Genomic DNA, 1,153,433 nt, shown 5'->3' on the forward strand with positions numbered 1-1,153,433 from the left:
GAACAATTAGGAGTTAACGTTATCAAACTTTGCCATTGTAAATTAAGCAGAACACTTCCTGTTTCAGAACAAAAGTCCTGCAGAAAGATTTATGAAATAATAACTCTGCTTTCACTGAAATACTTCATAAATTTTCATTGAGTGAGTATATTATCATTTCCCAAATTTAATTCATCTTGCATTGACAACTCAAGTTCAGCGGAGACTTGAAAAACTGAATTCAGTTGCACGTGCGCGAACCTCATACAAAATTTCACCGCCGAGAACGAAAAAAAGTTTCGCTGATGTCGACTTGAAGATTCGAAGAGAATCGATGCACAGAATGCAACGCATATCCAGGTCGACCTGCGAATGCATCCCGACGTGTGCCTCTGAAAGAGAATAAAGACGTTGCATCGCGTTCGCCTTTTGCCGCGGTGGAGATTAATTAAAAGTATCTCCATCATTAAAACTCGGCTCGTTCTTTTCCGGTTCTCGACGTTCGCCCCTGTTACTCCGTGAAAATGTCAGGACGTATAATGCACAATTACAAGGAAAAACTCGTGGGTGCGAGAGATTTTCTTCGGCGTCGTGGACGCGAGTACACGCGCGCTCGTTCGCTCGAAGAGCTGTAAAAATTTCATGAACTCACGCTTCACATAAAATTTCAACATGAGAACGACTCCATTGCGAATACGAAATCTCGTACGAGTGACGGCGAGCTATTTTTGTCCACGCGCCCCATCATTTGACAATCACAGATAAAACGGACAATGTGTTATGTTTCTTTCATGAAACGTTGAAACACATCATGTCTATCAAATGGTTATAAATGTACGATTTCAATTCTGCGTTGAGTGGATAATAGACACTTAATTTGCAAGATAAAAAATGTAGATCGATTCAGTAACTGCTACAAGTCGCGTCGAATATTTTTCGAGGCTCAAAAATATCAAGGGATTCGATGGCTGTTAAAAATTGTGATGGTTGAATGAAAGTATTCTTGACGTACACATATATGTGCATTTTTGCAATTCCAATTATGAATACATTATTCATTATACGCAGAGTGAATTGGCGTAGAAATACGTTTCCCGCACAGAGCTGTGGCATATGTGTACTATCAGCAAAAAGCGTCAGCGTCTGGAACATTTACGTATTCAGCTTCGATCTGACTACTCAACCCTTAACAGATTCTACATACTTCTGTGATTAAAGCGTACAGTTCAGATCATTAACCCGTAAGTTCATCAATCATAAATTTCTTTGTACTTAATTTACAAACACTGAATAATGAATACATTTCTTCTTTCAGATTCTTACTTTCATAGTTTACACGAATTTTGATATCAAACGCGAGCAAAATTGGTCACCTTTCTTCTGTTTACTTCACAATCGTCCACGAAAGACCTCAATTCTGCCCCCTTACAGACTACTCAATATCTCAGTACCAGAAGCACAGCTTTCTTCGCGATTCTTTTCACACGAACATTCCCTCGCTTTACTAGCTCGCGTTATGCACGAAGGAAATCAAAACCGTCTGAAATCCCGACGTTCCCGACATCTCCATCACCTAGTGATGTTTGATTCCGCGATGGCAGCGAGGATTACGATAGAAACCGGATGTGCACAGATCCAAGCGCTCAGCAAATGAAAGTCGATCGACGGCAAGAGACAGCATCTCCGTTCCCCCGCGTTACTCCGTTGCAGCGGAATTCGAAATCGGAAAGCGATATTTATTGTAGTCAGTTTTATCGCTGCACTCGAGCGAAATTACCGCGATACGTGAGCCAACCAGAGTTGGATCGACGTCTGCTACGCGACTCGGCGCAGAGGCCCTACGTCGAAGGGATCCGTCGCGGTGGAAAATTTTTGAAGCCCCGAGCCCTTATCGCTACTGACTGTCTCCGCGAGTCGCTCCATCGAGCATCCGTTCGCTTTATCGAGTGCACAGCTCAATAGCCGAACGGGGACGCGTAATTCTCGTTGTCTCGACGCTTGGTCGTCGTCGTCGTTGTCGTCGTCGTCGTCGTCGTCGTCGAGTTACCCTTGCACGAGCGATTGAATCGAATCGCGAGGAAGTCGGTCGCGTCCCTTCGAAATTGGATCAACGCGCGCAACGAGAGGAAATGTTAAACACAGTCGAGGGGGATGCTCGCGACCTATCGAGTACTCAATTAAGCTGAGGATGGGTAACTTTCGAAATTTCGAGTCGCGACTCGAGCTCGTTATATTTCGACCGCGTTAGGGGCTCTGTTCGCCCAGTTGTTTAACGATTCATGCTTCGATTGGCCCTGACAACGTCGACGGGAGACCTCGATCCGTGGACCGAGCTTGTTCTTACGGTTTCGATACGCGAACGCGCTGAGATAATCGATATTTAATGCAATTTGCATGTAGGGACGGTCGGTTTGCCTGGCTGCCTCGTTGTTCCCGCAATCATTTCGTGATACGATAATAATTGGGGACGCGCAACTGTCATGCGATATGTGCAACGTTGGGGGAATCGTTTAGCTATTACAAGCGGCGAATTGCCGCGGACCAGATTGTTTCGCCGGTGAAGCTTTTCTTTCGTTTCGTGTCCTGTTTGCTTTAATTTTCGATTACATTTTGGGGAGAAAGGAGCAAAATAATCAGAGAGTCAGGAATCGAATAGATTATATTACCGAAGGTGGATGTTATTTACAGTAAATTTGCAAATATGTGCATAGCAAATTTCACGTGGTATTTTTTATTATGCAACTTCGGCCACAAGGTTTCAAAGATTGCTTCAGAATATTTTTCCTACTTTTGCTCTTTGCGTTGCCTCTTTGCTTTGTACAAGTAATATTGAAGAAATCGGAGTAAAAAATAAATCTTATCAGGAGATTAATCCCTTCTGCTGTTCGAACTTGACGTCGTTGAATACAGATTTATAGGATACTATTAATTTCGCTGGTGAATCCGGGTTGGCAGCCGCGCTTGTACGTTTCATGCTACGTTGGGTAATCAATTGGTTCGAGTATGATTAGCTCGTAAAGTTGTATAATGGCCGTGGGATCGCACAGTAGCACCTTATCACGGTGCCTCCGCTTAGTCTATACGTTTGAATACGTTTAACGCTCCACTGGTCAAGATGTCTCGGTGTAATAATTGAGCTATAGCTGTACAAGTATACCTACCTATAGCTATGTTGACGAGACGAGGGTAACATGAGTCAATTATTAATGAAATTGATTTGCGCCTTGTTACATGGCGTTTGACTGCATTTTCTGGTGCATACATGCAGCAAAACCCCACCTTAAATCAGAGGTAAGATTAATAGAAGTGAATGATACTACTTAACTTACGAAAGAATATATAGAGAAAATATTACATCGTTAATGAGATTAGCACCTATGTGTATATATTTCTTTGGATCTTTTGTAAGGGGATCCACGATCCAGGAGCCTATTCGCATAACATTGTTTAAATAATCCTGTACATAAGTCCTGAATTATATTCTACGTAATCCTCTTTAACAGAACTGCCTCTATATCACGATTATATAGCTTTAAGTTTTCACTCGAAAGATAGATGGTTATCTGCCTTACTCAAACCTTATTGTTAGTTTTCATAGTTCAGCTTTTTACTTTCAACCTCTACTTCAGTTCATCTAAGTGCAACATTTATTGATTCGTTTTCAATGCTAATCTGTTGAATAATTTCTCTTTCACTGTATGAATTTCTAACGCAGCAATTACCTAAACATGCTCCCCCCGCATAAACGAATTTTTGTTCAATTCTGTTGACTCTTTATTTACCTGAAATACAAATAACTACTACCGCAGAGAGTATGGATTGAAATTCCAGGAAAGGGGTTGCTTCCTCTCTGATTCCTATGAAGATCGGCGCGGAAAACACGGAAAAAGTGCCGCCTGTTTCATCGCGCGTCTTTTCGAATATTAAGATCGTTCATCGAGGCTCACGCTTTCCGTCGACGCGAAATACGTATGGAAATGCGACAAGCAGAAGATCCACTACATTTTCTCCGACTCCCTTCATTTTTTGCTTTTCTTCCCTTCTTTTCCACAGAGCGCCGAGTGGGTCTTAGTTCTGAAATTCAAAATTACGAACGTGAAAAATCTCGATTTACTAGGCGCCTCGCCCTAGAGAGAGAAAACCGAGTAGAGCCAATCTTCCTGTGTACGCTCGTTCCCCGCGCGTGCAACTCACGAAGCAGATTGAAGCCAACAGGCTGAACTCACATAGTTATCTCTCTCCCTGTGCCCACCCACTGCTGATTCTGAATTCACTTTCCCGACGAGTTCGCGAACCAATTCTTGACTTGGCTATCTCCTCGCTCTCTGAAATACTTAATCAAAGCAAAAGAGTCGAAAGACGTCGAGTACATCGGAAGATAAGGGATGGTGAAAGTTGAAGGAAGTAAGCGGTACGTTCATCCCTCTCTTTCTTTCCTTTCCAGGTGATGATCGTGCACCGATAAACCGAACAACGTTCCTCCTACCTTGGGAACGAATCTATTATTCGGCAACCTAATTACGCTCCTCTTAGGAGGATGGTGAAAAGGAACATTTATCTTACGGAGCTCGCGAAACGTGAGGAGGGTGGTATTGATTTTACGAGACGTGATTACTCCTCGAAACTTTTCAAGAACACTCTGCTTCTTTTAATTTCGGTAATTAATCGAATGAACTTTGATGCTCACAGCGAAGAAATTTGAGGGAAACTTGAATGGATCATGAAACTGAAATCTGAAGAGGTACTGAGAATAATAGCTGTCAAAGTTCTGAATACTATTTTTTAATATTACGTTAGGCACTAGACGTTATATTTCCCAGACTACTCTGTGAGTTACGATGCTTGGATCCAGACCCATTACATGTAAGACTATCGGATTTAGGACTACTGGGCGCAGAATTACTGGATTTAGGACCGTTGAGCATGAAACTATCGGGTTTAGGATTGTCGAACGTGGAACTGCTAGAGTTAGAACCACTAAACTGAGGACCATTAGACTTGCTGCGATTAGACCAGAATTTGTTAGACTCAGGACTATCAGGTAGAAGGGATCTTCTCAGGACTTGGACTCTTTGACCAATTAGATACTGTTTCTTAAACGAAAGATTCAGTCTCTGTCTTCGTTCAGCAATTCGACCAGTCCATTCCTTTACCCTTAAAACATTGAGTCTCTTTGAAGAAACCAAAGTGGCCAGGACAAAGGGATAGTTTCTCGAAAGGTATCTGGAAGAAGAGAAGTCCTGAAATACTTTTACAAGATCAACACAGATTCCAGTTATTACCTCAAGAAGCTCATTCTCTTCTATCTTACCCCATCTTCAATTAAATATTTCCGCCGGTACGATCGGCAAGACACCAGCATCAAAATTACTTGTAATACAAAAACAACTATCTAGGTCGCTAAGTTAACGTAATACCAATATCACTGTATCTTTACCTTCCCAGAGAAATAGTAATATCCGACCCAGCCGATACAATTTCCGCGGACTACTAAATGAAACCAGCGTCGATCTTCGATTCTCAATTAATTTTATCAATCGACAGTTATCGGGCGATTCTTTGTTCAATTTTCGACGACGTATCGCCGCGAATTAGAGGTGTCTGTAGCCCGTAGCCAAGATGGTATCGATATTTATCGTATTTAATATCGGCCAGCGTTTAGGTTAATTGCACTGCTCGCTGTGTTGCGGTTTGCACAAGGGGGATGGTTTTGTGGCTGGACGAGTATTCCCAGAGGCTTGCAATCACAGAGGAGAACCCTAGCGTGCTTTAATCCTTTTTACTGCAAGTTCGGATCGAAGAACCGCCGCTTGTACGTATAATTGGCAGAGGAGAAGGCAGAGCTCGCGAGGCAGCCAAGGGTTGAGTTGACAGCTGAGCACCGTTTCGCTTAATATGTCTACTTATCGGCTTCCACGGGCGTGCTGGAACAAAGACGATCGATCATGGATCGGCACGCAGAGGAATGCGAGGAAGCTCGTCGAGTGGGCAAGTTTCGAGGATGGAGTTTGTCACGGGGTGGATAATTTTCGGCCATGGAGGGAGGAATGTGGGAAAGGCAAATTGGAAATCAATTCGTTTGCGGTGTTCTGGAACAGCTGGCATCCTTCTTCCGTCGCCTTACCACGGGAATGAAGTTTGTTTTCGGGCGAGTTCGTTTTGTCTTGAGCATGAATTGTCCAGGAATACTACTAAACTTTCGAGGGGAGATTCCCAAGCAGAAGAATCCTTTCTTAGAACTGCTTCTATTAGACTGCTAACTGTATTTTTCAATATCTGATTCCGGAGAAGTTTGTTACGGAGTAAGATGGTTCTTGAAGTGAGAGAGTGGTAAGAGTGGAGAGGTAGATTGAAAATCAATTTAAAGTGTTCTGGAACACCTAGATTTCTTCTGACTTTGCTTTCAAACGAGATTAAAGATTACTTTCAAGCATCGTTTTACATAGTCTATAAATAGCTTGATGTCACCTTATTTTTAGTAAGCCTTTTGCCTCTCTTGAGAATGGTTTGTTCTTTAATCTTTGATTCAGATGGTTTAACGGAGAACATGGGCTACGTAATTAACGAATTACGAAGTCTCTGTTTACGAAGCTGCTATAAAATCGACGTGCTACCTGAGTGCAATGCCCTAAGCTTCCATTGCATCTTCATTAGGTGCATTGATTTTTATGTTCAGAAATTACGTTCATGAATCGGGACAGCCAGGACAAAGACAAATGTAATTTGTCGATCAATACTTACGAAATCAATTTGCTTCGGTGTTGCCAGAAGGAACTGCTAATTTAATCATTAGCACTAGTATGTTCTGGGCGACATGGAATCTTTTTTGTTTATATTATTTTAATATATTAATGAGCACTACTTTTTTAGAAGTCTTCATGAAATTGAAAGTTTGTTGAATTTTAAATAGCTATATATTTATAAATTGAAATCTAGATTGTGTATGAAGGAATTTCTAGTAGTATAAATTATCATTTCTCAGCCGAATCGAAGGAGTCTCATTGAATTTGTTTCCATAAAAATATACACTAACGTCAAATTCTAATGATCAATTTAATCCTAAATTCCGAGAAGATTTTTATATTTTTGACCGGTGATTAAGTTGTTCGTCACTTCAATTCAAACTTTAAAGTGCCCATCTCGACGAGTGCTCTCCAGCGTTGGACCGTGGAAGTGAATAATGAAAAAGGGCAATTTCACTGTGAAGCGATTGAATTTTTCATCGTCCTGGAGGTGTTAAATAAAAAAAAATACCTAAACGATCTATTTCAACAATTCCATGCTGGATGTCCACAATTCATCTTGTAATTGTGTAACATTACCCTTTATTTAACGTTCCATGGTACAATTTGAATCACTATGCGAAATTGTGTGTACGAACAATCAAAATACGCTGCAATTAATCTGTGCATAAACATCAACCTGTCGTGTATCCAATAAGGGCTTTATTTATTTCAAGAATTTCCGTGGACTTTCTATCGAATAACTCATAACCGTATGTACGTTCATTATATTTCTCATATTTTCGCAGCTAATAAAATCAGAATTGAAACATGATACAGATACAAGACTGAAACTCGAATCGTGATATCTTTTTCCCAGTACGTACAAAGTCTTCCTAAAGGAAGGAAGGAAAGAGGTCCAAGCATGAAATGCAAAGGAGTCAAATTTGAATTATGGTAATGCAATGTTTGCACAGCAGCGAAAGTGAGACTTGAAATATTGACGTGTTTGTTTCGGTCCGACTTTGATTTACGAATAAATTCGCCCGAATAGGAAGTGGCCTGAGGGCACAGCATCCTTCCGGCACTCTCGTCTCTTTCCGCGAGATTTCGAGCTCCTCAAAAGAATCAGACTATCCGCTGTCTGCGTCAAAAGAAGTTGCTAAGAGTGGTAGACGGAGTATAATTTAAATGAAAACCATTTAGCGCGTTAAATCGTCGAGGTATGCAATAAGGAACAGGAAAACTTGAAGCGTAAATTTTCTTCAGACTCCGCGAAAACAACCCTCGTAAAACCAGCATTTTGCCAAAGTACTTTTAATTCCGTGACCGACGTTATTTAAGGTGCTGGTGATTAAAGGCTCACATTTATTTCCCCGTCAATATCGTCTGTACGATGTTGCGTTTAAGAACGTTATTTATCTAGTAGAGGCTGGGTAATTTATTTGGAAATAAGTACTTATTGTAGCAGTAACATGGAAGATTTTTATAGAATTTTATACGAATTTGTCTTTCAGAAATAGAATGAACTTCGTTCATTTTTAGTATCGATTTCATTTACTCTTAAAAGTAGAATACTAAAAAAATAATACTAATTATCGACTACATAAACAGTTTATATGCACGAACTACATGATACTAATTAGACGTTGTACACGATGCCAATACATTACGAATGATGTGAACTAATTAGTCGGGTTAGGTACGTACACATCAGTCAGAACCTTATTGACACATTATCAATAAATTACTGGATTCACTAAAGAACGTTCCCAGAAGTTTCAGTTTTTATTATACAGAGATTAAATAATCTGAGTTCACTTCCTCCATATCGATAGCAAGACAATCATCTGCCCCAGAACTAAAGTCACACTCGATTGGATAATAAAGCAGTGCATCAATACCCTGTAATCAAATGCAAACTCCATTCGCAGTTAATTCAAATAACACACAGCCCAGCCGTAACCCAGCGATTTAACGGAACATTTATTTAAGCTCCGTGGATCGTTTTGCAGTATTTCATGTGCTGGTGCGCTACTGCAAAGATATCCCAAGCGAACTTGGCGACGAATATACTCGTCAGACCGTTATGTACGATGTATACGAAATAACCTCGTTGTCCAGACATATTCCCAACTTTTCGTAACTCGTAGCGCGTGCATTAAACATTCACATGGTGAAATATGTGTGTCAGGCATTGGCTAACGTTATCTGGGCTTTCGAAGTACTTGCAAGAGCGAGAGAATTCTTCTGAAGTGAATGTTACTAATCAAATCATGTAGAAACGATTGCATGTTCCTTTATTTCTGTCTGTAATTCTTCAGAACATTCAATAGCTGGCAAAGTATACATTTTAATCAATTGTTAAAGGATTTTGAAGAACAAGTGTAGAAAGCTCTTGTGAGAATAGAGTATTATACGTATTACACTCCTCCAAAAATATCTCTCGCAGTAAGTACTTCTTCAATCCTCAATCTCTACCATCCTGTTTTCCACTCCAGTTTCCTTCGTTTTCTTTCTCCTCACTGCCCCCAATGTTTATGCGCACAGTTTCAGAAGCGGGCGTCGTCCTTTCGGATAAGTTACTTGTACGAGGCGCTGAGCTTGATAAATTTAAAAGATTCACAGCCTCTCGTCTCTCTGCCGTGTGAGAAATATCCGATAATAATCCGACCAACATCTATATGTACGCTTCTTCTGCTTTCATGAGATTGCCTCCCAAAAGGAATATTCTTTCTTTCAATGGTATTATTTGTCTTAGCGAGAGGAATTAATGTTCTCTTATCGCTGTTGTGCATGAATCCTGATTCGTGACTTTATGAAACTCTTGATACTGGAAACAGAGGAAGTAAATTTGTCAAGATGTATGAAATATACCTACTTCACATTCACAAGAACTATGAATGTAATTTCCTAGAGTGACGAGCAGAAATATTAAATTAATTGATGAAATACATTCCACTGGATGATCGTATCAGTATCTCGTATGGATTAATGGCATGCACTTGTTAATGCAATTTAAAAAGTTGCACGTAGCATTACTAGTGTTGTATAGCTCTCTTCCATAACTATCATATATAACAACATCTCGTTCAAAGGCTACGAAGTTGAAAAAGTTATCGTATCGTTCAACGATGATATTCTTTAAAAGTTTTTCCTCGTTCTTGAAGCAACCTCTTCTTGTGCAGCTGAATTCTGAACTCTGAACTCCCAAAGTTCTTTCGGAATAACAGGGTCATTAATTTCTCGAGCGTTAACGGCCCCATAAAAGTATGCAGGGAATTCTGTACGCGCGATATGTTTTCGTGAAAATCGGGTAAATTCTATTTCGAGAGAGGTTGCACGGCGTTGCCTCGTGTTGCATGCCTAAGGTGCGAGCTCCTGAGCAAACTCGTGAATTAGAAATAACATGAGTGCACCGAAAGCAAGCCTATGACAGCCAGCCGAGAATATATCAGCCAGTTTCTATTCTGTGTTGCCGAACATCTGAGCTCTGACAAGTCCAAAGATACAGGATTGCAGACTTTGAAATCTTTGATAAAAATAGTGGTGGAGTCGATACATTTGTACCAATTAAGTGCTACTTTTGTATCGAAGAATTAGTAAGTGTAGGTTCATTCATGTATTTACTACTGAATCGAAAATTAGAGATAATAAAATAGGTATCTTAGTTTGCAAGGCAGAACGATATAAGTGACGTTTTCAAAAAATATTAATTTATACCTTATTCGACGTCTCCAAAGTAGAATTTTTATTTTTAATCCAGAAAGATGGAATTGCACCGTAGCTTTCAAAGTTTCATTAACTTAAACCACAGCGGAATGAAGTGAAAGAGTACCTACCATTAATTACTGGAATCACTAATTTGATTTGAAATGTACTCAGTACTGATTGAGAAAAGCTGGTTACATGAACCCGTTCCACACTCTCTATAAAGATTCAATTAATCACGAAAACGATCTGTAAAATTATATCGAGAGGTAGGTGCATTAACACGAATCATTTACTATTGGCTGGTATATCGGTGACATGCGGCCATACCAGTGACATTAACGCCACGCTTCATACATGTGATGAACGTCTATTTGTCGGTATCAAATCGACGACTATAGACGCGTGAAATCGTCCCTGAATGAGGAAATCTAAATATACTTAATCGGAGAACGCGTCAAAGGGACCTGGCGTCGATTAAGCCAGTTGTACGAGGAATATTTGCGAATGGATATTCGTGGTACGTTCATCGGTTTTCCATGACCCACAAATATGTCTATCTCCGTTCGTTGATATCTAAATTTTTATATCGTTCGCCAGCTATAATCGTGTCACATGTAATCGTAAAAGTAATTGATATAATGGAATGTCACCGAACCGGGTTGCCAGCGTTTGACGTAATGCCGTGCCAGGAGAAAATGCTTGACTTACATGCAATTGCTATGTCGACGCCAACTTAAGTGCCAGCTTTAGTAACACGCAGGATCAAAGTGCTCTACATCTAGCTTTTTTTATTTATCGTAACGGTTGCATTGATGGCGGAACCACCTTAATAAAATATCGTTGAGTTATATTGGGCTAAGAGCAAAGTACTCTAGACCTACATTTGTTTCTTTAAAAACGATACTTTTTTTAGAAATGGGCAGCTATAGTAAGACCTCGATTAATCGACCTAATTTAAGCAGATTTAAACTTGGACTACCTTATAATAATAGTCCAATGTGTGTATTGACGGCACACTACTATGCATACTATTCCTGAAGAACATTTACGTTACAGCCAATGTTCTACTGTACTCCTATCATTAATACAATGAAAATGAATCATGGATAATTGTGAGTCTGTTCATCAAGATCCTGTCGCATTTCGAAAGAAACTGGAATCACGAAATTCACTTAGATAGTGCAGAAAAAATACACAAATATTACGAATAGATACAGCTCTTCTAGAAAAACATGTAAAATACTATGAATGTCTGAAACATTGCAAGACGTCCTTTATCACCGATATCAGGAAAGTTGCATCGATTTGCATAACGAACTTCAGCTGTCCGCAAAGTTCTGCCCCCGGCAGCGATGTACCGTCTGCTTGTTCTTCAGGATTCCAGTTTCTTTTACGCGGAACCCTGCATAGAGCGCAATCGATCTGTTGCTTGAGGCTCGCGGGCCAGCGACGAGCCTCGCTCACTTCGTCTTTCTCTATCTTCGCCGATGCAGTGCTCGATGCAATTTACGTCTCTGCACTTTGCGTGGACGGATATTTTAGCAAAGTTCTTCCCCGGCCAGACCCAGCTATATACCCACTTTTCTTCGCGTGTACGTATAAAACTTTCAGGCTTGGGGGTGGATCCCGTCGACTGGATGCTTCATGCAGATATCTATACATTTATCCCGTCGACCTTTTCCCGCGGTCGGCTACACTGCTTTATACGACTCTCGCTTGGCAAATGGAAAAGGTGCTCGGACGTATTTCCTTCTCTGGCCTTCCTTGTTATTGGAACATTTGATTGAAGTAGGGTCTAGGGGTATGCTGCTCGGTTCTTCAAGATTCCTTTGGTCAGCTGACTTTCTTCGATTTAGTCTTCGACTAATACATTTCAAATGATAATTCAGTGAACTTATACAGACATGTACATAAGATCAATAACTCTAATATAGATATGTGTTAGTGTTACCAAATGAAACGCAAGTTGCTTTTTCAAACGACCGTTTTTACAATTCGTTTTTAGAAACAATGGCCAATTTTAATTTTCCTATATATACAAGTAATTGAGGAAAACGTGATGGCCAGGACAGTAAAGACCAAAGTACCAGTGGATAACACGTCATTAGTTTGATGAGGGTTGCGAAACAAGACACCGCCTTCTTTGAGGTCACTCGAGTCTTTGCATACTACAATGTCTGTTTTTCAGGAAAAGTTCCTTCAAGAGGCTTACCTGTCAAAAGAAACCACATACGATCCATCTTCAAATTCCACCTTCTTGCCTGGAAGAATTCCGCAATTGTCATTCGTTACCCAGAAAGAATGTTTATAACTGTCTCAAGAGATAATGATCGAGTTTCTTGCAATTTCCTCTTATCATCGACTTTAAACCTCTTCATCGAGTGACTTTTTCCAGTCATACGATATTGCTGACTCAGTACATGTCAAATCGGGATCGTGCAATTATTTGTCGGACGAAAGGAAGTGGTGACACATTCGTGCGTGTATTTTTAGTTCCTGTGTTAAATTAGTGATAAATAGAAATGAAGGGCGAAAACGAAAAGTGAGTCCTAGAACTTCTGTAAACGAAATTGTGTCACACAATCAGAGTTACAGACACCAGTATATCAAAGAGCAGATTCATTGAAATCACCTCTGGCGAATTATCGCGATCCATGTATATTTGAAAAGTACTGAAAGCAGTAAAAATACGTCAGAAAACGAGGACGAGCAAGTTTGGCAATTTCGCGGTGTGATTGCGGCCACGGACGCGCTCGCAAGACGTGAGTAAGCCGCTTTATTACCAGTCGGCTGGAAGTTAAGTCCGCTTCTCGAACCCCTCGAACCTTTCTCAAAGTATCGATTAACTTCTCGATGGGGAGGTTTAAACCGATGTCTTAAACAACGAGCGTCAGGATTTTTAGGAATCCCGAGAGAGCTGAGAGTCTACGGACGTTCCGCGATTTCCAGAATCTTTAGAACCGCTTGGCCCCGGGAACTGTTTTCTGTTTGAGCTTCAGTCCGCGCACAGATGCTTTCGCTTGAGCTACCCAAACGCAAGATAAAGACCTTCGTAAGTTGGCTATCCTTAAGTGCATCCCCCAGTTTAAACGAAATGGATTCTTTTGGTCTTTGTAACTGATTCTCCTGCTTCTTGCGTTCTATTTACGAAATGTATCAAAGCAACGAAGTTCCCCTATCGTCCGGTATGACCTTCGCGGCCGATAATAATCTCCCGTTATCGTGTATACGTGCAGCAAAATCGAGAAAGATACCCACACATAATCGCGCCAATCAGCTCTGTTTACGCACGATATATCAAAGAGATTCAAATCTTCGATAACCCAGTGAACATTATACGAGCACTGTCTTATTACCACCATCATAATGACAATAGCCCCGATGCTGCGCGCAACCACTCCAGAACCAATTCATTCCCATCTAGTTAGCGCGGAACAATGAGTCCAACTTGACAGATCATGATATTAATTAAACAACCCTGCCGCTCGTCGAGTCGAACGGAAGTACAAAACTTGAATGAGAAACCTCATCGAGTAATTCGGTGTTCAATGGCCTCGCGCAGAAACAGCACAAAAGTTCCACTCGACTGGCGCTTCAAAGGGCCAAGATGTTCCGCGGATAAGCACAAAGGGGTGGGCGAACAAGTTGGGCCAGACGAGAGGGGAGGGAAAATAGGAGGCGGTGGTGCACCGTAATAAGGGCAAAAAGAGAAGGGGGTAACGCGAAATCCAGTCGACAGACGATGGACGCATAATTTCGAGAAGGGATTCTCAACCTTCTTTGGCTTATGGCTCTCCTCCAAACATCGACCATCTGTATCGAGGACTACGTGTTAAAAGTTAAAACTTTGGAAACGAATACCTGGAACGGTGAAATTCCTTAAGACTTTAAGAAACGTAGATGACACTTGTATTCACGCGTCATCAAAATTTCAAAAAATTCCTAAATAAATCGTTTTCCGAGACAACTACCTTAACGTGCCCTCAAAAATTCGATGCTGGGTCGGTCAGGTGAGCGATGTTGCCCTCGGTGAGAAACCCTGATTTAAAAGCGCCACTTATTACAAGGCGAGTGGTGCTCGGTGGCGTGCGCGGCCAGTTTGAATGGCAATCGGGCTGAGCGGTCACGAAGCGGTGCTCAAAGACGCGCGGGAATTAAAGAGCGTGGAAACTTGGCTGGACGATAACAATCGACGATTTCGATCCATAATCCAGGTGCCTCCTGCCCGTCCAAACAGTTTAACTTCGGCAAAACTTCGAGCTGGAAACGCGCGTGATAAACGATCGAAGTTTCTCCTTTCATCGAGCGACGCCGTTGTCGGTTGGTTGTTCGACGAATACTCTGGATTCCAACGCGTCGTTGACGCCTCTCGCCTCCTGTTGTCGCTTCCCCTTCCGTCCCTCGGCTCTTCGGTAAATTATTACATCGCGCCCCAGCGTCGATTCATCCGTGTCGATCGAGCATGGCTTCCTCTTCGCGCCTGTTCTCGCGTCGCTGCTCAAAACGGCCGTTTTTGCGAAACACTTCTGACAGACGCACTATCTTTCATTCTTGACACTGAATAGAGAGTAGAAAGTGCTTTAGTAAAGCGTAGGCACGATGTTAATTTATGAGTCTGAGAATTATATTATAAGTTGGACAGATCTTCGCTTAGAGTTTGGGACACTGTGCAGTGTAAGGAAATTATAGCGAGTTTAGCGCTGCAGTATCGCTGGAAATATCTTCCAGCTTTCCAAGAGCTTGAAAAGGGGAACAGTAATAGAGGAATGCTTAATTGGTTACGAGCAAAGTAGCGTATACGCGTAGAAAACCGCGTAATTATTTTCATATTTAACGGAGCAATTTTTCATCGTGTAACTTACTGCGAATTCACGACCCTCGTCACGGAAGAGGAAGAGAAATTCGCGTAGGACGTCCCCCGTGCGTGGGGAAAGTCATTAACTGATTAAACGAACATACGTTGCTTTTTATAACGCCATATCGGCCCGCTGAATATTCAGCATCGTCGTCAGCCTGTTCCGCGATTTGATAGATCGCTTCGACCTATAAACAGAGATTTTCTTTTCTTACAATATCGAGGAATATCTTGCGCAAGCGCGTGTTTTTCACGCGAAAGAAGGCGCGATATTTGACGATAGGTGCACGCAGCCCTTACTGGGGGAAAATGTAAAAAGCGACATCCCTGGAAAACGTCAGGAAATTCTTCGGCAAGAAACGCAGGGGGAAAGCAATGCAAACGCCGACACGGTTAATTAGCATCGGGGAGAACTTAAGGAGCGCGAGGAGGGAGCTAAAAATGGAGCGTTGTTCGCGTTTACGCTAAATTAACTTACGACAAAAAACTTTATCGTTGGGAGTCACGAAACGAATTAAGTTAACGGAGGACGGATGCTTTTTCGTGAAACTAGAACTCTTCTTTGTAAGAAGCAGCTGGATTGGAGTTACTTATGTTTGGATCACTGCTAAAGCAGTCGATATTGGTGGTACAATTATTTATAGGGATTAAAGTTGATAGAAACAGAGGTTCGATTATTGAACTAAGTTCCCCAAACTTGTTGCAGACTCAGATTATGCATTTCTCCAGAGTTTCACCTTTCTAATTATTTCTGTACAAATAAATCTCTCGTGGAGTACTAATTGTTTTTCGATGACATCTTTGACCTCGATGTCTGCTATATTTGCTTCTACCATTTGGTCTTTTTGTTTGCTCGCGTTATACAAGGCAAACATTATGCGAAGTAATGTTTTGTGTTTCTTGCAAATCGATTCACCGCATAATAGAACCATTAGTAACTGTGCTGTTGAATTGATATGCCGCGAGTAAACTGTAGCTTTCCCACCGTTCCGTGACCTCGTATCTGAAATAAACAGCATCCACTTCCTGAACGAAGACGTTATACCTGTGGACTCGTAAAGTACACGCGCCTTTTCCAGTAGAGTTATACGAAATTACGACTAGAACGTTCGTCAGATTGAATACTGGCTTTCACAGAAAGAGATACTAAAATCTACTCGTAGGATTAAATTGTCGAGTCACTTCGATACTCGGAGCATGAGTCCTCGGCAAAGATTTTTCCCTGGAGAAAGGTTAAACGCGATATTAGGGCTGTTTCGTGTGGAGAATAATGTTAATAGTATGTTTTAAACTTTATTTCGTCAATGGTCATACGAAAGTAATAATAAGAGAGATATTTTGAGAGAGGATTTACATTGTTTGGTACATATTTTAACTGATAGTAGCCATGAAATGAGATTGCAGTAATAAGTCCGTATATGATAAAGTAATGGACAGTGTTCCACCGCTGAAGAGCATTGCAAATAGAGTTAAAAATAGTACCACTGCTACTTATCTATTAACACAGTTATATTATCACCAGCTGATATCAATAACGATGAATCAACCTGGTTAAAGTTTCTTTTTACTGACCAAAGTCTGATACAGTAAAACCTCAATTAACCAAGTCTCTTTTTACTGAACAAAGTCTGATAGAGTAAAACCTCAATTAACCAAGCCTCAATTACTTACAGTCCTTTTATTCGAGGTTACTATTCAGTAGAATAGCAGAAAGGTACGGTAGAACCAGTTGACAGTTGAACCACATTTTCTAATAATCGACTAAAAATAATCAAAATAATAGTCATGAGCATGATATCTCAGACTTAAAACTGGTCTTAAGCCAGTTAATCAAGATCTTACTTTATATAAAACCTTCAGTGCCACCGTCCCACAGATCATATTTAAGCAGATTAAATACTCAGCACTCACAATGAGAGTACCAGCTGCACATAAAGTCATAAAGAAGACTCAAAGGTTAATACCTAAGTCAATTGTCAATAGACTTACGTGTACCCACTGATCGTGCTCATCGAAAGCCCCTCCGATTGTGCATATCCAGCGTACACAGTGGATCGTCGAGAATAACACGTTCATCGGCCCGATCTTAATTACACAACCTCGTATTTATCTTGGGGCGAACGATTCGCGAGGAATTCACGTGCTATCCGACGGAGCAATTAAGCGATGGCGAAGAGCGGGCGAGAAGCTATTAAGATCGCCAGCCAGCGAGGCAAAGGCACGGGATTGTTGCTATACTTTCGCGATAATGGTGAATTAATAGAGTAGGCGGGATTGCTGGGCGGGAAAAGTTCTCGGTATCCATCGTCGTCGTAATAGCGAGGAACGTGGACCGCGGCGACGGTGGATGGTTAATTAAGGAAACGGTTAACTGGGGAAACCGACTTATCTGCGACGATTGGCTGCTAAGTTACCCTGCAGAGCAAATGTTTCAGAGTTTCAATCAGCTTCTCTCCCTTGCTCCCCCTGGAATAGCTACTTTGCAGCCGTTGCCATAAGACGCTCTTGAATGCGATTATAATAAATTCTTCCCTGAAAGTTATCGAAGCACTCGAATCCGCTTTCGATGATAATAGGGGAGAAGAGGTAGGATAGAGGGTGGCTAAGAGAGAGAGAGAGAAAGTTTCTCGTCAACCCTCTTTTAAACCTGCAATGGCAGGATTACGATTTACATGATAAACCTCAAAGTTCCCTGCCATAGCGTTACTCAGTGGCTTCCCGTGACTATATCGAGACCTTGGAAACATTACACCCCATCTTTTTTCCGCTAAGTAGCCACGGTTATCATCGATTGTACAGCTAAGTGTTTTGAAGCGCCACGAGAATTACAGAAGACAATGGCTCTTTTATGAGTACGTCTAATGGGCCATCGTCACGTCGTACATCCTTTTTACCTGCGTATTTATTCACCGCTCGTGTTTTTTCTGTTGCAGGTGGCTACTTAAACTGCTTTTGCGCGCGGACTACATGCAGGTATGTACCGTGTAGTTTGCTTTTTCTAATTGCTCCTATCGTGACTCTGCTCTGATTCGTATCTTTATTTAACCAGTGGAAGCTTTGTGGGCGAGTTGTTTTTTAAATTTACTCAGAATTACGATAAAGTACAAACACGTGTTTCTATGCTTCGTGAGATAATGAGAGGTAAAATAGCTCACGAGAAAATGCGACCTATCAACAATATAAAATATTTTTAAAGATTCGATCTCAAGAGATTACGCTGTAATTTATAAAGTAATCACGCTTAATTACAAAAATTCAGTAATACTATAAGAAACAGATTTCCGAAGATTAGCCCATTTGCCAGCCCTTCATTTAGCATAATCTCTTAATATCCCCACAAGAAATTTATATTTAAAACCAAATTAAAGCAACCATAGACGCTTCTAACAACGTTTTGAACGATTACAACACACGAGCCATGCTGGGCGGATTAAAAGACGATCCTACTCGACATAAAAATAATCGACGCTCAGATGAGGGAATTACGGTCGTATTATCCTCGTGGGAATCGGCTATTTCTAGCGATAATATTTGACACGACGCACTGTTGCCATCGCCCTCGTCGTACATCACGCGGATTCCGATTGGTTCGCAGGAATATTTCCGGTATTTTCGAAAATAGGATTTCCTTGCGGGGAGCGGCACGTTTTTTCGAGAAATACCATTCAGCGTGAATTATTCAAATATCAACCCAGTGGTGGGCGGTTTTTGCCTCACCCACCAGTAAACGTTATATCCGATGGAGTGCCGAAAGCTATCGGTATCCATTGAACGGGTGGAAAAAAATTGCAGCCGGGGAAAAAGGAAGAGAATTATTTGCGGGGTCGACTTGATAGCGCAACGACGAGTTCGAAGAGAAACCGTGGCCGTGGGCGTCCTATCTCTATTGAACTTTCGTATCAAAGTAGAAAAGGATTGTCTGTATCGTTGGGCTAACGATGCAGCCATCACCCTTCGTCGCTCCATCCCAGCGCGTCATTCGCCAAGAGAGTATTTCCTTCGCGCTAGCTGCCATGGAAATTCTTGCCGAAACGGAGAGATCGTATTTTTACGCGGTCACATACTTTACTCGATTTAATTAAACGTTCGGCTGAGTTTAAAGTATGATAATTGAAGCTGCGAGGGGATGGTGTGAGCGGGCGGATTTTGCAATTAATTGTAGCTGTCTTTACAAATTGCAGATGGTATATTCGGAAATATAGTCTGTCTGTCAGTCTTTCTAAAATTTCTTCTCTAAACTTATTTGGGTAGCACATTTTTTATTAAAATAGGGTAATTTTACTTCCGCGCTGAATTAAAAATCCGCTTTAAAATGTCAGTCTCGTTCACACCGAGCCATTTCCATTTTGCCCGATTGTTTCCTGGCTATCTTTTTATAAAAAATGAAAAACACAACGACGGTAAAAATGCTTCGGTCAGGTGATAGCGTCGCGTGTCGGCGATCTGTTTGCGGTCGAGATTAATCTTCACGTTTCGCAGGAAAAATTTGATTCTCACGCGAAACCGCACGCACGAACTGATCTGGTTGATATACCGTTGCATGGGCCGCTATTCCATGTCAGTGTAACAGGATGAACTTTCGAACTCAATTCGAAGCCCTCTGTCAGCCTTTCGAGTTTGATGTAGTAATGCATAAACTCGTTTCTATAGTTCCTGCGGAGAGACACACCTTGTTCGTCATGCTGAAATAGCTTTATTCAAATTGAAGAGTCATTAGATGAGCTGAAACCAAAGTTATTAGTCTTCAATCCTGCAATAATTGTATGGTTTTATACGCATCCTTATAATTCAATTCATACTCAGCATAGATAGTCTATAATCAATAAAATATCATATATTCACGTTTGCAACGTATTCTACGCGCGCGAAAATTAACGAGACCTTTTTCAATCACAGCTAGTTTGATACGCTCAATATTGCCCTTAAACAATTTATACTGGATCAACAATTGTGCCAATATAGGTCACTAAAATTTCCATCGATATGAACTTCTTGTTATATCACAAAAAAAATTCCCTTTTTCGTAGGGGCGTCGCTGTAGATCCAACAGAGGGGAAAACACAGTGCACGAATTCGCGAAAAATTAAAAATATTTATCGATTGATTCCGTCAGTCATTCGAGCGACCGACGATTGAAGCGTTACGTTCTGGTAAAATACGCGGGCAGAACCAAAATAGAATGAGATGTCGGAAGGTGAATTTCGTTTGGTAACGTTTAGGAGGATACATGAGCACGGAGCGAGGATACGTAGTGATCCGCTGCAGGCAATTTTATCCTCAATTTACCAGGGGGTGGAAACGAGGCGGTGGGTACGAGCCACTCCTCGCACAGCAGACACGTCGAAAGGCTTGAGGCTCGGACAACAAGTGGTGCCGTAACGAGCTTTTTATGATGAATGTGATGGCCCCATGTGCGAAAACGTGACTTTCTCGAGCACGTGCTTACCTGGCCGGTTCGCGGCTCCTTGACCCGTGAAACAGCTTCAGGCATTGTTTACTGGTGCAAGGCTGCAGAGTTTGGGAAGGTGTGGAACGTCGGGCAGAAATGCGCAACGCTTTGGCTGACGATAAATCGAACGTAGAGTACTAAGGATTTTGGAAAGTATTATGGTATGACTGGAAGTGAAGAAGAATATAATGAAAGTACTACAGAAAATCAATATACTGATTCAGGTATGCGATAAGAAATTCAAGACTCTGTTCGATTAGTGTATGGACTTTCTGACAGTAAAACAGTACCTCTGGTCGAATCCAATCTGAGTTGAGAAAATATTTGATAGATTGAAGTAGAAATTTTCGTCAAGCCTACCATTATAGAATCCCCAACCCCATTAACAGAGGGTCACGAGGTCATTCCACCAACTTTCTTGAATATTTTCCTCAAAGTGCTAACGCAGCTGCGATTTACCATCCGCTTATTTGCGAGATGATATTAACACTTTGACTGCCACGCCGAAATTACATGTTTCGCTCAGGACGCCATGAGAGTATTTATATTGGTGGTCACAGGTGACCATTGTGACGCCTTGGTTACGATTGATAACGACAAATTAAAACAAGTCTTTGTTACGATTAAGTACTTCGGTCACCAATGACCACCGTGGCGTCACAGGAGAAACCGTGGCCGGTCATATATGACCAACGTAGCAGTCAAAGTGTTAATCGCTCTAATTATTAAGCAATACGTTATTTACTGAACCATGCATTATTTACTCGATTACCTATATTTAGCGACTGACGCAGTGACCGATCGATTCACAATTTCTGGTGACCAAGCCTACCAGCGCTTATCAGCGATCGTGGCAAAAAATAGACTTTAAAACACGAAACACGGACGGTGGGCAGAAAGAAGAGCTTTATGGACGAGACCTATTCAGTCGCGATCGTGGCTTTGAAATCGGCGTTTCTCAGTGGCGTGACTACGTGGCCGTGACAGTGCGCGCTGTAGACCCTTGGCCTCCTTTTTTTATCATCCATTTCGTCAGTTAAACTGGGGATGTGGCAGGGCCTGTGGAAGTAGAGAGGTAGATATAAAGTGTGTAATGTAGCTGGCACGATAACGCATACTCACGCCGAGCTCCATTTTTCTGAATATCGAGTGGCAGAAGCAGGAGCAGTCGACTTTTCGAGTGTGTGTTATTGGACGCTTTCGCCGCCTCTGACTTTCAATGTGCCACGGTAGAAAAAACTTTTTCCTTTCGTTCGTTCCATTCTTTTAGATGCAGCCTTCAAGCACGTGGCGGCTCGGTCATGAGACAAAGGAAAATAAGGAAAAAAGTGTTTAGAAGTTTGATGTGCAAGTTGCTCGTTCCTTCGTGCAGCTTGTTCCTTTGCCAATTTCATGGCTTCACTTTGGTTGAAGTGGCTCGGACGTGAGAGTTAATCAATCAGCCAACTTGGGACAGGATAGTTCACGTAACTGGATCGTTCAGACAATAGGTGCTTAGCGAAGGTATAGGAAATTGGATGTTACGTAAAATTTCGTTTAATGTGGAGTTTGGGTGAATAAGCTTCTTAAAATAGAATCTAGAATATACTAAAATAAGTAATCCCTCGTGAATCCTTTCTAATGAGTAAACACGATCGGAGAGACAGGTTGGATAAAACATGCAGAAAGGACGAGGACGTAGCGAACTAGTCTGGATCAGGGCGAGTGGGACAGTTGACGTCAACGAGGGTTGAACAAAGTAAAGTAGAGCAGCGTTCTTCAGGCTTTCGCTCGTAAATTTTTATCGGTTCGACAAACTTCGACCCCCGACTGTTCTTTCTCTGGAGAAGCTTGATTAACCCGGCGGCGATAGCGCTTTAAATAGTAGCGTTAGCGACCGTCCACGCGGATCTGATCCTCCTTCGATCTGACTAAACGCTGTTACATGTGGAGCACAAGGACGGCAGGGAAAATCGAAAACGATTAAATTACGTCAATGGAAAACTTGGGGAAGTTTTGCCAAAGTTCTGAAGACATAAAAAAACAATGAAACGTACATAAATTGTTTTACAGCCTTTTCTGGTTGAAATTAATAAATTCTAGACAAGTGGCGGACCGAGGATAGTTAAGGTGTTGAATATAGCATTTGGAGGAAATTAAATTTCCCTTTGCGACACTTTCATATTCTGCACTCCGATATTAAAGTGAAATCCAAAAGGACAAAAAGGGACGATACATTACTTTTTAGAAATTTGTCAGTCGTAATGCAGCTGGAGTGTTAAGAATTGAGTCGCGACCAGGATTTATGACAGGGAAATGACTTCTTTCTCAATTCAGCTATTCAGGCGCACGAAAGCCGGAGATCTTAGTCAGTATTCGTCTTCCTGGAGTTTCTTCCTCGCTTTTTAATGGAGGGGAAACTTTTGCTTGGACAAATTTTTCGCGCACGGAATCTGTCGGATTCGAGTGCACGGTCTTGCGATCTATTTCACTTGGGAATTTCATTACGGGCGCCCCGGCATTGCTCTATTTACATAATTTTAATGGATCGCAACTGGGGAATTGAAACGCCTCGATTCGCCGGCTGTGACGCGCCGGAGACTATGGAACAAAGATGAAATAGCGAATGAAATGTCGGCTGGAATACAGTCGTGTCAAATTTGGAGAGGGAAATGAAATGTAAACTGGGACGCGCGCCGTTTATTTTCCCCTTTCTTTCCATCATCGCTAAACACGAGGACGCCCCTGACAAAAGGGTCAGCTTCGCGAATTAATCATTCACCAGTGACTGCTATCGACATCCAGTTGTTTCTATAATGCGACAAGAATGTTTAGACCAGGGTTTCTCAACCTTTTTCGGTTTTTGACTCTCTTTGAATATCAAGCAGTTTCATAGCTCCTCTCCTCCTTTCTTCTTTTTCCCTTCCATTTATTTACCTCCGTTTTCCTTTCCTTCGCGTGGTTCTGAAATTTCAGACATCACCGCTGTTGCAAAATAGGTTTATATCTTCAATGTAGATCAAATTTCTAATTAGCCACGTTGAGCTTATTTGGCTTGCCGTTTAATTCAAAGTATTACACTGAAAATTCTATGTTCGCTAATGATGAAAACACGATCACTTAAGTCTCCCTCAAGAATCGTCGAACTGCTTTTAAATAAAATCACCACGTTGGCACGAAAGCTGGCACAACAATTTGCTCAACAAATTATTGAGCACGAAATAACGAGATGCGCGTTTCGAGAGCACCTTTAGGAACGTCGTGCTTCGTGGAATTACGCTAACCATAGAAGCGAATCTTTCATTGGGAAATCGGGAAGAGGCACCCGGATTCATTATTTTTTAAAGCTCTTTCAAGAAACTATAATTGTATGCCACGTTTAACGCTTTATAAAAGCTTGGAATTAAAGAAAAGCATCAATTAAAAGAGTCTCTTGAAGTTACAAGAAAATGCTTAAAATTTTCGACTTACTGAAACATTTTGCATATAATTGACGATACTCATTATTCTTTCTTGGATATCTGATACTAAAATAGATTCCTGTCTTCTGAAGCATCCGCAGAAAAAGGTAGATATGCGTTCATAGTCAGTAACTCCAGCATTGAAGAAATACGTGAAGCATAATAAACCCTTTAAATAACAGCAGTAGTATTCTCCTGCAACCAGTGCCCTAACTACATGCACAGAGTTCATTAATACGCGGCAACAGGAGATACGGCAGAGAACAAAAGCGCGCAGCGCGTCGTTAGATTTTCAGAAAGAAAAGTAACGAGGCAAATAGGGGTTCACGTAGTCAGAAAAAAGCGTTCGCGTAGGGAAAAAAATTCAGCATCGCCGAGTACCACTCAAACCATTTCGGTTCGTCGAGGATAGCATAGGAGTCATGCTCGCAGCTCCCCTTTACGTTCTTGTGGCCACACGCGTTCCACATTCAGCCGCTTCGTTGCCGTTTAATTTGCATTTTATCGCCTCGCGGCGTATTGTTTTCTTTGCCCCCTGACACATTTCCTTTCGAACGCTAGTCGATCTCCGCTGAATTCCATTTTCCTCGCGGCGTATCTCTTTCGGTCATCGCCTCGTTACGATCGAACCGCGAATTTCTTCGGTCTCGAGGCGTGGAAATTCCTGGTTCGTTCCGCCAATTCTCGCGAAAACACGGCCAGGTTTCTCGAAGAGAAGGAGCGCCGTCGCGACGTCAACTTTGCGTTCGTTAGCCTGACTCGCGCAAAAAGCGACGCTGCCACGTTCGCCGCTGCCGTATTCCCGTCCCATTGCATTATTAATAAACTTCGTGTAACGTCGAAGACAAAGTCACACGCAAAATGCAAATCAGGCATTTCTCATTCCCGCGCCGTGTGTAAATCCGTGGGTGGCGCGACGAGAACAAGCTGGAACAGGGAAACGGGGCCAGCGAAGATGGAACGGGACGAGCGTCAGTAGAAGAGGTATATCCATGTTCAGCCGTGGCGCCGAAATGCACGCACACGTGCTGCTTTTAGTCTGCATGGGGTGGATGTGTGGAGCGACATGGTAAATTCAGAAAGATTATTCGCAGAATGAAAGAGATTCGAAGATTTTCGCGATAATAAGGCAAAATTTGGGCACACCTCTCTTGATTAGCCTCCTTCTCTGTCGTGTGTCGCTTTTTGCGCTTCCAGCTTTCGTTTCTGTTGTCTGTCATTTGTCAGATGTAACTCGAAGACCACTATTCAGGTTTTGTCGAATCTCTCTCGCGTCTTTGGCCGCGTGTCAGGTGTCGCGTGTGCGTCGCAATCGATATTGCAGTACGAAGCGTACTTGGACCGGTTAGAATCGTTAATTTATGCCTTGGTTAGAGCGTCTTGGGTTTCGGTGCATGAACTAACAGCTGGCTTTTGAAAGCGGTGTTATCTACCCCTGAGAAAAGCCGATAAGAATGTTCAAGACCGAAAAGGGCCGCGGATTGATGTCGTTTTTGTTAAGAGTCACGAAGAGAAGAATTGCGCGAGCAGTCGTGTGCCCTTTCAGGGGAAGTGGGTGCGATCAATCTTATCCTTATGCCCTTATCGCTTTGATAATAAAATATAATTGTCTGACTTGTTAGAAGGGTACTACTTTATTTCTTTCAAGAAACGCGCTCATTAGAACTGGGTTATAATTTTATCTGTGTTCTACTTTGAAGTAGCTTTCAATTGATCATTCGCTTCCTGCTATCTAATATAATAATTAAATGCATTCGCGGTACTAATAATACGCCAAATACTGAAGCAAGCATTGTTCCATTATTGGAGATAGTGGAAAAGGAATTAAGGTAGTATTCAGCAGATTCTTGCTTATTAGCTTCTTATTTAATGATTATGCAATTATTGTTCAGCTAATTTATGCTTTCCCAATCTTCTTACTTAATTAAGCTACATGTATCCAATCTATTCATTTATTATTGAAATCTGTCGAGCACAAAATACCTTGCACACAGTCTATGGTAGAATAGTTCTCTTCGAAGAGCTTCAATTTTATCTGTCGAAGACCCGTCTCAGGGTTTCTGGAGAATGCTTCAGCGACCACTAGTTAGTTGGAGAAAATAAAGAACGTTCGGAGGGATTCCAATAGCCGCTGAAGCCCTCTTGGGGACCCTTGATCTCGCGTTTCCAAATACCTTCGTTCACGAAGTGGTTACTTATTTCATGCATCGACCCACCCAGATCGTTCAATGCTCTCCGAGGTGGCATTAAAACGCATTCAGCCCCGAACCACGACAAGTTTATAGGTCACACGGTATTTTCGAATGTCTTCAGAATGTGAATACAATAAGTATACATGAATTTCAGTAATAAGATGAAGAATATGCAGTAAAAGGGCGAGAGTCTGTCGCATAAATCTATCCCAGATTATGCTGTTCCTTCGTTACATCTTACCTCATCGGAGATTCTTCCATTAAATGAAAATACCATCTAATACAAATCGTGTTCCTGTAAGAAGCTAAAGTCTAGCACTTGTCTGGCACTTATCTAGCACTTCAAACACGTTCATTTTACCATTTGATTCATTTTACGAGCAGACTATATTTCTAGTTCAACAATACTGTTATTACCCCTGCACACTATTTGTCTCTACTGTCATTCTTGACATAAGCATCACCAAATGACAAAATCCTCTATAAAAATGGGCGCCAGTTTCCGTGTGAGGAAACTAGGACTGGCTGGCGTGCACTTGCCGAGGTCGGTAGATGCCAAGTCTGTTTCCTTTGTTTCTCTGTCAATGCTAGGCCTGGTAATACACTTTGCCGTTCTCGCTTCTTCTTTTATACACGTCGATAAAATGTCTCTCCGTGAACCGTTCTATATTTTCTTATATCCGCCGCGTCCCTGCGAACCGAATTTTCCCGATGCTTATCCGTCAGTTCGGCGGATATAAATCCAGGTATATACAGCAGTTTGTCACATTTCCCGACCGTTACCCGGGCTAAGGCTGTAAAAGTATACTGTCGTACTTCACTTTGCTGCGAATCCTATTTCTACAGAGTATTCGGGATCGCGGGGGTTCGTTTACCGATTGATCCCCCGATGTAGGACACTCGATGGTCCTGGAAATATTTCTGGGACCGCCCCTTCCAGCTGCCGCGACTTCTTCTTCCCGCTGATTCGTGTAGCTCGAGACTACATCCGTACCACAATTCGCTGCAGGCATTAATCCACGTCAATCGCGATGTCAGACTGTAACCTATTCGAATTATTTATACTGTGACAGCGCAGAGAAGTGAGAGTTCGTTCTTCAGAAAATACTATTGACTTCTTGCACCTGGATCGCGCGCATTACTCAAACGGCTTGTGCGTGAACGAGAACGTGATTGGCAGGTTACGGGTTTTGCAGGAAATCGAAATTGAACCTCCAAGAGCGGAAAACGTGGGTGTTGTCTTTTGTTCGAGGGGATCTGCTTGAAATCGAATGCGTCAGAAAAAGATGTTGGAAAATAGAATTTTGTTTTTATGATTGGTTTGATTTTCTAGTATTGGTTGGTTTAAGGATGGAACTCGGCACCCTATGATTTATTGGATTTCTGACAGATTTGCGTAGGAGGTAGAGAATGATACTTTTACTTCTCTTCTGGGAGAAACCACCTCGACTATCTAAAGCAGATCGATGGATTTATTGACTTTAATGTAATGTAGAACGCGTAGATTGGGCAGAGATGGAAAGGTCAGACCAGCAAGTTAATTTCTATAAAAAAATATCAATGAATGAATATGATTTCACTTTCCTTTCCGTTCATTTTTAGCTCTTATAATCATTCTGGATGTCTATGTTTTCATTTAATGCTAGCTATCATTTTGTAGGCAGGGTTATTGCAGTAAAATGAGTTTCAATTGCTTTACACAGCAAGATCTATGGAATCGATATGGGTAACCTGTTTGAATAATCGTACATCGATTATTAATGTTGCATGAGCATTAGGAGACTGTTGACTGCGGAGCAGACTAGTTCAACGTACTGTACTATAAACTAATCCAAACTAATCTGATGTAATCTAGTCTAGTCTGGTCCATTGTGATGTAAACTAATTTACTGTACTCTAGTTTAGTCTAAACTAGTTCATTATGTCCCAAACTCGTTCAGTGCTGTCTTATTTACCCCACTCGACTACCTAGTTTAGACTAAATTCTTTCCTCGTCGCTACAAAGATGAAACAATGTAATTAAAGAATCGAAATGATCCAGCTACTTCGTAAAAGAAGTTAAGCTTAGAAAGTACTCGAAGGCAGTCGCAACAACAGTAAATTCTCCACCATGTTTCACGTAGTTACAATCTGTAACGAATCGATCGAATTCCCTCGAAAGCTGTTGTTGAACGTGATAGAGTATCGCTGGACGTAACTTCGAAATGAATCTTGTTTGTAAAGAATATAAACTTGCTAGCTTATCCTACTGTTCCTGTGCCTGCTCCTCTTTATTTCGGGCCAGCGCGTTCGTTTATCTCTTCCGCTTTCTTGGGGATTAATGGACGAACCTACCGTTACAGTCGCGAACGTCAAACGGAGACGAATTACCACCCCTCGTTCGACCATTATCAAATAATGTCGATTTAAGATCGAGCTACAAAAATACATTCATTATTTGGTTAATGAAATAATGCGGTTCAAACAAATCTGCAGGAATCACGGCGTTGCGATGGGAGTTTTAATTTAATTACAGGGAGAATGATCGATCAATCAGTGGAATATTAACTGGTATATTGCACAGGTATATGAAAATATTATTCGATTTGTACTGGAAGGTGAACCTGAAATTGCTAGAAATTCTTTAGTAATCCAATCAATGCTCTATTATTTCTTTTATTTTGCAAGAAGATTATATAGATAATTATGCAAGAAGAGGTATGGAGTAGGTGATAGAAGGCGAAGGAAATTCCGGACGTAAATTAGAGTTAAAGGACATTCCTTTCGGTTGGAGTGCTTTAAAAAATGAGTAACTTAGAGCTTCGGCTCTGATTCTCTGAGTAGGAAACTAAAGATAAAGTTTCACGTTCGAAAGCTACCTGCCATAATTTCAACTTTAACTTCCACTTACACAGCTTGAATATTAAAGTCTGCTCGTCGTGGACGCCCAAACAATTCTCCTAGATATCTGCAGACGAAGAAGTCTACGTAGCATATTCCAAGTAATAATTCAAGATCGTTTCTTCAATAGTCAACGTCAATTTTAAGGGGAAGCAATTACTTCTGGTATGGCGTTAAGAGACACATCAAAACTCCCATATTAAAAGACCCGGTTAATAAGTTTAAGCAATAAAGACTCGCGAATGAAGCTTCCAGTATTAAAGATCGCACTAAAAAGAAGATAGTCGCTGACGGCTCATCGAGGACGTTAGCTTCTGAGGAAACCGTCTTAAAACCCTTAAGCAGCAGCTCTAAGGCTTTGTGAACTCCTCGATGCTCGACTGATCGATAAACTCGGGATTAGAAGCGAATTTCTAGAATGAAATGTACGTGATAGACACGTTCTTATCTTCATTAGCGCGAGGGGGTGACTCTCCGACGCGGCTTCATCGTCGTGGACGTTTTAGCGAACGATAGAGAGCCCTGCACGCGCATCGTGCCGCATCAGGGTGCCGCTTTATCTTTATCCCTGAAGCGAATCGATGGATTTTCTGCAGTTTCATCGGCCCGATGGTAGATAAACAGCGGCCTGAAGCGTCCTTTCATAAATTGATTGGCGTATATAGGCTTAACGAAAACAGAACGCGACGAAGAATAAAAAAATTACGAGGTAAACGGTAGTTGACATGCTACTTAAGCAAACACTGACATCAGGTTCCAAGAAATAATAAATCGGAAGAAGAGGAAAAGTGTATCTCTTTTAAAAACCTATAGTTGACTCAGCTGCGCTACGAGTATTGCGGATTAGAATAGATGTTCTTATTTCAAGCGTTTTCAACGACAGGTTATTCGTTTTCAAAAATTGCTTGGATAGAGAATTGCCTTGTTATAAGGTATAGCCTCGTCGAGTCATAAACTATTTATGGGTGGCCACGTGCCAGCCCATTTTTCCACGAGTGCCACTTCGAGCTTCGTGGATTCTTCGATATTCCTGTAAAACGCGGGCAACTGACCAAGAAAGAAATCTCCCCCATTTTTACGATCGCTTAGGGGTCGACTTTGAGAAAAAGACTTAAACAGGAGCATGAAGAATATTTTATCGGCGATTTAGGAGCTCGTTTGTACGTTTAATAAGACACATGTTTCACTGTAGATAGGCACCTACATTGTACGATCATCTGCAATTTGGAATGATGCAAGTAACCAAGTCAGTCATTATTATACAAAAAGTCATTATTATACAACAGACTCTTATACATATACTATTATTTCATCCTTCAATTGCTTGAGATTCGCTTTATACAACATCCAAGCAAAATAACCAAATACTGTATGTTTGTAAGTATACAGAAACGATCGTCAATATTTGAAGCATTTTCATGGCGAGACGGCCGATTAAACGCGACTTCTCGTTTCCAACGAAACTTAGGAGAACCGTGCTTATACTTACGACTCGACAAGGATTCAGGCAAAGGAACGGCGAGGAACGTAGAAAGGAACATCCGTTTAGGAGGAACACAGCCAAGAAAGTAAGACTGTTGGAAGAGTGGTGGTGTGGTGCCTAAATGAAACGAGCGGGAAGAGAATTCAGCTAGATCCCGAGCAACCGTGTGTACCGTGTTTCTTTTCGATTTATCGTCTCTCTCCTCCTTCGTTTTCCGAGCGAACCTCGATGTTTCACGTCGCCTGCATCTCTCTGCGCCACAGTTCTTCCTTTGACGAGGGGAAGTTCATAGTACGATTGAATAACGACGAAATGCAGCGAAAACGATGAAAGTGAAGGTGAACGAACGAGCATCCAGGCGCTTTTCGTTATCTCCATGCAAGGAGGAAGGCTAAAATTGCCGATGAAACGCGAGAATTTCATTTAAGCCTGGCGAAAATTATACCGGAAATCGATTCTTTCGTCTTTTACGTTTATTCCGCTATTTCTCTGTCTAGACCGAGGCTTCTACTTCATGTGCTGAAAAATGTTGATATCTCAGTATTGGAAAAGCAATCAGAGAATGGGGGTTGCAACCTGGATAAACGTTTTTTGAACAGGATTCGAATGGAACTACATTTAAGTCTTTGGACTCGATGTTTATAGTCCCAACAATGTCTAGGTATTCTGATATACATTGGCAAAAACTTGTCAAGTTTGAACATTTTTTATTATATAACCTGTACCTACAGGAAAGTAGAGTATTTGTGTGTCGAATATTTTTCACCTATTACTAGGCATGTTCAGTTACACGAGCGACCATCACAATCGATACATTCCCATTTCCTAAGCTTTCGCCTATCGACAGGGTGCAGATGGTTACAAATAGCCAGAAGAAATTGCACAGTCGAACTATCGGGGCGTCGCGATCTCGGATCTTCCGGGGGTGCGCTTAGCGCCACTTATCTCCTGACGAGAGTGAGTCATATCGGTATGAGGATCTCTAGGAGCGGTAAAGGGGGCTAGGGGAGTTTGGACCGCATTATCTTTACCGTTCGCGCCTCATCCGTCACCAGGTTTAATCCCAACTCGTCCAATTGCAATGGCGAACATTATCTCAAAGGTTCGGTGACCGCGTAAATCAAGTTGCTCCTTGAATGTCAGAAAAAGAAAGACGAACGACCCACTGTACTATAAAGAAATCGACGTAGGGACGTCGAACGTGGTGGAAATTTAAGGGGACGCTGGAGATAGATTTTTTGGAAGATGAATATATATGAAACGATTTTTCATAAAAAGTACTTTTGAGGCCGATCAAAAAACGCCGAACTCTGGGTCGATCGTAACTTAAACTTAACTTACATTACACTCTTTGCATATAAAAACTGGTTTGAGATAACGACATAAAGCGTAACTTCTCAGAAACACTGCTCTTTTGTCTGTTAATAGACTACCCATTCTATTCAAGGCAAGTAGTAACAGTCCTGTTTCTTTTTTTATTGATTACTTTCTCCGCTTTGGGCAGAGACTGCCCATTCTCTTACGAGTTCATTAACCTAAACGTTCTAATAATAAATTTACAGTCACACTACGCGTGAAATAGCACGAAGGCTCAGGCGGCACAATGCATATATTGATTTTATTTATTTACTTACATTACTTACAGGATAAACCCTTTAGAACAGAAAAGTTTACATAGAAAAAATACGTAAGTCTAGAGTAGTTATGATAAGTCTTAAGTAAATCGTGTTATTGTAAGATAAGGCAATATACGTCCCTATAAAATGTATAATGTCTCATCTATGGGACACTAGACACATCAGAAGATTGGTTGACCTCAGAAATCGCCAAAATATTAAGGTACATGATCGAAATCTCCCACGCTCGTAAAACTTCCGAGACGTTCGAGAGCTGGGTATCATATTCGAAACTGTTCGAGACCCATGTCGTACGCTCGAAGCGATTCGATGCGTCTGGAGGCCACGGTTAGCAAAGAGTGCTACAAGGTAGAGGGAAAGTAGAAGGACGAGAGACCGATTCGGGGCCATGCATCGTGAAATGCAGCCAAGTGCATCGAACCGAGTCGATACCGCGGAGTATCGATTTCGTCTCGGTTTGTACTATCGATAACGGAATCCGTACTGTCGCTCGTGACTTTCCGTGCTCGTTCACGCCACAAGAGCGAATAGTGACCTGAGCAGCGAAGGCGTGCAAGCACACTCCTCGCCAGGCATAATTCAAGCAAGCTCAGGGTGCGTTCCAGCCAGATCACAGAATTAAATTATCGGCCTTCCTTCTGTTTCCTTTCGACTCCTACGAAGGATTCGCGTATCCATTGATCGATCGTGATACGGGAAATTACTTCTCCCTCGGTTTGGCGCACTGAATAGCAAATAGACGCTGTTTGAACCTTCGCGAGGTATTTTCTGCTATCAGGATCGGCTCGTATCTTGGGGGTCAGTTCACTTGGAAGTTAGGTGCATGTTTCAAGTAGGTATAGTGGATGGACAAGAGATAATACTGAAGGCAGATCCTGTAAAGAGAGTTCACTTTGTTACATGAAAAAGAGACGGTAAAGTAACCTGGATTCGATGGATCTAGCGATCCAATTGATATTAGGAATTCAGATCGAAATAAAAAAGAAACGATACTTACCAAAGTAATATTGAAAAGCACTGGCTTGATGAAGGCGACAGGAAAATAGAATCTTGAGAGACGAGTGGGAGACTCTGCAACTTAAAAGTTCTACGACGAAGTTCTTGTTGACTCTATGCTCATTAGACACTAAAGACGTCAAGAAGCTGTGGAGATCGTCTTCAACTTTTCGTCCCATAAAACATTACCCTTCTTGTCCCTTGCGATGATTTTCAGGAGACGCTGAACAATCTATCACCCTATCTCCTCCTGTCTCATCTCTTTCCATTTCTCTCGTGACACAGATTACACGGAAATCGATTCATCGCGAGGGAAAAATGACTTGGTCGTATAGAGAGCGACGCGCTGGAAGCTCGACAGGAAATTCTATGTACGGAAGATTATCAAGAATTTTTAATAATGCGACATTTATAATGTACCGAGGTATAGTGATGTGTGTCACGTGCCTCATATATTTTTCAAGAATGCACCAAGTTCGACGCGCCTCGTTCATAAAACGATCGAAGGATAAAAGCATTCGCGTAGCCGTGAATCATATTACAAGAAATTCTAATTAATCTCGAAACGAAGAGAAGACGGTAAGACAGTAAGACAGTAACTCAATGCGAAAGTTTCCCTTTATCCTTTGATCTGAATGACTTCGTGCACAAAGGGGGAAGGAAAAAGAAGGAAACATCTCGACTTTACGTCGAAGTAAATTGTCCTCCAGTGGCCACTGTACAGCGAAAACTGCAAACTGGTGGAAGAAAGTGCCACGTGAGAACCACTGAACCGTAATAGAACTTGCTCTCCTCCTCTGGAGGGCAGTGACCCGTGCTCACGGGACGCGAAGTAGCCTTCTTATCAATTGTGTCATTATGAAGTTAACGATCTTGCTCGCAACAATGGCTCGGCTCCGTATTGAAAGTCTCATAATCCTTCGCTATCTTCGACCGGATGTATCGTTCGTGTCGTTCGATTTCCCTTGGGCCGGAAGTCGTCGTCGCGATTCAGGCCCCAGGTTTCCTCGTGGTATGCCATTCCAAATCGTAATCAATTTTGAACCGGTCATAGACAATAGGCTCTGTTGCGAAATCGTAACGGAGAACCAATAAATGCGTTCGATTGATCGGAAACGACGCGTTTCCAATACGCTTTGACGCGTCTCGCGCTTAACCTCCACTGTGTCTCGCTTTTTTCCACTCTTCGTTTGCGGAACGTTTGAATTTCAGTTAAGGGATTTTCCACTGAGAGGCCAGATACAAACATAGTTTTGGGAAAACTTTGCTTTTTTGGGAAAATTGTTACGCAATGAAAAATCGGTTTGAAATACTCACTGGAGTTTGTTTGATTAAAAAGGATAAAAATGTCAAAGTTTTCTATTTGTTTACAGTATTCGTTTGTAAAATATCGCAGTTTAATTGGAACATGCTCTGCTTCATTAAAGTCCCTTTTTTAATTTGCTCTCTTTTTTGTTGGCGTTGAAAAGGTTACTGTTATTATTTCATAGATTAGTCATTAATCTCCCAAGTGCCATGAACTTGCAAGTCATACTTCAATTAATATTCATTCGACATTGCTACATTGAATTGATTTATTTCCATGCTGTTGTTTGCATTCGTCAGTTCGTGGGTGTAGATACTAATGGGTGGAGCTTAAAAATACTGTGTATTATATTCATAATGTTTATTACAATATCGCATTCACAATTTCTCTTACTTCAGTATCTTCGAATGAAAATGACGTTGCTCAGTTAGAAGACTTTGCGCAGTAGGAAATAGAAGCGAACCTCAAACGTTGTGTCTCATTATAGATTCTCTGAGTCGCGGTTTGCAAATCTATGAATCAATTTATGAACTCCGAACACCTTTCATTCGAAACGACAGCCGGGTTGTAATTAGTTTGAGGCTCTTTAATATCCAGTATTCGTCGGTGCTTCAACACGGATTGATTTTATTCCGCGTAGCTGAACTACTTCCTTGTCTATTATTCCGCACATACTGCCCTATACATAAGTCATCCTTTCACAATATTCGGAATTAAAATCATCTATTTCTCGAATCCCTTAACTAAAAGTCCATACTACTCGTTCCTGTTCGTTTTTATGGATTAGCAATAACGAAGCCTTTTTATATTCGTTTATTACTACATATACATAGCTTTTGCATATAGAGGTATTATCGTTTGTGCATTTTATACTCTGTTAGAAGAGAAATAAATTCCCCGTAAAAATAAAATTCCTCTAAATGATCATTAGATTGTTATAGCGTTCATTCCATTCGATTTAAATTGATTTTATGCATGAATACGTTTCAGAAGTGAATTATGGAACTCTATTAAAATATGATCAATAAGAATATAAAATTTACAGTATTTGGGATATTACATTTGTATTAACAGAATTCAATCAGAACATTAGAAATATGTCTGACTTAACTCATTCGACTTACTTATTCTACTGCCACTGCACGTCTGGTCTGACTACATAATGCACGACGCAAGTAGAATCAGTCTTAAATCTGACACACATTTCGCGAGATGTGACATACAACGTTTTCACAACAATGAATATTTCTGAAACGATACTTCACATAGAATCACCTCGTAAAATTTCTGACACTTCTGTCGAGTTCCCCGTATACGTCGAATACGACATTTATCAACTACTAAATGTTACAAGATTAAATTTGTCGTTCATCCGCGTAGGTGGACCAACATCAAGCAACTTATCACCAATCTTACCATAACCATACAGCCACCCAATCCCTTTCTCCCCTACTTCTAATATTAGAAGACTCCCACGTTCCTCATAAATCGACCAATTCCCCCGCACTTTCACCGAGAAGCCATACCTCGGTACAAGAATAATACACTTTGATTTATGCGTCTGTGCAGCAGCGTGACACGTATGGTCCTCGAACGCCTCGGTCCTCGAGCCATAGGAATCCAAGTCAGAGGAAACTTCATAGAGGAGGGTTGGTTCATATTAGTTTCCCCGAGTGACGGAATCCAGCGTCGGGCGAGCAGCGTGCACGTCCATTCGACGACCGCGATTCCGGCACGTATCCGCGGCTGCAAATTGCGTTTTGCAGGGTCAGCCCGCGCGATTATGTGCACGTGGCCTCTCCGTACAAAGGCGTATTCACCGACCGCGTTATGTCGGCCGATCCTGCACCCGAGGCCGTAGCATCCCTCTCGACAGCGTGTCGCAACTAGGCGTGCACAGCCCCCGTTTACGTGTCACGACAGCCCGCAACGGATACACGGCTCGCAGCGCCGTGTTGTCCCTCGGCACAGCTGCTCCAGATCGACCGGCTTTCAATGAATTCCGCGGCGAGTGCTTCTTTTCGCGCGACGGTCGCTTTGGGATTCGATACTTGTTGCTCTTTCTCGGACCGGCCGCGTTTATTACGCTCTTCCGACGCTGTCTCGGATAATGGCCTCTTGAATTCGTGCACGAGTCACCTCCGGAATCTCTGGGACTCGGAATCACCGCCGATATTGCAATATTAAGCTGGACGGCTTTACCGAAGTGACCCACCTGTAAGCGCCGCGCACAGTGGGAATGATAATGGGGCGTTCCACTCGTGAGAGGAGTCGTACTTCTGTGGGGGATTCTTGATGCTGGGAACGGTGCTTTGGAGATGGCACGTGATCGATTAGAGGCTGTGTTATTGGTTGTTGGAAAGTGAGGAAAGGAGGTGTCAGGATTTCTTGACGGTGAGGGTTGTGATATGATATGGCACTGCTGCTTCTGAGATGCAACTGGTTTGGGTATATGTATTTATTGCTGAGTTGCAGAGAAGCGAAGGGTTAAGGGTCTGGAGATGGGTCACAGAGATTAGACCAGGACCAAAAGCCATCAGATATGCATTTCTTGTCCCAGTCTTCTCATCTCTCTAATGTACGAAGCTGCACAGGTTATATCTGGAAGGAATGCGGGTCTAATTAATCACAGTGAATAGGACCTACTGTAATGTATTATTGGTCGTAGCGGGCACAACTACTAATTGAATCGATGTATACTCTATATACAGGAATCTTACTACATACTATAAAAGTGGGGATCATGGTAGCAGAGAAAGGTGAAATTAGACGGTGCAAGCAATGGCGTATCTTGCTCTTGTGCTATCCCAAGTGCAGCCTGTCCAATTCTACACAGTGCAGCGGCAAGCAGTATTCAAATATAGTACCGCAACGACGAAAACGAAGTACAGTACGCTTCTTTTCTTCCGGAAATTTAACTTATGCAACACTGACGTACATGAACCGCATTCGTATCATTAAAAATCCACATCTGCCTGCCCAAATTGCAAAATACAAGAGGGACAAGGTTAAATTGCTCCCTGTAAGCATTGCCATTTAATGATTCAAGGCAGCGTAAACAACGTGGTCGGTCCCGAGTCCGTCAGTATCGCACTCAAAATCGCGCGAGGCGAATAATGCGCCACAACGACGGGAACAATGCCAGCGTACCGTGAGAGGTTTTACGCAGGCGTGACAGCGTGAAGTCCCAGCGCGAGGCCCGTACGCGCATACTTCCGCGGGCCAATGTTTGTGAATTATAAGCACTCCGCGTGAAGCGTGCTTGCGGCGATGCAACGCAACCCACTCGAATGAAATATTTAAGCCGCTGGAATGGCGAATGTCTGAGCAAAAACACGTGGGAAAGGAGGGTTGCGAGCCGCGGAACATACGTAATGCGCTCTAGGAGTTTCGAGCAGATTCGGGTGAGAACGAGCCATTCCTCAAATGTACGAATTCCTCGACCGTCGGGACCAAGTTTTTCTTGAAGTCGATCATCGATTTTCGGTATACATCAGGGAGAGTTAGATCGACACCGTTTAGAAAGCGCAATTTTATTCGTCAAGCCACGTTAAACCATTTTATCCGTTTACCGAGTTTCACTGGCGGAACAAGCGCCTGCGAGCACGTAGGTGCGTTAAAGCGTCAAAAGTAATGAGAGACAAGCTTTCCATTTTGTCGATCCTCGTGCCGTAATGTTTGATATCCGATCCAGGAGCAGGGTATTTACAATAGACATGGAGGGATGGGAGGAAAAATTACGTTACTCTGTGATGTCGAAATGGGGGTGTTTTGGGACATTAGACGAGTGCTTCAATCTAAAGAAACTTTCGTGACTGTTGAAAGAGCATCGAGGAGTGAGATTAACACTAATTTAGCAGGGATATAAGACGACTCAAAGGGCTTCAGTGGATGGGGGATGCGGTGTTGTGAGTCTTTGAATCTTTAGACTTTGACGGAATTTGCATTTAGCAGAGAGGATCAAGAGTTTGTAAGGATTATACATTCAGGCTTTCTGCTCGCGATAGTCACCAACAGAGACTCATTCGAGTAGTTCAATTAGGAACCTAGGCTTCACTATTTCACTGTAAAATTAATAATATCGCCTGCGAATCAATATGTTCCCCTGAGAGAACTGTCCACTCACGCCCGTTTAAATCCACGAGGTCAACTGCTCCACATTCACCTCGAAATAAATTTCTCTGTATGAACATACAGTCAACTGAATACTATATAAACACCCTGATCAAGAGATCAGTTAATCCGAAATTACATTAATAGCACTCCGTATGAAAACTTCAGCCACCTGAACGTTAATATCGCCGAGTCGGTCGATGGCTAGAGTTCATTTGAATAAACTGCCAGCGATCTCGTCACTAGCGAGCGTTTAAAGCGAAATTGGGCCTCGGGAAGCGAGAGTTGGAATAAACCAGAGGCAATATCGGGCTGGGACAAGCGAGCGAACCGCGGAGAAATTGAAAATCCGCATTCTACGATCGCGCTGGGATAAACGTTCCTTATTCACTTATTCCCTGGCGTTGAAATACCTCGCACGTTGTCCGATCCCAGCGCGGTGTTTGCCGAGAAACGAAAGTCTCCGTGAATTCGGGATGTTGCCAGGTTTGCCAGCCGAGGCAGCCGAGGCAGCCGAGGAAAATTCACCTCGTAACTTCTTGCCGCTTCGCGCTCACCGTCGTTCGCTTTGATCTCTGGGTATTTGCGAATATGTACGCCCGATACACGGAACAAACGCGAACGTGAGCTCTCCGAGACGCTTGGGTCAGAATTCGCGGAATTAGGCGGCGACGGTGTACACGCGAGCGTTCCAGCAGCCCGCGACTTTGCGAGCTGCATGCACAATCGAGCGACGACGCCGCGCTGACGAAGTCGCTGACGCTGGGGCGAAAACCTCGGAGGAAGTGGGCCGAACTTTTGCTGGATCCACTCGAGGCTTTCGCGAGAAAGAACTTTCGCGGTGGCTTCATGAGCGACGAACTTTCTTTTTCGCTACTGCTCTCGACTTTCTGGAGTCTGGGAGTCGGCGACGCGTGGGTGGAGTGAATATATGTATGCTTAGTTTGTAGAATGTGAGGATAAGCTTGATTGACTTCTGGGAGACTAGGTCCTATTCGGACCTAGGGTCCTATTAGGGTGGTGCCTAATATTTCGAAATCTGTGTTTCAAGTTTTATTCACTATTTTATAAATCTGTGGGTGTCTACTGTACCTACCTGCCTACTTTCATCACGTTTCTTGCGTGCGTATTGTAAAATCTTTTCCTGTTTTCTGTTTCAGGTGAGTGCCATGGGATCAGCCTCCGAATCACGATCGCTGAAATTAACGTCACACCGCGAAATCTCATAATTTGGTGAGTCGATATTACCCAAAAGGCTCTTAAACTCTTAACTGTTCTACAACCAATTACATCGAGCATTGCATTATACATAACGCCACCTCGTTATTTCCTCTTTTACTCACGGATACACGACTGAGTTTGACTTTATTTAATTTCGCGTTAAGCACAGTCAACTGGGAGCTGTAAAGCATTATAGCGCGAGCATATTTGCCGGGTATCGTATGACGTTTACAGAGAGCGCAATTTATCCGAATATATGGTTAAAACGAGCAGATTAATCTTACCAAAGGGAATTCACTGTTCGTAGTGTAAATCATTTTTACCGTTCTCGTAACAAGCTTCGAAATTAACTCAACGAAACTGAACAGCTTTTGTTGCACTTTTCCAGCCTGCACACACGTGCACAGTTTTTTCGCGCTGATAAAAACGTATTTCCATTGTGACAGAGAAAACCGGCCTTAGAGCCTCGTGTATTGGACCCAATTAAGGTGGTTAATGGTAGCGCAATAACGAAACAAACGCATGAAAAATATCATTTTAACCGTCGACGGTAATGCGCATCAACGCGTTTGATTTAATTAAAATTCTACAAATTACACGCCTCTCTACTGTGCGTTTATCAGCACGCGCGCACGTTCTTCCTCTCTTCCATGGATGCGTTAATTAAGGCCCGGAGGGAATTAATTGCACGCTTTTTTCCTGCCGATGACTGGCTTCGGTGGAGCCAGTGTCTCGGGACCTTGAAGACGCGTCGAGTTACTGTCGTACTAAATTCGGGTAAATTTAACTCCCTTTGCTATAAGGCAGGCACTCCTCTCTGCAATTGGAACAACTGCAAGCATTCACTTTGTTTCGATGATATACCCTATTTTCTTAAGCTAACATTTTGTTCCATCTCCCTTAGTTATAAAACAGTTAAAAATTTCTTCATTTATGAGTTGAACTGTTCACGTCCTGGCGTCAACACGCAGCAAACTCGTATAACCAATCTTCCGCATCTCTTGCCCCTTAACATCGCTCCTACCAAGATATTCTATTATAGTCTGCAACAAAACGTCGGAGTAGCGTGAATACCTTTACAGAGAGCGACTATCCCTCTCGCCGTATCGAACAGTCTGCCCCCTTCCCAGAGAGTATCTATTAATCGCCACCGTGCGGGGGAGCAAACGTTGCTCCCGACATTGACGAATTTCGTTATTGAATATTAATCCTACGGCAGCTCGTATCGGGACGGCGGCGGTTTCCACCGGGGCTTGGACAGGCTCGTTACTTTTGAAATATCGATTCGCGAGGCGCGTCGACGTGTCCGTATCGAGACCCTTTCTTCCAGAAAAGCAGCGAGCTCGGGGCTTGAAAGAAAAACGGTGTCTCCCTAGTGGGAGGGAGAGCGAGGGAGAGAGGTGGGAGGCAGGCGGGAGCGCGTGCAACAAGCGAACATATTAATGGATCGTTCGCAGCGTCGTTTTGCTATTGCTCGCGACGGAAAAGCTGTCGCGGATGAATAATAGCCGCGCCTCCTTTATCCCCGTGCCCGTCCCGGCCGTTCCCCCTAACGCGGATTAATCGATAGCAGGCGAATGTTTTCCTTTATTCGCGGCAGACCCGGCGAATCTGCCCGGTTACTCGATTTAATTGATCGTCGAGAGCGGCAAGAACACACCGCCGCCGCATCCGCGAGATTGAACGTGTGCCTGCGAGGATCCCGCGATTCTGACGCTTTAGCGCACCCGGAATTATTCATGTCACGTAGCCCGCGTTTTATGCGGCATTGACGCCCCCTCACGATCTCCCTTCGCGCCTTCTCCCCGCTTTTGTTCCGCGAACCGCGCGGCGAAAGAAGACGCGCCAGCGTTTTCGTGGAAAAGAGATCGAGGCGCCCTTATCCGCTCTCTCGACGGATTTCGAATCAGGCTTTACTTAATTGACGTCTGTCGTTCGAGGTTTGGACTGATGACTCGTAAAACGCAGAGGGTTGCTTTGCGGAGACATTAGTCGACTGTGACGGTGCTTGATTTAGAACCGTGTTGAAAATTGAGATTGGTATTGCTTCGAGACTGGTGTCGCGAGGCGAAGTAGAATTGGGTTGCGATGGAATTGGAATGGGATTTCACGAGATTCGGTATAAGTCTGGTTCTTGTAAAGGGGGCATTAGTAACGAGCTGGAGAAAGTGGTAAACTGTAGTTTGAAGAATACACAGTGACATTACTGATCTGTAAATACTAGATCCTGTATGCAGAGTTTTAATTCGTTATGCACCTAACGATAATATCGAGAACAATATGTTCAGTATATGTACTGATTGGTACGTGATATGCTGTAACTGCATCTATTTCTTATCAGATTTTATGAAGTATGAAATGCAGGATTAGTTTCATGCAGACTGTGCCTCAAAGTTTCGTATTCATAATTACCCATGTCAAGTTAATCTTATTCTGCCTTTAACGTTTATGTTCTTTAAAAATGATCGTTAATACACGCTGCGTGAGACTAGAAAATAACGCGTTTCTAACTCTCGTCACGCTATTCACGAGAACTAATCGCGACAAAGTAGAATATACGTTGCATTCCAGAGTAGTGAAACTTCTGTTGTACTTGTCTGCTTCGACTAATTGCAACATTCGAAGATATATAGATACTAACAGGCAACGGTTGCGAGCTTTCTACGAAGTTTCCAGCTGTAGTTCGTACAAGGGCACGAACAAGAGGAAAATACAGCGGCGCAGCCGCGGCCTCTGCGGCTAATTTAAATGCGAACACACCTTCAAGTAATACGTTTCGGGTCAGTGGGAAAATTATATCGCGATATTAAAATTGGCCAAATTATTGCTCTGTTTACTAATAAATGAAATTAAATCAGGATGCTCTGCTTTAATCAGTCCAAATTAATAATACGAAAATTTATGATAGAATGAAGAATTTATAAAACTCTTAAGTAATTTCTAACTGGATCAGTAGTTAGAATAGCTTGTAGAACAATAGCTTCAGTAAAGTATAGTTATGTCTGACAGCACACTGCCCGTTTTCCCTTGCCCACTTAAAATATTTCTAGCAACAAGTCACGATTCCTTATTTAACGTGACGCTGAAAACTATTTGGAATAATCTCTATAAAAATCAACAGATCTCCCACTCCATTTAAGTCCACAAGAAATACAAAACAATCATTTCAAACTTTCATTGCTCGTAAGCGAGAATACCCGATTCAAACGACATGTCGTCTCCTCTTTTTGTAAATAAAAGAGTCTCATACAGTGTGATCGAGCAGATAACAGAATAACGGGAGTTCCAATAGCCGAGAAACCATAAAATCGAATCGCGAGAACTAAATATAGGTACCTCTCTATTTAAAAAAAGTAACTCATTACGATGGAGTACCCTCAACGAGTCAAAGATTGAACCATTCATCTATAGATTTTTCATTGATATTCATTGAAAAAATAAAGACTAGAGACAAAGCGTTTGCCATTATCTCGCTCTAGGCGCAACTATTTTTCCCCGAGTTTTTCCAGCAAACAGCATTTTAAATCGCAATTTCTTCTCGGTTACGAATGTTTTTTCTAAGGGTGCAGCGGCACGCTTCAGAGTAAAAATTCTCATTATTCATGCGCAGCAAGTGTAATCCTTGCGAGCTGATGCGGTTTAAGCCGCCTTCTGGAAAGCATACTCTTTACAATGCACGCGTGGATACGTGTCTGGAGAAGTTTACTTGCGCCAATGTTTTCTCATGAAGCTCTCGTTTCCCTTACACGATACGTAAGGAGAAAGTAAGGGCCACGCTGAAACGAGATGTAATTTCTGCCTGGATTTCTGAAGCCTCTCAGAGCTTCAGACAACATGCTCACTATAAATTGAAAACAATGTAGTATCCCTCACATTTTTTTAAAAGAGATAAAAATATGAAGAAAAGCAACGAGAAACTCAAGAAGGTTCTAGCATTTTCTTTCACTCCTTTCAGACGCTGTGATTAATAATTCACAGTATTTATAGATCCTAATAAGTTGTAAAGGGAAACGCGGTAATTATACGTATTAACACATTCTTCCATAAGACAGCGAAGGGGAGTACTTAATTTCAGTTAATTTAACCGTCTAAAAATGTTACGCCGTTCTCGTTCCCCTGTAATCCGTCCTAATGTCCCGCCTTCCTTCATCCTCCCTCACCCTTAAAACCGAGGTTTTAATTAAAGTTTATTCTATCCATCATCTGTCTCTTTAAACCCGTCCCGGGACTTACTTTTATTTCCGCTCAGCGTTCACCGTTGAATTTCTCTCGTTTTCCCTCACTGCTGCCATCACGATTCCTTCCGATTTACGTGACTGTCTTCCCTACCGCATAATGGCCTTCCGTCCAGAGGGAAAATTTTTCTCAAATCTCTTGTATCTCTATCAATGTGTCGCGAGAATTTTACGACCGTCGTCGCTTTATTAATTCGGCGACCTGTTCTCGCGTTTCACCAGCTCGAATCCAATTATTGTACTTCCAGGGACTTGACATGCAGATCGATTCATCGATAATGTTTGCGGTAATTGTTCCGACGTTTGTACACATCGTTTACCAGATTATGGAAATCTGTTGAACCTGATCATGATATGTATTCGTAATGATGGGCAATTCAAAGACCACGCATCGATTGAAGGATTTACGGTCGTATTAATAAGAGTTATAATATCATATGTTATACGATTTAATAAGGCATACCACTAAGGCATTACTGTATCGCTGTCTGTGATGCATTTAATAACTGGCTGAGTCAAAGTTTAAAGTTCAATTTGATTCACTATCGCAAAGAAAATACAGAAAGGATGATCAATTGTTGATTCATTTTTTCTGTGATTTTGTTGATAAATCGATATGTAAACTACGAAATTAGAACATAGAAAATATGGTATTTCAACAGTACCTGCTTTCACAGTTTCCCTGTAGCATGAGCACGTTTTTAAATTTCGATTGTTTTCTCTTGATCGTGCACGGCAACATGGTAATCAAGTTTGTGTCCTCTACCGGTTTTGTAGAATATCGTAATCAAATATTAGGTTAACGAAAGAGCAGTTAAAAATCCTTCCTTTCTTTTTTGGTGGAAGGTAACGTATCGAAAATTACTGTTTGTTCGATCGACTAGAGGCTAGAGATATATTCGTGTTGTTAGAATGTAATCGTTTGTTGAAATTGAATTGCCGTTTCGACGTAAAAATGTTTTCTAAATCGAACGCTGGGAAACGAGTTCCATGGAAATTAAGGAAACGGGAACGAGAAATTTTGGCTATAGGACAGTGTTACCAGTAATGGAAAATGACTTTTTCAACTGATAGGTTTTATTCAGTTTTCAATTACACGGAGTTCATCTTGACTTTACCGAATTCCTGCTAAATCTATCTCACATTTATTTAATATTCGTAAACTATACTAAATGTATTCCAAAATTAAATTCAATGAAACGAACATTAAAATTAGAGCTAACGATCTTCTAAAATAGATAGCTGGCCAAAACTTTGGAATTACTTGTCAATTTTCATTACAGTCGATTTATCACTAGAAACGGATTAATTAAATTGTTTAAACTCATTAAGTATATTATTATCTTTTCGAATTTGATCTCTCTAAAACCGCTCCATTTTTATTCGAGCGATTTTTCCTTATTTTCTAACAATTGTCCCAACAATTACACATAGCCATCGATAAGAATAATAACCACGTCAGCCTCTTTTATAAAAAGAGAAACATTCTACTAAAAATACAAGAGAGAAACCACACCCACGTTAGAATAACAATTTTCATAGTCTGTGTATCACCAGCAACATTATCGTCAAGTTCGTATTAAATTGCGGTCGACCACACACCATCGGTCGCAGGGAAGCTTCTTTTTTTTAAAGCGCAACGTCGCGACTACAGAGATAATCGTTGTTGACGGTAACGGTAATTAAGAACAATTTAATGCCGACGACCGACGACCATTAATTCGCAGCCACGTATTCCACGCGTATCCGGTGGTTGATGCGGTCAACGTGGTTGGCACGAATGCGCGTGCGCGTCAGCGTTAAAACCGGAAGCCATCCGGAGCGTTTTTCAGCGAGCAGCTGCGTGCACGAAAGAGAAAAAATCGACTCGAAATAGCAGAATTAGCAGAAGACTATTAAAGTAGAGCTTCAGTTACCGAAGAACTCAGTCAGATTTGATGACTAGTAAAATGTGGCTTCTGTCAAAGCTGAGAATTACTCAAATTCGGTTTTAATTATCGCAGATTTCAGTCATACCAGAAGACTATTAAAATTCGCCTTCAGTTACCACAAATTTCAGTGAAATTGAGGACTGCCACAAAGAACGCGGCTTCAGCTATCACAGGATTCTTTCAGATCTAAAATCTACCAAAAAACGCGCGTACGCACCAGCGGTAAAATCAGATGCCATCCGGAACGTTTTCCAGTGGATGGACGAATGAGAGTGAATCGATTCGAAATAGCCGAATCTCTTTGCGGAATAACGAAACATAGCCTCGAGCACATATCGAACGTGAATTGACAATATGCTATCCTAAAACAATTACAACAACGGGAAAAAAGCGAGAAAAAACGCAGCTACCTGTTTCGTTCTGCCATTGTTTTAATCTTTCCTATGACACTATATTATTCGGACATTGTGACGTTGAAATTCGAAGTACCAGAGCTGGAGAGCTGGACTATTTCTTTCTCATTTTCTCCGCAAGAGTAGTTGAAATCCATGAAAACTGTTAATCCAATTCATGTCCTCATCATTAATTCGTGGAAGCCCAGAAGTATATTATACTTTGTTACGAGACGCAAGATCGCGGTGTTATTTCAGTCTCGTCCGGAAACTCGAAGGCGGCGGAAGTTCAGCGTTGAATACTTTCTGAAATCGCGAAGACGAAAGATTAATATTCTCGTTTCATCGTCTCCCAACTCGAAGGACATTCAGAGATACCCTCTCAGGGATTTCTTGTTGGACTCCGCCACTCAATTAGAACTCAAGTAAGTAACTACAAGAGAGTTCGCAGTTCTCGTCCCGAAACGTCCCGAAATTCGTTCTTGGAATAAATGAAAACAAGCCGACGGCTAGCAAGGGTGGCGAGACTTTGGGGATGAGAGAACGCCTGATACTGTGATATCGAGCATCCAGCAACAATTCTGTAAGCGCTTCTCTTTTTACTCAGTCGAATACCGACGACTTATCGCGACCTGAATTCACCTCCGCGGATCCACCTGTAAAGCTGGAAATATTGTGTCTGTGCAGCTTTAAGCATTTATTAAATATCGGCACCAGCGGGAAAAGCGTGTAACAAGCGGAATAAAAGCGATTGGCTGTCGCAGTACAAGAAAAATCGAGTCCGGGCACACTGCCGATAAAACTGAACGCGAGAGTTGAATATTAGATTGGTGTTTATCGATCTTCCTAGGCGTGTTGGTAGTTCACGGATGTAACGAGGCCAAGAGCGAAAGAAAAAGTAGCCGCTTTTGATGGCAGAGACACGCGTGGCATGAGATGATTAGATGCAAATTCGATGGACGTCATCCAATTAATCCGTCGATCGCTGCGATCATCGGCTGTCCCACATAACTGGGAGACTTTGAATGGTGAGTGGCTGGCTAACGGTCCTAGCCATGGAAATTAGTCCGCGTGTCTGTATAGCTGATGCTGCGGGGGATGCCTGGAAAAACGGGCAGACAGGAAACACGTCAAAGGAAAAAATTAGAAGGAGCACAGTGGAAAGGTTGTGGTGGGTCAGTGGTTCGGGAGCTACCAAATGGACGCATATTAAGCTCTTTTGATCCAGCGCAGACAATTAACGAGCTCCTGCCGTTTGATGCTGGGGCAGACTCGCTGCATCCACGGATCTGCGCTTTTGCGGGAACTGTCGCGAATTCGCGCAAAAACGTCCGTTACAGCGAGCGGGTCCGCAGAGGAGACGGGCGATGGGGGCGTGGATGAGTCAGCAGAGTCCCAGGGGTAATAAATAGGCAGGGAAGAATTACAGTTTGGCCGATGATTGTCGACAATTGCTAAACCATAATAGCTGGGCGCGCGTTGCGAGAGAGTTACGCGCCCGCGCCCGATAGCCCGTCACATTCATAAGCGGCGAGTGTCGTGTAATGAAAAAAAGGAGCTGGGGGCGTTGGGGCGCGGCGGTGGGAAACAGCCGAGCGGAAAAGAGCGTGCGAAATGAACCATGAAATTAACGAATGGCCCCGAATTCATATCTGCAAGTCCCATTTCGCCCAGCCAATTAATTATTTAAAACGCCCGCGCCGCTGGAAACAACACCGCCCTGTTGATACTCATATTCGCGTTTGCAAGATAGATGACGCCCTCGGACCACTTCCCCTGTCGCATTGGCCCCCTGTTCATCCACCCACACTCGCGTGCATCCATGCATCGAAAGTTTAGCTCGTTGCAGTTGATAGCGTTCGAGGTGTGGGTGGACACTGAGGCTACTGGAAAACAATTTATAGATAGTTCTAACTTTCCTTTTTACAATTTTCCTCTTGCACTTTCTGTGGCGTCTTTTTTTGTGATTCTGAAGATTGAAGTGCACTTTGCTGGTGTCTGAGTTGGTCAATTCTATATATATAGTTATGTTAAATTAAATTTCTGAATATCATATTACGTCGACTTTAGTCCATCGCAACACCTCAAACTGTAAATTTAATGCATCAGTGCGGTTCGTTTGTGCCAGACTACCGTCGTGGCACGAAGTTCTTATTCTACTGAATTCACGGCAAGAAATTTAGCGAACATAATCGGTCTTCAGGTCCCTATTCTAGTACAGCTATAGACGGCTTATGGCTGGAAACCTCGACCAACATTTCCAGCAAGAACCTAACCAGAGGAAGCTTCAAGAATCTCGTTTGACAATATTGCTGCCGCAGAACAGAATTGATACTCTCATTATTCGACATTTGCGTTACGCTCAATAGATTGCGCTATGCACGCGTTGGAATCTGGGACCTCGATCGACAAAGAGAGAGAGGGCTGAGAGATGGAAGTGCCCACCGAGCCATTAATTTAATGAAATTATTCATTAGAAAGCGATCGATTCTATCATCCGCTTCGATAACGTTTCTAGGCAGTGCCATGCTGGAAAATGAAGACTGATAGCTTTTACCAATTGATAATACGCCTTCAAACTTGTAAATGAAAGTTAAAGAACAAACGAATTTAGAGAAATTAGAAAAACTCACGTTCCAAAATTACCAAACGTTTCAGCGATCTCGCTATTAAGATCTCACTGAAACAATATGAATGAACCTAGCAATTTTCCTCTGTTCGGTCTAGTGTCTATGAATTATTGAATGGCATTCTGTTTTCTATGATGCGTGGCTAACGAGCGAATGCCACGAACATTTCAGATACTCAGTCGTATTGCAATCGACATTGTCAACGACGCAATAATACCCAGATGGATAGGACGTGTCCAGTCAGCATCCAATCCATTCCCAGTGAAATTACCAACGAACGAATTATTTGGTCAGAGGAAAAGCCAGACGAAAAATTCGATGCGTCGTTATTGAAAGGGAAGAAGCCACGAAATTGAAGTTTTTCCATAGATTAACAACAGGGACCCCGATAGCAGGCTACATTCACCCTCTGTTCTCCTTTTGTTCTATTTTTATTCCCAGTCGTACGGTCTGCCCGGGGTCGAGTTCGAGCCCTGTCGAACAGAGTGCACCGGTATCGGCGTTGCCTCGCTCGTGAAAGCACGGACCAAGATGAAAGCGCTAAATTAAAAGTAAGATTGATCGTACGCTCCCATTCGTTAACGCTGCGTACGTCTGTTTTACGCTCGCCGACTGTTTTCCCAGCCGAACTAGACTGACGATATTGCCGCAACGCGACTGTTCGTTTCCAGTCGTCCCGCGTTGCGGTTCAATTGAAACTGTTGCGTCGACGAATCGATTTGAATCCTAAAAGCGCTCTCAGCCCCTCTGCGATAGCGGCGCGATTATGGTGTTACCATCCGAAAGCTGACTTGCCTGTCCCTCCAACGAAATTCCGATTTCGGCGCATCTCTGGGATTAATTTATCGTGCGGCTCGTGGGGAAAAGTCGGAGCATGAATTGGGGCAAACTGAATTGATGCAAACGCGAGTAAGGTAACGGAACGTGTCCCCCTTTTGTACAAACCTCTCGTAAAGGAAATTTCAAATATCCATCAGATATATAGTGGATATCGTGGACTACTTCTGTTTGAGTTGGAGCTCTGCTGGTCAGCTTTGCTTAACCCTGTCCAATCATCTCACTGACGGGATACGAATATATTATCTGCAGTCGCAATCACATGCTACGGACACCACGTTCATTCGGCCTAGAATGGTTGAATACGATTGGCCGTCTATAAACTGCCACTTGTTATTGACATCTACGTTCGAAGTCCACTTAAATATCATCTACATGATGAGACTTGCCTCTATACTCTAGGCAAGGTACCAAGTACTTTCTATATTAACTCGTTTTTAGGCCGTGCTATATGGAAATACCTACTTCTGGCAATTAACCAATTTAATTACCACTTTCTGCTTTCTTTTTTTACTGCAATTCTTGTTCGCATAGAAACATATTGGAACACCATTTCATCGCTGCGAAAACGTGCGTGCGACTGGTCGTGAGTTATGACCCCGCCTCGAGTCATGCAACGATATCATCATATATGCCCTATAACATAGGAGATGTTTTAGAAAGGTCCTACGATGGTAATCGATAATGCTGGATACCAATCAACACCACAACCGACCTAACCCTAATGTTCCACATGATCGCCGTTTGCAATCAAAAGCTTCGATGTTCCGCGTCGCGAGCGGATCTCCAATTAATACGTGAGCATGCAGCGGGCACAGGGTGGCCGTTGGTCCATGACTTTCCCACACGTTTGTTACGTTGGTCCAGGATTAATGTGATTTTTAGCTGGGGCAAACGCGATCCCGTATCAGAAACCCCAATAACAATGGCAGAGTCGAGCAAGAGCTCTCGGTTATTACCTCGGAGTCCGTCGTTCCCATTAATTCTGCCCATTCAACGTCACATTCCTCTGCTCTGTCCTCGCTGGCGGGCGCGACACAGGCGTCATCCTCAACGAAGACCACGCGATGGCTTTTGGGATCGTGGCCGTGCCGCCGCGAATATCCATTCCCATGAAAGATAACAAAGGACTCGTGCAAATAGCCGTCGCGACTCGAACTGTCACTGAATCGCCCTCTCGACCGATTACATCCTGTGAATGTAGGGGGTCTTTACGTATTCGTCATTGGCTGGATTGAAGGATGGATTTTGAGGAGGAATCGTTTTCATGTATGGGATGGAGTACATGGGAGTAGTGAGTTGGTGACCCTCTAACACTCTGGACACAATTTTAATATATTAGTGTTCAGTAGAACTTTGATACTCTGGCATTTGTTTCTGAATTGTAATCGAATTTCTTGACACTTTATGAGAGAGCATTTGCTATTTCATCTGCAAATATTTATTGGGTAATCAATATTTAGAAATCGAATGTAATTGGGGTGGTTGATAAAAGTTTTCCTTTGCATTTTGTTTGAGGTGAGATATAGAAGAATATTTCACTCTGGTCTGAAAACTATGATATCGACCTGTTTGCGCAAGTTTTCTCAATAATATTGAACTTTCAGGGAGTAGAAAACACGAACTTCGATTCGTGGTAACGAAGTTAAGGTTGGTGGAAACAGAGGATTCGTAAATTTCGGCACATTTGAAAGTTTTTTTGAGGGGATCGTGGATAAATTTATTCGCGAACAGCATTAATATTAATGCTCCTACATGCGGTAGAGGCTGAATTGATGGAGAAAAGTCTTCGAAAGGGGAAACGTTAAAAGTTTTCTAAGCTCTTTTACGCGTGATTACGCGCTGAGAAAGAGAGAGAGAGAGTAAATAAACGATGAAAAATATTTCAAGGATGGTATACTTGGGATTAAATTTATTATTCAGTAGTAGGTTAATTTTAAAGCTGCCTCTACCTGCAGGCAGCAAATATGTTGAAATTTTCGTAATTAAAGAGTCAAATGGAAAAAGTAAAGTCAAGGTATATTACAAATTAGTTTAAATTATTCTGATTTCCTTCAGAAAATACAAATTTAAACCTCCCAGTGCACTCCTGTCTCGTTCTCTCAAAAATTTGAAATTTTCACTCATATATTAAAAATCCGATAGTCAGCATCTGAGTTCTTCATTATTCGAAAATTTCCTAGTCAAGGCTGGTATGTCTACCTATTAGCTAAAATAATAGAGATTCTCTACTTTTTGTCTGCTCCTTCCTACGTCACGCTGACATAACTTACTCATTATCTCGGTCATATTTTTCCACCATCTTTCTTCTCTTTGCTTTAATGCTGCACACATCATTTCGTACAACTGACAATGCACGGTGATTCCTTTGACTTTGACGGCTCTTCTAGAATTTTCCTAAAGCAGTGATGGTTAAACGCTCTCCTGAAATTCTCGCTGCAGAATATTCCGTGTAAAGTGGAGAAACGTCATTCACCCGAGGAATTAAACGAGCAGATCGTAGGTACTCATAAGAGGCTTAGACAACCGAGCGCTCGGCGGTTTACGCATTAATGAAGTCGAAAAAAGGAAGATTTTAGAACGAAAACACGCGTTGGTTCACATCCATCTCCTTTTCAAAGCACTCTAAACGTGTACATACTCCTTGCATTCAAATCTGCTATTTTCGATTAGCTTTGCGATGACCAATTATAGAGCGTTGCCTTTAGAACGGTTGAAAGACGATGCAAAAGCGTCTTCCCACCGCGGACCTGTGTGGGGAAATCGGTTTCGGTCTATAGTCAAAGCCGACAAACCAGGAAATGTTCCTTTGTTTTCCTATAAATCGCTGTCGAAATGCATTCGCTGTGGTGGCGGCGGTAACAAAGAACGATGAAGGTGGACGCATGAAAAGGCAGACAAAGCGGTGGATCGTAGTCATCGCGCGGTCTACGAGAGGTCGATCTCTCAAATTGTTTGCGAAAAGGATCGGAGAGAAATGGCGGACGTATACTCGTGGGGATTTCGGCCCGTCCACTGTATCGAGCAGGGTCTATGCAGAACACGATTTCCATTTTAAGCGGCAACAATTTAATCAGGGTAATTTCACGCGTATAATCGACGGATGAAAGTTTAAGCAGAGGGTTCGAATATTTAATGGAGGCGAATATGCGGTATCGTAGAACGCTGACAATATCTTCCACGGAAATATTATTTGTCAAGCACTTTGAAGAGCGTCGAAACCACTCCCAAATTCAATCGGAAAGCGGGCTTTTTATTCTTTTAGAAAAGCAACGCAAGCAGACACGAAATTTCCCGTGGTAGAGGGAAACGAGAGTGTTTCAAGGTAATTTGCGCCCAATCAAAACTTTGGCGCTCTAATAGAATGCAATTAAACGATATGAATAGACTTAAACAAATTCGACTTGTTCGGTCGCGATTCCCTTGATTCCGAGAAGCTTTCAGATAAACGGGGAACTTAATTAAACTCCATAGTTTGTAAGAGACTAATCCAGGTTTTTCTATGAAATCATTGTCTCGGGATTAAAACACGTCTACTAGTGGCAACATTTCCCTAGAATTAAAAAATGTAAAAAAATGCTAGCTTCAATTCATATGTACCGTCACCTAGCCATCCAATGACACATGAGCTCTTCATCATCCTAAACACACAGGAAAATACTGCACGAAGAATGCTGAAAAGCAGCAAAAAATCCGCATGTAAAATTTTCATGACCCGTTTTTCGGTAATCACGTGTTGTCGTTGGCCCTGTCAAACGCGTTTCCGAACCAGAAACGGGGTCAACCGCTCCCGACCCAGAGCATCTCGAGGCGACCGTTTTTCTGGCCGTTCAGGCTCGACGTCGGAACGCGCCCACGACTGGGAACAATCCCGACATGTCGCTTTAATTACCGCTCGACCGTAACATCGTCGCGCGGTAGGCCAGGCTCTGAAATTAGACGTTCGAGTGAAAAGCGGCGCGGCTTAATTGTCTCGAAAGCCGAATCGATCCCTTCGAGCCGATTAAATTGCTCCGCCGCCATGGGCCACCGAATGATCTTGACAGTTCCCTGTATCTCCTTTGTCGAACGATAGTCCCATCTCTGCCTCCTCCCGTGTCAGGTTCTCGTATAAACGATGCTCGATATATCGTGCGCGTCCGAGGAACCGAGGCGGAAACGAGACGTCAAGCTGCACCTTCGCTCATTAATATCAATTAGAACGTCGACGGGTCCACTGGCAAAGAAATTGGAGTACTTTGGTAGATTGCCGAATACAGATAAATACGCTTTTAGCGGTATGTCAGGGGGAAACAAATCGCTACATCGGTCGCTGGAAAACCATTTAGCCAAAGAGATGTATCGGAGCACCCAGGGACCCTCTGATCAATATGTAGACGATGTTGCGTTCGTAGATATGCGATGAGTTTACGAGCTACGTTATGGTTATTTCATATGCTGTCCATGGGGAACAAGATCATCGATCTTTTCGAATGATTTGCGTAAGAGGTGAACGATTTCTTTTACCGGAAGAGCAGTGGGGTTTAGTCAGAGTTTGGGCAAGGGCGTGGCTGTGATCGATAACGATCACTGCGAATTCGGTGACCTAGCTATAACGTGTATGGTGAATCGATGGAAGTGTTCAGGTATAGGTGAATACATTTCAATTGGAATTTAATTTTTAGTTTATTTGTTCATTGGAGTTATTGAAAAATACCGTGAATTTGTTGAATTTTTTGTATGGCAATATTTGTTACTTTTGTCCTATTTATATACCGGCAGGTATAAAAACTGTGAACAGTATAGGTATATATCAAATTTAATAGCAACTAGTAGAGCAACGGTGATCCTTTATCGGAGGTCATCTGGTCACCAACATATTCATAGCTGGCTCCACTTTTGTCGACATCTACCGTTCTATCACAGCGAGATTAGGTATGTAATTACGTGACTAGAGCCTTAGAATCTTGAGAAGAGCGACCTTGATAAAAAAAAGTTGTAAATCATAATATTCGTGATTTAGGTCCCATTAAATTGGACGCCCCGGTGATCTTTAACCCAAATCACAAGAAAGACCATCAACTTCCCAGACGCACTAGTCACCTAATTTAAACTCACGATATAGACGACACACGAATGATGGTATTTGTGGTTGGACTGATTGAAGCGCGCCGTTTATCGTCGGATGCCGCAGGTGCGAAGTTAGACGACGCGATTACGATCTTGGTCAGTGCCATCAATGCCCGCCCGATGGTCGTTATTCGAGTTTCTTGATGGGACCGCAGCCGTGTTGTCGCAGCATTGCGCAATAAAATCGATAAGCGACCATTTGACGGACGGCGGATATTCTGCAGGCGAAAATTGGGATTTTATTTATTTATGTATTTCGGTGATAAATGAACGCGGCGCGAAACAATAATAACGAACGACCGCAGCGTGATATCATGTGCCATTCTAACGCACGAAAACAGTTATAAGTTACAAAAAAGCGTTCTTTCATTTCGAGCAAAAGTCACCTCGCCCGGAACGATACGATCGAAAGTACAAAGAATTTCCATTCTAACCAGTTTTTTCCTTCGCTGTAATCATTCATGCAAACGACACCGCATTGATCCTTGATTCTTCGGGGCACAGTGGCTACGTCCACCTCGGTGAAATATCGCGGTACAAAATACGTCTTTTTCAGTCGTCCACCAAGGGGAGTAAACGTGTAACGTATGCCAGTGGGCGGTCGACCGGAAGTCGCACCGCATTTGTTATCTTTACAGATGAGACTCTTCCTAGTTCGTAATACTGTCGGCGTGCTGCCTCGAAAAACGGTGATATATTGCCACGAAACTGGTAGCCATCGTAAAACGGGTGCATAAAATCGTGGTAAACAGAGAGCTCTGAATCTGAACGCAACGGTTTTCACGGTTAATTAATTGACGGTGGATAGGTAGCACCATAAATATTTGCGAATATTAAACGTTAACGAAGCGGGAAAAAAAGGCTGTAATTTATGAAAGATACTCACCTAACCCAAATGGAGAGGCGAAAATTAGTTTAGACCTTGAAATGATGGAGTATGTACACGATATAAAAAGCTATCAGGACTTTTGATATGGGTTTTCAATGTAATTTGGCACTTTCTACAGCGATAACCGAAGAAGATTGGAAACTTCATAATTGAAGTTTTGTCATGAGGAACACGATTACACTTTATTAGGGCAATAAATGCGTATCTGAAGCTCCCAATTTCGACAGTAGCTATGAACGAAATCACCTAAGGGGTCGTTCACGTTTACAGGCTAGTCGTTAATTACGTTTAACGCTGCCATCAGCGGGTCTGGTAGACGTGCCACCCTGATGGAACGTAAATTAGCTAATCGACCTAGTCATTCGTGATATTCTCCGAATTCTACGGCCGATCTAACATCAGCGATTTCAGCAATGACATGGTGGAGATCTACATGACTAGGCCTTCGCGCCTAACTATGCTTAATGCTCTACTGAAATGGACGAGTGTCGCAAGGTGAATGAATTTTTTTAGGGTACACGGAATGGGCTCGCGGGTGGCAAGGATTTTAATGGATGATAGGACTTTAATGGGGACTTTGGGACTTTAACGTACAGTCATGGGACTTTGGTACCTGTTTAAATCGACTTCTCGCAAGTTGAATGGAATTTAAACGTAATGCGCTTTCTCAAGTTGACCGACTGTTAATTACCTTTTATTTCCACTTTACAGTTAACCACTTAGGAGCTGGTATAATGTGATGAAATTTTTTACATGGATCAGCAGTAACATTAATTACTATCTCTCATAAAACAGTTTCCATCAAGACCTCAATAAAGTATGAGCATCACGCAATCGACAATCCTTCCAGGAACTCGCAGGTAGCCTCTTCCACATCCAAACCGCAATTACATCAATCAAAGAACTCGTACCCTCGGGAATACCAAGTAAGATATTTACATCAGCACATTCAAATCGCTGACCACTCTCTCGCTTATCTACTGTGCAGCCCTAAAAGACGGTAACTACCAGAGCAGTTGCAAACTAAGGAGCAAAGTTTCTGAGTGGGTCGTGATCCCAGGTCAGCTCGCCTCTTCCACGGATCGCGACAAAGTAATATTCGCGCAGGAGTGAAAGTGGAATTAAAGGGAAGTTATAATTAAACACGTATTGGAGCGTGCCCCGATACGTCAGTTTCGCCACGAGAATAACAATCGGGTCTAAGTTGGTGCTCTCGAGAGCACGAGGATCTCGTCGAAAAGATCATCATCAGCCTTTGTGCGATTCAATGTTTTTCCGGGGCGTTTGTCGGTTCCTGAAGTTTCCGACTTCGACTGTCTTATCTCCGACTCTCGGTCCCTTTCTCTTTCCCGGCTCTTCCCTTTGTCCACGTTTCTCTCCCCCACCCCCTCTCGCAGCCCCTTTCTCTTCCCCCTTATCTCGTCGTCGTTGACTGTCCGCGCCCTCTCCCCCACCTTGTTTCTCTCTTTCAGCTATTTCAATCTCCCCGGGCAATTCCCTTTTCCCATCTCCCACGATTCCTCTCGCCTCTCTCGCTCCCTCCGTCGAGTTCTTTGTCCGTTCCACTGCTTTTCTTCCGCATCCAGCGGGCCTTTGTTCCTCGCCAGTCGTCTTCCGCGCTTCTTCGTCTTAAAAGGACCACCCTTGGCGCGGGGATCGCGACGATCGCGAGGACAGGGAGTTTCGGCCGGGAACTTTCGGCAATGTAATTATTAATTACAAAGAGCGCCGCGTCTGTTCCCGTGGCGGATAAAGGCACGGTTAAAAGGGTACGGCCGAGGCAGAGAGGCGCGCATTCGACGTGACAAGCAGTTTAATATTAATATCCTGCTTTGGGAAAAGAGACGCGTTGGGCTTTCCTTCTCTCTCTCCCACGAGCCGACGGCTTCGATCCCCAGGATCAAGCTCAACCGCTTTGTCGTTATTGTTATTATTAGGCGGAACGTGTTTATTACGTGAAGGAAGCGTTTAATGTGCGTTATATGAATTTTAATCGGATAATATTGTAGCTGCTTTGCAGTTTAAATATTCGTTCTGAATGTAATTATAATTTCAGAACTATGATAAGATTCCTCCCTCCTATTCTGTGACGTGGGGAAAATTTTAGCTTGATGGATGGGGATTTCTGCCTGCTATTCGGTAAGGTGGACTGGATATTGCGATTGTTGATTCGGGTTTTATAGAGCCCTGAAAGTACCTACAAATTGGACTTTAATATTTCTTCATAGAAAGATAGAAATTTTACCAGTTTATTCTACTTTATTTCTATGAACAAATAATTCCTATAAACTATCAGTGATCCAGGCCCAGATATTATTAGTAATTAACAAGAAATTAAATATTCATCATTATACAAAAGGCCTGCTTCCGCGAGAATGAAAAGCATCCATTAACTTCATACACCCACTGGCCACAGTACAGGACAAAGAAACCAGCCCAATGCCCAGTTTTACGAGAGCCTTTCAAGGAACAACTTTCTCAAGTCAAAGACGAAACCCAACCCCAAACAAGGCTCTTCATTAATTCGCAAGTTTTCCACTGTCAGAGCAGAAAGGAACCCTTCGTTTCCAAATACTTCCCACGAGATAACAACGAGCAGAAGAAGCGAGATATATTTTCGACGAGCACGCGGTCGTAATTACCAGTTTTTATTTAGGGATCACCTCGGAGGTCCTTCAGGGCCAAAAGGGGAGACAGATTGTTGAACGAGCTGCGTTACACGTTAATTCGGGAAGTAAGAGTTAGAGTGAGTCGGTTAGGTCGACAAAAGGCTGCAGTTAAGGGCATAGAGCACGCTCAAAAGACCATGGCCTGGCTTTGGCCGATTGCCCGTGTCTTTAACCCCCACAACCCCTCGTTGTATCCGTGCCTCTAAAGCACTGGCAACCAGTCTCTCTCTTGCTCCCTGCAGCAACACTTCTCAAGGGGCCGGAAGCTACGATGCCACGTTTAGACGGAAGGGACGTGACGTTAAATGGGTATACCTAATATCCACGGCAGGTTAGAGTTATACGACAATCCTTACCGCTCATTTAGTATTCAGCGAAGATAATTTCGCGTGAATCCATTAGACACCCAAACCAGAGACGTTAAATTCTATCCCTCTTTCTGCCCGCTTAACTCTGGGGATGCTGCAGGGAGCGTGGTCGATCAAGGGCAGCAAACGAGCATCGTTTGCTCGATCCACGTCCGTCTGTCCCTTCTTGGGGGGTGAACCTGCGACTTGCTTGTGATTTACGAGACAAGTGGCTGCGGCAAAGAAGCTGGGGAGAATTTGTAGCAGCGTCTTTACTGGATCAAGTAATATGGCATCTGTGATTAGTGAATGATCTGGCAAGAGACTGTCGGTGGTACTTTTTGGGAGAAATTAGACAAAAGTTTAGATATACGTGTAAGCGAATAGTAGCCCTTCTTGTGGAATAGAGGTTACCTAATGTTTCCTATCTTTCTTATTTCTTTTTTTTAAATAACTTTTTTCGAACTTCGCGACCTGGTGCCTTGTGTACAGTAGCGAAAATTACGTACGCAGCAGTGGAAAACTTCACGGAGTAAATAGAACTCCCCCAATTTTATGCACGCCCGTCCAACTTTTGCTTTGCAAACTGTGTAACACTAGAAAAGAGAAAGTTTTTGAAAAGAGGAGTTTTTTTGTGTCTTCCCCTTTGCAACGCTGGCTTTAAAAAACAATTTCCGTGCTTCCAGCTACATAGGAATTAAGGTCAAACTATTCCCAGTTCCCTCATAAACTTTGAAAAATTCAGAATAGTTATGGTACAAGAAACATCATTCACAGTTTATAGCCTAAAAGGAAGCTGTGAAGCTAGGAATTTTATTGATCGTCGGAATTATTATCAAGCGCAATAGACGTTTTTCCACGAAGGTATAATGACATTAAGCTTTAGTATCAGACGAGCTTACCAAGCACGGGCTGCTTAGCAAGAAAAACCTCGCTCCAGACACGATTAAACTGTGCTCGGTATAATCTATCGAATTCCGGCTATTATGTCATGTCGTTAAACTGATGCGTTCTAATGAGCACGCTATAATTTCCATCCTGCTCTTCCTGCTGTTGCCAATAGTCCTTCAAGATATGCACGTTCCATTGTAGCGACCCGAACGGGCTGGCACTGCTGTAACGCATGATAGAGCAGATCAAGAGGTCAGAATACTAATTCCTTCCACTTCAAAAAGTCTGTAGAAACAGGGAATATCTAGTATCTAGCATACTCTTTGGAGGAGAGTTACATGAAGATATGGCTAATCGTCTACAAATGTCAATTCTGGTTACATCTACTTAGGAGACTTTTGCAAGATCTGCACAACCACTTTTTCCATAAAGGTCTATTTTACAGTTAAATTGTATTTTTTAACTGAAATAAATATCTATCGTATGACACGCTACGTCTCTTCTTCCTTTAGTAATATTCTCTAAATTGAAGAATACTTAGGAAGAAGAGTTATATTTCCAACTGAACCTCATATCCATGAAACAAGGAAATCTGCAATTCAATGGAAGCTGAAACAAGCATAAAGAAGAGAAAAGAATCTTTCAATCACAAGAAACAATCACCCAGCCACCGGATTCACGTTTCGCCAAATCTATCACCAGCACAGCAAATAATCTGAAGAAGCTGCCTGTCTCAGAAGAAAAACTCGAGGGAAATATCGATATTCCGCTGCAATGCTTCTCAATCGGTCAAGCAATAATTCTTTAGACCACAGTTCACCCTGTGCTCCTCACATCAACAGGTACCCTCACCACCTCCTCTTTCCCTCGTTCAACGTGTCCACAATGCTAGAAAAACGTGCCCCAATTGAGGTGGTATATTTTGCAGGCTGCACTAGGCTCGAGTATCGACCATGCACTCAGAGCCCAGTTCCTCCAGCTCCGTTTCATCCTCTTTGACAACGAAACGCGCGGTGCTCGCCAGATAAACGGCATGAAGGCGGCTTATTGAAAGGTCTCCGGGAACAACGAAAGGCTCTACTGGGAACAGAAAAGGGAGGAAAAGGGACGATAAGTTTTTCGTGACGTGTCCGTCGGCGTCTCACGCTTCCGCGGAGCCGAATGCGTATTAAGCCCAGGGAGGCACCGGAAACGGATTCGTTCTACAGCTTCGGGGGACACAATGGGAGGGAAAGAGCATCGGACAGATCAGCGTGGCGCGTTCAATTACCACGTTTTAGCCCTGGGACATCCTCGACTAGGCCGAGCGATCGTGTAATCGCGACCACGTGACCGGAATCGAAAGGTCGAATTTGAATTCGCCGCGAGGGAAAGTTTTCGCGCGCGGATAAATTGAATGTTTGCTCGCGAGAGCGACGGAAGTGGATTCGATTAGCGCACAAAGACAGCCCACTCCCTTCGATCGGGGTATTAAAAGAGATTCCGCAGTTTCATTCGTCGCTATCGTTTTTCGGGAGGTGGATAGCGAGCTGAAGGGGACACAGCTAGTTTCGCACGATGCTCGCCAATGGGGAGTGGATTTGTTGGGGGATTTTAGTTAGAGTCTAATCGCTGATCGCGTGAACAATAGTTTATTTTAAGGTGTCCTATTTTATTCGTGATCCATTTTGATATTGCTTGTGGAAACAGTACACGTGGATTTTTAAAAATTTTTTAGACCACTAGGATTTCGACAATTTAAAGCTTCTTTTTGATAGCTATTTCTACTATCTATGGTAGACGACTGTTCAATCACTATTTCAGTCCCAGTTAAATTTTATTGTACTGAATTCAAAATGAAATTTCGAATAAAATTGTAATTGAATGGTGTATAAAAGAAGAAGAATATAAACTCATAGTAGATTACAGGAATCATGGAATCTCCCGTCTATTAAAAGAGAATGCCACTCTAGCTATTATCGGTCTTGAACAACGCTTCTCCTTATCCCATTTAGCTTCCGAAAATCGCCGCCACAAATCACCAGGAGCTGAAGCACTCCACTTACTCCTGCCGTTGTCACTATCCACTCCCGAAGACGCTAATTCAATCGTCCTTCGGAAACGTCCCGCTGACTCGGGGGTTGCTGAATTCAGCGGAATCTTTCAGAAAGACCAAAACCCCTTCTCGGTTCGTTAGTATTCATAATTAGCATTAATTTGTATTCATGGTTCACGAGCTTAACATTCATTATTCCCCTGGCAGGATGGTAGTCAGCGGCCGTTCTATTCCGGCGATTTTATTTCAACTCGCCTATCGAAACGGCCCCACGAAATGTTATTCGTGCAGCTAGCCAGCGTTCGTCGGATAAACGACGGATTAATTCGCTCCCTCGAAGCGGACAGCCGCGAAGCTCCACGGTCGCATAGTGTGCACGTAACCTATTAAACCAGTGGTCCGTCGGCTGCTGCTGGAAGTAATCGAATGACTGGCCGAAAAAATTTGCATAATCTGTTTTTACAGTTAAGAGGTCACCGCGACGACGCTACATGCAACTGGTTGTTCGTCGTAGCGCAGCCAACCCGCTCTAGATCGAATAATAAATTTCCTCTGTCTCGGTCAACCCTCTGCTCGCGTCGTGTAAACAGATGCTGCAACTAGGTCGAGTTTTGCGCAGAGATTCGATGAAACTGATTGCACCTTCATGGGAATATTTGTTGCATTCCAAAAGCCCTTTGGTGTGTTTTTTATAAACTTCGTTATAAAACACAGTGCTGATTATATCAGTTTATTAACCGATATTTACTTTGTTTACAGAATTCGATTGATTTGAAATTAATTCACTCCATGGGAGAGGAAAATATTACGATATTCGATGAAATATTACACTTTTGATGATGCAGTAGGTACCTTTATTAATAATTACTGTTAGATTTCTGATTATTCCCTAATATTTATATTCAATTTAATCTGCGTCAAGGGGTTTTGCGTAATTGTCGAAACAGCCAATATACGCAAATCGTCGACTACACCGCGGTAGGATGTGTTTTGATTAATGAAATACATGCAGGAACTATTGAAGTTGTCCAGGTCCACGTAGTACATAACTTCAACACTGTCGTTCCTCTGTAAAGTGTTTACTCCGACTTTGTTTGCATATCGCGATAAATTTCCCCACTATACGACGCACCGCGGCGCGGCGTAGACGTCGGGAAGTTAAGTGCGAGGGGATTGTAAAGCTCGGCGTACACTATTTTTACGACCACTTCCCCGACCGTTACCCGCGATATCGAAACGCGAGCAACCTGACGCGATTTATTCTCTTCTCTACCGGAGATGAAATTTCCTCCCCGAGCGGAAGATCAATATTTTCCAATCGTTCCTGCCACCCCTGCTCCGTTCAGTGTTCGCTAAGGATATCAATTAAAGTTGCGCGGAGTGTAGCAACGAGGAGGCGTAAACAACGCTGGCGTTGTGAAAAGGGCACAATCCTGTCTCTGATAATAGATTAATGAGACGGCGTTGCCGCCTGATCAATTTCTCTGTGCCTCCGTCTGATTCCGTCCCAGAGTCTCAGCTCGGGCTGAGTGTACGTGTTTTCGTTAAACGGAATACGCTGGGAGAAAGGACAGATATGAAGGACGCTTCAGAATTCAAAGGAGCCTGATCTATTCGTCCGTGAAGCGGTGGTGGCGAGAGATACTCGAGTGATAGAGACGGGGAAGGGGTGGGGCTGAAGGGGGTGAGAAAGGGAAATCGAGGAGCGTGGAAAGGGGGAACGATATCACCGCGGGAGATTGTGGTGCACCGCGGGAAATGGAGTACGCCAATGAAGAAGAATGGCCGCCAAATTCCCGACAGGTTCTTTATTACTTCTTCGCCTCGAGTTCCCCCTTCGAGTGCTTTCGAAAAAGAAACCGTGGCAGAGAACCGATTCCCGGCCGAATTTCTTCCGCCTGTCAGCCAGGCCCGAATGGCGAGAAATCTTTCCTCAAAAGCGTCACTCACCTACCCTCTAGACGAATGAACGGGTTGTCGGGTGTTTCGCACACGACGCTAACTTGCCACTGCTCGCCGGAGTTAAGGATACGTTTCAATTTCACCGATGCTACGTCATTCCTCCCTTCGCTTCGATCTCGGGGTTGCTATATTAAATTCGATTCGTGTATGCTTTTCTCTATGTGCTGAGTCAATGCACCGCACGGTCAAAAGGTTGTACTCGGAGAGTGGAGCAAAAAATTCTAGTCTGAAATATCTCCTCTTTTTCATTTTTGCTAGATCCGATATGTTTCGTCTGTATGATATGCTCCACTAGTGATCCTTAGAAGCTCACCAGTGCTCACGGATTTTATTAGAATTTACAATCATACAAATTTTAAAAAAGACTATTTGCAATTTTTATACTCTATCCTGTGAAATATCACATACAACTGTAACTTAAATATAAAATAGGGTGCACTGCGTTTTTATATCAAAGTTTATATTTCTTACATCAATGTCATTCACAGATTATGAATTAAACTGTACTAAAACATCCTACGTTAGAGTATACTAGAACATGAATTAAACATAGTTCATCCTTAGAATCAGAGCCATCCAAACATTTCAGTAATATCTGTGCCTGAAACTATTCAGCAGAGTGTATTCTAAACAGGTAAACGAGTGACATGTGCTCGAACTTGGAGTCGACAGTTAGCTGATTATTTTCTTTTCCCGGGCATTATCTATGCATCCTGGCTATCCCAACTAGCCAGCATGAATCAATAAAGGCAAACGCCGCGGGTGAACTAGTCATACTTCAACACAACGGAGTAGAGGCTGCAAGTCATCCCCTGACGTTAACCTCTCATCCCCTCAAGCTCTATTCTAAGGCACAGTGAAGTTGCGTTTAATTACGCGAGGACAATATTGTTTCTGCACAAACGCTCATCTCTTTTGCAGCTCGTAATATCGCTCCAAATGACCGCAGGCAGCTTTCCTTAACACGCATGCCCTGTACTGGTATTTTTTAGTGACACTTGCTCCTTCAACAATGGTGACCATGACACGTGATCAGAGTGACCGAGTTTTTCCGATCGACTGAGATTTATGGAAATGGATATAGAGTTTAAGACTTGTATCGTCCTGGGCAATGTTGTCGTGCATATGTAGAGGCTGTGTGAGGTATATGAAATATTTATGCTCGAATGTCGCAGGACCGCGTCCTGGGAGTCATCTGTTTGATAAATCTTGCTGACTTCTTGACTACCTGCTGTTTTCGCTTCTGGGTAACATTGTAAGGGTAGTGAAATATTTCGACATTGAAGTACAGTAGTTTCTGTAAAAATTGTAATACAATAGAAAACCTGAAAATCTCTTTTGACACCAAGTTTTCTTATCTCTAGCAGACTACAGTAAAATAAGTCTTTAGCTCTCTGTAACTCTGAGTAAAGTAGTAATAATCTAGGCTCGGTGAATGGAAGTACTAATGTATTGAAATAGATTTTTCTCCTACTGGAACGTCATAATTTTAACTCATAATAAATGTAGTCTATGAAGAAGGCATTTACTTAGAGTGCTTAGATTCTTAGTGCCTTCAATTAATATTGTAGTTTTCCGATCAATATCAGTAAATCAAAGTAATTGCTCACAGCTAATGGCTGTTTACCCTGTGGAGCGATTAAACAGGACAGCTAAATTGTACATCTATGACAAACTTGTGAATATCAACCAGATATCGTTCAAGTAGCTTGACGGCAGATTAGGTCGCAAAGATTCGGTACATTATATAATCCCTTTGACGATTACTAAATAGAATCGACATGAATTTTCCAGATTTCAGCCTACTTAATATTCTTCTGCTGTCCCATCGGAAATACGAGATGTTATACCTTATATACTTGAAATAGATTTCCTTCTTGCCTTTTCGGTAGAATTCCCTGCGGTTCTACCCTCAGCTTCCCACACCTACTACTTTCGATCATGATATTAAAAAAGCAATCACGTCACGAGCATTCGTTTCCAAGAGAACGGATATGGGTATTTTCGCAAATGTGTTCGCGGACCCAAGAAGCCTTGGAACCGGTCCATTCAGCCGAAATAGAAGAAAACCGTGGGAGCCTGGAAGAAAGAGTCTTACGATCCCAGTAATGCCCATACAAACTATACATTTCCTTCAACAACCACCTTGCAACAGCTTCTTAGCTGCATACTGGCCAGCCCGATATTGATTGAATAAACATACATGAAATGACTTGCAAAACTGATATAAAAGGTGCTCTTTCGTGCACTGATCTCTTTGAAAAAGCTTATACAAAAGGTAACAAAGAAGAAAATTCAACAAAAGTGCTCCATGTAGGTGTAACTACGTACATGCATCAGGGATATCGAAATAAATAATCCTTAAAATCGGCAGAATGTATTCATTTCTAAAAGCTCATAAGATTACGTAGAACGCTCTTCGATATTTTACAAATGAGTTTTTACTTTTGGAAAATGAAAGTCAATTACTGTCTTCAGAATATTGTATTCACATCCTACCATTCGATCTATCACGCTGACTATCGCTGATTTGCGGCTTCCAATTCGAGACGGTGCATTCATTCGGGCACGTTGTTTACGTGTCGCAACGACAATCCCTGGCAAAGTTATCACAGGTTAATTACCGGTGCTAGCATTTAGACACGAGTCAGTAATCAAGTTGAGGGCACGAGACCAATTTCCGATAACCAGGTTCACAAGTCGTCGCGGTAGTCGCGATTGAATTAAACTCGCCGTTCGACCCAAGTACGCTTGCCCTAAGAAACCGAGAGGGGATCGCTATGAAGGTTAGACAAGGAAAGAAGGAAACTAAATCCAAGAAGTATGAATATTAGAGGGTCGATGAACGACCAGACTTTCAGAACTTGAAAATTCCCAATTTCACACGAAGGTCGAAAGGATCGATAAGAGTCGGGAAAGAGATAGCTACAAATCAGATTGTGGTGTTTGTTGGGAGATGGAGAATTCATGCGGCTAGGATTAATATTCTGCTTCCGATTTAATCGGCTTTTGATCCCATGCAAATAATAAACGCCGTAATGAATAATAATGAGTGTCAACGTGCGACCCGGGGAGCATTGACCTCTATCAATACTAGTTCGGTGCACATTGATGGTTAATTTGCAATCCCTTTAATTTTGAGCTTGTTTCGTACCAGTTGTGTTCATGATTTTACCAACAGAAGGATTTTCTAGATTACTCATCGCATAACACTGAAATCATAGGATTTAGAACTTTCAATTATATAATATGTTCATTTTAATATCCTCTGTGGTGGCATCCCAGAGGTAATGAGTAATAAGGAGTACATACGTAGATTCAGATTAACAAAGGCTCTGGTACATCTGGAGGCAGGTCGCGAGATGTAGCGCAACACCTGCCGCCAAGTTCATTGGACATTTCGTCGAGTTACTAATACCGCTATTGCCGCTTTATTGCCACGATGAAGACGTCTTCAGTTTACGAGGTCTGCGCGGTGAAGATTGAACCGACTAGAAATTACTCGAATGCCACTTCGAGCGTTTAACGTAGGGGCAAATGTTGTGGCATAGTTTAGACGAGTTGCACCCTAAGTTTCGTGTTCCTCTATGAATAGGTACACTATAATGACTTTATCAAAGTATTCCTCGGTCTCAGAGTTATTGCCGCTGCGGTGAATTATAGCCAACTGAGATTGAACCCTTGGCAAAACACCAAAAATTTAACCATTAATGCTACCCCTAGTTTTAATTTCCCCGTAATTCCCCCGTAATTTCCCCACAGCTGTAAAGATTATTTAAAAAGGTGGTCTACCTGTCTATTCTCTCACTTCGGTCAAGTTCAGTCATGGTTTCTCAACCTAGATGATATAGTCCTCTAGAGGTCCTGCCACCGAATGTTCGGTGACAAGTAAAGCAAAGAAAGATGGAAGCAAACAAAAAAATAGGCGTAGGAAAATATGACAAGAAGAAGAGGGACTTTAGAAGTGGCCAACGTTTAGAAGAAAGTCATAAACCAAAAGAGGTTGAGAAACCTCGAGTTAAATAATCGTCCACTGTCAGGTAACAGTTTCCTCGAAAACAAAACAGGACCATAATTTTTTAGTTATCAGTAGCAAAAAATGACCTGTGCAACGATCTCCCATTAGAAACACCGTGTTCCATTAGAGCAACTGAATAGTTTTCTGAACTAAGTTGCCAGATACCAAAAAGGAAGAAGACTTTAGCCTCTGCTGAAAGAAATGTACTCCCCGAAACAACATTTCCTACATTACGCCACGAACTTCTTGCCTCCCGGAGCAAAACCTGTTATTATTCCTTGAAATATGATCGACTTCGCAAAGACGATCTCAAAGTGAATCCCAACGAAACGTCGGGTTGTTTCATTATGATATGCCTCTGGTCCCTGTTTTTCTGTGAGAGCAGTCTCTCTTTTTCTGGGAATTCCGCCGGAGAAACTCCTATGGCAAACAATGAGGGGGATGATCCCCCTTTCCTAGACGTTGCGCAAAGATGAAACGTCTCTCCTTTAGCTCCGACTAGAATCGTCCTACATCTGCGTGCTAGGAAGGACTCCTTTTGTTCTATAATTGCGCGCCCGATTATGGGGTAAGGGACATCAAACGGAGGAAAGAGTCGGTTACCGCTCTAACTTCCTTCCTCCGACTCGACTCTCGATCGCATTGCAAGGGGCGGGGGTCGATCCCGAGAATGCTAGCCGATTAAATGAACCGAAAAAAATCGGCTGAAAATCGAGCGAGTCGTAGAATGGAAATGAATTCTTATCGCTAGAAAAGGGAAACTCACGATCTCGAATGCCATAACTTGGCCCGTTACTTTCGTTATTTACGTAGCGTTCTACGAAAACGTTGAAATTTCCTGCTAGGTCGAAACTCTGCTCCCACCCTCGCTCCGTTCCAACCCTGGGAAGATTTATAGATCTCGATAAAAAGGTTGGAACAAAGAGCGAGCCTTGAGTTTTTGACGATCACGCTCGACCGCGTCAACTTTGCACTCGTTTCGTGACAAGATATCTTAACGGTGCTGGACTATAACCGTTCACCCGAATTTCCGGTCGCCTGGCTCGTAAAAACGTTATTTCGGACTTAACACGGCAAGAAGCGAACAATGGCCACCACAGCCTGGAAAAGATTGCGCGAATCTCGTTGCAATGTTTGAAGGGTTCTTTATCTGGCGCAGAACTTCGGGGAAAAGTCCTTCCCTTTGAACGGCAAAGGAGTTGCCTGGATTCAGGATAATCTCGAAATCCCCCGAAGAGTGTAACGCTGAAATGGAATTGGATGCGCGATAAGAAGAATACATTGATTGAAGAAACACGTTGATTCGCTGGAGTCCTGGAAATAAACGTCTCGTTTACGTCGACGAATTTGTCGTTTCTTTATTGAAAGGGATGTAGGTAATTTTATCGAGAAATTTTTAGATGAAAATATATATATATATATATATATATATATATATATATATATATATATATATATATATATATATATATATATAATGTTACGATTTTTTTTATGAGAAATATACTCAAGGCAAGATCTTTATATCCCTTGTCACGAATGATGGTATAACCTGAAGCCCTTACGTTGCAATCAATGTCAATTTCATCGTTGTCTATACCTTTTCTCCTGACTCTTCGTCATATTATAATTTCACGTACAGTATTTCTACATTCTACTGATTTCAAGTCTGAGGAACCATGAAGAGACAGCGCAGAGCTAGCCTTCGAATATTTTAAAATGCAGATAAAAATCCTTTTGAAACATCAAATGCAGAATGCTTTGAAACTGTCAGCTATTTTAACTGTATTTATGTCATCTAATTTGCATTCAGATTGTACCGAGTGGCCCATGGTTCTATTATCTTTCTTGATTAAAATTATGCTTTTCATCTATATAAAACAAGATGAACTCAATACTTCAAAAGAAATTGCAAATGATGGATGAAAGGTATTCTACAAAGGATAATTAACTTTTATTCACATCCAACGGATATTCGCGACACAGAAAGTGCCAGGATAAGTTATAACTTAGCGAGAGTATTGATTTTACCTTGTCTGAATGCGAAACGCGGTAGGCTTCGCGGTTAATAAATAAGCGAGCGTTGGCTCGGAACTAATTGCAGTATCGTGTGTAACGAGTCGTTGACAGGTTCGATAAGTCTTTGTCAGTGGGTTGTGAGTCTATCGACGTAGTGGCACGTTCGTTGAACGAAGATTAGCCACAAAGCTTCGCCAGAAGGAGACCGCGAAAGCTAATATTTCCGAAGCCAAACGAAGGCGAGTTATCAGCTAAATTGCTTACAATTAATTAACTCGATTGCATCGACAGGTCTAAATAAACATGTGAACATTGGAAAAAAGACTTCTGTCGATGAAACACAGTATTCTCAATAAAGTTTCTTCAGCTACACTGATTTTATTATAAGTAGACATCAAAGACAGTAGTACCCGGATAAAGTGATCGCGTTGACCCTGGATAAAAGATCACTTTATAATTCCTTGCGAGAAAAAAATGTAAAATGGAAATTCATAATTTTTCAGATGTCTTAAATATTAAAATTTCTCTTCGTAATTTAGGAATGTTTCTGCCCAGGTGAATAATTTTACTCTCATTTCTACAATGTCGCTTCTGGCGTAGACTTTCGAAAGTGTCAAAGGACGCTGCGAAATGCTCGTAATTTCTCCTCTCTCGTTGAGGTTCTCCTGCTGGACAGAAGAAAAGCGATCCTTGCCACGTTGCTTTTATCTTGGAATCTTGGGACACCTCGCAATCCTCTTTGTCGCAACGCGTAGCGTTTCCGCGAAGAATTGAGCCACAACTGCACGCGTTGCCTCTCGCGTCTGAAAATGCGCTTCCCTCGATTCTTCTTCGATCTGTATAGAGGTACACATCTGTACACCCGCTCTTCTAGGATGCTGAAGACATTAAGAGCTGTGAAACGTTCTTTGCAAAGGTGTCAGAGTTGTTAAAGAGCGATATGAAGAAAAATCTCTCGAGTATTAAAAACTGCAGCAGAGAAAGACTAAACAGGAAGTGTTGAAAGATAAAACTAGAAAAATTCAATTCAAGCTTGTGAAATAAAACAGAGTTTTTCAACCGATTGCTAAAATATGAAATTGAGATACGATGAACATTGGAAATTATACTGAAATAATCTGGAACACCCAAATACAATAGCACCTCACAAAACAGACTCTTTCAGACCCTCACGTCTCACCATCGCGATGTTTTAATACCGTTCGAACAAATGTTTCGATGAGCCACATTTCCCGTATATTAGATTCGGAACTTCGGTCTGCTTCTCTTCTGAACCTCGTCGCGCGAAAATTGGAAAAGTTCAAAGCGGTAGGCCGCATTAACGCAAGGTTAGAGAAAAGGAGCTATCTGCTGAAGGAGGGGGGATGGATCAGACAAGCGGGCAGAGGTGAGACTGAACAACCGAGAGAGAGGGAACCGCGGATAGGGTTTGAGAAGGGGAGCAGACAGAGAGGGAAGCGAGAGGATGATAGAAGGAGAAAAGAGTGGATTGGAGAAAGGAGGAGAGTCCTATTGTTCTTGTAACCGAGGGCATTGTTCGATTTCACGGGGTACTGAGGCGCCCGTGGAGCGAATCACTTGCGCGAAAGTATGCGTCGCGCCTAATATGGTGATTTCACAGTGAATGCTGATATTCTGATGAGTCTTATCGAGCAGACTTGCAACCTCTGGCGACAGATCGCCTTCGAGGGGCGGGTAAACAATTGGAAGCAAGGAGTTCCCACCAGTCGAATCTTCCGCTTGCACTGTGTCAGCTCCGAGTTGTTACTCCATAGATTTGGCATAGTGGAGCTCGATCAAAGTGCAGTTAAACTTCGTCAAGTGTAATGGAGCTTGCAAGAAGAATGCTAAGCATTCTAGTTATCAATTTTAGCATAGAATCATTGACAATTGACCTTTTGTTTTTTAATAAGTAGTATGAGCACCTATGTCTAGGACAGGATCCTACACAATTAATTAATTTTCAGAAAACATTCAGTCATCTTCTGTAATCTTGTATATGAAAAATTGAAGAAAATCCTCGAACACACTTTGCCATGAATTTGCTATGAATTGTTTGAACATTTTCCCTAGTCAAGCTGATAACAATATAATAGACAGAATCGACGGAATAGCGAAACATTTAGAAATTACCCCCGCATGAATCTAATCGTTTGACGTGGTCCTCTTGACAGTCTAATAAATTATCGCAGGCCCGCCGTTTACACGACTGCATAGTTAACAAATCGGCCATGGAATTTGAATAATTCAAGCAGTTCACCAGAATTTCAAACAAAGCCCGTGTCACGCGTACACGAATTTAGCGGAGCAATAATTGCATCGGGAGGATTTGTTAATTGAATAGAACCGTCGCACTGAGGGCACAAAAGCGAGCCGTGTCGCTCCGTTCCGCACAGGTTAATGCTGGCTTTCAAACCGTTCGAGATCATTCGATATACTTGCGTTCCGCGTTCCTGTTGCCCTCGATGTTATTCAATTGCGAGACATTTCCGAGGCTCGATTAAACGTAATGGAAAAGAAGAAGCAACCGCGTTACCGCCTCGAACCAGAAGCCTGACGCTGCGCAAACTGATCTTTGTTTCTCCAAACCCCATTGGAAATTATTATGCGCTCGCGCGTGGATGTAGCCGAGCACGCCTTTATGGTCCATGTACATCGGAATCCTGAAATTTAATTACACGGACACGTGATCCGGTAATCACGCGTCTTTTATTAATGATCATCTTTTTCCATGGCGCGTCGGCGAAACGTGTTCTGGGACAATTATCGAGTTCATTACGGTGGGTTTCATTGAAAGGAGAATACACAGTGTCACCCGAATACCCATCCTGTGTCAATGCATGCGTCGATATCTCGATACCGCTGTACTCGTTTAAGGTAATTAACACGTTCCACGCGAAGTGGGTTATTAGCGGAGATAGATGCGTGGCAGGAGAAAAACTGTACGCGGTCTGTGATAAATAGGATTGACTATGATCGATGAATGAACTATGGTAATTTGAAGGAAATTAAGGGTGCTAAATTTGATAAAGTGGTGCAAAAGTTTAAAACCTACGACAATGTGAATATACCATTTTATTAGACAGCCTCATCCAACACTTTAAGCGAGAAAAGAGAAACTGTCCGTTCGGCAGCATTGTCCACCGCACAGTTCTTATCTAGGAACTTCTTTAACGCTGTTTTTACACAACCAGGTACCATGAGAAGTTTTAAAATATGGGAGAGGAGTTCGTGAAAGTGTAAAAGTTAGGAAAATCGAAGTTGGGGAAACCACAGACCACCGAAGAACAACCTGTAAATGCACAACCTTTAAATCTTTCAATTGTTCCCAATTTAAAAATAGCAGGGAGATTTTGCAGAACCACTTGTTGAGTTTCAATGCTGTCAATAATAAGATTTATTCAAGGTAGAGAGCACCATATAATTATATTAACTTCGCTAAACATAATTTAGATCCAAGATAAAGGTATATAAATTTAACTCAATCTCAGTAAAATCGAACTTGAATGGCGCTAAGTTAGAGCGCGTACTTGATTTAAACTTTAGCCAATATCTACTTATTTCTGTTTAGTACAATACTATCAAAAGTTTCGCAGGGTGTGTAAAATACTTACATACATGTAAATATGTATTTACTCTCATTTTCAGATTAAGCTAGTGCAATTTAAAGATATACTACTTATTCTGTCTTGTTCAATATAACCCTGTTTAACCTCCACAATATCAAGATCGAAACCTGACAAAAACTAAGTACCTGGGGTACACTTATACGTCACTCAGTATTATGAAGATTAAAATAGCGTGCTGAAACAATTCATGGTAAGCAGACCAATAGAACCGACCAATTAGAGCGCGACAAAGTGACCATCACGCAGCAGTACTGTTTACATCCAGTCTGTCTTCAGCGCGCCTGGAGTGTGGATATACGTAGTTCTCAAATTCTGTACACCATAATAGTTCATCTTCCTCTCAAGTTACTAACGCAGTTTTCTACAAGCTATAAAATACCAACTCTCAACATAGCCATCAATAGTCAATCTATCAGTTCTAAACAAACGAAAAGAAAATGGTACCAGGCTGCACTTCTCCAACAGGTAACTCTCATTTTCCTTTCAATTCTCTACAGAGTGTTCTATAACAGATATTAGAAGAGATTCTGTTAACGGCGTATGTCTTAGGACTTATTCTACTGCTGCCCATTAGCCAGGCTAGGCACTGCAGCGTCAGTAGAATAAGTCAAGTCAGACACAGTCTCAAACGTAATTTAACATATTGAATCACTTAATTAAATTTCTGGTTCCTGTTGTCGAACACTCCATACATTATGAACTCTCTCTAAACTACTTGTTGATCACCATTAAGACCTACCCCAGCTGCGGTCGCGTTTTTCGTCGTGGCATGTAACTCGAGATCAAGCAAAGCGACCAGAATTCGATTCCCGACATCGGCTCGTCCGTATGTGTCCAGCGGTTAACCTTGCACGGTATTCACGGGCAACGAGGAACACACAACCCTCGAGAATGAATAGGTTTATACGTGGCTGCGTATATATCCTCTGATTGAGTCGATTCCTCGCAGTCTGTCCTGACTCCAGTAGCCGCGCACATTCGCAAACACACACCACGTAGACAATTAAGCTAGCCCAATTATCGCGCATTCCATTCGCCGTAGCAGCGGAGGTCGAGGCAATCACTGTGTTGTTACTTCATAATCGACGAATGGTCGCCGCTGTCGAACGGTGCACGCACATTAGCCCTTCTCTTGCGTTTCAAGCCTTTTACATTGCCGCCAAGCATGCAAGCGTTTCACAATCGAGCTGCTAATTCCGTGGTCCGAAACGAGATTAAGGCATTATAAATGGGGCCCTTGGTCCCTCGACGGCTTCAATATTCATTCACACGAGCCTTCGAGAGCCGCGAGTCTATTATTCGTGGCGGACTTTGCAGGGATTTGGAAACTGCTCCGACCATTCCCCTTGCGTTGAGGATTAGGAAAGGTGTTCTACGGAGCATTGGGGTATAAAGGTAGAATCGGTTCAGAGAATATGGACAAGGAGATATTAATCTCTGTAGAAATATATTGATGTTGAATATTTTAGTCCTTCTGTTAGCCATGTTTGTAGGACAATACAGGGTGGTCCACTTAAGTAAGGCCACTTAAGTATCTTTTTCTAATTGTAGTGTCATAACAAATATTTTACATGCAATTTGAATGGTTTGAGGAAACAATACATTGCAAGGAATATTTCTTTTAAAGTCTAGTAAAATATTGTTTATACCATCATAATTGGAATAGATATGTAGATGGCCTTATTTAAGTCGACCACCTGGACACTGTATAATACTTACTTAGCTTACTAACTTAAATTGGTGTATAGTTCTATACACTTTTGATGATAATATACTTCAGGGAGAGGAGCGAAAAGGTCGTCGCAGAAATAATGTCTCGGTGGGGAAAAACCCTCCATAGCGTAATTTTATTACATTATATTATTTATAACAGAGTCACTGTTTGGTTCAAAATCGTTGAATCCCCAGTTGTATCACCAGTTAAGCGACATTCTGTACAGATACTGTAAAATATAAACCGTTCTTCCGTGCATTTAATTCCGTCACCAGCTATCGCCGTATCAATGCTTGCCTCTAATAGTGGCCGCGCATAATTTAATAACAGTAATCGCAGTTGACCATGTACGATTAATTCCAGTGAAATGGCTCGGCGCTATCTCTCAGCACAATAATCATCGAAATCGCGATTAGGGGCAGTTACGTACGCTTATGCAGACAATTATGTGAAACTTATTATTATGTGTAATAAAATCGCGTTTCATGGATATCGGTCTCTCGACCCTCTGTACGCTGCGAAAGGGCGCTCGACCCTTTAATAATAATACGTAACTTCGATCCTTGAAAACTTCATTGGTCAATGACATTATACTACAGTGAAACAAAAACACAGAGGTACTAATTGACCACAATAACTTTAATACCAGCTCATATACAAGTTAAAATCGAATTCCAGCTCTGTTTGATCTTTCAATCGGTAATAACCCCGAAAACAAATTACTCTTAAATTTCAAGTTACTTTATCATATAGTCCCACACCTTTAAACTTTCTCCCACCTGTTGTGAAACGCCTCTATTATTCACAATGACGTGTAATAATTTTTCCCTTCATTTACTGATTGGTCGAGTCATCTTTGATCCGAGGCATCACTCAGAATCTTATTTCAAGAAGTCGCGCTCGTTGAGCAGACTGCTGCCCTCGGCTTTTCGGTAAATTTAAGGGAGGTACGTCATTCTGACAAATTGTCCGACTCGGCTGGGCAATCATAAAAAATGATTTAAGAGCGTCGTGCAAGGAGACGCCGCGGGGACGGGGACGCGATAAAAATATATTACCGCGCCGAGGGAATGCTAGGACGAGAAGCCTCGCTTTTATATATACGGGAACGTATCCGATTTCCGCGTGAACAGTGTCTGGTAAACTTTCCTCGCATCAATCGAGATTAATGTTTCAGCGGAGTGATGCTATTTGTCTTCCGCGACGGCGTACGCGTCGCTTTTGCATAACGTCTTGTTCCTGAACGCCAGATTTTCTGGAGACGGCAACCCAGTCAATCTTTGTTCCTTCAATTCTTAAAATATCGTCTCCTTTTCCTTCGATGGTGGATCGTCTAACACGTTGGAATTGGTATCGCGGTAGGAATACATATCCTTTTCCTTATAGAGAATTCTTGACTAATTTATTTCTCTAATATCTTCTGGTATTTTTAGTAACAAGTCGCGGATTATTGATACCATAAACTGCAATCGTTTCTGCTGTACAAATGTTAACACTCGTAGATATTAATGAGATTTCTTATAATGGGTACGTAGAAATACAGTAGGTATATTTACACATTCATATTTCGAAGAAATAGACAAATAGGTAATAAATATGTAGATAATGTTATAAAATCGAGAAATTTGTATAAAAATTTTATTTCTAAGAGAGCAGATTATAATTTACTGTGCATTCAGGGTGAGCTTTAGGGCAAAAGGTTTGTTTTAAATTGAAAGTATAAGTATCATATTATCATACTTTAAACTAAATTTATTAAAATTGTGATCTCATATTATAGAATTCAGTTTTCGCACTTTTCACTCTCAACTCTCTGACTCCATTAACTCCACCTCTTTTATTCCACTCTGACACTTCCCACTCTTTGCTATTCGACTTCCCAACTTTGTTCTTTTCACGTCTCTTACTCTTAAACTCTCGAACTTTAACTCTCGCCCTTACTCTTCGACTCCTGGGCTTCAACTGCGCTCTTCGACCTTCCAGCTGCGACTGCATACATTTTTTGATCACTTCTCAGCTCAGTCGTGCCAACATACTTACCTTTGGGTAGACATTGCTTCAGAACTCGATGTAGAACTTATCTGAATATTAAATTTATGGTTTGAGATGTTTAAGGAAATTTGTTTGCAATTCTATAACACTTGAATGCCCCGAAATGTTAAAAGATTCTTCTACCTATTGTACACTTGATTCAAAATTACTATTTACTATCAGTTTATCAGTCGACAAACAATACTTCTCAATTAACATTTCAATAGAAGGCAGATCTCGCTAGTTCACATGCACAGCAACAGTTACCTGTCTGATAAGAACGTCAATAGTTCGAAATCCACTATAAATTCCACTGCTACCTGCAATCGATCTCGAAGCCTCTCACTCAGATTTCAATAACAGTACCACTCAAAAGTTAGTGACACGATCATCTATATACTGCCAAACGCTTTGTTCCCATTTCTAACGCAAGAGCACGAGTGACACCTAACTCCTCGAACCGCTTATCGTCGACGCAACTCGCGATGCTCCCCTCTGTCGCGCAACAAGTACCTTCTATAAAATCTCACCCCAGTGAGTTCCTACTCGTTCCACCCATAGCTGTGTTTTAATCCAATATCCCATCTGCGACACGATCTACCTTTATTTCGCCTCGCTGCTAGCGTTCGCTACATCGCAGGTCATTGCTGTTCCTTACAGGCGATCATGACAAACACAATGCCCTTCCTTCTTTCCTGCTGACCTTAATACGGATCCTCCCAAGGGTTAAAAAAGAGGCCACTATCGTTCAATATTTTAGCGACCTCGACAGCAGAAAGTGGAAGCACGGCACGCGAGTTCTGCGATGTAAGGGATGATCAAACTTTCTTCTACCTTATTATTAGGAAAATAGAGGGATGCAGCGAACCATTGGACTTAGGCAAGAGGAGCTTTAGTTAGACTCTAGTTAGGTTCTAGTGCAGGGGTAGGAAATCACCTTGAGCACGTACAAAGGGAAATAAGTGTGTGAGGAGTTTCCCTTTAAGCTAATATTGGCATAGAGGATAGTAGGTAGAATACTACTTCCAAGTGAATTCTTTTCAGCTCAGCACAGAATATTTAGCTTCTTTGTTTGACACTGCTTTTCCAAATTTGTAGCTTGACGTTATCGCGGTAGCCACAAGGAAAGTTGCAGAGATCGCGGGATTTTTAGAGACTTGAACATTTTGGGAGACAGTACTGTAGAGACAGAAAATAAAGTAGGAAACGCTCTGCCCTCAAGCGCAACTTCACGCAATTTCGTAAGTCAAACCTTGAACAATCCATGCCACTAAATTCGTCCGCGACCGCTGGTTTTTTCCTATCCTGTAGATCGCGTTTTGGTTGAGATTAGCTCGTACTTGGTTCCTTTCCGCGAGTCACCCAATGTTGTGCTCTACGGACATTTATTAAGAACAAGAAAGAGAAATATGGTTCGCTGATCTGTCTGGTGCGCTGCATAAAGAAAATAGGGTAACTGAGAGACGGGGGTGAAAAGAGGGACAACACTATTCCTATGAACCCACGAGAAATCTGGGGAAGTACATTCGGATAAGAAAGAAACGGTTTAAAGAAAGGAATTACTGATAAGCGAAAGAATGGGCAAACGTCGCGTTCCAGCAGACACAACGTTCGAGATTCTTTCTTACATAGCAGCAGTTTTAGCGGCCAGGCGCCACGTAGCTCCGATAACGACGCCCTGCCGCTAAATTCCGCTTTCTTTGGCTTCCAAACGCGCTGCTGGAATTTATTCGACCTCTAACCGCTGCTTTCGCGCGAATCGTTTGCGAAGCCCGTTTAGAAGGCAATTCAGTAACGCAAACTTTTTGAGTTATGAGCCATGGACTAACCAGATAAATCTACTGCATTGGTAGTCAGAGAAACGAATTACATTTTTTAAATAAGTTGTTTCTTATTAAGTAGTGGGTGCTACAGACCTGTTCTGCTCGCTCGATAGGAAATCATTGTAGTCACGATCGATTATTGGCGGTGTATTGAGAAATAAAATGGTTTTGAATTATTATTCTTGGTAATCTCGTGTTCTGTATGCGCTCGAGCATTTTGCGGTTGGGATGGTGTGCACGAAATGTAGGCAACTTTTTCGGCGAGGTATATGATCTCTCTGTACAGGGTGCTTCATGAACTGTGGACATTGATGTGAATCTCAGAGACAAATGGGACTATTTATATTCAATGAGTACTGAATAAAACTAAAAAATATACAAGTATTATTTCCTTAAATAATTTATATGTATTTTCGAGAATTTGTCGCTTCTAATTTTGCAGTAGAAGTAGCTATAGGTTACCTCCAAATGCATTATTTTGAATTTACTATACGTGCAACCGCATAAACATATCACCGATATTTAAAAAATGATATTAATCTTCGAATAAATTGTATCAGAATTTCCGAAGCTAATACCGAAAGCGTAATTAATATAGCATTAAAATCAAAATGTAATCAAAAATGAAATTAATGCGGGCATTTTCACCTATCGTGGATCAAAGAGTGGCTTCCGATCAGCTTCGTGCATTCTTTTCAATACTGTATTTTCTGCTTTTATAATGATTAAATGCCATATGAGCCACATAAATACTACACAGATCGTCGTATACCATCAACGATATTATATGCTTTAATAATCACTGCGATACCAAGTAATTTATAACCTGAGTTAAGTAACATAAAATATAAAATATTTGCAGTCTTTTGTGCTGAAAACGTAAAAGAAGAACAATTCACTGTCGATGCATATACCAACCCCAAATGAATTCGAACGAGTTGAGAATATGACAATAAAACCTGAACAACAAATATAATAAAATAGAGATGCTGTATTCTATGAGAGAAATAATTAACAATTGGTTCCTCTTCATATGACAGAACCTTTCTCGCCTCATATTTTTCAGTATTTTGAATTCAACCAAGCATAAACTCTTCCATACCTTTCTGGACTGAATTCACTCCAAAACAAGCTCCCATATATGCCTTGAACCATTCTCTGCAAACAGACTCGTTTATCCAGGAAACGATATTGCCAGTTTGCGCAAGAATTCATGGATATTTGAGGCGCGCAGGAAAGAAGCCATCCTGTTGTCCCAACAGCACGGACTCCCGAAGAACAGGGCACTACAGTGGCACTGTTTTCACAGCACGATGGCACTATGTGGACAGAGTACAGGAATGTAAAATCAAATTATCATCGTATTGATACCACAGGTGTATCAACAATAGAGACGCGGCGTTAATCGAAGATCGAATGACGCCGATCAAAAGAGAAATCAAGTTGCGGTGTTGCGGTTTACCGCGTTGTTCCACGAATAGCTGCTCTAAAGCCTATAATACTCTGTAACAAATCGAATTACAAATCTATCCGTCACTTTACGCGCGGAACGAGTGTGAAAAGTATAAGTATACTATTACACACGTTCGATTAAAAAGCTATGTCGAGGTAACGATTAGTCAATACGGAAATATCCATTTTAAAAGAGACACCATTTTAAATATTAAGTATTTGAATATTAAAAAGTCTTGGATTCTTCCTTCGCGGATAAAAAATTTCCACTTTAATAAAGGTTCGAGAGGGAATAATTCTTAAATGCCCTTAGGTTAAACAATTCCTCTTAAAAGAAAACAACAACTAAAAATGGAAGTTTATTCGGGTCAACGACAGGGTCGGCGGTTTGCAGATTCGTGATGGCGAGGACCGCCGATTGGTCGAAAACTTTTGTCGTCTTCGCCTTGGAAAGACCACTTTTCTGACTCACTGAAGCTGAATTAATAGTCAGTCACTCGGCCGGTTTCTTTTGTTGATTGTTCTTACCCGCGGGCCTCTTTCATCGCATCTGGTTCCGAAACTTTCTTCCAGCGACTATATTTTTCCACCCTCGAATCAATTCCTCCTCAAAAAGTGTCATTTATTCGCGATCATTTACGAGCAACAAATACGAGTGCCAAAGAAGCGATTCAGATTATTGTTTTTCCCAGACCTCTTCGATTCGAGAGGGATTTACCACCCTTCCTCCCGTGGTGCTCTTCAGAGAGCTCAGACAGCTTGCACAATCCCGTTCGCGAGTGTTCCACGTTTAATTTTTGCCCCTTCTGGCTGGCAAGCTCTAGCCTTCGTTAAGCTCTCGTGGACAGAGTATCTGAGACACGCAAAAACCACTGGCGTGTATAATGGTGTGCCGTTTAAGGGTAGCGTAGTTCGCTCAAACTAGTGTAATGGATGTAACGCGGAAGTTAGCATCGAGAATAGATTGCGAAAGTGAAGTTTGACTTTATTGGCACGAAATTAGAATTGATTTGAGCTAAAACAGAGTATGGGCTAAAATTGATCTGGATTCTCGTCATGCTTTTGGCTGAAAGTTTTAAATCACTTGCCAATATTCATTATCGTACTGCGTACAGAAGTTCTTTTATTAGAATAATATATTTAGCTATGTAATTAGCACTTTATCGAGTACCTACCAACTTATGGCACCAAGTAATGACAAAAATTTCGAACTAAAGTACGCAGATGAGAAACGCTGTGCAATGTAAAAGTTAATTAAAACCGCTTTCGAGGAAAACGCAGGGAAAATGTCAGGCGTGGTCAGAAATGATTGCCTTTTAGTTTGGATTAGCGCATTACAGTGGAATAGCCAGGTTGAACGTACTGTAGACGCTAACCCCCGATAATCACGAGGTACGGCCAGCAAATTTGCACCTCCACGTTGCTTCTTGCGGGTATACACTGCGGTTCAATAGCGGTGTTCTCTGACGCTCGATAGCGGTGCTCCAGATAACGGATGGCCGTGAACCTTGTTGCGCCAGGTTGTATCTTATCCCGTGCCAACTCGAAGACAATGCGAACTTCGTTTATCGCCGCACGACCGAGAGTACTCGTTGAAAGTTATCGCTCGCGCTTGGATTGTTTCGGCTATGCTAGTTCTGCCTCGATACGAATAACAATCGTTTTGAAAAGGGGATGAGAGATAGAGGTATGTACCTATAAAATCTGCTTTGTGAGCTATCAACCGGGTTATCGTGTTATGTTCGAAAAATGAAGACTTTGTAGACTATTGTTCGGACTCAGATGAGAAATTTCAGGTACAGTGGAATTTCTATTAAAGTTGAAGTGCTTGTTCAATGGCAAGTATTTATATTTTCTCTACAGCTACTGTAAATAGTAAATAGAATTTTTAGTTACTTTCTTAACACCTGCATACACTTCATATTGAATGAAATAGTTAAAAGTTTTCAGATTGAACGACGTCCATTAATCTACCGAGAACAAACTAGAAATGCAAAGTGTTACGTTTTCAGTTAAAGTGAAATATTAGATCATGAGAGTTTCAACCTCGAAAAGCTGCCGCCCGCAAAAAATAATGAACTGAAGTTCTAGGGAAAAGTTCAGAGAAAAGTCTGGGCAAGTTCGTTGGAAATTAACTAGCCTCAGCCGCTGATTATAATGTTTCACGTAATATAGTGCTTCAGGGCTAGAACTTTTTGGTTCCCTGGTGCCCCTAATATCGTTTGCATTAAACTTTTCCACTCCGAATATGGCGAATCATCCCAGCAGCGTATACAACGCCACTAAACATATGTAACATACAGGAAGCATAAAGGAGAGTATAAAAGATATATCTAGTTATTGAAGTTTATACTTTATCGATCAAAAACCACATTTCCATTCATATGAAAAGTAGGTACATTTCCCTTTTACATAAATATGCATCTTTTTCTCTAAAACCACCTCTGACCTCGCCAAATAGGACTCCACAATACAGCGCCCCAAAAAAAGGAGAAGATAATTATAAATAAAGGCCAGGAGGAAGGGGGCTAGGAAACGAAACAAAAGAAAAATTTTTCTCCGTGCAACCAGGATCATTGGCTCGGCCACAAGCGGGACTAATTTACCGTCGAACGAGGACACTTTCATTCGGTCCCTCGGCATGCATCGTCGATTGTGTCGCAATGCTCCATTGTGCTCTCGCGACGCGGTCGTCTGCGAGTCTGGAAACAGGAGGAACGCGTCGCCGCACAATCAAGGAAAGAGCAAGATGGCTCCAGTCAGCGAGAGAGGATTTGCGTAAAAAGTGTGGGGGAGCGGAGAGTGGTGTCGCGGAGAAAAAAGGGGTGTATATCCAAGGAAGTCGATGCATAACTTACGAACACAGTAGAGATGTACGCGCATCTTCACGCGTCTCCTCTATAGCGGGACGCTTGTGTACGTAGCGTCACCTTCGCGACGCCGATGAACCACCCTTTTAAGCTCTCTCCCTTTCTCTCCCTACCGCACGTTTAGATAGCAACCGCGTGCATACATGTACACGGGAGTACGGTTCAATCTAACCTCACCCTCGGCCCGTTGTCATCGAGCACTTTGAATGCCGACCAGTCAGAAACCGACGGTTCTTCACCCCGTCCTCGTTCCTCCTGCCTTCCTTCCACTTCCGTGCGTTCCGATGTCCTCCGTCGCAGTTCTGGTGGCCAGAACCGCGAGCAAATTGAAACGACTGGGGATGCTGAAGCGCCCACCACCTCCTTCATTTCGAGTGGTATATATGTGGTTAGAGAATTTCATGTACGCTTCGATGTATAAATGATATGAGAGAATGTAAATCGTATCTGAAAGGGTGTAGAAGGGGTTTCTGAAATGGTATCGCAAAGGAGTTTTGCAGATGTTTTTGATTTGCAAGTTCATGTGTATTAACTCTTGCTGCTGAAACCTACTAAGATAATGTGGAGCACTTTGTCTTGTAAAGTTTTAGACATGCTAAGAACATGAAAGTTTGAGTTGCTTTCTGATTGCTTTGATATTACAGTAGAATTATCTTGAAAGATGTGAATGTTAGCAGAAGTTATTAAGAAGTTGCTGCTTGTGACAGCAATTCCCAGAATAAGAGGAAAATACAATGTACATCAGCATCACTAGCAATTCTAAGACGTAAAAATACATCTTGAGAAGATGGATAAATTTACGAACCCTGCAAGATAGATATCAAAATTCTGTCGTTTAAAATTATCTGTCACGTCCGAAAAAGACATGCCAGGATTTTGTTAGAACAGACGAGTCTGCTCATACACCTTGTTTGAATAAACCGTAGAAGAAGAGAAATGGATTAAACAGGTGACTGAACCGAAATTGGAACCGGGACCTTTCGTTTGTCTCGACTGCTTTAGCTAATTAAATTATGTAGGCCGAGGCCGAATCTTTCTTCTCCTAAATTAAACTCGGACAGAGTGCCACCTACATTGGGGAATACTTTTACAGACGTGACGAAAGTCAATACTTTTCTTCTACTATCGTTCACTGGAGCGTGTTAGTTCTGTGCTCCTAGCGATTTAGTCAGCTTGGAAAAACTATACACGCGTTAATTATCATTCGGGATCGTTGAAGGTCGTGCCTCGCCGTAACAGGAATTTAATAACACCCTCGTGACAAAGGGAGCAAAAGCGAAGTCCGTCCCGACATCGATCACCACCATAAACCTGTCTACCAGTTGATTTAATGGAGACCCATCTGTCTTGGCTGTTTCAGTGTCACGCGTACCTGGAGACCGCCACTACTTACAACGACAGCGTCGTGGAATCTTCGAGTCAGCAATCAAGAGCGACACATTGATGCACCGGCGATCGATCCGCGACGGAAGTGACGAGGCACCGACGACGCGCCGCCAAGCAAATCTCGATAGACGTAAGTAAATCCATTCTATCGCTTGTGTAAAGTTGAATCCCCATTGTGAGATTCTATAAACTGTCATTAGACGAAGGGAATACGTGAAGAGTGACACTTTGTAACAAAGTAAGGTAAAGATCGCAAGCGATAAAAATGTGATCATGGCTTTTTGAAGCCTTTTTATTACTTTCGTTCCTTTATTGCCGAATTTAAACTAGCACATAATAATTTTCCACTTTCACGTGGTACTCGAGTTGCCTTATTAGTTCACATTTCGTCCACCAAATGTCCAAATTTTGCAGAGAAAATATTCTCCCTAGGAATTCTAATAAGAATTCAGCAGTATTTCTCGATCATAAAAAATCCAAATTTCAATTCCCTTGCCGCGTATTCTCCTTTGGACCACGTTCTCTATAAACACTTACGCGGTTGTCATGGCCCCTGGAGAGCCAGTAGGATCACTGGAACTCCTAAAAACTGCTCACATGCGCGAGCAGTAAGAGAATGAACGCGGATTCTTCCGCGCGCTTTCGAGCTGGATTCTTCGGGGTTGCAACAGCTCCGTTGCCGCTCTAAAGGAAAATGGCGAGAGAAAGGGGTCTGTTAAGGGTTGATGATATTACCTGGGATATGTACATACACACGGTCGGGAAAGACCGAAATTACTGGGGCAAGTGTGCGGTGCACCGCAGCGCATTCTCGTTCGCACTCGCATTCGGATTCATAACTGCTACGAGCGCTAGTTCCAGCGGAATGGAGGCCGCTTAACGAATGCTGGAATTACCGGAAAAGTAGAATTATACCGGAGGTGATATCGAGGGGCTGGAAGTCCCCCTGGAACGATACTTGTATTTTTAGTGCGAATCGATACGCACCAGTACGACAGAAGGGAGGCGAAATTTAAATTTTCCAAGAGAGGAATGTAGCTGGCCGGATTATTTGCGTTCGGAGCAGAGAAGCTCGCCAGCCTTTTCTTTCCTGCTTTCTTCGCTGCAAATGGATATTGATTGCGACTATTGTGCGATTTTTATTGCGCCTTGATTCGGTGCCTGGAATTGCCATTCCTCTCGGCCCTCATCAAATTTCGATGTGTGGTTTGTTGTGGTTTAATATTCTCCGCGATTTATATTCCTTTTCGTTTGTGTTCTGTTGTTTCTTTGTCTTCGTGTTTATTCGCTGCGATGCATTTTTATGAGTCATTTATGGATTAATGAATCTTTGTTCTTTCTCATCGATAGTGTTCTATTTATTGGTGTGTGTTGCAGTTTCATTTATCTCTCTAATGCACTCGTCCGACACCTTGTAGTTATTAAAATATATTATTAAGAAATAAATGAGTAGAAAAAAGATAAGTTCAGACAATTCTCGAGAAATTCCGAAACCTATTCCCACCTCTCTCGGTCTCGCCAACCTAATGGGAATGACTATACCATAGCAGTATCAAATAATCGTCTGTATGGACATTCTGTGCAGGACAGAAAGCCCATGAAAGACAGCCTCTCGCGCACAGACGGTGACAGAGTAGCCGCGACGAAATCTCGTACGTGTCAGTCACAGTTTGCGTCAACCTGTACGCCCACGTGCGCGTTTATTTTCCCGTTATGATGATTACGATCCGCCACGGTATCGGTCTACAACCGATACCACATCTGCCTGTCCGAGAGTTGCACGTGCGCATCACGAACTGTTTATTCAATCCGAATTCCGTGAATTCCGCTGACAACGCGTCCCCTTGTCTCCCCCGCTCGCCAAATCCACATCCTACGTGTAATATTCCACTGGATACTCTTACACGGATGCAGAGAGCTACGGTTTCCGGTATCGCTGCAAGCGTATCGACCAGAAGTAAAATTACTCATCACCGATGGAGATTGAGCACGGTCAGGCTGAGGGGAAAAGCCACGCTATTTACAGACTTGTATATGTACCTGTGGTTATGCTAGGATTTGATTCCTTCACAAATGCAGACCGATTTGTTGGGCTGTAGAAAGGCGTTCTGAAATCAAGAAAATAGGAGGAGAAAGGGCGCGTAAATAGAGGACGGATCAAAAAGGCTGAAAGGGAACATCCGGTGACCCTGTTTCGCTCCCTTTTCATACGCACCGGCGTGACTGGAACGAAACTGGGATACGCCCGTACGGAAATACGTCAGTGGGTAAACGGGTCCCGGGATTTTCATGGAACAACGTATCGCTGCGCGAAATCGACCTCGTAGTCGCTCGACGTAGTCGACTAATCGCGATTACTTCGCGCTGCTACCATCTGTCGACTTTGCAGTTAGCCTACGGCGCGGCTAATTGCGATTACTTCGTGACCCCTACCGATCATCGACGTCATCGTTAGTTCATAGTTGCGGCTAACGGCGTCACTATCATTTAGGAAGTAACTCGCTCTTTTTAAAATTTAATCCATCGTGACTACCTAATCGTATAAAATAATTTACTACCTCAGGTCCATATTATATGCAGCGTAAAAATATCGTGAATATTGTCTGTGGATATTGATGAACAGTGTTGAAATGAATTGGGTATAAGAAAGGGCTTCAGAGTTTGATGAATAAATATTAATCTCGGTATTGGAGTTATTGGAGAATAGTAATTACAAATAATGTGCGCTAAAAATTTGTGAAATTGTTATTAATAGTATGTGTAGGGAGGGTGCCCATTTCAGTCGCTACTTTCTCAGATATATCAATCTTCCCTGAATTGTTCTTTAGTACCTTGACTTGACGGGTTCAATCACCCAATCAATTGAATCGGCGTCACTATCATGTCCTCTCGGAAAGGTATAAATACAACCCCAAGAGCCGAGGGATCAGTCTCAGATCGCTCTCTGGCGAAGCCCCTCGGGGGCTACCTCGGACCCCCGGGGTTCCTTAGCGGGTACCTATGTGATACCTATGTGGTACCCACTATGATCAGGGAATCCCACTCCTTTCCCACCCCCGTACTGAAGGTTATTCCCTCGTCATCCAGAGGGCGTTTGTCCTCCCTTCTTTCTCTTTTGTCTTTTCACCTTAGTCCTCACTTTTCTCTCTGTTCCTTCTTCCCCTCAAATTTACCCTCTCCTCTCTTCTTTCTCTTCCTTCTTCTTTCTCTACCCCCTCTTGGAAAAAGGCTGTGGAGGAGGAAAAAAATTGACAGAAGATATGGAAGGAGCTGTAGGCAAGAGCAGATGGAGGATAACAAAGAAATAGGAAGAAGGGACAAGAGTATATTTCGTATTCATCTTTATGCAGACGTAGATCTTAGATAAAAATAAATCATACAATCGAGATCGTAATAAAAGACTTAAGATATTATAGGTATTACGATTTGTTAATGAGTTTTTATGACCTCTTAGATAAAAAACAAGAGCCACGAGAACATGGTCATCAGGGCTTGCGGGCGCGGAAAATTTTTAAAACGGAAGAGTTAAGACGTCCCCGAGAAACGAAGTTTCCGCCTTAATCCGTAAAGTTTCGCAAAAAGTTTCCATCTCCTTTGACGCGCAGAGGCGACGCTAAATTCTTCACGAACCTTTAGCGCAACCGGCAACAGTTATCTCGTCTGTCCTGTACCCCACTTTCCTTTGTTCAAAATTACATTTTCCACCCCTGTCACGGCCAGACAAGATTTGCCCTTCCCCCGTTCAAGTGTCGATCGATACATTTTTCTTGACGCCCCCGGCGACTGGTTCTTCGTCTCTACATCGTGCCGAAAAGGCTACTAAACTCTAACCAATTTTACAGGCGCTCGTCGATACGTAAACTCGTAAAAGCGAAATTCAATACAGCGGCCGCGGGACTAGAGCGTCCGACAATAAAATATTTATACACGACAACGATGTTGCCCCGCCCTTTGCCTTCGTTCCTTATTTATTTCCTGTAAATATAAAATCGAGCGTTCGGTTTCGCATCTAACGTCACTGCGAGACCTTCCCTGCTCGCGAGATTCGAACGAAGCGGATCTCAGAAACGCCATGTTCCCTTCGTCGTTCGATAGCTCATGCTCGAGCGAATCTGCGTCGACGAATTGCATTGAGATTCTGGCCGGCGACAGCGGCAAACGTCACCGACGCTTTTGTTTATGGCATCCCCAGTATGAAGTATGAATCTCTGTTTTCCAGACAGTCTGTAAACCCAGCACACGCGCTGTTTCCTGCATCGAAAAGTCACGTTCCCCTCGTGTAAATCTTTATTCGACCGTGGAGCGTAACGCGAGACGAGAGAAGACGGGTACAGACAATCAACGGACTCGATCCAAGCGACAGCTTCGCCATTATCGCGGCCGAAAATATGACCAGAGAAACCGCGCAATTATCGCTGCCGACCAACCACCGGAATATTTCAGATAACAGTCTGTCGGTCGAACAGTTGCAGAGCGATATGCGTACAGGTTTGCTCCGCGTTTAACAACGCGGAATCAGCCGGCACAAATTCGACCGAATTCGAACGCGAGAGGGATGGCCGGTTAAATAAATAGTACCTCCCATGCCGATCGTATATCATTTTTGACGGGGACGTCAGTCGCCGATGAAATGAATTTAAATTTATTTCGTGCTTCCTTCCTCCGTTTTATTTGTTGTGGATCCATACGGCGCATCCCATTTGTCGCGGTCGCGTCAAACGCGAAAGAAACGATCGTAGATCCTCTCTCCTACCTCTCTTATCTGTTTTCTCCCCTCTCTTCTCTGCAGTTCGTTCTTCCCTATCGTCTCCCTCCTGTCTCTTCAGTTCTCCCTCTCTTCTGTCCCCTACACTTTTCCCGCTTCTTTATAATTCAAGTGTAAGTACCCACATCTACGAAAAGCTTCTTCGAGGAAGTTGTCAACAGCAAGATTTACTATTTTACGAATGAAAATAAGGCACAGTGTGTACAGAATAGTCTTTTTAATACATTCGAGTCCGATGACCCATCCATTGGATCAAAGGTTAGCTTTCCTCATTAGCCAAGGATACAACATGTGAGTCATTTTTGTACTGAAAAGACTGTTGCTGGTCTTGGAAAAAATACTCTCATCTGGAACGGGTTAAATAAATAAATAGGCTAATATAGTTCGAAATGAATCACGCTGTATACCGCTTTTGCGCACTTCTTAACGTCGGATTAACTCGTTCCTGAAAGTTTAATCGTTCGCAATCCGCTCATTGTCGAGTAGGAGCAAACACGAGCGTTTCGACTTGGCCAGACAGCCGGGCAGATGGCCGGGGAGGCAGCTGTTACAAATTCTAACACGGAGAGACGCAATCTCACGCTAGATCGACACGCTTATCTCGAGTGTACAGAAGCAAGCGTGCGGCGCCGTAATTTTTAGCAATCAGCCTCCCTCTCCTGCCCCCTCCCATGCCCTGGCTTATTCGTTTTCCCCGCGTAATCACGTCCACTCGAGGAAACTTCTTTGCTTGCCGGATCGGCAAACAACTCGTAACTCCTTTCCCCACCCTACCTTGGGAAAAAGTTTTACGTCTTGAAATACCTAGTCGAGCGATCCTCCTCCGCGGAGGAAGTGGAGAGTTCTGGAGAGGGAAAGTAGACGTGATCGATGGCTGGAATCGATGGTGGCATCGAATGGAGCACGCGGTGGATTAAGATTGCGATTACAATGGATGTGTTTTCTGATGCACTGATGTTCCGGGGAATATGTCGGAACTATTTATCGTATGGACGAAATAAGTTTAGACATGTTTGTCAGAGCATCAGTTCATCATAAAACGCATGCACTGTCACCACAGCCTAAAAAGGACCAGTTTGTGAGGTATATACTTGCAAGTACACAGTGACTTTTATCTCGAGAGTAATGTATGTTTCTGTGCGTGTTCCACGGTCTTCTATATGTCTAAAGTTCCAGGAAACCGTGTCGTCTTTCAAATCTGCCATGCCCAGGCAATTATCAGGAAACCCTGGAAAAAGGGCACTCGATAAGGTGAAGTTTTTTCTACTTTGTCACCGCTTGTGCCTAGTCCTCACACGCCCCCTTCCTGACCAAGGTATTGTTAAGTTTAACTGGAGTTTCTCAGTTTCGAGGTCGTACACGCTTCGTAGAAGTACACTGATATTCCAACACAATTAGCAACATAATAAAATCTCTGCCTTTTCCCTGATGTCACGCTTAAACGCTTATTAAAAACTGTGAGTGTCGCGTTAAGCTACGATTTTTATCGGTTGACCCCTAAGAGGCTACTTTCGATCGATTAAGTATCGTGGGTCGGAGAAACGGGGTAGAGTACTTGGGAAAAACGAGTAGGGACCAGGAAAGGAATTGGAGGGTTTAAGAACAGTAGTATAATTTCTACAGAGAATAATTCTTCCTCTGATTTCACAGATTCGTCTCAATTAGAACGCGTTATTACACCGGAACAGAAATCGACTCGCGTTACAACCTGCAACGAGGAACCGAAAATGATGGTCTAGGGGTAAGTTAGTTTTCGCGAAGAGTAGGCTGGCTAAAAGGGCGAGAGCATTCACCAGTGCACAACACGGCAAGATAACAGCGAAATTTCAGGGTTGCCGCGCTAGCTCCGGAGTCCAGGCCGTGGCCCACATTCCTGGGTCGACGATAATAATCCTAGACTTGGTCTGCGTGTTTGTACGTGTATATATGTGTGTGTATGTTGTGTGTGTACCTAAGCAACGCAGCCAGCCATCATTCGGAAGATGGAAGTTGGTATGAACCGCAGCTCGATGGAGTTCATTAATTATGAACACAAAGGCGTGTTTCAGCGCAATTTTCAACCCTCCAGTATCTATTGTAACCGACAGATAATACATCATTATTATTTCGTTCCATAATGGCCGGCGGTGAATTGCAGCCCTTCTGGTTGCGGCGATCCTGGAAAAGTAATAGTCGGAATTAAATTCGAAACAGACAAATTGAACGTTGACAATGATAGAGAATCGTAAATGGTGAATATTATTAGAACGTGGTAATTCGCAGTTTCCCATTACGTGCTGACTAATCATGACATTATTTAACTTTTTCAGTGTATTTTCCACCATTCCTGAAATGGAGAAATTCTATGCGAGATTTGTAGTAAAAGCTAACTTCAACACTCTCTTTCAACATGTCGAATGTAACAGGAATCGACTTTTTAGTCTGATTCTATTCACTCCAGCTTTATCGAAGTTCAGAGAGGTATATAGATTTTTCTCTCTAAAAGCTCACTGCTGGAAGTAACCGTCTATCTTATAACACGCTTATAGCTACTATTTAGTAGTCATATTTCTCAGATGGACTGAGAAACAGTCCTCAGTACCTTATTTGTTCCTTAAAACATGCTTTTGCTCTAAAGAATCCTAAGATACCTCCTGCGCTGTTTTCACGTGACTTCTACGCAAGGAGGTCTCATTTAAGATCATTGTCGCAGAAATTCAAAGTAATTTGCAAGATAACACAGCCGCAGCGAGCAAGTGGAGGAATACGCGAGCTTCTTGTTCACCAATTCCAATGAAATTTCTTCGCCAAGCCACGATCGCAGTCTCCCAAGACGGCAATGCTCGTAGCCGTACTGTTCGGCTCTTATTCAGTCGCCTTTATCTGTTTATTCAGCGACTAACGTGTCTGTTGGTAGGAAAATTTGAGCTGCGCCATGGAACAGCACGATGCGGCTGTACAGGCTACAGCTTGAAATGTGTCGGCGGTAATTGCCGTGGTAATTACGGTGCGTCAGTCCGCTGGCCACTATGTCTGTATAATATGAGTCTGAACACGGCTTCCTGCGTGTATAATGCGAACACCGATATCATGGACTTCGTTAAAAGGAAAGGAGAACCGTAACGAGTCGAAGATCAGAACAGAACGCCAGATTATCGTCAGCGCTGTATTTTCACGCCCTGGGGAATTAATTTTGTGGTTGTTTCTTTCGCCAGGAGCATTCTCCGTTTTTACATGCCACGTCCTATACTGACTCCTAATGGTGAGAGCGAGTGTAAGTGTATAATTTCTGTGATAGTATCACGCGTTCTGTTTGCCAAAGGAAAAAAGAAAATAAGTTGGTAGTTAATGATGCTGTGAATAATTTTTTTTTTAGTTTGGTAGTAGTCATTATTCAAAGGTCGATTTATGTGAATTTCATAGCTTCGCAAAATTCGTATTGATTTATCTTTCCACATGAAGTTGTAGCAGAAAAAGGTACGACAAACTAACTAGAATGATTTACATAATTTATCGTTGGCAATCGTTTCCGTTCCTCCTCCCCCATGAAGCAGGAACTCTTGAAGTAGATTGGGGGAGGAAAAACTTAGGTTCCCAATACAGAGAAACGTCGATTATCCGTAATGGAGTTCCTGATCATTCGAGGCTGTGCTGGCTCAAATAAAATGGAGCCCTGATAATCGGAAATCGAATAATCGAAACTCCATTGCAAATAATTTAACTTCTTTGCTGCTTTCTCTGACTCGCTTTGATTGCGTAGGATTTAAATAACTCATCGGTTCTTATTAACCCATATCGGAAATTGTCTGGCGAAAACGAGACTTGTTCAGCCGTTCAGCCTTAAGAATTGATTAGAATCGAGTCGATGAACGCTCGGACTTAATGCCAGAAATGAAATTGTTTAATACAGAAAAAGTTACACGAAGAGTTTCCGTGCTTCGATGTCCGTAACGTGATTTTAACAGTCAGATTCCTCAAAAAATTGAAAACTTTTTGCAATAAATGTAACGAATTCAATAGTGCACCTGAAATTGTCGTTTTTTACAAATATTGAATATTGGAGGACAAAATTACTTACTCGGTGTTTAAAATTATTGCAATTTTTTGTGTATTTTAACCTGTACTTTTCATTTATAAAAGTTTCTTCCTCTTTAATCTGTTCAATCTTAGCTGGGTATCAAGTGCCAGTGGAATACCTAGTTTGAATGAGGCCAAAGGCTAATGTCGGACTTTCCGTAGTCTATACTACTTAAATCAGGTATGGCGCGCAAGTAGTATCAACTCGTGCTTCTCAGCCATTAATATTTCTTAATATTTTCGTGAATTTCTACAAAACACAGCTCGATATAATAAAATCAAAACTACTATATGTTCTTGTTATAATTTTATTACAGCTATTTTACACTCAGTCTGCAATTTTCAATGCCACGAAGCATCAATGTCTGTCAACATTTTTTTAGTTCCTTCGAGCTATCGCTAGCCAATATTCGCTACCATATCGCTAAACAATTTTTCCAGTTTTAACAAACCTACATTTGAGTACGAACATTTCCGCAAATTTTCAGCAATTAAGTGCCACGAGTCAATGAAACAACCCAGACCATCCGAGGCGTTAATTAATCAACCTGTACGATAATTTTACTGCGGCTAGCGGCCACATACTCGTTCTACGCACTCGGTTTTGTTTATTGCTTCGGGACACTGTAACGTTAAAACGAATCGTCCGTAGGTCGCGTGTACCCATGCGCCATTAAATCATTGGCATCGTTACTATCGGAGCCGGGTCTCGCACGTGCGTGAATATGAATTATACTACATATCTACTTGATCGCTATTAACGCGCGCAAACGCCTCCAATGATACTGGGGATGAGGTATTACTCTCCTACAAAAAGTGTTATCACTTGAGCGCAATGAACTTGTATTTCTACATACCTTTCACGATAAGAACTGCAAGTGACATATTTTATCGTTCAGTAGAAGTAAGTGGTGGTGTAGTTCTTCGTTTTTTGTAGTACGGTGTTGCTTTTCTGGTCAGTAGTTCGTGGTTTTCTGTTTTATCAGAATTCAATTCTGAGAATAGATTATCGATAAAAGTCATCATCTCTGATGAGCTATCCCGTAATTTTTGTTCAGTAGGAAATTGATTATTCCAGATTTCTTTTTCGACAATAAATCAACAGGTTTTTGAACCACTTAAGAAATGAGACCGCAAACTGATTGCTCTTTTTCCCACGACTCATGTTTCTCAATCTACTCGCTCCTTATCCTGACACTATCATAATTACTTCAGTCGTAATTAGTCGCCAGTATTCCGAACTAAAACGGGAAAGACAAAAACGGTAATACATAGATCTTGAGAAAACATCGCTCGAACGATCCAACACGCGACAGTATTATTCCCCTTCTTGGTACTAAACGACCGCAATTACTTAGTTCACAGGGCCGACTCGATGTGTTCCCCTTTATCGGTGCTCCATTCTAAGGCACAGAAAGTTCTAGTTTCAAGAACACCTGGTGATCAACTGTAACACTAGGGAAACGTGTGTTCCTGATGGTTCCTCTATCCCGCGCGATGGTTCGTACACGTTGTATAGTCGGTGGGTAGCATTGAGCCGTCAGTTTCGTGCGCAACCTCCTTCGCGAAGTAATTCGCAAGTTTGAACCGACGCCTCTATGCGTGTGCATGCGCCTGTACTCCTCGCATCGGCATTTTACAGTACAACAGGCCTTGTTTCGACCTGAAACTCGATGGGTCGAAGCCTCAATTGCCAGCCTCGCATGCAGCACCACGCGCCTCTCGTCCGCCCGCTCTACAGACGTCCACGCGTATCGCCAATCTGCTGGCTTATCGTTCGATACATCGTTCGGGCTCGAGCATCGTCTCGCATACGTTAAGGCGATCCATCGGAGATGGGTTGATCACGGTTCCTCGATCGGCCAGATGGGTTGGATGAAGGTGTATCCCCTGCATTATTCACGCAAAAGTCGCTTGGATTAATGTCAAATTTCAAATTACTATCTCGGTGATAATTTCTACAGAATTGAGAGGTTAACTATATTATTAAACAACTATGGTGACAGCTACTAAAAGACGGGGAATACTATAGAAATTTGTAAATGAATTAAAAATAATTATTCTTTGCCCCAGTCATAGAATTTTCATTGAATTTAGTATGGTACTAGAAGCATAAATTTTGGTTGACATCTATAAGTACTGCTATTGTAGTAATAAAAAGTAGAAGAAAAGGAAGACGGTTTAATCTGAAATGTAAAACAATGCTTTTGTCTCAGCCAAGTATCTTCCACAAGTCTAGAGTTTTTTGTTCTGGTGGTCAGTAGATTTGATGGAACCCATGTATTAATGGGAAGAGTCGATGGACATCTCGATTCAGACTTGGCCACTCCGTTGAACAATGGTGGATTATCCTCCTATTGCTTTTGGCTCGCTTTTTAATTCTGCGAGAGCCAGTCATAATAGAAAATATGGTTCTTCCTTCTGGTAAGAGCATGCACCGAATTTCTTTGTCACTGTGCAGCAAGTCTGACATGCCTTGCAAACTGTTTCAATATAGAAGAGAAACTCGGAACTAAATAGCAATATTGCCTTAGTTCTAAGGTACACTTCAATGAGAAATTCCAGTTATTTTGTAATTAATTATTCTGGCTCAGTTCGTAGCAGTCCAGGGTAGATATTAACTTTTGAATGAGTTACTAATCGACGAATTAAACTTGGCGTCATGGCATAGCCTTTGGTATTAGTAATAAAATCTCCGAATGGTTTTTCGATACGTGTTTACACGACGAATAGAATTAATCACGACGAATTATTCCGCTTGAAAACTGTAATAACAATAATTTCCCAGCCGGACGAGAAACCCGCCATTTCAGCTGCTATTAAATTCGCCACTTATGTTTTAGAATCTCCGATACAGGCCGATATTAATTATCGTGTCGTGTCGTTTTGACGATCACCAGAATTTGCCATTATACATTATCGAACTTGCTGCGAATCATTTCTCTAATTACAATTTCATGTAACTCGACCTATTGTCGAAACGTAATGTTCCATTTACTGTGTATCATTATTCCGGTACGTCCTACATCCTTTCTATTTCGTGCAAATATAATAAATTCAATTTTGTTATATATTCTTAAATTCGTCCAACATCAAACATTCCTAAAAATTGATATATTATTGCTTTAAACACACTTCGCGGCAAAATTAAGACGAAAAACAGAAAATTTAATGGAAGAATAAGGAAATAGAGCCTTTCCCCTGTAAAATGAGCTCAAGTTCACTACTGTGCGATTTTATTCATGAAATTATAATAGATCATAGATCGAAAAATTAATGATCCTTTAATTTTGCCACGAAACATAGTATACTAGACAGTACTCGAAATAATTTCCTAAAATAGTGAAATTGCTTGGGATTTAGCTATCGGGACGCCATCCCTTACGACTCATCTCCAAATAATTGCAGCTTTCACCCTATAGTCAGATGATATTTTAGGTATCCTCTGAAAATTTGCGCAACGTTTGGACCTCAGGGAATGCAGGATACTATTGAAAATAATCGTACTAGCGATATTAGCTACGATGAAGTCACTTGCGATCATGGAACGTGAACCATTAGTCCTGAACGAGCTGGTCGCAATGGCAGCATTGAATACTGGATATAAGGCACGTGCATATCATCTTTTGGCTTACACCATGCATTGCACGAGATATCTGACAGGAAACATTGCAATATTCTAGAGTAAAAGCGTCGACATCTACTCACTCGTAGGTAAACTCTTTCGGGCGGTTATACTTGTGTGGCGATACTATATATGTATATTCTCTAAATAATGGCGAAGTTTATATGTATAGGAGAGAAGATCCGAAGCATCGGTGGTATCTATGGTAGATCGTACTCGCGTGTTGCACGGCTCGTGAAACAAAAGGCAACGTTTCTCCTTCACCGTTCCACGTTCATTGTTTTTGCTCGCGTGCACGAGAGAATATCGATGTTCGAGGTGTACAATAAGTCTAAGATTTTTATAGAGGATGGGGTCAGTGGACTCTGAAACAATTTTGTACTTCGTAACGTAAAAAGCGTCTGACGCTCCGAACCACTCTCTGCTTCTAGCTTTTGCATAACCCACAGAGCACTTGAAACAATTGCTACATAAAATATAATAACTTTGCCAGAGATTAATTTTTGACAGAGCTGTCTCTCTTTGACAGTCCTCCATTCTGTCCACTGTCGAGCCAGGCTCACTTCCTTTGATAGAGCAATGAAATTTCAATATTAAACCATCAGTTTTATAACCAAAGAAACTCAACAGCTTCGACAGGGCTTAAGCTCTTACCTATATCGAAGTTTCTCCAAAGCGTTGAACATTTTATGAAACACGGAGGCAATCCATCCTCCTTCCTCTCAGGCATTAACCTTAAGACTTGCAACCTCTTTCTTCTCGCCGCCTCTCCATGCACGCTCTGTTCCTCCTGCTTCTCGGTCTTTCATAGATGGGATTTTATCTCCGCCGTTGGAGGAGGGAGGGAAAAAAATGAAAATCCTTGGCTTCCGCTCCGCCGTTGCCTCGCTTGTCTCGTGCACAGAGGCAGACGGATCGTGCGCGTCGCAGAAAGGTATCCCTTTAAATCGCTTTGTGCTCTTGTACCGCGTACACGTAAAGATGCCTAACAGAGTGGTCTTGTCGGACGTAAAGAAACGCGGCGTTTATGAAGCACTCGCTCCTGGAGCACTCGTTGCCTGTAATAGCTAGGAGCCAGGCGTAATACTTTCAATTTCCTTCCTTCCTTTCAACGCGCCATTCTTAATGAATGAAAAGTGCCTGCTTCTGCGTATCTTGGATCACTGTGTTTCGCGTGGGTCTCATTTCGCTGTAATATGTCCGCGCGAAATTGCACATTTTGGCGTGCATGGATGCTTGGTTACGTGAGGCCACGTATTTCGAGAAAACTGGCCGAATAATACTAGGTAAATCTGTGGTTGTAAGACAAATTGAGCTAAGTCACGTGCTTTTGTTTTCGGAATAAGTAGATATTGGCATTTCAAGTTTTCAACTTCAATACTGTCTTATGGACTTTTGTTTTCTTGAACCCTTATTTTTAAATGAAAAAGTTCTTTTAATGCCTTTCTTTCTCTTTGAAAATACCAATTCTATATTCTGGATCTCAATTAAGGCCTTAATTCGAATTTTTTAAAAGTGTAATATAGATCGTTTTGTCTTACAGCCAATAAATAAATTAAATAAAAAATATGCAACTTGTATTCGAGTATTTTGACTGCAAAAATGTTTCCATTGTACTTTTAAGGAACTACTGTGCTCCACTACTGTCATCAGTTTTTGGTCTACTCTTTCCTTTTGCCCAAGTTTCTTAGATAGAAAGTAATGATGGACATCAGCATTAATTTGTTTTCTTCGTAGTGCATATAATTGCATAATAATTACAAATGCGTGGCCACAGTGGGAGTACTCATCATCGCTGTACAGTTTTCATCGCCATCGCAAAGCCCAGTTTCTCGCAAACTTCTTACTCGTCCTCCACGCTGAAGATAGAGAGCTGTTAAGTAGTCTTACTGATGAGTCCATTAGCAGGCTGTAGATGAAACGTACTTCCCCTTGCTCTCTTTCCTACGTCTATGACATTCTTATGTCTTTTCTCTAAAGTGGTAATGAATAAGAAAAAGTAACTTCCTTACTACTGTCTTTTAATGTAAGTCTTATGCTAACACTCTGTCTTGCAATTACGCTTCTACCAGTCCCAAGAAAAATTTTCAACCACTATACACTTATTTTCATTTAAACAGACTCTAAATCTCCATTAATTACACATATATATTTCAAGTAAAGCAAAGTAAAAGCTGATTAAAAACAGATTAATCGACGCAAAACCTGATTCCTCAACAATATCTAGTTCCTTATAACCTAAAGCTACATTCTTACTTTTGTAAATTAGTTACATAACCCTGCATGCCAACTTCCACTCGCATTTCTTATTCCTCCATTGCCATCGTATCTGTCAACTTAAAACTATGAAGAAGCAAACAGCAGCCAATTTCCAAACTTAGCTATTCTGTTAACAACACTCTGGTTAGTGTATCACACCGACAAAAAGGCGATCGAATATTCGAGCGAACGATAAAGTCGTCGAGCTCCACCACAAATAAGCGTGCTGTAATAATATCCATTACTCGCTCGATTTCCATCGGAACACAAATCAGCAAGGAACGCGTTAAGATAACTGATATACGCACAGCATGGAAGCGTGAACGAGTTCTCTTCATGGAACATCCTTCCAGCCGTTTCGGTTGCTCTGTAAATAGCGCTCGCAGTGCAATCAAGTCGTTATTCGAGTCCAGCGTCGTTCTTCGCGACTAAAACGGAGCAATAACGATTCCCGCAGACGTCGAACCGTTCGACTCGCGGCGTTTTCATGGTCGGTTTATTTAGCCGCCAGGCACGTTTACGCCTGCCCACGCCCACGCAATGCCTCACGAGACGGAGAAAAGTCGCGTGCTGCACACGTGCTTCGCGCGCGACTACACACCTCCACGCGACTGATTCCAGCACGCGAGATGCAACTGACTCGAGGCTATCATAAACCTCACGCGTTGATCTTCCCTACTTTAGTCTGCAAATAGTTTTACAATACTTCGTGTTTAGTATTAATAGTGTTGAGGAATCCAAAAACACATCTGATTTTACTTTTGATTGCAAATGAGTTCGTGAGTTGAAGAAGTCTAAAGTTAGTCATTTTCAAATAATTTCGGAACTATATCTAGACTCCAGAGCCAAAGAGTATTAAGTTACACAGGAAACAAGTATGATGAATCAAATATATCAAAATGTGGTTTTTACACTTGTGCCGCTCTTCAACTCGCCGACTCAATTATCTCAAGTACTGTAGATCATTCCATTTAAAGTAATTGAGCTACTGTGTAGACTTTAAAACTCAATATTCGAAGCTTATTTCAACAACGTTAAATTGTACTTAGAGTACTTCAGTAAAGTATTGCAATATTTTTGAAATTTCGAGACGTCAATTTCAAAGCGTCACTAATGAATTTTTCAGCGGAATTAACATGTTGAATAAAGTGTTCTCTGTATCTGATTCTCGTTTAATTCAATTCCTCTGCGAAAGTCACTCGAAACATCGATTATCGATCCATCAACGCCGCGCACTTTTCCCATCGTAAAATGCCCAACGAGCCCGCATTTTCGAAACGACACAAAGGAAACGATCTCCTTTCCGCGACAGTGGCAATTTCTGTCACGATTCGACCATTACCTTCGACGCAGTTAATGCGAATCGGACGATTCGCATTCAGCCTCACTCGATCGAGAATGGTGCTCTCGTTCGATGCAGCGGCAATTTCGAAAAGCAACCGTAGACGAAGCCAGTGGCTAGTGTTGTAATTTCGCGCGAATTTCGCGCGGCATAATAAGCCCACTTACGCGATCGATAGAGCGTATCGCTGCTGTGTATCTGTGTCATTTAATGGCTAGAAATGTTGTAAACGCTTTTTCAAGATGGAAAACGATCTTCTTGCGAATCCTGACTCGTTATTTGTTACCTATCAGCTGCTTCTGTTAATGGATGTCTGCACTCTTTAATATTGCGAGATGCTGGAGATTGAGAGCTGAAATAGTGGCGGAGTTATTAAATATTGAGATAAATGAGGAGCTGAAAGTCATGTTATTATAATAGAAACTCAGTATAGTAAATAATAATTTTTGATGAAGAATTGTAAAAGTATATATTTATGTATTTCCTAGGCCACTATTATTTCTCAACATACCAAATATTAGAGTCACTCAGGGACCCTAATATTTTATATTCTTCAAATCTCGTCATATTGTATATTTTAGCATTGTTTTGCTACAAGCAGATGTGGTTCTAATATAGATCATTTACCTGCTATGAAAGCAAATTTTCTATTTACTGGTTGAGCTCTAATTACCGTAAACAATTTATCACGCTGTCGTTTCATTTCCATTATACTTCATTCGCAGAGACATTGGCTAGCGTTATATTAATATGTTTGAGTATTTAATACAGATATATTATTTATGTTCGATTCGCTCGTATTTACATTACTCGGTTATGTGCAGTAGTTAAACTCTGAAGCTAATACCAATTACCGTCCCATGATCCGAGCAGCGATCGATAATTTATTTAATTCATCTCCTATTGTGTAGAGATATCGAGTTCATCGGAAACCTCCAATAATTCTGTCGACTAATACTCAGCAATCTCGTCGGTGACATACCGCGCTAACAAGAGAAATGTTATGTATTATGATCTCAGTAATAATTTAGCCTGCTATTAGATCATTCCTCAAGCAATGCAGTTTCCTATTTTACAGTTTCATTTAAAAAACTAAGAACCCTTCAAAATAAAGTAGTTCACTAAAAAAAATGTAAAATCAACCCAAATCTCTTCTTGCGTCAGCTAAAGTCCTAAAAACTGCTATTGCACAAAGCTAGATCTCGAGCTAAATCTCACAACCCAAAGATATCAAGTACGAGAGCAGTGTCCACCAAAGGGATTAATCAGCCATTAAGATTACCCGTATCGTAATCCACAGCGAATGATGGTATCGCGATGCGGTCGCTACCTCGCGATATTCTATCGACCACGTCCGGATCTCCGTCACGAAGTGAAAACGGTTTCGTGATACAGGCGCGTTAAGCGGTCACGCGTTCCTCGGGAGCTGGGAACCGAGTCGACTCGTCGGCTTCAGGAAGACGGGAAAGGCTGCGGCAACCGCAGACACCGTGATTGACATCGTCATTAAGCCCAACTTCAGGCGCGCACACTACGCTCGAATCTGTAGGCGGCTCTGGTGCGCACACCGCGCGTCGTGCATCTCCTGACTGGTGCATGTGCATGATCGCTGGACGCTGCTAGTCGGGACTGAACGAGCTTAAGCGGCGGAAAGGAGGAGGGTGGCCGTGAGGTGACTCCGAGGGGTGGAGGCTGAGGGTGTTCTCGATATGATTAATGCTTAGTATGCGTGCTCGTATGCGGTGGACAGCTGTGAGTGACTTGCACCCCGCCCAAACGACGTCCATTCGACCCACACGACTCTGTGTCGACACGTACGCGTGTACGCACGCGAGCGTACCTTGCACCACGATACTGTGTCCTGTAGATGCGCCGTCTGGACGTGTTCGACACGTATTTACTCGTATTACATCTATGACGCGGAATGACACGATGGGTCTTCACGCACCGCGACCCAGCGTATCGTTTTTCGAGCGTGTTGCTCGGGAGGCAGATGCAAGTGTAGCGGGTGGAAGATACCTGCATAGGTGAAATTGCGAGGGAGAGTGGAGTTTTTAGTGCACTTCGGTAATGAGTAGCTCTGGGGTCTGATAGTCCGGAATATCGACTTATTTTGTCGTTTCATTTTTATTGGGATGGTCGATATGGAATTACAAGAGATCTCTGGGAGAAAAATTTGGGAGAAAAAAAATCATCTTCACTTTCCTGACCCACAGCAGAGTATCAAAGGGGCCCTGACAAAATTCAGTGTGAGGATGGAAAAGTAGAAGCTTTAAACTTTGAAATGAGTTTGGGCTCACCGCCGTATGATCTTTTTTTCCAGAATTACGATAGCTCGCACATCGACAATTTTTCGGTCCAAAATTAATGATCCTCTAATTTTGCTAGGAAGTGAATTTACAAAAAAAATTTTAGTCTATTGACTTTTTCTGCTCTTCTAGAAAAAGATAAAAAATGATAAATGTCGTGCCTATTACAGGCACTTTAATTAATGTTCAAGAAACTATCACAACAGTAAAAAATACATACGTGCTGTACTATACTTGAATGAATATAAATACAAAAGAAGGTCACACCACTTCATGACGAACTCCAGTTTGAAACGAGTGAAAGCTTGTCGCAGCATTACACAATTAAAAGCATAACAATTCAAATACCCTCGACGCAACACAAAAAAACGAGCATAATAAAAGACGGTAACAGAATAACAAACTCGATCCGCGTGTTTCAATTAGCACAATTTAAATCCGTAAGCCCTAACGAGTTAATCCTTCGGCCGCGTGCGAACTGTCCCAGTTTTTCTGTACTCCAGCACCCAGGTCGTACTTTGCATCGTGTTCTGGTCGTTGCATCCATAAATTACATCAAACAGAACACGTAGCCGCGACATGGAAGGAAGCTCGCGCAAAGTATTAATCGATATTCCATTTGCATCGACTTCAGGACACGCGTCTCGTCGACGCTCTAAAATCCCCCCTGAGAAATCTGCTCTCGCGAGCACGCAGACAAACGAGCGTCATGCATTCGGTGACGTGTTCGGTTATGCACGGCTGTAGCCTGAGATGGAACGATTGCAGGACCCGTAATTACATCGGTGCTTGTTTTAAACGCGGGGGTGAGAGAGAGAAAAAAGCGGGGACGCGTACCGCGCAAGAAATGGTATCGATCGTAATTCAAGAGACTGTGCACGAAGTTGCTCGTTAGGCGATACAAAAGAACGATTTTACGGCTGTTGGGTTATTACTTTTCCCTCGTCTTTACGGTTACGTGTCATTAGAAGGCAAATTGAATGCGTCGGAGTACGACGAGTGAAAGGAAGTACGGCATTGTGCGCGAGAAGATGTTGCATCGATAACGGGGGATGATGCTTCGAGACGCGAAACGGTAGATCGAGTTAAAATTCTAATCAAGGTGTTCTGTTCTGTCGTTACAATGATAATGTATGGAAATGAACACGCTGATTTGATATTTCTGTATATAAATTTTCTGATACGCGCTACACAATCAGTTTGTTATTCTTATTATTTGCACGGAAATGCATGGCATAAAACCTGTTGTTCCCGCCAGTATTCACGGACGAATAATGGCTTATTGTTTGGACATTTTTGCATACATACAATAATTGTATAATATGAGCATATTTCGGTAATGCGAGGGAAAAAGTTCTCTTTAGAATATTTTGCGGGAATTATGCTGTACCTTATTGTTGTTTGAAATATTATATGCGTTTTCTTTCTTCTGCATATTACGAGGTTCCGGTAATATACGCTGTCAATGAAAGAATTTATACCACTTGTCAATGGGTAAATTTCTCACTGTTTAAAATTAATACTTTTCATTATTTAAATATATAAATAATATTTGAATATCAAACCTCCTTTTTAGTAAATAAATCCCCCTTCTGTTAATTCACAAGTTGCATGAAACCAATCACTATGTGTCACAATATTAATTTTCAATATTCTAGTTATCCTCAAATCGAAAAATTACACATATGTATACACACATTTAGAAGACTATAATTCGTACAGTATTCATTGTTCCATTTGGTCGTGCCTGACACGTTTATCTGGACGAATTATGTCATTATTGCGACGAAGTAGGCCATCTTTTTAAACCAGCATGCGCCCTCGGCTGAACCATAAAATACACACCAAGTCCATTTAAGCAGGTCCGACTAAAAAAGTTCTTCGCAAGAACGGGAGGAGGTTTAATAAACTTACTACACAAACAGCTAGCCTGATGCTACAATGGACCCAAGAATAATTCAAACGAAAACGCGATCTATTCTTTCGCGCTACGTTTGTCTAGACATTGTACTCTCCGTTTATCTTCAAAATTGATACAAAATTATTTATAATCTCTCGAATTCGTCTGGAGTAAACTGTGTCCATACAATTGTATAACCGTGTCCGTGATAAACGAAAACTGTTCTTAGAAACTTGATAGCAATCGCAAAGATTCTGAATGTTTGCTGAACATTACTGCTCCAAATCCAAAAGCTGCTGCAATGGTTACAATGGCGATGTGTCTTTAATTATTACCAAAGTTCTATATAAGTACATAGAGAAATTGTTATGCAATCATCGAAAATTAACAGACCTAGGTTCACCTAAGTGTGTACCTGGATTAGAATTAAATAAAAAAATTAAACATATGATTAAATAATTATCTCAGCCCTATTGTTTCCGCAAAAATCCTCTGCGTTGATGGACGTGCACGGCTACCAATTTTTGCGTAAGAAGAAACGCGATAGGGAAAAACGAAGCGATATAGAAAGGAAAGAAGCCAGTGCTTCTCTCCTCCTTATTACATTCTCGAACGTTTGTTAAAGAAACACTGCTTTAATTAATGAATTAATTATCCCAGGCTACTACGCCAGGTATTTTCCTCGTGTATAAGAAATGATGAAATGGAATACCTCTTGAAATAGAGATCTCGTCAGAAGGTAGATTGTTGGCGTTTCTGGACCAGAAATTCCTTCCGGTGTATTTATAATTTGATACTTGAGAATGATCAAAGATGAATTCACTGATTTCCTTCGGAGCGGATACTTTCGCTATAGCACTGTACTTTATTACTCTGTGTCAATATTTAAAAAGTCCATAAAAACTGAGACATAACTGTTATGATAAATTTTTTCATAATTTCAACTTTCTGCTTTTTTATCTGAAAAACCATTTCTAATGAATACTGCTGTTCGCTCATAAGATACAGAACGTATTAAAATTAAATAGACAGAATTCTTAAAAGTATTAGAAGACAGTTAACTGCCCATATGCTATTGCCACTCGAGCGCGAGGCTTATGTGTAGGAAGCAGCAGCTGAAAGGGCAAAGAAAGTTTCGAGAGGTCCCATACCTGCTTACGGCTGTAATATTATCCAGTGCAGGTATAAGCAGTAGCCAATCAATTAAAAGGCCCTGTTTCGAGGCCCTCCTTCGACGGATGGCTCGGTCAGGGAATTCCCACTCCTTAGGTGGGCCAGGAAAATTGTCAGTTGAATTTTGGCAACGGAACAGAAACCTCGAACACGTGTTTCTGTTCTCAGTGTGAAAATATCGTGTTTGTCTGCCTTTGAAACGCAGTTCCTGTGGACGTCCGGTGCAGCGGTGGAAATGCTGTTGTAATTTTTGGTGTCTGTACAGTGGAATTTTTGAATGACAGGGTTGATACAGTGAACGAATTGTGAAAAGGTACAATATTTGGCTTGCTTTTATTGCGTTTGAATGTTTGAAAGCGTCGGCTGTCTATTCTAGCGTACAGAGTGGAATGATTGAATAGTGCAAGAGCCACAGTGAGTGATCTATAAAGGTATTACCGAGTTTTAGTTGTTTATACTGTATCTAAATATTGATTTCGCATGTTTTGCAATTCGAGTGATTACTTTAAAAATACCAGATTTAGATACTAAAAATGAGATTGCAGATTTTGAAAAAATAATAAAGTACTTATACAGAGTGCATAATATTATTTTAAATATCTAATGTTTTATTTTGTGATGGTAAAAGAACGACGAGTCTCCCAGAGAGGGATGTTACATACGAGCGAAAGCGACCTGAAAATGGAACCCTACGGTTGCAGGAGGGTCAAGGTACTATAAATTACACCCAGAGTGAGGATGAAACAAGGGTCCCACTTTATTTCACTAATTTCCAAATATCTAAGCCAGAACACTAAAAGCTGACAACTTTTATATTTCCAAAGTCTTTCAAACACCTTTAAATTTCAAATTCAGTTTCCTCTTTACACGAAATTCACAGTCCCTTAACAGTTTCGATCGTGCATTCATAACTTGTTCTTCGACAATCGCCACAATGAGTTAGGGTCGATATCAGTATGGATCTCGCTCGAGAAGTCGAAGGAAGGGGGAAATGGAGGGTAGCAGATTACGTCGAATTGGGGATATCGTGGCAATCGAATTCGATTTGCAAAGTATAGGAATCGGGTTGAGAGGGACTCGATTGAAAATAGTTCGGTCCCAATCTCGCTCGTCTCGGTCGACTTCTCGAGTGCTCCTGAATAAACACTGACTTTCCCCGCGTCTATGCGACTGGAATGAATTCTACGGAACAAGCGAGGCGTTAAGGTGGCTCACGACGATAGTGGCGGGCTTCAGTCAGTCCGCGGGGATAAGGAGATACGGGGTAAAAATTTGAACAGAAGAAGTCTGCCGGGCCCTTCGCGGTAACCCCCGACGCCCCTTTACTTCCCTCCATTCGCCTGAATAAAGAGCCATCGGTGGGGGCAAACGAGATGGAAACTTACTACTTCCTTCGTACTCTCGCCACCTCGAATCGAATCTCGGTCGGAGCGAGGAAAACGTGGAAATCTTGTCACGCATACCCTCGATAATGCTGCCACGGAAAATCGACTTACTGACGCGAGTATTTTCACACTGTTCTGCCAACTCGGGGACTCTCTTTGAGCTGAGCTTCTCTTGTCAAGAGGAATATTAATATTGAAGAGAATCGTGGATGCAATATAGTCACATTACAGAAGTATCTGGGAAATGAATTAATCTTTCAGTGACGGGCTCTGTATATTGTACAGATCCTTGTTTCATATAATTTTTCAATAATTACAAAATCAACTTACAAACATCAACTTACTAAAATCCGTCTCTGAAGAGTTACTAAAATAAACTAAAAAGGATGGATAAAATAAAGGTGAAGGATGACTGTGAGTCGATCGATATTGTAGAAGAAATAATGTAGAGGGTGTGACTCTATTGCAGAAACTGATTTATATTATTCCTCAGTTAACAATGAGACTTAAAAGAAGAATGATTGTGGATATACATCACTTATTTTCTTCGTTCCGAGAAGAATTATCACCAATTCGATAAACGTTTATCAATTTTATCTGTGCGGCAGTTTCGCCAATGTCGAGCGAAACCCTGAAAGAAAGTTTCCTCTAGCAGAAATTATCGAATAATACCAGCTATTGGGTAACGAGTAACGATCAATGGAACCCAAACTTGTGTCCGGTTGTTTTTCGCCGAGGGAGTGGAAAGAGTAAAAAGAACGCGTGTACGTATCTGGCCTGTCTCGTTCGCGGGCAATGCGCTAATTTAATGATGAAAAAGGTAAAAAGAATAAAAGGCAGAGAGCATGGAAGCGGGTTACGCGGCGTATTGTCCGGTGTCTGGACGCGAGGCGGGTCGTGCCATTAAAACGCGTTGTGTTTCGACTCTGGCAAATATTTGCCTGCGCGAAACAGGAAGACTGACGTATATACACACTGGTACACACAATGGAAAAACCACCGCCCCCGCGATAGAGGATCGGCATAGGGTGTTATTTATATCCTCCATACGGACAGTTCGGTGTTCTTTCCCACGATCGACAGCACCTCACAATCCACGTAATTAAATAAATATCGAAACAAACAAATTCGCGATCAAAAATCATACCACGACAGCATAAATAAAAAACGATTGAGAAAAGTTGATAAGGTAGATATAGCAATTTAAAATTCTATAATAAAAGACGTTCTTTTTAAGAGTATTCATTGTTCGCTCTTTTAATTACTTCGAACGACTGCCGCAGCTAGAGATGTCGTCAACCTCGCGGTATTTGCGCGACAGAGAGTTCAAAGCGAGAGAAAAGCGCGCTCGTCGGTACAGAAAGGAAAAGTAGGGCGCGGGACACAGTGAAAATCCCATCAATTACCGTATCAGCGCAGGGACAATATTGTATTACGAAATTATTGGTGACAGTGACGGAGAAGAGAAGTAAAAACAAGAAAGAAGATTTTAGTAAAGCAAGAGCTCTTCGTTCCACGTTCTCACCATCGATTCACTCTCCAGTAATTACGCAATCAGTCGATTCATTCGTGTTTCTTATTACAAAAGAAACGACTCGCATTTTCAAATTGCATAATTACCCGAAAGAAGATTGAAGAAAGCTGTACAGTTAAACTCTTGTCCAGCTACGTTTCTTCCCTTATGTCGCCCCCTGCCGTCATAGTGAACAATTTGTCAAGGCAATAACTGTCAGTGCCTTGGAGGCCCCTTGAATTCACCGTATTTGTGATAACGTCAAGAGACGCTTGCTAAATGCGATATAACGTAAATTGCAAAAGATGGGCTCAAAGGGAGGGCGCTCGAGTACGAAGCGTCTCGCGGTCTTGCTTGGAGAATAACTAAACAGCGAAGAGAAGCTCTTTTCCGTCTCGCTTCCTGATGGTTATGGGTGCTCATGAAACACCCCGCCGCGCATAAGTATGCAGCTTCTGCAGCTTATTACACGTATAAAGTATCCGATTTAACGCGCCGCTTTATCTTCCTTTCATTTCTTCCTTTCTGTCTTCCGGCTCGTTCGCGCGGTTCCGCGCCGCCATCGCGCGCCGCCATCGCGCGCCGCCGTGAAAACAGCCACCGGCGAAGCTTTCCATCCTTCGTTCCCAGTATTTTCCTCTTCCGCGGCTATATTTCTTCTTTGTTCCCCGGAGTGCTCCTCGCGACCTCCTTCTCTCTTCGCCCCCTCGTTTCTTGCCTTAGAAATAATTTAATTCGTATTATACCGATTGCGAAGCCAAGAAGGAGCCTGTACCAGGCCGACATATAGACGTCTGGCATTCGAAGTCGAGAGAAGGAAAGAGGAATCCGGCAGGCTCCTTTCACGCCGCGGGAAAACGGTGAATCCAGTGGTTCTTGCGCGGAGATTGTTCCTGATAATTGATGCCGCGATGGGGATGGAGAGACTCTTTGCGACGGAATGAGTCAGAAACGAGGGATTAGGATTCCTTTTTAGTGGGGCTTTCGTTTCTTAGGAAGACGAGGGTAGAAAGATGTTGACCGGTGATTAATCCTAGGAATGCTAGAGAAGATTTCTAGAGCGCGCAGGTTGAATTATTTCCCTTTTATGAGCAATTATCGAGTTACTTACGATTGTACACCTTTGAATTTCGTATTCCAGACTCTCTGCTGAAGTAATTTTTCCAGGATAAGAACGGTGGAAAGTGTGGGATCGAGAACTCCTCTTAACCTTAACTCGTTAACCATGGTACTTTTTAATTAAGAAAAATTTGACTGAGTTTAAAACTAATACCATTAAAAATAATGTGTAATACCTAATATGCTCGCCACGGAAGTTGATTAAGAGAAGCCATATTTTCAGCTGAAAGAAGTGCGTCTCATTAATAAAGTCGCTAAATAGGGTGAAAGGGAGGAGCTAATTAACCGACGAGCCAAATTATTTTTCGATAGTCTCACCTTTTATACATAGCGCGCAAATTCAACGCTAAATCGATATTTAAAGTGGTAACATGGCGTGAGTAATGAATTCTCTTTCGATCGATTCATTTTAAGCGACGGTCGAGCCTAAATTGTCGAAACTATCTTATTACTCAGTCCCTTTAGATGAAAGCCATTACGAGTTCACATTAATAAGTCACGGTAATTAACTATCGAATTTCCGTGAAGCTCGCGCGCGTTGCAAAAGGTGAGCGTTTACACGCTCCACTTTTCCATTCACTGGCCGTTCACAAAGTAATAAGCACTTGCCTCAAGTATTTAGTATCGACTATAGAAATTAAGTTAAAGTTGCCTACAGTCAATAGGGACATTAAAAGGACTACACTAATGGCAGCTAATTGAAATTAATGGAAATGACGAGAACTAAATTAGAATTCAAGTATAATTGTTGAATTCTTTATATACTTTTTAATTCCCTCGGCAACTAGCTTTTATAGTTCCACTATATTTTTTCCATCAATTGATTTCTCATCAAATTTATTATCTTTCATTATAATTTTATATAAAAAATCATACAATTTATTAAGGTTTCTTTTTGTTACGAATTCCTCAGTTGTCTTCCTTTTTTTTAAAAAAATTCAATGAGTATTTAGAATAAGATAATTTCTACGAACAGGTGCTCGCGCAAACTCAAGTTGATTAACTAATCTCACCTGTTAAGCTTAGATGCTTAAAAAATTAAACGAACTTTGGAGAAAGTTGATGAAGTTTGAATAATTAATGACTTCCGACGAAGTTGCCTCCTCACTCGTACAGTATAGAATCGATAGTACTTACGCGCTGCATAATACACGGCGCATGTATAACGAGTCAAGCGTACTTAACACAGACACCGTAGAGATTACATTCTACTTTCCGCGTTTAATGATGCACGCGTGCATATAGTTAAAGGTTCTGGGTAAACGAGGGTTCAGTATTAAGTCGTCCAATCGATTCCTCTGTTCCTTCTTCTTGCTAAATACATTTACGAAATAATACATAGAACTACCCTAACATTTACTATTGATGTTGCATTTTGCAAAATGAGTATGCACTTAATTATACCACAAAGAAAGTACACAGCAAACCTTGCGTTCTATGGAACTTTGTTTTACATGTACTAAAATAGTGTTGAAGTTTTTTTTACTTCTCACACATTTCTTAATTCTATTATATATATCCACTTTTTCAAATTAAAATTTTATATAGTGTCTTACTTCTTTTCTTTTCATTATATTTATTTTAGGGAAATTGAACAGTATAAACTACTTCATATACCATGCTAAATATCCTGAAAAATAACAAAAAAGAACTCGGGTCAGGTTGACTCTCAGGTACAGAAATATAAAAATGCATCCTCCAAAATTTGAAATCTAATCCATATAACGGGACTCACTGTCATGAACTAAGAGCTCAGCGTTATATTTTTTTAAATGAAATAATAGCAGGTGTTCTAGGATCCAGTATCTAAAATTTGTACAAAGTCGTAGGAAAAATTGAATTTCAGGTGAGTCCTGTAGCATACGTATAGGTCCACAGGAACTCAACCATCTGAACAGTTTGCGAAACATTGGAAAAACATTTCCGCAAGTTACTGGCAACCCAGAGGAGAACGTTTCACTGTTGTTCCAGCGGGAGAAACTTCTCGCGATTCACTGACCCTGTGAACAAACGCAAGTTTTCCGTTGTTCCGCGAAATCGAATTACGAAAGGCGAGCGCAAGATTTATCGAAAATGACGGCCTGTTGGCCAACAGATTAGATTACAGCCAAGGGAACAGAATAAACCGTATTTACGTCAACGTCTCGTGGAACACCTACGCGAGGACAGTTCCAAACTTTCGCCGCGTGAAGAATTGCCCATTAAAAATGCATCAAGGGCCTCGCCTCACGGTACCTTTCGTCGACTGTTTCCTCGTTTAGGAAGTTACGGAGTTCTTTTGTTGTTCTCTTGCACGGACTTGAGAGAATGCAGATTGGATTCATTGAAATTGCGTGAAAAAGGTTCACTCTGTTGCACGTAGAGTTGGGTTACACGTGCAATAAGCGGTGTCGAGTAAAATTGGAGTACTCGAATAGGATCGCTTTTCAGAGGCAATGTGCGCCCAAAGGACGTTGTAAGCTGTATGTAATTGAAGATAGGAATTGAGTTCCTTCTTCTGGGTAATGAAAGAATTGATACTGTAACAGGCCTTAGGAAAGGGGCTTGACTGGCACATTTTTTAAAGTAAAGAGATGACGAAGAGAAGACCTTATTAACAAACGCAATATCAAATACCATCCTTCTTAAGGTCTGAAGACCTAGATCTTGAAGTACAGCATCGTAATCCAAATATAGTCTACAAATAGAAAATACAGGGCAAATCATAGAAAGCACCGCATAGATCACTGCAGTTAAGGTGTCGATGACCCCTGTACAGTTCCTAAGCTGTACATCTCAGCGTTATCCAATCTAGGCTCCAGAGCTTAGGTACCATCGCCTGCTCAAGCTCCCCTACTCATGTAGCCATCGCTAATTGATAGGACGATGCGTGTATGTACACAGTTGCATAAATAAAGTCCAGCGATTAGGGGGTCGAATATACGTGAGAGGTCCCACCTGTAGGCAGCATTACCCTAATCTGAAGGTGCTCGTTGGTTAATCTTTCCAAGTGAAATTCATTTTACGCTGCGTCACATGTCGTTGGTATGTATGAAAACGCAACTGACATCGTGCCCCGAAGAATTGTTTCCTTTCCAGTATCCAGGGACGCATAAAACAAAGGGAAGCCATAATAAGGGAGAAGTAATTGGGGTGTCCAGAATGGGTAGCGTAAACCATGTGCAACCGTACGTCTTCGGAATAATTAAACATCTTGGGTGGATAGGCGTGCCTTCGCGTCGGAACGCGGCTAGATTACCCTCATAAAATCTGTCCCCTCCAACATTTCGGTTTCCTTAATAAATGAATGTTCTGCGTTCAGCGAAAACAGTCTATCATTCACGCGTCTGGGGACGGAAAGAGAAGGAGAAATCAAATTTAGGATGGAATCCTTGAGAGACCTCCAGCGTCTGCGACCTCGTGTTCAATCGAACTCGATCGATTCGAGATAGCATATTCGATTCTACTAGGACTCTACTCGTGATAGCATATTCGATTAATACAGTCATGAAACTCAGAAGTGCTTTACGACCTCATGATTATTCTGGTCTATGATTATTAGTCTGCGACGTCAAATTGAGTTGATAATTATGTCGTGCAATGCTTCAGTGAAATTGTTGATTATTCGAGTTTATGGCAAGTCTTGATATTTCGTTATTTTAATGTCTTACGATAAAAATTTATGTACCGAGAATTTATTCATATTGCAGCAGAAATGGAGAGTTCGAAATAGCATTTTTCAGGTAGCTAATGGAGGACTTTGAAATATCTTCCGTGTTTAGAAGATTAAAAAGACCCAGTTTTTCCATAAAGACAGAAAAAGGAACCACTTTTCTCTGTTGTTCTGAGGACTTCCTTTGCGAACGAGCGAACTTACTTTCCTCTCCTCTTTTCTATTCTGCGCATCAGCATTCAAATTTCCGTTCACCTGAAGCGTCGTAGGTGTCTTGGTTCCGTTCCAATTCCCAAGACAAATGTCTCCGTCCTTCTGTTTTCCATATACGGGGTGTTCGATGACAAATGGTACGGTTCTACATAGCACGATCGTAGTTTCACTTGTTTGTATTACCATAAAAATTTAAACGAATCACTCCATAGAACAAGAGCATTGAAAGCAAAACGCTTATAAAAGTCTTACTTTTAATGTAGAATAAATTCTCAGAGGCTTCAGTAATCTACATCATTCAGCTAACAACTTGAAAAACATAAGAAACTTATTTCTAAGATTAGTTTATGCATTGGCAACATGCACTTGCTTTCTCTGAAACGAGAAGTGTATACAGAGAACATAAACCATGCCTAAAAGTATTAGAAATAGTTTGGTACATAGATTCGACTATACTACGACATTTAACGCATTCATATTGAACTAGAGCCTTCGCAAGATCCCTAGAAAGGCGTGCTAGCGATTCGTTGGAACCGTTTCCATTCGAAGAACGAGCTTTCCAGGGGCGTGGGCAATCGTTATCGCACGCTTTTTCCGCAAATATTCGACAGGACGCGACGTTAAATTGAAACCGAGCCGGCGCGAAAAGCGGCTTACGCGGCGTATAACTCGCGAATAGATTCCAGTCGGCAGCCCTTTTGTTCCCCTTAATAGGAAAGTTTTTTGTTTCGCTGTTTGCCGAACCGTGCAACATAGAAAACTGCGTATCGCCACGTTTTTATGCTCCCTTCGGTCTCATAACTGTAACCAGTCGTGAAGGAAAAGCCATGGAGCCGTCTCTTTGTCCCCAAACGCATTTTTACGACGACCATTTGCCCAACGCGATAGAATCCGCGATGCACTTCCCTCATGGTGGATCATTGCAGAGTCAGTGCAAGATATGTATTCGTTTGTTGGTGTTTTTTCTTCTTTTTCATTTCATCGATGTCCATTCGGTACATTCATTGTTCCCTTCTTTCTGTTTCAGAACATCCCTTTGGCAAAGTGACGCTCAAGGCGCTCACCGATTTCTCACTCCTGTCTAAGTTAAGGGTAAGTTTGCAGTTTTTCGAAAATTTGAAAATCTGAAAATTTAAAACGATTCTAATACTATTGGGTATCTTTGTATTAATACCACAATATTTAAGAGTTAAATTCAAAAATTTATTCAATGCTTTTGAACTATTTTCTTCTTTAACAAGTTTCTCCGAGATGCTCCCGTGTAAACTAGAAATTCTAAAATCACTTCTCCCAGAAAATGAAACTCTATGTATATAGAACAAGCTTATTCCGAAGTTTCAACCCATTTTTGTTGAAAGAATTTCCCCCATACCCTCTTGTAGCCTGTATATTAAACTTCGAGTACAAGATCGTTTCACTTGTACCATCGCGATCGCGATTCGACGTTATTTCTTGCTTTAACACCCCAACCACGTAAATAGAAACAGAATTAAAACGCTTCGAGATAATTTGCACGGCACGATCGACGAAAACTGAGCGCTGTAAGCACGCAATCGGGTATTGAAAGATGAAACACGAAATACCCAGCGACCGTTCTCCATGCAGTGAATTTCGCGAGGAAATGCTTGGGGAATGTAAGGAGCTGCATCGTGTCTTAACTTTCCTGGAAAATATGTAGTTCGATACGACGGGTAAAAAGTGCTCCTCTCAACCATGTTTCGATTTACCCTCGTCACAGAAACGAGCATATCGCTGGCAAAGGTAATCCGAGAAATAATTTTGTTCCCAGCCATATTTCGAACGGGGGGCGGCCTTAATACACGTAGATGTGATTCCTGAATACTTCACGGAATCGGAAGTTTCTCATTTGCGTACCCAAACGATGTCTGATAGACTGACGGACGAGATCAAAGGGGAGCTGCGCGAAGAAAAAATAGCTCTGCCTCTGGCAGCTTTGAAAAATCAATTTTTCTCCTAGCCAGTCGTTATGGAAAATAACAAACGTTCCTTTAAGACGTGACTTGGGAATTTCTCATAGTGCCCCTGGTCCAAGGAGAAATAATTAATGTTTACGTAAATAAATTGCAGTGGAGCATGATAAATTGAGATGGCGAATTTATAGAATTGGAAATATATTTTACAAATATTTTCCAGCAATTATTGCTTGATTGATTGAGAACTGTATATCTCATGATGAAGAACTAAAAATTCGAGCTTGTGGAGTTTCACCGATTTTATCGAAATTGTGTTCGTTCTGCCATTTCAAATCTCCGACGATTGTGTTAGATCTAAAATTCGTGTGACCTAAAATACCTATCAGCAGTGACGTTCTATTCATTTCACTCAACAGTGATCAACCAACATTAATCAACCAATTTTTTTGGAATTGGATGGTCCGAAAAATAGAAGAGTCGAATCAATAGCTTTAACGATTGATCTTGCACGTCTTGGGCATGTCTTCAATTGACATTTCAACGCAGAAAATTCTCGATGTGTACTCTGACGAATGATTTACAAGATTAGTTCACTTATTTGAAAAGTTTACGCAATATCGTGGCCGCGACACGCGGTTTGTAAATATTCAAGCAATTCGAAAGTACCGGAAAACAAGGTAGCCGTTGGTCCGCACCGTAAGTCGAAGAAACTTGTGCTATTAGATGCACTTTGGTATTGGAAAGAACATAAACTGCATCCTCTCGTAACTGATACGCTTTACTTGCTCGAATCGATGGGTTTCTGCGAGGAATTTTCTATTTGCTGATTGATATTCTGGAGAGAAACATACTCTGACGATTAGATTCTATATTGGGTTCATTGGGGGCGCTTGAAACAAGGCGATATGGGATAGGTAGATTTGAAAGGATTTAAGTTAATTCAGTAGAAGGTTTTAAGTAAAAAGAAATTAATCTGAAATAGCAAAACTAGATAACATAGATAGATACTTTTTTATGGCTGAAGGTGATTGTATTTTGCATTGGTTTATTTACGTAATAAAGATTTTACAGATTGTGTGTTACCAATCCTTTTGTATATACGACACATCGACGTATGTAGAATACGTTCATTCAAAACGCATATCAAGGAAGGTTCGTTTTTCACAGAAAACTGAGTTGCTTTTTTGAAGTACCAGTAAAATAGTTTCTAACAGAGTGATAGATGGTGTAGAACATCGTCCATATCATTCTCATATTTTTTTAATGTATCTGCATTAATATTTTCCTTGCTTTTTGAGCTCAAATTCACTCTAAAAGAAAGGGAAAATAATATGAAAAATACGATCAATTTTTAGTTCCTACACTTGTAGGAATTCTTAAACTGTATAAAACAAATCCTTGACCATGACTCTATCAAAGGAGAGGAAAAAGTCGAGAGAAAACGCAAGAAAAAAGGACTTTCGCTTGATTAAGGGTTTGCGATCCGATAAGAAATTGCATTTTGCGACAGAGAACAGTGCCGTCGCCACGCATAACGATTTCCAATAGAATTTTAACGAGATCGAGGGTAACGGGGATGTTCTATTACTTTGACGCCAGATGCTTGTTATCCGCGACGTTATTCCTCGCTTGATTTCCTTCCCATTTGCGTACATAATTGTTACAAAAAAAGAATACACAGAAGCTGTTAATTATCCAGGGGCAATTCTTCCCATCATAAAAACTAAAGGTTAAGGAAAGAAGATTAAAAGAAATTCAGTTTTATCTTGCCTCCTGTTATCGTTTCACCTGGCGAAGTTGCTTATTGCGGACCCAGAGAAATGTCGTTGATAATTACATGCTGGAAAAAGCATTTTCTGTCTTTTCTAGCTGCGCATTTCCACTGTTTCTGACCGAGAACTAGCTTCTCAGCCTCTGGAAGAAAATTACCGAGAACATACCATCTTCCGCGGACCCTTTAAATCCCCGTATCCCCTCGGATAAATGACCTCGCAGCCGAAGATTTACGCTGGCTTTCTCATTATCTGCTCCGTTACCATAACACGCTCATTATCGTTTCTTCGCGATTTTTTTTGCTAGTCAGGCTCCTGTCCCTCCCCCGAGGGCGACCTTCTTTTCCATTAATCGCAACGGGTTCGCTGAACTCGTCTCGTCGTCGACGCGACTCTCTGCCCTGGGTCGCGAACCCGCGATGGTTGACGGTTTTATACAATTTATGATTAAATCGCGATTACAAAGGCGTGGGAAAGATTAAGTTCCTTAGGTTTCTGTGGAAATGGAAATCAATGGTCTTTTTCTAGCTGAATTAGTTAGAGGAAATAAAAATTTAATAGGTGAACTGAGGAACAGTACAAGTCCAAAGTTTGCTATTTTCAAATAATCTGAGAACTATATATGGATCTTTGAGCCAAAGTATTTTATATCACACAAAAGAGAAGTAAATTTAATACACTCTAGTTCTGGGATCCAGATATAGTTTGGAAATGAGGTATTTGAAATTGTTAATTTTAGACTTTTACTGTTCGTCAACTCACTAATTGAATTGCTCTACATTATTCTGAAATTAGCTCGTTTTAATAGACCAAACGACGTCAGTCTTAAGGGATACCCCTTCATATAGAATCGTACGTGTAATCTTAACGATCCGATGACAAATGCGAGTCTTCTACCGGGCACAGCTGCGTCTCTTTTGACATCTGCGCGCTTTATTGCATCTACTCGCGTGTGTTTACAGATAGATAGAAGAGAAATTATTGCAGCGGGTTATAATCGCGGCTGCCTGAATAACAAAGCGCTGAACTATTCTTAGTCTCGCGCATTTCCTCGTAGCGAGCACGCGTGCATCTTCGATGGCTCAGTTTCGTATGGGTGGCAAAACGAGATGGTGCGGGCTGAGTCAGATCACTGGTTAAACATTATAGTTCCACGATGTGAAAATGCCGTGATATGAGGGACAGAAGCAGAATGATATTATTCACGTAGTGTATTTTTTTTATCACTTTGGAGGAGTCCAGAAGCAAGTGCATATGTGTTAAATGTATCAATGCTGCATAACATGTACGTGGAAATTAAGGAATACGGCGCGTGTCGAACTTTCGTTGGAATTTTAATATTCCTCGGCCGGAAATAGAGGCTGCGTTTTTCTCAGTTTCGCGCTTCATTATGACGTTCCCGCGATACGTAATTACAGCGTTAGAAACTGCAACACCATATCCATCAAATATCTCCTCTACTTGCGTGCTTGAAACCGAGATCGAACAAGTGGGCTGCATAATTTCCCTCGCGTAAGTGTACACTGTAAGTCATATAAATCTTTCGCACATTGGCGCCATTCGTTGTTTGACTGCCACGTAAATTACTTCATCCTTTGATCGAGAACGTTAGTCATTTTTAATAACTGTTTTTTAAGTTTTTGTACATACTGCTAGAGAGAATTGGGAATGCAGTATTAATTGTCGGTAATTAAACACGTTTCATACAAAATGAATATTCATAGTTTAGCGTCTGTTACTTTGTTGCTACGTTTGAAGTTAATTCTACAAGATATGTACATGCTCCTAGCTTTAAATTAATTTTCGAGGCTGAAACTTTGTACGAGAGATGCATTTGGAACATCAGATTTCAGCATTTCATGGCACTGACTCGGCTAGAGGAAGTAATTAGCATTTTTTACGAAAGCTATTCGCGCTGAGAGTTTCCATGCATCGTTCGTTGCATTTATAGCCGGCAGTCATTTCGAATATTAGGCTTAGAGGAAAAGAATCTCTCGATGACCTCGATAGCTCCATTTGTACCGAGCCAATCATCTGGCAAACGAGGAATTTGGGTTCACGTTTCAATGCACCGATTTTCTCTGCTCCTGACAGTCAATATTAAAGATATCTATAAATTAAAACTGTATAAACTGATCGCTAATTACTCGATGAAATATTCATTCGATCTATCTCTCCATTATATCAAGAATTCTGTAGGTTTTATATTATCGTTGAAATATTAAGTATCCATTTAGACAGGATTACTCATATCACAATTAATATAAAATGAGTTTAATTCTACTCTTTCCTATAAATGAAGCATCTGTTTTCTGAAAATTCACATGTACGTGTAAAAGGAAACGACAGATAATCTATAAAGTATTTTACATAGAAAACAGCAGGCTTTCATTTTCAACCTCACCTAACCCAGGAGTACCTCCAGAAAAACCTCGTGATACATGCTCGACATTGCACTTCTAATTCATACAAAGAATCACGACTGTAATCCCCCTCGTCAGGCGACGTCCAATTTCCCAACGCTCCCAAATTCTACACCCTTTGCCACTTACCGTGGCACAAGCAAACGCCATTTAGGCCGACGAAGAGCAGAGGGACGGGTCAGAGGTGACAGGAGGACACCAGTGGCACATATGATCCTCGTTGCAGTCGGGCACGTGTATCTTCCCTCGCTGCGACATCGTTCTTCCTTACGGGCCTCTCCGGAGACAGTCGTACGTCGTAATCACGAGCAGCATTCTCCTGTTTCCCCGTGTGCACGCGAAACGGCGCGCACACTATCGCATTGCGTACGTGGAGCTGGATAGACGACGAGTGGTTTAGTTACATAAAGGGTGTCATCCCCGTAGGGGTGGGGAGGCAGCAGGTGTATATCGACTCCGTACCCGTATTAATATCTTGCTCGCTGAGCCTTCTAGGGCATCGCTTCGGTTTCCCCGTTTCCGCGCCACGTCACAGAGACACAACCCTTCGCTGCGACGCTCAGAATTGGCGGAACCACCCTCGCGTTATTAGCGTACGTTTCTCACGATCGATAGGATTTCTTTCTCGCGCTGCACGACCATCTGAGTGGAAACGCGGGGAAGAACAGTGTCATTCTAGGGGATTATGGGAAACTGTAAACCCCGCTTCAATTCGCTGGTATATTTTTTTTATGTTTTAGACTGCAAGTTTAATGCGACATGTGTCGAGGGAATTGGATAAATTGGATGGAATATTCTTGAGGAATCTAAACGTCTTGGGTGAAATGTTATTTGGTGATATGCAGCATCTAAACGACAGATCCTGCTTGTCTATAGCTGCGTACTTCATATCAATGATTTATTCCCGCAAAAATGACCATCTCATTCCAGCTTTTATTCCCCACGAAAGCTGTTCTTAAGCGCAGCCGTCGTCAATCGCTATAAATCCGTCCACAATATCAAAACGACCGCATAAAGCATGGCGCTTCTCCACCGTGACGGATACCGCGATCGCGTTAGGCAGGCAACAACGCGGAATCCCAGTAGCGGATCGATCGTCTTTTCCTTTACAAAGGGGCAGGCTCGTTATTATCGGTTTCTGGGAATTTGTCGCGCGCATGCAAATGGAAAATACGGGAATAATTGCGGAAGCGTTCGTAACTGGAGTCCTCTCGCGCGCTCAGAATTGTGTTATCAGCGATACTATTATTCGAGCAGCCGTCGACGGGGTATCGATATTCATTGGTAATTAAGTATTAACAGCTTATCGAGGAGGAGTGACCCCGCGAGTTCAGGCAACCCTCTGGCTCCAGTCGTCTCCCGTTTATAATTAGAAAGTCGATTGCCGTGGCGCCTTTGGCACTTTGCGCCTCCGGTGCAGACGCAATGGAAACGGTTCGATGGCTGCGAAAAGCTCCGACCTCCCCCTCGGCCAAAGGAGCATTGTGCGCGCGACAAAGCCGATTATCCGGACTTCCTAGTGTTTTCTGCTCGAGAAACAGTCGAAGGTCTGCACGCGAGACGCAGTCACTCGAAAAGTGGTCGAATTATGAAACACGTTCTGTGTAGTGTCGCTCGAAACCCTTCTGCTTTTTCGATGCTCGATTTTCGATGGTCAGCGCCGTCGAGTGTCCGTTATTGAATAGATAATGTATTTTCCACGGGTAATATAGAGCAGACCATTAATTTTTCGTGGTCGATTACAATTGGCCCAGAAGCCTTTTGGTTTTTAATGAAACGCTCCAGTCGAAGCTCGCGATATTTATACCGTGATCAGAACACACAGTGGAGAAATATTACAAGAGGGAAAATGGAAAAGTTTCGATAGCTGGAACACACAGTGGCTCATGCAAAATTCGAGCCCCACCCCTTCGCTGCAGAAATGTGTTTATCGGCACGGTATTTTTGTAAACGAGGAAATTACGAACAGCGTTCTCGCTAATAAACGGTCGATTTTTTACTTGTTACACTATGAATAAACTCTGAATAATAAACGTTAGGTTATGTGGAATGAAATTCTTTTCTATGTACCCACTATTTTGTTACATAGCAACATTATTGCTACTCTTTGGTTTTGACTATCAGTATTAAAGTTATTTAACATAAAATTAGGTATAATAAGCCTATTTTCTCAGACATATATCTTTTCAGGTATTTTCCTTTACTTATACTAGTGTTCACTGGAATATTTTAACTATATACCTAGAACATCGCTTCAATTTCGCCTCCACTAGAGTATATTTGATAACCGAAATAAGTATGGTTTCTATCATCATAAGGTTTGGCTACCAGTATGTAATATTATATTACACACCAGCGGGAGCCATCAATTAAACTGAATTTTCTAACAGAAATAAAAGTTAAAACTACATTCCACCATAATTGTATCAAGCCTCGCAATTTCATGAAACTGATATTTGGAAAAGAAAACACAGTGGAAGCGACCGATTCTGGAAAATTCGACCAGATAATATAATTATTTCGGTAGAAGAGGAAGTCCGTGTCTATGCGGTTTGCATCGACCACGGCGGCGATTTGTATTTCGACCGACCAATTTAGCGAAAACTTTTCCACCCCTCCTGGTTTCGTTATTGCGCCCGTGCCGTTCCACTTCGAAACTGAATCTTGAGAGAAGTTTCCGTGGTAACTGGAATATAATGTACCGTATATAGACGACACCGCCTCCAGGAGGATCCTAATGCCCGATCTCTTGCTTTCCTTCTTCTGTAACGGTAGCGAATCGATTCCACTTCGAAGACGCTCGGACTGCGTATAATTATCCCAACTTCGCCGTGGATCCTGAAGTCGTCGAGATCACGATTGCAACTGTATAAAAATACTCCTTGCCGAACTTTCGGCTAATAAGGAGCAAGCGTCCTCGAGCGCCCCTCCTGCTTTTTTCCTCATCCCGCGTGGATGGAAAGAGTCGAAGCAATGACCCAGGAAGTCGTTCTAGGGGAAATTTTCAGATGAGGTTCGAAGATTTTACGAAGTCTGATATAACTTTTGGCAAGCGTAGCCTGCCAGTCAATTCGTCAAATTTATCTTGCAGGAGAACTTACCCTCATGAATTATGGCTTCTAGTTTTTCTACAATAAAATTAATAGTTGGAGATTTAGCAACGGGTAATTGAAAAACTGTTCTCTGAAAATTAGAGAGAAACTAGAAGGTTATATAACGAAGGAACGAAATTCAGTTTAAAGAAGAATATCTTGGAGAAAGCGCTTGATTAATTTGGTTTTCCTTCGTGTGGGACGAAGGAAATTTAGTTTTCTAAAGTGGAAAAGTAGCAGGCGGATGGTTTTTAAACAGACGCCGTTCTAGGAAAAGTGGATTCCCCTTTTGCAACGTGAATTTAGACGGAGCCACTCGATTGTCGTGGATACGAGAAAAGGCTTGGAGGTAACGCATTTCCTGCAATCGACTATCGGCAGAGTTTATTCGATCGAATCGACTGAACGCGACTCGTTGCTATCTCATTGGAGACCCTCTGGACCGTGTGAGTGCATATGCAACGACAGATTTCCACGGGCGATTAATCGCATAAAGGCCCTCGAATGAACCCTCCACAGTGCAGGGAACCTAGAGGGGAAAAATTGAATCGCGTTATTGCCAGTGTATATTGCAAACGTTTCATATAATTGAGACCTTAGTCTTGGGAAACTCCGAGGTAGAAGATGGTAAGAGTAGGATATAGAAAAGTTACTTCAAAATTATGGGAACTTGAAATTTATAGAAAATTAGGATAGATAATTTTGGTTAATATCAATCACTACAGTACAGAATTTTAGTACAGACATTAGAGGGGTTAATTGCAATATAATTAGCGTGACAATGATTGAGTAGGAAGCCAATATAATAAAATATTGGTATAACTTATAAATTTAAAATTTGAATATTCGATAATTTAAAGGGTGAAAAGAACCACCAGCCAATTAACGATGGTATGTATTTTTAAAAAATATTATGAAAGGAGGAGACTCACTTGTCTCTTACAGAAGACCATAAGAGGATTCTATATTCTCCTGCAATTGGAAGTTGAACGTCATTCATTTTGCGAGTCGCAGACAACAGGTTTCCCAGGCTCAATTCAATTAACCTGTCGTATAATTATATCATTGAAACAGCTTCGACTAGTCGATGATTGTATACACTAAACGTGACGTTCATCGTTTGAAGGATATCCGTGACAGTCAGAGGGGAGTGATGGGATTTATAATGGCTGGGCAAACCGACGATCACCCTATAATTCATTGGGCTCGCACCTGGACGATTACTCGCAAAATAGCGGATATTAATCGAGAGTCTCGTCGACGCAAGGAAATCCTTTTTGCATATAAAAAAATACGCTAATCACTGCATCTGGGGACGCAGAACTCGCCTCTAGAAATTCTGGGGATATTCCGAATGGCAATCATAATGGAAATTTTAATGGCATAGAAAATTCAGAGAAAAAAAAGCGACAGTTTGTCAATTCTGAAAGCTTTTTCTATAGAGAAAAAGAGTCGAATAAAAACTACTTTAACCAAATACCAAAGATTACAACTTTAATTGGAAGAGTACCAGTCTCCAAGCACTCACTTCAACATGGTTTCTCTGCTCGTCTAGCTATCCCTAGCTAGTCCGACCAAACATACTACAGTGGATTGTACATGGTAACATTCACACCACTCCGCCCGACAACCGGCAGACGGTGATCGGGCATTTACCAAGCAAAAAACAAAAATTGGACAGTAGTCTGCCGGCGGCTAAACTGATAGTGTGAATCAAGTTCCATTTGGAACGTTTTCTGTATCTGACGCGAAATTGTGTCATCCACGCTGAGTGCTTCAATTTGCCTCACTCTTGCAGCGCGTGCTAGGTCCATTTTGAAGACAAAAAGAAACATCCTATATTTCAGAATTAAAACTCAGCACACAGTAAGCTAAACTTCTATCCTATTTTGCATACAACAGTGATAGCAATATAATTATTTCTGCATCAAGTTCTCGCGTGTCAGATTTACCAATAGATTCCACAGGATGAGAAGCTTTTTACTCGATGACACGAGGTTGTAACAAAAAGGGGCAGAAAGGGGAAGAACGGCCTGGGGGGAGGAGCGAGAGATAATAATCTTGTTGGTCGCGGTCAACATGATCGATGAAGTTTTTATGAAAACAGCACAATGACCGACACATCGTTGTAGCCTGCTGATTTTGATTGATAGAGAATGTCCGAATTTGAAATTCCGCCCCAACGAAAAAAAAACACGGCCTCCCTCGTTATCTGATCTGTTTCCAAGGTATGCAAACCACCAGCAGCCACACTTGCACGCACAGCCACGTGAGAATGTATGTCCATGTCAGGCTCCTTCCGACTGTGGACGTCTTGGAACAGGTCACGTTGATGGGTCCTTCCGGATCGCGTTTCCAAAAGACGCTGCTTCTAGCTCGCCCTCTGTCTCACCCCGAAACACCCCCTGTTCTTCTCAGCCTCCACTTGGTGTATCTAATGTGACTACCCTAAATATTCCAGAGGCAGAGGAGCAGGATATTATATAATATAAGGCGGGGCATTTTAGTATTCTACGCTGATATGTTAGGATTAGGAGTACGCTTCAGCGCCGAGATAGCTCAAAGGACTCTTCTCCACAATGTCGTTGATCAAGTTTGCGACGCTGTGACGCTTTGAAACTTCTAGACAATTGTGTGTGTCAATACTGCAATCAATTTGCTTTCCACTGAATGTGCGCATTCGTGATGAGCATTCCATGTATTCTGGGAAGTAGTTTGACTCTGTATCAAACAGGACTTGGTAGGGATATTTCTATCTTTAATGGGCAGAATTTTTGTGTGTTAGGAATCTTGGAAGATCTTTTAAAAAATTACTTATAGTATACTTAATTATTTTTTTAATTTAAATATTGTAATGGAGATAAGATTGGATACTTGGAAAATATATTTATCTCTGAAGCGAGATAGAACATATATATAGCGAGGAACAGTGATAAACTTGAAACTTATCTGAAGAAAGACTTTTTTAATACTTCTCCCTTCCATTAACTTGAAACCAGACAAATCCGCCAAATTCATTTCGCGGAATACATTTCCAAGTAATTGTGATATATGTACCTCCCCATACATACATAGAGAAAGAGGAGGTATACAAACTCTTTACTTTCGCCTTATGCATATCTAATGTCCTCGTTGGCCTGATATTTACAAGTCAAATGCGATCGATCGATGCGCGTTAGAAGGATCGGGTGAAACCGGCACGACGCCGGGAGGCTGAAAAAGGGAAGAAAAAGCTCCGGGCAGAAATGTGTCGGGCTGGCGGGAGAAGGGAAGGGTGGAAAAATCGAAGAGAAGCGAGCGAGGAAGAATGAGGAACGGAGAAGGGTGGAGAACGACGTAACGAGAAAAATGGAACGCACAATGAAGCCCGGGACCGTATTTATTTTGTCTTGAAGCGGTTCACCGCGTACCGGAGCACAAAAGGCTCGTGCTTCTGGTCTCCTCGAGATAAAGTCCATAGGTGACGTGCAAAGGGCCACGAGTTTTCTTCGTCGCGGGCGGGGACTTCAAAAAGTTTGTCGATCCGAGGCGTGCATGTGGAAAGTTACCGCGATTCGCCCAACAGGGGAATCGAGGGAATCTCGAAATAAATTCTCGGTACCCAGCCCATTCGTTTCTTCCTCGACGACGCGACGTTCACTCCTACTGGTGAACGAAATTAATCGATTTGATGCGGAGTCCTTCGAGACGCTCGCGAACACCGCTTTTTCCGAGGGTGATTTCCTATTATTGTGGGAGAGGCGGTTCTAGAGTAATCGTATTTTCTGAATGGTTTCTTGTTGCTTTTGGTTAATTCTGTTGGCGAAGGCGGGACCAGGGTCTGAAATAATTAGTGAGCTTGGTTTTACTATTGTTTTAGTAACTGAAAGGTAGTCATTTTCATTTGTCTTCAATATTTCAGATCCTAAAGACTTTAACGTATAAATTTTTCATGTTTTTTTGAGAATTCGATCACAGAAAATTATAAGAAATGTACTCCTGTTTCTCATACTTCATTCAAATCGTTATTAAAGTTCGTTCAAATGATACACTTTATAAGGATTCTACTAATACCAGTTTGCTGCGATTGATTTTATACTGATCCCAGCTTTTCGAGCGAAGGGATTTGACTCATGCATAGAGGATTACTGTCCACTGCTACGTCACTGGAAAATAGAGATTTGCATTATCTTCAAATCGCGTTATTTATTGATTTCGTACCCGCTGCTGTTCTCTGGCGAGCATAAAAACTCTAGTAAAGTATAGGACTAATTGGTAACTTCTTGACTCGAAGCATATGAAGTGATACAAAATCGGAATAATCTCCGGTGCGTGAAGAAGTTATGGAAAATAAGATGCAAATATATAAAATAATTTTTCATAAAACTACTTCTGACTGAGATTAAATGACTCAAGTAACAGTTTAACCGAGGCTTGAACAAGTCATGAGAATCCCCACGGAGATTTTGGATTGAAATTTATATAGGTACTTTCGGAGAACCAGTCACGTAGAAGTCGAGATTCACTCGCGGGTGGGCGTAGAACGTAATACTAAAGTTACGTAATATTATTACACTGCATAAATACTGACAGTAGGCGGAAAACCTATCCCAATTTAGCCCCCATCTCTAACATAATAAGCAACCTCCGCTAAGCGCGTTACATCCCGTGTTCGATCCTCCCAAATAGCTTAGAGTCGCGTCACGGTTCCCAATGTTGTTTCCATCGTAAATATTTGATAACAGGCAACACCTAAAGCTATTTTCATCCCATACCGCGAGCCTATACTTGACAAACACAGTTTGTCAGCGATGTGTACTCGCGTCAACAGTAATTGAATTTGCGTAACATTCACTTATACCTAGCCCACGATGATTGACATTATTATAATGTTCGAGGGTTCTTCCGAGGTGAAGATGGGCCGAAGAATCGATTTGCCCCGCGTGCACCTACCTCCCTTGCTTCTCTCAATTTTTCGTCACACTCGAGAGGCAACGCGAAGCGGGTTGCCGTCTTCCTCCCGGCGCTTCATCCTTCCCCTCGGAGTTTTGGAATAAATTCAAATGGCGCAAGAGCGTCTATGTCGTTGGCGTAGTCGCAGTCGTTGGTGCACGGCCGTTTCCTCGACCTCTTCTTCTGGGCTCTATCCCGGAGGGAGGCACAAAATGAATTGTACCCGCTGCCTCCCAGCGGAAAGAGTAATTTGATGCACAACCTCGGACTCTGCGGGTCCCGACGATAATAAAAGGGGTAAAGCGTGCTCGGCGTCGCGTTGTATTAATTTAACTTCAGCTATGCGCTCGTCGACCGACGACAGGGAATGTTAGGGGGCCAAGGGGACACCAAAACGATATTAAGTTAAATTGCCAACGGTCCGCGCGCGCTTAAGGCGTTCTCCTCCCGCTTTGAGATTAACGAAACGGGCTAAGAAATATAAAGGGAACCGACTGGGTGGAGCGACGTAAAAACACGAAAAAAGAATCGAGGAAGGAATGGAAGGAGGGTAACGAAAACAGAGATGCCGATGGCTCCGGAAGTATTGTAGCGCAACGTTCTCGGATTTTCCTCTGATAAGAGGAGAACTTGAGATTCCTCTTGTTGATCGTATTGCTCCGGTCTTATAGCCATCCTCCGCCCCGGAAGTACAAGGTTTTGCGTAAAACCTTTGCCAGTTAAAAATGTTTCTAATTAAAAGTCCCGCGCTGAACGGCCTGCAGATCTACCGACTGATTACAGGGAATTTCGTTCGATAACGAGTACTCCTTCCACCCGCCTGCAGAAATACTAATTGACAAGAAGCCGTTCTTTGAAAACGCGATAGCGCACGTCGTGTTGCAGCGGTTCAGCTTGATACTTTTTAGTTGAAGCACTTACTCGCTGTGATGGCGTAAGTTTGTGCAAACTTACGGTGTGTAAAAGACAGATTTGTGAGACCAAGACACCGATAACTTATTCTTGTCCCGCTGAAGGTGAGACGTGAAGGAAAATGGGTGGTAGCAGCAATTTTAAGACTACCTTGATCTTTTTCTCCATGGAGTTTCTGAGAATATCAGTTGCTCATTCCTCTGGATTTTGAAGGTCCTGCAGGGTGTCTCCTCACTGTATATTCACAGCTTGTTAATGAGTTACGAGGTAGGAACACGATTGTGGCGTCAACTTACATCGTGGTAGCCCGTTATGGTCTTCCTGCAGATGTAATAACACATAACAAGCGAAACTTGTTTGGTCTAAATAATTTCTAGGTACAGTGAATATAACAGTGCGCTTATAACGAAACAGTATCTTTGTAGTTATCCAAAACACTATAGCCAACAGTAATGGCAGATTCTTCCCCAACTATCATTCTCCAATATAAGTTCCCAACCGAACTTTACCCAACAGCAGAGATTCCTATCAGTGCTGCCTTGCTAGGGTTATTCAAATATTTCGGAGCATCTTCAGCGGACCCAATACACGCCAGTACACGCTGGAAACTTGTTCTAATCTCCCCGTTCGTGTTTCTCTTGTTAACAGAAATCCTCGGGATGGAGCTAAGAACAGCGAAACTGTTACTTTACTCGACGCTGGTGGTCGTCGTGTGCTGGTGCCAGGAAGATTGGACGGCGCAATGCTCATCCTCGTGCAAGTGCAGATGGGTATCTGGCAAGAAGACCGCCGAATGCAACAACCAGAACCTCACGCATATACCTGTCGGCCTGTCCTCCGAAATCCAGAGCTTCGACCTGACGGGGAACCGTATCACGTACCTGATACACGACGCCTTCAACCGCGTCCGTCTGGTGAACCTGCACAAACTGGTGCTGCGAAAATGTGAGATTGAATCGATCCACCCGGACACGTTCAATGGTCTGAAGATCGTGATCGAGATCGATCTATCGGGGAACAACATCAGGACCCTTTATCCAGGCACCTTCGAGGAGACCCAGAGACTGAGGGTGCTTCTGCTGAACGAGAACAAGCTAAAGGTGCTGGAAAATTGGCTATTTCGTGACTTGACTTACCTCCAGAAGGTGATGTTGTCGGACAACGAGCTGGAACGCATCGAGGATAAGACCTTCCGTAATCTGCCTGGTCTCCAACAGCTGACCTTGGCTGGGAATAATCTTACCTCCCTGAACGTGCAGAGCTTCGAGTCCTTACCGAAGCTTGGCAGCTTGGAGCTTCACAACAATCCATGGAATTGCAACTGCCGACTCAAGAGCTTTCGCGATTGGACGATCGAACGCAAACTGTACACGAAGCCCACCACGTGCCAGCAGCCTGCAACCCTCGCTGGCAAAATGTGGGATGAGATCTCCAGCGATGAGTTCGCTTGCAAACCCGAGATCTTCACGATTGGACCGTCGGTGAAGATCGAGACTGGCAGAGGGAATGTTACCTTCTGGTGCAAAGCATCGGGGATCCCACGACCACAGGTAACTATAGCAGATAGCAGGGCATCTTAGGAAAAGGGGATAATCAAGGGGAAAAAAAATGAAGCAGGAGGGTAAAATATTGCAGGGAAATGTGGGATTAAATGTTGAAGAGTTGACTCTGGTAATCTAAAGTAACTTGCAAGCAATTCGGTACACAATCTGGCTCGACGCGGGGGTTAGGTCCGCTGAAAGGATTGCGTCGGTTAAACAGCATTCTAGCAACTTGGCATGGAAACTTCTAAACATTCTTCTCCGAAAGATATTGTTCCCTGATCTCAGAAGGAGATTCTCTAAAGTTCGCTCGCTGTAAATGCATTTCTTTAAACTCTCCCGCTTGTTCGCGTTACCCAGCGAGAAAGTAATACCTCGCTAGGTCTCCCTAGGAGAAGGAGATTTCACGCGGTGACTGACCCGGGACAAATTAACGGAATCGCTTTAGGGGATATTCATAAAATTTCAATAGCTTCAACCGTGTCGCGAGGGGAAGCGTTGAAAACGTGTTGCGAATATTTTTCTTCTTTCTCTTTCTTGATTTAAAGAAATTCTTTGATTTCGCCCCGAGTGCACCGTGGGAAGGAGAAAAAGAAACAGAGGCTGGCCTTTTGAAACGTGTCGTTACGTTAGCTTTTGCGTGTAATAACGAGGTTCATTCGAACTTTTCCCAGCACGAAGGCTGAAAACTAAGAACACCCTTAGAATTCTCGCGTCCAACGGTGTTCCCCTGCGACGTCTTAAAGACCTAGTAGACCAAGACCTTGCTCTTTAACACGTTGAGTGCAGCACCGATTTTGCTAAGTCCACTGCCGATCCCCAGGGACCAGTGCCGCGCTCAACTTGTTAAGCTTTGAGAACGTGCCTCGAACGCTCACGATCCAAAACCCTCTACTCGGTTTCAGCTGTCCTGGGTCTACCGATCAAGAACCCTAACTAACCACACGAGGCGGCATAACGGCGAGAAGGGCTACATCCTGAAGTCGAGCCACGACTGGCTGAACCTCACAATTCCAGACGTCACTCCCTCGGACAAGGGTGATTACGTCTGCATGGCGAAAAGCCCTGGCGGAAATACGGAGAAGAACGTGAGCCTAGCTATCGCTGGTGATGGCATAGGCAGCAAGGACAACATGATCAGCCTGCCGCTGGCCCTGGGCCTCGGCGTGACGGCGTTGCTGCTCCTCGTCGTCACCGTCTCCCTCTGCGTGTGCTATTGCCGTCGTAGGCGGACCAGGCACGACGAGAAGGGCCTCGAGGCGGCCTCGATGGAGCACCACGGCCTCGGCGAGCAGGAGAAATCGCTGATCACCACCATAAATCCCGTGGTGAAGCCACCTAGACGGTACGAGGCGCCGTCCGTGACGTCACACGGTACCGAGATGACGGAGCTGAACCGTACGCTGCTCGACAACGACTCGGTCTTCGGTCAGTACACTGCCTACATTACTAAACAGTGCGTGGCCAGGTGCTAGCTACTAACTATTTGTTACTTCCGTCGGCTGGTCACGGCGGAACGTGGAACGTTCGCGGGACGATCGACGTTCGCTCGGGCTCGATGGTGCATCGTGCGAGGTACCGTGTAGTTAGTGGAAACTAGGTAGCGACGTGCTTGGGGTAGATTTAAACGATAGGAGGTGATAGTCCTGAGGGTGCAAGTTGGTAGGTGTGTTTCTTCGGTATTTATTGGGGGACAGGGAAATCTATAGTTGGGCAGGGTGTAATTGGGCTAAGGGATGTCGATTGTAAATAGTTAGGAGGTAATTGAGGCGGTAATTTATTGCTGCTAAATTAGTAAATGGTAAGAGTTGTGGAAACGAATGCAATCATCAGGTATAGTTGATTTCTTAATCATTAAGTACAGAACGTAACTACAGACATTTACTGTGATTGAATTGATCATTTAATGGCGGTACCGATATAAACTGAATAGTATAATCATGAAAGCAATGACAATTATTGAATAGATACAGAAGTACTTGCAAACATTTTGTTTGATAAGATGCTGGTGCTAATAAAGCTAGAAATTAGAAGTCTTACGGGTGCTAGTTGATCTCAGTGATAATTAATTATTGTCTGGTCTTTGTTAAGGATGGACTTTCCCATGACCAAGGGAGCTGTGGTCTTAGGAAAAACGTTTGAGAAATTTCATTTGGTGCTATCTTCCTGGGAGGGAGTGCATCCTGGATGCAGACTTTGGGTTAGAATCGCTTGAGAGCTTAAGAGAGTGACTTATCAAATTAATCAGTCTCAACACATTCACTTGGAAGAAATTCAACGTGTTTCTTTATTACTAACACTGTTTTGAGTTCTTTCGAGTGGTCCTTGAAAATCTAACATTTATTAATGTTTACTACCATCGCTTTCCTTAATTGCAAAAGTAATCAAAAAATAATCAATTACTGTCCAACTCTCGCAGGTTAAGAGTGTATACTCGCCTTGGTAAATGCAAAGTCCTGGAGTAGCATTATAGGGAGCAGCTTTGTGAGCACGTTCTAGGTCAAGCGGTTCTCTCCTGCTATTCCAGTTAAACCTCTCTTTCATTATCTTTTTACAAAATCCTCGACATATTTTTTATGTCTAGTATTATCTGCCATAGCAGATAGTATCCAATTCAGGGGAGATGCTGAAGAAAATACATATGATTGAGAGATGCTGTCATAGCAACCGAAGCCACTTGCGAGCCAACAAGTGGTAGCGAGGAGAACGAGAGCATTAGCCTTGAATGCGCCTATAAAGTTCCGCGCAAAAAGTATCATAATAAAACTATGCTAATACTTAAGTGCATTATAGCATTTACCTCCTGTTGCTTTTATGACGTCGCTATATGTGTTCCACTAACTCTGTCGCCAATGTCGGTACCAAGGAAATCCGAAGAATAATGGTTTTGCACATGTAAAGTTGTTTATTAGATATTGTGGATCAAACAGGAAAAAATGGTAATTTTTAAAACTATCTCCACGTCGACAAGTAATTAAAGACTGAAGATTATTTAAAATATAATAGCTTGACGATCAACTTAATATCAGGGTAAAGATCGATCGATTCACCTCCAATGAATTTCCACGGTAAACGCCGCTGTGAAGCTGAAATCCAATTTAGGTACATATTGTTAGTGTCAGGGTCATTAATCTTCCGATTTCCTTCAGAAAACATTCACTTTACATCGTTGAGAACAGTATCATCGCTAATTACGGTCTAGAATTGGTTAATTGAATGGTGAACGACGAATGTATTTAAGTTTAAGACACAGAATCGTATTAGCGTGATGCGGTTGGGGTTCGGTAATCCCCAGCGGGCAGATAAATGAGGCGCCATCGATCCTGGGTTAACAAGTATCGGCTAAGACTCGTTGCAAGATTAATGAGGGCGTGCAACGGATAAGGAGAGAGGAGAAAGGCGTTCGTCATTTGTGTCTAGTTACGATAGCGTTTTTCTCTGCGAGCAACCTCGTTTTCCGCGCAGGAAGCCGCTCTTGCTCGCGCGCAAGCGTCGAGCGTCGTTAATTAAACGCGACGTATCTAATCGTCGCGTTTCACAGGCGTGTCGTTTTATGAAATAATTATTTTGATAAAGATGTAAATACGTAACGCGGCATGCGGTCGTTAAATTATGCGTCGGCACGAAACGTTCAAGGCGAGTCAAATATTTCTGCTTTTAAATAATAGCTATTACGTATTGATAATCTTGTGAGTCAAAATTATATAACTTATTACCTGATCGAGTTTACATACGTGACGAAACGAGGGAAGCAAAATCTATAATTGAACTGTAAGGCGAAACGAAAAGTTGTCCTAAGAGCGCAAGAAACACAGCCGCTTATTAGAACATTAGTTGCTTTCTAGCTTAAATAACCAAAATACCGGGAAAACAAAAGCGGAGCGGGCTATAGTCTGGGATTGTACGCGTAAAGTAGACGATTAAATTGATAAGCGAAGAGGGAAGCACACGTTATGCGACGTTCGAGTTCGAGCTGCACAAAGGGAGAGTAATAATCGTTACAATACGCTCAGGCTGCATTAGCGAGTTGGCGGTTTATCGAGAACGATACGGACGATTCTTTCGTGCACGCACGCAGTAGAGACGCAGTCCTATCCACTCTCCAAGATGGTAATTGAAATTGTCGAGAATCTCGCGTCTGAAGGGGCAACTTCCGTTTTCCGACTACCCTTACGCGCATGGCATCCCTTTATACTTACAGAGGAAGGTTAGTCCCGCTACCCTCGTCTCCCTCGTTCTACTTCTCCTTCCGATTGCCATTGAACAGGATTCAAATGTAGTGAAACGTGCGAACACCGTGATAGGAGCTCCCTGAAATTGCTGCTTCTCGTTTACCACTCGTAAAGATTTTACGCGGACGTAGGGAGGACTTCGCGCCGAGATGACTGCGGCCCCCTGAGAGTCTTTGACGATAAAAACGGGCGAGTGCATCGACACCTGCCTGTATTTCATTTTCTTGACAGATTCGTTACGACAGCTCCTGCTGTGCCGTTTAAATTACAACTCGAACAAGCGTTTCGCGAAGCGCGGCAAAAGTCGACCCACTTTTCTCTCCGATGAAACTTTATCTCGCGAGCCTCGCGATCGATTCGTGTCTTTCCGCGATATTACCCGCGACAGGTCTTATACATTATGTAACCTTCTCTAATACTGATGCGCGGTATCTGACGTGTTATCGGAATTTCTTTGCAAAGGAGTTGCGACTGAGATGTTCTTGTCATAATGACGCTCCTTATCGTCGTGTCTCGCACACTTTCGGTTATATGGATATGGAAAACACGTACATTGACACCTCTGGCTGGTGCAAAAAACTTAGGTCTGAAGATCTGTCGATTGTAGGTATAATTCAGTCAGTACATTTGCAATATTTAATCTGTTGACTAAACTTAATTAGGATAGTTTAACACGATCATAGACCTTTGACCCATGTCTGGGTCAGGGCATTTTGAAGGATATTTACGTCAGACTCTTGTTGAATTTATGATGGAAGACTGTGTAAATCTTCTTGGTTTCTAAACGAAACTTGCATCACTTTCTGAAATGCAGAAGCGAAGCAGTACATTTTTGATGGGCTGTGAACGTGTTAATACTAACTAGTATTGTACTTTTAGTACAATACTTTTAGTACTAAAAGTACAATACTAGGTTCCACACAATTCTACATACAGAATAACCTAACTACCTACATTCAAAATACATTAAACAACTCTGCCTTTTTGAGGAGATACAAAATTACATATTAAAACTTGGAAATTAAGGTACCTATAGGAAATGAAACCATACATGCATAAGTCTCGAAATGCAGAAATCTGTGTCGACTGGAAACTAGATTCTCTAATCTCAAACACGGTCGAACGAATGTCCCCAGACTAATTCTCCCTTTTCTCCCAGAAAACCGCAGTTCCTAGAAGGGGTAGAGACCCCCAGGACGCCTGGACCCACTTAATTTTTTTGAATTATTTTATTATGACGCGAGGTTCACTTTTCTGTTTTAACGTTCGTCCTTTTTTTTTGTTCATGTACTGGCAGCTGACGGTATCGGTGGTGGTGTCGGCAGCGGAGTGATCGGAGGGGTCGGCGACGACGAGAGGGAAGAACGAGCGACACCGGAACTCGAGGGCGGTACCGGTACCCTGTGCCGCGGAGGGGGCGGCAGCTACCGACAATATCCGCCCGATCTTCTGGCTTTCTCCGGAGGTCGGGGCGCATCGCCGACCAGCCAAGCGTCCACAGCGCCCGACAACACGCGTCTTCCGAGTCAGCACGCGACATCCGCCGCAGCCACGTACGGCTCACCCTCGAACCAATATCCGGCCGCGTTCAAGACCCTGCCCCACAACCGGAGCGTTACGCCGTACGGGCTGACGAGCTCCACAATCGCGCCAGTGATGCCTCGGCACGGCTACGTCACGATCCCCAGGAGACCCAGGGCGCCCAGCTGGAGCAGCGGCCCACCCACCTCGCCCACAGACAGACTAGAGCCAGTCTACGACAATCTGGGGCTGCGCACCACCGCTGACGGCAGCTCAGTCCTCTCTCTGAACAAAAGTCCCGAACCTTTGTCCTCCATGAGGAGTCGGCCGCTGCCTGGCACGCCCAACTCGCACTATGGCACGATACAACGAAGCACGCCGAACATCCTGACCAGCAGCCCGCTGGACAGAGCCGCTCCTGAAGGCGCGGCCGAGTGGCCTACGAAACTGGCCGACGAGTCTACAGATAGCAATCATGTGCTCAGCCAACAGCAGCCACAGTCGAGCAGCAACACGCTGAGTAGGAAAGTGCCGCCCAGGCCGCCGCCAAAGCCTAAGAAGAAGTCGACAAATGGACCTTTGTACGAGGACGAGGGCGAGGATGGCACGGAGGTATGATCGACCTATGTCGGCCGACGAAGATGAGGCCGCGAGGTCGTGGCCGTGGTAAGAAGGGACGCATGACCACAGTCACAATAAACCGGTAGTGCCTTTGAAAAAGGGACGAGCCCGCGCTCGCCCAAGGGAGTGCTGACGAACGAACGTGTGGGGGCTTCCACATCCGGTGAACCCGCTGTACGCTGACCAGCGGCAAACTTTTCGGACGCGACGCCTTCGCTGATCTCGTTCATTCTTTTCTCCCACCCCCCTCCCCTTGTTTTCTCTAATTTATTTTAATCTAACCGACGTGCTAGAACTCGCCGCTGTGACTCGTGATGAATAAACGTTCTCGAGTGATCTCGACGCGAGGAGGAATGCAGTCGTTGTCATCCGCTCGGGGTTATGTGCAACGGGACACTCGACGGTTACGGTGGACACGGCTGACGTTGCATTCGTGCTGGTTCTTAGCTTAAGGAGTTGATTGACAAGATCAAGGATCATGTAAGATAGAGCGTAACGAGACACTAGTGTTAAGAGTGACGTCTTTTCTAGGGACGTTTGTCTTATTTATTGGCGTGCTTGTCGCATGTCTAATGAAGATCACGTCGAAGCCAAGACACTGTGGAAACAATAACGTTTTATACGATCTCCTCGTAAAACGGTGCCGCGATCGAGCACCGTCGACTCTTATTTTCTTTTTATTCGAACTTTTACGCTCGCCCGGCTTGTGTATTAGCCGGGAATAATTTTTACACGACACTTGAAGAGTTTAGGGGTGTTTTATCCTCGCGCGTCGCCAAGTACACCCTCAGAGGGAACGTCAGGCGACGCTTTATTATTCCTTTTACCGTTAGTTTTATTATAGGTTCGTTTTCTTTGTTTTCTTTTTTCTCTTTTAATGTAATCGTGTATTACGTTGGTACTTGACTGCGTCGAACAAGTAATCGCTGTAACGACAATGTAAATCGGGATTAAAAAGTAAACGATAGCTATGTAAGGACAAACGTATAATTACAGAGATGATGTTAGTGTAACTATTGATAGTAAGTTCAAGGAACGAGTATGTACAGGATTATATCCCAAGTCGTATTTGTTCTTAAATGCTAGTTACACAGATGTTCCAGCGCGAGATTCTGTGAAATCTTAATCGATTCTAGGCTTTCGAGGATCACGCTGACGCTCCTACTTATCGCGACGATTGACTCTACGCAACACCGTGACCAAACTGTATTTTATCGCGTATTCTCTCGTCCCTTGGAACATAGTACTCGAAACTATTTTAATATTCGCGCGAAGTACAAAATTTTGCGCGTCACTTCGTTTCTGTGAAAGAGAATATTGATACGCGTTTAGGCTAACTGCCAAGTGTGTTGTAAAAATGAAGAAATTAGTGCAGCTTGTACATACTGTGTATTATATCTAAGGAATAGTTTATCTGTCTTATGACAACTTGATCAGGCAGCTCTCTAATGGAACCGATAGGTTCTGCGTTTAAGAAACACAATGTAGAAGATAACGCGATAATCTTCGAGCATGCAACGATGTGAACAAACAGCTGGCCAATTTGTAATAAGGAGGATGTTATAATATTGTATACGTAACGTATAAGGACAATTTTATCGCGACTCGAACGCGTACTGCAATCCACGTGTTACTAAAAATTGAATTTAAGGGATTCATAGGATGATCTCTGACGGAAGCGTACCGCCAGAATTGCTTTTCGATTTCATTTTACTTTCAATCCCATCCTCTTTTCGCGCACACTTTTTAGATCGAATTTTTTATCCTTCCTTTTATATAGAATTATCTCAAAAAAGGGGTGAACGATCCAAAGATGAATACTTTTTAAAGTAAAAAAAAAAAAATCTATCTTCCAACTAATCTCAACTTTATCTGTTAACAATTCCATAAATATAAGCATTTTTTAACATTCTGTATTACCATAAGAAACTAGTACAAAAATTTAGCTTGGAATAGACACTTGTTCTTATTTTAATTTATTTTTCCCAAGGTTAGTTTAGAATCCTGTATTTACTGATTTATTTTTTATCTGTTTTGATATATAAACAATGGTCCCAATATTATTCACCCCTTCTTTAGGATCATCTTGTACAATTATCTTATCATACAATGACTTTTGTAACAATTTTACCGACCGATCTTGCGTGACACGAACGAAATTCGTCGATCCAAAAGCAAACATCCGTCGTCGATGCGATTTCACCGAGTAGATACGAACTACGAGAGGATCATTCTTGGACCAGAAATTTATCGCTCGTAAGCTACGAACTTGTTATACTTCCGGTACGTTTTATCCGGAGCTTAACGTTGCGTTCCCGCCCTTTAACAGGGATTTCGGGATCGATCGCCTACAACTTGTTGCAAACTCAGGCGTATCCTTCCTCTGCAACGGTATTTCGAAACAAGCGGAGTGTTATTCAACAACTTCGAAATCTCTTTCCTCTCGGTCCACGAATACACAGCGAGCAGAATAAACTGGAAAATAATGAATGTTCATTAAAAGCACGGAATGAGTAACGTGATAATTGGAGCGAGCATTTCCTTTCTTTTCACTTCTCAAACAGGAAAAGCTTGTGAGAAGTAACAAAATCGTCCTACGATTTCACGTTCTATGTCAGTGCAACAGTGCGCCTGTGAAACGCAAAATTGCACTTTCCCAGCACAATTTTGAAAAAAATGGGATTACGCGGTGCAAGCAGGCCGTTGAATGCAGCCAGCCAAGTGAGCACATGGAAAGATATACCAACCTTTTCCTCTGCAACTTTACTCTTCCTCTAGTAGAACATACAGCTCAAAAATGCAACTTTAAATAAAAAATTCAACTTGCTCCATTGTGCCACTCATACCTTGATACGTTCCAAAGGAAGGTCCTACTTTCCATCCGTCAACGTTAACACCAGTCGATACTGACAACGATTGACAGACTGTCCAACGACGACGAGATACCTTCCTCAATTATCGTGACACACCTAACAGTATTACGAAAAAATCTCGAAAACGATGATGCGGCGTTGATGGGACGACACGGAGAGGATCGCGGCGCGGTCGTGTAGCTTCGTTCCCTTCGCTGTACTCGATACTTTAACGACTATACATTTGATCGCAGATAGTAAAGATAGAAGACAGAAGACAGAAGACAGAGGAAATGAATAATTCAGGGATTATTAGATCCATGAAGCAGGTGCCAATCAGCAGACTTCTACATTTTCTTCCTAAAATTGAAGATCAAATTCATTTTAGCTAATGAATGGAGAATACTAACTAATCATCGACGAGCATAAGATTGAGGCTACACGACCGGATATCGTCGCGAATTATTTTAAGCGGCCTAGCAGAGTCGCGGCTCGTCCGATCCAATCGTGCCGCGCCCTGTACATACACGGACCTAATCGCACGCTAATTACATGGGGTTGTTTATAGTGTAAATGTGGGATATACGCACGATTAATTGCAGCGCGGCACGAGAGGTTGGTATGGCGCCACGAGTATATTTTTGTAATTTTGTATTTTGACGTGATCTCCGGCAACGTCCAGTCCCACGGCGACCGCGGGTGGAAGACGATCTCGTCCTCGTGTCTCTGCTAACGTCGACTCTACGAGGATTTAATCCAAGCACATTCGTGCACCATACGAGCAGTAAAATATAATATAATTGAACGGTCGTCAGGCTTCCACAATACGTCGTGGCTGCGATTACCTCTTAATTCGGTTCTTCGCTCACCCTCTGACATCCTCAATCTGCGTTAATACTTGCACGTATATGGTAGGGGATTATGCTGCGTCTTGAATTGGGAGGCTTGAGGAATGAGAAGCCACGAACTATGCATCTCTCAAAGATTTAGATATAATTGTTTAGGATCAGGGTACCTTAACGGGGCGTTATGGTCCTCATAGGAAATGAGGACAAGAACAAAAGAGGGGTAGAAAAAAAGGAAAGCGGAAGGAGGCTATAGAGAGGGACAATGTTGGAAGAGAGCCACAAGCTAAAATAGGTTGAGAATCGCTGATTTAGAAGTTTGAACTCGAGCATTGATGAGAAAAAGTTGTATATAGTGCTCTGGGATGTACCTAGCAGAGGAGGATCTCAAGTAACGTTACGAAATCAATGTTCCCTACATTTCTTTTCTTCCTCTTCTTCAAACGATCTATGTTCTAGCTCTCATTTGGTTCGAAAATCACACTCAGCTTGCACAGGTGGCGCCATTATCCAAACTTCTTTTTTCCTACTTACACCTCGCGAGGAGCATCTTGGCGGGTCGACGAGGCTCGTTTCGCGCGAACGCAACTCGTCCCTTGCACACACTTGCGCTTAATGACAGCAGGACAAGTGTACGCGAAAATAGAACATGCGCAAGCCCGCAATTACAGTCACCTGGGAAAGGCTGGGCGGGGGTGTTCTGTGCACTATTAGCAGGAGCGTGTTTACTGGGGAGTTCGTATATGACGAGCCACCAGTCATCGTGCAATTATTGCCGCGAGATACTTTGTGCCCGTGGTTAGGCTGTTCCATGCTTTAATGAGACCACTCTCTTTGACACTCCAACGCTGCGATAACACAGTTCACGTGCACCCACTCTCCGAAGTCTCCTCCACCCCCGCAATGACGACGTTCGCCAGCAATCGATAGAAGCAAGCTCGCGATACTTCGATTCTCCACGCCTTCCCTTCGTCTCTTCCCTTAATGACACCGCGTGTCTACCTGTCGCGTATGCATCCGCTTGAAGTCGTTACGACAGACGTCAAACGGGAATCCAGAAGTCGTGAGGTACTGTGGATGGGTACAGCCCGCGTAACTGCGAATGTCGGACACGTTTCATTTAGTATTTTTAACGAGGTAAATGCGACCGCCTGCGTCAAGGTTCCTTCGCGCGAGCGAAAGTTCTAAAAGAACAGCCGTGGTTCGCGATGTTGACGAGATCTGTACTAGTGAGAGGCGATAAAAGGGTGGTACTGTTGATGGGACTTGTGAGAGTTCCCCTTTGGATCGTGGGATGAAGTTTTTCTTATCACAATAGTTTGCTATGGTAGACCTAGAAACAAATCAAGGTACCTTAATGACGAAATAAGATTCGATATTTAGAATGGAGGTATCAGGAATTTGGGGATTAATCATTGTCTAGGATGGTAGGGTACAAATGTCGACGAGTTTGATACGTTCAGAGGAGCGAAAAGGGATTCTAGCGCGAATAGCCGCAGAACATTCCTGCAAAAAATCGGAGTGTCTGATGTTTTTAACGATGAGAAAAATTTGGACGTGAATTTCGACCAACTCGACTCTAAAATCGTCGACCACGCGATACACATTGATGTGCAAAGTGGGTCACATAATTGGACCCATTCCGATAACTCTGTAAATATTGATTTTTCAAGAATTACCAGCTACAAACTTTCCGTGATCCAAAGGGACCACTTAATACGCTATTAAAATTCTTTGCCATTTAAACTTAATTACATTCCAAACTTATCAATCAATCGTTTTCTGAAAACATTGTAAATTGTAACTCCTCGCGACGATTCGTTGGCACGGGCTCCTCAATTTCTTTTGTTCTGTATAAATGTGTTATGCACTGTCATTCTCTGTAACCCAAATTTTGAAGATCAATATCTGCAAAGTTATTGACAGTGGTCCAGCTTTACATCCTTCGCTTTACAAACAAAATCAAACGAAAAGACCAAACAATCATCTGCATTGCTTCTTATTCTCCCAAAAAGTAATTGTATTAATTAAACTAAAATCATTATTATTTGCCTCATTTCGAAGAGTATAATAATCTAGACTTCAGAACTGTATTCCAAGTGACGTAGATAATAGTCCTAGTTCTGGCACCGAGATATTGGCGTGAATTTCTCAATTGCATCCGTGAGAGCGTGCAGATGAAAGTACCGTCCAATACACCAATCCGACCACAACCATTTGGACATTACAAATTATTATAATTAATCAAAATTAACGAAGAACTGAATTACATAGTTGGAATAACAGGACGTCCCTCAAAGATTCCAATCATCCTTACGTCGCTTTTTATACACTTGATCCAGGGACATTCAGTTTTAGACCAGGTTGATTACGTTCCATAGTTGTACTATTTCCGTTTTAATGCATTTTTGTAATACGTTCTCACTAGTTCTTTCATATAATTGATAGATGTAATTCTCGGAAATGGGAAGCAAACTGTTATATCGAAAAGGGAAGTCAGGAATAAATGTTATTCCTATCAAGCCGTAAGTAATTACAGTTCACAGTAGAATACGAATTTGAATATTTTATTTCCGAGAATTAATCGTCTACTGCAATATTTAAATCGCTTAGGATTAAGTATAACGCGCGCATCAGTTGAAACGTTGTTCCTTTGCGTACTAAATCGAAGCTCGTACAATCTTAGCGTTCGTTTACTCGCACCAAATCGTAGCCGCTCTTCGAAGACTGATATTTTCGCAATTCACGATGTTGTACCGTTTAGCACGATAGCATATTGATTCGACGGAATTGCGTTCGTAGTAGACAGATTCGGTTAAGCCAGTTACTGTCGGGAGATCGTGTCCAAATATTTGCGCGATAATTCCATGTGTAGAGTAGGAAAAAAATAAAGTGGTCACCGAATCTGTGCCCTCCCAAAAGAATAATCCTTTCTCCCCACTCATTTTGTTTGAAAAACAGATGGCAAAACCCTACAGAATTAGATGCCTATGTTTTTCAAACAGAGAGAAATGAAAAAATGAAACACAAAATCAGTAATCATAATATTCTACAAGGCTAAAAAGAATAATTCTAGTGACCACTTTGTTTTGTTTCCACTATAACGAAACTTTTTGCAATCTAAATGCAATTGAAAAATGTAGCATTGTCGCGTTCTTTGATGTAAGATCGAATAGAGTCAAAAGATTGTGCTTTCCCGAACGATCGCCCAAATCGTGTCCTAATCGTCGTTGAAACTGCCTAAGGTAATTCATTCCATTGAACGCCAGATCTATAAAGAGTACTAGGGATTTCACCTCCCGTGTGTATACTAACATGTTGTAACGATACCATGCGGAAAAACGCAAGGCGTGTTCCTGACGAAGAGTTGTTACGCGAACGTGTAGGGTTTGAACGCGATTTCTGTGGATCAGGAGTCGCGTCCGGTTTTCTCGTACTTGATGAATGTGTGTAGACTTATGGGGCTAACTCATGAACAGATGACGTTTACACATTAACATATTTTCGTATCTCGTACAGCTCTTGTTGTACAGGATAAGAACGCTTTCAGGTGTTTTTATCGTAATAGGGGATTATTATAAGTGTAAAGGAACTATGTTTGCGTGTCACGATACTAGGCATAAGGGAAACCCCTTAGAGAACGTAGACGTCATTTCGAATTTTCTTTTACTATAGATCCTAGATGACACAGAAACGTTAAAGATGGATAATCGACGTAAAAGAACTTTGCGAACTTCCATCATGTCTTCTTCCTGTTTTTCTATTTTTATTACATGTCTTTTTACTAATGTGCGTGTATTATGCCGTTATTATTATTATCATTGCTATGGTTAATATTTAATATTACTGTCGGTCATTGAATTCAACATCGTTACGTTGCGCTGTTATATCACTATACCCGTTGGAAGTCACAATTATTTTTGTACGAACGTCTGTACCGTGAAACCATGCGACTCGCCTCGTGCAACAGAATTTCATTTCGTTCGATGTAACGTTTCGGCCGAGTATAATTTATATACGCCATGTCAATGTACTATCATTGTAAATATTATACATATTTTATAAATGAAATATCTAGCGTGACTGTAATATTAAGAGAATGTACCGAAAGCACCACTCTGTACACTCCACTACGATGGTTAAATTTTAATAAATATTTCCCAACCCCATCGACAGATTTCTTCCATTCTACCAGAACCATGAAGAAGGAAATCGAGAGAAGTGTCTATGTGATTTTTTAAGAATGTTTTTATTCAGAAAATAACAGTAATATTTTGTGTCTTTATAAATATTGTAGAGATCAGGATAAAGGATCGTACTCTGATTTATAAAAATCAATTTATTGGCCTGCTTTCATGGTTCGCGTCCTTGGAGCAGTTGTTTCCATAATGAAATTATATGTAATATATTATAACGATTAAAGTATATAATATAGATTATTTGGTTCCAACAGACTTTAATAGCTTCTCTTCTTTGGTCACTTTCTTTAACTTTGATAAAGCGCTCTCCCCGTACTTCGTCACCAACTCTTCGACAAAGTCGTCTTTCAACTTCTTCAGGCATCTGGAACGTAATTATACAGGAGTAAATTAGTTTAAATATCCAGTCTCCTTTGATTTTGATAAACCTTTAAGTACAGGAAATTTATTTAAATACTGCTCCAGTGCATAATATTGATTTTTTTTTCTCCAAGAAAAGTGTTTTCAGATAGACGTCACTTAGAAAGATGTTACCTTCTATAAATAGAGTCAGTTCTGAATTTGCCGATGTCAAGACTAGGCGCATGAGGTCGATGGATAATGAACGTATCCGGCAAGACGATGTACCTATATAAATCTTCAATTTATGGCATTGCACTATAGTGTCCGATGCTGTAAAAGTTATTAAAAAAGATGCGTTTAGAAAACGTCTCTTACTTGTAATCTAATACCGTCAAATGCGTTAAATAGGAAACTTTATTCCATCCGAAACCGATAAACCTGGTGTCATATCGAGGAGCCAATCTCGAGACCACAATATAAGGTTCAAAATCTGGTTCCCATGAAACCTAAAGAAAAATATTAGATACTTTGTCCGTTTAAACGTTAAACTAGACACCGATGGATTTTCACAGAAACATACTTCATACGGTTCTATCGTGTTTCGCCAATAACTGTAATTGGTAGCGGCGTGGCCCTGAGTCCAGACATGGTAGCGAAAAGTGTACAAAATGCCACGCTTCAAGAATTTTAGCAGCTTATCTTTGTCAGCAGGAAAAGTGAACCTACAAAATGCGGTGCATTATCATGCTCCGAAGGTATATAATCTTTCGCTTCTGATATCTATTGAATGGGAAAATGTACCTGTATCGTTCAGTTTCGAACGCAGGGACGATCAAAGCTACTTTGTCTGATTCACTGATATTTAATTTAACGATGTAGCTCATGAGGCTCTCGTGCAATCCGTATTGCGGCAGAAAATCGACGTCCAATTGAAAAATGAATGGGGTCGATACGTATGACATCGCGATATTCCGCAAATAATTAATCGGATACAGTTCCTGGACAAAAGGGCGCTCTTATGTAATTACATATGCTTGTATTGTATTAAAATGATCATATATTCTCATACAGCCTGACCCAGTAACAATTACCAGCCCTTATTATTAACTGATTACAGAAACAAGTGTTTTATATAAAAATTTTACTGTATATCTTGAATCCTCCAAGATATCAAATATAACTCATTTTAAGTAGCATTTGTTATTGGATCACCATATATATACATGGTTACTAAACCAACGTTCAACAACGAAACGCACCCCATCTTTGTACACAACGTGGTACGCAATGTTCTTCCTCGATCGTAACTTGATAGACCCACGCACGAACTCGAGGAAGTTCTGCACCTCGGCATCGGTGAGGTACAATGCAACGCTTATCGTACCTGGCCAGTGCTTCGATAGCTCCTCCAGTAACGGTATTCTTTCTACGCTACACTGAGTTACTAGAGCAACGTCCGCTGGCGCATACACGTTATATTCGTACTCGAGGAGAAACGGATGCGTGCGGTACAACATGGTTGCGCCCCTCGCGAAATCTCGACAGGGATTTGACTCGTTGTACTAGAATTAGAAATTACGATATGTCTTGTGTACGCGGGAATTAGGGGTTTGGAGTGTGAAAGGCAGCGAAGATTATAGGTAGCAACAGGGAACTGTATCTCAAAGCACAAAGCGATCAGGAGCAGGCCTTCAAGCCTTCAAGTGCAACAGTCTCACGGTAGAAGTAAACCGCAAGTGTAAAGATGCAAACTCCGTAAAGGTAAATAATTGCAGCAAGTTTCTTGTAAGAATAAACAGTAATGAGTACTCTATTTCACGCAGAGTTGCCTGTCTTTACTTTGGCTTTGCTCTTGATCTCGTGAGCCCGGTTAAATAGGTTTCATTTACTTCTGCAGTAAGGTCATTCGATTCTAAAATTTGTTCTTACTTGGGACACCGTTTCGTGTCTATCACAGCCGAACAGGCGTCTACGTAGCAGATTCCCATCCATCTCGAGAAAGACCTTGTGGAGGTTACGAAACTCGTTGATGTGCTTATTGTACACATCCTGTTTTCGCGGAGAGTTCCAGTGGAGGATCTAAAAGAAACCTCTCGGTAACCATGCCAAGTTCGACAAAGAAATACTTTGTCCCTTCACCCAAGAGAAATAAAGGAAACTTCACGTACGCTTATGCGACCAGTGTCGCGGTAACAGAGATCGCTTATCGTGTGATCGCTCAGCTGAATGTTCCACGTGCACTCTATTTTGTGGACAATAGAGGGATGGTCTTTGATAACTGCGTTTATTACATCCTGATCGGCCAAACTAGTCTCCGGTATATGGGCGAGCACACGCTTCGTAACAGTTTCCCAGAGGCTCGTAAATTTTCTGTTACGTAGTTGCTGCAAGTGCATTAGCATCACGCCGGTGTTAAAGCCCCGTCCAAGTGCTGGCCATGGCCGTTGACCGTAAGACAGCGCCTTTATATACCAGTGGCTCTGATTCTCCGTCAGTCCTAGAGCCTGAACGTTTGAGAACTTCTCGAACATACGCCAGAGCAAGCTAACGTCGTTTAAGACAGTCACGTCCGTGTCGAATACTACCACCTTGTCCTCCCGCATGGCGTCCGGCAGGATTAATTTCAGAAGACCGTAAACGCCGGAGTAATGCTTGTTCGGTATCCAGGACACCTTTGGCACCCATCTCTCGGCGTTGTAGTACGTCAAGTTGACTGGAACGAGGGAACCAGGGAAAAATTGCCGACTCGCGCTGCCTGTTCATTAGCTCCCATCCGTTCCTTGGGTAACGCGAGACAGACCAGAGTTAATTTATCGTTTAAATATAGTTCACCCGGTGACCCGGCGCGTTATGTTACAACCAGGTCAGCAATGCGGGCCTCAGCATTTTTCTGGCAACGTTTGGCGTTTCATTGGATAAGGTAATATTGGATAAAGAGCACTTCGAGATTCTAAGCTTTCAATTTCTCCATAGATTTAGTAGCTAATAGAAAATACTGAAGTTCCTGCAAACTGTACATGTATGAATATGTACTCTATTTTGTATTTGTATCTCAGGGAGACAAGGTTGTCAAGAGATATTGGTTCGAACATGGAAAGCTCTACAACAGTTCACGATTTTTCAATACTGTAGCACCATTTCTTCGAACCTACATAGTGTCACTGAATTAATTCATTTCTCTCGTAGGATGAAAAGAGATATCTTAGTCCCTAAATTATCTAAAATTGATTGATCTGTTTATCGACCCCAAGGAACGGATGAGCGGCAGTCACGATTAACCCTCTACTAACCATGCGGTAGATCCCACGTTTGGAACAGGGTCGTCAGTGTTCTCTTTGCGATCTCATCGACGAGCAAGTGAAAGTGCAAGGGTTTAGTGCGGTAAAATAAAACGGATTTTACTACTGTCACCAGAGCGAACGTTGAGTTGTATCCGGCGCACACCATCGCGATGTGTATGGTCTCACATTTTTGCTTAAAAAAGAACGACGCTGGCTTAGAATATTCATAAGAACGCCCCACGGCCTCAAAGATTAAAAGTTGCAATAAAACAGAAAGCTGCACATGCAAATGTGCTATTTGAAGACTAGCATCGTTCATAGAATTTTCATTTTGCTCTCTTTACCTCGATATGATTACTTTCTAATCGTAATTTCTCGAGGTCGGGCTCTTCCACGGGCAAATTCGCCTTTTCTACGTCCACGGACGAGCCCTGTCTCCCATCGAGTTTGAGGAAACCGATCTCAGCGGAAGGAACTATAATAATATTGTGTCAATAGCGAGAAAAAATGGAAAGATGGCGCGAATATTTACCATTTAACAATAAATACAAGTAGAAAATCGTCGATGGTATTAAAATGGCAAACAAACATCCTAGCCATGATCGAGCCATTGTAATATGACAGACATATTTTCCAACACGTAGAATGATTAGGGAATAAATGTTATCGTATGAATGCTGAGACCTATGAACACAGATCCGAATATAATCACCAAAAGTTATAATTTTGTATAATACTATCCGTAGAAATTTTTATAAGTCATTTTGTGCATTTAGAAATATGATAAAATTTGATTTTTGCACTTAAAATTGTTTTATAATGTTCACCGAAAAGAATAACAGAAATTTTAGACTTTGTCTTGCACCTTAAATACATATTTAAATTTTACCTACTACAAGGAAGTAAATAAAATTACACACTATTTCATGTTAGAAAGGCTAAAAATTACATTACATCTGCTCCTTGCGTATTAACCATCTGAAATATCATCTACGTTGCAGAGCTCTAGTGCGCCTTAAAATATTCAAATACAATCTTTATGCTATCCTCATAAAATCGTTCTCAAAAGAGAGACAGTCTACAATATTAAACACGAATCATATCGTCATAAAAAGTTGTCCTAGAGATTTTTAATGACGTTATATACTCAACGATCTACTGCATCTCTGTCGATATAGTTCGATCAGGTATAAAGCAAGTCATTGAAGTTCGTGATGGGCTCTGTTAAATAGTCTCAAGTCACATCGCCTGACATGTGTCGATATGACACGCACAGTACGCAAGAAAAGAGAGATTAATTGTCTTCGTTATCCTAACAACTGACTGACTAGAAAAATCGATAGTATTGAGCAGCCTGCTTAATCAATTGTGATAACTGGACGTCTACAGACACGTACCTCCAATCCCGTGACTTTTTTCCTCGACTGTCATCCACTTAAATCCATCGTACCGAAACTACTTGTAAGAACAATCAAACATCCGGTACGTAAATTTGTACACAGAAATTTCCTCGAATGCTGGCTCTCGTTCTCGTTTCAATGAATGGTTGTTATACCCCGTAACATTCGTCGTAAACCGTGCAAATTCACGTAATTACAGTTACCGAGGAATAACGTCGGAACTACACGCATCCTAAACAGCCGAAGCAGGACGTCTAACATAAATAGTTTAATCACTGGGTAACGCAGCGATAGAATTACCACTCTGTCGGGGCAACGCGACACCGAACGTCGAACAGTCGGTAAGTCGTGACTTAGTTGTCTGCTTTTGTTACGAGAGGGCAATGCTCTGCTACAACCTGAAATTAACCACGAGCGTCGACAGAAGTCGGGAGCTCTTTTCAAATTGCGTTCCATGAACCGCGTCAACTTTGGTGATAAATTGTGACTGAAACACACATCTAACGATTTTGCATTATATTGGGGAAGAAATAATGCGTGTAACTTGTGCTATTAGTTTCATAACGTGTTAATATTTGCGTTAAACAATTGTGCCGTGGTACTCAGAAAATCTGGCGTTTATACCAACGTTGGAATTACCATATCGATCGCAGTATCAAGGCGATGAAGCGGCAAAAACGAGATCACGATAGATCGTGAGTAAAGGTAACTAACGTACAATTTAAATAATCGATCGGTGTTGAAATTATGCGAGTTATGTTTTGTAATCTCTTTTTTTTATCTTGTGATAATATAAAAGTACAATTACGTATTCAGTACTTCATAGTGATTAATGGTATTACTTAAAAATTCATATCTATACATAATAAATATTCTAGTTTAACGTGTATGATTTGTATCTTTGAATATAGTTTAGCTATAAGGGGTGAATTTATATTGGCTATCAGAGTAAGCAATTTGAAAGCAAACTATTAAGTATCTCTAATACTGTTTTTAGAAACTATATGATTATGTTTTGAAATGAGGAATGACAAAAATATAATGTAGGGTGATATGAAAGAAATTATAAAAAAGATATAAAAATACATGTAATACTACTTAGTTGATCTCTGTTGCTTTGCTCATGTAAGCAGTAGGTTCTTCTTCTCTAATTCTCTTTAATCTTTGTAACTCTGCACTTCTTTGCCTATAAAAATGTTTTAAATATGTTAGTACCAATGGAATTAGAATCTCAGTAAATATGTTTATGATTTGTACAACAATACCTTTGTAGTGCTTCGTCCTGTTCTCTCTGCTGTTTTTGTTTCTTTAGAAGTCTGACTCCCACAAAAACTATTAGCAGTATAATTGGAACTAGGCAAGCAAGTATTATACCACTTGTAATACCTGCTTGACGAGAACTATATTCCTGTTGACCTGTGGTTTTCAATGAAATTTATGGTATTAATAAAAACAGAGTTATAAAAATATTTTATAGTTATTACACTGATAGATACATTCAAGAATAGTTATTGGATAGTTTAGAATTATAGTTTCATAAATGAGCAAATAAAACAGGTTGGAGGATAAAAGGATATAAACATAAAGGAAACGATGAGAGTAATTCTGGTGGAAATTTCCATTCCACTATAATGATACTAACCAGATTTTGAAACATTTTAACAATTTTTTATAGTATGTGCATGTGGAATAGAAATTTCCAGAACATTTAAAGGTATAAAAAAATTTATTGAATCATATTTTTACATTATTTAGCAAGCATTTTATACAGTCATACTACATTAAACATTGTCGTTAACTTCACAAATCTGTAACTGCATCTCAATGTTTATTAAGTAATACGCTTTATAAAGATATATGCAACTCATTTTTGATTCAATCATATAATACATGTAATATGTAAAATATTATTCAATGAACAGAATTCTGTAGATGGAAAACATTTCTATTCCACAGCAAAAGCAGAAAACATAATTTATATACATATTACAAAAGCAATTACAGCATAAATTAAAATCTTCCAATACTGTTTCATAATATGAAATTTTATCCGTTATTTACAATGTAAAATTTTGTGCAAATGATATTTAATTATGCGCGAATTCATATGCGAATTATGCCAGAAGTATAGATGCAAATAATCATGGTGAATTTGTCATGGAAGAGATGCTTCCAAAGATGTAATGCATAAACGATGAACTCAGTTGGCAAATATGCCATGGAAATTATTTAAAAATGTATCTCTGGAATTGATATCTATCAATTACTTCATACGTCGCTCTCTTTAGAAGGACTTGCAGTTTTTCTAATAGGATCTGTCATACTCCTCTCCGAATCTGTAGGAGAGTTGGGCTCTTTCAAGTCCCAATCTTTGTCTTCAAACTCAACATCTGATCTATTCGGCAGAGGTTCGTGTGTATAATAGACCCCGTCAAAAGTATAAGGTTTCTTGGAACTGCTTGGGGCAGTACTAGTATCGCTAACAGGTGAAACTGCTCTAGGTTTCTTGGTACTGCTCTGTGTAGTACTAATATCGCTAATAGGTGAAACTGCTCTATCATCTGCTTTTAACGGTGTAGTCTGTTTTACCAATGTCGAATCATTATCGATGGCAGACTCGCGCTCAGAATAACGCCACGATTTTACTGAACTGCTTCGTTTTTTATTCTTTCTGATGTAAAGAAAGGCGGCCACGACCAATCCTATTATGGGAATAAAAACGGCGCAAATAATACCCATTGTCGTCCATGCTGTACGCTGGGTATACTCGATCTGACCTATATTCACGTAATAGCAAATCATTTTTATTTTGCTTTTCATGCCTACTGCAGCTAGTTATGATATGGTATCATTGCATTAGCATTCTCGATGCGTGAAACGCAATCGTTGAAATTTGAAATAAGTCTTGCGAGGTGTGGAAAATGATTCTTGAAAGTTGCAGATAGGGAAAGAGAGAAAAAGCGAAGGATGATGGCGTGAATAGTCAAATGCACAGAGTGCATATAAGTTGTAGGTGGAAATTTTGTTTTTCTTGAATCCAGTCTCTAAATCTTGTACCTACAATGTATATGCACTCTGAATGACACACTGATACTATGTACATGTATATACATTGCTTAAAGTAATTAGAGGATCACTAGTAGTATTTGAATAAATTACCCTTTACTTCTCAAGCAAATGTTATTTGGTAGATTATCCAGATTAGTGATTCCCCGATTTCTTCGAGCAGTATAGATTTCTTCAACGTTGCATACCATAGAATTAAAATTATATTTCAAATACTTACGTAGACACTCTGTGTATCCGTACTCAGGAACATTCCAACGGCCTTCTGGTGTACAGACACGCCTTTGATCACCAACTAGTATAAAGTCCTGATTGCACTCGAAATTGACTTTGGTTCCAGGTGTGAAGAAGAAATTGCTCTTGTGTCCGAAACGCGGGGTCTCCAACACACCGCACGATGTCACTAAAAGATGGGAGTAAATCAGTTATCGCAACAATAATTATTAATTGTTCAGACCTCACTTGCAAATTTCTAGGTAACTCACCTGGTGGGCCAGAGTTAATGCTTCTTATTTCCGTATAAGTGCTGTAATAATTCAGGGTAAAGTGAGCCAAATCCCGGTTAAGCGACATCGCGTAGTCGTATTGGCATTGATACGATAACTCTCCACAAAGTTCGGCAGCTCGTTCTATATCGTTTGTCCTGTAATTGAGATAAGCCATGTTAAAAAACTAACTCTGTATTTATCTATCGATTACGAATAGAGCGATAGGCACCTGTTAGGTGGCAATATTTCCGCAGGCGTTTTCCTCCATTCGGGCTCGAAAGTTCTATTAGCATAGTAACTTGCGGTCCTCCCGAATTCTCTGGTGAATAAGGCACCTCCTTTGTCCTTGTCTTCTTTATCTTCCAACATCCAGTGTATAGCGAAGTCTTTGTGGAGAGCCTCGAAGTGGTTCAAGTTAGACACAGGCACTTGCTGTCCATCTGGACTCACCATGTCATCTGAGATATCGAAGTTCCATTTACCCAAGAGTCCTTTGGTCTTGTTCTAAAACAGTTGAATACTAAAATATGATACTATTCGAATGTGACAGAACACATACATACTAGATGTGAGAAAAACCCATACCAAGTAAGTCCAAGGTAAATAAACCCTAGCTGTCATGAATCCTTGGTTTTCAACAACCTCTACACCAGCACCAGTATCGAACATGATGATGACTTCGCTCTGATTCAGAATATACGTAGGTGTGTAAACTACCACGCCAGGGAAGTGTTGGAACTTGATAGATTGTCTGTCGAAATATACTCGTCGATTATCTGCAAAGACGTCGAGTCGGTACCTCCACTGAGAATGTTTAGGCCTTACTCGAACTTCTATGGGGAAACTGTTATTTCCTTTCGCTATGGAATAATATAAAGCATTTATTAAAATGATCCTTACGATACTCAAATTTCTAGCACTGTGTATCACTCACCTACTATAGATGTCAGCTGGGTGGCTCTAACTTCGCCATACACATTGTCAGGCAATTGCTCGAATCTGGCTTGAACATCGAGCTTATCCTTTGCATGGTTAACCCGCAACAGAACGAATTCTCCCTTTCCATTGAACGTGTATTCTAAGTTATCGAACGTGACAATGTGAGGATCACCGAATACTGTCGCCACTGCGGGTGATTGATAAGCAACACAATCTTGGCTTGGACGTCTCTCAAATCTGTACGTTTCGCAACCCACTGCGTGCTCCTCTTGCCACATACAGCACATGTAGAAAGGTATTATGTCGTGGTACCAGTGGGACAGAGTGGGTACTTTATTGGCTTCGTCCCATGGATAGTATCCCAGGTTGTGGGACCTATGTGGACGGGAACCCCATTGTTGATCGTAGGTCAACATCAAGAATCCATTTCTGTCGTAGCAGCATTGTTGCTCAGAGCCATCCATACTGTAATCGAAATAGGAAACTTAATTAATTTCATTTTGCATACTTGGCCACCCAGATGTCTTCTGCTTGAGGACTTCGATTCTGAATATCCTCTGAAATTACTTACTTTGGTGCGCCCGTTCTCACACAGTGATACGCGTGCTCGTTGTACATACAATCTATGTTCGAGTCCTTATCACAGTCGTAATCTGGCATGAATCGACCCTTATCGGTTAGCGCATGTTTCAATGTGCAGGGACAAATGGATACTTCTGCAGCGAAGTTCTTCAAGTATCTGTCGTTCATGATCCACCTATCGCAAAGTCGCTGAGGCCACTTTGAGCCGTACATTCTTTCCCATTGTGGACCAAAGTACCAACCCAATGGGACAGGTCTACTCCACAGGCTTCTGCAAAGATTTTTCAGAATATTATTCACCAATAAGTTTATTTATTGTTTAGTTTTAGTTTAAAATATTGTTTTTATTCGTAGTTTACTTACGGTGTGATGTTCAAACTAAAGTACTGATTTGGCTCTGTCAAATTGAGTTGAATGAATCCAAAAGTCATGTCCTGCTGGTAGGGATTATTCTCGTCTCGGTATTTAGCAGGTCTAATGATGTAGTAGCCGAGATTCGTATACGCTTTCTACAGTTTTATTAAGAGTATTTATCAGGACTGCATCAAGTAATTTGGTAGAATATGTAATTAAAAATAAGGAATTTCTTCTGCAACCAACCTCTAGAACAGTAATGTACTCGAACTCAGGAGTGGTCTTCCTCTCGCGGTATCCCCACAAAGATATTTGCACGCCTGCATTCAAATTGCTGGTCAAGTTATACCGATCCCACGTGATTTTGATTTCCGCTGGCTCTCGTTCGTGGACGGAAGATCCAACGAAAATTTTCTCAGTTGCTGTGGCTGGGGTCTCTGAAAAACATTATTTTTTAACGATGTAACTGTGTAATATGTTCAGTAAAGTAAGTCTTACCAATGAAGTATTTTCCCCTCCAGTTGTACACTTTGCTCTCCCCAATGCTGACTCCAAGACGAATGTAGCCTTGCGCCTTGACGAACGGCTGGACACAAACCGCGCGATTTCTATCGATCACAGTACCCTCCACAACCTCAGTTTCAAATCTGCATCGAATCTTTTCCGTTTCGTTGAAACAGGGACCAGTGATGTTGACGATCGTACCACCTAACATGTTTCCACTTTCGGGCGCGAACACGAGGGGTAAATTTGTTCCAGCTGTAATACACGTAATTGTATGAAGTATTAGATTTATTTTATTTTTTTTTCTTTTACGAAATATTGCTCTTTGACCTTACCGATATCCTTGTTGCAAGTTCCCAACATGATCTTCTCGTCTATTCTAAAAATATGACGTCCTGGGAATCCATTTGCCCACCCTCTTCCAGTCAAGTCGCGGATCGTCGACATTTGAGAGTAAGGCTTGTATTCGTAACTTTGCGTTCCATTTCCACCGTTAAAGCCGACCTAAAATCAAAGTATTCGCGGTAATGTAACATTTTATCCTACTTTGGACAGATGTATCTCTACTCTCAAGTTTTACATAAAATCTTAAAAAGGTCAATTGCAGTGTTCAGTTATAAGAATCGTATTAAAATCTCGATTTCTCTCTCTTTTTCCTCTAGTTCAGATATCGAATTGAAGAATGCGGTTATCTGTTTGACGGAAGTTGTGCTTACGATAAGTATTGCGACTTAGCAGTGACTCACATGGTGTAGAACACATCGAATAGGTAATTTTTCTCGCGAAGATAAAATAAAAAAGTTAGTTCTAGAAATTTTGAACAACTTTTCTAAAGATTTTAATGCATTCTAATGTTTCTTCTTTTAATCGATTTATCTAATGCCACGCTCACATTATTATACAAACCAGTAATAGTGAATTTGAAACTTACGTATGCTGGAACACCACCCTCTCCTCCACTAGTATCACCACCAGCTTCCGTGTGACTGGTCCACTGGATGTTCAAATAATTGAATATAGCGTACGTATATACTTCGTCTGTGACCAGGACCATTTGGAAAGTGTTCGTTTTAAACAGAGAATTATCGATACCACCCGCGAAAGACATGTTCTTCCACGTGATTATGGCAGCATGTTTGGGATCGAAACTATCAGAGCCAACGATGCCCTCGCGCACATCCCATTTGATACGCTCTCGCATTTCGACACCAAATTGATCTTTTCTTCTTTGCAAATCTCTTTCAAGTCTGAAATATTCGATGAATCGCTAAATCAAATCTATGTTCTATCATTGTGTCAGAAGCTTGTCGTATACCTAAAATATACTCCCGGTTTCCTTTGATCGATGTCAGTCGGTCTCAGTGATCCTATGCGACATTTGCTGAAGAATATTCCAATGAAACTGGGATCATTCTGTTTTGGCCAGTCTTTCACTGGGAAGACTAGAGGGTAGGTATAATGCACGGGTGGATCGCTGAATTCCAAGTATCCATTCATGGATACCTAATTACATAATTTTTAAAAAGTACATTAGCAGGTCTGTTACTATTGGATATTAACTTAAGCTTTAAGAAATAAACAGTAATAGTCATAAAGAGGAGGAATGAAGACTATGTTAAACAACGTACTCTTGTGTAATTAAATCTAAATCCATAGAAAGGTAGTTGAAAGTTGAAGTTCTTGTGGATTTGGGGTGTCGATGACTGAATGTCAGTCTGATAGTCGCCACGATTATTGTCTCCGCCCTTATCGAAGTACCAGTACATGAATTCCGATCGAATTTGCTTCAACCTCAACTCGGTTATAGCATAATTGGCGACCGAATCTTCTGAGCGCGGGGCGTACCTGTTCGCTTCTGGCGAATCTGAATCTACAAGTACAGGCAAATTTTGATTTTTTATATTTACCAATGTCCATGTTGTTGTATATTCTTATAATGATTCCATGAAGTAAATTTCTATGTTTACTTCGATATTGAATTTTCGAAAAAAATCAATTTTTCTCTGTTTTAAAACAGAGTCATAAGGAATGTTTTCAGTTCTGGTATTAAATATAAAAGGAAGGTTGGAGTATGTGATATTCATTACGAAAGTCATAGCAATATAAATCCAATGATTCATCTCCAATTCACATTACAGTGAGTAACTGATAAAGAAGATAAGATGTGATTCGTTAGTTGGACTATACCGCAAACAATATGATGGACGGATATACTTCATGAATGACGATATTGATGTTAAAAAATGGATAAATTGCTGTTAATGCAATATTCATGAACATAAAATGAAGAAAGCTGAAAAGTCGAAATGATTCAGCGCTTAATAGAAAAAAAATAGTGGTCACGCCCAGTCGATATCGAAACACTCACCATATCTCACATAATTCTCACTTCTTTCCTTGCCCATTCTACCAGAAATACCTTCAGAAATAATTATGTCTTCCTTTGGTTCGAGTTCTGAGTTCTTCTGGGGGTCTACTCCTTCCCTCTTTTCTTCACCACGATTATGTTCATCTTCGTTGAGGTCCTCCACTTCCAAGAGTCTTTCTGGCGACTTCTCCAATGGTTCCTCATGATGTTCATCGTTGTCCGTGTAAAGAGATTCCTTGTTCTCTGTGGATTTGGTTTCGTCCAGTCCAAATGCGCTCTCGAATGTTTCCGACTCGATTTGGGCCGATATCCGGGTTACCAATAAGAACAAGAGGGAACAGAAGATAATGATGGATCTTGGAGATCCAAAGATGCGGCTGAGACGAATCTCATTCCGCATTTTTGAAAAAATGAGGGTAGGTGAACCGATTTGTCTAACACGCTCAAAGATACTGAGGTTTCATTTCAGGTAACGACTCGTGATAACGGCACTGATATCAGTTATTATGATAACGCGTTTATCTCCTTACTACAGGTGGATAAGTTAACATGAAAACCTGAGCGAATGAAGCGGGTAAAGGGCTAGTGTCCCACATTCGAAAGGGCGTGTGCGCTCTTTAAATAAAAACACGAATGGACTCAAACTGTTTAAATGGTTTGCTTTCGTGCACAGTTTAGTATAGTTTTTATTGCAGTCAGTAGTAAAAAGCACCAAAGTTTATTTTTTAGGTAAGATGTTTATTGTATTTCTGGAACGACGTATTATTTACAAAAGAAATGTGTTTTTCTTTTTTATGTGATTACTCTCAATGTGTGAAGAAAGATTGTTTTGCATTTAATCGCGTAAGTAATGCGTTTTACAATAAAACATACGCGGTATGTAAAAGGGGCCATTGCGCGAAAAGAAATGTTAGAAAATGATTTCACAATTCTAGACTCTATAAAGATAACGAAATTATATGAATAGAATAAATCGTAGATAAATGATAAAAGGAATTTTTTTCAACACTACGTGTAAATATTTTATGTACTTGCTCTAAAATTGCACGAAACGTAATTTTGACGAATATTTACTAAAATACTAAATATAAATCATCAAGCTTAAAATGTACGGATGTATAAATGCATTGTATGATAAATGTACAGATGAATACTAATATACTTAAACCATGCAAAACTGCATTTGTCTTTTCATAAATTTGTTCATAATGCTTTTCCAATCTTTCATCCCAATAGTCAAGAGACTGTTTGAAAAACCTTAAAAGTAGATTTGTTTTCTTTTCCTTTTTTCCCCTTTTTTTGTACTGCAATTGTATCTTGTATACCGATATTGTCATAAAGGTTTCATAAAGAAATTATATTACATATTTTATGTTGCACAATATTGTAAATAGTTTCGATTAATAGCATGTATCACAGAAGAAGAAACCTACGAAAGACTCAAATTCGAGGATACAAAAAAATGCACAAATATGAAAAAATGTTCCTATAGTTTCATTTTCTTTCAATTAGTGATATTCATGATCTACAGCGGTGATTTGAATGTAATATTATGGATATGAACTATACGCTTGATCATTAAGTGAAACATTATTTATAACATTTTATTTTCAATGAAATAATCTGTTCCGACTGAGACGTGATAGTTTTTGTTTTAACATTACGAGGACGACGAATTATCTCCATTACTGTCTAGATATCCTCCTGAACCGTTCACGACAAATGATGTTCCCAAACCGTATAAATGACCACAATATTTCGCATCGTCAATGTTGTCTTCAAAGAACATCTGAAACAAAAATTGTTCATTATATTTGGTACGAAATATCAATACCTGATTTTTGTGTAACTGTCATCTTACTTCTCGCATCTTAAAGAAAACCATTCCCGTAAGTAACGAATCAGATCCAGCTTGATGTTGCGGTCCAACTCTCTGAATTTCCAACTGTTCCGCTACCTCCTGTAAGCCTCCTTTCAAATTTTTGCAAGATTTCATTAAGTACTGTATAAGAAAGATCACGTATTAGAATTAGAGTAGAAAGTATAGTTCCTATTACAGAAAATACGTTTTCGGACTCCTAAATCTTCGTGTACACTTACTTTTACATCGTATATAGTTGGAAAATATATCCTAAGTAGTTCAAAAAATTCGCTTTCCTCTTGTGGTAAATTTTGGTCGGTAAGAAGCTTGAGTAGGTAACCAAAGTCATAGCCAGAATGAAAAGACAGCCATTTTATGTCGTCAACAAGAACAATTCCCGATGTCATCAAAAGTTCAGCGAAGTCTAAAGGATCAATACCTTCTTCTTCGTGTTTCTTGAATTGTATACCACTGTTTTGCAGCATGTCTATACTGTCCTGAGCATACATATCTTCTCTATTGGAAAAAATAGATTGTGGTACTATCTCACGCTGTTTTTTAATGTAGGTATTTTGCGTAGTTCGCAATTGAAACTTACTGTAAGTTGAATTTGAAGTTAAATTGCCACGTCGTATAACTACCCCCAGGTGTGTTTCCCGATTCATCAAGAAATGTAAGACCGAGTTGAATAATTCGTAAAAGATCTACATTACACCGTAACAACTGATACTGGTAATCAGCACTAGTCCTAAATTCACCTGTAATATAAAATAACACATTATACTACAAATGTTTATTGTAAAGACAGTTTATTATGTTATTATATATTATATCTTACCAATGGGTCTAGCTACTACTCCAGGAAATTCAGTGTCCATTGCAATGTACTGATATTGTTGTACAACCTGACGAATTGTACGAAATTCTTCTTCGAGATTATGTCCCCAAACATCTCGTATTCCGCATTCTTCATTACTGGGCATAGTCGCCCCACCCTTCTGCTGCCCTATAGGGTTATTTCCTCCTGAAAAGTTGTTCAAAACCTCAATATTATTTAGTATAAAATAAAAATTAATGTCCTTATCTATTACATACATTACACAATACTTAGTTTTACAAGAGACCACTGCACATTGTGTGTTATTAACCCCTTGGGTTTTCATGACGAGTCTGATGCATCCTATTTGTATGATATTGCGAACTAAGCAAAACCCAAGGGGCTAAATATTACTTTGAAATCATTTTTGGTTGGTATTGTCCACATAATACATATTTCAAATGCCTTGAGTAAGTATTAGTTCTTGAATAAGGGAAGAATAATTGTTAGCAATATTATTATTTAACTACAGACCAACCACAAATGAGCTACAGGACTACAGATAAGAAAATATAAATCTTGAAATTGATCTATAAAAAAATATAATGAGTGTAATAGCTAAGAATTTATTTATAATGCTCCAAAATTAGTATTTTTCTTAGTCTATCCTATAAATTGAGTATGGTCAATACTATCTGCGTTTATTTATCATTTTAAGAATCTTATTTTAGTTGGAGCAAAATGTATAGATAATTATCATCTTACAGAGCCTACATAATGGCTCATATAACTGCACCTTCTAGTATCTGTGCATTCTTCTGAAATTCTCTCAAAGCGCACACCTTTTCTTGCAGCAACAGCGACTGTATATTTCTTGGGAACTTCATTGCATGTTCTAATTTACTCTACTACTTTCAAAGAGGACTTGAATTATGCAGTTCTTCTGGAAGAGGATGTTTTCTCCTAATTTCATCCACACAAATCCAAAGTACTCTATCTACTGTGCTTCACAGTTCCTGCAATGTGTATGTGGCACATTCATTATTTAGAGATCATAAATTTGCGTTTCACCTTTGGTATCCATTATACAATTGTCATTAACTTGAGCAAACAAGCATCAAGTCCAACACCTCTCAAGGCCTGATTCTAATGAATTTTCTTATAACTCCTATTGATACAACTTGTAAACTTCATACAAAAATTACATAGGAAACAGTACTGTTGTATGAAAATCAAATATTGTTTTTAAATTATGAGGTATTTGATACGTACCGGTAGCTGAGGGCATAAGGTTAGTTATTCCTGTTGTCACCGGGGCTATTTTTATGTTTGATTCCCACCGTCACAGCTTTACCTCCTTCATATCACTGCAGACATACATACAAATGTTACCACCAAACAAATAATTTCTTTTACATAATGCACGTGTATGATTTCGAAAACACACTTTGTACATGTTACGTGATTGTCCTTTCTATGAATAGTATTCAAATTTGAAGTCAATAGTTGCAAAACAAACATTATAATTTGAAGGTTAGAAGTCCGTGTAAACAAGTATTGCTTGTCACATAGAATATACGGTAAATATGAAATAAAAAATGTGACACTAGCGTGAAATATAATAGGAGAAAATATTTAAACAATAAGGAATCACCTCGTGGAGCGTCAATAACTAAAAAAAAACGTTCAAGTGCAAAATAGGTTATGTACTACGGATAAACAAAAACAGTTTGTTTGAGTGAGTATGAGAGAAATAAATATCTTGATGTACCTCCTTGTGTGCTCGTTTCTCCGCCTGACGTTTTATTGTGTATTAAATGAAATGAAAGTTTACAAAATAATTATCGCGCTTTAGAATCTTCTGTCACACACTACGAAACAGGTTAAACGAGTTTCCAAACTCAAAGCAGCAATTCTCTCTATATAATATCTGAAGTTAGAGCGCCAAAATCGCTAGAGTGGATCTCTTCGCGATTCGTGGCATAGACACGAACAAAATAATACATCTAGATGAAACACCTTATAGACTTTGATGCCCACAGCTCTACTGCTGTACCGACCTTCTTTTTAGCATTTTTCCTGCCACAGACACAAGCTATTCAACTGTTTTTTCTAACATATTCAATCTGTACAAATATATATGAACTGGAATAAATTTTTTACCGGGACAACGCATCACGGAAATGCTGAAAACGAGGATGAAACGGAAACGGAAGATGAAGAGGAAGTCACCGATAGCAATGGAACCGTCTCGACCGACAAAAGATCACATTTCCTTGGATTAGGTTTCCATAAGTTTCCGCACAATCGTTTGTCGCTACGGTGCATTAAATCTATATTTTTGACGATTAACGCGGCAACATTTGTAAGTAAGCGATATAATAAGTAGAACATCGATATTTTATAGACAGGAAAAGTCAGAGTTATAAAAATCAAAGCTTGCAGGCATCGTTGGTGTCGTAGCGTCAGTGTGGACTCTCACCGATGATAGAATAATGTCGAGATTAATTGGACAACGTTTCTTTTTAACGGTATTACTGCTTGTGGGTCTTGTTGCTTCTCTTGCATCATTACTTGGAATTGTTGCGCTGATAAGAAAAAAGAGGAAATACTTGAACACCGTAGGTCGCACTTTGCGAATACTAATGAAATATTAATTTCTTATTAAGAGATAGGTGAACGTTGCTTCGTTGCAGTATGTGTTGTGTTACATGTTATTCCTGGTTATTATGTTTGTCGGTGCTATATTGAGCTTCTGGATTTTCGATTATATTACACAAAAGGTTCAGAATGATATGTTCACAGCTATTGAAAGTTATCAGTCTACTCCGTCAAGCAGAAACGCGTGGGATAATACTCATACATACGTAAGAATACAATTTCTATTTAGCAAGCTGCAAAATATCTAGCCTTTTACTTTACATTTTTCTTTCACACCCTTCAGAGGTTGATCTTAAGAAAAACTGTATTTTAGCTGAAATGCTGCGGAATTAAATCTGCAAAAGATTGGGCTAAATATTACCTCAGTATTCCGAAGAGTTGTTGCGCGAGGTCCATGGAAGAAGTAAGTTCTTTTGCTTGATACTTACCTGACCCTTACTTGACCATTGCTTGACCCTTGCCTAAGCATTTCTCAGCCTTTATGTGGCGCTTAAATTTCATTGCCTGACCTTTGCACCTGACCTCTGTCTTGTTTACTACTTAAGCTATACCTGACTATTATTTTACCTTTGACTATTATCTCTTCCTTACTCAACCCATTTGATCTCTACTTGGGTTATTTGAACTTAACATGACTGTATTACATATATGGCAGAGAATATAACACTGAAAGAAATATATTATTATACTACTCTTAAATAGATTCAAGTTCATTAAGAAAATTAAATTGCAGTGTATACAAATGACAGAAATCCTTGCTTTCAAACCCGGCTGTTTGAGAAACGCCGTGCTTCTGCTCAAGTCACACGTCCAAGCAATAAGCATATCAGCACTCTTGATCTTTCTTGTTGTAGTAAGTTATCAGTGTCTCCTTTTACAAAATCGATGACCGCATGAGCGATCCTCCTTTCAGTTACTGAGCTTTCTTCTCGGTCTCTGCATCCTTGGCAGGACCAGACTCCATCAAGTTGAAAACTAAAACTGCACTCATCAACTGTTCGATAGAACGAGGACGAAGGTGAACGAGGATCAAATGTGAGAATGAGAGAACTCGCCGTTGAAACGTTTTCCCGCTTTTTATTATCATATATAGATCATATATTTTTTGAAAACACTTAATATATTGTACTTATGATAGTAATATTGTAATGTTCTGGACATGCTGGTTGGATCTCGTGACACTCAATTCGAATGATCGGCTCCACACGGATCTCATCGAAGATAGGGGAAAAATACAGTTATAAAAATTATCTTTGATGACCATCGTTCGCTTTCATCCTCAAAGGGGTGCTCGAGTGAGGCTAGATTCACGGAATCGATACCAGGGGGCAGAGTACGACGAAACGGTCTGGTACGCCTCTTGAATCACCTTTCATTGCGAGACGTACTATCAATAACATAACAATTCGTCGATCGAAATACGGATCTGTCTTTATCTCTCCCATCATCGGACAGGTACAAGAACTTATGCTTGCACCCGTTCCGCCATCAATTCATTAACTAAAATCGTCTTTTTCGCATCTTTACCATTTTATACATATACATTGGGTTGGTCCTTATTTTTCGATCTCCAAATTTTTTCGGTTTCACCCCCTAAAATGATTTGTATATGAGATTTTGCCAATAAAACTTTAGGGCCCCAGAGTACGTTTTCTCTTTATCCGATCTTATTTTTTTTAACGAATTCAAACTATTTTAGAGGAAGAAAGTAAAAAGAATTCGGCAAAATTTGTATCGCTATTTACATGGTGTTCAATAACAGGTGTCAGAAATTTTAAGGGGTGACTCTAACCGCTAAAATAAGATAATAATTAAAAATGGCGAAATTGTGTGTGAAACTTTGTTTCCGAATTATTATTAAAATGTACTTAAAAGGCGTTTTAAATGTGTCTAACTTCGAGTTCATTCCACTGCCTGTGTGCATTAATAAAGTCAGACGCAGTGAGGCCAGTAGAATAAGGCAAATCAGACACATTTCATGCATATTCCAAACACATTTTCAACAATAATTATCAATTCAGCCACAAAACCTCAAACGCAATTTTGTCATTTTTAGAAATTCGTTGAATCATCATTTAAAATTTTTAACATCCGTTGTTGAACACCCTGTATAGCTAAGGACCACCCTAGTACACATATACACCTGCGCGCACGTCTCATTGTGTTTCGTGCGATGTGTCGTGACGACGCATACAGTATACACACTGATGATTGTGTAGGGGATGAAGGTTTGGGCGCATCTCAGGCAGGTGTTCTCCATCCAATTACAGATATATATATTATATCATAGCAAACATCGTGACTATTTACAATAAATACAGTCGATTAGATTATATATATATATATATATAAATAAAATATATCGTATCGTTAGTTTAGGTTTTACAGCAACACGTGACAGTAAACAATTAGATCAGCGGCGAAGTAGCGTAATTCTACTTAAGGGGTAGTGGTCGTAGTAGCTGCAGCATGACTTCTTACTCCGCATCCATTCGCTCACCCCTTTCTCTCTATCGCTCTCTATTGCACTCTTACGAATATCCCCATTCACACACATCTTTATTATTATTAGTTTCTTTGTATCTCTTTTCTCTTTTTCTCGCAATATATCACTCTCTCGTTCGTTCGTGTGCTCAAAACTTCTGTGCCGTTCCAGATCTCTTCGCTTTGCGGAAATTCGAGTATTCCCACCACCGTGGTCCGACGGATTTCACCCCTTTTCCGACCCATAAATCCATCTCTCCCGGTTCTTTAGTAATAATTAATACAATCGTAGCAATGATAATAATTAATAATCGTTCATTTTACTCCTTCGAACTTCCTCTACCCCGTTAATTCCAGAAGTATTTATAATTATTTATATATTTATTTATATATGTATATATATATTTATATTCATATTTATATTTATATTTGTATATTTAATCGTCGTTCGTCCGCGGTCAAATAATTCCTGGGAGGGTTGAACGCGTAAAAACGGTCACTGCGAAACGAGACGAAACTTCACGGAAGTCAGAGAGCGAATTCCCACTCGTTCTCGTTCACTCTTCCTGTTTCGCTTGTTTATCTCTTTCATTTTTTTGTTTGCTTCTACAGTGTAATTAGAACTCGAAGAGAATAAGCTTGGGACTGTTTTCGCGACCCTGCACGGTTATCGTTCATCTTGAACCGTCAATTGCTCAAGACGACCACTAATCTCTCTCCTTTTTAATAATTTGACACTCGATACGTTTTTTTCTTCTCCTTCGTTTAAAAAATAGTCGATTCTTTGAACGCCATCGCCGATTCGATACGAATAATCGTTATTATTATACGGGTTCACGGATACGAATGAGTGAGGGTGATGGGGTGGATGAGGGTGAGAGGGGGCAGTGTAGTCGGGGCAGTGTAGGAGACAGAGTGTTTCGAAGCTGTCCGTTCGATCACCAAACGATCTTGAGGTCCGTCGTCGCGACGATACGTGTTTCTTTCGCCCCCTAATTTGTGTATTGGCAGCTTCAAATTTTTTCCCCTTTTTTTCGTCCGGAAAGAAAGATGGGGGCGAAAGAGTGAACGCCCGCCTCTTTCAGAAGACGTTAATCATAGGTGCACGCGAGTTTACGTAATATTTCTATATGTATATAAAAAAAAGTCCGCCTTCGACCTCGTTTGGACCGCAGTTTGGAGAATTGGTGTGCGCAGCTCTAAACACTCGAGGAGTTCGAGTCAAAAATACTTTACGAAGCTTTCTTATATATCTTTTTTTCTCTTCTCTTTCTTTATACATATATTTCTTTTCTGTCTATACACTCAGCAAATACGATTTCACGTTTACTCCCTTTATCCGGACGTTGAACGTCGTTCCGACGTCATGTTAATTGTTCTGTAAAATGACGTCATCTAAAGCTGTCGCAAAGTATCCAATATGTCGAGTTATATGGGGGGAATGTGGTGGAAGTACAGATCACAGTTTAATGGACGAATCTATGCTCCCAGATTATTGGGGATTTGTTGAAAAAGTTTGAAAAAAATTGAAAAACCCTAGGTCAAATATTTTTCTATTCAAAATAAATCTGAAAAATTCTTATAGATAATCATTTATAATAAATGAATCGTTTCATCACAAAATCGAGTCCATTCAAATCGCACCACGTTGCTATATTGGCAGAACTACCCCCACTCCACACATATCGAGGCGGGGCAAAGCAGTGCGAGAGTTTACTCAATTTCAAATTCAAGAAATTTTCACAACGAAATAGAAAATTTATCATTGTGAATATTTGTGCAAATTCAAATTATCGTAGATACTAGTGAGCTACTTAAAATTAAATAACTTTACTTTTGGTAAATTTGGATGCTTTTCAGTAACAAAAGATCCACGAACTCTACTTACTGAAATCTCTAGTTCCATTAAATTTAACTGCAATTACTTTTCCAAAATATCTCAATCTATTGGTGCATAGATTCACCTATGAAGTTTGTGAGCTGTACTTTTATTGCAATCCGTATTAACATTCGAATTAAACGCGGGAAAATAACGCGACTGTCCACGTGGGAACATGGGAAGATAGGGAGGGACTGGGTGACGTCTAAGTAAAGGGGATGATGACTCTTACAGTTAATTGGACACAATGAGGGTGAGTGGGATAGCGAGGGCTGCTGCTAAATAATTTCCTTACGCGTACGTATATGGCGTTCCAGTACACAGCGAGAAACGATCGGTTACCGACCAGCGTTTAATTTTGGATATACACACTTAGTTATTTGGTGAAGAAACGATAGTGTAACGTTCCGTTATTCATATCCAGCAAGCACGAATATGCATATTGTGTAATACGTATTAATTACCGACAACGAGCTCGTCCACTTGTTATAATTAAACAGACACAGAGACAGACCTCTGCCCAACCTGTCATTCTCGCGGAAAATCGTTTTTTTTTTTTTTTAATTTTTTTTTTCTTATCTCTTCTATCGGATCCTCGAGTTACGATAGAAAACTTCCCTTAACCGAACGATTCGTATCGACACATAGAGACATCCTCGAGGGAGTGGACGCTAGCGCTAAAGGGGTAGCGGGGGTAGGACACATCCATCAGTTAAAAATACCTTAGTCACGCTATTTAGTGTGTTCCTCTAACTAGTCACGTTCGTTACTGTCGCACCGATTCTCCTCTCACACTTGAGAAAGCACCACTTTATAGTACACCTTAAAGTCTTCTCTTCTCCATCGATAAATTCGGGAAAAATCGTATTCGAAGCGCATTTGGTCGCTTTCTTCGATCCTTTTCTCTTCTTCAGCACTACCAACATTGATTGGACGCTAATCGACCCTTTTTTTCATTTTCCTTCCGCTTCTGTAGCGCCATTCATTGTTGAGACACGCACTTGCATCATTCTTCCTCCTCCATCTGCGACTTTGTTAGCGTACCTATCGTATTTGGGAATCGAATCGTCTGTCGATTCTCCCTTTCAGTCACCTAAGTACGACTAAGACATCGCATTGGGTTGGAAAGAACATAGTGAGGTACTCGAGTCGCTCTAAAATGGTGAATAAACGGATGCTCTAAAGGGCGCCACTTTCTGCTGATTCGCAGAACTGGAGGAACCGCAAAAGATTAACCACGTGGATCCTTATTGTTCTATACAGAATATTAAGACCAAGATTCGGGACTTATTAGTGGAGCTCACGGAAGAATGCTTGAACATAGATTAAGAATTCAATTTTCTTAGAAGTAGAAGTAGTTTTTAATTTACCTACGTTTATCAAGCACTTTTCATTAGTTCAGTGAGTCCTCTCTGTTTTATAAGTCCTGTGCCTTTTTAGTACCCTGTATAGTATCAGAAAATTCCATAGAATATGACTCTAAGTCCTTGACTCCCTACTCGAGTGGACTATTTTCAACTCTTCCTCAATCAAAAGCCTCACTAAATTTCTATGACCCACAATTTGTCGACGATCGCGTCACTCTTCCTTACGCTACTGGAAAAAGTTTATACGTCAATGTAAAGCTATATATTGACTAGTTTCTCTCACTCGATTCGCCTCAACAACGAATGGCCTGCCGTCCAGAAATCTTCGTCGTCCTTCACTGCTCCTCAATCCTATAGACCTCTCAGAATCCCTTTTCCAAAATTCGATATTGTTCGTTGGGACTGTTCTATCCCACGACGAGGAACATTAAGTTTCCTAGATTCTCCTTCTCTCACCCTAGCTTTCTCCTAGGACGACGGACAAGTACGTTGCTCAAAATCGGCGATCCACAGTTTTCTTCGCGAACCGTTGATCTATAGTTCTCCTTCCCACAAACCGGTGATCCACGTAATAATCCACACCATTCGAACCCTTACACACTACACCCTATCACGTAGGTACAATATAATCATATAACGTTAATGTTTTTGGCATCTTCGAAATACACAAATAGACTTTGGTATAAAACTTTTTGATAGTGTTCAGTACGTTCGCTCGTTCTCTCTCGTCGATCCGACCCTCTCTTACGCTCGAAAATTCCTCTTTACTTCGCAATTATTGGACAGTTCTCTCCAGGAGAGATGAGGACTCGCTGGAATGCTATCTAGCAGATTTTGTCCAACCACCAGAGCTTACAGGTAGGGGCACCTCTCCTTCTGCGTCTTTTCTTACTGGATGGATCGACAGCTTTCTTCACGAACCGGATGTTGTACGGATCCTCAGCTAACTCTGGATATAATTGGGCGTCGTGGATATATTCACCCTCGTAGTTGGATGCCGAGCCAGACTTCAGGATCTCGTCCTGTTCGGCCACTATCCATTCGATGGTCGTTGGTGTGTTGGCCTTCAGGGCCTCGCGTTCTCTATGCCAGGCCTTGCGAATGGCAGTCGCTTTCGCGTGATGGAGCAGTCTTTGTTTCTCTTTCTCAGCGGTGGTGCCGTACCTCAAGTTCACCACGTAGCTGGCACCATGGATCTTCACGTCGATTAGAGAGCTACCGCCACTTCCGTTCTCGCTCTCGTGGGACGTTGTGTTCACCTGGCCGCCAAGACGCTTTAATTGACCTCGGTCCTCGTTGGCCCGCCAGGTCTCCTCTTTCACGAAGTAGAACGCGTCCTGCTGGGCGCTGTGCACTACGAACGTGAACGGCAGGAAGTAGGAACGATTGAACACCGATGTGAACACGTCTCCGTAGATGGCGTTTGCAGTCGGGACGCTGGAGACGACTGCCTGGCCGTCGGCTGTCCTGGACACTAGGATACCTTTGCCGAATGGAGGGTCAGAGGCTGCACCCAGGCGACTGGGTATCAGCTCGCTGGTGTCCTTCTTTAGGGCTGAACGAGGGGGCGCTGATAAGCTGACCGCGTCACCTGAGTGTCTTTGAGCGATGTGGGCCAGGAAGCCTGATTGTACGCCTAGGTTCCTAGTTCTCTTCTTCTTGCCGAAGATAGAGGTGCTTGGGCCGAGGACTGGTGGAGCTAGGCTATCTGGCAGTTCGTTGGGGAATAGTTGAGGTGCGAGGCTCTTGAGGTCGTAACCCAGGTGAGAGAGCCATGATATGTGATCTGAAAGATGGATTTGGATTGGGTTATGTATGTGTTTTAATTGCTTCAAGAAATACAAATGTATACGTTTAGATTCCTGTACAGATATGATACTCAAGCTCCAACGAGCGAGTAAATTATATATAATTTACCTGTTGGTTGACTCGGTCGATCTGTGTGTCGGGCGTCCATAGGATCGTTTCCATTGAATCTATACAGATTCAAATGCGTGGGAGTGTCCACTCTGTCTAAAACATTCTCCCACAAAGGAGACATCCACAGTCCAATCAGTGGATCATACACCTTGCCATTTGGCATGTGTACCAATGATGTCACCTGAAAATCGATAACATCAATTAGTACCCCTGAACTATTAGCGAAGATTACAGACTCCGTTCCCATCTTACCTGATCTAACAGTCCTCCACAGAAGTCAACAGGAAGATATAAATACGGGTTCGAATCATAAACGATATGTCCATAGGGTGAGCGCATGATTTCCCTGATCCCTTCGCCATATTGACTGAAGATCATGATCGGAGTACCACACTGATCCGTGGCGATATAATACTTGTGTCTATAGACTTGGGCGTAGATAAGGTGTCCTCTGTCATCGTACACCAAGGACATTAGTTTACCGTCCCTTGGGCTATATATCTGGCTTACTTCGTGGGGACGTTTTTGATTGTTATAGAAGAATTGCGTTACGTTTCCATAATTGTCTTTCCTGGTGGCCAAACGGTCCAGGTGATCATAGTAATATCGCACGTCGAAACGGCCACGCTTGGTGGCACGGACTAAAAGTCCTTTAGCGTTATAATTGAACCTTTCCTCTCTGGCATTCTGCACCACTAAGCCCCTGTTGTCGTACTTGTAGAGCCCATCACCGAACTTTACGATTCTATCCATGCTATTGTACTCCATGGGAATTTTGTTCCCTCGATATGTGAGCGACAACATGTTCCCATTGGCATCATACTTGAATCCCCAAGGCTCTTGCGCTTCCACGCCAGTTAGCTGTCCATCACAGTCCCAGGTGTAGTTCTTCACATTAGTGTACGTGTTCACAGCGACATTTCGCGTGTAGGTTCTAGTCTGATTGATGCGACCACGTGAATCGTGGGCAAATTCCATTCTAAAGACCTCCAGTTGGTGGATGGTCAACGTTACCTGAGTCTCCAAAAACCTATCGTCTGTGATTCGAGAGAACAAGGCAGTGCCATCAAACACTGTGGTTTCATTGGCTTGTGGCCTGGCGATCTTGAATTGTCCTATCTGCTCCAACATGCCTGTTCTGGGACTGTAGGCCATGGTATGAGCAGGCAGGGTCTGGCCTCCTATTCTACCTTGTACGTTCACCAGTCTAAAGTTCGAATCATATTCAAATGTGAACTTGGCGTTGCTGAGACCAGTCTTGGCGCCAAAATCTATTCGTTCCTCTACCAGCAACCCAGCGCTGTATTGGTAGTCCCACATATATTCCACGTCCCGTTCAGAGTGTATCACTTCGGAAGGCAGACCACTTTCGGTGTACCTGATCTCAGTCTTCCCATCACCGTGAACCACTTCGGCCAGTTGCCCTGAACTGTGGTACCTGTACACGATACGAGCACCGTCTCCTGGGAACACAGTTTGCAGCAGGTTTCCATCGTGACTGTAGTGCTGGAGATAAGCTCTGGTACTGCCTGGTGGAGTATAGGTTACTCGGAGGAATCCAAGAGAAGCCTGGCAGGAGAACGAGTGTCTGGTCCCTGATGGAAGAATAATATGACGCAGACCTCCATCGTCATCGTACTGCAAAGTAAAGTGTCTATCACTAGCTAGGGTGATGTTAGACAGCATGTTGAAGTCGTTGTAGGTATATCGTTTCGTGCCATTCTGACTGTTCGTCACTTCGGCTAGCTGTCCATGACGATCATAGCCATAGGACTCGTCTGAAGCACCCCATTTCCAGCTCTCTATTCTATTGAACCTGTCATATGTTATGCTGAGATTGTAACCTTGCTCGTGGGGTTGCCAGGTCAAAGGCAGACCAGCTGGATCGAAGGTGACAGTTAAGAGGGGATTCCTGGCTCTGTCGTAGAAAGTTTGACGTCCAAATGCCTGCTCAAATTCCACACCAATTACGCGAGTATCGTTCACCCAGATTTCTCTGTTGAGAGTCTGCTGGAAGTGGCTAACATCGCCCACTAGATTGTATGCAGTTGTCATGGTGTTTGTTAGCTCTCCTAGAGACATCAGTTGGTAGCTCCACATAGGCAACATCTCAGCTTCCACTGGCAATGCAGCTTCCAAGAGAGGATGCTTCGTTGTTGCTGCGCTTAGGACTCTTCCACCACCGGGGAGAAGGACTTCTAGGCTGCTGTTCGTGAAGGCGACTGCTTTCTTGATCTTGGTGCCTGAAAGATAGGTGGAAGATTTATTAGATTACGAAACTGTTTTCAACCTCTGCTAGGAAATGTCTTTATGACATCCAACTCACCATCGGTAATTGTGAGTAACTTAGATCTCTCATTCTTCATTTTAAACTCAACCGTCCTCTGCTTGTCACCCTTGGATAGAGCCTGAAGTGGAGCAAACACTTTCACTATCAAACCTTCATCGTCAGACAGGTCTGAGGAGAGCGTCAGTTTCTCTCCAGTGGGTAAAATGACGTCAGTTACTCGTCCCAAGCCGTCATAATTGTATATGTACGTCTCACCACCCTGAAAGAAGCAAAATGCAGCTTTATTATACAAACTGAAATGTCAGAAACATGTTGCCATATGGTTCATCATTACTTATTCAAATATTAGTAACTTCATGTGATTTCATTTAATATTTAAAATCTTACACTTACCCCTGATCGACTAGTAAGCAGCCCAGTCGAGCCGTCATATCCAAGAGCAATCTCAGCTCTACCCCTCTCAGACAATTTCTCCAAGAACCCAACAGCCGAAATTTTCAACTCCGATTTGTGGTCCTGCGTATTCTCTATAGAACTCACTACACTGCTGTAATCCCTCAGGAATTGAATCTTGTTTCCAGCACTGTCAGTCACAGTCGACAATTTCCCAAAGCTGGTGTTCTTGCTGTATAAGAACGAGTATCTCGTCTTTCCAGATGTCAAGTCTTTCGTAGAGCTATGCTGCCCATAGCGATTAAAGACATAAACCTCGTTGGTCGGTGGGAATGGGATATGGAACTCTCCATTTTCATCGTGATTGGGTAGATAAGGTTGAAGAGCTAAAATATGTAAGCTTCCTTGATCTGCCACATGCAGGACACCGTCAGGAGAAACGGCCAAGGCAGAGATAGCAGTAAACTTGGCGTTGGAGGACAATAAAGTCTCAGTACTGCTAGTATCATCAGTGCATGCGCAACTCTCTAGCTCTTTAGTACTTGGAGTAGTATTATTGCACTCGCATTGACCACGCAGACGTTCCTGCTGTTGCCCAGCAAAGTGAGACATCTTTCCAGAGCTGTCCACGATCCTAATAGAGTTCACCTTATGGGAATCGCTCTCTGCTATGTACAGCTCGCCAGTTGGACTGAAGCCAACCGCCAAGACCGAGCCTAGGACCTCGTCAGACTTCTTCGGGTTAGTGGTGGTCGATGAATTTACATTAGCTAGATCCCCATCGTTGTTGCCATTGGTGTTGCTAGTGCAGTGCAGAGGCGTGCCAGCGACCACGCGCACTTTTAGATCGCTCGTGAGCTTCAGGACCAGCCTATCATCGATGAAGTGCAGGGAGCCATCTAGAGGACTCAGAGTTAATCCTGTGGGCCATTGTAGCTGAGCTTGGTGGGCTGGTATGGCGCCAACGCATGGAGCTGGCGACCAGTGGTTGTGGTGACCGTGATGTCCCACCAAGGTGTGGATGATACCGTGGGGATCTACTGCTCGGATGTTCCTGCCGTCCGCGATGTACATGGTCTTGTCGGCCGCGATGGCGATTCCTGGTTAAGTGCAAGGGGGTGTGGTGGGTTAGCTAATTCAGTAACTTGTTAACATGTTCACGCGATCATGTTACGTGTGATGCATGGTACTTATTCTATTTTTATTTCATGGGGGTGGCATGTGAGAGGGAAAACTGCTTAGGATGGATGAATTTTAAATAAAAGGTAAGATGCTTGTAAAAAGGGATTCTCTACCTTTTGGATGTGCTAATTTAGCACGAATAGCAGGCCCTTCGTCTCCGCAGTGGCTCTCATCACCAGGAATGCACCTTTCACCGCTTCCTACAACAGGTTCGATGTTGATGCTGGGATTCTCTACATCCTCTAATGTCAAAGCTTTCAGGATTTGGTGTTTCTCAGGGTCACTGATGTAGAGATGGCCATCGGCGGGTGAGACGCATAGATAGTACTTGTAAGACACTTGAGTCGCACTAAAGATACAAATAATAATCATTAGAAAAAAGTTTCACAGCATTAATACAAAATAAACCATTTAACATGACCATTTTAATTATTTTCAATATTAGTAAATCTTCTCATTACCTTAAAATAAGAACAGTGTAGACATTTCCTTCCGGCGTGATCCTACGAACCAGATTGAAGTCACCCACATAAATACTTCCATCGGGACCACTAGTGAGAGCCACAGGAGTCAACAATCTAGCATCCTTGGCGAGACCATCGCATTTCTCGCAGACCAGGTTCCTCTGCAGCCCAGTGCCCATTACCACCTTGACGGTGCGTGGGTACTGTTTGAAGTGCAGAGTGGTACCATCCCCTTTCTGTAGGATACCCTCGTGGAAATTGTAGTGGTGGTGGATGTCGAGTCCCCAGCCCCCGATATCCGAAATATCCACGTCGAATCCTTGCAGAGTAGCCGTTTGGGTCTCCCATATTACCGAGGGGCAAGTGGAGTGCTGATAGCCGATCAAGATTTTGGCCTGGGCCACGCCGTACACCTTCTGCTTGTAAACGTTACGTTTATTCCAGGCGAAGGTGTGAGTCAAGTTAGGGTCTGCTTCGTAGGTCTTGGCGTGAAGGGAGCCCTCGATCTCCACGTGCACATGCACGTGTGTCAGCGACTTGGGAATGAAGGGGCCAGTCAGCTGCATCCTCACGGTGGACAGGTAGCCAGCAGCTTGGCTGCTCTGGTACATCAAATGGAGGTTCGAACCCGGAATAGCGATGCTCTCTTGGACGATCTGCGAAGAAGGGTGAAACATTCGCTTGGAAATCATTACTTTAATCCAGTGGTCTATGAGAATTTTAAATCCCTTCGAAAGGGTCACCGCGACTTAGACTCGTGATGCATAATAGTTCGAGGAAGTCTGGAGGCAAGTGTCTGTTTACCTGGCTTTCGGCGAACACCAAACTCTTGCCAGGCAACCCGCCCACTTTCTCGGGCATCCAAGTACTGACGATGATCGGTCGCAGCAGCTCGTGGTCGTGCTCCAGACATGGACCATGCTCACTAAAGAGTCCCATCGATATCCCTGGGAAGCCTATTATGTTGTATGCCATAAATGGTGAGGAAGTTAAAAACAAAAAGACACTTAAGGACGGAACAAAGACGGCACACACGTTCATCGACAGCTGGATGACTGTTGCGTACAGCGTTGATGTGAGATGATAGAAGATTGATAACAAAAAGAGAAGGAAGAACAAAGAGGACAAAAAAGTGTGAAGAAACTGTCTTGAAAAACTTTGTTGCAAGTTGTGTTAAATAATCCATAATCTATTATCTAATAAAATGCACTTGTGCTAAAGAATTTTTTATGGAAGATACTCCACTCAATAAAAATAATAACAGAAGAACATCACACTGAGTATTCACATTCGTTTTTAACATAAGTACCATAGCTTCGAAAGCACAACACCGTTATGTTCGTTGGTAACAGGTCGATTACGTAACGCGCTATAAACGCGAGAAAAAAGGGGTGAAAATAAGGAAATAATATGGGCGTTTGGCGCTTACCAACAGCTGGACTCGGGGGCTCGTGAGATTTATGGGGCTCGCCTTCCTTGTTAAGAGTCATCACCACGGGCGGTAGAACTACTATTTGATTCCATGGCACGAACACGGTCTTCGTAAGGGGTTTGAAGGGGCTGCGTTGGAACTGAAGCGTCACTGCACCGCCGCCGTTCACCAGCACGTCAAACCTGATCGAGGCACGTAAATGCGTTTCAAACTGTATTCGCTTCCGGTATTAGATTCGGGGGCGGACGGTCGATCGATAGGGAATACATGAGTTTGCTCCTCCAAGGGGTTGTTTTCGATAATCGAGGGAAGATAGTCAGGGCAAACTTAGGAACTATTTCTTATCTTACGATTGCCTTGAGGATCCCGATAAATTTAAGATAGATATTTCATAGTTGGTTGACGTCTACGGTGTTTTTTCGTTATAGATTCATGACTCACTGATGGTTACTGGGTGAAGACGGATTTTTGAGGTCAATTTATATAGAGTGAGGCTAAAATAACTGACCCCCATTTTGATAGTGTATTCTACTCTTGCTACGGATGAACTAAAGTTATACAAGATAGGTGCAAAAGATCAAATTTCATAAGAATTACTACTTCGAAATTAAATTTCATTTTCTGAATCTATTTTCAATTCTGTAATAACTACTTTTCTGAACAAACAGTATAGAAAGTTTGTGTTGCTTTCACTCTCGAAAACCTTTCCTCCGCAATCAGAAAGCCAAGAAATACCATTATCCTGAAAATTAGAATTTCCCAAAGTTTTCATAAATCTAAGTAACGTCTTTCCTCGAAATACCCTTTTTACCTCAGCAACATCCACATCCCTTAATCTCCCCCATCCAAAAGACGCAACCAGGGGTACCAAAACAACTCGCGCATTCGTAACTTCCGGCTGGCGCGTCGCAAATCGGATTTGAAAGTCGAGGCAGCGGAACACGGGGCGGAAATGGTCCGATTCCGCGGCGGGGGATTTAACGTAAGCCGCGTATACGAGGTGCTCGCAATCAGCCAGCGACAAATATTCGCGTTTCACCGTATTTATCAGCAGAGTCTGTGCAATAACTGCCAATCTATCCCGGGGGTTTCGGTGTATTCATTAAAGCGAAATAGAGGCGGCTGAATACAACGCTTTCCGGCGGCGGGCCAACCTTCCTCGAGGATTACGCGACGCTCGTGTGAGTCTATGAGCGTGTTGCATTCGTCGAGGGCGACGTTTCGGCCAGCTCGCAAGGATTTCGATTCCGGCTGTGATCCCTCGTTCGCAGTTTCAACGTATTACCAGGAAAATTTCGCTAGTCGATCGACGGGACCGCGGGGTCAGACTAATCACGCATGTTTGCACGGAGTAATTAGGAAGCTTTCGACATCATTAGCTTGGGCTTTGATGTGGTTTACGGGGCCAACTCCTCCGACTCCCTGTTTCAGGATTATCCTCGCCAGGATTACTATATATATGTATATGTATATATATAGATATGTATGTATGTGTTTGTGTATGTGTACGTGTACACATACGTATCTATGCATGGATGACTGTTTGATAGAGGTGTTTCAACGTCTCGCTCCTGCTCCCTTCATTACAATGTAGCCTTGATCCTATTACGAAGGACGTCCAGGCCGACGTACGAGCGGCGCCCATCGTCGCGTGCAAACACTAATGTCACGCATACGTTTGACGCGATACGGGATAGAAGGCTACCATAAAGTGACTGTGTAACCATCTGTCCTTTTCGTTTCCCGACTGTCTGATTACATGCGCAAAGTGGGACCGCGATGGTTTCGTAATCTGGATCCCTGGCTGAGGGATTTCTGGCGAATGGTTGCTTTGAGGTGGAAGAGTATTTCTGTACTAGTTGCTGGATGTTATGATTTTATTGTCTTAAGCCTTTTTGGGGTGGTATAGTATAACCTGCATTAGAGCTACCCATTGATATGAAACTTTTGGTCAGCAATGTATCTTCCTCTTAAATACTAACTTACAATAATTAAATGTAAAATATGTAAAAAGTTGAGCACTTACCATCCATCAGCCCTGGTTAGCGTGAATCCAAACCGAGGCTCCCCATCCACGGCGACTCTGAGGCCTACTATTCCGATTCCTTGTTCGGTTACAACTTGTCCTCGCATCACCGCTACTCGACTGTTACAAATCAAAGATATATCGTGGCCTCTATAAGTCGGACCGTGTCGTTGACCCGTTGTACCGCGAAACGCTGATAACTTTTCCAGTTGTTCGATCCAATAAAAGAAAAATAAAATTCAACAAAAAATACGATCAAATGTCCCCAGAAAAAGACACTTTTCCCTCCTCTATTAAAATAAATCTGGATAAAACGATTTTGGCAAGCAATCGACACAATTATCGAATCAATTCGACTCTAGAGGATTCCACGATCCCACCCCGTGTCTCTAGCCGACGCTTTCGTAAGGCACAGACGGCGAACAATCGATTCCATCTGTCGGATCAGCTTCCGCGGTCAACGGTTCAATGCGATCCAATATTCTCGCCTGGCTGCCAATACGATCCGCGCGACTCCGCTCGAACACGCGTTGGCCCGCGTTAGCGAACCACCCGAGGCTAATGCGCCTCTCTCTCGAATCTGGCAAGCGATACAAATTGATTTTACGAACGAGGAGCAGTGCTCCCGCTATTCTCTACACCCTCCCCTCGCTTTGGAAACGGGCGAATACGTTGGGCGAGTATCGGCAGCGACGCGGGAACATATTTGTGTTTTTTTTTTCGTTCATTCACTGTATTTTTTTGGCTTGTTGTTTTTTTGCATTTCAATTGTTTGCAAGGGGTTTGATGGTTGTATCAGGGTGTTCTTTCGAGCAAACTGTCTTTTGAAGGGCTGGGTGGAAGAAAAAGAAGATCATTCGGCAGAACAGAACAATTTCGTCCCGGGGCAGGTGAAATAAAGGGCAAGGGGCGGGGGCGGGGGTTGATACTTTCGTGAAAGAACGCATGCATATATATATATATAATATTGTGTGATAGATATACGTGATAAAGGCAATGAAAACAGTACATATATGAATAATTTAAAATTTGGATTCTTTCTTGTGACTATGATTTATATATATATATATTAAATTTGACAAAGCTGAATATTTTAAGCGATATTCTGTGTAGTGCTGAATATAATGAAATCGATGTAGGTAAGATAAATATAATGATAATTGAATGTATATAGAGAGAATATGAGGTGTATCGGACGCATAATTACGCAGCCTGTTCTGCTTTGTTGATTTTCTTTTTTGTTTTTAAAGAACGTGTATGGATGAGAAAATATAAAAAGCGATTATTGATTGCTTGTAACTGAAGGTGTAAACTACTAAAGCTAAAAAAACGAAGTCACCTATATCCATGTTTACAGGCTTCCATTTTCTTTGCGAAGGTTCAATTATTAGAATTTCCAGACTTAATTTTCTTTCATGATATAAATATAGTATGAATATTATAATATGAATAATAATAAATGGAATGTGTGAGTACTATTATCTGAATTATATATTAGTATTCTGGTTGAGTTTCTTTTCTAATGGTGAATATGAACAAGCACCGCTAAAAGAATCACAACAGAACTTTGTTATGCTAGAATTCTGCAGAATAATTTCCTGTTGCATTTGCATTTTACTTTCAAATTAACATCGCTGACAAAATTATTTTTGGCCAGTGTTATCTGTTTTTGCATTTAACAGAACACAGTTAGTCATCTTTGTAAAGAGAGATGCTTAATCCTTCGTAGACAAACATATTTTTCACATGTCGCAGAGCCTAATTTTTGTACTATTCTAGACTTGCAAAATATCTGAAAAGATTCTAGGATGCTTATCAAAGTCTAACAAAAGTCTAGGAAATATACAATGTTGCTAAACTCCTTAAGGAGGGTTAAAGGTCACATCAGAGACTTCAAAAAGATTGAATCATTTTTCCTCAAGCTGTCACAAACTAATTTTCCTCAATTGATTCACGAAATTATCGCACGACAGGCTGCGCAGGATGCGTGCGGTACGCAAAAATATATGTTCAATCAATTCCTAAAGGATTGCGTATGGGGCATGATTCGTTCTTGGAGGATCGCACTTTCCCCCGACTCAGAGGCCACAGCAACTCGTCTGAAATCGTGATAACGTGAATTGGAAGGCAACCGCGGACTTCCGTGCCACCGTTTCGGTGACTTGGGGATCAAACATGCCTTTGGTGTGATCCTCCAAGTACGAGCACAGAGCAAGGTGGCAGGCACAGTCGTCACTACTTTGGTAAAGTCCAAAAAACCATAGTGTATGGTAATACTAATAATAATAAAAAAAAATCTAGAAACAAGAGAACGCAAAAGTGAACTGAAAATCGTGAAAGAAATGAGAACGGAAAAGAGAGAACGGATGCGTTCACATGAGCTCTCGAATTCAGACACCGAGTTAATCTTGAAGGCAACAAACACCGAGAAATCTATGTCTACGGTGTTGGCCAAGGGAAAGTTTCAAATCTGAGCGAAAGTAAGATACAGAGTTTCAGAGGAATGAAATACATTCCACAGTTTCTGTAGAGGATCCCTCTCGAGTCTAAAGCGCATCGGTGGTACCAAGTAGTATAGCACTGAAATTATTCATACATTCTTTTGTCATGTAAAAATACTAATTTCAAACTTTCTCTTGGCCACCACGTACAGTGACTCACAGATTTATTCATACAAATTCAAGATTATTTACATTCCCATCAGAACCATCTTTGCCTCCCATATTCATCTACTCCACTAGTTTCCCTAATCCCAATCAAAATCCCTAGGCGTATGAGTATATCTATCCGCGAGTCTGTGAGTCACCAGAAATCGAACGATGGAAAAATGAAGAAACTGAAAAAAGAGAACGAACGGTGTCTCGTCGAGAAAGAGAGAGAGATCGCGCGATACTCGAACGACGCAAATATGCCGATTTCTGTCTCTCTGTTATTTTCGTATCTCCTCCCGATTTTCGAACGTATCTCGTGCCTTCTTTTCTCTTTCTTTTTCCTCCCTTCAGAGACTATCTCCTCTTTCTGCCATCTCTTTCTTCTTGTTCTCAATCTCTTACGCTTTTCTTTTCGTCGTTTCGGTTACCATCCCCGCGACGCGAGCACAAAATCTCGGTGGCGTCGGTCGCGCGAGGGTTGCGGACGACGGATACATACGAACACGCGCGTGTGGCCGATCGGAGCGTATCGATCATCTCAAAAAGAGGGCTTCATTTTTTCTTTCTTTCTTTTTTTTTTTTTTTTTTTTTTTGGTCCGTGTTCTTTTGGTATCATGGTTAGATTTTCGGTGGGCAGATAGCACGGATCGGTTCAAGACAGACACAGGGCGTTGGTGTACGGGGGGTTGTTGGCACATTGTAGACAGGTGATAACAGACGTAGACAAGGGACAAGGAGGGATTGGTCCTTCGGGGTGTTTCCATCATCGTATGTGTAGAATGAAAGCCGTGTTCCACGGTTGCTTCCGGTTTCGTGATCATTGCCGATCCGTCGGTCGAACCCCGAGAAATACCGAATGGAATGAAACGATCGGCGGTGACGGAAACGTGACGAACGTCCAGGTTCATCGTTTCCCGACATACACTTTGGCTTCTCTTTTATCGTGTGCACGCAGACTCGTTTTTTGCTTAATCGCGTTGCCTCGATGCAACTGACGGAAAGGAACAATCGAGAAAAGAAAAAAGTATGGGAACGCAAAGAGAGTCTTTTGGACGCAACAGGCGCGCAATCGGATCAGCGTTCGGTGTCAGATACATAATGCTAAGAGGATAGATTGAGGGGGTGGGTTTCGGGCGGCAACAACGTTCGCTAGAGACAAAATTCAGAGACAAGGGTTCACGTACATAAAAAAGTGCAAGCCTTGGGCAACACAAAAACAACACAAGACCAGGGTGAATATGGTATTGTACATAACATGTATATATATGTATGTATATATATATATATATATGTTCTGTAAGTACACAAGATTCTCAAACATACTATTGCCGTTTTACAGGGTGAGGGGAGACGTAGCCAATAAGTTAGCGCTAACAAGGACAAGAAGACAATACATGAATAGAAATGATAATTAGGGGGGATGATGGCGGCGGGGAGAGACAACAATCCGACGACATGTCACAAGAATAACACAGAGACAATTCGTACGATCGTAGTTTTAATGGGCGTGAAGGAGCGCCATGGCTGACGGAAGTTGCGGTTCCTATTATCAAATTCCACTTCAAAATTTCCATTTGAACATGAAGCGAAGTTTCCAAGTTCATTTTTAAATATTAATAGAGATCCTGAATTAACAGAGAAGCAGAGAAACTTCTGAATTACTCCACTTTAAATTTCTTCAAAATTCAATTCAATAGAACTAGATCGTCAAATTTAAGGTCTATATTTTACAAAGAAAATCCTTTCCCGAATTTCCCTTTCTTCTTTTTACAATTCTTCTTATTAAAAGTTTAATTTACAAGATTCGACTGAGTATAGTATAAGAGTTGACCTAAGGTGGAAGCAACTTCCGGTGGGCCATCGCGCCCAAGAACGACAGAAAAACAGACGCAAGTACAGGAAGAAAGAGAGCGAATGAGAGCGATAGACGGAAAGAAAGAGACAAAGATAACAAGAGACAGAAGAAAGGGGGCTAAGGACGAGACGAACAAGCGAAGTAATGTTCGAGACACTGGCGTAAAACAAATTCTTAATTGTTAAACGAATCGGGGAACAGGCTCAGAAAAATGGAGTGGACAAGGTAAACGAAGAATGAAAAAAAAATGAACTAAAAACAGAAACATAGAGGATACAGAGAGAAAGATAGAGACAGACGTTTAAGAAACGCAGGCTAAAGGTAATAACATACGTATACAAATATATAGATAGACAGATACATATACGGGACATACGAAAAAACATGTAAGATGAATGTACGAGCGAAACGAGCAATAGATGGTACTTTGTCTTTCTTTTTTTTTTTTTTTAGTTTTTTTAAATTGTTGTTTGGATAATGAACGATTAGCGAGAGCTTGAGCTGCAACTTACCGCGGTGTAAAGGAACTCCAGAACGTACTACGTGTGGGAAAAACCAACGAGAAGAAAGGGCGTTACCACGGTCACAGAACCCGCTTTGCGGGCAAAAACGGACGCGCGTACGCAGCATTGCGCGAGCAATCGTTTTCCAGACGATTTACGTACATCAATTTTGCATCTTACTGCTGGTAAAGACCGATCAAGATCTGCTGTTCTATCCCCCTGGATCCCTCTGGACCAAAGGTCCCGCGACAAGTGCGGCCAGAGAGGTCTGAAGCGTCCGAGGGTGTCGCTGGCTCCTCGAAGCCAACCACCCTTGCAAAGGCTCCAGACACCTCCGCCGTTTCTTGGTGAAATCGAGTGCTCCTCGCAATGCTCCGCACGCCGTTACAGAAACAATAGACGTAGACACACACTAAATCAAGCGTACCCATCGCACACACATTCTTTGCCCAGCCACACCAACATGAACGCAGTCACCCACAGACTCATCCCAACATAGAGTGGTAATACACGTGACAGACACAAGTTGGAAACTACGCACACACATCATGTATACGGTATACGTATATATACATATCAATATGTATATGATAGTAATATAGAGAGAGAAAGAGAGAGAAAGAGAGAGGGAGAGCGGGCTACTCTCCGATCACTGGGTTTCTGGCAATGCTTCGATATATAGATGGGAGAAAAGTAATGGTCATGGTCCTTTACTTGTCACTAATTAGTCTTGAATAATTTATCTTCAGTATAAAAGGGAAAACTGAAGATTTCAACGCGTTGTTTGTAAGAAGTGTTCTTGTTGAAATTTCTAATATTTAATGGGAAGAAAATGTTTTAATCTAAAATTCAACAGGTTATATGTCTCCGTAAATTAAGCTGCTAAGTGAAATGGTTTCTACAGAGTGTCTCAGGTAAACAGGAAATTTTGAAAACTGTGTTGGTAGTCTAAAATGACTACAATCGTCAAATATTATGTTCTTAAAAATATTTACTTTTCAAAATTTCCCGTTTCCTTAAAACGCACATAAAAACGTCTGATATCTGAATAGCTATAGAATCGCATTCTCTTGAAACAATACTGCTCCTTTACTTGACCAGAGTACGAATCTTCTATAACACTAACTTAATTCAAACTTCATATAATAATATCTAGTTTCGTTCAGTTCCTCATTCCTCAATCTAGCTAATAAAACCCAAAAGACCAGAACTGCTATCTAAATTCTCCAATGAAATCTTACCCAGCATATCCAATAAATTTCGCAAGCACCATGACCATTGCTTCTTTAGCCTCCTGTACATGCTAACGAGCGCTTGTCGTATCGTTTGGAATTCAGCGTCTCATCTCGTCTCGGTAGAGGCGAAGACGGGGCTGAAACGGCAGCGATCCCCCTTATCGCGTTGGTCTAGCTCGATGGGTGTCTCCGACTGACAATGAGAAGGAGATTCCATCGAGCCAGCTTCAATGTCGGGGGACGATCTTCGGAATATTGATTACGGTGTCCGAGCGATCCCGACGCCAGCCTGAATTTCTGATTCACCGGGCCACAAGGATACTTGTATTCCGTCTGTTCGTTCGAGATTCCATTCTGCTGGAGGAAACGTCCTCGCGCTAGTAGACACCGACCGTCTCCTCCAGATAAGAATTCTAGTCTCGAGCGGTCGATCGACGGTGCCCTTTATCGTTACCGAATATTTCTCTCTTGCCACTAGCTCTCTATACTTTAATTTCCCATTCATTTTGGTCCAGTCACTTCGGGCCATCTCGAGCCATCGACTTCCAAGCACGGGATATTTCAATTTGGACCCCTCGAAGGTACTTTTCGTATCTTAGGAGAAGTTCTCTGGAAAGCATTAGGAGCAAGGAGAACTATGTCTCGCGACTAGTGATGGGACCAGACCACTTTAAATCATTTTGACTCCCATTCGATTTCCAAAGAGATATGGAGATTCAAAATAATCCAAAGTGGTTTCAGATCCATCACTTGACACGACATGCCTCGAGACAGGCGTCATCGAGTAGGGGATGAAGACTTCTTTTTTAGAAGTGTGAAGGATCGATAACATACCATTTTACTAAAACCTGGCCATTTTCACTATATTTGGCCACCAACTATACTTTTAGAACTCTTCGAGTAATGCTCGAGGCTCCATGGCTGGCAAAGTGACTGGATTTGATAGAAAGGAGACTTGATAGTGTCCCCTCCGATCGAAGGAAGCGTTCCAGAGGCAAGGGTGCTCGGAAACGGTGATCAATACCGGTGTGAGACGCGAAACAGTGAACAAACACGGGGCAAACAAACTTCTGCGTCCCGCCCTCTCGGCACTCGTCTCTTTCTTCGCACACAGACGGAACTGCACGTCGTATACGTATATGCACAACGTAACACGAGGAGACGAACTCCTGGAAGGACGCGCGAAGGAAAGAAAACCGATGGTAGCGTCGAGAGATTTCAAACTTGTGTCTACCATTTCTAGAAATAACTTTAATGGAGCGATCGAGTCGCGGCGTCGTCCTCTCCTTCGTAAATCCCTCGTTCGTTTGATTCGAATAAGATAGAAGCGTGCCTGAGAGTCTTCAGCGCCGACGTCGCCGGAAGTCGATCGCTCTAGTGCGCTTTATCTATGAATCTCCCTTTGTCTTTCTTTTCTTTTGCTTTTTTTTCTCTTTTTTGGTTGAAAAACTGCTTAAACAAATAACTGGCCGAGACAATTGGTGGTCACAAGAAAAATTTTGGAAAGAACGACACTTTTTCTCAACTATAAACGGTTCACAGAAGGTAAAAAGGTTGATTGGTGATGTTGCGCGCGCGCTCGCTCGGACAGCGCTTGGAATGTCGGTAAAAAGTTTCGCGAACAGTCGGAAAGAACTTAAAAGCGAGTCTCTCGAGCGATTTTCTCCGTGTGCAGACTTTCTCTTTTTTTCTGTTTTCTTTTTCCGTTTTACTTCCTTGCTTTCTTTCGTTTTTCTTTCTCTTTTTTTTTTCGTTACTTTTTTTGGCTACTTGACTTTTCCGGACTTTTTTGTCGTTTAGTTTGTACGTTGAACGGGGAGCCTCTTTTTTCGGTCTTCGGCTGTAGGGTGAATTAATATGGTGATTCTGGTGGTGGCAAGGGTACACACAGAGGATAAACACTAGACAAAATACACGAATCCCCCGAAATGCGCTCGTGGCCGAGGGCCCCACGCGTCCTGAGCAAATCTTCGTCATTGTTGAACAAAGGTCGCTTATTCTATGAATACGGAGCTACGTTTTCGCTCACGGCTCAGTAAAGTATCTAATTATGAGCCACTTTGGCGGAGTTAATTATCTTGTGCCGGGAAAGCACCGAAAATAGTGGAATTGTTAGAATTTTCAAAATCTAATATTAAATAAAGTTAAATATGAATAAAATTCCAGATTTTTAGTACCATTACAATTTTGTAGCTTCAGATAACAAGATTATAAAGTAACTATTACAATTTAAGCACTGTAACATCATAATTTAAAAGCAGACTGAAAATTCACAAATTTTTTAAATTCTTCATTTTAGTGGAAGGAATTACTTTCTCAAAAGCACTACTCATTTCGAGATTTTAGTAACTTAACACAGTTTTTAATCATGAAATTGAATTCCAACTTTGTCATGTCACAATACACCTTCATTGTTTGTTTGCAGTACACATCATCAATAATGACTGCATAAAATTTCGTTGCGTACAGTAAATTACAAGCTCCTGAAAATTGTAATAAAAGTTGGGAGCTGTATTTCACATAACAGAAGGATACGAGCGTCCTTCATTGCACAGTGAGTCACATTACATTTTATTTAACACAATGCAGTTCAATTAATTGCGCTTAATTGAAGCATTTATAAATTAAAGATCACTAATGGTACTTCGATACGATTTTTGTATGTAACACTCCAAAATGATAGTGAAAATTAATAGGGAAATTGTATAATTACAGTCAAAGAGTACTACAATAAAATATCGCGCGAAGGTGTTAATAACACATCATGGGAAATGCAAAAAATGTCTCTGCCATGTGAAGTGGTTAAAATATAAATTACAGTTTCCACATACTTGTACTTTAATATCGGCAACACATTTTTCTGCAGACATTATTGGTAACATGAGCTATTTATAGGTAAAAAATTCAGGTGGAACTGAGACACGACGAGATTGGATTTCTCGCTCCCTCTTCAGGATCAAATATCTCGAGATTTCAAAGTTTCTCGGCAAGACAGTGATATTGGTTGGTATTCAACAGTCACGAGATTGCGAATAATTAATATCGGAGGGTACCATTAGGAAGCTCCTTTGATCGACAATGTCTCCAGAGATGATCACCGACGCGTTTGGCATTCGGGGGAGGGAGGGGGTGAAACACGAGGAGTAGGACGGTCAGGGGTTGGCAGGGTTGTCACCCACCGGGGGCTCTCTTGATAATTCAGCTGTCACGGATGTATACCGGATTGTTTGGTATAGCGGTGCAAGTTAATCTGATTAAATCTCATCTTTTTTCTCTTTCTATCTTTTCGTTTTTCATCGAAATGTCGCTCACGATGGGGAAAACGTGATTCGAATTCAGATCTTTCCGAATTACCTTCGCCGTCTTGAATTCTGATTCCCTCGAAACAGACAACGTTAAACAAGAAAACGATCCCCTTTTCTCTCTCAGAGCTATAAACATTATCGAGATGCACGAGCCGAAATATTCTTTCCCTTTAAACAGAGGCGTACAGGACAATTCTCTAATGCGAGATTTAGAAAGATCGGTACACGAGAATCTGGAACACCGAAAAGCTGAACTCGCGCATGGAAAAGTATACCCAGGACGATTTATTACTCTTTTTGTTTTTGTATATTCTATGATTTTACCCCATCGTGAAGCTTCGTCCGCAAATGAAACTGTTTCAACGAAAAGCATCGTGACCGTGTGCGCATCGTCTGTGTGATCAAACTGTTTGCGCTTAAAAACATGATAGAATCGGTCCTCTCGTTTCGTATACACACGTGAATGGACGCAGATATAATAATGTATGTATAGATATATATATACTGCACATTTTCGAAGCTTTTCGATCACGGACGGTGCCGTACGACCAAACGAAAAAAACCTTCGAATGAAAATCAATGATATCGCGTTTGTTCACGTGGATGATGTAAAAAACGAGGAAAGTAACCGCCGTGTAGTAAACGCATTGAGACTGTAAAAGGCCAAACTATGACACGCAGCTATGTACTATTGTACTTAGTTTCGTTCTTGTTGAACGTTGCGCGTGTTTCAACATACGTCGGTCGAGCTGGTCGCTGGGAAAATTGATTCTTGAAGTCGAAGTAACTTAGACTCTTGAATTCAGCAAGATATTTATATTCGACAATTTCTCACATTTCTCATTTTAAATTCTCGGTTCGCTTCATGCGCCACACGAGACCTTACTGTTTTCAGTCTATCTACTCACACCTGAAGTTGTCAAAGAACTGACAAGAAACAACGACTAGCTCGACCAGTCTAATGATAAAGTACTCTCTCATACGGTCGTAAAAATAAAGAACTAAGCGTTCTATAATTAAATCGTGGTTGAAACGGGGCAAGGAAGAAGTGATCGATCTTACCTTTCGGTGTACTCGTTCATGTAAGCGTAGCTTTGTACGCTGTTTTCCTCGACGAGGAATTTCACACGCTGGTAGAAGGACGCGGTGACGCTGGGCGGCTGTTTGCGAAGGAGAACATCCACTGGATTGTTACTGGTCAGGCACATGATGTGTCCCAAGCAAGCTGCGTGCGAGCAGCACTCGCTGTCGGAACAGTCCACCATGCCATCTGGGAAGCAATGATCCTTAGAATACTACTACTCTCTTTATACCGCTTAAGTTAATGGGGCGTTTCCAATTTGGTAGTCCAGCTAAAGGGAACTCTCTTCTCAAATTACAACGCGCAACGATTGGAGAATTTTGAATGTTTCGATATTCTGGAGATGAAGAATTGGAAGCTGAGGCAAAGAATAATAGCGCTTTACGTACATTTGAGAGTGGATTCGCGATGCATCAAGCTGGTCATTTCTAGTACCGAGAGTTCTTCTAACTTTTAATTGGTATGCTAGGGTCATAATTATAAGTATGCTTATTTGAGAAGCTACCTTCAAGGAATCAATAGTTAGACCTCTGATTCATCACTCTCGGTACCCGAGGCAATCATCTGAATGACTAGAGCTCACGTTATATGTAGATAGGTGTTCAAGTTACAAGGTCAATTTTTAGTACTCACTCTGATCATTGTCAATAAGATCATTACACTCCATTTCGAGGCGTATGCTGCAGTCTCTACCCGCCCAGCCAGTCGAACACTCGCAACTGTAGTCGCCATCTTGCAGCGTGCAGAGTCCGTGTCGACTGCATCCATTTTCGCATCCGGCTATTAAGAAAAGTAGATTTTAGAATGCTATTAACAGAACACACTGATGGATTCTTTTAAGGACAATTATCTTAATATATTCACAGTCCTATGGCCCACATGTAGGTCAAGGTGATTCGATTATCGTTGAATATACGAGCTATGTTTCACAGGATTATTATTACACTCTTCCACTTACGCAACGTGCAGTGCTTGCCGTTCCACCCTTGGCTGCAGACGCAGGTACCATTTTTACATTGACCATGTTCTGCGCACCGAGGATCGCAGGGTTTCTGATCGCACTTGGCTCCGGTCCAGTCGTCTTTGCATCTGGAAATCAAAAAGTCCAGGGAATTAATTACGTTCATTCGTCAGGGTGTCCTCTACCTGCGCCACCTAACAGGATCACCCTAGTCGAAGTCATAAAACTTCAATTGGCTTGACAACGTAGCCAGAGAATCCGAGGTAAAAGGGACTTCGGTGTCAGGAAGCTTTATTGTCGAATGTAAAATTGATTCCCTGCCCCCCTAGCAGCTGCCGTGGCTTCGACCCTTTATACAGAGAAAAAAGAAAGAGCGCGAGTTCGAGTTCAGTTTCGAAGTTCAGCCCTCCCCTTTTCCGCGGAGAAAACTTTTTGCACTTAGAAGGCTCTTTCACGGCGAGTCACTGTGGATGGAACACAAGAGGGAAGACGAGAGGCGTCAGCTTTAGAATATGAGAAAGGAGATCCTCTTTCGCGTCCTTGATTCTGACAAAGGGATGGTAGGTAGGGACGACGGTCCTTCGAGTCGTGATAAGTTGCCTCCTACCGATCCCCTCTACCAAAGACAGAGCCTTTTTCTTGCAATTTTTCACCTTCTTAGCTGGAACTTTCGGTGCCTCCGATCTCCCTCCTCAATTTACTCATTTTTAGCCCATTCTTTCCTGAATCCACCACCCTCGATTCTGCCACGTCACGATTTTTTTAGCTGTCGCTAACTTGTAGCGATAAACCTACTTGGAGGACCCTCTCGAGTCTTTTCTTCGGATTCTCTTCACTCCATGATACTGAATTTACAGAACTGTCTGTCAGCTACTAAGTGTTTCTTCATCTGAATTATTATATTAGAAGTTTTTAAGTGGACTTGAAGAGGATTTATAATTATTAATTTCAAAACCAATAAAATGGAAATCATTCTTACTTCAGAATTCACCAAGTATTCTAAGGGTAATAAGAAGTGTGTTATCTGTGCAGAAGACTAACTTGCAAAGACCCTGCTCGCAGGTTCCATGAGGTCCACAGTCGAGGTCACAGCTCGGCTGCGAGCAGTCCACGCCAGTCCAATGTCCCTCGCAGATGCACGTCGCAGACTCGAGATCGTATGTTCCATGGTCTGAGCAGCGTGGCAGGCATTGGTACACCTGCTGATCGACCTGGTTGCATCTCTCGCCCTGCCAGCCCGCCTTGCAGTAACATTTGCCAGAAACGCAGGCGCCGTGACCGCTGCAGTTGGGATCTGGACAATCGGCTGAAAGAAGGACAACGTTGCTCTTATTATACGTATACTGATGATTTGGGTGATCTAGAGACCTAGAGTCTAGAGCAGACCCCTTAAGGGTTTCCACCCTGTGTTATTTAGGGTCACGTGAAGAAAAGGAAGATGGGAACAAGGAAAGACACTGAGATAAAAAAAGAAAGGAAGGGGGTATAGAGGTGACTCATGTTTGAAAGAGAGCCACAAGTCAAAAAAGGTTGAGAAACTCTAGTCCAAAGACGTTTGTAGCTCTCTGGAATGAACTTTGGACCGCTGAGCTTAGGAATTCAACTTCTTCTCTAAATTTTCCAATTCCACTAAATATTTCGGGTATCTAAAACTTTTTGCTCTTTTCGTATACGAGGAGATCGATTCAGCATCACAACTGGAGACCACAGGAACCCCAGCAGAGCGTTTCCCCGTAACTGGAGAGTTAAAGATTACAAAAATTCCAGGAGTGATCGGTTCGATCGCGGATCGTAAGGGACCTCCCGCGATTCTAATAAAAACCGAGGGAACCGACGCGATCTTCGACGGGCACGCCGCATACGTAACGGTCGAAGAATCCAACGAGGAATTTCCCTCATCTCCGACGAACGTCAGCCGCGTGTATACACATAATAGGTACGAGGCGGATGGCACAAAGCGACGCGTCGCCGGGACGCTTTGGAATTAAGTTTCATAATTTCCCCGGGGCAGCTGGGATCCGCGGGAATAATGCAATTGTTCCGATGCCATAATTTAAAAAGTTGGCCCATTCGTCGGCGCCCAGGGCGCAATCACCGCCGCCCAGCCGCCCCACGGCGACCTCCTTTTCGAGACGCGAGCCTCCTTTTCTTGGAAAAAGGATCTCGAGCTAAGGCGACGCTCGCGATTCAGGGCTTCCGCGGTTCTCCGCGAACGGCGAGGTCATCCTGGTGAACGATGATCGTGTCTGTCGAGGCGGAAGAACGTTCGAGAGCAAATTAATGAGAGAAGAAGTTCGCTGGGCAGGAAGTGGAGCGCTTGGATAGCTGTGAGCGGTGTTTTCTTGAATCTGGTTGAGGATACTTGACCCGAAAATAATTCTCAACGCTTCGGATGCTGCGCAATTTTTCGATGTTCCTCGGACTCTTCCGTTTCTTCAAACATGTTTTTTGTTTTCAAAAGAATTTATGGAGTTGGATTATTAGGAAAGGCGTTTGCAATTATGAAGTCGAAAGTAGTTTAAGAAGTATGTTAATTAATTCTGTCTTCTACTATTTCTTTAATTTCAGTAAATAGATACAATAGAATTTCGGAAATATAAATATGAATATGTAACTCTCGAGGATTAATTTTGAGATGACATTATAATTGAATATTTCGATCAGAAGTGACTTTGCGTGTATATTTTCGTGAGAAAATGGAATTCAATTTTAATGCCTTTTTTTTTAAATTAATATAACTGATTAATTCAATTAACTTGGAAACTCAGTGGAAGCTCTATAATATGTTATTTGGAATCGTGGTCAATCGATATAAATTTCATTAAAAACAGAGCGATGAAAATGTGAAGTCTGACGATCAAATTATTGGAATTCCTAATAATTAATAATAACAGACAAACCGAACATTGAATCATATTTACTCCCTCACATCATAGAACTAAAAGGCTTCCCTCATATCCAAGACAATTTTCGTTTAAAGACCGATACCAATCCAATTTTCCAAAATTTACGTTCTCCCATCAATCACAGTGTATTCTCTTGATTCAAAGTGCCACGAAATTTGATATCGTCAAACACTGTCCCCCAAATGACCGCGAAACGAGCGCGAAGCAGATCGTCGGCTTCTATCCGCGTGGCTTGACCCAATATGTAAATTCAGGGAACCGCGAGCGCGCATTAATTACAGGATGCAGAGAGGGCGGCTGTGTTCCGTGCCAGTAGGGACCGCGCATTACTAATATCTCGAATCTCCCTGAATAGGAGGGGAGAGGTGAGCATCCGTACGACTGAATTACGAGAGAAATTAATGGCATTGCGACAAATATGAAGAAACAACGTCTACAACAGAAATAGATCCCGGAAGTAAGCGTTCCTCTGCGAGCTCCCGTTTCCGCTGATCATTTTTAACGCTGAATTATCGCGCATCCTCTGCTTTTAATATACATGGAGACCTGGATTAACTTCTCAGCGATGGGCTACAATATAGTGGAATCTATACCATACCACTAAAAATATAACATAGTAAATATGTGCTTCAAAGAGTTTTTATGTTGGTATTAAATAAGAATTCAAGATGGTACAGTATTTTTAGTTGGCATAGATAAAAACAGACACTGACAGGTAGCATTTTTTATATAAGTTCCTCAATTTCTCCTGAGCAAATCCTAGTACTCCCGAGCTTGAAAAAACCCTGTATAATATTTGCAAATATATTTCTCTAGTCCAATTTTTTAAAGTAGTTTATGTTATTCCAGATAGTTGAAGCGAGATACATCAAGCCAAATTCTTTCTCAAGTACCTAGTTTTTATGTTACCTTTTTACTCTTCCTAGTATATGTAATATACCTTTTTTAAAACTACTGAATTTTTTTAAAGCTCCCAATACTGTATAGGAATGTTAGTAAAAAAAATACACTTACGTTCGTCGCAAAAGTTGCCCTTCCATCCAGGGTTGCACACGCACGATCCCCTGACGCACTGTCCGTGTTGATTGCAATCAGGAACTTGGCAGTCTCCTAACGGTATATCGCATTCGGCACCCTTCCAGCCGTCCTCGCAATGGCACATACCGCCGCCATATTGGCCATGGGATGAGCACAGAACTGGGCACACGCTTTTACTGCAATCGGCTCCCTGAAATTTGTATCGGTCACTTCATAATCGTTGTCCATAAAGATGATCCAGGAGCGCATTTAGATGTATCTCGGCTTCTAATTGCTTTGGCTCCAGCAACTCTTTTCCTTGACTCAATGTGGGAGTGGATTTAGAATGATCTTTTGGGAATACTGTTTTTACTATTTTCCTGTTGGTATCTTTAACCTTAGAATTACCAGATGGATCAAAACGACTTGAATGCTTGTTTTTTCTGTACATTTTTTTCTTTGAAAATGTTATGCTATTTCTTCGTCAATGTTGAATAGAAGTGAAAAAATATATAAATAAACAGCATTTTTGCTATTTATGAATTTCTTTTAGAGAGGTTTAATTCTAGCAGTTTGGCAAAAATAGACATACCTACATTGACTTCGATAGTTCTAATGTTAGTGATTTTGCTAAACTTATCCCGCTTGACAAAATTTAAGAATGCATAAGTTCATTTTTGGTGGACTGTAAACCTGCTAATTTAAAACCCCTGAACTCATTCTATCTGCATGATTACACATGACCTAATAATATAGTCAAATCTCCGATATAGTCTCCGCGCTGCATTACTAATGCACATCATTATTTGTGTCCTCAGGGGATATTACTCTACATCAACCGTTTAACCCATCTATCCGTACGAGTGTAATTATTGAACTTTCGCGATTAGTTGACTGGTTCCTGATGCATGATCTAAATTGAGCCATCCTGCTGATCCATCAAATCAGTGTAACACATTTACAACAACCTATTCCTCACACTTCACTCTCTATCACACAAACTCCACGATCAACCATCCTCAAACACTTCATCCAGTTGTCAGTCCATCGAACTTCCGTTGGCTTAGCTTCCTCATAAGCCAGTGTTTCCCAAATCTGTCTGGATTATGTCCCATCTTTATGTCTCAAATATTTTCCCCTTCCCCTGCTATACATAATAATAGTCATCCAAATTCTGAAAGGTACAATATTGTGACAGTCAATGAGAATGAGAAAGAGAAAGAGAGGAAAAAGGGACAAAAAAGCGTTCCGTCTTGGCTTGTTAATAGACTCGTGAGTAAAACTACCTGGGAAACCCTGCCTTAGATACAGATGGTCAGGTTAGGTCAGGTCAAGTCACAAGTTGTATTTGTATAAAAGGATGGTTAAGTGACTAATTCTAGGAAAGTGGTAGCTAGGAGAAATTCCATCTAGTGACAAAGTATTTGTGGAGGTAGTGGCGCCATACTGTTACCAATTTCACTGTATTAGTATTCAAAATTGCGCCTCGTATGCCATGAGCCCCACGTTGAGAAACACTGCTTTAGACAGACACCCCAAGATAGTTAAGACACCCACCTGATATCCATCAATACAGTCGCACTTTCCAAGATAACACGATCCCCGCCCAGAGCAGTCGTTGGGGCAGGTAGTGGAGACTCCTTCGGCTTCGGTGACGACCAGGGTGACCTTGTACGGCTGCAGCTCATCATTATAGACAGAGAGGAACCAGCGGCCAGTATCCAGATACTGCAGAAGACTAACGTTCACCATCATCGGCTCCATGATGGTCCTCTTTATCAGCACGTGCTGATAAGACGCCATCGAGCGTCCTTCTTCATGCTGGCTGCTCCTAGCTTCCTGCGCCGCCGTTTTCATGAAACTCACTGCCTCAGAGGATGTGTCCCTCTTCAGCCTGTGGTCCACGCGACCGCCCTTCACGAACTCCACGAAATCGTACTGCGTGACGCTGGGCGCAACGTTCCGCCTGCCGTAGACGGCGAAGTTCGCGCCCCATGGCAGTGTCAGGTTCAGCCGGATGAACGCTGGCTGCTTGTTACGGAATTCTGTGTTCCAGAAGTGGTAGGGCGGGATGACGGCCGAGTGGGCCACATTGTACGCCTGGAGCTCGAGCACTGCTGGCCATTGCTGCGCCGATTGCTGGATCTGTGGATCGCTTTGTTGGTCCCCGGCGCTGTCCGCGGCGCTTGAGTGCTCTGCTGTGCTTGTGGGCAGTGATTCTACAGTGATAACAGAGATGCAGGGATGAGACTCTTGAGAAATTAGGTGTAGTTCGATTTATAGTGCTTGACTCATTCTACTGATGTATTCTGTCTGACTAATGCGTTGGCAGTAGAATAAGTCTGAAGTCATAGTGTTACAATCGTAGATTTCATAACCTGCTAAAGATTAAAAGTAAGTAATTGGGCCTAGTGATGTCTAACAGTGGTCTGATTTTACTTTCCAAAGTTAAGTAGTATGGCATAATTGCTAGGGAGACCTTGCCCGATCACAACGTCCATTGACTGCTTCTACTAATTATGAATGCAGACAAGTGATACGAGGCTATTATTGATCGGCCATCGTCGAGTGCAATCATAGAGGGGAAATTATTTTCAAATTCTCCTAGATCAACATCCTCTCTAACACATATATATCCCAGAATAAAATGGCTCTCGAACGATGTATATATGGACACAAGTTTATACGAATATATTTCGTCGCGCGGAATTAATCCTGAAAAACGTCCCGAAATGTTATCGACCGAACGCTACGCATAAATATCCCTTCAAACCTCTCATATTTTTCATCAAAGCGAGATTTAACGTCACAACTCGCGGAAAAATAAAACAAAAACAGCCGAGGCGGTGGAAAAAAGACAGAATATCGGATAAAGTCTGACGTGGCCGATTAAATTTCCCTCTCCGATTTTGATATTTAAATTAGGAGGGGTAGGTTCGATTCGTCGGACAGGCGACACCGAAGAACGCGCGTACACGTCAGGCTCGATATTATTCTCGTCGTAGCCATTGTATCGATATGTATCCGCGACGCCCGATATCAGGCCATGGGAAGCCATTGGAACGTGGCAGACGCCACCCAAAAGCAATTACCATGAGACGTCGTGCACCGTGGCTAGAGTATTTACATCGCGCAGAGTGGATGCAAATTGATACTCCTCCGCCTCTCGATATTTACCTTCGGTGGGTATTTGCGTGGATATCGGGTCGTGAATGTGCGCGTTCTCGTGGGTGACAGCCTTCACGTCGTCGACCACTACGCACTTCGTGCTGTTTATGGGCCGCATGGAGCTCACTGCTGAAAAGAAAACAGAAAGAACACTTTGATGCATTTCTTGCTGGTCAAATGGGTAATTTATTAATTTTAGGGAAAGGAAAAAATTAAGGAGCGACCTGGTAGGCGAGGAACCTTTTTAAGTGAATTATCCAAGTACTCATGATCACAAAAATTCATAATTCCTACCAATACAGCCCAACTAAATCCCATTTCATTCTCCTAAACTCATATAGATCAATATTTATTTGAAACAATTTAGGTAGACCATAAAATAGAAAACTCGGTCGAAAAGTCGCGCTTCCATGTACCATTTAGCTTCCACAGAGTAACCGTGCATCTACGTGAATTTCCACTTTATTTAGCCTCTGATATCACTTAGTGGCAAGTTTATGAGCCATTGTAGCCAAGGAGGCTATAGACGCTGTGGTTTGTACGTGCGTTGACCGTGTAACAAAGGCGCGTGGTCGCAGTGGCGTGATCGCGCGCGCGGGCGCGGGCAATCAACTTTGTTATATTCTTAATGTACGTGGCCAGCACTCGAGACAAAATAGCACCGTTACCGAGACTCTTTTATTGCGCCAGGAATCAGGAACGGGGGCTTTAGTCGAACGTCCCAGGAGCGTCCTAATGGCTTCATAAATTCGAACAATCGCTTTCGAATTACGTCAGGACACTGGATCCCCGCGACGCTGCCTCGCTGCTGAGTTTTCAGGGAAGACATTCGGAATGATAAAGGCTGTACCCTGTTTCTGCATTTAACGTACGACCCTGTCGCCGACGGTAATTGTTCGACTAGGAAGAGAAGAGTAGATATCGAGGTACTGTCGAAGACAGGACGCTTAAAAAATTATTCTGGAGTCGTAGTGATGCAAATTACTTTAGGTATAATTCGACGCTTGACTTTGGTTTCAGTGATTTTTATGATAATTACTAAAATATTTTGTAAATGGTTACCTGTTAGCGATAGTTTATTTTTGAAGGTTTTCGAATGAAGTGTTCTTAGGCATTTGAAAGTTGCACAAATATCAGCGGAGGTCAGAATTTCCATTTCTGCTCGTGATACGAAAGGTCGCGATTGGCCGATCCAACGACAGATCGCGCGGATAACGTAACAAACGCAATAAAGCGGACGCGATAAATCAAAGCGTAAAAAAGAAGGTAAATAAATGGAAAAGGGTAGAGGGACGTGAAATATTGATGACCAGCGCATGATTCTCTATTTGTCGGCTCGTTCCGGGGGGGCGGTAACGCGCGAATTCAATTAGCCCTCGCGAGAGTAGCGGCGCGTTGATAAGCCAAGAGGTCGTTAGACACGTTGCGTATCGCGGGGGTCGTTCGCTTTTTAAAAGGTGCTCGTTAAACCGCGTAATTAATTCGCCCGCGGACGCGGTCACCAGGGACAAATGATTAATTAAGCAGAGAGATATCTCGCGACCGTTGATAAGAATTTTATTGCGAAATTCCTCGTTGCATTTCAATTTCGAACAACTTCCGTTTATTACCTTGAAAACGGTGATATAAATGAAGCCGAAGGAGAGCTGCATTTCAGGAACAGCGTATAGGGAAAATTTTGAATGAAGAAATGGGTGGAGCAGAGGTGAAAGAGGAGGTATACGAACTGTAGAGTGGGGGGATCTTGCTCAAAGATTATATTTGACTTGTTATTTTGATTCTGAGTATAGCTCTGCCGGTATGTTGTAAAGTCTCTATGAAAAAGTTCCTAGTCCACGGTTCTAGGGTGAGTATCGTGGGGCCAGGAGTGCCACCAAATCTTTAGTCCCTCTCTACTCCCCACTACGTCACAGGTCAGTGACGTACGCTAATTCTCTACGACTTTATGCCGACAAACAATTATGCGGCAACCGTGTTTTAAAGCTTGAAAGCCTATGGCAATAAAATCTATGACCCACACCTTTGCAACGCGACAAAATTCATAGAGAAATTTGAAAAAAGAAGATTTCGTAGTCAACATCACAGATTATTACAACTACAGTTTTCCAGAGGATAGGCTATAGATCAGGAAACAGGGAGCACAATTGCCGTCGTCCCTTTGATAGCAGTTGGTATCAATTGTGACGGACAAATTACAGCACTCGAGTGTAGAAGTTCACGCATGCGAGCTCGCTGCGTCGGGCAATCGACTCGACCCTTCGCATCGAATAACCGGAAAAGAAGGAGCATTTCCCTCGCGGGGCAACGGGAGCGTTGCCCGTTATGTAACTATCGTTGAAATTGAGTTGCAGTGAACTGCGAATGGCCTTATTTCGGCCGCACCACGAGGAACCGCGGCGTCGTTTTCGTCCTCGTTCCGTGCCGCCATCGACGCCCTGAGTATTCTTCTAATGTGTCACCACGTCGTCTTCCGAGGATAAGATCGCGGAGAAACAGAGCCGTTCTCGAATCTTGAATACGTCCCTCGAGTATTTTCTGAGGGAACATTTTGCATGCATATCTCTATGCATATTAGAGAAAGAGCACTGAAGTCGTTGTATATTTAAGGAAATTTGAGATCTCTGGAAATGTGAAGAGTTACTCATAGAATAATTTCGAAGTTTGTTTGGAAAAATAATTGAATCGCTTCAATTGAAAAGTTGAAAAACAGTAGTACTCTAAAATTAGCCATTTTCAACTATCCTCAAAACTATATCTGGACTCCAGAGCCAAAGTGTATTGAGTTTCAAAAAAAAAAAGAAAAAAAACAAGTAGACTTAATACACTTTGGTTCTGGGGTTCAGATATGCAGAAGGTGGTTCATTATCGCAAAAGGTGGTTTTTGGACTTGCATTGTTCCCCCCTAACTCTTTTACCGTAGTAGGTCGATTAGAGCTTGATATTAGGTATGAGACACTTATAGACTAAGCATGGTGAAACAGTTACTTAATGGCCTGAAGTGCCCACTCGATTAAGATTCGATTATGAGAGGCGTAAGTAGATTCTCCAGCGTGTGGTCAGACATCGCTGATCTTTATAGTGCTGTACCGATAGAAGCTTCCGATTTAGAATTTACAAGTTGTAATAAGTAATTTCTAAGATCAATTAATGCTATGGGAATTTCTTCATGAAGCTGAATAATTAATTACAATAATACAATAAATTGATAAATTATATCTAACTTTTTAGCTTCCTAACGCTTTTCAGTATCGATGCATTCCCTGCCAAAGAACGTGGCATCAGGGTATCATCGATCGCTGAAATCTGTAGACACAAGCCACACGTGGAGATAGGAACAACAAAGTTTCCACCACCGGAATCTCCGGAAATTTGGAACAGCAGTAGTCACGAAAGTAAGGACGGTAGATCCCTCTTGTTCTCGCACCTTAGTTCACCCTTTGATCCGAGATTGGGAGAGAAAGTGAAGTCGGATGGGAACGACAGCTAGCTCGTTCGACGAGCTGGCGAATGAGCAGAGGAACAACTTTTTCAATTATATTCCCTCGGATCGATCCGACGATTCATTCCCCGAGAATGATTTCAGGATTATCGGGGGATTATCCGTGCCCTCTCCCACCTCCAGTTATACTTCCGTTTTCTTTCCTGGTGTTATAACGGAATGTTTACTATCGATCAGCCTATTGTCCCGTTTCAGTCTATCCAAAGGGTGGATGTTGGGAATCTTGACGAATATCAATCGTTTTTCCACGTTACAGTACAAATGTTTCATTTGGAAAAAGTGTATAATCTTCGAGAATGAAATTAAAGAAATTTTCAAATATTTAAAATTAAAATATTTTCAGTTAAAATATTTTCTCATTTAATGGACCCTAAATGTGATTACACTTCGAGCTTTCTAGTGAATTGATGCGCAAGAGGACACTGTAATTTATTAGATAGAAAAGTATGATACATTTAAAATTCTTGTTTCAGGTCGTGAAAATGAAAATAGAAGTGCTCTTGCTAAATATCATTAAGAAAATTATATGCAGAAAATGTCAGCCTTCTCGTTTCGGTATAGGTTGTAACAAAATTGATGGTTACAATTTCGAAAGATGAGTCTGCGTTTCTAAGTTGGCAGAGATTTGCTAAGGGACAGCACGTGTCAGAATTTTCGAGCGTTCCTGACCCACATAAGTTCCTAGTCCGCGTCATCAGAAATACGAGACACTTTACGGCTACAAGTTCCCCTTGGGGGGAACAAGTTCGCGTATTACCGCAACGATAACTCCGTGGCGGCGAGAGAGGAATCGAAACATCCATTCGACGGCGGAAAAATGGGTGAAACTGCTGGCGATACGTTCCCACGAATCGGGGAAGAAAACCGTGCCGTGGCTACCGCAAAAATCTGTCCACGATTATTAATAGCGATCGTTCCGCTGGCCGTTTCGTCAACAAATAACCCGAACACGAAGAGTAACGAGGACGATATTTAACCTCTCCGCGATGCTCCACATGTGGCACACTGCTGCTTTTTTCGAAATACCAATTGGGACAACCGGAAGATTTTAAAAGGTATAATACTCGATAAACCAATACCAGATGGATTCGATAACAGTATTAAATCTGTCTTGGGTTCTGCTCGTGCTTTGTAGGTGTGCAATTGTGCAATGAAATGATATAAGATACTTTATCATTATTATCTTTCAGAAGTGACCTAGGAAATTTAAAATGGGAGTTCAGATAGGACTAATAAAATTGCAGACTATTCGAGCAAGAGGAGATAGGGGATGACCAAAGGAACATTTTTCATTTAATAAACGTATCTCTACTCTTTTTACGGTAGTATCTCGATTAACTAACTTATCTCACTTTTTAGTGAGAAGGCCCCTGTCGAGTAAATCTAAGTCGAAAAAGAGTATTCGCATTTTATGTTATGAACAAATCAAATTGTCTAATTATAACAGTTTTTTAAAAAGTAAAACCTTTTTAATAATAACTCTCTTTGTCATAGTACTAAGGGCTTTAATTTTGTATTACACCTCAGTCCCCAATATACCTTAATCCGCCCCTGCACAAGAGTAGAACCTGGAACACTTTCTTAACTGTTAATCTTATTTTTTCCAGTAGAGAACTACTAAATAAATCGCTCTCCTAATTCTTCAATTTCCAACTCACCACGCCCGCGCGCTCCCATCTCCCGATTCGCCCCACATTCCAAAGCCCAAACTCTGGATTCCTTCCTTTTTAATTATTTCTATCGGTAGTTAGCTAACGGGCCAGAGCAGCTAGATCGATCGATCCGGGCGGAGCAGCTTTGTTGCCCTCGCTCTCGGAAATTATATCGCGAAGGGGACGTAGCTGGAATTCAGAAAAGATCTCGAGAGGCAATGTACGCGCGGTGGGTGGCGCGTGAGCGCCTCGCAACGTCCGCATAAATCAAATTACCGAAAAGCAATGGGCGACAGTGGATCGCGTGCATGCGAAATCCGCGTTGAAAATCGGTCCAGCAGACTCTCCGTGGACGGGCCCGAATCGACGACGGACAGGGGTGGGCGGAGGGCGTGGGGGTGCGGTAGAGGGTAGTTTGGATGCAGTAGCAAACAGGCAGATTGGATTCCCGACTCGATTTACCGGAATGCAGAAATAACAGCTGGCGAGGTCTCCTCGAGGCCGATCCAGCTTTGCAATCTCCTCCTCTTTTCTTCCTTCCGCTTTTCAGACACCGGCACAGAGGGACGTGGAGGAGGGCGAGGGGGAGGAATGCAGACGCTTGGATTCGAGGGACAGTTCGCCAAGGGAGCGTCGGGAATGTTATCTATACTGGGTGGTGCTCGTGAAGTGACCAAGCTTGGATTATCTGCGGGGCTTGGGAATGTATAAAAAAGCTATTTGCATGAGGAATGCGAAGGAGGAACTAACTTAGTACAATTTTTTGTCCCTAGGTAGCACATGTTACAAACATTGTCTGTGCAAAACTCTGTTGCCTGTGGACAGAGGAAGTATGTGGATAATGTAATTATGATTTGAGTTACTTTACATGGTGGGGGAATATGGCGTCTTCGTGAGTGTGTTACGAAATGGACAGAAAATAGGAAGAAAAGAAGGGCTGGTCTGTGCTTATCAGCATGAAAAAGATATTATATGTATAATAAGAATAATTGCTGTGAGACTCAATGTTAAAGAGCCCACAGTAAACCCCTGTGTATTGTTCAAATAACTATTAGCCAGACGTCATTTCTACGTCCCTAGCGGAATAAGACACTTAGTCAGACACACTTCAAGCGCATTTTAGGTGTGCCTTAAGTAATTAAAAATCCAGAAGGGATGCCTTAAACGCAATTTTTTAGTTTCCTCTTACTCGAGTATATAGAATTACCTCTCTTTTCCCCTTGCCTCAGAATTTGCTAAACACCATCAAACACCCCCTACGCCATTTAACTTACAAAACTCCAGATTCCCGCTGGTATAATTTTCACATCTATTCGCACGATCTTTCTGCAGGTGAAAGTGCTTCTATATGACGACTTAATACAACAAGTCACTGTTATTCCTTATACACAGTGTCGCAGGAACAAGTGAAATTTTAATCGCTCTCTGAACCAGAAATCCTCATTATATTGTCCTTGAAAAATTCCTTAATCTTCTAGGACCTGCTGTCAACCTGTATACATACGTACTCTAGGACAATACACGTATCTCCAACCATCCTCACCACCCTTTCTCCCCATCCAATCCCCTTTATTCCCCCCACCACCGAAAGATAAACCGTAATGGCGCGGCGTCCGTAGACCTTGACCGTCGTTCGGATTCGGGGATTTGTCGACTCGGTCTGAATGCAAAAACACAATTTCAAGCCCCTACGACGCAACGACTGGGCGCAACCCCCGAGGGTCACTGTTTCGCGCTGATAACGAGGGAGCGTTAATTTCTCTAATCGGTCCCCGGCTCGGTTTTGCGACCCGTTCTTTTGCCAGGGATGCAATTTTCGTGTTACGAGACAGGGTAAGCTACTCTGGAGACTTCTCCCATTCTGTTGTTCTCTTTGATCTCTCTCTGTGTGCCTTTCTCGGCGCTGGGGAGGACGGTTAATCAGGACGGCGAAGAACGGTGGTTGTTTGCGTTGGCTTAAAAATCGCGCAGCTCCCACTGTGGGGTGTCGGTTTATGGAAAATTCGGGATCCTGCCTCGAGTTCTATGTATTAAGGTACTTGTGAAATACTTAGGGGTGGTAGGCAGGTACGTTATGAGGGAAGTTCCTTTGAGAACTATGCTAGTGTATTAATATTAATGATGGTGTATTATATCTTGGATGAAGTTGATACTGTGTTCGCTACGGATACAATGTTAATATTGCATTGAAATCTCCTTAAGAGAAGTTTCAATTTGCGAGAACTGATCTGCACGAGATTGAGCTAAAATTACTTGACTCTAGTGGTGTAGAGATATTACTAGCTTATTGTTACTCAGCATCGTTAGAAAATAAACGAAAGAAGAGTGGCGTAAAAAGTATTCTGTAATAAGCACTGAATAATCTTATGGGAGTTCAGGTGTAATTCTACATGTTAAAATAGCATGAAAACTAAAAATACAGAGTAATTCAGGTGGCTCCGTCACTAATTCTTATTGCTTCCAGATACTATCTCTAAATAAAAAGTAAAAGCAAACGAAATCAGATTTTCTCTTTGTCTCTCAAATTCGACTATCGCTGACAACCTCCTTCCCATTTTACTCTCACTCGAATTTACCCTCGTTTAAATCCTCTCTGGAATCGGCGACGCGTTTCAAAGTGGCAAACTCCATTCCCGCCCACCTTGTTAACAGACACAGGATCGATTGGCTCCAGTATCGAGCCACGAGCGTATAAAGTGCCTCCTCAAAGCGAGCGACGCGTAATGTCTCAAGCTGGCCGTTCATTGACCGGAAACGCGGAGGTTGTCGAGGCGCCAGGAAGCGAGGACGCTATCGGTCGACGATATTTTCACCTCTGTCCCCTAAACCGGATGAAGTCAACCGGTCGCTGGCCAGCCCGTCGCTAAACGAACCATTTGCGCTAGTAACGCTGCAACACGGCTGCACTTCCTATCAAAGATACGGACTTCCGTCGTTAAACGGTGTTTAATTTGGCGACGCACCCGCGGGAGCATATCTGTGTCGCTCGACTGTTCCCTTCCTGGTCTGTTTACCCCACGGTTTCTAGTACGTAGCGAGCTACGTGGTCTCCCGTTCTGGGGTATTTCGCGGGTCGACGATTTTCACTGAAATTGCACCCTGAAAAAAGGAGGAAAATGGGCGCAGGGAAACGAGGCAGGGAGCCGAGGTCCTCGTCGTGTCTCGATCGATGTTTTTCATAGAAATTTAGTGCCGATGAAAAAGATGGAGGAGGTCATTAGGCGATTTTAATTGAGATTTTGATCTCCAGATGAGGAGGCGGTTGTTGGTTTCGGTAATCAAGGGGGAGAGTAAATGTAGTAGGACCTCGAATATTCAGAACACTATAGTAAACTAGAAGGATATTTCTGATAGGTAATTCGATTAGCTGAATATTTCGAATAAATAGACGAATAACACACATAGAGGCAGGAGATATTCCACAGAACATCCATCTTCATATTATATCTTTGAATCTATCGCTTTTGGATTAGTCTGATTTATACACAGGCAATTTTGATGGAAATTTCGCGTTAAACACGGGGAGGAGGGTCCGGTTATTAAATGTGCCTCGGCTCGTCGATTTTTATCAAAATCTCGCATCAAGAGAGGAACTCGTCACCGTGATACGGTTTCGATGGAAATTTTTCGCGCGAAACTGACAGGGGAAACAGAGCGAGGCATGGTTAAAAAACAGGAAACACGATGAAGAATTTTCGAGCGGTACGTATAATGCGCTAACAGTATTATTTCCGCGCGATGCAAAAGAGAGAGGAGGGGTTCGAAATGCTACATGAATTTTAATTCCGAAACCATTACCGCTCATACATAAAACAATTTGATATCTCGTGTCGTTAAGCAAACTCGGACAGAGAGCAGGAATTCATCTTGAGGTGAATAATGAACCGTGAAATTTAACATTAATAAAACAAACCATCGACTCGTTCGCAGGAAAACAGCGTAGTCGACGTTAAAAGGATATTTGATATTTTGCACTCTCAGGAAGTTTTCCCCGAGAACAAAATGTGTTTTTACTTCGATAGTACTACTGGATGTGAATCCAACATTTGTCTTGTGAGTCGATATAATTAGAAACTCCTAGTCCCATGGAATATCAGATTTCGATAACGTTCTTTAAAATAAGATGAAAGTAATGTGTACCAATTTCTCTCTGTTACGGGTGCATCCAAGAATTCCTTTTTACAAAATTATTCTCACAAGATGACCCACTTGGAAAAAAAGTTTCATTATAAATGCAATAAATTGAAATTAAATCTCAGCAAGAGCAACAATCTCCTAAGCCGTTATAATAGACTGGACGATGGAAAATCGGAAAAAAGTATTCTTCTCCAGGATGGGTTCTATTAAGAGCGGACGTTATATTATGTGTACTTACTGGCAAAGTAAGCCAACATCGCTGTCAGCGCAACAGCCAGGAGGATCAGGGCGATCGAGAAACATTTCCAGGAGCATCTGTGCTGGCACCGTTTGTCGATGTGAAAACGTGACGGGGAATACGGCGAATAATGCGGCACCGCTGCTGCGCGAAGCGGAAATCCTGGCATTACCATCGCTTGACCTTGAGCACCGACCGTCCCTGTGCCGCCATTACCAGCGGCCGCCCCTAGACCACCCCCTAGAGATCCGACTGTCACCTGCTGTTGGGGCGGTGGAAGTCTGAAACAAAAAAGGAAGGAACAGTTATGCATCGTTCGCGAACGGTTTATCAATGACAGTGTATGAGAATTGTGCATCAAAAATAACTCCCAAAAAGAAGTAAAGAGATACTTTAGATGTTCCTAGATTCTGAAACCTCTAAAGATTTTGAGATGCTTATAATTACGTGTACATTAATGGTCTACAGTCCTATTTCTCTAATTCAAGTTTCCAAATTTCCAGATCCTCAAATTCGTAAATTGTTGTCACAGAGAAATAGGATCTACCCTTATTAATTGTAAGTTGCTCCAAAAATCTCTGTCAAATATTCAAGTACAAACACAGCATTGACTCCTACTGGTCCAACCCCAAGCCAATGGGTCCATTGCGCCACCCAAAATCCCACCCGAAATCCACCATTCCCTCTCAAAGGGAGTGGAGCTGTACATGATCGAATAGTGGTCGTTCCCATCGTAGAAAGCGAAAAAAGGGAGCGGCGAAAAGGGAAAGAGAGGCATAAGCACGTTCGGTGGTCGGTGACAACGAGACAGCGCGTAAAAATCGTTCCCATTAACCCAGGCGTTTGCTCTCGTGTACGTCGAACCATCTCTTTCGCAGAGGCCAGACCCTTCCCTCGCACTTTCGCGGGGGTGACAGGTTAAACCCTCGTCCCGTCCGACCTACGTCAAGGATTTTATTTTCATCACGAGCGATATTTATCTTCGTTCCTGTATCGAGTGGCGCGCTGAGTCCTCGCGGCCTCTGCGTGAAAAAGGGGCCAACGTCTGAACGGGGATCAAAGGGGGGTTGAGGGCCCAACACCGAAACGGGGATTTAACACGCGCGCTCGGATAAATATAGTTTTCCGATAATCACACGCGGATCCGTGAATGGCATTATATTCTGCCCACCTGACGCGCGTGATTCGCCGAAATCCCATGGAAGAATAACGCGACCGTTGTCCTGGCGGAGGATGAAAGCTGCCTAAGCGGCTACCGAGAGGGAAGCAGCGCTGGAACTCGACAATACGCCCCTTTGCCCGCCAATATTGAATTTTCCGCTTAAGATTCTGCCGAGCCGTGAACCGGTGGTCAGGTGTTGGAACGGTAGAGGAATTACACTGAATACTGGAGCAAATTAGGTCAGAGGTGGATGCCACTTTCAGGGAGAAGTGGGGAGTCCTTTATCGATGTGTTACGGGGACGACTTTAGAAGTGGGGACACTGAATTAAAAAGTGCTTGATGGTTTTTTTTTTTGATTTCAGTTTTTCAATCCTATTCATGAAATGCTAGAAACATATATATTTAAAAAAGCTAATAAGTTTGGATGGTCCAGTAAAGTTAGTAAAGTTGAGCCTTAAGAATGATATTTCATTTTAGCAGTAACGTTCTTCCTTGAAGAAACAGAAATGTTTTTCCTACGACTTCCTATACATTTCCAAGAAATCTGAATCCCTACCTCTCGCATCTGAATTTCATAGCAACCAATACGTTCAGGATTACATTAACTGCATCCATAATAGTCGTTTTTCATGATATATCACCCATGAGCCAGACGGACAGACGAGATCTCACAACGAATATAAGATGTAACTGGTCATCGTCCAAGTTTCGAGGCCCCCTTCTGAAACCCCCCATTATTTCGTCATTAATGTTCTTTCACTGAGGCGTTTTTACTGGCCGACGAGTCCCGCCGATACTTTTAGTAAATTAATTTTCTGCCACCGTCTGTTCTCAACTTAATGATCCTAAAGAAAAAGTAATATTTATTGCGCTCGCCGTATTCCTTTCCCCGTTTCTTCTCTCCCTCTCGGTCGGCTAAGCAACGACGCCGCCCGGGACTTCTGCCAGCGATATTTTCTTTTTTCTCCCTCCTCCCTGTCTCCTTCGCCCCTTCACCCCCGCCTCCTTCTTTTTTTCTCCTCTTCGCGTCGTGTCTGATTGCTTCCCGCCCGAGGAAATATGAGCGGACGTTTATAGGATCTCGCGAAGCGGCGAGAGTCGAGCCGGCTCGCGATTATTTATGGTATTTGTCGAGCGTTGTTAAATAACTTATACGTTACGCGAGCAAGGTGAAACATCTTAATGATCCTCCCCACCATCCACCGCCGGAGGATCTTCTCGTTCAGGGATAGAGAGGAAGAGGAAAAAATGATATACACGCGACCTCGCGATTTCGTCGCAAACGAAATTCCTTTGATGATCCGTTTCATAAATATTCGCCTGTTATCTTTCCCTGGAACGCAAGAATGTAGACGCTTTGAAAGCCTACGCAAGGCTGGATGTTTTATGAGGGAGCTTCGCTGCTTTTGATTCGGGTGAAAAATGTCAGAGGAGAAAAGGTGAATAACGGTGGGTTCAAAGCTGATTTCAGTTATTAAAAATTTTATTTCGATTGAGAGGTACGATAGGATGGATGATTTTGGGATATTCGAAACGCTTTGAGGTATTTCTGTCATTGTGACGAAGCGTGATGGAAATCTTGTGTTGAAATCCGGGGTACTGTGTCCCTTATAATCTTCTTAGGGTGAAAAGGAATCTGTTTGAATGGGACAAAAGTTCATGTTAAATATTACTTTTTGCACGTACACATATACTCTCGTCTACAGATTATATTAATATAACAATTCCCTATCGCTCACTGTTTCCAGCAAAAATGAAAAAGGAACTGTCGCAGGATCTTTGGGCCGTTTAATTGTCATCCGGCACGCAATTTCGTAACGCGCAGCACTAATCAACTCCCCCGCGGCACGGCTGAAGCCTTAATGAGATTGCGAAAGCGTGGCGGCGAATTTTCCGACGGAGACAAATAAATACAGCTTAGGTTAAGAACCTTTAGACAGCTGTACACCGTCGTTTCGTCCCCTTCTCCTTGAACAGCCGGATTCCTGATTGCACGTAACGGACAAATGAACCGAGGGGTGGTGGCTGAAAACAAGATGAACGACGGCGAACGAGGAGGAGAACACAGCGGGGAGGTGAAAAGCGGCGGAAGAACGGAGTAAGCAGCAATTCGGCGCGTTAACGCCGCGCGACCCCTCTTCAAGCCGGGTTAATCCGTTTGCGCGAGTAAATCAGTTAGCCGAAATTGGGTTATATTTCCTAATCGATACGATGGATTAGGTTATCGCGCTGCTATGCTGGATGGGTCCTATGCCTAAGGTTCCACGCGTCGATATTTTCAAAGCAGCCTTATATTTCGTTTATCATGATAGTGTACAATCTGACATAGTGGACATTCTATCGAAGAATTAGGATTTCCAGGAACTGTATATGTATATCAAAAAGTGGTGAAAAAAGTGAGGAAAGTCCCTGAAAATAGGAGTCATTTCAATTGAGAAAAAATTCCATTTTCTCTGCTTTACATTTCTGGCAAAGTGTTTATATCGTGAGTATGTAATACCATAGGAAGAATACTGATATACGTTTGTCACTGATCACAAATTGGCACAAAATTCTGAATCAGTCGACGTGACGTTTGTATCACATAAGACTGTGAAATTCGTACGAGGATGGATATTCGACATGCAGTGTAACACAAGGGGACAGATTCCCCGGAAACGCCAGCATGAAATCTATCCCTGATACATCATAAGAAAGCTGACACACAAGTGTTGCAGGCTGGGGACTCGAATGGAACGGTACGTTCAAACAATTCCAGGAGTCAAGAAATCCCTGCGGGGGCGTCGATAAAATTCCCGCTTTCGCTACAACATTTCGCGCTCACCCTCCTTCCTGTCCCTGCTGGTTCCAGTATTCAAATTCAGGGCACGTTCGACGTTTCAGGTGGTTCGCATCCGCGAGTCTCCTCTGGTGTCTCTTGAAACGTGCCACCAGGCTGGAATGCCCTCCTCCTGTCGTTTCTACGCAACACCTACACCGATTAAGCGAATTGACCGGCTGTCTGATACACATATTGGAAGTTAAAAAGGTAATTGCGGCTGGCGTTGCTGTCACATATTGAGTCGAGTGTAGTCTGAGTGGAAGATTGAAGCGGGCGAACGGGCCGAGGATAGGGCCGAGCGTGTGATCCAATTATGATGTAACGAACGCGTCGCTGCACGGAACGCGCTCGATAACGAAAGCGTACAGCCTCTGAACCGTGGTCAGACATCAAACGTTCTTTTGCTCGCCGGCCACTTCGTTAAGACTCGTCCGTTCGTTCGTTCGGCCGATCTTCTCAATCGTTCGCTTCGTCTGCCCCTTGAGAGCGGCGCGATCGTGAAATATCGAGAATCGGAGGAGGAAACCAGTCGGCGGACTATGCGATTCGATTCTCTTTTCCGATATAAGCTGTACAGCCAAAGCGCACCGGGATGAAAGTACTGGAAAATCCCTAATTTACGGTGACTTAGGGCTGCGCTCGTATCAATTGAAACGAGAGATTTCTTTTTCGGAGGACCTGGAGGATCTGAAGTTAAGTACGATAGTACCTATATGATTTGAGAATAGTTCACAATGATAACAAATAGGAGATCATAACATTGAAGAATATCTGCAATATTCAAGAACATGAAAAATATCGTAAACATAAAAGAACCTCTGAAATGTTCGAGAACGTCTTAAACAGAATTAAAACAAAATAGAATTGAAAGCACCGTTCTCTTTTGATGCAGCAATATTGGAATAAAACAGCTCGATTAAAGGAAAATTGTTGAACTTTTTTTTTAATAACAGGTAACTACAAATCTGTAGACGGCGGACGAATGTAAATTCACAAGCAGATGGCAGTAATCAATTCCAGCTACCGTAGTTGTAAAGGTGGAAAAGGAAAACAGGGAGAAGGAGGGTTGTTTGTTACGGACACGGTTCATCCGATCTCTGGCAACGCGACGGATATACGAGAGCGACCGATTACGATGCGCCCGGCAGACAGAAAGGCGAGATACGTACAAAGAATTCTAATAAAAATCCGACACCCCGGGTGTCTCCGGCGTGCAAAGCGTTCTCGAAAGAAAGATAAAGTGACACAGAGATCCGTAACTCGACGCGGGGGTCGCGCCCGGTTGAAATTGAATCGTACCTCCACGCGAAAAAAAGGAATTATGACCGTAGCGCGTCGGGAATAATGAAGTCCATCCGCTTCCAGGCTGAAGGAAAGGTGAGTAGATGCCGTCCTTGTGGGGGGAGACACCTTGTTCTTTGCAGTGAAATGAAATTTATCGGAGACTGTCAGTGAAATGTTCAAAGTCGGTGGAGATCTGGTAATTTGTGCAAGCCTGGAAACGCTAAATACCTGATCGATTACTGATCTACCTTCTTTTGCTAATTTCACTTCCACTTTAATCATCTTTAGTACAATATGGAACTCCAATTTCCCAAAAATTAATTTTGCAGAATTTATAGAAGAGCGGGAAGAAGTCTTATCCATAGAAACTGTCGAAATATTCTATGTTCTTAGCCTTTTTTCTTTCCTTTACCGTGCTATGACGACTGGAAAATCCAAAACGACCAAAGAATGGCAATTAACCCAACGAGTTCAGGTCGAACACGTCAGAGGAGCGCAATTATCGCGTCGGAAGCGGTTGCTGTGGCCAGCTCGCGTTCGGTCGCAAAAGAACGCGCGAGGAGTCAGCGTAGGGTGGTGCTCCAAGACTAGCAACGCGACCCAGCCTCGTTAATTATTAATTTCGCTCTCTTAATATTAATTAGAAGCAACCGTGCCCGAGGCGTGTAGTACAACAGCGTGATTACGTCAAGATTGTAATTTTAATCGTCCGATTACCGCTTCTTGTAGCCGTAACCCAGGAACACATCGACCTTTCACCCCCTCGCCTCGACCCCCTGCCCCTTCTTTTGTAACTGCCCGCGGCCTTAAAGGCAAGCTCGCTAATAATAGACGCAATACCGCTGAATATTCAATGCGACGCCCAGGAGAAGGAAGGAAAAGTCGTTATCGCGATTTTTAAAGCACAAGGATCTTCGTGGTCGTTCGATGACCCGCGTATAGTTTACAAGTGTTACCCCTCGGAAGCGTCGGGCTTCTCATCCCAGTCGTTCCTCTTTGAATATTAATCTCCATGAGTAACGAGGAAACGAGAGGCGAAAGGATTTTCGGGGAAACTGAGGGAAACGAAAATTGGCCCTTGGACAGGGCTGACGGCGACACGTGACAACCCTCATGTCATTGAATTAGTCTGCTGAGTAGCTCTTGAATGGAGGATACCATTAGCTATTCAAAGTAAATAAGTTGCTGCTAGTGTAGCTAATTTCCATCAAGCAACCTACAAAATATTGTGAATTGAAAAGAAAGGAATTCGAGAAAAAATTCAGATTTTGCTAGAAATGTTAGGCGTACAATACTGTGTGTGATGTTAGTAGTCTGTAGAACATCTTGTTCTATGGGTTTCTTTGTCAATGTGTCTTGCAGTTAAAAATAAGAGTAAAATGTAGTGTCATGTACCACGGCTAAGGGAAAAGAAATTGTTTTAACGAGAGTTAAAGACGAAAACGTCCGTTCCGAAAATCCCCATATCGTCAGTCAACTGTTCGAGGAATCGATATAACAGGGCTAAACAGTCGGCAGTTCGACTGTTATTAGCCAAGGGGCGGGCAGATGAATCTTTAAACGGGCTTCACGGTCTCGTGTTCAACTGTCGGAGGGACACGAGAGCGGACGCAGCTAATGTCAGTCGCAACGTTATAAAACGTGACACCAGCCAGCTGCTTCGGCCTGCTCGGTAATACAATCTCGCGTAAATCCTGTCTCTTATTTTGCATCAGTTCTCGTGGTTTATTGCTGTCGCGTTAAAAGCCTAGCAGCACTGGCACTCGCAAATCCCTGTCACAGACATCGTCTTATAACAAGAAGCAATAGTAATCACAGTTTCACTGCTATTAAAATTTCAGCAATCCCGTTTTTGTCAACTTAGTTTAAAGTATATTTTCATCGTATATTTTACTTGACGTGATGTCAATATTGTAATTAGGCCACTGTAATTAAATTATAGAAAAATTATTTAGTAAAGAGAATTGATACAGTAGAGTGAGATCTTGGATTGAGGCTAAATTCAAAACTAAAGTATCATGAAATTATACTTTCAGTTATACTATCAGTTTCATAATCATAAATAAAACTAGACTTTATAAAATTCTGAACAACATAAAATATAAAACAGATAATCAAGAACCGATTAATGAAGGTTCTCCCAAATCTGAGTTCATCAATTGACTAAACCTGCAATTTATCCACTTGTAACAGTCCAGTAGGGACACATCCCCTCTACAAGCTTTAGGGGTTGAAAATCGAGTACGGTCACTTCTTCAACATTTCGACGCATTAGCATGCAAGCCCAGCATCCCCTAACAATTATTAACGAAAATCACTTCCAGATCACGATCACGTCCAACAAACGGGCCTGTGTAATTTTTCACGGCGGACAAAGCCCCATGCAAATGTATGCAAATACAGAAGGGGGACGACCTTCGCCAGTAGATCCCCCGAAGGTAATGAATCGCCGCGGGATTCGCTGATAACGAGTACGTTTGTCCACAGAGTATCGACGGATGGACCGTGATACATCCACCGTCCGAGAACTTCGCGAAATCTCTGTACACGTAGATGCATTAGCCACGAAATCGCTCCGCTCCGCCCAGATCGATCCGTGGAATCTCGACGAGCATCTACGGCTGCTCGCCGCACGGGGTGGGATAAAATCGCGCGGCACGTGAGAGGAATCGCTCTCCCTTTCGTCGGGGGCCAAATGAAAATCCAATCTTTCGTCGTCACGCCGGATTTAATGCATGGACGGCGAGCACCCTTCCCCCTTTCCTCGCCTATTGATATTTCATATCGTGTTTCCCTGCCACCCCCTTCGACGAGGGACGATTCTTTTTGGAAATGTACCTAAGGAGAGGTGGAGGAACACCGTTGTTCCTTTTGATGAGTGGATTTGGTTGTTGAGTTCGTAGGATTGGTAGCTAATGAGAAGGGGTAATTGTGGTGTCTTGCTATCTGGAGATAATTAGCGATTTCTATACATTTCTGCTATTAATGAAGTCTAGTTGCACAATTCGGTTTTGAATTTGAAAATTTGAAAATTTGAAAATTTTCAAATTTAAACTCGCTCCCGCTTCAAAGAGAATATTCAGACCCTTAAGCGACGTCCACTTTAATATACTAAGATCATTCTCCAAAAAACTATGCAATGAAAAAAGTACCCTAAGAATGGAAAAAGAAACAATCCTTCCATTCTAGATAGAGATCAAATCTACACAAATACCCCACAGGCTCCATCACAGAACAGTAAAGGGATAGTCAAAACGTCCAATCCAAAAGTAAGAAGGATGCTTGGCAAGTTTCGTTTCAGCAAAGTATCCGCTCGACGGTGCACCGCAAAGATTTATTTTCCTTCTCCATTTCGTTTCCCGTTCCATTATCCGTGGCCGTCTTCAACTATCACTATCGCGAGACAGAGTCCGCCAGGAGGATCCAAGCGAAGGTATATTTGCGACGGGCAACACGTACGGCGAGCCCAAAGTCTTTCATTTCCCTGAGAAAAATATTGCGCGCGTTCGCCCGCGGTACGTTCGCCTCGGACGACCCCGTGTCTCTTATTCCGCTTCTTTATTGCGAGCGATCAGAATTGAATAATGCAATGGACGTTCTGCATCGAAAGGCGAGAGCGGTCGACCTCCTCCCTCGTGTTTTGTATGTGTACGCGGCAGCACGGCCGCGTATACGTTGCTTGCGGAATTCACGCACGACGGATCCCGAGATTTGTTTCGACGATAGTTTTAAAGGAGATTTATGCCGTTACGAGATGGTTATGCTGGGGGAGTTTTCTGTACGAGCTAGAGAATCGCGCAATAAAGAGGGACGAACGAGATCAACTTGCATAATGTGACGTCTTCGTTGCTTCGCCGAGAAGAGATAAAGCTGTTCGAGTAGTTGAATAATTTGGGGCGTTGGAGACAGTTGAATGGCGTGAAAAATTTAAGTAGATAGTTGAAAAGTTCAGGACTGAAGTGAAGATTCAAGTGTTTTAATTTATTAACCAGAGAACAGGAGAAAAAAAGGAATTTTTTTAAGTAAAATTAAATTGTTTTAATTGAGACTGAGTACTTTGAAAATTTGAGGAATTAACTTGAATTACTGATTAAAAAAAATTGAAATTATAGTGCTACATAAAAGATGGACAAGCTACTCGAAAAAGTAGCCTCCTGAAGAGGTACTTGCCACTGTTTCATATTGCATACAAATTTTCAGATTTACAAGTCATGGAATCTGTGCCTTACTCCGAAAGTCGCAATTTCCAGTTCCCAGAAAAGTTCTTTTTTTTAGAACCGAATTGGCATTTCAGATAGGGTAGCGTCGGCGGGCTGACAATCACGATTTCTCGTTTCGAGGCGTCGAAACGAACGTGCGCAGCTTTTCGTTTTGTCGCGGCGGTGCAATCTACCGACAAGCCTGCCAAATCGACCGGTCGATTCGTCCACGAAATCTCGTTGCTTCTGTCGGCTGCACCGTATGATCACAAGCACAGCTTACGGGGATTAATAAAACGAATGGTAATGCTCACGGTGAACGTGATTCCTTTGCGAAATGCTGAGAAACCTTTTTCCCCTTTCGAATACCTATAATCTCAAATTCTCCTTCTCATTTTTTCTACCTTCTTACGATCCTTCGGCACTGCTTTAATAACCATTACGTAAATAGAATCGAATAAATTTGGTTTGAACAAAATACTGTGAATTATATTTCGATATAAGAACATATCTATAAAAATATTCACAGTGTTTTCAGAATTTTTAAGGGGTGATACGACACTTAACACTCAACCAATTTCAAATTACAAATAAATCAAATCAATATTAAATCCTGTACCAAACCACCGTACCCAGGTACATGTTAATCACCTTCCGAAATTACCTGCAGAATCAGACTTTTCGTACTCTAGATCACCTATAAAGGGACTCTCGTACGCCTTTCCTCTGTCACAGAGATTTCAGCGACCCGGCAGAGGACACCGAGAAAGAAACGCGTCTCTGTTTGCGCAAATCGTTAACCTTAAAAGCGGCACTTAGCGCTTACGAGCGTCAGGACGCTGGCTAAATCCACGAATAATATTACCGTTTGCAGTCGGTGGATCTTGCTCGAGAAACATCTACAATTTAAAAGCCACCAGCTTCTCAGACGCACGTCACAAAGACTTGGAATCAACGTGCTTTTATCGTTAACGGTATTCACACAGGTGATGTGGCAAAGGGTGGTTTTCCGAAATCAAAACTTGCTTCCTTTTAGCGTATCTTATACACCTTCTGCCCTGGCGTAGCGTTTGACCTGACGTAATATCCGTTTCGATTCGTTACCGCGCCATTGTTGAGGGCTCCAAAATCGTCAGCACTCCGAAGTCATCGGCCGAAGGGACGGACGAATCGTTTTTGGCGAGAATAATGTCGGGGAAACGGGTTCACACGGAGTCATGCGGAGGTAGAGAAGGTGCTAACGAGGGAAGGGTTTTGTAGGTCGCTGAAGGCTCTCCCGGGAAACTCTCTTTGAAGCTTTGACCTCGTGTCAGGTGTTCAGAGTCCCTGTCCTTAACCCTTCGAGAATTCTAGCTGTTACTAGGGACAGCGATTTCAATGGAAGTCATCTCTAAATGGGAGCTGAAGTCATTCCTTACTTTTCCTTGTTAACTGATCAGCAGCTGAGAGAAGAAGTGAGCAGTAAGCAGAGGCTTGAAGGATCACTCGATGCTTTTTAATATTCCCCTTTATGATATCCTTAACTTCTCCTATTGAACGGGTGAGTCGAAGAATAGTACAAGTCCATCTTGTTCTTTAACTCACGTACCTACTATTACATATTAGGTTCCAACTTGAAAAATTATAATGAAAAAGAAGAAAAGCTTCTAGAGCAACACATATGGTACATCTCAAACCCAACAATTCCTGCGCAACACTACTCCCAACAATATTACACACACTGTCCCTTCATCCTTAACAACTCCCAACTTACGTCCATCACCGGCACAATTTCTCTCCAGTATCTTTTAGTTTCCCATCGCATCCAGGAGCCAATAGGTACGAAAGGTTGTCGAAGCTGGTCACGTTCGCGACTCCTGTTCGCGGCACGCAGGGATGGCGACCGAGTCACAGTGGCAGGGGTAGGAAACACGGTGTCATTCGATGGAGGACGTTATTACGAGACACGGGCGAGCCTCGAAGGGGACCAGGGAAGATCCAAGCCCCGCGAAGGGGAGGGCAAAACGCGTGAAGACGAGACGAGGAGCCATGTGTCTCGACACGCGGCGTCAAAGTTCGCGGCGTCGAAGAATCGAGGGGGAGAGGATGTATCATCCGCGTCGGCTCTCGGCAAACTTTTCCCGTATTCGATCATCCCCCCCGCGCTGTCGCGGATGAGCGCCGCCTGTCGCATTCTAACAATGCGAGCGCGACGAGGCCGCGAGTCGACGCGAACAACCGAAGGGGAGGGAGAATATTACACCACGTGTGCTCGTAATAAGACTGCGCGCGTGACGATAATGCAAAAATACCTGGCTCCTCCAACCACCAGGTCTACTCCCTTCTCCACGTTTTTCTGACCCCTCTTCGTCTCTTTCCTTCGTTTTCTCGTTATCTCGCGACATCCCCCTGCCTTTCTTTCCCTCTGCACCCTCTGCTCCCTCGAGCTCCGCATCGCGTTTTTGTCGGGGCGTTTCGTGGTCTCGGCGATTACTAGCTTAGCTGGTTTCTTGGAGAGGGTTGAGGAAATTTCGTTGGGAAGGGTTTTTCGAGGTACACTGCGGAGGCTGGAATTTTGGGAGTGGGTAGAGCCTTTGGGGTTGATTAAGATAGCGCTTGGATACCGTGTAGTTGCAGGGAAAACTTGGCTGAGGGAAAGGGTGGTTTTAGAAGGATAATAGTGAATTTTGTTGGTTCTAGAATGAGGGTAGTTTTGTAGACTTCGGTGCAAAAAGTCGACACTTCTTTTCGGAATAAGATAGATTTTTATTAAGTCATCCCATAAGTAATAAGCTTCTTATTTGATATTTTAATAAAAAAAATGAAGATTCCTTCGAAGAAGAATCTCAATAACTGTCTAATAAGTCGAAAATGGTGGTAAAATGTAATATTTGACAGAGCTCTGAATGAAAAGAACCCATTATTTATGGGATGACCTAACAGTTCAGATTTAGCTTTTAATAGTATTTATCAAAAATTTGATCTCCGCCGCAGACTTTTGCATCCGTAGTCTGCTTATTATATCGTATTGAGACTTTGGTCATGGGGTTGACAGACTGCAATATGGAAAATAAGATATAAAAAAATTCCACTCCCCGTGTTAGACTTTTTTCCCTAATTTCCGCCAATAAAATTATATCTCTAAAATCTGTGACACTTTTTCAGCCCGCCGGCAATTCCCCGGTAATGCAATTCAAGATAACGACACACCGCGCTATCGTACATTCGCTTATGCCGCCATAAATCCCGTCTCAACGATTCTCCTTTGAATTTCCCCGTCTTCCATCCCCGGTGCACGCCATCTGGCCACTAATCACGTTTCCGTGGAAAAGCAGTCGAAGGGGTTGCGCTCCTTATTCACGATTTCCTCGAACGAGAACACCGTCTTTCTCGAGTCGCTCTCTCTTTTTCCGAAACCTCCAAGTGTCCCATTAGCCTGGAAATCCGGGAAGTCGCCGGTCAAGTGCGGTTCACCGGGAAAGCCAGAAACAAACCGAGTCCGGCTTTGACGTTTTTCTGACGGCCTGCTCCCGACTTCCATCGTCATCGACCCCCTAGCGGTGGTTTTAAAATGCCTTGGAACACATCCATCTAACTTTTAATTTGCCCCAAAATTGCTTCGACTCCCCACTTCCTTTCACTGCTCTAGCTTAGCGTTTCAATGGTGGAGCGAGTCGACAGAATTCAATTGTCTTTGTAGATTGTGAGCTCCGGAACTGATTAAGGATTGCTGGAATTTTAACAAAGTAGGAGGTTTTTACTTCTAATACCTGTGGAATTTTCAAATTTAATTTGGAATTCTGGGGGAAAAGGGAAGTCCCAGAAAATAGCTTCGCCATTTTTAGCTCTCAACTAGGAATACTCAGTTTTATGACAAGAAAACTGCTTCAGATGTATTGATATTAAATAATTGTCAAGTTAATATGATGTTAATATAGAAATGAGATGCGATATTATGTTCCAATCTTTCATCATAAAAATTTTCATACCTTAAATAAGAGCACTAATAAAACTGTATCACGTTTAATCTACCAGACTCCATATCAATAATCAAGGGTTCATTTTTTCTCCATTTTAGTATATTCATAGAATCACCTTTACAAATTCCTGACACCTGTTAACGAAAATCCCACGAAGAATAAATTCAGCTATATCCAGCAAGTACCTAAAAGGAAATCCAATTCCATTAACAAATGAAGATCCCAAGTCCCTAAGAACCCTCGCTTAAACCAGTCAGGTCTTCAACCAGAACCAGACAAATACGCAATTCGACCAAGCAGGCTTCACCGTCCAAAAGAACCGCAAGAACACGCAAGTTAGAGTGGCAGGCAAACAATTACACGTCGCGGTCGTCGCGTTTCCCCTTGCCTTCGCTCTTCCCCCCTTCTTCTCGGGTCATTGAAGGCAGCTGGCGACGAATCGCGCGCGTTAATGTCGCGTGCCGCGTAACGATCCGGTCGCATTTGTTATTCGTCGGAAATGGGACGAGCTAGGGCCCCGACGGAGCCGAGAAAACACGGTATTATCATCGTCGTTAGAGAAAACACGTCGGCCCTTGGAACGTTTCGCGGCTCGTCGGCTCGGCGCCGCTCGTCCTCCCACCCCCACGCCCCCTCGCACTCAAAATAATGACGACTCTCCGCATTTTCGATGCCCGCAACCCTGCCGCCATTTCCTCCCCTCGGTCGCTCTCGAGTCGCTAGACTTCCGCTCAGACGAGTGTCTGTCCCTCGGTCAATCTCCTGAAGATTCTTCTTCGTTACGTCATGGCCCGACGGTCCACGAGAAATTGAGTTTTATGGAGGAAAACGGAGGAGAGAGGAGTCCAGTGGTTTATGGGCGTTCGATTGCAGTTGGGCTTTAGAGCTGTTTGCTTGCTTGGGACGTTCAATGATGTGTAACGGGTACGAGGAATTATTTAACCACCACTTTGCTTTGTGTGGGGTGTTCGATAATGGGTGTTAAATGTTGCGAAATGAGGCTTTGTCTCACAGTTATTTGTTGCAGACATTTTTAGAATGCGTGAGAAATACGTCTGATATACGGACTTATGCTACTGCGTGTGTTGAGCTGGCCGCAGCGGTGTTAGTAGAATAAGTCAACAGAGTCAGCCAAGTCAGACGAACCCAAGGGTTTCTTTTCTATTTTCGTCTTATTTCGACCTATAGAATTCCTGTTCGAAACTCATGGCAAAAAATTGAAACATTTAGATATTTAGGGTCGAATAAAAAGATAAATACTGTTTCTTCCAAGCAAACTCGTTTATCGTTAATGAATCCTAGAAAGTTGAAACAGTCCGTGTTCTCAAAATATGTATTAACGGTTGCTACAAAGTTTGCAGAAGGAAAAAAGTATTTAAAAATACTGCTCCCTAGTAGCAACTTCGACCATTAAGCAGCTCTTTATATTCAAATTTAAAGTTTACCTTCCACATCGTGGCACTAGAATAGGTTGCTCTTTCTGCATCGAGTCTTGAATAAAAATATTCAGCGCAGTTTTGCTCCCTGTTTATCAAATTTTCCACATACTTGACCGAGGTAAACGAGCCAACGAAAATTATAATATCGCAGGCGAAAACTGAATGGGGAACGGGAGGAACAGCAAAGAAACGGAATATATAATTCGCTGTCAACTGTTTTCATTTGCATTCCTCCTGCCCCAATTCCCAAACAGAACTATCTATTTAGTCGTCACGGAAAATAAATTAATGCGTCCACGATGGAAAGAAGGAGAACTAGGGTAGCAGGCGAACGATGTCCCATTACGTGGGATCATTCGTATCGCGCTAATTACGAGCGTTGTTACGGGATAAATAATATTTGCTCTTCACACGAGTGGCGAAGCACGGGGGAGCGCTCTTCGAGTAGGCACTTAGTCATGCCAACAATTGTCTGACACGAACCGTCTCTTGTCAATCAACCACCTACTCGGCGTATAATAACATTAATTTATCTTTTATCGGCTTTCACGAACAGTCAAGGGGCCTCGTATCAAGCTGCGTAATCATTATCGTCCCTTGCACCCACTGCTATCTTCATTTCGTTATACATGACGAGCATCGATCGCTCTATTATCCATTGGACCGTGTAGTGGAAATTGTTCATTCATCAGTTTTAGACATACGCGTATAGATAATAAGTCTCTTATTTTTTCTTCATTTACCCTGATGTTCTAATTATCCTGTGTCACTGACTCCTTTTACCCTTCTTGCAGATTTAATTCCTTCTGTTTTTTTTCAATAGATCTAATTTTACGTATCTGTATGTACAGAGTGTTTGACGACAGATGTCAGAAATTTTAAAGGGTAATTCTACATGCTAAAATTGGACGAAAATCAAGACAGACCAAACGAGGCAACGTAAAATCCGTGATAAATGTGTCTGACTCTGGACTTATTCTACTGACTTCGCTGTCTGATTCGATGAACGCACGCTGGTAGTAGGATAATTTTGACATGTAGAATCCCCCCTTCAATTTTCTGACATCTCTTATCGAACATTCTGTACGTAGGTACTTGACAACCTTTTTATTAAAATTTTCAACTACCTTATCTTCATCCTTCTATTATTTCAAACTCTGGTGCCTTCTGTATGCCATTCTATCCTCTTCCACTACAATAATGCCTATCTCTCATCACATCACAAACTATTCCTTGCTTCTCTCCTTTTCTTCCCCTTCCATCTCATCATCCCCTTTTTCTTCAGCACTCCCTTTTTTCCGTCATTATTTATCCCTCCATCATTATTTTCACCCAATTCCTCCACTCCACTATCCCCTAACTTCCCCTATCTCTGCCTCTCCCTTCTTTCACAGCCTCCCCACAGCAACCTCATACCAAATATTTCGAGAACAAACAAATTACCACGAATCATTGCATTAAAATGCATTGTCAAACAATAAAACCGCACGTCATTTGCATTCATCGTTTCCCGTGGAGAAATCACGCGACACGGAACACCCATCGTGGCACGCAGAAAATGAAATGGCGGAAGGTCGCGAGCAATCTTCATCAGGCGTAATTATCAACGACGTCGGCTGCTGTCCCACGGTCCAGCGACAGGCCAGCGAGAGCGGCAGACCGAATTCGAATTTATTAGAGGCCGCGAAGAATCGTCGCGAGCAACGTAATTAATGAACGTCACGTAGCCAGCCGGCAAGTGAAATTAATTGATTCGAGTCGACGCGTGTTATTCACTTTTTATCTCGGCCCGCCAGCTTCTGAATGCTCGACGCCCGCCGCGACCGCTTTCTTCCCTAGTATCGTTACCCCTTTTTTCTGACCCCTCCCCCTGACCCGTTCCAGTGATTAATCACTCGTCCTCGCGTTAATAATTACAGCGAGAGTACATTAACGATGCGCGTGACAATTTTACGCTTTTATCACGGTCCACCACCTTGCATGCACAAGTCTACTTTCGAGCTAATATCGGTTCAAGTTGAGGCTTAGCGTTCGGAGAAGCTGATGCTAGAGGCTCATTCAGATTAATCAAGTTACTCGAATTTAAGTGACTAGGATGCAAGTGATTTGAAGCAACCTGATTAATGTGAACGTGCTATTTTACTTGGCTTCAAATATTTTTTTCAATCTTCAAGTTGAGGTCATTTCAACCCTTTTTTTTGGTTTGAAATACACTAATGTACGTTGATTGTAGTGTACTACTCTATTTGTACTGTACTTGTATTCTAATCTGAACGGGACTTCGTATTCTAATCTGAAGGAACAATTAAAGAAATCTTTGAGACTGTAGAATATATTGGTTATAGAGTAAACTGCTATCAGCTTGCCATAAAGTTAAGCTTCAATTAAACTTTGGCTCAAATTTTCAAAAACAATGTTGACCAGGGTAAAGTTAATGTAACTTTGACAACAGTTCGAATTATGCTGAGCTAAATAGACAGGAATAGAAGATGCCTTGCTTACTGGGGAATTGCGCTTCTCTGTCTCCACAATTACAGTAATTCATAGCTATTGTCGGACCGTCAATTACACAGGAACACAAACATTCGAAACGGGGCTCGATCCAATGAACATTTCCCTCCTTAAGCTCAAAGGTTTACCACACTCGTGTCCATACACGCGCGTGCAGGCGAGTAAGTACACAATATTCGCGTCCAGGGCTTTCAAGTTAATTTAACACCAACTCGTCGAAACCGTTCAGCGAATGGGAGCAATCGTTTCGACGTGCAGGGATCGATAAGGAACTTCGAATTCAGTCTGCAATCGAGCTCGATGTTATAAAAAAAACCCCGAAAACCTGCATCACGTTCACTTATATATTCAGTACTTGGAAACGGACGTGGGTGACCCAGAAATATATATTATTCTAGATAATATTTGCGCCTCGTTAGGTCGTGATCGATTGATGAATTAATGACGCAGGAAATTGCTATGTAGGACACTCGATGTATCACCCTGTTTGTGAGTTATTTAGAATCGGTTCAATTTCAGTTTGAAAGATATTAATTATATTATCGTAGTGTACAGTAATTATGCTAAAGTAGTGAATTTTTAATGGTATATCAAACTTTTTTGTGATAGAATTTAGAATATAGAATTTAAAAATTAGGAAATGGAAATATAGTTGTATTGTGATAGCAATTATAAAGCAGTGAAATCACTCAAATTCATAAGTTAAAAGATCTGTCTTTAGATTTAAAAAGCAGGAAATACCTTGAAAAGTAACATTGGTAACACTCTACCATAACTCAAGGAACACAGTGTGTATCCAAGAACCGAAGATCAACAGTGGACCTCGCGTTTCTGTTCCAACTTCTCCATTCAATGCACACATGTACAACACATCGATTGGATCCACGTTAGGAAGACGGGGCACCGCTCCTTGACCGGAAGGAGCTGACCTCTGTGTCCTGAGTCAACCGCGGGACCAAATAAATCTAATTTCAAGGGTCACGATTGTACCTTGCATTATATATGCTCTGTCTGCAAGGCGTTCCCTCGGCCACTAGATTCGAACGGGTCTGCCTCCAACGACCACGTCCTTCCTCCGTCCAATTTTCTTAGCTTCTTTCCCGACCCGCTGGAAAAATTAGTGGCAGTACCGATTAAGCGAACGACAGACCTGGCAGTTTACCGCGACACCACTTGCAATTAAGGCTTTTCCACGGACACTTTGCCTCTCGAGAATCCTTTTCAGTCCTATTTCGAGGGAAGCGAAACTTGGAGACGTTATCCAGACGAGTTTATGGGGGCGAGTGGATTAGACGGTCTTTACTTTTTAATGGTGTGACGTTCTGGATGCTAGCAAGTTTAGATGACTAAAAATTGCTCTAATAAAAGTTGCATAGTTCGTAGTTGCGAATTTAGAAAGTATCATGTATAGTAATAAGTACACTGCGATGGTTGTCAAGCGTCAGCATTCTTCTTGAGGATAAAAATTATATACCACCCACTACCAAAGCTGCATCGGTGGGGCACAGAATTTAAAACTCAAAGTGATCACTTTGTGCCATATATTACTTTTATAACCGCAACGCGAACACTTCATATGTCACAAGCTAATAAACAGCACAAAGGGAAGCACCATAGCTGTCACGTTAATTTTCTTGGTGCTACGCTGATGACCGCAGCTGGTCCCCAAGAACCGAGTCCCTCGGCCGATCACGAGCGATATAAACTAATTTTATACTGGAGACTCTCCCTGTTCATCGCTCTCCGCATAATGAACTCGAAAATCACTTCATCGTACGAGCTTTACGCTCCAACTTCCGACACCATAGGATTCCTACCCCCTTTCCTGTCACGCGGGCCGTGTTTATCTATTTATAGCAGAGAGAAAGAGAGAGAGGGAGCTTGTAGCTTTCTTCCATGTCACGCGCCGTTCATTCCGCACCGAGGGGGACGGAAGAGAAGCTCGATGATAATTTAAAGGCTAAAACGCCAGTCATTACTCAGCCTGTTAAGGCTGTCAGGAGATCTGTTGACAATTCTTGGTTGGCTGGGCATTCTTTGAGGCGCGTCACGCCTACGGATGGAGTTCGTCGAACAATAATCGGGCTTTGTAAACGCGGTGATCAATAACTGTTGTGTACTGTGTTACTGAACAGCGTGGAGTGCACTGATGAATATAGCTTTTGTTTTGCCTTCGAGCAATTGGTCAGAAGATACTTTAGGAACGTTCAGAAGTTAGGGTTTGAAGTCCCAGCTACTGAGCTGCCATCTACATCTCCTCCCTTGGGTCTTAAAATAGAAAACCAAGAGATTTTAATGGTTTCAATAGTAGAAAACGACGAATACTGAGAAAAAATAGTTCAATATAGAAAAATTGAAGTGTAAATCAGTGTAGTGAAGTTTTTTTAAGGTTTTTGGAACCAGAGGCGTATTTTTGTAGAATAGCGCGACGAATAATGTATTTTCCTTTACTTCGCATTAAATGTAGGCCACATCGAGTGTAATTCCTATTAAATCACCTCACTGGAAGGCCTCCTATTGACACGCACAAAAGAAATCCTTTAAGCTCCGGCCAAGCGAGCGAATCCTTTCTATTTATTGCCCTCAAACTCTGCGGACGAATAAGATTTATGACAGAACTGGAAACCCGAGCCGTTGCAAATCTATCCTCGGGCAATACTTCATCTGGAACATGTACTTTACAGTTTTTTCCGGTAACTTATCCTGGATATATCGAAATAAGCTTCCTTTTCCCAGTTGAGGCACATCCTTTTCGATTCCTCGACAAAGAAGTAAAAGCGATTCCTCGGTTAGTGAAATACAATGTGACGAGCTGTGGCTCGTCAAAAGTGTCGAACCACTTACATATTAATTCATACTAAAACAGTACTTTGTCATGTAGTTCACAAATTGTCCAATATTTATCAAAAAATGCTGTTTATTACTTTAAGTATGTATGTATCCAGTACTCCACACTTCATGCTCTGATATATCAAACAAATTTAGGAATTTATTTTTCCCACTATACCTATAAGTTTTCTCCAGGGATAGTCCCTGACAAAAATTTCCACCGCTGCACCCCCTCAGTAATTTACGACCATTCAAGAAACACAAAAGTTTGGATAGGCAATTTATCAATAAAATATCCGTCGAAAAGCCGAAAGCACTCATTAAGTTGGCTAAAGAGGAAGGAAACGTCCTGAAACGAATTTTCCTGTGGTGAAAAGCTCAACTACCCCGTACGCGACGCTAATTTCAGCCGAGTGGCGTAAATCAATTCGACCCACGCAAAGGCTCTCATTAGCGTCGCAAGGATGTCTTTTCCGCGGAGCAACGGATTTCTAAAGGGAGAAGCAAGTCGTCTTGCATCCTGCCCGAGATATAAGAGGCGGCATACCAACCGCTGATGGACGCCAATGCGAGCGACGAGTGGGGACCACGGAGGGCATTGGCGCTCCTCCTGGCGGAAGCACTATTTCAACGTAATTGTCGTTTCATCGTTCCCTCTTGTCCGTGCCGTCTCCTAGCCACGTACATACCGTCGCAACAGGAGATTCCTTCTGGACCAAACACATGCGACATCTTTGCACGGTTACGTCCCCTGCTTGTAGACACCTAGCCAGACGAAATTAACCGTGGGCGAACACGCTGACTCTCCTTGGATATTCATGCACGAGGAAGCTACCAGAAAATGACGAGTACTGTGTATTTACTGGTTTCCGGTGGATGGGTGTTCTTAGTGCTCGCGGATTCATGCTCGCTAACTGAGGGTTCTGAGGACAGAGGGGAGAATTCTGGAGGAATTTGGGAGAGTAACGTATGATGAGGTTATATATTGAGGAGAGGAGAGATTTGAAGATGTGAGAGGTGTGGCAGTTTAGGATGTCGGAAGTTAGGAGATCAAAGAGGTAGTCAGAATTTTTTGGATCTAGTAATCCTAGAGATACAATAATCCAACGAGTTTAGTAATTCTAGACAGGCAATAACCCGAGAAGTTTAATAGTTAGAGAAGTCCAGAAGTCCATTAGTTCCAAATATCTAATAGTTTTGGAGGTCCAGTAGTTCTAGAGGCCCAAGAATTCTAGAGGTTCAATATAATACCCTGAATCACCCACACCAAAAAGTAACACCTAATACTCCACTGAAGAAATGAATTTCACCATCAACAGTCGAAAGAATCACACAACTCACCATTATCGGTACTATCCTCAAACGAACGAAATGCTCAAAACCAAAGTAGCTACCGCCCAATTTCCCCAATTCCGAGTTAGCAGCAATAAAACTCGATCATCGCGCAAACGATACAAGGACGATACCGACAAATTGGTGGGCAGGCATATATCCGTTGGAGTTAGTCCCTCGCGCCCAATCTGTCACGCATCGCTGCGACGTTTCCATGTGCACGCCATAACTCTTCGCCCTTATGTACGCACCTATGTGCACCTTTGCCACATGACTTCCATCTCTGCAGTCTTCCCATTTCCTCCTCCCACTCTCCACCGACTCCTCTCGCCGTCTCTTTGGGGTGGGTGCTCGTTGGGGTGTTTATTTCAAGCCGACTTCGAAGGGTGGCTGGCGAGGAAACGGCAACAAGAAAAACACGAGAAGACGGACGAAACGGCGAGGGGAAGGGTCGGGGTTCCTTTTCCGATGAATAAGGGTGTTCCAGTCGAATCGAAGCGACGGAGGCTGGGACGGGAGTACGCGTAGGTGCGAAATCGAGGGATGGGAGCCGAAGAAAAGGTGGAGTCGTGTTGTACCTAGAGGTAGAAGAGGCGGATCGTGAAGATGGACGCGGTTTATCTCGCACCTGGGCTTCCTCTAATTAAGAGGGAGTGCTGAGAAGTTCGTATGAGGGGCTTTTAACCGTGGAAAACGAACGGTGTTCGTTTCTTCGATTAGAAGATTGGGAATTCGCGGGCCAACAGTGCTCTTTCCTTATTTTTCTGATTAAACCTTCTCTTTATCACGACGGCGAGCTTATGTTTAGCCAGCCATAGAATTTCACTCTGACGATATTAATTATGGTTATTCATAGAGGTCGATTACTGCAGATTGCCATGTACTTTCAGATTTTTACATAAGAAAAATTACAATGTTATGTAACAGCTCTGCAGCACGCCAGAAAACTTACTGGGACATGCATATACTTCCTCTGAAACGCGGAAGAAAGCTTTATAACTACCTATCACGCTAATTTCTGTTGCAACGACGATTGCTGTAATTCTGAGGGACCAGCTTTGAACGAAGTAATACAATAAGAGAATTGATAAGAGCTTCTTAGTCTTGTCGAGATGTTTTGATCTCTGAACCTAACAGACATCTGCATAGATGACTCTGTCGGGCGGCTTAGCAACATTGTCAAACAGACTCGAAGAATGGCAGCTTGATCAAGTCCTATAAGAGGCAAGGAACGCAAACAGTATTAGGCGCATTGTGCGCCAGGCAATGACACTCGACGCGCAATGCGTAAATCCCTCTCTAAAAGAGGACTATTAAACAACTTCGTATGAATGCACAAAGACCTCGATGTATGTGAATGCTATTAGACACTTAGATGATGGCCTCAATAGAAATCACGAGGGATTGGTTGATTAGATTTACAATCTCTGTGAGGATCAGTTGGTGTATCAGTTTTATGTACAGGGTGTTAAGAAAATAGTGAATCATTTTTTTTACTAACTCGGCATTACTAGCATGGATTTTTATGAAGATGCAATTTTTGAGTGCAAGTTGAATCCAATTTTTTGACAAACTTTGAATTATTTCACATATACAAGTATTGTATATTTTTTATCTCTGACTTTAATTATCTCTATACGTAGATATCAATATAAACCCATGAAATAGACAGTTTCAACAGAAAATAAGTTTTCAGGCTTCCTCATAGCCTACCTCAGTAATGCAGAAGTCAAGTCTCTAGGTGCTTGGTTGACCTCTGAAAACACCGAATGTTGCTTTTCCTCCACTCTGTACAAGGAAGTGTGAACGCCTGGAGGTCGAGCAAAGGAGTGGTTACGGAGAGTCCAAGAAGAAGGAAAAAAGGCTTCTCGCTAGAAGCTGCAAGAAAGCTAATTAAGTCCGCGAGATGTCTCGTTAAGATCGCTGATGAAGACGTTTGTCCGTGGCGCTTCGGTGGAGAACTTTCGACCCAGGACCCGTGGAAAAGGCGTCGTTTTGTCCGACCCCCGCCTCCCCACCCTGTTTCTGTCACCCTTTCGTTGGCGATAATTTACCGACGCGCTCGCAAACAGCCTCGGAGTTCGGAACTTCGGGTGGAAATGTAACGTTCCGAGACGAGTCCTTCCGCGAGCTGGCTGGATGAGCTGAATAATTTTGCGAAAATTAGACGACCATTCTGCGATCGTAGGTTCGTCATTCGACGGTAATTGTTGAGCAATAGAACGGAGTATTAATTGGAGAAACATTTCTCTTTAGTTTAGGAACATGTAGTTACGCCAAGGAAGATGTCTAAAATCGATTTCCTTAAAAATATTTTACATCGCTCTTGCTACTTATTTTTTCACAAGGATCTAACACATTCACTACCGTTTGGAATACTTTTATGCTGCACAAGGTCTATTTTCTCAGAAATCGTCGTTTCTGAATGAATTTTCAATCCCTTTACATTTCAGAGGAAGATCGAAACACCTTAGGCAACGCAGTGCGTAAAAATTTCAAAACCACTCAGCTGGCAGCTTTAAAAAATATATCTTCAATCCCAAAAGCACTTCGACGTCCCATATACTAGGCACAAAACCGAGTTCGATACATGTATGAGGAGAAACTCAGAAACCCAAATCAATTCCACGATCCAAGTTTCGTAGAGTTCGAGTACTACCTATAAAAACTGTTACTACATGTTTCCACAGAAAAGTCCGTAACTTTATTTCATGACATGTAGTATATTCGACACGTTTTTCTATAAACAAGGACACTTTTAGGGGTAAATATTTTTAGCTGACCTCGATTGGTTGATTTAACGAAAGACCCAAGTTAGAAGTATTCTCTTGATGGCTAATCTTACTATTTTTGGTGGACTATTGTTAAATCATAGTTTAAGTATTGTAGTATAAAAAATCATGAAACTTTTATAGTAAGATTTTTTTATATCTACTGTAGTTTTCAAGTGGTCTACCTACATAGGGAAAAAGGAAACCACGTATTAACTTCTAAGGGATGTTTTTTACCCGAAGAATCAATAAATATCAAAAAAGAAAACTGCCCTATTCTTTTCTTGAAGTCTACTACAGATGTACATAGTAGCCAAAAAATGAAAATTTTTAGGGTATCCAAGTTCCCTTGTAAGCACTCAAGCCAATCCCAAACTCAATTGCTCCCATGTGTGCCTACTCAGAACATCAAAACAATTGTCACTCAAGCCCTCGATGGTCTTTACCAAAAATAGCACATCGAGCATCCTCAAAGACCTCCCGCTCCAAGAATACTCCCGCCCTCAAACTCACCCCTATCGCGTGGCGATCACCCTACCACCAAACCCCTTGAAAACCCCCCAAAGAATCTTGTCCCTCGAAAGCTCATTAGGTGGGCGTCTTCATTTGAACACGATCTATAGCAATGCCTCGGTGAATATAAAGAGGGGCGTCTATGGGGAAGGTGGACCTGGGCTGGATAACAAGCCGACACTCCGATCATTCGTAAAGCTGTCACTCGGGCAATATATCAGTATCCTTTTTTAGTCGTTACGCTGACACACCCTTCTGAAGTGACTGGAGCTGGGACAAGTACCAGCTAGGGAGGGACAGAGAGGCATAGAGAGTCGAGCAAGCAAGCGAGCAAGGGGTCCCGTGGCACGAGACGATGCGCACGCTAAACGCGACACGCACACGCGACGCTGGTACACGAGAGGTGGGCACGAAGCAATACGGAGAGGCTTTTCGGCACAACTGCACGGTCGTTAGTTAGCGAGCATTCATCATCGCATTGTTATCGTTAGCCACGGTCTTCACGGTTATTCGAGCCGCCCCATCGAGATCACAATGCGACCAGATGCAGCCGAGGACGCGTCGGCCACCGATAGGTTTTCTTCATTGTGCCATCGCTGACGTTGCCCCCGACGCTGCGTTTCTCTCTGTGCTTCGCCCTTTTTTGTGTCGCTGTCTGTCTGTCTGAAAGGGGAAAGGGTACTGTCTGCCTGCCCCGAGACTCGAATCAGTCGATTTCGGTTGATAAACCCGATTTCCAGACTGAACGAGACTTTTCGGGATTTCGATGGTGCATGGAGTCCAGGCTGCGCTGGGATTGGCTATGCGCGAGAGTGCACTTGACATCGAAGGGAGCTTTGAAGGGTACGGTATCATTTGTCTCCATCCAGTGATTTTGAATTAACACAGTTGCCACCATCGCCACATGTGTGTGACGAATCAATTTTGATTTATATTTTTCTAGATTATTTACCTAGGGTAATTCATGAATGAGTCTCAAAGCTTTAGGAAGCGATTCACATACTATGCATCAAAAATAAAAGCGTCACATGAATATACATATGTTTCAGGGACCTGTCGAGAAACCCTGGCACTAGACAGTGTACTGTTTATGTATGAAATAGTGCACTCTAGTGGTAGTAGGTTTATCAGATTATGCACCCCAAGTAGATTGTCTTCTTATGTTTCCTGAATGAGTTCTTGCAATAAAATTTTAAAAACTACAACAGTGACTACTATGCAACGATTCTAGAGGATTTATGTAAAAATCTTTTATCCATAATGCAATTCAAATCGTCTTCGAGATACCTATATCATTTTGAATATGAATGGAAAGCATTACATTCAGGTCACAAGACTCAAGAGGAAACAATAACCCAGTGGCCTAGATAGCTCGATTTTTGTACTCTGATCAAACTATCTTTATTCTTTTATAAGAGATACTTCAAGAAACTTTGTCTGCAAATCCTCTACCATTCTATTCCTTCAAACTCGAATCACGCACAAAGCTAGGATTTTTCGACCCTCCCTTGATAAAGTGGCCATACTGACCAAATCACTGCCGCCAAGTAGTCATGAATGTTTCTTCTACGTGACAAACTCGCTTTCTGACCAAACACCGAGAGTTTCTATCGCACGTGGGGCCAGCCGACGACATAAACTGTCGCGTTTCGGGTAGTTTATGACGTCCCTAACACCCCATAAACCTTGGGCCTAACTTTTGGGGTACTCTTTTCGCTAACGCTATTATTCTCGTCTGTAGCTTTTCTCTTTCTCTCTGTCGAGTTTTACCTCCATTAAAGTTAGCAGACAGACATATGTGGGACGTGAAATTAATTGATGGACTTGTTTAGATCTTTGATTACGTAGGTTACTACCTAAAAGTTTGAAATAATTTCCTAAATTAAAGAGAATTAAGGCTATCTTGTTAAGAACTCAATTTAAATAAGAACAAACAATTCTGGTATGTGATTCATTTCATTGTATGTTAAAATAAATGACGACGAAATTGTTGCTGAAAGTGTTTGAAAATTGATTCTAAAAATAATTAATGTTTAAAGTCTTTCGAAACTAGAATATTGTTCGAAAATAAATTTGATTCAATGCGCCACTTATTCTGATTACAAAAATGTTTTGCAATTATTCATAACTAAAGCCCAATTTTCTTGCAAATTCAAGTTACGTCACCTCGATCTCAACTTCTATTCCTCGTCTATCTCCAACACCAATTTCGCAAAACAGTTCCCGACCAAATCCCTCCATTCTACCTTTTCCAATACTCCGAAACAACGAGAGCCCTGACCCACCTCTTCCAACAAAGAAAAAAGAAGCAATTATGATCTCTATTCTTTGGAACATCTCTAGCGAATTTTTGAAAAAAAGAGGAAAAGTTTCACGAAAATTCTTTTGAACCATCCAGTAGAAGGATCCCCAGCGCATCGAGCCGCGTTTCTCTCGATTTTTTCCAGACAACCAGGGTCCAGGGATGAACTCGCGAGCCCGGAAGACCCAGTCGTGTTCTTTCTGGGTCGCTTTTAAATTCGGATTTCCCGATGTTCCCGTATCCCGGCACGCCCTGCTTCCCGCTGATACTCCGTTTCTCTATGTAACTGGATGGCAGAGCCAGTAGGGAGACAGAGACTGAGGGAAAACCGAACAGCGTTTCGCGGGACTTCAAAGCGCTCACCGGCGCCCGGAGAATAATGAAATGTATACAATAGGAACGAGGGCGCATCGAGGTGTATTTCAGTCTTTCCGCGACGGTATCAGGGGCTTCGCTCTCTGGGATCCCTCGGTTCGCTATTTTCGCGGGGGTCATGGGGGTCGCAGGGGTGGAAGGCCGGTGATAAATCGAGGCGCGATATTAACTCCCTTTTCGACGGCGACGAGAAATTACGCGAGCAAGCCCAGGGTGACTTTTATCTAGAAGAATTATACGAAGGAGATTCGATGGTGCACATTGTCTAAACGTTCTTGAGATGGAGGATATAGAGGTGGCTTGGTGGAAGAAATGCTCGGTGTTGAAGAGAGATCTGTGTACGCTGAAATTGCGACATGATGTAAAAAATTATTGTGAGGGGCCAGTGTAAGTAATGCTGTAATATTTTTAAATATAGAGGTAATTCATGTGTAGGTGGTCCCGTAACATGGAGAAATTTCTGTATGAATGGATTCAGTAAAGAAAATAAAAAGAGTTTACTTATTTATCCTTGTTTTCGAGTTATATGGAGTCTCATTTCGCAATAATTCTGTAGACGGACGGAAGTAATTTCACCCAGTTGTTTACAAACAGAGCTCGATATGTCCTGGATGTCCTCCAGATCCCCATTGGAACTGAGTAAATTTCAGAATTCTCGTAACCCACTCGAAGAATGTCTACACTTGTCCCTTTCATTACGTTTTTTATAATGCTCGATTGAAAATATTAACTCTACCAACTTCTTCCATATAGCAAACTCTCATAATCAGAGTAAGTAAACGATCCATGTGGTTCTACGTATCCAGCAATTCCATCGGAGGGGGAAATTCCAAAAGGATCGAAGGGAAGCAGGTCTCTGGAGCCAGTTAAACGTATAATATTTATCCTCATCGTAGGGCAAAGGCTCAAGACGGAGGAAGAAAACTGGCAGAGAGGATTTTTATTTCAATCCTTCAGCCCAGGCTCCCGACAATCCCTTTCCACGCCACCGTTACTATTTCTCCAACTTGTTTTGGACTGTTCCAGGTACGGTCGATGCTGGAACCTCGCTGAAACGTCGAATGGATTGACCCAGTTCGAAGGGGTCCTGGCGTAATGCTCGCAGATAATGCGAGAGTTTTCTCATTTCTGCGACGACGTTCGCCTTCTCCCTCTTTTCTCCACGAGATAAGGAAAAGCTGCTCCCTTCTTAATTTCTGATGTCTTTACCGGCATCCGGTGGAAAGTTTTTATTGCCACTTATCGCCGTAACCGCGTCTCCGCGAGGCAATAAGCGTTCGCTGATCTGTTTGCTCGCTGATTGTTTGTTATACGTGCCTTTAAGTGGCCACGTTATTTCGTATTCGAGGGGAACCTCTCTGCTCCTCTTTGCCAGCCTTTTATAGGCATCTTAGACGTTTTCTTGAGGTAATTTCTGTTCAGTGCAGGGAAACTGCAGTTTCCTGTTGCAACCCTATTTTAACCCTTGTGAACTATTCGGGGCAATTCGACTGGAAGCCTGAATTTTAATATTTAATGCTTTTTTAATCTAAACACAGATTTTTAAGAATTAAAAGCTGGACATTTGAAAATCTGAATTTAAACTTAATTAATTCTGTTTTCTTATAGTGATGCAAAATATAAGCTAGCTGCACATGAGCAAGCTCACCAAATCAAACTTGTTCCATACATTACGATATTTTGCAACATACTCCCTCGTAGAGGTGTCTCATCTATCTTCTCATCAAACTCTATTCTTCGTTTCCAATTAATTAACGGCATTATTCGAACAATATTCTATTGCGATGTTCATCATTGGCCACACAACTCTTCATTCACGATAATTTCAATAATTCGAATATCCTACAACCTGTTTCAAGTTAATTACAATTTACTATAATGTTCCTGAATTATACGTAACATAGTACCAAATGATGTCCCCTCCAGAATCGCAGGGTGCATAATTTTGGCCGAATTTCACTCGGCAGGAAGTGGGTCAGGATTGCAATTATCAGGGGCGCGGCTTAGGGCATCGCAACTCATCCGATCGCAACTCCGCGGAAGCCCAACTATCGGGATCGCAATTCGCAGGATCGCGAGCGTCACGGCTGCGACTCGCGGGGATCGCAATTATCGCGACTGCAATTTAGGCACGATCGCGCGAGTCACGATCGTAATTCTCCAACCGCCCCGACCGCCAGGATCGCAACTCGCAGGATTGCAACTATTCCGAGGGCGACTCGAAGAATTACAACTATCGGAAGCCCGGTTTACGCGATCAAATTTTCGGGCTCGTGACTAACTGTATGGCTCGAGATAATGAGCGAGATTTATTCTATCCCTTAAGTAGTGAGATGCTGCTCTGATTGGGGAGCATTATTAAATGATGTAGATTATTAATCCCTATGAAAACCTTTTCTCAAAATGCCTCTTTGATGTAACAGTAACGTATGTATTGTCTGGATTTCGTTAGTTTTACTAGACTAATCTAGATTAAAGAAGGGTTTACAGAGGTAGGGTTGGTGCAATGGTAGGTTTAATAGAAAGAAAAATTATGGTTGTACAATGACTTTTCGGGGAATTTGACCAATTTCTATCAAAAATTTGTCAATGCTTTCGCAATTTCTTTAAATTTTCTTACTTCTTGCCTCCTTAACATGAATTTCCATCTCTTTTCACTCCCCCTAGTCACTTTGAATTCCAGGCTTTGAACTCTGTCTTGAAATTGGTGACATTAAATCGCGAAGGTGCGAGCCAATCGCAGTGGCGCTTCCTCCCCAGCTGGATTTCCAATTCTATCGCTTCGAGTTCGCGTCGGGACGACCACTGCCAATCCATCTGCCGTCTTCTGGCGTCTGACTGCCGTCGAGGAAGTTCGGTGCGTGCAGCGTGTCTCGCATCGATGTGTATACACACTTCCACGGGTAGTTTCTATGGGATCTAATCGACGAAGTTGTAATTACTTCGTCGACTCCAGAGATGAAGACAGAGCGAAGGGTGGGAAGGACAGAGAGGGAAAGCGAGCAGGTGGGGTGCAAGGGTGGGGGCTGGAGACACAGGAAATGGGTGGAACAGAGACGATCCAAGACGAAGATAGCGAGGGTGGGACGTAGAGGATGAGGGTGGAGGGGCAGAGCGCTTCACGCAGTTTTATTTTATCGCAAAGCAGCGGAGATATCGACAGATGTAACGCCACTTCCGCAGACTGTCCCCTGTCTCAGCCCCCCAGCTATCAACCACTTTTCCTCGTTCGTCTTGCGCCCCTTTCGTCCCCACCCCCTGGCTAAAGGGAGCCCCTTTCTCCGCGCGAGTGTGATTACCGAACACCTTGGAAATCCATTACTTTATATCAGTTTTTCCTAAAAGGTCTCCCCACTGGCAACGGTTCCTCAGAAACTCCTCCGGATCCTCGGTCAACTACTCACGATCGTCTCTCGCCTTTATCGAAGGGTCGACCTGTTATCTACGGAATTTCTCTCCACGGACTCGGTTCTTCGGACCTCTCAGCGATAAACTCTACGCGCAAGCGATCCATGGATCTGCGACACTCGACTGCTACTTTAGTCCAGCTGTTGGGATACTTTGGAGTCTTCTGATTTTTTCAAGCACTTCAGTTCTTTCGATGCATTCGATTCTGGGAAGTGTATGGGTTTCTTGGAGTCTTCGTGTTCTCTGGGTTTTCTGGGTTCTTTGAATTTTCTGAAATCTTCAGGCTCAGTGGATATCAATACCTCAAATTTTTCAGATTTCTCGAGATTTTTCAATGATTTCTTCTTCTCAATACCTTCAACTTCCCTAAATCGTTATTATTTCGGGTACTTTTATCATTTCCTAAGTTCTTCATACCAGTTTTTCTTCCCACTCTTTCTGGGATTTCCTCATACTTCTCAAGTTACTTTCTTCCTCAGAATTCTTGAAGTCCTGTCTTAAAATTCCTTTTTGAATACTTTAAATTCCTTTAAGCTTTCTTCAAGTACCTCAGGTCTCTTACAACTTCTCAAACTTTTTTTATAAACTGTTTCTGCAATTTTCGACCCAACACCAGCTCCACAGACTTAATCATGAACTAAAGTAGAATTGTCCGCGTTATAATGAAATTTCAAAGTTGAACGCGTGGATCGGAAGCTACTACGTGCAGCGGACAGCGGAATAAACCGAACAACGCGCCAGTAGAAAGTTCTCGTGGTCCGCCAACAGAAGCAGATTCAAAGCGGTCCTTCAAAAGCCCTTTGATGGCATGCAAATAAAGAGGGAGTTTTTGGTCGCGGGTTAATATGAAATCTTAAATCTTCAGGGGCTCTGGAAGGGAGAGTTGAAACGAAACGGAGTTTTATACAGGGTGGTTCAAAAATCCAATCACTCTTCAGCTTGATAGTTGTCAGGATGCAGCGTTTTTGAAATTTTATAATAAATCTGGTTAACCTTCGTATAGAGCATAGTTCATCTTCTTGATTTAATTTCCGTATTGCGTATGTCCAATTCCAGTAATGACTGCATTAAATTTCAATGATATTTGAGACTAGAGTGTTTGATCACGTGCATGTAAACGGAGGTAATGAGTTCACCAGGCATTTAATTATTAAATCGTTGACAAAACGAAGGGAATAGAGTACTGTACTCACTGAAATCAACGCATAATTGTACTCTCTTGATATACCAAAGTGATCGCTCATTTTTAAGATTCCACAAAAAGTAAAATAACTATTAGAAAATATTAAGTTTCATACTACCCACTCATTTAAAAAAAAAAAAGAAAAAGTTCTTTACCTCTAATTCACTCTTAATTTCTCGGCCCACCCAGTACATCAGCAGCGACGTTCATTGTTAAACCCCCAACGACAGCGGGGCCAGCCATGAACCACGTTCCAAGATTTTCGTTTAAATTATGAATCGGTCCGCTTCAGACACTCCTGCGGCTCGTCTCTCTTCTATCCTCGTACGCCATCGGCAGAGCCGGCAGTTTGAAGAATTCTCTCTGGGATAAGAAAGCGGAAGCAAGGAGGAAAGAAGAGAGAGAGGGGAGCCAGAGCCGAGCAGATCGGTCCGTGGAAGAAGAGAGAAGAAAAATGGAGCGAAGCTTATGCGAAGCCAATTAATTATCGAGCTGCTCTTCTCCTTTCGTCTCTGCGCCACGCTCACCTCTGTCTTCTCCCTTTCCCTCTCGCGAGATATTATTCTCCGCCGCCACCCGGTAAAATCGACCGTCGACCGAGGGGATTTCCCTTCTTCTTCTTCTTCTTCTTCCCCTTTGGACCTTATTTATACGAGGCAGAGCGGTTCTGCCCCCGTGTCGAGTTTTGTATGCCGGAAGAATCCGGCGACGCCCTCCTAATGATGGTATTATGCTCGTTCCGTGAGCTCACGTGATCGCGCCCCCGTTTCGCAACCCCCTTTCCAACCCCTTCCTCCTCTTTATCCCCCGCCCGCCCCCGCGCCCCTCGCGCTCCATGATCGTTCTTTCGGTTTTCCCCGTCGACAGGTAAAATTTTCTACTCGTTTAGAAAATTACATGGTCGTCGGTGGTTCGTCTGCTCGCGATTAATTCGTTTTCACTCGTTGTCATGGCGGACTGGAGCAACGACTCCTGGGAAACTGTCCCCCGAGAAATTTGCAAGGAAACTCGCTTCTACACCCACATTTCCATGAAGCTACGCGACAGGGAAGATCGAGCGATCGGGAAACGTGGCTGCGTGACCGCTTGCGGGGGTGGCCTCCATGACACCGAGTCATGCAGCGGCAATTACTTTCTCGATTGGTGACGTTACGTCGTATTCGTGGTGCTCTTGTGGCGCGGTAAATTGCGCTCGCAGGAGTGTAATTTTTTAGTGAAAGTGGATGGACAGTCCTTCTGCTACTTACGGCTGTTTAGACGAGCCAATTGAAGAGATCATGACAGAAAGAGCTCCTGTCAAATTTTGCAATTTTTTAAATAAGGGCGCATTCTAAAGGCCAAATAAGATATTTGCAACATAATGCAACCTACCCCATTAAAAACACGAATTGAACAAGAATGAAAGATGCTATAGTATTTTTTCTGCTCCTCTTGAAAAAGACTGAATTTGAATTTAACGGAGTGAATGTTATTTCAAATTCTAATCTAAGCGCGAGATCGTTTGAAATTTAGGTAAAGTTCAAGCCTAGGTTAGGAAGCGATTCAAATCAGGCTAAGATTATCATGGATCGATATTCTGGAAAACTTAGTTCATCTCCTGAGCGCTCACGTCACGTCAACTCGACTTGGCCTAGGGCTGCGTTCCCACATCTGTAATGTGTCACGCAAGGTATCATTAACATATCATACACATGACAGCTTCTGAGAAAAACTACACTGCTTATATGTCAGTTGATAGAACTATCTCTGTCACGAAATATAAAATCCAATATATGTGAACCTTGAAATTGTACAATCCTTGCTAATGGTTACTATTTTAACCTTCATCTGATATCATGCTTTTGCAAATAATCCACAAATACTTTTTATACCGGACAAGAAACCTCGAGTACATATTTTTGAGTAACCAATTTGGGTACCCATATATATATATATATTATATATATATTTCTCTCATGAAACTCTATTTGAATGCAACCTAAAAAAAGAATTCGCGAACAAGGGGTAACTCAACTAGCTCCATCGAGCAAACCTGCCAAACAATGAAAGCCAACAACCAGAATCCACGAATCAGCCCTTTCTCTCGAAACCTAGCGAAACTAGCTTTCTGATTATACCAACACAGCGCCGTCAGAATTCGAAAATTGACGGGGCGAAATCCCTTTCAATTTCCACGGTGTCGCCGTAATGGAAGTACAGCGAGGCAGTAACAATACAGGCGCTCGGGCAGCCGCGATTTGGCAGGGTGTATTTGCCCAGCCACGTGACTTTCGGCGACATCGGCATCGAAGCAATATGTATCCGCGCGGTTGGCCAACCGTTAATATCGTCAAACGAACGTGACGATGCACCCGCGAGCCGGGGAAATGCGCGCCAGTGTAACGTAAATATCGTAGGGGATTCCCTCTATTGATTATGCGTACGAATAGTGCTCTTCTATGATTAGCGCGGCGAATTCACTGCTGGCAGCGTTATCGACGCGTGTTACCCGCTTCGGGACCTTTCCGGAACACCTTTTACGCTGTACGCTCTGGCAACCACGAAATTTCGCGTGACAGGCTCCCTGCTTCAGGGGAAACCACAGCTCGCGAATAGTTCTCGCGTTCAAGTATTACAGAATACTCTGTGTAACGTGTTAATATGATACCCTCACGAGAAAACTGTCACTAGTGAAAAAGAAAAAAAAGATCTATTTTTTAAAGAGCTTTTTGTGCAATTTATTAAAAACTGAAAATGTTTTGATTTCTAGGAAGTTTCTTATGGGGGGTTGTTTTTAAGGAAGTAGTGAACCTAGCAATTTATAATGGAATTTTTTTATGTTCCAATTAGATCAAATGCTGTTCTAGAAATGGAAATTAATTCTATCATATTTATAACATAGTAGCTATAGTTATTTAAACACTGTACAAGGGTTAAAAGAATGACTATCGTTCATAAACCTAACTCAGGTCCCCTTCAAAGGGCAGGCACCGAAGCAAGCCCACCCTTTGAACCATGCAACAGCATTCGAACGCTTCACTAGCTGCGAGTTCACCCTTCGAACGTTTATTCCCACTTCCGAATTGCCTCGATCGGTATAAGTACACGGGCCAGTTACATTCGGCCGCCCAACGATGGACAAGTACAATTGTCGGAGTTCGTGCCGCGTGAAATTAACCCCCAGCTCCGAAAGCGGGGAGAGATAAATGGTGGACGACGTCGAAAACTGCGACTTTTTGTCGCAGCCTGATAACCTGGCTGCGTCTCGAAAGGCGACTGCAGCTGGTTCTGCGTTTTAATTACGACCACGAAAGAGACGCGCGGATGGAAACAACAACGGGCACCACTTGCGCTCGTTAATTGGGATACGATTAGAGTCACGTTGGACGCGTTCCCAATCCTCGTCACCGACCAATTTCCGATAATACGAAAATCATTTTTCTATGTCATGAATTGACGGGCTTGCGAGAGGGAGAGAGGAGTGATGAAATAATGAGTAGGCTGCGGATTTTTCTGCAATTCCATATGTTCATAAACACAGTGAAAGAAATCGAACCTAAATAAAAATTTGCTTCATCTTCTAAATAGTATAATTTCTACTGAATTTTTCATATTTTCTATAGTTTTAAAGATTATAAGCATTCTGTGAATTTTTATACAAATATTTCAAATTTTTAGAAATGTATAAAAATCCAGTCTAATAATAAAAATGTTTATTTATCGAAAATAATGTGACTTGCGCTGTTTTTCCTTAAGACCATAGAAATTAATACAAAACAGTAGATAGTACCTAATATGGGTCAGGCAGCCCAAGAATATGGAATGAGTACAATAGACCGAGGTTTCTTTCTCTGTTAAATTTAAATAATACTTTTGCATTAACTTTATTCAAATTCCTCGCAACCTCTACAGTTATTGTGTAATAAACTTCATTTCAAAACTAAAGGATAATGAGACTATTGAAATTCTGATATCGCATTCAAAATTTACACATAAATGAGTTATCCAGAGTTATTTCAATTTGAATTCCACTCATCTAAAATGTAGGCAATTCCTACAGCCTTGGAAAAACCGGGAGCACACCGTTATTATCGTTAATAATCGCGAATGAAAGCAGAAATGGTTTCATTTAGGGGAATTTGAAGACCGCGAGATAGAAAGTGCGCAAGGAAGTTTCAATTGCGACATTAATGCGCGTGAAAGTTGTTTAGCGTGCATCGAACGAAAGATGTCGCGGGCATATTTGCAACTGTTATCATTAGCAAAAATAATACAGCGGTATAACAGGTTTTTAGCTAATTGGCAGTTTTCAACTTGTCCCCAGGACAACATCTCCCAATGCTCGAATCTCATTTGTAGGAATACGAGAGCCCGATGTTTGCGTGCATCTAAAATACGAGATGAAATTGAAGCGAGACAGTCCTGCATAATTGCTCCCCCTCCCCACTTTGCATTGTTAACTTTTAACGATGCGCGCGGATTCGGCACGCTTTTCCTATTGGCGCCATGCGCCGTCGGGGTTCCTTTCTAGTTAGATTGCTGGAACACACACTTCGCGATATTGAATTTCCTTCGTTTCCCCGAGGGATATGTAAAATAAAACAATGAACCGCCTAATGGTCACGCACGCGTTTATTAAAAACTCATGGAACAATGAAACGCGGTTGCTCGGTCTGAAAATCGTCCGACACTCTCGCTTTGCCCATTGATCTCTCTATAAAACGCAGTTATAATTAATATAGTAACATTTCAGTTTAACGTGAAAGGGAAAAATTGTATAGAACAATGACAGGAGCACAATGGTCGCGTCTGTATGCGGGTAGAGTGATTCTGGGAAGGTAAACAATCTAAGAGGAAATGTTCAGCTGTTTAATGAATACTCTAATTTTAACTACGCTTTTTAGAAGGACTATTTACTAGAACGCCTAATGAATAAATTGAAGAGTGAATCTAAAAATGAAAAACAAAACTGTGCACATTGCCTCACGTCGATTTACCCATTCCTCTCCATTAGAGCGAGACGCTGGACCGTTTCTGAAATTATCGACAGCGTAACGAAAAATGCATTTAATTATGCGAAGTCACGTTCGTTCGATCGTCGAGCGTGCATAGATTCCCAGTGTCGAGGGCTTGTAAGCGTGCCCTGTGCACCGTAAATCACCATCGGTCGGCGAATCAACGGATTCATAGTTTATTAAAGCGATTTACCGAGGCAGGTTGCCCCGACGTGTCCACGACACACGGCCCCGTTGCTCTTTCCCTAGTCAGGAGACACAGAAATATCGTCGGCGCCTTGGTCGATCGTCCCTAGGTCAGACACGTATAGCCACCGCGCCTAACTATGATCGATTATTCTTTCAACCCCTTGTTTTTCCGCGAAGTGGGTTCGTTAGCAGTGTCGTGTAACCGACCCCGTGGCGTTCCGCTCTGATTTATTCAGGGATGCGACACCACCTTTTCCACCGGTCGTACGTCGTTAAAACCGTTGCTACTGTGCAGCAGCAGACCTCTGTATATTTCGCTTTTGCTGCCTCTCTCCGCTGGCAATACATATATAATCGCGGGATATTCGTCTCTCGTTAAGTCTGGTACTCGTTATGGGGATCCAGGGAGGAGACAGTGCGCGGGGCTACGGTTTGGCTAGGCGTCACTGCTCCATGCCACTTCGAGCAACTTAACCGAAGCAATTAGAAGAGGATTAAACTGCGGACGCGGGGGTGATAAGAGAGAGGCAAAGAAGCTGAGAGATCAGACTTCTGTAATGGTTGTGGGAAACATCGGCAGTGCACTAAACAAGTGTCTGCTGGCGTCAGGTGTCGGGGAATAGAATAAATTATTGAAGGTAATAGAAATTGATAAGGTGTTATTCTACATGATAAGATAAGAAAAAAAGGAAGAATGATGAAATTGGATTTAAAGCTTCCTTTTAGAGTTATTAATTGTTGAAGATCCGCGGGAAACGTGTCTGACTTGATTTATTCTACTGACAATGCTGCGCCTGAACTGGGTCGCGGACGGCTGCAGTAGAATAAGACAAATGTCAGACATCGTTTAAGCGTTCTTTAAGGGTATTCTTAATAATTAATAACTTCGTCATTTTTCAAATAAATTTCTTCTGGAATCCCTTAAAATTTGTGACACTTGTTATCGAACAGCTTGAATAAATTAATTTTAATGTTTCCTATTCGGTGTAAAAAATATTTGTGTCGACAGTTTCCAGAATTACTAACTTGAATTTTCTGTACTTACATTACTATAAACAATTTTTCTAACACCATACCAGCTTCTGGTTCTTACGCCATCAAGAGCCCGCAATCACTTTGTACCAGTCGTTGTGCGGTTGCACTGCAAACTGTAGTTACACATTGTACTTCAAAAGTAAAACCACAGTGCCTGAAGTCACTGAAGTTCCACTCTCAATCTTCACCCAAGAGAATATCGCATAATCTGACCTACTTTCGAGCATGGCCCAGTATAAAGGAACGTTTGATCCCCGGACGTCCATGGAAATTCAAACGACAGAGCCAAAGTGCGAGCACGTATTTAATGGGCTCAGCGCTAGAGTTATCTACTCGATCTATGTGGGGACATTTGACTAGGATAACAGTCTATGTGAACGAAACTTCGATTACATATGGAAGCCGACCACGATGATGGAAAAGCACGTTTGATGGCTAGGGGCTGTATTATGTGAACCTTTTGCAAATAAATATCTGCTTTCCCGGATGTATGTACGTTGAACACCCTTCTTGAGTGAAGGTTATTTTCTTAGGGTGCGTATACCCTACGTACGCATTTACGAAGAAATGTCCAGTTCGAAACTTATGTGAACACCCTTTGCAAATAGGAATCCATCCTTTTTTGGATATATGCATTATATCCTTGGCCAAAGAAGGCCACTTTTTGGGGGCTGTTTATACAGATCCTTCAGAAATAAATGTTAACCCTGTAGATACAGATCCTTTATTTTATACATCCCTTTCCCATACAAATATGACCCTTTTGGGACACGGGTGGTCGTATCATTTTTTTAGAGAATATGTGATAAATTGAATGTCTTTCAAATTATTGCTAGAATAATAGAAATAACTACGTCAATATTCTTTACTAGTTAGATAAGTTATTTTTACCATCTAAAGCTGATTATAATTAACAAACGAAGATTCAATTACAGTTTCATTATCTCCAACTTCACTTTCATTTTAACATCTAAAATTCTAACATCAGTCTACAAATTTCCTCCCAGCTGAAAAAAACCCTAAAGAAGACTCTCGAAAAACACGTACCTATCTCCACTACCCCTTCAACCCCACATTTTCACGCTCAGAAGTCCGCAAAAACTTCAGCCCCTTTCACCAAAGAATCCTCCGTAACTAGAAGTGGCGAGCGCGGCAAGTCGCCTGGACGTCAGCATTCAGTCGAAAATTCCGAATTCCCCAGATATTTTCAGCCCGCGCGTCGGCAGCAGGACAGCAAGCTAGCTGGTGCTATTGAAGCCCCTTTCTCGCTGACCAGCTTCGCGTGCATCCAACGCTCGAAATTTCGATCGGCAGCGGGGCTTTTCGCGAAGTTTCCCGCGATTTTCATGCGGCACACGGGGCGCCGAAAAACTGGATCGCATGCAAAATTGATCGGTGGGACTGCAGCGAATAGCTGACGCGAGCTAGCTCTGGTCAAGAGTTCGCGGACTCGGCGAACTTCGTCCACTCTGTCGAGGAAATTCGATGAAGCGGCTGGCGTCGCCTCGTTTACGCTTCCTTGTCCCGAGACCGTCGCTTTGCTCGCTCTCCGTCGTCTCTGTTTTGTATTCCCGGCCGATATTGATCCGACGACGTGGCACGCTCGGTTATTACTTTGTGCCCGGCGTTTGTGCCCTGCACGTGGCAGGCAAAACATTATGCGGCCCTTATTTGCATACATCATGACTTTTGTTCGTTGACTTAAGCAACGTATTCAGTTGCGGGGTCTCGAGCCGCCAGTGGAGGCAGACCATAGTAGACAAGAGCAGACGGTCTGTGCATGGCGAACGCCTTCGCGGGAAGTTCGCGATGGAGAGTCGATTTTTTAACCCTTCAAGGTGGTGTTTAAGTCCCCCCTCTGTTGCTGCAACCACGGGGCTTAAATACCCCGGAGTTTATGAGCTCAAATCTGTTTTGTACGATTGTGCTTTGAGTGTGTGCTCGAGATACGTCTACGCCGCGGCCCTCGGTGAGCGAGAGCGGTCTGGGGCGACTGAGTTCAAGGGGAATCGTTTGGGAGTGGAATTCCAGTCTGAATGCCGTGGCTATGCTTGCGGGGGAATTTTGAGAATTTGAATTGAGGGGCTTAGTGGTGCCTTGGTTGGTGAGACTCATTTGGGGTTGCTGAGTATCAGTTATCTGGGGAGGGAAGAGATTCTGAGGAAACTCCAAAAAAATGCATTTTAGAATCGGCGCATGACACATACTATAGTTGCCAATAAAATTGGACAGTTGCTAAGACTATTAGGTATTTGTTGAATATTAAAATAAACGTGATACTTTTGAAATATGATACCTAAATACATATAAATTGTCAAAAATCAAAGAATTTCGCCGATCTCCTCACATTGATGTGCCTTGCACAGCGAGTTCTCCTCATTTGATCACCGTAGCCAATTTCGTTTCTCGTATGCATTACCGATCCGATCCCCAGTGGCCACCTCTAATTTTATCCCTAGCGGACCTCAGCAACTTCGCCTCCCTATCACTCCCTAATTTTGTCCCCAGTGGCTGCCACTAATTTCCCCCTGTGTCGTGCACGACAATCTTGCATAAGAATTACAAACGAAATACAGTGGCGAGCGTTACGTGCGTGCAACAGAGGAAACTTTGTATCGGCTTAATGCAGCACATATTTGCAACTCACGCCACGTAATATGGTAACGCCGTTACAGTCTGAACTGCGTAAGTATGTGGCAGCGTATGTACAGTCAAAAGGTATAATTTCTGCAGATTTTAAAAATATAACGAATTGATCTCTGAGTTTCTTAAGTGTTAGTGTTAGTTGTGAGGTATTTGTATATTTAAGGTATTTATAAAAAATAGTTATTTTGTCTTGACTCTCCAAAGTAAAAAAAGAGCTTGAATCCCAAGATTAAACCTTGATCAATGGCCCACAAGTGGAATCAAAAAGTGCTCTCAGGCTTGTACATAATGCACTCGTGCTCCATAAATGAATATATTTTGAAAACAGTGTTAAATGGAACGAACCACACGCGTGCTTCTATCACATAAACCATCACGTTCGCGCAATAATTTCAAACAACTTTCCTGCAACTCACAAGCAAATACGCCGTTATCTACCACACAGACCCAACGACCTCATAACTCAATTACCCAACGCAATGTCTATTCAACTTGGCACATTTCACCGCGAATTGCGTAAAAAAATAAACGGACAGTTCGACGGAATGACAATTTCAAAAGCATGGAGAATAGATATATTCCAAAAATTGAAAAGAGCCGAAGGGGACGATAATCGCTCTGAACGACCGGGTTCGCTGTTACCATTCGCGGATCGATTTGAAAAAATAAAAAGCCTGCTTATTAATATTCCGCGTTTCGCAGCTTATACCGTATTTCCATAACCAATTAATTTGCGTCAGTTTCACGGGCTCTCGATACCGTTATCGATCTGCCGACCGTTGCCAATCCCGATTTCCGCGTGCATTGTCTTCGTGGTCGCGTCGCGTCGAAAATAACCTGACCTGACCATCGAGAAATATATACAGGCTGTTACAAAGTAGGATCTGAAACTTTAGAGATTTAGGGAGTGGTCACCTCATCGCCATCGATCGACATTTACTAACTAAACTTCAGACATAGAAATGACATGATGTATATAGTCAATTATATCTAAAAAATGATCATATTATTTACATATTGTCTACTATGACTTAGTTTTTAGATATAATTATTGTATTGAACCTGTCCGTATATTTCATGTTCGAAATTTAGTCGGCCTCATCAGAATGAGTCAAAAATGTTCATTTAATATGGATCCTAAAATTAATTCTATTGATGAAAACTGAACTTTAGGGACTTATAGTACTTACTAATCAAAAGAAGGTAAAAAGTCTCTACTCAGCATAGATAGATTTTCACATATTTTGAGACATCCTGTATACAGGTCACCTTTTGCCCTCCATTTTTTAAAAATCGACGAAAACGATACTTGGTCGCGTCTTCCACTCGATAGGGACGCGGGACGCTCAGCGTCGATTCAATTTCACCATTTCAGAGAACGCTGAACGCTAGACGAGCAGGGTGAAGGAGTGACGGAGGTCGAGGGGGCGGCGGAAGATTGGGGGTGGGCGAAGAGGGTGCAGTCGGAGGACGGAATAGAAGAAGAGGGATTTAGTGAAGGGGAACGAAATGTAAGAGGTTAATTGGAACAGATAACTGCGTCTGCGTGCGTCGATGTGCTCCGCCACCCTCTGCACCCTTTCTGGACTGGTCGCTCGCCACCCCCTCAGCGACCTGTCTTCTCTGTCCCCCGTTCCCCGCTGCGGGTTCGCGTTTTATTCGCCTCTGCCCCGCTTCTTTTTCATCTCTCGTCGCGCGTCCTCCGGAGCCACGATTAGAGTCTCCCAGCTTCCTTTTCGCGTGTACTCGTTCACCGTAAGCGCTCTTTCCTCATTGCCATGGCTCACTCCCGTCATTAACGCTTAACGGCCGTCGACTGCCGCGCATGTATTTACATTAGAACGTGGATCGCCAAAGTATACACGCAGATTGCGCTGAGAAATGGATGAGAAGAAAGAAAACAAATGAGGATGGGGTGGAGATGGAGTGGAGAGAGGTGGCGAGAGGGTATGTAATGATATAATTTTCCTAAATTGTAATAACAAATTTTTGCTTTTATGTTAAAAAAGAATTTGATTTGAAATAAGTTTTGCAAGACGTATAAGACTAGATTCGATTCAGATTTGTGCATATGTAATAGCTTTGAAATTTCTCATTTCTGTATTTCACCCACTCTGTACGAAAAGGAGAAACAAGAGATAAAAAGAGACGAGAAGGCCAACAGGGCCAGAGATAGCATAGAGTCGCGGATGTCAGCCGAGTTCCAGCGAATCCTCGCGTCGTCGCTATTTACACGGGCCGCTCGCTGCAGCTACGAGGCAATGAATTACTTATAACCTCCTGAATACCTCCCCCGCCACCCTCGCCGGAGGATCGTGTACGCGTGTCTCGGTCCACCTCCGCCTCCATTCCGCTCTGCTTCGCCCGGCTTTTCCACGGCTTTTTGTTTCGCCTAACTTGCATATCCGTTTCACCGTCTTCGAGTATTTATAAACTCGCCGATGCACGCGCGATGCAGCGCGATGCAGTGTACCTCAACGCGCGTTTCAGTGGATACGTATTCCTAATGTGTTAGCGCGGGTTTCACTCGATTAGAACTACTCCCTTATTAGAAATTCACGATTAAGGAATTGGAGATAGTAAAAATGAATACATAAAAAAAATTTGGAGATCTAAAAAGTGAACATTTGAATCCTAAAACACTAGAATACTTGAATTTTTGAACTTTTGAATTTTTGAATTTTTGAATTTTTGAATTTTTGAATTTTTAAATATTTGAATTTTTGAATTTTTGAATCTTTAGAAGTTTATAAGCTTATACTATTTCGATTGATAAGTGAATATTTGACATTTTTCCTATTTCCAATAGCCTCGTAACATTTCTCTCATCTTCTATAAAATGTAGCAACAGAGAGGCTGGTGTAAGAAATTTCTGTGAGATAATTTTAATCCGCTCTCTATGTTTGCACGTTACAAATGCTTCTGTCCGTTCAGTTTATTACATCCCGATGCAGGGTTCAAGCTCGCCTCGACCCCCTGCGAGTTCACGCAGTCGATCCGCGTTTATTTATTCAGGCTTTTGCACTTGCTGCCGACGCGGCGGCAGGAATCATAGTCGACTGGCGCGCGGGTATTAATGGCGCTGCAAGATTCACGAGCCGCGATGCTCCTCTCGTCGATCCAACCCCCGTGTTTTCGATAACGTTTGTAACTCGTTCATTATGCATAGCGGGAGAACCGAGAATCCAGGGGAAACGTATCTCTTTCGGGACTCGTGGGGCTCGCTGTAGTTTCATATCGGGGATGTAGTATCCCGTGATTCGCCATAGAAGATATTGCATGAAATCGTTGAAATTGCAGGTGCTTTATGAAGACAGGGTATGATAAACTGGATACTGAACAAATTCGTTTCTGAGATCGAGAAAAATGAGACCCTGGTCCATACGAAGAAACAAATGGACCAATGATTCTTTACGAAGTTTTTAGTACATGTTCGAAGAATTTCTAATTAAAATTTGTGTAGATTTGGAGATAATTTTCACCATTCTCGAAACCACCTTTTGAAATCTCATTCACAGTAGGATCTAGAGAAGTCCTCCCTAAATATGACCTTAAAACCTCTCCGAACATGACCTTGAAACTCCCCCGAATCATGACTGTGAAAAGAACTTCATCTCCATCAGTATTTGTCCCTTGGAGACAAACGCGCAATTCTCCCCGGACACTTTCTCGATCATCAGAGCCCAACGGAAATATGCAGGGTGGTTACGATAAGGGGGCGAACACTATACTCCCTTCATAGCCTAGACCGAGGGAGTACGTCAGAAAGACCGAAGCACATGGGGTGAAGGAGTGATTAATAGACCGGCTGGAATTCCAAGAATAGGAGGGGGTGCGAAAGTGGCCAAATCAAAGGCTGTCAGGCTAGGACGTAGGAAAATGTTCGAGTATATACGCGTACCGAACGGATCTATAAAGTCGTGATGAGCGACGCACGTGAAATGTCTACAACCTCAACAGTTTCTACAAGTGCATCAAGATCCTAAAGACCATTGAATTACTTGCTCCGTCACGGACACTCCATTCTGACGTTTACAGTTCCGTTCGCCATCAACGTACCTCAGTTAACACCGCTTTAATTTTATCAACGTCCATCCTTACCATCCACCCCTATCGATCCGTAGCGCCGGGACGCTCTCTCGCTCGTCCCTCTCCGTTTCCGCCGGTCCAAAAGAATTTTCCTCGCAAATTCCGCCCAAGCAGACGGCCGTGCTCGCTGCTGGATAGATTTTACGCAAGAATCTCGGGCTTGGGAGTGGCGCATTACGGATAATAAAGGAGATTGACTCTAAATTACAAAGTCCGTTGCAGACAGCCGCGTTGAATGCCTCTCAGGCACAGAAGCGTCGCCAAATCGGTTTTACGGTCGGCAGGTGGTCCGACTGCTCTTCTCCTGCACTTACGACGACACCTCCCCTCCCACCCACGCACCCTTCGCCGCCCGACCACCCCTGGCTCAGCTTCTATTAATTGTTACCGTTTCCAGCGCGTCTCCGAGCCTCTTTGTTCCGCTGGAGGACCTCCCCATCTCCCACGCGGCCCATTCTTCCCGCTCTAATTACGCAATTAAATGAAAGTTAATCCGTCTCGCGATCCAAATGACACGCGGACGCGTAAACAAACGGGACACGGCGACCCAGGGACAATGAGGGGCGACGCGGGCGGGACGACAGGCGACGAGTAATTTAACGCTCGACGAGATTTATTAAAATTCCTTTTTTTCCACCCTGCATGCGGGCTCCTCGCCGACCTGCGTCCACAGAGACTAAATTGTTCTTTGTAGCTTGCTCCGATCTCTTTTTTTTTCTCTTCTCTCTTAGTCGACCCGCGGTTTTCTTTGTGAACGTGGACGAGTTCCACTCACCTCCCCTCCCCTGCGGCGCCACCAATTTTCAGAGTTAGATTCTTTGTATCCTTGTAATTATAAACAGGCTAGCGGTTGGGACGAAGCCTCGTGAAAAGTTTCCTGGACGAGGGAGGTTTGTTCGCTTTTTTTGCGAGTGCTCGACGGTTTATGGGGCGAAATCGAGGGGAATAATGGGAATTAGGTGCTGTTGCGGCTGGGGGGGTTCGGTAAACGTCGCGATTCTGACGTAGTCGAGCGTAAACACGGTTTGTACGATTATATTAGAATGTTGGTTCTGAGGTCTTTTGTGAGTTCGTTTGAAGAGTTTATAGAACTTTTTGAGAGGAAGCACGATTTAAATAAATTTGACGATATTGTTGCTTTAATTTCGATAACCATTTCGTACAATTCATTTTTTTTTATAAATCTCATTTTCATGCACTGATTTTCATGTTCAATGTAAATGTCGTAACACAAACTGAATCGCTTGTCGGTTGATCAAATATGTAACTCAAAAATAAAGTGGCTTCTATTTATTCCCTACAAAAGTTCACAAATATTTCCTGGATCATGAAATTAAATTAATGGTTCGAATTAATATCCTGTGTATAAAAGCTGAATGTTTGAATTACAAATAGAATTTCCTCTTGTACCTTTTTCACATTAAGCTTGAAATTTATAAACTCGAAGAAAAAATTTCTATGCATTTCGAATTAAAGAATTTTTCCAGCGACCTGCTTGAGAGAGTCATCAACAGTAGATCAAAGAATGCGCAAAGTGCATTAACATACAGCGTGCTGGAAATCGTATAAAAACTGGTTTTCTATATTCAGGATAAGATCAAGAATTTCAACGCTCGATTGAGGATTCTACTATTGGCTAAGTTAATCCTGGCCCATTCGGGCGAACCGAAAAATTTCATCCTTCGAAACTCCTCAGCGGGGTCGAAGGTTAAATAGAAAACAGTTCAAGGAACCGTTTACGTCAAGCGTACAGAAGCACCCCCTAATGAAATAAATTTTGCTCCTCGTTGCAGGAAACTGGGCCACCTTGTCTTCTAATCCTCCCGTTGGACGTAATACTACGTCCATGCTAGCGGCTACGTACGAAGAATGAGCTAGGGAATATTGTTATACCATATATTATTTCGAGGAAAGACTAAGGGAAATGGTTTTATATTAAATATTCTTTTCTGCAAGGTATTAGCGAGATGAAGCTTTATGATTTTAAATATTATTCAGGCATGAACTAAAATTAAAACTATTGAAATACCTTGAATGATTCAATCTCTGAAACCTCAATCAAAGTGACTCTCATAATTAGTACAATAAGAACTAACACCACATACCCTTTCGAAACGAAAGCGTGTTGTATTGGAAACGTTTTTCCAACGAGCCAGATTCAGGTGCAATCAAGCGAAAGGATTAAAACGAGACACTCCGTACATCGCGCGCAGGAGTTTGCTAGGCACTGCAACCCCCTCCACCGGAATTTCGCGTCAAACAAAACGCCCAAAGGAGCCGCGAGATCGAACCGTTTCACCTGGAGCGGTGGTGGGATGGGCCACGGGGAAGAATAGGATCAAAGGACACCGAAAACTCGCTTCGAATCGGTCGGCGGTGCACGCGTGTGTGCGCGCACGGTTTCCACCCCCGGCAAAGAAGCCGATACCAGGGGGAGAAGAGACAGAGAGGGGGAGAAGGTGGCCGTTGTAAAACACGTAAAGATCGCGAGAGCTGGAAACGCGAAATTCTCCCAGAGGAAGAATCTTCCGACGCTTCGAAACAAGGGGTGGAACGGTGGAAGCGAACCGAAGAAAGCGCGGAGGATCGAGCTGAAGGCCCGATAAAGAAAGGATACGGAGTGGTTTAACCGCGATGGTAAAAGTGCAGCGAGATATCGGAGCTCCGACACGTCGAGACGCTGGAACGGAGGCCCAGCTTACACAAAGGATAAAGGGGAACAGGGCGAAGAGGGGGTTGCGGAAGGCGATGGTGGCTCGCAGCCATCGGCAGTGGTGGACCATCTTGGGGGTGCCTTGGGTACGTATTCTTCTACTTTTAAAGAAGTCAAGGAAAAAATTGGAAATTGTATTTTTCACTAGGAGTAAGGAGTAGGAGGTTTAAACTTATTTTCGATTCGCTCGTGCATGGTTTACTTGAAATTGTTGTAGTGATAAAAACCAAGACTCATTAAATAGTGGATAATGTATTGGGTAAAAATTTTAAATAAAAACCTTCCATCTATTGGACACGAATTATACATAAACGCTACAGTACGTCTTTCCTGCCCTGGGAGAAGGTATAAATTGAGTAATTTTCGTAACGAGCCCCTCAATTATTATATTTCACAATGAGCTACAAATTAGAAATAATATTACAACTGAAAAGCTACTTATTTCGAGTCCATTTACAGAAACTCCATTTACCGCGATACTGTGAAGATTAAACTACATTTTCCCAGACAGTTGAAAATTTGCAATAAATGTGTAGGGTGGTGCTTCGAGGGTAAAATTCACCATTGGGGCCTCCGAATGCTTAATCCGCCACTGGCCATCGAAAACACAGAAGAAGCCGAAGAGGAAGAGGAAGAACGTAGAAAAGCGCTACTGCAGAAACCCGATGGAAGTGGAGTGGGGTGGGGGTTGGAGGAAAGGGTGGTTAGAGGCGAAAGATACGAGGCGGAAGCTACGAGAGAAGGCTCCCGGCTTGGGAGTAGATTTTACGAAGGTGAAGGCGGATAGATTCGATGGGTGAGGGGACCGCGGGGGTGCAGAGGGGGTGAGTCGAGCGGAGGCGGCGCGCTATACGAACTGATGTCCCTTGAGGTCAGCCTAGCGTGACTACCTATCAATTGCCGAGACTGCGTCTAGCCCGCCTAAGTGACGCGATGCTGGATACACCCCGCGCTCGAATATTCTGCAGACACTACCCCCGACGACGTCGATTTTCCGTAAATACGCCGAGATAGCGTCATCCCCCCGTGTGTACGCGAGGCGCTCGCGACACGCTCCCCATCCGTTTTTTCTCTGGTCTCGTTCGGTGTCGCGGCTGTTTTGCTTGTTTCCTTGCGACGTCGTCACGGGACTCTTGGGGTGGATAGGCTGAAATGGCTCCGAGGGTGGAGCACGTCGATGGAAAAAGGGTATTCAAGGGAGAGGAGGCGGAAAATGGTTGCTCGATGATTGATACTCGTGAAAAGTCTACTGGCTGCTCCAGAACTGTGACTACGAGAAAAATTCAGGGAAAGGGGTGAACTACCCCTGCGAGGAGTGAACAGGCCTTTTGTGTGTGATTTTGATTCAGAAGTTGGATGGCGAGGACTGTATCGCTGTTTAACGGAAAGTTATTAATTTTGTACTACCTTGCAGGAAAAAGTGAATGGTAAATTTTCAAATATTCAAATTTTCAAATTTCCAAATATTTAAAAATTTTTAAATTTTCAAATATTCAAATTTTCAAATCGAAGAGTATGGTCAATCAATGATACAGCAGTTTATACACTAGTTTCGTATATTACATTTCTAATACCCGAGTAAAGAACCCTAACCTTATCAAGTGAAATACGCTCCTGCTAACCGTCGTATGTCCTCACTGAGTTTCCACAATTACCTTCTCCCGTTAGAAAATTTCTTTGGGCCATTAGTACTGGAGATGGTGCTTGACTCACGACCAGGCGATGCAAAACAGACACTCGTGTGCCCTGTGCTCCACCCTACCGTGAATTTCACCCTCGAACTATACCGAATGTCCAGAAGGACCCGCTTAATTGTTTCAACGATCGCTTCAGACCACATTTCTCTCGGCTAATCAAAATTCCCGCCCCGAATTTCGACGGTGAAACGATCAATAACTACGATATTAGCTGAAGATTCTTCCGAGTAGGCTCTCCAGCTAGAACTCGTTTAGCTACTTCAACAGCTTACCCTCCTCACTTTATACACTTCGCTATCGTGTACCTGTTACGTGATTATAATGCTGTTATACTTTCAGCTACTTCAAACATCGCTTAAACGCCCTAATTGTTCTTGCTAACTTGTTACTACTTTGCTTCATTACTCGGTCGATATTACCGCGAATTAACTACCTCGATTCGCTTCAACTTCCTGTCGTAAAGTAATACATCCACTTCAGAAAAATACTGCATTACATCCAGACCTTCTATGCAACGATTACAAACTCTTCACCACATAACAACGAATCTACCTGTGCTTCAAATAATTGTTCCACAAATTATAGAACTCTGAATGGTAGAAAACTCAGTTACCATGACAAAATATGGGTAAACAGACACAGAAGTCTGATTTTCTTCAAATTACTGAGCTGTATAGTGTCCCGTCATTCAAACCTCCCGAAACAGTTGGTCCATGTTCGCAATTTCACAAGTCCCGCCCAAAATCCGGTTTCCACGGTTCTGAGCATCCACTCACAACCGTGTCCCGCTTCCTCAACCAAGCGGAAGCCGAAGTCGCGCTGTTTACACGCCCCCGTCGTCGCACCGGCTGAGAACAGTCGCAGTGGCTGACGTTTCTTTCCAGTTTCTCGCCTGCGATAACATATCTGGGATCTCGAGTCGGGCGCGGTTTGTTTTCGCTCAGACTGACAGCATGTTTTCGCCGCACGCGAGACGCTCGCGTTAACGAACGTATCGCGGCGCTCGGATCTCGCTAATTAATCGTGACCACGGGGGTTGGAAACCCCCACGCTTCGACGCGTTAAACGACCTTTAATCGGGACGAAGGCTGTTGCGTAACACACGCCTTCCTATCGATCATATTTTTGGGGATAACGCTTATGGCACGGGGAAATGTTCGATACGATCGTAAATTCCATTGGAAATATGAAATTCATGGCAGAAATTGAGTTTCGAATTTTTACAATAGTTTCCGTGCGACTGTGAACGGGGGAGGAAGTAGAGCTCATTTGGAGAAGACAAAATTTGGGGAGGAAATTAGTTAAAAGAAAGTAGGTGTAAAAATGTGGTGTTTTTTGGGAACACAATGGGTACACTGAATGCTAATGGAAGAGCGAATGTAGACTAGGATCTTGACTATGTGAAGAATCAAGTGTACTTGTTGTGTCATTATATGACAAAGTGAATTATAACGATATTCTAATCTTATTAATTTTAGAATTGTTATTCTACTAAAAGGAAATTTGCATATGTCATTTTTAATTTAAATTGAGAAATTATACACTGCCATGCTATGTATAATAGTCGCCAGAGACTCTATTAAAGTTTAAGCTTTGATTTTTTAAATTTTAAGCAAGGGCGTTGCTAATTTCATTCTCGGCATATTGTTTCTACATCCCACACTATTAAAAGTTTTTGTTAGTAACATAGGCATGTAGTAGCGTAAATTAATACTGCTTACAACAGAGCAAATAAACCTATCAGTCACACAAAGTGTCTATACACTGGGAACGTTGAAGTACTGTAATTGCAGAAACCGATCTAATAGACGCAAGAAAGTAACGAAAAATTGCATTAATCATTCACGAGAAAAATCTAGTAACTTTAATGCCTCCATTTCCTAGAGCCGAGTAAATCGATTAAATCCCGAATATGCAGCCGCTCGACAAGAACAGAATCCGTTCAAACGAATTTTCCACCTTCATCCCACGGACGAGGGGCGAGCAGAATCGCGATTTGTCGAATATACGTTTCAAACGTGATCGCTCCTCGCGCGTAGAAAAATATCCTTGGTGTACCAATATCCTCGGCAAGCGGAATATTCCGGCGGAAAGAGAAGTCGTACAATCGCTCATCCGCGCTGGCGTAACATGGAATGTAAAGCCCTTATCTCTGCCGCGAGGACTCTCCTTCTCTCCACTCCCTTCTCGGCCTTGCCTGTGCCACTTTCATCTTTCGCCAGGGGTATCTATCACGCGCCGCCGTCGTGAACTACCCTTGAAAAGCGCAAGCAACGGTACACGCTCGTGCCCGCGCTGATGTCGAATTATGGAAATTTCTTCGAGACTAAGAACACCTCCTGTGACGAGAATCGTATTCTGCGCCACTTTGGGGCTGTACGTTTGTGACTTGTGATTTATGCGAGTGAATGATTGGGTATTGCTGGCCAATTGAGAGGGTGGTAAAAATTGGTAAGAAGAAATATTTAAGGGGATCGTAATGGGAGACGACCCTCGTCAAATTTTATCAGCCCCTTAATTATTATTCCTATATGGCAAAGGTAGCTTTAGTTTTAGACGATCAAAGCACCGTAGAATATTCCCAAAAAGACGAAAATCAGTGTGGTACCCAAGCTCACTCTCTCCTGCGACCTCCAAAGAGAGGACAAACGACGGAATTCCTCCAAGGAACAGCACCCCCTGCAAGGGACATTGTGATCGTGCCAGAGACGTGGAAAAAGCGGGAAAACCGCGAACCGGGACCAAAAGCGCACAAATCCACGTGGAGGAGACGGGACGTAGGAAATGTCGGTGGAAAAGGTGAAAAGAGGGACTTGGTGTGGGCAGCCGGAAGAGAGAGGGTGGGTCGGTGGGACACAGGAAACGGCGGAGCATGGAGTCGAAAAAGAGGAAGGGAACGAGAGAAAGGGTGAAAGGGGGTAAGGGAAAAGAGATTCCAAGTGGCGGACGAAGTCAGAGGGGTAGTGGCTCGCATAGGTAGAGTAGGCAGTCGGTGGTAGGACAGAGTGATGCATGGCTATGGGGTCGCTCGCTTCACCGCGAAATGTCGGCGCCGAGCAGCCGCCCTCGCGTTGCTTGCTCGCCTTTTGCATACTCTCTCTCGACGCGGTGCCCTCCTCTGGTCTCTTCCTCCGCTCCCTATCACTTTGTTTGCCTTTCGTACGCCGCGTTACCTTTTCGTTCCGCGGCTTGCATATCGATCCGCGCCCTCGTGGAACCAGGATACGCCAGACCACCTTCTCTGACGCGATTAACTCCTTCACTGTCGACTGTGGCCGTTGATCCTCGCTTTCGATGACGATTATGTTACGAGCTTATTGCGATCATTAAGGGCGGTGTGGATAGATGATCGAGTGAGGTGAAGACGAACCAGGTCCAAGTGTCATGATCGTGATCTCGTCAGGATTACAATTTGATTATGCAGGAGCTTACATTTGGTTCTCTTTGGGAAACGAGAATAGTGCCTGACCTCATTTTTTTGGCTGAAATTTTTTAATGGCTGTGTCGGTTGCTCTAATATTTTCAGTGAAATTTGTCTGAATGCGCCACAATAGAAAATGGAATCGTTTTCTGTGTTAAAACTTCCACGCATAAAACTGAAGAACTCATCTCAAAAACGCCTCTTTTTAATCTCTGTCTTTTTTGCTAGACGTCTCTTTCCTTTTAATAAAATATTCATCATAGCACACATACTGCATTTTTCATAGGTAGGTTTTAATAGATTATGAACTTCGTTTCTGCCCACTAGAATATATTCTTATTTAAAGAAGTGTTAAATTTAACAAGTACTATTTATGGAATTAGCTTTTTAATTGTACTTTTAGATACCTCATAATAGCCAAATATTCTAAGATATTCTACTATTTCTACCTTTCCATAAATTCTCAAACAAAATAAAAAAAATCTCCAAAATTATTTCCTATTTTCCACCATCTCAAAGCACCAATAATTGTAACTCAATTGCAGTAGTTTACCAATAACCAAATCCAATTTGAGCGCCAGGATGCGCGTTCCTCTTCCATCAGGTTCGTCGAACTTTTCGCACGAGGAAAACAGATTCCAGGATACCTCATCGCGTCGATGCAAATGCCCCACTTCGTTTCATACTTCGAAACAAGCTCGAAGGGGTTTTGCCAGCAGGTATCGTCTTGTTTGTCTTTAGCTCCTTTCGCCGTGCATCGACTTCGATGCACACAGGTTGAAGCAGCTGCGCGTATCGAGAGCTTCTTATCGTGAACTGGGTAGATAAGCGTCTTATTGTTCTCACGCGCTATCGGCGACGGTTAGGTGAAAGGTTATCACCCGCGTGCAGGTCAAAAGATTTAAACTCTGCCCGCTGGTGTTAACTCCTCTCTCGGCCCAGTTTCGCGAGCCTCTGCTCGCCCCAAAGTCCATAAAACTTGATCAAACTTTCAGATTATTCGTTGTTTTGCTGGTACTTGTCGTTGACTCTATTTGCAGCGCGACAGCACTTTTTTAAAATTGCTGGTCGATATTGTGGGAACTGTGATAGCCAACTAAATTTGGGGCTCATCCCTCTGTCGGTTTTTTTGACAATTTTCTATTCCTTTAGTCATATAAACTTTGAACCTTTAGTCTGCACTCCTAGTTATCAACCCAAAAAGAGTCACTTCAAATTACTTATAAATTTTTAAATGGTTCCAAATCCTAGAGATAATTATTTACTGACAAATCGATTATACATCTCCAGTTCTACAGTGCTATAGACCAGCTAAATTTCACCTTTTTTTATTCAGTATAGATAGCTGAAAAAGTCATGGAATTATATTCAGGATCGGTGACGTTATCCCTAAGAGCCCATTGGGTAAAAAAAACGCTTAGATACAAATGAAATAATTCGTCGAAATTCAAGAGCTACAGAGTAGCGAATAGCAGGGACGAATCGGCAAACGAGAACGAGCCACTTCGTCCGCGGAGTAAATGTTCCCGACGATCAAGATTTCACTCCCGTAGAGGGGGTGGGCAGATGAGAGGGGGGCGAGGGAAGGACGAGGGTTAAACGGGGGTGGCGCAGAGGCTTCTCGCGAGAGTCCGGCTGGAAGAGCAATATAGGTGGGCTGGCGCACGCTGGAATTGTAGCTCGTTTCGGAGGTTCACGCCCGAGGAACGGGGTTAATGACAAGCCCGCTCTCGAGAGCGTTTCGAAATCGATTCGTGTTCGATGGGAATGCGCTGATTCGAAACGGAAAACTTGGAACTAACGGGGGCGAGGATATGCCCCCTTTGAACGAGGCTCTGTTAGCGGCGTTATTGCGCCGCCGTGCAGCACTCGCTCGTTCACCGTTCGAGAGATTGAGAAAAAGCTATCGATACCGCCGGCCTTTGTTCGACTCGGCTGCCCCGTTTAGTTAACTGTTATTTATTTATTCGCTACTGGGAAATTTCGCTAAAATTCGCGTGTCCCAGGGTGAATTGCAGAAAACGCTCTGGTTGAAATATTTTTAGTAATTTCTCATTTCATTTTGATCTTTGTGAAAGTTGATATTACAAGTTGTATGTAAATATTCGTATCGTTGCTTTTTTCGGTAGAAAAAAAATTCAAGTGGAAAAAGGTATTAGTTAAAATAGTAATTATAGTACATATTGTTCAAAACACCTCAAATTTAAAAGAGTTATTTAAATAATTCATTAAATACACAATTCCAAGCAATATTCTGAAGAGGAGTTAGTGAATCTAAGTGCTTCTACATCACTCGAGGATCGTCGTTATTTCAAGCGTGCCGCGACGTAATAATTGCGACAGTACTATTTATTTACATGGTATCCATCAGATCCACAGCAATTTACTGTTACTGCATGGATAAGTCGATAAATTGAGCTAAATAACGAGCTTCATTTAAAGGATAATTGCCGATTAATATTCAGGAGGTAATTGTTGTTGACGATTGCTTCTACGAAGCCACCCCCGTTGGAATAGGCTCTTTCCGCGTATCGGTATCCTTTATTTCGTCGCTTTTCCCGACGGGGAGTCTCGCGAGTCTGTTAACCGTGAAATTAATACACGTTTTTACGCGTTCTAATTGATGAACGTTTTATCGACGATTCATGGTGAAACGCTAGGGGGACGGTCTGTAATTAGCTGACGCATGGAATCGAATATAAGAGAAATTCACGATTCTGATTGTCAATGTGCTATCAAACTGTGAAATTTAAAGGGTGAGGTTTTTTAGAATAAAAGAGCAAAGTGAAACGAGAATTAATTACTTGGCGTTAATGTAATTTCGAATAAAAGATGAGACGCTGAGACGCTTTCGTTTCGCAATTGTGATGAAATATTCATTTGCGTGGTTCATTTAAACTTCCAATGAATGAAATTAACGTTTTGACATAATTTATGCAAAGAGTAGCTGCTTATTTTGTTAACAATGTCTACAAATATTCTGTCGTATGATTGTTTAAAAATACTTTTGTATTAAAAGTGATGCGTTTGACTCTAAAAATTCTTACCTCGATTTCTTACTTTGGATTGTTCAATATTAGAAAGACATACAAATACTAGAAAAAATGTAGTAAAAACCTATAGCAATTTTTTAAGAAATTCTGATAAATTCATAAAAATGAAAGTTTTCTAAATTTTTGGCTCAAACTATTTTCATAATTACTGATACAAGTATTATTGGATGGAAGAAATACTGCAAGGTTCTGCAGACACGATAAGCTGAAGAAAGCGAATATTGGAGGTCAAGCGTTCAACACGTTTTACTCATCTTGACCCTGTTAGACAACTTAACCACTCACGTGAAGACACTTTGGCATTGGCCAACACAAATTCATTCACAATTCCTGTTGCCTTCTTTTACAAGCACCATAATGCTATTCTTATTAATTAAACTCGTGACTTCACGTTGACGTATATAACATAGAAATACTTGAAAAAAACAGAGACCATCAACAACGATTTACAAACAGGGATAGAATTAAAGCATTAAGCATTCAACTCAAAAGCACCTATACATGTCCCAAATCCATTAATAAAACATAGTCGGTGGATTTCGTTGAAACGCCAACAAAAAACACAGTTACTCTCTTCCTCCCTCAATAACCTCGCCACCCGCATCATTCAGAACTTATCCCATACACCTTGGTGTCCTCTCAACACACATTTTCCCAGCAGTAAAAGTACCCCTTCGCAGGCCATCACCGCGAAAGACCACAGCCAGACGAAAGCAAGAATCTCTTACCGGACGTGGCGTCGAGGAAGTGGCGGCGGCACAGGACTGTGAAAGTTGTCCATCATGGTGTAGGAGTCGTGGTCGGCGGGCTTGTGGTCGAGGGCCTCTAGGTGATCGAGTCGCAGCAGCTCGGGGTCGCGTGGCGAGTGGAGTTCACAATGGGCGACGTGAAGCAGCGGCCTCAGCGACGAACCGCCTTCGCATCGTTGCTGCCGCGAAGGCGGCCTCGCCACCTGACGGTCTACGCCACCATCCGACGTGTGCTGATCGTCGCCCCAGACCTCGAACTCCCCTGCCGCGGAGTAGTCGCCGAATCCACCGTTACCCTTCACCGTTGCACCCTTGTTGCGACGATCGTCCAAGAGACCGGGCCACGCCGAGCCCCGATCCTCCCCCTCGCTCCGACGACCCTCCTTCCGCTTGTATTTCACCAGGTAATTCTTCTTGCTCGACAGTGACAACGACAGGCTGCCTCGTCCGCTCGAGCGACTGGGCGTCAGATTTCCAGCGGATCGTGCACTGGATGCATAGAAATCCACTGCCGAGTTTGGCACAGCTCGTTTTTCCCTTCAGGACGTCAGCATGTCACGTTCACTTGGATTAGGTTCGACGAGCCTTGAATTTATTTAGTAGGATGTCCCTAAAACCGATCCTGGCGGCTGTCAAGGCGAACGCATCAAGTGGATCTGAGTAAGTAGAGGTTAAACTGACTTGGAAGATCGTTAGAAGATTAATTTGTACTGCGCAAAATATTGTCAGGGTGAACGCATCAGGTAGAGTCTCAGACTCCTCGACTGTTGCTTCCCTGAGGTAACCCAATGAGAACGCAGCGAATGAGGATTCAAAGCACCAGGCGCCGAGGTGAACGCATCAGGTGGACGAGGGTTGAAGGTCTTGACCGTTCACCAGAGGACTCAGTACCAGATCACCCTGATCACTCGAGAGATCCGTGCCGAGTCTCCAGGAAGAGATCAGACCGCGTATCTCCAGCCGGCGGCTACGAAAGGGGAAACTCGCGTACGCAAACTTTGTTATCGATCTGTCAACGCCGGCGACAAAAGTCCAAGCCCGCCAGCGATGCTCCTCCACTGGGGTTCACTGTTCCGCGATCATCGGTGTCCTCTCAGGTCTCTCTCCTCGAGGACGTCGACTAGGCCTCGCGATCCCTCTCCAATCGTTTCACTGCACTCCACGAGCACTGGAGGACTCCTAGCACGACAACACTAGAGGACTCCGATGCCTCCGCACAGGTCACTGTCACTTGGGGTGTCGAAACTACTTCACCAACTTCAAAAACAGCCCGACGAATTCTCGCGTAGTCTCGGACTAACGAAGACTCATCAGCCGCGTTCCACGGTGAGCACGATCGCGTAGGTACTCTTAACGATAGAGACAATTAGCTTCCACGTCGATGAACTGGCTGTGGAACGTCGTCGGGTGGCGCGGACGCTCTGTCAGTCGAGTACGGAGACTAATTGGGTCAGGGGGCCGAGAACCGCACGCAAATCCGTGAGCTGGTGGAGCGTGAGCGTGCAGCCGAAAATTCCCAGGGGTGTCGGCAAAGGACCGTGTCGGTTGGCCTGACAGTTTCCAACTCTCTCAGTGTCGAACTCGTTGCTCCGTGTCAACGTTGCCTTTCTCGTCACGTCCCTTCAAGCGCCCTTCGACCGAGATCTTCAAAGTCCAATTGCTCCGAGTGTCTTCAGGTAGACACCCAACATGCTCCAAAGTGTCTTCAGTGTCTTCAGTGTCTTCAGACACTCACCATGCTCCAGAGTGTTACAGAATCCCGAAGAGGAATACGGGACGCAGGTATCCTGAGCACGTTCTGTAGTAACCCCTAGTGGAAAGGTAACTGCACTCTCGACCGCTGGGTTCGCGCACAGCCAGTGGAAACGGAGGTCGTCGGGTCGTAGGAGCACGCTCGAGGGCGACGCACACAACCGCGGCAGCTGCGGATCAAAGACTGAAGGGCCACGGCGCCGCAACGCCCGGCACCGAGTGACACTGAACGTCCCCTCCACGGGGCCAGCGGCGCGCGTGCGCTCGGGGAGCCTTAACCCTCCCCACCCTCTCGCCTGCCCGGCTGACGCGGTTTAGAACCCTCGGAAGAGGACGCCGCCAGGCGGGTGGTGCGTTCAACTATCGCGCGGCGTCGCGACGCCCGTGTCGTCTCGGTGCGCGCCTTGTTTCGCGACCGCGTCGGGATCTACGGGGTGTCCCTGCAAAGGGGAGGTACCCGAGGTGGACTGACGTCGAGGCGAACCGTGCTTGGAAAGTTTCTTGTTTTTTGTTCTGCTCTGGTATCGACTGGATTCTTAGGTAGAGGAGGGAGATCTTGGAAGCGAGAGGGGGAAACTTTGGTATCAACAAGTTAGGAAGGTATGATTTTGTTAATGGTGGCGGGGGAAAGTGAAGTGAAAGTTTCTGAGATTGTTATGTGACACCTCTGATAGAAAAGTGTTACAAGTCGAAAATGTGAGGCTCTTGAGAAGAGGAAGAAAGAAAATTTCTATTTACAAAACTAATTAGCTAGCAATAAGTGACAGTCTAATTACCATAATAGTTTTTCTTTTTAATTTTGTGATATACAGATATCGTTTTTCGTAAAGTGACAAATCTCATACGTTTTTTGCCATCTGACTACAGAATTCCACCTTTATTTCTGCTGATTTTAGGCTAGCTTATAGCTGAAGAAATAAATAAAATTGTGTAATGAATTTTTATATCTGGTTTCGTTGATGGAGAATATTAGTATATTCTGCAAGACTGAAATCTCAGAATGGAAAATTTATTGTGCCCATTATTCTTCAATTATTCAAGCTGTCAGCGTTCTCGTTCGAAAAATGTATCTTAAACTTCTCCCTGAAGTCATTAGTGTTTTTACCTCGACGACGAAAGAAGAAAACTTTCCCCCGTCCTAAACTTCCCTTTCACGACTTATCGCTTCCCCTAAAATCGACAATCCTCCCTGAACCACTTTGTCGTGGAAGCTAGCAACCCCTAAGTCGAAACAGAAATCGAAAGTACATGAGTCCTCGGTGCGTCTCAATCTTTGGTCGTATCACCTTCGACGCGACCTTTGACCCTAGATTGTGGATACGAGAAGTCCTCATCCACGATTCACCCCTGCACTCATTTGTGTGCCATGTAAGAGCGCGTGCGCTGTTGTGTACCCTGAGAGAAAGGGTAGAGTTACACATGCACAGTCGTGTGTATTAGTGTCCACTCTTTCGAAAACTCCTCGCTGTGAGAATTAATTCGTGGGCGCAAAGTGGTGGCGCGCGTTCAACGAGGGCCTCGTGGAATGGAGAACGCGTGAATGATTGAGGAGCATTGTCCAGGATCCAGCGAGCATGTTGCTGGTTATTCAACGAGGAATGTCTAGTAACGATGGCTCCTCAGAATTTGGGAATTAAGTATCTGTTAATCCTCGGGGAGTAACAAATGTATGTAAGCCTGAGAATATAATGTACTATGTATAGTGTTTAGGGGAAAAGGAAGTTTGTATAGTGTTGTGTTGATATATGCTCGGTGATTCACTTAAGATTTCTTCGAACTATTTTATTTCATTTATTATTTAGCAAATTTATAATTATTGTAATAGAAGGCAAGCTCGTGACACGGAATCAGAAGTTGGAGGAAAAGGAAATCTCAAATCACTATTTGATATTTTGCATATTTTAGACATTTTTGATACCAGGTCACGAGCCTGTATCGAAGTTCAACCAATTATTCATACCTTCACATTGAGATCTAACTTTTTCTTCTTTGGAATCTAGAACAGTATAGAGGTACATACTTGCCAAGTAATAAATGAAATAAAATGAGAAATACGAATGTACCATAACCAAGTACATGTAACGTGATATGCAAATTCTGTCACACGTCACCCCGCAAGATATCAGGTATCAGAAGCGCGAGGATTCCTATTTTCACTGTAGTTCGTCATTTTCTTGTTCATCCACATCCTCACCTCAGCCTTTCTCTGCCACCATCAAACGCGAGCTATTCAATTATTCCATCGTAAAACAATATCTGGTTCAGGTGGGGGACTTGATAACGCGAGCGACAATAGGAGAGCAATAACGGTTGCAGTGGCAAACATTAACGCGATATCTGAAGCGTATTAATTGCTGTTACTGTATAATTAATAATATCGCGTTACAATTATCGCACAGCGGAGCTGCGTGGCTCCAAATCGATATCGTTACAGGCGTCGTTTATCGTGCCATCCGCTCGAACAAAGGTGAACCTACGAGCTTGATTGACTTTCGCTGCTACGAACCCGTAAAAATAATTGCTCGAAGCAATTACGCTCGGTTGTGCCGATGCCACTCGAAAAGCATCATTCGGTGATGAAATGGAAGAGGTCAGGTAATACTCTGCGACCAATATCACTGAATCGATTGCTGTTCACGTTCAACATGGCTATCGAGACTGTGCTCTGGGACTCGTGAATGTAACAAATTTGTTAAACCATAATAGGATTTGGAAACTGGTTTTTTGGGAAGTTTGCATAAATATATGAGGCTGTAGTTAAATTTGTGGGAGTGTACATTTGCATATTTTTTACTAGAACGTTATTCACGTAAAAGAGAAAATGTTTACAGATGTTACAGAAACATAGTGGCAATGTATATCTATTGTTATTAAAGCAATCGAAATGGCAGAATTTTGGAACTTATATGATTTATGAGCTAATGTTTATTCATATTTTTATTCCTATTTTTATTAAATTTAATATTAGAAAAAATAAATTTGAGCTAGCCTGGCTCTCAGGTGTAGAGATAGAAGAACAAGCTATCCAGAAGGTAAAGAGCCAGAAATTAGTATTGGGACTAATTAAACGGAATTAGTTAATTAGTGGTCTTTAAAAGCTTAAATCAGAGTAAGTATCACTAATCATCCAGTAGTAAGAAAGGAATATTCACTTGGTGCGTGAAAATGAGGACATTTCGTCCACGACTAATTGATACATTTGCAAAGCTATCACTTCCATCACTAGCAAAAGCTCTTAAACCAAATTCCTAAATCCCCTATCTGTATCTACCTCGAAGTCTACCGATTCCCAGGCATCTCTTACCAAATCCTCTCCACAACATCTACAATTTCAATCTCCCGAGCAGGGAACAGCTCCCCAGCGCTCACTTCTAACGCCATTAATTAAACGTTCTGGCGTGGTCGTAAAACCCGCGTTTCGACAATTCCGCCGTCAAAGAGCGTCGCGGTCGGGTCGTCGTCGATTTAATCGCGTCGAAAGCGATCCTCGATTACAGCACCGCTCGAACGGGACCGCGGATCCCTGTCGAGGCCAGCTCTACGTTCATAATTAAATATTCGTAATTCCCCAGGTTTCGTCTGAACCGAGCGCTGCTAGACGCCTCGTCCTCTTCCATTCCATTTGGGGCAGCCTCCCTTTTCTCTATCTAGACATCTTTACAGACGCGACGAGGGTTATAGAGATACTATTGACTCTCGAAGCTATTCCACTCGTGAGAGCGTTCCCCGGCAAGTTTAATTATCCCCTTCGGTACATCCTGCTGGTCGTTGATACTGACGAACAATCGTGGGCGCGCTCGCTCGCCCACGCACCCGCACATTCGCCCCTGCACGCGTATCCGCGAGCAGAATCGGGCTTGGAAGAGGACGAGAGACGAAGGGATGGAGCAAGATGGATGGAGAAGTTGCTTTATCCGAAATCTGCCGCGGCAGCCTACAACGTTTACCCTTTTAGTGCTGGCGACCCCTCCGTTCGCACCCCTCCCAGGCTCTCACCATTCTTTGGCTGAATCGCCGCTGGGAGCTCGGCTGCCCCGAAAAGGTAGCTAGTGCGTGGATTTCTTATCGTTTCTACAATTATGATTGATTATGTTGTAATGGTGTTCTAAGAATTGTGACAAATTTCGCGGATACTGCGTGGGATTATAAATTTAGATGGTGTCGATTGGGGAAGAGGTACTTTGATGGACGGTGGTTTGATGCTGATCTTGGGACTCGGGATTATGGCATGCGTAGACAGTGGGGAATAAATTTGAATGGATTATTCAGTTTTGTGGGTATCGAATAGCTGGATCTGTGTTGAAATTAGTGAAACTGTTGGTATTAGTTTGGTGGATTTGTGGCTTCTTTAATAATTAGAGAGCTGGCAAATAGCGTCCTAGGCAAATAGGATAGTAGTCCAAAAATTAGTTGTGTGCAAGGTGTAACCTATATACATAGTAATATTTTAAAAGGTGGTGTGTTACCTTTAACGCATTATTACTACAAAATGAAGACAGATGATAGATTATGCCAAACAATATTTCGTGTCCCCTTTGAGCTCCCCTACCACCCTTTAAAATATTACCACGTATATCGTTTACACCCTGCCTGTATATGAGATATATTTAATATAAATTTGTTACCAAGACTTAAGGTACTATAACAGCTTCCAGGTCTCCCAAAAACTAGGTATCATTAAAATACACACCGCCTAAAAATAACATGGATCTCCAGTTCATATAGCAAAAAGCTTATAACGAGGTAACACATCACTTACGCAGCAGCTAACACTGTTTACCCGACGCGTAAGCAGAGCGACATCGATCTCCCGGGCCATAATTCATCACAGGGTAATTGAACGTTGACGATTCACCCAGCGTCGCATTACGACGTCGCGTACACGTCTGAGGATTAATTTACCCAAATCCAGGAATCAAGGAGGGCAGACGAGACCGTAAACGTGTGTATCGATCCCCTCGTCCGAGCGCAGGGCTGCGTTCACCTCTGCCGTCCTTACAAAAGAACCGCCCCGCGGCTCGTGGCTTCTGGGGAGGGAACCTCGCAAGGCGGTCGAAATTTCCCCTGGAAATAATCACCATCGACGCGACGGAAGTTAGAAAACTGGGGACGAAGCCGTGGCGAGCGGAGCAAGCTTTCGACAACTGTACAAATTTCCCTCTACAAACGGGCGCCGCACAAAGGACGAGTTAACCCGCGTTCGGGGGTCGGCTCGCAGGCTGCTGGGGGGAGGGGGGTAGAAATCACAAACGCCACAGGCAGTCGGCTTGTTTCTCATAAAACGAGCAGAAATTTCGCACAATGCCCGCAGCCGTCTGCTGCGAACGCAAGAAACGCGTCATCAAAGCGCGCCTCCCCAGCCCCGCCGCTTATCGTCCCCGAAACGGCTATCGTCCTCGATCTATCTCGCTCAAAGAAGCCCGCGAGCAGACGCGATAAAGCTCGCCCGTTTCGCTGCTGCCCAACTGGCCCCTTGTTGTTCTCGAGCACGCGTGCAACCCTCCGCGATGCAAATTCCAAGGGGTCCAGTCGCCGAAGGAGAAAACGAGCGAAGAAGGCTCGCGATCGCGGGGGAGGAGGGAGACCTCTCTTGTCCCAGAGGCGGAGAAGTGCCTATCGAGCAGATAAGGAGAACAAATGAGTGCTTATAGCACGGGGGGCTGGCTGGCTGGGGGGACGATATCTTCATCGTCGCGGGGCCGACGTCGGTAGTCTCAAAGCGGGGCCAGGACTAAAGGACTAAGGAGATGCGCGGCGATAACAGTGCCGACGGTAGTGCGAGGGAGGATAGAGAGGGAGAGAGATTCAAAGACGTCCGACGTGCCGTGAAGGCAGACGACCGTAAGAAGCTAGCTGGCTGAAAGAAAGGAGGAAGGAAGGAAGGAAACGAGGAAGGAAGAATCTAAGCCCTGCTGGAACAGCAGGGGCCGACGTTTTCTGTTTAAGCGACATCAAAGGCTCCTGTCGCGAATTTTCCTTTCGCTCCTCTGCGATCGCACCGCTCGTCTCCTAGGGTTTTGGTATCGTCGCTGAAGAGTGCGCGTTTGCGTTGTGTGAATGTATGAGGCGGTTCAGTAACAGTGGGGGGGATCGTTAAGATGATTTCGGTGGTTGAAAGAAAATTGGGACTTAATGGAAACGATGATGAATTAGGTGTAGTTGAATTAGACACATAGCGTAGTCGTAAAATTAATCAAATGGTAAAATGAACATGTTTGGAGCACTAGACGAGCGAAGTGGGAGGAATATTGGAAGATGAGGGCTTCAGCTTCTTGCAGGACCACAATTTGTTGTTATTACATATCTGTTTACATTAAGCGGCATTTCGACTCGAAGCTACAATTTACCATGATGTATTTCTGGGCAAATTGTACTACTAAATATGCAATAATCCTAGAATGGCATTGTAGTACCGACTACGCAGGACTTCAATCGACTGTCTCAACATCCAAGCCAAAATTGAAATACACTAAATACCTAGGTAAAGATGTGCTGAGGTTGCTGAGCAATCGCAGTAGCGCCACCTACCTCACGATATCTATGTGCTAGTCACCAGTAAAGATTCTTAACTATCTGTAGCTTTCCAGGAGTCTGTGGCTTTTGGTAACGACGAAGACATCGATAAGACCAACTCGCAAATACGTATGCAAATTTCTTCGCTTACGGTTCCTCCTGCTTTGGACAATTTCGTGTAATGTACCATCTTCGCGTGCTTGCAAAATTTGCATCCTTCATGTAACGACGGAGATGCCTTTAGTTCTTAATACGTAAACACGGTGGAATGAAAAGGTGGAAGAAAGCAGTTTCATCTTTTATGCAACAAGGTAGCATCCTTTTGCCATTACAAGATGAAAATTGTAGAATTAAAGGAAGGAAGGACGCAATATTAATGAGCAGAATGGAATATTTTTTAAATTTCAAGCTTCAAGAATTCTTTTCTACAGGATTTTATTGTTCACATAATGTAGACAAAATGAAGATTACGAATTTTTCAGACTTTCAATGAAAGGAGCTAGAAACGTTCCTGAAGTAGTGAAACATTTTCACCCCTAAAATAGAGGATTCTTCGCTCTGACATAACACACACAATGGCAAACGGTTTCACGTTTCTATATACTCCTACATTACCATAAAACTGTTATTACTGTTTTACTATACAATTATAATAAAATTCACTGGTCCCCATTGTGAATGTGTTGGCACTAACGTTGGAGATCGAGAGTTTTACTTTCGCGTAGAAGTAAAGATTAGAGAAGCATAATCCACAGCAATTTCTACGATCGCCGCGTACGGGACAGGACGAAGTGTCGGTAGAAGCAACTCCACTTCCCACTTGCCTGCTTTTCTTTTATGCAACGCTAATGACGCCGTTAAACCGAGCCGCTGGCTCGCGTGTAGCTCCGCGGACGGCCGAGGCCTTTAAGGAAATTAGTTTGAAATTAAATTAAAAAACTTAGGAAGATTGGAAGCTGGACAATATCCATGCATATAGAACGGTTTAAGGAAATTAGTTTAAAATTGAATTAAGAGGCGCGCCTGGAGGGGTGTCCAAAGAGCGCGAACAGTGTTTCAGGGCGACTCGTGAATTCTATTCGTGGCCCTCGTATGACTGTCAGGTTTCACGATTGACTGCAGTCATAAATCTTGTCAATACAAGAGATAGCTGAAAATATTCTCGCAAAAAATTCCTAGGGGAAGGTATCTTATCTGAATTCGCATTTAATCAATAATTTTTCTAATTTCGTGGTTAGTGTTTAAAGAATACTAAATTATCGATCGTTTGTTTTGAAAGGTGCGCACCAGGTATAGCGCGTTACGAAATAGCGATACCACGCGCAGAGGATATCGCGCTTCGGTCTCCACTTCCGCCCGGTACAACGTATTAAATCTCTCGTGACAATGACGTTTGCATTTCTGAAGTGCTGACGCGAGCCATATAGGCCCGTCGCGTATGCACTCGAAACGAGTTGTATACACCGTTTTTACGACGAAGCCGCTGTTTTTTTCCCGGCACTCGTTCGCGAACGATCGTCCAATCGGAAAGCATGGATACTTGACACCGTGTGTTTGTCGCCGAACGCGCGAAAAACGCCAAAAAACATAACGAGAGATCGATCGCGACACATTAACAACGAGGTGGATCCATGGCAACCATTTATCTACAATCTAGACGGAATGTCTGACCAAAAAGTCATAATCCACTAGCGAAATCTTGAGTGCCTAATCTGAAGAATGTGTAATCGTTTTGGAGTTGATTTTTTACTTTGACAGATTTCATCGATTCAGCAGATACTAAAAAAGTTTAATCTATTACTTATTTACTGCTCCATCAACTTCCATTACGAAATAAGTGTAAATTTTCTCAGCTTTTTGACTTCTTGTTAGACCACTTTCATAATCACCGACAGATACAATCGATCTCGACCGATAATTCAAAACAGCTTCTCATTTCTCCCGCAAGACACCCTGTATACCCACAATACGAAGGGCCGCCGAAATGTATTCACCCAATTATCTCCGCATCCGCGTGCCGAACCTCCCCTCTTCCCCCGTTCACCCCTGTTCACGAGCGTAGCACGGTTCAAGCGACTCGGTCTGCCCTCTCTGTCCGCTGCTCCCAGCGCATTTGCATGGAATGCATTCATATGAAATCGACCATTCTTCCAGCGACTTCTCCGTCGACTTGTGTATCCCTTCCACCCTGGCGTGCTCGTCTTCGCCGCGCGCCCCGCTGCCTGCTACGGGGTAAATCCCGACGAGGACACTCGAGATACGTAGTATTCGTCGTAGAAAATTGGTTCCGGTAATGACGACCTATCTTCCTTCCTTCGTGCTCGCCGCTCCCGCTCGACATGCACGGTATTACGAGCCCGACGATCTCGCGTGCCTTTTTTCCCTGGGCTATGGCTCTGCGCAGGGACAGGCGAAATTTAAGATCGTGAAAGTTGCGAGGAAATGTCGCAGCGGCAGCTTCACGAACGGACCGTGATACAGGGCCGTCTGCATATAAGGGAATAATATGTTGCGCCGTCGAGGAAGTGTTCGCGAGTGGAATGCCGCTGCTGGCCGACCAATTTCACTTGGCCTCCATCGCTGAAAAGATAGAAACGTCTGGAAACTGCACGCTGTTGTGATGAATGTATATTGGGACTGAAATGTTGAATTAGTCGTGACTTGTATGTATTTGAAAGAGATGAGGAATCGGTGTAATGGTGAAATAGATTGGGACTACAGAGGACTCTGAATTAAGAACTGGCAAAGTAGCAGTAGAAGTAGATTAGGACTGACATTTTGTGCAACTGCAGCTGCATGTTTTTTTGAATGGGTCTGATGCCCGTAATGAAATTTCGACATTTTTAATTTTCCTCTTATTTTACAATACGGAGTCACCCTTTAGAATTTCTAACATCCTACACACTTCAATGATCATTTCAACAAAACTAGAATATTTGAATAATTCCCCAAAATTCGTTAAAAGAGCACAGAACACAACAAAATTATTTCCAAGCTTGTTCAAGCACCCTAGCTCGAATTAATAAAAAGATCCACCCCTCATAAATTAGGGAACAGACGGATACGATGTTGGAGCAAACGAAGGAGATTGTTCAATCAAAGAGCAAACGACGCATCAACGCCTATCGGCTACAAGAGCCACTCGAAGGGCGCTAGGTTTCCGCAACAACGTGGATATACAACACAAGCGGCCGCATCAACTCGACATATTTACTCTGGCCGCTTGTTTCCACCCTTCGCGAAATAAAAGCGTGCTCGTTCCTTTTAATAAGCGGCCGAGCCGTGTTACGGGCCTACGGACTGTCAGATTCCATGGCTGCTCGAGAACAAGGGGGAACGTGGCGAGAAATGGCGAGAAAAATGGGGCGCGGGAGGTCTGCGATGTACGCATCGGACACTTTGGTCCTCTGGGGCTAGCAATGGCTATGAGGCGCTGCGAATCCTTTTGTTACAGAAACAGAAACATTCACGAGGTTTTTCAATGTTCATATCTTTGCTACTGCACGGTTTTACTTTTTATGTAAATGTAATGCAGATTATTTTGTCTCTAAAAAAAACTTATCTTTACAGAATTTTGCTTTTTATGGTTATTTCCATCTGGAATGAAAAAAAAATGGAAAAATGAATCTGTACAGTTTTGTAAATTATATTATACTCCCTAATACTCTATAATACTAATACTCCCAATTACGAATATTTCTTCAGATGTCCTCATGATTAAAATTTTATACTTCTTTTATGCTTTAAATGTCATTCGCATAGTTAAAAGTATCTTGCTTTTCTTTCAATGATACCTTAACATTTTAGCGACTGAATCGTTGGAGAATCGTCAGAGTATCGAACGCCCATCACTAGCTGGAACAATTCCGAGATCCCTCGCATCGGTTGCAGAGAAATCAGACTGGCCTGTTTCTCCCTCTAGTATTCCCCGTGGCGCGATATTGCGACTAAGGGGTGACCGTGGGCGCGCGTTTACAGGCTCATCCATCCTACTCCACGGGAGACTCACCCTCCCAGCGCGACATTCCGTACCCTGGGTTATAAAAACCTTATTGTTCAGCACGCAGCGCGTGCCCGCGCGAATGCACGGAGCCAACTCGTGTTATTGGGCCTCTTGTACTTCCACCGATCACCTTCCGTCTCGAACCTAACATTTTCGATTCGCCTTTTATGGGCGAAAAATAGGACGCTCGACTGAATCGAAGAAACCTCTGCCCTTCTACGAATTGCTCTAAAAAGTTAAGAGGCTTTTTGAAGAGTCGAGATTTTTCGAGCGAAACAGGATACATAAAAAGTCGCAATGTCAAAAATATTCTTTGACCAAAATTGAATGCGAAACAGTGGGAACAACAAGCCTAGTTAATTAATTTGGCTTTCGCGAACACGGGAGAAGCAAATTTGTTTAAAGTCAGCTCAAATCCAAATGCTAAAAATGAGTCAGAATTACGTAGCAAGTGTTTTTAGGTCGAGGTTGTGTTTTCCAAGCGAGTCCCTTTGAGACTCAGCAGTGTGTGTACTCTCCAAATGTGGATGTAACCAGTTTCCTTGTAAAAATTTGTTTTGGCTCGCTGTGACGTAAAAAGCGAATCTTTTATCTTATAAATAAAACCGTGGTTGAAAATGGGTTAGCATAAGGGTTGAAGAAGGCCGACAGGGACGTCAAGGTGCGACGAAGGAAAGTTTGCGATGGCCGTTATAAACGTGTTTCAAGGTCCTCTAGGTCTGCTTTAATCGATCCAGGGACCTGTTGTCATTCTCAATTTTTTTCTCCCTTTTGACACTCGAACGACCCGTTTTATTTTTTATCTCGGCAGCCTTTGCAGTATAAAATCCTTTCAACGCTCCATCACTCCTCAATTCCTCGTTTCTCTCTTGCTGACAAACGATCCCTCCATACCCACTCCTAACGGACCACCCTCGTTGCAGAACCTCATTACATTAACTCGGGAAGATATTCGAGGGGATGACATCTCGCAAACGAAAGCCTCCAAAGCGCCTCTACGCGGAAGGTCAATTTTTTCTATTAGCCCAGCCCGCGTTTCTATTAATTTATTACCAGGGATTGCTCCAGTTATTGCGCCCCGTCCCTCCACGGGCTTTTAATTGTGATTCATGGGCCTCGACCGTGAACGGGGACAGTGCTCGCGAGGAGGGTGCGCCGCGAGCTATCAAACGGCGATTATTTTCGTTCGGGACTGAAGCAGCGTGGCAATCGATAATTTCGAGTGTCTGTTACGTTGTCTCTACACGAGGGGGCCAACGTCGCGAGGGTTAATTTCGGAGTTCGACGATCGTCCGGTTTCTACCCTGACGAGAGATCGATAGTATCTCGCCGTGTGTTCATGAATTATAACTGAGGGCTGCAAGTAGCTGGAAGCGTGGAGCGGTAAATAACGAATGGCATTTGCGTTGTCGAAAACTGGCTGGATTGCTTGTGTCAAGATCGCTTAACGGGGAGCACTGTTTGCCGTTCGAGTTGAGTCGGCGTGTTTTCACGCTAGGTTCCCGCGGTTTACGCGATAAACAGCCTCTTGCTCGCATTTTCTTAGATTATGACACCGTAAAATCGACACACTTTGCGCTCTTCGCGACCGTAAAGGAGATGGAACACTTGGGACACTAACTGATCTCATGATTAATTTTATGGTAATCGTCGGGGGAGGCTGGGAGTTGCATTAGGGGCTGACCTAGCGTAAGGGTCGTTAGACTAATTCGGTTTTGTGTAATATCATTTTCACTCGAGGAAATTTCGATGTAGATCACTACTTCTAGAGAATGTCTACTTAACCCTGAACTGGTATGGTGGAATCACAGCATTTTTACTGCCTCACTTTTAATATTTGTTGTATAAAATAGAGAATTACTTGAAAAGCTGTGAATTTTTGGTTTACTATCATGAATTGTTTTTAATGCTATTAAAAAATATGTTTCTGACAATGAAAATAATATCACGACCCAGCATCTAAAATTTTGATAAGGAAAACAGATCCTTTTATTTTCTTACGATCTCAAAACACACCGTGTCCTTATAAATTAAGCAAGTCGAAATTCCCAGCGAAAATAATGACTATACCTCGACAGAAATCGTGGTGAATTCAAGAATCAAGTGGTGGTGGAGTTCTGCTTGGCTAGTGGCACCGCAAGCAGAGCTCGGTTCATTCTGAGGATGTTGAAAAAGAGGAAACTCCTCACCCCATGGCATCAAGACGTCTTAACTACGCAGAGGCGATCTGTGCTAGCCTCAGAGCGCGTCGCTGCTTAACGGTCCGGAAAGGGAAAGACCATTACGGGGAATCACACGCTCGATGACACTCTTCTACTTAGGAAACCATATTAGGCCGGCCACAGCGACGTTTAAATCACTGCGCGCGATTCCGGAGGTGAAAGGCCGATGTGGATTTATGCGCGGTTACCGCCTTGTCGAGGGGAGATCTCGTGCTTCCCTCGAGAACGATGGAAGTTTAGGGTACTCTTCTACGCTATTTCGAAACAATAGGGTTTCCAGTGGAAGCTCTTTTTTTATTTCTTTACGAAGAACTGAGATATGTTCCTCCAGATGAAGGGTAGATGTCATTTGTGGTATGAATCCACAATTTTCTGTTTTCCCATTTTACTAGGTTTCATAGGTGTGAAATATCTAAACCGTTCTCAAGTTGTATATGTGTAGATATATCAGTCTTTCTTCATGTACCATCACTTTTCACCCTTTTTATTCTGATTTTTAAGTAACACTATTCCTTATTGCAACCACAGTTCCTCATTCTTCGAGTATCTGCAAGTAGAAGGTTCCCCATGTTGTCTCTGTCAATAGACACATGGGATCCCTTAAAAAGAGAAAGGTTCCCGTGGCCAATGACACGTTGCCAGCAGGATGGTCTCCAATTTTTCGCGTTACTTTAAAGAATAGCACTCGTTGTGTTCTCTGGCGCACGCGGAGCAAAGATTCGTTCATACGTGTGCAGAAAATATTCGTTTTCGGTGAGAGGATGTCCAGCATCGACTGGCGCGATTCTTCCTCCCCTTTGCGCTTCGGATCGCTCGATTGTTCCCGTCACGTTCGTTAAGAATTCCACGCGTTACGGGTGGCGCGCATAAGGGCGTGACTTGTTTTTCGCATTCGACGTCGCGATCATATAATATACGATTTAAAATGCCGCAGCAGTGTGTCCCGCGATTATGATAATGCAATCGCCGCCATGTATAATTTATAATGTTGTACCTTTCAAAATTTTTCCTCAGGCCTTTCTCTATCTTTCGCGCGCTCGATAAATAAAATAACATTCGCCTCTTCCTCTATCCGCATCCTGCTTTTATATTTATTTCGCCCGAACTCACTTCCCCTGTCCGCGATTTCATCGATTATTTATTTGTTACGATTGTCAGTCGATCACACGAAGTGGAGCGTTCGACGTTAGTGGCTCTCAACTCGGAGCTTTTGTTTTAAAAGGGACCTTTTGAAAGCCAAAGTGATCGTGTCTATATTTTATACAATTTTTTATTCTATAAATCCAGTACGTGGTTAGTGGTTAATTTAGGAACAAGAATAATCGACTTTTTTATGAATGAGCAATAATGTGACTGTATCCGTCTACTTTTAGCGGAATTTTTTGTACGAATGATTTGAGTTTGAATACTCCAAAACCAGGATAGAATAGTTTCAGGCAAATATAAGTGTCTCGTCGAGTTTGCATCGAGGCAATGCTGCATGCCATCAAAATAGAAAATAGAGAATAAATCTAGAGAAAATTGCAGGGTAAAGGGATCAACGTTCATCAGTCGTCTCTCAAGTTTTGCCTCTCGGGAAACCCGTCGGAACGGTTTACGACAATGGCCGCCATCGGAGAGAGGACGCAATTAAGACCGTCTTTTTCCAAACGGGCCAGGATTCCCATTAATTTTAATAAGATGCTCGCGGGACTGGCAGCGAGACATTCGTTTTTAGAAAATCCAGAGAAAGAGAGCCCCTCTCGTCCTGGAAATTAGAAACGTCGTCGCGAAAGCGATCGCGAGAGCTTGGCCCCGATCGTGTGTTGTTTCGAGGTTAAGCGAACCGACAGGTCGACATCTGGTTAATTGGCGTAATTACTCGACGAGACGATCGGAACGCGCGGCGAATTTTCGCGATCGAACGGTTCGATTAACGAGTGCCTCTTCGGGGAAACTGGGACGATTAAGACATATCGACGGGGCCGATTCATAATTAACAGCGGGCTCTGCGAGTTTCCGCTTGACCGAATTGACGGAAACTCTGACGATATTTGACTGCTGCTAGGCAGCTCGAATATTTCTCGGGAAAACTTCGACGCTACCACGGTTTCCACTTCGATTTTCCGACAAAATTTGTCAGTGGTTGCGATTGAGGGATTATTTTCATGAATAATGTTTGTTATAATAGAAATGATGAAATATTATGGTATTATATGAGGGATAAATGAAGCTAAAAGTGAAAGATCAGGATGGAAAACGAGCTGCAATAAAACTATATACAAATGTCAAAAGTTTCGTTATCAATTTGATCATTTCATCTACGATCTCAGACAAAGGTAGCAATAGTTTACTGAAGCGAATATGCTTAGGTGCAAGAGTAGATACAACCTGCAATCAATAGATACACTCTTGAAAGCAATCCATTAGAGCCTTCCATCTTCACAACCTCTGGAAACTTGTGTGTTCCCAGAAGAGTTTTGTTACCACTACCATAGCTTTGCTATCTAATGATACATATCATAACTCAAAAATAGAATTCCACACACTCCCTGATTTAACTCCTAAAAAATAAGCTACAGATCTTGAAATCAATAAAACAGTTGACCCTTCACATGTCCCATATTGAATCTTCTCTCAAGAAGAATGTTAAAGACTGCAGAGAAAAGGAAGAGTTCCCTTTGAAAAATACGAAAGAAAATAACAGAGCCTCGATCTCGCAGATCGTCTAATTAATTCAAAGATACTGCAGGGGTGGCATGGAACAGTGCCACCGGAAACCACTCGTCCGCTAAGCGACAGTGTTTAACTTCGCGGCCGTCGTCACTATATCCATAGCACGCGCAGGACATAAGGTAGCGGTGGCGTAGCCGCGATAAAGCATGACGAAATACGGTCGGGCAGGATGCAGATAAAGTTAATGGGATTTTATCGGGACGTAGTGTAATCTTAGGTTGCTAACCAGGCTGGACGTGGGCTGGAGCGTCACTGCGATCGACCAGCGGGGTGGCGGGATCCCGTTAGCAGAACCTGAAGTAGATTTCTCCTCGTACTCTTCTCGTTTCCAGCCGGACTCAATTAATAAAAGGGCTTTCTCCCTTTCCCTCGCTTTCTCCGCGCCCCCACTTCTAACTCTTCGAGCAGTCAAGGTTCGCACGGTTCGTTCGATATACAGGTTGGCTCGTTGGTGGTGGACGTGCCCCTTTAGGGGTGAGTTAAAACATTAAGGTGATGAGAGTCTGTGTTCAAGTAGTTGTTCATTAATTGAGGACCTTGCAACGAATATGACTCTTGCCTTTTCTTTGGGAGAGAAAAAAATACTCTAGCACCACTAATTCTTGTTCACTACAGATTAATACTTTTTTAACAGAGTGTTTATTACATTTTGCCACTATGTTGCGAGGCTCACAAAAACCATCTCAACACACTTCAAATCTCCTCAAACACCCAAGAAGTAACGCAGACTCCCATCACAGTGGACCCTCACCACAGGATCAGCCTGTATCTCCAAGACTGACCACTCCCGAGCATTCAGCGTCGCTAGCGCACTGACACCACCCCCAGAACCAACACACCAACCCCAGACAGTGGCCACGCACCGGCACACGCACGGAGGTGGAGAGCATCGTCGGCTAGACAACGACACCGGCACTATCGCTGGAAGCAGCGACGGTGGATCAGCTCCGAGGCCTGTTCCAGGGTGAAAGCGGAGGAACGGGGTTGGGGTAATTGATAGAAGCGCAAGGAGACGCGGATTGTTTACCCGAGGAAGGATTGACCGTCGCGCGAAGGCACTCAGCTCCCCGCCGCTTCCGCTCGCTTCCATCCGCTCGGTCACTCGCCCCCGCGCGGCGCCCCGCAGACTTTGCTTCGGCGGCGTCGGTAGGATTGGCCAGCGACGCCCTCCGACTCGCACCACCGAGTCCGAGGGTCGTGTAATTAATGCTGCTAATATACTCCGGGATCTCTCGCCCGTTTCGACGCTCGACGGTGTTTGCGCGCCCCGCGACTACTGCTCGCGTAATTTCTACGGGGGGTGGATATTAATTGCGTCGGTCGCCAGCCCGCTTCCTTGATTTTGATCGACTGCCACAGACAGGGTTACTTTCCTCTACTTTAGGAGCGTGTTGCGTCTGGACTCTCGTTGGGTCGATGGACTTGTTGCGTTTGGGAATTGGGATAGCGATGGGAATGGGAGATATTGATACTGGTTTCTTTGAGGAATCTTGAAATGAGGAGTATACACTTTTAGATGCACGATGGATATGGTTTACGTTCAGTGTGTAGTAACTCTGATTAGAAGAGTCTGACCTGAATAGTAGTAGAATAGATCCTAGGAGAATAAGACACACCCAGTCAGACACATTTCAAATGCTTTTTAAGGGTAATTAAGTTTCGATTCGTTCCTCAAATTAAAAAATGTCAGTTCCTCGCTCTTTTGTTTGCTGCAATAGTGCTTCCTACCACTTAGTCATGGTACCAATTCTCATTCAAATATGTTTTACTATAATACTATAGCTGATTCCAGAGTTCCTCTGTTCAGATTCCAGTAACTCCTAAGTGGTCTTGAACCTTTTTCATCGTCTGTAATGCATAGTCAGGTTTCACAACAGCGCCCCGGAGTTTCAGCCGGGATGCAATTACAAACACGACCCCTATCATCGAATATCGCTTATTAACGACCCTGCTACCGGTTGTTCCGTAAACTACCAGCACGGACAGGGTCGATAGGTTGCTTTATGCATACCCGTGTATCGTGAGAGTGCGTACCATCAATTCGCCACGGATTCAGATAGACTGTTTGCCTCGACTCGCGATCGATCGTCCCTGCCTTCTGTTCAGTGACCTCTGCCCGTCGAATGGACGTAAGTTTTCTGAACGATGCGAAGAAAATTGAGATGTTTGATCGAGAGAAATTTGAAACTTTCCTTTCGTCTTCGTACATTAAGAGTAAGTTCACTTTTGTCCTACAAAATTAGTTGGAAGCATTATTTCTGTTCTGTAACTTGTATTTTGCTATTGACTTATCACGTGTTCAATCAGTGATCTACACCCTATAATTGATGATATTGATATTTGTGTCAGCTTGAAAAAGTTCGTCCTCTCGCCAGAAAGGTGCAGAGCTAAAATATTTTTTAACATAGTTTAATGAGCAAATTTTGTTTCAGTTACAAGGTTTATATTCGGGAGAAAGAATGATGGAGGTGAAAAGCTGAACTAAACTACTTAACATAAGTTATAGAGCATCTCAATGATACACGACTTGGAGCAGGTTTACCTACGTTCTCTCCCCTAAAACAACAGATATATCAATAATAGTACACATGTAGAATGTGTCTGCCTTTCAAACGTAACCATTACTCCCTGAAGAAGTTCAATATTTTTCTTCCAGTCCAGCAGGGGTCACATTATTCAAACGAACCGACTGTCCACTGCGTAATTTACCGACCATTTCTCCGCAACCCCATTCCACTATACTTTTTTTTATGCCCACAATAAAAGTACATGAGTGTCGTTGAAAGTCTCGATCGGTTGTCAACGCGACTTCGTCCGACGCATTAATAAACCAGTCTACGGGGCGCCGTGGTACAATTTACCTTCGACCCATCGCGGCTGGGCTCCGTCGTCCCTCGGCTCAATTCTCGAAGGGAGAATTACCCTCTTCTTAACCCTCCAGCGTTAAAGTACGTGTTTAGGACATGGCTGAGTGCGCCAGACTCTTAAGGTGTAGTAGGTGTTAACCACAACAACAATCTAGACCCTTCGCGTCTAAATGCGAATAATAGGGATCCTAGGAAGATTGTAGACGTGTAATTTCCTACGGAAGAAGATACAAGGAGGATTTTAGTATTACAGTTTGATACGTAATACGGTATATGTACATGTTTTGTCTTCTGGGAGAGTCATTTATGATTGAGCATTTGGCGGGTGCTGAAATTAATGGTTGTCAAAAATGAGAAAAATGAAGGAAACTTTTGTGCATTGAAAGGGGAGCTTATATTGAGAAGTGTAGGTTAATATTGAGCTTATTACACAGAGGACTTTCGAGGTGAAGACGTTTATACAGTAGTAGCTAGATAGATCAATAAATTACAGTTTTTCATCTCAGGCTACAGATTCAGATCTTCGAGATTCCCATGTTCTTAGGTCTGTAAGGTAACACTGTTAAAAACTTCTCTGATACCAATCGTTCCGAATCCTGCTTTCCAGGTATCCACAAGTCCAAAGACATACAACTGATATCTATCTAAATTCTTCCTAAACTAATTAGTTACATTAGAGTTTCCACTCAGTATCAGATACCGACTCCTAACGAAAATAAACTCATTGTCAAATAATCTAGACACACCCTAAACATAAAACAACCCTCTAAACTCCTCATAAATCTTTACTCCTCGGCTCCTGAAATTGAATCGAAGAAGGTCCACAGACTAAAAAGTTCAGATTTTTATTATTATTACGAGGTTCAAAATGAATATACACCTTCCACCTAGAGCGTCCATAAATTCCATCAACTCCACCTTAAAGACAAAAGAATCTTCTAACCACCCAATCAACCCCAGTTGACTCAGCAATCACATTTACATGGCTGAATCCGAAACAGAGGAAAAGGGCAATAGAGCCCACAGGACACGACGGTATCTGCGCCCCGACGCGGTCTAGGGTCAAAGTTCTCGGGTGAACATCAAACGGCCACACGGGGATTACGGTATTCCGCGCGTGGCTTCTCCCTTCGCATGCACATGTCACTCGGCGCGGTATGAAGAAGCATGAATACGGGCGCGCGGTGCGTTTGCCCTGTGTTTCGCTCGCGTCTCGCGCACCCGTCGCCCCACCTTCCTCAGTATTCTTTGCCGCACAGGGGTAGGTCCGTCGCGCCAGCGGGAATAGGGTGCGCGCCACGGCAAAAGGGGGAAAAACGAGACCGTTTTTTCCTTTCTCGTCGCGGGAATCGTGCGGGAGGGCTTCCACCGAGCGAGATAAGGAATTTATTTACTTGCTTGTGTACCAGACCAAGCTGCCGCTGTTTACGGCGCTATTTAAGTGTCCTGAAATTTGCTACTTGGCCTTGGGAATAAAGATGTCAGATTGGTGTTACTGAGACGGGGTGCGACAAATAAGGAGAAATTATTTTTTATTGAAGCTGTGGCAGTTGGAGTCGTGCTTCAGATATACGAATATAAGGATATTCTTTTCAGGTTGGTGATGTTGCTCTAAGGATTGACATTCGGAAGTTCAAACTATGAACAAAATTTTGAAAGTTTGAATGCTGAAATTTTTTAACATTTGAATTGAAAATTTCAATATTTAAAAATTTGAAAATTCGAATTTTTGAAAATTTGAAAATTTGAAAATTCAAATATTTAAATATTTGAATATTTGAGTATTCAAAATTTCAGACAATTTCTGCAGCTGTTTGGTCCTGAACTAATAGATAACATACATGTATATGTATATACATATATAATTGAGTCTACAACCTCCCTTGTTTAGAATTTCAGAATTCTGAACCAACAAAGTTGCTCACCTATCATTAACTAGCAAATATGTACAAAGAAACAGGGAACTAAAATTTCCTGAACAGAGCAACTCAGATGATCGAAAATTTGCAAGAGCCCCAACCAAGCAGTAGTTGAGGCACAAACCCCTGGCTGACCATCGAACCGGTCGAACGAGTGGTCGGACGAAGCCCCAATTTCCGGGCCACGTTATTCCAGCGTTTCGCGTAAACACGTCGAGAAGGAGAGGCGCGGTGCACGTGCAACTCCTGAAACACGATACGGCCGTGGGATGGAAGTTCCGCAAACTCGGCTCGTTCCGGCGCGTTAGACGGGACGTGCCTAATCCTAGCGGTTGCAGATTCGTCCCAGGACCCTCTGGGGTCGCGAGTTATCGCCGCTGGGCCAAACTTCGGGAACGCACCGAGCCCTGATTTACCACCGCGAGAATTATTTCTTTCTGACATACTAGGGGAGTCCCACGCCTGTTCCTCTTCCTAATCTTTGTAAACGGCACGGTGAATATCGTTATTTAGAAGCATTGCTCTATCTCGAAGAGCTGCTGCCTTCTCAAGCTTCAGATTTATTAGTCTTGGGTTTGCGTGTTATAGATAAGGGTGAATTAAGAAATTTTCTCACTTTTTCAGGGTTAATCCTTCCTGCTCCAAACCCAGATTTACACATTAATCGCTTTCAAGTTACGACAAGAGTACCAATTACATTGTCTACTCTTCTGTTTTCACGCATAATAGAATGTAGCACTATTGAAATAGAAATATTTATGTTTTTTCAACACAATTAAATATTTTTAGTTAAAAGCTATTACAACCTGTTATATATGGAAATAAAAGGAGGGGTACGCAGAATAAGTATTTGATCAGCATACAGTAATTGGTACTCTCACCCTATTTCTATCCCTCTCGCTAAAAAATTCTTCCCAAAGAAAATCACAGAAAACTCATCGAGTAACTGGTGTAGCATAAAATCGCGAAACCGCGTTTTATCGACACCCCGTGATTCCTGTCGCGGTGGATCGCGTTCGTCATTGCTTTTAATATTCCTCGGCCCGTGACGGATGCGTCGCCATCCATATCATGACAGCAGCGTCACGGCGCTGCCTTTTTATACCCAACGATGAACGACGACGTTGGACGCGTCCGACGATCGCCGATTACGCTAACTCTCGACGTCGAGACGCGACTCGAAGACCGGCAAAGTGGCCTATCGATCGATTTCCGTGGAATCGTTTCTCCACGAAGCCGCTGTGGAACCCTGAGCTATTTCCGACGCGCACATTGCTGCCTCTCGATGACCCAGCGGGGAGGGAAGGAACAAAGAGGGTAATCGCGCTGCGCTCTCCCTCGATTGTGTCGCACTTATTTTGCGACAGACGAGAACTGTCAATGGCACGCGACGCGGTTGACGCGACTGACTACCATATTCCATAGACTACATTGTACTTTCACTTTTTTCTCCATTTTCGAACTGTTTGTCGACCTGTCATCGATGCCAGACACCTAACGCCACTGATGTTCTTTCAAGCAGGGGAGGGAAAAAGAAATCGAGTTCGTTCACCGATGACCGTGGACGGTTAAAACTGTCGAACTTTTGTCAGAGTTTTCAGTTCGGAAGTGAAAACGAAGTTTAATGGCGTATGGGATATTTTTAACGTGGCTGTGGACACTTTGGAAGAATAACAGACTTGGTGGTTTACAGAAAGGGCATGGGTGACTTTGCTTTCGTGGGATTGTTACGTGGATTCTTCTTTTAGGTTGGAATCTGCTTGGTAGACTATTTTCTTGAGATTTTCTTCGAAGTTTGAAGATTTTCTATAGAAAGTTTTGGGAGCTCATTTTCTGTAACTCTGCAGTTATATACTTCACTATGGAAACGTAGAGTGTCTGTGGTAGACTAGTGTTTAGAGGGGATGCATTCTGGTGATGAGTAGAGAGGATGAAGATTGACAGCGCAAAGTTGGGCTGTTTCTGAGGGAGGATATTTTTGGGGCAAAGTACCTTATCCTTAGGGATGTTGGGATTATATGTGGAGCTTGTGAAGACCTAGTTTTGAGACAGTGAAATGTAAAACACTGTTTTAACCAGGTAGTTGAAATGTTTCAATCAAGAGAATATTGTAGGAAGAGAGAATCTGTTTTGCATTCTATGTTGCAGGCAAATTTGCATACGTGAGATAGTGATTACATTATGGATTTCTCGATACCCAGTTACTTTTAATAAAAACGATATTCCAGCCGTTTGGAAAATGGGTGTCTCATTTGAGTCAATGAAATACTGCTGAAGAATTTAATGGACAATCCCACACGTCAAAGTAGTACATGTAAAAAATTAGTTCGTATTTAGAAAATTAGAACTTCAGAAAAAAGTCATAATGGATGTTTATTGCGTCACGAATAATGGAAATGGAAAAAAAATCTATAAATCATGAGCAGAGTGGAGAAAAAAGAAATGTAGTGGACAGAAAATGAAGAGTACTGTTCTTTTCCTCCCCTTATCTCCGTCCACGCAATGAGAGCGCATTATACGAGCAGATCGAATCATGCCCAGCACCCTTAGAGCATGACGCAGCTCACAGGGGTCGTGCTGCACCTTGCACCCTGCACCCTGCACACGTACTCGATTGGACGCGGTGCGTCGCAACGCAATAATATCGCAACGATCCATCACACCTCCACCGTCAATAAAACATCTGCCAGTTCTTGCCACCCTCGCGTTCCTGCTCTCTGTCCCACCCTCTGCCACTTTCACTCTTCGATCGCGTTTTTTCCTACGATGATCGATCCCTCCTCGCCCCCGTTTGCTCTCGGCTAGGTCGTCCTCTATTCCGTTTGCTGTATAGGATAGCTCGTGCCTCGTATCAACCTTCGCCCAGGAAACAGAGGGAGACGTCCTTCGAATCGACTTTTTGTCCCTTCGTCACCCACCCATGGATATTGACACTTTGGGGCTGTTATCGCGTTTTCGCTGATTTCAATCTGTTGACTATGAGGCTGTAGGAAGAGGTTTTATATTAGCTGAAGTCTTGTGCATAGTTCAAGATGAAGGTGTTTGTGTAATAGAGGCAGATATAAAGAATGAAGGAAGTTGAGATATTAGATTTACCAAGGGCTTGATGACGAAATTACCCCGATAAACTAACATTCAATAGGAAATATTCCATTCGTAGACCACCATTCTCTCTCACCAAATATTAATCTGAGATATCAGACACCAGTAGGAGACTTAGTCATCCGCACAGTGATCGCGAATACCCCCTATCCGTCGCGACTTTTCATCGACCAGCGTTCACGGGTCGATCCTCACGAAATTCCGATTCAACGTGCTTGCGTGCATTCGTGGCACTGGAATTCGCCAGGGGAGGACTTCCTCGGGCCGACCCGTCAGGGAAGGAGCGGCGAGGAGGAGAAGACGTAGTCTCGGATTCGATTCTTTTCATTGAATTGCAAAGCAGCGTTCGTCGAACTTAACGCGGGAAATCGTGGCGTGTCCTTCGTTCCACGAACCGCGTCGGTGAAAGAATATCGCTTGAGCCGAGGGGCGCGGGTGGAAATTCAATCGGGAGTGCCAATTATCGCGGAGAATCGGATGCCGTTTCGCGTAATGCCCGATGAACGAAAGAGGAACGAGGCTGCCTGAGATCCAGCGGCTGACAGTGATAACGAAATGGGAAACACAACGATTTGAACGGTGTGAATATTGGATACAACGGGCGGAATAATGAGCACTGCCGCTGCACACGCTCCTAGCAAATTACTCCTGTCGATGGGGCTCGTTTCGCTCCGGGTTGCACGGCGAAACCGCGATGTAAATATCGTGGATATGTCCGAGTGGTATCTAAACTGGAGAATCAGGATTATCTATTTGCCGAGGTATTCGGAAGAATCGAAATGTTACATAATTAATACTTGGATGCTTCGTCGAATTTATATTTAGTCATTTGGATTTAAGTATAGGTTTCAGTCTAGGCTTAGATGTAGGCGTAGGTGTAGGTGTAGGTCTGGATTACGTCTTTAAATGTTTATTTGCCGAAATATCCTTTCAATGGAATGCTTTTTCGACGAAGTATCTATTCGATTATTCAACCGAGTTTATTGACTCGTATTAACATTGAAGAATGCTATTTACCGTACGGTGAGAGTTGTGATAATAAGCTAAACTATTTCAAAAGTGAGAGTGCAGCTCGAAAGGCATCACTAGGTTCAATATTTTCTTAGGTTCTGCTATCTGCGTAGGAACTCAATAGCGTTTCTCAGGGCAATTCATTGACGCAAGATAGCAAGCGTACTGAGACATAAGCAGACTGAAGATCATGTAATTAAAAGACTGAGGGAAGGTCTAGTCATTGGGAGTGGAGGTGTATCACGTAAACGAGTGATGAATCACAAGTTATTCTCCAGTATGCATAGAGGCAGGTAATACGCGTGTGTAATTCCAGCGTGTTATTCAACATATGTATATAGGTAATACAAGAGTCTGTGGTGGTGTAATATAATACTGCAGAGTTACGAATCGCGTTACGTTACATGTTGCATAACAAGTTGCATTACACGCGTATGTACCCATCCTAATATGCTTATTTGACCTGCGGTATTTTGCCCTGCAGCTTCTATATATTTAACCAATACCTGTAACTAGGGTAACCCTCAAATTTCTACCTGCAGGAATTTGAACTAAATATCGCTTCCAATTTTCTTCATATTTGATCCCAACGTATAGTTCTGTGTATTTTATATATTTTGATCTCAGAGTCAAAGTGTATTCAGTCTATTTGTTCTCTATATCACGTAATACACTTTGTCCCTGGGGTCCAGATACAGTTTTCAGATTATTTGGAAATGGCTAATTTTAGATTTTTACTGTTCTACAACTCACCGATTTATTTTTAATTTAATAGTACTATAACATAAAAAAGTGACATAGTAGTCGGCACTCTTACTTTGCGTGCCTTATTCGAAAATATCCTTCATGATGCGAAGAGCAAGGGAAAAGGCAACAGGCAAATCAGAAGGGTCGAAGGTAGCAAGAATCGGCGACCTCTGGTAACGATGCAATAACATTACCATCGAGGTTCAAAGCCAAATGAATGGATGTATTCCACGTGTACGGGAGTTCTGGAAGGTAGTAAGGGTGCCGGCAGGGCCATGGAAAATAAAAGGGCGCCGCTGGAAAGAGCCACGTAATAGCCTGTGTTACCTGCCCTTGGTGTCTACGTCCTCTGTCCCACACTCCTGTCTCATGTTTTCCCTTTCACCCTGTTTTCCGCCCCCTCCCTTTCTCCGCCAGCGTTCCGCGCTTCGACAGACTTTGACCGTCACTTTCTCCATCCACTGTCGCGTTTCTATTGCGTATCTGACGTTTTGTTACCTTTCGACCTTCGCTCCCCTCGGCTCACTTCGTCCTCTATCGTTGGCCTTCTGTCTTTTCTCTCTACGCCTTATGGGGTGAAACTGAGGGGCGTGAATGTGGTTCAACGTGTATTTACATGCATACGTGAGGGTAAAATCGATTGTCCTTGTTCTAATTGCAATGCGATCGCCAGTCATTGACGTCTGAAGAATCTTTGAAGTATTTTGTTTGGAATTTGAAGATATTTTTCGGGCTGCTTTTCTTTGAAGGGAAAGTGATCGAATTCTGGTCAGGATTTAGCAAGCTATTCTACGATGACAACAGCTTGCAAGGAAAAACATATGTTCATACAGGTCCTTAGAACCCGGGAATTTGGTTTCGAGTAACGTTTGCCTACAATTTTTGCCTCTGACAGTCTGTTCGAACTGTTCTCGAATAAGACCCATGGAAGAGGCTCATTCTTGACCTAGACACCCTCTCGGTTTCAAAAGATTTCCGCTGGATCTATCTCGCGCACAGAAAACTGAGAAGTCTCTTCCCGTGAGGAATGATTTTAGCCAAGGAAACGCATAAATATGGGTGTGTTTGATGGGGATCGGCTTGTCTCTGGAATTTTTCCCAACTTTTCCGAGGTCTGAACACAGGAACCGTTATGAGGTCAGTTTCAGGGGGCATCTTTCTCTTCCTGCGCTTTCGACTTCCAATTTATGAGATTCTCTTTTGTCTTTGTGTTTACAGTACACGCGATAGGGATGTTAAAATTTAAATGTGATATCTGGTATACTAACACTTAGCTTGTGTGATGGGGTTCCGTTCATACATTATCAAGTTATTCTAGGAAATAATAGAACAAGTTGTAAATTACTGAAACATATTAATGCGAAACACTATTACCTAGATTCTGTACTTTAGACTACAGTAATCCCATTCTACTTCTAGTTTTATTATGTTAACACCACACCAGCTATAGGTTAGAGAATGTAAATTTACCTTACTTGATATCCTCAGTCAACTTCGAAGGGTTTCAGGAAGGAGAACAATCTACATACCTGAAACACAAAGAGTAAGTCAGATTAGAAAGGTGCCTCTTAAAAAAGTGAAAAAATTTTCAATAAATGCACACTGTGTGACAAATTCAATTAAAACACACTGCCCATTCCTCATATTATATTCTATTCTACTCTCACACAATACATATGACATATACACACACTCATCGACAATATGCAGTAAAAAAGTTCGACCAAGAACCTACATTCTCCATTTCATTAATTTCCTTCTCCCCAGAGATCTCAATTTCATTTCCCTCGTCGCTACACTCTCTCGACCACTTCCTCGGCTCCTCTGAAACGCTACCATTTCCCGACCACTTTCAGCTGTTTCAGCTCGAAAAATCCTCGTCCGGGTCGAGGAAGAGGCTGACAGGGAACAAAGCGTTTGAACCCGCGTCGTTAGCCGCAATTTGCCAATCGTCTCGATTTTCCCCGGCGCGTTCAGAACGTGAGACGGATTTCGTTGCGTCCGGGTTAGCTTAAACGGGGAATTATTTAACGCGCGTACACACTGAGCGGAGAGTTTCCATTTCGGAGAGAGAGAGAGGAAGCAGAGGCTTTGTCGGGCTCGAGTCAGCTGGCGTAATTTCGATTCCTGCGCGGAAACGAGATATTTCGCGAGGCGGTTGGGTATATTGTATTCCGTTTCGCTGGCAGCGCTGCGCGATACATTTTTGATGCGGCTTGGACAAACGGAATCGAGGAACGTTTTCTGACGAACGCGAAACGTTACCATGGGGCCCTTTGATGTTTCTTGCAGGGACTTTAGTACCTTCCGCCGACCTTCCGCGCCCCGTAATAACCCCTCGCTGGATCCTCGCGGAATCTGGCGACGTGTCGCGGCACCTTGCCATGGAAAAGTCACGAGTTCGCGGAAACCTCGTTCGGCAGTCTATTCTGGGAGCTTTCTGCAACGTGGTTCGTCGATATAGCTAGCGGGGGAGGAAATGCAAAGTAGTTCTTGAAAATAAAGAGCGAGATTGGTGCGACCTGCGCACACTTTTTGGTGTTCGAAAGATGTGACATGGAATTTGAAGAATCAAGTTTGACTTATTTGCTGGGATGGTAAGTTTACATGTAAATTTGTACAGATAATGAATAGAAAGTAGTTAATGGTGAAAAGTTACAGTCTTGTAGTTCATTAATTTGAGGAAATTTCAATGTGCAAGAAAGTATAAGGAAAAAGTTGTAAAAAAGATTATTCTTTTAATTATGTCGTTACTGCAGCAACTGAACAATACATAACGTATGTCATTTTGCCATACAACCACAGATATTTATGAGAAAACTAGAAGTCCTGTGGCACAATCTGTGTAGTATATACGCACTTCATACCCCTCTTGACAGAAAATGCTAGGTACGAAAGAAGTAATAGAGAAGACACAAACAGTCTGTCGACGAGACGGTTTGTTCGCGAAACACCCGGGCAATTTCGCTTGGTCAAAAGGACGCCACGTTTCGCGGCGCCCGTCTGCATATCATTTCGCGAGTGTCGCGTGTAAAATAATACACGGTTGCTTGAAAAACCCATCCATTTGATTCGTGTCGGGATCTGGGTCTAACGAGCGGCTGCTACCATGAAATTGTCTGTTTCGCGGAGGGTGCTCGCTACCTCAGAGACGTATCATTAAGGATTGCTCGAAATTCGTTGCGTGCGGAACGAATTTCAGCCGTCGATGCCCGATGGATCGCCGCCGTGAAAGACTATACAGAGATAATCGCTGTCTATCAGCAAGTCGACCCAACGATGAATCAGTTCCGCGAAGCTATCGCGATTGCGATCGTGCGCGTATGCACGCAATTCTTTCGTTTCGTACGCAGAATTGCTCGTTACCTCTTCGCCTTAACGCAAATATTATTCAGTACTCTCCAACCCTATTGCGTTCCAAGTTATCCTACTTCTTCATCTTCCATGTTAATTAACTCAATGTGTTTACGAATTTATAGGTAAGGAATAGAGAGAAGTTGAAACCCGGAAAGGTCGCATCTCTAATTAACAGATCCAACGTAAAGGGGTGAGTAATAAATTGAAAAACAATCTCATTTATTGCCTCTCCAGTTCCACCGCTTTCCACTCTCCAAGTTCTCGGCTGTTCGACCGGCAATCGCGAACGAAATTAAAAATTAAAATTATTCTGATCGTCTTGTCGACGTTAACCAAAAAGGAAGAAAAGAAGAGACACTCGATGCGCTTAATAAATCGACCGATCAATAATTCCCCGCGTTGTGGAGCGTCATAAATCCCCTCTAGCCCCCGTGCTCGCCTCCTTTTGATCGGCTCGAAAGCGGGGAGGGAAAGAGAAAGAGCGTAGGAAGAGGGAAAGGGAAATCGAGAGAGAGAGAGAGAGAGATTCTCGTTTCGACAATGAGCCCTCGAGGAGCGCAAGTTGCGCCGCTTATCGGCCCTTGAAATTTTCGCGGACGAATGCCGAAACGTCCCGCGGAATTAATTCCATTCCTTTTAACGGCAGATTTAATAAACACCCCACTCTCTGCGCGCGAATATCGCGTTCCCTTTCAATATGGCCGCAACAACGCACCCTCCCCTCAACCCCTGCTCCCGTTCTTTCACGACTCGCCGCCGAGGGGTTCTTTCGGACGGTCCTTATTCTTTTTTTTCCCTCTCGCGAGCGATCTTTATGACGCGCGACAGGGCATGCAAGGAGAGGCGGGAGATTCACCGTGGAAGATGGACCATGAAAACGCCACGATTCACTTCCCATTGGGCAATTACGGCGATTTAAATGATCTCCCGCAGGGAGATCTGACGAACGTCGAACGCTATTCTTCTGAGTATGCATGGCATTTTCCGTGAAATCGATGACGTGTGCGTGGATACGGGACTATCACGATAGTTTAATGTACCATTGGGCTTTGGAGCATTTAATGTAGCGTATGGGGGAGCATGAGAGGGGAAGGGTGGAGAGAGGATAATATTACTTCTATGACAACGCAGAGCAGTCTATACCTACATAATCTCTAAATAAAAAAAGCTCACGTTACTAGTCAAGAAAAATACAAAACATGACGATCGAGCATTAGATACCTTTATCAAGAAAGAAGAAAGCGACACTTCTTGAATTTCATCTTCTCCAATATCAACCATCTTTTCTCAAAACTATTCAATTTCCTGAAATAACGTGAATACCACTGGAACAGCTATCGTCCCACCTTCGCGTTATCATACACAGCGCTCTGCCAGAGACGTTAGGACGTTTCTTTCTGTGCCACCTCAGGGGACAATACTTGTGGTATATTAATTTAAACGAACGCGTCTCGTGTTGGTAAGACTCTCGTTCCCCACGATATCATCTACGACCTAGTCGAATGGGGGCCTGTTGCGTCTCGAGTGCATTAAGATAAAAATGCAAGATGTGGACGGGCATAACTACGACGTACAGTCGAGAGGAACAGAGGCGAGATTTTCTGCTGGAGATAAAGCTACTTTACGATCAATCGCGGGACAACTGAAATAGAATGTAAACCGCGGGTACGGCTTAAGGACGGAATCACGGTGGTCGTTGCAGCGCGGTTGATTTGATTCTCGTCCAATTAAGCGATCGTAGCCGGGGCTAAACGAGTGGAAATCGCGATAATTCGATGCGTGGCTCGTTTGCACGTCGAAACGCGATAAACCGTGATCACCGTGAGGATCTGGGCGAAATTAATGTCCCCGTTAGGTTTGATTAAAGTTTTTACGAGGTGTCAAACGCTGGCGTCGTGTCTCACGATTAAACTCCTCGCTGCGGGGATGGATGTCGTTCGCTGAACCTGATACGTGCGATTCTGCTGGGGAACGATGGTACGTGGTCCATTTTTTAGGCACGGTGTCAAGTCGTTTCATAAGTGATATCTCTGACAGGTGTTTTGTTCTTGGAAAAAGTAGAGTGACAGCTATGGCTGTAATTAATAGGTTATAGAGTTTTTTGTACGAAGCCAACAAATAAAATAAATACAAAATTCTAACCTTTAATTAGATCATCTGATATTTCATACTCGTTACACTCCATTCACTATGCCATTAAATTTTACACTCCCTTTTTCCTATAGATATTACCCCCTTGTTACAATTCCCCTCCCCTTGAAATTTATACGGTTACAACCCATACTATCTTCGAACATGCTAGCAAATTTTCCTCCTAAAACAAATCACCACTTCTGTTCTAATTAATCACTTCCTCGCCATCTACCCAGAATCCGCCAGCCAACCCCACTCCCCTCATCGATATTTACAATCCCGATGCAACAAACTGCATTCACCGTTTCGCCGCGCCATTACTCTCCACGATTACGCAATAACTGTGGCCAGCTTGCCACGAGCGACAATAGATCACGTGTAACGCACGTTCTGCGGAGGAGCTGACCAGTAGTGCTTCCTGAATTTGCAAATCCACCGCAGAAGGTTGAAGACGGAGGGGTGGTCAGATATTGCATCGAGACTTTTGCCGAATTCGCAGCGTCGACTGACAACGTTACAATGGTGAAAGTGGCCGTGGATCAGAGAAGGTCCAGAGGCTGGGCGAGCTTCGAGAACACCAGATGTAGCGCAGCCGGTGGTTAGGGATTTCCAGGATAACAGCGGGCAGTAACAGAAGCAGAAACGCCGATCGCTGGTCCAACCGTCCCCGACCTTCCCTTTATCGCACGCTTCCGCGCGTCTGTCTCTCGTCTCCTGTCGCTTATCGCAAGCCATGGCCTCGCCGCCCCTCGATATCAGCCAGAACGATCCTCTTTATATAGTTCAAGCCGCAGAGGAAGTCGTGGCCGCGAACTTGGGTGGATTCCCTCCGAGTAGACACGCAGACGCGGCGTGGCTGTAAACAAACGCGGATGGGAGACCAAATAGGCGGCACTCGTGACAACTTGAGAGAGCTGAGCTTCTTGTACGTAATGGACCAGCCTGGTGCAAGTTAAACAGCCGCGGTGCAACGCTCGCTGCGAGGCTACAGTCCTGAAGCCGAGGAAGAAGAGATGGATGGAGCGAGAGCAGCCTGTTCTTAGAGGATGATAGAAATTCGATGCCATAACAACGGTGAATCCACCCTTAGAGATCGTCATTTCTTCCATTGAGTGGATCGCAATGGAGGTAACAATGCGGGGAAAGGAAGGTAGCCTTGGAGACGGAGAACCTTGGGGATCGAAGGGGGTGCTTCTTTGAGACCTCTTTTTCTACATCGTCTTGGGGGGAGCTAATTAGGGAATTGGGTTCGAGGGTGCTTCGAGGGATATTGGAAGATGTAAGATGTGTATCGAGTAGAATGATGGTGGTCGGAGAAGACCTGGGGTATCTAGACTTGTCCACTTTGAGGAGATTAAATCTTTCACTCTATGACTTGTTTCGTGATAATAAATTGAAAAAAAATCGCCCTTTCTGTATTCATTTTCTGAAATTTCGTCATGCTCTTTTATTTCATTTACGCAAATGAAATTTTAAATGACAAAGAAATGAATAAAGTGTACATCCTGTAGATAAATCTTGCGGGACGTATGAATAAATACTCGAACGTTACGAATATAAGGATGGAAAGTTTGGCTTAGAGGAAGCTCACAGGATAGGTGACTCTAGCAGGACTGGAGCAAGAAATCAAGAAACGTGGTGGAGAACTGGTCGACGAGCGGGTCGCTTGTTTATTTATACGGGGTGCGGGGTCGCGTTGAAAATTCCGAAAAATTATTCCCCTCCGACGTGTTCCACTCCTCGTCGGTAGCTACGCATCGCGGATCATTTTAAATATTCCATGCGTCACAGCGTTCCATGAGAAGACTTTCGATTCGCGAAAAAGGACACGCTCGCCTCCTTTCTTTGAAAAAATAAACGATTCATCGCTAAACGAAACCTTTGCAAGCGAGAGAATATGTGACCAAGTATCTCAAAGAAAAACTCAAAAAGACATAAGAGAAATTAATTAAAATTTAACCCATAAGGTTGTTCGTGAGATTTCAAAAAATTAAAAAAACTTGAATAAGAAGAGAAATTTGCCAAAGATCTCCATCAGAAGTTTTTCAAGAACGGAAGGTCTATTAAGACGATAATTCAGCTTCTTTTCATTTTCTCACATAGAAGTATCCTCTGGTTCATGCCACACCCTGTATAATTCATATGGTATATTTGTACGCGAAACTGTTTTACAAAGCGCCGCTATCCTGCCGCGTAAAGTAAAGGATTACGGGACAAGTTATGTAGAACGGTCGTGAATATGTAACGTATGTAGATCGCATGGTTCGCATAATAACGGTACCCGTTCCTTTTTCCTTCTTCTCACCTCCGCACTTCCCCTTTTTTTCACCCCCTCTCGAACTCTCTTAGCTTGGCCGTCTTGAGACTGTTTTTACGATTACAATTCTGCATTTGCATCGCTACGAGTCGACCCCCGCGTCCCACTTGCGCGTCAAAGACTCTGGAACTTCGACCTGAACTTTGTTCCACGATCGTTAAACTTGTTCTTCGACGACTGTTGGTTACTGACGTCTGCTGGACGGAGAAAAATAATGTGTTTGCGATCTTATTATGTATGAGTAATAAAAGTAACATGGGAAAGAGGGTTATGTAAAGTAGACGAAGCAGAAAAGGTAAGCGAGTATAAAAATAAAAAAATTGTAAGACAAAGTAGTGCAAGTAGAGAGACTATAAAGATGATACAGGCTCAAACAGTATATTTACTGTGAATACAGTATAGTCTGCTGAATGAGACTGTTTCGTAGATCAAGGGCTAAACCAAGGGCTAGACCAAGGGCTAGACCAAGGGCTAGACCAAGGGCTAGACCAAGGGCTAGACCAAGGGCTAGACCAAGGGCTAGACCAAGGGCTAGACCAAGGGCTAGACCGCTGGATCGGACTCGCCTCCGGAGCCACCAGTGTGGGCGGATGGACCGGACAGTGGTCATCCTGGACCAATCCGGGGGTAGTCCAGGGAGGGAACCCAGAGTCAGTCCAGGCAGTCCATCCATAGGATGGCCAGGCCCACCTGGACCCGCCGGGGGCACCGGCGCGACTGAGAAATGCGAGTTCCTTCAGGGGTATTTATATCCTCTGAACAGAAAGGGGGCAACCAACGAAATAAGTTCTTGGGTGGTGGAAATCGCGGGGTTAATCGAACGAAGAATAACTTGCGAAGAGTTAATATTTTGCATATAATAATCACTGCAGCAACGATGTTTGCTATACATATTATGCAAATATAGTATATATAAATATCATATGAAGACGTCAGAAACAAATTTGGACCAATGATCAAGTTTCTTTAATCGATCTTTCTATCGTCATTATATCTTCTGAATAAAAAGAAAATATATCCACAGCTCCTAACATCATCAAATCAGAGCTTTCCGCAGACAAGATCCAACAGCAGTTCCCGAAGAATAAGGAAAAAAAGCTTTCACCAATGGGACGAGCCATTTCCAGCAACAGACGCAGTCGTTCCCAGAGGTACAGGCTACCTGTTAGCCGACGTTCCCCGTGCTCGTTAGGAGTCGAGTTTTGTCAAAGAGGCGAACGAAGACGCTAATTACAAAGACGACTACTTCCTGACTACGTCTGGCGGTCCTTCGCGAAACAGAGGATTCCGATGGAAGGTTGGAACGAGAGGTCAGGTGATCACGCCGCAAAGCGGTGGTCGCGTCACCGACCGGATGCTGAAACGGTCCAGTGGATTATCCCGCCGCGTGTTAAGTCCACGGCAGCGCACATCAAAGCCAGAAGATTTTTACCTCCGTCCTCTGTTTCCATCTATTCTTTTAGGGGAAGCAGGGAGTCTGAGGGTAATGTTGCGTCTTGAATCTCGGAGGGTCTCTGGTATGGTCGAGTAACTCGTGAAATTAGTTGTCAAAATGATAGTAGTCCCACAATCTAGAAGAGTTGACCTTCCACTACGGATCCACATCTCAGAGGGTCTCTGGTACTTTCGCTTAATCCTAATTCCTTCCAGTTCTTACTCCGTCTCCCTGGTTCATGTTCTTCTAGTCTCTTTCAGAGTGAACGACCACAGAACATTCTTTACTTCGAGAGTACCTTCATGACTGTCACATTTCTATATATTATTTTATCCTTTTGTAACGGCTGATGTGAGATGATGAAAGTAGCAAAGATAGAGAGAGGGGACCAAGTGAGCACTTTCGAGAAGCGTGTCTATGCGTAAATCTAAAAATTTTTCTGTTATTGAAATGCTGTCACACTTTCATTACCCTGGACCGAAAGTTGGTCCAGTAATTCCTCTTCGATCGAACAGGAAATTCTCGAATATTTTGGCGAAAACGATATAGACGGATGGTAGAAAAATTCCTCTGTTAAAAGACCGTCAAAGTTTATAATTACAGTGCACTAAGACTGATCGGACAGGAAATACAAGACTCGTCGGCCGAGGAAACAATTTCTCTACAATTGTATATGGATTCCCCGAGACGCTGCGTTGTCAGTGTAACATCGAGTAGCTACGAAGCTTCGTTGTGCTTGCTAACTCTCGTCGAACGCAGGCGTCGACCACAACTACTTCTGAGTACCCTGGAGAACTTCCGGAGCATGGAACGGTACTTTTATTTACTCCTGTACTAGCTTCAGCTTCGACGGCGACCGTAGACTAAATCGCGAACAGAGAGGTCTGTGAATCGTCAAGCAGCTTGTTCACGAGGCTGAACAAACCACTCGAGAGCCCCCTAATTTGTCGAAAGATAAACTTTTTCGTAGACAATGTACTCGTAGTGTCTAACAATTGTTTTAAAATGATCATTGAAGTAGTGCTTTCGTCTCTTTTAGGATACTTCGATATGAGAATTAACTTGGCCAATTACTATGGTTAATTATTGCATTGGTCTTCGTGCCTTGAATGTGTAACGAACGAATTTAACAACTAAGTATTTTATTAATCGAGTGGCTTTATTAATTGAGTGTACTATTTCCTGTTGCTAGTGTAGTATTGTCTGTATCTGGTATAGAATTCAAAAGTATCTTTTCTAATGCCCTTATATGGTATTGTACAGGAAACTTAAATAAACGATGAATCAGTGCCAAAGCATGACTATGTTTGTCGAACGAAGACACCGCAGTAATCCACTTAGCTACATGACCTCCCGGTGTCTCGAAAATCGTATTTCCCCTCATTTATGAATATTTAAACTAAATCGTGTCTCGGGGGAGGTGTGCTCAGGATGTCGGTCGCTCTAACGAGCGGAACTTATCAAAAATATTGCTTGACGACGGTGTATTTTTGAAATAAATCGAGGCACGGTCGCGCACGAACAGCGTGAACCGAGCAGATCGAGAGATACTTATCCCTCTCTCAACGGGACGTCCACGAGAATTATATCGCTTCGTTCTTCATATTTTCCACCGCCCCCCTTTCGTCGTTGCAGTGGACGTTTCCGATGCTCGTAGTCAAGAAATCTCGAGGATTTATAAGAGGCCCATAATCGTTTCATTCGAACGTCTGTTATAGAAACTCAAAGGCTTTGTCTTCAGATTTTATACTTGAAATGTTTCATTCATAAACAGATCTACTTATGAGTTTAGGAAAACTACTAAAAGTAAGGAGTTCAAAAATGGTCACCTATACAAAGAGCAAGATGAATAATCATCATCATCGTATGCCTCGTGTCGCGATGAAAACTGTAGAAGGAATACAAGAGTGTGTGTACATTTGACAATGAATCCCCGTTTGAGACAAAAAAGCTCATATGTGGTGAGATTTAGACGAAATTAAAGATACCAGGTCTCCACGTGACGTCAGTCGGTGCTTTAACAAGAAGTCAGCAGCGGTAAAAGGAATCAAGAAGCCCCGTGTACACCAGTCGAAGATCGTATCTATGGCATGTTGGCGGCACATCTCGCTTCTATTACACATTCCCTCTGCGTGGAACAGATTTTAAAAAGCTCCTCTGATACGGACACCGGCACGAGGGAATCTTTATTTATGAAGTCAAGTAGCATACGACACTTTGCCGGATCCGTCGTGTCCTTTTAAGGGGAATACCAGCGACGTCTATATGGGAAGTCGGGAACACGAGTAGGAGCGTCTTCGAGGCTCACTCAAGTCTATCAGACTACCATCCAACGCGATGAAAAATCAGTGGAATAGTCTGAGATTGCCTTTGGAAATAAAAAATTATTTCAAAGTTATAACATAGAGGAGCTTGTGAATAAAATAATAATAGACCTATCCCATGTATTTTTCTGTCACACATTTAGGGGCCTTACAGCCCTCTTATCATTTTTATGTCATATCCGACATTAATAACCTGCTTTGAAACACGATTATAGTGATATAAATACTTGGAGTTAAAATTAGATGTTATGTCTTGTATTGATGTAAGAAAAAAATAACTATAATTCAACACTAAATATTATTTAAATAAATTCATACCACAGAAGTAATTCCCATCAAATCGCAACGAATAATAAAATATGATTCAATTGGATAACCTTGGACCAGCTCTTGGTGTAGCCTTTGGACTAGCCCTTGAGGTAGTCCCTGGATGGCATCGAGCGAAAGATGATGAAGTCCGATATGGAGGTGGTTAGATTTATCGTGGACGCCTACCGAAAAGCATCACAGGACTAGAGAGTGTAGGAAGAAGTTGTGAAAGAGTAAAAGTTGCGGGAAAACGTGATTTCGTGGTTCCGATGGGAGTCGACCAGTCCGCGGAGCGGATGAACGTAAGAACCGAGGCCGGATACGCTCGTACGTCGAGAGTATCGACAAATGCCAACGTCGTTCGTGTGACCAGAACCAATATCCCATCCGTGATTCACGTGATTTATCGCGTCACGGGAATTTTCGGTTTCCACGGAACGCTGGAACTGGGTTATAAGCCGCATATTTTGCCAGCGAAATAGTCGCGCACGTCTCTGCGTGCTTGCACACCATGCCGAGGAATATTTCAAAATTGGTCGTGCGATGTTTTGGAATTTTCATCGGGAGGGAGACTTTTCCGTGAGTTTGATTTTTGGTAAGGACCATTCAGTCACTAGGCATGTTCTTCTCTATGCTAACTAATATCGAGACAAAAGTATTTGGGTGAAGGAACTTTATCTGAATTATGCGAATACATATAAGGGTAGTTAGATGATGGAATTCAAATATGAAGGACTTGAGTGTTGGAATTCGTATAGAACTACTAATTAACACGTTGGCAACTCGTTTTATCATGTCAAAATCTATAGTAATAGGAAACAAACGAATTTGAATGGAAACCACGGAAAAAATTCGAACCCAAATAACGAATATTCTCCCATCGCGCATCAGCCGACTGAAAGTGACCAACGCCATCGACGTCGAGCAAACAAGTCAAATCAAACTGCAACGCGAACTCTCAACCCCCAGAAAAGTAGTCGCGATGTTAGCATGTCACCGACTGGTTGTTATTCCACGTCGATCCATGGAAATTGTTTATTTCACAAACAGACACTTCACCGTGTACCATGGGAGCCGTCGTTCCCGCTTCGTTTTCGCTTACAGTCGGCTCGGCTACGTTCGCCCATAGCCGAGGACGAAGACAGAGAGGGGCAAGGGCTTGAAGCTCGTCTAGCACGTGGCAGTGACAGTCTGCCTCACCCCATCGTCTCCTCAAACCATCCTGGCCATTCTGCCCGTCATTCGCTACGAACTAATCCAACGAGAATGATGATATCGAACGACAATAATTGGAAAACTTATTAAACCCTTTCCCCACGAGGTCCAGGGTATTATTCTTCGGTTGGAAGAAGAGCGTTCGCTGTTCGACGCGGGGGAGTAATAATTTCTATCGAACACTGCGCGGTTCCCACCCTCCTTTATTATGAGAAAGCAAGAAATTATTTGTTGGCTTTGTTTTCGAGAAATACGCTCGATTCTTAACCCCTTCGTGAATAGAGGGAGGAAGAGGAAAACAGTTGCCAGAATGAAATATTAGTTGGTAGTAATTCAATTTTAAATGAAACTAATTTTATTATTGTGATGTGGAAGTTTAGTGGAGGGCGGTTTACGTAATGGACTAGCGAGACGAATCGTGACATTTTATGGTAAGTAATTGGGTGGAATTAGTTCAACTATACAAACTTTATTTATTTTTTTCACATGACAACCTGTGTTCTCTAAGGGACAGTAGACAGAAGTCACTAACTTCTGGTCGTCTCAATATTCCACGCTATAACTGATATCAAAATAGTGCACATTAACAGCTTTCCCTCCAAGTTACTTTCAGCATCTACACGTACCCAAGCTTCAATAAAATGGTAATTAGAATTTCGACCACGACCTTCTACGTCAGTTTAATTCTACCAAAGGGAGTCGTAAGTACGTGGCTCCGCAAAAGGTCTACCATTTGCTCCGCAAAATTCCAGCAAGGAACGTGTTCAAAAATGGCCCACGACAGATTGTCGACACAGTTTCGGATTCAGGGACCCAGAAGAACGTGACTTCACAAAACCTATTGGTCTGTTCGACCTACTCCGACAAAACTAGTCCACCACTTTATTATTCATCCTGCCTCGCAACGTTGAACGAAAAACGTGCGTCCTCCGCGGGGGAGGGTAGCCAATATCCCCTAGGATTAATCATCGCCAAGGGAGCGAAGTAAAGAAGCAATTTCCACGCGCTAATAGGCAGCCAGTCGGGGCGAATTCGATAAACGCTCGAGAGAACGTTGCGCGCGACGAGAACCTTCTTCAGCATGGCTATTCAAAGGGTTAATCATCGTGCATGAAATTCGCTATTTATACGTTCCTTCCACGGGGATCGGCAGGACGAAAATGTCTGCGGAAAAACTGACGCAGCACCCAACAACAACGATCTAGACGTAATTTCCATCTCTTTCCTGGCATTTAATTTCCGCGGAATTATCCGTCAAACGGGTTGCGAGACCTGCCTCTCTTTCTCTCTCTAGCCCCCGCACGTGCAAAATACGAAACGTTGTTCGAATCGGTGATAGGAGAGGGTGTGGGGGCGAGAGGCGCCGCTTTCGAACTCGACTGACAGTGAGAATTATTTCATTCCATCCCGTCCGAGGATCGGTCGCGAATCTCGTCTGCGGCTGGCTTTTTTCTCTCCGTTTCTGCCCCCTTCGATATCCGTTTGACTTCGGGGGAAGAAAAGCGTGGACGAGACGCGGGTGGGTCGAGGTTCGCCCGTGCAAAAGCGCACCGCCGTCCTCCTCGCTTCTATTTATTCGCAATTATGGCCCGTCTGGGCTTCATCCCGCGGAACGAGCCGCGTTTGTTCGCCTCTCGCCGGAGAACGTCTCGATTGGCAGCCGTCTCCGTTCCAAAGCGACGTCTCTCGAGTATCCGACGCCTGACCGCCACCGACTGTTACTCCGACTAGAAAGGAGAAAAAGAGGCCAGGAGACAGTGTGGCGTTTCGAGGAGGACGGGGCATTCTGGGCGAAGCTTCGAGATTATGGAAATTCCGACGGACGAACCGTTATGGAGCCTGCGGAAGGATATTGCCCGAGTTCCCTACACGGCCTGTCCTGTTCAACAAGAGCGTCGGGGATATCTGCGTTATTTTAGCGAAAAGGGGTGAGGTCTAAAGAAGGGCTGCAGATACAGGGGATACATGTTTTGGGGGGTTGAATATTTTAATCGAAGTGTCGGAAGTGGAAGCTTTCTGGATTTGAAGATCATTGTTAGTAGTTTGAGATGAAGTACACTACTGTAGAGTTAACATACAGCCTGTCAGAAGTACTAATTTACTACTATATCCAGGAAATCGAAGCAAGCTTTTATGTACAAACTTTTTAATCGGAAACGTCAGTCAGAAGAGTCTTCGTTCAAATTCTCCTGACACACATGTGGGTCATAGAACTGTGAATGTACTAATCGATGAATTAAAAATAAATACTAATTTAAAATATTTTTGAAAGTAATATGTTATGTAAAAATTCATATTTTTAATGCTAAAAGAAGCATTATACTTCATTTCGTGATGAAATGGTTCTTATCAGAGTCGATGAATTTTTATGTAGGTTAGGTTATTTGAAGATAATTTTAATTTATTTAAACTCGTTTTATATTCAAGATGTAGACACATTAAGAATAAAAATGTTAATAAAGAATGAATATTTATCTCTCGGTACGTGAGTTTAAAAAGGTTCACCATCCCAGATTCGTATCGAGACGATCACTTCTTTATCATATCTGATTAGAGGTCCTAACAGGAACGCCAACCGAGTTTACTCGACCAAATAGTCGATAAAACGGTTCCAAGAAATACAATCTCGAGTCATAATTACTTTCATAGAGGGCTGATGAGTTTGAATTAAAAGATAAAAAGATAAAGGGACCGTTTCTGATGTGACATCCGAGGGCAAACGACAATTACGAGACTGGCCTAGTTGGCACTTGCCCAAAACTAAGAGGAAGAAGCCAATGGAGGATCAAGCACGGTGATATCGTCAGAGCAAACAATGGAAATAGTACCACATAAGCTGAGGAATATGTAACGCGACACAGAATTATGGTTTAGGACTATGAGTCAGTGTGGACTTGGCGATTCCACTTTATGGCTTAAACTTCGCTCTTGATTTTGGATCTAAGCTGTTTTTCAGGCTTACAATCTCTTTTGAAGATACTACTTTGATACAATCATATATAATAGCTATAGATAATAATATAAATACTATTTAGAAAAAATTGACTCTCAAGGAATCATTTATTGTGAATATTTTCCTTCCATATCTTCAAACCTAGGTTTAGAGATTACCAAATGTTGTGCTTATCAAGCTTCCACATGATTTACATCCCTCTACGCTTCTATCACCTCCACAAACACATACTTCAAATATACATTCACAAACAATTCCTATTGATAATTTAGGTGTTATCGCGAAGCTCTATTTCCCATCGCCCTCGATGGCAACCAGCTCAACAATGTCCCAGTTCATATAAACGCAGCGCAAGGGTATCTCGTCCTACAAACACGACTGTAAATATCCGTATCAGTTTGAAGCTCGAAATATCAACTCGAAATATGTATAAGGAAAATCAGACGCGAGAACGAGCCCTTTTAGCCCCATCTATTTAAGTTGTCGCGTTATCTCCACCCTGGGAGCCATTATTATTTTCTCTCTCATTTATTATACACGGCATTGTTATTTCTATGGAGCCTCCTTATCTCGCCAGCTGGTCGCTCGTCAGGACCAAGTCGACTATCTTGAAATCTCAGGCAGGATCGAGTTGCTTATTTTTTCCTGGGACAAGGGTCGTCCTGGTAACCTGATAGTTTCGGAGCGCAGATCTGCAGATTGCTCTACAATCATTCGATTTGTCACGGGAGCTACCACCCCTTCGCAGAAAGTATTAACCCTATCGTTGCTCTATTGATCGTGGATCGAATAAGGTGACCCGAGAGAGCTATATAAATCTACTTCAAGGGAGCATCTCTACTAGAAGAATTTGAGAACTTTTTTTAGAAGAATTACCACGTGCAACAATTTTATTTTAAGTAGGTATATTCTGGAATTTTATTGATCTCTAATTGCGTGACAATATTTAACACATCTTCAAGGGATGATTGAAACTTCCTTTATTATCCTTGAAAAACTTTGGGACACGTAAAAAAGTCGAAAATGTTGAATTTTGGATTTTCAGTTTCTATTTCAATCTGAAACTCTATGTAGGTAGAAAAATTTGACTTTCCACCTGAACAGGTAACGCTCGCGCAAACAAATTATTGCACAATATTGATTGTCAACATATTGACAGTTGCGACCAAGTCGACGAGAAAAGCCAAATTCGAGAGAAAACAGGATCAACTGCAGGGGATTAAAAAGGCGTCGAGGACCGAAATTCCATTTCCGATTTATTTCCATCGGAGTTTCCATTCACGACTTAACTAACTGCAATTCGCTCCTAGTTCGTCCCAACTTGTCCCCAATTCTTTCATTGACCAAAGATTCGGTGTCCCTTGCGATTTGAATTTAATTTTCCTGCGGTTCGGGATCCACTCAGACTTTTAACCAGAGAGCTCGAGGTAAAAAGAGAAAGTAGATCGAACATTTCTGTCGTTTAAACGGCGAAGCACGCACTGGCATGGCTTATTACCGAGGCCAGCCATGTCACCAATGGAGGAAAAAGAAGAATTAAGCGCGAAGATAGGGTGGCTCTGCACGATGAAGGGAATGAAATTCGAAGGGAGCCAGATCAAAGGGCGTTCGTCTCGCGGCTAAAGCAAGAGGAAGAAAGAGAGAGGGACTTTCTCGCGGAGAATCTCCTCCGCGCATTTCCAGCGCTCAGCTTACTCAGTTTGCGCTCTGCTGGATCCGTATATTATCGTCTCCTGGATACACTCTAGTTCGAATCGAAGGGGACCCGACACCCGAAATTTATTAGCTTTAATTCCTTTCATGCCACGGTCAAAGGTAAATCTATGGAGCTAGGAGGCAATGTCGTACAAAAAAATCCCAGAAGGGATCTTCTGGGATAAACCTCACATTTCGAATTTTAAATTTTCCTTCTGTGACGGTGACGAGGAATTCATAACATTTTTTTTTGTGATTCTTAGAAAGTAAAAAATGAAACTGAAACGTGTGCAAGTGTTCTGACTCGTGAAATTATTGAAATATTCAATCAGTTGTTTCCGCTCTGAAGTTCTATTCTACTGTTATTTTTCTATCACTTTCCTACTAACAAGTACACAGGTTTCAAGGTTTTATTTTTTTCACCGTAATCAATAAGCACTAAACTCTTTTTCTTTATCGATAATAATTAACAGTATTGACATCTCTATACTTTTTAACTAGGGATATCTCAAAGCTTTACCTTATTCGTTGCTACGCGTTACCCCGACTGTACCTCTGTATCAAAGTGCTTGGAAAGACGGAATGAGCTACATACCTGAAACATAAAACCGGTAAATCAGATTAATACGATTCCTCCGCGAAAAAAGTCGTCGTTCCATCGTGCAAAACCGTTCGTTCTCAGCGAATCCACGATGCACGTGGGAAATAAATTATTTCCTCTCGATTCGCGTACAAACACGACGAAAAAGTATCGGGCTTAATAAATATACCGTCGGTGAAGCCTTTGATATTTTCTTTTCAACTGCGATCCGCGCGCCTGTAAATTCACACACTGCATCGATAATCAATCGCGGAACGATAAACGATTCGCCTTCACTGCTACTTGCTCAACTTTCAAAACTAAATTTTATTTATAGAGGTCAATAGGTGCCTTTGTTGGAAAGAATAATTTGCTATGTTAATTATTGATGCGTTATTGAGGCTACAGAATAGAGAGGAGAAATACAGATAGTTATAATAGTGCGGCAGGAAATCGAGGGAAACGTCTAACTGCAGTTTCAACCCCTACAGGGGGTGAACCGAAAGGGGGTTGATTCCAATCCTGTGAATTCGTTTCTGGAACAACACTCACAGTTGATACGTGACTGTCGCGTGATCCTCGAAACAATGCTGAACGTTTAGCGTTCGCGCTTAATGCCCTCGTGCACGCGACAACCAGAGCGTTACTCGCGCTGATTGCGCCCTCACGACGGTTCTACGATTTATTAAGATTTCTGTTTTCGCCGAAGGAGGACTCGGTTGTTGGAGCTGTCGAGTGTGTGGATTAAGTAAGTGGAAATTACTTGTAGCTTTAAAATAATAATATAGTATGGAGATCTCACAAATATCTTATGAAAGTATTGAATATTCAAGAAAATTCTAATTTTTGAGTAGAATGTTTATTGTTGAGTTGAATGAATGTTGTTGAAGAGGCATGATCTCGAAATCTGATTAGCACTCACTCACGATTGCAATGTGTGTATATTAGTACTACGAATATCTTGCACTCAACAAAGTAATTTACATTTGCATGTATCCTAATTTGTGCATTATTGTCCCGCCTTTGTAAAAGCAAACTAACAACGGAGCAGATATCTTGCTTCTCGATGAGAATAACTCCTTCTAGGATCATGATTCTCGCAATTTTCATATAACAGTTTTTTACTAGAATAAGCATTAACCTAGAAATTTCAAAAATTAACTATACCAATAGGAATCTTTCAGTGCAAAGATGAAATGAACCTAAAACTTGAGAATCCATTCCCACGGAAGAATCAATTCACTTGCCAAGATCCATTATGAAACTCTAAATACGTATTTCACGCAAAGTGTCACTATTATTCAGAAGTCTGACTTTTGAAGTTTCCTCGTCTTCAGTCCTCGAACTCAGTCGTGCAAAAGAAAAGAACTGGAGTTCGTCTTCGTGTGACATAACACAGCAGCGTGACGGTCACGCGATCGCCGGTTGAACAACCTTCAGTGCAATATACATACGGCTATTCGATATTAGCATTTACAATTTCACTGCACGCTAAACGAGCCATCCCCAAGCGTAATTTAGCTCAGTCGCATCGCCTATCACAGGGGCAGCGCATTCGCGTATCTCATACGAGACTTGATGTTTAACTTTCGACCGTTTGTCACGCGCTGCATATCCTGGGAACACTTTCTGTTTACTTATTTATTCAAATCTTGAAGAGAAGTGTAGGGATCGCGAAAGAACACGAAACTCAGGCGAACAGTAACCAGATGACGGGATTTATTAGCAACCTGACATACTTTCGTTATCAGGTCATTACGCCCAAAAAGGAAAATTATCTAGGTCAGAAAATGGTTGGTTTCAGTTGTGTTTAATGACGCATACGAATGGGCATGATGAAGTATTTCGGGGCATGCGATACTACCATTTGCGAGTTTCGAGAATGTTAAATTTCAAGCTATTCTTCTTCTCTCTAATGTGTTAATCTAGGATGCATCTACTGGATAGTTGCTCCAGAAATATAACTTGGTTGCACATGAAATTACTCAAACAATAAAATAAATATGTTTAGAACAATATAAAAGCGAATATTAGAAGATGAGGGGGTCTCAGAGAGTGTTTCAGCTTCTTGCAGGACCACGATTTGCTGTTATTATCTGTTTATACTTATTAAAAGATACTTCGACTCTATGCTTCAATTTACCACCCTATATTTCTAGTCCAACTATATCTAACTCTGCTCTATAGAAGCGAAGAAATATTGAACGAAGGCGAAAATTCGGATGCCAGGGGGAAACCAAATTGTTTTGGACGCCACGAATCGGAAGATGGGATCTCTCGGATAAATACTATTCGAGAATCGAGCACAAAGGCGCATTGCCCTCGATGGAAGGGCAGCTCATCAAGAGGATTATGCAGCCCCTATCTTCCCAGACGGAGTAAACGCAATCTCTCTGAACCCTTCCTTCGAGACACTCGATTCGAGTGGCGGTCCCCTAACCACGGCAGATTAACGTTTCAAGAATCGCGGAGTCACTCGCAAAAATTACGGGACATTGATGATTCGCGGCCAGGACTCGACGAGTGGTAGGATGCTGGATTAGCGACGGAGCGTTTCCTCTGTCGAGGGATCCTCGAGAATCCTTACCAGGAAATGTTCGGTTGTCTGAATAGGAACGAGCCACGGTGAAAAAAGCAACGGGGAGGATAGGTTATGGGGGGCCGATTCTGAGGACAGTTGAGAGACTGTTAAGTGAGTCAGTCGTTTCACATTGGAATGTGGATTGTGCGAAGTGCTTGAGGTAGATTATGAGAGTGACTTCTGTGTAGGGCGTAGGGGAATATCGCGTGACAATTTTAGGTGATCAGTGATTAGTCATTTCAGAATTCAATGCTGATTGTCACCTTATCTTCGAATTTTGTCTTAATCGAGGTTCTGTATATTGTACAGAAGGTTTCAAATTTCGGAATCCCAGAAATATTCTATATATGTACTTCTATCAACCAATCTATAAATAATACCACATTCCACCCAGCAGCGATTATACAACAAATCACCACCCAGTAAACGAACGAAATTCTAATAACAGTGCACGGTAGCAGGGCTCTATCAGAGCGCAATTGAAACCCCAGAAAGGGCCGATAACGTGTTCCTATCGTTTCGTTGAAAGTTCTTGGTGATCCAGATTAAGCCCCGGTCAAACTTCTTGATTATATCTGTTGCTCTGTCCGCGGTGGACTCGGGGCTCTGCAGCCCCTGATAGTTTTGATGTTACCGCGATACTCGTGGGCCAGCCGTCGAATCCGGATTACCACGTGGAAACTCTGCCTCATTAACGAAATACTGCGAGAGCTACCTTCCAGAGACGGGCCGCGGCAAAACGTTGGAAGCCGAGGGTGAAGGCGAGGCGGCTTGAAGGGGATTCGAAGGGACGAGAGGGATCACGGGGCTGGCTTAGGGTGGCGAAAGATCAAACCGCGACGAAACGGTAAAGCGTGGCCGTGGCTGGGGCCCTTGGTGTATGCGTTACCGCAAGGTAGATAGAAGAAATAGGAAGGGGAGGATGGAGAAGCCGGTCGCTGAGTGATTCCAAGTGGCTCTAGTTCTACTTTGCTACACTCCACTTTACCCTCCCACCCTTCTGAGCTCCCTACGGCAACCTTGCCCTCGCTGCTTCTCTCCCCATCTCGCGTGGCTGAGATTAGCGAGCGTGGATTTGCGTGCAGTCTTTCGTTTGGGGGTTCTTGCCATTCTTGGGAAAGCACGATGGATATGTTAGTTTTGACATAGTGAAATGATGGGCAGTGATTCGTGGGAGTTCAATGCAGTGAAAACTTATAACTACAGATGAGTTCTCAATCGTAATATTCTTCAATAAACTAACTCATATCTATATACTCTTGAAATTTCATAGGAACATTCAAAGCACTTTACACCTACAATCCAATAGTACATATCACCACTATTTATCAACTTCCTGTCAACTGAAAACGTAAATCTCCCCCTACACAAACCACCATAGTTATTCCCAATACAATCTAATCATCGAAGTCCCCTGAATTTCAGGCTAGCACTGTCCGGCAGCAGACCAGCAAGGCAGAGTAGCGGGCTAGTTTAGCCATTCCGACTGTTCTATCGGCGACAAATCTCTTTAATGGCAGGTCTGTGTCCCGTTCCTTAGCGACTAAGCGTGCAGTTACGCTGTTCGCGCAGCAAATTGATTAACGAAGAGAAGTCGTTGTCGCGTAAATGTTAATCACCGAAACGGCGGTAATCGTCTCGACAACTTCGCCGAATAACTCCGGCGTAAAATTTCATAAGCCATCGTCCAATTAGGTGGCCGCTCGTACACGATGTACAGGGTTCTCGAACGAATTCTCGCGCGTAGCTCGAGGACAGGCGGTAAGATCGGCGGGGGAAGTTCAACAGGGGAGCTCAAGGGGGAGGAAAACGAAATCCCATCGTCTAAGCTGGATGTGACGGGTCCGTGGCCCCCTTCCCACCCCCTGCCCTTTGTCGAACCCTTGTACTGGGCGCGACGCAGCAATAAGTGGCGGGCGTTATCATAAATAAAGAGCGGGCTAAATTAGATTTCCAAATCAAGATGGCGACCGTATTGTCTACGACAGAGGCCGAATTAATTGGATTTCAGAGCCAACTTTGTCGCGTCTCGCGCCAATCTACCTTGCCCCTCGCCCTTATCCTCTTCGCCAGGGCCTGGATCTTCCTTTCTTCGAGGCGCCCATCTGTGAACGCCTCGAAGTGCGAGTCACGGCCTGCAGGATCCTTCTGTGCTTGTGACGAGGTTCAAAGGTCGTCTCGCGAGCGCCAAACTGCGAGCTTTGGCATCGAGTTCGGGACGGACTTGGTCCTCGAAGGCCCCGTGAAAGGAGGGAGCAGAAGAGGGTCCGTCTGGGACACGCTCGAGGATTATTGAGGGATCACCGGGTCGGACAGATGGAAGGACAAACAAACTGGGCGTAATGAACGAGTCCAGATCGGTCTCGAGAGTAGGATGTACAGCCGCGGTACTTATTGTCGCGGTGCCACCCTCTCCCCTGCCCCTGGGACAGATATATTAAATCAACGCGATTGCTGCGAAATAGGGTCGCCTCGGCGAGCTATGTTCGGACGTTCCTTTCTTGCTAGGAATGGACGAAGCTCGCGATGGAACTCGACCATCCCAGATAACCGTTACCCTTTTGTCCCTAGATAAACTGCGATTGCCATGGGGAAGGGTGCGCGTGCACGGGGTGGGTTGATGTAATTAACTTTGCCGATTTTCGTCCGAGTGGCGGTGTTATCGTTGATACTCGGCGGGCTTGATTTGATGGCGCTTTGATGTAATGAGTTTGCCGCGTGATTTCTGGGTATATCATCGTGAAAGGTTGCTGCTAAATATAGAGGAGTATTACCCTTGTTACTATTTAGTTATTATTTTTAGTTATAAAGTGATAGGAATATTGGAAGATGAGGACTTCAGCTTGTTGTTATCTATTTACATTAGATAGCTCGTGCATTCGATGCCTCAATTTACCACGCTATAGTTCCATTCCAACTGCACTGTGTACTTCAGTTGACTTCAAAAACCTGTTTCTCATTATAAGCTCATCAGGGATCCGTGTATCTGTACCAAGGAAAACACTGTGCTTGTAGAAACATTCTAGAGACTACGTCTAAAGAATATCCAAGTACCATCAGTAGATTTTGAAGAGTCATCTGACACCGTAGCCTAAAAAGGATCAAGTGTCCAAGATTCTACTTTTGCTCCGGTTACAGCGGTAAATCTCAGCCCCCGCCAGCTGTTAAGTATGTCACTTCGACTGCTCCACATACTTTCAAAAGCTTCCCGCTTTCAAGCCCTGTATCCTTCTTTGCATACCCTATAAAACCACGCGAACGCTTATCACCTCCATCGACTTCACTTGTGAGCAAACTCGCGAAGAGGAGCTCTGCGACCACAAGTGGCAGTAATTCAGCTCCCTCTGTGGTCAACGATTCCCCTAAGGATGCGAGCATCCAGCCAGCGTTCGACCACAGAGGATTTCAAGCATGATTGCTGGCGACGAAAAGGAAAAACGAAGGAGAACCATAGAGGAGGACTGGCTCGAGTAATTCCAATCCCTTTCAGATTACACGTAAACACTCGGTGATCTACGGTGCCGTCTGGCCGACAGGGGTGGCTGGCTCGTGTTGGTAACAGGGTGACGGAAGGAGGTTAAAAAGAAGAAGCGTGTAGCCGAGGGAGAGTGTACACGGCGAGCAGGAGGGGGAGGAGGAGAAGGAAGGAAAAAGAAAGAAAGCTGCGGCTCTCAGGGACGGTGGCGTTGGTGGCCGAGGAGGAGATGCTTCCGGGAGCCAAGAAGTACTTTCAACCACTTGCGTTCAATTACTAGTGGCGAGGTTATGGCGGGCTTCTCGTGTCGAGGCCGTAGGAGTGGTCTGTTCGCTCTACCCCCTCTCCCACCACCCTTTCGCTCGCTTTCTCCCCACGAACCTCTTCCAGCTAACGTCTTTCCCTCCGTGCACCCTCTTCCCCCCTTTGTTCGGGTTCTATCGGGCTATCGCGTTCGAGGCATCGCGGGTGAGCTTCGTCCAAGTTTACCCCGAGACTGGACGCCATTTGAAGCACATCTAATTGACCAGGTCTTAATGAAAATGATCCCTGGGACTGTTCCAGCCTGGCCACCCTTACAGCGATTCCTCCATTACCAGCCTCGACTCTTCCCTGGCCAATGACGCTCGCTGTTGTCCATTCGTCCACGTAAGTACACCGATACGGCTCGTTCTGTACTTATTGCCAGCATCTGGATATACTGCAGAGCTGCAAGATCTGTTGGAGATAGTTGGCCCAATTAGGCAAACTGAGGGACGTCGTGAATGACCGAGCGTGGTAATTGCTGCGACTGATAGTGCGTGCTATTTGTGCCCCTTGGAAAGAGCTCTGCTGAGTCCTTTGGAGGACTAGGGGATGGTAGTTATGGGATTATGTATTGAAGAACTTATGGATTTCTAGTAACAAGTCATACATAAGTAGAGCGGTAGAAGAGAATTATAGTGGTGCTAGAAGCTATTCGAGAAGAGTAAGGATGTCGAAATTAGTGGAATGATGGCAATTTTTTAAGTGAACAGGTGATCTCAAAGACTTCGAATTTCTTTTTCTTCTACCCTTATTTTCCGAAAACCTAGAATTTTCTCTACCAGCAAAATGGAAAGGAATATACCTGTCTGCAGGAAATTGGAAGATAATAATTTTGGGGCAAATCAGATACGTTCAAACGAGGGAAAAATACCAAGGAACTTTCTGGCCGCAAAAGCCGGAAATGCTAGGACGATTACAGTAATCCCGTTCCGAATCTAATAAGCGGTTGACACAAATTACAGAAGCACCTGCCCTGATCTTCGAAAGTCGGCGCTACTTCCCTGTGATTTCTGGAAATTAGATGCCCTTCTGAGAAAGCTTCGCAATGACGTTCCAAATTTGCCCTGCTACCTTTTATCCTCTAATTTTCTTCCTAACCTACTTGCAGGTGCACCGACGATAATTAGGTCGATCGAGATCTAACTGCTTTGAACGTATTCTTTTAAGAATGGTAACTATTTTCTCTTCTTGAAGGACTATTATTATAATACTTCCTACATTACTAAACATTATCTTTTCTTTGCTGCACGTTGGATCATTTCTGCAGTTCAGGTTCAGCTACTCCTGTTGTTCGAACCTTAACAACAAATCTATATAAAATATAATTCGTGTATATCCAATCAATTTTCAAGTCTAGATAGACTTGGTCCCTGATCTTTGTCAGTTCTCTAAAGATTAAACAAAAAGCAATACGAAGCGATAGCAACGCGATGGTTCACGGAGTCGTGACCACGCTTCCCCGTCATCTTTCAGCAACCCCCTAATTAGACGGCCGAGAACGACTCTTCGAGAAGCAATTTCACGCGACTGGAATCAACGGCGACAGGTCAGAGAAACGGAACAGGGTGGAGTAGAAGAGAAAGAGAGGCGTAACTGTGCGAAAGCGAGAGGTCGTTGAACGGCAATCACCGGGGCGTAGACTGGTCCCTCCCACAGGGACCCGGATGTCCAGTCTGTCATTCATTCAAATTAATCTCCTGAATGTTTCAACGACCATCGTCCACATCGTAAAACTTGCCGGTTTATAGCGGCCCCAGGGCGAACAACAAAACGCCATGACAAATTCGGGTTAATAAGTCGTACGTCGTTTAACGAGGTCACGTGTAGAGCGGGTTTTGCTTAACCCCTTTTCGGCGACCAGGGCAATTGCTGAAAAGCGCTGGTCGATCAATAATCTTATGCACTTCACCTTAATTGTTTCTCTATTTCTTGTTTCTCAATTTGGAGTACTCAAATCTTTCTTGCTGTCTGTGGAAGTATGTGAGTATCTTAATTAGAAGAGAGTTACTGTCGTAAAAGGATTGATAATATTTTCGAATGATATAAGCAAATATATTCTGGGTTAAGTAATTCCACTGTCTATATAGCAGAATGTGAAATACTGCACATGTGAAAATGTGGTTTAATTTATTAGAGCCCGTATTGCTATTATCAAGTGGAGTTTCTGGAGCTCTGAAGATCATCTGAATCATTCTTCATATTTCCACCTTCTTCATCAATATTTTAAAGATTCACTCTGTTTGATCAGATTACCCCGAAGTCAAAGGAAAGAAAAACTGGAGTAAAATAACGCAGGTCCAATAACACCAGAGTTATTTTTCTCGGGTTCTACGACTAGTACATTAAAAATTCATCGTCCCACCTTTGGTTTCTACTCCGTCAGCTTGTCGCCAGTTTTCTATCCCCCTGCTCTATTATGTATGTCATCAGGTTTAGCTGTGCCGCTGCGTGCAGATGTATCTCGCTGGCAGGAGCGCAAATTGAACACAGATTTTTTGGAATCGTTTCCACGTGTCTGTTTGTCATAAGGGAAGCATTCCATCGAAATCATTCTAACTCAGATCTCATAAATAAGATTCTTATCCAAGTCCCTTGCCAACTCTTGGTCCTTCTTCGCGAATCGAAAGCTAGACAGCCATAGTGCATGCACTTTTTCATCTTACTTTGTTTCTGGGTCGAATTGCTGCTACTTATTTCGAACTCGAGAATGGTTAAATTCACGCCCGTTGGAACAAACTCTGCTCTAATAAAGTGTTTCGGTTCGAGAACTATGGCGTTTCGTAGCACCGTGGTGGAGGGGCAGAAAGTAACTAAGTCAGTACAAGTGATTTATAACACGCAGGGGCTATTTCGTGCCATGTTGCAACGCAGTCAGCATGACGATGATCCCGAGTCATGCTGATCCCTAATAAGGTGCTATTGCGGCAAGTTTGTGGAAGAATCAGGGGAACTAGGGGTTAAGCTACTTCTCCAGTTTTTTTCTTAGTGGAATTAAGATAAAAACATAGTATGTTAGAAAAGTCGGTCCTCTTTGCTGGAAAGGATGGCTATACACATGGTTAGATATATGAATTTCAATTTTATTTAACCTTACCAATGGTAGGGTCTTTCCATCAAAGGCTTAAAAATCCTAAAGCAATTCTCCATTGAAGTTAAGGCTGAGTTAGTAAGTCAGTCTTATCAGACTAATTCAACAACTATTTGTGTTATGTACTGGTCTGCGACCTTAAAGTCCGAATACAATAATAATTCCTAAAAGGGTGATCCTTCCTAAACACTTAACCAAAAGAACACTCTAGAAATCTAATCAGAGAAATAAAATCCTGCAATTGTGGTCCAACAGAGTGCAGAAGTCAAAAAAAGGTTCAAGCCCAAGAAAGAAACGGAAGCTCTGAAGGCAAGGCAAGCTTTCCCTTCAATTATTGTTTCCACTTTACGGCTGCTTTATCCCTGATGCAAGGAGAGCCCTTGGATGAAATGGCGGGCGAATTTTCGTTAAAGATCGCGCAACAATGAACCGGTTAAGGTAGATCGGTTCGACCCACTTTCGGTCGAATCGGCCGGATTTTATAACCGAAGTTAACCCTGCGGAGCTTTTCAATCAACCTGCCCTGGAAGATTATTTTTTCCCCGGAATAAGATCTCCGCCAAGTCGAGGGAAGCTGTTTGCAAGATTATGGGCGAACGCCGCGCGAATTTCTTTAATCTGATTCCTTTCGATCGTGATCGAATTTCTGCTCGTTCCGAGGCGAGCCTCGAGTCCAACTAATGTCTGAAGAAAAATCCTTCCCCCTTAGAAAGAAGGAAAAAGCTGTCGATGAGTTAGTATCTTTGTTGGGAACAAGTTAGCGGGAAAAACTAGGCTGACCCACTTGCCAAGCCGATTCTGTTTCCGAAAAATTAAAAGTTAAATGAATCTCGAAATTCGAACCATCTGAAGAACTTCTCTAATTGGTTTCTCATCTTCCTCGAGACAGTATAAATACTCTCAGTCTCACTCGCCGCGGGTCCTCCAGCGGGTGCGGATCCTCCTCGGGATCCTGGGGGGACTCCTGGGCCCTGGACGTTGCTCTTCCTCGGACTTCGGACCACACTGGACAACTGGACAGTGGGTAGCTTGACCACTGGTCAGTTGGCAGCTTGACCACTGGTCATCGTGGACCACCGATAAGTTTTGCTCAAATTTCAAATTTATTTTTTCCGTTGTCTCAATTTTTTTGTGTGTTCTGACCCTCTTCCCTGTTTCCCCTTATTTTTTTTTTATCTATCCTACACCTCTCTTCTGCTTTCTTCTATTCTTTATGTACTCTGCTCTACCCTATCATCTAATGATAATTTTTCCTTTTTTATTCGTGTTTATGGTTTAATTTTGAATTATTATTTTATAACGTTGTATGGTAAGCATCGAATGAAGATAAATTCAGTTGATGTTTTTAATTTGTACACTAACAGGGTTTAAGTAATCATCGATTAATAATCATAATTCCTATATTTGCTTTCCATTTATCTTTTTGGCTTACTATATTAAGGTTTCGATTTAAAGATTTTTGCACAGGGAGATCGATAGAACATTGAGTTTTTGCATATAGAGAAAAAAGCATTACTTATTCTGTCTATTCTGTATATGTACTCGTCTTTGTCGATACGATGGCGATAGTTTCAACACAGCTTTCTGCCGGTTTACGTAGACTTTCTCCTGGAGTCTTCTCCTTTTAGCTTCCTCAGGGAGTTATGTTTTTCTTGGAACCTGACTCGTGATTCGAACTTGGATTTAGGTTCAGCGTCTTGAGGGAGTATTCGCGTTTCTTTTTCAAGAAAATTATGACATATAGCATTTTGAAATGTTTATTCTCCATTCTCCAATTTCTTATATTATAAAATGATTAGAATACATCAAATTTTTTGAGTGGTAACAATATCTACAGCAAAGGTTTTAGTGAGATTTTAAACATTTTCTGATTCTTCAAAATTTCGATATATCTATTCGTTTTTACTTTTTATTTCATGGATGACGTTACCTAGTAACAGACAGGAATTAGAATTGAACTCTTCTATAGATAAACTGCATCCCAGCTCGAGCGAAAATTGCATCCCTGATAACCGTTCTAAATTCGAGCAGACGGACGAATCTTCGATAACACGGTATCACGATCAAAACCGTGGACGAAGATTGACGTTCCACCGAGTGAACGTGAAAAATCGTTGAAATTTTTTCTCTCCCGCAACGGGTTTATTTGGAGGATTCTTGAAACGCTAGGCGGTTTCGATCTCAAAGGTTTTCGAAGTATTTTTTCTGAAAGTGTCGACAAGTAGACTTTTCACGGGAACGAATTTTTAATTCGACGGAAGTTCGAATAGGGTCACCGGAAAACTCGGGGAATTAGTTGGCCGCGAGCCTTCGATAACTTGGCGTCGCTTAAAGCCCGAAACTCTCCAACTTCAGATAGCTCTGATCGCGGAAAAGGAATGATTATAGGAGGTGAATGAACCCTTTCTAGATTCTTCAAAAGCCCTTCGAGGTTAATGAAAATATAAAGTTGCTTCCAATTCTCTTTTTCGACGACTTAGTATCGATTTCATTATAAGAGCAGTCTTCTTCTGTTGACATTAGAATCGTAGAAGCTTTCTGTGTTAAGATCAGAACAAATTAATAAATTTTTGGAACTTTCTCTATCCTATTCTCCATGATAGAGTTTTGCGGTTGAGCCAGTCCACTTACAATACAACCAAGAGAGTTCAATTGGACTCTTCTACCTTCTCCACACACAAAACTCTCAACTATTAAGTCCCGCAGAAAACAAATACCTCAAAATGTGGTTTTTGGATTTGTTCTGTTTCTCAACTCACCGATTCAATTGTTGTTACTTATATAAAACCCTAAAACTATGAAAAACCCTGCTATAGTGAAATCTAAACCCTCGCGGCTCTTCATCACACTTCCTCCGTCGACTTTTCCACAGCTCTCGTTCCACACGCTATCTAGCATCTGCAAGGTATTAACCGTCTCCTCGGGTGCGCCGGACACGCTCACGAAAACATTATTTCCCAAGAACAGAGGTCGCTTTGTGAGCGGGACAGTTTCAAGTGCGTCCATCAGGGAGCAGATGCTGGGGGCGCGACGAGTGGCGTTGAATCATAGATTCCTAGATTAGAGGGGCCGGTCCGGCGAGGAAAACGGGGAAGGACTTTGCTGAAACGCGAGAGGAGGATGAGAGGGTGCCGACTGGACGAGAGGCAAGGCGCTGAGGAGACAGAAAGAGAGACAGGAAGAAGGGACTGGTTGATTTAACGGAGCCTGTTCCTGACGAGGCGACTCTGTAATTTTGTTACTGCATTTTTCCTCGAGGTGCGAATCGTCGACGGGATGCCTCGGATTTGCTCGAGCAACGCGCAGACACCGATTGAAATCAAAACTAGGTTTATTTCGCTGGCTTCCCCTCCTAGTTTCCGCTAGTGGCACTAGCTACTCTCATCTCGCGTGTCTGTTCCTCGGGATCTGTGCGAGGTAGAGCTTTCAGAGCCTTGGACATTGTTTGAAGTAGATTTTACTGCACTCTAGAAGAGATGATTCAATACTATGGAACTACTTGAATGAGGGTTTGACCTCAATTGCAGAGTAAATGAAGTGAAGCACTGTGGTCGATCCCATACTCTTATATAGCAGAGCTGACCTTGTTTTCGTCGAGGATGACGTATCTATGATAAAAACAAACCAATTGTTCTGCAGACCCTCTAGCCATTATACAGCCACGCAATCAAAACGTCAAAATTGAGTACACCTACACAACCTGTTTCTCCGATTCCTTTAGTATCCTGAACTTCGAGCCTCTTCGTACCTCAAAAGATAAAAAGAGACTTTTGGTAGTTCAATAATTAGTTACCTAGCCGATTTTTTCTTCGTCCGTCTAATTAAGCGAACCCTCGATATTTGCTCTCGGCTCCCGCGGCGCATTACCTCTGATTTAACAAACGAACATTTTTTCAACCCTTCCTGTTTTTTGTAATTCTCGTTAACTGCTACCAGAACCGGAATAACTCGCGACTCGCTAATGAAAAATTGTTCACGCGTTCTCGCGCGTATCTATGAATTTGTCCTGGGAACATTTTTATTTTTATATGAGTTTTTTCCCGCCGTTCGCCCAACCCCCCTTCAGCCCTCTACGCCCTGCTTGAGGGGAGGACGGCGGAATTCGACGAAGCGCGAGGACGCCGCGGCCAGTTTTTATTTCATTAATTATTGGAATACCTGAATACCGGCCGGTTTTATTTGCGCCCCTCGCTCATACAGGAATTTTCATTAGCAGCAGTTTCAATAGCCGCGTATGGCACTTTACTGATTACGAGAACGGCTAAAATGGCGGGCGAACGGCGGCGGTTCGGCCCTCGCGCTCGCTGGATCCACGCCGCTGTATTACGACCGGCTGAAATATCGCGGCGATAAAATTTCACGGGGCCCCGTGTAATTCTATCGCGGGTCGAAGACAGCCTCGATACTCTCCGCGAATTTTTCGCTCCCTAAATGGATTTATAACGGCCCTCAGTCACCCCGACGGAATTAAAATGTCCGCCCGGAAGGCGAGCTTTATCGTTCAGGATCTTATTGCTCGATACAAACGACCGACAACGTCGTTAGACATTTGTCTCGTACGTCGCCGTTCGTCTTTGCGTCGATTGCACTCGCAAAATTTGCGACGATGATTTAGGGAAGTGTTGGAACAAGCTTTGAGGCGATGAAGCTGGAAAGTGGTGACAGTAGGATCTCGATAACGAAGCTTCGCATGCGATTCAAGTTTGAAGTATGCTTCCGGTGGGTTATTTTACTTTTCACGCTAGACTATTATTAACAATCTGTTTGCAAATTTGTATTGTTAACACGGTCTGTAAATTAAGTCCACACAGTGCTCTTTTATGTTTTTGTATTTTAAAAAATAATAAGAATTCTTAAATACTCGGATAATTTCTAGAATATTATCCAATAGCTTTTATTAGTAGAAAATTTAAAAACAAGAATAGTCTAGGTGGTAAACGATCCAGATTCCAGAGAGGGGATTAAACGATTAAATCACAGGTATTAATTAAGTTTACTTCTAGGTTTTAATCGGTGTTTTACTGTTATACTTTTATTGCTATGACATCGAGTAATAACACGTCTGAATAGAAGAGACAGTGAATATATTGAGACCCGGTTAATCGAGGTTCTACTGCACTAGTTTTGAAACGAGGACAATGAGGACGTATTTCTGGGACAGCTCTTTGGAAAGTTGTGTCAGGGAGTGTTTCTAATTGAGAGATGCAGAGAGGGTGTGTAAATAATGTGACGCGGCTGGCTCTTCATCCCAACAAAAAAATAAGAGAATTTAGATTTTATTTAGAACCAAAATTCATCTCCCTTGTTTACCAGTATTCCATAGAGATATTTCTTAAAAATAGCCTAAAAACTTCTACGAACACTCTATTTCAACTAAGCGCACGCGTAACTCGCTTAGCCGCCTCTGATCGCGCGAAATTCGAGCAACGTCACTCGATAACGTGGCTAACGAGTCTCGAAGTCGAGCGATCCACGGATACGCGAAGAAATAAACTCGACCCGTGAACCCCTTCGACGTTCACGTACGGCTGCGATCCATTCCGAGGGGAGCAGAGATTTTTAATCGAGTTTCGTGACATCAAAGTGCTGCTGTCATCGTTCCCTCTGTCTCCCACCGTTTTTCTCTCGGCCCACGTTCGGTTCGTTTTCATGCTACGCTCGTAGCATCGTTCATCAGCTCGTTCCGAGTTGGAAATTAATCGTCGCTTCTGAAAATAAGAGAGGACCCCGACAAAGTTCGACTGGCAGCCGGGACATCGTCGAACCACAGCGAAACGAGCGACGCTGTTCACTATTTATGAACCTGCCGCGCCTAATTTCAGTGAAAGACGAACGGACCAGGCGGAAAGATTGAGAATCTTGGAATGAAGAGTAACGACGCTGGGCGAATTCACGATCAGTGACGAAAGTAGTCAACGGAGGAAGAAGAATAATTTATTGGGAAGTTGCCTTGAGTCTGTGGTTCAGAGGAGACTGAAACTCTTCTAAAAATCTCTCATCCCCGATACTACTGCAATTGTCATGATCCAAACCAGGGTTTCTCAACGGAGGCCATGTAGCCCCTTGGGGGTCTTTATGCCAAACTGTCAGAGCCACGCGAAGAAAAGGAAAATCGGAAGAAGAAAAGTATGGGGATAAAAAAAAAGGAGATGCATAAGCCAAAAAATTGCAGAATCTAGATATAGACAACACAGAGGCTACTCCAGTGAAAAAGAAGGTTATTTTTCAGAATTTTAGAGAAATTCAAACTTAAACCTGCCAAAGTTAAGTGAAACACAAATTCCTGCTCATTCTCAGCGCCATATGAGAATCATCATCCTTCCCTCCTGACATTTCACCGTTTCACCGCTTACCACAATGACCTTCACCAGCCTCGAAATGCATTAACACCGCAAGAAGGATTTTTCAAAGGCTTCCCGTTGATTCTATTTACGAGATTTTCGCCGTCGAGTCCTGGTGGAGGTATCGTTTGCTGTAATGAACGAATTATGCGATGCGCGCATATTTTTATAACAGAGAACTGGCGAGGTGGAGGGGGACAGTGGATAGGGAGAAGATATAGAGGGCGAGGCGGGCCGACCGGTTCTCGTTTGAATAATGGAGAAGCAAAACCTCGTAACTTTGGTCAATGTTATCTCTCAAAGCTTTGTCCCGTGGCTGTGCCTTGTCCAAACTCATTTTCATAATTGCGCGCCACGCGTATACCTTTCCGCGCGCACCTATTCCGCCTTTTGCGAGCGAGCCGAGCTCTCGCCCGCGGGACGTGCTCGTTTTTTAGGACCACCGCCATAGTCGCGCGTTGAAACATTTTTAATTGCTTTAAATTTCGTTACCGCCGTTTATTACGCTCTGTACCGCCACGAAACTTTCGCAGGGAATCATAACATTTACGCGCCGGTTCTCTTGGCTTTTGGGCCCCTTTGAATCGTATAGGATCACGGAGAATAATTACGCGTTTACGATTACGCTCTGATAGTCCCTTTTTCAGGGGAATACATAACGAGATCTGTGTGTGAGGAATGAGAGAGGCTGCTAGTTAAAAAAAAAACTGAGACTGTTGAAAAGGGTAGCAGCTGGATTTTATGTGTAATTATTTTTCTATTAAAGGTAGAATTATCTTTTCTCTTTCAAGAGATTCTTTCATTAATTATCTGACTGATAGCTTTGTCAGAATTTGTGTAACAGTGTACAGTGAAAGGTATTTTTAAATTTTAGAAAAACCCCCATTTTTGGGAAATTTAAATCCTCTGTTAATTTTGAAAATAATTTCTCCAGGTAATTAAAAAAAAATATGTAAATATATGAAGAGAAACAAAAATTAGGTTTATCTGGCGTATAAGGTTTAAGCCCAGCCTTAAACTTTAAGGGATCTGTAACAGCTGTTGAGTAACCTTGGAGTGCCCTTCACCCCCACCTGCTGATCTTGACCTATAAAAGTTTGCTGCCTTCCTTGAACCCCACTACAACGTCTTATGGGATCTCCATAATTGTAATCTTTTCCATGATAAATTTTAATGAGTTTATATGCAGGTATTTCATGTCGACGATTGAAAAAAAGAACTGTTATAAAAGACTGAATGGAATGAAAAATGAATGTAACGAAAGTTCTTTGTGCCTCCATTTGCAACGGACGCAGGAAGCATATCCGTGATATTTAAACAGTATCGCTTTTCAAAGGTAGCGTGCATCAAAATAGCATTTTAAGTGTTTCACATATGTGTGAGATGGGCTTTACTTTCACTGACCCGTTATCGTGGGACAAATGCAAAATTTAGGGGAACGGTAGACAAAATTGCGTTACAGAATCTAGGTTGCTCTCATTTTCGCGCAGCGTGGTCGAAAATTCGTTACATAATTCGGCCACGCGTTCGCATAAATTCAAATTGCATTGCTTAACATAGCTCTGTGAGCGAATAAAGCCAACTTTGAATAATATGTGCAATACATTGCTTTAATGAACGTCGAATTGGAATACTCGAAACAATTTCGACCTCCAGGCTAACAAGACAATCGAGTTTCCATGAGTATTGATAATGATAAATACATTTACTTGGTTGATCGTTGCTAATGCGTAATTAATGATTATTAGAAGAAATAAACTGAAAATGTTATTCCGAAAGATTAAAGTTTCGAGAGTCGACGGGGCAAATATTTAGAGCCTGAAACGAAATTACAGAACTTTAATTTGCAGTGTAGCTCAGCTTTATACCTCAACGCTGCGAATATTTTTCACCGACGGGAAATTTATATCGGAAAAGACATTAGACGGGACGGTGCTTTGAGATTTTCTGGGTCAACGAAAGTACTAATTAACATGCAAATTGTATATATTAATCTTGCAAGTTTTCGTTCCCACTGGGAAAAGCGACAGCTCTGTAATCAAAGCGTGGCGACGACTATGTACGTGTCGACGACCAAATGCAAATTTGATCGCGAAAGTATTTGCGGCGACGTTTAGCAACCTTTTCGACTGTCATCGATGGCTTCGAGAAGTAGAAAATAATACTTGACAAACTTTTCTGCTATCAAACCTCCAAGAATATTCTTTTCTCCCTTTTAATATTTTTTAGACACAATCTACATAATTGGAATATTTATCTTGAAGTTAATTATTGAGGGAGTTTGTTCGCAAGAATGAAATGATTTGCTTGCAAATCATGTATCTTGGTATATAAATGATATTCTACAGCAGTTTCGAGTCAGCTTGGTCGGAAAGTCGACGACTCCATTTCACTCGGTTCATCATGCCGCAACAGCATCGATCGCGCCCTCTCCTCTTTACATGTAAACGCAGCCCTAATGCACGGTTCGCGTGTCATCCTATGCTCAATACAAATCGTTCCCTGGGATTGGTTTGCATAGCAGGATTTCAACGAATACGCAAAAAATTGTCATAAAAATGGTGGGTGTTGAAAAGCAAAAAGATAATTACAACACACTTTCTCGGTGAGTTTAAAAGCAAGAAGTAATGGCACTCACTACTAAAAATTTTATTGATCGTCTAGAATCCTTCCTATAACTTTAAATTTGATCCCATTTGAATATTTAGAATGGAAATGACACTTTCACGACAACCTCTCAAGCACTCTCAATGTTTCACATTATTCTCCAGTCCCCAATGTTTACGAAAATTCCCATTGTTTTAGTTTACCCTGGCACCCAAAACAGAGCGCGCCTCGGCGCGGCAAACAGGGCGCTTCAAACATCCGTGGCGGATCGAACAACAAAGAAACACGACAAACAATCGTAAAACGAATCACTAAGCGGGGAAGCGTAGCAGGAAGCCCGCAAGTCGGCTCCCACGAGCGGACGCGGGCTCGCCCCAAATATAAAGCCTCGAGTCGGGCCGATAAATCACGCGGGAAAGGCTGTGGAAGCGGAACCGAAACGACGCGGCAAAATAAATAAACTGGACGGGAAAACAAGTGTGGTCGAGTGATGTTCGCAAATCGAACGGACGTCGTAGGATGCGGGGACAGTCCAGAAATAAAAGTCGATGGTCGGTGGTCGAAGGTGAACAGACCTAGGCCACCCCGTCGAGAGGATCGAGAAGGAACGGACCTCCCACGAGTGTTTTCCTCCCGCTCCCCATTTTTCCCTCCTCCTTCTCCTCTTTTTTCTTTTTCCTCGCCTCTCTTTGCCCGCGTCGCTCGACATTTCCCAATTCGAGTTCGGCTGGACGTGAAAATCTCTGCGCGGTCAGTTTATTTTAGACGCGACGGAGAGCACCTAGAGAGGGAAGATGCGAGTGGCGAACGGGGTGCGCTCGTCCCCTCTACGTTCACGAATAATATAAGAGGAGCAGTGGCGAGAGGGTAGGGGGGAGTGCAAGCAATTTTACGGACAACACGAGCTCTCTCGGCGGTCACGGGAGTCGAGAGTAACCCTGGGTCCCGGGTCGAGGAGGGTAAAAAGCTGCGGAACCACCCCCCTGCAACGCACTTACCCAATCCTACCTCCTCTACTCGGTCGTGTGCATCCCGCACTCCTCGCTAAATATGTTGCTCCGCGCGAGCTGTCAGCGACGATCAAAAGTACCGACGCCCACTTGCGTCCCACTTATCGCGGAGACAGGGCTTTTTCCTGCAGCTTTCCTCGCCCGATCTGGCGCGTTTAGCGGAAGGAGATCGAGGAGAATGCTGTGGGGAGTGGACTACTCTAGTGAAGCATGTCTGCTTCTTGTCACTGATATCTCAATATTGAGACGCTTAAGATGTCAAATGTTCCAGTAAGTGGACAACCGAAAAATGCGTAGGTATCTCTACGCTTGGCTTGACATTCAGTAATTGAGTATAAAATTCTATGATAGTTTTTGTTTTTTATTAGTAGCACTGGTTTTTTATCGGAATTTAAGCTTAAAATTAAATAAAATCAGAGTTAGTGTTCAAGTACCGAGACATGGTCGGTTATCGTTCCGAATGCTCTTTTTGGTTTTGCTCTGCCACCCTGCTTCTATAAAATTTATATTCTACTCTTAAGCAGTTCTAACTGTGCATAACTGATTGAATTCACAGGGAGCTAATATACCTAGCGACAGAAAACATATCTTCCTAGATAGGACTAGTGATTCTAGAGTTTTCCCAACGACTCAGCTATTAATAAATAAAACTAAAACGACCCCAGACGTCAGGAAACGGATCTCAGCGTCGAGTTTCATGGATAACTTTCCACCACTCCAGTTCTTCCCATCAGCCAGCTCGCATACTTTGCTTTAATATCGCGTGTACGCAGCAGGGACAGGGAATCCCTTTTCCAAGCTGTACATAACAAGCAAGTCGAGAAGCCCTTCCCTCAGTTTGCCTTTTGAAAGTAAAGAGTTATTTAAATAATAACCTTGCCCCGGCCTCGCACAAAAGTGTAACTGAGATTTCGCTCAGCCGTCTGGAATAGAATGTAAATGAGAAGACACTGGTGAGTAATTATCTCTCTTCTCGTCCCTTCTTCTCTCTTACCTTCTCTCTTTTTACCTTTCTGGTTTGTCTCTATGTATCTCCCTCTCGCTTCTTCCCCTTGTCTGGTGGTAGTTTTATCGTGTTGGAATTTTCACGCTTTCATCGCGTGGCTCTTTGTGTTTACCCGCGGAGGGTCAGTACACGATTCCGTTGAATTCATCAACGTTGTTGACAAAACTGCACACCGCTGCGCCAGTATCGATAATTTTTAATTTCGATTCGCAGACAACGGTTAATAATCGACGCAAAATTTCGCGAGCCACCGGTTGCGCCCAGATCGAAGGTAAACGGGACTCGGGAAACCGTTTCAATCAATTCGACGAATTTCTTCTTTATTTTTTTAGTCCACACTTTCGTGAGGAACCACGTTTTTCGCAGCTCTATCAAAATTCAATAAATATGTTGTACTTTGCAAAGCTCAGACATTGTCCCTGCAGCCTGTGTTAGGTTTAAACTAAGGAACTTTTTATTTAGTTAACAAAGTGGCACTAACGAGTAGCTTCCCGAAATGGAGTCAAATAAACTCGTCACCCACAAAACAATAGTTCAAATTAACACACCCTCAAACACTTGTTTCAATGACTCACAGTCAACAGCTAGTTCTCAACAGTTTAGGGCTGCCTATTGTTTCGTGGAGCCAAATGTTCCCCTATTGAAACTAGGAAGAATTAGAAAACAGATTTAATTGCCTCAAACAGAAGGATACAATTAGTCGACTAGTTGCAGGACCACTCGAAAATTCGAAGTTTGATCGAATCTGTGAGCCGTTACCAACTACATGTACTACGTGTCATAAATTTCGTAACAATTGAACATAACCAGAAACATTAATTCCAGCGTATGGCGATGAATAAGGAACGTATTCCAATGGCCCTCGTGGTTATTATTATTAAGCTCGTCGCGATAAAGAGCAATCGGCGATGGTCGCACATGTTGCTTTCGCGTAAACAATGCTCGCCACTCAGTAGTAACAGTATCATTCATCGCAGCTGTCAGCGATGCAAAATATGGCGGGTACGCCACTGACTACAGAGAAAATTTAGATTTCTGTGTGAAAGTGTATTGCGTGATTCAGTGAGTTATAGTTCAAACACCCGAACATTAGAACATCAGAACATCAGAACATCACAACATCAAAACATCAAAACATCAGAACATCCTAACATCCAACCCTTCTAAGATCTGAATATCTGAACATTCGAGCCTCTGTATCTTTAAATCTCGGAACATTTAAAGATTTGGACATTACGCTATTTCAAGATTTGAAAAGTTATAAAATTTCTATTCTATTTCGACTCATACATGTTGCTCCAAAACTAATTAAAACGCTATATACTTATCGTCAAGCTATCGTAGCATTGAACTCTTCCAAAGTTCCATTTCATTCCAGCATTAAGGTTTATTCAATTGATCCATCGCCGTTTCCGTTCCAACACGCACAAAACGTCGGCGTCGTGCGTCTCCTCGCGCTGTTTGTTCGAGCCGCTCTCGAACGAGGGCACAATGCACTGTTCGTCAGAGTTGTAACTCGAATGGACGATCACGAGTGGTAATTATCCCCGTCTAGTTCGTTTGGAAAGTTTCTGGTCGGCATGGGATCGTGCGGCGTCGATCGTTGGGACTTTTTTCAAGGACTGCGTTTGGGATACAGAACGCTGAAGTGGAGGACGATAATTGCATGTTGAAATTGCACGGTTATATTGTTGGAAACCTAATTGTATTTTAATGTTACAATATATTGTTGCGGCAGTTGTTAACCCTCTGCAGTTCTGTGTTCAAGGTGTTTAGGCATTGGTTTTTTTTTATGAGACCTATGATTGAGTGCAGTATGCACTTGAGTACAGTTTCGTCTGGGAAAGATTCAATTCAAATCTGCTGAATCACGAGCTAGAAAAATAATTGTGGATAAAGAAGAGCTGCTACAGCAGGGGCTACAATAATGAAAATAATTATCAAGCGATATTAAACTCGATAATCTGCATTTAAACCAAAGGCTCGAAAGCAGCTTTCACTTCCTATCATTCCTGACTCCTGTCACGCGTCATTTCAATTTCCAAAAATCTATATCACAATCCCAACACAAAAGAGTATAACGAGATGTTGACGAAATAATAAACCCGCATGGTTTCGCTCCGTCAACCGACGGGATCAAGAACCACGGTGCATAGAAATTGCGTTGGACGTTGGCGAGTGCACCAGAAACAGCATCAGCTCGTTACTAAGCGCGTCAAATCGATACATTCTGCCATCTCGTGTCCCGGTTCTCTGGAAGTGCCTCACAGCGGTGTAACACAATACACGCGTGAAATATCGCATCGAGGGGACCAATTTCGAAAAGCCAGGCATCTGTGTAGCATGTGCTTGGTGCAGGCGCCCCGCGGCGCGCGCCGAAATCCCTTGCCCTCCGAAATTTGTTTTCAGGGCCCGCGGGCCGCTGTCTTCCTCGGGCTTGGGCTTATTCGAGTGCTTGCCCACCGATTACAGCCTCGCCGGGAATCAGCCAGCCTCTTTGTAACGGTTTCCTACGAGTGCTTTTCTCTCGTTTTTTTCCCTCTGCTCGCCCCTCGCCCTTTCGACTCGGTGAAACCCACCGAGGCTCTCTCTTCGGCTGCACAAGAGTGTTTTTTCTATACAGTTGCGAATCACGCTCGGCTGGAACGCGCGTGGCGGCGGGAACGATGTGTAGAGGCAGGAGCACGGTGCTCGAACTGAAACTAACGTGGGATGAGAGAGCGCTGGTCCTTCTTTTGTCGCGATACGCAGCGGATACTGTAATTTATAGAGTTTCGAACGCGCACGGTGTGTGTATCGAGATACTTTTCGGCGGGATGTAAGCTACGAGAAAAGTTCGAGTGGCTTCCGCCTGGACTTCGGACTCTGAAGTGGTGGAAGACTCGGTGCGTTTCGTCTGAGCATCTGGTTCGCTTCGTGGGAACGCGTGGATGAAACTGAGAATTTCTCTGCCAGGGAATATTCAGATACTAAGCGCATTCAATTTTGGAGTTTTCGAGTAGATAGATATGAGTGGTTATTTAAAAATGGAATAACAGTCTCTACAAACTTCCCTCAACAATATCCGACGAGTAAATAGTATGTTACATCCGGCCTTCACCTGGTCCCCTTTTCCGCTGTCAATAAGCGAGAAATGCTGATGCATTTCACAACATTGTTATGCGAGCGAGTATAACCGACACCGCCGAGCTGATGTAAGAAAATAACAGATAAGCGTTTTCCTTTTGGGTATTACGAAGAATGACCCAAAAGGAATACTATAAAGAGCAGGCGAGCCAATCGATCGAGAGTCTTTTTTTTGGAGTCATTTAGAGTCGTTAGAGTCCTGTAAATCAGGCTCAGCCACCCCGAGATCAGAGCGAATCTCTGACCATCGCCGCGACGCGAGAATTGTAACATCGTAACAGTGAGGGCGTAACGCGTAGCAACGGTAAATAGCGTAAAGAGTCGAGGGGAATAGTTAAGAATTCCGCGCAGTTCGAATCCGCCATCTCTTGACCGCGTAGAGTGACTCAGCGAAGTACAAAGTAGAGAAGTGCGTGAGACGAAGGAACTAGCAACGCGAAGCAACCCCGAGCGACCAGCGACCGGCTACACAGGCGAGGTGGCGTCCGCGACTTTATACTCACAAACCTAAGAAGAAGGGGTTGGTATGTAAATAACGAACCACCAAATACATTTACAATTGTTAAACCCAAACAAGCGATACAGTTCACTTTCCATCCTCCCCTTCCCTTATTTATAAGAGAAAGTTTACTCAACGTGTGCTTTAGCACTTTAAAAGAGCAAGAACCCCTAAGGTTGATCTCTGCCGCTCGAGATGACCGCCGTCTAGTTAGGACGTAACAAGTAGAATGATTGGAAAATATCGCAGCAATTAAACTTGTTTTAATATTGCACTTCTAAATAAATAAATGTTTTCTCTCTGTGCAAACTCCCAGGAGGGGTTTTTTTTCAATAAAAATATATTTTTAACCGATCTGATCACAGGTTCAAGCTAATCTGTTCATTCTCATCGTGTGACGTTTCTTGCCTGAATTTATCTAGCCACTCGGTCTACTCTTTTTGCCCTGAAAATACCATACTTATTTGATAAGAGTTTTTTTTTGCCACAGTGTAGAAGACACAAGAAAACGTTTCAGTGGTCGTAGAGACGATGAGAGATCAGAAAAGCGCTTTTTCCTTGTTCCTCAATGAACGAAAAGAGGGGCAGGCTCGCTGGACTTGTTAGTTCGGACTGGTCGTTTTTGTCCCCTGTCATAGATGACACGTTCCAAGAGGCCACTATCTACGAGTGACGCCTCGCCTCCAGTTTGCATGAGCGGTAAGAGTTAAAAAGTAAAAGCGAAGCCAGACCTCTTGCAACTTCCCCCTCCCTTCTGGTCCTCGACCGCCCCTCTGTTTCTCCTTCGCGCTCTTAAAGCCTGTCGGTAGTTGGTGAAAATGACAGGGCCACACACAGCGCCATGTATAATGCACTCCAAAGCATCGGCTAATAGAATTACAGGCTAAAAGCTTCGTCAAATTTTTGCTCACAGAGTGACCCGTGCCATGCTTCGTCGAACTCCCACACCCTTGCACCCCTCTTGTCCTGAAACGACATTGTTTGGAAATTCAGTTATTTTTCGTGATAGAGTTACACGTCCTTCCGACAGGTCGACAGTATCGCCCCGTGAAAACGCGTTTATCGTGTGATAGCAAAAATCTTTACAACATTTTTTTGTAGGTTAATTAGTTCGCTGGAAAATGAAATTTTTTAGTCGATTGACATTTTATATCAATTTTTTGATGTTGGATAGATAAATATTTTGGATATTTAAAACAAAATTAAGAATATATCATTTCTTTTCATTGTAAAAGTAGTAAAATTATATGAGTATGTTTTAGGCTAATAAATGTAATTTCAATTTTTCTCTGAAATGGAAACCAATTACTTTCCCGACGTTTTTCCCCTGATATGAATGTTATAGGTGACTCCTTTTTAATATTCGCGGATTTCTCTTCAGTAAGTACCATTATCACATAGGTAATCTCGTTGAAACGAGTAGATATCAGCTTATTCAACATGTCAAATTCATCTCATCACCATTTCATGAATTATTATATTACTCTACGGCAATTTTGGATGAACATTATTCACGCGAGAGTGATAGTTATTGTAGCAATATACTCCACACTTGTTCACAAAAGCGTTTTTGCGAGAGTTGGAACATTTTATCCTTTTGAAATTCGAGCGATATGTTGCATTCGTAATGCAAACTTTTTTCGCTCATACACGTTAATTAATTTCTGAATTAAAATATAACAACTGCTGGTCGTTTTTGATTCTATTGTTCAATCAACGATTGAAAATATCATTTCGGAAATTCCCTTCGATACATGATGTATTTTTCAGCGGGTATACATGAATTTATTTATAAAACAGATAAATTAATCAATTTAATTCGTTATTCACTTGCACTCTACTAACCAAACCAGAAAAACCGAGACACGGTTTCATAACAATATCAAACAGTATCCACACATCTACTAGGACTCACCTCACCTCACCACACGTCACTAGCCACCTACCACTCGAAATCGAAGGGCTGCACGGCTGCAGCCACCTAAACAAAAGACTGCAGACGGGGTGACGGTTTTCCCGCGAGCCAAAACCCAGTCGAAGCACGCGAGAGCATCGAATCGTTTCTACAGAGGAGTACAGCCCAGCAAGCAGGCGAGGCAACCGTGAGGGTAAGCGAGAGGATCGAGAGAGCGGAAGAAAGATCACTCTCCTAGCTCATACACTGGGTAAAAGAGACCAACGACCCAGAGGAGTCCATGGAAAGGGTTAACCGAAATGGGAGCGAGAGAGAAAAGAAGGGTGAAACCGAAAGGAGCGATCGGTGGAGGAAGAGAAGCCTAGGGGTGGAAGTGAAAGAGGGCAGGAGGGTAGAGTGCATGATCGGTGCGTTGAACCGTAACGAAAACAAAGGGCCCATTGGTTCGGTGCAACCGCGGTGCATGCACATAATGCAACGAGTATGCGTCGTAGCCGGCATATGGCCGGCAATGGCGAGCAAACAAACACTCGAGAGCCGTTCGCCAGACGAGCCACCGAGGAGGAGCTTTTTGCCACCTTATGGCGCGCGATTTCGAAAATCATATTGAACTGGCGCGGGGTGGAATCGGCCCCGAGCCTCATTGTTCGCGGACGCTTCGCGTGAATTAATTCCCCGGGTCAGGATCGGGCAAACAATCGACGATGCAGCGTATCTCGTCCGGTCACACCTCGCGTGCAACAACGAGATTGCAGCCGGCAGGACGTTCGTTTCGCTGGCGTTCGCGTGCGCGCTCCCTGTTACACCACCGCGTCAGAAATAATAATATCCAGAATCACCCCCGTCGGTAGAGGGAGAGCGTCGGGGAACCAGTTTCGATCGTGACGATCTCGATTTGTTTGGACTGGACCAGTCCTTGGTCGATGCAAAAATCCAACGATACGAGATTGGAGATGGCAGACTCGCTTATCTCTTGGACTGTTTTCGACCTCGCGTGCTGAGGGCTTTGGTAAAATCGAGGGAGAATGTTTTAACAGTCTGGGGGGAAAAAAGTGGGTTCATGTTGTTGATACTTCAATTAAGTGTGGTGTGGTGATTACTTCGTGTGGAGGAAAATTAGTTGTGGGGGAGGAGATTGAGAATGCCTGGGAAATTGGGTGTCGATTTAGGAACGTTGAGTCATTGGTGTCATTGAGGTCATTGAGGACTTGGGTAAGTGACCCTGATGTAATTACCTCGGTATTTTCATCGTAAAAATATCTAGGCCAGTATCTAACACGTCTTCAGCAACAGCTTTTGTTTTACTGAGCACGGTGAATAGCAGCGAATTATTTACTACTTCGATAAACTATCAGGCTAAACGAACTGACAGCGCCTTTATATCTCGAGTTTCAATTGAAAATAACCTTCATCAAACTAACTTCTAACGAGACATCTAATACCACTTCAGTACCCTCCGCTTAACATTCTAGTCGTGAAATAGTAAATCATCTGCTCAATAAACTATCCACACAAAGGAACGAACAACAGCGGCCCATTCGCTAATCACAGCCCACCAGGATTCTCATTGAAGCAGCATACATCCAGGCACCTAACGAGTCCTCTGTGCCCCTGGATCCGCCTAACAAACGCCCCAGGTGTCGGCGAGGCTCACCCACAGCGAATAATAGTCCTAATATCGTACGATGTTTAAAACTCCCCGCGTGTTACGTCACGGTCGCGCGCGTCCGCGCTTGCAAGAGCGAACTTTGGGTCAGGGGTGGCTGGGCGAAACCGTGGCTTTCAGTTCCCGCAAGGGTTGAGAAATCAGCTGGCTGGCTGACTGCCTTTTTAAAATCCAAGTGTAGGGTGCTTGTATGACTGCGTAACGAGGCTCGTGGATGGATTCGGTGTATAGGAGGCATGCCTGACCCTCCGTCAGATATTGAATAAACGTTTAAGGGCTTGCAGCGTGTTAGCGGTTTGGGGCGGGAGACTGAACGCGACGATGACAGGCGAGCAGGCTGCCCCAGGGGGCGGGGGGTGCGTGGAAGAGGTGAAACAGGGCGGTGTAAGGGCGCTCTAACGTAGGTAGTCCAGGCTGATAGGTTGGAAAAGGTGGAACGTTACACTGGTCGCGGCAACCAGCCATCCATTACATCGTGCTCCGCGAACAACAATGACCGAGCTGGATTATACAAAGGGCGAGAGGGCGCGAGGGGGTGAGGAACACGGGTCAAGTCGGAACGAAACGTGCGCACCGCTAAATGCAAAGTCTTTAACTTTGAACGGCGGAGGAGCTGCTCGTCGTCGGAATATTACTCAATTTAAATGCGAGCAGGGCGAAAAAACGGGCCGGAAGGGGAACGGAGATCGGGATAGAAGGAAAACACCCTCGAAACTTTACAGCCGCTTACGCGACGTCTCGTTATGTGCCGGTAAACAGCGGCCGTGATCGATACGGCCACCCCATCAACTTTTCTCGGCTTTTTCTGTCTACTCGATGTCTTTTCATCTCCCTACGACAATTCGTCTCGTATCGAGTTTCACTATTTTTGCAGTGCTGAGTTTTCAAATATGAACGCCGTTTTTTTCTGGAGTTCTCCGGATATTATGGAGCACTAATTTCGCAAAAATAATTATTTTGAAAATGTATTAAATCTAGGAATATCAAATGAGTCTTAAGCTATCACGCGATAGCCTGCTGGAGGTTCCACGAAGGGAAATTTCACAGAAAGGAGCTCAAATTTATTATTTCTAAAGTTATGCACGCAAGCAACTCTCTCTTAGAGTTCCTGGAAATAATAAAAACTCATCTCTCTAAAAAAAAGCACTTTTTAACCTTTTATCTTTCAAATATTCTCCATTGTTTAAAACCATATTCGACGTACTTCTCAAATGAAATAATTTTTTAAATGTGAGTTTTAAAACCCAAATTTTTCCAGGAGAAAAAATTTGACAAAGCAGCATTTCATTCGATTCGTAATATATAACTTCCCATTCCCTGCTATTAGCTACATTTCGTAGAATGCCATTAGTAACCGGGTTTTCAGGTCTAAATTCTCAGGTTTATAATTTTTAGAACGCTTTGTCCTATACTTTAACTACCACAAACTCTTCCGCGACGAGGGATACGAGTTATTAGATTGGGCGAATCATAAGAAGCGCCTTCCGCAGAAGTTTCGAGCCCCGTCCAAGAAATTTTCGTGGAAGAATGCAATTCTAATTTGAACGCGACCAGCTCCCAGGGAAGTTTTAACGAACCCGTTGCCAGTGGGACGGCTCTCGCCAAGAGTTTCGATCGTCACGGACGGAGTTTAGGCGGCAGACAGCCTTTCCCGATACCCCGCGGTTTACCCCGCCCTTGAAAATCCCGCCCCATCCTCGTTGATCTTCGTGAAACTACTGAAACGTCGATCTTTTAGCCAGATTCCGACAAATGGCCGCGGATAAGCCGAAAAAGATGCACGTGTATTCACAGGAGTTATCGATACTCGTGTAGGCGGAGGGAAAAATATTCTTTACCGCATCATTTCGCGTGATAGATACTCTTGTCCTTTATCTCGTCCTTCAGCCCCCTTTTGAGGGAGAATAGGCCCATTCCGTGGGACGATTGTCCGATATCGCGGAACGTCCGCCACTTTTTCATCTTATTAGAATGGGAATTTTGAGGGCTTGAATATGTTATGAAATGTGGGAACGCGAAAATATGGTCTTGGTTTTTTATCTCGTTTGTAGGTCTTATGCTACAAGTACTACATACTGGAGCTAGAAATATAGCTTTGCTTTTCTTGGAATCAGATTCTGTTTTTGACAGAGTTAAATTCTAGACGAAGAAATATTAGAAAGAGTATCACCACCTTTCGCTTTTTTTCTCTGCAACCGTCTATTCGCCTTCTATTCGGGGCAAAAAATTTTGAAATCTTCCCAAGATGCAGTCCTATACCATCCTCACGAATGTACCTCTGGGATTTAAGAAACAAGAAAAAGGATCTTGCTCGCAGGATACACTGCAAGCTCAAGCTCTACAAAGAATCGACGCTGAGTATTTAAAGCAGGACTGCAAATAGCGTTCGCCAGGGAGCAGAGACACACAATATCGAGCTCCAGGTCCCACTCTTTTTATTCATCGACCGTGGAGATATATTTGTCGGAGGGATAATCTTTTTTCGGTGCTCGATAGGAACGTCCGGCCAGAGATTTCACGTCGACTCGGCTGAAGGAGCACGAATCCGTGGCGCTCTTAGGCCCCAATAGGGAACAACAAAGGAGCTCTCGTAGCGCCGACAACATCTGCCGCCACCAGAGAAAATACAAACGTTGCCTATATTGTGATTTTTCGTCAAGGTACACGGATCAGGGAATCGAAGGTGCACCATCCTCGGATCGGATTAAGTCGATGCAGCTACGGACCGTGACGTTTCTATTCGACGCTCCAGCCTTCGAGGACTCCCGAGATCGCAAGATGAAAATGGTGGGCACTGAGCATGAACGCAACGACGAACTGATCCAACTCGAAATGAGATTTACAACTGATGCTGGGAGCCCTGAGTGATTGTCATCGTACAATTGGGGATTATTCATGGAGATGGGTCAGTAGGTCGGTCCCGGGGACAATATGATGATTCGTCGTGCTGATTTGCATTAGGATGAAGCGCACGCGTTTTGTTCGTGGCTCGTTATTCAGCAGAATTACATGGGGGATTGAGAATAAAATATATGCTATGTGAGATATTTCAATTCTATGTTAAAGAGATGAGTGAAATATAATGTCTTTGTTTGTTCCAAATGTTCAGTTCCAAATGGTTACATGGAAGAACGCCTTCTGTGAAAACTGATTACGATTACATAAAAGAAGTTCGAATAGAAGAAGTAACTGTACTATCGCTTTATTTGACCGTAGTAAATTTTCAAAGTCCTAACGTTGGCGACAGTTCCAATGGGACTCCAAATGTTGGAAAGTAGTACGCGAAAAGACATAGTTAGGAAAGCCTTTTAAGGGAAGTTCGAATCAAATCCCTAGGAAACTTCATTTCCAAGTCAGCATTTACTACCATTACACCCTTTGCAACTTCAAAATCAAATTTTATTTTAGATAAAAGAGGAAGGAAGCATGAAATGATCAAAATGATTGTAAACCACCTGTGCTCCAGCCTACTACATCACAACTGCCGACAACTCAAAACATCCATAAAATCCCACTTCAATATTCCCCGTCACGCTCCGCTCAAATCGACCAACGCAGCCAATCTTTGGCATAATCAGACAGCTGCAGTCGGCGTTTCCGCGGCCAGGTTCGATTCACAGCTACGAGTCTGGCATTTACAGTAAGTGAAAAAAGTATTTGCATCGACAATTTTTTCATAATAATATCTTTAGGGACTGTTTCGCTTGATAAAAAGATAATGTTCCTATCTACTACAGTAACCCAATGTTCAAAACAAGAAAACAATAGAAGACAGGTGAAAATATACTTTTTAGACCTACTATACATCGATACACGCGGCCAGACGCTTCAACTTCTGTTTAGAGCGACACGGTTGGTCGAATCGTGTTACTTTTGGCTGGCACTTGCGCGTGAAAAGCGATCCCAGCGACCAGTTTGATCCAAGGTCTGTGTTCATACGTAAGTATACGGTATGCATACGCGTACAACTTGTCGACGCAATAAAACGGAGCAGAGTGGTGTCGGTGGAGGCTAGACGCTACGTAGAAGACCACCGCAACCACCTAGACGCCTGAAATCCAACTCTGCGCGCGGAATCGGGCATTCAGTCGCGTTTCACGTTTGCGGATTTGATTACCGACCTGCCCCGCGTACGCGTAGGTGTGCGACGGAACGAATGGAGGGGTCACGGATGAATGGGGCTTGCCACGCAGTCAGCGCGAATGTCTCGTTCGCGAAATAAAAGGGTGCTGGTGGATCTGGCCGCCAGGAGGGTGCTCGGCTAACGGAGTGCATTAAAGTCTTCCAATAATCCAATAATAAATACTTTTAGACGAAATGGATGGAGCGATAGCTGGACCCCATTGTAGTTCGCGACCGTTTCGAGACTCGACTCTTGATTCGCGTCAAATCGGTCGCCTTCCAACCGTTCTGGATGCCGTCATTTGCGCGCAGATGGACGATCGGTTATCGATTCGCTCTGGCCAGGAGGCCTTGGTGTCGTTAGCGATGATTGCTATTCGCGCCGATATTATTGAGGAGTTTCAGGCCCTTTGCTGGTTGGGGATGAGATGAAATTGAGGGAATGTAATGTAGCCATCTTTTGTAGGTGTGGAAAAGGAATCTGTTGGATTCGAAAGCACTTCAAAATACAGTGTAATTGTTCAACGAAAATTAGCAATTCCTAACTAGTATAGCTAGTGTTAGTATTCTGACATTTGTAATATTATATCCCAAGTTCTACCATGAAAATGAGTTTTAATAGTATCTGTAGTGAAATATAGATATAAAAAGTTGAATTGCTATAACTTAGTTAGGGGTTGAAATACATACAAATGCTCACGTATTACATAAAACTATGTATGTACCTGTCAATTAGAAGGGATATCTACCATTAAGTCCATCTACTACCCTTAGAAAAATCAAGTGTCATTCAGGGAGGGTGTTCCAAAGCAAAGCAGCGCAGCTTACGTTTCACCCCCTCTTCCATGAATTAAGTATCGTTTCTCCCGATCGCAGTGACACCGTATTTTGAAAGCCGAACAATTTAATTTCCTATCCTTTTCACGAGTGATCAGCGACAAATCCAATTTGGACAGATCTCAATTCCGTGGATAAAGGGGCGTTTCCATCAATACACGTTTTAAGCGCGCTGTAAATCCCATTCGAACTCGGCCCTGTAACTCCGTCTTTCTTCTTTCCTGCCTCTGACTCGTCCCGTGCACGATACACAACCCGTCGAGCATTTCTCCGAGCAGCGTCGCGAGATCTGCTGACGTCTTTTGAACGTGGCTCCGGGATGTGGGCGGGGCGGGGGAGGGGGTGGAGTGCCGCCTCGATTCAAATTGCGTTAATATCGCCGGGGCTAAATTTTTCGTATCTCGACGGATTGTAATTGACGTCGTCGCATTCAGAGCTCGTTCGTACTCGAGGATCCAGCTGTCACTTTGAATGGTACGTGATTGGGAGGGCAATGAAGCGAATTACGACGCGAATGTGCGTGGAGAGGGGAAAAGGGAGAGCGAAAGTGTATTGCGAAGTATCGCGCCCAGGTGGAGGTACACACGGTATCTCAACTCGTTTCGCTGTGATACAGTAATCTCGTTTACTAGTGTGCATATACGGACACTGACAGTCCTTTCGTCCTGAGACGTTTAATTGATAGAGGAAGTAATTCTTTAGTGAATACATAGGGAATTTCTTGAAGAAGAGATTTCTTGACACTCGAGTACTAAACTCATCAAACCCTTGTGTTTTTAATCTCGATTGTCACCACTTTGTGGCGCGCGAGCTTTTAACTAGTTAACTTTCGAGTGGAGAGATTGCAGTGCATTGACAGAGTGATTTAGTGGCAGTTTAGCACTCTAAAAGGTCAAACACTCTGAATTTTCTCGTTAAAGTGGGAAAATAGAGCTGGATTAGGAAGAGTAAATAACAGTTTCAGGGAACTGTTGTTATTCGATGCAACGAGTATATAGAAAATTACAAACCCGTGACTATAGTTCATAAAGTGTTTTAATAACCCACTACTTTTATTTTCCCAAACAGCTCCAGAAATTACTTCTCGCCTCTAAGTCAATTTCCCAGGATTAAAGTAGCAAAAATCAAAGCATCTTTTTCCCAGCACGCTCTGAAGCCCAATGAAAGAGAATTTCCTGCTCGGCGCGGCCTTTTCGCATTAAAAAATCCTCTCTCAGTGGCGACGCCGCCACACCTCCGCTCCGGACGATCGTAATTGATCGTAGCGGGGCTCGAAGTCTCGTCACTTTGAATGGTATGTGATTGGACGAGCAATGAAGCGAGTGGAGAGTGCGAGGAACAGAATGAGGAGGACGAGGACACTAAAAAGGGAGGATCGTAAGGCGGGAAGGGGAGAATCTGGCAATAGACCGGGCATCGGTGCACAGTAGGTGGCGAACGACCTTTATACATAACACATACGTAGGCACACAAGTATACAAGGTGGTCTATGAAAGTGAAATCACTTGGAGGATACTACACAGGTGCTAATCTTGAACTTTCTGAGCTTTTGTAGAGGGGATTCTGAAATCAATTTAGAAGAGCTTCTGTCTACTTTTTTTCAACTGCTGATCTTTGTTATACCCAGATGGGTCCACTAGGGGTTGAAATACAAAGTTCTGGGAATTGTGACAAAAAGATAAGAAGACTGAAAATTTTGAAGATTTGATAGATTAACTATTTGAAGGTTTGGAAATTAAAAATTTGAGAATTTAAATATTTAAATATTTGAAAATTTGAAAATTTTAATTTGAAGGAAGGAGGTTTGCCATTCAAATATTTGAAGATTAACTTTTTGAATTATTTGAAAGACGGAGATACATTTAAAATATTGAAATATTTTTAGATATAAAAGTCTCAAAATTTGAATTCAAACAGAAAAATTACAATGACTACATAGTACCCTACACACCAAGCCTCTATAATGAATATAAAGATCCTGAAGAGTGCATCGGCGCAACCTCCCATCGAATCACCCAGTTCCCATCGAACTTAATATTTACAGGGTTATTCGAGTGGCTCGAGTTGCCACTGTGAACCACCCCACGTGCATACGCGTATTACATACATAATACATACTGCTCACTCGACGTACGTATCTTCAGCTCGTACATATGTACGTGCATATGTATATGCACGCATGGTACACAGAGCTTTGAGGGTGGATAGCGAAAGCTACCCACTGTGCCAGGGTTACCCAGGTAACGCATCATTCCCCGTGTACCCATGGTAACCGGCCCAGACTCCGATCTCTCCCATCAACAAGCCTTTTCGCATTCCAGCTCGAGCCGCGTGGCCTGTCGCGATTGCCACGCAAAACAAATGCGGGAAAGTCGCGTGCAGGCCACGTGATTCGTCGGCTGAGCCTGTGGACCGGAAAGTCTGCGCTCCTTCCACGTGACGAGACCTTAAAGGACGACGCCGATCGTAGGGACTCTCCAGCAGGTGCGAATTGACTTCACTGAGCGGGAATCGCCGATTAATGGTTACGTAAATCTGTCGTGGCATACAGGCTGCTTCGTTTCGAAGGAAAATTAATGTCCTTCAAAAAACGGCAGATATTTTAGTAAGGGGAGGTAGGTCATAGGGAAACAGATGAACAGAGTTGAAGAAGCGGGACTGAAAAATGATCGCTAAAGTAGGATTATGGTGGCTAAGATTAATTTGTATTGTATTTTGAAGAGATGTAGTTACTATAAATATTGTTAATTATAAGTACCTACTCGAAGTCCTAAAATATTCTACTCACACTTCTCTGAATCTCAAAGAACAGTGACGAAAGTTGTAGAAGAGGTAATATTTTGTGTGACTAAATTTCCAAGCCCTTGGGAGCAATTTCCCATAGCATCCAATGCATTCTTCGACTAAACTGTAATTAGAAACCGAAACAATGAAGGAGCCCAGCCCAATCGATGCAGTGAGCGGGACCGGTCGCTCCATCTCGTCGGGCCGCGATGTCGTTAACATCCGTCGAATCGCGAGGCGCTTTAACGAAGCAAGAAGCATCTCCAGGGTATACAATAGACGCTCGCAGCGAGTCAAACCGTGGAGAGATTCCGGTGTAATTGCGACTAGAGTTTGCGGGCCGGTGCTCGCCGAGCCGCCAAATAATTTCCTCTCATTAACGCAACGTAACGACGGTCAAACAAAGCATAAATCTTCCGTCCGTCTCAGCCGAGAGGCCAGGTCTTGATGGAGCAATTATTTTGATATCGGGACCACTTGGCATTGGCCCTCTCTTTCTTTTTGCCCTCTCCGTCTAGCAGCCTCCCCCTCTTCATCCCTCTTCCGGTCGTTCCCGACGTCCTAGCTCTCCTTCCCCCTTTCCATCCTCGCTGATGATAGCTGCTCCAGCTATTCCACTCTTATTTCTGTCGCCCGGCGTCTATTCTTCGTTAAATCGGACTTAATTACTTAAATCCCGTCGGGAAATGCTGATGGATCGGTTATAATTAAGGGGATTCTTACAGCGCTACTCCTCCAGGCCCCCAACCCCGTCCAATTCTCCGATGCCTGGTCCCCCGTTCGCCAGGATGGCCCTTTTTCATCCAGGGACGATAAACGCGGGCTCGTCGTTCCAATTCGACGATGTATTCCACCGATTACGGGAAATTCCAGCGATGAGTTCCCGAGTTTCGGAGACACTTCAGGGACCCCGTCCTCCGTCTAGACTCGGTTTTAAGCCTCAGGATTCTATCCTTTTTGCTCGTTCAGGACTCATTCGTGAATTGCTCGATGGATTGTTTGGGGAAATTGCGACGATTGGTTCATTTCAGTGATCCCATTTCGGGGGGTTTTTGACCGAGGTCTGTGTTGAGTGAGGAACGCTCTTGATTTGGTTTTGATTATTTTTTTAGTATAGAAGTGATGCTATTGAGTATCTAAAATAAATTCACCTATAGAGTTCATTTATCATACATTGGATTCACTGATTTCTACGAAAATCCCTAGATTTTACGCGATAGTGGCAGGAATATAGTGCAGCCCTATCGTACTAAGAATTTCAAAGATATTGTAGATCCGAGCTTAAGCCTCCATACACTTAAACTTAAGCCAGAGTTCGAGCAAAATTTTCAGGAAATCTTCATAGTCAGTAGTTCAGGAAGTGATGGTTAAAGGTGATCCTCGTAATCCGAAATTTAAGCAAAACTTGGGAAAGGGCTCCATATTTCAGAGCTTGAAGGTATTTTTAACGATAGCTCCACTGTTTGACTTTGAATTTACGTTTCAGTTTGACCCAAAGTTAGAAGAGAACAAAAAGCTTATTTAATTAGCAGCCAAATAACACTTCCGCTAGACTTTGATATTCGATTGACGTCGATTCCCCTTTAAACAGTGTAAATGTTACAAAAATAACAAACCGATGATAAATTATAGGATATTTACTTTTTTCTCCACAAAACTGATATCGGCTTTTACACAATTAAAAAAGTAAAGTGTCTGCAGAAGGATTGTTCCTTCGACCAACGTTTCGCTCGCAATAATTCACGAGCATAATGTAGGCTTTTTCCCCCAAAAGAATGCGCGGCAAACCTGCGTAAACAGGCAGCGCACGCGTTACCGTGTAATCGAGTAATTCGTACGAATGAGAAACAATTTGCAGCGGGCGCGTTTTAATTTCAATTTTGATCTCCATCCCCGTGTACACTGCGCCGGGGGATGCGTTTCACCCTGGCGACTGTAAATCATGAGCAAACAAAGAATCGACGTAGAACCGCGCGCATTTGTCAGCGTCACGTTCGCGGTGTTCCGTGTCTTAAGCCGCGTTCCCACGTCTGTTGCGCGTGCCACGACACGTGATCGTACCGTTTAAGAAATTCCATCAAGGGATTTAAAGTAATTACGTTAGTGTTACTTGGAAATATAAAACTGCTAGTGATTCGAAAATAAAGCCAAATATGGAAAATTGTAATTCACACGTTCGTTCATATCTGTGTGGAATTGGTATTTAACTGTGAAAATTATGATAGTGTAGGTTATTTTATTTTCTTGGTTATGTGAAGAAGAATTTGTAGGATGATTTGTCAAGCTTGTTTAATTTAGATACTTTCGAGGGTGCTATTGAAAGATATTTGAATGTTTGAATATTTAAATATTTGAGTATTTGAATATTTGAGTGTTTGAATATTTAAATATTTGAATATTTGAATATTTGAATATTTGAATATTTGAATGACTATTTGAATATTTGAATATATGAATATTTGAATATATGAATATTTGAATATTTGAATATTTGAATATTTGAATATTTGAATATTTGAATATTTGAATATTTGAATATTTGAATATTTGAATATTTGAATATTTGAATATTTGAATATTTGAATATTTGAATATTTGAATATTTGAATATTTGTATATTTGAATATTTGAATATTTGAATACTTGAATGACTATTTGAATATTTGAATATTGTTCTACATGTAAACTGCTAGTAACACTATAAATTATAAAGCTTGTACATCTAACCCCCATTCTTTATTCCTGTTCAAATACACCACATAGTCTATCGAAAATTCTACAACAGACAACTCTAAAGAATTAATCCCCGCAACAGTGGGCCAGCGGGCACATAAATTTCCTGTTGGTAATACACGAATTACTACAAGTTTCATCCACGGTAGATGCACAATGAATTACGAGTGGTCCATCTCGAAGATATGCTGAATCGGGTCGCGGAGAAGTTGTCGTAAGCTCGAGGGAATGAGAGGGTGGGACGAGGGGGTGGATAGGATCGTTCGCGGTTGCTGTTCGTCTGGCTTAGCCGTGCAATATTGGTTACTGTCGATGTAATATAACATCCTGTAACGTCGAATGGATCATAATATTCCCAATGTAATGCCGGGCTATCTGTCTGGATTCAGCCCGTCGCGGATACCGGTTAATTTCGCGCGGATTTATGTCTGCTTGATTCTGTCCATCGCGGCTGTTCGCTTCGCTTGACACTCGACCGACTTTGCCCGCAAATTGCTCGAATTCTGCTAATTAACGCGGCCATTTTTATGCATGTTCCTTCGGTGACGCATAAATCCGCGCTCGATGAACGCGGAAAGATAATCAACGGTGAAATTTTTTGCTAAAAATTTTGAATAGTGACGGATTTTTGCATACTCGATGACGTTTGGAAATTTCAATTTTGTATAGAGTCAATCAAATGGAAACTGTGACACAATGACGGATAAACCAATAATACCCGAGGAAAATTCTAATTTTGGCGTAATTGAATGTCGAATCTATTGACTTGTACTACTTGAAATCGCTTATCTCGGAAGAAAGCAATTTGATTTATTTATCTTTCCTGTTTACTTATTTCTCTGTATATTGCTTCTTTATAGGTAGACGTGAGCGTGTGCTAGACAGTTACAGTATTGATCAAATTTAAAAAATGGTACTCCACCGACTCCATTAAAAGTTGAACAAAGTAGGGAGCTCACAATTACGTTGGTCACGATAAGCATGAATATCAAATATGCTTCTTCCATATAGGATCCATGGAAGGTTCATGCATAAACTATCTACTTTCTCATTTTTCTCGGAATCCCTCTCTCTCTCCCCCTTCAAACTGAAACACACAATGTTTCAACTTCATATTTACATAGCAGGTTCGCGTATGACGCAGGCCAACGCATCGGGCGCAAACGTGCCCTTATTATAATGTATTCCCTTCGGTCGAGCCCCTGGATCCAGCCCCACTGGTATTCCAGAGGGGGTGAATCCGACGTTGTAACGTTTAGCAGAAGGAAATCCCGTGGGGTTAACCGGTCTAGGTCTATATTGGACCGTAAACAGAACGACAGCGACAACGACGGTCACAAAAACCTGGATTTTCCGCAACATGATACTGAATATTTTTTACGGGCAACTCGTAAAGCGGAAGTTGCAACTGCTTTCGTTATTAGAGGCGGAATAATGAAATTAGCTAATGGACGATCTATTACAACGTTTCGACTTTTATCTTAAGGGTGCATAGGAACTTCCAAAAAATTGGAAGGTATTAGTGTTAGTTACAAAAAATATGTTTAGGCATTTTACTATTTTATAACCAAAGTTCTGGTGATGATCACCCCTTGAATTTTTAAGTGAGAAAGTTTTCTAATATCCTTTCTTCATTTTGGAAATATAAATTCTATATTCTAGATCTCAATTAAGGCCTCAAATTGAATTTTTTGAAAATATGACATCTTTTTTTTACCTTACAGTCACCATAGCTAGGTTCTGAACGTGATAAAAATTATGATACTTATTTTTTAGAACACCCAGAAACGAAATAGTTCATACAAAACATTGCTAAGGTCAGACTCAACGAGCGCAAGTCCAGAGAACTTGGATCCCTCATAGCGTGGCAATTAACGCGTTAAAGAATTCAAAGCGGAGAAGCTCTCGAGTCGTCCTCGAAGTTCATGACCCGAACACCGCGGCGAGCTTCATTTATCCAGTGAAACGTCTACAGATATACTTTCACGCGTTCGAGCAGCGAAGACACGATCCTCGTTGCATCAACCCTCGCAACACCATCCAAAGCGGGGAAACAATACTACCCACACCAGGATATCGAAACCGCGTAGTCCGCAGCGGTACATATTCAACTGCCTTGAATGCTTCCTGCTTCGAGTCGCTTCGCTACGATGCAATTGCATTCCGCCGAGTTCTGCCCGATAGCGATCCCTGATTTTATGACATTTCTGATTTTACCGCAACCGAGGCGCTAAATACAGTGGGAGTCCGAATCCTGTTTATTGTCGCCGAAATTCGCTTTCTTCCATCTCAATTTTTATATTTGCTTTCATCGAATACAGATAATTTTTTGGTGTCTGAGAGAGAGACGAAAGAAAAGGTTGTTATCTTAATTAGTCTCGGTAGTCACGAACCGAATCGGGTAAATCCAAGTTTGATTTACCATTCACCTGTTTTATCTGGATGCAATTATGCACCCCTCCATTGTATATGAGGGGGTGAATACGTATATAGGCGGATTATGCAAAGGCTCATCGCTCGCCGCTGCTGGATAGCGAGACGAGCAGTCGGACGGTGGGACAGGGGGGTAGTAGGATGCTTTCCGCGTTTTGCTCGGCACCCCTGACTCACGTACAGCTGCATAACTCCATTGTTGTATCGATTGTTGGACCACGCGGCGGGCTTTACAGTTTATCCCCTCGGCAGGAGGGACTACGGGCGAAAGAGCGAAGGCTCGGCTTAACGAGCTTTTTCAAACTCGATTTTGACGGCGAAAGTGAGGGCAAGACGCGGGGACCTGTCAAGGAATAAACAGCTTCACACGTGACACCCCCTATCGAATTTTTGCGAACAGTTCCTAGGACTCGATTATATAATACTCTCTGCCCTAGCATACGGTCTTCGTGAAATCCTTTTTCTCATCACAACTGAATTAAAATAGGACTAGATTGTAACGGATTTGGGAGGAATTAATAAAGCAGTAAGCTTGTAAGATATTACTCGATTAGGGTGTCCTAAATTAGGTGATATAATTTATATTTTGGAATTGCTTCCAAATTGGAATGGAATTGAGTCCAAGTTTGATTTTGAGATTAGAAATAACTGAGGATGAGATTTAATTTTGAAATGATCCAAAACTGATCTGAAATCGGGTTGGTCTACTATGAGATTTTGGATTGAATTTTTAATTATGTTAGGAACAGTAATAAAGGGAATCTAAAGGTTTAGAGATTCCAGCTTAAACATTTCATTTAAGAAAATATCTTCAGCTAGATGAAATTGGTATGTTACAAAGTTATACTTTGATTGTTACACGAAGGTAATTTACTCTCTAACTCACGCTGCAACGCATAGATGGCAATTATAATCTCAATTAAAATGCCGGCGGATGTCGAGCGTTTAGCAATTAACGGAATGTTTGTGCCTGCCACTAATTACATACCTTCGTTACGCTTTCCCGACGTTACGCTTATCTTTGCATAATTTTATTTAACAAGTACCCCTCTGCGCGAAGCGTCGATCGAAAACGTCGCTTGATTCCTTGGTGGAATCGTTCAAATTACGCAATCGCGTCACTGTTACAAGTATTCTAATTGCACGGTGCAGTCCCCCGAGCTGCATCACTTTCTTGTGATTTTTGTAAAACGATGTGCAGAGTGAAATAACGAATTTTTATAAGTAATTGAGAAAACGAGATACAAGCAAAATAATCAATAATCTTATATAATGGCATCCATACTCAGAAAAACTAATATCAAGGTAACATAAAATAGAAGAAATATGAGCCTCTTGTGTAACAAGGTTATTAACTGTAAGCTCATACTAAGGTGAATGCTATATTTCTAAAAGAATTCTCTTTAACATAAAATTAGCAATAATTTCAATGCTGTACTTTAATTAGAATCAAAATCTATTAGCTATTTCTAACTAGTGACATCAAAAGAGCCAATTTATTCTCTCATCCCTACTTGACTGAATAGTCACTAGAGGTGACCCTGAGCAATTAGTTAATTTGATTTTTACAAGACAAAAGATCGGTTAGTTTGTAACTAGAAGAGACCACAAACATTGAAACACTAACTAACATTCTGTCACGATAGGAGGAAAGCATGGCAATAAGAATATAAAAAGCAGCAGAGTATGTAATAGTTGCCCAGCAACACAATATTTACTCCGCAATCACGGCATCGAAGGCGAAATAAAAGCGGGGAGAAACACGTGCTGACGTCACTGACACGTCCAATTATATTTTCCCAGAATTATTCTCGCGAAACGTCAGCGAGCGCCGACGGTGCGGCGCGGCGTCAGCGTGCTTTTATTTCCAGGAAACAAGCTCGCGCTTAACACCATTTTCACGGCGGAGGAAGGGCGGGAGACGCGACCGTATAATTAAAATAATAATTGTATTTAAACCGAGCGAATCGGTAGAATTTACAAAATTACGCGATAGAGGTGGATCTGACACACCGACGGACGCAAAAGATGCATGCACGTCAACGGCTCGTGTAATCAAAAGAGAAACGTAACCCCAGCCTAGGGGGTGGGTGTGGGTGGCGCAGGGAGGCGCGATTAAACGAAACGAGTTTAAAATCCAGGAGTCTAATGTACGTAATCCCGGGATGCAATTTATTTAGCGATTCCCGCGTAAACGGACGTTTACACGCGCAACACCGAACAATCCGCAACGAGCGTCGTTTCGGATTTCAAAATATTAACGATTTCCTCCCTTCGGCTATTATTTGCAATTACCCGTCGTGCGCGGATCGCGTTTCAAACGCGAATAACACGTCGTGTCCCGTGGACGAGCAATTTTCCCTTGGTTTCGCCTATCCTGTCCAATGGAAAAACGTACTAAGGGTCGCTTCAACTCATCCCGAACATCAGCACGCCTCGTTTACTTTAATTCCCGCAGATATGACGTTTGGATTAAATATAAATCAAATTTCCTACCGAATTTTCGTGGTCCTGATGGTTACAGAGTTGGTTCTAGAAACTGGGCTGTTGCGGTGCTTTTTCAGGGGTGCATGAAAGCTTTAAGGCAGTAGAATCTTGATATTTGTTCATCGAGTTTTGAGAAGAGATACTTATTGTTAGCATGAGTGAGGTAAACTCAGCGTAATTTTCGTTGACATTCAAATATTCAAATTTTCAAATACTCAAAATTTCAAATTTTCAAATAATGAGATGTCCAGTTTTCCAAATATTCAAAGTCTCAATTTTAAAAAAGTTTTTGAAAGTATGTATTTCACACTCTTGAAAGTGATTGTTCTCAAACGGTAGACGCAACTAATGCAATTCGATCTTTCCTGGATGACCTAATATTTCTGAAAGAATATTCCTTTAGTACATTTATTACAAAAAATTGAGCTCAACTTAATCACGTTAAAGGAATCCCTGATACAATATCTGCTAGAGATAACCGAAATTCAATCCAAACTTTCTGCAGCTGCGTATTAAGAAACTCTGAGATTGATTTTAATTCAGGTTACTTTAAAATTAGTTAATTTTAAACGCTCTGAAGTTCTATTCTACGAATGGACGAAATATTCTCTTAGTCTCGTGGTTGGTTACTTAGCATTGGCTGCGTTAAATGAACGCGAAAAGAACAGGTAAAGTAAAGCACGCGGGAAAACAACCAGCCCACCCCCGCTTTCCACTTCGAGCAGGGCGGCGCGGCGGTTTGGGATATCGCCGTTCGCAAGTTGCGTAGCAACAGGCCAGGGTCAGATGGAAATAGCAGCGAATATTCAAGCAAATCTCGAGTCATAATAAAGCTCGATTCGCCTCCGTTATAAAGATACATTAGCGGCTTTATTTTGTGCTTTCGGGGATACAGCCTGCCCTTGGTCCCTCGCTTCTTGCCCGCCATTATTCTTCCCGACAAGTGTGTTTTCTCCCCGTAACTTTCGCGAGGCATTAACCGCTCGTTTCCCCGTGCCAACGAGATGAAACTCGAAAGAATAAGCAGCGAGAGGAAACAAGTAGAATTTTTTTAGTGCTGGAAAAATTGTGGCGCGCGACTACGTAAAATGTGGGGCAAACATGAGGGTCAAGAAGAAGAATATTTAATATGCGTGACATGTGCAGTTGGATTCAGGAAGAAGTATTAATCATAGGAAGGATCATAATATTGAGCGTTTTGATATAGTTCGAATTTTAGTAGCTGGAGAAATAGGGCTTCCCAAGAAAATTCCTAGCTCTTCAAAAGTAAAGTAAGGCTCCACCCCAAGTCCAAGACTACTGCCCAACAGAGACTACTCTTCGAAGAGTAAAAGAAGGATTTTTAAGTACTGGGGAATTCCAAAAGAAACCGCGTTAGGAGAATCTCATCAGTATCAGGCGTTATAATACATCAAGATTTTTAAGATGAATGAAGAGGAACATCCCCGAATATTCGAACGGCGTAACCTTCCATAAATAGAAACGATCCGCCAGAGGGTGGAACGTTTCATCGGTGGAGAACATCCCCGTGGCGACGAAGCTATCGACGCGGCCCATTTGCCAACTCAAATTCGAGTCAGAGGTGCTTCAACAGTTTACGAGCTTCCTCTGACGGGGGCTGTTTTCTTGCCACGTCGTTAAGTTCTACTGCCTAGGAGGAGGCTCTTCCTTCTCTTTTTTTTTTCAGGGGCGAACAAGCAGGATCTGGATCGCAGACGCCTCAGCGTGCTTATCTACAAGAGGCCTCTCGAGACAGCCTGTTCTTGAGCTATTAGGAGCAGGCCAAATATCCACGGAATTATTTTAGAGCTAACCCCTTGCTATGGAAGCGACTGAAACACAGGGCGACTATTTGTTGAAATCATACTATTAGCAATACTTCATATAATATATAACGCCAGTTTTGCTAACTCTCGTGGAAATAGACAGAGCTAGATAACAGCTGTGAAAGATTTACAGGTTCGAATAGTAATAGCAGTTTTATTTGAATGATAGGCAGTCCCTCACTTGCACCTTCATAAATTAATAGTAGTAATCTCGTAGGGAACATGAATACAATTTTACAATGTATGACAGTCCTTTGGCAATCCTTTGCCACTTTCTCTCTTAACTTTCACACTCGATTCATTGCGTGGCTGACTCTCTCGCCATCATCTACTTATAATTAGTTTTGCTACCGCCCACTAGAGCTGATATAGCAATGTCTGTCTGGAATATTTTGTCTTTGAAAAATTCTTCCTTTATTTACCCATAAACAGTGCTAGAGACATACGTCTCCAGAGAAACGACAGCGTTGCCTGTACAAAGTTGGTATCTCAAAATTTGGATACACAAACATCAAAGGTTCAGATAGAAATGTTGCTTCTATATATTTATATAGAAGCTGTCTATTATATAGAAACCTCTGTGCTCCCACTGTGTTTGAATTTCAATCGAACTCCGGTTGCACTTAAGAAATAATGAAAATTGGAAGCTTACTGCCAAATGAAATTTTCCCTTCATATTAAATAAATATATTAAGCGTATAAAAGCAGACGGGGACATCGGGGATGTCGTTGGCATCCAAGGCTCGTTCCACCGTATATCGATTGCTTTCTTTCGCGTTCGTTCCACGTCCAGTAGAACGATAATATTGACTGCAGCAAGTCTTCCGTACACCACGCACGCCCATGTACGCCGCGCGCACAGACTCCTCTGGTATTTCATATCGGGTTTCACGAATCTCTCTCCTGTGTTTCCCTCCCCCCACTACCCCCTACCGCGTTCCTTTTCCGCTTTTCTTCTGTTTCTTACGCCATAACTTTTTCTTCCCTTCCGCCTTCGGCTGGAGAGAGAGAACGGAGGGGTGAGGGAGCAGCTCTCGCTGCATACCGCCCCCAGTAACTCGTCTACCCGCCGCTGACTCTTACTCTTGCGCGTTTTGTTGTTCGTGCCGACGTTAGAAAGAAAGGAAACTACCTTTAACCGAGACCTTTAGTCCGGGGAACGAACCGACTGGAACGTGGAAAAGTGAAAGGCGAGGGAGTCGCGAATCCATACTGCGTATCGTGTTTGTGTTTCGAGTATAGTATATTTATACTGCGGTGTGTGTGGGAGTAGAGGGAATAACTTTCATGGGTTTTCATTCGGTAAGATATGATGAAAGAAAATACAGTTGAAATAAAGAAATCGGAATATTGGCTTTATATTATTCATATTTAGTGACTGGATCCTTAAGTAGTATAACCATGAAATTGTGTAAACTATAGTAGTACAAAGTAGCGTTATTTCTGTCTCACTCTGTGGTATTTGGGAAATTGACAATAAATATTTTGTTGCCTGGCACAGAAAATTATAAACGTTGACCCCGACGCTCGCGACCTCGCGACTTTACGATAAATAAGTATCTCGGTAATTTGATGCTCAAGCCATTAGAAGAAAAACAAAAGGACCATCCTGGGGTAGAATTTTCTGCCGGATAATTGAAATTGGAGCCTCGCTCTTATCGCGTGTTTTTTCCCTGGTGGTTCTCCTTTTACGTTTCTTTTCCCTGCTAAAAGAATTCTTTCTTCTTTAGCTCATGATTTTTTAATTTTATAGACACAGAGAGAAAAATAATATAATATGTTTTTAATTAAAGTTAAACTAATGAAACCCTGTTACTACGGTTCATGTACCAGTGGCTACTTTTACAGTGTATTTTAATTCAATTATACGGTTGCACACATGATTCAACAGAAGGATATTTAACTAAACTTTTTAGCTTTTGAGAAATTAATAGATTTTATAGTGAGCAAGGCACCGAAAGAAAGAGATAATGATGGTTAAGCTGTCGTTGGTGTTCTGGTTGTCCTAAATTATGGCGTTCCCCATTGGTGAACCGGTTTTTGCGTAAATTCTAATTAACATACCATCAATTATAATTACGACAGACACGCCTGCCACCTGGCAGATTAATGTTTATGACCGGAGAGCTTTATGGACATGAATACATAACACGAAGTGTCCTGACTACCTAAGTGCAAATCTAATCGTACGTCAAAGTATTCGCGCTTTTATTGGCAGTAACATTAGGTAACGCACCTCTCATTGCTGTATTATGATTTGAAGTAGATTATTGTAGTCCTGGAACAATCTGAATAGTTCTCGAATTTAGTTGCAATTTAATTTGTTTCATTTTAGAGGATAACAATAGCTGATAATTTAGAGCCAAACAACTGAGAATGTTTTCTGATCAACCTAACATGTACTCACAGTTGTCCCTACAATCAAATTTTAGATAACCAAAAATGTTTGTTTACTTCGCATCCAGTAACAATTGTTTCCAATACCTCGTGTCTCTCGATTGCAGCTGTGCGGATTCTGTAGTTTTGGTAACAGTTTTCAATCTAACGAATTTGTTTACAAAGGGACCCAAGTCACGTCACAGAATGCAAATTTCTGTGCAGGAACGAGAACACACGGTTACTTTGCGTCAAAGAAAGATTTATGTCAACGGGCCACGTTACGTCATAGCTCCGATGTATCTCACATGCAATAACGCAATTACTGTTATAATCGGGAAATCCTTGTATTTCAATATTCCTGGGGCAAAAATAGAATCGACGCTCACGTGCACGGTCAACGAGCCTGCATTAATAGCAATAGGTTATATATTCGTCGCGTGACAAAGATATTTTTTAACGAAGCTTTCACTGCCAAAGACAGAACTCTATTTCCTTGCGTTTGTATGTCAGAGGAAAACTATTTTTATTACAATTATTGTACACTTGCAAAAATAGAATTCTATTCTTTTTTTAGGCTTTCAGTGTCCCTATTAAATTGATTACATGTTAAATCTCTGATCAAAAGCATGGACTCCTAAAATACAGGATACTGCTAATATGACATTTGCTGCAACAATGATATATCTCAAAAATCATAATTTTTAGATAAATGCAAGAAAAGAGGAAATTTTAGACTTATAAAATATAGAGCAATATGTGTATTTTAGGTCCTTGATAGTTGCAGCGCTGAGGTAACGTAAAAAGCCATTCCCTTTTGAACACGACTTCAACTTAGAGGTCTCAAATAAGACCTCAGGCGTTGGCAAGCTAAAATCTCACAATGGTACACCATGTCTCTCTATCTTCAAAATTCAATTTTAGCTATATAAAATTTTCAAAAATTCCCTTCACAAAATACGAAAGACGAAATGCCACCTACGACGATAAACAATTGTTAATTCGATACTTCTGTATTGAACATCTCCGAAGCTAGGCACGTGAATATTTTCCAGTGGCAAAAAGTGCGAAACATTTTTAACCGAGGCGCTCGTTGGCTGCGTCGCGTCTCGTGTTTCCGTTTTTCACGCTGACAGCCGTCAACGGGAACGCGTTAATTTTTACGCGGCCGGACCGCCCGCGCACGATATTCCCTCTGCAAGAAGTTTTATTGTGCCGTGGCGCGTAATTAACGATTAGTTACGGAACTTGTTTAATTACGAATTTAAATTACCAATATGACAGAAAGTTGGCGGAAGCGAAAATTAGCCAGGCGCGATTCGACGTAGCCGGTTGTTTCGAGACTGAACGGACACCGTCGCTTTCGCCTAACGAATACGACGACGGGCGCATAGTTTTCAACACGCGAGACGAAAAAAGAGGGAACTGGTCACATCTACACGCACACGTACAGGAAAAGTGGCGCAAGTTTTACTGTGGAAATATATTTCACGCGAGTTCGACCATCGTCCCTTCCCATTAGACCCAAGTTTCGCTTTAATTGTTAACCCACTTCCGGATCCGTGTCGTCGCGTGACGACCCCCGAACGCCAGACTTTGCTTCGTGCCTCTGTCGTTCCTGTTCACGACTGTTACTTAACACTTGTTTTAGCGTCCGTCTATCTCTGTCATGACGGATTTTACGAGTTTCAAGCGCGATGAATTAAAAAATTTTATAGTGTTCACTATGGAGGGTCTTCGGTATAAGCCGAAAATATTTTTTTACGCTTCAAGGAGCAATGATTAGGTGAGGTTCATTAAACGAGCAGTGATACCTCAACTGGGATATTTTTTTTTAAGCGAAATCTCATCTGCAAATTTTTGTTTCCTATGATGTCGGTGATAGAAGTTACAGGAAAGTGGACATGGCTTGTCAAGTGAAACAATAGAAGAACAAATTTTTTTGACTTTCATATTTGTACGAAGCACTGGGTATATTTTTATGTCGCTATTTTAAGTTTGTCCAACCCTGCGTTTCGTTTTATATTATAATGTGAAGAAGGGAGGTGAAACACCCTTTGACACGCCATCGCACAATAAAGCAAAAGAGAAATAATTGATCTTGCAACGTTGAAACTTTCGACCAAGTATTTTTGAAAAGTGGTACAGACTAAATCGGTAATGATACCCTCGTGGGTGTCTAAAATTTCTACACAGGATATTCAGTGCGCAGTTCCATGCAGATGCTTAAAGTAGAATGACCACCCTGCGAGTTTCAGACATACAAAAATAGGTTGAAGTGGATGGTTGGTTAACGCATTTTAAATCGCTGCAGTGTTACGTCGACCGTACTGTATAGTCCAGTAAAGTTCCTAGATGGTCATGAATTACACGTTCGTGCAACATATTGCGTTACCTGTTTCGTAAAAATTACTCCTGCAAAAAATGCAGTTAATACATTGCTACGGAATATTCACCAAAGAAATATGAAAATCGCATGAATAAACTATCACGAACACCTAACATTTTAATGCTTTGTTCAATGTGGAAATATAATTTCTTGAATAGTAACACGTATAATTATAGAATCTAGCAAATTTAATTAGCAACTTCTAACTCTTCCCTCTACACCCCTCCACAGCCATAAATGCCAGACGACTATAAAAGAAACTAGGAATTTCATCGTTCCACAAAGTATAACGAAGTGCAGGAAAGCCACAACAGCTCGGGTTCCTTAACAAACACGATAGCAGTAAATTAACCGTTTCGCCGTAAGACTCGTCACCAAGTCGCGCTCGCAACTTTACGATACGCCCTCGGCTATTCCTCGCCGCGCTGATATCGATCGCGGCCGTCTGAAATTACGTTCCGTTGTCGCGGATTTACGCCCCCGAAATTTTACACGGGACCGTCGGTGCGAGCCGCGGCAGCCGGCCAAGAGGCGCGAGCATTCGCTTGAAAAATATTACCGACCGTATCACGCGGTGTCACGCGAGCCGCGCCACGCGGATTTTTATTAACACCGGCCCGCTGTCGTGTTCGCCGCGGCCGTTGGCGTTTCTCTTTTTCACGGGCCGCGTCCGACGCGCGCGCCCTTAAATTAGGATGCAGCCCTCGCGCTTATCGTGCCCATCGAACGCACCGACCGACCCCTGCCCCGAGATTTCGCATAGATGATCGTTCTAGGGGTTCGATTAGGTGTTACAGGGAGGGTTAATGGCTCGTTTTCACGATACTTTACGATTTTTAGATGTTCCTTTTGGTAAGTACCTATTTCGTGATAACGAAATATGTTTATGTACCTCGATTCCACTGGGGATCATTTGAATTTTAGATTATTTGAAAATATGTGCATTCGGTATTCTGAGTAACTGAGTTTGAAAATTTGAAATATTGAATATTTGAAAATTTTAATATTAGATCGATTTATGATTTGAAAATTTTCAACGCCTGAAATCTTCACGAATATTTTCTACATTATTATATCTTTCACGACTGTGGTAATAAGTAGTAAGCAAGAAGTTGGAGTATTCAAACCATTAAACACCAAACGATAAGTTACAAGTCGAAGCGTCTTCTGTAGCTCTGCTAAAGAGCCGTACAATTCAGCATCCAAAGAACCACTTAATTAACTGAAGCCTCAGAGGTAACGAAACCTCGTGTTTTAAGTTTCCCTCGGTTCTTTTTGGTTGGCTGCTCCCTCCCTGGAGAACGACCAACAAAAATGTACATTCCAGTGTCTGCACGCGCGCGAGTTACAATACCATTCGACTCAATTACCTCCGACGAGGCGAGTTCACCTGAATTACACATTACAATATCACGGAATAATAATAATAACAGGGATATTGTAACGCAATTACAGTCGTGCTTCTTCGACCGAGCCAACCGGTGGAACGTTTTCCCCCGAGGACGGGCCAAGGGATGGGTTGAAAGAAGAGAAGGAAAGAAAAATAAGCGGTTCCGTAAAGCGCGTTTTACGTTTCGTGAAAAGCGTCAGACTGATTCCTCGTCTGTGGATCGAGAGAGAGGAGATAGAAGGAAAGGAGACGCAGGGAGGCTCGAGTCGCACAAATTGAAGCCGAGATTAAGACGTCTGGGGAGATTAAGGTTTCCATGTTGATTAATTTAAATAGTTCCGCCGCGACGGTGGAGACAAAGGTATAGCCGCGGCTGTGGACCGTCTAAAGACGAGAGAATACCCGGCTGAAGGGATGCATAGTAAACAACTCACTTTTCAGAGGCAGCCCCGAAGAATTAACGGACGTAATGCGGAGTTAAATGAAGTGTGCACCCGCGAAACTTTTGCCGAGTCGACGAGAGGATTACGCGCGCCGACCACGCCGCCGTTTGTCCAGCTCGATGAAATAATTGCGGCAACGTGGAAATTTCTTGTCGCGACGCCTCCAACAGCCGCCGAGAAAAAAAAGTTTAAGCCCAATTCTAAACTACTCCAACGAGCTTAATTTCGAGACTTCCTTAAGGGGTTTAGAAGTTTAGAGAGCTTTGAGTATTGCACAGATGATTTTACGATCGTGAGTTTAGTATGGAATATTTGTCTATATAGAATAATTTGTGCATGAAATGTAATGTGAAATGTGTCTGACTCAGGATCTATTCTACTCGCTTGGCTGTGTCTCACTTGGAACGTATTCTACGGATTTCACTGCGTCTGGTTTGGCTACTGCAGGATTGCAGTAGAATAAGTCCTAAGTCAGACACATTTCACTGGAATTTCAGGCATTTTCTCAACAATGAATATTTTTGCCCTTAAATATTTGTATAGCATCTATATAGTATTTTCACATTGTGTATCCATATGAGCTACACACCAGCCTTGATGTAGCGTTAATTATGCACGAAATCACTGAACTCTGAAGACTGCCTTCGGAAGCAACTAACAAGCTGTTATGCCTGGCGAAGCTTACATACGATTGCTTCAAGGAAACTAATAAAACCATATCCAGTATCGGGTAGTATGGAGTCGATAAATAGACGAAACTTTTTCCATCGATATCCGTTCTTGTACAATAACGATGTCTATGTTTTGCTTTCGGAAGGCTCCCGTAGTCAGGAGAGTCTCGAGAGAAACGATATTGAGGAGGTAAAGATGGATAAGGTGGAGCGATCAGAAGGAGCCGGGCAAAAGAGAAAAGAAAGAAGCCTTTACTCTCGCTCGAGTGCGAACGGTGTTCTTTTAGCTGAATTGCTTCAGTTAATAAGTGATAAATACCAACGGTAGACGTCTTCTTTTTCCCGTATCGACGACGCCATGAAATAAAGAGCATATCTGATCCGCCATCGACCACGATGGAAAACCTCCAACATGTTTCATCGCGGGAACTATGTATCGCATTGTTTCAATAAATTGGTACATTTATATATGAGTGATTTTCACCGAAACGCGATTCGTCTACGCTTCCAATGCATTTATTCATATCGAACAAATTTAATTACATCTAAATACGGCACAAATTCAATATTTGCTTAACGTATTATTCCACCAGGGGATATTCTGAATTTTCGGTGTTAATTATTGACCCTGCTACCTTTACATAAATTGTGAATCTTGTACTCTGTACATAAGCTTTCCTATAATTCTGTAATTTAGTTACGGAAAAATAAAATACAAATGTTCAACTGAATCACCAACAGTAAGTGACGTTATGAATCAATACCATTCAATTCCATTGTAGAACAGTTTTTTTTTTCAAAGACATAGTAATAGTTCCCTCCTTCGCAGAAAAATATTTCATCCTCGTGTGTTTCAAATTTTAGGTAAATCTCACAATTCTCAAAACGTTGAAAACGAGGGCTCCGGTTTACGAAGCAGCCACATTTAGATCCTCAAGTTAACATAGTCCTACTTTTCCCACAAATAATTTCAAAACTAAAAAAATTCCCGCCATAGACCTAATCTACTCCAGAGATGAGTTCCTCAACTTCCCGACGCTTGCAACTCACTCACGGTCTCTAATTAACCAAGAAAACATATTCCCCGTTACCTCGATGAAAGCGTACCGACCACCTGCTGAACATTCGCAAAACCAACTGGACAAATTGCTCCCATAAATACGGCTTCCATTTCATCGGGGCGAATGTTTGACTTTCGAACGGGTCGCATTAGTATTTCTTACCGAACGAGTCGAGGACAAGTTCAATCGTTTGGAGAAGAAATTTTCACGGGGGCGGCCGCGCATCGGTGGTCATTACCAGTACGCCATGGACGAAGTGGGTCGTTAACAATCTCGGGGCCAGGGGAAGAAGGCAGAAGTTAGGTCGAGCAGATGGAAGAATAGCGGAAAGGATGGAAGGAAGGAAGGAAGGGTCGGGGGACGCTTTGCTCAGGGGAGGACCGAGGGACACGCGTGTTCCTTCGGCTCCGTTGCCTCAGCAACAGAGTACCTTCCGTCTCGCTGACCCGCCGTTTCCGGTGACACGGATGGCCTTTCCTTTCTTCGACGGCCCAGACGAGGCTGGGCCACCGCTTCCAGGGGAAAAAATACGGGGGTTGGAAAGAGGCGGCGAAGGCCTTCGTGTCCATTGTTCGGGGATGACCGAACTACTTTTCGCGGTCGAGCGAAAAAGTTCCACGATTACTCTGGGAGTTATTCGCCACGTAGGAGGCGCTCGCGTCGCTCCTGAGGCGAATGGAGCAAGGCAAGTATTCTTAAGACTGATTTAGGAATATTGCTAGGAGGAGTGGAATTTAATTTTGGGGGGATGCAACGTTTCGTGGCCGTTTCGAAAGTTCTAGGAACTCTATTACTTACTTATTACAGGAGCTACTCTGGAAGAAATAATTTTAGACGGGAGGAGAAGATGAAAAATATGGTCTCTGTAATTGAGATGCTGATACGTCGAAGAGAAGGAGAAAAAGAATATGATTCAATAATGGCGAGTGCGCTGTTTAAATCTACAAAAAATGGAAAACAGTTCTGTGATACCAAAAGCAGCGAAATACCTTCCACTCCTACTTACTCCCTCAGACTCGTATGAATAAATAATCCGTAAGTCACTATACGCGTTCCATGAATCAGAGCGAGCGTATTATTCAAGTTAATGTAGTAAACGTAACGGGGCAGAATAAAGAGCGAGCTAATTCGATATTTCGCGCGCGTCGTTGACGGTCGAACCGTCCGTGGGAGAGGGAGCAGCGAAATACGGTGAACGTTGGGACGACGTTCTAAATATTTTAAAAGTTCAGCTCATTTGAATTGAAACATCTTCGATCGCGTCTCTCCCTTGCCCCTGCTCGCTATTTCCTCCGCGGTTATTGCGCTTCCAACCACGTCCGCGTCCCATTCAACCGATTGATTTAAATTTTCCAAACTTTCCGCGCGCCACTTTCCCCCTGCACCCCCACCGACATCCTGCTCGAGAAACGCTGCCGAGAATTCCCGTTCGTTTCGCAAGAATCGTTATTCGGACACGAAATTCCCGCGTTTCCGCTCGAGCTCGCTTTACGCGGCGATTTTATTGGGGCCAGGGAACTGCTAATGACTCGCTAATTGCCAAAAGTGCTCGGCCGAAGATTTGTAATCATTAGAGAGACAGCAAACGACAGGCTCGCGGTGGATAATGGCACTTCTGTGGCCCAATACCCGCGCACTATCCTGTTGTTAATATCGGTCCTGAATGAATAAAATATCAAACGAGCCGCCACGCGAATGTATCGAGCATCGAATTAAAGTTCTTCCGATGACAAATGGGAACGTGACAATGATTGCTTTGCTTTTGGTGGAATCTAAGGGTAACTTTAAAGCCATTTGCAATCTGGAATTCCTAGAGAACTATTTGGGTTAATAAAGGTTATCCTGAAGGTAGGACATTGCGAATTATAGAATTTCCTCTTGAAATGGGTAATGTGATTGAGAGACAACTGGTTTAACTTTTGCTCGAATATGAAGATAAATGTGATAATTGTAAGCGTAATGTTCATTTGTATTTTTTTTAAATATTCGAATATTTGAATATCTGAATGCCTAAATATTTGAATTACGAACTTTTGAATATTTGAATATTGGAATATTTCAAAAGTTTCAATCTTCATGTTTGAAGAATCAATAATATCTATTGGTTATAGCTCGTTATCATAAATTCCACACATCCTACTGAAGAGAAACCTAAAATTCCTCCCCCGTTGGTCGAAAATCACAAAATCTGTCCGCGGAAATGAAAACGAACGCGAAAGCCGTTTCGGTTAACGTCGATACGACGGACCGACGATCGCTTAACGTCGACGCGACGACGAGCGGTTTCGAGGCAGAGTCAACAGCACGGTCGATTTTTCGCGGCTTAATTCAACCGCGCGAAATCCAGCAACCAGGTAAACCGATAAGTCTTGCGGATTTGTCAGCCGACGCGCGCGAAAAATCCGCTTACGTGATCTGGCTTACGCGGAAATCTGTGTTATTGCCTGCTGGAATATGGATGTGTCGAACGTGAGGGCGCGCGCGCAATTCGCCGGAGATTTTCGCGCGACAAATACGAGACGACAATCGAAATTCGCCAATTCACTCACCTGGTTACAGTTGGCGTAGTGGCGACCCCGGGGGAGCGTGCTGGGTAGCTCCGTGGGCTTCCTGACATCAAGTATTCTGCAACAGAAAGAACAAATCATTTTTTATTAATCCTTTATTAATTTAAAATAATTAATTTAAAGTAGATTTTCGTTAATTCCAGAAAAATGGAAATAAAAATCGATAGCAGATATTTGACTGTAATTAGTAACAATCATATTTAATTTGTGAAAGAGAATGCTATCTTTCTTATAAAATAGGTAAACTAATTAATTTGCTTTCAAGTTTTACAAAATCTGAATCTTCAATTCAACCCTAAAATTCACTTACAAATTAATTATGCCAGCAATTGTAGATAAATCAGTCTGAAACTAATTAACCTTAATTAATTTCAATTAAAAAGTCTACAAAATCGCAGACCTTTTTACAGCCCTGAATTCTTACAAATGGGGAACCGTCTTAAATTTCTACACGTTGAAGCATAAAGGAACTGCACTCGTCACGTCCGATCGAAACGTGACGAGAGCTAGTAACGAGGCGAAGAAAATCGGTTATTTAGGTGCAACCCGACCGCCTGCGCTGTTATAGATTAACAACAGGCAACTTCCGTAAAAGTAACGACATCGTAACTAGCGTCTTGTTAGCGCGACAAGCGGCAGAGACTGGAGGGTGCACTAGCTGATCTTCCGCTAGCAGGAACTTGACCCGTGCCACGAGATAATTGAATTTATTAGGTACAAGTTACCTTATTTTTAGTGTAGTGGCCACCAATTATCGTTTCATGGGCTCTTTAAAGCACGATTTACGCGGCTAATTTGTTGGCAAGACATTTTCGCAATTTCTTCCAGTCGAATTTTTTACCGCGTAATTTTACCTGACTTTTCTTCCCCTTTTTTCATTAATCCCACGGGTTCTTATGTTTCTTCAAAAGAAATTCCTAATATCGGTACTGTTATATTTAGATAGTTTTGGCGACTCCCTAAAAAGCAGTATTTGAATAACGAACTATTCAGCTAATAAAATATCTACATATTCACGTAACAAATTGCAATATTTTTTAAGGTTATTCAGGTTACGTGAGTTATGGAAATAAAAAAGCACTAAAATGAAACAGAGACATAATAATATTGAAACTGTAGAAATAAGAGAGTTGTTTCTGTCCTTCTATCTTTCAAAAATGACGCAGAAATTCATTCAAATATGTCTTCAACAAGCATACCTGTAACGTCGTTAACGTCAAGTGACGCATCTTCACTATCTTCGAGAAAATTCTTAGATATAATTCATTCCTGCTTCTTCAACATCTCTGATAGCTTCAAAACTTGTCAATCTCCTACTACACTCACATTTTTCTACAGAAAACGACTGTTTAATATAAAAAAAACCGTTAAACGATGCGAATCCACCGACAAGGAACGCGAAAGCGCGCGTCGAGTGAACTAGAGAGCAAGATGGCGCCAGGGTCGGCGCGCGTGTTAGCGTAGTGGCGGGCTCGCGGTTAATTTTTAAACCTCCTTTCCGGACCGATGGCAGGCTGACATTGCAATTCAATTCTGCCTTCGTTCGTGCATAGTCCCGAGCCGCCAACTGGAAACGTCATTCATATTCTAGCTGGTAGAACGTTACGAACTACCTTCCCTTTATCTGTATAGTTAATGAGTTCATAACTAATGTAGCTGCTACTGATGTCCTCCCATCGATCGGTCCATGTCGCCTGCCTCCACTTTTTCTTCTGTGGGAAGCCTCGAATCCCTTCGAGTGAAGTCAAGTGTTGGTGAGTCAAAAGTTAAATTGATAGTCAGTAACAAATCTAAGGAAATTTTTTTATGAAATATTTAAGTATTGTGGTATAAAATGGAAGTAACAGAGTTTTTTATATCGTTTTTGAGCGATGTATGCGTCTAATTATACTTTTAAATTAAAATTATTAAAGATATTCAGTACTGTTTTTCAAAAATTTGTATCAAGGAAGTACAGTAGATAAACGTGTTTCTGTAATACAGCATATATAATTGTGAGCTTTGAACAAGCTCATTGACCTCCTACAAAACTCGACACTTTGCCAGAGTTCGCAACGTTGCATATTCTAGTTGCAAGATTGCTGTGTCCAAACTTTGAAGTAGGTCTAAACTCCTAAGGTCTCTACAGAAGACAGTTCCTTGTTAAATTTCGTCCAAACACTAATTAGAATACTGCATAATATTGCCAGCAGTTCAGAATTTTAGACAAAATGAGTCACTCGAAGATACCTTGTTGCCTTCACAGGATATGAACTCCAAGTATTTTTTTCCAAATTCGAAGCTATTCCTCCTACTGATTCTTACTTTCCAACTTAAAGTGTATGCCCATTTGTCAATGGAAACGCGACGCTAGGGCCGAGATTCAATTCATGAACAGCATGTTGCCAATTAGGGAGAGCGGAGCAAGACAGATCAAGCGCGAAGTTGGGTTCCGAAATAGGAAAATATCGGCGAAGCTGAACGGCTCCTGAGTCATTAGACAGAGCAAAAGAAAGAAGGTTAACGTTTTGCTTCTTACGCTTCGACGTAGCGGAGTTTCGTCTTCATCAGTCCACAACGTTGTTTCAGCCGCCTTCCGTCTCTCCTTTATCTGCCAGGCAATTCGTCACTGTCTTCGCGTTCAGGATTTTTACGAAATTCCCGGGGATCCTCTGGCACGCCTCGGTACACAGCAGCATGACGAATCGTCGTCGCGATATTGTTCTTTTCGAATCTCAAGGATTTACGAACTACAGCGAGAGCTAACGGAGTGCGCTGACTTAACAAACGTGATCTTAGCCAACATCCAGTCGCCGCAGGTCGAGCGTCCTCCCGTTGGCTAAAAACTCTACAGTTAATTTCCAAGGAGTTCACCTAATCCAATTTACGGCTCGACGAAACATTTATGCCGCGTAAAATTTGCTTATGCAAATCACGCGCGGTTGTTACGAAGCCAGCATAGCTTCACAGGTTCCGCTGCCCCTTTTTAAGTACACTGGTCGAGATAGCTGCGATCGCGCGGAATTTTGAATCGTGCCAACTTTGACGGAGCGACGACTTCGAATTCTAATTCAGCTTGTTTGCATGATTGTTCGATTTTCTTGAGACTGAGGAAAGTGGAAGAGATTCGACTACAGATTTTATACGCTTAAATTCAAGATCTATGGTTCCAAATTCAAATCTTAAACTTAGACCCTCAGAGCTCGAAAATTGCTTTTCGAAGAATTTACTGAATTCTTGCATTCCCTGAAATCTCATTTCTCCTCCTTGGTTTATTTTTCTTTCTTATTTTCTGCTTTACTGTAACACCAGAGACACTATATTTTAATTGAAACATAAGAAGATTAGTAACGAGCTATGAAAATCATATGTTCAGGGGATATCCGATGTGCACAGGTATATGCGCTATTGCAGAGTAACAACTAGCAACTTCTTTAAAAGTGACGCTGTTACAGCTAACGACGCGAAGTCTAGTTAGCAAAGGAAACTGCGGCGTACTGCATAGTTTTACACGTTACGTTGATTATGCATCGCGTGTCGTATGGAAAATGCACTTCCCAATGAAATAAAGTTCATACAAACATATCTACTTGTTCCTGTCTCCAAGTAAAAGCTATTTTCATGCTTCAGCAATTCTTTTGAATGACTGAACTAGTGCAACCGATTCCTTTCACAGTGCTCCACGAAGCGTATCGATTTGTCAATTCAGACTCTGATAAGCGTAGAAGCTTTTTGCTGCAGCTTTGCGATTCCTCCCACGCGGAAGAAGCGACGTAAGAATGACTACAACTTGTAGGCACGATCAGATACGATTTATGTTCGCGCGATACCTGCTCGCGTCTTTTTGAGCAGCTCTGAGCAGCTTTACTAGCTTCTCGTGTTGCCATAACCCAAGATCATTGCGTTGATAACATGAAACTCTTAACGTTAATGCGAGATAATTGGAGAAGACTTAGAATTCGAAATAACAGGACTCGAAATACATGGCAGCACTATATCATTTAAATAAGAGCAATCTGTAATTTAACTCGTAAAATTAATACATTTCACAGGCTAACCATTTTTCCACATTTCACGTAATTTTGCAAAAATACTCACATTTCAATAATACCTACACATAAACTTCTCATTGTAGGTACATATTAGTGGTGCGTAAAAATTGATACACGTCAGGAATTATAGCAAAAAAGAATTACAATGCTGGTGAATCACCTGTGAAGATCACTTTGAAAAATTTGCTAGTAATTAGTATTACAAAAACTAAAGAAAGTTTTTTTAAAATGCCTTTAAACCCAAACTTCTCCCTCATACATTCACAGTATCTCATCCAACATCATACTCTGTGTCTAAAAAACACACCAGTATCCCTTTCAGTGGATCACTAAGCATTGTAAAGCCCACCATAAAGTTGCAGCGCTGTCAGAAGCCAATACACGATCACAGGACGCCTGTTACCGTCACGATTCGCAGGAGCGAGCGATGGAGTAGTCGAAACGCGGAAGTAAGAGACAACAACTCAAGGCTTGCGATCGTTCGCAGCGATCCGCAGCCGCGATCGGAATTACAGCGTCATTGGCACGCGGGGGCTGCGAGATCAAAGGCTTCGATCGCGGTACGCGTTGTTGCGCTCAAAAGACACCGTGACAGATCGAGCCGTACTGCGAACGGTCTGGCTTCCCTTTGTAACGCGTCGGGCATAAATTGTCGCGGCGTCAGACGCGCGACTAGGGCCGGTTTAACGTGCAAACAATCGGTTTGCTGCCGCAGACGGGCGAAAACGAAGGAAAACGAGCGACCAGATGAACCGGACGTGTGGCTGGCCATCGCACAGAGAAACCACCTCGAAAACGTGTTGTTCAGCATTAGCTTGGCCAGGGAGTGAAGAATGCTATTGTGCCACGAGTATACAGGCAGGAATAAATGTACCTTGATAGGTGTAGATTTGTTAGAGGTGTCTGTTGGGGAGATTATCTTGAAGGTAGGACGACGCAAGTTATAGAATTTATTTCTCGAAGCGAGAATCATGTGGTTGAGAAGCTGAATTGGGTTGATATTTGTTTGAATGGGATGATAAATGATTTCGTTAGGTTTAGAATTGTTGTAGGAGGAGGAACTATGTGCATCTAATGAGGAGAAATTCCTGAGTCTAACTCTTTTTTTAAATAAACTTAATTTGGTGTGAAAATTTGGAAATTTGTATATTCGAAAATTTGAAAATTTAAAAATTTGAAAATTTAAAAATTTGAAAATTTGAAAATTTGAATATTTGAATATTTTGAAAAAAATTGTGATTATATCTCTAAAAACAGTCTGCACAGAAGCTGAACAATTATTCTCACTGAGAGCCACTTCGATAACTGGAGAATGTGGTGGGAAGCCGATCGAGGGGTCTTTCGATATCTCATATTTTCCAGTGGCCAACCTTCAGAGTGGCGATTTTCGTCATCGCTGACCGTGATGTTCACTCATTGAACGTATTCATACGCTTGCAGCAGAGGGGTGAAAACGTTCCACGTCGCTGTTTTTCCTGGAATGCTATTGCCGACTGAAAAACGTCCTCAGGGAGGGGGTGAAGGAAGCGCGTTCGAGCGTTCTGAAATGCGTTGGCATTTTGGTGGGGACGGATCGTTTTAGCACGTTATTCGTCTTCAAAGGAGGTTTGCGCGAAGCGAATTCAGATCGCAGCGTCCGTATAAATTTTAATACGATCGTTCGACATTATTGGTATTTATGCCTTCACCATCTTTCATCCGGCTCGATAGCTGTATCGCGATGAGAGCTCAAGGTACATTTTGTTTGAAGTTAAACGTCGAGGATTTACTAAAGGTGTCGATATTTCTTCACTGAACACGCTTATACCGTATACTTACATAACCAAAGATTATTGCAGATTATAGGTTTCTGAAAACATTAATTAAATGCTTGCGTCTATATGCAAGATACCTGAAACTCTGAAACTCCTGCATACATTGTAAAAGCAATTAAATCACTTTGCAGGGGTTTCTGAATAAAGAACAATTAATATTATCTGATATTCCTACCAATACTCCAAATTTAAGCAACAAACTCTCAAAAGCCTTCGCTCCAGGAAAACAACATTTTTCTCTTATGACAATCGGTCAACGATGATCTCCAAGTCCCAGAAAACGCTGCATTCATGCAAGAAAAAGTTCTAGATATACTTCGAATACGGTTCTCGAATCGATCAAACTGTCTCGTACCAAATAGGGGATGCAGCATCGGCAACGGTCGACACTTTCCACGAAAGCAAATGTATCGGTGGATCGAGGAAGGATCAATCATCCGGTGTGACCGTGTTTAAGCTCGATGATGAAATTGCTGCCGAGCTGTTCTTCTCTTTTTGGTGGATATCGTTCGGCTGCGTTCTAGCTGATTTCAGGGAAACCCCGTGCCATCTATTCGAGACAAGAGAAACGTTCAGTGGCAAAGTGGGCGGAACGCGATCGAGATCGGTCCACGATTGGAGTCTACCTGGGCTTGAAAAAGTGTCATTATCCGTTAATGGCGCGGCAACAACTGGGTCAATGCACCCGGCTGGTTAATGATACGGCTGTTACGTTTCGCCGATCGTTGCGGCCTCTATCTCGCTGTTTGGATCTGCCGGATGTCCCCTGAGTGACGTACCGATGCATTCGTAAACCTACCGAAATGGATCTGCCTTTGAATATCGCCAAAAGATAACGGTGCCTTCTTCAAGTGCCTATCAGAATAGTTTCTGCAATATTCGCCGTCCAAGTGCATTCAAGACAATGTAAAAACAACTGCGACTTGAAGTTTGAGTCGAGGTTACTCAAGTAGTTAAAATAATTTTAACAGAAGATGATTTTTGACGACATTTACATTAGACATTTGCTCACCCAAAACTAAGAACAGCTTGGGAATATTTGAAATGGAAATTGTATAATTTAAATACAGTTAACAAGGCTTAACAGAGAATTGGAAAATGAATAAAAGTAGAAGTCAAGCTACAGCAAATATTAAGGTTCGTTATATTACAAATAAAGTTTCGTTCATTCGTGAAACTCAATTTCTATCCCATTAATTATTTCTGAGATTTCTACTTGTTCATCAAAGGGCCGCCCAAGTACAATTGAAGCACCCCGCATAATTGGGACGCAGGTTAAGAGGCACAGAAGGAAAGGAAGCGGAAGTGGGGCAATGAGTCGAGGTAAACGACAGGATCGCATTAACTGGCATCCCGAGGACAAGGAGCCAGAAACGACTTTAAAGCGATGATAACGGCCATTATAAAGTAGCATTAGAAGAATGGCCGACGAGGGACGACGATTCGGAGACATAAAGCGTGAACGACCGGTTCCATTCATCGCAATTGTCGTATTTGCGCGTAAACGCCGGTTAAAACCGCGGCGAGGAAACCGAACGATCGTGCCAGGCATAAATCGCTTAGCCACGACCTTGACGGATGACTGCGGCACCCGAGCGGACGAAACAGCGCAGTAGGGCGGCGAGGATGGAAGGCCATGGGGGGTGGTTACAGCAGCCCCCTTGAATGGGGAAGATTTTTCGAAAGTGGCAAATATAACGACGGGCCTGCACCACCATCGTGGATACCAGAGGCGTGAGCGTGGGTGCACACACACTCACACACATACACACGTTTCCTGGGTACGTGATATCCGCTGTGGGTCTGTGTGGGTGTATAGGACCGAAGAGATCTCCCCGAGGAGAAAAAGGTAACCGTCGCGCTCCGGAGATTCTCTGGCGGACAGCCAAACACCCAACAACCAAGAAACCCTCAGACTCAACTGTATCCACTCCATCCACGGACCTAGCCATCTACCAAGCTCTTCTCTTTTTCCATTCCCTCTCCCCTCGCTGTACCATGCCGTCCTTGCTCCTCCACCTGCTCGCTCTCCCGGTTCTTTGCTCGCATCCCTCGCCACCGAAATTCCATTTTCTAACGTCCTGCCTCCCCTGCCGCAGCCTTCTTACTCGCCCTTTCGACTGTCACTCCAACTACTCGCTATCGCTCTTACGCTATCGTCCCAGTTATCACTCTAGCATCCGTCCGTCCCGCCTTGCACTATCCTCCTACACTCGCTCTGTTTCGCGCAAGCGACTGCATTTCCTACGTCGATGGGACTCGTTCGTTCTTGTTAAGAGAACTGCGATACGATTAAATGGAGTACGCTGGCTAAATGTTGCTTGGGATTTCAGAAAAAGGAAGTGGATTCATAGACATGGAAGGGATACTTTGGATCTTTAGAGAACGTTGGCAGCTCGCTGGCTAGATGGAGTCTTGGTCTGCATAGTGTTTACTTGTTGTGGAGTCATTGCTATTTTGTTTGGCAGTGTGGAAATCCAGCGCTTGGAAATTTGTCCTGCTCTATGTCAAAGTAGTGTATCAAAAGTGAAGTAATGTCGTATCAAAGTAAAGTGTGTCAAAATAGAACGAAAATCAAAACTGATGAAACTACGTTTGAGGCTTCATTTCGATGTTATTAATTGTTAAGAAAATGTCTAAAATTCATGACAAATTTGCTTGACTTAAGACTTATACAACTGCAGGACTGCAGTAGGTAGGTCAGACACAGGAACTCAGTGGAATAAGTTTCAAATCCGACACTGCGAAGTCAGTAGAATTCGTCCTAAGTCAAGCACAGCCGAGATCAGTAGAATAACTCTCAAGTCAGATTCAGTAAAGCTAGTAGAATAACTCCTAAGTCAGACATAGCAAAGCCAGTAGAATACGTCTCGAGTTGGACATATTTCACGCATAACTCCTAGCTATTTCCTAAATACTCAATAACTTGGTAACGAAGACTTAAACGCAATTTTGTCTTTCTTGATTTTCATTTTATTTTGAGGTATAAAATCAGTCTCTAAAATTTGTGAAACCTGTCATCCAACACCCTGTATAAGTTTATTACTGAGAACGTGTCACCGTTGCATAGAATATAGTCTATATCCTTTTTTTGCCACCGTGTGAAAGGACCTCTTCAAATAACAGAAAAGTTAGAGCTCCGGTTATGTCGAAACGGGAATTGAAAGCTGAAATACGCGTATCACTTTGGTAAATAATCCCCGAAGTCACGTAGTGCGTCTAAACGTCGCAAAATTGCGCGGTACATTCCGGCAAACAGTAAAAGAAGCATCAACCGAATGGTTAAACACATAAAACGGCGCCATTTTGTTCTCGAAGCTGTAGAAGGCTCGCGGCTCGATATCGGCGTCCATCGAACGGCTTTTACGCAGCCGAGGCGTCGGTGGTACGCGCGAATAAAACGGCTAGCGATATTGGTTGGGCAACGGCCTCGTAACCTCCCCCGTTCTTCTTCGTTTCGTCTGGCCGCTCGTAAACCCCCGGAACATATGCGTGTCCTCGCCGCTGAATGCGTTCGCGGGGCCAAAGAGCGTCGCTTAAGACTCCGTAAACACGGGGTTGATTAACGATAATGGCGATCTAGGGCGATTCCCGATAGTCTGCCACTCGATTGTGGGATTTCAAGGGGGAGAAGGGCTGGTGGCTATCGGGAGTGGCAGCACTGCTGGCGGGAAACAGTTACCAGTAGAACAAGCAACCCGTGGGACGGTGGACAGCCAAGGTAATCCAAGGGGGTGCGTGCCCAGGCATTCTGATCAGCACTTTACCCCTTATAGGTCCGCGCGTGATGTGTTATGATCGTTAACGCCCAAGCGACTCGTGAAGAGCCGCGGATATTGGCTGACGACCATACCACGCTAGTCGTGGTTAATCGGCGATCGTTAGATCCACCAATCGGTTCTTGTTTTCGCCGTTCTACCACTGCCGAGGACTAATAGCCCTCGCGCTCTCCCGCGATGGGGTTGCACGAGGATTCGTCGAGCGGAGCGATGGGATTCTCGCGGTTAGTGATGCACGCGGGATTATTACGGCATCGCTAGGCGCCTGTTCGCTTTGTCGGCAATTAGTGATTAGAGCATCGAAATTTTGGTTTATGTCTGTATGCCTTCGGCATTCGGCTCGCGCTGCTCTTGTTTCGGGGTAGGAGGGAACGTACTGGATACCTCAATCATCCGCGCTTTGCTAATTGAATAATTATTGGAAGGTACTGGGATTAAATTTATCTCTAGACCTATTCAGGTATATTTGTTTCAGGATTTGAAATAGTTGCCACTAATAATACGAATGCTATAGGAGACGTCACACTACATATATAGATCATAGATCAACGGAACTCAACTTCTCAGTCTAGATCAAAGTGCACAGTAGACTTGCTTTAATGCAACAAACCAATCAATAATTTAAATTTGAGTTCTCTTCCAGCATTTCGATCGATCTAATTTCCTCCCCTCAAGGAAACGTCAACAATTTAATCAAGAACGTCTTTCGGGGAACGAGAACGATATCGCGAGGCGGATCGTTCCCAAGTCTGACGAACGAAGGAACGACAGCCTCTTCCGCGTCGTTCTCTCCGCGATAACGGGGGAAAATTGGCTGGCCCTGTAAGCGAGGGTTTCGAAATAACTGCGGCTGATTATCATTCGCTTATCGTTTTCATAATTAACATATTACGAAGAAGTTTCGGGTGGCGGGGAGGGGGGCAAATGAGATAAATGAGAACGGCGGCTCGCAGGGCGGAACAGAGCGTACAGAAGTAATCTGGACGGGGGCCAGAAGCTAATTCCCGCAGTTTGAGTTGATGAAGAGAACGAGACCATTCCGCTAGCGAGCTAGTTAAAGTTCAGCCACTTCTATTTCCGGTTTGTTCCTAATAGCGGCTACTAGACGCGGCTGTACACGCGAGGAATACAGCCGCTGCATCTCCAGGCATATTTTGATACGAGCTGGATAAGAAGTTCGTGGGAAACGAGATCGATGAAGACGGAGGGAGGTGTGGGTTACGTTACCATCTGAAATAATGTTCCTTGGAAAGGGTTTTCTCTTCCAGTTTCAATTTGTTCCACGGCGTTGTATCCTACATTAGAAATAAATTATTAGACTGTTTCTATTTTAATAATTTGACAACTAAATTAGCAGAGAAGTTAAAATGATCAACATTTTTACATTCAATATCCATGTAATGAAATGAGTCAAAAAATACTGAAATTAAAAGTCGCTGTGCCTTTTTTAGTGATACAATTAATGATATTCACAATACTAGAATTGTGTCACCAACAGATATTATACCAGGTTAAAGAATTAAACTTCGACACAGGGTCCTCCCACAGGGTGAGTCATGAATTTCCAGAAAGAGTGATAAGTGAAATCGCGAAACTTGCTAATAATTTCCGCGTATCTAAATCACTGATCTCAAATGCATCGTTTCATTCTGCGAGCGCGTGCTCAAGCTAGGAGTAGAAAAGGAGACAGCAAGCATTTCGTGAAACTAACCAGCGTGGGCGGGTTGGTAAGTGAGGCTGAATCGAGATGCGGATACACGGTTGATCTTCTAGTGAATGGGCTTTACGGAAGCCTCGACTCGTCTGTGAACGCGTGGAGATTACTAGTCGCCAGTTCCTCTTGCCTCGCGAGATTAGAAGCGGAAAGGAACCGACACAATGCTTCTCTGTGGATTAGTAGTGCATTCGGGGGACTGATTGGGCCAGTGAAACCCAGTTTAGCGGTTGGCGTAAATTCTAGATATCAAAATTAGCTGGTAAACTATGTAATATATATATATGTGTTTATATTACGGGACGCTGAGCAGATGTATACTTCTGTGATAAGAAACCACATTTCCCTCGAATTATTTAGGTGCAGGTGTCATGAAAGGTTGACAGTCTTTACATCTGCTTTCACTTATTTTTCATTCAAAGCTAGATAATGGTATCTTGCATCAGATTAGATTAGAGGTATCCCCACGTTATCTTAACCTTCTTTTGTCCAATTTGAGTTTAACGAGCTGAATGCTGTGCCATTTTTTCATGTTTCTTTACTTCCTTTCATTCCAACCCTTTGTACTTTCACAAGTACTTGTACCAGTGTCCTACGCTACTCACTTCACATTCTTTTAAGTATCCCCTTCATGATGGGGCTTACCTCGTGGCATGTCTCGAGGTAAGTGATGACTTTAACACCACTTGGAATTATTTCGGATCTCTATGCCACTTCGAAGATCAAATAAGATATAAAATATGTGATTCGTAGTGAATTAGTCTTTCCACTAATCATGGAACACGCTTCGAGGCAAGTCACATCATGTAGAGCATACTCTACTCTTCTATAAACCATGCAGTAATGCCATTTCTAACAACAGCAACGTACCTATCCCCATAAAAGACGCATTAGACAAAATATAAGCTCAGCTGAAAAAACCCTTCACCTCCACGTTCATTTCACAAATCCAGTCCACCATTTCAAGGCTCTCCACAACTTAAGTGATTGATCTCTTCCAAGATCTGTCACCAAAGACTTCATCCTCCAGGCCAACAGTCTCACACCAAAGAGGGAACACTCGTTCCACCATAGCAGTGTTTGGACAGCGAGGTTGATTGATGCTCCCCAGTACAAATCGAACACGAATAACCATCAGGAGCGCATCCTTTCGTAGGAAGCGCATCGCGGTCGCGTCGAGCAGCTGCTAATTATAAATCGATAGTTTCCGAATGATCGACAGCTGGCGGCGAAAGTAGGCAGCCGTAACAGGCCGCTATAATGCGTAAAACTGTGTTTAACTCGATTCCCCGTAAAATGGGGTCGACGCTAATAAGATTCATGCGGAACAAAAGCGGCTACGTAAAACAAGTTACGTGACGCGAATGCGCAATTCGCCAGCAGCCAGCGACACCGAGAGGCGCGCAGCTACAATTTATCCGCGGCTAGCTGGAATTCGAGTCTCCGTCCATAATGCACGGCTGTTGCCTGGAACCGAATTTAACGCAGTATCAATTTTTTTCAACAGCAATTTCGTTGTAATTCCATCGATTTCGTATCCCCGCGATTCGTGCGGGCACAAAAGCTGGGATTGGGTAACGCTCCAAATTATTCGGATGTCAGCGAATGTATTATATTAAAATGATATCGTTCGCGTTAATCGGCCTGTTAAGCCGGATAATCGTTTATTCCCGACTCTAATTTACCCATAGTCGCGACTGCATTAACTGGTCGCATCATTTGACTCGTTATATTAATGATATTTTATTCGATCGCGGATCGTTCGTTTCCATTTCATTTAGAATTAGGCGGCCATTCATGTCGAGTAGGATTTGGTGCAATTTCCAGGGTATTTCGAGGGATGTTTGTTAAATGTGAAGTTACACGGGGACTTTGCGAAGTTCATAATGTTAGCGTTTTGTGATGCACCGGTTGCACCGGTGCACATACAATGGGTAATGTGGATAAATGAAATTCAGGTACGAAGCTTAGACTTTATAGGAGAATATTGTGTGCTTGGATTTAATGGTGACTGGTTAATTGAAAGGTATGTTCGAAGATCAAGTGTTTGGAATCGAGAGAACATTTGATGTAGGCCTAGCGTTGAATTGTGATGTTCATCATAACTCCAACATTTTATCACTAGAAAAATTTTCAGACTTTCCTACACAGTATCGTTTGCACGCACTTGCCAAAAGCAGTGACTTCAGTAACAGCTATCTATCTGACTTGATTGTCTCTACTGTAGAGGTACATCTGAGACACGAGTCGTCTAACAGTAAGTGCTCTTATTAGAAAAGCAATCCTCTCCTCTTTCTTCCTATCTCTCTTGCTTTCCTACCTTCCTTTATCTAACTGCAGCCATCACGACGACGTAAATCATCAGCAGAGTGAATGGTCAAACGTGTATGGTTTAACTGGCCTAAATCGAACACCTGCAGCGATGGCTTCTGTGCTCGTCAGCAGGGGTCCTTTCATCAACGCTGGATGAAGAAAAGAACAGACGACCAGGTTATCCCGCGAAGACAAAAATATCGCGCTTCTCTCGGCTCGGTGATATTGTTTCCATGCGGAAAGTAGTTTATATTTATCCGATGGGGGGATGACTTTTATAGGGGTAACGGAATCCCATCAAGCACATAATATAGCTGCCTATCGACTCAGTTGAAAACCGGCGCGCGAACAATACGCCCCGGCCCGGCCGATATAATCGTTAAATATTTCGTTTCGCCACTGTATAAATCGTATCAGTCAAGAGTTTAGTTTTTTTTTTGCCCACTCTTCTTTTTTTAATCTGAACTGTTAATCCCGCGGATCGATTCGCGCCGGCGGCAGGGTAATTTCAATACGGGCTTGGGCGAACAATTTTCATTCATCAACGCGAATTCCATCAGCGCCAGGGTATGGTTGAAACGGAGGGGCATAGAAACGGGGAGGGAATAAAAAAAAGGGAGGACGGAGACCGCCACTTTCTAGCGATCCTCTGGCGCGGTTATGATCGCGCCACGCCGCGTCTGCTCTAAATCGAGGCGAGAAAAGGGGCTGGCAGAGGGAAAGTTGCCACGTTTCTATTTACGACTTTGTCCAGTGGAATAAAGGGCCCCTGCAATTGTCGTCTCCCCTAGGCGACCCACATACGCCTCCATGGAGTTCCTCGGGAAACGTTAATTGAAGAGAGAGAGTCTTCGCCGTAACGTTCGTCACGAGTTATGATGCCTATAGTTCTAGCGATAATGTGCAAAGTAGAGGATGGTGGAAAATTACAGACGTGTTCCTAGGAGCACATCTTTTTAGGTACGATATTAGAAATATGCAAATTTTCAACATTATTTGGTGGTCGAACAGTTGCGTACCGCGGGTGGAATTTTAATTCTGTCGTTAGTACGGTAAAATTTAAATTACGTATTTCTCAACAGGTGCTGTTTAATTAACCTATGTACATCTATTCATCCTCTGCATAGTCGAAAAAGCTGTACATATAGGATGTTATATTGTAATTTCATGAATTTTAGAAATATTGCCAGCAGAATATCATATCTCACTTACTGCAAGATACTCAGCATATTAATATAAACTGATGAATATTGACCACACTGTTTTCTACTAAATACCACCGTAACACAGCTCATCGGTAAACATTAATGTATTTCTCGAAGTTTAACAATATCATGGTAAATATCAACAACGATCGTTATCATTAATAAGCCGTCGACGTCTGGCTCGTCGTCACCCGAGTCTCGCGCACTTCACCATAGGACATTTTACACTTTGTACAAGGCTTTATTTACAAGGATATGCAATAGATCGTCCGGTTGTTTCGCCCTCATGTATCATGGTTGCGTCCAGGAAAAGAACTGACACCTGTCAAGCTGTCGATGCAGATGCTTTTCGATCTTCGATCGTCTTCTGTGGCTGCATACCGGGTGCTCGCAACAATACGATCGAATTTGACTAGCCTCATTATTTACCATTCGCAATTCACAGTATGTACATAATTGTATTTGCGTACATTTCCATCTCATGGGTAATCAGGGAGCACCTTGTGTTTTAATGCAGGTGGATCTTATAAAAACTTCCAAGCGGAAGAGAAAGGGAACTATGGAGAGACATGAACCTGGATTCTCGCAGGATTCATGTAAATTTTAGAGTAAGAGCGGAGAGACGAGAGGGAGATGGTCGTTGTCTCGCAGGATCAATAGAAACTTTGCTGGATTCATCGTGCTCCACTTGCAGCACTATCTGAGGGGGACGTTAGTTTGTTCCATGTTTGTCATATACCTATGCAGGTAGGTATTCCTTTTCAAACGTGGAAGTTAACGAAACAACGCTGAATGCCACGTTTCAGGTTTCACTGCAGCGTTCCGTTTCACGGTAACATCGATCTGTTGTTTTGTTTTAATCTGCGTCTTTGTCTTATTCACTTGGAGTAATATATCTGAAGCTTTTTCCTTGGCTCACGGCCTTTTTAAATATTTTATATAGAATTTTATTTTACCTAATTCCATTAAGTAAAAAGAATAATAATGAAGAATAGAAATCCATCAGCTAATTAATTTTTAAACAAATATATCTGCATTTTCGTGGTAATTACAGCGTTTGTTACTTCACAGCCAAAATACAATATTGTAGAGAAATATAACAGAATACATTGGGTAGTAGATGGAAGTCGTTGACCTCAAATGTGGTAAAATGAAGTATAAACGAATTCGGTGCAATTTAAAAGTATGATGATCACTTGCGGGGATACTTGTTAGAGTGGAGTTGCACTCCTGCGTGTAAGGAGACTGAAGCGAGGGATGACAGAGCACAATTGACGACCGCGGCGATAGCAATGCCCATTTTATCCCCGAGAGGATATAAATAAAACTCAAATTGAGCGAGGGTGCGCCTGCCACCGCGGCTACAATGTATTCACGTGGCTCGCACTTCCACTGTAATTTCATTTTAGATAAAAGTTCCGTCTCCTAACCCTTCCGACAGGGCTGTCTGCATTTCGTCTGCTCAGATATTTTTATTCCCTCTCCTTATCATTTATCTACTGCCTGTCTTTCTCGGGACAATGTTTCCTACGAATCTCTATTAATTAATTAATACGGTAAAATTATGTACAAGATTGTACAGATGTAATTGAAACTAGAAATTTTGTCAGAATTATTTCTCAGGGGATCTAGACAACTGTTAAAGAAAATCGCTCGTCAGTGGCCAGACGAACTACTTATAAAACTTGCACAATTTCATCCTACTGTAATGGTTATTCCCATTCTAATATCTTTAACATATTAACATTTATATAATATTCAAACCGTTCAAATAATATTTCCTGTATATTATATTCTGTCTGATCATGAAATACAGGATATTTTCTGTAGTTCCGTCTGTCATATACATGTATATAGCGCAGCATAAATTCGTTACTGCAAATGCAATTTAATACTCAGCGAAATGATATTATGCTTACTGTGTCCAATGCGACGGCAGACGAAAGTAACAATGACTATATAACTTCGTGCCACGAATAGCATTTGAAAGATTTCTCCATCAGATAACATAATGATACATACATAATATTACGATACTTGATCTTCTGTAACAAGTAAATTTAAGTATCGAAAAGATCAGATGCTTATTATCCGCGAATCGTTGCTGGAATAATCCCGACCCCTTACTGGCTGGTTTCGCTCTCACGACATGCTCACAGCATTATTTACAATTTCTTCCATTCGATATGAGAACAGAAGACCCAATCGCGGCCACGAATAACAATCGAAATGAAGATATACCGTTACGAGACAACGCAAAGGGGAACCGTCAACATCGATGTTCCTCGAGCCACGAGCAATCCCCAATGTTTACAATATCTCAGCGCGAAACGAGCAGAAGCAAAGAGAGAACGCTTTTCCGAGGGCTTCCTCCTCTCGACCGTGTCGAGAGCGTTCCATTAAAAAAGAATAAACAAATCCAATCAATACCGGAAGAAAAGCCTGCCGTTCCATTTGTTCGTAATCACGCCGTTAAATATTACGTCGCACGGACCGCGCATAATCGATTCCTTCGAATTCAATTAGCCGTGCCGTATTGAGGATTCGAATCGAGCGCCCATCGAGCGGGCTCCGACGCTCCAAGCGTCGCGACCGATCAAAGTGTTCTCAATAAGGGAAAATGCAGGAATTGAGAGAAAGAAAGAGGTAGATTGACTGAGGAAGATAGAAATGACTGTTAAAAACTTTGTATGGAAATTTTTCCTCAGACGGTTAAATAAAGTTGGAATAAAAGATAGAGCTGCGAGTGGAGTAGATAGAGAATACCTCCAGACAGAAAGTACAGAATATGCATCTGCTATAGGAGTGGCATTATAGTATTCTAGTGTTTTGGATACCTTACAAGTTAAGCACTTCTAGAGGAATAGATATTTCAGATTAAATATCTTGTGAAGTGTACTGTTCAAGTCCTAAAAAATGTTCTATGGAAAGTATTGATTCAGGTACATGAAATTTCATAAGAATGTACCTAACCCCGAATAGCAACTGCCAGTAAAACCTCTACGAGTACCTATCACCCGGAAGACCACAATCAGCATCAACTCGGGTCATGAAAGCCTCAGAGCACTGGAATCAGTACAGCACCCTCGAATCCTCGAAAAGAAGGCTGACCAGTCGGCTTCCCATCGGACTGCATTAATTCCGCGCACGACGCGTAACCCTAGCAATAAAGTGGCGTAATTGCCGATGCGTCCGTGCCCTTCGGGCGAGAAGAGAACGGACAGAGAAAGAGGGAGGCGTCCCATTCGCATCGGCGGGCCGAGGATAGGGGTGGCCTTACAAATCTAGCCCGACGTGCCCCACACGGAGCACGCAGACACCGAGCCGACTTATGCGAGCCACGTGCGCCATTCTAATTTGCTTACGAGCCGCGCGGCCTTAAAGCAGAATGCGGGGACGCGTACGTGCGACGACCGTCTCTCTAAGCGCTGCGCGAACAATGCTCTGTCCTACTACGCTCGCCTCCTTATTGTTTCGCCAGCCAGACCTGGACATGATCCATTCGCGCGATATTTTTTGTCCCCGAAGGGGGTGAGCGAGCACGCGATCGCGAATAAAGGAGTCAAGTGGCGTTTCGCGCGAGCAGGATCCCAGGGACGTGGTAAACGCAGCGGTGATGACGACTGGGGAACGAATCTTGCGTGACACTGATCTGATGTGGTGCACTGATGATGAAGGGGATGTGGATTTTGAGCGGTGCTGCGTGGTCGATAGTGTTTTCGGCATTTTTCACCCTTTGAGTAATATTGATGGAATGCTATTGACGTCGATATTTACTATTATAGCCAATATGAGTAAATAATTTTTCTACACCCCACGTGCCAATTACGTCGTTTGCCCTATGAGTAGTGGCTGTCCCTAATCTTGTATGAACATATGTGCATAAAGGGACTAGAATATCAAAACAGCGGAATACGCTGACGTGTTCAATGTCAGAAATGTTGGGTCGGAGAAGGCTACGCTGTAGTCAATCGGACCCGTATCTCTTCCGCTTGCCATCTTTCCAACAAATCCACAGTAATATGTGGATTCAAGTAGCGATGATAAGATTAACTATTTAGAGAGAATACTGTAGCTCACACCTTGGTGAACCAAACCCTAAAGAGGCCTACATTAACAGTGAAATATTGTAACAAGATTATCTGTATTACTGTTAATACAAACACTTTGTATTAACAATATTTGAACCACCAAAAGTTTGCAGTACATTTTTGTAAATTTAAACGTCACCTTTTCTTTCGTTTTTACTTCACTCACTGCAAACATTGTATAATTCATATCCACAATGCTAATGTCTATCCCTAGTCTTCTATTAAAAGTAGAAGTCTCGTTATATCTATTCGGCAGCAGAGAGGAGCAAGAAAAATTCATCGTGAGCGCGATCGTTTTATTTTCAACGTCGGAGGGAATCGAAGCCGCACCGTGGAGAAGGCGTTGCAAATTTTATTCCATTCCTTCATTTCGCCGCTATCGTATCCGGTCCAATTTAAATTCCGCGGGAGACTCGCGCGGAAAGCCTGAAGGACCTAATATAATCCCGGGTACAAGGGGTAGCAGGCACGCCTGGGATCTAACCTGCATACATTTCCCAAATAGGCGCGTTAATGTTAAGAATACCGCGCGCGTGTTTTCGCGCCGAGAGGAGAAAAAAAATATAGGCGTGACGAAAATGTCGGAGGGGCTGGTTATACCGAATACGTCTTCCTGTGTTTTCTTTTCACGTCAACGGGCAATCCTTTAAATCCTGTTCCTCCCTTGTAGCTTTAACCCCAGACATTTTATCTTATATATGATTTCATATATTTGATACGTTTTTTTTTCTACATACTAGGTGCATCGTATATAATATTGCGAGGTGTTTTCTTTGAGAATGTCAGAAATAGAGGGAAGATTCTTTTTGGAGTTTCTAGAATTTTCTAGGGCCTTGTACGAAGAGGGCACAGGTATTGAATTACTTTGGGGTGAAAGGAGGTCAAAAGTTCAAAATATAAGAAATAGTAAAGTACAAAATCTATGTGGAGACATGTATATCTATATATTTATATTTTGAAATGTCTGTGTAGGAACGAGTACTATTCTACTTCTACGACTCTGAATCATACATTTTTTGACAGTTCTTAATTATGCATTATAAATGAAACTGTTTAAAAGAGATCTAGTTTAAAAATTAAGAAGTCCCCCTTGGTCCGAAATATAAGCAATAACCTTTCGAAATAGGAGAACTGAGAAAATGCATTTGCTAATAACATCGTTCTGTCTATTCCATTCACAGTGATATGTTCCTTGTCTCGTAACTCAGGAAATTAAATAACGCTGTAAGATAATTAAGCCGGTCTCCAAGGGACCTCTTTAATTCCGTGTAAATACGCGAACGAACAATTCGCAGCCCCCAAGCGCGGGGGCGAAATTCGCGATTTGACCGATAATTCCGCCAAGTTATGCGCTAACGGGCATTTGCATTGTAAATCGGCGATGTCGCCGCGCGGATCGTTTAAGGAACGGCGACAAACTTTGTAATCGTATACAATTCGCCAAGTACCGGTTTTTCCTTGAATAATTATTAACGACCCGTGCCCCTGTTCCCTCTGTTTATGCAGTCGTCGACGATTGCCAGCGCGTCTATTTCAAACTAATGCTGAGCAAAAGTTGACCTGACCTTAACGCGTTTGATCGATCGTTCGACGATAATAAATTCGGCCGCTCTGAATTAGCCACTTTCGTTCGGGTTCTGGGAGCAATTTATTGATGAAGATCATTGAAACTACTTTAGTCGTTAAGAGACTATTTAGTTTGTGGGCACATTCATTTTCGTGATTGCATCAAGAGTATTAATCTTCGATATTAATGTTGTTATGCTAGAATTTTAGAGTAGCCTTTGCTCTCGTACAGTTTCAAGGGAAAATATTATCTGAAGTATGTTATTCTAGCTCTTGACTAGTATGTGCAGGTCACAGAACTGACCTAGTATTATTGAATTTTTAGTATTTAGTAGGAAAATAGTTGTGGACAAATTACAGGTACACATCAGTGTACTGAAAAGTTGTGAATTTTTTATTTAGTGCTATTAATCATATTTGGTGTAACTACTAATACTATTATCATACCAGTTCGATTACAAAAATACTAACATTCAGTGGGTTCCATAAAACAGTATCTGAAATCTGTATCAACCTTATCAAAGTACACAAAAAAGAATATGCAATTCCCTCTGTTACAGTGTGTCAAAAATATCGTCATAAAAGGGAAAGTGATGATTCTGCTCTAAAAAATAGGTCGAAAATATAGAATAGAATTTTGTGAAGTCTCGCTCCATTTTCGAGAAAATTGAGTTTGAATTTTGCTCGAGTACGAGTGCACTAAAGCACAGTTTTAGGCGCTTGAGGGGTACACAGGAGAAAGGGAACACTCGTAGTCAGACCGCGGCTCTGCCTACGCTAAGCCAGGAGCGTTTCCCTTGCCTCTTCGTACCCCTCAAGCGTCGAAAGCCGTACTTTAGAGCACTTATATCCGGTTAAAGTTCAAACTCAATTTTCTCGAAAACGGAGCGCAATATAAAAAATTATATTCTCCTTTTTTATGCAAAATCACCGTGGATTCTCGAACACTGCACAAAAGCAAATTTGCTTAAATGAAATTCCCTGGCAATCGTAAACTCAGTTCTATCATAAACCTGCATTCCATCGTCTGAATATACATATAAGTATATAGAATACAGTAGAACCTCGACTAATTGACTTAACATGAAATTCAGACCTGAAGAAGGTAAATCTTTAGAATAGTACATTATGTACAATTGTGTATTAGCATAGTACATTAAATTAAGAACCTACAGGGTACAGGTTATCAATTTCCCATAAACAGGCGAATGAATTCTGAACATTTCGGACTCACCGACACGATCTATGTCTTCTTGCGTATAGTAGTGATGCATCGTAGCTGGTCGGTCGGCTTGCGGTAGCAATTGAATCACTCGAGGGCGACAGTTTACGGCCGTACGATGATCATCACGGCCAATACAGCGGTCACTTTACTCAGCTATTACTCACTTCCATCTCAAACACAGTAGCGAGACCGCCCATTCGCCACTTCCTGCACACCGCGCCGTCCCGACGATCTCCGCCACGTCCAGAGATCGTTACGCGCTATCTAGTCACGTACGCGGTCACCTGACCAACCGTGGATAACCGACACTGGAAAATGTCCAAAAGGAGGCTGAGCTCTGATAGATAACCCTGAGCAGGGGCTTTCGTTGAATCCACCGTTCGGTCGTTTACCTTCTCCCTTTCCCTTCAACACCTAAACGTTCTAGAAGGTTAACACTGGTGGCGATCCTCGTAAATCATTGACGGGAGCCAATGAAATCTCCTCGACTTGGTCCCTCCAGGATAATTCCCAATGTCAACGACGCGACTGGTCCGTGGATGCACAAGGCCATCAGGCCCAATCGAATATTTACACGTATGTACACGCGTCACAAAGTGTCTCTCTGTGTGTAAGTCGACCCCTCGGCACCGTGTTGGTCGCGGTCACGCGCAAGGTTCGCGTCCTCCGCTTTAAGGTTATGAGTCAGGCGGCGGGGAGTCAGGCACACGGATGCTGAGCCAGGTGGCGACAAGGTGGCGGTCAGGTCGGGCCAAGCGGGCGGCGCTCGTTAACCATCGAATCGATCGCCGCGATGAAGATTTTTCCAGCGACACGGCGGCATCAACAATCGAAACGCGGGGTTAAACGACAAGTCGAACAACATTGTGGTAGAACGCTGCTCCGCAAGCCGATTCTGCGCAGAAGCGAGCACACGGAGGCTGGCGGCGGCCACGCTACGCACCGCCGTCGCGACGCTGGCGCCATCCCAGCCGACGCGGAGCGTCGATGCCCGTGGCGGCGGCACACGCCACCACCCCCGCGACATCCTGCCACTTCGCGCTGCCTACCGCCGCCTACAGCCCCCCAAAATCCCCTGCCGCCTCCTGGATCCGCCGCGCCACGCCGCGCCACGCCGCGTCGCAAACGTTCACCGGCCTACAACCGCTCTGCCAGCCGCCCCCGCGCTTCATCCGACCCGCCGCTGGTGGCTGCGGTATCGATTGGCCCAGTTGTCCCTCGTCAGAACGCGGCAGTCGCTCCAACATCCGAACGGCGACCCACCGCCGCCTTCTTCGCCTTTTCTTCCTCCTACACTCTGCCAGTCTTATTGCCGATGCTCCTCCTTGCGTAATGGCGCCAAGTGTAAACGGTATTTTGTCAGAGTAAATGGCGGGAGATAGCGGGCCGAAAGTTTTTGATGACCTGTCCCTTCGGGATATTTCCCACTTGCAGTTGGTCGAGGTTCTAATACGATTCTGGAGGATTGGATTATAATGGGTAATTGGAGTCTGCTGTTTATGAGCTGTGTTTGATGAAGTAGATGCGGAGAGTGTAAGTTTGGAGGTTGTATCGCCTGGTATAGGGTAGATTTCAGCGGGTTCTGCTTGCGTCGATAGAACTGACGTCTATTAAGCGTTATCCTTTGATGCAAATGTTTCCTTGAGTCACGTGAACCTGGAGTTAGAACAGTAGCTAACCTTGCTGCCACTGGACTTGAGAAACTGGATCTGGACTATTCTGGGGTCTTTACTATGATCTATGGTCATCATTCTCACTTTAAGAATATTAAAAATCTTCTTCTCTAGGTCGACTGTAAACCTGGACTCTCTTATAAAGTGATCAATGGCCGATCCAATTGCTGTTTTAGTTGAAGTTCAGGCTTACAGTAATCTTCATATGAGCGAAGGTCAATTCTAAGCTGTATCTCGCAAGATGCACTTTAGAAATGAAATAAATGTCAACTCCACAATCCATCTTCGACGTAAACTTTTGTGGAAACCCATCCGCTTCCGATGAAAGGTATTCTAGCTGTTGAATTACTGAAGGCGAATCGATCGTATGGTCTACAATGTCTCTGGACTTCAATCCTTATCCGGAGATATCTCAAACAACTTGCTCGCGGAAGGACAGTTACCAAACTGTAGGATCTCGATTGTAGATGGTTGTTACGCCATTCGGAGTACTGCAAGAACTTTCGATCATGCTCGGAAATCCACCGGGCGACATTGTGCCCTTCTCGATGTTCTTCGAACACTACCGTGCAATTTCTAAAGGCTAAACTTCGAAGCGGAGGATCGATCAAACAGTCCCTGCAATACAGCTAACGTTCTTCTAAATTTTGGATAAATATTTGGAGAAAACTTTCGACGACATAGAACACATGTACTCAAGCAGCACCTAACTTCTCTATCAAATTGTACCAAGTTTACCCTTTTGGAAGAAGTGTATTGTTGTGAAATCCTTTGATAGCATCTTGAACATACACTCTAGTTTGGTGAACTGTAAAATCTCGAAGAAAATTACTATCTAGCCTCCGGAATAAAAATAGATATTCTGTAAATATACTATTATTAGTGAGCTATTTGTGTAGATGCGAAAAAACAGAATCGAAGACGAAACAGGAAGCAGCAGATAAAGATGTTGAACCCATAAACCCCATGCCAACCATAGTGCACTCGTATAAAGCTTCATATCAGCAGCAGATACATGTTTAATGACTAAATTTACTAGATTCAGTCCTCCCTTAAGGTTCACTGTCACCAATTTCCTCAAAAGTTTCAGTTCCACTTTGAAAGAAGAACCACCCACGTCCAACGTAGAAATACTTTCCAAGCATGTCTCTCAGATCTGTCGGATGACGACACCACGGACTTAACGTTGCCCTTTGCCCAAGAAAATCCTCGAATATTCCACGAGCAGCGGGTTCTTCCAGTCCCTGGTTGTAGGTTCACCCTTTTCGCGCGTCAGGTCGTAAGGAGGGAAGCGACCTCAGTAGGTACAGGGGAATACGGGGCAATGGTAGCCGGGGCGATCGTGACTAGAGCGAGCCAGAAAACAGGAGGGCGCATAAACGACAAAGGACCCTGGCATTATTATGTTCCAGGGCTGAATGCATGACAATGCCAAGCGAGATTCTCTCTCCTCGTTTGTTTCTCTGTCTCCGTTATTCTCGCCAGGCCTCGTCTTTGTCCCCTTGGTAGCCGGTAGTCCCGCGGGCGCCGCTCAAGCACCGTTTCGGGACCACCGCTTCACAATGCTACGCTAACAAGGTCAGCAATTAATGAATCGCTGGAAACGCGTCGTCCAGAAAAATACGGAAAATCCACGGGGACCGATGTATTATTAATGAAGTAACCCCACGCGGTTCCACAATGCGTCAACTGCGCGCTGCGTCTTTTTCCCCTGCCCTTCTTTTGGGGGCTGAATGTATGGTAATGTGGGGGAAAGACTTGGAGGGGATGCTTTCTTTCGTTTTTGGTAACTTGGCAGTTAAAGGGACTTTGTGTGAGTGAGAAGAGGAAGGATTCAAGGAAAGAGACAACTCATATTTTTTCTTTTGGAGGGATTAGTGACTTTAAGCAAGCGTCAATGGAGTTGGTACACGTATATTACAATATAAATTTAAAATATAATATTCTTCTCATTTCTGTATTTTATGAGTATGAGGAGAAATCGGTGTGACCTAGTTTAAAAAAACTTGAGTCATCTTAATCAGTGACGGTACTGTCATATATAGTAACACAGATAAAATGTAGAAGGTTCTTTTTTCCGCTGTACTTGCAAGGAAAGTAGAGCTTCCTTCTGTTACAATTTATTCCTACCCCTTTTCAAATTATAATCCGTTAAAGTACAAGCTTTTGTAAAAAAGTGAATTGGAAACTTATGACCCCTTTTCTCTCTCCAGCGTCATGATCTCCTTTGTTTTCGAAATTAAAATGCTAAAACTTTGTGGTGGTGTAACAGTTACTCTGTTCGTAGGCACATTTGTAACGCCCTAGTAGAGCCTTTGCATGTTGATGATTTTCATCGCCGCAAAGCGGAAATTGTCGAACCGGAATATACGTTTCAAAGTTTCCGTTTCAGAAACAGAATATTCGTTCCCTTCATAAAAAAAAACTGCTATCGTTGCGTCTACTTTCCCATGCAACAAACTTTTTTTCCTCACGAATATTCCGGGGTGGTTAAAAAATGGCTTTGGAAGAAAGCATCGGAAGCGATGGTTCACAGTCGCTCGTCGGGTAAGCCCTTCAAAAAATTGGGCGGTACGCGGCCCAGATTTAAGCGGGTGATACCTATCTCTGTTTAGTTTCAATATAAAAAAAGTGGGTCTGTACTTCGGCGTTTTTTTGTCAAACAGAAGCAAGTAAAAATACCTGGGGACAGTAGAATCGCAAAGGGATACGAGATAAAAACGCGAAAGAATTTTCGCAAATTCTAACGAAATAACAGAAAAAGAGGTATACTTTTTATTTTGTGTAATCCCTGTACTCTGACTATTTCCAAAGGTAAATGTACAACACTAGACATTAAAGATATAAACTGAACATTCTTCTATTTTTAACAACTTAATCGTTTTTACAAGGCATTAATACATTTTACAATGTACTATACCAATTTTATCAAAAATAATAAAAAAGAAAAAAAACATTTTCAACGATCCAAAAAAAGAAATACCGCAGTTCTATAGTTTTAATTGCTGCCCAACTCGTTCCAAATTCATGGAGCACTCCCTATCGTGTCGCGTGATACGTCCCGATACCTTCGTCAATATCATCGTTTTCTCCCATTCGCGTTTGCGCGTTCAGGAGCGATACGAATGGGCGATTTCAAAGATGTTTGAATGATGAATCCAATATCACCGAGGACAACAAACCGGCAGAAGCGAAATACACCCCGGGGACAGAGACCGTTTCCCTAAAACAGGCCAATGAGTCCTCCCTGTCCAACATACATCAGGGACGGTATGGGTGTAGAGGCGCGCACGCACGCTCCTGCTGCCGAGCAATGCATCATATGTTACAGATTGGTTTTTAGGTAAAAGAACAGCTCTGTAATAGTGTGGACATTTGACGTCGGTGCGAGAGAGGAATGGTTGGAAAATAACGAAAGTAAAACGGCGGCCATTTATCCTCGCCGCGCCTCGGTTAGCGCGATTTTTTACTCGCCAGGCAATTCGTACCTTTACGATTTCGCTTAAATTACGCGGAAACGCGAGCCCCTGTTCGACTGGAGTCGTCATTTCGAGAAATTGAGGAGAAAGAGGTCTATTAAGCTTCTAATGTCTTGATGAGAAAATTTGAATGCGTCTGACCTTACTTTGACACTTACTACTGGACATCGGATCGGTAAATCAGAGATGCGATATACTTGGTTATAGATTTGGATACTTTTCAATATTAGGGAAATCTTATTTGCATGCTGTATACAGGGTTTTTGACGTATCAGAAATTTGATGGGGTGATTCACAACAAGCCGTGAAATGTGTTTAGTTTGGGACCTATTCCACTGGATTTACCGCGTCTGACTTGAGGTTTATTCTACTACTTTCGCTGTATCTGACTAGAGCTTATTCTACTGATCTCACTGTGCCTGTCTCGTCATGTACTCTCCTGTCTTTCCTTGTATCTGCTTTGGGACTTATTCTACTGATTTCACTGTGTTTGACCTGGCTACTGCATAACGGCAGTAGAATAAGTCCTCAAACGCAATTTCATCACTCTTAATTTTCATCCTACCTTGCCATGTAGAATCAGCCCTTAAAATTTCTGATCTCTATTGACGAACACCCTGTATAAGAACTCTAACAGTGCTACAGATACGGTTTAAAAATGATGTCATCGAGCGCCCTCGCGGAATTTCATTCGTGTGAATCCACGCGCAATTAACGGATAATTCGGTGTTCAACGTAAACGCCGGTGCATTCCTTCGTCGCCCTAATGTTTGCAAAGATATACACCCGGGCGAAAGTAAACCACTGCCGACGGATTCCTCCCAAGTATTCACGACCACTAATTACAAGGGACGCTAAATTACATAACTTTAACGCGCGGTTGTACGTTCTAATTTGAAGCGATCGTTAAAGGGCCGCTCGACTGCTCAGTTTATGCATATTCATCAAGTATTTTTTTAACGAACCAACCGACCGAAACCCAGAGAAAAAAAACTATTTCTGATTTATTCTACCATTTCCACGATCCCTAATCATCGTTTTGTAAATTAATGGCGGAGCGACGTCGCGGTGTTTCGCGGTCGATCGCGGCATAGCGGTTGTGATGCACCTATGCGGCATCTCCAATTAACGCGGATGACATCGCTGCATTCCGATAGATACGAATAAACGTAGTGGTTCACGCGCGCGAGAGCATAAGCGTTCCTCGTTATTATAGAATCGCGGGGCCACTCAGCCATCGTATAATTGCCTCCGCGTATACGTACACTTCGTTATCTACGACTTACGTACCGTTGCTAATTATCTCCCTTTCCACTTGTACTTTTTCCCTCCTCCCTTACCACATCTCTTTTCTTTTCTATATATTTATCCAACCTTTTCTTTCTTTTCTGTTTTGAGGGTGAGTCGACTGGCTCTTTGTTACCTGTTTTACGGAGAAACGTTGTTCCTGATTCGACTTTCTGATCCAGGAAAAAATAGATGTTTATATATTGAGATAGAATGGATTTGGAGTAGATGCCCTATGAGCTGACACTGACCATAGCTGTTTTCGCAAGAAAATGCACTATAAATGAGCAATTATACCTAACTAATTATAAGTCCAAGAATCAATCAGCCTTCTAAATTAATTTCTCATAATTTTTCAGCTCAATGACCTCTTCCGAATATCAACCACCTATATGGATCCTTCCCCAAAATCTAAAAGGATAACAAGCAAAATTCTTCACCAAGCCCCGAACATTCTACCATCACCCCCACGACTCCAATACCTCTCGACCGACTGTAATACGCGAATTCGGCGCAGCTCGAGCAGCAGCACGCGTGTCAGGGAAAAAAGCCCGGTAACAGGATTCCACCTGACGGCGATGCGCCAGCGGAAATCGAGTTCCCGGCCAGGGTCACGCGGCCAGATGGAGGGCTGATTAAATCAACGAATCGAAACTTCACGGCGAGTCGCGGTCATTCAATTTCGTCGACTCTGGAAGGCTTTCGTTGATGCGAGCCGAGCTTGCCGGCAGCGACCGCTAACGAAAAGTTCTCTCGGACTGGCTACGTGTAGAAGGGAGATGAGGGAAGGAAGGGTGAGCAGAGGGGGGCTAGCTTACGACGAGAGAAACAGCGCGAAGGGAATGGAAAGGCGGGCAGACGGACCAGCAGCCAGATGAGGGCAGTCGAGGGGCCGAGGAGAGGGAAGAGTGACGAGAGCACATCCACCGAATCACAAATGAGTTGCGAGACTCGATTAAGCATCTTCCGGATGCATTATTAAGGGTACCGGCTAAAGGGTGCGGCGAAGAGAAGCCGCGGGATGGAGGGGAAGTGAGTGGACCAGGCAGAGGGTTAGATAGAGCGGTTCTAGGGGCCCGTGGGAGCGGCAACTAATGGGTTGTAACTAGTGTGTGCAGCGGATTATACCTTCTCGGTCAAGCCTGTGCAAGCTACTGTACTGGAGGAGCTCGAGTGGCTGTCTGCGAGAGCGGGAACGCCGACTGTTGGCTACCTGGCCAGAAAAGGAGGGGAGCTTCCCGTCGACGCGAAGGCTTAACCCCGAGACTTTATGAATGCCTCGTCGTGGCGCAAGAGTTCAGCTAAGATAAGGGCTTTCCGCATCCTCTTTCCTCTCGTCTCAACAGACTCGGTCTCTTTCACGCCACGTCGAAAACGATGCGTCCACCCTCCACCCTGCCCGAAATCCAACCAACATTTTCCTGGGCACGCAACCACCGGCATCATCGTCGAGCTGCATGCACCTATCCACCGCTTAACGTCAGATTTCGCAACTTCCCAGCCTGGCGTCTCGTTAATATTCGAACGGCTATCTTTCGTGGTAGATCGCTGGAACGTGGCCGTTCAGCGGTGATTTGGATGGCGTCATGTCAGGCTTCAGCGAGTGATTTCGGTTTCGTTTTCGACTATTTGCGACGCCGTGTATCCTTTGTATTGATTCAAACTCGCCGTGGTTAATACATTGAATCTTAATTGATCTGAAATTACCGCTAACTCTACCCGAATGGCAGAAATGAATCCTCACAGGAGCAGTAAATAATTCACTATAATCAGTAATGGTTACCAACGGACCGGACGTCGATGCAAGACTAAAAAATTCATTGCAGCTTTTAATAGTGTTCCGTGGAGACCTTATCGCTCTCGCGGGCATTGTTCGTCAAGCCACATGAAACAGAACAGTCCTGGAAGTACGAGCGGCCAGCGCATTTTTACTTCCAGAAGATGGAACAGAGACAAAAATCATGTACAATGGAATATGGCTAGCTTGGACTGGCTGGGTCCGATTGCTCGCATTAAGGAGCGTAAAATTACTCATATACTGTCCCATCCGTGCCATTTCCCATGGAAGCACCCATAACAGGGCGACAGGTCAGCCTGAGGAGGAAAGGTGCGTCAGTCTGCGCTCGGTAAAGGCGGGATTTCAATTTCATAACGCGCTAGGATGTCGTTCGATCCTTATTTCCGCTTATAAACGTGAACGACGGCGCGATAAAAGTAACTCGGCTGTCGGGCAAGGTGACAACGATGAAGAAATGGCACAGTCACGGCTGCTGATGAAACGAGTGGAAGGGGGTGGGTTAGGGTGGAGAAGCTGCAATGTTGACGGGGTCAAATAGTCATGGATTCTTACCCATATCTATGAGATCATAAAACCGCCAGCTGAAAATTAATTTTCTTGAATATCAAACATTTCATATTATACAATTTACTGTAAAAGCACTGTAGACGCTTTAATCCCAAACACAACTCTTCAAGTCACTATAACGAGTCTAACTAGCATACAGTGGGTGTACAGCTAAGGGTAGCTACAAGAGCGTGTGACTAACAACTATCAAGCCTCAGTAGCGAAAGGGTTAAGTGCACAATGACGACGCGAAGCATTGATCTACCGTGGCCTATTCTTCATGTTTCAAGTACGGCTGATTTTCTCCAGGTCAAGAGGTCCTCAAAACTTTCAAGCTTTCATTGCTGACGTAATCCATACCACTACCACTAGTTCCAGTGAAAAAAGGAAGGTAGAAAGGGAGGAAAGAATTAATGGGCGACAAGTGGTACCGTGGTCGGGGTGGAAAGAAAACACGGCGCAGCGGCGAAATACGTTTCCCGAGTCACGAATCGCCGTGAGAAAGGGGCTCGCTTAAAAATCTGCTAAAGTGAATATTATTTAAATCTGTTGGAATAACAGGAATATCGCGTGAACGATTAGCCGGGAGGGCGAGGAACACCGCGCGGTGGCGGCTACCCTCGCGTTGCTATCGCGGCCAGACGCTACCACCGGCAACAGCCAGGACGCCGCCGCCACCACCACCAGCAACGCCATCAACGCCACCACCACCATTGGTAGCATCCCCATCATCGCGACCACCGCCACCACTACCACCCCAGACGGTGGATAACCTCCGTTTGTAATATTATTTCAGGTATGTATACGTGGCCCTGCGTTAACTTCCCTAGTGGTGCACAGCTGCGATAAAAATAGGAAATTTTGGTCACATTCGATTATTTCATTTTTGATGTCCTTGAAGATCGACATCTTTGAGGATCCCTTACTTGAAATTTCACATGTTTTATAAGATGATTGCAGAGGGTAATTTTTATGTAGGACTCTGTCATCTCTATTATCTTTAAAAATACCATTTTTGTAGAGGACTACAGTTATGTCTTGACCAAAAATCGCCATCAACTTGTAGCCCAAATTCAGTTCTTCAATTTCTCTAAAAATTGAGTTGCTAGCTTCTCTCACTTTTTTCAGAAAAGTAAAATCAATTAAAAAAAATAATTGGGTGATACTTCCTCCGTCAATAACCAAACTTATCCTGAATAATATACCCACTTTTAAGGTGAAATATAATTTTTGTCCACCCTTTTGAAACGCTATGCAGAGTATGTGCGTTCTCGCACGCGCGGCTGGACGCTCGCCCTTCTGCGGCCCATACGTTTGTCTCGCTTCTGCATGCCACCTATCTGCGAGCACGCGAGCGCGCAATCGGCCACCATAAAGAGAGATAGCGACCCAGGGAATATCTGCGAAACGCTCTCTCCAGGCTGGTTGCTTTTATTCCAGCTCGGGCACCACCCCCGCGGTTATCTCCGCGCGCTGCTGTCTGATATCTGGCCCGATTCAAATGTACCGCGTCATTACGGGGGTTGAACTGTGTGCCGCGCGTCGCGGCGTCGCGATGCCGGCTCCCAATGCTTGTTTACGTTTACCCCGGCGCAGATTGCTGCGTCGTTACGCCTCGCTTCACGCGCGCCACATTTCCGATGCACCGTGCGATCAGTCGCCAAAGAATCGCTCTATCCGACGTTTCCCACATTTATTTTGCATATTATTGCCGCTTGTATAAACAATCGGGATTAGAAAACTCGTGTTGGAGAGTCTGCGTCTCGAATCATTAGAATGTTTGTTGATATGGGGACGTTTCTTGGATGAGCTACCTGGGTGGAGGCTTGATAAGACCTTGGGGAAAGGAGCCTATGGTAATTGTCGGCTCAATGAGGGCCGTCTTATCTGGGATCTACTTTAGTATCGAAGTAGGTAATCGCCTATTAAGGGTTGGCAGCGTAAGAGCCCTCCATTACCTTGGCCTAAAAAGGATAGCAAGTGGGAAGTAGATAGGAGATAATGTCGATAGTTTAGTGTATTCTGTTGAACAGTTGTGTACAGTCTCTAGACGAACGAAATAAATTTGTGTTCTTATACTCTATTACCGATGATTTCCCTAGATTAATTATGTCTGCGAAGAAAGTGAAAGATGAAGGTCAAAAGGTCACCGAGATCCCTCTCAGGAAACACGACGACGTCACCGCTGACACAATCTCGAACAAAGGACACCAAAAGTAGTAACACGACGTCCGAAGCACTGGGTTCGATGTTATCCGGCTCTTAGGAGAATTACTTCGCGCCTCGCCGTCCCCAGGCCCTTTATGTCCCTAATATCGACGCGTGTTACACAGTCCGATCTCTGCCGACCGATAACGATATTCCATCGATGTGTTCGGGCGCGCGCCTTAGGGCCAGCCTCCGCACAAAAAGGGGGAAGCGAGCCGTCACGTGCCGCTGCGCCACGGGGAGCAGAGCACGGGGTCGAAATCTTGATCGCGTCACATCGCGGACGTGTCGAGGCACGCGTTATTCGTGGTGACAGCCATGCAGCGTAGATGTTCCCGTGATTACGCCGCCGCGAGGATAAATCTTCCGACGGGCTGCGACTTCTGGCTGCGAGCACACGGACACGAGCACAGATGACTGGACACGAGCGTGAAACGCGAGCTGACGCGCAGACCAATGTCGTGTATGAGGAAATACGTCGGATGGGGTGCCTCCTGTTTCATCTTCCTCGTACGCTTTGTATACGGGGTGTCTCGGGAGTAAGTGGTTCAAGGGTACTATTCAGCTCAGAGAAATATTCAGGCAATTTTCCTTCTGGTTTAAAGTTTATTTATTCAAATGGACATCAGGCAAATGGAGAATTTTTAGCAAGATTTAACGACATCATATTTTTGGTACTAAACTGTACAGGAGTGTTTAAGATAAGAAGTTCTGTGGAGTTATATTAATTTTCTTGTATATTCTTGTGATTTTTATTTAAATTAGATAATAATAGTTGCAATTATAAATAATGCTGGAAACAGTAAACAATGGAATTTTATATTAATACTTAAGAGTAGCAATTAATCATCGGTTCGAAGTCTGACTATAAACACACATAGACTACTTGAAATCAGAAATTCCCAGAGAACTGACTTCAAAACTCGATACAGAATAATGGAACTGTACCGAAAGAAATTGTTCTGTCTCTCTGATTATTTTTGCGCAGATATTTTGAATGACAGCTCCCCCTTCTACACAATCTATTCATGGCATGTGCCCAATATTTGCAGGACAGAATTTGCATAGATACTCATCTGATAGCCTGCACGATAATCGAGGTGATTCGAGGAGAGAAAAAAGATCGTACCAGCGCACGAGTGTTCTGAAACACTGGTTGGGGTCCTATGGCGAGGTAATTTGGAAGAATGTGGACACGTTTGCCATAACCGTATCGAATGTGTCTGGACATATGGTATGCGCGCGATTAAGTTGGGGTTGCTGGGCGTTCTTCGGACTCCACTGCCACTCGAAATGTTTGCTTCCCCTCTATCTCCAGAATTTTACCATATCAATATGACACTTGCCACGATACCTTCTTCAATTAAATAATACCGAAATTTGCAGTTCGAACATTTTATACAGTTGTACAAAACTTTGGTTTTTCTGTACCATTTTGTTCCTAGTTAGCGATACCGTGGGAGTAGAAACTGAAAAAGAATGTATTTCCATTCTATATTTGTTAATTAGTCTGACTGTAGACTAAAGAAATAAGGACACACCTGTGTACAAATATCTTTCAAAAGGTGGCAAGAGTACGAAAATGAGAAATAAGGAAACAGTACATGGGAACAAAGAAAAAATGAAACAAAGTAATACTCAGAAAAAAAATTAGATTATTATATATAAGCACCTCTAACGAGTGTTTCTTTAGTCACAGGCTCTGGGGGATTACGTCGAAATGTGCCCCTATTTTTCTTTCATTATTTCGAAGCTTTCGTTCGAATGTTTCCTTTCAGTCCCTGAAATATCGTCGGACTTCTGCGCGGGATAAAAATTGATGGTCGTAATTTCCATCGACGTCGATGTATCCCCAAGGTCGTCCTTGGGACGTACAGTCGTATGCAAACACACGCGGGTAGGAAATGACACGAGAACCGGCTGACTGTAACTCTTCGTTGACCTCATCCTTTCCACCCTCATCCCCGCGGCCCTTTACCGATGTATCCCGCCCCTTCCTCCGCCTGACGCCCCCCCTCGACCACCAAGATCAATACACGCACTCTCGCTCTTGCTTCGCATCACTTCGTATGGATTCTTCATTCACCGTCGCCTATTTCGTATTCCGCGAGCCTTTGCCGCGCTGTTTTCTTGATCATTTATCGCGCATTATACCCGTCGCCATGAATATCTAATAGATTCCCCTCTTCCTTTACTGCGTCCCGTTACTTCCGCATTGCCGATCCGAAATAATATAAAAATTCCCTCACCCTTGTTGCATTACACAACTTTCCCTCGTTATAAGTTTATTACTTCTATTACTCAAACTTATTTAGAGTAAATGAGAATTCCTCGTCTCTACTGTTGCATTTTTTATAAAAGCTTATCGAGCTGCATGTGAATTGGTATCGTGAAAAGTGTTATACATTATAAACTTGTCAGCGAATACTGAGTCTATAACGAGAGAACACTCTACAATTGTCGAGTCCATCGGTATTTTTTTAATCAACAGAGCGTATGGAATATCCACACGATTCCATAATCAAAAATCGTCCTACCGATGAACGAACGAATGATTCCTCGATAATGTCGATTTCACCGTATAAACAGAACGGTAGCGTAAACATGGCGCTATTAGAATTTTAATTCTGGCCGCGGAAAGGATTTATACACAGGTGTGCGCGCGGCCAGCGACAAAATGGCCTGGCAGACAATTTTGCAATTATCGTTGCGTTTACCAGAACGATTATCGCAAATATCGTTCGAACGATGTCAACGACATTATAATTAAACATCAAGTTAAACGTGGTCGGTGCACAATACATGGGTCAATGGTTCCATTAAATTTTCAAAACTTTCGAATGCGACACTGGTAAATAACGGTGATCCGATCGAACCGGGTCACGGCATAAATCTAAAACTGAATAGTATACGAAATTTTACGGAGACAACAATATCGCGGATGATAATTTCGACCAAATTTCGTGGATAGCCTTGTAGACAAGGTGATACGGTTTCTTCTTCCTTTTTCCCTCTTCCTCTTTCTCTCCCTCACCATCTTCTTCCTCTCCTTTTTATTTCTGATACGCCAGGAACGTTTCGCTTACCGTATTTCCTCCAGCGGCGACACTCGGAAAAGGAGGCAGAATTATGGAGATAGCATTAGAAAATTTATACGGCACCGCCTCCGCGAGGGCTGCTCGAGAAGAAATATGCGCAAGGGATAATCGGATTGGAGTTACTGCACCGTACGTAAATGTGCATCGGAAACACGTTATTCGGCTATTTTTAAAAGCTGTTTTCCACCTCATAACACCGAATTCGACAAGTGCCGGCTGCTACCCCGGCATCGAATGCGGGTCGGAAGTTGCGGAGCGCAGCAGAATTTTTACAACCCCCTTACTTCATCCGACGCGCGTATCCCTGTCTTTTTGAATATCCACCACCGTGGCTTTCGGTTATCGACGCATAAATTTAATGGTTTATACGCGAAACTATCCCTTCGAATAAAATCCCTCGATCGCAAATCGGAAGTGGTGTAACTGCTACCTCATCGTGGAAGACGATGATGACCTTACCAATACAGGTACTTATACTAGCTACGGCGATATCATTTCAAATGGAAAGTTAAAGTCTATGGTTGGAAATTCATGAATTTCGATTTTTCAATTACACTTTTATTTACTCTCTTGTCGTTAAATAGGGTTCTATGGTAGATTCTTCATTCAAATTGAATCTGGCACAAAATTCTATAGCAACAGATCCGATAATTGGAATTAAAGGGTAAATATAGGAGGCGAGGAGGTGTTACTCGTCGCGCAGAGTGCAATCGTGCGTCGAATAACACCGAAGCTCCGGCAACCAGAGCGAGTTGACCAAAATGGAAACGAGTTTCTTCCCTGTCCACGCTTTACAATTCCGTGTGAATGACGCGCGGAAAACAGGTGGACACGGAAGTTGGTCTGCGTTGAACGGCAGAAGAACCACGATCATTCGCGTGTTCATTAAAACGCAAACGAATTCCGCGCAGTCCTTCGTACCGACCTGACTCAACCAGACGTTCTGTCTCTCATGCTCCTTCCATATTGTACGTGTACACGCGTGTACTATCGTGAAATTCATTATTGGGCGATTTAAAACGTAAATTTAGGTGGAAATACGTTCAAGGTGAATTTTCCATGGAAATAAAATCAGTGTAATGGTCTGTTATTTTGTACTAGAAATGTTTTACAGCTTCCGTGTGGAAAATGAAGGTATTATTTTATTTAAAGCAAAAATAACAGAAAATATAGGATTATTTAAATATTAAAATATTTGCTTCTGCAAAACTGCAAACAAAGCATTGCAATTTTTTTATGCCTCCTTATTTAATAATTATAGGTAATTGAAATTGTTGTTAATTTCATAAAGTTTTTAAATTATTCGTTGGTAGATCAGTCACATTTTAAATCAACCCTTGACCTTGTTTATGCGTCTTTGTTTTGATCGTGAAGGTACATATACCCTAGCAAGGTCAACGAATTCCTCAGTCGCTCTTGGGACTCCAAAGGGATCGGATAGTTTTGGCGATCATCTGTCATTCTCTGGGGGATTCCTCTGATCTCTGGTCATTTGCCTGACTCCTCCAGCTCGTGATCAGCATTGAGCGTTGGACAGCCATCCCATCTACCTCCCCCTTACTACTGTACCACCTCCTAAATTTCCATTTAATTAACTAAAGTAGTCTGCAGGATTACAATTAAGGAAATTTTTACGACGATAAGGGTGTTCAACAACGGGTGCCAACAATTTTTAAGGATGATTCTGCATGCCAAAAAAAGATGAAAATCAAGAACAATAAATTCAAACCTTCTCTGGCTAGATATCAATTTTATTGGTAGAAATACGTCTGAAATGTGATTGATCCAGAGACTTGTTCTACTAAATATACTCGTGAGCTAATTGTAAGTTAGACGCAGCAACAACAGTAGTATAAGTCCTCGCATCAGACACATCTTATAATTATTTTTGGCGTTTCTACAATTATTATCTCATCCATGAATTCTGGAACGCAATTTCGTCATTCTTAATTTTCTGCAAGTACTCGCCAATGGCGCTGTCCTGTTTCCATTAGCCGTTTCGTTGACCACGGCGGCGACGTTGTTCGTTAAGGCAAAACGTTCGTTCCACGTTTCCAGCAACGTGTCGACGCATAGCGTCGCCTTCTTCACCCTGCTCGCTGGTGAACGTTATTTATCACGCTCGGACGGAGTCCTGCGATAGGTTCGTTTCATTTGCAACCACGTCCATTAATACCCGGCCCATGCAACTCCGTAATTCTTTCGTGTCTCGCAAGACAACCGATGTTCGCCTGTCGCGTTCTCGCCGTTCGTTTTTCTGCCAGTCGCGACGAACGAGGATCGATCCCCGCGTTCGGGTTAAATAAGTGCATTGAGCTACCACGCGCCACTCTCTCCCTTAGTTTGTCCATTTTGCGGGTCAATAGACTTTTCCTCATTCTGCAAGATGTGTCTGCAGTTTGGTCACTGCAGGGACTAGAACTTAAGGGTCACTGCAAAGTTTAAAGTCATGTCGGGCACGTGACTTGTTCGGTGTTTTTGAGATTCAGGATATTCTGGGCACTTCTATTTTTTTCTTTCGATTTTACTATTTTTTTTTTTCTTGGAAATTGTATGCAAAAGTTACGTCTGTTAAAACTTTGAATCGCAAGGTTCTGAATCTCGATCTACTGAACTTTTACAGTTTACTGAAAAGTATTATAATTCTTGCGTATACATATTCTCAATTATTTATTAAATTACGTAGTAGAATGAGACAGTTTGTAGTACTCTAACACGTCTATTAGCATAGTGATCGTGTCGCTCTCTTCGGCGTTATGAATTTTGGTAACCCCTGAAAGAAGCTCGTTTGTCAAAGACCCACTTGCAATTAATTTTTTAACAAGGTGCAACGCGAGGCGCACGCCAGCCGCAACGTTAATTGCAATGCTATTCATCCTATCGTCAGACGTCCGGAAGTTGAAATGCATTGTTTTCTTCTGGTGCATGCACCGCCGCCTTTTCTACCGTCATTTGTCACACCTATCGTAGGGCTACGCGATAGGTTCGTTTCATTTGCAACCGTGTTCATTAATCCATGGCCATTCCCCCAGCCATACTTGGAAATTGATGTCCATTCACCTTCTCCCCTTTTTTCTTCTTTATCTGAGACCACTGCTGCCTTTTCAAATACAGAACGAAAAATGTCATGGCAAATTACCGATAGAGAGATAAATTAGAAATGTCGCGTAGCGAACCCTCTTACATTATTTGTCGTAGCAGCAGTAAATATCCAAGGAACCGTTACTTGCCAAATTTTAGTTTATTAGCTGTCGACACGTTGTACCAGGGTTTGAATTTAGTCATAATTTTTATGTTTTCCATATGTTCACTCCAAGTCGAGGTGCTCCTTGGTTTTTTATTGCTAGCTGTAAAGCATTAGTCGGATTAGCGGCGTGGGTCATCGGGGATGCAGTCGGTAACTTCCGATGACCGTTGGAAAAACCCAGAAATTCCCACTTCTAGCTTAATTCTGTCAACCCCACTCCGTTTGAACTCTGTTTTCTTGTTACCCCCTCTTTTTTACAAAGACCAATGAGATGTACGCTTAATTTGAAACAGCACAACCTAACGTATAAATATGAAGACTGCCGCGAGAATTGGTGATTTTTGCTTCGTATTTGTCCGACAAACGAGAATAAAGTTCATTAGAGAAAAGGTTTTGAATCTCTACAAACAACAATTTATACAGTCCACTATCGAGCTAAAAGTATTCGCACAAGGTTAATTCGGCGTGCGAAGTGTAAGTTCATCTATCTCATAAGATAGAAAACGCACACAAACATTTTGGTCCTTCGAGCCGGATACTTGGTGACAAAGGAACTTGTGCAGTGCAGTGAACACTAAGGAGTGCATCAGCTTTGGTTATCGAAAGCGTTGCTTATTAGTGTTGGAGTTTGGCTTAGAACAAGAAGCTTCAACTTGATACGTCTGGATCTTAGTCTCTATGCAAAGAGGGCAGATCAGCAGTATCACCGTATGGGATACTTCAACCAAGGAAGCAGCCTATAGGACACCTCAACCAAGGAAGCAGCCTATAGGACACCTCAATCAAGGAAGCAGTCTATTTGGACACCTTAACCGGGGAAGCAGCCACCGGACAACGGATCATTTAGGAGCGACACATCGAAGCATCACCGAGGCATCGTAACAGCATCATCGAGAGAACGCAAAGTCGTTGAGGAACTGCAGCAACATCGCAACCGTCCCAGAAGTTCAAGAGTCTGAAGGTTTAGTATACGAATCACCATTTCCTTAGCATATTTCCCTTCGTATAAATAGCATCGATCTTGATTTCGTTTGTTATATTAACTGTCGGTGTAACATGGCTAATACGCAAGAATCAGTGCAATTGAAGAGTCTTAGGAGACAGCGGGCTTCGATAAAGGGACAGCTTACACGTATAGAGACCTATTTGAAGGAGGGCGAGCATGTAGAGGTACACGACTTACAAATTCGTAAGGAAAGGGTAGTAGAGTTGGGCAAATCGTTTGAAGAAGTTCAGCTGGGTATAGAACTAGAGGATGAAGTTTCAAATCATGACATCGAAAGAGAACAGTTTGAACGTAATTATTTCAAAATAGTTAGTACAATTAACAGACAGCTTGAGGGATTGCGACCTTCGAATGCAGCAACAAGTTCAGTTAGAAAGGCGGATTCACCAAATACAGTGATGATAAAACAAGAGAACACGCTTCTACCAAAAATAGAGATCAAACCATACGACGGCAATCCAATTGAGTGGCATAGTTTTCACGACACCTTTAAAACATTAGTCCATGATAATCTAGACATACCATCGGTGCAGAAATTTCACTTATTGAAAAATGCTTTACGCGGGGAAATCGCGTCGGTCGTTTCCGCTTTGAATGCGTCAGAGCCTAATTACCTGGTAGCTTGGGATTTGCTGCAAAAGCGGTGCAATAAACCGCGTCAAATAGTTCAATCTCATTTAAAGGTTTTGTTTGAATTGCCAGAAGTAATGCGCGACGCACCTGCGAATTTAAGGTCTCTTGCAGAACAAGCGCAAATGCATGTGAAGGCACTAGCGACACTAGGTCTACCCACAGGCCAATGGGATGCAATTTTAGTTTATATGATAGGTAAAAAATTGGACAAAATTACAAGGCGCGGGTGGGAGCGTACTTTAGAAAATGAGGACATGCCCACATTCGAACAATTATTGAATTTTATAAATAAGCAAGCGCGCGGTGAAGAAATTGAAATAGAAGTTCTTAGCTCACACAGGCGAAACGTGTATCAGGAGCGTTCTCAACGCAATAATGTCGGTTCCAGAGGTCATTCTTATGTAGCGACGGCAAATAGTAATAAGTGCGTTATGTGTGAAGGGAATCACGAAATATATCAATGTAATCAGTTCTTAAAGGCAGCCGTTCGCGATCGGTTAGAGGTTATAAGAAGAAGTAGATTGTGTATCAATTGTTTTCGATCTAACCATGTAGTTAAGAATTGTCAGGCCACAGGTTGCCGGAAATGTAAGCAGAAACATAATACTTTGTTACATTTCAATAATGAAAATAGAGTCAATCTTAATAATAATAGTACACAAGCAGTAGATCAAGCAGGAAATTCCGGATCGAATGCAAATGCATTAACGGTCACTTGCGGTTCGGAAGTATTATTGGGTACTGCTCAAATAAAAATACTAGATAGATTCAATAAGGAACATGATTGTCGTGTGTTATTAGACGGAGGGTCACAAACTCATTTTATTACAGAAGAATTAGCGGAAAAATTACAGTTACAAAAACAGGCTGTTAATTTAACTTTCTCAGGCCTGGGGCAACAAGCGACCAAGGCACAATATTTAGTAAAAACTGTAGTTAAGGCGCGTCATAGTTCTTTTACAAGTCAGGTATCATTTATAACTCTGCCGTTTCTTACAGGACTGTTACCTTCACGACAAGTTGACCGCTCGAACATGCAAGTACCGCGAAACATTAAATTAGCAGATCCAGAATTTCATAAACCCGGAAAAATAGATGCATTGCTAGGGAATACATTATTTTTTAAATTATTAAGTATTGGCCAAATTAGATTAAGCAATAGTGCAGTAATCCTGCAAAAAACATTACTAGGATGGATTGTTACGGGCGAATCCAACATCCAACCAAAATATAGAGCACCCACCTTGGTAAATTCATTTCACATAGCAACATCGTTAGACAAAACATTAAATAAATTTTGGGAAGTAGAGTCATTCGTAGATAAGCAGTTTTTGTCAGCAGAGGAAAGAGCTGCGGAAGAATTATTCAAACAAAGCACCGTAAGGGATACAGACGGCAGATATTGTGTCAGGCTGCCCTTTAATGAGCGAAAACAGCTCTTAGGGAATTCGCGAGAAGTAGCACTTAAGAGATTTTATGCATTGGAACGCAAATTACATTTGAATAAAGGATTACTAGATAGTTATAGTGAATTTTTGAAGGAATATGAGCAACTGGGACACATGACACAGGTCAGTGTAAAGGAAACAAGCAAGGGCTTTTACCTGCCGCACCACGCGGTGGTAAAAGAGTCCAGTGAAACAACTAAAGTACGTGTAGTATTCGACGCTTCCGCAAAAAGTTCAACTGGGGTTTCACTTAATGAAACGCTATTAATTGGGCCTAATTTGCAGGACACTTTATATAAATTATTACTCCGATTTCGTTCGTACTCATATGTTTTGACAGCAGATATTGAAAAAATGTTTAGACAAGTTAAAGTACATGCTGAGGATAGGAGTTACCAAAGGATCCTATGGCGCAATTCGCAAGATCAACCTGTCAAAACATATGAACTAAATACTGTAACCTACGGAACAGCATCAGCTCCGTTTTTAGCGGTACGTTGTTTACAGCAGCTGGCTAACGATGAACAGAACAAATTTCCCAGAGCAGCAGCTATATTCAAAAGGGATTTTTACATGGACGATTTGTTAACTGGAGCCGCCACTCGCGACTCAGCTTTAAAGATACGGGACGAAGCAATAGCATTAGCAAGAGTAGGAGGGTTTAATTTAAGACAGTGGACATCGAATGATGCAGAATTAATTAAGGATTTAGATACAAGCAACCATGAACGGACTCTTTCTTTAGACATCGACGAAACTAGGAAGGCATTAGGCATTTGTTGGAAGCCAAGAATAGATGAAATTTTATATACTATAAAGAGCAGCGAAAACAATTCTAGATCGACAAAGCGTACAATATTATCACAAATAGCCCAATTATTTGATCCCTTAGGTTTATTAGGGCCGGTAATAGTTAGAGCCAAAATAATTATGCAAGAACTGTGGAAAGCAAATATAAATTGGGATGATTCAGTACCACAAGCAATTTTGACTATGTGGCTGGAATTTAGAAAGGAATTACCGCATCTAAATAAATTTTCGATACCAAGAAAGACTGTTATTGATGACCCAGTGACGGTTCAATTGCATGGGTTTGCCGATGCTAGTGAAGCGGCGTATGGGGCTTGCATCTACCTACGATCAGTCAATAAGCAAGGCAGCTGTAAAGTTAGTTTATTGTGTGCCAAATCACGAGTTGCCCCGGTAAAAAGCATATCATTGCCTCGCTTAGAACTGTGTGCGGCTAAGTTGTTAGCTAATTTGCTTAAGGAGAGCCGTAGCGCATTGAGTCATATTCGGGTTGAAAGGACTGTATTATGGTCAGATTCTACAATCACTTTGCATTGGATTAAAACATCGCCTCATCTGTTAAAGACATTTATAGCAAATAGGGTCAGCGAGATTCAGGAACAGACGGATGTTCAAGCCTGGCGACATATTTCGAGTCCAGAAAACCCTGCGGATTTTATATCCAGAGGTTTAACGCCAGTGCAGATCCTAAATAATCAATTGTGGTTAAAGGGTCCGCATTGGCTTTCAAAACATGAAGACGCGTGGCCGTCCGTAGATCTTCCTGATATCGATATCCCGGAAACGCGTAATTTTAAGGTTTTAGTAGCAAGCCTTGATACTGCGTTTTTCATAGATAGATTTTCGTCAATAAATAAGCTTAATAGAGTGTTAGCATACATATTACGGTTCTATAACAATTGTAAGGGTAACCTAAGGATTACGGGTGAACTAACAAACATAGAAATTACAAATGCACATATATATATTTTGAAACTAGTTCAAGCGCATACTTTTGAGCAAGAAATAAGGGATTTGAAAAACAACACTCCAATTAACAAAAAAAGTAAGTTGCTCAACCTAGCGCCATTTATTGATGGAAATGGCTTATTAAGAGTAGGCGGGCGATTAAAACACGCGCATATTAGCTACTCACACAAACACCCGATTGTATTACCGCGTCGGCACTACATTACAGAATTAATAATTAGAGAAGAACATTTGAAGAATTGGCATGCAGGTATACAGGCTACGTTAAATGCGGTTAGACACAAATATTGGCCAATCGATGGAAAAAATTTTACGCGTAAGATAATTCATCGTTGCATTAACTGCTTCAAGGCTAATCCCAAGGTACCCGAATATATTATGGGGAATTTACCAAGGGATCGGGTGACCCAAGCACGTCCATTCGAGAATGCAGGTATTGATTATTGTGGACCATTCTTAATAAAAGAAAGGAAACATAGAAATGTGAAAAGGATTAAGAGTTATGTCGTTGTATTTGTATGTTTTGCTACAAAAGCCACTCATTTGGAACTAGTCACAGATCTGACTACAGAAACATGTATAGCCGCGATTAAACGTTTTTTCGCAAGAAGGGGAAAGTCTCGAAATTTATATTCCGACAACGGTAGCAACTTTGTTGGTGCGAGGAACGAAATCATAGAAATTCAAGCATTTGTAAATTCTGAGGAATATAAGGGAAATTTAAACAGATATTTGACAAATGAACAGGTCAATTGGTCGTTTTCTCCGCCTCGTTCACCGCATTTCGGAGGCCTATGGGAAGCCGCGGTTAAATCCTTTAAAAAGCATTTAAGAGCTACTATTGGAGAAACTGTGTTTACCTACGAACAATTTAATAGTATTATAATCGAGATCGAAGCTATTTTAAATTCCCGTCCACTAACTCCCTTATCCTCTGATCCGAACGATTGTATCGCATTAACACCTGCCCATTTCCTAATTGGTGGTTCGTTACAAACTCTGCCAGAATACGAAATCTCAGATATCCGAAACAATAGGCTGTCACTGTGGCAGCATACTCAAAAAATTAAACAGCATTTTTGGAACAGATGGCACAGGGAATACCTACATGAGTTACACACTAGAAGCAAGTGGCATGTCGATGCCAACAACAACATCAAGGAAGGGATGCTGGTCCTAATACGCGAGGACAATCTAGCCCCGTTGCAGTGGAAGTTAGGCAGAATCATGGAGCTACACCCAGGAGAAGACAAGATCATCCGTGTAGTGTCTGTGAGAACACCATTAGGAATTTATAAAAGAAGTGTTAAGAAACTGGCGCCATTACCAATAGAGTACATGTAATAAGAAACTAATTCATAATTTGTTACAAAGGCGGTATTAGAGAGTAGTTGTTTCTATAACATTGTACACGTGAATTTAAGACCGCGTTGCTATAAGTATATACTGTAAGGTAGTATTAAGATTTTCGTTTTGACTTTCCGCAAACCATTCATTGTTTAAATCTTTTGAACATGACCGTTCAAGGGGGGCGGTATGTCGCGTAGCGAACCCTCTTACATTATTTGTCGTAGCAGCAGTAAATATCCAAGGAACCGTTACTTGCCAAATTTTAGTTTATTAGCTGTCGACACGTTGTACCAGGGTTTGAATTTAGTCATAATTTTTATGTTTTCCATATGTTCACTCCAAGTCGAGGTGCTCCTTGGTTTTTTATTGCTAGCTGTAAAGCATTAGTCGGATTAGCGGCGTGGGTCATCGGGGATGCAGTCGGTAACTTCCGATGACCGTTGGAAAAACCCAGAAATTCCCACTTCTAGCTTAATTCTGTCAACCCCACTCCGTTTGAACTCTGTTTTCTTGTTACCCCCTCTTTTTTACAAAGACCAATGAGATGTACGCTTAATTTGAAACAGCACAACCTAACGTATAAATATGAAGACTGCCGCGAGAATTGGTGATTTTTGCTTCGTATTTGTCCGACAAACGAGAATAAAGTTCATTAGAGAAAAGGTTTTGAATCTCTACAAACAACAATTTATACAGTCCACTATCGAGCTAAAAGTATTCGCACAAGGTTAATTCGGCGTGCGAAGTGTAAGTTCATCTATCTCATAAGATAGAAAACGCACACAAACAAGAAATATTGTTACTTCTCGCTGGGATATATTTGCTCTTATGTTTGATAGGAGAACAAGTTTTTAGCGATAGAAGTTTATTATAGCACTGAATATTTACTGCTGAATTTATTCGACATGGATAAAGCCTTTTTTAAGCGGTAAAAATTGACAAAGTTTCGATAAAAAGTACTACATTTGCAGTTGCTGAAATTGAAACACCATTACACACCGTAACGAAATTCATTAAATTAATGTATGTTCTAATCTCTACCTATGTACATATTTGTAACCTTGTCAGAGGATTTCTTTTCACAAAAGCATCGCAAAGTGTGTCCCTTATTCAGCTTCCGAAAACAAGGGAATCCAAAGGTCTGTTTATAAAAAAAAAATCTTCCATTCCATCGCCCTACATTCCTCGCCTATCATACTCACTGATACCGTTTCCGAAAAACAGAACTCCCCGAAGCAGTGCACACAAACCCTAAAAAATTCAAGTTCCCCACGCGCAGTTAGTCTATCACGAGCAGCGCAGCACCGAAACGACGCTATCTTCGGGGCATCCGGTCGTCGAATAAAGTTCGCCGTTTCCGTGATCTCCGCATTAGCATTCGAAAAATTTACGAACCCTGAGCAGAGGCGAGGCAACTGGATATAGGGTTGGAAGGGAATCGTGCAGCGAAAGTACAGGAGGTCCAAAGATGCATGCGTTTCCAGGGGAGAGACACCAGCCAGATAATAAAGAACTCTCTTTGTCCAACGAATCCTACTCCCTCGATGTCCTTTCATCCTTCCTGTCTACCCCCTTTCTTCTCGCTGGCTTTCGTCAGGCAAAGATTACTGCGACGCGAGGAACCCAACAAAATATTCATGCCCTTCTCGTGTTCCGTACAATAACCATTGTGCGGAGACTGCCGCGCCGTAATAATACTGCCCGATATTACTGTCTTCCTCTGTTTTTTTTACCTCCTCAGCTCCCTCGAGTGTCGTTTCAGCGGCCTCGCCAATTCGAATCCGCGATTCATCGATCGCCACCGCGGCTCCTCGCGATGTTACGGACTGGGATGGGTATTACAACTTTTATCGGTACTTGTCGATTACTTTTCACTTCGCCTGAGAAGAATGGGAACGACCAGCGCCTGGTGTATTACTTTCGCTCGGGAAAAATCGAGAACGACGACGAAATTGATTCGACGAGGAAAGAGATCGACGCATGCGGAACATAGAAAGTGCGGAGCTTCGTTGCTCCGAGGATCGCCTCGATTTTCGATCGAGTGCCAGGCTAGTTTAAGCGGTATTTAAAATTGAAAGGGGCATCGTGGAGATTGGATCGGCTGGGCAAGAGATCTTGTTTCGCGCTGAATTATTCGACTCGCGAAAGTGAGCTACACTGACTTTTGTTTTTTTCCATACTGAATTAGCAAATCGGTCTTCTCGGGGACGGGGAGCTCGATTCAGAGCCATTCTTTCGCGTTTGGTACTTTGGGAAAGAGGACTAGAAACGAATTAACTTCGGTGCAGGGGAATAATAGGTAATTCAGTGAAGTCAACTAATACGTGGTCGAAATTGTGTTACGATTTTTAATATACGTGAAATTCTGAATTATTTCGAGCATTAGCATTCTCTGATTATCCAATAATTTTATCCATATATTGTTATACTTCTAACCATTTACAAACTCTGATCGCCTTTGACGCTGATGCGAAACCAGCAATATCGTTCTGCTCAAAATTCGCATAAGCATTCACGCGTATCGATATCCGTCATTTGGGATGCGCGAGCGTCCAACGTTTCGAGGTATCGAAATGCAACGCGCAATGGGATTATCAGCCGCGGGAATCGCTAATACCGATATAATTACTAATAACTCGAACCCGTTAATATGTCACGCCAGGTAGCCTGGAGATGCATATCGTAAAATTGCATTCCCAAAATCGGCGGGGCAGCATGCAAATGACCTTAAAGTAACGCGTAATTGCGCTTGGCCAAATTTCGCGCTGGTATTACCGTCGAAACCGTGACAGTTTTCCCATTTGAAATTTTAATGCGTGATTTTGTCGATCCATATCTAGGTCACTTTGACACATTTCACACTCCCTATTTCCTTATTAAATAAATATGTATATGCATATACGTGAAATGATGTATATGCATGACGGTGAATATGATTCAATCCATATTTAACGTCAATTTTTCTGGTTAAGTAGTCTTCGATTTTTCAGAGAGTGTGTAAATATTTTAAATAATGAAATTATCCTAAGGCTAGTAGTTCAATATTTCTAGCTGGTACTATACACAATAATCTATAGTAAAAAGAATGTGATAGAAAACCGAAGAGAAAAAGAAACAGGAGAAGGGAAACGCTACGAAGCCCGAAAAAATATCGCAGCGAGTTCGTCTGACAAATTTCTGCATCCGTGAAAATCGGAACCATTGCTCCCTTTCGCGTGGCGCACGCACACTGGCGGGGCCAGCAAGGGATGGAAATATAGGCGGTCATCCCCTAAACCAAAGTAACGACAGCCGACGCCGGCAGCGTCCATACGTCTTCTCCCTAAACCGACCAATAAATCGAAGAAATCGATGGCTGATTGAATGGAAGCAAGTAGATTGCCGTTTACTTTCTCTCTCCCCCCCTTTCCACTCTTCCTGTCCCTTCGTCTCCTAGCCTTTCTTTCGTTTCTTCCGTGGCTGGGGGTTCTTAAGCGCGTAAGCTGGTCATCGGCGTGGCCGAACGCTTAGCGGTTAAACGCCGTAGAAATTGCGTGCGTCCACTGGCCTCCAAGAGATTTCTCGGAATTGTTGGAGAGTGGTCAATTTAAAGGGCCCTTCCGCGATGCTGCCGGTCAGTTGGGAGCGAGACAAGCAATCGGTTTAATGGTAATAATATCGAGCTCGGAAAGTGATTTCAGTCCTTCGTGGGTGGGAAACGTGGGGGATTCGAGATTGATTTGTTGTTTATTTAGAGCGATTGTGTATTGTTTATTTAGCGGAAAAGGCGATCCCCTTCTCTACGAAGGAACTTACTTTGATAGATCGTATTCTGGACTCGCTTGGGTAGTTCCATGGTATTGCTCATGTGAAATGGAGAGAGATTTATCGAAAAAAATGGACTCTATTAATTCTGGAACTTGGATGTGAGGCGAGTATATATTAAAATACTGTATATTTCTATCTATAGATAAAGGCGTCTCATCTCTTGACTGATATAATCAGGTAATAGCACTTATACTATCTCACGTTCAATGTCTGTCGTGTAAAATATCATTGAATTACTTCTAGATAATAATAAACTGAAAAGCTGTAAATTTTCTGTATATTATGGTTAATCATTTTCGATAAATGAATGGCAGTAATTCTAAGATATTATGTAATGGTACTGATATCAGACTAGTCAAATGTTAAAGGTGAATAAACTTAAAACACGTTAGACAGACAATTTATGCGTCCAGATAGTCTTTTTCTGCTTTTTAATTTAAACCTGCATTGCACGATGTAACCATTCATGCTGTATTTACTTGTTTCCATGGACCATCTTTGTACCTTTCTAGCGTAGTGACGCCTAAAGTACCCACAAATCACTGCCTCCCAGAGGACACGCTTCCGTTTGCTTTAAAAGGTAGAGGCAACTCTATCTCAGGAGCCAGTCAACCTAGAATCCTGAAACTTTTATCCTTTTCCAATGTCCATCTACAGAATGAATGCTCTTTAATGCCGGGGGGAGACAATTTCCAAGATATCGAAGAGAAACTGAGCTCCTCCGTTTAACCCTTTTCCCAACTACGCTTCCTAGCTTGTTTATAAGCCTTTTATACCCATAGCAAACCTTCTTAACGTTTGCTATTCAATGTAACCATAAAATTAAATTCCTTAATCCATCTGGGCACCAAAAATCCATTAGTGTTGCACGATAACAAAAAAGGTACCTGCTAAAGAATTACGGTGCGTGAAGGGATCTCGAAATGATCTAGATAAGGGAGCGACAAAAGGGTACCACTATAATTTCACGGAAACTTGCACAGCAATCAACGGCGTAATCCCTATCACCTCTAATTCGAGGTTCGATAAGAAGGGTGATCGGCTTGCTTAATTCCCACTATCGATTTCCACCGAGAATCTTTAATTTTCGCAGCTGCACGTTACAGGCATTCCCGCCTGCATTATCCACGACAGAAATGCGTGGGTCTGTGCATGGATCATTTAAAATCACCCCTTCGCGGCGTAGCTTCGCGATGCGTAGCGCGATAGACCGATCAACGACCGACTCCCTGCGTAACCCCTTGAAAATTCCTCGCTCCCTCGACTCATTCCAAGGGGGAGCGATGGTTGACGCTGACAGCCCCCCTACCCCCACGCGAATTACGGACTTGTCCTGTATTATTTAAGCTGGAATACCGTATTGAGCGCAATATGTTGTTTGCAATTGAATGTACTGCTGAAATCGGCCGTGCACGACGACTTGGAGTGTTTGAAGACAATAATGGGGTCCAAAGGGGTTAACGAATTTGTGCCTCTGGTGAGTTCTTTCCTCGCCCGATGGGACTCTGCGATCTCACTTACCGAAATTACTGGGGGAGGAAGTAAAGTGAATTGAAAGTAATTGGGTGGAAGGTAGAGGTGTTGTTCAATGTTTGGAGAACTTTCTCTAACACCTAGTTGTTTTGTGGAAAATAGATACTAGTTTTGTTTAAATTTAAGGCCCAGCATTTTGTGAAAATTTTGACGAGTTTAATGTTTAATCTATCAGGATCTGATACGTGCAGAATAATTGTTCACATTGTTCTGAACCTTTATTTCTATAAAACTCTACCAATTCGGTGACCAAGCGTCAAAAACTGGACCACAAATAATCGACTTTATGTGAATCCCTACTATTATAAATTCGATCTTCCTCAACTCGCGTCACATAAATATCAAAGAGCCCAGGTTTCCATTAAGACAGCTCCAATCAGAAAATTCTCGCCCTCATACATTAAAAAATCCTCCCTCAATCCCATCTAGCGCTTCAATCTTCCATCACCGATTGCTCAGAGAGTTTCTTTATCGATAAACTACTCAGAATCGATGTAGACGGTTCAGTCGGCCACGTCTAGTCGATAGAGAGAGGACAGAGGGCAAAAAGCCATCGGGCGCGATCGGTTTCTGATGGCCATAGCCTCTCCCTGCTTCGTCCAATAGCAGATAAAGATTACATTTCCCGAGTTTTCCAGCGGTATCCTCCGGTCGCCATGTAATATTTCTAAGTTGCTGGAATATATTGCAACAACACTGGGGTTTGGTATTCGACGGACCAAAGATGGCAAGGCTGGACGAAGACGCCGAGAACACCGAGAGCAACGGAGAGTAATAGAGGTATCGGAGTCCAGGCTCGAGCCGAGGCAGCTCGGTTGATATCGAGAAGCAAATTGAATCTGAACGGTGTCATAAAAGATGGATATCAGGCTGCGCGTGCACCCCGCTGCCTCAAATATTGTCTACAAATTCGTTACTAACTTCGCCTCGCGCCTGTATCTTCTCCCTCGGACTTTATCAATCTCCCGTCGGGTGTCGGTCTATATTCCAGCCAACTTTTGAACCGCGTTTCCGGCACGGGAATACTGGATGCACTTCGGTAATGCATCGAGCTCTGAGATATAATCGATTGGGCACCTTGGCGCATCGTGGACTCGAGGAGTTTCAGGTGCTGGAGGAACGGCCTCTGAGCAGACGATTTTGATGAGAATTTATGGGCTTCTCAAATACGTGTGTGTAAAATGTAATCAGTAAATTGTGGACACTTATGATAATTTCTATTGTCATAAATATCTGCACTTAGAGAAGTAGAATGTAACTGAGTTGCCGATTTGTTTTACCCTATAAATATTATTTAATGTATTTTTAACTTACAATATTTTGTACACTCTTGTACAACTATCATGTTACTTTTATACTTTTTTTCAAAATTTACTAAACTTGTTTTTTCAATTCGATTGTCTCAAAGATACTACCCAATAGCTCCGAAGAAGCAGTACGTGCTGCCGAGGGGAAGCTTGAAGGAAGAAATGAAGATGAATTATTTCTCCGAAAGGAAACTAACGAGCGAATGGTCTCTCGCATTTCCAACTCTTTCAGAAGCATTTCACACGACACTCGTCCCGAAGACGTCCTATAGAGCGGGCTCTGCAACTTCGAAGAAAATTGATGCGCCCTTTTCCGTTTCAAAACTACAGACAGGCGACACTTAACTGTCCGTATCGCTGCATTCACGTACGGCGAAGTCTTCGCCGCGTATCGCTCGATCGATCATCCTAGGAAGGACGGTTCAGCGGCGGTGGAATCAGCCGGCATCGCTGAAAAACGACGTCAAATTGGAAAACGGTGGGATCGCGAGAGGAGGAGCCTCGTATTCAGACGCGACACGGATATCCCGGCTGTATCGAGGTGCATTATTGAAGGGTGCACAGCGCGGAATAATAAAACGGATCGGCGCGTTCGATAAGAAAGGGAACGATAGTCGCTAATAATGCAGACATCGGGATCGTGCTGGCGCTCTCGACGTTAAAGCGCTTAAATAACCGTTTAGATCGGAAAATTCGTAGCCGAGCCAGCGATCTTCAGGATATTGCACCGCGGAACGCTAGCATGTTATTGGAAACGGCGCGAATGCCTTCGTGGGGGCGAAGGAGCCCGCGAGATGCTGCGCGCAAAGCGACTGGATTCGAGACTTGGCCGGTGAACTCTTGGCAGAATTTATTAAATTGAGAGCTCTCTGACAATCACTTTTTAATGGAGATAAAAAATATTACAGTGGAAATAGTGTAGGAAATATTTGTTACTGAGGTTTGCCAAGCAAAGATATTCTATATAATTATACGCTAAAAGATGATAAAATAATTTATATAAGCATATATTCTAGGTATTGTGCACCTTAATAGAGAGACATAAGAAGATCCACGTCACTAAAAGACTCCTAAAGAGCCTATAGGTATATCAGAGTAGGGTTGCACTAGTCTCCATCACGAAAATCCTCATAAAGAAATAAAAAATGTGACGAATGGATGCATAGAAGGCAACGATCGTAGACATACTGTCGAATCGAGAACCGAAGGCGACGTCGAAGCCTAAAAGAAAAGAGACAAAAATCCAGGGCTAATAATTACACGTTCGAGTTCGCTTGTTCCTTCCACAAAGGCGCTGGAGGACTTTGAATGGACTTTTTCCTCCATGTCGCGCCGCTTCACGCGAAAAAATAGGTCTCGTTACCGGATGTACGTGTAATTAATAGCGGCTATGGATTCGACTAATCAAAAAACCATTGGAACCGGCGAAGGACGACGAGGCGACGGACGCGTCTCTCCCCCAGTCGAAGCGGAACAGGCTGGTACGGTGAAGCTGTCGAAAAAGAGGAGAAAATTAGACTGCTTTTATTACCCGGCCCTCGCGTTCGACAAATACGAATGCAAATGTAAAAATGGTCCGGGCTCAGCCGGACCGGAAACCCGTTTCATTCATATTCATCCAGTCGACGTTGCGGAGGTGGTGGTGGTGGTGCGATGTAGCTCGCGGAATTTCTTCCATCGCGACAGTCACATTCAATCAACGGGCTCGCCACACACGCGTTTGTGATCCACGCTCGCTCTGTCGACTCGTATGGAAATAAACTCGCGCACAATTTTTTGCCAGCTCGTCCCCAAGGACTGCAAAATCGTCCTGCCTCTCGGATGCTTAGGGATATATTTTACGCGTTATGGGATCAATCCGCGAATCGTGCTTCGACTGACTTGGCGAAGGAAGATTGGAAACTAGTGAACACTATATTGGGAAGGTTGTAATTTGCAGATAGCGGACACTATTTTCTAGGGTAGATAAGGTCGATGCACTTGAAGTGTCTTTTTATTATTCTAACTCACATATGGGTCATGGAGCAGTGACCGTGTTGACGTTACTATACTCTAGCGAAGAGTTAATATCTTAGGTCTTGAGAGGCTGAACAATAAAAGGTGATTTATGCTAGGAGCGTCAGAGTCGAAACGAGATCCCGTAACATTTACTCAACGTTTCGACGCAGTGGCAGAAGGGGGGTAAACTTGAGGCGAACGGCAAGGATCTGCCGTGGAATCTGCTTGAAACTCTTTTATTTGAGTTCGAATTAGCCGGGTGGATGCGGTTTGAGAATGGATAGTACAGAGCGAAAGAGAGGGCGGCTGCGTTTTCCCCCGGTTCGTGCTTTGTTTAGAAATCGCACACTTATAGCCCCACCACGTGCTAACTTATTCCCCCCGTTAGCGTAATTGGATCAGCGAGAATTACGGAAACTCGCTTTTAGCTCGCCCCGAGGCGACGAAGCGCGCCGCGAAACACGGATCGCTGCGTTCCACCGTTCCGCGGCCTGATTCGATTCTTATTCGCGCGATAATGTCGCGAACGCGATCCCATTGTTCGAGCCCTCGCGAAAATACGTATCCCTTCTGAACTACTCGCGGACAATTGAATAGAAAATCGAGCTATTGGAGCATAGATCGTTTTGGTAGTGTTCATGTAAATAATTTCGAAGACAGGATATGAAAATTATAGGTGGGGATTAACTGCAGAGGTGCCTGGTAATTTCTGAATTTGCAACGTTTAAAAATTTTTAAATTTGTATCATTAAAAATTTTTTTAATTTTAAAATAAATTAAAAAAAAAAAAATCTAAAAATTTTTAAATTCTCAAACTTTCAAATTTTTAAATTTTCAAACTTTCAAATTTTTAAATTTTCAAACTTTCAAATTTTTATATTTTCAAATTTTCTCCAACTTATTTTCAACTTACCATCTCCAACTTATTTTCATTAGGCAAATGCTACCAGTAATTCCTACGCATATACCACAATATATTTATGTTCTTCGTTTTTCATTTTTCCATACAATGCTTTTCTATTACCAGAACAAGCATATTCAACTAGATTTGCAAACAGGATCATAGGTAAGGATGCTCAAGTCCTCAGCCTACTTTATTCCAAGCGTCTATTCTACGAATATTCATCGACATTTAAAGATGCGCATCAAAATTTGCTTTCGCATAAAGGATGTCGCTTGAACAAGCAATATTGTTTGCACACACAATCAATACACGAGCCGGGCACCGGGTCCACGAGCGTTTCTTTCATCCACCGTGAACGCGAGCACTCGAGGCCCGGCTCGTTCCCTTCCTTTCGCGCGAAACCATCCTCAAAGACCACGTAGCCCATCGCCTTTGTGCAACGAAAGACCGTGGCTCGTCTCGCTTTTATTAGATATCCCTGCGCGACTACCCACCCACGTGTGCACATGAATGCGAAACTTCGACGTGCGCGAGAGCGCGTACGTGCTGCTCATAAATCCTTGTAAACTTTATTCTCGCTTGATCCCGAGGAATTAGAGAACATATGTCGCCGCGAAGCGAATTGTAAAAAATTCTACGCCTCTGTAACAACACCCCTCGTCAACCCTACACCACGTTCATCCCCTCTTTCCATCAACAGCCTTACAAATATATGCAAGGCATTAGATACTTTTTCAACGCTGACAGTCACGTAATTGTATTCAAAATAGAACACAATATGTTAAAATTAGCTCTTAATCTTTGTCTTGTAGCAGCACTATCTAAAAAAGGGTTCAGGGATATTTCGAGTCCTCTCCCCTTTAGACCGATTGTCAGAAAAATCCCGTGACTCTATAAATGAGCCGCTCATTTATCAAATCGACTAACCCTACAAAGGGAAAATAATTATACCACTGGATAGCACTGTCTTATAGCAAACTGAATGAAACATGCCTATTAACGTTCTCCATGGAATGTACGTGTACAACACTAACTGCAGAACGTCGAAACGCAGGTTGCGCGTCGATGAGCACCGTCGTGCGAGTGCGAAACAGCGTCGGTCCGAACAGAGGCATTAGAAGCTACACGTATACGAGAATTACGAGCACTCCTCTCGCCCTGACCCTCTGAACTCTGGATCAATTGGGGTGGAATCACGGAATGGTTTGACGTTCGGTAACGGCCTTAATTCTGCTAATGACGAAGAATATTCACGGGGCGCAGGTTGATCGAGGCGGGTCAGGTGGCTGCAGGTAGGCCGGAAACCAGGGCAACAGGAAATCGGCGGTCTGCTGGCACTCGCAACTCGAGCACGTGCTTCGTTCCTGGCGACGCGTGCTCTGCGGTACGTTGGACGCTTCGAATAGCTTTGGGACATGTGTTCGCTGTAGGTTTCAGCTGTAATTGAGTGCAGGCCTGAATTAAGAAAAGAGCTAGAGAGGGCTATAAGCCAGGGCCTCACTCTTTACGGGGTCTAATTTTTTTATGTATTAAAATAAATTTCTGCAGATACTTAATAACAAAAATTCTTGTTGATTTATTACTGATTTTCTTTAAGAGTTACATTTACTGTGGCACAAGAATTCAGAATAGTTATCCTTTATAAAATCTTTTCAAAAAGTAGGGAATATTTTAGTACAGTAGCAGCCACAAGTCTCGCAATACCTTAATCCAGCCTTGATTGGATGAGACCATTGTATCCTCTGTCAGGGTTTCCGTTTTGTTTTAAGTGGAGAAAGTTTTCATTTCAAATAAGTGATCGTGGAATGTCTGACACGGCCACATGTGTGAGATGAATATTTCAATGCGTCTACTCGTTCAGAGTTACTCTGATATTTTAGATTTCTTGTCAAGATTTGGAGAGCGATTCAAAAGTAAGATTTCATTACTGAGTTGGAGGAAAGTGGTGGTTATATTTAATTTTTTATAATTTCATGTTCTCTTACTGCGTCAAGGAAGAAAGCATCGTTTAAATGGAGCTTTTACCCGCGATAAACGTCACGAAGCAAATTGGTCTCGTGTCGGGGAACATGCTAAGAACGGTAGCGTGCATATTTAACGATCCCGATGTCCAACAACCGATTTCAATCAGCCACGTCGGAATATCAATTAATTATAGGAATTACTGTTCTGATTAACCGTGATTAGTAAGTATTGCTCACTAACTTCCCATTTGCTGGACATGAACGGTCTCAAACCGGGACAGCCGAGCGATACACAGGTAATTAGAGCACGAGTCCTACTACGACTGCCATATTTTACATTGTATTACGTCGACTCGCTATTGCATCGCTGCCCGACGAATATAATACCGTTGCAACCGTGCTGCGTCCATTTCTCCATGGCCGAATGCAATTCCAAGTTCGTGCATTTGATTCATTACGTTCTAAACAACAAATCCTCGCGAATGGGACCGCTCTGTAGAGGGAGGAGGAAAATTATAGTCTTCTTCGGCAACAATAGGAGAATTTATTCGAACGTGTGATATAATTAATCAATACATCCCTTTTATAACGAACGGAAGATATGAGGAGCAAGTAGCCCCTCGAAATATTTCTTTGATTCATTGTCACACGTACAATAGAATCTGGATTAAAAACTAAGGGGGATATTAAATTCAGACGAACGGACACTGGTTTAGTATAGAGCCAATGAGTGTACAAATTGAACCGAATTGTAAATTAGAATTAAGCGACCTGAAAATTTTGTAGAGATTTCTGTAACAGAGACAGTAATTTAAAACAAAATTTATGAAGGCAACTCTGCTAAATTTGGAGTACTTTTTATTTGTTCATGTACTCTGCATATCCAATAACAAAAAATTAATGTAGGGGACCGATAAGATTCATCAAAAGGGGCAATCTATCTCAGTGTCGAATTATAAAAAATTAAGTAGGTAATGAAAACCAATTCCACGAAGAAGAACGTTCTACGAACTTGTAAATTTTTTGGTACTAATTTCATGGCTTGAGACTGCACTAGAATGTTGTTTATCCGAAATACCATAAGATTCAAACCTGCAGCGTCCTTTTGATAGCCAACTTTATCGACTTCGATAAACTACTACTACTACTACTTTACTCTTGAAATCGCAATTAATGGTCTATTGTGCTTTTATTGTTATTACACTCAATATGGGCAATCCTAAGTACATAACAAAAATTTCAATTGAATTTTAGTTCATTAATTGAGATTCTACTGTACATACATATATAGGTAATGGATATTCCACAAGCAAGTTTCATACTCATATGCTTATAAAGCACCAACGTTCAAGGCGTGGCAATTACACACTTGTACCACTTCCAGCTTTTAATATCGCAAATACAAATCTACGGGTGCTCGGTTCCGTGCTTAGAATACTTTTCCTCCAGATTTTCTCTTTTTCATCCCCGCGGAAGATTGCGCGGGCACCGTGAAATACAGAGTTCATGATATTGCCGGGTTTTTCCCCTCGGAGCTAATGTTTCGAAGGCGATTGCACGCAACCGGAAACCAGGCAACTCTGATTTGTTCTCATAAATGCCAAATGCAGCGGGATCTCGGCCGCCCCGCGGAAATCGTTACTGTCGCTCCGCCGACGGAAGAGTTATGGCTTTGTTGACGATGCCGGATGGGCCGAGCGGAACCAGAGGAACCCTTGCGCCTCCACTGGGACTGGGGACTGTTTACAATCGTTATCTTAACTTAATTACATTTTCTGCCGTTGAACCTAACGTTTACCCAGTGAAGGTTATCTTTAACGTGTAACTCTTACCCTTGCGCTTATTTGTGGTGCATTTTATATGAGTATGGGGTGGTTACGAAATGGGGTTGTGAAAGATTACTTTCATATATTATATTTTGTAGTATTGTGACGCAGATTGTCAGAGTTGGGAATCTTGTAGAATAATTAAGGGAATAATTTGTTTTATCCAAAGTAGAAATCTGGATATCAAGTTATTCAAGAATGTAGTAAAACTCTGAAAAATAAATGCGTCAATTCTTTAGTTATTTTCTTCCTTCACGTGTCTCCACCCATAAAGGAAGAATCTAACTCTCACCCCTCAAAGAAACAGCCAAATCTAACTTCATACATCCAGTCCACACGAGCGTCAATAGGAAACCTTCGAAAGCAATGTTTATTCAAGCAAAGCCATATCTAACGCAGCTCGATCAACTCGGAGGCTAGCTTCGCTCCAGGGAACCCCGGGAACGGCTAATGCAACCCCTTCAGTCCCCCGCAACCACAATAAAAGAGCTTCGAGGGGGAAAACATCGAAACAGGCAGGACCGTATTTTCGTTCGGGGTTCCAATAACAGCGAAAACTTGGATCGAAAGTTTTTCGACGCTAGGTGCAATCGGTGATCGGTCTCGCTCGAGCGAGTAATAAATTTCACCGCAACATGCAAGAGGTCGCGAGCGTGCGTGCGCACCCACACGTGACCTCAATTCCATGTCCCCCGTGCGTTGCCATTCGCCCCGACTTCACCCCAATCATTCATCCTATACATTTTATCGTGCCGCTGAAAATATATTCAGGAAAATCCCGCGTAATCGCCCCTCTCCCACTCTTCCCTAATTCTCATCACGAGGAGGACAAGGCGGACGAGCGGCCGTCTGTCATCCCTGCTTGAAAAAACCGTGCTCGACCGGTTTCATCGAACGTCCGCGGATCAGGTTTCGGATTCTCCTAGGATTTAGATCATTATCCCCCGATACGGGCCGGGAACACGTCGCTGCGAATCGAGGGGCCACGTGGGACGGGGCACGGGGCTTGCTCTTTGATGCTCCCCAAATCCAGGCGCGCGAAACGATTAATGCTTAACCGGAATGGACGATGGAAACCGTGAGCCGCGAGCTCTGAGCCTTTCGTGCGACGCGAACCGCGATGATTCGCGAAACGAAGGGATTTCGTGCCTTGGTAATTACTGTCGAGCGATGGGAGCCTGATTAGATGGTAGATTATGAGAGTTGGGAGACTGCCAGGAGCTTCCAGACCCTTTTCGGAAATGTCTTTTCATTGGGGATCGGGGGATTAGTGTTTGATGCTGAGTCTGAAGTGACGGTAATATATTTGTCATTGTGGTGATCGGTAATGTTTCATTCATTTTGTGCAGGCTTGAGTTTCTTCGCGGCTGGATGATTAAGGAAATAGGGTTGTCGAGGATGTTTGTATGTATTGATTTTTTAATCAATAATGGAGCATCAGGTTTATTTGTTTGTTTAATAAAATATTCGCATGAAATAGTGACCTCTTGGAATATGTGTAGATATATTTACTTACTATATTCCAACCCTATAAGAAAAATGTCACAAGTGAAATTTTTCATTTTCATTTAATTTCGACATTTTCAAGAACTGTATATTTTCACATTATGACAGTCTTCTCACTTCAATTTTATATAGGTTCATTGACTGTCATTTGTTCCGATAAATTCAAACACTATCTATATAGGTAAACTCAGTACAAACTTTCTGGGCAGCTGAATATATTTGTGTCATGTGAGACTTCGTCGAACAGAGTAACAATATTTCAAGATCAACACGTATAAAAAAAAATTCACGAACTTGGTACACCTTACTCAACCTCCATTGTAAATCCAAAAGTGCGAACTCTAGAAAGGAACGCCCTCAATTACCAGTTCACATATATTTCATGAACCCATTCATCGAATAAACATCTGAAAAAGGTTAAAAAGTCCCCCACGAAATTTCCATTTCCAGGGTCCAGGAGTGCGCGTGACGTGTCCACGAGCGACGCGATGGCAAAACATATTTGACGGTCGGACGCGCGAGGCCGCACCGCATTAAAATTGCATTACATCGTCGGTTCCGAATACGCGTACACGCGACATACGCTCTGCCCCCTCGCGCCCTTGCCCCAGGGTTTTAATAAATTTCTATGGGATTATTATAAAGCCACCGTGGCCGATGTTAAAACACGTGACCATGCGCGGCGTGTTTGTGAAGCGAGAACGCCGTTATTGCTTCGTCCTGGTCCTCGCTGCGGGATCCTTCCGAGGATAGAGTTGTAACGGGAGGAGCCGACAAATGGAGCCGACACGTGTCACGCGCGATGCTAATACCCGCTGAAAAATTATTTCGCGACGTGGTGCCAAGGCCCGTCTTCCTTCCACCCGTGATCGAGCGCCAATAAAACGGTTGGGGGCCCAAAGCAGCCTAGCCACCACCGATTGTATTCTTCCTCGTTGTGGGTTCTAATGATTTTCGAAGATTATCGGGGCCCCCAGTCGCACACGCTGTCCTGTTGCGCGGTTATTTATGGTTGGGGGCGATGACGGTTGCGGATGCCACTGTGCAACTTCAGCTAATGAATGTTTTAGTGGAGATTTGTGGGGGTTTGGACTGGGTGTTTTGACGAGGAAGGTGCGAGGGAAATGTGAATCATTCTTTGGAAGAGGAAAATGGAAAGGATTTGTCTAAAAAGGTTTCTAAAATTATCGCAACTCCTAAACTACCCGACTTTCAAACTCAAGAACCCTGTACCTCCTAACGAACATCCTCCAAAACCTCTCTGGAACCTTAATACAAATTTTCAACAGCCACCCAACAAATAGCTCGTGCAAACAGAAGCCGAGGGTTAACCCTCCAAGATGGCGTCCCTCAATCAACGAGCCCGTGCAGTCAGCGACCGGATTCTATTTTGTATCACGCGAATCGGGACAAACTGTAGCTTAGCGATAACGAGAATCTGAGTGGCGGGCAAGAAGGGGAGGTTCGTCGCAGGGAGAGCGGAAGAGAGCTCGAAAAGAAGAGTGGAGAAGGTAGGAGACACGGTTGAGGGGTGGAAGCGAGACGGAATGGCATTTGCACTGGCTCCCGGCCAAATCCCACCTCATCAAAATGTCGGAAAGACGGCTCGGGACGAGTCAAGGCAACACGGTCTGAATGTCATCCCTTGAGGAAGTATCCAGAGAGATCCAGCCGTGGGGAGGCTTTGCTTGATATTTTTTGACGATGTACAATATAGAGGGTGGAGGAGACGGGACAAATGCGAGGGTGCCGCGACGAATCATCGCTCATGCTGATCCGACTGGTTCTTTGATCGACCCCGCGGCCTGATCAGCAGTTTCATACCGTCGCGATTAACTGTCCGACGAAGGGACATGTTTCTCCCCACGCCTGGACAGACTTCTCTACTTACGAATCCTCAAAACTGGGATTTTATTCGGTTCCCGAGACCGTTTACTTCTCTGTCAGGAGTAGTTTAGCGTGATCCATTTATTACTGGATAGGGGTATGTCAGGGTTATGATATCAAGATTCATTTGTTTTCGCCCAAAAGGAGGGTTCATGAAACTGATAAATGTAGCAAGTAGTTTTGCAGTTCACTCTTCAAGCATGTCTGACTATTGAACCGAAAATCAATTCTTTTTAGTCCTTAGAATTTTTAACATTTGTGAGCTATGAATATCTCCAAAAATAATGCAAATATTCAAGATTATCAAAATTATTGCCCCAGCCAGTATATTTATTTCTCTCTCAGTAGAGTATAGGCTTGTTTCGCTCATCAGCTATGATCTAGTAATAATAATATCCGGAACTAGGTGCCTCAGCCTCGAGTTATTGTAAATGAAGGAACACCTTCCTCGTTAAGCTTCCCTATACAGTACTGTTACATATTATTATTCCCAATTTATGTTACAATCAAGCTATAATTAACAGAGTAACAGGCACGTATCAAATTACTGAATATACATAACGTCGAAATTATTTAGTTATATAATGGAACCAGGACAATCGTTGATGCAGGAAATGGTAACACGGTAACGCGACTCAAAGACCCGTGTCCTCTTACACGCCGTTTCATTCGGCCACTGCGCCAAACAGGATTCTTTCGAGAAAGGGATGATCGTATTTCGTACAATAAATGTTCTCCGCTTTCAGAGGAGGGTCCCCGTTGAAGGAACCCTACAGGAAGGTGAAGGCATCCTATTATAAACGCGCGATCACCCCCATCGGAAGAATCTTCGCGAAAGATATGAATGAATGACGGCGACGTAATAAGAGATGAATTTTTCAGGGCTCCTCGTCGCCCTCAACCCTCTCTCCTCTCTCCTCTCTCCTCTCTCCTCTCTCCTCTCTCTCTCTCTCTCTCTCTCTCTCTCTCTCTCTCTCTCTGTCTCTCTCTCCCTCTCTCTCTTTCTACTCTTCGTATCCGCCATATCTGAAACACGTCTCGTCAGGACGACAACATTCCTCTTGCGACGATACGAATAAAAGCGAATAAATATTTGGGCAAATTGAATGAATTATTTGAGAAAGTTGCGTTAACGAGTTAGAAATTGACTCGCGTAATTTGTAAATTTTGTAGTGGTGTCGTATCTGTTTTTGTTTTTGCTCACAAACGAATTGCGTTTCGAGGGAGGTCTAGTTTACAGGGCTGCTGGGAGTTCTGTTTTCCCAGAATTTGTTTCCTTTCGTGCTTCGAACTATTTTATACCGTAATATATTGTTCGTTAACGGAACAAACTCGGTGATAGAACGCGCGGAAACTCTGTTCTGCATCGAAACGAAGAGCGCCGATCGAGCTGGCCAGAATTTTACGGGAAAGCGGATTTAGAGTTTCGTTTCGCGATGTTGCCACGTACTTTTGTTACCTTTATTACACGTACGTGTTCCATTACCGTACTATTATACAATTTTTCACGGGCTTGTGCGAAACGTAACTTAAGACATGCTTCAAAATATTTCTCTTTTTTGAGATAAGAAAAATATTTCGTAGCTTCAAGTATTATTATTATTAAAGGATAGAAAGATCTCTAAAGGATCAATTTACTGTTATTTAAACTTTCCTTAGTATAAATTTCCATAGCGAATATTTGATCATTGTCCTTGAAAAAATTCTCTTTATCTTTTACTTTCTCTAGGAAACGAAAATATTCTCAAAAACTAGAAAGGAATTAAAATTGGCGGGTCATTGCCTTTGGCACATGTGTGGATTGATTGCTGCGCGGTTGCGCTATCCTGCAGCTTAGAGGGAACATTGATTGTACCATCCGATACAATAACTACGAGTTCCCCCAACTTTTTACACGTAACAGGAGCTCTAATTCGCTCTAACAACGCATGATTACCGATCCTCGTCGATCTTATTCCACAACACACGACAACGTGTCCATTAATAGGGCCCGATGTCTACATATATGGATCCGATTTGGGGTGCCCTACAATTATGCCCTGCGTTTTTCAACCGATCAGCTTTCTTTATGCCGACCATATGTTCACCGCCACTCTGATAAATTAGTAATAGAAGCCTGATCGTATGTTACACGCGCGAACGATTTTTCTGAGCAAGGTGCAGCTGAAAATCAACTGTCGAATGGGAGCTCTAAATATATTATAAAAAGACAAGAAGAACTTAACAATTATTGTAAAAAATAGCCTGCAACAGATCCTCTCTGTATCTACCGTCATTAAATTTCTAGTATTTTCACCTTTATGAAAGATATATTGAGTTTCACCCTGTTATATCAAATAAATAAAAAAGAGTAGCCTGGTTACCAGCGAACGCAATGCAGCAGGGTGAGGGCTCGCGAAATTGTTCGAGTTTGGCGGATTATCTAAATTGCTTACGAGAAAAAGGGAAAATAGACAAAGGAAAGCTGTAACACTCACAGCGGCGAATTTAATATCACGAATGTTTGGTCATGGAATTTCTTTCAAGTGGAATCTAGCTATTTCGTTAGCTGGTTTGCCTGTACACCGAGACGAGCGTAATTTTTGGAAACAATGTGAGAGGATACACTCGTATTCGTGAGGTACACCCATGGGACAAAGAGAACTTGATAAAAACGTCAATGATAATTTCCATTTCAAATCCATTATCGCAGCAAGCATTCTCTCTGATCGTCAAGAGAGCTTGCTTTGATATATGCGCTTTCACGAACTGGAGTTGAAAAGTTGGACTCACAGGTACTTGCTGTTCTCTGTCACGTAGGAATTGTCAAAGATAGATGCGAATAATCCTGTGTCATTCGTTATTAGGAAACAAATTTACAGTAGTACTGAAAGGTACATACATACTACAATTGCCCAAATAAATGATAAATAATTACATATTGCCCATAATGGAAAAATATGCCCTTTGTGTCAGTGTTAATACTACATTTTTCCACGAAGATTTCATCTTAAGACGTGTACCCTCGATTACTCGAGATAATTATCCATTTCTTCAATATCTAGGTCCTCAATTATTCACTAAATTAACTTGTTTAATAATAGCGTGTAGGAAATACAAAAATTAGCCATTAACAAGGAGTTTCATTTTCGAATCTATGTGAATAGTACTAACTCGATTAATCGAAGCCCGCTTTATACAAATGACATTAAGTTATTGCACCAGAAACATGCTTTATTTCCCAACAGAAAAGATCTAACGTCACTTGAAAGAGCTCTGAACGGTCCTCCAATAAAAACTGCCACGCTTGAGTTTTCCCAAGCTCACGCGGCACGTTAACCATGATCGACGGATTCGTAGACAGATCCCGACGAAAGCGTCCCGAGTCGTGCGTCGGCGTAACACGTGGCATTACTCGTCGAATCGTCCATGACGCTGATAGGGAGCGACGCAAACGGCGCACCTGGCAATATCCACGAGATTACAGGTTGTCGTCCTGCGTTACGCTTTGATGCTCACCGGTCTGGAAATGAATAAGTACGCGTCGAAGGAGACTCTGCCCTGCCCCTTGTTGCAGGTGGCCCCAGAGCATTGTTCCCCGTTTCGATATGGTCACGACGATCCGTTTGCCCCCGAGGGGGAAATGTTGCGACACGAATGGGGGCAGCGTTTCGTTTTGAAAAAAGATTACACGAGGAATTTAATAAACGCTACTTAGAAGCTGCTGTGAGGCGATTTGTACTGCGCGGATAATGAAAATTAGTTGCAGGATTTGAGTGATTAGATATTTAAAATGTTAGGGGATGATTGATATAGGTATTATGATGGGTTGTAGATTATGAGGGTCGTAACCTCTCTTTTTATTGGTATCTTTCAGTAGTAATTGAATGTAGAACTTCAGGCAATCCATACTCTAATTATTCAATCCTTTGACTGTACACTGCCCACTTACGATAAAGTAGATATGCTACAAAAAAGAAAGTTTTAGCTAACGTATATGTACTGTCGAGCTTTCATCGCCACAGCATTGTATCAGTACCTATGGTGGGTAGCAATATATCCATGGTGTCAAAAAAAAGCAGAAGAGAAATCTGTCAAATGCCAGCTACATTTCGTATTCACACTTTTTTAATTTCTACCACTGCGATGAACGCGAAACAATGAAACAGTGTACAGCGGTGAATGTCCATTCAAAACGTGTCGCAGCCAAACACTCCATTATCCCCTATATCCAGCTATATCCAACGCAATCATCAATCACACAATTTATTTCTCGTTCGCAAAGCCACTTCTCGACCTATCACAGCAAGACACACGGTGATATCGTGAAATGGAAAAGGATCATTTTCATCGGGCGCGCGAGCATACGCGTACGAACCTGTTGAGAGCCACGGGGACAGAATTTTAAGCGACTGCAGACGAGCACGAAGAGGACGTAAGAGATAGAAGAAAAAAGGGGAGCGATTTATTTCACGTTTAAAAGAGCGACGTAGCATATTTGCCGCGCGGAACAGCCATAAATGGATATACGCCAGGACTTTTTCACCGCGAATAATTAGGCTATAGAGAGCGCTTGATGGCCGCGTTCGAATACGGCCGCGAAATTCTGCCTGAAAGATTCCAGCTCGGAGGACGCTCGTCGTCCTCTTAATTTCTCGGAATTTTGCTCGGTTCCGCGCTTTTTCCCGCGAAATGAACTTCCTTTAACTCGCGCGGCCAGAATGTCGAGCGCTGGGTATTCTTTTCACGGAAAAATTTCAAAATCAGAGGGGCTCTCAATGCAACTCTCCCTTTTTATATACGTCTTCGATGGAAAATAGCCTGAATTGCTATCATTCGCTTAGGAAAGTTTACGTGAATGACCTAATTATATACCTGTGAAGTCCTTTTACGCGTCCACGGATCTCTATTTCACCTTTATAGGATTACTTGAAGACTGCTTGCTGTTTATTCAACTGCACCAAAGTAATTCGAACGTAACTGCTAAGGGTATTACATCTGGAACCACTTCTATCTTAAATGAATATTTTTTGATCTTGCTGCTGCTGAATGTGGTTCTTCCATTAATTACTGAATACCTCTTTTAAGGAGTAAGGAAAAAATTCGTACTTGCCCGATAATGTGAACTTAAATGGTGACAAATTTGTGTTCGGTCTCGAATTTTCCGCCCCATTTCATATTATGCAGGAAATGAGGAAATAAATGAGGGAATTCGCTTTCGAGCAAAAAGAAAATCAGGTACCGATTCCCTCTGGAAAGGAATACGATGAAAGACTTATTTTCAGTGAATGCTATACACAAATGCTTAACGTTTAATTTTTTGAGTAGAATTTTTACCTTTATATAGAAATAAATGTTCCCTCGTTAATTTTGCCCTTTGTATCAAACGCGGGCCATAAGCTCTTCTAGAAGCGAACGATTGTCGTCATTGCGACACGATGTCAAATAACGTTTGCGTTTTACTATGAAAATGATTTCCAAGCCCAGTCGGTAATGTTCTTTATTTCCTTTCTACTTTGTAAAATCTTATTCGAGTGGTTTTTAAATGAAACTCTTCATAAAGCCTGCCAACAGAAGCGGAAATTGAAAGCGGAACCCTCTCTCGCCGCAAAAGTCACGCGTGAAGAATAAGTCGAAATGTCTCCAGTGATGAAAGCATATAATTCTGTTCGCCCCTGCTTGTTGTATTGCGTTCAAGGTATTTGCCTTCTTGGCAAAGCTTTATGGGTGATTGACAATTTTTATTGAAGGAAATTGGGCTTTGGGTACTAATATTATATCAGTATATTCTTGTCTTATATTCAGTATATTCTTCTTATCTTAAAAGTTGGAAAATCCTGTAATATATCCAAGGAATTGAAACAATTGACCGACTCATAACAGAAACGATACTCGTAGATTCTTTGAATTTGCCACATTTCCGAACTAACAAATTCACTTAATTACTATCACAGCCAATAAATCAGAGCTCCCAAATACCTCCAAATTACTTCTCCACTCTCGATCGATCCCTTCATCCTCACAAATCCCCGAAGTCCACAAGAGGACAAGGGATCTTATTCACCGAAAACAGCAACGAATCTCAGGCGCAGCGTGACGCGTTTGCCCCATTCATGTCCACAAGGCTATCTATACGCGCCCCAATAATTCGCACGCGCTGCACCAGGCAAGAAAAAAGGCGCTGATTCCGCGGAGCGTTCCCTTTCGAATGGAAAGCAGGGTCGTTGGTGCGGCGTGGGCCCAGCGTGGCCATTACGCGGCGGTTAAGCCAGGATAATCGATCGCGGAACGAGGCTGCAACGGTTGCGACTGCATGGATAAATTAGATGGGTTGCCAATGACGCTCATTAGCGTGCCAAGCGCAGAAAAGGCCGCAGGCCAATTATGAAAAGCGAGAGACGCAGGGGACAGGCGAAAAATAGTCTCGACGCAGAGGGAAAAACGTCGTTGCGGAGGGAAGGCCGTGGACACGGCGTGGTCGAAATGAATTTGCGGTGTTGGCCGAGGATGTACCTGCGTCCACCCTCCGGGCACCGCGCGACCCCTTGTTATCAGATGGACGTCAAAACGCGGGGCTCGCGACACGCGCCCGAAAACCGCTGTCCCTTTCACGCCTAATTCGTCCGACCACCCCTGTAAATCGAATTAATTGTTATTCGGCTTTCGATCGTATGATTTCGCGTAGGTCGAAACCGACGACCAGCTGAACGGACGCATTAGCCGCGGCAGCGTAATTGGCTGGCCAGCGGTCGACGACATTTTTACCCCATCGCGAGGACTTCCCTTTCGAATTTCGCTTCTGCGTCACGGGGTGGCAGTGCCGTTTGTTGCCATCGTGTCGCGGCGCTGTTTCATTTGGGGGCGGTCTTTGATCATGAGCTTCGGAGGGGGAATTTTAGTAGGTATTTTGGATACTTCTTTATGCTTTAGAAAGTGTACAGCGAGATTTAAAAAAATAGAAAATAAGTTAAAATCTTACTAATATAGTCTAAAAGAATTCTCGATATTTTAGTCATCTTTTTGGGAGGCTCGAAGCTTGTGTATTTACTTCCTAAAGTGAAAAATTCTCGAGAAGTTGCTAGGAAGGGACCTTTAAGGAACGGGGACGAGTCTAGAGAGGATCTAGGAAGGGATTAGTGACTAAGAACTACAGGAAAAGGGAAAAGATAAAAGGTAGAAGGCAAGCCTAGGGTTACTTTTCATTTTTTAATCACTCAATAATCACATCCTCACAAGTATTATATTTCCCCAAGTCCAAAGGTTGTCAATGCGCCTTCTATCAGCAATTTTCCTCTCCAAACACAATTATTTTCCATCGAAAATACATCGAACCCATCAATTAATCTCTAATTACTCGCCATCTACTACACGCAGCTCATGAATCGAAGCTAATCAAAGCGAAAGACAGTATCGCTTTAATTGCGATCGAGCGGGCGATTTCAATATCAATTCCCGCGGAGTCTGTGGCCGCGGGGAAGGTCAGCCTCGAGGATTTTATCCGCGAAAGTTAGCCTTGGCGAATGCACGCGGGCGCTTTGGACATCACGCGTGGTGAGCGAGCGGGCGCGAGCGAAATTCGCGGGGAATCTCGCGTTAAATTCGCACGGCGTAGCAATCAGTCGCCATTCTCCCGTTGTTGCGTCGCAGTTACGTGCCACGCTTACGTACGTTATTACGCGAGTATGTGGTCCGTCGGTTGGACACCTTTTCCCGCTGCTTCGGCCGACACGTACGCGCCGTGGAAACTCTCTTAATTAAGCCTCCCCGTCGCGTCGTTGGCCCGTGGCTTATTTGAATCCTGCGTCCATTCGACGCCGCTATTAGACCGCGTTTTCCGCTTCTTCTTCGCGCTCAACTCGAAGAGGCAACGCTATTCTCTCGATTCGTTCTCGTTGCATTTTTTAGAAGAGAACGGGGAAATGAAAGCTGTGTTTCACGTTGAACGTGTCAAGAGTATTTAGAGACAGCTAGTTTTTCAGAATGAATAAATAGGTTGCTGACACTAAAATTCAGACAGATATATTTAATAACAGAGTTACTGAAGCTAGGTAATTTTACGTTTCTGCCTCTTGCTACGGATAGAGATAAAAAAATTATGTCTACGGTAAAACAAGGGTGAGTCAGCTCTTCGAAAAATCACGGAAAATAAAAAATGGTATTTCTAATACGTTTACTAAATCGCTTGTTCACTCTAGATTCATACTGCCGCATACTGTACAATTATCATTCGTTTCGACTTCACACCGTCGAGATTGATTCAATCAGCACTTATTTCACAATTTATACGCGTATTCGTATATTCGTTCATTCTGAGATCCAGTTCCGACTGTTTTATTATACCAGTATATTTCACTAATGCTACTTTATTAAATAAAAATAATATACCTTATTGTAATTTTTAGTTCAAATTGCAGTCGTATAGGGTTAATTAACTACAATAGAGATTTTTTCTTGGTGCAATAAATCTCTTGCAGAGCGTGTTTCGTGAAAGAAACCGTGTTCGAGTTCGCGTACACAGGTTGATTAAACTTCTCCATAAAGTTGCATTAAATTCGTTCTTGTTTAACCTACTTCCCGATGTTGTTGCGATCCTTCTCAGTGATGTATTTTTTCGGGTACAACCTTTTCGCATTTCTACCCTTAATTACACGTTGCACACCATCTGCGCGAGGATTCTTTTATTTCCGGCCCTTCTGCCCTTAGAGGGTCAACAAAACTTCTCTGAATTACGCTTCTATTCTGTGTTTCCACGCGAAACAAGAACGTAAACGAAAACGAAGTAATTCGGTGTGAACTTAAAATAACGTCTACTTTATCCAATCATTGAATAAAATATGCCTTACTTTTTTTGATCCTGAACAGTTTCTCGGGAAATTTATTCGTAAAAGTTCGAAAAACAACATTTCGTTCTTTGTAACGTAAACAAATGGAAAGTCCTTTGAAAAGCAGGAAATGTTTCATTTTATTGCGTCGATTTACACGCTACGCAAACCTTGAAAATTCAACTGGAATGGTGCGGACTTAATTCTTTTTTCACCTTTGTTTTTCGAATCAATAAGTCGTTATTTATTAGAGACAAGTTTTGTACTATAGTGTAAGAAATTGTTTTTATATCAATTCGTTACTACGTTTATATGGAATATAGACCCGTTTCGATGACAAAGCCTGTTCAATGGTGTCATACTTTGACGATTACCCTTGTTTCAGCGATATTCTGACACACGATACAGCATTCACTTTCTACATTGTAGCATTTTCAAGGGAATCTACTGTGGAATTAACCCAGAAAATATGGAGCAGTAAAGAAACATTACAAACAGAAAGAATTGTGTTATTATTCTACGTGAACATCTTTTATTTCAGTTCTTACCAAAAATTGTTTTTTCACGTAACTGTGAAATATTTTTTAATTAAAAATTGACAGACTTCGTACCTACGTTAGTATCGAAACAGTAAATGTCAGTTTTGACATTTTGAAAATCTTGTTAGGTAAAATTTAGTAGGACTTAATTCTGAGACAGATTGGGGGTGAAGTATTTTGCTACGAAAATTTTCCCCTGCAGAAGCTGTTTACGTCCGAGTACATTTGTGGACGGAAGTAATTATTTCTTCATTTGATAATCTGTAATGGGACCAATGTAAACACACTTACATTATAATCACGTCAATCGATTTGCAGGGTCGTTTCATACCAGATTCGCGGGACGTTATCTCGCGCTCAGCCTGCGGTAGGGTGCTATCTGCGAAATATTTCACCAATGCGCGGTGCATAACATTAATGGGATTTTTGCATTACTAACCCGTTTAGATTCTATCAAAACCGCGTTATTCCGCGTTCGTTATCGAGCCACAAATTATTCTACCAGGGAATCCCGCGGTCGTTCTTGCGAGCCCATTACACACACAGGCAGACAAACCAACACACACATGGGTGTTCCTTATTTAAACGAACCTGGCCACGATACTGTCTGTGTTTATTTATGGACCGATAAAAACTGGATAATTTTAGCGTGGTCGTACCTATTACGTTATAAATTATTGTTCAGGCCGGCATCGACGCCGGCCGAAATTAATTATGACCCGCTATCACTTTTATGCGCTGCGATAACCGCGAAATCGCGGCAACAATGATGCGACGCGCATAACTCTTCCACAGTGTAACTCCTATAGTGGTATGCTCTCTCCATTAGCATGCAAGCTTGTTTGGTTCATGGAACATTTTGGGAAGGTTATGAAAGTACATGTTAATGATTCTTGAGTCTTTAAACTAGCGATAATTTTGTTAATTTGATGTTTATCTTATTTCGACGTCGAGAGTCAGCTCTTTTAATTTCTCCCAACTGTAGCTGAACCTGTATAGTATATATCTGCATATCAAATCGTTCGAGATATTCAGGAGCACTGAAACAAGAAACTACGCTACTAACGACGTCGTATCCTCCGCAGCAATTTTCACACATTCGCCCGAAACATTCCCCGGAAAAATCAAGAAACCTCAGCAGCGAACGCAGCAGTGCCAGCTAACGATACGCGCAGGGAACACACGGGTGCTCAGGAGACAGCGCGGGTACAGCACTTTTCATACGTCGAGGTTAAAGAGGCACGCGAGGTTCTTTCTTCATCGAACCCTCTAACCCCATCCCTCCAGCCCCTTCTCGAGCTATGTTCACGTCTCGCAATCGCATTTTCCGCGCAGCGCGCTCGAGAAATCGCCCTCTTATTTGCAAGATCCACGACGCGGGGTTACCGAGGGCCCTGTACTCGACCAGCGGCTATAATTGAAGAATATTGCCCCGCAAGGTTCACAAATGGAACACGACTCTAATTTCATTATCCGAGAGCGAAGCGTGCTCCGCTGTTGCCACAGAGGAATACCCCCGTAGCGAAGGTGACTCGCCTACGAGCATTGCTATTAGGGTACACGGGACTCGGGGGGGCTGGAAAAAAAGAGGAGCCGTCGAGGACCTGGGGAAGTACCGTGCCCGTCGCCTTCAAGCGGATATATTCCGCGAGCAGTTCAAAAGGAAATGGGCTTAACCGCGGGGGTGGAGAGCTCCTTGCGATCCGGGTACAGAGAAGCATTGGGAGCCTATTACGATTCTGTTCTGCCTTTGTGCTTTGTATAAATATTGACAAGTGGTGCGTTCCTGGGTGGGAATACTTGGGGTGAATGCCGGAGAAGTCTTGAGACTTCTACTTGTCACTCCATGAAAATACGGGATTTATTCTTTGTAATCTCGACTTGTTACATATAATAAGCTTATGGTTTTTAGAGGTGTTTATCTCTTTTTTTGGCAGATATGGTAGGAACTGACAGAATATGAGTTCTGAGAAATTGTGAAAGTAGTGAATAGAGGGGGTGTTAGAGACGAAGTGAGTAATATACAGTTGCTATACAAGATTTTCTGTTACTCTGTTTGTACAACAAGATTGTACCTTTTCCCAGAGAATTATCTCTCCCCATCCTGATTCACTATAAGACATCATACTATTTTCTCTCATTTCAACCGAACTGTTTTCGCTCTGGCACGTATATCGAGAGTAAGTACGTCGATCGGTCTCTTTGCTTTCCGATCATGTTTATAAATCACGAGTCATAAACAGCGATCGTTCGCTTCTTCACGAGGTGTACACGCTCGTATCGTTGCTCGATTTACTCGTTATCTGTTAAGCCCTTTCAGGGGGAACGAAACGCGACTCTCCCGCCATGAGAGCCCGGAATCGATACTTTTCTTTGCTCGACAAAGAGACTATTTGCCGTATTACCGAAGCTATATAGCGATCGCCTCCAAGCGACTCGCAGTATTAACTCCTTTCTGCAGCGCTTGCGAAGACCTTCGGTGTTCGATTGCTCCATCCATAGAGACACTCTTGGCCCCGATAACAGAACGATAAGAGAAAAAATGCTCTGTGCACGTTCTAAAGATTAAATTTTATTAGCCTGCAGGGGCGCCCGTTAAACAGACGAACGGACCTGTTACGCGGACTCGATGGAACCGTAAAACTCTCGAGCTCTTATTCTGTGTCTGACTCAGTACTGACGTCTACTACTAGAACGCCAGTGTCAGTAGTAAAACCAAGCGAATAATCAGACGAGCCAGCGTATCGCACAATATTGATTGCGGAATTTATTAGATTTCGTCTGGTAAGATGCATTCACATCAAGGTGAAGATTGTCGTTTATAGTAAATTGATTTTTATGTAAAACTAATGCACAAACCTACTGTTTCGCATCACTCACTTAAATATTACAATTTTCCGCAAAATGAGATAGTATGGGAACAGTTTCTTCTTTAATAATAAATCAAAAATCAGTATTTTTAGTTGCATTATATTTGCAACAAGGCCAACACGTGAGGGAAAATGACGAAAGAGGATATATCGAGCCATTAGCAACGCGACGCGAGTTCCATCTTTGATACCCAATCGCAGATACTCGAAAGGACAAAAGAGGACACCATGACCAACGACAGAAAACCGCCGACAGTGAATGGCTTTCTACCCTCGCGAGTATCAGAGTACACCATGGAACCACGAGTCCGGACATTTACACGCATTTAACCCTTTGACAGGCGGCAGCACGCGCGGCGAATCGGCGAGCGGACGCATTCGAGTCCGCATGCCACGGCATCCAATTATCGCACAGCTCGCCGACGTTAATCCCGTGCATTCAGATATCATTTCATCCGTCAATGGGGGCCTGATTACCGATTGTATAACGCTTCTTTCCGTCCCTTTCCCCCTTTGTGCGTGTTTTTTACGCTCGGACCCGCTCGCTGGCACCGTTGTGTAACTAGCCACCAGCACAATGCCGTTTCAACGGGCGATCGTGCGGTCGCGCACTCCATCACCATAATATGCTTCGGCGGTTGCCTGTCAATTTTGCAGCTCGCGGTCGTAAACACGGCTATTCCATTGCAGATAAAATTTCAGTCGGTTTGACGGCTAATGACGTGGCCCATATTCCACGCTGCTCAAATGAAATCTCCTGATCGCGCCAACCGGCGTCGATTACGCCTGGATCGTCGCTGTTTTCGATATATCATCGATTGATCGTCAGCGGTAGACTGGTTCAAATTTTTCGCGCGTTTGTCCGCGATCCCCGTGGACGCCGAGGCAGTCACGGGAATCTAGATTTCAGGTAATTGAATCGCGGTTTGTTAGATTTCTCTTATTTGCGGCTCGTTTCACCGTACACCGGTTTCATCGAACCATCAGCTCGCGTTCATTGCGAAAACAGGCTTTCTAAATTGAATTTTTTCGACGACCGTTATCCGGTCATCGCGCACCACGCTTCGGGGCATAATTAATAAAGCAAGTGGAAAATTAGGTCCTCCCTCTCGTAATTTTAGAATCACCGCCGCGAGTGCCCTCGGTTATTATCTCGCCGCTGCGTTGTCGATGATTAAAGCGACGGTTCTGAAGCGTCGCTTAATACGTTCCGTTTGTTGCGGTCTGGTTCGTGTTTATCGTGTCCCGTGCTCCCCAAAGGATATCAAATTTGAAGCTTTTTATTACCATTTCCATGTTGATATTTTATTGCGTGTTTGTTTGACAGACACGGACGTTGCCGTCGATATTTATAGAATATTCAATTTTCTGTCGGTGTTTAATACTATAACATAAGCTTTCGAATAAGCTATTCTCAATTCTAACGAAAATCAATTTTTACTTAGTACTTTGCCGTCGAATGTCGACGTAACTACTGGCATTGTAAATTTACATAGTGTAAGAGATCAATTGAAGTTACTAGGACAAAAATCAATTGGAAAAATTCAAAGAAAATAATTGGGAACAGACTATTGAACTTGAGAAAAATAAATCTAGCTACAAAAGGTTAAAAAAAACCATTTTCGTTTCATGGTTCTACAGGTGAACAGCTCCGTTCTTGAAAAATTAATAAACCTAAACATTTAAAATTTTTTTCATGTCAATGCAGATCAACCTTTACAATCTCTTCACAGTAACTCTATCACACTATATTAAAATACCAACAGCATATCAACTGAAGGCAAAACAAACAGACCAGATCTCCGTCGAATCGCAACTCGCAACCAGTAGCAACAACACGCTCCGTCTCTCAAAGCGACTCGCCGTCACGCGTCCGCGATTATTCGTTCCTCTCGAAATCGTTCAACGTCCAGCCGCGGCTTATTTGTTTTCGCGTTAATCCGTTTTTATTTTATTTGCGGCCGGGAATTCCGACGACGAGTTGCGTCGCGTCGCGGCGTCTGTAAACAGGAAACGGCGTCGAGAGCAATCCTATCACGTATGCGCGTGCCTACGTGCACGCTCGCGGTCATACGGTCGTTCCACCTATGCCGAATATGGTAATGCGGCCGCGGGGGAATGTTTTCACGGGGCATCTTCGAAGCGCGCCGTGGTCTGCCCTTCTCTTTTCGCAACCCGCTCCGCAAACAATCTCGGTCGTTCCGTGCTCGATCGGCCGAGCTGGTCTAACCACGATGGAGGCGTATTGGAACGAGGAGAATGGCTCGTTCAGGGCTCGACCGAGCGGTAACGCGGTCGTTCGCCGAAGCGGCCGAGGCTGTTATCCTTATACGCGAACTCTTGGTAATGGGTTCCCGTTTCGAGGCTTTTGTTGCGACGGAACGACCGCTGGATGCGGCCAACGCGAAGAAAATGGCGATATTGGTGAACGAGCTTGTATGCTTAATAATAGGATGATGAATGGCGGAGACGGACTACTGGCTGCTGTCTTTCACATGGTTTGCTGATGGGGATATGAAAGGCTGCGTTGCCTGCGTCGCCCGAGGAAACCTGTGTTCTGCTGGCTGCTCTGATTATATAATGATGTTACTTCTAGGACTTTGATTATGACGTAACTTGGCTTTCTCTCCAGTTTCCTCATAACAAGGTACATTGATTGGCAGAAATTCAGTAAGAATGAGGCAAAAATATTTACAGTACTGTACTCTTAGCTATGATGCCGTATCTCTACTATTAGTCGAAACTGAATTCATAGAGGGAACTATAACGGAAATATTATTGTATCGTCATTTACTTACACTCGATATTCCTTTTTTACTATTTCTATTATGAGTTCTTCAAGTCTCCTAAACCGCAGAGTTGAAAAATTGAGAAATATATTAAGTTTCTGATTACGTCCGACCAAATACTATTGTTACTACTAGTCAGGTAAATAATGAAACAACATGAATTCCCAACTACCTTGCCCCAATTTCCCCCAAGTTTCCACCGCCTTAAACATTTTTATCTTCAAACAAGAATTCACAGATATTCCTCTACAATCAACATCCATCAACTTCACCAAGAATAACCCACCAAAATTCCGTTCCGTTCTCCCCACGAACTAATTCAAGTCCCACCACTCATAACATAATCCAAATAACACAGATACGCCGCGTTTCTCCGTAGCAGTAAGATTCCATCCACATCAATCGCAATGAGGCTCCTTAAACGCACATACGCCTGGTATTATCCAGCTGGTGGTTCGCAGAGTAGGTGCGCGTGCCACCCGCCAGTTCCAGCCCGTCGTTCGTTAGTCACGCATTCGTTACGAGAATTCAACGTCGGCCAATAAAATAATGCCAATATTACCACCGCTATTATCCTAATCGATGACCGTGATATCGATGCACCGAACAGGGGTGGCGGAGTAAGGGGTTCGAGGGGCTTATACAAGCAGATAGGATGGGAAGGCTATCCCTGTGCGCCTTCAGTGCGTGTTCACCCCTCGCTCGTGCGATTATGTCCGATGATCCGTGCCGAAATAACCCTGGTTCCCGATCATTCCTCTCCGCAAAGCGGCGGCCAGATGGGTCGACGCGCTTTGCGAAATCCTTGCCTAATCCTGACCGCGAGTCGCATTTAAAGTTACAGCCCGCGAGGAGCCTTTCGGTGCAGCTAATCGGAAATTCATGGGCCATCTGCTGTTATGCTGTCTGCCACCTTCGCTCGACTCGTCTTAAATTACGACCACAATGAATTCGTGAGGGCGCGATCCTAGCATGTGCCCTGGTATCGCCACTCACCCTGGGGACCTTTCTTTCTTCTTGGACGGTGTTAAGCGTGAGTATAAATCGTGGCACGTTAAAGATGCATTAAGCTGACTGTGGAGGATTTATTTAGCGCGAGGGATATCGAAACGCGGAGCTTGCGATGAAACTGTTTCGGTGCCACTAAATATTAGAAGACAACTAGCTATTTTGGAGAAGTGATCAGTTTCTCTACCGTATCTTGTACTAATATTTTCGTTAATATCGATTATAAAAGCAAAGGTTAAGCCGATTATAGCCCTGTGACCCATATTTGTATTCCTAGAACGAAATGCAAAATAAATCCATAACATAACAACAGTCGAGTTGTAACAGAGAACAGGATATAACAACAGAACAGTCTTCCATATGCGACTCTAATTTCTTGTCCTTGAACCTTACAGCAAGGACATTTCTTTTAGACGAATATAGCGTTACCCCCATTCATCAGTCTTACAGTTAGGGCTATCCTACAGAAATATTGCTAGATACTCTGAAACCACTAAATTATCCATTTAACACAAACCCAGAAGACTCTCACGCCAACTATTATCCTCGACAGGTTCCGGCGGCCGTAATTTATCGGCCATGGTTTCGCGCGACAACTGCAGCACGTTAAAAATGATTTTTACCGAGCGTAAAACGCTTTTCGTTTATCCCTTGAACTTTGATCCCTCGTGGCATGCCACTGACAGCTTGTCCAATGTTTACTCGGTCATTCGTCCCGCAGACCGGTATTTGGTTAATCAGCGAGTTAGTTGTCCATGGTGGAATTCTCGTCACCCCCTTTCCGCTACTCTATTTGTATCTCCCATTCCTCCTACCTGTCCCTCTCTGCTCCTCACGACCCTTTCCATTCCAACGTGTTTTTCCATCTATACATATTCGCTGCCCTTTCGACGAAGCCAATCCTTTGTCCGCGGAGCAGGACAGGACTGGTCGAATTTACCGATACAAACGTTGATGCCAGTGAATGATTTCTCCATAAGATGCGATCTCTCCATTCGGTATGCCATGACTTGGGCTAATGCTACCCCTATAGGTTTTCGAAAATTTGTGATAAAGTCTCCATATTGTACTCCAGAACAGTGTAGCATATCATACTATTGAGTTTTGATATGAGCTCAGAAGTGAATATGAGAAAGCGTTGGCTCTTCTCTCTTTTCTTGCTTTTCGCATTTTATTTTACACTTGATCCCAAGTGTCTAGTGTTATTGTAGTAACAGATGATAAATTCTTGCATCTTCACTTGTATCAATATTGACTCAAGAAGGTTTTGTGAGCTGAACCAGAGTCCACGCAATTCTCAGGAGTACATAAGCTCAAGAGATTCTTGCGATTTGTCACGCACTCTTGGATAAACCCTTGGATCTATGGTGGAATAAACTGGGGTGTGGCTTAAGTCCTTGGCACCCTAGTGTGAAAAGTAAAACCTACAACACAGGGTACTTCACACCTAGTTGGGCCAAGAATCAGAGTAATTCTCCATCTAAGAGCAAGGAAGTTAAGGTTTCTTCTACGAAATACAACCTCGGAGAAAAATATACTTCTGCCGTCATCTTTACTCCCTGCAAGCCCTCTACAACCTCTGAAATACCAAGAGACTACATAGTATTACCATAACTGCTTCATCCAAATGTGAAATACATTTGCAGTGAATAGATAAGTCACCCTACCAAATTTTCCAAATAATTATGTATTTAACACCCCATACCATGTATTCTGTACAAACAATACGAGTTATTTTCAAATCAATCCACTATTCCCGTGCTAAAATCACTTTGACATAAACATATCACAGTGGTAATCATGAGGATCAACAAATAGAATTCCATAACCCACCAAATTAATTACAACCCCGTGTCTATCAGATTTCACTATTCGTTTCCGCGCTTCGCCGATGTTAAATCGTTCTGCGAAATTTCATTACGAATTTCCGTTTAGGGCAGCCGCGTATGATGGCTGGTAATTAACGGGTATGGCAATGATAAACTCTGGCCCAGACGAATCACGAACGCAGTGTAACGAGGACAGATCGATAGAGGGTGGGAAAATATTTTCCCTGGGATATAACGATGTCCTGTACTCAAGCCGACTGTGGGATTCGTCAACTTTTAACGATCACGATATCGTATCATTGTTTGCTCGCGTTACTGTCTCATTATCTTCTCTGGGAGAGAAGGTAGCGCTTGTTAAAGGCAGTCGAGCGAGCGGGAACTAGAGGAGACTGACTTCGCTTCAAATTGAATCACCGCGCATAAAATCTCAACGAAATCCACGGTAATCCTGCACTTCAAACACTACGTTACTGGATACTTCTTCAAATTGGAGTTCCGAGGCTACTGTCGCAGTTAATGCGACCCGAGGGTGGCGAGGGTGGATCAGTTGACAAATTAAGGTTTCGAATCAACCGATCGGTTTAAGATTCTGGATAAGGCGAAGGAGGAATGGATGGTTTTGGTTAATGGAGCGAGAATTTAACTTAGGTTCTTTTTTATTGGATGGCGCTTCAGATATCGAACTCTACTTTCAATACTCTTTCTTTTTTCTGTATAATAATATTATGGTAAATAGATAAATCTGGGTACTTAAAGATATTAATCAGATTGTATTAACTCTGCAATTCCTTGGTTCCAGCTCAATAAACGGATCCATAAATCTAAGAGTCCCTGTCGTGGCATGTGAACCCATGATGCATCAATTGCTGTTGAGGATAACTTAGCTACAATGTAGTCCATGTAAAAGTTGAGTCTCTTGCTAGTCAGACCATGTCCTTCAAGAAAACACCTGGCCTTAACACACTACCTTCAAATTGTCAATTTATTCAGACACAATCTCCCAAAATCCTCTTCATCAGATATCCCCAGTCTGCCCGCTACCAATTCAAAGTATCCACCGCCTAAAGCGCGAAAACTCTCGAGCGCCTTTAATCCAGTTCCAGTTAAGCCCCTCACAGCCCTGACAAAATACTTTCATCCAAGCGCCACCGAGCTTACATCGTTCCGCCGGTCGGCTTGCATCGCCAACTTTTCGATCATATTACTCGAGCTATATTTTCTCATCCAACTCTTGGGAACTCCCTAAAAGAGTATCGAATTTCGTGCTCCTCGATAATCCCGAAAGGCACGGACAACTATTCTTTCTGCTGGTAGGACGAATTCCTTGGAAACAGTTATAATTCCGTGAAAATTGTTGCTTTGAAAATTGAAGAAATTTTAAGAATTCCTAAACGATAATTGCTGGGAAAATCTAAAATCTGAAAAATACTGCGATAGGTAGTGTCATAGAATAGCAACCCTCTAGCAATATTCTGACAAATTAAGCACTGAAAGTACCATTGAACTAGGTATCCACTAGATACTGTCCAGCAGTCATGGTCTTGTTCCAGAAACCGTTTATCAATACAGCACCCTTGGTATCTAGCATTCGAGACATAGACCCAAGGCAACATAGTCAATGGTACTTTAACCTTTGACCTGAAGACAATCAGAGTCCAACCAAGTTAAAATTCTAAATTAATTTTTTCTCAACGTGGCTAGCAATTGAGATAATATGTTAGCAACAATGTATTGATATGCTAAGAAGATTCAATAAAAATGCAAATAATGTAGCTCGCAGTGCTTTCATAACAATATTCGATCCCAGCCGAAGCGTGGATCAGCGTGTTTCTCTCGTCGAGCAGGAAACGCGGCGTCCTCTCGGCTTCTGCGCTCTCCGTTTCCTCTGGATGTGTGCACGAAGTTAGCGAGTTCGCGTAGTTAGCGTTACTTGTGCATTAATTGAGGATTACAACAGCAACGAGATACGAGAGAGGAGGGCGACTGTTGCAGCCAGGACGGGGAGTAGCGGAGTTCTGAGGGGGAATCGGACGAAGGGGTTGTCGAGGTAGGGTGTCCAGGAGGGGGATGAGATGGTCGACAAGCATGAGCACCGAGAGCGAGCCTCAGAGTCTGTGGCGCACCGGTAACTTTCCTAATCACCGTACGAAGCCCTGGGCTAGTCATCCGCGCAGCCATCATACCGCCTAAGTACAGCAGACACGAAAGCTCGATTAGAGACGTCGAAATCGCGTGCACAATAAGCGCGCGGCCGTATCATCCGCGTAGACGGCCTCTGCACACCTGTGTCAATCCTTGCGCGACGATCTAGTTGCGCTCAGTATCTTCTGGTAAACATGGAATGATGGAAGATATGAGCACGGTTGTAGACGCTGGTGTATGTTTTATGGGAAGACACCGTTGAGGGAAGTTTCGACCACTGTGTTACGATTGTCGTACGCTAGTGATCAATTCTATGATTTGGGGAGATCACATCGTCGAATCAGATACAGTAGCTGTAATAAGTACTTGGATACTTGATAGAAGCTGAATGGAATGTTCATATTACTACTAATGTTTAAAAGACGTAATACAAAACTTTTATATGGATTATAACTATTGAGATTCTACTGTAAGCAAAAATATGTTAAGAAAAAGTTAGTAGTTCCATCCACTATCTTATCCTATTTTCTCTTTGACCATGATTTCTTTGAATATATCGAAGATGCTCTTCTGTATCAATAACGTGAAGTATATTCAACATTTTCTGTAACATGCTTGCTCATGTAGATATCTGTGGCTCTGCAGGGAATTCAGGTCTCTGGTTCGACAAAGGATTAGTCGAAAGTTGGGAGTAAAGGAACCACGACTCCCGAGACTTTCCACAACGAGGTGCTTTTGGTCACCTGACCCCCGAATTTCGTCGGTGGACCGCAGACTGTCTCAGTAGTGGTGGATTTTGGCTCGTTATTATTTAGCGTTGTTGCTCTGAGCGTCGACTGGCCACGACCCGCTGGGCCGATCGAATATTAAGCAGGTAAACTGGACGACGGGGAGTTAAATGCGAACGAGAAATCCAACGAGCGTGTTTAGTGTTTACTGTGGCTGGCGCGCGGTTTCAAAGCAGGGAATTTTGCTTAGTCCCATGGACAAGGTAAAAGCGCGATAACGAAGTCTCTTTAAAGGCGCGCTGTGCACTTTGAGGCGACATTATGCTTCTTTCTTTCGTTTCTGTCTCTGAGTTCTGGTTCTCTTGCAGGATGCACTTGCACACTAATTTGTAATATTTAAGTGCTCTTGCGAAGGTGTCACTTAATTTTAAAAAATTTTTTTGGATCCTCTGATTAAGGGCACTAATGTCAGTGCTCACATTAAACTTCATTTTCAAAGTTCCACTAAAGCAGACGAAGGGCCAGGCGAGGTCGTGTGCTTCTGCCCCCACATGAATTCCGCGGACATGCTCGGCGTAGTTAGCCTGATGTGGAAGGACGTCTGAGCCCACAAAGCGGTCCTTTGTGTACCGCGAGAGAACTTGTATTCCCCCTTTTCAATGCAGCGTCTGGGTCTGCGCAGACACTTTGCTGAATTTCGCCCTTCCGTTTTGGCTAACTCGATGATGCCCTCGTGTATACGCGAAGTCTCGAAAGACCTGGTGACGTCTCTGAATACCCTCCACCGAGTACACATTTCTCAGTGCCCTTGCCAGTATTTCCACTTCTGTTTCTACTCTACTTTGCTAACGATTTCTGTGATTCCCGAGTCTACATCGGGGCGAACAAACTTGCTGTGAATGCTGCTCGTTTTGGAGTGGACATTTGGATAAATTGACTGCCAACAGATGTCCAAATAAAAAGACGTATAGGTAGAGGTCACGCTAGGGGAAGTTGGGACTCCATTACTAGATATTTCCCCAGAATTCAAGTATTCAAAGTGTTTAATTTCCAGTAGGAAACTTATTATTTATCATACACTACATTTCTTAATGTTGAGTCATATCTATTTTCATGAAAATTGTAATTTTCGAGTAAGATCGTACATGAAACGTGTTACTTAGTATGTCCATAGCAGATCTTCGTATGTAACAACTGCACATTAACAAGACCAGACCGCCAGGTATTAAAATTGCATCCTTTGAGCTAGGTTATGGAGTGTTACTCAACTTTAAAACAGCCAGAGACGCAAAGCTGAATAATTGCGTTAAGCTGTAGCGAAGTAAGAAATACCGTGATATTTCATGTAATAAACCGCGGCTATATCGCGGTAAGCTCGGCTTTAAACTTTCAGACGCGTCTGCGAAAACTTGAGCGACATATCATCGCGGCAGCGCGAGAACTGAAGGGTATTCTCTCTGTATCTTTGCATCGAGCTACCCCGAGGAATTTCAATTTCATAAGCTTTTCAAAAATGTATCAATGTACAATTCCAGGTCCCCTTGGTTCCTGGAAGACTTTTCTATTCAACATCTCTAAGGTTTCCAAAACTTCACTGCATTTTCGAAGCTTTCGACGCCGCCTGGCGAAAATGTCCGAGATTTCTTAGGCTTTACTACTTCACTGAAACTGAGAGCTGCTACCGCACAAGAGGTATGGAAAATTTGATCCCTTTAAACTAAATTTTCCGCACAATACTCTCCTAACATCTCCCACGTACTGACTTAAACTAAACCTTTGAACTGCTTCGTAATCTTATAAAACTATTGGCTGACAAATCTCCGCACCGCATTTCGTATACATTAAACCATAAGTGCTAGAGTCGAATTAGCATACGACCCACTTCCATTCAATCTCTATTCCCAACTCAATTTCTTCGGCTCTCAAAATAGAGCAAACACTCGATTCCAGTCTCGAACAGTTGAAAATGACTTCTAACCGATAGTTCTACGACCATTTCCCACCATCTAATGCACGATCGAGCGCAACTTTTGTCGTTCGACTTGTCGCGTGCTTTTTAATCAAACGTAGCGCGTAACAGGGCGGACATCAAAGCGGGGCGGGGTGCAACTCGTCCAGGCATTTATCTAGCTCTCCATGGTTCGCCGCTATTTGCATGCGATTCATCTCGCGTGCGCGACTTCAAATGAACACGTACGGCTCGGCAGAGCGACTCTCGGAAGTCGAGCGAGCGCTTCGAAGAACGGGGGTGCGTGGCGTCCCGAGGAACCCCTCGCGCGCGCGAAAAACCCTGGGAAAGATTTATCGCGCGAAGAAGAAAATGTAGTTTGATCTTCGGAGATGAATACAGCGCGGCGCGTCGCCTCGAATCGCTCGCCGACGCCACGGTGCGTAAGGAGCCGCGGTGAATTTAGAGAAAGGGGCTGCCGAGACACCCCTGTCTCGTGAAAACGCAATTCTTCATTCTTTCGCGAGATTTCCCCGGCGATGGCGGCGGGCTTAACGAATTGAAACGAGCACACATCCAGCGCCCGTGATAGAGTGTGTCTTTCGGCCGTGCCGATAGAAGCGAAAATGGCGTTTCAATTTATTCCGACGACACTTTTCGAAACATTACTTCCGACCGTCTCTTTTTCTGTCAGTGTCACTTCTATCCCCATTTTCCTCTTTTTCTGTCGGCTGACGTGATCTTATTCGTTCGAATCCCTTTTTATTCATCTCCACGCTTCCACGTAATCTTCCATCGTCCCTGCTTTTTATTTTGTACACGGACAGCTGGTAATCATTGTCTTTCTCTGAACCGGCCCTCTCTTCCTTCTGGTCCAGATGGCTCCTTTATTGCGCTTTTATTTTTGTCTCGCGTCTTTGTCCCGTTCCTTTTGGGAACAGTAACCTAGCTTCAATGAAATATGGTGCCTCTAGGATCACATGCTTGGTGGATACTGTAACCTTGACCCGGAACCATCTATCGGAATTTAGCTATAAAAGTGTCAGGGTATTGATCCACCCACCTAGACTCACTGTGGCAATAGTGCGCCTTTTGGAACGCTTGTCAGGTATTCTGTGCCAGTAGCTTTAGGTATTGAACGGAACAGGTTGCTTCTACCATTATTTAATTTAAAATCATTGTTAAATCGTCAATTGCAGAATTTTGAGGGAAGCAACTCTTACGATTAGATACAATAGGAATGAAGTTTATATTCATGGAAAGTTCATTGTTAAATGAAGCAAAGGAATATAAGTGATACATACAAGAAATTAAGATTATGACATAGATGATGTTTACAATAAAAACTTGATATTTTTTGAAGAAACAAAAGCCTAGGAATTTGATATGAACCCAATTTCTATAAGAAAAAGCATGAAGTCCTGCAAGTAAATTTCTGGTCAAATTGACCGGAACATTGAACAAGAACTATAAGTCACTATCCTAAAAATAGAAAGACGTAACTTCTGTCGTTTTGCCCAACTAGCCACAGATTTGTAACCTTCCCTATCACACAGTCAACATATTAACGTCACGCAGAAACGCTACCGCTCTCGACACACGGAAGAAAGGTTCATCCATAGAATGTTCGATCGGCAATCAGTCCATCCGGGTCCGTAAATTATCCCGACGGCCAGAGGGCAAGCGTTATCTTGAAGCGCGCGTATTATCGGTAGGTCGTGTGTGTACCTTCTCCCGTGGAGTAACAATCGCTGGAAACGAAGGCACGGTGACGTTATCGTCGAAAATCGTTCTGTATAAACATGGACTTAGCCGACTGCGCCGGGATCACCCCTTTTCCCAATACAACCTAGCCAGCCAGAGATTGACCGAGGTTCAAGGGACGAACGGGGGCGGCTGGGTCGACAGGGTTGAACCATCGTGCTCAGGCATATTCATGAGCGCTGAGTGCGCAGGGTTTGAACCAATATACGCCGCTACTGTTCCGCCGTGCATGCGGCCACGCATGTCTCTGTGTGTACAAATGCACACACGCTAATCAACCTGCATCCATACAGGCGCGCGCACCCTATCGCACGATAGGTACGTGTGAGCGTACACGAAGGAGAACGGCTAGTTTCGCGTCGTAAGGCTGTTCCGTTTATTCAGCAGCTTTCCCGCGGTTCCGCGACAAGCCTGAAGAGACCTCGTCAACTCCCCCGATCTGATCTTCGTGAAGCTGTCTTCTGTTTGGCTGGCTTAACCCTCAGCGAGATTGCGCTGACGAATTTTCCGCGGTAGGAAAAATGTGAACTTTCAGGATTTTTGCTAATAAACCCTACTTTTCTTGAGATTTTTACTTTCGGTGATTAATCATGGAATGGTATAATTCATTATAATTAACCATGGTATAATGAACTGTGTATAGATAATAAATAACGTTTATTGTGTCTCTATAGCTGTCCTGAAGATCACCAAGTCTTTCAACTGAAGAGTAAGAACCACTGACCACGAAGCCAATGATCATTCAACGAAACATTGATTTCAGTTGAAAGAGCAACGCAGCAGGTGAAAAAGCTCGATCGGGTCGTTTGGCTGGGTCGGTCGAAAAAGGGGAAAAAAAGAAGACCTCAGAGCGTACGCGTCCATCGGAGTCGTATTTCAAATCTGACGGTTCGCATTTTCCATGCAGCGATGCTGAACCGGTCGTGGCGCATATGTAGGTCATTTCCATCGCTGGGCGAAATCGGTCCAATTACACGACTATCGGACGTGCAATTACTCAATGACACATGGAAAAAAGAAGAGCATGAAAAAAGGACCGGGAGGAACGGGTTATTTATAGACAGCTAGACCTTTCGGCCAGAATGCAAACCGTTCAGCGACCATATCCGCGAGGCCAGGTAATTCTCCGTATCATTGGGATAGAGAAAGGAGGAACGGTAGTGAATCGTCGACAATATTAAACGTCGACCTTTCCCCTCCACTCGATCGGAGTCCTTGATATGTATAGATTCGATACGGGACGCTGACTGTTTGCCGTGTCCAGCGAGAGGGTGCCAGATAAAAGTCCATTGGGGGCAGTCTGAGGCACGAATACCCATTGCGATACTTTAATTAACCCTTACGGCCGCCTCTGTCCACGGGATCGCGCGCAGTTTGCTTAAAATGCTTTGTCGCGACCCTCAAAGGAACATACGTCGCGCTGAGCGTAGATTGCTCGCGTTTGAATCATGTGTAAATCACTTCGTTTGCAAGTACTGACAACTACGGAAGTCTGGGCTTCTTTTGCGTTTTAAAGAAGCCTGCATGCTGCAGCACAGCAAAGCTTCTCAAAGTGACGATTTGAGAGGCGAAAGGACAGTCTTTACGGACACTCTTATGGGGGATTTATATTTAAATATGTTTTCACTGAATCTGCTCAGGATACCATTACGTTGCTTTGAACTTTAATGATAGTTGTACGCTAAACGGGATTCAATATTAAGTATCAACTCTAAGAATAAATTTGAAGAATATATTGTCAGAAATTAAAAAGATCGGAGAAGGTGGCGAGGAGAACAGACTTTTTCAACCCTCAAGATAATTTATGCGTGGTCATTCAATTGTCATTATTAAACCCAGCATTTTGCCGTTCGTGATAATCAGCAGCCATAATTGCATAAGCAGACGTCCCTTTTGCCCCTGATTTCGCGCTGATATTTTATAGTTCGCATATTGAAACGGTATTCTCGTCAATATTAAATGTCATCGCAGCTTCGCTGGCGCTAACTAATGCTCGACGACGTTAATCTGTTTTAGCTAACCGTGAACCGTTAGCAATCATAAACTATTTTGCATATAAACCGTTGGCATGCGGCAACCGGTTGAAAATCATTTTGCGATTCATTGCACATGACGCCGACCGCTAATGCAATGAAAGTTAAGCCGCGACGCGTTTGAATCGTCAGGAAATCAACGACGTTCATCGAATCATCTTGTCAACTGATTTTTAGTGACCCTGACAGAATAGAAGCTTACGTTCTAATCTAATATATGGGAGCTACTGCAATACTTTTGTGAAATTACTGCAAGAGTCGAATACCTTTCTGAAAAAATATTAAATTCGGCACAGTGTTTTCTGAAATCGAAACAGAAAAATTGGAGAGCCTGAAGAAGAAACTGGGGTCACTTTTTGCACGGTAGATCTATATCATATAAAACAGTGTGTTTTTTGAAAAATTTGGTTCTAAGTTTGAACCCAAGAAACTCACATCGATACCTTGACACTCACAGAAAAGACCTGTACATCGAGTTACGAGAGTTGATGTAGGACACAAACAGAAGACGGTAGCAGAAGAAACGGAGGAAGCATGGAAGACAGATAGTTTTCTTCCGTGTAGCAGGCGGTCGCGGTGTCGTCAAAGAACCTATCGATCTAAGTCGAACAAAGGAGCTACTTTAATTATCGACTGTGTCTCGTGCGCTGGCACACCCACTCGACTATTTGGTGTCCTTTGTGCGAACTCGAGCTGCGGGCGGGGTTGCGTGCCGAGGGTTGCGAGAGACAAGAGACGAAGAGGGCAGGTCCATCCTGTCGTCGCTTTCAGCCAGCCGACGTAAAACAATATGGGCCAGCGCTGGTCCGCATGCGCCGTTAATAAGTAAATACGAATTAGCATTCCGAGACCTTTGCTCGATATAAATCAAACGAATTAATTGCAACGGGTGAGGGAGCGACGGAGGCGGCGAACGCGAGGCGAGGCGTCGGCCTCCTCCCGGAAGAAAGAGCCTACGAGCCCGTCGGCTGCTTTGCATATTGCTCACCGTAAATACTAATAAATCCCTCTTCGTGCTCGCGCACGTACAGCCAGGACAATTTTAAACGGCCTCGGCCTGCGACGCTTCGCGTTCGCTTCATTTAACGCGTCGCTCTCCTCTTGCGTGCGAAGTCGTCACGGAAGTCCGCGTTTCGTTGAAATGAGACCCGAGAGGATGAAGGAAGCGAATGCTGGATGTGTTGAATAGGATTTTGAAGAGATATTTTTTGCATGAGTTGCCAGTAAAATTTATTACTATTTTAATTCTAGTCTATTTATTCAAATACTCAAATATTCAAATATTCAAATATTCAAATATTCAAATATTCAAATATTCAAATATTCAAATATTCAAATATTCAAATATTCAAATATTCAAATATTCAAATATTCAAATATTCAAATATTCAAATATTCAAATATTCAAATATTCAAATATTCAAAAATTCAAATATTCAAGTATTCAAATATTCTAGTATTCAAATAATTGAAAATGTAACTATGACTGGGCAGTTCCTGTAAATACCTATCGTGTAACGCGCTTATCTGGCTTCAAGTATTCCATTGAAACTTGTATGCATAGTATATAGCAAGATGCACTTGTGTTGCAACCTTTTCTTTTCTGAATGGAGGTGACTGAGAACAGTGATCGATGATGAGGAGGGTGTCGAACAGTAAGGAGGGAGAAATTTCTTAAGTTCCATCCTTTTACATAGACAACAGTGTATAACTAGATGTAACGATCGGTCATCGTTCACTTAGGGAGTAATCAAATTACGAGCCAGATCGTGTTACCGGTCATCATGTGTTCGCCCTTTGAGTTACATGTTGTTTGACACACCTTAAAATGCATCTTTATTACACATCGCGTGATCAATATATTATAATCTAATAATGCCATTCACATTGTTAACAAGGGATTGCATTACACAGCTTGGACAACCGTAGAGATACATTACTATTTCATCAAATATTTAAAATATCAGGCTATGCATCTCCTTTTTAACAGCTGTTTATTTTTTAGGCATATTATTAAATCATTCAAAGGGAATTCAAATACATTTACTAGCATATACTCTTCGCCAGACTAACTTTGTGAGTTAGTATTTAGTGGAGTAGTTAGTTCGTCACGCGCAACATTTTTACGATACCGCCGGTAGTTGTCGATGAGTTGATCAAGAAATAGCGTTCAATAATTGGAGCGATTCGGTGAGGACCCTTCGTTATTGCATTCCAGACGGAAGTTATAAGATCGGTAGAAATTCTGCTCGCGAGATGGACGGAAAAACAGTCCACGAACAAGCATTCGCTTCTATGAGCGAACAGGCCGAACAGAGATAGCAGGCGAAAAAGAAAAAGAGACAGATTTATTTCATCTTCCCCGGATAGAAGTTCCCGAGGAAAATGGAGTTCTTAAGTTACATATCTATGGAGCATCCTACGTGATTAAAAACCGGAAAATAAGTTTCGGTGCTCTCTCGCCGGCTCGAATACGAACGAGGAAACGCTAGAAGGAGCCGTTCAATTGGAGAAGTTCATCGCTACTTTAATTCTCGGTGAATCATCCCTGCGACTCGGAAGCATTTTTGACCCGGAACTCGATGCTTCATCGCGGAGAAAATATGAACGTCTGCACTGGCTTTTCGTTATCCTGGCTCCGTTGGGCTTGCTCTGAACTTGTTTTCGTTTTACTTAAAAAATATCCAATCTCTGAAAGGAACCAAAACTTTGTAAAAATCAATCAGATCCTCCGAAAACAAAAATTTTTTATGTAACTGACGTTACTATTATTAATACACTCTTCTGTTTGGAGGTCTGTTTGGAGGGCTTTTACATGCATGGATTTATAAAGATGGTTAAGTCTGCGGGGGAGTACATCCTGAAAGCATGTCGGTATCGATGAACGAGGGTGAACGCATTATTATTCCACTCGATGCACCGGTAATGCAATACGAATGGCGGTGGTAAACAAATCGATTTCCGGGGAATGACGTAGTGCCCCGTTCACGGTAAACAACATATGGTTCTCATATGACGTAGCACTACGTCATGGGTCAACAAAGTGACAATGGAACAATGAGCATCCAGCGGAAGAGTCACTACATCAAGGTTCGAGTACAACTGGGCAGGATGTAAGTAGGCGCAGCCTGGTGTAGATGACGTTTCATTAAATATGCAGTTCGACGCTTAAAAGCAGGACAGATTTATTATTGAAAGTGAGAAATTGGCTTGAAGACTACAATATGGTAGGACAAATTCAACTTTTATTTCAAGTTTCGAAAGTAGTAAACTTATATCATAAAAATAGTTTAGTCTCCTCGACACAATGGCAAAATTATGAGACTAACCACAAAACCGTCAAACCATTAAATCATGTAAAAAAAAAGAAATACATTAGCGAAAAGAACATTTGAAATACCCAGAAATCTCCACTAAAAGAGTCCGTCCATCCAATCTCTGGCGCTCTCCCATATTTGGGAATATCCAATCGACTGTTCCACCCTTCCACGTCGCAGGCTACCGATCGCTAATTCCATATGTACGTTTTACCAATTTCGTTCGCGATTCGAATTACGGGCGGCCAGGGGAGGGCACGTCAACGGCGTAGAGCAGGCGTCACGTACACGCCGAGCCGCCACATTCGAATAGACGTTTCCATATTTAATTTGCGCTGCAGCGAGGACCACCCTCGGGGGTGGCGGCGCGACACAAAGACGTCTCGGTACGCGAACAGCCGACGATTAAGCCTATAATCGAATAAACAAGGCAGTGACGTTGCTCATTTAGGAAAGACCGCTTTATCTGTCACACACAGGCGGCGATAACGCGGGCATGCGCGCGCGCGCGCGGCCGCGGGTCGCGTGTGTGGGTGCATTATGCATGGGCCTGCGTAGCATAAACGGCTCTAGGAGAAACCGAGTGGAGGATAGGCTTTTCATTACTGTTTGGTATCGTGTTCCCAGCCACCCTAACGACTCGAATGAAGGGTTGTCGTGGCGGTGCGCGCGCGATGCTGGCTGCCACCCCGAGCCGAGGGATGCGGGGGCGGCGCGGGGTGAGGCTGGTGTGAGGTTAAACGGGGATGAACGAGAGAGAGAACTGAGACGGGGTTGTTTGCAGTTTCCCTCTAATTTTGTTGGAAACATCGTTACACCTAGATCGTATCATCTTGTTTATGGGCTTATACCTAGATGCCGTTCGATACCGACAAACCCCCTTGCTCGTCGTCCGCCATTTTATTATCGTGGGCACCGGAAGCTGCGAGAGATACCGAGCAACAGCCCGATCGAATTTTTCGCATAAATATATGCTGGTCGGAATGATGCCTGGGAAGATTTAACCGCTGGCGAACGCCATTGGATTCCAATGTCTATAATTCTTTCGATAATGGAGTATTTCATTATTGATAAATCGCTCAAGGGAATGTTCTATATTTTCTGCTCTTTGAGTGATTTTAAGTCGTGTAATTTTAGATTTCTTCATTTGATGGAGGTTACTGGGAGATTGTTACAATTGGAATATCTAATACCCCTTCAGCAGCGCAATTATGCTCCATAATTTGTACGAGTGAAATTACATAGTTAATTTGTGGAAGTGATTTTAAATTTTAAAAAGAGTTAGGGAGTTCTACCTAAGGCTAAAGTTTGAAACATATAACAAATCAGAGGGTTCGAATCTGCACCTAAAAAATTCAATGAAAGTTTCAGCGATTGAATGTCACGCGAAGTCCTTCACCCAGTAGCCATCTCACTTCACCCTGAATTTGAAGAAGGAAACAGGAGGGTACATCTTGACACCTTGCTGCGAGTTTATTTACGCAAGCCCAACGAGGAATACACTTTTATCGAAGAGAGAAAAATATGTATTGGAGAAGTTTAGAGGGGGGGTGTTGGAACGGTCCAGGGTGAACCGAAGTCCCCGCCCTGTAGGGAGTTCCGTAGCCCACCACGGACAAGCAAGGATGACGTATAGCGGATACTTCGCGGACCGCCGACGTGCACCATTCCCAGTTTCTGTTTATCATCGTATTACCAAACTTGGCCAATTCGCTGCTACCAGCGGCGAGATAACGTCCGCCACAGGAACGCCTCCCATTCTCCGGAAGTTCGTCGAAACAGCTTCCGAACAAGACGTCTGACGTACGTGACGCGTAAGTGTTTCGGCGACAATAAGCCTCCGTGGCACCACAGGTGTCCTTTGCAACTTTCCCCCCTGACATTTTATGATCTAATTTCGAAGAAGGCGACACACACCTAGGATTTATTGCATAAATATCGCTGTTGCTTTCGTTGCATTCAAGAAGAATGTTTTCGGGTTAAGTAGTGGGTGGTTAGATGAACTTCCTTCTAAGAATAGTTTGATCTTTGAACGTGTGGTGATTGGGGGTTGAATCTAACACAAAATGCTGAGGAGTAGGTTTCATTCCATTGGGTTATTAATCCATAGAGACAACACTATATAAATGTAGCTCTTATGGTACCTGGCACCTAATTCAAATTAGTAACTTCGAGTTGGAGTCCAAGTGTGAAGCTGCTTATATGGACTATCCTAGCATTAAAGGATACATCATTGCTTCACATCATTGTTCCAAGTTGTCTAAAAAAAATCCTCCATCGATTTCCATGTCCCTTTCCCTAGTCACATCAAATAAATGTTCGCAGCCCTTTTAGACTTCACGCCCATAAAAAGCCACCCCTTTCACAGAAGCAACATTCCTCTTCCAGAATGACGTTTACCACAGACAGAATCCTCTCAGTGGTCCTCCGACGCAAGATCGAAAAGCTGCGTTTACACGCGCGTGAGGTGCAACCACTACCGAGAAAGGGACAGGGTGGACAGTGGAACGAGGCGAGACAGGGCTCTGGGAGGGTGAGGGCATTGCACGTTCCGCACGCGCGGAAAAATAAATCTTATTGTTTCTGAAATCGAGTTTACCCGCGCGGTCCACCTGCCACGCTCGTCAAGCGGCACGGGCAAAAAGTTTAACGATGTTATCGCGCTGTCCAAACAGAGGTGGCGACGCACCTGCTGGCGTGCTCCACGTGTATGTACACACGAACGGGACGCGCCGCTTCCGTGCCAGTGATTTGCGTGCGAGCCGCGCGCGTCGCCCGTCCACGCTCCGAGCGGATGCTGCGAGCGCGCTAGGGGAAACCGTCGCCCTTCCCCCCGCGAGGAGTACTGCTCAAGTGCTGGGGAATTCCGGTGAAATACCAACCGGCCATTGTGGAAATTACTGTCAACCCTCGGAGGCGGCTGCGTTGTATTCATCGCTGAGATGAACGGAGCTCTCGCGTTTTTGATTTCGTCGCCCACTTGGACCTTCCGCCATGGACCTTCGATTAACGTGTACAGTTTAATTAGGTTCCAAGACTACATTTTTTTAAGAAGAATATTACTGTGCTTCCATCGTGAATGAACGTGATTTAAAATGCATTATTATGGGGTCTTAGGAAGTACCTACCTATATGTACTAAATGTTTTGAAGGGAAATAAAGATTTATAATTGGTAGGTATTGAGATTTGTGTGAAAAAATAGTTCTAAAGAGATTTAAGAGTATCGTCGAGCTTGAAGTAAAACAAGCATTAATGTTAGTATACATTGTTTCAATAATGCTCTTTCCTTGATGATTTAAAAAAAAAGTACAAATTACAACGAGACACCAAATAAATGTTGGAATTCACCCCTTGCCATGTTGCACAGTGTTTACTCTCCCGCGGCAAGTAAATCAAAACCAGCTGCCGTAACGCGTACCTCTGAAAACATCACTAAAAATTATTTTCACTGTTTTTGTATGATCTTCCACCACGAGTACAAAATGCATATGTTTGAAAATTGGTTCGCGTGAAATTTCGCGAAATATTCGATGGAACTATGACCGAATACACTGAAAATCGGGAAAAGATAAAATACGACCATCAGACTATCGGGAACGAGGCGAAATGAACTGTTCAGAATGCCGAGTAATTCTCTTGGCGGTACTAGACAAAAACTCGTCGAAGAATTTCGCTTTTCTTCGGCAATTAATAACGAAGTCTGCTTAACGAGAGGTCCGAGACTCCCCAGCGAAGCGGCCGAGCAAAATCAGGGAAACGGGTAACGAGCATCGCCCTTAAGTTCAGCCACGCCGGGATTTCCGGTATTAACGGAGGCGCGGGGGCTAGCAGAAGGGCTGCAGAAGAGAGAACTCAGCGCAGGGTCATCTCTTCTTCACCCCTCGTTCGCTCCATCGTTCAAAAACGATACAATTAACGTCAAGCTCGCGCCTGGCGCTCCCTTAAAAACGGCCGCGAGCGACCGCTGCATGCCGCGAACTCCCATCGATCTCGGAACACGAAACTTTCTCGAATAATCGACCAAGCATCGCCTTTCCTCGCACCACGATTTACCCTCGGCGATCGCTGCGCGCTGATCGCCGTTATCACGAAAGAAACGAGAGCAAAAACTCGCCATGATTCCCTCTCGCGACCTCCTCTTGCTCGAACCTTTTTATTGCCAGAGAATATTTAAAGGAACGATTTGGTCGAAGCTGAAAAGAAGCGAGAGGATCCAGTCTGCCAAGGAGAACGCGATATTAATAATCGTTCGCGTTGGGCTATTCAGAACCGTCTGGCAATGCACCTTCCGCGACGGGCTCCTTTCGTATTAGCCGATCCCTGCTATAAGCGTTCATTGTCATATTGTCGCGCAAGTGGCATTGATAGGCACTGCTTTAGACGGCGCGTACACCGCTGCCCGAACACGTTCACCGACCATTCTGTCCCTTCGCCCTCGCTTCCCTCTGCGACCGTTCCTCCCGCGTGCACTTTGCACTTGTATCGCAAGACCACGACCAGACACACGCAGCTGCAGCTGCGCGTATACGAGCTGGCCCGACAACTGTTAATGCAGCAAGGGTTGGCTTACATAGAGCCAGCTGCTGGGCTTCTCGTAGTCGCGAATACTTTATAGGGGAAGGTCTATTGGCTCTGCGGGGGTGGACGGCACGTGTTCGTAGGGTTAATAGAGTTTTTAAGGTGTGGGGATTCAGAGATTGAAGGTGGTGGTTGCAAAAATTAAAATAGAAGAATATAAATGGTACTTTGACAAATTGTAGTAGAGAACAACATTGAAATAGCTAGGTTTGGGGATTTTGATTTTTAGAAATTACAGATGTACTTCGAGATAATGGTACCGAAGACGAATTTAATGCAAGTTTAACAAAATGCCCTGCCTGAATAAGCAGAGTTTAACAGAGTTTTAAACAGAGTTTCCAAATTGCTACTATTTCGGACTGTGAGTTTCACAAGGCTTTAATTTTTAATGAATTTTGATAATGCTACTAGTAAATTTGAACTATAACTCCTTTTCCTTAATTTACACAGATTTACGAGTAGGTGGAAAGGGGTACTGGCAGTACCCAACACCTCCAATTTTCTACTAAAGCACATCACGGTATTACAGAAGGCTAACGCATCGTAGAACAGAAACCAGATAACAGATACCAGCAAAAGTACTCTCTATAGAATATTCAAGCAGCTCTATCCCAACGCTGGTACATTACACTTTCTCCAATTCTCAAGCATCAAACGCATAATCACCAGTGAGCGAACTATCCCCTGCGTCGACATTAGATCTACCAGGCACGGCAGATCGAGTGTACTAGCACGTATCCAGAGCGGGATGAGCGCGTACGAGAGCAGTGTAATGCGCGGCATTGTATCAAAATGTAGCACGTAGTCCTGTATGATTCCGTTGTAACACAATCCCCGGCCCATCTAGCTGGCAATACGCGTTCTAACGCGTTGGAATCACGGATAACGCGCATACATCTGGCATCGGCCGTTCGCTTTGACACCGTCGCCGCGATTAAGCCTTTTGACGCGGCGTCCTACGCCGTGATCCTTGAAACGGACCAAACGCGAACCTGCTGACGGCTAATTCCCACATTCCGGATACAATGGCCATTGTTTCGACGCCCGATGGTGGTTCAATCGCGCACCGAACACTCGCGTGATCAACGACCTACACGTACTCGGCCGTTCTTGTTCCGAGTGGAAATTGGAATGTACCCGTACCGTTTCTGTTCATTACGTTTCCCTATTTCGGCTTTTGTTTGCCTCCTGGCTACGTGCTTTGCTGGATACCTCGCCAGATCGGCTGGAATTTTTGTTGTTGCTGGCGCTGAGTCCACAGGCCATGGAAGATATTCCATTAGGATTTTTCATCTTGGGAGGGCCTGGAGAACTTTGAAGCAAGGATTTCTGAGGACCACTTGATTAGTGAGTAGAATTTCTCTTCAATTAACTGGAACATTGATTACCTGGGTTCAATAAACGTGCGGTAGAACTTTGATTGAGAGCCACTAGTAATAGTATACTGATAATGGTAAAATTAGTCTTCAAGTGTACTTCAAGCTTAATTGAAGCCCTACTGTTACTGGAAATCATTTATGTTGTCTATATTTTAATTCCTGACACGCACATTTGACGTTAATATTCTCCTCCCGTAACATTTGACTTCAGCTGCGTAAGGGAAATAAGACGTCTATTGACAGACTTTAGGTAATCGGCAGAAAGAAGCTCCGCAAGTCCTCCCTCAGTCTCAAGCACCGTATATCGCTGTAATATCAAAGTTTCGTAATATGTTGCACGCAGGAAACAAGATTTAGGTGCTTAAAGTCGTCAGAAGTTACATATTCTTCCGTCCAACAAGGAGGGAAGAGGAAAGAACGTGCTCGACAAGGCTTTAACCGTGAAACAAAAGAACGATCGTCTCCGTAAGCCACGAACAGCTATTATACATCTCCCACGAAAATACTGGCTGCTTAACGAACCTATTCAATTTATCATCTCGCTCGGTTCCATTACGCGATCCAATTAGTAAGCTCCCAAAGGCAGAGGATACATAATTCTTGTTAACTCTCTTACTTCAAGTCTCCACCATTCATTACAGGGAACTAATTAATTACACGAACTTTTTTCTACCATTCCTTCCTAGCACAAACGAGACAACGTAACAACTGTTACGTTTACCTTGTTCTGTTTCACCCCTAACGCGCTCATTACTTTTCGTAATGAGCCAATTGATTTTTCCTCGTGAAAATTCATCACGGAAACGCTTAAACTGACGATCTCTTAATTTCCGTTTTTCACTAGCACTTAAATTGAAATTCGCCAACTTTAAAGCTCCTTAAATGCCTGGGTCCTGGCGGATCAGCAACACCAGGTAATTCGAATTTTTCGTCCAAAGTTCATCGTTGAAGTTTCTACAGGTTTCGACTCCGTGCATCTCGTCAGGACAATATCTCTAGCATTTAAAACGAAATCTCGGTAAGAGGACGAGAGGTTTCGGATTGTTCTCCGTCGGCGTACTTGACGTTTCATGCAGCTCAGCCTTAATGCGGAAGCGATCGAATCGGAGGGGCATGTAAAGTGCAGGGGCATGTGCTGCGATAGAAGATAGAAGTTCCTGGCGGTACGTGACGACTCCTCGTATTTCTCTCGGTTGCTCGAAAGAGAGAACTCTAGGAGGCCGTGGACGATTAAGCCCCCGCGTCTCCTTCAGCCCCCCACCCTTCGTTCACAGCGTATCAATTTCCTTTAATGTCACTTTGACGATGCCATTAACAGATAGACAGTACCGACTCTGTCTGCTGTGTCGTTTACCTACGTCTACCTTGCTCGTAACAGTCGATCGAAGATGCATGTCTGCCTGAGTGTTCCACGAAGCTCGTGCCACTGGCAATGCCTCAGTGTCTATTACATCGCTTTCGATGGATATCTGTGTCTGAAGTACCATCGAATTCAGATTTCCTATTCTACGAGTAGCAAGCGAACGTCTTACTCACAATACGAGTGTCAAAGTCTGAAAAATTGTATTTCGCGCGATGTGAAACTCGCGTCTTGTTAGGTACTAATTTTTAGAACACTGAAGAGAACATTCAATTTTGTAAAAATACACTTAGCAAACACTCGGGTGCATATACATTTAGATACATCATATTTAGGTACAAATGAATTTAGGTACACCTGCGCTCAGATATGCCTGCATTCAGGTAGGTATGAACTTAAGCATTTTGCACCTTTTCGTATTAAGCTCTCCCATAATATAATTCAAGAAATATATGCAGCTTTGTCATTGATAGTGTTGATGGAAGAAAAGCAATTTTTAACTCCTGTTAACGACTCGCTTTTTTCCTGTAAAATAAAATTCTTTTCTCGAGAACCCTCTCACCCCTTTCAATTTCACCATCGTCGCTTAATCAATTTTTTCCTCCTCCCGAACATTTTTCCCTCTTATCCCGTGGCTCCCTCCTATCTCTGTTTACCATCCCACTTTTATTCTTATCTATACTCGCGCGCATTTCCATTCCTCGTGCTCGCACACGCTTTCACTTTCTCCGTGCCGTGAAACCAATTCGCCACGAGTCCCTTGCTTAGATGTGCACGCTCCTATTCGCGATCTCGAGACTGTGTACGTAGATGCGATCCCGTGGACGCTGAACAGCTCCCACGGGTGCAATTGTCACGGCACAAATTACCGTAGCCCGATGTCGTCTAGGTGAAACCTCCTAACTGTAGCTTGTTCCTGAGGCGCTTGCTCGAGGCATTTCTCACGTGTGCCGATTCTCTATTTCTTCCCCCTTGTGCTATTCCCCTTGACCCTCAACGTTAGACGAAAATGGCCACGATGATTATTAGGTCCGTGAAGATTTTTGCAGCTCTATCTTTGATTCTTAGGCGAGCATGGGGACGAATCGGGAAATTCTGATTCACGAATTTACTAGGTATTAATGTTGATGCATAAAAGGCATGGTGAAAATAATAGACACGAGTTCTGAGAATCAGAAAATGACCTAGCTATACGTGACTTTGAAAAAATTCGCATTAAAAAGTGTATAATTTTGATTATTTAGGCATATGGTGAGCCCATAAATCCTTTATTCAGTTAGATCAAACAAATCAGTCAGTAAAATTGGGAACATTTATAACTCGTAATCAGACTTCCAGTTACAAATACTGAAAGAAGCAGACACAAGAATATTTTAGAAATTGTGTCGCCTTTCAATAGATACACCCACCATCATGCTCCATTGAAACACTACCACAGCCGGCCCTCAGAAAAGGGTGAAACAAGAATACAAAAAGCCAAACAGGGAGAAAAGTGTGTACATCGAACCGTCGAAAGAGGAAGTCCGCTCGTCCCTCACGCGGACGCGATCAAATCGTGCTCGACAAACTGTGAAGAGCGGCTCTCGAGCTTTTTCACTCGCATTCGGTGAAGGAAGAACGAGGAAGCGAAAACGTTCGTTTTTCTGAATGCACACGCTGCGTAAATATGGCTGCTGGCCTGACGGAGTCCTATTTCTCCTTTGGCGATATGCGTACGTGATGTCATTCGAAGGATTCGCGCTCGATTGACCTGCGTTTCAACCTCGAATGCGAAAAACGATGATTTTCGAGCTCAACGAGGGCAGATGAGCACCAAAGCTCAAATGCGCAGCATACTCGTCGATTCTGAAAACGCTTGGTTACAGGAACGAAACATTAATTTCCATCCTTCGTCGATGATATTTTCTGGGTCGATGGTGAAATCTGCTTGAACAATATTATCGACACATTGCTGGGAACTCTTGTGCAGCGCTATCTTCCGCGCTATTGTTTCCAAGAAAGCATCAGTGTTTCACCATTCCCTGTTATGGATGAATTCACTAGATGAATATGTGTGCATTATAGGAGGAGTGATTAAATGATATTCAAGTAGCGAGAAGGGGATTCTGCATACAAGAATGAACCTAAAGGGAAAAGCAACATTTTTTCGCAAGAAGCTTACTTTTTAGGAAAATTGGATTTATTAAATCCAAAACCAAATATCAAACAGACGATGATCGTACACTTGCAAGTTGTGGATGGCACTTACAGTTATCTAGTAGCCTTAAAAGAAAATCTCCCCCTTGCGTTTATACGTAGAAAGCAGACGCAGAAAGCAAGAGCAACTAACTACTGATAGTTCATTAGAATAAATGCTGCATTAAAGGATATCGTCTTTTCCAAGCACAGGTATGCAATTTGTAAGCGGCAGGACGTTAACTCCGGTGCAGCTTGTTGCCGCTAAGAGGGAACTTCCGCCGACTGAATATTTGCCTACGAGGTTGTTTAATTTGAGCGTTAATGCATTACAGCGCTTGGTTATTTCGCTTTTATCTAGGGAATGCGGTGGCACGTACTTTGGAAATGCGCGTACCAGCGCACTGATGTCCATACTCACGCTTACATTAAAGATTGCAATCTTTATATTATGACGGTGTCGTAATAAACTTCCGTAATAACGGCTTCCTGCGCGCATAAGTGAGTCTGTCGACCCATTTTCACTTCGTCCTCACATCAGTTTACTTTCCGCGTTTTAATTTTCCGTGTTACGATGCTGGCCACCACTTTTCCTGCTTTTTTCCAGTGTTACACCCACACGAACATTAGAAAATTTCAAAGTAGCTAATTCACGTTAATCTCGCTGACCTCGGGTAAAGATCAAATAGGGACACCGCTGCTGAAAGACTATTTTATGATAATGACTAATTTAAATACAAGACAGTTAATAGAACGTACAACGAGCAAAGAGTAAAGCCGAACTCGGCATGCACTCGCGGGACCGAATTAATTCAATGGAAGATTATTACGCTAAGGGTCGCAATCGAGGTTACTTTCGATCCCGCTTGACGAAGAAGAGTTCACATTCAAATTTAAGATGTTTAAATTATGAACACTCGAGAGCTTAAAAGCACCGAATAATTCGCAAGAAGTATACGAATCTCATTAGAAACCGCTACCGCTTTCCACGAGCTCTTTGCAAAAGAATTGTGGCGTATCCAGCGGGCTTTAAATGTCCTCAGCAAAAAACCGTAGCTTTTTCAGTCCCTTTCTTTGGCGTGCGTGTCCACCTGCAAGATAACGGCCTCTTTCTCCCTTCGCTTCGCAAAATTCACAGGATTGGCGTGCGAGCGCAAGGTCCTGCGCCCCTCTCTTATAAAACTGCTGCCGCGCGGGCAACCGAGAGGCAAAAATTTGAGACTATCCGCGGAATGCAATCTCAAAATGTAGAGCTAAAAATGCACCCTCTCGCAATTTCACACATATTACCGCAAGAATGCCGGCAGCGTCGTGGGCGCGCGGGGGGCGGCGGGGGTGCGTGGGCGGCTGGGTTCGTCAGCGGTCAGGGGAAGGCACGTGCGTTTTTACATTCCCCTTCTTGCTCGACGTAATGCACATCGTAAAAAGCCCCGATATCTTCCTCTTAATATCACGGTTTAACGAATTTTTTCATTCCTCCTACCAGTCGGGTTTATCGCTCGCGCGGTCCGCCAACGTGGAAACACGAAATCTCGGGCTTTCAAGATCTCGATTTACGCTTCGCCCGCCACGCGTTCACGATTCGATGAGACTTTATGCATTTTCCGCGCTGGGAGACTCGTGCTTTGCGAAGGCGGATTAATTTGTTCGGTAAGGAACAAGGTTGGATGATTTTATTTTAATTATGCCCTGAAAAAACTAGACTGATCGGAAAACATGGCTGGATCGGGAAATCAGAGGAAATCCACTGAGTATTGTAAAATTATTTAGTTTCAACAGTTGGTATAATTTTCCTGTCAATATATTAATCCTTTGTAGTTTCCTGCCTTAAGCTTTCTAGGATTTAATTCCAGTATAATGATGGGAGCCTTGAAATGAGTTATTTCCTGGATTTACAATTCAATTTCCTAATACACCTCTTCTCAACCAACAAATTGTGGTCCCTACCTTTTAATTACTAACAAACCATTCACTCTAAAAAATCAACAAGTGTTACTTTTTCAAACCGCCTACGCTAACCATTCAATCACGATTCCTTTGTATCCGGCGCGATTGTAATCAAGAAATCGCAGCCAAGGGGAAACCCCGTGAAATATTCAACGACAAACAGTCGATAAACTCGATCATAGTACATTTCCACCGACTGATTAGGCGAGGGGGCGGTAGTATCTCGTCATCCGTCGAAAATATTAATTTCCGTAAGGGGCACAAGTGCTGCATGACGTTAAAAGAGTAATTTGCTAACCTTTTCAAACGGTTTTTCAATTTTTAAACGGTCGTGCATTGTCAAACCGACGGAAAATGAATTTCGCTAAAACGCGCCAGAAATGTAGCGCACAGGAGCCACTGTTCACGCGCGCACTAGTGTATACACCTTTTTTTTACTCCTCCATTCTCGACGAGCTCGATCGTATCGTCGACAATAACGTAATTTCCGTAGATCTAGAGGAAACGTTGGCGCAGAGAACGCTTCAATGCCGCGCGCCGCGGTGTGAGTTATTTACGCGATACGGTGATAGAACCGAGTGCAATATTCCGAGGAAATCTAAATTAATTGCGTTTTCTGCAATTTAATATCCCATATTGTTCGGCCAGTGGCCGTCTCCTGTTGCTTTACAACACGTCCCCTTTTCGATGACCGAACGAATGCAAATTATTGTTAATTAGTCAGCGTGTTTGCCGGTGAGAAAAGTGACTCAATGTGTTGGATAAAATGCCCATTATTGCTCATCGCCTCTTCACACGTTTGTAACCAGTGCTTTGTAAGCGAATATCAGAATAAATATTATTAGTTATTTTATTGTAACTTTGGCTCCTAATTTCATCCATAGGTGAGCGGATAACAGAACCATTTAAGGTGGTGTCGGCTTCTGTTCAATATTTACGAATTAGTGTGACGATTCTAGGTAACAAATAGTGAACTTCTGGAGTTCATCCTGGTTACTGTGTGTTTACCCTCAAAATGAAAGAGTTATGTAGACTTTTTGGAGTTGGAAATGGTTTGTGCTTGCGACAAAGTTTTGTGGAATGCTTTGCGACTTTATGAAGATTTAATGGTAGAACTGATATTTTTCTCAATTGGAGAGACCTTACAGTGACTGCTTAAGTGGGAATTCTGAAGATTTGTGGGAGTGCTGAGTTCACGATTCTATTGTTCCTTTAACTACTCGCGTAGAAGGTATACACTACTCTGTATACTTAATACATCCTTTCCAAACTTGTGATTCCAGTCACCTATGACACCTATGCTATATAACCACAAGCTTTAATTATTATTATACCTTTATCTTAATTATTAGATATATCTGCAGGTTAATACATAATATGCTACTTCGCAATACAGTAGGATCTAAAACAGTAACAATCACCCAGAATAAAACAGACTGCAAATAGTTGAAGCCCAGATAATCAAGTTTCTCCTCTATCTAGAATAAATCACAAATCATTGATCTCAACTGTAGACGAAAAAATAGTAGAACAAAGATGAAAATAATATTTCTTCTCTGAAGACCCCTGTCCATTTCCCCTTCGCGATTATTCGCGAATAGCTTATTGGTCAGGGACATTCAGTCCAATCCAATCGCCCGCAAGTCGCTTATCGGCGTCGATTATCGCAATTTTGCAACGCAATAGCGATTCTGAGTAAAAAGCACGAATTACACGTCCACGAAATCAATATACGTCGGGTTAATCTGCTGGGTCGCCCTCCTGGCCTGAACCCGTTAATCGACCCGTCAATTGCCCCTATATTAACAAGAATTTTTATGGCAGGTCGACCGAGCTGGCGCAATTAAAACTGGCTGAGCTGGAAAACGATAACTGCGATCAGCGTTCAATGCATCCTGCTGTGATTCGAAGGTTCAGAACGTCCGAGTGGGTGGCAGACGTCTGAGCAACGATGCCTTGAAAATGAATCTGACGTCACTGAAGTGAAGGTACTGCAAGCTCTACTGGCCAATAGCATTTCCTTTTACATAAAAATAACCCAAATGGTGGGCTCTTGGCTAATGGGGGTGGTATCAGGTGAAGGGAAGAGAGGCTGATTGATCTTGAACATGTTAAGATAACACTTACGTCTAGTGTTACTTAAACACACCACAGTATTTTAATTATGGAGTATTCTCTTTTTAAATCCACTCTGCCAACCCACTCTCTCGAAAATTCCACATCTTCTTTCTCATCTGGATTAAATTTAGTCAGGTCTAAATCTACTCTCTACAGAATAATTTTCATCTACTTGATAGTATCGTTCACCTGTCCAATGCAATTTTCCTAATGCAAAGTGAACTGAGTGACCTACGGATATCATATCCGTCATATTCGCAGCATCTAGTATAAATCAAATAAAGGTCAATAGAATTTGTATCGATGGAGCCAATATCTTCCCACGAAGAAATTTATAAGTCACCGTATCTCCGTCACATCATGGCATCCCCCTCGAATCAGCTTTACGATATTAATTTATCGTAAGGCGGTGGGCCGACGTGCAAGGGATCGGTCGCAGCATCCGGCCGCGACAGCGTGTCCCCGACAACGAAAAGATATCCGAAAATAATCGGATCAGCCTCGCTCCACGTTACGTAAATTGTCTCGGCCTTGGAGGCTCTACCGTATTAATCATTGAAGGGAGCCTCCGTGAAAGATTGAGCAGTCACTCCGTCGACCTCGAGAACCTACCCCTTCCTCTCTCCCCGCCCTTCACGACTCCCCTTCACGGTTTCTATCGGTTTCCCTCCTCGACCTCCTCTGACAGGCTCATTTTCGATCCCTTGTGTTTCCTCGAGTTCATCGGCTTCTCCTTTCGCCCGTGTATCCTTCCTCGTCCAATCGGCCGTATGATATGTTTAACGTTGAATGTAATTTGAAGGATAAGCCCGTGGCGCGCAGGCTGCTCTCTCCTTTGACGTTCAGAAATTATGATGTCGGGAAGTTCGAGATTGAAACTACTTTCCTGTGGAACAGCAGCGCCGCAGCTGTAGGGAACAACGCCGCGGCTCCCGGCCGTATTTTCTCCTCCAATCACCGTGTTCGAGTACCCTCCATTATCTGCGCTTCCGTCGATGTTTCCGCCGACGTTGATTTTTCCACTGAAACTTTAATCAACGTACTCTCCGCTACCTGGATCGTGTAATTATTCTCCGGGAAACGCTCGATGCACGATGTTTTATTCATCGAAGGCTAATCAATTTTGGCGTTCCTTGCCCGGCTCCCGTGTTGAGTGCTTTCTTAACCACGGGAAAACTTGTAACAAAATATCGGTATAAATACCGAGCGCTTGGCGAGACGGGAATCTCTGGGAGTTCGGTACTCTGGTATAATACTTACGGTGAAGAATAATCTGGGTTTTCATTTCTTTATTATTGTAGATAAGGTAAATGTTCCAATACCTGGACGCTTAAGATGTCAAATGTCCAAATAAGTGGACAACTCAAAAATGTATAATCTCTCGATACGTGAGTTATATTCCAGTATCTGAATATACTATTTTTTGTTTTATTTTTTTTTTTTATTTATGACCAGTCTTATGAGAGGTCTAGGTCTCTCTATGACGTAAATGAAATCAATCTTTGAGTAAACCACAGTGGAAGCAATAGCACAGAAAAAAGTAAAGTACAATAAGGAAGTTTTTATAAGGAACATAGAACTCTAACCCATGTCCTACCCAATAAAGCACGTATTCTCTTACTCCACAAATCAACCTTTTGTCTTTTCACTTGAAGCTACCTGTTGATAGACCCAAACTCCCATCATAAATCATATTCCCAGCTTCCATATTGCATCAATCCTTTCAAATCTCCTCATCCTACCTCCAGAAAAATTCCTGCAGAATCTGAGCTTCAGTGAAATAAAAATCCTCGAGGAGTAGCTCCGCCCAAGCAAAGATTACGAATTCTCGAGTCTCAGCAGCTAATATTCGCAGACTGTCGCCCTCTCTGCTATTTGCATCGTTTAACGATTCCAGCAGCGTCCACCATTCGAGTTTCTCGGTCGTCGCGGCGCGATTACGTTTGAAAAAGTATCGCTCCGGAAGACGTAATATCTGATAGAACGGTACACGTAAATGGTTTTAAGTGTCGGCACCTTTCCTCACGAGATCGGCGAGTTTAATTGCTCGTGGGGAGTGGCGTGCGCCGATTTCATTTCGCAGTTGATCGGTAGATCCAGGGAAGAGGGACTTCTTATTGGTGCATATGCACGGCATTGGGTTACTTTACTCGGTCATTACCGTATGCATCGCGCAGCCCGTTTCTCTCTGCTCAATATGCGCGAACGTGACTACATGGTCTAGCTGTAACGTAAATAGATTTCTACTGGCGAAATTCAATTGAAAAATAAATTGTACCCTACGATAATTTTATTTTGTTACTTTGTTATTTTGTTATATTTTCCTTTTAGATTTGGATTTGCTGCTAATGTCTTTACGGTGGCGAATTTTTTAATAAAACACTTTACTTATTCTCTGTTTTAAGTTTTTCAGTGTAACCTAAATGAAGATTGATTCGGCTCACATAGAGAGACCTAGACCTCTCGCAACACATGCTAAATGATAAGTGGAATTTTAATTTTCAAGGACTCAATTGAGTGATGTCACTCAGCTTGTAAATCAAAATGCCAAACTACATTCGCGCCGTTATAAGCAATTTATTAATTCATAACGTGTCAAGTGAATTACCCCAAGACCACGAAACATTGGATGAAGATGTCCTGACCCACATGCGGACATGTCAATCTTCACCCTCTACAAGTGCACGTTCCGACTCTAACGCGATTATAAGTCTCGCGTCGTTACATCTATCCAATATCGACATCGCCTTGAAGAACCTGTTACAGTTTACAAGCGTGCCCGCATAATCTCGACGCAGAGGCTGCGTTTACGTCATTTACAGAGTTAAGCGCGTCCGGTTGCTCACGATCCTATCTATCCTCCTAACTTTAACCGTTACGTCCACGTAAACCCGTATCGCGTCAGTAATAAACCGTGGATATCGAATGCCTGAGAGCCTTTAACACAGGCTGACCGAATCCTGACTTCGCCCTAGTAAGATTCTGCGTGCGATAAGATCCATTGGATCTCTCCAGCGGCTTTGGCGAATGTTCGAGGCTTCAGAGCTATCATTGTAACAGGATCTATAGCATTATCGACGAAGATGCTGTTTTTGAGTAGGTACACGATATTTGAACACATGGATTTTCGATTAACTTTCTAGGAATGTGAGTTATTTGATAGTATTGTAAGTCTGCTAGTGGTATGAGAAATTTTGGTAGAAATTTGGTAGAAATAGAAATGTAGATTCAAAATCCTTAATATTGAATTTCAAGTTAAGAGTTTTACTTGATATTGCATTAGATTGAATCTAAAGAAATTCTATATCAAAATAAGTTATTTAATAATATCAAATGTGAGAGTGTGACTGCCTTCCACACGGCGTTCTAAATAATGCCACTGAGACATGTGTAGCGGATTTCAAATCCTCAGCGCTTAAGATTACATCTGAAATAGAAAATTCCAGCTCCTCTGACAGACTCTGAAGTGTCCTAGAAATTTACCTGTTCAGATTAAAGGATCAGGCATCCCACTTTACAGCACTGCCGGACAAAAGCACAGGCTTTTAAGCAAAGAAATGCAGGCGTCTCTCACATATCAAATTCACCCTCAAACAGAAGCCCCTGACCCGCAACATATTACTGCTCAAAAGAAGTGTTTTGATATTTTCATAACACAGCGTTGTGTACCGCTATTTAGGATCCCAGTTTCTGGTAGGACGCGGAACGAGTCGTTGAAAGTAGTAATTCCTTCTGTAAACGTCCCGCGACACACAGAGGCGAGCTAATGAAAGCCAGGGAGGCGTGGAAAAAGGACAAAGCCGAGGGACAGGAAAAAGCTGTCGGCGAGTTTGTGGACATCGAAATAATTCCAGGGCTGGAATCACTGGACGGAGCGTCAGCTGGCGGCGCGAGCGCGCGCGCACAGTGACGTATCGCAGGCTGCTCGCTCTGTCACTGGCCAGTTTTTCCATTTGCGTCTCGAGACGGCGAAACAAGCCGGAATAACCGGCGCTGTTTGTAGACGTTTATGAAGGAACAATAAGAGAGGGAGCGCCTGACGAAAAGAGGCGGGGAATCGAAGCGAAAGAAAGTGGACGAGGAAAAGCACGAGGACCCGCTGTGACTGTTCCACCTTATAAATCTTTTGTATATTAAAAGTAATTGCTTTGAGGCACTCTACGTCGCCCAGTTAAGTTGCGCCGAGCGCGGCTTGTATGGCAAAGGCTTTTCACGGAAGACACACTTTTCGTGACCGGTACATTCGCCAAGTTGGACTAAATTGCAACGTGGGAGCGTCAGTGTACAAAAGAGATGGCTGCTGGTTGCTGCAATTATTTTTCAAATGTCAGACAAGTCATTTGGAGAGCAGGGTTCATCTAGAAGCAGGAATCAAATCCTATTAGTTGACCTCTAAGGTCTAAAGATTTATCATCTACTTAATATCTCGTCAATGTAGCATCTCGATAGATTCTTAATAAAGGTTCCAATTTGTGCAACACGAAGTTGCGGAAATCAGCTTGTTACGATTCATAGAATCTTCCAGTCCAGAAATCTGTACAAGCGATATTCAAAGTCTGATATCTCGTTGGCAAAATTTCAGCTGCGCACTTTATTCCAAGAAACTACTTTACCGAGAAGATGCGTTTCTTTTATTCTATTCTAAACAATCGACAATTCGAGTATTACAACACAGTCTACTATCTTCAAACTGTTCCGATTTACTATCAGACATACTCCATGAATCTTCTACAAATTTAGTACCTAAATCCATGAGCAATTTTTCAGATAGAGTTCAGTGAAATAAATCGGATAAGACACATTTGCCTCCATAAAACAAGCAGCTGATTGCAAGAAGATGAACGGGCGGTGTCTGGACGTTTATCGGAAGCGTAGGTTAACATTTCAACCGTCTCCGGTTTTATAGGATGTAATTTCGAATGGCCTCTATCGGTGCTATAGCCGGCAGGAACGTTAAATCCGGGACATCCCCTTATTACACGGCAGGGTACGTTGTTTTATTAGACGCTCATCGCGCCGAGGGTACCGTTAATTTAACCATGGCGGTTTTAATTTGTCGGGGAAGGCTTCTCTCCCTTCCGCGGCGTGAGTCATAAGTCGTGAACCGTGGATAATAGAATCCGAAACGAACCCGTTAAAACGCCTATGAACCGTTCCCCGCGGCCGTTTAGTCGGTGCTGATGAAAAAATTTCATTTTCAAATGTCTGCTAACCCCTTCGCCGCCTCAATAGGATCACCGTGACGGTATGAGACACCATATGGGTCCCCCATAATCCGTGTAAACGATCCACCTTCACGGGAATTTTCAACTAATTATTAGGCGAAAGTCGGTTCAATTTAGATAATCGCGTTTCAGACGGAATTAAACCATATTATGCAGATTTCGAGATTCAAGAGGAAAGAAATTATACTTCTGACACTTTTGTGTATTTCAATTCCCTGAGTAGGTATCAAATAGGCGTTGAATTTATAAATAATTGCTGTAAAAACTAGTCTGCGGGTTCGCCAGAGAGACTACACCTTGTTTGTTTAGTGCATAAACAAACAAATATTTATTCGCCGTGTTTGATTTTCTCGTCAAACATTTCAGTTCGATCAATGTATTTGGAGGCAATCAATGGAAGTGGATAGATATTCCTTGAATTCAGAACTACTAATTGCATTAAAATTATACAGACTCTAAAGGAACTGAAACTGTTAAAACTAAAAATGTACGTCGATCAATGATCAATAAGTGTGAGTTAAAGTTCACAGTAGTTACACCATCTCAGATTTCCTCGATTTATCGTGGCCCAAAGTGACCAGCGTTTCGAGTGGAGGAAAGAGTCCACGTGGACGAGGTTTTCATAGTTGGCGTAATTTCTCGTATCCTTTTCAGCAGCGTAATGAAAAAGAAAGTAACCGAGGGCATCGTGTCCCCTAACGGACACGTTGTCACTCCCGTTACGTTTCCAGGAGGAATGGCCGTCGTTACGTGGAAGGACGATAGGGCGAGAGCAGGAAGGCCAGAAGCCCTTCGTGATTTCCTATTAGCACAGATATTGCTTCACCAAGAACGAAAGTAATAATTTATCCGGGCACGGGCTCGTAGGGTTGCCGCCACTCTCTCTTTCTCTAGCTTTCCCTTTTCACTCTCTCTAACCCTCTCCATGCCTGTCGCCCCCATTCGTGCTCATCCCTTCACCCCTGCCTCTGCCGCCGATTCGCTGATCCGGTTGAAAACTGAGGAATAATGTTTCGACGAGACTGAGTACAATGTGATGTACGAATTAATTAGATTTCGTGTTATATGGTCTTGATAGAAACTTGTAACGAAGTAACAAGTTGATACAAGCTAATTGGAGTAAAGGGCTTGTAGCGGTGTATCGCTGGTAACTTGTTGTTGCTACTTCCCTTAGGCTCTTTATCTAACTCAAGAGTAATGTAAAATGTTTCATTCACGAAGCGGATTCTAGCTACGAAATTTTGAAGAACTTTTAAAAAGTTTTTATTACACTATTCTGATTGAATTCGTGTGTTGTCACTCATTATAATGTTCGAAGGTATAACATAGTAGTAGAGTGTCCCGGATCTCTTAATTCGTCGATGAGACATCTAAAGGCGCCACCAACGTCGGCCCCACTACTTTTACGACTTCGCAGTTCCCCGTTAATAATAAGCCAAAGAAATTTTCCAAGAAGTCCCAGCGTCCCCGGGTCTTCTCTCCTCGTCGAGTCTAGAATGAACGCAGGGTCGTCACTTCTCTCCCATTCTCTATTTCTCCTTCCCTCTCGTCTCTTCGCGACCCCACGCAACTTCTGTCCCCCTTGACTCGTATGTATCTTTTCTCCCCCCTGTTTCCCTCTCCGTCTCGCTCAAATGGGAGCTTGCGAACCGCCCCCGAGCTTAACCCACCGCCACGCGTCCGCCCGGTTCATTGTAGCGCGAAAATAAGTGAGTGTATGATGCACGGGCGAGGGGAAATTATACGGGCTGTAAGTGGAAAAGGAAAGGGGGTTGCCACGGACGGCCACGGGGTTGACTGCCTCGCCGCGAGAGAGACGCGAATTCGCTATTTCTCGAAGCTCTTTTGAGAACGGCCGCCGCGCCTAACTCCCCCGCTCTCCTCTCCCCTTTCCAGGTTTCTTTCTCTCTCGTAATTCCGCTCCTTCGCACCAGCCGTCCGCGCGCCTTCTTTTTCTCGATCTCGTCACGAGTTCCTCTCGCTATCGTCCCCCGACTCTCGTCGCGCGCTGGAAAAGGTCGGGGGCGGAGGGGCGAAGAAACGAGCGAGCTGACGAACGAACGGACGAACGGAGTTAATCCTTGGCGCGCGAAAAGCAAAAGGCGGACCGACGGCTCTTGAGTTTCACGGAGCTTTGGCGATTACGAGCAGCGAAAAGGGAGATCGTCCAGGGGGGAGCCTTTTGCAACCGACTGTTAAATATCCGACGGAGTTGGAACAGCGGAATAACTTTCGCGTGGTTGCGCAAAAGTGACGCGCGTCGCATGTGCACTCGCTCGCTGTTTAGACTTCTGTTCGACCAGGCAAATATGCACAGATCTGCCCACAGGGACGCTAATTAGGGGACGCTTCTTGTGCTCGAGAATCTGCCCAAAAAGGAAAATATGAGAGTAGTAAAAAATAATGATTTTTTTGTGGTCGTTGAAATCTCGAGAGCTTCAGAGTTTTATTTTGGGAATCTACAAACTCAGAAATTTGGGAAACTATAAGTATATCTGGAAATTCATCAATTCAAGAAAGCAGTGGATCGAAAATCTACACTGGATCCAAAAGTCTGTGGACGAAGAGTAATTATGGGCCCCAATTTGATAACCTCTAAGCGAGACGGCTCCAACCGAATACCTATCATAGGAACCCTAAGCGTATCGAAATACCTTGAAATATTTCAGAAAAATTAACACAAATTCCTGTTGAAAAACTGAACAGGAAGCGTCATATGTATCTTGGAAAGGAAGTAGTCTACTAAAGAAACGCCTCTACAGTTTCAACCCTTCCTCGTAAGCATTTGCAAAATCCTCGAAGACTCAGTGTCTGCGACACCGAGGGAAGTTCGCAATGAAACCTGCGAGGAGGCGAGAAGCGCGTAATTATCGTATCGTCGGCGTCGCGACAGTAGGTGCTCGAGTTCGCTGACGTCTTCTCGAACAGTTTAATAGAGTAACGATTAACGTCTGAAGGATATGTAAGAAAGTAAACTCTCGAGAGTGAATCGGAACGGGCGAGCCGAAGTTCCGGGCGTCTCTTGGTACTGCGAAGACATTATACTTTCGACGGGAGATAGACGACCCCCAACCCTGCGCTAGCGTTTCCCATTTTCTCGAAAACAGCGCGCGAGACGGAAACGAAGCTGGAATTAATTAACGTCTTCTTCGACGCGGAATCGAAGACGCAGCACCTCGAGCGTTTGCCAAAGGACGAAGGTGATGCGGAAAGTTGCTCGAACTCTCGGAGAGATTCGTGCGTGACAAACAGCGATTTCAAGTGTTTCCTGGAATAACAAGTCGTCTATGGGGCGGCTGACAGCGGGGTAGACATGGGGAGACGATGGTTGCCGCGGTAATTATTATTATTCAGTTTGTCAAACGGTCGGCTGGCAGACGTCGTCGTTTCGTGCCTTCTCGTGCACGCGTCCATGGATCTCCCGACGGCTGACTGCGCGAACCAAGATGTAAATCCCATTAGCGAACTTGATGCGACTTCCTGGCCTGAGTGTCTCCGTGTCGCTACCTCTATTGCGAGTAGAACGTCGACAACTACCGACCCGACGACGCCAATAGGGCTGACGTGATACGTGTATGCATGGACTAACAACGGATTGCGAGACTCGCTGCTGGCACATTTACTGCTATTAGATGTAGGGGAATAAATTATTCTGACCATGCAAGTGAAGATTGGTCAATTTTGCTTCACTTGCGATTTAACGATTCTTTATTCGAAATTGATTTGAGTCTCCTTCCTTAGTAATACGGTTATACAATAGAGTGAGAAACATATTTTTGCGTCTGACTCGCAATCGTTTATTCTACTGCTGCTGTTGCACCTGAGTTGATTAGCAACCGCTGTCAGTAGAATAAGTTTTTAAGTCGGACAGACCTAGACGTATCTTCTGAAACTAATAAGTAATTCAGTAGTACCTCGCAACATTTTCCAATTATCTAGAGAAACTATTTCCTCCACCATCCATACTACGATTTCTAAAATTACTAAACCGAAGTAAGTCACTAGATTGTCTAAAGCCGCAGGAGATAGAAGGCAGCGTCTCCCGTTACGTGTGCTGCCGTAAAGCGAGCAAACTCCCCATATGTTCTATGTACGGGAAGAAGGATTTGCATGTCGATACCTCGGCGCGAGAACAAATCCATACACATGAAGGAAGAAGAGGTCCTTAAATTTGTAATCACGGTGCACGGCGGAGTTGGCAGAGTCAGACTAGTCGCGAAGTCGAGACCGTGAACGCTGGCTTCCGCGTCTTTTGCCAGCGCAGAGGGCAAACATCCACCAACGCGATGTCGAATGTCCCGTATTTGCGGAGATACTCGGGCTTCCGGATTAATTTGCAAATTTAAATGCACGCGCACGCCCTCCACGCCACTGGATACAATTACCACTGTAACTTATCGTCGCCGTACGCGCCCCGAAATACGCTCCAGGACACTTCCTGCTGTGGAGAGAGCGTTTCATTTCAACAATCATGGCATCTTTAATGTTTAAGAACACCCTGTGATTTATTGATGATGTGGATTGGGGCCAGAAATTCGTTTCGACTAAGCGATGGTCTGGTTTCGGAAGGAATAGGTTAAAGTCTTTCTGAGGCTCAAGTATGTTTTAATCTTGTTCTCCAATTAACTACTGTTACTTAGCATATCAAGTATACTTATGCGTCTGATACGAAAATAATTACTCTACTCTCGCTGTTGCACTTAATCTCATTAGCATACGCCGCCAGTAGAATAAGTTCTGAAGTCAGACACATTTTAAACGTATCTTCTGCAACTAACAACTCCAAAACGAAGTCTCAAATGTAATTTTCCAATCACCAGGATGGAATATCCACTGTATCCAAGTACTTTCGAAGCTAGATAAAATACTAAAAAATACTAAAATAGTTTTCTGAACCAATCCAAATAAATGAATAATATAGAAATGTCCCTACAGAAGGCCAATACTAAACCCATTCTGTATCCGTATGACAGGCAAATCTCCATTTCCTGTAACGCTTCAAGATCCAAATGTGTCCCACAGTAAGGGTTTGCATCAAGTTTCCGTCAACAGGGAAACAGATAGCTCGCTGTACTCTCTGTCTGAGCGACTCCGCGGCTGCGTTCGCCTGGGAAGAAAATCGAGGCATGGTGCACGCGAATCGGCGGATAATGCTCAGTGCGCAAATTCTTTGGTAAATATTTGCGCGATGAGAGCAGCGACGGGGAACGGAGCGCACTAAACGCGCGGCGGAACACCGAGACGGGGGTAAACAACGCCGTCTCCGCGGCGAATTTCAATGTTACGTCTCCGTACGTACCGAAATTTTATCGGGCCATCAGCGAGTCTGGCGGATAGCCCAGCTCGCGGGAACACGCGCTCGCCCCGAAGATTACCACGGCGCGTGTAACGCAAGCGCAGCCTGCTACGGGCTCCGTCGGCGAAATTTCTTCGGCGCGCCGTTACGTAAATATTCATTAGATGGGAAAACTAGCGTCGAGTCGACGACGCCGACGCTGCGGGGCTCCCTTGGGGCAGAAGAATCCCTCTCTCGACCGAAGTCCTGCGAACGGAGGAACAGTGGAAGAGAGGACTTCGATGTCGCGTTTCAAAGGAGCTGGCGAAATAATCTCCTATGCATAGCTTCGTGGCCCTCTTTCGAACTAGTCGCTGTTAAATTCGGACGTCAGGGATGTTCTTCAGAGACGTACGAAACACGGTGAAGATCAAGGTGCGTCTGAATGTTGAACTTCTTTGTACGTGTCGCATGTCAGAAATCGAAGAGATGAAGTTCTTAAAAAGAGTGATTTAAATATTTATATTTATACATGAAACTCAGTACCCACTTAATTATTGCGTTAGACCCATATTAAATTATAAATGATTTGATAATAGAAAAGATTACCTTTCATTTGCTATTTACTCTCTACCCGCAGAAGCTACATTAAATCCTCCGTCTACACTTGAAATTTCTTCCAATTCGAATCATAGGTATATCTCGTACGAAGCTCCCAGTCGAACCTCAAATCCCAATACGTTAAAAAACCACATTCCCAATTTCAGGCCTTTAACTTCGCTTCCCCCAGAAGGGATGGTCGAACGAGTGGCGCGATAGTTGCTCGCCATGCCCTTTTCTTCGACTCCCCGCGGCCTCCCCTTCACCTCAGGCTTTCTGATTAGTCTATGCATTCTTGAAATCGCGTCGGCACGATCTCGCGAGCATGAAAGTTTAATCGTAGCCCGCGTCGCCCCAAAAGTAACCCGAAGCGGTTCCTTTTTCCGGTTCGCGAAACTTGGCCGAGTACGACCGCGATTCGAGGATTAAATTACCCCTTTCTAGGCGAGCTGGAGGGGGAAGGGCTGGGTTGTTTCGCTTGTCGTAAACGAAAACGAATGTTAAGAACGGCTTGTGCAAACTTGAGAGAGAGAGAGATAAGGATTATAACGTCTGAGCCGGTGTCGGTGCGCGAGCCGAGACGCAGATTTCTGGGAGCCGCGCGAGAGAAGACGAGGATTATGCGTTGAAGCATCTATTATGGATATTTTTAAAAGGGCTGCGTGAACTTTCAGATCATGCGCACTGACGGAGGGGAAGGGAATAAAAAAGTTTATGCGGACACGATTCCGAAGGTGCTTCCGTTTCGTTTTATCGCCGGGCTTTGTTGAATAAGTGATGACCGATGGATGGAGAGTGAGACGAGGGTTCCATTGCGCGATCCTTGCCCTCGACCAACTACTGGGGATCTTTGCATGCGGATATAAAATCGAGAGTAGTCTAGACCTCCCTCGACTTCGGTAAATAATCCAGAGGAGTTTTCGTTGGCTCACAGTAAAAGGGTCAAAGTGTGGTCGAAATGGAATATACGCGAGGATAATGGAGCCGTAATTCCTCCCCGCTGACTACAGTATACTATATTTCCGCGGAAATTTTGACTCTGAGCTTTTCGAGATGGGACCTTCCAACCTCGGGTGGTTGCCTGTGGTTGACTTTGATGTTAATCAGACTTTATAGGAATTAGAGTGTGGTTGAGCAACTTTTCGGCGAGATTTTTGCTAGCTAAGTTAGCTCATAAGCTGTTAAATTTTCAGAGGATCTCTGTTTGATAATTCCTCTGTAGGAAAATAAACGATGTAAGCCCCCTGATGCATGAGAACCTCTTCCCTCGCATTCTAACTTATAGCATCACCAATAGCAGAGCTCAAAAAAAAAGGCTAAAATTCGACGACTAGTCTGACCAAGGACCGACCTATTCTACTCACAGAAATTTAGCCACCGATTATCTCCAGTATCGGAATTCGCGGTAAAAAGGACAAAAGGAAATAGAATAACGAGCAATAACGATAGGTCGCGTTCCAGGAATGCTCAGAGTTAGCCAGATTCTGTACGCCAACTATAGGTAACCATACAAATACTCTCATCAGGCCAGACGCGGAAGCATCCCGCGCTGCGGATCCTTTCCTTCTTCAATTATCTCACGAACCATCGATGCCCCAAACGTTTCCACTAATTATATCCCCGTTCTGTCCAGCCAATAGTTCCTCGAATGGTCTACAGAGGAGTCCCCCAGAATGTGGATATCGTCTGGGGGGAGGCTCCGCCACCGGAAATAATATGACGAGACAGAACGGATGGGGGAGGACCAGCAGCCGTGGGGTGGAACGGAAAAGGTCAGGACGCGGGTGAACGCGCCTGGGGACAATTTGCCGAGAGAATTTCAAGAACGCAACACCTTGATCGGCGCGAAATGAAATAAGCCAACGAATATTAATTCGGCTACGCCCAAGGGGACCAGCAGACGCGGCCGTTCGATACAGATTATCTGACCTCCCTTTCGATAGGGTGCCTCCCGCGATTCCTGCGTTGCCAAGGAAAACGCAGCGGAGTTGATACATCTCTCCGAGATACATAGGCCGAGATATCTTGTCAGGACTCTTTCAGGAGCTTGGAACTGTTACCTTCAATATTTCAGATATAGTTTGATATAAGTGTACTATATTACTGACATACTTGAAGCAGGTAACAAGGAAGGTGAATAAATTAGTTTCATAATTGGTGCTGCTACTGTTCCATTAACGTGATACAATTTTGTTAAATTAGGTGCGTCACCCTAATTTTCCTAGCGATAGAGCAATTGAGGAACCTCAATTTTCCTAGCAATAGAGGAAGTAGATTGTCCCACGTTTTGTGTATAAGCTGGAGAAATGTTATTGCAAGATGTGTTAATCTTAGCACAGATTTTTCGAAGCAATGTGTGTGCGCAAACATTCGCACGGAACATACACAGGAGCGCAAGCTTGCCCATGTACGCAAACTTGAACAGCGCGCGTTGCGCATTTATAACGCGATGCTGAGGTCACGCCATCGCCTCCGAGATTCTGCTAGCTCTCGCATGCAACTTACGATCGTTACTAACGGAACATTATGTAAGCCGCGATAAGCGCATAATAGTTCATTCTAATCGTTATTTAAAACGACCCTTTCTATCGTACTTGTTAACTCCTCTGTAATCTCCCCAGTACATTGCTAATTGTATTAGGTCGGCATCGCTCGAAGTCGAACTTCATGGATTTACTTCCATGGGCAATAGTGGTGTTTTTTGCATGATCTTGCTTTTTCAGAATTTTATATTCTTTTATTTCCAGAAAATTTGAAGTCGTGAATACAAAGATAGTAAATGAATACAAAGATTGCATTTGTAAGAGAAGGCTTCTTGAACGGCTTGTATCATTTCTTAGAAATGGAAACTAAGTTGTCCACTCCCGCAATCGGAACTCTTCGGAAAATTATATTCAGAAAGTATCATGCTTTCTGTAGTTTGCGTTTCCAATTCTCACTGTTTGATATTTATCATTTTCTTGGTGGACTTATAACAGAGCAAACGAATCGGCGTATCCACCTTGCACTCGACATTGTTCTTAGAAAGTTGTCCGACTCGGCAAACTTCATTCGCATAAACGATTTTATTAAATTCCTGGTTCTTGGGATTCGCAAACACAGTTATATTGAAAAGTCAGTTTCTACAGTTATAGAAACAAACGATTGAGAAGATGAGGCTCGAGAAGCCGAGCGACGAGACTGCATCATTTACGAGTTGAATATTTATGGAAGGGACGAAACTGAGGCGGACATTTTCGACTTAACAACTCGTTAATAAGTTTTCCGTTAAACACGGAACGCGAAACTTTCGCTACAATTAATCGGCTTGTCTCTGAACGTAGCAAACAATGGAGAAAACTCTGTTTTTATTAGGAAGAAGATAATCAACCGTGGAAAATCGAGTTAGATAAGTACAAATTTTTCTCCTAATTTTATAATTAACTCTTCCGAAGAGTTTGAACTATTTTCTTTTAAAAAGTGATTAAAGACATGTTAAAATTCGTCTAATAGATATTCTACAATTAGTTCTCAGAATTTCCTCACGACGCTCGCCCTCATTTCAGAGACACAACATTTAAGATCGTACTTTAACTTCATTTTCAAGAGCGACAATCTTGATAACTGGGATAGAAAAATATGAATTTTCCGTATTTGGCTTGCAACTCCACAACCTTATCAATAATTTAGAGAAAATTCGATTTGACGTTGCTTCCTGCTTACGAAATCTTCTTGCAATTTATCAGAAAGTCGTGAAACGATGACGGTGTTTCAGAAGCTGCGGGTAATCGCAGAAACTGAATCAGCCGAGTTTTCTCGGCGAACTACCCTCTAATATCCGGCACTGGGGCCGAAGCAATATCAGAAACCGTTGCGCGATAGCAATACCATTACGTAAGGTGTTCGCAGGTACATGCGTATTGCGATTCGTTCGCCGACAGGGCCCGCGTGTGGGTGTATGCAGATACGGTAAGCTTCGAATTTATTTTCTCCGCGAAATCAGCTTGCTATCTCGATAGAAAATAGATATTGTGGCGGAATTGGTTTCAGCCTGGGACGGCCTGGCAACTCTACCATATCAACTGTAATTTTAGTTGCGCTCGAGCTCGGCCATCCATGGAAACAAGAACAGAATTCCATTTTAAAAATTTAGGCTTTAGTATTTGTATGGGAAAAACACGATTGTTGAATATTCGTTTTGAAATCGAATTTCCTATTTGATAGATCATCAAACCAAAGTTAATGGAATATCCCTGGAATGTTAAATAAATTGAAATAGGTGTTCAATTTTTTCTCCAAAAATCTATCAACTTTGGTGAGTAATATTTTTGAAAATCCTGTTAAAAATTTCTGGAAGTCATAACCACAAAAAATGAAAAACTCTATGTTACTTTGTCAATCATGTTTCCCCTTCCATTATTCGGTCTACTTAATTTTCGCAATATGGCGGGGGGTAACCTCGTAACTGCGCCAACTTCCGATAGGAAATAAACTCGCGGCTCGAAGAAGTTTAATAAGACAGGGCGATTTAATGCGCGGTCGCAACAAGTTCGCCAGCAGCGTTTCACGGCTCCCATTCGCCTTTGAATCGTGTTCAGTCCGCCTGTACACGACACCGATGCTTCAACGGAAGTTACGTTCAAGGGTTAATGCGTTATTCACCGAAGGCTGAATGGGTGACCTTACCGCGCGCTCAGTCATTTCCCAGCCTCCACTTCCGGCATTCACGCGATGCTCGAGCCTTTAAAATTTTCTCTCAGCAAAAATCGGTCGTTAAAAGAAAGAAAAGTCGGTAAAGGAGGCTTCAAGAATCGCGCGACGGACGCCACACTTCCGTTTCTCTTCCACTCTGAAGTTCCTACAATTTTTTACCGAGACTTCCCTCATTGTTGAATAAATACCCGATCCAGCTTTTGCCTTTGTCCGTGTTCCCCTCCCCTAATGTCAAATTAATTACACGACAAACAATTTCTTGCCGCCTCCAAGACCGTTGTCTCGCACTTTCTTCTTGCCCCGACAACAGCTCCGTCCCACCGTCAAGTTTACTTTACCCGTTAAATACGGCAGAAGTTGTGGAAACGCAGGGTATTGCGGTTCTTTAAATGCATTTCAGTAATGTTATTCTGGGAGAGAATTTTTGCAAATGGTGCAAGCTTATTTTAAAAGCATCTATCTACCTATTAATTTATTTATGTATTTATCTAGTCGAAATAGAACCTTAGGTTCGAGCGGAACTATTCATAGTGAGTCATGTAACATCCTCATTTCTAGCTGCATATGTCCTCCCACGCGTGTGAGACTACCAGGGAAGGTGTTGTTGCTTAAATCAAATGTACATTGTAGTTACAGTGATCTCACATGTTTGTCACGTGCCAAAAGCTCACAACTCTATGCACGAAGGTATCAGGTTTCAAAACATGCAGGAGTGTGGATCAATACTTTGGCCTCCATGCTCCCATGCCTCGATCTCAAAATACTCCACTGCCGAAAGTCAAGATGTCAGTGTCTACTTACATATACAAGACATTGCAGGAACATTTTCACCCTTGAATAATCATATCTACTGAAATTCCAGTTACATTTCAACACTGCAGAAACCACATACGAATGGTCTAAATACAATGCCATAATAGTATAGAGCTACGAATAGATTGGTTAAGGCATCGCGTAACCACGCAAAAAAGAAAGTTCGACCACGCAAATCGAAACTTTCTTCCTCTCATCCTACCCTGACATTCCCTTGAGTATTCGAAAAGTCATCGAAATGGATTACTTTGAGATTCTCCACGAATTCCCCTTAATTGCCAATATCTTTTAATTACGGCTAAGGCGTTACTCGGGAATCCCAAATCGTAACTCGTCAGGTCGATTAAACGACGCCATGCTGGATCTCGCAACTCAGTATTACCGAGCAAAAAAGGAAGAATCTGCTCCCGTCGCAGAAATTGAATCTCACTTTTAACAGCAAGATGGAGACTACTTAAGCGTCTGCTTCGTTCGCTGGATTTTGATTGTAAACTATCCTGTCCCCTGGTTCAGCTGTTCTTCCCCCCGTCCTCTGATCCCATTCTACAAGCCGAAGATCCTCCAGTCCCACAGGCAGCGGTTCGACCACAGATATTATTGGAAAAATATATCGCGACGGTGTAAAAGCCGGCAGAAGCCTATAAGCTGAAAATTGCTTTCGGCTCGGGCAGCGGCGATATTTTCCGGCGGAAGTCGAGGCTCGATCCCCACGCGTAAATTCGATAATCGCCGCGCGTAAACGGCGCTTAACGCGCGTACCCGCGTTAATCGTGTCTCGATATTTCCCAAGCGGCGACGGGACGCGTTTCGTTAATTGTAATCATCTAATTAGACCATCTTCGCAGCCGCCCTCCCGGAATTGGGTATGATAAAGCCAATTAAAAAATTTTAATTTTCGCGTGCTGGGAAAATGTAATGAAATTCTTCCGTCGTTCGTTTTCCTTTTTCGCCCGCCCTTTCGCGTTTCCCACCTACTCGCGCGGTTCCTCTCTCCTATTTTTGCCTCCACTCTCCCCGTTTTTTTTTGTTACTGAAATGCACTCTGCACATTCTACTCTAATTAAATTTAATCTTACCTCTGAAACCGTTTCCGTTATTCGCGGCCCGCGGATTCGTACAACCGTGCCTCGGCAACGGGGATTTTATCGTTAATTTCGTATCCCGTGTAGCTGCGCGAAGTGGCCCGTTGCTCGTGACTCTTATCGCTCAAATGGTACGGTGAGATATTGGTTATGTGAGCAGTAGGCATATTTTCGCGAATGTGATTCACTCATCTGTTACTGAAGCCTTAAGCAAGCAAGCAACTGAAAGGAGAGAATAGAATTTGGAGCTTTATTCCTGTACATTTGACGAATAGGAGTCATAGTGTGTGTAGACGATAGGTGGTAGAAATTTTAAGGTGACGTAAAGAAGACAATCGCACGAGTCGAATGTGTTTAACTAGACTTATTCTACTGTCAACATTACGACAGACCTGGCTAATCTACGTCAGTAGTACAATAAGTCTGAGGTCAGACGTCCTCAGATGATTTAGATGTCCTTGCTAAACTGTCGAAGAAGGAATGTCTCCATTACTAGATAATACAAAAATTAATAATTCCTTATCACAAAATATTTCAAGCCGATTCTCTTATAGATCAATTTTTCTTAATACCACCATAATTTACTATATCCTTTGGACTTGGACTAGTGTTAACACAGATATTAAGATAAACCTTTTCACTTGCCTGAAATTCAAGAGTTCCCACACACCACATTGACCCGTCTTTCTCAGTTAACGCGTTAAGGAAGCCGCAGAGTTCGGTGATCAATCGTTCCTCCGACCAAGCCGCAACTAGGTCCCGCAAATCCCCGAAAGCACGAGGGAAAGTTCGCGTGGCAGTCGAAGTATTCAAAAAGAAGCTCGAGCAGTTTCTTTATCAGCGATCCGATAGCGAAGCGTCGACATTCCGCGAGCGCGGCGTCCACGGCATCGCTGGAGAGCCCGAGCATGGTCGTGGAATGGTTTATGCCAGCGACGAAATCGAAGTTTCGTAATACCTGGCACGGCGTGTCGCAGCGCGAGGACAGCGCGGCACCAGCCGATCTCGTGGACGTCTTATAAATTTCCCAGCCGTGGCGATAAGTATTTCAGGTCTACAGTCGGCTACGTTGGCGCTATTGTTGTCCCGATGATAAGATCTCGCGCTAAATCCAAGCCTCGCTCGCTTCCACGGGGACAGTTTGAGTTATGCCGCTTGGTACCACAATGAGGGAACACCGAAGCCGCTTTGGGGAGGGTTGGTCGCCGCGACGGACAGAAACAACGCTGACGCGGGGGGTGAAAAAGCAAGAGGGTGCAAACGAACCGGACTGAAAGGACAGGGAAAGAGAGGAGAAGGGCAATATGGAGGATTTATGGGAGGCGACGCATCACGCGAGGAAGGGCTGTTAGGGATAACGAAATGCAGTCGTCTTGTCTGTGAGATAGGCTTCGAAGCGTTAGTTTGGAAGGTGGATTGTACATATTTGACGGTGAGATGTGTTGATTTAAGGAAGAGTTTTGGTTCAGAGATATTTTTTAGTATTTTCTTTAATTTGAGATCTTTGAGTCTTCTGAAACAAGTTTCTCTTTGCGAGCTTATTACAGGTGTCTTTCTAGGCTTACATTTCACTGAAGATTGAAAGGTTTTGGTGTTGCCTAGTGTTTTCATTTAGTAAGAATGTTGAGTATGATTGTATATTATTTGAGACTAGTATAATCATAAGTTGCATTTCATAAGTTCCTTTTTGAGAAAATGTTAGATACACATTGAAGGTTCCACTTGACTTCAGAAGGTTCTTGACAAGGTAGTTCTCGAATAGGGGTAGGGTTTCATCGTTTAAGCAGAAGAGTAACTTTGGGGTCGCCGCATGGCGGTGTCGTTAACGATGGAACTAGCGTTGCATGCCAAGTCTGCGTTTCCCTAATAAATAGTAATTAGCGGTCTGGTAATTAATATAGACCAAACTGCGCGCGCGTACGAGCGCTAAGCGACCTAACCCCGTCTAAATCCGTCCTAGTCTTCTCTAGTTCTATTGATTCCTACCTGGTGTCTTCTTTCACCTCTTCTCTTTTCCTTGAAATAAAATCTTTAGAGTCATAAGAACAAACCACCAACCTACGAGAATAAGCAATATTTTACTGAAATGACCGCGTGAGTACACATTACCACACGCTCTGTGCAAAAAAGAAAGTAATTTGACCCAAATTCACTCGTCCGATACTCTCCAACATTTCTCTCGTGGCCGAGTCTCTCAAGAACCTCGAGCGTTTCAAAGCTCTCAAGACTCTCGAGGCTCTCCGAACTTCCAACAATTTAAAATCCATCAAGGCCCTTAAATCCTGCGAAATTTTTTAAAAATTCGAGTAGCATCCGCGGCGATTATCCCGTAACTTTCCAGCTCCGAGGAAAATGGCTGGTGGAATGGCCGTTGGAGAGGCAGAACCCCGTCGTCCATCGCTCAACAACGTCCCCGCGATTATATTAATCAAATTTCTGTCCACTTTGTTGTCGGCGGCCAGGCATTAGGAAGGGAACTTCCGTCCGGGGCCAGAAGAAGGCAAACATTCGTCGGCCTTCCACCCTCGGAGTTGCGGGTAAACAACTCGCCTCGGATCGAATTCATCCTCGCCGGCGACACGGGAGGCACTCACGCGCAGAGAAACTCCCGAGTCGGAACTCGAAACGATTAAGGCCGCCCTTTGAAACGCCGAACGAAGGGGTGGGAAGTTGCGAAGGACCGCTCGAAATAATGTAGTGCGGGGCGCGCCACTCGCCGAACCTAATAACTGCGGTTGCTGGATCTGACGATATTTATGTTCGAGCAGAGAAGGAACCGGCTGTATAGGGATCCTCAAACGCACTAACGTTATACTGTGTTAAACGAGTTTAGACCCCCTTTATGATATTTTTTTATTGAGATAGAAACCAGGCGAAATTTTTCTTTGATTAGGTGGGGTTGTTTTAGAATTTTTCTATGATAATATCATAGGGAGGATTACAGGAGAATACTAAAATACATTTTAAGGGTGATATTAGATAGAAGAATTTTAATTTCAAAGTGTAAGTTATACGAGTTCAATAATAGTAGGTTGGTATCGAAATTGTTTGATGGTCTTATATATTATTGACCTCTACTACTTCTTCTTATAGTTTCGAATACTACATAAGCTCTTAGTCGCAAAAATTTGAATCACAAAGACTGTATCTTTCTAGAAAAAGGAAGAATAAATCTGCACACTTTTGCAGACCTACCAGGATCATTTCACGCGAATTATCCCGTGGTCATACTTCGTGGTTCCAGCGAGCGTTCCGCGGAACGAAATTCACCGCACCCCCGAGGGTGTCTACGCAGAAACGGATATTATCATCTGGGGTACTTAAGCGTTACGTATTTTTGCATAACTGGAAATTAGAAATAATTATTGTGGCACCTTCGGGAATGGCGGCGGCGCAATATAACCCTACCCTCGCGAACTGCAAGCTTCTCGAGCGCATCTTCGCGGGGATTTATTCTGAAAATAGGAGAACGCGGTCTGTGCTGCTGCTATTTTCTCGCATTCTCTATTTCCTTTTCTCATGCTCGTTAGATATGCAACTCCTTGGTAAAAAGTTGTGCACCTTGTCGTTATGATAGAAGAGCCTACGATCAACACAGTAGAAATTAATCTCTTCATATTCTCTGCTTAGTTTGTTTCATGGACTTTTTACGGTTGGTGGATCACTTGTAACAAGCATTGAAAACGAAAGATTACACTCATTGCATTTAGATACAGAGACGAAGAGGCTTAATCCGCAGTGATAAATTATAGCAGCTTTAACTAACTGTAAAATGTGCAGCACTCGATTCCCGCCCGTTATCTCTGTTTATCGCTGTCCGTTGCACAGATCACCGATTTAAACGAATTTTTGTAACTGTTTCGTTTTACACGAAAATGATTAAACGAAATTTACGGAATTCTACGCGGGACGTGGCCATAGAGAACGTTCAATTACACTCGCGCCATCAGATACCACAAAAAGTGTATAAATGTTTATAGAAGCATACACCGTTTAATTCAATGCGATTGCTTCCGGTAGCTCTACGAGGGAACACGAAACGATTGGGTGACTCTGTATTTTCCTAGGATCACTGGAATTTTACGGGCAGCGTTTCGGCCGCCGTGTCGTTGCCCGATGCATGGTTCACTATGTTTACACGCGAATTTATAGTAATGCATTCTCGATAAGCCGTATCGCTTTAACGGACCGCGAAGCTTCATTGAATGCGGCGGTCCCTTCTGCCGTGAAAAATCAATACTGTTATTGCCGACCTTATTCCAACTTTTGTGGCTCCTAATGAAAGCATAAAATAGAATTCCCTCGTATCCCATGTAGATTCGATGAAATGTAAAACATGGATATTGCAGGGAAATGCATTTTGCCCCGTCTTACGCCGTTGGGAGAATATGTGAGCCGAGAATCTATTATTCCAGCGGAGATACGTTCTTATCAAAGCTTTCAAGGCCTATCAAAACTTTTCAGATCTAGAGGACACGGACCTCTTCAGGGATGAATTCATAAAAGTTAGAAAAATATTATTTAATTCCCTTCTGATGTGAGATATGTAATATCAATCACAGAATGGACTGTGTTATTTCGTTATTATAAAATTCGATAACGAATATGGATGTTTTTATAAAATTGAAGGGATACTACATGTAATTTAATTCTTAGCATATCAACATGGAGGCTCTTCTATTTATAATATTATTTCCCTAATTAGATTAAATTCAAATTTTCAAATATTTAAACTACAACATTGAATTCAAAAAATTTCGGAACATATGTATACCTCGAGCTCAACAAGCTTCTGCGCCTCGATACTCCATAAACAGTGCATTAAAATCGCGAGTGACCACGCGAACAGAAAGACAGCCATTAGCCAGTCGCGTTAAGTCTATCGATAAAGCGTGAACAACGCATACCAGCGTAATGGCGATGGTCGAAAAATCGCGCAGCGCCCCATGTTTTTCAGGGGATAATACTGTGCATTACGAGGCAGTAACTAACGGACCAGTCGGACGGCGAATATATACGACTGACAATTCTTGCGTGGACAATAAAGCAACCCCCATCGGCCCTCGAACCGAAGTTTGCCACTTGTACGCGCGTCCAACCCCCTTCATGCCGCCCTGCGTCGCGTTCCCCCCACCCTTCACCCACCAACTGGGCGACCCCAACGCGAGTAATCAGGTTCGCTCGGTGTATATCAAATTATACGCATGGGATAATTTTTACTGTTTTTTACGACCGCGTCCAGCCGCGTCGCGATGCGACAGTACGTTGAAATCCTTTTCACGGGAGGCGCGCGCATATCGGATGTCAACGAGCACTTCCCGACGGCAACAAAAGCCCCACCATCGGTGCATCGCGATTTTGCTGGTCCCAGTTAAACGCCGTTTATTGCGCGTTCAACGCAACAACTCGCACGGGGTGAGCCATATTTAACCCTAACGGTCGAAATGCGAATGACAAATGGATCTCGATTTGGGGTGCCGCCTGCGGGGGTCCACAGAAAGAATTTTCGGAGCTTTTCGCGTCGAAATCCTGGGGGCTGTCAGCAGAGTGAATGCATTCATGGGAATATTGATTGTTATGGGGATGTTAAAGGAACACTTTCTTTGGAATTAGATTGAAAGTCTGGAGTCTGAAAGCTCGTTTACGTTTAAGTTAAGGCTGCATTACATGTTAATTAATTTCAGCACACGGAACTACGTTTGTACAACTCCGATACATTGTTTCATTGTTCCGCTAACCCAGGTTAAACTTTGCTCAAGCCTATCCCAAGTCCTCCGAGAACATTCCAACTTTTATTACCCGTGTAATGAGTAAATGTACTCGTGAAGTTCAATAGAGAAAACGACCCACATTTCAGGCCTTCTGGAACAGTCCTGAACTTTCGACGGAAACAAACTTCGCGCAGAAATCTACGCACAGCACGGCAATTAACATTTCGAGTCGAATCCACTGTAAAGTTTCCTCACCCCCAAGTATATCACGAACGACAGGGTGCCATCGGTTGTCGCAACTGACTCGACGTTATCGGGTCAGTGCGATCTGGGCCGAAAACACGCGGCAACTCGAAAATATCGTCTCCAGGCAGCGTGGATGATTAATGACTGCCGATAACCACGCTTGTTAATACCGCGTCCCTATTATCGTAGAAGTGTTTATAGCATTGGCAAACGCGAATCGAACGCGGCAGTATGTAAATCGCGCGTATAACACGGCGTACACGAGGTCGTCCGCGAGTGGACGAGCGATTCGGGGAAGGGTGGTGTTACGAGCCGTGGTACAAACGATGTTTAGTCGCCGAGGCAATATACTAATGGTATGTACATAGAAATATAGAGAAACGAATACACACCGAGTATATTTACAATGAATTAACGCGGGCGTTAATGCAAAATCCCTCCCCGACTATACTCGCCATTAGTTTAAACAGATTTCCAACGTTCGCAGACTCGCATCTACATAACCTGAAGCGCAGTATGCGGCAAAATTAAACACTCGTCGCTGAAAACTGAATTACATTACCTGCGGCGCTATTCCAACGATCCTCTACTATGGATTTTCCAGCACCCCTTTGCACGCTTATTTGGGTGGACGGAGGATGATTGTGTTACCGATGGGCAATGATCCGAAGTTCTTTTTTATCATAGTTTCATGAGCTTTTTGCGATTAGTAGTGTAGGCAGAAAGTCGCAGCTTTTGCAGCTTCTGTATAGGAGTAGTATCTTTCATACAATTCTAAAAAATTAAGTTATTGCAAATACTATGACTCTATTGTGCAAGCTAGGGGTTGAAATTATTCCATTCTTATTGAATTTTTCATAGTACAATACAAAAATATAATCCATTTTGTAAAGCAAATCTGGAAAGTACCCTACTAGAGAATTATTTCCAAACATAAGATCCGTAATTAATTAGGTACACAGTATTAAAGGAGCTTACTAAAATAGGATCAGCTTAGGATTACGTTATGAATACCATCGTCTCGCAATAAATTAACCATTCAAAGGGTTGAAATCTTTCTAATCATTCATTCAGCGTCCCGACCAATCCGGAAGCAAAGCACCTGATCTCGGGCGTTCCGTTGTTCTCCCGTTCGCGGGGATAGCGAATTAAATAGTAATCAGTTTTAATAAATTCTGCCTCCCCCTCTGGCACCGCGGGGGAGACGGGTCGCTCGACTTCCTCTCTCTCACTCGGCTCGCCCGAGATTTTATCTTTCTCAAAGTTTCATAACTGGCGGCTGCATTGGTAATGTATCTTCGGGGGATTCAATAAAGCACGAAGGGCTGTGGAAATAATGAGGGACGCCGGCGACGCGTGCACCTCGTCAGCCGTTCCCTAATTAATTCCGAGCAATCGCATAGAGGCCCGATCTGATGCGTCAGCGATCGTCATGCGTGGATACATCCAAAAGGGGTGTTCATCATGAGACATTACACCGATACAAGTTTCTTAACACGTTCACAGTCCAGTAAAAGGGTACCAATTTTCTTCTATACCATATATAGAAAGTTGATACAAGGGTCACAGTATTATTGAAAATATCAAATGAAAGAAAGTAAAGAAAATGTACCAATATTGATCCCATATAAATATAGTATATTGCTTCATCGGAAATTCAGTAAAAATTTAATAAAACTCGTGTAAAATCACAGTTTACATTTCCCTGTCCCACATGTGAGTCATGGAACCGTGATCGTGTTAATCTACCATATTATTTTCTAACTGGGTTTGAACACGTTGATCCCTCGAAGCGAGAAAGCTGAAAATTCCAGCGTTTTTGGGTGGAAAGAAACATGTGACTCACCCGAATATTTCTCCGTCTGCATCTGCTCGGTTGACACGGCGAAGTTTCCTGTGGCATTCGGTGGGCAGCCGTTACGATTCTGCTGTGTGCGCAGGGTATGCGTCGCGTGCAGAGACGGACCACGCGGTGGCACTTCCGGTGGCGCTGGCTCTGGCGGCGAATCTCTACCGGTGTCTACAAAGATACAGATATTTATGCATTTGGTTTTGCTCTGAAAATCTGGATGCTGAATTTCTATGCGTGCACACGTCTAAAGAATTGTGTGTAACACAATTATTTTATGTTTTTTATGTGGCTTGATTTTAATAAAATTGTGTAGATATACTGGTTAAGCCAGTATATCTTCTAGTGTTATATTTTTAAAGATTTGTTTCTGTTTGCATTTTGTTATTACCTTTGAATGTGTTTACATATATGTCTAAAGAATAAATATTTATATAAAAAGAGCAAAGTGTACAGAAAGTTACGTAGCGAAAGTGGCTACACATTTCTTTTCAATGTAATTAAATTTCATTTTCATCTAAACAATCATGCCTGGTTGATCAATTCTCTGAAGCCCATCCTACTTCCACAACACGTTCAGCTAATTTTCCAAGAAGCAGCGAAGTAACGAGAAATCCCGCGACATATTTAGCGTTCCATTAATCAACAGCTTCGAAGGTAATCGGGCATAAGATTAAAAGTAGACACCTCAATAATGTATATCGCGGTAAACTTGTCCATCAGCGCTTGGAACGTCACGCGAAGTGCAAGTTAACGAGGAGCAGCACGATGTGATGCATCATCGAGGCGCGCGGTACAAAACGTTTATTTCACGGCGGAATGATTCCCGTATCGGCGCAATTATATTAAAGTCCATTCTCTCTCTATCTCGTTCCGTGTCCCCACCCCTTATCCACAGCGGCGTCCGCGTAATACCCGATTATCGTCCGGCGGAAATGCGAGCAATTAAGCGGCATCAATAACTAACCATCTCCTAATTACGTTTTATGCGCGCGCCCGCGAAGGATCTATTTTGCCCAGCCACTGTGTTCGATTAGTCGTTGCGCACGGAGAAAAGAAAGAGAGAGAAACACCGGCCGGAGGGTGGAGCCTTGTAATCGAGGTATTAACCGCATTATTATAATGGCCATCTCATTATCCAAAAGTGCACATCAAAAGCTGCGATAGCTGCGTCACGCAAAATGCAAATGCAACGGTGTTTCCCTGCTGCAGATGGTACCCTTGTGTGCGTGAGAGTTTGTGTACGTTGCTAATGTGCTTGGCTGCAGGACTTTTTTATAGAGGAGTAGCAGGGCGGTTATCGAATTCAGCATCTTTTTTTCGACGAGTTAGCAGTGATAGAATCACCAAAGATACTTCTGATATTGAATTAATCTTTTTAGGGACAACCGATGTCTATCTCTGTGATTGGATTTTTTAGAGAAATATCTTTTTTATTACGCAAACGTTCACTACGCTATGCCTCGACAAGGGAAATGGAAATATTGTTGTATAACTGATACTAAATTTGTCCCCAAAGATATTAACTCTCGTTAGCTGTATTATCGCCTGATGAAACACAAACAAACTAAATGCATCATGCATAGAAGCTAGCCTCCACCTTGCCAAGCATTCAAAAATCCCATCGCTATAAAAATAAACTCCTATTGCAACGTTAAAACCGCAGCGGCAACTGTAAAAATTTTTCATTTCCGGCCAGTCCACGATGTTCCTCCCCTTGGGGGTTCGCGTTGCCCAGGCGTTCCCTAGTCGGCTTGCTTATAAAGTTATTCAAACTCGTAAGAAACTCTTCCCGACGAATAATTAGAGTTCCCTAAACATAAAGGGCACAAAAGAAGGGCTGGCAGGCACGCTGGAAGCTGCACAACCGACTGAGAGGCTCGGCTCGCGAAGGTGCACCACCGTTACATGCACATCGACTGAAAAATAACCAGCACGATGTAATCGTTTAAGTGAATCTATGAAAGAAACGCTGAGAAGCTGAGTGGTGCGATTTTGCGAGGGCGAGTTTTAAAAAAATAAGAAGAGACGGAGTTTCGTTATTCGTTTCACTGGGGAAAGTTTCTTCTCGCGAAGGAATATTATATCGCATCTACAGGAACACAACGCAGGACGATTGCACAGGATGGTCTATCGAAACTTGTCAACCTGCAACCGTAGCATTAGGGTTGTTGCTCATGAAATTTGTTCGCTGCTACAAATCCTGCGAATGTGGCGTATAGATAAGATTGTATACTTCAAGGGTAATTTGTCTCTCCACTCCCTCGCATGTCATAATCTTTTTAGTTCCTGTGTTCACGCGCCACCTCTGTCGTTTCTGTCTCCACTGCTCCTCCGTCACTTCATTCTCAACTCCGTCTTCCTTTCTTCTGAAGAGATAAGGGAAAGGTCACGGGAATGTGTAAGGGGGAGTGAGAGGAGGGCAAGAAGGGAGAACGTGGTGGACGGTGGAGAGTGGGAGATGGTAAGTGGAGAGTGGAGAGAAAAGAACGGAAAGGATAGAGAGACGAGAGGAAAGAGGAAAAAGGAGAGGAGAGGAGAGAAAGGGAAGGGAGAGCACAGATGAAAAAGAGAAAGCAGGAGAGAGTAGAGGGGAGTGAGTGGAGAGAGGAGAGAGGAGAGAAGAGTAACACCCAACGTAGGGGTGGAAAGCAGGTACCATACATAGTACCTAATAAGGAACACGGGAGATCCGTCTTTGACGAAGTCAGTGACTGATCTGAAGAATAGATAGTCTGAGGCTTGTATTTATAATCTTTCGGAAGAATATGGCAATGATGTCGTTTTGTCTGATTGGCTGATTAAATTCATTAAACGCACTGAATCGGGGTGCTCAAGCGTAGCTTAAGACAGATTGATATATCCGGTAAAATAATAACTGTAGTAACAATTCTAATTACATATAATGTTAATAACAGTGTTAACTATCATTTAAACCAACTTGTTAATAACTATTATTTTCGATTATCGAATTTTAGGATAATTCGTTCAACTTTGACGTAATTTCTCACTCCAAATGGATTGCGTTTTGTTCTTAATTACTTGCCAAATATATATTTCGCTACAAAATTAACAAAGTGTATACAATTTAGTCTGAAATTGCTTTGGCTCAAATAAACGAATTTCAAAATATTTTCACTTCCAATTGTTAACTGAATTATTGAACAAGAAGTTGTGGGCTACTCCGCGGTTCAATAATTAATTTCAGCACGAATTAATCGCACTTGCCCAGGCAGAATTCCCAATTTGTAAACGTAGTTCATATATCTTGGGCGTAAGAACAGGCACGAACATAACGGAAACCGCTTGTAATAAGGGACGATGACGCGGCGAATCGATAGTGTGTTAAACATATATATATAATTGGGGCAATGTGTAACCATTAGAGGGTTGTTAATGTTACAGAGCACATTATTGTAAATCAAGGTTAACTGCAATACGGTGGTTTATTGCGCTTTCGCGAAGCTTGTGTAACTTGGTTGCGGCAACTCCAACGCCAGATAATGGAATTTCGGTCTTCGGCCATCTGGATTAAAATCTATTAACTTGGCGATCGTGACTTGTTTGCTTTAATGTGTATCTCAACAGATTACAGTTATATACATATTTGACAATAAACAAGAGAGCTCGGAAACCTAGTCGCTACTTAATAATTTTCCCATCTTTCACAAAATTTTCCAATTTTCAACCCTTCAGCATTGCGCAGTAAAAATTGAAGAAAGTGAAGATCTAAGGATGAAACGAATAACGCCAGCTCTAGTGGCTCGAATGTATTTCATCCTACTCTTGTTTCTTTCCCCAACATTTCCAGAACACCCCTCACTTCTTCAGAACGCAGACACTGCAAAGGAAAATTCAAGAAACAGAATAACATTATTCGGTATAAGACGACGCGTGGCTCTATCTGTAAATGTCTAATGCAGCTCTCGTGAATAATGGAATCCTTAATTTTGCCAAACGCAGTATCCCATTGCGCAAACTAAGAACACATCCACGAAAAGCAGCACAACCAGCAGAGCGGCACAGTCACACGCAATTTACATACCTGTGAAGTAAATAGGCCTGGGCAGACCTGTGCGTCAAGGAATGTGCAGAGAGAAAAGTGCATTAGTGCGGCGAGGTTGGCTTGGTGCACGTGTGAAAATTGGTACGTGCTGTTACGTTAAAGCTACAGCTTCGCCAGTGGTGAACAGAACGTGGCGTAACGTGCGCGAAAGATGATGGGATGGAGAAGAAAGAACGGGTGCAAAAATAAAATGAATGATGTTGAATGACACGGTGCTCGCTCCGTCACGTTAAACGATAACGACGATGTAAGCGTGGCCCAGATCACGGAAGAGAATCATCCGCCCGGTAATTAGACCTTTCAAACTCGCTTTCCCCGTTGACAGGCTGAAAACTTTGCTCATTAACACCGTGGCTCGTTTCGTTTTTCATTAAAATTCCCCCAGCGCGATAATTGAGACCGAAGCGCAACACGTCCGCGTCCCAAGCGGCGCGGAACGATGACGTCGATGACGAATAACGCGGAATCATGGCGTGGACGGCTGTGATCAGGTTTAGCCAATGAATCTGGTGCAGATCACGCCAGAGCATGGAACGAGATTTTCTGGTCGAGAAGGAGATTTAGTTTTAATATGTTGGAGATTACGATGAATCGGAAAATGTGAAAATCGTTTTATTTCTGGTGTTCATAACGACTGTTATTTTATATTACAGCGGATGGAATGATAGTAACTTCAATATAATAATATCGTAGTTCAATATGTATCTGTTTTATATCAAAGAATTTCATCTTGATCAGTTGTATCACAGAAACTGGCAAAGACTCATTAGAAATTGATCGTTGCACTCGGAGATTTTTTGTGAGAGGGAAGTGACACATAAATTAATGAACAGTAGAAATACTTCATCAGAATCGATCGATCGATTATGATTACGTAAGAATTGGATGGAAGTCTTGTTAACGGTGAAAATTACGAACAAACGAAAGACCAACTTCCGTTTCAGCCCGCTGCAGCTCGGCAGGCTCGATATTGTCCGTAATAAGCGGTAATAATTGCTTAATTAAACCGGGCTGTGAAACGCGCAATGCGTTCCTGTCAGCGACAGCCGCGTCCGTCGCGTATCTTGGATAACTTTACCGTCGAAATGTACATTCGTTGCAGTTATTGAACAATTCGCCAGCATTGTTCGAGTGTTGGGAACACCTGTAACGCTCAATTACAAAGTCGATATTCCCTCGGTCGGCGACGAACGAGAAAAACGTCTGCTCGGCGTCGTTCACCTTTCTGAATCACAGATGAGTTATTTTCACGGTTCTTCGCGTCCTATGGCCATTTATTGCGAGAACCAGCATTTTCCTTTTTATTCGATTTCCTTCTCTACGACCTGGACATCGACGTGATCGCGATGAATTAGTGCTTGGAGGAAATTTATATCCCTGAAACGCTCCTCCTTTTTTCGAATCTGTTGTCACGGATTCCTTCCTCTTACAGCATCGGCGTTCTTGGGAAATCCCTTTAAATCCTTTTCTAACTGAATTTCAAGAAAGGAATTTTTTTGTACGAACTTTTTAGTAGTCTACGATGGAAGCATTGCATATTTCAAGCGGAACATCTGAGTTCATTTCGACGAAGGAAACTTTAATTTAAATTTTGAAAGAGCGAGGGATAGGATCCAGAATTTGTAAAATTCTCGGAGTTATATTTCGCTCTCAATAATCCAACTTGTTATACTTAAGGAATTTACTTGATTATTGCAGACTTTCTGAAGATTTTCGATTTTTTTCTGTCGCTGTTTTATTAAAGCACGCTGTTTTGCGTTGCGATTGATATTTACTGGACCGATTTTATTCGATTACTGTTTATACCAGAAGCAAATGGCGCACAGTACCAGCATTGACCCATCAACGTCAACGCTGTTTCACAGCATATCGTAATTCTCTGTCGTTCAATCTTCGCCTTCGAATATTTAATGCGCGCTGAAACATTCTCGAAAACATATTGCACAGAGCGGGCACCGTCGCCCGCATGTACGCGTTCAAAATCGATTGTTAAACCGACGTCATGCGACATCAGTGCCCACGGTTCAAATCACGTCTGACGGATTACTGATTATAATCGAACGATGTGTCGAATGGGCATCAATTTTCTTCCACGAGCCGGCAAAACCATCCCCCTTTCAAACATCCCCCTGAACGTTATTCAAATAAAGCGAAAAAGAGTAGCAACGCAATTAAACAAATTGTAGTTAAGAACGTTAATGCCGGTACATTCGGTAAATTCAACTGACGTCCCAGCCACGTATTCATCAAAGTAATTCCATCTGGCGCATCTCCATCCCGTTTCAACCGAAACAATGCAAATTGGCACCGTCGAGATCGTTTAAACGAATTTTCGCCGGATGTAGCCAGGGGTTGCGTCGACTGCCGTGATTTCGCGTTATTTATTTACACGCTTAATCAGATGCGAGCCCGATAGGACACTGACAAAGTGGGAGTTTAGTCAATCGCAGACAAAAGGGGTCGACGTCGGCGTTATCCCTCATCCCCGTGGCCGGCGCTCGGATAGAGTTAGTCAGACACGGTGCAAGGGGTATGCAAGGTGGCCGACAGCGACTTGATGCGGTTAGCGATTCGCGCTGGTAATTCGATTTGATGGTCTAATGCCTCCGTCACGCTGGGACGGTACATATTCATGTAAATACGAATTATTTCCCGGAATAGGACCCCGTCTCGGCGCGGTTGCAACGTTCGTTGACCACCATGCCACCGCTCGAGATTGATTCCTTTTGAGTTCTACGCTGCTAGAAATTTATTCCCCGCTCGTTCTGAAGGATTATGGTAATATATCTTTTAGGGGAATATACTGAGAATTTATGCGCGTTACGCTTATTCTTTCCAGTGGATTTTTGCAACGAGACGTGGCTCTGAAAGTAGTTCACTTTGAAGTTTTTCCTTTCCTACTGAATTATAACTTTGGGACTTATCGCTTTATGGATTATTAATATTCGATTATTTTTAAATGCGTTATTTAAATGTGTTTAGTCACAAAATGTCTGAGTGACAAATTATATATCTGGCAGCTTTTAATTGCCGTCTAAAGGAAAGACAGTTCTGAAGTGTAAATCCTCATACCTTTCAAGAGTTGAAGATAAGAGATTATGATCTTTACGATCTCTAAAATAGTTCTGAAGTAGTATTAACGTTTATGGTCAGCCACTGGTTCGATACCTTGGTAACAGGAAATTCTCTGCTTGACTTTTACAAAATATATAATTAACTTCCATATCAGGGTAGAGTCTACCCCTGGGTAGTAGATTTTCGGGCGAAAGCGGAAGAAGCGCAACGTTAACGATAATGGCGAACACGGACTATTGGCATAGTTTTCAAGCAGCTCTTAAAGTTATTCTCATTTCGAGAAACCTGGCAGCGATCCAGACGTCCCTTGAATTGCTATCTTTTTACATGTAGGCAGTACTGAAAAAGAAAATAACCCGGAAAAATATTTTCCTTAGTCCGAAAAATCAATACTCTTCTCCCCTCTGTTTTTCATTTTCGATCGGTATCTTGATTTATATAGCTTTTTCCAGCGGTCGTATTTTGCGCTGAATCGCCGCTCAGGGGATCGGATGACCCGTCCTTCCCGCAGATACGGCTGTTACCTGCATTATTTGCAATTTAAATAATCCGACGGATCGGTGATTAATCGTCCGGTTCGACAACATTTTTTCCTGCTCCTCGAATAAGCTAATATCGCGGCCGTTTGGATTTACATTCGGCCAGCTCGACTGCAGGGGCTCTGGCTGCACCTAAATTTTCTAGGGCAATCGCGCTAATCGATACCATATTTGTTGGCTCGTGGGTTTGCTTCAGGAAATTAAATTTCGCGATCGGGAGGCTTGGCAGCACATGTTCTTTGATTCACTGCCTTAATTGTCTTCCTCTTATTTTATTTCACCTTGCAGCGGAACGATAGATAATGGGTGGCTGCACGAGAAATCGAACTGGAATAGAGACAAATGAAAGCATTTGAAATTTTTAGTATCTCCTGGGCTAGTTGTTTGGAATCAACCTGTGATCTATGCTCACCTCCCTTGGTATTGGTTTTCGCTGTTGGTTGTTGGCAAACTGTATTCACTTTAACAGCGGAACTAGCAACAACTATAGTATATCTGTTGATAATCTAGTTTTCCGGAATCGGTACGCCGTAGTGTCCCAGAAAAACTGGGTCATAGACACTGTGTACGAGGATCCATTTTTAACATGGAACTGAAATACCATCCAAAGCGCGGTACATTTTGATACCGTAACTGGATCGCTTTCAGCGCGAGGATATTTTACGCGCGACTGGCGTCATCTTGCAAGCCGTAATTCGAGTCTGAATCTTCACCGCTATATTGCCCGCCGGAATGTCCCTGCGGTCTAATGGAGGCATCTCGTGGCATCTATTAGCAAATGGTTCCCAACGGCCAGGGCCCGGCCACGTTAACCCCGTGCTAGCCACCGCCAGAAAGACGATTGATATTACATTAGATCGCCATAGTCTAATATAGGCCAGCCGAAAACCGCGTTATTGAATTGCTCGGTCACTCGGGGATGGCACAATTGTCGACAACGCAAACTTCCTTCAAGTGCGAATTCAGCGATGGTATACATGACATATAAACGAACCTCTTGTCTATGATTTATCCTCCTCTGAGAAAACAAAGTGAAGCATGCAATTTATAACGGAGATTCTATTACATTCTAGCTAATTAATGCATCGCAAATCCAATTTAGTTTAAGGGCACTTTTCGCGTGCTCACTCGACTGAACCCTTTAAATAAATACTGAAAGCTTTTCCTTCCCGTTTTATTCCCCTTGCTACTGCTCTTTCAGTAAAAATCTCCGCCTCAAAGTCTCTGATTCAAGGAACCCTCATGCGCTTCAAGTACCATTCAACGTAGAATGGCTGCACGAAAAAAGTGGGGCAAGTTTGCGACACGCGTCGATCCGAACGGAACGAGCTAGGCTTTACGATCGCCCTTCGCGTGCAGGGCGCCGTGCCGTTCGCCCTGGACGTTAAATTGATTTTACGATTTCTCATTTCACGGTCCGAGAATGAATTCAAGCGCGCGGGCAAAGCTGAGGCCCGCGGGAATCAGAGTGGCGCCCTCTAACCAGAGGCGACTCGCGCCTCAGAGGATGCCGACGTCGCTTACGTGTCACGGATATATCAATGTCGAGAAGTTCGATCCACCGATCCGCTTTAACGGCATCCCCCTCAGCCTGAGGGCGAGACTCAGCCACGTATCCGTTCTAGGAGCATCCTGCTTATGTACCAGGTTCTATGTACGTGGCTGAGAAACGCTACATAGGCGGCGGGTCTTAATCCGCGTCGCTAATTTCCACGGAATCTACGCGTAATGCGATCACACTCCAGCAGGCAGAGGCAATGGCTGCTCCAGCGAATTCCTCGACGCAACGATCCGTGCAGGCGTGGCGGACCTCTCGATCTTTGCCACCAGACCCTTCTGCTCTCTTCCTTCTACGCTTCGCGGGAATTTAAATGGCTGGTTAGACGAAATTCATTAATAATGTGACAGTTTTCAGTCTGGACCTTTTTCTATTAGAGTGCTTCTTCGAAATACGGTGATTTCCAGGAATATAACTACTCTGTTATACTGTAGTTTCTCGTATCCCATTTATTTTTCTCAGGTCGCCATAGTCCTTAATATCTGAAAAAGGTTTTGCCATCTCACCGCAGGCTTAAAAAGTATTTAACGTCTTCTGACCTTCTTGCTACATTTCAGCATTTAATTTCAATATACTCTACCAAGAGACTCTACAGCATCATTACCCCTCGATGTTTCTGTAATACCCCCAGCGTCCCTATTCTCTCCACTTTTGGAGCCGTTCGGCAATATCGACGACCAGCTAATTGGTAGCCGAATCCAACATCAACGAAACACCCGACAAACGAGATCGGGTGAAATTTCGTTTAAAAGTTAAGCAGCTCCGGCAGCGACGTCGAAGCTGGTGCCCGTCCATGGAACTCGAGAAGCCGCAAAGCTACTTTCTCATCTCCGTGGTAATGCTAAAACTGCGTTACGCGGCGCACCGAGGAACCTGGTGGACGTCGTCCGCGGCGAGCTCCGGGCCTAAATACCCTCGACATTCCAAACAATATAGCCGGCCAGCTAACTTCCGGACTGACCTACGTCCTAACTAGCCCGGCCTCGCTACCAACTGCTAACTCGGTTACCCTCGGTGCCCCTACGCCGTGGCTCCCTGCCTTTGTTCCGCCTCTCCTTTTCCGGTTCGTTCCTCGCGCTCGCTCGCGGACTACCCCCTTTCCACCCTCTTTGTTCGCCCACTCCCTCCTCTTCCCCACTTGTTAGGGTCCGAAGAGGAAACAGAGCGGCGTCGTCTCCTTTGCCAAACTCCTGTTACCAGTTACATCCACGACGGCGTGGCTCGCTGGATTCGACAACAATGAACTTAACTCTCGAAACCGCGAGTCCCTTGGTTATTTAATGAGCCGACGCATAAGGTAGTTTGCCGATTACGGCGCTGTTAGCTGGCCAGGACGGTGGCTGGCGTGTGGAACGTTCGCGTACGCTTAAGAACCTTCGCCCATGGCCGTTTCTCGAAGCGTCGCAATTACGACGCTCGGAAGCTACCGAGCCGCGGCTGTGTGAGCCAAGACGCGCTTCCTAGAAATTCGGATTTAATTGTCCTGCGTTTAGCGCGCGCGCCGCAGCGAATGTCGGTTAGGAATGGAGGGAATTCTTCGCTGGTTGCTCGGGGAGGCTTCCTTGCGGAGGATGCGATGCCTTTGACTTGGGTCTCGCGGTTCGCAGGCGTTTGGGTACTGAGCTTTAGCGTTTGGGAGAAGCTGGTACAGCGCAGTGGTAAATGTGTTGGAAGTGCTGTTGAAATATTGACCTTCTTGCCTGTTTTTCTTGTGTATTTCAGTGGTTCGTGGAGTCAGGAGAATTTTACTTATCTAACTCAGGAAAAAGTCATGTATTGCGATTAAATGATTAGAGATGAGTTGACTAGCTTTCTGAAGCTCCAGAGGTTATCTGCTTTAGCAAAAAGCTATTCTCTGTCTTAAAGTTCTGGAAATCAAGACTTCAGTCATATTTCTCAAGGCCTGGGTCTCATCTGATTCCATAAGAGGCTCTTCCGTATCTCAAAATTCTCAACAACAGCATTACGATCCTTCAGACTCAAAACTTTCTTCAATAAAAAATAGAATTGATCAATTTTAGAATTGACTCGATAGTGTTCATCTATAAGTTTCAGTATTCTCCCCAAAAAGCAACATAGAGAAGGAAACAATGGCAGCAGGAAATCGCAGATCTTTGTAACAGTGTAGCAACGTAGGGGTGACTATTAATATTAAGCTTTTAACGAGGAACACGTTTACACGAAACCTGATTTAACTCCGGGCAGGGGCTCGATACCCGCCCGGTAATCCTGTTAGTCCGGTAATCGTATTTGAGGCACGGATCGTTAACTTATCGCTCCGCGGGAAATTTTACGTCGCGATTCCCCGTTGCGCTCACGGGCAATCGATGAATTTATCCGAGGGTTTCCGCTGTATCGGGATACGTTTCCAGCCCAGCGAGCTCATTGTTTTATCGGGTAATTACCGCCGCCGAAAATCGCGGAAAATTCGACGCGCGCCGGAGCGTGGAAATGCATGGACGATGAGAAAACAAAATACGAGCGGCGGTGATGATGAGCCAGAAAGTCTGGATGAAAGGCGAAGAGAATGGGGCGAAAAATGGAAAGCCAAGGGAGAGCTGGATAGAGACTTACCGTTGGTGAGATGCATGCGCGAGTGCTCGTCAGGGAAGACGGTTTCAGAGCGGTCGCTCGCTGTCGAGCTACTGCTCAAAGCGCTCGCGTGACCTCGCCGTGGTCTTCGCCCTAAGGTCCCGCCGCCTGTGCTCGTCTTTTTCGAGGGCGCCGCGTATACCGTCTCGCCTGTAATATACCAGAAACTTTGAAATATTTTCTAGGTGGATTAAAATGCTTGTTAGAGGAGGCTAAATGTTGCCAGTGATTGAAAGAGATCAAATCTAGAAGAGTAATTCATTAATGTTTCTTGAAAAGAAACTTTAGAAGATAAAGTAGGCTTCGAACATAGGATAGTTCAATTGAATGGAATTGAAAGGGTAGCTTTTTCAATGGGAAGGTAAAACACTTTTTCGAGGGTCTCTAAGATTATATCTGGTTGTAATTATTTTTAAATAAAATCGCTGAAAAAGACTCAGATAGTGACAAGTTACTTAATTATAAGAAAGAGGTCGCGATTTGAAAGCAGTTAGGGAATCCTGATCTACACTTTTTGAATGTGACCAAACTACATTATATTCCACAGCTGGTCAAAACTCGTAACAAAAAGACACTCCAAATGTTAAAATTACAAATTTCAACGAGAAGCTTAAAAAAATACTGCTCGTTCATTGACCCTGGCACACCATCATCAGTCAATCGAACATGCCCTCAGTCGATATCCAATATCGTTCCCTTCGAAATCAAAAATTCATAGGGAAAACCGTTCCTGCTGCAGTTTCAACACGTTTCCCCTCGAAGAGTCACAGTGTTCTCTATTCTCTCGCGATTTCTGCTATAATATCAACCACCGTCGATTCGGTGAACGATTAATATTTACAGGAGCCAGAGACACGGAAGCATAAATATTATTCCGAAGCCAGGGAGACAGTTTCTGTTGCACTAATCAACTGGGTAACTCGTAACGCGAGCACGCACAGCAGCGGGACTCGTCTTGCAGCGTTTACGAGTATCATCTTGCATGCTATCGAACGGGTTTCCCCTCCAGCGCTAATTAACTGCGTACCGTTCCCGTTGCGAGATCTCTCCGACGATATGCTCCCGTTGTAATGATGGCGCCGAGAGTTGGTGCTCTCTAGAGGGAACGGTGATGCCTGTCGATGATTTGGTGTCAAGGTTGGCGGTGGCGTTGGGAACGGGGTTGTCGGGTTGTCTGTGGTCGCGGCGCCCTCCGTGTCCGACCCTGTGCGATACGATCGGTCCCCGACACCTGAAAAATGCAAATGTTCATTCTGTTAATATTTTCAATACATGAAGTTAAATTATTGCTTATTAACGCGTGTACCATTATGGACACTCTTGATAGGGTATAGGTAGGTAATTCATAAAAAATTAGTAAAACAGCGCTCTATGATTAAATTTGAAGGTAGTGGACGGTCGACATTGATAACGTGACTCGACGGAACAGCGCCGCGATATCCGTCTTGTTAATTGCCAGATAATTGCCCCCGTTTGGAAGAACACGCGATCTAATTCACTATTAAACTTCCTCCCGCTGACAAAGGACAAAGGGGCTGGAGACGATGGCGGATGGAGGTGGCGGGGATCGGGGTTAGTATAGAAGAGACGAGGGGATTGAATCTTGTCGGTAATTAATGAGGAAAGTTTTACAAATAGCCGAAGGCAGAGTCACTAAACGCCTTAACGGACCGTGAATTCCATCCGCAAGCAAAATATCTCGCGAAAGTTAGTTTTTAATTGATAATTATCTTTCGCGGTATAAACGGTAATCAGGGGGCTTGTTCAGTTTCTCTGTACCTTCTGATTGCTTGCTATTCTTCAGTGGACTATAGACGCAGCAACAAAAAAGTGATGCTAATGAAATGAGAATTCTATAAAAATGTAGATGTATATACAGTGTTATTATTTGCATTTCGTGTATTTTTTGAGGGGAAAATTAATCTGTTTAGAGTTCCAATACTTAGCTGTAGCAGCAAGTAGGTCTGTACGTACATATTTACATAGCACAAAGCATAGAGAGGCATTAAATAAGAACAGACAATGTTGACAATAAGTAGAAGTAGACCTTGCGTTACAGACACTAGACGTTATTAGTTTCCGTGTGAAGTCTCCCACAACGCTTTGATCTTCCCTACACGTCGGACTTCGTTTTTCTAAGATACTCACGACAAAGTAGCAGTGAGTGATTCTCTTGTTTACGACAAAGAAGACAAAGAAGATAGGAATAGACCTCCACTACTTTAGCCTACAATGAAGCTTGAGCAGCAATATTATACACTCATGAAGAGCCAATAGATCCAACATGCAAACTAAACAAGTCTATCTCCACAACAAATAAAAATAGCTTTCCATAGTATACAATATTTATTCCCTATAAGCCAAAAATCCAATACAAACTACAAGCTCATAACACGTGGAGACAGAAAACTGCAGAATGATTCCAGGAAACGTGGACAGTGAAAAATTCCTAGCGATAAGATACTGTATAACCTTTTTGGTTCGCAGCAATCCACCACCCACGCTTCAAGGACTTGCCAGCTACTTTAGCGGCCACTCTGTACTAGTCTGTTCCAGAACGCCACGGGAGCCAGCGTTCCTCCGCGAAAACAGCGTCGCGACAACGGGATAGACTTCCCCCCTTGTAACATCAAAGATCGGAAATGCTTTCAGCGGGGGTCACATGTGCGAGAGTAAGGAATCTGCCGAAGAAGCCTGGCCACGATATAAAGAGAGATACGGGCAAGATGGGCAGCCTGATAGTCGAGACGTCTGAGAGAGCGAGTGGCCGAGGGCACGGCGCACCGACGCTGATATTGCTCGCATTAAACTTTCATATTCAATCTTGCCACCCACCGCTGGGCTCTTTCCCCTCGTCCCTGCCCTTAGCCGGAAGGTCGTGCCGCCGAGAGCAAGCTCGGCCTGGCTTCAACCCCACATGTAATTGTGTTATGCCCTCTTCTCTCCCTCCGAGCTCTCCTTCGCGTGCTCCTACGAGCTTTCCTCTCTTCTTCTCGCTCCACCCGCCCCCTCCTGCTTCAGACTTCCCTGTGTACCTTCCTTACGCTTCGTGCCCGCAATTTCGTGCCACGTTTCTATGGATTGAATTTTGTAATTCGTGGTACGGGACCTTGGAGAAGACTGACTTATGCTTCGTTACAAGAAGGTATATTCATATGGGTTAAGTCTGGGGCAAAGCTATGTCTAGGGAAGGCGCAGAATTGTTGTCAGATTCATTTTCAGGTACATTTTAGGTAGATTTAATGCAATCGTTCCTACAAATTGTCCGGCTCATAATTATCTGAAGGCCACACTGGTGTGGATAGCTCACTTTATTGAGTAAGGTGAAGTCTTATAGATACTAGATAGTGAAATGTGTCTTACTTAGTTTATTCTACTGGCATCGCTGCGTCTGACGTGGCTAACGCACGTCTGCATTAGAAAAAGACTTTAGAGTCAGACACACTCCACAGGTATTTCAAATGTATTTTAAAACTCGGACACGAAGATGCAATTTGGTCGGACATTTCCATCTTGTTCTGGCATATAGAATCACCCCTACATGTTTGACATCTGTTATCAAAGACTATATATAATATATAGGCAGTAGAATAGTTACACTGACATATTCTTCATAGTCATATGAAAAGTGCCTACTATCCTTAAGCGCTCCATTATCTGGTCGGCAGTGTGCAACTGATTGCTAGTGTTCTCACGCTTCTGGAACAAATGACAGGATAATTTGACAGGGCGCTAACGGGTAGCTTTGTAACTTCACCTTTCCTACCTTGGCGATTCTTTATGATGTCGCGCATTGTAACGTTGGCAGTAAGCGAAGCGAGCGCACGACTGATAGCAAAATCGATAGTCCGCGAGGCATTCGGTCGCGCCGGCTGCAGACAGAAAAATAATAGTGTTCTGTCCGGTATTCACTGCGTGATCAGCTATAGAATCACTTTGATTCCGCTGCGCCAGCACCACGGAGAGTTTATTGTGCGCTCCGCTGTTGATTGGAAATATTGGTTCGTTGTTTACCTTTATACGGGGCACCGAGTGTCTCAGAACAATGTCCTCGGCACAGCGCGCTGTTTCACAAGACCATCACCAGCGCACAGTGCTTGCCTTTTGTTCGCCCCCGAACAATCTTGCAAGTACCTGTCGAAATCTGTCAATTACGCCGCCGTATTTACGTACACGCGCGTGTCCACACTCGCGCTGATCGAAACAAATAACGCTCGACGCTTGCTCGTATCGGAGCTCGATTTATCGTCATATTTCCAGAAATTCCTTTTTTCACCGTCGTCGCACCCTCGTGTCCGGGCCTGCATCGAGCCCGATGAAATATGACCGATCCATTTGTCTTCGACCTACTCTTCGATGGAGCATAATGTGTCGCACGAAACTACTAGAGCCACTTGCACGAGTGGCTTTATTATACCCTAATACATTTATTGATTTTCTGGTTCATTAGATGAAATAAAAATTTAAGATACCACCATTTTATATCTATACTGAACAGTAGAAGACCACATTCTTTGATGGAGACTACTCAGTATGAGTTAGGAAAATATGTCCTTGTCTTAATATCTACTACTTGTTTCCCTACACTTTCATTGAGCTGTACTACTGAAATCGCAATAGGAACGAAACATAAATGGCCATTAGATGTTACTTATTCCTTCAACAAATTCTTCTAGAAGTGCACTAAATAAACTAGTAGCGACATAAAGACGCCACGATGGGGGATAACTTCTGGCCTCCAGCAACCCCTCTACTTTGTCCCAAACTATAATCCCCAAAGAGCCACCACAATCTTTATACTCTAGAATCCGCTACAAATCACGGACAACCTGTTCCCTCAATCCCCCTTTCTCGATGCTTTCAGAGGCCACAGGCTTCAACCGGAAATCATACTCCCCAGAACAATCGGAAGGATTGATCCCGGGAGCGATCGCAAAGGGGGGTGGTGGGGTGGGGCGGCGCTGTTGTTCGCGTCAGTCGCGTCTTTGACCGTGCGAGTTCCTTCAGCTCGACGGGAATTCCTTTCGCAGGCTGGTGAGCGCGCAAACGGGCTGACACGAGGAGAACTGTCGCAGCCTCTGTGCCACGCCGGGGGTGGATTTTGTTTGTAGGGGATCGTTGCCATGGCAGCGGGCCGCTGCGCTCGCTCGGCCATCGAATGCACCTTGGACCGGCACAGCTCGCCACGGTTGCCTTCTACGGCCGACCGAGCTTGCGGAAAAGTTCGCCGCCGGCGCTTTCGCGAGCCTCCCCCCGTTAATTCCGCCGCCGTAGGACACGGTCGCGTGCAACTTCCTCAGCGTGGCCGCATCAATTTCGCCGGGAATTTCGCTGGTAACCGCGATGCAAATGCAGACACTCTCCCCGAGGATTTCGCTTGCGATGGGATGGGACGCGTTTGTCTTAAATTTCCGACGAATCGAACGCTCCGCGCTTGAATTTTCATTCGTGGGGCGAGCCGTGTCTTCGAGCTTTGTAGCCTTTGGAAGTGTGACTTTTCAGGGTATAACTTTCAAGTGAATTCGAAGGCGGGGAATATTTGAATTTTAGGGGTTGAGGCGATGAGAAGGACGAAGGGAGAAAATTGTTTGGGTGATTGAACAGCTTTCCTTTTTCTTATATTTTTCGAGAGTTTATTGTAAGCTTGAGGTTCTGGAGTGGCATAAATGTAGGAAGAAGATTGAAGAATAAGCTTCCGTCTGACTCTATTAGCAATATGAGATGCAATATAGAAGATAAATATTGATAGAGCTAAGCAGGGGGGTCTAATCTCTTCCCAATCTACGAAATTTGCTCCATCGAATGAATTCCCTCAATTACTCGCGAATAGTGTTACACACGAGGAAACCCTGTTCGATCTGGTAACTTGACGATTAATTTCGAGCGCTGGTAACTTTATGCGTTTCGGTTAACGAAGGGCATTTGACGAGGGTCGTGCTGAAATATGACTATCGGAAGATAGATGGGGGTTAAAATAAATTGCTTATATCCCCCAGATTTGTTCAACGGTTTAATAACCTATATAATCTTTTACAATGAATAAAACATATCCCAAAAGCAGAGTAGTTAAAAAATGTTAACAAGAAACAGCCAAATAAAGAGCTAAAATATTTTTTCATCCAAGTACCTACCATCGAAGAATCATATTCAGGGAACAATTATTTATTGTTTTAGAAGCAGTAAACTGGTCATCGAATATGCCATAGCCTCCTCCGATGACAAATATGGGTCCACCGAAATTTGAATACCATCGGCGCGTTCGAGTCTAGCCCTTCCCTCCCGACAGTCCCTAAATCAATATGAAGCTTTCACCGAGCGACGTAGGGGAGCCATCGGGAAGAGGACATGTCCACAGGAAGGGGCTCATCGGGAACCGGCGTTTCGAAATTTAATATAGAAGGGAGGGAGCTAAGATTCGCCGTGATGCCTCGCAAAATTGTTTGCGTGAAAGATCGAATTCGATTTCGAAACGAAACCCCTCCGAACATCTGCGTGGGATTTTTGGGGAAAATTAAGGAACCCTAAACCAATAAAAATATATAGCGATAATAATGAATCCTACGTAACCGTCGCGAGTTATTCTTGATTGATTCACAATATCGTGCAGTGCAATATTTTATCACATAATAAATGTTTAGTTATTCCATATTCTTATACGTTTAATTAAATCTATCCGTTTGAATTTCTTTCCTTTTCAGCTCCTAATCGATCTATCAGGAAACATGGAGCACCTAGAAACGTGCGACGAAGCGGGAGGGAAGCACAAAGGGCGGCCAGGAAAATAGTCGTAAGGGCTTGTAGCGACACAATGTGTCTTTTCGCTAACTGTCATATGCATAGGGAACAACGGGGGCCGTCTGCGCGGTGGCTGCTATCGAAAAGCAATTTCCCAGACGTCAAATGGAATGGAATCGAGTCGGGGAAAGAAAGTTCGGTGACGTTTTCGTCGGTAACCCCCCGGCCCGTGGCTCGAGATCACTTTCACGGCGTGAGAGTGAGACTTCAAAAAAAACGAGGAACGAGGGGGAAGGTGAGAGAAGTCGGGGTGGGGGATAAGGGGGTGGGAAGATGGGAAGAAATGGCGGAGGAGAAGCCGTATCTTCAACAGGTGCAAAGTGTCGTCCGTTGAAAGGGCCACTACTCGTTTCGCCTCCCACCCTTTACCACGTTCCTCTTCTTTCCGCTTCTTAAACCGCAAGCTCTTTGATAAAAGGCCTGAAGCATCTTTGGGGAAAACCGGGAGCGTCCCAACACCCAGTAATAATAAGTCGATGCTCCATTCGGGAATGTAATATATCTTCTAATCAGTCTGAGCGTTGCCATGGCGTCTTTTTCCCCCAGTGAAATTGTGTGTATATAGCTTGGCTTGTATAACGCTAAAAACGAAATATTCTCCTCATTTAGTTTTAAAGAGGAAGTATCCCAGTTCAGAGCTTTATGGTTTTGAAGGAATTATGGGGTTGTGCATGACATCCTTTTGTACAGGTACCTGTTCAGTCATGTTGCTCAGAGATCCCCATGTTTCTGTTCCTGTTGTACCGTACTTTCCTTTTACTGTTGACCATAAAAAAGCTACTCCAGTCCCATATAGCAGGTTCTTGTATTCTCTCAGTTATTAAATTTTTAACTATAGGTTGTATAAGGCACTCCAAAATATGTGGACATTATTTTGGGGATATATCGAGAATGAAAAAGTAATTAGAATTATTTATATAAATAATGGTCTTTAAAATCAGCTAAATGCGCCAGCTATTCCATAAAAATTTCAGTACCGAGCTAAAGGAAGAAATTCAGCAAAATTCATCTATGAAGCAATTACCTGCGTTGTTTATAGCACTATTAATTCTTCAAAATTGTCGCAGCTCTTTCTAAAACGTGCAGCCGCGTCTCCAAGTTGTCAAAGAGCTTTCACGGAGAAACGATGTTTCAACGGCGCTCAACGAGCCGTCCTCCGTTTCGAGTGTCGCTGCGCACCGTCTACTTGACCCGCGAAAGATAACAAAAGAGAGTGGAAAGCGAGCAGCCACTTTTTAGGGTGCTTTCGCAGCTCGCAAGGGGGTAAACCAACGGTGACGAAAATTAAACGTCGGATCAGAAACGTGGACGCTGTCGCTGACATCGCGCACACGGAAGAGGGAAGAGAGCGGACGAATTACCATTTCGAGCCCCTAGGGGGAGGTCATGCCTTGCTGTGATTTCGTTCCATGCGCTCGCAATAAAGGAGATCACGGTTGCTTCGTGCCACTAACTCAAAAATCGCATTTTTCGACTTTTATTCCTTCTTTACTGGAACTCTAAACTTCTCTATAATAACAACCTCTAAAAAGTTAAAAAAACACAGAATAGTAGATTTTTCATATCGTTTCATTGTAGCTTTTTAATTTGCAATCAAAGAGTTTCTAATCTTTTTACGAAATGAGTGGTACGAGAACTACCAGTCATATTTCCGTGTTCAATCTCAGCCTACAGATCAATCTCGTCGCTAAATCTATAAAACTTCGCGATATTGTATAAGACAAACTGTTTTGTCTCCCAGGAATAACAACGTCGAGGAGCTGCATTCGATTATATTTGTCCGTGCCTTTAATTTTCTCCCCCTTTCCAGCTCGCTTAAGCGAGCCGTGTTTCCCATCGCCGCTTCGTCTTGAAACGGTGCGTGTTTTCCACGAGGAATCGACAGTAACGGAGAATATCAAATAAGAAACGTAGGAAAACTTGCATGCGATCGAAGAGAAACTTCCTTAGGTGGCTGACCAACGGTATGTTTCCAGCTATCGCGATCGCTCGAGCCCAGCTACATATCAATAAGTAATTCATACGACTCGATGATGAAAAAAGTTCTGCCAGCTTTCGTGAAATATGTATTACAACGCGGATGTAACAACCGTTCATTACGGTGGAAAATATCACGGTTCGTTGCTAGAGGAGTTGGTATTTCCGACGGAAAATACGGAACGCTGAAATTTCAATTTTTCCTTCCCTTCGTCTCTGCATCTCCATTCGTTCTCACCTGAATGGAGCGCATTAAAATATTTTCTAGCTGTTTGGCTGAAAATCGGAATAATTCAGGGAACGAGACGCGCGAATCGTCGATTTCGCGACGTCCAGCGAAATCGTTCGAGAGTAATCGCGCTCGTTCCTGGACGTAGCCGATGAGGGACGATTATGCAATCGCCTGGTGACGTAAAACTAATTTAAAACGTTAATGTCTCGACACGGTTGTCGGCTGAAAAGGGAACGTAAACAGACGCCGATGACTTAATAGAAAATCGAGCGACGCAGTCGAGGGAACACGCAGAATTGGATGCCAAACGCAGCTTCCGTAGACACTGCGCTGCGTCTTCGAGCTGTTTCGACACAGTGGACAACACCATTGTGTTGCACTTTATATTTACTCTTTAGTTGCGGCACAGTCTGAAAGGCTGTTGACATCTGTCGTGGTTTGACATTAACGATAGTAATAGAAATCAAGAAGCTAGAATTTTATTGGATATTCGACGACAGGTGGGAGAGAAATTAAACGGGAGCTTTAAATAATAAAAACTGTATAGACTCATCCCTTAATTTGCTACCGCCTGCTGTAGAACACTTTATCCAGAGCTGGAGGGAAACAATTTCTGAATAATCCTAAACCATTCCTCCTCCAGCTAAAGCAATCCTCTGATTGTGGAATGACGTTCCTAATATCAATTGTTTTCCTAGTCACACCATTTAACAAGTGAAAGAAACAAGTCTTAACCGAGTCGCCTCGCGAGGAGAACAGACGATGTCGCTTAACGCAATTAAAATAGTAATAGTATTTTAGGGTCCCTTCTGGAAAGGAGATTTAATGCTAGTTTCCGGACACGAAACAATCTCAGCTATGCGGCTGGTAATGTATCAAATAGATTAGAAGATCTAAACCTGCGGCATTACGGTCCCGGAAACGGCGCCCTCGTAACGTATTTCAACGGGTTATCGTTCGCGGCGGAACACAGCCGCGCGGTGCCGAGATGTGCATTGTTAAACAGCGAACTCGGTAAATTCATTATAACGCAACTACTTCGGGCAAACTCTCCGCTCTCAGTCCGCTCCCAGGGATTGATTTTACCGCTTTACTTCGGAATCAGCCCTGTTGGTGAACTTAACGAAATCTTCCACGCCGTTTCGAGCTTGAACTGAGAGCTAGTTCGCTGGGTATCGTTTAATAAGTGATCCAGCGGAACGTATGTGTCCCACTTTCTTCGTGTAACAGTAAGTTGCCACTTAATCTGGTAGTAGAAGATTGCTTTGGCTTGTAATCGACTTAGGGGTGCATGTTTTTAATATTATTGGTCTGAGGTTCGATTGAAGAACTTCATGAAAAAGGTAACTTTTAACGAGGAAAATATTACAGTTAATAGCTTGAGGTATTTTGCTAGTATTAGTTATCGCTAGTATTACGATAATCCAAATGCGAACGACGATGAAAGTCTCGAGTACAGTTTCAGCTCCAAGTGACTTCAGACATAAGTCTGAAGTAGTAAAAGATTGACATGTAAGTCTCGGGAAGTGTGAAGTGCGAAGTTCAAGCAGTTTAGTACAGGAGTTCGAAAAGTCATGTTTCAAAAGTCACGATGCTCTGTCCGATAGTTCTAGTAATCTTCTGCAGTATTTTAGCTAGAAAAAATGAATGTGTTTTACGTCTGTTACGCTGCAAATAACTTTGTTTGAAATATCTGCTAATGAAGTGACTATAGCGGGAGAAACTTCAAAGCACAAACTTCAATATTTAATATTTGACAAATAATTGAATGTTCTGAGCAAAATGAAATTCATTTGAAAGAGGAAATTACTTGAAAGTTGGACGAATTAATATAAAGCCTCATAATACCGAATAATAATCATTAATCATTAGCAGTAATCCATAAGCAAAATTATTATTAATAACACATGTAGTTAAAATTACCAATAAAATCACTGCAATATTACATGCATCAATCTTTCATGAGCAAGTCCTCAATACCTCGATTTTATAGAGTTGGACTAATCAATCAGATCTTTCTTTATCTTGTTCTCTTAGATAATTATAAATATAACCCTGGGAAGGACTTGGAGCTCACTCGTTCCCTGCCCCCTGACCTTTTTGATCCCCTTCCTCACGACAGAATTGTTCTCCTGATCCCTGTCTCAGTACATTGTTCTAGTCTGACACGATACTGGGACATATCACTGAATGCCAGCGACCACAATATCCAAGCTCACTTTTCTCCTTTCATCAAATTTCTCAAAAAATCCAATTCACTATTGAAAGTCTCTCAAAACTATGCTCCCGTCAAATGGCAGACGTTGTTCATAAATCCGCGAGGCCTGTCAGAATACAAACGGCGAAGACAGGCTATCCATTCGTTTCGCGGCTGCGAGGGCCTACGCAGGGTAACTCGTGCGCGAGCTCACTTAATAATGCAGATAGGGAATACTCGTGGTCCCGGCCAGCGCCGCGTGTAAGTCATGATTAATATTTCAGGTGTCGACCGCGGAAAAGCAGGGGGTTAGCGTAGCGCTTTCGAGGGGTTGCCGGGGGGTGGTCGAAGCGCTAGGACCCCGACGGTAAGACTGACCATCACGCTGAAGAGCGAGGGAGGCCAAGGTTTCGTTGTCCGGTACGTTGTTAATTATTCGCAAAGGAAATTAATGCGCCTCTGGCCATAATTTATATCGGCCGTGAAATGAATGGTTCGCAGACGGAACTATTCACGCCTCGTGTCTCGTAAGCGAAAGGATCACGTTTTCTTTACTGATGTTTCAGTGATTCTTCGTGATGGGTACTCTTCGTGTTATCAAACGGAAATTATGTCAGGACAATTAGAGTTTCGGTTTTACACGACTTCCAAGTGTGAACACGCGATGACTTCTTGAACTGGTGGGAAGAATAGCAGACGCTTATAATTAGTAATGTAATAGGTTGCATTTCTTAAAGAATAGGGATATCCATAAAGAAAGTTTCGAGATTAATTTTAGAATCAAACACTTTGTTTCAAAAAATTTAAAATAGCAGACAAACAAGTAAACACTAGAAATAGAGGCCTTCAGCTTTTTATTTCTAGCTATCGTGCTCGTTCATAGAGAACGAGGAATGAAACGCATAAAGAAGATGGAAAGTCAACAAAATGGCCAATAATTCATAGATTTTCAAGAGCGACAACAGCAAAGTTGGAATTGAAACTTTGCTTAAACGAATTTTTCCAAAAATGAATGGATAGGATCTTCTAGGAAACTCTTAAACCACTTCATTATCACATAAATGGATTTACTCACGCGAAGCTCCTCATATTCCTTCAATTATCGCACTTAACAACGCACGAGATGAGATTCTATGAAAATTACGCGGCAGGCTGGTGATTATTTCAGCGAAATCAGTATTTTTTGCAACCTTCTTTCAGCCACACTCCCACGACGAACTCTCCCTTCATACGCTGTTACGTAACTTTTTAATGAGTTCATTGACAATTCTCTGTCACTCGAGGCTCGGACTTCAAATAGTCCGCTCATGCTTCTTTCATTTCTTTCCCTTTTCCCGTTCGGTCAAAGTAATCCCAGACGCGTCGGTGATGTTTAAGCCAGGACTTTGTGAAGACCGTCTCGTAACCAAGAAGAACCATTTTCTTTCTAATTGAATTTTTGAAAATTACGAGGGCTGGGTCTAAAAAGATGAGCTTGTATTGAATACGCTTGTCACACATTCCCTTTCTCTAGAGAAATTTTAGCTAACTTTCTGGCATGTGCGATACACATCGACAGTCAAATTTTCTCTTCGATAGCATCCCTTATAGAATTCAAAACCTCGATCCCTCTTCTTTATTATATAGATCGTAGTCCAGTCCAGATTAGTTATTTTTAAGTTCAATTCTACTGAAAATTAATTTAGCGAATTCACTGAATATTATTGCAATGATATTCTAAGAACTTTGTTTTTAGAAATGCTCTACAATAGCCCCCACAATATCGTCAAGTCTCTAGTTCAACAGCCATAGTCATTGTTCTCTTATTCTACTCAGCGCAAACCAAAGAACACGCAATAATTGAGAGAATTCAGTCTCGAGACGATGGAAGTTCAGCTTCTTATTAACTCGAGCGCAGTTTCTCTCTCCTGGTCTGTAAACGGAAAGACAATGATACGTCGTTTCGTTAATTCGCTCGACTAACCTCCCCCGATACATTTCGTGAGTCGATAACGAGGCAGCCACCGTCATCGTGCTAGTTCTTCGCGAAAATCACGCTAGGCTGCAGCAAAAATAACACTTCCGCGCCGGTATTCCCAAAGGCGCGCATAGAAACATGAAGGTTCGTTAAACACAACGTGATTTATTGGTTTTTCGTCTGGATTTGCCACAGTGCAGCGTGAGGACTCTCTGGAGTGTTCTTGTTCCAGAAAACGCAGCTCTGTTTCCTTTCGCCTCGTTCTCAGCCGCGAAACGATATCGACGGGATTATGACGTAAATACTCGAGTTCAGTGACAGCTTCTCGGGGCATTTTCGCTCGTTAAACCAAATCATTCGCTCACTATCCTTATAATAGAATAATAACCTTTCCTCTCGAAGGAGTGCTGAGCAACTATTAATTTTCAGACACTTGTGAGGTTATTAATACCTCATGTGATTAAGAAAGCAGCTAAATATGGCTATAAATGAGTCTGGAGGATTTCGGTCTAATGATAGACGGTAAGGGAAAGACAAATTAGAATCACACGTCACTTCATGGAGTTTGGAATACATTTTGAGTATATTGGTGCTCAGAGTGCCGCAGTACTCCATTCTCTGGAAATATTACATCGCATTGCGTTGTTTCGTCTCCATTGTTGATAGCACCGTCGCGTCATATCGAACAGCGATCATGGTGTAACTTTGGGTATTAGTTGGACTTCTATCCCTTATCATTCACGAGACAGTTTGTCACTTACATCTGAATCTACTGCTATGATCACGTACACCCTTCCCAGTCACCAGTTTGACGATCGAACTTGGACGCGGTTGCTAACGCCCGTAATACTGTGCGTGAGAGTTATTTGAGGTTGAATTCGAGATCATACCAAGGGACGAGTAAACGACTTTCATTCAACATAACTAACTTCTTTATATTCCCTACAAAAACTGCAGAGGAGTATTAAAAAATATTAATATAAAAATTTGTGTAAAAACCTCGGAAGCCACTATTGCTTCCCGTCTCTAGTGGTCACCAAGGTATTAAATCCCTCTAACAGGGAAACGAAGTTACGCCGTCTAGGTACAACCCCTTCGCCTTGAATTCGAAGCACTAGAGGCAGCAGCCGCAGATGATGGCAAACTGCTAATAGGAGGCAAGTTTTAAATGCGTGTAACGTAATAACGCGTGCATTAGGCGACTACTATGGCGTCGTCGGGCGTCTGCGGCGGCGACAACGATAGCAGACCCATTCTCCGTAAGGGGGTAGTTTGCCTGACAACTCGATTACACGATACCGGCTGGCTGAGTGGCAAGTGGTGATATATGGCGCGCGTACACAGCGCGCCGGCCTCTGCCTCTGAAGTCACTTAAAATAATGAGAAACCCGGCCAGGGTATCGGGTGCCACGCTCGTTTTCGCGTTTCCTTCTTTTTGTTTCCCCCCTTATTGGTCGTGGTCGTCGACGGTGTAGTATCGACGCCATCCCAGCCTCTGCGACGTTGTTCCTCGCCAATCACTCCCGAGTCATCTAGCCGCGCCAAGTAATTACGCTGCTGCGGTTGGTTTTTAATCTTAATAAAAGAACCTACGATAGCACGGGGCCGAAGCGAAGTATCGCCCTGTAACGAATTCACGCTCGTGGACCGTGTAATGGTCGTCGATGCTTCGACCCTTTTATGCTGGCCTTTCGTCGACAGGACGTGGGACGACCCTGATGGAATAATTAGGGACCTGGACTTGAAACTTGATTTGTTACCAAGGATGAAAGTCAGGGTTTTTAATATGGTAAATAGTATAAGGATAACTAGGGTATTCTTCCTTTTGTTAGAACTTGTCTTCAATATAGTATTGCTCCTTAAGTTTAGTTGTACATGGAGATTCAACTTACCACATTTTTAGAGCCCATATTAAAGAGACGATCTGTCAACAGATCAATTCTTTTCGCTCTACTTCTATTATTGTACTGATGGGTGTATAGTTGAATACAGAATAACGAAACGGATTCCCTTCTTTCTTCTCAAGATACTCGTTTATCAGATTACAATGCGTAAGGCTTTGATTCCCATGAACAGAAAAATCCACACCGAGGACACTCTTCGACTTGAATTCGATAGCCACGGGAAACGGTTTAATTACTTGTCAGCAATAATAAGCCCGGGGGAATGTCATCGTCCCCTTTTGGTTCGAGGGGCCAACGTTTCCTCGTTAGGGTAACTTTACCCGCGGCGTGTTTGTTTTGCCGATGAGAAGCCGCATCCACGTAAAACGAGAATGATATTTACGGCGGAGGTCGCTGCTACAGAGAGCCGAAACGAGGTGCTTTATGATCAAGCTGCGTCTCAGCGGGAGAAAGGGAAGGGCTGGGAAAGGAGAGACGCGTATCCAGTTCGTAATTTGTGCGTACCACCAGCAATTTTGTTCTTGCGCGATGCCTGTTGCTTTAAAACGTTCACAGGATATTCGAGAGATTTCTGTACTCTGACGATCAATCTGATTGGCAGTTCGATCGTGAAAAATTGGAAATCTCCAACGTGCAAAACTTTTATGACAGGAAGTCTTTTTATTACTTTGGAATGATTCAATATCGTATTTCTTGTAGAACCGATTTAGGCTTCAGAAGTCGTCCACAAAATCTTCGAGCTATACTACTGGCAGTGTAGAATCTCACCCCTGTCGCTGTTCGATATTAACGGTGCACATTATCCACCGACGCAGACGTTTTATTTCCACTTGACCACCTATATATTCTCCTAAACTGCCCTGCAACTGCCAGCGCTTCGTAGGCAATCCTGTTAGCTGTTGCAAGCAATAACAATCGTTGAGTCGTTCTGTCTCTACCGATTGTCGATCAGGGAATGTATTGCACCCTTAAATGATCTGGACGTCCACGTGGGCTACAATATTTATCACATGAATTAACCCATGGCATTGATAACGTAGGATTTCTAATAACAACAAAGTAATGTAATTGTATTATACTACGGCTTAGAAGAATATGGCTAGGTAATTAATTTCAGATTTGTGTGAGCTTTTAGGTAGGATGCTTCGACGTACTTTTTCTAAAGTATTGGAAAGCAGAGACCATAAATTAGGCCATATTTAAAGCTTTTGGAAATTAGTTGCTATACTATATATCCTTATAAGTATGATCCTTTTGAGCTGGCCATAATATTCAAGAAAAACCTATACACAATTCATTTTTGATGTCTGACTTTTAATGTTCAGTTCTACTATCAGCTTCATACCTTAATGCTTTAACGACCTCACTGTATTTCTTCCAGCCAGCACAGGTACTGGCACAGTATGCTAGCTCGTGTTGCGGTGGCGCCTGGTGCGCGCTATAGAGGAGCTAAACCGTGCCGCTGGGGTTGTTCGTGTACCCGGTGTGCTTATGGTTATGTAGGCCTACCTCGTGCACCGTTCATCCGCTATCTACGTCATGCGAATATTACCGAGGGCCTTTGAGCCGTACTCCCGCATACCGCCAACTATTTGCAACGTTACGTCGCAAATTGGTGAGCGCGCGAGGTTGCTACGGTGACTTTGTGCGCGAGATTCCTTGGAAAATCTCCTGGGTCGGACCCTCAGATCTCTTGAAAATCTCCTGCCTGTCGTTCACGGCAGTGGAAGCTTCAAACACCCGTAGAGATTGAACTTTATCCCAGCGTGAAGTTAATTCAAATACTTGCAACTTTATTTCAACCCTTAGCGGGTAGGACGAGGTCATTAAAAAGAGAACAAGATTCGTTTGGAATGAGAAGTTACTCGAAAGTCAGAATGACGTAGACTTCTTTAAATAGAAGTTGAGATATTTTCACAAGACCCAGACCTTTCCTTCGGCCCTGGAACTTTATATACATATATACATCAGAAACCAATCTGTGATCTCTGTCGCGAGTAGATAGCAATGTGCAGATAAACACGATAGGGATAGACTTTCAATGAAAATTCCCCGCACTACCCTATCGACAGCTACGTAGGCAACTGATACACATTTGCCGATAAGATTTATCAGAGTTTTCTTGTTAGATGGCGGAATCCCCCCCCGACAGAAATTCGATCAGGTGCATTTTAATGAACCGTTCTCTGGCCGGCAATAGAGTGATTTAAATGGATCGACCGTCTGTAACACAATTATTCAAGAGATCGGTCGAGGAGAGCCTCCCCGTAATTTGACGTTCAAAGCGATTCCCAGACACGTGAATTTCGATCGTGCGCGATCAGACGTCCTTAAATTATTCATCCCTCTTGAGAGCGGCCAGCTCGCCTCTCCCCAAGCCTCGACGAAAGAATAAGTGGAAAAGGCGAACCGCTTCCTTTCGCTCGAAAACTTTTGTATTATCTTCTAATGACGTTGTCCCTTTGCTCGTGAACTTTAGTTGGTCGTCTCTGACTTTTATACACGGGGAATCTCTTTCGATGTGAACGTCCTAAATGCTTCCTACGTCTCTTCTTATTTAAAAAAAAAAAAAGAAAAGAAAAGAAAAGCGCCTTCCATATTAGGCTTAGACGCTATTTCAAGAAAAAGTCCTTCTGAGGGGATGATGCTACTTCAAGGGGGAAACTTCTGATATCTTCGTTGACATGAAATGACGTTTAAGGGAGGTTTGAAGTAGTATACGTGTACCGAAGTTATATGTTCTTAAAAAGCAAGGTAAAAGTTCCTGTGAAATCCCTGAGAAACATTCAGTAATATAACGAACTGAAATTGTTGAATTATCTACTATTAAACAAATTAAAAGCTCCGAGAGTTCATATATAACCCCTTTCGATTTGGGTCAGGAGGTTCTCTCGGTCGAACCGCTTTCACGCGTAAAAATAATAGAACCTGGAAGATTATGTAAAATAATGAAAACTCGGACGGGAACTCGGTCGCATTTAGAAGAGTGAACGACGGCCAGAGATACTTTAGCGATCGTGAATGAAGACAGTCGCAGGAACTCGAGTTTTCCGTCCCATTTCTGGAGTATTTTCGACTTACGCTGCGTTATAGAGCTCTGGGAGACGGGCTGGGAACGTTCTCGCGAATCTCGGAGAGCGATGTTAAGCCGAGAATAAATTTTTAATGGGCCCACCGAGGTTCCGGCTTTATGAAATACTGCCGCGATACATGCGAACGATCGAGACGGAGAATTAAACTGCCCGATAACGAAACGCAAAGCGTTATCGACCAGCAACGGCACGCTGGAAAACCGAATACCCTTCGAACATTTTAGAAATGGCCGAACCACGAATTTATTTATAGAGGATATTAAAATTTTGATCATAGTTCATGGTTGATGAATGCGAGTCGAAGTATTTTTCTTAGGTTCAGACTCAGCTCTTAAAAATGCTGAAAAAGGATAAAATCTTCTTACAGCTTTTGAATCTAAAGTCAATTTAACAAGTACCATAATTTATGTGACTAATTTGTTTTATAAAAATTCTATTGGGTTGAAATGTATTAAGGCTAAATAGGAGGAAGAACTTTTTTCTTTCTCGCGATAATAACTAGAAGAAAAGATACATATTAGTGAAGAAGCTTGAAATAAAAATTCTGAATTCGAAGAATTTTTCTGTGCTCCTTCCGAATATTTAAAGACAGGAAACAGAAGAAACTTGAATATCCAGTACACACAATGCCCCTTATTATCGTCGCAAGCGTTCGACAAAACACCGAAGGAAATACGAACGCTTTTCCCGCAAACACGTTTACTCCATCAATATTTGCTTCAGCGAATCGCTTCAACGTCACTCGACCGAGCGTCGAGCGCAACGCACGCAAGAGCAGCGGCCGGTAATTAACGCACCAAGTTCCACCGCGATTCGCCATTGTACCTATACCTGACCGCGTCAAATTAATAGTTCGCGGCGTCTATGCAAACGCGACGCGGAAAATCAACACTTACAATGCCGTGCGCGCGGGAAGCTATACATTATCCAGCGCGTTATCGCCGCCAGCGGCGCTGCCTCGCGGAGGTCAATATTTTCCATACGAAGAGCGGCGAGGCGTGATGTGGCAAACCGTTCCTGGTGTAATGAGCTGACAATGTGATGTCCGAAGTGAGCTCGGAGACAGGACCCCTCGACTGGACGTCAATATATTGATGACTCTGCGAACGGAGATTAAGAGAGACGCCATCTATGCATAGGGTGGTACTGAAATAAATCCTCCCACCTTGGCAACAGTTTCTAGTATTTCTAAAGACGAAGAAAAGTCACGTGAACGTAGGTTCGGAAACGCTTCCTGAAATATAAACACAGTTTACGTTCATCGAAATATTTCATGGGTGCACAGGCTGTCTGACCAGAGACGTCTGAAACGTGACGGAGTGATTCTACTTGGAAAAATAGGATGAAAATTAAGAATGATGGAATAGTGCCTCAGAGTTGTTAATTATTGAAGATACATTTAAAGTTTGGGTGAAATGTGTCTAACTTGAGGCTTACTTTACTGCTGGCCAACTGTAGCCAGGTCAGACGCAGCGGTGCTAATAGAATAAGTCAAGTCAGACATATTTCACGCGCAGTTTAGGTGCACTTTCAACATTTAATAACTCGCGAACGATGCCTCAAGCACAATTTCTTCATTCTTGCTTTTTGTCTTATTATAGCTTATAGAGTTTCCTTAACAGTTTTGAAACCTCTCATCGACATGTATATCCATGAAATATTTCAATGACTTTCTGACTAATACATATTTATACGACCTTTCTCAATCCTTAGAAACAATAGAATATCCGATCAGGTAGGATCACCTATTTTGTTGTCACCCCATACATCGAGGGCCTTGGGATGGCCACACGTGGTCATCACCAACAGAATCTGCCTGTAACGCAGTGACGGAACGTTATTAAAGCTTTACTATGGCCCTTCAACCAACCAGGAGATCGTAAAAGGTATTCCGATCCGTGATATAAGACGTGGCAGCGCGACAATGCAGGGTTTTACGAACACTGCTGCCATCGTAACAGGACTGCCAATCGACGGTAACGCGATACGCCACTTACGCCTTAACGGAACGTAACGGCGATACCTAATAAAATGTCGCTGGATTATTTTTCACTGGTGGCACTGAAGAGAGCCCCTGAATCGACGTTACCATTAACGCAACATAATCCGCGGGGCTGGACATCGCTCGTTCAGGGGAGCCGACCGTGAAAGAACCCACAGAGAAGAGCACCATCAATGGTACTCCCCCTCGAATAGATTCTCGGCTCGCGTTGCGCGGTCCGAAATCGATGCCGTTTCAACGATCCACCGTTCATCAATTATCGCTGCTGCGCTCGAGATAGACGGACTGAACCGAGGGTTAATTAACCGCGCGATTTTAAGGCGGCGCGCCGTCTGCGGCGTGGGAATTGAGTGTTCCTAGGGCTTGCAAGAAGCGTTCCGTGTGAGTTTAGAAACGCGTCGAATCGATCCTCGCAGCCGAATGGGGTGGTTGATCGAGACTGTAGGTGGCCAAGTGATCCCTGACAGCTATAGTCAGACTGTATTCAATGAGTTGCTCAAGGTTATATAAAGCAGTCTTTCTAGAAGGAGAAAGTCAGAAACTTTAGACATTCTGTCTGTTAACCTGTAAACGTACATCTAGATAGTAAATGTTCCTCAAGAAGACCCTCCTTTCTAGATAAGAAGCTTGATCAGAGATTACCAAATGAGTACACTGAACCGATTCTTCGATGACCTTGAGAAACCACATGCCTTCGAGTAGACTATACCTTGAAGCTCGTGTCGTTTCGCGCCCGATATGTCGTGTCTTTCTCGATACGCTCGAAGTGTGGTTACGTGACACTGTGCCGCTGCGAGTCGAGTCTAGTCGAGCAACGGTGGTCGGGGACGGGGAAAGGGGACTGTATGCGAGAGGAAATGGGAGAATAGGGATGAAAATGGGGGACGTGGATGTGGGATCGAGGGTGAGCTGGCCAGATCCAGGCCTGGAGGGAGCGGTAATCGGCAGCAAGTGAATTGGAACAAATGCAGACAGACGTGAGGTGGGCTGCTGGCTCGCTTGATACCACAACCAAGAAATATAGTATAAACCGAGCGCTGGTATTAATTGAGTTCGCCCCCTTCCGCCTATGTACCTGCCTCTACTTCCCCCCTGGCCCCAAGCTGCCATTTTCCTCGTCTATTTTGTCCGGCTTCAAGACGAATCGATGAAACGCTGGAAATGGGAAGTGCAGGCCCCAAGATCCACCGAGAACCTCTGGGGGCTGCCCACACTACACTCAACGTTTGCTAGTCTCGAAGCTCAGAGAATGTCCTGAAAACTAAATGCACTACCTTCTTCGCTGTTAGAAACTGATGTACAAGGTTTGAGATGAGTTAGTTGGTAAGTACCTAGAAGGGATGCTTATCTACAATTAGGAACCAATGAATTTGGTCCTAGGTACCATGGAGTAAGGACGCTTCTCCACTCCAACTGTACAATGAGATTTCGTGTTATAACTTCTAGAACTGAGTACAAGCTCAACTACTTCCACATGTGTTTGCCTAATAAGGCAACTCTGAAGTCCTCAAAGTGTCCCAAAGGTAACACAGAACCCACAGGAATCGTCAATTTCTAAATGCACAACAAATTATTTCACATTCTTTAGTGTCAGATGAATGGAATCCCTCTAAAGCTCAAGAACTATGGAATTCTTCATTTCAATCAATTTTTCTATTCACCTTCACGTGCACAAACTAACGCGACACTCTCCCAGCAAAGTCACGGGTATGTAGATTTAATCAGGATCATCGACCGTATCCGAGGTCAAATAATGGTTGTCGAAACGCGGCAGGCCTGATACTAAGCTATTATTTGCGCAAGTAGTAATCCAAATAAGCCGTCAATGGTAACGCAGTTATGCGGCGTGCGATATTTATACGGGTAGCCGCGAACGAGTCGTATAATCGATACAGGGGGATGGGCGACGCGATTATTCGCAGACCCACAGCGTCGCGCTCGTGGAAATATTATTTTTAAGGCTTTGTTTACTCGAGCGCGTCGCGACGCCAAGAAAGAAGGCGTCCGAGCCCTCTCCCGTCCGCAATCTGGATTCCACCGCCGAACTTAATATCCGGCCGCGCTCGTAGACGACGCGAGGAAGTAAAACTAATTTCGTAAATCCTTTAATCTACGCGTTTGCCGGCGAGTCGAAGGAGGATTAAGAGGGTGGCGGGTTGAATGGGCGAACCACGAGAGCGTTTGATGGAATATGATGAACGAGCCACCCTGAACTTTATTATTGGCCAGGGGAGATATCGAAGTCGGCAGAAACAAAAAGGAAAGTTGCCAACAGCTCGTGTATCGTTAAATCGTTCAACGTTACGTCGATGGACAGAGTTCTCTCGAGAATACGCGACTATTTCTTCTTGTTTGTTACGCGCGGTGACTGAGGGCCGTGATGCCACAGCAGCAATTTAATTGTCGTAATTCCAAGTGCGCGAGTTCCTCATTAAGTCGCTCGTTAAAGTTCGCTCGACCAGGGCTGATGGCCGATCGAAGGGCCATCCAATCAGGGCTTCGCCTTAGAAATCGAATCGTTACATTAATTCGTTTTGCCAGAGCAGGGCAAGGCTAGGCGGACTGCCAGCGAAGCTTCTACTTAACGAAGTTAATCATTGCGTTGGCATGCACTTACAGGGAACCACTGTTTCGTAGACATTTATCATTACGACAGATGACACCTACGAAATTGTGTTTACGCTTCTGCTGATCAAGATGCAAACAAATCTCTCCTTAACACCATCTAATCCCCACTTTGTAAGAAATCAAACCAATAAGCTGTTCCACCCTGGAATACATCATTCCTCAGCCCCGCAACAAATTACCATTTCACCCTCCCAGACGCGATAGCCGACTTCTATCAAGCCGTATTCTTTCCCCTGGAAACATGATTTAATCTAGCGCGGAAAGTTTCCCTCGTACGTCTAGCGCAAGGTAACAGGCTCTCGATCAAGGCATCGAACATCAATTATATCATCACTCACTTCCATACTGCTGCGCCAACAGCGAGGCGAAGACCTGACCAGGGCTGCGGGCACCTCTGGCACCGGACGAAGCGGACGTTGCACCGACAGCGTGACGAGAGTTTTCTTCGTCATCGCTGCTTGACTGGGCACTGGGTCCGTAGCCGCGCCTCTCACGCCATTCCAGGGACCGTTGACGGCGCAGTCCACGGTTCCCGTTTCCGTGACCACGGCCCAGCGTGCCCTCGCCGTCCATCACTGTAGCATCTGTCACAGAAACGAACAATTTGATTACAGGTGGGCTGGAAAAGGAGTAACTTGAAAGATCTTCTTGGAGAAGCAGCTTGGCAAAATACTTCTGTGTTTGAATATAGAAGTAGGGGGTCTTTGGCTACAAATGAGGCGAGTTTAAAGGGTGATTATACAGGTTGAGGAATTTCAAGAGTGGAGATCAGAATTAGTATTTCTTGAGAATTAATGGTTCACTGAGAACTAAAATTGGAGTGACCATAAAAGTACAGGTTACCTCTTTGAGAGGAAAAACGAATCAGCTAATACCGAAAATGATATAGCGAAACCGAAGTTACGATCGATGACCATTGTGAAGAGCGAACGCAAATTAAATTCGTGAATATTTGGTACTGGTGGGATCCGAATGCTACATTGAGACAATGACCGACATTTAAAATAAATGACAGTTTCATAAAAGTGATCGTTATAATTCGTTTATTTGGGATGTAATTATTGCTAGGAAATATCCTGGTGAACTGACGTGCTCTTTAAATAATATGGAAACGTCGACTGTGATTCGTCAAAAAATAATTGGAATGACATCAAGCTTTCACGAGTGACATACGAATTATATTCTCCATCGAATCGACATGAAGCGTCGTGTTATAAAAATTCACAATAATTAGCAGAGAAGATAACGGTATCATTTCTTCTATGGGAATTAAATTTTCGGAAATGACTGCTACTTCCTTACAATGTATTGTTATTATTCAATAAATGCTGTTTTAGGGGGCGTACTTTGTTTATAAAAAAGACTAGACAATACCTGTGGGGTGAACGAAACCCGATAACGCTGCAACATCAAACAACGACGGCTCATTAAGCATTCACGGCCGGCGATGAGAGTCATTGGAGGTCGAATGAAAGCGAATTGCGCGGCCGACACTCACCGATATCGAATGCGGATAATTCGCGTATCGACGCTGCCAGACGTGTTTACGTCTAGACCACAGTCTCTCTTTGGGTGTATCACTAGGAATTTCGATCTATGAAAGAGATAATGGATATTCATGGATTTATCTAAATATCGGTTTTCAGTCAACGGATGTGAACGATTATTTACTTCTATAATCCAAAATTTCACTTCTAAGCGAACCTAATCACCCACTACATCCATACCATATAAACTATCAAGTCTGTCTCTTAGATAGTACTCGATTGTCATTGTATTTTTCGGGTCCAGGTAAAGTCGTTCATACGAGAGAAACATACTCTGCTCCAGCAAGTACGATCTACAACGTGAAATAAATACAAGAATTTTGATAACTCGAAAATTTGAAAACTTCTCTATTAGTGGAGACCTCTGTATTAGAATTTCAATACAATGAAGCAGTTTTATAGCTCTATTAATATTTGCCATGGAACATGCCGAGTTCAGAGTATTCGATTACTCGACTCCGAAGTCATCAGAGAGGACGGAGTCTCCTAAGATCGATAACATCTTGAGCCTATACGGGATCGGATAATCGAGTGGCGGATACCTCTCGAAATTCCCATGGAGACGTCCTCGCAGTGAGTAGCTCTCCGTTGATTGCGGGGACAGCTGATTGATGCTCGGGGATACGATCCAAACGACCGATCGACCACCTTAAGATCACTTCCTGCTCCTTGGACTATGAAATTTCGGGTCGAGATCGCCACTAAGAACAGACCAACCACGCCTCCTCAACAACGACCACCAGAGTAGTGTTCGGATCACCCTCTGTTAGAACCATTCAACAGTTCAATTTATATTAGGTGGTAGTTGCTTTAATTACTTACGAAAGCTTTTCCCAGAACCTCCAAGAATATTAATAAAGCTCAAAACGTACATGCACCTCAAACACCCAAATTGAAATCGAGTCATCACTTTTTATCAAACACAAAATTCTTTAACGAAAGCAAAAACGGTTTACCATCACGATCCAGTGACCTCTCTGATATGTTACGTGCCCCAGAAACGGTCGTTTCAATTTCAAGCACTGAGAGAGCGAATAAATATTCAGGGCGATGGAAGGTTCGTTTAAAAATACTCGAACCGCATCGAACGACATTAGCGGCGCAGCCGAGGGAACGTTGCAACGTTGAAATTAAGAGCAACCGAATTTCCCATTTGGTGGAGCTTTATCAAAACGCAGGGCAGGGCAATACTCGCTGAAACGATTTATGTTTGACGAGCGTCACGATCCAACGCGAACGCAATGAAATTCGTGGCGATATAGGCCGCTGTGTCGATGTTGACCGTTAATAAATTTCAATGCGCGGGATAGTCGACGAGGGATAAGCGGTCTCTGGAAACGTGCCCTTATGCATCGCCGGGCACCTCCAAGAGCCACTTTTCTCACTTGCCTCAATGGCGGCTAACAGGTCGCATCCTCTACGGACGAGAGGGTGCTCTACGATGTTTTGTTTCGTCGGGGCTCTTCAGCGCCTCCTTCGTTCGCGTGCAAGCAAGTCGAGGACGTGGGAGACTTGTCAAACCGTAAGTGAATCGGGAAACTCGGGGCACAGACGAGTTAACGAAGAACTTGCTGTCCCACTCGAACCCTTGAGAACCAGGGCTACTAAATTAAGGTTTGGTATTTATTTCTTACGAGGAATTGCAAGACATTTTATGAATATTGTTGTACTGCGTAAAATGGTAACTTTGGGTACAATTTCTCTACCCTAGGTTCGGTACAGTAGAACCTCCCATACTCGAACCCTTAATAACTGAATACTCCATTATTCGAAGATTCTGTTCTGTTACATCTGTTAATGGCAAGAATTTATAATAAAATTGTATTAACTATTACTGCTAAATAAAATTCGAACCAAGTCAGATATTGATTTTTCTAGCAACTCGCAGATGTAAGGGACGAATTGCGCATCAGAAACGAGATGATTATATCGCGAATAGGATGGTTTATGGCACACCGTTTACGATCACGTACCGACCCCTATTGTTCGTTTCACGTATTAAGAACAGCATCCACCCTTTTAATAGAACAGTTCTATAAGAACCTATAAACGCGGAGTACCGAACCGTAGGGTACTCTTATTGCTATAACTTCTAACACGTGGCATTAACGGCCGATAATATGACAGTCTTGTACAATATAAAAACTTTCACGTGGAAGAAAGGCCGTCGCAAGGTAGTGACTATACGGCACGGTGCTTGACATTACCGTGCATTCTTCCACGACGTAAAACGCTAGGCCTTATAAAAGAGGACTACCCTGTTCCTTTATGAAAAGGCTGTCGTGACACCCCTTTAACTACTATTATAATATTTTCTAAGGAAACTTCGCTTGTAAGAGCAACTATGCCATCGATTCTCTTGAATAATATTTTCTTACATAAAACATACTTAAATACGTTCCTTCTATGTATTTTCCTTCATTGATTACACGAAAATATTGGGATAGCCATATTCAGAGGTAAATATCGCATTAATTAGTAAGTTGACCTTCTATGACCCTCGACGACCTCAGCGAATAGAACTTCAGAGAGAAATATCTGTGGCTGTAAGGCGAATCAACATTGATCACGTAATTTTATTTTCTAGATATTGATGTTTTAAGTTCTATGACTTATGTTGCCTCACAGCCACGGATATAGCAGATTCTTTAGGTAATATCGGCTTCAAATCCACTTCCGACACATTTGTTGATAGCAACGATATATTCTCCGTTTATAATTTCATAACAAAATGTCGCTTGTACAGCTACAGTTCCATCAAGTTAATTTTCCGAGAGAAAGGTACAACATTAGAACGAGTCCTTTTGTAGCCACCAGCCATTTTTATCCAGGAAATTAGAGTCATCGCGAGGTTGTTTGCTCGACGAGGCAACGGCGTCATATTTCACGCACGAGCGAAACTCGAGAATCGTAATTGAACGCGAAGAGGCGAGTCAGGCCGACAAAGGGGACTCGTCGGACACAAGCGACGTCAAGGAGAGCATGGGGCATCAGGGAAAAAGTTATTCTTATTATTGAGGTGGGTCACACGTGTATATTATTGCCAAGAAGTTGGCCCTACCAGTGGCGCAGCAAAGAGCCAGCCGGGAACGTGGAACTTTTCCGATACTTCCCTAACGACGAGCCTCGCGACCCTCTCATAAGACAACCGAATGCAACGTCGACGATCTTCGTTTTTCTCATTTCTGTCGATTGCCCGCGACAACGGTCCGACGAGATTGTTCTTCACGGTCCTGTGCATTTATCGTAAGCTTAAGCTTGGCGGCTTCGTCGACAGGAAATGAAATATTGTGTGTTTTCAGCGTCGTGGTCGCCAGAAATTGTTCTTCTATTATCCGGCTAGCGAATCCGTTATTGTGACCCGCGAGATTAAAGGGCAGTGATACACCCTTTTTTCTATTATCAGTTCGATGGATACAGAACTATACACATAGTTACTTCGTTAGTTGGAAGATTTAACTACAGTAATGAGCCCTCCCCAAGTGTAACGTGTACTTTCTGTGGAGTGAAATATCCAAATTTACCAATTTATAAATTTTCAAATTTCCAAAATTTCAAAATTTCAAATATTCAAATTTTCATTTTTTTAAATTTTTAAATTTTCAAATTTTCAAACTTTCAAATTTTTAAATTTTCAAATGTTCAAATTTAAAAATTTTCAAATCTTCAAATCAAAATCAAGTTAAGCAGAAGGTCATTAATTAGTTAAAATATCATAACGACTAACTCAATGAAGCTCTAATTTACTCAATGAAGATTCTTCTATTTCTCTACTTCTACCATGATCTGATTATTGCATAAATCATATCATCTGAAACGATTAAAACCTAATTCCTACCCTGACTATGAGTGGCCATAAGGCAAAGAGTTAAAATGCAAACGTGTGGACTTTCTGAAAAGACGAAAAAGCGGAATATTAAGCGGACGTGGGATTCCATCGCGTCTCCGCGACGCTCTCAGCTCCGTAAACATAAATCAGTCTGCCGGAGTCGTACGTAGCCTCTTAAAAAGGGGTTAAAAAGCCCCGATGGTAGGTACTCAAGCACGGCCACGCAGACATCGTCCCACAGTCAGGTGTGTACACGTTGAAACCGCGAAAAGTCCTCCTGTAATGTCCCGCGCGAGGGAGTGTGCCGGCACTCCGACTTTCAGTCCACGAATTCAGTCTTAGAGGAAGCCGTACTGTAAAAAGCTTTAAGAGTTTCTCGGTGTTCGCGCGAATTGAGTGGGATTTGCATGGCACGCCGTGGCGGGAATTCCGCCGTGAGAAATGTGGACCGAGTTCTTAAACGGCACCTAATGAAGCCGACAACCTCTGCGGAGACATTGTTCAACCTTTCCGCGAACGGCTCGTTCGCGGCGAGTGAGGGACCTAAGAAGGGCATCTGAATGCATGAAACATAGACGCCTCGCTCTACTGTATAGCCAGATACGGCCCGGGAGAGCGAGACGGGGGTTTGCATATTCATCGACGTTGCGGGGATCCCTCGCGTCCTCGTCAACCGAACGCCACAGTTTGGATCTTAAACGCCAGACACTGCTCCGCCCCCGTCTCGCCTCGATATCGCCACGCAGGATAATTATGTCTGTCTGTAATCTCGCCTCGACGTTCTCGAAGCACCTGATACCCATCCTTCGCCCCTGGTAAATTGTCCCCGTCACCTTCGATGACGATCCTTCCCGTGAAAATTTGAATACCCGCTAATTAGGGGGCGAGCGTCAACCTCGCCTCTGCCTCTTCGCCGCCTCGTTCTGTGTTACGTATACCATTAAATTTTGCTTTGTACGCGATACGTGGATGCCGCGATCACGTTATGCATATGCCGCGGCACGCGGCGCGAGCGGAATACGCTCGCGGAGAATACGTGACACCGCGGGCTAATGGCGGCGGCCGTTGTGAACGGCGATCGCTACGCGCCCATCGAACCAATAACGCGTAATGGCTTTCGATTGTGCGTTCGCGAGGGCATTCCGCGGGATCGAACGACGAAACTTCGTTGGATGGTGGATCAGATTCCTCCGAAGGAATCTTGGAGAAGTGTTCCACGCTACTTTTGATGAAATTTCGATAGCCTAAGTGTTCTTGGTTGTTCAGTATGATGGTTAAGTAGAAATACCCATTATGTGGCCAGACATAAGTAGTTCTTGCTGTGAATACGTATGGGATTGTGTTTTACAGCGATGGGAAGCGTGTTAGCACTAAATCGACATCTCTTATAGTGAAAGTGATATACTACTGAGTTTTGTTGTATAGGATGATTCAGAAGCAAGGGTCCAAGAGAAAAGTGTGTCTCAGAAGAGAAGTAAATAAACTCAGAAGTAAGCTGCTATTCGACCCCTATTTCTTTTAAGACTCAGTCTTAAATAAGATACCAAAGAAATTCATGCGGTTACAATGTTTATTTTATAAATATTCTTCTATTTCAGGAGGCTATGTATCTACCTTATGTTAATCAGGAGTAATGAATAAAATGATTTCCTATCAATAATACATATTCATCCAGGTTCATACGAAGGATTCCGTGATGTGGTCCTTTACGCTGAATCTCGTCTCGAATTCAGCGACGCGATCAGGTGGCAGCGCGAGATGAAGAAAATTACGCGGGGAGGCGCGGGACAGGCGGTATTTTGCGGCGCAGAATGTCAATTAAACGGCGTGGCCGATTAACCATAACCGAAACCTCGACAAAGGCCAGAGCGTGTGCACCGTTTCGCACTCCGGCAGGTTCATCACACGATAATTTATATGGTAATTCCAGGGATGTAATAAGTCCCCCTTGGCAAACTCTGGCTACCACTACACGCGATCCAGCCGCGTACAGCCGCGTCCTAGGCTGACCTCGACGTTCCATCGGGAGAGAGGACGGTCTGCCGTGTACACATCATTACTAAAAGCGGTCATCGATTCATCGGGGCTTCGACCAGCAGCCACTCGCGCCTCCAAACGATCCGTTCTGGTTCTGCTCTCTTGTAGTGGACCCTCTATAGGGAAGCTACCTAGGCTAGATATGTGCGCAGGCGTCCATTGTCAAATTTTCCCAGCCAGCCTCGATTCTACGCGTTGGATTTAATTAACACCGTCTCGTTAACTTTCGTCGTGGGCCCTCCGTGCTCCGATCGCTGGACAAAGGTGAATTTAAACGTCGAGCCGTGTCCTTTGGCTCTCTGATTAGTTCTGGCCATTCTCGTTAGAGTGTCGCACGTACTTAAACAGAGGGATCCTTTGGAACTCGATTAGTTTCGAGTATCCTGGCACGGTAAGGAGTACCACGTGGACAAAGGCACGTTTGATCCCTTTAACGTTCTCTACTTGTCAAGTTCTTTTTTACAATTTATTCGGTTAAATATCATTGAAAAGTCTGCTAATAATTATTTAAAAAATAGTCTTAGCCATAATCTAATTCGCGAAAGTAATTTATAATTAGTAAACCTGTTCTTAGAATGCGGTAAAGAAAAAACTCCCCCTTTTTCATGAATATCCTTTAAAGAATACGCTTCTTTAATGATAGTGTTTCAGCATCCCATAATAAGATTTTCTTTCGTGAAGTTTAAAGTTCCAAGCTATCTTGAATAACTTAATAGCATGCAGGGACTCTTGAACAAAACGATCCTCCACGGCCACGACACGAAGTAGATATATTCTAAAAGTGACTGCAAGCGAGGGCGCTGTTGATTCACGCGTACGAGAGGGGGAGGATATTAAAAGCAGCGATAATCGATGAGGATGGATGAGGCTATAGCGTTACGGTGAAACGATTTATTCATAAAACTTATTTGCGAAATCGAAAAACTGCGGCGCATCGACGATGGGAAAATTACATTCAGAGTCTAGAATATTTGGGCATTTTTAAACTGTTTACATCCAATACATAAATAAGTTACTTACGCTTTTATGTACCAATGCCAATTCAAAATACAAGGAACTGAATAGCAGTAGTTAAAGTTATATTCCGTTCGAATAATGGCGAGTAAACAGAACCAGCGTGATCATTTCAATCATTACTGCGGCGACCTCACCAATTAAACTACGGAAATGAACGACGGAGGACGCTCAAAGCCGCTTGACTGCGTCTCGAACGGCGGCGTCGCGTCTAGAGACTCTATCGGTGGAAAGGTACGCGAATCGATCGAACGGTAACAAAACGAAAGTAGAGAAGGGGAAGAAAATTACCGTTTAATTGATTACAAAGAAGAATTTCCACATTCGCCCGTCTACGGAGGTCAAAGCACCCAGCCGATTGAAGGCAAACGGGACCATCGCTAGACCTTCCAGAATCTAGACTCGTTTGAGATCAGAGGAGCATGGACTCGACTCCAGTGATTGCGAGGTCGATTGTCAGCGTCTACTCGTAACTCTGTGAGAACAGTTCTCCGTTCTGCTCGTGAGATTTCTAATTGTTCCCGATGATTATTTGCTCGATTTTGTTCGACTGTGGAGACTGGGTTCGTTAGGGCTAACGTTCCTTTCCAGGAAAAAAGAGTTTCCTTTTAGACTTTTTTGCTTAAGCGAATGACATTTCCAGTGTCTGACGTATAATGGTCCTAATGCGATCGGGGGGATCTATTCATGAAATATGATGAGCCGAAAGTCGTGTTCTTGAAGAACTCAGATGATCCATGAGGTATGTTCATCATTTTTTATGAATACTAAACCTTTTCAACTTATAATACCTATGGAGTTAAACAAACAGAAAAATACTCTTCTGTTTTTGGCAAAGGTCCTACGATTAAAACATCATCAATATTATTATAGCCTTGCTATTGACCTTGCAATTGCGAAATAGTGAAAAGAAGCGTCAGTATATTGTCTGTCTAATAATGGAACTATCACTGGATTTCGTTTACTGACTTTCTCAAGCAACGCTGTTAACCCAATCGATCGGGGCAGCCTAGGGGAGACATTGTGCGAAAAGCGAAGCCAAGACGGAGAGCTTTTAATTTCATGACACGAACGGTGACGCCATCGAGTCGTTTCTTTCCCCCTTTTATAGCATCCAGCTTCATGAACATTTTCACCGATGTTTTTTTCCAATAAAGAAAAGCGATATTTCGCTGTGCTCTCACGGGGCACCCCAATTTGGTCGGTAATCCAGAGGAACACGATAAATTTCCCGGGACTTCGTAAACACGATAAACGTCCGTGACGTTTCTTCTTCATCGAGTCGGGCTTAAAGTCCGATTTCGCTTTCGATCGAGTTACCTTAAACGCGATGAAAACTGTTTAGGAGCATTCTTGAAACGTGAAAGGCTCTCGTAGCATTTTGTATCGGATTCATTGCTTCATCGTAATACCAAACGATCGAGGACGCAGTATTCAAGGTATCGGAAAAGTATTTTCCCCGTTTCCCTTTTCTGGCCTTTATGCGCTGACATACTTCGCTTTATTCTTTTATTCGGATAGATTGCTTCACGTTTATTTAAGTCGCAGCAATCAATCACCATTACCTATCCTCTTGAGTACGACTAAACTTTAGTTATATACTTCAGTATTTGAAGTTGCAGTTCCTGAGATTTTTTTATAAACCCTCGAGCATTAATGTAATATTTCTGTAGCAACAGTTTACGTGGGTCAAGAGCTTTGATTAAGTAAATTCTTTACTTAATAATTTGAAATTTAAACGGTAAATAATAGCTGTGGATTCTGACGTTGACTGTAGCAACGAAACAGGCCTTATTATCACGGGAAAATGAATTCTCGGGACAGAGGCAAAAGCATTCAGTCAACAGTGTTCGAAGTGAAAGGTCGAGGAGCCGCGGGGCGCAAGCAGATTTCAACCGAGTCACTCTAAAATTTACATAATGAAAAATCTTTCCTTCGTTTATGAAAGAAGAAGCGTTTAATTAAAAGGTTTCATGCTACGACAGAAAAATATTTCTTTTACGTTTGTTGACGCAGTACGGGGTCCGTCTCGAATTTTCGTTGGATAGGAAACGACCGAGGAAAAATAGCGATGGCGAAGAAGCCCTGGAGCGTTACAAGCGGCGACTGCTAAATGGAAAAGTGCCATCAAACGAGGTGAACCTTGAAATGGGTAATGAAGTTGACAGTCGCTTTGACATTTTAGTCGATCAAAAATAGTTGTACTTCTCCAGTAAATCTTTCCGTGTGTACCATTCACCGATTTCAATGCACGGCAGATAAAAGGATTTAATGAATCGATCACAAAAGCCATTGACAAGTGGAATAAATGTTCGACTTAATTTGATCGAATATACGAGCTGTCAATGTAACGAGTAATCCCCAAAGTTCGTTTGATTTCTCTAATTATGTCAAGAGCATTTCGTTGATCGCTCATTCAATTATTAACCCACGTAACTTCAGTACACTATACAAACATTGAACAATACCGTTGACCGTGAATTCGCTTGTATAGAATATTGAATCGAAATAGAAGCGACCCGACAACCTTATCAATCGAAGGAATATAGTTATTTAAGGGCACACAAGGCGGGATCGCAGGAGGAAACAGTCAGAAATCGAGACTTTTGAGGCAGTCGTTCTGGAATCCCCTTGAAAACAATATCTTCGTAACGTAGAGCCAGCCTTGGAAATTGGATTGTCCTTCAAAAGTCCCGAGGGTGTTCTAAGCTAGAGCGCGCGATGATTCAGTCGATGGGACGCCCGTAAAATGTGCTGGAAACTTCTTCTTCCCTAGCGAATGTACTCGAGATACTAAACGAGATGAAATTTCGAAAGGCAGTGTCGTAATAATTGAGACTGTGCAAGAGCCTCGCACCAACGATTGGTAACTTAAACACACTTTACCTTTCTTCCTATAATAAGTTTTCAATGCTTCTTAACAGTATCAATAAATATTCTTAATCCTATCCTCTAACCAAAAAAAAAAAATGTATTGTGTAGTAAAGAAGTGAGAAATGAAACAATTATAATTGAACCAGAATTTACTGGAATACTCCTATGTTCGGAATACGTCAATATTTAAAAGCTAGAAAAATATAAGAGGATACTATAACATGTCGGAATTTACGACGCAGGAATAAACAGAAGCTACAGTCAGACGGTCCAAGTTAAAACGAACAGTTTAGAGGCAGACAAACCATCTGCGCGAGGATGACTCTCCGAGGCGTGAAACTTCCTATGAGTTTGCTGTTTTGAAAACCGTTCAAATTAAGGACAGCTTTATTAATGTATAAGTTATGCACACAGTGGACTCAAATATAAGAAAAAGAGTCTTTTTAAAGAAGGGCTTCAGACACCCTTCGTACACTTCAAAACTCACAGTCCCCCAATTCACGCCCGGCTGAATTTACACCTAACTGAATGTTGTTATTTACACTTCCAGATGAACTTTCTTAATAAATGATACTTGCCCAGCGACGCGAATAAGAAGGCTTGAATTTCTCCGTCCACGGGACATCTTTCAGATCGTATAATTCCAGCGTCGAGACAGCGAGAAAAACCGACCGTTTGAGGTCCCTTTCCTTCCCATTGTAACGTTCGTTAGAGCTATCGCGAAAAGTAGGTGTTCGCAACAAAGCCACGGTACTTTCCTTCTTTGCCGCGGAGGGTGAATGTAAAGCGGAATGAACGTTAAGTAAAGTCCCTCGGTAGCTCAACGTTTTACGCGCAATGCGCGGTATAAAGCCTCTTATGCCGGAAGTAAATTGTAAGTCCCTCATAGCCGACTGGTCAACGCCGTAAGCGCTTTCGTTCGGCCTCAGCCCCGCGGCAAAAACAGCTTGGGAACGTAAGGAGATTAGAGTCGTTATTGCGTGCAGACCGTGGCGTGGGGGGACAAAAGTGGAAGTCCCATGCGAAAGTCGCGACCCACCCCCGCGGAGCCGACGTTCAGCTGTGGCCGTAGTTCCGCGCTTCGCGAGCTCGGTAAAGTGACGGAAAGCCGGCTACAAAAGAATCAGTGCCGCGACGTATTAAAGTACAACTTATATAATGGCCGCAGTGACGCCGAGTTTCCCTGGGAAAACCGTGCAATCCACGGCAGATAAGGGGATGGAGCGATTCTCGAGCTCCGGAGTCTCGTTTTCATTTCCCCCGAGGCGAAACGCGCTTCTCGCGAACACTACTCAACGGGATGCTCCGTTATTATTTTCACGGTAATTGATGGCGTTCAAGTCCGTTTAATGCGGTGAAATCGCTCACATTACAGCGTACAAAGGGTGATATTGTTTTCGACGTGGTTAGTCTAAGTCTTGATACAAGGATTTTCAGAAATTTTAGTGGAACTGCACTCGAGTACAAATCAATGGAGAGTACAAAGAATACAAATGTACTTAAGTACACCCGTACCCAAGTACTGAAGTATACATATCCAAAGTTATTATTGATAGTATGGTCTAAGTAGAAAAATACAATTTGTTTCGTAAGTATTAAATAAATCACTCGAACTAATTAAATATAGTGAAAGTAATTTCATAAATACTTACAGTGACGCGTCAGACTAGTGGTCAGAATCTGCTTGTTAGAGTCCGCGTGTTCGGCAGAGCTGAAACCAAAAAAGGAAAGCTTGAAACACATTATCGAGTAGTTCCCCTGAATCAGAAGCAAACAGTTTCGACTAGGACTGTATCAAGTTTGAGTTACATCTACCCCAGTTTCGAGCACCTAACTACATCACCCCAAGTTACTGCGACCACGTATAAGTCTGAGGCACATAACTCTTAAGCAGTTGTAGTCCAAGCCACTGACGCTTGGACATTATAGTCCAAGGCACATATACGTCACGTCTGAGCCAGGTTTCACTTAGATAAGAAGATTCACGGACAAAAGCAACGACTGGACGTTCATGGCGCGTTAGATTTACACCGCGCGGAAAGTCGCCCTTAAATTTCTGCCGTGGTATGATAAATATACGTTGACCGGGTATCGTGCGCCGGATATCCAGCCAGCGTATCTGGCTACGGTTAGCTAACGCGACCAGTGCGCTTCGAGCGCGCTTAATGAAGAATTAAAGTCGGCTCTGCGTCCCTATTACGACGACTACGATACACGGGCAAGTGGGCTAGACCGTGTGGATTCCGAGGCTCCGCGAACGGTGCATGTTTGATGCCGGAAGTGCTTCGAGGCTCGGGGCCTACCATCCTCTGGCTGCGGTTTCCGCAACCTCCGTAGGGTCATTAGCCGACCATTCATTATGCAAGTGCGAGGCAGTATTGCGTCAATATGAGGCAGGGAGGGGGCGGCAGATTGTTGGCCCAATCGATAACAATGCGCCGTGTTTACCGGCCGGATAATCAACAAACGCAGCTTCTGCTACCTTGCCTCCGAAGACCAAGCAAGTGGGAATTACGGTTTGCCCCGTGCCGAACGATATTGCGTCCCGGAAGTGTTGCCCACCTCCTCGCCCCCTCGCGCGACGCTCTCTGTGCGTTCGTCAACCCCATTCGTTCTGTCTGTATTCGCTAGGATGACGGCGTGGATAACGAAAGCTTGACGGAGTGTCTGTTCCAGAACTGATACACGGTTTTTCGATTTTACATGCTTCACTTAGGTCAACCTCCAGAGGCGTCTAATAATTCGGGGTTACTAGGAATAGGAAGTTCGGTCTACAGACACTCTGAACAAATTTTGCAAATACTTTAGTTACTGCTTGCATAAAATGCAGATACACTCACCTGAATATTTAAAAAAAAAATCCTTATTAATAGACTTGCAGTAGCCTTCAGCCTTCACATCTCACTTCTACAGTACAGTATAGTCTCTAACTAGTTACCCTACTCATGTTCAAGACACACAACCTTCACTAAAGTATTCCACAAGCACCAAGCTCCGGTTGGGGTTGTATTCGCAGGGTCACCGGTCAAGGCACCAGAATTCGATATTCGAGAGTTGGTTGGTGGACGAGACACAGCCACCCCGGAAGTATGAAACACCGAGATGAAAGGGGGCCCGGGCGATATTCCGAAACAGGAGGAAGCTTGAAAAGAGGGTCTGAGGGAGGGTAAGAGTGTGGCCGGGGCAGACCCGTCGGCCCCTTTGATCTAAGTTTCTGGAAATGCAGGCCGAAGGGACAACGTGCGTAGCTACCGCCCAGGAAGTTGCCAGTAATTTGCTTAGTTGAATTAGATTGTGAATTTTGCACCGCAGTGTTTGAGCCATCGTTCGTCTGCGACTTCGCCAGCCCCTGCTCTGCCCTCCCCCATCTCAGCCACCTGCCCCCCGGTTGCCTCGTCGTCGACCTTATAATTACTGTTCCATCTTCAGAGAGAAGTTTGCCAATTCGTTGCCCCGGCTGAAATCCGCGCGCTTTGATCCGGCAGGACGCGGGGGCCAAGATACGCGCCGCGGCGCCAAGCGGAATCGGGCGCGATTATGTTGAGGCGCGCGCGGCGTGATTTCCGTCGCTTTGATCTGGCTGTCTGCTAAACGGAAAAGATGATCTCGAGTGGAGACGCCGCGCTGTCGGGAATAAAATTAATCTGACATCAATGGGACGGCGCGCCGGTGGCGTGCACGCCGACGAAAGGGCTCAGACAACCTGGGTGCTCGGATTATTTCACGGTTGATAGTTGGGAATATCTAGGAACTTCCAACCGAGGATTAGATCTCGCTTCCCTCTGACGCGCTTTTTACTTTAATCGCTTTGCGCTGCGGGTGTTCACAGGCTGGAACTTGTTTCTTCAGCTTGCAAGTACCTTTGGTGGCTGGTACTTGTATTATATAAATGCTGGGGAAATGAAGGGGGATGAAAGGGTTTGATACTACATACCGTTCTGAATAATATTAGCCCTTCAGGGATGATGTATTTGTAGCTACAGAAGAGCTGTACAAAGTGAAACGCAAATGAATTAGAACCACTTTCATCTAATAATTAAAGAATTTTTACTAAACAATAACGCGACACTAAAAGTGTTATATTATATACCATGATCTCTCCTCATTTTCCTGTTCTCTCGAAGTGATTTACGAATTCCTTAACTGTAATATAATTATAATAAAGACCGATCTTACGAAATTAATCTAAATATGTAAATATCCATTACGTTCAACATACATAGTCATAAACGTGTTGTTACTGCGCATACCTATGATAGTAGAGTCACGCGACATTTATCGCAGACGACTGAGCTCCGTGCCCAGAATCGCGCTAAAATCGCGCCTTTAACGCGTTCGTCAACGCGGAGGGATCGCGTCGTTGGAAAAAAAGAGGGAAAGAGAAAGGCTCGTCCCAGCCGTCGACCCAAATTCCATCATCGTCGAATTCCTGAACGGCTAGGGGTTCGTGATTCGCGTGCGGATCGCGATACGGGCAGACGCGTAGCTGTAGGTACATAGGGGCAGGGAGGGGGGTAAATATGTAGAGGCGGTATCATGCAAGAGGTGCACGCACGGCAGTCGAATATAATCCCGTGGAAACGGTGTTCCGTATGCACGAACACCCGTTAGGGTGAGCGTGTGTGGAGCAGCGGCTGCCTACCGCCGCTGTGAATCCTATACGGCAGGCTTCAGGCACGAATGGGGGATCAATGTTTTATCGATATTGCAGCAGACGCGGCACTGATACGTCTCGAGTCGTCAGCCGCATATATAGCGCGTGCTTTCTGCCGTTTGCAAGAGGATTTATGGATTAGCGTTTGTTTATCGTCGCCCTTGCCTGCGTTTTCTCTGCGCGCCGATTTTTCTGTGAGGACGATTCGCGTGGCCCAGCGCACAGCGGGGCAATAACAATCGACGCGCAGGAAAACACGGTCAAATGTCTGTTGCCGCGCTGATCTCTCGGCACAGGGTGTTACAAAGCATCGAGTTGAAGCGAAGAGTAGGGGTATTGGATATAGAATAAAATTTGGAAATTTTGAGCGATTCTAATTTGATGAGCAGAGATTCCAAACTGGTGCACGAGGTATTGGGATGTTCTTGTCAGGAATTCATGTGGGTATAGTGTATCACCCAAAGTAGGTGAACATGGACCGTGTTGTTAACATCAGCGAAACACGATCCACGGGTAATAAGGGCTCTCAGTTGAACTCAGTGGAAGCTAAAGTATTTAAACGGTGAACCAGAAATGACTATAGGATTATCCTGCAATTACCCTTCTTCCCTTTTTCGTTTTTTCTTTCCTCCAAATACTGCACACAAGCCACTTATCATTGAACAACGTATCGCATTACGTATCATTGCCTAGGATTGCCAGCAAACTCGAAAGCTAAGTGCAATTTCGTTTCCCGTTCTCTGTACAAAGGTGTACACCGAAGGCGAAGCTCTTTCCATCGTGTAGGTAGAAAGATTCCTCTCTTCAACGATTAAGGACGAGGTATAGACGAAATAGCAGCCGCCTCAGGTCGTACGAGGGCATTATGTATGAACGCGTAGCAAGGATCTGCAGTGTCGACGTCAGAGCGAACTAGAGAGAGGGAGAGATAGAGAGGAATGAGCTGCGAGAGAAAGAAACGCGTAGGACATAGGGGATGGAGGGGCAAAGAGGGTGTAGGGGAAAGAAAGCACAGAGGTTGCCGCCGTCAGGAAACTTTTGTTTAAAATTGGAATTCCTTTGCGGCTCGTTGGGACTAGGAATGCAGATAGGGCGGAGGCGACGAAAACCGTGAGAGTGGATGAGAGAGGCGGAAGAGAGGCTAGAGAGGCGGGCGGGAACACGAGACGAGGGCACCCGGAAAAAGGCAACTGTACGATATTGTTTCATCATAAAGGGAAGCTTCTTACCCGCGAGGGAATACTTTTTGACAAGAACCGCGGGCAAAAATTTCGAACGCGTGTCGACGCCGCGCAGCTGCCACCGGGAGGGAATGAATCGAGGAGATGCTTCCACTCCGCCTTGCTTAAACTTGTAACACGTTCGCCCTGGGAACGAGAATCGTTGTCAGTCAACGAGTTTTCGTGTCCCGAATATAGGAGGTCCCTGAATCGTGCCGTCGATGAAGATGACTGATTTACAGGGAAGAAAAATACACCCCTCGAAATTTCTAATTGGAGAAGTTCAGAATTGGGTAAAATGTAGGCACCTCAAATTACTATGATATTAAATAAACTTGTATCTGATTAGAGATCTTACATATATTTTTACCTGTCATGAGTAAAAGACACATTAAATACTTTTTTTAAATATTCTATAGCATTTTGCCTGACAAGTGTAACCTATTTTATACATAAAATGTATTAATCTATTTTATAAGTCTAATTGGAAACGCCCTTTATAATACTAACTCTCATTGCAATAAAACATTCCAACATTTTCACCACCTAAACTAAAATGTTTCTCTTATCAAACCCTCGTGGAAGGTGTCAATAATAATCGCTAGAATATCGTTCCTACGAGCAAACGTAACACAGTTATTAGCTGGTACGAGGGATTACAAGCCAGCGAGCGACAGGAAACGTCAGTGAATTCCACCAAGCCACTGTGTTCTTCGGCGAGACAAGATCTACATTCCGGCGCTGGTTTCCGATAAACACACACGCTCGCATCATTCGGCGAACCATGCCAGCCGCTTAATTAATTTGCAGGTATCTTACTGGCGGTCGGGAATCATGTTACAGGGTACGTATGTCGCCACAGCTAAACGCATTAATCCGTAATTATCGAAATTACAGGACCACGAGGCAGCCAACTGAAGCCTTATCTCGACCGTCTCCAGGGTTCTCCGTCGCGCCATTCTGCGGCCTACTGCGGATACTTAGATAAGTGTCCCATCTCGCTAATTATTCGAACGGAGCCCCTTTCTCTCCAGCTTGACACTTCTCGCCCTTGGAAGTTCGGGAAACAGATTAACCGACCTGGTGACTGGGTTTTAAGAAATTGAAACGCGATCGAAGCGGAGGCCTAATCCGGCCCGATTAACGGGGAGGTTAATTGGGGATTTCCTGGTGATACGAAAAATTTATTCGAAGCTTAAGACCAAGGGAAGAAGGGGGAGGAGAGACAACGACGAGTTAATGAAATTGAGAGAGAAAGTGGGTGACGGCTGCACGAGTTGGAATAATGAAATTGCTTCCACTTTCTAAGCAAGTATTTATGAGGTTCTCGGTACAAGTTTAGTAAACGATAAATGACACAAAATGAAGTGTAACAGCGTTCCTTGTCTGGCGTTCAAATGGAATTGAATTCTACCTTAACGAAGAATTTAATTGTACCTCTTGTGTACGTTGAAGTTTCAGACGCAGAACATTTCCAGCAGCTATATCGGTCCTCGTGAAATATTGCACGCTTCGACCGAGTACCGCGTTTCATTACCACCGTGAAATAATTCTTAAAACGGGAAAAGGGAGGCGGCGAAGGGTAGGAAGAAACGGGAGGGAGCCACGGGAGAGGGACATAAAAGGGAAAGAGGATGAACGTTCGAGGAATAGCGGCGGAAAGGAAACGAGAGGCAGACACGATCGAAGCTTTCTACGGAAAATGGCATCGGGCGGAGGAAGCGTCTTTAATTTGTAGAGGGAGCGTCGAGTGAACGGCCCCCGGAATCTCTCGCATCGGGGATTGATCGCCCGGAACTATGAAATATCGCCGCGGCCGATGACGTATTTCATTTCACCCGTCACTCGTTCCACCCATTTTTTCTCTTTTTTAAGACAGCCATCACGAATATCGACCACCTTTCAATCGACCTACAGATGTCCGAAGAAAAATACCCGCTCGTATTTCAACAACTTGTGTCGGTCGATCAACGATTGGCGACTGCGTGTAGCAGCTCGCGCGAAAGCGCAAATAAACAAATGGGGAACGTAATGGGAATTGCGTTCGCAGTAAATGCTGTAACGCAAATCCTAAAGGCAGGCAGTAGCCTGTTGCGCGTAGGGTAATATACACGGAACTATTTGAACCAACTGGAATTATTTACAAACCGATTTAGCTTGATATTTTACTCACAGATCACAGCATGCGCAAGTATAAAGATCAATTTAGTGTAGAATGCAGTAGATACCGAAATTTATTAGCAAAGAAGCTAAAAGAATAGCAAACTTCAAATTTCTGAAGAAGTAATGACCAAGTAGAGGGGGCCAGTAATCAATGCTGCTATAGATATTTAGTGAACTTTAACTCGTGACCTACACTCGCCTTGAATTATGTTTCCACTAGAAATGGGTTTAATATTTCTCAGCAATGTATCATACAATATAGGGAAATTTTGTACTACAACTTGATCTAGTAAAATCGCGTTAGTATAATTAAATAAGTGACTTGGTCATGTCTTCAAGAGTTAATTCTTATCATCAGCTTTGCCCCGTTAACCATATATCTTTCCGTACTTTTACCCTGATGAGCTCTGAACAGGGTGTGGCTGACTCTGTCAAGGAAATTTACTGGCGATTCTGGCGACCAGCAATTAGAGAGAGTAGGTGCGCATAAAGTTTCTTCGACTCGGTAATGGAAGCGGGGAAGGCTTTACGATCGCCGCTTATCCGAGAGAATACCGAAGGTTAGAGGAACTGTCTTAATTTGAAACGTTCGAGCTTCATTTACGACAAATTTCAATTCGAACAAGGGAAACGAGGCTCATTTAATCGCGCGATAAACTGCGCTCGCGCTAATTGTGCGCGCAAAAACTCGCAGCGGAACCAGAAGTCGACCGCTCCAAGTCTGAACCTTCCTCGGCATCTCGAACACCCCACATTCTAATTAGACTTATCTCTGACGTAGATACAACTCCCACCCTACGACTAAAAACTATACCCTGATGTTTCTTCACCCATCTCCCAATATTTAATCAGAGCAACAAATACACGAACTTCTATGGAAGCATCCCAAGTTTACCGGTGAACACAAACTCCAGCATCCGCCCCCGCAAGAAGCTCCAAAACGCTGCTCAGCGTTGATGCAACGCCATCTGTGCGTCATTAACGCGTGAGCGGTCTGCAGCATATCTATTTTCGGTTCATCAAGAATAAATGCTCCGCCAGCCGCGGTTCGTCTCGCACCGCTGATGAAGAAGAGAGAGACAGGCGCGAGGGCGGGGGTGAGAATCGATTACACGACCTCGTCCCAGATCATTCGGGCAATTAAAGCGAGGATCGGCTCGCTAGTCGCGTGCATTATTTGTACGCTAATGCTCGGCTCGATTGGAACGATCAGGCTGCCGAGCCGACAATAATAACCGGCTCGGGGTCTGCTCGGGGCAGATTACGCGGAGAGGCACGCGAACGCGCGCGTGCAGACACCACGTACGGGGTGGGTCTTGACGTAGCGGGAGAGAGAGTTGTTCAGCCGGGGCAACGAAGCCAAGGGTTTGGCTGCTGCCGGCGTCACAACTCATCCTAATTACATCTACCCTCGTTTCCGGATTCGGGAGCGTTCCCTTCAAGAAGGGTACACTGCCACTTAATTAGTATTGCCGACCGGACTTCGCCAGCGCGCGTACCTCCGACGCTGCAATTGAGACGTTTAACTATATTTCCGCCTCCGAGGACTATTACCCTCTTGATTTACGACGCGCCACCGCGCCGTTTCTTACTCGCGCTGACCCCACCCACGACCAAGGGCTAATCGCGACGCGGGACAATCGCGACGTTTTAATCTGCTCGATTAAAGGACTAACTGACCCGGTAACTTAGACCCCGATGGAACATAGTTGCCGAGTTCCATGCCACTGTCGCGGTGGAATAAGTTTTAGGAATCGTTGGATGGCTATTGTGGGAGAATAGCGCGAAGTGCACTTGGAGGATGGATTAAGGAGGTGGATTGGCCGTGTAGCGCTCAGGAAGTTGGCTTCTGACTACTGTGTGACGGTACTCTCAAGTTTCGAGACTGTTCGTTTGCCTTCAGACGTTGCTTAAATTTCTTAGAGAGTATTAGCTTAAAATATTGCACCATTTTACATTGAACTACTCTTTCTCAGATAGAAGATAGGCTACAAATTCCACTTTTATACTGATCACAATTTTTATTACAATGGGTTGTCATTTAAATAAGTTCGGCAGTATGTTTTATTTCTAAAATATTATTGCTTTTAAAATAGGAAACTATCATAGATGATAATGGCGTGAGTTTATATTTGTAATAAATGATAAAAATATTGAGTACAATCGAATTTATATATGTTAAAGCACAATAATATAAATAGTTTAGTTCCAATAACAGTAGAATCTTCTTTATTATCTATTGCATTTAATATACGTAAAATACGGTCCACAATACATGAGCACTATGTAAAATAATATTCGAAATATTCGAACAATTGCCAGAGATGACGAAGCGTCATCCCCCTTTGGCCACAATAGAATTTCGCGAATAAGCGTAGTGAGCGGTTAATGAAGAATCGGGCCGATTTAATTGAAACGAATTCAGCGTGACTAATGAGGTGGCGGGGCTGCTGGAGTTCCGGGAGCGTAGATATACATGACACCCTGAAGTGGAGTGCTCCGGTTTCGCGAATCATTTATAACTGGCCGCTAAAAGATCTTAACGCTCGCGTGGCGTAAAAAATGAATCAGCCTACCGACTCTAGCCCACCGGCAATTTCATCTCGTTGCTACATTATTTCTAATTACCAGAGATTTATTAAGGTTGTCGCTGATGAATCCACTCCTGCCTCCTGGCCCTGGGGGAACTTTCGCCTATCCTGTTTTGTACCGAGAACAATTTCGCTCGAGCGTATTTTCTACGTGTAATCGAGTTCAAAGAGATCCTTCTTGGCAAAATTTGATTAAAAGCCAGAAATATGTTTCTTCTGAATTGTTATTAGTTTCGAGTTATTGGTACGAAAACTGTAAGAAAAAATATAATGTTTATAAAACACTGAAATATATCTGGACCAACGCTTAGTACGTAATGAAGAAAATTAAAATAATAAAGGTAATAAGCAGCTTTTTCTAAAATTGCTCTGCAATTGTTCTCAGATAGAAAGACAACATCACGAAGAGAAGAATAATGTGAGGGACTAATTTTCTCTGCAGAGTGGCGTTGCCACGCATAGGAGAGGCTTACACGCCGTGTCATGCATATGAAAGGTGAATGAATTTCATTCCAATAAATTCCGCGCACCATAACGCGTTTACCGTAATCGTATTCACGAGTTCCTGTGCCAGCGACGGCCTACAATATGCACTGATGATGAAATCTCCTCTGTCAGCGTGACCGTCCGAAAATGAGACACATTGAAATGCTTACCTCAATCCGGCTGTCCGAGAATTACTAGCGAAATTGCAAACAAGTGGCTTGTTATTCGGTCTCTAACGCAAATTGCGCCGGGAAACAGCGCTGTTTCCGTCCGATCGATGTATATTGAAAAAACGACACTTCATGCGGTTATTTGCGGTCAGAGACATTAAAACGCCACAATTCAATCTCTATCCGGACTGAAAAAAAAACACTAAAATACCTCTACTCAATTTCTACTTGAGATTGAAAACGCTAATAAACTTCGATCCTAGCTCCATTTCAACTAACACTTCGAAACATCTATATCTAAACTCTATTGAAGTTCTAAAGTCTCAAAACACCTCTACTCGATCTGCGTTTGAGCTGACGTGTAGTAAAGTAACCTAAAAAACTATTTCAGCATTTGCGAGTGAATTTACTGCCACTTCGCCGAGTAAATCTACGAGAGATGTCTTTACAGCCCATTGTATAAGCTTCAGACCTTTCTACTCGTGAAGATGCCCCAAAATGAAAGAGACCTCCTTGTATCCTCCAGTTTTAAGTTTATGCTCGCGAGGATTCCGAGAGGGTGAGCTCAAATGACGGAGAAAAATGAGCGGTAATTTACCTCCCAACTGCTGGGGTAAGTGGAAAGCGAGAAAGTCGAATCGTCCGTGGCGCGATCTTCAAATTAGGGACGAGTCGAAGAGTGGGAACAAAGTGAGCCGTGACTCTGATGGATAATTCGAGGAGGACGTCTCTACAATCGCTCGTTATATCATGGGAGAGGCTCCAATATTGTCGAGAATTCGCGAAATGCTGTTTTTGATGGGGTCACTGAAAATTCAAACGTTTCGACCGGCATTTGGAAACTTGTCGACGATATCGTCGTTCGTAAAAAATTTCCTGCCTGCTCTCTCTCTTTTCGAAAAATACATTTCGCATTTTCGACGCTCTAGGGTTATTAAAAAGAATTTAAAACACCCCTCGATATTGATTCACAAACCGAAGCAATACAGTACTTTTTCCAAACCTGTGTTTGTAAATATTTTTGCGGATAACCATAGTTGGTACATTTTGCCTACAAATTTTCTGAAATTCTTAAACAAATTAATGTGTAATCTTAGTCTAGACCAAGGCGTATCAGAAAGGTAGTTATTTTTTTGCTCACAAATGTCGTCCGCCATAAATGAATAGGGTGAGTCTGCAGCCCAGCCCTCAATGATTAAAAAATTGCCCGTCAGTCTCACTTGCGCGATTCATTTCGCGTTTCAACTTATTTCTCATTCGTTCTTCACTCTCTTTCTCTGCTATTTTTCACGTCGCCCCGTCCCTATCTCAGAAAGTGACTGATTAAAGAAATCCACGTCAGGTGTTCTGATCTCCGACAGGGATGGCTGTCAAAAGGTTACGTTAATTGCACCATGCCTGATTGATTAAGGTCTCAATCTTATTAACAGCCGAAGAAGATTAGACGGACAGTATACGAGACGTACAATCGATCGCTTGCTAACAGCGTTATCTAATCCTTTTTCCTTCTGCAAACAGTATTGCTCTGTAGGGCAAGGAACCCTACCATGACCCATGATAGCTGATGATACAGTATTATGTACTTATCAGGAGTAATTAGAGAAAAATTTGAATTAATATCCACAATCATAAATTTAATTAATGGAATTATTATAAATCACTCTCACTACCTCATGCTAATTAATCTCCATAAATATAATTTATAGCATATTAAATCACTATTTTATTCCTAATCCCACGACATCTTAAATCCAAAAAGTTAAAATGAACCAACGGTAATTATTTCACCTTTTCTTGAGTCAGACTTCATGAAACGCTGTGAAAAGTAACAATACACAAATGCAAGATGCAAAACGGGCTTGATAACAATTACGGCAGGAAGCTGTAATTGGAGATACAGAGGGGGCACTGGGTCCGGTCGTAATGTACGAGATATTTTGCATGAGAATACAATCAGCACGATTCAGTGGCCGCAAATACGGGGCATATCAGTGTGAAATGTGTTCTCCGCATACGTAACGATAAGTCGAACCGGTGATCGAGAGTGGCGACGCGCAGCATAGCAGAAGAGACCCGCTTGAATAGGGCTAATTTATCTTATTAATGTAGCAACCTCGCGTCTCGAATCACGGTTATTAGCGGCTCGGCGCTTTTCTTCTGATGGTCCGCTTTCAAAACGAAACAGCTCCCAACGGTGTGTTCCATCGTGTAGCTTTTATTCGAGTTGATGAACCGGAATGAACTGTCATTTGTGCCGGTTTGAGGGAAGCAAATGCGTTTTGAATGTCGCTGGGAGTCTCCTGTGCTACTCGCTCCACGAGATTGGAATTCTTATATTTCTGGAACAGTAAACGCTTTGGTACTCTACTTTTCATTGAGATCGTGGCCTCGCTGATTTTATTAGGTCGCCGTCTAGGTAATTTCGTTACTCATGATTAAGTGCACTTTTCAACATTTGATAACTCGTGCGCTTGATGTAAGTGAAAATAGGGAACGCTGGAAAATGAGGGAGATCGAAATTATTTAGGGTACAACCTCAATTACTTCGACTGCAAAATTAATATTCATGATTAAAATACGTCTTATGGACTTCATTTATGTTTGCAACGCCATTCTATCAATCTAGGGAGAGTAGACAGCTTTATTTTCACGATCGAATAGTTTTTAAACACAGGCAAGCATTTTTCACGGCATAAATATCGCTGGGTGAAATGTTCAGGCGCCGAGTGCGAATTATTGGAATGACCGACGCATGGGGTTGCGGACGTTAGCGTGAAAAACGTTTACATCGTCGATATTAATAGCGGATATTGTTATGGTAATCTCTGTATTAATAGACACGGGCAATTAAAACTTGTCTGGAACGATTGCTGACGTGCAGCGTTGCGCATCGCGCGCCTGCAACTTCGTTTCTGCGTGTCTAACGGAGCCTTGAATTCTCACTGTATTGCCGGAGTTATGCGAATTGATACAGGTAATTAAAACTTCCTCCAGCGATTCTGCCACGGCCTCGCCGTAATTGGATTTTGCGTTCTAACGGATATTGGACAGATTAGAAGGACACTGCTGTCTCTCCATGATTTCTCTGTCTCAGATATTCAGCAGAATCTTTAAAACGGAAAACAATTCTTGCATTTACTTCTTGAACATACTACAGGGTGTTCGACAACAGGTGTCAAAAATTGCGTTTGGGGTTTTGTTTCAGTTATTAGTTGCTGAAGAACCAGTTAAAAAGCCACATCAAATGTGTCTGACTTGGGACTTATTCTACTGCCGATGTACACTAGCCCGGTCAGGTATAAGGAATTCAGTAGAATAATCCTAAATCAAGCACAGTTGACTCAGTAGAATAAGTTGCAGGTCAGACACAGTGAAGTCAGTAGAATAAGTCTCAAGTCAGACTTTGTACACGTTTGACAGGAAGCTTTAAACGCAATTTCATCTACCTTCATTTTCCTTTTATCTTAGCGTATAAAACCATCTCCTAAAATTTCCGACACTTGTTGTCAAACACCCTCTATGGGTTTACAGATGTGCTAGTAGTAAAGATTGAAGGTAGTATTTTTTACTACAAATTCTCAAGTTTTCGCACAATAAATTTCACAGTCAGTTTTGTCATTCCTTATAAACACCTTCTGGATTAACCCGTCGCTCTGAATTATCTTGCACAGGTATTAAATGAAGACATCGATCTTCCATTAATCCAAGTCTTGAAAACACCTTCCATCGAATTACAAGGAAACCAACCGCTGCCCTCGAATCAAGCCTGCTCTCTCAGATAGCTCGTAACCACATGATTATGGGAGGCTATCGTCACTGTCTATCACAGATTCCTACAGAGACGCGTAAATAACGGATTCCAGCGGTGAGTCACGTCGACCGGAAGCGTAGGCGCAGTCGAACCGATCGCAAATTCAATTATAGGTGAAACTGTTCGCAATGACGTCACATCCATCCTTCGGCAACCCTTTCAGTGGCTCTCTATCGGATAACAATTACCATTGGTCTACACCCGCCGCCTATCCGTCGATATCTCATCCCCCTCCTTCTCTCTTTCTCTCTCTGTGGCCTCCAACCCTCGACGACGATCCCAGAACACCCCCGTCCCAACGGAAGAACGATTTCCCTCGTTTCACACTTACCGACTCGCTGCCTACCCCTCGTCCTTTCCGCTTCACGAGTATTCTTTTGTCGTGGATACTCGAGCCGAACGACGCGTCGACTTTTCAACACCGTTATCGGCAACGACGAAGCCCCACCAGCGCGCCACCGCTACTTGTTGACACCGTCTTAACGAGAAAAAGAGAGGCGCGGAAATAACACGCGTCGCGACGCGTGTTTCTCCACGGTAGGGCATCCGTTACATTTCCTCTCTCCCGTGTTTTTCGATTTCTATTTCTCGAAGCGGCTCTTCCGGATAGACCGCCACTCGCTGGTAGCGCGAAGGAAACAGACGCGTTTGACTTTCGACAATGTGTTATAGCTTCCATAGGGAGAGAGTGTATACCTTGGTGGTGCTTTAAATTAATAATAATCTGTATTATTGTTACTTTTGTAGACTATGATTCCACGATATTGTCTACTATTTCTTTTCCATTAAATCACGCAGAATACATACAAAACGAGAGCCTGTGGCGTTGCAATATCGATCCACTTTTTGTTGATACGTAATATATATGCCTCCGATTATTAGAACGAGCGTTGAACGCGTCATTAAAACGTGCGTTCGAATTATCACATTAACATGGACTTAATTCATGATAGCCATAGCGAGAGGCACGATTAACCTACCATTGCCGCTCCTGAATCACCCCGTCCGTTGTCACTAATCCAATTACCAATATTATTATAGATCATCCGTAGATCCCGTCGATTTGTCATTGGAGAGAAAGAGTAGAACCGAAGAAAGCCAGTGATTCTCGCCCGATGCACCGAAATATCGCGAATTGGTATTAGCCGGCAATCGAGCACGAAATAAACAATCGCATTTAAAGGTAGACCTCCGTAGCGAGCCGGCGTCGTCCATTTATCAGGGAATATCACATTTTTCCGCTCGGCTGACCCCGCCGCCTAGGCCACTGGCATCCCGTGCACGCGCGAGTATGTGTACATCGTGAAATAAATCGCGGCAAATAAAGAAAGCGCCAAGATATGACCTCCCACTTTCTCCCTCCGTCTCCTTCCTTCTCACCCCCCACCTATTCCTCTCCTCTCTCTCGCGTCTTCCCGACGTTTCTTCGTGACCCAAGACTTTCGTTGTCTCTCGAAAGCCTACCGCTCCTCTCCATCGCTCCAGGACGCTGCGACGGGTGAAACGACGGAGGCAGGGGGTTGCCGAGGAACCGAGGGTGAACCTACCTTCGCATCCTTACTCTTTTACTTCGAGCTAGGTGGTATTGTACTCTGTTTCGGTATTTCTAATAACTTCTTCTTCCTTCCCTCCTTCCAGCTGTCCTCCCTTACTTCTCCTCCGTCCTTCCGTCTCCTGCTGTTCCATCCCCGCCCTCTCGCCATTCCTCCTTCGCAACGCCCGCCGTTTCTTCGTTCTCTCCTTCTTCCCGCCGCGTCTGGACTTCACAATACCGGCAGTAATCCGACACTATCGGACCCTCGTCCCTCTCGCTCCCTCCCGCGACGCCCTCGCGATCCTCTCCTTCGGCCTCTGCCTTCTTCTTCCGCCCCTGACGGCCTCCCTACCCTCTGCTTCCCTCCGAACAACAATTACTCCGCCATATTGTCCGCTCTCCTATATCGTAAACGAAAGAACGGAGGATGGCGTTCGAGGGGGATGAGGGTTGGGCTCGAAAGACGAGGAGGGCGGATGGATAAAGACGGAGCGGCACGGTGGGATCAAGTTTTTAATCACTCTCCAATGTCAGTGGCAAAAGAAATGCGAGGCGCGCGCGAGCGAGCGGCCTGGCTGCTCGCTCTCCTTTCTTTTTTCTTCTTTCTCGTCTTTTTCTCTTCGTATATCAGCGGAGGTGCGAGCATCGTCACCTCCTTCCCTCTCTTCTGCGTTCCTTTCCTGCCCCCCTCGATCCGTTTTTGTTTTCTCGCGTCTCTTTCGCGTTTCACGCACGCTCCTCGGGAAAAGAGACACTCGAGCTGATGAAGCGGCGGCTCCGCGAGTGGCGGTCGATGACGCGTCTACGCCGACAAGGGTAATGCTTGTCTTTCGAACTTCATATGTCTGACAGCTCACCACAATGCGCGACGCCTTTTTGGGTATCTGGGATTGTTCTGGGTTCACTTGAACCTGGGGCCTTTAATCTCTTGAGCTGTGAACACTGTTGCGTTTTCTAGAAAGTACTTGATGTACTTTTCTAGGTTTAATTCGGACGGAAAGTTGAAATTTAGATTCACAATCCATTTCTACACGTCTCATGAGTTTTCGTGTATTTCCTAAGTCCATAGATCTAAAATGGTTAATCAAAAATGACAATTTCTTATGGGTGATGTATGAATATTATTTTTATTCTGGAATTAGAAAGACGACATATTCAAGCACATTCTTACAGAAGAATTATTTGGAATAATTACGCGTTTTTTTCACTGTTACATGTACCCCCTTTTCCACTTTATCACTTATCCCACAATACCGTGAATACTTAAGCGAAAACACCGTCAACTTCATCACGGATCTCGTACATCATGACTATAAGGCTCGTTTAATGTCGCATTACCCGGTAACGAGTCCATGAAACAATAACTTACGACCATCGTTATCGCTTTATTCGGCTGATTAACTTTATACCTTCTCTCCCCGCTTTCTCTCAGTTTCCTCTCCAAGCTCTCAGTCTCACGTCGCTTTACGTTCTCCCGTGCGAAATAAAACCGTTCTGGCGTTTCTCAATCAGAAACCCATTCGAGGGATCGTAAAGCAAACGAACGACATCTAATCGTTAAGGACTTTGTGTATCCATGACCCAATGGGCCGTAATTTATTTGCAACTTGATCTCCTTGTAATGTATATCTGCTGGGATCAGATTAAATTACTCGGATCCTTTAAAATAGATTTGCAATCGTATGCACTGCAAAAAGGTTGACCTGTCCTATTTTGTTTAAAAAATGTTACTTTCAGCTTGTTCACGAACAATTGTCCGCTGAAGCAAGAATGCTTATATTAGTTTTACGATTGTGACTGAGTTTGAAAAGTATTTCTTTATAATCTGTCATGTCTTATTTAAATTTATAGTAACAGCAAAAATAAGTGTGAAGATTCTTTAACGTCGATCATTGTTACTAACTTGTCTATTATTATAGCCATGTAGCGAAGACAGGTAGCCTAACGACTAGTTCTTGCCTACGTTCATGTCGTCTATGTCTGTCTCATATATAATTCAGAACGTAGGTGAAGACGGTGCGATAATGATAACCCAGGGGTGAAGCACAATAGGGGAAACTATAGAATAACTCCTGTCTTTGGTGTGTGCACACCTGTCAGAGCTATTTCCGCTATTCCTGTCTATATTCTATCTGTGCACGCGTGGACTAAAAATAAAGCGAGAAATGATTGAGCCTCATAGTAATCTCATCGATGTCATAGCATTATTTTTTTCGAATTTTGAATTTTTTTAGTAAAAAGTAAAAGTGAGTGTTCAGCAGAAAATACTCTAACAAACAAAGATATAATGTTGTAATAATTATTTTGTATTCATTCAATTATTTCAACTTTCATAAATTCGCCCTTACAGAAAGGAAAAATGTCTAACATATCAGTCGCAAAAGTGCTACAAGATGTTCCACGCGTGACGAAAAGCCAGGCGAAAGTAGATAGGGAAAGAGCTTAACCAGACCAACGCTTTTAGCGAGCGTCTGACTCAACACTGGCAGCTTCTACTGGGGGAGAGTGCCTACCTCGACTACTGCGAAAAAGCGGTAAATCGTGGCATTTACGACTCGGTTTCAGTTCTCGAAGACGATGCGAGACACGCGCAAGAAGATCTGCAACCGCGAGGAGAGATCGATATCACGAAACGACCGATGTTCGATATACTGCCTTTCACGACCGATCGACGTAGTAAAAGGCGCCGAACAGAATCAGCTCTGCTGACTTTGCCACGACTTCGATTCATCCAGTTGGACAGCTACGCTTCAGCTTTATCGACATGAACGATAGCTGCTGTATATGAGATCTCGATACTAGAAAGAATGCGCGAAGTGCAAGTAATTGATAGTTGAATGAGTGAAAATGATATTGAGAACTGAGAGCAGAAAGAAAGAGTAGAAGTTACAGTGTGGTACTGCATTTGAGATAATAGTGATTGCAAACTTGAATTCTATTGAAGCCCTGGTTAGAATGAAATCAAGTTGTGGTGGTATCTGGATATTTAATACTTGTAATTATTGATATATATTATTAATACTGTTCGCCACAAGCTCGCTGACAACAGTAGGTATGCCCTTCAGGTCGTTTGTGGTTAAACATCCCCTTATTTTCGGTACAGGCAACCCCATCCTATGATTTTGCCCTAAGCTTCATCCCTTAATATCTGCGCAGAGACTCGATCGGCAATAACTACCCCTAGCATGGGGCTGTCGTCTTCCTTCCTTGCCGACATTGCCCACCAGAACCACCCTCTGCAATATCGACACCCGCTAGGCAAGTGCACGTTCTAACCCCTGTTTCTGCTTTACCCGCCCAGGAGTTCTGCACCACCCTCGAAAGTGCCCTACATCGGTATAAAACATGCTTTATACCTTTGAGTAGAAAACTTTCTTTTCTTCTTTATGTTTTGTGAAAATGTGCGTGTTTCAATTACGAGAAGAATCAACATCTCGCTTCCTTTAGCCTGAAAAGAACAACGTAATTTTACCTTGAACTGTATGGTCCAGAAACTAGGTCGACCTAATGAAAAGCTCGTTTTCGCTGCGAAATACATAAACAATTCGCAATATCTCTCCTTAACGAGCCTTTCGTGAAAGTGTTACGCTAGAGATAGGACGCGAGATACTCGTGCAGGGGTCGACGTTAAAAAAAAGAAAACGGTATAAACGCAGCTGAGTACACCGACTGGCAAATAAATTACCCTCGTATGACATGTCCCGTAATCACACGTACCGGACCAAGTGGCGTTTTGAACTTTTCCAGGTCAAGAAAACTCGATGCCGGGGCAGAGTGGCCAATTCAACTGCTGATGAGCTGCTACGTGAGATGGGCCTCTAATACCACGAATTCCACGTAGTTCTCAGCAGGAAACCCTCCCCTTTATCGGAGATCTGCCGGCGAGCCTTTGATTGTTGTCTATGTAATTCAGATTCGAGGCTTTCCAGGGATATTCACTGTATATTTTCATCCTGAACAGCCATCGAGTACGTATACCTCTATGAACTTTCTTTTTTCAACAGTATCAAACACTTGTAGCTATTAGACTACATAAAAGTTTGCTAATTTTCATCGTGTCACAATCCTAAACTCAAATTTTTTTATATGAAAGTTTTCATACAATCAAAATTTTGTGATACGTTAATATGGAATTTTTCTTGGAGACCAATTTTCTTAGAAACCCAAATTCTAGGGTTCATACAAATTTTTATAGGTATTTAGATGAAAGAAAATCGAGAAATTCATTCAAGGAAAAAACCTGTCAGAGTGGTAAAGTTACAGCACTCCGTCCAATATAGAAGGCGAGCGTTTTCGAACACACGTTGTGATAATGGGAATTATTTGCATATTCAGGGAACGGCCGGTGGATTTATGCGGCACGCGGGTCGAGTGAGCATTAAAGAGTTATTATCTCTTTTGTGGTAGTCAGCGTAGCATTCCTCTCACGAAACGACCTTACAAATGTGACGTTATTTATCACTAAAATACCGTGTACCTAGTTAGGATAGGTATCGCGCAGATTAGTTTCCACGCGGCAGATTTTCGCGAAACGTCAGATCGTTTGTTCCACGAATCACCCAGATGAAACTCTAATTTATACGTATTCATTATTGGTCCTCCTAATACGACTGTGTTATTTCGAAATTAAGGTAGTATAGAGCAATATTTGTTTCAATTTCAGTCTAATGTGATTATGAAACTAAAACATATTGATTTCCATCGGCTAACAACAGAAACCCCTGTTCTCAGTAGTATAACACCGATTATATCAGACACGCTCGGGTCGCTCCGCTTCTGCGCCCTCAAAAACCGCGTGAATATTTTCTGCGGCTAAAATTGAAAAGACCCCAAACCTCGAGGGAGCCATATCTTTCAAATTCTCAGGTTATACGCTAGGTCTCCAAATGTCTGCCTTGGGGAGCTTGGCTTTGCGTAATTTAATGTTCGACGTAAGTTAGACGGATAACTGCGGCGCTGTAAAATCTACGTACCTACATAAATATAAATTAAATTGAAACAAAGTGAAACAATCTTATCTTAAAAATGTGCCAGTGTCTCCATACAACAGTATTTAACGTGCCTCAATTCGTGCTACAATTTGCCTTCCAGTACACTTCCAAGTATACTCATTAAAAGTTCCCTCTCCAGTTTCGAATAGTTAACCCCTTCAATATTTGGTCCACGAGTTTTCCATACTCTTCGGCTTCAACATTTTAGATCAACTTTCACCCCAAAAGGCATCCTTTCTCATCACGCTCGCCTCGTCAATCCACGTCGTCAGTCTCCTCAGCGTACAGCATCGAATCACTTTTGCTCGTCTATCGCTCTTCATCATCGTCAGAGGACACCCCTGCCGGCAGTATTTTTCCAGACATTTCCAGGTGCCTTTGAAAGTACTTTTAACGATCCGCGCACGCGAGTCGCGAGTGCCATTCTGTACCGAGAAGACGTTCGTAAACACAGCACGAATGTAGTAGGTGCGCGGTGCTCGGTACTCTGCTCTTCACCCCATGGATCCCGTTTGGTGTCCCGAATTGTTTTTGCCACTCGCATCATCCAATAGAAAAACGCGCAGACTCGGTTCGCACCATATTGAAATTTACATAGATATCCCGGCGTGTATAGGCGGCTTACGTACACTCGGCTGCACGTGTACCTATACGAAGGAGCGGGGAAAGGTCTTAGGGTCTCTATTGGATTACAGAACAAGCGGCTAGCACTCAAGCCTCCGTAACCCCCGCCTTGCTTCGGGCAAAGTAGTTTAGCTTTCGAGTATAGCCTTACCTATCCAGCCTTAGCTTGCCTGTCCATCCGTTACGTTATGTATCCAGGATCCACCCTAACCTTACCGCTCTTCCTTCCTCTCCCACGCCGCCCTTCCTCCACCCTCGCAAGCTCGTCCCTATTCCTCCCTTTTCTTTCCTCCGTGTCGCTCGTCACTCGACCGTCCCACGCAGGTAAAGAAAATAAAGGAGCGGTTCCCGCGGCCCAATCTGCACCCTCGCAATTTATGCGTGTGTATTAGGGAGGACACGTCACCCACACCCAATGGTATTTCATCTATCTTCCTCTGGATTCTGTGTTTTGCCTCATCGATCGCAAACAACTTGCTTTACTCTGCTCTGCTTTTTGGTGAGACGAGAAGAATGCGGGTTGGAGCGATTTGAATCGAATCGGTGTTTTGAATTAATGTCTTGGGATGTGTTTTTGGCAAGGGGTATAAGATTAGTTGTAGTTTCATTGGATAATATGATTATGGTTTATCATTGTTTCTTAATTCTTTAAGTCTGGGAGTAGAAGTTCTTGATGTCACGGTGTACGTAGAAATTGTCAGTACTCAAAGGGCTAATTTCTTATCCTCTTATTAAGTGGAATATTTAGAAGTAAACTGAAGGATCTCCAGTGTGCGGACTCATTAACGACAGAAAGAGAGAACGTAACCTTTCCTTCTTTAAAACCTGTAGACGTTGAAGTTCAACCCCACACCCCTAATCCAGTGTTTCAAGAAAAGTAGCTTCCCTCTTCAACTACATAAATACAAGATCTCCTAAACCTTCAAGACAACCCTAGTAATTCACAAAAAATTTGGACTCTTCAAAATACTCCACCCCAACTCTCCAGCGCAACAACCACGAACACAAAATACACTTTTAACATCCCAGACTCGCGACTATCCCCCGCAAGACACAAAATCCATACATCTCGGGTATTCCAAGAAAAATGTACGCTACTCCGCGAGGCTAAAAGCAGCTGAAGGTTCTGCCAGATAAAACCAGCCCACGTTGCCCCGTCCTGAAGGTGCAACATTTATCCAACATTTATTCAGAGAGCCTGTAATACCATCGAACGACAGTTCCCATTAAAGCCAGGACGAGTTGCTCTCGAGTTTCAAATTCGCCCGACGTCGGGACAGCTGGGAAACAAGCCGAAATTCCGGTCCGTGCTACCCCTTCGCCCAAGGGCGAAAAGCGGCTCGTATCGTTCCGCAGAAATATCATCAGCGGCCGCCAGCAAACTCCCGGCGTCGTATTACACCGTTAAATTAGCGTCGCTACTTTTCCGACAGCCTCGGCCGGATTTACGTTTTGGGAGCGGGCGCGCATGGTCGTCAACAACGAACAACGGGCCACGACTTGACCCAAATACTCGGAATCGTTTCTGTTCCGTTGGACACTGGCTGGGGCGAGAGAGCTGCGCTGCAGCGCGTCACGCTGCCGCCTGTGCATAAGCGTACGTGCGCAGGGGCGCGCGTGCTCGCGCGTGATCGCGCGACAACCGGAACCCCGTGTTATTAAAGTAGTAAATTTCATCCCGTCAGGATATGGATTAGACTTCGCCGGCCTCGCGGTGCTCGCTGGCCCGAGAATCGTCGAATCGATGTGGTGTCCCGTTGTGTAGCGGGACAAACGATCGCTTTTAGCGAGAAGATTGACGAGCGATGGGAGCAAAGCTCTGGAACGCTGATTTGTTTCGAGGCTTTTGAGAGGGCTTGATTTTTTGCATCACTAAGGACATTACGGGAATAGAATTACTGTGACAATTGGGATGATAAAACTAACGTGCCCTATTTAGGAATAGAAAACTAGAGCAGATTGGATTATGATTAGATTGAATTGAACCTCTTTTTAGGTTGAAATTAAGATTGTAATTATACGAAGCTGGGTTTATGCAATTCTCTCAGTGCTGCGTTAGTTTGAAATTCTTGAGATCAAACTGTAACATCTCTACGTGTCAGCTTGCACCAAGATTGCAGTTACATCATCTGCAACATCTTGGGGATGGCGATAAGCGACGAAAAATCTGTAATTTGTCATCAGAGCTGTGTCGAGTTTGAGGCAACGTTATTAAAGTAGTAAATTTCATCTCTGCCAGGATGTGGGTTAGACTTTGCTCGTATGCTTGCTAACCAGCAGCCCCTAGGAAGCAAAGTGGCGGTTCGTGCCACGAGGTAGACGATCATTTCCAACGAGATTACGATTATGCTTGCTGTAATGCTGGAAATAGAGAAAAATACGAAATGCTAATAATCTATCACATTTGCGCTAAATTTGAAAAAACATGTTACATGTTATAAATTAACGCTTCTAGTTTTAGACGAATATTTCAGTTCTAATACCTATACCCCAGTTCACAAAATTATCCAACGCGCATTCATCGCGAAAACAAAAGTAGCCATTTTTAGCCTCTTTGAAATTTGCGAAAAAACGATCAGCTGCACGCTGTCTACCGTCGCGTTAAGTTCGATTCGCGGTTAGAGACAATTTCTCGTTGAAAGTTCGTCGGGCGTAGGAGGGTAGAGGCCGCGGAGTCGTTACGTGGAAATAAGCGGAAATCGAAATTGACGCGGAATTCACTCGCGGACAAAGTTCGCTGGAAATGGAACACGGGGTGGATGGCGACGGCGAAACCATGTTGACGAAATAAAACGGGAGAATGAAGTTACGATGTTCCCAGGCTGGATTTATGTGCTCCGATCGGGATTCGATTTACAATTGATTTTATTCGAGCCTCCTGCCAGAGCTAAACTCGTCCACGTTCCTGTAATGAACGCGATTCGCTGATATTAAAGCTGCTAAATATATTTATCAGTTTCTATATTTCGAGCCATACGTAATCACCGATACTTTATGATATTATTCATTCAGAATGACGCTACAAGAAATTTCATTTCCTTTTTTGCCTAATTTGCATGGACATCGATTGAGAAACGCTTTCATGGCGGTTGCATTCTACCTCGAATGAGAAGGTAAATGACGGGGCTATTTACAGCAGTCATTGGTCTATAATTATGACCCCGATAGACCGTAATCTAGCTTTTAAAAATAGGAGTGGTACACGCTCGCTCGAAGCGTCTGGACATGACGATGATGAACGCTCACCATTTTTCTAGATTTGTCGCTTTTGTACGTTTTATGTCAACTGAAATTTTTATACAAACTAATAATATATGTATGCTATTCATAAATTACCTAACATCAATGTTTTTCATTGGCTCTTGGCATTTTTGTTCCACTGACCTATCATTCTGAATAATTGTACATGTTCCTGAACTTCTAAAATACTTGTCACTAATTTTTGGATATCTTACCTGAAATTTTCCTTACAGCTATTTTTTTCTTCATAGTTTTTTTTTTACGGTTCCTCGGTTCTCGATCCATGGTACTTACAATTCATCGCTATCAAAGGGAAAGGAGAGCCAGATTGAAGAAATTAGAACGTCAGGAGTTGGAGGCGGTTAACGAGGAACTGGCGGTCGGCCAGTTAATTAAAACCAACATGCTCCTTAACTGAATTTTCCAAACTATCATTTTAATCCACTGGGCGTATATGCGCGCCCCTAATTGCACGACTATAATTGCTCTCGCATGCGACTGCTCACCCTCGCCTCGTCCTCTGAACAATCAGAAAAATCAATCCGAGCTCCAACTTCGGAAACGAACGAACTTCCTACGTTTCCAAAACCGTGTTACGCATTCCCAGTAATACTCGTTGGAATTCACGAGATTTGTACTTTGCACTTTTTTCGGGGCTAATGGTTTTAGCGTTCAAGGGAACGTTTCACGAGAATAGTTGAAGTCGCGCCTCCGAATTTCCAACGGTGTCGAGAACAGTTTCCTCTGCTTCTCTCTTTCGTTTCCAGCGGTTATCACGTGACACTTGACCCGATGTAGCTACACGGCCAGCTTGAACGTGCATTGCGAGAGAAATAAAAGGGCCGAGGACGAAATCTCGACTGAGAAAATGATACTATTTCACTTGAAATTCGATACATGGAATGATTGATGAGAATTATCGAAAAATTAGAAAATAATATACGCTTGTTACGGATTCAGTTAGAAATGCAAGAGAGTGTACAAATTATCGATTTGGCCCAAATTTTGTGATAAGGCGCAGCACAAAATTGCACTTCCTTCTACGCGAGGATGAAACAAATTTTAATAATTATGTAGAGAATAGAAATAAATTAAGAATTGGGAAAAGTGTTTAGTTTCCGATCTCATTGAATTGCTCTACCTTGCTACCTTTCACTGTACACATTTGAAAAAGTAGTACAATCGAAGTTATACTTGGCCCATCAGACTACTCTAATATCAACATACAAACAATTCCTACATCTGCTTCTGCTTTTAGTCATTTCAAGAATCAAGTCTGACCTACTTACGTAGAACAGCCGGTATACCAGAAATTTTCTAAACGATTGTCCTCTCTGGATGCAGATATCAAATAGACAGACTCCCAGAAACTATTCCAGAAAGCCTGAATACCCAAATACCGGTATAACAATTAACGAATCGGCCTTATGCCTCAGAGTTGCCGAATATCGTCAAGCAAACACGATACAATCGCGTGTAACGACTTCCCTGGACCGATATAATATTCCATCGAAAGCACAATACACGGCAGGCGGCGAAGATCAATAATCCCGGGGATCTTAAGCTCCGATGCGCCGATTCTCGCGAGGAGAGGAAGACTCTTTTGACTGAAGAAGGAGCGAGGACTGGCGCGCTCGAGCGGATTGCAGCTTCCTGCCTCGACAGCCACGGGGCTCGTTCGGGCGTCACTCGTAATTGGAAACTGCCGCATAATTATCCGAGCAGTCAGCCAGCCAGTCGGTTGTGCCGCTTCTTGTCCACCTATACACGCGTCCCACGGATTCTCGCGCGGCAAAACACCGTCATTAACGTGCCCCGTCAGCCTGGCTGAACGATGCTTCAAGTGTCTTCGCCCTGGTTGCCAGCACCGAAACTCCACGGCCATGCATTCGGAAAGCGCCTTTGCGGTCCCGGACACGGCATAATCGCCACCGCCAAATCGGATTGCGGCCATTTCGTCCGGGATTAAACGCTGGCCAGTTCGCTTCATCGTCCTCTGCCCACCACGCGTTGTAATTGCTGCATTCTTAATGCTTCGCTGTGTAATGAGGACCGGCAGCTTTGCTGGCGTAAATTGTTCTACCGACTTGTGGACATGTTGCCGGGAACTTGACCTACTTCCCTGCTGCGCGCAAAGTATACCCTTGAGGGTTCAAAGAGGGTCAAATGTGCTCTCCGTCATTTGTTATAGAGAACTATTTAACCACAAACTTAGAAAGCATTTTTCTATAGCACAGCACTGCTTATACATCGTTAGGATTTAATTCAGTTTTTGAGGCCAACGTCTGTGTTCTCTACTGACGAATCTCCAGTTTGTCATATGTTATCAAGTGTTTCTAACATACACAGTACCACTCTTCTTCATTTTCAATTCTATTTGCATAGCGCTTCTGTAGATTTTAATGTAACATTAATTCGCTGTATAAGACAATTTTAACCTATAAAGTGTCAGACTATAGAGGATCAATTTCTGCCCATTAAAATACGCGCAAGTTTAACATTATACAGTTCGCTAATTTTAATTCAAACGATGAAACTAGACACATAACTTAGACAACCCGATCTGATAGTTCTCATAGACAAATCTAGGGATCGGTGTGTTTGAATTTGAATGGTCGGTGTTGCACGCTTTCATGAAACGAAAGGTCGAACTGTGAACTGCTGGAAGCTCTCTGTTTGTTCAGTTGAACGCCGTTAGCTCGCCGAGTTGAAAGTAATCCCTACCGGCCCGAATATGATTCCTGTTTGCTCTGGCAAGTTTTGGGTCAGGGCAGAATTCTTTGCAAAAGTGATTTTCATCCTGGCGAAGATTAAAGAAACCACATACAGAGAGATTCATAGGTATGTGTCCAGATCTGACCCAATAATTGCGAACGTTTCCGCTCTACCCACTCGAAATGCATCGTTTACATATATTCTTGAATGAAAATCAATGTTGGCATTTATGTCAGTGGCAGCAACAAGTCAAGATCGATAGTTAGTAAATATGTACCGTTTGCAGTCCTTCGTCCTTTAATAGTGCTCTTTAACTAGTCAGGAAAAGTTTACTTCCCGAAGTTTCTTTTTCTTACGTTCCTTATCTGTAAGGTTGTTCACAGTTTTGAAGTGGGCGGTCCGGACTTTCCAAGAAAATTGGCACGAATTAGGCTACTCGATTTTCACGTTTCGTCGACACTCGTGAAGCACTTCGGAAATATTATGTGACATTTATTTATACACCCGTGGGCGACCTACTTAGGAAGTTCCATTACTTTCATCAATAAACTTTTCCCGGAGCCTCGGTCGAAGGCTGAAGTTTCCTTAAATGGAGAGAAAAGTCCAATTGGCGCGAAGGAATTTGATTTCCTCCGCGGCGATGAGGACTTCTTCAGTAACGACGGTAATTGATCGAGAACTCCGAGCTAACCATGCTGAAATACGATAATAATAATTAAATACGAATATATATAGTAATTGGAGCAGAGGATTCCTACGCCGCGTTTGAAAGTATGTTACATAGCAGTAAAGCTGCAGATAATATCGCGCAGCAAGAACGAGGATCGCTGCAATTAACGATGAAATTTTTATAAACGAGCGGCAAGTAATTTCATCCGCTATAATGGATCCGCTGGATCGTTCGATAATTATCTCTGGTAAAGACTAGAATAAAACTTCTCGATGTGCTCGACGTGCTCGACGACCACAGGGCAATCCATTTCAATATTATACTTTTTTTCTTTGTAGAAGAAGATGAAAAACAATGATGAAACACTTCGCCTCGTTCGCGACCTATTCCATCCTGTGCCAAATTTCAACTGTCCTTCAGTTTCTCGTCCAATCAACATTATTTAACGTTGTTTCCTCAATTAATATTTCTGCCCTAGCTACACGCGTACGGAAAAGAGACAAATATTTTATGCATGAGTGTCTCGTGCCTGAACAAAGAGCATTGACCCTGTGATTAAATTTTCTTGATCATTCCTATCTTAAAATAAACTCTGCGATTCTGCTTCTAATAGATAGCTAATCTGCTCTGTCCTGAAAAATTTCTCAGTAAATTACTTTTTCAATACCTTCCTCTTTTCTTGGGACTGGCAGAAGTGTTAAGAGTAGTCAAGGACAAAGGAATCACCCCATAGAGTCCTTAACATTATTTCCATACAACCAAGACAGTGTCTATGTATCTCTTTGGATAGCTCCAAGACTGAACTATTCCAGAGTTCATCTACCAAGGCATCTGACAACAGACTCTTCACTCTAAAGGCGAACATATTTCACGGACACATTCTCGACGCCCTCAGATTAGGTTCATCGAGCTTCCAAGTTCATCCGCAACACCGATAGGCCTAAGAAATATTCTCCGCATTACGAAATCTCTCCCTCCACTGGCTGAGGCAACGCTGGCCTCGTCCCCTTCCACTAGAAGATTCATTCGCAACCTTTTCACGTGAGCTACGCGCTATCCCCCCAAATCGTCGCTCGTTTTCGCGATCTATCTTTCGATCAATTCCAGATAAACCTACATCAGGTTTTCCTCCCCTCCTAACGAGAACTCACCAGTTCATCCTCCTCTCGGGTCATCCCCTCGCTCGATTCTACTTCCACGACTCTCTATTCGACCTACCCTCTAGCTCTATACACACGAAAACATTTTAATATTGCATCGCGTCATTTCCCGATACACAACCCCTCCCGAGGCATATTTATTCCTGCGTTCACGTCTGGAAGGACGCAAAAAGAGAATCAGCGGAGCCACGCTCCGGTTTGTCTCTACTCCAACGACGTGCCACGATGACCACCCCCTGATAACGTTCGAACACGTCCCACGCTAGAATTCCCCGTGAAGTTTCGCACTGCTCCCTTTCCAGTTCGCGGACTCTATCTTCCTCTCGATCTTCCGCCCGATATCCATGGCGCAGAGTCGTTATTTCACGGTGGGGGTGATGGGGGGTGTGGCAGGACAACGGCACGAAAAAATTCTCCATCTTCCTCCATCCCTCTGCGAGTCGCTCCTCGGCGGCCATTAATTCCATTGTCCTTCCGATCACGGAATCTATAGTTGAGCTTTGTTCTCCGAGGGCCTTACGAAAAAGTTGCGACCGAGCAATTCATTCGCGAGCGGACGACCCTGCTATGGGATAATAAATCGCGCGTCCTTCGACTCTATCTTCTCTGCAAGGGGGAAAAAGCGGGCTGTCCTCTCTGTGGCTTTCGCGAACGATCGCTTGTATTATATTTTTGAGGACTGAGGGTGGAAAGTGGAAGGATCCCTTTCTGATGATGGATGATTAAGAGATGGAAAGCTATAGCAGATTCGACCTTTCAGAGTCAGACTTATTCTACTTGTTTTAGAGTTCACGATTGTTTGGGGATTAATTGTGTTATTCATGAAATATTAAAATCTGTACATATTTCTTTATTCAAAATTGAACGAGCAGCTAATGAGAATTATGATGATGAATATCATCAAATATTGATGTGGGTATAAATTTAGGAGTGAACTGAAAGCTCGAAAACAGTGGCAGAACATCGTGCAAGTATATCTTGTTACAACTTAATTCAGAGTTACGAACGGTTTTCAATTCTTCTGTAGAAGCTTACGATAACTCCTCTGATTAAATGAAGACACTGTAAGCAAGAAGTTCTTTCAACAGTGACAATTTCGTATGCAGCAATTCATTATATTAAGCTCTTAAATATAAGAAACTTCAATAATTACTCTTAAATTCGCTTCAGTAATTAAATAAGCTTCTTATGCACAGTAAAGTTACAAGGAAAATTCTCTTCGTCCATTAAAGAGCCCATTTAAATAATAAAAATTCCGAAGAGAACGGCCATTTTCATTCTTCTCAATTAAGCCGATCCACTCGTCGCCACAGCGAACCGAAAGGATCCTCTCGCATTAATTCCCAGGATGTCTTCGATGGATCGTCGATCCCTTAAATATTGACACTGAGCTCGGAAAGGGAGCAGGATCGCGAGCACGCATCCGACCAGCAATGAACCCATGAAGTAGACGTCTTACCCCCTCGATCCTTCGCCCCCACTCTCTCTCCATCCCTCCTCCTCGAACGATTTAATTCCAATCGGCCGTTTTCTAATTAATATAAACGTGCTTTTTCCGATCGAAGGACGACGAAGGCTGCAAGTGCGATAGCCAGCAAACACGAGCCCGCTCCTAATGCATTATTAAACGCGCGGTCGGAGATAAAATCGCGCCATCGATTGGCCCGTAGAATCGGGGCTTTCCTCGAAAAGGAGCAGTCGTTCGATGGAGGAACAAGGACGTTCCCCGTTTGTATGTTTCATAATAGGAGCATTGTATCATTTGATCGGTCGTCAAGATTGCCTCCAGCCTCTGCTCGCGTTTGGCCCACCAAAGCTTTAGCAATTGGCCGTGTTTGATCTCGGCGAATAATGAACTTTTTTTCCTGCGCTTAGCCTGTTCCATTGGCTTCTTTGTCTCGGATTGCACAGCCGCTTGAATATTTATCGAAGTTAAACCAAGACGAATTTAATAAATACGTTATGATTTAATCGAGCAACGCTGGCGGGAGGCTGGCTCGCGAGGGTCTCAAGATTACGCGCCCTAAGGGAAAAGTCAAGTAAGGGAAAAACCGCAGGATATATAAAAGGAAAGAAACAAATCCTGGTTAAAAGGCTGATGAAGGAACCTGGGTTCGGAGGTGGAGAGACACGCGAAGGGTTGGGGAGGATCAGAATTATGGTATCGCTTAAATTTCCCTGTCTCCCAGCGCGCGAAATTAAAAAAACAATTCGTTTTGACCTTCGTGCTCTTTCTTTATCCTTGAACGACCTACTGCATACAATTTGTTGCGGGGATGACATCACAAGCTGACTTTAAAAGCTACAATTGTGGTTGAAAGGAAATATTGCTTCAGAATTTAGGTGAAATGAGTCTGAAGTATGGCAACTGACAATATTTCAATTGCTTTTAATAGTTTTTGATGGTATTATATACGATGGATCAATAGGAAATACCACCTGGAATATTTCTAAAATTACGAAAATACATATTTTCGTAGCCCCAAATTTACCTTATTCTTCGATATAAATTTGCACACTTGCTCCAAATTTATTCTGCTTGCAATGGACCATTCCGTGCATATTATTAAATGAAATAATTGAACATTTAAACCACCCCTAGATCCACAATTCCCACAATAATCGACGCGTGCAGCGTCCAAGTGACACCGAACAAATAAACCGCGAGCTTATCGCAAAGAAATCGCGGCATTTCCACGAGGCAGCAGAGCCTGAAGCTCACGCGTGTTGAAAGCACTCGACGACCAAGAGCGTTCATCCGGTGGCTTATTCAAAATCTACCTTCGCGCCTCGAAAGCTGTTTATCTCGCAAGCGTTTACATAAAGCGAAGTTCCCCGTTTCGCGATAGAAAATTCTGAAGCGGCGGTCCCCTCCGTTCGAATGGCCGTCCTTTAATATCCGCCCCGTGTTCTCTCGCGGCGGGTATTAAGCGTGGAAATCTCGCGCGTCGTCCAAGGAACACGTCACCGCTAAAGTAGTCCATGCGACCATCTTCAAGTTGGAACGATAATTGTTGAAGGGGAACGGTTTGAGTTCCGCCCAGTCGCGAGACAATATCCTTTATCTCGGGACAGTTTCCTGGTTATCGGGAGGGAAACGTGCGCGGAGATTCCCGCGGTCCAGGGACGGCGGAAAACATTTACACAAAAGAAAACCACGGCCGACGGGCCGGATCGAGTTGGCCTCGGCTCCTAGAGATAATGTTAATATCCAGCTCGGTTTTGTAATTGCCAATTACTTCAGCTTATTCTTCTCTTTGTTCCCGAACGTTATCCCCGGCGACGCGGCTTCCAGGGATTCCCCGAAGAATCCTCCCACGCTCCTGCAGTCGACGACCTTTATGCAATCGCATCGGACTAAGTCCCACCGACTCCTACTCGCCTGCGCCGGAGCTCGCCTCGATTCAAGAATACCTCTCCCTCGCTTTCCTGCCCCTCTTGCCACGTTTCTTTGGCCGCCCCTTAAATTCGAGATCAGATCCTCATCCGATGACCTTCCACCCTGGGGACAATATCGCGCCACCTTGCGTTTAAAGAGTCTCCCCTTTCCGTGGCTGTATTGGTTGCTTTTCCCTATCCTCGCGACTCGTTGCCCACCGTTGTAAGTACTATCAGAAAGCGTGACACGGCTCGAGGGAGACTCTTGAATTAAATTTCATGGCGGATGGTTGTGGAACGTTGTGATTATTTAAAGATTGGTAGAAGTTGGAAGCCAGCTGGGTGGTAAAGTTCCTGTCCTCGATTTCGAATTTTTATGGTAATTATAGGTGGTAAGTACATTATTCTTTTAGCTGTGACAGAAGCATATTTTTCACACTGGTTTGACCCTTGTGTTACAGATATGTACTCAGTCATGCCTGCAGTGATATTAATAGTTAGCGTAAAGTAACAGATGAATAAATTAAGTATAATATTCTTAGTCGTTTCTAGCCTGAACATCGTATAGCGAGAGGTCAATTGACGCATAAGGGTTGAACTTCTTCTGACTGATTAACCCAGAATTCTCAGAGTCACGCATTAGCGTCAAGAATACTTTTTGCAAAGTAAATACTAAGCGCGCAGTGGCTCGAGTTCTCTCGCGGCCTTCTGCCGATCCTAATCTCTCCCGAAGCATCATTAAAGTTCATTACAAAATGTCTGTGAAGTATTGAAATTACCATCAAGACTCGTTTCATAGATCCAGCATAGATACCACGCTCGTCAGCAGCGAAACTCCCAGCGCGGTTTTTTCTAAAATTCTAGCCTTCCCGTTCCCAGAACCGTCGCATTTTCGCTCGGTCACGCGATATCGCGGCCACCACTTTTTACCATGTTAAAGAATAATCGCCCCGTTCGAAGCGAAATCCCTGGGACGAGGGCGGAAGGGGCACAGATTAAACGCGATAATATGCCGTCGCGATATCTTTTGGCTCGGACCGATGCGTCCAAGCCGCTCCCATGATCCCACCACCGCTGCTCGTTATCCATTTTCCTCTGCAACGTTTAGCACGCGTCCGCGCCGCCAGCGTTGCCCCGCGTCGCTCGCTGGCCAGTGCCCACAAATTTTGCAAAACACCGATATAAATCGTTTGATAACGCGTCTGGCTCTGGGCGTCGATATACACACGGCCACGGGGACGAGAAAAAGCCGGGAAAAAAGGGAAAACCGGCAGCGAGGGTTGGGAAGGGGTGGGTTTGTGGATATTTGGCGGAACGCCAGCTGCGGAGTGACGCTGCTGGAAGGCGCGCATAAACAACGCCGCTCGATCACCAGCGTGTCGGGTTACGCGGCTGATATGAGCTAATTGCAAAAACTACCCTCGGCTCACCGTCATCCCGGCTAACTTTTTAACGCATCCACCGCTGGTGATCCATTGTTCCTCCTATTGCTACTGCCTGAAGATTGAATATTTCAATCATATGCAATGTGATCGAAATGAAAAACCAGAAATGAAAGTTTTTAATCAGTATTGGGGTAACCGTTTATCTGCAATCGGTTCAGTCGGTCTAACTAAATAATCCCAATGTATGGATGAAATTACTTGTTTTCTTTTCTAGGTAGAATAGAATCGTAGAATATTGTAGTCGAACCCTTTGGAATTGTTGTAAACATCCTTGGAGTCAGTGGAACAATTAGTTCTACTTTGAATACTATAAAATAGATGTATTAACGAAATCGCGTCGCAAGTCACTACAAGCGTACAAATGAAATTACTTCACTCAAACGGCTACGTGACAAAGGCTAAATTTAATATCTTTCGCGAAAACGGAATACTTGGAATTCTAGAGCCATTTAGAAATCTACAAAGAGATGCCGTGAGAAGTACACAATTTATATGGAAGATTTCTCACTTAATGTACCAATTTAATTAATTACGGGTAGTTCTACCAAGGTAACCGGTTAGCCAATGTTATTCGAGAAAAAGTAGATGAAAATTTGAAGATTTAAAAATTTGAAAATTTGAAAATTTGAAAACTTAAAAATTTGAATATTTAAAAATTTGAATATTTGAAAATTGTAATATTTGAAAATTTGAATATTTGAAGATTTGAAGATTTGAATATTCGAATATTTGAATATTTGAAAATTTAAAAACTTAAAAATTTTGGCTCAGGTCAGGGGATAGCTTTCCGACTACCTTAGATAGAATCGATTATCTCTCACAACAAAACCTAGAAAACTCCTCCAATCTACTAGCCACGAATCTCGGCATAAATAATTGAAAAAGTTCGAAGCAGAAGCTCCTGAACTAAAAATCGAAGACAAAACGTCGTGTGCAACCAATCTTGCCCTCGACAGTACAATTTCCCTGGGAGGAACGCAGAGACACGGTTCGCAGGATAGCAGGAATCCTCTGCTTGCGCCGTGAGCGAAAATCCTGTTACAGCATCTTTTCGAGGAAGAATTTTTAAAAGCCTGGTCAACGATGCGCGGGCCCACGGTAATTAAGCATCTTAGGTGCGCCGGTTCTGCGAGCAGCTAGTGGAAAAACTAAATAAATAGAGGACTCCCAGCGAAGAAAAGTCCGACCAGCGGCGAAACGCGACCAGCTGGACCAGCTGGATGTGGATATGCGGCGGTCGTCGGGACGACGGAGTTTGCGCAAACACAAAAGCTCACGGCAGAAGACAAACAGAAGGACTGCAAGCTGCAACCGTGACCCGAGGCACTGCGGCCTGTGTCGAAAGGAAGGAAGGAAGGAAGACAAATGACGAAGGATGGGGCAAGACGAAGAACGAAAGGGGCTGTGAAGAAGACGAAACAAAGCTCCGTCGAGAAAAGGTACCTATAATGTTCACACCTATTCCTAGGATCTAAAGACCCGAAAAATTAACACGATAAAGTTACGTCGAGGGTTAGAAAGGAGTTCAAGCAAGCTAGAGTGAAGCGGAGTTTTGCAAATCTTCGAAATTGGTGTCTCTATTGGTATTTCGAAATACCGTTAAGAAATATGAGTTCTGAATTTCTAGAATCCTAGCCGAAGAGATTTACTAATCTGAAATTATACAGGAGGAAACTTCAGGTTAGCAGTTTCCAAAGACTAGTTTCTGTAACACTATCCGATTCATTTATAACTACATGGAGTGTGAATAATAAATTTGATGGCGAATAAGGTGAGTTATAACGATCCCAACGCACCAGTTAAAGGTTACGACAGGTAATTTACTCTATGAGGTATTCTCTATTTCAGAGGACTCTATTAATGCAAGTGTCCAGGAACGCACTTTCCAACGGAGAAACGACCGGTCGATTCTGAATAATATCACATGATCAAATATTGCGCAGTCGTAAGGCTAATACAAAATACCACGTTTTTTTGAATGAGATGGCTCTCCTGCATGGATCATCGAGATTTTTCATGGCTAGCGTAACCTAAATGCTTTGATCGTTCAACGTTGATAGCGGCGATACCGTCGATATCAGCGATATTCGATTTTCCGGTAGAGCGACCGCCGAGTTTCCGATCGTTTCTAAAAAATACGTGCCCTCCTCTCATCGATGAATTTTTTTCTGTTAAATGTAAGAGTGAACAGGTGGACTAACTAGAGAGCTAATCGAATTGCTAACGTTAGGCCATTTGCTTTAGTTATTTCATTTTGAAGCTACACATTTTCGTTGCTTCTAACGAAATGAAACGGTTTAAAATCTTTTTGCCTCGCAGTTTTCGTCATAATATCGGTAGAATCGCAAAACATTTACGATGGAACGTTGTTTTTTGGGTAAAATGATCCCTCCGACTTTCCAACGAGCTGCCTTCATTACGGCCGGCTTGTTTGCTTTTATAAGTGCCAGTGAAATGTATGGTCGTTTATGGAAACCATTAAAGCGATGCTCTCATTCGAGTACCGCGGTTTCCTGGGTCAAAGTAGTAGGACTCTTTTATGAGGCATAACGTGAGCTTAATTATCATCGTATTAAAGAAACTTTCGGCTTAATGCGTTACGTTTCGTTGACTTACCTATTGTTCTTGGCGTTGGAGAGGTCAGCAATTGTTCTGTAACAAAAAATATCACGGCGGATTAATTTGATGAATCAAGTATACGGAGGTAATGAATTTGCCATGCAAGCTACATTACTAGATATTACAAGTGGAAATACATATACACCCTGCGACAAAGCTGTCATACGTCGTAAAACATAAAATTCTAAAAAGAAAAAAATGACATATTTAAATGAAAACCACGAATGTTTTTTTCCTCGAAAAATGAAAGTTAAACCAGTCTTGTTCACCACTGATTTATAGTCAACAAATCTTGTGCACAATCGTGACGCTATGTTTTCGTTAGAAGCAATTTCCTCATTCCTCTATACCCCGAAAAATTTCACCCCATGGACTCGCCTAAATTAAGGTAGTTTAAAGCTGACCGAGGGTAATTTATTGCGCCTGATCTAGCGCCATCGCTTAACTTGCAACTGGGTTAGTGGACGAGCAAGGCTCATCTTCCACAGGAAGCTCTTCCACTTTTCAACTACGTGACGCAATTTAATTCGCGATACTTCCCCTCCGAAAACCGCTGCGTTGATAATTAACCAAATTAACGAGTGTGTGCGATGCGCGCAGCTCGTTTGACCGATCATTCGCCCTGAAACGCGCGAATCAAGCAGCGTCGAGAGCTTTCTGCATGACGGAGACCCATTACACCGCGTTACTACTGGAATGATCAATCACTGCTTGTTATTATCGACTCGTACTACTGCATAAGTAGCGACAGATATAACTGACGGACGCACAAACGCGCAGCTCTGCAGGTTGCATCTCAGTTCATAGTCGACTGTAATTTTGTGCTATTCAACGTGCACATAAACCCATTGATGATATTAACGAGGTAACAATTACTCATCAAATAACATCCAATTCTGAATAGACTCCTCCATGTTCTACTGTAATGTCCTGCAATCTTCCACTATTCAGCTTACGTAAATTTCTATTTTTATGAATGCTACTAATATAATAGTACATTCTATTACGTCCGATAAAGCTAAAAGATTTTTCACCTGTTTTCCACCACGATTCACTGCACACCCTGTATAATTTACTGTCGCATCGCGTTGTGAAAAATATCATCACCGATTCATCCGTAGACGCGTAAAAACCACGCGGCCATACGTTACCGCCGCGCAGCCTCTTGTTCCGTTTTACGCACACGCAAACGGCCGCATTATACGGTGTCCCGCGCGCGCGATATTTTCCAGCCAGCTTTTTGCGGCATGCAGCCACCATTTTTTTTTTTTTTCACTCTAGATTCTGGCGGGAACTGGGAAGATAACGGTGGATCCGAGAACTCCATTATCTTGCAGAAGCTACGAGCTTCTCGATTCCCTTGCAATTTCCTCTAATTTTCTCGGGAATGACAGGGTAATATTTTCTATGGAAAGAATGTGCATCTCTATAAAAGGAAAATTTTACCTTCTGAGAAATATAACGTTCTGTATATTCTGTATCGATCGTCAGTAATCAAACCTTATCTTTGCGCACAGTTGATGAATGAATGACCCAAATACAAGCACAAAGATTTCCCTTCATGCAAACATGAAAACTTGGAAAATACGGAAGATAAATTTCTGGCAAATATTTGCCTCCAGGGTTCCACCATGTAATCGTTTTCTTGAACCGCTGTAATAGGATAACGCGTCGGTCTGTATGTAAGCGTGCTCTGGTAAAAGTAAAGGTTGGAAGTTCAACAGAGAGTTCACGGGTTCGAAAGTCACTACGAGATAAGGGTCTGTCTTAGATCTGGACAATGTGCTCTCCAAAAGCAGACGCCTTTGTCGTAGATTAGCACGATTCCTTCACTCCATAGATGGAGTCCTTGAAACTCGACGGAAGATAGGGACAGGATATTGTTTTCTCGCTATCTGTATGTAAGTTCGACCAACTCTTCAAGGAGAGCAGCTTCGTCGAGATCACTCGACCTTTAGCAAACGTCAAATTGTTAGCGTTCCGGGAGCAGGGATGCTAAATTTAAACGAACCTTCTGCAAAGGCAGAGTTTCGAGTATACTGAAAATGGGGAACGAGAATACTGAAACAAGAGAGCGCTGGAACGATCGATTGTCAGGACGCTGTATAAGGTAATCATTTTTTCAATCGCGAAATACGTAATCATGGCAGAATCCGATTTAAAATAAATCACAATCCCTGGGTGGAGGCGCTCGACGGTATCGTTGAACGAAGTACGCAAGGCAAGACTTTTACCACAGCACTTTAGACTTTTCCACTGCTCCGAGTATAAAGCTATTTACGTATCCCATTTCTCGGGAAAGAGTAATTTTTCTTGACGTAAATATAACGTCGAACGCTTTAAGCTTTCGAGAGACGTTCCAGATATCCGCGATGCGGGTCTTCAGAATGAAGTGGCTGCCACAGTATCGTTAAGTCTGAAAGCAATAAAATTAACAACTGCCGTGGAGGACGTCTCGTTAGACTTCTCTGCATGAAGCTTCTCGCAAATGCATCCGCTGTGTTAAGATTACGTTGTTTAAAGCACTCTGACGTTTCCAGTCTCGGGGAAGGAAAAATTTGAATCTTTTCCTGGAAAGAGAGACGGAGACATGAATTCGAAACATTGTTACGCGTAGAGTGGCAACCATTTGTAAATTGGAAGCGGAACATGTGAAGTTCCTTGTGAAGACTATTTCTGAAGTAGACATTTTGGAGTCATCAGTTTATTTTTATAGTGCGTTTGACACACGGAAATGTCTATATGTACATGTAAAATTGTAAGCGCTTAATAAATCTCTGAGTGATTACATAAGAATGATTCTGTGATTCGAATGAAGACGTAAAATGAGTAAAGGAGAATGAATGTATCAATAGTCAGACAATCCGATATAATGAATGGACTAGTGGATTTATGCTTTTAAAAAAGGCATGATTTACAAATGTTTATGTACCCTTGGGTTACTTATTCTTTACTCACTAAAATAACTTACGTTAAACAGAAATCCTATTCTCAGATCTCTTTTTGAAACACGTAGCGAAGATTTCTAGTCTTACAGCAGTGTTACACAATGTACTACAGCGTAAGTTCAGTCGTCAATAGGATACTTCGTCTACTTCACACATAGTCAAAGTTGATGCAGAGGCAAAGCGTATCAGGGTCGCGAAAGGAGAAAACACATTTTTCAAATTCGCCTCGAAACCTGTATTCGTGTCGATGCAAATTGGATGCTCTGGCGTGTTGAATAATCGACAGGGCTTTGTCGCAGCCGTACCGCCCGAGGTGCTATTCACTAACAAGATGTCAATGCTTCAGGGACGCGGCACAGTGCTCGGCTACGCTAGAAACACAGCGCCACCCTTTTCCCGCGACCCGTCAATAGAATTATGAGAAAGGGATTCACATCGTGCGTCGGTGTTCGCACTAATAAATACCGGTTTCACCTATTCAGAGGGTCCGTTTCCACGACATCACAGGACTACTACATTGTCAACTGTGCCCCGTTAATTTCTGGACGTTATTTTTAGATGTAAAATTCACGGTGGAAGAGATGTGCGTTTCGAATGGAGACGGGAACAAGTGTTATTCGTTACAGAGCTTTCCTTTTGTTAATTTCGCTTTGTACCGGGAAAAACCCCCGCTCTGCTAGCGTAATTAAAATCAAACGAATGTAAATCTTGTTTCTTTCAGGCGAGAGATTTTAAATAGTGCAGGAACTCGGATGAGTAACCGAGAATTACTGTGCTCTCAATTAGGCGTGATGGGATTCTAACAAAGTCCACCGTTCCAAATATAGAAACTCGTAAATTGTTCGGACAAGTGTGTTTTTACATTCGTTTGGAAGCGTTCAGGCACGAGAAGATAAGCGATCTTCAACATGTAGCTTCTACGTAACCACAAGCATGGCCCTCTCCCAGTTCGGATAGCATTGTCGCGGTGAATCACGCCGACCTAGCAATTAATTGGGTCAAAATCATTATCAGCCCTGTCCCAGGGGTTTAATGATCTCGACCCTGGCCGTTCAACTTGAGTTACCGCCGCTACGGCGCATTCGTTGTCGCATCTCTCAGATATCCGCGCGCATGCACCCGCACGATCGGCCTGTTACAGCCAGGACGCGTCGACCGAGATAATACGTCAACAAGATCCAGTCGAATTGATATAGGGCGCGCTTATGCGTGAACCGTTAATCCTGGTCCAAATGGCAGCGAGATAAGGACGGAATGAAACACGTTTGAAGATCAGATCAAGGCGAGTGATGTCCGACTCTTATATCGCTGAGTGTTGAATAAGGGTGAGATTTCGAAGTTTTTAAAAATAGGTAGCTAGTATTTACCTACAAGAACATTTTATTCAGCCATTTACACATTACGAGTAGCGCAATTAATAAAATAAATTACTTGTTTTAATAATGAAATGTCTTTATATCATCCATCTCTGTGATAAAACAAACCTGTAACGCGTGGCGATTTAGAAATCATTCTAATCACTCATGTGTAAACACTAACAACTTTTCAAATCGTATAGATAATCCTTTTATGAATTTTTCCCTTTGAAACTGTTTTCGTTTTTGATCTCTTTGCTTGTGTCAGTCGACTGCCATTTTTAGTCGATCGGAATTGAAATTTCCAACAATTTTTTTTAGCGATCACGTATTGGTCGTTACTATATCTTCGTCCAGTGATCCGTACAGTTTCTGTTGGACGTAATAATGACTGCGTGGTGGTATAGACTGGGCTCGCAGAATTTCGCGCAAACGATACGCGATCGCGCCCAAATCGACCCAATACCAATGGCGATGAAATAAAAGACACGCGTAAATAGCCCGATTGGAACGTGTGTGGAACAGATTTACTAACGCTAATCATCCGTGCGTATTAATGAAAGTGTCGCGTTATTGTTTCCAACAGCGTCGATAGAGCTCGTATTCACTGAGAATAATCATGACGGGAGATGATTCAAATGATAGGTATACGCTTTCAAACTGGTTTTCCCATCTCTTGATTTAGATTCCTATTGTGTCTGTGTGGCGCTATGCATTCCACTCAATAGCTTGCTTTTGGTACAACTGATATATCGATGTAGGTTTTGCAGTATATAATATTTTAATGGCCGATTCGTTTTAGAAATGACAATAATCATTTTCAATGGTAATTTCTTATTCTTTGTGTGCTACTCTAATTCTTGGTATACTCTGACTACATCATACTAATAATATATTATTAAATGTTAAACGTGGTAAAATATAGTGCGCCATTTTTGTAAGTGCGACGGCTAAGTAAAACATAAAAGAGCAAGTGAAGTAAGTCAGTGTACGGTCAGACGTGCATTGCAAAGCAACGCGCCTGGAACTATGTCGGTTTATATCATCTCAGCCACATGTAATTCTAAAAACTATGGCTATATTTCATCTCCTCTGAATTGCTAAATCATCAGACCCTACATTAAATTTTTAAAAGGAACAAAATCCACGCAACAAAATTTGTTGAAATATTTCCTATCTCTCTGCCAACCCTTATCATTCCAAGCATCTCAAAGTATGACAGTTTGATAGACACAAAGAACTTAAAATCCGTTCGCGGATTCCAATAAGGTCCAATACTTTTCCCATCAGTATTCCCGAAAAGACAGGCGTTCGCGTGCCAGCAGCATGGCGACGAATTAAAATGCGATAACTGGATCGGTATGCGGAGGGAACAAATGGTCCCGAACGGAGGCGTGATCCGAGGCGGTTGGGGCGCACTTTCATCCAGGATGAGTACCTTTGCACGTACGCTTTAAACCAGGCCACCGACGCTGCATTTCGTCCGGGCGAAGTGTAGGCGAATGTGCGGTTTCGGTCACGAGGGCCACAGAGCGGGGAGAACAGACAGCATGGAGCCAGGGACGAGGACAAGTCTGTGCGGGGGTGGTCGACAACTTGAACAACTTCACAATGGCCGGTGCCTTTGCAAGGAATAAACTTCCACCGCGTAACTTTAAAATTGATGATCCTGGGTACCGCGCGCGTTAGTGTATCCGTGGGCCTTCGCTGTCGAGGTTTATCGCGACCGAGGGAGATGTTGGTTCGTAAAGAATTTATTAAGGACAACCGTTTAGCGGTAGGATAATTATGTTTTCGGTGAAATCTGCGTGTCCCTTGCTCATCTGGACGAAGGGACGTTTTGACAAGGGCTGTTCATGAAAATAAATCAGTAATAAAATAGAGAAGGATTAATTAAGGAGGACACATTTCTTCACTTCTTTAGGTTTTTGAGAATTTATTATTCGGGAAAAAAACATCCTTTATACACCTACGGCTTCTTATACCTCTTTCTCCGAAGTTAACCCCTTCCCATTAACCACTTCACGTTTCTGAACGCAACACTCAAAAAGCAACAAGATCTAACAGAAAGGAACATGTAGAATTCTTAGTGTCTTTGCTAGGCAGAGCCTGAAAAGCTTCCACGTCGTCTATGACAGCATCTCTTAAAGATGCGCGAGAGATGAAACTGTTGCATCGTTTAGAAAAATTGCAAAAATATACGCGTGTGTGTCGTACGTTGACCCGCGCAGCGGATAAGCTTTCCCCCGACGGTTCTGGGAAAGTAAACGCGACGAGAAGCGCTTGTGAAAGGATGCAAGCGTGACACAGTCACGAGATGGAGTACAAATAGTCGCTGCGGCCGTAAACCGGCGTAATTTTGTGAATTAAAGATTGAGCACGGAGATAGCGCGTGTTCGATGGAAATTACGTAGAACGGATAGACTGTTCAGGTTCATGGGACGTATTTTTATATGTAACGTTGACGGGATTTATTGCAGGAAGTGGCCATTTTCGAGCGTTCCCCTTTCGTCCCTTTGCCGATGCTTCTCGCGGGCGAATGTGTTTTACGAGACGCTTACAGAGGTAGTGCACTCGAGCGTCGCCTTAAGCGATCGAATTTTCCTGCAGCTGGGATAAGGAAGGAGCGAGCACCTCGGACTCACAGGAATTTTAACGTAATTACGCAGGAAGTGTAACGTAACTTGTAATGGTATTGGCTCGTGAAACTTTTATCGAACCTTTATGCCCACTGTATACGATGTAATGTTTCCTGAATTCACATGGGATACTTATATTTAAAAATGATGTCCCGAAATCACGGTCAATAATTGTAGAAAGTACCTTGTACTTAAATTAAATAACATAATTACCCCTTATTTAACTCAATTTCTCAAGCAGTAACCAGTAATTTTGTTCAGGTGCAAATCTACTTTTAGTTGCAACACTGAGCACGTCCGCGAACGGAGAGACAAAAAGTTTCAATGCGATCCGTTGCTTTGTTCGCCAGTGGCCCGTATAATTCACAGTGAAGTATGAATATAATTACAAGTGGATAAAAATGTAGCGCAATTTAGAAATGGAGAGGAATTGAATTAATGAAAATACGGGAGGTCACTTTGGCTTCATATTCTTAATGCAGTTCGAGTATTAACGAAGTATCGCTGTACAGAACATCAAAGTAGAGGATATTTTTAGTGGATATTAACTTGGGATCCTCATGAGACTATTTTGGGATTTGGAGTGTAAATTTTGCTGGAATTAGGTAATCTACTTAATAGAACATGTAGACGAGGCGACATCCACTTTGGAGTATTAGGCTTCGGGAACCTGTTGACATCCTGGATGGCTCAATCAGTAGAGTAAGTCAGATAGAGATAGAGTTCAGCCGAGCTCACACTCCACAATCCAATTAACCAACTCTCTTTCATCTGGCGCAACTTTTCATTGGAGAACTGTATTGTTAAAAAGTTAACGCTTCCGAGCAGCTGCCTCAACTCAAAAAGCAGAAATTTATAATCATATTACAATGCAGTAACTCTAGCAACCTAGTCAAACATTATTCTTGAAAGCCAACGTTTTCCAAAGCTTCCTTTGCGGTGTCCCAAGTTTTCGCCAGCAGATTGCACCAAACTAGAATTCATATAATCTCTGCTGTACCTGCCTCTAGCAGACCTAAAATCCTTTTAAAACCCCAGCAGCATCCACGATCATTTATCCGCTACTTAGTTCACGAACCACGGTAACCTCGTTCCACATCACAAACAAACGTGCTCCGAGACCTCAGGAATAAAACTGCACCCACCCGGCAGACTATTTACCCTACGTTTAAACTTTCACGCGATAACCCCATATCCAAGCGTCTAACCGTCAAGGGGAGCTTTCGTCGAATGAGTTTCTCAGCGACGAGATTAAACGCGACACATGTCGGCAAGTCGCGCCAACAAAACGCACGCGTAACGCGGACAAGAAATCCGTCGGATCTGGTCCTCGTTCCCTCGCTCCGTCGACGTCTGTCCCAAGTTGGCCTCCTCTCGAGTTTGCCTCGAGCCGGAGATAATTGTCGGTGAGTAACGTCAGACTCACCTAAGTAAGATTTAACTCGGTGCAACACGGTATGATTCGGTTATAACTCGATATTAACTGTAACGAAGCACGTCTTGCCTACTCCAGCGGGCTTAAGCACCATCGGGTTAACGAAGAACCTATGTATGTCTACACCCCAGCTGCCTGGCCTGAGCACACCCACGCACACGTGCGCAGAGGGACGGAGGACGATATAGACAGCGAACGGCGGTAGCTGAGAGTAACAGTTACGGCATACGGTAACGCGCTAGTATTGACAAACATCTTCATTAGCTGCCGGTGCTGCTCGCGCGCTATCCGCCTACAAACGGCCCTATATGTATACGCTCGCCGGAGACTCTATCCACCTGCATTCCCCGATCGACTGCTAGACACGTCGATTCGACGGGATTACCGCCCTTGATGCGAATTAAAATGCCACGTACACGGTGCTGGCGCTTTCCCTCGAGCCACCGAGCGCTAGATCCGCGAGGAAACCTGCTACCGCGATCACCTGGGAGGGATAAAATGCGACAGTGCTTCATTTCTCACCAACGTATGAATAACTTTCATGCAGACATCAGTCTCCTATTGTACTTCGCAGCACCCTCTTCAAGGCGAAGAATAGTCACTGTTCTGAAGCTGCGATCTACTTTCCTGTTCGCTGTAGGATGTAGGCTAGCGTGTTACGTTTAATATTTTTTCAGAGCCATTAAGAGTAATAAATAAATAAGTCTTGGAATTGTGATGTATGACAGTGCTGAAGTGCATTTACGTTTCTTGGGCTTGAAACTGAAATTATTTCCCAGCAAATGAGTGACATTGCTTCAAGAATGAAGTGCAAAAACTCGGAAAATTGAAAATTTGAATATTTGAACATTTGAGCATATGAATATTTGAATATTTGAATATTTGAAAATTTGGAAATTTAAAAACTAAAGAATTCGAAAACCAGAAATTGCTTACAGTAAAAAAAAAAGAAAAAAAGTGATTACGATGTCGAGCAACAGAGCAAGCAAGTTAAAAGAGGATTCCATAGGTATTCGAGAGGTCATTTAGAACAGGGGTAGCTTTGGCTTGTAGCAATGTAGTTCGCAAGCGCCGAGTAAGTCGCTGTGAATTGTCCACATCCGAAAAGGGGGATTAAAGTAGGCGGGTAAGTAACGAGCGAAAAGCTGCGCTATTTAACGAGCCCTTAATTTGCAGACTTCGTGAGCCTGCATCCAAGTTCCTCTTGAGCGAGGCAAAACAATCGCGCCGAAACTCGCTAGGCTAATGAAGTTTCGATGTCGATACTTCTCGTATAAAGCGGGACAGCGGCCTCTTAAAAAACGAGGAAGTATTTTACGGAAGCGCTTATTCATGAAAGAGGAACTCTCCAGGCGACTATGGCGAGCAAAATATATTCCCTTCACGGCTAAGCTACGCGTCCGCATGCAAATTTCAGTTTCTGCCTCTCGAATTCTCATTGAATATTAAATATCGAACATGCCCGTTGAATGTGGAATATTGAGAGTTCGGCGATGGCTAATTAAACTATACAACTAAAAAGGAAGTAGCGTGGGCGGTGGGTAGTGGAGCGGATCGTGTGTAACATCAATTTCATCCATGGTTACATGGCTTGCCATGAAATAGGAATACAAGTTTAAAAACGAGTTCCAAAAGAAAAATGGAATGAGGTACATGAGCTTCCGCTTCATTTTGTGTTCCACTAATGAGCATTTTTATGAACAATATTGTTTGAAAATTTCGACTATCAGCTCGGAAAAAGTTTTAAATAAAAGAATTTAGAGGAGTAACATGTGATTTATTACGTTAATAATCATAAAGACGAATGCAAAATAAATGCGTATAACGTTTATTATAAAATAAATAAATAAAATAAATGAGGTATTTTCTGTTGATAATAATAACAAAATCAATAATACCTATTCCTGAGTAACTTTTTGTCGTTACATCAGACGAAATATTAAAAGAACCCTTACATTGCAGAATGAATTTCATGAAACTATGGTCACGTCTAATATTCATCTGCTTTGACGCAAAAGGTTAGTGAAGTCTGACAGTAGCGTGGCGAAGCGGACCAGCATTCTAATTACGGACAATACAGCTGGACCAATTCGAAGAGGGATACAAACTGTATTAGTGACAATGGGGTAGATATACGCGACGCTGGCACGTACTGGTTGGAGTTCGTTTGTTTCGACAAATGGAATTGGTAACAGGATTATGACCATTACCTCTTTGCATCGCAACTACCGTTCCGACGACTCCTACATTCGCCAGTCGCTTGGTTTCTGCTAATGTTATTGCTCCCCGCCCCTCTTTCGCATCAGAGGAAACATGGATGATCGAAATGAATTAAACTCATTCCATACTGTGGCTCTCCCTACATCCGTCGAATAGAATTCGGTGATTATTGAGCCGTAGCCCACAAAGTGGCTAAAGTAGTAACAAGTTTATTTTCCATCGATGTATTAGACATATGAACATCATTCGCAGCTTTAAATATCTTTAGCATTACTCACAGAATGTTGGACTTAAGAGATTAAATACAAGTGGTAAATATGGTAAATTATTTTGGGCAAACTTTCGTGGATATTTAACATTCCCTTTAAAATATATATCCAGAGGAGCATCTAGCACCAACCACCATCATCCAGCAACGTCTGATGATTTGCTGGAGAGCAATATCCTTCCGCCGGCTTCACGTTCCACCCACTTAATCGCTCTTAAAGCATACTCACGAAGAGTACGCAAAAACGAGCGGCTTAATGCGTTCCATTCTGGGAAAAAGAGATCCATACGAATCAGGGGAAGTGATAGACGTGTAAAAGTGCATACACACTTGGACAGGCGGGCAACCGCGGTAGAGACTGGCGTCGACTCGAATTGGGTGCGCGGCTAGGTGTGTGAGCGGTCGGCCGCGAGACTCTGCCATTATTTCTGAGAATAGAATCATTTTCAATGCTATTATCCTGAGTATAGTCGCACTGCAATTCAACAGATAGACACAATGGCGATGTTTGCGCGGTACGAACATGCACAGCTAGGTGAGTAGATTAGGCTGATAGGTGGTACAGCCTGGGACTGGGCTGGCCACGATATGCTTACTAGATTGATAATGGCGGGCTGGCTGGGGTTCGAACCAACCGATAGATAAGTAGACGCCCTCTACGGATGATGCTCCACTTGGCCATATACTACTCGTGCGGTCTAATTGCTTGTAAATGACCGATCGCGACGTCAGTCGGGGCAGCAGCATCGACTTGACGACCCGTCCAACCTCTATCCTCTCTAGACCTCTCTAGCCATCTCTAGAGTTCATTAGAAAGCTTCGTCGAAAATTTGGGCAGAAATCCTGCATACAAACCCACAAAATTTAGGTTCTGTAATGAGATCAGTTATCCTTACCCACAGATACGAAATAAGAATCTACTAAAATTATCAGTATTCCCAGTAATCCCGAAAATTAAGGAAAATTAATACAGCAGTGGGAAACGAATAATTTGAAGAAATTGTGGGTTAGCGACGATCAACTTGCAAAGCAAAATTCTGATCAGGATAAAAGGCACAACTGTAACCCACTGGACCAACTTTTTCGATAGACCCAGTAGCCATCCACCCATGATCATTTTTATCTACCTATCCATCCGCTTCACCCCTTCATCCCCAAATCTCCACTGTTCCCTCTGTCCCCTTCTCTCTCTCCACTGACTCTATATGTCACCAGCGAACGCGCTCTCTTTGTACAGGACTCCACGTTCGATCCGTCTATCCACGTGTCCATCCATCTGGATTCCGAATCTTTGGATTTTCGCGGCACTCTTTGATGATCCCGGATCTCTTTGTCACCGTCGCGGCTAGGATTTAAAAGTGGGTCAGCAGCGTTGCATCGCGGCCTGTCCTTCACCAGCCTGGGACGATCGTGAGCCCTTAAACAGGCGAATCGAGAGATCGAGCGCGCCTCGATGACGTTGAATAGCGGCCTTGTCTCTAAAACGCGGGTGCCCTGCTTTCCCCCCTCTGCTTTTAATGGATTAGATCGCCGCGGAGAATGGTCGCATATCTGGGATGCTGAATGTCGATGATTGCGCGATTAGAGTAAGTGTGACGATAAACGGTCTGATCGACGAGGACACGAAATACGCAACGGTCGAAAGATATTAAGGACAATCGATGAAGGAAATCGATAACCCTCGAAGCATAGGAGAGCTTGGGAAATGTTTAAACACTGTTTTTCGATAATATAAGATTACAGGGATTGAATACCAAACCAACCAAAAGTAGGTCCCATGACTGAACACTATTGAACGTGCGAATATTGATGAGTAATAAGATTCTACAGCGTAGTCACAATTTTACTGAAGAAAATTTGTCCACGCTGTAACCCGTTTTTAGACAATTTTCTAGAGGAAATTACTTCTGGAATTGGAAGACTATCAAATTTGCGAATTCTGCAGAAGACTCTAGAGAATGTAGTCAGAGAAATGATTCTCAAGTAGCTTCTATCGTATAAAATTTCTAAGGCGGGGTAATTGTGACTTCTACAAATGAATTCACGGCGAAATTTTATTGAAGCAGTTTAATAAGATATTGATTTACCATTGGCTTAAAGTACTTTATTATAAGGGTTCTCCAGAGTTCAAATTTCATGTTCCCCTTTTGCAGTAGAATAAGTCACAGTCAAGTACGACGGTACTTGGTGAACACTCGACGCCATTTTTCCTGAAAACAAGAGCCCCTGTGAGAAACTGTTATTCTACGTTTTCGACTCGATTCTCCTGGTAGAATCACCTCCGTCCCACTCGCGCTGCCACGGGACACTCTCTGTACAAAGGCCCCGGGCGTTTTACGGATACTTTGAAAGGGGAGTTTTTCACTTTTATGGCGTACGGCTGCATAGAAATGCACTCTACGACAGGAATATTGCGCGTGCATTTCGAGCGTGCCTGACCATGGATAACGCGATAAACTTTACGAGCCGAAGCTCGCCGCTCGTAATGGATTTGCAATATGTTTCAAACGAGCAGGGGGTGGCCCGCGTGAGAAGTGCGACAGCTTGCCATCGGCGGGATTAATATGGATAACCGACGTCGCTCCGGAATTTAAGACCCATAAACGAAATGAGTGGCGTTGTTTTCGTAATAAGTTTTCGACCTGTTCGTCTCGACGCTGCTGGCGCTTGATACTTCGTCTTCTCTCCGGAATATCCTCTAGTAGTAGTAGCAATAATAATATCGACTTTATCGCGTCGCACTTGATGACACGGGTACAATGAAATTTAATAAGCAAAGTAAAAGAACACAAAATAACAATGAAAGGGGTTTCGAGTGAACTGCCGACGTAGAAATTAATTTCAGAAGCAATATAACTGAATTAAAGCCGACAGGATGTGGTAATATGAGAGCGAGGACCGAGATTGGGGGTTCCAAATTTCTGATGAATGACAGAGTCTGAACCATTGGCTGGTGTGTTTAATTAGAAAATGAGGCTGTAGGGGCTTCGCATGGGCCATTTAGTCAACAAACGAAGCAGATACCTCTGCAGGATAATTATAACCGGACACTTCTGTATTTGGAATTACCACAATAATCTCATATTTCAAGATTTGACCTCCGCGAAACTTGTCAATTAAGGGTTTCGTGTGTCCGGAGGGGTAAGATCGAAAAGCTCTGTCGAATTTCTCTTGAGCGTTTTAGCCCCCAAGCGAGATCGTCCTATTTTGATTCGAAAATTGTTTAGCCCGCGTTATTTCTGTAACAGGGTAGGTGTAAGGAGGAGCCGATCGATGGGTTTGATTGATGGATCGGTAGATTATAAACGCTTTATGCGTTTGTCGTCGTGGTGGCCGAATTTCGAGATCCTTCGGCGGTATCCTTGCGCCGTGAATTGAATCCATCTATCAAGTTCAGCCATCGCGATCGGTGCTTAAGGTCGGTTTGTATCCCGGCTTAGAACAAGATACGTTGATTGAATAGCGGTTGATGTACGAGCGTCGATATCAAAAAAGACCATATCAATCTGCGGGCGAAAAAAAATTCGGAGATAAATAACGTTTAACGAGCAACGCCAGGCAGCACAAGCAACGCCCGTGGCGGCTAGGAATGTAACATCTTTAATTCCGCCTCTACGCTCCGGGAATTTCGTTGCGAATTTATCCGCCGTTTTTATTTCTCCGCTGCCAGCCTGCTGTCGTTGAATAAAATACGATACCCAGTCGATTTCCGTCTCCTCAACTAGTTTGAGAAAGAATGGCAAATTCGGTTCGACGCCTTACTTCCTCAAGGCCGACTGGTTAATTCACGAATCGAGTCAATTCTTGAAAAACTTCGCGGAGAAGACGGAGATGCTTTTGTTAGTCGATTATAAAATATTTTTCAGGCAGAGGGAAAAGATAGAACAAAAATGTTGTGATTGAAAGTGTTATTTATGAGAAGAAACGTTGATATTTTATGTTTGAGGATGTCGTTAATATATCAAAGATCGATTTTTCTACACTCGGAAAATTGCCAACGCAGCCAGCTGCGATGATTCGATATTCATACCGATCCTGAATGAAACAGTCGTGTTGCGTCAGCACACCTAAGTCTGATTAATTTCGTTACTTAATACCTGCCACTCTCTACGGCGAATTAAACTCGATCTCAACGAAACTCCGCCTCTCCTCCTCGACTCTAGCATCGCTCACTGTCGAATCCTGCAATGAATTATTGAATAGAAATTTTAACTCGAAATAAAGAACCACTTAGGTCACTATTACTCGTGGAGCGTCGGAATTTTAACAAAGCGTTCGACTACATTAGATGACAAATCCTGTGCCTCATCGAACCTTCGTTAATTTTTAATAAGCACTATAGATGCACATATCCCCAAGTATTAATATTAAAAAATTAATATTCGTTGATATCTTACTTTGTAGTTTTTCGAAGAATTTTGGCCTGATTAAGTATTCTAAACTACTCCTAAAATTGCTGGAGAAAATGAATTGATAGATTTTTGAGGGAATATAAACAAGAGATAAAATTAAGATACACATGATACGAGCAACTAGCAAAGGGTTTAGTAGAAAAGCCACGAACCAACCAGGGTTCCTACGTTTTCGTCGTAGTTGAAAGTCCCTCGTAACGAAGCGGTGTCTTCCAACCGCACGAATCGCTTCCGTCGTAGCCGTCGGCATCCTGTTACCAACGCGAAGAGCATGCATTATCCTTTGTTCAAGGGACAGAATACGCGCCTCTCGCCCTCCGGCTGTGCCACCGACCGGCTACATACGTCATTGTCCAACGGCCGTTCTGCGGTGGTAATTGTCATTTGATCCCGCTAACTCCCCGTATATATGTAGCATGCGAGGTTCCTACCCGCCTCGAAGACATTCATCATTTACAGACAATTGCCTCAACTTGCCTCGCCCGCGATGCACAGACCGCCAGGATAACCCTAGTGAGACGTCCTCCGCTGTTCATCGATGCAATATATATTCCGCACACGACCGCTAAGTACACGCGACACGGCACCCGCAAGATGCTCTACGTGCACGCCGGATGTCATACGTAATTTCCTTTTTAAACGTCTCCATTGCGTTCGAATAACGTCTTCTCAGAAATATTTCAGTCGTAAAATTATTGAGCTCAAATTCGTGTCCGTGTGAAAACCTTTATATCCACTGTGTCGTTTCTGTTGCATTCGAGGTTCAGTTTACATTATTACTGTAAGTACTGACTCGGTGTTAATCTTGTTGTATGCTGGCAATCAGCGAGACATAAAATAATTTGCATTATAAGAAAATCAGCGAAACAACGGCTGTGAGCATAATAATTTAAAAATAGGTAAGTCTCTGAGTAGAAAAGTCAGTTGATGGTCAGACATGTCAAAAATTTCAATTTTCACGCGAATGAAATTTAATAAAGCAAAATCTGAGTCCACGTGTACTAATTTATATCCAGGTGATTATATTTTTTCGTTGGATATAATAAATCAACCTGTGTCTCCTTAGCTTGAGCGAAACTGAGGCTGGTTGACATGAACGTCAAAGCGTGCTGGTGGCAACGACGCAGAAATTTTGTTTGCTAATACCTGTTATAACTTACACGTCAACACAACTGCGAATCGTGGAAGCCATAAGCAAGGCTGGGTGTATTACGCTAATTAATTCGCCGTTACATAAATAAATATGCTGTCCATTATTCATGGCAAGCTGAGGTCGCTCACGATACCTTTATTATTCAAAATCGGACCCAGCAATTTTGTTTGCTACGTACCGCGTTTCCGCCGCAGGAACAATAAACCTACCTCTATTCGACTTCCCAAGATTAGACGGTCGATTGAATTGAGAAAATAAAGTGGAATATCCCCAGCTGTGACAATATTTCTTTTTATTAAGCGCTGTATTAATGATTAATATTTATATCCATTTCCGTCACAGAAAATACGAGGCTTTAGAAAAGATTTTTAAAGAAAGGAAAGGGTGTTAGAAATTCCTAATACATGAAAACCTAAAAATTTAAAGATTTGAAAATTTAAAAATTCGAAAGTTTAAAAATTTGAAAATTTGAAAATTTAACAATACGAAAATTCGAAAATTTGAAAAGCTTTAAATTTATAAACGCTCGCTGTGAGAAAATATTGTGCAATCATAATGTAGCGCGCTGCACATTTAATTAAATACAAACTGGTACTTGCTGATTATCAATCAAATATATTACAAACATTTTAACAGCGAGTGACTTCCAGATCTTCGAAACAGACTGTTTTACGATAAATCCCGGGTTATTTTCACAACGAAGCATCGAACTCAAATAGATATATGTCACTGCGATAACAGTACGTATCGCAAGAGGAACGGCGACGTTTCCTGTCAACCGATTTAGATCGCAATATAGATCAACCTATCCCCCGAATCGTGGACGATTAGTATGGCAGCGATTCGGACTGCCATCAAAGATAATTACGCCGTGGAGGGTCGCGCGCCCCCGAATGCCACGATAGCATACATTTCACTGGGACCTAGCTTATGAGATGTTGGACATCCGTGCCAATTTCGAACGGAGACTCAAGCATCTCACTGAGGAGTTCGATTCGATCGTTCGGCATTTCCAGTATTAACCCAGTATCTCTGGGCAACTATGCACGTTTTGCTGGAAACGATCGCCACCTACAAAACCTATGTTTCCACAGGAGTCGAATTCCATATTTCTCCCGCTCTAGATTCGACTGATTAATGTTGGACAGCAGTTGCCGGGACGTAATTTCAGGTAAATTTGAGGAACACGATACTGCTCTCGCTCTAGCCTAACTCTAGTAGTAGGTCGGTGCATATGAATTTAATACGTGCTAGTCTATCGTTACTCTATTCTGCTTAAAAGATGGAAACACTGGTTCCGTGTACATACAGCATGATAATTACTGTGATTAAATTTGTCTATCGTACGAACTACTCGATTGCAGCAACGATTTCACATTCACTAACCCGATATTAAATATTTGCATCTCCGAATCAATGAAATCGATGGTTCGAAGAAAGGATCAGATTCCACATTGTCTGAATGTAATTTGTATTCTGTCCTTATAGTAAATTCAGTAAATTGAGAGGCACTAACGTTTCTTTACCGACAACGTATCTCATTTCCAAGCAGCCCTGATATAAGTTCTGCTATGCAGATAGCTCAGCCCTGTCACAAGCTACAACAACAGTGGTTGTATTCCCGTCGCGGAAGAACGTCCCCCGTTGTGTTCGAGAAGTTATCAGAGCCCGAAGAACCTCGGAGCCTCTGTCAACGGTCTATTTCATAAAGCTGTTAATTAAGGACAAGGTCCATGGTCGCGTCTCGCGTTAGCCGGGATATCTTGAAACGCTTGATGAATATTTATAACCTTCCAGCCGGAGGACGCTGATAATTATTTCAAAACTTGTTACCTGCCATTTATCGCTTATGTTTGCCCAGCGCCGTAGGGTCCATCATATTTGCATTAATTCGTCGAAAACAGAGGCCCGATTACCCTTCCGCTCTCCTGCTTTGCCGCATTGTCGGGCGTATCGGAAAAAATTCCCGGAAATTCGTTAGCTGGCATTGCTCTGGATGATTCAGATTCGCGTATCGACATTCCGCGGGAACGTTTCTGGAACTTCTTTTAGGGTGGGAGCCCCGGGAAAGCCCTGCAGAGTTATAGTTCCATCGGAGCTATTCGTTCGAGCCGAATTGAAATGAAAACAATTCACGAGTTTAAATCGTCGGTTTTATAACTCGAAGAATTTGCGGCCGCTGCGCGGGGAAATATTCGCTTCCGGCGCATCACTAGTCAGACGCCGCGGATTCGAACGGAAGCACTCGAAGACGCTGGCCTGAATCTACTGCGGTGCCGCGGCAGTGAATCTTGGAGGTAACACGCCGAGAAACTCTGTTTACGAGCGAACCTTCGCGATCGCGAAATCCAGAAATTCTCATTTCCTCGGCATCGACCTCCGCTGCGCCGTAAAGGATGATTTAATGAATTCGCCAGACCGGGAAAACGTGCAGCGGTTCGACGGCACCGTCGCGTCGCCGCGCGAGATATGCGCCCACTGTGTTTAAATATATCGCCAGATCGCAGGGATTGCGAATTTTCCTCTTCTGCTTGCTGATAAATCAACTCGCTCCGTTCCTCGAGCGATTTGTGGCGCGAGGCTGATCAATGGGAATTGAAAAGAATAGAAGGAATATGTGGAAGATGCGGAGGATACTTCTTTCCTTGCTATGGAAGACGCGTTATTTATTGACTCTTGTTCCAAACTATTTCCTTCTGCGAATGGAAAGTCTGTAGGAAGCGATGTATGTGCCTGTGACCATACGTCATTTAGAAACCTGTCAGAGTAAGTAATTCATAATGCAAGCACGTCCAACGTTGGGAAAAGTATTTAGAATTGTTGAACCTTCTGTTAAGTAAAAAAGATTATTGGAAAATAATGTGTAAGACACTCGTTCCTTTGCACGGGATGTTCGACGACAGGGGCAAATTTTGAGAGCAATTTTATGTGACAAAATAAGGCGAAAATGAAAAGTGAGGAAATTGCAGTCGTGGCTGCGTTTTTCAGTTATTAAAGCTTAAAAATTCGGATGAAAAGAGTCTATCATGGGCTTATATTCGTTGTGTTAATAGTCAAGCAGTAATCTTCGTGTTCATCTACGTAGCTGCACGCTTATGTACTGACCTATTCAACGCAGTTCCGTGATAGACGAATTACCGGGTCTCAAGCGCTTTTCACCCGAATTTTTGAACGTTAATAACTGCAAAACAAAGCCTCGACCGCAATTTTGTTACACCTCATTTTCGTCTTATTTTATAGAATAAATTATAGAACCACCCATTAAATTTTCTCCCACCTGTTGTCCAATGTAGTGTTTAAGTCTTTTCATAATACATTGTTAAACATATAATTGGAACAATCGGTTCCCTAAATTGCACCATTTTCGAAATTTGAAAATTTATAAACTTATAATAATAGATAACCTAAACCAGACACTACTATATGTATTTCTTCTATACCAATATAGCAATACCGAGCCTGTAATTTTGTATATAACGTAGCTGCATCAGTTTCGCACCATTAAGTCTCGCTTATACGAAATAAATTAACGTACAGTTTAAGTGACCAACTCCAAAACTGCCCACACTATCGAAACCTCGAAACACTATGTCACGCTTAGTGGAAATGCCCAATTTTCATACCGAAGCACGCCAAGACCCAGGCAAAGGAGGAAACCTGTTTCCACGAAACACGAGAGTGTGTTCGAATCGAGGCTGAACCGCCATCGAGTTGGCAAAGTTCGTTCCCTGTCCAAGACTGAAACGCGTTCAATATCCACCAGCTAAAGTCCGACACAGATAAGTTTAATGGGCCACGACAAAGCGGTTGTTTATCACAAGATCGCGGGAAGCCTCCGTAACATGACAGCATTACAATTAACGGGACGAGCGGCTGTTATTCGACTACTTAACGCGCGTTTACGCGCCGCGGCACCCATCCCCGCGACGACAGTCGCCTGGCTCGCGCCAAATGAAGTTTCAACACAATTATAGCGTCGCGCCAGGTAACAAGGACGCTGGAGATCTCTTCTCATACATTTAAGCTCGGTTTCATTTCGCATCACCACTGCGTTATCGTTTTCCCCGTCGATTTTCCCTCTTCCGCCGCCTTTCCTCCCTTTTTTCGCGTCGTCGACGCCCCCACCTCTGCGACCGACGATGGAATAAACATAAAATTAAATTGGACCAGGCCGACACGGATTTCTTGGCTGCAGAAACTGCGATAACAGTTTCTCGGACGACCGAGCGGGGAAGCGTTCCGAAAAATTATCGCGACGATCAAATTTGTGGAACGATTTAGTCGTTAATTGGGGGTGGCGCGGGCTGCAGTGGAACAGCCAGAGATGGTGCTCGGTTTCGCGGCCAAACTTTCTTCGAACGACTGGACACGAATGGAGGGTAAATACGGAACAATGTGCTGCAAGGGGCTCCTGAAAAGCTCCACGAAGTTTCGATGATGGTTAACCCGGGCCAGTTGTGTTGATTATCGGGCGGAGCGTGAAAGTTTCCATTTGGGTCACGCTGGTCACCCGTGTCCGACATGCTAGACTTCAATTAAGACATTCGAAATTCTGAACGATCAACCTTGAGAGGAAAATTGAAATGGACAGTAAAATTGAAAACGAATGATCGTCGTGTCCGATAGGTTAATAAAGAGAGAACACATCCTGTCAGAAGCTTGAAATCATTTCTTACTAGGGATTTGCCGAGCTTCAAGTGGATTTCGTCTAGTTAGATACTCTTTCATTTTTCTTCTAGCTATACTCGACTCCACTTTTCTTAAACAAAAAATGAAATGCCAGATTCCTTCTTAGATAGAAGTCCTATTTAACCAATACAATCTAAGTTTCGAAACAGCAATGTAATCTGAAGGCCTCCAGGTCTTTAAAATATTCGGTTTCCAAGCAGGGAAACTGAAACGTCAGGTCAAGAAAGCTCCTCGAAAGCCCCAAGACTGACATTTCCCCTAGTGTCAGTATTCGAACGGTATCGAGAGAGCTGAAAGGGTGACTTATGACTCCGATGCAGCAGCGCTGGCCAATCCAAACACATCCCCAGATGTGTCCCGTCACCGTTCATCGCTATTTACGCTTTGGCTAAAATATGAAACATACCCTGCCACTGTACCGCTCAAACGCGACTCCGTAGCGCCGAGAAATATCCACCAATACATCGTGGGCATTGAAACGTTCACGTCGAAAAGAGCAGGCGATTAGCACGTTTCCACTGCGCAATGCTTCTGGCCTCGCCAGGTTCGTTCTTTGGACGTGTCGTGAACCGAGGTGTACTGTCCTGCGTCATGAGACAGGAAAATACGTTAACAGGGTCGTTGGAACGGAATTAAAGCGGCCGTTACGAGCTCGAATGAACGAAAAGCGGCGAGTACAACGGCGTTAAATATCCAAAGTAAAGTGATTTGGATGGCGAGCCGTATTCGCCGGCGTAATTCCCGCGAAACGATCTCCGACGAGCTCCGAACACGCGATTTGGGCCAGACGATTCAGGGGAGAAGATAAAGCCGCGATTGTTCGGAGGGAAGAAAAGAATGGAGGGCACGGACGAAGAAAAGGAAGGGGTTGTCTTTCGAGTACTCGCCTCGAGGGACAACAAGCAATAACAGCTTGTTTTTAATTCGACTAACGAATTTTGCTTCAGTTATTTATTCAGGATTCCGTGAAGATTAAAGAGCTTGTTAGATGGCCGTGACGCGAGCCCCGGGCGACCATCTCCAACGTACAACACGCCAATGAAATTGAAGAAACAATGCAGCCTCCTTTGAGTCCGGTTTCAAAGTGGTAATCAGAATGAACGCGAAAACTTCTCTACCCGGAAAAGAAATTAATTTCGCCCCGTCCCCGCTCCACCTTTGACGTAATTTATTAGTTTTGTACGCTTCCGTGACCTGCGGGTGGGGAGACAGAGTGTAATAGTGTTTCGACTTCTTTGACGCAAATGCTGGATTTAGTAAGAAAGAAGGACGCGGGACGCACTGATTTGTCAGCGCTCGAAACTCTGGAATATGTGGAACAGTTATTCAAAATTCTATAAATGCATGTATTATAATTGTTTTTAACCTGAATTATTTTCCATTATTTAAATAAAGATTTCCTGTACCTTTCAGATTGCATGCAACTGGGAAATTAAAAGCTACCGTGGATATTCGGTTATTGAAATATGGATTATCGAAACGACTTAACCATTGAATTATAGTATTATATTTCTATAGATATTTGTAAAAATAATTTTCGGTATGAATTTCAATTGAAAAACGTTTAAACAATTATGAATTGACGAGATACCAGAAATTTAATCTCATTCTGAATAAGCCTGTATTTTGAGGCCGACGTTTTACGTACTCTCTATCCTGATGTTTAGCGATCTTTTTAAACTTAAGTTCTGGATCAGCCAGTACGCTAATCTCTCGGTACTCACCGTAGCTCGAAGCATTTCCACTTTATCTTTCCAAGTGTATTCGCGTGACCTCAATTCCGAAAATAATCACATCGTCTCAGTTCTTCCGAGGCAAAAGCCTGTAAATAGGTGGTCCAGCAATATTTCACTGAAAGTCCTGCCGCCTCAAACGGTGTTAAATCTCTAATATGTATATCTATTAGTATTTTAACGTGACCAAATCCAGTCCGACAGATTTTTAAGTCGCCAACGCGTGCACAGTGATTCACTAAGAACTCCGTTAAAATAAATTAGCACGTACTCTCGCGTTTCCGCGACAGAAGCACAACTTGCATGGCCTGTCCCTTTATACAAGTTTACAGGAAAATGCCAACTACAACGAGGCGGCAAATTTTTCATCGTTGAATTTATATCTTCGTGTTCAGATCCGTCCTATCTGCTTTAAAATCCGACAAAATGAATACCTAACGTTCTTCAACGTTTTCACATTGCAACGATGCCTTCCTTTCTCATGAATTTTAAGTTCGAGGTATGTTAAACACGCGAGAAATGGACCGAAATAAATGCGGAAATAATCAGCACAAAAGAAAGCAAGATGCAAATGCATGCTTCCTTACTTTTTCAAAGAGTAATCCGTCAGTGAAAGCAACCTTTACTATGTATTATAAATCGTATGCTTATCTTCTCTCAAGTGCATAAATTATGTATCTGCAGTTATTTTATCTCACATCAGCCACTAATTAAAGGAATAAAAGATACTTATCGTTAAAATCACAGGTATCCAGGAATATATAACACAGTTTATCAGGTAGACGTGCGAAATTCCATTTTAGGAATTTGAATATTTGAGAATTTGAAAGTTTGAAATTTTGAAAATCCGATGACTTAAATATTCGAAAATTTAAAGAATATAAGTCACCCGTGCCGATTAAATCGAGAATGTGGTATGATGTCACGCGTAATTGTACCGAGAATCGAGAATATCTAGAATTCACAAATAAAAATCCGGTCCCCATAGTGACACGTGTACCGTCTCCGAGAATATAAAAACGCATGGCAACGCAATTTCTAAAAAAGATTCCATATATGCCACATATAAAATAATAACCGTAGCAAATAACTAACCGAACCACATACTTAAAATATAGAAAAAAGCAGTTGAAAAAATCCCTGACAATCGTGAAAGTATTTCAAGCGGTACATAGCCGCCTCCACTCCAAAGACAAAATAATTTGTCGAAAAAAGGGAAGCTTGGAGACGAGATCCGGATGCTCGCAGGATCGTTAAGTGTGTACAGAAGTCGGAGGCAAGCGACCAAGCAATTTTAATTCGAGCACTCCGAGCAGCAAGAGAGAAGTTGCCTCGACCGTGGAACAGACTCGGTCGAAAAAGCATCAAATTTCCCAACCGATGCAAAGGATCTTACCACGGGCGTTCCGGTGCGCTCAGGGCAGTCGGGTCGGCTGCAAAATCGATTATGCCCCGAGCCAGAGAACGGTCGGACACTAGTTTCGGGGGGACAAACAAAAAAGTCGGCGAACCGTCGACGAGTCGCTTCTGTCTCTCTGATATGCAAACGTAAGCTTCGGTCAGGTGTGTGTATGTATGTATGTATGTATAATAAGAGGCTACCGGCAGATGCAGGATTATTGCTGCACCGTCGCAAGGACCCGCAGCCAGCCGAGGGAGTTCCGAAAACGGTTCGACGCTGGTGGAGTGCCGCGAAGGGTAGTTTTCAGTCGCCCTACTCGAAAGGGGGAATGGGATGGCGAACGAGGACGACGAAGAGGAAGAGAAAGGGAACCAGCGCGTTTTCGCCCCGAATGCATCGATAGCACTGTGCCCCAGTTCTCTGTTTCTCCCTCTTTTTCTATCTTCCAAACCCTTTCTCACCCCAGCCACCAGCCGTTTCCACCTTTCCATCCCGTTCTCGCTTCACCTCGCAGCCATCCTCGCACCCACCCGGACGCTTCTCTTCTCTGCGCTGTGGCCGTTCCCCGCGGATTTATAGACGGCCTTATCGATACATCCGCACCTCGATAGACTTACGATGATACGGTCGCAATTTTCAAAATCCTGGGAAATACATGCCGCGGGAAATTCGAAGCGTCTTGATCATGGAAAACGTTTCTCATACCGAACGTGAGATTCGCGCAGATATACGTATACCTACAGGGTGTAACGAGTATAGGTATCAATATTTTAAGGGGTGATAGGGTACCCCGAATTCATCACAAAATGTCCTATACGTGAATCGACGAGATCTCTTCCCTTCAAACTGAAATTTATATCAAATTTGTTGCGCTTTAAAAGTACTTAATAGAATATTTTAGTTGTGGCGGTGATGCATACAAATGGGGTACTGGTTACAGTAAAAAATGAGTTCTTGTTTCTGTCTCGAAAGAGGAGGGAGATATTCAGGTGATCCTTCTTAAGCGACTTATGTTGTACATTACTTAAATCTGTGCATTTAGCAACAGAAATAAAAAAACGACAGACCACATTAAAGGCTAATTAACGTGTTCAAAATAAATGAAAGTATTACGATTTTGAGTAATATCCAGGAACATGAATATCTTGACAGTTTCGCCAGTGGGATTTCAGATGCCAAGTGGTACAATAACCACCCTGACCAGGGCTACGGGACTTTAGCCGTTCTGAAATTCAAATTGACTTTCGTTAGACACTCTTCCCCAAACTCATTTCATCCATATTGCGTTTCGTCGTCGACTTACAGCTTGCAATTTGCATCGTCGGACCCTGTACCACTCGGCTCCTCGGCTCCTCACTTATCAATAATAGAGTCAAGACACGACGTCTTTCGAACTCTGGGGCAAGACGTGCTCCCGAATTGAAACGCGAACCTCGTACTTTTCCCGAGAAATCGACTTATTCGCGCCTTTTCCCTCCGTCACAATTTCACAGGCGTTCCCAGGACAGCCCTAGTTCCCTATTTCTCGTCTACAATTAAAGAGCTCCCCGACCTTTTTAAAGCTCAGGGCACCAAATGGATTCTCAGTGCGCTGCACCTGATCAAATATAATACAGCCATTGCGTGCCACTTTACGCGACGTTGCACAATGAACTAATAGCATTTGTGATTAAAGCATAGATCACTTGGCGGACGTAAATACGGATCCTCTGATCAAGGGATTGATCAACGATTAATTCCTTGGTACGGTTGCACAGCAATCCCCGTCCTATTATTACAGGCTACTGTCCCTGAACAGTAAATTGTGCAGCTTGGCGTGTTTGATCTCAATGATTATCCTGCGTTTAATTAGTTCTTTTTCTTTGGTAAATTTCATCTCTTGCAATTAACATGTGAGAATCATATAGCTTGCAGTAGTTACACTTCTATTATAAAAAAATTGTATCTGTTGTGTTAAACGGTTCTCAATACTATCTTTTCCGGCCTCTATTTACTTCTTACTTCCAGTTAAAGAATACCCTTTTTCTCTCTTGACAGAATTTCATAAATAAAAATTCTTCTGTAGGATATTCCATTTATTCCATGTATTATCTTCTTCTGCTGAAAAGCCTCACTCTAACAACATCTTCTTGAATAAAAGACTATTATACTTCCAAAAAAAAATCAAACAGAATTCGTATTGTATGCCTCTTTGAATATTAAACTTTCATAAAACAAAAGCACAAGTTTTTCAAAAATACAACCGCCGCAATAAATTCTGCAGAAGGCCATGGATATTTTAGGCCTACGACCAGATATAACACCCGAAGACATAAATTCCGTGGCTCTCTAATGGAATACAGCATCACGTTTCCCTGCATCGCTCGCACGCAAACAATCGAACCCGAAAAGTGGGACAACCGAAAGATCGCATGCAATTTACCGCCCCGCATCTCGGCGCTCAGCGCATGATGTAAAACACTCCCCCGTGATCCGCGAGCGGAGTCGGAATCTCCATAATTTGCACAGTTGCGTCGTCTCTTTTATTCTGCCATTCGGGGTTAACCCGACTTAAAGATCGTCGGTGATCAGCAATTCTCTGTTTGACTAGCGTAACCTATTTCCCAGGCGGGCACGAGGCGTTCCGCCCGCGGAGGACGAGCACCTCGTTGCAGCGGGCTTGGAATCGAAGGGTGGAAAAGGGATGATGCAGAGGCGAAAGCAGAGATCGAGCCCGTGGCGTTTCCTTGCGCGATGTCAACCGCTTCCCTTCTTCGCAGCGAGGCGAAGCGAAGTCGTTGCGCTCGCGGCGCGTCCCGAGGAAAGCAAGCATTACTCGACGCGGCTTTAATACTTGTTCCTGGCTCAAGTTCCCGGCCGACTCGAAGAAACGACCCGCTTTGCTATAAATTCCAGATAAGCCAAGGTTTATGGGTGTTGCGCGTCTACCCCCCTCCTCGAGCGACAAACAGTCCGCGAAATTGGTGTCTTCGTTTTGCCTGTCAATGCAGGATTAGCAACGAGAGTCGGTCGATGCGTGAGCATATCAATGTGTGTACTATGCGAGCAGTTAGCTAGCTAGCTGCAAGAGGCACAGATCAAGAGGGGAACTTTGCTGACTCTGGGAGGGACTGTAGGTATATATTGCTCTACTTGTGAATTGGTCATGAATGAATCTCTTATGTCCTAGAGATAGAATTCGCTGATAAAATAATATTGAGATATTAGAAATTTATAAGAAAAAATATGCTCTGTAACCTTTCTTCAATCTCGCGTCTAAGACTAAAATCCATTTTGTCTAATTCATGTGCCAAATGAAATAAGCAATTTGTTCCTTCAGAATATCCGTACTTACATCTGAAACTTTTATATTAGAATATACTGCACGGTATATTCTACAAAACAATTTCCCCTTCAATTCTTCGACATTACCTCATTCCAACATACAAAGTGCTGCCTCTAATACGAATATACCTGTTATTCAACTTTTGCCTGCTTCACCCTATTTTCCCTTATTCTCTTCCCATCTATCTTCCTTTTCTTTTTACCTCGTTCTTCCCATTATTAAACAAATTTTTCTTTAGCCGTGGCACAGCGGTTTGAAATATATTAAAGTGGCAATAGCTGAAGCAGCTGCTATAAACGCGACTGGGCGAGATTACGGTCGCACGAAGCTGTTTTCGTTGCCGCACGGAACACCTTGGCGAACTTGAATGAACCTTCGTGCCAGCAATCCACCAATTTATTGGCTGTTCCATTCGCTACGATAAACAGCCGCCTTTCGGCCAGGATATTGAATCTAAACGATACGGTCCGACAGCGCCTTGATCCAGCTAGAACTCAATGACTCGATCATCCAAGGAACTCGATAAGAAAGTGAATTCCAGTTTCTTTATCAAGGCTCAACTAATCGGCCGAAGTTAATCGAACGACGTCGCAGATAAAGTCTCGTATCCAGGCTTGATTCGCGATGAGGACAGGTTCACGCGAGCGATTACACGAAATTCAAGCTGCCGAGAACTCGGGACGATTCGCGTGAATTCGCGCGTCACTAATTCGGCTTAAATGAGACAGGAATAATGACGTACGAGCGGTGGAGTGTGACGTCAAGGTCGACCTCAACAGCCCGTGAAATATTGCGGGACTGGAAACATTTTGTTTTTACTTTGCGGCTGTTTCTTTTCGAAGTGGAGGCCGCTGCGCACCACTGAACGAGAACTCGCTCTTTAACGTGCCTTTAGTGGGAAACTTTGGACTGTAATCTGGGAAAAATCAATTGGCTGTCCAGGGTCAGTTGCTTAACGAGCTTGTTAAGCAAGACGTGTATTAATACTTTCAGTATCACATTATTCATGTACATATGGCTTTCACTGATTTCACTATGAATAATATTAGGTACTGCATAAAACTATAAACTAATTTAATAAAAGTTTCCGGAGGGACAAAGCAGACAGAAAAAATTATTAGAGAAGTAGTAAATTAATTAATTTAGAAAGAGTTCTCTGTTACATCAGAATCGTTGTAAAAATTCTGTTTGGAATTTCGATTCGCGTAGCGTGCCAATCAACGCTTGAATGAAAATGTGAACAAGCATTCGGGATTATTAGTACCTGTATTCGGACATGACCATTTTTCAATGTTTTTGTGTCCCGAATTTTCCCTTCAATTTTCCCTGCTATTTTTAAAATTCAAAATTTTAGGTGAATGCAGACCACCGTGGGACGTACACTTTCAAAGTGCAATTTTTCGTCCAACATCGAACTAAACGCGACCATATCCGGCCATTTCTACGGAAATTATGCATTAGGAAGGTTGAAACCAGCGGCCACGCAAGCTGCGGACAAGTCGGGAAAGAGACGAATGGTCGTGGGGACCAGAGACACGATACTCCACGCGGAAAAGCGTTTAGAGAGTTAGGACAGTTCTGGCGACGGAACTTCTTATGATTTACTGGACCACATAAATAATAAAGCATTACGGGAAGCATTGAAACTTTCGACGATTATTGAGCGAGAAAATTTCGAACGGTGCGCCTTTCGAAGACTCTGATCGATGGTCGTCCATTTTGAACTCTCCCCTGACCATCAGAAATAACGGCAGGCAATATTAAACAGACAGCGCTGCTAATCTGTAATTACGTGTATTTACAATACAACATGAATATCAAAAATGGATCTCACAAAATGCCTGGTCGTTAATTAAAACCCGTCGATGGCACGAATTTCGTATGTCATTCGCGTCCGTTAATTCACAGCCATGGCTGTGTAGCTTCCGCTTCTCTGCACTTATTTGTTCAGATTTTATTGAAAAATTTTTCCCTTTTGCGATGTGTTGCGTGTAAGCTTTGCTACATCGATACATACAACAATTCAGACTAATATAAAATTGCAAGTACCGTCTAGACTCTCAAATAGCAGTACGTTATATTTGCTTTCTTCGATAAACGAATCACTAATTTCACAAAAGCTAGCAACCACCCCACCAGCTAATAAACTATGAAACCACAGTTCAGCGAATCGTTAGCCAGCGAATCGGAGGCCAAACCCAGGCGAAATCAAATTTCAGCTCCAAAGTCATTATTCCACTGCAGGATAATGCGAACGATTTCGAATATATTGCGATTCGATTCGCTGAGTCGCACCCTCGCAGCCTTTCATTGTTACAAGCGTCAAGCTATCCGCGCGAGTCGCCGAATCTCATAAAACACGCCGTTTAAACGTGTAATTAATGAGCAACCCACCCTCAGGAAGAGGGGGAACTGTAATTCATTATTTAGAGCGTTCACGTGGCGGAGTTAGAAAGCCGTTAGGTAACAGGATTCGCTGTGCAGCGCAGTGCTGCTTCCGTTCTCCCAGTCACGCAGAACCGACGACGCTAATGTCGTAAAAAGGCTTGAAAAAGGGGGTGGATTCGGCGTTCGGGCCCCGCAGGAGAGTTGCCTTCCCCTCCAGCGACGCCGCTGAAAAACGGAAGCTGAACGTCGATAAACCGTGCTGCGGCAGAGTCAGTCAGTCTCTGAGTGGAGCTGACCGAGATTGGCCAGGCGAAGCACAATAACTCTGCTACATCAGGACACCACCGGGGACAAGGATTTTTACTGGCGATCACAGGGAGTGATTCGCGCGCGCTATAGCGGCGAGGACACAGTTGCTAGCGAGAGCACCGCGAGAGAGCATTTTCACGCTTCGAAGCTCCGCTGTCCCATTCAGTCGAGATGCCAGCGCTGCTGGCCCGTTCCCGTGGTCCCGAGACCGTGAATGCGCGCGCGATTGCTCGATAACGCGAGCACACGCGCGATATCCTCTCCCCGCCCCCCAACTCCGCTTCCCCTAGCTATCCTCGCACCGCTGCCTAGTAATTATGTGCGACGGTTATGATAACGTCGTGTTTGTCGGCCTTCCGTGTTACTCTTTTTTGTCGCGTTCCGATGAAACGGCTGTTGGAACTCGATGGCTGAGCAAGTATCGTGCATGTTTATGCTGGGTCGTATTCAGAAGAGGATGTAAAAGAGGGCGTAAAGCTGTGTATGGAAATATGTCTGGAAATGCAGGTGGCAGTGTACAGTCGACTGTGTTTAAATGCACACATGAAGTGCTCGCGGGGAAATGAGATGTAGGAGATTAAGGAGAAGAGGTCAGCCTATAGTCGGACACGTCTTTATATCGGGACGATTGTAATTATGTGTATTTCTCTTGAACTGCACGTTTAAATGTTATTTAAAAAAGCTCATTGGATTGGTATACGATTAACTAAAATGAGCTTTAGCGACTTCATTGGACTTTTTAATATGGCTGACAAAGGACAATCCTATTTCACTCGTTTAATGAAACTCGGTATGCCTTGTAGATTTTTTTTTTTCTGTATTGAATCCTGTACATTTTCGAAGCTACTTTCTCGCATATAATGATTGCGATGTCACGTATATTTAAAACATTACCTGATTATAAGAATGATTCTGGAGTCATTTTTCTTCTTATCCTAGTTCCAACTTTTAAATTTAATTTTCATCAAATTTGTTTCATTTTCATGTGAAATGTAAAAATTCTTCAGTGAATGTTAATGACCCCTCGTAAAAAAGTTTTCGTGTCACTATATAGGTACACTTCACTCCAAAAATTAAGTAAATTTTAAATGAATTCTGGTTCGATTAAGAACGTTGTAAAAATAAGAAATCACTGACATTTTATGAATAAGTTTTTAAGGTGCACCACACTTGAGCTTTGTACAAAAAGTTTTAAAATTTACTTCTACTTGTTTGTAAAATATTTCAACCAGATTAACGGTAGCGGGACACACACTGGAAATATTTATCCAATATATCCAGATGCGGTAGAATACCCTGCGTCGCGTGAATAATTCGAAATCCATTGTGTACTTTTTGTCTGCTATGGACATCAACGGTTTCTGTAACGTAAACAGCAGAATTTATGTGTCCCGAGGAACAAAAATCCGAGGGTTTTAAATCAGAAAGCAGAGAAAGCTTCGCGATGGGTCCACATAGTCCTATTCATCGTTCTGAAAGGACTTTATTTAAAAATGTGTGGATTGAAAGAAGAATACGATGCAGAGATGAATTCTGATAGTCGCAGATACGCTTTCCAATATCTCGATAAGTGCTCCACGAAACACGGGATTCAAAATTCGAGAGCACTTTTATATTTTCGAAAATACTGCAACTTTTAGGATACATACACATCTTTACGAGAGAGTGTACATACATATTGGCAAATTGATTAGTAAACTTTTTCCTTCAAAATTTAGTGTCCAGTTTTATCTCTCTTACCACTGCCTATTTTCTTTCTTGTGTCATATTTTAAACTTAGTCTTCCATATAATATTTCCAAATCTTGACATGTAATCGCATCAAAATTATATGTATAGCAACAAAGTAGCACACAGATACCTGGCTCGTACGATAACGAAGAAATTTTATTTCGAATTCCATTCGTGTTCGTCATTATCGCGTTATACAACGCTCGACGCTTTTAATCACGTTTTTTCATTTTCCCTGCAGCTGCATTTCGAAGTTGTCGATAACTGCGATTTATCCGCTTATATTTTAATAGCTCTTGTGCTCAAGTTCTGCATATTTTACGGATAGTTTACGTTGCTGTAACTGGAAACTCTGTGTAGCTAAACAAACACGTTCATGTAATAGGATCAGAATGAAACGCGAATTTTATGCATTACAATGTTTATGTATCATCCTCGGCTTTTACTTCTCTGGTCAATCAACATTGTTTCACTCGAAATTCGCCATAAAACAACTGTGAAAGCGTTGAATGATAATACTTCTGTAGACGACTGAAATATTAATAATCAGTTCGCAATATATTTTGCGACGCGCAGTACTTTAAAACTTTGCACATCCGACTGATCGTCGACAACGCTCCGAGCTGGCGGAAGGGTTGAAACGTGCCACGCATCAGATACGAGCTTTTTGGATTTGAATTTCCGTGAAAACGAGTGACGATCGCTTGAAAATGTGAAACGAGGCACAGCAATAAATTACTCGACGATGTATTAACCATTAACTTTCCTTTTGAAACGGGAAATTGGAATTATACGGCTCCCCATGTTTCAGTTAAATGCGTGATTTTATTTTTTCACTCAGCGTTGCTACTCTAATGTACCAGGTCTAAAAGATTTACACTAATTGAGAAGAATAATAATAAGTCAGTGATATAGAAATGGTAATTACTCGAAAATTGCCTGAACTTTCATTGAAAGAATAGTCTTCATTGAAGTTCTGAATATCATAGACGTACTCGCAGTTATTTTGTCGACAAATTCGAACATCATGTAGATCCCATCGTGGAGGAGAAAATGTGCTATAAATTCTCGCTGCTCGCTGACATCGTCGGAGCTATGCAGCAACTGATGAAAGGTATGTTCTACCGAACAAATATAGGTCGGTAAAAACTGGATACGTGTACAAAATAAAGGAGCCGAGTTTTTTGTTAATTTCTTGTTACCATCCTATTACACGAAATATGCAGTATACACGTATTCGTTATAACGCTACGACAACAGAGTACAATCTCGACTCGGCATAAAAGAGTAACAATAATTCAGAAAAGAACTGGAATACCTCCGTACAATACTGTAGAAATATTAATCCCCTAAACGTGAACTCGAATAATTGATGGAAAGGGAAATATGGCGCATCTCCAACTGTCCTCTGGCAGACGATCTCAGGCGATTTTTCATGCTAGGTTAAAAACCAGCACGAGGTGTCAAAAGTGGTACAATAGCTGGCGGTAGAAAGTCACATTCTTCACAAAGTGTCAAAACCAAGCGAAAAGCGTAAAAGAGGGGCCACTTTGTTAGCCAAGTTGCATTCAATTAATTAGTAGCAAAGGATATCGTTCCTCATTCTCGAATACCTTTTATTCCCCTTTCCAGTCACGAGCTCATCCCATCATTTATGCACTGCTTTGCGTAGTCGTTCGGTGAATGGCTCCCCTCAAATGATAAACGCAACTCGCAAATATTAATTAGCCCTTGTGGTCGTGGTTACAAATTATCCATCGGCCCATACATCCACGCCCACCGACAACACTTTGCTCACTTCGAGACCCAATAGCCTTCCACAAGAGACAGCAACATTTTTCAAATATCCACTTAACATCCACTTCTTGCTGTTTCGCTTAATATCGTAACTATGCTCCAGCGGAGGAATATACTTTCGTTGGCGAAACATTTTTCCATGGAGCACCATCCTTACTGAAATGAACCGTTCCAACGTCTACGAGAAACGGATGGAAGTGCAGCCGAAGGAGTGGGATCGATCAGCTGATTCCTCGGAGAATACTAAAGTACCCCTTGCTACCCCTTCTTAGAGCACAGACCAGTAATGGTGTAGGTGTGCTTGTTTAGGGATGCACGGACCTGCTGGTTCACACAATGAGAGGCAATACTACAGTCTGGTTAATTCAATTCACAATGAAAGGGGTTTTCACTTTACTGTGTTCGTGATTAGTCCGTTTTGTCGATAATTCGCATAGTTAACCACGTAAGTCTAATTTGAAGTTGAGGTATTTCACTTCTAATCCACTAATCCAGCCGTGGTCTGATGTTTTGTGAAATTCATTTGAAGCAACGCGACAGGTGTAAGGTTTGAAGGCCTTTGCAAGGTGTCATCACAAGTAATCCTTTTTCACCTACCAAAGAAATAGCTACAGAAACTTCGTGAGAGCTGACATGTTCTATACGCCACTTTCCTTCCCAGCCGAACTTCCTCTTTCTTTCTTTCCTTTGCGTCCCTTTTTTTTCAAATCGCCCCTTCTCAACTCTATCCCACGCTGCCCCTCCACCTTCTCGCTTTTGTTCTCCCTTTTTTTCTGTCTTTGTCCACGCGACTGTTACCGGTGCTCGGGGCTTTTACCTCGGTACTCTCGCAGGGCCGCTGCTTCATACTTTTTGTCGTCCAGACCTACTTTCGGACTCATCGTCATTCCATCCCCACCCCGTGCTTCCATTAATCATCTCGTAGATCTCCGTTTGTAAAGAAAAGTTATGCGTTTAACCCCTTAGCACTCGCTGCCTGCCTCTGAACAGGCTACATTCGATACTCTCGTAATCAATGCTTTAATACCTTTGTCAGCACACTGGACGATTTACTCGCTGATTCTTCGGCTTCAAAGGTATAGGTACTTCATCTTCAGATCTGTAAAACTCTATGAATGTTTCAATCTCGTCCTCCGTTTATGAAAAATTGAGATATAACCCAGTCATAACCCCCTCAACATCTAGTCTCAAATTTAGCTCACTGCATTAAAGCTTACTAAGAATAATCGCACTGCATTTAGGTTAAGTTTTAAATTCGATTACAAAAGGGTATAAAAATGATTGAAAAACAGAACGAACCAACACAGAAGGCCCGTTCGCCTGGAAACTGAGCAGCCACGCGTTTGAGTCCTCCGCAGCTGGATTCGACAGTGACTCCCTTTGTCGACGGCTAATCTTCCGCGCGAATTCGCGCTTCCGGCTCACCTCACGACGGTTCAATTTTAGTTTTTAACGAAATGAAAGATGTACGAGTACCAGTGTTAGACCAGACCGCGCGGCTTTTTTTGTTCGGCGACGAACCTGGACAGCCTCTAACGCTGAAACTTTTCGGAGAACCACGGCTGAATTATTTACGTGGCACACCTCGAAGCTTCCAGCGAGTAACTCTTGCTGTTATCGCGTTACCGCGCGGCGGACGTGTAACCGAGACAAGAATTGGAAAAAGGACGAGTAAGAGATAGAACCGACGTTAGTTCTCGCACCGATGCATTTGCGAGTGGGAATTGCACACTCAACATCGTGCTGGGAAAAGTTCTGAAAATGTATAATAGAATGGAAGCAATATGGGAAATCGAGTTTACTCAACCACTGAAACGAGAATATTTGAAAAGGGGGAAGGGAAATTATCCTTTCCAATTTATCAATATTTTATCAAGAGAGTAGATCCTCGAAAAAGTTATAGGAAACTAGAAAATTTGTTCATAAAGGTATCAGCATAAAAATTAAAAACAGAGGCAATTAATTCCACGCTTCAGCAGACTGTAGAGATTACTCAATTAGTTTTCCCAAGTTATAAGAAGAAACTGACGACGCGTTACCCGCCTTTCAAATCCCTTCCCGAATGACAACGAATTCGCAGCCAGCAAAGGCGTCGTCTCCACGCCTGCCCCGTTCACCAATAGTCTGTCGAAAATCGATTGTTGCTATTCGGGGCTGCCGGATGAAAGTGTCTTCGGGACATTACAATTTTCCTTTTTTTCCTTTTCTGTCAGGGGTTGGAGCGGGGGACTAGACGGGAACGACATCGGTGCGGAACGAGTTGGATAGTGAAGGGATGGCCGTGGAACGGCGAGAGCTGCGTTTTCAGGAAATTTCCCCGTAGCCCCATGTGCAAATATTTATCGGGAGTATCGGGACCTGTGCAAGCTGGCACGGTACGTGTACGACCGCGATGCAGCACTTACATTTACAGCGGCACGCTTCAGACACAGGGCAGGAGAGGGCGCGTGCACGTATTCGCAGCGCGCACTACACATCGGGGAGCCGTGTGAATACATGCATAAAAATGTCTACTTTCGCGTGCCTCTGACACTGCGCGCCACCCTCGCAGCTTCATCCCCCCGCGGCGTGGCGGCTCCTTCAGCGGCGCCCATCGACGCCAGGCGACCGTCGCAACCGCATGCACCGCGCGAAAATGTCTTTGGATCTAGGACGTGCCAGCCGAATGTTAACCTTTCCGGCACGTCGCGGAATGATTACGTTCACGACCTACATCGGCGCACGGTGCAATCATGTAGGTATCTGCAGTGCGAGCGTTTTCGACACGCCGCGGACCGCGCGCCTCGGCGAAAGAACTCGCCACCAGCCGTGGATAGAAAAAGAAGGGCGAAGATAATTTCCCAAAGATAACTTTGACCGTACGCTTTGACCGCCCTTTCCTAAGCCAGGCGCCGCGCACCACAACGCTACCGAGCAGCACTAGAGACTCGTTTCGAGCTGACCGAGTATCACCGGGTCAATTTTCCTTTTCCTTCTTCCTTTCCCTTTGCCTTTGCCTCGGGGATACGAAGGATTTTTTGCTTCTGGGAGATTGTGAGTGCCTTGGAACGTTTGAGCGGTCGGGTAAACGCTTCTTTCAGAGATGCAAAGTCACGTGTGTAGAACTGTTGATGTTTCATGTGACGCGGGGGTTGTCTCAGGTGCTGCGATGGTACTTATTGGAAATCGAAGGTTTGCTTTTTTCGAGAGTGCTGAAATATTTTATGGTACGCACGAGTTATACAGTAGATCTTCGTAAAAAATGAATTTTCAGTTATGGAAAAAGTCGAGGAAAATTTCAGTGAAATATTCAGGGATCTCAATTTTGTTTTCATTACACAAGTTTATGTTTTCAAGTCTTCAAGTCTTGAATTTACAAAATTTCAATGTCTCCTAATATGTTTCTTTCAAATGTTCTAAATTCTAATTCTTAGAAATGTATATTTCAACTCTGAGTGACCCCACCTTCGTACGATAAAAATTAAACTGTGATTTCGCTGCTCGAAGGTCTAAAATCGATTCCGGAAAAACATTCCACGACACATTAGCATATTTTATCGAGGGGGCAATAACTTGACCCACTAATTACCGACGTTTTCCTCCGCTAACAAAAAAAGGATCGTGCATTCCAAGTTGCATCTTTCCAATTAGCGTCGCGAAAACACGAGTCCACCCGCTACCATATATTACAAAAATGTATAAATAACATTATGGTAATCAACGTATCCCGACTACCCAGTATTTTATCTCTGTTCGTGCACGTACACGATCAACAAGTTCCGCGAAAATTATTTCTCGGCGGGGAATGATTTTATTGCGTGACTTTCACTATCGTGAGACGACCGTGATTCGGGCGCAAGCGAGCGCGGCATTTTGTACAATTATTTATACCCGCTGCGCCAGTGCAAAATGTCGCTTTGTCGTGAAACAAACACGAGGTGAAGTAATTCCGTTGCGTAATAAATCCGCGTACCCAACGACGGAGATACCAACGCTCCACAGCACCGTCCAATTGATTTTACTCTTTTGCGCAAATCCTGTTTCGCCAATGGTATTAATTCGCCACGCGTTTGCTCCACGAATCGCATTAACGCGGACCGTTTCGCAGCACGGTGGAAAAGGTCGATTGCATTGCTACGTTTGAGGATTCCAAAGCGGATTGAAGTCGGAAGACGACTGTACCAATTCAGCTAGTTATTCGATCTTCCTTTTAAGTTTCTGGTAGTGGGGTGGAAAGTTGCCGATTCAAAGTGCTTCATTTCTGTCGTTCAATTCTCGATTAATGAGATGGGTATCCATATTTGACTTCCATTCGACTCAATAACTTGAAGAAATAATTTAGAGGTATTCTGTCGTGATATAATATGGACAGATGATGACTCTTGAAACCAAGAGCATTCCTCTGAGTAGGAAAATTTTACTGAAACCGTAGCAGTGAAAAATGATATATTAATAATAAGAGTATCAGTAGAATATCGATTCAGACTTGAACCACGACTTAATAGTAGTATACTTAGAAAATAAAATTAACCCTCAGCAGAGTCTTTCAAGTTTGTGTTTCTTGTTAAGGCGGCTAATCGAGATCCTCTCGTACAAGGAAAGAAGAAAGGAAGAGTAACCGCTTCAAATTACAAAGAATAGAAGTCGGGCACTCTCCTTGGACCATTTTCTTTTGAATCTATCCCATCGAAAAGTACTGTGCAGTTTAGTGATGGACTGTGCATCCCTCTGGCGACAAAGAGGATCGCGAAAGAACACTAAAGACGGGAAGAGCGCAACTGAAAATTTCCCCTCGCTCCGTTATGAACGCATCGACGTCCATGGGCTGACACTCCCCGACGGTACTTGGCCCATTGAATTCAATCGAACGCAACGAACCACCGCAATGCAATTTTCCAGCGGTTGGTCCGTCGTGATCTGTTAACCCACTTATAATGATTACACTGCATTCTCCACCATCGCAGTTCATCGACGCGACCATTGGACGGGCGACGCGCGTCGAGCAGAGAATAGGATTGTCTGTATTCAGAAATTTCGGTGCAAACGAAATCATTTTCAGAATGCACCGCCAACTGGCCGTGGAAAAGGTTGCATTTCCGACTGAAACGTCCAGTTAGCCCCTCCCACCGTCGATCGCAGTCGCTATCAATCGCGTGACCGCGCAATGATTCGCGGGCAAAGTAATAACGGTCGGTCCTTTTTCGGGACGGGGCAACGGTGTATCGACGATAAGCCGCAAAATCGAATGGAATCGCCGAGGCAGCGGCATCGACCAACTTTTAAAATGACACATGCACTCGTATTCGAGGCGCGTGACTCGCATGCATCCGACTGAATCGAGCTCCCTGCCACCCATATTGGGATACCATCCACGCGCTTTAACGTATTGACCCACTTCTCGATATGAATCTTGTTCTTGACTCGCTGAAAATCACCGCGGCCGAGCACGTCGCCGACGAACAAACTCCGCCAATAAACCAACGAATCGTTCGACGACGTATCGGCCCGACGACGACCTGCACACGACCGAAGTTATTTCACCCTACCCGTCAAGCGAAAGACGATCTCTCGAAACTATGCTAGCAGAAGATAGAGCGGCGATATCGATCAGGTTCTCGGTTTGCCTATTCGTTGCCGGCGATGCTAATTGGTTCGCTATTTCGTAAATCAGTATTAATTGGATACGTCTGGCGATTTTTAAGTGCTGTTGAGCTGGTAATTGTAGTGATTAATATTAATTGCCGTCAAGGAGAAATACAAACATAGACTAATAATTAATGCTTAGAATTTTCAGAGGGAACGAGAAAAACGCTACAGTTTTAAGGATGTATAAATGATGTTCAATCGACAATTAATAATCGAGAGAAAGTTTGACGAATATTACTTAATCGTGTGTTGAAGTTTTGGTTAATCGTTCAACTACTTTTCAATTCTTCCTCCCTTATCAATGAACCTCTGTGGAATATTGAATTTTCGTGACTGGGTTCAGTATCAAGGGCTGACACGTGACAAGGGACATTTTTCAGGTACTTTCAGAAGATGTGAAAAGTTGGAGCAAACGAAATTTTTCATATATAACCAATTCGACGCGATATAGGGGTAATGGCATGCAGTAACTGGAGCGGCTGTAATCCCAATATACCAGACAAAGCAGCGAAGAGTTAAAAATGGTACAGTGGAAACTGGCTTGGGCAAATTCGCCAACGTTACCAATATGGATTAAACTTATCAATTAGCGAAATGTCTCTGACGTTTCGTTGCAGAGACGGCTCGCAAATTAGAATTATTATTCGGGCCCGTGCACCGATGGCGCTTCGGCTGCGCGGCAACAGAATGCATTCGGTCCAATCTTGCTAGCCAGGAACGCGCAGGGTTTCACTGGGATTAAAGCGCATCGAGGGATCATATCTACGAACCAAGTAGATGCAGTTTCATTGTATAGCGTTCCGCTGAGTATATGGCATTGTGGCTCGGTTGAAACCATTTGTTTTGGACCACAAGTTGCTTTAACCATAGCGATAAGCGTGTACCTACATAAGTCAATTTCAAGTTTCCCGCCCGTCCCCTCTTCTGCAATAAGGTACTGCAAATCACGCGCTTACATCTACGACGAACTTCGATAACGATCCCTCCTAGATCTATAGAGCGTTGTTCGATGGAACAATGTCTGACAGAGATGAACACAAAGGCATCTGAGAAGTAGGTCAAAGTATTTAAGGATAAACAGCGCTTGCGAAACCGGAGAATTATCTTTGCAAATTCCTCTTTTATTCGCTTTCTAAAATTGTCCTACTTTATAATCTCTACTTCCAATGTCTAGACTCTTGGCTGCAAGCATGTTCAATATTCAATATCATCACGGACAAAACCATAGCTCACTCTACACTCGTTATGTATTAATACACGTAAGAGGGTCAGTAATACTCGGTAGCTCAATTAATTCCCGACAATTGAATAAAGCCACTCTTTACAAATTTCTCTACTTGCCCTAGTCTGCTCGGAAATAACAATGATAATTCGGGTATCGGACGCGACAACGTGGCAATAAATCGTGGAGCGTATCCTTTAGCGCCTGACGACCATAAATCATTCATCGCTGATGTACGCAATCAATAATTTTCGCGATCCCATTTCGAAATGTATCCGACCCGACTAGTGTGCGCTTTAATTTCACAATATTATTACTAGCCGCGTATTGGAAATCGTTGGTAAGCAGCGCGATGGGCACCCTCGAGCTTTCACCTGTATTCTAGCGAGAAAAAAAAGCAACCCCGTCGCGGCACGTTTCGAGGCCATCTTCCACGTCCCTTGTTTGGTTCTTCAGTGCATCGTCGCGTCTCATCCCCGACCCCTTTGACACGGTCGAGATAGAATCGATAACTCTCGATACGTTAGTCGCAAACATTTTAATTTCTCAAAAGTCGCTGCTCGCACAGCAGACACTCGTAGGACGTTTCGAGATGATTTGATGACTCCTTCAGTTTATAGATACCAAAGGACAGACGTCGACTTAATCCTTTGTAACAAGCTGTACTAGAGAAAAGAGTTGATGGAAGGACTTGTGCTAAATATAACGAAAATTGAAGAGCTTGAAGAACCCTCGAGGACAATAACATGAACAGAGGAATTAACATTTCTAAGCTTCAGATTTTGAAAATTCCTAGAAGTTTTAAGTTTTTAATATCCTAAGTGATTTGAAATTTTCATTAGCCCACTTTCAGCTGCAAGCTCGTTCATTCGTCTTCACTAAGGGGCGCATTTCGCCATAAAATAATCAAGCATATCTCGTCCACGATTACGCTGGAGCAGTCAGAGTTATTCGAACCCCGGGTAAAATTCTGTTTCTCTTTATTACCAGGTTGTGATGGTGGCCACTGTAATTCAGGTCCATCCCCGGCAACTTTTCCGCGACCTGTCTCGCAAAATGCAGTAAAACTCGACGGTCGGGAGAAAGGAGCGATCGCCGACGAATTTTACGAGGCGTATAAATTTTTTTACGCCTCCAGGCCACGTCGTACTTCGTCAGCGCTGTCGCACGCCGGAATATTTCACGACGGGTCCAGCTGAAATCTCCCCCTTTTTCCCCAGCGACGGCGATGCGTGTCAGCTGTCATCGCGTACAGTCAATCGCGCGACGAAACTTCCGTAACCGTCCGCCATTTTCTCTCTGTCACCCACTACGGATTTACCCCTGGATGGTCATTTTTCTTCGTCCCCTCGTCAACTCCTCCTCCGTTTCTACGAAATGCGAGGAACGCTCGTTCTTTTGCTGAAACAAACATATGCTGGACACGCGTTTCGCTCGGTTTTCATTATCAGCGGAAATGAAAAGGCCTGTCCAAAGTCACGCGCTCATCGCGTTGCGAGTGCCTTGAGGAGGAAGCAAGTGGTCGAGAATAATGTGAAATTGCTGATACGTGTGATCTTTCATGGCTTCCAGAGTTTTAATTACTGAGGGTAGGCACTCAGTAAACTTAAATCTTGCGAATCAAAGTGAAATTACTTTTTCAAGAAAACTCTGTTTCTTCTGTCTTCAGCTTTCTCTTCATCTTTCGACTCTCTGCATCGCACAGGATTTTTTATCTTCTTTTTTCTGCTTAGCTCTTGCTTAGTTCAACCTCTGATAATCCAAGATTACTATTCCTCCCTCGATAACACTGACCCATGCAGCCTTATCTGGTGCAGCAGACACAGGTGTGTTTACTGGCTCTAACAATGCAACGATACTCAAAGAAAAACACAAAGGGAATCAAGTCTCCAGATAATAATCTTCCGCTAATGCTACATCCTTAATGGCCAATCTGACATTTTTTCCACTCCTTTGTATTCTCCGCGACAAAGCGTTAACGTTCAACCGTTGGAAAGGGAATGGTTAAAGTTGATACGCTTCCTTCTCTGTAATTGGTTCAAGCCAACAGATTCACTTTGTCTCGTGGCGGAGATAAAAACGAACGCGCTGTTTATACTCCGATGAGCTTTCGCGAGGTGCGCGGCCGCGGCGAGACGATGGAAGCGCCACGGAATGGCTCGTGAAAACTGCTAGGTAAATACTTAAAGAAAGGTACTAGCTGCGAGTGGATACAGCCGGCGCGGCGGAAGGGTCGATGTTGGAATAACGAAAACGGAACGAGGATACCCATCGTTTTACGCCCAGGAGCTACGCTCCGCGAACGCACACACGACCTCCAGTAGAAACGTATTCACTTTCCACAGTCCACTTTGATTCAAAGTAAGCTTTCAACCAGCTCCAGCTACCAGCTAATAAGCGCGAGATGGTAAAAACCATCGAATTTATCAGAAATGGACGGTGGAACTCCTTTGCAAGCTGCAGAAGCCGAGGCATTTTTCGAGGCAAAATGATCCAAGGTTCCAACGGAATTTCTTTCGTGGTCTTCGAGTAATGGTCTCGTTACCAGACGAGGTAACGACGATTCCAGTTCTTGAACCGTCTTATAAGGACGTTACGTGCTTCATAAAGGGCAACAGCGATAATTCTTCCAAGTCCCCTGGATCGCGCAAGGATCCACAAGCAATTTGAGCGTAATCTACGATGCTATCTCTTCGAATGAAACAAGCCAATACGTTGGATTACAGGTAACAAGAGAAAAATACCGGCCATTAGTCGCCACTGGGCCAGCTGGTAATACCGAGCTTTATCAATTCTTCCCCGGCCAACGGAAACAATTCCAACCAGCTTTGTTGAAACATGGACGCTAAATTCGCGGACTCTGTGACTCCAGCCATTGATGTCCGGCTAATTGCTACACGGTCTAAGCTGTTCTACGCAATAGCAGTGAATCTACGGGGTTAACATTGACGGAGCACCGTGAATGTAGATTCCGTGTTGTTAGAAAGTTACTTCGAGAGCGGAAGCTTCAAGGATTTTGTTCAATTTATGTGCAAAGTGGTTAACCCTTTAACTGGCGACATCGAGTTAACTGTCATGGGGAAATTTCTCTCTATCGGAGCAAATGAATACAGCCACAGGGAAACTGCAATACTATATGCTTGTACAAAATAATAGAATATGACAATTGTGTTGCGTGTGGCTCTAATGTCTACTATGGCTAGTAGGTTATGAAAATCCTTCTAAAGAAACTATCGGAGAAAAGAAAACCACTTTCAATATCCCGTCCAGCATCCTAGTACAAACTTACCTAGATCGTAGGTAATTTTTAATTAGTATGAGTAGAATAAAGTTCAGCTACAGTCGTAGTTTAATATAATACGTGAAATATTGGAAGCTATTCTGCTATATGCTACACTCCACTATTTTCTATCGTCTAGGGGAATGGAATCAGCGAGTAAGGTCCTTGGATAGGACCTAGAAGTTTCTCGTTTACTGGATGACTGGTTTAGCCAATTGAGCTATTCGACTCGTGGACATGTTCCTCCCTAAATCTAATATCTGAAGCTATATGAAATATTGTACCTCGTGTATCTCAGGACAGCCTTGTCAGAATAAAACTCTACAATCAATGATCCAGTATTATTCAATCTTTCCGGAATTAAATATTTCCTCACGTAACTAATGGTTCTCTCATTCCTGTAATTCAACTTAAACAAGCATCTGAGCAAGGTGGATCAATTAGGGTTGCGAACTGACGCTGGAACATTCGTCTCGCAAATGATACACAAATCGTCCCAGTAAATTCCCGAAGACGCGGGCGGGGTGGCACACGAAACGGCCGGGCGTGACGTTTAGCTTCGGAACGCGTCCTATTATAATGGAACTTTAATATCAATTTATGGTAAGCGTTCTGTGATGGCTTAATCTCCCAGCTATACCAGGCTGCACGGCCTTTACCTAAGGGGCTTACAGTTGCTTCACTTTATTACTGATGTATGCGTGTTCACGATCAGTAGCTACTAGATGCTCCCGAAGCGCTTATAGGCAACCATACCTATGCGACGCGTGACCATGTGCTAACCACGTTTCATCCAGTCCCCCACAGAGGATTTCTCGCAAAACGGCCACGATATTTATTCCAAACATCGTCCGTGGTTTTAATGGTGTTATGCCACTTAAGCTTCCTCTCTTGTTCATGGTCGAGTGGATCACTTAACGATATTTGTAGACCATCGATGTCTAGGCACCGACAAATCTACGCGAATAAGGACGCACCCTTTCGATGTTTATTGTCTGCCCAGATCAGATAGTGCCTTCGTTTCTCTTCCTCTTTGTTTTTCACCGTAATTAAAATAACGATGGAAGGAGGCGGACGACGATCTGCATAAATTGAATCCCGTTATCAAGGAACCAATAACAATTTCTCGCCTCAATTAATAGGGAGTTCGCTGTGTCGATAGTTTGGAGGGTACCGAGGCGATTGGATCGAATTTTATGTATTCATTAATTACACGACCCATTTCACTTTGATGTCTGTTCGAGAAGTATTTTAGTTTCAGGGACTGGAGTCTTGATTCATAAACACATCGACTGAATTCGGAATTTGTTTGTGTAACTTTGACCTCAAAAAATAAACAAATTACTTTACTTTTCCTTTCGTTATTAATTGACCCCTAAGTATAAACGAGTGTTAGAACAAGGTAAATAAACTGTAGTTTAGTTTGACCTTAACTTAACATTCAAGTGACCTTTAAAGATCCACATCGACTACCACCCTGAAATAATGCAGTATTCAAATTTTTAGCGATTCATAATGAAAGCAACAGCAGCCGCGGAATGAGCGCTCGAATTTTGAAAAATCAATACAAAAACTGTGGTAGGTACTCCGAAGCTCGTTTCAGCCAGCATCTCGTAACATGATTACTATGAATAAACCGTGTTTTTTTCCAAGCATCGTAGTGGCTTCTCGTAACATAAATAAGCGAGGAAAGCGCACGCTGGCCGTGTATTCAAGTTTTAACAGAAGGCACAATTGCGAACAATGGAATTACATATCTCGCCCTTCTCATGGTCAACACTGTATTGCACATGCGGGACACACGTATTTACATTGTTAATAGATACGATGCGCGCGAGTTGTATGTAGAGGCCGCGGTGTAATTTGCAGACGACCCTTCACCCAATTCGCTCCCCCCTTTCGCCACCTCCCCCCCTTCTCTAGCTTTTTGTTTCCGAATTTATTCGTTGCGAACTACAAATTGGCTATCAACCGAACAATGCTATCGGGATGCATCGAGTTAGTGGCTGATGCTCTAGAATTCTCTCAGTGGTGATGAATAGGATGAGGAAAATTGAAGAACGGCCAAATAAACTGGACGAAGGTTGCAAGTGGTCCGTCAAACGAAATTAGTGACCGAAATTCGATTAACCCCCGTCCTCTTAACTATGTAGATATTTTAAGGGTTATCTTCAATGGCATGTTACTCTAGACGAATTGTATTGTAGTATTATCTAGAAAAAGAAACAGAATACTCAAACAGGGTGTTCGACGACAGTGTCAGAAATTTTAAGGGACAATTGTACACGCTAAAATAGAACGAAAATCAAAAATTACGGAAATACGTTTAAGGCATCATTTCAGAGTTGCTAATTACTCTAACAAAGCAGTTAAAATACATGAATAACGTGTCCCACTTAGGATTTATTCTACTGGTTCGGGGATGTCCGAGTTCAGACTTAGTCTACTGATGTATCTGTGCCTAAATTAAGGCGTATTCTCCTGAGTTCGGTGTGTCTGACACCGTCTGGGGTTATTCTACTTACTTAACTGTGTCTGACTTAGATCTCATTCTACTAAGTTTGCTGTGTCTAGTGTGACTAATGCACGCTAACAGTAGAGTAAATTCTAAGTCAGACATATTTCACGAAAATTTTAAACGCTTTTGCAACAATTAATAACTCTGAAAGAAAGCCCTAAACGCAATTTCGTTATTCTTCATTTTTGTCTTATTTTGGCACGTAAAATCGGACATCTATTGTCGAACACACTGCATAATTACTCAAACAACTTTGACTGAAAATCAAGTTCTGAATTTCCTGACTTTACAAGACGATTTAAAATTTTTTATCATCAGGTTATACTACTCCCAAACCATTGCAAAGAAATTTCAAACATCATTCCTCGACTAATCGATACGAAAGGTGGGTCAAATACCTTCCAGTCTTCAAGCGGTTGAAATACTTTTGAAATAGTAGGTACACGTGAACTTTCACTACCGGACGTCACAATCTCTCGCAATTCAGCCGTACCTACGTGTCGCTCTACCGCCTGAAGAATTTCTAAATAGCAGTTGCGACGAGGGAGTGGCGAAAATTTCTCGGGGACGCGAATCCGAGGCACTTCGAAACCGTGCGAACTTTTTTGATCCCCACCCCCATTCAACTTAATTCCCGTAAGTTTCGTACGTTCCTTAGGGCCGTCGGTGCTTTCTCATGTTTAGTTAAAGTAAATAGAGGGAAATACGCGAAGGAACCGCCTGAAATTGCTGGAGGGCCGGCGCTCGCGCGGATAAAAATGTCACACTTGTGTCTCCGGGGAATAAGCGTACCCAAGAGTGACTTTGAGCAAGATGTAGATAGAAGGTAGAAATAGCCGAGGAGCGAGCGCTCAGTTGCTTGAGAAAACTGCACACGTTCATCACGTCGGTGTTCACATCAATGTTAGCTCTATCCTTCATCTATTTTGGAAGACGCTAAAACGGAGGAACTACAGGTAGTCAACTTTCTTGAACTGCGATTCCAAATTGGTCGACCGCGACGATATTGACGGTGAGTGGCAACAAGAGTCCGTTTACTTACAATTTCTTCAGTTGACAGCATTACTTCTCTGAGAAGAGCAAAACCCACGAATATTTCCTATATCACACAGGTGGAGATGAAATGTAATTGTAAAATCTAAAAGATAGCAAGAAATAAAAAAGGGTAGAATTTTGTAGAATTGCTTAGCTTCGTTTTTTCTACTTTTACGCACATTTATATATTGTGTAATAGAAGTAAATGTTTATTTGCGTACAAATATTCAAATAAAATTCCTGCTTTGTTCGATAATTTAATTTGTCATTTACTGGATTATTTCAGCTAATAAAGTGGAAAGTGAAACTTTTATTTTAGAAAAACACGAATGTCATCAATTGTATTGTCGTTATCAAATATAAATATGAAATTTATTTTCAAAGGCTACCCTAGCCAATAAATTTATTTATTATATTCTCTTGATCAATTGTACCTCGGCTATATTGTTATTATTTCAAATAAAATCTACCCCACCCTGGCTCAAAGTTAATCTTTAATCAATATTCAACTACTCAGCAATATAAATATCTCAAATCCAATTGTTATCTCTCGCCGCCAGCTCGAAGCACTTATTTATAGTATGGAAATATTTAGTACCGAATCATGTCGCTTATTTGTGGAAAGCTCACTTTTGAGATAATTGCCTCGGAGGGGCAACCGACACACTTAGATAATGCGGGTTTATTAAGTAGCGCGCATCTTATTATCAGCTATTATTCCACACTTTATTATCGGCTCTGTTAGATCGTCAAAATATACAATTATCGAAGTATCGATTATCGTCGATAATTGCAGTCGTGTAACGACGATCTCGTTAGCGACTGTCGTTCCCATCATCGTTTTTATCCATCTTACGTCCCCCTATTAAAATCGAGACGCCAAAAAAGAAGAAAGCGGAGCAGTTCTCTGGTCACAAAAATAATTCACGGATAACAGGATCAAATGGTCCACCAATACTCATTTTCAAGCGTTTTCCAGCCGAACAGTCGACTAACTCGAACGTTGTTTTCGACTCGTTAAACTTAATTGCTGTGTTGCTGGTGAAAAAACGTAGTTTTTCAATATGTTTAGTTACCCGAAATCTCTACTGAAACTCAGTCTCTTTCCCCTTAACCATGTCAAAGGGTAATTCAATTTGTTTCGCGTAGAATATTTATTAGGTACCACCCTGAAGAATTACCCTATCAAAAAAATTTCTGGAATACATTTTCAGACATGAATTTCGAACAATATAACCCATTTCTAAAGAATCCTGATTGACCTTCGAGTACAATAGAAGTCAATAAAGAATAGAGGTCACTGAAGAATACAAAAAAAAATGAGAGAAAACTGGCTGCAACGTGGAACAGTAATAACAACGATAAGGCTGTAAAATGTAAAATCTCGCAACGCTAAAATATCGACACTGAAGTCATTTGTTAATCAGACGACACGATACGGATCTGAGAAAACGTGATTAAATTCAGAATAAAAAAGTTCAAGATCGCTCCGGTATTTCTGGAAACGTGGAACGTGCAAGAACTAAAATTTCCCCGATTAACGAACCTTTCAGGGCAGAAAATGCTACGCTCGGAGCGTCCCCTTTCAAAAATGAAGAAACACGAACCAGTTTCTTGTGGCAGCTACCCTGCAGCGTCGGCCTGCGCAATAGGAGCACAGTCTACTCGATATTTTCACAAAACAATGTCTCGTTTCCGAGCGTAGCCTCGCCATTCATTCGGTCACTCCCTTTGTCGCTCGGAATAATCCATTTTGAAACGATGCCACGTTCGTCGAACATACTAAAGTATCTGTTCCTTGTTCCTTTGGATGAGAACACGACGAAGAGCTTTCATGACGAACGATTCCACGCTCACTCGAGTTTCGAAGAAGGAGAATCGCGTGTCAGGAGGGTCCCTCGCTTCTCATTCCCGGTTTGCACTTCAGTAATCCCCTGTCCAGTCATGCCGCCCACGAACGCGCCTCCTATCGAGTGTATTACCGTTCATGAAGGCTGTAATTACCGATAATGCCCCGAGAACTGGATACCGACGGACACACTGATCCCCGAACCTTTTCTTCTCCTTCGATTTTTACGTGCGTGAAATATCAACAGTGCTACCGCTGATAACAGAGAAGATAGTCGATAATGCTTGCATAGAAAAATGGCTTACGCTGTTACTCTTACTCTGTACAGAGATGTCTGAAACGTTGACGATGCAATTAGAACTGGACGATATTTCAAGATTGAGGAATTTAATTAACTAACCTACCTAAAAACCTGTTTACTCGAATACGTAACATTATCTTAAACCTGACAACAAAATCTAAGACAGTTTTAGAGAAATCCTGGATAACTTTTCAGTAATACACAATGTAGTTTTGCTCTTTAAGGTGCCACGAAAAATGAAACGGAACTTCCTGTCTTTGTTTTCCGGTATGTACCAATTTCATTGGTCACTCATCAATATTTCATTCACCCAGCTCCAAATAAGAGCATCAGGTAACTATTTAGCATAAAAGGGCAGGCAAGAACTTAATGCGAAAGAGGATTGGTGTTGTGAAAGAAATCGCCCGTTTAAAATTCCTTCGTGACCTTAATTCGTAGGCAACCAATGGAAAATAACGAAACGCGAACGAAGCCGGTTGTTTTCCGCTTCTGAGCTGCAATTGTCGCGGAAAACCTGTGTACGGCAATTGTTTCCATACTCGACGCTGGCGTACTCGCGAGAGACCTTTAAATTTAACTAGATTAACTGTTGCTTGAATGCCTCGTTCATTACGGATACTGTAACATTGCTGCCGCACGCTGAATTCGTATCGAGTTCTCAGCCAGGAACATTTACAGCTGCAATTCCGTGTGTCGCTGTATTCTATGCTAGCATAACCCCTGCGTGTTTAATTACACGTGCCAGATCGTGCATCGTGTTAAATAATATGGATGGTTTCGCGAAATGGATCGACGAAAAACACGATATGGCTGGAGCTTATCACGAGGAGTGTCTCTACATATTATTTGATTGAGTGATTTATAATTCTGCGTCTTTCTAAGGAAAATTAAGATGCAAAAAAAATGCCGTGAGTCTAGTGATGAATAAAATTGTAGGCACTAGCTCATTAAGTAAGATTGAAAAGACGACGTGCTGTATACTAGGAAAGCTTTTGTTTTATATCTATCCTGAGAAATAATTAATGGTATAAGTTGAGTATTTTTAATGATACTATAAAAAGTTTCATGCGTGATTAAAAGTTTCAATAAATTCACTAATTTGTAGCTGAAGGAGTTTTGAAGAATATGTATCTAAGAATATGTCGCCGTGTCTGATCATAGAAAGTTTTATTTTCCTTACGCTCTCTACTTTTAGTAGTATAGGTCAATCATAACCGCATCCAATTTACTTTAATATTGTTTTACATAAAAATTCTTTTAGCCAGAAAAAATGTCATAACCTACAATATAATCTACCAACAATTTCACTCTGAAATCCACAATTCATACCATTGTTGAGATTTCATTAAAATTTTTAATTATATTGAAGCGAAGAATTAAAAGACTTTGAATCAAGAGAATGTGTATAATTCACTGTTATTTTAATACAAATTTCTAAACTATTTCGAACATTTTGACCAACAATGTGACCACTGAAACATTATTGTGCAACAACTTATAATATTACAATCCTATCAATAGAGTCTAGCACTAAATGAGAAACTCAGTTTCCTAATTTCCAAGATAATGCAAGGAGAGTTGTGACATAAGCGATAATAGCTTTGGTGCTCAAGAATTAATTACAAATTTAATTCCCAGCCCAGATTATATCGGCCCTCGAATACAATCTCCAAGCCACTACGTAAATGCGTTTTCTCCTTCGATTAATTACGATAGATAACCCTGTGGTGCTCTACAAAAAGTGTTAACATACACGCATAGACGACGCATGAAGATCAATCACCGAACAAAGTATAGCTGCGACTGTTCGGTTCTGCCACAGAGAATTTCTCGAAATAGAAGGACCCAAGGTCAGCTTCGATGTCCGTATAAATCATACACCGTCGTTTTGTATCTAACACCTTTGACCGAGGAACGCTGCATTTTACTGTGACGTAAAAATTCACCGAGTCATCTGCTAATAAAACGCCTCGAGAGATCGTCTCGCACGATTACGCAGAAAATGCCCCTGATTCGTGTCCAGTAAAAGTTGAAACAGCGGAGAGCACGAACAGGGAAGTGGAAATGGCTTTAAATCGCGCCGATTCTCTCCTTGAAAAACTGTTCGTCCAACTAATTCCGGCACCTAACGCGCTATTTAAAGGAGAATAGTTGTATTAACGGGAGTTCTTGCAGCTATATTGTTTTCGTTTTAAAAATATACGCAACATTTTCTTTTAAATAGCTTCCACTCGTATCACCCCGCGAACTTACGATAGCGTGTTAACGGATGGTTAACGCATTCACCTATCTGAACAATACATCGGAGGAAAGCACAGAGTTCTATTCTTGGAAAGGCTATGCTCTCGTCGCCGAGGGAAAACCGAGGAAACGTTGATTCTATCGAAGAATCGTAATTTTTCAAAGCTGTTATTCAGTTAAATGTAACGACTGTCCAAAGAATGCGTATGGGATCGTAATAAGTGGTGAAAAATACCGGGCAGAGAATGAGATTTTGGCGTGAGTGTAACAGCTTATACTACATTAAATGTGAGTAAATTATATGCTTGCTCGCGGAAGAACGTTCACCCTCGCCTTTTATGAAAATTGAATAGAGGTAACTGTAGAAATGTCCGATATTATGTCATATATTAATACGGCTAATAGAGGAAACACTTTCATTCCATGTTATTATTACTATTTTAGTACTTTCATCTATTGACTCACCAATTACGCTGTCAAGCATGATGAATGAATCTGTTGCTCCACTTACCTAGAACAGACAAGATTCAAATAATGATTGCTATACCAAATTATTATAGAAGATAAATTTAAATAGTAAACAAATTCGGGAGTATTTAGGTAAAACGATTAATCTGACATTTTATGTTTAGTACAATGTTTCGAAATCATAAAATAAGTTAAAAATTTTTATTATTTCATTACCTGAAGCACTACATGCAAGTTTTTAGCTCTCACGTTAAATTCATATTCACAAAATCACACAGAAGATTAATTAAAAAAATACGTGTTAACGAAATAATTTTTGCTGTAGGTAGGTGCACATCAGATATGCACTTAAAATATTTAAAAAAAAAACACTATGTTTAAAAAACACACTGATTAGAATATTAGTAAAATATATTCTTACACACTTACAGGTGACATGTCACTTCACTATCACACCATTAGAACTTCCACGTTTACCTCGAAGTGTCAACAATCACTCGCAAGAGACGTCCTTCGAAGCCGGTCTTATCGCGACCACAACAAAAATAATACTGAGTGCTCGAAACGAAGTTCGACCTCAAGAGGACATTCTCACAATAAGCAAGAATACACAAAAAGCAAGTAAGGTGGAAGTCGACTAGTAGTAGCGGCTTAAAGCCAGGGTTTTAGTCACCTGTTTGCAAGACTTACGAGTTAGTAAAGCCAGACAGATATGACATGATCTACGATGCCAATAAACATGTCTGCTTGTAAATTTTCATTTTGAGGAACATCTGGATAATACCTTATATCAAACTTGATAGTAACAGTGACCCAAGAAATAAGTATTTTTATTTCTACTAAATTACTGCACCATAGCATGTCTTAAGAGAGTTTTAAGAGAATAAAATATTTTGCACAAACAAACTAAAATCCTAATCTCACGTATCCAGAATTGAGGCAAGTCTGCCAGTCGCAAAACTAAACTTCTGTTTAATATCAGAAAACTACCCCAGCGACAATGTCAGGTAAACATAATACCAGAAAATGGTAAACACAACTTGCTATTCCCTCTTGTTTCTCCGATCCATTCTACGTAGCGCCAATCGCTTGTCATACCACTGGCCGACAGGATACCGCCTTATACCACTCGCGCTTTGTTCATTCCGCGCGCTCTCCATCGATGAATCGCACAAAAATATCGCCCCATTCAATGCTGCTCGTATAGAAATAACGTTAATTAGAGATAGAGCAACACGGTCGGTTGACAAAGGCGAGATTTAATATTTGCCTTGTTCGTTTCGCCAGCGGGAGAGATGAAAAGCGTGTCGGTCGATCGAGCCGAGTTCAAAGCGTTGCGCGTTCGTCGCACGATTTTCTGGCTGTCCCGCGGCAGCAAGCGGAAGCCCGTCAAAATACATCCGCAACTACCCAACGAACGTGCGTCCTCCGAACGTTTCATCAAATTCTAACGCGATACAAGAACGTGACAGAGTTTCCAGCCATTCCCCTCGGCTTCTCCGACGCGGAAGGCATAAAAATATTTCTCTAACCATTTCGCGGCGTCGATAGGAGATGCCACGAGGCACGGAGGAACCTGCCGAGTGGCAAAATACTCCGAGTTGTCAGGTATGACCGATATTACCCAACAGCAGTAGGATTACGAAATATTCTCGACCCTGCGATGGACAAGTTCCTGCTTTCAAGTGTGTACAGTATTCATGGAGGCTTTGAAGTTGAGAAACTTTCGGGAAGTGTTTCTGAAGTCCACAAAAAGCGTTTCTATTAAACAGTTTAACAGGTTAACATGTTGATGAAATGGAGCTAAACGTATCTTAAGTGATGTAAAAAATGAATTACAGTGAAGATATTTTTAGAAGCGTACAATGATTTCTTATTACATTTGATATTCATGAGTGTGGAAGCACCTTGTTTTCCTCGTTTCAAAGGGGTAGATGAAATTGCACGTTGAATGAATTAATATAAATTTGCGAGCATAAGACTTCTGGGTTAACAAAAGCTCTACTCTTTCGATGTAAATTAAATCTGCGTCTTGCATCTGAAGGGAAGTGGAACTGGGAGTACGATAAATCTGCTTAATCGACCGATCTCAGGGAAATCAATTTCACCAACATTCTGTAGAGGAAAGAAACTGAGGGAGCCGCTCGGTGAGAATCCTTTCTGGCCGATTTCACGTTGAATAATAAGTAATCGGATCCTTTTAGTGTAATTGCGACGATGATCGAAAACAATAAACGCGACCGCCGGATTGTAACGTGGAAAATGCGATTTCGAGGGTCGAGCCGTGTCTGGGTTGGTTAATGCGTCTCGCTGATCGTGAAATTCTATTCTCTTTCCGTCTTTGTCTGGCACGCCGCGCGACTGGAATTTAATGTTTCGCGTTATATATATTAAAAGATCGTGCTCTTTGCGCTTGCGTTATAAATTTATACCAGCTTTGACTATTGTTTGCGACTCGATTGTTTGCCGTATCAAATATATCGAATATTTAGCGTGAATTCTGCTCTGGCCAGAGTCTATTACGACATAACTCCCCTTGACTATGAACACTTAGCGGTTTATTTGTTCCCACACAGAAACAGCAAAAATTCCTGAATCATTTAATCAAAGTGAAGCTTCTCTCCAAGAAATTCTACCTCGACAGCGCATAGGATCCTTGAGCCACTTTTATCAGTAATCCACATTACTGTCCCCCGCAATGAATGCGTTTACAGGGGCATTCTAGCTTCTGACAGAAAGACCTACAAGAGTACCTCAATACTATTGAAGGTTGTCTTGTGGCGTTTTTACATCGGAGCGTGTTCACTTTACGTGGGACGAATTGATGCGCCGAGAAGTTAATCATCATTGCGACTCCTTGAAAACGAGTCCCTGCGTTTCAAGATACAGTCGCTAGAAAAAAGTTTTACAGAAATTGAAGAATATAAAGAACGCCAGAGGATCATTTATTTCTACGTCGACGACATGAATGCAGGGCACCTACATTAACAAAGGGAAGATAAGAGGAAGCTAAGGAAATACCATACAAACTTCTGCTCATTAGACTTCCTCCGCGTGACCGTAAACGTTAACTGCCATTCTGGTGAAAAAATCCAAACGAAGTTATCCGCGGACCGAGCGCCACGAAACACGATAATTCAGTCTGGGCGAGAAGCATGGGGGTACGAAGGAGTTACACGGTAAAGTTGCTCGCTTAAGTCGCACTCGAGGAATTCCGTAACTCTGTCCCTACAACTTTCAACCCCCTCCGCCCTTTCCCACCCTTCGTCGTTCGACACGGTCCTCCGACGGTTTTCGCCATTATCGTTTTTCTTTCGAATTCGATCTGGCTTGCGAGTCGGCGACGATATCCGTCTGAATGGGACATTTTTAAAAGGAGGATTATTATCCGGACGCTCATTACGTGCCTGCCCGAACGATAAAGATTACGGAAGTATCCGCGCGATAAAATAGCACAATTTGCTGGCTCCGGTGAACCCAGCAGCTGCGTCATTGTTGCACGAAGGGGTGAGGATGGACAGGAGGGAGAGCGGGGAAAAAATAGAGGAGAACGGTTAAGGACGAGGAAAGACGGAAACGAAGAAGCAACGGGCAGCCCCAGAGCTTGATTATCCGGACTCGACCAATCTTCATCATGCAGCTGTTTTTCCCATTCTACGAGCGACTCGGCGTCGCGTTATCTCGGCTCCTTCGACCTGGAAGGAATTTCCTTGAGCTAACCGCGCTGAGATCGCCGCTCTACCTTCCGTCCTCTCTCGAAATTAACTGACCTTAACAATCGCCGTTCATAAACACCGGGATGAACCCAGCGGGGTCTGGCTGGTTGCAGCAGTAGCAGCAGCAGCAGCAGCAGCATAGGTGGCTCGAGGAGAGAAAAATCGAGACCCAGGACACGAGGCTATCCTCTCTTCCGAGCTATTTTATCTTAACTATCGCAGGTTCCACCGACTCAGCCCGACCTGACTCTCGGCCTTAGCCGCCCTCGCTGCCGAAGGATAAGAAGGTAGTTAGTATGAGGAGACATTAGTGGCAGCAACTGGGGCGACTAAGCTTCTCTGCGCTTCTATGTGACCCTCTACCTTTCCTCCCTTTCTGCCCAACCCTCTCGCCCTTTTGAAGCAGTCCGTTTGGTGCCCTACTCTCTGTCTTCTACTCGCCAACTCCCCTGACGCCGTAGCCACCTCGTTGCATCGCCTAACGAAAGCCTAAAGTTCGTTCCTCTAATCTTTGCCAGAATCGATAGACTACCTCCCGAGGTGCTTGAACAACTACCACCTATTAGATCATAGAATTCTGTTTGGGGTTTACATCCTGTCAAACGTGACCCTGCTGCCCGAACGACACGGAAGTACGTGTTCCTGCCAACCGACAAACTAGACATCTGTAGCGTTTGATTCCTACACGGGGAATCGAACCGTCATCTCTCTGACATGGAGGAACTACGCGTTGCATGGAAGTTTGTCACTGCGAGAGGGTCTGGGTTACTTGAAGATTCCCACCAAGAATGGAGGATATCTGTCTGGTTCACGAACTACTGGCTCAGACTCCGCAGCTATCTCTATGTTCGAAGGAATCGATACTTGGCTATGTGCGGAAACAAAGGCTTTCAGGGTTGCGGAATTAGTCCTTTAATGGTTAATTATGGGTGTACCTTGGAGAATGTTAGTAATCCGGAGAAAAGGCTATGTTCGTTGGAAGTTTCTACTCGCAGAATCTGACGATTTAATTATAACACTGTGACGTGAAATATTACAACAGTCGATAATTTGTTAGAAGTAGAAACGTTTGACTTTATGCCTATATTTTCACGCATTGTGTACTTTAATTATGGAATAATGGATCTCACGCGCTTTCATATTCCATCCGCCACGCATACCGCTCGAGCTGAGCGCACGTCCCGCCGTAAATGGCGCATTGTAAGCGTCTGCCCACGCAATTCTGCTTAAGTGCCTAATAATTGATCCGTACAATATGACCGAAGCCGTATCCATTGTGACGTACTGGCCTACATTCGGTCACAATGCATTGTCGTATTGGAAAGAGAACAATTTCGCGGCGCTGATTACTGAGACTTATCGTCCACGCCCGCATTCTGGCATCTAATAATAACCAGTTTAGCATCCTCCTAATGCCGCACCGATCAGCGTTCCTTAACAATGTAAGCGATAGAGCTTACTCAAATTTGGACTAGTATTGCGTTTCATCGAAACTGTACGGCTTCTGTTAATTGCTGCCGAGCGATATTACAACAGGAAATGGTTTGTTATAGGATACTGTTATGCTGTAATTTCTTACTTTGGGAATCTAGTCAGATAACAATGAGAAGAAATTAAAGGTATATGGCAGTTAATTGGTACTGAGTTATTGATTGAATATTGCCCTAAATATTGATTATTACTAACATTGAAACTTTATAAAAATCATGAGAAAGAGGGATTAAGTAAAACCGATATCTCCCATATCTATTATGCTTAGCAATTAGACTACACCTTTCTATCAATCAATAACTGCACTAAAGGCATCATGAAACATGTTATATGCCACTGAACAATCTGTCCTATACAATCCGCGACAGTTTCTGAATACAGCATGGTCCTCAAAGAGATTACTTGTACATTTTCACACTAATTTGTCCGAAGATAGCTCTGACACAGATCATCACTCGTCGTGGTGATGCATCAAGTCAAAACGATAATTAATCAGGGTCAGCGCGCACCACGGAGTGAATTAAACGAGCTTCGTTCGCGCGGCAAAGTTCCATTTTAAATAGAAGAAACAACCACGTTCCCGCGAACGCCAGACGGCGATTTGAAACTTATCCCCTTCACAGCCTGTTCGCAAAAACGAGCAAAGTTGAAATGAAAGCGACACGAGAAATAATAAAACACGCTTCTTACGCCACGGAACGCGACGTAACTCTGCGACGAAACCGCCGTGTCCGCAGAAAAAAAGAGGCCGGAACGAAAATTTCATAAAGAAGTTTGAGGATGAGGAACAGCGGGGGTGCAGCGCGCACACCGTGCAATAGCGCAGTGTTTATTCTGTGAATGATACTTTTTAATATTTTTCGTTTCGTAGGCTCAATTATGAACTGGAATAGTAAACGAACGTTTCATTTTAATTTAATAGCAAAAGAGTTTGTCTAAAAGAGCGTCTATAGTTTATACTGTGGAGATGATGAAAGGATGATGGAAAAAACCAGTTATACTGTTTTAAACACAGATTTTTTAAAAATCATATTTCTGCTTTCCTTTGCTTCCACTGTTTTTCCAAAGTCGAGTTAATTACTCTATAATAAAATACATTTTAGTAGAACTCATTCATTAACTTTTCATTTCAGAGAAAATTGAAATTACTGAAAGAAGATCAAATATTCCCTGTTTCAGCTCTGTAGCAGCGGCAAACGCTTTAATTTTTCTTACGAGCAATTCTTTCTGCGACGAGTCGCCAGTGGCCAGTTTGTCGTCCGACGATTGTGCGCTGGCTAAAAGGGAACACGTCCCGGCCCGAATGGGAAGGATTGAAAGTGGAAAACAGGGACATCTCGCGATGGAAGGATGAATAGCTAGCCGCGTCGCCTTCATTTCTCTCAATCGTCATCCAAGAGTCTGCTACAAAGCGAGGGATGGGACAGTGAACAATTACCGCTTGAAATTCCCTCGAAATAAGGTCAGCCCCAGCAATATCCTACCAGCGACGACATCGTGTTTTTCCACTCTTGGATTTATCGAATATCATCGGGTAGATGTGTCTTTGTTTTCGAGGGGACCCAATGCAACAGCCACCACGCGCACATACCATCCATTGTTCCTCTTTCTTTTTCTTAGCGCTCTTCTTCGAGCATTGTATCGCGCTAGGTAGCATCGTTGGATGCGACCACTGAATAACTTTTCTCGTTACTCGAAACGAGCCCCGCTTGAAACGCTAACCTAAACGATTAGTAGTGACATTAGAATTGTGGTTGAGCGTTTTAGGTCCTCCAGTAAGAAGAGAGCTCCACAGTGCACTATTTATGAGAGTCGATTTGGGAGATGGTAATTGCGCGCGAATTTGTTGAGGAATTCATTAGAAATTGGCTGAGGCCACGGTATAAACTAGAATGGTAACCGGATCCTCGAATGCAAAACTTGGAAATGGAAATGTTAATTGGCTATATACTATGCTCCAAGTAGATGAAAGCTATGGTGGATTTTATCTTATATTCTTACATGTATATGTTTAGAGTGCATTTCACATAATTTTTGGTGGATCAACACAGAACACTAGACATTTAGCCAACGTACTTTCATGAAGAGTACGTTTACCACGAACAGAGAAGAGCTTAAAGAATTCGCCGTTTAAATTGGTCGAATTATTCTGTCAAATATAACAAATAAAGAAACTACGTACGAATTCGAGGTCGAAGCTTAGTACCCCAAGAATACTTAATTAATTTTTTTAGCAGTTTTATAAGAAGGAAATTCAAAAAACTTTTTGCCTCCGAAAGTGCACCGAGTTCGTGAATATTGAATATATGTTTCTGTGATAGAAAATTCTCAACGTGCTTTATCTTTAAGTTAGGTCGATCACTTCGGATCGAACGATTTCATTTTTAATTAAAATCTGTCACGAGTGGCACTTCAATCATTTTAAATTATTAAGTGTAGTTTATAGACAGAATATTTAATGAAGTAAGAGGTAATCTACTGTAACTTTCATGTTGAACGTACCTTTGAAGTACAATACTTTCTGTAAGTAGAAAATAAAATTAGAAAAACTCCATTATATTTAAGCTCCCAATTCTCCCTTCAAGTTATGACCATGTATTGTGAAACAACCTGCATAAATTACGGCAGCAAAGAACAGAAGTCCAATTTGAATTATCATTAAATACCTATGAACGCCAAAAAGTTGACAGAAACTTTCTATTATCCTACGAGGGACGAAAATTCCGCGTTCAATATTCCAACGAAGTAGACGGGCACCGTGAATGTCGCATCCGAGCAGAGGTCGACTTAAGAATTCCATAAGCTAAAAGCTCAGGGACTGGGCAAGAAGCGGCAAAGATCGCGCTTTACGGCCATCCCGACGCTTCCGTGGCCCCGAGTAATTTCCCAAAATGTTAGCTCCAAAGCTTTATGCCTCCCGATTGACAAACGAACCAATTTAATTAGCATTATCAATGCAATTTCCGTGGCGGCGTCGGAACTAATATTGGAGGCGACGAGGCACGCCGATGTACGTACGTAATGTACACGATATTGGACAGAACGAGAGACGAACGGGCAGGGGCGTGTAGTAATTCTGTAATATTGCGGGTGACGGTGGTTAGCCTTAGGGAATGGGCAAACAATGACGTCCGACCGCTGCGGCTCGATTGCCCAGCGCCGTTTCCCATCGAACGATGACAACGTAAATACGCTACGGAATTACTCGCTCGACGCTTTGATAATTATCTGCGCTTCTAATGCCAACGTGCTGGCGACTCGACAGCTGCACAAGTGTGGCCTTCTGTTGGGGAGTGCTTAGTAAATTTTTCAATTCGCCTGTTGCGACTGCTAGTATTATCTTCGATTTCTTGGAGGACGCGGTCGAGTATGAATTGTGAAATAAGAATTGAGTTCCGATTCTTCATGTGCTATGATAGACACTCAATCATTGAGATATCTAGAACTGAAATCTATGTCTTAATGAAAATGGCAAGAAAGAGATCAAACTACGAGCTTGTTATCTTGGAATTTGGAGTTGTGAAAATTGTAGGAAGGAAAAGAAGAAAACCGAGTTCTGAATTTACTCTCTTGAAATCCGAACTTACGAATATCGTGGGCAGGGAAAAAAGGAAATCGACCTCGGAGAATACTGGTATGAAATTTTATCTTGTTCAAATTACAGAAACATAGGAGAAAGGCAACTCATCAAATTGTTAGGTTGAAGCTTGAAATTGGATCTTTCATGTCATAACGGCCATTGTTACATTGCGCCAACGTATTCTCTTATTTAAATAATAGACAATGTACCTTGCCAATTTTATAATATGAAATTGTAGGCAGTATCATGATAAAAAAATCCCTAGTTAACACAATTCCCAGTTTAATTACTTACTTTGACCAGCTTTAGGTTTATTACTCTCAAATTATTTAATGTCTCTAGTGAGTAGCTGTATGTTAAGATAAAGTCCTGCCCCAGGATTTCTCAATGAGGAGGGTTTGGTCCCCTAGGGCATCGGACACCAAATTTTTGGGGGCCATGTCTAAAGAAGTAAGATGGAGACAAGAAAATGGGAATAGAGGAAAAGAAAGGAGGATGGGAGCCATATAGACGTGGGTAAAGAGTTCGCAAGAGAACCATCAGGCAAGAAAGGTTGAGAAACCCTGGTCCACATAATTCTTTGCGGTGTCACGAACGACAAATAGCGTAATATTAAAACCACATCACTCGAGGTGCACAATTATTGTTAATACAGGGATAGTCGAGCCATAAACCTGTAGCATCAGGGTTCAACGAACTTTTATACCGATTAGACAGTTATTAATCCCTTGTTTACGCGGCAGGGCAATGGATCGGTTAATAGATCGGCAGTTGCTTTCAGTTTATGGCGACAGTTGTAATACATAAAGCGGTGGTATCGAAACGAGTACACAGTCGCCTCTATATAACTGCGGAAATGGGTGCGGTACACGGCCCGTAATACATTGCAAACATTTACCTTGCTCCACGCTGTCGCTCATATTTGTCAACAGCCTCGCTGCGCTAAGTAGAGTTGCCTAATTCATTCTTCGTTCGATCGACGCGCCGCGTTTTTCAGAGATAATCCACACGGGATCAAAAACATAATCTACTGTTTAAACTACCCTGATCGGCGGATACAGAGGCTTTAATAAATACGATCTCTCCAAAACAAAATAGTATTTACCTCCATTTTTGTCATATCCCCACAAGCAGATACGTTTCATCCGCTGAAAGCCCCGGAATAAACAACAATACCTATTCTGTGTTTCGGTACAACACGGACAAGCTGCAAATAAATTCATTTTTAATTCGAACTACGTTCAAATTCGCTGATTTCGGTGCCCGTCGCTCTTGTAATGAATTACAAAAGCAAATGTTGAACGCGGCCGGCAAGCAGCGAGTGTATAGAGAGTGTAACAGCAACAACAGCGCGAGAACATGTATTCATTATCTTAATGAAAATATCCTGGCGAAAATATCGCACTGACGGCGAAGCAGGAATTTTGAGTCGCAGCTCGCAGAAATCCCAGACGCGTTCGTTTCACCGAGCCCCCGTTGTTTTCGATCGTCGGACGGATCAGCAGCCCCACACCAGGCGAATCTGGGCTTCTCTGGCCAGGATATAAAATAACGTGGCCGCAAGGGTATCCAGGATTAATAGAGCAAGAGAGGGAGAACCTTCGCGAGCCCTGGATATCGAAAGGAAATTAAAACCGCGGTCAGCGGAGTCCCACCCACCTCCAACCATGTTCCCAGCACAAAAGTCGCGCAATCGCCTGGATTTCTGGCTTCTCGTCCTTTTTTTCGATAAATTGGCGGGACGGCCGAGGCGAAATTAGTTTATTCGAGTGTAACGTCATGCGCGTCCCTTTCCCCCATTTTTTCGCTCGCCCGATGAGAGCTGCTATTGGTTTCGTCGATTGTGCCCCCTGTGTTCGCGATTCCTCCCTTTGCTCGTCTCATCTCCGATGAAATTTAATATTTCAGACTTTCATAAAGCTTAATCGCACGGCTCGAGCCGTTGGCTACGAAGATCGCTAGCCCGTGGTTTTCATTAACGGTGAGACGCGATCCATGATAGGAATTTTTTTTCTTCTTCTTGATTGGAAATATCTCTGTAGGGGCAGGCAACTGAAGAAGATTTGTAGTAACAAGATTTGAATTGGGGATTACGTCTCGGGTAAATGGAATACTGTTTTATATATTTATACTAACGAGAGTTCAGAAAACATGACGAATTGAATGAATTCCATATTCCATCTTAGAAGTGTATTCAATACAGAAATATAAAACAGCTAAAAGTTTTTCAAAGGAGAGATATTTTAATGTAGGATAGTCATTTCTTTTGCCCAGCGGCACGAAGCAACAAAGTCAATCCATATGTTAACATGCGATGCATCAGCTCCTGATCTGACACACTTCAGGAACATCAATATAGACTCTGCGGTCAAAGATCAGTATTAAACCAAATGCGATCGGATGCGTTACGTAGGAGGAATCGCCACGTAGGTTAGGAATGCAAATGTTTACCCAAGACTCCACGCTGCGCGGAGGGTCGTACGCGCCTCATCAACTGTTTGAGGGGGTGAATGTCTGAGAGTATGATAACTAATACATAGCCCCGACGTCGCTCGATCGGATGAAAAGTATACGCGAAATATTCAAGGACCGCGTCAACCTAATGTCCTGGCCCTTGTACATGTGCTGCCTATTATGCATTAGATCTACCAATCAAGTAGCTCAGAATGTCAACTCCTTTCCCAGCGACAGCGTCTATCCCCTTTTATTTTCGAGCAAGCCACTCCGGCATTCCTTCTAGATATTCATACCTTGGAATTTACAACTCACGAGTGCTCCGAAATACAGCGTGCTTATCGTCGTCAAATATCCACCGTTAATTGAATTGCTTTGAGGATCTTCTACAGCTAATTTTAAGGAAATCCACTGAAATCTGCTCCAAGACGAATACGATATTTACAGAGGGATTTGGAGCAAAAACTATGTTCCCTGCATTAATTAGATGACACCCAGACGAGACAGTCGTCGGCGTGGCTTGCACAGACGATTATATGCCAAAGTGGAAAAACACATGTACATATTAAATATAATCTCTACATCTGACTATAACTTAGAAGGCAAGCACTTGTCCCATTCCAATCTTTACGTACTTTATTAAATTCTACACGCAGATCTCTAGTTCCACCATAGGATATTAAATTTGTCACTGTATAATTTTAGAAAGAATAATTCTTGCATAAATAAACTAACCACCAATCTGTTTCTTGGTTCTTCTTCCAAGTTTTCAGCAGGAAACGGCAAGAATTACATTCAGAAACCTTAGTCACTGTACTGTTATTTCCGCCCAATGCGTATGTTCGTTTCCTCCTGGAGCAAAAGTTCCCCTTCATCCGTACGTCGAAAGGGGCGCATAATTTCGAAGCAGGCTGAGCGAGGAAGTCGCTGGGCGTTATACGAAAAGTTTGCGCCGAAGAAGGGGACAGGTGCAAGGAGCAGCTGGCCCCGATGCACATTCCGCGGCAATAATTCCCATTTCCTCTGATTATTTGCGAGCTGTTTACGACGTAACACGACCGCCGCGGCTGGGCGATAACGATGGAAGAGTTCGCCGCCGCTGGCCCACTATTTCTTACCATTTACCTCCTAACACTCTCGCGCCGTTCTAAATTCTTCTTTCGCCAATAGAATACAGCTCTCCCACCGACACTCCCGCGTTACATTTCGCCGATACTCAGTCGTGAGCGTGAAGTGAAGCGTGTCAGGGCCGCGCGGGAAAACTTTGGGAGGCACTGATGGACTTCGAAACGTTTTAAGTCACTTGGAATATATGATGCAATTTTTTAAGCATTTAGAATATTATATACGTTGTTTTGCAAATTGGTACTATAAACGGGAGGGTGGTAGATGAAAAAAAATGAGATAAGGATTGAAGGGTGTCTGTAATTAGCTTCTTGTTAGTGGACAAAGCACTTGAATTTCGTTCAGATAGAATCCTTCTCATACTTTACTGCACCTAGGTAAATAGCACGAGTTCTTCCAAGGAAAATGATGAAAGCTTGTTAAGACTTGAAACTCTTCAAACTGAGATCACGTCATTCAAAGATTTCAAAATGACTGACAATTTGCAAGCCAAAAAACAAATTTTCAGCGGTCCTCCATGAAACAGGTGCAGACCGATAAGCAATCTTCTGACGCGATGACATCGCAAATGGTGGCAGGCTCCGCAAATATACGCAAGAGGCAACTCAATGCCAAGAAGGTTTTCGCGAGGAAATCTGCAGCCTCGTGTGAGTCTACGGGGCCATAACAAATTGCCAATCTCAGCAGAGGCTCGGAGGCTACGCCGCCATCGCATCTACATTCCTCATCGCGACCGTTTCACTATTTTAAACTCGGATTGCAGAATTTTACGTTTCTCTGTCGGCCGCACTCGTCGACCGGAAGACGAGGGGGCCGTGGCCATCCCCGTCGGGAATTTCGCGTGAGGAAAATTTGAGGGAAACTAACTTTTTCTTCGCGGAAGACGAACAGACGAGTACGACTGCGTCGTGTGGAAACGTAGAAGTGGCTATTTTGTATTGACAACTGAAGACGGAGCTCATTCTTCGACTGAAGCCGATCGTCGAAGAATAGAATCAGATGGGATGAGGGGTAGAAAAGGAAATCACAGAGGAGTGGGGTAAATGGTCGCAGGAACTTGAGAAGAATTTAATCAGGAAGCCGTAATGAATACGAGCATGCTGCAGATGCAGAATTTAAAAGGTAATTAAGTCCAAGTCAATGGAGAGACTGGATTGGAATGTTGTCAGCATCGATGATATCTCGGGAAACTATTTATTACTGGACTTGATTACGTATTTATAGGATATTCTGTTAAAAATGGATAGATTGAATTTTTCTGTTCCGATGACTATTGACGCAAGCGTAGGAGATTTTTACTGGAAAACAATGCATTTAAAAAAAAATATAAAAATTTTGTATTCACATATTTTCTACAATGCCTATTATTGGCTTTCTAATATTACACTGTATAAAAAGTCAAAGCTAACTAATTTAATAAAGAGCAGTTACCAAATTGTTCTATATAGTTTTTCCAATTTATCGTACCCAATTATGAACGAAACATAACCGTAAAAATTAAAATGAAATTTCTCATATAGTGCGCAAACATTCTTTTAGTAGAATATAATACGAAAAAATTACGAATGCGGTAGTCATACACAATTAGTTCGGTTTATGGCCCGATGAGTTGATATTTTTATAATCGCATGAAAGTAAAATCCTATTTTATGATTTTCCATATGGTCAGTGGAATTTCACTGATTCGATACATTGCACTGGAACAGAAATTCCAATGCAAAGACTAATAACGCGAAAAATCTGTTACGCAATATTGACCACAGTCACGTACTCACTGTCCTCCTTCCTGACAGAACCCATTTTTTCAAATATATACGATAAACGTGTCCCTCGAAAATCGTATCAGAAACTGTTCTTTCATCAATGGAACGTTAAAGAAACCGACAGAAAATGAAAATAGAAAAGATATTTCTAACTACTCTTTCTCTTTTTTCCCCTTAAATAGTACTGTCAATAAGTAAAGGTACAGCGGAAATCGGACATTGCAGAGGCTTTTTAAAGAGGATTCAGTCAGTTTCGGGGTAGCCTAATTTTTCAATGGCGATTGTAATTTTCTGGCTGGTCGATGGCACGGTCATCGGCACTTTCGTTGAAAGCATTCTTCCCTCCGTCACGAGTTGCTGGCCGTATTCAGATTGAAATGTATGTAAAAGGGCCGATAGGTACACACTCATGCCACATCTTAGCCGTCCGTGCGATCCACCTTTTACTTTCTTTGCCGGTCCATCTTCTTCGGTAAGTAGAGTGTCCACTATCCGCCAGATGCTTTCAACTCTCGAGAGTCGGAAGGAGGACAAGTGTAGACACACCGAGGCACGCCGAGACGCCGCCGCGTTATCTCCGCTGTTGGCTATCGATTACCCCTTACGTCCTATTTTCACGTGCTCTATTCTCCTTTGCGCGTAACCGAAACCCATGCATACACGTATGACGATTGCAGAGGACATACAATATGTGATGGATTCAAGAAATTATTTCAGTTAAAACCTAAGGACTAACTTCAAGAATGTAATATCAAGTGCTTGGGATTCTTAGATCTCCTCCTAGAATATATTTTATGCCCGTAGATTTGTACTACAAAAGCTGATTAAAATATGGAGATGTTACAATTTAAAAATTTGAAAATTTGAACATTTAAAAATTTGAAAATTTGAAAATTTGAAAATTTGAAAATTTGAAAATTTAAAAATTTAAAAATTTGAAAGTTTGAAAATTTGAAAGTTTACCATATGAATATTTCGGTTCCAAGTTACTAAATCCAGAGTTCAATGAAATTAGAACAGTAATTCGCCAGAAAGCGCATAATCTTTAGAACTCGTCTAATTAGAGAAACGTTAAATCATGTTGAACAAGACGGACAGCTATTAAATGGAAATCCACAAGTGCCTCTCCAAAGGAGGGGCTTAGGCTGCCGGAGGTAGTGGAGATTGTTGGCTGTGATCAACAGCGACAGAGAAATTCGGAGTAATTCGAGGACAATGAAGCATGGCGCGTTCAAACGGGACAACGGCGCGTAGTTTTTGAACAGCAGCGACGCGTCGCACACCAGCTATCGTACCCATCGTCACAAACGATCTTTCCCTTTTCCGACGAGTTCCAGTTGAACGCGGGGCACGAGGCACGTGCGAATTTGACACATTTTCGTTGCACGAAGAGCATCCCGACGGCATATTTTCGCGTTTCGTCCCCCTCGTCATTCGCGCTCGTCACTCGCGCTCGTCACTCGCGCCCGTCGCTGCTCTCTCTCTCCCGAGCTTTTCACTTCGTTATAACAGTTTGTCCTTTGCCAGTTATTTCCCTCCCACCCTCTCGCGCCACTATTCGTTCCATCCCCCATTCTCCGTTCCCTCTTTCCTCTGTCTGTCTCTCTTCCCTCGCTACACGTATCGCCGTCTCTCCACCTACACCTCCCGCCACCGTCTCTCCGCGCGCACCCCCATTCTTGTCCCTCAATTTCCTCTCTCCTTCCCCGCCGCCCCGTGTTCGGTCCACTCGCAAACAATGCCGCGGCCGTTCTCGCGCCTCCGTCCTGTTTTCGCTGAATAAATTTAATTTAAATTTTCCTGCCGTTCGGAACGTTTATTAAGTAAATATATCACGTGGGACAGCGGTTTATACATGCGGATATTTTCCGCGGGACCCTGCGTGCCGTCAGCCCCTATTGCACGTTCCACTCTTTCCTCCCTTCCCCTGGACCGTTGCAATGCACACGTGTGCACGCTGCTGTGTGACGTATGGCCGGGGCGAAACGTCGAAACACGGCACCGATGTTTACGCTATTAATTTATTAAGTTTCATTCTGCTGCTTCCGCCGCGGTCCGATTCCGAGCCGACTCCGAAAAATTGCGGTCGAATTTCATTATTCGACGCCCTCTCCATTTTTGGGGTGCTAACTGTGAGTAATCGAGGGCTTGTATGTAATGTACATGTAGAAGGCAGATTTGCTTTTCTGACAATGCGTTTAGAGGAAGCCTGGGATTTAATTGTGAAACTATTCACAGATAATTCTAAGTATTTATACCATGGGTTTCTAGCAATTTCTGTATTGAAGCTTCCTGATTTTATTGTCTATCTAAGCACACAAAATCGTGCAACCCCCATTATATACTCGAATAGAAGACAGTTTGAATAGCCTCTATACTCTGATCTTTACCATCCTCAAACAAGTATCTGATTTGAGTAGAACTTTGCGCGCACTTTGTTGACAAAAACTGTAAAACTTTCATTAACGTTAACTTCGCCTGTATACTCATTACCACGTTCTTGTAACATGGACGTGTAGTGTTACAACGTTCTGGCGACGGTGCATTAATGAAAGTTCGGACAGAACGTCGCAAAAAGTTTCTTGTGAACCTCGCGTGTGGTTGATACGCGCGTTCGTCTACGTACGACAACATAATACCACCATTAAGCTGTTAGCCGAGGCGTCGAACGTTCCTGAAATAGCACAGTAGAGAAAGCGAGCGCTAGTCAGACGTACAGTGATAAAGACTAGCGAGAACGGGATAGGTAATATTTGCAGCCATTAGGAAGCAATTAGCCGAACGTGAGCAACCCTTTCATCTTCAACGAGCTAACTCCGATACTTAACCGGCGAAATATTTAGCGTAACACGAGCCCGCCGATCTTCGCCGCGCAAAGAGAAAACGAAGTGGTGAACAGGTCCGTGCAGTGGTGGTCAAAGGGGAACTGAGAAATGTTTCTAAACGGGAACTAGATCGATCTCAAGATGCTTTGTTTCAGCGTAGGGAACCTGGCAAGTAAAAGAGAGCGAAGATTACAAAAGTGACAGACTAACTTTGTTCCTGCAAGTCAGTTGAGATGTTAAGAGTGGGTAGTCTCGAGAAGAGACTTTCTTTGTTACACGCTAAGTCCGTCCTATAAGCTAGGAAGCACAGCGTTTCCAAGACATTAAGCACAACGCTAGCGACGCAAGAAAATAAAGAGCGTCGTTTAGAAAATAAAGACTTTCCTCGAAAATACTGTCCAACAATAAAGTTTCATAAGTCCATAAAAGTATCTTATTATAGTAGCTGACCGGTAAATTAATAAACCGTCAAAACTTCAAACGCTGGCGAGGAGAGAATACCTACATGATTTTAAGAGAAGGGTTCCAATTTTATCGCCCCAATTCTTTCCCAGCAGTATCGACTAGGGTGGTCGTACTATTTGCCCATTAAAAGCTTCACGACCTCCGACCCGTGAGGAGAAAACGAGCACTTTTAAAATTCCGTTTGTAACAGGGCGTAGGGTCGACGGTGCGTGCACGCTATCTCATGCACAGGTGCGACCTGTTCGAAAACTCCAGGACACGTTCGCTGATGTCACAGAGACACAATTTACGCCACCCTCCTCCGCGCCCCGTCCCTCTGATCCTGTCCCATCAGGAAAAAGGCCGACCACAGGAAGGAAAAAGAAAGGGATAGAGAGGAAAGAAGAGAAGCGAAATACACGGTACAGCCGATAAAAGGTCACAAAGGGAGCCGATAGAAATTGCCTCATCATCGGACGACCGGCGAAATAGTAGCCAGGTCCATAGGAGATTGCACGCGGCCTGGGATTAAACTATTGCAGAATGAATCTTTAACCGCGGCAGTCAGAGGGAACGGGAGAAAGAGAGGGAAAGAGAAAGGAGAGAGCACTTTCCAGCGGCGACCGAGCCTTTTGATTTGAATGTAAGAGCGATTTTCCGTGCAAGAAGCTTGAAAATGTAAAAGCCATCCGCTCGAGGGTTACCGAGCCGAGGAAGGAAAGGATAGAGGAGGGAATGGTTGAAGAGGCGGCAATGGGGAAGAGAGAAAGAGGGAGGGCAGGGTGAAGGAGAAGAAGACGGTGGAATAGAGGGAGGGTGGATAGGTGGGAGAGAGGGTAGGAGTAACATAATTGCTTTTGCAAAGGAGGTCGCAAATTTACCGTTCACAGTCGGTCAGCGCGGCTGAAAGTGTCTCCTCGAGCGTGAGCTTTTTAATACGAATCCGAGAACTACTTCTGGTTTTGAAAGCGTCGAAGGAGATCGTTCCCGTTCCCCTTCCCGTTCCCTTCTTCTTTCCTTTCTATTCACCGTCTTCTCCTCTATGACTCCGTCCTTTCCTCCCTCCCCTCCTTACTTCTTTTCTTCCCCATCCCAAGTTGGCCGCACCGCATGGGGCTATACCAATCGCTTCTTCTGCCCTGGCTATCGATTATCGATATTTATTGCCACGCGGTCAGCTGGCCCCACCTATATATCCTCGACACTAACCGATCAAACCGTAGCCCATACGGTTTTCTAAACAAGTTACAAATTGAGGGACCACCTGCAGCTGTCCGGTCAACGAGACGATCTCTATTCGGCCTCTGTCTGCGCGGCGAACGACTGATAACGCTGGCTTGGGACGCGTTATCGTGGCCGGGTCCAGCTACTGTCGTCGCTCCGGGTTGTCATCAAATTTTGCATACGTCGCTCGTGCATGTAGATGCGTGAGTGATGTGCATAACAATGAGTCTGAAATCACGGAGGTGGCGCAATATTCCGTTAAAAGTTGTTAAGTGAATGAATAATGCAACTTTCAGGGGAAATATTGGTTAATGTTTCCTGATCATCGTACAATTATTGACACAAACTTGAACGTACATATCTTCTAAGGTTCTGATGTTACATAGAAGTAATGCATTCGATGTTGAAACCAATTGACAGACCAAGGATATGATATGGCGTTGCTGAGTGTGAAAAATTCTGAATCTTCAAGACACTGATGGGATTATTCATAGAGACAAGTAACTCGACGTTTCCTTGTCAATACTTGCATTTTCTGTAATGAGAGCAACAGAAAGGGAGGCACATATGAGAAAAATTCTATAACTCTGGAAAGAGTATTTTCCGTGTTTCACAGTCGCTCTATTTTTCAGACTCAAACATCTGCTCTAATTTAAAGCAGGATAAATTTCGTTTCCCTTGAAGAAACAAACCTGTCCTTGTTTAGGATACCTCGCAAATTATGAAAGACAAACAAAATTTCAGTCCCTTGTTTCTGACAGCATTGTTCTGCTCTCTAGGCAACTTCAACAACATCAATATTTACGGAAGCATGCTAATGGTCCCGACGGTCATAACCTACGATACGTGCACGTTAACAATTTCTCAATGACGTGTGTACATATCGATTGCACTCGGGTAATTAATCCTCTGTGAATTCCTATTAAACACGGTAATAGCCAGAGAGAAGAAAGCAACAGTTGCGGGTGTGGGAAACAGCATTCAGTGACCTGTAGCAGTCAACTGCCTTTGCTCTGACTCCAGCAGTGTACAAGCTTCGCTTGCGAGTAAAATTCTATTCCGTATATGAACGCTATTTCGCGCAGCGTTATGCATATATAACCCACGCAAACAGAGCACGGTACGTAGAGGAGGACAGAGCAATTTAATGTGCGCCATTCCAGCACAGCTCTAGAGCCTTAACCCCACGCAGCTGACTCTAAAATTCACGGCTTACCGTCGCGGGAGGAAAAATGGCCAGCAATCTTTAACCTTGTCAGCAGCTCGTCGCAGTCGCCTAGAGAAAATGAGCGCAGGTCTCGCAAAAATGAAATCACCGATACGCGAAACATTGTAATGCCGCAGATTTTTCATCGAGACGCTATAGTCGTTCCCCTGCCGCCCAGGCCCTATGTTTTCGACGTCAAACAACGAGATATGAATGTTTACGAGCGACGGCGTCATAAGAACCGCAATTTACTGTGTGCATTTTGTAAGACGTCATGTTCCGTGGTCGGGAAATACTCTAAACCGTACGTCTTGTACGTCGTATTCTAGGGGCTCGTAAATGTGGACGGTTTCTCGGAGGGTGTATAGTGTACAGCGTGTCGGGAAAACGTTTCGTTTGGTTATCGAATGGTACTCACGATCGCGCGGAACGTAATATCCGCGTAACGTTTCACGAAACGTGAAACAGAGGAGGAACGGACGTTGGGGGTGTCGGCATGCTGTTTCCTGATAATCGTCGGCTCCGACAGCCACGACGGCATGCTTCTTTCGCCCAGCAACTTGCTCGGAAGAGCATTTCACCCGTTATTTGCGAAGTTTCAACCTCGTTCCACGGCTAGTTTTCCTGCTATTTAATCAGAGAGTTTTCAACTCGATAATAATAATGATGTTACTCTGATTTTATCCGTCGAGTCTGTGTTGGGTTACTTTGACGGAGACAGACGTCGCAATTGGAGCTAGAGGTGACAACTTCGAGGAATGTAGAAGAATTTAGGGGTATTCAAATTCGTATGAAATGTGTTTTAGCGTTTCAAAGCTATAAAAAACGTAATTTCATGAATATTGATATGAACGAGTTCATACCCAAATCAAGAGTACTTGTGAAGTTTCATTTAACTGCACGCAAAGATGAACCCCTCGAAAGTAAAATTACGTAAACGATATATTACGCATAAGAAATTCTCAAAACAAACGTCACGATAAATATGCGCGCGTTTAACATGCAAAAACACTTGGTACCAGGCAACATGTTTGCTAATGGAAACCCTTCGGCCGTCTCTTCCCCTCTTCATCTGTGTTCTAAACGAATGCAGAAGAAAGACGATAATGAGGAAGAATAACTACGTTTACCTCTGCCAGGCTGCCGTATCCGTAAACACAGCATTCGAGTTTTATGAAAGCGTCGGATGAAAACAAGTTTAAAGAACCCGGACAGTCTGGCCAATAGACAAACAACAACTCTCGCTGCAAGCTCGATTTAAATGGATTGCACTGTTGCCGACGAAAAATTTCACTCAATTCTTCGGGTACGAGCGAAACACGATGTTCAGGTCATCGAGTTGAAAAGCTGTTAAAATAATAACCGTGAGTTTCGAGCTGCGATTGAAAACGTCGATCGGCGAGGGAAAAAACGCTGATAAAGAAGAACTAAACGAATTTTGACTGGGTTGAGGCGGCTCGTTATTCGTGTTCTCGACGGTCAGTACTTGGAGGGCAAAGACCGCCATATTGGCGAGGTCGAAGCTACTCTGTGAGACCGTGGCCTCCAGAGACCGATGGGGTCTTCGATAATTGACTCTGTCTTCGGCTACGGGCTTCGTTTCCGAGGCACCTAATTTATTTCCCCTACGTGGTACCGCGTATATTTTTCGCGCTTGCCTCCGCTAGCGAGTCTGGCCAGGGGGAAAAGATATCGCTGGACACGGTCTTCGACTGTAAATTGGACCCGACCGATTCGTGTTCCGGTATCGGTGTACACGCCGTGCTTTTCATGGCACGGAATTACCGTCCTTTCGATCGTTTTGGCCTTCCGTTCCGAAGGGGAAGGGCAATTTCGTGTTTCTTTTGTCGACTACACAATTTCGTAGGCTATAGAGACGAAGGCAATATAAACGAATGGCCAGAGTGATTCTTACGAAGTGATCGATGCGATTATCTCCTGGGTTCGAAGGCACAGTAGAAAAAGTTTGTGTACAGAGGATTGCAGGTTCAAGAAGAAATCTCTGGATAAAGGTTTCCATTTAGAACTGCAATCCATTTCGTTATGGATTTCCTCCTTTTGACTACGAAAATGATATTGACATAGAAATATTATCTTTATCTATAGAATAATTCAGATAATTCAAGAGTATCCTTTTTCATTCAAAAAACAGGAATTAATAACTTCATCAATATCGAACAATAATAGAGAATTTCCTAAAACCGACTTCCCTCGGATGCTCGACTTGTAGTGGACACCTTTGGAATCGGTTTTCAGAGAAAACTGCGGTCATTGGTGATGCAGTGCGATTTAAAGGCTCGAATGCCAGGCAGAAGCCAAGTTATCTATCGAATTTCACTGACTAGTGGTTGATCCTGACCACTGGAGCTGATTGTAACTGGAGAAGCCTGATGTGGTGTCAAACAGACGTTGGCGAAACAAAAGACAAACATTATTTCTAATTCCTTGTTTCATGTGCCAAAATATGAATGTAATTACACTATAAAAAATCGTCGATGATTTTATTTTTAGCATAATCATATTTATTTCAGTTCACATAGAACATTCCATTTCTGATATGACTCATCTCAAGTTCGATTCGAGTTTTGTACGTTTTCCATGAAAGTTTTATAGAAGTCCACGTATCGAACTGCAACATATACACTGTCAATAACGATTGTCTCGCGCAAACGACACCATCTTGTAATGGAACATGCAGTTGTTTATAATGCCTCGATATATATGTTCTACGGGTAACCGCTTAACGGATACTTTTACCGAGAATAAAAAAATACAGAGGCACGGAATAAGAACACGCAACCGAACAATATTGCATATTGTCGCGTGCATTGTGGCAATGCGTTTTAGTACAGAGAAGATTGACGAGGCTTGCCGACGAGCAGCATTGACCTGATAACTTTTAAACAGACACTAACAAATGTGTTTTCCCTAAGAATTTAAAGGTACCATTCTCAAACTTACTTCTGATAATGGGCTAGAATTTAAGGAGATCTGGATTGAATAAAATTGAAGGCATAACTGACAATGGTAAGTAGATATAAACTCATAAAGAGAACCTTATTTAGAATTGCAAATATTGTACAGAATCTGTGATAAAGACTTTGAATTGTCTAGCGCTAATATAAAATAAAATAAAATAGAACTAGTAAATAGTAAGTATTGCAAGTAAAGTTCGCTACGAAATTGATCCCATATGTGAACTGAATCTAAATTCAAGTAAAATATCTCCCTTCCATCTCGAAAGAAATTCACGCTTGAAAATCCAAAAAAAAGAAAAAAAAAACGTAGAAGGCAGCATACGAGAACGTGTGAACGCGAGTCTCATTACAGCACGTGGCCCTGACAGTTTACCCTCTGGTGCCGCCATTATATATTTAAAGTGCATCCGTGCAGCTATGCAAACAGGTCGGCAAAGTGGGCCACCGATCAAGCTACTTCTTATCTGATTTCAGAGCGGCGGCATCGTTCGTTACCGCGGACTCAGTCCCGTCCGCCCTGCGGGCGATCCCAAAGCTGCCAGTGTCTCTCCCTCTCCCTCTCTCTCTCACTGGAGATTTTTCACCCCGAAGAATTATTCACGGTCGTTCACCGTGTCGAGGCTCAGAAAACATTGACAACGCGGCAAACGTCGGTCGAGATTCGCGCAAAAAACGTTATTATTAAATTTCCTGAATTCGGTGACGACCACCCTCCGAATGAATGTCGTCGACGGCGAGGCGGACGTTTCGTGTCGATCAATCACCGAAACGGGGCCGGAATTTTAAACCGTTCGCCGTGTAGCAGACAGAGGGGAAAAAAAGGATCGTGCTCGTGCATACGTAAAGTCGCGGCTCGCTCGAAACGAGACGCCGAGGATCTGTCGACGAAACACCCGATAGAGTCTTCCTCCTCGGGGGCTGATCCGCGTAGCGGCGGATTCTATCGGGCCGCACCCCTTTAGCCCCGATTACTCTCGCAGCTGCACTCGACTTCGACACGGAAACGCTTTTTCCTTGATAAATTTAATTTACATCGACTTAACTCGCTGGGACCGACGAGTAACCTGCCGCATTAATCGTTAACGACTACTTTCGAAATACCTCCGCCCACTAGGCGAACCTGTACTCCCAACGATATCGATTCGATAAACGAGAGTGATCTCAACGACGGATCTAATAGATTGCAATAAATGCTACTCAACTCTGACGCGAAGATATTGCTTTACGACTCTATTTTGCGGTCTTATGCTCCGTAATGCAGTTGAAATTTATCAGTATCCCACTTTGAAAATTGTTAAAGTCGTATGCAGTTCTTGAGTCCTGTTAATGTAAGTGAAGACTATTTCCAAAAAATTGTAGCGTACATCAAATTAGGGAGTACATCCTTTAATTCCCTGTATAAGACATTAACCTTAATCCTCAACCCGAAATAATTTCTCTTCAAACTTGTGCTCATCCACGTGAATATTACAGCACAATTTCCTTGTAAGCGTTTTACACGTCACAAACCAATTTCCATCACGTTTACGCGTCCTCCGTGTGACAAGAACACCTTCCTGAGTCATTTCTGTCGCCGCTCGCGATTCTGTAGCGTTCGAGCGTTACCGATTTTAAAGCTCCCTATATTTTATTTTCCGTGAATTCGTTTCCCGTGGAAGGTTGTTCTCTGATTTTACGGTCGCATGTTCGCTTTTTCCTTCGCGAATTACCCGCTGCGTTTTATCGTTCCCAGCCGCGTGTCTCTCGCTCGAAGTTCAAACAACGCCTCGACGGCCGATCGTTTACCGATACATTTAGCGAAGCAACGCGAGTTGGAAGCGTCCATGCTCGCCTCCGGTAATTGCGTCATCGTCGTTCAATCTCGCCTCCGCGCGCGAGAAATTCCTGGGAACGGTCAATTTCTCAAACATAATGCGCGATATCGCGTTAATCGAATCAATCGTGATCGAATGAAGCATGTCCACGACCATCCGTGGAATATTAATGAGATTTTTCAGCGTGATCAGCGAACAGTGAAATTTGATGTAGCGTATGCAACACGGCCATCGAGAATGGACGATGAAAAGTTGGGGCCAAGCGAATGCCGATCAAAATTTACACAGTTCTACTCGTTTAGTAACAGATGTGTTTGTGTCAAGTTGGGAGGAATAGAAACATCGTGAGAGATGGTCAGGAAACATTTTAAGTGTAGTAAGTAGTATGATTAGAGTTTCTCGAGAGTTGCCAAAAATTATGTCAAATATTTGAAAATTGATTTCTTACAGTCAACAGCTCATGATTTTGGTGGGGAGGAAATAATTGGCTCCTTTCGACGCTATATATTTCCATGAAGCTTATATAAATATATCGTACAATACGTTACTCTGAGAAGGTAATAACTATTTCGATATAGCTACCAGAGAACTGGCTGCGTCAAATCGGAAATTGAAAGTAATTTTCAGCATAAGTCAAGCAAAACAGATTCAATTAACGATAAAACGATGTTTCGTTTAGCTTCGTTAAATGATAATTAGTAGTCGCATGCAAAGATTCCGAAAAACGTATTGCTTAGAAAGGGAAAAATCTGTTAAGCTAATAGCTTAGCGCTAGTAAAGCTAAAAAAAAATAACTCAGAAAACAATAGCGAGTTACGACAACAATCTGATTATCAACTCGACAAAAAGCCTCTCCTATATTCAGAACAATGCACTGATTTAAGTAAGAAACGTCACAAACAGCCACATCATTTTTCGTATAATTTATACTTTCGAATGACAAACTCTTTTATATCTAGTACTTTCGATAATATTTGCACCAGGAAATTCAAACGAATAAATTGAAAAACAGGAGCTTCTTTGCACAATAGCTCACTGATGATTAAAGAAACTCGATCCCAAATTGATATTCACTCCTTCCCCAGATTCTCCTCCACCCCCGCCCGATTTTACCTTTACACGCAACAAAGGTTCCAGTCTCATCGGCTTTAATCCACGGCGTTGCATTTGCACAGCACGGCATTGGCATGATATGTATCGCTGTGGCATAATAATACGCGAAATTAAAATACCTAGTGAACAGCCAAACGAAACGGAAATGAAAGAACATTTTCAGTTGTACGCGTGTTTCCACGTTGGTACCACGACTACGTATTTAAACGCGCTTCATTAAATCCTAACCAGCCACGACAGAGCTCATATTCCGGACGATGGAAGGCACAGATTAAATGCGTTCCCAGCGATTCGTACCGGGTAGAAGCTGGTCTACCGTCGTGCTCGAAGCGTATTAATGCGCGATGGACGTGGCTTATTTTCCACGACGGAACTTTTATTTGTTCTACTAACCCTCAGCCATTAGATGAATCAGAAAATAACTATAATGCACGTGTGTAGACGCATGGACGTCGCGCAACGTTTAGAAACTTCTTCCCTCATGCAATTACGTCCCCCGGACGCTCGACTCGTACTTTACGGCGGTTCGCCGCTTTTTACCGGCATTTTCAAAACAGGAAGCATAAAGTTTTCATAATAACGCATCCTCTTCGCTGGATAGGGAGACCCAATCGCCATAGGATGCACACAAGGGTCTGCTTACAAAGGTTCATCGTTTTTACCTGCTTCAGCCGCATCTACACGGAACAGCGAACACTCGAGCGCGCGCGCGCGCACGCGCCCCACCGTCAACCCTTTCCCCTATACGCGGGGGTTAATTTTAGAGATTCTCCTCATTCAAAGGACACGCTGAACGGCTTTGGACACTTTTTGTCATGCACACAGAAAAGGGGTAATTACCGACTTGTTTCGCTGTAAATAGTACGCGTAACTGGTTTTAACGTCGCTCGAGTTGTATTTTCGATCGGGATGCTGTTAAATTAAACCGCCCCTATACTCTACCTACTTCTTTTTTCGTCCAAGGCGCTGGAATATATGAATTTTGAAGTGAATGTGTTTGCGATTTGCGGACAAGAGATACGATGCAAGAGGGTACTACTGTGTGAAGTAAAGGAATAAATAGGAGACTACATATTTGAAATAAGATAGACAATTAAAATTTGAATAATTCTTCTTAAAAGACACGACAATCCTACATTCTAAATCAAGAGAAAACAAATGTTTTATCGTTCTTGGTTTCTGCATTTTGTTATTCTATTTTTTTTAGAGCGATTAAATCCTACTGCACCCCCATATCCTTTTAACCACTTTGAATATAGAGATACCTATAACAACCCCACTTGTTTACCTCTTTCGCACCGCGGTGTGTAAAAAATTCCTGCACCGAACTCCTGCAATATTCCCCACATTTTTATACATGTTTCATTGCGTTCGCCATTCAAGCATGAGTTTCTCAAATTAAAAATTGAAAGCGATGCATACAGGGTTAACTACTACGCACGAAAAATATTTTGGGAATTCGTGCACTGTTGCGTGGAATTTCAACCAGAAACGCAGAAACGCGACAAAGCAGAATAAAAAAAGTACGCCTACCCTCCGCCGTTCGTTACGCAACTACGCGAAATCTCGCAAAATCATTAAAAAACGGGCGGTGATTTTAAAACTTTTCGGTAACCAGGCAACCTCTGGTTATTACAGTGTAACCGTGTCGGAGGTGAAGCCACCCCCGCGTTAGGGTGCTTCGATTTGCCGCAGCATGCTCGATCTGCATACCCGTAAACGATTAATGACTTTACTCGAGTGCCATCCTTCGACGACTACGCGCTATTTGCAAGCATCACTCCCTCTTGCCTCAAAATTGCGCATTTTTTGCACATGCGAACCAAATTTACGCATCATGCATTTAAGCTTTCAGACCAGGAAACGCTCCGCCATGAAAAATTAATTTAATTAGCAACAGGATTAGTGACAAAATTTAAAGAAGAGGGAGAATTAGAAAAATTAGGTACTACATAAATGGCATGAGAGTTTTCGTAATGGAATATTAAAAACTTAAGTATTTTTTCTATATATGATTTTACGATTGAAAATTCGAAATGAGTGTCGATCACATTGAGTTAAGTTAAGCCAGTTAACCCAGATCTGACACGAATAAAGTCCAGCAGTGGCTAGATTATGACTAGATTGAAGTGAATTGTGTTGAGAGTAGATTGAATTATGTCTTGCTCGAGCTTGACTTGGGTCTGGCTTAGGTTTGGATTAGATCTGGTTTGTAACGCGGTTATGTTTGTTTAGGCTGAGGTGGATCTAGATCATGGCTTACTTAGATTTTGATTAGCTTGCATTAGATCTGGTTAACAGTGGCTTAGCCGTGGTTAATGTTTCCAGCAGGGGCTAAATTAGACCTAAATTAAGTATGAATTACGCTTGCTCTCTCATAAATTTTATCAGTTCAGTAGATCCTTAGATGGTCTAATAAAAGAACCTATTGGTCACTTTCAATCATAATATCCTTTATAGCTCTACGGGTGGAATTGAATTACGAAGATTAACCCCTAATGAGTCGCAGAGACTTGGCGACTATCCGAAGGCTAGTGGATTTCGCGTCGGACTTGGAGCATGACGCAGATTATAATGAATGCGGTCCAACTTTTAATTACGTATGACAGACGCTTGAAATATTGCACTTAGAGAAAAGAAGAAGAGGAGGATCCTACGAGCAAGTTGATAGTTCAATTCATTAGCGCGGTCGTTCGGCAAACAAAAGATCGAAGTCTACTTCAACAAACCAATCGTCAGCTTCTTTTTCTCCTCTCCGCTGACAGAAGTGGCGCTCGCCCTTCCGCCGTTCCATTTCGCGTTGCCTTCGACTCTTAATTTCGTGTCAGGGAGCCGAGTGACCAGTTTCCTTCCATTCCACGAGCTCTCGGCGTGTGCAGGGAAGGCTCCGAAAACATTGCTCTCGACACGACAATTTTTGCGATCTCTACTCTGGCGCCTTGCAAATTCACTCGTTCTACTTCGCATCGACGACGTCGCTCGACTCGCAAAAAGCGTCTCTCTTCGAGACCACCGACAACACGCGATGGGAACTTCCCATTCCGAAAGCAACATTTACTTTTTACTATAAAATAGACGGTCCCGGTTTCCATTGAGTTTCGAACTGCCTCGACTCGCCGGAAGTGTCTCCAGCGGTCTCGAGCCGAGGCAAGCGATCGCGGTAGTGTGTTTACCCGCCGGGTGGTATGCTCCACTTGCATAATACGGCAAAAGAAATGTAACGAAAGAGAATTCGACTGAGGCGGATCGGCGGAACCGACGGAACCGACGGAACCGACGACGCGCACATCGAAGGGAGATTCTGACCGACGACTCCGGCTTGGGATATCACCTATATGCGAAACGGATCGGATCGAATCGATTCTTCTGCACGAAGTGCTCGGGCCCACTCCTTCCCGTGCATCCACCAGCCTGCAGATTATGCTAATATTCAGGGGAGTTGCACCGGATTATCAGCTCGAATATACCCGCATTCGGTGCAACATCGACGACGATAACGCGAGCCGTATTCAAGAGTATCGCCTCTCGTCGCTCTCTCGACTCGGCGATCGATCGGAGATGCAACCCGTAATTTCTGTCTACGTCCCATTCTAGTGAACAATGATTAGCATTCGTACATAAAGTGCCTTACGCGTGCTAGAAGGTTTATATGGGGTATCGATAACGAGATTTACCTGATCTCGTGAGATCGGCGGAACGTGTTAGCGATATTACTGACATTGATGCTATCGCATTTTCGTTTGAGATTCGCTCATTGTAGTCTTTCATATGGAGATCCAGTATTTTATTGATAATCAAGGTACTCTGTCAAGGATGTACTTGTCGTTCAGTGATGGCTTAATAGGTTTTGTTCTGCAATGTATCTTCGTGTAGCAGTCCTCTTTTCTCGTTGATTTATTTAACGTAGAACGTACACAAGGTACGTTGATTTCAGTATTTCTAATTGAATTTTCCTAACTTAAATGTTAGCGTTACACAAAATATTGTCATTAACAAAATTAAACTTGAATTTTAATTATTAATTTGTGTCAAAAGAGCAATGTTTATCATTTTCTAGTAGTATAACTTTGCTTTCACAAAATGAGAAAGAACTGAAGAGGTTTAAGGTCACACAGAGAGAAAGTAAATAATACTCATATGTCTGGCTACATACTCGACTTTTCTACTTGCACCGAAAAGACCAAATCCGCTTTTCTCTGCCAATTTCTCTGCCATAATCATTTACACTGCATCAGCTATTATCTACGTAAGTTTTATTGGCAAGGAATCGAACTCGATCCTATGTATCACTTTTTCAGCATAAAAAACTGCGTAACGTTCAAGTGGCAGAGGACACAGCGTGTCGTGAAAACGTTCGTATTTCTGATCTGGGGAAGACTCGGTGGTTTCATTGAATCCTCGACTCACGATCGTTTCCTGTCAAAGAAACGGGAGATCGAGCGTAGTCGGTTAAGATAAGTACACGACGGGACTCCGACCTATGGTCGGTCATGTCGGAGCAACGCAGTGGCGATGACAGGGCGATATGTCAAACCATTGTCCCTTTAGGTTCTCTTGCCATCGTTCCTCTCTCACCACCTTGTTTTTTGTCTACGTCACGCAAAAAGGTCCGACCGGGCAAGTACCGGTCGATGCATAAAACAGCCGCCTCCTGGTGAAAGGATCTTTCACGCGAACGGAGAAAATCGCGCCAGCCAATTCCTTGCTGCTTGAATGAATGCAATGGAACCTTCTCTTTTTACAGCTGCACTAACGTCCCTTCATTTCGGGTTAAATAGTTAAATTAGGTAGCTTTCACTCTACTCGATTGTTTGAATTAAAAATACTTTTAGAACTCTATGCATATTGATGACACTTCGTTAAAAAAATAGATTTTCGTAAATATTGTACAGGATGGACCAAAAATCGAAGATCTTCAATGATAGGTTGAATAAATCAAGTCTTCTTGAATATATATGGTCTACATCCGGGTGTCGACTGTTCACAGGAAGTCCTGGTACGAAGTTGGGGAGTTCCATAAAGAACTGCCCTGTAGATACTTCGATCAGCATACTTTGCGGCGGTGAATAAGAATCGGTATTTGGTTGGCAATGCGCAACTGCATTAGAAAACTTTCAATGGTTTGTGAGATAGCTCGCCATAAAATCAATCCTGCTCCTGAATACTTCTACAGGTGCTTGCCTCTATCTTTATAAATCACTCCCGCATATTCAATTTATCCCAGCGATTCCTTCACCGTCAGCAATTTTCAGTTGTAGTATCCTGCACAACTTATCTAGTCTTCCCTATGGTCCAAGATTTCGTGGCAACAACTCCTAAGGATTTTTGCTTTATTTGCTCCTCGAGGAACGAGCAGGGGAAAGAAAGGGGGTATTATAATTTTAATGGACGACCAGGACAAGAGACGCCGCACTTGAAAACGTACTCATTACACACGAAACCATAAAAGTCGGACCCAATCCCCTACCGGCGGGAAACAAAAGTTGGATCGAACAAAGCAATTATAGTCTTGAAGTTGCTCCTGAGCTACCTGAAAGTTCTAACCGCATCTGGTATTCATCCGAGAGACTGTAATAAAGGAGAGGACAAGACGGGAAGCGTGCTTCAAAGAGTTGCAAAACTTTTCGCCCCATCCGCTCCCTATCTCTTCCTCCCCCTCCCGTCACTTCGCAATGGCGATTTAAAAAGTCAGCCGATTGTCGATCGTCGAACATCTAACGCTTGCAAACTTCCCCTGCACTCGAGAAACAGCCGCTTGTTACGTGTTTATCAGCTAATCCGACCGTCCCAGCGGAGGCGCGGATTCCCCGATGCAGTGGGACCAAACTTTCGAGTGAAATTGGTACTGAAACGTTAATTTCTCGTCCGGTCGAGAAAAAATTAAAATTTAAGACTTCATGGCCGTCGGGTAATCGATACGTTGCGAACATGTTCCCTCTTTTTTCCTTCTCTTCGATTCGTCCCCGTTTCGTCGAGCCATCTGCTCCAAAAATTTTCCATTTTCCCCGGTGCAATATGTTTAAGTGCTTCGCCTGCAGCAGTTCACGACTATTTCCTAAACTAGCTCGCACGAGTGCCCTGTTTTCAATACCTTATAATTACATTTCCCATCGGCAACTTCTGGGTAAATGAAAGTTAAATCAAAGTCCTGACTCGGAGCGCGACGCCCGCGAGGAACACCGACGAGGAAACAGATGTCAAGGAGTTTGCTGGAGAATCTAGACAAAGTTGGTACACATATCTCGTGCTGGTTCAACTAATCTGAAAGCAGCCTAGAGAGAAGAGAATTCTTTTACCTATAAGAACGATTACTGGAGTTATACTGATATTGAAATGGCCCATGGAAGGTCGTAATATGGATCTAAAATGCAATGCAGTTCTCGACTTTTAGTTTATTTTGGCTTGTAGAATCATACCCCGAGTTTACCACTCACCCTGAAACACCCTGTACACTAAATTTCCCAGTAACCGGAGATGACGAAGAGCAGTGCTATAACTACAGAGAGCACGAAACTGGCGAAGGAATAAAAAACGCAGCTGGCGGCGTTGAATGTTGCAAAGGAACTCCGCATCGACAGGGCTGAAGTTGGAGGGCATGTTAGCCGACAGGGAGACACGCAACAAAGAAGCAGAGGTCTGCAGCAGCGTAGCGGTGCTCGATGATCGCAGGAGTTCCAGATAAAAGCGGTTGTTTGTTACAATTAGGGCCACTCCTCCGGACAACTCGAGGCAGCGGCTACAGCGAGTCTCCACTTGCCCGCTTCAGCCCCGGGCCACTTCTTAGCGGCGAGGCTGCACTCTGCACCCCAGGATACGTTCAGTCATCTCCGTCACCTCGAGCGTCTCAAATGGAATTATGCGAAATGGCGGTCGCGTTTTCGTAATATTCGAGGGGATCTCTGGGGTCCCCCTGACTGTGAGACGGCTTCCATTGTACGTGATTGCCGGCGTAGAGTCTAAGTGCTGACTACGAGCACCAGCGCGCGCTATTGTGAGCTACACAGACACGAGCTACCGTTTTACCTCGATGTCGTTTTATTAATTCGATCGGGTTTAGTCGCTTCAGACGAGTGCAATTAGACGCACGCGAACGCTGGCGCCAGTGAGCAGGGCGCCGATCTTGCTCCGTTTCTCCAGATAGCTCACTTTGCTTTCAGGTGGTTGCTTGTTCATTTGGTACTGAAGTGGGTAATTTGAAACTGACGAAACTGGGGTTGAAACGAAGCCAACTAAATGGTAATTTGAAGAATAAGGTCGTTCATCGTGTAACACACATAGCGTTCTCCAATGTAGGAAATGTGCCAATAACCTGTATGAATATACGGAACTTTGAGTAGCCAAAAAGAGGAAAATCGAGCGATCACTCGAATCCGGATTGCTCGGAGGAAATGGCAGGAGCAACAAACTTTAAGAATGTAGCGAGCGACATTTCTTGAAGTTTCGATTAAAATTTCATGGAAAGTACAAGATCAGCCAAGCTTAGAAGAACAAGCAAATCTTCACAGAAAATCAGATTTTATATGATCCTTTTTAATTAATAATATTTCAGAAATAATTCCTATCTTTTTCTTCCCTTCTTCAGAGTAAGAGTACTAAGGTGAATTTTAAATAACGTTGCATTAAAGTATGATAAGAAAGGAATACAAGTACGGTTAAAAAACAAACTACATTACACATAAAACGCTACCTTGATATACAAGGTATTTCATGGTCGATATTTCTTTCTAAATATTTTCGTAAATAAGAAAAGGTTCTCTAACCGTATTCTGCCATCCCCTTTAATCCGGTACTATTCAAAATTCATCTCGAATTTTCCTTTCCAAAGCTCATCTCAGCTTCTTCTCGGAGAGTCAAACTAAAAGCAATATTGACATTATGCAAGTCACGTACAGGGTACTAAGAGTTCAAAAAAAATAGCTCTGTCCATTGACTCGGGCTTAAAACACTGACATCTAAGATCAATTAACCTTACATGAAATCACTATTATACGTTACCAGTTGAAGTACTCGAAAAAAGTTAAAAACCAATACGAATTCTTTATCTCGAAACAATTCGTATAGCATGGTTCTTTTGACGTGATCTGAGAACAGGAGCAGCTAGGAAACCCAGGAAATAAGATACTTTATCATAAAGCGACGATATCTGAAGGTATTTAGGAAAGCCAATAGCAAGGGTTCAATCACTTTGAACAAACGTGTCCTCAGATTCATTCTGATAGCCCTTTCATTGATAGGAACCGGTCATTGAAGTGAGTGGACACTTTCTGATGACGACAGCATATTGACTGCGCCGCTCAAAGGATTCGATTGACCCCGCCTTCGCTTCCTGACGTCAAAGCATTCGGAGACAGGATCATATCTGTCTATATTCATGAGCAATAAGTATACGAGGCGGCACGGCGGAGGCAAATGCAAATGCTGTGCCTTTCAGGCCGAAGGTCCGGGTACAATTTTCACAGAACCCCAGGGAGGACATACGTTTCCGCCGCTACGTACGAATATATATTATAATAGAACGTAAAGAACGGTTCCCTAGCTCCACGGATTGCTTTCTTTTACGGCCACGGTATTTTATCCCTTGGTTCCTTGTTTGTAGACCCGAACTTATTCCTTGTGCCGAAACGAACGAGTTCGAGAATCCTTCACACAAATTCGTTTCAATTGGGGCGTTCCATTGGCTGCTCATTGCCACGGGCAATTGTTTTTCAAGTACCGACAAATATTTCGTGAGGAATTTAGGGTACGAATGCATTACTATCTCGTCACATAAAATCACGGTACATATTACAACAAATCCATGGTGTGAGCTGACGGCTTTCTTTCGTTTTAAGTATATTTTACTCAAATATGAAACTTTGCTATAATATATGATGTGATTTTACCTGATAGGATAGGAATATTGGGTTTTAATAAAGAGTACTGCTGACGCCGCCGTCAGGAAAATGGTTGATCTGTTTCCCTAGTAGAAGACTTCCCCAGTAGTACAGCATAAGTTACATATTTTCCTCATCATTCATAGTGGTTTTCATGTCAGTATCAAAAGCAAGCTTTCGCTATTTTTTAACTTGTAGAATTATTACAATTTCATGCTGACCAAATGCTTTAGAAGAAGCTCTAAGAAGTTAAGTATTCAGTAGAATAAACACAGTAATTATTATTTCATGACTGAAATAATATTTAAGTGACTTTATTGTGTCTTGTGAAAATGCAACTTCAAATTAATTTCTGGGGAGGAATTCTCGGCGAAGCTGTCCCATTCTCTAAAGTCAATCTTAACCATTTAAATGAAGCTCAGAAGGAGCGTTCCAAGAGCAACAATCCACTTCTTAGCTCCAATTAAAGACCGCTTCTAAAGATATTATAATGTATACTAATAATATTGTTTCACAATTATAAACAATCGTGAAGGCGCAGCTTCGGGTACCTCCATTGAAACTTATTACACTATAAATCCCCGTTCGGAGTCTTTAAACAATAACACAATGCTTTGAGAAATTGATACTGTTGAAGATACCACTTTATATTTCTGAAACTCGTTTAGTCGAAAGTAAGTCACTCTGTTGCGTCACTTCCTGTTATACTTGTGGCCATTGTTGGGACAATTGCTTTTGTCGCGCGAGGACAATGAGAGTTGGAACAAAGTTAAAAAGTCCATCCTGCTGGTGTTTGATAATCCTTTAAATTAACCATCAACGGAGAGCTTTTAATGAAAAATATGAATACAGAAAGTTAATGTTCTTTCTATTGAATAGACCATAATATAATGCAAGCTTTCTATCCGAAAGGAGTTAAGCTGTCGCGAATGTTCCCCTCGAGTACGTTTGGCACGGACATGAAAGACCACAAACCTAATCGACACCCCAAAAAATACTTCTTTCGCTGATGCAGCGCTAAGAACAGTCCTCTCATAAAGGGATTAAAATAAAAGCGTCATTCTGGACACGCTAAATAGACATTCTGAGACCATTTATCCAACTGTTTCAGCAGTTTCTTCACACTGACTACTAGTTACCTCTAAAGGCCCCTCTTATCTTGATGAGACGAAGGAAACCAAAGATGAAATTCGAGATGAGATGATAAATAGTTCATCCAAAGTGGCCTCATTTAGACAAAGGAGAGGTATCAAGGTAGCGTTCCACGCGATGAGGTGGAATGCTATCTTATCCCAAATATTGGACACTGCATCGATAACAGTTATCACGGAGCCAGAGAGATGACGTGGTAACGTTACCTATAATAGCAGGAAAACTGGGAACTAGTATTGGGGTAATCTCCTGTTCAGGAAATTTATCCGCCATCTCGGCAGCTTCCGGCTACATCGCTCTTTCCAGCTCCCTGTTCAGCTCCACTGTTTTGCCAGGATTAATATCCACAATCCACGGTTCGATCACCCAAAACTTGCTACAAGATAAAGTTATTGGTGCCCTTTAAACCTCGGCAATCGAGGAATTGATACCTCGTCAAGATCTAAATTACAATCAGCGGGAGTTGAGTACTTCTAAAAATATGGGGTCGTTAAGAATTTATTTATTACTGGGTCACAGGAGATATGCACAACCAAAAATGATCCTTCACATGTCACCTACTTAATTATTCAGTTAGAACAAGCAGTTATTTCGCCATTGACTATCGATAAAATATAGATATTCAAAATAGACTTTCAGTTACTGGAATATGAACGTATCCTTATTCATATATTCGGTAATCAATATATTCTATTAGAAGCAATGAGAACACATGAGTAGATTTTAGTTAAATATGGCGCATAAGTTTTTGTCACGTATTTTTATTTAAGTATCTTAAAATTGTCTATGATGATAAATGGAGCAATCAATTCGGGATGCTCGAATGTAGACCAAAGAACTGAGATTTTTCACACAGAAATACTTTAGTATTTTCAGACGAAAGTAAGCAAGAGAAGATACGCCGATTCGACGTGAAAAATATATAGTCGAAGGAAGAAAAAATAGCTTCTTTAAAATCGACGTTATCCTCTTTTGCATCGATCTAAAGGGATTCGAGAGCGAAGCTACCGTGAAACTTTCAGAAAGCACTCCGATAAACTGTATAATTCAGTTAAAGAAACTATCAGGAGTGCGCGGCACGAACCTAGGGAGTTTAATTAAAGCTGATCCGGACATTTTCTGGGCACGGTTTCACGGAGGATACGGAGAGCTAGAAGCTAGCGGGTTTCCTGCCACATTCATAATTGGTGTGTTGTTAGTAATAACGTTATCGATGAATTCACGTAGTTTCAGTATAATAGAAAAAATAAATATTTTGGTCAAGATAATTATTAGATATCCTAGATATCCTAGGGAAGAACAGTATCAATTCTTTTATAATCCAATATAATCGACATAATTTTCTGATTTACGTAGTTCCAATAAGAAATAGCGAATAACTCTAAGATACGGTCAAAACTTATGGCGCATCGTGTAACGTGAATATTCTATTAAACAACTCTATAAACAGAAGAAATTCATTTTTGCATACCACCTTGATGCACACCCGGGGCTATTTTCGCGAATAAAAGTACCTTCTTTCCTGTGCGAAATGGCACCTTCGGAGAACCTGAACAGTCACGTACACGAGCGCCTACACCTACGAAACTGTGCATGATAGTCGATAGAGTGGTATCATAAAGCCATACATAGGATATGAAGTCTGTATAACAGACAATCTCATTGGATAACACACAATACACGACAGCATCCTTTACGTGAACCTTATCGAGGCATCTTTCCTGTCCTGCAATGCCTACACCAATATCAATTCTTCGAATATCATAGCCACCATTAAGGAAATACTTCAAACTACTTGCCAAATAGTTCGGCGCACTTAATACAATTGTACAAATTCCAAAAATACAAAATAAAATCACTTTCCGATAACCAAGGTATGTCTAATTATAAATTCAGAGAGTTTTAGCTTCTTAAGTCGTCTAATATGAGCTCCAGTCGACTTAGTCTCTCTAGATTTATCTTGTGGATTTTATTCTTTTACTTTAGATATATAGGTAGTAGAAACCTAGGATTCAAGCTGTACAGGATACTTCCACTTAGCAGACTACCAAAATATAATAGAGATAGTGCATTGAATCTGTAGCCCTATCCAAGCATACGAAAAGTAATTGAGGAAAAAGTTGACATTGTTAATTTATAAATGAAAGTGGATGTTGGTTTCTCCTTGACACAATATTCCCAATTAGCGCAACAATCTACAACTCGAACATTTTTCAGGAATTATGCATTCGCCAATATTCCTGGCGGAGCCAATTCAGCTCATAAATTTTCGACGAGCTCTCATCCACTTTTGTTCGGGTCAGGTAATCGCGAGTTGATCAATCGTGAATTCGTAACGGGAGCAATATTTCTGAAGGATAAAAAGGGACAAGGATAAAAATACGGGCAGCGGTCAGATCGATAAATCTACGCGAGCATTCTTTCCAATTTGCGTGAACATTTGCTGGAACACGAAACGGCGCGGGTTCCCCTTTTGCTAGTCGACCTTCGATCGTTCCCCATTATCGCACCGTTTCACCTATGTAACGCGACCTTTGCTGGCCACAAGCAAAAGCGAGAAAAAATGCCGGATGAAAGGGCTCGGACGCGGCATCAATTTAACCTCTAAATCGCAATTTAGACGCGTGAATGGCCGCGAATGCACGGTAGGTACATTAAAGATCCCCACCCCATTAACGCGGTGCGTTCCAGAGGCACGTGAAGCCAGGAGATAGATCATTAACTCTCGGGTCGTCGGTCATAATACTTGCGGGAAACGCGCGAACCGCTCCTCTGCTGCTCCCTCTCTTTTGGCCAGCGGCGTCGCGGGAGGAGCTCGAGATAGCAACACGGGCCGGTGGGCAGCCGACGGTAGGGAAAAAGCAGAGAGGAGCAGACGAGATGGTTTGATAGCCGCGGCCATTCGTTACGATGGCTATGCCGCGTTACACTTTCCGAGCCACTCGGCCGCTTGAAGCACCACGGAGATCTAAGGGTCTGAGCGTCGGTGAACTGCTCGCCACGGAACTTCCAGAGATGGAAATCCAGAGGCGAGCTCCCAAGGAGTCGGACGACCTGCACGAGGATCAAGCTTGATGGAGGCACAGAGGGCAGAGGAGAGAAACGAGCAGACAAAGAGGCGGACAAAGAGGCGGCCAGAGCCGTGGCTAGGGGCGGAGAGACGGGCGCAAGTATCGGGGAGACGGACGAGGGTGGAAGGGAAATGGGTTCGGCTGTCACATACACGTACTCCCTGGAGCTGCAAACTGATAGTGGACAAATACTGCGCATTCGTGGCGCACGGTTAGAATTAATTGCCAATGTTTGGCTGCCGGGACGTGGATATTGGGATATGTTCGTTAGGGAACACGACCTCTCCCCCTAACGTTAGCTCACTGGAATCGCTCCGATCCTGTCAGAATGGTACTTATGTCGTGCTCTGATGCTCGAAAACGTGCGTCGTGTCCCGCCGATAATAGGACACCGGCCCATTAATCACCGTAGCCAATCCGAAAAACGATGAATCGGATTTTGAACGTCGAAAATCGTCTCTATCCTTCTACAAGTCCGCTCAGCCGCATTGTGTAATACGTCAAACGGCGCACCAGCAAACAAATTACATCGTTACATACCGATACCAGGGCAACCGGACGCTAATCCTGCGTGACGAGGCGAACTGCTACGGTTCCTGAATTCCAAGAGTTATCGGGGATTGACTAACGAGACTCGATGTTTCTCGTACTTTCCCGCCCTTCACTGGCTCCACTCGGAGAGTTACGGCTCCGGATTAACGGCCCTGCGAGCGGATTAACGCGGTTAAATATTACTGACTACAGGCTCGCGTAAAAAGGCAGAGCGGAACAGAACCGCCAGTGCTTTAGAGAGAAGATAGCGAGCGAGATTTAGCTGTTGCCCGTTGCCATTCCCCGTTTGCCTTTTTTCCCCGCGGAACTTCGAGTAGATAACGCCAGATCCCGCGTTGGATCCTGCCCACGAACAATTTGGAAGTTAACGACTTTACAGGATACACGGGGATTATGTTAATGCGATGTTTCGGTGGATCGCTTTCAGCCAGATACTGGGGCGAGGCCGAGGACTGTTCGAGGGCTGCATGCACTCGGCCGCGATGTGTCTCTCTGTACGGATAAACGCCTCCAAGTGGGATTAACTTCTAGCGCTCTGCTAATTGCTCCAACGATCGTTCGGTTGGTGCATGTACGGGACTGAGCACTGCCAACGCTAATAAGCTGGATGAAACGGACGTAAGAGCTCTGATGATCGTTGTTGCGCTAGTGGTAATTGTTATGACGCGAATTAGACATGAGAGAGTCGGTTTGTTGTACAGAATGAGGCGTCTAAGTGCCTCTGTTGTTTCCCAAGAGAGAAAATATTCCCTGTTGAAGCTGTGGAGAACCTGGATGAATTACTCGGTTGCACATCAAGCTTCACAGTATCGAAACGATCGATCCTCAGCATCCCTCGGTGAGACCACTTTTTTCGCGTAACGACGAAAGTTGGGGCCATCGGCTGCCACCCCGCGGATTCAACGAATCACCAATTTGGAAGTTAACGACACGAGCGGATAGGCGAGGATTATGTTAATGCGATATTTCGGTGGAACGGCTCAGAAGCAAATAGGCGGACAGGGCTGGCAGGCCAGATATACGAGCGATACGCGCCCGCGTATGGCTAAGGGCCTTAGACACACATCCACCGCGCCATAGACCGTGGAAACGATTATTGCGCAGGGTATAAAACCTAACTACTTCCTTCCGTGGCGTGGCGAAGTGCGACAGTTTTGTAGTCGCCCTCGGTCTGGGATAATGGTAAGTGAATGAAGTCTGTGGCCAAGTGTCGCGGCTGCTTTTAAATAAAGTGCCTGCGACACCGCCCTAACGTGATTTCTCGTTACGCGATTTCTTCATATCAGAGCAGAAAGTTTTTCTTCTTGAAGTAACGTGACTAGCTTACGCTAATTGTCTTGCTTAAAAGAACTTGCAAACCTAACAGTAATTTATTCAACTCTTCCTGTCATAAATAGTATCTAAATACATGCTAGGGAAATCTGAATAGTAGAACGTAGTAGGAATATCACCTACTTTTAACTAACCTTTGCACCGTAGACGTAGGAGGTTTACTTTCAGTATGCTCTTGAATGGTTAGAAATCTGAAGTGTCTAAAAAATGTCATAGTAACAAACCTTTTGTTATTTAGAAATTTTTGAATGAACTATAGACCTTACATTAGGTATTACTTTTTAATCAGTATCAGTTTATCTAGATCTAATTTCTTCCAACTGCATCTCCTCCGTGTTACGCTACTAGTATTGCACATAATCTTCTTATCAACTCCATCATGTTAGAGTATAACGTTCTCTTCAAGTCGCTTTTCCACGAAATCCTGACTCGTCAGTCAGTCAACTGCGTCGTGTAATGACACCGTAATCTGTGCAGAAGTTGGGCGTGTAATAACCGAGGCGATCGCGCGAGACCTTGTAAGTCGAATTCAGCGAGATTCGAGTTTCGACGGGCGCGAAATTCCACGGAAATTCCCGGAAGGAAAACGAGCACGCCCCTCATTTTCCCGATACGTCGTCGACGAGGCGCGCGATATCTGATCGACGTAAGTATCCAATAACGCGGCTGTGATTTACACAGCCGGCAGACACGACGACGTTGCTTCGCTTGATCTCAGAATGCGCTCTCGAGCCCGACAGAAGGCGAGTTCGAAGTCGAGCAGGAATGTACTGTGTGATCGAAAAGTATACTGTGAAATATACAAGGTGTTACGTACTATACACTTCTTCAAAGTATTCAACAATCAGAAGAAAAAAGACATAATGGAATATAGCTCCCTATTAAAAAACTTCAGAGGGATTACTGGTACACTATAGTAAAGAGGAATATTCTGAAAAGAGGGGAATTATTAAAAAGAAATAATAAAAAATGTAATTATGAAAGAAGATTTTCACAATGATTAAAAATTGATCAAAAGTTTAAAAATGTGTTAAAACAGAACAATTTGACACTATCGTGATTTATGACGACCTAACTTCAAGACTCATAAAAATAATAATTACTTCTCGACTAATGGTCTGTATTTTCGAGCACGGGGTCGCAAAGTGTTCCATTTCCACACGAATTCCCTGACATTTTTGGAAGCGGAGAAGAGGTTTTCAGTTAATGCCCGAGGGAAGACAAAGTTCGAACGCAAACTCGTCGGCACTTGAATTTTGATCGTGTTTACGGAAACACTTTGTTCCCTTGGATCTGAGAAGGGAGCCTTTCGCGGGTGAAAACCCCATGATTTAATGTACCATAAAAATGGAGTTGGAAAGAAGGGAACGGAGCATACTCGGCAAACAACTTCTAATACATGCTAATCTGAAAGAAATTAAAAGTTTCACAGAAGATGCCTGATGGGATTTGCAAGCAGGTAGAATATGCTGGTAGAACGTAAATCGATGATACCCTGACTATTAAAACTTCGACTTGTGTCAAAATTATTAAAACAGCATTATGGCTGAGCGATGCTCGTGAAGGATAGGAAAAGACAAACGTAACCATGATGACGATGTAACAATAAATTACACCTTGGTTTCCGCTTTATGAACGTGTTACATGTTTGCGTAGGATCTTAGCCCGTTAATTTTGAATAAACGTATCTTGCTAAGCAAGTTAGGCAAGGTAACTTGAGCTTAAATGTTCCTTCAATCGACACGGGATTTAATTGCTCTTAGAGAAATTATGCGAAAAACTCAAAATTAATTTATTACCATTATCATTTAAAGATCCGATGTTATTGTTACAATATACAAACTAATACTAGATAAATTAAATTATCATAACACGAACAGAATTGTTGGAAAGCACAGAAAAGGAATGAACAGTTCTGCATAAACAACGCTCATTCAAAAATGCACTCAAAGGATTACGAGCCTGGTCAGCTAATTGTGCAAGGAGTAATGCCAGCCACGTGCAACTGTCGCCACGCTAACTTCGTCGGGTCTTCATGCCCGAGGACGGTGGAAGTTTTCTTGATCGTGGCAGTATACTGTCGGCCATGACTTACAATAGAACACATAATTAACCTGTCGGTTGGGGGAACAGCGACTGAACAGAATAAGGGTCGCGAATAGTCTGTAATAGAGGCATCCGTATAACATACAGAGGCGTTAAAAAGAAAAGCGACGACGCATCGCTCGTTAGCACTCCTTCTCGATGGCTTGTTTTTGTTCGCGTCGCAATACAACTGGCTAGAAAATTGCGCGAGACTTGAAAATATGCGCGCCACCTCTTATTACGGTGCTAAGTCGCCGTAGTATTGCGATGCCTGAGAAGGATAAGATGTATCCATTGAATCTTTCCTCCCCATTGTCCACGGCCAGCCTTTTCAGCGACGATAAAACAAATGGTCTTCGTAAGTCCATCAGAGAACTCTCGCCCCCGAAGTAATCTGAAATAGATTCCAGGGGCGCGTTCACCAGCGCATTTGCACGACCACCTTTTCCTTTCTCGGCCGGATGGAAACCGATGAGAAGAGATCGTATTTCAGCTGCGCTAACCGTACAAACCGTCTTTCAAGCCCCTCTTTTTCACAACGTCATAACCCTACGACAGAAGCGTTGCTCGTTTCCGCGGACACATTGAAATTCCGCGAATTTACTCGTTATTGTTACGAGTCAACCCATTTACCCACTTGGAACCCTTCATCGTACAAGCAGGGAGCTCCCAAGTTCGATACTCCACTTTGCTCCTCGCTCGAGATCTTAACCTTGCGTCTATTCGATATCTACGTAAAAGTGCTTATTTGTCACGAACTGAATGGTTACTGGAGCGATCGCACCGCAGCGATTTGTATTCAGGCGCTGTGGGGTAAAGAGGTTTCGTCGATTGTTCTTTTGTTGGACGTTATGATGCATCTCGACGCCGTGAATGGCCCTGGGATTTATATAAACAGGCAATGCTGATTTCTCTTTCAATGCGAAATATGCGAGTGCTGCTTTATTTTTCTGATTTCATTAGGTTCACGCGTATGAAATTGCTACTTTACGGGATTCAGTTGATACAATTATTTGGTTCGTTAGCTTTTATAAATATGTACGTATTCCTATAGAATTCACCAGAGTACGCCGTTAAATGTGTTTGAAATATTATAAATTTTAAAATTTGAAATTTTGCAATTTTGAAATTTTGAAATTTTAAAATTTTGAAATTTTGAAATCTTGAAATTTTGAATATTCGAAAATTTGAAAATTGCAGAAGTGCCTATTTTAAAGATATGAAAATTGTAATATTCGTTAACATTAAAAATATTGATGTTTGCCGTTGCACGCTGCTTGTGTAAAACAGAGGTTCGATCCTCACCTATCCTGAGTATCTTACTTGAAGTTTTCAGAGGCACCCAGTTAATTAGTTTTGCAAATGTACGCAGAAAGTGCCTACAAACGCAGCTGGCGTTTTCTCTCACGACGCTCCGAAACAAAACGAAACAAAATACCGAACAAAAAAGGGGAAAAAACTTTCGAACTATACCGGTAATACACTTGTTACGCGGCAGGCGCGGACATTTATTCGAACGGTAAATTGTCGGGCGTCGTTTCACCGTGAAATCGGAAAAAAGCGCTCGTCGAAAATTGGCAGCGATAAAAGAGCGGCTCCCGATATATCGACGCGATTTCGACCCCGGTTCTTTTCGTCTGCCGCCGCTTTCGATTAGGCATCCTTAATTAGTCGGACACGCGCGGCTTGTCGTTTCGCCGATTGCTGGCACTCTCCCTCCCTCTCGCTGCTATTCCCTCGATGGACGAGACGACATTTAACCCACATTTCCGCGGGGATGCGTGTCCGTTCTCGTGTCCAGAAATAATTAGAAGGCCGTTGCTCAGCCGTATCTTTCGATTCGCTCGCTGTGAACTGCAACGTCATCCACAGTTCGTTAGGAAGTACACGGAACCCGCAAAACACTTACATTTTTCATCCTTAGTTTTTACTTCTTCTCATTTTGATTCAAAATAAAGAGGAATTATTTTGTGCCCTGATATTGTATAACAATAATCACTATTACCAACTTGCTCTACTGTGTGTAAAAAAAATTATTATTATTAGCAATTTTGCCTAGTCTCTAGTACTACAAGTCAATCCCAGGGTCTTTTCGATTTTCTAATCTATTATCTTATATAAAACTATCTGCTAAATATAATGAAAAAGTTTGTTGAATACTTCGCTATGCATTCTATATAAAGGTCTCCTGTAGCTTGAACAAACCGGGGACCGTGAACTTAATAGAAAGGCCAGGTGTAAATTTCATTGTAACGCACCGCGCACGCGACCCAACGTTATAATTCGTGTAAATTAGCCGGAGCTACAACGCGATAAAAATGCAAATGTGACCGACGCGTCTCTACGCTCCACGTCAACGAAACGAACCTCATGAACTGACCTTTGCAACCGACAATAGTCACAAAACTGTAATAGTAAAAGGAGTTAAAAAAAAAGGTAAAAACAGATTATTAAATCTCGTTAATCATATATACAAACAGTTCACCTTCACAGGACATTAATCTAACAAATAATTAAGATCCTAGTAACACATACCTTTTCTCACTTTCGGATTACAGAAAGCAAAAAAAAGCAATATCACAACTAATATTAGATGGTGAATCATAATGACGTGTTAATAATGAAAATTATGTAACTCCCTTGCAATTATTTTAATCCATATTGGAGACATTGTAGAACGATTATACCTAGGTATTCGCGGCCTAACACCTCCATACTCCGTTCGTCGATCCTGGTGAATCGGTAGCGATCCACAGGGTCGTTATAAAAAAAATCTTCGAGCCCTATCTCGTGTGAGCGCGTTTGCGTCGTGGCAATTTCCACTTGGCTTCCTTTCACCCTCCGACCACCCCATTGACCCGGAGGGTATTCCCTCCGGTGTTGCCTCATGCTGACCAACTCATGTTTTTTCCCACCCTTAGCCTGAACCGAGTGTAAGGTTAACCGTAAGGGCAGAGAAGGAACCAAGAAAGGAGGATCGTCTGACCGGCGGCTGGCTTGGGCGTAAATTTGGAGAAGAATTGGACGAAATGACGGAAAAATGCCCCCTATTATGATCAAAGGGAGCGTTCAATTGATTCCATGGAATGCAGTAAGGGTACAGTAGTAAAAATAAACGAACACTTGTTTTTCTCTTCGAATTGGATTGTACATCATATTTTATGGAGCTTACTATGGTTTATTATGACAGTACCACGGTCCCTAGAATACTGATTAACATGTTGCCTGTCTCATGAAATATTTAAAAATGTTTCGCAGTAATTCTAGGTTTCATTGAATACGAGAAATGAAAAGTCATGTCGAGGTCCTTGAAGCCTTTAGGTATACGAGCTCTTGCAGTCAAAACTATCAGAGGCTTCCGTGTGCATGTTGAGTACTCAAACTCGCGATGAAGCCAGCTGTAATACCAGCGAAACATCAGAAACGTTTCCCACCAGAACACGGTTTACATGTAAAAGCCGTGCAACTTCTGACCGCAAAATATCTACATTAATATAAAAAGGATACGTTAAGCTAAAGGCTTCGTGATGGAAAGAGCAGGAATTCGAGATATTTATTACCATAAACTTAACCTGTTGATACTGACGTCTGTGTCTGACAATATACGGCTAATATCACTTGCTACGGTTTGCACTTTATCATAGAAAGCAAATTTTATTCCCTCAGCAAGCAGTTTCGTACCGCCAACAGTATTCTGTGTGTAAACGAACACACCAGCCGAGAAACTATTCCCTGATAAACGTTCAAAGGAGAAATATCGCGAAAATAGGAGATACAGCAATGGGTGCACGCATTTTTCTTGATTCTACGTGCCTGGCCAAGCTTACGTGATGATTTATCGTCCCGCGTAATTTCGTCAACTTCTTCCTCTGTGTTTCTTGGGGAACCTTGGCATAATGTATCGTTCGCTTTACGTTACAGTGTCTACTATATTACCGTTGGCCTGTTACCACTGGAAAAACGTAAACGGAGCACGCAACGTTTCTGCCTTCGGCGCGGTAACCGCCCTTCTTTTCGTTGCTTCTTTACTCCGTTAAATTTAACGTCAACGTCACGTCGATTACCATTAATTTCAATTAGCTCGTAACTAAACGCAAATTTGCTGGCTCATAATAAGCTTTTGCGTGACAAAATCAACCATTAATTCCATATTTTTTACCTGCAGAGGTAAAGGATCTATTCGGATCCCAAAAGGGATAAGTAATATCAATAAATTCCGACGTCCTAGATCCTCAAACAGATCCTCTCTCCAACGGGCTGAAAAATGAATACACACGCGACGTTACCGGCGGGTAGCTCCGCTTTTGGTTTTGACAGCCACTTAAGGACAACTCCGAGGAGCTTTTGCTTGCCAAGACAGATCAGCCATTACCGTAATACGCTCGCGAGTGCTAGTAATCGCTTTTACCGGCTAGACAGCCTCGATCCAACCTCCGATTGAATTGATACCCATTGACAAATACGTTTAAGGAGAGTCTACTTCGTTGAATCGAGCCAATAATTTATTCTCCGTCGTCCTTTAGTCGAGAACAATTTCACAGGGGTTGCATGGTTGAACCAGCCACTCTCGACAACTCGACGAACCCGCACTAAGGGGAGAAACGAGGAAAGTACATAGTTGCGTTGTATGAATACGCATGTTGTACTGTGCATCGATTACTTTTTACGCACATAGCTTCTGCATAACATACAGTGCTGCACACGCGAAACCATTTAAAAGCAAATGCAAATAAAAAACGAGGATTGATTACAGAACAACCGGCTGACGTCGGCTATCGCGTTCCTTCTTCGTGTTTTCCTTTGTGCCGCGCTAAGGTTGCAATCTTACTCGGCTTGTTGGAAATTTTTGCAGTTTCTAGGGCACTATTAGTTGGTAATCATCTGTAGTTGCAGTTATTACGAGAAGAAGAATTGCCAGACATGATATAGTGACGTTAGAAACTGCAATGTGATGCTGACTGAAACACCAAACGGTGTAGAATGATTCGCAGTAGTTTAATATGGAAAATGTGTGGGAGACGTGAAAATTTAAAAGATGATATTTGTAGAATTTTTAAATTATTTAATTTAAAGAAATATACCGTTCCATTTAATCACATTGAACATACCTCAACAAAGAATAAATGTAAAAAGTACGTTATTAAAAAATTGTTATGCTTTTTTATTGATTCACTGGCTTCTTTCAAAGCAAAATTGGAAACTATGCTTGCAACATTTCCTCCTTCCTGTTCCGAGTCTTTTTACTCTACAAAAAAGCAGTCTGAAAAACGTGCAATTTCTTCCAAAGAAATATTTTCAAATGAAAATTGTACCTTAACACAATTTTCAATCCTGTTGCAATATCAAGTAATTTCCTTCCAAATTTCATAGAAAATTTAGTTGCTTCGACGAAAATCCTCTTAATTGGACTCACTCCTGTAGCAGGCAAGTGGCAATCCAGCATCTCTCATTACGCACCTGTTTTTCTCATTATTTGCCCCATATTATACTCCTCATTATGCAACATTTTCGCTGCAGTCCTCCCATACATATACCGAGAATTTTTTTTACAGTTGTTGCGACCGTATCATTTCTCCAGACCCAGCTAAGCAAACTCAATTGCACCCACTACCCTGCTCACTAACTTTTATCCCCATTACTATTATCGTCATCATCTTGCAAAATATGAGACGCGCAAGGAGCGAGGCAACCCTCGAGCACACAAGGAAACTCGTTTCGCTCGGCTCGGTGCGCCGCTCGGAGAAAATGTAACGATAAATCTCGTCGGGCGAGCGCGATGCTCGCGAAAAAATATTACACGAGCCACGGGGTTATGAAGTACGAGGCAGCCGCGCTGATTTCCAGTCTGCAGATAACCGTCGCCGGGATAATTAGATAACGAAGGGTTGCGCGAAACGGCCGGGAAGGAGCGAAGATTTTAATCCTCCGCCACCAGCTCGGGGAAGGTGCAAAGAATTTCGGGGAGAGATGCGGCGCGGGGCAGGCACGCGACAAGTTTACTTTATTCTGCGGGGGAGGGAACGCTGGCCAGGGGCGTGGAGATTGATGGCGTAGCCAGTCATGTGCTTCTAATTTGCCATCTATTACCTCGCCATAAATTCCAGAGGCAAAAAAGCCTGCCCGAGATATCATTATGGCGCGTGTGTCACGGTCTCCTGCGATCTTACGTTTCGCGTGAACGATAACTTGATGAGGAATTGCACTGCAAAAAATGGATACTGTTGTGTGTCATTGCTTTGCTGAAATCAAAGTGTACTGGCGTAATAAGAAAACTTTGATATATGCTGAGCTGCTTTCATGGGGTTTCAAAAGTGAGGCGCCGAACTTTGTGTGTGAGTATGGTCAGTACAATAATCTGAATCTGGAAATCATTTCCTAAGTTGGGTTTGAATTTAGTTTAGCATAATATGTGATGTAAATTACAAAGTTTGAAACACTGAGATTACTGAATATTAATGCGAGCATATGTATAATGGGGGCTGGGAATATGACCATAAAGAAATATGATTGTCCTTTCTTTTCCTACCGTCCTTCTGTTTTTATTTTGTTTATCAACTTTTATTGCATTTCAGATTAACCTTACTGCACACACAATGCAGCAAGAAATTATTTTCTTGCGTTATTTAAATAGTTTATGGCTTCAAGCTACTTTACTTTCTGTAATAAAGTTATATTACCATTATTTATCTCTTGAAACTCGACTTTATATGAGTGTCAGCAGGAAGGAGTGCCCAAACTGACGTCCGGTTTATTGTATAGAACTTCTCAAGAAACTTCTGACTCTAAAGGATGGAAGCGTAATAATATCGACTTTGTTACACTATGTTTAGAAACGGAGAAGCTACAATTTTATGTGTAAGACGCGTGAAACAAAAGAAACATAAGTAAAACAAAAAGTGATATTCTGACAGTACTTCCAGAGACTTCCTATTCTCTGACTTTACTAAAATGTCCAAGTTGGGTCTAGCTACCATCAGCTTATAAATCAATTTCTCAGCACAATGCTAACCACACGTGTAATACTAAAATAAACAAATATTCTTTTCATTCAAAAAAGTCTTAGCAACTATACCACACCTCAGCTTAGAAAACTCACAAATGGTACCTTCTCAGACACAAAAAAAATATTCACAGATTTTACATATTATAGCTAGGAGGTGTCTCCCACCTACAAAGAAGTCCGCGGAAAAACTGAGAATATGGCGGTGTCCGGTTTAACTGTTTCGCAACGTTGTTGCTTCGGAAACCGCCAAATCCGATTACGAGTCAGCTTACCCTAGCGGCGGTTTGCGCGGGGAAAAACTAATTTCACGGTTCGTTACGTATGCGCAAAAATTGCAGAGAGGGCGATGCGTCGGCAGTAAGTAATAATTCACTCCTTACTGGCGTGACGTGGTTCGCGAGAAAAATAGCTAACGAGCCATGTGGTTCCAGGTGAACGCGCGGTCCGACGACACCGCGGCAGCATTGTGTAGCGGAAAATTTAGCGGAAGCCTAGCTGAGCCCAAGGAAAATATTTGAATCTCGGCCCAACAGCATCCTTCGTCCTTTCTTTCGTTTGGTGAGCGACGTCGGGGCTAGGAAACGTTTGAAGGTTGGCGAGCGTGAAGGGGCGGGAATGAGACTTGAGCAGAGGTACACCGGAAGGAAACACAACGGACGGAACTGCCTACAAAGGCCTTCGTCGCTAATTAGTAAGATTATAGTGGCGCCGCTTTCGCAGCAGTCTCCCCGTGGCTTTTCTTTTCAAACTCCAGATGCACCTTCCAAGAAATTGCAAAACGTCTGGCTCGCCGAGAGCACGAATTGTCCCAGGATTGAAGATGCTTGGAAAATATTGTTCATGGAAAATAGAATGGAAAGGCGCGTTCATAATCGTGAGAGGAGGGGGGAGGGATCGAGACAGAGACGGTGGTAACGGGTTCTCCAGTGTATTCTCAACTAGGTTCGATGGAAATCCTAAAATAGACGGGACAATCTTTGGAAGTTTCACTGTAGCTTCGTGGAGGGTGAGTTTTATCGAGCGGGGAATCTGAACGACGGCATCGGCGCGGACAAATTTTAACTTTCCTTCGACGGAAGAAACGAACGTTACACGGGGAACTGGTAATTTTATGCAAACGGCCGAGACTGATAAGCGTTCCTGCAGTTTCGATGCTTAAGCTGCCTTCTGAAACAATCGTTGCTCACTTTGCGAAGCTTCTTCCAGAGACCAGTAGTTTAAATATATTAGATAGCAAATTTCCAAAGCGCAGCTACTCTATTTATGAAATCATCACGTTCTATAGGCTATAAAACCATTCAGAAAATACAGAAGGAGATTCCATGAACAAAATCGCAAGTGTACGTTTTGTTTAAAAAATTCAGCAAAAATTCATTCACAATTTAAAGTAAAATTACATTTTCATGAGACTGAACTACTGATAGTGCAAGCTGTAATTTCTTGTATATCCGAGACTGCCGAAGACGAGGTCATGAACTTTGCATTTATTAATAGTAGAGCTGCGGTCATGTAAACATGCACCGACGCGGATCGTTTTCGCTGGATGCGAACCAGCTTGCACTGCTCTTATTTTCCACGGCACACTGTTTTGTCCAAACACCCCAAACTAACAAAACTCGAGCGGCAGATCAACAGAAACGCACGAAGCTGCGGCCACGGAGAGTGGAAAAAGTACAGTAAGACTATAAAAGCAGTAAAAATGATGAAGATGGTGAAAGATGAGAGATGAAGACACCGAGACTCGAATAGCGGAACCCAGTTGGCCTTTGCTTGACGACCTCGCATGACTATAGCCCAAATAATCTACTAGATTCCCTCCACTATACACGAGAACTTTTCCTTCGGAACTTCGCCAACAACAAGGACAAGAATGGATCGTGGAAGCCGGATGAACTCGTATATCTTCGTAATCGTACCACAGTGAAATACGAGCAGCGAGGAAATAGGAGCATTTAAATTTTCAGAAATTCGAAATGAATTTTCTCGAGCGATGGTGGATTTTTATCGCCCAATTGTAACACGACGTGAAGTGAAATTTGAAATAGTAGGAGGAGGGGGAAATCGGCGAGACGTTTATCGCGAACGCAGAGGGAATGGAAGTTCGCTGGAAATGAGAAGGCCTCGTGTTTATGTCTTTCAGAGCGGGCTCAGCGTGATACGCTAACCAGGGGAAATCTGCATGATATTTGACGATTCATAAATTTCTAACCGGAACGACTCTGTCGTACAAAGCACTTATTTCCACGTGACGGTATCACGTTTAAGCGGTTCCCGGTGAAATTTCTCTGGCAAAGAGCATGTGTATGTATTATATGCGTGCCTACGCTACGCTACGTGTAATGAAATATGCTTTCCCGATATTCCAATATTCCCGAGGAACAATTTATCTCCTTACGAGTGGCCAACGCCGGCTTGTAATGCGATAATGAAAAAAATCCTACGCAAAGCCCCGAATAACTGCTGAATATTGTTTTCCGTCTGAGCGGCTGCCGCGGAGCTTTAGCTGTTGGTAATTGAAAGTCTAAGGCTGATTTATAACGCGTCGAGGACACAGATGTAAATGTCGATAATCTCGCGCAACATTTTAAATTTAGGAAACAATTTCTACTCGTTATATGTTCTACATACGATGCACTGGAAGTCAATAAACACTCCTATCAAATCGGTTCCAGGTAATTTGCTTCGAAAGTAAGCTTTGCAATCTAATAGAACCTACCATGTCATCTATTTTGTTTAATGCTCATGTGTCATGATTACTTTATGAAATTATAAATCACAAGTTACAAATTATACGAACGAAACATTTGACATATCTTTCCGCAACGATCAAATAACAACTCACAGTTGTCGACTGAGTTATTGATGGCTATTGACAGATGACGCCAGTTATTTCGCTATTGTCAGTAAATACGCACAGTATATTGAACATTATTGATAACTTGGACGTTGCAGTGTCTGAATTGGAATACGTTTCAGTTGCATTTGGGAAAGATTGAAAGAGAGAGCTTCTATGCCAATACAGCGGCTATCTAATGTTACAATGCTTCAATAGATATCTAATACATACAAGAATTTGTAAAGAACAGTTCTACCAGGTTCTAAGTTTGTCGAAAAAAATTCAAAGTCTCAAGTTAAAAAGTTGCTACCTGTAACTTCTTTGAAATCTGAAAGAAACTCTCCAGTTGGAATTGAAGAGGCTCCAAACAAAGAAATAACTCAAACTCTTAAAGGATCAACCAAAAAGACCTCATTACGTTTCAACGACGGCTTATCTCGCGCTTATCGCGCCGAACTCAAAACAACCTCGATCTTAAGATCCCCGTACAGTACAGCAGAGGTTAATTCAAAAGTTACTCTCATCATAGCGATTCCCCGGGTCGAAGATCCAGTTCAACGCCAAAAAGGACTTTCCGACTGTGACCCGGTCGATTCGGTGAACATCGAGGGAAGTAGCTCGTTCCATTAGAAAGGAAAATTCCTGGAGAATGTTTCGATTTCGGATAGGAGCTTTCTGGAGGAGATACTGGATATATCGGTATCGTTTCACTCGACTGGGAGTTTCTCGAACGTGTCAGACGTGCCTAGGCGGGGCCAAGGACGTGCGAGGATCGGAGGACACGAAGGGAGGAAGGAAGGACATTCGAAGAAAGAGGTAACGCGGTGGGTATCCGAGGCAGAACAGACGAGCGCACTCAGCAAGGGATACCAGGGCTGTCTCTGATCTGACACGCTGGGATTACCGGCGAAAGAGGAAAAACGCGTACACCCTTCCCAGAAAACAGCGAATGACAAAAATGGATCCTTCCCCATCCCCTCGGTCCTCTTTGCGAGACAAGAGACCGACAGTGGCGACGTCGCGTCGCGGCATGCGTACAGCTTATCACTGGCTGAAAAGCGTAAGCACGCGAAACTGCTCGCGAAACGCTGGAATACGCCTCCACGAGGTGATTCGCAGCCAATTTGCGAAACATCGACAATTTCCGCAGCCGTGTGACCGAAGAAGTGCAGCTGAAATTGAATTATCGACGTGGCGGCCCGCGGTAATATTTCAAACGCGCGTTGCACAAGTTCCCGTGGAAATATGCAGTACGCGAAATGCTCGAAAAACCCAAAAATTCGTTTCCACCGGCAATTAATGCGAGAGATTAATTAAACGTGATTTATAAAGGTTCCTCGAGTGAGTTTACCGTGGAAAATGCTGCGACAGGATCCGTCTCGCGTACAATTTCGCCGCGCAGACGAAATTAACCCATTAAATCGTTTGTAAAATGAGTTCGATCAAGTCCGATTGAATTTGTACCCGGATTCGCCGCTGTTTAATTACCTATCCTGGCCTATCTTGCCTTGGTTAGGTGGATTAATCGCGCGTTCGCGAATCACAATGGAATCGTCTGTCGATTGGGTTACAGTTTACCTTTACCACCGTATCCTTTTGTATGTGAAGCCTCGACCGGGGATAAAAATGAGAAAATTAATTAGCTCTCAAAGAATGCTTTAGAATCGCTTGTCTTCTTTGCGCTCCCAGCTTTTCTCTTTGCTTCGTTTGATCGGCGTCTTGTAAAGAAAATTTCAATTAAACGATCGCTCAGGGTTTCGGTACGCGGAGAGTGTATCCTGGATAGTTTATGCGAAGCGTTACAAGTTCTGGACATTAGTAAAATTAACGCTATTAAATTTAGTTAGGGGATTTTATTAAACGAAACCGAGAATATAAACCTATTCACTGTAACAAGTGATAAAACTCCTTTTCTCTATTTTGTTAGCGTGAACTTTTAAAATTACATTTAAAACTACCTGGTGTTTGAGCGTACCAATTTTTGCAGGATTCAATATTTACGAAGTTACCAAATTAATTTCAACAGTGCGCTTTACCTTTGAATAACTTGACTTACAATTTGAATTTCCGCTACTTTGTGCAAATATTAAAATCCATCTACTAATTTGCAAGAGAGGTATACCTACGACTTCGAGAATAAAAGATACATTCAGTAATTTAAACTCTAGTAATTAACGGAGTACGTTATTAATGCAATCCACTTGGCACATTTTTCGTTCCGTTATATTGAACATTTCATTCATTATTAGAGTCCAATAATAAGCTCACGTGGGGCTTTTTCTCCATTGGCCATGGCCACGTGTGGTCATGCGAACCAGCACGTGTCCGATCGTAATAGGGAATATACGAACGAAGTTACTTTTTATTGAGATGACACTAAACGGTCCACCATGTGCTTCAGCTATAAAGTAAAACATGCTGTTTAATATAAAATGTGCAAACAGAGCCGTAAGCGCTTCGGGCTTTACCTCATTCCATTTCCCTTTCTCCCTCGTGCAATCAAATTAATATTCGATGTAATTTCACCAAAGGCTGATTAATGCATGACTTTTTAAATAATTCATGATCAGTAATCAGCATATACGAATAATTCTTGCCAGTGCCATTGATTGTTAATTACCAATTATTCCACAATTATTACGGTAGTTCCTAGGAGGTTTCAAGTGGTTAAATTGTAAATCAAGTGCTTGAAATTGTTGCTAAAGGTATATTATATTATTGGGAAATTTTGGATATGCCCTCAATTTTATTACAAATAAGTTATTAATTTAATAATACTCGGTTATTATTAGTATTACTATAGTTATAAGTATTAGGTAGTTATTTATTTAGTTAAATAGACAACTCTAAAATAGACAACCGGCGATTATTCTGTATTTTTGAATAGGAGTTATAATTATTTCACAGCGTTCATTTGAAATGCATTTCATCGCTACAGAATTTCTACTTTGATCTCAAACATGAATAACATCAACGTGCAAAAAATACGAAGCGCAACAATTTTCAGGCAATAAGCGCCTCTCACTCCTCGTTCACTGATTCTGTATATTACAAAATCCCCGCTGTTCAAATTACGAGGGCTGCAGGGACCATATCAGAAATTTCAAAATTAAAAAAACACTAAAAGCAGTGGTAATAATTTTCGAACATTTACTTTTTCTACTATCCAGCATGCTTCAAATAGTAGTATTCACGAGTATTCAAACTAAAAGGATTCAAAAAACCGTGGTAACAATTTTCAGGCAACATTCGCTTTGCATATACCGCCTGGTGCTTCAATAGGCGATCCAGTCGGAAAGTTCGCTTTTCGAAAATCTGTCACGACTGCGCCAAACGCAAAATATCTCGTCTGGTTCCAGATTAATGATCGTGTGGCACGACCACGATATCGTCGATTTACCAAATTGTTGGCCACCTTTTGTTACTGGCAACCACCCTCTCTTTCCATAGTTCCGTTCGCCGCAACAAGATTTAATCTGCTTAGTCGCATTTAGACTGCGTGGGAAACTGCACTCGTGTAACTAGATCGTGAAATCTAGTGTCCCTAAAATCGAGGCCTTGTTCCTGTCCCGGTGAGCTATGGCGCTCTATCCGCCCACCGCGTGTCTACAACCCCACGTTACAGATTTAAATAGTCGACCCGCGACGCGTACACGGCCTTTCTTTTTCCCCTTCTTTCAACCCTACGCCCCGCGTCGAAAGCTTTCGTAATTTCATGGTCCCGCGCGCACCGGAAGCTCCCGCCCCGATAAAGATTATAGGGGAAAGCATTAAACGTGAGATTCGACATTAATCGAACGTCGACTACCGCCCGAATCCAGTGACACGATTCGTTTTATCGTCCAATGAATTTCTCGCGAGAGTTGCGCTTCTATTTAACTTTGGGCTTTCATTTCATATTCGCTAATTTTTCACTTCGCTATAGAAGTTGCTCTGGTACATTAGTTCTTGGAGTATTCAAAAGTTATAAATAAATGTGTAAAGGTGAGGTTTGGTTTTTTCTTTTGTTTACTGTGAATGATTTATCAAGAGTTATTTTAAAGAAAAAGAATGAATAGGTGAACAATGGACATGTAGAAATAACCTCGGATGTCGCCAGGAGTGCGTTTGTTAGACGCCGCTACCCTAAATCTGCAGCTTCAGGTACACGCTGCATATTTTATTGACAGAAGCAGGTCGTGTTGATACGGTACCAGATGTTCCAATAGATATTCCGATAAATGCTATTCGTTCTCCAGAAAATCTGTCAAGAAAACTCTTCCATTGAAGCACCGTAAGATGCAGTTTCCAGAATAACGTACCTTATGAATAAAAAAGTTGTCTCTGAGAGGCGAAACGCGAACGATAATAATTCAATAAATCATTTCACAATTTCCAAGTGCTCTTTTACGAAGAAAGAGAAAACTGTATACTGCACTAGTGTCTTAGAAACAGAAAACTACTTTTCCCTAATCAACCACCTTTTTATAAACTTACAACCGAGCAAACGTGGCTTCCCAACGAACTTTGCTATACGAACGGAAAGCTGTAGTCAAGGAATTCGCAACAGCGTCAAAACTTGATTACATTCGCGGCTGGCTATAAGTTAGACAAATTCGTTCCCAAAGGGAATGCAAACTCCCTCGAACACACGCAAAATGCTCAACAGCGCCACTTAGTGCAGCGGCAAACGCGCGCAATTCCCAGATTCATATTTCCAAAACATTTCAGATACACTGGGAGCTCGTGACCTCGTTCGAGCGTGCAGGGCGAATTACGATTCCCATTCAACAGGCTCGAAGTCAGCGCGTAGGAACGCGAAACTGTGGCAGAACGCGTCAGAAGACAGTTCGACGCTTGGCGCACGAGTTTCCGTCGCTATTTGACAGGTAAATTCCCTAGGTCGAGCGGGTTACTCGGGCAAAGAAGTTTAAAATGCCACGGATCCCTCGACAAATCGCTGCTCGTTGATCGCCCGAGGCTGCACAGCTGATACATTCTCAGCGACTAATTCAATATCAATCGTGTGTATCGGCTCGACGGTGGAAGTTTGTTAAAGTAACTCGATCGTCGAGGTAGATAGCTCGTGCACCGTGCAACACGTTGTGTCACCCCCTTTCCTTCGCCCGCCCACACCGCAACCCTTAACCCCCGTGGGCTCCTTCTCTCTCGCTCGATTGCAGTTTTTACCACGGCAAAACCACAATGTTAGCAACGTCGGAGGAACATAATACCGGATACAGCTTATCCGAATGCTGATAGAACCCAGGAGAATCCGCCGTAAGCGCGGCCCTAGTAGGCTTACCACGGCTTAAGGGCCACCCTTCCTCCCTTCCTCGGCTTCAGCCCTCCCTCTCCGCCCCTCTAGCCTAGTCCGCCTTTCTCGCTTTTTCTCCTCGCGCTATCGTCTGCGCGGCCTCGTCTCGTGAAATACGCGCCATTCAGAGAGGTTATCCGAAGGCAGAAAAATGTTTTGCCAGATTATAAAATAATACCCGTGCCTGTTCCAGCTCCTCTCGTTGGCCCGCCGTCCCTCTTTCGACGCGTCTTTCTCGGGCTTCCTATCTCTCCACTTTTGTTCAACCTCCTGCTCCACCACCCTTTCCCCTCGGCCTGCTTTCAGTTTTTCGTAAGGCCGACACTTATCTCCGGGAAGCTTAAACGAGTTTCAAACGGCCCCTCAATTTTTAACTCTTTCAGCATTACGTAATTGTTGGAACATTCGTTATCCTGTCAGCTAAGTTCTTAGTTTCTTTGCTCTCGTTTTCGTGTGTCGCTCAGGGCTTCCACTTTGTACGACAAATATCTCACACCGCTGTTTTCATTTCTATATGTTAACGGGGCAGTGTGCATCTGGGTTAACACGATAATGAAACTGCTACTGGTATAGACGTTCATCTTCCACTCTCGATGCACAGGTGCATCCTTTTGATATGTAGGAAATCCCATTTTAATCTATTAATGGATGCATCACATAAAGTAGGTTGAATCGAAAAGAAAACCGAACGCGGGGAAACCTTCGGTTTTCATTATGAGAAGTCGGAGAGTAAAGATATTAAGAATCTTCTAAGGTTGCTTTGATTTCTTTAATGGGACATTCTATTTTTTATTTCATAGTACAATGCTTCTAAAGCAAGTTAGCTTAGGGGTTACTTTAATCTATAATGACTTTGATAATCCACTCCATCCAATTTCATCTCCAAGATTACCGCTTCAATATAACATATCCCTCTAAAAAAAAATTAACCTCGAAATTACCATTTTATATGCTGCTTCTAAACTTTAAACACCCTTTGAAACGCTGTTGCAAACAATTTAAAAGCAATGAAACCAGTTCGCTCGCGGACGAATGTGTCAAGCCAATGGCGATAAGCTCAGTCCAAGGGGTTAAGCGCCCGCGTTAAAATCCAGTTTCCAACGAATCCTCTCGTGAAGTTAATCGTGTTTGCACGCTGGTCCCGCACGAGGGTCCCAACGACGATAAACGTCCGCGTCGATGTGAACACGAACGATGTACGTCGTTACGCGGGTCGTGTAAATTCGACGGTTCGTTTATGACCAAGTTACGATTCGCCTGGAAGGATGCGAGCGTAGAACGTGATTAAAAATCAATTATGCGAGAAGAGGTCTTTGATGGGACGCACGGTGCCATTTCTGTTAAAAGCTCGATACGCACAGTCGCACCTGATTGCGTTATTTCAGCTCCAAGTGCAAACGCACCGCGGTTAATAGTTCCTTTGCACAGACAGCAAGCAATCTTCGCGGAAAGCATAAAAGACGGGAATCGTTCGCGGAAGGGATGCGCGCATGCATGGCGGGGGTTAGAGATGGGAGTTCCGCGAAAACCTTAAAATTATTCATAGACCTCGTTCACTGTAAATGTTCGCCATATTCGCGTCGCCTTTCAACCCTGCCTTCGTCTTATTGAGTAAACGCTGTCACGCTTTACTGCCGCACGAATAATACAAGCCGCCACGGTTTGGTAAATCTGAACGGAGATGGAATCAGACAGAGATTGGTTGGTCAGGAAAAACGATCTGAAATATATTAATTTGAGATACAGGAGTTGTGATCAACTTCGTGGCACTCACAGACGTCCCCCTACAATTTTCTCCTATTTTTTTTACGAAATCCACTAGGTATTCGTAAATCATGACAAACTGAATGGAGAAAATTTGAGATTCTTTTCTACTTTCGTAGGAATCAGAGTCTCTAGAGTGACTCTTTCAAACACCTCGAAATGATACTTCCATAGCCCAAGTTTTACGTCTCCACTTTCGAGAAAGAAGGTACTTGCAACCTGTACTAGTCAAAGTCATCTCACTAAATCATGCAAATTTAGCACAAAATGGAATCTCTTTTTCCACGGAGCTCCTTTGTGCGAAGAAGAAGCGTTATGGTCACCAGGGACGAGACTCAAGAAGCTCAGCAAAGGATAGAAACCCTCGAAACAATGTCTGTGATAACCGACATGCCCAACCAAAAAACAGATCACAGAACGGTGCTCCTCCTTCGTGTATTGTTGCGAATGTAGGTCAGCAACTTGGAAATCTGTTTTTCGTCAGAGAGGAGCATCAAGGGCTCCAGCCAAGACCGCAATTTATTGCGCTTCGAGGCGCCGGGTCCCAGGAGTGCGTTCCATGTAATGCAGGACTGTCTTTAGGTTATGAGGATCTACTAGATCTTCAGGACCGCATAGATTTAAGCTCCTCTTCATAAGAACATAGTCACAGTAGCTTTAGTATCCATGAAGCATATATAAATGATTTTCCTAGACCCTAGACTTCTTGCTCCCTATTCAACTATTTTGGATAGTAAACCGTAAAAGTTGAATAATATCCAAGAAAACGAAAGGCCTATTGAATTTAACTAGATTTTCTCAAGAGTCTAACTCGAGTCTCATATCTTTCATACTTATTCAACGAAGCACCAGAATCTTCATACTGCAAAAAGAACACCTAGAGCTCTAAGGACAGGTAAAAAAGTGACACTTATTGGTTGACATTCGACGGCGATACTCTTTCAAGATCGGCGGTGAAAAAGAAACGGAAGCAGAGACGAACGAGCGTAAAACTGGCACACGTCCGCCCCCGAATTCATCGTAGACCACCGAGCAAGATTAATGACCGGAAGGAATACGCCGACTGCGAGTTCACACTCGATAAAATTTGCAACGCCCCGTCGACCCAATCGTACGTGGTCCCCTGAAAATATAACGCGACTGGCTCCCGTAAATATGTGTATTGGAACCGTTCTCTTCCTCCTGTCCGCACCTTTTTCAATTTCAGTCGAAGAATCGGCGATGAGTGCGACCCGGGAACGTCCTTCCGCGGAGATCGCGAATTCGAAAGCACTTTTCCACTAGCACCACCACCACCGCCACCTATTTCTCGCCTGTGTATCCCTCTGGCCTGCATTTGCACGCAACCGTGCGCCGGCCCGTTTCTCGAGATTTGCGAGAAACGACTCCGAAAGCAGATGAAGCTCGGCCTTATCCCGTCCTATCGATGAGCTCTGCTGCTGAACCGTCGAGCTCGATTGAAATTTCCACTCGGCGCTCCGCCACCTAATTCAATATTCAGAAAGTGAGGTAGTTTTTGTGCATGCAGCGAGTCGCACTCGGTCACAGATTTATATACACCGTACGTAACACCCTAGATAAACTTCGTCCTATCAATGCCGAGGCGGCTACAAGCGAGAGGCTAATGAAATATTAATATAGGACGGCATGGAAATAAGTGGCCAAACTTCGGGGAGCTTAGTGCGTTCGCCTCGAGGATTAAACAGGACTATATTGTCCTGTGTATAGAAAGAAATTCTTACCGTATCTTGGATGTTGCTTCTTAGACAACTTACAAGCTTCGAATTTATGGAAGAAAATATGCAGGTTTTTGTGACTGACTGCGTGTAGCCGACCGTAAATTCTAAGGTGATCTATCGATCGTGAATCCCCTTTCAAACGCCTTGGAATTCCGAGAATATTCGATCAGATTCCGCTGCCATCGCAGCATCGTTTTTCATACAGATTCTATAAAAATGCCTTCGATACTCGCCCTTGTAAACGTCAAGGCGAAGCTTCCTATCGGATCGCAGGGATCTGCAAGGTTCCGATGTTAGAATGCGAGCTCCGCCACGCAACAGTAAATTCGGAAAGCCGAGAGATGAGCTCTTTTCTCTATAAAAGTTCAAATATTCGATTTTAATGTATGGCAACTATCAACCTTGCCCATTTAAATTTGCGTTGACTTTATGGTTCCGCTATCGAGCACCATCGAGAGCTATCAAACATCTCCTATCTCGAAACGACCTTACAATATTAATTTATCATAAGGCAACACGACGTGCAGGGATCAGTCTAGGACATTCAGACGCCACTGTGGGTTGTGACAGTGGGAGGGCGTGCAGATAAGTATGAAGAATGAGAGAAAGTTTAAGCCCAGAGCCTGGTGAACGATCGCTGGAGGAAGAGCTCTGGTTCCCTTTAAAATCTGCGTCACGTAGACCGTAACACGAGAACGACGGGTCTTCCTTCGACGCGAGCTCGGCTAATGGCCGGATTATTAGTGACAATCGTGTTAAGGATAATTGCGAGCGTCACCGTGCGCATAGAAATCTATACGCGATCCCGTGGAACAGGGCACCGGTTGCTTCCTAAAGTACACGAAACACGTTTAGTATGCCGCGCTAAGTCTGGAACTTATGGCAGTTTGGCAGGGCGAAGCAACCTCCTCCTGAGCGAATACCATCGTTCGAGGATTTAACCTCGTGCCCTTAGTTAGACACCGACATCGCCCGGTTAAATGGCACCGCCAGTAAAATAGTTTGCAGCTCATTCGTGGATGAGGAACGGCTCTACAGATTCACAGGAGCACCCAGCGTAAGTTTTTACTCGTCCGTATCGTTGGACCAACTTCCTAACGGCTGCTGAAAATCCTGCTGAAAGCTCCTGCGCGCATTTAAAGGTGACGTGCCTCCTCTCTCCCGTAAATTTCAGGGGTGGAGCTCGTCTGGACGATATACGCGAAAACGGATGCTTTTGACTTTGCGTTAGCTTAGGTAAATCCGAGGCTGTTGAAGACGTAGCTGTCTTTAAAATAAAATTCGAGAAGACTTATTTGCGAGAAGAATATAACTATCAGTTTGTAATACACATTACGATCAATTATATTTTAACAATTCTCTTCGGAAATAAATTTCGAAGTTCGAAGTGTATAATTAGTTGAATAAATTTATATAATTAGTTGATTATTCCGATGAATGGACGAACCTTATTACTACTCCACACTATCGCTTTGTTTCTCTGTGTTAATCGAGGCTCTTTTGTGTACCTTTATGCTGATTCAATGGCGATAATCGAATCATCCCTATCTCTATCGTGTAACAATCGAATCACTCAATTAGAGAATAACAATACGTGCGTATATTGTCGTAGAGGAGGCGACAGTTTTCTGACGCTTCGTTCATGAAAGCTGTGAGTATCGAACAAAGGACACCGCTTTGCGAGTGCACCCGATAATGGACAAAGGACTCTACGAATAGGATACAGATGACGAGGATTGAATGCCCTGCAACTGACCGTTTGCCCTACACGACGATTCGAGTGTAATTATACATGAAGGAAGGTAATCGCTAGAAACTGGCAGTCTCATTTTAATGATCATTACGCAACAATCTTCTGTGAAATGTACCTAAATATAACTTTCCCCATATGAACCTTTGCTCTGTTTTCCCGAAACGATATTTTAATATCCATTAGCAATCCTTTTGGCAGTTCATGAGAAATTTAGGATGGACTTGTACATTCATTCTTAAAATAACTATACTAAGAAAATTATTCTGAGTGCAAGAAGACTATTTAAAAAGCAGGTACGAACTATTCGAATAGTACAGTAATACAATAAATCCTTGTTGAATTTTAAATTATTTTACATATAAACCTCATCCCCAAAATTCTTCCACTTCCCTATACATTGCTACATGAAACCTTCGCGAGGTAAATTTATTCTGTGTAACGTGATTTCACCCTCGCGACAAAGATCGAACATGTTATTAGATTCAAAATTACCACAAGAGCCGTGCCGCAACCTAAGACGTCTCGAAGCGTCTTATTTCACCGTACCCTCTGTTTTCGCAAGCTCCTCTTCTCGCCTAGCAAACGACGTCCCGAGATTACATGTAAAACGGGGTGTCACTGTCGACAATTTTTTTGCCGCGAACCAGCAGCCAACAGGGATTGCAGAAAGAGCTTCGCGTGATCGAATGGGATATTTGTGACGCGGCTCGACAGGATATTCGCTTTGATTTCCCGTTATCAGGGCGGGCTCATCGATCCGTGAACTCATTTACTCGCGAAGACCACGCCGTCCTTCTCGGCCGGAAAGCAACAGGAATAATTTCCCCAGCGGAATTCAATATTTAGCAGATAAATTCATAACCAAGGAAATCAAATGAAAGTCTCGACTTGGTCCAGACTCTAGTTTATTTATATTATTTTCCATCCTCAAATTCGATATTCTGGCAACATCCATTTTCTCCTGCCAAGTTTCGTATAAATAAACATGCGTCTGTGTTCAAGCAAGTTCAACGTCTATAATTATTGCAACACTCAGCTATTTTTCCTTGAGTACCGTTTCTCCGCGATGGAAAGTTTAGATGAAGCTAGATGAGCATAATTTATTAAAATACGCTTACGGTCAGGTGAATGTTGATGAAAACTGAAAGATTTGCATTGATTATCGCGTGCCGCTAATTAAAAGGAACTTAACCGCGCGATGCATTAAAATGTAAATCAGATCTCTAGGATTTGCCCACGGCTCTGTGCTCGCTAGTGACCAATTTGGATGCCCGGACCCAGAATTAGTAATTCAAAATATATCGAATTAGAACACGAACTCTGCTCATTGGTGGATACAATGTAAGGATTTCCTAGTTTTGAATTTCTCCTAGCGCTGTTTAGTCCCACATCTCCAGTCATTGATACAGAACTCTCCAATACTACCGAAAACTTCTCACCAGTCCAAGCAATTTTCGTATACTAAACTCAGTGGCAGATACATAAGAATTAAAACTTAGCAGAGAATATATACGCAAACACAGGAATCGCAAGATTTTCTTTTGATCATGACAGTAAATATTTCGGTAAACATTTCCTAGCTTTTAGGGTCGCTTTGCGTTGACTCGGGGCTTTGTGCGAAAGCCACGAGTTCCGCATTCAGCTACGGTTAACCTGTTCCACTTTGCCCGCGCTGCACAGCATTATCATTATCGTGCGCCTCGTGCCTCGTGTAATGCGCGTACACACGCGGATCCAGCAATGGAAAAACGCCGCTAGTATTGCGTGAACTCATTCTGTCGCGAACTTGTTTTGAATAACATACAGAGGATGAAAAATACGTCCCAGTGTTATTCCTTCCACAGACGTATGCCACTGCAGCGAGGATTCAAGGGGAATGGTATTCCGCGAGTCCTTAACCCGTTCCCTACGCGTTACTCGCGCCGCTGCTCTTCGTAATATACTTCGGTTATCTTTTGCATTTAATTTCCACGGGGCGAGCTTAATTCCGTTTCGTCCAGAACGGGCAGCGGGAGGGAATCGCGATGCTCGACCGACGACAAGAAGGAAAAGTTTCTAAACGAATCCGCGAGTCAGAAATCGGAGGGTGAATCAGATAGAGGTGGATGTTATCCACGACGGCCCAAAAATACGAATACAGGTATTAATAACGTAAATGGACATAGTATTAATTGGTTTGAGAGCAACGACAAATTATCGGATTAATTCCATCCGAAATATTAATCGCGATGCGAATATCATGAAATCGAATATTTAAAATATTTGCATGCGCAGCGTTTGTATATTCGGTCGAGGCGGTCGGTTTGATCAGCAGATAAAATTAAATATTTTTGTAACATGCTGAAAGTACATTAATTCGCTTCGTGAAATTAATTAAAACGGGAATAAATTGAGAGGCCCGAGAGGGGGACCGTGGACACACTGATATTTATTTATCGCATGCAAAATTTATGAAAATTTATTCCGATACTTAATGAACGGAAATTTCTTCGCAATTTGGCGTCGCTAATATTTATCAACCGTTATTTCGATCGCGCACTTTTATCGTTCAACGAGAGTAAATGTCGAATCAATATCGCTCACTTATCAATCGAGTTTTATTGATTCTTCATTTTCAATAAACAGCAGCTTCAATTTTTATCATCAAACAAATTTTCCCGGTTTTTAGAATTGAAGTACAAATTTAAAACAATTATAACATCATAAACATATTTTTAATAGACAATTTTATCTTGCTCTTCTAACATACAAAGCATTTTACAATTCACTAATCATCGCGGTAATTAGAGAGAAAAAGGAAAGTAAAAATCCTAGCAAAAATAAATAAAGGAAGCCCATGTATTTATGCAACAATTTTTGATTCCACAGTAAAGTGAACAATCTTGTTACCCTCCTTTAAATTTTTGTTTTTCTAATTGCACTCTAGACTTCGACAAAGAATATTTTACCCTCCCAGTCCCCTGATAGTAGTACTTTCCTTACATAGCGAGACCATTGTCAAAGTTCCAACGATGGTGGCCATAGTGGCCTCCAGTCTAAGAAGCATAACTGGCGCACGCATACGTCCCTTCGGACTTAAGCTCTTTCGCGTGTAAAGCCCGTGAGAAAGCGAGCATCCCCGTTCAGCGAGCATCGGAGCATCTTGGTTCCTTGGTTCAAGCGTCACAGTAACTCAAGCAACCAAGCTGCGCGTGGAGCTCCTCCTTCAGGGTCAGGTAGGCGCTTCATTTAGACGCTGGATTTGACTTGATCTGTCTCGAGTTAACTTTCCGCGAGAGAGAAGGCTTATATACCTTGCCGAGCGACTGTTCGGCCTCGGCAGCCGAGCAGCTTGCTGCTCATCCAAGCGAGATAGAACTTTCGGTGTAAGGTTTACTCTCGGATATCTAAGAAAGTTGATTTCACCGGAGTTAATGGAGAGAGAGTTCGCGACTTGTCTGCGAGGTTTTTCACCCCCTACCCCATAGCCGAAACGCCTACGAGCACCGCTCCAATCCTTTCTTCCCCACAGTACGTCCAACCAGCCAGCTTTAGCCTTAAGTCCCAGGCTGCTTCATAAGGATCGCAGCACAATAAGGGTTTGATCAGTCAGGGATGATCAGGGGTGATGCCAGTCGAAATCGACTGGCACGTATCGCACGAATTCTATCGTTCTGAGGAACTGTTCAGACATCCAAATGTTGGAATTAATCGGAAATTGAGTAATCGAATTCCGATTAAGCCAACTGGTTTTTCTGTGGCTTGCTCTAAGACATATATCGTCGTGGTCAATAATAGCGTGAGAAAGAAAGTCTTCATGAATATTCTCAGCAATGGTATCAAGTAACTGAAAGCGAGGAAGAAATAAATATAGAAAGTATTGAAACAAGGAAGGATAGCAGAAAGTATCGAAGAGGAGTCTGTATATGTGTCTAATTAAAAACCATTTTCTTCATTTCCTAAAAATCTGCGCTTCTACTCGTCTTTTTATAACCACAACGATGACGATACAATTTATAAATAATGAATGAAATTAATACCCTAATCGATAGTTTGAGATACCTACCACATCGCGAATATCTAGATAACGACTCACAGATACCTATAGAGATAGGTAGCATTAATTCCCACGATTATAATTTGAGCAAATATAAATCTCTAATAAATCTAATTAAGAGGAGGCTACGAAATGAATGAAATAATCAACTGAAGATAGTTGCAGTTGAAATTGAGTTCTAAATACGTATATACTTGACCAGAAATTTTGATGCCGATAGAAAACAGTCAACCTGTTTATTTTGAGTGGAGGACACGCGAAAAGTTTCACGCTTTTGTTCCTGTCCCGCGAGGTGCCACGCAATAGAATCGTGCCCCGTTCGCATGTAATTGATATTAAAAGTTCCAACTATTCAGCCCTGAAATAGCAAGGAGAACAACCTGCCAGCAAGCCTGTGGGGGAGTGGGTGAGAAAGTTTTTAGGAAGCTTTTCGCAACTTTATATGGCGCTGCGGTTTATTCTGCGGCCGATGGGGACTCAGATAAAGCGAGACGCGAGTACAAGTGCTCATTGGTCGGTGCTGAAATTTCCGGAACAAAAAGGGGCGAGTTGTTCGTGGTCGCGTGTAAACCCCGATAAATCTTACGCTCTCTGATATACTCCGTTTTTTCTTTCGCCAAACTCGTTGCAACATTAACTTTACCGCCACTTATTACGACTGCGTACATTTTTATTAGATTTGGTTCACTTAAAACGGCAGCGAGAACACGATCCTTCTACACACGATGAAAATTTATTAAAATTTTCATTTCGAGAATTTATAACGAACTAACCCTTTTGTAAAGAACGCCCAGCAGAAGTGGAGCACGCGCAATAATAAACTTTTTCTTTCTTTTAGTAACAAGCCATTTCAAAAGTCTTTGCATGTGATTTTGTATTGTTGCGAAAATCAGCACACAGAAGACTTGATTTACTTAGCAATGTGAGACCAAAGTGCCTCGCCAATTTATTTTTACTATAAGCAAGATTTAGTCATAAACGTATGAAATACTTGAGCGATGAAAGACGTGCACTATAATTCAGGAATTGTACCTCGTTTGGTGAACAATAGCAAATAACGCTATTCAATTTTGTGTTTTTATATTTCTCTAAAAGTAGAATTTTGTATAATTATAATTAAAAATAAAAGTAGGACAAGTACAAGGAGCGCAAAGATTTTTTAAATAATCCATGCAACTCTCAATCTGCGATATCTTTTCAAAATCACTCGATACGAAGAACAGAAAAGAACGTAGTCAAAAGTATACGTATATAGGTCAGAAAACTGTGGACACATTAATTCCACGGAAAAGTAAAAAAGAAGAAAATTGATCGCATTCCAGGGCGCAAACTCTATTCTGGCTCTTGTCACCCGTCCATCCGTGAAAAATAGTGACGGTGATTGATCCACCGTCGTTTCGTAATTATGCAAATCTGTTTTCCCGTTGCCACAGCGCGCGCATTTTTCTTCGTCGACCGAGTATACGCTTCTCGACGAAACGAATTCGAACGAATCGAACTTCTCTGGTCGATTGAAAAAAATGTTACGATCGCAGCAGTATGCAATGAATTAACAGATTGACCATCAACGCCCCGTTTCGAACGGAGAAATAACGCGGTTCCATCTATGGGGCATCCCATTTTAATTGATAAACGCATGCATCGAGGGAAATAAACTCGTGGACAGCGAAAAGCACGAGTGAATGTAACCGTGACGACAACACGATAATAAATTACACCATGACATTGTTTTATGAACGCATTTCGTGTTTGCGTAGGATCTTAACCGGCTAACTTTGAATAAACGTGTACTGGCGAGGGAAATTAGACACGCGAACTCGTGTACAAATGTTATTTCAATCGACATCGAGTTTAATTGCCCTTATGTAAACGTACGGAAAGGTTATTAATAGTGACGAAATTTACGAGAAAATTTACACGACTTTTTAATAGCTCGAGGTTTATTGGTCAATCTGTTTTAATTCGGTGTAATTGACCCGTGAGTTTTATAAGAGAAATGTGTTACATAGCGTACTTACAATATGTCTGCGCCACGAGTGACGTTAGCAGCTCCAAGTGAATCAGTAGCACTTACCTGAAACGAGAGAAAAGAAATTAGCGACATTTTGATCGATTAACGGAATAAACGATCCACGATGACTGAAAAGGTAATAAAACATTCCATATCACAAATACTGTGATACTGATACTATCGAAGAATACTACAGCTAAAAATTGAAAAAATTGAAAAAATAACATACATTGATGGGACGCCAACCGTGTCGATACAAACGTGAAAAGAAAAATCGTCGACAGTGACGCTGAAAGTTTTCTACACATTGCAAAGTTACTCGTGCTTCTTTAAATGGTATTCATATTCTTGATTAACGTACATTGGATTCAACTTTCGTTTCAACTTTAACAAGATTCTCCTTCTAGTACATATCCTCTTGCAATGGGCGCGCGCCAAAACTGCTGCTTTCCAAACGCTGCGCAGCTATAGCAGCGCCACGGTGCGGTCACTTAGAGCAATAGAATTTACCAAGTAACCAACGTCAACGCGCGGGAATTTAAATGCGCATAATGTACATACGCGGGGCGGTTCATGTAATTAGGGCAGATTGCAGTTGTGAAACAGTCAACTAAAATGAATTCAGAGGCTATATTCATGCTGCCTATGCACCTAGGTCTGTATTTTTAAGCCATTACTATGCCTTTATGATCCTATACTTAAAAGTTTTTTATCTCGTAATCCATAACTTTTTTAAGTACCAATCGGTATAAGTAATCATATGTGAATTATTATTTTAGCAAAACAGTAACTGAGTCAGAGTTATGAAGGTAATCCTAGAGAAACAAGAAAAATACATACAAAATTAAGAAATATGTTAGTTTCGGTAATATCAGATTAATCTTTCATCGAAAACTCCAGCTCATGTTGTGAGTATAAAAAACCATTGCATAATACCACAAACCAAATATTGGGCAAAGTCTTTCGAAATATATTATCGTATAATACCCATCAGCCATGCGAAATTTTCGGACGAAATCGCCTTTGAGCATGTTTATACCTCCCCTAACAGGGAAGCTTAACTCATTTTACCACCGATTACTCGCGAGCCATAATTCCACGCTCGGATAATCGTAATAATCCACGGAGGTAACGTGTTCCTAGGGGTGGCGGTAGCGGTTGCAACGAAATCGTTAGCAGTCGTTAATACGTTCTCGACCATCCGGAATCCACGATTCAATTTAAATATAAATTTACCGCGCGATAACCGCGTAACGATAAATTCATCCTTGCATAATTCCTCGAGGTATAGGCGGGCGGGTGGCCCTGCGCGTGCACGCGAATGCAGGAAACTAGAATTTTCGACATCACGCGAGTAGTAGTCGGCTCCTCGGTGCCTCTGCCCCTGATAGAATCATATGGTACGGTAACTTAACTTAAGGGCCATACGCCATAACTCGGAACTTCGTTTATCAGGAGATGTCCGCGGGGACGGTGTGCTCTGGCGATGCGGACCTAACGTTTAAACTAGGCTACGGGTCACAACTCAATTTGCAAGCGCAAGCTTTGCCTAAGCTCGCGTATTTACGAACAGCAGAGTCAACGTTCCCGATATCCTCGAGAACCTTCCAATCGTTTTCCAGGATCGAACCGGCTCGCTTGTAGCTACGTATCGCTCTTTAATAAGGTCAATAACAATTGACGCCTTCCGGGCTGACTCGTGGCGGTTGCTCGGCGCACACAACCAACACAACGTCGTAGGGAATTCAGAAGCCAGTTAGATATCGCCGGCTCCAAATATTGACTCGTCCGTGGTAGCAAATATTTTCAGGATACCTTCGTATAATTATCCATCTGCCGCGGAGCAGCGTGTAAAGCAATGGGTTGCTTGAAATAATTAGAGGATCTTTGTTTTAAATGGTTCTATCGCTCGCTGAAGTATCTGTTGAGCGTCGAGAAGGGTGGCCGGGATAATGAATGGGGTACTTCGAACTCGAATGCTCTGGTAATAAACCAGATAATTAATGTAATTGGTATAAACAATGCAGTAATGGAAATTATAGAATAATAAGGATAACACGATGATCGAGGGATATGATTGAGTGTTATTTTCCCAGTATGTAGTTAGTGATATTTCAGCTCCTTAAGAGATTATTTTGTGTAAAGCTGCCACTGAACCAATAAATTCAATTAAACATCAATATTCAGTTTAAAAAAAAGTAGGGTAAGTATCTGAAATCATAAATAGTGAAATAAAAAATATAGAAAAATTTGTCCCAGAATCAAAGCAACAATAGTCTCTCAATAGAAGCGATCATTGAAAAAGCTCCATAGTATTGATTCACTGAGCATTGTTAGAACGGGAATAACGCGGTGGTAATTAATTGATCAGCGACACCGCGTTCTAACGTTAATGGCGCGAAACACTGTGTCATGCATTTTCAGTTTGCCTAATGCAACGCGGGACGGTTCATGCGTATCTTTTGATCGTACCAACGTAACAGAGGGGGTCGGAAGGGTGAGGAAAGAGCAGCGGCGCGGCGTGCACAGTTCAATATAAAGGATTGTTATTTACGGCACGGTTTATATTTCATCGGAATATAATGGAAAATGGACCCAGCGTTATGCGCAACGTATAGTTTCCCTCTCTTGACCCCACCACCACAGTCATCGTATATATCCTTGCCGTTCTCGCTTTGGCGTGTGCCCAGAGGTGCATTTTGACGTTTGCTCGTTGCTGAAATATGCACCTATAAGCATCCCTGTAATTATTCCAACGTTACATTCTCGCTCGCTACCGAGGCCATATGAAATTATTAATCAGCCCTACGAGACTTCCGCTGTTCGACTCTGAAAATGATACAGCTCACAAAAGAAAAAATCTACCAACATTCAGCGATCAAATTCCAGAAATTCTCCAATTGCTTCAGCCGATATGACTCCATAGTAGCTGGTGATATGTGGTACTTGGCATACGTATACCGCACACAAGAGAGAAAATATCAAACCCAATTAAAGTTAAGGTGAAGTTCCCTTTCCAAGGAACATGTTCTAGACCACCAGCTCACATGCAATTTCCAGAAAACTGCCGAAAGACGGAGCCTTTGAAATTTATGTTTCAGAGGAAAAGATGCGAACCATGGAAGAGAGTTTTGCAAAAGTCAGTCGGAAATCGGGAGAACGATGTTGCGCAAACGAGACCTGGACACCGCATCAGGCTGGTCGTCCGCTCATTTCGTAAACTTTTTCTTCGAAAGCTCGCACGCGAGAGCTTCAAAGGATGCAATTTCCGTGTTTGCGAGACTAAGGCCAGTGAACTTTCACGAAGTCCAACTTCACACGATCGTGCCACGGCCTGCACGTGCGTGAAGTTTCACGCTCTCGCCCTGCTGCACCGTCGACTGCCAAATAGGGGGAGTACAGTCATCCGCCATATTCGTAAACTTCTTGACCGAGCGGTTTTTTTCTGTGGAAAAACTCGCGTGTCAAGCCGCGACCATCCACGCTCCTCGTCCCAGATGCTTTCGGTGGAACTCCCCTGCAGATGCAGAAATCCGAGGCGGAAGCGGCATGGGAGTCCACGGACCGAGAGAACAGCCCAAGGGAAGAGAAAGGAGGAGAGAGAGGAAGTATGAAAGCGGGCAGGCTACGGATTGTTACGAGAGCGGGTTTACGAGGTCCCGGTGGACAGGAAGCCAAGGAAAGGGGGACACGTCGCTCCTCTCCGAAAGGGGAAAAGCGTTATCTTGCCGTGTGTGACTCGAATAACGAGAGCAAGCCTCCCGTGAAGACCGCTCGCCAGACGTCTTATCGTGGTAACGTTAATGCGATTCCTGTTTCTACAATTCCGGGACCTTCGTGCTCGATTTCACTGCCGACCGAGTCACCCCTTTATCCTCCTGCTCTTTGAAAGTGATCTTTCATTGGATACTTAGGAGGTCAAAAGGTATCTGATAACGATAAGCTATGTGAGATTTTGAAGCGTTAGAAGGACTGTAGACAGTGTAGTTTCAATTCTTTGGGACGGTAAGTTTTCCCTGCTTTAACGCTTGCTTTTGCGTCACGCTTGCAGTAAGTCTGGAGTACAGGAGTAATAACGAGGTAGAAGAGTAGTTAGAAGCACAGTAGGGTAGTGGAAGAAAGAATAATAGGGTGGAGAATGGTACTGAGAAGTAGAAGTAGTAGCTGGGGGAAACGGCGATACTAGGGTAGTAGACTAGTGGGACGTTAGGGTGGTTTGGAAAGTGAGGTACATTAGCATACGATGTTTTCTTTGTATCAATGCACTTTTGGATACATTAAGGTATCGGGATATTGAAACAGGAAAACAGTGAAACAGTGAGTTAATGGGTTAGGGGAGTAGTGGGTTACTGGGGTAGTGGTATAAAGGAGTAATAGCTCAAGGGGTGGGAAAGTAAGAGATCGTGTAAAAAGAAAGGACGAAAATAGAGATGGAAGCACGATCAGAGGTAAATATTTAATTTAAGAGAACAATTTATAATAAAACATGATAAATGCTTTTCCTTTTCCCCAACAATAACTCCTGGTTTAGGATCTTTATAATTATCCACACTCAGATATCAAAATTGACATCGAATACTCTTACCTACCTACTTTCACCAGCTACTAAACCCAATCCAGAATAAATGAATTAAAGTCAAATCTATGTAGGTATCTATATTCAAGGATAAGAGTATAGACAAGCAGAATGATTGCATCAGATGAATCTTAATTAGATTGGGACTAGCAGCATCAATAGGGTGGACCAAGGTGGATAACACCGAGACAACTGGCACAACATCAGAAATGACGAAGTTTACGTTCGTGCTCTTTTCTTCGAACAGTTTGCGACCTCGGTAGCGCTCGCAGCTTCCTGGATGGCGGACCATTAATTCAAACTGTAATCTCCAACGTAGTTTCCATACTTTTACACTGATTCTCAATTTAGCGATTACTCCTCGTGGAGCTCGTGTCAGACCGCAACCGGCTGTGTAACGAGAGAGCTCTTTCCTAAAAAGCGAATTTGTCACGACACCTATTTCATATCACGACCTATTTCGCTCGGCTTGAAAATCATCTATAAATTATGCAGACCCGCGAGTGCGTGATATTAAACGCGTCCTCCACGTAATGTCTTCATACATATGCAACCAGTATGGAAAAATTCCAAAACAGTGGATCATTAAGGACAGCAAAGGTGCGCGAAGTACTTCAAGAGATGAAAGAAAGTGCAAGTGGTAAATATGGTAACCCTTGAAAAATGACCGATTCGTGTTTAGCAGAGCTCTATCGAGTTCACACTCGAAAATGGTAAAATGAAATAAGTTGTGTTATACTAATTATTTCATGAAGCCTGAGGCCATATTTCAATTGGGTACGAATTTGGAGATTAATTAATACTATAGAATTATCTACCCAATCACCACTTATATAAAAGTATCGTTTAAACTATCAGTATCAACGATTAGTCTATGCTTTATTTTCGCCTAAATTCGTTCCCGATTCTAATAAACACGTTTACCTCAACTGCGTTCAATCAACGCAATTTATACAACAAAATCGACAGCTAACCGATAATTAACAGCCACGATTACACATTGAGTATACTAATCAATGCAATATAGCGGCGTGCTGATTTCGCTGAATAAACGGCTAACAGAACAGCATGTTGAGACCACAGCAATATACCTAGATAACTAACGCTGAACCGAGATAAATCACTTACACGTTCAATCTCGTATTAAATTATTATCGAAACTTCTGTTTAATTGCCACATGTACCTATGTGAACACTAATTATCGTTTCGTTAAAGCGCAAACTGGTAAACAAAAATACCAGATGAAAATGTACGACAAATGGCCAAGCGAGATTAGCGGCACCTAAATTCCTCTCTTACCTCATTTCCGCTACCATAATGGTGGCATCCTCATCTATTAATATTTAACTAATAATGCGAGTCGATACAAGAGTTTGATTGATATTCAAGCGACAACTGAAACTATTATGTAATCCGCACGAGTATTTCGTATGCCTGACACGTGCGCGATGCTGTTTTGCCGAAATGAAGCGAAATTATGGCCCAGCAATGGGTCTCCGTAAACATCGATAATTCACCCTCTATTATATCCCGTTTCAGGTCAACATTCTTTCGAATGTATGCCCTAAAAATACGCTTTCCGATTTCAAATTTACCTTCGAACGCAACCTACCGTTCTGCGATCGATAACGCTCATTACGACAGGTCGGATTGAAAATCGTGGAGCAGAGAAATTTTCGTCGGCAGCCTTCAAGAAACACCGTTATCTCCGACGTCAACGATTCTCGATGAATCGATCTACCCCGAAACGACTGACGGATGTTCTAACAATAAGTCGTCTTCACTGTGTAAAGAAGAACGTGTTGCGTACGAGGGATTTTGGAAAGCATTTCACCATCATGATCCAAGTCACGCTGGAATTTCAGACTTTCCATGGAAGCTTTGAAGCTGATAAAAAGATCACGCTGTAAGATTCGACTGAGCTGAAGAAGGTATTCAGCTTAGTGGTTTAAATACAATTTTTCTATTATTCAGATACGAATAGTTAGCTATTTCAAAATATTCGAATTTTCGAATTTTCAAATTTTCAAATTTTCAAATTTTCAAATTTTCAAATTTTCAAATTTTTAAATTTTCAAATCTTCAAATTTTCAAATCTTCAAATCGTCAAATCTTCAAATCTTCAGATCGTTAAGATTTCATACCTACAATCTTTCTTATTTTAATTTCTACATTCTTGTACCTCCATGAGAATTATTTTCCGTCACGTTGCAGTTACGACTGTTGACCCTGCGAACATAACTCCAGTTCGGTGCCTCTGTATGTAGAATCAAATGTCACCGAATTATTGGTTCCTGAAAGTACACAATAATGTCGAAGAATTCTGTCTACATCAAAATCCCAGATTGCTATTCAAAAAGAGACAATTGATAAAGCCAGTAGTTGCTCTCGAATACATACATAGAGTATATGGATCCTCAAGGTTCTCACTAGTAAGATAGAGAACAATAAAGTAATTTCAAAGCTTCCGTGGGCTTTCAACCACAGCATTCGCACCGTGACAGGACGAGGAGTCGAGAATGAGTCGAAAACTGTTCAACTTTTATGGCCGATGCGGAACAGGCGGGCTTATCGCGCGCGTGCTCGCGCACAGTGATTTATCCTGCAGGATGTCGGAACCTCCGCCTCTGGTGGCCTACATACCGAGAGTTATGCCCGCGCCGTTGCATCGTGTCATACGAGTCACCAGCGGGAGACGTACGAGGAAATAGGAGCATCACCTTGGTCGAGCATCGCGGGAAATTCCGATGACAACATCGGAACACGAAACAACGACTGCATTCGACTTTGCTGCCGCTACGTCCCGCGATAACCTCGCTCGTTTCCCACACCACATTTTTTCACTGTCAATTGATGGGATAGGCGATAAAGTTGCGTGCTGATAAAGCTGCTGCGGTGAATCTATTCGGTGATATTCGTGGGATCGATCGATAGGAGAGCACGGGAAACCCTGATGACAGCTAGGAAGATATTCTGTACAGATATATCTGTGGCTGACCTGCTGTACCTTGGAGTGAGCAGTGGTAAACAACTTTGTGGAGAAGCATCCAGTAAACAGTTGAATCTAGTTTTCCTCATACGAAAACTGTAAATCTTATTTAAACGAATGATAAAATTAATAAAGAATGTTTGTACAAGGAAGAAATTTTCTTCTTTCAATTTGTACAATTACCACGAGACGTTTTATATACTCATCAATCACAGAAGATTCATTGCCAGTGCGCTCGTAACATGTGGCGTCTCTTCGCACACGTAGCACCTGACGAAAAAGAAAAAGAAAAAAGCACGTGAATATCGCGTTAATGGCAGCTGCATATGCGACACGAAAAGAGAGAAAGGGATCCTGGTCGTTTTTATGTAATTGGACAGTTGTAATCTGGCTGTCCATAGCAATTAGCGTAATTTCAGTACTTAAGCAGAAAATATATTTTCCCGATGTGTGCAGTTTATCGCGTGTTCATCGTTGGCTAGCGTGCGTAACACGGCCCACGATTGCAACCACCGAAATCGATAAGGTAGTATATTAGCAATATTAACGCTTTTCCTGTTCTTTCCAACTCTTTCCCTCATTTTCTGCTTTTCCCAGAAACTACCTCACTTTTCCAAGCTGCGCAATTTGTTCTGCTTAAAAGTTTACGAAGAGCAACGAGAAAGAAGGTGATTCTTCGCATGGACGCGATTAAAAAATATAAAGGAAAATTATTTCATTCAGAACTCAATTTCGAGAAAATTGAACTCAATGCCAGTGTGCCTTTTATGTAGCACTATTTTATTTAATCTGGAAAAATATAAAACATTTAAACCTAATTATTATTATAGCCAAATGTTGCGTGAAATGTATTTACTCTTACTTGCAAGAACACTTATAAAAATACCAACAGAGTCCCCGGTGATCAATGAATGTCAGATACTCCGACCGAGGCGTTGCGGAGCAGTGGTCGCGATATTCCGGCAAACTTCCGCCATTTCCGCGGGATTAATACAATTCCGGGGAACTTTAACAATCCGCAGCAACTAGCTAAACAGATTTCACTACGCGAGGAAACGTCAATTCTGACGCGTGCGTTTGATTTTAACAACTTGTATACATAGACTCAGACCGATGCAACACGCTGCCAGGCCCCTAACTGACGGCTTGACGTTTACACGCTCTGATGTGTACTCGATTTCGAATTTCTATTGGCGGAACCATATACATTCTCCGCTTAATGAGGAAATCATGCCTTGTACAATTAATCCCGAATGAGTTGAAATCATTTCCAGGACATATCCTCAATTTGTACGAACGCAACATCGTCCAAGACAATCGCATAGCTGAAATGTGACGAGAAACAGTTGTTATAGAGAGATAACACAACTTTGCTTTACTAAATCATGAACTTCATACGTCCTTATGAATCTGTACCTCTACTAGAAAGATGCATGACTGCTCCTCTGCGCCATAAAATCCAAAAACTCGACCACCCCCTTTGCTGGAACCCCTCTTCTTGAATTAGACTGTTTTGCATTGAACACCTGCGCTAATTGATATGAATTTAAACTTTCCAAGCCCTTACCATTCCTACTTTGGCGAATCGGTTGTGTCGTTATCGCGATGCTTTCTTCTGGGAAAGTATCAAAAACGATCGAATGGCAGAGACAGGAAGGAAGAAAGAAGGGGAGAAGGGATAGGGCGAGGGAAAAAAAGAAATTGGTTCGTGAAACTCTTTCAAACGTTATCTCTATTGGCAGGCTAGATAACCGCCGGGTATTCTGATCGCGCTTCGAAACGATATCGTGTTCCCTAACTGTAATGCATAGCGCGTGTGTGTATGTGTGCACACGTGTGAGTATGGGTATGCAGGAGGCAAAGAAGGGAGGCAACTGGATAGGCAGCCGGGGGTGTAACAAATAACGCCCGCACACTTATCTGAGTCATGCACTTTTCAGTGACAAGGGCGTATGATTTATTGCCCACGAGCTTGCTACAATGAGTCCAGGACGTGTTAAACTGACCGCGTTCATCATTAAAATTAATGGGTATTGGATACCCGGCCACACTGGTCGCGGGAAAGGGAGGCAGGGCTATAACCGGAACAGATAGAGAGGCGGTTCGCTAGCAAAAAGGTGTCGCGATCGTTTGCTCGTTCTAATTATTCGCGCCCCGTCCCCTGCCGCGACACATCGCCAACCAGAAACGAAAAATAAGAACCGGTTGGCGTACAAGGCGGTCCAAGATTTTTCTAGGCCCTTGCATACTAACAAGGACTTGGCCTCGAGGTCTCTTGCAATATTCAAACAATATTAATAATTCATTGAAATGTATAAGACAATATATTACTATTAATACCGTCGTGAAATAAGTAAACTGCATTGCACAGAAACTATTCAAAAATACGGCCAACGAGAAAGGAAATTTTCCCTGAAATAGAAACTAATTCAATTCAAGACCGTAATACAAAATCGGGATTCAAAACTTCAAAAGTCAATATGTATGTCGAACCTAGGAATATGTGAGTTGTAACCACAGTTTTATGCGAAAATAATTAAGACAATACAAATCTGTCAGGTCTGCAAACAAGTGATATAAAATCGAAAAGTAAGCACATTCTCACTAAGAAACAAAAAGGCAATTACCTAAATTTCAAAGAAAGCAGAGGTAGCTCCTCCGTGACCACCATTTGCGATCAGCTTCTTATTCCCCAGATGCGACGAGCGAACGAATCCCCGACACAGCGACACGTAAAGATAATAATCTAGCGTCGCTCGAAACGCTTTGAAACCCGTAATTGCGTATCCTCCCCCAGTTTCAGGAATTTCGCGAGCTCGATCGCTCCGGCAGCTTACTTTAACGCGACCTTCGAGCGTATTTGAATAAAATTCACCTTCGTCGCTGGAAAATCGATACGATCGTCCCTTAGCTGAATTTTAACCTGCTGGAGGAGAGGGGGTAGGAGAAACGGTAGGGTTTCGCGCGAATTGAAATTCGTAATGCGAACCGGATGTAAAACGTAGCCGCAGCCGGAGGCTCGCGTGTACGCGAGGCGCGCGTAAAAAGCACTTCCGTGACGGTCGTAAAGTTCTACACACAATGTGTCTCGGTCATTTGCGTTAAGGGGCGTCTAGTCACCGTCAATTGTACGCGCATCTCAGGTGTTTAACGTTCAGCATCGTGAAATTGTTCCGGGCGCCGGGCTGCTCATTGTGCTGGACGAATACGAAACGTGTTAAACTAACCGCCAACATCCATTAAAATTAATGGGTATTGAATAGCGGAGATGGTCGGACGAGAGGGGTCGGTGCTGGAAGTCGAATGAAGTGCTACATCGTCGACGAACCGAGCACCTGCGAATCTCTGCTATCCCTCGCTACCTGCTGCCATCTTGGATTAGAAAGTAGTTATTGTTGATGAGACTTCGTACAACATCTGGGAGAATTAATTTACGATAGTACTTCTTCTAATTAACTGGTTTATGTATGTGAAATCACTATATTATATAGGAAAATTCAAATAATTGAAACTGAATGTAGCTGCCTCATTTTTTCAGACAACTATATTTCGGAAATAAAACTGTTAGAAATGTCAAATTCATGAAGTTGTAATTTTTAATAAAAAACTTAATAAAATTTTTTAATATTCAATATTAACGTAATAAATTGATTATGGTTTCCGAATCTCTCATATTCAATTATATCAATTTTATTTATTAAGTATAAAATACAGATTTTTACAAGATATTTTACAGAAAAAGCTTATCTCCAATTTCTATTGATTTAAAATCAATAACAATTCTACTTGACTATGATTGATCGGTGTGTAATAGCAGTCTGACATCAGACAGGAAAACTTTACTTTCAAGAACGATAATCTTCTACTTATACTACTGTGGCATTTATACCGAGGAGTTTTCTACTTCTGTAACAAGAAATCAAGTTTCAAGTACAGATACGAAAATTTTCATATCAATGGAAGGAAATTGAACGTTCTGGGACCATCATGGAATACGTGAAAGTTTCACACTTAGGAGGGATCGCTAATTCTAGAGAAAGAAGTCCCGCCTCAGCGTAACAACCGCTTTCGGGTTTCACTTCAGGTTATACTTGACCTAGTGCCACCCCGTGGTAATCACTTTTCTTTTCCGATGAATTTTTCCCCCGATATTCCCCGAGTGTAGCAAGTACCACAATACATCTTTGCTATCAGGAATGAAGATGCGGAATTTTAAATTCTCTCAGTAAATCGAAAAGTTAAAAGACTACGTAATTGTACCTACACTATTCTAAGAAAAATTGCATGAAAGTACAAAAGCAAAAGAAGATAATGAGGCGAAATGTAATCTCGAAGGATTTCTTTTCAAAAAAGAGTTAAATAAGTTCAGAATAAATGAAAAATTTGATTGGATTCACTGTCCACAGTTACCTCGCTTACAATGGTAATTGCAATACCCTGTACTTGATATTACAAAAAATATGGGCAGCTGCTCCCAAGCACGAGATAGATATACATTATGTATAAACATAAAGAAACATAAATTACTATACAATATCCTTGATAAGATATTCAATCTCTTATTGGATGTATACTCCTCTAATATGGGGGTATATGAGCATCTAAACTAACGTTAGACGAACTTCCATGAATGAACAAGCTCCACAGCGTCCACAGATTTATTCAAAGGAATCACCACTAGTGCAGGAAATTCGATTGCCAATGAACCACGTCGCAGCAGCAAAATTTCCTGGACAGATCGTGGACAGAGGTACAGGAAGAAGGCGGCGCGACAAGGTGAAGAGGTAGCGTAGGTAAATCGATCTGTCGGTGCGCGTAACGCGCGGCTAAGTAGCGCGTTAAAACTCCACGAGCGTCCCGACTATGCTTTCAGCATATTTGCATAGGACTTTACTTTGTGGCACATGCACGCACACACGACCGTGTCATGTATACAAGGCACGAAGATGCTTCGCGGACTTTTTCCGCGGCCACGCGAAATGGCAACGAAATCGAGTCGCGAGCGGTTCAACCGTCTTGAAACGCGGGGTTGCTTGAGAAGTTCGGGGTCGTTGGGGTGCAGCGTGTCCTTGCCGAGGAACTAATATTGGACGCTGGTTTTGCTCGAGAAATGCGTCATAGATCGTAGGCACGATCGATGGTTGTCCGACTTATTCGTCTAGAAATCTTGCACATAGCGTGATGTTGCGTGATGATGGGAATGTTCGTTTTTCGGGGAAATAATTCCATTCTTTACACTGAAACAAAATTCGTGTACATTTTCAGTTATTGCAGGAGATATAAAATTTGAGTGACGAGACAGGTCATAAATGTGAAAAATTCTACGATATTTATTTGATCATATGTAACTTAGTTTGATAAAAGTAAGTAAAATATTAAAGGTAATAGAAAAGCTGAAATTTTGTATTTTTATTTATAACATGGGAAAACTATATCCATGGATGGGTTTCAAAAATATATTCTTGTATAAGTTATTAGGTAGATTACATGAAGAGCTTTCCGTTTAATTAAAGCCAATGGCTATTTTCAATTACTTCGCGAAATGTAAGAAATGGAGTATCGAGAACAATAACGAGTATTAAAAGTTCCAGATACCAGAAGAATACCTCTTTAAGGGATTACAAAAGGAGCTTTTTTTCTTCGAGAGGAGTCGATGGCAATTGTAGCGTAAAATGTAAGAGTAAGAAGTTAATAGACTTTACGACTACTAAGGTACTGCTGCAAATATTCGGAAGAAATTATTTCAAGTTTATTGAACGATTCCCCACCTTTAAATGAGTTCAGTGAGTGCATTTAATTACCGTGAAATAAAATGTAAAGATAGTAAAGAGGGCTGATAGGCATAAAAAGTGTTAGAAACGAGTGAAGGTCTATTTTCAAGTTTAACAGATACTTAAACTGGAATGTTCAACTTTGCCCAGGTATCCGTGATTCGCCTCCGATATAAAATAGCATGGCTTGTATTTCCCTCTCAATTATGGAAATATCAAGGAAGAACGCTGGGAACTTCAAGTATTCCGAGCATAGTTAATTTCTATTACATTTGTATATTTTATCTCGCTCCCGAGAGGAATAATCGTGCAAACGGGCCAGAGATTCCTGGAACTTCTGATAAAACTGTAAATAACAACAACTATGAAACTCGAATTCTGTAAAGAGCCGGGTAATTTCTCGGTTAACGAACTTCGTTGAAAAAATTATTGAGCCAGCTAAATAAAAAATGTGTTTATTCTCACAATACCGTTTCAAGCAAATGTTACAGAAATTTCAACTTCAAGCTTTACTGCATTCGCCACTAGTACCTTTTTTATCAAGCCAGAACACCTCTATTACTCTTCACATTTTAATCTCCACTATGTACATTGAATAAAATGTGTTTCCACAGCTATTTGTATAATGTTTCCACGCACTGGTTTTAGATAAATCGGACAGGGGGATCATCTTATCTTGTCTGTCTCTGTTGACATAACAAGCGGATATTGTCAAAAGAAGTGTCCTTGTCCTTCACCGTGTTTCCTAACACCAGCGAATACAAAGATCCAAGAATTGTACTCCTAGTACGATGAAACTACTCTCATGAATAAAATCTAGCATTCGGAGAATACATAAGACCAGTCTAGACGAATGAGCGAAATTTGACAAGAAGTGAAACAAATTCAGTCTTCATTTAGTCGTCCTCGACGAAAACAAGGTTAACTCCAGAGCGTGAAAGGGGTGTCGAGGACGGCCAAGCGTTCCATTCGTTATTCAACGTTCCATTTTACGACTCAGCTACGTTCAGTGCACTTCGAATTAAATTTATTCGTGGTTTTATTCATTTGTACTTAATAACTACTATTAACTTCCACTATCACTATCGAGTTATATGTTCCAACTCCGGACGAAACGATAAAGAGCCTTTACCGTTCCAAATAAAATGAACGATTCACCCTGTGATATAATACTAGGTTATTTCAGCTATTTCATCACCAAAAGTCGACTCGTCGTCGTCGCGATTCATTATTAACGCGTATTAAAAGCGGTGCGTGACTTATCGTCCTGCGAAATGAAGTTACACCGTGAAAATTGGGCGCGTATACTGTAATAAAAGCAAATCGCGTTGTTCGAATAACTCGCGGTTGCCGCGTCGTCGCTTAAGTGGTATCATTTATATCTACGTCATTAGCAATACACAGGGATAAAATTTCTCATTAAACGATGTAATGATCAGCGTCAAAGCAGTTTGCCGCTTTAAAAACCCGCGAAGTTAATTTAATCGGCCAAGGGTGGGTTCAAAACGCGTGCAGGTCGCCGATTTAATCGCCGATTACGTTTATTAATATTGTGCCACCAACATTGCCCGGTTTAATAAAAACATGCCACAACCCATACCCATCTATTATACGACCAGGACGTTGCATAAAGCACGTGTAACAAAAGCACTAACCGCTGTAGCGCCGAAAATTATTGCCACCAAAAAAATGCCCCAGTAATTCGAGGAATATTTATACGCACTGAACGGATAAATTCAGTTATTAAATTTCACGTTTACCCGGAAGCAAGGAATGAAAATAGTGGAACCTGAGGTCGCCAAAGCTACTGTAGAATAGAATCCTCCGGGCGATTTCGAAAGAATTTACAGATCTTTCGGAAAAGAAAGGGAGCGTGCCTCTTGCTTTGGGGGCTTTGAGATTGCGATACTTTATTGCAATGTTCTCAAAAGAATGTGGCTGTACAGTGAACCTTGTTCATAAAATGTACAAGAAAATTACGCTCCTTTCATTTAACTAATTGAAATCTTTGCTAGTACAAATTTAATAAATGACTGAGATATGATTCAATATTTAATAAACTCTACCCCTATTTCTCGAAATCTGCTTAATATCCTCTACTAAATCGAATGAGGCATCTCCTGACAACAATGTCCTATCCAAGAATGAAATACAAACGGAAAGGATTAATCACGAGCCGTCGTCAAAGGATGTTCCACCTGACAAATGCAGTGGCGCCAAACAATCGGGATCCTATTTCTCCTCGGGCGTACAACTCGAGAAGCCCTTTCGCCCCAGTCGATCATAATTTCGTTCTGCCAAATTTCCTGCGATTAGTGCGACTGTGCGAGGCGGTTCTCTCTAATTAAATCCCTCGCAGAGACCCAAGCAAGGGGCCTCGAAACCAATGAATCGATCAAACCGCCGCGCCGCGCCGCGAAACAGACGAAGAATATCGTGCAGCAATAACGTTTGTACATCGATCTAGAACTCACCTCAATTCGATACTCTGGTTCCGCTTGTCATTGATGCTGACGATCACGTCACGAGGTTGTATGGTGTTGTCGCCGTTGCACTTTGTGGAAGTCACTTTGACGCACGACAGTTCACCAATCTCAAACAAACCGCGCTGTCCGCGATGCTACGCGAATCTCACTCGTCGGCACAGGGCCAAAGCGACATTTAGAACGGTCACGAGGGTAATTGAGGGCTCTCGAAAGAGCCGACGTTCGCCACGCGGTTCGGCCTCAGAGAAACGCGCACACCTTCGACCGTCACTGACACGCGAGAGACCAGTCAGAGCTCAGCCGATAGAGTTGTCATAGCACTGCACAATCCACGGGATGAACTCTTTTCGAAATCCTTGACCTTCGTTCTAGCTTTGTGTGCTGTTCACGTGCGCCGCGAGCGAGTCCTTATCGAGCACTGATCACAGAACGCGACGACAATCAACACACGGTCACGCGTCAACGCGACTATTCACTGACCCGCACGAATTTCCACGGACAAACGAGAGCGCGCGACGAGAACGGTCCGTCACATGCGACGCGGTAAGACGCTCTGGTTCCAGCAACAGACTACTGACAACCGTCTCCCAGCTGATCCGAGCGAACAGTGAAGACAGGGGCGCGAGAAAGGGGGAGACAGCGAAGGAGGGAAGCGAAAGTAAGAACGCGGGCAGCAAGAAACAGCGGTAGCAGCAACAGCAGCAGGAGCGTGTGCGTATTTGCCCGCGCGACGACGTAAACACTCCGCACGAAAGCTCTCGACTGGCAGGGATGACCGAGCGGGTACAGTTCAGTGGTTCGCGCAAGTGGCTCGGTAACGCGGCGTAACAGTGCGCAAGCTGTGCTTTTGTGCGGCAGATGCAGCACCCAGGTACGATCGGTAAGACTGACAGTTACTCTCTCCTTTTTCGCCTGCGAGTCAGCCTCGTCCCGCCTCGTGGCTCGCGCGCTTCCTCCTCTGCTTTTCCCTTCGTTTATATTCTCCTGCCTCCGTCGCGGCCTTTTCTCATCCGTGCGTGATCCTCGCGTCTCGTTGCGTGCGCAACGTTCACCCTTTTCCCTTTCCGCCGTGAGACTGACTGACTCCGACTGACCGACCGTTCGACCTGTGTACCTGCGCCGCGGCAGAGCGGCCACGGTGGATCGCGAAAAGTAACTGGCGAGCCGACCGACCCCGATTGCCTCGAGTCTGCGCCCTAGCGACATTTCTCGTGTACCGGATATAAAATATAGACGGCAGCTACCGTGTACGTGTACCTACGCGTCTCGCGCTCACCGTTCTGCTCCATTCTGCTCCATTCTGCTCCATTCTGCTCCATTCTGCTCCTTCGTTCTGCTTGCTCTCTCGATCACTCCCTCTCTCACCCCTACGATCTTCGTTTTACCATGCCACGCGCGAGTACGTTCCTCTATCGTCGACTACGTGGAAGCTTGAAAAGGAAGAAACCTTCGAAACTCCGCTTTTCCTTCGCTTCCTCTTCTCCAGTCACGCTTTCACTTGACCAGCTTCCTTCTTCTTCCCTGGTCTCCTTGACTTTGTTTGCCTGTTTCCCGCTTTTTCTTCTGCTTTTTCTTCTGCTTTTTCTTCTCCTCCCTCCGCTTTTCCAATCCTTTCCACCCCGTTCGCCTCTGTTTCCCTTCCTCCCACCTCCTTCTTCTTCTGTTGCTCGCGCACAGTCTGCCGCAGACTCGTGTCGTCTGACGCAGGGACGGTGACGCGTCTCGCGTTGCTGTTTCGTTGCTGCTTCTAGCGGAACCTTTATGCTTTCACTGCGACGGAAACTGCTCATAGGAAACTGCGTAACGTGACCCGCAGTATCATTCGAGTACTAGTGTTCCACCGCGACGAACGAAGTTTTCGATCCGTTTGAGATCGCGCCGGGGTTAGGCCCGCGTTAGCTGCCGCTATCTGCGGAGTGACGTCGTCATTTATTCACCAGCCCAACCCTACGTCGGGCTTTTGCGAAATGTATTCTAAATGGACTCAGTTGGATTTGAATGAGGACAAGAGCGATGTGCTCTAGCTAGTGTTTGCCTTCAACCGACGACGCTATCTCAAAGTCTGTCTCTAGGTCAAATTCAAGCGCGGATTATCCAAAACCGAAATTAGATGTAGGTCAGATTACTAGCTCCCTTGATGAATAGAGCAATTCCCACGGACCCAGTTCCAAAAGTGATTTTCAAACAGTTTCGCGAACGAATATCTCAAAATTGTGCAATAAATGGGAAATTTCATTGCGCAACTCGCTACAGAGATGAAATATATATAACATCGCTTGCAGAGCAACTAATTTCGCGAGTATTTTTCTTTCACCATTTCGCGAGCATCAATTTCTTACAAGCATTATGAATTTTCAGGCTACCTTCACGGAAGGGTTTTACCTCGAAACGGCCGCGCGTAATTATGTTTATCACCGTGCTTAATATACGTATTTATCACCGCGTTTAAAGCACGATTCAAGTTGGAACGTAAGAACCTCTTCGCCGTTATGAAAATGTCCTTCTGTATGGAGTTTTATAAGCCATCGGATATGAACCTATAATACACCCACGGTGCTCTCTTTTTTCTCGCAGTAACAACCTATTCGAAGCGGCTGAGCCACACCTTCGAAACACATTAACGCATCGGACGTTTATTTCGCGCGGGAACGCGTTTCCTTCGACCCTGGTGAACGACGAACTGGGCTATCGGTGCACGTCTAATGCAAATAGCACGAAATCCAATTTGCAAGCTTGCCTTGAGCATCGCGCGTCTATTACCGAGACAACGGGTCAAATAAAGTTGTTCGCAAATCTGGACTAACGTTCTTGTTGATGCCATTGCGATGTGATTTAAATTTTGTCTTCGTAGCACAGCTCCGCCACGCTCGAAGAGTTTCGATTATTAAACTTCCTTGTCCTGTTTGAAATATCAGCACGAAATTTAAGCCAGAAGTATTGAGGGATGGCTTCAATTGGAAATTTAAATACGAGGGGAATTGTTGGGAATATTTTTTTATACAGATTTACATATCTATGCCGAAAGTACCTGTATTGAGTAACCTTCATATTCTTCATTTTCTAGATAATTATTAACACACAGCGAGGCAAGTGACAAGTTGTGTCTTCGCCAGATCCTAGTTAAACAAATTCTATTCTTTTTTAACGCTTCTCGATTTGTTTCAAACCATCACTTAAGTACATTTATTTGTGACGTATCTATTGCAGCAAACTATATGAAATATGTGAGCAGCTGTTTATATTGCGTGATCACATTCTATTAATGCATGAAGCCCCATGTAGAATTCATAGATCAATGAAACGTTTCGATGAAACCGCGTGCCTCACTCTGAAAAGCTCAAAACCTGTAAATCAACGCTGAATTCCACACTATTCTCGAGCCCTTTAAGCATTGACTATTCGGTCACTTAACCAGTACACTATGTAATTCGCCGAAATTAACTGGAACGGAAAAATACCTTGCTTTCGACTGGCCACTAAATCGCGAGCAATCTCGATAAGATTCATTCATTGAGTGTGTAACGTTTAATTAATACATTCGATCGATGGGTTATTCCATTTCGAACCTTTGATTTCGCGTGGCTCACGTCGCTATCTTTAAAAATAAAATAGTGTTTCATTTCACACGTTAAAATGAACCGGATTGAGGGGAGTGTTTTAATGATATATCGTTATTAGGTTGGCAATTACTTAATTAACGAGCAGACGAAACGGCTTCAATAGACATCGTTGACAACAGTACTCCGTACAGATATCGCATAGTGCATGCACGACGTAATGCGAACACGTTAATTGCATTACCAACGCGAGATTAATAAACGTTTTGTGGTTTTGCTCTTTCGCGACTCGCTCTAACGCGTATCAACAAACAAAGAAAACAGAAGTCTCTTCCCTCGCAATTGCAAAAAAGTTCATGTATATGTATATTTATCCCGAATACGTTAAGAAAAAGTGCGAGGGAAAAAGGTGGAGACATAGAGTTTACACGTTCCTGCTCCAAAGTTGACAATTTCAGATCTCAAAGTTCGCGAGTAAATCTTAACTTCAAGAGGCTAAAAGTGGAATCAAAGTTTTAAGTTTTGCCCACGAGTTTTATCTTCCTGGCGTCATTTACGCAAAAAAGGAGGAAACGCGTGGGGCGGGGAGGAAAATTTTACCACCTCGAATTTTTCAAGACACATTCATATTCATTACCCTCACTTTGAGACTCCTCCCCGGAAATGAATAAATATTCTTGGTGAACATAGGGTCATTTGGATGGAAGATGCGATCGTTCTGCACGATCGCTGCTTTTACCTGAGTAGACTGTATAATAAACTCAAAATACGTGGCTGATCTTGCATTAACGAAACAAGAATCCGTGCAGAAATTTGATTTTGCTGAAACTTCGTACCATAAAACTGAAAGTTGAAACAAATTACTGGATGAAGCTAAATTCGGCACTTAACAATTTTGATCTCGCACTGAAACGTGCAAATAGTCGGTAAGCTTCGTTAAATGGCGGAGATAAAAGCGGCACGTAGGATAAAACGGCCGGATATTAATCGCCCATTAACGTTCTTGCATGCGTATCTGATGGCGCGTGCATGACGTAACGTGGAAACGTTAATTCCTGCAGGATATACACGTCGAGAGGTTTGCACCTTTGCTGTTTCATCAAACCGTGTACCACGAATAGCGGCCAGCGAATGGGGAACCCCGGCATCATTCTAATGCATCAAGCCACCCACTGCACGTGTATCGAACAGACTTCGTGCGTAACGAAACAACTACGTTCATCGTGATAATCTGGCTTTGAGCTGCAAGGAATTACGTGGTGAAGTCACGTTCCATAGAAACCCTGCAAACGTTCACGAAAGAATCATCGAAATCCCAATGTCAATGTTTATGGATACAACACTAGAGTCTATGAATACGACACCTAAATATATTCAATGTGTTACATAAATCAAAATTTCAGGCCAAAGAGGATATTAGATTCATAACAGGTAACACAGACGATTGCTTCTCGAGCGACAGTTAAACCAAAAGCATTCATATTTGTAAAGTAATCCAATTTCGATGACCAACTACTATACATTAGGTAGAAAAAAGTGCAGTTGTAAAAAGATTTTTCAAATAATGTCTTAAAGGAAAAAGGTCACAGTAAAATCGTGCAGCATTTCTAGACATGAAGCCTATCTCTTCCTCCCTTATTGTGCCGTATCTTCAACTTTCATGCCAACCGTAGTCTGTTTCTACTTAACAGAACAGTGGATGAGGACTCATCGGTGCATCCCAAGTCGCCTGGATTAACTCCGGTCCGCCATGGACCGATACGATTTCGACAAAGATGGCCGGACCGAATTTCCAGAGCAGGACTTCGTCTCGATCCCCCAAGGAGTCAGCCAGACAACACAAATCGCCTGGAACAGCCTCCGATACCGGTCGGCTAGGCCAAACTCGAGCCAAGCCTCGACTAGTTTCACACGAACGCATCGGACAAGGCCTATATCGGCCACCTTGGCCCGAGTTTCAGCAATTTAATCGATGCTGATCCAGGCTGTTTCGGCTCGATCGATCCAGCGTTTCACCGATGTTCTCGATAAGTCGACCTGGACGGGAACAACTCTGAATAAGCTTCAACGATTTCGAAACATTCAATTATTTATTCGATCAAGATGAAAGCATTTCACGAATACTAATAATTAATCCGCTTCCAGTTGGATGACCAACCGCAGCGCTTCAACATCTACTCCTGTCGATTTTCTAATATTTGACTATCAGTCTACTTAATTCGAGATTGATCTATTATATAAAAGTTAATCAAGTTCAAGCTGTCTCCTCACTCGTCCATCGATCACCGATACAGACCTGCACGTAAGTTTAGAACAGATCTCTCCTTTCCAGGTCGTTCGACTAGAATACGTGAAATCAGCATCCATTGAAACTTTGTGTCCGATTCTTTTTCTGGTTATTATTGTACATCCTGTTTCTCATAAAGATGGCTCAGCTTCCTGTAAAATAGATAAACAAGTACTATTCTCGCAGTCGAGACCGTCCCTTTCGCTGAATTTCGTCCTACTTACCTTTGCGTTTATTACATTTGCGAGGTAACAATGCACCGAGGGGAAATTTCCTGTATGCGCAGCGGATACCCAAACGTTTAAGATAAAAGTTGCAACTAACTGAGCGCGTTACGCGTTTCTCGGCTACGACCAAACAAACCTTAGTAATTGTTGCAACGTTTACTGTCTACGCGATCGTGGTAGAACTGCGAGTCGTAAATTACAACTATCCTCATCCAACTGGTCCCTGAACATTCGCCGCGGTTAGGAGTATTATTTGAAAAGCGCGGCGCATTGATATGGAGAAAACTTGGCTACCTGAACGAAGGGAGGACGTCCACGGCGACGTGTTAAAAATGAAAGGCAAGACTGCCGAGTACCTCGCGTATCATGTAAGAAATATGATTCTGATTGTGTCTGACGCAATAACATCCCCTAGACAGCTCGTGCGCGGCATGGAGTCAGGCTAGTCACTTGTTATGCATGATATATTGCGGCGTGCTTTCTACGTGTCTTCGTTATAACGCTGTTCATATCTCATCATCCAACGATAGCTAGCTCTATTATCTGAATTTTCAAAATAACGCGGCCAATTATCTGTATAGGATGCCGCTGCTTCTGCAACGCCGACGCTTCAAATTGCAACGTACCTATTATGTAACTCGTGAGGTAGAGGAAGTTTAATTAACGTTGAATAAACTGAAATCGATACGTTTCATTTTTCACTTTCTTTTCGTCGCGATACATCCTGATTAAAATCATTAGAAAATCGTATAGTTTCATACTCGCTACTCGATTTGTATCACCTTCTACGGGTGAGTGTATAATTACCAACGTCTTTATCCTACAGCTTGTGATAAATATTTGCAAACTTTTGATATGCTTCATATTTATAATTGTAAAAGAAGTCAATGTGATAAGTATATGGTATCTTTTTCCGTTCTTTTACGATATGTATCCAGATTGTTTAAGAAGGCGATCTGCAAAAGCTCGAAACGTTGCATTCACGTTAAAAAAGATAAGGTGTGAATAGCGTGAATGGGATAGCTCCGTTATCTAAATCACCATCAAAACCATTGACCTACATATTACGGCTGAACCATGTTCGGGAGGATTTTTACGGGTAGTAATAAAGTCGTCGTGATAGCGTGGCGTTTCGTATAACCGCTTATTGGTACTCGCACGAGCATATTTCAATGCTAACACTTTGTAAAGACGTTTCATGTTTCGAACTATGGACGGTTAGAGTCGCGTCGTTATCGAACTTCTCTACATAGAACAGATAAGCTTGTTACCGATAACGTTATGAAAGTCAATGAATTAACTGAGCCATCTCAGGGGATGGTTTTTAGAATATCTATACACAAGTTGTAACTTCACAGAAATACACCATAACCTAAGTTTACTAGCACTGGACCAATAGAGTGACTCATAGAAGATAATATAATAGTTACCTTAGATTGGTTGATATTTTAATTAACAATTTTCCACAGTACCGTTGAAAGAATACCTATATGTATTCTTTTTACACGATAGTTTTAAATTCAACCACTTCGTTACCAAAGGATCTCCTTTAATTAATTAATAGTTTTGCCCTAGAATGACGACGAATCGATATACACACTGCATTCATTACACATCACACGTTTTTCGTGGAATGTGTATCTCGTAATTGCAAACTATAATAGACATAGTAAATTGAAAAAGAAAAGACAAACGGTCGATTGTAAACAGAATTTAGTCCACAGTCGAGTACCTATTTGAGTATGAATGTAAATTTCGCGAGGTTGGATAACAGTCCCACGAGCCATTTTTGTTTACACTCACGTTTATACTTATAAAATTAAGCGACTCAATGGAATGCTCATTAGATCCCAGGCGATTTCGTCGGTCTTTCCGTCGGTCCCTCTTCTCTCTATTTCTCTTCGCGAAGTTTGAAGTTTATGTTTACCCCGCAACTTTCGCAAAGAATGTATCAAGTGTGTACTATCCGTCTCGAGAGTTTTACAGTTGCCATGAACCGCCACCCCGGCCTCGAAATATTCTGATTAAATGCCCAGGGAACGCGGCTCTCCCGCTGCAAACAATAAACATTCTAGCTTGATGAAAATTGTATTGCGCGATGAACTTCTTTCGTGGCTCGTCCCTAGCGAATCATTACTATAATTAAAAAACGGAAAATAATGTTGGATTCATTTTCTCTGTTAAACAGTTTACTGTTACTCTACGTTTGTGTGCCCGCTGCGAAAAAATGAAATTTTAAAATCCGCCAGTGTCCTGGTTTTGGTTCACCGAGGACACCGCATTCGTTTAATTTCTCGGAGCGCGACGTTAGCCCATTCGGAACTGAGAATGCACCATGGCAATTGGTGATATGCAATGTACGCGTAACCAACACTCAATTACTTTAAATAATTCAAAGGTACGTCAAATATGAGGCGTTCATAGGACAAAGCGACCAGCTCTTACACTCGACCAGAGGAACTTAAATTCGAATTGATTTTCTATGTGAAATTAAAGTAAAAGAATGAGTAGTCCAAAGCAAAGTCCATTTCTCTCACCTTCCAGTCATAACTGACATCTGAGAATCCTCTGGTAATGAACTCTCGGCCACGAATGGGTTAGACAGCAAACAGAAGCAGAGATTCATCCCTCAAAGCTGTCCAATAACTTAAGCGTCTGAAATAGGAGGTGGGAGCATTTTTATCTGTCGATGGGGGGCAAGTAGCGCGTAACTCCTTTCATATTCAATAATAACGTCACGCCACAACCTCGCGACGCAACTTTGAATACGTATATAACAAAAGTTGGAAACTTATAAGATGTCAAGAACTTTGTAAGATAATGCAACAAGACGCGAACGGGCTCTGGCAGCGCCCGACGCTCTCTCCCATAACTTTCCCAATTTGCTATCTATGACTGCGACTACGGATTCTAACTCGATACTGGGGCCCTTTTAATATTCATTAAATCACACCCCGCGTCTTGGGCGTCATTTCACGAGCCGCTTCATTGTCGGATAACCGTCCAACCATTTCTCCTGCGAACTCGCCCCGCAAGGAGCGCAGGAAAATCCAATTTTCACCCAGGTTGCGCATGTCACGATTGAGAAATCATCTCTTTGTTAAAAGTCGCGGTTTTTATAGCGATACGCAATCACCGGTGACAAATATTGCGGTATCTTCTTAGAGAGACTCATGAAATGTTTGCCAAGGCCGCAATCTTCAAACAACCTCTGCCGCTCGCTGCAAATATTTTCTAGACCCTCCGCGTCTTTCTTCAAGGCACGTTATTTTTAGTTCCAGGAACTGCTTTCTAATACGATTCTCTTTGCTCATCGCAGATTTGATAACGCTGTTAATAATTTCTTCAGAAGAAATCGCTGTTTCGTTGAAAAATGAGATCCCACTGTGATTAACCTTAGACTATCCTGACTATCCTGACTAAACTTGGATTTTCGTGATTATACTTCGGCATCCAAGTGTTCGCGAGAATAATTAGACGCGCATGCATATATGGAAAAATGCATCGTTTTCACCCTCACTACAGCGGCCACCATGAATGCATAAAACGGCCAGGTTCCACCATGAAATTTTCATAACTCGCGCCACTTGCCGTGAATTTATACCCATCGTGGCCGCATTGCCGACATTACCTTCTCGCGTTGCGCGACATTTTATCCAACATTTATGATCACTATAAGCTAAGATCGTTACCCCTATGGTCGTATTTTTCACCATTATCGGCTAATAGGGCCGTAAATCATGCTACGACAGAAATGACGAAGCGCGGTGGCCACGCATCGTCCATAATGACCAATGCCGCCGCGATACTTGTAACACTTTGACTATAGCACGAAGAACCAGCCCTGATACGCCGAGTACCAATCGACAAGACTGAACCTTCTTAAAAGATCTCAGATAGAATACTTCAAAGTCCACCGTAATAAACTACCCGCCAGCGTTAATACAGCCAGACGCTGGGAACGCAGGGGAGCAATAAAAGTCCAGCGTATACTTAAATACACCAGCAGACGCATAAACGCAAGAATGAACCGTACTCCAAAGGAATTTCGAGCAGAGTCGCATTCCTAGGGCACGACCACCCCGAGGACCGTATATCCCAAGAAAGCAACTGTACAATTATTGCCCCGAGACAACGGCAGTTCTTTTCGCCCACCGTCCACCCTGCCAGGAGACCCTGGGCTCGACAGATCCTGTCTTCCTTTAAAGTTCCCTGGTACCTCGTTCGTACATCGCGCGTGTAATCGTCGGCGAACGACGTAAGAAGCTTAATCCCTCGTTAGGTGCAGTCGGCGCTTCGCCGTCACGCCGATTCGTCGGAAATAACGGGGCAGATAGGCCGTACGCTTTGTCTGGAGAAGACCGCAAACTCCCAGCAGAGGACTCGGGGCATCCCGCGTATAATAGTCCGCTTTGACAAGTTTACGACGTTTAACGGGATGCAAATGCTCTGGCGCGTTCGCACGCAGCCCCGAACCGACGATAAAGAGTGGGATATATCGGGGATAAAGCCAGGGGAGAAGCGAAAACCGGCGTAATTACACGGCGTACGGTAATCCCCGCGTAACAGCTCGAGGACCACGGTGAACCCTCGAAACCCGTGTCGGCTGCGGGACTGGCCGAATGCCAGCTGCTAGACGCCCAGAACCACCAGCTATATTCCCTGTCGACCGCCCTTTGCGTTCCTGGTGCGTGTGCACACGACATAAACGAGCGAACGCAAGTACTAACGGCCACCAGTTGCCTGCTCTTTCCTTCGAATCGGGGATGGTTTATCGCCAGACGCGCGAGTGGAGATCGCGCTCGAAACTTCCGGCCCAAGGAGTCTCGAGCGTCTCGCTGCGCGGGAAAGTCGCCCTCTAGCTGAAGCTTCAGAGACGCTTTATAGATCTTCGGCGGAACGTTGCTGGTCGAGACTTCTTTGATCGATTAAAGAGCTGCCAATTCGCGGCTGAAATCTTCAGCCTTTTTAATTTTGCTCCTTTGAGGGTGTCGAGCAGCTGAGTTTGAGACTGAAGTGACTGGAGGAAGTAAGCCGGGTAAACGACTTTGGCGCAGGTTTAATGACTTAACGAGCGATATTGATGGTGATGGTTTGTTGAGTCGTGGAGATAGGACGACCGTAATTGATTTAAGTGGGTTAAGGGGAGTGGATTTTAAGGAATGGTGTTATTCTTAGATCTTTTGAATCTGTGAACAAGAGCGGCGTGGGAAGAGCGAGACAAGCTTCTTAAAATGCACTGATCGTGAATATTTCAAGTGTACACAGAAACTCAAATGCAGAGAATTTATGTTTCACCTAGGTAACCGCTAAAAATATTCCCCAGCAAAAATTCAAACCAAAATTGAAAATGGTCTCAGCAAGTATAAGAGAAAGACAATATTTTTCTATTACAAAGAAGATCGTCGAAAGTGCTTGAAGCATCATTAAGCAAGCCACCGTGCGCTCTTATTAAAACTTGCTTCTTTCACTTTAATAACTCCCACCCATCCTTCATCCTTCCATAAACCTAAAAATCTACGTAAAATCACACCCACTTGCTGTAAAATAACATTGGCTGCTTTCTTGAGATAAATTCCAGCGAAATCGAAAAGCAACGCATTATTAAACGAAAGGCAGTAACTGTGGTCAGTAGTTTCTTAGAAATTACGAGCAACTTCCCTGCAGACCAGAACGAAATAAATTGTAAGCGGGCTCTCGCATGCTTATCCGCCGTTATACGCCTGCCGCGGGAATAATTACTCGAACTGTAATTTTTACAACGGGCCAGTATATAAATTGGGGCGGCTGAGAGGGCACGCGACCTGCTCCACGGGAAAACTTGTGAAACCACGATCGAGTTTCAACTCTGTTAGACATCTACGATGCCAAGACGACCGCGAAGCAGCTCTCAAAAGATCTATCTCCTGGCTTAATGAGGAGTGAAACGCGACGCTGGACGGTAATGAAATCAATGTGCACCTCTGAGTACCCACTAAAAATCACACGCGCCATTTAACCGCGACGAATGAACGTTCCTGGCTATACACATTATCTAGAAGAAACAATAGTTGTAGAAGAAACTCTAATTATTCTTGTGTCCACCAATAAATTTTTGTCGGGAGGAGAGACTGAACCACCTCAAGTTATAATTTCTTATAATTCTATCTGTAAGTTTCTGGAAAAACATGGTTAAAATAGGTGCTTCACATGGCGAGGCGATTATGGCTGACTTATACTACTTGCCGACAAAAATTTCAGTACACTGAGTGATCAAATTATTATGAATATTTCCAAATTACCACTTATTTAAAGTTTGAGTAGGAATGGAACTTAATGGAGCTTCCAGCTTTAAAGTTGTTGGTTTTTGTTACTAAATACATAAAAATATATTTTATAATAAAAAAATATCATTTTAATTTACATTCTTGCTCAAACTTCAAATAAGTGGTAATTGCAAAGTGTTGATAATAATTTGTCCGACCACAGTAGTATCAGACACTGCTAGGTCAGACCTCCTTTAGAGAGTAGGTATTTCTTGACACACAAAATGGCGTTTCACTAAAATCTCGAGCATCGATAATGCCTTCAGTCTTTCTCACGATTCTCTGCACGCGTCTATCGATTGCCCGCGCGCCCGCGACCCAATTGACTGTTCCATTTTTAAAGCATGATTATCATTACGACAAGGCTGGCCGGGATATGGCATACGGCGCACGGATGATTACAATTTCCCCGGGTCGGTCAGCCACGGGCACAGCCATCCCACTTTTATTTCGATCGTAGCTCCTAACGAGATATTGATACAGCAACGAGAGACCAGCTGTAACTTTCTACCAGATCCCGCACATATAGACTCGTCCGCAGTCAGTCGTCGTTACGCGTGGGATGGGCTCGATAAATCCACGTTAGTATGTGCAGAGGGTCGCGAATGTAGCCTGTGTAACCACCCTTCTTGTTCTCGAGCATCGTCCGTAACATCGTTCCGGAGTTCCACGACGCCAAGTCGGACGACTTGGAAATTTATTATCGAGATGCGAGGAAAAAGCGAATACGAGCGGTGTCCTGTTCCCTGCTCCTTAATTCTCCTGAGGCAGCACGAGATCGCGGCTTTGGATTACCTGCCGCGGTAAAACAATTGCTCTATAGGAAACTAGGATCGAAACTTCCTCCGATATTACCGCTTAAAGTGCATTAAACGATTAACGAGGCGATGGATGAATATATAACGTTGATTCGCTGTACGACAAAATGCAGTGAGTTATCTATATTGTAAACGGACAATTAGCTGGACTGAAAATTGAAGCTAGTACGCCCATCGATGGAACTTTGAATGGCATAGCATTGGAAATGCATTTAGAGGCTCTTCCCGATATTGCGGATCCCTGTTAAACATACTTCACCTGATTGCCGTTATTACGGTGTAAGTTTCAGAGTTGCGGGGTGTAATCTCAGCGAATCTGAGGATGCTCTGGTGTTACCATCAGTACGATTATAGTCATAGAATCGGTCTGATGGATCGACAATGCCCTTTGAGCAAACCCTGCTTAATCATTTACGCTAGCTCTTATTCCATTCTGTTAAACACGACTCACTTTGTCAACAGCCCTACGTTACATCGTTCAAACACGTCCGCGTAAAAAATGATACCAAGGGACAAACCTACACAAGTCGGTGGCGAAATTATTTTTCACACGAACATGCGCGACAACGCACGGGTCACGATCATTGATAGCATCGCATAGGTATAGCGAAAGCCTTGAAATTTTAAACACTGCGGCACGTAATGACACCTCAATTACACGGGCTCGAGCTTCATTTTCTCCGTTGACACGGGGGCATTAATTAAACGACCTGTGCTCGATGTACTCGTTACAAAGAAGAGGGGCTCGAAAAAAAGCTGGTTCGCGCTACCGCGACCGCTCTGAATCCTTAACGAGGACACGTTTTATGGCTGGTACGCGATATCGGCGTGGCCGTAATAAATACGTCCGTGAAAATATGTTCATACGCGGTGAACAAATAAAATCGTCCATAAAAATCTGGCCGTTACGCGAGGAGTTCAGCGTGTGCTTACACGGGGTGGAATTTGTTCTTATGCGGAGCACGCAACCGGGCCTCAGAGCCCTCGTAAAGCCGCCTTGTATATAACGTCGCTTGAATGTACCGCCACCGAGATCATCCATCATGGTGGCGATCCACGATTTTCCTAGGCAAAAGACCCCCGCCACGGCCTCCATCGATTCCGAGTCGTTTCGAGAAGTATGCATCTAGAGGGATCGATAGAGACGCACAATGGAACCCGAACGCGGAAGCGGACCGGACAGGGAGAAAAATAGTCAAAGCAAATATTCGTCCGCGAAAGAAATCAAACAGCGTTCCGTCTGATCTACAACGGTGGCGCGATATAATGAGACAAGCGCGAACGAGCCAAAGGGCCTGCCACAGAAGTTTACATACCATTATTTGCGCGAAGTGTATTTGCACATGATTAAAATGAATATCAGTTATCTGCGGGTGCGAGAACGTATAACGGACTTTATCTTCTCTGTGTGGGTAGTGGAGTCCGTTCACTGGAGAAGTGGAACCTTTTACTGAATGCTATTATAGTTTCTCATGTGACTCGTGGACTAATCATTTACAATGACTTATCATTTATTAACAGTGAACTGTGATGATTGTGACCAGAATGATATCACATTTTTGTAATAAAATATGGATTCTGAGGTAGGACATTGGTTTATATGGAAATTTCAATCGATGAATAGGCGAAAGTGCTGCCTTGCAATACCAGAATCTGCAGATCGGACGCTGTCACTATTTTGTAGACGGAAGTAGGTATTTATTCTATCGATAGCGGGTTGCCCAATGGAGCCACAAACGAGACCCAGCCGCTAACGTTGAATTGTGACACAAAAGTGGTAACGGGACAGGAAGATATCGTGGATGTTAGGTCTATTCCTATACTTCGTGAATCCTCCTATGGTGTGTGCACGGTCATACCTATAACCGGTAACTCTCGCGATGTAGGATGTTCATTTATTGTAGACTTTTTAATTCGCCTACGACCCATATGGTGGGTCTGTAACATAAGTGTACTTCGTCATATACATAGATTTAAATGTATGTTTGTTTTTGTTAAAAAACAAAACATAATCACGATATACAAAATTATTGGTAACTTTTATAAAATACAATGTATTTTGAAATAGAATGTATGTCATTTAAATGGCACGATACGAATAAACGCAACTGCCTAATCGTGGTCTTTTACCATCCCTCCATGGCATCCCTCTGACATTTAACTAGCGACGCCTACTTGAAGTCCTACTTAACTATTAACAGGGTGAGTACAAGCTTATTCGAAATTTTCTAAATTCCCTATATCTAGTTCCCTATGCAAACAGTGACTATAGATGGTTCCAAGCTACCCAAATGCCTGTTTTCGAGGGTCATGAATTCCGGGAGCCTCAGACACCCCCATGTAAAGGTAGGTTTCTACCCACAGAAAACTGCGATATCGACAGTCGTGCCTGTTTTATATCTGGTCGGTGGTTTTACCACAAGGAAGTTACTACGAGAGTAGGTACACAGAGAAATAGATGAAATCAATATTCCATAGATCTCCCTTTAAAAACATATTCAAAAAATCTTCTAAGAACTTACAGCTATTAAGCCAAAGAGATGATTGAAAGACATGTATACGAAATAGAAATAATAATAAAGAGACAAAGCACAACATTTAGTCCAGTAGTGGGCGAGGTACATGTAAAAAAGGGAAAACAGAAAAGAGGGGTAACAGTAGGAATAAATTGAAAATTTGAGCAAAAACTCATCGGTCATCCAAGATGACCACTGGTCATTGCCAACTGACCACTGGTCAGGGGTGTCCAGGGTGGTCCAGGCCCAGCAGTCCCTGCAGGATCCCCAGGGAGGTCCGCACCCGCCGGAGGACCCGCGACGAGTGAGACACTCGTGCTCCTGCAGGGGTATTTATACTGTCTCGAGGAAGATGAGAAACCAATCAGAGAAGTTCTTCGGTTGATTAGAATTTCGAGACCGATCTAACGAACAATATTTGGCGAGAAATTGATATTTTTCATAAAATACTCACCCGAGCAACAATTTCTGGCACACATGTTGTTAATAACAATCACACACAGTGTGCATTTGTGTCTTCTTAGTTAACAAATGTGGAAATTATTAACTTTTCGTATATTATTTATCGTTCGATTAATCTCGCAACTCTTGAAAACTTCTTAATATTTCTTTAACTAACAATTATAAATGTTAATAACTTGCATCAGTCACTGCTTGCGATTGTTATTAACCCTCGGACAACAAATTCTGGGTCAAAAGTGACCCTGAGACGGAGTAGGACCCTGAGTAGGAATATTTTCTCGTTTGCCTGCACTATTAGCGTGAGAAGAATACATTTCCTACATTCCCCGCTCAAAAGTCGCAGAGGACGCTCGAAAACCAGTGGTTTCTCGAGCCGTCGGTATTTCAGAACATGAGACACGGAAGTCCATTGAATGTCCAGTCTATCCTGTATACTCGGCTGTGGCTATATATATACTTTTTTACCAGAGCGGATAATGTAGTTTTTCTACACAAAGGTGAAAGATGGACTGATAAAACAGGCACTCTTCTTTTACTGTCAAGCTATATTCGATTGCTACGGTGCGAAGTGTTTCATTCTTTTATACTGGAATGGATCAGATGGCGCGTGTTCTCGAAGCATAGATTCATGACCCCTCGAAAACACGGAGATGGGAAGTCTTAAAAACATCTACAGTCACTGATACAGATAACTAAATATGAGTGACTTCGTTCAGATGGCGCAGGAGGTTTGTTTTAAAAAATGACGCACTTCAAACAACCTTATCAGTTTAAGATCATACCGTATCCAGTCTACTATATCTAGATCAGTGATCCAACAATCCAACATGGATCGAGAACGCAAGTGGAATTCGTGTTTATGTATGTAAATTGTTGTTTTGAGTTTTGTGAACTTCTTCTATGAAGTTAAAGCATTGGCATGCAGCTCTGAGTCTCGTGGACATAGGTTAGATGTAAGAAAATACATCTAATTTGTAGTAGAATTAGACGTATATTTATCGCAAGAAAGTTGTTCATATCAAACACGTTGGTAACGTGAAACGAATATGGGGAAGCTGAATGTTACAATGTTACGATATTTAACGCGGGAAGATTTCCGTGTTTTAACAGCGGTAAGTATGAGTCTATTATAAATAACTTTCATTTTTATATATCTAAAGTTAATTTTAATTTTAATTGTAGTCGGTCTGTTATAAGGTTATATTTCCTTTCTACATTAAAAAATGTTTTTATACATTAAATTTTTACGTTGTAGATCGAGATGGGAATGAAGAATCATGAACTTGTCCCTGCATCTCTTGCGGCTCAAATAGCAAATTTACGTTATGGTGGAGTTCACAAGTTATTGAAAGAACATTGCAAACATAGGCTTCTTAGTTATGAACGTGGAAAACATTGTTAGTTGGAATTATAAGCATAGAAGCAAATTGTCATACTACAGTTTAATGGCCATTAATATTGTAAATAAGTTTTTGTATTTTGTAGATGATGGGTATCGATTGACAAATGCGGGTTATGATTATTTAGCACTCAAAGTATTGGCACAAAGAGGTACTGTTTCATCTTTTGGCAATCAAATAGGCGTGGGAAAAGAATCCAACATCTATATAGTTGCTGACGAAGAAGGAAATCCAGTTTGTTTAAAATTACATAGATTAGGAAGAACATGTTTTCGGAACATTAAGGGTAAACGAGATTATCATCAACATAGAAAATCAGCATCATGGTTATACTTATCAAGAATATCTGCAACAAGAGAGTTTGCATACATGAAAGCACTCTATGATAGAGGATTTCCAGTACCAAAACCAATAGATCTCAATAGACATTGTGTCGTTATGGAGCTGGTTGAAGGTGGACCTCTGTAAGTAAAATATACATTCTTGTGTTTTGTATTATATAATTGAACAAATGTGCAGTTTCCAGATAAACTTGTCTTTTTTCATTATAGGTGTGGTGTGTATGAAGTGAATGATATTGAGTCACTTTATGATGAATTAATGAATTTAATTGTAAAACTTGGAAATCATGGAGTTATTCATGGTGATTTCAATGAGTTTAACATCATGATAACGAACAGTGGAAAACCAATTCTTATTGATTTTCCACAAATGATCTCTACTGAACATGCTGATGCTAAAATGCATTTCGAAAGAGACGTGAACTGTATTCGCGACTTTTTCAAACGACGTTTTGCATACGAAAGTGAATTGTATCCAACTTTCCAAGATATTTCGTAAGTAGTAAAACAATACAATAAAGCTCCAAGAATTAAATAACATTTAGCTATTTTTATATATATTTATAATCGTTCATTTATATTCAGGAGGGAAGACTGTATTGATGTAGAAATTAAGGCTAGTGGCCTTACTAAACAGATGGAGAAGGATCTATTAAGAGAAATGGGAATGATGGAAGATGATGAAGAAGAAGAAGAAGAAAAAGGAGAAGAATTAGAAGGAGAAGAGCACCTTGAGAAGGAAAACGACGAAAAAAAGGAAACTATAGATGAAAACGAAATTAACTATTTGCAACAAGAAGTTGAAAACTCTATGAGAAATGATTTTGAGCGCACAAGAAAATTGAGCAAGCCAATAATAGCAACAAATGACAAGGAACACTTGGTTGCTTCCTACTTAAAAAGTCAAAGTATAGAAGAAGGCATTCGAAATATCGATATAAAGAAATCATCAGAAGAGACAGAGAATTCAAAACCATATGATTTAGACGTAAAATATAATACGGAGTCAGTTACAGAAGTATCCGATTCAGAAAATGAACACGTCCAAAGCAGTAGATACAGTGATTCGAGGAGCATGTATAGTGTAACAACAGCCAGTACGATTGCTCCAGAAGTTATTAAAAAACGGATACAGGTAGCATTACAAAAACGCGCAAAGAGAGAGCAATCCAGGAGAATTCTTGTAAAGGGCGAAGCGAACGCAGTAACAAGAGTTAGAAGAGAAAACAAAGATACAATTAAACAATCAACTGGAATATGGGGATGGGAATAGAAGTACATTTTTTATATCCACTGTATATACCTTTTAATATATGAAAGAATTATACTAATAATAATAAAGTTTAGTTCACTAATACATTGAATTCGCTAATTTACATTTTTTTAATATACATATTATTATAATTAGCGTACGAACTATAAATTTCAATGCTGAGATTGCGTATAAAACATTTTAATACGTGATTTTTATATTTAAGTGGGTTTAGATAGGAATATTAGGAATAGAAAAAATCGAAGAAAAAAGCAAGGGAAAGAGAAGCAGAAAAAGAGGAGATAGTGATTTCGTAAATGCGATTTATCTAATCTTTTTTGTTTGACAATTCAAAATGTATTTCTGTTTTTAACTCTCATCAATATGTAGTCCAAATAAATTTTGTACTTTCCCTATTTTATCATAACTCTTATAAGGACTATACGATTAGAAAGTACTGATACTTCTGATAATTATATCATTAGTATTAAGTAACGCCTCTTCAAGTACTTACACCTATAGAATGATAAATTACTAAGAAGCAAAAATTATCTTAATTGATAACTATACGCCAAAGCTTGTTTAATATTTTGATAATTTTAATGCGTTTTTTAAGTTTAATGTAGATAGGGGAAAACTTGCATCAATTAGATAAGATAGCAATCAGATTGTTTGCTAATGATATAAAGATTGAAAGTTGTTTGCATACCCAAATTCTGACACCTTTTTGAAAACCGATATTTTTTACTTTTCCACGTACACACTAGCAAAAGTTTCTACCCGTTGTTACATAATTTATTAATAGAAATTCCATGTTGCGAATTATAAAGCTTAAATAAAACCATCTAGTGAAATTGTACTGAATAAGTTATTTTAACTTTGGTTCTTTATTTGATAACTACACAACCATTAAAATGTCTCTTCAGTCTTTACTTTCGATAAATGTATTACATATTTCGTAACAGATCAACGATCCTGAACTTTAACCCGAAGAGTCGATGATGACCGATCGGAGCTTTCTTTCTTTCAATTCGATTTAAAAAAAGAATTCCTAAATTAGAAATAGTTCGCGTACACGACGAGCAAAAAGAAAGGTGGAGTGACAAAAGCGCTAGGATTTCGACAGAAGTGCTACAAACGAAAAAAAAAGTGGCATATCGCTACTGTTTAACGAGGAACGGTGTTTGCCAAAAGAGAAAACGATTCCATAGGGTAGGAATGATAAGACAGCTCGTCGCGGTGATAGGGAGAACTAAGCTTGCGGTTGCTTATATATAGACCGCGCGTTCTTTCCTAGTTCGAGTCTGGTTCTAGCATTTCTTGCGAAACTTTTTACTTCGTTCCACTTGAATTGTTTGAATTACCGTTGAATTTGATCATGGCCAAGGACAATCTTACAGCTATTCTCTATGGCATCAATGACATTCGACTGGTTAGTATTAATTTCAATAAATAATTTGCGCTTGAGTATCAATGAAAGCTTTTTAGATAACGTTCAATCCTTTTTTATTTTCTTCTTTTTTTTCGTTTCTTTGAGCTCCATTCACTTTTCTTTAGTGATATTTATAATTGGAATTAGAAACTGTTAATTAATTACTGACAAAATGTGAACACTTTAAATTAAAACATAGTATTGCGGTTTTAGTTCTACTGTTTTTCATATCATAGAAATATGACGATGATTTGATAATACAGGTAATAGAGCATTTGTAATATAATAAGTAATTGCATGAATATATTTCTGTAGGTACTATGATGATAGTACATTACTTATTTTCTATTGTTTTTTGACGACATTAACTCCGTTCATGACACACAGTAGAATTTATCTTTTAATGAGTTCGATAACCATGTAGTGGAAAATTAATGCTATTACATATATTTTCCTGAAACATTTCCTTACTTTGACAACTTTAGGCATGATGATAGCTGAAACTACCTCAATTATTAATTCAAATGATCGATTTTTTTAACATGATTAAATTTTAAGCAATCAGTATCAAATCTCAGACCAGGTAGGATGGAACGAGACAATATAGTAAGAAATGAAATGGAACAGACAAGATGAGACGAGACGATAGACGACAGAATGGAACGAGACGAATCATTTACGTTCATAGAAGGACATAGTTCTCTATTTCCGACCTTACTTGCTTGTTATTTGACATTACCTGCACACTCAATCTCTTCCGCGTCATTACCGTATTAAAACTGATTTTGTTTAATGAAAATGGGGCCGCGTTAAGAATTTGAATAACATTGCGTCTTTTCATTTATATTTTTCTTGAAATCATCGTAAATACAGTTAAAATAAATGATTGATTTTTGTTCTAAATTTGTATTCTTTTTATTTCAGGAACAAACTCCTATCGAGGAACCTGATCAGGATGGTAAATATTTCTATCTTATTTAACAGCGTTAGACACGTGCACTGATTTCAGTTGAATTCACTTTAATTACATTAAGTTAGTAATCACTGAATCGTATCTCCCTTTTCGTCATTTGCGGAGGCTCGCTCAGTAATCTGTTGGCCGATACAAAATATAAAATATAAGAGTAAACATTACGACCCACGTTGACTACTCCCAGCAAAATTTCGTAACAGCATGGCGCAATGATAAAGCGTACGATAATTGTTGCGTAATAACTCTGTTCTAAGTCATTCGTATGAGTTACTGTTTTCTACGAATGTGTGAAGAAATGATGAGATCTAATTACTAACAAACACGAATAGATACGATATCTGATATAAGTAAACAAGCTCTCTATAATTCGTGTATTGTTATATGTACGTTCGAAAATCGTTTGGAATACGGTATTACTGTTGGTGTTCTATTAAAATCAGTAAAAATTATTTTACTATCATTCAAATCAGTTGATTAAAGACAACCGAAGCAGTAACGATGGTTTATGACATTTTGTCATAAAAATCTTATTACAATTTTTTAGAGGTTCTCCTGGAAATGGCCTGCGTCGGAATTTGCGGATCTGACGTTCACTATCTTGTAAATGGAAGAATAGGTGACTTCGTGGTGCGTGAACCTATGATTATAGGTCACGAAGCTGCTGGCACAGTCGTGAAAGTCGGAAAGAACGTAACAAATTTGAAGGTAAATGTACAAGATTTTTGTTCCTTATTTTTTAATCCTCACCTGACAGCTTTTTCAAAATCAATTCTGTTATTCCCTATACAGCGTTTGAATAGGTGCTCTCTACGTAAAAAGCTAAAACTCAGTTTTTGTAACACACTTCTTTATGTCAAGAATCCTTGGACGTCCTAGGGACGCAACAACGAATACTCTTGTTTACGAGTGTAATAATATTTACTGTATTTTCGATTGTAGGTCGGTGATCGAGTGGCCATCGAACCTGGAGTGTCTTGCAGAACATGTAAATTCTGTAAGGAAGGTCGATACAACTTGTGCAAAGATATGGTATTTTGTGCCACGCCTCCAGTGCATGGCAACCTGAGACGCTACTACAAGCACGCGGCTGATTTTTGTTTCAAGTAAATTACATTACAGTTTAATATTATCGTTACAAAATTACGCGTCTTTAACTATTTACTATTCGTTTCTTGAACTTGAATTATTGAACGCCTGCAATTACTTAGGCATACAAGTAGTGTGAACGCTTCTTTCTTTACCAATTTGCATCTCTATTTTTAACCGTTGTGAGCGCTCCTTCTTTCTCTACCAATTTGCATCTTTATTTTTATCTGCACCTTTATTCGTCACATACCCGGCGATTAGACTCAATTTACCAATGCATGAAGCAATGCATAGCTGCGAAGGGTTGATATACGTATCCATTATGTTACAGATTGCCAGACAATGTATCGTTGCCTGAAGGAGCTTTACTAGAGCCTCTATCAGTTGGAGTGCATGCCTGTAAACGCGCGAACGTTGGTATCGGTTCAAAAGTGTTGATCTTGGGCGCTGGTCCTATTGGACTCGTAACTCTTCTGGTCGCCAAAGCAATGGGCGCGAGTAAAATTGTCATTACTGGTAAGTTCTACTGCAAAATCTACAGTATAATTGAAAGTATTTAGGCTGAAACCTGTTTTTCCGTTTTTAGATTTAGTGCAAAGCAGACTGAACATTGCGAAAAAGTTCGGCGCTAATGAAACACTGTTAGTGACCAGAGACAACTCTGAGACTGAGGTTGTAGAAAAAATCCGAGAGCTTTTTGGAGAGGAGCCGGATAAAACGATCGATGCCTCTGGAGCTCAATCCTCTATTCGTACAGCAATCCTCGTAAGTGTTTTCTTGGTTACTGAGAAGCCAATTCAAAGATTAGAACGTATTCTGCTACATACTGCACTTATTTTTAGGCAACTAAATCTGGTGGAATGGTAGTTTTGGTCGGAATGGGCGCCCCGGAGGTCAAACTTCCATTGATCAACGCACTCGTAAGAGAAGTCGACATCAGAGGAGTATTCAGATATGCAAATGAGTATGTTCTACTTGCTAGAATTTTTAGAATTGCTCTATTTTTAATGTAGAGTTAAATCTTTTTGAAATAGTATGGTATCTTTACAAAAGATATAAAGGAGACTCGACTCTTTCAGTAGTAGACGTAATCTATGATTGATGTTGTTTGAACAGAAGAAATATCGATTGAGTAGTTTCCCTGCGATATCAGTATGAATGGATAATAATGTATTCTTGCACGAATTTCCGTCCTAGAACTGTCAATCCTTACTTATCAGTTCGTTGCCGATAACTCCATATTAATAACACGAAATATATTAGAAAATAAAGAGCTATACCTTAAACAATTCTTTTCTTCTGTTTTTTATAGTTATGCCGACGCTTTGGACCTTCTGGCTTCCAACAAGATAGACGTGAAGCCTTTAATTACGCACAATTACAAATTGGAGGAAACCGTACAGGCGTTTGAAACGTCAAAGTCAGGGAAAGATGATGTTATCAAGGTCATGATACATTGCAATTAGAGGAGAGACAAGAACGTATCTCTTCGTTACCTTTTATCTTTCATCTAACAACACATTTCGGTAACCATAAAGTTGTTATGGAAGCTGAACAAGTGTTGCTTCTAAATGTATCGGTCGAGGTTGTTCCTCGCGAAATTCAAAGCAACGTTTGTACATCCCGTAAAAAATTTCTGCTACTTAGCTTGAATTATTGACCAAATGTAAACGAAGTTCACGGTCTTGAGCTCTTTAAGAACAATGATATTGTACATACCGTAACTTCTACGTGTCTCTGTCGAATCATGATACACATTGTGTCATGGGATAATTGAACGATAGTAGGTATACCTACTGTACGAGACGAGAACGCGTAGATTATGTAGCTATTATTTTTACTGAGATCGCGATAAATGTTGCTATGGAAAATTTCCTCTTCTTTTTATGACCTGAACATTGTGCAAGTGCACTACGAAAATATTGTTATGTAATTCTGATATTGCGATCTAGTCTATAGAAAACATGGATTGTTTGAATTATTGTTAATTAGAATTGAAATTTTAACATTTAGAGGTTGATTGAGCGCTGATTAGTTTTAAGTAACTACAACTCGCATGTTTCATATTGAATGTAGAAGTTTTACATGTAAATAAAATAGTAGTTTTCATCTAATACGGTTACCTCTGTTGATGTGCTAATACCAAAAAATTCTTTGGCTTGATATTGAAAGATATTTTAATTCTAATAAATGTTGTTTCGAATAATCTAGTATTACGATTACGAAACGAGCATAAGTGTTTTGAAACTGAAACTTTCCACTATGTTTAATTTTAACCATGCCCTAAGTTTAGATGAGTCGATAATGTCAATTGACGTTGTCAGTGATACATAAATCGTCAACAGAAAAAATGTCTAAACTTAAAGATTTCATATTAGCCGAAGAATAGCTACATAGAGGTGTACGTATGGGTGTACATATCGCTTTTAATCAGAAGAGGGCTATTTTTGCAATACGATAGATATGTTGGGTGCCGTTTCAATAGCTCTATGAATCAGAATTATTCACGCAGAGAGGCTTAACCATCTGCGATATTGTCTGCTAACAATGACACTGCATGACTTCTTCTATTAGCCTTCTACGTTACCCGAGAGGCACTTGAAACAAGCGGTCTGTTTTCGAGTCACGCCCGTGTTCTGCTAGAGCAGATTTGAATCGAGCGCGTTATCGAGATGCTCTCGTGACATCCAGCTATACGCAGCTATGTTATTCCGGAAATTGGCAAATTGCAGGAGCATTCTCGTATAACAACTAAATTGTTCATTCTGCTATAACAACTTGTTATATATATCTACAATTTAGATAGTTCAGTTCCTACCTTTTTAGTCGTTCTTTTATAATTATATTTCCAATTGTTCAGGACTTTTCTCACTGTTAGATCAGAGAGAAGGCGATAGAAACGGGCAAGGGGGATTTTATTGAAAAATGCGAGAATAAAACCGAAGGAGGATTTAAAGTTGAGAGTAGAATAGCGTGTAGTAGGGGTGAAAAGCATCGGGGCGGGATGCATTATCGTGGCGGCGGATAATTAATTAGAGTGGCAGCGGAAATGTAAACAGAGATGCGGTCGGACGAGGCGACTGGTGAATTCAGTTCGGCCAACTGGAAGATTTCGGTGTATTCGGTTTGGTCTTTGGAGCAAACACAATCGACGTTTGTGTGTGTCCCTTGAGAATCAACATCGACGTTGTGGGTGGCGACGAAATGGACGCACGACGAACGCTTTTCCTATCCAGTTTCGCGTAATTATTCGCGATGCTAAGTTGTCTTTGCTCAATATACATATAGTGGCAGGATCAATGATAATTGTATACCTAAACAATACCCCGATCGTTGTTCTGTTTAATTATCGTTGATCATTTTTGAAACATTGTCAATCTTCGAATTCATGTAACTTTATGTAAAGAAGTCATATACTAAATTTTGTCGAGTCATTTTAAAGAACAAACCCCCACTTTCACATCTCTAAGCTGAATTTTCGTGAACATGTTTTTACACTAGGAAGTAGAAGGAAAAGTGAAAATAATTTTTCTCTAAAAAAACTGAAAAATTGAAACGGTTCTTTTGCCTTACAAATTTTTTTGCACGATAAAAATCACTATGTATTTTAAGACTGAAGTCTCGCATTTAAAAAAAAACTCATAAAAACTGAAGTACAATTCTTTCTCAGGCTTGCCACGAGATACCACCTCTAAGTCCACCGATCATTTTCGATAAACTATTTATTTTGGGTTTCAATCAAATATTGATGGTTATCGAAAGATGCAGACAGATTGCTATAAATTTATAGTTGCTCCAATATATTGTGCACAGAATTTACCTCGTTCCATTGTTCTTCGGATCTGGCGATGAAAAGCTATCAAGATAGTGTTATGTTTATAGACGATGGTAATACGATATCAATTGAGCTGGCTAGTTTGTATCGCGTGTAAGTCGGTAGACCGCAGCCAGATTCACTTTCACTTTGCGGTTTTCTCGGCCGGCAAACCGTGATATTTCATGGAAAAATATACTTTGGCAGCGGAAGGAAATATTTGAGGTGCTTGGGAGTCACGGAAATGACGTGGAACGTCTTCCCGTTTCGATGTTGAGGTCTTGCGGTCACCATTCGTTACTATCTTCAAGTGAATTGTGAAATTTATAGACGTTCTAAATTATTCAGGTAACTACTTTAAACGATATATCAGTCATTTGTAGATGATGATATTTAACTCTGCTGATATGTATTTTAACAAATTATCTTACTTTACACGTTTCAGGAATACTGAACAATAGTGTACGTTCCACTTTCATTTATGTACCCAAGCTGTTACTTGTATAATCTTGTTATATTCATTGGATCAATGAAAACAGCTTATTTTCAATTGACGTACGTATTCTATCATTCGGCGATTATCTTGTATTTTTTATCATTTAAAACTTCAATGCAAATAACTGGCGGGAGAGTGTCGGTTGATTTTTATACTTCAGATCAGTATGGAAAAGGAAAAAATTATTTGAAAATCATAAGTGGAAAATTTTCTAAAATATATGTACATCTATGAATTTGTAAGTACGTTCAAATATTGTTCCTAGATGTATCCATCTATCAACTTTTGATACAGTTATCAGTTAACTATTGAAATGATGTAATAGTCGGCAATTCATTGAATGGAGTGCTTTTAGATTGAAATCACGTTAATGGAATCAGTTAGAAAGTAATCCATTTTCCTAAGACAAGAAACAGGCCACACCGAGATACACGTAATTGCGTTAGAGTAATTACGTTATACATATACCTACAAATAAGAGGGAACTTCCCAAATAACAGTAAATAGTAAAGTGATAATGCCCAATATAGATACATATGACCAATGTACAAAAATTGAAATGCTTTACGTTGTTAAAGCAAAACAAACTCAAACACGTATAGGTAGGTAGGTACTTTCCAAACGAAAATTTTCAGGTTTGCATTTATCTGTTACAGTTATCGATGTGCACCAATATCGAAAGGATTCTCGTTGTTGATAATTAAGAAGCATGTTGGGATTCGTGGAGCGGAAGATGGAAAGGAAGAACGGCAAGACGAACTACGAGTGAGAACCGGAAAAGGTGGAAGGGTGGTAGTTATCTCGCGAGTTCGCGTGGGAGGTCACGTTGGATAGGGGGTAGGTGAGCCGACCCACGACCTTCGACCAATCACGATTCTGGCTTGAAACTGGGCTGCCAATGGGGATGCCGACGGGGTGACCTCGTGCGCGATTCTCCTTGCACTTTATCACCGAGAAACCACCCCCACAATGCTAAAAGGTGAAACCTCACCTTTCCCTCGTCGCACGCACGCCGATGCTCCAACCAAATGGACAGACGCTGTTAAATACAGTCCTTTTCATCACCTTTTTTCGATACACATATTCTTCATCTTTCAACGAATCCTCATTTGCAATTCTATAAGTACCACTCTTTAACTGATTGTTGATCGATTGCCATGAAAATTTAATCCTCTTCTAATGAAGCAATAAGCGCAGAGCCTTCAACTTTGAAAAAGTAACCATTTTTTAATGAATTTTTCAAATTGGGAAGGAGAAAAGAATATTTTTACGTGAAACATTGTAGGCATTAAATATTCCCTAAGAGGTCTCTTCGTGTAAAGCTTCTTGGCAACCTTTCGAAGGCTTTCTAGAAAGGTTCTTGTCCGATCCGACGTTTCATTAGTCCTTTAATGCGTCTGGTACCCTATAGGTCGTTGTTGTACCCGAGAAGGATCTCTACTCTTTTTTTCTGAGCGGAACGGCAAAGATGCGGTCGGGATATGGTATGCCGGCTATGTGCCGGAGTGACTGATGAACCGTCGGCTAATTACCTTCTCTCTGTGCCTGGTAATACGAACGTATTAATAACTCACATTTATACATCCGTGAAAAATGGCCGCTTATCTCTCGTCTCTCATACATGGAAGATTACTTTGAAGTTGTGCCATTTAAAAACGCTTGAAAACTACGGAAAAAACGCAGAAAACAAAAATACCTTCCCAATTTGTTCGACGTATGTACCTACCTAGACTAACGCATGCAGTTTTGCAGAAGGGTGATTTATTCGAAAAGTTAGAGTGTCGCGCGTCGTGCACGAATACGCGATACTCCTTGAAAATGGGCAGATTCAACGCGATATTTCGAAAGATCAAAGCATCTCGAAAACGTGTTCGCTCTACTCCAGCTTTGACCAAATAGAAAGCGAGCATCGTGCTTTTCCAGACGACTGGGCTCTGAAACTGAGGATGGGAAGTAGGAAGTTGATTTCCCTCCCACCTTGATCTTAGCCGTAATCTCGAAGAGCGACGAGCGTCAAAGCTTCGCGGGGATTCCTCGACGATGCGTCTCTCCCCTGATGTTCTTCCTCCCCCGTTAGTACCGCCACCATCCTTGCTCTTGATCGTTATTTTCCGGCTTTTTTTCAAAATCCTCGAACGAAAGTCAACGTTCACCAACCAACAGATCCTATGTTCAACGAAACAATCTTCTCGAAGGCTACGATCGCTACTTTCGCAGTCGAAGGATGAATCTCCGCTGATGGAAAGCACGGGTTCGGCGTTGCGCGAAAGTATCGTCTTTCCATGGTAATTCATAATTCAGTCGGTTTTTGTCGGAGCACTTTGGAAATATTAAACGCGGTAGAGGCAGGACGCGGAAGGGATATCACGACAAAGCCGCGGCAGGCTCAAAGAGTTCCTAACCCCGGGTTCCAGCTTTGCTTTCCAGTATGTACCCCGCTACTTCTACGTCGTTCCTCCGTTTCACCCTCCGTCCTGCTTCATTCGAAAATTCGAGCGAAAATTGCTAGATCGTCGATAAAAGTGGAGGCCTAGGTACTACTCACGAGAAGTTCCTTGCTAACCACCGTAATTGAACTAAAAAGGAAAAGGTCTGGAATTGAGTTCGCGTGAAATCGAAAGGGTTGAAAGTACGACGCGAGTGAACCTTCGGAGCGAGCAGCTGTCGAGCGCGCGAGAGCGTCCTCGCGAGAGCTGGACCTCCCCCGCGTAATATACCGGATATACGTGTATTGAGCGGCGCGAACACGACCGACCGGAAGTAATTAGATTCGCATTCAAAGCTCCCCCCGGAAGCGTCGAACTCCGCATCGGACAGTGATTCGAGAGTAGAGGGAGAGGTGGGGTTGCCGAGGCGAAACGTTAGTACGCGACCAGAGGGTAAACCGCAATAGCGACGAGGGAGGAACGATACTTCCCGAGACACTTTTCTCCGCAGGGAGCTAACCGAGCGCGCATTAAAAGGGCTGCGCTTGAAAAAATTTGACAAACGACGCGAGCCGATTACGGACGAGGTCCAGGAAAACTCATCGCGATCGCAGTGACCATTTCCGCCGAGTTACAAGGTCCGAGTTTTGAACGTAACCCCTAGCCTGGGGGAGGCAGCGGACGAAGAACAGAGATCGTGTCTGTATAGCCTCATCCCAATACAGACACTCCCTCGACTTCTTTCCTTTCGTTTCGTCGATTCGAAGTGTCGCGAGTTTGTCGAGAAGGAATATCTCCCCACCGATAACTTTTTATCGCGGCTGACTTTTGAGCAAGAAATATGAATTGTTAATAGGAGGTAAAAGCAATTTTATGTACTCTACGTAACAGCACGGCGATATATTCTTAGAAGCGGTCTTCCCTGTTGTTCACTCCGTGCTGGATCGCCGTGGCTCGCTTCGCCCTGCTCGGTCTATGTAAATCGAGTCGACATGCCACCCACCGTCTCTCCTTACCTTGCCTCCCGTCCACCACCCCCAACCGTTCGCATATATTAGTTTTTATTTCGTTTCGCATTTTCTCTCCGACATTATTTTCATAAGAGACTTTTCGCTCGCTTAAATTCTCGCCTTTCCCGCTCCACCTCCTCCTCTGCTTCGATGCACCTTTCTCCCTCTGCGCAATTGCACGGTCAACGTTTAATAGAAGCCACGAACGAATAGCCGCATCGACTGGTGCTTCGAGAGGGGCGAAAAATTTAATAGAATCGGACGGATGATCGATGTAAGATAGTTGACACGGAATAGCGAAGATTACGAGGGGGGTGCTGGTTGAGCAGTTCGCTCCCGACCTCGATGCGGTTTGCGCACCGTGAGCAAACGCTATTTCGAGATGAGCGATCGCCCCCTCGAGACAGGATGAGACGAAACGAGACGACACGCGAGCGCGACGATACGCCTTGCTTCCCTATCCCAAGTCATCCTTTGCCTTATCTCTCCGCCATCCACGAGACCACCGTCCGAACTAATGGAACGAACGTCGAGAAGGTTCGCCAAGATAGTTTCACGAGGCAAGCGTTACGATCGTTTTTCCCTTAGGCCCTTTCGAAGCAAGGAAAAACCATTTTTGGGTAAGGAAAAGGACGAGAATTGCGCGAAACAGTGTACACGAATATACTTCTAGGTATTCGAATGGATAGACGAAGAAGTTAAGAGAGGGAAGCAAAGTATCAGCTAGGTTTACAAAGGGTAGGTGCAGGTGTCTACGGGCACGGAACCGAGCAAATCGGGAATCGAGGGCCGTGAATCGAGAAGCCGATCGAACGAATCTAGAATGGCATCTGCGGGGGCTACGAATCCCCAACGTGACAATCGCGTCGCGTCCGTCAACGAGAAGGGAATAAAAAGAACGGAGAGGGTGTGCCTGGGTGGGAGGAGACGAGGGCCAGTAGAGAGACCGACGAATCGACACAGGGTGTTTTAAAACGAGTGCTATCGATAATCGAAATCGCTTCGGGGGTTGCGGTTGCCCGGGGCTCTAGGGTAAATCTCGATGTTCGGCCTCTTCCTCCCTTGGGCGGTGTACGGACGCGAGCGTGTACATGTACGCGCGAGCGTGCATTGACAATGCAACCACGACAACCGACCGCTGCGACAGAAAGAAAAGGGTGGTCGTCCGCGCACTCGCGCAAACGTTCTCCCTTTTCGTATCGTTGCATCGCTTCCTTTCGGCTCCAAGAACGAATCGAGTGCGTCCTATCGCTCTCCAGCGTCTTGTCGCGATACGGTCGACCTTTGACCCACGTTATCCGATCCACTCGAACCGTGCCACTGCATCGTTTCGCCCTATTTCGTTCGCTCGCGGCTCTGCCATTCAATTGGCTCCTGGCTATTCTTCGGCATCTAACGGTTTCGCGATATCAAGCACGCAAACAGGTGGCCCGCTCAGCAACCTCGATGCTATTCACTCGTTGACCGAAATCGCGCGTAACTGCGCCTGTCTACCTGTCTATTTGCCTACCGCACTGCCTATCTGCTTGCCTGCGAATCGACGCGCGTCACTGCACCCTGATTTACTCTACCGAACATCTGTTTCGATTCCTATCGCGACACTGCGATCGTTCTCGCGATCGCGTTGCTCTCACGCGATTTATCGCGTATCCGCGACGCGGCTCGCGTTGAGGATCGCTCTTTTGTCTCGATCGCCGTTTCCGCTTTTGTTTTGCCTTTCAAACAGTCGGACGATCAACGCTTATCGAACTCCCTGCTGAAATATCTTTGCACGTACAGGAAAACCTTGATCGTTATTTTCTTCCGGTTGGAAGGGAACCGGGGCATTGTCACGATTCAGGGCAATGTCGTTCACACGATGCACAAAATACGTGAGAAACGACGTTGAACTGCGTCGTTTGGTAGGTTATTGTAGATACAAATCCCATTTTTAGCGTGTTGCAGGCATATGCAGCAATACGCATTATTAATCTATCCAACTGTGTGCAGTATAGTAGTGCACGCTTAGTTCCAATAGGGTTGTTACACCAACATTTTAAAGACACGGGCCCATTACTCATTGCCTCGAGGTAACCACCCAAATCTATCGAAATCTGCTCGAAGTGGAGTCTTCTTCTGGAAGAAAATCTTGACCTGCTACAAAATTGAAATGTGCACCAATGTAAATAGAATGTAGGACTGATTCCTTTCGCGTAGCAGTGAAGATGTTTTTGTACATTTTGTCTCGCGTAACGTTCGTATCCCGATCGTTTGCAGCTTCTAAAGGAAGTACTAGGGCGGAGCAAGGGAGGCGGATCGAAGTCTATTTTATCCCTTCCGAGAAGTTCCAGCCGACGGAAATTCTCCTACTCGGGGATCGTTTTGTCTCTTATTGTCCCCGCGGACGAAACGGCGCGGGTTAAATGTACCGAACCTCAGATAATAAACAACAATAATACGCCCCTGAAATAAATAACAGTTGACGTATATCGCGAGAATACAGAACTTTTGTCCTCGAGTGGCACACGCAGTCGTTCGTCATCCTTGAAAGTCGTTCCACGTTGGAATCGATAACCCACGAAAATTCGCCCCCTTCCTGTCGCGTTTCAAAACTTTTCTCGAGCATCGGTTTCGCTCCACAGGAAGTCACGTGCCCATGGGGATACCTCGAGAATCGGCCTCCGATTGCTGTCGCCTCGAACTCGTAATTAAGTAGGCGTGTTCGTCTAGGAGGAATTTCGCCGAGAGAGAGGAGATGAATTCGCGAAGAAGGGCGTTGCGAGAGGACGGAAGAAGGAAGGGTAATGGAACGAGGTACTGTATAAGTGAACGTACAGACCCGGACGAAGATAGATGCGGAGAGTAGCAGCGTGGTTCAATTTCACGAGGTGTAGGCAAACAAGGGAGATCCGCGAAGTTTATTTGAGTAGAGGCAACTGCGAGGCGTCCTTTAATTTACCCTCCTCCACTCGGTGTATCGATACGCGTCGCGTAACACCGCGACGGCCTACTTACCGACGCGACGCCACAACCATTCCGCGTCGTCTACAACCGGCCGTGCTTTCGTGCAGTCTGCGCAAACAGAAGGGGTGCCCTCGGTCGTACAAACCTCGAGGGCAATATGGAGACTTTCGACCCCTTCCCTTCCTTTCCGAAAAGACAGAATTTTCGAAACCATCTACGGTGGATTCGCCGATGCGCTGATACTCCTTTTTTAAGGAGCTGACCGGGGGAGTCCCATCGACGCTATCGTGACTGGAAAATCCTACCTATAAACGAGAAAGCTTAAGCGTGGTCGATCCTTTGGATGACCGAAGGGTTGCGTCTTAAAGGGATCGAACCACGAAACAGAGAACGACGGGGCTGAGCAGGATGAAAGTAGGAGAGAGAGAACTCAAGGAAAAAGGATATAAACGGTGGAGGTGTCGTTGAAGACGGAAAGAATTGGAGGGAAGAAGGAACGGGAAGAGGAAAAAAGGGAAATGTATAGAGCTAGAAAGAGAAAAGCATAGTAAGGGCACGAGCGCGTATCTTACATTCAAAATAGCAGGGATAAGAGTAAGCTCAGGGATACGGTAGAGAAAGGCAGCCAGTGGCGGAGGCATACGAGGAGCAGACGAAGTCGAAAGTCTACCGCGAGGGAAAATCCGAAAGGTGGGGTACGCAGGTTGTAACATGCAAATTTGAACCTTAAGGGTTTTATGTCGAGCGATATCTCTGAATCATCTCCCCTTCCCTTTGACCGCGTCGATGGTGGCCCTTGGAGGATTTCGACCGATTTTATCCGATGTAGAATTGTCTGTCGCGTTCAGAGAGAGAAGGGGAACGCAGGTTTTCGCTAGTCGTTTCCTCTTTCGGGGATCCGCTGGATCGGCGTCCGCACGTCGTTAGTAGATGCTATCCCAGCTATCTCCCGTCGTCGCTTCACCGATCCTTCGATTCTCGTTTCATTCCAGGAACCGTTCATCGCCGCTGATCGAACGCCTCTTCGGAACCGATCGATCGGCGAGTGGTCCAATCGAACGGTCCACGGTACGCCGAAGAAGCGCAAGGTTTCGCGCACCAGCGAAACTTTTCGAGGATTTTGATACACAGGAAGCGGCTTAAAAACATCGACCCATTCGCGTGTTTTCGCGTACGCGGCGTGTTTATGAAAGCGACGCGTCGCGGCGCGCCGGGACCCCCGTATCCGATTCAATTTAGATTGCGATCTCGATCGGCGCGCACCAATAAAAATACGCGCACGGCTCGAACGACGCATGAATTACGAGGCGCCGTATTAAAATCGTTCGCAATTCCTATCTGATCTGGTGCTCGGCACGTCGTATAAGCGGATCGTTTTTCTCTCCGCGGGTTGATTTTTCTCATCGGAAAACGATCGTTTTCTCGCTTTTCTGAAATAATCATCGAGAGCAATGAAAGGAGTCCTCGTGTATCGAACGAATCAGTCGACAGATGGCAAAAATTGTATTACCTGAAGGCGCTCCATTCGACCAGCTATGAGCCAGATAACATGGCAGTAAAAATGCTGGCGCGATTTCTCACTGGGTTAGCCGTAAGTGACCTCGTTGCCTCGTTACCAATATCTACGATTAGTCAAATCGGCCTGCGACGAAGTATGACGTAGATCGATCGTGCGGATTTTAATATCTCGAGACACATTGGCTGGGCTTACCATTCGGTAGTCACGAGGCACTTTGCTCATTCATCATGGTAACGTAGTAGGTTACAGCGCGGAGGGCGCGCGATTAGAATCAGTTACCCTTTACTTGCGCGCGTTTGCCGTCCCTGCGGTGATGGGTAACCCTTGATATCCTGGACAAGGATATCCCCTCGGGTGCCATCTGCCAAGGCCCGCTCCTTCTATCTCCCACCGTTCTTCGACCTTCTATTTTGCGGCCGCGTCCTCGCACGTTACCCCAAAAGATTGCACTCTCCAAAAATTAATAAGTCATATACAGCTTTGTCCATCAGCCTCTATTCTCTTTCGCTTTTTTCTGAGGGCCACTTTGATCGGGATAAATGATATACTATGATGATCTTGTTGAACACACCAGCTTTGTTCTACCATTCTGTTAGCCAGCAGACATCTCCTTGCTAAAGCTTTTGGAAGAGTCCTTGATTTAGTAAGGCCCTAACATCTAGTTATCTCAGGACTGCGGTTACCCTGAGTACTGAATACTGACGGTGAGTCTAGTGCTCCAGTTGTTATATGTATAAACTTTACTAAAATAGATTATTTTTCATCCAAGTTTCCAACAATCTACCATCATTTTCACCAGTTACATTGTATGCCAACAATTCGCAAGTAACCCATCCTGTCTTGCAAAAGAAGCTTAAAACATTTCGATTATGACGAGCTGCACGTCCGAATTTTTCACAAACTACTCTTTTGTTCCTTATTTATTGCGACATGAATAAAACACGGAGGCAGTGAAAGAGGCGAAGGCTGAGAAGGGGAGTAAGGGATGGGCGATGTATTAAATGCAGTATAATTTTCAAATTTTGAGAAATAAATAACGGGTAAACGATAGGCTGACTCGCGTAGGGTCCCCTCCTCTTCGACGTCTATGTTCCCCTCGAAAACGCGCATAAATTCTCGAGGACGACGCGGGGTTTCGATTCGACAGAATATTCTCTTTCGGAGCAAGGGGATTGCTTTAGAAAGTATCCCATTATGTTCGCGCTGTTGCAGCGAATCGTCCAACAAGTGTTTTCGTTCCCTCCGAGGCAGTCGATCCGCGAGCCTGATTGCCACGGCGAATCAGAAGTTTCTGTCACTCCTGTATACCATCGGTAACTAGTTAAGGAAGGACGAAAAGCGAAAAGGTAGGAGAAACCAGAACGAAAGGAAATGGCGATGGGCGGACGTCCGTGAATCGGGCGAGGTGGAGAGACGCAGGTCCCCGACACACGGTACAAACGTTTCTACCGCGTTTCTTTAATTGGTGGCATTAATCACGCGTAATTACCAAACATCTTGTAACAGCGCAAACGGCTGGACCGTAAGCGTCTCCTAGGTCGGGTTTGCCGCAACTCTTTGACCGCAGAGGCGTAGCGCGGCCTGAAAACTCGTACCTGCGTCACTCGATGGTCCAGGGTTTCCCTTCTTACGCCGCTGCGGATTAACCCCGAAGAGCAGTAACTGGCATCCGCGACTGCAATTAGTACGATACCGCATGGAGTGGTTACCGACGTCCGGAGGGTCCGCCTAACCCAGACCTAACCCAGACCCGGCCACCATTCGCATAGCCAACCTTCGAAACGTCGCGCTTAACGAACGGTTAACTACCGTTTAGCGACGTACATTTTCCAACATTCTTCGACTTGCCTTCCACCCCATCACCTCCTCTTGTCGCCCTTGTTCACTCACTTTATCTCTCTTTCATCTCTGCGTTTGGGTGACATATTTTATTCTCGCTAGATTACTTATACAGTTGTGCAATAGGGTAGAAATGGGCCTCCATAGTTATGGTCTAACAGTAGATAGAGGTAGAAGGCCAACAAGAGTGGCGATGGAATCGGCTCTGCCACTGGGATGAGGGTTGGCATTAACGAGACCAGCACGCATTAGCCAGCGTCCTGCAATATTAACCAGAGCACGAGTGTTTTGCACCGAATTTGGCTTCGGCCCCGTCCGGCTATCGATTTCATCCACCGTGTGGGACGGAGAACGTTTTCTTCCGGTCTTCTCGGTTGTTCTTCGCAGCGCACTTCTTGTGATTATGATAATCTCTTCTGCCTCTGAATTTTTGACACTTGTAGCATTTTGTACCGCTCTATTTCAAGCCAAAGAAGGCGATGCTTTTCATTTCATTTCTGCTCACAGAGGCATTGTTTTCTAGACATAGTTAATGAAAAATTTATGAATAATTTGAAAGTAATTAACCCTAAAATGTAGACCAGCAAAATCCACTTTCTCCAGTGAAACTCTCCCTTTGGACCCGGCGAATTTATCAGTCCGTCGAGAAACAGTAGCGGGTCGAGCTGTATGCGCGCAGACCCGAGTCGCCACGGGAGAAGGAGATTAAATATTCAAACGCTTTCCATTAACGGTCCGGTTTATACTTATCGAGGATAAAGTCAAAGGGGTGCATTGGCGAGTCACGGTTCGAATAGAGAATAAAGGGTGCTTTTCAGCGAGCACGAAGATGCGACGCGTTTCGACGCCATGGATGGAGAAAGAACGCCGCACCGCGCCGCGCCGCGCCGCGCCGCGCCGCGCCGCGAGAAAAATCGGGAAGAAAATGCGGCGTAAATTGGCTGACGGATTGCGAGTAACGGGCCGGAGACGAGGTCGAAAGAAGTGGGAGTAGGACGGAGGCAGAGTGGTTTGCCACGCGGACTGCCGTATGGGACGTAATAGTTTAATTCATATGTAAATGGAGTGGCGAAGCACGGGAGAAAAGTCACGGGTTCTGCTAGGCGGAAAGGGCGCGCGACCAATTCGTACACATGTATGCTCGACCTCGTAAATCTGTAACAGGATACTCCTCGTAATTACAATTACGCCCAGTTCGCATAAACGTCTGTCCTACTTGTATTCTTTCGCCAGTTGCGCGTGTATAAATTTTCTTCCTCGTTTTCGCTGATAAATCTGTCTTCCACGTCTCATGCACTCATTATAACAGGCATGAGCGGTTAAAGGTAGAATTTTCTATGCACGACTGCTGGCGTGATCCATCACTGGACTCTTAACAACACTATTAATTAATTTACATAAAAATAGCATGTTGGCTATCCTTCTGCGCGGCTCTAAAATTCCAACATGGTTGAACGATTAACGCTGAAATTCAGGTTTGTTGCACCATTATTTCTATAATAATAGTTAATGAATTCGTCGATGCTCCGAAGTGAGAGGAGGGAAGGTAAGGAAACGGTTGAATGCGAGCCGGAGTCGCATACGGCTGGCGACGAGCAATTAGTCTAACCGAACAGCACAGCGACCGGATCATCGCCGACAGAGAGTTTCACGTAGATTCGGTCGTCCGTCCCGTACTCTGTGATTTATGTTTGCCATACATTACCCACCGAATAATCCCACGAAAGGGTATACCGCGGCCGAGACACTCCCTCGACCTCGACGCCTGTGAACACCCTTCCCCTAGGAGGGTCCGCGTGCACTGCGCCTGCCACCCGCCGTTTAACCGCTACTCGTTGATCGCTCTATCTGTTTCAATTAAAACCATGCTCGTTGCGACGGTCCACCGACGCGACAGACCGTCCTCTTTCGATCGATCGATTCTCTTTAACTCGTCCTCTCGCCCGCCACTCGACGCGCGACGCCTCGCTCGTCCAACCAAATCGCGAAATTGTCGCGCGAATCAGCGAGTCTCGATCAACCTGCGATATAACACGTTCTACGGTACACGTCCGAAACTCTGCAAATTGCTGACCACGCGGCATCGCGTGAGACACCTGGGTTCAGCTAACGGTGAGCTGCATGGCTGGCAGTTTTCAGACAGAGCATCAGTTTCATCTCGACAGAGAATACGTTAACACTGACGAGGTATCGAGCACAGGCGAGATGATCTCTCGCAGTCACAGCGGCAGCGATCGAAAGCGCGACGCCAGTCACTCTGTTCGTCTCGGTTACGAGATTATATAAAAGTCTCAGGTATTGTGCGGAGGGGAACAGGTGGGCGGAGCAGTTCGCATCTGGTACAAAGAGTGGAATCGGTGTAACGGGTAGACAGTTGTACTCGTAGGAGCCACTCCAGTGACTCGTTACACGCGCGTTGCGAGCCGCGTAATCGATAGCGTTGTACTAGTCGCGTGGATTCCAGGCTTCGAAGGCGGCAAAGGCATACTGTAGAAGTCGGTGAACGCTAGTAACGAGGATCGCTGCCGATGACATCCCGTTTGTCCACAGTGGGACTTGCTCGAGGCGGAAAGCTCGTTGGTCTTGTTTGCTGGTCGCTCGAAAGGCGCGAGCTCCTCTTGCGCGAAAATCCGTGACGCGTTATCGAGCGGACGCGTTCGACGACCTGCCGCCGGGAGAGCACTCTGCCTCCAAAGGAAGTCCGCGGCACTGTCTTTGTTCGGTCGTTTCGCGGCAGCGACGGCCCATTACCGTCTGGATTAGGTACTCGCCTTGCGATCGCCGTGTGAAGCGCAACGTCGTTACGCTCTCTAAATGGCTCCGTGCTCGGCGGAACCAGTCATTTGCGATAAGGGCTCGTTTCGCGCGAGACCACTCTGTATCGTTCGAGAAGCTGCCACAGCCCAGGAGGGAGGACGCGAAAGGAGGGTGAACGCTGCGACGGATCGAAGAAGGAAGAAAGTCGAGCATCGTCGCGCCCGCGGTCGCGGCCGTCGCGGAACCAATTGCAGTCGTCATGATTAAAGTGCGATACCCCTCTCCTCGCTGCGAACCGGATAACACATTATTCGCGCGAAAGTCTCTTTTGAATATTTTAATCTCGAGACGGATGAGGAGCTGCGAGTTTCTTCTGTACTTCCTTGTGCAATACACGGAGAGTATCTATATCTTGTGTTAGATACTTTACCGACTTAGTGTATGTTTTGACACAGCAGTAATCACACTCTTTTCGTATTTCATCTTTTCTACTCGGGATCACTATTATTCGGTGTAATGACAACGAGAGTGCAAAAGAATGTTAACTGAAACTTGAACTGTGAATAAATAGTAGTCTTCCATTCTATGTATGAGTTTTGCGGTAAGCTGATTAGCCTAGATCCTGCTGCTTTTAATATATTTATTTAGATAAAAGGGCAGTTAGATAATCAAGATCCAGAGGGGTGGTCGATCGGGGAAGATTACGAAAGTGAAAATGACGAGGACATGGACAGCAAAGAGGGGCAGGAGTAAGATCATGAGAAGCGTTCTTTCCGGGAGCGTGGCGGGAGAGTCGATGCGACGCGGTGCGACGGAGCTAAGGCGCTAGGGAGCAATTCCCTTAAATGCCCTGTCGTCCGCAAAAAGCCACTCCGTCTAAAAAACAGCCTGGTACGTGCCGCGTCCGTGCGCGCTCCCCCGCACTCGTGTGCGTGTCGACTCGACACCCGCCACTCGGTCTATCGCGTTTCGGCCGCTCTTTTTCCTTCTCGGGATTATATTAGTCTTTATGGCACCGATAAAGTGCACCGTCGATTTCTCTACCCACCGCACCCCCGACCTTTTTCTCACACCCCTCTGCCCGATTCACCGCCTCTTTCACCCGAATGCCTGAGTTTGACGTCTCACCCCTGGCCCCACCCCCGCCCTCGCCCTCGCCCGATCGACCTACAATTTTCTTCGCCGCAATTCTGTCGTCGTCGAAAGCCTAAGAGCAATGGGATCGGTCAGTGTGCTCTCTTTGATTTACCGTCTCTGAATGGATGCGGAAACAGAAGATACCAATATCTATTACAGAATTCACGATCCCTTGTTTCAATATGATACCTTTATCGGGAGCACAAGAATATCTGATAAAGAACATCGTATACTCATACTCTATAGCAATAGTAGGTCTTTCAGAAGTGTATGGAGATAAGCTGGACTCGGCGCCGTAGAGTTGATTGCGTCACGTGCATCTGTGTGTAACTGTTACGTATTACAAGTGAGTCGTTCACTACAGAGATATCATAAGAGGCGTTTCTTCAGCCGGATCTGTCGAAAGTGAAGGAAGATTTAAATACTGTAATACGCAGTGGTTTTTCCAGACTTATAAAATCCAGTGGAATCGAATTTTGCGGTACATTGAGCGGTGCGAGATATTTCCAATATTTGAAGCCGTGTCGGAAATCACAGTCGCTTCAGGAAATGAAACGTGTGTCTAATTTCCAATGCCCACTCGGCGTGTATGCGCGCCCGAATGATCTCCCTTCTCTCGGCCCTCTTTCCGCGCCCTACCAACTTTTGCGCGACACCGACAACCGCTGTGCTACCGCATCCGCCATTGAAAACGAGTCGTCTTCCTCTTCAACGGTATGCTTCGCTCAAGATTCCATCGAACTCTCTCTGAAGTCTTCCTCCCTGAAATCTAGGTTCGTCTTCTCTGATTTCTGTCGGAAAATCCCTAGAGCTCCGGTTCGAGATCGGTTGAGAGTGAAAAAAAAAACGGTGGTTGAATCGTGTACGCGTGTCGCGCGCAGCTAACGAGAGCGAAAGTTGTAAGAGCGAAAAACCGCGACGCGTGGGGTTGCGGCCGGGACTAGAGTTGCGGTCGGGGGTTGAGGTTCGAGGGTTGGAGGCTGGGGGTTGTGGTCTGGGTTAGCTCAGGGGGGCTGGGATCGGAGTTGGGGTTGCGCATCGAGGAATTCGCATCCATCGCCGAACGTCGGCTCCTCTCATCCCTCGTTCGCTTGCTTCTCGCATTACGTATGCCGAATGAAAGTGCCCGATCCGCCGCGGTGCGCATTATCGTCTATCGAAAAAATATGAATAAGCTTTCCAATTTCCGACGTTTCGTGACATTTCTCTAGGAGGGTGGGCGGTTTTCAATGGAACGCCAACGATACAGCGAAACGCCATCCGTTCCGATATTTCGACGCGTTCCGCGCATTCGCTCCTGGATTCAGCTTTTTCTACGGCTCGGGGATTGAGTCTCGTCGTCTTCGTTGCGATCCTCCTTGGTCGACCTCCCACTCGCGACAGAACCGATCGCGACGCGAATCCCGGTGAGGGTTATCGACACGATCAGCACGAAAAAATCCGAAATTGTACTAGGATCCGAATGGAAGCGTTTCGTTAAAAGCTCGATCGTTTTAGGAAGGAATGTTTAAGGGCAATTTTATAGTGTCCGGCGCAGAGGTCAACCTATCCTCGGATACATCACCCCAGACCCTCGGCGTCTCCTTGATGGATCGCGGTTCTCGTCCTCTCCTTCTCCCTCTCTTCCCTCGGCCTTCCGTCTTTCCTACCACCACCGACCTCAGCTCTGCTCCCGTTCACCCTCTAGTCCGCATCCCTGCTGCCACCCCGTCCAAACCATCCACACCCTACGCTGTTCGTCTTCGATTTCTCATCCCGTCCGATGGATTATGCATCTCGTTCTTATCTTTATTCTTTATTCGTTTTACGCGGACGCACAGAGGCTTCCTTTCTCTCTGTCGACACCGACTTATCGCGATCGACATCTCAGCATGCGAACGATACGAGCAAGTTTGCAGTTGCGTTTTGCTGCTCGCAAGGGTGGTTTTTGGGGCAGGAAAAAATGTTACCAGTCGCATGCTGTCTTTTCATCTACTTTCGTACGAGCCAGAAGATCGCTCTAAATCAAAGGGAAAGAGGCGGGAGAGGATAGAGAAGCTGCAGGTAAAGAAGTCCGCATATCCAGCGCAATTTCTGCGAAACGGGAATACCTCTCGGTAACTTCTTGCTTTGAAATTCCGTCGATACATCACGCCTCTGAAACTTTGCTCGCCCCGCCTTCGCCACCTCCACGCTCCGCCTCGCGGCGCCAACCAACCTTTCCTTTACCTTCTCTCACCTTTTCTTTTCTTCCTCTTTCCACCCCCACCCCCATTCCTCACCCCACCCCATCCCTCTGCCACTGTCTGCATATCTTCGCATCTCCCTCTCGCTTCTTGTCGTTTTCTCCTTCCTCGTCCTTATCGGGTTGCCTCTTCTTTTGTCATCGGTAAACGATGGTCGCGGCCGATCGAGAGCCAGCTAAACCGCTGACCCGTTGACCAATGGCCTACGATCGAGAGGTATTTCAGTCTAAAGTCGTTTCCATTTTCTCAGAGACTCGAAGGTCCCGAGGGAAGTCGCAAACGTGATTTCGTGGCGACTGGATATTCACGCACGTGCAAAAGTACGCTCGATAAAGGACATCTGGAGGGTGAGAATGAAGCGGAACGGGGGTTGAGGTAGTAGCTCCAAACGAGCAGCTCTAAAGGTGCCAGCGAGTGTGCACAAGATCAAGCACGAGTGGGAGGTAGCAGTGATAGTGGTTACGCGTAAACCCGTATGAAATAGTCAGAGGAGAAAGTGTAAGCCGAACGTTTGCCATTCTGAATACAGCAAAGAAACCGTAGTCCCCAGTCGGCGCGCTTGCTCGTTCCGAGTAAACGTTCGCGAGAGGGAAAAAGACGTTCTCCTTTGGGCCTCCAAGGAGCACTCTTATCTCTTTCGCCACTGTTATCTCGCAAACATTCGGTTCAGCTCTACGCCCTGCTCTTTTACCTCTACTCTGCCTCTGATCCTTTAGCCTGGACACCTATGCACACAGGTTCGAACATTCGAACGTTGAATTTCCTTTAATTGTTCAGGAAGCTTTCGCGTTTGTTTTCGATAAACGTGGATCATTTTTCTGAAGCTCAGAGGAAGTTTTGTGATTTCCGCTAACCAACCACAGCGCTTGGTAAAAAATTAGACATCCTGATTAAGCTTGATTTTACGATCCTCCTATATCTATTGTTCAGTGATCGCATCGTGACGGCCTTCTATCTTTCCTGCGATAACGCTTGTTCTTTCTTGTCGTCTCTCCATCCCTCCGCTTCTCCGAAGAATGCCAAAGGCGAAACTGTGACGTTGACTAGGCTTTGTGTCGGGCCATCGACGCCTCCGCAGAAGAGGAAAGCACAGTTTCTCCGCTAAACTCTTTTCACCAACCGAGATAAGATTTGAGACGAACCTGACAGTTTATAAGTGACAAGCGGTCTGTGGACCGCGTCAGTTCTCAAAGAGGAACCGTGGCGAGGCAGAACTTTCGTGTAACTTAGCCTCGACGCGGGAACATAACTTTAATTACAGAAGTTTCTGCATTGTCCAGGAACACAGGCACGGCAAGAAACTGAGCTCTTTCTCGTGCCAAAGTTTTCCGCGTGCTTCGAAACAAAGCGATGAGGACCTAGCGGCAAAGAGGATCGCGAGAGATCAGAGAACAGGATGGAACGTCCTAAGATGCTCTTCCTTTTCCTTCCCCTCTTAGGACCTAACCCTCCAACCTTGTCTCCCTTGCCATCTCCCTATCTCTTTTAGATTAATATATCGAGAGCTTCGAAAAAGTTGAAAAAACCGACCTGAATAAGGCGGCTACGTGAATGGAAAGGAACGAAACGAGAACAAAAGAGAGTATCAGATACAAAAATAGAATAATATGATCAAAGTCGAATGAAATTAAGGTTGAAAAAGACGTTATTACTGTTTCGTGGTAAAAAGTTCTGCTTTTTCCTTTTCCCATGTAATAAATAGACGAAACAAATTGCTTAGCATAGAGCTCTATGTAAGAACGAGGGAAGAAGAAATTGGCAGGTCGTTTTCCCATTCCTAGTATAGTGTTCCCACGCGACGCGACGCGTTCTTCGACGATACAAAGACGAACGATACAAGCGAGCGTGGCGTAGAAAGAGCTCGTCCGACACGAGTTGACATCAGCACGCGACCAACAAAAAACCGAGTGCGGGAGCTTCTACGGTACTCTTAATTATCTTGTTAGGCGAGCAGCCGGCTGCCACCGTTCCTACATGCCACAACCCGTTCTCTTTCATTCTTGCTCGCGTTAACCGTTTTTGTCCCAAATCTCATGGCATTCCTTTTTCATTCCCCTTCCACACATTTGCAGTTTTCTGTCACTTCGACGATCTCTGAACGGAAGCATCGGTGATCTTACTTTCAGATGAACCGATCCAGAGATTATTCTGCGAACACTTTCAAGTTAGGAAGACACAAGATCTGCAATATTGAAGATACTGTCGTTATGGCACTTTGACAACGTCGAGGCGAATCGACTGACTGTGAATCAGTCCTTATTTTTTAGCGGGTAGCAACGGCCTCCATGGTCGAATGTAAACCCTTGGCTTATTAAACGGTTGACTCAATTCAAGAACAAATTGACAGACAAAGGGCTTAAGTCGAGTGCTTGCTAACATGCAAACGGTCCCATCCAATTGAGGACCACCCAACCTGCTTCTTTTATCTCAAGACAATTCGTATCTCGATCTCATTGACTGTTCCGTTTCTCGGAGTACGACGCAAAGAAAGGAACACCCGATCGAAGTTTCACTCCCTACCAGTCACAAATTCTCTATCTCCGTTGGCGCGTCAACGACTCATTAAAATCTCGTTGACGAAAGATTTTTATCGATTGCGAAATGGTCAAAGCGGCGTAGTTTAAAGCGATACATCGCTGAGTAATTTGTAGACATGAGGGTAAGTAAACGAAGCGGTACGAGCAAACGGCGCCACGAAGTCATAGGGGTATTCGCTGCGTTGATTCGAGCCGAAGTCCTCCTTCTCACGAGGTCGACAAACGATTGCCGCTAGTATTTCGTTTAATCAAACAGCCGCGCATGCGGGATCGACCCAAAAATTATCGCCTTTCGGGGCCATCAACACGGGCTGCCGAGCCGGCACAATAGTTGCCTGTAAATTGATCGATCGACTTTATAATACAACCATGATATGCCGCCTTTTTTAATGAACCTTGTTTATGTATTTTTTCACTGACACTGTGTAGGCAGCCCTCACTACGAAATGGCCTTAATTGTAGGAGGAACAGCTACATAGGTGTAGGAAGAAATCGAAAACCAAAGAAAATCGCTGGAGCGCGCAACACTCGGAAATCGAGAATGGTTTTAGGAGTGTTTTCGTGTAACCTGCCACCACGAATTCTAGTCAACTTTGGAAGATCCCCAGAGTACGTTCTTCTTTTACTTTTCCCGGACAAAGTGACAGTTAATCGATAGCCCGTCAAGTTTTTCCTTCTTCAATCTAGTCTGGGTGACAATTTTTTGAACGCATCTCAAGAATACCTCGTGCGCGTCATTTTCAGCGATTGTTAATAATTTAACAATCGATCCTTTCGATGAAGAAATAATTCTGTCTGTTTCGAAGCATGACCAATATCAAATGAGAAATTCCCTTTTTGCGTACATTATCTGTCGCCATTAATTTCTCTGCGCGATAAAGCTACTAAATAGATGTTGGTACCTATATCCTGTTTCTTTTAATCGTTTCTTAATGGCCAGGCGAATGTTGCGTCTTGAAAGTTGTTGTGGTAATTGCATCGTTTCTGCAAGTTGTACCTATTCCTTGATGCATGAAAACAAGAGCAATCATAAACTGAACGGAAAAAGAGCAAGAAAGAAAGAGAGAAGTAAGAAGGGGAGAAAGGGATAGAAGAAGGAGAGAGCCTATTGCTGACTGGAGACAGATAGGTATACTATATGACGTTATATGGATAGAGGAAGCGCGACGGGTGAATGTGCACGTTTCTCTAGATGCGATCGGACAGATGCGATATTGCCGTCGTAGCCGTGGCTGGCCTGTCGTGATCTTAACATTTCCTGTCGCGCACACGCGAGTGCGAAGTCTACGCAACCTTTCCTTCGTGTAAACGTGTTTTTTTATCATTCTCTCTTTTGGCGCCTATCTGTACCTGATACTTCTATCCTCCATTCACTCGATCAAGCTCATGAAATTCCATAAGGATGATAAAACTCTTGTTCCTCTTTGTATTGAAACTCAATCTACCTTGCTACGTGAAGACAGCAATTACTCGTACCAAAACACATCAAAGTTTTACTACTAAAGTTTGAGTAACCATATAAACGTAGAATTTAAACGAACCTGAACAAGATAAAATGAATAAAATAATTGAACACAGAAACATGCGTGAGATAATTTAAAAGAGATGTCTGATGACAACAAGCTGCCTTCAAGACGGTGGCGTTAAAGCGTGCTAAATGGCGTCGGGGCGTCTTTGAGTAACGAAAAGGTGGCAAAGGAATGATCGGCAGCTGGTCGTGGGACGATCAGCAGCTTGTCGGCATTGCAACTTCGTGGGCGTGTTCCGTGTCGGGTAAGGTATCACGTAACGAGCTGTGAACGACTCCTAAATATATCGGGACAATGTGGAGCAACCGCTGTCCAGCTATCGGCAACAATGAAGTCAATGAGACAAGCGCCGACCCGTGGAAAGACTCGATCGTTCCGGATGGCGCGGGCTCGTGCCGCTTTCGAGCAAAATTCTGAGGGACCGCAAACGTCTCATTTTGCTCGGGTCACGCCCCGTCGCAACGAGCCGTTTAATCGTTCTTTTCAATAGACCGACGTGTCTGCCAGCCAAACGCACCTACCGCAAAGCGTATTGTCCTTTGACTGCTGCATCTTTCTCGACTCGACCAGCGCGTCCACGAAACAGAACGTTAGACATAACTGACTGGATGGCCTAAGAAGAGGCAAGAACGTTTGCTTGACTCGTGGCAGACACCCTGCTGTCGCTAGCGATGTTAGCTACATTTAGTCCTAGATAATCGGACTGATCTAATTGCCTAGGGACGTCCTAATTGCCTTCACGCAGATCATGCCCCCTCGTTCTCGATTGTAAATCGTGGTGAAATTGGATCGTTCGTAGGATGATACGCGGAAGGACGTTTTACACGGTTTGTCGGAGGGGAAGAAAGAATAGGAGCACGTGTGGTAGCAAAAGCGCGACAAACTGAAGCGTACCGCTGCTTTCGGGAGAACGAACGAGCGAGCAAGCCTCGCCATAAAACACGGAGAATCCGGAGCTTTATTTTATTTCATTCAATTCTTCACGGGCGACAACCGCCGCGGGAATATGGAATCGAGTTGTTAGGCAGCAGCTCGCGGTGGATGACGAGATAGAAGAGGGTAGGTGGATATCGGTAGTTTCGATAGCAGGGGCCGACTCCCAACGACACACGCTGCATAAGCAAGTGCCGAGACGCGGAGCGGCCACGCGCTACCCACAACTATTGCCTACACCCTGTTCTTCTTCTTCGTATCTTTTTCTTTTCATTTCTTCCTCCACGTTCTATTCCTTCCTTCCATCACCTTCGGCCTGACACAAAACTAAGACTTTTAAATTAACAGGAAAGTTGACCATATCCAAACTCCCATTACTCGAATGTCCTAATGTTCGTCCACTTATCTAAACAAAATGTCTCCTAACAATCTTGTTTTTCTTCTGTCACAAATAGATGGAATTACTTGTACTCATAGTGCGAGGTAAATGTATAGTGTACTTTCACTCTATCTAACGATCACACTAACAGCTACGATCATTTACTATTCCTTGAAACTCTTTCACGTGGTCGGAACTAGAAGGATGATAATGCGGAGAGAAAATGAAATAGTTTACGCTCGAGAGGAAAAATGAGAAAGAGGCGGCGGGATAGGTCGGTAGTGGTATTTCGCGGGAGAAAAGTCTCGGAGGATGAGGTCGGGGGAATGTCGGAGCAGTCAGAAGAGATGGAGGAGGAGGAGGTGTGGGCGCAGGAAAAAAGCGATGCCGTAAAGCACTCAGCGGGGAGCGTGATCCGCTTACGAAAGTCAGGTGGGCCTGCGTTACTGCGTTACCAAGTTACCGCTTTACCGAGCTGTCCGGAGTATATCCATATACGTGTTACGGTGCGGGACCGTGACAGTGCTTTACTTTTACCCCGAGCTAAAAAATTTCCAGGTTTCGGAAACTTTTGTGGCTCGACGTCGACCACATTGCGGTATCGCGAGCCGCAGAGGAAGCTCCGCGACCATCGTTTCCCATCTTCTTTTCTCGCAACGTTCCCCGCCGATGAAATCATACCGTTCGGGTCGGTTCCATCGGCAAAAGGGAAAATATTTTATTGGCGGTAACCTGTTGGAATATGAATTTAACACGGAGTAATCGTAACATCTCCGTTATAGTATAGATAAGCCTGAAAATCCATCATAATCAAAGGAGAAGGGACAGACGGGTAATTAAGTGAGAAATGTAAGCAAACAGGTAGAGAAAGAAGCACGTACGCGCAAGTAAATAAGGGGGTCGTATATAAAGTGCGTTCCTCCGAGACGCATACGCGCACCCAGTTTTTATATCATGCCTGTCCATCTGGGACCGCGATGCGTCGCGTCCAGCCTACAAAACTGGTCGTTCCGCGCTCAAAAAAGGTTTCTAGGAACCTTACTTTTCCTAGATTAAAGTCTCGCTTTCTCTTCTTCCCTGAACGGTCTCACCTCTTATCTACATTATTACCAGGATAACTAAACATTAGAATGCAAAGAGAGAAGACTAAGAAGCAATCAGCTGGCGGATTTGAAGAACAGTAAAATATAGAAGTACTGGGACAATGTTTTCCATGGGCAGAGCACAAGAGTAGAACGAAGTAATTATGTATAGGGTTGGCGGATATTCGCGCGCGGTTGTAATAGCAGCGCGTGTTACGACCACCCTGTGACGCTTTTCGGAGCCGTTCCTCGGAGACGAGCGTGTCGTTTAATAAGTTAAGCGACGGCGACGCAGCTGCTCGTCTTAATGAAACATTAGCTCGCATCGGCTTGGATCTTGACGCATCGTCGGCTTCCACGCTCTCGCATCGGTTACTCTTCCACAGCAACCCAAGCCCGCGAAAGTTCTCTGGAAGTTTTCTCCTTGCATTCTTTCGTCGTTTTCTTCCTCCTTGTCCTGCGTCACAATCGCTATTTACTAATAGGCGACGCGATTGAATCTATACTTTCAAAGTACTGACGCAACATCGACGATTATATAAGAGACGAGGAGAAACTTTGCTGCTGAACACGTCAAATTGCAGTTCTAGGACACTCTGATTCTGGTTCAATCCAATCTCTGATCATCATCGCGGCGTAAGAAGCATCAGCCTCATAGCTTGGTTACTCCCGTCTCGCTTCGTCTCGCCAACCAAATCACCGCATCAACCATGGCTCGAGGTCAGCGCGAATATTTAACTACATTTATGCTTGTAGTTAACAACGATCGATCTTCATGTTTCAAAGTGACTACTCCAATTGACCGAGGAAAATGATAATTGTGGTGCTTAAAGATATTCTGATTGTGTGTAATTATTTGCAGTAGTTTAACCAGTCTGATTTGAATAATATTTCCGTCTCCTTAAGTAAAAAATGTGCGCAGATATAAGTAGAAAGTATGTAAAGGGAGCAATCGTTCGAGACAGGCAGACGGGAAAGTGGCAAGGTTATATGTACACCGCGATATTTTCACGTAATAGAGACGAACAGTGGCCACGACTCGCTCTGCTGTGAGGCGGAACTTTTTTTCGTTTACAAGCAAAGGCGTATTATTACGAGCCTGTATCACAAACTCCCGCTCATGGAGACTCGTATAAAGGCGGCGTACGCGAGACTGGTCCATTCAGAACGTAATTAAAAGCTGCATTCATAAGCGCTGGCCGTCCTTTCGACGAGCTTTTCCTTCGCGACGGACTTCTGGAAGTCAACCGCAACAATGCTTCTCTTCACCAACCATTGTGCCTCCCCGTGACATCTTTACCTTTTTTACTGCCACTCGCATCGGCGTTAGCGTCGGTGTCAGCGTCGGCATTTATCGTCTCGATTGAAAACGCGTTGTCGCGGGCAACGCTGCCCGCGAGAAAGAACTCGTGACGTCCGAGCGGGCGAGGGCGAGTGCTCGTGTTCAATTCAAGGGTTCGTTCTCTGCTCCTCGATTGTCCCTTGAATTGCAAAAAGTTGGCGAAACCGTTTCTCGTTTTATATCAGCCACGCCAGTCTATCCGTTCCTGGATAGTCACGCCGCTGCAGGCAATGAACAGAGGACGACGCTCGGCCGGATGTCCGGAAAGAATGACTTTTTATTCGCGAGGGAGACACTGAAAAAATCAAGTATCTTCCCCTGAATCAACATAATAAGTTCAATTGTGTGTCTAGCCGACGGACGAGCGACCGATGGACGCTACGCTAGCCACTACCGTCCATGTCCCTGGTAAATATATGGCTGATATCAGCATATGCATGAAAGAAGGGTAGACGATGTCAATGTGGGTGCTAGCTATCGATTGCCTTTCGACTCTAAACCCTTGTCAACGTTCAAACACTCTGGTAGCATGATCGAAACAGACGAAAAAGGTCGATTGAGATAATTGCAAGTACGACAATGGAATATCCTACGCAGTTCTTGAGGGTTTTTAACGAACTGCCAGGTGGATAATTTAAAAAAGTCGATTTATATTTATGAGGAAGAAAGTTGCGAAAAGGGCTTCAACAGATGCGTCCAAGATAAGGCAAACGTTTCAAGTCCTTAATAGTCAAGCATGTGTTAGAAGAAATATATACCTAATATTTCAGTCACAGGAAATTTATACACGTGTGAACAAAACGTATGCAAATATTGCAAGCAAACGAGTAACGTGAGACAGAATAACGTGAAAGATGCAGAAGACAGGTTTCTTCGCTTAAGAGCGCTTTTGTCCGCGTTTCCGTTGACGAGGAAAGAAGCTTGCGATAACAAAAGAGAACGAAAAGGCAATACTGGACTTGGTCGTGGTTCGTTAGCGACTCTAGGGAGTTAATTAGCGAAAAAGTTAATTTCTTGTTCGCTCATAATCGGGCGCCCCTGATGAAATACGAGCTTGATAAAGACGGTTGAAATTGGAGTTTTTGGAGCAGGGGAAAAGAAGGGTACGTCGACTGGTAAATAGATTAACGTCCTTTCTACGGAACAAATCGTTCTGTCTGAGGAGTGTCACGAAAGCCTACAGAATGTTTCGGTTTTTATTATTCGTATCGAGTCACAAGAGCATCGCATCCCTTCCGAGGGATGCACCTACATCACACTGTTATCTGCCTCAAAAAGTATAAATATTCTATAGGAGCGAATTTGAAAAAATAAAGAACTGAACGATTTGTATGTATGAGATTAAACAGTAGGTATTCGAAAGAGAGAGCTTCCTGCGCGGTGGGTATTTGTTGCAAAGGAAAAGTGGAAGAGCTCAGGCTCGAAGAAAAGATGGATCATAGCTAGCAACGTTGCCGAGGTCCTAGGAAGAAAAATATTTTTGTTTCGCTCCGTCCCGTGCGGTTTGCCCGCTGGCGATGAACTTTCTGAATAATTACCGCCGGTATGAGCTTGATTCATCACCAAAGTTCGCCTACCTAAGATGCTTTATCTGCGCGTCGCAGTCTCTGCGAAATTAATATGCTAATACCCGTGTGGCTCCCTCTGCTTCAACCCCGCACACCCCGTACCCCAAAGCGGGGTAGCACTCAACCTTACGCCTCGCTATCCCCAACACCCTCTACGCCAGCCCACTCTTCATCTACTCAGTTTTCGGTCTCGACATCGAGCCCCTCAACTCGAACTTTGTTAGATACGAGTGTATGGACAGTATCGTCCACGAGTCCCGATATCTGGAAAGACTGATAAAAGGAATCACAGCTGCTAGTAAAAGCCAACCTTTGCACTGACACTTTGTAATTCCACTTCCTTGCACTTCTTCCTTGCACCTTCTGTTTTTATGTTTTTTTTTCAGTCTGTGTTTAATATTTCTCGTTTTCCAGAACAATTCGATTAAGCCAATTCCATTGTGGCATCCCACGCTTTTATAGTTTAGAAATTCTGAATAGAATTGAAATGTATGAAAAGATTGAACTCGATAGTTGTAGCTAAACTATGAACAATCGTATCGTTTGTAAGTGGGGACGAGTTGCGAGCCACGTACATAGCACACTCCCGATTTACCGAGGATCGTGATAATCGAACGAAGCTCCGGCGGAACTGGGAAAAAATTGATCCGCCGACGGCTGTGCCACTGTGTAATTTAGTAATGAAGTCTGTGCGTGGTTCGAGCGCGCGCCACTAAATCACGGGACGTAGATTGGGGCGCGCTCGGCCAGCTGTGACCCAGTGCTTTCCGCTAATTTGCCCTAACTCCCATCGTTCATGGCATTTTCCATCGTTACCCTACAGACAAAAAAATGAGCGTTTCGCTTTATGAACGCCAGCAATTGTACCCACCACTGTAGTAACCTTTCTTTCGAACATAAATATGACCATCAGCTCGTTTATTAAATGTTGTTCTCTTCATGTCCTCTTCTTTTCTTTGCTTCCAGTTAATAAGAGATTTCCCGATCGTAAACAGCTGATAAGGATTTGCGGTATCGTATACTCAATGAACAGTATTGCGATAATGTGCGCCTATAGATAATAATCGACTTAAAATTGAGCGTTAACGAGGCATGCTTAAAAAGGCAAAGCAGGAGCAAAGAGGAGGGGGGTGTATACGGTGCATGAAGCATCGAAAACGCAAGAGTACAATAGGGTTATACCTTAACGTATTGTAGCGTTCTAAGGAAGAGGGGAGGGACTGGCAGCGATACGTATGTGTACGGTATGTAGCTCGTGGTATGTTGAATATGCTCGCTATGTCGGCTCGTGTTCCGGTTTTGATGCGTGCGCGAGATAAGATTGCCCTTTGTTACCACGACTCGTGTCTTCGAGACCCAGGAACCACCACTGTGCCTTTTTACCTATGATCTTTCTTTTTTCACCGTTCTCTGTCCTCGTCTTTCTCTCTCTGTTTGAGAGCTCGCTCCTTTCCTCTCTTTCCCTCTCCTTCTCCTTCCCTTTCGGGTTGCTTCTTTTCTTTGGTGCATACAACGCTAGATTCCGTCGAATCGTGCACCTCCCGTGGCGCAGCGTTACACTCCCCGATTGCGTATCGTCGTAAACTTTCGTCACATACCGTATCGAAATGAAAACCCTTCGGTATTTGCCGACGAAAACCTGGAGCGCATACTCATAATTGGAACTCTTCAGAAGCTATTTATGCAAGTACATTAACTAATAGAATTCCAGCTTCCCGAGGACCTGGAGTACCTGACGAGGCTTCGATTCGATAATGCTGTTAAATATTCTCCGAGCAAGGTTCTCAATATGTATAACTTCGCCATATTTCAAGCAACAGTACGATAAATGTTTATATTCGCGGAAAATATGATGCATAACTGTTGGCTAAAGCTCGTTAGAACGATCAAGGTTGTTTCACGTTGAAGTAACGAAGGATGCTTGCAACGCTTCTCCGTTTTCATCAATACCGGTTGCTATTACCGCATCCCAATTAACGCGGTAGGACGCTCGATCGATCCAAGAATCGTGTGATCTGCGTTTCTGCTCCATACGTTTCCTTTCAACGTGATGGAATTTCGAGACCGTCTCGAAGATGCTGGATATTTAGCTCTTACAGTGAGCTCGAGCATGGTTGGATCGTGTCAAGTCGAATCGAGCTGGAACGTCGACGCGAGTCAGGGTGCTGCGCGTAAAGGTAAGGCAGCTCGATGCGCAGAAAGGGAGGGCAGGTTGAGGTAAGGTGAGACGAGAAGAGATACAGGGAGAGCAGAGTTTTGAGAGGCGAGGCGTGGAACGGGTACGAGAGCTCGGGCATGGGCATGGGCATGGGTACAGGTACGAATACGAGTATGGGTACAGGCAGAGGCATTCGCAGCGAACCGAGCTAGGGCACCGTCGAGATATGCCCTGCCTACGGGTGCAACGACCCCGCTGACCTTTGTCCGGTCTGTGCTCCGGCTTGGCCCCGCCGGTACCACCGAGCCGCTCGATCCACCGTCTCCTACCACCGAACTCGCCACTCGAGGGACGACGAACACGATACGCCGCGGCAGCGAACCACCGAACGATCGCCGACCTACCACCGAATAGCGAATCGAGATCCTTTCTTACCGCTTTGCAAACCAACAACCGCTTCCTTCTGTCTTCCAACAACCATACCTTGCGACGAATTTTCTCCTTTCAATTCTCCTCGAAAGAGAGAGAGAAATGGGTACCATTACACACCGATCAGCAAACTCTGGTCCGTTTTACAGTTTCCAGCGCCAACGAGAGGACGAGGGACATCAAATTGGGTTGGAACTTTGAAATGGACAGATTCGTGGTAATGGTAAGACGCAACTGCGGTCTAGTTCTCACGCGAGATCTCGACGCGTAAGAAATAGGTGGAACGCTGCGAGTAGCTCGGTGAAGAGTATTCGAGAAGAGGACGGGTCATCTTTCGGGGTGAGGTTTAATGACGCTATAAAGATCTGGAGATGGTTAGGTGGACGAAAACGAGCAAGCCGGAGAACGTCGTTCACATTTTTTCGAGTACGATGACCGTGTTGCTCGCGATCGTGTCGGGATCGCGCGACGTTTCCTTGGAAAACCAACGGTCCTACCAATAAACGCAACGATTCTCTTAGCGTTTTAGCTCAAGTCACGCGATTCTCTACCCTATCGAACACTTAACACGTATCAACACACTTTTCCAAATACTATCCTGGAAAGTAGACAAATCGATAAAAAAAGTAGGCAAACGATAGAAACATCCAAACATATGCGTGACAAATTATATCGAGTTTTCGAAGCACAGGTGGCGTTACCTTAATTTCCTGGGCTCGTTTCGAAGGGTAGGCCAATTACCGAGCACGAGAAAACATCCTTGAAACTTTGCAGCTAATTCGGCCTGACGGAGCAGTTGATGGGAAGAAGGCAAAGAGAACTCGGAAGGACGAGGTTTGCGTCTTGAACGGGTTACTTCACGCGTGGGGCATCAGCCGCTGTACATGTAGCGCGTAAAGGTCCCGATTGCTGCGATAACGTTCTACCGTAATAGTGCGTTTCGCTTTACAACTGCATTCTGTCGGGCAAATGAATGCCGCCTTTTACAACAGGCAACATAAAGTTTATCAACGAGTAATGCTCAAGGGTTCTTCAAGTAGATTCAAGGCTAGATTGATTAATAGTGGCCGTAAAGACGTTTCCATTTTGATCAATTCCGAACGAGAGAGTGACGAACAACCGATTAATAGAAGAAGCATTAGCGATGGCTTCTCGTGAAGTCGACGATAAATCATTAGCGCGTTACGGTCGTGAATGGCAGGACCGAGTCGAACGCGTATCGATGTATTCCCGTTTATTCTTGTTGCTCGTCTTTTCTCGAGTGCTGTGTCTTTCTGTCCGTGTCATCTTCTCGGCCTGCCTGCTCGTGTCGACGCGTCTCTCTCTCTTTCTTTCGTGTCCTTCCATTGTCTTCGACGCACGAAATGATTATCCTCGACGCTGGCGTTGCGAACAAATTAACTCGAAGAACCTCTTGTGACGAAGTGAAATCACGCGTTGTAAATCGGTGATGCATTCGGGAGTGGTAATTACTGCGAAAATGTTATCTTCCTCATCGATCTCTGTCGCGAATGAATGTCAAAGGACAATGTGTAGTTTCCAACTGGATAGTCACGAAACAAGGTTGATCGATGTATGTGTAGTCGCGAGGGAGCTACTTTTCGAAGAATACTAAGCTTGTTTGTATTACGAAGCTGGGATAGGTGGCAATTGCGGAGTCCGCGATAGGTCGGTTAACCTCGGTGGTAACTGGTCGAGAGAGACGATCCCAGACCCTTTACCATGATGCTTCGAAACCAAACCGCCACCGCCACTGCACGCGCTGGTTACTTTGCGGTCGCGCTATTACGTGCCATCACGTGCCACTTCATTCCCTGGAAGCACACCCAATCCTAATATACTACGTCTGCCTAATAAACTTTATCTCCACAAAAAATCACAGGTATTAATACGTCATACAATGTGGTTAATTAGTTTAGAGGTAGTTTTACGCTAATTGGTATATTATTACGAGCAATAAATCATTTCATTTTTTTATTTTAGACAGCTGCACGTACTAATGGTCTTCAACTATACTCTGTTACCTCACTTACTTTTAATAATTCTGTTTTGACATTTTAATTTCAGACTAAACCTTTATTTTATTCTGGGACTTGAATAAAAACCGAGGTAAGAAAGATATGTAAAGTAACTGTCATATTTTTGTTTAAAATCAGTCCTGAAGCTTGAAAAGAAATAATTTTTGTCGCGCGTGCATAGTAAGGTCTCGCTAGATCTCCAGTTTATTTGATTGAAAATCTATCGCAGCGTTGATCGTTCGTCAAGCGTAAACCTGTGCTCGCGGTTGCTTCGTCGCTTGCATGTATGTACGGAAGAAAAGGCAGCCGCTAGAAAATTATATCAGGCCACATCTCTCGGTCCGACTCTCTACGTAACGCGCATACGTAATGAGGGAACGAACGACCGGCTGAACGGGAGAACACATGCCGCGTTTCTGCCCTTACTCTTTCACTCTTCTCTCTTCCTTCGTCTTCTCTTCTCTTCCTCTTTCAATTTCACGTAAGACGCAATATATGATACACTCGCATTGAAATTATGCATTTATGACTGCACTTTGTGTTTTATTCATTTATCTACACTTTATGGGAATATTCATCTTTCCTTGTATTCACTTGAGAAAGACATTACCGTGAAGTTCGCAGTAGGAACCTCGTAAAAGCAAGTGGAAATTACAAAACGGGATTGGTTGAAAGAGGTCGAATTGTCTTATCGTGTCACTTGTGATTCTTCAACTTAACCTTTTCCGCAAGCGTGAAACTTTTATTCGAATCAGGATCACGAAAACACGATTGTTGCGTCAGTGAGTTACGAGGTGTCGCGACAGCATGAGGATAATGTCGCGAGTCGATTGTAAAGCGTGTACGAAGCTATAAATTAGAGCTGATTACCGTATGGTAAAAAGAACTTCGCAACCGCATAATTATCGTAATTACCCCTGCACCAACGGACGTTGCACGCACTTGCTGCTATGACCACTTGTGATTCGACGTGGGGTTTTGCTACTTTCCGCTTAAAGCGACTCGCGTGAATCTAAATTACGATAGTGTCGTCTAATACCGTTTCGAGACGCTGCACGATGAATTTAACGAGCAGTACTTCGTATCGGTTATTGTGGCCATTGACGATGAGTATCGCAGAATTCCAAGAAAGCATTACGAGCAGAAACATCTATTAGCAATGGTTATTAATTTTTTTACTCCAGCTCAACGTCATCTTTGCTGATATTGAAAGTCCCGTTGAAAGATAGATAATATAGGTAGGTGCTCTCGTTCTGCTGTCGGCCATGAATTTTTTGCGAAATAGTCGCGGCAAAAAAGGAAAACGTATCAATGTATCGCAACGCTTGCCCTCGATCGATCGAATGTAACTAAAAATAAACTGTACTGTGTCTATGTACGAGATCCATACGCACGTCCATTTGGAGGGGTTCTCCAAAATAATGTGCTCTAAAATACACATTCTCTCACGATCCTCGCGGCCTCGCGGCCTCGAAAAACAGACCGTCGTACTCGAAGAACGTTGCGTATCTCGGGCGGCTCATCGGCCGGGAAAGTCTTTGTCCCTGGTCAACGTTGTCTCGCGTAAATCAACCGGCGACTCGAGGAGACAACGAGACACCGAACGCGACTCGTAACATCGCGACCCTTTCGTAATGCCGAGCCTTAATTAAACAACCGAGCGACGAGTGGCAGTAACGGGCGTTTTCCTCGTCTCAGACTTCGTCTAGCGTTCAGAAAAAGCTGTTGCTAGTCACGAGACCAGGGTGGACGACTATTCTTTCATTTCAACAACTTTTATTTCTGCTCCGATGACAGTACTGTACAGAGAGTTGTTGAACAGGCATCAGAGGGAATCGTTAGCACGGTGAATCGAGTGGAATGGAAGAAAAAATGTATGCAAACGTCGAGGAAAGAATGGAAGGAATGCGCGTAGCGGCCCAGATACCTGTCGGCGATGGGCCGTCGAGAGGTTCTCCTGGCAGCCCCTCTTTTACATATCGGCGAGCTGTACGCTCGCGATAGATGCGATGCTGCGATACCGCGGCGCCAACCACCCCATCCACCTATCGCACCCGCATCCTTCTCCTCGAAACCCTGCGCAGAGGGAGAAATGTTCGCGGAGAAGCCCAGCAACGACGAAACGGAGATGGGACGAGAGGAGAAGAGAGACTCGTCGAACACGCAGAAGCCAGAGAGAAGTAAAAAGAATGGGGAGGAGGAGGAAGAGGTAGAGATTGCAAGGGCAGATGGTGCAAAGATCGCACCATTGTTTGCTTTCTGACAGCGATAAGTTCACAATAAAGTTACATTCGTTTCCAAGTAAGTGTCCGTCCTCTCGTTCGCGTCTTCCCCATCCTTCTTGGTCTCAGTCTCCCGCGTATCCCGTCTCGGTCGCATTCTCGGCCTCTCCCGTGCCGCGGTCGCGTCGAAGCACCCTTGGAACCGGCGATAACCATAACTCTCTTCACACCCGCACAGCTCCCAGTCCTTTTTCTCCTCTTCTACTTACGGCTTTCGTTCTGCCTGTCTTACGAGCTTACTGCCTTCTTTCCTTTCTTCGCGACCCTCGCGTAATCGTGGGCGCCTTTCTCCTTTTCTCTTCCTCCTCTCCTTCCTCCTGGAATCACCGTTGTTCTCGCGAAACGCGCAACAAGCAAAGCGAATTTTTACGATTCTGGCAAAGTGTCCTACACGGAACTACGCCTTTGACGGCGGCTGTTCATTTCGGGAGTCGCTGCGACGTCGAACGCGAGGCGAAGGTACGACGCAGTTGGACTCGAGGAAGAATCGTGGCGCGAGCCAACGATCGAAGCGAGGATCAACGGCGAAGGGGTACACGCTCGCGATCGATCGCGCATGGGTTGGGATGGACGCGGAATGAAGAGGAAAGCGAGCGCCGAGAGCGGGGCGGAGCTCGTGCCGATGTTCGGAACGCATCGCGGACACTCGACACTCGCCACTCGACACTCTACACTCTGGGATGCGCGTAACACCCGTACGCGTACACTTAATATCGCTCCATTAGCCTCAATTAAACGGACATTTAAGTACGCATTCCATGCATAGCGAAGCCTTCGTGGAGGCACGAGCGCCAACCAGGCCCGCCCTCCTCGCTCCGCTTCGATGCCCCTTGTCGTCGTTATCCCTTAACTCTATCCTTTACTCTCTATTTTCCCCTTATTCCGATTGCTGATATCTTCCTAAGTGTGAAGGTAAAAATGTTAATGGGCCAGGTTTTTTGCTAAACCTCATGCTCATTAGTACCTAGGTATACAAGATATTTACGCGTAGGCGTTTGACAGTGATCGAAGGAAGAAGTAGGAGAGAGAAACCAGCCAGAGAACGTGTATCTGAAGGAAACGAGGAGCGAAAAGATCAGGGAAGAATCTAGCAAGAAACAGGACTACTCATTGAAGTGTCGTTAAGTCTATCAGCCAAGTGTTCACGATAGACAGCGAGTTCCTCGTTGGGTGAATTATTATCGTAGATAAGTATATCGATGGTCGACCGGGAATTACCAATTCCAGAGAGGGAAAGGAGCAAACGGTCGCGTGTAAAGAATATCGATCCCTAGGGTGTGAATAAATCACGGGTCCTTTCGACGAATGGCTGATGCGAGAGGAACGGGAACCTGTAAAGTGTGACACCGTCGTATTAATGCTTGGGACTGGCGCTGATTTCCACGACAGGAGGGAAGTGGCGTGATTGTGTGCGAAAGGGCAAGGAGAAGCGCGAGATAGGTACTCGCCAGGTGAGATATGTGATGCGTCGCTGTAAAGCAGTTTTGGAGCGTTCGACGCATTCCAAGAAATGAAATGTGGTTCGTGGGAATAATTTAAAAAGGGCTCGCATCTGCGCGAGTTATGACAGACCGAGCCATTAAGTGGCTGTGTTTATTTTTAGAGGGAGCCGAGCTAGCGCAAAGTGGAACTCCTAATTGTTCTCGTTAACGCTCCATTCGCATCTGCCTGAACCCGTGAACTTAAGACGTGGAGCGAACAGCCTCGAATCGTAGCGAGTAACGACGTCGCAGCCGATCACGAGCTCGATCGCGACGGGGAACGAGCAAACAGGCTGCTGGAAATCTGCCAGCCGGCAGATGTTGCTCAACGCTTCATCTTGCGAACGAGATGATTTCTTTTTCGTTAGGGATTTAACGAAGTGGTAATTCTATCAACACCTCATAGTGCATGCGAGTACAATAATTTAGCGTTCTACAATTGCTGTCATTATTCAATTGCTGCCCTTCCTAGTACCTATCTTATTTTCATGTACGCGCGAGAAAATTAGTTGAAGAATTAATGCAAGCAGGTTCGAAGAAAAATAAGCTTTGACAAAACTGGAAATACCGGGCATCGTGTAGCAATTTGTTTGAGCAGGTACACACAAACCATCCGAGAATGGGAGAGGAAAACGCGTGCCGGATTTTGCAGGCTGTACACGAAAACAGATGCCAGTCCAACAGACTGCGATTTGCATAAACGAGACTAAGCCGAAAGTTAATGTCGCGCGTAACGATCCGATCCGGTCGTGACTTCGTATGCCCCTGCTTTATCGTTATTCATCGAGATCCCAAACCACCGAAACATGGAAATTAATTCCTCGCCGTGTTGCTTCCACCTTCTTTCGATACGCTTTGCCCGTGCTGCTTCCCGCGAGTGCAGCTGGAATTCAATTAACGTTTCCGAGAAAAGTCGTTACGTAGAATATTTGCATTTTGAATTTGTCTAGACGTTTGATTATTTTACCTTTTAAATAGAAATATCGTATAAGTATTCATAACATTCGTATAAAAAGAATATTTGAATGAATACGAATATATCGGGAAGCTATAATACAGACATAAAGGCAGTTCGACTTTTCAGCGGTAACACAGTCTGCTGTGTTTCGAGGGGTCGGAGTGGATCTCGTCGCGTCACCCTAGCCCTAACGATAGCCCGCATAGCTTTACACGTCACGGGAAAAACGCGTCGGGTCCATACGACTAAACTCGAGTCGCATTTCGCACGCGTATTGGAGGAAAAAACGGATTTTCTATTTACGATGACCATTTGGATTTTCTCTCGAAGCAGGGGGAGGGGTCCGTTCCAGAAGGGAAACTCGGTGCCCGTGATTTTGTCAGCTTTATACTAAATGTCCTGCATAAAGGGCCAGCCTGCCTGGAGGACACCCCTCAGCTTTATGCCATTATTACGTATGCAAGTGCGGCTGGATTCTACCCTACAGCGACTATATAACATCCAGTCGACTCGATGCTTTTTCGGGGTTGCTCTTTGACCATACGTAACGGGCATTCTAGTTACGCCTACTCGTGGATCTTCAATTTATTCTTTATGTTCCGAACTGCGAGTATATGTTTGCACGATGACCCTTATTTCTTAGTGGTTAATTATCAGAAAAAAATTGGAAAGAATGAGAAGGATTTTATACTCCTGTAATCACCTCCTTGAGATGCTTCTTCCTCGACGGTGTTCATTAACAGAGCGAAAGTTATTTTATCGTTACGCAAAGGTGATGTGAACGAAACGGTCAACAGGCAAGCGAAGACCTTCGTCGTTTCTCGATGTGTCGTTCAGTGTATCGTTGAACGCGTCACGCCCAAAATAAAACAAGTTGGCTGGGACACGGTGAGGAGGTCGGTCGGGTCATTCGGTTCTCGACGGTGGGTCGCTCAACCGGTGCAGAGGACTCTTGGACACAAAGTGTTCACTGGGTGGAATATTCGATGGGCCGTAAGAAATTAGGGCAGGGGTCGAGGAAAGACCTTCTGAACTTAAATAATTCGTGGCTTGACATGGAAAGGACGTTTCGAAGAAAGGGCGAAAGTCCCGTAGTGAACAGTTGCTCGTCCGTGGATAATTTTGATGAAATACGGAAATAGACATGAAATTTGAAAATAAGATACGTCTGAAGCAACCAGAATAGTTTCTGCTGTTTAGATCACTTTCAATCTGTGGGTGCACGTTTATCGATACCGCATTTTTGTTTGAAAGAGGCTTCGGGAACGATCGACGGAACGGTAGGCGCGCAGGTAAGGAAGATTTTCATCTAGAATTCGGAAGAAGAAGGATCACTCACAGACAGAAGGATTTCGAGTGAACGATAAAGATTAGATTTTACGACAACCCCATGGTGGGAAAGAGAATCAGCAGGATGCGGCATCGTTTAACAAGCATGAGCATTTCCGGCATAAATATGCATAGTTACGCTGAGAAGGAATCGAGGTTTAAATGCTTGCACGAAGTCACGACTTAACGATACACAATCGATGTCGAAACGAACGTTACAAACACAAAGTGTGTTGTGTCATACTCAGTTACTTCGTATGTGCCCAAAACTCTGCGCGATGGATGGTAATGGCTGTAAAAGCGTCAATATTCACAGGCAGAACTCGAGAAAACGGTGGTCAAGGAGCGGGATAAAAAGCTGCAAGAGAACGGTCCCTCGATCGATCGAAGAGGAAAAGTTTCGAAGGAAAGAGAGTCCAACTATTATTCGAGATTTCAGGCTGGTCGACAGAGATATCGTGAATTATGCATGGTCCGGGCTGCGGCACACCGGTGTCCTCGTCCTTTCCCATGCATGCCATGCATATGTCGAATGATAGATGGACTTGTCAATTTCATCGGGATCCACTATCGATGCGGGCTATCTTCATCGGTGCGAGATTACGTTACAGCTACGGCTCGACGAGAACCAATCGCATCTCTTCGACCGATAAATGCGTGCTCGTTGTATATTGTCAAGGATCTATTCAACCGACATCCAACTGGAAAAATTCGCAATTTCACGAATCTCGATTCATTTGCGTTCTACCTGATACATAGAAGTAGCTATACCATACTAAATTCAAATCCTCCCTTATTGCGTTGCTTTAAATGTACTTAAACTGCACAGAAAGAAATGCAAAACTTCGCGGCTCAAAGGAAAAACCTGGTGAAGCAAATGTATGTACAGACCGCGTGGCTCCGACACCCTTGCCGTTTTGTATCATAGACGGAGCAAAGTAGCCTGCTGTGGCTGGACGTGGCAGCATGCAAGTTCGTAGCGAGTAGAGCCGGTCGAGGCCGTCACTGCCTAAGGATCCTTCTTTGGGCGCAGACACGCAATTAACCGCGGGCTATATTCCTCCGGCGGAAAAGAGAAGGATACGAAGGAAGGAAGAGAAGAAAACGCGAAGGCAGAGTTGCAGGCAGGAGGAGGCAGTTCAGGGATTCTCATCTCATAGAGGAGACGGTGTTGGTCGGGGAGCGATCGACAGACGGTCAGCCGTGAGGTCCGTACGGGAAGAGAGTCACGGTAGGGTCTGACGGGTCCAGAGATACCACCCATCCTCCATAAAAGCTTCCATGCGTGTCAAGCGTTATACGACCACGTTACTATTAAATACGTCAAAGCTCCGTATGTTTATTGCATATTGGATGCCGTGCACTTCGGCTTTCTCTGCCGGTCACTATAACCCGTAACCTGTAACCCGTAACCCATAACCCACAACCCGTAACGCGAACTGATCGCTATTGTCGTCTTCGGATTCATAGTGCACATAGAATAGATTGTTTCCCTACTATTTCCATCTCTCTTCCGTCTTCATCTGAACGTTGCCAGAAAACAGTCTGCAACTAAATTCTAAGGCTTACCGAAGTCTTCAAACCTGTTCTCTCAGAATATATTTTTCACATTTTTTCTAGTTGTTGTCTCATAGCTTTATTCCTGCGTACGCAGTGAACCGGAGGTATGTAGGTACGTACGTATATGCGTATTAACGCAAATGGCAGAACACGACGCGTTCCCAACAATACTCTTCGAATCGAAACGAAAAAAGTCGAGGAATTATGCCGCTGTCAGGGTGGCAGCACGCTTCCTGGAATGTCGCGTAACGTTTCTCTTTATTCGCGAGATGATTACGCGAGCGCGAGCGAATGAACGAGCAAACGAAACGAAAGGAAACGAAACGAAGCGAAGGAAAGAATGAGCGGACGTGTTACCGAACGGTGTTTCAATCTCCATAATGACCGCTCGGTTCCCTTTCGACCGGAGTGTGCGTCACATGGATACGGACACAAGGAGACCGAGTAGATGCTAATAACGGAGAAGCTCCATACTGTTCGTAGGCATCGCTCATTCAGAGACTTCTTTTGCATCTGCGTTTGTTCGTTCTGAAAGAGAAAGCTCGAACGCGCTTTCTGTCTTTCTCTTTTTCCCTTTCTCTCCTTTCCACCTCTCCACCTCGCCCTCTCCGCACATTTTTCCCTTCAGATCTGCTTCGGTGTGATCGCTGTCGTGGCCGAGGGCACGTTGTCATTCAATCGTAGCATAGGATATACATGTACAAACTTATATGCATTTTGCAAATATAAATGCAATTGATCCGATGTGTAGAACCTATCCTCGCGAGAAAACTTCTTACTTGTTAAATGAAAATGGAAATTCTGGAATCAGTTGTGGAAAATAACATTGTACGTGTATCACTGAAGAGCGAAGGGACCGACGTAATTCTTTGCGAAGCAACGAGAGAAACGAATTGTTGTAAGGCTTTCGCCTCGATGGCTGAACGATGCAGTCATACTTTTAGTCATGTAAAAAATGTCGGAGGGGAGAGAACGCAGGAAAGTCGAGCGTTCAATGAGCCGTGTCATAGTACGCAGAGGCACGTACTCGCGGACACGTTTTCCAGCGAAAAGGAAAGGAGAAAGATTGGTCTGCGCGAAAGGATCGACATCGAAGGGAATAAATGGCTATGTATGCGTGGAAAATGAACAATAGACCATCGTGACACGATGTAGCTTCAGTCTAACAACTTTGTTTTTCTCAATATTCTATGCATATAAGGGTAGGTATATACGTATCTACTCTTTTACAAGACTTATTCTAGAGATTATTTACAAACTAATTTGTTCACTTATTATTTGTGAAAGTCATTCTTCGAGAATAGATATCTTTCAATACTGCATTCAATTGAAGTACATACGTATAGGCGAAAAGGTACATGTAGCTACCTTTTAATGCCAAGACCCGAACCTTAACCACAAATATAGCGAGAATTGTCAAGGTAATATTTACCCGGTTTTCGTACACCAAACAAAAATTCTGTACTCACGAAATTTGATCCATACGTTGGCAAATCTTTTCAACATAGCCCAACCAAAGAAAGTTGTATTTTTTCCACACATTTAACACGCAAAAAAGGTAAAGCAGATACTGTACTCGTCTATTATACAGGGTTAGAAATCGATATATCGATGCAACAGGGGATCGATGAACCAATCAGCGACATCTGAACGCCACTTTTCTATCGCAACGGTTAGTGGCCATATTGCCCTGTGCACGTTGATAACGGTTTTTATTGTAACGTGATCGCATCACATTTTATCGCGTTACACATTAATTGTTCTACCGCATTTGGCTCATCCCTTTTGGGCTACGACTTAGGAATCGTAAACGACACTATTCGTCAAGAATAGGAACGAATATCGTGCTCTCGGTATCGCGACATTCGAGCAGGTACAACACAAATAGAGGTACCAGGATTCGTGAGATTCGAAACAGTGGTCAGTGCGAATTATGACGCGTGGAAGTGTATATTTCGTATGTTATTGAATAAAAGTAATGAATGGATCTCTGTGAACAGTGAGAAAGTGAAATTATGTCAATATCAACAATAATATATTGGAATCGCCGAAGTCGATCATAGAAAAATGGCGAATTTCTTGGATGAGACGAAAGTCTATAGGAGACACGAATAGAAAACGCCGAGGCATCCCTGAATCTGTGACTGTGGTTAGAAGTCGAGAAGTTTTGCTAAGAGAGCGAGGCTGTGGGGAATGTGACAAGGGGAAAATGTACGAGATCGTGTAAGTGCATATTATCCTAAATTAGTCTTATATGGTGTTATTACTATAGAGTAGAAAAGTTACGATAAATTTCGAGGCGGCTTGAAATCACGTGATAGTCGTAATTCGATGTTAGAAAGATAGTCATGCGATACCGAAATACGAACAATTTCCGATAACACGCGAGAGCAGTCGACAATGTGACTGTCGTAAACGAAGCTGGTGCTACAGGTTATAAGATGATCTCTCGTGTCACGACAGCCTGCACATCTCACATTTACACAATTTCTAAAATCTTCAATACTCGGTAGCCTATTCGATAGCAACAAAAACGCGGTTCGATAGAACGAGTGCAGTGAAATGTTTCATTACGGGTGATTTCAATTAACGTTGGCGGATTAATCCAGGGAAGCTCGATGAAAAGCGATCCTAGCCTCGCTCGCGTTCCTCTTTCGGGTCGCGTCCATCTATCCGTGTAGCTAGCTAGCTATTGGACTACCTCGGTCGGGGGCGCAAGCGCACGTGCTTATTCGCGTTCCTTTCCATTGAAACGAGCAATTCTCGAAAAGCGTACACGTAGACGCAGCGGTAAACAGAGGACGACACGGGCCGGTAAGCGCACAATGTGTCGGGGAGGCTGGAAAGACAACGCGAATCCATCATCTCTCTAGGAGGAGAGGCTGAAAGGGCTTTGCGGCACCGCACTCTGTGTAATTGTGGTCCCGGCCCCTGGTGGCCTGGCGCTGCTGACTACACCGACCCGCACCCCCTTTTACTGGCTTACCGAGATACCTCGGGATGCCCACCAACCTCCACCCATCTCCACCTACTCAACCCTACACCGTCCACTGTCCATCCACCGCTACGCCTCGCCTCTTGCAATCCGCGACTCGCTTTTCACTGCTCGTTGCATTCATCCCCGCCTGCCCAACACCGACTATGTACTTCTCAACGCTTCCTATCGTTTCTATCGCTCTTCGGCTTCGTTCCTCTCCTCCGGTGTCCACATCAACCGGCACCAACTTTCCCAGACTACATCTACTTCTCAGCCAGCTGAACGCTCTCGAATTTTTCAAGGAAGATGTGTTCTTCTATCGAGCAAGTCCACCGTCGAGCGTTTGTTGCACTGATGGAACTGTGTAATTACAGATCGATGGAAGCTCTGATTATCTGCCAGATGAAAGGGTAGATGACAGAAGTGAATGGGAAATAGTAGAGCTTCATGATCGGGTGGCTCCAGTGGCGATGTCCGTAAACTGTGCTGCGTGCACTCAGGTGCTGCTGGCATTCTCAAATAACGGATCGCCGTGTGCTGTGCGTTGCTGCTAATTTACAGGATAGGAATATGAATTTGATTGCTGGTAATATAATCTCCTCCATGTGTCCTACCAGTCCTAACACCGAACACGTCAGGGTATTCTCTCCTTTTGCCATTCAAGTACGTATGTGTATCTACGAGATTAAAAAATTAAAAGAGTAAGAAGAGTAGGAAGAAAAGTAGGAAGCGGCAGATTTGTTGAAAGGTCATCGTCGACCGATTAGACTGTTTAGCGACAATGTCGATTCGAGGGGAGTGCTTGGCGTTCCTTGGCTGTCGATCGAGGATGATGGGACGCATGGTGGGGTGTCGAGGTCAGCCTTCGTAAGATACACCGGCGCGGCAGTCGACGCAAGAGAGTCAAGCGCCACGGGGGTAAGACCTCGGTGCCCTGTAGAGGTCCAGGTCCCCGATTAAGAGGTTCTTCCTTATAGTTGTGCGGTTCGCGTAACTGGAGGAGAGTCCCCTCTCTCTTTCTTTGCTCTTGCTCTCTAGACAGCGTGGCTGCGAAACGCGAGATAGGAGATTCCGCCTTGCCACGGCATCCGGCTTCGTTTTCCGCGTTCCTCTTTTATCGCTTCTTTCATCGCTCTTCCTGTTAACCAGTTTCATGCTTTTCTTTGCCGACGATTTGTCTTCTTTCGATAATTTCTAAATTCTACATTTACCTGAGAATATTTCGAGTATTATAGAAAACTGTCAGGTGAATATGTACCTTAATGGATGGCCAGCTGATCGAACGATTCACCTGTAGTTTGGGGCTGGTCGCGTTCTCCGATACTTTTTACCTTGTTCTCCATGCTCTTCACAGCTCTCGGCTCCCCTTGCTCGCCCGTTTCGTCGGGAATGCTCCCTTCTCTTCTTTCCTCGCCCCAGCCATTCGGTTTGTTCTCGATGTCGGTTGGCAAGCTTCGGAGTGGCGCGGAAGGCTGGTGGGGTTGGCCAGACTGTAGAGATGGATGGAAGAGTTTTGTGGTGCGCGCCCACATAGCGGTAATGTAAGTCATGCTTCTTTATGGACCGGCTCGTGACCCCGCTACTTGTAAACCGACTAAAGATTCAGAAATAGCCGTCATGGCACCATACCCTTTCCCTTTTCTCTTCTTCTTCCTCACTCTTCTCGCATGACCTCTCTGCAACACGACCTTTGCTTATTCTTTCTTTCCATATGTCTCGCCTACTAAGAGATTGCTGTAACTTATGTACCGTATTACGATGGAAACGATGGGATCGCAGGGAGCGACATCGGAAAGTCGTAACCACTTCCCCTTGCCAGTTCTTTGCGCATTTCCTCACGCCCTCGTTTACTTGTACCTTGCACTCACGATCCACCACGAGTTAATTGTTTAGCCTCTTTCAAAAAGGAGACATTACTGTTAGTGAAACGGTAAGCACTTTGCGAACCTGTTTATCCCTTCCATTATCTTAGCGAACAGCTACACGAATAAACGGTTTCTAGGAAATTTAATTTTCATACTGTTCGCGAACAATTCACGAACGCTGATGCAGACACACCTTGAGATATCATTTCTCTAAATAGGATCGTCGGGGCAGGAGTCGAAAATCGGTCGGATGGAAGAAAAGAGCCTATGTGTTCGATACAGTCAGGGATCGAACATCTTACAATGAATCGGTCCTATGGAGGTGTCTCCCACGTTTTCGAGAGAAAACGAGCGATCGTCAGGATCGACAGGAGTCCGCATCGAACAGAGACGAATGGTATCGACGCATAGAATAACATTACTGACCGCTATCTGCGTCACGCGTCAAACCGATACACGATCAATGATATCTCTTGCGTAGAAATGCGCAGTGGATCCTGATTATTCACCACTCTTACGTATACGTCGGTATCGGACGATGTCGTTCTGTTCTGCTCGCCGGAAACGTGTCGAGGAATTTCTCTCGTGCGGCTGGAAAGAGCATGAACATTGGAAAGCAAAAGGAATGGAGGTAAGAGCGCGAGATTCTATACGATTCCATTAATATCGCGACGCAATACGAGTATGGCACGGACATGAGACTTTGGCAAACAGGATATCGAATTTTTTACAATTTTTCTACATTACTCATAAGGGATGTTAACCCTTCTGTGATAGAGCTACAGGGTATATTTTTTGCAATTCATCAATTCAGGGTAGTTACAACGTAAAAAAGCTATTCTTTACATTTACTGCTTTTTAGTTTTTAGTTAAAAAGGGTGGCAGCTAAAGGGTTAAGAAAGTATATCACATTTATTATTCTATTACTAACACCTTTCTTTATGCACCGTCGTTTGCTCTTTGATCGTCCTCTCCAACGACAAAGTTCGAGTGACGGTCGATGTCATGAATGACGTTCGACGCTCTTGTTGAAAAAGCCAGGTGAGCATCGCAAGCTCATTGTCGTAATCTGCGTCATCAGCACGCTCGAGAGGAGCTCTTGTGGCTCTCTCTTCGAGGCTACGTGTCAGCGTACAGAAACGAACGATCTCAAACGATATCGAACGGTACAGAGCAATAGAGTATGCGGGCGACACTCACCGATCTTGGATCCGTCCTTTGAATGCCCTCTTTCCTTATAGAGACAGGGGACACTGATTTTAGACTTTCAAAAGTAAGTTACAATATTCACCCTGTCCCTTATTTTCTCGGACGACGCTAGATGAATAGTGTGAATGTAAGGTACTATTTATGTCTCATGCGAAGTCTCCTAAAAAATAGTAGAGACAATGATATCCAGGGAACTTCTGACTTTCCTCGAAAAACAGATAGAACTAAATTATTTGCTACTTTAATTAACATTTAAAAGCACATGAAATGATCGCGAGGAATTGGGTGGTTAACGAGGATGCCACTATAAATGGAAAAGAAAGCCGAGGGAGTGGGACGACACAGCAGGGAAAGCTTGCGATCCGCTGGAGCATCGGGGGTAGAGAGAGAGAAGGGGCGAGGAAGAGTCGACGGAGATATCTCGGCGATTCGGCAATATCGCGCGGTCGACAAATTAGCGTTAATCCTAGGTCGTTAGCAAGATTGATGCCAGGATTTCACTTAAGGGCGCAGCCGAAGGGAAAGTTTGGAGGGAATAGTGGTGGTAGACGTAGTCGTAGCATCCTCGCTGTCATTGTCGTTCTCGTCGGGTGCCTGTAATGAAGTGGGTGGACCGGTGACTGGCTGGTATAACACGAGTCGGGAAACCCTGAGTGGTTCCGACCGAAATACCTATATAGACGCGTTCTCGGAGACGTTGGACTAGAAGACGAAGGAAACGAGACGAAAGCTCGGAGCGAGAGGGTCGTGAAAGCACAGGGGATAGCAGAGAGAAACGAGCAAAGAGATTGCGCGAACGGGCGAACGAACGAACGGGCGACAGACAGAGAGGGAGGTTCGAGAGAATTGTACGGTGACCACGGATCAATCCACCCTCCATCGTCCACCCTTGGTCCGAGGTTGATGTCTTCTCCCTTGGCCAAAAGGTCTACCCTGGAAAGTTCAGCCACGCTGGATTATTGACTCCGTGCAGAACCGTCGCGTTTCCCTCCGAAACTTTTTTTCCCTGTAAAGTAGCAAGCTCCAGTAGGTACTCGACGGAATGTCTAGTCACTGTTAATCGATGAAACAGATGCGACGATCTCTTTAGAATTCAAATGAAAATCTGTTTATGATTGGATTACCGTAACCAACTGGCTTATATGCATACGAATAGGTTTCTTAGCGCAGAGAAACATTCGTCCAGAGGCGAGAAAGCGAGAGGCGTCGGACGTCGCGTTCTTTGAACAGGACCGAGTCTCGTTCGAACGATGATCGGTTGCACATTGAAAAAACGCGTCGTAAAATTTCGAGGCCGACGGATCGGCTCGATCTGCTGAAGCGTGGACGGCGGAAGGGTGAAAGGGAGCGACGAGTTCTCGCGTCCACGAATTCGGCACGGTTCGGCCGAGGTATGACGAGAAGAGCGAACCGATGACACGCCGCCTCGGGCCAAAATCTCCGAGAGCCTCGAGATCGGCCTCGCCTTTACCATGCCAGTCTCTTTTACCTTTCCCCTTCTTCGCTTCTATTCTCGTTTCACCTCTCTTCTCGTCGTCCCAAAGACGAGCCCTCTCTTGGTTCGTTCGTTCCTTCGGTCGTTCGCTCTAACTTTTACGAGCATCTTCTACCGAGGAGTCCCGTAATTGCCTCTTTAGCGGTAACCCCCCGGTCGGCTCATCCTCCCGCCTTACAACCGTCTCGTCGAACGCTTCTTTCATACCTTTTCACCCCCTCGCTCCTTTTCTTTCACTTCCCTTTCGCTCTTCTTCTCGAAATTGTGCCCCACCATTGCGTTTCACGCCGCGAAACTTCCCTCGCCTTCACGATGGAGAAATTCTTCGTTCTACAGTACATTATATTGAAATCTCTTATTATACAACTGCATGCTAAGGAAATAGAAATCGCAGTAAAGCCATAAACTCAACATAGGCACGAAACGCTATTAGTAGGCGTGGCAAAGAATTCGTATTCTCTTGTTTCACTTCTGTCAAAAGGCAATTGTTGAACGCGCGATCGACGTTGAGTATCGAGTATCGAGTATCGAGTATCGTACAAGTATCATGGAAGAGAAATGGTCTTTCTAGGACTGCCGCAGGAAACGTCGAGAGGAGCGGCCCGCCAGTCGATTTTCCGCCCTGAAAATCCTAATAATCGCGCTTCTCGGCCCCGATATTTCATTCCCGAGCAGGTTTTTTGAATCGTATGCTCCACGTCTAAACCATTAGTCGTTTCCTCAGTTCAGGACAGCCGAGACCGCGAAGAGATACGGATCCTTGGAATGGGAAGACTAAGGGGACGCGGAGCCGAATCGAAAGTGGAAATTGGGAAGTAGCTGCGGTTGGTTGCACGGTTTGCACACTTTATTACGGCTAATTAATGAACTGAGCGAGAATGGTGGCGATGCTGGAGGAGGGCAGTGATGTCGAGCTAGAGTGCACCGGATCTGAACGTGCCAGTTGCTCCGTATCTGTCACGAGCGCTTCACGAGTCACGTTTACGGCTAGTCGTAACGGTCGTACGTGCTCGCCACGTAATTGATTCGTCTTGGACCAACCTCCGTATCCCAGTGGGCTCTCTGAGAATAACGATGATTCGCGTTCGCGACGCTGTGTCACGCGAACGCGTCCCATCGAACAATCGAGATCTTTAACTCTACATACCTCGACTTACAGGACGCCTTGGACTTTGTTGCCTAGTCGATTCGCTGTCTGAGACTCGTCTTCTCATTCGTGATGTCTCTGAGCAAAAACTCGCATTATAGTACACTGTGCGAAAGACTTCACACAGATGGCTGGCCGAATCAGTTTCGAAGCCCTTCTGACTACCGGGAACCGATGCGATTTGCTGTAGGCATTTGAGCAGCAAAAGGGACGCCGAAACGAGAGTTGAAGATTGAAGTGAAATCCCAAGAAGCGACATAGCGAGAGACTTTGAAATCGGTTCGTGGAGTCGCTGTATTTTCGCGACGTGCCTCGTGTCGTGTCGCCACGCTTCGAGGAAGCAGTAAAAAATCCGTCGGTAATGTTTAGGCGAGTAGGCTGGTGTCGTAGCTTGAAAAGTTCTACAAAGAAACGCGAATACGTAATGGCTGTGTCCCTATTATTATCGTACACCCCTCGCGTTTAGGCGGTACTACTTTAAAGATGAGGAAATTGGAAGCTAAGTTTGCGATAAGGGTCGTTCGACGATCTGGCACGAGATCGCAGATAATCGGTGTCTCGGTTGAGGTTGCAGCCTTAATCGCCTCGAAGATATTAGGAAGCGGGGTGAATATGCAAAGTACGTTTTTCCTCCGACGACTGACTCGGTGGAGTTGGGGGGGTATCGGTAGAAAGCTGGGGAATGGAAGCGCGGAGGGAGGAAATCTCTGCTCGGTCTTGGAATCGGTTTACGAGGCTCGTTAAAATATTAGTCAGGCGTAAGTTCTTGGTGACACGCGGCGCGATTCGCGCTGCCAGCCTCGAGGACGCTGTCGTCTATGCAAAATAATCGTTTCTTAATTGCGGAGTAATTGCAAATGCGAGAGGGAAGCGAGCTCTTCTTCGCGAGTCTCTCTTAAACTGTCGCCGTCTGTCGCCTCCATTATTCTCTAAAGCAACTTCGACTTAACCCCTCGGAATTTTCGAAGAATTAGACTCGATGTTCCTATCCGACGATCTTCAACTTTTTTCGAAGAAGTGGCGGCTGTTTCGCCCGTCGAATCTTATGAGAGGCACGGTTTTCGTCGTTAACCGCGATTCGTAAAGATAACCGAGCGTTTTTTAAGCGATTTCGCCGCAGTTATCGCGACGAGAACGGTTTCGTAGGTTAAGAACGCGAAAAATATTATCCCTCCCCCTCCTGATTCTGGGCCTGTTCCGTTCCCTCGGCAGCCGGTGGATATCCCCCTCTGCGAAGAATCGCGTCGCTCTTCCACCCTGTCCTCCTCTCTTTTCCTGGCGCGGATAACACGTTGCAGTCCTTCATGCCGGTCGGCAGGAACCCCGTGAACAAACGGGCCGCCAGCCCGCCTTATCTCAAGACGCTTTAATGTGTTTAACCCAGCGAAGATAGTGGACAATTTATTGCTCCCTATTTTAGGCGTACTCTCTCCCTTTCTCTTCTCTCTTTTCCCTCCTTCTCTATTCTCTCCATTCCCTCGTTCTCTTCCACTGCCCCTTCGAGTTCACTTCTCTTCTAAAGTCTCTTGCTCCGTTCGTTCGTCTTTTCTTTATGCTCTTCCTCTCCTTTCACTTCACTCGTACAGTTTCTGCTCTGTTTTGATCGTGTACGTTTTCACTGTTTTTCTTTTCACCATAAGATATGAGGAGACATATTGAGTAGCGCCTATTGTAGAAGAAGGGTCTTTTTATGAAGCACCAAGTAGTTCACTATATTCGCTATGCACGTGTCTTCAAAGGACCGTTTGCAAGCGTTGATGGAGCGTCGAGGAAAGCAAAACGCACCATCGCATCACGCGATGTATTAGCGACAGATGTTTTTCATCGGGCCTTCGCAGATCAATGGGATTTTAAGCTGTCTCTGTACGATTTACTGTCCGATGATAACGTTAGGAACACGTGCCCCCACGATATAACTACTCTGTTTTTGGAAACTCGAGATTTCTCTTTCAGATATTTCTGCATTCTTTCATAATGTTCTATTATGCGCTGAATACGTACGGAATAAATTCGAAAATGGAACTCGACAATAATGAACATTTGTCATTTAGCATTATCTGGTTTTGTTTTCTTTTCATACAAACAGATATGTATTTTCTGTTCTAAAATATGGTGACAATAAATATTGTTTACAAAATATCGAATGTTATTACGGTTAGAAACAAGATGAAGATCATATAAATATAGAATATTTCTTCAACGAACTGTCAGTTCGATAAGAAACCTAAGAGTTTGGTGATAGCGGAGCGTGAAATTCGAAAAAAAGAGAAGAAAAAACGAGGGGGTCAAGCAGATAAGCGCTGAGAGGTCGAGTACGTGATCGTGGAGAAGTAACGTGTAGACGTATGTTTTTGCGTTAATATCGCTCTCGTTTATGATGCGTCACATCGAAAACGCGACCTTTTCTCCCCCATTGCGCAATCGCTCCTACTGTTCACGACAGATAGAATCAGCTTCTTTCTCGCGCCTCAATTAAATTCGATCGTTAAACGTCCAAGATCCCCGACAATTATCTGCTCGAACGATTAAACGATCAATCCTCCTTAGTCTAGTTCAAATTCCGCGCTCGATATTCGTCATTAGGAATGCGTTGTTATTTTTAATCATATAATCGACCACAGTGCGATACGAAGACGTTATAGAATACGCTTCATTCTAAATATTACTCAGAAAAAAACTGCTTTTTGTCGCGTTAACTAAATGCACTGAATATCTTTTAGTTCATAGAATTTTGAACTACGTTACACTGAAGACTCCAGGTTGTTCCGTTTGAACTGCGAGGAGAATTCTGCGACCAGAGCGGCAGGATCGAAGGAACAGGATTGGTCGTCACCGATTCACGGCCACGGTCGAGGTCACGACGGCGACAGGTAACGTTCGCCGAACTTTGACCTTCCTCGTAAAAACTCCGAATTACCGGCCCGATGCAGCTGCAACCTATGCAAATGTATCCGGCAGGGACCAGTTAGACGTGATTCGACCAACGATACCGCTAAGAGCTGAAACGATATCGTTTTCGTAAAATTAAACGAAACAGCATGATCATTGAATTAGTTTGTTCGCGAGACGAACAGCATTTCAGACAGGAAGCGATAAAACGAAAGCGAAAGGAGCAGATACAAAGATGGCTCTCGAGGGCTCGTAGCGATGCACAAATCGGCAGATGGTAATGCAATAACGTTACTAAATTTTCTGTCACGGGTTAATACCAAAGCGGTTTAATACGTTAAAACGGGAGAAAAGATAGGGTGGGGGAGTGCGGCAGGTGTACGTTAATTTGACGCTTGCGAATATGAAGTGGCGATACATTCAATCAGCGTGGTCTATGTCACATTTTCCACCGTCGCGTTAAAAAGAGGATAAAAACGTATGTAAATATAATTTAGAAATGCAACGAAAAATGGCGAAACTCGCAGTTAAAGATAGAAATTAAAGCAGGGATATCTAGATACTCGAAAGAAGGTTCCAGTGGTTCCAGTTCTCATGTATATAGTTTTCGCGTGCGAGGTGACGACAACCAGGGTGGCTTATTTTCCTTCCGAAAACGTTCTGTGAAAGTAATGCTCGGAATGCGTGACCTTTCGATCGCGGCGTTGCGTCGGATTTTTCCGTGGACGGATTTAGCGAGCGTAACGGTAGACGGTTCTTTCCCGCGATTAGATATTTGCTTGTCGGGTTGCCGCATTGTCGCGCCGATCATTACGGCCAGCGATACAAAACGCGTGGCACGTGACTCGGTCTGATTAAAATGTTAATCAGCGGGTCCCTCTCTGTGCCTCCCCCCTCTGTGCCTTTTCCTCTCTTTCTCATTCTTGCTCCCTCTTTGTCTAGCGCGCAATTTCTCCCCTGATCTCGCTCCTTCCTTTCTTCTCTGTCGCACGCGCGCAGCCAGTCGCGCCCTCTCGCTCGACCAGTTCCCCTCTCTTATCCGATACCCTTTCAATAACTCGGTCCAGAGTTTCGTCGGTGAATGAGCCGGCCCCGTGGGTCCCGGTGCGCCCATACGCGTCTCCGGTTACCTCTGCGGATTAATTATGGGGTAGATCAAAAGAGCATGCGACCACAAAGCGGGTAATGCAACGTGTGGTTCGTTTTCGATGAGGTACGTCTGCGGTTAAACATCGCACGCGCGCTGCTCTCGCCTCACGAAAACAGTTACCGAGGAACAGGCGGGGTCTCTACAGTGTTTCCTTGATATACATCGACTCACTGTTCACCTACGAGTTTTCAGCGTGGGACATGTTTTTCGAGACAACTGAAGCTCATGGTATCCCGCTTTAGTTTTATCAAAAATTCTGACTGACAGTGCTTGCATATACAACTCTAAGTGTAAATAATTCCAAGCTATAGCTTGAAATGAATCGCTATAGCGAATGAAACAACTAAGCTGTAATGAGGAAATACTGTACCTACACCTTTTCGCTACTGTAGTTCGATCAAACTCGATATGTATTGTTGGACAATGAAAATCTCCGTCAATCGAGTCGCTCTTCCTGTTTTTGACGAACTGAGACACACCCGTTCGCTTCTTTCACTGCTCTTCCGTTTACAATTCTGAGTGCTGATCCGCTACCTCCCCACTCTGCGTCTACTTCTTAAACGAAGATTATCAAAGTCCCGGGACTTTGGCGCGAGCGAGTACCCTTGACTCTTGGGTTATCGGAAGAGGTCAAAAGGTTCTTCGATACGTTGGTAGACTGGAACGAAAAATGGGTAACAACATTTTTATTCCATACGCATTCACGGTATTTACGCTTTGCATCTTCCATTCTATGCATTCTTTCGTCTGATATTGACACCCCTTTACTGCACGCGTCGCAAACGACAAACGGAAATTACTTTCCTTGTTTGCTTGGAAAGAAGATAAATTGGCATAACTTATGCGATGTGAAGTATCGGAATAATGATAATGATAATTTTCAATTTTGCTGTTTCATCCTCCCTTTAAATTCACACAGCAGTACAGATAGTGAGAAATTTGTTCGAATCAGCTATCTGCCCATCGAAAATGCTGTAGAAATTTTTTAGTAAAAGTTTCCTTGTGAGAAAAAGCCTTTACGAAAGCGGGTGCGAACTAGCTGAAACTCTGTTTGGCGATACCGAACAGGATTCCCATTTTGGGATTAAAACGACATATATACATGTTATTTTTACCCGTCATCTATGCAAAACGAAAAGTTCTACAGAGGTATTTAGAATTTTTTCCGTTTCACATGGTAGAACGCTTTCCAACTTTCATCTGGATTTACGTGCACACGTTGGCTACCTATCTCACGTAAGCGCACGATGGACTAAACGCTTAGTTATTTCTCAAAGTAAATCCTAAATCACTCACTTGCACGTCTCACTCGCGTCGAAATAAATCCGTCATGTCCGACTGTCGCGTAAAGTTACCAATACCAATTTTGCATCGTTCTGTTCTCAATACACGCATCTTGCTAAGTTTATACGATTTTTTCACGCGTGTATGGAAGGTACAAACATATAAAAGATACACCTCGATGTTTGTTATTACCGATTGGTTTTATTTCGAGCACGATTAATGAGGCGAGTAAATATCTTTGCAGGAGACTTGTTTAGCACGTTTCGGTTCTCACAAACTTGGATAGTTAGTTCGTAAACTGTTAATACCAGCAATTTCGCCCGTGAGAGCACGGAAGGAATTGCGAAAATGGTCTGCGAATTTCCGTTTGTTCGTTCCCCGGTTATTTGCGTATCGATATTCCGGTAATTTCCGAGGGAGGGTGTAAAAGGCGGTCGGGAGGCGTCGGTGCTCTGCTGGAAATCTCTCGATGGATATTCACCGGGGAGCAAAGGCGAACGCCTCCAGGCGTATTTATGAATTCATGCCGCAGATGCGCATAATGGCGCTGATTCGTGACATTTGATTAGAGCATTGTCGCGACTCACCCCACTGTTACTCCCGCCGTTTTCTACCTCTTCGTAACCGGTGGCACGACAGTGCGGTGGCGTACCGCAATCGCAACCCTTGTACGCGTTTCCTCTTCTCGGTCATTGAGTCGCGCCACCGGTCATTATTTTCCGATTCACCGATCGTGACGATTTCATCGCAACCTTTCGCCTCGAAATCACGCACCACCCATTGCTACCGTTCGCTACCTTTACAATACGATTCGCGTCCCGTTACCACCGAGAATGGGGTGCAGACCGCATGACATCGAGCTATGCGTCGCTGCTTTTTATTCGTTGATGTTCTACGCGTGCAACGATTTCAATTCAACTCGTTCTCGTTCCCTATTTAACCGTTGCTTCGAGATCGTTTCAAAATCGACGACTTCTTGTCTCAACGTTGCATTTTCAGAGCCACACGAAGAAAAGGAAAGTGAAGGCAAGGGAAAAAATGATGGAAAAAAAAGAAAGTGAGTGGAGGTCGTAGAAGTGGCTGATGTTCGGAAGATAGTCACAAGCCTAAAAGGTTGAGGAACCCTGTAGACGTTATCGCAATTCCACGAGGGTCAGATTGTAAAACTAGAACTTAGCAACTGGTTGTTAATACTATTATATCTACTCCGATGCTACGCCATCGAAGTTCAACGGAGACGTTTCCTTCTCTTCGACCACCCCTGTCTTTCTCAAGAGTTATCTCTACATCCATCCATATACCCATCCGTCCATCCATTTAACCATTCACCCGTCCGCCCGTTCATCTATTCTCGCTGCTCTCGCCCTCTCCGTTCCTCTGTCACCGTCTCTCTGTCTTGCGTTATTCGGTGGGTTTCGAGAGAAGCTGAGAAGAGCGTATCCTCGCGTTATGGTCGGGGTAGTCGTATCGCCCGCGGGTTGGTAACGAGGTTACAGACTCATCTCCTACTCGACCGACGACTCGAGCCCTCGGTTCATCAGGCCACAATATTACTAATCAGCGCGAGAATTGGCCCGGGCGGTAAGTGCCCTTCGGATTGCCAATTCACGCTGCCACGCGGAGCGACCGATGCGCTTCGAGTCAGAGTCGAATTCTTGGATCAGCTGCGTTTCGTGACTTTTCTTTTTAGTTCTCAGTTGTCTTCTCAGTGTAAATCCACTAATTTAATGGGGCAGAACAGGGATATGGATACCAGTAGAAATGCTTCTAATTTTCTCTTAACTAGAAGTCTATTTCAATTAATACGTTGATGTCGATCGATTCAGGCTACACGTTCCTCGAACTTGGCAACTATTTAGTAGTTCCGGGAGACCTTAATGAATAGTCACCAAGGGAATCGTTAGGCGTAACTGGAGGTGTATCAATTCCATTCGCCGATCTGATTACGTCCCGCCTAATTATAACGCATCACGACCGTAATTAATAGTAGACTCATGGTTTCAGCGGAACGTCTTGTCTTCTGGATTTCATGTAGAATTCTATGAATGGAATATCGGAAGATCGTGAACAATTTTACATATTAATTTTGCATTTAATAGTATACGATAAGAAAATAAGTTCATTTTTTACTGTCGACTAATTAAGACTCTTTAAAGCAAGAGATGCACGTGGAAAATTGTAGTGCGAAACGATTTCTTCGAAAACAGGTCCCGTCGAAGATTTACAGCGGCTATTCTCTTAGCGCAGGCTCTCGCACCGCCCCTACCTATTGTCCATACTCCTGAACCCGTATCTTTCTTCTAATGCGCGCTTATTAATAATGGTCTGACCACTCCTACCCAACACCTTCGATCTCCACGCATTTATCGCTAAAGTTTCACTCGCCAATGAACTCTCGGTCATTCGCCTCTATTTCTTCATATCGAAAGGTAATAGTTCGACCTTTCTTATCGCTCGGTATAATCAGTTTAAATTAGAAAACTCGTTCTTCAATTGTAGTCAATTGTAAAGAAGGCTAGATAGGTTTACAGTTTCCTCTTCCATGCCGCATTTGAAGGGCATACGACAGTCTCTTCGATTCGAAGCAGCCAACAGCTTGGCTGCTATTTACATGCTCGCGTCGTATCTTGACTACTTGGGACATTATCGGCATCTCGTATTTAGTAGTGCTCATCGTGGAGCTGCTGTAACCAGATAACAAAATGAGTTATGATATTGATAGAATCGATATCGCAGAAGCACATACGATGGTAGCTTTACTTTACTGTTTTTGAGATTAAGCCGATCGTCGTCGATAATTAGAACGCAAAAGAAAAACTTATGCGCCGCAAACCGTTACACATTTTTTTATAGACAGCCTGACATATTATTGCAGTAAAAAAATGAAGTCAGATTACGTCGGTCTAGAGATCTAATTGCCTCTTTAACTGATACTTCGACCAAAAAGGGACCGAATTTTTTCTAATCATCGATGAATTCAAGTTATCAACTTAATAAAGAAAAGAAAAGAATATACGACATACGTAATGATAGGTATCAACGGTTTTTCAAGATTTGCTTCGCATGAAGAAGCAGCAATCTCAATAGGAGAAAGATTGACGAGAGCAAACATTCCGCTGGAGACCAGACACCGTATATGATTCGAAATAAATAAAAGGAGTTGAAAAGGTGAGGAAGATAATGGTCGCGTTGTTCGCAATGAATTCTCTTTGGTGAAATCTGCTCGACTGCCGTAGTCGCTTATTTCGTACGATTATGCTCTCTGAATCTCGCTCGCCAGACAGATTATGGAATCGAAGCTTTTCCTCTCAAGTACATACCCATCGATAGGTATTTTCAATTCATTCTGGTTCATGGGTAAGGGTGAAGCGATCCGAAATAATTCCATAAAACAATTCTATGCAGACTTTGAACAGACTTCTAGCGATGTCTTTTCTATCATTTGCGCATGTGCAAAGGATATTAATCGGCCCTGGGAGAGTCCAGGACTTCTTCCTCTGACATAGGTAGAGCTGTGATCAGCCTTAAATATGAATGACCAAATCGACCAAGCGCAACGCTCGCGTAGTTATAATAGTATGCGAACTAACGCAACAGGGTGTACGGTTGTGTATTAAATTTCGGATAATCCAGAAGGATCGTCCTAGAGCGGGGTAATTAATGTGAGTTGGGGATCCGTCGAGGAAGCGGAACGAGGAAGGAGGGTGAAAGAAGACAAAGAAGAAAGGCAACGAAAGAAGGGACCCTAAGGATTGGTTTTCTCACAGTGAGTCGTAGTCCCGTGGCCGAAAACCGGACATCTGGACATGGGACAGCTGTGTGACCACAGGGTCCTCCGTCCCACCAAACCGAACCAAACCGAGGGAGGCTTTCACGGGGGTGACCGTTCTTTTCCTTGGCCTATGTTCTATGCCCATGCTTATGTTTATGCCTTATAGTTATGCTGGTGCATGTGTATTCAAAATAAGTAACAAAGCAAAGTGGACATGAAGGTATGGACAAACATTGGAACTCTTCTTAATTTCTGTAATAGGCACCTAGTTTATTTTAATCGGAAGGTAACTTCTTCTTTGCGTATTTCCTTATCACAACTTGTAGATACACTTATCTGTTTATTAGCAATTATAAGTATTCATTACTTTTGAGTGGATATTTATTTCCTGGAACTCTACAATTTAGCATTGCCGGTTTCTAGAAAACTGAATATTCACAGCTAACATACCTACTACCTTGATTTATGCGTTCGTTCCTTCAACTTGGAAACGATTCGAGAAGGGGAGAAAATCTAAATACCCGTGAGACCGCATCTTTCGAGACCCAGGAAACATTCAATCCCTGTCGATCGATTTAGTATGCGGATAGCGAACAAAAACTCTTCGATTCCTTTTATACTTTCCTCCTCATCGCAACGTTAATACTTGCCAGTTTCACCCTACATTCTAATCGTAACGCTACCGATCTTCTTTACTTCGTTCACGTCCGATTACTGTTTGCAAGACGAGCTAGAATTAGAAGTTACGACTGCGCGGTGTCGAACCGATACGGAATTGAAGCGAAAAGCACGCTCGTCGACTTCCTCGAAAAGGACGAAAGAAGAATCTGAAATCTGAGACAGGAACACATGCTGCTCGGTAAAGTGGTACTCAGTCCCATCGACACCGGCAGGGTTTCGGTTGTCGGGCTGCGTCAGTCGAGTGCACCCGGTTTCGTTCGCTTTTAACCACGAACGCCTCGCCACTTGTCCACCCACGCGTCACGGCTACCGCAAGGTGTTCCTTTACGATGTCCTGCTCTGTTCACCTTTCCATCGATCCCCGCAAACGTGATCCCAATTCGCTGCACCTCTAACGGATACGTGCCCCCTTCGTCACTCGTCCAGTTTCCCGATTCTATCGAGTGTCCATCACTCGCGCGAACTCCACGCGGGAACGTTCATATCGAGGTGACCAAGGCAAACTGGTATACCGAATTTTGATTAGTGCGTTTCTAACGGTCCGAGGAACGAAGGACCACGCAAACGAGCCAGCGAGAATCAGGAAGTAGGAAGAAAACGAGTTCCCGTGGGTCCCGAACCGGGACGTCCCAAACGCGGTGACTCGTTCGCTTCCCTGATGCGTTTCGTGGGATCGTGCACCTCGAAGGAACTTGATTTCGTAGCACGATCATCGAGAAAACCCGTATTCTCGTCCAGATTTGGTTCCCGGACGAGAGAGCCCGGGAACTCGCACTCCTGACCAGTGCTCTCACCGAGGTCACGAACGGTCCGGTTCCTTCAAGCGGTTTTTCGCGCGGTCGTGTCCTGCTCGACCCCGTAAAACGACGCTTCTGTGATCCGGGAGGGTTCCTGTTACTTCGAGAAGGATTCCGGTTGCTGGGTCAAAATTGTCTCCTGTGTTCGATTTGACTGGCCAGAATAGACGTTAGAAGAAGAGTCGTTAGAGACACGGTGTTCCAGTGCGTGGCAGAAATATGGCAGAGACGATTCCTTTGAATGCGAAGCTGAAGTTAGGAGCACGGTGACTTTGAATGTTCACTAGTGCTTGCTCTTTTAGGAGCTGACAGGACGAACGAGCCAGAGCTAATGTCGCGGAAGAAAACTGAGCAGGATGCGAGTAAAAGGGAGGAAAATGGGATCGAGTCGATCGTGGGAGTGTATCGTTCTCCTATTTAACGTGTCGGTCGAAGGTTCGAGGGTAGAGCCATGACTTGTTCGTATTGGCAGGCCGAATCTCGAGTTGCTGGAGAGCAGCACGTGGGAGAGGCAGGGGATGTTCCGTAGAGGTTCGCGCGACCCGCAAACTTGCGGTTGTCTCGCCACTGGTCACCGCCACTTTGTCCTGGACCCTCCTAAAATGGACACGATGTTTGTTTGTTCCGGTCTCCGTGTCACAACACACCCACTACAGACCGCAGTAGGGTGCTAACTGCTATTATATATACCATTACCTGTGGACCCCCGCTGGAAGCTGCACAGCTACCTCTTACCTTTTGTCGTTGCGCAAGTGGCCTCGCAAAAACAGAGATCGTTACGCTCTTTGATTACCCTTTAAACTTGTCCTTTCTAGAAACGACCGCGTATTTCTTCTACAAATCGGTTTTTCTCTTCCGTTAAGGATTCGCTCTCGTTCACAGTATCACGCAATTTCATCGTTTATTTCCGTTAATCGACACATCTTAAGCTGATTCTGTTACGAAACAAACGTTCAACGAGATCGTGATAAATTATAATTGCATGCGAATGCAATCCTCTAGCTATGGATAGATACGTGGTGCCCAAGATAAAGCGCTCAAGTAAGTAGAACGCTTTGCCTTCTTTTCTATAATAGCGTCTGTATATTATTTGCAATAAAACAAGCGCGCATGTCACTCTTTAGAAGGAGAAAAGAGAATATTCGATGCCCCTTCAAGGTTCCAACAGAGAATTTCATTTCCATCGAGAGGCAGAAAATTTATTAGGTACATGGGTTGGATATGGGAAAATCAGAGAGATTTCTCGTCGTCTCGGCTTTCTACTTCGGTCACCACCCCGATCTTGCGGTGGATTTCGATGTCCGGCTGCGCAAACTTTCAAACGAGACACCTCTCGTGGGATCGTCGAGAGGACCCTCGGACACGGCTCATAAACGTTTTAAACGAAATTCAGGAAATTTAAATTCGAAGAAAGAGGGTCCTGCGGAGACAAGAGACAAAGAGAGAGGGGAGCTGGGGGTTGGTTGTGGTTGCGAGCGAGGAGCGCAACCTGCAGCTAGCTTTTGCTTACACTGCCACCGCTACTGGCTAGGGGGTAGTTGTCTATTTTAATTCCGGACGCAGTGACCGCGCATGGTTGTCGACCCTAGTCTTTCGAATGCACTTTATATGGACGTGCACTGATGCGAAACGGAACGGAGCCGAACTTGAATAAAATTTTGGTAAACCGACTGGTGGGCTGATCGATGATCGTAACCTCGTTTTCGATTTCGACGACTTTCAAACTATCCTGTCTTTGCATTATCGGGCAAAGAGGATTCTATTTATATGGGGTCGGAACAAAAAAGTTCATACAACACATTTCGGATTGAAGAAACTAAGTGAAATTAGATAGAAACAAAATGCACATGATGAATGAAAACTGTGGATAAAAATTGTTCATTATTCCAACGCTTTCCAGGGCAAAACGGATTCGTCCGAGTCACGAAGCGCGATTCCACGGTTCGTGGAATAGTTTAAGACTGTTCTCCGGATAAAATTAATAAAACAATACGCCATTATCGAGCGGTTTCCAAGAAACGGCCGGCAGGAATATCAATCCGACGAATTGCTAGAAATCTTACGGGCTCTGTCGCTCGAACAAATTTCATTTGGTTCTCGATGGCAATCACTGGAGTATTCATGCAAACCGAAAAACCAAATTACACTTTCGGCATCCCAACACCCGTTTCCACTTCGTTATTACTCTTGTTAGTCGAGCTTCTCTACTTGCGACATTCCTTTATCATGAATAGAGATTTCGAAAGTGATCGACGAATTTTTGGGGTATATTCGAAACCAAACGTCGGGAACTTGACTCATCTTTTTTTCAAGCGATCGACCTCGTAACTCATTCCCGCCTGTACCCTCTCGATTCTTATCTAAATCCTTTGCGAGACGAAAAATCGTCGCAGCTACGAAGTATCGTGGGGAATGAGCTGCGATTAGAATGATTTAACGTCGACTGTGAACAAGGAAGACTTTCGAAAACGAGTGAGCGCGTCAAGTTTCACCGAAGAATATGAGTCCGTGGAGGCTGGAGTGAACATTTCTGACGATCGATCAATGACATGATGGTTACGAGCGTTAGATGTTGAGGCGATTTTCTGGAAGCATAAAATTAGATCCGAATTTAAAAAGTGGTTCGATTTACTGGTCACATGGCTTATTTGATTCCAGTCCAGCATAAACAGAGGGATGGAGAACTACAACTTTCAAATTTAATTTGAAATTTGAAATTTGTAATTTGAAATTTGAAATTTGAAATTTGAAATTTGAAATTTGAAATTTGAAATTTGAAATTTGAAATTTGAATTCAAATTTGAATTTTAAATTCAAATTTTTAACGGTTAAATTTTCAAATTTTAACGTTCCAATTTAAAAATTTTATATTTTAAATTTTTGAATTTTTATATCTCTATTACGTTAAAATTCCCTTGATATTCGTATTTTGATATACTGCAACACGAGTATATGAACAGAACTAGAAACATTTTAACAGGAGTATGTCTCTTCTGCTAAGTAAAGTTACTTACGAAATATTGTTCCATGTGACGAATTTTCTCTGGTAATTTTTTTACATGACAGTAACCGATGATCGGGTCTGAAGAGAACTCTCCTGGCCGGTGTACAGATTTCAGCGGCTTTTCTCGTCCCATCGCGTCGCGATTTGGAATCGCGGTCGTCGAGGCGCGACGCTGCTCAACGACGGAAAGCCGGTCGGTGGTGGGGCGCAGAAGGGGGGAGTGGGTGGATGGAGCAACTCGTTACAAAGTACTCGTTCGGCTTTTAATAATGCACTTCCGTGCGCGCTAGGAGATTCCGAACGAGGGCCGATCGCTCGAGAATGGAACCGAATGGTTTTCGTCGTTGGTTCTCTCATCGCCGTAGCAACCGGCGCGTATTCGCCGCGGAGTTGGCATCACGGGGGTTTGAGGTTGCGCCGAGGGGTGAGGCCGAGCATTATGTCAGATCCCGCGGCATCCCGCGCAGAATACGCTACGTTTCGAGTGGCTCGCATCCTTGTCGAGAGGCGACCGACCGAGCTCCGGCAACACTCGCTTCGAACTTGACGCCCCACTGTAAACGAGCCGAGTCGTCGAGCCGTGAAGAAAGCTTCGCTGGAGGGACTGAGATAGACCGACGGAGGCTGGCGTTCGTGCGACGAGGAGGAAGCAAGCCCTGAGACGAGAGAGGAAGCAGGATCGAGAGCACGAGAGTAGAGAGCCGAGCGAAACAGGATCGCAACGGGGGCGGTAGGAGAGAAGGAGAGTGGGAGGGGAGGGCGAGGGGGGTAGGTTAGAGGGGTTGGTCGGGAATCAGGGGCCGCCGCGTCGCGGAGAATCAAGGGCCGAACCTGCTCGTGTTCCACCGCTCTCTCGGCGCGGCGTTTCGTGAACGACGACACATTGATGGAAAGCAACCGACCGAGCCGGATTAATTCTGCCGGATTAGCGGCTTTGCGGCGAATTAGGCACCGTTACCGGCTAATATGATCGTCCAGCCGTGCAACCGTTGCTTCGCGGAGGCAACGGTGCTCGACTCGACGTTTATGTCTCGAGTCACGGGGAGCAACGTACCGATGGGTTGTCGAGACCTTCCGACGCCGTGAACTCGTGGATGTAGGGAAATTTCTAGCGAACCGTCTAACCGAGCGGAATCGAAGCGGCTCATCGATCGCGGGACGCTCGGGTCGAGGGTCGGTTGCAATTAGACCGAGTCGAATCGTCCTGCAAGAGCGTGGTAGGGCCGGGGACCCTCGACTGGGATGTCCGTTCGCTCGGCTCGTCCCACAACGACCCAGAGCAAGAAGCCCCGAGGAAGCCAACTTTTTTCCGACGAGTTTCATGCGTGACATTGCGGAACCTAAACGAGATCCGTCAGAGTTTTTGTCGCTGCCGAGCCGAGCCGAGTCGAACCACGCTCCCGTCCAATTTTCCACTCGATAGTCTGACGGCCCGTAGCGACTTCGTTATCCCGCTGGCTGTGCCTTGCCTTCTGTTTCAACCGCGTATTCGATCCAGTCTTCGAAGTAGACTCTCAACTAACGATAGATGCACTAGAGATCTTCCAAACGTGGGGGTTGCTCGGAGGAAGCGAGCGCGGAATTTGGTGGAAAAGGGAGAAACGAGCCCGAAACGGTGAACTCTATGCAGGAGGGGTGAACGGAGGAAGAAAGACGGAGGAGGTCGTTGGCAAGGGGGAGTCGGGGAAAAGAGAGCTTCGTTTTTCATTTCTTTCCGCGAGCGCGGCGGACAAAGGCCATTGTGGAGGATCCCATTGTGGAGGATTAACGTATGCACGCGTGCACGCACACGCTGCCCGACAATGTTTAGCCTGCGTGGTTCGGCGCTTGTATGCGTGTCGATATAGAACCGTGCGCGACCGATTGCTAGCTCGCCCACCGTGTCACCGAGGATTCCGAGCTGACCCACGGGTGACGCGTTGCATATTTATACGAGGAAGCGATCGGTGTCGTTCCTTCGACCAAGACGTTACTTTTCTTCGACTGATTTGTTCAAGGGCTTCGCTCGGAGCCGAAGCTTCGAGAAGAGGAACGGGGACTCTGCACGAGCTTTGTTTTTTCTGGGTGCAAGATGTTTTGTATAATGCTTGAAATCAAAGTTTGTCGGTGCTCTGTCTCTGAAGTTTTCAAATTTTTAAATATTCAAATAGTAAAAAGTTGTAATGTTAAAATTCGTCAGGTATCCAATTTTCATATGCTGCAATATGTCTAACAACATATTTTGACGTTGCTCCGTCGCCGAAGTTTACGCTCATTAGCGACGCCCTTTTGCTCGTAGGATCCTCTGTACTTTGAGGCGTATATACTTGGAGATACATACCTTCATCAATCGCTCATCTTCCGATGATCAAATATTCCTTTCCATCTTATGCGTGTATTCGCCTCGTAAACTGTGATCGTTAAAAGTAGCGACAAAGAGTAGGCAATACGTACATACGTCTACTTAAAACCAATTAACCTCTAGCGATTCTAATCTAAAAACTATAGTGGATGTTAATAGTCATGTTGGATGACTAGCCTCTCTTAGTATGACTCACAAAAGGTTAATATGATGAGCAGTACCTATTATTGAGACGTCCAAAACAAGAACCAGTGTTGTATTCACTTTTTAGTCAGTCCAAGATTAAGAGCTGCAATCGTTTTTGAAATTGTAGTACTCATAATGAGATAGGTAGGACTTTAATTAAAATAACACACGACAGTCGTCTCTTTATTCCACCGAGAGATCACGCTGAAGATTCGACGCGTACGATCGCATGCGATCAGATGGAACGAATCTCGTTCGTCCAATTTTGTGGCAAGCATCCATCCTATGCGTGGTAGCATGCTATCGTTCGAAGGATGCTTGGTTGAGTCGCGGAACGGAGCAACGTTACTCGGCGGCCACTGACGGACGGACAGACGGACAGGAGTGGAAGATGCAGTACAGCGTGGTACGGCGTATGCCATATGGCTAATGGCTTCCGCGTTGCTAAGCATCATTGATAGCAGCGACGGTACGGTGTCAAGGATCGCATTCGTGGCCCTCGTTACCGCACGGCACTCTGTTCGAGAGGCCCGCTCGATGCGGTTACATACGAATCGATATTCCAGAAGATTTTTCGTTCCTGAGGTCAACTTCTTTGCACCAGTGCCTAGGAACATGCCCCTAGATATTGTACGTACAAGAACACAAAGCTAAGAATACATATATATTCATCGATATGTGTTGGCATTTTATTTATAATCGTTAAAATGCCAATATTGACAGAGAATGTACAGAAGAGTTCTTATAGGTACCACTGAAGAATTGTTCTTGAGAGTCGAATTTCCAAACGTACAGACTAGTGAGAATATTTTCAAAGATTAACTCTCATAAACGACTAGGTATAAGTGGACACACAATTTGAGAAAGCTTTGAAATATCTCGAGAAAGGGACACGCAGTGTCTTTCAGCCTTTACAAAGGCAACAATAAAACGAGAATTCTTGGTTTACTTGAAACTCGGTTGCGCGTTAAGAGAAAGGGAGATGCAAGAGGGGTGTCAGGAGAGGTAGGAAAAGCAGAAGGAGAAGGAGAGATTAATCCTCTGGCATTAATCCGCGTTTCAATTAATTATCCCGCTATGACGCGAGGGCTTGGCTTCCCCTAATTAGGCGTGTCCGCCAGTCTCGCGCGCTCCAGTGTCGAAACCTTGCACCGTTTTCGTGTTCGTCGTAGTTGCTTCTCGTCGGCGTGTTCCACGACGGTGTAGGCAGCTCGCCAATTTGCTAACGCGAAACCACCGAGCGAGAAACCCGTATTTATAACGGTAAAGTTACAGAACTCCTCGGAATGTGAGCGTCTTCGAGGCGCAAATGCGTGCCTACAACCGCTATCTATCGAACGTGCACCGAACGATGCCTGGCATCTCCGTGCTATGAGAAAAGCGGCTCGAAAATTTCTGGGACGATCGATTCGTGAAAACAGTGGGAACGATGATGAATGGCTCTCCAGGAATTTCGCAGACAGTGGTATGCGATCTGGGATAATCGAGGGGTTCATAATTTAAAATCAAAGCGAATCGAGCGAAAACTGAAAAGGGCTGATATACATCCGACAAATTGGAGCAAACGGTGAGTCTGATCGCAGGCGAAATTTTCAGTGGGAGGCACCTTTTCTGCGGTACGCGTCGGCGCTTGAGAAAATATCGCGCAGCAAAGCGTAGCGTATTTATGGTAATCCAGTCGATGCGTTTTATCGACAATAGCGGGACGATACCGCAAGTATTAAAAGCCTCCTCTCTGTCAACCCTTTCTTCGAGCCCTCGGTCTCGGGGGATGCACCCTATCATCGGTACACTTTCTGTCCTTCCCGAGGGAGACAATGATGCCCCGTTCCTGTGCTCCCTCGGCGCTCCCAACTCGCTCCTTCATCCACCTCTCCGCTACCCTCGCCGCTCTTGGATCTCAATCGCTCGCAAAAAATCTCATTTATCCATTGTGCGTCGCGTTACCCGTCGCGCGAGAACAGAAAGTAGTGGAGAGAAGAATTCAGAGAAGGAGAGGGCCAGTGGAGAAGAAAAAAGAGAAGAGAGGGCTACCTGTCCTTGTGCTTGCATCAACATCCGCAGCTATTCTTTGTCAGTCATATTGGCTCGTGCGGCTTTAGCTGCTCTTCGATGTCGTAAGACGTGTTTATTAAGGTATCGCCTTTCGTCCTTTGTTTCCCTCGGATCTGTACCTCGGGGTCCAAGGTCGAGGGATCCCGCGGGACAAAATGACTCGCGTGCGCCTAACTTTTCGAGAGGGAACACTGTGGGATCTGGCAAAAAAACTTCAATTCAATCTTCCTGGTCCTTCTACTCCTGCTCATGCGTTCATCTCGAATTGGGAATTTTCCGAAAACGTAAACGAGCGTTATACATTGCAGCGAGGATACGATAATAAAGGGCACTACGTTCATCGTGTAAATAATAAGTGAGTATTGTCGACGTCACGGTACGTGATTTTCTCGTGTACGATCTGTACGCATCAGACGAAAAGAGTGAGCGCATTAAGAAGAGAGGGAACAGGGCACGCGGATAAGGCTTGAGAGGCCAGAGAAAGAGAGAGAGAGAAAGAGAGAGAGAAAGAAAGAAAGGAGGGGGCGAGGTGGCAAGGTGGCAGCAGCAGGTGGGGGAGTTTTGGCACGGGGTGCGAGTTTCGAAATCACTCGGTCGTAGTAGGCCGACTCTCTGCGCGCGGTTGGGCCGAGAGAGCCGCAGGGATGCGAATGAACAGATTAAGGGATGATCCTTTACCGCGGGAGGGTGCCCTGTCGGCGCCGCTAACAGGATTGACGATTAACGTGTGGGTGGTTAGTATGCAACCGTTTTCACCATTCCCATTCACCGGGGAGAAAATCCTCGCGGGATGGGAAACCGCCGATGCCGATGGTCCGTGAATATTTAACGACGTCTGTCTCGTCTTGCATCTCTCGAAAAAGAAATCGCGAGCAGCTAAACATCGCATCTCTAGCGCTTCATCTTAATTCAGTACGTTATCCATTTATCTTCTCGGTATTTCACTCCATCATACTTGAAGATGGAGTCGTTGGCAAAAGTTGTTCGAAGGAAGTCGCTCAGTGATGCACGTAGATTCCTTTCCCGGCGTTGTCACGGTTACGAGCGATTTTCGCTAGCCCTCAGGGTACGCAGTTGATTAATGCTTATGTAATTCATTGGGCAAGACGTTAAAGGCATAATCTCGGTGGTCCGACTGGCCCCTGTTGATCCGTTACCGTGAACAGGTATACGAAGAGGGCCATCATTCGAGTTAACGGGCGGTTTTTGTTTCTCACGAGGAGCAAAGGGTGCGCTACCTATTGTTTGCACCTAGCACGAAGTAATTACCTTTCAGAATCTCGTCTTGGCTACTTTTATCGTCGACATCGTCACCGTGCTGCTATGTATTCTTGTCCGCTCGAACGACTCAGGGGGAACCTTTGTTTCTTTTTTCCTCTCTTTTTTCCCCAGCCCTCCTCACTATCCGTTGCATTTCTTCTTAAACAAAGTACGCGTAAATTCTTGTATACGATACTCAGCTACTATTTTGCGTTTCCTCCGGGGATCGTTATGATCATGACTTTGTTACGTGTAGGTTGTGAGTCACAAATGTTAGGAAGAGAGTTATCTACAGTAAATTGAGGAAGTGCATGGACGGAGTCAGGTTGCAAGTTAGAAATGTGATCTAGCGAAATGAAAAGTAATTTTAAGCGTATACTAGAGTTGCACACATTTTATAGTATGACAATAAGTAGTAATAGCAGTGAAAAACTTACTAGTTAGGTAATATTTCGTTGACGAAAAATACATGCTCCCATTTTTGATGGTAATCACGAAAGGAAAAGCTCGGGGCTGGGAGGTTGGCGAGACACGGAAAACGAACAGGGATAGAGGCAGAAGTGCGGGAGCTGCAGGGAATGGAGAAGCGAGTACGGGTCACGGTAGCGGATTTTCGGTGTGGAAGGTCATCGTATTGCCGGCTCTTCCTTTGAGAGTGGCGCACGTTAATCAGTCGACTCGGAAAGGAGCCTCGGAGGATTAATTAAGCCGTAATTACTGGACAGCCTCTCTAGTCCGCTAATGGGCAACCTGATATCCGTGAAAGGCCGCGTAACGCCGCGTGAATAGGCCCCCGAATTGCTGACCGTCAGTCTCTCCGATGATTATCGAATCTGACTCGATGCATCGCCTGTGTACCTACGTCTCTGTAGCTCGATGCTCGCTCCCCTCAGATTCGAAGCTACGGAATGCGACGTGCTCTCCTACGCGAGAAAACGTGATTTTTGAGACGACGAATTCCTGATTTACTCGGTGGTACAGTCGAACCCTTATTCGACTTAACTCTTTGGATGGTTCGGTCGCGTAGTGGGGTGCTGGTCGATCGGTGGCGGGGTGGTGGGCCGGTTTCTCTCGACAGTGGATCCCCTTTGTCGACGTCAACTCGCGTGCTCGAGAAAACGTACAGGTGAACAGGTAGATGACAAACAACTGTATCCGCTTACCGTTTTCCACGCGAGGGGCTTCCCCTGGCGAACCAACTGTGCCTAGTTAAAAGATTCATGGACCAGAAAAACAGTCGTTCGCCCTCTCGCTCGGGGAACCAACGGCAAAGGAGGGTGCCTCTAGCCCCGTTATCGACGTTGCTGCTAATTACGTCGCCGAGTGGCTTTTAACGCCGCCAACTATCCGCCAAAGTCAGCCTCTTTGCAGAAGCCGCTGAGCGAGGAGCTACCGGAGTACACGAAGAAACGTCCATCGACGGAAACGACCCCTCTTTCCCCTCGACGGCCGGTAAAATTGGGAAGTCTAGCGAAAAAAGCGTAATCTGTTGAATGTAGTTCTGTGAAAGCTTTTTGAACGTTTCACGAGCGAGGAGGTAAAAATATGAAACTACCTCTCGGCCCCGCAACTCTTTCCAGATTCGTCGTAAACTGATCGGTGATAGGCACGATATCGCGTGGTGCTCTCAAATTTCAAGTTCGAGCGACTTTCTAAAGCGCGTAACCAGGGAATGGGTTTTTAATCAGGGTATTCCGGACAATAGATCTCCCCGGGGGACTGCCGCCACCCTCGTGGTGCAGTACCTTTCTTTGCCGTCCCCCACGTAGGTGCTTTCGATCACCCTTCCTCGGCGATACGTTTTCATCCTCGAGTACATCGTATGTCATTAGTACGTGGTACTTCCTTTCCGCGCAATTAATTCGTCGTATCGTTATCACTTCCCACCACTCTTGGATTTTCTTCTTTCCCTGATTCTGGAACTAGATATTGAACATGGTTTACGTTCCATGCTGGAGCAATACATGATTAAGTCTCTATCGTAATTAAGTAGGTATACTTTAAACTGAACAGAAGAGCGCGAAAGTAGTTGGGTCGTTGGTATCGTGATCGAAAATGGCGATGAATCATGGGTATCGTTATCGCACTGGCGGCGACAAATTTACGGAAGCGACGTTCGTGGTAGAGAGTTAAAACGCCAACAATCGGTAGCAGCCATATGTTAGGTGGGCAACATTGACGCGTGTACACGCGCGATCGAGGGGAAACGTTCCTCGTTTCCTTTTGTGTTGTCGATGTCAATGCGCGACAACGTATTCTCCCGTACCCACGATTTTTAAAAGAATCGCTGCAACCGTTGTCATACTTCCGCTCCGAATGAAAGACAATGAGGTAACCCTCTGTTTCGTCCTCGTGATCGCTGATAGCACCGCAATCTAGATCGAGTAACATTCGTTGGATAATTTGGGAATCGATTCAAAGCTAATATCGCAGATACTATAACAGTAGAAGAGAACAGCAAAGTGTTTTGCTTCTTGTACTACAAGTAATCGCTTAAACGGAAGTTAGAAAAGGTAGTCGCGCAATCTTGACTCTCGACATCTGCGACTGACACTCTTTAGTCGATCGATGTGAGAAAGCGGGTTTTCCGTGAAATTTTGCAATTCGTTGAGCTCGTAGGGTTTCAAAATCGAGCGAGCTGTCAATAAAGCTGTTTACACACGAGAAAATTTCACGGGAGATTAATGAAACGACAGAAAAGCTTGGCGAGCCTTTAAACGGTCAGTCGATGTTTGCCGCGAAACCATTAGCGCCCCACCTGCGCTGCGTTCCATACTACGGATCGCTTTTCCTCCTTTCTTTCTTCTGATGGAATTACGAAACTCTACCCCTGCTTGGGATCGTTAACGATTCTACTAGCATTGTTCGTCCAGGGTCGTTCGACGGTTATGAATAGGATTCAGGCAACGTCTCCACTTTCGGAAAGCGATCCTCTGTAAATCGTTGCTCGACCAGTTTGAGAAATTGTTCGCGCCCGATCCTTGCGAAACAGCGACTGTGCGAAAGGATCCTATGGCTTCCGCTTAATCGATGCGCGTGTTGTTTGCTTAATACAGTCCTTTTTTGTAACCTGGTCATGTGAATCGCTTAAGATCGCTTTGAGTCGCTTATTTTTGGAGGTGATGCATTTCTCTGCAGCTATTCTGAAAATGTACAAAGTTGAAATTTGTGTAAATACATTTTTAAGGCGTTCGAGGCTGATCAGTTTGACACGTTCAAGACGAAGGAGGCTAAGGAGGTGAAAAACGGGGGACTCTAAGGCTCTAGCGTTCGACGGGGTTGTCGTTCGTCTGCAAAGGAGGCCGACACAAAGCCTACGACCATAAATAATTAGAGGACAGTTGGCGATTTGAATTTTCGCGTGAGACCGGCCACCGAGAAGGTTGACCCTCGAAAAACCATTAATTTATCGTAAACTCGAATGTCGAGGAGACGTCGGTGCGAGGGGACCGTCCTCGGGAATGTCCCTCTCGCAATCTTGACCCCGGATAATCGTGGGACAGGTGATCCCGTACCGGCCAACTGACCAGTCCGTCCGTCCGACCGATTTGCGAGCCGAAGTCTCGATCTTCCCCTATGCAAATGCTTCACTCCCTTGTCGGAGGGGTTTCTCCCATCGGAAGGGAATCGTTTGATATATTGCTTGATCCTGGAGAAACAGAGAAGGAAAGGCACGATTTCGCGCATCAATTTCCAAACGTTTCGGAAAAACTTTCCATTCCCTCAGGTTACTCTCCTATGCCTTTCGTGTCATCTGTAAGAATTTCTCAAGGGGCGAAATATGTCAAGAAAGGTGCGCATTAGGTCGACTATACCGTTAGAATCTGAACTTGACGTCAATTTTACGGGTAAGTTCATCGAGGTATCATCGATTACCATATCTGTCTAATCCATGTTGGTATAAAGTGCTTGACACAGTGTCGTCGCAGGTATTCAAAATGCCTATTCTTCTTTCCATTAACTCGTCTCCTTTTTTCCTCTCTTTGCGTTTCCCTTTGACGCGTTCACGTAAAGATCGTCCAGAGAGAAGACACGAGGTAGTCCGTTCGCTCCCTCGGTCGGCTACCCTTCGCGGGGTAGTTACTTTGGTCGACGATAAAGCGAAGAGGCAATAAAGGAGGAAGCGTTATTAGGGCTTGGTCCTTCGGTCGAGGAAGCTCGGTCGACCCGAGTCGACGACCACCGCGACAAGGGGTTGAACCGTTGAACCTCTGGAGACAAATCTCCTACCGGGACGATTCCATTCTTTCTCCGGTTTCCTCTTTTTTCCACTTCCCTTTCCTATCGACTCACGCCATCCCTCGCCCTCTTCCTCCCTCCCGCTTTCCCTCTTTCTCACCCTCTGCGGTCTTGGGCTGGCGAAGTTCGCGACGGTTCATAAATAAATTAATTAAGCGGTAGTCGAGTAACAGATAATGTTAAAATAATACGCCAGCGGGACAATGAAGATCGCCTTCGGGTCCTCTTTGGATGGGAACGGGAGGACGTATATACCTTGTAGCGGTTCTTAAACTCGCTCCTGCCGGAGTTAATTTCGCGGCATTAACAGTCGAAAGAGTGCGAACAAAAGGGCTCGGAGGGTAGAGAAGACAGATAAGGGAAGAAAGGAGGCAACGCAGGAAATATGAACACACTCATAATGTAGCCAGCCTCCGCCGCCACCACCACCACCTCCACCACCACCACCACCGCGACCAGTGCCACTGCCGTTCCCACCACCATTGCCGCGATCGTAACCACTGCTCCAAGCGAACAGTGATTCTCCCCTTTGCCGCACACTTGCGTTCCACTCTTCGGTGCTTGCTCTACCTGTTCTCGCTTCCTGCTTCCTGCTTCCATTTCCGCTCCCCTATTTTTTAATCCGGTTTTCAAACCGAACCTAATCTACCTGTAAGATCTTTGACGATTCAAACGTTACCACCGTCGATTACGTCCGTTGCAAATTGACTTCGTTCCAGTTCTAAAGTAACGCATTACTATTCGTCTAGTTGTCGCTGGATGAGAACCCCGTATGAGAGAAAAAATCGTGTCGCTGATGTCGATACAAAGAGAACGATTTAACGTCGAGCCGATAATAACTTGGAACCAGTCAAAGATTCAGGAGAATTTCGAGACAGATATTTCCGGATCGTTGACCGGCATCGTTATCCTTCCCTTTATGGCCAACTGTAATTCAAAGTATTTCAAAGTTTCGCATTTATCGTCGCGCAAACGTCCTCGATAGCTATCGTCGTATCGAGTCCTCCCTCGCTGTCCTGCTTTCGCGAGTCTGAACATTGCTTCGCGTCAACCATCTCGACGATCTTTGCGATTAACGACTCCGTTTGTCTCAGTTTGTCTTGACTTTCGAAAGACGTTGTCTTGATTTAGTTCGTGGCACAGTGCTGGACAAAGATGAGAAGCATGTCCGACACGTGCGCAAGCCACCGCGTATGTATCTATTTTTGACAATTTTTAGTGCATTGTTCACTCGTTCCACGATGGACTCGAAAGTCAAAGGACTCGTAGGTCAAAGGCATCGCGCTGGAGGACGCGCAACGAGTCTCGAAACGCATATTCGACGAAGATCGAGTGCAGGAGGCAGCGGTGGTCGAGGCGCGTTACGGCGGACGCAATGATTCCGATAAATCATCTCGAGAGCGGCGTTAACGCTGGCTGGCACTTTAAAAGCATCGCGCGTGTCAGGTTGAAACGCGAAGAAGGCCTGTGCGCGTCGCGGGCGTTTTAAGGGCGAACAGGAGAAGGGGGAGCACCGACGGGGGGCAAGAGAAAGAAGAACGAGGGGGCAGGGGACGGGAGGCCGGTGGTTTTAGCGGCGGAGAGAGCCAGGCCAGGAGCCAGGAGGGAGGGAAGCGAAGCGAGGGGGCTCGCTACGTTTTCGACGTACAAAAAGTAATTATGGGATGGTTTCCGGTAATCATATCTAGAGCGCATTGAACGAGCGCATTGTTCGACCACCCCTTCACCGATATGCACTTGTACGCGGCGCCACCCACCCCCCCCAACCCCTCCAACCACCCCTTCCCCTTGTTCACCCGTCCCTACCCCGTCCACGTTACTAGGTTTACCACCCTCGACTCCTCTTCGCGTTATGTACGCCACAGATTCACCGACCATCCTGTAGGCCCGACACGACCATTAGGCCTCTTCGCTTTCTCTTTCTGTCTCCCTGCTGAGCGCTCGCTCTCGCGCCCCCTCACCTACCGACAGTCGAGGACGGCTACACTCGCTCTTACGCGCCGCGGTTGCTTCTTTACAATTAGCGTTCCCGGCATCCCACACTGGATCTTCCACAACTGCTCTGATTTCCACGACTTACGCGAAATTATTTAACGCGTGCCGTGTAATTTCTTTGCTAGCTACTATTTTACTAGGCATTAAGTTTCAAAGTTACGACACAGAACAGAAGAAACTATAATTGAAGGTGAAACAGGGAAAACGTGGATATTTCGTCGAATAACGGTATCGTGCCGCGTGTTTGATTGTGAAGCACTGATAATAAAAATATTGCATTGAGTGTATCAACTTGGAAGCAGAGTCTACACAAACAAGTGACGATATGAATATGGTATTTGTAAATAAGATCAGCAAACGATGCAAAATACGTGTATGTTAATGGCAGAGGAACTTATAAGCGTTTATGCATCAGTTTACATACATATGTAGTTTTAAGACAGTTAAACATGCTCCTACTTTAATATAGAAAAATAATGTTAAACACAAATCTATTACCACTGAAAGTAGAGAATACGATAAACTATATTTTAAGTAGATACCAAATATTTAAGTAATACACATTATAACTTGCGTTTAACCATGCTTACTGATCGACGCTGTTCAACGTGTGCTAATGCATTCAATTGCTAGGGGAGACGAAAAGAGGTAAAGAGGAAAAGGGATGGAAAGCGGAGGATATATGGAAAAGTGGTAGGACACGAAAAGTTAAAAGGGGAAAAATACAGAGGCACAGAGGTGCAGGGCTACGACCCAACTGACCCTGCGTTCTCGGCCCGGTCGTCTTCGGGGCTGTCGGTCTACCCTACTCCGCGGGCACCCTTACCCTCACCCTTAGCCTCGGGGGTGGATGGAAGCAGGCCGGCCCATTTTTCGCGCCCCACTTGACTCCTCGTCCCCATTGGTTGCCGCCCTCTCGCCCCGTGACCTCTCATCCTTCCTCGTTTCCCAGCTAGCCTCGTCTTCCACCTAGGATGTTCGTTCGTAAAAGTATCCAAGGAAACCGAAGAAAATCCGTGAAAGACGAGCAACGACGCTCTTATCGCTTTAGCACCATTTTCTACCGAGACGATCGCTCGCCACGGTCGATGGAATTGTTTGCCTTTCGACCGGGGCGAGTCTCGTGCTTTTTCAACCAACTATCCGATTTGCGACAATTGGATGGTTGTCTCTCTCTAACGATCGTCAGACATCTGACAAATACGTTGATTCGATTTTAGTCCCAGGTAAAATGATTTGAATGATAAGGAAGATTTGTGAAACATGCGTTCAATATCGTTTGCTGTCGAACGCTATAAGAAGAAAAAAATGTGTTTGAGAGAAACGGAGGGGATTCTAAGAGGAATTTTCTGGACATACTACTGATACTCAATATGTAGTAAGTAGCAGTTTCAGATTGAGTTATTTGACGTTATCGTACGAGAAATCTTACGCATGGCTTTCCTTTTTTTCAATAGAACATTCCACTGATTTGTACGTTCCGTGTTAATTAAGGGCACAGATTGACGTATGACGTGATGACAAAGCCATGCGTTTTTTAATGCGTTTCATTCGGCGCTGCGGTTTGCCGTGAACGCGGGAAAGAGCGGCGAAACCTATTGCAGCGTGCGCTCGTTAAAGAGTGCTTTTACCCAGATGGAGCGAAGTGGACAAAGGCTTGGGTAATTCGGCTCGTGTACGAAACTGGTTCGATTTCGACGGGTATCAAAAAATCGGTACAGTCGGTAACCCTGAACGAAAGAAGGGTACGAAACGAGAGACGGAGGATCTCGCGTTTGACCGTGGCAGGAACAGGGAGGGAAGGATCGGCGCCGCGGGAGGGAAGAAGAGAGAGCGCGGGAGAGCGAGCGGGGAGAAAGGGAAGCAGAAGGAAGGCTCGGTGAGGAAGAAAAGGAGAGAGGGAGCGCGAGAAGGAGCGTGGACGTGCAGGAGGGAGAGAGAGAGAGAGATCGTAGGCCGTTCGGTGGCGACGGTGAAGTGGACGCGGAAGGACGCTCGTCTAGGCGGCAGCAGGCCGGAGAGGGGTCGGAGGGCGCGAGGGTAGGGCAGGTCCACAGCCAATGAGAGGCGCATCGGGGCGCGCCCGGGACTCGACCCCACCTTCGGTAGTCATGGCAACTGGCGAAACCCGCGAGGACCCCGCGAGAGAGTTCGAGCTGGTGGGGAGCAGGTCGGTGTCAGGGGTCGTCTTAGTCGGCAGTCGGTCTCTGGTCGGCCCCAAGTATAGTCGGATCGAGGCGGTAGTCGAATATCACCTCTCTTCTCCTCCTCCTGCTTGTGCCGGCACGAGCGCGCTCGAGAAGCATAGAAGCACGCGCAGCTTATCGACTGGGCCGCGCGCGCGCGCGCGCTCTCCTCTCTTCTCTCTCTCTCTCTCTCTCTCTCTGTCTCTCTGTCTCTCTGTCTATCTTCGTTCCTCTCTTCTTCTCCCTCCCGTCCACCCTTCTCTCTCTCTCTCTCTCTCTCTCTCTCTCTCACCCTCTCTGCTCTCTGCCCTCTTAATACCTCCCTCTCACTCACTCCTCACCGTCCTCCTCCCCCTCATTCCTCCCAACTTGTCCTCTCTGTCGCATTCTCTGAGCTCTCTGCCTTCCTCGACCTCTTCGCCCGCCTGCCAGTCCGTGTTTCCCTCTGCCCCCACTTTCTCCCACCTACCCTCCCTCCCTTCTCTCTCTCGCAGTCCACCCTCCAGTGTGCGAGCGCTCACACCCTCTCCGCCCTGTGTCTCGGTGGCTCGCGCCACCGCGCATCCACCCAGCGTCGATACACTACGACATCGCGGATACAACGCCGCGGGAATACGCGACGATCTACCGCGTGCGCGCGATCGTGATCACGATCTCGATCTCGGTTTCGATCTCGTGCTCGATCTCTCGTCGAGTTGTTCGGCCCGAGTGTTGAGTGGTGTCAAAGCTGCGTTTCACCGTTTCCTTCCGGGATATCGGTCTCGTGAGAGTGAAGTGCGGGAACAGCAAGAGTCAACGTGATTGCCGCGAGTTTTGGTTCGACCGGGCGTGGGACCGCGTGCACACTGACCAGTTGAAACGTTGCTTCGTCGCGGTCGAATCGTTGATCGATCGAGGAGCGCGCGAGCATTTAGCGAGTTTGCGTCTCCTACCTTAAACGAACGGACCGTTTCTCTTCCGCGGGCCTTGCGAATCGAACGTTGCAACGTCACAGGACTCGGAGGACACCCTTCGAAGGAATTGAGAGAAGACCATCGGTAGTGGGTTTATCGCGCCTGACGCGCGGCGAACAACAATGCTGCTTGAGTCGCGAATTTCGAGGTTGCGCGAACTCGGCGCAGTGCGCGAGTGAGTGAGCAAAAGTGCCGCGAGGGTTACGTTGGACGGTGATCGAGTTGGTGCGCGCGAACGAGTGGGCAACAGGAGAGAGGACCGCTGTCGATCTCAGTGGTCTTAGCGAGAACGACGGAGAAAAGGAGGAAGAAACGAGGGAACCCTGATTTCGGACGGCGAGGCAAGGACAGCACGCAAGAGGGGGAAGCGTCGAGTGGCGTGTCGCGGTGAGCAGGAACAAGGAAGACACCGTCGAGGAAGAACGGCAGCGAAGACAGCAGGGCTACCGCATCGGGGAGGTCGGTGGTCCCGTCCGCGAAGAGGAAGCCGTCAGGGTGGTTCGAGGCGGGTCAGGAGGCGCTGACGCCCTGGCGACTGCCGGGGTGGTTTACCCGGCCGCGACAGCGACGTTGTTCCCTGGCCGGGTGTCGACTGGACACCACCACCCCGAGTTCACCACCACGTTGGAGGTGGGGTTCCCGGCGCGCGGCACCACCGCCTCCATGGCGTTGGTAGCCGCGCCGCCCTCGTGGCCCTCGCGGGACCCCGGGGCCAGCCTGGCCGCGACCGGCGCCGCGGCGGCCGCCGCCGCAGCAGCTGCGGGCGCCGCGGCCGCCGCCGCCTCTGCCGCGGGTCCGGGCCCGATCCAGATCGCTCCGCCGCCCCCGATGCCCCCGACCCACCTGACGCCCTCCGCCACGCCGGAGGACATCACCTGCCTCGTGCCCACTGGAGCGGTCCTCACGCCCAGGGACCCCCTGCCGCCGAGCACCACCCCCGGAAGCCAGGCCAACAGCTCGCAGTCCGGCAGCTCGCAAACCGACAAATCCCCGAACATCGAGTGCGTCGTCTGCGGGGACAAGAGCAGCGGCAAACACTATGGACAGTTCACCTGCGAGGGTAAGTCCTCATCCCCGTGACCACGTTAACGCGAGGCCTTCGCGACGCGGGGGACGAGCGCGCGAAACAAAGCGGGAGGACGAGAGAACGGATTGAGTGGAGAGCGTCCCGTGTTCGGCACGACGTGGCTGCCGCGCGCGGTGCCTACAAAAAAACAAAGCTTCTCCATTAATAACACGGTGGGGTGTTCCTCGGGCGCTTACGCGTCTGTTACGAGCCTAATAACGATGTAATGGGGCCGAGGAAATGCGCCGGGCGAAACGAGGACAGAGTCCGAAGGGGAGAGCAAGCGAGAGAAGAGGGAGAAGTCGGAGGGAACAGTTTATTTGCTTCTTTGTCGGTCTTTCCGAACTTCATTCCGAAACGCGAGAGGTGGAAGTCGATTTTTGATGTCGAGCCTTCTTCGGCTCTTTGCGTCCTTCCTGTGTAACGCGCGATCTGACGATTTCATTCTTCTCAGCAATATTATGCTCTTGTCGCAGTATTTACGCGCTCGAGTTGACGGAAAGATTTGGTTGCAAAGTCCAAGCTCGATCGGGAAAAACACGATTGTCCCTTCGAGCGCAGGCTTATCGCTGATTACGGGGACGTGGCGACGTCGTTATCGTCCTCGTTTCTCGTCAGCGAGAAGAAGCGACGCGGTACGACATAACGAAGAAAAATGTCGCGGCTGTACTGCGCGAACGGATAGACGGGGGTTAATTGAAATCTATAGCATTCCCTCGGAAATCAGGAGTTATACATCCTCCCACGGGCCTAGCTTCGAATAGGCTTCTCCTTCCCTCTTCGACCCCTCTTCGACCCCTCTTCTTCCGTATTAGCCCGAATTACGTCTTATTGATACCAGATTGCCAGTGGTAATTTATTTCTTGCGAGTGATTTAGCGCATCCGAACGTCTTGATTAACGACGCGCTCGTTCCCTACCATTTTTTCTTTCTCCGAACTACGAGTAGGAAGATAGTAGCATTCCGTCGCATCGGCGCTGCGATCTAAACTCGTCCCTCTCGATCTCGGTTTCGATGCTTATCCACGACCCTCGCTTTGTTTACTAAATCGTTACGTGAACGGTGGAACAAGTGTGGGACACCTGGCCTCGATGAAATGGGTAGCTCATGCGACACCGAAGTGCGAGCACAACCCTTTGCAGCCCAACGAAACCTTGACGCCTCGTTGAGTTTTTAGATGACAGGTAACACGTTCTCTCCCCCTCTCTCGTACGCTATCCCCTATCTCTAATACCATATGCGTCGACTTTAGGCATTACGCTTTACAACAGTTGTTTGTATCAATTACGAGAATGTAACAGCAATCTTTCGAAAAAATTGGTGATGCAGCGAAGGAACAAAAAGAGTGCCGCCAATGCTTCCTCTCTTTCTTCCGATCTATTCACAAGTATCAGATTATGTGCACCGCGATTCCTTCTGGTGCACGTAACAACTCCGGATATTTTTGCACTGTGTTGGGTCGCCTTCGTTCTCTGACTACCGAACTCTCATTAAAATTCATGAGGACTTTTCTCTCCCTCTCTCTCAATGACTTGCCGTCTCCCTCTTGAAAGCTGTACTAGTTCGCGCTTTCGTATGCTATACAGACGGACATGCGGACGCGAATACTGTATTGGTTGCGCGTGTACAACACATTTACATCGTCGATTGTCGTCAGACTAATCGCGTCAAATATTTAGAGTCACTTTTGAAACGACGCGACGTCTATCCTTTAGAAAATATCGTTCAGACGAGGCTTCGAGGAACTTAGTCATAACAGTCGGTGTGTCAATCGTCTAATCGTGATAAGTAACATTCAGACATAGTTTTTGGAGAATTCAAGATCTCGAATCTACTCATTGTTAACGTCAGGAACAGAGAAGTAACGTTGAAAATTGCACTGAGAGTCGAGGTGTTCGATGTTGTAGTTTCTGCAACGATAATTGCTAATCTATTAAAATTTCAAAATGTTCCAATGAATCGACGCTGTTCTGCGAAGTGCAGCTTTTCCAGCTACCACAGCTTGCAAATTCGAGTTTGATTGGTGCAATGGACGACTATCTCGAGAATCGCAATAATTCTTGACAGCACAATTGCGCGATGCTCGCGATGCTCGCGATGCGGCGGTTTGTTCCTAGTCGAAAAGGACCGATGACGTTAGCGTTTAAAACGCCGCTAAAAATAATGCGCGGGGAACAAGCGGTGGCATCTGGTCCCTCCAGTCGGTCCCTCTCCCTCGGCGCTCGTTAATTTCCAACAATTTGTGCCGGCCCAGGCCGCACGAAGATTCGACGCGTGGAAACGTGCGATTCGAGCGGGTTAAGAGTCCGTCTCTTAATTGAACGGTCGAGTTACAACGGCGAGTTCTCTCCCTGGTGTTCCAATTACAGTCGCGCTAACGATATTTACCATTGTTAAGTCGTGCCACTCTGTCGCTTTGGCGCCGTTAGTGGTACCGCGATAACACCCTTTATCCCGCGATAATTTCTATTCGCGGTAATCTTAATTACTCGCTGCTCTCTGATTTTCCCTCGGCGACGATACCGAGGAGCGACGCTGATCCACGCAGACCGCGCTGCGAGTCTTCGCTTTTCCGAGAAAGCTGCCAGTCTACTGTATTTAATGCAGCGATTTAAACTAAACGTTGTGTGTATCGTAGGTGCCGACGATACTCGTATTTAGCCATAACTGCGACTGTTACAAGCGCGCCGCGACAGTACCACTGTTCCGCGTTACATTTGTTGCGACGTCGTTATCTACAGCCAATGTAGCAACATTCCACGCGTGTCTTCTGCCTCTTCGAGTATTAGTATGTATCGCAATGTATGCGATCGACAACTTAGTAGAAATAAAAACCTTGTCACACTTCTCTCGTGGATTTTGTTCAAGGGAAACTCGGAAAGAAGATCATCTGAAAGAGATATGGAACTCAGAAGCTATCTTGAGAAGAGTTCCGCTAAGTTCAGCTTGCAACTCGTGGCGCGTGTCAACGCCGCCGCGAGCCAACGGTCTCGTCGACGAATAGAATCGTGGCCTTGCCACAAGCACCGTAAAGTCGTTACTCGATGCTGATGTACAGTAATGATCCAACCGCCGTTTTAATTATAGTCCTTTCTCGTCATTCTCTGCAACGACCAACCCACAGAGCATCTCGCAACTATGTTACCTCTGATTTTCGCTTCGGTCGCAGCTCGCGACAATCACGAATCACTTGGTACTTTTTGTTGAACATTTTTTCTCGTTATCAAGCGGTTGTGTACTTTACGACAATCTCATCGAGTGCTGTTTTTTTGAAGCAAGGCTTCGTTATTCTGGAACTCTGAACCTTTCATCCTTCTCATCGCGCTACCTTTTTTTTTCGAAAACCTGACCTTGATTTCGATTGTCAACGGCGAATCGCGATGATCGAACGACGCCGACGGCGACGTCAACCGGCTGGCTGGATCGACGATGTGCTTTATTGGGAATTATAGAAACATCGATGCGCCGATACGCCGATGCGCCGCTGTGCATACGCCTTCCACATTGGACGTTCATTGGCGTAATCGCGGTGATTGTCGGCGATCGCTTTATTACGACGAATTGATTTTGATGTCAACCGATGTCAAACGGTCGTGAATTATCGTCAATTTGCCAGGACTGTCTTTCGATGTGCTCGATCGATGCGATCGCGACAACGTCGTTGGTAAAAGAGACTGATCGAGAACGCAAAAATAGGTGATGAATGCTGCGAAGGAAACGATACGGGTGCTGCATCTCGAATCAACGGTCAATTGGAACGAATTAGAGGGGACAAAGACGTGGAAAGCTCTGGACTGTTGGATGGAAAAGCGGTTCCCTGTTCGTAAATCGATTCTTCGGCAGCCGAAGAATTCGTTGGCCGAGGCTGAAACTTCCATACGAGCCACTGTCCCCGATGAATCCATCGAGCGGACTTGCCCGAGATTAAGTTCGAGGAACGAACATTAATCTGCCGATTACAGCGGCTCGGGAACCTCCCATTCGCGGTACCGCGTCTCGAACAAGGTTCTTCGTCTTTGATTATTGCGCAATAGTCGTTCGCGGTTCGACCTCGACTACCTCCACGATCGCCATACCATCCTTTGCTCTTTCTTCCGCGACTAGTCGCCCAATGCTCTGGTTGCTCTTTTTCACTATGTGTGAATTTTCCTCACGTTGCCTTCGTCCACCCTCACTTGTCTGAGAAATCTTCTCGATTACGTCCTTCGGGCGTGAAATGTCTAACCAACGTCTATCCCTTGTCATTCGAAGCGAATCGAATATCAGTGGTTAATAATAATGTAACAGGATCAGGTTAATCCTATACACAAATGTTCTTCAGCAGCGCATTCCTCTCAATGATCTCCTTCAATCATAGTATTGTTTTGGATACCATTCCCCTGGTGGATCGCTACTTATTGTATCTCTGTCTCAAACTTTACCACCTCCTGTTTCCCATTGTTATCTGAACCCCATTTAGTGTGAAATATATATTATAACGATGTTAATGATAATAGTAAAAGTTTCTAGACCTAGGGCCTTTGTTATCACCATACAGTATATGAAAAAAGAGTTACGCGTAACAGCAAAACGAAGATATAAATAGCGTATATGCTTTTCTTACTTAATGTCCTTGTTCAATGCACCTTTTCACGAGTGCAAACGTAATCTCACATAAGCAGGATTCCTTCGAGTTTCAAGAACAAAAGTTCCGATTGAGAAAAGTAAATTGATATCTAGATGGCGTGAACGTTGTGTGCTTGGCTACATACATATGTACGATTCCACACGTCACGATGATATCGTTAATTCTTCGGCTTAACTTGGAACTCATTTCGATCGAGTCACTTCCTTTATGCAATCAGACGCTTTTAATGAATGGACGCGTTTTTGAATTTTTCGACGCTGTAAAAAGAAAAAGATGGTACAAGGAGTTCTGGGTGATGTCCTGAAGTCAACTATTCTCGTTTGCACTTGCTTCTTGCTTCGATAGCTTTATTTACATATTTTACCTCAAATTGTTTACCCTAGTTCTAGCGACAACGAGGAAAGACGCGAAGGAAGGAAGCTTCGTGCTGGTAGCCTCGACACGAACGTCACTTAAAAACGCCTGTTGTCTCTATTATAGTAGTAGCTCGCGGTATGCGAGTAAACTAGCATTTAAAACGTGGCTGATATTCTTTGGGAATTATACGGTACGTTGGAACGAATCATGTTATATCCCTGATAGAAGATCGATCGTAGAAGATATACGAAACCATTTGTTTCTTTCCTACTTTGCAAATGTACAAAGTTATAATTCTCAGGACGTACAGAGATTGATCACACTGTTCATCGATTTTAATTGAAATTAGGTAGGACATAAGTACAGTAGGACTACGATTAATGAGCTTAAGACCAAATTTAAAGATCCTTTCGATAACCAATTTTGTAAATTTCGTTAGGCTGGAATTAAATCATAGTTCAAGTTTTACTCTCAATCCTGCTGTGAATACTTTTATTGTAAATGTGTCAAAAAATCGAAATTTTGAATAAGAAAGAACATTGATAATCTAGCTTCGGTTAATCGGGGTTGTGCCGTGTACAATTAGTACTTCCTTGGTGACTAAATCCGCAGAATCCAGTTTACCCCTCCGATCGGATGACGGCATGGATGACGATCGTGGCCTGATTGAGGACTTACGCGAAATCGTAGGAGTCGGTGACGCGAAAAGGAAAAGAAGTTTTTGACCGAAAGCCCCGCGCGTTTCGCGGATAGAACAAGGAAAGGAAATTTAATTCCGGTCTCGCGGTCTGAGGTACAGCCGCAAGCAAGGGGCTTCCTGTTCGGGGTCTCTGGTTCTCCCTCCGAGTCTTACGGTTACTTACGGACTTACCGACTTATGCCTGGCATACTCTACCGCGTGCAGCAAGAAGCCAGACATTCTGCAGCCCGCTCCACGGGCTAATCGGTCTAATGAGATCATATTATATTATTCCGACTTTGCTAATCTTTATTAATCTCATTTCTCTTCGAGCCGCGTGCTTGCGATTCTCCCCGACTGTATTGTTTCCCGAAACAACGGAGACTACTAGCTCTCATCTTCCCGACGAATCTTCCTTTTCAGATAGATGATCCATCGCTGAAGTGCACGGTTTTCCACGTGTCTCCCCTTCAAATTACTGAACGTTCAAACAAACCGAGTACCCTGTACGTACGGTTTAAACGCAAGTGTTTGAGCTCGAGTAAACATTCGCAACGGTCCGCCAGGAAAATGTGTAGTTCGGTGACTGGGTGAAATGAGAGGCAATGTGCGCGTGTAATGCGAGTGGGTGCACTGGTCAGCGATCAGAGGAGAAGGTGCATGCCGCGCGTCACCCTTGTTAGCTGCGCTTCCTTCGAGGGCCGAGTCGTCGTCGGCTAACGGCAACAGGATCTCGGATAGAGAAGCGCGTTACGCTCACAATTAGACTGCGCGTGGTTCTTATGCGCTAGGTGCGCGGCGGTGGCGGCGGTGGCGGCGGCGGCGGCGGCATCTAAGCATCTTGGCCGCGAATACCACTGGCGGCGCGGCGCGGCGCGGCGCGGCGCGGCGCGGCGTGGCGCATGCATCGATCATAGAATTACGAAGCGCGACGCATCCCGAACGCATCCTCTGTGACCAATTATCTCGCTAACGAAGCTCGTGCTAGCGAAACCGTGCTATCTTCTACACTCCGCTTTGCCCGAACAACGCGCTACCGGATGGCTAATTAATTATAACAATGTCGTTAATTTTACGCGGCCGACTCGAAACGTTACTGACCGAATCGTCCTGCAGTTCTTTTCCTACCGACCTACCCACTTCCTTTCTCCCGTTCATCCTGCCTTTATCTTTGCTCCTCTACCAAACCCTCTATCTCCTGTTTAACCTCTTCGTCTTCCTCTCGCTCTCGATTGTCTCGATCAACAACCTTAAGCCGCTCCAGGATGCAAATAATGAGATCGTAGTCGATCGACCCACGAACCAACGCTGAACTTTGCTTCCCTGAGACTTCCTATACAGACACATAACTGAATTGTTATTGAAAAAAAAATATTATTATTCGGTCGAAGAACGTGGATCGAGAGGGCCGCGAATAATTACGGTCGTTGTAGATGGTCGACGATGAACCGACGGTTTCTAAGCTCGTTCGCGGGACACTTTCGAAGCGTACGGAGGGATTCTGTTCCGAGTTACTACTCGGAATGGAATGGTCGCGAACCAGCCAGAGCAATGAAAATTCAATGACGCGAGCAATTTGAGCTCTCGAGGGCCGTGCAAGCTGCAATCTGAAAGTATAAACAGTAGTTGTTTGAATTCTCTCTCTCTGTCTCTCTCTCTGTCTCTCCCTCTGTCTCTCTCTCTCTCTCTCTCGCTCTCTTCCCCTCTCTCTGTTCTCCGCTGTTATTCTCTCCCTACAGCTCTGGTCCGTTTCTCTCCTTTTCCCCGGGACCATTTCTCTGTTTTCTCTCGCGCTACCACAGCGCGCGTATACAGTGTCTCTTGATGGTTGACTCGCGCACAATAATCGCGTAATTTGCGTGTAACGATGCAATTTGTAGTTATGGCGACCCCGCAATCTCTTTCGTAACATCGACGACAACGACGACGGCGACGAACACGACAGGGACGCGTGCGAAGGAGCGTTGTCGAAGGCGACGACAAGTACGACGTCGACGACGGAGACGACAAAGACGACGAGGAGGAAGTTGAAAAATGCACGGTTCGATGGCCGTGCGGGCTCGTTGCTCGTGTCTGGCGTGATGCAAACGAACTCCGCTGAGCAGACTTTTCGAACCAACTGATCCCGCACATTCGTCGCAGCACTTCGACCTTTTCGCTCAAACCTCATGGATTGTCTTTCACTCGTACTCGATGCAGACAGAAGTTCGAAATTACGAGGGGTGTAAATGCGCGCGGTCTGCACTCGTCTCGCGAAACAACGTAGCGTAGAGGGACGCGACCTGTCGTTACTGCCCGCGCGCTTTTTAAATACTAGGTGAAATTGCGAAACCGGTTCTCCGAGCCGTCGCGAACGCCTCTCTAATTAATTTCCTCGTTAATATGCGCTAGTAAATCCGTGCCGCTCCGAACCGAAGGGACTGCTGTTGCCGTTTTCTTACTCACTAGAAAACGCGATAGAGCGGCCGAGCGCTCATTTTCGCGAGTGGTTCTGTGCTCGTCGAACTTTTATGTTCCGCATACCGGTTAGTAGTGCATACTTCGTTGCTTGTGCTGGAGCGACTCCAACGTCTTGCCTACAGTTTTGACGATCATCTGCTTGATCTCGCAATCAGATATATGGAAAAACGAGTCGTCCAGATCGGCTGCGTCAAGGATGAGAATCGCCGGGAGCATCGAGGATGTTCCCTTTATCTGGATTCGAGCATTCCAGCACAGAGGATGCATTGTTACCATAATATGAATTGCCTCTTAATTGCTTCCCAGTACTCTCGCGTCGCGGCTACCCGCCGACGAATATCGCTCGATTCCGCTCGCATCATCAGCGACAGCAATCGAATCCTCGAGTCCTCTTGGACCGTGGCCGCCTGTATAGAGTCGGAATGCTTTCTTCGAAGAGCGCTATCTCTCAAGGGTACCGCGATAACCCGACGAAAGAGGAACAGAAGGAAGGTCGTAGGAGGCAGACTAGCATCGGATTAACTGCGTAATAATACGCAGTATTTTTATAATGTACTAATGATAGTACTGTGACACGAGTTTCTTTCTCGGACAGAAGAAGTTTGAGCTTCGGTTTTAGTTATTGCGGCATTTTTGCTAAGAAGGGAGGGACTGCTATAGAGGCCAACGACACGATTTATCGCGACTGGATTTAATGAATGACGAAAGCGCAATGATTGCGGGGTATGTTTGATAGACAGGGCCATCGCTCATATGTAAGGATACTACTAGTAGGTAATGGGACCTGTGTGTTCCTCTATAGGTTTCGATCGTTCCAGGTTAATTGCACACGCTGATCCATTCGAAACGCACACGCGATGACCACGATTCCTTGGAACTTGACTTACATGGAAAAGTTAATCCTCCAGCTAGCTGGTTTTGTGGTCACACGCAAGTTTCAAGCGAAGATACTTTCTAGAAAACAATACAAGTTTTTGTTGTGCAACAGCAATTACGAGACATTTATGATACATATTTACTCGTTTGCTCTGTCTCCACTCAATTGTAGCTTGGTTTATTTATTGTAATTTTATCTATTCTTTGGAGTAGATTTCCTTTCCATGGATTTACAACACGACACGAAATTTGAATTGAAAACTTTGTCTGTTTCAGGATGCAAAAGCTTCTTCAAAAGAAGTGTCAGGAGGAATCTGACGTACTCCTGTCGAGGGAACAGAAACTGTCCCATCGATCAACACCATAGGAATCAGTGCCAGTTTTGTCGTTTGAAAAAGTGCCTGAAGATGGGCATGCGACGGGAAGGTACGTACCGAATGATTTCGTTCTTGTCCACTCGATCGGTTCCCCGATCGAACAGCACCTAATCGATTCTACTTTCCATTAGTCCGGTCTCCCCACGTAGAGACCGAGAACTTTAAAATAGAGTTTTAAACGAGCGCGAATCGCGTGCCGCGCGCGGTCCTTAAGATCAAAGTTCACCGAGGCGGAAACGCGTCTATTTATTTGTAACGGATTTGCAACACGTCACGCGCGAATGCTCGAGCATCCTTGGAACTCGTCGCGCTAACTCGGGACAAGTGCGCGTATTTATATCTAGACGTGTTCTCGTTTCGGTCGCGCTCGAGTTCCTCGACGTTTCTTTGCCGTCAGCACGCCGATACCGATACTCTCGTTCCTCGACTCGACTCAACTCGACACCTCGTTACGTCGATGCGACGTAGACCAGTTTTAGCCTTTGCAGGATACGCAGCTCGAAGTGGCCCGCGCGCGATCCACGTCCGCTCGCCGAGCTCGAAAATTGCGGAAAGGTTCCCACGCCTCTCCCCTTCCGAGATTCTTCATTTTCCTCGTCTTGAACTTGACTGTTCGCGGGCCGATAACATCTGACCTTGTTAGAACACGCACGGAGTGGTCAACGAGCCGGACGACTGGCCGTACTTATTTCCCTGCGAGGTTTCACCGCGCGCTCCTTCCACCTTTCCTGTTCGCCAGGCCGCTCGCAGCTCGATAGTCATCGGAGGACACGTCGCGTATGATCGCCTCGTAAAAGCTGGACAATTTTCCCGCGTGTCCTTTTGCTCTTGACCGCTCTCGCTCCGATTGTTCGCGCAATTCCGAGTCCTCTCGCCGTTAGATACCATCTGACCTTGTTTGAGCTATACACAGGCGAGACTGTGGCCAGCAGGAACGGTGAACGAGATAGAGAGGGAGAGAGAGAGAGAGCTCGCGGTCGTAGGATATCTTAGGGTGAGGTTCGAGCTCGAAGAATTGCCTCTTCTCTCTGACGTACGCGCGCTCGAGCCGCTTCGTACAGGATGATTGCTTCTTCGCGAGCGTCCCTCTCCCGTACTCGACGTCGTCGCGTTTTTCCCACGACGGAACGCCCCGAGTTTTCTGCCCTGTCGCGGCAACGTCCGCTCATTATCCGCGATGATACCTCGACTTTTGATAATAATTCGAAACGTTCGCTCGCGTAGGGCACGCAACAACTCGGTACCCGCTCGCTCGATGCCTCTACCTCGCGAGTCCTCACGCACCAAGAGAAAAAATGCCGTGACGCAGAAGAAGAGGCGAACCGGGAGGAAGAGGTAAGAGGAATGGGTGGGCGGGGGGTTAAGACGAGAAGGCGATCAAGAAGAGTAGGAAAGAGAGGGGGTATGCAGTTTTCGTTGCTGTGCTTTTCGGGAATAAGTCATGTCCTTTCGGAAAAGTGTTCCCCATGTTTCGCCAACATTGCAGTTGGTATCCTCAGGGGGTTAAATGACACGCTATTAGAGTGTCGGGAACACTTTTCCGAAAGGACACGGCTTACTTCCTAAACCCACAACAGTAAAAACTGTATGCCCTCTCTCTCTCTTACTCTCTCTTTCCTACTCTTCTTCAAAGTCTCATATCTCTGAGAGAGAGGGCAGTTGCCAAAGGGTTGACAACGAAGAAGTAGTACATGTAGCGTTAGGCTTCGACGACGACCGGGAGAACGATGAGGATGCGGACGAGAACGAAAACGAGATCGAAGACGAAGCCGAAGACGTAGCCGAAGACGAGGATCGGGAGGATAGAGTCGAGGGAAAGGAAGAAGGAGGAAGGTTAAAGGCAAGAAGGACGATCGGTGGAGGGTCGAGCAGTGAGGCGAGGTGCGCGGGGTGGGGTGCGCGAGTCGAGCTCTGGTAGGGGCTAGAAGAAAGCAGAAGGGGAAGAGGTTACGCGGGGAAGAGAGAGGGCGACTCGGTGGTCCGAGGTCAGCGGGGTGCATGACCTTACCTCGGGGGCCCCTTCCTTCCGTGGGGCCCCCGAGGCAGACAGGATGCGCTCAAGATTACCCCGTAGATACTGTCCGCGATGATTACAGAAATCTAGGAAGCCGCTCAATTTAATTAACCCTTAATTGCGACTGCCCGACGACCACGATACATTTTCTGCTGCCCTCCCATTCTTTCCTCCTCGTCTCGGTAGCTTCGAAAACGACCGCGACTTCGCGTGCCTCGATATCGCGTTACCGCGAGAAACTTTTGCTCGCCGCCCCGAATCGAGAAGCTGCCGTCGTTGAGTTCCTACGTTCTCTGTTCTTTCTTCCCGAACGCCTTCGATTTCTTTCAAAATTCTCAGTTCGAGCTTCCCTAGAATACCTCTGAATACATATAACAGTAGAAGCAAGATTTAGTAAACAGTGATATTTGTTTCCAACACGTTCCATCGCTAAATAAATACTTTAATCTAAAGCGGAACCGGAGCTACGAGGAAACTCTCAGTGGCGGCTGCGAAGATAAATCTCGTAGACGTAGTGGCATAGGAAGAGGTATCGGCGTAGCTATATGGCAAACGCTGCGCCGCTGCGCCGCTGCGCCGTTGCGCCGGTGTGCCAAGGTGGATTTCACTTATCTCTCGGCGTCGAAGCATGCCGCGCGGCGATGCAACGACGATGGCCATTATGGCCGCATTAACTGAAATTAGACATTGTTTCCCTTGCCGAGCTGGAACGATGCAACAATGGGAGGACGACGAAGGTGGATAGTCGGCCTGTTCGGACGGAACGTTCGGGGCAAACCAAAACGATGAGGGAGAGAGAGAGAAAGGGACGAGAGCAGAAAAAAAGAGAAGAGAGCCCGAGACGGAGCGAGATGGTAAAAATTACGCGAGGCCAACATACGAAGAGAGAGCACCGTCTACTCTTTTACCTCTTACCTTCTCTTTTTCATCTTGCGCTCCGCTCCAGCCTCTTTCGCTCTCTCTTCCTCCCTTTACCCTCTTTCTTCTACCTTCTCCCCTGTACGTTTTCCTCTGTCCCCGATGTCTACCTTTCTCCCCAACGTACGCCAAGAAGAGATTGCCGATATTACGGCAGGGTCAGAATCGTGACTTTAATCAATTAGCGAGGTTTCTCGAACCCAGGAAATGATTAGTAATCCGGCTGGCGGTCGATTCTTGATTCTCCGCACACGGGGAAACCTCCTCTAGCTCCTCTCCGCCACTCAGCTTGGCGTACGTTCCGACCGGACGGGGACCGATCACGTCGGATAAAGCTTCGTCTCCGAGGGATTTGAACGCAGGACTGAGCCATCGAACGTACTCGATGAAACATCGCTCGCGTAGAAATGTTTGCGCAGAGATCTGGAACGTCGTAAGAAGCGAGGATTGATCGAGCCAATATCAGATCACCGACGATCCTGTAATCGCTTTTCCATCGAATCTGTGCTGCACGCAATTCGTTCGCTATACGCGTCGAGGAAATAGTAGACACAAATGGAGAGAAAAAAAAACGAAAGCGACCTCGAGATTTCCAAGGAAGCTGTCGCTCTATTACGCGCGATTACCGGCAAATCGATCCGCGTGATCCCCTGAGGCAACGAACTTAAGTATGACAGCTCTGTGCAAACGTGGACGACTTCGATGGGACACGAAGCGGCGCTGATTACGAATTAATAGGAACGTGGCATCGGGTTGGCGCTACTTTCCGCTCGACGACCGTTCGCTGACTCAATTCGCGAGGTTCGCCTTTCTCTTTGGTCCTCTTGCTTAGACGAATTGAACAAATTTTCTATGGTTCTAGAACGTGTCTAGGAGGGACGAAAAAGTATGGCTCGCAAGGCTTCCGATGGAAATAAAATCGTTAACGCGCGCGGCCGTGTTTATTCGCATAATCGCTTTCCGAACATTAAAATACAAAGTAGGCGCATTACCATGACAAAACTGTCGTCGGGTCAAGAGTACCTGACACCGTTCGTGGGGGATTGCGATCGGAACTCGGGCTCGTTATGCATATTCAGAACGGTGCAAGGTCCACCGTTGCGCATATTACCCTTTGTTCGTTCCCCCTGCTCGACATCTATGTAAACTTTCCTTTCGGCTCGCGTCTCATGCTCGTCCCCTACCATCGTCTTCCTACCGGAACGAAGACTTTTATTCGCGGTAACGCTCGTTTTCAGGACGGCCAAGTAGAAACTCGAACACGATATTTTCCAGTCATTTACAAATTTTCACTTCACTCACTTTTTATGAAAAATACAAATAAATTTCTCCGCGTCACCTTTCACAGAGGGAATCTCATATCGTTTCAGAGTTTCAAAGAGGTGCTCGAAATCATTTCAGTTGCGATCATTTACTTGCACGCGTCAGAAGGCACGCGGTCGCGTACAAGTTGGAGCTAAGAGAGGCGACCTTCGAGGCTGTTGGAGTTCTCGCGCGATCAGAATGTGAAAGTTCATTCGGAAAAGGCGGTCAGCGCTACGCTGGTCAGCTTTGCGCACACCTATCGGCGCGTTCTTGCTCTGCTGTCCACACTTGTTCCTCTTTTTATTTCTCCGCTGACTGCGGGAGAGACATCGATGCGCTGCACACACATTCTGTTCTCCGAGCTATCTTCTTCTCGAACTCCCTTATCTTATGTCATTCCCAACGCCGCTTCGGTTAATGCAGCTTTGTGCGAAAAAACGCGTCAAGCGTGTCCATTAGATAAAGCTCAGGAGAAAGAACGAGTATGCTTTGGATTTTACTTACTCTATCTCGATGCAAATGTCACGAGATGTGTTGATTACAGAATGTTGATTATGTGCACAATTTTCATAAGTAGAAATATTTATCTACGTGGAAGCCGAGAACTTGGCGAATAAAGTAAGAAAGGAAGGGAGGAAGAAAGGGAGAGGAAGGTATTTATGGTCGGAAAAAGTGCACGAATATCAACAGTCGTTAACTGGCAGAATCTGCCTTGAGTCCCGCGAACCAGTCCCTGTTAGACGTGGGTAGATACGCAACGAACTCGTCTAGGAACATGAGAGCGTTCCACCACGTACGGACAGGACGAGAACGACCAAAGTGTCGTGAATTCCCTTTAGATCAATTCTCTCTATTTCGAGCGCTTATACTCAAATGTTGCTGAAGAAATGAAGTCGAAGCCTACGCGATTTGAACACGCGTGGACAGTTGACACCTTGCCTTGCAGTAAACGATTCACACCCAAACGAGATGTACTCATCGGAATGTGTTCTTCTTAGTTGGAACTCAAAGGCATCAAGGATTTCCGAGGGTCGCGAAGGGAGCGAAGGAGAATTGGACGTCCGAATGAATCACGGGCCGAAAGTAGCCGCGCGTCGAGTCGAGTCGAGTCGACTCGAGTTTGGAGTCGAGCGTGGGACGCGGGGAGAGGGGGCCTGGCTTGAAAGACAGTAGGTCAAAAGAGCGTTCTCTCGGCCGCGAACCGGAACGAAGGAAGGACATCGCTGGGAGAAATTCCTTCGCCGGGAGGCTCCCACGCGTCGTCGTGGACGATTCACGCGATTACGCGTACTCTTTTCGCGCGGTAATCGGAGGGCAGGACACGAATCTCGAAACTGGGGACACTGAAGCGTGCGTTCCGAGCAATTAGTTTCGTTGGAAGACCTGGAGACCTTTCGTCGAGGTCACGGTTGCGATTTTCAAGAGGAAACTCGCCAATGCGAAAGGGAGCAAAGAGTGGGTTGTTTAGCCAATATAAAAAGGAGCAAAAGGTATCGGTATTGCTAACAGAATGAAGGCGAACGCGTGACCGGAAGGACTTCCTCCGAAAAAGAAGCAAACGACACGAGCTGGACCGAGATCTTCCTCGGAGAATTAAGGACCTCCCTCCTCCATATTTTACACACGCAAGCTTCATGGAAGGAACCTATCCAGAGTCACGGCGAAAAAAATAAAGTGGTTGTTAATAACGCCGCGTGTACGCGAGTTTCCCGTGGTTCCACCCTCTATTCACCTTCTTCGAATCTCTTTCCGAACTAATACTCTTCGCCGAGACACGCCCGACCCATCGAATCTCTTCCCCTTTCGATCTTGTTTTCGTTCTCATTCCGTTCCATTCCGTTTCATCTTCTCGGTTCGTTCGTTGCGCCTTCTTCGATCCTAATGTTGCTCGCATAACGTAAGACCGTACCGTCGGATAGCATGCGAGCGGAGGCCTCGCCGCGAGCAGGCACCGTGGGAATGTTAGGCGGGCCCACTGGCCGCGCACGCTGCCCTTTCCTCTCTTCCCTTATTCGCTTCTCCTCTCATCTCCTCTCCTCCTTTCTACCTTGCACTCTTTTCCTCCCTTCTACTTCTTTTCTCCCTCTTTCCTCCTCCCTTGAACGCGTAACCCCATGTAACCCTGTCCGATCCTTTCTCTTTCGATTCTATCCGCATCTTCCATACTTTCCTCTCTCTTGGAAAACGTTTTATTGCAATCCATATCTTCATATTACTCCACAATTCTCTTTCCCTTTCGAATCCAATAAAGATGTCTGTAAAAACCACGCTATTAATATTACACAACGATAAAATATACATATTGAAAGGACTACGAACGTTGAAGGAAGGATATACGAGATCTAGGCGTGTAGAAGTAGCTCAGAATTTTGTTGAATTGGCCTCAGTTAAGGGTAATACCGGAAGAGCCATCGAGTTACCAAGAACGTCGTGATCCGCTGCTAAATCACGAGAATCGTTAAGATTTCGAGACGCTCCGTCGAATTGAATTAGGCAAACGAGGAAGCGCCGAGCTTCGTCTCGGCGAGCGTGAATCGCGAGGGTCGCTCACGAACGACAGTCAGGCAGGCAGACAGACAGGAAAGCAGGCAGGCGAGCAGGCAGGCGAGCAGGCAGGCGAGCAGGCAAGCGAGCAGGCAAGCGAGCAGGCACAGGCAGGTAGGTTCGTTCGCGCGGTAAGGCCGATAGCGTCGAATCAACGACGGCAGGATAATGGCGAGCTGCCGCGTCCATTCTCGTTCGTGGCTGCGCGAGATCGCCGCTGCGCTGGAAGGCCAGCGCGGCGAGGGTACTCGCCGACGGCCCAAGTCGGTAACCTTCTTTCCGGCGAAATTATCATAATGGCTCGGAACAGAAGCATGGCCCGGAGCGACCTCCGCTCGCTTGGAAACTGCCTGCCACGATGTATATTCTCTCGCCATCTTCCGCGAGTCTAGGACTCGAGACTCGCTTCACCTCGCCTCGCCTCGCCTTGCCTCGCCTTGCCTCGCCTCGCCTTGACTCGACCGGTGGGTATACGTGTGCTCGCGCGAACCCGCCTCGGCAAAGGCTGCCCTGCCACGGTATTCACGGTAACGCCAACTACACGCACACACCTACGTGGATATATATACCCCTCGCACGGTAATTACGTGACGTATTAATACCAGTTATTCCGCGTCGACTGGTTTTCTGCCCGTCTCGATTCGCAGGTGTATTTCGGATCTCCTTCTTCTCATTCGCCCCACTCTGCCTCTCTCACTCTTTTCTTCCTCTCGCTTTCTTTCTACCGTCCTTCCTTCCTTCCGTCCTCTTTTCTTCGGCTGCGTTCCAGTCTCCCCCTCTCGCGATGCAAGAGCATCCTCCCACAAAACATATGCGTTCATCGTTTAATGGACTATCTTTATAATATCGCAGGAACGCAGCGGTAAATAATGCAATCGGAAGTGTCAGCTTCAATTCTCTTGACAATTTTGTTCTCCTCGTTTCGTTATGTCATCGACATAGATTTGTAATTTTCTGGGGAATTTCAACGCGATCGGGTAGCATTTGCTGAAGAAGACGAACGGCGGTGGACGAATCTCCGCGGTACTGGCCTGCAAAGCGAAAGCGCAGCCTCTGGATGTATTGGATGGTCGCGGTAACGGGACGACGATACGGAAATCTTAATAGCATCGACTCGCGCGGCACTTCGCGCCAGCCGCCTACTCTTTGGCTTGCCACCTTCGAGCCGGAACTGTTGCTCGAGGGGACGAGCACCCGCTTATTAGCCACGTAAAAATGATTCCGTGTTGCATCGCCACGCGATACGCGCGCCCCTTTCTTCTCTCTTTTCGACCTCGCTTCTACGATCCTTCTTTTTCTCTGGTCAAGACATCCGAATTCCGTGTTACAAACACTCCCGTAAATATTCCTTCAGAGAATTCGTTTGTTTTCTGCGAGTAAGCCCTTCTAGAAAAGAATCGCGGTCGAAGACGAAAAGTAAGGTGAGGGGGAATTCGAGAGACGGTAGGCTGTTCCCATCGTTAAGGTGTTTCGTTGCGGGACCGCCGTAGGCTCTCTGCTTGGTGTTTATTTATCGTCGGAGACCGCACGCGGGATATTAGTACCAGATGATGCGTGCCACTGTAATCTTCATTATCCTAATCTCCAGAATCGTACTGTACCTTCTCCCAGACACGATTGCGGAAACTGTGCTGTGGAAACGAACAGGAATGCATCGAAAGCCATCGTAACAGAAGCGGCTGGGTAACGCCAATCACATATCTGTGGCTGCTTGTCCACTTACTGAAATATTTTTCACATCTTAAGCATCCGACTATTGGGATAAATTATATTCGGCCTCTTGACTTATGTTGTATGTCTTGCACTCACAGATAGATGTAGTAATTCTTACTGATCTAGAGTAGTCTGAGTTTTAGTGAATTAATGCACTTTCCGCGAATGATGTCATTTCGTGTCCACAATTTCTGCTTGATGACTTGGACGTGGGGTCTTGTATTTTATTGTATTTGTCAATGTTCTTCTATAGAGTCTTAAAGTATCTCCTATGGACCCACAGGGAATATTTTCCTTCGTCCATACCGAGTCACGTTCGCATCGCGGGATACCTGACCGACGACCCAATGACCTCCTACCGGTGCTCATGTAGGTCGTTACTGTCAGCAGAGAAATTGTGGTCAGTTAGATTCGCGAGTTATCCTTCCTACCTTTTTCTTCTCTCGAATACTCGCGATACCTTTTAAATTTCGTGTTAATCAAATATTTCATAATACCTAGACCAATTAGCTACTTCTTGCAACTCGGATATGAAATTTCAAATTGATTTCTAGTTTTACCAATCCTACTGAAACCTGCTGTAGACATAACTTCAACTGAGCATTAAAGTCACCCCTCTCTCGAAAGGCTCATATTTTTCTGCTGTCCCTTTTGAAACGACATTTAAGTACGGTTCTCCCAAGTTACGAAGGCGAAGATACCTCCCGCGAAGAGCCTGCTTGCTCGTTGTTCGTTAGCCTCGTCGAGCAAATCGCCGCGGTGTAAAACGGGTAACGGAACGACGAACGTTAGCATGTGCGCGGAAATATTTCGCTCGAGTTGTTCGGCTGGCGACTAATCCGTTATATCGCGAATTGAAAAGGCTCGAGCTTCGAAGAAATATCCATTTCCGTGGGAACTGTTTCGCGATCGCGGTTCACCGAGTGGCCGATACGCGAGTCGACCGCGAGCACGGCTGAAAGTTTGAAATTCGATGGTGGAGCACGCGCGTATCGTTCGACCGCGTGAAATTTCTAAGCCGTACGTCATGTCTGCTAATGAAATTCCTTTCCGCGCGGTGTGCCGCACGATCGTCTTAATCAACGCGCTGTCGCTGCGAACGAAAAAAATTAGCATTTTAAATCACGCGCTCCGCGGGTGCTCCTATCCTCCTCCGTCCCCCCACTCCCCCTTCTTGCTGCCCACCCCCCTGCCCACCCCCCTGCCCACCCCCCTGCCCCTCTCGTCGGTCTCCTCACGCTTCTTCGTCTGACGCTCCTCGTCGCTCTTTTCATTTCCGAGTCGACGTCGTCTCTGTAATTCGTTTATTATCAAAGAGGAACGGAAGATTGATCGTCGTTTCTCGATGTTTATAATTATTTTGAACGATGCCAGGCGCTCATTGTGCATCGCGCGCAGGACGGATAGATATTCTTCTCGAATACGAACTCGTACTCGCGTCGAACGAGGAAGACCGTAGATTCTCTTCTCCTCCGCTCTATCTCCCTCTGTGCCACTCTCTTGACCCCCAACCCCTCGCTCCTTCTTTCTCTCTTTCTCTCCTCTCTTTCTCCCTCTCTAGCTCTGGCTCTCTTTGCCTCGCAAACCAGGCGTCAGCATCATCAATCCACGTCCAAGAGTTTCTCTATGGCCGTGCGTGGCGGGTTCTTTAGTGCTCTGCCGTTTCGAGACGTCTCGTTCGAGCGCCTTGAATTTCGTCCCGATTTCGGAATTGAATGGTTCGTCGCAAACACGGCTTCTCGGCAGCTTGCAGCACTTTGGACCGAATAGTACTCCCGATGCAATCTCGGTTTTCGTACGATGGGGAAACGACCGTGACTGGAATTGGAAAACCGCGATAGAAAGACGCGACGATGACGACTCCTCTCGAAGTGGCCGATCGCGATGGTGAAAGAACGCGAAAAAGTTGTTCGCTGCCGCTCGATCGACATGACGCGGACTTTGGCACTGAACGAGCATTGCTGCCTTGCCGATAACTCTATCGAGACCAACGTCGACACGTTTTTTCCAAGAACGCGTCAGCTCTTCCGCTCTATCGTTGAACGCTAATATCTTCGTCGGTCGATGTTCTCTAACCGCACAGGCGAATAATGAAAATATTTTACCTTCATGCTATTCTCATGTCTAACGCGAACAAATTTCGTTCGAGTGAATTACAGACATACAATCGCAACTTCAGTTTCGGAACAAAAGCTGCACGCGTTTGATAAAGCAAGCTCGCAATCGTGGCTCTTTGCGGCAATCGGCTGACCTCTGACCCGCCGCGAGAAATTATACGCCGCTGTCGCGCAGTCGAGGAATTTAGGCGCGACGGTCCGCTGATCGCGTCAGAAAAAAACACGGACTCTCGTGATAATTTATAATCTAGCGTTAACTGACTTCGTCAGAATTCTCTTGATTTCTCTAAGCCATTACACCGTGCATGTACAAATCTACTAAAGGCAGATATTTCATTCTCGCTACCAGCTTTCCCTTCTGGTCCCTTCGTCGTATCGTGGATCGAATGTAAATCAAAATTCTGTTCGGCGAGAGGCATTGTCGAAGCGAGTAAATACTGTTTGCAAGGAAAACATTGCAGTAGAGGAGAAGGTACACCTCGCGCATCTGTCACGTCGGGCATCCGTGGCAATTGACACTCCTTTGGCTCCTCTAACGAGGAGAAACTCGATGAAACGAACGACGGTTGATGCAACGATGTCTCGATTCAAGTCACGGAAAGCGCAAACGTCGAGAGCGACTATGTGGACGCGACGCTGCGTTTGGATTCCCCGCAGATTCTTTTCCGCTTGAGCGAGCCGCGCAAACGAGTATCCGTGTTCGGGCCGAACGATAACGGTACCGAATCTACATAGCATCGTGCTTGTATTAGATTGCCGCGATTGCTGCGATTGCCACGAAACATCGTTCTCTTCGAAGTTCATAGACAGACAATTTGCTTCAAGCATTACGTATTTACTCGGAATAGTTTCCAATTGACTTTTACGATTAACAACCGTATCATCATCTCCGTTCGATAAACTTCTGATGCTGTAGCGGCTTGTTGATCTTCATACGTTCGGTACTTAAAGTGGAATAAGCGATTAATAAAATGGAAATCAGATGAGATGGTTATGGGACCTATTTACGATTGAAGCTTAGACTGCATGCAGGCTATCGTCTTCTCGCTGCACGATTATACGTCTGCCTTTGTTATTTTCAATTAAGAAATCAAGTAGAAACATGTCTACAATCATGCATCAAAAGTAGACTATTTCTATCAGACCTTTCTTTTGAAATTGTGTATGATACGAATTTGTCTAGTCGTTTTGAAGCCATGGTCTATCGCAGCTGATACCTATAACTCGCAAAGTGTGTCTCGGGTCGCTCGGTTTTTTAACAAAACTAAAATGCCCAGCGAGGAGCTAGGGTTGCTGGAACGTGCGTGTGTGTGTCGGTAGGGGGTGGGAGGGCGAGAAGATAGGAGAGACGGTGTTCGTTAGCCGCGGGGCGGAGGTTGGAATTCAGGCGGTGCACAGCAGGGTGCCGCTTCTCGTCGAGGCTTGGGAGAAAAAGGAAGACGGCGCAGCGAAGGGAGAAAGAACGGCGAAGAGATAGTCTCGTACGTGGTAGAATTCTCTTCCTGTCCCTAGCTTTCTTTATCTCTTTGCCTTTCGGTTAACCCTTCCCTGGCGATCGCCTTTCTTTCGAGCAGCGGTAGAAACGATTACTGGAGAACTGCGCAGCTATAACTCGAAATACAGTTAACGCGAGAAGCGGTTTGGGTCAGCCTATGGTTATTACAGAAGATTAACAGTAAACTCGACGGGTGCGATACGATCTGCGAGGGACCCAAAGAATATTCGCGCATTCTTTCTTCGAAAAGAACGAGTAACGTAATAAGCACAGGTGGCAGTCCAGTCGCGGCTCACGGATCGGGCCTGAACGAAATGCATACGTAACTCGCTGACCCGAGCTTAATCTTCAGCCTCTTCCGCGTAGATCCAGCCGGTGGTCTCCATTCGTTATCATCGCCAGAGTTTCCTCGCTTCGTTCCTTCTCCAAACGTCGAACACGCTCGTTATTTGTCTTAGCGTTTGCCGATGCTCTCCCAAAGAGAAACGTCTCGTCTCGAGCGTTTGCCTTTGCACAATATTTGCGGATTCTCCAAAGAACCTAGGCGGTGCACTCGACTCTGTACCATTCGGGCAGCGGGCAACAGCCATCTCGCTTCTCGAACGGGTTACGCACGCGCACCCGACCCTTCCCGTTTTCTAATCACCTCGATGGAATTCGTACAAATTCTTGGCTCGCGAAACGGACACGGTCTTCGTGAAACACTGAGAAACGACTTCCACGAATGCGCTGCGTTTCTCGCGGAAGCGTCGGGAAGCCATTCTTAGACGTCGAGCTTATCGATCGACGAAATCGCGACTACTTGGAAGAGCGCGGATTCGGCGAAAACTCTGCACGAAAGGTCAGCGCCTCGATCGCGACCATCTCGAGCGGGCGTTACGCACGGTATTTGTCTTCGTCTTCGCTGGGACGCGTCGGTATCCTGCAGCGTTGTCTCGGCTGAGGGAATAAAATGTCGACGCGCGAAACCGTCGATGCGTGACCACGCCGATAAGCGTCCGAAGAGGGAGATCGCGAAACAAGTTTGTTGGAATTTTCGCGTCGCGCGAGACAGCGACGAACAACTAACTCTAGTATTAGAGGAACTAATGCTGACGTCTGTAAACTTTATCCGGAAGCAGGATTAGGAGTTTAGCGCGTAATTTATTACTCGTGTTCAGATTAGTCTACGGCAGTTGAATTCGAAAATGGGACGATTAGATAAGCTAGACTTGTGATATTGATTATTAGAAATAGAATATGTGAACGAAACGATCGCGGAAATGGATTCGAAATCGTTTCTTCTAGTGGTACAAATACTTCACGAAGATAACTGGATTTTGTTTTCTCTGTTTCAGCTGTGCAAAGGGGTCGAGTACCACCGTCGCAACCATCTCTGCCAGGTTTACCCGGACAATTCGCCTTGACGAACGGCGACGCGGTAGCGTGCGCTAGTTTAAACGGTCACTCTTACCTCTCCTCGTACATAAGTCTACTTCTGAGGGCGGAGCCGTATCCGACCTCAAGATATGGCCAGTGCATGCAGCCAAACAATATCATGGGAATCGACAACATCTGCGAGCTCGCGGCGAGATTGTTATTCTCGGCGGTCGAGTGGGCCAGAAACATCCCGTTTTTCCCGGACCTTCAGGTGACGGACCAGGTCGCCCTGCTCAGGTTAGTTTGGAGCGAGTTGTTCGTCCTGAACGCGAGCCAGTGCTCGATGCCTCTTCACGTGGCGCCTCTGCTCGCGGCTGCGGGACTCCACGCTTCGCCGATGGCAGCGGACCGCGTCGTCGCTTTCATGGACCACATCAGAATATTTCAAGAACAGGTGGAAAAGCTGAAAGCGCTTCACGTCGATTCAGCCGAATACAGTTGCCTGAAGGCCATCGTCCTCTTCACCACAGGTAATTACATCTTAGAAAAATTGCTTTCCAAGTTAGGTTAACTGATCAATCTTTCTTTGAATCCCAAGGTTCTGGGGTAAGTGTCGTGGGATTCATTACAATCCTCTTGTATATCTACCAACAGGCATAGCCTTCCTCACTTTGTAGCCAAATCCTTTAAGAAGACCATGTATCAACGTTAGCTCGGTTACCATTTCTAAACGCTCTGTGAATAACAAGCACTCCTAAACAGCTGATAGTTGAAAGACCCAAGGTGGTCAGTAGCCTTCGTCCGCTGTTAGAACTCTTTAGTCTCAGTCACTCCCTTTGCAGGCCATACGTATCCTTCGCAGAGCCTTGGGCTAAGTGCCTTCATCGACCCCCCAAAATAGGCTGCTGCTAAGATAAGTATATATTTCGATTCGTTCCCGGATGTTTCTGCTTCGATCACGCATCCACGATTGCCGCGAAAATGTAAGAAAAGAGAAGAGCAGCGGAGCCGAGATGATCTCGGCGGGCCTGGTATCGCACCAGGAACCGTCTTTTCCGTAACCGGCGTGTGACGATGCTATCTCGAAGATGGTCGTTGTTGTCACGCGGCTCGTCGATCCTCGACGTGCTTAGAGAAGCTTAGTAAGGGGACAATGGTTCCCACAGCGTGGTACCGTGAGCGGTGGCAGGGCCGCCGGAAGAACTCTGATCGCGACGGCCTTTTGACGCGCGCCGCTCGCCCGCTCGTTCTCGGACCGTCCGTTGATCGTGCTTTCTCTGTAGCTTCGTCTAATCGACGCGCGAAGATGTTATCGTCGCAACGACTGTCATCCAGAACGCGATACCCGTTCTGGCCAGAGACGAGATTCGCTCCGACGTAACAATGCGACGAGCGCTCGCTCGTCGACGTTGCGGAGATCGTCATCGAGTCGCGGAGACAATGCTTGCGTTTCTACTTCCCTTCGTCCCTCTCTCTATCTCCCTCTCTGTCTTTCCTTCGAGCCGTTTCCTACCATACACATAACTGGACGATTTTCCACGATACGCGTTTACACGTGCCGCGATGCAGTCGTTTAACGATAATTACTATATAACGTTTTGAAAAATCTAAAACGTTGATGGAATATTATTTACTAACGAATGTTTCGTGATACGTGCGATATTTGCATTGCCGGAACGTTTTCATACTCACCGAAGAATACTCGAAATGCTTTAAAAGCAACGTTACCGTTAAACGTTCCTCTCCTTCCCTCTCTTTTTCTGCTTCTTCATGCCTCTCTGACTCTTTCCCTCTGTTTAATTCTCTCGTTTCGTATGTTCGCGTTCGACGACAACGAAGGCGCGCGGTAATTATCTGCCGGCCCATCTACTCCCGTTCCTTTGCCGTCCCTCGAGGAATCACGAGCAGCATCGTCACGACCGTCTCCAACGCTGGGACTACCGGTTCACCGCGCACCCTCCCACGATACGATCGTCCAGGACCATCTCCGCCGAAAATCGCATTTTCGCCGTCGTTTTCGTTGCCCTTCCTCGACTGTTTTTTAACTGGAAGCTAAAATAGAAGACACAATTGTAAATGCCTTTTCTAGGATCAGTCGCACGTGTATTAGACTATGTGCAATATTATTCTGGTTGATATTTGTGGTGGTATGACACGGAGAATAATAAACAATACTGACTAATATTTATTGATAATAGGAAAGGGTGTACAATGTGTATTGATATTTATCTAGTTTTTGAAGTTCGGGGCGGTCAAATGTGACATGTGCTGGTTGTTCGAGAACCGAGATATATGCAGTGGGTGGCCGAACGTACGTACGCGAACGATCGTACTACGTAGCGCGTAAGCGAGTGGACGCTCGTTCAGTTTTTAGGGGGAGCACGAGGATGAGGAAGAGGACGACGTTGGCCCATGCTAAACCGTCTCGGTGTAGATACGAGACAAGCGGCTATTTATTTCCGTGCTATATGGGCACGCTTAGGTTGGCTTAGCTTATGCTAATGTCCCGATTCTCGGGCTTTCTTCATCCACCCCTTCGGGCCACCCTCTTCTTCTTTTTTTCCTTCGCCACGGAGGACCCGCTTCTTCTCCTTCCTCTTCTTCTTGTTTCCCCTTTTTTCTCATTTTATCCAAGGATCTGCGTGGGTCCCCTCGCTCACTACCCCTCACCCGGCTCCCCTTTTTCTCCCAGCTCGAAGATTTCTCGCGATATAAGCGATACTCGAAGCTCCATGCACGACGTTGCGTAAGGCGGAAGAGATGTCGCTCGATGTTCCCTTCAAACCTCACGTTTTGCGTAAAAGCAGCCGTTTCACTGTTAGAAAAGTGAAGCCTACCATTTAGCTGCATAAATGGATGTTCGCACTTTGTGCCGCTGTTCACGCGTCGGTCTCCATAGAATCCGAGGGTATTTTGATGGTAATTCGCGTTAGGAAATGTCTTGGAATGAAACGTTTTCGCTCCATCTTTCCTTTTAATCTCGACAACAGAGGCGATCTCTATCTGAGAGGGCAGCGACTTTTTTTACACGCTTCGTAACCGCGGATCACGTGTCTAATTGTTCGGATAAAACGGTGGAACGAGGGCACGGTGCATAAAGTACGTTTAGCTCGCTAGATCGACCGTTCCAGCGCTTCAGCTTTCTCCTGTGCATACAACGCGCATACCTGGTGACGCGAAAATATCCTATGAACCATTTTAAATTTAGAGCCCAATCCATGCAACTTGTTTAAGGCATCTGATACGTGAAATATCGATGTGACAAACAGAGACGGAACAATCGCTTTCGAAAAATTGACATTTGCTTAGACATCCTCTAATTTCAAATATTAGGCCGATTTTAAGGGAAGAAAGCAGAAAAATGGAGCAAGCTTCTGTTGCTTGTAACGCTTATCACATCTGTCCTGCGAACCCAAAGTTCTCGGTGTTCGCTCGTTCGAGGCCACCCCGTAGAGGCATGCAAAGCTACGATGCAGATATATTTATGCGAGAAGGTATTACGGCGAGTGCGGTACCTACGTGTATCTTGATGGGAAACACTCCCACGATTATGTGGCATGCGATGCAATTCCCTTTGCCTTGGCCAACCGGCGCGGCGGGCAACCACCGACTCACGTATTCGCTACCACGCGCTTTTCGTTTCTACGCGATCTCCTCCACCCTTCTCTATTAACGATGTAATTAAGAATATAAGCCGCAGTCAGGGGCTGCTTCTCCGTCGCGAGGAATTTACTAGAGGACCGTCCTGGCATCGATGTCTCGCTGCATTTATGGGATACTAGTCCTCTGCCGATCCTGTTAAAGGATTAATCCTAAGTCGTTGTCGCGAAACGCGAATCCAGGAGCACGCTTTGTTCCGATCGTAGCTCCAATCAATTTTCTATGAATCGACAATGGACTTTCTTAACCCTTTGCAGTCTACTTTATCCATAAATATGTCGAGTCACAATCGACATGTCTATATTTTTAGTGCTTCGAAAAGTACAAGATTTTTGCACCTTTTATTTGCCTTGCTTTAGCGTTTGAAATCAGTGACTTTATAAAGTTCTGAGTTCTTGGTATGCATTCTGACATGTCGTCAGAGGTTTCCTCCTGATCCTCGAGCAACGATTTCGTGCGTCGTTGTGTCCAATCGCGAAAAGGCTACGGCATATTGAGGCGGACGCGCAAACGGGGGCACCGCGGGGACGCGAGTAGAAAGTAACTGCGATCATTGCTCGCTCTAGCTCGGCCAAAGCGATACGTTCTTATTCGGCGAGATCGGAATACGGGCAACCGGATTTCGATACCGCTAACCTTTCGTCCGCGTTCTTCAATAGGATCGGCGGTGGTCCAGGAAAATGAACTCGAGGTCGAACTTCTAGCGCGCCGATGGCCTAGCCAATTTAATCCGTCGAAGTTACTTCGTGTACTGCGCCAGTTCAAGTTCCATCTAATCAGGTTGGAGTTATTGACGGAGTCTGCGAGAGATCACAAGACGGATTCCTCTAAAGAGTGAAATACTTTCGGGCACTGAATCGAGCAGTCGGTGAAACACAAGATGAATGGCAGTTCCTCGCGCCTCGAGCGTAGTCGTGCTCAGACAAGGAAGAATATTATCGCGTTTACCATGCAGACAGCTCGTGGGAGAAGGTATCTAGTTCTAGCGACGCGCATAGCTGGACCACCAGAAGCACGATGGACCTTGTAACCTAAATCGAAGCGAAACGCACGAATGGTGGGAACAACACTCGAACATTGGAGCTTCCAGCTCCAGCATCGATCGTTAATGTTGCTTCCTCGTAACCGCGTTCCCGATCCGCGCCGTCTGCCGTATTATTGACGCGTTTATCGTTGCCGTTATTATCGCCGTCTGTCGCCCGCGCTCACCTGTTAACCTCGGATAATTTATCGACGCGATGAAACGGTCGTGCTCTCGAAACGTCGACCGGAGATGAGCCGACAGAGGATCACGAGAATCACTTCGAATCGGTAGAAATGGTCTAATCAGTGTCTATCACCAGTCGAACAAAAGCGTCCAGAATTCCAGCAGGCATTTGCACGCGAGGCCCTTCCGCGAGCGCTCGGATCGACGAGCGATCGCGCGACAGGTCGTCCCTCGATCTCGAGTCCTCGAGAGCCAGGAAAGATCGGCCGATGAAACATTGGCATCGCGTTGCGTAATTGAGCACCATGTCGCCACAGTCTGTCGATCTCTCTCTTAGCTTCCTCGATTGACTTTAATCGGATCTCTCTATGCTAACGATACGTTCTTTGATTAGAACAGCCGGTTGCCAAGCTGAGAGTGCCTCGTTCATTACAGGCTCTGTCGTTATTGTTTGCTCTCGTTTCCTTCGTTCATTTTAAGGGGACCGAAAGGGAAAGACGGATGGTAGGGAGAATATTCTTCGGAGTGAAAGATTTAAGGGCGCAATACAATCGAGATGGTCGATAGCACCTTCGTCGCGAATGAAGCGGGGAAACAATGCTAAATCCCGACGCCGATGCAGCATCGTGGGCAATCTATTTGCGGCGCAGTTTCGAAGGGGTGTCAAACGGATGGATTCCACGTGATGCGTGCATACTCTCGGTAGAGGAGGAAGAGAGAACGGTACGAGCGGACTGGCGAGCGAAACGAAGGGATGAAGATCTCGGGGGTAGGGGAGAAAGCGTTATCTGCGAACCCGGGACCACGATTCCCGTACTGACTCTCTATCTCTTGCATTGTTACTTGCCGCTGAGTCGGGGTCGTGTCCCCCAACCCTTGACTTCGAGCGTTACCCATTTTCGTTTTATTATCTGCCCTCTTCCGCGCGCGTTCTCGTCGCACGCTCGTCGTCGCGCTCCTCTATCGACGATCGCAACGGGGGCGATTAAAAGTTGCACGGTTTTCACCCTTGGTAGACTCGCCAACGCGTTTACGAGATATTAATTCTTTCGACTCTTCATTCAAACGCACCAAGCGTGTATTTTTTTCTTTTCAGGAATTTTGGTGTTGCTGCTTATAAAACTATACAGGTGCACTACTTGTAAATTTTACTTATTTATTTTGTTAAGTACAGCAAGAGGCCCTTTTATGTTAGATACATAAGGTACCTACTGAATTTCAGTTAATAGCTTCTTAAAAATATTCAGCTTACGAAAAAAAAGAAACTCCATCGTTAATTGAGTGGATCTCGTATGAGGCAAGCAGATGTTTCTAAAAGTTCCTTATCACTATTTTCAAAACTGGTTGAACCACCGCGTTGGTTATTCATAGGATAAGCAAGAAGGGAAAGAGGGAGATGGAGATCAAGGACGAGGGATCGTAAAGGTTTTTCATGGTACGCAAAGACAACGGTCGGAACGAACGGGGACAAGATCTGAGTTGCGGCTGGATCCTCCGGTATTCGCGGGCGCGTAACCCTTATCGGCGTATCGCAGGGCAAAGGGTTGCCCCGGTATTAGAGTAAGCCGCGGTATTAACCTCGGAGTTTAATATAAACGACGGTGGCCGGGGCTACCGCGTCGTTTCGAGGATAGCGAGGGTGGCCACGTGACCGTCGGACAATGCGAACCGCTTATCGACGTCCTCGGCCGAAACGAACCCTCGCCATGGCTTCTACGAGGCCCACCTCGGTGCTGGACCCCCAACCACCCAGTTCTCCGCGGCCACCAAACGAACCGCGTTCAACCGAGTTCAACCGAGTTCTCTGTTCGTCCGTCGCTTAACCTCCAGCCGCGTATTACTGCGAGCCACTGACCACTGCTCGCTTTCCCGCTTACACCTCTGTATTTCCGTCCTTCCACTGTCCCGAAAACTCGTTCGACCGTGATATCGGCCGGCGACGCCGTCCACGAAACAAAGCCCATCCTTTTCCGCCACCGTTTTCACAGAAATACCGTCCAAACGACATACCGCGGTGAAATTTTACGTGCCTCTCTTGCTGCCCATCGATCCAAGATCTTGCGAGAGATCTCTGTCGGATGCTTCTCTTGCCAAACGCAGAGCTCGATAAAGACAGACGTAGAAGCTTCCAGCCTCGCGTAGCCCAAGGGTCGATCGCGAGTTCTCCGCGCGAAAGCGCGGTTCTTTGATTCGCAGACGGTCTTAACGAGCAAATAAGATGGCTGAGACGAGAGGCATCGCGACCAAGCAACGGGAGGGTCGAAAGAGAAAGAAGATACTGATCCACCACGGCCCAATGAGAGTAGACGACGATTTTTGAACCGACTATAGCTCGCTTAATAGCCGTCGTAAAGAGGCAGCACGAATCGCGGTGCAAACGGTTTCGATAGCAGCACCTGTCCCTCGCCGCGTTTTCTTCCGTTTTCTAAGCACAAGAACAGTCCAGGTCCAAAGCATCTACCCGTAGGATGCTCGTAAAGTCGAGATTCCAGCGGCCCGGTAACTTTATCGCGCTACCTCGTAAATTCGTTTCAAGAGACGACAAAGATCGAGTCGTCTGGAACGAACGTGTCCGCGCAAGGTCCAGTAGAGGCGCATCGCAATTCGTTCCGGCATACCAATGCACATAGTGCGACGTTTAGAGTTAAATACACTTGCGCGCGTTTATGATGGCCAAGGTTGTTCCGAGCAGAGCCGCGCCGACATTCGGATTCAATCTGGATCACTGACTCTGACAGAAAAGCAGAAGGGTCCGTTCCCTTCTGAAGCAGCTTAATGCTTGTTGAAGAACTGACAGGATCTACTCTCTAGCACCTATCAGCACTAAGAGTTCAAGTCACGATAGATTATCCCTTCTTTCTCATTTGAGATGATCGTTAGAAAAGCAGGTGAAAACTAAGGATTTTGATACATTCGCAGCTGGTAAAAACACTCACGTATTGAAATGTGAACAATCCCTGCGAGGTCCAAAAGGAAGAGGAATCGAGGGGTAAAGAAGAAGTCGCGTTGCCTAATATCACCGAACAGCCGGCGAAGAGACCGGATTTTATTTAGCCACAAGCGTGTTTTATGGCCGCGTTTGACACGGGCACGCTGCTAAACACGCGACAGCCGTGCTCCTCTCTTGCCACGACTCTTCTACGCAACCCTCGCATTCTTCCCTCGGCCCCACTTCTCGACGATGTCTGTGTAAACTTCCTTTCACAAAATTCTTAAATTTCATGAAAATTTCCCGTAGCGGGATCGACCAAGCCGCAGCGACGGAGCTCTACAGAGGCCCAAACGTTCTTTCCCAAAAGAATCGACGAAAAGATGTTCCACGGGTCAGAGAGTTCACGCGTCTCAGCGCTGATGTGTCTGCAGGCGTTTTTTCCCGACAGACTCGGTCGCTACTGTCGGTCGAACTCTAAATTAAGAACAAACGCAGCTTGAATTTATTGCACGCACGCGCCACTTTGCATCTTTATTTATTTGCTCGATCAGAGGACTCACTATAGGACTGGAGAATTCCGCGAAGAAGAATTCCTCCTTTGGCGACGAGCAGACATTCCGTGGGGAGAAAGACGAGAGGGGTTGGTTGTCGCGCGTGCCACACCGCGTTCGCGAGATTTTTCGACGAACACTAAAAGGTGATAGTTTGAGCGCGATGGCCAGAGTCCGAGCGCTGAAACAACGCCGAGATCAGTCGCTGAAAACGCCAAGGGCGCGCTCGATCCAGGATAAGAGTCTATGCGTAGGGTGGGGGAGCGTGTTGGCGGTTGCACGCATGGCATTCCTAGTCCCACATGCCGACCGTACGTCGGAACGTACTGCCGCCACCACCAGACAATATCGCGCATTCACAGATTGCGCTGTCAGGCGGTCGAATAATATTCGGGGTGACACGCCATGTATCCGCTATGCGGCATGCCGACTACCCTGTATGACTCAGCATCCCCTAACCGCGACCGACCGCTGTCGTACCCCGCTTAGGGGTGTCTAAGGGGTGCCGAAGGAGCCTTGGAAAGAAAGAGAGCAATAAAGAGGAGAAGAGAGAAGAGGGAGCTGCCACCGTGGAGGAAGACAGAAGGAGCAGGGAGAAGGAAAAAGAGGAGAGAGGTTTTGGTGACGAGGCGTAGGAGAAGCGAGGGGTGGGTGGGTCTCGAGGCGAAGCACATCGGGGTTCTTTTTCGGTTTGAATCAGGAACGAACGAGATCGCGCACAGTACCACGTGTCCGTGACCGATCCAATTTTTCCCTCCACGCTTCGATACGCGAACGCTCGCACACATACACTCTCTCGCGCTCTCGCGCTCGTCTCCTTCCGACTTCTCAATCAGGAACATCCTCGGTCCCGGTATTGGGTTTGCCAACGAGATTCGTCACGCTCCACGCGCTCTCGACTTTTACACCGGCTGGAGTCGCTTCGAGGCGAACCTATTTATTCCGCTTAAGCGTCTCGCTTTTCCCACTCGACGGAATCTCGTGGTTACACCCGATCTGCTAACCCTTACAGAAAATTAATTAACCAGTATACGACCAGTACACAATAACCCAAGGTTTTTACGATCTCGACTGTTTTTCTTTTGCTACTTTATTCTTAACCCGTTGTTTTATCCCCGAGCGTGACTCTCGCAGAGAATCGCGATGACTGTCGGTCGACCAAGGCCTCATTGGTCGGCGAAAGGTCGCGAGGCGCAGAAAAGCGACACAGTGCACCTGCGAGCAGGACTCCAAGTTTCTTGCATGCCATTCGCACCGAGTTCTTAGTCTTCTTTTCTTCCTCTTATTCTTCTCCCGCCTCTGTGTTTTCACTCGGGCCTCCTTCCACCGTTTCTTTCCACCGACAGTCTGGTGCAAGCCTTGTGGTCATCCTCGCGTCGTCGAGTCGAATAAAACGCGCCCCTTGCCCCCCTCCTCTCTTAGTCGGCCTTTAATTAATCCGATTTACATCGAGCAGGATCGGTCCTCTACACCCGTGACAGAGCCCACGGTGCATACCTTCCGTTATTTCCTAATGGGGCTCTCATTAGGGGAGAAATAGCCTTCCGAAAACGTCCACGTTTCCGAGAGTTACACGCGCCTTTCGTCCGAAAGGAGGATGCTTTTTCGCGCGAACACCATCCAGAGAGTTCGTGCTTGGTCGAAGAACGAACGCAAGAGTTCGAATGATTAAAAACGTAAAGAATAAATAATTGGCAAGAATGAGGCGTGTAGTCTACCCTAAACGAAGACCGTGACGAAGGGAGGATTGTGGTTGGCTTGGTGTAGTTAGCGGCTAACCGTAGCGGGGATCGTTCTCGTACGGGATGTCCCTCGAAATCCGCGCCACTGGTTAGAACGCAGGACTTTTGGCGCTGAAGTGTCAGGCCACTGATAAGCCAAAGGCATTAATTTTACGGCAGGACCCCTTTGCTCTCCATGGACCCTACCCAACTAATACAATTACGTTGTAACCCCTTGCTGACTTGTTCTTCCCCCCGTACTCTCTTTGTCTTCTTTCGCCTCGATTTCCTATCTCTGACGCCCCTTCGTTCCTCGCCTTCAGCGTCCTCCTGATCGCATTTCGCCACCGCGAAATTTGTTTTGCGAGACAGATTCGCTGAAGTCTCCATGGTTCACGAATCGCGTGACCAAATCTTCCACGAATCATCCCATGCTCGTATGTTTCAGAAGAAAACTCTGCTTTGTTCACTCACCATATTGCGCTAATTTTCTGATCGCGCTGCGTCTCGCGCAACTACCGGAAAATGCATTTCCTGCTTTCCCGTGCTTAACACCGTTAATTAAAGAACGGTTAGTCGTCAGTTAATTTCCATGAGCTGTCTTAACCCAACCCGACCGAAACTCAGCCGAGTGGAGAACGAAGCTCGTTGGTTTTTCTCGCGTCGCAAAATGAACGTATGGTAATTCCAACTAATTTCCAAGCAAGAGCTCTGAATATCCGTCGCGACGTCGCATCTAGCTTCTGTGCCCTTTGCAAGATTAGGGTGATCACCCTCAGGACGAGGGAAACGGAAGGTCCACTGTTTTTCGTAAGTCGAAGTTTCGCGATGCTCGTTTTTAGCTGCCTGGAGAAAGAATGGCTGTTAATCGCCGTAAAAGTAGGGGAAAGGGAGGATACAGAGTAAGAAATGAGGGGAAGAGCAAGAGTCGGGGAAGAGATATCAGGAAAACGGAGAGAACAGGCAGGTCGAACGAGGGTTAAATAATCTGATTAGCTGGTCTCACTGACCGTCGAACGAAGTATGGAAATGAAGGGCATTCATTGGACAGTGGCCAGTACATTGACGGTAGCTAGGTCCGAGCATCAGGAGGGTGCCGAAAAGGGGTGACAAAGTTAGCTCGGGGGTTCGTTGCGACTGCGTACACGAACGAGAGCCGCGAGAGCCAGTGAGAGTGTCGCGCACCGACAATTAACTAACGAGCAGTTGACACAACTTATCAAATCGTATCGCGTCACGGACCCAGCGTCACGCTTGGTATCGCTGCCACCGTCACTGCGTCGTTCAATTATCAGACAGGGATGCGCTTTTTCCTACGTAACACTGCTTCTCCTCTCCCGTAAATCCTTTTTGCATGTCTGAATAGCGGATCTCTGCAGCCCAGTTATCCGTCAATGCACATGCCATCGGTCCTTGTGCGATCCAATGAAAGACACGGAATCGCAGAAAAACGATCACTGGGAGTTTCTACTTCGACAGTCGAGCTGTTTACCGAGGTACTAAGATTAATGATGGCCTTAACGCGAGACAACAAATAATGCGTTCGCTCTGGAGGGCTGACGGTTCTGTCAGCAGATGAAAATCCTCTGTCCTTGAAAGGTTAAGGAATTAGTGCGCGAGTAAAGGAGCGTGCCGCGACGGAAGATCGAATCGCGACGTCCTATAAAGAGGGTGGAAGGAAGAATGCAAAAGGACGGGGAGATCGGTTAGAATCGTTGCACTTAACTTATCTGAGATCGTAGCGTGGATGCACGCAATTCCGTAAGCAGCGCACACTGGTTCGGTCGAAGCATGCATCGTTGACCACCACCCGTTGCCTGCCTACTTTTCCCATGCAGTGCGATAAACTGGTTGCCAGGGAATATTTCGCGTCTTCTCTTCCCCCTCGACCCTTCCGTTCTGTCTGTTCGTTACCAAAGAGTATCGCTCGTCATTCGAGACTCTCTCGTTTACTTTGGCTCTTTGAGGGGCTCCAAGCAGAAGGGAATGCCGCGCAGCGTTCCCGAACTCCGACTACGTGTTTGCGAAGGAAACTCGAATAGCGTGCAATGCAAACTGTCGCCAGTCACAAGCCGCCCCGATTTTTCTAACGTTTGCGATCAAACGGCCTCCGATGTTTCAGCGAAAATTCGCTGCTGTTGTTTGTGACATCTTCGTAATAAACTTGTCATAATACAATGGACGAATAAGTAAAATATTTTGTTTTACTTCGTCACATCTCTATTACTGTAGGCGCAAATGTAAGAAAGAGAGAAAAGGGTGGGAGAAAGAAAGACTGGAGAGAGAACGTACGTAGGTGGACTTGGATTGAAGCGCGAGAGTCAAAGGCAAAGCGCGAATGACAGTTAATCGTAACGCGTGATACGCGCCACTCGTCTTCTCGTGCATCGAGTCCCGTGATGACAACGACGCCACGAATACAATGAAACGACTTATGTACTCAAGTTAATCTCAGTTCTCGGTTTCCTGCGTCACCGAAATCTTTCTTCTCTTTCGTCTTATATCGCATAGTTTTTGCCATTTTTCCCATCTGCTGCGCAGTTTAGATACATCATTCAGCTTCTGCGGTACACTGGATATCGGATGTCACAGCATAGAAAACGTAATGTTGAAATTCGACGCAGTTTCTTGAGAGGTCGAGACGTGACAGGGCATCGTGTGTTCGACGTAGGGCTTCGTTCATTAATACAGCTATTCTGTAGCTTTCTGTGCTTCCTGATTAGTTCGCATATGTACGTGTGTACATCGAGTACAGTGGTCTAGTGCAAACGGTACAGTAGATCCTCAATTAATCGGCTCAATTGGCAAATGATCGGTACGAGACTGAAACCTAAAATACCATTTTGATGATCAGCTAATTTCATTATTTTCGGTAATCTATTATTAACTCAATAACTCAGGTTTCAATCAATATTATACTACATTCTCATCGTTATTGCATCGAATAGACATAACCCTGAATAGAAAGGATTAGAATAGATCGAGTTCCACGCACGAGAGTAGGCATAGCAGCGGTGGTACGTGACTTCCGCGGTCTCGACTAGATTCGAAGCGGTACCGCTTTGGTACCGAAGCGAAATCGGGGGACTAATCGCAGCGGCATGGCGCGGCGGAACGGAGCAGAGATGCATCGCGCGACTATAACTCGCGTCGATTCCGAACAGGTAAAGCACTGGTTGGGAAAAGATTCGAAGGGCGTGCAAGGAGAAAAAAGGAAGGAGGGTAGAGGCGAGGAGGGAGAGAGAAAGTACGGAAGATAGAAAGGAGATCCGAGCGTCTCGCACTCTTTCTCCGTTCCTCTTTCTCTCTCGGTTCGCTCGAATCTCTCGAGAGATCCGAGATGAGAGGGCAGACCGCCTCGGATCCCGCGAGTGGATAATTATTAATCGTTATTTTCGCCAATCACGGCCGTTTATCTCGAAGCACGCAACGCCAATTATCTATCGGCCGCTCCACCGGACGAGGAAAGACAGAGCAGAATGTCGAGGGGCGAGCGAAAAGGAGAGGGAGAGGAGAGAGCGAAAGATGGATGGATAGAAGAGCGCGAAGAGAGCAGGAACGCGCAATGAAACGGCGGCGAGAGAGCGAGAGAGGATACTACTAGATCTGCTGTTACGTCGTTTAGCCGTATTCTCCTCTTTTCGATATTCTCGTTCGATGTGCGTTCTACGCGAACTCGCTGCCAGATCAGACGCATCGTAGTTCAACGATCAACGTATCATACAATCTATTTTTCTATTTACCGACTTTCTTCTCCTGCTGCTTCTTTTCTTCGAAAGGACACTCCACTCTATCATCGATCCATGAACTGAAAAAAAGAGCAGAACATATGCTATACTGTTGGACAACCATCGATGATGCGTTGGCAACCGTTAGCCTGCGTTGCAGCGGTTCGAAAAGTTGCATCCCTCTTGGCCGTGTTAGAAGCGCCACTTAACGGAGAGAAGCTGCAAGAGAATTAGAAGAGAGAAAAAAGAATGAACGCGGAAGAAGAGAAGGGGGAAATTAATCGGTCGATATCGAGGAGGGATCGAGCACGACGTCGTTATCTTGCCGGTGAATCCTGGCAGGGTGTGTCGTACGCTCCAAGTTCCTCGATCGTACGGGAAACTAAAGGTTACTATACACGGGCCACGACATTTGTACCCCTTCGTGATTCGAGTACTCGTTGGATCTATCGGACGATACTCGTTAGCCGATCGTTACAGCCGTTCCCTTCCTCTTTACCTCTTTTCTACGCGGTGGTTTGCGTTAATCGGTTGGAACTTTTACAGTGTCCAGTTTTTTCCGATGGCTGGCAGTATGATTAACGTTCATGTGCACGCGCGAAACGCAATACGTATGTTGAACGGCTATGCTCAGAATTTCTTTTAAGGGATACAGTATTCTCTTGTTATAAGCCCCTTACTATATTCAATACTTAAAATACTTGAAATTACAACCAAAAATTACAATTTTTCTAAAATGTATCCTTCGCTAGACTCATCAGTAAATCTATAGCAAGGAAAGACTGTACATATTGCTTGCATTCTTTCACAGTGTATTGTTCAAGTCTGCTAATCTGATTTATTTTTCTTCTTCCAGGTAAGTCGACAGTTTGTGCGTCTCCTCCGTAGATATCCTAGTCACGTAAGTTACATATTCAATTGCTTCCACGACCCCCTTCTTGCTGATAAAATATTACTCAATTGAAAATAGTAGCGCATCTGGGACATTCTTTCTGCAAACTCTTTGTTCGATAAAATCACGAAGACAGAAGCCACTAGGAGGACCTGTGGAAATTGGCATTGGCGTTCCTCTTTACTACACACATTATTTCGCGTTGTCGAGTTCATGACGCGCGGTCGTTACTCAACGCTCGCGAATCATTGTTCGGTCGTAGAGCTTGTGAAACTGCGCTATCGATAAATCCCTGAACTGACGTTGCCGCAATTGCCATACGTTACGCGTCTGCCTGAATTCGGTCATCATCGGTTCAACGAATGTCTGATGTGCGAGGAAAGTCGATCGAGAAATCGGTTTACAAGGAAATACGAGCGAAATCGCAGTTGTACTTTTGGAAACAATTCGCGTAACTCTTAAAAGGGGTTCCTTAAAACGCTCAATAGAGGTTTCTAGCAGGTCGGTTTGAAGAAGGGCTCTTTGTTTTCCTCGGCTTCCGAACAATATAATTTTTCGACGGGTAATGCGATAACGCTTTCTCGTTTGCTCCTCGTGCAGCCGGAAGTAAGGAGAGCTGGATAAAACTTCTCACTTAGCCGAGAATGCGAAAACCCCTTTCGCGCTGGGGAATCGCAAAGTTAGGGAGCACCGGTGCCAACCGGACCACCAGCCGCCAGCCGTTTGTTCGTCCCGAAACGAAGTTTAAAACTCAGCCACGCCGTGAATCCAATTTGTCGGGATTGAAGTTCCATCGTCGGTCCTCGGAAAGAGTCTCTCCATTGCCGTCAAGAAATCGAAAGTCCGCGCGTAACACCAGCATGAATTCGTTTGAATGGAAGCTCAACTGCCAGGGAATAACTCGCACGAAAGTCCGAGATCGTTCTCAGTCGCGTTGCGCAACTGGCGCGATTCGAGTCGCGATTCGAGTCGCGATTCGAGTCGCGATTCGGCTCAAAGTTCAGAGTTCGTCAATGTCCGTGTCGAGACGCTAGTAATCTTCGGTTCGTATAGCAAATCGTATCCACGGTGTGCCGATTACGATTTCAAATTTTTTTAAACGACTACTCTGGTGAAAGGCACAATAAAACTGAACAGTAATTTGTTACGAGAAAATATTTCCGAAAGGGTATAAGCTGCACGGAATTGACTCCCGATGCAGACTGACTGCATAATGCGCTGATTGAGTGTGTCCCTGCGTGTCTTTCCCATAAAAGTAGATACATTAAGAGACTGGCGCAGCGAACTACATATTTCTTTCACGAATTTTTCTCCAGTGTCATCCATAACTCTGGATCTCCAACATCACAGGAAACGATTCGCGATAAATGCATTGTTCGATGGTGACGGTGGCGGGTATCGTGAAAAGTCAGCGATGACTTTCCGTTTTACGGATCGACCGTATTCGGGAAGAAAAGAATCGACGAGGGAAAAAGACGAAGGTCTTCTAATCGGTCGTGCCGATTTCGACCCGTGCATTGTCAGAGCGCGCAAATCTCGAGAGAGGAAAGAGCATCTTTCTGTGCGTCGATACAATGCGAGGCGAACGAGATCTCGGGCCGCGATACAATGCGGCCGGACGCGCGACCGTCGCTTGAATAAATATCGATCATACCGATGCCAAAGGGAAATATTATTTTCATATTCGCAGCGCATCTTGCGTCGCCTTCGGGACGAACAGCTGTCCGCCACGGGGACAATACCGACGCATAATCCAATAACGCCTAACCCTCGTCCGCCCCCCGAACTTGAATCGGAGATCCCGGAAAGCTTCTCTCGCCTCTGCCTTCGACCAAGGAAACGTGGATGACTGACAAATTTCGTTACATCGCGCGGCTCGATCTTCTCAGGACCTCTGGGGAACGTCGATCGGCTGCACAGCAGAGATCGGATGTACCAGCCGTATCGGCGGGAAGCGCTGCTCGAAGTTGGACGTCTGCGAAAAGCGCGCGCTCAAAGTAACGAGGTGAATTACGATATCGAGCGACGATAACCGGTTATGGAAAGCTCGACCGGTCTCCGCGCCGCATTTCGTTTCGTAATAACCAGATATTAAGGTAAACGGAGACGGACGGTACTATCTCGGTAACGAGGATAGTCGTTCGATATTGTCCCGTCGTTAGGAATATGCTCGCACGTGCAGCGACCAATAAACAGCTAGAATTACGGATTATTAGTCGATGCGTGTTGCGTATACCGTGTTGCGCCAAGTGGAATGGAGAGGAACGCGTTGCGCCGCGTTGCGCCGCGACGGGAGGAACCTGCGCTCCTCGTACCCTAGGCTCGCGCTCCTGACAGACATTCCATCGGACGCATACGGCAAATCGGATAATCGGTCGCGACAATAGGTCGGGAGGTTAAGCGTGTTTGCTCTTCTCTCGAAGACGCGTTCACGCGACAATGGGGCCTGCGAGAGCACTTTTCGAGGTTCGGGTCGCTTTGAGGGGACGAAGAATGAGGAACGGTCGCGGGGAGCGACGAAGGGGAGCGAGGAGAGACGAAACGGCTTGTTCCGCGAAGAAAATAGTCTAGACGACGCTACCCTGCCCCGTCTGCGAGAACAGACCTCCGTTCCTCCTCGAATCGAGAAAGGAGCGTCTGTTCCGGACGAAAAGGAGGCGCAAAGGGCCTGGCGCGGACGGCACGAGTCGCACCAGGCCAAGTGCACGCCCGAATCGGCCACAATGAGCCCAATCAGCCGACGAGTGTACACACAATCGACAACAAACCATATATATTCTTGTGGACCGTGCCGGGTGGGCCGGATAGGATCGCAAGGATGATCTTTATCTTACGCAAGGCCCTCGGTCAAGCGAAATTTGTTGATGGGCCCACTCGTCCGAGAAAGAGCCACCAGCTGTCTTGCCCGGCCCTTCTACGACGCGCGACGAATCGCGCAATTTCGTTCGGAGGATTCGAGAGACATTTCAGATCTGTTAAAATGCTGTTTATTGGATTTGCTTCCCTGCGATTTCTTCGCCTCTTTTCGTCAAAAGGATACCTACTAGTGCGCTCTTATATTCAGAAAGTCGATACAAGTTTCATAGAATTGACAGAAATATCTAGCGGAAGAAAGTGAGGAGAATATACCTATCATTATCAATACTCTTTGATCAGAAACTCAGCATAAATGTGGTGTAAGCATCACGAGAATATATCCTTAAACATCTTCTGATCCACATATGAGTCATAGAACTGTGAGGGCGTGAATCGTTTATCCAGTTACAAGATTTCAGAAAATGGTTCGAATCGCGTGAAAATTTGGCTGACTACGATCGAGAAGTGTCTGGGGTCTAGCGATTTAGAAGCAGCTAGCATAAAGAGAGAGACGAGGCACAACTTCGGCGAACGGGTCGTGGCGCGCAGCTGGCAGGATCGACACGCCTACGGGGACTCCGTTTTGAAGAGGAAAACAGCGTAGAATGGATATTTGACCGAACACTCGAGAGGTCGTTATCTCTTTCAGAGCGAGCGGAAAAGCGGACTCATGGACCAAAACACGGGGCATTCTTTGCCTCATCGTGCCATGGCCCGTTTCGAGACTTCCCGAAAACGGAAAATACCAGTGCCTCCGTGTGTTGTGGCGTTGCATGCCTGTCAATGTACAAATCACAGTCCATTTATTCTATTCAAAGCCGCGCTCGTTTAACGACACTCGGACGCACGAACATGGTCATAAATTTTCGCGCGGCCATCTCTCTTTCTCTCGGACCTCCTCTCTCTTTCTGTCTCGTTTTCCCTGCTGTTCGGTTACTGTCTCGACGAGAGCAGCAACGATGGAAAAACGCGCGGATTCCAGTAACGCGCGACGGATGCAAATCTCTTGCCGCGTTTCGTGTCGCATAGCTTTACGATGATGATGCGACATTACTGAACTCTTTCCCCCTTTTTTCCCCTCGCGGCGAAATTAAAAAGGATTCGCCAGTCGAATCGGGGACGCTGATATGAAAGTGGATCGTTAGACGCGCGCAAATCGCTCTCGCGAAGTACCGGTTCACCTTATGGACGCACGTTACGTCTCGTTAGTGAGGCTGAGAACTACATAACTTACGACCACCTTTTTCTCGCCAATGAATATTCGCTGCCCCCTCTTCGTGACCAAATAGTAGAGCACTTTTTGCGCAAATAATTCCACCGAATCGCACCTCGATAATAAAGTGACTTCGTTTATTGAGATAGCATTATGACAGAAACTCCTCGTATTATTTTTCGTAATTTTCTTCGATCTCGATCAGTGCCTGAGCTATTAATCGTGCAACGCTTGAAAACACGGCTCTCGATAATTAACTTTGCAGAGTGCAATCTATATCCAGTATCGTTGTTTGGATATCCGTCCGATGGTTGCAACAGAAGGATAATGAACGTGGCGAGTGGCATCGCGCGAAATTAATTTAGATTCGATGGAAATTGAGTTGTATTTTTTCCACGCGATCAATGAAATCCTGTTTTGCTGTATTCGTATGAATTGCAGTTGCACGAGATTTCATTTATGCGCGTCAAAGATACTTGTAACGCGTGATTTTATCTGAAACATTATTCAAGTTAAAATTAAACGCAGAATCTGAACGTTAAATGCGATGGTGAAATGAGAAAATTTCAGGAGCATGAGAGGAGGCTGAAAAGTTTCTCGAATTCGGCTGGAAATCGTGGCCCAGGAAGCATAATTGCAAATCCAGCACAGCGCGAGGATACAAGAGACCAAAGGAATCGTGCGAGGCCACGAGCCAACGATTAAGCTTCGCTTTCTCGCAAGACACGACCAGTCTCGACTACCAACGAGTATCGATTTTAGCGCTCGAAACCCGTTCGTTTAATCGCTACGCGAAGAGCAACTTACGATAAACGTTTCCTAGTCGTCGTTCCGATGGTCGACAGATAGATATAATTTATCGTAGCTAGAGTAGATAAGCCTTTCGCCGATCGAACAGGTTCGCAGCTGCAATCCCAGACCGGGAGTAGCGCGCGGCGAGATTAACGTTGATTTCAAATCGAGTTGCGCGTGAACCGAGACGATTGCTCGGGGAGCATAATTTTCGGCGAAACAACGAGGTCCAAAGGCAACGACAAAGAAGCTAGCGTGGCACAATGACCTCTCGCAGATTTCTCGCATGCTGACTCTGGCGAATCGGAGAGCGTGCGAGCTGGCCATTGGTTCGGTGACCGGTTACTTTGTTCCGTTTAAATGCGTCGATATAAATCAACCGGTTGCCCTTTCCATGGAGCGATTTACAAGGTGAAGCGGCTGTCGGATAAATTAGTAAGGGGGAACGCGAACTAGACTCACACGCGTTGCTCGCGATAAAAAGAACGTCCACGCGAGCCGAGGCTGCTGTCGCGTTTTCTGACTCGATGAACGAGCATTCCTCGAGCTCCAGCAGCTGAGCTGCGAGGGTAAGAAAGCGAAGGCGAGATCACAGGAAAGTCAAGTCGAACGCTACGACGCCTTTGTTCTGCTTGTAGTATTTATCTTGGCTATTGATTCGTTTCTCGCGTCACTCCCATTCACTCCGATCTTCTGTCGCGTATAAAGACGCGTCTCGTCGGAGTGGACTTTCTGCATTATTGCGGCATCCGAGAATTCTTGCACTTGATCAAAGTAACGACGAGGAATTCAGAGAACGCAGTTTATGAATTGCGGTCCACATGAGTCGACCCACCTGATCTTCCCCTTTCTCATTACCTTCAACCATCCAGCACCGATTACTGTCGCGAGTTCCACTACGGTCAGTGTTTCCGCGTCTCTGTCCTCGAACTGGCCAAGTCTTGAGGAGCGTTTCAGATTGTGCGATAGCTGACTCTCGTGCGGCGGTCCACCAGCTGAAGAGGGAGGAAGGGAGAGAGGAGGGACGAGGGTCCAGGACCCCCCAGCGTTCAATGAGAGACATTTCTCATCATTTTCCATTCAGACCGTCTGAGTTATAAGCCCGGTACGTCTTCTATCCCGGCACAATCGTTCGATTTATTATAACCGCGAGAAGCCTAATGAATTTAATTTCATATTTCACGGCCGGTAAGTAGCTGACTACGATACCGTCGTGAATATCTCCGCGAACGGCGCGGCGGGCCGCTGCGTTTAACCGCCGATTTAGGTGTCCCTCCCCCTCTGACTGGTACCATCGTCGCTCTCCTCTTTCCAGCGGCAGCCAGAAACCGCACGAGGCAAAAAGGAGCGTTCTTCCTTGCGCGAAGATGCGATTCACGAGCCGTATGGAATCGAGGTCGTATCTCAAGCAGAGAGGAACAGGGACCGGGCCAAACGTCCGCTCCTCTCTGAGAGTTACCTTTAGCCGGGGCCACGAGAGGACGCGATATACTGCTCGATATTTCTCGAGGTTTTCTTCATCGATTTTTACCTTTACCTTACCCACCGTGCTGACCACGGCTAGTCCTTTCGCGTATACTTCAGCCGTACGATAATATATCTCGGGCTAATGTTTCCCGTCGAATGCGCGGGCCAAACGCGACGCATAAAAATCGGATGGCGGAGAAGCACTTATTTTTTATTACCGAACGATTTATCGTGCTGGCTGTGGACCAAGGAACAGCTATCGAAACCAAATCTTTTTTCATTCTAATGTTTCTAATGTTTAGCGTGTTTTATGGGCTAGAGACTCGATCATATTTTCGTTATCTCGTTACCGATACAAAGTTCATTTCCAGTTCTTCGATGAACACTGTAGCACCTTTTCAAAGATGTCTCTCGCATTTTTGGAGACCATTCGCTTAGATACATCCTCGCAGTCGGCTCCGCGAAGCTTGAGTGCATGCATCTTCGAAGTATTCAGGAAGACGTCATGGCGAGGGCATCGCCGCACGCAGGTTCCTCATTCGATAAAAGCATCGACTAGTGGAGTCGCTTTAATTCCGGTCGCGGGTGCCGAGCTCTCCCTCTCGACTCCGCCGCGACTGCTCGAAAAAACCGCATCTTCTTCCGCCTTCTTCTCCGGCTCGTAACTCTTCCCTAGCACTGCCCCCGAAATAATGGCCGAGTGGTCGTTTGCCGCGGTGTCCTCCCGAGGAACGATCCGCGGTAGTTAAGTTATTAAATTTATCTTCCCAAGCCAGGCTAAAAATCGCGGTGATTTATTATTTTTTGCTGCTTAACGACGCGGCCACGGAATATGGCCCGAAGCAAGTCTCCCCTGTTTCCAGTCTCGTTCCTCTTCTTCCGCTCTGACCGCCTCGCGTCTTGCTGCCTTTTTTCGAGCGGCACGCCCGACCATTGGAATGACTCGTCGCGATAAATTTTCTCGCTCGCGCTCGCGCTGCGCGACATCCCTCGACGCGCAGGCTGCAGTTACAGTACCTTCTCGGTGTAGTATCGCGATTCTGGATTGAAGAAAAGCCTATTTCGTGATTTGAAAGACGATACTATATCGAGGAAAGGTACTAGGTATTTGTGTCCTGTGAGTCGAGTAACATGTCCGACTCTTCGGACCGTTCCCAATGATTCTTCTTGAGAAGACTAATGATGAAGACTAATTCGTCCATGTTTGCTTGGTAGTGGTAGCTGATAAGAAGCAATTTCCCTCAATATCTCTATGAAGCTTTTCTTCAACCAAAGATTCTCCATCTTTTACCTTCCTTCCGCAACACGCTCTCAGACGTTCTGTAATCGATGAAAAATGAGAGGAGAAGGATTTCCAAATAGTACCTGACCGAGTTCAATGTCTAATTTGGATTGCAAATTCGTGGTAGTAGTCGCGAGCTGAAATAGTCGATGACCGAGGCGAACGCTTTAGCCAGGAGGATGATCCGTGGGTAGTTGCACCTCGGCGCGAGGCAACCGCGACACGGTTCGCTTCGCGTACACTCGCCTCGTGAACAGAAGGGAAGAGAGGATAGACGAGAGGAACGATCTGTTCTCTGTTCCGCTTGGTCCGGGGTTCCTCTCGCTTGGACGTACGTATACAGCTCGTCGCTCCTCTTCGTACGAAAGGTCGAAGCGGGAGGGCGAGCGGTGCAAACGGAGGATCCGAGCAGGCAAAGCGGCGCGGCGCGGCGCGTTGCGTCGAATAGTCAGCCGGTCGGCTAGATAGTCAAGCTGGCCAACGAGCAGCCAGCCAAGTAGGCAGGCCGATGCACGCGCAGCTTATAAAACCACGGATTCCCTCGAGTATATCGAGAGACTCGTTCTCGCGCACGAACCTTGACGCTAATGGCATGCATTACCGTTAATAATAGTTAAAGAAGGAGGGGACGACTAGGGAAAAGGGATGGAAACGGAGATAAACGCGGACGGGTGGATGGAACGAAGAGAGTGAAAAACGAGATGCATCGAGCGCTCGAACTCGGGGAAAAATTGCCTGGCAATTACGATCGGTTCGATTGGAGAACCTGCATCCGCGTCTGTCGCGTTTCCTACTTCTTCCACGGCTTATCCTTCCTTTATAATGTGAACCTCCCTTCTGGACCGAAATGGAAACGAGCACCGCTTCGGTTTCAAAAATTCGATACGCTGCAACGTATCGTCTTATCTGGGGAAAAGTCTTCTTATTGCGACTTTTCGGGAAACATGTTGCTGAATTCGACGAGAGATAATCGGAATAAGAAGATTTTCGCCTAATCGTGATTTCGAGTAAACGGCTTCGCGATAATCGATACCACGCCACACTGGCTCGTCTTGTCTCGCGAAGATAAGACTGGCTGAACGGAACGTGTACGCCACGCGATAATCGAGATTACTTTCGAAGCTGGTCGAGCGAGAAAAGATGTGCACGAAAGAGAGGAGTTACAGAATCGGAGAGAGAGAACGCTGAAAGGAGCGTTACCCATAGCCAATACCGTTACCGCGTACAGCGTAGATCGCCGCGTCGATGACCCTCCGCGTTGCTTAACGCCGATTAGAGAAGAACGTTCCAACGATTTTCTCCGCCGATGCGCCGCGCCGCGCCGCGCCGCTTCGTATTTCGTCCTTTTGCCCATCATCGATACATCGAGCATTAGTCGGAGCGATTTTCTTCTTTAACGATACCTCCAATACAAGGTCAACGATTCGCGTTTTCAGAAATAACGGAAAAGGGATTTGCTGAGCATGCATCGCGTAAAGTGTCCATCAGAAAGCTATTTCTGCGATATAAATTGCTGTTGCATCCAGCACCGATTACTAGGGGCTGAAACTCGAGAAAAATCGTGAGTGCGTTATTACCTGAACGCCTCCGCGTTGTTAAGCAGATTAGGCGTCGAATTCCATCCCATTAAAGTTTAATCTCTTTCGCCGATCTGATTTAAATTCCAATTTGGAATTGGATTTGTCGGCGTTGATCTTTATTCCAGGAATGAAGAGTACAGGATCAAGGATTATAGTCGTTGAACGATAATCTTCGCGCAATCGGCGCATCGCGGCTAATTAGCGAAAGAAAATGCGATCGCAGATGTCGCGAAGCAGATGGCAACCGCGTACGGAGCTCGAATCCAGCAGTCAGTCCAGGATCGTCGAAAAGATGCGCTGTCATGCGAGCTAACTAACTGGCCCGTGGAAATCGCGAATCGCGGCGCTCTATACTATATAGTACTCTATACAGTAGCGGGGCACGATAGCCCCGAGCGAAATTGCGTCGCTATTCAAAGGAACATAATTGTGGCAAGAGAACATCGCAAGCCACGTTTGCTTCTACACCGTTACTTACACAGCTGACGACCAATTACGCTAACATAAGTACCTACATACGCGCTTGCTGTAGCACTGAAAACATCCTTGATTCGTTTGTCGGTGCCTCGACCTGTTTGGTGTTCGGAAATTATACAGTCCAGGGGGAGGACGATGCGAATCCCCAGAAAATCAAAGCAGGATACTTGATCGCCTAATTTGAATACAGTCGAGGCGTCAAAAGGCTGCCTGGCGTTGAAGAGTTCGCCAGGACTCTCGACGAGACAAATGGAAATCCGTCGAAAGCTCTCAGATTCGGCATTATTTATTTCTTTGGCGTTGTCGTTATTATCCCGACCCGTAAAACCACGGAACGAACAAAGTGGCGAGGGAGCATAGGGTATATCGTAGCACGGGGCGACATCCCGTCCCTTATGCCGCTAGGTTGCGACCCCTGCTGCTGCGGCTGCTGTCGCTTCCTGGGGGAGCCACGACCCCTCGTACTTGGAAAATAATTCTATTAGGTTATATCGCGGTCTGCGTGAATGACGCGCGCACGTTTCGCTCAAGGGCGGTCAGGGTGTCTGCGGTTTGTTACGAGTAACCAGGCCCGCTCCGATCTCCCCGCGAAACGAATCCGCCTCGAGCCCGTGCCTCTTCCTCCTAGATTGCCAGCGAATTTTATTAAGCCCCTAATTACGTCCAATCTATCGCGTTACCAGTCGTCCCTAGAACCGCTGCTCACCCCATCTCCCTCTGTCTCTTTCCCTGTCTCTCTTTAGCGTTTCTTACATGAAAACGAAACGATAAATATTCTTCTTGATAGTGATGTAACGCGTGAAGTCGACGCGTTACATTAATCCCCTTCGAAAATTTTTCCTTCAGCTTCTGTAAAATAGTCAGCCCTCTTCTATCCCCTGTGTCTCTCCTTACGCGTTTCGGATGTCCTTGGTAGGAAGCGCGTATGGTGGGTGCTCGGTAGTATATCTCGTGCGCGTATAAATCAGCGATGGGCGGAACCGACATGGAGAGACACCGTAGAGGTTGGAAGGAATCCCGTCTTCCGAAGCGCCTGGGTAAATTTATAGCGGGCCAAACGTGAAGAGATTCCCTTGTCTTCGATCTCCTCCACAGAGATGGTTGCGTTTGACCTACGATAATTGCCCCCATTTTCCTTTCGCATAGGTACCTAGATATTTCCGCGAAATGAATATCTAGTCGCTTCTACTATAACTGATCAATTATCGAACTTACTGCTTTTTTAATGATCTAGACAACATTTGAAATGTGAATGGAAATAATTTGTGTTCTATTTTAACATTAAATCGAATACTTAAACGGAAGTCTGCGCAATTTTGCGTGAAGCATGTGGGACGAGAGCATTGTCGCTTTATCGACCAGCAATTCCATACTGCACGGGATATAGTTTATCGTAACTCGAGTATGCGGAACAGCTTCGACAAGAGCGTCGATTTCGTCATCGCTAGCTATCGTCTCCAGGAGCACATTATCGCTCAGGATTCGCGTTTCTATCGTGCCAAGCTCTAAACAGTCCGTCATTTTCGATTACGCATTCGTTAGTTGCATCTCCTTTTTCCGGTGTTAACGTGTCGTTGAAACGCGATTCGCAGGTCTTGAAAGGCAAATCCGTGAGGACGTTGATCGTATATCGTTTCCGAATTCAAGGCTTGCACGTGAATTCCAGCAGATGGGAATGCGCGAGTTAAAGGGGAAGCATCTTTCGGAAGGTAGCGTGGGGAATAATTTAATCCCATTATTGCAGTTTTCGACGATAACAGGGCACAGAAGTTGTTAGGGGGAGTTCTGGTATATGTTGGCAGCGTTACTCGTATTGGTGCGTTCACGAGCGGAAGATACCGCGGCTGACATCCTCGAGCTTCCGGTAGAGGTTCGGTTTTTACAACCATCCTGTCACAACTTGCCGAGATGAACGAGCTTCCGCGGTAGGCGTGCGAGGAAAGTTTCAGCATGGTGTTTGCGATCGTATTTGGTTGTCTAGTAATCGCGGGAATTAAATCCTCGTATAACGCGGGGCGAACGAGGCACGGTTTGGGGGACCATTTAAGGGAGAATCGCGTAAAAATGAGGAAGAAGGAGAAAAAAAGGTGGAGTACGCGCTTGGCATTCGTTGGTTACGTTAATTCGAGCACGATCGTGCATCTTACACGGCGCTCCCGCGGTGGGTTACGGTAGGTTACGATTCACCGGTCGCATACTAGCGAGCGGAATCGTGCAACATCTTGCCGGGATGGAACTGGTTTTCTAGTCATTACTCGTGACTACCCGTCGCGTTTCGGTACGACTGTTGAGTCCATGAGACCGTGTAGGTATGCTAGCTACGACTAATTCCAACTAGAAATACATGAAATTCTATTAATATTTTTCTACGATTACAAGAAAAGAAGCAAAACGTTAAAATCGTTTTCTCTTCGAGGGCAGTTTCCTGAAAATCGTTTAAAAATAAATTGGTAAAACGATTGGAACTAGAAGCCCATGAAATGTCTCGGTTGATATCACTTAACGATTCGAGAAGAAAGTATAATTTAGTTCGCGAGACGATTGAGCGAATGGGATCGCGAAGCAGAGGTTTGGAAGCGGACAACGCGATAGATGGATAAAGTAGTAAAGTGAAAGAGAGGGGTCGGCAGAGCAACCACGAAACATTGTCGAAAGAGTGGATGATGCCGCGCGAGCAAAACCCACTTAACCCGTTCTGTGACGCGTCAAAGAAGCGCTCGAGCCGAAACGTTCTCGTTCGCGTCGACCCGTCGCCCCGAAAATGCCATTACTTTTGCGGAGAAAGCAATCTCTCGACCACGGGCCCTGAAAAATCTTTCCCGGTTATAAAATATTCCAAGAGGAGATTTCGCTTGCGTTGTCTTTGCTCCGCGTTATTTTCTCGCGAGGCGTCTTTCCGCGGGGGCGAAAACGAGGGATGACGACGAGGGTAAGGGTAGGCAACCCTTTGTCACAGCAAAGTATCTTCGCGACGATTACGTTTTCGTTACGTCCCTCTTTCACAACTACCGGCCAGACAGCGAACCCTTTAAAATTGGCGTCTCCTGCATCAGGCGATAAACTCGATTCACGTTACGGCGAGAAAACGCGAGTTTTAGCTATCACTTGAGTGCATAATTTTATATCGCCTTTATCGCCATAATTTTATATCATGAATACCAAACCGAATACTAAACCAAAGTTGACTTTCGAAAATATCAGCTGACTTTTACCTATAATCTCATCTGGGAGCCGAGAGTCTATATCGAAGAAATTCTGTATCGTCCGCCTATTCTCGCGCTCTTGAAGCGTCAGACGTTGCTAACACGGCTGTCGAAAGATTTCCGAAATTCCATCGGAAGCATGAAGAACTAGAAACGTGAAAAGAGGGAGAGGCGGCGAGACGAGAAAAGTCAGAAAATGAGAGTAGCGCGGGAGAGGTTCGAGCGAAAGAAGACGGGAAAGAGAGCGCGCGAGAAAGAGCGAGGGAGAGAGGGAGAGGAAGAGGTCGCGCGGGAACGAGAATGGTTGTAGAGCGCGCTGGAGGCGAGGCCTGACATTTGGTTACTGACATTTTCACCCCGGGGTTGACGGCGGGCAACCCTTTGGCGTTACCCGCGCTCAATCACTCCATTGTCTCGAGCGGCGCTCGTTTTATACTCGCGTCAACGCTTCATTATGGGGCCTCGGGTCCGGTCGACTTGGCTTCTATAGCCCACGTGCTCGGCACATTGTCTATCCCAAGAATATATTACGCGCCCACGCGATCCCGCGCGCGCGAGCACCGCCGTGCCCGCGACTAACCACCATCTCATGCCGCGCGTTCTGTCTCCGCGCTAGCCGAAATTTTCCTACGAGAAATCGTCTAGTCTAGACGTCGCCCGACACCTTTGCTCGCTACTCCTTGGCTTCTCGAGGGTATTTTTCCCCGAACAATTCCCAGTTCATCTCGGCAAAGCCTCCGACTCTATTCTTGCGCAATGATTCCTTTACGTCAGTGCTGTCCACGAGTGGGGACCCTTCTGCCTCACCGCTCCGTCCCCCTCTTATTTGTGCGAATTGCACATGAATAATACTGCGCGAATTATTACTACTCGTAACCATAACAGTGGAAATAAAGTAGAAATTGATTTACTTCAGAGAACAGGATGGGCTTCTCTGAATTTCCTAGCATTTTCGAACAAGAACAGAATATTCCTCTTGCGAAACGTTAAGTTTACGATCACACGCTCATCGAAAGCATCTGAAGTCCTGAGAACACGAACGACGATGAAATTAATTAGAGAAGGATCAATAACTAGACGTACTCCAAACGCAACTGCGTTTCAGCTTCGAATTCGGAGGTGACCTCAGAGTGGCGAGACCTGGTCGAAAGGGACAGGAGAGCTCGTAAACGGCGTACGCGCTACACGCGTGCACAGCTCGCCGCGGCAATTAATTACGGCGTAAAGTCGCGCGCTCGTATTCAATTAATTACCGCGGGTGCTGCGCGATCGGCGTTCGCATAATTGACATTGTTGCCGCATTGTTTACACTGGCCAGTGAATTTATCAATAGATTTCCAGTGAAACGACGTTGCTCGCGGCTGTGAGCCCTCTGTTTCCCGGATGCTCAAAATAGCCCTGCGTTCCCCATAGTTTCACTGGGAGAAGCGCACCAACCCTCTGCCCGGTTCACAATTACGATTTTTTTCAGCGTTCCTCAAGATAAATCTCCAATATTCCCCTCTGTTCGTTCCATGACCCGTAACGATCCTTCAAAGGTAGTTTCCTCCTCCACGTTCTATCCTCCATTTCCTCGCGATTTAAGCCCCCTGACTGGATTTACCGTTTCAGCTTGAATTTCGCGTGATTGAAACATTTCAGTGAAAAGCGTCATCAGCGGTTTAGCAGGAGCAACGAGAACGAAATCTCGCTTATCCGTTGCAAAGAGCGTAACGTGGCCTCGGCTCAAGCGCGCTGTCGCTTTTTCGCATTAACACCCTTTCGCAGCTCGGCGTTTAGAAAACGGACGTGCGCCGAATAATCGGTAATCCTCGAGGTACGTATGTATACCGCGAATGTCGAGGATTAGCTGACATCCGCTTTTCCGCTGTGCTTTCGCGAGACTAAATGCGCCGCCTGTCGCTTCCCGTGTACAGGATAAAATTAGAGAAGCTACTCGACGAAAGGTCGACCGTGGAGGAGGTTAACGCTTCGAGGAGCGTCTTCGAGGAAAAGGGCACCGATAGAAGTCGATATGCAGTATCGACTGGAACATTTTCCACGACGATACGGGTACGATTATCGTTCCCTCGTTTCGAGCTCTTCCCTTGTTCTGGTCTAACCCGTCCTAACACCATCACCTCTATCTACCCATCTACCCGGTCAGACTCCCCTCTCGCGCCTCGTCCGCTTCTGTATTCGCAGGTAGATCGAGGCAGGTACTGCGAAGGTCAAGTTTTTTCCCCCTAGCGCCCCTCCTCTTCCTGTTCCTGTTCCTGTTCCTCTTCTCTACTCGTCCCCATCCACAAGCGTTCCCGCGAAATGAAAGAATAGGCAGGCGGTAGGTCTACCCGTCTCGAGCCGTCTCTGTTCTTCTCGGGTACGCGGTAGGTCGGGCTCTGTCTTTCTGGTTCCGTAGGTTTCTCGGTCTCGGTCTCGCGCGTAACGCCATGGACCGGTTTCGAGAGCAGCCGCGGGGGCTAAATGTCAACAACGGCATAACGGCCCGGTTAGAGGATTACCCCCGATCTTCGCCCATCGAGGGTAACACCAGACAAAAGGTCGTGAACTTTCCGCGTGTCATAATCCGTCTGAGAGGGTTCGCGGCTTCTCCGCCCGTAGTTCTCTGTTCGTACCGCGTAACCTCATGTTCGACGAAACTAGAATAGGAGTACAGTGGATGAACAAATTATTACAAACACTTCAAACGTACCATTTATTTCAACATTGAGTAAGAACGGATATCGTTTTTAATACAACACATGTTTTCATGTGCCAATAGCATATCATTATTATAAAGCTTGTCCAGTTGCATACTTGACCAGGGGGAGCTGATCAAGGGTCAGAGGTGACCAATGGGAGCTGACCAGGGGTGGGAGCTGACCACGGATGGGGTCGGACTAGTGAGAGGTTGGATGAATTAGGGGTGACATTGATTTGCAATTTTTGAGCTTCTTTGTAGATACTTTTCTGCTAATTTCTAAGTACCTACTTACTCGCATATCAAATAGGTACATTATAATTATGATATAGTGTTCGTATATTACACAATATGGACGACAGTGATGATAAAAGAAAGGCGAGATAGATGAGGATCGAAAAGAAAAGGCAGTAGTCTGATCGCGGAGGACGAAAAGGAAGAAAAGAAAAAGGAGTGAGAGTACGGTCCCGTCTCGGTGTCAGAGAGAGGGGCTGTGTGTTGGGTCTGAAGGTTCGACGCGTAACCCGAATGCCCTAATGGGATTGGCATTGTCGTCGTTAACATGACAATATAGGTCCTAAACGGTTCGCTTATAGGTGGTAGAAATAGGTAGCAACTACGGGGCACGTATACCGGTGGCGATTAAATGCGTGTCGCGTTGCGGCCCGATGCGTACCGGCGATAGGGACAACGAGGCGTCTCGTCTCCAAATACGAGCCTTGTTATGATAATCGTTGCTCGCGCCCCCGTCTGTGTACGGACGCCGTGCTCGCACCCATTATGATGCCGCGAGAACCTTGATGCCGCCGCCTGTTCCGCTCTTCTTCTCTCTCCGTGCCCCTTTCTTTCACGGTCTCTCGTACGACACGAGTAGACGTCGCTTTCACGCTCGCACGCGTTTCTCGCGCCTCTCCAACCAGAGTAGCGCCCTTTCCTTTGCCCTTTCCCTTCATCGAAGATCGATCTGACGCACAACCGCCTCACGCGATACCGAATTATGAGTCTCGTCTCCGCGAAGCTATATCGGCGGAATGGATGCCATGTACGATTCAGGTTATTCAAGACGACCCCATTCGTGATCCTGTTCTCCGTCTATGGTCGTTATCTGGAGCACCATCCAGGAGGAAGCTGGAGGCGCCAACGCGTACATCAAACTTATAATTACCACCGCGAGACAGCGATCCCCAGGAGGAATGTCCTTCGTTCACGAGAGTTTTCGTTCGATCGGTGTCCGGCGTAATTGAGACCGAACGAAAGATGAAAAGCCAGACGGCCAAACTGTCATTCTGAGATTATAAATCTTTTTTCTATAAATTCTATAACGATTTTATGCAGAAAATACCTACTTTCTTTATATAACCCCTACATATTCCCGATATAACCACATGTGGGGTACATATTAGAATATAAGGATATACCTAGGTAATTGTAAGGAAAGGAACAACGTCGAAGGAGCAACACCACGGTCTGGCAGGAGAGGCGGTATGACCGATATAAACGGACGGGTTAGGGCTTGGGCCCAATAATGGTTTTATGATAGGACCTGGTGATAATAAAACAGACTGATGGTTCTTGGATGAGTGGAATGCAAGGAGATCCCAAGGATGGCATTCCTTCGTTAGACGTTGAAGTGAACGCAAGCATTCTGTAGTGATTCTGAAATCATTTAGTTAATTCTTACATGTGTAATAGGTAAGCGTCTTATTGTTCGAAATTTGTGAATTTTACGAGTCACGTTTCTGATATCCCGAGACACGGTCGATACGCGTTCTTTCTTCATCTGCATACCGGAGCTATATTACGTGTAGAGTTCAGCTTACGTTGCGTCCTCTCGTTATAATCCTACGGTTTTATAAATCGATGAAAGCATTCTCCTTGTGAACGGAAGACGTCTTTAGAATCTTCCGCCTTCCGACGGATAGCAATTCTGCGATTCGTTTCTCGGAATCGACCCTTGAAACGCGTTGGCGCAGCAGGTCACAACTTATCGTCTCGTATAAGCTTCCAAAAGTGGGTATGTATTTACTTGGTCTCTCGGCGCAACCAATGCACGCGAAACGTCAAAATTATAAGCCAAAAAATCTTCTTCCCGAGCCTCAATGAGTTTCTCGATTTTCTCTGTCGCTTGGACCGTTCACCTTCAGCTTTTTGGCATTGTCCTCTCTCGCATTCGCCGCTACCTTCGATCCTTCGTTTATCCGAGTGACCATCTAGGCACGCTCCCGATTCTCTCGCAATTCTCTCGCGAGCGTCGGTGAAATCACAGCCGGTTTTCCTCTTTCCGTCTGCTTCGCACTCCCGACGCGCGCGTTTCAGTGAATGCGCGTACAAATAAGGCATCCAGAGACAAATGACGCGGAGAGGGATCGGCGCAGCTCCGACACAAAGCATCCCCCGAACACCCTTTCGGAGTCGGAGGTGACGTCACCGACAATGGAAGGTCGAGCTGTGATTAAAGATCGAGAGACTCCGTAAAAACTCCTTCAAAAGTGTAGGAACGAAGGAGGGGCAAGAGGACAGGCGGACCTACCGGCGTGAAATATTGCCTCCGCGCCACCCGACAGCTATATGACGTTTCCGAAGGGCATGAAAGAATCCCCGCCACCGTCTTTCTCTTCTCTCTCGGGTCATCTCTTCTTTTCGTCTCGCCTATTCTCTCTCTCTCCCAACCTCGCGCCCCATCGCTCGCTTTCCTTACAAGACCTTCCACTGTCCGATTCTTCGCGCGTCCCGGTTGCTGCATCGCGCGAAGACTTGTACAAGCCTCAGCGTTTCCGCTCCCTGCTCCTGAACAGCCCTGCGCGAGGGTTCCCAAAAAAAGAAAGCACAACGAATTACGCCATGTTTGAGATCGAGAACCACTAGTTATGTGAAAAATGTGGATAAGTGGAAGATTGTTAATGATAAGGAACTGTTCAGAGGGAAGAGGTGATCAGCGAAGGGGGCCAAGCTCATCAAAATCGTCCATAGTGCGGCTGCTGCTATGTGAGAGGTACATGTATAGGGTGATACAACAAGATCTGCTACCCAACTTATTCGAAACCCTACAACTTTTGTTTCAAACATTTTCCATGTATCAAACAGTACTCAAGTAACAAGATGGCAGATCGTAATAAATCCATGCACAGTACAGTCCATGCAAACTATCATTTACCATACTTATTTCGCGTTTGTTAATATCGAGAAAACGACAAACAGCGTCTCGTCATGATTTCAAACACTCTTGTCCTACGAAACCTCGTTCGATGAGGTCTCTATAAATAACAGAATAAAAATGTACGTCACGCACTTGTCCGCGAGTTAATTGTCGGAACGGCAACAGGGAGAAAGGGGAACAGTGAGGGGGAAAAATAGAGGGAAGGGGAAGGGAGAATCTTTGAAGTTTAAAATCGGTTAATTTATGGTGAGGCTGGACAACGAGGCGCCAGGGCATTTAGCTGGTTAACGCGAGGAGAACGGGCTAGGAGACGTCGTGATCGAGCGGCGAAGGGGAAAGGGGTCGAGAAGCAGAGACGCCACTCAACGGCATTATTCGAATTGATGCGGTGAATTGGCGCTGACGACATCGGAGAGCCAATCCGACGGTTTGTTTATTGGTCGCGCGTTGGCGGATTCCTTGCGGTTTGCTTTAATTGAACCCTCGTCGATCGTAAATGAAACTAATACGTATATTTGTTTCTCGACGCGATCGACCACCGGATGAAGCGGAATCGGGTGCGTCACGGGTCGAGCCTCCTTGAAAATCGGTGAAAACCGGTTGCTCTTGAGAAGACAAGTCAATTAGATGAAAATTACAAATAGATCTTGATCGAATACGTAGCAGAGGTTATCGTGGCGAAGATGCAACGAGTCGAGCAGGTTCGGGGTTGGCGAGATTGGAAGTGGCGCGTGCGACGCGGCGAGCTGCCTCGCGATAGGAGCTATCGTCGAATTCCTTTGCGGCCGCCACGTGCGCGTAATGGCCCATTACGCGTACGTATGGAAATAATGCGATTTGCATTCCCAAAGAGATCTCGGCGTCCACGAGGGTCGGAGTTCAGCAGGAACTTGAACAATCCCCGAGGAAACACGCTTTCGGGCGCTGGAGATTCGGAGGCGAAAAGAATTAACTCGCACAGGGGTGAACAAATTTGAAGCATAATAATTCTTAGTCATCATTTATTGTTCTTTACGAAAGAGGAAACTGAACGTGTGATTTACTTAATTCTATAGGAAAAAAGTTATGACAATTTGTAGAGCAAACTGACGGAGTCAACAAACCCACAATCGTCTCTGTGTCTACCTTCTAAAATAATTACTACTCTTAATACCTCTGCCTCTAAATACCATTCTTAACCACAGATCCTGGATCGAGTTTCACTGAGAAAGAAGGTACATATCTATACCCCATTAAATTCGAGTTCGTGAACTTGGTAGACCGAGGTGGTTCACGAACACAAGATGAATCACAGAAAGGTTCGGTTGGAGCTTGTCAACGGCGAAAAAGGAGGGTGGATATTCGACGGAGGGGGAGGAAAAACAATGGCGAGAAGTAAAGCGAAGGCGGAAGGTTTCGCGCGGTAGGGTGAAATCAAGGGACACCCCGCATGATTAGTCCGACATTTACACGGGCAGAGCGTCTCTCTAGTTGGCACGCATTCCAACGGCTCCCGAGTCTCATTCGACTGCGTGTCTGCTCGCCCGAGGGTGGTTTTCGCGGCAACCCCGACCGCCCCTTAAAATGCTCCGGCAGACGACTCATTCCTGCGACTTTGATTACGATCCTCCTAACTGTGATATTCGCGGTCGTCGATTCAGCTGTTTCGTCGATCGTGTCGTTCGATCGCTTCGATTAAATACGTATCTCATTACTTTTCTTGCCATAAGTAGATCCGAAATGGAAACAAGGTTAAAATGTTAGTAAGGAAGTCGCTTGCCTTGTAACTCTGTCGCATCTGTGCAGAGTTTTTCCACCTCAAGGTGCATAACGTTACGCGTTTTTATATCTACGATCTCATAGAGGCTTCTCTGTGAAATTTTTTCTGTAGTAAAAACCAGGGTGTACTTCAACTTTCCTTTTTCACAATTATATTCACGCGCAGCGTTAGCCACGACAGTACTATCCGCAATTCCTTTTTCTCGAGTCTAAGTACGGTGTTTTCTGTTTCAGATGCGTGTGGATTGTCGGACGTGGCGCACATAGAGTCCCTTCAGGAGAAGTCGCAGTGCGCCCTGGAGGAGTACTGCAGGACCCAATACCCGAACCAGCCGACGAGGTTCGGCAAGCTGCTCCTACGACTGCCATCGTTAAGGACGGTGTCCTCGCAAGTGATCGAGCAGCTGTTTTTTGTTCGGCTCGTCGGGAAGACGCCGATCGAGACGCTGATCAGGGACATGCTGCTGAGCGGTAGCAGCTTCAACTGGCCGTACATGAGCACGATGTGACATTCTGTCTGGCGACAGCTAGCTTCCGCGTAATACTGTCGCTACCCGTGTCGTCCCGTGGTCCAATCGAGTTTCGATCCACGAGCGAAACGCTCGACTCACCCTCGAAGCTTGGTTCGAGCCTCGCGACGTCGAGTCGCGCCTCGTCCTGCTCCTCCGATCCGGAAGCGGATTCTTCGCGAGAAGACCACCAACCGTGCTCACCCTTCGACGAACTTCGCGTCTTTTTCCCTTCGAAGACACACCGCGAGACGTCGCGGCCGATTGGTCCTCCGCTGAACGAGAGACGCACTTCCGACTAGACTCCGAAGGAACGTTTCCGCGCTGGATCGCGAGCAATCAACGAGAACTCGTAGTACGTGCGCTAGGAAAAAGGATAAAGTACCTAGGAGATCGAGGGGGACGATAGCTCTCCGCGACCACGAACGAAAAGCAATAGACTGTGAAGGGTGTTGGGTAACCCGATGCTTGCGAGCAACAGGGAGCATCAGTTTCTTGCGATTCGATGTATACGCATTAGAATTCTAGAATCATGCGTCATCGCGAGTAACGCTGGTCAGCGCTGGCATATCGTAGGACCACCGGTACGTACATCGTCAATTATTCGCGTGTTCAGTTCTCCCGGAATTAGTCTGCGTTCCGCGGCTTTGAGTCACCTCTGAGGTCAGCTTTACAGCGGAAACCCAAACGGAATCCAAGAATTCCTGGGAATCTAAGAAAGTAAGACAGTTCCTTCTTGACAAACTTGAAAAACGTCAACGACCAGTTGCGAGGGGGGTTTGTACGGAAGGACCATAGATGATTTACATGTAATTGGCGAGCAGTACGCGCGATCGAGGGAAAGTTGGAGTAGGGGTGGAAGGTGGTTTGGAAGAACGAAGCGTGGTGATTAACGAGAAGGTGTACGAGGGATAGAGAGAAAAGTGGGCGGAGGAGACGAAGCGCGTGACGGACGAGCGGGCTCGAGAGAAGAGAAGGGCCGAACGCGATAAAGATGTTGTCCGGCCGAAGAATCGGAGGCGCCAACTGGCTTTTCAGCCTGGACGTGCCAGAAACGCGGTCGGTGGCCGCGTTTAAATCCCTTTTTGAGCTGCGCGCGGCGTGCCGATTAGACGAGCGAGAAAAAAACGAGACAACTCGCTTCCGCGATTCTTTTATTTCGAGCGTCGCTCGCGCAATCGGTAAATCGGTTCTGGTCTCGCGTTACGATGTCGCGGCGCGCTGACAGAAAGGTGAAAAATGAAGTGGAAGGAAGGTGGAGAGTGAGCGAACGGTCGATCAAGGCGGAACGAGAAGAAGCGAGAGGTTCTGCGCGAAGAAATCATAAATTAGCATTTGTAATCGACGGCGGGGGATCTGGTAGATCTTTCGGGCATATCTGGCATCGATCTGCGCGTCGAGTAATTGCTGTTAGTCGAGTCACGCCGAAACCCTTAGTCATTCGTTTTGACGTCTCGTCGCTCGCGTCCGTGCCCGCGTTCCCAACGATTCTTCTCCTTTGAAACACGCGTGACTTTGATCGCGTAATTCTCACTCTCCTGGACGTAGCTCCGAGTCTAATCGTTGCGCTAAAAGGTTCGTTTCGCTCGATCGCGACGCCTGTCAAGATAAAAACCTTTCAGATTCGTTGCTTCGCCCAGCTTCAACTTTCCTCGCGTCCTGGAAGTTTCATCGAAGGCTTGGCGATCGATTTGTGTGCGAACAGAAACGGGTTGAGAGTAATTAAGCAGGTTATTTATTACGCGAACGATAGCATGGTTGTCTTTTAGTTTGATATACAGTCAGTCTCTCTTTCGTACTATTATTGCTGGAAAAAATTATTTTATGTTATTCTATATTCGTCTCCACAGAAGACAACCTCATCGCCGGTACCTCGCTGACCGTTTGCTCGCTCGTTCTATTCCACGAGTCGCTTATCCCAAGCGCCGATACTTAGACTATTCATTTCTCTCCGCATAGGCGACTCCTCGTTCTAGTACATTGTATTTATAAGGCCTCGTTATCGTCGGTGAAGTTGTTTACCGCTTGTTTCTTTTTTGTCGATTTAAGCAAGTTTCGAATACTTTGGAATTTTTCGTTGCAAACGAAGTGAAATTGTTATGTTATAGAATTAAAGCGTCGCCGATAGCTGATAGCTCGCGACGTCACTCCAATCACGACGTATCACCGAGAAAAAATATTCGGTGCGCGTATTCGCGTAAATCCGGCTTGCGTCGCTCGCGTCGCTCGCGCGTTTCGCAGATTTCTAGACTCTGAATAGGACGGAATGAGCCACGAGAACATTATTTATTATGCTGCGAAAGGATATACATCGTAGGTGGATAAGAAGCGTAAGAATTAAGTTATTTTGCGCGTTGTTTTTGCGTTTTATTTATTCAAGAATTCTGTTCTCTCCGAAGACGATCGTTGCACGCGATGCTAAGGTACCCTTGATTTTAAGCGTGTAACGTAAGGCGAATCGTTGAGCTGACGCCGCCTATAGAAGAAGCAACCCGACTCAGACGAGATGCGTGACACAAGAGAACTCTACTGTCGTTGTTTAAAAAAGGTCAGTTCCGCGGAGGTAACGCGCGTGCAGTTAAACGTCGAGCGATCATTTGCGCGCAAATTGCAATTGTCGCGACGATTTTAGCGTTACTTCTCGCTCGGAGCCCCGTTTCTCCTTTTGTTTTCTATCTCTCAACCATCGCGTTCGAAAGTGTAACGCCCCGCCAATTTGCGGGGCAAAAACCACGAGCAGACGATTTTATTCTGCTGTTTGTCGTTCGGTGGTCGCGCAAAGCTGACCATTTTCGCGGTTTCTCACAGGTTAATCCCTGGCTTCGATCGAGCGCAAAACCGTGTTCTCGGCGAAAATCGATCCGCGTGGCGCGATCGACTTTGGTTAAGGTGACGAGTGCGTTCCGAAAAAGTAGATTTACGATAAGATTCGTCTCGCAAATGTTCGGGAAAGATCCGGAGACGGGGCGACGATGCACGGACAAATATATATTTTTCTTTGGGAAGATGTTGAAAGTCGCGGACCGCTCGTGGCTCGGTCTCCGAATAGTCGATTACGCGCGAAGAAAGATCGGAGGGAAACGATAAACTCGGCGAACGCAATGTGATACACGTATGTGCGTGAAAATTGAAATCCGATTTTTCGAGGCGGTGCTTTTTTTTACTCTATAAATACTGTACGATATATCGGAACACGGTGCGTTGTATAGGACTGTATGTGTGAAGTAGAAGGCGATGAATTGTTTTAGACAGCGAGAGCGAGCGGCGAGAGAGAGAGAGAGAGAGAGAGAGACGAAATATTTGAATACTACGTTACGATAAATGTGGCAATGTCGAGCTAGTTACTTAGAGAATCATTTAGGGGTATATGGGATATTTCTAATATTTTTAAGCAACGATCGTTTCTTAAAAGCGACACACACTTACATACACACACCCACAGATACATACACACGCGGACCTAGAACGAGGAAGAGCCGTGGCTCGACCGGAAGCCAAGGGGACAGAAACAGAGGCGATTGGCGCGCCAGAGTTTTCGGATGATCTGAGCCTAAGCGAGTTCTTGGAAGAAATTCCGGTCGAGACGCGCGCGCGTGATCGAGTGCGGTTGCTCGCCAAACGGGGAAAATTGTATTATACCGGGCACGAATTGTGTTATCGTTGAATGTGTACGTAGGACGAAAAAGATATCTATAAAGAGTTATGTATAAAGGCGCGAGATCATTTTTGTATAAATCCTGTACATAATTAATATATACATATATATATATATATATATATAAAAATACAAATATAAATACGATTATAAATATAAACACAAGTATGAACATAAATATGGATATGCGTATGAATATGAAAAGAAAATATATATGTGCACACATCAGAAACAGAGACTTTTTGAGCGTTTTATCGAAGTAGCGACGCCAACAGCACCACGAAATGAAATACCCTTGGAACACCATGATTCAAGGTAAGCAGTCGCGTCGATAATCGAAGTTGAACGATTTCGTCTGACGAAAAATCGAAGTGGAGCGACCGAAACGCTTCGACAGGAACGCGCTGGCACCGTTCGTCGACTAAATTGGTCCGACGAACTCGACGATTCCATCATCGGTGTAAAAGCGAAAAGAGTGCCGGGAGGAACAAAAGTGGGCGCTTGGAAGATCGGGAATTCGACGAATGGTCGAACCATCAGTGGCAGTCGCGACCTCTTTTTCTCGTGCTGTCGAGCATAGAAACAGCGTGGTCTCAGTTCACGCGCGAACTTCCCCGGTTTTAGAGCTGGCAGCTCGCATGTTTCGCGGGACCGAGCCCCACCGTTTCCGAGCATTCCTGCACGAGCGTATTTCAATATAAACAATCGCTGAGCGAATTTTCCCCGACGCACGGCAGTGATTTCTGGCCGACGTGACGGCGATGCCTCCGTCTGCGAGCGCGACCCCGCGTGCCCTCGCTCGAGGAACGCGACTCGTTTCGATCCTTCTTTATCCTCTTCCCCTGCCGCTTGCTCGCATCGCCTGCTTGCTCGTCTTCCTCTTCACTCGCCTTCCTGCTTGCTTTTGCCTTCGACTCAAGATCGCAGATTTTATTTCTTCTTTTACGCGTACCTATTCGTCGACTACGCGGTACATTAATTAATAATTCAAGAAATTCTTCGTGAAGTACGGAATCGATACATCTCCTTCGAAGAAGTGGAAGCTTCTTCCTGGTAAATTTGATGAGCGTGTCTCGAAAGATTCCTACCTCGTTAGACCCCTGTTTTCCTTCCCGTCAAGATGTCTCATACTTTGTAGGTACAAGTAGGTACTCGGAATGAAGTACACACGTTTGTTCATAGACAACGATCGCGAATCATTGTTTGGCGATCATGGAAAGTTTCGGATTGCCGTTGGCTGTGATCGCGGAGCGTGCTGCCGCGGCAGTCGTATAAATCGCGGATAAATCACGAGAAAGACGGGCCCGTGGAGGGCGCGGTTGGAAAGACAAAAACCGAGGCTGGTTCGCAAGCAGAGGACCGTCGCGAACGGTGGCACGGCGCGGCGAGTGCCTCCAGCCAGCCGGATGCTTAGAATTTCGATAAATCTATCTTGGCAGGAGAAACAAACGCCGAGAGAGGGGGCGAAGTTGAGCGGGTTTTTTGGGCGCGCAGCGTCGTTTGGCCGGCGTTCAAAAATTTCGCTTCTTTTCTCGACGCTGTAAACGTCGCCGCGCGCGACTCGCGTGGACGAAATCGAATCGAGATCGGGGACTGCGCCGATTCAAAGGGAACGAGTCCCGAACGGGTCGAAGAGGAATTCGTGCGCGATGCCGCAGCCTGCGGCGCAGCGTTATCGGTCCGCTTACGTGTCAGCGATCAACATAGACCGAGAGCCATTTCCGGCCTGGAAAGTTCGCGATCGTGGCCTCTTGCTCAGCTCGAAACCCTGGAGAGGGACGGAAAGCGAGGGAGGAAGAGGAGGGTCCAGGGGTGAATTTTGGAGTAAATCCAGCGCAGCTCGGTATTCTTGCCGTGGTGCTAGTTGGCCCGCTTGGATCGGTCTACTCCTCTGCTTTATCGTTTCTCTGGAAGAGATACGGTCGTGGGTCCTGTTCCGATAACCTTCACCCACCAAGTTCAATCTTATACGCGCATATCGCATCGTCGCGAGATACGGGATGAGCCACCTCTTCCGCTAGAAATCTTTTTAATGCGTTTTCTTCCTTACGAGTAACGATGCCACTCTTAACTATGATCCTAATTTAATCAGCGATCGAACTTTTTCGCGATTGCTTTCATGCTCAAGGAAGTATCCTCTGAACGAATTCCCGTTTGCGGAAGCTGCGGATAGCGGCCATCTTCAATCAGCGGCACGAAACTGGCTGAAAAATTCGTCGAACGGACCAACCGGAGAGGATGCTCGAGCGTGATATCTCGTTCACGATTGCGTCACGGTCTACCGAGTAAACAGCCGTTTTTTTATCCTCTCTAATCGGTTCGCGATAACGACGGCTAAAAACAGCGATTGTGATACAGCTCGGATTGAAGCGAGCAACGAGCCACGGATAGACGAACCGTCGAAACTGGAACGTCTTCGAGGCTGGGTTTTTCTTCGATCTTCTGCTAGTCGTGGACCAGACCATCGACAGACGCGGGACCGTTTGCGGTGATCAAAGGGAACGCGGCCCGGTAAACTGGCTTCCGTGTCTTCCGTTTCTTGATGGAGTAATGCGCGTTCGTTGTGTTTCAATTGGTATTTGCAGCCCACGCATAAATTGCGACAAAGGCTCTTGGGTTCATCCGTCGAAAGTCCCTTGTTGATCGAGAGCGGAGCTTCCTCGGCGAACGATGCGATCTTCCGGAAGCTAAACGTCTCTTCGCTAAACGTCGCGATCGTGCCTGCATCGTGAAGTTTCCAAATGCCTCGTCGACTTAGAACAAAGTTCTTTGAGGCAATGGAAACTTCTCTGCGGGTCCAAAATCTAAACAAAATTTAGAAGACTTGAAGAACTATGTAGAACTTCTGTGCAAAGCTGATTTAAGTGGAGATGATCATTTTGGCTTGTGATGAGTCGAATATGAATCATAGGTATCCAGTGCACCTTGAGTCCGAAATCTGAATTGTAACAGGACCTCTTGAATCGAGAATTCGTGTGGCTCAGCGATGAAGAGATGGGGATAAAAGGTTCGCAGCAAGGGGGTGGTTGGCGACGGTGACCGCGAGCGAGTCGAAAGCAAGAGGAGCGTTTTTAACGCGTAGACGTCGAGACGCGTAAGCGAGAGGCGGAGCCATGGCTTCGAAAGGGTCAGAGGGCACTACCAATCGCAGTCTCGTGATAACCACTCACGCAGGCTACTCTCGATATATGGAGGCGCGCACATTTACGGAATGTATATACGCGTATGCGTGCCACCATGCATCCTTGTACATATCACGCGCACACGGCTCACTACTTATTACTACTACCATCATTGCTCTTATCATCGACATTATCGTTACTTTAACTACTTGCGTCGACGTATTCCATTCTTCTTACAGCTGTCGCAGATTTCCTTCAATTCGTTATTACTTCGTGTTCTTTGAGCGATCCTTATTCTTATTATTACATGTATAGTTGTCTTTCGTTTCGACGACAGTAGGACGATACATGGTTAAGTACCTTTCTTCGCATCTTGTAGTATGCTCAATTTGAATACCACAATGTTACGCTATGTCCTGCTACACTGAAACGTTGCTCCAAACACGAAGAGCCATGTTAACAAGATAAAAAGAGAAGTGCCTATGTGTGGGGCGTTACGTTTTCGATCCTCTCGTTGAAAGCATTGCCTGACTTTAGCTTGATCGTGAATCGGAAACCAAGGGACAATTTATCACCAGAATCAATCCAATCCTGTTTCCTAAAAGTAGACGCCGTAGTCGCAGTGAACAACGCGTCACGACTCTCGCATAATCACTCGATTTGTACTCGTCGGTTTTTCGCGCGGGTACTCTTAAACGACGGCGAAGGGCCTATTTTCCCTTCGAACCAATTCCTGTCATCATTCATCGATCTTTTTCCTTTACACGACTAACGGGGATATATGATAAAGTAAAGCTACCTTTTTCTACACCATTTTTCAGCTCTTATAAGATACGACACTGTTTTAAAATCCAGGAAAACACATTCCAAAGGGTAGTGAATATTTGAGAGAACTTGTAAAAATAGAATTATAGCAAATCAGGTCAAGACTGCAAATCAATCCGATGTGCCATGAACAAGAGACACGTAGAATTCTTTTTATGTGTAACTTCAACTATGGAATAATTAACGAATCTATTACTATTCGATATAAGCAAATATACGGTAGTTTAACAAAATTGTTTCATTCCGTTAATTTAAAAATTACGAAAACTATTAAATAGAAACTTGGAAATGAATTTTTGAACATCTGTCACCACTTGACATTTTAAAAATCGCTTTTTCCACATTGTTGGATATGAAATATTTTCAGTCTGTTCTTTAGTCTCAGTTTTTGAATTCCAGTTTCACAATGAAGTAGAATCCATAGAGTACGAAACGTTGCAGCCATCTAGCGTTAATGTTTGCATACTACATGCCATACTATGGACGACTACCTATGCAGGATACATTGGATAACTTATTGCCTTCTGTGTCTCACATTCTGAAATACCGACTTCATGATAAACCACTGGTTTTCGTGCGCCCTCTGTAATTTCCAAGAAGTGAATGTAGGAAACATATTGTGTTTTCGTCACTGGCGCTGATAATGCCAGCAAACCAGAAAATATTCCCACCATCCCACCTAATATACTTAGTGTTCCACTAAACTATCCTCTTTATTCACACTTATAATTGCAAGTAATAAGCGAAAATGCTATTTACAAAAGAAATATTGCTGCAAAGCTACTTATACCAGAGTGTTAATATTTATTGTAAATAATATGTTCAATTTTCTATGCCTAAATTCAGTGAAATAAGGAATTTTATGTAAAAATAAAAAATCTAGAATATTCAGTTGTATTTTTACTGTATTAACCAAGATATGCTTCGAATTGGATAATACATTCGAAAAATACGTTAAAATACCAACAAATACATAAATAATAGATAACAAAAACTTTAAGGGTAGATAGTACACGTTTAATTAGTGTAACTGTAAGTAAGTAATTGAGTAAAACTCAATTAATAAGCTAAAGATACGTGACCAACGGTCAAGATTTTCACTGACCAGAGTGATTCCGGGTAGCCCAAGCTAGTTCAGAATAGTCCAGGGATTCTTTCTAGTTCCAGAGATGACCAGAGGTGACCAGAAGAACGAGGACAAATTACTGAATTGGGAGATTGATCGAACGAAGAATAGTGTATGAGAAATTAATCATTTTCACATTCGTTAACTCACACTTACAAGTATATATAATTTGCACAAGTGTACACTGTGTGTGATTGTTATTAACAATATGTGTACCAGAAATTGTTGCTAAGATGATTATTTTATGGGAAATATCTACTTTTCGCAAAATATTGTTCGGTACATCTGTCTCGAAATTCTAATCAACCGAAGAACTCTGATTGGTCCCTCATCTTCCTCGGGACAGTATAAATACCGCTGGAGAAGCAAGAGTTTCTCACTCGCCGCGGGTCCTCCGGCGGGTGCGGACCTCCCTGAGGATCCTGTAGGGACTCCTGGGCCTGGACACCCCTGACCAGTGATCAGCTGGCCGATGACCAGTCGTCATCTTGGATGACCGGTGAATTTTTGCTCAAATTTTCAATTTATTCCTACTACTGGACTAAATGTCGTGCTTTGTCTCTTTATTACTATTTCTACTTCGTATACATGTCTTTCAATCATCTCTTTGGCTTAATAGTTGTAAGTTTGGATTTTTAAATTTTTTTAAAGGGAGATGGATAGAACTCTGGTTCCATTTATGTATTTCTCTTGATATCTGGTTTTGCTTTTATTTTTGCAAAGGTTCCTTTATTCATTTACACATGTCTCTTGAACTCTGGTTCATATCTTGTTTTTACAATTACTGATATGCTTCTGTTATGCCTCACTTTCCTTACTGCTGCATGTCTATCTATTCTCTTGTTGATTTCATCACAGGTAACTATTATCATCACATGAAGATCATTCAACGAACGAAGACATTATATCCCCCAAGGGATTTCATTTCCATTTCTAATTTTTAACATTTCAGGGTTTAGGTGAACATTGAATTAACATATTAAAAGAAGAATTCAATGAAATGCCAAATACGTTCAATTCTATTGTCTGTTTAAATATGTTCTCCCTTGATTCGGAGTACGGATTGTTCTGCCAATCCTTTCTCCTTTCTGTGATCTTCATATGGGTCTCCTGCACAGCAACCTCCTCGTGGTGAGACCTGGGGCGGCTCTGTCCGTGCTAATGGCTGTGCATTTGATACTAGATGTAAAAATATATATGTAGATTTGTGTATTAATTTGTTCATTCTCTTGAACATTTGTGGTTTTTTCTTGTTCTTGGGGAGGCTGTTGCATATATACTATGCATATGCTTTATCAATTTGTTATTAACTTATCAGGACGCCCTATATTAATTTACCATCGGTATTATAATTGTGATTGCTACCGCTTGTAGCGCTGTACTCGTCTTTCACTTATACTCGTATACGCAATTGGCTTTTTCACGACCTCTGATCATGTATATTAATAAAAGATAATCGACTAAGGGCTATTCCCTTTTGCTTAAGCATAACTTTTTAGAAAATAGGTACTGATACTTGGAAGTACGTGACATAAAAATTGTTCGTTGTATTTTATATATATTTACACATCACAACTGCGTTAATACATTTGACATAAATCCAATTATTATTCCTATTATTTTGCATTAATCTTATATGAGAATATTACCTCTCCTGTAACACAAAGTGTACTTAAAAATCTAAAAATCAAAATCGTATAAGACCTACAATCGAATTAATGAATACAGAACTTATCACATATTTATTATTACTTTAGATTTTCATTTATAACTCATTATAACACAAAATTTGTTCGTTGAACTTTAAACAAATATGTTTAAAATAAAAAATATCCGGTGCTTATCTCGAACTAATGAAAAAGTGTTGCAAATGTTGCAGGTTAGCAGGTTAGCAGGTTAGCAGATCCTTAAATGTGGATCAAATATGTGGATTATATTTTTTGCGGAAAAAAACTAATACTTTAATTATAACAATCATAGAATTAAAGTAAAAATAATTAGCACTGATACATCAGACGAATATAACGTAAAAACAATTATTATTATATAGTTATATTTTTAAATATACTCAATTATCCAAAATATGAATTAGAATATGACCATAAATTTACAATTGTATCAAAAATCAATATTTTCAACATTTTTTATACAACATATTTTAGTTCATGTCTGTAACTGCATGTGCATAGTTGAGTGTAATTGTTCTCTTTACGCTGAAATGACCATTCTATGGTTAGTTAAACAATTAAACGGATTTTAATTTCAATAACATTAATAGATTATATAAAAACATTTTAAAAACGAAATCAAAATAAGTATTTATGTATGTAATACATAACCTTCGCAATTATTTCATTAAGCACTAGTGAGATTTCTTTTCCCTAAGGTGAAAAAATAGAGCGTTTTTTGGACATCGATAAAAAGAACAGAATCTAAATATAAAAAACTAATATCTTACTTATTTCCTACTTAATTTATATATTCTTAAAAGTAAGTTATATCTATCTTATATATGCAATTACAAAAATAGTTACTTCTTAAATGACATACATACATGCATATGAAAACATTCTTAATCGTTATTGTTTTTCAAATAACGATATTACAAATAGTCTATTTTGACATAAATCCATTAATAGTCTACTAGATAACAAAAAAAGGGAGTTTATCATTTCTTATAATTCATTATAACAATTTTGTTCAATAGCATTGAAAGCGTTACTACAATGATATTTAATCAAAAGTGATGCATCTACTATACACATATGTTTATCAATGTAAATATAAAATAGGTTAAACATTTTTCTTTTCTGTAAAGTACAACTTTCATATATAACTCAATTGAAGTGACAATTAATACTTTATATCCATGTCAGACATCACAAAAGGAAGACACAGTTGCCATACAAATGTTGCATTTAATAAGGAATGCTAGACAATTTTTCTATTGAACTAAACACTCCACTACTACACATTTGTGAAAAAAACATAATGCACAGGCGTATTGCAGATTTTCATTTATTTTTTTAATAACTTCTTTTTAGTATTTATTTTGTAACATAAGATATTACGTTTGTCTATTTGACGTTTTTCATCATTTATCGATTGTAGAATAATCTTACCACTAATATATTCAAAATTATTGAAATATTTCACAAAAAATACCTTAAAAACAAAATTCTGTTATACCATTGTCAAAGGTCACTTTTATTAAATAATGAGTTATCTGAAATTTCTGTAAAAATTTTTTCAATCAAAAAAAATCCAGCTTCACCAATGATTTCGGAAAATGGTCATTTATTTTTTCTGTATGGTTGTAATATTAACACGCAGTATTTTAAGAATCGTATAAAATGCACTGCTACTTTATTTCCATTGATACATTAATTACATAAATGTTATAAAAATTGGAACAACAGTCACGTTGAAACAATGTTGAAACAATTTTGAAACAGGTCAAGAAAAAACCAAAATATCGTAGGAATTTTTTGTCCTGTTACTTTGTAAATGCCATGTACCAAGTAATGGATCATTGAACTATATACAATATAAAGTGTATGTAAACAAGCAGTAGTATATGTAAAGCTAGATTAACGAAAAATTCGTAGAAATTCATTGAAAATTCTTGAAAAATAACACGATTCTATGATTCTATCATAGATTCAACATACATAATGCCATATTATACATTAATTTGCGTACGTGTCGAACAACAGTTTTTTAATTTTTTCATTAGAACACAACCGAAAGTTGGAATTCTTACATTGGTTGTATATATTTACGCATAAACTATTATTTATGTAAATTAATTGTAATTATTTCGCACAACATAGCTGCGATACGAATAAATTGCATCGTTTACAATTCCGCAATTATATACGATGCTGAAATTAAACGAGAATAATTTTACATTAAAAATGAACACGTTACATATTTGGAATATTTGTACCGTTAGATGACTTGATCAGAAAATTTATTACTGAGTGTTTTCCATACGAAGTAAAAACTGTCAGGCACAGTTGCAACGAAAGTTGCAAATTCTCGGCACAAAGATCGCACGTTGTTAATCGCATGGAATTATTAAAACTGCACTTACCACGTTATTCTTTCTTTTGAAACGGAGAAACATTTTTTATTAAAGCAATTATTATCGTTAGTTAGTAGATTGGTCCTCAGCAATAACTAATTTCTCTTCATCATCGAAAATGGATCCATCGTCTGACAATTCAATCGTGTCGACAGATAACTCATGTTTTTTTTTATCCCGAACCTTTTTATGCGATCGTTTAATAGAAGTTTCTCTTATTAGTTTCATATAATTCTTTGTTTTTAAACAATTCGGTGGCGTTACATTTTGTAACATGTTTCCTATATTGGCATTTAATAAATTTTCTTCATCCACGGAGCTGTTAGCCGATTCTTCAATGTTACTCTGGTCAAATGATTCAGTAAGATCTAATTTAATTCCATCATATGTTGCAATAGAATTATTTAGAAGTTCTGATGAATCATATTGTGAATTTTCAGTATTTTCTTGTGGGGCCTGGTCATTTTCGTCACACAGATTATTTTTAATTAAATCCATGTTGTTTCGTAAACAATTTCCACGTTTGTTCTTTCTGTGTGATTTTTTAATTGAATCTAAATTGGAGTATAATTCTGCAGTTGACATATTCCTTGGTGTCAACCTCCCAGTTACATCGTTAGAACTAATATCATGTATTTCTGAGCCTTCGATATTATCACTGGTATCAAGTTTTATTGCCACAAAATGATTTTCGTCCGATTTCACGTAATTATCATGGAAGTTTGGCACAGGTGTTAAGCACCGTGATATACTAATATTACCGACGGGTTCTTCTGAAATTTCGGTTTCCCCCGACGGCAAATTATAAAAAAGCAAATGTTCTTTAACAGCTGATCCCATAAATGTTTTTCGTTTCCTTTTGAGAGGCGTAAAAATTTTAAAATCTTCTTTAGAAATATCACACTCTTTTAAGTCGGAATCAGTCGATACATTGCTTGTATTATGATTTACCGATATATCCAACGTTATTTTTCTTTTACTAGGAGATAATTTACTGGAAGATGTATTCTCATCTATGAGTGATGTTGAATGCATAGAACCATCAAAATTTGTAGTTATATCGAAATCTGAATGAAGATCTTCCATACTTTTCCCGTATTGAAGTCTATCATCTGTAGTGAACACTTCAGGTTTAACATCATCTATGAAATTAATTTCTTTATTGAAATATTCTTGCCGTTTTAAAAATCCACATAATATTTTGTTGTGTTTATCTTTTTTGTGAGATTTTTTAATAGAACTAAATTGCGAGAGTAAAAGTCTACTGGAATTTACTTTCTCCGGCGTGCACGCTCGTTCTAAATGCATCGGTTCATTTTTTACAATAATTTCTTCAACACTTTCGTCTTGCTCGTCTTTTTGTTCTGCAGGTTCCAGTTTAGACGGTAGAATTTTCGGACTAAAGAATTTCCTCTTATTATCATCCTTATTTTTCTTGCGAGACTTTTTTATTGAATCATTAGCTATTATTTCTAAAACATTTATATGATTTTCAGGAGTAATTGATTTTTGTGAGTCTAATATGACGTCGGACGTTGATTCTGGTGTCATTGGTCTAATTTCGGTCTTCAGGACATCATCTTGAATAGACAAATCATTTGTCTTAATGTCATTTACTTCTTGAACTATTTCTTTATAGTCCGAAGATTGATTTTCAGACAAATTTTCCTCCGATTTTGCTTCTATATCATACTCATGAAGTTTAGATTCACCAGTACCACAGCTTAACAAAGGATCAGACAATAAAATATTTTTCTGTTCCTGTCCATAATTAAACAGTGAACCAGTTTCTGAAACATCATCTTCAGAATTGCACAATGATATTTCGTTTGAACTCGAGGTTTTGTTAAGATATTGGTCTATAGAATCGGCATCTTCAAAAGAATCTTTATGTTTATTTAATGCAGATTCAGCTGCATCTATGTCATCTGTAAAACTACTTGTCGCTTGTGTAGGATAACGTTCGCTTCGTCTTGATAATCTTTCCTATATAATGCAATATAAAAAAATATAGTTACATAAGTAGTTAAATACTGAATAAGGGATAATCTAAATTGTCATTTCTTACCTTTTTATGGCTTCTTTTGATAGCACTCATACTTTCTGGGACAATATGAACAAAATTTTCAGGTGTATGTGGTCTCTCATCATCTTTATCATGAAATTCATGAAACAAATTCCTTGATGTATTTGTCATGTTGTCTATGCATTTTGACTTTCCTTTATTGTATTTTAATGAATGTGAATTGGGTGTTGCAGTAATTAATACAATATTATCAATAGCTTCTTTTAGCCGACTATGTAATAATGGTGTGAAACTGGTTGAACACAAAGATTTTCTGTTTAATTTTGCATTAGGTGTAGAGTAATGTAACCTCTTATATCTTTTTGCATTTTGTTGAGAAGGTGTCTCATTTTGATTTTCATCAATAGATTCAGGTGATGTAAATGTCAAGCTATTGTTAGCACAATCACTAGAATCATTATCGAAGTCCAGTACTTTATTTGACAAAGATAAAGGTGAACCAAAGCTTAAGCTTAAAGCTTTTCGTATAGTTTTTTTTACAGGCATAAATCTTTTTGGGCTAGGAGTAGAATTAACATTGAATGATTTCTTTGTTTTTGTTTTTCCATAATATGAAGGACTACTATTAAAATTTAGAGCCCTCATTATTTTAGCGGACCGGGTTAAGTGTTTGTCTTCCTCAAAGGAAATATTTTCCGAACTAGAATTATGGTTATGTACATCAGAATTCAGAGACTGACTCAACCTATACTGAACAAAACGTTTGCTTCGACGTGGAACTGATTTACTATATGATACATATCTTTGCTTTAATAAAGCACTGTTATCTCCCACAGGACTCCATGGAAGAAAACACTTTTGCTCTAAATGTGTATCATGAACACTATTATCTTCCAAGCATTTATTGTCATTCATTTTTATAGCTGTAATAAAATCATTAAATATAGTTTTAGTAATTGCGCTATAAAATTTAATATTAAACTAATCATGTATAATTACCATTGATTTGTAACTTTATACAGTTGCAACAATTATTCCTCTATTTAGAAGAAGCAAATAGATCTTAACAATTATTATAAAACTGGTTCAAAGTATTCCATGACACGCTTTAAGTTAACATAAGAATGTAACGTTAATATTTCTCCATTATGTACACAATTGTCATTCAATAATACTGTAAAAAAACATAAAAAGATTGGGATAAAATTTTATTAAGTTTGATTATTTAGAAGTAAAATGCAGTTTAAATAACATTTCTCTATTAATTTTATTTTTCACCTCGATAAATGAAACGTTTTAAATACACCTTAAACTAAAAAAATCTGTATTAATATATATTTAATTATTAATTAATTAAAGTATTATTTATAAAATTCGGTTGCATATTACGTGGTTAGCACGTGCCTCAGAATTTCTATAAATATTCGTTTAGTAGAATTAATATTTGTAAATTAAGGTTTTAACTGATATTGTAAAGCACTTCATCGTGTAATGCTTCCCTAAGTTTTGCATATTTGTTATATAAATATTATACAAAAACGAAAACTACAAAACGAAATTGTAATGCATACATGTAAGTGACATATACATGTACTTAGAAATAAAAATATATGTATCTACAGTAAAGCAAGCTAAATATTATGCAATGGAAAATAATGAAAAAAGTGTAATGTTATTTGCATACAGGTTTAAGTAATTGATATCCTGGAACTGACATCAGCTTATCGTCGTGGTCACAAATGTAATATTTGATGCTGATATTTCCCCTTTACTGCTCCTTTTCCTTTATATATCAAATCATGAACTCCAAATTAATTTTCATTCACTAAATATATAACGAATAAACTGGAAACACATACAATGCTAACTTTTAATGTAAAATATCATACACTATAATTTTACACGCGACACAGTATGGCTTCGTACGCACAATTTTATAAGCATTTCGACACGTTGCGCTGAGTCTCTTTTTTCCACCCTATAATGCGTATGATAGATGGCGCTATCATCTTCCCTAAAATAGGGACTTTCAATTGCGTAAGAATTGGCTCCACTAATAATTCTAGGTACCATGGAATATGGAACTAATGGATGGAGCTTATTAAACTGCATTCTTAAGTGCTCTCAAAGCAGGGTTATGCAGAATCCTACTAATACAATGGCCCTTGAATTAACTCCTCGATTAGCCCTTAAGTGGATGGCATAAACCATCACTATTAACGAGATTTCGGGAGTCAATCCTTCTAACAGAGGCTTATTATTTCCTCTTTATTAATATTAACTAAAAATACATTTTGTGCGTGCGAAACCCTAAGGAGCGTTTTCAAAATTAAATAATCATAGACTCTATACATATTTAGATGTCCTTCTAACAAATTCGACGGTGGCGCTACTCCAAACTGAACGAGAACGATACAGTCTTATAAATTAGGAAGGAGAACTATCTTCATTGCTTATTTGCAATTGTATAGTATGATATTTTTGAGCAGATCGTACATACGTGTATATGGATGTAACTGTGGTAGTGAGCTTCACAGATCGTGGGAGGTTTTTAGAATTAGGTGAGGGCGAATGTCGAATTTTCTTACTGTAGGACGGAGGTGCGCGTGTCAACAGACCGCGGGAAAATGAGTAATGACGAAACGGTCAAGAAGTGAAAAATGATCGAAGCAAAATGAGGAGGACGTATAACACTGCAGCAGATGTCCGAACAGCCGACTGTCTCGAGCAAACGAGACGTTTGCACAAGTAATATTGAAATTTGTATGATATTATAATCAGTTCCACTTATAGTACTCATCACATGTTACGCTTGAGATAACCGTTTTTAGTAATACTGGAATACGTAGATCTCGTGTTAACATAACCTATATTTGTACACCACGGTTTTCTATTGGCGCGCTTTCGTGCGCAGCTCTCGTGTCTCCTAGAAAATTTTTTCAATCAAAAGTTGTGTTATTAAATTATACCCTTCAAATATTTTACTCCATTGAGTGCTCTTACGTATACCGCGGAAAATGTGGCATTTTGTTAACTTCTTTAATATTTCGAATCTTGTATTATATTTCCCTTTCGTTCAAATTTCTTTTTAATAAAACATAATACTAAAATGTTATCCGTATTTTTAAGAATTGAATAATTTAAAAAATAATGAATTTTTGTGTGTATGAATATATGCTATGCACGTTCATCTTATAATTATTCTATGTTGAAGGGATTAATTTCTTTTTTTATTTAATTTTTTAATGAAATTATATAATGTGTTTTAATAGGATGAAGTTATATAAAAAATAGATGCATTGTTACTATGATACCTACTTTATTAGATGCAACACTATAAATTTTTGCAAAAAATATGAACACAGTGAACATGCAATTAATAATTAAGAATGTATTTTATTTATAGGGGTATAACAGATATTGCTAAAAGATTGGATGAACAAAAAAGCCGTGCATTAACAATAACAGATTTGTTTACCCCTTCAGGGGAAACATTAAGAGTGAAACTTAAAGATTATTGTGTGAGATTAATTACAAAAGATCCCATTGGATATGCACGTAAGACAGAAGAATTGCTATGGAGAAAGGCATTCTATGATATTGTTTATGCTAGCAAGAAATTGCGGAAGGTATTTGTTTTAAAGTTTTATGTGTAAATTATGATAGATTGTGTAATACTATAATTTGTACATTTCTAAAGTTTTTATAACAATAATATAGATGTAAATATTATCATAGGGTAATACATGGTCTGAAACAGAAAAGGCAGTGTTATCTGTTCATTTGGCAGTTGGTGTTGGATTTTACCATCATTTGATACTAAAATTACAATTAGAATATGGTTTAGATCTGGTTGGTGCTATTGATTTTGCATTTATGCAAAATGATACTGGATCATCAAGTGTAAGTTTCTTATTATGTAATGTATGCATATAAAAGTAAAAAACTGATTATAAAAACTGCTTAACGAAGTTAATCAAATATTTTATTCTTTTTGCACATAAGGCAAAAACTAAGACAAGTCAATCTAAAGTTCACACTGAAGAAGCAAAACAGTGTGTTGTGCGCTTAATTCATAGAAGTTTGGTATGTCTTGGGGATTTAGCTAGATATAAATTAGAATTAGATCCATATTGGGATCCAATGATAGCAAAGAGGTATTATAAAATGGCCATAGCCATCGACCCAAATATTGGAATGCCACACAATCAATTAGGCACTATAGCAAGCAATAAAAATTATGGTCTTGATGCAGTGTACCACTACATGAGATGGTTAGAATAGTTTAATATCTGATAATTTTTATGATTATTGTACTTTTGCAATTTTAGTTTTATTAAAAAATGTTTCGTAAGTAATTTACATATGATTATAATTGTTTTTTAGTGTTTTATGCACTGAACCGTTTGAAGGAGCAGAGGGAAATTTAAAGAGAGCCATTGTTACAAACTCTATTTGTTCTAATGAAAAGAATGCTATACATATGTGCGTATCAAGATTGTTTTCCTTATTACAATTGTGGGATTATGATGTACCAAATTCTGATCGAATAAACCAAGAATGTCAGGTATATACGCTAATTTGTGTGTATATGTATTATTCCATAAAGAACTTTCATCATTTTGAATGTAACTTCCATCTTACTTTTTTATAGGACCTTCTAACTAGCATTGAAACCTGTTTGACTGTAGAACAACATGAACCAAATAATACTAATCACGATGATAAAGAAAGTAATATTGATGCGTTTCTTCAGAATTGTGCAAAAGAACAGTCAAATTATTTAACAGATGATATGATATTTAAAATGGTGGCCATATGTTTGATGTCTATTTCAAGATTAAAAAGTAAAGAATCTAGTGAAGTACAAGGTGTTGTTGCCATAACTTTGGCAATTCTATCTCAACTAATACAATTTACTATAACAAAATTACAAGAGTCTTTTATAGATGTACCTTTACCTAGCATAAAGGAAGCTTTACCGTCGAATATACAATTAATGCAAAAAGATAATAATAAGGCCGAGGAAAAGAATGATGTTGTGAAACAACTGAAATCAAATTCAAGTGAAAACAATAAACTTACAAATCTAAATGATAATAAAATATCTTCTGAAAAAGGAAGTGCAGAAAATAATGAAGACGTTCATAATGGTCCACGAAAGGGTCGAGAAAAACCTAAAAGTTTGCTTACAAAACTTCGACGACGAAAACGAAGAAACAGTAGCGATTCAGATGCCAGTGACATAGATCAGACAACCATGGAATCATCCAGTGATGAAATACATTCTGAAACAGAAGACGACATACTAAGTGAAGAAAACATCTTGTCGGATGATGTATTGTCTGATGATGCTACAGATGATGAAGGTGCTAATGCAGTAACAAAGCAAGAGACACTGAACAATTCTGAGATTAAAAAAATGAATGGTCATGTAGAAATAGAAACAAAAGTTGAAGAAACAGATGCAATGAATCATATATCAAATGGTGAGAATCAATCTGAAAATCAGTCAGATAACAAACAGACCGATAAAGATCCTGTAACTAATTCTGATAATGCAACAACACCTAGTTCTAATAGTGCATTTGAAGAGGGTGATTCCTCGGACAGAGTAACATGTATTGCTCAATTGAAAAAGCAAAATTTAAAACCAAATGAAATATTGAACGTTTTAATTGGAAAAGATATACTCGCACCTATCAAGATATGCTGCGATTGGTTAAGAAGTAATCCAGATATTATAAGAATATGTGGAAAGAGTTCACGAACTTTGTTGAAACGTGTTACCATTTTATTAAACTTAATTAAAATAGATGAAAATATATTGGTGAAAACTTATAAAGATGACAGTATGATTCTATCAACTGTAGATAAACTGAAAGAATGTGTTAAAACAATTCCCTTACCAGAAGATATTGATTTGAGAGGGTTAAGTCTTTTGGATGATGCTCAAAAGTCGCTTAATTGGAAAATATTGTATAAGCAGAAAATGAATAAACGTGAAGAGACATTACTGAGAATGTTAAAATTGATTGAATTCGGTTACTTTCTTAATTCCGTTGAAGACGCTGGAGTGAAGTATGATGAATCGAAGCAGTTATTTGAGACAGTTATCTTAAATATTAACACTGCGACAAAAAGTGGCGGTAAAGATTTGGAAATGGACCATTCACGGGGAAAGTTGATGAGACATATGGGAAAATTGTGGTTAAAGGCAGAAGTTTGTGCCCTAGAGTCTCGTCTAAGATCAAGACTTATGTCTCCTTATCTGGTACCAGATCATGAAGCTTTAGCAAAGCATACGCCAGCTCTCAAACGTTTGGTCTATGCTAAGAAATTCATTGTTGTTATTCCAAGCGTTGGTAAGCCTCAGAAGGTTCCACTTAATAAATTTGTAATGATTTTTAATTTAAAATGATGTACTGTTTGTAGTTGTATCTGCATTGGACGAAGTAAAACGCATTAGTGGTCGGGCAAGAGAAGCAACACGTTGGTTAGAAGCACAATTGAAACGGGGTTCAAGATTCTTACGCGCTCAAAGACCTCATGAGCGTTTAACATTACCCTTTATAAAGGGACCAAGACCAAAAGATAAAGAAGCATGGTTGTTTTTTCAAATTATAGAATGTTGCCACTATCTCACTCAACAGACGAAAGTTGGTATGACAAATGACACTGAAACACCAGTGGTGACATTGTTGACTGGTTGCAGTCCGGATGATAAGAAGATCCTTACTTTTAGTCCTGAAGGATTGGCCAAGAGTGCAGGTACATACTTTTTATTACGATTTTTTTTTTTTAATTTTAAATTTATGTATTATACTTTCAAATATAAGTATATCGTTATATTAAAATGAATTTGTTCCGTAGGTGTCAATATCGAATACATTGAATCATTTCATACAAAATGGAAAGCATCAAGTAAAAGTCATGGTTGAGCACATAGGGCTAATGGAGATAATCATCTGCTGCTTCCTCGTACCAAAATGAAAGTGAGAGACTTAGCCCTTCCTGGGAGCTGCAAACACGGTCAGCTGAGCGGGCGAGTCTGAGAGGGCTGGAAACCCAGAAGAGGAAAATCGACAGTTCTCCTGCGACAAACCGGTGGAACTAATATCTTTTTCCGTGGAAGAATTTTAAACAATAAAATTGTTTTCTTTTAATCATTCGTATTGCCTTTTATGTTTAATAAAAAGATTGTATTTTTAAGTAAATATTTTTCAATAAAAGTAAATACAACGTCGCAATTTTTTTAATGTGGAAGAATATCATCGAGAAAAAAATTTTACGATTAAATAATTCTGTGCAATAATACATTGAAATTTAAATATTTCATTGAAATGAATTTTATTACTAGAGTAATAAATTATGCAACCATAATATAACAGTAGTATTTTGTATTTAAAATTAACTGAAAGATATTAACCAGGAAATACTTTTATAATGAATCACGAAAGGTACGTATTTAGTGCTTAATCATCGATAATAGTAATACATGCAGCGCTATTTAAGAATTACAGTTAGGAAAATTATATGAGGTTTGGATATTTACATGTAAATTGAGAACAAAGTGGAGTTAAATTATTTTTATGATAGAGCAATTTTTTTTTATCGAAGTAATGTATAAAATCAAGAGTATCATAGTCGATTTCATAATTTTTTCAAACAGGTAATCATTTTTTCATGATGTAATGCATTTTGTCTCCTAATATATGACGTATACAAATACGCCTGTGTTAGTACTTTTACGTTATAGTAGTGGCAGTACGACATAACCTATTAATTACAGCGATTCGAGATTTTTCGTAAATAAGATACATCATTTTCTACGTTAGTTCATTACTGTGTAATACATACTCATACATAAATATTATTTAACAAGATAAAAGGTTCGATTGGTGGAGAAACACGTTATATGCATCAACTTCGAACAAACTATATACGGGCGCGTTGACATATCGTCTACTTTCGTCGTTTCATGCATTATGACTCAGTATAGAATAGTCGTTTAAGTTGACCCTTCTATATGATCATTTATGGTTCTTCAGGATAACTTGTTAACAAAATTCATAGTAGTTCCATTGAGGACGGATTCTTGAACGAAATTTCCGTGGTGCGAAAAAAAGGCGTAGTATTCGTTGAAAGTGGTGCGCAATTGGCCCTCGACGAGGGAGAATCGAAAGCGTCGAAAGTAACGAGTCATCTACCGATTCAAGATGGCAGAAGGCCAGGATACTCGAAAGAAAATAACTGTTTCCGTCAAAACGCCGAAAGAAAAACAGAGCGTCGAGATCGAGGAGAATGCTACTATTAAAGATGTAAGTTTTCTGATCATGTGTTCACGAATTTTAAATGAACACGAGTTCCCTGGAATCATCATGGTTGTCATTGATGGGTTAGCTTTTAATTATTGTTTCCTCTAAAATTTACAGTTTAAAGAAGCAATTTCAAAGAAATTCAATGCCCAAACAGAACAGTTATGTTTGATTTTTGCTGGAAAGATAATGAAAGATCATGAAACTTTGAGTACACATAATGTCAAAGATGGCTTGACAGTTCATCTGGTTATTAAGGCTCCGCGTACTCCTTCTAATCAAACTCAAGAGTCAACACCATCGCAGAGACCTCCAGGTATATCAATACAATATTCTTTAAAGTATAGTTTCAAGTTTATTCTTTATAAGTGGTTATAATACATTTTTTATTCTTTTTTCTATTTAGCTGATATAAGTGCTAGCCCGTTTGAATTAGGCAGCCTGGGTGGACTTGTAGGATTGGCATCTCTTGGTTTGGGATCTGCTAATTTTATAGATTTGCAACAACGTATGCAACGTGAATTATTATCTAACCCTGAAACAATGCGTCAAGTGCTTGATAATCCATTGGTGCAAAGTTTGATGAATGATCCAGAAAATATGCGTAATTTGGTCACAGCTAATCCACAGATGCAAGAATTGATGCAACGTAATCCAGAAATTAGTCATATGCTGAATAATCCAGAATTACTAAGGTAAGAATGAAAGTAAAATTTATTCTAACATGTTTATTCCTTATTATGTCATAAAATGCGAATAAAGTCATAAATATGTATATTAATTTTCTTCAGGCAAACAATGGAGTTAGCGCGTAATCCATCAATGCTTCAGGAACTAATGCGCACCCATGATAGAGCACTGTCTAATTTAGAAAGCATTCCTGGTGGCTATAGCGCACTTCGTCGCATGTATAGAGACATTCAAGAGCCCATGCTTGCTGCAGCGGCTAATGAGCGTAATCCATTTGCAGCCTTAGTGGAAAATAGTAGTAATCAAGATAGTCAGACCAATCCACAACAAGGTCAGGAAAATAGGGACCCATTACCAAATCCTTGGAGTCAAAGTCAAAACGATTCCTCGAATCAGCAGCAGGGAAGAGGTCTCTTGGATTCACCAGGAATGCAAAGTCTTGCAACTCAAATGATGGAAAATCCACAACTGATGCGTAACATGTTAAATGCTCCATATACAAGGTCAATGTTAGAAGCAATGGCAGCAGATCCAGCTATGACTAGTAGAGTGATTGCTGCTAATCCGTTTCTACGAGGGAATCCACAAATGCAAGAGCAAATGCGGGCTATGATGCCTGCATTTATTCAACAAATGCAAAATCCTCAGATCCAAAATGTTGTTACCAATCCTGATGCTTTAGCCGCCATTATGCAAATTCAACAGGGTATGGAACAGTTGCGTACAGTAGCTCCAGAACTTGTTGAAAAGTAAGTTATCATACAATATATAATTATATACAAATATTTAAATATATACGTATTTTTTCTGTGGTCGCAATTTTATTGTATTTTTAAGATATTTTTATAGCATTGTTTTTCAATGCGGATAATGTTAATTTCATTTAAAAATTTATTAACGTAAAATTTTTAGTATGGGGCTGACTGTACCACCTGCAACAACAACACCCAACACAGGGACAACAAATCCAACTGCACCAACTACGCAATCAACAGATACGAACCAGCAAGATGCATTCTCCCAATTTATGGCGCGCATGGTAAAGATTTTGTTTCTTTTTAATTTGTAGATAAATATAAGAAAGACTATTATTAGTTTTTAATTTCGTTAGGTATCGGCAATGGCATTAAATCAAGGAATAGAAGTGGATGGCCAACCTGTGCCTCCGCCAGAAGAACGTTACAGAGCACAGTTAGAACAACTTACGGCTATGGGCTTTGTTAATAGAGATGCTAATTTACAAGGTATAAAATATACAATTTCGGAAACTGCTATTATTTTCTGCATCTTAAAAAAATGTTAGAATAAATTTTTTATAATTTATAATTAAATTTTAATATCGTTTTCAGCACTAATTGCAACATTTGGGGACATAAATGCTGCTATTGAACGGCTACTGTCTAATGGACAAGTGTTCATGAGCTAACCACCAATATGCAATATTGTTATTCCATTACTATTTTTAATTTTTTTTCCTTATTTACCTCTTGCAACAGGCATGGTGAGAGATATTTGAGGTAACTGGCTGTCAGAAAAAAAATTATAAACTTCTACCCCAACTCTTGACAGAATACACGCTACTGACTTGTTCGATTATGCATTTTTATTTAAATTGGTACTTTATCGTACTTGAAACAAGTATCGACATTTAAATATTCACACGGTTCACTCTAAGAAATTTCTAGTTTCTTTATTCTATACTTTCTTTCGATGTGCTCTAAGTACTAGGTAGCTCTGTTAAAGTATACTTCGTCGGTGTAAATTTGTTTATTAACACATTCAAGAAGATTATATTATTATTAGATCGTAATGCGAAGGATGTATCCTTTTTCTTTGTTACACTGTACATTCGCGGTATTTCTTAGAAACAATGGAACCTGCATGGAAAATAGATTGCCATTAATAAATATGCTTCTGGCTTGATAAGTCGAATTAAAATTTCATGAAGAATAATTTCGTTTGCTTGGATATATGTAATCATACTAGTAAATGTATTGCATGAAACGTTAATATGTTTACAACAGAAATGGGTATGGGGTAATTACTGATTACTAAGTAACATTTGATGTATAGAAATAAATAATTAAAAGCTACAAACTGAAGATCTTCAGCCGATACAAATAATAGTTTAATTATTCTTTCTGCTTAACAAAACACACAAAAAATATTCAATGATTTATATAGTGTTTTCCATGTAAGTTTTGTATGTAATGGTGGGTGAAAGGCGGATTTTCTTTGTACCATTTTTATGCCGACGCACGTTGTTTTTTTCTTTCCTTTTTTGTTTTCCTCTCTTTAGTTTATATTTGTATGCATAAAGAAAAAAGTACTATGCACTACATGTCTTTAAAATACAAATATAGAGATTTGTAGCGTGACGATTGAGAATTCTATGGTGTAGGTTGTTTATAGAAAAAAAGAAACGCGTGAAAAAAGATCGATTTAATGAAATGTCACATGTAAATGTGTTAAATTGGAAATGTAATCGTCAGTTAGTTTTAAGATATACGACAGAGAAAAAACAGAACAGTAAACGTTGTAAATTATCCTTATTCAGAAAAAAAGCAATTACAATTTTAATGTTTTGATTGATGTACGATTACATTGGACTTTTCATGCGCATTATAATATACTTTTATGTGTATTCGGTATATTTCATTAAATAAAGAATTCTGTACAAGCGATTATATTACAGAAATAAAAAAAATTATGGTTGATTCATATTACCGAATTTTAACTACAAATATATCTAAATCTAAGGTATTAATTTGATTACCTTAGTGGTACACGTTGTGAGTGAATGGCAATGCGATTGTAAAACATATGTTTAGAAAGAACATAGACTGGAACCTGTGTAAAATATACACTTTAAATTGAATTTGTTACCTCTTCAGTAATCCTTTCATTATAAACTTATTACCTGTTTTAAAAATTCAACATTATTTTACTGTTATTTTTGTCTTGCTTTTTCATAATAGTATTATAAGTAACAATGACTAAAATCAGTAAAAAGAATGTTCGGTTTACGTCACATGAAGCACAATTTCCACGTGGAAGTACATAGAAGAGCTTCACAGTCGCAAGTTCTTTCGCGATAGAAACACTACTCGTTCTCAATTCGTATACAACCGACAGTGCAAGGCAAAGAAAAACTATTGAAATATTTTCTACTTGTGTTTTGGGATATATGTGTATAAAGTAGCTCTGGAGAAAGTGGAAAAGCTACACGGTATTCAACAAGTTGAGAATCAAATTTGAATTTCCATTGGAGAAATATGTAACGTCGAAAAGGCAAACTGCGCATCCCCTCCACGCATCATCGGCGAACTGCAGCTTACTACGATCAGTAGGCTGCGCGGCGGTTCAGTCTGTGTTGATCGCTTGCGCGGTTCATTTTGGATACGCGTCTGATAGGAAGGACAGCAAGTGAGGCCGGTTATTTCGCAGTAACGTCGTTTATCGGGGGAGAGAAAGACACGATACGGCCGATTGACGTTTCCGAAGTGTTGGTTACGCGCGTGAAAAAAAAAGGAAACCGTTGGGGAGTCTGCGCGAGTGGCGCGGACGAATCGCGTCGCGGGCATGCACAGCCCGCTAAGCCCTCACGTGTGCGTTTGAATTTTCTAAAAAGAACAAGTGCTGCGTCGGGGTTAGTGCAGGTGTGTGGTTTCGGTGCAAAAGGTGGTGTTCCAACGGGCCAGCGCCAGTGCATTCTCTCGTCGTCGAAAACGTTGGCAGAGCCAGCGGAATGTGGCACGAGGTGAGTTAGCAGCCCGCCCGGTTTCGCTTACCCGAGACCAGGGACGGACCTTCACGGGCCCTTTTTCTTACCCTTCTGCGTTTTCGCGAATTCATTTTCAACATTTATCGCGTGATCATTCGACGAATTCTTTGCTAACGACCCGGCATTTCGAACCTGTATTACGATGCACCAAATACTCGTACATTCTCCAGTTATCTTTATTCACATCTAGCTGTGCAGTTATTAGAGTTCTAAGTCAACTGTACAGTATTGTAGTTGCGCGACTAAATAATCGCGTTACACCGAATGTACTAAGAAACAACGCCAATGGGTACTTATTGAATGAAAATTTCAACGATGTTTTCGAAAGATGATCGTTAGAAGGGTCACGTGATCAAACCGTTCAAACGCTAATTTTTAAAATTCTTTTTCAATCCGTCTTGATCGTGTGTTTTTATACCTTTACTGGATTTCATGGCTCCGAAATGTCGAAATCACAGACGAATTTCGTTGGGAGTGCGTAATCTACGTAACAGAAATGTAACGTTTTCATTCATGAAGATGCGATCGATAAATACGTTAGGCGCCAACCGTTTACCGAATGAACTTTTGAAAGTTCGAATATTTCGGATGTTTCAGTTGACACGATTACCGTTTTAATGTGGTAATATAGTTACGATGCAATATAATAGATGCAATTATTTACCCATGATTGTCGTGATTCAAGCATTAATTTGTAATTAATAACAGTACTATGGCAGTGCATAGTAATTTTATTTACTTCTGTAGACATGACTTTAGTAACATGACTTTATAACTTTACGACATTTTTATGTGCTTTGATTGTAGAAATTAGATTTTTATGAAGAAGAGTCAAATATGTTCTGCTTAGTGACATAAAATATTAATTTCTAACTTATAATTTCCATTGAACAGAGGGCAGAAATACTATCGGTAATTGTTTAATTGTTACACGGACGAAATACCTACCGTATGGTTATGTCGATTTTCTCTAATGGTTTACAGCATAATATCTTCAAGTCTATAGCATGGCGTAGCTATAGATTCGTCCGTTTTATTCTGTATCAATCTTTCAGTTGAACAATTACAAAGAGAATATTGCATAGAAATCATTAAATTTTAACTTGAAAATGTAGTAAAGTTGAGATAAGATTCATATTATACGACTGTATTTATGATTAACGTTTCAGTGAGGAGGTCTTATTTTCCGTACGAGTACATTATAATCGGATACCTCGAATAAATTACATACGGGCGTGAAAATAATTGACTTATGAATAGAAAAGGGTCAAAGAATTTCAGGTATGAGATAGGCAGACGCTGTTCCAGGCAAATGGTACACAGATGGTATAAATAATGGGGTCACGGTACGAGATTAGCTCGTTCCTTACATCACTGCTTATAACTTCATTCTTTTTATTGCGTTTCATACCTATAATATGCTTTCTTTGTTCCCATTTTTTTCTATTTGGAACGCGAGGTGGATAAATATTGAATTAGCTGGTAAGAGCAAAGATAACCTAGATCTTCTAAACGATCATTTGGAGTACACAGAAGTAAAAGTAGTTCTATCTTATGCCCAATTTTTGCTTATATCTATTAACGAATTGTATGTTGACAATTATCGAGTTGAGATCTTTTTTTTTTCTTTGACTCTCTTTTAAACACAACCAGTTTTAGAATAGTTTATTAACCTCTTTTCTGCTCGGCAACTTCCTTTACAGATTAGGTTGAATTAACTATTTAATCCCTCTCGTAGGGATTTGAAAACATCAGGCTAATCCCGTTAAGTAAAGTTCTTAACAGGCTCTCATCTTATTACATATGTATCCTTTATCACAGTATTACACGAGATCGAGTCGTAACAATTGAGTCAGACTTGAAATTGATTATCTTTCTCTGGTGATTACCTTCTGTTTAAGCAAGAGGGATAGAAGATAATGGGCAATTCTGCGCGTGGTTTTCGAAGGCTTACGTCGTCCCTGAACGTTGAGGAGAGGTGGCCTCGCGATTCGTGTACGCAGGATATTTTGTACCCGTTACTCCCTCGAACGCATTCCATCTCGTGCTGCTGAATCGCACAGTCGAAGATTAATTTGTCTTCGGACAAGTCTCAAAGTGTTTCGGGGTCATGGGCTTGCTTCCTGTTTCCGGCGTACCGCAACCCTTTCGTCGGTTCCTTTCTATTTTGCCACCCCATTGCACTCTTTTGATCATCTAGCACTCTGAAAACGTTCTCGTAATTCTATTCACAAATTATCCTCTAAACTAGATTTACTTATCGTCGAAAAACAACTTCAATATTATGTCAGAGTATTATATAGCCGTATTAACCTTGTCTCGCAATAAACGTAATCCACTTTAAGGATGAAAAATTATCGATAATTGTATTATGACTCTTTAACGGATCAACTGGATGGTCTTTGAAGTTGTTATGAAAGAACTTTTATTTATGCGTTTGACAGTATGTGACACGGTATCTATTTAAACGTTTTACCCTTTGCCTCTTGAGATTGATATGAATAGTAATATTCGTCGACGCTTGATTTCACATATGTACTTTAGTACATTCAGTCATAAGATAGTGTAATTCTGATCTCGGATTTTCCATGGATAAGTGGCGAAAAAGGAGAAGGGACGACCGCAGAGAAACTCCTCGATTTAATTAGCGCAAAACAGAAGGAAACAGAAATACGCTGTCAGTCGTAGGTTGAGCCCTGCTGATGAAGGTATACGAAGGTTACGGCTGTAGCAAAGGCACTCCTTAGTTCTGGCTCAAGGTCGGACTATTAAGAGGCTAAAGCATACCGACGGGTTTACGTCGTCGTTTACGAGGAATGGCCAGCGTCGCAGCTTCGTGTTAGGAAATAGTGAAAACGGTAAAAAATGAGGAAGAGACGAAACGCTATCGAGACAACGATAGCTGTCTTCTCCCAGTATTAAAAGAGCGAAGCCGCTTCAACCCTTTCGTTCAATGGTTATCTCCTCTTAAGAATACGCATAACCATTGCCTTTTTCTTCTGCATCCTTTCGGGAAGACATAAAAAGGAATTGCAGTCTTTCATTGAAAATAAGATCGACTTAGCAGAAAATTGTTATGATTTATTTGAAGACCTTAGCACGAGCAGAAAATAATGTCGAATCATTTGGTTCTACTTCCAGACTTCATTAGTGAGTAGTTAAAGCCAAATTTTTCGTATAGGGTGTCCGTGGAATATATGTATTTCACGGACGGAAATATGAAGTTCATTAAGATTTCGTTTCAATGTTTTATTGACTCATCATCGATTGTGGAGCGGATACCTGGGATGGTCTCAAGGTCGAGTCAGTGCTTCGATCCAAGGCCAGATCCCAGTTTCCTCGATTTTTCAGTGTTTTATTGGAAACACGAGATGCGCTCTTAACCAACCTTACCCTCGTAAATTTGAAACCATTACGCTAGACCAGCTCCTCCAATATTTATTCTTTAGTCGCAGCCATTATTTTCAGTAGTAGTACCTACTTAAGTATTTCAGAACAGGAAGCATTGAATCGTTAACTGTCGCTGTTCAGACCTTAATGTGCGGTTGATGAACCGTTTGGTATTCGCCACTTACGAGACTATAGATTGATATAATCATTATCTAACTTCTCCTATAAATACATAATACAGAGGAAAGAAAATAAAAAAAGTGATAAGCCTTAAAGAAATTTTCGCACGCACGAATTACAATTATAAACTATAGGACGTGCAATTTCCTGCGAATCTTCTACTAGAACAGACTTTCTTTTCTTTGCGCATGACCCGTCACAGCTGACAATGAAACAGCGGTTCAACTAGTATTATAATACGCGGAAACGTCTCAGCCGCGGGGTAACGACATTTCAGATGCAGCGGCTTAGGAGACAGCGAAGGAGAAAAAGAAAAACGAGGGGAGAAAGGGAAACGGAAGCAGAGTGAAAAGTGATCGCATTAAGAGGCGAAACGATGGGTTATGAAGTCAAGCGATCCTCGCTCGGAACCCTGTGTGTCGTCGACTTGTGCGGTCTCTCGGTTCCACGCAATTTTGTAATTTTCCTTTTTTCCCACTATTCTTCCGTGCAACGGCATCGTTTTACCTTTACTCGCCAGGCCTCGAGTCATCTTCTGTGTGCGAGCAGTCGCGCGCTTCACTTTCCCATCCGCGATTCGTCGCATTAGGGCTCGAACAAAAGGCCGCCACGTGAAATTTCTTGGCGGTAAGGAGACGGAGAGAGGCTTTGCTGAGCCGCTAGCTGGCATAGAACGCTGACTCCTTCGGTAGGAATCGCGGGTGAGACGAGAAGCCACTCGGAGTAGAAAAAGAAGTAACGCAACGCGAATGTGCTCGTCAACAAGTCTCCTTTCTTTTCCTCTCTCTCTCTCTTTCTATTCCTCTCTCTTGCTCTGTAAATGATCAGAAGCATGCCGCACGGATCTTGTCCTTTTGAAGCAATGGCGAGAAACGGTTAGCGATTCTGTTGCTTTTTCCGATTTCTCGTCTTCAACTTGCTTCAGCTGACTCTGGAACTATAACGGAGTTGAGTGTTGAAGTTTTATGATAGCAGCTGGTACCGAGAAATATATAATTTACCATTTACCTTTCGAGAATGAAAAGATATGACACCTATACATGAAGAGAGTGTCAATGAGGTTCGCCGATGTCAAGGAAATACCTAGATGTTGACAAGAATTGTTCTAGGAGAGCGTTGGTATTTTAAATACTGCTCACAGGAGACTCTAGGACTGTGGCAAGAAGCGTTCATAGCTTCGAAACTATTACCCAAAGAACTTGAACTGTGCTACGAGGTGGTACGGGTCGGTGGTGCAGCGGTTGGGAGACGCTGGCATAGACAGGAAGATAGAGAAGGAAGAAGATCGCGAAGGAGAAGAGAAAGATGGTGGAGAGAGGAAGGGAGAGGAACAGAAGGATTGAAGGAGAAGAAATGAAGAACCGGAGCCCAATGTCCATTCAGCAGGCACCTGCCACGTTAAATTCAACCGGGCCAGGGCTGGATGGGCGCTTCTTTCGAACGGAGCAGTGTGAAACAGAAAGAAAGCAACTGAGGAGTAAGAGAGATTCTCAACTTGGAGAAAAGAGGAGAAGAACGAAGCGCTGAGATAGCGAAGGAAGATGAGGAAGAAGAAGGAAGAAGCAGCAGGCGCCCTGTAGGTACATCTCCCTTACATCACTCTACTCTGATCGTCCTTCCCGAACATGGGTCACATCAAAGGGAATAAGGAGAGACATCACACCGATAATGAAATCTTTCTTCCTCTCTCTGATCTATTTTCACCCGATTTTATCGTTGATTCATTGAATTTTTCCACTTTTTTCCTTTTTACGATTCCCAAATTTTTGGAATAGCAATTGTAACTGCATATGAGATTACAATAGAAACTAACCAAATATACCTACTTTCTAGAATTTCTAAATATATGTAATATACTTCATGAGAGAATAAAAACAGGTTAACAGCGGTACCAAATTCAAACCCGAAAATCTCGAATAGATTCAGCCGAAATTAAAATGTCATCAAAAGCTGATTTCATGAATCTGTAATTTTCATCGCGTCGATAGAGAGAAGAGAATCGTTATAGCGTTTTTTAAGCGATTCGACCGTTTGCATTATCGTCCTTTCGTTACTTACAACGTTAGGAACGTTTCATTTCATTTCAGCGTGGATGAAGTATACGATGATTAATATCGCGTTACGAAGGCATTGGGTGGTTGCGAAGTCGAGGAAGAGGAAACTCGTGAGGGACCAAGAGGATATTTGTTACAGCAAGGGAATAAGTAGCTTCGCCGCGAAGTCTAATGAGTGATAAACGTTGAGCAAAACATAGGAGGAAGAGGATATTGATGCAACCGACCACATTGTTGGAATGACTGTGCGAATTCGTCGGGGAAACATGGTTCGAACGATTCCTAAGATGCGCTTTGACGCCGCGGCGCGAGAGCCAGCAGGTAGCCAAGGATCTTCGCACGTGTTGTCAGTTTATGTTGGATGAGATTCTCTGTAAGCGCATAGCATTGAAAGAACCATTACGTATGACCTTACACTATTACTTTCCGTTATAACAGTATAGGTAACATCTTGTCCGAGAGAGCCGTCTAATGGGAGAGGAGATGCATCCAATATTTCACTGAAATCGTTGCGTTTGGATTTGTGATCCCTCTTATGACCTACAGTTTGATTTGAAGTGCTATTTCCATACGCATCAAGGAACACTTTAGAGAAATTCCCATAGAGTACTCGTGGTTTCTCTCTGAGTCTTTTAGACTAGAGGACTTGAGAAGTCAAGGGTGCACGGGCTGACACTGGGAATTAGCCAATTTCGAAGGTCAAAAATAATTCGTATCGGAGCAGGAACTCGCGGCATCCCCCAGAATGCTTTCCCTCCTCGTGGTATGATCGTCTGGTCGCATGGTTTCAGGCATGCGAGCCAACTGTACCTTGCAACTGTTATCTAGGCAACGACCTTGCCTCCTCTCTCTCTCCCTCTCTCGTGCCCTGGCTCTCTTGGTGCGCTCCGATGCATGTACTTGCGAAGCGCAAGTTCATCGGTCCGCTCGGAAAATCATTGACCTTGCGGTTGATCTAGCGTCTCTACTGAATCCCTTCAGTTCCTATTACGTCGTTCAACGTCCGTTACATAGAAGTGGAAACCAAGCGTGCGTCTCGAGTAGAAAACGTGTCTTCCTTTTCCGTGAAAGAGATCCATAGACTTCTCCGCTAACTATGTTACCCTTCACTGACGATCCCTCGGGCCTAGATCTTAGTGGTTAGTATTGTTCGGGGCTATCGAGTGTAAACTTGGTTCGTTTGGAAGAATTTACTTGAAATTACAGTTAGTTCTATAGTAAATTGGGCATTCTTAAAGATGAAAGAGAAATGGAAGATTATGCTACATTTGAAAGAAGAAAGGGGAATCATGTTCTAGTAAATAGGAAAATGGGATTTCAAATCAAAAATTTTCTACGTTACAAGAATTCAGCTTTTCAGCTGTGTACGATGTCATAAGTACATGACCTTGAAATATAATTATTACCATCTTTGAATCGTGTACTTCCCTCAGGCGGAATGGTTCGAACTGTACATAAGCTATTCAAAGCGTCCTAGATTAAACATTTCACTATAGAGCCGTCTTTCGTAATTACCCGGTTCAATGACACTTTCGTATGGCTATTTATAGAAAGAATCTCGTTGTTTGTTTACAACATTCATTCATAAACTTGGAACACTCGTAAATAGTAAACACAAAAACTAAATGTGTTACTCTAAGAAAAACTGGCGTAAGGTTTTCTGAAAGTGAATGATACTTTTTTTGAATACTGGTCACTGTGTTCAGAATTGTTTTATGACCATGAGTAGTAGAAACGAGTTTCGCGGAGTAGCGTAGCTAGTGTAAAGAAAATCAAGAAAAAGCTGGGATCAGGTTACGGCGCGAGAGCGGCTTTCCTCGATGTGCAGAAGCGCGTTTGCTTGGAATTATTACAGGCTTACTCGCCACGAGGGGTTTCTTCGATGACGGGTGAAGTCTTATCAAAGCTAGTTTCATCCAATTTCATAAATTTACCGTTCTGCACTGTGGTTTCTGTCGCGTTCGCGTTCCCTCTTCCCTTTTTTCTCTTTTTCATGCGGGTGCCACTACGCGTGGATATCAACGACCATATAAGAAATAATTCTTACGCTCGAAAAAGTTCCGTTATGTTGAAATTAGCTTTTCCCTTGTTTTGGTACTGTTTGAGATTTCGGGTGCGTATAATAGTGTTCAGTAACTAACTGCTGAATAGTGAAAGTGAAAAATGACGGTGGCGAAAATGGAAATGAAAACTTAACAACAGATTATTTACTATGACAATAAAAAATGGTGAGTGAGAAATTCGTAATAATTTTACTCGATCAATTTTCCACATATTTCAAGCATTTCTTATTGATGCAATTTAGTATGTATTCAAAATATTTAATGTTACAAGTGGTCATTAAATACGCGATTGAAGTGCTCAGTATGGTCATTAATCATGCTCTCGCTTGACAAATAGTTCCTGGTTTAATTAGGGAAAACATTAGTTTCTGATTTTGAGAACGTTCGTCTTGAGGACATCCTCCAATTATCCTGCGCCATTAATTACGCTTAATTATTGCCTTTAAGATCCACTCATGATAGATCCTCAGGGCTTTGCATTGTCCGCCGATTCCGCGGCCTTAATGGAACACGGACGTCCGGTGCATGTGTATTGTTAATAACGCTAATAAGATTAAGCCTTTAAAAAAGAGATCGTATCGATTTCAGAACAGCAAATGTCCCGTAAAAAAGTAATTTAATTCTATAGCGTAGTTGCACGGTCATAACCGGGCATAAATCACGCGGAGTGTATACACGTGCACGGTGTATAGCACTGAATAGGATGTATTGTTCGCCAGTGAAGTCGACGAATGAATGCTAGAACATATTGCAGTAAATGGAAGCCAAAATATACCGCAGCGAAAAACGAGGCCATGCGGAAGCTTTGTTAATCTTTACAGAGGCATTTTTATGAAAATGTCGATGGCTGAAGACGATCATAGAATTGTGTAAAAAGCGATAACATGTTCGACCTGAGAACACAACACTTGGAACAAGTTGATTCCTCAATCGATTTTCTATCCTCATTTTCGATTCTATTCGATTATCTATCTACCTGCATACCTAGCGCTCGCTAAATCGGTGTGTAAAGAGTGCTTTCGTAAGAGCTGATATCATCTTCTCTCTCTCAGAGTGTATAATGAAGAGAATACGAGGTCCTCTAAGGAACGAATCAAGAAGATGAAGATCGGAGATAACATTCTTTCAATTCACTTCTCGCAACGGTACAGGCCACGGCCATGTATGTACATTTCGTGTACCACAAACTAATCCCATGCTGTTTGCAAAGGAAGGATTAGATAGGCCATGTACTATTCGAAACCTTGCGGTAGTTAATTACTAATACGATTTACTGGTATAAAGAATGTTGGAACATAGTGGAGCAAATTCTGGCAAAATTGCTGTAAAAGAATAGAAGTTGTGTACCAAAGGATAAAATAGGCGAGTAAAGGAAAGTGGTACCTGAAGAGAAAATTGGATCATTCCACATGTCAAGGTACGCTCCTGGAGCATTAAAATTATCATGTTTCACGACACGATCACGAGCAACTGGTAATCGTTTCTCATCGTTTACCATTTTAACGTGAAAATGATATATGATTCTTGTTTGCACTTGATGCACGTGCAACTTTACTGCACGAGGTGTCCCATGAAAGCTCGTAAACCACAGGTTCTAACAGGACATGCTTTTCTTTGAACTCGATTGTGTTGAGAAGTCATAAATAGCACAGCGTGAATTGGCAGCATGGAGGATGAGAATGAAACAAATGACCCGATACATTAAATGAAAAAATGAACTCTATCTCGTGGTACTCTTATCCGTGGCACTGAAAGTGGAGTTTGCCTTGACAATTACAGGTGTTTCCCCGTGGTACCGAGTGAAAACACAGAATCACATTAAATCTAGATATGACAACGAGCATACATGACGCACGTAGGCATATGCATAATACGAATTTGTGTACGTAGTGAGCTTGGAAGAGGGCAGCATAACCAGCAGGCTGGACGACGTCCGGAATGCGAGCGGAACCCGTTTCTATGAGTCAAGTCTGGCTATTGACAACGGCCTCTCCTCGTGTCGATTCTCCTCCGCTTCGCGAATCCTGCGGTTCAGGATCGTGCCATGTGATCTGGAACATCACAACCGGTGCTGGGGGAGTGATTCGCGGGATCGAGTCATGTTACGTGAAAATCCAAAACCATGAGGGAGACCTTGGACGACGGGACGTGTTCGGTAACGGAGAAATACGATGTTCTAAGAGGACAACAGTGGAAGCAAGGATGTAATGAAAGTCTGTAATCGTTGAGGTCTCAGTTTTTTACAAAGCATAGACTTTTTATGTAGGCAGAAAAGAAAAATAATTATCTTGTACGATCAAATTTCTGAAGCAAATTGTGATAAGGAAACATTTATGAGATGATATTATTCTTACTTTGTTATTAATAACTATCGACTGACATGTGTATGTAGATGAAATATTTTAGAGTGTGTGGCTATGCACGTTGATTCTTGAAGTCAGTGACCATTATTTCCTTCATACTCTACTGGCTTGCACCAGAATGATAGAGTTTGTAAATCGTTTATTACTGTTACGTTATGCAACGATAGTTCTAGAGAACGTCGATATTTCATGGGAATTTACGTGTCTTTCGTATGACGTTTCCGTTCATCGATCCTAGACGAGAAAATACAGCCGATCTTCCGGCGGCGCGATCGAAATGCGCCTCAACTCGAGCGTTGCAGGATTCTAAAGCAGACTAGCGATAACGGTATTAGAGCAAGGCGTTGGAGGAAGCGAAATAAGTGCATCTAATGCTCCATAGGCTGATCAGTTTTCGGTGTGGAATAATTGAAGTGCAACTGTGATGAAACAAAATAGTTAAAGGTACTGCTTGAATAATCTTTGCAGTATACTTATAAAAACAATATTAAGGACCAATGAATATCGTTCATCATCTTGACCTATGCATATTTGGCAAAGGAGTACAAACATAGAAAATGTTCCCCAGTCGTGTGGTACTTCTTACACTATACATACGCTTCACTATACTATTTTTCAAGTTCCGAACATTAAAAGTGTGCCTTAATTTTGATTACGTGTAAGTACGACAGTGAGCCCTGTCATAAATGCAACACAGAAGCGTTTTCCGTTCGATCCGAGGATGGTGCGTCGTTACAATCGGGTTCATCGATCCATAATGACTATTCGCTCGCGGGTACGGCCTGTAATAACGGAATCGCCAATAAAGTATATCCTGTCGATTTAATCGCTACCCCTACGGTGTGCACGGCACCACCGCCACCGTAGATCGTATCGACGATTTTCGTGTGATGTTTCATGAATCGCGAGAAGCTATCGCGTGATCCGCACGCTTCACGCATTCTCGTTCGAATGGAGGAGGCAGAAAGGGACAGACAGAGCATTTAGTACGAGCTCAGACTACCATGGGAATTTTTAATGAAGACTTGCATCTTGTGATACAAACAATACAAGTTAAATAAATTATAATTCTAGAAACATTACTTGATAGTGGTTTGATGTAGTTGGAACAGGAGTTTGGTGGTGAGTTGAAATTGGTGGTTCTGAACATGTAGGCAAGAAGCGTAGTAAAAAGGTTGCTCATTTGTTGGTTTTAGAAAGAGGTATTTACACTGGAATCAAGACTACTTTTTAAAGAATAGAAGGTGTGGAAAGAACAATGGATAGTAAAAAATAATTAAAAATAAAATTGAGAACAATTTGCTTTAACACTTGTATGATATTATCCCTGTATAAGACAAAACAGAATCTGAGCACGTTTAAATTAAAGCTACATTAAAATCGTAGTAGGATGAACTGACGCAATCTACTCTACATATCAAACTACAGTCAAGAGAAGTTACGAGCAAAGCGTATGTCAATAAACTACTATCAGATTATAAGGTGGATGTGGTAAGCATAATGTTACCCGTACAGATAACCAATGTCGTAAGAGTATAGAGAAAGAGATGGCAACTTATGTTGTACTTCCTGCCAAGTAATCCGCTGGTATATTTTCCGGTCGTTAACTTCCCTCCATAACGAGACATTAAAAAGCATGAACGTTTAAATTTAGCGCAGAAATCGTGTCATTTTTCATCTGCTTATTGTGACTACATGTACATAATATCATTTTCACGGTTAAATGCAATCCCTTGTATATGGTATCCTGTACTTACGATAAATATAAATAATTTCATTTCAATCGACCTTTCGCCAAGGGAATCAGAAGCAGAGAAGTGCCTATAGCAATAAATTTGTATTCTTCCTCTTTTTGCCTCTCACTTTAATTGGTATGCGGATTAAAATAATTTGGAGATTACGTTTTGAGACAACCTAAAAAATTGAATATTCTTTTTATGATATCTCTCATAGTAGTAATGCAGTTTATATAATATACGGTCCATCAAATGCGTAATCCTAATTTTTATCTCCATCCTCCAGTTTATAAGAACTTTTTTCTAGATAAATAACGACCTATTTTCATCTCCAGCGACGGGTAGTCAATGAAATCTAATTCATGACGTAAAAGAGATAAGAGGTTATAGAAGAATCTTCAGCGATCTATGGAAAGGGCTACGGGGAATTAGATTATGCCTCGTATCTAGCATTTTTTTACGATCAGTCCATTAATTATTTCCTTGGACCTGTTTCAGAGGGACCATCTCGGAAGCCATGCCGGCTGACGAGTTCGCTGGAAATCGACACAGAGGCGGACCGACGCTGCAGCCGCCTTAACGAACCACTATTCTCATTGACAAGGTCATCGACGAACGAACCGGATCTAATCATGGTCACCGAGACGGTGCTTCCTGCGCTTTCATATCTTTACGATGGCTTGACCCTCCAGCGACGCTGATCTTAAACGAATCAGTTTTGCCGAACATCTGCAACGAAACAGTTGAAAGAAGTAGAGTTGGAGTGGGAAGTCTTTCATGAGTCGTTGGAAGTTAAATCGGAAATAACGTAGAATGGACAGTGGGAAAAACTGGCTTTAATTGACCTTGCTCCTCGATGGTATTTCCTGTGTTGGAATCTTTCACTCGCTGAAGGTGTAAATCAAGTGCAGCTCGCGACTTCAAGGAAATAACGAAGTCTCGAGTGTAATTATCTGCGTACCGACGTCGCTTCCTGTGCGTTCCTTTTAACGTAAGACACAGTTAGCCGGTTTTTGTGAAGCGAAAAAGACAAAGAAAAATTAAGGGCGACAGAGGTCGTGTGTCTGTCAAGTAAGGCGTTCCTAGAATGTCGGAGAACTAAGTTCAAGTGCAAGCAGCATACTAGACACCAATGAGAACTCTTCCCATTTTAATTGAGAGGAAACGACTAGAATTAATTGATATAGATTTTGAAGAGATATACGCAGAATTGAGGAGTGGTAAAAGTTTATCATTTAATAGAGCCGAATACAGGTAATCATGTCAACAAAAACGATATTTTCAATTCTCACGTTCCTTTTCGAAGATTTACAAGCAAACAGTTCCGACGAAGCATAAACCGAGAAAGGTGGCTATGTAGGCTGCTTTATGAATGCCGTCGCCATGGTGGAGTTGGTGTGCAGCAACTCCTTGAGCCCAGGAACCTATTGCTCCAAAGACCAACGCGAAAGAACAGGGCTGATCCTCTAGGAAAGCAATTTGATCGATTAGACGAGCCTCAAAGACCAACTGGCTTTTCAATTAGGAAACGATCCAACTGGACAGGCTGAATGAAGAGGATCACGCGTGGCGCCATGTAGAGGAGCAGGAAGAGGCGCAGTCTTCCTCCGGGCAACTCAGCGTGTCGAGTAATGCTGAAGCACATCCTGACGGGGCAACCGTCGTCAGCGGGCTCCAGGCATCACCACAATGACTATCAGCCAAGCTCGGGCTCGTTGCACGGCGGCCACCATCATCATCATCACTCGAGCCATCATCAGGATCAGCAGCATCACCACTACAACCAGAACGTTCGCGCGGCAGGCAACGGCGGACGTGGCGTCGACGTATACGACTCGGTGGTCCATCAACAGAGGCCTGGGAATGCGCATCAGGCCGCGACACCGTCGTCGACGCATAGACACCCGCTGAACCACTCTCAGCTGAGCGTGAACAACCTCTCTCAGCGGTTGAATCACTCGCACGCTCTCAACCTATCTACCCTTTCCACGTCGAAGCACTCGGTCAACAGCGTTAGTCCCGTGGCTGGTGGGATCAACAATAACAACAATAACAACAATGTGTCAACAACGTTGGGTCACACCGTGGTGACCCAGGCACCGTTGCATCAGGACAGCAGGCCCAAAGCGAACGGCGGTTTTGATATTTCCAGGTTGTCCAGGCTACCTAGTCAGACGACACCCTCGCCAGCACCTGCTCTTCAGGGTGCACCTGCAAGTGGACAGTTGACCGGCGGTGCTGGCTCTACACCGTTTCCCTTAAACGCTTCCTGGTCTTCGTCCCTGTCTAGGAACCAAAAGGACCAAGAGGCCGGGGCCAAAGAGACGTTGACGAGTCTTGGCCTATTGTGTCTAGTGTCCCTGTTATTAGCGCTGCTCTCGTTGATCTTTCTACTGAAGATTTCGCCGTTAACGGTGACGCCGAGTAGCCTGATCAGCCCGGAAGAATACATGATCGTATACGAGGTGACCCTGGCGCTGTGCGCCCTTGCACTTTCCCTGAACTTGTGCTGTCTCCTCGTCTGCGCCATACAGTTCCTCTTCACTGTGAAGCTTGTCAAGACTTCCTATCAGGGACACTGGTGAGTAACTATTTTTTCTTATTCATCATAAAGTGTAAATAAGAATAAAATATGTCTCACGACAACTGCTAAAGGAATGCGATTCTGTTCGCTGCGAACGAATCAATTAGAGTAACTTGACAGAGAAAAGAGACAAAGACTCCCTGTTGACCTCGAGCTGCATTAACGAGGGTCTTATCGATTATGTCATATCGATATTCAATGCACATCTCAGAGCCAGTGTTCGTTACCCATCGAACGACTGACGAAAATGGAAGGACGCATATGGTGCTCACGGACTGGTATTGAGTCCCCAAGAGACACACGTTTGACACTCTGGAATCCAGTTCAATTATTTTTCAGTTGTAATGGGACCGCCGGCAACTAAGATCTGTAATTAATTAACGCAATAAGAAAGGGTCCTGTCCTGCGGTGTTGTACGTCGAATTGAAGAGGACTATGTCGCGCGGTAATGTTCCTCGCGACCTCTCGGCCACCGCGTGTCGTTACAAAATCTCTTAACGTGGGCCGTTAACTTTTTTATCGAAGCAGCCTTACCGGGATATGCACTTGCGCGTTGCAGGTGGATGCACTCGGTGAGACTGAATGCCCGCGCGCGAGCCGCATTTATAAAAGAAGACGCTCGAGTCTCCGCGTTTGAACGTGTGCGTGCAAGTCGGCTCTGAGATTCTGTACGGTGGTTGTCCCTGGCTTTTTGTTTCATTCGAGGATAAGTTGTCGTCTGTATCGTTCCGAGAGAAACTTTTGCGCGAACCGCTGCTGATGCCAACTTACCTCGCCAAATCCTGAAATGGATATGAACACGCGTAACATATGGACAGTTAACAGTTCAAAGTTGAACCTATTTCCCAATTTTGTATCGCGTTGCTGCCTTTACGCTAATATTGGCCCATTCACGGTTACTAAATTTTTGCTGAGCTTCAGCTGGGTGCGTTTACAAGAAAGTAGCCTTTTCCGCTGTATTATGAATTGCATATATATGCACAGATACTTCGTACACGTAGGCATTTGTCAGAAGGTTAAAGATCTTGACCTATCTCGACTTCACCATTAGTTAACTTGTACGTATCTTCCTGAAAACAGTAGGCTTGAACTATAAAGGAATCGAAATTCTTACAAAATTGTTTCACAAAAGCCACCCAGGTGTTTTGTTAGCGCACCAAGACAGGTTCTCGAATACGGGAGGAAGGATTATGTCGATCATGTAAGAGGAGTAGTCAAGCAGAGAAAGCGCGTAACGCAGCAGCATTTTCCAAAGGTCGACCATTGAAAGGAGAGGATTCGCGCGGAGGTCGCGCTTGGGAAGCGATTACCATTAATTTATATAATCTCGGATCGCTGTCGACGTCCTCAATCAAGATTATCCTTGCGCTCAGAATGAGTGTTCCCAGTCATCCATGCGTGCCCTATCCGTGCGCTGAAATACTGGGTGTCTCGTATCCCGCCGTGATATATCAGCGAACGGCGGCTGTCTAGTGTTTCTTCTCACGCCGCGAGAAGAAGAAACGCAAAAATGCACGTCCTGTATACACGTTGATCATCTCTGTGCATGTGACCCGTTTTTACGTGCAAAACGCACGGACACTCGAACGAAATCGCAATACAATACTAAATACAATACGTTTCGTGACGCACCTTGAACGAAAATGAGGCTCGTTACGAGGCGATACATTCACAGTGCGATTGCGATCGGCCCTTTTGCGGGCTGGTGCGTTCCCTTATCGGTCACGCATCGAGTTTTTCGGGATCCTCCGAGGCAGAATAACGATCCCCTTGGCTAATTGCGACGAATGGAAACGCGCGTCGGAATATGCAAATTGCCGCTGCTCGGACCAAATTCGATGTGTACTCATGAATATCAATCGATGCAATGTGAGAAAGCATTTTGGTAGAAGCAGTATCTTTGCTTGGTACCCGCAGAAGGGCACCGTTTTCGATTACTTTTTTTTGGGTTCTCAAACAATGGGTTGACTACCTGATAAGCAGGGCTATCGATCGTATGACGATAGTTATTTTTAACCCGTGTTATCACGGCGCCTACGTTTACGGCCTACAGAATGCTCTTGCTTGCATACCTGGCTGGAAGAGATACGGAGGACGATTAAAATTGCAGTCTCTTGCATTCAACCACCGCGATTCTCTCAACCTTTGTTTCTACACTTGCTCCAGGCTTTCTAGACAATTCAAGATTCCGCCGACTCTTTGACTCTAGATATCTTCTACTGACTGGAAGGCGCCTCCATGAAATTGCAAGGTATACGCTGGGAATTGCGAGTTGGAGCTTGACAAATTTTGAGGCACTGATCTTGGAAAATATAACAAATTTGAAATCTATCCATGTTCGATTGTTCAATCGATAAACGATAAGTTTTTTAAAAATTATAAAAGCAAAATCTGGCTACAAATCCCGTGTGTCAGCGAGCCCTATTTGCTCTTCCATCTTCTCGTAACAAAAGGTTCGCGTCGCATAGTTTTCGGTCACTAGCCCTTCATCGTGCCACCGTCTAGCCTCGTCGAAACCAAGGTTGTCCAGCTAAAGGTAACGCGAAGTCTAGCAAGTGGCATTGTTGGGAAAAGAAGAAGAGCCCTTGGGTGTGTAGACGCGCTTAGAAAGCCCCAAGCTTTTAATGGCAGGTCCTCATTGTCGCTCGGAGGCTTGCCCGTCGTTCATCCATCCCTAGGCCTATGCACGGTCCGTTTTACCCCAAAGGAGGGAAAAAAGCGACAGAGTTAACGGAGATACGACGAACTCCGGCGACGGTTACAAAGACAGAGGAGCGAAAGAGAAGCGGCGCTGCTAAGTGCCGGCTCATTACTTAAATGGTCCGTGATAAGGGATCTTTGTCTGAGCTCGTAGCGCGAACTCGATGAACTAAGACTGTTCGAATAGAAGACACTTGACGGAAACTAGCTTGCGAAGTTTCTTACTGGACTAAAGAATTTCCTCTTCGATTGTGCATCATGCTTGTTCATCATTTTTCTAGGGGAATCGTTTCAAAGAACGACTCGCTTCATTTTATGTTCGATAGCTAAGTTTATAGCGACACATTATAAGGTCTTCTAAATGAAGAAGAAACTTTCCTACAGGGAACTATGTTGTCAGACACGTCTCAAATTCCTACCATAAGAAGCGAAGAAATATTGAGAGACCGCGGAAGAATTGAGTCATTATAACGAGGCGCAAGGAAATTTACGCGTTCAAGGTTATCTGATCTCCGGATTTCACACTGAGCCCGATGATCGAGGGAGAGCAAAAGAGGACCAGGATCCGAATGATCCGTAACTCTCTGGGAGATTTTATCTGTCATTAAAAAGTCCATCGGGTCGAGCCGCGTCGTTCGTTTTTTATCGATGGCCCGGTTTAACGTTACACGCGTGTCTGGTTTCTGTTCTCGGGCGGTTTCGTGCGTCAGAGTTCCAACAGCATACGCGTGGTCCTTCGACTTTCCTCTCCTTTGCTCTTCCATTCTTTCTCTCTTTTCCTCTCCTTCTCTCTGACTGTCGAGTACCACTTGGCATTCCACGCCTTTGAATCTGGCGTTTGGAATTTTTTTCTCCGGGACAAGGGAAACCGGAATAAATTTGGCAGCGCGTTTTGACTGCGCTTTAATACTCGAGTACAGTGCGAGTTGCGAGTCTGTTTCGATGCCTCCTAATTTATCTCTCGATTAATTTCGATTGAATGGTCATACGACAGCTCTCTGGCATGTTTGTCTCGATCTGCTGTGAATTATACGCTAAAGAAAATCGAGTGTCGTTACCATACCAAACTGACTGTGTCTCGTTAACCAAACCGTTAGAGAAGTACGAACGCTTACGAAAGAAAATTTGTCAATCTTCAGGAACTGTATAGGAATTAGCATGTTTTGTATACACATGTTGTATACCGTGTTAAACAATTCCAGAAAATTACGACACACGGAAAAGACGTTCCACACGAAAAAATTATTCTCTGCATACCTACCTGAGCACGGACGAAAATCTGATTGCAAAAATCAATTACAACGTGTTTGGGTATCGAAGATTCGTCGTTAAAAAGGCAACAAGCTTACGGAAACGCAATTCTCAGCGGTGCTACACAGCCGATTAAGCCAATAAAACGTCCAGTTTATGGGCGGCTCCATATTTTGCGTTCAACCCGATGTCACTGGGTTTACGCAGCCGTGGAACTTGTCAGGGTCAAAAATTAACTGGCAATCGGCCGTTTGCCCGATTCGATGAAAGGACGAACAAGTGTCCGAGGAGATGGTCGTGTCGCTGAAAACTCGTAAAACGTACAATAGCTGGGGTACCAGGCTAGCCTGAGGAACAGGTGTAACTCGGCTGCTGCTAACGGTTGTCGTCCCTTCTGAAAGATCCGTGGTCACCCTTAATTTTGGAGTTATTAAGCCTCCCCTTCTCGTTTCGATGTCGGGGTGAAGGAAATTCCGGAGGTGCCTAGCTTTTACGAGCTCCTCCCCTATTTCCTTTAAACGAGACATCTTGGAAGCGGTGAAATTACCATCGCTGGTTGCTATTTAATAAGTTTCTTTCCCTTCGGAGAGATCGTTTCTCTAATCTGTAATCTAGGGCGATTCTAATTAATAGCAGGATGATTAGACTCTTAAATACTTCAAATTAGGAGAATTACGTAACTACTCTGTTACTATATGCAACTTTTCTTTTCGTGAAAACTTCAAAAAGTGGTCTTAAGAAAGGTAGATTCATTCGAATATAATTCCGTCATTCATGGTGAACTGGTATAATCCACGCGTTTGATCCATCATCGAGCAACCGTTTACGAACTTGGCCGTGGAAATGCTGATCTGCAATGCTATTCTTGTCTTTCGCGTATATACCTCGAGTGGCGATCTCGTAAACGTCTTGTATCGAAATATTTCCATCGTTTATGGTTTCGCGCTTTATCTTTTGCTGTGCAGCGGAGCCGAGACCGGAAGCGTAGAGAATCCAATGTTTATGGGCGATCTGCTGAGCACCTGGAGCATTATGCAACAAGCTCAAAGATTGATCTTCGACTTTCCTTCATCGGTACAATTGTCTTTTACTTAACATTCATCACGTGTATGATGTTTTTAGTCTGGTGAGCCTAAGCCTAAAATCTCAGAACTTTCGACGATTATTCTTTCTTCACTGAATCATACTGATTGTGAGTTACTGGTACACCTGAAATTCAATTGTAACCAAATTCTGTAATGCAACATTCGTAGGTAACATGTTGCGTGAATCAGTTGGAGCAAATGATTCATATGATTTGGTGTCGCATAAATTTATGCGAATAGCAACGATTTTATATGATAATACTAGTAGAAATTGTAGATGAGATTTACGTAAACCGGTTTGAATGGATGATTCATATGACATAATAATGTTCACAGATATAATGACTCAGAATTATAATAATTACTTGAATAATTTGTATAATCTAACGTAACGAGTAACATAGACACATTTTTCTAATTTTCAAATTTGAAATTTCAAATGAAAAGAAAGTTTCTATACCATTTTGACAAACATTGCTTCACAAAAAATAATTTCGACATAACAAATCAACGGAGTTACGGTTAGGTAAATTCGACAGAGATTAAATTTCCTGTCGCAATCTATTTCCGCGTGAAAAACTTTCTGCCTTCATCTCTGTGTACAAACTTTATCCTGCTTCGTATTTGGTTAACTCGTTTAGTTTTTTCTTCTCGTTTATGGTGAATCTTTCGGAAATCGATCCGATCTGTTTCAAAGGAAGGAAACTTCCGACGCGGAAATTGAAAATGTGCATTCTAATTTGATCGAAGCATGCGGCTTCTGGCCGGAAGTGCAGCCATGCAAACACGGCTGCGGCTTGATCGCAATGCCTAGATTGCATTACGAACCGTGTGGAGACATAGAAGACGAAATCTAATCCACGATTGGTTCCATTTCATTGTACAAATTTTTCCTACGTAAATCGAAACGTTTTCAATTACGAGATCTTTTCTAAAAAACAAATTTTTATTGTTTATAATATAATGTGTGAATTAAATAAACATATCTTATTTTGTATGTGCATATTTTAAAGCTTGAATTTCAATTGGCTTAATAAAATTTTACTCTGAATTGCAAGTAATTATTAGTTCATAGTCGATTTCAAGCACCTTCTTTCCCATGATCCTGTACTGAGTTTTGCGTTTGGGCGTTGCTTCGTGGGCTTGTCGCGCGCCCAGCGATCCATTTCGCAATGGATTGGCGTGCATTTCCTCCGACTGCAACTGTACGCATGTACGACAATATTGTACTTATATCGTTGAACAATATTGAATTAGAAGTTTCATTTGTGACCTTCTTTTACTCTGGTAGGATAAAAAAATTGAAGGCAGTTTAACTCTCAATTTAAACATTTTGTATTTTTTTTCTCGTCAGTATTGTATAGCCTTCAGTTGCGTCATAAAGGTATACATACGTGATACTTAATACGTAGATTCTAACTATGTTTCCCAGCATTAACAGCACTCCAAGAACACGCGATTTCCCGCGTATCTCTTGAGAACATCGGTCAGTGACTCCTGCTCGCGAATGTAGTCGTTAGGGTCGATTAATGATCCATTTTGCTCATAAACATAGGCAAGCCATAAGGCTATTTTCGTCTGTAGGTGGTGTTGGATAAACGTTTCCATGAATTTCGCCTGGTCTTGTAGTTCCTTCAACTTCATTCTCTATTTCGTATAGAATGGGAACTCAAGATGATCGATGTCACCTACAAAAAGCAAACAAATTTTCAACTTCGTTCTCACATTAATCATTCTATAAACGGATTAGACGAAAGCTTTGTGATTCGGTAGAAAGAATTTACACGACTCCAAAATATCTAGTAGCTCCCTAGTTCGTGTGAGAAAGAGCAATAGGCATTTACCAAACATTATTGTCCTAGGAGGCGTAGCTGCTTCACCGATCTTTATCTCCATTCATCTCTTCCTGCGAAACTATTCGACGGCACGTTGAATAAGCTCAAACGGTTTTGTCGGCCCTCGTGTCGACATCGTTCGCGTACCCTCCTTGTAATCATGAATGGATGCCTCGTATCCCGAATCAAAGGGCAAGGGACTCTTCCTGCTTGCTGAGATTGACGAGATCTTGTTGAACGGTAACAATTTGGAATGTGTGCTTATGTCAGTCACACCTTGAGGTTGACAAATCGCGCATAAGCTTTGTTTCGGCGCTATGTTTAGCAGATTGTTAGCTACTTCTTGAAAAACAATAAAAGCAAAAGGAGGACGAAACATAGATGTACTGATAATACTTGTCAATTATTACATGTGGGATGTTGGAAAGAAACATTAGGATAAGTTGAATGACAAGCCAATGAAGTGTATCTAGTGAAATTTCTATGTTTTATATGAGTAATTGAAACAATCTACACGACTTCGTTAATGGAAAGTTAAGAGACGCCAGAACGTTCACTTTACGTGAAATGCAGGTCAAAGAACCGCCCAATATTTATTGTTGAAATCAGTACGTTCGATCTTAACGATCAACGAACACGCAATTGCTTATACTTAGCAACTCTGTTTAAAAGGGCTCGGAAGAACAACATTCACTTTTATCTTCAATGAGAGAATTATCTTTAAACAGCCCCATATTAGCCAGTCACATTTTGGGTGTATTAAAATTTTTTGTCAATAAGCATGGATATTATTTATTGATAAATATAAGCGTTTAAACACAATTCGTAGTATTACTATGGTTTCTTATTTTTTGTATGTCACACGTGTTACGCTAATTATACGGGGATAATTTTACTCGGTTATATTTCGCGAGAAGACAGCGACAGCGAAAAACGGAACTGCAAACGCGGAAGGTTAAATTTGTAATGTGTGTAACTCTTGGAAGGCCGGTCGCGTAGGAATTAGTCTAGGATGATTTCATTGGTACCGCTGCACTTGAAACGTATCCAAAGAGGTTACTGACCTCGAAAAGGTGGTAGCAACGGCTTCGTGGGAATTTCTCATTGTGCCCGTTCGAATGAGACTTGTTTAAAATCAGCACGAGATCGTTTTTGCACGAGAACCAGCGACTCGATCCGATAGATGCTCGAACGCTTACCCCTACCCCTTGCTCGATTCTCGTGCTCGAAAGAAATTGTATTTTCTTAAAAGCATGAATTCCATCGCGCAGTATACTTATCGACATCACTCTTCGTAACTTAATTGAAGATAATTAATTTCGATATCAGATAAGCAGCATGATTTACTAAATTCTTAAATGCTGTTTCTAATTACTTGCGTTTTCTTAGAGAAAATATGTAAGGACATAAATTACTTTCAAGTCAAATAAAGAGAATCGTTTAACGTATCAAACCATTTAAGGAAAAAGTGGCGATAATCTCCATACGAACAATACATGCAGAATTCTAGTGACATTTATATACGTATGAGCACAAGAAGATCATTCCAGGAAATGCTTCATCATCCCTTGATTCTATGAATACATTATTTCTAGTGAAGAATGATTAGTCGCGACTAGGAAACATTCATCGAGTCGTGTTTCCAACGCGATCGTAAATCTGCTTCAGACTTTCTTAAACTATGCTCGATGTCTTACCTGGAAATGCGATAATAAGGGAATCGCGATGCAGTCTTTAGAAAGAAACAGTAAAGAAAAGATTTAAATAAATTGAAATAAAAAAGTACGATTCTTTAGAATTATCAACTTCAATTATTAAAATCTTGCATTTGCTTTAAAAGGGTATTTTTCAGTAAAACTTATCTTTTGTGTAATACTTATTTTGAAACAGTATTTGAAATGTGACATGAATGCTTTCAATGAGAAACAAATTCAATTATCGTGAAACCGTGAAACTCACTTTTCCTTTGACATTCTTTGTTTCAGGAGTAACAAGTACCTGCAAAAATCATCCATCAGCCGTATATGTGCTGTCGGAGGCTTTTTCATTAGCATTCCTGTATTTTTAACTGGTAAGAAGTATGTTCTCTGACACTGAATTTACTGCGTTGGTTTAGTGAAATTAAGATTATTTATTTCGTATAATATTTAAAACATTTACAAGTACTTACTATGATTGAGTGGTAATAAAGAATTACATTTTTTGTATTGAGACAACGATTTTTTTCAGGCATGATACTGTACACTTTCATCCAGTTTCATTCAACCCCAGCTATCGTCACATCAGTTTTTATAGGCCTTGGCATTGTATTTTGTGGATGCGCAATGGTTCACAACGTCTTCGTGTGGCAAAGGGTAAAGATTTCTCTTTTTTTTTTACTTTTATTTAACAATAAGTATATTCTCGAATTACGAACTTCGTTGTGGCAGATAATTGAAACATATTGTCGTTATCAGAAAGCAAACATTAAATTATCTACATTGCAAATGTGTTTTCCAGAATGTTCATAAATAGAAGCTAAGTCAAGCTAAAATTGTGATTATTGTCGTTTCCAGGAGAAGACGAACGCTGTAAAGGCGTTAGCGCGTGAACAGTGCGAGGCGGCGGTGCAGCTGCAGAGACAGCAACAGCTGCAGCAACATCAAAATCAGCCGCACCTGCAACAGCAACAACAGCAGCAACAACATCGTACTCCATTAACGATGCACCACGCTAGCTGTTCGACAAAAGCTGGTCCCTTGGTCAACCAGCAGAACGCCAGCCACGCGACTCATGGCCGAGCGGCTCAGTACTATCATCATCATCATCACCATCGACACGTGTCGATGTCTCCGCCCTTGTTACTCTCCTCGCCAGCTCCAATGACAGCGACGCACAATCATCTGAACGTCAGCAGTCACAGAAACATCGTTACTCCTCCTGATACGCCTGGGGATAGATCACCACCAAGTCCTGGAAACAAGTTAAACAGGTCGCAGCATTTACCCCGAGAAGCCAGCGGTAGCGTCAGTCCTGGACTCCCGGCGGCAACTTTAGATCTCAGCAGCGCAGCGACTACCAACAGTCCTCATGAGCTTTCTACATTAGTTTAGCTCTAATGTAGCCATCATTGATATTCATATTGAAGCTTTTAGATTGGTTTCATCATTCCATTCAGACCTATTCCAGATTTCGACAGTGTTGCTGTTATCACTTCATTCCAAACAATTCTGCCTTGATTTATTCTTCATTCGTCTTTTAACAGTGCTGCGGTTATGATTATAGTACACGAATTTACCGTAGATTACAGCCTTTTGTATTGAATATTCTACCTTTCACTTCATTTTATTCAGACTTTAACAACGCTGTGACTGTTATCAGCTCATGTATCATTTACCTCACTTTAGGGACCAACTTTGTGGTTGATGTAGATCTTAAAGAATTTTGATACTTGATATCAGTGTGGATTAGGTCTGATGCTGTTGCAAGGAAGTTTTGATACTTAGTGTTGGCTTTAGAATTATGTAATTTTAGCATTTAATGCTGTAGATTACTGAAATTTAACGAACCCTTTGCCTTATCGGGTAGTTGTTGTGGCATTTAAGAATATTTAATGCATTAGCAGAACAAACTTTAGAATACTACAGAGATATCAGTCTGGATGATTAAGAGTTACTTTTAGTTTCAGATGCCGACCTACATATACTGACTTTATTCCAAAGAATAAATTGAATTAATATGTGTTTGGAGAAAACGTAATAAATCACTTGTTTACAATCTTTCGAAATATGAACTGTTATTATTAAATTGAATGGAATAAATTATCATAAATGAGCTTATACATCATAGTGTTATACGACTAAAACAAAAGATAAAAATATTAAAATTGTTCGTCAATCTATATTGACTAAATGAATGAAACAGTTAATTCCTTAAAACTAATTTATACCCTCATGAATCTTGCCATTTCATTATCATTATTATTAACAATAATTATGCGAAACCTCTAGTCCTAGGTTACTTTCGCTTACAAGATTTTCGAATTTTGACTATCGCGCGATTATGCGATTACAAGTTTCTGATAAGTGTATATGTTAGAAATCTAATATTAAGTTCAAATCTCAAAATATAGATATTCAAACAGTCAATTGATAAATACTTGTAGACATTGCAAATGCTAAACATATGTAATTTTTGATATATAGCTACATATTTGTTCATGATATTCCATAATTTGAGATTTGAACACAACCAAATTTGTGTCAAATGTAAATTTCCTGTTTCAACTATTTTCACGTTTATACTTATATTTTTGTTCCTTTCTGTGCAGACTATAGTTTAGTTACTTTCAGTAGTTGCAATTATTAAGCCAGAGATAAAAATAAAATTAAATTTAAGTGGCTAGGATCGTTTATAAAGGATCATATAAATGTTTTCTGTCTCCCTTTACCATTCACGTAAAAGTTTTTTTATATTTGTGTTGTGTTACCTCATTTTAATTTTTTGGATTATCTTTCCAAATTTTTTTTTTACTAATTAATAATGTGTTTACTATTATCACAATCGTTGAAGCTACTTACATACATAGACAAATAATGTATAATAGGAGATCTACAGAGAGTATTAAAAATACTTATGTAATTTATATCATGAGCACGTAATCGTTAAATCACCTGACTTGTTCAATAAAACATATAAGATAAAGTTTACGATTTTTTATGAAATAAAGATTTTAGAATCTCTTATTAATTTTTCACAATCTGTTGTTAAGTTAATGTTTATAAAGGTCGGGTTGATGTACATGTATATAGTATATAAAAAAGAATACTGAATATACAAATTACTATGTTCTGAGATATATTTGAAACGGGCAGGGTATGCGAGTGAAATGTACATTTCGTAACAATGTAATGTATACTTTATATTGAATTTGTAAGTAGTGTAGTAATAGAACATTTTAGTGTAACACGCGACAATATAATAGGTTAAATTATTTGTCGAATTCATACATAACATGCATAGTACAAAAGTGTTTTAGCTTTATGTACTAGTACTTATGAAATACCAATTTAGTAGATGTATTCGGTATGTACCTAATTAAAGAGGAGAAATAAATTATTCTGAACATATAACAGAAATTCAACGTCAATCAAGTTAATCAAAAATTTGTAAAATATAAAATCTCTAAAAAGTATAAATATCGCATTTTTAAATAGATAGAAACTTTGAGTGAATGACATTAGTAGAACAAAAGGTTTCAATTGAAAAATGTTAAGTTTTTTGTCCAATTTAAAGATGTTAATTGAAAGTGTAAACAATATGAATAAATATCTTGCAATAAAATTGAATTTTAATCGCACTTATATGATAAAGTAATGAAATATACTTAATTCATTCAGTTCAGGCAATTGTTGACATTCTCTGCCACATAAAAAATGATCTATTTGTGATTTATAATTTAAGTATCATTAACAAGTTTAATGAATTACTTTATTTAGAATTTTTATGTTTCAGTATGCAAATACACATATATAAATTCTATTTCTAAGATTATAAAATATTTTTAATTAATAAGATACACGTATTATATACATAACAAAGATATGGTTTATATTTTGATTTTAATTTTGCAAATGAAGGTCTAGTCTCTCTGTGTTTGTACAAGTTTTATACAGTGGCAATGTACAAATGTCAAAACCTTAATGAGTAATTGCATACGTCTTGTCACTATGTATAAAGTATTGAAAATATTTTACAATGTATATCAGTCCTACATTACAGAATAAAATGTTTATTGTATAATTTTAATCCCAAAATTTCAATGATCATGATTAAGGTCAATATACAAATTTCTACAAATCTACAGCATAGTTATGCTCTTGCATCATTGATTGTTGCTGGCACTCTAACTTCAATTCCATCTAATTCTTTAGTCATTACTATTTGACAACCTAGACGTGACCTGAAATCAATAATTTCATGATAATAATATGTAGTTTGACGGATTATTTGATAGATAACAGGATTAGCAATTCAAGTTCCAACAATGTAAATTTGCAGGCAGAACATTAAGAAAATTTATTCAGTTTGCTGATTGTACTTTCATGAAATTCAATTTGAAACTAAAGTTCTATATAAAAGAAAGTTAGAAATATTCTTTCCTTAGACGAATTATTTACAGTATTAAATAGAAAGCTTCATTGTATGAAACAAATATACATTAAAAAAGAAGAAAATTTTATATTTTATTATTAAAAAAATAATAAATAAAATGACTTAATCACTTTCAACTTACGTATCTGTTAACTCATATGCAAGATCCAACATATCCAATTCTTCATCTGTAGGTTTGTCAGGAAGCGCATCATAAACTTCTTTTGAAAATATTAAATGACATGTACTACAAGTTAATGTCCCTTCACAGGCACCTACATAAATGAAATAAATTTTCTTCTAATCTTTATTTTTCTTGTATCCTTATTATAGATTACTGAAGTTAAGTAAATATACCATAACCATCTAAATCTATTTCATTGTTTACTACAATGTCCAAAATTGTATCTCCAATTTTTCCTTTTGCTTTGATTTTTTCTCCACTTGCTCTAACAAAAGTTATGTTTACTCTGAAAATAAGAATTATTTCTTCAAGTGTACAATTACATACATAATTTTGAATTTACATTTTATATGCTTCTTAAATTGTTAGATATTTTTAATGTATAAGAAAATATTTTGTTCTTTACTTCTAGCAATCATCTATTTTTGCTTCAAAAATAGAACTTCTAGTTCTAGAACTTTATTTTATTCTTTTCATCGCTGAAAAGTTATCGAATAATTTATTTTATGTTTACAAACTTGTCAGTGTTCTACATTAACATTAGACTGTGAAAGTATCTAATAGAAAAGTTGAAGAGTGGGCAACTTACTCCTGTTTTTCTGAAAGTGGTTGCGTAGTCGAGGCTGCTCTTATTGTCTGCAAAAGAGGTAACGTGGTGTCGGCCTTACATTTTGAATAATTTGAAACAACGCCGAAAATCGTTCTTGATAACCTTTGCAACCTGTTTACTAACGCCATTCCACTGTTAAAATAGCATAAATGTCACTATATGCTGCGAACCGATTACAAGAAGCATTAGCTATCTAACTGAATGTTTCGCATGAGAACTTTCACAACATTCTTCCTATACAGCACTGTTACAGTTCTCTACCTGAGAGGTTAACAAGTACCTAATCTCAACACACACAAACGCGATGTATGTCACAATGTCACCCATTAAAGCAGCACGTGCAAGCGTTTCTTTAACTTACCACAAGAGGACCAAAGTATGTTGATCCGTTCTCGCAAGCGCAAGTTTTGTGACATTCGTTTTAAAAAAAAACCAACAAGAACAGCTTTTACACTCTAATATCTTTTTCATGCATACACATACAACTTTTTGTAGCTTTTCAATTCATGTGAACGATTTTTCTACGTGTTCTAATATTATATTTCGGTCTAACATTATACATATATTTTTCTATGTTATATGTTGGCAGCAATGTTAGTACTACCATTGTTTACAATTATTCATAGTTGAAGAGATGTAAGAAATCAAATTTTTAAGAAAAAAATCTTCATACTCACTTAGATGAAATTATTCAAATAAAATGACGGATGACAATGTTCTTTACGTTCGGGGAAATGTATGTTCAAGTTCTTGATATTCAGGTTAAACAATTTGTAAACAGCATGTTTCTCATTGATATTTACAGTATTTTGTAAAAAGTCCTTATATTTCTGATTATAAAAAAGTTCGAAATACTGACATATATATATGTTATATATGTATTCCTTTCTGTCAGAGCACAAATCCAGAAAATGAAGATGTTTGGGATGATAGTGCATTAATAAAAGCATATGATAAAGCGGTGAATTTGGCCAAAGAAGAAGTTGCCAGGCGAATGGGTATGGAAATACAAAATCCGCTATCCAACCAAAAATCACAAAATTTTAAACAGTCTGGGCATGTGAGCAAACCAGATAAGGTCCTTAGTTGTAACAATATTAATAGTTTTATATATAAAAGTAGTTTTGTGCCTGTAAATTAAAAGTTTCAAGATGATTCTGTTTTTATTACTCATTCTGATGTTCATGATTTACATTTATATGCTTAGAAATGGATTGTTGGTTCTCCTTGTCGTGCAGTATATTCAGAGGATGGAGAAACTTATGAAGCTATAATATCAAAAATTTATGAGAATAGTGGGACTTGTATTGTGAAATTTGTAGGTAATGCTTTTGAATTAATTGTCCTCAACAATTATTATTTGAGATTAATATCTGAGAGTAATTTGTAAATATCCTATGGATTTCTAACAAATGATATTTATTTCCATGGTTTTAGGATATGGTAATACAGAAAAGGTGGAATTGAGCTCTCTTTTAGAATCAGAAGGTTTGCAAAGTCAAATAGCTCAACAAAAAAATGCTTTGGCAGAAAAGAATCCTGAAACTGATGAAACAAATTTTTGTGCAAATGTCAACTCAAAAAAATTCAATGGAGAAAAAATGGATTGTGAATCGGAAGAAACAAAACCATATAAGCATTATTTTATGCCTGGAACATCCTTTAGTTCAATGGTAGATATGATACCACCTGCACCTCCTTTACCACCACAGCTAATGGCTAAGTAAGCATGAGTTACTTAATTTTGCATTAGTCGGTTTGGTACTCAACTTTTTATATGTTGTAGTTATTAATTTTAATTAAATAAAAACAAAAAATTTAAGCAAGGATTGTTAGACTTCCAGATAATGATGCAGATGCACTTTCAAGTATGCTAATGTCATGGTATATTAGCGGTTTTCATACAGGTAATTATCTTACACTTGTTTCATTAAAATTATATTTCTAATTGTTGGTATTGTTCTTCCGTAGGTTATTACCATGGCTTGAAACAAACAAGAAGTAATCAGGAGAAGAGAACAAATTGCTGATTGTATAATTTTTTTTTTTTACTTAAAAAATAATACAATTTTCATATAACAGTTCAGTAGTAATAGATTTATTTAGAAACATTTATTGTGCTTATCTTCTTATTGTCAATTACTATTCTATGAGTAGTGATTAAATTTAATTAATTTTACTTATGTAGTTAGATCATAATATTTTTACACAAAACAAATTGCACAAACTTCGCTTCAATTAACTTAAACTCTTCACCATAAGCCGAAGTTTATTATTATAAAGTGAAGAATTATTAAATTTTTATTTTTTTAAATTAGAAATTAGTTTTTAAATTAACTTAAAATAAACTCATTATACCTTCTACTTTTGCAACACTTGTACCTTGCCCTTGTGCATTTGCTCTTTTTGCTTTTTCTTGATTTTGTTCTTTATTTTCTTCATTGTATTCACCAATTAAACATTTATGGAAATTGTCATATCTCTTGAGAAGATGTTTGGTTGATGGTTTAATATTTTGAAGTGCTGTTTTCAAGTATTCTATGTCTGTTATTTCGTAATTCACATCTAATACAGATGTCTTTTTACTTTCAATGAGTTTCCAAGTTGGATAAATTTGCAATATCCATGCTTCTTTGCAAAGCATTTTTATGTCAGCACCAGAATAATCTTTTGTAGCTTCGACTATTTTCACTATATTATTAGAGGTTTTTAATTTATCAGAAACATAGTAGTTGAACATACTGAGTCGAGCGTGGGAATTAGGTAATTCTACGTAAATACGTTTTTCTAGGCGCCTTAATAAAGCCGCATCTATAGTCCTGTAAGTATAGGGTCACAACTGTAAATACTTTATTATTAAATAAAAAGCTTCTCCATTAAATAACTTTACAGTGATGCATATCATAAGTATTTTTTTTAGAATATAACAAACAAAAATTTCATTTGTAATAGATTGGTTTAGAAGTGAATGTCAGATATTTTTTCGTATATTTACCAAGGAACGTTAGTAGTAGCCAATAGTAAAATATTTGAATTTTCTATGGATACTAGTCCATCCAATCTAGCAAGAAGTTCTGCTCTAAATCTCCTTGCAGGTTCGGATACTGAGTCAATATTCCCTGTTGTGGAAATCCAATCTATTTCATCAATAAAGATAACAGTCGGCGATTGAGAGTAGGCAAGATCGAAAAGAACCTGTTTAATTCGAAGTGTAATTATTTTCAACAACGAATTAGCGTGACAAAGAAACGTAGTCAACTTACACGAATATACTTTTCAGAGTCCCCTCGCCATTTACTGACTAACGAGCTGGCTGTTATGTTGAAGAAAGTGCAATTGCATTCTGTTGCTACCGCCTTTGCCAACATCGTTTTACCTATTCATGAATTTCTCTTACCTCTTTTATTTTCCTCTTTAAAAGCATACTAAGGAACTATTTGTATCTTACCGGTACCGGGTGGCCCATAAAGTAGAATTCCCTGCCAAGGACTGAATTTACCTTGGAAAAAAACTGGGTAATTCAAAGGGTACACTGCAGCCTCCCTTACAGCGGCTTTGCACTTATCGAGTCCTATCACATCATCCCAGTGTACATTTAAATTTGTCAACACAATTTCCTACAGTAAAATATATTTCAGACTTAACAGTATAAAGGTATGAATTAATTTAATAAGTATGTGGAGAAAAAGAAAATTAATATCTTTTTACTTATTGAAAATTAAAAGCTTTTTATGCATACTTTAGAGATTATGTCGGCTATTTTTCGTAATTCAGAATCCGTTGGATAGAGATCTTCGATGATTTTTGATATGTTCGAGCGTATAGATCGTTTAGGTATCTCATTTATCGAAAGATGATTATCACTTTCAGAAGATAAAAGTGGTGTTATTGTCATTGCAAGATTGATATTATCCTTGGATGTGAAATTTGTTTGCTGTACGTTCTTTCCTTTTTCCGCGTCATTTTTGCTCATGTTTTTACTTTCGTGTGTGTTCTGCTTTTTAGTGGGACATTTCGTTCTAGAACATTTTATTCATTAGATGTAGAAGCTTGCAAATAAAGCTCGTTTTATAGTAACGATATTTACGATTATTACGAATTTATTAATTTAATAGTATTCGCTTACACTACATTTTTACAAAGAACAGGGTATCTGTTAAATTTTGTATAATAATAAGCATCATATTCCATAAGAATTATATCCAGATCGATATTATCGCAGATTTGAATATCATCGGATAATTGGGCTTCCGATGAAAGCATATCAGAAGACCTTGAGTATCTATAAAGAAAAAATCATTAATTTTCATATTAAAAGCAATAATTTAAAAGAACAAATTGGGGCTAAAGAAATAAAATGGAAATTAAAACGGAAAATTTTAATGAATTTAATGTGAAAATTTAAATTTATTTACCCATGATCTTGTAGGTATGTTGCAATGAGGTAAAGTAGATGTCGACGTCGCTCTTGGATTCGTTTTTGATCCTGATTTTTAAAAATAATAAAAAATAAATAAGTAAAAAGTAAAAAAATAAAAGAATTGAATTCATTGTTTTTTAATTGATTTTCATTAGAGAAAATCAATACACAAGTGAATAAGCATTCAATAAAGACCTGTTTCCATTTGTTTCCATAGAGTTCTAAATATAGTACCATTTATTACAAAATTATGCATACTTGAACTTGGAAAAATGTAGAGATTAACATTCATGAAAGGATTGAAGCTTTTCGCTTACTTTTTCTCGTAGATTATGGTGTACTGAGCTTCCCTCAAGTGTTAGATTATTATACATGTTGCGGTCAATAAGCAAAATTCTACTTAAGTAGTTTCTGCATAACTGAAGCGTGCTTTAGCTTTCCGTGTCTGTCGATTGTCGGCCGATTGCTTGTTTGAAAAAGAACATGGCGTTGATTTAGGCGTTGCCATGGTAATTTCGATGTCACGTTTTCGTAGAGGGTTCGTTCTTCTTCGTTGAAAAACGGGGAGAAATATGAATTGTTGTGGAACCTCCACTATTGTACTTTTGATCAATTTTTTGCAAGAATGTTCTGTTTCTCAGGAATTGTTCATACTGTTCGCACTTTCCTTGCTGTTCCAATATTGCTGAATGGTATTAAAAAAGAATTTTGATAAGAACAGGAAGGAGAGAGTAAAGGAGTAAAAGGGAAAAGGCAAGATGATGCTTTTGCTGACGCAAACATCCACGATAAAGTTTCGACGATATATTTTTATTCGTATTCGCTTAGTGTGAATCCGGGGTAAGGTCGACGTCTTTCGGTCTTTGAAACTCTTTGTCGACGCAACTACTTACTTAGCCTCCGGACACTCTTTAATGTTGGACCTCACGGGGGATCTCAACTAACCTCGGGCCTTCTTGGAGTCTTCAGAACGATATTACCGGAAGACAAGACGATGTTTCCAGTAGAATTCCCATTCCACGTTCAAAGCCTAAGCGTTATTTTCCTCGAAAATGGTTTCCCTAGTTGCTTCGTCGCTTTGTTAACGCTTTAGCGAGAATGTCATCTCCCGTATATCTCCGTTTCACTGTAACAGAAACACTTTTCTTTCCTTTATTTTCTCTTTCCTCTCTCAATTACGTTTCTTGTGTGAAATTTTCTTTTTCTACTTATAAATCTCCAGCAAATAGTTCGATTTTACTAAGAACGCAATTTATAATTTTAACGTTTTTATTGTGCACAAATTGCACAACTAACTATTTTTAGAATAGAAAACCATTTTTAGAAGCAATCGGTGACAGAATATGAAAAGGTGAATGTTCTCTGATATCCTGATACAGGTGTTTGTGAACCTTAATCATAAACAAGTATCTCGACATGATAGTATTAGAAACGGATGAAGAGAAGATCGCGTTTCAAGAGCCATCCGTGGAAGTTCTTCATCGAGATAGTAGTGAAAATCTTAAACTTTTGCGGCAATCTCTCGACGAATTGGCAACCTTCCATCTACTGACTGACATTCTGCAGTATCTATCTTCCGTGCATCGGAGATTGCATCCGCAGCACTTTTCATGTTACTGCTTCGAATGTAATAATACGATTTTTGTTACACAACAATTGTCTCCTTATCGATGTGGTTTTGGTTGTACTGAATCAGAAGTTTCTAAACCAATAAAAACTCATTGTGATAAATGTTTTGTAGAATAGTTAATCATAAAACATAGATGTTAAAGTATATTTACATCATTTTGTATTTAATTTTTGCTGAACTAACAAGAAGCAAAGTTTATAAATTATAGATCAAGTATGTAAGAACAATTTGACATCGAAATTTAATACGGTTTTGACCACGTTCACTAATATTTGATACAATGCGTCTACATGAATGAATGTATGTTGTCCGAGTATTAAATTATTACCGTCACCGCTGGTTAGTGACGACCGGTTAAAATTGTTGCACCGTATTCTATTTCTGTTCCGAATATTTTGTCGTCAACTTTCATTTAATTTATTATCGTTTATACACGCCAAAGTTTCCATGGAATAACGGAGTATTCAAATTCATAGACTTAATGTCATTCATTAAGCATGAATTTCCAAGCATGAAACTATTAAATTCAAAACAGATTAATAACCATAAGACAAGTCGTTTTATGATTCTATAATTTGCATCTGCATACAAATTTTAGCTACCACTAACTACCATATCACACACCCGTGAAAAACGTGTTTCAACTTAAAAAGGTATCTAAATTTTTCAGGAGAAGCGATAAAAATTAAAATTCAGAAACAATGGTCAAATTCATGTTCCTATTTTTTATTCATATTTACCTTTTGACAATCGTTTCTTGTTATTGGACAATTTTTAGAATTTTCTAATTCACATAAAATTGATTGCATTCGAATTCTTTCTATTGCTGTCGAAGTACAGCTAATACAGTCTTAGCAATCAATAGAAGGATAATTACGAAACCTCTTCATGAATTTAAATCAGAAAATGAAAAAATCGAGTTTCTCAAGTTGTGACACTGTCCTTGCGGGTGTCCGGCCGATGTATTTGATTCTTTCAGACTTCTTTACATTTCTGTATGTATATGTACATGTGTAAGATACGCACAAAGTGTTACCGCGCGGTTTCTCGGAGAATCCCGCGCACAGTACATATTGCTACCGCGGCGATATCTCAAGTTTCGGCGGGGAGGCGAATAGCCCGGTGGTTGCAGGTGCATCGGCTGCACCGGTGCGTTGCAGCCGTCGGGGCTGGCTTTGACGCCGTGCCGAGGAGAGGCGCAGAACGTGTTCGATCGACCCGCGAACGCGGCCCATGCTCACTGCGACAGAGTTCACTTCAGTCAGTTGCTGTTTGCTCATCGAGCGCATCGTGTCACAGAGCCGCGTCGTTCCTCCTCTTTCACGTCGCGAGCTCTCTCGTGACAGCCGGCCTACGATCAACTTATCTCCCAATCACGTTCAAAGCTATTGCTTCACTTTCCGTGACAGCGTTTTTCGAAATTCAGGCACGTCCTTGCGTTTCCTCGTTTTTTCGCGCCAAAAGATCGCTCCTTGCTTTTGGAAGAGTGGCTTCGACACATGGACCCTGATACACGAGGGATGAATGACGCGTCAGCGTGATGCACTTGCGAGGTAACTTGCACTTGTTTCTTTCCTAGCTTCTTTAATGCGCTTCAATCAAGTTTTTGAGAATCAGTAATAATCAAGTATGTTAGTCGCGTTGAGAAAATATGAATGTTTGTTATTAATGATTCACTTTGCTGACGCGAATGTTACGTGTTTTGTGGGATAGATTTTTTATTAGTACTTTTTTGAACAGTGCCGAAGTTAAGTCGAGGTAAGTGTCTGTGACGGCAATTAAAAGAATTAGGAAAAGATGAAAGGCCGAGGAAAGGATGCACGTTTTCGAGCATTCACTGATAACGCGTGGATTTACTGAGATCTGCAAACTTATTAAGTATTTAATGTTTGCAACATTCGGTGGCTCCTGATTCAAACAATAAAAAAGTAGCACCTGTTTCTATGTATTCTTTTGACAAATATCTCGTTTACTTATTTTCTTTCTATTTTTCCATTTTCTTTCAATTTATATTGAATTTATATTAATTTTACTTGTTGGAAGGAAAAGTCACACATGCTCTAATATTATTCCATAATAATGATATCAATTACGATACCAATTAAATTTTCGACCTACCGCTCATTGTCGCAGTGAATTAGTGTCGCTAAATGATCGACCTTAATCACTGAGTGCCAGCCACGGTTCAGTGATGCAGTTTTACATATGTCAGACATAGGAATTACTCGCGACAGAAGTTAGCCTTTATTAGTAATCGTGTTCAATTTATACTAAGGTTAGATGTCCGCAATTGGAAATGTTTTATTTGTTTGAAAATTGTGAATGTTTCTAATTAGAGAATTCTTTAATTAATCCGTTCAGAATTTAATCAAGAAATATTTTGATTGCCCATAGATTTCCTGTAAAATAAAATACTTCTCAGTAATAGATTTTGTCGTGTCCTATGAACTTTGTTGGAACAGGCAATTAACGTAGTATGTGAACTAGTTAATCAAGTAATAATAGTAGTTTACCGTAGACTGTAGCTCACTTTGGCAGATGGAAAGTGAGAAATAATTAGAATTTACAAAAGGTGTCATAACTTCCTTCCTGTTTATATAATAACTTTTCCAATGAATTTCTTCAATAGGTGGTTTTTGACCGCAATTATTTCCGTAAGTTAAAGCACTGCCATGACAGTATTGGCATTGACGTCAGCCTCTCAAAATTCCAGTATCGAGGTCAATTATTTGGGTTAAGAATTTTGTTTCCAAGATACTACAAGCAAGTTAAACAATATTCAAGATAGTGTGTTTTGGATCGAAATTTTTAATTTTAATTTTTTGTTATTGAAAACAAGGCGATATTCAATAAGTGTGCCAACATAATTACGTCTAAAGCTAACGGCAAATAATGTCAGTCGATTATAGACAAACTTGCGCTGTGAACGTGCAATATGTGAATAATAGAAGAGACGACTGCAATCACGCGAGCCTATGATGTCCTGCTCAACAGGGTATCAAACCGAGTGTACGAACTGTGACCACCCTTTTAAGTTCAAAGCACTCGCTCGTTCCAGTTAGTTTTATACAAGGTATCTTCTGAGTCACTAGACAAACGTTTTTCAAAAGGGTTGAAGAAATGTTTCAAATTAAAACGCGATGCTCACAAAGTAGGTCTATGATCTATCCCCATTATGGGAATTATTGTCGTTCAATATTAAAGTTGAATTTGTCCCTTAGGTAGCATGACTTCTTCTGTGCGTGTACGCGAACGAACTTGGCGTCATGTAATTCCATTTTTTAATGAAACGATAGATCAACGATTGCCGGCAATTTCCAGCGCGTTCCTATTCCCCCAGAGTAATTTATATTGTGCTAAGGGGTAGTTTATCGATCATATAGGGGTTATTGTCTTTGCAAGATCCTTTGATAGTCTTGAATGAAACGAAGGATTAATAACAATTTATGTGCGTAAATGGATATGGTACTTTTTTACTATAAGGATAGTAAAATTTAAAATTTAGAAGAAAGTATTTTATGAAAACATATGCAAAATCATAGGAAGATAAACCCTGTTAAATTTCTTACCTAATACTTTCATTCTAATTAAGTGACTCTGCGACATTTCATTAGCGTACTGACGTTGGTTAAACAGAAATAAATATCAGTTTTCATTCCAGGTTTAGCTTTAGCAGTAGGTATTATCAATGTGGTGCAAAAATAAAACGAGGTTGGTGATCCACTATTCCATATATGATATTGTCGACGTGCGAAGTTTTAAAATAGCCTATCAATATTGTAATAACTATTTTTATATATGACACAATAATAGAACATAATTACTTATGTTAGCTGGCTCTAAATGACAGTTATGCAGCATATTTGAAACATCCGCACTAGTTCAATGTATACTTCTCGTTCAGAAATGTTCAAGTTCGCACGCAATATCGCATTAACGTTTATGTCAGCATGTTATCGCATATCGATAGTTTTACAAGAATTTTTGCCAACATTTATAGGATTTATAGTGTTATGTAAATGTTAGCGTAACACCTACGACTTCGGTAAGTTGTCCACAAGCACGTTGTGTTTCTGCATCTGTTTTGCGAATCAATTTTAGTAAACGAACATGAGTTCTTCAGAAACATTCTTCCAAGATTCTTGCATTAAACTTATTTAAAAAAAAAAAAAAAAAAAAAGTTAATTAAATTGTCTGAATTCAAATCATAATTCAAGGTATTTAATCATGCACTTAAACGGTAAGCGAGGAAATGGTAAGAGAGAAATCTTTGAAACAGATTCTTAAAAGTAGCTAAAGAATTGTATGTACGTCTTAAATCCGGCTTGCGTCAGAATCTTCAACAAAAATGCTTCGAGGAAGATGAAAACGAGTGGCTAAATGCGATTTCTTTGGAGAGTTTTTTGTGTATATAATTCGTAAAGTAAAAAAAGATCTTTGGACTATGTACCTCTATTTTGTTACTTCTTATCTATACTTTCGCATTGTTTGTGAACACTGGAAGCTTTTGAGCGCTCCTAATATTATTCTGCATCTTTTACGATGAAAGAAGCAAAGCTTCTTGTATATCTTTCAAGGAATCGCAAAAACATCTGTTACTACATTTTGTGTAAAAAATTGCGTCTACACTACATAATATAACACGCTAGATAAAGAAATTATAAAATTTGTTCCTTTTATTCTTTTATTCTGCTAAAATAACATGATATATAACACGTTGCGTTTTTTGTGACATATAACATTTGACTTCTGTTTTTTTCTCTTGTTGGAAAAATTCTATGACGATTGATCGAATGAAAAGATAAATTTGTTTTGATACTTTCTGTAGAGCATATTCAGGGTTTTATTCCACTGAAACTATATCTTTAGTTTTGTCAGTTCAAAAGTCAGAAAAACATATTTTATTTTTATGAAGATCTAATCGGTCAGTGAAGCTAAGTCTTTTGAACAGTTTGTTCAATCGATTTGCTCGGGTTACAACGATGAATAGGAAGGTACAGTAGTGAAAGAAAAGAGAAACGGCGTTTGTTTAACCTATGTCGTAACGAGGGCATGTTGGTCTAAAAATAATGCAAACAGCTAATATTGGATGATCCATTCTTTCTTAAATATTTCATTAAATTAGTTGCTGTATCTGCATCGATGCTCTAGCTGCATCGCTTGAAGGCAAAATGTCGCGTTTACTGTCTGTTGAATTATTTCGTGCGGTGGATGTCATCGGCAAAAGTGTGGTAAGTAACCGTGCACGTGACGCTACGAAAACAACTGCAAATGCGTAGCTACATATTAAATGTGTCTGCAATTTGCTACTGGAGCAACTCCCGCGAAACATTTCCTCTCTGTTGATTTTACGCGAAGCATTTCGCGATGAAGGAAAGTTACCGATTTAGAACTGTAACGAGTTCAGTGTGCACTTATCAATCCGAAAGTTAAGTCGATATTCAAGTGTCATTCGGTTGGAATAGAGTTGTGCCTACTTGAAGGTATTGATGTTTCGGTGTACCTACTATTCGGTACTTGGAATAGTGAAGCAGCAACGTTAAGATAACTATAGATTACAGAGTATGGAACGAAGATTTATTCATATTTATTGCAATCAAGTGTGGGCGATAAAGTTAGGTTGATTATAAATTCATTTCTAGATTGAAGCTACGTCACTTCATGCGATTAATTAATCAGGAATAACCTTTACCCTTTCTAGTTGTAAATTTACGGATGTACATAGTACATATGTGTACGTGCATGAAATAGTTCATAGTCATTGTTCATGGAATATAACGCATATTACAAAGAAGCAAATGCTGCAATTAATATAAAATAGTTTTGTAGCTCTTATATTAGTATCAATTTAGCCTCAGAAGAATTTGAGCACTGATTTGAGTAATTCACAGACAATCAAATGGTTAAGGTCGTGTACGACGTAAGACAATTATTCCGCGTTAAGATCAATCATGAGAATCCCACGCGATATGAATCCAACAGTTACAAAAACGTGTTATTCTGATTTTCTGTCGTAGATACGATGCTCCAGGCTGCAGTGCGTAGACGGAGGTTGTTGGAATAGTCCGTGTTCCTCCATTCTTACCTCGAAGAATATTCGCTAGCTTCGTCCTTTTGTCGACGACGATCGAGAACCATGAAGAGATCTTCGAGTTTTCTCCACTCGAAGATCCTCGCTTGGATTTTCTGCTTGTTCGCCGTTCTTCTGCTTCCCTCGAGAACGAGTGAGTAGAATCGATACGACATGAAATTGGTACGAACTCCAATTCGCGATCGCGTAGAGTGTAGAGTGTAGATTCAGTAGAAATTTTCTAAAGCAAATGAAATGTTTTTCTAAGTTTCATCATTTTTAAACTTGATTCTTAGTTTGCAATTCTTTTTTAATTTTTATAGTCGACGATTACTAGCACTCATGCATCAAAAGTTTTGAAAAACCCAGTTCGTGATAATTGCAATAATTAGCTGCTACAACGACCTAGTGATTAAATTGATCAACTTTCCAACTTTCCTGATACTGCGCGAGTTTAAAGTATTCTGATACTTGTCATTTGATCGTTCCATAGTTAGGGTGTATTGAAGCTCAATGTAGAAACTTTTACTTTATCAAAAGCCAGAGTAGGTGACTTCACCTCGCGTCAACTTTGGCTCCGTAAAAGAATCGAATGGAAGTTGCCACTTGGTCGCTCCCACAGTTACGACGTGTGTTATACATCCGTAGAATCGACGGTGACCGAGCGATGTTAAACCTGGATCGTTTCAGGTGCCTTGGAGGAGAATTGTACAGACTTCCAGGGTGGCACCGTCCGACACGGTCTCCTGTATGTGCCAGGTCCTGCGGTTTGCAGTCTCTGTGTTTGCTACCATTCGGAACCAATGTGGTGTCAAGCCATCTATTGCACGCCACCCTATGTAAGTATATTCGCATGAACAAGTACTGAATCCTATCCTGCTCTTTCCTAACATTTTTCTCAACCACGAACGGGAAACAACAGGATTTCATGACCCACGTATCCTGAGGGAAACCTCGAGACTACTTGAAAGTCGCGTAACTTTAGAGCGGAATTTCGTTCGCGTTATTAAATCGTTGCATCGAATAAAGTTCATATACAGGGAGTTCTAAACTAGGATATAATTCATTCAGCTTTACAGCTTTTCTAAAGCGATGAAAATGTTTAAGGTGGTTATATTAACGAAAGCTGTCCTTTATTGTAAGTCTTAAAATGGATTATTTTCTCGGAAAATTACTTTTTATATAAAAATTTATAAATATGATTACCGAAAGATTCAAAAACGGTATCCCTATGCACGTATAAGAGTTTTTCCGTTTACTCGTTTACTTAAACTGTTCGTGAGAATATTTTATAATAATTGGAGTACCAAAGTTATTAAGAAGGATCGATATGTACGTATGACTGAGAACTGGGTTAACCATTTATTATTTACATCTACCTTTCTTTTACGTTCTCTTAAATTCTCATCATCTTTCGTTTAATCACGTTTTCTGAGTTCTACGATCTTCAAACTAAAAAGGCTTCACAGGTTTTGCATGTAAAATTAAAAAAAAAAGTGTAAATAAACACAATAAAGAGAAGGAACAGAGAAAATGATGTGTACAATACTATTTTCGTATTAGTAATATTTTAGAACCTGTGAATGGAATGCTACATTTCAATAATCATTTTTCATTTTTTACCAAGTACAATTTGAACGTTCTGATTTTGGAATATTTCGTTGCCTGTTGTCGCCTTTTATTTGTCGAGATGTTCAACGGGAATATATAGTAAATGGTGTATGCATGTATGTCGAAGGGCGAGGGAAAAAAGGGGAAAGAGAAAAAAATGTTGCTTGGAGCGTGACGAAATTGCACCGCATCGAAGCGCATAATCGATTACGCGACACGGATGCGGCTGGTGTAAATGATTTTAATGAGCTCGCTTTCACGAATGAAATTCCGAATCGTTGACGCCCCGTTCGGTAGGATTGCTCCGCAGCATCGAGTCGAGATTGTCCTAAAAATATCTCGAAATTAACGGGTCAATTACTCGTTTTTCGTCACAGAGGAAAGAAAGCCAGCATCTTGTCTTTAAATACTCAACGACTCTTCAGCTCTTTGGCTTTGCGAGATTGCTGGACAATTTAATTGAATTACGAATTAAGCCAGCCTGACTTTGGTAATAGTTATGCAAGACTATTCTTACTTAAGGATAAATTGAATCCGTCAAAGTAACATTAGCAAAATCTATAGATGTTTCTACGTGTGTGTGCTCGGCAGATACTATAATTGGTTTTAGGATGCAGATTTACTCCAAAATATTCTATCTGATGTTGTGTGTTATACTACCAAGAGTCAAATTTACTACTTTTTTGTCATTACTCGTAGACTGAGTAATGAGTTCCTTTCAGAAATTAATTACTGCTTACAGAAAATTGCATTATCGTTCGAACGTCTTCGAATTACGCCTGCGCCGATTATACTTAAGTGTTTCCGTTTCTGGCAATTCCCTTTAATAGAATAGTAGGTACAAGGTTCTATTGATATATACGCTGTTTCTTCGGAATCCTTATGTGATATTCATGAACAGCAAGGGAATTCGGTCATATTAATGATTCAGTAATAGAAGAGCGAGTTAACTTCGAGCAAAGCTCCTATCCAAAGAACTTGATTGATAAATGATCTTTCTAAGAAATTCGAATGGTTTCAAATATTTGAGGAAATATATAAATAGATTTCATTAGAATTAAAACAATTGTAAGTGGTGCATCGTGCAGCAAGACTGTTGCATTTTTCTTAGGTGCGCATTGGCATTTCTTCATGCGAGTGTATTTATTGAGCTAGTTTCGTTACCAAACAGAAACGATCTCTTCTTTTCCACAAAAACACATGGGGTGGTACCTGCGAAAGCTTTCCTCGAAATCAATAAAAGTAATCTAGCTATCAAACTTTCTATCTAAAGTGTCGCGCTCACGCGTGGATTTTGCATTTCAATTTTCTCCATTCGAATTTCGCGCAAGTAAATCGAATCTATTGGCTCCTGCGAAAGTAGTAACTTGAACAGCAAAATGTATTTTATGTTTGTGTAATAAATACGAGGTAGATATTCAAACGCAGTTGCAGTGTTATTAGAATTAATTTAGATGTACTTCCTACTAAATTTGTATATAAAGGAGGTAGGTTAAAATCTACTTTGGTTTCCGCCATACATATATCATCAGATTATTTCCATTGCCTAACTTCTCCATTCATCAAAGGGCCACTTGACAAACTTGGCTGGTTTGCATTTTACACTTTAATGGACGAACGAACGTTTCCTGAAGGAGCCATAACTTCCTTACACGCCTCGTTTATTAAAAATTATCTTCAATCGCACAGAACATTTGTCAGAGACGAAATGTTTCGCCGTTTCGTGCTGCGAGCGGCTTTTAGCCTCGATCAAAAACATGCTTGTATGTAATTATTCAAAATATCATGTTCCCGGCTGCGAAAATGGAAACCGTGTTTCGAGAAAACTTGCAAATGGATGTCCTGTTTTTCTGTGTAATTTGAAAGTTTAGATTTTGCATTCCAGGTTATCAATTTTACAAAGAGAATATCTTTAATTTCGGATGGTTTACTTTAATCGTGTTACACTTATGCCCATTTTAAGCGTTCCATTTAAATTATAAAAGTGAGATTGCAAAGTCCTTTTAATTTCTGGCCATGAAAGGCTTTCAGACGCGGAGATTCAAACTGAAAGCGGGGGAAATGAAGTCTGGAGTTTGAAATGGTGAAAAGGTCCAGCAGAGTCAACATTTTCGATTGCTTAATAAATGTTAATTAGAATTGCGAAACCTTTGAATCTCCTTGTAAACATTTAATTAATAAATGAAAGATTAAAGGGCTCTTTGTCTTTTCACTGATATGTTATTTTGTATTAATTGCTTTTTAATCATTTTTCACAAATCACTTAACAAGTGCATCTGTCGATTAGTTTTACTAGAGAAACTGTGAGAAGAAATCATTGTATATCTACGAATAAACGATTTGACCCAAATACAAATTCCCTTCTTTAAGCAGTAATCAGCCATTACGGTGTAAGCTTATTTTCTTCGGAGACCAATTAAAGAAGCTTTCCTGACCGAGAAGCTTTGGCGTCTCTATCGATGTTTCTGTAAATAGAAATCTAACTTATTTACGAATTGTCGTAACACGATTGGCGCCCTCGGTGACACGACCAATAATCGCTTTATTGAATTTTCACTTAATGTGACATGACTAAGTCCTTAACAAGATTTCTTTTCGTGTTTCTATAACTAGCAGATTTTCTGAGCTTTCGTCGCGAACAGGAAGTGTCTCGATATTTATACAAAAGTGGTATTTTTTGAAATCTTGTAAATATCTAAAAAAGTTCTTTTCAAAATTTGATTGCCACATTCAAATTTTATTTGAATTCTAATTTGTTTGCAATCGAAGATTTTAAATGAAACTTTATGTTTATATCATTATTTTTGTGGAAAAATTCGCAGGAAATCATGTAGCAAAGGTCAAAGTTAAATAACGTGGTATCGATTTTAACAAATACTGCGGAAAATTTGTATAAATGCTTTGTACTTCCAAAGAGTTTCCCATTTCTCAATCAAGTCGATGCTCGAATTCTGTTTTCAGTTAAAAGATTATATGTACGTAATAGAAGGGTACGCAATTTCATCACTCGTCACTCAAAATGATTGTCGTCGAAACATGAACACGATTGGTAGACGGGAATCGAGTTTGAGACGCAGTTCCCCGTGTTTGCGTGGAAAACGTGTAAGATCGATATGGCGCACACGCGGATTTTAGTAAGTTGTCAGGTAAAGTGTAACATTCATATTGAAGAAAAATTCAGTTTTTACAATACATTAGATACAACATTGTAATTTGAAAAATTGTACATTGTAATTTAAAAAATGTATAAAAAATTTGTATAGTCTGTAAGACAGTCTTTACATAAGTATCAGTTCAAACAACTCACGATCACAAATTCATTAAAAATACTAGAAGTTAAAAAAATGAGCACCTGCTACAAAACTAATTCCAGTTTATAAAAAATCATGCTCATGGTTTGCTTCTGCAGCAGACTTTTTTCATCCAGAGAAAAAAGTGACACAGATCTCTCTGTTAAGCCTAGCCGCGGCACCCTAACGTTAGCTCATATCTCGGCTGCTTGCAATCGTTAACTTCCGCCTAAACGCCTCGAATCACGTGGCACGCGCCCTGTTCCCGTTCCTCGATATTCAGGCCAGCGGTCCCTACTGGCTCGCATGCGACGAGTTTTATGCTAATTTCGTCGGCAATTACAATATCTTTGGACCGTTTACGAGAAAACGAGACTAGACCGTTGCGTGTGCCTCCGTGTCGACGCAAAACCCGTGATATTTGCACGATATCCACGGCGCTGGCCGATTTTGTTCAGCCGTATTCTTACTTGAGTCTTTCCGTGCCAGTTTCAACGAAAATAGAACGTGATATTGCGGCTCTACGCAATTTTCGCTGAAATCAAGTCAATTATAAAGTAATCTACTAAAAAATGTCACCTTCAGGATAGCAGCTAAATATACGGGGCATAGAAAAAGCATTACCCCATGACTCATCGATGCGTCACGCCGTCCCGAACGCGATATAAACTTAAATATGATCACAGTTCACCAAAAGAATACTCATTTATCCGTATATTCAAGAAGTCAGTACAAGTTTCACAGGATTACTAAGAGAAAAATCATTGTTTAGCTTTCCCTGATCCATGAGTGGGTGAAAGGGCTCTGAACGTGATAATATGTTTAACTATGTTCTAAAACATAGTCTCTAAATTTGTATATCTACGATTTTCTTCTGTACGCAACGTGTAGAAGGCACTCGAATTCCTCTAGGGGACAGGGGAGATCAATTTGTAACTATTTTCATGGAGTTGACAGCGATTAAAGGCACAATGAGATACGGAGGCCACTGCGGACGAGTTGCGCGAACTGCAGAGCAGCATCGAGAGGAATTGTCTGTGTCTTTTTCGGGGTGGGGAATAGGGACATGAGTCGCTGAAAGTAGGAATTCCCGTGGCGCGCCAGCGTCCATAGCTTGATTCGTTCCGTACATTTTTATTTTATTCTTTCATGGACTCTGACAATCCACCGTGGCCTGGGTATCCCTGGCTGAATACCGCGTTACAGCGTAAAGTGAAGTGCAGGCTTCGAGCCAAGTATTTGTAGGTGTCGATATGGGTTGCCTCTCGACTCCTCTCTTGAGGATCCGACGGCCTGAAAACATGCTCTTGGACTCGAGCGACTCGACATCGATATTTCGCCTCTGCAATAATGTGTGTCGAGCAAGCATCGGTGAATGGGCGTGTAAATACACTGATGAAGAGAGATGTGATTGATTCTTCCAGATTCCGTTTACAATGAATCTTTTACAGCGGTCGCTCCAATTCAAGCCATTGACGAGTAGTCAATATTTCTTCTCTTCAAGGTCTACACTTCTATATTTGATCGTGCTTTAGTATATGCAATACATGGGTAGAACTATATCTTCCATTCGTAGTATGAGTTATTATTCTGGACTTCTTGGATCTCTTCTCCTATAGCTGAAGATGTCTATAAACTTGAAGGAAATAGGTATATACTTCGCCCTATTAACTTCCATCGCATCTGCATTTCCATTTATACAGCTCTTACAACTGTCTTTAAAATTCCATAAATCCAATGAAATATGGCTCGAAGCAATTTCGAAAAGTTCCTACAAATTATCATTCATAGGAGGCACCTTTCCAATAAAAAGAAATTCATCTAGTCGTCATCGATTGTCTCTCGCATTCCATACTCCCGCTCGATCCTCTCTGTCCTTCCGTCATATTTCTCCATCCGATTCTATTCCACGCGGCCTGGATTCCCAGAGCGTTGAAGCGTCGTTGAATGGCAATTGATTGGCAATTGATCTTCTCTGCCACAGAAATGCAAGAGGTTTCGGGTAGGCGAGCGTTGCTGCGAGTTCGAGTGCCTGGACGATTCGGACGCGGAGTGGACCGGTCCGGATCTGATCATCGCCGCTGGATCGTCGAGGATCGAGGAGCAAGGAACCATCTGGTTGCTTGGCTTGTTCGCCCTCTTCAAAGCGCTCTAGTTTCTGCAACGGGGATCTACGGCGACGCGACGACGACACTCGGCCTCCGGGAACGTCGAAGACAGCGAACATGGACCACCAGGGATAGGGAAAGGTACGATGTAATCTGTAGGTGATGAAATGTCACGCTTAACCGGGGGATTACGCCTCGAGGAGGGACTTTAAGGAATGTGACGCGATTAGAGGAGTTCAATCTTTCAGACGATTTTCGTCCTAGTATGGAAGCTTCTCATCGTTGATTCATTCGTTCTCTGTGATTTAAATAAAACGTAGGCGTGTTTAAATAGCGCAACGGGTGTTCTATGATAATTTAAACCGAGAAAAATGTCGCATATTCAGGTTTTAATGTAGAGCCAAAAGATAGTAAAATATTTTTTCCTTAATACTATACTTTATTAACAATAGTAATAATATTTGAAAGAGATCTGAACGACACTGATTAAATCGAAAGAGTTATGTCTGAAGTGGCAGCGATGCTGATCGCAGTTAGTGAGGTGTCGTCTTTAGGAAACGACGCGACGCCTTCCTTCTTCGATGAAAGTTCTCGATAACGATGTTATCCTCGAGCAAACGAGGCATTTCATAGCCAACAGGCGATGACGTGGTGCATCGCCATCGAGAGAGTAAAATTAACCCTTCGTACCACAGGCTTAGGAGTCACGTTTCAGAAAGTTTTATTTTTTCATTCATACGAAAGCATAGATGTGATAACGAGGCAATGATAAATATTGAAGAAGCTTTAGGAGCATCCTTCCCTCAAAAGACTCTTTCGAGGTTGTTCCGAATTTTGCTAAATTTTGATCAAAGGGCTGAAAGGTTCGCTATATGTAGGTATATGTATGTATCGAGTTTGACGTCTTCATGATTCACTTCTTTTAAAATTTGATGTTCAAATTCACGATTAGATGGATTAACCCTTTTGAGATCCCTTTTTGGATAGACAATCGCATGACAGATAACTTTTACGTAGCGAGTTTAAAGTTGAGGACATATTTGCTGCGATTTTCTTCCGATTATCTTGACCCAGATTCAAAGTTTCATTCAAATATACTACAAAAGAATTGTGAGTTTTGGTGTTTGCCGTGATAAGAACGGACGTAGAATTGTATCTTGACGCGCTTAAAACTCGATTCACTTTGTGATGTTGGGAATTATTCTTCTCTGTCGGCGTGAATAAAGATAAACGCTGAGAATAGAGAGACGTGTTAGTCCTCGTTTACTTCGAGCGAATGAAATGCTTTAATTCTCAGCACAAATATACCTACATACATAATATTATGCCAGCGATAGACGAGTATTCACTTGGAACTCCATTTTTTGTCTAATCATAAACTAAATTTCATAACAATTATGATTTCCAAGAAATCTTATTTATTTATTTAACAGTTTGTTGATTAAAATTGTTGATACGGTGTTTTAATTAAGTTGATTACATTAATTATCGTACATTGTAGAAATTAATTGGTATAATTATTTTCTAGACTAATTATGTTATAGATTCGTGGAGAACTGCCACTGGTTACGGTTGCATTTCATATACCGCGAAATTATTCATATCACGCAATTAATCGAGCTCCACCCAGAACAGTGGTTCTCAATTCCCCGAGATATCTATTTATCGATTGTGCAATAGTTACTTTCAGAAAAAAATGTGAACAGTTTCAAGTGTTAATGTTAAATGAAATTTATATTTTTACGATATTAAAAAAAATCAGACCGTGTTGAATTGATGTAACTATCTGAATTAATTATTCAACTTTTTAATCGTCTTCTTTATTCTTATGTATCAAAGTTCGATTTTAATCATCATTTAGACGATAGAGCGCGTCAAGGGATGGAAAACCCGAAAGGAAAATTTGTGGATGGCAATGGAATCAGATTAATTTCATTTGCTCCATTAATTTCAAACAGTTTATCTATTTGTTCGGTGACCTACGCATTTCGGATGGCCGAACATATCATTCTCGACGAGAAGATGTTTTGAAAAGGAAGGGCATCTGCGATGACAGTATCGAACAATAATTATTACAGTAGTTTTCTAGAATCAAAGAAAATGATGCAAATGGATATAATGCGGTTGTGACAGGGACAAGTATCTCTGCAGTGAGTGTACACTCGGTTAATAAAGATAGTTGATCCTCAATTATGAGTATCTTGGCACAGCGAACCACCGACTTTATCGGAACGACCACAAGCGAAATAATACGTATTTTTTACGTGTACAAAGGTGTATATTAAGCGCTGAATATATAGAACTGTACATATCTGGGACTCCAAAAGGGAAGAGAGGCAAGATATTTAGTGAAAAAATAAGAAATGCAAGAGAATGATTAGAAATTACCATTGACGCCCCATGTTATTTATGTACCTACTCGAAATATTTAATTGATAGTCGCGCTCGAGCATTGGGTATCTTTGTTGAAATATTGATTGAGTATAGGCACATGCTCAAGAAAATTTAGTATAGTGTTTCCCTAAATACACACATTAGAGTTTTAAGAAAAGAGAGGGTTGCAGCGGACTCAATTTTAATATATAAAATATACATTCTTACGTCTACTTTAATTAAAATATCGTACTTCTTAATGAACATTTCCTTTTCGCGTTAGCAGTATCATTATCGACGGTAATGAGACGATTTCTTGGTGATTTGATAAGAGTTTCCGCGAACACGGTGTAGACACGTTATTGCTTGTTACATTTCTCTGTTCACTAACTATTAGGCTTCATTTATACTAATGGTCGTCGGTACAATCATGGTCAATCATAGAGCGCGATTGAGTACGTTGGTCCACGATGGCTCACGTGAAGAATGTGAATAATATTTGGCACTGTGTTCTGATTGAAATGGTAACAGTGTGAAACTGCAGACCTTGGACTCAATGGTTCTGAAAATTCAATGGCAGAACCTCCACTTAGAAATAGATGGATAATATAATTTAATTTTTGATAGCGACTATATTATATACGCATTAATATGTATGTATATTTTTAACTTCTGAAATATATGAACATCTTCCAATTATTTAAACACTCGTATAAAATAATTCAGTGTTATTGTATAGTTCAGAAAGGATTCTCACAGAAGAATCATGATTTAGTTGTTAGTGCATCAGAAATTGAGGATCGAACACAGCTCTACGATTGATCAAATTGTATTTGTATTACTATTAAACCACATTATTTCGGAGTGTCACATTATTAGTCACACAAGTGTGTAATACAGCATTAATATAGAAATCATTCCGTATAATCTTCTGGAAAAATTTTCTCTTATTTCCATATAACATGTTTAATTTAAATTTGCTTGGTTCGTATGAATATAATTTTTCGTCGTGGAAGAGAGAACATCGTTTCTGACTATATTAACCAGACAACGAATTTCATTTTTAACTGGACTGTTAAAGCTGACCTAACGAGAGAATAATCGCTTTTTTCGAAATCTCCAAAAATTTCCATTTTTCCGCGATGCATATTCGAGTAATTTAAATTACAGAAGGGATAAGGGGAGAATCATGCTTCAAAAGTGTATGTTAATAAGATATGAATTTCTCTTCGCGAGATGAACAATTTTTCTGTTGTAAATTACTAAATCTCCGCGCGTGCGATTCGCTAACATCGAAATTACATTAAAGTCGCTTTTAACGTATTTAATATTTTCTAATCGTAGAATTTCTATTTTCAAAAGGTTAGGGGTCCATAGAGTATAAAGAGAAATGTGAAATATTTTTTTGGAATTAACAGGGAAAAATGTTTCATATTTTTTTAACGCTCTGGGTATTATCTAGTTTTCTTTGCAAATGAGAGAGTAACACTGAAACTAATGAAGGAACAATTAGATTCTACGGTGCAGTTACGGAAACGGCGTCGTAGTTCGAGGGAACTGCACACAGACAAAGTTTTTGCGTTTTTCCTAGTCGCGGTCGGGACATTTCCCGCTCAATTCAACGTTTTTGCTTCGCAAAGATTTAGTCATTTTCACTACTGCACACATCAAGCATCCTTTTGCGCGTATATAGCGATTTTAATTCGTTCACACTCTGCGGCAAAGTAAAAAGCAAGGCCGTTAGACGGTGTCGCGAGTCTCAATGTTTTCGCATTCACAGCTCTGGAATTTATCCCTGCGTTTTTTGTCCTATTCCAACGTAAACGTTCCCTCATTAACTCGAATTCTGAAAATGTCACGCAATTCTTCAAAGAAAAAATAGATGTTAAACGTTTAAACCTAGTAGCTTTTAAACAAGTTCAGTTCCATTTATGTACGTTTTTATGCACTACACTATTTTTAGCATCAGATACGAACAAGTTGTTCAGATTGTTAAACACTGTTTCAAAAAACATTTATTGTATTAAGTAGTGTTTACATTTTTTTACGTGACAAAGGGGTTTTAACTTTTTGATTAATTATCCAGTACACGGGAATTCGTCGTATATGTTATTGGTGCTTAAAAAAACAGTTTGCTAGGAAAAGTATGATGAAAATCTACGGGCATCTATTAGCAGAGAAGAATATATTATACTCCGACATCCGTCCCCAAACAATTTATATTTTAAGACAATCTGAAACGTTTCTCGAGATCTATATAAGAATGTATGTACAGCAAAAAATGCATTTTGACCAAAATTCACTACTCTCGCGGAAGTATAATATTGCGTATTACAAGCATTGGAAGGATTATCGCAAATTGCTTTATCTCAGATTGCATAGAAAACTAGTAATCGAATTGCATTAACGCTTGTTTTCTTTATTTTTTTCCACTTAGAAATTTTAACATGTATACAAACAGAATCGCGGAACACATTTACCTCTAGCATTAAACATCGATTGTGATTAATATTGTAAATGTTTTCACGATATTAGTGGTTTTCTTACTCGTTGACTCTCTTCTGTCGAAATTCAATGTGTATTTGAATTTTATTTAGGGCGAATAAGATCTTATTATTCATGATAGAATGTTATTAGCGTCACTTTATTATGATGAACAGTAATCGAAATTATTTAATTAGTGTCATTATTAAAGAGTTTTCTCAAACGACGAACACTTATTTTAATTCATGTATAAGGTGACATTCTATTTGTAGTTAATCTTCATTTTTAAGAGACAATTTTATATGTTTTATAGATTTCTGCTTTTATTAGACACCACAGTTCTCCATGAATAAGTTAAGCGCAGCGCTATTTGCTAGTTAAAAGATTGAGATTGATCAAAGGAATTGCTATTAATTTAACTGTTCGTCGTACAGGGTACTAATTAATTGTTCCGAATGGAAGTGCATCGGACCAAATGCACTTTGAATACAATAGTTTAAATCCTTATCTTTTCGCTTACCATTTATTAAAACGGCAAAAAAGGAAACAAATATAAAGCAAATTGTGCGTGATTGTCAATTTCTTGCATTAACGCAACTTATAGTAAATTTAATCCTAATATAAAAGTTTCAAGTGATTATAAGATAGATTTTTCCTTTAACTTTTCGTTTTGGAAGGCATCTATCAAATCAGGTCAATCGTGTCAATACTATTTAGACCAACAGTGGTTTAAATCAAATTGACAATCACGCGTAACAGATTAACATCCAGGAATTCCAGTATGAACGTCAGAGCTCACCACGACAGAGGCTACGTTCGTTACGTATTTATAAAGAGCTGTCGATTCAATGGATGCTCGAGGTGAATTTGAATTGTAAATAGACGCATTGCAGATTTAAAGTGAAACCATCGATAAGGAACTAGAGGATACACTAGGGTTCGCTTCGAAACGAAATGATTGACTTTAAGACCAGTTGCGTACTGGCAACTTTGGTGGAATGATTATTTAGTTGCCTGGGATGGATCACGTACTGGCAATTTTCTACTTAAGTAGGTGTCGCACTTAAGATTGCTGCAATTGATACATATCCCCGAAAGTGACGCGGTTCGCAATAAATTTAGAACAAGGATTGTTCAAGGGAACACAACAATTACGGGTCGCTTCACTTTTGGGACATTCTGATATCCTTCGAGGACGATTGTCGCTCGAATCGATTGCTTTTTTTCGGAAAAGTTTCTGGCAAAGAACGTAACGCGTGCAATAAAAACAACAGGCAAAGGCAACGAATAAATTGTAATTTCTCAAAGTTTCGGGGAAAAGTTTGGCGACGTTTTGGCGGCCAGATCATTTCTGACCCCGATTCGTTAAAGCGAGCACCAAATGGATCGTTTATGTTTCTCTTACCTTCGTTGGAGAATAGCATGAACCTTCCTCGTTGGCGAGTAGCCGAAACGATTCCGCATTTTTAGCGCCATTGCATTTTTTCTCCTTTAACATTCCATCGAAACACTGTGTATTATACGATCAAGATTAATCGACCAATTTCTCTAAGCTTGTATTTTGAATTAATGTTTACTATGTAAAAAGAATTATTAATCTATTTCAATGTAAATATTTAGATGATAGATTTAATATTGCTATGATACGTAACTACCTTTGATTGTGATTACATCGTCTTATCATCGAGGGGCCTTTTATGTATGATTAATCATTCTAAATCCATTACAGAATATAATAATTTATTCGATCGATATTAAAGATATTTAAAAAACTATGAGTCAATGTCTATTACTTTGCCCTTACTTTAGAGTATCGTATACAGGTGAGTAAATTACAATATTCATTTGATGCTTGCTTTCGTGTTTTATTTAGTAGAATGTGTAAAGTTCCCTTAAATATTAAATATTTCTATCATAATAAATGATAACAACATAAGTAGTAATAGGATTAACATTAAATATTTATAGAAATAATCTCCTTTAGTGTCGAATTAATCTTTTTTCCAAAGAGTATCATATAAATCAGTTCGTCTCTGAGAAAATGTTGGTATCTGGCTTCTCACTTCATCTACGACTTTCAAATCTAAAACAAAAAAAGAAAATAAAAATAAAAAGGACATATTGTTTAAAATTCAGAAGTATTTACTTCTATAACAATATTTCACAATTTTATCAGAAAATCAATTATTTGTCAGAAGAGAAAATAAGTAAAGTGACAGATATCGTATGTCGTACTAAAGTAGCAATTACCTATATCGGCGACTATCATGTCTTCGGAGGCATCTAGCTCGTGAAGAATTTCTCCCCAGGGGTTGGTTAACTGAGTATGCCCCCATGCGACGTAACCGGGTGGAGAGCCACGAGCCGGCGATATACAAGCGACGTACAGTTGATTGTCATTTGCTCTGGAACGCTGTAGTAACGACCAGTGCAGTGGTCCGGTGGTCATATTGAATGCCGCTGGATATATCAGCATTTGACAACCTGACCCAGAGAAACGGTCAGTATGAAGACACCGAATACCGAACACTCTGTAATTTCTTGATTCACGTTCCGCGAGTCACGCTTCTAGCTCATTGTTAGATATTCAAGCATTGTCATCCTATTTTACCACGGCTAACTTACCTTCAAACTTGAGAATTCTTTGTGAACTGTGGCAGTATGTACATATTTCACGATATTAAATGTCGAAGGCATGTGTAGAGATTAGTGATAGATAATGTATTGAAAATAGAGTATTGAATTATTTCCTGTCAGCAATAATTGGTCAATGAAATTATTACTATACCTTTGTTCCGATAAAGACGCGCCATCTCTTCGAATCTGATATCATAACAAATGCCAATGCCTATTTTACAGCCTTTCACTTCAACCATTGTCAACGAATTGCCTGGACTTAAAACATCACTCTCGCGGAAAGTGATTTTCCCTTTAATATCGATGTCAAATAAATGCATCTAATAATATAAAAAGAATCATTATGTATAGTAGCCCTATGAAAGTAGCCCTATTAAAATGAAAAATTGTAAAAGTATATATTGCTCTGCACCTTTGTATTACTCTCTAAAGTCTAAAGAAAGAATATGATTTTGTACTTCACTGTTTCCAATTTCGCTGGAAGAAAAATGAAAATATATACCTTTCTGTGCTTTACTATCAGAGTTCCGTCGGGTGACCAAATGGTGCAAGTGTTGTACAATTTATCGACTTCCCTTTCGGGTATTGTACCACCGATCACGTAAACGTTATTCTTTTTAGCCGCTTCTGATAAAGCAATACTTGATTCACCATCAGGGATGTTCTCAGCATATTTCGCAAAATGTGCTACATTGCAAAATTAAAAATCTTCAATTTTTTACGTTTTTAAAAGTAAAAAATTTTAATTTTTTTGAAAGAGATATGAAAGCTGGAAATAGATCATTTGAAATATTTCACTATGATCACGTGGTGATGAATCTTTTTCAATCGATACTTTTATACTATAATATTTAATGAAATTAAGTAAGAAATAGTGGCTAAAATTCTTAAATAAAATTATAATAAAAATTTAACAATTGTTAGTTCCGCAAAAATGCAAGATAAATTTGTTATACCATGACTTCGTCAGTACTTTTCGAAAGGAGAATCGGAAAAGTTCATAGCGGCGAATTCTTTCGGTAAAAAGTATCTTGTTACACGGGTAATATTTGTTAAAAGTGTTAAATTCTATTTTCTTCATTATGTTGTGAAGTTTTTAATATATTGGAAAGAAAGCGTGTAAGTAAAAACGTGAGGATTGGAAGAATCATAGAAAATAGAAGCCTAGCGATCTAGTTCCATCTTTCAAGAAGGTCCCCTGCCCCTACTGCCTGTTGCTTGCTTCCTGCGTTCGACTGACAGTATGTTATGTACCTCAATAAAATTTTTTACTTTTTGTTAAACCGATTTGTAAACAAAAGAAAATACATTACACGTTCCATATGGTGAATTAAAGCATTCAGGAAGCACGATAACGTCAGCTTTTTGCTGTTTCGCGCGTTCGATAAACGAAACTGCTCGTGCTAAGTTTGCTGATTTATTTTCGCCAACTGCATGCTGTACTAGCGCCACACGAAACGCTGAAAAGAATATTTGTATGATTAGATAGATTTGTAAAATATTAATTCATGTTTCATATAACGTTTAAAAAAATATTAAATTTACGTACTTGACATTGCTCGTAACCTTTGTGTTACGATGTTTACGCGTAGCATGCTATTTTTTGAGGTTATGTACGTCAACTATGACTTTATCAATATTACATAAGGAATTGACGTTGTACATTTTTAGGTATGGATATAAAAAGAAATCAGAGTTTTGTGAAAATAAGTTTTATTACAAAATGTATATAAACAAAATTATACAGTTCGTCACGAAAGTAAAATAGTTTATTACGTTCCTATGAAATGTTATCGTTTACTAGATGATCGGGATCTTGATCTGCCCCGTTTTTTGTGTTTCCTTTTATCTCTGTGATCCCTCGATCTCTTATCTCGTGTTTTTTCTCTTTCTTTGTCTTTCTTCTTATGTTTTTTACTCGATCTTTCTGGGGAACTATCGTGTTTCTTGTGCTTTTTTGATTTTTTTGATTTTTTTAATTTGTATGAATCAGCGCTTTTGGATCTGCTCCTCTCTTGTTTTCTTCTTTTTCCATAGTCCTTGTCACTATCAATGTCTGATTCTGAATATCTTTTTCGATTTTTTGTCTTTTTGTCCATTTTATCATGTTTACTTTTTTCATGTATAGTATCTTCTTTCTTTTTCTCATCAACACTTCCGTTGTCATCTTCACCATTCTCTGAAGTTTCAGGAGAAGTTGAATTTCTTTTCTTACTTGTATGCTTGAGTTCCTTTGATTCTTTGTCCTTATACTCTTCAAATTTCTTAACATCTGAAATTAACCCCATAAAATACTAAAGGCTAAAATCTCTATATTTATTTCAGTTTCTATAAAAGCTGGTGGGACTTCTAAAGACTATTTATAATAACATGCTTTCATAATACATAATTTGTCTTTAACTTCATAAATTATTAACTATTTATACATAAATATATGAATATAGTTTTAAAAGTCCCTTATTCAAGACTAACTATTAATACTAACTTAGAACTTTCGCATTTTTTGAATACTCTGATTTGGTTACTGGTTGGACCATAAATTCATTCACAGATATAGTATTTCCTCCAAGGGCAAGTTTTATTATAAGTCTTCCTGCATCATCATCAAATCCTTCAATTTGACCATAACTATTACTCTGTTTTCCAGCTATTATTTTAACAAAAGTTCCTTTCTCGATTTTAAGTTCTTCATCTTGCTTTTTAGAGTCTGTATTTTGTTTCTGTAATGTCACTTTATCTGCTCCAAGTCCCATACCTTTCGGACGCATTTCAGGAGCAACAGCTGAGACAATTCTGTAACAATAATAAAAAAATTGCAGAATGAAAAATGAAGAATGTTTCTGAATAGTGCATCAATTTCATCTAAGAAATAGTTCATACTTTTCATTTTTACCAATTCCTTTACCAGGCTGCCATCCCATCCCTCGTAACATTGCTACTCCAAAAGCGTCAACAGGAATTCTTTCATAATCATCTAATGTAGACTGTAAATTGTAAATAGTATGATCTTAGCATAGAATTAAAATATATAAAATATAATGTATACTTATAACTATACCTGCTCTTTGCCCCTCAATGATTCATCACCTACTAATGGTAAAGTTAGTTCTTTTTTTTCAATCTGTTCTTCTTTATGAGACAACTCTTCAATTATTTCTTTAGCTGCCTGTTCTTCTAATGTTACAACTTTATTCTCATTATTCTCTGCTACTTCTGTCTTTTTAACAGATTTGTTTTGTGGTGATGTATTTCCGTTAGGTACTTCACATTTTCCTTCCTGTTTAATGTTATCATCTTCTGGCTTTTCTTTTGCCTTGGACTCGAATATATCAGCATCTACTTTATTAATGATTCTATCGTGCCAAGTTTTTGAACCCAACAGTGGAATAACAAGGGGCTCATCCTTCTTTTCTTCTTCACTAAAATAAGATATATTTTTGAAAATTCGCATAATAAATAAGTCGAATGTTTAGTTGCTTCAATAGGTTAAGTTGAGGTTATGTATTTACAGAATTTTTTAACTTACCCTATCACTTTAATACCCTTTTCATCGAGACATTCGATGTAATCTACTTTTTTCTCTTCTTGTGGCAGAGTATTTTTTAAAACAGTCTTTTTAATAGATTTAGCAAAACCAAAGGATATCTTCTTTCCTTCTTCTGCCATTTTTCTGTTATCACACACTGATTCCAAAATTAATATACTTAAGGAGTTAATAAATATTGACTAAATCTATTTACATACATATTACACCATGTTTCATTGATTAATTTTAAATAAATTTTCATTTATTCAAATATCAAGTTATGACACTATTCTCCAAAAAGCGATGTTGAAGAGTCACTAACCTATACGATGATACGGTACGGTCTTAAACTCTTGTGACTGCTTGAAACACCTGCCATCTTCAAGGATACCCTATGCGCCACCTAAGCAAAGTCAGTGACACCATAAACGAGTATACACGAGCTGGGTGCTGTGTCCCATTTTCACTACGAGTACTGCGAACATGACGTTATTATAGTTAAAATGGAACGCAACTAGGATAAATTGGATAGGCAATGCTTTTTCCTGTTCCATGCTTTTCAGGCTCTAAAGTCCCATTATCATTTTTGTGTCACGCTCAATGTTAGCAGCTGTGCGTGAAATAAGAGTGCAGCGCTATGAGTGGTCAAAATTCAAATTATAGTACCGCGAAATTACGACGCGAAATTAAATATAGGGTGTTCCGATAAGTTGATAATAAATTGATAAAGCATCTGCAGGAAGTCAAATGCTTGACGAAGTTCATATAAAACCTAAAATATTTCTCATTATTATTATTTTCTAATTGGTTTGTGCTTACTGGTTTGTGCTTGTACTCTTCCAGGGGTATGTACAAGTAAGATATGTACAATGAACTTTGCAAGAATTGTGAGATTAGTCGAATGAAAAATTAATATGTTTCTGTAAAGAATCACTGACTATAAGATTTAATCTATTAGTGGGAATAACGAAAGCATATTTTGCTTAATATGTTTCAAATTTAAAGTTTCAAATCATCACGTTAATAAGATTTTCCTTTATATTTAAATGTATCTAGTAGTGTGTTAATGTACATATGTACATATATTCATTCCACCCCCATTTATGCACCATAGCGCATGACAGCACTATTATGTATTATGTAGTCTACAATTCATTGAAACCATTCTATTTTCAGTCTATACTCTCTGTTCCGCTTTTTTTGTATTGTGTAAATTACTCTATGTAAATGTAAGATGAAAACGAAACTACTCGTTAATGCTTATATCTTGCCGCGGAAAAAGTGAACGTTAAATTTAATTGTGTGTATGTATCGATGACGATTATAAAAATAATTTTCAAATCGATACATGCAGCCAACTGCTATAGATAAGTATATTATATACATAAAAATCTACGTAGAATTCGTTGTACAAGTTAAAAAAGGAGTAGAGTACCTAATCCTACTTCAGTACTCTTATAGTTAGAGGTAAGTGATTTAGAGACTTAGCATTCATGTTATGTTAACCCGTTACTAGAGTTCTTTAGATAAAGTTCATTACACGATTTTCTTAGATTCTCTCCTGGTAAAGGACATAGAAAGCCATTTACCTATCTTTCAGGATGAGACATTACAGTTAACCTAGGAGACCAATTGAGAACTGTAAGCAAGCTCTGTCTCTAAAGGACAGGGGTAAGTGTGTTTTAGTGGCGACAACAGCACCGGATACGCACTTATGCAGATATGAAGCCGGGGTAAACCGGGAAGCCGTAGTTCGTGGAGCGTAGTAATCGTCGCAGCTCCGACCAGTCAACGACATTTCGAAGCCACGGACACTCTGGAATTCAGGTAAACCCTTCTTCATTTCTTTAATTCATTTTTTCTGCAAGTTATTTTGGAATTCACATACATTTTTCCCATTACTTTACAATCCATGCTATCTATTTCCCAACTTCGAATTTGGAGTATATTACTATCTCGATTTTGAATCAAACTTTCTCATAAACTACCTTGACACTCACTTTTTTGTTTGTAATTGTTGTTAATGAGTCTTACTCACAGATAAAAATGCTATCAGTCATTTTAGAGGTCTGATCAAAATGTTCACTCGTTTTTATAATTCATGATTTCTCATACATCGCCGCTCGTTTGCTGTTTTGCTAATTCGAATACGAGGGAGCCTTTATTTTATAAAAAATTGTATATTTATTTTAATTTTATCGTAACTCATTTTACATATTTTATATTAAATAATCGGAAGAGTCGCTCAAACAGTTAATCTTCAGGTTGAATCATGATTGTTAAGTTTTTACGGTATCTCGCTATCTTCTCATTCATTATCCGAATCCATCACCGAAATATTCTAGGTTGGTAATTAGGGAACGATCAAAACGTAATTGCTTAATAAACAACGGTTCGCGAGTGACTCCTAACTGTAAAGCAGCTAGTATAACTGTGCAAAACCGATGGTAACGGAGGAGATCCTGCTGCAGATTTGTTCCGCTATGCTGCGACGTCTTATTCTTCGGTTCCTTGCTTGCCTTTTTGTAGCTACAATTTTAGTTATTGTGCTCTTAATCACGTAACATTCTCAGGTGTAAATTACCCTTTTGTGATGATCCTTTCATAATTTTTTTACAACGATATAAGTAGCATAGCTACTTCCAAGTTAAAACACTTAAAGAGGTAGATATGTTAAAGTTACGCGAAATGTTAGGAGACTAATGCAAGTTGAAATAGGTACTTTGCATAAGGAATAAAAATTTTAATAGTACATGTAATTGTCAGTAGAATTTTCGGTAACATGGTTCTATTGTCATTGAAACTTTCGTAACCGGAATTGGTAGGTAGCTAGTCACGAGCTCAATAGTACATTGAACCTTCGTGGCCCTGTACATGTATTAACGTCTCTCTGAATTCTGGTTCGATTTCGCTGGGGAGAATGCCACCGTAAATGTAGTCGAGTGAACAATCGCGCGGCCGGATCTGCGTGTAGTCCGGAACTTGGTATAATACCGCGGAAACGGCCGGGAAATGATATTTGTTATAGGGAATCGGTGTGGTGGTTTTACGCTCGAGGACGATCTCATCTGACGGCGTAGTTTACCGGACGGAACGGTCATTAAATGTCTGTCGTTGGTTTTTGCATAGTTCCACAGTTTTGATGAAAGCTGTGCCTGACGTTCATGATTAATTTAGACTAGAGATTGACTATATTCATCAAATAACAATTTTTGTATGTGAATCCCATCGAATTTTCTTCTTAATTTTGATATAATATTACAAGGTACTCCTTTAGCTCGTTTCAATTCAGCTTTTACTTGTTTTAGAGAAACGACCATGCGGCTATTTTTGCTTGGGGTGTACACGTTGCTCTTTCTATTGACGGAAATCGACGCTGCTGGGATCGGCAAAGCATGGCAGGTTTTTCCATATGCAAACGAGTACTGGAAACATCCATTGTGGCCACGGTTGGACACTTCCGCGTTTGAAGTTCGCAGCGTAAGTGGTGTTGGACGTCTAGACCCATTCGAAAACCAACAAGAAGGTCTAAAACTTGGCAAGACGGAATCGAGAGAACCTAATAGTCTTCCAGTATCCAAATATTCGCTATTAAATGATAGGTCCCCTGATCGGTATGAAGAAATCTTCCAAAGCATTCCATATGAAAAAAACGAAAACCTAAATGAGATGAACGATGCGGGAATTGAGGATAAAGTCTTCAAGACGGGAGTTATGATGACTGTTCTACGACCAGAAGACGCCAGGGACTTTCTAGAAGACGGTACAGATGTGAGAAAGAAAGGTGTATCGAGAGTTCGACGCGAGGCAGAGAATGAAACAAAGATGGAACAGATTTCATCCACAAAAAATATTCGAGACGTCCGTTTGAGCTCCCCAGAGACTTGGTCAACTCAGCCACTTTCCATACAGTTTCCTCAACGGAGCAATTTGGACCAGATGATCCAGCAGTCAGTAGATGACGACGATATGGCAACTGCGAGAAGTTATCACGCTCCACGGGCAGATTTCATCACCAGTCATCATAGAAGGAGTTACGATCACCGAGAAGCTCGAGACATGCCAGTTACCAGAGGCTACGACGACTACGACTTTCCATGGTACAGGAACGCCTTGAGGGAACGGGATTACGACCCTTTGGCGTACCGTCGTGGATACAGCTACTACTACCCTGATCGCTACAGAATGGAAAGAGACTATTACACGCGTATGCCTCACGATTACTCTTACTACTACGACCGATACAGGGATGAAGATCTTGATTTGTATGGACGAAGCAGACCTACGCCAAAGCCGAAGAGGATTATTTATTACGCGACACTACCTGAGGTCGTCAGGAAACCTGTGGATCTCAGAAACTACCCTAGACCCTACGATGCAACCAGAACCCCTGTTTCCAGGGATGGAAATTTCAAACGTATTCCAGGGAACGTGGACCCAAGCAGGTACCGATACCGACACCTGCACGATGGCTATGACTCGTACGCAAAGAGATCGAGCTTTGTCGATCGACCGTATTCTTACTCTGAGGAGGAGAATCGTCGTAAAGTAACGTTGGAGAATCTTCATAACAACGACCCTTTCGATCAGGGTAACGATCGGAAGCTGGCCAATCAAGTCTTGGGAAAGAACGAGGGAAAGGTACCATGGCCAGTACAGATTGGGACGGAAGTTAGCGTGAAAGACGACGAGAGAATCTCTGGGAGGAAGATTTTTGGAGAAAGTGGTGGATACGAAAGATTCGAGAGTGCGCAACTACAGAAAGCACCGGATGCGACTGGCTCTAGCGAGCTTCAGAGCGATAATTGAATCTTGAGGAAAATTTCGTAGCAGCTGGTAGTCAATTCTGAGAGAAACTTTTGGATTATTATTCATTTTATATGCTGTTCTCTTTTTCTATGCATATTTGCTTGGAAGTTTCGACATGTTCGCATTATTTATTGCTAACTTTATACCATGTACTTAATGCGATTAATATACAATCATGTTTGCTATGGAAAGTAAAGTAAAAGATAATTTTCAATGATCTATGGTCTGCAGAATTTTTGTTACTTTTCCTATGTATTTAAAGAGAAATATTGACTGTATTAATATTTAGTATTATTTTAACATAATGATCTAATAGCTTTCTTTATATAAGTTAATTCTTATTGTGCGACATATAGGAAAAAAATCATCAATTTTGAGTTTCTTTTTTTAATAAATGATTGCACAGAAATCCAATTTGAAGTTTTCAACATAGGAGCGGTGATGGTGTTCAATCATTTTCATGTTATTTTGACACATGCTAAATTTTGCAAAAGAAAAGATTATAAGTAGAAATTTTATTGTATTGAATTCTTTATTCTTAAAACTTTCAGTCAAAATATTGTATATTTATTTTTTAATATACAACGACACAATTTTGAGAACATTCATAAAGCTGTACCCCTTACAACCCTCGTTATGTCTTCACTTTCTTTATTGCTTTTTTGAATAAAAACTTTGATAGACTTTCGGAGAAACTGGCTTTCGTAATTATTCGATTGAATTCAACTACCCAAGAATTAATCTGTAAGGATGTTTACACATAATGTTAAAAAGAGACAAAGTTTTTTATACGAAAGTTATTATTTCTATAAGAAACTTACCGAAGTTGGAGCTTTTCCATTAATAAATCCGGATAATTCTTCTGGTGTCATATTTAAAATATTGCACGCAGTCTCATGAGCTTCTCTTTCGCTAGCTTCGCTTTCATTTGGATTTTTTTGTGTTTCACAGTTACTTCGATACTCGTAAAGCTTCTTTAAAAATTCCTAATACAAAATAATATAAAATACTGTGGAAACTGTTAAGATTTTTCTACAATTTTGTAGTACCTTTATAGCTTTTGAGTATTCTTTATTTTGAGTTTCAGTAGCGTCTAATTTTGTCATGGCTTTCATAGTTCTCATATATTTAGCTTTGAGAGAGTCAAGTTCCTCCCGTAGTTGTTCACATTTCGTACAACACTTTGTTTCCAGCTGTTTATTGAAACAATACCTTTCAGTGAACGATATGAGAGGAGAAAATTTACTTTTTTATTTTATATTATTACTTAAAGCATGTTTGTACCTTTTCTGTTACGTCTGTCTTTGACTTTTCATTCTCGGAAAGTAATTTATCTTTTTCGATATTTAAAACCGAAATCTGTTAAATACACTTAATTAATAAGAGAATATATCTAAAAGGTAGAATCGTGTATAGTGATTTTTACTTGGAATATGTACTTTCGCTTTTAGTTGTGAATTACTGCTTTTCACAGTGCTGATTTCATTTTCCAAATCACTTATCTTCGACATAAGCTCCTTTTTTTCTGTATTCAAATCTACTAGTTGACTTTTGTAGCTGTTCAGTAAAAATCCCTTATTGGCGTTCGCTGATTCTGATCGCAGTAATCTGAATTATTCAACTTATTGATGAATTCATTACGCTTAATATTTTACAAATGTTTACTTCTAAAACATTCTCTGGTAAAAATGAAATAACCCTAGATAAAAAAGCATCACGTACTTATTTCGAAGTTGAGAAATCGTGCCAAGACTTTCCTCAACTTTTTTCTTCAGATTTGTTAATTCTCTGCTTCTATGAATATCTCGAAAATGAACCGAGTTGATTTTCTCGTGATGTTCTTTTTCTATACTCTGCTCCATCCATTGTCGGGTGTCCTCTATGCTTTTTCGTAGCGCGAGATTCTCAGAAATAAGATTGTTCAAATTACTCTCGGTGGTCTCCATCTTCTCTTTCAGCCTGTCGAAGCATTTGCCGATCGACTCGCATTTCTCTGATTTATTTTTCAGCAGTCTCCTCGCCGTCGCCAATTTCCGTTTCAATTTGTTCGATCTTGTGACTGCCATATGCAGCTGGCGAAATTGAAATGCGTAAAATGAATTTTTGTTCTATTCGATTAAAGTCGTACTATTCCTTTTCCGATAATAATGTTTTCTATAACTTATTTTTGTTTAAGAAAATGATATGCAATTTACATTATTTTACCTACCTTCTTATGCAATTTGCATGAAATCTTTCCATGACATCTTGAACGTTTGCAGATCTTTGTTTGGTAGCTGTTTCCTATTTTCTCGGTCATTGTACGAGGACCAAAATTTTCTAAGACAGAAGTGCAGATGCGTACGATTCTATCCTGCAGGACCTCATTCTCCTTGCGAGCTTCTGCTTTCGCGTTTTCTAAAGTTCTGCAAAGTAATTTAGTATGAATATGTATTCAAATAACCTGAAAGCTCCTGGTACCACCTTTTATATTTTTCCTTCACTATTGATTTCGTTCTCAGAGCTTCTTCCAGGTTTGCTCGTGTTTCATTAAGTTTCGCTTCGAGTTCGGTAATAATTGTTTCGTATCTGTTTTTGTTTTTAAATACAATATGTTCAATGTACGAAATTTTAATTAAATATTCTTTAATATACTAATAAAAAAAGACAGTAAAAATGGAATCAGAGATTCCAGTTATCTCTCATATATAATTTTGTCTTCATTATTGCAGGATTTTCCAATTCACATTTGACATGGGAAACATCTTTCTTATTACAAATATTGGAAATCCTGTTAAATGAAGGGCTGGAAATGCTCGACACGCTTCGGGCAACATGTTATGATTACGTGTCGGAATTTTATCAAATACTTTTATAAATTCCATTTTATGATTGAGTATGTTACCCCCTGGCAGGTAACACTCATGTATCCGTGCAAAAATTTCATTAATTTAGCTACAATCATTTTGGCATATTTTCCACGAATTTCTGACGGACAAAATATTACCAGACTTTTTCGATTAAAAACGCTTGCTGTAGCTTTTATTTCGTACGAACTCACTCGGTCTCCTTGTTCGACGTTGCTTCATCCTTCCTCCATCGCTCTCTGTGCTGATTCGACGCCGATATCGCGTGCCAAGCAAAAAGGGAATATTTACATTAAGTATACCCGATTTAACATAGTTAACACTATTAAAAAAAAATTGATCAATCGTTAACAAACTTTTTGCATACCTCAGTACCTCTGTTCAGAGCTTCTTCGATAAGCCATTGAGGTGCAGGGTCCTCGTCAACATTCCAAAATGCAGATGATCTCTTTCGTTCTGAATCAGTGTACGATACAGGACCACAATCTATGTTGGTTTTTAACTCATTAAATTTTGAGGTTTTCTCGTTGATTGTGGTACCGATAGCGGACGTTTGTGTATAAGTTGTCTTCATTTTTGTGTCGACTTTTTGAACTGGAATGGTAATACATACAATCTATATAATACCTAAGTTCGTAAAGTATCATTGTAAAGTTCTTTTTTGTTTAAAAGCTAAGTCCGAATGTTCTAACTTTGTCGATTTTAGTGGTTGGGGTAGAAGACGTAAACGTAGAAGAAGTTCTTATACAATAATGATCTATCCTACACATGCCTCGTAGGTGAGAACATATGAAATGTGTTATCAACTGAGCTACATATGCTCCAGGCGCTACTGCCACCTGGTGCAGCTATTTCCTACTTCTTCGTAACTTTCGTTCAACACATCGATAAGTTAGTTTAACATCTGAATATTTAGAAAACTCTAGTTATCATTTTAAGTAAATTAATCAATCTCGAAACTACTAATGTTTCTATAAATAGATACGTCTATGTGGGTAGTGGATTATCTAAATAGACCTATCTTGAATATCTACATAATTCTTGAATAGATAAATACTTTCTGTTTTAGTTCTAGTCGTCTAGTAGACAAACTACCAGTTAGTAGATGAAAATAGTTAAGTGGATTAGTTATATTATATCTGATCTCGTTTGCATATCAGAGTAGTGTTTACTTTCAGTTCGACGAATGTAATTGAGAATTAGAATTGATACGGGGAGTTCATAAAAAAGTACGAAATTTGACTTGAACGAAGGAGATCCTTCCAAAATTACTATTATCGAAAACTTTCAGCGTTCCAAGTGGAAGCAAAATAACGAATGGACAAGGTAGAAGATAGATTGGCTGGTCGCAGATTTCTATAAAAAAGAGGGTTCGAGTGAATAATTCGATCGACGAGACTATTGATGGAACACGACAAAGATCCTTTCTCCAATCTCCTGGCCCGGTCGTATTATCGGATATTATCGGGCCATATGGAATTTGGGCCCGAAAATAGTCCCGTGCAGGAAATTGCTAACGACTTAAACGTTGGGGCGGTACACAGAGACCCGTAAGTCCCATGGGCCCAGTTGTGATGGATGGACCTTGGCCACTCTGTAATTTGAAGGCGTTACATGTGTACCCTAACGCGTAGTTCTGCAACGATCCTCCATATGTCCCCGACTGTCGTCTTCTATAACCCTGAGGATCCCATAGTCGCCGATGGGTTCCATGTTTCTTCAAAGCAGACGCTGCTAACGTATTTTTTCCTCATTTGCTCAACGGCAGGTGTTTCTTTTAATGTATTCATACAAGCTTGTTCATATTTTAATAAATCTGAGTGTATTTTTAAGTTAAAATTTGAGAGACATAGTATAAGGTACGGGGGCCACTGATTTCGTTTAAACCTTCCATTATTTAAAGGAAAGTAACGTAGGTTCAGAAGACTGAATTTTACATTACTCGATATGATTATAAATTGAATGGTATGGTAACAAAACGATCAGGTTCCTGTTCAATAAACTAGTGCTAATTATACGAAGCAACTTACACGTAACTCCGAGCGGCTAATGAAATTTGTTTGTCAATTAAATGGCGATCCCGGTGAATTTTCCCTATACTTTACCCCTCTTGGCACACTAATTAATTTCCACGGTCGAGTTCACTTTATTTACGCGCGACAGGCCTCAAAATTGCAGCAGGTCGGCTGTATATTTACGCGAGCAGGTAACGCAAACCGCAACGTGCAAAAATAGCTCGACGCGAATTGGGACCAGCGTTTCGCTGACCAGAACAAAACGGGTACTCTGTAAATTGATCCCAGACTGAATTGATAGCCGAAATATTTGAGGCTTTATTAAAAAAAAGGAAAAACTTGCACGTAAACCGGCGTTTTGTTGCGCTAGCCTAGTTTACGCGATCGATATTTCATTGGTCGTGCCTTCGGGGCGTTGCGAGCGTATCTGATCGAGATTCTAGAGAGATTTGTTTTCATTGGATTTAGATTTCACGTGCGAACTATTAAAAAATGTATTGTCAGAATGTAAAAAGACAATTGTTCATTTAGAGATAAGCTGACAGAAAAGAAAAAGTATTTTAGGCATCGTTTTCTCGCTCTAATTATCTAAAAAATTATTGTCCAATCTTTTTAACTAGTAATTTCATCCTCTTCCTTATCACGTCGTTGAAGAATTGATCTCGTTTCGATACGCGACGTCGCGTCTCTGTGACCTCAGGACCCCCCACCCTTCGCCCTGGCACCATGGAATTATTGTAGATAATATGTGGATAGTTAGTCCGCGATTAGTCTGTCCAACGGATTATATTCCTCCCCTTTTCATTCCTGTGGTGCCCCGGGGGCAGCCGCGCCGTGATAAATGACCGAATCCTTTAGTGTTTTTCAGCCGCGCACCGCTTAGCCGATTCGTTCCTCTTTTCCCCTTTGCCCCGTCCCCTCTCGCCGTTACGGAACCTCGGCTGGCTGGACGAAGGTCGTTGCTACAATTTCGCCGTAAATCACTGCAAATCGTTGACGTAAACGGCGAGGGTAATTAGATACACTTACCCGCGACAAGGCGTGCTTCTTGCGCGTTCGGCGCTTCGTTCTGTTCCCGGGTCACCCTGCTCCTCTCTGTTTTCTGCAACACGAAAACAATATGGAAAAGAGGGATCTGAGGAATTGGCGAGCCCGAAGTTATATTTATAAGATAAGAGAAAATGGGGTATTCTTTGACTAGTTTACAATAGAGTTTACTTTAAAATATTGATAGAATTCTCTGTTGCCTAATTTTATGAACCACTGATTATTATCTAAACCTCAGAAGTGTAAGTATACGTTTTCTTATCAAATGCTCATTTCACGGTGAGGGTTAAGCATTGTTGACTTCTTTCCGAGTGGAGCAAAATACTTTGAAGAATTATCATACTTGGGTTAGAATGCAGTGTGCTTCCTGTTGCTCTGTACTAAAGGCAGGATGCATAACCTGCTCAGGTCACTGAGTAATTACAATCATGGTCTCTTCGCTACGGCTGTTGAGAGATAGAAAGCGTAAATCTGCAGACACATGCTCTCGAAAACTGGCATGCCGTAAAAATAGAAGCCGTGTCTGGAGTGATTCACCGTTAAGGAAGTGACCTTAAGCGGCCAATAATTTCTGTCTTGAATATAAACCAGTGCAGGTGCTTTATGAGTTGCATCGGATACTCCGCAGAAATTACACGCAACGAATTCGATTTGCTAAGCAATTCTGAATCACTCGGGAAGGATGATAGAAGGATGTATAGTTCCGAACAAAGAATACGTCGCTTTAAGTTCATTATTTTCTCTCAATCTTCCTTTATTTTTATCTCTATTACTTGATATTCAATTCTTCTACTCACACATAATATCTCAGTTTCATAATTTTAATTTCGAATATATGCCCTGAAATCCTCTAAAACGTACCTACCACCTGTATATGTAATCTATTCTGTTAACTAACTTTTAAATTTCAATGTAACTTACAACATATAGCGCACAGGTAATCAAAGTTCTACTCTATGTGTGAGTTTACAGAGGAGACTCATATACCCAGCGCTATCAAAATTAAAAGGCAGTTCATAAAACGCCAGGACTCCCTTGTTTTCCAACTTTCTCGTTCTAACATCGTTAATCCATCGACCGCACATCCCCGAAAACTGTGAGAGAAGGGGAGGGTTTTTGATGTGGATGGCAACGCCGACCGACCCACGCCTAATTTCGAGGTTCACCGTTGTTTATTGTCGAATCCTTTTAGCTGGGAATAGAGCGCGTCGCCGTAAGAAGTTCCATCGGAAAAGGAGCTGGTCGAAGGAAAAAAGGGGACGGAAAGATTTCGTCATTAACGCGACCGAATGAACCCTCCCCCTCTAACGACTCGCGTCGTATTTCGTTCACTTAGTATCCGCCGGGATCGTTATCGTTTTAATGCGCGAACTCCCCTTAAATCAGTGGCATTCGGTACAGGGGTTGCCTCTCGCTTTTAGACCGTCGAATTCATATTTTCATTTCGTGTCATTAACGGGTAGTGTAGGGTGCGTTTTTAAGTCGCGCGTAAAGAAGGAAGCTGCGTTCAGCGTGCACATTAACTCTAAATATAGTTTCATTCGTCGTAAAAGGGATAACAGTAGAACCTGACGTATCTGAATTAATAAGGAGACCTAGGTTTGGACGAGGACATAATCAATTCTGTGACGTTAAGTTTCAGAAAATCCTTCTAAAATTTGTTCTTAACGATTTATCTGGAATGGCAACGTCTGCGCAATAATTCTCCCTTTCTGCAGTCCCATTTACGTTGGCGAAGGTACCGTCGAATGGATCCAGCAAATGGGGTTCTAGAATTCCGTTTCTCAGAGTGGACCTCGTCGTTTGCGATTTGCCCTAGGTCACCTCGTATTTATAATGGATGCACCGTGGCGTAGCGGTGGATACCGCGGCCACGAACGAATATAACGTTACAAAATGGTAAAAGTAGCCGCGGGGGCCGTTCAAGCGGGTCGTTAGAGACACGCCCGTGGAAAATGCGGGACCAGACCACCGTCGCTTGACATTAAAATCGCATTTGCCGCTTTTCCGCGGAATCCATAGACGTTCACGCGTGCATTTGTTCATCGGTTACTTCGTTCTGAGCAGGCCTCGCGATTCGTGACGTCCAAATGGCATTAAATGTAATTTAACGACGACATTTACGTCGACTTTAACGATAAGTGATTTCATTGCATCCCTCGCATGATTGTACCGTGTCTGATTCAATTGCGATTCTGTTTCGCATCGGAACACGTAACGTGAGGCACGATTCGCTTCGATGAATTACTATTCAGCTTAATATTTTACTGATTGTTTTTTTATATTATTCACTCGATTCAAATATTTTTTTAAACAAGCTGTAGCAGTATGCTGTAGTCGAAATTTTCATTATAGTAAGTACAGTTTTATTATCAATTTACAGCATTCTCATTCTCCTCATCTGGTTTGTCTGATCTTGTCATTCCCATTCCACTTATTTCCACTTCTCTACCGAATTGAATTGACGATACCTACCTACAGTGTCTTCTGACTTAAGCACGTTTCTCAGCAACTCATCTGGCACAATCATCCTATCAGCCACTTGTTATCTTCGCATTCGCCACAGTTGATCGGTCGACCGAAAACGGTCCACCAATATTTCTGTCTACTTTCGTCGATGCGATTAATCATTTCGAGACGTGCGATCCGTGCCTTAATTCCGAGCAAAATCTCGGGGCGTCAGCCGTTCTTAACCGATGGACTATGGGCTTCACCACCACTGCCAATAATACGATCATCAGAAGCGACGTTCGACTTGCAGGGGGAGGAAAGCGCCGAGTGCGTATCGGTTCCCTCGTTTCATCGGGTTCTTCAACGAGTGTACACCTATAATTTGTAACGTGGCTCGGGTACTGGCCTAATGGAAAAATGCGTTCCGGCCAATTTTACGCGCAGCCATCAGGCCAGGTTGTTGGCCGGTGTAAGAAGAACAGAAGAAGAGCGAAAGAAGAGGCGAACGAGAAGGGATGGAGGGATGAGGCAGAAAGAAACGCACGACTGTGCGAAACCTGGTCGGTCGGATCACAGGATGTGCGTTCTTTTAATCAAAAAGGAAAATCAAACGTAAATGAAATGAGTAAAAAACGGATGACAATATAGGTTGCACGCAATGCGAAATTTAAAATGCGATTTATATTTTCGCAATTCAATTTGATCGCTTCGTCCAGAGATTACGACTACCGACTGAATATTTAATATTTTTCAGGTTACATCGACGCGTCTTTAACAAATTTACGCGGTACAGATTTTCGTCCCTTTTTCTGCTCGTGTCGGTACGACGCAAATTATTATGGGATCGCGTGCGATCGGAGCAAGGGGGATGATTAACGGCTACGCGGCGGGCTGAGTTTTCCAAAGACAATTATTTAACTCGTCAATATTGAACAGCGTTCAATTAGAGGCGAATTGAAATGATCACCACGAACGCTGATACAGCGATACCGCGTCGGCTTTGAATTCCCTCGTAACAGCGGTGCAATCCGTAAATGAAAATCTGTCGACGGGTTCGTGAAGCGGGTACATGGGCGTGGGATATCGAATACCATTTATTTGTCGAAGGGATGCTCGCCGAATGGGAACAGGATATTTTTCTACCCCGACATCGGCACCCTATTCAATGGAACTCTTGCATTCGTGTATTGTAAATGCACGAGGTGACAAATACCTATAAAGTCCCTAAAACCGATAACATTTTTCAGCTGTTTATCAATGCATCCACTTCATTTGTCTTTGGACAAGTGATTGAGGAGTTCCTAACAAAAACGACTACTGATCATTTTAAAATAATCTCTCGCTTCTGATCACTGGAATGTGTTTTTATAAAAAAATTCTAAAATCTGGCGATAGTCATTTTAATTATAAGCTTTTGAATTATAGGTACAGACTAGCGAAATGTATTCAAATTAACTCTTGTATGTGATTCGTTAAATCGATGGTGCTGAGTGATCAGATCCAGACAATCTGGGTGTACGTACATATTTGTATCATTATACAAAACTATCTATTTAGTTTCTCCTGCTGTTAGTCTGTATATCAACTATTGCCTCAAACCTGTACCTTTAACAATTCCTGTTACTTCCGTTTGTTTCCCATCACTCCGATAGATTTAGCGAGGACCTAAATCCAGTCTGTAAAGTTTAACTAACTATCAGTGACTCAAGACATAGATGTCGAATAAAGAAGAGGTGGACGGGATCGTGAGGGGTATCGCAGTGCTCTGTTCATCGTGTGCAAGTAACGAGCCAGGCGTTCATGGACGTAAAGATGTCTCGGCAGTCGGCTCGGTTATATCTTCATTATAAGGCCGGCAGAGTTACGTACTGCCGTGGCGGCCTCGTGCTGCTCAAAATTATGCGCCGCCCGCAGTTATCATTGCCTTCAGGGTCAGCCACACGAATAATTGGCTTCCACCCATATAATACGTTCTATACGTACGCGAATACATGTCTGGCCAGGTTTGTGCAACGCGTCCCACGATCCTCCTCCTCTCTAAGCGAATCAGCGCGCCCCGTTATAGAATTAAAAAGGTCTACCGAGACTGCCTAACGGGACGGATTCGTCGGATTAAATTGGAATCCACGTTGTTTCCGCCTGCGATCTTCGGGGAATGTTTCATCGAAGATTGAACAAGTGTAATCGTGCTCACCACGTCCAACTAGGTCTTCAAAAAATCTGTCAAGGATTGAATTGTGTTATCGCGTCGAAGATTGAATTGATGAAAGCTTGCCAAGATGAAAATGGGGAATCGTGAAGGTGCAATTGAGAGGAGGTGTCTGAGGTCCAAGGTGATGAGCGATCTTAACACGTGTAAATACTGTGGACGATGATTTCTATTAACATTTTTATCAGGTTTTTACTGAATTTCTGGCAAAGAAATAAGTATATAAATTCTATTTCATTTGACATTTTTATATCTTCTACATTTGTATCACTTTGCTGAATGCAGGAATGAATTACTAACTTTTCGGGAACTGTGACCGCGCTAGTCCTCAATGTTATGTTTCTTTGAGAGGGTCTACAGCCCTAAAGAGCAAGGTACGAGGAAATAGACATAGACCGATAACTGGGATTATTCGACGCGCTTGGAATTATAGCGAGGAATCGTACCGTACAAAAGGCGCGTTGGCAAATGTAAAACTGGGTTTAAGGGGGACTGGTGTCGAGGCCAAGGGGAAGAAGAAATATATTATTGCAACATGATTGGTCTACGAACTTGACGGGCAGACTCCAATGTCAGGCTGCGCATAAAGCAAAGCGATGCAGGCAACCGTCGAGCTCATCCGGCCGCTTCGAATCCGCGACATCGTTCGAGGGTACCGAGGCGTGCCAAAGGGTAAAGAAACGGGGGCCAACGCCGCCGCGGCGGGGCGGAAGATTCTTCTTCTTCTTCAGGGTGCCTCGAACCGCGTTGGAGAATGCAGATACATAAATTCATGAGCAGGAGTAACAAGCGGTGACGCCACGCTAGCTTCCGTGCCGCGGCGAGCCACGGTCGCGCGGCAATCGTATTCATGAACCGACACGGTAATTAGGGACACTAGCTCGCCTCGCAGCCGGAAGTCGCCGCGGTGAATCCTCCCTCTGCGGCGGCTCCAACACCGCCGGAAATACTTATGCATTCCATTTCGTTTCGTAAGAAAATGCGAGCAGTCCGCTGCATGGCCGCAAATTCGCGCCACTGCCTGCGACGAAAGTTCGATAAACTCTTCGCCAATCTTTGCGAATAGGCGAAGGAAGTGGATGGAGGAGTACAAAAGTCTGTAGAGAAATGAAGAATTTTTTTGGGGGGATATTTCTGTAACACAATTTTGTGAAATTATCGAGTGTTTTCTACACCTTCAATCTAATTGAAAGTACTTACATATTAGCAATCTGTCAAAAAGGACATATTTACCTTTACCTTAGTAGTTCTAGCGTCAAACAATTAAGATGTTGAATTTTGATTTGCTTTAGAAGTAGTCCTGGCATATGCTTCTCATTTCAGATATACCGCCAACAAGTATTGTACATGACAGTTATTATTATCGCTACCATAGCAATCAGGATAGTCCCTTATCTGCAGATCTTAATAGACATGTCGATATCTCGTAAAGGATAGCTTGGTTACAAGCAGGAATCACGTTTAGTCGCGTTCACCGGTTCTCGAACGTCCTCAGCCGACTCGCAAGCGTGGCGATGAACAAAAGAAGCCAGCGCGACTTAACATATTAGCGTTAATTAAGGCAATTATGTCTCCGTGTAGCGAGCATGAGACTGTGTCCGCTCTGCGCCTCGACTCATCCATATTCAAGCAGACGTTTCCGACTCGAAGCAAAGCGTCGCCTTCGCAACCAACGCTGTCGTCTTTACCTTTCGAGCGATGCTACGCGTTGACAGTTCTCGTGGGACTGCCCCGTTCACCTCCATCATTAATGATCGAGGTCACTGGTAACGTAATCGCAGGCTTCTCATATTCGTTCGCTCGGCTGCCTTGTCTTCTGTTAGTCGACGATGAAATAATTTTTTCATTACTATTTCTAATAGCAGATAGATATACAGGGAATCGATGCCAAGATTGCCTACTAATTTTGCAAGGGATCAAGATAGAGCAACCTATAAATCCTATTTTCAATAGTTGTATAAAAGGTTAGACCTTCTAAAGCTATCAATGCCCCCGATTACAATAAGGGAGACGCGACGCGTAAAAAAGGGATACTTAAAAAAAGTGAGTTGCGGGTAGAAAAACGAAAAATGAATCAAGAGGAGACGGGGGGGCCGAATCGCGGGAGGGAGAGAGTAGAGTCGCGGTTGAGCAGAGTCTGCGAGGAGGATAAAGCAGACGAAGGATTTGAAAGGGGAAGGGTGAGCAAGGCTAGGTCGACTGGATATAGATAGAGTCCAAGGGGTGGCTGTACGGAAGAGGCAAAGAGGACAAGAGAGAGGAGAAAGGGGGTGGGAGAGAGAGAAAAGGAGAAAACCGGGCACGTCTAGGTTTTGCTATGACCAATGGCAGACGGGGACACAGCGCGCGCCGTTCGTATCGATCCAAGAGACTACGTTGGACTCCGTCGAGTACCTCTCTCGCCCGGGTCACCTCATCCGTCCTCCACGAATCTTCATCGTCCATGCTTTTTAGCCCAGCTCGATGATATTTTATCTTCTTCTTTTCTTTCTGCAATTTATCGCTAACTTCCTATCTGTTTCGATTCTACATCTGAGGATTCCTAAATGAGTGCCTTCGTTTTTATTCTATTTTGATATTATACTGGGTCAGTGACCTATAACTTCGTTATACAATGGGTGGATATATTTTGAATCGAGTAGGTAAATTGCATATTTAGTTCTCTGAGCGATAAGAAGATGATAAGAGTAATAGGTTCTCGAGTAAAATATATAATATATTTTTTTAATATTATAAATTAAAGTGTAGGGTTTGCAAATTCTTATACAGTTTCGATCCTAATAATCTGTTAGGCAGAATTGCAAGTATAAAAAAGGAACTGTTACTCGCAATAATGTAATTGCTGGAGGTGTTCTCCAAAATTGTTCGAGAGAAGGTGTATCTTGAAGAAGGAAGTCTAGAGGGAACTTAACCTTTTAGCAGGGGAAGCGCCTGCGCGAAACTCTCCACAGGATTCAAGCTAGGTCCTCCCTGCTCGGGGACACGATGAATCGGAGAAAGAGCAAGAGAGAAGAGATATAGCGCAAGGGAGGGAAAGAGGGATAGTGTGTCACCACGGGTGCGTGTCGCCTGCTCTGGTGACACTCTACTGGACATGCGTACTCTTTCGACCTATCGTTGCTCGGGTTATTAAAATTTTCGAGCCAATGAACAGACGCGGGTCGAGTGACAGGGGCTGTGCCCTGGGAGGACTCTTCCTTGTGGTTCAAGGAGGGATACGCTTCCTCTGTATCCTCCTTTCGTTCTGCTTTCAATAACTCCCACTTTTCTATCTATTAATAATACCCAGAACCTGTAACGGAGTTACAAAAAATTCGTCGCTATAGGAAGTATCTATTACTTTTAACACTAGGACCGATGAGAGGTTGAATCTGTTGATTGGTTCTAGCTCTTGAAACAACCCTGATACGAGGTCCATTATCAGTTACAGAGATAACAACAGTCCCAAGAGGGTAGACACTATAGAAACGGTAAGATGGAGAGCAAAAGAAGGAGAAGAGGCGTCCTCTCGGGCTTGTCATCGCGAGGGATCAGGAGGCAAAGTCCTGCACGCGATCGTCGAGTCGTTCGTTAGGTTCGCGGGCGGGAGGGAAGAAACGGGCGAGCAAAGAGGTAACGCGAGGAGAAAGAAAGAGAAGGGAGGCGGGGTGGCGGAGAACTAGGATGATTTTATGGTCGTGCAAGTCGGGGCAGGGTCGTTGAGTGGCGGTTTTTGTTGGCAACCTCAGTGGACTGGGCCCCGAACCATCCAGCATCTCTCCTCCGTGTAACGCCCACTCCATTATCTCGGTGATGATGAGTGCGCGGGCGGGTGGACCTCGTAACACACATCAGCAGAAGGATTACCCTTCCTTCCAGCGTCTCCTGCCACCTCTACCTTCTTCTGCTTGTTTCTCGAGCTGCTCCCTTCGCTCGCCCCTTCTGATACATCCTCCTACGTGAGCTAATGGGCAGAATGATTTGCGAGCAAAAAATAAATTGCTCGGGAATTCTTCGATGACGGAACCAGAGAATATTGTTCTACTGAACCTGACCCGATCGCGCTTTTTTAGATACCGTAGGTCCTCCCTTATCCGAACTAATAGGAAGACAAAAGTGTTCGGATGAAAAAATTTAAGGATCTCATATCCTTCAGGCTACTAAATTGCACAGGTTCTTCAATAGAAATATTTCTATAAAATTACACTATTTCGTGATTTAAGCTAGAAAAGCCCTTCTTTAATTCTTAGAGAAGGCACTATCTGTCCACCAAAGTGCCACGTTGTACTACTGCCCGCAGCCCTATACGCTAGACGGCTAGAGGTTCTATCGGAGTCTCAGCAGCAGTTTCAGCGTTACCGGATCTGGCATTTTGCAAGGTTGTCACGTAGGAGCATGAACGATGTCGGCCGTTGGATCGACTTCCAGGAGGCGCGTCGTCCCGGCGACCCGGGACAATCTTATCTTCCGCGGAAAAAAATTGAGACGTCGGTTCGCGTCTTTGTGAACTTCTGGACGGGATATACATAACTGCTGTGGCCGTATCAGGTTTTCTGGCGGCCGATGCGGGGGAGATAGGACTGTGGCGAGCTTATGCGTAATCAGACCCGTATCCCCCCACATATTAACGAGCCACGCGTGTGCATGCACGCCCGCGCGGCTGTATGCTCTCGTATGAGACTTCGCAGATTTCCATCGCGTACACGAGCAACGACAAATTGGCCAGCCAAATGTTACATGACTGAAATCGTGGTGTACTTCACCGATACTATTCTCTGGTTGCTGGTTCCACATCTTTCACTTCAGTTGCTAACGTTTGACAGAGTCTACAAAAGAAATGACGCTCAACGGAAGAGTCTGTCTACAACTGCGCTCAACAAACGTTTCGTTTGATTGAAGCAACGAGAGACGCTCCTGTGGCTAACATTAGAGCAACTCGGTTTGAGTTAGCTAGATTGTTAAGCTGGAATGAAAGTGCTGTTAAAACAATGCTTTATTTTTGAACGACGCAAACCAGCAGCCACCATTTGCATGAAAGAGCAAAATCGTTGAAAGAGTCGCGTGTGGTACGTTCTATGGATTTCCATAATATAATTCCGGCTAGGTATTTGGACACGAGTGGTTTCTATTAAAGCGTCCAGAGCGACGGCGTAGGAAAAAAGAGAGGCGGAAAGGTCGGACGGCTGCGTATTATTCCGTGAATATTACATTTGTGACTTGGCGCTGCCACCGTTGGGGGATACAACGCTGCTTGTTGCGTTTGTTCCACGTTTCCTAATTTCCTTCGGGAAACGCCGCGAATAATGTCGCTGGTGGCTGCAGCGCGCGCTCTTTCTGCATTATTCACAGGAAACAGAATTGTCTTTCTTCTTTTTTGCTTTCTTTCCCCCGTTTCTTTTTTTCCTTCCCTTTTTTATGTGTTGATGTAGAGGAACTGGAAATATTTCCGTTGACTTGCTAGGAGGTGTTGTTTGTTACTTCTTTTAGCAGTTTCTACGCTGCTAATTATAAAACTTTCGAGTAATGGAAATATTTGGAATGTTAGAATATCGAGATGTCTATTCAGATATCGGATTGTTAGAATACTAAAGCATTGAGAAACTGGGTCAATAAAAAATAATTGAGTGGTGGTATTATAATAAGGTATAAAAAAGGTATTTAATATTTCATTTCTAGTCTGATTACTCTAGTCTATTAATTGAAGGTAATTAATTTACTTCATACAGAAAAAATGGTTAATAACAAACCTAGATAGGCTACGAAACATTTCATTGTGCCCGGGTATTCCCTTCGCATAAATACATATTAAGGCATAAAAACAGTTTACGGCGCGTATCTTTCGAAGGATCTCATATTTCCATGGACGGGGTTCGTCTTGAGGGTGTGTTGTTTTGGAGGCTGAAACACCGAACTCTTGCCTTCATTTTGTCCTAAAGCGACAAGCTTTAATATCCTGGCCTCGGTCGTTTTACTCGTGCCGGTGTTGCTTCCATCCCTCTCTGACATCCTTACCTCCCTTTTTCGCCCCCATCCAACGTCCTACGTGCTGCGAGGTGAAACTTTAATACAATTTCATTTGGCTCTCGCTGACAAACTCTTCCCCATTCCCCTCTGTTCTTCCAAGCAACTTCCCTTCTCGTCGCTTCTTTACTGCCTCCCGAAGGCGGACTATTTATAACCTTAACCCTCCGACGCGCACCTTCTAGCTTGCTCCGCGGAAAATGGTTCGTTCTGACGGGACACCAGCCACAGGGAGGAATCGTGCGCCTCCAAGGGGGTGGATATTAATAATTTCGCGGGCTATTAACGTGTTTGCTGTTGAACGGGTACAGAAATGACTAACTAACGAATTGTCCCTTTAGCTGCAAAAGAGTAATATACAAATGTCCTTTTTCACTAAAAGTCCTTTTTCATTTCAGTGTTTCATTATTCTTGGACCGATTGGCTCCGTAACTGTAATGATAGATCTAAAAGAAGTTAACAAGCTTTGCATCCTGATCGCCTCTGTTTAAGGGGAAGTTACCCTACTTTGGAAATAGCCAAGTTATTAGGAAACAATTTCGGAGGGAGGGTCGTCGGTTATTGTTCGGGGCTCGTTCAGAAAAATCGCCGCGTCAAGATGGAAAATCGATAGTTCGAGATATTAAAATTTGACGGTCGGGCGGAAGTGGGTTATATTCTTCGCGCCCCTCTCGACAACATTGGTCGCCCTGGCTTTATACTCCTCGCTAGAAGACAGAGGCGAGCCGCTCCGAGGGGTCGGTGGACGTTAAACGCTTTTAAAATTTAACTTTCCGAGGAGTTATACCGGCGGGGCTCGCGCCACGGAAATCTCCGCGAGAATTTACTTTCTTTCCGTTTCGCCTGGCAACACAACAGATTGCTCAGGGAAATTGCCCTCCCTCCGAGCCTTTGCATATTTCTGACGTTTACGCTTCATCGCGGTCCTCTATAGCCGTCTTCAATCCGCTTACGGAGATGCTTGAATCTTTCGGTGACTAAGGTTCTCGCAGAAATCGTATTGACCAGTTGCAGGTACCAGAATGGTAAAAAAGGCTTTTGATTGAAATTAGTGTAGCTACTTAACGATCAACTCACGTTGCAGTCACAATCCACTGAGGAAACCCAAGAAGAATATATGTAAAATTTGTGTCCATACTATGAAACAGAAGCAAGTGTACCCTAATAACAACAGTAAAACAGTTCTTATGCACACAGTTTGTAACTGAACTGTTCAAGCGCAGGACGATGAAACGTATCATTAAGAGGCAAAGAACACGTCACGGGCTTTTAATGCGTCCAGCGGAGTGTGTTCGCACCTATTTCACCTGGTCTAATAAGATGCGCGTTAGGCATCTTTTTGTAAGAACGTTAAAATTATAGCTCGTTCATAGTGGCGAGCGCGGTTCGTTCTTCCGCAGGAACGCAGCTGGGCGTCTGTATCTCGCGTTTCAATATATCTCAATTATATCGTAAATAAAATATGACCGGCTAGTTGCGTGCGCCCGGTAAATTGGCAGCCGAGGTGTCCGTTAGCGAACCTGTTCTCTTCTCCCTTCTTCGATGTCTTCCCGCCGTCCAGCCTCTTCGTAACTTTCAGTGTCGAGAGTACTTTTTGCCCTCGAATCGATTTTTCCGATACACGATACGCCTCGAAAACCGTATCCCTTCCTCCGAGGAACTTTCTGCTTCTTCTTTAATTCTCTCCTCGATGCTTCTGCGGCTTACCATTAGGCGATGATTGATTAATGATGGGTTATTTACGGGAGATTTTCTTGTTCCCGTTTCCATTCGTTTTGTTGCAATTAGGAGGGAAAGGGACAGTAAAACTGCGGTAAAAAATAATAAATGCATTATAAACACATTAAGTGTATTTACAACAATTTATTATACGATATCCGATGAGTCATCGACGAACGGTATTTTCATATTTTCGTAGACGAGTTATGCATTCTTCTGGATACGTGAACCGACAGGAAGACCATAATATTCGTGAGGATAGAGTGGACCGTACAGGAAGGACCAATAAAAACGAGAGGGAACGACGTGAGGGTCAGAGAGGAGGTTTCTCGAGGGCCACGCGCGTATACCGGACACCTGGCACCGCGCGATCCGTAATAGCTGCATAAATTTCAACCAGTAAATGACGACGCGATAGCCGCCAGTGCAGATGCAATTTAGTGAAAAAATCGCCGGCTAATCGCCGTCGTTGAATGAGTTGTTACGCTGGTCAGGGCTTTCTTATGATTTTCCATCACGCCCTGGACTTCTGCGCTATCCCGTGAACGCGAAATTCATTAATTAAACTATCAACGATTGGAACTTTGCGCAATCTTCCACGCGATTTTCCATTAATTGCGTACTTAGTAGTTAATCACTGGGTTCGATACTAAATTTGCTTCGAACTTTTTCATCGACGTTAAAGATAGCTTTAAGGCAGGGGTTTACACGCGAACGTGACTTCTTCGGCATTTATGAAGTCTTCGTACACTGTGCTGAAGTGAACAGCTGTTTTCTTTCTATTGTTCAGCGTTTACGATCAGTCGAGAAATGTATGGAACCTTAGGGTGTAGAAGTATTCTTTAATTCTAGCTGTGCGTGGGTCAAAGTATGATCGATGCGGTCCTTTCGCGAAACCGAGCGAAGGGACTTCATTAAAAATGTATGAAAGTGGCACGAGACGAAGAAGGAGGCGAAGCCGAGGGGTACCGAAAGCTAGATAGATAGATCCTAGATCGGGAGCGAGCAGCTCGACTACCGCGGCGAGATTTATCCGTAAGTAATCACAGGGTTGCCTGGCTAAGGATTGTTATTGGTGCATTTTAACAACGCCAGTTCAACGGGGGGTGTTATTATTCTTGCGGTTTTGTGGTTGTCCGAGAAAATTAGTGGTTCGCAGTAGAATCGCTCGCGAAGGGGCGGACGCGAGGCCCAGGTAACCCTGAAGATCCATCTGTCACAGCGAGGGCGTTCGCAATTCGTCAGTTCGTCGGAGCTGCGTCGGATTGAAAAGTTCAGCCAGCGAATTTACATGTCCGTACCGGGTGTAGAGATTTTTGCTATTTCTCTTCTTGGACGAGAACGAAATCGCATTTTCTCGAGAAGATTTTCTATTGCAAAACAGGGAAAGCGATAAAACGTTAACGTTAGGGAATTAATGGTATAGGTTAAAAATATCTTTAATTGAATTACCAATCCTCGAGCTTATGTTTCCTATCTTACTGTACAGAAGAGTAAAAGTATGTCAACTTCTAACGGGTTTGTAAATTCCGACGAAACATATGTCCCCGTATAGAAAAATGGTGTCGTGTTATTACTCGCGCATTACTGGATGACCCCTAATTTACAATACGGTCTCGGCCACTTTTTAATTCCCGCACCTGCCACTTTGCCAGGGGTTGTTCCACTCGAGTCCTCCATCCCCGTTGAAAACAGAACGCTTCTGGTCACGGTCAGTCCACCTGCCGCGACTCTTCTAGATTATCATAGAATTATAATTCAATCTCTGAGGGCTCTGCGCATAATTTCATAATAGAACACGCTGACGGTGACCTTCGTGGCGGGTGACTTTAAAGGGCAGTTCATTAAGAAAAGGAAAAGGCTCTTGCAATAAATAAAATGTAGAATCTGATAAACTACAGACTGAAGCATATTAATAAATGAAAAACAGCGAGGGGATATCATCATTCATTCGAGTCGCTACAGTTATGTGCTTAGAGTACTTTTTCAAAGCGTTTAGCTCATGTCCTCATTAAGTCTTCATCATGACCTTAGTGCTTTTCTTGTGCTTCTTCTAAAAGAAACTTACATTATAATCAGTTTTCGAGTCTTTCGCCCAGATTCCACTGGCCGTCATCGCGTTTGATATATTTGATGTTTTGAATGGTAATTATCGAGGTTAAGCGTTCAAGGGGTCGATCGAAAGACGGTCAAAACCCACATCCTTCAAATAGCTGCGATCTCCTCAGAATTGGGCCGATCAAAGTCGAATTGAATTTCGGATTCTCATCGAAGAGACGATGATCGCGGCGTCGTATCCATACTTAATTACAGATTAGTAGGTCCCGTCGATAATGCCCACCTTGGTAAACGACCGACGCTGTGCCCGTGGCCTGTAACGTCACTCGTTGATTTATGTCCGGGAAATGGGACGTGCCTGGGAGGCTAGACCGTCCTCTGTTTCATCAGAAAACGGTCGGGCCCCCTATTAAAAGAGAGCTCGTGCGCTGGTAGCGGAAAGTGGAGACGGCGCGCCTCGTGGCACGGCCAGACATCATAAACTGTTTATAAATCACCGGTGTATGCCTGTCATAGGGTTTAACAGATGCGCGTGCGCGCGCGCGCGTTGGATGCAAAAAGCCCCGGGAAGGATAGCCGTATCTGGTTGGCCACGAAGATCGTATCGTTTACGCGGATCCCGAGAGCGCCGACTCTAATGTGCTCTTATGCTTTCTTATGCGCTCTTAAGCAGGGTCCGCGCCTAGATTTACGTCCGTTCTGTGCTGGACGTCGCGCGCAGTCTCGCGCGAGGACTTCCTTTCATTTTCTACGATCAAATCAATGAATTTATATGGGGTGTAACACGTTTTTAATGCTACAGGTTCCATTACCTTGCGAGTTTCGGTTCTGACTACTAACATATGTTCTCATCAAAATATCGTAAAATTTGACAAAGATTGTTTTTGTTACGATCTCCTCAATTACTAAAAACTAACTATAGACGGTAGAATATACATCACGATTAGCGGTATTACTAGGTAAAGTAATTTAAGTACCCCTTATCAAATTTTCCCTGACTCGTAATATCAGAATAGGATATTGATGGTTTTCTTAATCCGTTATGTGTAGATGACTTGAAACTTCTGTAACCATAATCGATACCGACGTGCTTTGAGGCTTCCGGGTGTCAGTTACTAATAGTATTTTAGCTCTAACGTTCCCTAGGACTGAAGCCAGTTTCCTTAGAGTCAGACGCGACACTGATAGCAACTATATAAGCACCTGCCTGCATCAGGAAGTCTCAGATCGCGATATTTACGTGCAATATTAGTATGTGACTGTATGTTCGAGGAAGGATTTTATCCTTCCGAGACCACTTCAGTACTTATTGTCGCGACATGCTTGAATTATGATAATGGGAAAGTGAGAAATTGAAAATACTTGTACTGATTGCTCAATGCCATCGGATAATCTACTGTAAAGTAACATACAATTTCATGAATTCATTAAGCGAATTCCGCTATATTATATAAGAGCAAGATGAAAGAATTGTAATTTATATACTTTGATATTACGAAGTAAGATTTACGTTGCACAAAGAGACCGTGCAGGCGACTCGGTGGAGGAATTTGTCTTAATCGTAAGAAAAAAAGTTACACGGTCCGTTCACTCGGTCGGCAGCGAAATGTAACGAATTAAATCGGGCCGAGGATGTACGTAACCGTACGGTTTTCACCGTGTAAAAACGACGAATTAATTCAGTTCGTGCGAAGTCACCCAGTGGATTAGCGCGTAGAGGAGCGCGAGGAACGGTGGCCATGCGCGTCGTAAATTTTCGTTTTCTCGTCGCATTATGTATTATGCATTTTCTGTCCACCGGTTTCCAGGCCGTATTTAGAGCTTCTTGACAATTATCTTTCCGGTGGGTAAGAAGCCATGTAATATTCATGCGGTGGATCGCACGCGGCCAGTGGACGAACGAACGTGGCGGCACACAATACCCGTAGATTCCGAGATTGCGCGCTCACCGTGACACTAATACCGGAAAGGAAACGGAGAAAATCAGTCTTAATTGGGACACAAGCTGGAAATGACGACGCTTTATTTCTGCCTATTCGGATACACCTGACTCCCCTCGATCGTCGCTTCCCAGTTCCAAGCTAGGCAGCATTGATTTCTTTTATTAGTATGCTATCTTGCATCACCGTTGCTACTTTGCACATAAATTAACCAATATAGAATGATTACTTTAGATCTAACAAAGGCTGAAATTGAATCGTCCTCGTTTATCCGAATCTCTCTTTTCCTAGTTTATAATGAAAATGCAAATTTTTAGTAGCTTTACATTTCATTTCAAACCTACTGTTCTACGTAACTATTCTTCTTATTACAGGTGATTTTCTATGTTTCAAGAGCGTGTTCGTTGAATCGAAACACCCTGCACACTAGGTGCTATATTTAAACATTCCTAGATACTTTTCTATTCCCTTCATTTCCGTACCTCGACGTCCAATCTCAAAAGCTCAGGCTCTATCTATGCGTTAATTACGAGCCGATCGACCGACTGGCATTAAACAGAAAATTCCTGCGCGTCGCGAGCGTAAATCCAGGAACTAATCTCCCTCGATACGAAACGGTTACCGTGGGCTCTGACGCTAGAGGGATAGGTAATAGAAGGTGTCGTGAGGTGGCAGCCAGAGGTCGAGCATACTTTCACGCCTATCAATGTAGCCGGCGGTTCTCGTTTCACGATTTCTCGTCAGAATTTCGTACCTCCGGACAAGTTGCTCTTGGAAATGCTAATACGATATCATTCAGGCCCGTGACATCCTGCTAGAGCACGACGGGGCGCCTTCTCGCGGAAAACTCGTTGCAGTACAATTCTTGGGAATGAATACGTGATTCTATCTGGACAGTAAGTGTTTCGCGACCTGCCACAGCTTCTCTCGCGCAATATCAAGAAGTATAGAAATGGAAGTAGTTTCGGCATCCCTAGAGTGTTTCGGAACACCACAATGGACTTCATTTATTGCCACCATCCCAGTGATTCTTCGCTTTCTGATACCTTTACCGTCGTCCTTCCTCGAAATCGCGATTCTTCATCCTCTATCGCGAGCATCGGACGAAGCATTAATATTTGTCAATTACTTCGGGGCCCTCGATGCCAGGCGATTCATCGAGGACACGCAAGAATCAGCTTCTACTGGGCGACAGAACAGAGAAAGCAATTATAATTCTCTCCCCGTATCGTCGGGCGTTATAATTGGAGCACGGGGCTCCGATAATGGAGGACCAAAGAAGATTAAGAATAGGATGTTCGCGCAGGGGTGTGAGAGAGAAAAAGGAGAAGAGAGAGGAAAGGAGGAAGGGAGAGGGGATGGTGCGCGTCCGCGTCGAGGGAAAAAGAATGAAGAAACGGGTGGAAGAATGGGTGGAGAGGAGAGTGAGAAGGAGAGACCCCTAGGTATAGTCTCGATGACTTATGTGGCTCTGACGCTATCAGCGAAGCGTCTCTAGAGTCCGGCTTGAGCCCCGGAACGCCGGTCCTCGTAAATCATTGCGATCCACCCACGCCCGTACCGTCCCGCTCGCTACGGAGCTGGAGCTTCAGTTTCGAGATGCGATATGACAATTAACGAGGTCAAGAGGGAGGACGAAGTTTGCTCACGGAACGCTCGCGATCGGACTCTCCTTCCTATCCAACGCTACCTTATCAATCCTTTCCACGGGCTCGGGAATTTATTAGCAACCGGAAGCGAGGTTCCAGTGGGAACCAGCGATTGTCGTATCTACCGTCGTTCGCCTGATAAACATCGGCTGTTAACCTCGAATTCATTGAAATATATTCGTTTCAACTTTACACGATTATTGAGAAACTGAAATTGAAGATGCGACAGAAAAGGAAAAATAGAGCACTTGCAGGGAGTCTCTCTGTATATTCACTTGAAATAGCTAGACGAGTTTAAAGGAAGAAGGTGACAGTATAAGGGTAATAGAAACGGATGCGAGAGAGAAGTAGGGAATGTCACGAGATGATGGAAAAGGGCCAGAACTCGTGGCGAGTAATGGATCGCGGCGGCGTGTGTACGTACGGTATGGCTCCGAGATGCACTATCGAATGTTTTATTCATAAGCGTAGAACAAAGGCTGCCTGTTTATCCTGAGGACATCTCGGTGTGTACGCAACGTTACAGCGCTTCCCAGAGCCCGTGAGTTGCACTTACGCGTCCTCTTAAGCGCAGTTGCATCGAACGCGTCGCAATACTCGCTCGCGTACGCGTAACGTGTGTATAAGCCAACTATTTCCTAGTTGCTCCTTATACTCCAGCGATTGTATCATGGAATAAACCCTCCGCGGAAAGGAGAAAAAGATGGCAATTGAAGGCAAACAGTTGTCTCCGATGCAGAACGTCAGAGCACTCGTTCCCTGGAATAGGATCGGAGAGATTAAGCGAGACGGGGAAGAGATACGGCTCGACTGGTCAAAAATTTCAGGAATATAGCAGGGGGATGAACGGCAGCCGTTCGTGGGTCTCCGTGAATTGCCCTAATAAAAATGTTACGCCGCCTCCGCTTTTTTTCGCGTGGGAGTCGGCCAACTGCCGACCGAAAAAAGGAGAGCCTAGTAGCCCCGACGATCGTACTCGCAGATAACCGTGAACGCGGTAGCCAGGCCACGGGCCCGTATCTTTGTCATTTGTATCTCCACGGGTGCACCCTGCCACCGCACGACAATCAAAGGACCACGTTCTCTTTCTACCAGCGACGCGATGTCCCCTTTCTGGGACGGAGATACATTTCAAGCCGTCTTCTTAGAAGTCTGCCGTTTGCTGCCTCCGACCTTTCCGTCGCTGCGACGTTTTTATTCGCGAAAGAAGCTAGAATTACGATCAGCTGGACTTTGGGCGCTTTTCGGTTCATTTGCTGGACTTACATTCGGTGCGATATTTAGCTATCCCTGTTATATTTATACTTATCTCTTCAAATTGGAGAATAGGGCATCGAATTAAAACAGTGATTAAATTTTATCTGGATGAGAATACATATGAAACTTTAATCGATAATAGAAATGGAGTAACCAACCAAAGCTCTTTTTCTCACAATTTTTTAACCGGTAAACTACTGGTCGGATTAACAATTATCCTCGAGCACATCGCAGTCGCGTCTCAAGTAGCTAACATCCACTTCCACGAGCTGGCGGAGCGAACAGCGTGGTCTTGAAGCTGTTTTCCACCGACTATAAGAATTTACAACGAAGCGAGGGCGAAGCTTACGCAGTCAGCAGAAGCTTTAACGCGGCGCGATTCTCTGAAACAAGGGGCTGCAAAGCAGAGGACGGAAAAAAGGAGAGGACGAGAGAGCCGAGGGAGTGGATGCCAAGAAGGTTGGAGTTGGAACATCGTTGAAGACGAGGCAACAGGAAAGTCGAGCGTGTCTCAATGTCTCCCAGAAGGCGCAGCCTGGCAATTTGTGCCTTCATTCGCACAAAGCTCGAGCGCCGTGGAAAATGCTGGCATAAAAGAGAAGTTAAAACTATGCCGTCGTTCTTATTACCGCCTGGAGCCACCCTGACCTAGCCCTCCCCTGTTTTCTCTTCCTTCGCGAGCCTCGCCTCCCTTTCCAGTCTCCTTTCGTCTCGCTCCGTCTAATGGGTCAAATATTTTCTTTCTGCTTATTTTGGGCTTGATTAAATAATTTATAATCCGTTTGCGCTCATGGAATGTCGTGACGAGAAGGAAACGCTCCTCCCTCTGTGTTTGCTTCAGAATCACAGCGTGGTTTAATCTACTGTGAGTGTTCTGGGAATTTCGGGTGGGTTCGATTTGATGTTGTAACTATTAAGAATATCGTAATTGTATAATTAATAATTAGTTTGTGAAATCGTCGACTCGCACTACTAGTGGTGGATGGTACTCATTTTTTATTGCAACTATTTTGCAAGCCAGCGTATCAGTTGATCAATAGCCTTTGTAAACAATTCAGGAACGAGCAACAACGGTGCGGCATTGTTTATCTAATGATTATTGGGGATATTGTACCTACCGATTTTCAACGTTGTAGCCGCTTATCATGAATACGTGTTTCGAGTAAGCTGGCTATTGTTTGAAACGCAGCTAGCTCGGTAGAATAATTTTCAAGGTGTAATCCACGAGAGCTCGGTCGAATACTTGATTCGTTGTGGCAGTGGCGAACATTCATGAGTAAATTTTCCCATGTTACAACGCTTTTGTCTACTAATTTCCTATTTATCGTGCTATGTTTACACGATTCTTTAGGACCCTATTTTCGAAATGGAATTTCCAAGCGGAATAGACCAAACTGATTATAAATAATAGAGTCTTAGTGGAACACAGAAAATTAGGTATATACGCATAACAAACTTTCTGAAATCTGCTAAAACTGTGACTGATTGTTGACGTGTTTCGCGTGTCTTCTGTTCATCGCAACTAGCTCGATGCATTTTCGAAATTACGCGAAACGAGATTCCCGCAGAGAGTTGGAACGGAATCGAGCGGAAGCCACGCGTTCAAAGCAACCGCGAAAACCCAAGTTATTCCGAAGGGAGCATTCTTACGGGCTGCAATTCAAATATGTCAAATATCTTGCGGCGATGCTCGTGACCCAAGGAAAAATTAAGGGTCTCACACAAATAAAGGAGAGTCTTTCCTCCCTACGAACTCCTCCCTACCCTTAGGTTGATTAAAATATGTCGCGTGGTTTTACGCTTTCCTCGGGCACGGCGCTTGTGAATTTGTGGTTCGATATTTCTTCTCTGCTAGATGCGAGGGTGAGTCCTGAGATACAGAATGTCTTTACTATCTGAGATTTTAAATATTTATAGTTTGTACTGTTGTACTATAAGATATTGCTTTAATATCTTATGCAAAATCGTTATGTATCTGTCCAATATGAATTACGTTTTTCTGGAAAACAAAAGCCTATGAGAAAATGCATTATTCCACATCTTTAACTTCCCTTTGTTTAAGTACTTGCCCCGATTGTGAAATTGTATAATGGTAATTAGAAAAAAATGAGAACAATTGCAATCTTTCGTTGGTATTTAAAGATTGTATAAGATAAGTACTAGTCTTCTACAATAATCTAGAATACAGTAGCTCACGCAGCGGTAGCAATCAATTTCTAAGGTAGGTATCTATTGGAAAGAAACCCCTCGTGACTGCTAGTTCTCGTTATTTTGTTTGCAAATTCGCACGAACAGTGACATGTTTACGAGCTCATTGCGCACGTTTCACGCACACGCGCCATCGCGAACAATGATGTTGCGCAAAAAGGAGTTTCACCGGGTTTTCATGGGACACGATACGCACTCGCGACGGAAAAGTAACAAGGAAAACTGCAATTATTCATCGTTGCGTTAGGGGAACGAAGGTTTTGTCGTCGCTTGGTTGGAAAGGATTCCCACGTATCTCATGATGTCACCGTTGATTTAATGACTGACCACATTTTCTTATGCCGAGTAAAGCTGTTCCAGGTGTGAAAAGACGGTTCTAACAAGAGGGCATACCTCTATCTTCTGTTATTAACAGCGTGAGAAGAATACGTCAAGGCAAAAGGTTATCTATACTTCAATCACTTATTGATCATAGATCATTGTTGTCTGAGACTTTTTTATTTCTTTCGCCAAGGTCTAAAACTGACTAAATACCCCAATGAAATTAATCTCTCGAATCGAAACTTTAGTATTAAACATATTTGCTCACTTTTTTCAGAATATAAATGTCTTAACATACAGCATCTATCGAAGTTCATAGAACTTAATCATTTTCCATAGCATATTGAACGTGTCCAAGCATACACGAACCTTCATAACAGATTGCTTTCATTATCTACCTTCCCTGAGTTCACCCAAACGCAGAATCGCATCGATCAAACACTATTCACAGTGTGACTGCGACACGTCGTACTGACAAAGAGTGATCGCGCTTCGTTCCAAGGTGCCATGTGTTCTATGGGTACTTTTCTTTTTCGGACTTCTCCAAGTTCAACGAACCTCGACTCCAGAAGATTTCAAGAAACGAGAAGAAAAACAGCATACAACTGTTTAGTTGTATGAACACGCGTCACTGAGGGCGTTTTGAGATCGATGAAGTTTTGAGTCGTTCGCTGGTTCCGCGGGAAAGGGTGCGGGGCGCGAAACGCGGTTTGCGTGCTGTTTGCAGTTCGCGCTGCATTTCTCCCGTGGAATAGAGGCCGCTCTTAGCTTTATATAATTGCGAGCTTTCATATTTGATGTTGGCCGAGCCGTTCGTAGCTTGAACCTGGTTCGCGCTGCCTTTACACACGGCCCATTTCTAGCATTTTCAAGCAGCCGGGTGGTGTGCACGCCAGGCATGCGGCGACCTGCAAACACCCGCTAACTGTGCCTTGTTTGAAGCAAGGATTTACCGTGCGTTATTCCCGGATTTGCGGGAACCATGATGTTAGAATCGCCCTTCTCTCCGTCCCATTCCACTCCCGGCCTTCAGCCGGGATTTTTGAGCCTACAGCACACGCTTCTCTTTGCTTTTCCCTCACGATCTCACTTCGTTTCGACGATTCATTCTTGGATCGTCGGAAATGCTGCAAGCCACCGAACTTTTTGCAACGCATTTTCTGCATTGTGAACTCTGGCTCTTCGACGATTCTAGATACATATACAGGATGATCAGTTTATCTGGAAACCCTTTGAGTGTTGGCAGCATTTATTTTAAATGCTGTTAGCATTGTAAGTGCTGCCAACATCCATTAGAGGGTTTCAGTTAGGCTGATCACCCTGTACTATCTTTGGGTCACGGTATTCATTTTTCTCGTCATCGAATCTTTCCTTTGTGCTATTCCCCACAATCATGTACATTTGGTCGATGAAGACTTTCATTTACATATTTTCGAAAAATATTGAATTGTTAGTAGTTGCATGAATTTATTGAAGGAGATATACCATAAGGTTTCGACTAAATTTCGCGAATTCGTGATCGAGGCCAAAGAATTGGATTAAAAAGCACGAAGGTACGATGTCGTCCCTGGCAAAAAGGACGAGCCAGTGGCGAGCGTGTCCCCGAGTGCGTTTTAAGCGGCGAACATTCGCACGTAGATATGTATCCGTCGTGCTTTATGCCCGAGCCCCGGGTGTGTATGAGTGCAGGGCGGTTGTTATATTCAAATTTAGTCACTTGGCTAGTCCATGATTGTGCGTCGGCGAATATTCCAATATACCCTGTTCACTGCCCATATTGCAATTCTATTACTGCGGGATTCCACGACCGGCATAAGTAGCAGCCTGAGAATTCTCAGGTAGCTTGCCTCCCTTCGTCCCTCCCATCACTGGATTTCCGGCAAATTGTTTAGGGTTATTGCGATATAATTTTATAAAAGCAAAGCGAATGCTACGCTATCGGCTATATCTTGGCCATATCGTGCACTTTTTCCACTTCCTGGATATGTAGCGCCTTTTATCAAACATTGACCAAATAATTTGCCCTAATATTAGTGGGCATTTGTATTCTGAAGTGAAACTAATTTTGCTTCCTCAAATTATTTGATACAACTTAAATGCTGAACTGGAAGACTTTGGCTTGATTATCAGATTAGATATCTTGTTATTCTTGATCAAAGAACAATATAAATTGCCGAAGCAATTTGAATATCCCAAATTCGTCGCACTTCATTGACTTTAGTATTAATACAGCCAATGTTTACGGAGTAACTCAAAAGATCTTCGATGCCAGCCAGGCTTCTCGCGTCCCCTCTGCCCTTCTTCTTCTGTCTCTTCTAGAAGTATACCTTTTCTGCCTCGCGTTCCGAAGGCGGATCCCGTGGCCTCCGGGCGCAATATGACATTTAATTAAGAAACTTGGGCGAGCTCTCAGAGTGATATTTGAGGTAATTAAAAATGTATTCGTCGCGGTTCTTTGAGACAAGCCATTTTCATTGCTGCACAAAGGAGCCTCCCGGGGCTAATCTCTCCGGATCCTCCCTCTTGCGTTCTCGTTTCCACTTTCTCTCTTCTCCCTCTTCTCTTTTCTCGTCCTCCTACGTCACGGTGTTTCTAGTGCCTCGCACGAAATTGCCCGGGAGGTGACCGACCAGAGACAGAAACGCTGTGAAACAAGGGGAAGAAGAGAAAAAAAAGATGGGAAAAAGAGATTAAAAGAAGTCGGGAGGAATTAACAAAGAGAAGTGAATACACGAGAGACCGTACAGAAATAACGTTACATGTAAACAGAGCTTATTTGAAATATTTAATAATTTCATCGATAGTAAAGAAAAGAAAAAAGATAGGATAAAAAACAGAAAATATTAGTAACTAAAAAAAGGGTAAAAAAGATGTAGAATGAAAAAAAGAATCGAGAGAGAAAGAGTTGAAAGAGAAAACACGAGGGACGGCGTCGTGGAAATTCTTTTAATTGTTTGATAATCTCGTTTAAAGCTGTCGTCTCGTTTGGCTCACTTCCGCGCATATTGGCTTTGTTTGGACGGATTATGAACGGTTCGCGAAAGAAAGAAGAGAGACTGTGGTGGTCGAAGGGAGGCAGACGAACGCCCTTTGCCAGCGAGGCACCAGCCAGATTCCAGCTCCTGCAAAATTAAGCGATCCCCCGTCTGTTGGATGCCTTCGTACACACCTGCGCGCACGAACCGACTTTATTCGAGGATTCGCAGCGCCCTGTCCACTTCCACATGTCGCTTTCCCCTTTCAAATCTCCTCACATTCGAATCGGTCTTCCCCCGCTTTACATACTTCTCACGATACATTCAGGAAGATAATAATAATCTCCATACTGTCTACCACCCCTCGGTTTTTCAATTAACTCTTCAATTAACCGCAACGTAATAGATTACGCTCGCGTGGAGCGAGCGTGAAAGGACGCGAAGACACGAGGCTGTGTTTCTCGTCGACCACAGATATAACCTCCACGGGAATATCCAGGACAGGGACAGACATCGAGCGTCGCGATGTTCGATGGTAGATAGAAAGATGACTCCTCCTTCCGTGGAAGTCGGGGACGACTTCAGCGAGCATAATACAAGCGAGTTGGCGACCATAATACGCGCGACGCACACAAGCCACTCATCTGCATAACAGCGGCGGACGCAGCCTCGACATGAATATTTACCGGTCATTTATAAGTCCTGCTACGGACTGCGCGGTTTATCGCGATTCGTCGTCCCCGTGGCGATCGTATTGGAGCCGATCGTTCCGGGGATCTCGCGCGTCCCGATGTGTGTACCGGAAGCGGTGGCGTCGGGAACCGACTCGGGACCGTAACTCTCCTTCGCTGATTGCGAGAGCTTCGCTGGCCGAGTTTACGATATACGGGTCTTTACTTTATTGCTACATGCTGTCGTTACTTTCGACCGTTCCGGGAAATTTCTCAGATTTCTCCTAACCGACTCTTGATCGATTTAAGACAGTATCTTGTCGATCCTGTCGATCCTGTCGACAGTTTTGTTTCTCTGATCCTTAACTGTGGACTCCGAATTTTGGGGTGCGTACACTGGCGGATTATAAATAGGGCGCATGAGGCGAGTGTTTGGGTCTCTCCTATCGGGGGGAAAACGGCGTAAAACTTGACAAAATATAGCTACGATTTTTTAATTATAATAGTTTTTTTTTTATATGAACTACTTTTCCATTTTTAGTAATAGCTCCATTTGTCACAGATACTTTTAGGGAGCCAAATTTGGTATTGCAAATCGATATCCAGTATTCCCTAATCTATCACTGCGTACGAAGACTTCCATTCAAGCCTACTGTTATTAAGTATTTATAAAATTAATACGATATAAGTAACAGAGTCTTTTATTCAATGGATCGGTAAATGGCACCGATGTAAAAATGTTGCAGAAAAAGCAGGGGTAGTAGTGTCCAGCTCGAGGCGGCTAATTTAATAAAACCGCGACTCGGTCGTTGCAAGAGGTAGGCAGCGCGAATCAGAGGAAACAAGGGCAAAATAACGCGAGATAGAACGAGAAACCGAAAGAGGGGGATGCGCATGGGGAAGAATTTTTCATATGCTTACTTGCACAGAAATAATGAGCTTGTCCATAAATAAAGAATAAAAGCCGCTCGCGGCGAATGGGTAATGAAGTCTCTCGTGGATAATTGTTATCGCTGGAAAACGTTGCCAGCCTTGCGTTTTCCACGATGAAACGACGTAGCCGCGAACAAACGAGAAACTGCCCCTCTCTTTGCCCACCTTTTATCCCCTCGTCCTGTTTTTGGAAGCTTTGTGCGTCTCAACGAGGAATTGAACCAAAGCGATGACCCGTAAGCATAAATCGACCGTGGAAATGTGCTCTCTAGTCGAACGCTTCAGTTTAAATTTGCACAAGATTCGGCGTGGTTCGAATTGGCAATATTCATTTTTCATACAAAGTATGAAAGTATACAGCTAGCTGTAATTCATTGTCAGTTAGTCTGTCACATTCGGTAGACAATTTCTTTTTTTCTGAAAAACTATGATTTTACCGCTTTCGTTCCCCGATTCAATTAAAAAGCCAGCGAATTGTTCCCAAACTGTTCCACACACGGAATCGTGGAAAAGCTGCGTCGCGTATGTGATAGTTTCCATTCGAGCAAGCTCGTCGACAATCTCGAATCGAGAGCCACGTACCCTCTCCTTCTAGCCTTTTGGAGGTCTCTCGAATTCCTGTGGACCAGCTTAAAATAATCAAGCGGTGCTTGCGTCCGTCGAGTTTCGAGTTAATTCCATCCGGAAAGTAGAGGATTCCATTTCCTTTGTGAGGGCTGGCCGATGTGTACTTAGTGCGGGGAGCTTCCGGTATCACCGATGTGTCGACTATCGGGCAGCACATATCGCGGCGTCTATAAGGGTATAGAGACCGGTGCGGGGGTGCAGAGAGCTTTTTAATTAAACGTGCCTCGGTCCGGCTTTTCCTCTCCTCCGCCCATCTCTCCCTTTTGCTCCCCGCTGTTCTGGGAGTTCAAAGTCGAGGTCTGGCAAGTCAATATCAAATACCTCCGAGCTAGACGGAGTGGCTGTGCGCACGGTAAGCACAGAGTAAGCACAGTGAGCAGAGACAGCTACCCTGATACCATCTGACTACGTGGATCTGCCGGCTCCAGTTCCCTTTCTCTCCGTCTCGCTTCGTCCCTCTACCCTCAGACTCGTCCGCCTCGATTTTCGTTCTTCCTCTTCGTCAGGGACGAGCACCGACGCGCGTATTCGTGTATCGACGCTTGGGCCAGAAGTCCAGGAGAGCGTCGGCCAGATCCTGGGGCTCACCGGAACATAAATCGACACTAGGGGCCCTTTCGTGTCGCTATTTCAGCGACCTCGTGCCGACCCTATCGAAGAAGGGCACCGGTGATAATGGTTACGAGCGCCGAACACGATTCCCTCCTCTTCTACTGCTTCTCGATCCTTCGCTTCCTCTTTGCCGAGCGGCGCATCGAGATCGTGAGAGACCAGCGCGCGGTTTTTGGGATCGTTTCATGCTTTCGTTGCTTATCTGCAGACCGTCCTTCTGACGAGGGGAATTCCCTTTCTATTCATTCTCCTTATTCGTAGTTTCTCTCCAGGAAATAGAGTAGCTCGGTATACAGTAATGAAAGTAGTGATGAATGTATCGCGAGTATCTTTATTCGTTCCGTTTTTATCTGACTAAATGTATCTCGCATGGTTTTACCTCACCGTTTATCCCAGTTTTATTAGCGCGACAAATGTCTAGTGAAATCTGAAGATGCAGGAACGATAGCGTGAAGGCTGACGGCGGGAAATGCGGAAACGGTAGCACGTTATTTCTTTGTAAATAGTCTTAATTGCAGGACGATGTATGCATCCGCGGATCACGCGGCCATATTCATCGCCCTCTGTGCGCGCAGTTAGGTCCGGGTTAGGCTCACGATCGTGCTTAACGGCACCGCGGAAATTGCTTTTTCTCTCCCCGTGCGGCGTATATGACGCGATCAAGGATGAACCCGTGAGAGCCACTGTGTCTCCCCTGATAAACGTGATTCACGAACACACCTGTACACGTCGCGTTCGTTGCACGCGAATCGCGTTTTAACGATTTCCTCGTGTCCTCCACGGGGAAAATAATTTCAACGCGCGTGAAGAAATGCCGTCCCGGAAGCTGTGATCCACCATGTCATTCTTGATCTGTTAACTGTGTCACTTCTAGAGATCGAAATGGTTACCGAAGCAGGTCAATTCGTTCATTAACAGTCGTTCGAGTATCGCCAGTCCTCCAATGCTCGTGAGTCCGAGGAATCACGACAACAAAAGGAGTCTCGTTCATATTGGGCGAGCAACGTGTGCCAGAGCATTAACTACACGCGCAGCCGCTACTTTCTTGCGACCGCAAAAACCGCTGCGAACCAAGTCGCGTGTGCCGACGTATTTCGCGTTAACGCGTCTCTCTCAGCGTGTTCGTTCGTGCCGGGTAAATGATACACGATGGCGAAATGACGTGAAATAACGCGAAGCTTTCCATCTGTTCTTTCCTTCTCGATGCGTTTTCTAACGAGCACCCGTTTCGACGACTGAGTACAACGAACCCGCTGTAACCGATGAAATTTATAAATGAATTATTCATTTAATCGTCTCCACGGACAATTTAGTCGCAGCTAGCTTCTACGTTCTGAACGGGAGTCGGACAAGAAACTCGGCTTGAAATCAAAGTTTCTCCGGTTTACGAGTCCTCCCCTTGTAATCTGGGATCTGTGGTCATCAACATTTTCACTTTGAGAGAAAATCTGAGTTAATCAAACTTTCGGTAATCAGGATGTGTTCTTATTAAAAAAAAAATCGTACAATTTTAGCAAGGATAAATTGTGTTATAAGCCTGTCAAATTCTGAATTTTACTCGGACAGAATTCAAGAAGTGTTCAATTGTAAGAAAAATTAGGATGATATTACTAGTGAAGACAAAAGCAGGTGCACGCGTAACGCGTGCATCGTGCAACACGCATCGTGGACAACCAGGATCGACGGGTCACGCGATTAGAGAAACCTTTTTCCGTAAATGGGAACAAGATTGCTGTTACTGCCGCTAAGGTTTTCGTTCTAATCAGACCGTGGTTTTATTGCACCCATAGTTTTCCATCTACATTGTTAAAGGCTTTAAACTATTCACGAGTCGCTTGCACCATGATTACGAACTTGAAAGGAATGCTCCTTTGTCGAAGAATCGCGATCATCTTGCACCTGAACTCTTTCCTTTTTAATTGTAATTGGTGTTTAGATGGTGTTACAGATAAAAGCGCCGCGATACTCTTCTCTTTCTACACTCGAGGTACTAAGTTTCCTGTGAAATTAGATTCGTAAATCACTTTGCGCTGCTTATAGCTCGCATTCGTTTATCCTTTTTGTAGACATGCTGTCAGTGTGTAGATTATATGTAGATCGTTCCTGGAACTTTTGATCTTATTAAAATTTGTGTTGTTAACACTGTAGCGTGAGAAATGTTAGAATAGTAGCTTTGGATCTACCGGCATTGCATCTAAACGACTCCGTACACGATTACATATCTAACAATTACGATTAACTAGCAGATTTTCAATCTTCTCAGATTCAGTTCTCAAAGAAAAGACCCGACGTGTCTGTAAAGGAATTCACTTCGAATACTTTGTTTTAGAAGCAGTCACTGAAGCCACCAACGCCCAAAGAAGCAACTCGCGTCTGGCATCGAGGGCCATGGGATTGGGAAAAGGAAATTCGAAGCGGCGGCAAAGGCGAGAGAGAGAGACAAGGGAAGGTAAGAAAATAAATCGCAATGATCTTCAACGCGGCCTTCGTATCCTTGTAATTGGCTCCGTGAGAGAGCGCATCCACGGCGATGATTGTCGCCAAGCGCTCGATATACATCACCTGAAAGAGACACGGATGCGCATCCAGAGGAGGATGTGCTGCCTTGGGACTAAAAGGACCCCAAAGGAGAGGAGTTGGAAACGTGCGCGAAGTGAAGATAGCGCTGACAAGCGGCCACCGGGAGCCCTCGCGTGCAGAGACTACGCTTCTTCTCCCTCTTTCCATCTTTAAAAGGACCATCGGAAACCGATACCTTCTTTCCCAACACCGGCACGAATCGAAGTCGTCACTAATTTGGTGTCCATTTGACTCCTCGATGTTGCGCTTTGCAGTTTGCTTTCCAGAAACGTCAATCGTTAAACGTCACCTCCCTTATCGTGGTAGGCTTCTTAACGGTGGAATCTTCGGTAGACGGGGTAGTCTATCATTTGGGGGAGAGGTTAAGTGTTTCATTCACGACTAAAAGCCTCTTGAGGATCAATTAGTTCAGGAGATCTCGTTTGGCGATATAAGTAAATTTATCAGCTTCCAATATTATTAGCTTCGCTGTAAAATTTACTCCCATCTTATGAGAAAAGGTCTCAGCGCTCATATAATCGCCGTCTCGTGAAATTTCAATTGTGTCTAACCCGTTACACGCGTTTACGAGACACGTTTTTTTCTCGTCCACATCGGTTCCATGTACGTAGTGGATGTCGGCGTCGACGACGACATACCAGTCGTACAGTGTCGCCAAGACGCATTGCGCGTCCACGCTATCGGCAAAAAGGCCGACTTTCCAATTGAATTTATTCGCCTAACGAGTATAGATTCCCTACGCGCCAGCTATGGCCAGGACAAATGGCGCATCGCGTTGCAGCGTAACCGGAACGAGAGAATTCCGTTACGAAGTGGAAAGCATCAAGAATTACACGTGACAGCGAACAGTGTTCACCTGGTAGGAATGTTGTACAGGTACACGAAATTGTTTCAGTTTGCATCTCTCCATGTTCGCTGGGTAGTTCACTTGTAGCTTGCATTTGCATTTTGTTCATGTCTAGGGAAATTATAATATTTCAATCAGAAACAGAGCTTGCCAGACATACTTTCTTCGCGCGCCACAGTAGGTCTATTCCTCTCGAAATCTATTTCGAATTTGGAATTGTACATATCTGGTAGAAAGGAATCAGCCTTCGGGGCAGAATGAAGCATCAAAGAGCAACTCCTCGAAGGAGTAGCCCCATAGATCCATCCAGAGGTCGACCCGAACGTGGTGTCCGGTTGTGCACTCGATCCCCTTCGGGGTGTATCGCGCGCAGTCACAGAGAGCGCTGCATTACGTATGGCGATTGCGTCAGGGTGATATCGTCATCGGACAGGGCGAACACGGCTTTAGCCTTCTCGGCGTAGGACACGAGAGAGGAGAGCAGAGGTGCGTGTCCCGACACGGCTTGCCCATTAGGTGGACCCGCCGCGCCATCAGATTAGATTCCTTTTCGTTCTCTCAGTTCGTCCGCAACAATGCGGCCGAGCCGCGATGCATCGCCGGAACGGCGACGTTCCGGCTAACACGCTTCCTGGATTCGTGAATCTGCGGCTCTAGTGGTCCCCACGGGGACTCTGTAGCTGCTGGAGGATCCTGCTCCTTGGGACATGCATCTTGCTGCGACCCTTGACCACGCGACTCTCGCTGTCTCAGAAACCTCGTGGTTCAGGTCATGTTTGCTCTATTCCTGACAGCCTGTGGATTTCTCTAACTTGTTCCTTGACAATTCTACTAATGTGTCAACTGTTTTATGACAAATTTGATACTTGTTCTCTCTACCAGTGGCCAAGTACGTATGTCGCCGAGCCGTGAAAGCCACGAATTGATCAACCTATCGATGCTCCCTTTCGTAACGCATCTATCTTGTCAATTTCCCACACAGGTAATTGCCTTTCACGACGCAGCCGCTAGTGCTTCGCGCGTTATTACACGCGGTGTAACTCGGAGAGCATCCTGGAACGAGGAACACAGGCAATCGCGTCGTTAATAGGGGACGCAGATAGCGAGAAGAATATTGTCGCGGATATCGCGTATCGTCCAAGCGTAAAGAGCGCATTTTCCATCGGTTCTCTCAGTTCGGCTACGACAAAAGTGGAAACGAGCCGATACGGGACGATAGGAGCGCGAAGCGGAAGCGAGGCCAGAGTCGTGCGCGCCGCTCACCTCTTACCGATAAGAAAGCTTCGAGAAAGCATCAACCGACCGACAAAAGCCCTCGCGCGATAAGATTAAGTGCGCTCCGGGGCAACGGAGCATCTTTTACCCGGGTAAAGGACTTTCAGCTCCGCTCCGAAAGCCCGATTACGTAATCGGAACGATCGATCGCGACGCGAGCGTGTTCCGCGTTTCGTTCGATCGCTTTCGGGGAGAGCCGCTATTTTTTCCGATTCCTCTGAATTAACGCGAACCAAGGCCTATGTAAGAAGTCGAGACTTCAACACACGTGAGAAATCTCTATTACAGTCATATAATAATTGAATCGATATCCCAACTTATAATTCTGTGCGCTTGACATGTCTGGATCTGGATCCTCGAGCCAGACTGTATTAAGTTCACTTTTTTCTATGTGACTTAATACGCATTGGCTCTGGGGTGCAAACACAGATATCAGATTACTCGAAAATGACTAAGTATGGATTTGTAGGTGTTCTTCAACTCACCAGTTCAATTAGAGACTATCGATTTTAAAAATAATTCTAAAAAAGTATTATAATACATATGCTAGAAACTCCGCAGTCTAGAAATAATATTGACAAGAAAATTCTACATCCTGATGCTTCTCGTTTCTCGTACAGCTTCAAATTGAAGGCTCGATTTCGCGACGCAATTCCTCGCGCTTTCATTTCCTGTACCAGGCACGTATGTGCATCGATCGTCGTTAAGATGTTAAAGCGCCACGCAACGCGGACAATTTTCCCGTGGGTCTGGCCGCTCTTCGAAAGTCCGGGTAAATTATCGAGGAGTGCGAGGCGTGTCCCGTTGGAAATTTATTCGACAGGACTTATAACGTACACGACCGGGGCCCGCATTAATGTATCTGCTGTGAAATCGGTGTCCTCGGAATCGCGCGACACGCACTCGATGGTTGTTGCGACTTTTTTCGATTCCGCCGTACCGGTTCGGGACACGCTCGCGGCTTCTCGAGGGCTATCGGCATCGTTGGGGCGATCTTTGACGAATGAAGGCAACTACGTCGCTCGGATAGATCGTAATTACGTAGAATCAACGGGATTCTACGTTTCCTGACTGATGCGAAGAGGAGAAATTTACGCGAAGCTACTCGTTAATCCCTAAACGAACGAGTGCAAAAATACTATCTACTATTTTTCTACTCCATCAGATATAACGTAGGACGTTCATGGGCGGTCTGAAAAACGTGTTACAAGTCGCTAAACTCTCGTTTAAAATTCTGAAACGCAGCAGTACCATCGGAATTTCCTGTTCGCATTGAAGGTTGCATCGACTGCAAAATGAAGTCCTTTCGAACGATGAAATCAAAGGCTACTATCATTACAGAAGGATGCAATTAGCGTGGCGAAGTCGACGACACGCATTACACTATTGCCACCATTTCCATGTCATCAAGGGATTTTAAACTGGATGGTAATAAAAAAGAAATAGGAAAGCAAAAGGTGTAATCATGGCAGACTTATGGGCAATAAAAGAAATCGAGAAACATGGTACAGGATAAGATCAATCAAGGACGATGAAGGACTCACCGTGGCACCGTCGACGATCTCGCGTTTCCCATTCCGCTGATCCGTCGTGGATCCTGTGTCGATCGACCTGCAACACAGTAAAAGGCACGAATAAACCATTTTCCTTCGTTACGAGCTCATTAAATGAAATGATTCGAGGGCTGAATGTCTGCTCCACGGGCCACGTTCCCGCTACTGTTGGTCTCTGTCTCGTCTCTCCGTCTCTTGGCTTGCCGTCACCCGTCGTTCCCTCTCCCTCTGTCGCCCTTTCAGCCAGATACTCGTCGTTTTTTCCCCGTCAGACACCTGGAAGAGGCCGGACGAAAGGAACTCGGTAATAAAGTCGCGTCTCGTTATACGATGATACGGCTACCTGGCGGGCAAGGCGCCGTGCAATTACCCAGTTGCATAATTGCGCCATGGTAACAGAGTAAAAAATATAAATCAGCGTGTACGCGCGCGAGAACGCGAGCGCAGTCGCTCGTTCTTCCCCGTAATATTACTTTATTAGCGAAATGGGATAATGCCACGGTGTGTGACAAATTGGGAGCAACGCACGCTCGCGTACCAGGCGACGGCCGGAAAAGCGATGAATATTCATGGGGGGACGGAGCGCCGAGCAGAGGATGGTGTCGGTGGGACCGCTAGATGAGCGCGCAACGACGCCCAACCAGGACCCCGTTCACACGTCCTGGCGAATCACCGCACATATATCTTGAAAATTTTGATCTTGTCTGTGTTATAGATCTCTGTCGCGTTAAATCTATTCTCTACGAAACGCATGAAGAAACCTCACCACTACCGTGCTCTTCTTCACATTTTTGCTGCTATTTCAATTTTGACTTAATTAAAGTTCCTTCGAGTCTCACAGAGATTTTATGAGACACATCCCTCCTCCACATCCGTGGAGGCGAATGTCTCCTCACTCCGTGACACTGCTTCACGTCTTAGAGGTATCCTATCTCTTGTTCCTCTTACTTCCTCCTTTCTAACCGGTATATAAAATTGCTTGTGCAAAATTCTTAATTGATCTTATATCCTATGTATCCAGAAGAATTTATATGCAAGAATGTTCACGAGTTTTGAAACAAGTTAGACTGAGGGGTCTACGAAGAGTCCTGTTTTCTACCTTTGTTAAACAAAGACTTGTAGAGATCGTGGTTGGTGCTGGAATGGATAGATAACATGGCTCGGGCCAATTTATTAACGTTAATCATAAACGTCATTAAAGTATTATTCCGTGCCTGTCACGCGTTCCCCTTCGTTCGATCGTTCTAACGTTCCTAATTAAAGTAATAAGCTAGGTCAAAGAATTTACCGTGAATCATTACTCGCGCTCGCACTATGTGATTACTTTTTCCTTCCTCCCCTCCTTATCCCTTCTCCTGCCTACCTTTCTTTACAGCGAACGTCGTTAGAATCGCGTGAAAAAAAGGATGCGTTCAATGTCTTGCTTCGGTAATTATTTATTACAGGCCGTCGTTCGCAAATGTTGGAGCTGCGTTTCATTAAGTGCTGCTGGCGGGCACTCGTCAGTTGCAATTATGTACCTTGGTTATTTACAAATGGAACTTTCTTTTGTGCATGAAATGGCTAAAACTACTTTAAAACAGTGGACGAATTTGGGATTATATAATACTTTTAAAAGTATTGTATTAGACTTAAATATAATATATATACTCGCATACATTCGATACAGGTGAAAATCAATTCCTTCTTGACCATGTACAGTTAGACGAAAATAAGCAGATCATTGAGCATTCCTGGAATAATTATTTCGTATTTGATATTCACAATAAAAGAAAATTGACAAATTGTTCGACTCGAAAGATCTATTTGTTGCTCGAATTTCAATCGGTTAATCGACAGATAAGCGCACGGTGATGTTCTAATTGATCCGGAAGCGAGGCACGTACGCGTCAGAGCTTATAAATTCAATTAAGCAATTATTTAACACTTAATTACTCGGCCGAGCTGTTATTATCTCTCGCTCGAAACGAATTGACGATCTCGGCTTTTCTTACGCGTTAATCCCCTATAATTGGAACCGCGAAGCTATTATTTTTTTATTGTTCTGTTCGTAATAAACGTTAATTTACTATTAATGAGACAATTAACAGTGGACATGCTGCATGCATATTACATGTATACAAGGTGGCTCAATAAGTATTTCCGTTTCCATTATTATTATCGAAGCTACAAACAGGAAACCATTATTTTAATAAAAGGAGAAAAGGACTAGGATGTTAATCAAAAATTTTCCTCATAACCTGTGGGTGTTCCAATGGTCTGAGATAAAAAAATGAAGGCTTAAAGATAATTATGGTTTACGTAAATAGTAGTTAATAGATGATCCCAAGTGCAGCTATTACACAGGTAACTTTTCGTAGAACGTCTAAACTAATTCACCGTCGTGCCGTACTATGTTGCAGCATTACTTTGTACCAGCAATACAAGTCAATGTTGGTCGATTAACATCCAAGATTACACGGGCAGGCTCCTTACACCAATGAATGTACTTAGACGGTGAGAAACGATCGGGGCTTGTGAAGATAACGACGACAACGTTGGCGACGCGCAAGACCACGATTACGGAGTCCTTTGTCCCAGTGCACCACGCTGCCAATACTTGCCAGGTGCGTTTTATTCTGACCTTAATAACACTCTAGATTTCCACCTTTTACCTAACTTTCACATTTTCTGATGCCTCCCAAACAAGATTACTTTGATTAGCTCTACTGAAAATTAAGTAGTGATACTAACTGGAATTTTTTCTAGTTGAATAGCTTCTTCTTATTTCTAGGATAAATTTTAATTAAATTGTAAGCTATAAGTTAAGTTATTGAAAGCTGTCATAAAACTGCTTGCAAGAATTATTATATTCACATTTATGACGAGTAATCTTGCGATTCATTAAATTTTGAGGAACGAAATTGCTGATTTTAGAACTCGAAATTAAATTTCAGTATCGTTCTCACCGTTAAGTTACTGTATACTCAACCTACTCTTTGTTCGTTTACGACTCGACACGACGTCGCATTAGAAAGGTCGCGAACGAGCAGCTGAGCGCGAAAGCTGTCGCCTCGCTTCTATCGGTCGTTCGCGTAATTAAAAGAATACTCCTCGCTGCGCTGCCGCGAATATCCACAAGTTTACGAGCCGATCTCACGTAAGGGGCTGCGATAAGTTCGCGCGAAAATGTCTACGCGCTAATATTACGACCGCCAGCGGTACCATAGCCAATGCGGATCACCCACGCTTTGCTCTTCTCCCGGCGTTTCTAGTTGCTAGATTCATCGATTCATTTCACCGTTATGAGAACGGGGAACAGTCGTCATACTACAGTTTTTTTATTTCTATTCTACTTGGATTCCTAGCTTTACACATCTGGGATTAAGATGTGCTCGAGGATCTCGAGGAGTAGCTCCTTTCTTTTTGAAATTTATTTCCGCAAGATGTTCGACAGTAAGTGTGAGAAATTCCAAAAGGTGATTCTAATGCCAAAATAGGCCGAAAATCGAGAATGATGAAATTGCATTCGGGTCTTCTTTTCAGAGTTATTAATTGTTGCAGCAGCGTCTGAAATTCATACGAAATATGTCTGACTTGGAACTTATTCTACTGTCGACGTGCATTAGTCAGGTCAGACACAGCGAAGTTAGTAGAATAAGCCGCAAGTCAGATACATTACACGTATATTGTAGTCATTTTCTCTATCTCCACTTTCCTTTAATTTTAGCATGAAAAATTATCCCTTAAAATTTTTGACATCTGTCGTCAAAAATCTTGTATATATACTGCGCTAAATATCAACGCGTTACTTGACGTAAACTATACCTAAACACTAAACACTGTAAAAGTCCAGTATTTTCCCTAGATGCAACTTGTTAAAATGCTGCTGGAATTGCAACAAAGAGGTCATGTTACTGAACATCCCCCAGTGAATCTGGTCCCTATGTACAATGTGCCCAGAACATCCCAACTATGTTAGGCACGATAGCGTACGTGTCACGACTACTTTATTTCCTTTCGCAAACAGTACATGTTCCAGAAATGTGGCCCCACCTTTTTTCCACGCGTGTTATTCGCTAAAGGAGGCATGCGATAGGAAAATGCGAAAACACGGGACCGAGACTGGTTGAAATACAACGTCCGGGTAATGAATCGCAGCATTCAATTACGCATTAATAACAAGGCGGTAGAGACGGGCTGGTCGATTATCTCGGCCGGCCGGACAATGTGCGAAAGCCAGCGGCGTTGTTTTATAACAAACAAACTGACGGTTATGGCCGTGGCCGCGGACAGGACCCATAAAACACGGAGGCTGGCGCGAGCTACGGGGGCGCGAGCCGGTGTTTTCTGCATGCAGCCTGGGATTTCCTTAATTGATCGGCCATCGACTCCGCTCGACAATCTTATCAATGGACCATCGCCGTCGCCTGCCGTCGCCTGCCGTCGCCTGCCGTCTCTGCCGCTCCCCTAATCTACGGTATCTGCTCGCGGCCTTCTCCCACGCCCGGCTCTTTCTTATGCTTCGAAAGGAAACGCTGAGAAGTATTGCTGGTTGTCGGTTCCGCGTCGCCAGCTCGAATAATTAAACAGTTCTGACTGCCCTCTGACGACCTAGACAATGCGCAAACGTGACTATGATTAAAATGATTCGACGTTTCACGTGTGTGCTGCAGGACTCTGTTAAACTGCTGTGATATGGTAAAACTTCGATTAAGCTCTCAACGATTTCAACTATGTAAGCGTTGATCTACCGAAAGGAATAGAATTTGGCATAGAAAAGGATAGAACGCAATGGGATAGAAAAAGGAAAAAAGAAAGGATCTACATTTGAAGAGAATCAAGATAATGAGTAACAGTCTCATTAAGAAGCGTAATGGATTTTTTACTGATTGGGCAATCTAGTCTTTATCACAGCGTATTATTACCCTGAAATTCTGATCGTCTGGAATAATGAAGATTCGAGTTTCGTTTCAAACAAAAGGTTTTAGCCTGATGAGAATTTGAAAATTTTAAAAAAATTAAGAGCCCTGATACACCTAATTATAGGTAGAGATAATCATTCAGCAATGACTTTTTTATTACAGGTACTTTGAGTAATAAAGTAATTTGAATTATTCAAATATTGAAAAATTAGTCGCATCATTAATGTGATACCTTCTTGGATAGGACATCAAGAAAGAAGCCAAACATCAATTGATATTATTTGATTCTGATCCAGTAATAGCTGAGAGAAGACTGTTTTCTCGAGCACGTATTCCATTCCGTTTCCAAGAATCGTTTTTAAGGAGCCGTAAGTATTCTTAGAAGCTGCGGTACGTAGAAACAAGGATACGAATCTAACTAAGTAATTCAATGATGGCGGAAACCACGAATCACACGGCAGCAACTTGAGACTGCAAGAGATGCACCTTGTAACTTGGTTGGAAATTGGAAGATCGATGAAGGATGGAAATGGTATGAAAATGGGAAGACTGAGGCGGTATATTCCTCTCTAAGACCACTCAACGCTGAAACGAAGGCTAATGCAGGTCTTGTGTCTTTATTTAAGTAATTTTGTCTTGTTTCTACAAGGATGAAGCAACATACCCATGTTTCAAGCAGCTAAGAGCAACCGGAGCTATTAAAATCAAATATAATTTTAATAAGGAGGTACGAGGAGAAAAATTGAACACTTAGCCCGCAGAAACTTGACAACTGAGAGACTGTACTTGTACAAAAAGTTCCTGATTATCCAGAACCTAATTGTCAGATAAGGAAGTGCTAACAGAAGGTCCTCATCATAAAGTCCACCGTCACCATGCCTGAACCCTGCAAGAACGTTAGTTGAAGGCACCTGCAAGGCACCTGCCACCCTTCAAGAAGACAGATTCATCGGGATTCCTGGTGTAAGAGGAACGCGAGGGAAGCAGCGCGACGTCCAGTCGCGCGGTCGGTCATCGCGTCGTTAGCAGGCAAACGCGCGACTGTGTTCCCGCTTCCGTCGTCCACGTCGCGGTAATCTAACTCGTGCGGGGCTGAGCAAATGGCGTCGTGAGTCGCCTCGTGAGTGGCTTTTTTCTCGGTCGAGCCCCGACACGTATGATACCTGGGCTAGCTCGAGGATCTGCTCGCCGGTACAGTTACGCTTAACGCCGCCTGGCAAAACATAGTGCCGCGAGTCACGCAGCATCTTGCCGCTGTCAGCCGCGGGAGACTTACTCTGGTAATTAACCGGTAATGAGCTATGGCCGGCCACGAGCCGCGGAGAGTGGATAAATAAAGTCTTACGGACGATACCTGGAATAGTCTAATGGAATATAAATCCTTGGGTAGGTGCGGGGGTGGAGGGTGGGACCGACAGAAATGGAAGGAACTATTAAAGGAAACGGATTAGATCTAGAGGCAGCGTTCCCTAACCTTTTTCGAGTTATGACAGACGTGTTGAGATCCTAGAATTTAAAATATTGTGTTGCTTATCAGAATTGCGCTTGTCTGATCATTACTCGTCACTTTTACTCACACGTTTGGTCTGAGTTAGGACATTAGATTTTAAGTTGTCTGTTCATATCTTGATACTTGCACTTATGCGGTTAATCTGTAGCTTATAAATCAAGTAATCTAGATAGGTCGACTACATATTGGCCGATTTATTAATGAATGTCGTATCGAAACATGCTCCCTACGCGTAGTTCCCCTAACAACCTGGCAATGGCCGATGTAAGCGTAAAAGCGTAACAGAGCTGTACTATACGTGTGCATTATGCAGATGGAGGAGTACGCATAACGCTGCCCTGTAATCCGTGGATTATAGCCCCGCAGAGCGCATCATCTATTAATACCTCCGAGCTCAATATCGGCTCGACACTTTCCAAAACCATGTTTTCGCATGGCTATGTGCGGCCCAATCTCTTTCTTCCTATTACATTTCAATAATTTCTCAATATTGATATGTATTGTCACTACACGTACATGTACATATAATATCCGCAAGGGTGTAATCTTAGTCTAACAAAGATCTCTTCTTCATAGCCCCTTTACGACGCAATGGATGAGACCCATAAGAAAGTTAACACCATAGGTAAACGTCCAGGACTCTCTTCGTTCTATAGGCGTGTACAAAGATCGTGAAATACAGTCGACTGTCGAGGCGTAAAGCCTTGGATTCGAATATTATGGGAAAAATGTCCAATATGGCAGGAAATATTTCCTTTCAGCCGGTAGGGCGCGATGCATTACAACAGTACGTTACGACGAGATGACGTTGACTGTTTAAAGCCGTTTCCTCGCGGTTACGAGCGATCAACGACGTCTCTGTCCTAGCAAATGATACAGCCAGGACAGCGCTTAGAGCGCAGGGAATCGTTTCCGTGTTCGCCTGGACCACCAGCGAGAGGATTATCTCGGAATGGCACTGGTCATCCTGTTCAGCCACGGGTATTGGCTCGTGTACTCGGCTTTGACAACGGTAAATAGCGAGTCGGGCTGATAACGCGAATCTACGTACTCCCTATCTAGTGAAACGCTTATCGAACCTGGATACCGTTCTGACGAAGGAGATCTAGTTCGCTACTTCGTGCTGGAGAATACACGGTTCCTGAATTACCGTAAAATTGGGCAATTAACGCGATATCGGCGTTTAGAGTGTTTGTCGTTGTTTTAGAGAATACAGAGAAGCCTTCTAACTTATTACCTCTACCTACCCTATACCTATATTACGTTACTTTATAAAGTGAAACGCTCCTGAGATCACTGGTAAACTATTCTAGATTAACTATTAACTTTTTGGTCACAATCATTCATTATATCAAAACAACCTGCATTCTCGAATAGGTGTAACGACCTAAACTAGCAATACCTTCCACGATGAAAGAGAGGAGCTTGTAAGCTGCCGCGTAAAAGAAGTTGCCATTCTCGTTTTTCGCTTTAGTCTCGGTTCATTCGATACTGTAATGTCGTCATCGACCAGTAATGACTAGGATCATAGCTCGGGCTTGATGGTTAAATTCTATGCGCGGATTGATAGTTTGTAGCTAGTTTCTGTTCTGCCCCGCGGGACGAAGTCGTCGAAGTACCGCTCTCTCACGGCCCCGAGATCAACGCGACACTTCAACGCGTATATCGTAATAGATCGAGTGCTCGGTAATCTCCTGCTAATAACTACTCGGTCTTTGCCCTTTCCTAGACCACCAGGTATAACATCGTCGACGTGTGCGTCTTGTGGAAAATATGGTTGCTCGTTAATGCTCAAGCAGGAGGCTTCTAAGCTTGAACTTAGAAATTGACAATCTGAAATATCTCTTTTAAGGAAAAACGTTGGGCGTTGGATGCAATTTCTTCAGAAGCAGCAAGTGATCGATTAATGTCATGTTTCGATATAATAAAAAGGATTTACAAGATGCACTGAGACACACTGAATACATTCGGTCAGTCATTAAGTCTCGAGCTAACGCAACCCCAGTGTTCCTAAAAGCCACAACGTACGTCCAGTATGGTAGAAAACAGGAAATAACGTTGGAATGCAAAGGAATTCCCTGAACCGATCGAAAGTAAAGGAGCTTACGCGGCGAACGCCATAAACAAATTGCGGCCAATTATCGAGGAACGGGTAACGAGGATTACCAGTCATTTCGCCGACGTTCGTAACAAAGTGCCGATTACAGCGATATTTCCACGCATCCACGATTACCAGATAGTCTCGGTCAAATGTCTCTAGCGGACAGGTTCGATAATTCTATTTGCGACTAAAAACACACGTCTCTGACTCACTCTTCCGAACCGAGTCCTCGCGTGCATACATCTTCCCCTAGGGAGACATCATGGGGACGCTTGAAGGAAATCGTCTACGAGGAATCCCATCCACTGACATTCCGGGTCCGTGCGTGCAGTCATCGCTGGCATTTCACGCATACCATCCGCTAGGAACTCGTCCTGGTCGATCGGGCGGCAGCCCTTCCCTGTTTTTTCCCTCAAATGCAAATTGCCACCTGTTCGAGCGCGGTGAACTCGCTCAATCGCCGACCGAGATCTCATTTGACCGAAGAATCTTCACTTCACGGAAAAATCGAAAGAATTATGAGCTACTACGAAATATTTGTAAACTATTCTCATTTATACTTGCAAAATATTGGTTTCCAATTTATGCAACCACTTCTCAAATTTTTTGCACTGCAAGATTTAGATGCAAATACAAATGGTTTTCGATGGAATAAATTGAACGTGGATTATTTTTTTGAAAGTAGATAAGAAGGGCTCATTTTCACGCATGTCTGACCATAGACAGTCTGTTTCTCCTTACTTACCTCCTCCCATATACATCTACTAGATACCTTGATTTATAGTAGAATTCTGAGGAAATACGATGTAATGAAGATTTCTCAGTACTAACTGTAAGAATGGTTTCTCACAGTGCTGTTTACATTAGTTGAGATTAAAAGTTGAAGAGAGCTAGCATCCTTTAAAAGTGCTGCAGGAGTCGGTTTACTGAGCGGTCGGTCAAGCGGACGATTAATTTGTCATGCTCGGCCATGTTACATGCGTGTACCTCTGGTGGCTTGGCACGGCCGAGTGATATTATACGCGCGCGCCAACGATCCCTCATATTACGCGGTCAAACTGTCCGCCATTAATATCGGTACGGTTCTCGAAGCGGCGAAGCGGACAGGGGGTCCTGGACCCCACGTTGGGAAACGCCGTGATTAAATGGCCATTTTTTCGGCGATGATAAAGGATGCCCGGCTCGATTACCGGTGGACCAGCATTAAAACCAATAGAACCAGTGTGCCCAGCGGTGTGCTACTCTTCGCGGCGCGGACCAACGCGAGGAACCGGAGGAGGAACAGGATCGGCCGCCTTCTGTCCTCTCCTTTCCTCTCGTCACGGTCCTCTTTCTTCCCTCGCCGCCCTCCTTCGACCCTCCATCTTTTTTTTACCTTCGATCTCCCGCTAACCTCTCGATATTTCCTTGGTCCGCTCGGTGACGGCTGATGAACGACGTGTACGAGCCGCGAATGCCTCGTTAGTCAATTAGCCACTCGCTCGCTTTCGTCCAGACATCTGTTTCTTTGGAAACCTGACGTTCGGCTTACGCTCGTGCGGAGACGGCGCGGTCGAGAGAATTATGTGCCCTGTTTTTGCGTAGACGCTTGCCTTTTTCGGAGGATCGACAAGTTAGGAAGCTGTGCGAAGGAACGGGCTAATAGAATTCTCTCCCTTAGCAAGAAGAGTGGGTAGAACGCATGGGATGCATCGCTAATAATTTCGCGAGAGAATCTGTTTTCCATTCTTAGCGATTACGTACACTTTTTCTGCTTTTAATTACTTGCAGCCTCTTAAACACACTTACTTGTAAAGTGATCAGCAATAAGAGTATCTCAGAAGCTTTAAGGCTATTCCGACGCCGAGCTTACCACTTCAACAGCATTCTTTGGCGAGCTGCAATCTCTTCACTGTTTAAAGTTTCTGGGCGTAAGTCGTGTCCTTTTGGAGTATAACTTTGGAGTATACGGAGTAATGGTATCAATGTGTCATTAGAACCCTCAATGATGAGACTTGTATTAAACGATCGCGGTCTCTATTTCTATTAACAGCGATCAGCTTCGAACGGGACAGCCCGCGCCAAGCAGCAGAGATCACGGCCACATAAGCTCCGTTACAAAGTCGACAATTATCGAAGGAGGAGTGGCCCCGGTCGACCTCTTTGAAAACGCGCGCGTTATTCGATGTCCTCTTCGCGTCACGATGGATGCACCCGTGGTATGCGAGAGCAGGAGGGGGATGTCACGGGAAGACTGACTCGCTCGGGTCCTGGCGGAAGGTTAATTTCTCCCGATAAGATCGTACGAGCGGATTACGCGGTGGAACACGGCCGAACACCTGTAACGAACGTGATTTTCTTGCGCGTTCCATCGAACGAACGGTTCGCTCGTCCGTGTCTTTCCCCACCAACAGCTTTTCCCCTCAGCACACGTCTCCTACTTGTTAGCTGGAGGACCGTCGGTCAGCTGGAGCCTCGTTACTGGGATCTAGGCGACCATTCTTTTTCGACCATCGAGATTCCGGGTCGGGTGAACGAGGTTAACGATAGAGGCGTAGTCTACGAATACGTGATGAGTTGATTTTTATTGCTCAAGTCTTGATTACGCCTATTGAAATCAATGAAGTGTGCGGGACTACTACCTATATGAATCGAGAAATTAAACACGTACTCGTTACGAGAAGTTCTTTGGAGGATCTCCGACCCTTAATGACATCGATAGTAAATTTCACTCCAAGTAGTCATTTTAATGAGTCGAACAGAGAACTGATTGTTCTATCTTCGAGTTGCGATCATCTTGCGTAGATTACCTATAGATAATCTCCGAAAGGAGACCGAGTCTAGTCATAATTCCTAGTATCCCGTTTTCTATGGCGATAGTGGAAAGGTGAAGTCACGCGATCAGCGTATACGCGGAAAAGGTGGTGCCCGTTGGAAAATCTGACCACCCGCGGCGGTTTCGAGTAGGCGGTACACGGCTATGCTCGGCCGAGCGAGGATAAAATAGTGTGGGAGAGGCTAATGCTCCTCGAGAGTCGTCGCGTCGTTCGAAAGAAACGGCAGAAACACTTTCTCCAGTCCAGCGAGTGGTTGGTCGATCCTGAGGACACCTCTCGACCCAGTTCACCGTGCACGTCTCCTTGCCGCTCCTGTTCTGACATTTTTCATCCTCTCCGTTGCATATATTACCTGTCAGCGTTAACGATGTATCCTGACACTTTGACCCCAACGGGACAGCTTTTGCTACTTTGTGGTAGCCTGGAGCCTCGAGAAATGAAATCTAAAGTAATCGCTGCTCTTCTGGGGCAAAGAAATCTACTATTACAGCATTCTCTCGCGCTATTCTATTAGTGTGTCGTGCCAACTGTATCCTCGAAAATGAGAGAGCTAATACGTGCTTTCCAAACTTCTTCGTCGAGTTATTACCTGTACCAACAACTTTGTGACTCACCGCATAGCCGCGAACAGCTTTCCTACAGACCGTGATCCGCACGGATAGGTATGCAACGAACAGTTTAGACTCGGCGAATTGAAATGAAGCTCTAGAAGAGTCGATCTTAATTAAATCGAAAATAAGAGCGCAAGGAGCGCCGCGGTGAGGAGCTTCGGCTCGACTCGCTGCTCCTTTTATTCGTACGGATCGGTGCTCGGAGCAACCGAGTCGAGAGTGGCAACGATTAATAACCCGATACACACCGGCACACACGTACTTACACACCGTGGGGATCACTCGTGCTCGCCATTAGTCTCCGGTTCGGTCTTATCTTCGCCACGGTCTCCGTGGCTCGGTCACGATTTCGGAGACACCGCCGCGCATCCGACCGTGTAATTTACTGCGAATCACCGTCAATTTAGCGATACCGGCTCGGATCATCGCTTCGCACCCTTATCTAGCTTCTGGCTCGGAGAGCTAGTTCAGCTGCAGCCTCCTGGGGAAAAGGGAGCGTCAAGATTCGACGAGATAATCCTCGCGCCAAGTTGATCCACGGCTGGATTTTTTATTACACTTCGATCGTCTCCTTGCCTGCCGTAAACTTCAAAGCGGCGACAAGCTTCCACAGTCCTATGGAATGTGAATTCTGCGGAAGATTTGTAAAGTTAAGCATCACATTCTAAGGAGTACTCGGAAGAAGATTCTAGCTTCTTTTTTCCTCTACTTTTTTCTCTAGGTAAATGATTTCCTTGTCTGCAGAATCCTCAATCTCATGACATAAAGGATCAAGTTCTTACGAGAATTAATTATGTACTGCGTGCTGTCTCGTATAAAAATAAATTACTCGGTCATCATTTTTCAAGGCAATCGAAGTTCATAATTCTTGACGTGTCCACGTATCCTGAGAGAAAATTGTCTCTAGACACGCGCGCTAATCACGCTTAAATCCGGTGGTAGGTGTTGCAGTGCAGCAACCTGTCGGTACGCTTTTACCGAGATAATCTATCGGTTCGCCCACGTAAGTCGGGATTCCATTAGTAGCTTATTAATAGCTAGCTCGCGGGGAATCGCTTCGACGACACAACAGCGGACGATGCATCGATCAAAGGAGCGACGTTTTCGCCTCTTTCAAAACGCCTCTATCCGTCAGATGGTTTTGCAACAGCCATTAGAGGAGACGTCTCGCGGAGCTCGAGCCGTTTACGAGGCGAATCCACGACGTTGAGCGTGGTTCGACGGGATAGGCTCGCGATTCATAAATCCGTGTTCCTTTCCCAGGCTAGTCCTTTGGTGCAAGTGGGTCTTAATACGTCTGTGAAAGCGGCAGAAGGATTTAATGATAGCATTGTTGCGTGCAGCGAACCTGTAAGTCTTATTATGCCGCATGTGTCTATCGAGAGGAACGAAATGATTGACGCTCTTTATACGCAGATGATTGATCGAGCGACAGTTGCGATCTGGACTCGATCGCGAAGAGGTTCTGTCGAACGGTTGCAATTAAAGGGAGATAATTAGGTGGTCCATTTCTGAGGAACAGTTGCGTTCTATTAGAGAACCGAAGAATTTAAAAGCGACTCGTACTGTGAAAACTGAAAGAGGAGTAATGGGTTGCATCAGACGAATGCCAATTAGTACGAAATTGTGCGGCGAAATCGACCGCCGCTTGTAATTGTCATAATAAGGACGATATTGTTGCCGCGCGTCAATTATGCTCGAACATGCGTAACGCGCGAGCAAATATGAGCGAGGTGTAATCGACTGCTGTCATGCAACGTCGATGGATCACGTAACCCGTCAGCCGTCCTCTTTGACTCCTGTATTTCACGATTCTAGATTTTATGGTACTCATGTGGAACGATGAACATTACGAGTTTCGTAGATTCAGTACCTGAGAGATGATTCTGAATGTAACTTTCAGTGGAGGATTTTCAAAGTCTTGGCACCATATTACGCTTTAATAAGTCTCAGAATTCGTAAGAGGACTATTAGACTCAGAAAGTAAGGATTTGGGGGTGTAGGAATTTGTAGGTGATTTCAATCACACAACTGATAAAGCAATTTTCCACCAGATCTGCTATAACTTGTCTAACATAAATGAACCCAGCCATCCTGATACTAATACTAAAATGGCTTCCACTTGCAGTAGTATGATCCGACTTTCTAGACTCTCTCCCAAGAGGAATCTCTAACGGAGAGGTAATTCTTCCTTCTCAGCGAAGGCAGTATTACAAATCATTGAAATCCCTCAAACATCAGGAATCGCGTAAGGCTCTCGTAAATGTTCGCGATTCAACGGAACGACCGCCTGCGGATTGATCATCCCGAGGAGCGGTTTAAGTTCGCGGCCTGACGCAACGATACGATGGAAGTGGAGAAAAAAAGGCGGTTAAATGGCGGGTTGTTCGCGCGGGAAAATAGATTACGTGCTCGCGCGCGAGATCAGGCGCGACGAAGCCGGAAAGATCGCGGTTCCTAGGGCAAATTACGCGTTTATGCCGCGCCTTATACGATCAGACCTTCTAGACGGCACCTACATGTGCGTGGATTGTAAAGTTCCACGGACTCATACGCGCGGCACCGTGTCGAGCCTAAGCCACCCCACACGCTCGAACTCGCGCGATCTCGCGAGTGAGCGCGTTACATCGCTATCTTAATAAACTGCTGATATACGGTAATCTTTCGAGTTATATGCCAGCACGAAGCAAACATTAAACCGTATGGTAGCCCGCGCCCGACGATTTACGATACCTCCTGCTTTATCGAATCCGACGTTAATAAGTTGCACGCGGATAATAACGTTCCGCGCATTCCGTTCAAGAGATTAAGACTGGACCTCGTTGATCCGCGCTTGATGAGCGATAAAGCGTTGCCCCTCTTCTTTAACCCCTTGCTCAGCGACCGAGATAACCACTTCATTCTGCGCTTTTGCTACGATTTCCACATTCGTTTCCAGCTTTTTTCATTCGGTGCCTCCACAATCGGGGAACCGAATTTTTCCAGTCATTTTCCCGCCAATCACCAACGTCCAAATGACGAATATTCGTTAAATTCGTGACTTCTGTCAAAAAATGCTGGCCTCTAGGCATTGACGGTGCAAAAACTGTCTGTCGGATGTTCCGTTAAGCTTCTCCGTTCGGTAGGATTTGACAGAATGTTGCATTTCACTATTTCCTCATCTCCATTTTTGGCCGAGTCTTCCGAGTACATCTATACGAGGGCAGACAACAAGTTCCGTTGGGCAGCGAGCGCCGCCACTTGAAGATCATGGACGCAATAACGAGGCAGAGAGAAGCTGAAAGGATAACGAAGACGAGTCGGAGTTGACCCGAGCGAAACGTATCGGCGATCACTCATCGCGGGGCGAGCCGCTTGTATCGTGCTGCCGTATCGCGTATACGAGATTAATAGGGAATAAGCGAAGATTCACCGGCACTCGAGTTTGTAATCACGGAATCATCTCCGCCGGTCGTTCGGTCGGCCGATCGGGTCGACCACCCTCGAGATTTCCGCACGCAAGCTGAACGAAAGCACGGCCTGGAGGCTGCCGCCGCGTAAATCCAAGCCAGGTAAACCGAGATACAATTAGGATTTGCAGTTGAAAAACCTCTCCGTTCGAGGCTCGCCCGTGCTCTCGTCGCGTTTATATCTGATCTCACGGGACGCGAGGGAGACACTTTACGACTTGCCTTTAAATCGGCTGAGTTCTTCAAGGGAAAAAACTGCGATCACGCGCGGCCATTCGTGCCCGTTCTCTTACTCTGCTCAATTGATTTCCGAATGAAGCCTGAGTCGTTAAAGTCGCGTTCATTTAGCCGCATTAAGTCTGTATTGCAGTTTCTAGAATTAGTGTATAAAACGGAAGCATTGTGAAAGTACTGAGAAGACTATCCTCTTCATTTACAGAAGTGAGTCAGACTTTTAGAAAGAATATTCTCCTAGATATTGGAGTAATTGCTATTACGTTACCGATGATAATGAAAAATTATGAACCAATGGATTAAACTGTCCACGTTTACGTCTTCCGCTTCCGTGACGAATGCATTCGCCAATCGTTGCATGTGGGTATAACAAGCTTCCTACATACGATCGCATATACATGTTCATATTTTACATTGTAGAAAATGATGTCCGTAGAAGGAATCAGTTTGAACGTGTATCAAATGGAAAGCGACAGGTTTCAGTGTGGGTATACGGCGACGTCATGACGAATAGCTAATCATGTTCCATCGAGAAGCGGAGGGCATTGCATTCTGGGTAGATAGCTGCGTGTGACTCACGTGCTACGCGAACGCCACGATGAATTCGTGAAATCGCTGACAGCAGGACGAACGCTTGTCCCTTCAGGGAAATCCGTGGCAGAATACCAACGTGGCGCCGAACAGATTCGCAAAATCCTGATCTCTCGAGGCACGTGTGTCATAGATATGCGAGTCGAGATTGAATTAATTGCTTCACTGAAAAAGCGTCGATATCCATAGTCTTTCTACTTTCAATAATCAATTTCGCCAAAAATATCTGCTATGTGAAAATCAAATCTATTTCTTAAACAAAACTGAACGAAATTTCTTTTTTCTCGAACAATTCCTTTAGAATTACTTAAGCACATTTTTTTGCCACTAGCTTCTATGGTTAATCGATTTCTTAGCACCGCCCCCCACCAGGTAGCAGCGCAATCTCGATAGATCAGTGGGTAGTCTCGTAAGGTGGAAGACGCGGACACGTAAGGAGGCATTTTCACGATGAAAACAGACTACTATCGGGAATGGCGAGAGAAGATACGACGGTGGAGAGAGGCGATCGCGAGAATTCCATCGCGGCCGCGTTCGTGCTCGCCGATCGTTACTCTCTCTCCCCGTTAGTCGGCCCCTGTAACCGCGCCTAAATCCTGTAAATACGAGCGTTGCAGCCGCGAGCCGATATTACGGATTGCTGGCATCTTCGAGCGCTACCGGTTCGTTCTGCATCGTCGCTTCCATCGGGCATTTTTCATCCCAAAATTTGACACTTCTCTTTCTTCTTATTCCCATTACTTTCTCCCTCTTTCTTTTCGTCTTTCTTCATTTTTCTTTCCTTTTCTTTAACACTTCTGTTCCTGTTCAAGTTTGATACTTGGTGAACGATCTCCAAGCGCAACGAATGTGACTGATAAATGCTTAAGATGCTAGAACGAATGTAAATTGAGATAATGGTAGCAGGTATCGTGAATATACGGAATATAGCGAAAGTTTTGAGCGCGAAGAATTTTACGGGGTGATTCTATATGTTGAAATAAAACGAAAATGAAGAATGTTAAAATTGAGCTTGAGGCTTTATCTCCGAGTTATTGATTACTGAACTGTGTCTGACCAGGCTTATTCTACTGCCCCGTTCTACTAACATCGCTGAGCTCGATCAGGCTAATTTACGCCGGAAGTAGAATAAGTCTTGAAGTAAGAGACATTTTAGGTGCATCCTTAAAAATTCTAATTTTTCGTCCTGTTTTGGTTTCTAGAATCACTGTTGTAAATTCCTGACTCCTATTATCAAACACCCTGTATAGTTTAGAATCCTTCTATAGGGGTTTTGTTAGCATCGTAGGCAGGTTGTTCGTAGGTTTCAGTTTAAAAAAAGCTGGCTGGAGTGAACAGTGCACGACCGGGCAGATTTTCTTATGCAGCACTATCTCTTGTCCACTCCCACCAGAAACCTTCCACCTTCTGCCCCCCTCTGGTGGTCCCACACGCATCTCCGTCGCTCTCTTTCCTTTCTCTCGCTCGTCGTGGTCAAGTAACACCGGTGCCGACGGCTCTGCGCCGCGGCGAGCGTGTGTACGCGCGTAGGTCGTCGCTGACCGCTCTTCTCGGACGATGACGTGTTCAGCGTGTTTCGCGGAATGCCACGCGCAGCTCTCATTGTAACGGAGTTAGGCCCGCGGGCCACTCTCGTCAGAGTGCGCCGTATTCACCACCGTGTGTACACGCTCGTTGCCCGAGTGTGCGAGCTTACAACCCGCCGCGTGGGCGTATGGCTCGGGCAGGTGGATGCTTGCCCCCCGGCATAACACTGCGATCGCACACGCACGATCGGCCTCACACTGCCACGCTGCCGCTTCTTCCTTTCGTTGCTGAATACTGCTCGCGAAATCATTCCAGTCTTCTTTCAAACTAATACCATGCTTCTTTACTTTTCCCTTAGAATTTAGGAGTTCTTCGATCGATTTCAATTGCGATTCAATTTTTTCACCCCCTGTTCTTTGCGAGTTAACTGTATTTTTAAATGATTAATGATTTGTCCTATGTGTTCGCGGTATGATTAAACGAGGTAACGGGATGAAAGATTAGAGGCAAAGAAGGGAGTGAATAATGTGAAACGAAGACATTACCAATGAAAAGGAAAACGACTGAAATGACAAGTTGACTCGTTGCTGGAGGACCATTAACGATCGCTGGTTGCCGGGTCGGTAGGGACACGGAACAGACCCTGAGCCGTAGGAGGTTTTCTTTGGCGGATACACAATAAATGGATGGCAGTCGAACGCAGCAAGGTTTTGTTTGTGTTCCTCGTGGTCAGGAGCTTGGGAGCATGTGCGGTGATTGCCGTAACCATCGGGCACGCCTGCCTGACTGCTCGCTCACTCGCTCGACCACTCGCTCGCCTTCTCCTCGCCGCCCTGTGTCGCTCTCGCCTCCTTGCCTCCGCTATCTTTTGCACGGCAATGCACCGAATGCACTTTGCTGCACGCTGCTGCATTGCACCGTCAAGTTCGATGCCATCGATGTATCACCTATCTACCTGCGACCGTACGCAACTGACCGCTTGCCTCACCTCTCTGCTTCTTCTTCCCTCCTTTTCCTATTTATTCTTCTCTGTTTGCTCTATATGCGCTTTTCTTCCGGAGGTTGTAGACTTCTGCCTAGTTCCCCATGCTTCCTTCTTCCTCTTGGGTCAGCTTTCTCTTCCACTCTTTCATTCGTCTCCATTCGCTGTTTACTTTCCCCTTCCTGGTACCTTCTTTAGACGCTCCTCTGCCTTCTTTACCTTCGCCTCATCCTTCCCATGCCAGGCAATCAACTTGTACGTTATTTAATTCAGATTAACGTGCCCTGTTGCACGGGTAATTTTAATCTTATTGTAATGTGCCGCTATTGTTTAGCCGTTTGCGAAATTAGTGCCCTTAGGGTAAATTAATTGCATTCCCTCTCGTTTCCTTTTCTATTGCTTCCTCTGCCCTCCCTGTTCTTTTATCCAAGTTCCTTTTATCCTCTCGCTGCTCTTCTTCTTTAATCTTTGCTTTTCTTCCTTGTCTTCGTTGCTTCATTCTCACTTTTAAGCCACTACCACCTGTCTTTTGACCTAGTATGACCCGAACCTCTCCTCTTCAAATTACGTTCTCTGCACCGTCTCTTTCCCTCTTCAACTTTTCCGATTCACCTTGTCCTCGCTCTTTCTCCTCTCGCCGCCCTTCACACACGTTCTCCTCTCTCCTTTAGCATCTTCCGTGCCTGCTCCCTCTCTTTTCCCTCCTCCCCGCGATCCCGTGTTTCTTCCTTTTTCCTTTCCCCGCTCCCGTATTTGACCACCTTCCTCCGGGTTGCTTATCTATAAGCACGGCGAAGTGACTCACTCGGTGAGTGGTACGAGCACTTGTCGCGAATAGCCGCGACGCGGATGCCGATTCAGCCTGGGCTTGCACGTAATGCAGCTACGTCGGCCTGGAAAGGTTCTCTCTGTCTGTTCTGTATGTCGCCCGTGCTCGATCGTTGCGTAAGACGATTTTACGTCTCAGGACTTTGCCCCCTTTCGTACGTGGCCGCGCAGGTGGACACGCTGGGTTCTGTAGTTACGTGAGCAGGTCAGCGTGAGAATTTCCTGGCCCAGTCACAATTTTCGTCGCGACTGAAGGTTCGACGTGACGCTTCCTCCCATTGTGAGAGATATCCACAGCTGTATGATAGGAGGCAGTGCATAGCTTCTTGTTATCTTAGCGAATTAGGGAGCGGTTAATTACGCTGAACCATCACCAGTTATTGTCAGTTACCGACTAAAGTCAAATATAGATATGACAGCGGAAAATCGAGGGATGAGTTACGAAACGAGTAAGTTCGTAAACTAATATTGTAAGTGAATAACTCGTGGAGCGACTCCCACGATCGAGACTGAGAGAAACACTGCAGCTTTAAGCAAAAAAGGTGCAAAGGTAGCGTTCCTAACACGAAACATCAATGTACGCATAGTTCCGCGAGATAATCCGCTCAATCCCTTTCCGGATTTACGTTATTCCCAACCGATAGATCGCTCTCTTCCCATTGCGAAGTGGGTAATGCACTTAGAAATTTACGAGCGACATTTTTCGTGGTTCTTGTGATAACCGGACGGACTCGACGCCCGGAGATTATATTCCTCCTCTAATATTTCCGCGCGTATCTCCGCGTGGGAGTGCGAGATCGGATCTCGTTCAATTTCGTCGAGAGTTAATAGCCACGACTTCACGTAACGGCACGGTGTCCGCGTTTTTCCCCGCGCGTCGCGCTTAACTTCGCTCCACGGCGCACAATGGCGCATTCAAACCGCGCTGACTCTCGATCACTCGATTATGGACACCGATACGTCGCACGCTCTCTACCGATTGAAAATTCTCCGCTTCGAAAACACCGAGCGTTTGCCTTTTAAATAATCAACACCACCGAGGGATTTTTTACGAGCTGCTTTCTCGCGAGATCGCGTTTCGATAGGATCGATATGCCTCTTTAACTCAGGTCGAGGAATCTCAAAAATTCGCGCCACTCGCTCGAAATCAATCGTGATCGGAGAGATCTGATGAGCGATTGAAATGAACGTGATCCTGAGATATTGCATATCGGTTCTCTTTAGTTATTATTGGCATTTGAGAGACCGACGGATATCAGAAACTAATTGTATACAGGGTGTTTCAGAAGAGTTGTCTAAAATAATGTTTAGCACTTACAGACTACTAAGTAAAAAGGTATATGTATGAAGAGTGTTACGTTTGTTGCGCATTAGACAATACCTTTGGCACTCTAATTAGTAAAGGAGAAGTTGTAAGCGAATCGCAGGGCTGCGAAGGAAACGTGTCTGCCTCTACTTCCGAATTCGCGGTCATCGTTTAATCGGGAAACCTTGCAAAACAGGAAGGTGCGTTCGCGTAGTCTCGAAGCTCTCCCGAAGGCATTTAATTGCGACGAACATCAATCATCGTACCGTTAATCCAATCTCGAACAACGCCACCGTGCACATCGTACGCATAATGTTCCTGTAGGTAGGTAATTACGTACTTACCTATGACTATCGTTCACTCGAATAAAGAGCAATTAAATCGACGCGTAAAATCGAAGGAAACACGGTGCATCACGATTTCCGACCAAATCAAATACATGACTCTATTCATTCATTTCTATTTACGGTTTAATGCACTCGAGTGCACAGAACAGTATTCGTGCGTTGGTTGTTAGTTCACCGAAACGTCGGCTCAAATGTACACGTCCATGATGGATGCTCGCTAAATTGGATTAAGCGTTAATAAACAAATGCAAATTTAACGAGATTAAACTCGTGACTATAGAAAAAGCTATGTAACAAGCTTCCGTTATCTGAATGCGGCCGATTAACATGTTATACTAACCGAAACGAGTAGCCACGTTATCGTGATCGAAAGTCAAATGGTTAATGTGGTCATGACTAATTTAAACCGGCTTTCTATCCAAACTAACCTTTCAAAATGGCTTTGACAGAGGCTTGACAATCGAACAAAACGATCGCCTATCGTTTGGTCACGAGAGAAAGACTTGTTTGCAACAACCACGTATGAAATTGATCTCGGGCTCAGTTTGCCTTTGTAATTGCTAGCCAGAGATTCGAATTATCCGCTTGAACTGCGCCTACTAAGATAAATAAGCTCGTTGATGCGGATGCGAAAATGGCTTTGGAAAGAAAATGTAATTCGAAAAGAACTCTATTCGAGGGAAATGTAAATCGCGAAGATAATCAGAAGAAAAGTGGTGGGAGAGAGCCGAGCAAAAGGGATCCAGTGCTGCGTGCTCCGTGGCCATCGGCAGGACCTCCGATACGCTTCATCGGCATGCAAATCGTTCGAGCGCGGGATCGAACCTCGCGGAATTCGTATTTATCGATCGGAGGACGAGGTCAAAACGATCGAGGCTGGAGCGGAATCGCGCGAGGAGTCAGCGCGGGCGCGCGCGGGCGCGCGCGAGCACACGTGGCTGTTCCACCGAGCGTGTCGATCACGTTCGGAGGAATCATTATCATTGATCATCCTCTCTCCGCCTTCACGTCGAGCGTCCGAGCTATCGGCTAATTGCCATCGTGCCGACGATCTCGCGGGCGTAAAATCGTGAACAGCTCGGTCGCGTACGATCGTTTCGCCTGCATCGTGAGAGCTCCTCTTCGTGGATTTTCTTATTTTTCGTTCGGCCTCAGTCGGCGCAGATCGTTCCAGAAGATTCCGAGATGTCGGAATATCGATTCTCCAAGAAAATTGGATGAATGAGAATATTGGAAGATACTGTTGATGGAAAGGATATTTATAGACCGCAGCCTCTATAATAGTTGTTTCATAGGGATTCAAAATGATGAAGAGAGCAATAGAACTGTATTAAAGAAGAAGGAATTAATTATACCGTGAAGATAATTCGTCAGAATACATGTTGAATTATGTTCGAAATTTCGTCACGCAATGAAATCGCGTATTTTATATCTTGATCCATGCGAAGAGTCATCAAGTTCCTGATGCATCGTATAAGTTCTTTAATCCTGTATCCTCGGGACAGGAAGAGAAGCAGAAAGAAGAGGGCTTAATACAAGCCATGGTAGCTCTTTATTGTTTCATAAACCGCCGTCGTTTTTGTTGCTCCTAATATTTCTGATAAATGAACGCCGATAAATTATTTGTAATCGGTTTATTTCGTAATATTCGTTGCGTTGCGGCGGCTCGTTCCTCCGGAATGACTCACATGATAATCTCTGAGCGGACCGTAATGCACTCGCAACGACAATATTTCAGCGCGCGTTAAACTCGCGAGGAGACACCGATTATTAGATACGACCGTGAGCGGCTTGCTGCTTACGCGTATCTACGTCGTTACTGTTGACTTATCCGCGGATTGCCATGAGAATAAAGTCACCTCGCAGCGTCTTGGACTCTCAAGTGGAGATTCTATGGTAGAATCGTCGAATACCGTGCGAGGGGTTCGATATAGAGGAATTTTCGACTTACGGGTCTCTAGTTCAGTGACAATTTGCGAAGTTAGAATGAGAACAGACGGCTCATCCGATACCGGCTCAGAATAGATTAGGAGTCGAAAAAGAAATTGTGCACGTCTACTGTAGATAGGTGTTAGCTTCACATTGGTGCAAGCAATCTACCAACATGCTAGGATAATCTTATAATTAATGACAAGGTTATGATAAATTTAACTTGTGGCTAGAATTTTCTCCCAAAAATTAAAAAAAAAAAAAATGAAACCGTTTTAAAGTTTTGAAATTGAAATATTTGAATGTTTGAAAATTTGAAAATTCAAAATTTTAAAAACGAAAGAAGAATTGTGCTCGGTACAAGTCAACGGTGCATATTTATTGTCGCGAAAAAACGAGAATTCTGTGAGTAAAGCTCGTAAAAGTACCGTTTCCCGTTTCAAGTGTTGGCACATCTGCAGTAGCTGGTCATAAAAGGCCAGTGTCGCGCCGTGGATCTAGATCTCGGCGCATCTTACTTCCGCGATATTTAGCAGGCTCGGGATGAATTTTAACGAGGGACAAATTGAAATGATTCGGTCGCAGCAGGTCACTTAACGAGGGAGCGATATCGAGACAGACGATGGAATCCGATCAGGAAGATGCATCGTGCATCTGGCGTAGGTCGCGAGGCGCGCGATCTCGTTCGAGTTGCTCGTCGAGCTGGAAAGGGCTCAATTCCCGCCGATGGTAATAGCCGGCGCATTATGTCAACCGTTGCCTCGACAACCGTTTATTACGGGGTTGCGCCGCGATAAAAAACGCATTTTGCATAATGTAAGATAATCAAGCGGGACGGGTTTGGGACAGGTGTGCCGGCGCCCCACCAAATGCCCGCCACCATCGTCCTCCGTCCTTCCACGCAGTCGACGTGTAAATTAATAATCTATTAGGACATCCTCCCTTCCCTCTCTTCTTCTCCTTTTTTCATTTCGTTTTCTTCCTGCTCCTTCGTTCCATCGTCACTTGTCTTCTCGTTCGTCTTCCCAGAACGTTTTCTTTTTTCCTTCGTCACCTCCTCAATCCAGCTTTTTGTTTCTTACGCATCTTTCGGCTTCTCTTTACGATATCTTTTTACTTCTTAGCTTATTTCGGCATTATCGTTATGTTCTTCTTTAGTTGCTGTCTTGCTGCTTCATGTTCTTCATCTTCTTCCTTATTACCTTTTTCAAAGCCTGCCTGTCTTCTTTTCTCCGATCCTGCTTTTTTATTTTATAGCTGGTACTCTATTTTGTTTTTCGACCTCTCATCTTTCTATTTTTGGTTCCCTTCCTATCCCACCCTTCTGGCACTTCTTTCACGGACATTTTCTATCAAGGAATAATCCCTTTAATAAGCCCTTTCAATTTCGTTTCGTGACAACTTGCAAATTTATTACAAATTTACGTATGGAAGTAGAGATCGTAAATACTGTGGAATTGGACCAGGCGTTAAATCGCGGGCGCCTTTGGTGGCAATTTAATCTCGTTGATTGGTATTAACCCCCTCGAGTGGCAAGGTCGATTAGATTAGATCGACGCCCGAAAGATTTACGTAAATCATCGGCCCGCGATCCGATCGACTTTACTATAGGGTAATTTATCGCGTCGATCCCATGATTCGTCGTTTGTAAACGCTCTTCTTCGTTCATGATTCCCTTTAATGGACGACTCGAATGTTTTGGGAAAGGGTATAAATTTTGTTCGAAGCGACACATGCATAACGACAATAGAACGTTATCGCTTTCTGCAATTCTTTTCAATCTACCACCGAATATAGACTACATATAAAGACATAATGGTTGAAAGTGTTGTGAAAGCCAGGCAAGTGGCACAATCAATTTTATTTAATGCTAACGCATTTTTAAAAAAATGGACTGATATATGGTAAAGAGGACATGAAAGAAAAAACAAGGAAGTTACTCTTAAGGTTTCTGAAGAGAAGATAAACTACTAATCGAGCTTCCAAATAGCCGATTCGCTTCGGCTATACGTCATGAAACTCGTGCAAGAAGCACGAGGCGGTGTATCGCTCACAGTACACGCAAGCAGGAGAGGAAGACCGTGTGGGATCGTTTCACGGTGCCCTTGAATGAAACGCCATGGGGTTATTCGATTTAACCCCGTCGGTTAAATGGAGATCTCGAGCGCCCGTGGACGACATCCTTTCTCGAGAGGATGGCGTTTATGTAAGACGATCATTCGTGACCACGACTTCTAGATGCCGGATACGCGCGAGCTTTCTGTTTCATCCTCCCTGTGTCGCATCCAAATAATTACATCCTGGGATGGAATTTCAGGCTCAAAACGTTTACTCTTTCTCGCCAGCGAGGCCAGTCATCCACTTTTAATGCTCAGATAATATCTAATATGTCGGTATTTCGGCAATAACCCAAAGAAAATCTAGGACAAGACATTTCTATCGCCAAAATGTCAAGTTATTAGCGCAGAATAAACGACTTCCACGTAACGTTCAGGAACAAGTGGACAGAATGTGCGGTAAAGTAGACAGGAGGCTGGTAATCGATTCGTAGCGATCGACTTTCAACATTTATCGGCTCGCCGATCGTGGCAGAGCCGCGGTCGCGGATTTATCTGGCCGTTGAAACGATTTGCTACGACGGGGACACGAAGAGCGATCCGATCGATCGAGACCGAGTCTAATCGCCCAGGAACGCTCGTGCCGGCCCCTTAATGAGCGTCTACTGAAATGTCACCGATGCTGGTGAAAGCTGAAATTAGAATTCTTCCGGGGACGTTTCGCAAAGTGCACGCGTCGAGGTCAAAGGGTGCTAGGAAGGATTATCATTTGCCAGGAGTAATTACGATCATAATTCAAACTGCAAATGAGGGATTAACAAATACAACTCGTGCCAGATTCCAACATTTTTTATAAGAAAATATTCTAGTGTTTAGAAACGAAATTTATAACATCTACCATCAAGAAGTTAATATGTATCTATTCAACAAATAGGAGGATTAAAAATGCTACAGTATTTGTTTGCTCTTCTGCAAAAAGATAAAAACTGAGTATGGTCGTATCTGTATTTAAGTTAAGAGAAACTTGTGGAGCGTTAACTAATACTTAATTAGCGATAGCACGATATCGGGTAGTTGAGAAAAAAGGGAGGAGCACGTCGGTGAAATCGCATAGTAAGCGTGCACCTCCGTCTACCTGTTCCTACGCAGCTCGCACGCCCACCTGGGCAAGCGTTGAATTTATCGCGTTATTAATCTACGGTTAGGCATCGGAGTTGGCGTTGCGCGAGCGACGATGGATGACGACGAATTTACGCGACGCGCGAGGAACTTCGCGCTATGCGAGTCCGCGGGGCAATCTCGTCCTTTGGCCGACCGCGCGATGAAGTCGTCAGCAAAAATCGCGTGTCGGTTTCACGACTAGCCTCGTGTAGGCACGTCGACGAGACCTCTCGTCCTGGAAGAATAAAAAGTGTCAGACGGGAAACCTAGTGATTACGTAACATCGCTTGCATTTACAGCGTGTGAAATTTGTGGAATATGCTTGGACTTAATTGCAGCTTTCCTACTTCATTTCCCGATGCTAGATAGACATTCTTTTCAATCTACTAATCATCGAAGGTTGCTCATCAATTTCTGGGTAATCACGTATTCGTTTCCTTGAGCATTCTCTCCACGATACTCGTAACCCAGTTGTACCGAAATCACAGAGCAACTCCCAATAAGTCAACGTCTATCGCGGCTCGTCCACGTAAGGCGCCTCAAAGGGGCCCATATCAGCCGAGAGTCCAATTTCCTCGGTACGCCTCGAGAAATCCCATTTCCCGACACTTCCTCGTTCCAGCGGCGGCGGTAGAATGGATGCTCGCGTGAAACGTGCACGCAGTCTCGAGGACGGTCGCGAGAGCGAACCTGAGTCGAGCAAAGTCGAGTGGAAGGCAGGCGAGGCGAGTGGATATGCAGGTACGCGGGGCCCAGGGGCGATTAAAGAAAGCGACACGGCGCATATGTCACAGCGTTCACACGCCCCGGCATTGCACCGACACCGACACCCACCGCGCCTATGCGCCGATAGCAGTCGGTGTACGCGCGCGCGACTGGAAGCACCGAGCGCAGCCACGTTTTCACGTAACCTCGCTCGCGCGACTGCTCGTGACTGCACCGGCTACACCAGATGCAGGTAGCTCTCTCGCGTACCTGACCCCCGTCAATGCGATCGCGTACGCCACGGATCTCGTCCACACGTACCCTGGCCCGCGGTTTCGCGGTTGATCACGCGGGATCGCGTCGATGGGGATGCGCAATAACAGGAATCGATTGCACTCAGGTATGCTCGTCTTCGCCGACTATCTGCTCTGTTGCAACCGCGCGAATTACATCTCACGTTTGGCGTACGAGCTTTCCCAATACTCTGTGCAAGAATGTTTCGCAGCTATCACTATCGCTACCAATCGAATCGAAGTAGTCAACAACAAATCTCCGTCCTTTTAATTTCGCTGAAAAATTGTTCTGGATAATAGAAGCGGGATCAGATGACCACGAACCTGAGCTTATCATAGTCCCTCGAGGGTGCCGCAAAGCATAACTTCATGGAATCCAATTACCCCTTCCTCCGCTGCCTCTTACCTCTATGGACAGGAGTAGACAATGTTGCAGGATAATGGGAATCGTTGCACAGCGCACAACTAGGGAGCAGAAGCCAATTTGCAAGCAGAGGCGAGCTGTATCCCGTGCAGACAGGTTACGCAGGTACGCGCGGGCAAGTAGAACGCCGCGATGATGAGAAACCGTCCGATACTCCATCGCGCGGAAGGGGGGAACCGATGACCGAGAGGGAGGGGAGGGGAAGGTGTAGTCGCGGGTCATCGAGAGCACTGCAAAAGGACCATCGTCCTCCAGGTACGTTCCAGTGGGTGCATCGCGAAAGAGGAACGAAGGGGAAAACGAAGAAGACGAGAGAGGAACGGTGGAGCGCTGCGCTTGTAAGTTCTGCCGTTCCTCGCGAGACGAGGGGAGAAAGACAGATCAGAGGCACAGCCGTAGCAACCGTAAAATAAACAACCTGGTAATAAACCGGCAGCGGTGTCCAGCGTTGTAAATTACCACGGCGCGGAGGCCTAACGCGGCACGAAGTCGCGTTTTATGGACCGCCCTGCACAATTCCCGGATCCGCGATGATGGCTCAATACACCCGGGACACCGCCGTTGCCCATTCTCTGACTGCTGCTTCTGGGAACCATGGATTCAAGATCTTCTCTTGATATACTGCTGCTACATGCATCACAACTCACGTAGGAATTAATCCACTCATTTCTGTCGATTATGCGAATCGCCGTTATAACTTACGCAAAGTTTAAGAACATCTGGATAATTGAGACACATTTCAAAGTCCTCCTACTCTCTTCTAAATCCGTCTATTGTTCCATGTAAGAGTTCGATGTAATCGAATTTACCTTGAAATTGATTCGTCTCGCTTAAGATTCAATTTGAATACAGTTTTCTGACCAGTTTGATCCCGGAGACGCGAAAGGAAAGAAGGTTAACGGGAACGTTCCACGAACCTAGGTCAATGCCGATCGACCTCTCGCTCGGGCGCAGTTTCTTTGCCAAATACGAAGGTCGATTGATCGAGGATGTAGTCGATGACGTAGATCATCCTCGATCTTCGACGTTGTGAAAGGTCAACACGTGTATTTCACCGTTCGATGGGTGAGAGAAGGGTGGAGATCATTCGTGTGTTTCTAAAATTTCTGCCGCTCTTTTATATCGATCGTTGCGATCATTACATCGTTTCCTTTGTTTCCATGCACATAAAATACCATTCATTTTTTCTTCTAAGATCGCAGATATATCTGCTGTAGATATTAACTTCCTTTTCTTTAATGGAGATATTAAGATCTAAAAAAAATAGCAGAGATACATAACTCCTCTTTTCTCAGAGTTTTGAAGATATCTGTATTCTATGGAAATACTTTACGAACGCTTGTTCTTGTCCATTAATCCCATGTAGTTTTTTCATGTGGTAAGAATCAAGTAAAGTAACTTTCATGTCTCTTATTACAACATAAGTGTGTTAAGAATCTTGACAATGTTTGAAAAAGTGAAATAATGTGTCCGAAGCCTTCGATTTTCTTTTCAACATAAAACAAATACTGAGTTGGGTTTCTGCAGACACTGAAAGATTAAATTAGAACTTAACTACTACTAATTATTCTAATTGATGTACTCAATCATTCAATACCTTTTGAGACACAAGTGAAGACCAGTAATACCGAGTATCGATACATAAGGAAGGGACTGAAAAAGGATTGCATTCGAGCTCGACTAATTTCACGTCTGTATACCATGTATGTCCGTTCATTTCTTCCTGTCGCGAGTAGCGAAGGAAAGTAATGCAACGTGGTCTCGTAGGAACGCCGAGGCGCGCGTTCCCGCGGTCCCAGAAAGCGTAAAGCAAGTCGGCGATCGTCCGCAGGTCGTTTCGTAATCAAACGGAGACGGCGATGCACTGGTTACGGTTCCGTAGAGTCGCGCGTACCAGCGTTCCCGTGGTACGTGGCTTCGCGTACGAGTCGCGTCTCGCGTGTATATCGGCTCGACACGCACCGCTGATAATATCTTTAATTACCCAGCACCTCGAGCAGGGGCCCCTAACTCGACTCCGCCAATGACAGTGCCGCCGCGATCCAACTCTGACGCGTACCGATCTCATCACTCTGATCGTCACTCGATCGGGCAACTTTGTTGGTTCGATGAGCAAACTTGTACGTGTTCAGAGTTTCCGAGTCCCCTGATTAATGTATAATGAGGATCCAGGCGATCTCTATCGTCAAATGAATTTAATTTCAAGCGCTCGATTACAGCATACGTCTGATTACGATCGTTTCACTTCGGCAAGGCGGTACTCCTTGGAATGGCAACTCGGAAGGTTTCACTGAGGAACTCGTCTGACTATGAATAGCAGTTTCTACTTGACGGATTGCTTTGTTTTCGTTTGCAGAGACTAGATTTAATGTTCGATTTCAACATTCATTGGATTCTGTATTTTGTTGAATCGATGCGAAGCTTACTTCTGTTCGATGCAATATCTTGCTGCACACAAGTGACGATAGAAAATACATCAACGCTATTTTACGACCTATCAGGTTGTAAATTGTCCTTGTTGCGTACTGACCGTCTTCGTCCTTTTATAATAGGAAGTTACGCTTGGAATCTTGGAAATTGCGTTACTCTAGAGTACCAATCATCTAGACAACCTATGGACAAGTTACTTCGATGAATGAGTTAAACCTGTTCATTTAGTCTGGCAAAAAAACACGTTCCCAGACTTCTAGTATAAGAAGTTTAATCATATAAAGTTAGAGTCAGGAAATTAATGTCCTCATAGTCATGAGAGCTTGGATAATCTTCGAGTAATCAGTGTTTTTCATGATCACATACAATTTCTACGTTTACTTTTCATAACTGGGATAATATACGAGCGATAAAGAATGCTCCATAAGCATAGTGTCGAAAATGGATGTTTAACGAGATACATGTTATTAAAGGGATTATGGAGGCTAATTTTAGTCGATAGTCTCTTCGAGACAAGTCTGAGGAACGAAGATATTGAAAATTTTAAACCGATTCAACCAGGAAATCCTCGGTAATCGTTTCCTCCGCGAACATGACGCGCACACGCACAAGCAGATGCAACGTAGCCTCGCGATCCACCGCTCGTTCAACGTCCCAAAGACACGCCCGGTATTGCTTTCAATTAGCAGCACCTGGAGATCGGTATCCGGTACCATCTCGACCAATGACAGGGGCAACCTCTCGGCCCGCAAAAGTCCGCGGCGATAAAGCGCGCCGCGGGCCCCGCGGGAACTTAATAATGGTAATTACAACGTAGCCATGGAAATTTATGATGTTACCACAGAGAACAGCGCGCGCGTATTACCATACGATCTTGGCTAAAAATCCGTTCGCAGATTTTTCCGACTCCCGGCCTCGTCGCATACCATTCGAGTGATACTTGCGACCATTCGTTCAAATTATTTGGAATTTGCTGGTGGGGAGACGCCTTGGAGATCGAGAATGCTTTCGATGCAACACTGTCGCCGATTGAAAAGGCTTGGTCTATGGCTTGCCATGGTTTACTCTTTCTTGTGTTTATACCACGGAAATCCTTACGTCAACAGGAAGCAATTCGTCAGGTTTGTAAAGGAACATTCAAGCTAAAAATCTTTAGGTTCTTCATATTTTACTTTCTGTTTCTATACAACAGCCGTCCTTTAAAACACCTTATGTCCTTTAAAACACAAAAATCATTAATCGCTTTGTATATCGTGCCAGGAGCTCCTTTTTGCATCCAATTATCAGGCTCTTATTCATCCAAGTAATTCTCACTAATAACGACTGACTCACAACAGAACGCAGAAAAAGCAAGATAGTTTTTTGCGACAATTACGAAGACCTTGCGTTCTACCTACACTGTTACGAGTTCCGCTTTGGTCTCATTATCTTGTCAAGCAATTTTTGCTTCGCTGCTAATCGACATATATATTCAATGAAATCGTTTTCGTACCTGTTGATCAAAACGCAACTGCGTTTATGAAGGCGCCTTTTCACCCCTATTTAAAGCGATTCACGAAGGGTCAAGGAACATTGGCTCGATCTGATTTTTCGTCTGGAGCGTAGAAACTCGTCGGTCGTCAGGGCAACTGAGTGTCTCTGCAAGCAGGAGCAGCCATTCGCGCCGTTACCGATGTTAAATGGGTGCCATGGCACACCGGGACGCAAACTAATGCCCGCGTCCAACTCGTATATAGCATCGCGACTGCTACCGCGATGCAAATGCCGGGATTCCGCGGGCCACTGCATAATGAATCCACTTTGCACCGAGCGGCGTTTCTACCAGCTTTTTTCGCCCGTTTCCACGTTCCACCTCTCTTTCTCTCGCTCCGACACGCAGCGTGTCTCCAGCTCGCCGCTGCTCGCCGCTGCTCGCCGCGGCCGTGCGACCGCCACTTAATGAAATGTCACAGGTGTCCTACCGATTGCCGAGCTAAATGTCGCCGGCTTCCCATACCCCGCCTCGAAGCGAGTCGCGCTGCACGACGACGCGCCACGCCGCGAGCCGCGCGATTTCGACTTTACGCGGAATGCCGCGAAGATGACGCCGAAGATACCGCAGACCCGACCCTCCTCTTCAGCCGCGATCCTGGAATCTTATCTTTCGCGCGAGCTGGTGACCACGACCGAGCCTTCTGTCGGATCGCGAGGAACGACCTCGAGGAGAGTCGATAACATCGAAATCGTTTCAGATTCATTCTGTTTTTTTTTCCATCGTGGAAACAAGTAGATTCAGAGCCAATGTTAAGTGTACTAATATTCTAGAAGACCCGTGAATCTTTAGTGTAAAGTACCAAATTTACTTTCCAGATAAATTGTGTATAATGTTTCAGCGAGTGTAGGAAATAAAATAAAGTAGTGATCATAACTTCGCCAGTACTTTTAAATTCGAGTAGATCGAACAAGACTCTGAACATTATGATATTTCATAGTTTCATTAAGTAGGTATTTAGAAACAGTGTATGACTGTCTAGACTATATATCTAAAAAGGTTCATGGAACGCCAGGTAAGAAGCATAGCGATGATATTACTGGCGTCAATAGGAACTTAAATAGCACCGATGTCGAGTTCTACCCAAAGCAGAGGTGGAAAGCGACGAAGAGCGACGATCTAATTCCTATTCTTCGCAGTTGACGCCTCGGGATAGATCGCGCTGTTCGATGAGTTATGATATGCATACGCTCGTCTCGACGCCTCGAGATCTTGTCCGTGGCTTTACGGACGAGGCCCGTCGCTACTTCTCGATCTACGATCGATCGATCGATGGCGTGAACCACCTCTACCGTGGGCAACTCCTTTTTCCCGCTCGCCTCGCACCATCCGTCACCGATCATTACGCCGTGCTCGAGCTCGCTCGCGCGCGTCCTTGTTAAAAGCGCGATAGCTCTCTGGTGACCTACGACACGCCACAGGCTGACGAGAAGATCGATGGTTGGACGATTTCGCTGACCTTTCCGCTGCGCGCTGCTCGTTACCATTTGTTGCGATCCGCGAGCGCGTTGTCGAGCCTCGAGACCGCTCAACAACCAGGGAAACCAGACGTCTTTATTTCACTTCTATTTCTCGTATTCTCTTTCGCTTTTCAGCAAAGGGATTCTCCTTGTGTCGCAGACATTGAAGGAGATCTGTGAATATTCTCGAAAGAAAAGATTGTCCATGGAAACTTGCCTTATGTAAGGTGCTCGAAGATTTGTGATACAACCTTTACTCGTAACTGCAAAAGTTTTCGCCTCTTTAGAGCTTTCGAGCCTTTTAACTTGACGATATCTAGAACTGGATTCAAAATCGAAACATTTAATATAGTTTTCTTTGAATCTGATTAGAATCGGTACGCGAATTACTGATTTACCCTGCGAGAAATAAAAACGCGTTTTTTCATAAGATACGGTCATTCGTAATATCTCGAACGAGTCCTTAACCCCTGAAACAAATCATTTCGCAACGCTGTCGATGCGAGACAATTACGAAAACGAACAATTTTTCACGTAGGTGGGTAAACGTCGCGTTAATGATCCAAAGACAAATGTTTCTTCGGTTGCCAGTGTCCACGCTCTTTTCTCGACCGCAAATTGGTTCTGCGCCCATTTTCTTGCTCGTTTCGTTTGCCAGATACATTACGACAACTATTTTCTAGCGGTCCGGCGCAGATTATTTAATTAAGCATTATGTAGCAATTAAGACAGTCGTACCGTTGCTCACTGACTGTTTTTACGAGCGTGTCGTAAGAACGCCGCGGAGTTTGCATAATGTGGCCTTGCGGCATTCTGACCAGGAAAGTGATACCGTAGGTTGAAAAAATATCAATTTTTACGTTTAACACCCACCTGACCTCCACCCATATGAAAAGCACACGTGCTTAAGAATTTATAAACTCGAGCAAAAACTGCTCACACGACCTGTGTTTCTTAACACGCTAAAAGATATGTGGGCCCTGGGAATGAGCTAAGCGAACAGAGCGGCGCACGCAATGCGTTAAGTAACAACGTTTTCTTCGAACCTAAACAGCCGCTTGATTTCTTTTGTAAGCACTTGTTATTCCCATCTGACGCATGCTAATATCATCCTGCGCTATACATTTCCCTCGATCCGTTTCTACCTGATCTGCAAAGCTCGCTGCATTTTCTACAGTGCATCATATCGATCCAGGCCTCGATCCGAATTCAATGAATTCAAATGGAGGCAAACGCATGGGAAGACGGCAACGGCGGCTGAAATCGAACTGATCGGTGTGTGGACCAGCGCGTACGTTGCCTGTCACGAGGAGGGCACGTTTCCGTGTGCGCGATTTACGCCGCGAGCGTGGTCGTCGGCTCGAGCCAGGATAAGCGGCGTTTCATGGGGTTCCGTGCTCTGTTCGCTCCGTGGCGGAAGGGACGCACTTTGTTCCGCGGCTGCAAACGGATCCCCGGGCTCTGATCCACCCACGAGGAAGCACCGACTCGGAGAAACCGGAGAGGGAAAGATAGCTGGTCGCGAGAGGAAGCCACCTCGAGGAAGATCGCGAGCCACGACATACGACTGCCTCTACAGGGTGTCGCGGTAGCCAGACAAGACCTTATCGCTCGCTCTGTTCGAATCTCGACAGTTGCGACTGTGGGATCGAACATGTGTGAGTAGGGCGGTGCAGCTGTCGACGTGGTAGATTCGAATGATGGAAAAATTTATGTTGCACTTTTCAATGGAAAGTAAATTGATCATAGTGGAGTGATTTATACAAGGTATTCGATTGAGGAAGCTGTGTTTGAGGTTTTGCTTCCTAACTATTTCAAAGTGAAAAAAAACGACAAAAATACGCGTTAAATGTGTCTGACTTGGAGATTTGTTCTACTGAATAGATGGCCGCTACGTCGCGCGTGGGACCTGGCTAATAGAAGTCGCCAGTAGAATAAGTCATCAAGTCAAACATTTCGTATGTATCCCGCTACAGACTCCTCTATCCCGTTTTCTTATATTCAATGAGGTAATCGTCCTTGTCCATGAACGACTGAGGAGATCGCAGAGAATAGCAGAGTGCCGTTTCACCGCACACCCTGTATGAAAGGACAGGCCGAAAGACGGACGGAAAAGAGAAGGAGAGCGCGAGGAGGATTCAGGTAGAGGAAGGCAGAAGAAGAGACTCGGCAGGTGAGGTGTCACGAGGGGCGCAAGTAATATATCGTTGCTTGGCCCATCGTAGGTGGGTGTGCTCGTCCTGTGCTCGTCCAGGTATCTCACCCGAGCCCCTGGCGCTAAGAGAAAGAAGGGTAATGCCGGTATAAATGCGCCCGATGACTTTTTTCTCCGTGCCCCGACTCTCCTCTCTTCATCTCTCTGTCTCTCCTTCCGCGAGATTGCCATTAGCAAATGCCAACGTGAAACGCGCACGCCCGCGCTCACCTGCCTGCCACCACACCTCGTCCAAGTTCCTCTCTGCCTCGTGCTGTCTCCTTTCTTCCTTCTCCCTCTTCGTTCAGCATTTTTCGTTTAGTTTCGTTACCGCTATGCATCTTCTTTGCAAGCTATCTTGGAGATACTCCCGTCTTTGTAGCAACGCCTCCGGCGATTCATTCTGATGGCGACAATATTGACAATGAGGTAATTTCATCTAGTTTTTTCTGTTTGTAGGGGATTGATCGAATTCTGTAATTTCAGACCGCCTAAAGATGAATAGACGATTTCCCTAAAAGGCTTCGTCAGTTTCTAATTTCGTTTGATATAATTTGTGCGTTCAGCTGATTGGTGGCTGTTTTGCGATTTATGTTGTGACACGGTCTGCAACATATACCCCTGCCCTGTGTACCGTATCCTCCTATACCCAGAAGGAACCAGCCCGATTGTGGCTGATCATACATATTAATGGATTCTTATGGAATGTTTTTCCTTAAAATATCCTCTATCAGAATAGACTTGGATCGTTCGAGATGATGTTGCAAAATCTACGATGAACTCATATTTTCTACTTGTTCAATTTTTTCATGTGTTCAAGTAAACTGAAATTTTATAGTAGCTTCCTTTCAAAGTCCCGATGACTTTTCTGAAAATTTTTTCTAAGCGAAAAATCCTTTAACATACGATTTGTGAAAAGTTCAAGGAAGCAGCAGGTTCTCGAATCCTAGCTGCAATGTAAATCAACGAGAGATGTAACGCGTGCTTCGTACAGGACCCTAGATCCCATAAAAGGATAGTGTGGCCGGTGTCGTGGCGACCTCGCAAGATAAGGATATTCTAACGACGCAGCCGCCACGTATGTACATGGGAGCATGACTTCTCGAACAGGGAAACGTTGCTTCCCTTCCACAGGCGTGGCCTTTAGTACGCTCGCGAAAGTATCGTGGACTCTCACTTTTCACAGACCCGTAAGTCACCGTTCTAGTGATGATAGTCAGTTGTAGAGAAATGTTATTCGCAGGTGGTTATGGATCTCTTATACCAAAAAACCATACGGGGGAATTTCTTCTGAAACATCAATTTCTCTGTTAGTTTACAAAGCACTCTCGGGTTGCTATGCCTGGAAGATAATGTTCAAGTACAGCTGCGTCTCGAAGGGTTGAATTCAAAGAAATCTTGATCAATAATTTCTTGAAGTTGCTTGTATGCTTAAGACTTTCAGAGGATCATGTATCTAGCACACTTAAGGGCAATTCCTCAAAACGTTCTCGCCAAGCATTACCTATTACCATCCTAGTCGCTGATCGCGTGTCTGCTCTCAGTCTTTTGGTCTCCACTAATTAACACTTGCGTCGAATCGATCTGCCTGGTCGGTCGCGGCTCAGAAACAGGGAAAAAAGAAGAGTGAAAGCGACTCGCGTTTTCCCGATCTTCCCATAAATTGAATTAAGCAGCTAGGAACTCTCTCCGCAGGTCGTAACGCGTCCGATCGCTGGACAATTAAGCATCAAGCCGATTATTATCGATACGTGTGTCGAACGCGGTGAAAGTCGGTCCCGTGACCTCTCTGACGGGCTTCCACGCAGAAGCTGGTACCAAATTACGACGCGTGCGGAACGAATTCAATGCTCGGGGAAGCGGAACCGATACTGATGATCTCCGAGCATATGCATTAAGTTCTGTTCCTTTCAATCGGGTGAAGAAGCTTGCTCTTCGACTACGTTCAGGGTTTCTTAACGGTGGCAATATGGCTCTCTAGGAATTCCGACATAGTTTTTCGGGGAATGAAAAATAGGAACAGGAAAAAAAGGGGGAATGGCCGATAGACGTAGCTGATGTTCGAAACAGAGCCACAAGTCAAAACAGGTTGGAAAATCCTGGGCTAGATACTCAAAAGAAGTCAATCACCAAAAGCTTGAAGCTATGGAAACTGGCGGACTGTTAAAGTTGTTAGTCTTACAGCGGAAACTCATGAGTAATAAAAGAATGAATATTCGTGATGGACACTGCGTAGATCTAGCTACCGGTTCGCCAACGCCGATGTGATTGATCGATGAAATTTCCTTGCGAATCGACCCTTCGAGCGCGTGACTACCTCGCGTTAATAACGAAAATAATTTGCTTTCGCCGAACGAAGGAAGCTCGGAACTCTCGCTGGGTGTGGTCAGATGGATCTCTGTGTATTTACCGTGACCCCGACGATTTCCACGAGGACGTAGAACACAGACGCGAAATCACTGCAACGTAACTCAATCTCGTCGAAGCACGTAAGACCTAATTGAAAAAAGAGAGGCTCGCGCAAAGAGAGCAATCTGTTTCATCATTTAATTGCAACGACCGATAATGACGCATGGGAAACCTGGACAAAATTCAATCGTCCGTTAAACGAGTCCTGCAAAAAAGGTAGTTAAGTGGAAAGAGAGATCGATCTCGGCCCGTGCGTGCAATTAACGCGATCTTCTTAACTGTGGAGCGTCCAATCAAAGCTGGAAGAATATAAAAAAAAAAAAACGGAGCAGAAAATGAAGGTAAACTGGCGGCGCAGGAAAGTTTACGTTTGTAGAAAAAGCCTGAAGAATGGAGGAATGGAAGTGGATTTGTGCACACGCGGTCGGTTAAATAATCGAGATTCCATCGTGATTAATTCAATACGGAAGACACGCGTTCCATTGAGGAACGAGCAAGAAGAACCGTTGTTGGGCCTCCTCGAACGTCTTCATCGCGCGTACGATGCAGGTCGTGGTGACCTGGCGAGAGGGGAGGAGAGGAGAGCAAGAGAACGGCGGAGGCTGATAGAAGTAGAGAGGGAGCGCGCCATGTCGGAATAGAAGTCTCTACGCGCGTCCACGGTTCTTGTTAACATATTTTTCGTCCCTGCCGCCGAGAGAGGAACAACTCACTCGCCGGGAGAGATGTGCACGCGAGTCCCGGTCACGCACGGTCACGCACGGTCACGCACTCGGACCGATATGTTGCTCATACATCAACCTGCTCCGTGAATGTATATTGCGAGGAGCCCAAATCGAAACGCGAAAACTAATTTCCGCGTGGCGGCTACAAAGCGCTCTTTGAGCCACGGTGCCCATGGCAGTGCTCGATGACACACGCCACTGAGGAGTTTACTAACATGCGTCTCAAACATATTAGTGGTGATTAATAATGATTCATTTCCCTTTGCTTTTTCTTCCTTAGATGCAAATTTAAGATACCAAGCATTTGTTGGCAAGGTTATTTCTTGCTCCAATTACCTTTTGGATAGCTGTGATAATATATATCGTCGCCGCAGAAATCGTTTCGTACAAACAGTAAATTGGTGGAAAAGTGGAAGTGGGGTTGTTACGAAATTCTAGAATTCGTCAGAGGGAAAGGTTTAACACGATTTGCCGACTCGAAAGAACCTAACGCGAATAATCAATCATAGGATTGTTGCTAAATACCCGTAACTGTAATCTTAAATTGTTAAACGCTTCGGCTAATGAAAACAATTGTCACGTTATTGGTTAACTGAACTACTTAAAACACTGTAACTCTGCAATAATGTCTCATTAGATCTCTCTAAAAGTTACAGATTTAGTTTCGCGATAAAATAGGAGCTATCCGAGAAAAACAGAAAAGATTTTTTGATATATTTACATCACTATGTAGTCATAACTTTTCCAAGAATTGTGTCATTCTATGGGCGGATTCTAATTAGCAAAATGCGACAAAATATATGGATTAGCAGTCACCATTTATTTTAAAGCAATGAAAACGTCAAAGTTCTAACAAGTTTATTGCATTTCTTAGGATAATTGAGGTACTCATTCCTTCAGACGCGTTTGCTAATCCTGAAATCAGACTGTGATCTCTAACCCCGATTTAATTAAAACCCTCCTTCATAGTTTAAAAAAATGTTATATACTAAAATATGTATAGGTCGTTCATAGACATATTGTGCCTGACTTTATTTGACCGATACTACTAAATCCACGGACAGCGTTCATTTAAATTTTCACTCGAGGTTTACCCATAACCTCGATGTCCATAGAAAACATTTCTCTTTTCATAGAAGTTTATCGACACCAGAAATCCATAAACTTCCCGAACTACAACCCCTTCAACTATCGAGACAGTGTTGAGATTCGAAAGTCGTGACGCGTCATTGATCCAGCGATTTAATTGCGGTGCAGTTCGATGCACCTCGGTCGTTTGCGCAATGCAAAAGGACATCGATCGGAAAATGAATCAGTGGGATTTATCGTTCGCATCGAGCGAGCCGCGATCGGAGGTCCCGATCGCTCCGGCGGAATGACTCAGAAAATCGAGAATGGGGAACGCAAGATAGGTTGCACCAGCGTCTGATCCTCGCGATGCAATTAGACACTCGTAACATGCAACAATTTATATTAATCGGTCCGGGCGTTAGTCACAACAGATCGAGCGGAATTTCACGGTTCCCTGCGGACGCAAGGTTTTCGCAAGCCGAGATACTTTCACGAGTCGCGCAGCGATTGATAAAAGAAAAGACGTGGATGCTGAGGGAGCGGAGATCTAGAAAAGAGAAGAAAAATCACGGATTTTTCTCTGATTAATTAATTGGACGTGCTCGACTAATTTTTCGCCAGGAATTGCGCAAGCATCGCATACGAATTTTATGACGCCGCCTATCGGTACGGCTCGCCTGTCTAGTCTCGTTAATTAACGGCAAATTGTCGTCGAGCGATTTGCACACGCGAGATCGGCCTCGGCCGTGCTCGCGCGAGCGTTCACCGCGTCACGTCCCGCGCTGTCGAACCGCCTCGACGATATATCACTCTGCAAATTAGACGGCTCACGGACGCTTTATGAATCGTAAATATTTGCCCGACCGAGTGAAACTCGCCTGCGTCCACCGGTCGAATGTTAATCGGTGGTTTTCAGGTGGAATGGCCACGTGAACCGACTGCGCGCGGATGAAAATCAACGCTCTTCCACTTAGCCTCGGATTCACGTCGTTCTTCTTCCACTGAGTAAATTATTAGCTTATGACGGGATTAGTTCTTAGCGAAAGTTCTATCTTTCCAAGCGCTTTTTCGAATTTCACGCTTCACGTTTGTCATCTTTATGTTACTGTTACTCACTGACTAATTTTTTGAGATATTTTGTATGGGTATCTTCTTGGCTCAGTCTACATATCTTCTTGGGAAAGTTGAAGTCATCTTGAACGGTACTCCACTCCTTTTACATGGAACAACTTTCCTGTATTACATAGTTTACATGACTTTCATGTGATTGAAGAGTAATCCTTGTAGAAGTGTTGAAAAGTGGAAGTGAGTACGGAAAGTGTAAAAGTTGAAGAGAAAGAACTCGTTAAGATGAAGTACCGAAGCAACCGCGTCGCACATCGTTCGTTTCCGTCTTGGACAGCCTTACTTCGTAGCTCGCCTGTTCAAGCTCGACCGTTGAAGTTTGTCATGACATTTTCCGGCGAGGATTTCTCTTTCTCCGCTGGTACGTTTCTCTGGACATTTTACGGGCTTTACACGACGCGGCGTGTACGTGAAATAAGAAGATAACGCCACGCAGGATGTACTCGGCGGTCGTGCATAAGGAATCGCGCGCTGCGACTTTCTCGGTTTGCTGTCCGCTTGGTTCGAGCGTGAGAAAGGTAACGATGACCATTCGTGTACTCTGCTGGGACGATTAGCGGCCGAGATTTTTCGCGATCGAACGCTTTTAAGGCTTTTAACGATCATCCTCGCTGCTTCTGCAAGTCATCCGTTCATTCGTCTTTAGTTCCCGACGGAACTTTTCAAAATAAATTTTGAAATGTGTCAGACGTGTCTGTTCTCGTTGAGTTGTGTTTCTGTACTAAGTACTTTTCGTTTCAATTCCTTGGTTCTTCGGAATGAAGGCTAATTGTATGCGAAGGGCTATCTCGTCTTATCCCCCCATGATTAACTCGTTAAGATTCAGTGGAATTTGATCGAAGCTCAGCCGATATCTCAATACCTTCAGAGATCACTGAATACCGGACTACTATCGTACCGTGACTGAACCTCCTATAAACTGAGCTTCGAGATTTTAAAATCCAGTTAAATGCTTCGATTAAAGAATTTAGTCATACGGAACTAACTCGTACTCTGGCCTTCAATAGACGAAACGCTCTAAAAAGCCTTTGAAAAGAAACAGCAATAGTGCGTATTGCAACCTCTTCGCAAAAAATGTTCACTGCATTCTAAAAAATGCAAGAACAGAAGAGAGACTGAAGTTTGACGGAAGCCTACTATTTGACCTAGCAGTCGCTTTACCACATTAAAGGAGCCTCATAATCGTCGTGACTCAGATCTTCCTTGAAATAACCTGCTTCGAAGGATATCTCTCTAAAGTGTTCAACTTGATTTCGCAGCTCTTCTCCGCAGGTGTTAAAGAGATCCAGATTTCGAAACTGCAGCGAGCGCCGCGTTTCCTAGCCATCGTCCGCCTCATTATGCTCCTGAATGGCTCGTCAGGAGAGAAACTCGTCAGACGGCGTGCAGCCATTTTTCAAGATCGCGGCGAAGAAGCGACCGCATAGATCACTCCCGGCATTGTCTCCTCTCGTGGTCCGGCTCGAGCGCAGGAGAATTCCTGCTTTCGATCGTTCTGGCTCATTCTTATAGCGTGCCAGTATAATGGCCGATGCGCGTGATATATCGATGGGAAATTAGGACGCGGCGCAGCTTCGCGACGATCTCTTTCCTCTGGCCGAGAACCGAGGTTGAATCAGCCAGCGAGTCAAACTCCCCTGGCGAGTGTCTTTAAGGCCAGGTTACGTAACAGCGCGATTGCGTTCGCACGGGGGACGCTTTGTGGGTGTTATGAAACAGATATCATGTTCCACAGGCATTTGTACGCGCCACCGCCGCCACGGAAACGATTTTACTAGCTATTTTATCGGCCCCTTGCAACGACAAGCCATTTTCTTCGCCGTGACTCGGTGTCCGAGTAATCGACACCAAGCTCCTCGCTCGGGCTGATCGACCGCTCGCTCGCGAACGCTGAGTCGTCCCTACGTGCCTCGACTTGTGTTCTAAGAGCATCGAATATTACGAATATCCACGATTCTCTGTAGTTCTGAAAATTAACACTTCACGAGTGGGTGGATGTAACGTGAACCGTCACGAGGCTCAAAACGGAATTCAGAAAATTATGCCCTCTTACGAATTTACAAATGATAAAATTCTATATAATTCTTTCCTAGAATTTCGATATAGTTCAATGTAAATAAATCCTAAAGAAAAATAAATGCATTTGAGTTAGAAAACAGTTTCCCTTTTGGGAAAACATGAAATAATCGATACTTGTACGACGATATTACTACAAGTTCCTTTTGCGTATCGATTGGCAGTCATCGATACAGTATCTAAAAGAAATTACGTATCTGCTGAGAGATCCCGAAAATGAAATAGCCCCGCTTGAAGCAAAGCGTGCACGCAGAGGCTGCGCGATAAATCGTCGTGGCCGCGCGCAGATCCGATTCCCCTAAATGGGATAACGATCGAAAACCAAGCGAGATCGCGGCAACCCTTAAAAACTCATCGAGCCCGGATCCTTTTGTCGCCGTGGACGCTGCTGCTGCTACCATTTGCGGACTCTCCGATCGAATCTCGGCTCGTCCTTACGGCACCGCGCTCCATCCTCGCACAAACTATTGCAATTGGATGCAGCGTTGGCCACTGTTCTGTCAAACGGCCGCTTGCGCGCGGATTTCGCGCCGCTGCCCGAGACAGAGCCAAGGAGGGACGATTATTTGTACTTCGAACGGAGAAATTGTGAGCATCTGTGTTGAGCGGCTGCTCAAGCAAAGAAACAGGCTCGGTAAGAGAGATGAGATCTGAGATACAGCTATACTGTGACTGAAAGTTTTTAAAAATCGAAAGGCAAAGAGGATAATAAGAGACTCGAGTAGCAAAGAGTTTGAAAAGAATTTGGAACACTGAAATGTATGTCAAAATACGAACTAAAGGAGAGAGAATTACGGAGCGGTGAGTAAGATCCAAAGATCTCACGTACCTTATCTGAATACTACCTAATTCTCTAGGTACTGCTAAAAATCATATAAAACAGAAACAGGGAATCAGTAGGCAATCGAAGGAAAAGAAGCAACAGAGAGAAACGTAGAATCACACTGATCTCTGTTGCCAGTAACGCAAAGAACACGGAAGCGAGGAAACACGCGGCGAGAATGGCCCTCGATTGCAGGAAGCTAGCGAAGAAGGGGGTAAGAAAAGAGAGTATCCCGCGAACATAAATTCGCTGGTTCGTTTGAGACTGCCGCTGCGGTAACTCAATATTGGAACGCCTTAACTAGCGGGCCCTCGGCCCGATCCACACTTTTCTGCGCGCGTAATTCCGCGCGATGTATAAAGTAGCCCGCGGCCTGCGAACGACCACGCCGACGTGTTTCTCTGTGTTTCTGAGTAGAGCCACGCGTACCTTTGCGTTAGTCTTGCCTTTAATGAGGCCAGCTCCTGGCGTGGGTGAACGTCTGCCCAACGATTAATAGAACAACGAGGACGATATAGAAGAGCTCAGCGACCATAGCCCCTGAGAAATAACGCAGCTCGATACCGATCGTTCGCCTAGATCGCCGATGTCCGATTTGTGCCTCGACTGTAAGCCTTCGTAGCTTCCTAGGAGACTCGCGTTCGAGTAGCTGTCGCACGCTTTGCGAGCAAGCACAATGAGCAATTTTTCGCCGTAGTTAAGTACCACCTTTCGGTGAACTTTCATGTCTGACTAGATACTGCCCGATACTACTTATCGTGTTTAACAGGGAAAACGATGGAGCTCACTATTTTAATTCTTTCTTATACAAGTCTGTCACACAACCCTCTGTCACTAATTGAGAGGCTCATATAAAAAACCGCCTTCGTCTTTTTTTACCCTTTTCCAAGAGAGCAAAAAAATAATCTAGTATCTTTAAGCTATGTTTAATGACATAAAGTTTTAGGCACATTCCTGATGGTATAGATTGTTATAGGATAGTAAGTTTAGTGCAAGTTTCGCTTCTGAATTTTGCAGCACCTAACAAAACTTGTCTACGTCTGAGAAACCACTGTATTACACTACTTCCTGTCCGATGCCAGGCTAGACGGGAATTCCACTGGATTCTCAAGAAACTTTGAGGTACATAGATTTTGAGGAAACTAAAGCAGTAATAAATGAAATTCTTATAGGCAGCGACGTCCAAGTCCGGGATTCGCTGTCGGAGGCAGTAAACAATGTCCATGCGAGGGTTTGGGGAAGCAACGGGAAGGCTGCTCGAGCAACTTGTCTCGTAGGTCTAAAGCGCGCCGTGCACGTGTCCCTCGCTGGCGAAGAGGATATCAACGCGGAAGCGGCGGCCCTCGTGTGTCGCTGGCGACGAGAATCACGGCTCTTCCTCGCAGTTTCTCTTCGACCGACCGCGTCCCGGTGCACGCAGTTCGCTTCTGCGACCTGTTACGTGCCGTGATGGTTTTGTTTCGAAGCCCAGGACACGGTTGCCACCGCTCTTACCGAGAGACATTGATTCATCCTGCTCTTCCATGTCTCCACCGTTACCCGCTGCAATTGTGCTACGTTGCATGCACGTTGCCTTCCTTTGTATACTGGTCAATCCAAAAACTGTGGCTCGAAAGACAAACCAAGTTACTGAACGAACATTTTGCCTGAGGGAGTTAATTGACGATTGTTACGTACAAATGTGGAAGCTTCTCTGATCGAAACTATTTGGATGGTGCGATAGAGATCGTTGTATCGTTAGGCGGTAGAAGACTTTCAATTACAACCAAAACCTATTCGATACTTTTTATTATCTTGGCAATGCTGCAAAAACTCTACATGATACTTTATACAGGGTGGTCTAATTACTGACTCGACCGAATCCCTGTAGCTTGGGGTATCGATTTCGCGACTCGTTTCCTTCATTTCGTTTCCGGTGATTTCCGAAATTTCGGCTTCTCGTAAATAATACTCGACTCGTGCTGTTTTTAATGAGATACCGGTGTCTGATATTATCGAGTGAATTGACGGGGCATGACTGGACGCATCCAGAAGTAATTGCCGGTTTACAGGCCCCTTAGAACGAGTGAAGTCAGGAGTCGCGACACCGATCTCTGGCCCACTTAACGCTGAATCCCTGTACTAATCTGTTTTTGTAAGGGGCAAAGAAACGCACTTGGAAGAACAAGAATGCAATACATCGAATTTCGCAATTAATCTTTCAACCTCTGCACGGCCAAAGATGCGATCTTCCTCTAACAATTGTCAAGTTAATCAATCACTGCGCGATGTCGTAAGGCTTCTGGAACAACCTGTACATCTACCTGTCGAGTACTCGGCATAGGTGTAGATAGTTAGCCTGTTGTACGTGTATCGTCGGTGCTCCGGGCACGACCGATGATTATCTCCACGCTCGGTTTGAACCACAAAGCACGGCAGTCCCACGCACGCCTTGTCGAGTTATTAATCGCCACATAATTCTACAATTACAAAGGTTAATCCGGCGTTTTCACGCTCCGAGCGTTGTGGGTGCTGGCGACACAGCGAGACCACGTAGAAGGAAACGGGCCGAGGAGGAGAGAAAGAGAGCGGTCCTGTTGTCAGACCAATCCGTGTCACTTTACTTTCGATCCTCACCTTTGCCTCTCTGCTTTTCTGTCGAGACTACAATCGAGAATTTCGTGTTCCGCTTGATATCCCTCGCGTGATATACCACTTGAGAATGTCTTCACACAGAACATTAAAGATGCAATAATCCAGAAGGGATGTCCATATGATTTCTAAGTATTTCGGGACTTAGAGTGTTTAGAAGTTAGATGAATCTTAATGGAGAGAAATTTTCTATTATCTCGAAAATTACCATCAACTCCATATTTTTCCAAGCATGAATATCTATAAGGGAATTTCTGCTTTTTCCTCAACACGCAAAAACATCATCGAATACCTAGAAACTTTGAAGAATTTCCAACGTGAAAGGGAAAGGCTCCGCGATCGCGTGAATTTTGTTGGGAACGCGTGTCGAACGGCTATCAGCACCGCTGAAAAGTCGCTGTGAATGATTAATTGATTTCGCTCCCCGAGAATCCGGGTATCGTTGTTTTATCTCGAATTTCCCTCGTAAACGTTTGCCATTTGAACGCGCCGCCGGCTAATAAACGAAAGGTGGTAAAAGGGTAGGATAGTTCCGTGCATTGTCTCGCCAATATAAACGATAGGAATTCTAGCGTTTGCGTTTGTCCTGATCGCTCCTTTCTCGATCCCGTGGAAGCGCATTCCATCGAAAAGTCAGCCCTCGTTGCGTGAGAATGCGCGGATTTTTGTCGTGACTACTGCCTAGTCGCCAATAAATCATTCGAAATTTTGCGCTGGGAACTCGCACTCCCTGCATCTATTGTGCATTCGATCGGAAACGATGGAACTTCTTTAACCTTTCCTCAGGGATCTTTCTCTCTTCATCAAAGTTGCCAATACTCTATTTACATTGAGATCAATATTTTTCAATATCATGAATCTTTCAATTTCTTGATCCTCGTAGAACGAATTGAAACCTAAGGAGCCTTTACAAGGCTAACGTGTATCTTTCAGAGCAGATAACATTTACGATGCCACTAGCAGCCATCTAGAGATTACGCTCGCCATACTCCACAATTCCAACGACCTCTATCCTCGTCGGCCAATTCCAATCTTCACGTTACTATCCACTTAGTCGTATCAAAACGCAGAGAGCCTCGTATTTGCGCTTAAAGTGACAAAAAGTTGGAGACTACACGAGATTACATCCTCCTCGGAGGGCTCGAATCCTCTAGCTGTAGGCGAGTCTCGCTTCCCTTTTTCCTCCAGCAAGGTGTCCCTTTGTGTCTTCTGCTGGCAGAGCAGCAGCCACGTAACAAACGAGTCCGCTTTCAACCGGGCATTACACATTGGTCGCGCTGAATTACGTACGGAAGTAGCGAGTTACGATGTCACCGGCGCTGAATGGCCATGCGACTACGAGACTCGCTTCTTGGGAGGCCAGTCTCCGCGATAATCGATTAGACTCGCTTCTTATCGGGCACCGCTAATATCCTCCGATACCTTGGTAAATACTCCTCGTTTCAACGGGATTGTCGCTAAATTGCCTTTCCTGTGATCACGTTCTGCTGTTGCAAAACTCATGCAATGATTTTAAAATGACGAAGACTGAACTATATTTTCCTGGGAAAATATTGGAGCAGTGATATAGCAGTAATAGAAACGAGAAATATCATTCTGAGCGAGACGTTAAGTGGCTCTTGCAAAATTTTCAAATGATAAAGCGAATAGCATCGTAACTGCATAGGTAAAAAAATCGTTTATGCAAACTCGAAGGAGTGGTATCATTCATCCGCACTACAATCCAGGTTTCCGTCACGAAATCGTCATTTACCAGCAAGGTGATTGTCGAAGCAGAACGCGGGAAATGCAAGTCAGAGGAGTAGCATTCACGGGTGCACGAGAGATGCAGCGAGTGCGCAGCGAGTGCGCAGCGAGTCTTCGTTTCACATTTATTAGCGATCAAGTTAACGACGGCGCAGTCGGTATGACACAAAGTGGTAACGACGACATCGCCGGTAGGTTGTCGAGCCTCGGAGCGAAACGCTGCCACTGCGCGATTAAGGTCCCCTGGATCTGCGAAAGAGTAGCTTCACGATCTCGGAGTAGACCCCGTGCGTCGAGCCAGAGGTCGTAACGAAACGTGGAATCGGATTGGAAAATTAATACCTGGTAGGGTTTCCGCGTGGAAGGAGTGGTCAATGGGGAATGAAAATTTATCGTAACTAGCTCCAAGGGGTACCAACTGCTCGGCTTGCCTGCTCCTTCGCTGCCCGTGGAGTTGCATAACGTGCAAGGAATTCTGAGGCTGCACAACTGCGACGATGCCGACGACCTTAACCTTTCCTGCAGCCTACCCTGGGGACAGTTGTCTCTTGCAGCTTCTCGTTTGATGGATGAGGACGCTTGGAATTCCATCTTCTCTCTGTTGTTTTGCTAGATTTTTCTCAGTGCATTCTGGCACATTAGTTTCAAAGCTCGTTGCTCATCTAAGCCAGGAGATATAGGATTTCGCAATTTGGTATTTCTACAGAATTCTGTATCTTAGCTTTGATTATCAGATAATATCTGTAGAGTGAGCTTGTATCCCTTTTCCGAAATGAGGAATTTGAAACTTCGATCCAGTGAAGCTTTTCACAAGCAAAGTCTGACGCCGAAGTAGGTGAGCAGACATCCGAGAGTCTCGAACGCGTAACTTTCGACCGATCGCGAGTGCCCATTAATCACCGTTCCGCACACGTCGTCACGTAGCGTTTATTAAGTACCACACTGCGCCTCCGAGTGTTAATCAGTGAGAACTGCCAGTTTAATTTCCTTCACGACGTGCGTGCCCGTAATAAGCATTGACTTTGTTCTATTATAACGGTACCTCCGTGGTCGGTAGACACCTGCCATTTTCATTAGACGCAAATATCTCGAAAGAAAGTTGCAACATTTTTAGCCGATACTGCACGCCTGGGCAAACGTGAAAGCATAATTAACCGGCTGGCATGGTAGCGTTCGGATGCCTTCGTGACAAGTCTTTAATCTTCGCTACTTCTCTAATTTGTAACACTTGTCAAGCTTGTATGAAGCAAACCGAGTGATCAGAAATGGTTAGAAATTCAAGGAGAATCTTATGAAAATATCTCAGATATTATCTTTCAGATTAGTTTGACTCCAATGTGGGTAATAAGACTATGAACTTGTTATTATCCAAATTACGACTATTATTCTGTAAAGCGGTATTACTGGAGAAGGAAGAACTGGCGAATAACAGGAAAATGCGGTCGGTTAAGTTCAGCAGATAAATATGAAATACATCGTGGAGGGCAGTGAACGGTGGACTCTGGCCGAGTGATTTAGTGGGCCGAGATAAGGCCGTGGCCCGAGTATGCACAATTCATTTATCGGTGCAACCTGCCTCAAGAAAGAAAGAGGCAAAAAGAGACAGGGAGAGGCTCTCGCGGCTGTTAACGATTCCACGATTAACCGGAGGATGATCGGTCTGCATTTCGCATGTTCATGCATGCGTAAGTCCGAGGGCAGGATACGGTTATGTCGACCAGGTGTGTCATCCTCGCTCGATGATAAAGAATCGAGGTTCTAGCGGTCGTGGGATTATCACAGTGACTCAGAGGTATTTTGCTCTTCCGCTTACCTCGGTTCTTCTTCGGTAACGAACAAATTGCCGAAGTGTAAACTTATGGCCGATTGTTGATCCAGAACGGTACCTGTTTAGACTTTGTTGCAAATACAAACTTTGCAGAAATCATATTATTGTACTCTCACGAAACTTTCATTAATGTTTTCAATTTTATTTTCCGACAATTTCCTGCTGCCTTGAAACCTTACTCCGAATCACGCACTCGAAGGACCAGCTCGTCCAACAGGACGATTAATTCGCATATCGAGGGAATCGATAAACCTGTCGGTCGCTTCTGAAGTAATTTCTCATTTGAATATCAAGCTCGTGCACATTCCTTCCGCGAGGTACGCCAGGGGACCCAGCAACGAGTAAAAGAACGAGGGAAATGCATTCGCCGAGTGACATCCTTCGATCGTCACTAGTGTTTGCGACTACCGGTTCAATTATCTCCGGGCAATTAAACAGAGTCGATGGCGAATTAACGACAGAGGCGCCAACGAGCCGCGAGGAATTTCGTTGTCGTTAACCCCCCACGGTGGGATTAACAACTGGTTAACCAGCAACCTGAAGGATTCGAATCGCGACTACTCAGCTTGCCCGTGATCGTAATCGTTTTTTATGCAAAATGCTCAAGGAAAGTCATGCCGCGCTTCGGACGAGCCTTCGAGTTTGCTTTCCCACGACCGATGAATTTTCGCACATTCGTGGTCGTTGTACCTTGAAATCTTTTTGCGAAAATTAATGGTCACCAATTTCATTTTCTGAAAATAAATCTTTTCACAACAACTTATTTTTCACTATACAAATTATTTTTAAGATTTCACGAGGTATATGTAAAGTAGAAAGTGAAAACGAGATTGTTAATTAAATCTTCGCGAACAAGTATAACATCTGTTCTGCTGTGAAAGCGTTTTTTCAGCATAGATCCGTACCGATCTCAATCGCTGGGAATTTGTGAATGGCTAGAGAACGTATCAGCCAGCACACGAAATTTTATGTCTATTAAGAAAGTGCTGGTGATCATGAGCAGTGGAAGTAACGAAAAGAAAAGCAAGCGGTTTGCAATCGCGATTGCTACATCGATCGTCCACTGAGCTGAGCTCGACTCGCTGGCTCGTTAGTCGACCACATCTACATCAAATCCAGTAATTAATAGCAGAGAGACAGACCCAGGATTGCGCTCAGTTAAATACCGATCATTTTGTCGAGATGGAACGCCGGGAGACTTATGGGCCGAAGGAGCATGGCGACAGACCTTGCAGATAGCCAAGATCCGCGGAGACGAGAAACGGCCGCTCCCTTTGGATTCTTACCACTATCAGACGTGCATCTTCCGCTATGTGGCCATGGTCGACGACCTCTTTATCTCGCTTCGCTCTATGCCGCTTTGAAATCGCGTTCTAAGAGAATCGCGTGGAAGTTCGCGGGACAATCGAGTGCAGATTATTGGGAAGATCTCCTGAGTAGACTAGTTAAGCTACAAACTCACTCGAGACAGCCTACAGTCTCACAAAAGATAGTCATCGTCTAATGTTAATTGCGTTCGCACTTTTAGACGACTGCGAACAACTGCTTACTTTTTGATAAGTGATTTCTATACAGGATATTCGACGACAGATGTCAGACATTTTAAGAGGTAATTCTAAATGTTGATAGAAGAGGAAATTGTGTTCCGTGTTTCGCCTCAGAGTTGGTAATTGTTGAAAAAGGGTCTAAAATTCGCATGAAATGTGTCTGACTGGAGATTTATTCTACTGGCAATGTGCATTAATCAAATACAGTGAAGTCAGTAGAATAAGCCCCCAGTCAGACACGCTTCACACGTATTATAGGCGTTCCCTTAGCAATAATTAATAACTCGAAAACGAAGTCTGAAACGTCATTTCATCTATCTTCATTTTCGTCTTACTTGAGCACAATTATCTCTTGGAATTTCTGACACTTGTCGAACACTCTGTATGGCGATCGTATTCTCTGTTCCTTTACCAAACTGGTTACCCATGATTTTTAAAAAGTAAAGGGAGATGAGTAACGGACAATGGCTCCATGGGTAACAAAAATGTAGAGGCAACCTAAAACGGCGATGCATCGTCTGTCCACTCCCGAATTACCATATCGACCGGATTACCTTTCGAGCGCGAAACATCTCCATCGAGGGGCACCGCAAATAATCCGATAAGCGAATTAAGATTAGCGGCTTCTGATGAGCCGCTAAGTGACTATCGACGTTTGCATATCGACCGACATCGGTGACATGGAGCCAGGGACGACCAATGGAATCGATCGTCTTTTACAAATCCCTTGGCAGCTCGACCTTGCGGAAAGGATTGCTTCTAGTGTTAGCTGGGCGACATTCGATATTTTCTTTGCATCTATCGCCTCTTATAGAAGGCCATCCATGGGCAAGTTAAAAAATATGAAAAACGCTTGTCAGGCATCGCTGCGAACCTTTCAAATCTGTAAGATAAGAATTATTCAGCGACTATAAGAGCTTCTTTAAATCTTCAGAAGATCAATTGTGACCTCTTAGTGTGAGGCATCCCTTTGTGGCACTTTTGTCGCAGTCTTCTGCTTGAGTTATCCATTGAGTTAGACTTTCTAAACTTTCCATCGTCTATTTTGTTTAAAGCCAGCAATGAAGACTTATCCTATGACATATCGACGAAACGATCTGATCGAAGTGCTAAATTCCCACGAGGTATGAGCTCTCCGTGGAATCCATGTAAGTGGAGATCGTGTCACCGTCGTTCTCACCAGTTTATTATCAGACTAGCGAGCCCCAGAACTACGTAACGTTTACGACGTCGTCAGATAACGACCGTAAACCTAAGTGTCATTGATCGAGAGCCCATCGTAAATGTATCGAGCAGTTCTTTCGCGTTCCGGGCTAGTGCTATCCTACCTCTTGGACAGGCACATCGGGAACGAAAGGGAGACACATTGCTTCGTACAGTCGAAAGGATACTTTCTCCGTATTGCTTTTCGACGATCAAAACGGCGATCGCTATCCAACTCTCTCGATAGGTTGACATCGAATACAGTGATAAAGCCAACTTGCTGCAATCGAGGACGATAGCTCGGAATTCTCATACGATAGCTGAGATTCTTCAGGATGATTTTATGTACAGAACCCAGTCATCTATGGATAATGCATTTCCACTATTAATCCTTTAACAAACAATTCCACAGAAATTATTGACGCAATGTTGCGATATCGAATGATGGGAATAGACATAAGTTTGAGATTTCCTCTTCGTAAGGTCTCACGATCTCACTCCCTTTCAAGAGTTCAACGCTCCGTGCCGCCACGACTTCAAGAAATTTCGTTAATCGAACGGTAATCAATTATCCGGCGATTTCAGCAATTATAGTTTCTCCGAGTGACGCAAGAGGCGCGAAGCGAGGCGGCGAGCCGAGGCACGAAGAAACCGAGGGTAAAGGGTATCGCGTTCGACGAAGACGTTTGGAGAACGGAAAAACGGTAAGTTCGGCCTAGCAGCGCGAATTATTAAATTGTACTCGGCCTGGTTGAATTGGAATGGTCACGAAGCGGGTAGATCGACGACGAGCGCGAGTCACGAGACAAGGCGCTTCGCTCGAGCGATTTTCGACGCTTGGGAATCGCTCCGTTCCAACCAGCCAAAGTAATAGATTTATCCTTTATCGTTGTTAGCTACTACCGTCCGAGCGTAGAAGCTTCACCAAAGAAAATAATGATAACGAGGAAACGTAGTGCAGCAATTGTAGGAACTTGGTCTAGGCGGAGTAACATTGAACGTGGAACAGTAGCAATTACTGTCAAAGCGCTTGTAATGACAGTGATACTTGCGATCACTGGCGAAATTAGCGTGACTCGCGGTTGTTGAGGTCTTCTTGGGCCAAACTTTGGACTAGCAAAGTTTTCCAAGCACTTTGGCGTGTTTGAAAGGCGCCGTAGAAAAGTGGCAGAAATAGAGATGAGTGTTTCAGGAAATTTCAAGGATTTTATGCAGTATTTTGAGAGGGCCAAGCAATACTACGTGGAAAAACTGAGACTGTCGCTGTTTGATCGCGAATAGAAGAAGTCTGTAGTAAGTGTTATGAAGTCACGTGAAGGGAAGTGTTAGGGAACCTATGAGGGTGACACGAAAAACGGATTTAGCCGAGAGAGAGACAGAGGGAGAGAATATGTTTCGTGACGGAATGACATAGTCGCTTTCTACGAAGTGGCAGGGTCATCTCGGTGCAGAGACACGGCAGCTGCCAATCGTGAATAGTAACCGCACGACTTTATTGTTCCGCTTCACTGAGAATTCTTCTCCAGCCTAACGGTCAAAGAACTTATTTAGAGGTCTGGAGAAATTGACTTCCAGATATCTCTTAGCAAATCTAAGCATGCAACTCCCCTAATCAACACTCCACTTTATGTATCTCACTCACATTAGCTTTGCTAAACAATCTGCGATGTTCCATCTACGCGTAAGCCGTGTCGCAAAGTGAAAACACAGGACCGAACGAACTGCACGTTTCCCAAGCAATATCGAAATCGAGGTCTACGTCGAGACGAGGAGATAGCAAGCAAGTGACAAGAAACGACACTCTCCAGCTTACCTTTCCGTCATTACCATGAATCGCGATCGCTGGGTGCCGATTCAAACGTCCAGATACAAGAGCGGCTGGAAAATAGATTCGACCCTGAATTATTCGCCGCCGCGAATCTCCCTTGTCTCTTCTTTCGCGTGGCTTTATCGCTCGGAGAGATCGACTGCAGGCTCGCCACTAAATTACCGGGTGGCAGCGTGTACGCGACCGTGATAGACGCGGCAACACCTAACGCCAGTCACGCCGCGGAATGGCTCGCCACGTGTAAAACGGCCATTCTGACCTGTCGGCTGGCTGCTCCGTCGGCCTACAAAGTGCACCGACGTTTCGGATCACGGACGATTCCGAGGGCAACGTGGCTAACGGGTTGTCCTTAGGTTCCTCGACGCGTTTCATCGCCCCTCTGCCCTGACCTGTCCTACTAGCCCCCTCGCAAACAGTCTTTATAGTACATTGTTCTCTGGAACCGATCACGATAACGGGAAGCTTTAACGTTAGACGCGATATTAGCTCGCGATCAAGCCTTCCCTTTGTTTCGGGCTACGTCTGGATTAGGTAGTTTCAATGGGACCCGTGAAATTGAGATGTGCACGACCGAGAGAAAATTGAAGTGCTCTGTGAAGTCTGAAGAGCGGTGATGGCATGTAGCGGAATTGATTCTTTGGAGTCTTTTGCTTCAGGCTACGTGCGAGTGTTACGCCCTCATTTCAAAGGGTTTTCAACGTTTTATGAGAACTATTAGAGTATATTATGGAAAATAAGATGCGAACTAAGGTCTAGTCGTAACTAAATCTAAGGAGGGACTTGCACCGGATAATTGAAAAAGCTTGTAAATTCAGAGAATTCCTTGGCAGAAAATTTAAAATGAAATAAAGAAGCATTATCGCTATGACTCTCATGATTTAAACGCGATGTACAGCAGGACAAAGGCATGTTATCGAGGGGAAATGCACGGTCACCCAGTATCTTAATTCTGGTTTACTGTATGGCGATCGACGAGCATCCCTCAGAGGTAGCTCGCAAGGGCCGTGGGTCAAGGCGAGCCAGGACCCATGCACGCGTGTGTGCACGCAATGGCGCGAGAGCACAGGTGGATGTTAACGAGCCCTGGGAAATTTTTCACCTTTCTCCTACACGCATCCTTCTTCCTCCGACAGGAACTAGTTTCGCCAAAGTGCACTGCTCTCGCCTATCGTTCGCTCCGTAAATCGATGCACTGTAATTTCTGAATAAAGCCCAGAAAAATGAAGGGATCAGAATACCCTTTTTTTTAATAAACGAAGGTTAACGTTTATAGCTATCACTTTATACTCCGCTTGCCTCTTATTTTGACGTAATGCTTTCTCTTTTACAAATTTTTCAGGTTCAGAAAGAAACATGTTTTAAACACTGTTGAAGTCTCCAGTGATGTCCTCCCTTCATGATACTAGCAACCTGCCCCTAGTAGCAACCTTGAGCAAGCCTCAGGCATGACACAGATGAGAAGAAATACTCTACCTTCCAAAGGAATTATTCGTAATCTTGATTTCCCGACTTTTAGCTCCCAAACTTCTATACGAAAAGCCCACTTTTTAAGATCCACAATTTCCAAAAGTACCAACTCGTCTAAAAGAAGTAAATAAGCGGGGTAAAGTGTCAAGACCTTACGCCAATGCGAGTATGCGTGGTGCGCGTGTACACGGTCGCACACGGACACGAGGAAGATTTCACGTGGAGGAGCGTACCTCCTACACGGCGTACGGCGTGCCGTATAGCAGCCACTTGACAGCTGTCACCTTCGTCGAGGGGGCGACAAGAAGACACGGCGTGGCGAGGCGAGTCGCGGTGATTCATGCGCCACAGGGGGGCACCAGGATCCGGCGACCTCCTGTCAAGGATTCCTTCGTCGCATACCGCGCGCCAGAGGTGACATCGCGGCCGACTGATTTAATCGCGGACACTCTGTACCCGAGTCGCCACGGCTTTCGGGCCCAAATAATGCGCGCGTCGTCGGGACTCGAATCGCCGATTTCGAGACCACTCTCTCTTCTTCTCTTCCGTCTGTTCACTGTCATGCGCCATGAGAGACGCGTTCAAGTCGATGGACCTGAATCAAAGTGACCTTTTCTGGTGAACATTTCGAGGGATGAGTCGGGAATCTTGAGGCGTGTTAATATCCGAGTATAGAGCATCCTGTGGTTAATTATGTGAAGAAATATGTATTATGCGTTATGGTGAAGTTGTTGAGCAGAACTCTTGAACATTGTCAGCTTATTAGACTTCCGCCATTTTAGCATTTCCAGAACTCGGATTCTTGAAGCTTCCGTTTAATAGGAAATCTTACATGTTCTATGTATAATATTGTAATATTTAACATAAAACTTATCTTAGTCTTCCAGCATTCCCGCCCAGACACGCATAATGAGACACTACTAGATGGAGGAGACTTTTAAATCTCGCCCATAAATCTTCCGGGTCTTCCGACAAGGAACTCCGAAGCGAGCTAATTCATCGACTTGTTTTCCAGGCCTTTCAAGCAAGATCCATTCGCTATATCGATCGAGATGGGACTAGCAGCGCGAATTCAGTGCACGACGTGACACGGCAGGCCACGGATCTCGACAGCGCATTAAAATCGCCGATACGATTGACTCTCGGCGTTGAAAACAGTCCGAGAAGGAAGAGGATGAAGCAAGGATTGGCAAGAAGAACAGCTGAAGGTGAGAACGTAACCCCAGCTTACAATGTAACTGGTGTCCGGGGTCAGCTCGCTGTCTACGCTCCGAGCGTGCACGTTTTTCCTTCTCACTCGCTGTTCGTTAGCTAATGGAATTACTTTAACGCAATGACACAGCGATTACATAATTGCGGGGCTCTCGTTGACTCTGCGCAGCGACAGCCCCATTACTTTGCCTCTCCCCTTCTCTCCGTCCTCTCCTTTTCTCTCCAACAGCGCCTCGACTACGTTCTTCGGCTCGCTCCAACAGACTCGTCGATTCTTCTCCCGGAGACAAATGACGCGGCCACCAGAGAGTAATGAGCAGCAACGAGACTCGTCAAACACTCCGCGTGCGTGTCGCTGCCTGCACGTACGTTTCCTCGTTGGAAATATTTCTGAAGGGACGCGCGGGGAAGCTGGCTGCTCCGCTTCCCGTGGACCTTGACGAAATCGGAAACGGGAACTTGGTTAACGTTCCGACGGTGACTTGCGCTCTTGCGCTGCTCGAGGTGATTATTTGCAGCCACTTTCTTGATTGCTCTTGTCTCGAATAGTGGTTGGCTTCATGAACCGACTTGGTCAAGGGGAAATCGATGGACTAATAAAGGCTCCTGATTTTGTTGGAGTACTTACGATTGATAGAGTCTAGAACGATATACATCCTATTCAAAAATATTAAAGAAATAAGATTTCTTTAATGAAACTTGTAATTGGTAGATGTCCTCGAACTATCAGTATATCGGAGCCTCTGTAAAGAGTTACAGCAAATGAAGGTTCTCCTTTTCTGTGCAAACCAAGACTAAGAAACACGAACTGAAGATACACTGTTTCCAGACGACAGCCATGGAGAGACTGGTCATTCGCGACGTAATAAGGTCGATAAGCCGAAGACAGGGAACGAGCGTCGCCAGAAAGGAACCGACGTCGAGGGACGATCGTTCCGAGTGGACAAGCTCCGAGCGTATCGTAACACGGTGACACCAGAAAGCCGTGAGACGTTATTGCCACGCTATCCTCGCACTCGTAGGCTTCTTCGAGTTCGAGGGCGCACGGTCACCGCGTGGACAGCTTGGCGTTAATCACGCCACATGGATGGCCATTCGGTCGTCCAGGAATCGTCGATACATCAATGTCCATTAAATTCCCTTGGACGAGGATTGCGCGATTTATATGGGTCGTCGCTGCTGCCGCAAAACTTCGCGACGATCGCCGTATTTATGGACACACACTTCAGCTTCATGCTTCTCGATTTGTCGACTCGATGGTGGTGAACGAGCAGATCCTATTGATACAGACTTTTTTGCGAAACTTGCGTATAATACAATTTTAAAATGAGATAGAAGAAAAACTATGTCAATACTCAGTTTTCCTGGGGGGTAACAGAAATTAGTACGACTCCCCTCAGAGCTCTTCAACCCCTAATATTAATTCCAGTTCTTAAGCAGCGATTGCAGGGCTTTCATTAAAAACACAAGCTCGCCCTTCAGCTAAATCGGGTTAAAAGCAGTTGATACCGACCTAATCCCTCATGACCTCCGTGAAACGGGAAAAAAAGAGGAAGCAGAAAAGAATCTTCTCACCCCCGGGCGAATTTCTGTCCCGTTATAAGTATGGCAGTTACCGTTTCACCCTTTCCACGAGGCTGTCTGGGAAATAAAAAAAGGAAGACGGGAGAAGAGAAAAAGCGGGGCGGCTGGTGCCGGTTACACAGGATGTTCAACCCCTCGTCGATCGTTCTCCCTAGGGTGCCGCGAGCGTAAAGCTTTATGCACGCGTTTCCATCATACCGCTCGGCGATTAGGACGTATCGCCGTTAAAAATGCATGCAATTAGCTTCTACGCCACGAGGGGGAGGCGCCCTTAAAAGCAAGCCTCTTCTTAGGAATCGTGCGCGCCTTCAACCCCTTCCTCTACTCCGCTGGGTGACAAAATTACGATCTACCGGGTGCCGTTAATATCAGCGTCCCTGAACACATTGGGGATAAAAAGGGGAAAAGGGAAGAGATGATCAGTGAGCCACGAAGATCTTACAGGGCGTTTACTATGATTTTTAAGTGAAAATTTATTCCTCTAAGCGGAGTACTTAAAAGTAGTGAAAGGTTTGTACGAATATCATAATACTATAAATGTATATGAAAGCTGCAATCACGGTTTCGTTAGAGTTACGATAAGGGGTAGCGTGGACGTTTTAAATCGATATCTGAGCTACGCCCGATCGCAACGTCTAACCTTGGTGTCTGGCCGTTCCATGTTCCGCGATAACCATCTAACGGTCGCCAGAAATAGAAGGAACAAGCTGGAACAGCTTTAAGTAGAGGATTCGTGGTCGCGATCACGGAGGCCGGAAGGGAACCAATCCGGCTGCGAACTTTCTTGCCGCTCTCGAGGTCGCTTAATAAAGCTGCAAGCCTTGCCTACCGTGGAGATAATAACGAGGAACGCAATGGTGCTCGAAGCTTTGCAGGCTGACGCAAACTTTTCTGATGTTCCCGAATTGTGAGCGCGGTTAACAAAGCTGCTTTCTTGTTCGCGGGCGGAAATGGAAGAAAGACTGTAATAGTCCTTAGCATTCGCGTTCTCGAAAAACTAAGCCAAGACGACGTTACTGCGGGTTCTCTGCTGCGGAGAATCTATCATTTAAACAATACGAATAAATATTCTGGGATAAAGTCATCACCGACGTATCTGACCTCGAAAAAAAATTTCAAAGGTGCAGAAGACGTTCCCTGTGGATTTCACAGTCCCGAACGACATTTACGAACGCTACAAAAGGTCTTAATCGGAATTCGATTCGAGTTCGGGCATCCCCCACCCTCTCTTCAGATAGCAATCTGACCTCACTTAGCTCGATCGGTGCTCACGCGCGACAAGATTGGAACAGATGACGAGTGACTTCACAATAGCTCGTAGTGGAGATTTACGATAACGTCGATCGCGCCGCGAATCGTTCATTCATCATGCCAAGATAGCGCGACTGTCAAAATCCCTGAGACGTTTCGGTGTTGCTGGGTTCCTGAATCCTTGGATCTTGTCACCTTTGTCCAGCGTTCGTGATCAATCTTAAGCTTTATTACTGTTGACACTAGAAGTGTCTTGAATCACTTTAGGACAGGGACCATCGAGCCTTAATTTTCGGAGGAAATTAAAGCAAATGTGACATTTACTTGGGAACAGCCTAGCTTCAAAATATTAAACTAGAATTAATATCGAAAGGACTTAGAACAGCTATAAATCACGAAAATGGCGAAAGAGTCTCGTCCCTAATGCGATTCCATACCCCATCGTTGTCCCCAATGCCAAGGAAGGAATCTTAGAGACCCCTCCGCAACATTTATCGTTATTTGTCATCGTCGCAGGGCCGATCGATCCGTAAAAGGAGCCTGCCACTAATTTACCACGGAGAAGCTTAACAAGTTCGACGTAACAGTGGCAGAGTCGGGTTTTTTGCACCAGTAGCAGCTTTTGATCTTGATTAGGGGATAACAGGGAATAGAACAAACAAGGAAGCGATTGGAGACGACTAGCGACGGTCGACTCGCGGTCGACTTCATCGACGAACAAGTCGCGTCGAATAATTTATTGAGAAACCTATCTCGAGTACGTCGTATTCCTGGTAAATTTCTTGACTCAAATAATCTTTCTCAACTATTCTGTGTAAACGAAGTGCTCCTAGCATTTTTTGCAAATTTCCTGTCACGATTAAAGTGATCTAATAGTATTAGTCACTATTGACCAACCCCATTAGTCTACCCAGATAGCTTTCTCTTTTGCGCAGCGGTAAAAAGGTAACCGACATCGTATGAAACAATAAGAAAACACTTCTGTCGCGTGCAAAGCAAGCATGCAGAGAAGAGAATAAGAAATCTAATTAACATGAACCGGCTGATCTTTTTGTCGCCCAAATCGACCGTTTAATTCGTCGCAGTTGAATTTGTCTTCTGAGAACCGTGGCGAAGTCCTATCTTACCGTCTCTTTTTTAAGCGTGTAATTAAGTTTCGAAAAGTTACAATGTTGCGACAAATCCATTAGAGAGAATGATAGGGACTGAATAGATTTCGAGCGTCGGTACTTACTTTGCGTCTCGATTCTTGAAATGACTATACTTTAATAAGTGTACTACAATAGCAGAGAAAGTGATTGGGTAAACGGGTAAGTGAATTTATCGATTGTTAAACGAGTTAACTGTTTGGAAAGTGCTTTTCGTGATTCAAACATGGATTAGATCATCGTGTTCCCTAATTAACTTCATAATGCTTTTTTCCTGTCGGTGAACGATTACAAGAGCCACTACACTGAATCTTAAAAGAAACTAGAAGAAAGTAGACTCGTGTACAGAAATTTACAGACTCGCTGAATTTAAAAACATTGACTGGAATTATTTAATGACTAATTACGATCATAACTGATCTACAGAAAATCAACTCTAGAGTACCGTAATTTCCCAAGTCTTACAACCGTGAAAATTTTACAAGAACATTCATTTGGTTGATAAAGAATACAGGAAGGAGTCTATTGCACGGTGATTAAGGTCCACCTATGGTGTTCAGGGAGTAAGAAACACCTAGGTTATTTTCTTTTTACCGGTCTTTTTCTTTCGGAAAGAATCGAGATAACCGGCTGCGACAAGAGAGAGGATGAAACGAGACACTGAAGAAGAGAGCAAGGACGACGGTAATCGGCCTGATTATCGAACCCAGCGAACAGATTACCAGCAGGACGGTCAGCATCTGTTACTCCTCTAGCAGGCTGGACTCGGCCTCATCTCCGATAAACAGTGCGCTCATATGAACTTTGCACTAGACCGAATATTTACTTATAAATATACTTATAAATATAGTTCACTAAGTGTGGTGAAATTCTCAAGATGCCATATTAGAATCAATCATTCGTCTCAAGAAATTATTAAAATTCCACATTTGTCTATTTTTAAACTCACTGATCTAACATTTCAAGCAATCGACGCGCCATTAGTCATGTGCCAAACGTTTAATCGAATTACGCGAGGCAAACGAGTGCAAATGGGAACAATTTGTTGCCACGCCGACGCGTCGAATCCAATGAACTCGATACACGAATGTGTGCAGACCGTTATAGAAGCACGCCTTCATTACTATTAGTTTCGAGTAATTCGTCTTCTTGCGCGGCGTCTAATGCGACAATCCTTCTTCCTTCGGTTTATCAGCGCTGTACCGTTACTGAAACGTGCCTCTGTCATCTAATTTCTGCCTCTAACGCGTAACTATCCGACGCGGGTTTTTCCTCGGTTCCTCGTACATCAAGAAATAGGGATCATTCGATGCAGCGGCATGAAGTTGCACAGCTCGCAAAAACTTGGTACTCGGACGGTCTAATGGTAGTTTCCAATGCCTTTAGCACGGCTGGCACAAAGACGATGCGTCGATTAGTTTCATTTGGAGCGGTTCCCGTTAGATGACCATTGTATTATCACATCTTTGTAGCAACTTAGGAGAAGAAGTTAAGAGAAAACACTGTGTCATACCCTAGTGAGTTTATTCTCAATCTTCTATTTAATTCTGAAACGCTGTACCTAACTTGCTGTGAATAAATATTTTATTACTAAACCGCTAACTTTTTCGTGACCAGTAGACCTCCCCTAAACGCTTATCAATCACACCAGAACGGAGGCACGCTATGTTCACTCATCCTTGCTTTATAGCCAGCATTAAGCGGCGCAAAGACGCAAGACCCGATGGCTCGATAAAATACCTGAAGTTCGAAACTTCGAGGCGATCAGGCAGCGCGTCGATCATGCATAAGGAGCCGCGTGTCCGGGAAGCGAGAGACCGAGGAGAGGAGAGAAGACGAGGTCGTAGAAAGGCCGGTTGAGAGATCCAGGCCCACTCCTAATGCATGCATGGAAGCCGATACGCGCGCGGCAGCATTGACAGTTTTTGCCTGGTGTCATTATGACCGGCGACGGCACAAAAGACCGTCGTCGACCGCGCAGCCATCCGTAACGGAGCGGCGACGAACGCCTCTCCCGAAAGAAAGAAGCCCCAGGGAAAAGAGAGTACGAGGAGCGGAGGATGATGGAGAGGAACACGGGCGGAAGAAAGGGCGACCGTGGGACGCGGCGCAGGGAGTAGATGATTCTTATCATCGCCAGCCAATCGACTAGGAGGCGACACACCGCGCTTTTGCTCGCTTTGTCTTATGCACGCTTCAGCAAATTAATATGGGGAATACCTGGAGACGATCGACGTGCCAGAAGCGACCGTGCGTGTCCGCTCGTCTTGTGGGAGCACGGGGAAAACGGGAGCCAACCGCGGCTTTATGACCGATTATTACCGTGTAGGTACAAGAGAGTTGGAAAGATCGTTTGGTACTGTCAACGCGTGCGAAACTGTTTTTGGTGCACATAGGAGACATTTTTCGTGTTATTCTCTAGTGACGCAGCTTCGCCTTAGTGTAGCCTGCAGTTTGGATTGCATCTCGCAATCAACGTTCGAGAGTGAGACGAAGAACCCACTACCAACAAATCCAATCTACTTTGACAGTCGAGTGAACAACTTGAAACCGTCGAAGAACCGAGGAGTAGGAAAGGAACACAGAAATTACAGGCGAAGAGAGATGGACAATGGAAACCACTAAAGAGGTGCACGTGCAGGTTCGTACACGTTGTCGCTCGGTTGCCTGAAATCGGTTAATTTTCGTTTGGCCGCGGAATCGGTATCGCCGGATGCCAACAGCTTTTTCATCGATCCAGCGAATTCATCGAGAGGGAAGTACTTAATCGAAGCTCGTCGATCGTATCCGCGATCCACAGCTGGGGAAAAACGCTGATGATCGCATCTGTGGTTACAAAGTAGGCTTTCATTCTGGATATTCGTTCTCGGCTCCTCGCTCGTATTCTTCGCGGAAGTATTGCTCGGTTTGCATCAGGTTCAATCGACAATTTTTTCTGTGTCCTTTGATGGAGTTCGGTACAACGGGAATCTTCTTCATCACGGAGGCGAAACAAATCGTATCGCGATCCTTCTTATGGCTTAACCGTACTCAGAGCTTAAAGGAACTTTAATTCGCGTTGTCCCATGGCTCTTCGAGCTAGCCAAGATTAACCATGTATCCGCAGATTTCAAAGATAATCACACTTCAATCACGTCGCGTGAATTATACTGTGTCGCTGGTCCAGAAAAAAAAGCAACGATTTCCTCGGTAAGGGGCAGAGTTAATCAGATGCCAAGCTATCCATGGCTGTCGGTCGCGGTGTATCGTGGAATGGCGCAAAAAGCTTCTATTTGCAAAGGATTCCGGTCGTCTGAAAGACGAGCTAGCTCGCGCGCAGGTCCTCGATGGTGCGGTGCAATCAATTTGCAGAAGCGCGGGTACGCCGATGCGATATCGCGGCCTGAGCGGATTTGCGGCGTGACCGACGATGCGTGACGCCGCAGAAGACCACAACAGAGAGGGGCCGCCAATTGCGTACGCTCCACTTTGCCGCTGCATCCTAGGCAAAGGCGAAAACCTTGTGTGCCATCGCGCGACCGTCCTCACGATGCACCACGTAACGTCATTGCTCAAGGGTTTATCGCTTCTGGCGGATCGGAGCTCCAGAAGGTGTGCTTTACACTATATTCGCTTTCATCTTCGTCATTCGTTCCATAAAATAGCTCGAATATAGTTTTTTAGGCAATTTTACAATTAAAAGCCTGCTCGGCTATATCCCTGGAAAATTTTGGATTTCGAATCTTAAGGCGTCTCCTACGAAGCTGGAACTTGCCGCGTCCAATGACCCGAAGCCAGGTCTGATATTAGACAGTCTGAATCTACTCGCGATCAGTAACGTTCACAGCTTCCAATTATGGTAAATGCTTCATACGTAACAGAAGAATATGAGTAGGCATTGCAATAATCAGATCGCTCATGTAAGTCCAAGATAGATCCTAGATGACCTATCGACAAATGAGAAAAGCAGACACGGAGCTTTTGTCATGGTGTTTAGGCAGCGCAGCGGTAGTACCTTTGAGTCCTCTGTCGAATCACTCTGCAGGTTGACATCACAAGAACCGCTATCGAATGAATCGTAGAAAAGACACTCGAGCGTCGAGTAATTTGAGCAATTAACACGGCACCTAATCGGCAAACATTTCCACGTCGTCGTCTCGGGTCTCATCGGATGGGAGCCTCGCGATGTCGTGAGAAAGCGATGAGGCAACCGGTCGTTAAGGGTCTCGCCGCTAGGTCCGTTAAGGCATAATCGTTTATCGGAGTCATGCGACGACCGACGAACTACCAGTTTCCAAGTTTTGCTTAACTGCCGTGTCTGCGTGGCGGCGTGCAGGGGTGCGGCAAGGGAAAATCAGACCGGGTGGAGGAGCGCGCACACAAAGACGACGGCTGGGTCAAGGAGGAGGGTTATGATCGCAGCTTTGCAACCAAGTAACACCTTCGGCGTCGCGTGATACCAGCAATTACTCAAAAATACCCGAGAGCCCAGCCCGGTGTTCTCGCTTTAGCTCAGCCAACAAAACGCCTCTGCCAATTGCTCGTTATGTGCTATCGTGCGCGTAAACGTGGCCTCCCTCTCCCGCTTTCCCTCTTTCGAAAGTCGGCCGTCTGTTCTTCTAAACGCCCCGACGCTTCGAGGTTTCGATGTACGCGCCTTCACGGGGGCGTCGATTCGCGGAGGTCAACTATGTGGGAGAGCAGAGGTTAATCGTCTTCGGAGGGTCGACCGGCTTCTGAACGTACAGGAATATTGAATTCCTCCCTTCTCTACTCTTTACGCTTGCCTGATCGGCCATCTTCTCACTTTCGTATCAACGTTTAATTGTTTGTCTGTTATAGCTTCAATTCTTCCATTTCCAATGGGAAAGGAAACCTGAACGAACATGAAGAATACCAGACTGTATTTGAATGTTGCTTTCGAAAATAAAATGTATTAGGTTTTTCACGGTATTCATTAACAATAATTGCTTTGCAAGAAAACGATACTCATCAAACCGTGTGAGCGATTTCGCAGCGATTTCGCAGTGATTTCGCAGCGATTCCCATCAGTCCGATAAAGTCTGCGCTCGCGAGTCCCGTGTAATCGATTGGATGCAACAATCGGTACCATGAACGTCTCTGAGTAACGAGCCGACGCGACGCGTTTAACCGAGCAATTAACGGAAACAAGAGAAGGAGATACTTCGCTTAGAATTATTGCGGCGGGGAAAAAAGTTGGCAGGAAGAGAGCGCGCTCGCCATCGCCGCGTATAAATCGCAAGGGGAATCGCTTGTACCGATTCCGGGGCGATCGAGTCGACCAAAGGAGACCGTCGCTCAGATAATAACGATGCACGATTAATTTGCATCGTACAGAGACGCAATCGGAATCGCTGCTACACGATTCGCGACCATAAACGACCTTAGCGCTCGAGATCGGATCGTGTACCGCACGGCAGATCGATATCTCTGTAAAGTGCTCCTTGGACCCAGTGTATCGATATCGCGCTGCCGTGTCGCAACGACTTTATAACAGATATATCGGTGGCAGGATCGGGCCGCTGACGTCAATTTTACTCGCGTTCCAGGACGTGACTACCTTCGCTGATGTTTGTATAATGTCGAGTACGAGCATGACAATTGCAAATGACTGGAAACGAATGATGAATTATGTTCTATCCACTTGGATTCTCTTATGTCGCTCGACTTTGCGGAATGGAATGTTAGCTTACATGGAATAGGTTGCCAATGCTGGAAGATCTCTTTCAAACGATCTGCTTGTAACGCTGTCCACTATTACTAGCTATATAATTCACTTTATATAGTCTCTTTTTGTTCTCCACAGTACCCTGTAGTTCTTGTATGTTACAAAGGGCTTCCCATTAACTTCCAATAAATTATTATTGCTATGAGAATGCGTTGTTTGAAACCTGTACAAGTCTAGCGTCTAGTTAAGAGATTACAGAACTGTTTGAAGACACAAAATGTCAGAAATGTAAAATCTAAGTTACGATTTAGTAATTTTGAGTTGATCCGATAAGGGTAGGAAGCAAGGTAAGATTCACCCAAGGCTCCTTACGACTCCTGATCCGTGCAAGATCCGGCGCAAAAAGCGACAATTTTTCAACGTACCGGAAACATGTACGAAAATTGTGTACGGCGGTGCATGAAATCGCGAGAGACGGAGTCCGTGTAGCGTGTTTATCGACACGAACGTTATCGCGGTCGGATCTTCCGCGAAGAGCAGCAGTCGTTCGGGTGGTACCAATTTGTCGTTCCTTTATCAAGCGTCATCTGATGGCGACCCGACACCGCGCGCTCCGGCCGAATGCAACGTTACCTTGAAGTGACACCGGCCACAATGGGAACAAAGCGGCCGTGGCGTCTTCGCCGGGGTTTTGTTTCATTCCGCGGTGGACAAGCCGCGTTATTTGTCATGCATTTTGACCCTCGCCGATTTCATCTTGGATATTTTTCTCTGCCTCGCGCGCGAATTCTAAAGACCGACCCCTCCCTCCTCTGCCCTCTCCCTTTCGCCTGCCACTTCAACGTCCGCCAACTGAAACTGCTTCGTTCACTGTGCAATGTAGCAATCTTCTATCTGCTCGAACATTTTTAGGCATTCGTGACCGGGGAATCGTTAGATCACGTTCGAGAAGCAGGTTTAGGAAATGAAGTGTTTGAGCGACACGACTGTAGTAGCGTAACTAGGACTACTTCAGCTGTATTCCGTGACTGAAAAGTTGCTAGTTAACGTCTTGAGAATTGTTTCGAAGATTAGATGCCCGTGCGTCGCCACTCCGATAAAATTCTAACTAGTTCTCTTCAGTTTCGTGACGGGGAGGTTGCTAAATCGCGTTTCAGAAGTACTTCGAAAAGGAATTAAATGCTTGAATCAGCTTGATTCGAGTAATATCCTGTCATGAAATAGGCACGATCAGAAGACTATTTCCTTATTCAGTTTTTTCGCGTGGAAGAAATTTTGAATGCTATCACTTTTTAATCCTTCTAGCTCTTAGGGACGCCTAGCAGTATTTTATCTGCATAAAAATTGCTTTCACGAAAATTCGAATCATAAAAATAGGTTCACTGACATGGAGGGTGATCTTGATTCACTTGAATCGACTGAAACGGTAGAACGCAAGATACAACGCACGTCGACTGGCCGGGAACGCGTGGCTCTCGTGCTCGCAGCCTCGAGGTACTGCTTAATTGGCATATCAATCCCGGAGGAAGCAGGAGATAACCGTGTTGGCGAGGCAGAGAGGCGAGATCGAGGTCCTGCGGGTTAATAAAGTTACATCGGTTCGTGGCTGGCGATTAAAGGTTTCAGCTGACGTTCAGGCCACGTCGATTAATCGAATATGAAAAATTACAGGATCGAGCGTAAACGGGGAAACCACTGTAATGGGTGAACCTGTCCTGTTCCCGACTATCCTGGATTCGATACTGTCGGTGAACAAGCTGAGGGTAGCCTACCGCGAAACGCAGGCTATATCAAGAATCAGAAGGTTCATTTACACTATCCTGTCCGTAACCTCTTTATTCGAGTCATCATTGATTCCATATGTTATATATTAAGTTCAGGGTCCACTCGAGGCTAAAAAGTTTAAATAGAGGCAATAAAACATCGGCAGATTCTATTGACGACCGTGAAAAGTTAATAGATTTGAAATGAATAGTTTCATCTCTGAGATCCAGATAGAAGAATCGTGATACGAAGTATACATCCTACTGGAACCGATATCATCAGAGTCAGGTGTCCACAAAGGGTACATTGTTTCCTAGAAAGAAGTCACCGTGCTCGGTGGATCACGGTTGGCTGATTACAGATCTCGATTCGATGAACAACCAGCCGCGTCGCGATAGGTATACATCCACTGACGAGGGACAAGCAAAGAGAAAAGATTTCCTACACGGTAGAAGACTCTTCCACTTCAGCAGATTCGACCTGTTTGTTCGGCGAAACTACCAGGTAGAAGACAGAATGTTTAACTCCTTTTTTTCAATTTTCAACAAATTTACACAAGGTAGCATAACATGAATTCTTCGTCCTACTACAAATGCTGCTATACCTCTAATAGCAAATATTTCGTTGTTAGATATTAAAGACACTATTACTCAAACTTCACAATGCAGGATGAAAGTATTCTTCTATTATTCTCGACACAGCTTCGCAAAACAGCTACACGAACACTAAAGCCTTGTCGTATGTCTTCTACTCGATCGCCGCGGCATTGTACCTACGTTTATAGTCGATGATTGACTCGAATGACATCGACGGTTATTAAATCAAGATAACCGGTTTACATTGGCCGACCAGTCGGCAAGAAATAATAGCGATTGAGTTTGTACGAATATACAGGCCGTGACAAAGAAGATATGAGCTAGTACTTGATTCAATTGCGAGATGTAAATCCAAATATAAAAATGAAATCCAGTCTAAGCGTTTAGCGATTTATTTCAATGTAAAAACCAACATTCCATGTCCACTTACATAGTGATTTGTTCTTCCAACTGATGGAATCATGTTCATGAATCGGTCTAGAAGAGACCTAAAGGAAAGTCGAAGTGGACATATCGGCGTATTCAAATTTAGCTATTGCGTATGACTCGTGGCTGCTCTGAAGTAAATACTCCACAAGTGGTAAAACGGAAGAATGCTCGGACCAAGTGATTTCCCTTGATTCGCCACCCAAGTAGAAGCCTGTATGCAATGTAGAGTAAACTCGGATAGACAACACGCGAAGCAAAACACCTCTTAGTGAAAATTCTGAGCGAAGAAGAGCGAGATTCTCTGAATAATGAACCGTGTTCTCAGGTGCTTTATGTGGTCAGTCGAGCAGTCCCGTTTCCGTAAATTATAACCATTAGCGGCGACTCGGTGTTCGCAAGCAGCGTTCTCCGTCCCGGTAATTTTCGTAAAATTAAACGCACCGAATGAATTACTTGTTCGGTCCAAGTGGTAATCGAGGAGGACGCGGAGCGCACGACGGGAAATTGCGAGGCTGTCACCGTGGTCGGCATTTGCGTTTGTCAAGCGAGCACACATCCGCGAGCGAGGATAATCGCGTCGCGTAATGTCGAAACTCCGTCACGAAACAGCCATAAAAATGCAATTTGCTCGGCGATTACGAACAACGACGATTCCACCGCAATTTATACAATGTGTTCTCGCGCTCGTCGACCGATCCCCGTGGAATAATTGAAGACACAGAGGAACGGTGACGCCAAGGGATAACCGGTTCCCAGGGACTTCCGTTTACGAGTGACTTATCGACGCCTCTTTTGCCGCCTTCTTCCTGCGCGTTCGGTTAGTCGACATCTCGCCAGCCGATCCTCGTCATTTGCATTCGTTTTTCTCTCGGTTTTGCGTTTATTTTCCTCGCTTTCTTGGGAAAGGTTTCCTGTAACGAGAATTGAAATTCACGGAAGTGTCGCTTAACAAGTAGCGATGAATGGAAGTTGCTGATGTCCATGTTTGTAGCTGAGACTGTGCGCTAGTTGATCCTGCGACGACTTTAGTCCTTCTACAGAATAAATCTCTTTTCCTTCTGTAAGTGAAAGAAAATTTACTATCACCCCCCGAAAATGTTTCTTCGAGAATTTCAATTTCATCGAGTTTTTAGTTAGTGAATTGCCTTGGTGATTTTATAAATGATTTTATAAATTCGTTTCGAAGGTTCAGAAATTTGCGGCGTCGAGCAGAGCCGGGACACGCGTGTCCCGAAAGCTGACAAGCGTGACGGATGAGCAGGAACACGGGTCAAGGAGAGACACACCTTTTAAGGACGACAACGTGCGTCGCAGGTCGAATTTTCTGTCAGAAGTCGTCGCGTTTTGTGGACGCTTAAGTAATCTCGAGCCTTTCTCAGACCCACCTCGACGCTACTCGCCACGAACAACTTTCTGATGAACTCGCTTGGGATTTTGATTGAACGAGAAGCGCGCGAGTTTTTCTCTTATCGTTCTTTTCTAGGATGTTATTTTTTGTTTCTTGTCTTCTCTTCATATTTCATCATTAGGTGCGTGAAAGCTCTGCCTGTACTATATTACTCGATACTGTTTCATGTAAATAAAATATGTGATTTTATCTAATAAGAAACTCTTCGCTCACAACACGTATCAATATTTTGTTAGACAAGATTTAAGTCCTCTTGAGAGTATGCACAGGTATATTAAACACCTATACATGTCTATAAGACTATGATGATGAAAGTATGTACATTCGATTATGGAGACTCTCTGCTGTCACTGAAGATGTCTTCAATGACTAATAACCGGTTAAATGAATACTTCAGATTCATCCAACTTGTTGAAGAGGATTCGCGTTAAACGACTTCGTTAGCGACTTCCAAGTTAATCGCAATTAAGGTACCCAGTCATCATTTTTATACATCTACCTGTTTCCAGTCGATTAAACCACCGTGTTAACATTCACGGAACGTCCAAACCTATGATAGAACGAGCGTCCAAACGCTGCAGGACGGCTTAAAATGTTGGAAATACTGAAGCAACAATATTTACTCGAAGGTCAGCTACAGTGGTTTTCAGCTTTATTTTGCTTCTTGCTCTTTGGATATCTATTATCCATAATAAAAGATAAGTCAGTTTCACAAGAAAAACTACTTAAATTTTAACGATGCAAGAAAAGGGGAATATATTCTACAATTATGCACGTCTGATCTTGTACGCTCCTAAGTTCCTTAATGTCTGAATATTATTAAAGTGTTTTAAAACTCAACTTTTTGAAACTTTATGCAGTTTCATGCTTTATTGTTTTGCTGTTTGTATGTAAAACCTTCCAAACTCTACTTTGCGAAGTCCTGATAGCAAGTGGCTTCTGCACCACGATAATTTTATTTTATGGAACGATTGACGGCAAGTGTTCGATCAAGGAAAGTCAGTGGAGCACAATGTTACATGGCGTTTAATAAAGGGAGAAGTCGCTTGGTGAACGAAATGGACGTAACAGAAGAGGAAGGTCGAAGTCGATCGTTTTTGTCAGCTGTCAACGACAGCTCATCGATAGGCAGGTGGTGGAAAAACGCAGCGAAAAAGGGCAATTGATTTCTTCGATCGATTTCGTTCCGATCGATTGCCGTTCGATCTCGATAAACGCGAAAACCCGCTCCCGCATGACTACACCAACGCCACTGTGGTTTTTGCTCGGACAATTAGTGTCATTTATGTCGTAAATATGGAAAATAAGAAATATTAGTTTTAATGGATTCGGTAATGAGTAGAAACTCATTTAGCCTCGATAAAGTGTTTTGATCTGTTGTTTAATCAATTACCACGATCCACTCAATATTTTCCAATTTACTATGATTACATGTAGGAACAGAAATCTGTATGTCTAATTTTCTGTCACGTATTTGAAAAAATCTTGTTGACACCTTCCAGCAGTGGTGGAAGAATACTCCTGTCGCAGCATGAGAGATGAGCCATTTATTCCCTTCAAAGTGTTCCTGATAAGCACATCGTGATCTCTATGCAACACGCCGGTCATTCGATTTGACCTGGATTTATGCGATCGCGATCGAAAAGCATCTTCCACGTGAGATAAGCTTCTTCTCGTCGTCTAGACGGTCTCGATTTGTTTCTGGTGCATAGCGCGCGGACTTTGCGATGCACGAGTCATCCTTCGCTCCTAGCTACATCACTGCTTCACCTTGATAAATCGTCTTGTGTTCCGCGGTGTCTTACGATGCGCTTCCGTGTAACGTCGATGCTTGTTCGAATCATCGACAGTTTGAATCCAAATGTCGATACTCTTTCGATACAAATAAGATTCTAAAAAGAACCATCTTAGTTAACTAAGTCTCTCTCCGCTACTAGAGTTACTGTAATTTTATGTACAGTAGTTATTTAGTATTTCGATTAATTACTTTCCAACGATCATTTCTTCTATCAATAATAATTCATCAATTTTATAGCCATGTGGAGTGTGAATAATAAATTTGATGGTAATTGAGTAGGGTTCTGATGACTCTGCAATAGCCAAGGGTTAGCGCCTGAACGTCACGGGGGTTCAACAGCCGCCTACACGCAATTCCATTTAAGTATGCAATCTGTAATGTGAGGAAAGACTGCGCATCCAGCGGATGAACGACACGCAACAGCTTCACACTTTCTAGTTCGAAAAAGCACTGCGTTAATTTCTGAAATTGCGAGATGGTTGCGATTTGATTCCTATCGGACAAGCGTAGGCTAGTTAGACATAGGGATCGAGTCGCGATCGCTTTTCCACGATTTCACTTTAGGTCCTCTTCACTCCACAGACTTGGAAAAATCTCGCGAAAGAGGCGCGGCGGCAGTCGCGCACGTGTGCCTGCGAAACGATCGTTCTCAGATCGTCACGGCCAACCGTAACTTTCTCGCGCGTTATCCAAAGCGGGGCCGAGCTGGACGATCGCCTTTCACGCGCGTCTCCTGCCCGAGACGGACATTTTCCATTTCGAATCGCCTCCAGGATGCTCCCATCAGAGCTGCCTGCTTTCCTTCGGCCGCTTTACAGTCCGCGATTCCTTCCGTATTCTTCGCAAAACGTCTTGCTGCCAATTTTGCTGGTAGTTATAGTATTTCCGATGTGCGCTACGTTTTGAATACTTTGTTGCTTGATTTGTAGGTACATAACGCTTTTACTGTATGCATATCTGTGAAGTATAGATGATATATCTACAGATGATATGTGTAGAGATGTTAAACTTGAATATTTGAAAATGTGACAGTTAACATTTTGAAAATTTGAAAATGTGGCCGTTAAAAATTTGAAAATTTGAAAATATGACAGTTAACGTTTTGAAAATTTGAAGATGTGGTCGTTAGAAATTTGAAAATTTGAAAATGTGACAGTTAACATTTTGAAAATTTGAAAATGTAGCCGTTAGAAATTTCAAAAACAAATTTACTTTAATCCATCAAAAAATGTTTGATTCATAGGAATGTAACTTTGAAAAATATTCTAATGTTAGCTTTCAGCGGCCTAGAATCGGACATCGGAGCGCATGAAAAAGTAGTTAGAGAAGACACTCCTACTCCTCTGTACAAAAAGGATGAACGTTCATCTATTACTCGGTTCTCTCTATTTCCTTTCCTCCCACGTCGCTCAATTTCGAAGCAGCGACGTCCATCCGCGCCATTAGACTCGCGGGGCAGAAAAGTCCGCCAGAGCTGCAGCCTACACGGAAACGATCCTCGCGGAGCTATGATTTATAGACGGTGGCTCGTTATCGTGAAAGCAGAGGAGTCACTCTACATGCTAGAGGATCGCTCTTCTCGCTACGTTCGGCATACCGAGCTAGATTACTTTGTACTTTGTACTCCTGCAACCTTTCCAGTTGCAATGCTCGTTCACCTGCTCTTCGCGGGCCATAACACCGCGCGAAATCAATTTCTGCCATCGAGGACAGTTTTAATTTTCCTGCATTGTCTTTTGCTCGTTGCCGCGTGACCACCGAGTTACCGACCGATCATCAATCACTGACGTCCTTCGAATAGTGCTTTGGAAATGCTACGTCTACTACTTTTATTGCCTCTTTGCTCTCCTTCGTCTTCCATGCTCCTGTACCCACTTATTAGAGTCTAGATTTTCTCAAGTAGATTAGCGTGGTTGAGATTTTCTATACTTGTCGGACGAGCGGATGAGAGGACTGGGTCAGTGTACAGAATCCGATAAAAATTCGGGAAATTATAATGTGACCACCATATTCATCGAAGCGTTTCTTCATCAGATGTACCTTCAGATATAGTTATATATTTACGAACGATTAAAAGTTAGATCAATCTCTGCAATACAGTGATTAAAATATAGAACAGATGAATGGATTCTATTGACTCTTGAAAAACTAGTTCTAAACTGCGAACTTCAATTGCCAATTTCAGTAACAAATAACGAAGCCATAAGTCAATTACGACTTGAGGACATTCAATCTAGAAACTGTTGTAACTCAACCAGCGAATCGAAACACGAAACGTTTTCACCGCGTAATTAGACACGTGGTTGCGAATTTACTTTCCTGCCAAGGTCAACGCTGCTGATCAATTAAGAGCGTGGCTGTTAATTAGCGAGGGAACCGGGTAATTGATACCATTCCGAACTAAATCGCGATCAAATTAATTCACCGGTTATCGCGGGCTTAATTGGCCGACGACGAATTAATCGCGCATCGTGGACGAGTAAACGGGATTTTAGCTTTTCCAGATTTTAATTGGTTCCCGTGACACATGAGAGAAGAAAGAACGGCCAGCTCAAAGTCATGTACCGTCATTCATCCAACGCTACGATTCACGCATTATCCAATGAATATCACGTTAATAACGTCTTCATGAATTTTCATGAAAATTCTCTACTTTTAGTATCTTCCACAAATCCAGCGTTAAGACTGCGAAGGAATCCTCCGAAGCGATAAGAATACAGTAACATCTTCGAGTTTATTCACATCGATATCTTACACTGTAATTCAGGTTTATCCATTAGCACTCGCAACGTCCGACTTCAGTGTGCAGTTGAAGCTCGTTTCGAAAACATTCTACTATCATCATAAGCAATCAACAATGTAAAACAAATCGATCTTACTCTCTCAGTTATGTAATACTTTCCTTTTATCTATCCTATCTCCATATCCCATCTTATCCGAACCCTATCACGCGCATAACACATTTGCCTGCCTCGTAACGCACAGTAGGCATCTCAGCGTAAAGAATGTATTTTTTATTCACCGATGCCTAGCGTATTCTTCAAAATTTCACATCCAGTAATACGCAGGTGCATCCTCCGCGTCACTAGTGTTCAGGGTGACCAAATTTTCGAGGGTCTTGAAGCAGCGTTTCGTCAGAAGCAATTAATCAAGAAAACCCATCCAAAAATGAGTCGAGACGGGGAATAAGACAAGGAAGATAAAGGGGAGGAGGCGCAAGAAAGTCGTACTCGACTCCTGCCGCAACGACGGTCGATTTGTTAAGCGTACACACCTGCCCAGGCGTCGTTCCGGGACAATAAGCTCTATCTCGATCTCCCGAAAGGTCCTTTTACCGTCTTGCCAGCAGCCAACCTCACGGGGGCGATATATCGCTCGAAATAATCGTGTATAGCGTTTCACTGCGAAGGTAGCATGGCTATTGTCCTTCGAAGGCTAAGTACGTCTTGCAGTGCAGTCGACAAAACTAATTCTTCGCTGGCTGAATTTCGGAGCAATCGATTCTCGAGACTGGCTCGGATTTGAGCAATTATCTTTCCCACGACCTCGTAATCGGTAGCCCGTTAATAACCAGTAACGAGCTCCGAAGCTAGATACAAGAAAACAACATTTTCACAGCTTGGATTACATACATTGCAAGAGGCTGATGACTGCATGGTAGTTAGGCGGTGTCGCAGGAACGAAGCTGCACGCGCAAAATTACGGTGTACTACTTTGCTGTGCTATTTTTGCATTCGCGTGACTTCATGGAGAGGAGAAACGACTTTGAGATTTACGAGGCCGGTAATCCTTGGCTTAACCGTAAACGGACTAGTCTTGTTAACTATGCAGCTAAAAGTAGCACTTTGTCAACAGCTGATTAGAGCAGTACACATACCCTCTTTTAAATCAGTAGTTAGTCGCTCGATATCACTTTTGCAAAGGAAACGTATCTACTTGTAGATACTACGAAGTGGGTAGTTGCGGTTGAACAGCGTCCAACCCACAAAACGTACATACAGCCATGTAGGTTACTAAACTCCGTAGTTTCGAAAGTGCAACAATTCCCTGAGACTTGGACGCGAGCGGACCAGTTTCGCCGACTGCACCAGCGAAACAGTAGTACTTTGCCACAGTGGAGTCAGGCCACTCGTAACACGCTCGTGCACGTAGAGTGCTGGTCCTCGGTGCTCGAAACATGACCAGGCTATATTAGATTAGTTCGAGATCGTGGTCGAGTTGGTATACATATATTACCCTGGGTCCTCGTGATGAACCAAGACCCTGGTCAGACATTGGTGTGATTAGTTCTCCTACTAGTTGTCGTCTCTGCGGGACGCCTTGCTCCTGCATTCTCTCTATACCTTGGATTACTGATTAGATCCTATTTCCTTTCCTCGTTTCTCGAAGATCCGTTGCTTTTTCTTGCATGCTATAATACATCTACGAGCTCTTTGCTTTAGTTGTTCTTAGCTTCGCAGATTGAAGGTTTAAGGAGATGCAGGCGAAAGCATGAAGCTTCGATAAAGTGTTGCGAATGGATTGCACGTCAGTTATCGATGACTGAGAAGAAGGAGGAACGTTCAGAAGTTGTGATTAGATGATCTACCACTCTTGTTTACAATCTTGGCAACCTATATCGATCCGAAATGATGAGAAGGTAGCTAGACTTGATTGCGCGTCATTTCCTGGCAAGCATCCTCTGTAGGATAATTCCTAGGCATTCACTCTAGAAGGGATCGAAAAATCTGAAAGCTTCAGATCCCTCTGCATCAGTATGAAAAACTTCGGCCTTCCACGTTTCGTCCTTCGATTCCCATTGGTAACGGTCGACCGTTAGCGGACCTTGAAAAGGCGCATCTCGCAGCGACTCTCCGCGTAATTTACTCGCGCGGTGCCGGCGGCGTTTATCTCGTTAGTTCGCCGATCGGGGAATTAAGGGGAAGAGAAAGGAGGAGAGGAGAAAGAGAAGGTGAAAGTAAGAGGATCAGCAGCTACCGGAGAAACGGAGCGAGAGCAGCGGAGCAGGAAGGAGCAACAAGACCGATCGATCGATGAATCACGATCGAGGTCGCGGATAAGCCGGAACGCGCGTCAGTTTGCATACGCGGCAAACGCGAGATGCGTGTCGCGTCACGATGGGGTAACAACGTGTCTGTGGACGTTTATGCAAATCGCAGCTCACCACCGATGTCTGTCTGCCCCTCTGGATGTGATAAAAGCACCGATCGTCGGTCATTTTCGCCGTCGAGAAACGTCGCTTGAAAGATTGCTAATGTACAGCCGAAAGAGATAGCGGCTGTCTCTTCGCTTACGTATCGGCTTCTTCGGTGGCTGTTGCCCACGCGAACCGGACAGCCGCTTCTCGTTAATTTCAGTCTAATATCGACGACTATCTCGAGATCGAGCCGCAGGAATTCAGAGGAATTTTGCTATTTACTTTGTCCTTTTTTTTTTTGTTAACGTTACGGTAATGAAGCTTGTTATTTTAAGCCACCGACAATTTAGAATTTCGAGAATTTTGAGAATGTATTTAGATGATTAAATTTTGAAGACCACAGAGTAAGAACTTCATAAGCCTATCTTTCTAGTAGAATTTGATTACGTTAGTCTTGTCTATCAGGGCTAATGTAGGGTATTTTCCTTCTTGTTTGATAAGTTGCATCTTGCACGCCAACACGGAGCAATAAATAATTCTAATGGGTATGTTGCAAGTTACACGTTTGAACGATACCGTGCTTCAACGTACCCAACGCGTCCTTCGAGAGCGATTCCGATTTCACGCGAAGGCGAAGAGAAGCTGGATCTTCGCGGCGCCGTTATCTGTTCCCTCGAATCTCGAAATCGAAGCGTACGCGAGGGACAAGTGGCTGCCAGCTCGGTCGCGGCAGCCAGCTTTAATTGGAGGTTCGGCAGCTCTCAGTTGAAAGAAACGCGAGACGTGCACGGAGTGAAGATGCCATTCGCCTTCGACTACTGGGGATCACCAGCTGGACGCACGTCGGACGCCCCGTTAACTTTGTCACCGACTGCCTAGCCGGCTGCACCTCTTTTAATGTCCGCACCGTGTCACCGAGATTCTGCTAATTGGACGGTATAAATTCGCAGCTGAACGAGAAACCGAGATTGAAAAGAAGGTGAAGGGGACTTGGAAAAGGCGCGTCCAAGTGGTCAAGTAAGGATAGGTACTGAAATTCGCTGATTTGGGATAATTTCCAAATTTAAACAGCGTTTCAGAATTGCCTAATAAAACTACTCCATTTGTGATCAAATCTTTCTACACTCAGATAGATATATTCATTGACTTAGTATCCCGCTTTTTTTAAAATTCAGCTACGAGCATCTCCAAACACAATTCAATACTATAAGAACAAATAAAAAGTGCGAATACTAATGTAACTATAGTTGGTCTAGGTTGGAATTAACAGCGTTGCAAAAAATCGTATGGATTCGCGGAAAAAGCGTCGGTATTGGATGTAAAAAAATTGAGCCTGGAAAAGCAGAAGAAATCAATCTCTCCGGAGAAGGGAAGAGGAGATCGCGTTCCGGCGATCGAGTTAACAGCGACGACCATCCACGTGGACGTACGAGTCAATGGTCGTTAAATTTAATGGGCCCGCTCGTTAATTCCATATACCGACCGTTTCGTGTACGCAATAACAAATTACGCAAACGACTCGCCCGCTCGATCTGGTCGGTCGAACTGACGCGCGCATTTTCATAATACTCCCTCGGAACGTCGTCAATTAATGTCGTGTGTGCTCCCTGCTGAAACTCAAGCGAGTCGGTGAATTTTGGCGGCGAGGATTAATTTTGACGCTGAACCGTCGGTCACGATAACGCTTGCAACTTGCAACCAGTATATGCAGTGACGATCAAAAGGAAACTTCAAATGGAACAATATCATAAAGGGAACTTATGTTATTCCATCGATATATTGCTATATTTACTTAAGGTAGCGCTGCAAGATATGATAATGCTCTTAGTGTGACAAGTATGTAGGTATAGTTCAACATTAAAATCTTTTATAAGTATATGTATATAAAAAATGATCGTTATTAAAATTTCTTTTGACCACCACTGTGCGCGTTCTCGAGCGATCGAGACCTTGGCGAATTACGAGCAAGCTATAAAGATATATCGCAGCAAGCATCGCCGCGGACATCGCGAAATACCCGAGGTGATAATGTAAATAAGAGGACCAGCCTCCGGTATACCTTTCGCCCAATTTGCGACTCGGGCACGCGCATAATTTAATTGTTACATTATACGACCGATAAAGATATTTACGGGAGCCGGCTCCGAGACAACCCCTGATGGAAGACAAGACCGATGCGAGACGATTAACCTATTTTTTCCATTCTTTTTCGGCTTGCCTGCTTCGATGGAATCTACGAGGATACGAAGCTCATAAAGATGCGAACGATTTTTTTAATTGTTGCGCGTTAAACGTGCGTACCGTATAATTAGCTTAGCCATATCTTCCACGCGGCGAGGCATTAACAGTTGCTCTCTTAATTATCATAGGTTTGAAGACGTCAATGTTGCAGTATTTAACTGATCACCTCAAGCGAAACTTTTTTTAAATGAGTAATGGTGATAGCGAATTTTTATCGAAAAAGGTACGTTCCCATCTGATACAATCCTGTCACTATTACTATGAACAATTGTTTAACCTCAGTTCCATGAACGCGATGTCTAGATCGATTTTACAAGAACGATGTCGCCAATCGACAATAAGAGTTAACAAGGTCAAAGGTCATCGAAACGTTTCTCGTCACGAAGCGTCCGAAACTCCACGATTTCGTCACTGCTGACAATTTTGCCGCGTTGTTCCGTAATAGCTGTTAGCTCTGGCACAGTATAGATTAGATCGCGCGAACGGTTTTACGATTTAAGGAGCGTTATTCTCGAGTCGTGACGACGATTAATTCGATTCCTTTGCTTGTCATTGCGACACTCATTGAGAAACGAAAAATATAGTCGGTTTGCTCTGTCTCAACTCGTCTCAGCAGCATTGTTAGAAAATGCTAAGACACCACATTTTCAGGTGTAATTAAAATTTCATCGGATATTCTTACTTTTATTGGCGGCCAATTTTATTCCCGATGGAGACGTACATGTCACAGTATTTGAAAATGAATTCCCCAGTTTGGAAATTTCTAATTTCATTTCGTGATCAAATTAATGAAAAACTAAGTCAAACAGAAGTATCTCCTACATACACGAGTTAGCCATAAACCACAAAAAATTAGGAAAATACATAGCAACCGTATCTCTACATGTATATCGACCGGAAGAGCGAACGTTTCCTGGATCTCGGGTGCACGGGAACTCTTTTCTTGTCCAACGTTTCTCTCTGGCCGATAGGGGCAACCCTCGTTACAGGCCGGCTCGACTAGCCGTAATCAATTTCACGCATTGATTAATACGAAGTAAATGAATACCTGGGAATCGTTGCACAGGGCTCTCGATGGCGCGAGCGAGCCGAAGAGCGGACGTACAGACTGGGAGTGAGAGATGATTTATCCGGCGTGGGTCGAGGGCTGGCTGCCACGCGTAATTATCATACGACAGCCGATTAAAATTGCGGCCGTGCTCGCGGTTCAACATCAATTTCAGCTAATTACATGCATTTTCATGTCTATAACCGAGCACCAGGTCGCTACTAAGAGGAAAAATCGGTCGCTACGTGCCAGATACCTGTGCCTTAGTGTCTTACCGGATCGATCAGTGTTTCCCAACCGTTAATAGACCTAATGTTACTGTACTGTAGTATATAAGAAACACTTGATGTAATTTTAACCTAAGTCACTCTATACTCGTGTAAGATACAAGTAGCATCATTGCTATGTAGCAGATTTTTGTAAACTTTGAAGAGTGAAAGCGATAATGAAACTCACTCACCTAGGGATCATGAACGTCGGATTTCCATCCCCAGCAGGTAGCTCTTCGACTCGTCTCCCAGCCTTCAGTTCGTAACCCCGAAGTTTTTTCCGGAAGCTGTGCTTTGCTCGAATCCAAGGAACACTCGAAGACGTCCTTGGCAAATTCGACCACTGTTGCTTAATGTACGAGACAGAACGATCCTCCCCTTCCTTAATTTTGGTTGACACGCTAGCACCTTTCTTATCAACATTGTTTTCACTCATTGCTTTATCCATTATTATTAATCCATGCTCCACGGTGTCTTTTTCCCCCATGAAATTTTTTTCATCACCATCAGAAATCTGTTGTTCATTCACTGTTTTTAGTTTTGCTTCGCTTTTGGAGCACACGCGTTTTTTCATAAACTTATCTTGCTGCTTGGTGACATTTTCCGAAACTTGATTTGTGTTTGATATACACACATGGTCTTTTTGTTCGAGTGTGAAATCAATTGCGGGGGTAGAAAAGATATCTTTCTCCGAGTTAGACGCCGAGGATTTGGATAAATTCAAGCATGGCACTGACACTTCATTTTCCGTCGATGTGTCACAATCTCTGTTAGCTCTTTTATCAAAGCTCTCAATATTGCTAGCATCACAATCAGTGGTCCTCTCGTCTGTCTCTTCGTTAGTTTTCAACGACTTCTCGCTTCGCGTAAAGTCGGAAACTGCTTCTTTTTCTCGTCCCAAGGTAGACACCCTCGAGGAATGTCGGAGGGTGACCTCGTGCAGATTCGCGGCGATGTCCTCCAACTCGGCTACGCGTTTCTCCAGGAAGGCTATTCGACGGTCTCGCGTTTTCAACAGGAACAGAGCTTTCTGTGCTCGCTGCTCCTCGTCCCAGGCGTTTCTGAAATAATATGAAGGGTGTTGATGGATTAAATACGCCCCCCACTTAAGAAAATTTGACCTCGGTTTCGGAAGAAGAATGTCAACAATTCATGGACGCATAGTGACTGACAGGTTTTGTAATCTTTCTCAGGACATACATCTGGATAAGTTGACTATCTACTCCTAGTATAATACGCGTACTTCTAGAGTATGTGTTTAGCTAACGAGTTTATTGTTAGTGAACTATAAATGAACTATTTAGATAACAGTCCCCGAAGAGGAAGAGGTGGTCCGCGGTCAAGATTAAAGCGTAGTGGGAGCTTTTTACGAGAGTGGCGTCAATTAATATCCTACGAAGCCATTATTAACGTCCGTGGAAAGCTTCAGCGATGCCGTGGCGGCGAGTTCCCGACGACTTAAAGTGCTTAAGGAAACCGAAATAAATTACGCCACGGAGAGAGGTGCATATTTAATTCGAGCAATTAATGCCGTCTTGTAAAACACGCCGCTGGGGTGGCTGTTGCTGTAGCCTTCCCTCTTTCCTGGCAGTAATGAGCCCGATAAATCAACTGGCTCTGCACTCGAAACTTCACGGATAACTTTGGGCTCCTGCAGTTTCTTCCCTGGGCTACCAAACGCTCACCCGGTAGCGTTCCTCGCAACCTTGTCTCGCGATTGATAAATGCGAACTAAAAGTGTCCTGAATTCGAAGATATCTCCTCGTACCTTCGCGTTGCTTCGTACGCGCAATCGATTTTTTGCAACTGTCACTATTTTATTATACTATGTTACCTTAGTTTTAAAGATGACTGATTTTTGCCTATGAACCTTCAGTAAGATTAATAACGATCTCATCCTAAGTAACTGATGATTTATTGCGATCTTTTCTATAAAATCTAATTAAGAGGGATATAATTTCCTAATCGCGTACACAAATCATCGCGTCGCCCCAGCTGAAAGACGGTATATCGCGCGAATTTCGGCGTAATCTCCTATCCCCCACTCTGCTATAGCAGACGATTAATTAGGCATAAAAATCTGGTCGTTTGCGAGAAAAAAATGCCGCAGATTGGCCCCACTTAATCCCCGAGCAACCGCCTTCTGCGCTGGGGATGACGCCTCCTGACGTTCCACTGGAAAATTCATTAAAGCGATATCCCATTTATTCCAAACGACCCTTGCGTGTTCTAAGCGAGTGAAATGAACGCGTAATCCGCTAATCTAATCGGCGTCGACCCTTCAAATTGCTTTTTCTACTCTGAAACTTTCTATCACTTTGAAAAGAAAAACTTCGAAAACAGTTACTGTCGAATTACTGGAACACGTTTAAGCCACGCACGTATTATCTGAGAGACATTTAGTCGGGGGAGGCGTTTTCCACAAAAGGAGCTGTTTCAGTAGGCACGAGCTCGTAATATGGCTTATTAAAATTACAGAGGAGCCAGGAGGGGAGGGTTCGGGTCCCGACCGCATCCCGTCTAGGGACAGACCGCGACAGAGCCAAGACAGCTCGTGACCAGAGGCAAGGGGAGTGGATTTCGAGTCCATTCCATGGGGCTGCTTTATACGGGCATCCAGGAACTCGACCACCAGGGATTGCTCTCCGCGGACCTAACGTCGACCACGAGGAGACGACCTTTCTAGCCACCGCGCCGTTCTGGATTAATGTTATTGCTTCGGTTGCTTGGGCTCCGCGAGGTCAGAGGCTGAACGACTGCCGTCAGTTTCGCCGTGACCTCTAACTATGGGATGTGATTTAATTGGCTCAATTTTGACACCGTCGCGAAATTGCGGCCAGAATTTAGCTTCTGCTGTCTGGTCAATGTTCCGAATAATTGAAGAGGGTTGCTAATGGGGTAGTTTAACTGTTAGGAAATCAATAAAGATAACGAAGATGGGAAGAGTAATTTTCTCGACTCTCTTGATGAACTGGGAATAGGATTCTCGAGAATCTATTCGCGAACAGGGACAAATACCTCCTGGAATATCAATAAACGATATGTTCCTAGAACGGGTAATCAGTTCTATCTCTTTATCGAGTAAAAACACATTAATAAAACCGGTTCAGCGATCTTTTCTAGTCTCTGAATTCGTTTCCTGGTTACGGTCCATAAAATGCGACGCAGATGTAAACGATTTCTTTCCGCGCCCTTTTCCTTCCTTTTCGGATGAGAGAAGTTGGGGAGAGGTTAATCCAACGCCTCGGTGATCGCTGCAATGCGATGAATTCGCCGATTAATGGAGAAGTCGGTACCGCGAACGGATGCAGCGCGAGATACCGGAAGAAAAATCGGCGCCACGACAACCGCGAGTACGATTGCCACGCCGGCGATATTAATTACGATAATTGCTTTCGGGATGATAAATGATCGTCGGCTGGCCGTCTATTGAACCAGCCACCATCCTGTTCTCGCGACAACGATCTCCTGGTCGTTCTGTAATTAAAGTCGGCTAATGAAGCTTCCACGACGCAGTACCGGTAGATTGTCGATCGAAAGTTCGCGTCTCTGATTTTAATACGTCCTCGTGCCCCGTAAATTATCAAGCTGCTGAACTTTCCTGCTGTTATTTATCGGTGATACCCGTAAATTACGACGCGGAATAGCGATTACCTATTCCGTTAGTGTACCTCTTGGAACTTTATTACGCCCTCTATATATAACTGCAGTTATACTCTATATTGAGCAAAGTATTGAGTTTTAGGTCTACCAAATACGAAAGGATGATTTACGGGGGATAACTTACTGATTAAACTCCTAGTGCTGAGTTATTAACTGAATCTCTATGTATTTCATTGAATTCCTATACAAAAGTTAATTTTCATTGCATCATCGTATATTCAAAGTAGCTGATGCCTTTACCTTGAATCTTGAAAGTATTTGGAACGTATCTACTGCAATCGATGTTTACGGTGAGCCGAGCCACTGATCGGAAGATTAAACAACCGTCTCTTTGCTCCGCTCGTTCGAATCGATGAGACAACGTTAATGAAGCAAATACAGTTTGGTTCCAGCAGTCAATGAACGAAACCATTTCCAGAGATTCCAGCAGCAGTTAGTCGCAGTTCACTTTCGAACGTCGTCGTAGCAGAACCTCCATCCATCCCGTCGAAGATCGGTCGGGTCAACAGTCGAGTGGCGGGCTTCTCGAGTCTCGGTTCGAAAGAAAAGCGTGACGAAAAGCGGGGTGCGTTCCGTTCGGCTGGTCACCGTGCCCAGAGTACTCGAGTCACCGATACAAGAACCATCGTGAATCGGCTAATCTTCCGATTCACACGAGGCAAGGACGTGGAACGGCCTCTTGAAAGGTGCAATGTTCACCTCGACAGGGACTATCCTTCTTGCCACCGCATTTACAATCGTTAGCCTCCTCGGAAATCGTTTAGCGTAATTACGCCTCTTGTCACGCTGCTCCACCTCCCCTCCGCTCTTCACCCCCTTCCCCATCGGCTGGTTCCACTCCACCCGACAAATGTAACCAGTTTATTTTTCGATACGGCCTCTGGAACCCAAACGTCCCGGTATCATGGTTGATGGATACCCGATGGATGACTCCCTGGCATTCCTTCGCGACGGCGACATTAAGCGGCTGGTCAGGCTGGATCGAGAGGATGAATTCAGCGTCGGTGCCCTCCTGATCGCGGCTTTCATTTGCCACGGTATAATGCACCGGGTATAATCGCGCGTTAATTCTTCGGCACGCGGACAAAGGACGCGTCCGAGAGTGATATAAAATCGCCGTTCTGCTGGAACGATCCCGGCAAGAAGCGTTTACGCGTCGGTTATGGTACCCCAAAGAGGATCTCTTTTCTTCTGATCCATCGCTTTAACTCGCTTCGCGACTTCTTTCTTGATCGATGGAGTTGCGCTTACGTATTGTGTCTCTGATAATAGAAAATGGGAAGGTAAATATCCTGGAACGTTTTTGCGCAACTCTGTTAATAGCTCCGTCTGAATTCCTTTGATCCTCTTCATGGATGCTGCTTTATAATATACATAGTACGAAGCAAAAATTTCAATAATTCATCTAATATTACTCTATTACCTTAATCAAACCTATTACCTTCAGTATCCGTGGGTTAATTCAGTTTTCCTTCTTCTTTCACCGTTTCACTGACAATACTGAGTAAGCTAAGTACAACTCACTTAGACCAAAGTGTCTCTCTAAAAGCGATCCTTGACCTGCGTTAAGTTCCCTGCGAGATGACTACTTAGAAATCGAGGAATCGAAAGACAGCGACCTCGAGGAGAGTGCGGAGGACGTTTGACCGCGGACGAGCATATTAAACGAACAGATCAGACGAGAAGACAGGAGGTCCAGGGGCGAAGGGAGGCAGCATCGATCGACGTGTATTTCATCGGCGGTAATTACATAACGTCACCGGGGGGATAGAAAGCGGGCAAAGCGGGCAAAGCGGGCAAAGCTCGAGAGGAGGGCACGCGGCGAGCATCGGCGCGTTCCTTTTACAGGCTGCTTCTTAACGATCTCTCGCGCCGATACCGCCTAATGACTAGCGGGCGCTGGGCATCATCGTATCCCGATACGGCATTCGAAGAAAAGCACTGGACCGGGCATCCGTCAGTTCTCTGTGCCAGAAATCGAGCTGCAAGTCACGCCGACCCGAGAGGGGTGAGACGAGCTTCCGACATCGCTGGGACCGGCCATATCCACCCGCTTCCCCCTTCCATCTCCAGCTCCTCTCGGTTTCTCTTTCTCTAGCGGCGTTGTGCAAGCGGCACTTCTTTTAGGCCATCACTACCGAAGAAGCAGCTCGGAATCCACCTTATTGACAGGTTCACGGCTCCCGACGATATTCTTCTGCTACGGTATACGCGGCACGTATTCCCTTCTCTCTTTCCTTCTCTCTGTCCGTCTGCATCCCAATCACTACCCTCTTCTCGCCGCCGCGCCACGCCGCGCCGCGTCGACTGAACTTGTCGTCATCCTCGAAATAGGTGGACGCAAAAGGGTTCCCCGAGTGACTGTCTATTTTTGTGATCGACGCTGCGCGATAGGTTCTCGTCGAGATTAATGGCCTCCGATGAGACCGTCTGCTTTGCACTCTTTTAGACTTCTTTGAAAGAGGTGTACGTAATACTCGAGTGCCTATTTAGGTAGAAAACAGGAAGAATCGAGGTGAAGATGCGTGATCGAGGTCCTACGTGACTCGGAGGGAGAGGACGCGCGTGGTGGAAAGAAAACACGAAGAACGACGTCTGAAGTCGAAGACACGGGCTGTAGAGGGTATACGACTGGCCATTAACACCTCCTGGACAAATCACTCGATTTTCTCGGACGATTTTCCCGCAGCACGTCCGGCAAATAAGAAAACACGATGTATCACCCGTGGGACGTGGGGCAGAAGGGGCCAGGGGAGCGGGGGGTGGTTTACTGCCCGGCGGTAATGACGAAACAGATGGCCTCCTGCGGGACGAGGACGCGCAAGGAGTACGTGTGTCCCGCAGGAAGAGGGGTTACTGCCGAGGAGCCTTGATGAAGTGCCGCCATTATCGGTACACAGGACAAAACCCACTTCTGCTTGGACGTACGGCGACTTTATTACCCGCGAACACACACGCTTCTACTGGGTCTCACACTGGGACCCTGACTGTCATTCTCCGCTCGTGTACGAGCTTAACGAGCTTACTGCTATCGGGCCTTCTACGCCACGCGGTAACATCGCTACCGGTGTAATCTTCCTGCTCGAACCTTCGCCAGAACCTAGTCGAGGCGTTCTCCGTCCGAACGTCGGCTACGGTAGTTGGGAAAGTAGCTGCGAAACGTTTCTGGACTCCCCTGCATTCTCCTTTTATTCTCTCTCTTTTTACACTTATACGAAACATAGAAGTTACTTTAAAGGCAACCTTCTTATCTTCGTTACGTTCCTTAGTTGTAGCAGCCAGGGGAATGTGCGTGGATGATTGTCACCTAATGAAGAGTTGAAGGCGCGTAGCAAACTCCTGTCACATGTTTCTATGTCAAGGCTTATAGGCTATTCCCTGACATTCTTCGCTAGCTAATACGATACGTATTAACGACGGTAATTACTCGCGAAACCAGTTATGCATAATTGTCAGGTAATCGCGAACGAACGGTCGTGGAATACAAAGTATTAATTCCGTCAAGAATGTCAATAATCCTCGACGTTGCACGTCTCGTAACTCATCAATATCTGGAGTCATATAGTTAATTTATTGTACAAAATTGCAGGATGTCCTTAGAGAGGGAATACCTCCGATCCCGAGTCATCGATGCATCGGTTGCCGCGGGCGCCGATGCACGCGGAATGCATAAGTGTCGTGGGCACGTACACGGCCCTGTCTTCCTTCGATTACGAACCATTCGTGTTCGTTGCGATACAAATCGCGCTGCTCGTTTAGGTAGCAATTTCTTTTTAAACGACCGCTGACGCAACTGACAAGTTTTTTGTATTCCCGCAATGCTGCTTCAGCGACCGTTTACTGGAGAAAAATATGATTTCCTCTTCTCAGCGGATAATGCAAAATAAATGAAGAATTGCGTTCCCAAGACATTCCTAAGGCAATGGATTTTTATGAAGTGTTTTACTTTTGTCATATCCGAGCCTATTTTAATTTCCTGCTTTCAAATAGGTATTGTAAATTTCTGGTTTATCGTTAAACGTTAATCCTTTTTGCCTGGCCTTCATCTCATTCCTCCTAATTTCCTTCTGACTTTAATACATTATTTCCCAGCATTTATTTAATACTTCCAAGGAATGGTGGAGCTACTCATAAGACTTTATTGTATTGTGGAAGTCGAGTCCAAATGGAGAGAGCACCGTGTACCGTATTAAGTTCCCGTATATCGCGTTGAAAAGGGAAAAAGGGAAACGAACTTCCGCTGAACTCATCGAAATTTATTGCTCTATTCTGCCCACATCCAGGAGCTCTATCTGCCTCTACGGTCGACAACAGGGACCCTGAGATAATTACGTAATCAGAATTGTATTCGAGTCATTATTGTCCCGGTAAGTGGATCTTAATTTATAAGCCATCGTACGCTTTATAGTATTCTGCCAGGTCGTTATGATTTTCTCAAGAGAACGGTTTTGAAGATTTGTGGATAATGATTACGACTCTTCTATCGTGTTTGTTTAGCACTCATTACTCGTACTTCTATCCGAGCAATTACAGATAGTAAAAATATTGAATTCATATATTCCTTCTATTCAAAATACCATTCCTCTTCAAATTGAATCATAAATTATACTTCACTATAAGACATTAGAGGAGTGTTCAGAGCAAAACCCCGATTAAAAGCAACTTCTAAATTCGATGCAAAATTGTTAAGTAACGTATGCAATTATCTACTTATTGAGTTCCCCACTTGACTTTATTGCTTAGGAATAGAGTTCCATGTTATAAGAATTGATTCCCTTCTATCAGTTTACTCGAAATTTACGTTCCATCTGCTCGTCCAGAAAGAAATAAACGCGAATCCATCGTTTCATGTTCGTGTTCTATCGGGTAGGTCTGCGAACGTCGTGAGCTCCCACGAACGTTTAATTCGTTGGCAGATTGAACGAAAGAAACGGATCGGGACCGTTAAGGGTTAAAATGTAGATCGAGCACGAGTCGGTGCAACCGTTATTCACCGCGTGCCAAGTAAATAAAAGAGAGAAGCGGACCGCGATAGATAGGGCGTGGAAGGAGGGACAGGATATTTCTAATTTGGATCGAAGGCGCGTGGCGCACATGCCCGGTCGTGCATATCGTCCGAGCAAAAAATCTGAACGACTGCGAGATATTATTTGATTCTTCGACTGCATTTCAAATAGGGAAGACTGTGACTTGTAGTTGTATCTCACAGAATTAGTTTTATATGGACGTGGAATACAGTATGCTAAATAGATACCTACTGATAAGAGTACTCCTCCGGGTACAAATATAATACCTGATATAATTCTTGATAATTTGTAATTACATGGAATTGCGTTTTCCAATACAGCCATCAAGAACAGAAGCAAGAATGATTAGTTGAATAATCAATTGAAACCTCCGCAGAAAATGGAAAAAGAGGAGGAAATTTGTGACATAAGTCCGTATTCAGGTTCACGATGGAACGAGCAACAACAAACGTGGTCGACATCGCGTATAGCGCACCGAGAAACTTTATGAACGGTTTATGAGCGCAATAATCCGCTCGCGAGTAACACAATACAGGCTAATTATAGAGGACGAGGTCCAGGCTGGCCGACAGGCATTAACGTGCGCGTTAAAGTCACGGCTGCGACAGCCTGGGTGGCTTCCCTATTTTCGTCTTTTTTTCATTTTTTTCTCTCCCCACCTCTCGGTCTCTGTCACTCCTCCGGTGTCTCTGGCACACCTCGCACTTTGATCCGCGCGACGCTAATGCGTCTCTGTTATTTCAGTCCTTATCCCTGACAGCTAGACCCCGGAGCGAGACGCGAGGAGACTTTTTCGATTCGTGTAAACCGATCTCGAACGTCGCGCAGCACCAGGAATGCGCCTTCGGTGACACTTGGCTGTCCTTCTATAGGATTAACTGATGGCGAAGAGGAGAAAAAAGTAAGTATGTAACGGCTAGTTTTGCGAAGAGCTTCAGAAAAGGGGAAATCAGCAATTCAAATTTCGAATCGAAACAGTTGCTTTCGCGCCGTTCTTACCTCTGAAGTGACTAGTAAAATTGAGAGATGAAAAGGAAGATCGACGCAAAAATAATGCACGTGACGGAGGTTGTACCGGCGAAACAAAGATGAAAACGATTTGTGGTCAATATCGCACCTGACATCGAGATTGATGCGAGTTTTTCCTAGAACCTCCTCTGTATCGACCACAAATCGCTTCGATTTTTCCTTGGCGGTGATACGCTCGTGAAACGAATATTAATGCACGAATTTTACTGGAAAGGAAAAGAGGGATCGTAATCCGATATTGTAATCGCGTCTACCGCTATGCAAAACGGCATTATCCGGCTACGAGAGAACGCCAATCTTGAGAAACTTCTTTACGTCATTTTTCATTTTTAAAAACGATCCGCATCGCTAGTCCTATCTCTGGACATCTTCTGACCACCTAAGGCTGCCTAACGAGAGGAGCTACAGCTAATTTCGAACGGGAAACGAACGCTCCAAGGATTTAATTATCATCCCTGGACTCGCGAAGTTGGGAACAAGGTTGAGCTCTTCGAGCGATCTTTTGCCCCGCGCGAAGCCACGGTGATTCAATTTATTTTCAAGCTTTTTCTGACCTCGAGGATATTAACATTCATCTCGCAAAGGGACTAGCAATTACAGTGACTGTGCGAGACACTTTGTTTGTTCGTTCCATCAGTTTCTGGATGAGTGAGGTAGTACATACTGAGAAAGAGTTTCCCTATCTTCTTTGAAAGTTAAACAAATACTGGAGTAAAGACCTAAAATGACTTCAACATATCCATCTATTTCCTGTGTCGTTACGTTGCAGCTCTCTTAATCTCTTCTTTTAAGTAGAAGATTATCAACTCTGGCAGGGAGAAGTAACTACCTAAGTGATGTACAAAACGCTCCGTTTTCGTCAGATAAGTAAGAGCTTGAAGCAATCGTACGGAAACGAGCAACGATCGCGCGGAAAGCAGATCTGTCCGCCGGTGAATGTACAAAAAACGGCACCCTTGTCGTGGGTGACGGGGCATTTTCGACGACCCTCGTTTTGTAAACTAGGCGCGAGGGAATTTCGAGCTAAAAAGCGGGTGATTAATGATCGCCGGCCTCTAAAAAGGTCGTCGCGACCCTCGGCCTATCTCTCTCCAATCCACGGTGGAAGGAGTTCCTTAGGGCTGCGAGGCTAGTAATTGATTCCGGATTACTTGTCGCCGACAAGAAACACGACCATCCCAGAATGACTCTTGACATCGTTCCATGCTTGTAATCTGTCCTCGTCCCAACAACCGGCTGAATTATTCTCCCGAACTTTTTACGAGACGCTCCAATTTTCTTCTCTGATGGATTCGTGTACACGAAATCTTATGTTGCATGCTTTTTCAGTTTCAATTTCAAAACTTGATCGTTTCATTTTTCAAGACTGAAACTTCGAATTAAGAGCAAATGCTTCACTTTCGCTTACCTACTATAAATTTGCATAGGATTACTAATAACTAATTCGTCGAGGTACCTCTAATGAGAGAAATTAAAAACAGATAAGTAAGTACAATTCATGTTAGTTAGTTGGTATCTCGACAAAAGCATACGTCGTTGGTAGATGATCAACCGTTAGACGATCACCGAGAGGTTTTTCGTCTCTGGCCAGCCCAGGAAACGGTAGAGGTGACGAGGGTAATATTTCAAAGCTCGTTGAGAGCTAGAGAGGACTGTACGCGCGGAATGCCGGGAGTAATTTGAACAAACGCACGACAACGTCTCATTTGTCACACGAGTGACACGAGCTGCGAGCGACATCAGGGGCTACAAGCCAGAAATACCGGCGATGGACACTTTTTTCCCTCGCGCCGTTCATCTGCGAGGAATTTGATCGTAATGAACTTCTCCCTTCTGCAGAAAGATTCTTATTTTTACACCAAAGGCGGGAAAAAGTCGGATCGTGTTAGATGATGATTGAACGACTGGCGACTTTATTCTCAGCGATTAAAAATCCTGGGAATTTTTCAAGATTTTACTATCGCTAAATTTCACTTTTATAGCGTACCGAAGAATTATAACAGCAATTTTGAAAACCCCGAAGAAAATAAAACGTTTTCGATTTTACCATTAAAAACTAAATTGTGTGCTAACTCTACCGAATGGTAAAAAGTGTATCTAACAATAAAGGAGCGATAAGCTTTACCTAAATTGCTTGAAACGTAGACAATGAATCTACCAGTTTCCCAATGAGCTACGCTCAGAAAGCGAACTAAATCCGAGAGCAAACGGCTTGTTTACTCGCGAAACCAGAGTCAAAGACTTTGGTCAGAATTTTTACTTTGAAATCGTGCCGGTAACGCGCACAGACGCGGTCGTGGACGATAGAAGCCAGATTGGCCAGTGTTTGCGAAGAGCAAACGTCGCTAATTAAAATCCCGCGGCTCTCCTCGGTCGGTAATCAACGAATGCCTTTGGGCTGTGAGGATGGTCAACGATCCTCGACCCTTCAACCCTCTCTCGACCAAAAGAACCGACTCAACTCGTTCGATGCGATCGGTTTCGACGTTTACCCCGTGACGTCGTTTCATGTACGATTCTTCAACCCTCTTACCTTAAGATGCAACCTTCGATCCTTCTAGCGAGACTCGTTGGCGAGCATTCCATGGAACTGCATCGATGTTGGCCTTGCTGCGCGTTGTTGGACATTGTCTGCAAGAAAATACAAAAATCTAAGGACTTGTGGATAAGGCATAGTGAATGGAGAAAACATAGTGAACCTTCACTCGACAGCTTGTATTCACTTTAAACATGAACATATCATTAAAACCTTTCCTGGGTAAGTTGTACTTAGCCTATACATGAACTTCATAAAACTTTTCATAATTTGATCTTTATAAATATTATCAAGTAGAAATTTATTGTTTTCTCACAATTGCGACTATTAGATACTTATAACTTCTCAACAAATTTCCTAGAAATGTCTATTTTCTGCTCCTTTTTTTTAAAGCTCAATGATTTAGCGTAAGTTGCATAAATGTGGACAAACATTTTAAGCTCTTGCAGCTGCGCGGTGAATGATGAAACTCCGAAGAGAATCAGTTTGCCTAACATCTGAATATGCATTCAGTATATCACCATATTCCATCCACCCACGATAAAAGTTAATTCCTTCCTGTTGTCTCTTATTGAGCTTGGAAAGTTGCGTCACTTTTTACCTCATAAATTGGTTGAATGGAATGAGGGTGGCAACGAGGTACACGGGTTTCACTTTATTTTCGGGGAACGATAGCATATGGTTTTGGAAAGGCGAACACTCGTCAACCACTTCCGCATGATGTACGAGCGAAACTCACTTTCCGTGGCGACATACTTATGACTCGACGCCTGAACATACGGAGCTTGAGCTTCCGTGGTGTTAGCTCACTGACGGACCAATTTTCTTGGCCACCCTAGACTACATACTTCTAAGTAGACTGAGTATACCACTCTAAAACTTGTGAAAAATTTCAGTAAACTTAAAATATCAGTATGCCAATGGTAAATTCTTGAAACGCTACCACCTAGTAGGTACATACCACTGGGAGAAAAATACTCGACGTACGTTCCAACTCGTTGCTACTTGGAACAACCAATGGCCAGTTACGAGCACTCGAAGGAGCGATGATAGAAACTAGTAGGAGCCCGTTCCTCTAGTGAAGACGACTGATGAGAGGTCTCCCGAGTCAATTCTTCGTTCGATCCTGGGATAAATTCCGATCGTACGTGCCAACAGCAACGTCAGAAGCTAGGATCGCCTGAAAGCCTGTACTCCGAAAATTTTTCCCACCTCGACGGCAGTTGGCTCCCCGTCCAGCCTCGAGATGCTATCTCGTCTAACCAGCGATCCGCTCGATCCATCCCTGAGGTCGCAGGAAAGAGTTAGCCGGGACCAAGGCTATTAATAATCGTCGCATAGAAGGCGCGTGCTGCCAGAGACGGTCGTGTGTCGCTAACGGGTGGCACGGAATGTTTGTTTGCTCGCGGTGGCCACCGGGTTGACAAACAGGGAGAAATTCCCTGTAGCGGTGGCCCACAGGAGCTCGAGACAAGGGTAGAAGGCGATGCGACGTGTTTTCACACCGGATGAAAATAGTACCGCTCGACGATCCGAAAGATTTATCGGGTCTTAATGGTCCCGTGGCCGCGAGCAAGAGAAAGAAACGGCTGGAACGAAGACTTTGTCAACGACTTTGTCAAAGTTATGTCAACAGGGGCACACTGCCAACAGCTGGTACGCTGACGTTCACGACGACTTGTTTATAGGCACGACACCGGGGGACGATAGTTCTACATGGCAGAAACGACCGTTCGGGGAACGTTCGTTTCGTGGACAATTTGTTTATCGGGGTCCGAGCGTTTCGAAGATGAAAGAAGCTCGTTTGCGATGTAATGAATGGTTTTAGGTGGGAAGGGGAACAGTTTATGCGAGAAATGGGTAAATTTGGATCACTCAGTTTTCTCCTTAGACACTGCTTTCCTTCTTCTGAGCTAATGTATATTCACTGAAATTAACATTACTCTATAAGAAAATATATTTCAAACGAAAATAGGTATCACTCTGTCATTCAGTGCATAGGATGACCTGTCACAATTTCGTCGGTTGTGGCTCAAAAACGACGTCGTCGAATTAATCACGGTTCGCCGTTCCCTAATAATTTTACGGTGTAATATAATTTGGTTCCACGGACGAATAGTAAGCAAGCGGCAAGGCAGAGGGAAGTCTGAGACACGATCAGCTTATTCCACTCCGCTGGAGGGCCAAGTAACACTGATGTGATTAAGTCCCTTCGCAAATTATGCCATTACACATTAGATAAACGTCTGTTTGACTTCGCTCTCTTGGCACTGTTCCGCCAGCGCAGCCATCGCCGCCGCTGATGTACTTAATACCGATTTAAACACATGCACGTGAATCTGCGCCAGCCCGCGACACGTTGTTCAGAACTCACGGAGTTCCCTTTTCAAAACAGCTGGCATGTTTGCACAGTCTTTCGTATCTCTCTGCAACTTTGTTATCCTACTAGTCATCCTCCATGTTATCAATTGTACATGAATTCCTTCGAAATTTTCGATATTGTTCACTGAATAATTTTTTTATCTTTTAGACAAAAGGAATAGCATTGAATTGTCACAGAATATAATAAGAGCAGACGATTCTGTGTACTGAAAGAGCACTCACGAAATGATAGTTACTTTCAGTTTTTTGGAGACCGTAACCTAGGGGAATTTAATCAAAGTCGAGACGCTCGATCATCGCGAATTCGATTACGATCGAACGTTCGTCACGGATACAATTAATTCTCGCAAGTTGTCGACAGCTCGAAGGTCAGACAAGAAGTTATTGCGTTCTCTGGTGCGTTAACGAGAAAATGATTTCGACGAATGCTGTGCGTCAACTAATGCAATCACCATTCGTGGACGCCTTTCCCCTATTGACGATCAGTTTATTCTGATAACGAAACGTTCCACAAGAAGTTACATACGAGGGTTTCACGATTTACCCATACATATTTCACCCAAAAATATCACTCCCACTCTCTTCCAAGTCTCTCATTTATCGAACTGCTGTATCTCCGTTTCAATTACGAATTGAGAGACCCTCGATGCCTTTTCAGAGCGACGCCACATCCCTCTGTGAATTGTTTCCACCCCTGACGAACCATGGGAAACAACACCGGCTGAGTGTCACTTGCGAGAGAAAAGCCTATTGTTTCAGTGCCGGTTTCAAATTAGTCAGGGATTGTTAGTCGAACTTACAACGTGTATACTACACCTACGTGAAATTGTAGGAACCAAAAAATAGAAAATTGTTGAAAGGTGATGGCAAAGAGGAGCTCACCTAGCCAAGACCGCAGCTCACGATTAGATTAGCAAGAGGTAGAGGGCTGAGGGTGACGGAAGAGGGGGTAAATCCAGGGATCGACGTGTCAACTCGTTCGACAATTCTCCCCGCGGAGGTTGCGCGGCGTGGTCTGCGGTTGACGTCGATTAATCACGTTGTGGCTAGTGTGTGCGTGCGTGGCTGCGGGCAACGACGTGCCAGTGACTTGCAACTACGCCCGCCGCCTATCATATTAACGGGTAATTGAAAGATATCCGGCCGGAAAGCGGCACCGTGATTTTTTGTGATGTCACTACGGTGCGTGGAATGATCGCGGGGTGACTTGCACCCCTGGACTTGGCCGTCGTCCGACTCGAGATCGCGCCAATGATTTCTCTTGTCCCCGCTAAAAGAATTTTTCAAGAGCTCAACCTGTCTCCGAAATGTTACGAAACGTCACAGTAAACTTGAGCTGACACTTTCTCTAAGAAACGAGGGTAGTCTCTAAAACTTGGAATTATACGAGCAATTAACTTCACGATACCTTGGAGCGTCTCAAGCGTCTCGTGCTCTCCACGAGCAAAGGCTGACGGAAATGATCGCGTGCCTAAACCGACCGAGGTCGAAGATTTCATCGAGGGCTCGAGAGACGCACTTAACAGCCCGCGACACCGTAAACAAAGCCTCGTTCGCGTTATTAATAATAACCGAGTGATTTGGGCGAGAGGGTGGGGCTCGAGGCGGCGCTTCCAGCGTTTAAGTTGGCTACGGCTCGTGACGTGCTGGCGTCGTGCGAAAACATTCTTCGTCGATTTACTTTCAAGAATTCACGCGTAAACGCTGACGTATTTAAGGGAAGCTGTAAACCATCTATTTCGGTGGTTCGCCTGGAATAATCGCACCGTCGCAGGAAGCCGCTTTCATTGCTCTTTCGATGACCTTCGACCCCATCGATCAACAGCCTAATGGTTGACGAGCAAATTCTAGGGATGAAATACACGATTCAAGTGAAGTCTAATTATATTTTAAGGGGACACATTTTTGAATTTTCTTTCCGACGAAAGGCACGTGAAGGCCAACCTCGAACGAAAGCTTATCTAATCGAGATTACTTGGTCCTCGCGTTACAGGGCTGCCGGGTATATCGGCGCTGCTATCGCCGGCGAAGAGGAGGCTCTCGTCGTCGGTCGGATTCGCTGGTTGAACGACGGCACGACAAGGAGTTATGATATCGGCGCCGATCGCCGCGCCAAGTGAAAACACGGTGGCGTGAGTAATATACAACCATAGGGCGATCTTTTATAGTGCAGCGACTCCGAAGGGAATGATCCGCGGCCACGTCCAAGAGATAGGATCGTTCTAACCCCCGCGAGAACCGGAGGAGAGGGTCAAGGAGGAGCGAACTTGGAGCAGTCAGCGATTCTAGTCGTAAATAAAACCGTTGTCTGCTACCAATGCCAATCTTGGACCGACTGCGGTACCTGTTGGACAGCAGTACACTTTTATGGGCCCTGCGTGGACGTGAAAATTTATATCTACCCGTTCGAAATCAAAGTAATTAATGCTGCTAGGACGACATTCAACGACGTTGCCTTTACATCCTTGTCTCTGCATTCAAGCGTAAACGTAATATTGCAAGCGATTCTAGAGAACTCATACAGCATCGAACCAACATCGAAGTACATATTCTCTAAATATCTACAATTTTCAGTCTAGTGCAGAGTAGATTGCCTTTCGCTCTGCCCATCGCTACTTTGATTCATGTATCACCTCTTGTTCCGTGCAAATTTCTAAAAAGCAGATCGAACGGTACTCGCGATTCTGCCCGATGCTCACAATTTTCTCGCGCAGAAAACCGAATCAAGGCGATCTTGAAAAATGGTGTAACGATACGTTGATTGCCGTGCCGCGATTCTTCTCTTATTCCCGAGTCCTTCAAAGGAGAATCATCTTCGACCGATCGTGCGAAACTCGTTATTCCGGAGCCGTTAGTCTCGCGAATAAAGAAACAAAGTATCGAGGACGGGACGTCCTGACGAGCGAATTATGGAACGATAACGTCGCTTGCCTTGATCTCTACGTAATCACGGCGCCGCGAAAAAGTTGCCGATGTTTTATGAGGGAGTACGCAATTTTCTTTGCCTCAGCCAATACGTCTACGTCTATTGGGTCAATCTGTAAACTTCTGCGCATGTGCAGATATGAATCATTCTATACAGAAATTAATCTTTTTGGATTTTGATTAAAAAATCATGAAGAATAAAAATTAAATTTCGGATGAAATTGACATAATCAGAAGAATGAAATGCAAGAAAAACAAGAATGTAAGGAAATAGTTACTGATAAGACGCATTTGTACAGTTTGACTGCACACCAACTCGAGTAGAAGTATACTACCTAATTACGTACACGTATATATGTATGTATGTACAAATCCCCCTGTTGAGTGGCTGGATCGTCCTCGTGGTCTAACATTATGCTTCTCGACGCGTTATTGCGTTATTGGTGGTGGCGGTTGAGGGGAGGTAAGGAAGAGCGATGGGGCAGCGAGACGGCGTGCGTGTACCGCGATTAGGACGGCTGCGATTTGAATGATTAGATAGGGTGGACGATTCAGAGATGTTGCCGGCGGAGAAATAACAGCCTCCGGGCAGAAGCAGCATTCGTGAGCGGTAGGCACGCATCTCGCGCCGCGGGTCGATAGTTCGCACGAAACGACGTTCACCATCCTCGAGGATGCACACCGCCCGCCTAAGTACATGTGTCCGTTCCAACGACCTAGCCGAGATCCTTCGCCGCCTTATCATCCCCCCCACCACTCATCTACCTCTTTCCTTACATCTCGATCCATGACAGAACGCTCGATCCACCGATCTGCTCGATTTAGGAGGAATCGAGGGAGTCCTTAACCTCAACACTACGCATATTGAACATTACGTCGATATATGCTTGAGCGTATGCACGTACAGAGTGAGATCACCATCGATGATTATCAAGAGTTTTGTAAAGACGATACGATGCAAAGAGTAGTGGCATTTAAGTTGCTTCTTCGAGGTGTTGTCCTCTATTGCTCCAAGGCAAAGATTCAATAGGAAAGAGTATGCTATTAGATAAGAAGAAATAGCTTACATTCAGGAGATACGATGGATGCATTTCTCCTACGCAGCGAATCTGCCGAGTCTTTTTGGAGGACGTTGGATCGTCTTTAACGCGGGTTGTCACACCACGACGCGTTTTCGTCACGCTACGTTCCTTGTTGGATGACTAGATTTGATTCGAGAAATCGAAATGTTCGAGTATCGTTTGGCGCGCCTGTAGATGCTGCCCCCAGTGGCGAATTCCGGCGTTAACTTCGAATATGTCTTATTTCCGGATTAGCCTTTTTAAACAATTAAAACGCTCATATTCGAATAATTTGTTTATCGTTCACGATACAAATTTATAGATATTGCATTATTAACTATATACCTATAATTATGTTATTATTATGCAATTTACTACGCTGAATAAGAGACTAAAAAACAACACCTCATTCTACTAATACGACATTTATTACCTACTTTAAGGATTTAGAGAAATAAAGGGTAATCAAACACAAACGGGATACACTCTAAATTTATCACCTTTTACAGACTTCAAACTATTCTGACCGTATTTAACAACAATTTTCAATTAAGAGGAAGGACTTTCTTCTGGATCCCGTGCCCCGGGATTTGACTGTACATTGAAACGTAAGTGTTTCATTTCCTCTGGCCGGAGATATGCATAGTTTTTCAACTCGTAAATTTGTTCAATTTCTTGTTTAGTTACCGCTAAAAAAATTAATAGAGTTAGTCTCTAGTATTTTTGTGTAAATTATCTTATCGAATGTATTAAAAATCGAAACTTGCTCGAATACGTACACAACAATTGCGCCTGTCTAATAGCATGAATACTCTCCTCTCTGCTTTCCTCTTCCTTCCGTCTCTCATCGAGCGATACATTCTCTGGTTTCGGTCGTTGTACCAAGTCGCTCGGCTCTGCAGAGCCAGTAACAGAAGTTATTTCAATTGCCGATTGTGCAATGATCCCATAATGTGGCAAAAGTAGACCTGACCATCCTCTCTCAAGTTCTTGGGTATGTTCCCACTGACCCCGTGCAGGGAAGGGTTACTGTCTGGTTGAATAGTTTCCACTCGGGGTGCGGAACCTTTATCTCTATCGGTGAGCTTTTTTAGGTCGTCCTCTTTATCGATAGCATCAGCTCCATGCCCATGTCCAGCCGAGGATAATGAATCAGGAGGAGTTGACAAAACTGTTTCATGTCCGGTTAAGTTTGATTTCTGGGCATCTGATAAATTTCATGTCGTCAATTGTTAATAAAGAAATTATTTCGCTGATATTTCGCTAAAATCCATAGAATTATCCAGCTGTGATACCATAATTTATGATCCCAATAATCAACCATCTGCATACATATATCAAGCTACATACTGATATAACTATTTATATTAAAAGTTGATTGCTCGAACAATAAGTACATTATGTTAGGAGCAGTACGTATCGTTTACCTCGCGTCAACAGTAAAGAAATAAGCGGAGAATCAAGACGCAAACGATCATTAGATATCCTGTTACCCGCTACCTTCGCCAGAAATAATACGTTACTCTGCAAACAAACCATTCGAGGATAGTCTGCTGCTCGTTCCTTTTAAAGGCTTACTCTCTACAATCGTTATTCGGTAATAAAATTATTTACTACTTCCATTTTATTAATCGATCAATCGTGATCGTTTGCTACACATACAGCGCTAATGTAACGCAAATACCGTGTAGTCAGATACGCTAATTACGTTCGAGTCCCATCAGCGATCATTTACACCAAGCGCGGGATGCCGCAAGAAATCGCGTAATGATCGGTTACACGCCGGGCACAGGAACTCTCGTATTAACCTTGTTCCACATATCACCGCGTTTCTAATTACTGCGATGGCTAACAAACATGGACCGCTTTATCTATTCATTTTTTCTCGCGCCTTTATTGCCAAGAATATCGCTGTCTACGTTCGTCAGAATCGCAAACTCGGTTTGAAAGGAGGTCGAACGAGCCGATATCTGGACCCGAAACGAACACTCACCAGGAAGTTAGAATGGTTGGTCGCGACAGGTCCATTGATGATATCTCCGTGGCATTCCGCCGTTGCGAGTCCAGTCGTCGATTTGTTCGTCGAAGAGTGTCCTCGGGCAAAAGAGAGTTCTCATTCGAGGCTTCAAGACATATTTCTCGGGGACGTCACATTGCAGGCAATCAGGCATCACGCGTCGATCCAAAGACGATACGCAAAACCTACTCATCCTTCTGGCACGACGCTTGTTCTTTAATCTCGAAACATCGACGCGTCGTTTTGTTCCACGACCTGAGGTGGACAGGGCAAACGTGTGCATCGACGAGGTCATAACGTCACGTCCGGGGTTCGTTGTAGAAGAATCAGAAAATGTCAAAATGGCATTTCAGAGAAGGACATCTTGATGAACGAGTTACACGAACCAACTTTCATTTCCAATCAAATTTATTTTTATTTCAGACATGTTTGCCACAGTATTGGACACAAGCAAAGAAAAATATACAATAATTTTCATGCAAATGAAACGTACCGGAGTTTATACAATTATAAAGGGATATTTTGAAAAAATTCCAATACAGCAGAGAAGCTTCTTTAGTTCGCACCGTATTTAAGTCGATATTGGACAAAAGTACTATAGGTTAATCAATAGGCCGATAAGTATCCAATTATTGCTTTTTAATCACGCACACCTTTGCCCTGTGATGTCTCCGCGTAGGCTCTGGCATCGTGCGACATCTTTCGAACTGATGGTTGCGTGTCACTATCTCCGGCGGAATCAGGAGAATTTAAAATTTTTCTACTAGAGGAGTTTTCTTTGTAAATAGTTCCTGGCATGTGCCATTTCTCGAAGTAATCTCGGTTATAGGGATACGGATCGCCCGCTACCCTTACGTAATCACCGTCAGGTACTATATAATTGTCGTACAACTTGTGAGTACTTCGTGCAGCGCTTTCAGCAAGAATTTGCTCCTGTTTCGCATCATATTCCTGTTCTTCTCTCGGAAGAGGGCCTGGTAGCTGTGGTATTTTTTTTCTTTCGATAGCTGGTTTCTCTAAAAGTATGCATGCAACATAGTCGTTACCCAAACTCAACAAAAATAATCTTTAAAGACTCAGAATAATATTTTTATAAGAAAATTAACTTTTAGAATAAAAATATTAGGACGCAAAAGAAATAGTATGAAAAGCGCAGAGAAAATGTTACTACTAACCCGTGACAGGTTCCATCGACATAGAATCATAACCATGGTAGTAGTCATCTTCGTACGACGGATTCGCATAATCGAAGCTGTTGTGAAAGTCTTCCGAGTGAGAGCTTCGTCTCTCTTCAACTTCGAATTTTCTCAGCTCCGGTCGAACTGACATGCCACCCCCTGATCTCGTGAAATTCTCTTGATTCTCCTGATGCGATTGACTCAACGCAATTTCCATTTCCTTGTCAGCAATGGCGTTCAAACTATCAGCAAATTCATCTTCTTCCATCTGACTTTGACTCACATTTGACAGCTGTTGCTGGTGTAGGGGTGGCGGCGGCGGCGGCGGTTGCTCTTCTGCTCCAGAAGATGGTTCAGAAGCACCAACAGATTTCATTGAATGGTCGGTGCTTCTCGATGGTTTTATTGCGTCTGTAAGATGACTACTCTTCGCTCCTTCTGTTGCCTTTGCGAATGTCTCTTTTAGTCTTCCCCAGCCGCTTTCGGAGCTCGTCGAATATCCCGAGGCTATGATCTTCGTGTCCTTATCCACTATTTTCGATAGTAAACTGTATAGGGATCCTGTATGAATTTTCTTAGTGTCTACTTTCTGGACTTCGCTAGTGGTGTTCTTTACGTCCATTGGTTTGACGGGTGATTTGTACTCGCCTGGTAACTCCTGTTCTTCCTCTTCCTCTTTTAATGCGTCTTCACTAGACGGCACTGCTTGCACATCCAGCTTCGGCTGTGGTGCTTCAGGTCGTATCGACAACATCTCCACGGTTCTCGCAGAAGATTCCCGTTCAAATTCTTCCCTGGAAGGATCCACAGGCACTTTTGACTTCTGAACAAGGTCCTTCCAGGCGGAAATTTCGGCATCAAAGTCCGTTTCATGTGGAATATTGTATTCCTCATCGACGGAGGTAGTATCTGGTACAATATTGGAGGTTGCCTTGAGTACTCCTTTTAAGGATTCTACGCGTTGCACCTCTTCGGTTTTTTTTTCTACTTCAGCTTCGGCTACCGTAGTTTGTTTAGCAACGTCGGTTGTCGCTACCTCACTCTTGGCTTCAGTTTTCGGTTCGGTGTCCTTCGTGGCGCTCATCGTTAACTGAAAGGTCTTTATCGCTTCAATTGCTTCAGTTTCATAGGCTGCAGAGGCCCGAGAAGCCGAATAATTCATGCCGCTAATAGCTGTTGGGCTTTCTAGGTGTTGCACTTGGCCCCAAGCCTGTCCTACTTGGAAGTCGCTTCTCTCAACTTCTGGAATCCTTATACCCCACTGGTTACGGAAGTTCACGTCCAAATTGTCGTGAAGATTGTCCTTTGCCATTAAAGTGGGATCGTTTTGGAAGCCTTCCGATTCCGTGTGTATCACAGGCTTCTTCTTTTTTTTGTCCTTTTTGTCTTCCTTTTTCTGCTGTTTCTCTGGCATATTTGGTTCTCTGATGGGTGGCTTCGTATTCCTAGGATTAAAGCTCATGATCGTCCGGGTGGGAACGTCACTTCGTTCTGGCACAGTCAAGAGCTTCTGACGCAGGCGACGCATGTACGGATCAGTGAGGTCGACATGTTTGATTGTTGATGAGTTCACGTTCAGCTTTCCACTGAATTTCAAATGGGGACTTCTGAGGTCGCCAAAAGTGGCGATCTGTTTCTCAAGGATCACCGCCGAGGACACGGGCAATTTGCTAACACTGCTGGAACTCTTGTCAGCCACGGTCCCAAGTTTAAAATTACTTAAGGACGTTCGATTAACCTTCGGACGATCGAGTGCTGTCACGGTCGCTTCACGATCGATCGCGTTTCGAGCTTCGTGGGTCCGATCGTCTATAAAGCGATACATTAGCGCTGTTTTTGTGCGGATGCGAATAATAATGTATGTGTCGGTGAGATTTGTGTTATCAAATCGTTTATAGAAGTCTTATTAGACACTTAAATTAAGACATAAATGTTAGGTTTCTCACCGGACTTGAAAATATCTTTTAACCAAGAAAAGATTCCATCTGCCTTCTTTTTGTCTTTTTCGTCAGCATACCTTATCGACGCTGTAGAAAAAAAGTATATTATTTAAAATCATTAGGAAGTAAACAATATTTGTCCCTTCTATAGCGCTATTACTTGTAAATTTTTACAGAAATTTTTCCTACTGAATGAACTGAAGGAATGTGAACACGTGCACAGCTAACTCTTGGAGGTTACTTTCTACGTTCCCACAATAGCGTGTATACTAGTCATTTCTTAATATGAAAGTATTAATATTGCAACTAAGAGTGATTATATGTCAAACGCTAGAAACTCGAAGATCAGTACATCATTAATTTTTCTTTTTAATTTGTAACTCTACAGTATTTTTAAAAATTGTATCGTATTATGTTGGATTGAAATACACGCAATATTTAAAAAATGAGCTTCTGGTACACGGATACTGTAGTCATTTACCTGCGGACAGATTTCTTCGGAAAAAGGGGTTACAGACTCCTCGTATTAACTCAACTGAACCAACATGTCCTCGTAGCATCATGAATCTTGAATGTGAAGGAAGTATTTTCGCAATCGTGGATACTGGGTGAATTTTGATTAAAACTTCCAGATGTTATCGGCGGTGTTTTCTGAATTTTCTGTTTTGATTGATCTCTCAAGGAGTAATTGATAGGTTCAACAGACAGTCTGCTTTTCTTAACTCGTTTCTCTGTTTTTTTTTCGTTCCCTTCGTCGCTCGGTTCCAGTGGTAACATCGAGCATGGACAGTGTTGTCATGATTTACATGGATGAAACTTTAAAAAATTTCACGTATGTACTTGGAATGTTTCGGCATTGAAATCTGGACAAAGTAGTCATAAACGTAACTTTCGCGTCAAGAAGTTAGTGTATGGACATAATTATTCCCAACAAATCAACCGGGACAAGTTTCGTCGATTCATGGAGCCCACAGTCTGGACTTCGGTTACTCATTGCCAAAACTTTTCTCCCCATGAGACTAGAGACCCTCTCACGCGCTTAATGCCATAATGGACACTTCTCTTTCTCCTGGATTGCCTCCTTATTGATCCGAAACCACTAAACTTGCGTGCAACGTGTTAGTTTCAATGCTTCCTGACTGTCTCATTTTCTTCACTCGACCTATTCTTCAAACGAGCATTTATTTCCTGATGAAAACTTTTCCTGCAGTACAAACTTCACAAAATGTAGCTAAAAAACATACTACACTTGATTCTTAATATTAAAAAGACGAAACTCTTTGGCAGTCTAAAAATCATAGTCAAAGATAGCCAATAAAACTTTCAATGTCATATATGATCCTGTTGTATATGATCGGGCAAAGGTGAAGGCGAGGTAGATCTTGTCGGAGGCCGTGGTTGACAGAAAAAGGATGACACGCGAGATGAATCGGCGCTTCCGTGCCGGTTCTTCGGGAAAAAATAAATGTCTTACGTGTTATCAGATCTCCCGGAGGAGATCCGTTGGTCGTTCGTGATGTCGCATGCGAATGGCCATGGCGATTCGGCCCACGTACCGTAGCTAACCGTTAATAAAAGCTTAAAGGACATTATCGTAAGCATTCGTCGGGACATTAAAAAACGCACGTGCCCTTAACGGTGAGCCCTCGATGCAATTTTAAACAGCTATTTCCGGCCGCTGCCACCTATCGTGCTCGGTGACACATGTCTCCGATGCTGTTACACGGATCCAGGGGATCCGCCCGTCTGAATACCAAATGCAAGGGGATCATACAGAAGGGTGAAAGGTCGATGGGATGTCCTTCGTACAATCAAAACAAACATTGCCCACCCTTCAATATCAATCGAGATTACTCTCTTACTTCTATGGAGAGTATTCGTTGATCGTAATTTATCAGAGGCAGCTCTTGAAAATGGTAATTAGAGAAACAGACTTATTTGATTACTTAATTTGTAATTAGAAAAACATACTTATTTGATTACTTAGCTTATTCACAAACTAATTGTTAAATTTGAATAGACTTTTCTAGTTGCTTGAAGGCGACAGTACGCGTAGAAGAATGTTCTTTACCGATCAGCTGAAAAATTTTGCCTCCTCGAATTCTGATCATCTCTCTAGAGGATTCTGGTCACGGAGTAGTTAATCACGGATCCGACAGCCAAATCCAACCACGACATCGAGCAGCATCGTGGCCGGTTTGAAGCATCGCGAAGGCTACCGTTCACGACGTGCCATCATTCCCGCGCGGAAATAGCGGTTATTTTTTCACGGTCCAACGGAGAGACGTACGGCGAAAGCAGAAGAGGGAGGGACATTAGCCATAAATTCGTGGGTCCCCGGTGGCAAATAGCGGAGGAGCCACCGTGCCAATTGTATAAATTGGCTATGACAAACTTATCGTCCCGGTGGCACGCGCGTATCAAGGCGTCGCGCACGTACCAACGTCACCCCCTCTTCGTTCGGGGGTCAATACTTTTACACAGGACAGAATTTGGTGCAGGTGCGTTTCGCCCGTGGTTCCCTCGTGGTCGTTTGAGACATCGTTCCCCGGAGGTCTTCGGGGAAACGTGACGTTCTACCTTTAGTCGCTCACGTACACTTCTACACTGTTTTCCTTTTGCCCCGCGACTCCTTTTCCACGATCTTTTCCTCTGTTTAGCTCGTAAATCGCCTCTTTTGTTACAATAAATTGCTCGTGTACAAGGGTTAGAAGAATTTTGAGGACCCAAGCAGAAGATGGGCCAAAAAATGGAAAGACTATACCTACATTCTTCTTTATCACTCTTCTCACTGAAGCTAAATTATTACAATTCTTAAGAAAATACTGCCCTAATTTTCTAAAGCTAAAATAAAATTTCTGACTTAAAGAAATTTTCAATATAGGTACAAGCATAATAGGGTAACACCATGAGAGAATCAATGATCTACTTAATAGTAATTAGCACGGATGTCGTGGTCCACGGATCGGTGTTCAGACGATTAATTCTGGGTCTGTCGTCGACAATCGTTTAAGTTAGAAAACGATTTACACCGGAGCCGGTCTACCCACGCTACGGGGTTGAAGCGTGTCGGGGAAAGAAGGGTGAGTTTACATTCAGCGGGGATAGCGCGTGGGGGTGAAACCGCTCGTTTATCAGTAACCGACTCTAGTGAAAGCGACACCGAGCCTCTACGCCGCACGAATAACAATCCCCCTACACCCAGCGTTCCCGATGCGAAAAGTATTGGCCCATGCAACCCTCCGTGGTCTCCTTCGAACCTTGGACATTATTTACACAGGCCAGCACATTTTTTTATTTTCAATTCACTTAGAACCGAACGTGAAATTTCGTGGGTTTAAAGCCCCCTTGTCGGCTCTCAGTTCTCTCGAATTCACCCCCGAGAACCGCGAACTCGAGACGTCGCTTCTGATTTCTGACGATTTTCGTTCTACTGCGTTTAACGATGACTGCTGGAAATGTGTTTTCAAAGTTTTCATGGTTTGTAGTAATTTTTACTATTTAGGAAAATTAACATGGCAATGATAAAGAAAAGTTTCTGAAAGCAAGTAAAAGATACTGAAATCTCGTTTCTTCTGAAAGAAGAGAGATAATAAAAGCATCGGGGGCAGAGAAGAATGCGGAACTCGGATCCAAGGGTGGATCAATCGCACCTCTCGTTCTGGGATAGCCTCTTCTTTATAAATGAGAGAACGAAGGGGGTGGAGGTCTCGGGGATGGGACGAGTTTCGAAGCTGCAGTTTAGATATTCACCGGTTGATTACCGTCCCGATGGGGTGGGCCCATGGAAAAGGGGAATCCCCCGGTGGACGCTAACTCGACAACTGACAAATTAGACCGCCGCCACGACGACACTTGCAAAATGGGTCGACGAGAAGGTGGCCGATTCAGTTTGACTTTGACGCTGTGAGTGAGATTCGAAGCGTGCTATACCTACTCCAAGTCAATCTTATCGGTCGACAGGTTGAACGATGCACCTTTTACCGATCATCGGTCATTCTGAATTAACCCTGTTTTCCTAACAAATTTATCCGCTGAATGGAGTGTTCGTATAATCTGCGAGTATCTTGATTGAAGAATAGAAAGCCTTTTCTAAAGTAATAAATACGATATTTAAACGAATTTACACAGACTATTACTTTTGTTAAACAACTGTATGTGATCCACTTGTCTGACCAGTTACGTCTGGATCTACTTCCTCTGTTACTCGACAGGGCAACCAAAATTCAGCTTCCTAAGAAACCTACGCTGCCTTACACCTAAGGCTATCACTTTCAGCCGTTTGAAGTCGCAAGAAAAAATGTTTCTCTAAAAAAAAGAAACGTGGTAAAAAGCATGCAAGAGTGGTATCGCGAAACGGATCCGAAAAAAGGATCCCAGCAGAAGAAGAGCACGAGTAGCGGAAAAGTGGCAGCTAATGTTCCACGGTGTGGCAGGTGGATTCCCTCGGTTGTCACGAGAGTCTCTCTCTTCGTCTTCGTTCGCGCGCCGGATCTCGGGGCTTTGTAGTCATCCATTTCCAAGCTCACCCCCGTGCATTATTTAAATAAACAAGAGGCTGGGGCGGGGCAGATTGGCTTGGCGCCTCTCTCTTCTTCTGCGAAGCAGTTTCAGTGACGAACAATTATCCCCTCCAGGGTGGCGGGGAGCCAGAGCAACCAGTTCGCTCGACGAAGTGACAGGCTAAGGGGGTGCCGACGCTGTGCTTGCGCCGCTTCTAATGAATTTTAAATTGCCTCGCATTCATAATGCAGCCCCGTTGACAGTCGGGATGAACCGGAGATGACAAAGTAAAACGGCCGACTTAATATTTCCTGGCGCGTGTGAGAAGCTGGCTTGTTCAGTGAATTACAAAAGTCCCGTTACTGAATGCGACGCGAATCTGAGGGGATTTATTGCCAGCAGACCGCGGAGAATCTGATAATGTTCGCGTAAATTATTACGGACTTTCTTTTTAACTATCAAAACGTCTCTTTGAGTATATTCACGTTGGAGCAAGATTTCTGCCAGTGCAATATCGCACGTACGATTTCACGATAAAGCAGAAGTTTACCAGACGCACGGCCAAGGGCTGTTTTGACGCATATAATTTCGTCGGTCGATTCCGATCGCGGAAGGGCCAATTATCTCTGATACACTGGCTGCTATGGCTTCGCGCTGATCGTAGATTAAAGCATATCATCGACAGCGTTAGTTATTTAATGGTGGACGGTGGCGATCGTTGCACGCAATTTACATGCGTGTAAATTATTATTACAGTCACTCGATCCGATCTCACCGAATATTTAATACATTGTGTTTGAAGCCCTCTTTAGCGGGCCGCAAACCACCGCTCGGTGGAAGATTAATTTTTAATGATAACGCTAGAACTCGTATTATCAAAGCAGCTTACGAAAGATCCCCTCTATCAAAAGTGCTAATGATTAAATATAAATGAAAATTTAGTGATATGATTTGCGAAATTCGTTCTTTCTCTCTCAAAGCTAAGCTTTTCGTTCTCATTTATTTATCGCGAACTTATTACCCGCAACACGCCGTAATCTTTCCACTGCTTTCCCATCACGTAATGTTTGCATTACACCATCGTATCAAGCGCGGTCTTGCGCCTAAAACGATTAACTGTTACTTAATCTTCGCATCTCAAGTTGGCTACCGCTCGTCAAAACTACCGTTTATCAAATCCTTCTCCCTCTTGCTTCCCGAGAAGTTGGCTCACCGTCGGCTCAACATTCCCGTGCCCATCCGTGCAACGTTCGTCGAAACGCTGTAACGGCATCGCGGGCCGAGATGTATGGTAATTGTACATGGCTAACTTACAGACTCGGAATGGCCCCAGGGCGCGAAATATCATTCGGCTGGTATCACTGGCGCAACATTCACCTGCAGACACGGACAACCAACTGCCGAACGAGAACCACCCGAAGCCAAATACCATCCCCTCTGCTGCCGGCAATAACATCAGAGACAGAGTTGGAACTAGTTCGATCGCCTGGCTCGCGAATACTACCCAGAGAAGCCTGGTAAAAATTCGTAGAAGCGAACGCCACTCGAGAGTCGCGACGGTGGCTGCGTTTGACGTCGAAGACGCGACGATGCCAAAGGACTATCTATCTAGCGAAGCGCGTGGTCCTTTGATCGAAGTCGCGAGGGAGATCAAAGAAAGGCAGCAGATAGCGGGTTTTTCGTGGTCGGCGCGAGTTCGAGTGGCGTGTTTATCGGCACGTCGAGGACGTTGGCCAGATGCCGGGCCCCGCGTCTATTTTCGGCCAGGCGCACTCCTCTCCTCGTGCTACCTGTCTCTCGTGTTTTCTCGCGTCCACCGCAGCCACCGACACGGGCTGATCGCGAACAATAAACACGACTCGGCCCGGATTCCGTGGAATCCCGACTCGGCCGCAAGCAACTTGCCCGCTCCACGCTCGTACTCGCGGGACTGCATGCGCAACGAGTGCAGCACGGCTCCCAAGACGGCAGTTCCCTGGCCAGGCCAGCATCTTCGCGAATTGTTCGCGGTTTATGCGCGTCAAGCCGCTGGCCAATTCGATGCAGCTACCGTACCAGCGGCAATTTACGGCACGCCGTAATGTTCACTCTACCGTTCGCCGGGGTATTTTTGGGGGAGTATGCGGTTCTGGAATGGCTGCCGACCTCTCCAGCGATAATTGCTTGGACGTGTTTCCGCAACGCCGATATCTTCGACCCTACTCCAGGCTTTTTGCCACTTTCTGACACCCCTGCGTATTTACAATATATTGTTTTTCATCTTCAGAAGCATTGTTATTTTTATTTCGTTAAGGTTATAGGCATGCTTTTGGACATCTATAACGAAGAGGTTATCAGACTTTATACGTCAGAGTTGTCACGCGAAAATCGGTCACTCCAGACGCATTAAAGCCCGTCAAACAACTTCTCTGGTGATGTATTTGGAGAGTGATTCTCAGGTCGGACTTAATTGCTCCACAAACTAGCCAGTTATACTTCCATTTCCCAGGAAATCGATTATTCGCCCACAAGTGGGTCATTCTTTTGACTCAATTGTTCGAAGATAATAAAAGGTCGCAGTAATTTCTTGTTTCTCGGAGAAATCTAAGAAAAAATGAAATAAGGAATCTCTGTTGCTAATCTCCGATGAAATTAAGAAGAAAAATAAAGAAATCCATTTAAACGAGTTAAGGAGGATAGAGTCTGGGCAACCCTTTCTGTACGAACTTATAAATGTCAGTGAAGCTGGTGAATCTGTCACCCTGACAAGCTGTGGCTTTTTTCCTCGACTAAAGTGCCAGCGGGGAGCTTCTTTCTGGGCCACGGGGGTGAGATTTAAAACAATTACAAGGAGTCAGACCGTGGAAGAAGAGGGGAGCTAATCTTAAGGGCGGTTTAATTAAAAGTGGTGCCAACTGACGGGTGGCCATCGATCAACTGCCGCCGCGTCGCCCGACTGACGTTTACAATGGCATTCCGTATTATTCTATGACAGTCCCTGCGCGGCTTCACGGAAACGAGTTCTACTTTCGTTCGTAATAACTTCCAGTCACGGACCGGCTGCCGTGAATCGAATTTATCGCTGTTTCTCGACGTTACTAAAGACTCGTTTCTTCTTCGAAATTGACCTTCACTTGATTTTTCCTTCTTTTTTTTACAAAGGAAAAATACCTACTCTGTGAACAATTTTTCTCTTTTCTATTTATTTCAATTTTTGTGTTCATTCTGTTCATTCTTAGAAAGTCGAAGCAGCTCGTGGAACGATCAATCGCAATGAATCTCGGTGACAGGACGAAAGGACATTCGACGGACAGATAGAAGAAGCGCAGAGGACGCAATGGCGTCTTGGAATCCTAAATATGCCCTCTGAAAGGACCCGGCAAGGACGACGAGTGGAGAGATTCCACTTGGTATTTCGGAGTCGATCGGTATGTGTCGAGAATGTCCACCGTGCAACGTCCTAACGCCATGTCACCCCGTCGACCTTTGCGTGCCCAAGTATCCCCCTCGAGGCATTCCTCGGCTGCTCAGGAACGCTCGACCGTCTTCGAACACTAATTGTTGAAAAAGACCAGTCGTTAGCTTCGATTCCGTGATATCGGTTTGTTGAGTGGACACTGATCATGCGAGTGGAAACACACGTGCTAGAAAAAAGTACAAAAAATAATTTCAAATTATTCTATCCTTAAACTGATGATACTACACGCTCTTTGGTCACTGTCACAAAAGGGTAAATCTAGGTAGAAATCTCGCTGAAAGTAGAGATCAACCGCCCCTGTGTTCAACAAGGTGGATAAAAGCGAGGAAGTGCAGGCAGATGGGTCGCGAAGGTCCGCATAGCGAGGCAGGGGTTGATCAGGGAGGAAAAAGAACATGGGACTTTGCGTGCAGCCCGGTCATCCCTCGTCTCCTTCGAGAATTTATGCTCGTTGTCCCTACACCGTCCTAACTAGTCCGCTCGCTTACTTGTTCACAGACCTAAGGAAGTTGCGGCGGCTTCTATCCAGGGGCGGGCCACCCTTGAAATATCACCTCTTTGCCCATACCTCGACTTTATCGTGACCAAGCTGGTCTATTCTCGCTCCTTCCTCGTTTTTTCCTTCCATCGGAACCCAAGAGCCGTGCAATCTCGTCAGCACGACGAATCTCATCGAGCAGCATGCAGACAAGGGAATTTACATAGCGACCAACAGTTTTATCGTCGACAACCCTCTTTTCCGGGGTATCCGAGCAGCGGACTCTTGCTCTCGGGATTAGCTTTCGAATTTAGTGGCAGACTTCGATCCCGGACCAGTTGCTTTCGAGGGTCGATGTTTTTAACGTGATTGCCTGTTACGGGGAATGCTCAACCCTTAACTCCGTGACTTTCGGCCGCTCCCTTTATCATTGATAGTGAAACCTCACTTTTTAGGGGAGCTTTGGTGAACATGAACTGGGTACTTGATTCAGCCTCAAACTCAGCCTTAAACTACTTAATCACGGATGTTAAAAGAGTGATGTGAATATGTGTTTTTCAGTAGTGAAAGAAGTAGTTTACTGTTAGTTTAGGAACAGTGTGAGCATCGATGGCTAAGGAAGAAATCAAATTTGAAAATTTCAGACTGAAAAGGGGCAGGAAGTAAGAAAAGGATCCGAGGAAAGTTTGCGTGGATTTAGTTGGACGGATTTATGGTCATCCCCACGAAGGAGATGCAAATCGAAAGACTTTCGAAACTCCATCGCGAAAGCAATAGCTTTTCATTTGACGCAAGTTCTCCTCCAAGTTTTTATCTAACTTCCCTCTCTACCTAAATAATCGCGGAGCGTCTATCGTATCTCTCATGCACGGCCGGCTTCTTGGACTTATGAGAGCAAAATTTACGAGAAAATGTCTTATAATACTTCCACGCTAAATAGTTCTATTCGCGTAAAAATATCAGTATATTGTCGCATATTTTTCCTGACTAAAAATTTACCTAATTCTTAACGATAAATTTCGCTGGGATCCTGCACATTAACTTCAACTACTTGACACAATTTTCATATTACAGAACCTACCGGTTCAATTCTGATAAAAACTACCCAACATGTTTGCAAAATGACATGGTACACGAACGTGTCGAACCCTTGAGCTTCCGGCGAGAACAGGAGCACAAGTTCGAATTAATCGGAAGCTTTATCGCAGCATTACAATGTAACCGGTCTAGTGGGTAAAGAAATAGGATTGCCAGTAGGTAGTCGTGACCTCGCTATCGCCTGTGGGTGCTTTAACCGAATAGCTGGCGGAGGTTAGCCCTCGCAGGCTAGTCGTTACGCGCGCCCCACCGCTTTAACTAACCGCAAATGCGTTGTTTTAACGACGTCATTAATATTTAACCAAATATCTGGCCGGTATCTTGCGTGACCCAAGACCGTACGGCCACTAGAACGTCACGGCCAGCTATTTGCACACGATTTACCTAATTCTTCGGGACCACGCCGAAAACTGATGCTCGTTCACTCGATGATTGTATCAATATTTACTTAAACAAAATTATCAATGTGTTGAGATGTAGAAGACAATTTTTATATAAGAAATACTGTTATTATAACTTAAAATAGTAGCTTCTGAATGTAGGTACTTTATTACAGAGTATAACTTGATTGAAAACTAACAGTGACTCCAAGTTTTTGCCTAGTGAACATGCATTCTTTTCAATAGTCGAGCAGTTTAATATCAACTCCATTCCGTATCCTCGATCCAAGCCAGGGAATCTCTCGAAGTACCGACGAAGAAGTAGCAGAACGAGGGTAAATTGCTTCCGCTGGCTCGTGCTCGTCGCGGGAATTTTCCCGAGGACCGCGGCTCCACTACCAGCTCCCTTAATTGCGCCTATTTATGCCCCTTTGCTTCCGTTCGGTCGAAAAGTAGTACGTGACGTGTTTGTAAAGAGAAAGCAAGAGTGGCCGGAGGAAAAGGAGAGAGACAGCTATCGGCTGGACCACTAATGCTCTGTGCCCTCAATCAAGCAGTATATATCGGCTTCTCCTATTCTCTTCCGCGCGTTCCGCCTCCGTTTCTCCAGAGCCGAACCAGCCCCTGCGTCTCAGAAGCGTATTGATCTTTGGGGGCGCTTTGATCTAGCAAAGGGTCGAGAGACCCCCTCGACCCTCTCCACCCTTTTCCGCAGACACGCTCGGTCCCCCAGCGTTCCAGGAACGCGCACCGAGCCCACCGTAAGTCGTCAACGCTCTCACGTCCGACACCTAAGTTTATCAAGAACCCAAGGAACTCTACTTTTCCCCGATCGAACAGTTCCTTTGGCCGTTCGCCGCGACAGAAGTGGCCGCGTAATTAGAAAAATGAGTTAGCTCCACTGGAAGCGGTCTGGTTAACAGAACTCGACCGGCTTCACCGAAACAGGAGAGAACTGACGATGCCAGTGGAATCTCTGTATTGACTCTGTAAGGATTTTTATTTCGAAATGGTTGCGTCAGTAGCCACAGGATGGTGAAAGTTCGACGAAATGTAAAAAGAACTAAAATCATTGGCGATGATGTGGACTTGGATATATGTTATGACTTGGAAGTAAAATAATGAACTGTGCTTGTGATTGTAAAAATTGGACGAAGGCAATACTGAAGCCATCTAGTGATTCCTAGAGACACTGAACGCAAGTAGAAATAGACGTTCTTAGACAGACACGCCGAATAAATTACATTCGAAACCGATTTTATGGAGATCGAATCCGTCTAAAAAGTTCGTATTACTTGTTTATCCAACTACTCGCCATTCTTTATATTTTCCTGAAATCACTGTCCCTCAACAACTCGCCGCGTCACACGAAAGCAACGCACCTTCGTTGAAGCAGAAAGGAGAGCGGGTTGGATCCAGTAATGAAATTCCAACGAGAATTCCACTCGAAAAAGCGTGTCTTTGAAAACTTCAGCGAGGAAGTTCGGCACGAGAAGAAGGAGCGAGTCGTTGGTTCCGCAATAATTGGCAACCGCAGAGAGGCAATTGCCCGGGCACTCTGAAAAATGGCGATTCAAAGTAATTTAGCTCGGCTCACGGGCCCCTATAGATCACGACGTTTCGCTGCGAGAATATTTAGGGAGTTAATTGCCGATATATTTTATTAGAATTGCGCGAGCAGCTCGGCTGTCTCGTAAATTCCTTTCGCCGGATGTCCCTGCATTTTAACTTTTACTCGGCTTATCCTTCCCTCTCCTCAATTCTCCGCCTGCCTCTCTTCCACCGCCAGTTTCGTGTTTCTAATTAAACGTTCTGGCATTCGTCTGCCAAAAACTCGGAACTAAGCGAGAGGAAGCTACGTTGGTGCATTCGTTTTCGCGAAATTTGCGATTCACTGGCCTGCGCCTCTTGGTTTACTCGGTATTTTTGGAACTAAATGCTGGAAAACTGGGCTGATTGACGCGTAGACAAATTCGTCAACAGTATTTTCATTTTATTTATCCTTTTAGTAGAAATCTCAGTGGGAATTCTCGCCTGCAATTGACAAATATGGTGCTATTAATTTCAACGACAAGGATTTCACGGGTAAGTGGATGTGTCCCTAGAAAATGGCTGACAGCAGAAACAGATTCCAGTCCGCGTTCGTGACTGACATAAGTAAGGTCTTTCTTCCTTCTTCTTTCACTTCTTACGTGTTCGTTCTCGCTATCGTTACAATTGAAATCTCTCGCAGGCTGTACTTATTCGCCCAAGGATCTGTTATCGACCTTTTATTTGAGATCTCACAAAAATCAATGAACTCGGTTCGATTCAAAGTAAGTCCGTCTAACATGTCGTCGTGGTCGTGTAATTAAGCTCCACGAGAGTCGACGACACAGCCCGCGGGGATCCTCTCAAGTTCCCGTTTGTAGTAACTAAATGCGTTTGACAACGGAAGCTTGTGTCTCCCCTTGCCACCCGTCTTAGCCGTGAGCGATGTTCGGTCCCGTGGAATAATCGCGGCTATGCTCACGACGGAGAACAGCCTTCCGTTAATTTGATCACTACCGTATAATGTGCCAAGTCAATGTGTCTTCTTCCTGTGTGGCTCGACGCGTTCCCTCTACCAACAAACGGCTGTCGAATATGCCAAAATATTGCGAACCGTGGTTTACTGTAACAATACGAACGTCGTATTTTGATAGACACGGTGGTTCATGATTAACATAAGCGATGCACTTAGGAGAATAATTGAAACCACTGACACATCATTCCAAAAATATCAAATATCCTCGAATTGATCCAGGAAGCAACAGATATATGGCTCTCTGGACTTTTTCTTGCACTTTGATCCCAAACTCCGGTGGTCCACTCGGAGCATCGCATGCACGTTCCCGTTTTCTTGTCGGGCGTCGCCTCCTGACGTCACGACGGCTTTCATGAAGTGGTGGCCGGTCTGCTCCCCTCTGGATATAGGATCAACCGACGCTTCGTCCCGTCACTCGAGATTGACAGCCCTCGAGAAGACATTGGGAGGAGAGGCGAGCGAGACGGAGACAGATAGCGGAGGTCAGATAGCGAAAGTATTAGGACGCCTGAAGACGAGGCACAAGAGCGAGCTGATATGAGCCAGAAGCCGGCTGGGCGTGCTTACTTGGAAGCGCTTTATCATCTCGTCTTAATTCGGGACTTCAAATATTTATACCGTCGACGGGGTGACCTCACGACACAGTCTCTACCGATGGGATCTATTTTTTCCGCGAGCGAGCTCGCCCGCGCGAGCCAACCGACTGATTTATGCCGTCTGCGCTTTTAACAAAGTCCCGATTAAACACGCTCCTTCGCCTTCGAGCAAACGGGTTCGTTGCGAGCCTCTGCGAATGGGATCTTCGAAATGGGTGCAGCAGTTTTGTACCAGAGGAAAAGAAACGTTTATAAACTTACTTTCGCGACACGCACCGCAAACGACTACGTGGTATTCATAGGTGGAGAAGAACTAGTTGGAAGGAAAACGAGTCCAATTAGTCCTTGGATCATCTCCTCCTTGCAGTCCATATTTCTTAAACTGAATACGCCAGCACGTTCGGTTGTTTTCAGAACCGAGTATGTTGAAATATCGTTTCTGTCACTGCTGCCGTCGGTGACGTGTTTCCAGCTCTGTACGGTAACTACCTACTGATAATAAAGCTCGCGTAACAATCCAGTCAACGTCGATAGTTTGGAGGGGGAACCGAATCAGCGTGCGGCTCGCGTTTTTCTGTTTACAACGGGCTACGTGATCACCCTCCAGCAGCTAAATTCCATCGGTCCGGGCTTCTCGGAAATAATAGGAGCGTTCGTGGCCGCCCCTTAAATCCTTATGTCGTTCCAACCCCTTCTCGATTCCCGAAGGGTCGCGGACGTGCGATGAAATCAACAAGAACAACAACCACCGCCGTTGTATGGTGCCGGGCAAAGCCACTCGGCTGCCTCGAGTGACATTCGTGAAAGGGTTGCGAACCCCACGCCTCTCGCCCGTTCTGTCCTCTCTCCGCTCGGCTGCCTCGTGTTCTTTCGACCTTGTTCTTCCTCGAGACGTACAGAAGGCGAAGCGAGGAGGGTTCTTAACTACCGGGGCGGACATCGTCTGATTGCCAGCCTGTTATTGCCTGTCAATTGTTCCCGTTTCGCGTTATTAAATTAATATTAGGGGCAAACTCGAGTCGAAGGGGCTGACACTCGTTGTCCAGTTTTTCCTTTATTTCCCGAGGATTTCCCAGGGGGATTTCGTCGCGGGGAAACCCTTTCGACGGTTCGTGACACTTGCTCTGGTCAGCTGCCCGATAACGTCTAAATGACCATACCCATTGACAGGTCCACTATTTATCGTTTGATCGGTCCTTATTTGCACAGGGGCGTGGACAGTCGAAGATGTTTATGTTGAGTGAATGGAATATTGACGATAGTCTAGATCATTGATACGGAGATATCTACTAATATGTAAAGTATACGTATTTTGATTCTCATCGGATAGTCACTTTCTAAATGTTGGACGAACACGTTACGATGAAATGGACACTGTTACGAACAGTGGGAGTCCGTTATCTAAATATCCAACTGCGTCAGAAAAAATAAAAAGAATTAAACCTAACCTATTCCTGGGTAAGAGCTTGCAGACACGCGTCAGCTCTGCGACCATGCGTTGGCGATAACCGACGTCCGCTCTCTCTGCCAGAAATATCCTACTACCGCAGATAGATACCCGCTGCGCCTGAGCTGACGTCTTTCTGCATCAAGATCTTCGGAGTGCGAAGACTTCTTGGTTCTGCAGTTGCTAGTATTTGTATCTCGATTAGGTCCAAACTACCATGTCTCCTGTTACTAGAAACTGGGTTAAGAAGGGCGATTGATCGCAGGTGTCCTGGAATTCTTGATCTTGCTAGACTTCGGAGAATAGCCTGTACATCGAGGTCGGAATAAAGAAGACAGAAGCAAGATGAAGAGGAAAGTGGGTACGTAGAGCAGGTAGCAGCACGGCGAGATCGTTCGAGCCGCAATCCAGTAGGACGTGCCTTGATGCGCCGTGGTGGCTCAAGATACGTGCGCGAAGATGCTACTTCTTCTGTGCAACTAGCCGGGGTAATGCACAGGACCGGCCGCCACACCGCGGCAAGTGCATCGAGTGCACGCTGCAGCCGCGGCCCCGAGATAATTTGCCCTCTAGAAAATAACAGGGTGGCGCAGGGACGCCAGCCTGTGGAACGACGTGCACCGTACCGACCCTCCACCGTTTCTGCGTACCTACTTACATACCTACGTCCGAGGAAACAAAGAACGAGAGATGGGCAGAGGGACCTCCGAACCAGTATCGGTATTACTTCGCCCTACGGGATAGCCTTTCGATGTTTCAGCTTACGGAGACTCTGTTGCTCTCTTGGATCGAATAGGACCAGGTGACTGCTGAGACATAGATCAATCTTCATCTTCAAAGATGCAAGACTTTGTAAGATTTTTCTGGGATATTATTTTCCTATTTGGGTACTTGAATAACTATGCAACTCATTGTTGAAGTATTATCGAGTCAAGAGGCAAGAGAAAAGGCATTTGACTAAAAAACTGTCGGATCACTGCCTGGAGATGTCACGCGTATACAAAGTAATCAGGTACCATGGGAGTCGACGTCAGGGACACCGACGTCTAGCCATTGACGGGTAGCTGTCACTGTCAGAGACGAAACTCCTAAGCCGCGTTTAATATTCCTGTGTCATCGTCACTGATGGTCGCTACGATCGTCAAACGTCGATTTCATCTAAGGTGTTTGATCGTTTGGAAATATTCGCGAGAGGCGAATAATAGAGCTTCGACAGCGATCCTCGTATATGCACCACCCTAATGAGACGCGGGACACTCCTCCGACTGTCTGGCTACAAGTCATCGCGATCTACTGACAGAAATGTGTGTAGAAGTCACTGCCATGGAAAACAGCTTGCTCCTCTTGTAATTGTACGAAGATTCTTCCTCGTTTGTAACCATTTCTTTGCGTTTTCTACTTTCCTCTCATCGAAATTGATCACAAAACTTTCCAAGGGTATTAATTCACTGGGATTTCTTCTCTTCGATAACACTCCAGTTCGAACGTTCCTCGTGCAGTAGGTAATTTCCCGAAAAAATTGTGGCCACTTTTTCGCGCACGTTTCTCCAGCCGTTAATCTCTGCATCGGCGATGAATCGTCGTTGCAACCCCTTCCTCGTGGCGCATCGGCAGGTGCGGCCCACGGTGTCTATCGAAGTTTAATTCCAGCAGAAACGACCCCGGGACAGCCGGGGGTCGGGGTCGAGCGCTACGAAAGCGGAGGAGCGGCGCGTAGTCGCTTTAACAAGGCGAACTCATTACCATTCGTCAATTTGAGCTACGTTCCGCCGGAGTGACCAATGGCTCTCTATTCCGTGTAATGGGGTATGGTCCGACATCCGTCACCGTGGCACCCGGGGCCGTTATAACTAGAGCACCCCCGTTAAAGAGCCCCAAACGCCGATACTGCGACAGAGGGCATCCTTCCGACCCTCAAAAGTGTTCACCCACGTGGAAAAATCTACGGATATTGCAAAGTATCCAAGGACATTGGAACGTAAACTTTTCCATGGTTTTGAGGTCAGAAAACACTTATTCTTGGTTTCCCTTATTCGTATCAGAAAAAGCTTTAACACAAGGACACGTTAAAGAGGAACATCGACTCAAGAAGTTACCTCCTTACTCCGCAAACATGTCTCGCTGAGAAAGTTGATCCTTGAGTGGATAATAAAGACGTGAGCAACTGCAACGACGCGACACAGCGTAAATTCCAAATTTCAGCTCGCGATACGCAGCAGAGATGCGACAGAAAACTGAGTCCTATCGAGGGGTGCAGGAGAGGCGATACCAGGACAAGAAAAGTGAACGGAATGGAGGGAGAGAAAGAGAGGAGGCTGAAACGGTCAGCACCGATGGCACGAAACGTGGCCCCGGGGTTAAACGAGTTCCACTAACGAGTTGACAAATCGAGTCTCGGGGGGGTCGTGCCGAAGTAGACCTATAAAGCGAAGGTCGAGGGGGCCGTGGTTCACGTCGTACGTATCACCCGTTACTGCACTCCGACACGTTTATTGCTCTTGTTCGCGGCCTCGTAACGAATGACTCCACGGCAGCCTCTCCTCGACTCTGCCAGTGGAACGGGGGAGGAACACCCGGGGACGAAGAGACGGATGAGGGAGTAAGACGAGCGGAGTTCGTTGTTCTCGTTAGTGCTGCTCGAACAGGAGACCGTCTTTGTCCTCGCGAATCTTCCACGAAGTCTGACTCTGATCCTGTCTAAACTCATCTACTTTCAACTGTAGAGATCGCCTCGAAGGAACTCCTCTGCCACTTGAGCCACTACCTTTTCTTATTTAGGTATCTCATTTTTTCCTTCTTAAACCTTTTAACCATTAACTCGGCAACTATATAAACAATTGAATATAGAAGCAAGTATTTAGCAGAAATTGTAAAATATACAGTATTGGAGTTCCTAAACTCCGCAATACTGTAGTTGTGGATAGAAAAGCGAAGGTCCGATGGACGTCGCCAAATTCGAGACTTGATTCGAGAACGCGATAAATTTGAAAGCTGGACGGAAGCGAGGATTCGCGATAGGATCGATAGGTTTAAAAGCACGTGCCTGTGGATCCTCTTGTGGATCCCCTTGCGGACCGAACCGGCCGCAATACCTAACGGAGTTTATTCGACATTGTTGAATGGCGGCAGTTGTAAAAATGATAACGGATGACCCGTGAGGCTCGGGGGCCCTTTGGGTAATGAAGTACGGTCAGTACTGGCTGCCCCTTTGCCGAATGCCAGGGTATCTCCTAGAATACGTTCCCCTCGGACGACCTACACTCGGATTTACACCCCGTCTCGGACACCCGTCACTTTGCGGCCTTTCCAACGCCACTCTGCTAAGGCTGCACTGTAGATTGCATCCTATCCGAAGGTAGAAAGCTTGTGACATCATTGGAGAATGCCTGATAACTGATTTTGCTCTACGTACCATCATGGATCTAACATTATCTATTTATTTTTGCATCGCAACGAGAAAGAGAAGCAAAGGAGAAACATCGACGGTAGAAGGACGAAACAACCCGCGTTGCAGACTTCATAAAATTCCTCGTTACTACCGGGAACTACAACGTAGCCTGTAATTAGCACTTGACGATGCATTAGCGGCAGTGCGGTCTCCCTCATCTCGCTAGGAACGCCCTTGCAATAAAGTTGAAATGACCAGCGGACCGTCGTTAGCCTCCAGCCACTCTTACTTAGAAAACCGGAGTCTTCCTCTCTTTAGGGGTGTTTCTTGAGCAAGAATTTCGTATTCCTTCATCGCCACTGATTAGAAGAAGGAACCAAGCCACTTTCTTATGCTTCTAGTTATCAGTATTGAATGCAACTCTTCCATCTCGGAGGTCCACCCATTTCAAGTAACATAAATTTCATTCCCATCAGAGTTTAAACTACACGCGAGCCAAGGCTATAAAATAGACATAGCAAAGAAGCTCTCCCAAAGTGAAAGAGAAACCCTGGTAAAGGACGCCGACCACACTCGTGCTGTTTTCTGTTCGCACCGCTCACACGGCTTTCACTGTCCGTCTGCGGCAACTAGACTTTTCGGTTTCTTTGCTCCGTGCATCGCAAGTGGAAAAATGCACTATGCGCGGGCATTACGTGTGAATTCTGCAGTTCAGCTTCGGCGCTCGTTTCGCAAACGAATCCCTGGCTCCTTAGAATGCTATGTAATTCTCGAGCTGATTGGTGAGTCTACGCGAGCCTTGGAACGCTGCTTGTTTCGAATATATGAATGATAGGTAGGTATGTTAATGGAACTTTGTTTCAATGTTAACATTTTTTAAAAAGATTTAACTATAAGGCATGTTAAAAATAATTTCAACGAGATAATTATCTACATACGTAGAAGGGAGAAAGTTGAAAATCGCCACGTATGAGTTAAATCTTCCGCATGAAATACAAATAACTATCTATCAATGAGTTAAGAACACTTATTATAAGAATTACTATATAACCTGTAGCTGCTTCGAGTGAATACGAAATCTGTTATTTCGTGTGTTCTGGGTCTTCCACAGAACATCAATTACATTGCAAAACTGCCAGATAAACTACAGAATCGAGATTCCTAAATTTCAGTAAATCCCATTCCAGCAACCGTTTTCATGAAATTTACGAATCGTAAAGTTTTATTTGCATCACAATACTTAGCAGACTATATAGGACCATTCGATAAACAGCGCCACAAAATTGCTTTATTTCTCGCGGCATAGAGGCAAGGCACCAATCGTGCCGTGATTTCGAAAGTATGATTTCAATTGCTGAAGTCTGAGAAATACGGGAAACGAAGATCGATTTCACACGGAATCAGGTCCTGCTAAATTATTTGAAATAGGGTGCTCGATAATTTCTGCAAATCTCACTTTCACTCAGTTTGCCGCCAAATCATGCGTCAAATTATCTTCGAGAAATTTAGAAATTTTTGCATTGTCAAAGGTCGCACTCAGAATCAGTCAATAGCAATAAAAATTGGGATTCCAAATAACGGTTTAGCACGGACAGAAAATGCGCGATAACGGGACTTTGCGATTCAAAAGGCAATCGAAGCGTAGTGTTCGATTACAAATTCCATTTTTTGAATCTGGAACTGCATCGTGTAAATGGCAATCCGCAGCGAAACGCACACTTTGCGATACTTAATTTTAAGTTATAATCGTTAACGACGAAAGGGAGTAGAACGATGAACGACGACCGATAATGAATAGTGGGTATCATGTTCGACAAGCGTACGAGTATCTTGGAAATTGCATCGCGTAGATGCCCGGAAACAACCACCGATGCAACACTGTGCACTAAGCAGTTAAACATCGCGGTTTCTACAGGTTGACTCAGGTAACGATTTCCATGGAATTTTGTTCTCCCATCGATGTTGCAATTTGGAATTTCATCCCGGGTAACCGTACACATTATTTCGCATTCTTTAACGACGCTAAAGAGTGCATAATACTAAAATAAGAAAGTAATACTTCTGGTTTCCAAGGTGTCGTTTCTCTCTAAGCTAAGCTGTAGTCGTAAACATTATGTAAACGTCCGATAATAAGAGTCACATTTTCAATAATTACAACTAGACAGCCGACGGATCGCTTAGGATAGCGTCGCATCAAATTTCAACCGTTCATTTTTCATTCGTCACGATCGATACATTATAGCAAGAATTTAAAGACGAGGTTCAGGTTTCTGCATCAAGTCATGCAAGCTATAAATTGTCCATTCTTTCCTTTAAAGTTCGTCTGGCTGAGTAAGTAAACCTGCAGTTTCAAAGCACGAGATAGAGTATGTTACAGCAAATACATGAGTGAGAAAGTTAGGTGCCATACACAACTAGGTGATTTCATCGGTTTTTGTACATGTTATGGAACGTATAATCCGCGACCTCACTGAGTCGGAAAGTCTTCTAAATTTGGAGACTATGACAACCACAACAAAACTGAAATTGGAACATAAGTTTGTTTGTTGCTACGATTCCCCTTTTACGATTTTTCTCAATTTTTAGGGAATCCTACTTCCCATGCATCGAAACTTAAACAGTAAACAGAGTGTGGATGTAGACATGGAAGGGTGGAGAAAGCCTGTTTCGGATTGTGAAAAATACTTAGAATCTGATTCTACTCGATTCTGTACAGCATTCGCCGAAAATATCTCTGTGTTGGAAGGTATTACTGTTCGAGGAATGGTGACGGGCGAAGAGGACGTTAAAGGGAAGGCCGCGATCGGTGGCGGTGCTGCAGCCGGTGCAATCGTCGGGGCGGTGGGCGCGGCCGTTCTCCAGAGGCCGAGAGGTCGTCCAGGGCCGCTGGGAACCGGCGATTGTCGCTTGTGCCTGTGCTTCGACGAGCACGCACTCACTCTCTCTCTCTCTCTTGTCCCTCTCTGTTGGCGATCGCGCTACTCTGCTCCGCGCAACCTGCGATTACCGAACGATTTTCAGATCGGTAGCGGCCGACCGTCCCAGATTTTTTCGCACGCTCGACGATCGTCTCGTAGCGCGCGAGCTCGGCTTTCTCGGGACACGTTTCGAGCACCGTCGTCCTCCGTTCCTCCCAACGGCTCCCGGGAACGCAAGTAAACGGCCCTTGCCTGCCGTAATTACGCCAAGCGTCCTGATGCTACATTGTGCGGATGCTGCCGTGACTGCCTTATTTCCTAGAGAATTCTTTAGTAATAGCACCGCCATGATCTGGCTTCGGTTTCACTGCGGTGATATCATTCTGCGAAGACTATAACTGTTATCGTAGAATCGAGATGGAGTAGATAAAAAGATACCAGTGATTTTCTGGTCGAAAGCAGTGTAGATCTATCGTATGGAAGGGAATTGATATGTGCGAGGTCCTGTTCATCTTATCCAGGATGAAGTATCAGAATTTTCACCGAGCACACACATCTATATGTGTATCTATGAGTGATACTAGAAAGAAGGTAATTTGGAAGTTTCTATGGCCTGGTCACAGAATTTAGACCAGCAGATCATCGACCATCGATAAGAGGTCGAAGGAGAAAGGGAGGATATTTGCAATGTGTTCGATGAAAATAGCGACTGGTCGAATATATCGCGAGTCGCGAAAAAACGATGGCGTGAAGGATTCAGGGTCGACGATGAAACGATTCCGGGCGGCGCGGCGGCGCGGCGGCGCGGCGGCGCGGCGGCGGGGTCGTATCAATCGGATCTCGAGGTTGCGTGCTTGAGGTCACGGGGATGGATGGGAATAAGGCGATCGCCCCTCCCACAAAAAGCGAGCAAAATCGAAGCAGGTGCAATTGCCTGTGGCTCGCGAGGTGGAGAGGAATCGTCGAAACAATTATAGAGCGAGCGATCGGCGGGGTGTGCAGCGGTATGCAATTCTGTCCGGGGCTACCGTACTTATAATTGCTTCCGAAGCAATAACGTCCCGCGGAAAAATTCTGCTCGAGACCACGGAAGACGGGATCGCGTGATACCCGCCTTCGGGCTACGCGTTTCTACATATTCGCAACGCCGCTGGATTTTTACGACTTCCGTCTTTCGGACCTCACGACCAGCGATTAACACGGGAGCACAGAACCGGGTCTGCGATCCACCCTGCTTTCAAACTACTTCCTGCGCGGGGTTAATTACTCCAAAGTCAGGATTTCTCCCTTTTTGTCACACATCCTCAATGGATCAAGAATCTGGTTTACTTTAATACCGTTCTCATGTGAATGACCACGTAGCTGTTTCCTCAGGAATCTTAGCTTTTTAGGATACTGATGACGAAATGGCTCGCCAAGTTTTTTCTTATTTCAATACCTACTACTAAAACCGAACTAGACGCTAATTGTAACTAGGTAGTACAAATAATTATATAACGCTTTATATTAAAGGTAATCTGATCGTACCCGTTCTAGCTAACCATGCGTTTATACGAATCTTTTGATCCTGCGCTCAATTAAGTTCTACTTATATCAAAAAACCCTGTATTAGCAGATGTTCGATGAGAATTTATAAAAGGTCTAATATCATGAGTCATGGGCCGGCTATGCATATGCCGGGTTTATTCTCGGTTAGAATCGGAGTAAATTTGAATGAATAGCCTCGTAATACCAACGATAATGAGAAAACTCATACTGTCCCGTTATTTCGTCCTCGATGACTATTTTTCCGCCCGGAGCGTACTTAGACGAGAAGCGGGGAGGGGCACGCATTTAACAGTTTGTTCTCTTTTTCTTCTTCAGCAACAAGTATTCATTATTTTTAACGAGAAAATTGCATTCCTAGCAATGGATTGATACAGGCAATAATTAATACGACTAACCTAACGAAACGGCTGATTGCGTTTTATTTATTCTTGGCCCACGGTGCTTTACTTTACACCGATATGGGTGCATAAACTGATGAAGTTTATGATTGACGAGACACGCTACGTTCGCTGTGGTAAATTAGAATAAAACAGAACAAGAAACTGAAGTAGATGGTTCAGTAGAGAATGCGTCGTTCCGGCCAAAAGGGATAAACAGTTTGTAAAATCGTGACATGTTTTGATTTTGAAGGTATAAATACCCCTATAAGCGAAGAAATTACTCATTCGCTCCGGAGCCTTCGCAGGGTGCAGATCGTTCTGCCCTGACCCTTGGCTATGGTTCATGGCTCACCCCAGCCTCCTTCCCTTCCATAGCTCTCTTGTTCTCTTACCCCTTGTCTTCTTACTTGCCTTTGCCCTCCCAACCCTTTGGCAGTTGTTTTGGATCGCGAATGATTGCAAGATGTAAGGTCTACCCGAATGCTTGGTCAATGGTAGTAGGCAAACTACTTAACCAAGTAGGCAGTAAAAAGAGAACGTGTGTCGTTAGACGAAGTTCCGAGGGCGGCGTGCCGTCATAAATCGTAAATAGCGCGACGGTAAGGGACGATGCAGCAGGGAAGAAGCGAAGGGAGGGCAGGGATGCACGATCGAACGGTATTTTATTTACGAGGATGCAGCAGCGGCGGGCGTTGCAGCGATGATGCAGCGTGCCCGTATGGGTCGTTTTCCAGTCGAGCGATCGGCCGCGAGTATGAAACGCTCCCAAGGATCGGCTCTCTAAATAACGCGCCGGTAATAAAAGGATAATGACCAAAGAGAGCGAACTGGTACCTCGCGAGACCGGCACACGATCGTGGGGTACCGCGAGAACGAGGAAGAGAGAGAGAGAGAGCAGACGATATCGCAACACGCCCGACAAATTTATATTACTCCGCCGAGTTCGTGGCTTTCGGTAAAACTGCCGCTGCTTTATGGCTGATCCTCGGAAGTCGTTACTTTCGCGGACGTGGAATTATCTTTGACGTCCTCGCGATTCCCCTCCTGCCCCTGCTTCACGTCCAAAGAGCCAATCATCTCGACCGGTATCGAAACTTTCATCGAGAAAATTTCTGACCGTCTTCTACGATCAATCTTCTCCTCCTTTAGGCGGTCATTTCCTATGCAACGAATTTTCTCAAAAACATGCGATTGATTTGCTTAAATCGCCATAGGTACGTGGACTATTTAATGTTGCGATGTAAATTAGTCGACGAATGTAACACGATGCTCTTACGGAGTATAAATATACCGTGACACGTTTATCCAGAGCAGTCTATCGAAAGGCACGCGCAGCTACTTCCGGTTTTACCCTCTCGAGCGTCGAAATATCCGGACTGCTTCGGCTCCTCCTCGGCCTCTACTAGCCTGGCTGCTCTTAAGAGGAACCCTTCTCGAGTGGAATCGCGATAGCAATTAGCTTCGAAGACGCGAAACGCGCAAACGTCCCAGCAAATATATAAAGCCAACTCACGCGCGAGCGATCGGGTAATAAAATTATATTCAGTTTCGCCTCACGACGTCGTTAATGTTTTGCAATACGACCGAGGCGTAATAATGCCGCCTGTTTCACTGGTAATTGGGTTTTAAAAATACTCGGTTTTGATTTATGAATCACCTGACTTTGATTATTATTCGTTATGCAAGCTTATTGACCTTATGCGGGGTCATCTCTAATCAATACGATTTCAGCTCTAAGTCGAAATACCGAGGTACCTTTTACTGGACTCCTTCTCTACCACCATTCTCAATTATAAGAATATCCATGGACATCGGTACGTATCTTCAGTTCTACATGCCTATAGAATTCTGAAAAATACTTTCTACAAAAGAAGCTCTGGATTCCATCGAAAGTGCATAGAAGATAAAAAGACGTATCTGAGGGGCAATAGGGTGGCCGAGTAAGCGCGGTAGTAGAGCGGAAGGGACCACAGTTGACTTTAAAACAAGCGTAGAGAAGCGCAGGCCGCAGTTGCGCGCGTGCGTTCAGGCAAACGATGCACAGTGACGTTCGCGTGCGTTTATAAAGCGATACATTGTTGACGAGCGGTCGGAACGGTCGCTCGTGTTCACACGAGCGTGTTCCCTCCGCGTTGCACGGCGATGCAATTAAAAAATTAGCTACGCTCGGGAACGAATAGGAAGAGATCGCGGTTGCCGCGATTTGTCGGGGTTGTGTGCGAGCGAGCGCGTGCGTGCGCTCAGCCGAGTGCCGGTAATTATTTCGACGGAATCGGCTCTGACGGGCTTAATGGCAGCGAGTCGGTCTCAGAGCACCGGCAATTAATCACTATTCATTAAGAGGCCGAGCCGGAAGCCTCCGCGAGGAAAACGAAATTACAAACCGGCCGTCTTCCTTCGCAATCCTTTCCGTTTCCACTGAAACGATAATACGTCCACTGCTGACGTTTCGCGAGATTTGTCGTCCTTTTTCTTCCTCTATAAACCTTTATTTCCTAATAAAATGCTTTCCCGCTTTGCCTGGCGCTTGCGACGGTCGATCCAATCATGCTGGACTATAATGTGAAGGGAACCTCTTATCTGAGATCTAGATTTAATTCAAGTTCATTTAAACACTTAAATGCGATATCTTAAATGCAGCTACAGAATTTCTTGACGATAGCTACAGTATACATTGTCTGCCAGCTCAAGCGCCGAAGGATAATCAAAATTCATTGCAGCAATGGGAGCAATGGAAGCGATCGGGAAGTGACTTTTATTGTGTAATCGAGGATCGGAAGGATGCGCGTCGCAGCAAGTGTCGAGGTTTCCCCAAGGCTTTAGGATACATCCTGTGCAAGGCCAGAGGGATTCGGGACCCTTCTTCCGACCGCTTTAAACAATTTTAAGGCTCATTTCCCCCCTTAAAGCGAATATCCTGCGAGAGGGGTCTCGACGGAGAAAAGGACGGAGCCCGAGAGAAAGAGAAGCGAAACGTAAGAAGAGACAAGGGCGCGCCGCGAGGCATCTTACTCGAGGCTCCTAGCCATCCGACAACCCCTTGGTGAAAACTGGAAGGTAACCCTCGTATTTACCAATTACCTAAGTAATCTGCGGCGGCCAGACTCCGTCTCTGTCCTCACGACTTGCCGCAGCTCTCCTTCTGCGGTATCCGAGTCCCTCGCTAACTTTAACTAGCCCACGGCGAGGCGGCCTGCGTACTTCGGGACTCACCTCTGACAAACGTGGGACATTATACCTTGCCTGCGCCTTAAACGATGAACGACCATCTTACTACCGCCAGCGCTCTGCTCTTATGAGCAACCCTGGAACCTGCAGATCCGTTCAATCTTCCCTCTCGGAACTATGAAAGGAGTAGGACTGTTCTGCGAAAGAGAATTATTTCACGAAGGTGGAAAGACATAAGCTTGAACGAAGGTAGCAAGTGTCGACGATTATTGCGTAATCAAGGCTAATTATCGTGGCACGGCGCGGCGGTACGCTTTCCGCAGGAATGGATCGCGGTGCCGCGCATCGTACACCTCAGCTTCGTCGAGGAAGTGAAACGCGACGTGGAGGGGCTGGAAGAGGAAGGAAAGACGGAAGAACTGGGGTTGGAGGAGGAGGAGGGCCGAGGAGTTGTGGGTACACACGCAAAAGAGACATATAACGCTGCTCTGTAGCAATCTGCATACATTACACGTATGTACGTGGAGCACGTCCTCCTTCTCTAGTCGCGCTGAGCCACCGTACACACTATGTCCCCGGCGTTTCTCACGGAAGCTGACTCGGGACGCATGACGGTCCCAAGGTCTCATTGAATAAGCCGAGTCAGCGAAGGAGAATCGGCTTTGCAGGTACCTATCGTATGTATCGCATACGCACCGAGTATTTGCGCCCTAGGATTGCTACGGCGCAGTCATCCGGTTTCCGGTGTCGTTTACCCTGCGCCGCCGACAGCTAATGGCGGAAGAATCGCCGATTAGATGCGATCTCAACCGCTACGCCAGGCGAAAGCGTAATTGAAATCGCGGAACGTTTTTTTGAGCGTCACAGGACCCCTCTGTTGCTCCCCTTTTTTCCAGCCAGTGTCGTAAACGCGTTTACAGCATTTTCCATGCAACAAGGAATCGAGTCGACTATGGGATTACGAAGAGTAGGTATAGAAGAGAATTTCTTGCAATAAGTTTTCATATTTTTAGAACGAAACAAGAATTAACGTTACAATATTTCGAGCTCCAAAAGCCACACTGAACTTGTGGACATAGGAATACCCACTAGAAGATCGTCCTCGCGTCCCACGGTTAGCCCGAGTTCCATGAGAACCATACGCGAGAGTAGAAGAGGGGCGGCAATCAGCTTCCGACGTATCGAGTGTAATTGAAATCTCGGATGATTTTCCTGGCGGTTCAGTTGTGGTCAGCTTAAAGGGTAATTCCGTGGGTATAATTAGCAGCGACCGATGGCATTGGCGGGTAGGAGTACGTCACGTCTTCGAAGAAAATGTTCGTCGACGGTATAACGTTGCGCTAGATGTTTGCTGCCGGCAGCAATGGCGGCTGGTTCATTAATTAATAGGCTTCGTAGTCCGCAGGCCCATGGACGTCTCTCGTCTGACATTTCGAGTGACAAGCCAGTGTTCCTTGGTAGCGTGACCGGCCATGTCCCGTACATTCATTATTCAGACCTCCGATAGGTTACGTCCTGGCAGTTGGTACTTGGAACTTCGCGTTTGTCGGCCGTCACGCGTCCCATTAAACGTCCTGACGAATTGACGCGCCGCCTCACGTACAGCGCGTGGAAAACACGAAATTGGAAATGCTCGCAGCGCAAACTAGTCATTTCTGCGGCAGATTTTTATCGGCCCATTTCAAGGAATCCCTCCGTGGGATCGCGGATCTGCGTCGCTCGAAGGAAGATTAAATTGGCAGGGAGACGACCAGTCGTCGTTACCAACTCGACTTCTCGGTGCATAACTACGATTAAGTACCTACACTGCAATCGACGTTTGTGGCGATTGCTTCTCTCGATAGAGGCGGGGATTTCACAAACGTGGATAATTCCGTGGGCGGTGTTGAAAATGTGAGAAAGTGAGGCGAACAGTTGCCGCTGCGCTCGCGTCAGTGAACTTACTATGACATGAGAATTTTGCGAAGCTTGCTACGTTGTACATTACAAATAAAGACTGAAGAAATTGAGCAAAAAGCCAGGTAAAGCGTCTGAATAATCGGGGTGACAGAAACACCCTAAAACGGCGAAAAGGCGAGGGAAGCATAGGGAATCGAGTTGACGGAGGATGTAGAGCAGTTGAATCACATCACAGGTTTTTGCGATCCTTCCCTATACAGTCGTATCCTCCCGCTTGACAAACCACATCCCATAAAGCGATGTTTTCCAGACTCTCTTCGGGGCACCGGTCCGCATAATCGTAGATTCAAGAGTGCTGCATATTTGATGTCGCATGTTCCACGATCGCCAGAATTTTCCCCGGGTGGATCGTGGAGGGCGGTCATAAGAGGCCCCAGTGATTGAGGGTTAGGGCAGAACCCGATACTACCAGTCTCTCCTTCTCTTTCTCGGTTCGCTACCGTCCTGCCATTAACTTTTCATTTTTATATAATTCCACGGTCATAGCGGCAGAGCTCGTGCTCCTCGCTGGCTTTTTCCGGACGGAACGCTCACGCGCTCGCGCCGGAACCAACCGTAATTGCCAGCTATAAAGATCCACCGAGATACGAGCTCTCGTTATGAGATTTGCCAGCAGTGGGACCGATTCACCGTCTCTACGTGTCCTACGCTACTCCCCTCGCCCATCATTTGCGTATTCAACCAAGGACTTTTACGAGCAACTTCTGTGAAACGCTTTTTCTACCGAGACACTCGCCAAACTGTCGATTAGGCAAACGCCTGCTATCTTCGCGGGAGCCAACACTGTGGCCTACTGAAAGATCGCGTGCGCTTTGTGTTGGGAGACTACGTGTTGATTTAGCAAAGATTGCTGTCCTTGTAAGATTGATAGTTTCGCGTTAATTATACGAAAACCTACGGTTATAACGAACTTCAACTTGTAGACTGGCCCTTAGAGTAGATTAGAGTAAGTTACGTGTATCGAAGATACGAATAAAATGAACCAAGACGAACTACAGCAGTACCCTCAGTAGAATGTCGCAATCGGAAGACGATAGTTTCAAGTAACAATTAATTGTAGGTGGAGCAACGGGACCAGTGATCCCAGCTTACGTTGGATGGCCGAGGAGAGGCAGCAGAAACCCTGGAGCACCATCGGCGCAGCCCATTTCGAATTTACGACAACAAAAGGAAGTCGACGAGGACGAGAGTGTATCGACGGGGGTGAAAGATACGAGACGCCGAAGGACTTACTACGTCGTCGTGCTGTAGTTCGAGGGCCAAGGAACCACTTGGAAAGAAATCTATTGCATCCGTGGGTCGTGTTTGCCGGGGAGGGAGAGTGTGGGCTCAAATGACACGGAATAAAAGTAATGCCCCCGCGATACACACCGCCCCTGCTAAGAACACCCTTCTTCTCGCCCTTCGCCCTTCTTAGTGCCACCCGCTATCGAGGGTTCCCGTTGGGAAGCAAGCAATCGATATCCAGGGATAAGAAATGTCTACTCGCCTTTCTAGACTATCGGACTCGCAATTGTTCTCCGATACACTGGAGATTCTTTTACGTTTGTACTATTATTTCGTGATTGTAATATCATGTGAGGCTAAATGGTTTCTAAGTCCTTAATGTCATTAACGTGTATATACCTTTGTCCAGTGTCCCTGATTTTTTTGCTACAAAATCCTATTCTGTTCCCTACCTTACGGTAGAGCAATTGGCTTGTAATTTTGCTTCGAAATAAAACGAACTAGTCTCATCAGATTAGTCTTCTGCTAATACATAGATCGATCTCTAGACTGTATGCATGAATTCCAGATCGCAAATCAACCGATCGCCGCTCCTTCTTCATAATTCGATCCTCGAAAAGCTGGAGTCACGTTGACGAGAAAACACAGGGTGGAGTATCTTGCGATCTTCGCGTTCCTCAAGCGTTCCAAGAAATTGAAACAGGAACAGCCACTCTTGAACGCCGGGGAGCAGATGATCGTGTGATCGTTCCAAGCCGATTCTTCGAAATCTTTCCTTTATATGCTTGTTCTTCTCTTTTCGATAGCGAAATCTTATTTGCTTAAGCCAGCGTGTCGTTCGGCAAGCTGATGAAGAGTCTCTGCTTCTACTTCGATTGCCAATCAACTGAGCTTCGGACAATTTTTTGTGTCTGACGGATTCAACTGTGGCTTAACAATGTGATCGATTTAGTAAGAATTAACCATGTAAAAAAATTGAAGAAAGCAAGAAGAGGGTGTAAACTACTTTTGAAACCGACATACTGACCTAGTGAAGGGATACGTGGTATGACGTCATTCTGCTTTCCTACGTAGGGGTAATTCAGGACCGTGGGGTATGGAACTATGGGATCGATATTTCGGTCCATGGGGCTTGTTGGCATTAAAGAGGAGAAGACGCCTATCCAAAACTTGCCCATATTGTTCTACAGATAGATCAATCACTTCGTGACTTTACCACAGAAAGAAAAAGAATTTTTCTAATTTGACCTGTTCTCTTAAGACACTAACTTAAACTTGCATCAATTTTGAGCGAAATTATAACGAAACTACCCTTTCTTCTATAATTCTTAGACTCTTGAATACTCTCTATTTTGTTTGAATATTCCATGGTTTACATAAAAAGCAACTGTCCAGGTCAAGGCAAGTGGATTTCCAATAAACGAGATTCCGCTCCCTCCAGAGTAATTCCATAAGAAGGAAGATCAAAAAGCTTCCGCGATTTCAATTTCGCGAAATGCTAGCGTTTTTGTTAAATTAGAATCGATTGAAGGATCAAAGTTGCTTATCCATAGAACGAACGGGCCACTTTGTCATCGGAAGCAGAAAACACCGAGACGCGGCGCGACGATTAAAACTTTCGCAAGCTTCCACGCTTCGGCTCATTGGCTCCTTTGGCAAACAAGAGTGACAGAGTTCTGTTCGTGACTTTTTGCCCGCTCGCTTTTTCACGCGACTTCGCGTTAAGCCGATAGTGGTATTGCCTCGCTTCGGAGCGTCCTTTCTTTTCTTCAGCCCTCGTCTTTTTTCAACTTAGAGGCAAGATTATTGTGATCGATTGTGACGCATTTCTTAAGCTTCTGATTCGTTGGAAGGAATCGTGATATCTAACATTGTTATTAATTCTGGAGTCGCCGAAGAGTACGTAATTTGGTGAACCATTATTTTTCACGATGGGCAAAACAGTTTGATGTGTAGTTATTTGAAGCATTGGTGTAATTAATGTTATTCTGGAAGGACAAGTTAACCGTTAAAAATAGCGTATAATTTGATGAAGAAACAAAGTTTGTAAAATCATATACCTAAGAGTTGAAGCGAGAAGGAATGCGGGTAGGCAGGATCTGAACAAGATCATTGAATTAAAATATTTTGGAATAATTTATTATTATGGAGTTCTCGAACGTGTCGAGGAGAAATTAATACCTAGCTATCCAAGGCCGACTACCTCGATGGCAGCCACGCGTCCCTGGTGTCCCGGCGAGCGACAAACCGACCAGCAAGAACGTCGTAATGGAGCGATCAAAAATCATTAGAAGAAGAGAAGTCCGAAAATGAAGGGGAATTATCGTCGCCATGCGGCATATCGAGTAGCCATAAAAATCTGGCGGCGAATGCAAGCGGATAATTTGAGGAAGCGGATCGAAGTGGCGCGGCCACGGACGAGACGGTATTACATTGTAATTAGCATCAATATTCGAGGACGAATCGCGTTTCAGCGGCGTCAAGAATTCTCCGTAGGATGCAATTACTTGGCACTTTCTTACTGGCGAATCCATGAATTATTCGTGGAGCGGTGCTCGTTAACGAGCGCGAAAACGGAACGAAAGAAGAAGAGCGCGCGGCCGAGGATGATCGCGATGTCAAAGCAGATGCAGCTGCGCAGAAACGGCGCGGCGACGAGCCGCGCAACGTCCGGTGTGTAATCTACCTAACGATCTTCAACAGCTCGGATTAATAATCACGGTCGTTCCGAGTCCTACGAAACAGTCCAGCGGAATCTTATTTAAAAATAATTGCGTACCCAGTTGCGATGGTTTCCTGTGCTTGATTACGGCTAATTGTTCGGAATTTACAAGTATAATGGCGCGTTTAACGCGACCGACTATGTAACGGCCGTGACTGCCTGCAGTGAGACCGTCCGTCCGTCCTGTCCTCCTGCAGGCAACTGCAATTCCTGTTGCGGGGAGCGAAAATTGTTAGAGCTCGTGACGCGAATCGACCTCCTTCCGCGTTTCCACGGAGACCCCTTTTGCGGAACTCGAGAACATCCGAGGGAATCTCCCTTGCTCGCGTTAATTGTCGACCGACTCGCATCGTGACTCGCGCCCGTCTTGAATCAACGTCTCTGCCTCGTACGCGGATAGAAATTCTACCGAATGTAGGAAAGAACTGGATCTTGAAGTTTTAGAGAGAATTCTTAATGGAAGTAGCACGATAGAAATAAGTAAACTCTTTCGGTAGCAGTTCCTCTTACAGTACCGATAAGCGGGTATTATCCATTGATATTGGAAACTTATTGATCCAATTCATTTGACCACTCCTGATCAGTATCAGTATTATAAATTCACAGGCCATTTAGGAGATTAGCAAACCTTAAAAGTTCCCAACACTCGCGCAAAAGATGCAAAATCGGCGTTCCCAGACCGAGCAATCCAGTAATTAACGAATTTCCAAAGTCGACTGGACCATTCGTCGGGAGGTTTCGCTGAAAATCAGCCAACAGAGGGGATAGTCTCTTGTTCCAGCGCCCTCGGTGCCTGGTCACAGTGGGCAGACACGCGAAACGTCTTTATGCGGGCACACGGTACACATTTGGACATTTTCGCTATCGGTTTCAGCTATCAGCGAAATGACCATTCGCCACCGTATCAGTCGAGCGGGAGAGAGACGGGGAGAGGGAGAATCGGCCACCGCCAATCTGTCGCTGGCTGCATTAGCCCGGGGGGTAGCCTTTTGAAAACGGCCCGTTTGATGAAGCGCTCTCTCGGCCGCGCTCGGATACTTTTAAAGTAAATTAGCTTTTTAGTTTTCTGTGCCTAAAACCCGGGGAATATAACATGTATAAAAGGAAGGGCCCGTGCGCAGCCCGAGGGTTCAACTGCCTCAATGCCTGAATGGACTTCTTTCTCTCTTTCTCCCGTTTCACCGACGTCCTCGCGCCACGGCGAGTCCGTGTGTGCACCCTGTTTCGCCTAAGTCGGCCGCGGTCTACGTACGTCTGAATGCCTAAAAACAAAATGCGTTCGCATCTCGAACACGCCAGCCCTGCCTCTTTCCAGGCCGCGTCGATTCATCTGAAAGACCACGGCTAGCCAGTGGCCCACCCGATCGAACCACCCCCTTTTTCACCGCCGTTGACCCTTTGCGTCGCGGAAGGCCAACTTGGACCAGTCTTCGGAGGCAGAGATGCGAGTGTGGCTTCGAGTTTTCGCCGGGAGCCGACCGCCGTTGAAAAAAGTCTACGTAACCTGGATCGTTGAGTCTGCTTTCGCGAAAAATACGCGCACGGCCCAGTCCCTCGCCGTGTGCCGCTGGGCGCCGCTGTGCGCCGCTGTGCGCCGCTGTGCGCCGCTGTGCACCGGGAGGAAAAGCTCCAAGGAAGCTGCCGAATGGAAAAACTGCTTTTGTGAACGCCGCGCCACACCGTGTCGAATGTGGCCGTCTGCGTTTCCACTTTCTGGAATCTTTTTCGAGGTCAGGGAAAAACAAAGTTTCCAGAATAGAAATCCACTGCCGGGAACTGTACCAAATAGAATAATTAATTTGGGAGCTCCCGCGATTCTATGTAGACCGGAGGTAGGTAGCCTGTGAACATTGAATTGCGGTGCAAATGTTAAATAACGCGAGACGAAGGCATCAATTGACGGAACGGTACCTGCCTGCTCTCTAGAATGTCCTAAAGTAACCTTTTTTCATTTAGAACCGTAAGATTCACTAATGATGGTTTTCGTCGACAAATGAAAATCGATATTCTAGTTAGTCTGGGGAGAACACTTTTATTAGACGAATGAGGGAAACCCAAAAGAATAGAGCAAAACAGCGACAACCTTATCGATCACCGAGTCGTACTCCAGATCATCCGCATCGATCAAGCCACGTTGCGCGAGCGATCTCATTAAAGCAACGTTTCCTTCGATCTAGGAAGCGAGGAAACGTAATCCAGATTCTACACCGGATGAACCGTCCGGCGATAAATAATCGGACGAGCGAAAGATTTGAAAACGAGAAGAAAAAATATTTAAAGGCAAATACTCGTGGACTCCCCGCGAGGCGACCCCGGCTGAACTCCTAGCAGACATCGCGGGGGGTCTTCTAACGAGCCGTGCAATTAACATTTTTATTAGACGGTTCTCTTGGCGCTGATCTCGACCTGCTCCACATGTGCAGTCGACGTCAATACCCCTCCGACGACACGAAATGGCTTTCTTCCATCTTGCGAAATTAATTGAAACTGAGAAGCAGGGCTTTGGGAACCGAAGCTGAGGTTCCGAGAATACAGCTAACCAGAACGTATTCGCACAATTCACGCGCGACTACATGTATGCCGAGGTCAGAGACCTGATAGCCTAAACCTATTAGCTTTCTAGCTATATAATTTGCCATTATTCCACCCCATCTTTCTATTCCTCGGATTCGACATCAACGAATCGCAGTCGTTTCGATCACTTCGAGGTATCTTTAACACCAGCAGAACTCGGAACGACGAATGAACCGAAAGTAGCAGTTATCGAGACTTCGATCCGCGAGGCACGATTCGCGAAAGCTGGCAGCGGCCTCGAGGGGGTCAAACAGAGCTTCTTTCCTCGCGGCAGTGCTATCGTCGGATCCCACAGAGCGGTCAACGAAACGAACAAAAGGAAGATTATCGACTCGCGCCTCGAACCAGTCGAACACGAGTTACGGCTCCGGAAGAGTCACGGTTCACTGACTCGCGCGCGAATCCGCTCGAAAAACTTCCGCGATAGTCTTCGCGCCTGAGATTATGATTATCCCGCGTCTAAGAGTCCCTCGGAGGAAAACAAACAAGGGTTATCGTCGAGGGGAAGGCATCTTGGGTGTACCCGTGCAGCGCCGCGGAAAGACGATGGAAAGAAGAAAAAGGGGGAATCGAGGGAGGGTAGGGGGAGAGAGGGGGAGAGAGGGGGAATCGGTTCGAGAGGCGCCTGGTCGGTGCATCGAGCATTGTTCGGCATTCGATGCGCATCGGTGTGCTACGTGCCGTACGGTGATTTGGCTAACCACACGTTGTTGAGCCATCGGCGGCATCCAGCATTGTTTGCTCGCTTTGATGAGGCCAATTCGCGTTTCGCTTTTGCGTTTCGTACGGGGGATGCGCGCATGATTCCCGACTGCTCCGTCAGGATCTATTTGCGCGTGTATCTCTGCCAGGATACCGCTCTGCGTCCACCGACTCTCTCTTCCACTATCTATAGCATTGTTCAGAAATTCTGCGCCCGACAGACTCGTGGCATCGTGTAACGCGATTTCTATTTACGGTGCACCCCCGCGCGCCGACTAAACCAGACCAAATGACCCGGAAAAAGGGGCAACTAGCGCGCTGCTATGTATCTGCGTCGACCTTCGCCTTTTTCGCTTTTGACGCTGTCGAATCAGGCTTCTCGATGCTCTTGGACCAGGGCTATATATTGATTCATTGTTTCTATGTAATTTAGAGCACACGTAGTAGGGTTAGGATGTGAATGGATTAGACAAAATAATTCACATGTACAACTGCTTCATTGATATTGAAACTGAATCCGTTGCAGAAGTGTTTAGTCATACTTCCTCTACTATAAGAAGAATATATGAATCTATATTTATCTTGGAGGACACCCTGATCTGTAAGAACAGAATCGAAATTATTAAGATAAACCTACACGGTACGGGACTCGGTTTCTGAAGAGCCCTGTACGTGTGAGAAGGAGCAGGCGTGTGCGACCGATGGAGCGTACATGTGTAGGGCTGCGTATGTCATTAGTGACCCCGGGGGTGACCCCAGGATTCGCTCTCACCGTACTGGGCTATCAACACCGACCACCGTGCGCACAAGGCTCCATTACGCCTTTTCTAACGATCCTGCCTGCACGACACTGTCGCAGATTATAGTTACTCGCCTCGACGCGAGTAGCTCTAGGTTTCCCTTACGTTTTATCACGTGTTGCGGAGGTAATAGCGGGATATGTGTCCGGGAGAATTGTTTCTTGCATTCTGGTCTGGAAGAGACTGAACTCTATGAAGCGGGGAGAAGCGTTCGCTGAAACTGCTACTAGCGATATCATGCTAACGTTTGAATAACCATTTCTTCGCTTAAATTAACGTTATAATTGCAGAAAATTGTAAGCAGGAAAGTAAAATTGTTTTGCCACGTTAAGTGGAGGGACTGTAGATTAAAATTTACTTGCAAACATTTCTTTCAGCAAAAATGATTTACATAGTGGACATGTTTTGGAAAGTTACGAATCTAAAGAAAAGGGTCTGCGTTCTCGAGACGTGACGAGTACGAGGCAAAGGCACGATCGATTCAGCAGGGGTATGGCATAGAAGAGGACGTATGCGAAAAAGGTTCGCCTGTAACGATACTGCTCGGTCGTCCTGGCTTGCCTCCATCGAACTGGTAACTGCTGCTGCTATTAAATGCAGACACGGGCGAGCACGGGCCGGAAATTGCCTAATTTCCTGAGTGCGCACGCCGATCCGTCAACCTGACGTGACGGTGGACGTGGTTGCACGAATACCGTGACTTTTAATGTCAAGTGTCAAAAGAAACTCGGTGAACACGCCGGTAATATCGCCGACTATATGGCCTGGACCGAGTTTGGTCTCGTAAACGAGCTTTAGTCAAAGTCACCGCAGCGGACTCGTTCACGTGCTATCAGGGAATCTCAAAGCTCGGCGAAATTGCCCTGGATTAGACTCTGCTTCCGTTTTTAACAATTCAGTTACATTCATTCTTGGAACGCTCTCTTACTTTCAAAGGTTTGAAACGTGATTTACCGAATAATTCGAGAAATTTATGCGGGTTGATGAACGAACGGATTTCGATTCTTGACAAATTGGTTTGGGTTAATACGAAAATCGATAAAGCCAGCCATAGCTAGGCAGTGATTAATCAGGACCCACGGCATACGTTTAGCAAATCAGTATACCGAGGTTCGTGATACTTGTCTATCTATGGGAGGATTAGGGAATTCGGCTACCGGAATGATGTTTCCTCGTTGTATGCTTCGTTTTGGCATTACAACGAACGCTCGCGCGTTATCCTCATTGTTTGTTGGAAATGCGTGAATGAAACAGTGTCGAAAGAATGAACAGGGACCGACCAATAATTGAGTCTGATAAATGATATATCTACATCATGATAAGATATTTTGAATTGCAAGCATTCTTGAAGTAGACACTATACTGAACAGGTCGATAGACTGTGAGTCTCCCCAGAATGAGTGGCTATCGAGGGAAAGATTAGGCGTTCGACGTGGGTCGTCAGCGATAGAGAGACTAATCCGGGGGACTTAGCGCGAACAAGGGGATAGGGTGACAGTAGATAAGAGAAAAGCCACAATTAAGAGACGTCAATCGCTTGAGACACTCGCGACGCGTTAAATGGACGTAAGTCTCATCGAGTGATTGACATATTTACGAGCAATGCAGTCTACCTCATTTGTAAAAACAATTCGCTTAACGCGTGTTTCTCTGTATTATCTTAGACGAGGATGGAATATATTGATTGAATACGAATCGAAGGACAGAAATTTTATAGTTATATGAAGCTATATTACACCACAAATGCAGCAACATAATTAGAAAGATGGAAAAACAAATGTGCGATATTCGATTCACATAAAAATTCCAGTTATGCATAATTTTTCTCGTCAACGTTTTACGAGCGCACTCGCGCATTTTTAGAAGGCAATTTCAGAGCAGATTTCCCGTCTCCTTCTCTCGCTCCACGGTCCTTTTCTTGTCGGCGCGCAGTTTTCTTTGAGCGAATGCGGTCATTTTGTTCGAGTAGACGTCCGTGGTCACGATCCATGACGAAGAAGCCCCGTAAGGAAATTTATGCGCATAGCCACGGAGAGGTACGAGCTACCGAGTAGAACATCGAAAGGCTCCGTGGTTTCTACGTGTGCACCCACCGACAGATATTCCGTAACCTGCTCGCCGCTCGTTACAAAAGTCCCAGCCTGTGACGCACGAAAGGAGATCAACGCGAATCGCGTTTAGTTTTCGAGGGGGAAAATCTAGTAATCACCGAACAATGTTTCCGCGCTTGCATCATCGGCGACGATTCGCGCGCCCGTAATTTGAAACCGGTTTTTTACATCGCCTCCTAACCGTATTCCAAATGATTGCACAAACAGTTTCATTATTTCAAGTAAACATCTTACAGATATCCCGATAGTAATGAATGGATCTTGTTTCTTTGCATGCTTCGGAGATAAGATAAGAATATATTAATGTGTGATTTACTGGTAGATACACGATGGTAGATAAATGTAGGTAGCTTCTATCGGAGGCATTGTTGAAATATACTCGAATCAAAATTCCGTCGATCTGAATTATATCGAGAAATAGTACTTCTAGTGCGATAAGAAATCTTGAAAATCGGAGAATCAAAAATACTTATAACTTATTTTTATAAAAAACAGTTAAAATAAAAAAATTAAAAAATTTAATACGAAGTAGTAGTACCCAATAATATCATGCAGTCATGTTCACATTTTACTCCAACTTGACCCAGAAAAGGAAATACTACTCCAGTAACCTATCTACGATTTTCTTCGCAACCCTTCTGGACCAAACAAGTGAAAGAGATCAACTATTAATTCAGCTTCCGTTTAGCTGCTCGAAAATAGGTAACGGTTCAGAAGCATCGGTTGTCGAGTCCACTTCTGGCGCACGTAGCCTCGTACGCGTAGGAGCGAACGCCACATGCGCCGTGGTCGGCGCGAGCCACCGTTGCCCCTTCCATCGGATCGGTGGGCGTGAACAGGACTCCCCACCGTGGACCACTTTCCCCTACGACCCCTCCGTCGGTCTCCCCACTCGGCCAGCAGGCGACCGTGTGACCGTGATCACCGACACAGACGAGCTAGAGGAGTCGAGAGGGACAGAGGGACGGCTCGTGTCGCTGCGAGTCCCCTTCTTTCCCGTGTCGTCCGCTTGCTGTCCTCTGCGACGGGGATCCACGCCTTCCCACCTTCCCATTGGTCCGATCTGTCCCCGGGCTCTTGGTGACACACGCCCATTCCTGATCGTTCTCCAGGAAACGTTCGCAGGATCGACTGGCGAGCGCGCCACGGTGCCTCCGAGAAAACTCCTTCGCGAGATTGCGCGTATTTCAACAGTCCTTCGATCTGATATCTTTTCACTGTACGCTCGTAATCATAGGATTTCACGAACTGAGGGAACAACCAGATCTACAGATAACTGGACATTCTCCACGGGAATAATTTCTTATATATTCGCGGTGGCAATGTTTTCTGAATATTTTGTAAATTCTTTCTATAATTGCAAGGTGACAGATTTCGGAACATGTTCATTGGCAAGTAAAAAATGGATGATGCATAGTGGAGTGTTAATAGATATTAAAATAAATGACTTGTTATTCAGAGATCTCTATGTGCCACACAATTTGCAGTACAATTGTCATAGATTGGCGAGGAGGTACTTATTATAACGTAAACAAAGAAAACGCTTACTGCACTAGTCTAACTTCGAACGCATCAGCTGACGTTCAGCACTTACTGAGAAAATGCCCGAGTGGAGAGGTCAAAAGCGAGTTCGCCAAAACTGTGCAGCCCCGG

At 43.5% G+C, this 1,153,433-nt stretch overlaps 25 protein-coding genes and 1 long non-coding RNA gene across 38 annotated transcripts; 12 read left to right on the plus strand and 14 right to left on the minus strand.

Moving 5' to 3' along the window:
* The first annotated feature begins 73,918 nt into the window (after window positions 1–73,918).
* Kek5 (leucine-rich repeat, immunoglobulin-like domain-containing kekkon 5 protein) lies at window positions 73,919–137,385 on the plus strand. Its single transcript, XM_076393578.1, has 5 exons — window positions 73,919–74,045; window positions 84,831–84,986; window positions 129,881–130,782; window positions 131,679–132,201; window positions 136,303–137,385. The coding sequence occupies exons 1-5, from the start codon at window positions 74,018–74,020 to the stop codon at window positions 137,142–137,144; spliced, it is 2,451 nt and encodes an 816-aa protein (XP_076249693.1). The 5' UTR covers window positions 73,919–74,017; the 3' UTR covers window positions 137,145–137,385.
* Window positions 137,386–145,149: 7,764 nt separating this feature from the next.
* LOC143177438 (xylosyl- and glucuronyltransferase LARGE1) lies at window positions 145,150–150,292 on the minus strand. 4 transcript variants are annotated; one of them, XM_076375330.1, is made up of 12 exons: window positions 150,064–150,288; window positions 149,199–149,350; window positions 149,011–149,141; window positions 148,676–148,859; window positions 147,554–148,098; window positions 147,315–147,464; window positions 146,645–146,947; window positions 146,187–146,383; window positions 145,966–146,107; window positions 145,761–145,891; window positions 145,578–145,670; window positions 145,150–145,407 (listed from the first exon to the last, which is right to left on the minus strand). In XM_076375330.1, the coding sequence occupies exons 2-12, from the start codon at window positions 149,275–149,277 to the stop codon at window positions 145,281–145,283; spliced, it is 2,082 nt and encodes a 693-aa protein (XP_076231445.1). In that variant the 5' UTR covers window positions 149,278–149,350; window positions 150,064–150,288; the 3' UTR covers window positions 145,150–145,280. The 4 variants fall into 4 exon arrangements, 2 of the variants coding, with proteins under 2 accessions (XP_076231445.1, XP_076231446.1); XR_013001571.1 differs by having other exon boundaries at window positions 145,371–145,407; window positions 145,578–145,715; window positions 145,824–145,891; window positions 150,064–150,292; XR_013001570.1 differs by having other exon boundaries at window positions 145,376–145,407; window positions 145,578–145,680; window positions 150,064–150,291.
* Window positions 150,293–150,988: 696 nt separating this feature from the next.
* On the minus strand, window positions 150,989–158,767 carry Mesh (sushi domain containing 2 mesh). Its single transcript, XM_076393527.1, has 16 exons — window positions 158,368–158,767; window positions 157,628–157,863; window positions 157,315–157,502; window positions 156,931–157,246; window positions 156,335–156,503; window positions 155,994–156,254; window positions 155,738–155,932; window positions 155,505–155,646; window positions 155,131–155,412; window positions 154,555–155,024; window positions 154,206–154,480; window positions 153,850–154,124; window positions 153,618–153,775; window positions 153,353–153,535; window positions 151,332–151,482; window positions 150,989–151,252 (listed from the first exon to the last, which is right to left on the minus strand). The coding sequence occupies exons 1-16, from the start codon at window positions 158,765–158,767 to the stop codon at window positions 151,165–151,167; spliced, it is 3,789 nt and encodes a 1,262-aa protein (XP_076249642.1). The 3' UTR covers window positions 150,989–151,164.
* A 317-nt stretch (window positions 158,768–159,084) lies between these two features.
* Window positions 159,085–162,958, minus strand: Pop2 (CCR4-NOT transcription complex subunit Pop2). The gene is made up of 7 exons (XM_076375332.1): window positions 162,817–162,958; window positions 162,318–162,412; window positions 161,067–161,252; window positions 160,827–160,986; window positions 160,468–160,744; window positions 160,229–160,369; window positions 159,085–160,156 (listed from the first exon to the last, which is right to left on the minus strand). The coding sequence occupies exons 2-7, from the start codon at window positions 162,331–162,333 to the stop codon at window positions 160,028–160,030; spliced, it is 909 nt and encodes a 302-aa protein (XP_076231447.1). The 5' UTR covers window positions 162,334–162,412; window positions 162,817–162,958; the 3' UTR covers window positions 159,085–160,027.
* A 215-nt stretch (window positions 162,959–163,173) lies between these two features.
* LOC143177440 (uncharacterized) lies at window positions 163,174–164,598 on the plus strand. The gene is made up of 5 exons (XM_076375333.1): window positions 163,174–163,410; window positions 163,484–163,666; window positions 163,742–163,912; window positions 164,020–164,109; window positions 164,440–164,598. Exons 1-5 carry the CDS (start codon window positions 163,186–163,188, stop codon window positions 164,593–164,595), a joined length of 825 nt encoding a protein of 274 aa, XP_076231448.1. The 5' UTR covers window positions 163,174–163,185; the 3' UTR covers window positions 164,596–164,598.
* A 5,662-nt stretch (window positions 164,599–170,260) lies between these two features.
* On the minus strand, window positions 170,261–716,670 carry Ten-a (Teneurin-a transmembrane protein). 3 transcript variants are annotated; one of them, XM_076375328.1, is made up of 26 exons: window positions 716,552–716,670; window positions 579,159–579,194; window positions 543,343–543,401; window positions 530,728–530,973; window positions 508,633–508,836; window positions 507,588–507,755; window positions 495,773–495,946; window positions 364,917–364,992; window positions 207,352–207,632; window positions 197,835–197,954; window positions 196,215–196,876; window positions 194,655–194,868; window positions 191,776–192,040; window positions 190,732–190,862; window positions 190,407–190,553; window positions 189,755–189,962; window positions 179,144–179,263; window positions 177,115–177,299; window positions 176,490–176,632; window positions 175,683–176,341; window positions 175,335–175,570; window positions 174,040–175,139; window positions 173,683–173,905; window positions 171,609–173,599; window positions 171,354–171,537; window positions 170,261–171,222 (listed from the first exon to the last, which is right to left on the minus strand). In XM_076375328.1, the coding sequence occupies exons 4-26, from the start codon at window positions 530,960–530,962 to the stop codon at window positions 170,261–170,263; spliced, it is 8,688 nt and encodes a 2,895-aa protein (XP_076231443.1). In that variant the 5' UTR covers window positions 530,963–530,973; window positions 543,343–543,401; window positions 579,159–579,194; window positions 716,552–716,670. The 3 variants fall into 3 exon arrangements, with proteins under 3 accessions (XP_076231443.1, XP_076231441.1, XP_076231444.1); XM_076375326.1 differs by having other exon boundaries at window positions 176,490–176,641; XM_076375329.1 differs by lacking the exons at window positions 364,917–364,992; window positions 495,773–495,946; window positions 507,588–507,755; ... (3 more) ...; window positions 579,159–579,194; window positions 716,552–716,670 and adding an exon at window positions 264,006–264,327 and having other exon boundaries at window positions 176,490–176,641.
* A 16,900-nt stretch (window positions 716,671–733,570) lies between these two features.
* Riok2 (RIO kinase 2) lies at window positions 733,571–736,144 on the plus strand. The gene is made up of 5 exons (XM_076393293.1): window positions 733,571–733,847; window positions 733,991–734,132; window positions 734,221–734,599; window positions 734,687–734,971; window positions 735,062–736,144. Exons 1-5 carry the CDS (start codon window positions 733,782–733,784, stop codon window positions 735,747–735,749), a joined length of 1,560 nt encoding a protein of 519 aa, XP_076249408.1. The 5' UTR covers window positions 733,571–733,781; the 3' UTR covers window positions 735,750–736,144.
* A 684-nt stretch (window positions 736,145–736,828) lies between these two features.
* LOC143188827 (sorbitol dehydrogenase) lies at window positions 736,829–741,333 on the plus strand. Its single transcript, XM_076393294.1, has 8 exons — window positions 736,829–737,160; window positions 738,085–738,118; window positions 738,678–738,838; window positions 739,073–739,236; window positions 739,551–739,735; window positions 739,806–739,984; window positions 740,062–740,183; window positions 740,532–741,333. The coding sequence occupies exons 1-8, from the start codon at window positions 737,107–737,109 to the stop codon at window positions 740,683–740,685; spliced, it is 1,053 nt and encodes a 350-aa protein (XP_076249409.1). The 5' UTR covers window positions 736,829–737,106; the 3' UTR covers window positions 740,686–741,333.
* Window positions 741,334–819,000: 77,667 nt separating this feature from the next.
* Svp (COUP transcription factor 2) lies at window positions 819,001–878,183 on the plus strand. Of its 2 annotated transcripts, XM_076374790.1 has the most exons (5): window positions 819,001–819,515; window positions 828,797–828,946; window positions 842,341–842,892; window positions 857,018–857,062; window positions 877,753–877,820. In XM_076374790.1, exons 1-4 carry the CDS (start codon window positions 819,119–819,121, stop codon window positions 857,047–857,049), a joined length of 1,131 nt encoding a protein of 376 aa, XP_076230905.1. In that variant the 5' UTR covers window positions 819,001–819,118; the 3' UTR covers window positions 857,050–857,062; window positions 877,753–877,820. The 2 variants fall into 2 exon arrangements, with proteins under 2 accessions (XP_076230905.1, XP_076230904.1); XM_076374789.1 differs by lacking the exon at window positions 857,018–857,062 and having other exon boundaries at window positions 819,005–819,515; window positions 877,753–878,183.
* Window positions 878,184–889,455: 11,272 nt separating this feature from the next.
* Window positions 889,456–895,446, minus strand: LOC143189024 (uncharacterized). Of its 4 annotated transcripts, none has more exons than XR_013003604.1 (5): window positions 894,553–894,781; window positions 893,868–894,042; window positions 892,911–893,791; window positions 890,852–892,828; window positions 889,456–890,639 (listed from the first exon to the last, which is right to left on the minus strand). XR_013003604.1 is itself a non-coding variant. In XM_076393616.1 (5 exons), exons 4-5 carry the CDS (start codon window positions 893,781–893,783, stop codon window positions 890,909–890,911), a joined length of 2,793 nt encoding a protein of 930 aa, XP_076249731.1. In that variant the 5' UTR covers window positions 893,784–893,791; window positions 893,868–894,042; window positions 894,553–894,713; window positions 895,369–895,446; the 3' UTR covers window positions 889,456–890,908. The 4 variants fall into 4 exon arrangements, 3 of the variants coding, with proteins under 3 accessions (XP_076249731.1, XP_076249733.1, XP_076249732.1); XM_076393616.1 differs by adding an exon at window positions 895,369–895,446 and having other exon boundaries at window positions 889,456–892,828; window positions 894,553–894,713; XM_076393618.1 differs by lacking the exon at window positions 894,553–894,781 and adding an exon at window positions 895,369–895,423 and having other exon boundaries at window positions 889,456–892,828.
* On the plus strand, window positions 895,412–900,114 carry Smg5 (Smg5 nonsense mediated mRNA decay factor). Its single transcript, XM_076393615.1, has 8 exons — window positions 895,412–895,616; window positions 896,275–896,497; window positions 896,607–896,771; window positions 896,874–897,142; window positions 897,255–897,435; window positions 897,523–899,233; window positions 899,304–899,639; window positions 899,742–900,114. The coding sequence occupies exons 1-8, from the start codon at window positions 895,543–895,545 to the stop codon at window positions 899,807–899,809; spliced, it is 3,027 nt and encodes a 1,008-aa protein (XP_076249730.1). The 5' UTR covers window positions 895,412–895,542; the 3' UTR covers window positions 899,810–900,114.
* A 580-nt stretch (window positions 900,115–900,694) lies between these two features.
* On the plus strand, window positions 900,695–904,754 carry Ubqn (ubiquilin). The gene is made up of 7 exons (XM_076374881.1): window positions 900,695–901,189; window positions 901,304–901,502; window positions 901,593–901,881; window positions 901,978–902,625; window positions 902,789–902,915; window positions 902,988–903,120; window positions 903,226–904,754. Exons 1-7 carry the CDS (start codon window positions 901,088–901,090, stop codon window positions 903,300–903,302), a joined length of 1,575 nt encoding a protein of 524 aa, XP_076230996.1. The 5' UTR covers window positions 900,695–901,087; the 3' UTR covers window positions 903,303–904,754.
* On the minus strand, window positions 904,609–905,460 carry LOC143177368 (uncharacterized). The gene is made up of 3 exons (XM_076375242.1): window positions 905,215–905,460; window positions 904,797–905,098; window positions 904,609–904,726 (listed from the first exon to the last, which is right to left on the minus strand). The coding sequence occupies exons 1-2, from the start codon at window positions 905,458–905,460 to the stop codon at window positions 904,802–904,804; spliced, it is 543 nt and encodes a 180-aa protein (XP_076231357.1). The 3' UTR covers window positions 904,609–904,726; window positions 904,797–904,801.
* On the plus strand, window positions 905,459–918,072 carry LOC143177369 (uncharacterized). Its single transcript, XR_013001554.1, has 3 exons — window positions 905,459–905,469; window positions 905,508–905,636; window positions 917,945–918,072. It is a non-coding gene; the product is annotated as an uncharacterized LOC143177369 (long non-coding RNA).
* Window positions 918,073–919,077: 1,005 nt separating this feature from the next.
* LOC143177156 (uncharacterized) lies at window positions 919,078–931,690 on the plus strand. Its single transcript, XM_076374966.1, has 4 exons — window positions 919,078–920,027; window positions 928,887–928,972; window positions 929,131–929,255; window positions 929,457–931,690. The coding sequence occupies exons 1-4, from the start codon at window positions 919,078–919,080 to the stop codon at window positions 929,991–929,993; spliced, it is 1,698 nt and encodes a 565-aa protein (XP_076231081.1). The 3' UTR covers window positions 929,994–931,690.
* Window positions 931,691–932,455: 765 nt separating this feature from the next.
* Fdx2 (Adrenodoxin-like protein 2, mitochondrial Ferredoxin 2) lies at window positions 932,456–934,107 on the minus strand. Its single transcript, XM_076374968.1, has 4 exons — window positions 933,807–934,107; window positions 933,391–933,503; window positions 933,176–933,308; window positions 932,456–932,842 (listed from the first exon to the last, which is right to left on the minus strand). Exons 1-4 carry the CDS (start codon window positions 933,953–933,955, stop codon window positions 932,752–932,754), a joined length of 486 nt encoding a protein of 161 aa, XP_076231083.1. The 5' UTR covers window positions 933,956–934,107; the 3' UTR covers window positions 932,456–932,751.
* A 154-nt stretch (window positions 934,108–934,261) lies between these two features.
* On the plus strand, window positions 934,262–936,246 carry Smn (survival motor neuron). Of its 2 annotated transcripts, none has more exons than XM_076393282.1 (6): window positions 934,262–934,563; window positions 934,723–934,887; window positions 935,035–935,149; window positions 935,265–935,550; window positions 935,664–935,734; window positions 935,799–936,246. In XM_076393282.1, the coding sequence occupies exons 1-6, from the start codon at window positions 934,528–934,530 to the stop codon at window positions 935,855–935,857; spliced, it is 732 nt and encodes a 243-aa protein (XP_076249397.1). In that variant the 5' UTR covers window positions 934,262–934,527; the 3' UTR covers window positions 935,858–936,246. The 2 variants fall into 2 exon arrangements, with proteins under 2 accessions (XP_076249397.1, XP_076249396.1); XM_076393281.1 differs by having other exon boundaries at window positions 934,274–934,563; window positions 934,723–934,905; window positions 935,799–936,241.
* On the minus strand, window positions 936,149–938,484 carry LOC143177370 (katanin p60 ATPase-containing subunit A-like 2). Its single transcript, XM_076375244.1, has 7 exons — window positions 938,243–938,484; window positions 937,954–938,109; window positions 937,567–937,846; window positions 937,276–937,444; window positions 937,091–937,203; window positions 936,823–937,022; window positions 936,149–936,646 (listed from the first exon to the last, which is right to left on the minus strand). The coding sequence occupies exons 1-7, from the start codon at window positions 938,482–938,484 to the stop codon at window positions 936,166–936,168; spliced, it is 1,641 nt and encodes a 546-aa protein (XP_076231359.1). The 3' UTR covers window positions 936,149–936,165.
* Window positions 938,485–941,292: 2,808 nt separating this feature from the next.
* LOC143177547 (uncharacterized) lies at window positions 941,293–954,640 on the plus strand. 2 transcript variants are annotated; one of them, XR_013001591.1, is made up of 5 exons: window positions 941,293–941,430; window positions 945,895–946,101; window positions 946,638–946,786; window positions 952,833–953,097; window positions 954,501–954,640. XR_013001591.1 is itself a non-coding variant. In XM_076375519.1 (4 exons), exons 2-4 carry the CDS (start codon window positions 946,014–946,016, stop codon window positions 953,001–953,003), a joined length of 408 nt encoding a protein of 135 aa, XP_076231634.1. In that variant the 5' UTR covers window positions 941,293–941,430; window positions 945,895–946,013; the 3' UTR covers window positions 953,004–953,295. The 2 variants fall into 2 exon arrangements, 1 of the variants encoding a protein (XP_076231634.1); XM_076375519.1 differs by lacking the exon at window positions 954,501–954,640 and having other exon boundaries at window positions 952,833–953,295.
* A 5,017-nt stretch (window positions 954,641–959,657) lies between these two features.
* Window positions 959,658–962,092, minus strand: LOC143177546 (omega-amidase NIT2-like). The gene is made up of 6 exons (XM_076375518.1): window positions 962,000–962,092; window positions 961,764–961,910; window positions 960,953–961,137; window positions 960,602–960,770; window positions 960,064–960,297; window positions 959,658–959,896 (listed from the first exon to the last, which is right to left on the minus strand). Exons 1-6 carry the CDS (start codon window positions 962,043–962,045, stop codon window positions 959,805–959,807), a joined length of 873 nt encoding a protein of 290 aa, XP_076231633.1. The 5' UTR covers window positions 962,046–962,092; the 3' UTR covers window positions 959,658–959,804.
* Window positions 962,093–962,145: 53 nt separating this feature from the next.
* LOC143177545 (G-patch domain and KOW motifs-containing protein-like) lies at window positions 962,146–964,320 on the minus strand. Its single transcript, XM_076375517.1, has 5 exons — window positions 963,977–964,320; window positions 963,509–963,869; window positions 963,331–963,434; window positions 962,936–963,243; window positions 962,146–962,722 (listed from the first exon to the last, which is right to left on the minus strand). The coding sequence occupies exons 1-5, from the start codon at window positions 964,114–964,116 to the stop codon at window positions 962,241–962,243; spliced, it is 1,395 nt and encodes a 464-aa protein (XP_076231632.1). The 5' UTR covers window positions 964,117–964,320; the 3' UTR covers window positions 962,146–962,240.
* A 783-nt stretch (window positions 964,321–965,103) lies between these two features.
* LOC143177544 (uncharacterized) lies at window positions 965,104–969,006 on the plus strand. Of its 2 annotated transcripts, none has more exons than XM_076375516.1 (2): window positions 965,104–965,803; window positions 967,269–969,006. In XM_076375516.1, the coding sequence occupies exon 2, from the start codon at window positions 967,295–967,297 to the stop codon at window positions 968,783–968,785; it is 1,491 nt and encodes a 496-aa protein (XP_076231631.1). In that variant the 5' UTR covers window positions 965,104–965,803; window positions 967,269–967,294; the 3' UTR covers window positions 968,786–969,006. The 2 variants fall into 2 exon arrangements, with proteins under 2 accessions (XP_076231631.1, XP_076231630.1); XM_076375515.1 differs by having other exon boundaries at window positions 967,285–969,006.
* A 188-nt stretch (window positions 969,007–969,194) lies between these two features.
* On the minus strand, window positions 969,195–1,090,582 carry LOC143176966 (uncharacterized). Its single transcript, XM_076374654.1, has 13 exons — window positions 1,090,192–1,090,582; window positions 1,008,570–1,008,636; window positions 974,676–974,748; window positions 971,999–972,225; window positions 971,826–971,866; window positions 971,249–971,353; window positions 970,995–971,190; window positions 970,508–970,857; window positions 970,225–970,393; window positions 970,070–970,144; window positions 969,835–969,978; window positions 969,607–969,771; window positions 969,195–969,527 (listed from the first exon to the last, which is right to left on the minus strand). Exons 1-13 carry the CDS (start codon window positions 1,090,572–1,090,574, stop codon window positions 969,420–969,422), a joined length of 2,103 nt encoding a protein of 700 aa, XP_076230769.1. The 5' UTR covers window positions 1,090,575–1,090,582; the 3' UTR covers window positions 969,195–969,419.
* Window positions 1,090,579–1,102,451, minus strand: LOC143177371 (uncharacterized). Its single transcript, XM_076375245.1, has 4 exons — window positions 1,102,443–1,102,451; window positions 1,102,253–1,102,377; window positions 1,090,631–1,091,061; window positions 1,090,579–1,090,586 (listed from the first exon to the last, which is right to left on the minus strand). The coding sequence occupies exons 1-4, from the start codon at window positions 1,102,449–1,102,451 to the stop codon at window positions 1,090,579–1,090,581; spliced, it is 573 nt and encodes a 190-aa protein (XP_076231360.1).
* Window positions 1,102,452–1,109,109: 6,658 nt separating this feature from the next.
* LOC143177201 (uncharacterized) lies at window positions 1,109,110–1,114,422 on the minus strand. The gene is made up of 5 exons (XM_076375030.1): window positions 1,114,240–1,114,422; window positions 1,113,765–1,113,845; window positions 1,109,597–1,109,830; window positions 1,109,403–1,109,519; window positions 1,109,110–1,109,312 (listed from the first exon to the last, which is right to left on the minus strand). Exons 1-5 carry the CDS (start codon window positions 1,114,319–1,114,321, stop codon window positions 1,109,173–1,109,175), a joined length of 654 nt encoding a protein of 217 aa, XP_076231145.1. The 5' UTR covers window positions 1,114,322–1,114,422; the 3' UTR covers window positions 1,109,110–1,109,172.
* On the minus strand, window positions 1,111,090–1,113,643 carry LOC143188725 (uncharacterized). Its single transcript, XM_076393140.1, has 2 exons — window positions 1,111,816–1,113,643; window positions 1,111,090–1,111,656 (listed from the first exon to the last, which is right to left on the minus strand). Exons 1-2 carry the CDS (start codon window positions 1,113,641–1,113,643, stop codon window positions 1,111,280–1,111,282), a joined length of 2,205 nt encoding a protein of 734 aa, XP_076249255.1. The 3' UTR covers window positions 1,111,090–1,111,279.
* Window positions 1,114,423–1,153,433: the final 39,011 nt, after the last annotated feature.

Source organism: Calliopsis andreniformis, chromosome 3, assembly GCF_051401765.1.
Source record: "Calliopsis andreniformis isolate RMS-2024a chromosome 3, iyCalAndr_principal, whole genome shotgun sequence".
In the NCBI taxonomy this organism is placed as follows: Eukaryota; Metazoa; Arthropoda; class Insecta; order Hymenoptera; family Andrenidae; genus Calliopsis; species Calliopsis andreniformis.

Bases quoted from the DNA above. Each gene is read 5' to 3' on its own strand.
- Kek5 (XM_076393578.1), top strand. From the start codon at position 74,018: ATGGTACCAGGCTGCACTTCTCCAACAG. The intron at 74,046-84,830 runs GTAACTCTCATT...TGGCTGTTTCAG, and splicing joins AGGCTGCACTTCTCCAACAG to TGTCACGCGTACCTGGAGAC. The intron at 84,987-129,880 runs GTAAGTAAATCC...TCTTGTTAACAG, and splicing joins CCAAGCAAATCTCGATAGAC to AAATCCTCGGGATGGAGCTA.
- LOC143177438 (XM_076375330.1), bottom strand. From the start codon at position 149,277: ATGGCTCGATCATGGCTAGGATGTTTGTTTGCCATTTTAATACCATCG. The intron at 148,099-148,675 runs GTTAGTAGAGGG...CCCTCGTTCCAG, and splicing joins AACGTGGGATCTACCGCATG to TCAACTTGACGTACTACAAC. The intron at 146,384-146,644 runs GTGCGTTTCGTT...CCTTTTGTCCAG, and splicing joins ACGTTGTGTACAAAGATGGG to GAACTGTATCCGATTAATTA.
- Mesh (XM_076393527.1), bottom strand. From the start codon at position 158,767: ATGCGGAATGAGATTCGTCTCAGCCGCATCTTTGGATCTCCAAGATCC. The intron at 155,025-155,130 runs GTAAGTAATTTC...TTTCGATTACAG, and splicing joins GTGAGAACGGGCGCACCAAA to TATGGATGGCTCTGAGCAAC. The intron at 153,536-153,617 runs GTGAGTTACCTA...CCCATCTTTTAG, and splicing joins CATTAACTCTGGCCCACCAG to TGACATCGTGCGGTGTGTTG.
- Pop2 (XM_076375332.1), bottom strand. The intron at 160,745-160,826 runs GTAAGTTTCAAT...TTTTTCCAATAG, and splicing joins AACTTCAAATTCAACTTACA to AGAAGATATGTATGCTCAGG. The intron at 160,157-160,228 runs GTAAGATGACAG...TTTTTGTTTCAG, and splicing joins TTTTCTTTAAGATGCGAGAA to ATGTTCTTTGAAGACAACAT.
- LOC143177440 (XM_076375333.1), top strand. From the start codon at position 163,186: ATGAACTGGAATAAATTTTTTACCGGGACAACGCATCACGGAAATGCT. The intron at 163,667-163,741 runs GTAGGTCGCACT...GCTTCGTTGCAG, and splicing joins AGAGGAAATACTTGAACACC to TATGTGTTGTGTTACATGTT. The intron at 163,913-164,019 runs GTAAGAATACAA...ACTGTATTTTAG, and splicing joins GGGATAATACTCATACATAC to CTGAAATGCTGCGGAATTAA.
- Ten-a (XM_076375326.1), bottom strand. From the start codon at position 530,962: ATGGACGGCGAGGGCACGCTGGGCCGTGGTCACGGAAACGGGAACCGT. The intron at 197,955-207,351 runs GTAAGTACACAT...TTTTCTTTTCAG, and splicing joins GATGTTGGCTTACTTTGCCA to CAGTGAGCTCCATGCGGCCC. The intron at 179,264-189,754 runs GTAAGATCGATC...GATTTGTAACAG, and splicing joins ATGAACGAGTACACCGAAAG to TCGAGTAGCGGTGATGCGAG.
- Riok2 (XM_076393293.1), top strand. From the start codon at position 733,782: ATGGGGAAGCTGAATGTTACAATGTTACGATATTTAACGCGGGAAGAT. The intron at 734,600-734,686 runs GTAAGTAAAATA...TTTTCATTATAG, and splicing joins CTGGTTGAAGGTGGACCTCT to GTGTGGTGTGTATGAAGTGA. The intron at 734,972-735,061 runs GTAAGTAGTAAA...ATTTATATTCAG, and splicing joins CCAACTTTCCAAGATATTTC to GAGGGAAGACTGTATTGATG.
- LOC143188827 (XM_076393294.1), top strand. From the start codon at position 737,107: ATGGCCAAGGACAATCTTACAGCTATTCTCTATGGCATCAATGACATT. The intron at 739,985-740,061 runs GTAAGTGTTTTC...ACTTATTTTTAG, and splicing joins CTATTCGTACAGCAATCCTC to GCAACTAAATCTGGTGGAAT. The intron at 740,184-740,531 runs GTATGTTCTACT...TGTTTTTTATAG, and splicing joins GTATTCAGATATGCAAATGA to TTATGCCGACGCTTTGGACC.
- Svp (XM_076374789.1), top strand. From the start codon at position 819,119: ATGGCGTTGGTAGCCGCGCCGCCCTCGTGGCCCTCGCGGGACCCCGGG. The intron at 819,516-828,796 runs GTAAGTCCTCAT...TGTCTGTTTCAG, and splicing joins TGGACAGTTCACCTGCGAGG to GATGCAAAAGCTTCTTCAAA. The intron at 828,947-842,340 runs GTACGTACCGAA...TCTCTGTTTCAG, and splicing joins GATGGGCATGCGACGGGAAG to CTGTGCAAAGGGGTCGAGTA.
- LOC143189024 (XM_076393616.1), bottom strand. From the start codon at position 893,783: ATGAATGACAATAAATGCTTGGAAGATAATAGTGTTCATGATACACAT. The intron at 892,829-892,910 runs GTAAGAAATGAC...TGCATTATATAG, and splicing joins TCAAAAGAAGCCATAAAAAG to GAAAGATTATCAAGACGAAG.
- Smg5 (XM_076393615.1), top strand. From the start codon at position 895,543: ATGAGGAGGACGTATAACACTGCAGCAGATGTCCGAACAGCCGACTGT. The intron at 895,617-896,274 runs GTAATATTGAAA...TTTTATTTATAG, and splicing joins CAAACGAGACGTTTGCACAA to GGGTATAACAGATATTGCTA. The intron at 896,498-896,606 runs GTATTTGTTTTA...ATATTATCATAG, and splicing joins CTAGCAAGAAATTGCGGAAG to GGTAATACATGGTCTGAAAC.
- Ubqn (XM_076374881.1), top strand. From the start codon at position 901,088: ATGGCAGAAGGCCAGGATACTCGAAAGAAAATAACTGTTTCCGTCAAA. The intron at 901,190-901,303 runs GTAAGTTTTCTG...TAAAATTTACAG, and splicing joins AGAATGCTACTATTAAAGAT to TTTAAAGAAGCAATTTCAAA. The intron at 902,626-902,788 runs GTAAGTTATCAT...TAAAATTTTTAG, and splicing joins GCTCCAGAACTTGTTGAAAA to TATGGGGCTGACTGTACCAC.
- LOC143177368 (XM_076375242.1), bottom strand. From the start codon at position 905,460: ATGCCCGCGACGCGATTCGTCCGCGCCACTCGCGCAGACTCCCCAACG. The intron at 905,099-905,214 runs GTAAGCTGCAGT...AATACCGTGTAG, and splicing joins CGCGCAGCCTACTGATCGTA to CTTTTCCACTTTCTCCAGAG.
- LOC143177156 (XM_076374966.1), top strand. From the start codon at position 919,078: ATGCTGAAGCACATCCTGACGGGGCAACCGTCGTCAGCGGGCTCCAGG. The intron at 928,973-929,130 runs GTAAGAAGTATG...GATTTTTTTCAG, and splicing joins CATTCCTGTATTTTTAACTG to GCATGATACTGTACACTTTC. The intron at 929,256-929,456 runs GTAAAGATTTCT...TGTCGTTTCCAG, and splicing joins ACGTCTTCGTGTGGCAAAGG to GAGAAGACGAACGCTGTAAA.
- Fdx2 (XM_076374968.1), bottom strand. From the start codon at position 933,955: ATGGCGTTAGTAAACAGGTTGCAAAGGTTATCAAGAACGATTTTCGGC. The intron at 933,504-933,806 runs GTAAGTTGCCCA...TCTTATTTTCAG, and splicing joins CCACTTTCAGAAAAACAGGA to AGTAAACATAACTTTTGTTA. The intron at 933,309-933,390 runs GTATATTTACTT...TCATTTATGTAG, and splicing joins AATAGATTTAGATGGTTATG to GTGCCTGTGAAGGGACATTA.
- Smn (XM_076393281.1), top strand. From the start codon at position 934,528: ATGACGGATGACAATGTTCTTTACGTTCGGGGAAAT. The intron at 934,906-935,034 runs GTCCTTAGTTGT...TTATATGCTTAG, and splicing joins ATGTGAGCAAACCAGATAAG to AAATGGATTGTTGGTTCTCC. The intron at 935,551-935,663 runs GTAAGCATGAGT...AAGGATTGTTAG, and splicing joins CCACCACAGCTAATGGCTAA to ACTTCCAGATAATGATGCAG.
- LOC143177370 (XM_076375244.1), bottom strand. From the start codon at position 938,484: ATGGTACTATATTTAGAACTCTATGGAAACAAATGGAAACAGGTCTTT. The intron at 938,110-938,242 runs GTAAATAAATTT...TTTTCTTTATAG, and splicing joins ACATACCTACAAGATCATGG to ATACTCAAGGTCTTCTGATA. The intron at 936,647-936,822 runs GTAAATATACGA...CTATACTTACAG, and splicing joins GCTACTACTAACGTTCCTTG to GACTATAGATGCGGCTTTAT.
- LOC143177547 (XM_076375519.1), top strand. From the start codon at position 946,014: ATGAAGAGATCTTCGAGTTTTCTCCACTCGAAGATCCTCGCTTGGATT. The intron at 946,102-946,637 runs GTGAGTAGAATC...GGATCGTTTCAG, and splicing joins TCTGCTTCCCTCGAGAACGA to GTGCCTTGGAGGAGAATTGT. The intron at 946,787-952,832 runs GTAAGTATATTC...TCTCTGCCACAG, and splicing joins TCTATTGCACGCCACCCTAT to AAATGCAAGAGGTTTCGGGT.
- LOC143177546 (XM_076375518.1), bottom strand. From the start codon at position 962,045: ATGCTACGCGTAAACATCGTAACACAAAGGTTACGAGCAATGTCAA. The intron at 961,911-961,999 runs GTACGTAAATTT...TATTCTTTTCAG, and splicing joins AAGGTTACGAGCAATGTCAA to CGTTTCGTGTGGCGCTAGTA. The intron at 960,298-960,601 runs GTATAGTAATAA...TCTCTGGGTCAG, and splicing joins GCGTCTTTATCGGAACAAAG to GTTGTCAAATGCTGATATAT.
- LOC143177545 (XM_076375517.1), bottom strand. From the start codon at position 964,116: ATGGCAGAAGAAGGAAAGAAGATATCCTTTGGTTTTGCTAAATCTATT. The intron at 963,870-963,976 runs GTAAGTTAAAAA...ATCTTATTTTAG, and splicing joins AAGGGTATTAAAGTGATAGG to TGAAGAAGAAAAGAAGGATG. The intron at 963,435-963,508 runs GTATAGTTATAA...TACAATTTACAG, and splicing joins CATTGAGGGGCAAAGAGCAG to TCTACATTAGATGATTATGA.
- LOC143177544 (XM_076375516.1), top strand. From the start codon at position 967,295: ATGCGGCTATTTTTGCTTGGGGTGTACACGTTGCTCTTTCTATTGACG.
- LOC143176966 (XM_076374654.1), bottom strand. From the start codon at position 1,090,574: ATGAAAAAACGCGTGTGCTCCAAAAGCGAAGCAAAACTAAAAACAGTG. The intron at 974,749-1,008,569 runs GTGAGTCCTTCA...TTCGTGTTGCAG, and splicing joins AGATCGTCGACGGTGCCACG to AAAACAGAGAGGAGCAGGGT. The intron at 970,858-970,994 runs GTAGGTAAAATA...CAATTTCGCCAG, and splicing joins CATGCAAATTGCATAAGAAG to CTGCATATGGCAGTCACAAG.
- LOC143177371 (XM_076375245.1), bottom strand. The intron at 1,091,062-1,102,252 runs GTAAGAGGGTTG...ATATTATTTCAG, and splicing joins ATCGAAGGTTGCATCTTAAG to AAACGCCTGGGACGAGGAGC.
- LOC143188725 (XM_076393140.1), bottom strand. From the start codon at position 1,113,643: ATGTATCGCTTTATAGACGATCGGACCCACGAAGCTCGAAACGCGATC. The intron at 1,111,657-1,111,815 runs GTTAGTAGTAAC...GCATACTTTTAG, and splicing joins GTCGATGGAACCTGTCACGG to AGAAACCAGCTATCGAAAGA.
- LOC143177201 (XM_076375030.1), bottom strand. From the start codon at position 1,114,321: ATGATGCTACGAGGACATGTTGGTTCAGTTGAGTTAATACGAGGAGTC. The intron at 1,113,846-1,114,239 runs GTAAATGACTAC...TTTTTTCTACAG, and splicing joins CCGAAGAAATCTGTCCGCAG to CGTCGATAAGGTATGCTGAC. The intron at 1,109,520-1,109,596 runs GTCAGGTCTACT...CTGGCTCTGCAG, and splicing joins CAAGAACTTGAGAGAGGATG to AGCCGAGCGACTTGGTACAA.